At 46.3% G+C, this 1,153,433-nt stretch overlaps 1 protein-coding gene across 8 annotated transcripts; it reads right to left on the bottom strand.

Moving 5' to 3' along the window:
• Nucleotides 1-48,529: 48,529 nt before the first annotated feature.
• On the bottom strand, nt 48,530-917,043 carry TACC1 (transforming acidic coiled-coil containing protein 1). Of its 8 annotated transcripts, none has more exons than XM_069617927.1 (14): nt 917,025-917,043; nt 663,782-663,968; nt 427,128-427,243; nt 286,882-288,016; nt 214,518-214,578; nt 153,333-153,540; nt 125,602-125,654; nt 82,623-82,775; nt 77,241-77,317; nt 75,763-75,806; nt 74,807-74,967; nt 70,140-70,246; nt 68,998-69,118; nt 48,530-54,103 (listed from the first exon to the last, which is right to left on the bottom strand). In XM_069617927.1, the coding sequence occupies exons 4-14, from the start codon at nt 287,928-287,930 to the stop codon at nt 54,035-54,037; spliced, it is 2,103 nt and encodes a 700-aa protein (XP_069474028.1). In that variant the 5' UTR covers nt 287,931-288,016; nt 427,128-427,243; nt 663,782-663,968; nt 917,025-917,043; the 3' UTR covers nt 48,530-54,034. The 8 variants fall into 8 exon arrangements, with proteins under 8 accessions (XP_069474028.1, XP_069474027.1, XP_069474023.1 ...); XM_069617926.1 differs by lacking the exon at nt 917,025-917,043 and adding an exon at nt 821,035-821,296; XM_069617922.1 differs by lacking the exons at nt 663,782-663,968; nt 917,025-917,043 and adding an exon at nt 640,910-641,311.
• Between the last annotated feature and the right edge of the window lie 236,390 nt (nt 917,044-1,153,433).

Here is a 1,153,433-nt window from a genome sequence, read left to right on the forward strand (position 1 = left end):
TTTGTCCCGAGGCTGATTATTTGAGCCAGTGCTTCTTTGGGAGGAGCAGAGTCAATAGTGCTGCTAGTTTTCGTGGGTGCGTTGTGGTCTCTTTCAACAAAAAGTATTAACAAGCTACAGAGACAAGTTGTGTAGTGAGAGGCTGCGGGAAGGGGAAAGTGCTGGAGAAAGAAAAGGGGGATGTACCAGGAGTCAGGGGGTCCGAGGGCACTATGAGGGGCAAGCTATAGCAAAGGAGCAAAGTAGCATGAGTTAGTGGGAAGGGTGCAGGCAGGTCTGGGCCAAAGTAGGTAGGCTGGGGGCATAACCATGACTATACAACATAAGGAGGGTGTGTAACAACAAAAAAAAACATTATCATAAACCATAATATTTTGATATCCGGTGATAAAGTCACCTGGAAAATGGCCACCATGCGGTGACATTTCCCAATAAATGCACCCTCATTAAAATCAAAACCTTCCCCCAAACATTCTACATGCGAGTTTATATGGGACCAAGGGGAAGCCAGAGCTCTCAGCCTATCGCCTTTGCAACCTGGCATCTCTGACGTTGATGGGCCAACTGGAAAATGTATTCAAATTCATTGAGCTGGGTGCATATTATGGAGCACGAGACTAAACCTTGAGATAAAATGAGGGTTTTACCCGCCAAATGAGGCTCTCTCATGGGCTGTGGGAAGCGGCGGTTGCAGGAGTGGAGAGAGAGGTCTGCAGGAGAAATAATATGCTGCCAAAGAGGAAGAGGAGCGGCTATAGATGGCAGAGTAAATGCCAGGGCTACAGCTGGGGCGGGCGGAGTTCTACTAAGTTTCCTACAAAAAATGTGGAGGCCCATTTGCTCTAATTTTTTTTTCTTCTTTTTTATGCATTCGGATACAAAAAATGGGGGAGGGGTGAGACCCGCTGCAACCCCTCCAGATCCTGCCATCTTAATAAATATCTAAACCAAACCCCCGTCCTCCATCTATATTTCTGCCTAAATGTGTAAAATAAAAAAATAAAAAAACAAATGGGCCTTGAAGGAAATGGGCCAGTCCCGCCCCATGGGCTGTAGAAGGAGGGGAGCCAAGGCGCTCGCATCTCAATGGCCAAGAATCCACTGCGTTGCAATTTGAGCATTGTGGGCGCAGGAGGAATGGTTTACACAAGGCATGATGATCCCTGGGCATGGGATCCAATGGGGCACTAAGACGGGTCTAGAGACAGACTGCACTCCAGTGAGGGAAACTTCAGCGGTTGGCGATGAGGAAGCTGGGGAGTAAGGAGGCTGCAGAACAGAGGAAGGCACAGAGACGAGTACCCGCAGCAGGGGCGCAGACGGGGTAGGGCCTGAGTGGCAAGGCCCACCTAATGTCTGTAAATGCCCACTCACTTGCGCTGTGTGGGCATTTAGAGGTGTTAATGTCACTGCTGTGGGTCCAACTACATTAGCTTCAGGCCCCGCTTGTGACACCATCCCGGCTACGCCGCTGACCCGCAGGAATGAAGAAGCATAGATGCTGGGAGCAGCATGCCTGATGGCGCCATTCATTTAGCGATACTCCCTGGCCGTCCACCTTCCATCTGTTCTTCCGTGCTTACAGCCTCCCTCCCTCCCTCCCTCCCTCCATCCATCCATCCATCTCCTCCCCGTCTCCCATTCCACCCGTCATCTTCATCCTTCCACCCCTTCCCTTTCCTTCCATTCTCTGCTTAACACTTCCATCTACCCTGACCCCTTTCCTCCTCCCTCCTGAACCATTATTTCTTCCCTTCCTCCACCGACCCACTCTCTTCTATTCTACCAGTCACTCCTCCACCCGTCCGCCACTCCCCTCATCCTTCCACCCCTCTATTCTCTCCATCTTTCCATCCCCCACCCTCTCCACTCCTCCATAGCCTTCTTCTTGGGCCCTCATTCTGCTTACCTTCCTCGAGGCTGTGTGGGGTATTTTAGAGAGCAGCCTCTGCCATCATGCACTCATTCTCTCTTGATAACAAAGGGTGCAGCGTCGCACAGCGGGGACGGTCCTGCCTACAATTCATTTGGTTCGAAATGTGATGTGCGTAAAACCCCCAAATATGTTTCCTGTCCTTATAAAACAACTCGGTGTTCTAAAAAGCTGCCAAAAAAAAGCGGCTCCACCCTAAAATTATCAACGTAAAATCTGTAGCACGCCACAAAACTGCATTTGTCGCTACACTAATAACTGATGTTTGCATGCACTGACCTTCCATCTCACTCAGTCGCCGCTCTCACGACAGGGCGACACACCTCAAAAGAGTCTCAAAGAAACGAATCTGCGCACTTCGCATCAGCTGCGCATTTCTAATCCGGTTTAGGGGAATAGTAATAGCCACATACAACTTTCCAGAACGCGAGAGATGGGTCAGAGGGAACAGCGTGGAGGCCCATGTCGCGACCCCAATGTTTATTCATTGTGCTGCTGGGATCTACGGAACGGAAAGTACTTCTTTCGTGCTAGGCCTTGGTACACTTGGAACACCTCGCCCCCCACCCACACAGACACAGAGTTCACCCGCCTCCCTGTTTCACAATCACACACCAGAACTTGGCGCACACTCATTCCGTGAACACGCCACTTACTGCCCATTGCCAGGGAGGCGAGCACGGCCAGCGCGAGCAGGGTCCTCATGGTGGCCGGAAGGTGCGGGTGATGCGCCACGCTGCGCAGCCGAATTAGAAGTGTGTCAGTGGCCGGGCAGCCGCGTCTTAGCGCCTCTTACCTCAGCGCGCGGATCATGTGTCCGGGGATAACCGACTTAGGGCAGCCTTCAGCTAATACCATCGAAGTTACGCGCCCAAGGGCACCGGGTTACACCGAGGAAGGCTGGTGCGCGCCCAAAGCAAATGTCCAATTGCGGGCAGCTGGCCCTGGTGACCAGTGGCGCCCAGTGGCGCCCAGTGCTTGATGGCCTCATCTCTGGGGAAACTGTGAACCTTGTTTTTAGTGATTTCACAACTGGCACTTTACGGGTGTTGCCAAAAAACACGGCCCAAATAGATCGGGTTTGTTCCCTATTCTCAATGGCTGTTTTCAGAACAAAATACATGTATGGCTACATGCTTAGCTCATGTTCTCTTTTTGTTAATCCTGTAGCGACAAGAAAAATAAGCATTGGAAATGCCAATTGTTTGGGCTTTTGTGTAGGCATGGGAAAGGCATTTTCTAGGTACTGCCATAGTGGCATTAACTGGCTATTGACGGTAGCAGCTGCAAAATAGCACACGTACCTGGGCATCTAATGACAGAACCTGGCAAATGCCTAATACTTAAACACAAACCAAAACTGTTGGCTTTAACGGGGCTTCAGTGAAGGGTACACAGTGCTTATACATCGAGTGGGTAAAGGCAGGCTTGCTTAAGACATTTTTATTACACTAGTAATGTGTTTACTGCTCCAATTAAGTCAGGCACCGAGCACAGACTTTGATGGGGAGGGTTGAGTAAAGCGAGTTGCAGAGTTCCCATGAGGGGGTGCTTTGGGCATTATGGGCAGGAAGTGAGAGGGAATGGCCATAGGGATTAGCATGGCCATGGGCAGTCAATGGGTGGGCAAATAACCAAACCACTCCTACATCTGTACACTAATGCCATAATGTCAGCTCATAGGTGCACCTGATGCCCAAACTAAACAGTGGTCTACAATATTACGCTTCACTTCAATATTCCAACCCTGCATTAACTACACACTTTATCCCATGCCGCGGAGCGCTGTCCTCGCATTCCCCTCATCTTGCTCTCTAGGTTGGTTCTCTCACCACTTCTTTATATGTCTTTGTTTCACTGCTCCTCCTCGCTCTGTCAACCACTCTCTACCTAATCCCTCGCTCGCGCTCCTCCCCGTGGATCAGTATCATTCTCTGTCCCTCTCTCTTCTTTTTCATTGCTCTGACCTTTTATTTTGCTTTCCACCCTCTTTGGCTCTACCTCTTTGACCTTTTCCCTAAATCAGTTCCCCCGCTCTCTCCCTTTTACCACTCCTCTGTCACTCCTCTTGCTCCTCTCGGTTTGTTTATCTTTCTTTTTAATGTGCTACCTCCTCTCCTTTCATAATCCCCTTCCCTCCCCTCCACACTGTCTCTGCCTTTATCCTTTGCTCTACTGCTATTTCTTCATCTTCTCCTTTGCCCCTCGCGTTATCTCTTTCTGCTCCTCATACTCGTTCGTTGTTTTATTTCACTTTTCTCCACTTTCTTCCCCCGTTTCTCTTACTGGTGGTCTCCTTTGATCTGTCTCTCACGCTGCCTCTAAAAGTAACCAACAGTAAAAGAGAAGGGACTGGTTCTCCGTTGACGTGAAGTATGGCAGCGACACAATGGCGCCATTTCACAAGCCCTCAAGAGCGCACTGGTGCAAAGGCACCTTCCCCTTGCAATCCCAATTGCAAGACCAAGGTTGGGCTGCAGATTACAATTGGCTTTTTGTAACACGGTTAATACCGAAGAAGTTTCTAAGAGCAGACCCAAGATTCGAACCTATGTTGCTGTCGTCTTGCTTCCAAGACTAGCGCATTGCCACTGAGCTATACTACCAGTGTCATTGTAAAGGCCCACACCCCACCCCCCATGCATGCATAGGTCATGTATGCATTTGGCTGTCATAGTGGTCGACGTGGGCGGGAGCGGTGTTTCTATTCCTTTTTTTTAATTACCACAGGTCCAATAGTTTTATTTTAAAAAGAAAAGTTTCCAGAATGGTTTTGTTTTAAAATAAAAGTGTAGGAAGAAGTTGAAAGATGCACTTCACTGCTGCACTGAACATCCCCTTAAACAGCAGACGCATGGGTTTGGGTGTTTGTATTGCGCGTGGGACATTTCGGCCACTGGTCACAGGCCAATGTGCTCTATTGAGGCAAAGGCGCTGTGGCTGAAAATACATGTTCCACATTCCAACCTCTGTTTGGGAGGTGGAACTATGAACACATAATAGAAATGCACATGTAGTGCACACGTGTTTTATATTGAGCGGATTAAGTCTGCCTGGTGTATGAAAAGACATGGGGAGCACCCGCACAAGAGATAGCAAGCACAGGGGAAGGTTGAGCTGCTATATTTACAAGCATATCCCTCTCAGGTTGAAGCACACGCTTGCAAATGCTGCAGGTGCCCCAATGGCCACACACTTCAGTTCCAAAAAGTGTGTCTGTGTGCAGCGAGGCATGTGGGTGCGCAGGTTCACTGTGTGAATCTATGCAGCTCTGCATTGTGCATGTATTCCTCATATAGCTTAGCAACGTGTTGTGTACTGCGTACACGGAGTATGCATGCGCGAGCAGCCACGGAGCTCGCACATGCGCGTTAGTTGAATAAAGGCGGTGCCCAGCAGTTCGCGCCGGAGACCGGAGCCATCACACGTCTCTGGCGTGTCGTCCTTGCATGCATGGGTGCGTGTGGCTGTATGCGTGCGTGAAGGCTGGTGGGCCGACTCCAGCACATACAAAATTGGCGACGAGGCGGGATCGGAGCTGTTCTTCCTGTTTCCGACGACACCGGCGAAACGAAGCACAACTCCGCAGTCGCGGACCCGCTCTAACAGCCGGCGGCCATTTTGAGTGCTCACTCACGACGACACACGCAGTGGTTGCGGCCCGTTCCGGGTGCTCGTGCGCCATCTGCCCGCTGCAAGCAGTTACAGCAATTTTTGGACACTTCACAGCCCAGCTGAACCAGGGCTGTGACACAGAAAGTGGCAGAAGAGCCAACAGGTAAACTCTGCCACAGTTGGGAGTCGGATCATCCGTCAACCTGCCAAGACAAGACTGTGAGTACCTATCGTGATGGGTGAAGAAACAGATGATGAGGGCGCCGTTGCCCCAATACCACGCAGAGTGCGCACCACTTTGGCTCCCATGCCCGAATTTGATACTACGGGGCCCCCATCAAAACTTGGCCCAAAATGGCTCACATGGGTCAAAAGACTGGAAATGATGTTCAGAGCCTCGGGGGAGACTGAAGACGAGGCAAAGATCGCCATCATGATGTACTGTGCAGGCACTGAAGTCCAGAAAATATATGACTCCCTTGACATTCCAGTGGCAACGTATGACGCTGTCAAGCAAGCACTTCGGGATCACTTCCTACCATTAGCCAATGTTGATTTCGACAGGTTTGTCATGGGGGCAGAAAAACAACGAAGCGAAGAGTCACTGAACCAGTTTTGTGCCCGGTTGAGACACCTAGCGAGCTCCTGCAGGTGGGTCAACGAAGAGGAAATGGTCCGCAACCAACTGCTGCAAGGTTGCTGCTCAGGAAAACTGAGGAGGCACGTCCTGAGGGAACCAGGGCTGACCCTCCGGCAAATCCTGGACATGGGAAGAGCGTATGAGCTGGCGGAGGCCAGAGGATCGAAAATGGACGCGGCCACACATCCCAAGAATGAGGAGGAGGCTCTAGCAGTCGGACGGTTCACACCTGGGAAGGCCAGATGGACACCGAAGAAGGGAGAAGGACTTACGACTTCAGGTACCCCTCAGTCGTGCTCCTACTGTGGATATGACCTCCCACACAGGGGCGAATGCTCAGCCAAATCACAAACATGCGGCAGGTGTGGGATACCGCGGCATTACGCAAGGATGTGTAGGGCCACCATGCCCGTAGCAGCAAACAGAGGACCAGTGAGGGCCGGTAGAGGTGGCGCTCGCACGGCAAGGGGCATATCCTCCCTTGAACAGGACGTGCACAACCTAAACACTGCAGAAGAAGAGGAAGAAGTTTTCTTCATTTCCAGCATCGCAAATGGCCCTGGCACCAGACGAAGGCCCATATGTACTGTGGACATTGGAGAGATTCCCACCCCAGTCCTCATTGACACGGGAGCTTCAGTCTGTGTACTGGCGGACGGACATTACAACACACTGGCAGGCCCACCAACCGTGTCGCCCTCCAAAGCCCAGATATACGCTTTTGGTGAATATACCCCGCTACCCATCCAAGGGGTATTTGTAGCCCCAGTGTCCCATGGCCAAAACAGCATCAAAGCAAGGTTTTTTGTAACCAACGTCAGTCCGCACTCTCTTTTAAGCTGCGCAGCATCCGAAGCACTCAACCTGGTTACATCACTTTTGCTGTGTATCACACAGATCTGGACAGCCTGCTGACACGCTTTGAGAAGCTCTTCAGGGGCATAGGGAAACTGAAGGCTGAGCCAATAAGGCTCCACATTGACGAGTCAGTCAGACCAACGATGCTGAAACATCGTCGCATACCGTTTCATCTGAGGGCTCAGGTGGAAAAGGAGCTGTAAGACCTAGTGGAACGAGATATCATTGAAAAGGTGGAAGGGCCACCCCGTGGGTCTCTCCTATTGTAGTGGCCCCAAAGCCCAAACAGCCTGGGGCTGTACGCATTTGCGTAGACATGAGACTTCCTAATCTGGCCATAAAAAGAGAACGTCATCTCACTCCCACTCTGGACGACATCGTTGGTGAACTTCAGGGTGCAAAATTCTTTTCGAAACTAGACCTGAGAGCGGGTTATCATAAGTTGGAGCTCCACCCAGAGTCTAGATATATTACAACCTTTACTACACACGAAGGACTGTACCAATATAAAAGGCTCCGTTTTGAAATTTCCTCGGCGGCAGAAGTCTTCCAAAATGCCATCAGGGGGGCTCTGTCCGGACTAAAAGGAGTAATAAACATGTCAGACGATATCCTAGTCTTTGCCAAATCTGAAGCAGAGCACATCAAGCGTCTGGAAAACACTTTTCAAAGGCTCCACAACCTCGGCCTGACGCTGCACCAAGAAAAGTGTGAATTCCTGAAGGACAGCCTGGAATTTTTTGGATTTGTCTTCCATGCGGGAGGCATATCCCCTGATTCTGAGAAGGTGAGAGACATTCGAGAAGCGTCACCTCCCACATCCCCGGCAGAAGTCTGCAGTTTCTTAGGGATGGTGAACTACTGTGGGCGGTTTATTCGAGACTTAGCATCTCTCTCTGAACCCCTGAGAGCACTCACGAGGAACGAAGTGGCATGGACGTGGACTGGCAAGGAACAGAGAGCATTCACGGCCATCAAGGATGCCCTGTCTGAACAAGACACCATGGTGTATTTCAACCCAGCCCGGGAGTCCGAAATCATAGTGGACGCCAGTCCAGTGGGACTTGGGGCGGTTCTCGTGCAGGCGGATCAACAGGGATCCATGCGACCCGTTGCATACGCCAGCAAGGCTCTTACAGACACAGAGAGAAGATATTCCCAGATTGAATGCGAAGCCCTCGCAATACTATGGGGCTGTAAACATTTTAGATAATATATTCTGGGGAAACCAGTTGTTGTGGTGATGGACCACAAGCCCCTACTGCCCATTCTGGCGGGCGCTTCGTCCAAACCACCACCTCGGATAGAGAGGTGGATGCTATCCCTCATGGAGTACGGGGTAAAGCTGGTATACCGCCCAGGTACGCACAACCCTGCAGACTATTTGTCTCGCCACCCCGGCGCAGGAAGACCCAGAGACACTACGGAGGTTGCAAACTGTATGGACACCATTCACATGGTTGTCGAGTCGGCGCTTCCCATTGCCCTGACAAGACAGGAAATTGCCAACGAATCGAACTCGGATGAGGCGTTTCTGAGAGTGAAAGGTGCGGTAGCCACAGGAGCATGGCGGGAACTCCTTCTGAATAATGCCCGAAGAAACGCAGAAACGCAAAGGGACTTGTAGTTGCTCTGGGGTGCACGACAGGAACTGTCAGTGACTGCCGATGGTCTCCTGCTGAGAGGACACCGGATTGTGATCCCCAGGTCACTCTTGCCTAAGGTCCTTCAGTTGGCACACAACGGACTCCAAGGGATGACCAGAATGAAGGCACGTCTCAGACTCAAAGTGTGGTTCCCCGAATTGGAAAAGAGAGTGGAAGAGTATGTAAGGGCCTGCATCCCGTGCCAAGCAACGAGCCCGGCGGAGAAGGGACCCCCGATTCAGTCCATGGCAAGGAGCGATACACCCTGGGGGACAGTACATGCCGATTTTGGCTCGACCGGAAGAGGACTACACTTCCTAGCAGTGACTGACCAATGGTCCCGATATCCAGAGGTGGAACTGGTCGAGTCCCAGGCCACTGACCACACCACCCTGACCTTGGACAAGATATTTGCTACCCATGGGTTTCCCCTCGAGTTATGTTCCGACAATGGGTCACCTTTCCAAGGACAATCGTTTGCTCGATACTGCGAAGAGAGAGGCATAAAACACCGAAAGGTCACCCCACTATGGCCAAGAGCCAATGGAGAAGTGGAGCGTTTCATGCGGACACTAAACAAGGTGTTTCGCATATTCGAAAATGGTGGTGAAGACCTCCGACGGAATTTGTTCGACTTTCTCCGGGAGTATCGCACAACACCGCATCGATCAACTGGAATAGCCCCTGCTGAGGCACTTTTCAAGAGGATCCCAAGGGGACTCATACCGGAGTCAGAGGGGAGACAACCAGGAGTGATAGACAATGACCAAGTACAACTAGAAAGGTCATGGAGAAACGAGAATGAAACAGCGCGGAGGAGACTGCCAGAAAAACAGATCGTGTTTGGGGACACCGTGTTGGTACGAAATAGAAGAGCAGAAGGAAAGCTGTCGACAACGTATGAGACCCAACCACTGGGGGTAACACATGTGAAAGGTACAATGGTCACCGCAGCCAATGCCAGAGGAGCCGTCACCAGAAACGTGTCGTTTTTCAAGCGCATCAAGGCCGCGAGTGATGAGGCAACAGCAGAACAAGTCCCGGAACAAGGGGAAGAGACAAGGGTGGAAGAAGCCACCCCAACTGCAGATCACGAGACATCGGAGGCCCCTAGTGACGGGGCACCCCGGTACCCGAGCAGGGCCGGACGACAACTTCCCCAGAGGTTCAGAGACTTCATCATGGTCCCTGCACCATAGGCGGGAAAGGTGTCGTTGCAAATCCGAAGAAGGAACCAGGTTGTACTTCTGCAGTCCGTTGTTAATTGTTATTGTTTCTGTAAGGAAGTGTTAATTGTTTATTTCCGGGGAAAAGGAGGGATGTTGTGTACTGCGTACATGAAGTACGCATGCGCGAGCAGCCACGGAGCTCGCGCATGCGCGTTAGTTGAATAAAGGCGGTGCCCGGCAGTTCGCACCGGAGACCGGAGCCATCACACGTCTTCCGGCGTGTCGTCCCTGCATGCATGGGTGCGTGTGGCTGTATGCGTGTGTGAAGGCTGGAGGGCGACTCCAGCACATACAAAACAACGTAAGCATTTGCGTCAGAAGTGGGGTCAGCCAGTTCAACATTTTGAATCCCGACATGACTGACTCAGCTCTTCAGACTTCCAAAGTCAATAACCTGACTGACATTAAAGCAGCTAATAACAACTACCATCACAGTGCTTAGAAATAGAAGCAATCGGACAGGAAGAAAATAAACTGATATTGTTATCCATCCACAGATCTTGAACAGGCCATTGTGAATTTGGCCCAATGTAGCAATGCACCAAACAGAAATATATGCCACATGTGTACAGTGCAAAAGAGACCAGCAAAGCGACCATTACATGGTCAAAACATATAGTAGCAGAGGAGTTCCTCAATGGTATTCCGAACACCACATCCGTGTCATACAAAACATGTTAAACACCTGCCAGAAATAGAAACGTGCACACTGCACGACAGAGGACAAACCCCACACAGCAGAACCCATATGCCCGAAGCATGCAGTTATAGCCATGTCTCGACTCTGTGCAACAACTCCCACACATAGTTGTAGAAGCTTCCCATGAATAACATGCCAAATCACGTGACTCTAAAATGGACAGATGCACATGTAAACCAAACATATATGAAGAGACAGTCATCCCTCTTGTCATCTGAAGTACAAGAGCACAGGTGCAGTGTAGCACCGTCTCTGAAGGTGACAGAAATAGACAAGAAATCCCCATACAACTTCCACCTTCGTTTGTGGCAGCCACGTCATTGTCCTCGTGCTGCCACTCAAAACGACCAAACCATGTTTGAATCCAAGTCAAGAACACTGTGGATGGCTGCAAAGCAGCTTCACATGACGTGCATGTGAGCAGCAGCTGCTTCAAGGATCGGTCCAGGGAGCACAGACCTGCCTGTAGACTTGCTAGACTACACTCACCACACAACGCCTTTGCTTTGCTTTCCTCCCATTTTCTGGTGTTGTCTGGGACCGAGACTGGACTAAAGAGGACATTGTGATGTATTGATTGGCCAGGTGTAGCCTACCCTTTGGATTACCACCACCTCACCGCCACGCCCTAGACTGCATTCCCCTTTTATGAAAACCTCAGAGTCTGTTCTGGTGCACTGCCAACGAGCTGCGCATTTGCCTCAGGTATGGCACCACACTACACTTCGCAAATTCGAATCCTGGCAGGGACGACTGAGACCTTCTCATAGCTGTTTTTACAGCACTTAGAAGCCGGAGAAGTCCCCCAAGAATTTCTAGGTCCAAATGAGATTTTATTTTGAGGCGTTCTACTTATACGTAGGCACTCTAGGCACGCTGGCCGAGCTGGTAACAGAGCTAAGGAAACAGGATTACTAGACCCAGGGGAGGACTGTCAACATTTTGCATAGGGGGCAAATGTACTTTTCTGGCCCATAGTGCAATGGCCCAAGCCCCAGTGCAACAGCCCCAGCTTCCAGAACAAATAATCTCAATACCATATTCTCTCCCTCCCACATGTTCTCAAGTATATATAATAGACATTGTTGGCATTCATTTCTTTTATGCAACATATTTTTTCAGTTATGTATGTTGTTTCTTAGAGACACATACCCCTGGACTTCTCCCACTTACCAAACAGTAAAATTATTCTACCGCGATAATATGATTGGTGAAATGGGAATGCTGGGATTTGAGTTCAGTTTTCATCGTGTTGCAGTATGTATTTTGACAGCAGGCTCCATCTCTTCCCCTCCCAACCCCAACCCATCTTTAGTTTTGAAATGATGTAAAATGGAGGCTAAGCTAGAGAATTAATTGGCAGAGCAGAGCCATTGCTGAACCAGCGGGTCTGGGTTTGCTCTCAGAGCCAAACATGAGCTGGCACTCACTCTGGTCCATCTCCATTAGCGATTAACCTCATCAAGAATGTAAATTGTTCCTTGTACTGTTTTCTGGTTTAGATTCAATTGTCATGTTAAGCTTGTTGTATTTGCCTGTTCCTCTTGGAAAGCGCTTTGGATTAAAGCGCTATATAAATTAAAATAAAATACACATACAAAAGACCAATACCTGGCTTCCTGCTTTCCTAGACCACGACACAAAACCCATACCTGCACCCTGTGTACCCATCCCCCACAAAATAAGACCCGCACTTGTCATCCTACCTCCTCACCAGTATTCTTAACATACATTGATAAAATTATAATTATTTATAGAGGCGTAACACTATGCAGTATAAATCCAAATGAGTGAGACTTTCTCTACAGATAGTTAAATAAGGCACAGTGATGAAAAGTGATTTCTCAGGAACACAAGTGTGGAAGGTGGGGATTTAAGCCCTGCCTTACTGGTTCCAAATCTTCCAATTCAAAAACCAGCGTAGACTTAATCTTCTCAAATTACATCTTCAATATTAGAAACAAAAAAAAAAATCTTTCTGCATAGTTGTTATTCAAGGGCTAAACTAGTATACTGAGGGGACATTAACCGAGGCAGTGGGCCGACCCTGTCAGTAACGGCCCGCTGCCCAAGTTAAGGGGCGAACAAAGCGAGGGTCCCTTAACGAGGGCAGCAGTGCAGTTACAAACGGGGTTGACGCGCCGCCTCGGTTAATATCGCCATTGGCACCCGTGTAGTTTCCCCTACAGGGGTGCTAATGGTGTTTCTTTTAAATAAAAAAAAAGAGGAAACTTACTTTTGTTGTGTAATGCTGTCAAGCAAGTCCATTTTCATGTAAAGGACTGTGATGTCATCCATATGGACAAGGGACTTCCCGAAGAGCAGCACTGCCGGAGCTGAGCTGCACCACATAGGTACGTTTCATTTTTTGTTTTCATTTCTGAAAAAAGGACACCATTATCACTCATATATCAAAAACTACATGAGGAAGGGGGGAGCGGGATGAAGTGCCTGTCACCAATGAGAATGCTTGATACGCAGCCTTTCCTTAGTGAATATAGCCTGCGTTCCGAGCATTCTTATTGGTGGATGGCACCTCCAAGGGTGCTAATGTTCAATACATCTGGTTTGGTTTTCAAAGCACCAATGTCGGTATCATGAGGCAAATACATCTGAAATATAGACTCAGATTATAATGAAAATGTACTATTCTAATCTTAGTCTGTACAATTGTGTGTACTTTCAAAGCACCAGGTCACACAAAAAAAAAGCAACCTGAAAAAGATAAGAGTAGTAGTAATTGAAACATATGTTCATAAAGCAAGCATTTATAACTTAGTAAGAAAAAGGGGGGCAGTACCACAGCGGGGTGCAGTGGCATGCAGGTCAGACATAAATCTCAGCAACAGTCAACCTGCTGCCCTACTGTTCCAGATGTATACCTCACTCTCATTTACCCTATTTTCCTTATCCATCATCCTCTGTTGTCCTTCCCTTGCAACACATTCTCAATGCCCTCCTGTTTATTACAATTAACTTTCAGACCTCCGTTCCTCTTTTGTTCCATTCGACCAGGAGGATAGCTCTTCTGGCAACGCGTTTGTCTTGGAAGAAAGACACACAGAGCAACACATGTTCGAATCTCGGTCCCATGCTTAGAGACTGGTCTCTGATAATATAGCGTGTTATACAAGATTAATTCATCTTTTAACTATTAAATCAATCCTCTTCCCTTACCTTGCCCACATTACTCAGTCACCAATTCCTTTCAACTCATGTCCTTTAATTGCCCATCACACCAAGCTAATTTCTTACCCCGCACCACCTTCTGCTGCCCTGGCTTACAGTTAGATAGTAGACATCCTTGATTTTTCCAGGCAGCCCTTGCCAGAAACGACAAGAAGCTGTGGCCTGGGTCTTGCTGGCAAGTGCGGCTTTGGGGCCTGCACTCGGACAATGCAGAGCGAAAGACAGCGAGGGAACGTGGCTTTTTTTGTGCAGCCAAGTTTAAATTTTTGGGAAATTTTCCTGCATATTTCAACTCATGGAAGCAGAGAGAACTGCAAGGGGAATACGCCTTGGACATGGTGATGGAGAAGGAGCAGGAGCGGCCAATTATATGTATGTGTGTTTTCAAATATGGTGGAGTGTGTGTGTTTGAGTTTATTTGTGACAGTGTAAATTATAGGTCGAAGGATGTTTATGTGTCATGCGATTTTGTATCTATATATCTGAATCTGGTGTTGATTTGCATGTGTCTCTTTTGTTGGTTAAATAAAAGAAGAGTGTTCTGGACAGGACAATGGAAAACAATCACAGAGCTGGGGGATCATTCAGAGTTGGATGGTAATAGTAAAATAGCCTGTATTTGACAAACTGTTGAATTTACCATCCACCCAATACCAGCGGTATTCAATGGGAATACCGGCAGTGGTATTTTCTGTGTACTTTTTGCAGAAAAACCACCTATTTTTACCTCCATCTCAAAGGAGGATGTACACAATCCAAACAGGCCTCAAATGTTTTAAATCATCCTTTATACTGTACAGAACGGAAACACAAGTGCTTCCCTTCAAAAGAGTGAACAATGTTTTTACAAAGGGACATGTTGAGGGGGTAAAAAGGTGGTCACCTCTGATTGCCTCCTTTCACCACCTTATCCATATCATTCATAAAAGAGGCAGAATTGACCCTTCCGTGCATAAAGAAAGTCAACAGTAGTGATATGAGCCACTACAGTACACAATCAATTTCTCCATTCACATGGATGCTGAAAGAGGCTGAACATTATTTTGCTTTTTGAAAGACTACATTACCACCATCGGAGGTGGTATTTCTGAAATAGCACTTAAGGTATTCCAGAAATACCACCTCTGTTATTGGTAAACATTAAGTAGGGTAGATATAGAGAAATGCCACCGGCAGAGATGGTAAATTTCTTCAGTGGTATTCAAAAATCTGCTCAACTCTGAATGACCCCATTTTGTAGTGTTCAAATAATGAATACTGAATATTACATCTTTCTATGTGTGTTTTTCAACCGTGCGCAAAAGTAAGCACCACAAACAGTCCAACGGCCATTTCTATAACCACTATACAAGTAACATCCATAGGTGCTATTCAGGGTGCTATTAAACTATTTTTGTATGAACACACTCGTGATCCAGACATTCACCAGACCATAGGGGAAGTCTTCATACAGAATCCAACTGAGGACAAATACTAATAAGATATGGACCCTTACTTCCTTGTCAAGTAGGCATTGTGACAGGCTGCTGTGATTGTAACAGACCAATGCTGTATTGGATTGCTGCAAATATTACCACCCAGGATCACAGAATCTGTTATTTAAATGCTGGTTGTTTCAAACTTTTATTCAGTATCAAACCTTCAAGTCATTACATAATTTTACATTCATAGTGTAATGTGATTTAAAATCCATCTGCACACTGTATACATTTCTTAAATTGAGGAGAGCCCCGCTCGCAGCCTCAAACAAATATTACTACACCATTATACTGAATTGGGAGTTAGAGACAGTAACTTCTTCCATAGCAACCAAGACCTATGTATGAATCGTGCAGTTGCAAATGCCACCTGGGGTTGGCGGTTCTGTCTCAGGTACATCATAGCTGAACCTGTATCCCTGATCTCTGCCTCTTTTAGTATTGGTTTCAGATACATGCTTCGGAGGTGCTTCGTCTTTGCACAGGTCAACATAAAATGCAACATAGACTCCCTTGCCAACTCACACATCAAACACTGATCCAAATTCAGTTAATTCCATGATTGAGTGAAGGCGGCCACTGGGAGAATTCTGAGCCTCCATTGCATATATAAAGATTTTTCATACGCTGGAGAAATTGTGTCCAAATATTTTTTTATCAAGCAGGTTTAATGCAAGGTATCCCAGGCCCAACTTCAGCTTCGTAGCGTCAACCACCAACCAGTCCCTGGCTCTTTGACACACTTCAGGCTTTATTTCTCTCTTTAATCCGACGGGCTGACTCAGAGGGTTACCCACAAATTGTCTCTCCCCACGTGACTAAACGTTTATTTTAAATGACGGAGCCAATCAATTGATTTCCCGCCATCCAGAGACATTTAATGGCATAGGGCTTCTCTATATTTTTGCAGCCTTTCCTGGTTCCACAATCTTAACCAAAACAGAATAGGTCTCAGCGTTGCTATGGCGCTCACTGGGGTAACATCGAGTTCCAAGAGTACCAGAGCTGAGGGTACGCTACTGCGTAGCAATGCCAGTTTTTTCAAGAATGTATATTCACTTGTTGTAAGTTTAGCCGTGTTTGTACACCACACAACTCGGCCCAATACAGGGCTGCAGGAATGGCCTGCTTTGCATACAGGCCCAAAGCAGGAGATTTCGCACCTTGTCCATGGCCTGCAAGGAAATCATTAATTGACCATTGATTTTTCCCAAAATGGTAACTGAATGGCCCACCTGTTCAACCCAGCCTTCAGACTCCTGGAATCGTACCCCAAGGTAATCAAAATGTTTGACCTGGTCAAGCCGCACTCCATTCACCCTAATAACAAGGGGACAAAAATTTGCAAAACGTTGTTTAAAAACGAACACTTTTGATTTGTCGGTATTCAATTGCAATTGCAGTTTCCTGCACTTGGACATCAAAATCACCATTGCCTTTTCCAAGTCCTGAGATGTCGTGGCCAATAGAACTGCATTGTCTTTATAAAATAAGGCGGGTTACTTATCTGTGGCCATCTTTGGGCAATCTTGACACCTCCCTATCAATGCATCAATTATCACCTGTATGTACAAGGTGAACAGAAGGGGTGCCAAGGCACAGCCCTGCCTCACCCCTTTAGCAACATCAAATGGATCAGTAATTTCACCCAACTAGGACATATCGGACCGATGCACTATTTCCAGAGTACAATCACCTTATGATCCAATATTAAATTCATACATTGCCCCTGAGCGGTATGAACATGTTCTTTCAGCCTAGACTCCTCTGCCTATCACTCACTGGGAGGCCAAAGTGTGGGGGCTACCAAGGCACATCCTCAACGTTGCTGAAATCAAGATGAATGCCTTGCTTTATTTGCACAGAATCTGAGCAGTCTTTGCAACACTCCTTTGTGGCAGGCTAGTTTCTGATGGATTCCGTCTTGTTCAATTATTTTCTTTACATTTTGGTGTTCTGGCTCATGGGGCAACTGTCCCGCCAGCCCGGGGGGCAATGTCCCCGTTGCCCCCATTGCATGTCTGCCCCTGACTAGACTCTCACTGGAGAGAAGCCAGGCACCTCTTTGAGAGGACCAACAGGCTTCAGCAAGGGGAACATAAGAAACCCCATTATATTTCATTGATATCATGAATTGTAATTGTTGACATGGGTGGGCATGAAGCTGTCCAGGTAGGCAACATACTACGATATGAAAATGGGGAAAGAAAATGGGGAGCCTGGAGCCCAAAGATGGAGGTATACACTCAAAAGGTATTTTTCAGACTATCATCCCCATAACACACATTTCCAAAACATACACACCCACCTACTGACAGTGCATAAAAGAATTAAAATACTCTTAGCAAATAAGAGATGTATTACACGGGATACTCTTAGCAAATAAGAGATGTATTACATGGGATATCTTTCACGGCAGTAGGACATGGGCCAATGCTCCTTTGCGCTCCCACCACACTTCAACAGAGCACAAAATGACCCCAAATATCAATGCACACACTTGCAATCTAGGTTACTCCATCAATTCTCTGTCTCTAAGTTTGCAACCAAGCCCTCATGCGTTATGCATTTCAACTTTCTGGGAAGAAATTGGTCCACATTATAAATGTATCATTCTTTTGGATAATATAGGGAGCATAGCTCTGAGGGCTTTGCAGAGATCTCAGCGAGGACCTATTCTATCTAAAGCACTTTTAGAGATTTCATCGTAACGAGTGAACCTGCAAAAAGAAGCAAGGCTTGTCTTTATGCATTATTTAGAGTCTGGCAAGGAAGCACCCAAATACACAGCTGCCTTGTCATGCCGCTGGACGATTTTCATGCATCTTGAAATTGGTCTCTAACTGAAATGTGTTCCTATTATGCATCTGGGAAAGTGGCTTGTGGTTCGGCCTACAGACATACACTACTTCCCGATTATACATTGGGGCGGGGTAGATGGGGGTGAGGTGGCGGAACAGTGCGGATAATACTTTTATAAACCGCTCCAGAAAAGTCGCACTCCCATCAGTCTGTGCGACCAAGTGAGCCGGGCTACTTCTAGATTGTTCTGCCTTGATGCTCTGTCAAGATCTTGAATGTTTAGCCGCACTTATTTAAAGTAATCCCCAGGTAGCCTCACCTTACACTGCAATGAAGGTACCAACAAGTTTATGTTGTTCCACTTGTATAATTCAATCGCACCCTTTTCACATTTTAGCATATGAAGACTCTACTTCATGAATTAGACCACCATGTCCTAGCCAATTCTTTCAATGGTGACTCTGAGCTCTGCAATGATGGTGATTAACTCTCCACACTTAAATGGTCTTTGCCAGGGCCTCCCGCCGCAACACATCCCATATTTGAATTTGCTGTTGCAGGCATATTTTTTGCAGGTATCCCAATCTTTTTTTACCACAGAAATTTGACATTATTTTTTATCATGATTTTCTTTGACCAAATGTGTGCTGGAAAAAGCAGGGGGAGGCTTAGGTGAGGCCGTATTGGATGAGTGGGGGGGTCTACTATTTCCGCATTATGCAAAACCATCTATTTTGATTTGCAGCTTGCTATCATGGTTGCTCATCATTCTGTCCAAAGTACTGTATTATATTTCACTTGTATCTGCTGACAGTTAACTCTGCTTGAATTATGCCATTACAACCCCCAGCGCCGTGCACGCGAAGTACGGTATGGTGAGGGTGCTTCAATATTTCTTAATATGTCCTTTTAATTGTGTACCACCATTATTGGTTCTTCAATAACAGAGTAAAATTGCGTACTTGTGACCCCTTTTGTCTTACATCTCTGGCTTTGTGTGGCACATATCATGCCTTTCTCTCCAATGTAATATATTGTATTTCATGTATGTTCAGACTACTATCTGCTGAACTCCCAGACAATGTAACGTGCTTGAAGGGTGTGACAATGGCAGATTGGCACCATACAAATATTGCATAACAATACATAACTTGATTTTGTCACTAAGGTCCAGCTTCAGAAATGGTGGCTCTCAAATTCATTGTGAATTCAAGATGTCTGCCAAAGTCAATGACCACTGATGACTTGAGATGTCATTTGGAATGTTGGCCATTTTCCGGTACTTTGTCATGGGTTGCAGTCTCACTCAGCACCTTTCTCTAAACACAGTTCCAATGGCACATCTCTGTGTTAAATTCTCCAACACCTTGAAGATGCTTCTCTTTGGAAGTGTCTGATCATGAGACAGGCTTGCATGTTCAACCTCAACTGGAATTTCTCTCAACTGTTCACTTTATGAAACTGCAGCTGTCCCTGTGTGTACAGTTGCTTGCAGGCTGCATTACCTGCGTTGGCCCCCTCATTAGCTGCTTTATTGCTTCTGAATCAGATATGACCATCAAACTTTAACAGTCAAGAGTGTGACATCAGCCCTTGCTATTCTGCCATAGGTGTGCGTGACTCTGACTCCCACATAACTAGAGGCATTTGCGTCTTTCTGTGACCCCCACAACCCCTCTGCCCAACAGCTATCTCTGAGGCTCTGTCACCTTTGCAATATCAATGGCTGGGCGCTTTATTGCTTGCTCTACCATTTTGGGACAATTGGGCAACCCACAGCAGCACAGAAAAACACGCTCTATGATCATCTGGCTCCTGTCAGACCACAGACTCTTTAGTAGACTGTCTCTCGTGAATCAAGTAGATATGTCACACATCCCTGGAAAAGGTAGGTCCACCCCCTGTACTTAAGAACTCGGGTCAGAGAATACCACTAATCCCCAGGCAGAAGAGATTTATGGAATGCACCCCCGAAGGTACAAAAGGTAACATGGCACTGGAGCTGTATGGTGGAAGAGATGACAAGATAGAGTCAGGAAAAACAAGAGGCAGTAGTTTCCCACCCCACTCTTTTTAAAAGGAAGTATTAATAAGTAAGCCACTGCCCTAAGTTCCAGAACGCCTCTCCCTATTCACAACTGTCTCCTGTCTTACTCCACACAGGATGCAGTAGATGGAAAGTGTGGATTTCGTGAATAGAACAATGAGGTGGTCTTCATCTCACAATATACCCAGTAGGATCAAAACTAACTAAAGGATTGGGTATTTAACTCTATAATATGGAGTAACAGGCATGGGTAAATGAAAATCAATAGAGAAAATAAGGATAATTGCAGTAATACCAACTCAGCATGAGATCCGGTTTCCAGGCATCAGTTGCGAGATGCGAACTGCGGCTCACCATTTTGCTTTTGAAATGCCAATGATGGGGAAAGCAGGAAACTAGTGGCACGCTTTAAGTCGGAACGCGATCCAGCACAGTGGACATCTTGGATGAGTCGTGCTGTCCAGAGGAGGTGGCCATCTTGGAATGAGAATGCACGGCGACCCAAAGCTAACATAGCTCTGTTTCCAGCTGGGCTTTCACCTACAGTCCAGTAGGAGTGGAGCCTGCTGTTGGTAAACCCAGACACTCCACTCAGTGCTGTCCGAGTGACTTCTTTTAACTTTGGAATCACTGAAGTTGTTGATGGGTAAGATGTCCAAATGCCTAGCTTCAATTCAGTAGTAATGATTTTGATATTTTGGTTGCTCATTGAATGCACTCCCCTTATATAACTACCCCTGGCATTTAATTCCACCCACAATTCCGGAGACAATGAACAGACTGAATTTTGTGATTGAAAGTCTCATTATTTAAATATAATGAAATCAAAGGTGGTTCCCTTAATTTATTCAAGGGATGCCACCATGAGACATCAGGTCAACTTTACAAGGGATGTTTTACCAAGTTAAACTCGGCCTACCTTTGACAATCTTGCTTCCTCTGAATTATATTTCGAACAATTTAAATCCTAAATAATACCAGACCATCTCTAAACAGCACCTAAGTCTATAACCACAATTCCACTTATTGGTAAGTATGTAAAAGCTGTTTCAGTCAAATTTGCTAAATGATTGATCAATAAATGAGCATTTCACATTTTCTCCATTATCAAAACAAGCAATGGCATGAGAGAAAGACTGCATAGAAAATAATTGACATATCTATACATATATTTACATCAATTTGCTCCCTGCGATAAATGTGGGGTTATGAGTTGTAACATATGCTAATGCAATTTTAATACAGACTAAAACCCATGGCATCAGAATTCTTCAGTCTTGGATTTTTAAAACAAGGCTAACAGTTTAGAAAACACAGGATGTCAGTTCTTTATATGGATGGCTTTCGCTGACCTCACATTATCAAGAAATTCTTCATTAGGCTATAGTGCGGTGCCACAAGCTATTGTCTAATGTCGACTACATCTCTGAAAATGCTTAGGGTACTTTTTAAATATGTAAATATCACTTTTAAAATGCTGAGCGGTCAGCTTTGGGAAAGGTTCCCTATTGTATACAGTGTTCACTGCACAGAAAAGCATTTTTGACATTCATTTACATACACGTTTTCTCCCTCAGCTTCAAATATAATGAATAAAGATTATAACTCACACTAGCAACTAGAATATTCTAATAACTTTTTTATGAATAATACTTTGCCAACCCATGCGCTCTCTGTGCAGAAAAATAATTATATAACCATGCAAATCCCATCACAGTTGCAATTCACACAAAATATTAGGAATTTTCTATTTGGAATAAATGCCTTCTAGTAGAAAGGACCTCCCAATGTCCTTACACCCCAGGGACTGCACAGGGCAATAATTCCAGGACGCTTATCTGATTACGTTTGGGGAGTTTTTCATACTCATTTGGAAATATTTTCTTTTAAGGTGCTAAATCTGCATGGACCCTCATGAGTTTTCAAAAGAACTCCCAGTTAGGCTCTACCTCACTCTTGGAAAGCACATCTGATGCAGGTTAAGTTGATTCAGAATCCTTCATGAACAAGGCCCACTTTTCCAGATGGTATTCAGATTCAGCACTCATCTAATGAGGACAGGTTTTCTTCCCTGCAGCTTTAGTTCCAGAGTCAGAATTCCCTCTGTGTCTGCTCATTTTAAAATGTGCAATATTACCATGATTACGTCAATTTTTGATTGGCCATTTTCTTCCACTGGCTTGCCAAACAGTTAGACACCCCCAGAGAATACCTCCCTCCCCCTGATCCACATTGGCTAATCATGATTTCTACATTTTTGACAAGAGCAGAGGCTGTATTTCACGCCTACACTGCCAAATGTCATTTTTGTTTTTCTTCCATAATTCATGGTAGGAATATTCTACCTTAATGAGACCAGGATTGCTGCACTCATCACAGACAAACGTATGTATATGCAACATACTAGTTAACATACTCATTCATATAGTTCTGAATTTATATCATTCAAAAATGTTTTATTAACGTATATGAAATGTGTACTGACAGTCTCATGTGTGTTACTGGTATGTTTTCAGAGTTATGAGCTGAATTCAATGTCAATTTTAAATGGTGTATGGTTTCCTATGGATTCCCAGCCAAAGTTTAGTTTCTGGGGTAATTAAACTCATGATGCTAGCAGGCCTCTCAGCCAATGATTGGTTCAGGTCCTACGACAGGTCCCTTTGTTTTTATTGCATTAAAACAACAATTCTATCTAATGGTAGGCAGGGTCGAAAGGTGAGCACTGTACGCTTGACAATGTATTCTTCGAGGGGCAACCATAGCCCTGACTCCCTGGTCACATCAGATCATTTCTATGAACAATATGAATTTAATTTCTGTTGGTATTTTAGTGCGTATTTACAAGAAGCCTTTGTCCTTAAATGGAGTGCAAAGGTGGGGAATGTTCATTACTCAGAAGGCGTGTTCACAAGCCCAAGAACTTAATGGATTCTTCATGAGAGTAGAGCAGACTTTAAATCTTTCTCTTTCTCGGAGGCCTATGTGCGTCCAATAGGAATGAAGCAGTATCTGTTGAAATGTAATTCTGCTTTTAGACTCTACATCTCTTTGTTAGTATAATTATATACATCTTGGGGCAAATTTGAATTTGTTCAAAGCACAACCTTTCGGAGAAATGTACTCAAGGGCCTATTTGTTTCTTGGGATGGTTTAGTTTCTGGTAAAATCTGCACCATCTATCGGGTGCTTTCTCTCAAGGAAGCAATTGACTGGTGAAAATGTTAATAAATAAAACATTGCATTCTTTTGGCACCTCTAGCCTTACATTGAGGCATTCTTCATCAATTGTATTTGGCGCTATCTATTACAAAAGTCAGGCTTTGACAGCACAATATTTCTCCAAACAGTTGCATCATGTGTCACACAAAAACACAACACAACATTTCAGTGCCTCTTTTTGTTTTATTGTTTATTGGTTAAATGAACAAATTCAACCTTAACAATACATATAATCAAAAGTCACACATTTAAAATTCCATAAAAAGTACAAGACAAAAATGTACAGCTACCTGTTAACAATCTCAAATCTAAATGGAGTCAAGATAAAAAAGATAAAAACAAATGTAATTCATAGTTTTAAACTAAGAAGCAGTCCTACTTTCCGCCCAAAACTGTTTCTATTTCCATAGAAACAATTGTTCAAATCGCCAAGCTTAAGATCCATTCTAACATTGCTTATTATTTCATACTGTCTGGGATTAAAACCTACCCATCCATATGCAAACCCATAGCAAGAGTAAAACACATTCAAACAATTAAAGATCTAAAAGGAAGACATTATAAACATATCAAGTTCATCCAGGCAAGATGTCCCAATCCCCCAAGTGCAAACTATTAAAACTGTAATAGCTATGGAAGTAGGCTGTTCTCTGAGACATTTAGTCCAAAAGGTTTCACAGGTTATAGAATCACCTTCTAACAGTTTCTTAAAGTGTAATAATCTCAGATGCTTCAATGAAGGTCAGATCACAAGAAGGTTATCCAGAGTCTCTAAAACTTCGTTTTTCCAAAATGTACATTTCGCCTCCTCCTCTTTAACCATTTTGCGTTTTAGCATAATCTCCCCTGTTGGGTACAGATTCCATCTAAATCTGACAAAGTCGTACCTAACCTTAGGACATGGGAAGGGCTTAAGAAAAGATGACGCTTCTCCCAGGGGATTGTGTTCTAGTACCAAGTGTCCCAAGCTTACATAGCCATGAAATGTGTTTATTGTGTTGCACCAATTGCTATTTAAAAAACGTTTTTGTCCTTAGCAGGATCACTTATCAAGCCTTTTTAGTCAAATTGCAAAGGCCCAAAATGATGTTGCATCTTTCGGCAAAGCTTTGTATACCTAATATTGTGCCATCCCTATAAAGGTCACCCAGATCATCATATAGGGTATTCCGTGCTGTACTTAAAAACATACAATAAAATGCTAAAGTTGCCCACTGGCCTTTAGAGAATTTAACCCGAACTGAAACCTGATGGCATCAGTCGGTATTGCTTTAGGAATACACAATACGCTTCTCCATACCAATCCTTCCAAGGATCCTAGGAATTCCAGAAGGCAATTTTGAGGGAGCTCTACCCTGTACATAAGCGTCGGTATCACCTTCCCTGAGAGAAACCGAACAAGCGGTAGACACGTAAATTTGCAATAGCGGCTCTTAATAAATGACATCTGGGTAATGAGAGAGGCTGTTATTTGTCTCAAGTAACTCTTCATAAAAACTTTGTCCATTTTATTTACAATCGAAAACCCCAAACAGACCATATTGTTCACTTTTTTGAAAAGTAACATTATTCAGTGTCCAACTCCTTTTTGGGACTTTCTTTTTGTTAGAGATTGATAGAATTTTCGTTTTTTGTACATTGATCTTTAAAAAATTGGCAAGCGCATAGTTCTCAAATGCAGTTAAATGTTTCAGTAATTCTATGCCTGTTCGATCTACCAAATTAAAATTGTCAGCATAGGCTAACCAACAGGCACTCAGTGACCTATTCTATGAGGGCCAATGGCAACCAGGTCCAAACTTCACCTACACTTGAGACATACAGATTAAAAAGGCAGGGGGACAAAATGCATCCCTGCCTTAAGCTGCTGCCGGTAAAAATTATTTCAGAAATATCCCCCTCTTGGTTTAACCGCACCTGTACGTCGGATCCCTCATGCAGAATAATCAGCAATTTTAGAAGGCCCGCTGGGATTCCCCAGTCTTCACAATTCTTCCACAGACGGTTGCAGCTCACTAAGTCAAATGCAGATAACGGGTCGAGAGCCGCCAAGTGAACCACTTCATATTGTTTATCCCACACTAAATCCTGGCAGCATTTAATAACAAAACCATTCAAGCTGGTTCCATGTAGTTTCCTAAAACCGGTTTGGTTTTTATTTAATCAACCAGTCCCTGCCACCCAATCTTCCAAATGTTTTAACATTTAGATCACAAAGATTTTACTGTCTGCATCCAATATTGTGATTGGGCGGTAGTTCTTGGGATCCGATCTTAGGCCACACTTGAAAATGGGTATCATGAACGATGTCTGCCAGGATGTGGGGAATCACCCTGTTCTCATAATATCGTCAAAGAGAAATGTTACCAAATATGGCCCATGTGCTGGGTTCTCCCTAAAGAAAGATTGTTTGACATCTGGTTGGGATCTGGTGCTCTGGAATTACTGGCCCCTAAAATATTACGATGTATGTCTTCCAATTCAAACTTAAAAGAATGATCTCCTAGGTTAATACCCATACGCTTAATTTCATGTCTAAAGGGGAGGCCTGCCTCAGAATAAAGGGACTGGATGTGTGCCCCCCAATCTACTTCAGCTGCGGCATTAATCATCCTTTCAGTCTTACCTGGCTTCACCACGTTGACTGTACTCCATAAATTAACAGTGTCTTTTGTTATCAAGCAGGAGAGCATTGCCTCCGCGTCTGCTACATTTTTTCTTACTTCAAATTAGATTTTATTGTGTTTTAGCATCAAACAGTTGTTTAATAGCGAGAACAGGGAAACATGAATAAAAAAACGTTTAAGTACAGTCATGGCAGGTATCACTTAATGTTACTGTGCTTAGTGAGGTAAAATGAAATGTCCATAATAGCAACAGTACAAATGACGGATCCTTTGCTGGACCTATTATGTGTGGCTGTACTGCTCATTGCTGCCAAAGCTGAAATTGCTCAATCTCCTTCCCTTTTCCCTCCCCCGTCCCCATCACCCGCTTCTCACATCAGTGTTCGCTAGGGATCAGTAGGAGCTCTTGTTCATGTGTTGCTTCTTTCACAGGCTCACTTCACTTTGCAGGCCTAGCCGCACAGTTCAGGGGTACATCTTGCTATCAGGTTTCTCATCCTGCCATGGTTTCAAGCTTTTGTTGAGCTAAATAATTTTCTGTTAGGTGTTGGGTCACCTTATCTTTACTTTATTGCTTTGTGTGCTTATGTGTTTTTGTGTGCTGCATAGTATTCGAGGAAGGGGAGCCAGGTCATATCGATATGGGAGTGTGATTCTAGCAACGCGGGTGTAAGGCTTTCCATCTGGTAAATGTTGTGTGCTTTGGTTAACCATTCTTTTTTTGTGGGGAGATTGTTGCATTTCCTTCGGATAGTCCGGCATATTCTTGCTGCTAGGAGCAGGTTTCTGGGCATGTGTGACAGTACTGTGTGTAGCTCATCCGCCTCTGTTTCCACCCCAAACAAAAGGAGCAGTGGGGATAGGTTTCTGTGTATCCCATCTATGGCCTGTATCCATCCCAGGACTTCCTTCCAATATGTCTGGACTTTTTGACAGCTCCACCACTGGTGCCAGTAATCGCAAACCTTGGAGCAACCTCTCCAACAATGTGGCGTGGACCCTGGGTACATTTCTGCTGGTCTTTGTACGGTAAGGTGCCATCGAAATAGTAGCCTCCCGTTATGCATCTTGTACTGCATTGGGATTTAGGGTGACCAGACTGCTCTGTATATCGTTGCCCAGGCTTCCTCACTATCTCGCAGACCAAGCTCTGTCTCCCCTTTGCATTGCGTGTTTGGTTTTGGTAAATGACCTCTGTTGATTAGAGAGGAATACAAGTGCGCTATCAGCCCTCTGCAGGTTTGACTCTCGTTTAAGACGCTTTCTAAGGGGATGAGCAGCCTGCTGAAGGTGTCGGCCCAGTGTGAGTCTAACAGCACACTTCTAAACTGCAGATAGCACAGTCGTGAAATAGTGATGCTCTCTAGGGCCGTTTCTAGTTCCTGCTTTGTTATAAAGTTGCCCTTCTTTCACATTTGCCTAGCCCTTACCAGCCCTCCCTCGTACTGGGGCTGAAGGTTGCTCAGGTCTTCTAGCAAGTCTCTTATAGGGGCGCACATATACAACTAAGTGATGATGGCGAGGTCTTCACCCCCCGCATCTTTGGTGAAGGATGCTAGAGGGACCACAGCACGTCAAGCACAGGGTGTTCGCAGATCTTATGTGGCATGAAACCAATGGGGACCCAGAGCCATTCGCTCAGGGTCACTGGGGTAATATCTCATTTTTGAAGCCTGCCCACTGCTTTTCTATGTTAACCCTCAGGTGGTCTACCAGCACTCATAGTTGGGATGCTCTGTAGTATTCGAAAAGGTCTGGGAAGCTCATGCCCCCTTTATCTTTGGGTGTTACCAGGGTCGTGCATGAAACCGTTGGCTTCTGGTCTGCCCACAGGAACTTGAGTATGGAACGCTTAATTTCTGTATGGAACGATTCTGGGATTACTACTGGGAGTGATTGGTAGAGGAACAATAGTCTTGGAAGTATGTTCATTTTTATGGATGTGAAGCGTGCTGTCCAGGACAGCGTCATTTGGACCACTTCTGCATATCTGCTTTTATTATGTCCTCTAGGGGTGTGACATTTGCACTGAGCAGCTTTGCAAGGTCTTTAGTGATCACTATCCCTAAATATTTTATGTTTTCTGTTCGCAGCTGAAATCCTCCTTCTGTAATTGAGTGATTAGGGAGAGCGAAAGGCTGCTTAAAGGGGAGGGCTACAGTCTTGTTTAGGGATAATGCAAAATCCAGAAAGAGTCCCATATTCTGCCAAGGATGTTAAGAAGGCCGGGACGGTCTCTGTCGGGTGAGTCAGGTATGCTAAGATATCATTGCAAATAATGCTAGCTTATATTCATAACCTGATCGGATCAGCCCGTGTATCTGGATGTTTGCTTGGATGGTTTGCGCAAGTGGTTCTAAGACCAGAGCAAATAGGAGGGGTGACAAGGCACAGCCTGGACATGTGCCCCGTGTTAAGTGGAAGGGTTCTGAAAGGGTTTACTAATATTCTAGCTGTTGCTTCTCGATATACTGCTTGTGCGCCCTTTATCTATTGTTGTCCTAATCCAGCCCAGACCATCACTGCACGCAAGAAGGGCAACTCCACCCTATCAAATGCCTTTTCTGCATCGATCGACAGCAGGCTGGGACAGTCGTCCTGGTCGTCTATTGAGGCGATCAGGTTTAGGGTCTTCCAAAAGTGGTCGGCACCTTGTCTGCCTCTCACATAGCCCACCTCGTCTGTGTGTACTAGTTGGGGGAGAACTTGGGCGAGACAACCCGATAAGCCGCTGGCGTATATTTTGGCGTCTACATTTATTAGCGATGTTGGGTGATACAATACACAGTCCCTGCTGTCTCTGCGTTCTTTTGGGATAACTATGATTCTGGATTGAACGAGGCTGGAGGCCATGTCGGACTCCAGGATCTTATTGAAGAGTTTCACTAAGAACAGGGCTAGATAATTTCTGTAGCCTTTGTAAAAAGCTAGGGTAAACCCGTCCTGCCCTGGTGCTGAGCCTGTGTTTAGTTTGGATATGGCGCCCTGTAATTCTTCAATCATTATGGGCGTATTTAATGTTACTAGGGTGTCATTTGGCATTTGAGTTCGGGAGGAGGTCTTCAGGTATTGGGCTATTCCCTCTTTGGGGCTGCCACCTTCCGTGGTGTATAGGGTGTGGTAGAATTGGGCAAAGCATTTTGTATCTCCCCTGGGTCAGTTACCTCCTTCCCCTTTACGTCTTTTACTTTGCGGACCGCTCTGTGCGCTCTCTGAGCTCGAGGCGTGTAGCTAACATAGTGTGAGACTTGTCACCCTTTTTGTAGAATCTTTGTTTTAGATACCCGAGTTGGTTCAGTGCTTTAGTATGCCATATTTTGCTCAGCTCCTTCCGGATTGCTCCGATTTTTGCTAGGGTTTCCTCCTTGAAAGAGCGTTTGGGTTTGGAGGAGCTTCTCCTTTTCTCTAATTTTCTTTTTTTATTACATTCTCTTTCAGCAGCCTGGTTCTGTTTTTGAATGCTGCCGCTGAGATTAGGACGCCCCAGAATGTAGTTTTTGCAGCTTCCCATATTGTGTTCAGTACAAGTTCCCCTGTATCATTGCTTGTGTAGTAGCCTTTTATTTCCTTGACCACGGATCTTTATAGAGTGTGTTGTTGCAGATCCACCTGTGATAAGTCTCCGGGGGAGGCCCTACATCCAGAACTAATAAGCACATTTCGTGGTCTGACCACCCTATTATCTCAATGGCTGCTGTTTGTATGGTGTATGCCTTTGCCGCTTCTAGGAGTATATAATCTATACGATTGTATGTGAGATGTTGGGGGTGGGGGGGAGTAGAAGGTGAATGCTTTTTTTCTGTGGGTTTAACTCCCTCCATGTGTCAATCATGTAGTTGGCTTTCAGGCGGTTGGGACTGACTGACTGCTGACTGGACAGGGAGGTGGGGGGAGCCGCCTCCTGTCTCAAGGAATCCCAGTCCATGGCAGGGTCTGATAATACATTAAAGTCTCCCCCGCATATCAATGAACCCATTTCTGGTAGTCTAGGAAGGCAAAGAGGTCTCTGCTGAAAGCCAGCTGTTTTTGATTCGGTGCATAGGCTGAGCAAAGTGTCACCTTACATGTTCTTACCTTCCCGTTAACCACTATGCATCGCCCCTCCTTTTCTCTGTGAACCTGTGAGATTTGGAGGGCTAAGGATTTCTTGTAAACAATACCTACCCCTCCTTTCTTGTGCTCTCCTGACACCCATAGCACTCCTTCCAAGTCCCCACCACCCCCACACCTTGAATTCCCATCTCTTTGCAAATTGTGTTTCCTGGATGAACAGTACATCTAGTTTAGAAAGTCTAAATTCTCTAGCCAGCATGGAGCGCTTTGCAGGGAATTTAGGCCTTTAACGTAAAGGGACCCAAACCGTATCCCAGTAGCCTGCACCATGATCCCATGTCAGATGCTCCCCTTTTGCCTTGGACTGTGGGCCTGTTTGCTCAATATTTACCCAGGGTGATGAACAGTTTCTGTGTTGAGAACGCTTATTTTGCCTATACTGTCCTAGCTTTGTTGCTTTGGGTTGAATGTTTTCTCGTGTCTGATGCGAGTTCCTCCCTCCCTTTGAAAAGTGCCTCCATTGGCACTTCTTCACTTATTGTGACGCCCTTAAGTAGTAAGGGCCACACTACAGACACCCCTCACCAAGCTGTTTGAAGCTTTCCTTTGGATTTAACTGTGGTGGTGTGAACAGACCACAATAGTAAACTTGCAACGACTAAGAACCAAGTACTTCCCATAAATCTTGACATAGGTGAGGATGATATCTTGAGTTTCCCTTGCTTCACTTGAGCTCCCTCCTGTCCCCTTTCCAATGTGACCACTGCTCATGGGATGTAAAGCTTGCCTTCTGGGCGGGACTAGCCAACGATAAGAGCTAGCAAGCCTTTTAGTTCTGTGTGGGGGCAGTGTCACAGCCGCTTTCACTGAGTGTTATAGCATTTATATTTCCTTGAGCCCTGCGAACAACCACTGCGCAGGGCGGTGGGTATTGATTTGTTCATGGGGCCCCTTATCTTTCATGCACCATTCTGTCCTGTTTCTTGTATGCCCGTCTGCAGCCCTTCCAGGACTCCTCTCCCTTCTTCTTCGGATGTAACACGGTAGTCTTCGCTACCACACTCAAAGTTCAACGAAAAGGGCAACACCCACCTGTAGCACACGTCTTGTTCCTGTAACCAGGTTGTGAGCAGGTGGCATCCTTTTCTTTTAAGGAGCTTTAGTGCTGAAAGGTCCTGAAAGATTCTAATGGTCGATCCTTCAAATAATATGGGTTCTTTCTCCCTCGCCTTTTACAAGATGTCTGTTTATTGCTTGTAGTAGTGACATTTGGCGAGGACTGACCTCTGGCCTTTTGGTGGACCTCCAGCTCTGTGTATTCTGTTGAGCTCAAATTCCGTGGCTGTTGGGGGATCAAAGAGTGAGGCTATCAAGGCTTTCACCCGATTCTCTAGGGAGGATGGCGACTCGGCCGGTTTCTCGCTGAGGCCCATGATGCGAATATTTGTCAGCAGATCCATGTTTTCCATGTCGTCCAGCTTCAGTGCCAGATCCCTTTCTCTGTTCCAGATCCTGGAAGCGGGCTTCGTTGCTCATGACTATGAGGTCGCTTGAGAGTTGGTTGTTATCCAGTGCTTCTACGTGATCCTCTACTTTAACCATCCTCGACTGCAGGTCTGTGACTTTTTCTGCTAGGGTAGACTTAATGGACCCGATTTCCCCTAACAGGAATCGTATGTCCGCCTTGGTGGAACTATCTTGGTCTGCCCTGGGTATCTCTGGCTGATCATCCAACCTTGTTCGTTTCCATGTCCGCTGGCACGTAACAGAAGCTGTGAAGCCTGAACCGGTGCTCTGGTCCAGGGTGTTTGGCATGCGTTTGTGCATTGGGGCAGTGTTTCTGGTTGCGATAGCAGAGTTTGTCAGAGTTTGTCATGTGCTCCACTTCACTAGGTATGAGAGGCAGTCACAAGCTGCTGTGTGGAGGGGCTGCTTTTGAATTGTGCTTTTGTGCTTAGGAGTGTCGCTCAGCCCTCACTCATGGCGGCCTCCTTCTTGCATGCTGTGGAGGTTCTTTTGTCCCTTTGCGGTTTGTTGGGGCTCAGAGTGTGAGGCTGGCTTTCTATATTTTATTTTTTAAGTCCATGTGAGTGCGGGCACTGCTGTATGTTGTAAAGCTGTGGCCATGGCTCATTAGCTGTGAGCCACAGTTTTGCTGGCTCTGTCCTTATTTCCCTGGGTGGCGGCTTAGCTATTATCCCCTCCCCCTCTGCTTGTTGTCCGGCGGGGCTTTACCTTTTGGCGGCTTACTTTTTGTGTCCGTGCGGCAATGGGCGCAGGTCTGGGGCTCTGGACCTGAAGCTCTTTGTGTTAGGCCGAGGGATTCTGATCTGCGCGCTGCAGCGGTCTCTTACCGCTTGCTCTGCCTGCTGGGGGGGCGGTGAGGCCGTTGCGGCTGCCTGACCCTCTGCGCTGATTTCACTGTCTCGGCCGCTGGCTGGAAAATCAGGCCATCCTCCTCAGGTCCTAGCTCCGCCCGCCATGTTGTTTTCCACGGGTTCCCGTCTCACTTCAGTTCGGGCAGCGTTCGGCCTGTTGGCATGCTCAGATGCTCTTGTACTTTAGTCCTCATGTTCTGGTGGGGGTCTGGTCTCGTTTTTCGTTGCTGGTTAGTGCTTCTGCATCAGGTTGGGGGTTGATTTTATTTTGGCTTCTATATATTGTGACAGAGTGGAGAATGAGAATGTGTTTGGGCTTCTTCTGTTGAGCTACGTGGACTATATTTATTACTATATTTATTCATACAACCAGAGTGGCGAAAGGAGAAACAGTCTCCATGTCACCTCAAAGCTCTCAAGTAAGATCAAGTGTAGAGTCAAGGAACACCACGGCAGGTTCCCAAACTCTTATCCTGGCAAGGGGTATTGGTTGTCAGATTCTTAAGTATTATTTTCAGTGGAAATCGGGGCTGCACTAATGAGAATCTATATTGCGTGCAGCCTTCTGGCGGTCATCATTCAAATGTAGGCCTAACTTGATATTTGTCTAGAGGAAGCAAGTAATATTGATCTGCTTTTTAAGAGACTTCTCATGGCTCCACATATGAAGATAGCTCTGCTTCACTGCTTATCGCCTTTCTGCCATTTACTAAGTTTGGGTCTCAATTATTATTCACTGGTAAAAACATTGTATGTCAGTGGGGGGAAATTGTGGAAACTACATTTGCATTTTGATAAACGTCACACTCAATATATACAATCTTCGTTTGGACCAATAGTAAGACACATTATTCAGAAGTAATCTCTCACGAAAATGGTCAACATTGACTCACATTTTGATACAAATGTTTTTTTTTTAAAAACTTTAAAAATATCTCTTTTGTAAACCCGTCATTTTTAATTTGATCGTTCACCCATCACCATTCACAACTCAATGACCGGAAAACACTGCTGGCGTTGAAGATTTATGGTAAACCAATAGCAAAGAAGGAACTTAAGGAAATCTTAAAGGTCACCTCTCCAACTAACCGTCTATGACTCATTCAAAGTTAAGTGAAGATGACAGAGGAAATGAGCGATGGCGATCACAAATGCCTGCATGACTGGAGGTGGGTGCCTGCAGCAATTTGTGGCAAGTGGAAGACATATTCTGGTGTGTAATTTGAAGTCTGTGTCAGGATGTGCCTTTTGGCTAACACGAGAGGCAGTAGGGTATTTTGCACATAACTCTCCCTAAGCTGGGGAACAAACAGAGGATTCATTGATGGGGCGCACATGGTTAGCTTTTCAATCCTCAATAAGAGTTCGAGCTAGTATGGAGGTGGGCCGGGATAGCTAATAGTGGTGTAATCCAATTTCGAGAGCACTGGGTTGCTGATTACCATGGAAGAGATTGGCAGGGAGGAAAGTGTGACTGTGCTCGATTTATCAGAGCAGTCTGTGCCACTTCTTATGATCCGACAGTCCATGTTGCAAACTCTGTTAAGGAGGATTCCTGGACCATCAAGGACTCAGAGAAAGCTGAGGATTTACCATATGTGGTGCTGATAAAAAAAGGTCGAGGTAGGGGTTTTGAGTTGATGTTTGAAATACAGTAGCATAACTTCTCTTTTAAAGCCATTTAATTGAATTCCAGTACTCATCATTAACCCTTTCAATGAACAGAGCCACAGTTAAAGCTGAGAGGAATGCTTTGGGCCATTAAGATGGGTATCTAGTTGTACGTCAATAGCACAGAAAAAAAAGGAGGGGCTGGAAAGGCAGCATGCAGTCTACGAAAAACAATGGTTTCCCCTGGGGAGCCTTGGTGACGTCACAATCATAGTAACGTCCGAGGGATAAATCAAGGCATGTGCTATATTGTAGGTTTTGTCTGGTCACTGGCCAGGTGTGCTTGCTATCAGAATGTTGATGCATGAATGCAGCTCAGGAGAACGTTGAGCGGATCTGTGTGTGAATTTTCTGAGAGGGTCAGTTGGGAGCCTGAGCTGGGATGATAGGATGGCCGGTGGGTAAACTCCTCCGTTAGTACTGTTAATACCCATCCATGTTCCTGTCCTGTCCATACGTGACTGTAAGTACTACAAGAGTAACTGGATTATGTACATACTGTACATACTATATAATAAAGCCTTACCTGGACCAATCTTAGACTCCACAGCAGGTCTGTGTATGAGTGCTGGGTGCTGACGACTACAGAGAGGCTTTACAAAAGCATGTTGTCACATTATGTTACTTGGACATTTGCAAACTTCTAAATCCTGAAGAAGTGACCTTGCAGCATTATGAATATTGTGAATATTCCTCTATTATGACAAATATGTTGTGTTTGTCCATAGAAATCAATGGCACCATGCGGTTTTAAGGAGATCAATGAGATCAGTGATCTTCAGCGGAACAGGCGGATTTGCTCTTGCTGCATTCTGACATGCTTGACAGGATTCAATTATTTCTTGCAAGGTTTTCTCTATGTTTGGCAACCACACTTGATTTCTTAATAGTCTGTGTTCACTATCTTTATAATCATAATTTTTTTTTATAACACGCTTAATTCCAGGGACCAGTTTCTAAGTTCAAGTCCGGGATTCAAATCTGTGTTGCGTTGCCCCTGAGCTATCCTCCAGGCCTACTACTCCCCTCGGACCTTTATGGGTAATGTTTATTATCGATTTTCTCAGTGACTTGGGTACAATGAGTTTTGTTCGCCTTAGCAGTCACAAGCCGCTGGACACTGCTAGCTCTGTGTGAAGTGTTGCTAGCCGTTGTATGTCTACACATGGTTGTTCAGAAGCAACTTGTTGCAATCAATCTACCTGTTCTCATGGATGAGGGTGATTGCCATTTTTAATGGTTGGATAGTTTCTAGAGGCTGCGGATAGCATTTGTCAGAGATCGTTGGTGGCAATACATCGGCAGTTAGAAAGTTGATATATTTGCCAAAATATTTAGAAAGGAAAAGATGCTGAGAAAAATATACAGCCGGGGTGAAGAGGGAGAGAATAACATGTGATGACAAAAGTGAATAGAAATTGACATGCGTCATTGTCAAAAAACAGCCATCCAGAATAAGCAGTTGTTGAACAGGCGCCATCAAGTGATTAATCTGTAATCATGCAGGTTGGTGACCAGTACAGCGACACCATGAGGGGAGGAGTGGGATGGAAAGAGATGATCAGGTGAGAAAGTCCTGGCAGACAAGGGCCAACCTTAGGATTCTCTACCGGTAGGTGTGGGCATGAATGCAGAAGGAAAATGGGGCAGCGGAAAGCTTAACTCTCATGGGGTACAGCTTTAGATACTATGAGACAATCTGAAAAATGAATTGTATGCATGTGTACCAAAGCTTGCAGTATGTATTCTTGATACACAACAAGAACATATAACATTCCTTACTTGAGCAACATATGATATGATATGATATGATAGTTTATTTATATAGCGCCTATACACAATGTGTTTCAAAGCACTTCAAGGCAAGGGAGGGAACACGGGAAAATACAACGACATTCTTACAGGCCATGAACAGTAAGGATGTGAAATTAACTATTGTACTCGGCCTGACGACATTTCAGGTAGAGCAAGTGCTAAGACATAAATAAGGAAGGGAGGGGGGAATGGGAAGGAATGGGAAACAGACAGGCGACTACCGTACTAGGCCTGACGACATTTCTGGTAGAGCCAGAGGAAAACAAAAGGTGAGGGAGAGGGGTGCAGAAGGGAGGGGAGGAACAAAACAAGCGACTATCGTACTAGGCCTGACAATGTTTCAGATAGTGCTGGGGGGGACAGTAAGGGGATGGGGGAGCGACAGACGAGGTTGCTATCAAACTAGGTCCAGGGACAAATCTGATAGAGTAAGTGCATAGAAGAAAGTAAGGGGAGGAGATAGGAAAAGGGAGAAGGGAAAGGAGGAGAGAACAGAGAGTTAGCAGTCAAAAAGAGTGGAGAAGCAAGAGTGGAGAGCGAATACAATTGCAGAAGTCAGTAGTAACACATAATGTTGCAAGCCAGGATACAAGATGAAGATGGGAACAGCATGATTCAGGGCCACAATGAGATTGACTGTAATGTATAATCATACCCTTAAGAGGATTGCAAGTGACAGCATGTCAATCTCCCCCGTGAGCCCCCAAGGCATTTAAGAAGTGGGGGAGGTGCAGCACATCCACATCATAATTGACTGCGGCCTCCACTGCAGGCTAATCCTCTGGGGATGCAGGGCACAGTTCTGCCAGTAGCCGGGAAAAAAATACAAGTCATCATCTGCTACATGTCCACGGCCACCACATCTTGTCTGGTATCTGGTCATTTCATCTAAAGCATTACCATCGAATGCCATTCCATCGACAAAATTGCTTCGATAAAATATGCATCGAATGCATGTTTTTTCAAGGTAAAGTGTTTAGTGTTATTTATAATGGGTTTTAAAGGGTAGAAAACAGGGGGTTGGGAGGACCCGCCATTTTAAAAAAAGGAAAAAAACTTGCATTCAATGGTAATTATTTAGATGCATTTTTTTTTAGATGGAATCGTCATTCGATGGTAAAAATTCGATGGAATGACCATAAACCCATCTGTCTCCGTGGAGCCTGTGGGCACACTGACCATTGGTACCAACCCCACCTCATTCATCACGGATATGGATGCTCCAAACCCACAATCCCCACCACCACTGCTGTCATTCACGTGGAAGCAGCTCCAACCACTAGCATTAGGAGCACCATTGCTGCCAGTCACATCAATGCAGTTTAGCCACTACCGAGGTCAAGCTTCCTCATCCTTCTCTCGCCCTTTATCTGCCTCCATCTCCAATGAACAAATGCAAGTAGATGCATTCTGGACATTCACCCATTGTACTCTTCTCCCTTTCCCACACTTTCCCAAACACTCCCTGACCCTTATCCACTGGCCATGCACTGCTGTGGCACCATCCGCAGGACACCGATGACACGACTGATAATGATAACACAGCAGTGCATGGAATATAGGAATCTGGGAGGGATCCGCCTTTGATCATCACCAACTCACAATGCCATTTTGAAAAGGCTCAGTGTGATTGAGAAGTACTTGGAGCACATGGAAGGACTTGCCCAGGAATAACCGGGCCAATCTCAGGCAATATGGTATGCAGTGCAGGCAGCATCAAGCCAGGTATTTAATGCCAGGGAATAGGCAGAGCCGGCGCATTGGCAATGGGACTGTCACTCTTGCTGCACAGAGAGTGTGTGAGTTGGAAGAGGACATGTCTTAATCAAATGAAACTGCATTGAGAGCATCAAGATTCCACTCAAGCACACAAAGAGGGTGGACTCGGCTTGCTCCATATCGGCCACTCATGGAAGGATTTATCGCCAGCTCGCCTGTGAGGTACTCTTGGCCAGTATTATTGTGATCCCCAACAGCTGTGCTTAGGTATGGCAAGAACCCATGGAAGTAGGACGGACGGAAATGTTAGAGGGAGAAAAGACCGAAGATAATTTTTCCGAAAATAACCTTCAGTCTTTTCTCCCCTGAACATTTCCGACTTGGCCCCAGCCCCCCCCACCTAGCCCCCACCCACACCTGCACCCCCTACTTACCTTGCGGCGGCACACTTCTCTGTGTGCTGCCGACTCGCAGTGTCCCTGCAACGTCTGTTCCCTTTCACTTCCGTGATCGGGAACTGGCGGCACAGGGCCCTTTCCTTCTTTTGTCTTTTTTTTGTTGTGACTTTTTGGGATCGACTGCAGGGGGCACCCCCGCTCACAGTATAGTGAACAAGGGTGCAGGGGACCCCCCCCGCCGCAGCACCCGCAGACCTTAACACCGAATGGGGGATTTGGTCGATCTTTTCGGCCGTTCGGAATTTTCGAACGGCCAAAATTCGGCCAAATCTCCCATTTAGGCTTTTCTTTGCTTGCTTTTTGGACGTTTCCATAGTGGATGAGGGTGGTGGGCGGGGGATGAGGGTGTTGCGGGTGATGGGAAGGCATGGGAATGTTTGAATAAAGAAAAGATGTTTGCCTCAAGACAAGAGAATTCAGCACTCATTTTAGTGATCTCACAAATGTTATTTTAGTGATTTTCAGTAGTTTGATGAAAAAGGACCCCTCAGTCTGGTCAAGGCACCTAAAACTTTCCTCCAGCAGCCCATATGTCCGCTCTATGCACACACTGGTCCAGATGTGTGCATCGCTGTGGGCCACCTCCTGTGGCATCCCAGAGTTCTGGATGGGTGTCTTTATCCAAAGCAATTGTGGATTGCCAGAGCCAACTGCATTTGAAAGTATGGATACTGAAGGGAGTGCTTTGTTGACTACATGTTCATGCAATGAGGTTTGTGGTGCAGTGCTAGTAGCCTCCATCTTGCATCATGTACACATGGATGCTACCATACTTGTGCTACAGATGCGTTGCGGCAGGGAATGGCTCCTCAGCCTTTGTGTTCAATACTGTGTTTCATGTTTCATCCCTAATACTCTTAGACCAATCACTGCCCTTACCGAGTAATTCTGTACCAATTGGAGCCTGCTTTTGTATGATACATTGCTTTTTACATGGAAATCATAATACTTCCATGATGTGAACAAGTCCATGGCTAAGGCAAGCGATAGGACTGCCACCTCCCTGTGTGCATGGGTGGGCATCTGTGCCATTGCATCATTTCACACTTATTTTGTACTTTTATTGTTTATAGCGTCAACCTAGCTCGAGAACTGCAGAGTGCTTTAAACAGGAGGGTGCCAGAATTCGGTTTGACATTTCTGTGTCCAGGGGTGAGTGGATGTAGACTATTTTACACTTCACACACATTGCATACTGGCACGACGCATGTATGATCTAACAAGTGACGGATTTGACAATGCATGCCAGGGTGGGAAGGGGATGGGCCATATTATGTGGTTTCATTGTGGCCATGTTCAACAGGAGCAGGGTAGGGAGTGAGGTTTTTACCGGAAATGTGTTTTGCTTCTTCCCTGCCCCATCCCGTTGCCTCCCTCTTTTATTGAGCCCTGTCCTAACGTTTGGCTACATACCCAAAATCCGGGTATGCTGTCCTCTGTGGGTGTCCTTTTACCCTGTCAGAATGATTGAAGCAGCCGTGGTAGAAACATTTCGGGTCTGGCAGCATTAATTAAACTTTGGATAGCATGCTGTATCCCAGGCATTGCAACCAAGTTCTTTGAATTTTTAATAGACGCGGCATACTCTCGGACCATGTGAGATCATGCTGCAGCTCATTGGTGTGATGTTTCTTTCATTGGAATCCTAGTTGTGTGAGAGGTTCACACCAAACTCCTGGAGCAGTAGATGCATAGAGGAAATGGAATGATTCGCTTATATTGATTTGTTCTAAAAAATAATTGGGTCACTCAGTCCTGAGGAAAATATCACCCACATTGGCCATTTCTACATGTTGAAACTAGTGACGAGGAGACTGTTTTAGCACTCCCTCAAGGGTTCATTTGAGAAGACAACTGTTTATTCATCATGTTGTCTCGAATAGTAAACTGTGACTGTTTCGTCTCGTATCAATGGACTTTTTGATTGTTTTTCTCTATTGTATTGATTGACTTTTGTAATTTTTTGTGTTTTTGCACAGACTCATTGTTATTGAGGTATGAGGTCACCCGAGTTGGCCGCTCTATGAAAGTCTCCTCCAAACAGGTTACCCGTTGCTCCTCCAGACCATCAAGGACAACATTGGCTCTCTTGCCCCCGCTCTTTTGCTACTGGATCCTTCCCCTCCTCCCTCAAGCATTCCCTTGAAAAAACATTCAGCAGATCCTACCAGTCCAGCTAACTACTGCTCTATTTCTATCACCCTCTTCCTTGGGAAACTCCTGGAGAAGCTGGCATTCCCCCAACTTACCTCACAAACTAAACTTGTTTGTAGTCTCCACGACCATCAATCTGGATTCCAAGCATCCAGAGGCATGTAAAAACTGCTTGTCTGAACACTTGTGAAGTACTGATTGCATCCCTTGACTCCAATTCCCCAGCTGTCCTCATCTTACTTGATCTCTCATCTGCCTTTGACACTGTCAACCACACTACCTTCATAAAATGACTCCATGATACCCTCAGTATTTCGGAGTGGGCACTGGGCCAGTTGACCTCTTTCCTAACTGATCGTCTGTCCCAGGTTATTCTGGGCACCTTCTCACCTGTGTCCTTCTCCACCCGTGGTGTCCCCCAGGGCTCAAATTTTTCACTGTGGCTCTTCAACACTTACCTTGCTCCGCTGGCAAACATTTCCTCCTTCTCCCCCAATTTCCATTGCTATGCGGCGACACTCAACTCTTCTTCAAACTTCCTGCTGGCTCTCTTGCTTCTTCCATCATCTTGGATTGCCTATCTGCCATCCAGTCCTGGTGCACCTCCAAAGACCTCTGCCTAAAAGCTAGCAAGACTAAGATCCTTCCGATCGGGACCCGTGCTCCCTCTTTCTTCCCCGCACTCTGGCCATTCTCTATGGGCTCTCCCCTTCTCCTGAATCCATAAACCTTGGAGTCATCTTTGACTGCTCTCTACCCTTCCTCCCTCACATCCTGGACATTGCCAAGACGTCCAAGTTTCAACTCTTCTTTATCAAAGGAATTCTCCCTTTTCTCACTTTCCCCCAGAAGCACAATGTTACCAGTGCTCTGGTTCTCTCTAGGTTGGACTACTGCAACAGCCTTATCTTGAATCTACCCTCTTCCTCTCTACAACCCCTCCAGCTAATCCAGACTAGTGCAGCAAGACTTATCCTTGGCCTCAAGCCTAGGGACCGCATCTCTCCTGCCCTAAAATCTCTTCACTGGTTCCCGGTTGCTGCACGGGTTAAATTCAAATCCCTCTGCATCATCCACAAAGCTGTCTCGGGGTGGGGACTACACTATCTGGAACTTGCTATTATTAAATATTCTCCCTCTAGACCTCTACGTTCCTCTGGAACCAACTCTCTGTGTGTGAAGTGGTTTGCTAAACAGAGGGCTGGAAGCTGATCTCTTGCTTCGGCTGGCTCCCTCTTGTGGAACAACCCCCCCTTCCGCTTGAACTGGACCTCCTCCTCAAATTCCGGAAGCTCCTCAAGACTTTCCTCTTCATTTCGTCCTTCCCTTCCTCCCACCTCTGTTAACCTCATAGTCGCTGTGATTGGTGATCAGGGCCCTTACTTGTGCTCGGTGCTCTGGTCTCCCACACCTGATCACCCCAGCCTCTGCTTATACACAGCACTTGCATCTACACCCACTGGCCTACCCCACTGTAGGCCTGCACTTACCCGCATATTGCAGCTCAATTGCTCCCTAGCACTTACTTCAATTGGCATTTACATCCGCTGCCCACCCACGAGCACGGACACTCTAGCACTTACCTCCTTTCTCTCCCCCTCACCTCTCTGCACTTGCACGTTCTGAACACACAATGCATAGCAAGTTTGTCTATATCCTCCAATTTATATATTGTTTTTACTGTTATTCTCAATCCCATGTTCCTTCGCTATTGCCATGTGGGCGCTTTGAAACACATTTACTTGTTGTATAAGGGCTTAATCAATGCAAAATTAATAAATAAATTCCCTTTTCATTGCATTGTGCTTTTGTATTGTGTGCATTTTATCAGCACAGTGCACTTTATACATGTCAACTCAAGATTCGACCTGCACTTATTACATTGAGGTTTTTATCTATTGAGCTCAATAAATCATACAGAGCAGATGGTGTCTCCCTTCACATGATCTTTGAATATTAATTGATAGCTGCATTGTGTAGCATTATATGGGAATAATTTGAAGGTATTGTCTGATCACTCGTCTTCACACACCCTGTTCTTTTTTCAGTTGTCCCTGCTATGAAGGCTTTAGGCCACCTCTTACCTTTGGTTTGTGTTTGAAGCACCGTGGCATCATGAGTTGACTGTGGGAATCTGGCACAGCAGTGGCTCACTGTGAGGTCTAGACTGCAGGTCATTTATAATCAGTTAATAGTATTGCTTCCTTTCATGGTACACCTGCTCCGCTGCTTGGGGGTAGGGGAGACACCTATGGCACATGTCTACAGGGCAATGCAGCGATCATGTTAGGGATCATGTTAGGGAAGTGGGCAGGCAGGTGTGACCGAGTGCCTGCTTCATGAGGCATTAAACACCTGTTCTGTTATCTTAGAGAATGTTGGCTGTGACATGCCGTGCAGCATGCAAACAGTATGCTGAAAAGTGACTGCCATGCAGAAAATGGACAGCAGTTTCATTAGCGGAAGGACTGATGTCCTGATGCTTACATGCCTCTGAATGTGCCTAGAGGGATGGGCAGCCTCCTCGCCACACCTCTCCTCCGCCTTGGCTATGCCAGGTTCCTTCCCTCCAGCGGCATTATGTATAAGAGTAGGTTGTACAGGGCACACGCCTACTAGGAACTGTATTTTTCTGAAGATTGTATTTTTGGAAGGTGTAGGGCTTAGGAGGTCTTCAGGAAGCAATTGGCGCATGTGTGCCATAATGTTCTACACTAGGATACATTTGCCTACATTTCCTTGATAGAGGTGACCACACTGGGTTTTTGCAGTGAATTGCACCTTCTTTTGCCAGTATTTTAGCTTGGTTGGAACTACGTTTGCTTTTTGTGGATAATTCTATTGGGGGAATTACTGACATTTTTGGCCGTAATTTCTCTAGCTCTAATTTCTCTGGTGGAATTAGTGCCAGAGAAATTACAGCTAAAATGTAGGTCGTTGGAATTTTGCAGAATGGTAAAAGTTGTGGAAGTAATTTCGTTACTGCCACTTTTAGCTTTGCACAATACATGCAGCCAATCTCCTGAAAAAAATCAACATTTGCACCCTACGATGCAAAAGTCTATCGCCCCCTTGTCGGGTGGGGTGGGGGCAGGGCGGACATGACCAGTAATGACCCACAGCCCTCGCTGATGCCCTCGCTAAGCTCGAGCCTAACAAGGCTGGCGTGTCAATATCAGCCTCGTCTGCCCCTGACGTAAGGGTGATGCCATAAAGACACAGGAATAAAGGGTAAAAACAGCAGTTTTATACAAATATTATTTAGAATAGAGTTAACCCATTACTTGCTGAAATAATCAGTCCAAAAACAACTATTCAGATCCAGTTGCTAATGTATGAGTGATTTCATGAAGGGTCCTAAAATAAAATTTGGTGAGAACAGCAGACAGATAATAGCTGTATGTGGACACAGTGGCTGTTGTATATACATACAAGCAGTAAAACTTAGATCAATACATAAAGAAATATGAAAACCAGTCGTCGTGCAATGAAAGGCTCCCTCTGGAGCTGTGGGGAGAGACTTTCGATACATACCCAGTCTTCTTTCCTCACTCATTAAGAGACCTCTCTTGGGTCTCTCTGGTTCCAGGGGATGGGCCAGGAGATGATGAGGCAGCTGACAGGAAAGGGTACACGTTGGTCGAGATTGTGCCTTCAGGAAATTCTGCTTGCAGTAACTCCCACATCAGACCAGTGTTGAACGGGGCAAATCTGTAAGAGCGTCAACGTAACCAACACAGCTCTGCGCATTCTCTGTAGCAGAACGTTGAGCTCAAAACTAGAAGAATCCTCAGCCTTGAGGTGGTCCACAACCTGCCATGCTCCAGCTGCCACTATAGATGGCCAATGCAGCATAGGGGGCAGAGGGGATCAGGATGCAAGCCAACTAACAGACCCCACGATTGCAGGCTAAGCGAACATTGAACCAAGCAAGAGGAAGGGCCTCCACAGAGGTGGCACGGCCAACAACGGGACTGGGCAGAGGGCAAAAGGGTGAGGTGAGCAAGAAGGCCGAAGGCAAGAACAGAATCAAAAGACAGACAGACAGAGGACCTGCAGAGTAATCCAGAAATAAACCTTATTCAAAGGGGATAATAAGGAAGCAACTGTGTAAAATTCAGATGAGCAGAGGAATGATAGGGGAGAACACCGGGACAGTCAATGAAAAGGCAGCCAAACTTGAAATTCTATAATTGAGTTTTCAGCCAATAATTTCACATTCTCTGAAAGTGGTGTTACATTAGTCGCAGCATGAGAGGCTGGAAGGGACAGAAGGATTGGGCAGATGCTGCAGAGGAGTAATTTAACAACATTGTTTTGTGTGTAATAACTACTATTCGAGAGGATTCGTGGGATGGACTAATGTCTGGACTCAGAAGGTAGGATTTCTAGTCTCTTGTTTGGAAGGTAAAAGGTATACAATACAAGTTAAAACATCAACTGAAAAGTCATCAAGTAAGACACCACTCCATCTGGGATACCATGTCCCTTCATTCCCCAAGCTGGGACCAGTCTGTGTAAGTTACCTAGAGGCAAACATTCTTGGGTCCCATATCAATGACTGACGAACACCTAGTCTCATCCAGGCATCCAGCCCCTAGTCTGTTATTTGACAATGCTCTGTCCCGCTGGGCCACCTCCAGCAACCCTAGGTACAATTAGAGCTGGAATTGAGCCAGCAGTTCCCAATACTGGCTCTCTACTGTCCGGGCCCCTTCTCGACCATAAGGAGTGTACCTCTGGGCTGCCTTTTCCATCACCTTGCTAAACTGATGCAAACCTTTCTGTCCCCATCTCATTCCTCCTGACAACGATGGTGAACCTTCTTATCCGTGCTACATTTGTCATCACCTTCTCCAGCTCTAGCTACACCTTGGGTTTGTTACCCGCTCCCTACGTTACCACCTCCTCCAAGTCATCATCATTCCTCTTTCACCTGATTTTATGACTTTCTTCAAACTCTTAGCACTTCAACAACCACCTCCAGGCATGTTCTCACCTCCTGTAGTCATCTACCGCCCTTCAGTGGAGTCTGAACACAGTTGTGGGGGGTCTCATGAGGGCACCCTTCAAACTTTTGGTCATGGCAAATATCAAATGTGTCTCAGAAAGTAGCATTTTTGGTGGCTATCACCTCATCAAGAAGAGTGTCTGAGATATAAGCACTATCAGTGAATTAACCATATTTGCGTTTCAGAAGGGATAAAGACGTGCTAAGAACCAACCCCTGCTTCATCCCCAAGGTCCCAACAGATTTCCACATGAACTCTACCATCATAATACTGACTTTATTCTAAAATGCCAAGTCACCAGCGGAAATTGAACTGCACTCCCTGGACGTGAAGAAAGCAATAAAACATTACCTGGACAGAACAAAATCTTTCAGGGACTCTACACAACGATTTGTAGCCTTTGGCCCTTACAATAAAGGAAAGGCAATCTCAAAACAAGGACTATCCAGATGGATTTTGTCGGCTATCTCCCTCGGTCATACGAATGCAAATAAACCATTGACGAGCAAGGTTCACGCCCATTCCACATGGAATCCCGCTGTTAGACCTATGTCAAGCTGCCACCTGGGCGGTGCCCCCACATTCACCAAACATTACTGCCTGAAAGGGCAGCATGCGGCAGACACAAGACCGGGGAGAGCCGTCCTGCGCTGTCTGTTCCATTAAGGTAGACCTTTAGCCATGTTGCCTCCACCATAAAGAGAGTACTGCTACATATTCTATTCAAAGCATGCGAATCTATCAAAGATGCAATGCTGGAGAAGCACATGACAGGTTGATGCAAACGTGACAAAAAGAAAATCACACTACAAATATAAATTACTTTTAATACGTGACCATCTTTCATATCTTGATTGCATGAACGATCATACAAGCACACCTGAATTACAACTTCTGGATTTTATATGTTCAGGTGGACTGGGCGGATGACAGGGAACAGGTGGCAGTTCCGGATTGTGGGTGACTTGTGTCTGCCTCTAAAAGCTTCTGTGGAAAGGCCAGTCGGTATTGAGAATTTGGCCTCCACTACCCAACTTGCCCAGTAGCCCAGGTCAGAACTGGGAGCAGTGTCCTGGCAGAAACCCTTGTAAGATCCAGCAAGCTAATACTGATGGGCACCCTCCCCAACTTGGAGAACCTGAAGTCCTCCCTGAGTAGATATAAAAAGTAGAACATGGAAAAACTCGATGAAGGTAGCGTTTGGATACTGTTGCTGTGTCACCAGTACATCAAAGATCTCGTCTTGGAGAGTTTGCAGGACCTGCAGTGATCTCTGCAGTAATGTGGATACAAAATTGCCAGTTTATGACTTTCCAAATGCTGAGAGTTCACAGGTATTGTTCCCCGGCAAGAGATTCTCACAATGGGGATACAATGTTAATATTTGCTCACACGCTCAGTAAAATGAAGTGTTCCAAAAGCTTGCCCATTGTGCTACCAGCCTTCCAAACAGCTGCTGGGAACATCGAAGAGCTCAGCACACCACAGGCAGGACCTGGGAGAGTCAAAGAAAAAGAATAAAACCCAAGGTGGTGGACTTGCCAATTATAGACTTGGCTGAGCCTCTTGAGCCCAAGACCTCTGTATGTGCTCCCACTGAGAAAAGCCAATCACAACCCTTACCAAATCACAGACCATAGGTGCAAACCCCTCAGTGTTACATCCACGTAGGGGAGGAAAGGGCACATTTCTAATACAAAGGTCTGGGAGCCCCTCTCCCGAGAACAAAAATGGACAAATAACCTGTCTTTCTCCCACCCGCAAGGGCACCGAAATGTTAGGCAATTCTCCTCTGAACAAGAGTACCAACAGCCAACTCAGACTTGTTTCAGTGGGTTGTAGGAGAAAGAGGTTTGTGACTGAAGGAGGCTGGAAATTGTAGGACAGTGGAAGAAGCAAAGGCTGGAGAGATGGAGGAGTAGAGAGGTGGCAGTATTGGTGAGCAGAAGTAGATGGTGAGAACTAAGAGAGCTAAGGAGGCGATAGTAACATCAGAGGGTGAGAATGGACAGGATGAGGGGGTAACAATGGAGGATGAGGGAGCAGAAGCAGGTGGTGAGAGTTAAGGGAGTAACGGGAGAAGAGGTGATTACATCAGAGGAGGGTTAGAAGAGGAGGGAATAATATTGGGACAAGAGAGTGAAAGGTAAGAGCAAGTGGTCAGAGACAGGGTACAGGAGGAGGTGGTGGGACCCAAAGAGAAGGAGGGGTCGCAATATCAAAGTGAAAGTAATACAGGGAGGAAACTTCAAGGGGCAAGACTGACTCTGCAGAGGTGGAAGGAAGAAAACCATGAGGAGCAGGTGGCAGGACAAGTGGCAGTCGAGTTGATATAGAGGAGACTGAAGGGGTAACACTAGGAAGAGGGAGGAAAGGTAATATAGGAGCATCAGGTGGTAAGGGAAGGGCAGAGAAGAGAGAGGACCAAAACCAAGTTAGTAAGAGAAGGTGGGTAACAGTGGGCCAGGTGGGTCCCAAACTGGACCGGACTGTGGGAGAAGAAACACATAGGGATCAGGGAGATTATTGTGGGATTGGAGAGGTGTGGAAAGAGAAACCAAGAGTTGGAGGCCCAGGACCAACAAAGCAACAGGGCCCCCTCTCAAGCTCTCCCTCTTGGCTATGTTCACTGCCCAGTATGCTCACAAGACTTTACAGTGACAGGACAGGATCCCAGAAAGTCGGCATCTAGCTCAGAACAAGACGTGCTTGGGTCACACTAAAGCCTGCAATGCCAGAAAGGGGTGAGGCAACACAGTTTGGACTGTAAGAACTGGAGTATTTGTTTCTAAAGCCTGTAAGGCCTAGACACATGCATTGGGCAGAAGTAGCATTGGGCAAGGGGAGGTTTTTGAGGAGGAAGAGACCAAACCCTACTGAGGAGAGGACTATGCCGACCTTTGGACTCTGACATTGGGTCCATTCGAAATAGGGGGTGATGCAGGCAGCTGGGCATTTTTGGGACTGGTTGTCAGTATCATTAAGAATGGAGTTGGCGCAGCAATGTGATGGGTGTATAGAACCATGGGCAGCCAGGAACTAGAAAAGGTTTTCTGGTTTAAGTATTCAATTCTCTTCCACTTATAAACCCCCTCTATCCATGTTTGGATGAACACAGATAACCGTTGAAGATCGAAAACCATAAGAATTACCTTTTTCAATGATTGTTTCATCTAGATAAGAATATTGTATTATGTGTCCTTCAATCAGAAAACTTATTTCAAAGCAATAGCATATGACAAAATATGAACGTATATCATAACCAATAAAGAGGCACCACACATTTTCTAACAGGTAACCACATTTTTTAATCAGGCAATGTAATGGAAAAAATATATTAGTAATATTCATCATAATATAATCCTCTGTGTGAGTACAACTTTACAAATAGTTACCCGACATATAAAAGCAGAAAATGATTGTGCATATAAAATGTATGCAGATGATAGGGACACGCTCTATACAGAGTAAAGCAAATGGGTGCGCGCGGTGGAAGCTCGGCATCCTGCGGAGCATACGTTGAAATGTGCGCACTCCAGCTCTGAGCTGGCCATGATGCCTGCACAAGGCAATGGGTCACATCTCAAAAGAATGTGCACACACATTGATAACCCATGGAGTTTCACACCACCAAATGCAGGATACTTCTGCACCACACACACATGTAATGCACAAACGCCAATTGTGTCTCTTTTAAAATCAAATCTCATAGATAGGTGTGTGTAGGAGACCTGGCGGAAGCAGCTGTGCAGCCAGGAAGCTCACAATTTGGTGTTTTACATAGTTACATTAATAATTGGAAAACGTACATTTACATAGAGTAGCAAGAATTAGGTGCATAATATATATATATACTGTGCTGGCACTCTACCTCCTTCACCTATGAATCCTATGCAAAGGTGCGACTTCCTGCAAATCATGTCCGACCAAGGACCCCGTGGAGCTCCTGAACCATTTCCCTTTCTTATAGTGAACCAAACGCGTCTTCAATGCGAGTAGCTTTTAAAGGGGTGCGGGGGTAATTCAATAGAACTTCCAATAGCACCCACAAAGACATTTGCACAACTGGAGTGACTTAGACAAACAGAATACCAGGCATCATGAAATTGAGTAGCATAAGCGACTGCTGTTCTTGTTAAAAATAATAGTGTGGGCTGGCAACGTTCCAAATTAAAAACAAAACAAGATTATGATTTATTTTAGGAACATCCTGATTTGGGTGCTCTGGGGACACTAATGTGTCAGACGGCGCTTGACAAACATAGAATAAAACAAGCTATAACGGTAACCTTGACGTCAGGCCTGTAGGTGGAGTGTGCTATTCAGGGCATCGTAAAAAGACTAATAACTTGAGGGAGCCCTGATCACAGCCTCCGGGATCCAAGCAAAGTGCTAAGCATCCCTCTTCTGTAGGACTTCCCTTGGAGTCCCATCCCAAAACTCTTTCAAAACAGTCAATTCAACAGGGCACTCCCTCCTGTTGGTATGTGACTGCCCTCATAGAGCAGCGGTGAACATGCCATTGGCCGTGTATGACTCGCCTCCTATGACACGGAAAGCCTTAAAGAGCATTCACTAAGGAGAATTGCAGAAGATTGGTTAAACATTCACAGGTGTGTGTTTCCCCCCATGTAAACAGCCTATGATTCCCAGCACAGTTCCGAAGATCACGTCACGCTAACCCAAACAACTCATTGTTCCGCTGCATATATACAGCACATGATATTCTCTAACATAGTTTCCATATATCACAGGTATTGCAACAACCCTCAGTGTGCTTGCACGACAGAGAGAAACAGAAATAGAAGCAGCTTCTGGTTCTGCTATGGAGACCCAGCAGCACTGTGATAAGGACGCGCTCCGAGGGACCAATGTGGTAGGTAGCAGGTGATAGATTCAGTCTGTTAAGTTCCTAATTGCAACTACAAAACATTTCAGATCCATCATTCTTACAAACATCATCCATTCTCAACACGTTGACAAGGTATTGTGGGCAAAAAAGGTATGAATGTTTCAGCATCATATTGTGTCAGGTCGCCCACCTCTTGTGTATACAGAGCAATGCCTTAAAAAGGGAACATCATTCCAGGGCAACGATGTGGCTGAATAGGTGTGTTCCAAACCCTTTCAGAAAAGCAGTAAAAAAAATCACTGAGCTCCTTTTTTGACCAGTGCAAATTGGGGACGGAACGCAGTGATTTTCAAGCATTTCGGAGGAGCAGATTAGGAAACTTTAGCATTCTCGATACCCAACCCAAACTGGATGGAGCCAGTGGCTGGGAGATTGGGCTGGATGGCTACTGCATGTTCCATATCCTTGTTTCAGCTGCTGGCTCCATTCCCGCTTCAAAAGCATGCCTGCTTCTCTATCAAAACCATGCCCGTATATTGGAGCTCATACTTGCATTCAAGCCAATGGGAGGGCGTGGCAGCAGATAGACACTCTCCGGGATGCGCCACCTGAGATTTCACCTCTTCTGCGGTCACTCAAACTCAAAGGATATTCCAAAAGGTAATAAAAAATACAGGCATAGTAGAAGTTTTCATCCTTATGCTTATGGCATATGTACTAGTGTGTTGTATACACACAGTCCCCGCTGGAAAACATGCATGTAAACAGGTTTCTGCATACGAAAAAAAAACCTCTGACAACAGTGCCTGCATCAGGGGATTTTCCCACCAACAGTAATTAACTTTGGTAGGTTTCTCAAATCGTCACAGTGACATTTGCACAACATAGTTGGCTATGCAATATCTGTACGGTTAGCCGGGACATTGAAACAGTAATGCGCTATGCAGAAGCACAAGCACACATATGGTTATGCTCTGCAAAGTGAATCCTATCATAGTTGCACTATTTAGATTCATGGCAATCTGCAGGTTTTTGCAACAGAAAAAAAGGAATGGCTGATATAGTACATCGCACCCTCTGCTGCCTTCCTACAAACAAAGCGGCCATCTTGTAATAGGGGCATTAACATTCACTAAAGGTGCCCTTTAAACAGTAAACTGCAATATTCATCCATTTCAGAAAAGAAAAGTGTCAACTTTCTTTATTTTTGTAGCAGGAATGACCAACAATAAAACATCTATAACAGTCTCTAAAATGCGTTACATACCCACGTTTTGTTAAGTAGTAGACTGGTTAATCTATTGAACATTGTCCTATTACTATACGGACTAAAGTGACAAAAAACCTCCTATGAGACTAGGAGTAGAGCTGTTCCATTATGGTCATGATATTTATGGCTAAGAAAAGAGCTACTGAGACGTCCACCATTTGAAGTTCAATCTGAATGGCTTCCTAGCGCTTGCTTTGAATGCAAGCAGAATACTGCTTGACATTAGGGCAAAGGATGGCGAGACATTTGGACGTTCGAGTCCACAGATGCCCCTCACATGAGATTAGCTGATGATGGGTCTTAGGTAAAGCAGCAATCGGACCCTTTCTGATACTGTCACCCGTTGTCGGCTTGCCAATAGCTGCAGTGTCATGAACATCACATGGGCCGGACCCCACCAGATGCGTAGGTGCTGGTCAATGTTTCTGTAACGAAATTTTATGTGTAAAAGAGCAAGTCAACATGCCAAAGGATGGTTGATTATTAGGACAATTTGTGTTTGCGACACATCGATTGGTTTCCACGCACACTTGCAGGACACACAAAGCAGACCTATCACTAACATTCATGACACTCACAAAGCATGTGCTGTTTTATCCTTTCAACTTATAGTTTCTTTTAGAAATATACATCTTCTGTCCTGCTCTTTACCAGGAATGGCCATTATGCTTATCTGATCCAATCCTTCTCGACTCAGCGTCACGGACAGGGACTCCCGCTCTGTGGGGTTTAACCATAGTACACTGGCCCCATACTCATGAGACCTGCAATCAACTGTAGGGCCAGATTTATTTTTTAAAGGGGCAGGCTATGCTCCCATACAAACATCCCATTTGAAAAATATACACATCACAAGTAACCTAACAGCACTTCTTAGCATTTCAATTCTTCAAACATAAGTGGCTCCAATGAGCTGTAAAGGTTGTTTGCTAACTGTTGAAACAAGGTCATTACTCGTCAAAAAGAAAGTAGTCTTTTTGGGAATTACCCCAGTTTGTAAATCACAAGCGTATAAGAATATAGAGCTTTATAATTTTCCCAATTTGACAAAATAGACTGAATAAAGGAAATGAGATCTGTAATGTGCAAACTTGTAAGCTTCCGATGGTGCAAAGGGACAGTGCAATCACGATAGCGTTGCAAGCACAATATGAAGGCATAGCAGACCAGTGCAATTGACAGTATACCATGATGCAGGCTTTCCTGGCTTTTGGCACCGCGAGGACGAAAGCTTTTCCACAATATTACACACCATCAGCATGGCACAGTTCAAGAGCAATAGCAAACAAACAAAGAACTTCTGTACAAGGGCACTTCTCCGAGAGGGGTAGTATAAAGTCACTAAGTATTTGTGGATTGATAACCCACATAACTATTGTGGGGTGTTAGAGCTTTGCAAACAATACATACACTTCAAGGTGAGTGGCATGAAAAAAGTACTTTTCCCTGGTGGCTCAGGATTGAACACAGTTTTTCGCTGACGTTGCAGAACACTGGTTTCAGAAAAGAGGCCATTGCTTTCTGCACTATGCCACAATATGTGCCGGTTGTGCATGGGCACAACACCACAAAGGCCTATCACAAAAACACCAGTAGCTGCCCTCATGGTCAGACCTGTTCCATGTGTCACATTGCTTACAGAGTTGTGCAGAACGTAGCGTTTCCTTGGCGTAGCGCGTGGCACTTGTGTTCAGACACAACCTTCCAAAGAGATGGTCATGCTTTTTAAAAAATGTTATTCTCGCCATGTTCAGAAAGAGCTGGAGAATGTTCCTCTCTATGGGCCCTCTTCCACTAGCAGCATAATCCCACGAGTGCGTTTCCCACATCAGTATGCGATCCAACACCAGGATCTTGTCTTGCACTCTTGAATATGAGTAGATGTGAGCGAAAGGCTCCACCACCAAACATCTGCATAGAGACTTAGTGATACGACAGAGTTTCAGGAACGATTATTCATAACCAGCAAGAGGCATCACTTCTAACCAGGCAAGGTTTGCCTTCCTGTCCACGCTCTTCCGCCATTTTCAGCTGTGTGTGCGACTTCCTGCAGGTTGCGGCAATGTTCTATTTGGTCTTATTCCTGTAAATGTATAGGCAGCACAGAGCCCTACCACGGCCCAGTCATGCACTACGCCTTTTAGCAAAACATTTTGGTTACAGGCCATTTTCACATGTTCACATAAGTGTTTCTTATCCGGTGCATTTCTCCCATGACCCATTAACAACCTGTTCCCCATTACCACCACCAACACCTGATAAATGGCCCTCAATACATGGAAAATTTACACAAAATCAAGCTACAGGGCCGATGTGAATTATCAAAATAACTTCCACAAAAGTTCTTACAGCCCTATCACATCTTCGTTTAGTTGAGAGTGCGTGATTGGGGCAACGCGTGGATGACTTCAAAACCACTGAAGCACCAAACACTGTATGATCACTGGAGCAATACAAAAGCAAGCCAGAGACTCGGGCCGGAGGGGCGCTGTTCCTATTATCGGAGGGACTCGAGGTGCTTTGGACAAGATAGTGCCGGCAGAACGGGGATGAAGACACCTGCCCACATCCTGCCAAAAGTAAGAATGTTCCTTCGTAAAGCAGGACGTTTCAAGTGACGAGCAAAAGCAGACAGGTCGACGGTGTTCGGCCGCAGTCTCTGGACTTCAGTCACTCTTTCCCATTTTGGCTATCAGTTCATCACAGATCTTCGTCAATTCTTCAATCTCTTGATTCTGTAAGATACAAACGATCAATAAGGCCAAGAACTTTCTCAAACATTATATAGTAGGAGCATGTGTTTAATGAAAACAGCTTCAGCTCATGTCCCAGGCAAGGAAAATGGTTACTGCGAGTGAAAACATGTGTACAGGGGATAATGGAGGACCTCCAGCTCCCCAATGTCTAATGTCTACAAATGCTGGCAGCACAGTAAAGCTCGCCTGGTTATAGGAGCAATAGTGAGCTGACAGCCAGATACAACCTATACCAAATAACCAGAACTACTGAGAAAAAAACCTTTTGTCCTAGTACTAAAGATGCCTGTAAAATCAACACCATGAAAGACAATATTCCCTCCTCCATTCAGATGCAAAAGTTAACTATAAAATGCACAGTCACCACGGTACATCATCTCTCCTCTGCTCCACAACCAAACTGTGATCAGGTTTTTTTTTCTTTTTAAAAATAAAACGTTTTATAAACAGGTTCATGTCAAAACAGGATCAATAATACAAAAAAGAAACAATCCAGACACAAGGGAGGGCCATGTACACAGGGACGTCATTTCACCAAAATGCCAGGGGTAGTGGAAGTGACATCACATGACCCTTGACCCCCTGATGACATCACAGGAAGTGATGTCATTTGAACCCAACCCCAAAGTGATATCGCGGGAAGCGATGGAACACGCCCTTTCACCCGTTGGCAAAACAGGAAGTGGCATCACATAGCATTGTACACTACGAAAAATATGGTTACAATATCACTATAGTGTGATGTACATTTCATACAAGAATGGGTCGCCATATGCATCGTTAAGATCAGTGTGTATAGGCCCAGAAGACCAAATTACTGTGAATGCAAGCAGACTTCCATGACCAAATGATAATGATGTGTTATTATATAGCACTTCCGCTTAAGTGCTTTATATAAAAAAATATACACCCAATATCACCCAACCTGTGTTGGTACTCATTTATCGACCTCAGAAGGATGAATGACTGAGTTGAGGTGTTTAAGAACACTTAAATCAGTGACTCACCCCATGAAGTGTGCCTGAAATAAACCTTTAATGAGTCTAGCAATTTTTGTATAGAATTCCAGAAAGACACATTATTTGGTATCCCTATTCTTTCTTATTTAGGGTCACTGCTGAAAGTGTTAGACTTATGGCACTCCTGTTCCTCTGGCGACCCCTAAATGACAACAAATAAAAACTAAGAAATAAGGAGAAAGAAACACACGGTCCAGACGCTAAATAATCTGATTGCAGACAGTAACCGTTGGCAGATCCTCTTGCCCCACTCCGGCCATACACAGAAGTCACAAGCCCCTTACAGTTAGCGATGGCAATTGCTTCCGGCATACTCATCACCCAAACATTGTCAAATCTTTGAAGAAAAAATATCGCCCACCTGTATCCTTCTTCCTCGCTCCAATGTTAGCTGCTGATATAATCTAGGAGTTGAATCCGTCAGCCCTTATTTACTTCTCCCCTCGCCAGACAAAAAGGCATGAACCGTGTCCCATATATCACCCGGCCTGGATCAAGCTGCTTGCATCCCACAATACTCCTGTTCTATATCACAGCACCACGCAAGATCTTTTAGTCACTGTGTTGAAGTTGGGACCACAGGGCTGGACCAAAGCATCACGATACAGCGCTTAGCCAGAAGCATACATATAGACAGTAATTTCCTCCTCCCCGTAGAAATACTCGGCAGCCACCCAAACATGCAGCAGAGGATATCCTGAGGAACATCATGGCTAAGGAAGGGCACTCCCCTGGAACATGAATGAATCCAGCACAGTCTATTTTACACTCGGGGCACTGTCCGTTACAGGAGCTATCGAATTTCATCTGGAGCAAAGGGGATAGATAGGCCAGATGAAGAATCGAATGAGTTTAAACCGGGAGTTAATCACCACTTTTTTAGTGTATATAGACATATACTGCTACCTCTCACCCCCTAATTATGAGCCAATATCTGCTGCCCATGAGGAGCTACAAGCCGGAACCCACCCCCTTACCCCTGGGGCTGTGCGTAGGACCATTTGATACATTGTGGACATCATCCTCTTTGCATTTACAGCATTAATTAGGTATTTTAAAAGGGGGAATGTTTGTGGTTCAGAGAGAAAGGACGACGACCAGGGTTTGAAAGCCTCACGGATTCTGAAGAACTGAAACGCCAGCCCAAATGCATCTCCCAATTTGGCCCTAGCTAATTCCCAGGCGACAAAATTCCCATCAGTGTAGAAGTTGAACATATTATGAACTTTGAATTGGGACCACTCTCTCTCGTTTAATCCTACCATAAGCTTACAGTCACGTTGTTTCCGGACCAGCAAACTACGAGTCTGTGGGCAGGTGCCGTACCGGCCACCAGGGTCAGACCTGGCGGGCAGAACGGCACCCGCCCGCAGACTTTCACAGAAGCGGTGCTTCCGTGGTCCTACTGGACTCTATGGGGATCAACATTTTACTGGCGCCTGATTTACCGGACCGCCAGGGTTGTAATGCCCCGGTATTTCTGGCAAGTCAGGCAGCAGTAAATCATTACGGGTCCAGCAGCTACCTGTCGGTTTTACCGGCAGTTACTGCTGGACCCATATGAGGGCCATTGTCTGCAAGTAATTGGGGTCTACTCCTATTGACTCGTATACCCAGATACTTTGCCAAAGTCTGTTCCCAGCCGGGGGCTTCTGAGTAGCCTCATTCAATGAGAAAAAGATCGACTTAGACCAATATACTCGCAGCCCTGACACTCTGCCAAATGACTCAATCTCCTGTGAAAGAGGCAGCAAGTTCCAACCCGGGTCCTTAACATAGAGAATTACATCATCAGCAGAGAGTGAAATCAGCTCCCGGAACCCAAACTAACCCTGATGCCCATGCAGCACTCTCAGGCTAAACGCAAGTGGCTCCATGGCGATAGCAACTAATAGAGGGGACAACAGGCATCCGTGACAAGTCCCCCGTCCCAGCTCAAAAGCTGCTGAATATCTACCAAAAAGACCAATCCTCGCGGACACCCCTGGATACAGGACATTAACACATTGTAGCTGGCAGGCTGGCACGCCCTCCCTTTCGAGCACTGCAAACAGCTAGTCCCAAGCAACAGAATCAAACGCCTTCTCCATGTCTAGAAGGGTTCCAATCGCCTGCACAGAGGGGTCAATCTGGGCAAGGACAGCAAACAGCATCCATAAATTGAGAGCCGTGGAACGGCCCGGGAATAAGCCAGCTTGATTTGAATGCATTATGGAAGGGAGAAAGGGAATAAGCCTATCTGCCAGGATTTTAGAGAATATTTTCATATCCATGTTAATGAGGGAAGTTGGCCTATAGGAGGCACAGTCTAGTGGGTCTTTATCAAGCTTTAGAATCAAGGTTTGTTTGTTTGTTTTATTCATTTATAATGCACACCAGACCCGAGGGTATAAGGGTGCAGCCGTATTCAATATGCAAATCTTGGGTTACATGGTTACAGAAGATAATATACAGGCAATACTACAGATAATAATACACATATACAGGTAGAATACATATACAGTGTCAATAATATATAATATATAGATAATAGCGATGATAAGGATAATAAAATACAGATAATCATGTACAGGCAGTGGGGAAACACAGATAAGCAGGGATAGAGGTAAGGGAGGAATATATACAGGTGACATGGGGAGTAAGTACAGGTGGTGTGAAGAGCTAGTCAGAAATGTCTAGTTATTGGAAGACTTCAGCTGATTGATATAGCTGGCTCTAAATTTCTGGTAGGATTGCTTGATGCGTAAAGGATAGGGTAGAGAGTTCCAAACCTGGCCCGCTCAGACAGGGAAGCTAGCACTCCCGGCCGTAGTCAATTTGAATCTAGGAATGATAAGGCAGGTGATATGAGAGATTCTTGATGGTCGAGAAGATTTTTTTACTACAAATCTATCCGTCAAATAACGTGGTGCAGCATTATTCAAAGCTTTATGTGTAAGGGAAGAAACTTTTAAGAGTATTTTGTCTTGGGTTGACAGACAGTCTTATTACGCCTTATCTTTGATATATGAGATCTTTTAGATATACCTAGAGCTGCTCTCAAGGCATTATTTTGTAGAATTTGGATTCTACGTGGGATAGGTGATAATACCCTTGTGCATCGTGGAAGACAACAACCCTGATTGCAAGTCTTACTGCCACACCTGAAGTAAGTAATCAGTCAGATTCCTTAAAGAACGTCGATGTGATCCCATCTGAACCCAGAGCCTTAGCAGTTAGGAGATCTGTGATCGCTTTCAGGATATATTTTATAGTATTCGGGGCGCTCAACATTTCTTTAGCATTTGCGTCTAACCCTGCCAACGCGGCCTCCTCGACGAAGACCTTCATGATATCCTGCTCCGCCCTACACCTACTAGCATATAGATCACCATACAATTATTGGAATTCTGCCAGGATTAAATCAGGGTCTGAGACCAATGTGCCATCAGCACGCCTAATCACTGGGATATCCGTTTGGCCTCTTGCAGCCCTCACAAGTCTGGCTAGGTTTCTACCAGGCCTCCCCTCTTTGCCATACCTCTGTATCACTCTAGGGGTCACGAGAAACCACACTTACCTATCCGCCTTATCCCTAAAGTGGTCGAGGGCCGTTCGGATCGCTGCCTAATTCTCACTAGTAGGCTGGGTTACCTCCCCAGACTGTAAAGATTTTAGCTTGGCTTTCAACTCGCCCAACCTACCCTGGATTACTTTGAGTACCCAACTTTTAGTAGAGATGCAATGCCCCCTCAAATATACCTTAAACGCCTCCCAAAGGGTCCCGGCTGAAGCAACGGACCCCGCGTTATGAGCCAAAAATCTCCAACACTTCACTACGGTATACCACATCGAATAGGGCTTGGCTTTTAAAATGCCAATGGGCCCCAGCAACCATTAGTTCCCAGAATTGGGAAGTGATCAGATAGTGTTCTCAGAAGCATGGTGCAGCTATCCGTACTCTGGACCAAGCCCGCCCCTACCATTATATAATCAATGCGAGACTGCATGCCGTGTGCAGAGGAATAAAAGGAATAATCTCTCTTGTCTGGGTGCAGCGCTCTGCAGAGATCCAGCAGCCCGAGGTCAGCCAGGCCCCCCTGTATTGCTCTAGCTGCCGAGGAGAGTGACTTTGCACCGCTAGTGGATCTGTGCTACTACACATGCAATATTGCATAAAAATCTCCAGCGACAAGTAGCTGAGTATGCGAGTATGCTAAGCACTTAATTCAGAGGGAGTTGTAAAACCGTTGATCGTACCATACACGTTTACTAAGGTAAACAGATTTCGAGCCAGGGTGTCGGACACTATGACATATCTCCCATCTGGGTCACTCTCTTGATGCAGTGGTCGAAACCCCAGTGACTTATGGACAGTAATCGAGACATTCTTTGAATATGAATAAGAAGTGTAAAATCTTGCATCAACCCAGGACGTTGCAAACCCCAAAATCAGTCTAACCTTCAGGTGCGTTTCTTAAACAAAAAGGATCTTAGCCCCATGGCGCTCCCTGTATGCTAAGATCCTATGCAATTTTGCATAGTTATTCAGCCCTCGTACATTCCAACTGAGGAGGGTGCATTGCTCTTGCAGCATTAGTCTAGCAATCGTCAATCAACATGCAGCCCATGCATGGATGCCCCCCCCAAATATAAGATCACTTGACCATAAACTCTTGTACTCCACACAGCATTCAAATCAACCTGAACCATTTTTAATTGAAAATCCCAAACCTCAATACCCCATAACCAACCTGCTCCCTCCCAAACACAACTCCCCCTGCCCTGACCTTGCCCCCCCTCTTCAACTCGCTACTGCCCCTCCCCACACCCACTGCCTAACCCCAACCAGCAGTGACGTCCCCCCCATACCGCAACCCCAACCCCAGACACTTCCCTCCTGGGCATCTTGCAGCTTTGAGGGATATAGCATGACATATTGTAGTCCGTCTCTCTCCGCAATTGTTTTGCTGCCAAAAATGAGAGCCTTGCCCGCTGCACAGATGGAGTAAAATCCTGATAGAATGACACTTTGGATTCCTTACACTGTAGGTCCGCCAGCTCACGTGCCCTGCGGAATATACTATCTCGCCACGGTAGTTCAGCAATATCGTGATGATCTGCTGAGGATTTGGCTGCGGTCTAGGCTTCTGCACTGATACTCAATAGGCATGCTCAACCAGGATCTGGGAGGACAGAGGAGGATCCTGCAGTACTTCCCTGATGACAGACACAATGAACAATTCCATGTTTTGCGCAGGCACCGATTCCGGGATCCCTACCACTCTTACGTTAATTTGTCTGGACCTTGCTTCTTATATCTTAATTTTATCCCAGATTTCCTTCACTTCCCGCTGCAGACCACGAATAGTCTGGGTCAACTCACTGCTTGTTTCTTGAAACACCCCCACTCTACGCTCAGCCTTGCAAAGGCAACTACTTTCCTTCTCAATCCTTTCTTGCATGCATCCATTTTATACTCCATACTGTCCAACTTGGTGTTGACTAACGAAAAACCACTTTTCATTTCAGATAGTATTAGGCTCAGGTCCGAGGCTGGTCCGTAGAGCCCCAGGGTGTTACTGGGGCCGAACGAGCCAGCGTTGCCTCCTCCTGCCCCACTGCACGAGGTGCAGCCATGGTGCCTTTGTACAGGGCTAAACCCTCCTTCTGAGTGCATTTTTGCGATCAATTGTAATCCAGAAATACCGAACATGAAGAGCGGGGGTGTCCCCCGCTCTCATGTATGGTATCTTCAGACTCGGAGTTTCAGGGGTGTCTCCCAGATCCTTAACATTGGCGGCGGGGGGCAAAAATTGCTCGGACCCGTGTTTTTAATGAACGGTCAAAACGGGGGGTTGAGCAGTTACACAGCGGGCAGTCCGCCCGTAAACAAAACGTTTGCAGGCAGACAACCCAGATCCCAAAAATGATCAGGTAAATTGTATTTCAACTTTGTCTTAATTCTATAAAGGCGTTTTAATATTTCTTGTTTTAATATTTGAGGCAAGGGTTTTTAGGGAGGTCTCTCTTTGATAATAGATTCGGATGTATGTTTTTATGCATTTTTTATTTCTTTTTTTAACACTGTCATTATGTAGTACATATGATATATGATTTGAAATTATAATGCATGCTGTTTTTAGCCTATTCAAGGGATACTATTCATATTTTGTCACTGATCTGTACTGTATGGAAAATGTGTTGGTATTTTGCAATTTCACTTTGTTTGAACTGTTGATCCCGTTTTAATCATTATCTTATGCTACCTTATGTATTGTTTAACATGCATTCATGGCTCTATTTAGGTATTGATTGATTGGCAAATCAGGATGATTTTGCATGAGGTAGTTCAAGCTTCCTGTATTCCGGTAGGTGTGCAAAATGTGTTCCAATTAGGGAACTAGGCTGGTGGGAAATATTTCTTGCTTAGCAGCCACGGTTGGATACAGGGTTCCGAAGGCCCAGTAGTAAGATCAGACAAATGACAGGCAACCTAGCTAGCATAAGTTTTAATGTCTGGTCTCACTCTGCTCAGAGGAACTGCTAGATAAAAAGGTCAAGTTGTCACCACTCAATAGGTTCAAATTTGAATGGACATAGAACATTTGATTTATATGTATGAAATACAAAATAATTTCTCAGATAAGGGAATGCAAGATGGCAAGGATCAGTGATCCTAGAACCAAATGTGTCTGGCTCTCATAGAAGCAAAATATAAATACAATCGAGCATACACAACCATTCATTATTTCTTTTCTTTAACATCATCAAAAAGGTATTACGAGCTACCTTGAAAGTGCCATTGTTTGTAAATTGACCATGAGCTGTCTCTTGATAAAAGGGATCACATGCCCGTAATTTGGTGTACGCATCTTTGATGCAAAACCCAAATATAGAAAGATCCCATGTTACCAATAATGATAACAATTGGAACATCCAGCCACTAATGCCAAGTTTTACTACCAGTGATACTGATGTGTCAATCTATTCCACGAGGAGGCACACAACTACATTGGTAGTACCAAAAGCAGTTTGTGAAGAAGTAATTTTGGCATAGATACATACAATTTTCTAATTTGGCTTATTAGTTAACACTTCTTTTAAGCAAGGCATTTTCCCATATATATTAAAAGCAGGCCAGGTACTGCAGTTAATTCAAATAAAAACAAAACTCCCCTTGAACCTCTGGATCAACTGTCCCTTCACATTTCCAAATGTAACCTTCTTAAGACTTAGTTCCATACTTGGTGTAACACTGATATGATGTAAGGTGCATTTTGCATGATGGGGTGGGGAGACGGGGGTCTGCCTGTTGGTGCACTTTGAGCTCAGAGCAGCTTTTGATTTGGTTAGCCATGAGAATTTGATTAACATCCCATCCCCCTGCATGGGATGGGCTGGGTGTGTCCTTGCTTCATTTTTAAAAGATTGCAGAAAATAAAGGCAGTCCATCCAGGTCCACGCCCCTACCAATAATGTGTGATGTCCCTCAGGACTCAATCCTGTCTCATTTGCGTTCTAATATCAACATTGAGGCAATGGGAGATGTAGTTGCTTGTTTGGGCATTTCTAATCTCAAAGTGTCGTCCACAGCTGATGTCCAATGGGACTGTGCCAGTGCCATTGCGACTGGATGGCTCAACTTTCTTTAAAGTAAGAGTTTCTTTTGGTATCATCATGTTCACAGGGTACCACTATTCACAATGATTTAGCATCTCTTTCTTCCCTCTTTACAACCCTATCTTGGGTTCCTCCGTTAGATCTGTGGGCCCTGCGTCCAATCACTCCTAGCCTGACGTCTCTTCTGCTGATCAATTTACATATGAGGATATGAAGGACACCTAAAAATGAAGAGAGAACACCTTGTATTTTTCTGAGGGTGTTGCAGGATTGTGAATGTTTTTACAAAGGCAATAACACTCACTGTTTGTTTATTTATTGCATTTGGTTTTACGCCCAGACCCTGAGGTATCACGGCGTAGGTTACAAGAATACTTTCGCTTACTTAGGATTGTTTGTTACAGGTGATTACTTACTAACTTCTTGATTACAGGGATTATTTTCAGGGGGCTTAAGGATGAATGAGAGGACATGCATGATATTTGGTTACAGTCAAGTTACAGTAAGTACGTTAATCATATGGCAAAACATGTATGGGTGGAAATCAACCCTGTGGTCGAGGCAGTTAGAATTTGTTAAATAGTCATGTTTTCAACATTTTCTTGAAGTGTGGGAGGGAGGGTTTGTTGCAGATGTTGGGAGGGAGTGAGTTCCATTTTCTAGGGGCAGCTACGGTGAAGCTAGTGTTGTCTGTTTTTGTGGTCTTGAATCAAGGAATGAGCAGGTGGGTGTTGGCATTGGATCTGAGAATTCTCTGTGTGGTTTTGCGTGTGAGGCAGTGGTTGAGGTAGATGGGTGCCTTGTCGGTAATACATTTGTGTGTGATATTGAGTGTTTTATGTAGTATTCTAGCAGGAATGGACAACCAATGTGCATCTTTCCTATGTTGAGTAATGTGTTCCCTTCTGTTTATGCCCAGTGCTGCTCTCAGGGCCTTGTTCTATAGTAACTGCATTTTGTTCATATTTTTTTTAGGTCCCTAGGAGGAGTACATTGAAGTAATCTAATTTAGCCAAAATGAGAACTCTAGAAAACGTGATGCGGTTTTGGGGTGTGAGGAACGATCTGCTTAGAGTAATATGTTTGGAAATGTGTGCAGTGGATGAAGCAAGGGCGCTTACATGTTTACACATGGTGAGGTTGGAGTCAAGGTATACACCTAGGGTTTTAACTTGGTTGGAGATGGGGTGCCATCTATGACTATGGAGGTGTATTCCGGGTGAAGTTTGTTCAGGCGGGAGGGAGTGTCAACTATAAGAATCTCTGTTTTTTCTACATTGAGGCAGAGGCTATTAGTTGCCATCCAGTTCTGGATCTGTTAGTAGATGATGTTTATACAGATAAAGTCTTGTTCAAGGTTGCCTGTAATGGGGTTAAGTATATGTGTATCGTAGGCAAAGTTGGTGTATATTTCTCCCATGGCATCAAGGGCCGCAAAGAGAAGTTTTGTATAGGTGTTGTAAAGAGTGGGAGATAAGCAGGATCCTTGTTGGACACCCGATGGGACTGCTTTGGGATCAGCGGCTTAGTCACCTATTGCTATTATAGAAGTGCGGTCTGACAGAAATGATTTAATCCAAGTGGTAGCTTCTTTAGAAAAGTGGAAATGGTTTGCTAAGGAGAAGTCAAACGCAGCGGATAGGTCCAGTAGTAATAGGATGATATGATATCATATGATAGTTTATTTATATAGCGCCTATACACAATGTGTTTCAAAGCGCTTCAAGGCAAGGGAGGGAACAAGGAAAAAAAAAATTACATTCTTACAGGCCATGAACAGTAAGGATGTGAAATTAACTATCGTACTCGGCCTGACGACATTTCAGATAGTGCAAGAGCTAAAACATAGATAAGGAAGGGAGGGGGAGAGTGGGAAGGAAATGGAAACAGACAGGCGACTACCGTACTAGGCCTGACAACATTTCTGGTAGAGCCGGAAAAAAACAAGAGGTGTGGGAGAGGGGTGCAGAAAGGTAGGGGAGGAACAAAACAAGCGACTATCATATTAGGCCTGATGACATTTCAGATAGTGCTGGAGGGGGGGTGGGCAGGAAAGAACCAGTAAGGGGAGGGAGGATGAGACAGACGAGGTTGCTATCATACTAGGTCCAGGGACAATTCTGATAGAGTAAGTGCATAGAAGAAAGTAAGGGGAGGAGATAGAAAAAGGGAGAAGGGAAAGGAGGAGAGAACAGAGAGTTAGCAGTCAAAAGAGTGGAGAAGCAAGAGGGGAGAGTGAATACAATTTCAGAAGTCAGTAGTAACACATAATGTTGAAAGCCAGGATACAAGATGAAGATGGGAACAGCATGATTCAGGGCCGCCATGAGTACAAGATGCAAAAGAAGTTCAGCATGAGAGTTGAGAAAGGGTGACACACCGTGAATGAATGAAGTCCATAAAAGTAAAATCCAGCATTGGCCACAAGACGGTGATGGTGAGACCAGAATGTATCAGGACAGACTCCTGCAGAAGTAGACTTGAGTTGGGTGAGGGGGGAGCAGGGTAGAAGAATCAAGCAAAACAGGCAACACCTGTGTGCGAGAATGGTGGGGGCACAAGGGAACATCAGGGGGGGACCAGAGGGGGTGGGATGGCCTGTGGGGACAGAGGGAGTAACACAGGTTGGTGCATGCTTAGCTGCTGTCGGAGCAGGGGGTCGGGCACTGGGTCCTCCTGGTCCGAACAGGTCCAAACAGGAATTCCCCTTTTCTTCGTCTGCCCTTCGCTTAGGACGCCCGGGCGAGAGAGGCCCTTGATCTAATAGTTAGGAGCAGGAAGGAAGAGGCAGGGCTAAGAGGGTGGGTGGTGCTTGCTAAGTGGTGAAAAGGAGCAGCAAACAGGAAGGCATCAGGTGGATGGGGCTTGCTAAGTGGTGAAAAAGAGCGGCAAACAGGAAGGCACCAGGTGGGCGGGGCTTAGGCCAGGTGACCTAGATCCACTTGCACCTGCTCCCCATCTGCAAAGGAAAAGAGGCTCGAGGGCTCCTTAAGTAGGGAAAAAGAGCGGCAAACAGGAAGGCACCAGGTGGGCGGGGCTTAGGCCAGCTGACCTAGATCCACTTGCACCTGCTCCCCATCTGCAAAGGAAAAGAGGCTGGAGGGCTCCTTAAGTAGGGAAAAAGAGCGGCAAACAGGAAGGCACCAGGTGGGCGCGGCTTAGGCCAGGTGACCTAGATCCACTTGCACCTGCTCCCCGTCTGCAAGGGAAAAGAGGCTGGAGGGCTCCTTAAGAAGGGAAAAGGAGCGGCAAACAGGAAGGCACCAGGTGGGCGGGGCTTGCTAAGTGGTGAAAAAGAGCGGCAAACAGGAAGGCACCAGGTGGGCGGTGCTTGCTAAGTGGTGAAAAAGAGCAGCAAACAGGAAGGAACCAGGTGGGCGGGGCTTGCAGAGGTTACCTGATTCTCTGATGGTGTCCATCTGTTTTTTTTAATCCAATAGGGCCGTCTCAGTGCTATGCCTGGGGTGGAAACCGGATTGCCTATCCCCTAGCAGTTGGGTGTCTTCAAGATGGGTTTGAACTTGGATATAGCCAATTTTGTCTATGATTTTGAGTAGGAAAGGCACCGTAGTGATAGGTCTATAGTTGATGGGAGAGTGGGGTCTTGGGAGGGCTTTTTGAGGAGGGGTGTAGCCCATGCTTCTTTGATGTTGGCAGGAATGGAATTAGTACTGAAAGAGGCATTGAGAAATTTGGTGATAATGGGGGCTTTAACTATTTTAGCAGGGCAGTTGTCGCCTTTACAATTGGATGGTTTCAAGGAGGCTATAGTCTTTAGAACTTGCGGGGTGGGTACCTCAGTGAAATAAATTAACGGTATGTTGGCGGAGGTGTCCAATTGTACCGTGGGAGGAGGCTCCGCAGGATGTGCTAGGAGTTTTCTTTGCTGGGCTATTTTATTTTGGAGGGTTCTTACTTTGGAGGCTAGAGCATCCTGAATGGTGGTACACCATGCTTTGCTCGCGGTGACCGTGCTGGGCGGCGGAATAGGGCTTTCTAATTCTCTGATAATGGAGAACATTTCTTTGCTATTAAAGGCCGCATTGATGATGCGTTGATTAAGTGAGTTTGCTTTATGCGTATACACTGCTAGTTTGTAAGTTTTAGATATGGTGAGGAGTTCTTTTTTAGATTCACTATTCAGGTTTTTTCTGAATAAATGTTCTAATGCTCTTTTTCTTCTTCTCATCTCAATGAGTTCATCATTGAACCATGGGTTGCTGCGTTTGTGTTTGGGAAGTTTCAGTTTGAGAGGGGCTACTTCATCAATGGCTTTTTTGAGGCAGGTGTGGTAGTGAAGTGATATGTTGTCAGGTGTATTGTCAACTAGGGGTTTTGTGTTGAGTAGTTTATTAAGAATGGGGGTAAGGGTTTCTGTGGCGAGTTTGCATGTGCCTCTCAGTAGAGTGGTGGTGGGAAGAGTGGTAAGATGCACTGGGTCATTGGTCAGTGTGAGATTAAAGCTGATTAAGAAGTGGTCCGTCCAGGATAGGTTAAGGATGACTTCTAAGGTAACTGGCGTGTTCATGTTAGAATCCAATCGAGGATTCTGCCTTTTGAATATGTAGGGGCATTTACTGTTTGAGTAAATTGCATTTCTTGGAAAGCGCTATAGAAGGCGATGGCTTTATGATCTGCTAGATCATTGTAGCCTAAATTAAAATCTCCTAGAAGGATGAATGTATTATTGGGGTCGAGGATGGGCACGATGAGGAGTGGTAGCTCAATGTCTGGGTTGCTAGTTGAGTTGGGGTCCCTGTATACTATTAGGAAGTTGATGGTAGTGTTGGGATCAGTAGTTAGTTTGAGAGATGAAGGAGTTTGCAGCCTGACAGGGTATCCAGATTACAGATTCTGAACTGCAGGGTGGATTTGGCTATGACGGCTACACCTCCTCCTGTAGCAACAAGGTGGTCCGCTCTGAAGATAGTATATTCAGGTGGGATGGCTAGTGCTATTAGTGGACCTGAAGCTGAATGAAGCCATGTTTCAGTCATTACTAAGAAGTCTAGTTGGGAGTTGTGATTGTCACTTTTTAGCCTGAAGTCACAAAGAAGCTGCAAGTACCCGCAGAGGATTGAAAGGGCAATAAACAGCAAATAATCGGAGAGGTGGGTTACTCCACGGAAGACAAAAGACAGCACTAGAATGAAAGAGCTGTTGCCATCTAAACCTTGGTTAAATCAAATGTGTACAAAGAAGAACTGTGTACCAACCATCTTACTGTAAAATGACTCCACCTTACCTCTTGCCAACAATACCATCCTTGCTTTTGAAATCAGGATTCACGCAGTGGAGGCTTACTTTAAAAAATAATATTTAACATAGTGAAGTAGAGCACAAGAAAAAGAAGGACCCTGAAGCCCATACCCTCATCGTTGTTCTCTATTTCTGCTATGGAACAGGGATACATGGAAGTCTGCCCGCCCAGGCATGCACTTTCCCCTGCGTTTGCCCCACTGAGTTGGCTTCCTGGTTGAAAATGTGGGTGGAAATGCAATGAAGACACAACACCCAACATATGCATATTCACCACACGCACCGCTACTTAGCCTCTGGGCTTTCAACTCCAGATTGCACATTTTAGGTCGGGAAATATCACAAACAGAGAGGCATTTAACAGGCCAGAAAGACTTTGATATGATATGATAATTATAGTGTGCCTATACACAGCTGTTTCAAGGCGCGAGATCCCTTTAAACTCAGATGCCTGCTGTCAGCCAATGCTCAGGATTGTAGTAACTGTGTTTCATCTAGTTAGCAGCAGAACAAGTGATTTCATAAATCTTGATAAATAAGCAACTTGGTGAAATAAATCATATTCTCCAAATGAAAGCCATAGGTGTGTCTATAAGGCAAAGGGCTTCGTTGCGGGTTTGGTCACGTTGGAATCACTGCAAAACTAATTTACTGTTACCCCCCCCACTCGATCCAATGGATTTACAAGCTGCATTAAAGTGGTGCTAATTCCCACTTTTGAAGTAGGTAGGACTATTTGGGGATTTCTGCAGATTTACCGCAAGCAGTAATTCCGCCACAGAAAAGTCGACTATTTTTATAGGTGAAATGGACGACAAATCCTTCACTTCACCTCCAAACACAATGTTCGTCAGTGCCGCAAAACTGGCAGCAATTCTGTTACTGGCTAAAAAAATGGCAATAGCAAAATAACTGGCAAAAACCCATAGCACTGTCGAGCTCGCAATGAGACCCAATGTATGTAGCAGGGACTAGGAAATGAAAGAAAATCACCTTTTGCTGCAGCGCTCTTTCCAGAGAATCGACTTTCATCTGTTCTTTCCGCAGGCCAGCATGAAGAGCAGCACTCTCAGACTTGGCTTTTGTTCGCACCTGAGCTATTTCTTCATTGGCTCTACATTGATTAAAACAACATTTATTGAGGAGAAATCTGGCACAAAGCAGGTGCACCCAAACACCTGAAGCACACATGAAAACATATTTAACATATTGCCTATAAAGCCAAAGAGAGCCTAGATGTCGAGCAAAAGCCTAATTACCAAGTGTGAATTCGTATTATTAGAAATAACGGTGTATAAAGTTTTTTCATTATGAAATACTTTAACAAATAATTTTTCATTCACATTTAGTCAGTGAGGACATTCACAGCAAATCCATCTCTGCAACCCTTTGTAGTTCCAATGGTTGTATATTAATTGACCTTTTCACAATTGACCTCGGAAGAATTGACCTTGGGAGAATTGACCTAATTTATAAGGTCAATTGGGACATATATACGGGGGAAACCCCCCGCAACCCCCCACCCAATCCAAAACCCCCTGCAACACCCCAGCCAATCCCCTTATATTATTTATAATCCAAGACCAACCCAATACATATATAAAATAACTAAAATAATATAAAGGTCAATTGTGCAGAAGGTCAATTGTAAAAGGTCAATTTACCATTCCAATCCCCTCCCGTTTGGCTGTGCTGCTTCTTCAAAGGAAATTATAAGGGGCTCTTATCTAGGCTAAGGAGTAGGAATATGGAGTGAACCAGGCACACACACACTCCTGATCAGATGACGCATGTCGGGCCATGAAGTCCTTCCGCACTCTACAACTAGGAAGTGCCCTTGGCTAGGCGGAGGGAGTGGACTGTATGGATTTTAAGGGATGGAGATAATGTACAACACATACAATGAATGTAAGGTTTTCAAACAGTATTTATTCACACATAAAACGCATGGAATAGAATCCTCTTTTGGAGAAGTTGTCAGTTTTCAAATCTATCAGAGAGACAACAGAGAGACAACCTTTCAACGCGCCACCCTATCCATCCCTCTTCAACCAAAATGAGTAGCTATTGCTGTTTCACTGTGTGCCTCTTGATCCAACACACATGCAGGGAAATAGTTGATGGCAAATTCTTACTTGTTTAGCTTTTCTTCAGCGTGTACCTTCAGAGCCTGGTACCGCTGCTCCTCCTGCTTGACCCGCGTTAAGTAATCCTGCGCACACTTCTTCAAGGCTTCTTCATTCTAATCAAAGACAAACAATGACAATGAGATTCCAGGAAAACATAGCGGTGAAGCTGCATTGAGAGGTGGATTTTCAATGTTTGTAAATGTACAGGCAGAGGTGGGCTAAATGTGCTGGACTAAGCTAGGTGATTAGATTGCAAGAAAACATGCAAGCAATGAAGAAAAGGGCAACAGGACTGCACTGACGCACTGTCCGGGGCGATGAGGTGATTTTGCTTGAAAAAATTGTGTTGCAGAGTGACCTCAGCTATGAAGAGGGGCGTCTGCTCACGACTCAATTTGTAAAAAAACAAAATTAATCCTAGCTGACACTCTGACTTTGCGCTTAATATTCATGATTGTGCTTGTTCCTTTGCAAAAGTATCTTTTCTTCCAATTCGTCAAAACAGATTTGAAAAGGTTAATTTGTGCTCTAGTTGCGGTTTCTTCATACCAAATTCAGCTGACACACGTTACACAAGAGAGACTTTTTGTTATTAGGGTTGAACATTTGTTAGGGAGAATTTTCGGATCTGTGCTAATTCCCTTTAACCTTAGAGACCCTTAACTCTTTTTCTGGACTATTTTTCAACGCCTGAGTGAGTGCGACTTTTGTACCACTCACTCATGTATTTTCTCTGACTAGGATTTCTGATTCTACTGTTTCATGGAGTCTGGTTAACTCCATAAGCATCTGCTTTTTGCATAGTGACACACAGCACTTGTACAGTCCCACTGTGACTTCTCTTAAGTTTTAAAACACCTTTCTTCTGAAAACTACAGTTCCCAGGATTAGTAGGAGGACTTTTATCTTACTTACCTTTTCTTTTGTGGGTCCAGCACACACTACTCCTGATCCCACATCTCATGTAACATTTTGTTACACTGACTGACTTAAATGGCTGGTGGCAGTAGTTACTCTTTACTACCTTTTGTGCAGGGTACAAGCTGATTTCTCACCATTTTTTGCCATTTTTCATTTGTCAGTTGCTTCTGGGCTTTTACTTTATCATTTTTACTAGGTTTTAGTCCTTTGTGTGTTTTGCCTTTGGCGGGTTTCAACCCTGATGCCCACCCAGGTTCTAGTGTCTGGGAAGGCAGGAAGTGAGGGAGGAGCCCAAAATGAATTAATGAAATTCTGCATAAAAGGCAAGGATTTTGGGACTACAGGCAGAGTCGACCACTGGAACAAGATATCTGATGAAGATGAGCAGAGACGCCAGCAGCACCTTCCAGGACTGTGAAAGCATCAGTGAAGCCTTGCAGCTGTGTTGACCCCATTTTCACATCGACAGGGAAGATCTGCCAAGGACGAGTGGGACCAACTAGCCTCAAAACCTACTTCGTTTTGACTCAACCCCTGACTTCCTGCACCCTTTCTGGGCTGCAATATCCCAATACCTGGTGAACCTGGACCATCATCGAGTGCATTGTCTCCTGAAGAACAAATCCGGCTGAAACTTCACAGGCATCCATGAGGTGCTACAGAAGTAGGAATTCTTCATCAAAAGTCTCCTTACCAGAGTTCAGGACCGAGTGACTCAGGAAAATCCAACTGGGGATATTCGTTCCTCCTTGGCGCAGAGAAAAAGCCACCAAAACCACAAACTTATTATGAATAAGCAGCAGTAATTAGGCTGAACTTTGTTGTCCAAAAGGTGGTGGCATCATATTTGAGACTGCGCGCTCTTCAAAAGTGTGTAGAATTGTCTATCATCAAGAAACACTTCAATATAAGAGTCCATTAGTCAATAGAGCTATTGACTTCTGCTTGCAATATAGAAAGAAATACTGTTAATGGTAGATTGGCTAGGTGTTGTATATATTGTTCCCCTGAAGAAGTTCCAGAAGTAATTGTTGTTTGAAAAGGAACAAAACATGTTGGGTAAAAAGATGTTGTTTAACATCAAAGTGATCATCACAAACAATTTATGATGACAGTAATAGTGTGTGATTTTCATAATATATGTGCTGTTTGCTCCTCTATGTAGTGAATGAATTCAATATTCCACCTGTTGACTGTTTGTTAATGGCATTGCTGATCGTACTCAATCAGGTAATGAGGAAATCTGAGTACGTCAGACGCATTGTTGTGTATATGTTCGTTTAGATTAAAATATGCGCCATCACATTCGCACAAGCATTTAAAGTGCAAAATATGTTATTGGATGTTTGCAAAAGCCACTTTTGTATATTTTTGTATATATCGTAAACCACTGTTTTTAATGATGATGTATTTTTGTATTGTTTTTTAATACTTGAATGACTAAAACATCATTTTGTTTTGTGTACAACCATCTGTAACAACTAGATGTAAGGGTTCTGTTTGTTTATTGAGATTTAATAAGTCTAGGGGTAGCCCTTGCACATATTCATATACTGATGAAGTGCGTAAAACACATGGAACGGATCGAACGAATAAACAATGATGGAACAGATGAATCACAGTGAACAGATGGGAAGGATGATATGGATCAACAGACTGATAGAGTAGTTCATATAGATGAAGGATCGAATGATGCAATGAATGGAAAGATTAGTAAACTAAATGACGAACCAGATAAAATGTACGAACAGACGAAGATGAATGAACGGACAGAGTGAATAAAACTGATAGAATTGTTGGTACAGAGGAGCGCTCGATCTCAAGTGCCCTACCGGAAACCACCATATCACACCACCACGCTTACTCTCTCCTATACACCACCACTCAACTGGAATACAGCGATACTATGACACAATTGGTACAGCTGTTCTCATACTAACACCCGCCACATACTTCCCATCATCCTAATTAAAGTCACCCAGCTGAGCACACACCTCTAGCTTAAGCGTCTCCTCAGGCCTAACGCAGCCAGAAATCAGTCTGGGTATCAACCCACCAAAATGAACACATATTCCTGACCTCCCAACCACCACACCTACCGCCAATAAGCAGCTATCACGCAAATACCACTCCAGCTGCACACATATCCGGTGCACCCACGCACCTTATGACTCTCTCTCTCTCTCTCTCTCTCCTGACTCAAACTACGGTTCCTGAGGGCGTTGAACCTACCAGCGCTTTGAGATCATACCAATGATACATAAGGCGCTATATAAATGCAAAGCAACATAACATAACATATTACACTAGGGTCTCTCTTTCGTGTTGAGATTTGAGTCAAGGTATGCATTAGGATGGCTGTATGCAAAGCAGGCAAAAGTGGCGCCTAGCAAGGCGTGCTTTACTATATTGACCTCAGTATTTCCCTGCATGTACACCATTCTATGAGCATAGGCTTTCATGTGTTCAAATTATGACAGATTTGTAGAAATCGTGTACTTGAACACAAGCCGTGCCTAGCATTCAGCTATAACCTTTAACCATGGAGGATGGCCCGCTAAACATCAAACTCCCTCACGTTCCTAGGTGCCTCATTTTGCAATTTCTTGTTTTCTGCCAACCCCAAATTATGAGGGCGTTTGGAAAATGACGTTAGTATCAAACAAACAGTGTTGACTTCCATGCAATGAGTGGAATCATTGTTACTTCATTATGGGTCTCTGTAACTCATCAGACACACAGTTGCTCATGCATCTGTGTGCCCTCATTTGAGGAATCATACCTCACAGCATGCTCTTTGGCAATTGCTACATGAAAGGAACACAATATATTAAAAACAATCAATTTCAAAAGGGAGATCATGATCATTGGGGAGATTATTGGGGATGAGAAAGGAATTTGGCCTGGTACATTCTGGCACGGCGGAATTGGGCACTTGCCCATCAACAGGCAAAGTCCAAAATCTTGGTGCATTGTCTGAGGTAGGCGGCAGCGGTGCCCAAAGCAGTTCTTTTAATTCTATGTCTTCTGAGAAGGATGTGCTCCTTGTTGGCATTGCCAAAGAAGGTTAAGGTCATTTTGGCCTTAGCGAGGTCAAAAACTGATTATGTGAGCAGCATTTATCAGGCAACGCCTTTCCTTTTGTGCTGACATTTTTAGTGGCTACAGAATGCTGCAGCATAACTACTGTTGCAACTTGTGCGTGTGAGAGTAACGTCATTGTGCATAGCCCATCGAGCCTTGCATCACGTTGGTCTGATTTCCCTGAACCAATAACCTAACCACTAGGCTCCTAGGTGCTCACTCTCTTTCGTCAGCTAAGCTCGTTCTCATGATCTCCAAATTGAAAGGTAGAGGACCATGGGTTTACAGTGGTAGCAGGGACAATATGGAATAGTCCTTCCCGTAATCTGAGGCTGGTATAATGAACCCATATTTTTCAGCCTTGGTCCATCTCCCATTAGGCTGACCTCCGTTCTTAAAGATGTGACATCGTTAAGATCTGTAATATAACACGTACGAGCAATGCATAAACGTCACTGTTAACAATGGCATGATGATCGAGTTGTCCACGTAGAAATCAATGTTCAGTTTTGCAGGTTTGAATTTCTGAAGTACATCTTTTCAAATTCCTTTTTTTTGCTGTAAACAAGAGGTCAACTCCATTCCAACGGACTTTCAGACCAACCACCATGAGAGACAGAGGCAGGTTCCAGAACCTGTTTCAAAAAGGGTATGGGCTGGCACCTCACCTTCTTGAAGCCTTCCAGGACTCCCTTCAAGTTTTCGTATCTCCTGAATAGGTCGGACAGAGACCTTTCCACCGAGTTGAGGTCAGACACAGCCTGGTCCTTCTCCATTGTGAGCTGATGGATGCTCTTCTGAGATGCCATGCTGGTTCTCTGTTCATCCTCTGTGTGGCACAAAGAAAGGGACACCGTGAAGTATTGCACTTCCACAAGGCTGTAAACACAGTCGCCATATGAAAAGAATATGATGCATGTCTATCTTGATGGACAAAACAGTATCCCGAACACTGGGCAATCTCATATGCCCGAATGTGCTGAAAGTGCTTCTTGACAGACTTGGGCGAAACCAGTGGGTGCCGTTTGCCAATTGTGTATGGAGTCCATTATCTGCGCAAGTGGGAAGACAGGGCGGAAGGGGGCGGGGCAGTGAAGCAGTGGTCCGTGGTGGGAGAAGGTGCAGTGCTTGTCCTAAAATGGTAGGTGAAAGGATGCATAAGATTGAGGGTATGGTCGAACTACCTGAATCCAAGGACAAAGGTGGAAGGTGGCATTTTGAAGGCGCAAATGGGTGGAAGGGGGAAGGTGGCTGCCGTAGGGTCAATCGAGGGGTGGGAGGAATGGGCTGGGTTTTCCCCCATAAGGGAACTCGGAGACTCAAGGAACAGGCAATAGGGTGACAGAGCAGAGGAAAAAGTCTGGAGGGCACGCCACTCCCAAATGCGTTGTAATTTGGCAACAAGTGACAGGGAAGCAGAGTTGGGCAAACAAAACACTGGGACTACTGAATAGCTCCATGAAAACCAACTGTCAGTCGGATTTGAAAATAATAAGCGAGGACTGTCTATTTACATAAAAGTCCAACTTTACAGATTTCAGCAATGGTTGCACCAGAAATCAAAGTCCTTGGCCCACATGCAACCACTTTATGACAATAATACAACAAGAATCGTTTTTTTTACCTATCATCTGTGCTATCGTTTTTTCATATTCAGAAACAATTTTCCTAAAATAAAAATAAAAAAGGAGGCATCATTGATTTTTCATAATCTCTCAAAATGTACAAGAAATGAGAAAGCGCAATTGACATATTAAACAGATCATTGACAAACTCAGTTGTGAACATAAAACGGATTACCAAATAGTCCATCAAAAATTGGTTTCCTCCACGTGAAAAGAAGGATTTGCACTTGTTTACACCTTAATCTGCACCATTTGCTCCTTCTGGTAAACCTCACATAACATGATATGCCAAGGGAGAGAAGCACTGGTGCAGATCATGAAATGACCCGCCTGCAACATGCGGAAGCAGCGGGGCACTTACATAGGGCCGAATAGCTTCATTCTTTTCACACAGTAAATGCATTAGATAAGGAGATAAAGTTGCATATATTTACAAGCTACATACATTTTAATGACTGATTCAGACATAGCCTTTTGAAAACATGTGAACAACCAAGTTATGAATGAAAATTGACACGCTTACAAACTAAAATAAATCTAGCATGAAATTACATGGAACAACCTCTTAATAATAAGCTTTTTGACATCAAGGTCTTGGCCCTTTTATAATTATAATTGTTCATTTATAAGGCGCATAATAGCAATGAGTCGTTTCTAAGCTCAGGATCGGTATTCGAACCTGTGTTGCGCTGCGTTGTCTTGCTTCCAAGACAAACGCGTTGCCTCGGAGCTATCCTTCCTCACCTCCTTTTAATTTTACTGTACCAGTTTGACCGTTGCATTCCCTTACCCTTGGTTAACAACAACATTCCCTTTAACACACAGCCTGTTTTCGACTACGTCACTCTTGGCTCAGGCTTGGCAGTCACAGAAGTAACATTCTGGGGTTTGACCAACAGTACAGAGATGCCAAGGCAAATCAGCTACTAAAACACCATCCAGGTGTTCCTCCCTCACTGGTCCACACGCAGGAACTGGATCCAATAGCGATGGCCTTGTCCTGGCCACCTGGATGACAGATCCTGGGGGACTAGCCAGGGAGACACCGTCACGTTTCTCAGTGTCCAAGTGTCTTTATCTCCCTCACTGGAATGGAAGGGACAATTCCATTGATTCAGGTCTTTACAAGAGGGCGGCAACAAATAGGGGTCAGACACCAAGCCATCCACTTTAAAAGTGCCCTGCATATGATTGCCCTGTTCAACTCCCATATAACCAACAAACATTTGGGACTTTGGAGTAAAGGGAGGTGGTCTAAGACCCTGGCTTGGGCATTCCTTGTTCCCAAAGGAGGTGGCCACCCCCAGTGGGATCCCGCTTTCCTGTCCCCTAGGGAGTGTATTGCCCAGTCCCATAGGGGGCAGATCCCCCTTGGGGAGAATGGACAAATTCCCTGGAATTGTAACATAGTGCACAACTATATTAATGGCAATATATATGCAATTTCATTGGGGTGAGAACACACATTACACTGTACCTCATTTCCAGAACCTCTTGCCTGCTATCTTCGTATCGATGCTTCCATCCCTGGGCTTCGATTTCTTTCACTATTATCTAGACGGGGTCCAAAACATTGAGAGATTTCATGAACAATGAATAAGGACCTATGAAAGGGCTTGCAACCACATTTTCATTCTTCAAATGCAATCCCACCTCTTGCCCACTTCTCACCATGTCTATTAGTGGACAATAGAAGTGATTAACATCAATCACACTCGTAGGGAAACAGTTTGCCTCAATTAGAAAAAATCTGTTGTTCCTGATTGGCCATTGACTTTGGATTCCCCAGTCAATATTTTCTAATTGCTGATTTTATTTTGATCCCCAAACAAAGATAACTGAATCATGGTCTGCTTTTTTATTAAAGAGGATAGTGAGTAAATCCATTCATAGTGCAATTCATTTACAATCAGCTTGTGCAGACTTTTATAAAGTTAAAATCAGGAGGTTAAAAACATGACATGTTAGAAGAAGTAGAAAAGGGGGAAGATGGAAGGAGTACAGTAGGAATGAGAAGGAAGATGAGCATCAGAAAAACATACATTGGGAGCGGGGAGAGCAACCAAAGAAAGGTCAGAGGCCGCAGACGCAGCAGACAGGTTTCCATGAAGAGGAAATCCTCAGGTCAGGACTTTTCTACTGTACATCCATGATAGCGCTGGAAAGTCTCACTCGCTACATTTAGATTTCTTTCAGTATTTTTTTCTTCAGAGTTTTTTGTTCGTTTTTATTTGGAAATGTTTCAATCAATTTATCTTACATCCTTTGATCTGTTCCCTGGCTTTCCATCATTGGACGATGCATGTTCCAGGAAGCGGGGCAGAAGAATAAAATATGGTAGGGGCAGTCTATGTTCCACTCCCAAGTGTATGTAGAAGAATCCTAGGTTTCATCTCACTCCCTTTTGCATTGTTTGTTTCGAGAATATGCCAGATAAATGCATTTCCCACATTTTCTATGATAACAAAATATAATTGTGCATGACCATTTTCCCCCAAGATGCCTTCTCAGGAGGGCTTATTTCAGTGTGGTCATTCACACACCCCACTTTGCTGAATACACCTTTTTTATTTTTTAGAGAGATTGCTTTTGGAGCTGCAAGACAAACACTCTCATCCGGCCAAGTCTCATCACTTGGGTTTCAGTTTTTGATCATCGGAGGTCAAAGCCAGGCTTGTTCGTGGAACTCCACCTAGCACTCTTGAAGCAGAATTATTTTATTGTTTAATAGGCTGATTTTCGTTTGATATAGATTCTTTTGGTTCAAAACCATGGTTAACTTCAGCCAGTGCCACTGTGGGTGTTTGAAGGAGATTTGGGACCTTTCACCAGAAGTGTCTTTGAGAAAGATATGGAAGTTCACAGACAGGCCCCTAGGCTCTAAAATTCTGGCCCATCAGACATGAAATGTTCCCTCATCTTTTTCCCCAAAAGATTGACCTCCATTATGCCAATTGCCATGCCCAGACTAGACTATGCGAATTCCATATACCTAGGCGCTCTGTCATACCAACTTAAACTCCAAAGAGTCCAAAACTCCTGCTTGCTCTTGGACAAAGAGACCACATCTCACCTGCTCTCCGCACCCTCCACTGACTTCCCATTAGTTGAAGAGCCACTTTCAAAATCCTATGCATCACACACCGAGCAGTGCACAAGTCTGGCCCATCATACCTCCAAGAGAAGACTATATGCTACCGCCCATCACGCACCCTAAGGTCAAGCATGCCCCTCCTACTAGTGATCCCAGCCTCCAACTCAGCTAGACTGGGAGGGTCAGCTTTCTCAACCTTGGCACCAACCGTATGGGAGTCGCTACCTCCCCGTATTCGTCACACTCAGGATTACATGGCCTTCCGTAAAGCAGTAAAAACATGGCACTTCCCGAATCCATGAACGATCCGCTCAAGGCCATAAATCAATCAATCCACAATGACCAAAGTTCAGTGAGAACAAGAACAAGCACTAACCTGAAACATAACATGTGAGCCATGGAATACCGCTAACCAATAAATAAACTCTCTCACCCTGGAAAAGCAGGGCAGTCATGACACGGAAATCGGCCCAGAGATCGATACATTTCCTGCCTTCTGCAGCTAAAAGTTACACACACCGAACTCAGCCTCCAAAGTATTGCTGGTGCTATTGTATCTATAGAGGCGACCCCTAGCCAGGAATAATAACGAACAACCCTGCACCGGCATGACAGAAAAAAGTATGCTTGGCCAAACGCTCTCAAGAGATCATATAGAACCTCAAAACACTCACCAAGCCAGCCTAAAATTCTATAAAGGAACACGAAATAGGCCCCCTGAGGCCAACTCCAGAGTGAAATCCATTACCATGAACCCCCAGTGCATGCTCCCCCGGCGCACCGAGCTCCGTAACCATCCCATATAATGATGCCTCCCACCGGTACCCGCATACACTCATTCCTACCATTATGCTCACACACCACTTTACACCAAGAAACAATAGAACGTAGTTACACCCCTCAATGAATTGGGCCTAACTGCACACATACCCACATCGCTCATATAACACCTCAACAATCTGGTAGAACGCAGCTATACCCCACAAACAAATCAGCCTAGCAGCACACAATCTCTTGCACATGCACCACGGCAGCCAGAATGCAGATTTGGAGATCACCCTCCATACTGCGTACTTAACACTGATCTCTCACATCCACCATATTACACTTAGCATTAGAACGCAGCCAACATGTGCAACCTGCACCAGCTGCACCCATACCAAGTGCACCCAAGCACTATATGATGCATTACTCTCTCAACCGATACGGACCACGGTTCCAGAGGGCGTTCAACCCACAGCGCTTTGAGATAATACCAATGGTACATTCTGCGCTATACAAATGCACTATAACATAACATAACTTCACCCATGATGACTCGCTCCACACTGCATGTTGAACTTCTTTTGTATATTCTAGGGCATCTTAGGACTCAACTTACAGCTAGATCTACTTCTCAAAACACAAACTAAATGCGATGGTTCCAACCAGAGACTAAGGATGTACGGTTGCCAATCAAACTCTGCAGCGTTACCATAGAAAGACCTACATGCAATGTCTCAGGACAAGAGGCTAACACCCCTCCCTGCGTGCCTTGTCAAACCCAGGCAGAGGGGACATGCAATCTGAATGAGGGTACAGGTAACAAAATCACCCCTGCATCAGATGGGTGACAGATGTCCTGTATTAAGAAGTTAACTGGCCAGGGACACATTTTCGGAAGTTCTATATAGTCGGTTTATCACTTCTAAAGCGTTAATGCCATCATGCATGTGCATGTCAGGCTCACGGCACATGACAAGACAATACGTTTTTGTACAATTAACATAAAATCAATTGGAAGTTATTAACAAGATATGATTATTAGTTGATGGGTGGTCATTATTTTGGAAAACAAATTAAAAAAAAGCCAAACTAAAAAGCACAAAGAGCCATCACCGCTCCTTCTCAGACATATACCTCTCCCAATGTTACTCAGAGTTCAAGATTAACTTCAACCTCGCCTGCTTGCAAGTAAAGAGTATTATTCCTCGCCAAGTGACTACTTACTCCATGAAAGGCCTATCATCCTAAGACTTGCCCATCCCCAGCCTTACCTCGGGTAACCAGTGAACAAATGAGCAATTGGAAAGCAATGGTAAGAAGTGGCCACAAGGTGACATGCATAATAATTTATATCCTGAAAAAAGTGATATACGTTAAAAAACAGGATTGGGCATCACTGACGGAGCAAAGTTCATGGAAGGCGCGTATTGGATATTGTTGGAAATTGCTATACTTGAAAGAACCGGTCTGGTAAACTGTGTCCCAGCACTGGACACTGAAGGTCAGAAATGTGTAGATTTCTAAAGCACTATATTATTTAGAATGGTCATCGGATAAAGAGACACTACCCCGGGGCGTACTAACGCTTGACTGTAGACCATTAGGTTGAGAGATGGAAGAGTGAGGATGGCTCGCATTGCGCTTAGTTGAGTGGAGACCAGTGGGGTTAGCCAGGATGCTAAATTTCATTGGCTGATTACAAACATGCAATGACATTCAGGGAGTGGTCACTCCTCTAGGAGGCGCTCTAGAGTGATCCTTCCGCGCAAAGAATCCACTCATGTTGAGTCTTGAAAATAAGAGGAGGACTAAAAATGAAGTTTAAGGGCTTGCAAAAGATCGAATTCTGTGACAATGATTGGTACATGAACTCAAGGGCAGGCCTATGAAAATGGTTAAAAGGGGCGGGGGTGAACAAAGAGTGAGTTTGCAACCCACACCCACTACTATCAAGTACAACGCTCATCATCAAAGGATGCCGGCTTCTGTAATTCAACCTGCACAAGGCGTTTGCTGTGATCGCGATCTCACCTGTGAGAACAGATCTGGGATCCACGTGTTCATTTGTGTTAGATGCCATTCAATACGTAAACGCAGCCTTTACTCATCAGGTTAGCAGAAACAATCATGGTCACAGGCAACTGGTTAGGCTTCACTTTACACTGGTGACACAGTACAACAGAAGACTAAATCCCCCTGGATAAAAAGGATTGGTGTCCAGAACAGCGCGTTGTAGTGGTGTGGAGCCAGAGACCATTACGAGATCCAGACTGAGGAAGGCATCTGAAATCCGTCCATCCGTTCTCAAGGCTGCAATCCGTAACCAGTTAGGCGGCAAAAAGAGTCCAACCACAACTATACACAGAAAAAGCCTTCCGCTGAACAGGATGCCAGTGTTGTCTTGACACCAATGCATGCACATTACAACACTGTACAGCAACCAGGTCGCTCGCGCCACAGGTTTGTCCACTATCTTGTTAGCCGTGTACACAAATCATACTCATGGTACCCACAGCTACTCATAATCCAGACATTGGAAAATGGCATCTTGCAAATGACAATGCACTGAGAGATGTACAGGATGGAGTCTGCTGATGCAGCATTCTCTACCTCTTGAGATGGGTGAGCTGTCTACTCAACAGATGTGCATGAAGAATGCACGCAGCAACTCCCTCTATTGGCACCATGCGCTGCATCATCAAGACGAATTGTATTACTTTAGACATTTGTTGGTGATTTTTAAGGTGCACAATAGCCCACACAGCTTCTGGGAACCTCCCATTGCAACAACACGGTCCACCGCCACAAAGCCACCATCAAAACACCATACACCATCGCCAGGCCTCAGGCATCATCCAACGGCGCACCACAGATTATGAAATGGGCATGTGATGAGCATGGAAGGGAGGGAGAAGAGGTGGCATCATGGCGCATGGGTCCTTGCCACACAGACGCATGAGGCGGCATCCCCAAACGTACAGGAGTGAGTAAGGCATTTACCTCTTCTCTTATTAAAGAGAGGACCGCTGTCTTGTCTGACTCGCTGAGGCGGATCCCATATGGTGGGCCCTCTGTCCCGCATCCTCCGTTTATGGCAGCGGGCCCTATAGGCTTGGTAGCACAGACGTCCCCTGAAGGCCGCCCATCAACACTCTGCAGAGAGAATAATCACTCTTTACTTTTCCGATTTCAAACTACTTCTTTTCAATAAAATCAAAATCTTCTGGTATTTAGTGCCCTTTCCTTTTTATAGCAGTCGTTGGGGGACATTTCAGTGTAAAAGAGTGTGCTAAATTAGCGTTAAAAGAAATGGGTACACAGTCAGAGTGTGTGTAAGATCCTCTGAGCATGATTCATTTACTGTCTCAATGCGGCAGGGATCCAGCGGGTGTGGAGCAGAGGGTATTTGGAGTGCTCCGAACTACACGTTTAAAAGAAAAAGCGTGGGATAGAGGAGCAGAGGCGTAGACACCGTAGGACCTGAGCGGGCATGGCCCACCCAAAATCTGTGAATGCCTACTCATCAGCTTTGTGTGGGCATTTGCAGATGTTAAAGTCACTGCAGTGGTCCAACTACCTTAGCTTCAGGTCCCACTTGTTAGACAATCCTGGCTACGCCTCTGTAGAGGAGTTGGAAACAGTAAAATACTGGCACACTACTCTGCTTGGGGGCAACAGTGGGCACACTGGCGAGCTGGTCTTATCTACAGCCAGAGACTTGCTGAAACACTGCAACTGGAAGGACACTTGGAAGGAACTGATGGAAGTCCAGCATGTCTGTTGAGATGCAGACCGGTTTTGCACGGACAGCCAGAACATGGCTGCATTTTGATAGCGGTTCCCAGTAAAATAGCTCATGGAATTGAGTGCACGTGTCAGACTTCTGTGCTCAGCCGGCAGAACATCTCTTCTAATCTCTATGGTGACAACTTGGCCTTCAGCCAGGTTGATAAATGGAGTACCTTTAAAATGGGCCATAGTTGCGCTTATTATATCCAGCATGAAGTGCTCCCTAAAAATGAGATATTCTGACTTGGCCCAACTCATAGTGATACATATATATTTTATTTTTTTCACAAAAAGCTGCACACATTGCAATCGGTGACTCTGTAAACTGGTGTGCAGAGAGGTCTATCTACTTTATTGTGACCACACAAAATTGACCTCTATACTAAAAACGACAACTAAAGGATAGAAGGCAGACTGGGCGTAAGTGAAATACTTGCACCAGCTCGTCCCCACCTCTAAAAGAGTGACTCCATGGCAGGGTTCGAAACTCAGGGGAGCTGGGAGCTATTCAGCTCTCAGCGGCAACGTGTTCACCCTGGAAGCAAGACGACACGAAGCAACACAGGTTCAATCTCCGGGTCCGCGCTTAGAAACCTCTGGGTATTTAGGCGCATTATAAATACGCAACTAAGACAAAAAAAAAAACAATTATTAAACTGAAAATCAAACAATTCCTGTAACAGCGCATCGATGCCCGCAGGCTGTGTGAGTGCTTTAAAAATGCAAATAAATAATTAAATAGAAGAGCCGGGCCAGATTGACACCAACAGCCACCAGATGCTAGGTTTACCTCCCCAGACCAACTGATGCCGAACAAACACACCTGTGCATTTGAGAGAATGTATACATAACCATTAGACCACGTCTAGATGGCATTTAAAGCATAAGGGATAATAATAAACAAACTAAGTTTGCATCTTTTGGGCAAGTTAGATTTGCTGAACGCTATGCACTAGCTCCTCGCTGCCCAGTGGTAGATCTTTGCCAATTGTATATGCCAGCCGCCCAGGAGCTTGTTTGAGATCTTTGCTTCTCTATTCAAAATGTCGATCCCTGCACTGGGAGCTGGGAAATGTTCCGACACATGGGTAGGTGACCATTCCCACCCCCCCCCTCTGGAATGTAACAATGAGAGCGCCAGCGTGTACAGCGGAACTGGAATTGGGGTCTGAATTAACCATTGTGATATTGGGTCACGTTTTATTCTGCTTTATTCACAGTAGAGGAATCACACAGGGCACGATATGAAATGTTAAATGGGTTCAAAGTGTTTTTTGAAGGGCAGTGATTAAGACAACTCATCCACAAGTGGTTTGTGTTTTGTGCAATAGCAGAACAATAATATGCAAAGTGCACGTGGAGGCGCATTTCGGCGCTTACTCGGCACCCCAGTGGTTGTGCCTATACTGTTGTCTCAGAAAAATAGATATTTCGTGAACACCTTCACATAAGTTCCCAATCTGAGAATCCGAAGACAGGGACCTATTTACTATTACCTGGTAGTGGTGCCCTTAGAGAGCTCCCCCTTGTTCTAACACAATTCGCACAGACATGACGTGCACCTAAATCTGCAGTGATGATGTGTGGCCAAAGTAGGATGAGGCCAGAACATGTCTGGGATGCTTGTGGTCTCGTGCAGAAGGGATGTGACCCAGCAGTTCAGACTGGACTTCCCATTTTGGGGTGGGACCAAGCCTGATTTGCATACAGTCTTTCCCCCTTCTGTAATGGCTTTGCAGGAGAAGAACGTTGGTTTGGAGGATGGCCTAGAGCGACGCCAGAGGCTAGGATTAACCACAAAACTCCCAGCCATCAGCTCTTTTGTTTTGCAAAGTAGGATAAACCACTATGCGTAGTAGAGGGTTTTGTGTCTCATTCCGAGGGAGAAGTCCCAATGCTGCTGTTTGCCACCGACTGTAGAAAGCCAGCCTATATATGAGGCTACGGAGTCGTCCCTACAATGGATGCCACTGTCTTTCACCAGAACAGCCTGAGTGAGTGGAAAGAACGGTATTACCCAAATTGGTCGTTTACAATTGTTCGAATGAACAATTGACCGAATTTAAAGGGTCACAATTGACCTTTTCACAATTGACCATATATATATATATATATATATATATATATATATATATATATATATATATATAGGTTTTGGGGGGTTTGGCGTTGGGTGGGGGGTTGTGGGGAGTTTCCCCCCACATATATGGTACAATTGACCATCACAATTCGGTCAATTGTGAAAAGGTCAATTGTCATTCGAGCAGTTGTAACACGATCAATTCGTATACAACCGAAAGAACCTACAGGGATTTAAAACTCTTTTTATATACGGCAGAGAAACAACTTAATTTGAAACAATTCACAACAGGCTACTCCACTCTTGGTGGCGTTATCCTTATAAGAGGGTCTTTACTTAAGGGGTGGGACAAGGTTCTTGACTTGTGGGGACAGCAGATCCCTGGGGAGATGATCGGGATCTCGTTCTCCTGCTGCAGATTCTGCTGGTTCCGTGTACGCACCTACAGGGGGCGGTGAGTTGGTGTCAGCCTTTCATTCCCTGCTATGGCTCGCTGAGTGGACATGAATCCACCTGGCTTTGCCTTTGTAGAGTTTGAAGTCCTCAAGACGCAGATGATGTAGACTTGAGGGAAATCCAGTAACCCGTGGAGCCTGGGTTTGCGGGCAGTTGCCCACTGGCAGCCCCTAGATCTCTGGGTGTGGCTGGCATCCAGCAACAGGTGGCTTTGATCCTGCTGACCAGTGATGCGATTGTGGCAAGATGGGGTATTATGCTTTTGACTACCACAGCTTCTGTGATGGCCTCAAGTATAGTGCCAGGTCCAGGGGTCACGCATTTGAAACTAGCCGGGTGTGGCTTGGCATGTGGGGCTTCATGGGCAGCACTGAATATGCGCTTACCCCCCATTACTTATCTGGGTTTGCTTGCTTTTTTCATGTAAAATGCTTATTCCAAAATTATGCTTTTTTTGCTTCAATTTCCATTGTTTGTAAATAGAAACATATCAGTATTAGTTAATTATTGTAAAGGCATGTTTCTCGGTCTACCCACCCTCAGGGCACCCAGACTGCTGCACGTACCATCAACAATGACCTTATTACTCAACCCAGCAGGTGCGAGAGCAGACCACAATGGCTTATATCTCTTTATTGGCTACCTGTCCTCCAAAGGATCAACTCCAAGGTGCTGGGCGTTACTCGGATCGTTTTTTTTGTATCCAGTGGTCTGCAATGTGGAGGTCTCAGGTTTGTAGAACTACAACTCCTATAATCCCGCTCACTTGACTATGCTGGTCATGGCTGATGGGAGCTGGTCCAAAACCTTTTGAGGGACAAAGGTTGCAGACACCCTGCTGTACAGGAATCTTAACATGACATACATCTAATTGAGGTATCAGAAAATGTACACCCTATGGTTTTTTCTGTTGCTAAAATGTCCTTAAAAGTCCTAAAACAACCATATAGTGATTAAGTCAGAAGAAGCAGTGGAGACACACTGAGCTTCTTGCACACCACACCACTGGCAAAGACAAGAAGCGTCATCTCCTAGTGACCAGTAGACAGTCGCACCCTCCACAAGGAAACACCTTCAATAAGTATGGACATCTTTCACCAGGCCTCTCCATCCACGGGATGTGCTGCCTCCTCTCTGAGCTCTGACCACCTACTTCTGGGTTTCTGCTGCTGTATATTCCAGACCTGTCCTTTTCTCCATTGTATTAAGTATTGTACGTGAGGCTCGCACCTCTCCCTCACTGTAACACACGAGCTATACGAATGCCACGGCTATTAGCAATCGATCACTTTAAGCACATCATCCTGCTCGCCCCGACAAAATGTAGTTATCCGTCTGGTGAAGCCCCCGGGAGAGGGTGTGCATTGCCCTACTTCTGCTTTACTAATGCCCTTGTGCGGATTACAGGGGTTCAGGCTGTGCCAGTAAGCTTCTGCTGCTGACTGCGCTAATCGCATTGTCATCTGCTGCGCTAACCCGGTAGCGCGAAGGCCGGATAATAAGAAGCCCATCATGTGAATGAAGAAAAGCAAGACATCGCACCAGTACATAATCTTACATAATCAAGCTGTGCTGCAGTGCAGGCCTTCTCAGGGCATTAGTGGCCCTCGCAGGGCATGAACTACAGATTTAGATTTACAGTTACAGTGTATTTTTTTTTGGTAAACAACTTTTTATTGGGATTGTTCAAACACTGGTGCATTCGCCAGAAATCAAGAGACATCAACAAACTGTATCTTTCCAATAATGGTAAATAGGTGTCGGCGCCCCCCCCCCCACCCTGTCTTCCAGTATCCCCACCCTTTCCCAGTTCTTCCCAGAAAGTCCACCTTTGCCCTTGTTCAGATTCCATATAGTCTCCCGCCCCCTAGCTTAACTATTTCCCCCTCCTCGGCAACCTGCCACCACACCCCTCAATTCCAGCATCCCCAGATTTTTGCATGCTTCGGCAAGCACAGCTTCTGTGCTTGATCACTACCTGGTCCCACCTCTTAACCACGTCCATTCCTGATCTCCATGCTGCAATTGTTGGGGGGGAGAGGGGTGTCCGCCTCAACTATTTTTGAGCTATGTCCCTTTTGGCCACAATACATGCAATCTTAAGGAAGTTTCTTTCATATCTGTCAAAGTCTTCCTCACCCCATATTCTCAGAATTGCTCCCCCTGAATCTAGGCGTATAGATCTCTCCCGGGCCTCCCTGACCTCCTGCTGCACCTTCCCCCAGTATCTTTGCAGGTTTGGGCAGTGCCATATCATGTGGATGAAGGTACCCCTGTGGGTTTCACATTTAGGGCAGCTGTCATCCTCCACCCTGCCCATCTTCCTTAGCCTCTAAATGGCGTAGTATATTCTGTGCAAATACTTAAATTGTATCAGCCTAAATTGGGCTGCTATCGCCACTTCTCTTCGACATTCTAGTGCCTCCCTCCATTCTTCCTCCTCTGTATCCCCTAGGTCCATGTCCCATCCCCCCCTCAGATCGTGCAATGGCACAATTGCATGGTTACTTAAAGCTCGATAGAGGGCAGAGACCCAGTTCCCCTGTGTATTGTATTTTATTTTATTGAAGGTTTAAGTCACATTTAACATCAACTTTGGACGGGGTCCGGAACATGACACCCCAGTCCATCAGGATAATTAAATGACTTCAAGTCGTTTTTTTCCCTCCCTCGTTTCTTCCCCCTCCCTCCCTAGCCCCATTTGGTACAACTTTTTCCCCCCTTCACCGAACACCACTTAAGACCTTTAGCCACATTGGGCCTCATTACAAGTTTGCCGGTCCGGAAACAACGGTACCAGTAAGCTTGCTGGTATGCTTGTTTCCGGACCAGCAAACTACGAGTTCTGCGAGCGGGTGTCTTTCAGCCCTGCAGTGGCTCCATTCATGAATGGTGCCGCTGCATCCGTCCTCCCCATTCCCATTGAGTTCAATGGGACTCGAATGGGAATGGGTAGTAACATTTTCCGGTGCCCGGCAATGAAGAATTACCGGGACCGCCAGGGCTGTAATGCCCCAGTAAGTCCCCATTGCCGGGCGCTGGGAAAAAAATGACTCTGGCGGCAGCCGTGCCGTTTTTACCGGCACGGCTACCACCGGACTGATAATGAGGCCCATTGACTCATTAACTGTTAAATCCCATGGCTACTAGCCTCCTATTTGGTAGCACATTTTCGGAGTCAATTGATATGAGTCCCCGAGTCCCTTGTGCACTTGGTTGACTCGCCACCACCCCTCCGGATCCCCCCACTCGTGCCACCCGTTCAGGTGCATACAGTTTATGGGTCCGGACCCATATATTTTGCCATGAATTCAGCTCATTCAATCTCCAGAAGGCCTGCCAGTCCTTGGAGCTCGCTGTGATTCCTTCCATGGTATATACATTTTTTGGTACATTGGTCCATTCCCTTTTACTCAGAGGTTGCACAGTTTTCCATTTCATAGCTATACATGCCCATGCGGCCAACAACGCTGCCGCCGTTTTCGGGAGTCTTGTGTATTCCCCATCCTTTTCCTCCATACAAAACAAGACCAACATGGGTGATTTGAATCGGGCTATACCATCTAGATCTTTAATCCAACCCAGGACCTCGTCCCAGAGGATGTGTACCCTCGGGCACCCCCACCACATATGCCTGTAGTCGGCTCTCTCCTCACATACTCTCCAACCTACAAGGCTTGAATTTTGGAACATTTGAGAGTCTGACTGGGTCATAATACCACCTGTGGAGTACCTTAATGGAGTGGAGTCTGTATTGGCAGGAGATTGATGTCTGAGTCGCACCCCTGCAGAGTCTCTCCCAGAGGTCCGGGTCAATATTGGTTCCTAAAGGTCCCATTCCCATTGACCCCACAATTTCTCTGTGGAGTCACTGCTCGACCCAACCAAGGCCCTGTACATTTCCGAAATCAACCCCCTCATTTCTGTCCTTTTATCTAGGAGTGCTTCGAAGGGTGTGAGGTCCCTCTGTATCTTTTCCTTGAGATCCGTATCTTTGAAGATCCCTTTTAGCTGTAGATAAGAGAATACCAATAGCTTGGCTGTTCCGAGCGCTTCCTCTAGCTCGATTATGGTGATAAAGTTACCCTCTATCCGTGATCAACCTGCATTTGTACCAATCAATTTCAAAAGTGATGGAGAACAGGAATCCCAACCTGTATCTGACCCCTTTCTCATTTAACCACTTGGTGAGGGGTGAGAAAAGCCTTTTTTTGGTGAGGGTGAGTGAGGATAAATCCTGAAAGACTGATCTTCGCTGAACCATATAGCACTGGGCCCTTTTTCTGTGTTCTTTTAAGGATCTTGAGTTTGTCCCCATAGTGATTAAAACGATGAGGACTGACAGGCAACCTCCAGCTGTGCCTCACGCCCTGTGGATCCGCTCAATATTTGCCTCATCTATTGTGTCGTTGTCAAAGATGAGTTGTGATTTTGTACAGGGCTCTCCAAGTCTTTCTCAGTCTTTACCTCTTCGTCCGGGGTCCCAAAAATTCAGAGGTTGTTGCGCCTTTCACGATTTTCAAGGTCATCCATTTTTAGCATAATGGCCTCTTCTCTCCTCTCCACCTATGAAAGACGCACATCCATTTGAGTCTCCAAAGTGTCAAGGGAGGACTGGTTGTGCTCCACCTCCTCTAATCTTTCCTCCATCTTGTCAATCCTTTGGGTAATTTTGTTGACCGTGCCCCCAATGTCTGCTCTCATATTCCTAATCTCTTCCATTAGTGCCACTACATCCTTTTTGGTTGCGGCTCATTCCTCATCGACCACAGACATGGTGTTCCATCTGCCTGCTCCCCCTTCGGTTGTTCTTGGGTTGTATTCAAAGTTGTCGATTTGGATCTTTCGTCCATGTGACGCCTCACTCTTCAGCCTGTGCACTTGTGCGTGGGTAGTGTCCCTGCCAGTGCTAACTGGTGACTTTATCCACCTCTGGTGAGGGGACTGTCAGGGCGTCAATGGGCTCTGGGTCCTCGTTGTGAGTTTGGTCTCTGGTATCCTCTTAGGCTTGTCAACCTGGGCAGACTCCTTAATATCACTTTGCCCAGGGCAGGCTGTCACTTCAGTTTGTGGGTCGTAGGGTCCCTCACATGCCTGGGCCACCACCTTGCGGACTGGGGTCTTCTGTACGGGTCTGGCCTACCCAAACTTCCCTAACACTCTTCCAGGTGGGGAGGCAGGCACATGCACCTGAATAGGGGGCCCACACATCCCTGTTCTTCTTCTGGTATCGTGACCCTGCTGGTCTCCCCAGTGCTCCACCGAGCTTCCCCGGGCCTCTGACCCGGCTACAGGGACCCCAGTTCCCTCAACCTGGTGTGGCGGGCCAGGGCACAACTCTGTCACCTCTATGTTTCCCAGACTACACCTCCTGTGTAGCGGGCCCCAGGGAGCTACCTCTCCCACTTCTGCCGGGGCCCGGGGGTCCCGTGTGCGTCCTCGGGGTCGGTCTCCTTAATCCCTCGCTCTCAGGGGCAGACAGCCTGAGTTAGCCTTCCGGTAATCCTGTCGGCGCGTCTGGGGTTCTGGGGTCCTGGGTGTTTGGCACTATTTCCAGGTGTGGGTCCAGGCTAAGCGAGGGCCTGGGCAGGGCATACAGGGGGTGGGGGCTCTCTCCCAACTCTTTGTGGCCTTGTCTCCTAATAGGTGCTACAGTGGGGCTCTGGAGAGTCTGGGGCCCCAGTTGCATCCCCCAGCCTTTGGGCACCAGCCCTGTGAGATATGGGAGCCCGGAATGGGCAGCAGGGGGGAGGGCTAACCCACCTCTTTGTGGCTCTGCTGGTCGCTCCTCCTGCTACGCAGGTCTCTCCCCAGGCTGGGTGGCTTCACTCCCTCACTGTGCACTTCGTTTGTGTGGGTGCTGGCCCTGAGGGGTGCAGGGCCCCGAAATGGGCAGCAGAGGGAGGTCTCTCCGTCTCCTTACAGCGTTGCTGGTCCCTTCCCCGGCTCCTCAGGCCTCTACATGGGCTTGGTGGCCTCTATCCCTCACTGTGCTCCACGTCCTGGGTGGGACGGTGCACTTTCAATTTCGCCCGTTGTTTCGTCGCAGCCGTGCTCTGCGGTTACTTTGCAGTTCTATCCTGCTGTTTCACCCTCCAAGGGGGGGGTTCTCCTCTCTACCTGGGCGCAGGGTTAATCCGGAGGGGGGTAAAAAGTGGGGGCTAGCTTCAATTTTCAGAGCCGCTGTGGGAGAGATGCGCTTTCAGGGACCTTCCATCAGTGCGCCCCCTGGTGGTCTCGTATTGTATTTTTTTAATAGCTCTATCTGCTATCCTTGTGTGGTTTGCTGTGCAATGCTAAATTGTTCAAGAAGGCAGGCCACGTGCTGCAATAGCAACCCCTTCTGCAACACATATCTGAGAGGGCGAATTACTCACCTGGAAAGAAAGCGTGTATCCAGACTGACTACCTATCACGTGACCCAGAATAAGATGGCACAGAAACATGGCAGAGCCTTTTCAGGGTCCACCACCATGTTTGTGTATCATGTTATTCTGGGTCAGGTGGTATGTCAATTATTTGTTTGAGAGACCGTCCCGAGGCAGGGTCCCACTTCTTTAGTTGAGTGCCCACAATCCTGTGCGGCGGTTTCTGCTCTGGGTTACAATCAATGGGTGTGTTTCGCTGGGAAGGAAGCCTCACTCTTTCCAGCACAGCTCATTCTTCTTTCTTAGATGCTCCAAACGCTTTCAGTGGGCCGTGTTAGTCTCCAACGAGTGCTCCCAAGCCAGGGCTCCTTCAGCCCTCCACTAATAGGCACTCGAGTACAATTTCTCCTGCACACAGCTTGCAGTTCACAATCTGAATGCATGTAGGGAAATTGAACAGAGCACTCTGTTGAAGGATAAGGCCTGAATGTTCAAGCTGTCTATGGGTATTTATGGCTTGTGGGTTGCAGGCATGTCACTTTTAGGGTGAGGTAAATGACAAATGAAATGAACACCAAGCTCAGTGTACCTTGCGTGATCAGAAAGGCGGCATGCTTGAATTACTATCACAGTCCTATTTGTCGAATTAGTGGTCATTCTTATGTTCCCAAAATGTACTTCGGTTTCATGCAAAGCAGCCAGCCTCCTTACATTCTAAGCTGGCCGCGGCACAGAAGCATAGTCACTCATGGCCCTGTGCTCAGAGAGGCCATGTGCATACAAGCTGATGTGTTTTGTAGAGGGGCTGTGCTGCTTCCAGACATGAGGCTCTTATTACACTGCCTGTACCTGGCGACTGCTGGTACTGTCTCCTCCCAACCCCCCTTTAAGGCCGAGATAAATCCTCCCGCCATTAGACCGGTCACAGCAGTGACAGCGAATACTTAAATATATCTTGGTTAAGGATCACATTTAAAGGGGACTCCTCATAAGAGACAGCTCATTCAAGTAACCATTGTCTTCTAGGAGACATTAAGGTTCCATGATAAAACTGCATCCAGGGCATGTTTATGCTGAAAGCAGACAGAAAGCACAATTTAGCTATGCAAATCTAGGTCTTCAGTCAAGTCAATGAAAATATGTCACACAAACATGTTTTAAACCCCCTTAATTTTCAAGTGAGCTCATTTGACACATTAAAGCATTATTTTTCTAGCATTTCTCATTTTCTGCACACCATATATGAAGCATGCCACTAACGTGATATCCAACACAACCGAGTTACCTTTTCACAAATTATATTCTCTTGTGAGTAAGTCTCCAAATTAGATTTAGAAAAACCCCAGACAATGGGCCTCATTACGACCCTGGCGGAAATCGCGGTGCAAAATGCACCATGGAGCACGGCGGAAAGCTGCCGATAGCGCCATGGGGGTTGGCGGATTTTCCGCCCCATTCCGACCTTGGCGGGGCGGTAAATCCCCATCCCCCATTTTACCCTTCCCCATTCCCATTTTTGTCCCATAGGGTATAATGGGAGTGGGGAAGGCGTTAATTACGCCACCGTTAAATACGGTGGCGTAATTAACAACAAGGTCCCGTAGCGCCATGGATTTCTCCGCCCGGAAAAACCAGGCGGAAAACGCTCCATGGCGCTACGGGAACTCGTAGTAGGGCGGACGGGTCCGCCGCGAATAACGCTGGCGTAAACCCACTCCGCCAGGGTCGTAATGAGGCCCAATGTGTTTTGTCTCTTGCTGAATGGCATTCTGAATTTTGCAGTCTTCCACTCAAAATGTGGAAAAAAACGACACAGTCACACTCCATTTCCCCAACATATTTCTGTAAGGAATTTATATATTTGAGTAATTTATTATGATGTGTACTTTTCAAGATCACTCCATAAAAACAGAATACTGTTCAAAGGCAATATGTGGGTGACAGGGGGTAAGTGAGGAGCGGGCACATGAGTCATGGTGATTCACCAATCATGTGGGAAGAGTTTGCTGACCTGGAGAGTTTGTTTTCCCTGATCCCTGACCTGTGTGCAGATTTTGCTAACATCCGAATCCCATGAAATTGCTTACTTTCACTGCTTCAATACCTCCTAAGTAAATAAGCATACTTCTATCACGCTAAGGCAATCCGGCATTAGCACCATTTTGCCCTGTGTTCCCCTGCCCCGATTCATGTCCTGATGTACTTGGAACCTCGTCACGACAAGAGACATCTGTTAGGTATGCAGTATTGCTTTGAGATTGATTTTGCAGTCAAATGAATCCTCATCAGCAGCTTCACGTGGTACGGTATCACAGGTTTTGTTATCTTAGACCGCTGTAACAGTGATCACCACCCACTTTCGATGACTTGGTTTTTGGCTGCAAATGCGGCCTCTACTACTTCCCTGCTCTTCCTGGTTCAACTGGAAAAATGTACAAAGGGGCGAGTCCTTCGTTGGTGACTGGATCTAGCAATAGACTGTATGAGGGAGATCATGAACCGAAATAAGGGCACTGCTATGACCTGTCTAAGTTCTAATGCTCCCCAAAAGATCCTGGTGGCCTTCTCTTCTTTTATTACATCTTGTGGGAATTATTTAGAACTAATAACCGGAAAGAGCCTCACCAGTGGGATAATGGCAACAGCTGGTTCTCAGCTGAATGTAAGAGCAAAAAGAACGCTCTATTCTTTTGAAGGCAAACTGCCTGGATACGGCAACATTAAGGCACAGACCTGCTGAATACAAACACGCTTTAGCTGTATGAAAATGAGAGATCACTAATTGTCACTGGGATGCTTTATGTAAGGACGCAATTCGTAATGACAACAACAGTTTTTGGAGGATCATTGCTAAAAATTCATCCTGTCTAGATTCGGGCTCTTGCGACGTACCGGAAGTGCACATTGCTGCACAAGTCTGGGTCAATAATGACTCCACACTTTACATCATTGGGAGTAGCAGTAGTAAGGTCATGCATGCTGATTTTGATAGCATGACTCTGGAGTTCTTTTCCATTGAAGAAGTCAACACAGTCATCGGTCGACAGAAATATTTTAAGCACCAGGGGCGGATGGAGTTCCAAACGATATCTTTCATTCTTGCCTACAGCTCTAGACACCTTTTCTTACCCAGGTCTTTAATGCAATGTTGCCTACAGGCTCCTTCCTTGTGAGCTGGAAAATAGGTACCATTGTCACATTTTTAAAAAGGGGGACAAATTGCTCCCTACCTCCTACTGCCCAATCACACTCTTGGCGGAACAACTCAATTATTCTCAGATGTCATTATGAGGAGATTAGAGGAATGGGCCCTTAATAATATTTTATCTGACTCAAGTGCCATGTAGACCGGAAATGGGGACGGCCAATCAGTCTACTAATCTTTACCCCATTGTATCCAAGTATGTCACAATCTTGAGGTCTCCTGTCTACGTGAAATTTATGGATCTCAGTTTTGGACCACGTGGATAGAAACCTCCTTTAGAGTTCCTTGGATGGAATTGGGGGACCCTCTACCACTGTTACAAGTCCTGGAACTTCTCCACGAGGATTGCTGTGTGTGTGGATTGCGGTGTGTGTGTTCGGTACAGCAGCAGCAACGGTGAGGTTAGTGACAGCACAGAGGTGAGCAAGGGTGTCAGTTACGGCTGTGTGCTGGCCCCATTGCTTTATAACTTGTATGTCAACCATCTTCTGTTCTTGGAGCAATTGGATGCTACTATTGCACTGTGTGAGGGGAGAAAGCTGCCAGTTCAGAGATACGCAGACAATGCCGATCTGTTTACGAGAACACAAAAGTCCCTACAAATATTAGTGGAAAGTTACGTGAACTATGACCCATTTGGGACTTAAGGTTAACAAAGAAAAATGCTTTGTTTTGTGTTTTTCAATTGCCAGGCAGCATGACCCAAGGGTCTATTTATGAGATTGTAAAGTGGCCCTCTGTAAGAGGTTTGAACATTTGGGGGGCATTTTTAACAGCCGGCTTACTTGGAAGGAACCTATTAAGGCTAGATGATCAGAAATGAATCAGGCCCGCAGGCTGCCCTTTCAGATTTACTAAAAACCAGCATAATCTGTCAGTGCCATATATGCTAACAGCCTACAAAGCAAAAGGGGTGTGTGTAGGTACCTGTGGCAGTGAACCTTGGGGTGTGGGCAAATTTGTCTGGATTTAATCTTAGGAAAATGGTTTCCTTTGTAGGTGCCTACATCAACTGCAGCCTATAGGACACATCTTGAGAATGGTCGGACTTTCATTACTGGCACTCTAAGGCTAAAACCTGTCCTTTTTTGGTATTCCTTATGGTGCTCTGAGGCAAACTGTCTAACCAAATCCTTGCTGAAACACATCTTATCCTTGGGCAACCATGATGGGATCGAGTGGCTAGCATGCATCAGGCGGACCTTAGGATCTGTGGGTTTGGGTTCCTATTTCAATAATCCTGCTAGCATTAGTACCGGTGCCATCTCAACACTAAAAACACTGCCCTTGGGGAATTAGGCCAGTAACAGGGAGGACTTTTGTTCTCACAGGTCCCCTGAACACCTGTACTTCCCACTTTCTCCCCCCTTAGGTGGCACAGCCCCCTATCTGAATTTCATTATGAATCCACATCATAGGTCTCTACTGACCAGAGCAAGGTTTCATGCAACACATGTCAACGCAGTTACCAGCGACTGGGATGCACTTCTCCACACCCGCGCAACCTGTCTCTGTGGAGCTGCTGAAACCCTCGAGACTCTCTACGATTTCTTGAGGGGGTCTGGCTACAGGCAGTAGCGCCCCGCTTTTTTATTACTTCCATCATTGAGAGATGCAAACGGTGCATTGAAATGTGCCTGCTTTCTAGACTCAGCCTGGAGCAGAATAGCAAAACTTGAAGGGCCTATTTCATGATTTGGTGTGCTACTGATGCATTTATTGATATTTATCTTGCAAATGTGCGTTTTAATATTTGGTGTCTCATGTTTTTATTATGTTTTTACCATGCTTTCATTAATGTGTTTTTATGGATTGCAATATATCAAAAATAAACAATTTATAGTAGTTCATAGTCACCTCACACTGTCCACTACCCCAAAAAGACAGCGAGGGATTGAAGAGGGGGGGTCTTCCGTTCACTGCAGAAGACAGCAAGCGGTTGTGGAGGGCTTTCAGTTCTCTGCAGAAAGCTGCGAGGGATTGAAGAGGAGGGTTTACAGTTCTTTGCAGAAGATAGCGAGGGATTGACAAGGAGGGTGTTCAGTTCTCTGCAGAAGGCTGCGAGGGATTGAAGAGGAGGGTCTACAGTTCTTTGCAGAAGATAGCGAGGGATTGAAGAGGAGGGTTTTCAGTTATCTGCAGAAGGCTGCGAGGGATTGAAGAGGAGGGTTTACAGTTCTTTGCAGAAGATAGCGAGGGATTGACGAGGGGGCGGGGGGGTTAGTTCATCAGGCCACCCTGCCAGCTAAAGTATGCATCCAACTACATTTGGTTACCCCTTGGTCAGTAAAATACTGTGCACCCAACAGCAACTTTGCAATCACTGTGCGATCTTCTAAAAACCTTTGTGGTTCTTATACAAGCCGTAGGAATTTCCATTATACAGGGCTAGTGTACATCCCCCGAAGCATTGCGACTCAGGGCTGTTTTAAGTATTTTAGAATTTGTATTTCTTAGAGAGAGGGGGAAGAGTTATTTCACCAGAAACTTTATAAAAGTATCCTATCAGAATGGAAGAATCTCATGGAAGGGTGCCTTACCCTGCTAGGTGGTACAGTGCTGTGAAGTGAAGGATAACAGTGGAGGGAGGAGGAACAATGGTGCACACATTGGAAAGGGGTAGATAACTAGTTCAGAGCACCTATTTACAGTGATGGAACATTATATACAGAGATTAGTTGGGAGGGGTGGGGAAATAGAGATGCTGATGTCTACAGGGGAGCACCTTCCTGGCTGGGGAGACCTTTTAAGGATGACCAGCACTAGGAAGAGACATCAGAAACTGTGAGGCCCCACCAAGACCATCTCGTTTAACGATGCTTGCTGCTTTGCTGCCCCTATGCTTGCATATGCATCCGGGACATTTTGGGATCCATCTACTTTTAATATGTGCATTATCGATGTGTGCTACAAAGTAGATAGAAGAAGGTCTGTTCCATTGACTAACAAAAAAGATCCTGCATCTAAAATGCCCAGCTCTGACTCAGTGAGCCTATCGGGTTGTTGCTCTTTCATCTCCCCATCTTTGTGTGGCACTGTGGAAAGGAACTGCTTGACCTCTGTATTACATAAATGCAGCACCTGTGCTCTGCAACTATGCCAAGGTGCAAACGGAGAGCATAACAGAAATCAGCAGGAGAGGAGACCCCAGAATGGCCCAAGGACTGTGTATGTCTTGAGGTTGGGAATATCGGAGACCGCTAAGCACATCCAGAGGACCTAATGCATTTTGTGCCATGCCACTGGTGCAAAAACCAGTGAAAATCTTCACTGCACCAATTTAAAATGTATGTAACTAATACTGGGCCAGTCGAAAGTGTGTTGCAACAAGCGCACTGCATTTTTTATTACCCACATGAAGTTGCCCTGGTCAACATACAGAGGTATGAAGAAATAACCCGAATTTCTGCCTCGAGGCTCGAGCAAGCAGCATGTGAAGGACCCAACCAAATACCCCGCTGCTGTCCCGCTGCATACCTTGCACTCAACACCGACCCTCTGCACCACCCAATGAGTTACTGCCCGGTAATCTGGACACAAATGCCGAACCTGCAAAGGCCACCCTTCTGCAGGAGTGCCAGTACCAGCTTCCCTTAAGAGCCAAGGGCTCTCAGGAGAACACACATTCAGCAAAACAATTCCACTACAGTTGCATCAAATTCATTATAGTATGTTTTACTCAGAAAATGTAAATCAAAAGATGCCAAAAAAAGTCTGTAGTTATATTCCAGAAAGGAAGAGATCAATATACAGGGTCATATTTTGATAGCCTAACCTAGTCAAACGTTTTAGTGGGACTCATAAAAACGGTAGCAAGTGCTGGTGAACATTCGCTTATTTAATCCAGGCTCTCCTTAGTCCACTGAGTATCATAACATGCGTTTCAATCCTAGAATTCCAGTCTTAGATGATTTTCTGTAGAACTACATAGTTCGTGAACATGATGAAAAACAAATTCGTTTTTCTGAAAAAGTGCACAGAGGACCTCCAAATACAGTGGTCCATGTGGAAGGCTACTGCTGGTAGGGTAACTGCATGCACCAGTTGGCAAACGGGTGGGATTATTGAGCCCGCCACTCATACTGCGGAGTGAGGAATGTATCCAATGTGTAACACGATTGGTCAGAGTCAGACGTTTAACACCGCTAATTACAAAATGTTTGCTCTCTATCTTCGCATTGGATATTTCTCCCTCCACTGCTGAAGAGATGCTGCGACCAAGGCCAATCAAGTAAGAATACACAAGTGGGATCTGGAGAACCTCAACACAAGCCGCAGTCTAGACGCCCAAGTGCCAATGCTGCCCCTGTTGGAAAGAGTTCAGATGGCCGACCTGTAGATCACTCATGCCTGTACCCCTGCTACTTCTGGACGAGACCAGGGAAGATGTTCTCTGAGTGGAGATGGAACCGGCCGTGCTCGTCAAGGCTTGTGCTGATCCGGGTATCCTCGCATCGCAGATATATACCTTAACAATACTCAAGATGGTGGGCCTGGGAGCGAGTTGCCCTTGTGCACAGCCCACCTGGTCTTGTTCCCACAAACTTTAGGACAGCCCTACACATGGATTGCTATATATATTTAACAAATTTAACGTTATACAAGCAGATGTAAAGATTACATAGGGGCCCAAAACCTTAGGAAATATGGAATACTTTGAGTAAAACAACCACTTACATTCTCACACACCCTATAAGAACCACCCATAGGTGCACAGATGTGCTACATGTTATACTGGCCGAGTCCTTATAATGCCCTGCATGCCACAGAAGAAGTGGTGGGAGCCTGCCTATAATTTTATTTGGGGGGGGGGGGAACGGGGTCAGAGGACAGCTTAAAAACGGATTCTGAACATGTGCCCTTTGCCCCCTCGGAATGTCCATTGATATCAGTGTCATATTTATTTAGTGGTGGTACACATCAGGGGTGTTGCTAGGTCTAGAAAAGACCCGAGGCTACGTTAATGTCGGAACCGTCGGGACCCGGGGCCAGCTAGCCTTTTGGTTGTAGCTCCTGAGATTCTATCCGGGGCTACAGCCAAAAGACCAGGGGATATAGCCGCCTTAGCCACCCCCCTAGCAACGCCTCTGGTACACATGCCTGTGTGCCATCAAATTTGCCCAGAGCTCCTTCATGTTCCCAGGTTCACCCTAACATGCTCATGTAATGCCTCTGTATATCAGAGCACCTTCATATGCCCAGGTGTAGCCTTACCTGCCATTTAGTTTAATGTTATATAGTAGAGCTTGGCCTTAACTCCCTTTACATGGTTGTGGTCTGGAAATCCCTGGCTTTCTTTAGTAAGTGCCTTAGGGCAGAAGGAGAAGGCGGCTTTGCATTGTTGAAAAAAGCCCTAGTTGAAAACAATGAGCCCCTTTTATTTCAATGGAGTATGGTTTGCATATCACACTTGTCAAGTGTAAATGCTAGCCAAGACGATTTGCATATAAATCCTACACTGGTGAAGCGCAAATTGATGGACTTGGATTGGATTACTTCTCTGGAGGGGAAGAACAAATGTAAAACTTATTTAAGCCTATCCCAGAAGTAAGGGCGAGGAGTAGTCTCCCAGCCTACCTGGTCAAATTTCCTAGTGCAAAGCTTCGTTGCCAGTTCATGCGCTTCCGAATGAAGTTACTTCCAATAAAGGAAATCACAGAGGTCACGAAGCCGTGAGCAGAGCGAAACCTCTCATGTAGGCTGTGTGGCCGTAATAAAGAAGCTCTTCTTCACCTAGTCCTTCACTGCCCAGCTTTAAGGGACCACCGTACCCGTACATTGGGACCATTCTTCTTGGAGCTCCGAACATGACTGTTGCTTGTTGGAATTTGTTGACTTCGGGGGAAAAATGGACACTGGCACTATTAGCTTTCCTAAAAACTAATTGAAACCTTGGAGGGCCGAAAGGATTTGATTTGGATTTCAAAGGACAGTCTGTGAATCGCGGGCAGAGCAATGGTGCTTTGGAGTTGGGGGGAGTCGACAAGTAGCCAAGTCAAGGCTGGCCCCCATACTAAAGTCAAACATAATGGGAAATCCTCCTGCCTGGCAAGAGATATATTGTTTTGTGTTCTTTCTTTCCTCCCGTTTCCTTTTTGATATACATTGGTTTGTTTCTGTTTTTTGGATTGATTGTTTCATAATTTAATGGTAAAATGTTTTGATTGTTAAAACATGTACCTAAGTAAAAACATTAAAATTAATACTTTTAATGTTATATATTGATAGAACGGAATTTACGCTCGAGGGGCACCTTGGCGCTAGACCATTTAAATTACAACGATTGATGTTATGAGGTGGTTGAGACCTGACAATCAACTATAGAAGAGGATGTTTATATTTATTTCTGAATCTTAAAGGTTAACTTCGCTCCTGATAAGAGGATAAAAGGAGAGAGAGCAACAGAATACTTGTAAGCAGGGTCGGACTGGGACAAGCCCGCGAACGCAAGGCCATCGCCTGTCCCAGCCTGATCAGAAGAAGGAGGAGCAGGAGCGCCATACGCAGCCGGAGCTGCGAGCATCCTTGCACCTACATGGGTGTTCCATGTAGGTAGGCTGCCTACCTACAACTTCCAGGAATGTTTTGTAACAAGATTACTCATTGCGCATCCCACGCGGTAATCTCTCTTTTGACCCCAGACATCAGCCTGCCTCATCATCCGCCTCAACAAATGCACAGAATTTCACGTGCAAATTGAATCAAAGTGCTTTTAAGCTGCCCGCCATTGCTCTACACGAGGAAGGCTTCTGCTTAAAGATGGCCGCCCTGCCTCCCCATCCACAACGAAATGGCCCAGCCAGCCTACCGTGCTTCTGATTGGCTGCAGCTGCTCTGAAAGCAGCCAACCACACACCGGAGGCGAGAGCCGGCCCACCTTCCCGGAAGGCCCGCGAACGCAAGGCCATCGCCTGTCCCAGCCTGTCCTGAGCCGTCCGGACCGTCGGCACGACACGCTGCCCGGCCAGCCACCCAGCTCGTAAGTAAGTGAGCGCTTACCATCAATACCACTAATATAAACAATGTGAACTGCACACCCGTAACCCACGACCACCCATTACGAACACTAAGAGCCCTGTGGCACTACGCCCACCACAACCCACAGACTCTCTCGTGACTTGATCCATAGCATACTACACCTTCAGGCAGTGTTATTCCGCCATTGCTATCACTCATATGTCATTTTCGACTTGGGTTGCTCCAGTGACCCACCGCTCCTGCTGAAAAATGTTTTCCTGTACCCATTATGATTCTCGTAACTAGCTATCCTAATGCCTCACCGCATGCTACATTGCCTCGGCCTGCTAATGTGCGGCGTGCAATACTTAGTCTGCTATTGTCAGTTGTGTGTCACATGGTCGCCATCAAACTTCATTTGATAGTGTTGCGCATCATGGTCGCTATTAGACCATTACAATTGTGTTGTGCCTTAGGGTCGCTATTAGACCATTCTAACTGTGTTGTGCCTTAGGGTCGCTATCAGACCATTACAATTGTGTTGTGCCTTAGGGTTGCTATCAGACCACTACAATTGTGTTGTGCCTCAGGGTCGCTATCAGACTACTACAATTGTGCTGTGCCTTAGGGTCGCTATCAGACCATTCTAACTGTGTTGTGCTTCAGGGTCGCTATCAGACCACTCTAACTGTGTTGTGCCTTAGGGTCGCTATCAGACTACTCTAAACTGTGTTGTGCCTTAGGGTCGCTATTAGACCACTACAATTGTGTTGTGCCCTATGGTCGCTAACAGACCACTTTAACCTGTAACCGGTTGCACTCATCTACTTGACCTAGCCAAACTATTGCCCAGCATTATTGTTTGTACTTTTGGTCCCGCACCCTCCTAGTCAGCATAGCTGAACCTTTGTTGATGAAACCTGTTTGCATTTGATTGTGTACTGACCTAGCCGATATAGCTGAATATTTGCTACTGAGTCATTGTCTACATATACCATATTAGCACTTAGTATCTAGGTGACTCTTATTACCAGATTGCTCCTATATGCTAATACCTCTAGCATACATTGTGCTTTGTAGACCTCCTTATATAACTATGTATCTACCAGCTATTTACACAGTCCTACTGAGGACTATCCTACATCTATTCATCATGTTAGATGCTCACCTACCCACCACCCTACCTCCTCTGACATCGGTAATACATCTGGCCTGTAACTCTCCAGGCCAATACCTATATCCTAGCCATGGATCCCTTGAGACAGCCACCTCTGTATCACATCCATGTGATACACTTAGTAGAAACCTTAGACTCCGCGCCAGGTTAACCAAACTGTATGAACCTCCCCGTAGGTCTCTTCCCCCTACTAACATCAAATCTAACTTCCAGCAGATCCCCAATCCTCGCTATTTTAGACTACCTCCTTCACTCAACTCCAATACTTGCCCTACTCAGAACAACAAGCCCACTACATCTAACATTCTTACTACTCCATCCCCACAAGCCACAGAGGTCTCCAAGACCCCAACTATCGTTGGAGCACTCTTGAACGTGAGATCGCTTGTCGCCCATGCCCTAGACATTGCCGACCTAATATCAGAAGGCAACCTTGACTTTCTCGCTATTACAGAGACGTGGCTACACAATGCAGCAGGACCCTCGCTCATGCTAGCCATCCCGGATGGCTACACGATAATCAGAAATGACCGAGAAGGTGCAAGAGGCGGCGGCATCGCCATAATCTCCAAAATAAGCCTCTCACTCAGACTAGTACCCACCCAATCGATCCAATCCTGTGAGACTATTTGCTAAACTCCAGATAAATAATAATCAACTCTCACCATCCACCTCTTGTACAGACCACCAGGCCCCCTAGGCACCTTTGACGAGGATCTCCACAACCTTATCACTAATAACCTCAAACCGTGCTCGCAAATAATCCTCCTTGGGGACTTTAACTTAGGTTTCCATGACACCACGGATACTAATGCTACATTGGTAGCTAACACTATTCACGCACTAGGCCTATCTCAAAGAGTTGACAAGCCTACGCACCTGAAAGAAAGAACGCTAGATTGGATAGCCGACTGCAACTGCTCAGCCACTATCCTATCCATAAGATCCCTACCTTGGACAGACCATTCTCTAGTGTCCTTTAACCTAGCTATGTCCAGACCTAACCCCACAGTCCTTCCAATAGCACCGCCTTGCTTAACCAGAAATAAAAAATGTATTACGGTAGAGAAAGTGATCCCAGCTATACTACCGACCCTCAATGCATTACCAGCTAATCGAAGCCCCCGCACCCTAGTACAAGAATTCAATAATATCATGCTCGTCACCCTAGATAAACTGGCACCTCTCAAACTCAGATCAAGCAAACCAAAAGCCCACCTAAACAAATGGTTTACTCCACAATTAAGAGACTTGCGCATCCTGAAAAGAAAAAGTGAAACTACCTGGAGGCTTTGTCCTTCAGTCGACAATAAAGCCAAACTAACCTCCTCTCTCTCCTCACTTTACAAAAAAGAAGTTTGCCAGGCAAAACGTAACTCGTATGATGACCACATAGCCAACTCTAATTCCAGCATGAAAGAGCTCTTTTCTATTCTAAAGGAACTTGAGTCTCCGATCGCCACACCGGACGTCTGTACCAAGGACAAACCTTGGTGCACAGACATCCAGCAAGCCCTAACAAATAAAATTATTACTCTCCAAAATAAAATCCAGCAAAAAAAAGAAGTACTTAAAATTCAGGATTTGCCTAAAATGCCCAACACCAATAATCTATCGGTGCACAGTGATTCCTTCCACTTCTCTAAATTGACCACATTGGAAGTAGAAAAAATTATCCTGTCGCTTAAACCATCTAACTGTAAAGGTGACCTCTGCCCAGCACAGTTAATAAAAGACACTGGGCCTCATTACGACCCTTGCGGAAATGGAAAAATGATGGCGGAAATGCAATACCGCCATCGAACACCGCTCGTTGCGATCATGACCCGTCACCGTAAAGTACGATGCCATTAGCGACACCGCAGTGAACGGCAACGCTAACTGCACCAAGTACGCGCACGCGCGCCTTGCAAAACCGGAATCACCGCCATGGCGCAACGGTACGCGAATTCTGACCCTAGCGGACATGTACTGAACGCCATCAAGCACGTCGTAAAGTACCATTCCGCCATGGCGAGAAATACGGCAACGCGAACCAACCGTAAATGGCCCACTGAGTGCCTGTACTCCACTCCCTGGCCTCATTGCACAACTCCTGGCAGGCGCAATGTACTCACACTATGCAACCAGTGAAATCCACAATTCACCCATGCATGCCAACGTAGAAAAGCATGCAGGGGCTCAAAGCGCCCCGTGAGTGGGCATCCATGTACGGCATGTCACCATAGCCGTACTGACGCAGCACAGGCATGTGAAGGTACAATACATCAAAATGAAAATCAAGAACACATGACACAAAACAACAGTAGTCCCCCATCGCTTGCCACCAGCGCAAGGCAACATCCAAAACAGCATCCTGAGGGGGATCGCACCAGCCCTGTACTCATGCCAGTAAACAAACCAACCATCAGCAGAAGCATGTACCACACAAGTCGGCAGAGTGACTGAGCAGCCAGGCTCATCCCAAGAGGGGCCGATGGGAGCTGCAGGGCACAGATGGCATCAATACAGAAGCTATTCCAATGGACATGACCCCAGTCCCCCTCCAACAAACGCACGCAAACACAGTCACCTGTGACCAGCCACATTCTGAACAACCCATCATTCCACCAATCGACCTGGCTGACAGGCACCAGTCGGCCAAAAGCCAATCCCCCGCCCCTGAACAGCACATCATGTAAACAGTCACAATGGCAGCCCCTATCCGTGACCATACTGTGCTACGTAGGCAAACGCGGCCAGTACTGTACCACACAACTCAACTCAGAAGGCGGAACACAATGCAGATCATCACGCAATACATACCGCCACAAAGCGAAAATCGCCACATCACCTGCAAAGAACAACGCAACACGACAAATATCGGAATACAATTTAAATGCACATCCAAATGACAAAGGCCCCACAGCAATTTGCAAAATACCACCAAAACAACCATCATCACCGAGGGCTGCATCTGCAATAATTGACCGGCTTCCACTTGTGTGACGCCCTGTACCATCATGGCACACAGGGCCTACATCAACGTTCCAAAAGGCAACATGGAAGCGGCAAGAACCGCAGGTCCGTCCCATGAGGCAGGCACTAGTCGAGCTGAAAGGCCGAAATGTTGCACCTAGCCACCAGTACAGCGTAAGGGCATGTGGCCCATTGGCGATCGTCCCATAAGATCGAAATGGTGCTCCACTGATTCACCCGAAGCTGCAGGAGTCGAGAGTAAAAACCATCTGGAGGAGTGGCGTAGAGATGGCATCTGCAATAGGGCAGGAGATACCTGTCACCCAAAAGAAACACAAATTAACCGATTGCATTACGGGACTCATGATGCATTACAATCTTCATTCAACACACCAAATCCACACCCATATGCATGCTAGCCCACTCCAAAGGAATATACACACCCCTAAATCAGTATCGAATCATAACGAAACCAATCGAGCTAAATACACCATTGTCAACGTCGGTTACTGTGCATGCGTCCGTCAAGATAGAACCCATGACATGGGATTAGTAACGTGCCTAGACACAAGTGTATGAAGGCGCGTCGAGACAGGGAGGATCCGACAAGGGCAGATAGACGTATGTCCCACTATGGCAGCCTTGCATCACATAACGCAGGGGAAGGGGAGTGAATCAAAAAACCCATGTACATGGCAGACCCTAAACGGAATCATCAGTCCATGCATCCACACATCATTCCCTCATCCCGCAATGAAAACGCATGAATATTCACTCACATAATATGTGAAACTTCCATCGCGTCTGTGCGTAATGCAGTCCGCAAAAACCACTGTGCCCCTGGCCGGATCTGTAGTGTTGTGAAGCAAGATGGATTTGGGAACGTCCTGCCTTATCGTCCACTACGCTGTTGCGCATCCCATTCAATTCATATCATTCATTGCCTGCTCGTTATGGGCCATGTCCCAAGGACATTCTACAATAGAACGTTACATTTCCAGCCAGACCTGTGGGCGTATCCTCGCCGCTACTTCAAAACCCAAAATGCTGGCCTTCGAATTCCTCACTTGCAACATTACGTCGAAAAGGCTTCTGTGAACGCTTGCATTCACAATTACATCAATGTAGTGCGGCTGTGTGTCATGATGCTAACTGGCTGCAATCACAAATGGCACGCCACGCCCGTCGGTGAAGTACGTTACTGTGCTGCATGAGGGTCGGCCATCGATCGAGCCCTACATACCACTGACTCTTCACAGGTATGTAAGCGGCTGCAATCATAGCATGTGTAACAATGGGAGCATAGCATGAAAATCAGTCAAAGTACATCACACTGCCATCGGGATTTGATACATGATTCAAATCCCAAGATGCCATGCGGCCAAATGCAGCCTTACGTGCGGGACGTGCTCGGCCAGAAGGGATTGCATCTGCCACAGATTCATTCAATCAGCACAGGTGGAGGCCATACAGGCCGACAGCACATATATTGCAGACCCAAACCCCTCCCACAACCACTCCCACTCCAAAATGCTACCGGCAGGACTAGCGATGTTGGGCCTGGGGTACCAGATAGCACTGCAAGTGCTACAACTACAAGAAGACGACGAACAACAACAGGTACAACAACCGGGCGCACAGGGGAGACGGAGGAGAAGGAGGAGGAGGAGGGCAAGGCAGGGTCAGCAAGGCCCACAAGCACTGCCACTACCACCACGCAGGCGGCCCGCAATCCCACGCCTCCGAGCCGATCCGTTCAACCTCACTGCTGAGCAGATCCACACCCTCTACCGTTTGGACCGGGACACCATAATCGCCATTGTGGACATGACACATGCTGACCTCGTGAGCATGATAGATAGCCCAACCGCCATCCCACCCCTACTGAAGGTGGTGTCTGCACTCCACTTCCTGGCCACAGGCACCTACCAGCACACAGTGGGACAGTTGCATGGCATTTCACAGCCACTGTTCTCACGGACACTCTTCCAAGTGCACGATGCCCTCCTGAAGCACGCCGACGACCACATCACACTACCACGCACGTACCAGGAGATTACCAACGCTAAAGTGGGATTCCATGCACTTGGCGGCATCCCGGGTTGCATTGGTGCCATCGACTGCACCCATGTTGAATTGGTTGTCCCACATGCCATGGAGGTCCAGTACCGCAACCGGAAACAATTTCATTCAATCAATGTGCAAATGGTGTGTGACTCCAACAAGATATTTACGCATTGTTGTGCCAGATTTCCAGGATCTACCCATGATTCTATGGTCCTGAGGAACACAAGAATACCACGCTACATGGAGCGACACGCAGGGCACAGATCCTGGCTACTCGGTGAGTCTCATTCCATGCATGACATCGTGGCCCATTTGATGCGTCAATGACCTTGCAGGGGGGGGGGGGGGGGGGGCTACTTAGCACTATCATTCCACTGACACCCTTTATTCGTCTCATACAGGTGATGCCGGGTATCCACTGAAGAGATGGCTCCTTACACCAATCCGGAACCCACAGAACGAGCATGAGGAGGACTACAACCATGCCCACTCACGTACCCGTGTGGTCATTGAACAGGCATTCGGCCTACTGAAGGCTCGTTTCCGCAGCCTCAGCAGGTCTGGCGGGGCACTCATGTACAGCCATGAGAAGGTTTCTAAGATGGTCATGGCATGTGTCATGCTGCACAACATGTGCATACGTAGGAATGTGCCCATGCCCCCTGACGCTGTACTGCATGCACCTGAAGATGATGATGATGATGAGGGTGGGGATGTGGAGGCACCTCAAGGAGTCCATGAGGCACAGGATGTACGTGCAATCCGACAGAGCATCATAGATGCATGCTTCTAGCAACCACGCATGGTGCCTATTACACGGAAAGGGGACCTGTGGCACTGTGTGTGTGTAGTACAGGCACATTGTGGACTGTACGCCTATGAAGGCCTCGTACGCAAATATCAATGTCCACACATGTCATTGGATGATAATGAGGTGCTGTATTGTTAATGTGATTTGATTTATACACCCTATGGACCCGCCACCCAGTGAAGCCCAACACACCCCCTCCACCCTACTACCTCCCCCCCCAACACCAGTGTCCAAATATGCATGCTGTCCGTGGGTAGACGCTATTGCAAGCCCCCTCTACGGGTATCAGGGGCACCCCTGCCCGTGGACCGCAGGTTCCTGCCAGATCTGCGTTGGGGGCTGCCCTGGACGGAACTTGCCACGGATGATGTCTCTGCCTGCTCGCGTCCATGCATGTCTCTGAGGGTTTGTGAGAGCTCCGAGAGCACACGGCGCACAGCAGCAAGTTCAGCACAAACGTCTTTGGACGTCGCATGCAGTTCCCCCCTCAGGCTCTCGGTGCTTTTCTCCATTTGTGCTCTCAGGCTCTCGGTGCTTCTCTCCATTTCTCCCCTGAGGCTCTCACTACTTTTCTCTATTTGTGCCCTGAGTGTCTCGGTGGATGTTTCCATGGCTGCCCTGGAACCCCCGCATTCATTTGCATGGTCCTTGAGTAGCGTGGACGCTTCCTGCTGTTGCTCGATCAGCAGGTCGAGGGACTGTTGCCTCTGCTGGGCCATGGACATTTGCGGTGGTGTGACAGGGGGGCTGCTCAACACATGTTGCCTTGGCACAGGACTTGTGGGGGTTGGCCAGTCGTCGTCTTCAGGGTGCCCCTGCGTGGTTTCGTCATGGTGTAGGGGATGGAACATGCAGGGGGATTGGGAAAGGTCATGGATGGTACCTACGTCGCCAGCACTGTTTTCCGTGTCGGAGCATGCTGGCATGACAGCTGTGTCACCTATGGTGCTGCTACCACCAGAGGCAGTGCCATCAGATACGTTCTTTGGGGGGACCTGTGGTGCTGGGGTTGTGGACTTGCTGGCTGCTGGGGTGCCTGTTGCAGTCCCCTCCAGTGTGCTGCCACTTGATTCCTGCTGCTGCCGTGTCTTGATCCTTGCACCTGAGGTGGAGGCTCTTGGGACGTTGGTCCTGGCCCTCTTTGCAGGCGTGCTGGTAGGGGTGTCCTGCAGCTCGTCGTTGGTATCGGACCCTGTGGTGGAGTAAAGAGGGGCGAGCGTTAGTTATGGGTCTGTCGGATTTGGAATGGCAACGTATCAAATGCATTGGGGTGGTACATGAGGCTGATTTGGGACTGGGCCTTGGAGGTGGTCTCATTTTCGTGTGGATTGAGGATGCATTCATTTGGCTGCCTGCAGTTAGGGGGTGCATGCTGCACATGTAGGGGTTGTTTATGGCTTCTTGATTGATTTGTTTGTTCATTCTGACTTTTAGAGGGCGCTGTCAGGGCAAAGTATGTATTGCACTATGGGGTCACATGGTACTGCACATGTTCGTGGTTTGTGGATTTCGCATTGTTTCTCTTGGCCAACCTACCTGATTCTCCGGATGTCGGCACTCCTTTCTCCATCCCTCCGACTCCCTCTATGCTCTCCATTCCTATGGTGGAGGCGCAGATTTCCTCCCAGGGGGTCAACTTGATGGGCGACTCTGAACCCCCCCCGGTAGCTGTGGCGATGTTCCTGTTCGCAGAAAGTATGCTGCGTACGCGGATCCGCAGGTCGTCCCACCGCTTGCGACATTGCTGTGGCGTGCGGGGTGTTGTCCCCACCGCACTTACGCGCTGTGCCACCAGGGCCCATATGGCCTTCTTGTTGGCAAGGGCCGTCCTGGTCATTTGACTGGAGAAGACGACGGCGGAATTTTCCTGTAGGGTCTCGGTGAGCACGGTCAGTTCCTCTCGGGAGAAGTGTACCTGCCGCTTGCGGTCACACGCTTTCTTGGCTACCTTTCCCATATTTATTTTTTTAACTGGGGTTGCTAACGGGTTGGGATGTGTGTCAGGGTTGGATTTTTTATGGTTGTGTTGGGATTCGGATTTTATAGTTGTGCGGCGTGCTGTTTCCCGTTCCGGCCACATGCTTTTACTTCCGTTTCCGTATATTTACGGTGGCCGTAATTTGCGGTGCACGCTCGTTACGGTGACCGCTCATTACGGTGACCGCTAAGATGGGTGGCGGTATTGCACCTGGTGCAGCGTACGGCGGCGGTAAGGGCCGTTTCGGGGTCATTTCCGCCATCGCAGCCTTTCGGATTCCGCCATGGCGTAATGCTCGTGCCCGATGGGTCGTGATTGGCCGCACTTTGCTCCTTCGTGCAATGGCGGAAACGCTATTTACGCTGTTGCGGTCCGGTCAGTCACTTTCCGCCAGGGTCGTAATGAGGCCCACTGCCAGAGAATTATCGCCATTTATTACCAAATTGATTAACGCCTCCTTTGCCTCAGCCACCATCCCGGCTAACCTTAAACAATCCTGGGTACTCCCCCTACTTAAAAAGCAGACATTAGACCCTCTCATCCCTACTAATTACCGCCTCGTTACTACGGTACTGTTTCTTCTCAAGATTCTGGACAAAGCCGCCTATAACCAAATTCAAAAGCATCTAGAACTACACAACCTCCTAGAAGAGAGACAATCAGGCTTCCGTTTCTTACATGGGACTGAAACTGCCCTTATTGACTTAAAATCCCAAATTGATGAGCTACGAGACAAAGGGAGAACAGTACTTCTGCTACTCCTTGACCTCTCTGCCGCCTTTGATTTGGTGGATCATAAAGTCCTCTGCAGTCACTTGGATTCCGCTGCCCATTTCTTCCCGGAAGCCATCAGATGGATTGAGTCATTTCTGAGTGAAAGAACGATGAGTCTTCTCCCCCTCGGCAGCGGCAGATCCCACTCCTATCTCATGCGGCGTCCCCCAGGGCTCCTGCGTCTCCCCAACTCTTTATAATATCTTCACCAAGCCCTTGTTTGATGATCTGGACCATCTTGGTATCACCTACACTAATTATGCAGATGATACACAGATCCTCCTCCCGCTTTCTGGGGATCATGGGAAAGACACAGAATTGGTGAACAAGGTATATCTTATCATCCAGGCCTGGATGGCCACTCATGGCCTCTGTCTGACCGATGATAATACAGAGTTGATTATCTTGGGCACTCAAACCAACATAAAAAAACTAGGTCAGGAATTCTCCTCATTTAACATAGATGGGAATATCATCCAAGTATCCAAGGACGTAAAAACCCTGGGATTCTATCTTGATTCCACCCTATCTTTTGACAAACAGCTAAAATCCCTTGCCTCCTCCACGGCTTACACGTGTAAATTGATAAGAGCTGGTAAACCTTTCCTCTCTAATAAGAGCTGCTTAATCTTGGCTAGGGCCTTAATACTCTCTAGGATTGACTACTGCAACACTCTTTACTCCGGAGCAAATAAAACCATAACGCAAATACTACAAATATTACAAAATAATGCCCTGAGAGCAGCACTAGGCATAAACAAAAGATCCCACATCTCTGTCGCCAGACGCCATCACAACTGGCTGACCACTGAAAACAAAATAACACTTAAGATGTTATCCCTGACCCATAAAGCCCTTAACAACTCCGCCCCTAAATACCCGATTGACAAATTCCATAGGAGAACATCCTTCAGACCGACTAGAGCTGTCAATTCCAATTGCCTGACAATACCGAACTTTAGACTTAAGACGATCAGAGGTAATAGCTTTCAGGTAAAGGCTGCAAAGACCTGGAACTCACTACCACAAGACTTGAGAGTGGAACTACCCTACCCTCGCTTTAGAAAACATATCATCCAACTCCTCACTTCTACCGACCTCAGCTGATCTCACTTGACCTATGTCACCCTCAACCTTGACTGCCCGCATTTGAACCTTGTATATTTGTAATTATATGTGTCCTATGTATATTTTGTAATTATCTGTGTCCCATGACCCCACGGTTTTTCTACTGCACATTCTGCCAGGATGTAACCTGTAACTGGATTGACCTGCGCAAATGTGTATATTCTGTAATCACTGTATTTTATATTGTATGCTATGCTTTGATGTAACCTGCAAGCTTTGCATTTTCTTGCCATTGCGCCCTGCTACCCCTGGGTCTGGCGCGCACAAAAAGTGAATAAACAAACAAACAAGAAATAGGCCCGGACACCCAAAAAAAAGTGGCCCACCCCTCGCCTAAAAAAAGTGGCACTCAAACCATCATCCGTGAATCGCGTCAATTCACGACTTTACAGACAATGCTATCCCAAAAACTCACACCTGTATAAATTGCTCTTTGCAATAGGGTGGTCAACTTTTCAAAATGGCTTCGCAGGACACTTCACGCAGGGAGGCTCAAAAATGGTTTGTAGCACAAGATTTTATACAGCGCCATTTGTTTGCACCAACATATGGATACTATTGTTTACATATGACTGTGATGTTTAAATGTCCCGTCCTCTCTGGGTGCAGAGCACTCTACCATTGACTGATGACTGCACACCTAGTGCACATCATTTTATAGGTTTAACCATTCTTGTATGTCACATGTATTTTAGCCATGGCCGTTTCAGCTCTCTTTTTGGTCTCATTTTGCCATAATGTGTGCATGGGGTGTGTAATACATGGAAGGGGCATTAATGTCTGTGCCCTCCGGACTCCAGGCACCCTGATCCACCAGAGAGAAAGAACGGTTGTGTGTACGTGGCAAAGAGGGGGTGGGCCTTATGATTTGAGTGCTTAGCATAGCATACACTGTCCATATCTCGTGTGCTGTGAGCACCTGGGCATTTGATGACAATATCTCGGAAGACAGAAAACTATTTCTCTATGATTAAGATGTTTTATGAAAATTGTTTACTGAAAGTTTAGCAGAAGTTAATAAACCGAACTACTCAATAGTGCTCCTTTTATTGCATCCAGTCGGACTGCTTGGCTAACATTATTTGTATTGCCAGAACTTAAAACATCCAGCAATCAGTGGTTGAAGTGCACGAAAAGAAGTAGTGGAACTATGTTCCCTACTGGCCTGCACCACTCCCCACAAACCCCATCAACCCCCCCCAAAACCCCCCCCCGACCTTCTCACACGCAATACAAACCTCAAAAATCATGTGCCTGCTGTTTCGGGAAACGTTTAGTGCAGTGCACTGAAAGTGCAGGTTTCAACTTCTTCCTACACTTCTATTTTAAAAAGAAAGCATTCTAGAGCAGTTTCATTTTAAAATAAAAGCATAGGACCAGAACAGTAAAACTGAATTAAAATAAAAAGGCTTACCACTAACCAATAGTGAAAGAAGAAAGTGTAGACCCCTTTGAGCAGAACTGTAGGTAAAAAAAATCTACAAGGGAGACTCAGCTCTTCTGACAAAGAACCACGAGGAAGTTAAGAGCAGCGAGAAGAGGCGATTGTTCGCAACATGGAAACTCACACAAACAAGTAACCTGAGGTGGGGGGGGGCGGGACGCAGCAAAAGGCAGTAAAACAAATCCTGTCCCCACCCTATCCAGGCTTTCTCTCAGCTGGCATCCCTTCCTCCACCCTCCCCAATGCAACGCACTGCCATGCAGTATTTTGCGACTGAGTGCCGACTTCTACACTTTCTGCAGTCGGGGGTGGCGCGTTGCACCTCTTTTGGGTGTAACTCAACCCGCCAACTGTTGAACCTTACTTCCAAAACACCACTACAGTGTTCGCCTTTACAATGTTTACTGCAAATAAACACACCATTGTCAACAGGACAATACATGTTAAGTTGCACAGAAAACACAGATGCCCTTATAACTAAGGGTGGCCCACACTCAGGGGGTGCACGGTAAAGGTTACCTGTAGCCCTCGGACCAGCTCCAGCTCGATCAAAGTTGGTCCACGATGGGCATCCTACTGACAGGGAGGAGTTCCCATCCAATCCAGACTGCGAGGAAGAAGACAGCGCGGGATCTACCTGGACATCCCGGCACGAGGAGACACAGCTCCAGAGAAGGCTTTACCCGTGCAGTGGGGGCGGGGGGGTACTCAGCAGCAGTCTCGACACTGCAGGCACTGAGTCCAGAGCAGCACTTCAGCCTCCGAGCATGGCTTTCTGCAGCTCTACACGTTTCCTTCATAAAGTTCAGGCATGAAGTGCTGCGTCATAATCCTTGAGGTTTGTGGGGATACCCCACTGACATGCTTTACCAGCACAAGGGGGTTCTTTGTCCTTCGGCCTCATGTGTAGCTGCCTAGTGTACACAGAAGCACACAAAGAGGCCTCCTCCGCCTTCCTGCTGCTCCGCAGACAGACAGCAGGGTGGGGTATCAATGGCAGGAGGCAAGCCCTCCGCCGGTCGGGGTTGGGGGGGATATTCAAGGCAGCCTTTTCTTCCCCCCAGGGCGAGGCCACAAGCTCTACAGACTCGCACAGTGCCACACCAGAGGACTGCTGAGCAGCTCGAGATAGGAAGTGCCTGATAGCAGCCATTGGACATTGGCAAAGCGTAATAGGCCAGGGCGGCCTTACGCACACAGTCACGCCCCCACCCCCGACAACCCTGCAGCGTGTTGATGTAGCAGGGGGGGGAGCGAAGAGCGCTTATGGTGCCAATGAGCTGCTCTGCCCCCCTACTCAATGCCGTGCCCCGTTGCATTTGCTTTTTTGTGCTCACCCCCGCCCCCCTCGCTCGCTCTCGCTTTTTTCTTCTTGCTCGCTCAAACCGGCCCAGGCGACGCTGGCAGAAACCGGCCTCCAGGGACCTACCCTGATTTCGGCCCGGCCATGGGCTAAGTGGCCGGTGGGACAATCCAACTCTGCTTGTGGGTAGTATATGTTTGGGACAAGGAATAAGTTGCAGTCTGCTTGGAGAAAAGAGTGAGTTTAAACATGTTTCTTGACTTGTTCTCTAAAAAAGAACGATTTGACCTTTTTGGTAGTATGACCTGTGGGCATAATCCAGGGCTTTAAAGGAAATTGGATCCTTCAGCAGCAGCCACTTTGTCTAAAGTTGGTAGAAGCAGGTGCTTGTCCCAAAAGCCTAAGGAGTGTCTTGGAACTGTAGTCTACTTAGATGCCTGGGTAATCCTAGATAATCTTTATTATAGAAGTCTGATCTAGGTGAGAGGAAGTCATTCACCATGTGTATCTGGTGCGTTGGAAGAGAACAGCTACAATGTGTGTCTTAGTTGTCTTAACTGCCAAAAGAAAACACCTGCTAATTGTGGGGTGAAAGTGAGCTGGGTGTCAATTATAATAGCTAGGTTGCACCATTTTTTATATTGTACAACGTATAATCCCAGTGAGGTGGCCCAGAAAAAGAACAGGTCCTAAGAACACATTCATATGCCCAGGTTCAGATGTGCATGCTCATCTATCATTAGCATATGCCAGGAATGCCTTCATTGTCCCAGGCTCAGTCTCACACCCATGCTCGGTGCTGTAAACCAATGTTTAGCAAATATATAGTTCTAGTATTTCCCCATATTCCCATATAGTGCCCTCATATCAGCCACACATGCCTGCATATTGTCTCATAGTAGGAACAGTTGCCTATATCCAGGTTCAAATTCACATCCAAAGGTACAGACTCAAATGCCAGAAATCACTTCTTATGCGAAGGCCAACCTCAGGTAAGCACACATTGATATGCCAGTTCCACATTGCTCCCAGAAAATGTCCATGCTAGTTTCTACTTTGCCAAGCTAGGTACAGCCTAGGCAGCAGCAAACATACCTCACTCGCAGAACCAGACCTGGTCAGATAGCAGCAGTACCACCTTCCCCTCATACAAGAGGTCAGGTTTCCTTCTGCATAACAGTTACAACAAAGGTAGCATCATCTTTCCTCCCACATTAAATCCAGCACAGGAAGCAGCACTGCAGGTTCCTCCGCCACAAAAAGGGTACATCACAGGCCTTTGCAATGGAAGATGTCTTCCAATATAACAGCTCAGATAGCAGCAGTGCAAGCTTCCCACACACATCATAGGTAGCAGCAGTATCCATTTTCTTTTCACAATAGGTCCTGCACAGACAGAAGCAATGCAAGCTCTGCTCTCATAGAATAGGTCCAACAAAGGCAGCAGCAATGCAGGCTTTCCACTCCTAGAATAGGTCCAGCACAGGCAGCAGAAATGCAAGCTTTCCTCTCATAGAATAGGTCCGGCACAGACAGCAGCAACGCAAACTTTCCTCTCTCATAGAATCGGTCCAGCACAGGGAGCAGCAATGCAGGCTTTCCCCTCATAGAATAGGTCTAGCACAGGCAGCATCAATGCAGGCTTTCCCCTCATAGAATAGGCCTAGCACAGGCAGCATCAATGCAGGCTTTCCCCTCATAGAATAGGTCTAGCACAGGCAGCAGCTATGCAAGCTTTCTTCTCATTGAATAGGTCCAGCACAGGCAGCAGCAATGCAAGCTGTCCTCTCATAGATTAGGTCCAGCACAGGCAGCAGCAATGCAGGCTTTCCACTCCTAGAATAGGTCCAGCACAGGCAGCATCAATGCAGGCTTTCCTCTCATAGAATAGGTCCAGCACAGGCAGCAGCAATGCAAGCTGTCCTCTCATAGATTAGGTCCAGCACAGGCAGAAGCAACACAAGCTTTCCTCTCATAGAATAGGTACAACACAGGCAGCAGCAATGCAGGCTTTCCACTCATAGAATAGGTCCAGCACAGGCAGCAACTATGCAAGCTTTCTTCTCATAGAATAGGTCCAGCACAGGCAGCAGCAATGCAAGCTGTCCTCTCATAGATTAGGTCCAGCACAGGCAGAAGCAACACAAGCTTTCCTCTCATAGAATAGGTACAACACAGGCAGCAGCAATGCAGGCTTTCCACTCATAGAATAGGTCCAGCACAGGCAGCAGCAATGCAAGCTGTCCTCTCATAGAATAGGTCCAGCACAGGCAGCATCAATGTAAGCTTTCCTCTCATAGAATAAGTCCTACACAGGCAGCAGCAATGCAGGCTTTCCACTCATAGAATACGTCCAGCCAGGGACGTCATTTCACCAAAATGCCAGGGGTAGCGGAAGTGACATCACATGACCCTTGACCCCCTGATGACATCACAGGAAGTGATGTCATTTGACCCACCCCGAAATGATATCGCAGGAAGCTATGGAACACGACCTTTCACCCATTGACAAAACAGGGAGTGGCATCACATAGCATTGTACACTACCAAATTACTGTGAAATCAAGCAGAAGTCCATGACCAATTGATAATGATGTGTCATTGATGTGACTGTCTAGTTATATAGCACTTACGCTTAAGTGCTTTATATAGAATAAAACATGCACCCAATTTCACCCAACCTGTGTTGGTACTCATTTATCAACCTCAGAAGGAAGAAAGGCTGAGTTGAGGCGTTTAAGAACAGACTAAATCAGTGATTTTTAATGAGTATAGCAATTGTTGTATAGAATTCCAGAAAGACACATTATTTTGTATTCCTATTCTTTCTTATTTAGGGCCAGTGCTGAAAGTGTTAGACTTGTGGCACTCCTGTTCTTATTTTTCATTTTTTTTAAGGGGCCTGAAAAAGAAAGCCACCCACTCCAGAAGTAAAGAGCTACATGGTGCTGGCCATAGCCCAGGAGGCTGCATTACAAAAATTACACAAAAAAAAAATATATATATTTTTTTTTAACCAGAGGTCGCAAGGGAGACCTCATAGGTCGCAGTTGCGACCTCTGGCGATCCCCAAATGACGTCCCTGCATCCAGCAAAGGCAGCAGCAATGCAGGATTTCCTCGAATAGAATAGGTCCAGCTCAGGCGCTGGCAGTGAAGACTTCCTACACACAGAATAGGGAGAGAACAGGTAGCAGGAGTGCAAGTCTTGTACAATAGATGCAGGAGAGGTAGCAGTTTTGCCTGCTTCCCTCCCACAGAAAAGGGACATCCCACTCTTCATATCAGGGTAGGTTCATCTCAAACACAACGGATGCATCTAGTAACCAGCATAACAAACATTCCTTAGCACCCTGTGGGTGGGAGCCGGCCAATCAAGAGGCTAGAAACATGAGCTGATACTCCGGATCTACCCACATTCCAAGCCGCCTGATCGCAGGCTCCCCCAGCCTGCTATCTTCCCCCACCCCTGCAGTCATTTTGCCCCCCACTTATCTGGTTGCTGTGGCAGCAGTTACCGCCGGAGTTCCTGCTGCTTCTCTCCTCGATACGTTGGGCCGCCTATAGAGCCCTGCCTTCCTCAACAATGGCAGCTATCTTTGCACAGTATTTTCATTCACTGAAGTGGATGCCGCGCGTGCCGTTCTCTGAATGAACATACTTTTTTTTAACACCCTGGTGACCACTTTGGTAACCCAGGTTGCTAATGGCATTATTAACCCGTTTCACAGTATACCAAGTGTAACATCCCAGTGCCCTTGTTAAACACCCTTGCTTTGCTCTGGCCTTTAACTTGGGCTGCCGGGCCATTACCACCTGTATAGCCTGTGGAACGGGTTAATAACGCCATATTATACAACAGGTCCAACACAGCCAACAGCATTTCATGGTTCCCACCTAGAGATCAGGTATATCACCAGCAGGCCACGCTTCCATCGCCCAACAGGTCCAGCACAGACAGAACCAGAACAGCGTTCCCTTTCACAACAAGTCCAGCACACATAGCACTAGTTCTAGGATCCCTTCCACAGAGCAAGTGCAGCACATGTAGCACCAGAGCTGTCACCACTTACCACTGGCCATATTTGTTGGCTTCTCCCTGCCAGGCCCTGGCACAGCATCATGCTGCACACCCAGGTGTGTGAAGAGCCTTTTACTAGATCTTTAAAAATGGAACGGGGACTGCCCATACATACTAGGCAAATCCATTCGCAGAATTTGCCATGGACCATGGAGACACTCGGTTGGCCTTAACTGAGAGGCCCCCTGCCACCCGAGAATCACACTGCCAAATTCCAGATCCTACCAGAACTGGCAAGCCTGGCAGATTAATGACCCTTCTTGCCACCCCACCAATCTAGCATCCTAAGGAGAGTCAGATCACCGATACATAACCTTATCCACAGCATCTTCTAAAGTACATACAAGCACTTAAGTACGGGCATGTGCCTCTTAGACTTCTGTAGATCCCATTTCCCCCTAAAGCCCCCAAGATGTCCTCTTCAAAGTACAACCCCTTCGACTCCTCACCTCCTCATACCAATAAACTCCTAGCCTTGGCATAGATATGTAGAAACATCTATCCACATTCCCCTCTTCTCATCCCCAAAAGGTACCCAAAGCTTAGCTGGCACCAGGACCACAAAGGTTTCTGCCAAGAACCACCTACTCACCCACTCTCACCCCAAAATCCTTGTGACTAGCTGAGGCCATTAGGGTACTCTACACATTTGCCATCAAGCACCCAAATTGCTTCCTAAACCTGCACACCCTTCAAACGTTTAGGTCATGGGAGTCTGTTTGAGAGCACTCATATGCAAGTGGTTGGAGTTGTACTGCCACCTCTCTGCCACATTTCATGGACTGCATGAGAAAAACAAGAGCTGAACAGACAGGTGGGAATACAGCACAAAAGCAGAGACATTGTTTTTACAGGTTTTAATTGGCCAAGGTAAAACACATGTGGTGGTGTCCAACCCAATCATGCATTTGTAGAGCACATTTCTGTCAATCCCACTCATCACCTCTTTGACATTTTCATTCATCCAATCCTACCATCACCATCTTCTTATTCCACATCTTCCCTTTCAGCCTCACCTCTCTTGAATAACAATAAATATTTGTTTGTGTGTAACATTTGCTACCCCCGTTTTGCGGCTTCATGACATTGTAAAGGAAAGACGTTAGTTGCCCAACTCAATTACACTCATTTCATAGACCTTAGAAGGGGGGACGAGGCAAAACGGACGGAATATGGACATATAACGCCATATTATATCTATTATATTATATTATATTATAATTATATTATATTGATCTCTGTGAGCAACGAGGTTGCTCACAGAGATCCACATAACTCCATGTTAGGAAAGATACGTATTTGTGAACCTTCCGGTCTGATACGCTGACTGGTTGCTTGGTTCCCTCAGTCTCACTGGATATCAGGCTTCTCTGCGACCAGTCCTCCTTACACTGCCGCCTGGACTACTGCGCACTTAGGGGCTGTAATCTGTAACCTCTACAGCCCCCCTGCTGCCTGCACTTACCCAGAGCCGCGCTGCCCTGGTCGCACTTACCCAGAGCCATATTGGCCCTGACTGCACATCCCCCTACCCTCTCCCTTGTACTCCCCCCCCCCAATCCCTTCTCCTTGCACCTCTCGTTCGCACTTGCACCATTTGAATGTCACAAGGCCTAGTAAGATCGTTTGTCTTGTGGCACCTAGAAACACTTGTGTACAGGCGCGTTGTAAATGCAATATATCATAAACTCGTCCTGTGGGTTGACTCCACTTAAATGGCGAACAACAGTAATCTGCAAAGTAACTGTTGAGTATGACTATTCTAAAGACCATTGAAGCTAGTAATACAGAAAAAGGTCTTCCCAATTTTCTCACTCAACATCACTACTTCATTTATACTTTTGTTTCACAAACTTTGACTTGGAGCATATCTTTCGAGTCAAGTTCAGCAAGTCCTGGCTTTTTAGCACATGCCATTTTGCATTCTGTTTTTTCGCGCATTATAAACGCACAACTACAGGTATCAGGAAAACCACATGAAGGTGGGCTAAAAACCTATGCCCTCGCCATTCATCCTGGAAAAAGCATGTCACAGGTAATCCCGAGTAAAACACCCTCTAAGCAATTAACCGAGAGCAAAGGGGGACAGTATCGGCCAGCCCAACAGAGGAGAAGGTCAGGTTAGTGGGAGGGACATGGGTCTGGGAGGGTGGTGTGCGAAGGGATCACTCGAAAATTGTGAGAAAGAAAATGCTGAATGCACTTTTACTGCGCTTTCGGCATGTATGAACAATGCAGACTCTCATAATACTGAGCATGGGGAGCAGGGGGTGTCCCCCGATCCCCTTAAATGGTATGAGGGGATTTGGGGGTTACAGGGGTGTCCCCTGCTTTCATTACATTGGAGATTAACAAAAAACATTAAAAAAAATAAAAAGACGCTGTGGTGGAGGTTCCGTCCCACTGTAGGGAAAGGGAACTCGCGACGCATGGAGACGGAAGGTAAGTGAGCCTCCAAGAGGAATATATGGGTACACATGTTGCAGGTAAGGGGAATGTGGTAGAATGTGATCTACGCATTCACTGCATGCCTCCATTTTCGTATGCAACATTACATGGCGGCCAGTGATCACACAGATCCGTGTGCGAGGTAGGGAGTAGAAGGGTATGAAAGGGGGGCTGTCAGAAGTTCCCGAGGTATCCTCAAGATTAAGCAAGTGGAAGAATGGCGGGGAGGGGGTCAGAGGGGATTGTGAGGGAGGGAGAATGGTAAAGGGTTGTGGGAGAGTCCCCTGGAGAATCAGGATGTGAATAACATTTGCAGTTCCATGAAAAGGCGACCATGTTTTTGCGTATCAAAGAAGGGGAACCACGGGACAATTCGTCTATGTACAGTTTTTAAAAAGTACTATACCTCATGCTCAATCGACTTTGTAGTAGGCACAGCTAGAGTTCACTCCAACACAACATTCCACACTCATTACAGGGTCTGCCAAGACCCTTAAGTGGATGCCTTCAACAAACGCACCGCTTTAAAAAACAAAAGGGTGAAAAAGGCTCTGTGAGTGACTGTGTACCTGTTAAAAGGCACATGCTTTGGAAGATTAGGATCCGTCTTGCAAAGCTGTCCATAGAAGCTGGCTGTTCGGACTAGTGTAGGGTGGGGAATTACTGTAGAACAAAGATAGATTAGAATAACAGAAGGTTTAGAGTAGAATAAGTTTACAATTCGAATAGGATTTTAAATAATCAGGATTTCCTGGGGAAGGGCGACATGTTTTTGTGAGGGAGCAGACAAAGGTGATAGGATTTACAGTGACGCACAGTCATTTTCCTTAAGGAGCAGAACATCATGTGACTATGTTCAGAGAGCCACATGCCTGTTTCCCAGGGAGAAGACATCCTTGAATGGATTCAGAGACATAGACAGGTCTTCATTGTTTTAGCAAGGGGCACGTTTTGACCCCCTCCAATGTGCACAAAATCAATGATCTAGTTTTGAGAAACTCAAATTTCTGTTCCCGAGGGAGCAGAACATCAGTGACTGGATCACAGTAGAATACAAGTTTTGGTTGAGGGAACTGGAAATCACTTTGACTGGCAGCTTGACACCCTTTTATCAGGGAAAAGAAAATCGCAGTGACTAGTTTGAGAGAAAGATGAGCTAGAAAAGGCTACACGCATTTGAGGGCTCTACTTGGCTGTGCCAAGCCCCACAAACTGAACATAAGTCTAGGACTCAAGATTCAAGCAAGTGTTTCAGTGGTTGACTGTATACAGTCTAGAAGAGGTACACCATCAACAGATTTATTTATTTTTAAGTCATTGATTTATCACAGTTCTTCCGGTTATTTGCACCATGTCACCAATGCCCCAAACCAAGTCTGATCACCTGACCCCTTTTTCTTCACTTTAAGAAACTATTTGTATTTTGTGTAAGGTTACCAATATGGGAGTACACTTGAGGTTGTATTGAAAGAACATTGGCCAGAGCTAGGCAGGACCCTGCTTCCAATGCGCCTCCTCTGATAACAGCAATTGTCTGAAGTCTGCCAAGGTCCAGACCCGAGTTCATATCCAGTTCTAGCATTGCTTCTTACATAAATGTCCCCTAAATTACAATGCAGAGGAATATAAGGACAGGAAAGCAGGGGATTAGAGCTCAGAGAGACAGAATAGAAAGAAAGGTGTAACAATTTACAGCAGTGACGCAATCGGCTCATGATGCTCAAATTACAGATTGAACAGTTTAAAACATTCACTAGATTATTATTTTTACGGTATAGCTCTCCAGCCCTCGCTACTTTATAAAGAGTAACTATAAATAATATTTTTAAAGACATTGAAGCCAGAGTATTGCTGAGTTGTAGCACTTATTGTTATCCAGCTCATGTGTGATCACTTCGATTAACCTTAGGATGATGAAAGGCAAAGTCAAACTGCCACGGTTTTAGCCCATAACCTAAAGTTCTAACTTGATTACCATAAAAGGGCATTCAGTAGCCTAGGGTGCTCTCTCTAAAACGCACTGATCATCTGCAAGGATAACAGCACCCCACTTCCTCTGAAACCCACGGTGGCCCATTTTATTATTTAATTTATTTTGACATGTGTATAGCGCACCGAACCCGGAGCCTTCATGTCTATTCCAGCAAGTTACCTTTGTCAGTGACTGCACTGCCCTCTAGTCTCATGCAAGCTACATGACAGCATGAATAGCAGTACTCCCCTGCCTAACAACCCCTCCACTAACTTAACCAATCCTGGTATTTTAGGTAATCAGTAGCATATCCCATAATCTGACTGAACCAGCACAATCCACTGGATTCAGCCGGGTTTGCAAGTGCCTGGTGTGTGCCTTGCCTATTACACAAAAAGTCACCCTCACTTAGACCTTAAGTTAACATTCTGGAACAAAAGTCAATTCCACGGCAAAAGAAATCAGAAGAAATGTTTGAACTCATAACAGATCAAAGTTAAATGTTTTGGCAGTAGATTACTTCCATGATATAGAAATGGAAGCTGATAGTTGTACAAGGACCCAGGGAATAAATAGCCTGCTGACTTCTGTTTTCAGGTCTGACACAAAGAGAAAATGTAGCCGTCAACTAGATTTGAAATGGTCCCAAGGAATGAAAGGATGGACTCAAGGAGACGTCCAAGGGTCACATTTGCCTCTGGAGCTTTAAGGCTATTTCTGAGGCTTTGCAACTTGAAGTCATACTTTGCAAACTGTGCAAACTTTGGAGTTCTCCGACTTCCTGGGTTTTATTTCTAGAATTCGTTTTTACTTTTCCTAGACTTAAAATGTCCCAAGAAAGGGAGTAACTGACATATTACTGACTTCATGTTCTAACGAGTTAGACATTTAACTTGAACTACTCCTCTCCACAAGTAATGCTCACAATGTTTTAAACACCACCTAGAATTGGATATATCAGTGGTAAAATAAAAGTGAACTTACAGATTCCGTAGTATCTTCCTTCTCTATTTGTTCCGAGGACAATTTTTTACATTCTGAAAAAAATAAAAAAAATATTATGAAACAATGTTCATGTTTACACAAGCCTATATTGGGAGCTCCACTGTGGGATATTTGCTAGGTAAGGCAGCAAAGAACAAATTACTTACCTCTGTAATGTTATTTCCGATGGATGTTCTGCCCACGGATTCCTCATCTTTTAGATGCATCTCCCAGAGCAGCTGCTCTTTGAAACTTTTCCACTGCCGAGGTGTACTAGCTATCTGCCAAGAAGGGCAGGTACAGGGCTCGAAATTACGATTGGATAAGCAGGAGCTAAAAGCAGTCCTGGGTATCCAGCATTAACCAGTACCCAGGGGCTACCACTGCAAACGAGGAGCTAGTACAGGGTGTCCCACAAATCTAACTTTCGTGTAAGAGGAAAATGTATCATTTTGTCCATTATTTATGAGCCCCATTATGCGCTAAATGTTGTATAGGTGTGTACTAATTTGTATTGATAGATTGTTCCAAAAGCACAGAGTTAAATTGTTTGTTCGGCATCAGTTGGCCTGGGAAGCCAAAAGTAGCTAAATAGTTCCCAGCTCCCCTCAATTTCAAACCCTGCAGGTAGGGAAGGTGGTGACGAATCTGTGGGATGAACATCAATCAGAAAGAACATTACTGAGAGATCTGTAGTATGTTCTTCTAATGGATTCCTTCCTCCCACGGATTCTTCATCTTTGATGGACTCCCAAAGCAGTAGGTAGACCTGGAAAAGAGAGCATAGCAAGAACACCACTTAAACCACCTAAACCAGAACAGCCCTGCCAAAATGAGCATCGTGACTGGACAGAGAATCCTCACACTAATGTTTAGCAACGTGTGCAAAATAAACCACGTAGCAGCGTGGCAAATGTCAGTAACAGGGACTCCATGTTGCGTAGGCGAAGTGGCAGCCAGCCCTCTGGTGGAATGTGCCCTGAGATCTTCAGGTGCATCTACCTGCCAGATCATACTATACCAAGATACAAAGGATGATCCACCATGACAGGGTATGTGTGGTCCCAGCCCTGCCATTAGAGCACCAGCATAACCAACAAAAACCTAGCCATCTTTCCTGGTCTCTATCATTCAAGAGGCAAAGAAGCTGAGGGCCTGCAATGGGTCCAGCCGATGCAATTGTTCCTCTGCCTGGTAATGGTGAGGCAGAATAAAAAAGTCAGGAAGATGGATCTTTTGAGAGAGATAGAAATCAGAGACCACTTTCACTCGTAATGACACCTTCTCCTTGGAGAAAGCCAAGTAGGGAGGTTTAACTGACAACGCCTGGAGCTCTCTCACCTGTCTAGCGGAAGTGATGGTGACCAGGAAAATCAAGCTAAGAGTGAGCAATCTTATTGTACTAGAATGAAGGGGCTCAAACAGTGATCCCATAAGAAACGTTAACACTAAATGTATATTCCACACCAGACGGTGGGTCTTCGAGAGGAGAGGAGCACATCTAAGACATCTTCTGACCAATTCCACTCCTTATACCTCAACTATTCAGCAGACAACCATGAAGGTTCATGCTGTTGAGGTTCCGGAGTTGGATATGTCCCTCCAATTGGGACAGGAGGTCCACTCTCTGCGATAGGCAATAGAGATGGCAAATGGACATCTCCAGCATCTCTAGTTCTATCTGCCACCCTCCACGGTGAAGTCACAAGATGCAAACCCTACAAGCCACACTAGCCCTTCTCACGCTAACTATATTCCTTGTCCACATACCTACACTTATTCCCACCACTGAACACACCACCCCCCAAATGCTCAGCTCACTCCCCGGCCATGACACAGACTCCACCTCAACCATCATTGAGTCGGAACTGCCTAACCGAAGAACCTCAACCACATAGAACCCTCGAATCTAAACCATGCAACACCATATCTAGAAATGCCAGACTCCGAGCCAGACTTGCAAAACTATACGAACCACGTGCCAGAACACTGACCACATCTAACCGTAGCAAACCCTTACCTAATAAGGGCATAGAAAAACCACACAGCCCACACCCAAAGACACAGAATGTACGTATGCACACTTCTGCCACAACCCATGAAAAGACATGCACTCCCCTATCCACCAGCCCAGCTCTAAAAGGTGCACTAGTTAATGCTAGGTCCTTGATTGCTCATGCCATTGAGATTGCTGATCTTATCCAGACCGAAAATTTTGACTTTCTGGCCATCACGGAATCCTGGCTACATGCCGCCGCAGGACCAGCCATTATGCTAGCAACCCCCAACGGCTACACCATCCTAAGGGCAGACAGAGGTGAAGCCCGCGGAGGGGGCATAGCCCTTATCATTAAATCCAACCTATCCATCAGGCTACTGCCCCCGAACGACACTAATTCATGTGAAAGCCTAACAGCTAAACTAGCCATTAACAACTCCCAAACCCTTACTATTCACCTTATTTATAGACCTCCAGGCCCTATTGGAACCTTTGAGGAGGACATCTCTACCATCCTATCGTAAAACCTAAAACAATCATCACAAGTCATCCTGCTAGGGGATCTTAACCTAGGCTTCAACGACCAAAATGACCCACAGGCAACTAGAGTAGCCAACCTACTCTCTGAACTAGGCTTCTCACAAAAAGTACTTCACCCTACCCACAACAAGGGTAGAATACTCGATTGGGTGGCAGACCACAACTGCAATGCCTCCATCCTATCGATCTCCCCACTAATTTGGACAGACCACTGCCTTATAACATTTGCTCTAGATACAATCAGACCTACGACCTCCCCAGTCCAGCCAGCACCATCCATCCCAACCAGAAACAAGAAAAACATCACCCCGGACAACCTACTCCTGCTCATCCTCCCCACACTTAACTCACTACCAGACAATCTGGACCCTGAAACACTAATGAACATGTACAACAAAGTCATGTCCTCTGCCTTGGACACGATTGCACCACTCAAAGTGAGACGCTGCAAACCTAAAGCCCATCTCAACTCCTGGTACACCCCCCACCTAAAAACTCTTCGCTCCAAGAAAAGACAAAGCGAGGTCGCATGGAAATCACAACCATCTGAAGAAAATAAAAGCACCCTGAGAGATATATCCACCCTCTACAAACAGGAAATACTGGCGGCCAAACGGGAAACATACAACACTAGAATAGCCCAAGCTAACTCTAGCATGAAAGAACTCTTCATCATCCTAAAGGAAATAGAATCCCCCATCCCAGTGCCTGACAACTGTGTCAAAGATAAAACTTGGTGCACCAACATTCAACAAGCCCTAGCCAACAAAGTAACAACTCTCCAATCAAAAATTGCCACGAAAAAATCCTCGCTCAGTCTCGACACTAAGCCCAAAACAGCTATCACCCCTCCCAAAAATAACACCAACTACCCTCGCTTTAAGTTCTCTAAAGTATCGACTATTGAGACAGAAAAAATCATACTGTCACTCAAACCTTCCAATTGCCAGGGGGATCAATGTCCACCTCAACTGATAAAGGACGCAGCCAGAGATCTGGCTCCCTTTATCTCAAAACCTATTAACGCCTCTTTCTCTACAGGGACCATACCGAGCAACCTAAAAGAATCTTGGGTACTCCCATTGCTTAAAAAACAGACACTAGGCCCTGCCATACCCACGAACTACCGCCCAATCACCACCGTACCATTCCTCTTAAAAATCATAGATAAAGTGGCGTACTCACAAATACAGAAACACCTTGAAAACAACAATTTACTAGGAGTACGACAGTCTGGCTTCCGTCCCCAACATGGAACCGAAACTGCCCTCTTAGACCTAAAAGCGCAAATTGATGAGCTAAGGGATCAAGGCAAACTAGTCTTACTCCTCCTCCTGGACTTATCAGCCGCATTTGACCTTGTTGACCACAAGGTCCTTTGCAGACACCTAGATATAGCTGCGCACTTTTCAGAAGAAGCCACAAATTGGATCCAATCCTTCCTCAATAACAGGACAATGAGAGTCTTCTCCACCACTGCGGCAGCAGACTCCATCCCCATCACATGTGGAGTGCCCCAGGGATCCTGTGTTTCGCCTACACTCTACAACATCTTCACTAAGCCCCTTTTCGATAATCTGGACCTTCTTGGCATCACCTACACTAACTATGCAGATGATACCCAGATTCTCCTACCACTTACCGGTGATTACGACAAGGATTTGGCCTTGGTGAACAGAGTGTATCTCATCATCCAGGCATGGATGGCCACACACGGTCTATGCCTGAATGATGACAAAACTGAAATCATCATCCTGGGCACACCCTCCACCCTCAAAAAACTGGGCCCCAACTACTCCTCCTTTAATATCGACAACAACAAAATCACAACCGCCCACGCGGTTAAAACCCTGGGTTTCTACCTGGATTCCACCCTTTCTTTTAACAAGCAGGTCAATGCGATGGCTTCAGCAACCGCCTACACCTGCAAATTGTTAAGAGCAGGCAAACCCTTCCTATCAAACGATAGCTGCATCACACTTGCGAGAGCACTCGTGCTATCAAAACTGGACTACTGCAACTCACTCTACATTGGGGCTAACAAGGAAGTCATCAAAAGAATCCAAATCCTGCAGAACAACGCGCTCAGAGCAGCACTTCGCATTCCTAGGAGAGCCCACATCACCGCACTCAGCTAACAACTCTACGCAGGAGAAAATCCAACTAAAAGTTGCCTCTTTGGTCCACAAATGCCTTAACAACGCCCCACCGCAGTACCTATCTGCCAGATTCACCAAACTAAAACCAACAAGACTTACTAGATATGCTAACTCCAATAACCTATCCATACCTAGAGTCAAACTGACTAAAGTCGGTGGCTGCAGCTTTCAGGTTAAGGCAGCTCAACTCTGGAACGCCCTACCATCCACCTTAAAGTCTGACCAACCCTACCCCACCTTCAGACACAACCTTATAACGTGGATCAAAAACGCAGACACACCTTAGATCTTCTACTGCCTGGACCTACCCAAGCCTAGGAACTCCTGTTTAGGACTGTAAATACATGCTTTTACATTCTTTACATGCTGTATATTTTTGTATATTTTTGCGTATATTTCTGTATATTTTGTATATATTCCTGCATTTTTTGTTGTACATTATTCTTGCTGCTCTATTTGACCATGTAATCCTGTAACAAAGCTTTGAGCTGTCTTATAAAATGCGCCCGGTTACCCATGGGTCTGGTGCGCAATATAAATAATAAAAACAAACAAAACAAACAAACTCTGGGTACCCCATTCTCTGGGTACAGTCTGGAGTGATCAAGATCATCGTAGACCCGAACCGGCATAGCCTCCTTAGAACGCAGTATGACAGAAATTGGCGGGCACACACAGAGCACTTTTAAGTCCGACTTGATTGCCAAATAGTCCCCTAGAGTTCCCTGCCAAGGAAATTCTCTGGAGTACAACCGCTTTCACATCCTCTTGACACTGTAAGTGAAGAGGTCCCTGAGGGGTCGAAAATATAAGAATATTACCTCAGAGTTGCGCCTACAGATTCCTGGAGATCTGTATGTCAAACAAGTAGACATAGTATAGTTGATTGTCATTTATTATTTGCATCAAATTTTTTTAGAACATTCATATATTTTCAAATATTGTTCACAGGGTTAGATTCAGTTTGATATATTCAGTTGTTAGTCCTTGGTATTTCTTCATATCAAGGTAAGTGCATTGATAATTGACCAAAGGTTGGAGTCCTTAATGTTGCATCACATTAGGTTTGTTATCAATGTTGGTTGGTGCAGAGTGAATCCTTGTAAGTTCTCGAGGTTATTTGACATTAATAGTATCTCATATCGACTTAAGTTTGTTGTCAGTTTTGGTTGGTACAGAGTGAGTCCTTGTGGATACTTGATGTTGCTTCACATAAGTGGTGTCACTTGTCTACTTTATTGTTTGTTGACAACTGTGTGAAACCAAACGTTCACTAGTCTTTGTTGGTTATTGGGTGAGTAAGAGTTAGATGTCCCTCTATTGGGTGAATAAGAGTTAAGTTTTCCCTCGACATGTGTTTCCACAATAGCTTTGTATTGGTTCTTCACGAGGGTGGTTAGGATTTTGGTATGTTTGTTATTTACATGCTTAGAATCCTGCATGTGATGGATCTCATTGCGGAGACTGTTTTAGTGAGTTGTATGTTCGGTTTAATTACTTTCCTGTCCATGTTGCCGTCAGGAATATATGAATCCTTGTGGATCGAGGACCGGAGTGTACTTGCCGGTATAACAGCCGCGATCATGGAGTTTTTTCGAATGCGAGTCCCAAAGGAAGAACACCTCCTCCATAACTTTCTGACAGAACTCAGACCCACATCATATTGCGTCTCTGCACATAGGTAAGGAGCCTACACCAGCCTGCTTGTTGAAGTAGTGCATGTCTACCAGGAGCAACACAGTTTTGTCTCAAACAGATGGGAGGAAGTCGACCAGGGACAGCCTGATTGCTCTCGACTCCAGCAAATTGATGTGCTCTCTGCACTCCAGTGGAGACCAAAGATTGCCCACTGTCAGATCTTGGAGGTGAGCGGTCAAGCCCTTCAAGGATGCATCCATGACTAAAGTCAGATGTGGCCAGGGTTGTCAAAACAACACACCCTTCAGCAGGTTGTTCCTTTGGAACCATCATTACAAGTCCCTGGATACCTTCACCAAGACCTGTGATAGGTTAGAGGCACGTCCCTGAAATTGAGATCACTGGCAAATGAGAAACCACTGAAACAACCTCATGAGCAGCTGAGCTTCTGGCACCACAAGAATGCAGGAGGCCATCAGACCCAGCCATCGCAGAAAAGCTGAGGCGGGAACCTTATTTAAGTTGATGCAAGACCAGCACCATCTTGTAGATGTTTGCTGCACGGTCCTTGGTTGGGAAGGCCCAGCCGAGGGGAGTGTCCAAGACCGCTCCAGTGAATTGGAAAGACTGGGATGGCAAAACTTGAGACTTCCTGAAGTTCAGGGAGAAGCCCAAGCTATGAAATAGGCTTTATGTCTGGTGCAAGTGCACTCACGTCTGGTGCAAGTGCACCGACATCTGGTCTGAGGAGCGATCTCCGGCCAGCCATTTGTCCAGATAATGAAAAAGATGGATGCATTCCCTTCTTAGGTGATCTGCCACCACTGCCAGAAGCTTGGTGAAGACACAGAGTACCTAAAGAGAGGCCAAATAGCAGGACCTTGAATAGCAATTTACCACATTGAATCTGTGGTACTTCCTGTGCATGGGCACATGGAAGTAGGCATCCTGGAAACCCAGGGAGACCAGCCAATCCTTGGCAAAGGTGTGAATCCTTCTTTGGCACCAGAACACAGGTTGAATACCAGCTCTTGCCTCGTTCCAGGTAAGGATACTGGTCTATGGCACCCTTTTCCAGAAGCTGATGACGACCTCATTCAGTAGGGGAGGGTCCAGAGACAAGAACTGGCTGTACGACCCACAATGAGCAAAAGGGAGACAGTTTCTCTGGTGAATGACCTGTAAGGCCCAGGAGTCGGAAGTGGTAATCCTCCACTCTGTGCAAAATTGGGAATCCTGCCTCCCACAGATGAGAGCGAGTGGAAGCCTGATTTACAGAGGATTTGCACATGGGGAAGCGCAGGGCGCCATGGAAGTAGCAATGCCTTCTCGCTGCACCTTTACGCTGACCCCTCAGGGGGCTTGACCCTTTACCCCTTGACCCGTTACCCCGTGTGCATAGGAGGTGAAGATGACTGCCCAAAGCTCAAAAGACAATTTGGCTGGGTCACAGCCCTAGGCTTGCAGAGCCCAAAACCTTCCTGCACCATGCATCCAGTCATTTGCTCTCCCTGTCAAGTGGCAAAGAGGAAAAAGATGTACTTTTCAGTTTTGCCATGGCAGACTGTACAACCAAAGTCTCTGGTGACGCATGGGTGAACAGGAACAGTGGATCTGAGAGTGCATGTGCCTGTTTGCTAGATCCCGGTCCACAGTCTTGCCCGAGACCGGTTTGGTTTCACAGCTCAAGGACTGGTGATTCTACTGCTTGGTTAAATGGCAGTAGGGATTCCTTCTTTTGGCCCTCGTCCAGAATATTTATGAGTTAATTCTGCAACTTGGGTCCAGAGAGAGTCAACTTTCCCACCAGTGTATCCACCACCTTGGCAATTGGGTGCTGAAAAACTGCCTGTGGTTTATCTGGGTTGGGAGTATATCTTACTCTGCTGAGGTGTTCAGACCTCTTGCCTCCTGCAAACCAGCTGCGAGATCCATCAACTCCCCTTTCCCTCTGGGAAGTCCCTAACTTTTCTAGGTTGAAAGGGTTCCAAACCAAAAGAAAGGGGGTTCCCTTCCTCATCATAAATGATTTTCAAGTAAAACATGAATGCACCGATGGGGAGCAGGGCATACTCTTGAGAAGTTCCGGCATCACTGAAAGTGGCCAGCGCTTGATGCACCACTAAAGGATGTGCAGAGGTCAGAGCACTGACGTCTGTAGATAGAGCAGTGCGCCCTTGCGACGTGATCTTGTCAGTCATTTGTGTGGTCTGCTCCGAGGGTGTATGGCCTTGCGACTTATTAGTGTGTCTGCCAGCTTGTCCAATTGTGTTGGACTTGGCTGGCCCTAGCAGGCCCGAGGCCAAAGCCATTGGCACAGAGGCCGAAGTCGCCTGGGCCTCAGCAAAGGTGTCAAGCATCTTAAATGTCGCCAATTCCTCTTGAGTAGAGGATTGGGTGGGGAAATCTGGGGAGCCTGATCTTAAGACATTTCCCCTAGAGTGGTGGATTCTCTTCTTCGGCAAGGAAGAAGAATGGTGTCTTAAACACCTTTTGGAGTGCTTCTTTTTGTTCTTGCAGACCAGTGTCCGTTCGTCAGTGTGGCGATTCATGCCGAGCGATATCAAATCCGTTTGTCGCTCTTCTGCTTGTGGGGGAAAGTGAACAGTTCCCGAAGTGTCTTGAGGTGCATTGACGGACCCGACGTGCAATCCTACATGTCATGCCCTTCATCGAGGCACCAAAGACAAATTCAGTGAGGATCTTAGATGGACAATTGATGCCTGAAATCGACACAACTTTTAAACCCTGAAGACTGTTGAATTCAGCATATCGTCAAAAATAATGAGATGTGAGAAAAACTTCAAAGACGCAGTGTTCCTCAAGCGAGCAGAGTGCACAAAAAAAGTCACAGCATCTCTATATATACTGTGCCAGATGTCATGTCCTGCAAAGGGCACGTAGAAGCATTGGGGTACGTTGCATCTGCACCCCTTGGCGGTGGAAAGAGTGCGAAGAGCAGCTGTAGTGGGAGAAAGATACCAACGATAAAGAATCCATGGGAGAAAGGAATCCATTAGAAATGCCCAACCAAATGTGCGATGTCACCAATACAATCCAGTTTTTAATATAGATTTGTTTATACCATGAACTTGGGAAGAACCTGTCCTTAAACACCAACAACTTTGTTTTTCAATGTTTCATATAACAGCAACCTTCTCTCATCATACTCACACTCATGAAGAGATACTGCTGGCTGGTGCATCACCCTTGGCAAGTAGCCAACTTAGTGGTTTTTTCTCACCAATAGAAGGTTAGCAGATGAGACTACTGTTCAACTAATGGACCACAAATACACATCATACTGCTCAATGTCCTTGCATAAACCACCTAGCTATGTAGTATATCGTCCTAAGTTAGAAGCTAAAATGTCACACCTGCAGAGCAGAAAGGTGACACAAATGTGCAGTATAAATCCCAGTAGCATAAAATATACAACCTGGATAGAAAACAGAGGAAATGGTGAAAGCATGGGTGCCTACAAGAGGGAGTCTGAAAGAACAGATACAGAGGCATGTGCTCTAATTTAGAATCCACTAAAGAGCTGTGATGTGGGACCAGAGAGGAGACTGCGGTCACAAACCACCTTTTATTCTACAACTGTGATTTTTGACAATTTGAAAGCTTGCCACTTTTAAAATCTACCACTGAGATACTTTGCCACTGGGCTATTTTGCCAATGTGATACTTGTCCACTTTGATAGCCTGCCACTGTAATATTGTTGCCACTAATATTTTGATACAGTGATAGTCTCTCACGTTGATAGCCATCCACTCGCACAGTCTGCTACTGGGATACCTTGTCACTGTGGCACTTTTGCATTGTGATAGTTTTCCACTCTGATAGTCCGCCACTTGAATACTTGCCACTGTTGATATTGTGCCACAGTGACATTTCCCCACTGTTATAGTTTGCCTCTGGGATAGTTTGCCACTGTGATCGTTTGACAACTTGATAGCCTACCACCCTAATATCTTGTATGATGAATCCTGTGATGCCGTCCCTTCTCCCCGAGGGGGACATCTTCCCATGAGGCTAGGTAGGTGAGGCTGCTACCCAATAGTTCCCCTGGAGGAGGTACGCAGTGGGTGGTTCTCATGGGAAGGGATTTGCCCTCTGAGATTCAGGGAAGACATCATGGGTTAACGCGTTATAGTGCACCCTCGCCCACCTTTTTTCCTTCACCACCTTTTCCTTCCTCTGGTCACACAAGTTCCCCCATGTATTTTTGCTATAGCAATAGTACCACTAGTACTAGGACGAGGAAGATCAGGACTTACTCCACTGGACTATTCCCTCAGTTTACTGAGACGAGGAAGATCAAGACCGACTCCACTAATATGTCACCTCAATATACTAAGACGAGGAAGAAGCTCTGCACCAGAAAGAACTCACAAGACCATTGCATTGAGCAGTCTAGCTTTTGTGTTCCATTTAACTTAAAAAGGGAAGAAGGACTAACAACATTGCCAGCCCCTCTCCAGAAGCACTGCAAGCAAGGCAAGCACGGTGCAGACGGCAGAGCTGAACCTGCAGCTACTGATCGGGATGTGGCAGTAGGAGAGACTGCATCCCTACCTGGTTGGAAGAGTACCAAGGATCGAAGGCTCCCAACCTGGAAGAGCGCTGATGAAGATGGTCCAGCAGGTACGCATAGCCGCGCTTCCAGAAAGTGCTGGGGAGCCATGTACAGCTACATGCGAACAGGAAACAGAAGAGAAAGACCGTCGGAAGACATGAGGAAACCCGAGACTGAGCTGAGGGACCGGGAGCCCATACAGAAGGTATAAGGTGACCCGGGGACCTCAAGGGCACTACAGAAGCCAATGTAAAGGTGTCTGGGACACGACAGAGAGAAACACAGAAACAGGGGCCTGGGACCCAAGAAGCCAATGCAAACGGGCCTGGGACCCGAGATAGAGAAAAACACAGAAACAGGGGCCTGGGACCAAAGAAGCCAATACAAAGGGGTGTGGGATCTGAGAGGGAGAAAGACAGAAACAGGGCTCTGGAAGCCAACAAACCAATACAAAGGCGGTTAGAACCTGAGAGAGAGAAACACAAACACGGTCTGGGACCCGTGAAGCCAATTTGAAGGGGCGGAGGACCCGAGAAAGAGAAACCAATGTGAAGGAGTCTGGGACCCAAGGATAAGTAAGTGTAACGACAAGATCAAGGACCCTCTGGGGGAAAGACAGTACTCCTGGCAGGGGAGTGTACCAGGGATACTGGGAAGAATCAGTCAAGCATACCCAGGGGGTCAAGGACCCAACCGCGCATGAGGATGAGGTTCTCCAACAAGCACTCTACTTTGTTGCAGTACCTGGTCAATTCGAATACCAGGTCTGTCCAAGTGAGTCAATGGAGGGGCTCACCAGAGGCGTGAGAAAGGCTAGTGGAAGGGAGACATTCCCCCGACTTTGTGGAACTGTAAATACAAGCCTAAGAAAGGCCATGGGACGGAAGCCAGTGCCCCTACTTTGTGGAACTCTAAATATAAACATGAGAAAGGCCAGGGGAAAGGAGACCGAAGAGACTGATCCAGTTTAGTTAATTTTCAAGTGTAAGGGATAGAAGTAGGATTTGGACACAGGACGAATGACATTTTAGCTACAGACGTTCTGACAGCTCCTTAGATTTTGTTGAGGCAGGGAAACCCCTTTTAGAGTCAGGGATAGTTAGGCTTCCTTCTTTCTTCAGGTTTAAATAACAGCCTTTGCCCAAAAGCATGCCACCTGTGTGTCGGTCTCCTCCTTCCGCACGCTTAAACTTGCCACCTTGATAATTTACTGTTGTGGTGCTTTACACTTTTACTTTTTGCCACTGTAATATTTCCCATTGTGCTGTTTTGCCACTGTGATATTTATCAACTGGAAAATGCTACCATTGTGATATTTTGCCACTGCGGTAGTCTACCATTATTATAAGACTACCACCTTGATCATTTACCTGCTCAATAATTTGCAACTTTGGTACCTTTGATAGCGGTGCTGCTTGGATGCTCCTCGACTAAAACATCCCAAAAGCTCTTCTCTAGTCACCCTATTATCCTAAATTTACACATCAATAAGGGTTCCCGGACACTCCATTTACCTAGCTGACCCATGGTTGACAAGCACCCAGATATTTGACCATTTGAATATTTGGCCACTGGGACACCTTGTCAAAGGAATTTTTGCCCACTGTGATAATTGGCTGTTGGGAAAATTGGCCATTGGGATGATTGGCTGCAGGGATAAATGGCAACTGGAACATTTGGCCACTTGGATATTTGGCTAATGGGATGTTTGGCTATTGGGATATTTAGTTAAGGGTATTCTACCACCCTATTTTATAATCCAGCAACAGTAACATGTACCCACCCAGATAAACTGCTATTCTAATAGTACTGGCCACCAGGATACTCATTTGGATAAACCTGCCACTGTAAGATTTTAACACATACACATTTGGGCACTTTGTTTTTCCCATTTAGAAAATCTTCTGGAAAAAGATTTTTATTTATTCAAAAAAGAATACCCTAAATCCCAACAAGATGTAGACAGCCTGCCAGCACCAGATCCCCCAAAACCAATCACACAAACTTCAATATCAGAAAGACCTCCAGACAAGAACAACCCATACAAGCGCAAGCTACTACTTCGTGGAACCTAAACACACTGGGAAATCCTGCACAAAAGCTCTTCATGGAACCAAGTCCTTTCGTAACATCTCGACTAAAATCGCTCTATGTCTCGTATTATCCATTGAACAACAAATCCTCTCAAGCATGCACTTTATGAGTATTATATAGCTGTATTATATAGCTGTATGTTACATTCATGTGTGAACTTTAAACCATTTAATAATCTATTTTAATGAATTTGACTAAATAAAAAAACCTAGTATTTTACTATCTTGTGTTTTGTACGAGGTGATCAGCGGTGTTGACTGGGGGACTTATTCCTTACATTGCTGATGGGACTGTGGGCCTCATTCCGACCCAGGCGGTAAGTTACCGGCTGGGTCGTACCTTTACCACCATGGCTTAAACTATGTTTACGCCATGGTGGTTGGCGGACTTACCGCCCCATTCCGAGGTGAGTGGGGCGGTAAGTCCCCATTAACCCATTTACCCTTCCCCATTCCCATTTTTGCCCCATAGGGCATAATGGGAGTGGGGAAAGCGTTAATTACGCCACCGTAAATTACGGTGGCGTAATTAACAACAAGGTCCCTTAGCGCCATGAAAACCTCCATGGCGCTAAGGGACCTCGGAATCAGGCGGTAAGGGTCGGCGCTGTTTACGCCGCCGTAAACCCCTTACCGCCTGGGTCCTAATGAGGCCCTGTGTCTTTTTGAGGGAACTTACTTCCAAAACCGCTGGCTTGACCTTTGTTTATTACACTCTGGCTTCCTCGGCACGAGGAACACAGTTCAGTGGTTCAGCTGGTCTCACCCCGCTCTGGCAAAGTCTTTAAGAAAATAAAGGATTCTCAAAAGAAAAGTCTCTTGTCAAAACACAGGCTTCCTCCGCCTTGAAACAAAGTTCACTTTACCTGTCAAAGCACAGTGTTACCTTCTTTCCCAGTGGATGCTGGTATTTGTCGTTCCTTTTGTTACTCATACAGTTCAATATCTCAGTATCAGGACCTTCTCTGCCAAAGTCTCTTTGCCATTCAAAGTCTCTTACTGCAGAGAGCTTGATGTAGCAAACAAAACACCTGGTTATTGTCCCAAACTAACTGATAACCAAAACCTGAATTCTATGTAGGTCACACAGAAGCTTCATTCATCTATCAAAAGGCATTGGAGAGAGGAGGAAGGGGGTATAAGCAACGTGCAGGTCAATCAGTCATAAGCAGAAGGCAGCTACTTCTTCTACAGAAGAACACTACCTAGTAAACGGTGTGGACCAACTGGGCATGAGTATTTGGCTGATTGCATTGCATGTATGGAGAACGTTGGTTGAAGAGGAAGCATTTTACCCAATGCAACCCTACCAAAATACCAAACACTCACCAAGACAAACGATGACAACAAGTAGCCATTGAGGAAAAAGTCACGTTTTCATTTTAAACAATAGATGCAGCTAATGACTAGCACCTTATCAACCACTGAAAGATGAAGCATTATGTTGGACAAGCAAATTCAAACCAACAATATTATATATGCCAACATTGTCCATTCCATTCAGAAGACACTAGTCCAGCCCTGGGCTTAACTTTGCATTCTGGGACTTGTAGTCCTGAATTTATAATGCAGAACTCAGGGACTACAAGTCCCTGAATGCAAACTTAAAGCCAGGACTGGACTAGCCTCTTGCAAATGGAATGGATAATGTTGGCACGCATGCAATATTAATTTTATACACGTATAAGAGCACAGAGTTGGCCTGGTTTTCCTGCCTTAAATTAACTAAAGATTAAAATTATTAATCGTTTTAATCCAGTACAGTGAAGAGAGACAGAAAATGCAGAGTTAACTCGTCAACACTCCCCGAAGCAAGAAGGGCAAGTCCAACACAGTTCGATAATGGGAAGAACGATGTTGCTCCAGGGATGTCGCCCTGCTCTAAAATGGAACCTGGCACCTTCGTATCCTTGCACGGAAGATCGCCCTATGGAAGGGAGTCTCCTCTCTCAGTGTCCAGGGAAACAAAACGAAGTAAGGAGGTTGAACTAAATTTGACAGCTTCAGTGGCTAGGCAGATGAGAAATCACGCCACCACAATTCAGGTGCAATGGACATTTGAAGAAACCAGGTTAGCATTAAATAGGTGCAACAAGCACTTGCATCTAACAGTTCCAGTACAAAAATGAAATTGGGTTTAGTTTTTAATTGCCCTATTTCTAATCTCTTAAGCAAGACAAGATTATTGCCAGCTGAGCACTGTTCATTTCCACTGTGCAGTTTAATCAGCCTTAGTTACATAGAACAACGATATGTATTACACCACCTGCCTTTCTAATGCAGCCATCCTTTTTCCATTGATTGGATTTCAACCACAAATTGAAATGAGGACAACAATTCATTGTCATGGTGTGGATGGATCTCTCCGCAACCCTTGGCAACACGAGGCATGACTCATGAGGTGATGAGCGGCCTCTGAAAGATGCACCTTCCACGGATGGTCTAGGCACAATGGCGGCACTGTTTGCATGGCCTGTTTATCCTGAACCGCAGGGCTTTGAAATGTGATACAGGGTGTGGTGGTGGCAGGTGGTCCCTTCATATTGGAATTACACCTACCTACATAACTGTGGCATTGCAACCCAGCCCATATCATATTGTTGGGATGCACGTCTTGCTCCCGCCCCTTCACAAATGATTCAGGTTGCGAAAAACATACTAGAGCATGCCACAGTGAACGTGCACGGTCAAAGGGGAGTGAAACTTATGAAGCGGGTATCGTAGATACATGAATGTAGGTAGGCCCATATATAGGGCATGAGGGATATTGCATAATGGTAGTGTAATATAGTGTATAATAATGCTGATGCAGAGACAGAGCCTGGGTGCGAGAAGCACTGAAGCACTGCCATATTAGAAGTGAGGCCTAGCATTTTGCATTCCCTGTCGGAAGCGTAGCAGCAAAACACAGTGAAGAGTTCTAATCATTTTCCCCTTTCCCATGTCTTAGTCTGAGAATAATGCGTATTGGACATATAAGTGGTTCAATTGTATCGAGTGATAGGGCTGCGAAACCAGAAAGGAATGTGAATGGCCGAGCATGGGCAGGGCTGTGCCCGTCCAGAAGGACAATCTCATGGGAGTCAGGGCAGAGGTCGGAAGCTGCCAATACACCCAGCATAGATTTAGGACACTAGCACCTCCCAGGAGAATGGCCATCCCGTTTGAACTGCCAGATGACTATAAAATAGAAGACATAACACCCTCAGAAATCACTTGATTCATGTGGTCCTCGAGAGGTCTGGGAGAAGTTCTGAGGAGAGGCAGCTGATAAGACGGGAGCAAGGAGTGAAACATCCTGTTATTTGTGATATGAGGGCAGGAGGTGATGCCAACAAAAGTAGTTCTGCAGTGGGGAGGGATGGTGGGGGTGCCTGCATGTCTGGCATCAAGAGAAGCACTCCCTTATTCTGAAGGGCCAATTTGACCTGGGTTAATGACCAATGTGACTAAGCCTGATGGGAGAGTAACATATGAAGCAACCCACTAATCCAGTAGCGGTGAATCAATGCGACGGCGTACAAAAACCATGTGTTAGGCGACAAGGGTAGGTTAGCGTGTGGCCAATCAGTGGTGTCGCTAGGGTAGGGCCAGGGGGGTACTGGCCTCTCCTGCAAAATGTGGCGCCCCTCTTTATGCCCTGCCTTGGGAGTGTTGCCAAGTCCGCTTAAAGTGGGCTTGTTGACTTTGCAGCAAAGCCCATTGCATCTGAACAGAACTCCCTGACTGGCCTGCACGCAGCCCTGACCTTTATTGTGGCCTTAAAGGCCTGAAATTACTCCTTTGTCTTAGGTCTGATCTGATGGGTTCTGTATTCCATCTTTGAGATTCCTAACAGCTGGCTTACCTAGTACAAGGGTGTACACTTACAAGATATTTAAAGTTACACAAGTTTCAAAGTTAGTAATTAAGGCTACATGTACAAATCGGATTGCTTCACAGGGATAGTTAAAGGTTCTTAAAAGGTTGCACAAGGTGGAGATTTGTAACAAATGTAATCATTATACTACTGTATTTACTACAAATCTTTTTTTAGTGATTCTTAAAGTGAGAAAAGTACAGTTGTGTGAAAGGAAGGCTTTTATCAGGCTCTCATTATTTTGCATTCTGTGACCTCTATTTTTCCTTTCTGGATGTGGAAAATAAAACTACAATATTCTTTTGGCATACATTTTTTCACTAAGGATTTAAATAGTGTAAGGTTATTTTGATTTGAGATATATGGGTATTTTGCAAGTAAACTATCAAAACACTCAAGGATTCAGTAGCCAGGCATGAGAGGGCCATCCAGTCCTGTTTTCCCCCTCTGGATTCTGGGACTTGTATTTTTTTCTATCCTATTCGAAATTTGGGAAAACTGCATGTCTCACAATTACAAGCATAAACAGGACTGGGTCGCCTTCTCATGCATGGCCATGGGAAACGTGAGCACTCTTCTCTATCAGGCAGTATTATTATAGGCTTTGAAATCCAAAATGTACATATTTGTAGCAAGTTGGGCTTTAAAGTTGTGTGTTCAAATGCCTAAACTGTAGATTGGGTTCAAATCCCAGTTTAACAGTTTGACCAAAGTGTGTGATCCTGGGCCAACAAGGTATTCTCTTCATGTATAGTGGACTGATCTCAGCAGCGCCATCTATTTATTTCCTCCTCTATTGCTGCCAGTCACCAAAAGGGCATGGGCCGTCCATAGTATGGCCCCACAGGAGAATGAGTGAAACATTGTGCTATGTCCCGTTATGCTATTTTATTGAGTTTTGTAAAGTACACACTCCACCAAGAGTTGAAATGCCCTGGGTGTGATATCCTGATTGAGAATTGGAGCTTGAAGGTGATGGTTGATAGTTGTTCCCCTTACATGATCATAACAAACAAAACATGGGCATGTCTCAAGTACAAGGGGCTTAAGGCCAATGTACACCAACTGTACACTAACCGGACATAAGAAACCCCAGAGGATTTGAAGGTTGCAGAATTTACATTGTTGGCTGGATAAAGATCATAGTCAAGTTCATGGATCTACGGCTTTGAAAATTAGATTAGATTCATGCGAGGCTGAACTGTTTTTTTTTGCGGAGGGTGAAAAGGGAGACAAGAAGAAGGAAAGTGCTGATGGGCATGAAGGGACAGCGGATGAGGAAATAACAGATGTCTTTCACATTAAGTTAAGTCGACTCAAGGATTATGCTAAAAAAATATTTTAAGGCCAGATGCAGTTTCAATAGTACACAAAAAGGCAAGACGAATTCCGTTCATTTTGGTAGACAAAGTTGAACAAGAACTGGACAGGTTGGAAGAGGAAGGGATAAGTGAGAAGGTTGAATCCTCACAGTGGGTGAGACCCATAGGGGTGGTGCTAAAGAAGAATGGGAAGCTTAGGATATGTGTAGACCTGAGAGACCTGAATAAGAACATTCAAGTGACACATTTCCCCTAACAATTATATCCCAAAATTTTAATTGCATAGAGGAGCAGATGTTTTCACCACTCTGTATTTGCCAAATGTCTATCTTCAGATCAATCTCAAAGAGAATTGTAGGGATTGGACCTACTTTCATCATGCAGTTTGGAATGTACTAATCTCGGGAGGATAGCTCAGGGGCAACGTGCTCACCTTGGGAACAAGACGACATGAAGCAACACCAGTTTGATTCCTGGGTCCGCGCTTAGAAACAACCTATCATGTCATATCATAAGAGAATGCTGTTTGGGCTGGCGTTGGCAGCTGCAGTGTTTCAGAGGGTGATGAGTCATGACAAAAACACTCAAAGCATTGAAAGGAACTTTAGTGTATCAAGACAATATTATTGTGTATGGAAAGGGCGACAGAGAGCATGATGAGGTTGAAATGAGTGTTGCGCATGTTGAGTGAAAAAAGTCTGAAAATGGAGAAGAGCAAGTGCAAATTCAAGGAATGTGAAGTGGAGTATTTGGGTCATGTGGTAAGTGGAAATGGGTATAAACCCAAAGAAGATGCCATGGAGGCCATTTAAAGCGCACCTGATCCCAATAACGAAAGACAAACTAAGGTCCTTCTTGGGATTATGCAAGTGGAACAGCAATTTTGTGAGAGATTTTGCCAGCCTGACAGAACCAATGAGAAAGCTGCTTAAGAAGGAAAACAAATTTGAGTAGAGTGAGGCATGTGGAAGTGCAGATAAACTCATAAAGGATAGCATTTGTGAGACATTGGAATTGGGAGGACGTAGTAGGGAGGAAGGCTAAACTCACTGTACATGCCAGTGGAATTGTATTGGGTTCGTCTTATCGCAGGTGGTCGATGGCTATGAATGAGTGATTTGCCATGCTTCTAGAGCAGTAACTGAAGGTACTCCATAATAGAAAGATTTGGTGGCGTGTGTTTGGGGAGTGAACTACTTTTGCAAAACTGTGTGGGGAACAGGTTTACCATTTGTGCGGACCATAAGCCGTTGGTGGAAATGTTGACAGAGAAGGGCATGTGCAAAGCGACCCTTAGGCTAGCGAGATTGAGTACAAGATTACAAGACTATGATTATGATATCAAATATGTGCCTCGAGTAAAGAACAAGGTGGCTGATTCCTCTCGAGACGGCCTTTGAAAACGGGAAGAGGAGTTCAAGATGATGAGGCCGAAGCAGTGGTGGGGGTTTTAGATGTCATTTCAAAAGAGAGGTGGATTGAAGAGCTTCAGGCTAAGTGTTGAGCAAAGTTATGGCCTACATAATTAGAGGATGGCCTAATAAGAGCATGTTAGATGAACATAGCTCAACGTTTTGGGAGGTCAGGGAGATCTACTCACAAGAGAGGACAAGTTGACACAGCCTGACATTTTGAGAGAGGAACTTATTGAAATAGCACACCAGGGTCCTCCTGGGTCAAGAGGCACCAAGCAGAATGTTAAGTCAAAGTACTGGTGGCCTGGTATGGACGTCAAGGTTGAGAGGTTTGTGTGGGGTTGTTGGCCCTTCCAGAACTCAGACAAAAGTTGCAAGGTGCAAAAATCTGGTTTGGTGGTCATGCACAGGCCAGAAGAAGCATGGTAAGAGTTAGGTATAGACATTTTTGGCCCGTTCGGTAATCTTGGGAGAGGAAAAAGATGTCTAATTGCACTGGTGAACTACTGCTCCATATGGGAAGGGGCTAAGATGGTGAGCAGTGTCAGTCTGAATGATGTAATTAAGTTTTTGGTGCAAGAATTTAGAACGGAAGGATATCCCAAAAGAATTATTAGAGACAGTGGAGTACAATTCAGATGTGATGAAATGAAGAGTTAAACCAGGTCTATGGGTATTAAGTGGACGTTCTCAGCCAATTATCTCTAGAATAAGGGGATAGTAGAGAGGTGCAACAGGGTCTTGGCTGAAACTGTGGAACAAGCGATTAGGAATAATCTAGCGATTGAGCCAGCCATTGATGACAAGTAGTGGAGTATCCATCCGGAGAGATACTGCGAAATCTCCCTTTATGGTGACGAGGAAGGGAGTCCAACACAGCGTTGAATCATGTATGGGTCAATAGATGGAAGATGTGTAAAGAAGGTAAGATGGATATAACTGAGTGTGATGGATGCAGATTGGAGAGAGGATTAAGAAGGGTCGGCGGACAGTAAAAGGAGAGTCTACGCTTTCGAAGCTTGTTGTGATCAAGGAAGTATTTACCAATGCGGTTAGAATTCAGGATGGGTCCATTTGTAACGTGGACCGAGTGAGCAAGTGGAATTGGGATGGTCCAAGAGAGGGCAGAATTGTGCATGAAAACAAGTATGATGGCAGAGGTTTTCTTCATTACGTAGGTGAAGTCTTTGATGGCAACAGTGCCACAAGTGAGAATCCAGTGAGCATGGGTGGTGTGGATGATGGGGGGGGGGGGAACATTCGGTTGGGTTCAAATGACCGTGCTGTGTTAAGAGGGAGGACAAGAAGACCTCCCATTTGGTCTAAAGATTATGTGTTGAGCTGATCCCCTGGTGGTCTTGCATTATTTAACTATGTCAAGTTCTAAAGTTTGAATACCGTTTTATCTTGGATATGAGGTTTACTGTTTGGTTCGCATTTTCGTGTTTGGTGGGAGGGGTGTGTGTAGTATCCCTGTGCTTGCCTTGTGCCCTGCTCCAGAATGGATTGTATGAATGTTGGGTGCGTGCAGGAGGGTAGAATGTGGGTGAGGGTGGAGCAGGGAGAGGCAGTTGGTAAGGGACAACAGTGGTAGCAGGGAGCACAGGGTAGTTGCTGCAATTATAAATAAAGAAGTGTGCCTACCTTCAGTTGACTTGTGCTGCTCATTGAGGTAAACTCCTTAAGAGAAAATGCAACAAGGCGATGAGGACTAGCGTTCTGCTGGGAACTGCAAGGCCGCGGGGACTGCACTACCTGAGGTTGCCTTGAAGGCAGTCTGTAATGTGTGCACTGCAAAGTGCACATTTAATAGGATAGGTTTTTTATAACGCGCTTAATACCCAGAGGTTTTTAAGTGCGGGCCCGGGGATCGAACCTGTGTTGCTCCGTGTTGTCTTGCTTCCAAGGCGAGCACTTTGCTGCTGAGCTATCCTCACAGCAATATACTCAACTAAAGAAGTATTTGCTTTATGCTAATACTTCTCAACATATGGGAGTTCGGGTCCCAGGAGGGGCTCGAGGCACATTTCAAATGCACAGGTTGAACGGCCCTGGCACCAATAGATTGCTCGATAGATAGGGTGACCAAATGTCCCAGTCTTGCCGGCATTGTCCCGGAATTTGGCCGCCCCCCTTTTTTTTTATTTATAAACCCCCTTCCCGGTTTTTGATAAAAGGCATGGTGAGCTATTTGAACAATCCCGGGTATGACTGTATAAGTAATAATTTCTGGAACAATCATAAACTAAATTACTGTTATTATAGTTCAGTCATTTTACATTAAGCTCTCCTGAAGCTGTCTCGAAATCTCAACCTTTTTGTTAGTAGCAACAGAGGTCGAAGTGGGCGGGAGCAGTCGGGAGCGGTGCTCCTATACTTTTTCATTTTTCAGTTTCACTGTTCCTATACTTTTATTTTGAAAAGAAACCATACATACAAGTGTAGGAAGAAGTTGAAGGTTGCACTTCAGTGCACTGCACTGGACATTCCCTTAAATAATTGGTGGGTTTGTTTGGGGGTATGGACTGTGTGTGGGAGAGGGTGGCGATGGCGTTTGTGGAGAGCGGGGCAGACCAGCAGAGAACATAGCTCCACTACTTCTTTTCCTACACTTCGACCACTGAGTAGCAATGTGAATTGATTGCTCGTGCCGCAGAGACCGCCCGTTTAAGGGTTTCATAGCAAGACCTTAAGTAGCACTCCGAGCAAAAGTTGTTTTTGTTTTGAATAAGCTTACAAGCCACAACCAAATCTACATAATTGATATCCAGGGGAATGACACACTGGTTGAATGGGAAGCCACCTGACCCGGCTCTGGCAGCAGTGAACACTGAACAGCTCATCCGCTTAGCAAGGGGTTTGAAGTGCTCTTCTAAAAGCAGCGCTCTGCTGGCAGCAGGGCTCCCCCTAGTGGCACTCTGCACTGTAGACTTTTCCGAGGCAAACTTCCCGAGTCATCACAGCAGGAGTGACGTGCTGTTTATTTTAACATGAGAACACACCCTATTTTCACTCTGAAAAAAACGAGCATGACTGGCGTTTAGCTTGAGCGCTCGCCTGAGAAATGCGAGTCTAATCTACAGTTACACGAACAATTCAAAACCGGCAGTGTCGCTTCAGTCCGTCCTCTCTATACAAAAAATACATGTATCTTTATGTAAGAAAGACTGGAGACTCTGGTCCTTGAATCTGCACTCTGCCGGCAGAGAAACAGCGAGAGATACCATTTTGTTTTGCCCAGGACAAACTTACAAATCGTCTGTTAAGCGATGCCCATACGCAGTCTCCACGCGAGCTTAGTCGCGGATCCTGCCTACATCCCCAGGAAAGCCATAAAAGGCCTCAAACCTCCAGGGCACTGCTCCCAGTGGATTCAATCCAATGGAATGTAATCTCGTTGTCCTGTGCATTGTTTCAATACACCCACAATGACACCAAGGGGCACAGCCAGACCATCCTCGCGCACACCTCAGCCCCCTTCCCATTGCAAACATTTTCTGCAGTGAGCTCTCAGCGCCTTGAAGCCATGGAAATTGTAAATGATCAGCTTTTCAAGGTAAATTGGCAATCTTTGCCCTACGAATGTAGGCTAACAGTTGCCGGACACCTATCTTTTTTTGCCTCTGCAGCAAACCACCTACAGCAAATGTTTCGCCTTGTCTCGCTCCTTCAGGCTCACCCCTTCCCACGCACGCATAACTATGGCGAACAACGCTTCATTTCTCCCACAAGCATGCTTGACAGTAAGTCACATCTCCATGTCCCGCCTCCTGAGATAACAGTACCCGCTGCAGCCCATCATATCTACATCCATCAGAGAAAGTCACTGAAATGAAAGACTCTCGGCAACTGTACAAGAATGGGAAGACAATTTGTTATGGCAGATTAATCTAGAGACAGGGCAGGCCCTAGGATTTGCAGGGCCCCAGGCGGCAAAAGATGTGCTGGCCCCTTTATTTGCATTGCAGCAAATGATGTCACAAAATGAGCCATTCATACTCGAGGGGATCAAATAAATTCACGTTCAATATCTGAATTTTAACGTTTAATATTACGGTTGCAGCAACATCAGGAGTGAGGCTTATTTTGGAGTAGCCGAACGAGTGAGCTGAATCATTTGTAGAGATGGGTACCTCAAAAGAAAGCACTGTGAGAAGGAAGAGCAGGACAAAGTAATGAAGATCACCGGTAAGTAACCCAAACATACCTAATGTGACTGCACGTTCCAAGGATGCAACAGCAGGGACTGGCCCTGGGCCAGACAGGGCAAAGTGCTTTTGCTGCAGGATAGTGCAATCGTAACAAAGCCTATGTACAGGAAAGGTACTGAGGCAGTCAGAGTAAGCAATTTTACAATTCTTCAAATGTCATCAATACGGCTCAAGTCCAGAAAAAAGTGTGGCCAATAATTAACATACGCACAGGGACTCAACCTATCCTAAAGTGAAGTAGGCATATCTAATTCAAATGGCCTTTTCTAATAGTGGAAAATTAAAAATAGAAATGAACATCGTCTTTCACAAAATGAATCATCAATACCCGAAAAAACAAAAAACAAACAGCTAGAGGAGCGTTTCCTCAAACTTTGCTCGCTAAGAATAAAAGCTGTCCACCTTTTAACCCAAAATTCTATATTGAAATATTCTATGGAAAGCAACATACCAATACAAAATGTTTGCTTTGAAGACACTTTGTGGTTTTGTGGGTTTAAATCCTGGTGGGTGAAAACTTGAGCAAACAAGCTTTTTGACATGCTGACCTCAAAAACACCCAAGGGGGGTGGAGTCTGCACTGTGAAAAAAGTGGGCAGACTCTGTCAACCCACTTGTAATCTCAACTTGTACCCTTAAAATCGGCACAAGGCCAGGTAGAATATCTTCAGTCTAGCTACCTCTCTTGCATAATCCATGGGCCTGGTAAATCATCAGAACAAATGTACCCTCTGATCCTTTCCCCTCCTCACCACGACATTTGGCTTTCAACAAATCAGACTTGAAAAGCACACACATCATAATTAAAGTACTCCAGCAATATACAAATCCTTTTACAAATATGTTAAACAAAAGAGTACAAATGTTGTATTATTTTCACCCAATCTGAAAGACTACAAATACCAGAATGCAATTCCACAAAATCATACAAAAAGGCTTGTAGGCTGTCTTTCAAGATTTTATCATAACAAAAGATAATATTAATGTTAATATTATATAACATTTGTACCGTGCACTATCACCACCGGAGTGGTCCCCTGGCGCTCTGGCGGCTCCGAAAGAGGGAGGGAAGGTGGGTTAGTGGGAGGAGGCTGGAGAAGTGCAAGAATGCAATGATGTGCTGTTGGCAGCCTCAGCCCGGTGGGTCCGTCGGCTGGGCCTGGGGTGTTTGCGGCCGGTAGTCGTCATGTACTAATGTGCGAGTCTATGTGTGTTTATTGTTTTGTTGTTGCAGTTTAGAGAAGTTTGTGTGGTTTGTTGTGCTGGAGGTTTGTGGTTGTGTTTGGTTTGGAGTTTGAAAGGTGTATGCAGAGGAGGAAATTGTAAGTGGTATTGGTTAGTTGGTATCTCTATACTGAATTGAGGAGTTGGGCTTGCGTAATCTCACTCGATGGGGTGCTTGGGCACCCTGTGCCTCTGGAAGGTCCGTGCCCGTTTTGCATTCGAGGCCCCTTGAACATCTCGCTGCCTCCTCCACCCGCTCCGTCAATAATCTTGCATGTTCCTCACCCCCATTCACATGGCTAGTGCACCTGCCAGTGTCCATACCTCATGTGAATGAGAAATGGTAACCTTTTGCATCATTTGACAAAGTCATGCTTTATGATGCGAGTGAAATGTGACCTTCTATCCCCTCAAAAATGTACAAATGAAGAATATTTTTGTCAATATATTTGAATTGTCTTCAAAGAAGACAGATTTGTACAGCAACTAGTTTTTCTGTATGTGCTTTCAGAATAAAATGCCCTTTTCCAAAAGAAAAGGTTCTTAAATGGACCATTACTTAAAACAAAGAGTGTGATAAGCCCCAACTGTGACGCCCTACGGGTCTGATGAGCTGCTGGGGAGGTGGGCAGGGCGTATTTGTCTCTAGAAGCGCTTCACAGGGTGGTGGAAGCTAACACCACCGCCTTGCTTAAACAGGCACAAAGAAAAGCCCTGTGGCTGGAAGCAGCCCAGCCTTTGTTACTTCTTATACTCAGGGCAGCAGGTAGCTGTGGGTCTCCAAGAGCGCAGGGTCTGGGGCGACGGCACAACCTGCCCATACCTCAGGCCGGCTCTGTCTGGTGGACAACCCCTTCGGCATGGCACAGGATTAAAAGGGTGGGGCTGCAATACTAATGCACATGCCCCTGAGTCAAGATGAACGAGTGACATGCCATAGCCCCCATAGCATGTTTCACTTGAAGAGACTTTGGGCTTCATTACAAGTAGGTCGGTGCACTTTATATGCGGCGGTATTACCGTATAGCGCTGCATTATTGCACTGCCCAACTATATGGAGGCAAATCTGTAATCTTTCCACCAAATTTCAGTGGAATTCCGCCCAAAAAAGCCCCAATGAGTCCTATGGACAAATAAATGTGGATTCACCATGCCACTGCCACTTGAAATCCAGCAATAATACCGCCAGACGAAGTGGTGGTAACAGTGATACAGTTTAGTGGTATCTGGGTGGATTTACCGGCTGACACCACCAAACTTGTAAAGAGGTCCAAAATGAAAGCCCATTTACATATCAATTATCACCAAAATATATTTTAAAATCCATTCATGGTAGGTCTAATGTCTTTGTCTACGGTTGTTTGTTTTATCTACCCTATAATATAAAATCATAAGAGGTGGTTTCGTGTACCGTTTTTCAGTAACCTTTATTGTAACATTTTTTGTAACGCTTGAAATTGGGGTCAACTGATGCCTTACAGACATGGGACTGGTGTCATCCCGTTCCACATTTCGCCTACTTTGATGGTATACTGTCCAAACTACAATTCCGGAGGAGTTTGAAGTCCATGCACTGGAGTTCATTCACTGATGAAGTTGTGCATCAAGTTGGGTATAAGTGACGATTTTGTGTAACGTTTCATGTGAGTCTGGTGTCATTCCGTCCCATATGCAACCAACTTTGGTGGTATCTGGACCAAATCTACAATTCCTAAAGCGTTTCAAGTGTCATAACTGATATTGACGGATTAAGTTGTGTGATGAACTTGTGTAACTGATGGTACTGTGACGCTTTGACTTGGGGTCATTGTATGCCCTGAAGATATGGGTCTGCTGTCGTTCCGTCCCACATTCCTCCAACTTTGCTGGTATACTGTCCAATTTTTGGATTCCCCAAAGTGAAGGTTTGCGAACGAAGCAAGCCCTTGGTGGGGTATCCATATAAGCGCGTAGGCCACTGAGTCCGACGCTCAGCAGTTACCAGCGGGGGTGGGTGAGAGGCGAGCGGCATGAGCCCCTATGGGCTACAGATGTGACATCACAGATAATGACATTGCAGACTTTAGTTGAGCCACCCTGTGATTTTGTGTTGAACAATGAAACAAGAGTATTGCTTTTTCAGCTTTAATTGTTCCACTTGAGCGTTTGGAACAGCTGATCCTGTGCCCTGTAGCCAATGGAGTATAGGACAGAATGCTTTGGAAGGGTTCGAAAAAAACAGGTAATTTTAGGTTAAAATAATTAACCAATGGTACAGCGTAAAAATGATTTACATTACACTTTACAGATGTTATTGGATCCGTTGGCTTCCATGTTTCGATTCTCATGGATAATGTGAGAACAGGCTTCCCCGTGGGTGAGTCTATAAACCAAGCAGTTCAATATTCATGTCGGCTCTGTTTATCTCACACAGAAATAACACTCTGCCTATACATCCACAAAGAACGTCAAAAAGGGAAATGCACTGGAGACATTATGGAACCGTCCACAGTAACAAAAAACGGCAAATGCAAAATAGCACGGAGCAACTATGCAGCCCGCCACCAACAGAAGCGAATTTAAGCTTGCACTGCCTATTGTTAGTACCTTACTGATTGAGCAGTCATTCGCAATGTAGGGTTAGTTGTATCGGAATATTAATGTTTGCGAGCAAGCACTTGGACTACTTTACTTAATGATGAACTTCCATACCTTCATCTGGGAGTGGCAACTCATGATTTTTGTCAGACACAGGAACATTGGAACATTCAAAGAACTCCGGGTCGTCCTCTGGCTCACCTTTCACCTCCGACACTTCGGACTTCTGAGTAACTGTTGTTGATGCCAATTTCTCTTCATCAGTGGCATGGCCATCCCTGTTACCACCGTCTGGGAGGTTGGTGACATCTTCCTGGACATCCTACAGGTGAAATCATTGAACAGTGTAAGAGTTGGGCACATTTTACTTAATGTAGGTTTTTGTTGCATGTGGGGGACGTCTAGTATGAATACTGTACAGATGCTCTAGCTCCAACAATACAGTTGTTAGTGACAACCTACCCATGAATGGGAAATGTGCCTGATGCTGCAACAAGTCCCCAACCTTTAGTAATAATAGTTGCAAGTATAAAACCATAATAATTTTATGTCATTTTAGTGCTTTAGTAACATATTCGGATGCACACAGTGGTCTGCAGCTCTTCATTAGTTTTGGACTACTAATCCAATGATCCCTCGCCATTGATTATGCTTGCTAGTGCTGATGGGAGTTGTAGTCCAAAACACCTGGAGATCCAAAGGTTGCAGACCGGTCTAGTTGCAATGGGGTCAACAGGAAAGCACATCTTGCACAGTTAAACAATTTTGAAGGCAACAACAATTATACAATTCTTCAATTATATCAATAGAGGAAGAGGTAAATATGCAATGTTACTCTACTTTTATACTCTGCCAAATCACCACTGTAGTAGTTTCAGAGAGGCTGATTCTTGTCCGTGGCATATTGTGCACCTCCCTGGGGTGCTTCAGACCTTATTCTGCTTGGGGAATAGTGAGCAAAACTAAGGAATGCCAGAGAGCAGAAAGGGAAGAGAAGGATATATGCCTGGGCACGCTCCCGGTCCCCTCACATACCCACTACTAATCAATATTTAATTCATAGCTCTCTAAAACTGCCTTGGAACTAAATCACTTATGCAATCTCTACATCTCCCCTAACTTTATCCCCATCTGTTCAAGATTGCCACCCACCTTCTCGGACATCCGGCCCATGAAGTGTGTGTTAATCGAGGCTTTCGCTGCCACCTTCTCCCCACCTCAGGCTGACTCACACCCTGACACAGCCCTGTCCCTGCTTTACTCCTCTATTTATGCTACTCTTGATGTTCTTGCCCCTGTCATGAGGATCAGTTTGAAGTCCAAAGCCAAGTGTAATTCCTGGCATGAATCTGACCTAGCTACACGTAAACGCAAGTCTAGGGCGGCTGAGAGAAAATGGAGGGCTTCCCGCTCATCCTCTGACAAACTGGCCTGTCGCCTACCCCAAAGGCAATACCGGCTCGCTGTCCAAGAAGAGAGGTCACAATCAAGCCTGCATCTCTGTGGCATCTAACAACTCGGCCAAACTCTTTAAATCTGCAAGGAGCTGGTCAACCCTGCTGCAGTCTCCACCCCTCCTCTCACCTCCCAGGCTCTTTGCAATGCCCTTGCCTCTCACATTAATTCTAAAACCCAGGACATCTTGTCTACCCTCTCCTCTGCCCCCCTACTCTCCCGTATCCATCCCGGCTTGCAGACCTTCCCTCATCCCCCCTCCCACTTTCTCATCCTTTCCTCTTTTCTCCCCAGATGAGGTTGCTAGACAAGTCCGATCTATGAAAACCTCATCAAAACAGGTCCATCCCTGTTCCTCAAACAATTAAGGACCACAACGATACACTCGCACCTGCCCATGGCAATTTCTGTAACCATTCTTTTGCCTCTGGTTCTACCCCTCCCCTATGAATCACTCCCTTGTTCATCTTCTCCTCAGGAAACCCACAGCTGATCCCTCTTGTCCAGCTAACTATTGCCCAATGTCATTAACTCCCTTTTTGTGAAAGCTCCTGGAAAAGCTAGCCATCTCCCAGCTTAACCTTCTTTCTGACTCTGTTGGCTCTCTCCATGACCACCAATCTGGATTCAAAGTTGCCAGAGGTAAGGAAACTGCTCTCCTGAATATCCGTGAAGACCTGCTCTCCAACCTTGACTCTAACATTCCCTCCGTCCTCATCCTACTTGACCTCTCTTCTGCTTTCGACACGGTCAACCATACCATCCTGCTCAATCGTCTCAGTGACAACTTGGGTATCACCGTTCAGGCTCTGGCCTGACTGACCTCTTTCCTTTGTGATCGACCCTCCCAGGTACAACTTGGGTCCTTCCTATCCTCTATCTCCCTCTCCACCTGTGGTGTTCCCCAGGGGTCTAACCTCTCACCCTGGCTTTTTAACCAATACCTGGCAGCTCTCGCCTACCCCATTTCCATCTTCTGGTCAAAATTCCAGTGCTATGCTGATGACACCCAACTAATTTTCAGGCTTCCCTTAGCCACCTCCTCTCTTTCCCTCATCTCTTTTTGCCTAATCGCCATTCAACATTGGTGTGCTGCCAACGATCTGTGTCTAAATGCCAAGAAGACCGAGATCCTGCTCATTGGTACACCTTCACCATCTTTTCCCCTCACTCTCTGGCTAGCCTCCCTTGGCCTCTTCCTACCCCTACCTGCGGGGCTAAGAATCTTGGGGTCATCATTGACTCCACACTTGCCTTCACTGCACACATCTCTGACGTTTCTAAAAAGTCAAACTTCTTACTGCACCTCCTTAGAGGTACTCTTCCTTTCCTCTCTTTCCCTCAGAAACTCACTGTCTCCCAAGCTCTGGTTCTCACCAGGTTGGACTACTGTAACGGCCTCTTTCTAAATCTACCTGCCTCCACTCTCCGCCCTCTACAACTAATCCAGAACAGGACTGCGAGACTTGTCCTTGGCCTCAAGCCCTGGGATCGTATCTCTCCAGCTATGAAATCCCTTCATTGGCTCCCAGTGGATGCAAGGATTACATTTAAAACCCTCTGCATTGTTCACAAGGCTTTCTGTGGCCTGGGTCAAAAATACCTTCAACTATCCCTCCACAAATACCTCCCCTCTCGAAGCCCTTTGCTCCTCTACTTCTAACTCCCTCGGGTTCAGTCTTTTTTCAAAGAAACAAGCTCGGGGTAGATCTCGGTCTTCGGCTGGGGCCTCCCTTTGAAACAGCCTCCCGGCCACCATGAAACTTGAGGAAAACCATCTCTGGTTCCGGAAGCACCTCAAGACCTTCCTCTTCGCGTCTGCCTTTTTTCCTCTTCTCCCCTGCTGACCTGCTTTCCTCTCCAGCACTGATTTAGGGCCTCCCCTTGCACTGGGTTTCTGTCTCTGTACCCATACAGTACCCCACTCTTCTTCTGAACTTATCAGATATACACGATCTGACTAATCCTGCAATTAACACTTGCTGGCTGCACTACCACTTTTCACTGCCTTATTTATTTACTGCACTTATTTATTCTGTTCTCTCCTCTGTTCCGCACTTTCCTCTTCTCTCCCTCCCACACACTTGCACGTTCTTAATGTCACTGGGCCTAGTAAGATCGTTGTTTATTTTGCTCTCCCTTGTTCCCCTCCCTTTGCTTGGTCACGCTCTGAAACACTTGTGTATGAGCGCGATATAAATAAAATATCATATCCAAAAGAAAATCCATATAAAATGGAGTGACACACATTCATCCCTACACAAAGCACTTCCCTTTGCCCAATTTTCCATATAGAGTAATTTAAGAGAATATAAATTATCCTGGCAGCACTAGGACATAGGTTTGTTAACTCAGATATTCAATTTGCATTTTGTCAGGATCCTATCCCTAAAGGCTGGCTGCCAACACAAACATGATCTGGTTTGCAATTAAGGCTTCCGGTTTTATGGTATTTATTTTTCTGCCAGTTCCATCTGTATATATCCATATTTATTTTTGGTTTTTTAAATGTATTTATCCACATTTATTTTGTGTCATATAAAAAGACAATTTGCAACCAGTATTTTTCTGCATTTATTCTAATAAAATAATTTATTATTAAAGCACACATGCAGCCATATAGGAAAGAAATGCTAGCTCAATTTTTTCCATAACAATAGATCGGTTGCTCCTGTGACTGCTGCTGTTTTATGATATATGCTGAAAACAATTTGAAAAACATTAATGCTGTTTTTATACAACTTTCAATCTCTACATGCTGCCAATCTGCAATGTGATTGCATTGCGATGTATGAGTGACATCATAGAGAACCAGACAGAGAGACCTGTTTTTTCCATTTTTGTAAATTAATACAGACAGAAAGCAGATTGATTTCTGTCTGTATTTATGTGTAAAAATCAGTAAAAACAGAACACTGGAATACGTCAGGAAAGCTTGTTAGATCTATATACACACCTATAAATATCATTATCATAACACATGGCAGCCTGCAATTTTTGTATAATCACCTGTAAATAATGTTCTTATATGGGTCAAGTTGGGTAATCCCTACTCACCTCTACTAAGATAATGACATCACTACACAAATTCAAATAACTTATGGTATTTAATTGGTGCCGTAGAAATGCCTGCTACTAGAGTCTGCACAAACAGCTGCCACAAACATCAAAATGGGTCCCAGAGGCAGACAGCCCGATACATAGCAACCTGATGGACACTAGCTGTATATCTAAGCATAGAACAGAGATCCACAAGGTCCTCAGAGAAGAAGGCATCAACATTCTATTCATCAGGGAAAGATGGACACCAGATGACCACAAGGTGGGAGCACATAAAACATCCAGAATAATTTTAAATTCCTCCAAGCCAAACAAGTAAGCAAAAGAGGAGCGACTGCCATATCACACAAGTAACATCTCAGAATTTCAAAAGAATCACCTATGGACTTCCTAGACTGTCAAACACTGCTCACCCACCTCATGTGCTCAGCCATCAGACCAAAATGACCTTCCTGCTCCTTAATAGACCACCTTCCATTAATCCCAAATTCAGACAAATGCTCTCAGACACTACAGAAACCTAATTGTGGAACAGTAGTACCTAATTCTTTTTATTTTTATTTATTGTTATAGTTGATTAATCAACTTTTCAATAATTTGTTACACAATTAAATACCATTCCATGAACACATTAGTTTGAAATACAAATGTTCACACAAATAGTAAAAGAGAAAATGACAATCATATTTAGAAAAAATAGACAATTCATATTCGATAAAAAAATATTTGTTTTAAAAAAAACAATTGTCTAGTTCCCGTGGTCAATCTTAATCCTTAAAATCACAAAATCATTCGATCAATTCATGGTGTCAACATCTAAGTTCAATGACAGTAAAAAATGTATAAGCGCCACTCTTACTTTGTTCACGTTCGCATTGTAAATATAATCCCAAAATATTTCAGGGGTCAGGCAGTTATAACCTTCACAAAGGTGCTTGAAATACCTAATTCTAGCTTCTGCAAGAGCTCAGCACATGGCTACCAGATGTATAAGGTCTTCAGACACATTGGAATTCTTGCAGAAATGACAAGTCATAAGAGACGCAGGACACAGATTCCATCTAACACGAATTTCCCTCGTGAGCCATATGTTTAGTCTATATCGCAAAAAGAGATCACGATATCTGGCACCCAGAAACTTAAGTAGGTATGACTCAGGGGTTCTCAACTTTTTAGGCCAGACTTTACATTTTTGACCATGCTTACGCTGCATACATTGGTCATGTGTATTGATCCAATCTTGTAACATGATCTTTTCATTGGCTTTATTTGGATTAGTGGTAAGCAGTATATCTGAGACAGCTGCCTCCTGCAAAAATTCCTGCACCTTCATCTGCCATGGGCTCATACTCTTATTGTTAGTTGACTGTTTATACCTGGCTAAGATGTTTAAAATAGAATTCGATTTACTACACATTATATATTTCCTATACAAATTGCATAGTTTCCACATATACATAGCGTATAGAGATGACAAACCCAGCTCGTATCTTAAACTACACATTGATGTACCTGTTGGTAAATTCAAAACTTGCTTCCAAAACATTCCTTCAATACGTGTCCAAAATAACTCTCCACACCAAGCTCGTGCTTCGGCACCATAAATAACAGTAGGTATAGCTTTTTGACAATAAAATGTAATTACTGGCTTTAGCGAAAATTTCCCAAACCACCTATTTAGAAGTTTCGCCTGTGCCAGAGCTGTTCTCATTTTGGATTTTACTTCATTATAATACGGTGCATCCGATATCTGTTGATTAACGTTAAGGCCCAGATATTTATACTCATCCACCACAATCAGTGGAGTTTGTTGAAGAATCCATGATTTACGGATCTTCTTACTTACACTGGGCAAAGCAGTGATCATCACTTTTGATATACTTGTGTTAATGGTCAGCTTATTCTGGACAACATAAGCATCCAATGGATCCAGTAAAACTTGTAGACCTCTGGGCTTTTTTGCCAAAAGAACAAAATCATCAGCATAAAAAAGCTATGGAATAGTAAACAGACCCAACCGCGGAGAATCAGACTTAACCTTGTTAAATTCATTTGCTACAGAAGAAATACAAAAATTAAATAGATAAGAAGCCAAAAGACAACCCTGTTTGAGACCTCTATATGTATTAATATTTTGTGTAAGTCTGCCGTCAAGCGAAAGTCTTATCTGTATAGAGGTGTCGGTGTGGAACTCTTTTATCCAATGTGTCAAATAGGCAGGACATTTAGCCTTTATCAGTTTATCAAATAGAATTTTCCTGCAGACCGAGTCAAACGCGGTTTCAAAATCAATGAAGGCCATGAAGAATGGCTGCTTCTTTTCCCATTCTTGTTGCTTTATCGCATGAAGTACATGCTGCTTTATAGCAGTCCCCAAGCCAAGCATAAACCCTGATTGAAAGGGGTCATTACTAGACCATTGATTAAAATCATTTAAGACTAATCTTGCGAATAGTTTTCCCAGCACATCAAGAATAGCCACCGGTCTGTAGTTTTTTGGGGAATGTCTATCCCCTTTTTTATAAATAGGGACTATTATTGATTTTTGCCATGTATGAGGTAGTTTCTGGGTCTTAACTATTTGCGTAAAGATTACTTCCAAAATGCACGACCAGGCTTCTGGGTGGGCCTTCATCATTACATTAGATAGCCCATCCGGTCCTGGCGCTCTAGACGAGCTTAATTTCATGATGTTCACAAAAATGTCTTCCTGATGTATATCTAGCTGAGACTAACTGGTGGCCGGCACTGAGGGAGTAGGGTTAGGCCCAGGAGTATCTGTGTACAATAAGCTATAATACTCAACCCACACCTCCTCGGGAACTGCATTTATTTGAATCGTAGACTGCCTGTCCACGTAGGCTGATTTGATCATTCCCCATATAAGTGCTGAGCTTTTAGATGCCAAAGTTTTTAACATTAGTTGGGCGTCATTCATTTTGGATTTGGATTGTTTTAGCCAATTTGCATATTTATTCTTAAGGTTTTTAATTGTTCAAAACTTATCTAGCTCAGGCAACTTGCTCAGGTAGCGAATGTCCGCTTTCAACTTGGTTGTCGCTTGTCTGATGCAATCATCAAAGACATGAGAATGTATTTTTGTATGGTTCCTCGACCCATGGCAAGGAGTCTTAAAAATTTGCAACACCGCTACATAGACCCCGTCTACGTACTCAACATTTGGGTATAAAGAGTCAAGAGTATAAGAGACAGCTACAAATAAGTCATGCAATGAGAGAGGTGACCATTTAAAACGGTTGCCCTTGGCAGTTAGCATAAGCTGATATCTATATGCTTTGTTAGAATCTCTATGATTAAGGTCAGGCCAGGACCAGGTAAATTCCAGAATATCATGGTCACTCATTTTTTGTTCTAAGACTTTGAAGGACTTAATTTGAGCAAAGAGATTCCTGTCGACATAGATGTAATCTATTAAAGATGACTGCTTGCCTCTCCACCATGTATGTTTAGGAGGAATATCATCAATAGTACAACCATTTACCATTAACAACCCTCTCGATTTCATAATATGGGTCCAGCGCTTGCTGGCTTCATGATACTTTGTGCCTTCCCCTGAGATACAATTCATATCGCCAGCAACAATAGCAAAATCTATTAACACATCATTAGTCACTATGTCAAGACAATTTTCCAAATCTTTGAAAAACAACCTTTCATTTACAGCTAAATGATTCCAATACAAGTTCAAACATGCAATGTTCCCAGATTTAGATCTTATTTTTACAAGCTGCATGTAATCATTCAGAGTTGCCCACGGGATTAACGTCAGGCCTGCAGAGGATTAAGTAGCTACTAGCAAACCCGCCATCGGATGACCTTTAGTCAAGATTTAGCTGGCAGTAGGGTGATCTCATGATTGTCCCAGATGGGGGTTCGGGGGATGTGAGCCAGACCTCCTGCAGTAAACTGATGTCGAAATCAGCCAGCAGGGTGCATGATGAAGTAGTAAGATGGCTGTGTCCACAAGTATTCCAGGATGCCAATTTAAACATATGTTTTGGAGGGGTGTCAGTTAGTTATAAATTGCCAGTGTGTGCACTAGTAGATGAGAAAGTTATGGCACGAGTGGCTGCTTGGTATGTGCTAGTATATAACACCGTCATTGGCCTTGTAGCCCAGGCTCTGTCGTTTTGAGGATCTTGAGCCTTGTGCGTGTTTGATATATGATTAGAAGTTATCTCATTCATATTTAGTAGCATAAAACCTAGTTGATATATTAAGAGTTGGCCTGCCATATGATGTTTCTAACTATCCCCAACTTCATCCAGAGCTTTACCTCTGATGTATCATAATGGTGTATGAATTCAATTTGCTCGAAGTCTCCTGTGGTAATATCTTGTAAGCTCTCTATTGAAGTCATTATATTCAACACTGAGGCTCTATTTAGCTCATATATCCCAAAGTCTCCCCCGCGACATTGCAGAATTAAAGAAAAATGCGCAGGGTGACTATTTTTAGATGGATTAATTCCATGGTCTTTACGTGAAGGAAGGTTGCTAGTCATTAATTGGCCCACCTGGACACCTGAATCATTCGATTTCATCTGCTTTAAAACTGGTAGTGGTTTACGCTACATCTGGGGTACATTTGCGTGTTTCCACCCAGTTTGATCAGTATCTTCCTCAGCAGTTTGGTGGTGTTCTCTAAAGTTTATAGAGGAGGATGGGGTGGAGGGGCAAGACAAATTGTTTAATCGATTTTTGGATTTCTTCACGTCTTTCCTGCAGGGTTTTGAAAGTCATCACTTGCCCATCAATGGTTATATGTTGACCTTTGGGCTGATTAGCTAACAATGAAAGAGGCTCATTATGAATGGAGGGAATCACCTGTGCCTGATCTTTTTGTATTGCCTCAACAAGGTTGTTCAACGGAGCATATGGCATCGGTAAAGTGGGCAATATGACGGCTGGTTGGATTTTTATTTCCGTTTGGCCCACTGTGCTTTTGCCCTTGGACACTGCTGCGTATTTTTTAACTACAGCTAAACCGGTTTGCTGGGTTCTTCTATTTGGCAAAGTTAAGGAACAAATAAATTGATGTGTACTTCTGTTCTTGTGAGCCTTAGTGAGTTTAGTGTTTTTTGTTTTCTTTTCTCTTTCAGGGTTCTTTGTCACATCATTTTTTGTTCTGAGAACATTTTATAAGATGGTTTAACTGCTGGCTGCTGTGGGATAGTATATACTAGAGAGGCCTGAATCTTTTATCATCATGTGGTGATTGCGATTCATTTTCATTCAAATGCACTTCTTTCTCACCAACACCACCACTCACACTAGGGCCATCTTTGTTATTCCCATCATGGCTTTCCTTTATAGAGCAGTTCGTGGTTTCTCCCACTTCCTGCGGAGTGATCAAGATAATATCATCTTGGTCACTCCGAGAGTTTTTCTGTGGTTTCTGCGTGGTGTGTAAATTCCAGGAATCCGTCATAGTGTATATATGGCCCGGTACGGGCAATGTTTTTTTGTTTCTAGCAGTTCTCTTAATAGAAAGTTCTGGTCGATAAGACTCGAATCTAGGGTCTCAGAGTTTCGCTAGTGAAAATAGTGCAATGTTCATTGTTTGCAAGGATATCTCAGCTAGCACTATCGATGTAGAAACAGCCGCCTCCTGTGAAAGTGTAGGCTGATTAAATGGTTTTCTAGGGGTAGGATGTGGGTATGACGCTGAAAGCTGCCAGCAACGAATCCGATGGTGCACATAGATCAACATGCATTACTTCTACCAGCGATGGTTGAGACAGATGTGTATTTTGTATAGAAGTTTTGTCTAATGACATGTCAGGAAGGGCCTTTGGCAGGTCAATAATCAGTAGTTTGTCAGGATATAATTTCCTAATATCAGTTGTAAGAGACACAGGACGTGCCTTTGTTTGCAATTTGACATGCCGTGAGGAGTTGGTTTTGTTTATGGGTCTGTTAGGTGTTTCATATGTTTTTGCAATGGCTTCAGCCATCTTGGATGGTGAAGGCATTCCTGTCCTCAACGTAAACAACTTCACCATTCAAATTTCAAAACCAGACTACGTTTCACTAAAATTATGAGTGAACCACTCCCACAAACTATAACAAGTTCAACAATCTTTAGACAAACACTAGTAATAACGTGAAAGTAAACACTTAAATAAAGCGTTAGAAATTATCACTCCAGTCAGCTAACTCTCACCTCACCCTCCAGCCCTATCAGCCCTTTGCAATGCCCTTCGTGAATGCGCGTGCATAGTGCTGATAAAGGATTCTCGGAGGGGGCGGAGTAGCCGAGTCACTAGAAAATAAACAAAACACACTGTTAGTCCGTTTGACTACAGTATAAAACGTTATGTCAGAGAACGCTGTGTTGGATATTCAAAGTTCCAAAGTATGTCGTGGGTATAGTACCGTGGTGCTTGAAGTCAGTAGGTAATCCACATAGAATTCACATCCGAAAGCAATTCAGGAATTCAACAAAACGGCAGTCTCCAGCCGTATCAGCCCTTTGCAATGTTCTTCGTCAATTCGCGTACCTAATTATGCTCGGAGATTTCAACATCTGGTTCGAAGAACATGAAACCTTGGTTAAATCCGTGCTCCTACAGGACCAGATTTGAATGGTAACAAATGGTCAAAAGGCGAACTTATTCTGGTGAGCATACATTGGATGCAATTTCTTTCAAAGAAGACTGATGACTATACCTCTCCCATCCACGTTTTGTGCTGTGACCACTGTCTGGTACCTTTAGCTATTAATCCACTAATATACAGAATTGTGACTCACAACTGCATGTCGCCATTGCCCGGAAAAGCTGGCAAACACTCAACCTAGAAGAACTTGAAACCTTAATAGAGGACACGAAACAAAACCCACGAGAATCACACTGCAAGAAAAAAAAGACAGCTACAGGATTGTTCACTCCTCCCACCCCCAGTTATAAAACATGAAAGAAAAAAAAAACCTTAAACTAGAAGAGGCTCGGTGGACACATTACAACCATAAATTCTAAATACCATATCAGCAACAGATCTGCCACTGCAAACCAGCAGTGGCCAAGAAATGACAAACAGAAAAGAGCCACTGACACTGAGAAAGAAATGTAAAAAATGTTCAAGGAAATGTGGAACACTACCTCTTGCACAAGACACCCACACAGTTTGTGGGAACAAAATGTGCAACAAAATCACCAATCTTATACAAAATAGGGTGCACAAATACAGCAAGCCCTACATTTAGCTCAGGTCAATGGAAACAATGAAACCCTTAAGGATGACAACCCAATCCCAACTCCATTGCTCAACTGATTCAAGCGGATTACAGAAGCAGACTTCACAACTGGTGGAAAGCAACTAACCATGATCCCCAGCCGAGCTCTACCCCATGAACATCTTAAAAGTAATCCTCACCAAAGAAACCTCAGTGCTCTACATTTCCTAAATGATATACTCTTGACTTGAAACACAAATTGTACCAAGATCTTTCAAGATGACCTACGTCAAGCCACTCCTCAATAACACCACCATAAATCTGGCCAAGCCAAATAATTATCGACCAATCTTTAATATATCATACACTGCTACAATCTTGGAAAGCTATTTATACAGCCAAATCCAGGAACAAGTGGAGTACAACAGCATCCCAGATAAAACACAAGTAGGTTTCAGACCTATAAGGGGAACAGAGTCTGCTCTAGTGTCCATTGGGATGGCCCTAAAATCACTCACAGCAGGTGGTAACATTACCTCAGCCTTAGAAAGCTCAGCAGCATTTGACAGTGCACCACAGATCCTTAATAAGGACACTGGAAAATGTTGCTCTACACAACACTTCAATTTATGAGGTCTTTCCTCAGGAACAGCACAGAAATCTTCTGGCTTCCCCTTTTAGCCCCTCCACTTAAGATCCACTTCAAAGCACTCGGCATCACTGACAGAACCCTTCTGGACCATGGAGGCAAATTCATCCAAGAAATGTTCATCGAATACCAACCTCAACTGAGCACAAAGATCTAGATGATTTTTTAGAGTGAATGTATGTGTATAATTTGACTACAGTCAAATCTACAGAATCGTGTAGTTTCTCTGATATTTATTTTTTCAATGGTGGTTCCCCTACCAGTCTTTGCCCCCACCCGCACCCATCCCGACCCCATAGGCGCACACACACACACCATCACATATATATGAATATATTTCCAATGTTCACCGATGCTGCCCATCAATATATATAAATCGCACTCACAGAAAATGGTAAAGGAATAAAGCAGTCACAGAATCCGTTCGAAAAGGCATCCAAATCCACAAAGTCTTAATGAGTTTTAAAAAATTATGTATCTTTATTATTGAAACTTCACAGTTTAAAAAATAAGTGCTCTCATTGACACCCGGCAAGAAATTACGGGAGGCAAAGCAAAAATGACACGTTTCGCTAACTCTCGTAGCCTGGTCACATGATTTTGCTGAGGCTGGTCTGCACCATTTATTTATGCACAATGTATCAGGTAAGACATAGAAAGCGGCTCACAGTCAGTTCATAATTAAGGCCTTCCTTTGTATTCACACATGTATAAGGGTTCCTTTTTATGCAGATAGAATTCCACCATATTAACACATGTTTAGATACTGCGGGAATAGAGCCTTTATTGGTATTATAGTGTCAGAGTTAATTTTCCCCGATTATTTTACAGCGACGTCAACTTGTGTAGTTTTAATCGGCTTTATTTAGTCTCAAACCTAAAATACTGCAATAGTCGTAATACCTGATATAGACTGTTGATTGCCCAATTTGCTATAGTATCTATTGCTTACTAGTTGTCCAAAATGTAATACCTTAAGGAATGTGAGGCTACTTTGTTGCCCTCTATAGGTGACCACTTGGGGCAGTATGTGAATTCTTTTTATGCGGATGACGAAATGAGTCCTTTTCCCTTGATTGTGCACCTGTTTTTGTAGATGTATTCACACCCTTATTTCACGTAAAACGTGTAAATTGCTAAAGTGCATAGTGCATTTAAATATTTGTAAAATACAAAATGCTTATCTCATCCATTCTATTGTCTCATGAACGTTCGATATACTAGTTAATAATCTTTATGCCCAATTCATCAAAAGGGGTGGGGGCAGTACTCAACCCACACATTCTTTAGTAGTTCATATTCTAAAGTGCAAAGTACTTCTGTGCAAAATATTGTTTTAACAAATTTAAAACCTTAATATTTTTTATATGAACTGAGCCCTCAAATATTTCAATGTTAGCTTCTTAACCAGCAGTTTTTGTGTCCAAATGGTGGGCAGAACAAGATTGTACAATGTCACACTAACTATAGCTAGTATCTAAGGGCTAGTAATAGCAAACCTCTGACCTTAGTTTTGGGTCTATGTAAATTCATCTGAGACCCAAATTGTCCTAAAATAGCCAAACCAGCATCAATTACAGACTATTCAATGGTGACTGAAATCATCAGTGGCCTTTCAGTGTGCCATCAACCTTAAGAGAAGATAATCATTTAGGACCACAAAGCTCAAGCAGAAGAAAACAAGTAGGCAGGAAAAACCGAAAAAACAGAAAAACCAGGCAAAATAAATGTGTATACAACATATTTGTCAATATGTGCCTTGAATCCATCATTCTCCTAGAAAAGTGTAAAGTTCCTTGTCAATATTGTGCCTGGGGATTTGCTCTCAAAGTCAATGATGTATCTTGTTTCTTGTTGTCTGAGCATTTTTTCTCCGTTACCCCACCAGGGGTTAATCTCAATTTGATGTAATCCAAAAAATTTAAAGTCGCTCAATTTCTCTTCATGGCTTTCACGGAAATGTTTTGCAATGGGATAGGAAAAATCTTTATTTTTAATAGCTCTCACATGCTGCAAAATTTGTATTATTAATTTGCACTTGGTGCTCCCCACATACCATTTGTGGCATGTGCATCTCAGTACATAAACAGCATAATGCAACTCATATGCTATTCTGTTTGTGATATCTATGACAGACTCAAGAATCGGATGTTGATATGTGGTGCACTCATGCGCAAAATGGCAGATCTTGCATCGTGTGCATCTGTGAAATCCTTTGTTTCTTTGTTCCAACCATGTCATTTTCGTTCTCAATTGCCATATCGCTGCTCACCAAATTATCCTTAATGGATTTGCATTTCCGAAAGGTGATTTTGGGGTGTGTACCCAGCTCCAGGTTAAGATCATTGTCAACCATTAAAACGTTCCAAAGTTTAATAAGAATGTTTTTGATAGCTTTAGCTGACTGACCATATGTTAGGACCAAACGTGTTGCTTCTTCTCTTTTTGGATGGGAGCCATGTTTGTTTGGTCCAACAAAAGTGTTGATCTATTACAAAATCATGCTTTGATATATGCCCACTCAATAACCTTCTTTGGGTAACTTTGTTGATGAAATCCCCATGCTGTCAATCTACTTTCTTCGTCATATGTATCCAGGCTTGTACAATTCCTACGTAGCCGGATAAATTCCCCATATGGGATACTCCAGATGAGCTTGTTTGACTGTGCGCTTCTGGCATGTAAAGGAGTGTTTGCTCCCATTGGTTTCCTAAAGAGTTGACTCTTCAAAACCCCATTTTGGATAAAAACTGTTACATCGAGGAAAATCACTTTTTCAGAGCTGTGGGACTGTGAACTTAAGGTTGAAAACATTCTCATTTAGATGTTGTACAAATTCCATCCAAGTTTTTGGACTACTTTACCATACAATGAAAAGGTCATCAATGTAGCGGTACCACATCACAACCTTGCTTGTGTATTTTGTTCTTTCCAAACCTCAAACCTATATATAGTTGATCCAAAAAAAACAACAAGGCAATACCTTAATTAGGCTAACAAAATGAATGATTTTGTTAGCCTAATTAAGGTATCGACTTGTTGTTTCCTTTTGGAACAACATTATATTCAACCCTTGGCTAACACTGTAAAAGCGAACTGAACTATATATAGTTTGGGATTAGGGTGTACCCAATTTTGGGTTACCATGTCAGTGATGTTGACGTTTCTTATGGAATGATGGTGAAGAAATTGTATGTTGGTGGAAGTGATGAGAAATGAGTGTAGTGTGAGTGAAGGGTGAGCTAGTACACAGATGAGATGTGAGGGACTATGTTGTGTGATGTGAGGATGTAGCTGTTAACATGGATGTGATGTTACGTGTACATAATGGTAGCGTGACGAAGGTGCATCTTTGCTTTGGATATGACATGAATGTAGTGCAGCTTGTCAAGAATAGGGAGAGCTGGGGGTTCCAGATCTTAGAAAGGGTCAGAGGTGGAAGGGGTCAGGGTGGTTAAGGCAGGCAGCTGAAGTCAGGATGATGGGGTGCTGCTCTTGTTCTTGGGCGGGGAGGGACGAAGGCACCAGGACTCGAGTGGTAGTGGGGGTAAGTGAGGAGTAGGGGTGTGGGCGGGCCGACTGAATCCGGAGTAGTAGGCAGCTATGACTGGTCTAGAGTTGGGGAAGACCCCAGGCAGAGGTGCCAGGAGCAGTGTGGAGGTTCCAACAAAGGAACAGGGGCAATCAAGGAGGATGGGCAGGTACAGAAACCCTATAGCGCTGCACCCAGTCCTGAGAGGGGAGGGCCGCAAGGGGCGGAGGCAGGAGCGGTGTGTAGGCACCAGTATAAAACCAGTTGTTGAGGTGGGTGAGTAGGTAGTGCAAACTAATTCAATTGCGCTCAGACGTGGGCAGGTAGGGCAACAGGTGGATGGAAGGGGTAGTAAGGAGGTCTTGGTGGGAGAATTCAGGCAGCCATGGTGGTCAGACTGATGCAGTGATTCTCCAGACTACTCTCGCTCATGTGTGGTGGGGGGTAGGAGGGGTCGCAGGTGGCACCAGGCGCGGTGGAAAGGCACCAGTGGAGGATGTCAAGTAGTGGATGGCGCAAAGCAGGGATCCACCGTAGCTGCATCAACACTTGAATTGGGAGGGCCGCAGGCGATGGGACCAAGAGTGGTGTGGGCGCCAGAGAAGAAAAAAAGTCAGTCAAGGAGGGAGGGCTGAAGCAGCGATGTTCCGTGGGTGAACCCGCACCAGAGCGGGGGGGGGTTGCTGGCGGCAAAGTAGGGTTGGGATCCTAAGCATCCACGCTGGGAGGACTTCAAACATCAGAGGCAGTAGGGCTGGAGCCAGGATCCTGAGTAGCCAGCCAGGAGGAGCCAGGTTAGTGAAGGCAATTAAGTGCACAAGGGTTTGAGAGAGTTTAGAAAGGTTGCCTACTAATCGCATCTTGGGGCCTTTTTTGGTGTGGAGGATGTTCCTGCAATGACGGGGGTCCGGTTTTGAGGGAGTGGTGACCTGGATTTAACATGGTGCCTCTCAAGGTCTTTATCAATGTCATGGCAATAGTGTTTAAGGATGGTGAGGTCGGGATAGAACCATAATGTCTTGTGCATCCAGGTGATGCTGGATCAGACATGGCCTCTGATGTACGCAACCTTACGGAGGACTGTGTTGCATTGCGAGCTGGCGATCCCCCATGAGGGGAATGGATGAAATCCTAGCGAAGGCCCTTGAGGGAGGATCTTTAAGTCACAGATGAAGACCTTGGTCTCCAGTCTGAAGGCTATTTTTTGAGTGTTTCCCAGTTTAGTGTTAGACTGAGGTGGGGGAGAAAAAAGGCAAACACTAAAACAGGAATCAAAGGAACCATTTTGCAGTTTACAACAGATTATCATGCACTACACAAAATTCTTTTTTAATTCACAATTTAAAGAACAACTGCAATGTTCACATATAATGTAACCATGTGTGCGTTGTGCACCAGAGACCTTTGAATCCCTAATGGCCTCATCAATTTGGGCCATCGACCTTTCCTAAAAGTAACAGTACAGTGTGGCAGATGATGGACTGCAGTGTTTGGTGATTGGAGGCAGGTAATCTGCCTGTAGAATGGCCCTTGGCTGGTGGGGAGTGTATCTGCAGGCCCCCAGGCCTTCTCACTTGTGGCCGTGAATGCTCCACCTATGGCCATGTTTGTGCCAGAGAGTGAAAACTGGTATTGGTTAAGATGTTTGGAAGAGGCAAGGGTGGAGTTTGCGGCAAGGGATTAAGCCGCACACATGTGTAGTGGCAAGCATGCTTTTTGGTTGTTTTCCCTGATTGTAATATTGACTAGAAACAACCATGATCTCTGCATTCTAACAATAGGCTGGTTCATGGCCTGGATCAGGACAAGAGCGCAACGCGAGCCAATGCCTATTGTTACGCAGTCCCTCACATCTCCTGTGATGGCTCCATCCCTTTTGTCGTAAGTCTGGCAGACGCAACTGCGATAGGTCTAACATCGGCAACCAGCTAGCCGAGGAAGCATCACCAGGTTTGACCTGGTAGTAGACTCTGTGGTAGCCAGGACACGTGTGTGATTCACTGGCCAGATCTGTGAAGGATTCCTTGTGTATATGTGTGTACTCTGCATCTCTTCCCTCCTTGAGAGCAATATCAGCAAACGAGGGCCAGTAATAGACCCACGCCACACAAGACGTAAGAGTCAGTCTCCTGAGCCAGCCATCAGTCCGATTCAGAGGTTCAGAAAAGAATGGAATTAAGTGCCTTTCTCCCGACTCATTCCCATGATTCCCTAATGCAAATCAATACCTGCTGGTATGGACTAGATGTGTCGCGTCAAAGCATCAAATTATAATTGGTGGAAAAAACATACGTAGAAAGAAAGATCTCATTAAAGACCGAGGACAGATTGGGATACCATCAGATGTCCGGGCAGGAAGTGTTTGATGCTTAATGTCAAAAACTCGGATACATTCCCCACAACACAGGCCACTGTAAACACTGCAGATGATTGACGATCAGACACAGAAAAGGGCATCAGATGTTCTACAATTTCCCTTCTACCCTGCCTGCACCTCTGCAAAACTCACTCTTTCTCTCTGCGTAATGACGCAAAGGCACTTTAACCGATTCCCACACCCATCTCTCCTTTTTCTCTACAAACTATGGTTCGAGCACCCTATGTAGCGGCGCAACGGAGCCGGACATTCCAGGGCAGTGCTTTCAGCATTGGCCGTTTTGGCAGGACGACTTTTAGGCGCTCTGTTGGGACCTACACGCCGGATATTGATGTTTTCCTTAAATAAATTGTCAATGAAAACACCAACAAATGCAGCATATTTAAGCAAACATTAACTGCTCAGTATATTAAGCAAACATCTATAACTAGACTTGCAAGTCCCTGTGGCCAACATGGCGTGCCTAAAAGGGAGTAGTGCCCAAGGTGCCGCACCTAAACGGCCTGCGCCAAAAGGGCAGCACCCAAACACTTTGCCTTCTGTGAAACCGCTATGGTGGTGATTTTGCGCACTACAAATGACTCATAACATAACTTCTAGAGTCATTGATCAAATGGCCTCTGTTACCAGAAAATGTTAGGCCTAGATAGGCAAAATTGATTCACTAGTTGGGACCTTCACCCAATTTAAGCTTGGCAGTGCAGTTACTGGCTGGGGAGGCACATCAGGTGAGTCATTATTACCATTTGGGTGCTAGGGTTAGACTGAAAAGAAAAAATAGGGTGCCCTAGACAGAAGCTGAATCTTCATTGCCACAGCCGGGATATGTTGGTCCTCTTCAGTCTACATTACAGGCACGAAAGGGAGTCTAAAAAGGCTGGCAGCCAACATGGAATGCGGCCATTGACTGGTGAATGAAGTCTGCATTGCTTATAAGGCGAGAAGCTGGCACCTCCAACCCCGGTGCTAATTCCGCTAGTCATTCTTATTGCAGATTAATGGCTGTCATTTCGATCCTTTGAAAGTTTGGGTTTGAAGAAGGATTTGGCTTTTTTTTAATTTACTTTGTGGGACATGTGGCCTGGTTTTCTTGAGGTTACAATTGTACAACACCTGGCCTTTTGGCAGCACCCTATTTTGGGAATGGACACTAGTAGACATTTATTTTTGTATCCAGCGCAGCGAGTTTGCTGGCAGCCCCGTTTCTTGTTCCGGGCGGAGCGGGCGAAGGCATAGAGCTAAATAGCTCACGAGGTGGGGGCGCAGGAAGGGGCCCACCCAGAGAGCTGCTTCTAAGCTTGATGGGCAACAGATTAGGCAGCGTGCTGTGCTGGTGAGAGCTGCTCTGCTATGTGCGGCTGGCCGCGATGCATTTGGAATATGCAAATAAAGAAATGCATATTCCAAACGCAGCATGTGAGATGCTCTGGAGTCACACACCCTGAGCCCCTCATTCTTTGTGCTGACAGCCTTTCAAGTGGGGCAATTTATACGTGATGGCTCACTTAACAAGCCATGGGGCCTCATTACGAGTAGCCCGGTAAAAGCGGGTTCATTACCGGCATGCCGGAATGAGCGGGTCCGTGCTCGTATATACCCGCTAATAGCAGGTGATTATGAGTGCGCGAGCACGCGCGTTCCCCCATGCCGGTAATGGGAATACCGCCATGCCGCTAAAGGCCCTCCAACCCCCCTATACCGGCATAGCGGTACCGCCTCATACCAACCCCTAAATACCGGCACGGTAATACCACCATGGTAATACCGCGTTCGCAAAAAATGGACCAGAAAATTACGTCATCGCGCAGGAACGGGAAATGTGCCGGCGGCCATCTTTAAAAACACAATCCATTGCCATCCTTCCCAACCACCAGTCCATTTGTGTTGTGCTGTGCCAGAAAATACTCAGGATGTCCAAGGCAACCAGGAAGATGACCCCCCGGAAAAGGAAACAGCGTTTCTCTGATGCTGAGCTTAATATGCTGGCAGACACCCTGGTCCAGCGAAGCTGATGCCATGGGAGGAGACAGCCAGTTCATTCATAGATCCTGAGTCTATAGAGGGATTCGGAGGGATGGAGATGGGCGCCGCATCATCCCCAGAAGAAGGTGAGTGACCCAGCACATCCCTGTAGGGTAAACCATGATGTGGCACAAGTGACATGGAAGTGAGACTAGGCAAGGCAATGCATGTCCCAGGCCCACATCACCATATCCAGTCAAGAATGCGTGCCACACCCTGCCACACACAAATGCATGCTGAGTGCCAATCCCAACACATGGGCAACATGACTCGACCGTGCCCATGTAACTCACCACAGACACCATATCAATGCCATGCCACCAGCCATGCATTGATTGCCCTCAGGATATCAAATGCCACACCCCTGTAATAATTGGATGCATGAATGTGTGAACATATCACAGCACTATAGAATATTGCTGCCATGTGACACCATCACTGATGACCTGCATCTCTTCTATCCCCCAGGCACAGATGAGGAAGATGGCAGGCAGGACAGGGGAGCAAGGGCATCTACATCACGGCAAGGGACAAGGGCCACCGCCACCCCAACTCCCCAGCCCGAGAAACTGCCCAGACCAACAGGCAGTGTGCCACACCGGGCAGAAACCCAGCAGGAAACACCTGCAGCCAGTGTGGGCCACACACAACAGTAGGAGGTGTTTCCGTTCCCGCACCGCCAACCACCGCGGACGTTGCGGATGCTGATGTGGACACCGAGGGTGACACAGTCGTGTCCACCACACCCACCCCAAGGCCCATTGCCACCCCCCCATACAGAGGCCGACAGCAGCGATGATCCCTGCCACCACGACTCCGACCTCGGAGAGTCTGACATATGACCCTTCGAGGAGGACAGTTCCCTGGACGTGGGCCCCACGCAAGCGCCATCCACCACCCTGGCTACCACCACCCTGGCTACCACCACCCCGAGTACCACCACTCCGAACACCAGCACTCCTGCTACCAACGACTCCTTTGAGGCTCGCCTGTCGAGGGTGGAGGCACGACAGGAGTCGAGGCTAGACCTACTGCGGCAACATATTGCCGATGGGAAGTACTCCATGAGGGCCATCGCTACAGCCATTGCTGCTAACACTGCTGCTGTTGAGGCGTCCACAACTGCCATGAGGGAGTGTCTGGGGGCACTTACGCAAGCCCTGATGTCCAACCTGCCTCAAATGCAGCACCTACACCTTGGAGCAGTCATGGGACCGGCCACTGACACGTCCACTGCTACGACCCCTTCGACCTCAGCCCCCTTAAGCCCTGTGCGGATGACCCGGAGGAGTGCATGGCGCTTGGACATGCCACCCCCGGATCCCAAAAAGGCGAAGTAGTAGAGTGGCCAGACAATGCCGTTAGACAAATGAACGTTGGTCAAGGGAACAATCTTTGGTGGACATTTGGGGTTTGTAGGGTGAGTGAGGTAGTTCACTGGGGTATTTTTGGGGTTTGTAGGCTGGGTGAGGGAGTTCACTGGGGTATTTTTGGGGTTTGTAGGGTGGGTGAGGGAGTTCACTGGGGGTTGGGAGGGGAATGTTTACATTATTACGTGTCTGAAAAATACACCCGTTGTGTGCAAGAAAATCAATGGCTGGACATACTTCATTTTGTGCTTTTACATTTAATGTGTGATGGTGTACAGTGGCGAACTTCAAACAAAACAAGTGTGCATGTCCACATGCAGCCAGTGTGTCACTGGCACATGACTTTCATGGTCCCTGCGTTTCAGAAGTATTCGTGGATTAGTGCTTGGCGTACAGCATTTCCATCACGTACTGGCAGGGGGGCTCCTTCGCCTCCGTCTCCATCCCCTTCATCCTCACCTGGCCCATGCATGTCAATGTCAGGTGGCAGTGGTACATTCCTCCGGACGCACATGTTGTGCAGCATGACACAGGCCATGGTGATCTTTGCCACCTTCTCAGGCCTGTATAGGAGTGCCCCACCGGACCTGCTGAGACAGCGGAACCGCGCCTTCAACAGGCCAAAGGTCTGCTCAATCACAACACGGGTACAGGTGGGCACACGATTGTACTCCTCCTCATGGCTGTTCTGCGGGTTCCGCACAGGGGTGAGTTACCACGGCCTCAGGGGATATCCTCCATCACCTGCAAGCAGACACAAATAGGCGTGTGCCACTCTGAACTGCCACCTTCAGGGAGCACAGTCATGGCGGCAGCTATTTGCTGTGGGCATGCACATGTCCCTGTACGCATGCAAAGATGTTACCAAGATGCAATCTATACTGTCATGAGGTATGGTAGTCTGGATGGCGTTCAATAGATGATGCAGGGTGTAATCATGCATGCTGAGGCAGATGTGCAGTGCTATTGCAACAATGTTTAGCCCCCAATGCATGCTGTTCATTCTCCACTATGCATGGTCACACTGACCACATTGCCACAGTTGCCATCCTGTTAATTCATGCATTGCTTGCCATCACCATGGTGGCCTGGTTGTGCATCTTACTTGTTGACATCGATATGCATTATTTGTGATATGTGGCCCAGTGATGTGTCATGTTCCGTTTGAATGGTTCAGGTCAGGAGTGTTTAGCTCTGCATGCATTCTCCAATCACCGGCTATTGCCACCCAGGTGCAGTATCCCCCCCCCTTTCCCACCCAGGTGCAGTATCCCCCCCTTTCCCACCCAGGTGCAGTATTCCCCCCCTTATGCATCCCCACACATCAGTGCCCCAAAGCACTGCCATGGGACGGTTGTGCAACTCACCAAGCAGCCAGGCACGTGGTCCAGCATGTCGCTCCATGTGATGGGGTAGCGTGGAGTTACGCAGTACCATGGCATCATGTGTTGATCCAGGAAATCGGTCACAGCAATGTGTGATGATCTTGCTGGAGTCACATACCATTTGCACATTGATGGAGTGGTATTGCTTGCGATTGCGGTACACTGCCTCTATGGCATGGGGGACTACCAATTCCACATGGGTGCAGTCGAGTGCACCGACACAATTGGGCATGCCTGCCAGTGCATGGAAGCCTACTTTGGCGCCTGCTATCGCCTGGGCAGTCCGTGGTAGGGATATGTGGCTGCTTGCGTGCTTCAGGAGGGCATCCAGCACTTGGTTCAACATGCGTGAAAATAGTGGCTATGAAATGCCATGCAGCTGGCCCACTGTGTGTTGGTAGGTGCCTGTGGCCAGGAAGTGTAGCACAGACACCACCTTTAGTAGCGGGGGAATGGCAGTGCGTATTTCAATGAGGCTGGCAATGTCGTTTTATATCATGTCCACTATGGTGATGATGGTGTCACGGTCCAACCGGTACAGGGTGTGGATCTGCTCAGGGGTTAGGTTGAAAGGGCTGGGTCTGGTGCGAAGAATTGGTGGTTGCCTACGAGGCACTGCTGCCTGCGCTGGTGGTAATTGCTGGGCCTGTTTCACCCTCCTTCTCCTCCTGCGTCTCCTCTGTGCTGCCTGTTGTTGCTGCTGTAGTTGTTGTTGCTGTTGTTGCTGTAGTTGTAGCAGTATGGGCATGTCCTCCAGCGCCATGATTGCAACAGCTAATGGTAGCATTTTGGTGTTGGAAGGGGTGTGGTGTGTGGGTGTGCTCATTTTATACTGGCCCAGCCTCCATTGACTCCACCTGTGGGGATTGTGTGCACCTGTGGCAGTTGCCGTGTATCCTGATTGCTGTTTGCGGGTGGTCCGCGATGCCTGTATGGCCGGCATCGTGCAGCCCGTGATTACCGGCTTTGCGATGCCGGTATTTGCATGTCTGCGTGGGTTGGGATTTCCCCCCATTACCGGCATGCCGGTATTTGCTCCCTGAAGGGGCGCGTGTACGCGCCTATGCCGCTGTTAGCGGCACCGTTATTTAGGGTGCCGCTAATACCGGGTTTGCGGGTCGGAATACAATGGAGCGGTAAACGATGCCGGTATTTTTGCCTTACCGCCAACCTCGTAATGAGGCCCATTGTATTTGCACAGTATGTGCTTAACAGTTCAGTGTTAAGAACTGAACAAGGGGCATTTATTTCACCAGGCCAGCACATCTATCAATTAGCTTACCAACCCTATGTATTCTTCAAAGAGAATTAACGTGCCACACAGAACAAGTTTTAAACTTTTTTCTTTATTTTCATGTCTCTTTATCTGACACACCAAACGATTATTTTTTAATATTAATTTTTAGTTACATATGGCACATCCCTGGGAAGGTGAACTGTAATTTTCTTGCTTAAGTATTCTAGTGGCTGCTTTGGGACATGGACTAAATGCATCAGCTCAGCATCAAAGATCTTTGCATTTTCTAAACAAGTCACCCACTGCCTAGCGCACACCAGATGTCTCCTCAATGTGACTTGGTACCTCGATTAGGAAGCAGAGTTCATTGTGTGTCACCATGCAGACAGTAGTCCGTGGCAAATCAATGCAGTGATAAGTGTGCAGCAATTATTTGTGTGCTGCACAGGTCACCACCCTGATGGTTAATGGTGTCTATGTGACAGCACATATACCTGTTTTTGTCTGATGTGTCCAATGTCCATACAATAGCACACTGGAATGTTTTGTGTATGTGGTACTGATGAGCATGCCGTACTGTGCCCACACTTAAAACACATAAAGCAATTAAAGAAGTTGCCTCAAATTGAACAGCCACTAGGCCAAACACACTTTCTACACTGCCACACTATGATTTTCAGTAGCTGCAGGCCAGCTCTGTTAGATAGAGAATGGGCCTGCTCTTGCAGAAATAACCCCTGAAGCATGGGCAATAGTGAGGAGGTAGTGGCTGAGGAACGGTGGATCCTTTACCATGCATTAGAAGCCGTTTTTTTTTTTTAAAACGCTTCATCAGCTTATTACTGATCAGGCTAAAGTTTGTAAGAGGTACAATTCTTTCTGTGTATCCTTTCTGTGCATTGTTTATTGGGTCTCTCTTGTATAGTATTCTGTCCTGTAGATATAACTACCTAAAGATGTTTCGGTATTGGAGTTGGGCATGCTCACACTGAGACCCAGCCCTTCCTCTCTAAAATTCTTCAGAAACAAGAAGCAAAAGAGCCTTTGTACCCCATTTGAGTGGCTGATGTTGCACCCATTTTATACTCCCATTCAAACACTTAAGCTGTCCACGAGAGCCGGACGCATTGATGGTAACAGAGTTTGAATGGGTTACGAGCCGTATTAAGAATCGACGATTGAATTTCTGATGTGAACTCTCGAATTGAAACTTACATTAGTACTTGAGGGCATGACTCTCATAAGCACGATACGTGCACAGTGAGATACGCTTTTTAAGCTCAACTGAAGTGTAACAGCCGTCTATTGATTAGATGCTCCCCCGTTACCTAGTTCAAGACTAACTTTGAAGTCTGGTGAACTTATGTGACAGGTTTGGAAGTAGAATTTGGACTCTACTCCAGACTGCCTAAAGTTTAAGAAGTTCCAACACCATTGAAATTTAATATGTGTTGACAGGGCACTAATGGTCTCTTGAAGAAGTTCATGATTACAAGTTTAATGAGTTTTATGAACGAAACATGTTGCATTTAGTGTGGTACCACAAATAATATTGGTATCAAATAATAGCATATTGAGTTGATGTGTTCACCCCGGTAGCTGGAAGAAGGGTAGATCCAACTTAGATTGAATCACCAACAGTAACTTGGGAACAATTCCTGAAGTAAGGATTCCCAGGTGCTACAAACCATTGCATTGTTTTGCACATAGTTTTTGACCTGTCTTTTTGTAAACATTACGCATAGATTTGTATAGGCAGGTTGTTCTTTACAGTGTTTCAGGGTAGATCTTTGTGGGTATTGTTTTAACATTTCTTTGCACTGTTGGTTTTAGAGATGTGCACTAGGTTTTACAAATTGTGTATTCTAATGTATGTGTTTTGATATGTATGAAATGACTGATATTATTGTGATTTATTAATAAATTGATTATTATCATGCGTTATCATGAGTTATTTAGTAAGTAGGCAGAAGTTTAAGGAGAGTGATGGTTGGATTCCTTGGTCTTTTTATTGTCTATAGTGTATTGGTTGGAGTAGAATCCAGACGTCGTTAAATCACTCCATTTGTCTCTGGTTGTATGATTTTGGTTCATGGTTACAACCATTTTAATGTTAGGGTGAGTATTGTGAACCATGATGTGAGCACCAAGCCATGCATCGGTTATGAATTTAGAGATTTACACATACAATCCTTTTATCAAAGACTTGTTTATCAAATGTACAGATCTCTGATCACTGTTATAGACCTGAAATATTCTGGAATGTAATACAACGCATACAGGAATCCTCATTGGTGATATATGTCCCTTTTCCCCCTCATAGAGGTATTTTGAAAGAGTACAATAAGAATGTACCAGACTGTCCATCTTGGAATGATAACGTTCTATCAGAAAATAATTAATATGGTTAGATTAGTATTGCCCCTTGCGAAATACAAATGAAGTGGTACAAACAGAACACCTGCAACACAGGGCCAGTGGTCAGTGGGCCCTCAGACCCCGGTAGGCTGGTCACACCACAGTGTGCCAGTACAGACAGTTTGAAACTGCATTCATGCAAGGCCTTCCCTAAGAGCAGGTGACAGAAAAACCATTTACTTGGGAAGGAACAGCTGTGTTTTCACATTAGAATTCTTCTCTAAAGTACTTGAATTACAATGTAATGAAACCAGCTTTATTTATATAGTAATTATTTATTCATATTGAGAAGGGGCTTTGTCGCACGACAGAGAGGTGTAGTTTGAGAGTGACGTGTGCTAGTGGGGGTCGCATTCTGATGTTTCGCTCTGGGCACCAAGTTGGCTAGAAATTACCCTGTATGCAGGCGTCTAGTAAGTGAAACTGGGCCATGGCCTTCCAGTGCCTACTTTGAGATTGATCGGGGCGCTTTATTTGTTATGTTGCCATAATTCCTGCTTATCCACTATGCATAGCATTTAATGTTTCTGTCGCTTGTGCCTCTCACCTGATTATCCAGCTGCTGCCATCTGATTTATTTTTTATTTTATTGGCCATTGGTTAGGCTCTTTATACAACCGTGTAGTGTTTCAAAGCGCCACAACGCTAAATGGGCACGGGACACGGGGAAAGATAACAATGACAAAAACAGTAAAATACAGTCATGGTCCTATTAGGCCTTGTGGCATTCGGACGTGCAAGTGCAATAAGGAGAAGTGCAGAAGATAGGAGGGGAGGATAGGGGGACCAGAGGAGTTGGCAAGTGCTGGTGGAGGGCCTGGGATGAAGTGTTAAGGGGAGCCAGGGAGGAGAACCTCAGTCTAAGGGTGGGATGCAGAGCCGCCAAGCAGGGCCCGTTCGTGCTGGTATCGACTGGGAAGAAGAGTCTGAAATCCTGTGAGATTCATTAGGATCAGGCTTCCAGTCACAGTGGCGGTGGAGTGATTAGCAGGGAAGGGAAAGAGGTAGAGAAGAGCAGAGTTTTCAGCAGTTTCCAGAACTTGAGGAGGCCCGGCTCAAGTCTGAGAGGGGCAGGAAGGCCGTTCCAGAGGGAAGCGCCAGCCGAGCAGAGAGCCCTGCCCCCCACATTCTCTGCTTAGAGAAGTGATTAACAGTCAAAGAGTTGGAGTGAGAGGAGCGTATGGCTCTAGCAGGGGACTGTTTAGGGAGGGAAAGTTGGAGATGGCATGGTCCCAGGCCCCAAAAGGCCTTCTGGATGATGCAGAGGGTCTTGAATTTGATCCTTGCAGCCACCCAGAGCCAGTGGACAGATTTTAGGGCTGGAGAGATGGGCTGGGTTAAGGCCAAGGATATGTCTTGCTGCCCAATTCTGGATTAGCTGTAGGGAGGAAAGAGGGATATTGAGAAAGAGGCAGTTGCACTAATCCAGCTTGGACATGACCAATGCTCTGGAGACATTGAGCTTCTGTGGGAAGGTGAGGAAAGGAAGAATGCCTCCGAGGAGGTGGAGCAGGAAGTGAGACTTCATAATAAGGTCCATGATGGAAGGGATGAAAGAGAGGGAGGAATCATAGATGACCCTGAGGTTTTTTGGCCTCACAGGATGGTGGGGGAAAGGGCCCAAAGAGGGTGGCCAGAGGGTAAGGGGAAAAGAGGGGTGTCCAAATTAGAAGGATTTCAGTCTTACAGGCATTAAGGCAGAGATTGTTAGCTGCACACCATACCTGAATGGCAGACAGGCAGTCAGGGATTAGGGTGGAGGAGGTAGTAGAGGGAAATTTGAAAGAAAACTAGGTTTGAGCGGCATAGCACTGGAAATGGGGAGAGAAGGAGGAAATCAGGTGAGTGAAAGGGACAAGATAGATGTTGAAGAGCCAGGACAATCAGATAGAGCCCTGGGGGACGCCACAGATAGAGAGTGAAGTGGTGGAGGAGAAAGGGCCCAATTGCAATTGGGAAGGGTGATTAGTGAGAAAAGAGGTCAGCCAATCCAGTGCCTGGTCAGTGATGCCGAGGGTCTCACAGAGTCGTTTTATGAAGATAGAATGGTTGACCATATCAAAAGCAGAGGAGAGATCAAGGAGAATGAGAACAGCAGGAGAGTTGGAATCGAGATTTGTAAGCATGATTTCACGGGTGTTCAGGAGAGCAGTTTCCGGGCCTATGGATGCCCAGAATCTAGATTGATGGTCATGAAGGCAACCAACAAGATCAGTGGGGAGGGTAAGTTGGGGGAGGACCAACTTCTTCAGGAGCTTACCCGGAAAGGGGTAGTGGAAATAGGGCGATAGTTAACTGGGCAGGAGGCGTCATCAGATACCCTTTTCAAGAGAGGGTGCACAAAGGTGTGCTTGAGGGATAGAGGGAAAGAGCCAGTGGCAAATGAGTGGTTACAGAAGTCAGCAGGAGCCGGGGTGAGAGCAGAGATGTCCTTAATGGTTCTGGAGGATCAGGGGAGCACCTGTTTGGAGGAGGCCTTCATAGAGAGGACCACTTTAGATACCTCATCCGGTGCTATTGGCAGGAGGGAGGAGAGTGAAGGGGTGGGAGGAAAGGCGACAAGGGAGGCAGGGGGGTAGGTGTGCAAGTGGAGATGGGGTAGAGGAGAGGGAGGACATGATTTCCTGAGTTTCTGAAGAGAAGTGGGAGACCAAAGGGTTGCAGAGAGCCTGGGAGGAGAGGAGAGAGGTGGAGACTGCAGCTGGATTGGCAAGTTCCTTGCAGATTTTGAATAGTTCGGCCGTGTTATTAGTGGCTCTGGATATGCCAGCTTGGATGTGGGCCAGCTTCTTGGAATGGATAGAGAAGCGGTATTGCCTTTGGAGGAGGCGAGTTTGTCAGATGGTAGGCCCAAGGTCTGCCACTTGTATTCAGCAACTCTGCACTTGCTTTTCAGAGAAGCTAGATCAGAGTCGTATTAACTGCTGTTCTTGGAAGCAGGTTTAAGGCGGATCCTCATGGCATAGGCATAGAGATGGAGTGGTGCGGGTTAGCAAGGACAGAGCCTAAGGGAGAATCAGAGGTCGGAGGCGGGGGGATAACGGTGGAGGCGAAAGCAGCGACTGACACTTGCTTCATAGCATAGGTTGGATGACGGCAAAGGAGGCTGGCAGTGCAGGAGGTGGCTCGGATAGAGGGGCAAGGGGTCCCAGGTGGGAAGAGAGGAGAGAGTGGTCAGACCAAGAGAGGGGGTTGGTGACCGGATTAGAGATAGGGATGTCACCGGAAATGAGGGCGTGCAGGGTGTGATTGACAGAGTGGGTCGGGCCAGGAGGGGAGAGAGAGGGAGGGAGTCGCAGAGGATACAGAACTGAGAAGTGGATGATTCAAGGGAGTCGTGGTGGATATTAAAATCCCAAAGGAGGAGGCGTTTGCAAGAAGAGGTTGAAGGGTAGGAGGCGAGATCAGCTCATTCAGAGAGGAAGGGAGGGATATGGGCAGGGGCCCACTCAGGGAAGATCAGGGCCACACCGCCTCCAGGACTATTAGGTCTGGGTTTGGAGAGGATTTTGTAGCCCTCAGGAAGGAGGGTGTCAAGAGCAGTGACAGAGCTGGCATTGAACCCCGTTCTCGGTAAGAGCAAGGACATACAGGTTAAAATCTTTGAGAAGGACACAGATGTCAGAGGAGTATTTGACAGCACAGTGAGCATCAGGAGTAGCTAAGTGAAGCTAGTTACCACCTTTGAAGGTTTTCCGAGGGGGGCACATGGGATTGGTACACCCGTCGGTGGTGGTGGTGGAGAGGTGAGCGGCAGAAGGAGTGGCAGGAGATGAGAGAAGGCAGGCGTTGGTCGAGAAGGAGAAGAGTAGGTTGAGAACCAAGGGCCATGATAGTGACATTGTGATAGACATTAATGATACACCTAGAAGATTAAAAGTATGCCAGGAGTACTTCCTACCTAGTGCCACCATTGATGGGTGAGGAGCAGAAAGGGGAAAGAGTGGAGAACAGATGGGGTGTCCATAGGTCAGGAGAGGGGACAGTTGAATAGGATGTCTGTAAAAGTCTGCCTGGAAGTGGCATTGAAGCAGGTGTCAGCAATAGGTAGGCCTGGATTAGAGACCATGAGAGCTTTTTTCAGCTTTTTTCTTCCAGACTCCGTGAGAGGGGTAGGATAGGTGATAGAATAGCAGTTAGAATAGATAGGAGGGGTAGAGAGTGCCATGTGGGTAGTGGGGACAGAGAGAGGGAGCTGCACAGCGCACAGATATGAACGCACTCCTAAATTCGAATTTGCCAAAGATTTAAAAGGCACACTTGAAGGAATTATGAGTTATTCATTAAAGGCAGTGGAAAGTGAGTAAGATGTGAATTTAAGGCAGATACACATATCAGGGGGCAGGAAGTTCAGGTTGCAGTTAGGCTAGAGGGGAAGGGAAGTGAGATTCAGCAGGACACCAGGCAGGTGGTTGAATCCAGGACAGGGCGATCCAGGGTGCTTACCGTTTCAATGTAGCAGCACATTGCTCATGGTCCGGAAATGCAGGGGTGTAACAGTGAGTGTGATTGTAGCGCTGCATAGACAGGGGAAAATGTTGCAGAGGTGGCACCATGGAGGGGGGGGCTCCCTCCAGCTCCAGACAAGGGGCCTTGATTGGTGGGCCGGCTCTCGCCTGCCAGCTCACAGATGGGCTGTATGAGGAGGAAAGCAGTCAATCAATGTATGGTCCAGGTGCCTGGATGTGATAGGATGGCAGCGGCCATCTTAGAGAAGGATTGTGGCCTTCACCAAGATATGGAACCCAACTTGGGAATCGAATCGAGATAATTGCGCTGCTTCCGTGAATGAAAAACACACTTTAGTTAAAAAAAAAAAACAAGTGGGCAGATTAGATCTTACCCTTTCTTTAACATCTCTTTTCGCTGTTTACTCTCAAGCAACAGTATTTGCTCAATATGTCTCTCCTATTGACTTTCTAATCCATCTCTTTCTCGCCGATGTCATCTCGCTCCCTTCCTTGGTTGCTCTCTCCACAACTTGCTCCCATACTCTTACCTCTTTACCCCCTAACCCCCTTTTTCCACTCCGTTTCCTTACTCCCTTTTTCCTTTCCTGTCCCGTTTCTTCCATCCTGTTTTGGAAACTCACTTTCTGTCACTTTTCCCCTTTTTTCAACTCACACCATTTTTTCACTCCCTTCCTTAAGTTCTCTTTTCTTCCCTCTAATTAATGCCTTCACAATCCCTATAGCTATGAACACGCTATACCAGCAGCCAACTTGATATATCCCTTGGATTCACCCCTTCAAAGGGAAGCTTGATTGCAGCGTCATAAAGAGAACCGGAGCACTGTAAAGGCGTGTGACAAATGAGCTGTTTTGTTTAGTTTGGGGGTTCTGCAGCCTTTGCTTGCCCAGTTTTGAACTACAACTCCCATGATACCTCACTATTGACTATGCTGGCTAGGGCTGAGGGGAGTTATGGTCCAAACCATCTGGACATCCAACGGTTGCAGTCCTCTGCTTTAGACGCTAGCTGCAAAAGGGAGGTGATGCAGCACTATAACTTTGGTCATGCTAATAAAGCATCACTGTTGATCTGCTCAGGCCAGGCAGCTCCAACATGATGGTAGAAAGCGAGGAAGGATGATGTGTGCATGTGGTGATGCAGCCATAAACCATCATAGGACCACCCCTGGAGCAATAGAGGGTGCCGTTCAGGTGGGAAAAGTAAATTACTAACATTTGTCCTGTTAACAATTGTATATGTTTACAAGAGATGTGGCATCCTATTCTTTTCAGTGATCCAGTTTGAGGAATGACCAACTGTATTGCCAGACGTGATCTAGTGGTTAGGTGGTCTGCTGTCGGAACAGGAGATCGGAGTTCTAAAACCCAGGCTTTCACAGTGCAAAAGTAGTTTTATCAAGGGCAAGAAAATCTGTCCCATTCAGGGCGCCATTCCAAGTCCAGGAGAGGAAAATCCAAAACCCCTGGAATGATATTTGGTCTCAACCAGCATCACGCAAAAATAATCTGCACTTGTGAGCTTTCTCGGTGGAGACAATTAACGGGAACTGCCACGCTTGCCCTATATGGACCTAGAAGCAGGAACAAGCTTAAACTAACCACTGCCCACACAGTAGCTTTTGCCGATGTGTGCATGAGGGAAGCTTGGCCTGGGGCTTCCGGTGCTGTACCAGTATGATGATGATGATAGGTTATTTATAACGCGCGTGGACCCGAGGATCAAACCTGTGGTGCTCCATGTCGTCTTGCTTCCAAGGCCAGCACGTTGCCCCCGAGCTATCCTCCCGAGACATGCTGGTGCTGTTAGGGCTATGGCTGAACCTGGCCGGGAGTGGAAGAGGGTGAGGGAGAAAGACCCAGAGAGAGTTGCTTTCTCACCTTATTTCTTGTTTGTCTTACTTCCCTTCAAACAGTACCCAAGCAAAGGCCAAGCTGCCTTTTCTGTCTGGTTCTACTGAAGCAACCTCTACCGTGCTTAATTTGTGCGGGTGTTTGCCAGGTTTCAACCCTGGCACTTATTGTTGAGCTCCGGCACTTATTGTCTCAGACTCACTTTAATTATGAAGTGGTGATAGTCAGTGCTTCCATCAACCACAATGAGCAGGTGTGAGCTGTAGTGTAACCCCAAATATGTAGACACTGAGGGGAGCAGCTATGGGTGGTGGCAGCAGTGGTGGGCAACTGGCAACCCGCAGTGTCACAGGAGTGCTAGAAAAGATTTGTGTCCTGGCACCTTTTTTTGTACAAATGAAGCACTGAACCTCTAAGCACTGAAGCCGAGTATTTTGTGCCTACAGCAATGCTTATGAGGGTGGGTGGGGGCTGCAGGGAGGTATAAAATGCTGTGGGGCCTGCACTGAAGAGATCTGTTAGCAATCCCACATATCTTGTAGATCTACCATATCTAATGATGGTGCGTTCTGTATTTTCAAATAAAAGTGGAGAGATAACCTGTTTGTATTCACAGTGCGTGGTCCCTCCTTCCAGCTCGCTCACTGATAGTGTTGTTCAAAGTCTCCTTGCAATCAGCATTCAAGGCTGATAAGAAGAGTCCCGATGCCATTGGGGCTCGGGAACCGATAGCCACACAATGCGCCTTTGTCTCTGTTCACTGTGGCGCGGCCTTCCAAGAGGCCCTCCCTGCCTGCAGACAGCCTTCATACGCCCTAAAATTCGTTCCCCAATGGAACAGCTAATCTCGTGTATGCCTGCATGAGAGGGGTAAGTGAGGGCTGGGGATTAACTCTCAAACTCCGAAAGGAATGGTAGATTGGGGCTGGGGGAGGGGAGGGGCGGAGTGCAAATACCACAGAGGTGAACGAGCAGAACACACCGAGTATTGCAAGAGGCCAGGCAGACTGGGAGACCTGTGTGACCCCTAACCAAGTTCACTCACGACACTAAAATAGTTGGGGTTCATTTCCGCAAGAGGTTGTGTGCTCTTGAAAACAGTGCAAAACAATGCTACTGGCAATGTACACTGGACACACTTCCTTCCCCACCCTAAAGTCTTATGAGGAGTGTGGAGGAGGGGTGAGATAGCCCAGTGGGCTCTGCCTCCGCGCCTATACTGTATCCAAAAGCAAAAAGCCAGGCTTAATAGTCATACAATGTTACAAAGCCGAGGGATGGAGATCTATCTCTTGGGCTTCAGTATCCGGCGCACCAATAGCCATTACAGTGCAACACCTTTTTTAGAGATCCAATATCCCCATGCTAGTAAGAAAACAATGGATCCCTATGGGATCCACCTGCCAACGGAAACCAGATTTCATAGAAATCCGTTGTAAGTGCCAAGCGCAATTGTTAATGATGGGAGGCATTTACACTTTTCCCACAATTTAGTACATAAAAAAGTTAACCTGCAACCACCAGGTTCAACACATTTTATTTGCGCTGCCTCTCGAAAATGATGAAAATTGCACTGAGGGGTCTGTACTGCATGAAAGTGAAAATAGAGTCGCTTTCCTGTGCAATGTACACTTTTTGGAAAGTTAGAGCTATGCAGTTCCAGAGTTGTGCTCTTAAACCGTTTATTTTATTTTTTTATTTATTTAAGTGCACGTGGTTGAGAAAATTAACCTTTTGCACTGAAGAGTGATACACATTCATGACATAAAAACCATACACATTCCTTAGGCTAGTAAGATTACACAAATATCAGCTACAAATTAATATCAGTATTTAAATAAAACGGTAGGGTAATAAAATAAGAGGTAAGAGAATAAAACAGGTCTATAAATTCGATTGTTAATTAGGGAATATATCCGAAAGTTCGTTTGCCCAAAGCCATTTGTGGTGAGCAGCAGATGTCACCACAAGAGACTCGGCACAATATAACGTGCGCCCAGCCCAGCACTGATCAGATTGGCAAGACTTAAATTTAGAATAGCCGTCCTCGTAGTTCGTTCAGAGAGCATGACATTGAGTGAGTATATGGCGGGATGTCTCTACTTGCGGCTTGAAAAGTCTGCAAAGCCGCTCCTCCCAAGGAATGTACTTCCATGCTCCTGTATTCTCCAAAACAGGTACAATGTCAAAGTGCAAATATAGGATGAAACGTATTTGACTAAATAACTACGGGGACTGTCAGTGAACATTCCCTGATAGGTGTTTGCAACATATTTGCGTAATTTCACCAAATCCGTAAGAGACTGGGCACGAACATGTTCCCTAGATTTCCAGCGGCTTTACTCAAGAAGAGACCCACCTCTGCCTCGAGCGGAGGGGGCAACAGGCCTATGTCCATGCAATAACTGGGAACCAGACTCTCCAAATCCCTGTACTAGGTACTGCGTGAGCAGCGTTTCACATGAGCAAGGGTAAGGCTCAAGAGCGGACCATTAGTAACCCCGCCAAAATTAATTTTGGCCCATAGATTGCAAGCAGACACTTTCCAGAGTGATTGCATATGTAATGGCCTCCAGAGGAACCGCGCCAGGGAGGACAAGTACAGAGCGAATAATGTTGGCCTCTAATTTGTGTAGCCACCTAACAGCCTTCTCCGGCAATACTTCTGGGACATATAAAATGCTAGGGATTATAGAGATCGTGTATGGGTTTACTTCAGCCTATACAGAGTCACCTCCACAATTATCAATAATTTTTGTTTATAGAAAGCCATTTCTGCCAAGCTTTCAGTGGGATGGCATCGTCAAGATAGGAAAAAGAGAGAGAGGCCTTGGCAGGAATACCCAGGTACTTATATTCATATACCTGCTCCAGACTAGAGCCACCTAGCCGCCAAGTGAAGGAAGCACCAGCATAGGTCCTTTTGCCAATAGTCATAGTTTTGGTCTTGGCTACATTTACACAGTAGCCATTTAAGTCACCATAGTTTTTCAGCAAATCTAGTGAGCGCTGAAGACCCATCAGCGTCCTGTCTAAGATGACAGTATCGTCTGCAAATGTAAAACAAACAATACCCTCATTCCCATAAAGAGGGGGGTGACTATGGGTGGACTTCAAGGCAAAAGGAAAATCAGCAATATATAAATTAAAAAGCAGCGGAGCGAGAATGCACCCCTGCTTAAGCCCTCTTTTGGTGGGGAAGGCCTTAGATGGCGAACCCTCCTGGGACATCCTCACCTTGGCATTAGTATCGCTGTGCAACAATTTACTAAAATGTAGTAGAGAGTGGCCAGAAAGCAGATCCAACCATAGTATCAGTAGCAACCACAGGATTAATTTCCTTTGCATTCCAGTACAATTCCCCAATAAAAGGCCCCAAGCTCCATCCGTAATACCACACACTTCACCAGCAGTCGATCCCGCTTTAAATGATCGTAACAGGTGCCAACCTTTTTTTGAGTCATGGGTGCGAATCAAGAGATTGATGACCTTCTAGCAGGAGGCAGATTCATTGACTTTTTAATCTCGTAGCCAGTGGTTATATTGTGCTCCATTGTTGGCTATGGGTTTGCTTTTGTCCACTGCGAAGAGATCACCACTTCACTTAATTCTGCGGAGCGTGGCATTAGGGTATTTCTTTTTTTGGGCTATGCCCAAGTCAAATGGGACCCCAAGCTTGCCTGAATATTTACTGCTGAAGAAATGCCTGTGGTGAAACGACCAGTACGCGTCTAAAATAGTCTGAATATCCCAGTTACTATCTCTCAGGATTTTGCCACATGTCATCCCACTATGAAGAAGGGTTTTGTTAAGGTTACTGATATTAAAGGTAGTCCACAAAAGCCTGTTTCCCTGTCAATTCACTGTGGGATTCTAACGCAGGGTTTCGTGGCCTTTCACTGGTTGGGAAGTACATTTCATACAAAGCATGGCATGATCACTCAGATCTACTGGACAGATGGAAAGATTGGGTAGGAGGTCTAAAACAACCGAGTTAACAAAAATAAAATCAATGCAACTACTATACAAGGCATTTTACTAAGTTACATGTGTTTCGGAAGCCCTGGTTTTTAAAGGATATTAGTCGAATTCAGCCAGGACCTCCAGCCACTCTTTGCCTTTTTTTTAAAACATTTTTTACAGCCAAGGATTGTTTGTCCCCAACAAACCGTACAGCCCCTAAAGTGCTCAGTTTGCAATCAACAATGAAGTCCCCAGAGAGAATTAGGCCACCTTTGGGTGACTGAGAACGCCACAATCTAAGGGTATCAAATACTGTCAACATGAGAACAGCAGTAGACCCCCCCCCCACCCCCGGGTGAATGGTATGAAGTGGCCACCAATGCTCCACGTGTGCCTGGTGGGAATTTGGGGAGGACAGCACAGGGGAAATTATTGTGTGGTTTCCTAACAGAGAAAGGGGCCATGGAAAGAACAGATTTAGCCCCGATACATAAGCCCCCCTTAGGCCAGCCCATTAGCGGGGGAGATGACAAACTAAATAATCAAAGAATAGCCATCCAAGTCAAAGGGCTCAGTCAGCCAGTTGTCCTGTAATAGAAAGACATGCACCTTCATTAATTCATCTCAGGCCCTAGCATTTGCGAGAAAAGGGCAATGGCCCTGAGTGTTCCGTTTATGGTAGTAGGTGTACACAAGACAAGTTACTTTAGCATTCAACTGTGACCGTTAACTTCTGTTCTTCCTTACGAAATGTTTTGCGATCAGTGGCCTGTGGACTAGTGACAGCACCTAAAATAGACTCAAACTACGATGCTAGCACTGCAAGGGAATTAGTATTTGAAAAAAACACTGCTTCACAAGGCTGCACCCTTTGGGCTTGCAGGGGGTTGATGCCACCCTTAAGGAAAATCATGATCAATGCTAACCCCCCTTTAGAGGTGGGTGTATGTGTCCGGTCTCCCGGTCAGAGATGCATGAGAATGTTCCTAGGAACCAGAGAATTGTCAGCTACTGCCAAGATTACTCGTCTCCCTCCTGAATAGTTGACAGGATGGTAAACGACTAAACACGGGAGGGGCAAATTATTGGTTGCGTCGCTTTTCTTATCCCCAATCCGGATTACCAACACAAGAGCATTGTGGAGTGACAAAAAGGAAGAATTTAGTAATCTGATTAAGTCGTGTGTTCATACAATGAAGTACTCAGAACTCTTCTCATAGATTACAGCACACATGATTACCTGCCTTCTTGTTGTGTCTTTCCTGTAACATCTGTTGGGCTAATCCAGTTTGTAGCACACAGAACTGCAGCAAGGCAAGGTAAGGAGTTAAAAAGGTATTATCAGGGAAGCACTCCTTAATTGCTATTCTGCCTGGAAAACAAAGTAAACGGGAAAAAGTATGTATATGGCTGTGAGCATATACATGTAGCTTGGAATGAGCGAAGGAAATATAAGCACTCTCTCTGATACTACTGGAAGCAGTATGAGCGTGGAGCAAAATCGAACCAGAATGAGAAGTCAATAATAATAGAAACGTGGTAAGGAAACCACCCCTTCTTACCTGGCTAAATACTTAATCTGGAAATTTTAAGAGAGGAGCAGTCGGGATCTCTAGGTATTTGCAGTTTGCGAGACATCGATTGCTGGTTTCCCAGCTTGTTTTATGCCGCGCAGTCATGAGTCATTGAGACTTCCCCTGATGACTATGTGGTAATCGTAGTCCTGCACTCTTCGAAAGGTATTGTCTCCTACCTGGCAGTCATGTGTGATAACGGTGAACTTGCGTTACTGTTATCGAATGAAAAGGATCTTTAACATTATACCCCAAAAGGTATTTCAATGGCACCCTGGTAACAGCGAGTCCATATGGGCCGGCTTGCGTATTCTCACAGACAGCAAGCGGTATGTCCTCACACGAGCCCTAACAGAGTGCGAGGGACGTCACCAACGGAGTGTGACTTATGTCAGTGCTGCTGGAAATCAAGGTGTCAGAGTGTCCGGTGGGGTGGGGGACTGAAGCAGATTTTTATTAGAATGCTCTAAATCGCCCACATGACCAAGAAACTTTTATGTCCTGTCTAGTGCCTGCTGTAATCCTCAGAGGTCATCTGCCAGGATTGCTCTTTAGAGCGAAGAAGTAACTAGGACACCCCTTCACACCGTAGCAGTTATGCTACTATAATTTCTGTCCCACTTCATGACTATTAGTGCACCATTTTACTCTACAGTGGGGGCGAGAGGATCTGATGAAGGCCCAAAAGTGTAGGGGTCAGTCCCTGTTTTGGTTTTAGTGCATCTGGATGGTCTGTCCTAGACCTACTGAAATTTGGGTGAGTGGCTTAGGTGTTTGTCTTTTTTTGGGTCTTATGGGTTATGGATGCGTGGGACATTTATTTATATGCATAAACTGGCACAATCGTTTTTTGTATCCAAGTCTGACATATTGGTTTAATATAATATATATTACATTCAAGGCCTCCACCACAGGAAAAATGCACCAGCATAAAATCCCCTGAGACAAGGGAATAAGATGGCCCCTAGGATAGTTTCGATCTAAGATAGTCTCGCACCTGTGATAGTTCTGCCCAGGGATAGGGTTTTGGCCCTGGAATAAGGTTTAGCCCAGGGATAAGGTTTTGCCCAGAGATAGGTGTATCCCTGGGCCAGTTTAATGCCTGAAATAGTCTAGGCCCTAGGATAGTTCGACTACTTGGATAGCTTGCCCTATAATATCATCCTACACTATACGCCCCCACAACACTTCCGCTCTATTGTGGAATAGCAGAAAAGAACACAGTCCAAGCTAAGAGAAGAAAAACGTGAGGACAAACGAACAGCTCACTAGGAAAAACCTTAACAACCAACCTGATTGGGGAAAAAAGAATCAAACAAGAAACCTAGCCCCCAAGCTCACACCGCAAAAATGCATTGTACCAGGAAAGACTGACACAAGAAATAACCAAAACAGAACAAACCAAACGGAAGGCAGCCAACCATCTCAAACCATCACACTTGTGAGTCACCAACACCAAACAACAGCACATCTAACCGCCCACTGGAAGAGAGCCCCTCTGCTGGAACTAGACTAAAATCACTCTACTTATGCTACCTATTAACCTACCACCCATTCGCAGAAACAACCAACCACAAGCATCGTAAGCACATAAGGAGAAATGCCGAAATACAACAGACGTGAAATCCACAGAAGCACACCTGAATGAAACATCCTCAACACACTATTTTTCACAATGAAAAGATTGTCGAGACACAGAATCATCAATGCGAGTGGACAGACAACCCCGTAGAAAACATCAACCCAAAACGCAACCTTCTTGACCTACTCAGCAAAGAAACAGAAACAACAAAACTAAAGGCACAATCTCATGAAAAACGAATCAATATCACCTCCACCATCAAAGGACAAACAAAAGCCAGAAAACAAAAAGCTACACCGCAACCTGATCCATGCCAGATCAATGTCAAAACACAAAAAAGAGATATACGAACGGCTAAGAGATGGAGCAACTGACATCCTATTCCTCACAGAAACTTGGGTAACTCAAAACATCTAGGTAATCGCACACAATTCCCTACCCAACAACTTCAAATTGAAACACGCCAACTGAAAAGGAAAAAGAGGAGGTCTCACCATTGCATTCAAAGACCAGCTAAAGATGCCAACATCACCACCACTAAACATCCCAAACTGCAAATCACTCCTTCTGCGCTTAGCCCTAGATCACCAAACCAACCTATCGTTCCTACTCATCTACAGACCACCGACATACAACCCTACTTTCATGGACACACTTTTGGATGCCATGACTAACATCGTCATAAAACATGATCATCTAATCATACTAGGAGATTTCAATATTTGGTTTGAAGAAGAAAACATCGACTCACCTAAAGGTCTAACAAATCAGCTAGCAATGATGCATCTACAACAATTGGCGAAGGGAGCGACACACACAGAAGGCCACACCATAGATACAATCTTTTGCCAAAAAAACCCTGTCACAACAGCACCCCGAATGCAAATCCTCTGGAGTGACCACCTCATAATACCATTTGTGATTCACACCGCCAATGCAAATACAAGCTAACCTCCCAAAATAACCTCCAATCTAGAAAAGAAACTGTAAATCCATAAACATTGTTGACCTAAACACCATACAGGAATACACAAAACATCAAACACCTCATCCAACATCGAAAAAAGAACTGAAACACAAAAACACTAGATGACATTGCACCAGAAAAAACATTTACCACCTCACTAAAGAAAACAATGGCAAGATGGTTCACACCCCACCTCGGGAGCACTGATGAAAACTAACAGGAAACTGAAAGAAGAATGGAGGAAAAACTACGATCAACAGACAACAATCACATACCAAAGAAAGATATGACTATACAATGCAGAAATATTCAAAGCAAAACATACTACAACGAACGGATCACAAACTCAAGCAAAACCCCGAAAGAGATACTCAGCATCATCAACGAGATAAGAAACCCAACAGCATGGAACTACACACCCACATCATAATTTTTGTGAGGGATGACCTTGCAGATCACTTCAAAAACAAAATTGCAAACATCCAGCAAGTCATTAAGAGTGTACCCAAAAATAACAACATCCCCTCAAACTAGCCAATTCCGGAACGATCTACAAGACTAAACAACTACGCATCAATTTCGACCGCAAGATTCAACAGCCTAGTGAACAAAAGCAACAGAGCCGGCTCTCCAGCAGACCCTGCCCACCAGACATATACAAGAGGTATCCCTACATATTATCCTCACCAAAAATATCACTGTATATTTGGTCGTTTGGAACGCCATAGGCGATATTTTTTGGAGGGATCATTTGTGGGAGCAGGGGTTGCGGGGGTGTTCCCCGCACATTTAAAAAATGCAGGGGTTGCGGGGGTGTCCCCCGCAGGGTCCATGCCTTAATATCCATGCCTCAATATCGCTACAAAAATATGCCCATATTTTTGTATCGCAATATTTTTGCGGGGATATTAACACATGGAACCATACAAGACTAACCTCAGCCAAAAAACACCTGCAGATACTTCCTCAACCTCTTCAACCATTCAAAACTTTATTTTGGCCGTCGGGCCATAAAAGTACGTAAAAATCAACACATTTATAAACAATTAATTTACAGAAAATGGGAGTTTTGTGAAAAACAGCAAAGTCCTGAGTTATGAGGTTTGTGGATCTGCTTAGAATCACATGCTTTGCATAGATTAGTGAGCAGTCCTTGTAAAAAGAGGTGCGTTGTTTGAAGGTAACACTGCAAATAGATGTTTTAACACCATGTGTCCCACCTGTGTATCACCCTTGGAATGTGTGTGTAGACAGTAATGTTGGGTGAAGGTGTGTACTGAACTCCAAGTGGCAGCTTTGCAAATGGCATCTAAGGGCACATTTGCTACGAAGGCTAGAGTTGCCCCTGTTCCTGGAGTTGAGTGTGTGTGGTCTAGGCTTGAATGGCAACATTATCTTAGCAAGAGAATAGCGAAGTTGGATGCAGTTGACAATCCATCTTCAATTTGCTGCCTTAGAGATAGGATCACCTTCTCTACCTGTGGCTATCAACACAAAAAAGATCTGTTTTTCTGATAGATTTAGCATTTTTAAGGTAGAACATGGCAGCTCTATGTACATCGAGTGAATGAAGGCTCTTTTCTGCTGTGTTTGTTTGGTTTTGGAAAAATGCAGGAAGTTCTATAGCCTGGTTTACATTAAATTTAGATATACGTTTTGGTGAAAAACAAGGATGAGTCCGTAGCACTAGCTTGTCTTTCTGGACAATAACAAACGGGTTTTGTACTGAAAGAGCTAGCAGTTCACTGACCCTTCTGATGGAAGTAATAGCTATAGGGAAAGCTGTTTTATGTGTGGGATGTTTACAGCTGGCTTTGTGCATAGGCTCGAAGGGGACACCCATGAGCCTCGTGAGCACGATATTGAGGTCTCAGCCGGGAGTAGGATTTGAAACGACAGGGTATAATTTCTTAACATCTTTCATGAAGGCCTTAACTAATTAGTAGTGTGTTTCCCTTTGGAACCTTTCTGGGGAAACCTGGACGTGTATATCTAGGCACTGTGCACTCTCTTGTGTAGCAAAGAGGTCTATTTCTGGGAACCCCCAGTTTGAGAACACGTTGTTTAGCATGTCTGTGTTTAGTTGCCAATTGTGTCCTGAGGGCAACATTGCACTTCTGCTTAGCACATCTGCCAGTGAATTGTGATCCCCTGGAACATGTCATGCGAGGAGTAACATGCTGTGTTTTAGAGCCCACAGCCAAATGTTCTGGGGTAGTTTGGATAGCCGTGGAGAATGTCCCCCCCCCTATATCTTTATATGAAACATGGCTGTGGTGCTGTCTGTTAACATTAGGACTGGTTTGTGAGCTGAGTCCTGAAAGCCTGAAGTGCTTTGAGGAATGCTGGCAGTTTCAGAAGGTTGCTATGCTTCTTGGCCAATGCTTGTGTCCATACCACGTGAGCAGTGTGATGGAGGAAACGAGCTCCCCACCCTGTCACTGATGCGTCTGTTGTAAGAGTGGCTTTGATTGCTGGGGTGTTGAAAGGTTGAAATGGTGAGCAGCTTTTTTAAACAGGTCATTATACAGTAGCTGGTAAGCAATCGAAGAGGTATGACCACTTTCAACTGTTGTGGCATCTGTGAGGTTGATAATAGTGACATCAGGGCTATCTTGGTCTTGTAACCAAGTTTCATCAGGATCCTGATCGGGGTCATGCTGGTCGACATACCAGATGTCGTGATCTGCCTGGTCAGATTGGATGTCTCCATGCTGCGAGCCCTGAGAGGCATCCAAGGATGTGATGGTGGGGTTAGGGGTGGGCGACAGAAGGCAATGAGGCTGACTAGCACGACGGGTTGAGAAATGTCCAGGTCCAATGTCTTTTGTTGGATAAGGAACTTATTCATGAAATTGACAAAAGATGAAATCTTATCCATAGTTTCTTCAAATCTTTCTTTTGTCCATGTTCCAGTTCTTGGTGCATCAGCCAAAGGGAACACGACTGCATCTGGGTCTGTTCTAGGAGTATCCACTGGGCTCTCCTTTGGATGTTTTTTTCTGTCTGCAGAGATGAAACAAAAAGGCTCAAGGGCCTCGTCATAGTCTTCAGAGGCACCAGGTGTCTGTCTCTTAAAGGTGTGAGGCTTCTTATGAGTATGCTTCTTACTGTGTTTTTCCGTCGAAAAGTGTGTCTTCTGCTTTTTCGATCGATGTTTCGGCGTCTCCGCCTGATCCGTCGAATTAGGTTTGTCCAAACCTGTAGTAAACGCGGTTGCGAACCCACAGCAGGCTTTTTTGGCAGTGGATCGGTAGGCCGAGATGTGCCTACCACCAGTGCGCGATCTTCGACACTTCCGTTGAGGAGCAGCCTTGCGGCATGTTCTTAGGTGTAGGCGTGCGTGTGCACTGTCGTCACCAGAGGCTCTCCCCATTGCAGAGTGCTGCGACTGACTTACGGGGCTGGGGACATGCGCGTGGGACCCGGATGGATCGCTCGTGGTGTCTTCAGGCTCTGAACCGTAGCCTCTGCTGCCATGGCCTTCCAGATCTGACTCGAAGAGTCCTGCAACGGTTTCCGACTGTGCCATCATGACGTGTGCTGCCCACCGCTTTGTTCGGCACTCTAAGAGTTTTTGGTCTAAAGAGCTTGCAAGATGCTCAACAGGACTCTAGGTGATCACGGCGAAGGTAGTGGTTACACACTCTATGGGTGTCTTTCCACGGAAACCTTCGATACTTTTATCGGCCTATGCAATGCATGTGATTCTAAGAAGATCCACAAGCCTCAGAAACAATATTATCCAGGCACAATATAAGCAGCGCACAATATTAAAACAAGTCAACTCACTGGCATACCTCCTATAAAGTGGATAGGGTTGTTGACTTTAAGAACACTATATAAAAAAACTAGATTTAAAATCATGATTCAAACGATTTGATACAAAGGCTAAAACCATGTGTACATACTTATACTTATACTCCAACATGCCCCCCTTCTCCTTTACCCCAGTGTCAACAAAAGAAGTGGAAAGCAACATCAAAGGCCACAAGCCCTCCAGATGCCAAGGGGACTCCTGCACAGCTCCCATCAGCCAGGAAGGTGCCAACAACCTGGTCTCTTTCATAACAGCCCTAATCAACGCCTCCTTCAAAACAAGCTCAGTCCCTAGCAGCCTCAAGGAGGCCTGGGTCATGCCACTTCTAAAATAAACCTAACCTAGACCCCAATAACCCAACCAACTACAGGCCAATCACCACCGTCCCCTACATCCTAAAGATCTTAGACAGAGTGGCCTACCTGCAAATCCAGAAGCATCTGGAAGAGAACAACCTCCTGGGCCTTAGAGAATCTGGCTTCAGACCAAGGCACGGAACATACACAGCCCTCCTGGACTTACAAATCCAGATGGACGAGGCAAAGAATAAGGGCAATTTAGCCATTCTCCTGCTGCTTGACATCTCGGCAGCCTTGGACCTTGTCGATCATCAGATCCTTACGGAACATCTAACGGCCTCAGCTGCTTTCTCTAACCAGGCGACAATCCTTCCTAGCCGACCGAACCACCCAGGTCTTCTCTCCGGGGGCTTCAGCCCACCCTATCCCCATCCTCTGTGGCGTTCCACAAGGCTTGAGCGTCTCGCTGACCTTATACAATATCTTCACAAAGCTATTGTTCGACCGCCTTGATAACCTGGGTGTCACATGCACAAATTATGCTGACGATACCCAGGTTCTCATTGCCCTATAAGGCTGCTATGAAGAGGACTCCACACGGATTAACAACCTCTACCTGGAGATCCAAGCCTGGATGGCAGAACACGACTTATGCCTCAACAACGAGAAAACTGAGCTCCTTCTTGTCGGCTCCCAACCACGGCTAAACAAACTGGACCCTCGTTATGCTTCTATCAAACTAGACCTAATCACTGTGGCCAAAGAAATTAAAACTCTAGGGGCCTATCTAGATTCCACACTATCGCTCATAAAACAGGTGAACGCCACAGTCTCTGCCACAGCTTATACAAATAAGCTCATCAATGCCTGCAAACCCTTCCTCTCGCCCTCCAGCTGCATTACACTAGCCAGAGCGCTAGTGCTTTAAAAAATGGACTACAGCAATACTCTCTTTCTCGGCTCCTCTGAACGCAATTTAAACAAACTGCAGGTGCTTCAGAATAATGCCCTCAGAGCCGCTCTGAGTATCTCGCGACACTTGCACATCTCCAGCTTCAGACAAGATGCCCATTGGCTCCCTGTACGAGACAGAATCACCCTCAGATCCCTTGTCATAGTCCACAAATGCCTATCCAATGACGCCCCCAAATACATGGCAGACAAGTTCTCCAAACACACTTCAACCAGACCAACCAGAACGCTGTACTCACAGTGCCTATCCATCCCCAAATTCTCCCTAAAAAAAACAGGCCGATCCAGCTTCCCGGTCCTAGCAGCCAAACAATGGAACACTATACCGCTGAACCTTAGAGCAGAACCTTCCTTTTGGATCTTCAGAGCAAAAACAAGTCCTGTCTCGCCAACAAGAATTCCACTGCTGTCTGACACACTTATTAATGTACTCTTTTCCTTCGTCGACCACCATGTAACCCAGCCAACTGCTCTTACTGTTATTATCCTGTATGTCTACACACTTGTATGTATATACTCTGTTGTAACCTCCTCTAAGTCTCCGGCGCCCAGTTACCTCAGGGTTCGGCGCGCGGTACAAATAAAGAAACTAAACTAAACTAAGGGCCACATGATTAGTTTAAATTAACTGCACCCAGATGACTGACAAAAACAGTCTCGGGGGCATTTCAATCCCAGCATCAACCTTCTTAATTCTTTGCCACTTCAGGGGAAGGGAATCTGCAGATCTAGAATAGGACATATGCTTTAAAACTCTAAAGGTCTTTTAAAACCCTATGGTTGAAGCCTTGTCAGACTTGTCTATCACGTATTGGGTGCCTACACCCAGTAAACTGACACAGCCTAATGATAGTTAAATTTGCAGCCTATCCACCTACACTGGGCAATGGTTGCAAGAGCCTTTGCACTTTTAATCTATGCCCTGTGGAAGTACGTTGACACAGCAAAGACTACCGTCACACTGAAGGTGGATCAACTTAGTCCCAGGGCTTCCTTAAGATGTTGAAAAGCATGCATCCGCAGTCTACTAGCTTAAGATGAGGGGCCCTAACTTCTTAATAGAGGAGACAGAAGAAAGGCCTCTCTATATTGCTGGCAAATGGGACATAAGTCAGTGCTGGTATAGAGAACGCAAGTAACTCAGTCTCATAAAGTCAAGATAGTTTTCATAGCCAAAGTCTAACTTAGCAATCCAATGTTGGCTTGCTAGTTTAGACTCATTACATGCAATGTTTTCCCTGTCCCTGAAGACTGAATCAAACCTATGGGATAGAATATGTTTAGAACCTGGTCCAATATGGTGAGGGCTGTACCAAATATCTTGAAGATCTAACAGGTGCAATGTTGATCAAATATGAGTGCACCATTTTAGCACCGACACACCACTGTGGGAAAAAAGGTCTGTTATCACCTCCCTATAATTACCCAAATGGGATGAAGTCCACAACCGAAGCCAGTAGCTGACAGGCGTGATGGCAATCGTATCAGAGAGAAACCTCAGGTTAAGTTCCACCCGTAATGTAACGTTAGGGGTTGAAAGAGGAAGACAGCACTTTTTTGAGAAACATTCTCGATTGTGTCCATCCTAGACGTGGAAACAAAGGCCCATATCTCTGCCCCAAAGATGGTACAGGCGTTGGCCTGTAAAATGTTGAGCTGGATTGTTGGTGAAAAACACGATTTGGCTAATCTTCAGTATTACGTTGCTCTGTCTCTCAAGCACAAGCAATGCCCTATCCACCTGGCTTGTCCAGCCTCCTGTACTAGAAAACCTAATACCCAAGTACACAAAAATATCCACTTGCTCAATGTGGTGCCATTCAATCTCAACCCTGAGCTTAGGGGAACCCTTTCATCGCGGAGAATGGAAGACCATACGCTTGGTCTTCTCGTCGTTGATGAGCAACCCACTACTCTACATGCATCGTGGAATGCTTCTGTGTTCTTCTATAACCCACTAGGTGTCATAGAAAGTAAAACAGCATTGTCCGCAAACAGTAATAGTGGTACAGTTTCCTCACCCAGTTTGGGGGCATCCATTTTTAGATTTGTGAGTTTGGTGATGATCTTATTAATAAACAGACAAAACAGGGCTGGTGCTAAAACGCACCCTTATCTCACCCCTTGGGCGATATTTATTGGGCCTGTTGTGTCACCTGCCAGGTTCCATCTCACACTAGCTGTGTTGCCATCATATAGGACTGAATCCCACAAAGGAGTTGCTGAGGAATATTAAGGTCACTCAGAGCCTTCCATAACGTTGTCCTAAGGTCTGCATCAAAGGCACATTTTAAATCAATGAACATGACATACTATCACATCTTCCTAAAATGGACGTACTTCTGGATCAACAAGTAAAGTCTAAAAGCTTGGTTGGCAGTGCCACAAACAAATCCTGGAACAAGTAGAAAACAATCAGATACTAGACGAGGCACAAGTCGGCTTCAGACCCATGAGAAGAACGGAAACAGCATTATTATCGATATGGAATGATCTAAAACCAACGTAGACTCCAACGTTAAATCGGCACTAACACTACTTAATCTGTCAGCAGCCTTCAACACAATCCACCACGAAACACTCATCAAAGGAATCGAAGGAATAGGAATTGGCAAGACAGTGCTACTTTGTCTAAAATCCTTCATGCCAGAAACAATAGAAACATGGCTAACCGCCTTTAACTCACCACCTTGAAACAACAAATTGCCGAGTTCCACAATTCTCATCCTTCTCACCATTGCTATTCAACATCTACATGACCCTCTCATCAACCTCATGAAAAGACACAGTCTCACGTCATACAATTACGTAGACGACACATAGATCATCTATAAAAATCAACAATAGCGGAGAACAAGACCCAACACTTATCAATTGCCTCAAAGAAATAAACCATTGGATGAGTACCAACAGCCTTAAACTCAACCCGAACAAAACAGAAATCATGATCACGCCCAATGACCAGTCTACCCAACACCACTTTCCATGGCCTATTGAAATGGGAAATCGACCGGGAACATTCAAAGTGGTTAATATTCTCTCAATATTAATGGGCAACGACTTAATACTCGAACCGCAAGTCAACACAGTAGTAAAGAAGTGCTTCTTCCACCGACACACAAAGCGGGTAGTACCCTTTTTCAGCTTCCCACATAGACCACTCACTGTCAATTCTCTCGTCATGTCAAGAATAGTCTACGCCAACAGCATCTATCTCGGAATGCCAGACTACTTAGCAAAAAAGTACAACGAACACAGAAAGCAGCAGCAAGACTGCTCCTCAGACTCACTAAGAGAGAACACAACACATCACACCGACCCTCAGAACCCTACATTTGCTAATAGTCAAAAAACAAATTGTCTTCAAAACACTCACTGTAACACTCACTGTAACACACAGAGCAATCCACGGCCAAAGAGCAGAATTCATACAGGGATACATTTCCATCTGCAAACCAAACACTAAGGTCCAGCAATGACATTCACCTCGTACCTAAACAATACTCAAAGCGAAAAGTTGGTAGACCATCATTCGCATGCATCGCAGCAACATTTTGGAACTCGCTCCCAAAGGAAATAAGAATAACAGAAGATCACCTAAAGTTCAGAAAATAGCTAACAACATGACTAACTCACAGAGCTAAACACGAATCATCATCGAAGGGAAACTGTCAACACATCACAATAGGAACACTAAAAACAACCGAAACCTGGATGCCCAACAAAATAAAACATTCACCACAAATCACCATAGAAGAATATGAACTCGACAGACCAACATAACCATGGCACAAAAGGACACAGACAACTCTCCGCTAACCCTACTAAAACTCTCCAATATCTGCATTCTCACCCTCAAACAAAACGCACTCATACCTCTACTGCAGCAAAAACCTAAGACCACCACAAACTACACACACTCTGCAACACCAAACAGGAAACTAAACCAATTACATACAAATCACACCAAACACTACATAATGTCACCAACTACAAATAAAGCAGCACACAGTGACCGGTTTTTCCGAACTGAAGCTACCAACAACACATCAAAGCTCTCTTGCACTTTTCCCTCTCAATGACACTAACTAAGCCCTCCCAGCACTCCTTCCTTTTCAGGTCTGCCAGAGCGCCTGGAAACCATGAAAATGGCAGTGGTGTGCGGTATAATCACAATAACATACCATAATAAATCTGATCACAGAAAATGTTTTTCCAATGAAGCAATCTAGGTCTATGGTCATAATCTGTGTATCAAGATTTACTAGCAAGTTTTTTGCTAATCTAAGAAATCTCAGGTTTCTGAATTGGAGAGCTCCAGCTTTGGGGTGTGACTCATGTGATCATGTGATACTGGAGGCCCTGTCCTCCAGTATCATAATCTGATGTCTGAAATAAGATGGCTGTATATATTAAAAGTAACATTAACAGGATCAGAGTTAATTGGAACAGCTTCTCTTTAGGAAGACATTGCTGTATTCAGTGAAGATGTATTAACAAGTGTACATTGGTGGTAACCTTCAAGGTGTGCCTGCGGTCTCATGGATAAGAGCTCAAGCCGATAGATATTCTTTCAGTGCATTCCAAATCTCCCCAAAGATTCTTTGAACATTATCTTTCTCGCTTTTCATTAACCGAGAGGATATTTCTTGAGATCTGCATGCATGACTATGTTTTATACATTACATGAACTCACTACTTTTTGCAGTAGTTTACCATGTTTTGTGTGTAAAGGAACTATTGTCCCAAACTACGCCCACCAACCTAGATTACTGTGGTTACTCCCCTGTGAAGCTCAGGCCAAGGGCCGCCCCAACAATTATGCAAAAGTTTTAATGCAGAAGTGAGAACTGTGCCTGTGAGCGCAAGGTCTATGTCCCCATTGACACAGAGGGTGATGCCGAACATGCCACAAAGCTTCTTCAGTTAGTCATTGGGGGTGATCAGGAAATGAATATGCCCACAGGAGATACATGGTTTATTACAATGCCCTCCCATAGAAGGAAGGTAAACCACCAACAGGTGCATAGCACAAAGGCTTCAGTGCCAATAAATTCGAGAAGATCAGAACAAATTAACCATTTAGCCCCTTTATCAGTAACAGTAATCTTAGGAAAGTGCACATGCTTATCAGAGATTCCCCCTAAATCAATGCATTAACTGTGAATCGAGAAATGTAAGGACCCCTTGACTACGTCTCAACATCAAGAAGCCTTGCCATCTAAAGCTTTTGCTACCTGGTATATTAAGTGGAAAGAGCCCGGTTACTGTACAAATCCTGCTACAGCGCAACACACTCAATGAAAATGGTCAGCTCTAGGTAATAGTATTCTTGCAATGAAGAACTCCGGGCTGGCCTGGCATCACCTATTCATCACCTCTTCTCATGTGAGGGAATCCCTGGCACAGTGTGGGTAGAGGTCGAGATGGGGCTATCGCTGAGCACGTGGCAGTCCTATTACATTTGCAAGCACATTCTTGAAAGATCGTGGTCTTGCGATTCAGCAACAAAGAGGAGTTGTGTTGTGCCACTATTACTGTGCAGTTTTGATTTGCATGTATTCTAGAATGGAGAAAAGATCTCGACAGAATAAGTCAAGTGCGCTCCTCTGGAAGGGAGTTATGATAAATAATAACAGAGCTCCTTGAGGGAATACAGAGAACGACAAGTAAAGGAAAACGCAGACACAGGTACTGACAGTCTTTCTTGCTCTGTTAAGCACATGCATTGCAGAGTATTGGAAATCTTAAAGTATTCATTGATTTGATGGTGACTTTTTTTGTGATGTCAATACACAAAGAACAACTAATGTGAGGACACTACTGGCTTTAAGAATATCTTATCTGGCAGAACGTGGCACAAAATACGGCAGGCAGATTGGATGCTGAAGCTAAAATACAAGTAAATAATGTACTATTCAGGCAAACTATGCCGGCTAGTAGACAGGATTCCTGTATCAGAAAGATTGAAATGCAGCATTGCATGCATCACCCATAAAATCCTGTAAGCATTGGCCTCAATGCATCTATCAGATTAAAGCCTCGGCCAATTTTCTCAGGATAGAGGCTGTGTAACAATTCGTAGTCCATAAATGTAACCGTACTGCTCCACAAACATTGACAGAGCGGACTCCCTCATCTGCTCCTAGCTCTCGTCAACATTTCACTTTTGTCTGGTATCTTCTGTAACAAATGCTTGGATGTTGTCACTTCTCGTGGAGGGGTAGGCCCTTCCCATGAGGCCAGGGAGGTGAGGCCGAAACCCGAAAGTCGCTCTTAGGGTGGTACTCAGTGGGAGGATATCATGGGGAGAGACTCCCCCTCTAGGGACAAGGACGACCATCCAAGGAAAACTTGGTATGCCAACACTTCATCACTTCCACCCACCTCCTATCCCTTCAATCAACCCTCTGTAGCCCATACTCCCATTTGTCTCTATAGCAATAAAAACCCAAGATTAACCGGGATGCGGAAGAGTAGGGACAACCTTAGAAAGACTTCCCTGGAATATACTGGGATGAGGATGAGTAGAGATGACTTTGGAAAGACTTTCCTGGAAGGTATTGGAAAGAGGAGAAAATGCGGAGCAATGAGGAGTCCTCAAGAGAACGTACATACACGTTCTAGTAGTTTTCCGAGATTTAAAGTAAACACAGATGAAGGATTTACCACAATGAGAAGCCATCCCTAAGGGGACCGCAAGTGAGGGCGGTTCGGCATTCTTACCCTTTCTAACTCCAATGACCATCATCTCCATACCTGTGACTGTCCCACCTCTCTCCTCCAGCTGCATTGTGTTCACCTCAGCATGCCAAAACGATATTAGTTGTAACCAGCTGCTGATTCAATTTTTACCTTTCGCTAAAATTTGAACCTAGCTGCGCTCGGTGGCTGCACTGTGTTTTCACCTTTTTTGTTAGAATTTGAACCTAGCTGCGCCCTGTGGCTGTACTGTGTTTCACCTTTTTTGTTTTGTTGCTAAAATTTGAACCTAGCTGCACCCTGTGGCTGTACTGTGTTTTACTTTTTTTGTTATGTTGCTAAAATTAGAACCTAGCGGCGCCCTGCGCCTGTACTGTGTTTCACCTTTTTTGGCAACATTTTGAACCTGGCTGTACTGTATTTCACTATTTTTGCAATAATTTTAACCTAGCTGTGCCCTGTTGCTAAAATTCTAATCTAGCTGTGCCCTGTGGCTGTACTGTGTTTCACATTTTTTTGTTAAAATTCAAATCAAGCTGTGCCCTGTGGCTGTACTGTGTTTCACCTTTTTTGCTGAAATTCGAACCTAGCTGTGCCCTGTGGCTGTACTGTGTTTCACCTTTTTTTGTTAAAATTCAAATCAAGCTGTGCCCTGTGGCTGTACTGTGTTTCACCTTTTTTGCTGAAATTCGAACCTAGCTGTGCCCTGTGGCTGTACTGTTTTTCACCTTTTCTGCTGAAATTCGAACCTAGCTGTACTGAGTTTTTGATTTTGGCTGTGCCCAGTGATTGCATTGTGCTACTCTGTCCTGCTTTTCCTGTCCTGCTCCGCCTCTCCTGCCCCCTCCCCTATGCTTGCTCTCACCCCTCCCCCCCTTTTCTCCTCTTCACCCTCCTCCACATCACCTATGGCACTCTCGGTTTCTCCTATCTTCTCTGTTTCTCCATTCACTATCCTAACCTTCTCACTAAGTCTGGTAGGAAGAAGTTCAATAAGGATATCTTGGTCTCTAACCCTGGTCACCCTATCGCTGACACCCACACCAGCACTTCCTCTAGACAGACCCTCACCGACATCCTCTGTCGTTCCTTCGCCAGACCTTTGGACTCCTCACATGGTCTCTGTGCTCTCTCCTTTCTCTTCTTCGCCCATTAATGGTGGCACCCTGTGGGAGGCCCTCCTGGGCCCCTTCCACTCCTTTAAGGTAATCATTAATATCTACCTGAATGGCACCGTCCTGGTCCAAGACCCTCATGCCAACCTTCTCCTCTTTGATAGACGGTTCCAGCGACTCATCAACTTCCTTCCTTCTGCTGCCGTGTCCTCCCTCTCCTCTCTGGCTTTCTTGTCTTCTACCTCTGCCTCCTCCTTGGCTACCTCGCCCTCTCCTCGTTCCTCCTATGGCCCCTCATGGGCTCCTTCTACACCTCCGCAGGGCGTACCTCTGATTTGTACCCCTCCCCAGAAGTCTTTCAAGGCTGGCAACTTTCTCCATATTGCCACTCTCAACTCTCGCTTGGCTGTCAAACATTCCTCTGACATCTGCCACCTCCTTGAAGAACTCGACCTCTATGTTCTCGGTCTCACTGAGACATGGTTCATGGCCTGCTCTGTCACAAGCTTTGACACTCTTCTCCTTGATGGCTACAAGATCCTCTCCGTGCCCAGATCCAACTGTTCAGGTGGGGGTGTAGCCTTGATCTTCCCTGAGTGGACTCCTGCCTCTGCGATTCCTACGCAGGCCTACTCCTCCTTAGAATGCCTCATCTGCAGACTCTCTCTCCCCGCCACTCTCTCACCATTGCTTCTATCGGCCACCTGGTCAGACTACCTCTCTTTCCTCTCCGAGTGGGCTGACCAATCCTCCTCCCTCCTGGACTTGACCACTCAACTCCTCCTCCTTGGAGACCTCAATATCCACCTGGATGCTTCCGGTCCCTCTTCTGTACTCTTTTGCCACCTCTGCAACTCTCTCTCTCTCTTTCTATTCTTCCCTCTGGCCCGACTCACACTGCAGAGCACACTCCGGATGTTCTCATCTCCTCTGACCTCCCCCTCTCTAACCCTCTCATCACTCCTCTCTCCTGGAGCGATCACTTTCTCCTTTCCTCCCATCTCTCCCTCTCTACCTCGAGGACAAGCCTGCTCCAGCACTTCCACCTACCTTCTCGGTCATCCGGCCCATGAAGCGTGCGTCAGTCGAGGCTTTTTCGCTGCCACTTTCTCTCCCCCTCCTCCACCTCTGGCTGGCTCTCATCCTGACACTGCCCTTTCCAAGCTCCACTCTGCTATCTCTGATGCTCTCGATGTTCTGGCCCCTGTCATGAGGATCCGCTTGAAGACCAAAGCCAAGTGCAACTCTTGGTACGACTCTGACCTAGTCACCCTTAAAAGCAAGTGTAGGATGGCTGAGAGGAAATGGCGGGTATCTTGTGCATCCTCTGACAAACTGGCCACTGCCTGCTCCAACGACAATACCGGCTCTCTGTCCGCACTAAGAAGAGAGCCCACATTCAAGCCTGCGACTCTGCGGCATCTAACAACTCGGCTGAACTCTTTAAAATCTGCAAGGTGCTAGCCAATCCTGCTGCAGTCTCTACTTCTCCTGTACCCTCCCAGGCTCTCTGCAAGGCCCTAGCCTCTCATTTCATCTAAAAAACCCAGGACCTCCTCGTATTCTCCTCCCTCTTACTCTTCCTTTCCTCTGTTCTCCCCTGACGAGATTTCCAGACAAGTCTGATATAGGGTTCTTCCCTGTTTGTCCAAAACCACCAATTACCGTATTGACACCCTAGCTCCTGCCCTGGTCAACTTCTGCAACCACTACTTCACCTCTGGAGCCTTCCCTGCCCTCTAAATCACTCTCTTGTGCACCCTCTTCTCAAGAAACCCACAGCCGACCCCTCTGGCCCAGCTAACTATCGCCCAATCTCTATCACTCCTTTCCTGGGCACACTCCTGGAAAAGCTGGCCATCTCCCAGCTTAATCTTCACACTTATTCTGTTGGTTGTCTCCATGAGCATCAGTCTGGCTTCAGAGCAGCCAGAAGCATGGAAACTGCTCTCCTGAACATCTGTAAAGACCTGCTCTCCAACCTTGACTCTAATCTCCCCTCTGTCCTCATCCTACTCGATCTCTCTTCTGCCTTTGACACAGTCAACTATGCCAGCATACCGGACAGGAAAGTGAACCAGGTGTACGAATGACAAACACTAAATGAACGTTTGCAAGCCATTTTCTTCATGGCAGTACATGAATAAGAAAGAGGCCGAGGAAGGGAGTCATTCCCCCTGGTATTGTGAACTGTGCTAAAAATATAAAGAGGCCTGGGCAAGGGAGACATTCCCCCTAGTGTTGTGAACTGCAAAGTAAGCTTGAGAAAAGGCCTGGGGAAGGGAATCGTTCCCCCAGGTAAAGGTCCCACCTACCAATTGCAACTGTGATCTGTTGTCCAGAAGAAGGGAGCCATTTGTCTGGACTAAGAAGAAGAAGATCCATCACTTCATTAGTTTAGTTACAAGTGTAAGGGACAGGAGTAGGTTTTTGACACAGGATGGTGGACCGACTGAATCCTTAGTAATTTAGGTGTGGTAGGGAACCCAGCTTTAGGCAAAGTCAGGATTTCTCTTTAATGTTGGTTGATCTTAAATAAAAGTGTATGCCAATAGCCATGTCACCAGTGTGTCAATCTCCTCCTTCTACAAGTTTCCACTTCCGAGACTGTTTCAAGGTGGCTATCATCAGACCCATTTTGAAGAAACCTACGGCTAACCTCACGGACCAGGAAAGATTTCAACCAGTTATTTCCCTCCTCACTGTTACAATGTTCTCAAACTTGTAATCTTCAAGTGCATTTCTGACCACATGCAGGCCAATGGACCCAGTGACTCCTTCCATACTGCCTCCCATAGCAGGCACTACACTGAGACTGTGCTGACCCATGTTTCTAACTCCTTATCTACGAATCACCACTGCAATTTGTTATGTATGTGCATTCTCTTGGGTCTCTCTGCTGCATTTGACAGTTGCCCATCCCTCCCATCTTCCTTCAGACCATCACATTTCATCTTTCAGGACACTGTCTTCAACTTGGTGGCAGCCTACCTGTCTCACTGTTCCATTTCCTTTCAGCCAGCATCAGTCCTTGGTCCCCTTCTCTTCACACTCTACACCCTTCGCCTCTCTCAGAAAACTCCTCTACTCTGCTGCAGTTGCCTCGGATGCTCCATTTATCTTCACTTTGCCTCCTTCACAGCTGAGCTGTCCTCGCTAATAATCTGCTATCCGTCACCTGATGGTACTGGTGCTTGATATATGATATGATATTTTATTTCTATCACGCTCGTACACAAGTGTTTCAGAGCACTTGATGCTTAACTCCTCTAAAACTGCAGTGATCTTTTTTCTGGCCTACAGTGTCACCACCATATTGCACACATCCTTTTCCTCTGGGTGGCCTTACCCCACCACTCCATTCTCAATGGGGGCGCTCTTTGACATTGAGCTGGAACCTCATCACTTCATCTTCCTTCCCCTGCTTCCGCTGTCTGACTTACCCTCCTGATAACACATAAAATCTATGTCCATCCCATCTTTCACATGCTGGTCCTCGACAGGCGGGGGTGCGGCTTCAACCTCCTATCCTTTTGCACCTCTCCACAAAATATAGAACTTTGCTAACTATACCAACCAAAATCTCCTGTGATCCTCGAACACTTCTATCACATGTGGCGACTATTGATGCAGAATTGCTCCAGATTCAAATTCATTTTCGTTATTTTTTTATTGATTTATGGCAAAATGCATCTCCTGATACTCAACCGCTAGGCTATCAAGCTCTGCTCAACCCGTTTACCTCTTACTGCCTCCCACTTTTCCTCCTTCATCCTCCTAGCTCCCCATTACATCCCCCAGATACGGACACTACAAAAGAGACTTGCTTCATGATCAATAGACAAATTGTGGGGTGGGAGGCACAACAAAAAGTCAAGAATTTTTATAGTAAGCGTAATGTGGGGGGCTTCTAGGTAATGTATGCCAATTAGTAAGGAATACTTCAGGTGCAGCTGGGAAGATCTCGAGGCCACTCGGGAACCAAAATATAGAACACAAGACAAACACCGGACGTTGTCAGCCGGTAACCCTGTGCTGCATTCCAAATGGGATACAATCCCAAAAGTAATTTCACAACCAGGTGGGATTCACAATCTCCTTGAAGGAGCCAGTTGCCCCAAGAGGTTGGTGCTGTTGGTTATTTCATGACAATAAGATTCAAACATTATTTCACCAAATTTTTGTTAATAGAGCATATCCATGCTTACATTGGCCTGTCCACCCACTTAAAAACAGTCAAGTAACACCAGACTGAACCGAGGCATAGTGTTTATGTATCACACAATCAATTAACAACACACTGTTAAAGCACAGTGTGCAATACACATTTTAAAAAAACATACATTGGGGCATTTCAAAGGTAATAACACAACTGAGCTGATAGTGTGCTCAAATTAACCACAAAGAATATATAATAAAGAAAAAAAATCAATTGTTTCTCATAAGGTATCGACCACACACCAATGTGGGGCCAAACGAAAACATGTATACTTTACAGTTCTGAGCAATACAGTACATTCTGCTAAAAAAGTCATCATCATAACAACACTTCTATGTGGTTGGGGGTGCCAACGCGTTTCGGATTATACTAAATCCATCTTCAGGGCAGGACGTGTTTGGTGAAATAATGTTTGAATCTTATTGTCTTGAAATAACCAGCAGCACCAACCTCTTGGGTCAACTGGCTCCTTCATGATCACCCCTAAGACCACCTACTCTACCCAGAGCCAGAGTGCTATCGCCAGCAACCCCAATAATCCACAACCACTGTCACCTCTAGATTGCATGTCCTTCTATATATCAGCAAATACTGAAGATTAATTTAAAGTTTGTTTTGTGCTGTTCCTGTTCTTTCACAGCTTTCCTCATCATCAGTCAGATGAATGTAGGAAGTACTAAATGAAGACTATGTAAAGGTTTGTAAAGCGCCCATTAATGGGACAGCTCTGGCCATGAACATGCTCTTTGTACAGTGCTTCTTGTAAAAGCACCTTTCATTTTCAAGAAATAGAAAAAATAGATTTTTTTATCTAAAACAAATGTCTTGTTCAGCTGAGGATGGTGGAAACCATCTCTCCATCAAAAAGCACCTAATAAAATAATTTCTTTCTAGATGCCTGGTGCCTTGTCGTCCATCAGTGAGTTGATTAAGACTGATGCTAATGGAGAGACATGTCAAAAAATAGGCAAAATATGATTGTGCTGACTCACTTACCGCTGTGAGACTCACGATGCCTCCAGGTCCGCTTGTAAACAGTGATGTGTCCAAAGTAGGGTCTTGTGCTTGTGCTCTTTCTTGTGTTCTTGTGCTTTTTCTGGGGTTCTTGTACTTTTAATGGGGCAGTCTCTAACAGGAGCCTGGATTGTCGAAGAAGGATGCTGACACAAATGTGGCATGATTTTGTTTACAGGCTTTTATCGTATTGCAAACTTAACTGTCCCAATCTCTAAGAGAGGTTTACCTTCCTCGAAACTAATACTAAAGGGTCAGTCAGAATGTCTGTCAAATTAAAGTTCCACCGTCCTGTGTCAAAATCCTACTCAAACACTCACACTACAACTAGAGGATAACTAACAGAAAGTTCCTTCTTCAGGAGAATGGCTCCCTTCTCCTGCTTCTTGAACAGTGTCCAAAAGAATGTTCTCACAACAGAAAGGCAAGGGGGAATGACACCTTTCCCCTAACTTACGGGGTTCACCCAGTCTTTATCCAATTTCACACCCAGGAGAATGGCTACCTGACCTGGTGTAGATCTATACAGTTTCCAAAAAAAACAGGGGGAATGTCTCCCTTCCCCTGTTGTCTCTAGCAAAACTCTCAGCTGGGATCCAAGATGATGCCTCCCTTTTCCTGGTATTACTTGGTACAGTTCATGACAAAGCCAGGGGGAATGACTCCCTTCCCCCGGCATCTTGAACTCAACTCCTGAGTTTGAACCAGGAGAATGACTCCGTTCTTCTGGTGTTGCTTGGTTCAGTTCAAAACAAGGCCAGGGGAATGACTCACTTGGTGTTTTTATCACAACTCCTAGTTCAGTACCAGGAGAATGACTCACTTCCCCCGGTATTGTTTGGCACAGTTCTTTCTCACTGCTTTCAGCCTGCCATACCCTCTTCCAGTCTCCTCTGTTAGCAAAGTTGCAGATATTATTGGGGTCGTAGACCCTTCTCCAGTGGCCAGTGGTTTTCTCATTCCCACTGCGCCGAGGAAGATTCCCTCTGATGCTCTTTCTCACTGTTGGGGTCTCAGACCCTTCTGGCACTCTTTAGGGTCCCCGACCCTTCTTGTGTTTGTGGTAGGGTCCTCGACCCTTCCCTGGTGGTCAGTGGGTTTCTGTCTGCCACGGACACAATGAAGATACTGGAGGCACAACTGACACTGGGTAGGCCCAAAAGCTAGTTCACTACCACTGGGCCGAGGGAAAGCTGTTGGAGCGTCTCTCCCGCCCGCTCTCGAGTCTCCTGTGCCTCTCCTTACCTTCTCAGGGGCTTCGGGACGTCACAGGGGCTTTCTAGGGCCCAGATCGTCTTCGTCAGCTCTTCGGGCTGCTCTCCTGGTCAGGATCTGCAGTGTGGAGTCTCTGTGCACAGCCCAGCTTGCTTGCCTCTCTCGGTCGTGTGCTTGAGTCTGCACCGACAGACCCAATGGAGAACACCCACAGTTGCTCGCCAGCGTTCTTCGTGTCTTCCTCCAACTGGTCCGCCAGCAGGATTTGAATCTTCTGCAACACATGCTTCCTTGGACGGCTGCGTTCAACTCCACGGCTGGGTTTTACACATCTGATAGTCCTTTGTTCCTTTTTATACATTGTATCTAGTTCCTCCCATGCAGATTGTTCTTTCAAGAGGTCCATGACATCACAAAGGACCTGCAGCTGTTAGATTGGAGAATGCCATGGGGAATAACTCATCCTGACAATGAGCAGGTAGCTTTATCGCTTTATCTTTGGGCGTGGTATCCAAGAGGTTTGTCACATTCTGCCTTATCAAATTCCAAATATTTAGGTGTCGGTGATAACATGATGTACTGTTCTCTGAGGTGGTCACCTGCCTGACATTAAAGTGTCATATTCTGTAGGCATATTCACTTTTTTGTTTTTACAACTTTGAATTACACCACATCTTGGTCAAAGTAGCCACTTTTTAAACACTAAGGGCCTGATTCACAGAATCATTTTATGATGGCAAAATCCCATAGGAAAACGCGTTGTGAATCAGGCCCTAGGTATCAGTAATCAATCAATTAACACATACATTTTTTGCCATTGGTCTGACAGTACCTGTGTGCAAACATCCATTACAAGGGCCTGGGCTTCATGTTTCTGAACCTTGCAACCACTCCTGCAGAGACAAAAAAAAGAGATATCGGTTTGTGACTTGCGACTGTGTACAGGGTAGCCCAAGCCCGATTGCATGACAGGTATCTCAGCAGGCAAGCATTATATATCGAAAGCAGCATTCAGAGTTAATGATATGCTCAGAGACAGTAAACTTATATGGAAAGGTGCCAGGGGCTACCTGAAGTTTGGTGCAATGAATAGCGTATGCTTTACGGCATTAGAGTGAAGATAGGAGGGGGATGACATTTGAGGCGGGACACACAGTTTGTGGATTTTTTTGTACCCACTCATTAGCTGCCCATGGTCATGCTTATCCCTATAGCCATTCTCAACCAATACCTGCCTCTGCCTGCCCAAAACACATTCTCTTGGGATCTCCGAGTTTGCTCTCTCAGGCAGTAACATCGAACGTTGGCCTGTCAGTGTTATTTCTAAGCAGTCTTCTGAGAGTTAATAGCTTAACTGCAGCTGTAAATACGCTGCTGATGTGAACAAAAAAAATGCCTACACCAGGTGTGCCTTCAGCCACTTCATGTATATTTGTTCTTTGCATTGAAGTCCTGTTTAAAACAAGCATTGACAAAGCAAACATTTGTAACTTGTGCATAGGTATTAGACAGACATTTACCGGCACTGCTATCATATACCCAGGTAATCACACCATGTCCCTGCTGTTGCCATATTATACCATTATGGCAGTGCCTTACAATTGCCCATCTCATCATCTTTACACAAAAGCCAAACATGTTGGTGTTGCCAATGCTTGTTTTTCAGTTCATCCACCATAATATCAGTTCTTATCTTTGCATTAACGGCAGAGAAAACTGAGCATGAGGAAACTGGGAAAGAAAATCACAGGCAGGCATGTACCAAGATCTGAAGCTGAAAAAGACGCAAAACATCCGCCATCCACCACCCCTCAGCTAGACACACTCTAGACATAACCTGCAATGTCAGTATCAAAGGGACACACTTTCCTCAGTGAATTTTTGCATGTGTAAGGATGTTAAGATAGCTCAATGGGTTAAGCACGGGTCTCAAATATCTGCAACCTATAGTCACAGGTTCAAATCCCAGAAGGGCTATTCTGCCCTTAGTCTTTCTGAAGTTGATAAAATGAATACCATGAAGTTGTAATGCTTTAGCGCTTTGTGCTTAGAAATGGGATCCTAAGGTCACACAGGGGAAGGGTGCACAACAACAAACATGGCGGTGTCCTAACGCCAGTAAACTGTTAGGGGAGGGGCTTAAGGGCGCTGAACCAGGAAGAAAGCCTGGCCTGTTGACTAGTGGAGGAAGAGGGGATACCAAGGGGCGAGAAGATGGGGCATGAATGGGCCTATCCAAAAGCATCGAGGCAGTAGAAAAAGGATGGAAAAACCTAACAGTGTGCATTATGCTTGCATTTCAGCAGGAGAAAGGGGAAGAAGCAGAGACGGTGGAATATGCCTGGGTCTACTGAAGGGAAGACTGGGAGCAGAAAAACTAAGAAGAGAAAAGGAGTGGAAAGAGGTCCAGGACAGTTGGAGGGGGGAGAAACTGTGATGCTGTAAACATGGCCAAACTAACTCTTGCAATGCATCTGCGTCCTGGGAGGATAGCTCAGTGGCTGCGTCCACGCCTTTGAAGCAAGACGACACGAAGCAACACAGGTTCGATCCCCGGGTCCCCGCTTAGAAACCTCTGGGTGTTTAAGCGCGTTACGCAACCAAAAAATAAAACTATTTCTGTAACAGCGCCTCGATGCCTGCGGGCTGTGTGAGCGCTTCAAAAAAATGTTTAAAAAAAATATATCTGTACCTGCAAATCTGTGAAGCAACCAAAATCCCAGAGACTCAGAACAACCCCGAGTCTGGTACATAGATGAGTTCTATCATTGTAAGTAGCTTGTAGAAAACGATAAATAGAACCCATTTTAAACCATATTATGGTGATTAAAAACAAAAACTATTTTATTAGGTCACTTTGTGATCTACAAAATATTTGGCTGCCTAATTTACACACATTTTTTCAAATGGCTAGTCCCGTGCGTTGGCTCTTGGGGCCAAAGCAGAATTCAGACTCAAATTGACCTATACATTTTTTGGTTACACCTCTGCCATATGTATGTATGTATGTATTTATTTATTTATTTATCTGCAGAAGTAACAATGCTCATTTGATCACAAAATAATGTAAAATAGACAAGAAATGAGATTTGATGGGAAGCGGTAAGATTCTTACAAAGGCGTGAGCTTGAGGGATATTCTGAGCAGATTGTGAAGGGGAGTAAATGGAACAGTCACCCGGGACAATGCATAAGTGGAAATGCATAAATTAAGGACAATGAACATTGGACATTTTTAAGTTGCAGGTAGGCGGTACGGCCAGCTGGGCTCGGGCGGTGACCATGATGGGTGAAGTGCTAGAGTGGAGGCAGAGGAATTGAGGGACAGAGCCAGCGTAGAGGTGAGGGAAACATGTTAGCAGGAGGCAAGGCAGATGAGAAGTATGTTAAGAGGGTCACTCGGAGGCGAGGAGGCAGACTTTTAGTTTTGTTTTGAACAAATCCGTGTGTTCAATGTGTGTAGCTGAAATGGACAGGGTTGGACAGGGCCATAACATTGACTCGGGCATCAATGAAAAAGTGGCCCACCTTTGAAAATGGCTATTCCTTCCTTTTGTGACACTGTTTGAATAGTACCCAAGGGGGATTTTTTTAAATAAAATGTGATGTAAATTGTGCATTTTAAAAAATATTTGTTCAGCAACACTGGTCAAAACTACTTACCGCCTAGTGAAGTAGCTCATCAAACTGGACCACACTGGCCAAAAAGTGGGCACTTTGACCCCATAAATTGGCCCACACCAGCATTTTGTGTTTTTGGTTAGGCCACGGGCCTATTGCCCAATAGGCCAGTCCGAGCCTGAAAATAAGGAAGCTGGGAGAGATGGAGGTGAGATAAGAGCTACAGATAGGATGGACACTAATAGGACACTAATAGGAATCGAGATGATTGAAAGGCAGTAAGAGGGAGAGGACAGAGGGGGGCTCGTAGAGATGAAGGCAGAAACAAAGGGGGAAACTGGGAGACATGGACAAAAGGAAAATTGAGTGAGAATGAGCGGGAGAGGCAGGGCTGAGAGTTAAATCAGGAAAGATTGTTGCGAGACAAAACAAGTGGAGGTGAGCAGGGCCCTATATAGAGCCACAGCAGAGGGGAGGCCAGAAAAGAAGGAAAGGTATGACCAATGACACATTGCTGTGTTTGGAGGACAGACTTAGCAGGGACGTCATTTCACCAAAATGCGGGAGTAGCGCAACTGACATCACATGACCCTTGACCTCTGATGGCATCAAAGAAGTGATGTCATTTGACCCAACCCCGAAGTGACAACACGGGAGGCGAAGGAACACACATTTTGACCCTTGACAATACAGGAAGGGGTATCATATAGCATTGTTCCCCAGTACACAACGAAAAATATGGTTACAATGTCACTATAATGTGATATCCATTTCATGCAAGAATGGATCACCATATGTATCGTTGATATCAGTGTGTACAGGCCCATATTACCAAATTAATGTGAATGCAGGCAGACATCCGAGGTCAAATGATAATCAAGTGTTTATAAAGCACTTACACTTGCAACCACGTTTTTTAAAGAGGTCTGAACAAGAAAGCCAGTCAATTCAGAAACAAAGAGGCACATGGCACTGGCCACAGCCAGCCCAGGAGCTTACATTAAAAAAAAAATAAAAAAATAAAAAATTTTATGTAAGGAAAAGTAGAATGGACAGAGTTTAGAGTGAGGCTGAGGTAAAACAGATTAGAAGTACACGAAAGACGGAAGTGCTACTTTTGTAAGCATGTATGACAACCCCCTTCCTCTGCCTGCATAGCGAGGCTGCCCTGCCCCTGAACATATTTTTAATACTGATTGGACAACTTCCATCTCTCCTAATTAGACCTAACGATAATGTTATGCGCGGCAATGCGCTTTAGCAAGTTTGGCGCACAAGAGATGTCACACTTTCCTCCTTGTTGCGTACTACAAAATGGTGGACTGAAGGAGCCCAGCGCAGGGCCCGGCTTCCTCTGCGATGACTCAGGGCGCGCGATATGCGTGGGCGCCCAGTACAGCGCGGAACTCGACGGCGTGTGGGAAGCATTGAGTCACTCGGTTTTGTTGGATTGTTTTTCACGTGTAGAGATGTGCTGCATGGGGGCGACTCGGCGAGAGAGGGAGTCATGAAACGTCGTCGCCATCTGTTTCTCGTTCAGGACTACCGTGTGCAGAGTCAGCATCAACAGTAGCAGCTTTGCGGACCGTGGACGCGTGGTGTTTCCAGAGCGCGGCCTCTGGGGAGTAGCCCCACCTGCACTGAAGGCGAACCGCCTGTCACTCTAGGCCAGAGCCTGGCGCGGGCGGGCGCCTCTGCTTCTAGTTTCACGCTCGTTTCATGCTTACATATCAAACAATCTTATATTTCACCCTCCCCATGAGGAAATCATTGCAACTTCAGATATTATTTCAAGACTGCATTACGGATTCCATCTATCGTGGTCAACCAAAAATGGCGGCACGATTTCAGCAAGTCTAGAATGCAGCCGCCCGTCGCATTCCAACTAAACTAAAAAAAAAATAGAACCGCCGGCTGATGGTGAAGGCAGACATGGAATTAAAAAAATGGCCTCATAATACTTGGATGCCTATGGGATTCTGCCCCCGCATTTAACGTCTGCCTTGTGTGATATCATGTATTAACTATTAAATCATGATTTTTTAAAGGTTTGAAAATCGCCAAGTATTGGGACTGCTCGAGCCATCAATAATTTATGCATTGTGTGCATTTGCCAACAAATCTAAGAGCCCCACTACACAGAAGACACAATGCTAAACAACCTGCTCTATGGGACACTGCCCACTCAGGAGGGCCACGTTCTAGCTCTCTGTGCCGTATGCAAGGTGAAACTGCACATTAGCCCCTCCCCCACCTAAAAGTCAGCCCAGTAAATAAATACCTGGCAAAAAGTTTCCTCTGCATAAGAGTACCAACAGCAAGCCCAGCATCTGGTTGGGCATCAGTGAGGTGTGACTGTGGTGATGTGTCTCTCTAGGGGCAGATGGCCACGTCTTGATTACCCTTACTAACACCGGGTTAAGCCACCAAAAATGTCAACATTTACCAAACATTTTAGAATCCCTACACTTAGATCTTCCCTTCGCACAGTGCTTGTTGGCGAAGAGCTTTTTATTTTCAATAATTACCTCAGTGCTAAAATTCAAGATATCCTTCCTCATTACATAAAGGCCAATCTCCCGTAAAAGGCCACTGTAAAGAGGGCGTTACTTATCTGTGGAATGCCCGGCGGAGGGGACTCCGCACGAGTAGACCACATACTCCAGCTAGCCGTACCCTAGGTACTTCCCGGAGGCTTGAACCCAGCGCCGGGCTAGCGCTGTTTAAATGTGGCTGTGTATTCCTCCCCACCTGCTAACCTTTCCCATTCGGATCCAGGCTGCTTTCTCTTTCTTATCTTTTCCTTAACTCGGATATGAACCTCAAATACTTCACTTGAGTTAAGAGTAAACATTAGAAGCGATGGGAGGGTGAATGGGGGAGATAGCATTATGGGGAATACCGCAGAAGCTCAAAAATAATATTGTGACAGAATACATTCAATACTATTAGACTCCACTGATATATGTCTGGGAGATAGAATAAACTGTTATGGGCAAATCCATTATGTTAAAGTATTATTATTTGCATATTCGTGTGAAAGGACTACCCGAGTGGCCAAAACCACACTAACCATTTGCTAGGTGGCCTTTGCTCGGCACATATCTAGTTATTCTCAAACTCTCCCCAGGTTGTGGCATACCCGCTTTCCTAATTCATGAACAGAAATGCCAAACTGGGACTAATGGCTCCAGAGAGAACCCTAGTTAAACTGCTGCCTCCACACTCTACCAATTGCTCTGCTGCTGGGAGGCATACACAAACCAGCAATGAGCCAGATGACGGACTACTTGACATGCCATTGCTGACACTTAATGCATTGGCCCCATGCAAACGTTTTCATTGTTATTTCATTCGTTATGATCACATGGAACCTACCCATAGTGAAGGCGCTATACAAATGGCGAAATGAAATGAAAAACAAAAACATCTACCTGAACACATGTTGCTTTAACAGGGCCTGGAACAAACAAAAAAGCTTGCGCTTTCATGAACATAATTTGATCATTTACTGTAGAATATGGTTATACAAAAGTAGTGGAACTGTCATCAGTAAAAAATGAAAGTAGTGGAATGCTGCTTCCGACTGTTGCCACTCACTTTGAACTCTGCATTTAAGAAGCCGGACCCTACTAGAACAGCCCCAATCCTTTGAAGGTTAGCAACCAGCAAGTGGACGTTCTCATTCAACCTACTTCTGCTGACATGTGATATATGGCAAGGTTTGACACCCCCAAATGCTCTTTACAGTTCCCTCAGCTAACCGGTTCAGCTGATCAGTGGCTTTCATTTAATTGCCAAACATACCAAGGAATTCAACTCTACCTGCAATGCAATGCACAAGAGACTGGTCACACCCATCCAAGTCATTGGGCCTCATTACGACCCAGGCGGACTTCGCGGTGCTAAATGCACCGCGAAGCATGGCGGAAAGCCGCCGATAGCGCCATGGGGGTTGGCGGATTTACCGCCCCATTCCGACCTCGGCGGAGCGGTAAATCCCCAATCCCCATTCTGCCCTTCCCCATTCCCATTTTTGCCCCATAGGGTATAATGGGAGTGGGGAAGGAGTTAATTACGCCACCGTAAAATACGGTGGCGTAATTAACAACGAGGTCCCGTAGCGCCATGGTTTTCTCCGGCTGGTAAAACCAGGCGGAGAAAACCTCCATGGCGCTACGGGAACTCGTAGTATGGCGGAGAGGTACGCCATGCACTACGCTGGCGTAATACCCTCTCCGCCAGGGTCCTAATGAGGCCCATTGAGATTTCAATAGAGAGAAATGGACTTTTCCTTAGCGGCCCAAAAAACTGAAAACTCACTAGTCCATTATATGTCCACCACAACCACCAATCCCATAGTCCTATCGTCTGGGACAACCCGTTCACCAGTCAATCAAGTGAGAAACCTAGGAGTACAATTCAACAAACCGATTTCCCCACATAAATATTATGGAAGGAGGGGTAAAAAAATAAAATACACATTGCAAACCGCTAGCCAAGCACAAAAAGTCACTCGGCACCCAATTCTCCACATGAAAACAGTAAACCATTTCCTCCATGCCAACAGTCAACTACCACTTGCCATTGGCTGGTACACATGTGGCCTGATGGCAGGTAGCATCTACTGCCGTAGACAAAGTGCAGCCAATGTACCGCTGCCCAACTTACCAGGAGATACTCAGTTGTGCTAACTGCAGTAACGCCTGACTCACACTACTCAAACGGCCTGAAATTTTGACTCCCACCCATCAAGCAATAAACACAATTAAACATGCCAGCAGGGATGTCATTCGGGAAACGCCAGGGGTCGCAACAGCAACCCCTCAGGCCACAGTTACAACCCCTGGGGACTCACTTGCAACCCCACATTTTTTCACAGAAAACCAGGTACTCCTGGTGTAGCCGGCCCTCCTGTGGCACGGGGGGGGCCCGCCACACCAGGTCTGGTGGGTCCCCGGTCCCAGTCCGCACCCATCAGGGTGAAGGCTAGGCAGGAAAGGCACTCAGTAGGGGTTGGAGCTGACCGTGACGTGTGGCGCACATGTCACATGCCACATTCGGCTCCAACCCCTTCTCCATGGGGTTCCTTGAAACTCACATACATGAACCAGGAAGCACTCGCAGCTTCCTGGTTTCTGTTTGTGAGCAGCACAGAGGAGCAGAGGGGGCCTGGAAGGACGGACCAAAGCTGCAAAAAAAAAGATAAGAAGGCTTTTTTTTGGTAATATGATGTGTGTTTTGCATGTGTGATGTGCGTGTCAGATGTAGGTATGTGAATGGTGGGTGAATGAGAAGTGATGTGTGTTTTTGCGTGTTCTGGATGGGTGGGCGTGTGCCTGTGTAGAGAATGCAATGAGTGGATGTAAGAGAATGTGTGAGTGACTGTTGGGTGAATGAGAAGTGATGTGTGTTTTTGAATGTTCTAGGTGGGTGGGTGCGTGCCTGTGTAGGGAATGCAATGAGTGGATGTAAGTGGATGTGTGTGTGAGTGATTGGTGGGTGAATGAGTATGAATGTGATGGTGTGTTTATGAATGTTCTGGGTGTGTGTGTGTGTGTGCGCCTGTGTAGAGAATGCAATGGGTGGATGTAAAAGAAGGTATGAGTGACTGGTGGGTGAATGAGAAGTGATGTGATGTGTGTTTTTGAATGTTCTGGGTGAGTGGGTTTGTGCCTATGTAGAGAATACAATGAGAGCATGTAAGAGAAGGTGTGAGTGAGTGAGTGACTGGTGGGTGAATGAGTATACATGTGGTAGTGTGTGTTTGAATGTTCTAGGTGGGGTTTGTTGTGTGCCTGTGTGGTGAATCCAGTGTGAGTGAGTGCGAGAGGAGATGTATGGGTGAGTGGCTGTTGGGTGAATGGGGATGCATATGTGTAAGGTCCTGGGAAACTGGGGATCACTGGATAATCTTTGCCACATCCTTTATTGACTTTACATGTTTTACTGGTATTTTTGGGCAAAGGCAAGTTCATGTGTTCCATTCCCTGGCTAGATTGGCATTTTGGTGCAGTCAGTCTAGCCATTGCTTACTGTGGCATGACATTTATTACACAACATCTTTAAAAAAGCAAGCATGATAATTAATGTTACCTCGCTAGACTGATCTTTTGGTGTAGCGGCCTGTATATTCTTCACTGTAGCATGACTTTTTATTAACTGAGCATCTATGATGAATCAAGCAAGATAAGTCTTCCTATGGGTCGAGACTGGCTTACATTGGAACCAGTTTGGACAGGTTTGCCTACTTTGACATGTCACTTTTAATCGCCAAACCAACGGGAGTATGTACTTACATAGGAGTACTGGCATATATTGACAGAGCCAGATTTGTGCCCAGTGCCAGTAATGATAGTATACAAAACTGTCTTAAAGCGAACATAAGTATGGTCATATATGGGAATACTAGCATATGTTGGTGGATCCAGCATGAAAATGTATGGGCACAGCCAGCATACAAATGTTTTTTTGTACTATCGTACATTGCAGGGACCGGCATGATAATGCATTGGGAAATGCCCTGCATACTTTTGGTGGCTTGCATCTATAGTACTTTTTTCATGATTTACCCTACACCCTACCAAACCGATTGTTGGTCTTTTACCCAAATTTTCCCTGAGTGTGTGCTGTGTAATGCACCATTTTAACCCATTATTCAAAACATTTACTCTGGTGAGGGAGAAGAATCCTCACGGGTCTCCCCTAACCCATTTTCGTTAGTTTGGGCTTCCTCGCTATGCTCAGTCACAATTACATACTTGTGGCAAATATTTAGACCCTCCAAAAAAACAACTCACCAGCCACCACTGGTGGCTGTGATATTTGTGGACCAGGCACAGCCCCCTTCTCTCTGTTACATTAAAGATTTAAGCTTTGATTGAAAAACACATTTACGTCTTTCACTTACAGTAGTGCATGCCCCTGCAGCGGCATAACCATCATGGACATTGAGCAGATGTGGTGGTCTGGACCGGCCCGGGGTGTGGCATGCTCTGTGCTTTGTTAATGAGCTTGGAGGGGGGGCGAACAGCATGGCTCGCAGGGGAGCTGCCAAAGGTTGTGCTACGCCATTGGGCACCACTGGGTCTGACAAAGGTGTAGTGTGCAGTGCGCGCCATGAAGTCTGCCAGTGAGTCCCCGGGTGAGAAGCAACTGTGGGTGTTTTCAATTTTAAATAACTGTGTGGTGCTATGAATTTATGCGTGCCCCTACCTCTCTGCCATGACTCTCTAGCCTGCCCAAGCCGAGCCTGCCCCCACTGACTCTCTGACCAACTCTCTCCTGACTCCCCTGCAGATTCTCTTCTGCCCTCCCTGCCTACCAATTCTTATCTGCCTCCCTTTACCAGCCGCTTTGGTGAATTGTCTGCATCTGTTCTTCCATCCAAACCTCTGGAACTTCACCAACAAAATTATTATAATCCACAAGACCCTATATGAGATGCAAACAAAGTTGGAAACATGAACCAGCAGTACAGAACAGTCAAAACAGCTTCAGCCGTCTCTCCAAACCTGTATTCTTTAAGCTACTTTAAGCTAGTGGCATAAAGCTACAGAGAAGACTCCCCAACAAACACATGCTCCCCTAACATCTTCAAAAATATCCTCAGGAAAGATGTACCCGCTATCTTGTACTGCACTCAAATGAATAAATCTCTTGCACAAGGTTTGGTACATCGGTATTCAAAGTTCACATCCATCAAACCCCTACTCAAGAACTCTACAGGAAACACAGAAAACCTAACCAATTACAGCCCCACTCCTACATAGCTCTCTGTGGTGTGCTTCTTCAGAGTTGCATATATGCTGTAGAATCCCATGTAAATACATCCTCTCCATTGCAGGCAAATTAACCCTTGATATGCATCCTAGAACACTCAGAAGCCGGTTTTGGACCACAGAGAGAAAATAAAATATCCCTACTACCCATGGTGGTTTGTGAGTTGCAAATCAGCACAGATTCCGATTAGCCTGGTTAACCAGGGTCCTGGTTCTCCTTGACATCCGAACAGCTTTTGTCACAGTCAGCGGTACCATCCTGGCAGAAAGACTACAAGAAAAGCCCCTAACAGACACAGCATTGTTGCACGTCCTCCCAAAGAGAAGTGGACACACCAGTCTACTACCTTACTAATAAAAAAAACACACAATATTACCTGCCTAGTTGGACATGGATTAGTGGATAACTCAAAACACAAAGTAGATTACAAAAACATCTATTTTACAAGGCAAATTAACCAAGGGATTGGGGTGGACTAGATGAAGAAATAAGGCGGTTCTCAATTATATCAAAGAAGGTTATTTCCAAATTGCTTAAGGACCATAGTGCATCTCGCGCTTCCCTTGGGCTCCTGATGGTTTAATGAAAGTCACTACAATTTCTCCTTCAAATCAACTACAAGTTTCAGGTTTGAAGAACCTTCTCAGGAAATTTTGGCAAACACTCTAAAAGAATGGAAGGTTACTAGCCCAACATCCTACAATTACACAAACCCTATTGTTGAGTGAGCACCAACTTTTCAAATCAATCCTCCGAAGGATCTTCAATTCAGAGGCTTTTATGACCCCAGGCTCTGTTCTCTGGTGAAGCCAGGCCAATACTTTGCTTCCTTCCCTACCAGCTTCTCTACGTCGGTGATAATAATGTTTCTATTATCCATGACGAAGACTCCAACCGCCTTATCCTCCATCACCGGCATGTGAGATTTACCAGTGCACAGATTCTGAGTGATACCGAGTTTGATTTTACGATTGGTCGGTCGGGAAGAACATGAGGATGCGGGTGCTAGATCACCGGCCACAGCAGAAGATGTTGGTATCAATGATTGTACTCGCTCTCCACTTGCCGTAGGCAAGGTTGGCATCACAAAGATGGGGTTAGGTGTAGCTTCCAACCCCAGACAACTCATTTCTTTCAGAGATGTTTGATTTGAATGGTCTACCCTATCAGATTTATGATCTGTTTGGCAGAAAATGTCTATATTTTCCTGATGATACGGTGATACACACTTGTCTAAAGAGTCTATCCATAGGCAGAATCAGCAACATTATTTCACTGATTAAGCTCACAGGTTATGTTTTCCTTAACTCAGAGCCAATTTGCGGGAGTAATTTGCTCAATGTGAATTATATGCTCATCAGTCCCTACAAACCCCAAAGGAGGCTGTAAATGGGGATGTAATGGTGACTCCGGGGTCTCCTTCTCCACCCTTTCATAGAGGATTGTTTCACAATAGGTAGGGGACAAAATTGAACCATTGGTTCTTCTCGGTTGACTTTCAATAACGGCAACCCCTGGTAAGCACCTATCATCTACCTGGCAAGCAGGACCCACTACTTCCAGTTTCGCGCCATATGGGTGCATGAAGTCAGGCCATTGTCATTATCGTCATCATCATCATTTGAGCAGGGACCTTTCCTTATAACCTGAAGTCTTTGTCTCCTTCGCACACTCATTGCCAGGACCTCAACCAATCGTTTTCTATTGGATGTTGGGGATGCAAATTTCATACCATGATCTTTAGGTGCTGAATCCAGCGTCCCAGGTAAGGGGCCTTCCTGGGCATGCACTCTTATTCCCCCCCAACCCCCAATCCAATGCAAATAGGACGGGTAGGTAAGGTAGATAGTTCAACTGGATGCATGGATGTCATTTTAGAGGCATAAGCTCTAGCGACAGGCATAATGCCCAATGTAAGTCATGCTATCTGGAGAGCTAGTGTATCCTCCCAAGCTTTCCAGACAGGTAGTAACCCTCCCCACCCCTCCAAAGCTACCATACATACCCACAGACAGTTACAGCTTAAGGTGAAGACTTCCACCAAATGTAGTGAAGGGGAAAACAATACAGTAGGCAAGCCGCCTACCCCTCCAGCTTCTGGCCCCAAAACTGGGCCTACTGGCTCATCGTGGGGTCACCAAGGCCGTTATTACTGGCAAGGCCAGCAAGAAATGCAAAATAATTAACTCTACACCCAGTAGGGTAGAGAGTAAGGCAAAAAAAAGACATGCACCAATAGCCAGATGCCCCAGCGATTGTAGTGCCTCACAACCCCACCTCCATCACGGGGTAGGCCACTCCCCGCCACTCCCCCCGCTCCACTGTGTAGATGGAAATGCACCCACGCCACAGGCTGCCGACTACGGTCTCCCTCTCATAAAGGCTGTCAATGGCTTTACAAGGTCCCACATTTGCCTAGTATGGTGATACAGGACCACAACATGCCCACACATGCATCCATTATTGCATTACATGTCGCGTCCACCCTTTGCCTCGCCTCCTCCCTGGGTTTATCCAATTTTCCCCACCCCCCAGCCCCGGGTTTCCCCGTGCTCCTCCCTTCTGTGCTGTCCCCCCCTTCATACCAAAAGTCCCTTATCTGTGCTCATTCTACCTGTGGCCCCTTGCTCGGCAGTCATGACATCTGTGCACCTAAACAGCTTCTGGCAAAGTATTACTAGGAACACTTCTCTGCCTGGAGCATAACTTAAGGTGCATGAGCTTATCCAGCACAATATTCATCGGACCGTGCACCTCTTAGCACTGTATAGCACTGTACTCTAGAGAGCATTACACCAATGGCGGCAGCTTTCTGTCTTAAGGATATTTACGTGCGAGTGTGTGTTGGGTAAAGTGAGGACCCTGGGGTGGAGTATTCTTTATAAATTACTGCTTCTCAGGCACATCAATGCTCAAGAATATTTTCCCATACATTTTTAATAGGCTGTTTATTTCACTCAATAGTTTTCATAAGGCAGGATTTTGTGGGTACACTATTCCGGAAGGAATAATACTGCCAAAGCAAGTATGTACCATTATTTCTACCGCCATGCTCTTTGCGACACAAACATGTTAGCAAAACGTTGTGGGCACATTTTCCTATAATCACGGCCTTTTGGTGTAATTCATTCTCACAAAAAGCACTTCTGAGCTAGAAGTACAATTGCTACATCACCTCGCTGTGAGCCATGACTATCTGGAGAATAAAATCCTCCAGAAAATCCACAATAAATATTAGGAAGAGCAAAAGCTAAAATATAGCCCAGTCCTGCAGAAATCAGTGAAATGATGAAACCGGAAATGAAGCAACCCAGTCTGAAATACATTGTTCAGAGGCTCCGCCTTTTGGGCCTTCTCATTAGCAGGACAGAGGCAGATAATACAGACACAACCATGTACAGGACCGTTGATGAAAATATGTCTAAAATGACATGGTCAAATTATCTAGAATGTTGCTACAACTTCCCTATTTTTTAAACCACTATTTCATGGACCTCTGAGGAGACCTAGTGCCATTCAAACACATTTTCTGCTGGGCTTGATTCTTCCCCTGCAATTGTTCTTTCTCTAGCTTTTCATCTAGTATTTTCTGTCAATATTCATCTTTATTCAAATGCTGTTGCTTATTTTTACTGCATGTCTTTGTATATGCTCTAAGAGCCCGTGGTCCTTCCGGTGAAGAGTGAGCTCTTTACAAAAGTTTACATTCATATTTCACACCAGACTGTTTCCACACATGTACACATTATACTAACAATTTGAGCGTCAATGCACTGTACTAGTTTTGTTGCTTTCCTGTTTTTTTTAACACTGATATTTGAATGCTGCTTTCATGCCTACTGTGTTTTCAGTGTCAGACAATTCTTGGAATGCAGTCGGTACTGTATTGAAGAATTCTTATTTGATTGACTGACAGATCTACAAGAGTTACTGATTTTGCACAGGATATTTGCTGCACTTGGAGCATTGATCACTTAGTATAGCGTTAATCAGTGTGCATCCATTATGGGCCTACCAGCCCAAGTCCTGGTAAACTGCACAAAGCCGATGGTAGTGTTACTCAATTTTTTAATTAAGAACCAATTTTATGCTTCATGTGCAAGGCAATTCCCCATAAACAAAATACAAACAAAAATGGAGCCCGCAATAAGAGAAAAGGGATATTGTCCCTTTTCTACTTTCATGACGTCTGGCATAGACATCTGGTAAACTTAGCAAGGGAGGCATCAGCAGACAGGTAAGTGGTATGTTTGAGAGGGGGTGTTTTTAGAGGGCGTCGAGCTGAGGGGCAGGTGGGGAGTGAGATGAGGAGGAAAGGTGATACCGCTGCTAGCCTGGGAAAAAGATGGCGGACGGGGAGAGATGCTGGCAAGTGTGACGGATCACGGGATTCAGTCACTTCTTCCCAAGGGGGAGCCTTTCCCTGTGAGGCTAGGGAGGTGACCCTGCTATGCAATAACCTCCCCATAGGGTTAGAGGCACCAGGGGAGACTCCCCTATTGGGGACCAGGACTCCCGTTCCGAAGAAGAAACTCTTTAACCCACCCAATTGTAAACCAACACACACTCACATTTGCTATTGCCATGTTGAATCCTCGAATCAAGCCAAAACAATATACTTGTGTATTACTGAGACGAAGAAGAGGCTGAGATCAGAACATGATACAATCATTGCAAAGAAGAAGGACTTAGGCGCTCTGCCGGGGAAGTCCCACGGCAGCATCATAAAAGCAAAGGGTGGAGACAAGGAAGAGAGTGAAGCCCGGGAGATTCGAACCAGCTGGAGAGGCCCACCTGAATGAGAGAAGGACATGCAGCTTCTGATGCAAGGATGAAGCTGGTGTGTGATACCGAGCAACTCACAGGTGAGAGACTGAAGGGAAGCCGAACACCTGGTAAAAACTTCACCGTAGTGAGCAAGAGAAAAGTGGTAGCATGACCGTAGACAGGTGGACTAGGAAGTCCATTAAAAACGCAGAGACCACTTACTGCCGTGGAGAGGACCTATTGAAGAGCTCACAAGAGTTGGATTTGACCATCTTACTAATTTCTTAGACATCCACAACCTTCCAGACCCCCTACAAACAAGTTTGCGCTCCTGTCACTCCACAAACCTGCTCTCATGAATGTGTCCAACATCATCGTCTCTGTTAAGCACTCTGACCTATCCTTTAACATAATTCTCCTTGACTGGTTTGCTGCCTTCGATACTGTCAATCGCTTTGATCTCCTTAATACTCTCTTTCTTCTTGAGATTCATGATCAAGCCCTTGCCTGGATTGAATCCTAGCTTGCACCTCGCCAATTCTCTAAATACTGGAGCAACAACAGCTCTCTACTCACTTCTCTAACTGTTGGTGTTCCAAAAGGCTCTGTCTTGGGTCCTCTCCTCTTTACACTCTACACCTCTGCTCTTGGTGCACTATTCTACTCCTTTGGGTACTCGTACCAATTCTTTACGGACGGCACCCAAATCATCTTCTGTTTTCCGGAACTCTCCTTTGATATCTGTATCACAATTTCCAACTGTCTCTCTGCCAATAAATACTGGAACCAAAGAGCATTGTTCCTCTTGTATATAAATAAATAAAATAAATAAACAAATTAAAATAAACAAATTAAAGAGAAGCAGGGATGCGAAGTAGCCAGCCTGACAAGTCCCGAAGAGCACACCGCGCAAGCAGCAAACCTGGTTACATGATCCCCAACCGAAGAAGGTAACAGGGACGGAGGGAGACCCAGGTGGGGAGCTGAAAGTAACAAAGTCACTGTTCATACTCGGTACATTGATACTCAAAAGCAGAATCATAAAAGGGACAATGTTTCTCATATTAGTAATGTTCAAGTAAAGCAGGAGAGTGAATATCATTACTGGCATAATCATAATCATCGCACTTGGAAAGACGAATTTAATGATTGGCCTACTCATAGACGTTACAGTGAGCAAAGCATATATAAGATTGACCTATGTGAAGGCATCATGAGTCAGACACAGACAACGGGTTCAAGTTCTCTCAACAAACTTTATTTTGACTTAAATGCCAGGATGGAGTAAGGCCTAACTTGCCCTATGCTCAGGTGGGATTTCCCTACCTAAAGAAAACTAAGGATAGTCTGCGTTAGGAAGCACAAATCAAAAGTCAGTCTGTGTCCAAAACCTATACCTGCCGTCACAATTAAATGAATACAATGTGTAAGGATGTCAGCATCAAAATTAATAGTGTTCAAAATGAAGTTCTGAGCTTCTTGCAGCTCCTGGCTCGTAATCAACTTCCCCTTCCCCAAGTTCAACACAATTCACAAAGTATCAGGGTTTCCTTCCCCAAGAGTTCAAATCTTCCAGCTCTTCAAAAACAACACAATTCCTTGGGACACTTTCCAACTCTCTTGTCATTAGTACTTTTCACAGGTTCACCAAAATAGTTCTGTTTCTTGATTTCAAAATCACTTGAGCAACTGCGACACAGCACAAGCTTTCTTATAGTTTCTTTCATTGGCTTTTTCCAAAAGGGGCACTCGGTCCAGGCTCAGTTGTCGAACCACACGGTCCACCCATTACAGGTCAAGCAACCGATACCCTTGCTCATCTGCTTTTCATCAGCAACTGTCCACTGCTTTCACTTGACAGTGAAAATATACTCTTCCAACACTTTGCCCCCATTCACTTTTGTTACACTTTCTGTACTCTTCTGGCTCTCGCCAATACAGGTTTCTTCTCAACCTGCAGTTCCTTGAACACTTTGCTTGTGTTGATAGTTGTTTCTCTTCTCATCCCCTTCTTGGGATTTCTATTTGCTTTGCCAACACTTGTATTTCAACCAGTTCATTCTGTGCTATTTGCCACATTTACCACCTTGCTTTAATTCCATTCAATCTTGCTCATTACTTGCTTCAGCTCTATGCAGCATACAGAAATACTTATTCCCATTCAGAAAGATTCATAACTTAATTTAGTTTTGTATGGTATTAATAAATTCTCATAATTTCTTTCAGTTCGTTGGGTATTACAAATTCATCTGTTTCATCCTTGAAACGACTTTCAGTTCATTTGAGATTTAAAGGCACTTGTTTCAGCATTCAAAAGTGCTTACGGCAATTTCCAATTTGCTCGATATTCAAAAAATGCTTGCTTTGGGTTAACTCAGCGCCGTGGTATGAGTGTTCCCTGTTTACACTCACCGGCTTCCTGGGAGCTCCCGCCAGCTTCGTTCCCTTATTCACTCTGCATTCAGCTTCCACTGTCGGAGAGTCAGAGAGAGCACTGCTCACTCTCCTGGATGTCCACGGTGACCGAAGTGCTTCCACACCCCACAGCTCCTTCTGCTTGCGCCCGACATGGAGGCCGCACAGGCCTTCCAGACCTTCTCTGGGCCGGCCTCGGCGTCTCTCGTCTCTTCTTGACACGGCTTCCAGCACTTGCGTCTCCCGCTTCTCTCCGGTCCGCCTCTCTCCAGCTCCAGCCGGCTCCACACTACAGCCTGCTGTTTCTCCCCTTCTCTCATGGACAGCCCGCATTTGTATATCCGTTAGGCTTGCTAAGTGACCACAGGTGGAGGTCCTTTAATCCAATTCCTGACCATAGTTAATGGGACATGCCTGGCTGTTCCATCTGAACTCCTCCATATCCCTCTACTTCGTCTAGGTACCAGAGTGGTGTTTGGGGAGGTTTACATTAAACAAATGAGGACGTGTCTTCCTAGTTGGTCTCTTCCTCGTCCCAGTAGTAAAGTGGTATTTCAGGGGGACATTTTGTAATGGGGTGAAAAGGAGAAAGGCTGACATTAAACTACAAAGGCTGTTGGGATCAAAGGTTCATTTTGAAAAGGCAATGGAGATACCATGGGCCTCATTACGGGTCCGGCGGTAACCCTGCCGTTGTGTAAGACAAATTACCGTCACCTGACTTCCCGGTGTTGCGGGCTATTCCATGGGAATATTCTATGGGAATGGGGACACAGGGGTGCCGGTGCTCCCGTGAAAACTCTGCGGGCAGGTGTCATCCCGCCCACAGAGTTGTAGTGTGCCGGTCCGGAAACAATGGTGGCGGTAAGCTTACCGGCACTGTTGTTTCTGGACGGGCACACTTAGAATGAGGCCCCATGCCTCACTTAAGGATGCCTTCTCCCGACTACCCAGGTTCCCTCCACCCAGGTAATCCTCCATAGCACATCCACCCCCAGGGTCAGGATCCAAGAACGATGGCCTTTCACTGGACACCTGAGAAGGGGATCCAGAGGGGAAAGAAGTAAGGATGCCCTAAGGTTCCTCACACCTACTTCTACTCGTTTCAGTGAACGAAACGACCATACCGAATTACCTACTTCTACTTGTCAAAGTGAGACACACAGAAGTAACAAGAATACTGGTCTGTTTGGGGAGTCCTTCCATGTCCCATTAGTCAAAAGGAGTGGAAGAACAGTGAAGAATATAAACAAGAGGTAACCAATACTAATGCGGTGAAAGCAATTGCCACTGACCAAGAGAAAGGTTGGACATTGAAAGACAGAATTGATGAGGAAGTGCCAAGCACCATACACACACCAGCCACGTCCTTTGTAGTACCAGGTACTTTCATGCCAAAATATGTGACTTATGATGAACAAATAAACCAGCAAAGAGCCGCAGTTGGGCTTTGCCCAGTGCCTAGAAGAGTAACAGCACCTATTGAAGTACCGACACCTAAGAAAACCTAGACAGTAAGGTACCCATTGAGAAAACCATATCTACAGGCAAGACAAAATAACGTTTGTCAGAATGGGATACCCGAAGAAGCCAAGAAGATAATAAAGGAAGACGAATGGTGACATCATAAGAAATCAGACTGACATCCATATAGAAGATATAATGACCTAAGAATACTGACAAGGAGACGAAATACCAGGGATAAGTGACATCTTGAGCCTAAAATGAAGAAATTGATGTCAAGATTCAGAAACATATGCCATATGCACGATGAAGATATTCAGTTAGTTTAAACGTGTACAGATGCAAGAAACCGCAAGAAGCAAATAAATCGTGAAGCTCGCTTATGCTTAGTAGAAAATAGATTGCGGCAAGCGCCAACTATAGATATCTATACCTCAAAAGCACTTTATAGAGGAGTGTAAATCCACTACGCACATGAGCAGAATTGAACAAAGGTTACTAAAGGCCTCAAGAGGAGAGTATTGCAGCAAACAAATTGAGAATTAAGACGGAGAGAAACCCAGCTGAAGGTAACCATGCCAAGAAGCCAAGGTCGTATCAGGTTGGAATAGGCCAACAGAGGATACAATTAAAGAGAAAAAGAACAGACTATCCTGTTCAAAAAGGTCAAGATAAGCCCCAGATGGTAGAAGACTGGCAGAATTAAATCAAATACACAAAAATGCAGGAAGAAGAGGCCGATTTCACAGTGTCTGAATCACGTGACAAGGCAGGCAGGAAAGGCTGAGACTTTCACACCTACGCATGGATCTCTGTCATACCCATACTCCTCAAACTGTCTCAGACCAAGAAACAGACTGGAGTCCAAACTACAAAGAAGTAATGAACACATGACCAATGAGATGATGATTAATTGTAACATAATTGGAGGGAAGCTGGGGTGCAAAACTCTCTGCACCTGGCTGGTTATTCTGCATGCTGCTAGGTGCAAGTGGAAAAGTATGAGTGGGGTTGATGCCAACCCAATCATAGCAGACCGTGTAATCTTGGGTCCTATAGTGAGTAGAACCAATGAGACGTCGTAATTTTAGTGATGTTTATAGTGGCCATTTTGAAGGAAGGGCTTAGTTGCTCCACCTGACATTGATTATCCAATCCCCTCTCCCTGTTACCATATACAGTTATAGTACCTATGTTAAATTTACCTTCCTATAACCAATCACATTGTATGTTAGGTTTTTAAGATTGCGCATCAGTGATGACGAGTTTTTGATATAAATACTGTGTTTTTTCTGAAATTAACTGGAGTTGAAACGAGAAGGAAGATGGAGCGGTTGCTGATGTTCATTAAACTCCCCGTTTTTTTTTTCTTGTCGTTAAACAGACTCCCTTTGCCAAACTATTCAGTTGTCATAATTATTTGGTGCAAGAGTATGAATCTGCATCCCCATCTATCTCGAGGGTGCTGCTACACATCTTAAAGGGGTGTTTGGAGACCCCCAGTCTTATGGGCCGGCTGGGGTCCATCCAGTTCAGAATTCTTCTTAAAGTGTGTGAGAAGCCAATAGCAGAAACATACCAAATTCCTAACTTCTGAAGGAGTCGAGAACCACAAGAGAAACAAGAAAAGGAGAGAGTCCAATGGAAGGAAATGTAGAAAATGACAAGAGACGTTACCAAGAACTATTTAAAAATATCTTATTGAAGAAGGTTGCTGAGAAAGCAATCCACAGGAGAAGGGAGTCATTCTCCTGTATTTTAGTTGATAGCATAAGTGGTAGGGTCAGATTAGCTTAGCTTTTGGATAGTAGAGAGACTTTATTTCGGACTCACAGACGACTGACGAGCACACTAGTTAGATTGGTTAGGTAGGGAAGCCCATAGCTTAGGGAAAGATAGGCATTTTCATCTTTTTTTTTTTTTTAATAAACACAGTTCAAATGGAAGTATCAAGGGCGTCTCCTTCTTCTGACCCACAACACAAGCCACTGTTGAACCTGGACCCTTGGCACCTCTCTCCGAGTGCTACTATTGCTTACCTGAAACAGAGTGAAAGGGTAAATGGACGTGGACTGCCCAGTTTATTAAAAGTGTTCTTTATACTGTTGAAATGGAGCAGCTTTTCAAAATCATGTACGGAATTAGAATTTCTCAAATCCCATCGACAGATTTGTAGCTGAAAAATGCAACTATGAAACACTTGTGTACAGGCGCGCTTTGAAACACTTGTGTATAGGCGCGATATAAATGCCATATTATACCATAACCCTAATAGGAATAGGGGGAAGCATTTGAAAAATATTTTGACCATCTAGTCACTAAATTTAAAAGGAGACATTTAGTAACCGAATGGTTCGTTAAATAATGTTCTGTGGTTTAGAAGTAGGTCAGTCATTTACTTTATTGTTGGAAAAAAGAAAAAAAGAGGGTGTTGCAGTCTGGCTACAAATTATAAGACTGACCTAAACAGCGTAACATGTATTGAATTAAAAACTAAATGATAAGAATGAACTAACCCGGTTTTATTTTTGGAGGATTTATGAATTCCTTTTCATGAAAGCAGGCTACAAAAATAGCTGCCAGAATAAATTGAGCTAGGAAACGCTCACACTCATTTTCCTTTGTGACAAGAAAGCTATATACAGAGTACATGATAAGATGCACCTTTTTCATGCTGATTGATTGCTAGTATAGAATTGAAATATTGAGCATAGAGAACCTTCCCCGCAAGGCAACGTGCTATTTTCCACATTCGACAGCGGAGGTACTGTCTTAAGTTCCTGTTGACAATTTCCTTTTTCTAACAAGATACATTACTACTATGAGTTGCCAGAGTTCTTCTGAATTTGTGGGAGACTGCACACACATGGCTGTTAATCGCACCAGCCCCGAGACTGAATGCACATCTCCCTCGGATGGACACAACTATCCCCAAATCTGTCTACAACACAGCTGCATAACAAGGTTTGGCTGGAACCCAGTGCAAGGGATACTAATTGACCACCTCTGCTCATTCTGCAGGCATCAACCAAACATGTCCTACTGACCTCCACGCCCTTCACTACTCATTCCATTTGTGGGAGACATCAGGACAAGATAGGACTTGAACTCCATCTTTTCAAAGAGAAACCAGAACCTAAATGGGAAGAAGTAGGAGCGCCTGCCATGAACACTAAACCATCTGCTTCTAAAATTTGAACAAATCATAATTTGGAGAGGAGCGTGGCTGGATTATAGTTGCAGTGAATAATTGCCAACATGTCCCATGTCATGAGTGTGAGGTTCATTCATATCTTTCTCTTTTCCTTGCATCCTGGGGCTTGTATGGCCTGGATACATAATGGGAAAGCAGCATAATGCAAAGAAAATACAACAGTGGAGGAGAATCTCACTCACATGGAGAATGTTGTCTTCTGTATGAAATTTCCTCCCAAAATGCAATGCACTGCCAAGGAAAATGCAGAGTATTGCTTAGACGTGGGTGTGATTACAAAGGCACAATGGGCCTTTCTTGGCATGTTAAGTAGGCATTGGACATTACTGTTCAATACCACAAATCTCACTCTCGATTTCATTTAAAAAAAACATATATATATATATATATTTTTTTTATAGCAAGTACATGGTTTTCTTTTCAATACATGTTATGCCCACTTTCCAGGGGGAAATATAGCTGACTAGCGTACTTGAAGGGATTGTATCATATTTGGGTTTACGTAAAGACTCCATGTCACCGGGACACCACTTTTCCAGTACTGCAGTTTCCTTTTAGAAACCATTGCTTTCAGGTGTGTTAATCTAATAGTTTTAATTGAGGCAAGCTAAAACTACACTTCCTAGAATGGAGTACCCTGGTGGCATAGAAAAGTCAAACCTGAACAATGATGACAGAAACTTGACTTTCCAAGCAAATGTAGTTTTGAGCATGGTGCAATTGCCCAGATCTGTCGACTGTAAAATATGACAGTGCAAGATGGCAGATGCCACCTGACAATAAATGCAGCATTCATCCACTACACTATCTGAAGCATCAAAGATAGGTTTCTCTCAACAAATACCATATGCATGTACATGAGGAAATGATCAAGAGCCAGCCCTGTTCAGGCACAGGAGACCAGCATCATTTAAATAGTGTCACTACCTCGATGAGACTTCTCAGGTGTGTGGAAGATTTTTGGAAATCTAATTGTCCAAAGGACAGGATGTTAGGCAAAACTAACTGTCCAATAAAAACATCTACTGGTCACTCTGTGTCAGGTGGGACTTTAAAAGCTACTGGATCACAATGAGTAATTGCGGGTCAGCGGAAAATGGAAAATTCTGACACCCATTAGCTACTTCTAACTCCTGCTCCATGAGTTCCAATCTCGAACCCCATAAAGGTATATATGACTTGGACAGATCAATTACTTAAGCTATGTAGTGGAAAATAGAATACATGTACTCTGTTTTTTTTACCAAAACTATACAAATAACAAAATGAAGTTTTCAGATTACACTATCTAGCACATCCATGCAATAGTCTGCAGTTGGAGGATATTGTGAGGTTTCATTCTTGCTTTACTTTGGTGGATGTTGCACAAGTGAGTAGCGTTGAGCTTCAAGTTCAAGTTGATAGGTTTGATCCTTAATACTAAAAATGAGAACTTGGTGCTTGGTGTTACAGAATGAAAGAGTAGAAGGATGAGGGCTTAACAATAATTAAAGACGCTTTAAATGATTAAAATGAATCTGTCACAATGTTCAGCATGGCCACTTCTTCATGTGATGTGCAATTAATTGAAAAACTAAGGAAGTGCATTCATTCTCAAAGTAACAATGCATTCAAATATAATTGATCAAGTGTTGCCACCTGAATAATCTATTCACTGCCAATAAGCTGTGACAAGTCTAGACCCCTTCCCTGGTGTTTTGTCGCTCTGTACCAAACCCACATTCATCTCCCCCATTGGAATGCTGAGCTCAAGCCATTTCCTGAAGTGTTGCAGTATTACCAACACCCCCACTGAAATTCCAAACATTGACCAGAACTTTACACTTGTTCTTAGTTCAAAAACAGGCATTTTTAAGCTGAGTTCACTCAAGAACGGATTTCTGTCCAATGCATTTTAACGGGCAACTAGAGTTGGACCAGCATTTCAATGTTAAAGGAGGCTGATTGAATTTTTGAAAGGTGGACATGTTTGACAACCCCATCAATAGAATTCTCTCACCACCAGAGGCGTTGCTAGGGGGGACTGAGGGGGTTATTGGCCCGGGTCTTTTGGTTGTAGCCCCAGATAGAAGCCTAGGAGCTACAACCAAAAGGCTTGCTAGCCCCGAGTCCCGGCAGCCTCAATATTAGCATAGCCCTGGATGTATTCTAGACCTACCAACACCCCTGCTCACCACAATGCAACAAACACAGTTGCTGGAGCCATGCAGCAGGGTCAGCAGTACACACTTGGCAGTGATGATGCTTCCAAGTACACAACGTTTGAAGCAAGTATTTTGAAAGTTAATAAAAAGAACCTGTACAGACTTTACATACGGTCAACTTGCTCAGAGGACAATGTTTATGAAATCTTCTCGTCCCTGACAACAAATAACTTATCCTGGGAGCAAGGATATAGCAATTCCACACCGCTATGTGTTTAATTAATCAATACATATCCAAGTAAATGAATTGATTAGTTAATTGGTTAGGTGAAACGATTTTCATTGCTAAGACTTTACTTAGAAATTGCAAACTTTAACGTCCACAATAATTGTAAATATATTTAGACACACATTAAAAATATTTCTCCCCTGTAGAACATTTTAAGTGCACGTTTAAAATGGAACAGAGTGAATAGTTTGAATGTTCCTGAAAAAGACAATCAGGAAAACCTGTTCCAGGCATTAGAGTAAAGCAAACACATTTTGAATCAAACAAATTACTTTGAATACTCACTAAGATCTGGCTGCCCACGCCATACATTACATCAGGGGCAAAGTATTCCAAGTTGCAAGCTACTAGTCAGTAATAAAAAGTAACTCGCCGCCTCAATTCCACACACACAGACAGCACATCACTTCTTACTCGTCAAGAGCCAATTATCACTAGCCACTGGCTAGTGCCAATTTTGCACCCCGATTACACGATGAATTCTTTTAATTAATTATAAACAAATTAAATAAAAACTATAATATTCTTAAGTGGAATATTTATCCACTGAAAGCTTTGCGTTACAATACACAATGGGGTTTGCTTTTAAACCTTAAAGGGCATTACTGAAAATGTGTACTGAAAAGTATCAACTGAGAACGTGCAGAATTAATGTAATAACTGTGAACCAGCGTGAAATGCTGCTTGAGCTTTTTATCAATACGACATGTGCCTGCTGGCAAGGAACAGTTCAGAGGTCAAGCAGGCTGCAGCAAAGAGTCAAAGGGGCACTTGTTATTGTGTTATCAACTACAGCAGAAAAGATAATGCTACTTGCACCTAATTATTCCAGTTCTTAGTCCACAAGTCAGAGGTTGTCGTCTGAGCTCTGCAACTGAGCAACCAGTAGCTGCTGCTATGTCGGTCTGAGACTTTGGGAAAGTGAAATGGAACTCTGATTGACCTGGCCAGAAAACTCTAGTAGCATGTCTGGGGTGCCATATAGCAACAATAATAAAGTTATCAAGTTAGTAGCAACAGTTGGGAGACTTCTAGATTGCTTTGGGCTGAGGGAGTACAGGATACTGCATGGAAATACTGACAGCCTTGCAGTGCCAGCAGCATTTGCTAGGCCGACAGTGCAGCCATCAATTGTTGAGTGACTGGAACAAGGCCTCCCCCCTCCAGGGCCCCAGTGTAACCAGTGTGGCTGCATTAGTTGCACTAGTGGTCGTTCTGCATCTGTTAATACAGATGAAACTATTAAAAGCAAAAATCATTCATGGTTATTCAGCAACTGCAGCTGGGGCTCCTGTGGACATTCTTCAGTACCGATAATTGTACTTGTTTCAATTTGGCTAAAGTGGAAACTTTGGACCTTTAGGACAAAGCTCTACAACCAATCCGTTATCCGTAAACTGGTCTTTTCTGTAGAATTATTTAAATTTAAGCAACATTTTAAATTGGACAGAAATAATTTGCTGGCAATGTTTCTTGTGTAAACCTGGTTATTTCCTTCGTAAATTAAACACATTAAGTATACAGGTTATTCATCCTACAAAGAACAAATTCTAACTATCAGAAATAAGATCTAATCATCGCTTACACACAAGGTTTTTTGAAATCCCCAAAACAGTGATCCATTCACTGGGTGAGCCATCGCTTAAAATTCGACAGGGCCAAAAGAACATTCCCCAAAAGGCAGTTTGCCTCAGTTCCTGTTGAGAGGTGTGAGACACCTGTAGGTGTCTCACCCATTAATCCCCGGAGATCGGTCGTCCAGGTGGCCAGGACACGGCCATGGCTATTGGATCCAGTTCCTGGGGTGGACCAGTGGAGGAGGATCACCTGGGTGAGGGGATCTTCGGGGGGTGGAACTGGGACACTGAGGGTTGAGACATGGTATCCCCTTCCTTGTAACACCTTTTCCCCATCCTATCCTGTAGGATATTTAGAAGCTCTAACCCTCCCCCTTTTCCCATACAAACACTTTACTCTAACAGACAACGAACTAACACCAGAGCCGTTTAGCTGACATGTCCCTACACACGCGTCAGGCAATTGGCAATAATCACACACACCTGGCGGCCATTTACCTTCCCCACAGGGATAAAATGTGAAGCACGAAAGCACACTTAGAGCAAGGCTGCATGCATGAGGAGACAGCTACACCAATCCGTCAGTTCAAACTAAGGAGAAAGACGTCGAGACCTGGAAGGACGACAAAGGGGGAATTATCCTTAGCCTTTTCAACTCAGACCCGCAAAGCCTCGGAACAGGAAAGTATAAGACTGGGAGTTTCAGCTGAAGTACGGAGCAGCAGATGTTGATCGTACACAGGGCCTTGCGCATTGATAACGCAGGCGGAGAGGCAAGCTGGCTACCGTGGTACTATGCTTGACTCCAGAGATCAGAGAAGCCAATGGGTTCAGCACAGCCGGTGAGTTGGAGGAAGCTGATAGCAAACCGAACTGTGTTGAGCCCAAGGTTGCAAGTAGCAACATTATGAGCACAAGGAATTTGTAAGAGAAAGAACTTGTGTGTGTGTGTTTGAACTTTAAAGAAAGCCCAGTCGAGGTCCAGGTGCAGAGGGGTCCGGCACCACGTGGGCGCTCATTCGAAAGATTCTGACCAAGACCTGCTTTTGAAACTGCAAGGACCAGAAGGCCCTAGGAAAGAGTGGTGTAAGGCAGAGTGGTCCTACAAGTGTCAAGTCAAATTCCTTGTACAATCGAAAGTCTCTGACCCGTTGCCAAACGAAAGCTAAGGGAAGGGAACCCTGCTTTCCAATAAGATTGTGAACTGTGGAATAAGGCAAGTGTGAACCCGACAGAGGGATGCCAAAATAAAGCTAGGAGAAGGGAAACCAATGCTTTCAGATGAAATTGAGTAAACCATGAACAGTATTAAAAATACTTAACTGTGTTAAAGATGGCCCTACTGAACCCGACGGAGGGAGACCCATTTTTGCAGGAGGATCCGAGCCCGGCAGAGTGGGATCCTGGGGCAAAGAGCAATTGCCCAAGGTGCAAGATCACTGAGAGAAGTTTTGTTTGTTTGTCATTTGGAATCTGCAGGCCTTCCAAGGCAAGAGACTTTTGCAGGAAAGAGACTTAGCCTCTGAAAGCTTTGATATCGTTGAACTGGAACTGTGAACCTTGTGCTGACGAGACCAAGGAGTGTGCTGTGCTCAGAAGTCCCGCCTGGTTTTGTGCTTAAAACATGGGCAAAGGACACCTAGACATACCATCCCGACTTATTATTTTGTGAACACTCCTTTCTTTTCTGGTGAACATTATCCCACACTCTCTTTGGTAATTTAGTAGTAAGGATTGGCAACAGTTTTTTGTATAGTAAAGGCATTTTTTATTTGACAACACTCCATTAGGACTGCCTTATTATTATTTGATGGTCGTAGCTTGTTCCCATCTTAGATTTAGGTTTAGTTTAGGCGTTTAGCTTACTCATTCTAAAGTTCAATAAACACCCTTGAACTGTGATAACTTGTGTCTGTCTTTACTGTTGCCACAATGACTTCCTTACATAGGACCACGAGGGGTGGACAGACTTAGTAGTGATGGGCAACTATAATGCCGAAGACATGATGAGCTAAGGGATTTCTGCACGCCCCTTACCTCTGCTACACAACGGTTGCTCGCAGAGAATGTTCAAACTCAAATACATAGCTCAAATGTTTTTCGGAGCCTGTGTCTATTAAGGAGCAAGCTGCAGCTGGGGGTTATTATTTCTTTCCCCATCTACTCTTGAGCTTGTTATGCATTGTTTACATAATGTTGTTTTACAGTCACAGCAAAGTTACACAACTAATAAACAGGAAGGAAGTAGTTATCATATGAACAGGAAGCTATCAGAAACCCTCTACAGGATTCTAAAGAGAGAGAGGGGGACACAGAGAATTCGGCTGGAACCGAACAGTGGAGATGGGCTAGCAACACAGCGGTGACTCCAAATATAACCAAAATAAGTGGACTATGGAAGAACAATCTTCTACAACCTACACATAACAATATGTTTGGTTAGATAGTGTTGGAAACTGGGGGAAAGAATAATTTATGTGACCACAGTAATGACTTATAAGCTAGCTATTGTCTTTCTGCTTTGTATTCAATTCCATAAACAGTATAATATCAAAACAATACATTTGAAAGACGTCCTTTGGAGAGGCGTCAGAGCTAAGAGAGTAAAGCTTTACGGGCGGATGGAGGTGAAAGGTGCAAAGTTTAGCAAGGACAGACAATGCTGCAAGGCATGAAACACGCAGGATTTTTTTTAAAAAAAAGGTTGGTTCGGGGCATGCAATAGCGGAATAGACAAACCATAAAAAGTTAAGCAAACACTAAAGCTGAAAGAAAGGAGGAATACTTACAACAGAAAACAGAGAAATCGCACTTGCTCAGAAGTCCTGATGCACAAACAATGAGAGGCACAGATGGAGAGAAGAAAATACTTATGAAAAGAAGTGAAGGTTAGGGCTTGCGCGCCGAGCAGCAGCTTTCTATACTTGCCAGAGAGCATGCAAGATAAGGCAGACAAGCCAGAATTCATGAGCAGCGAGATAACACTGCAGAAGGCAGAGAGAATTGGAGAGGGAGATGCTAGACCTTCTGTTGAGTGACAGACTACTATCATAGAATCCTTCATAAAGGGAAAGGACACATGGCAAGGCAGCCCAGCACGCCCAGAAGCTTGCGAGCAACGAAAGCCTCTGAAGAACCACAAGCAGGACCAGTAAAATCCACACTGCCACTCGCACACAATGATATTGATGAGACCACAAAAGAGCATTGGCAAAAGTAAACACTTTGCCATTTGTATATTAAACTTCTTTGGCTGTCTATGCACCTTCCAGGACCGTGGCAAAAGGACTGGGGGGTAGTGGGGCAACATGACTGACACAGTACTGCCCGTTTGCCAAAGATTGCTATCAAATGGCCAGCGACGTATCCCCATTATCAGGGATTGCTATCGACCGCGGCTTGCCCCATTACCAAGGATTGGCATCAAATGTCTAAGCATCTCCATTAATACCAAGGATGTCCATCAGCTGCCCAAGTACTTGCCCCATCATCAAAGTTTGCCACTAAGTGTCTTGGTTTTTTACGCTCTGCCAATGAGTGCCAACAAGTCCCTGTCTGAACTAGGATTGCTGCAGAAATGTTTTTTAATAAAAGGATTACATATCCAACCACTGGCCAGAAGATGTTCCCAACACTATATGTCACATGCTTGAGGGATTCTGACACATATTACTGAAGTGCCCTTTATGTGTCAAACACTGAGGAACTTAAAGAACCACATCACAGAACCTCACAATGACAGCAGCAAATCCAATATTGCTAACCATTCTTTAAGCATGAATCTTAATTTCAGCCAGTTACGTTTTTTGGGCTCAGATCAAATTCTGCTGCACCCTATAAAATGTGACCAGGTCTCACAACTTAAAAACGTAATGCTTTTTGGATTGTCACTTTGAGAAGCTGTGTACCTGATGGAGAGAATGAGAACGCTGATTAATCTTTGATTTCTTTAATATGCTCTTGTACTTTAGTCATAGGTTTTTTATTAACTTGTTGTATTGACATATTTTGAGGATTCAATTGTGATTACGACTTCAGGATTTTAATTTCTTGTCATAACTAGCTATGTTTTTATCCAGTCATCATGTTTGTTTCATGTTTAGTTATTAATTCGTATTTTATATGATTTTTTTTAGCACAGGTGTTCCTTTAAATGTATTCCTTTATTCCTTCTAAATATGTGTACTCATTCCGATGATGGTTTCTTGATGGTAGTTTACTTCTATGTGACAGCGTCACTGCATATGTCACGCATTTGTGTGATGGCATTCCCAGACTTTTGACATTATTTCTGAACTTTGCATTTTGACCCTCATGCATCAGATTTGAGTTTGATTTCATTTCGGTAGGAAGTGTGTTGGACCGCTAGTTTGCGAAACTATTGCACCAATTTCTTATTGGTACAAATATACATAGGCCCTTTCTGGGATAGCTAATATGTGTCCATTACACATTTTGCAATAATCTGGTTTAATTTGCAAGACATTTGTATGAACACTAGTCCCTAACTATTTTACATCCTACATGTGTAGAGAAATTGGTAAAGATTTTGTTGTAGGGCCATGACAGATTTCCTTATAGAGCTGATCTTTACTAATTGCTTTGTCCTTCGTGAGTTATGAGATTAGATATCCTAGTCTGATGCATTCATTTGGGTACATGTCTGTTTATATACTTTCAGAGTTTTTAAAAGGGCTGTTCCTGGAAACATGTCATGCTTTATTTGGCCCGGCAATGCCTCAAAAGAAGAAGCGAATAAGCTGAAGTGAATTTACAGAACTCTTCAACTCTAATCTGAGAACGTATTGAACTACTTATAAGAGGGTATGGGAGCAGGTCCAGAAAGGCTAGTAACCCATTTCTGCATACTCTTTTTACCACTAGCTCAGAGATATGCCTACATACCACAGATAATTTTGGTTACAACCTCTCTCTATATTTTTCAAGGAGATCTTCTTTCTCCCACTACCCAACTCCTGTCAATGTGAACAGTGGGAGAACAAACTCCGAGGCCACTTCCTTGCAATCCGAGATGCTAGCTATAGGCTTTGCTTTCCATGGCAATGCTCGCAATGTTATGGTGGTATTCTGCGTTCATAAAGGCCTGGAAAAAACCTTTAACCCGCACAAGTGAAAGCAGAAAAGGTCCTTTCAACTAAGCCACACATGCCCCAAAGCGACCCAGTAGCCATCACAAAAGTTCATCCCTATTTTTCACACAAGCAAAGCTTTGTGGGTATGCAAATTAGCTCTAGCGGAAGCCCTGTCTTCCCTGAAAACTGTTTTTGTCTCTTAGAGCAGCATTACATTATAGATAGCTTTTTCAAGCGAAGAGGGACAGCTTTCAAGGATGCAGATATGTTTCACCCTTGTTAGGGATCATCAGTGCAACATAGTAGGATATACTTTCAGTTGGAACTCTGGGATGTGTTTAGCAAACACCAGCAAAGTTATGGTGGGTTTATAAAGGCTTGAACACATTTTTCCATTGCGTCATTGAAAGAGAAGCTAAATAAATGGCTTGTTTTGTTGTAATACAAGTCTATGATTTATTAGTGGCCAAGTCTTTGTGCTGCTGAGAGACATGGAGGAGGGATGCTGTGCTTGTGCATGCAAAATAATGCATACACTGTGTAATGCACGCTGAAGCACTGATCTCTATCACAACTGCTTTGTCTTCTTGTGAGTGCAAAGGAGTCGAAAACAAAAATTCCTCCCTTATTTTGTTTTCTTGTTACTGAAAAGTTCTCAAGTTCTCACAATGAAAGGAAAGCTTCCACACTTAAAGGCCCTGAAGCGCCAATTCTGAACTCTGGATGGAGAATATGCTCTGTGCACGGGTGTTGTCAATCTCTAAATGCCCATTCAGCAGCGTGGTGTGGGCATTTACAGGTGTTCATGTCACTGCTGTGGGCCCAACTACATTAGCTTCAAGCCGCAGTTATAAGTTAACCATGGCTATGTCTCTGGGGTTCTGGAGTGTAAGGAGAATGGGGAATAATTGAGTTCTAAAGAGTCAGAGAGAATTGAATAGTGAGGGAGGGCAGGAGAAAGGGAGATGAGGGAGGCAAGTGAGTGAGTAATGGGGAGTGGAGGTGCAGCAATGTAAAGGCAAATGGTGTGTGATGTGAGTAAAGGATGGAGGGAAAAATGGAGTGAAGGAAGGCAGGTGAGTATGGAAATAGCAGCAAAATGAGGAAGAGGGCAGGATCTTTATAAAAAATGAACCTTTGGCAGAAATGGAGAAAGAAAAAGGCAGGAGAATTAAGGGAACGAGGCAACAACAGGGGATGACATGGTGTTCCAAAAAGAGCAGGAACGAGTAGGATAGTAGAGATGAAATTGCTGGTAAGGAAAAAAGATGGGGCAAAAAGAATGCTGTATATTGGAAAAAGGAAGCAGGAGGTAAATAGTAAGATGAGAGCAAATTTGAGATGTGAGGTGAGGAGGTGCTTGTCCTAGCTGCCCATTTATACACACACAGTCACAGGTGCAATAAATAAAGGAACAGGGAAACCATTAAAATGCAGTCACTTAGATAAGGTTGTATTGAAATGGGCCATAAAGATCCACATGATTGACGAAAATCCTCTTATCCGGTTTCAACATATACCATGTTGGCAGCTTAACAAGCCCAGATCAAACTCAAACTAGAATATGGAGCATATTTGTGGAAAACAGTCATTAAAGGGATTTTGAAAAACATAGTCTGAGGAGGAGATGGAGAAATTCCATTTGTGGCTAGTGAGTAGAGGGGAAGCTTCTTAAAGCCTCATACATTTGGTGGTGTTGCTGAGCAAAACTACCTCTCGACTGGGTTCTTTTGCAGAGCTAATTTCTTCTGTAGCAGCAATAACTCGACCCATCTAATTTTTCAAATTCTTCTTCAGTCCACAGTGCCTGTGTCTCACCCAGGAAATCTGCCATCCGTTTAAATTCTCACAAGGGCCACCGCTACCTGCTCTTAACTTTTGTTGGTTGTATCTGCCTTTAATGCTGCTGCTGTCCCCTCTCAGCACTCCATTTCTGTGCTCTCCTTTTTGGGATAGTCATTCTTGAGTACCAGGCTGAATAGTAGGCCTCTACACTTACCCCTTCCCTGTGTATCTTAGAGTGGTATTCAATGTCCCTGCCCTCCATCATGTTTGCTTTCTTTTAATTCATGTCGCTTGTTTTCATTCATTGGTGGTTTACTTTCAAGTCAACCAATTACATTCTCACTCCTAGTCAATCATTTCTGAATTGAGGCTCTCTCATATCACTGCTAAATTATCAATGTACCCCTTATTTCACCCTAAGAATTTCTCAATGATTTCAATTATTTCATCTAATGTTCTGTTGGATGGAAAAGTTCAGTTCTCAATCGCCAAGTTGAGACCTTAGATGCAGTTGCCTCATCATTTTCATGATCTAACTACTCCAAGATCTAACAACAGGAGGTCCCATCCGGCCTTTGCTGTTACTTCTCAATATTCACTAGGATAAACTTCTCCATTTGACCATATCACTATAGATGACATGGCCTCCGAATAACTATCCATCCCCATCCCCATCCCCAAGACCCACAAAAACACAGTGCTTTCCCTAGAACAGAGATCTGCAACCCGCGGCTCTCCAGTTGTTTTGGACTATGACATCTGTAATCCCTCACCATTGAGTACTGCCGCAGGGTTTCACAAATAACCACTCTAGATGCTCCAATAAGATCCAATAGTCCTTATTTGGATTTAAAGTTGGTTCAACGGAGGGATTCTTGGCTAGTCCAACGGCCTGTTGGGTTCTTTGGGAAGTTGGTCTCTAGTGCCGTCCCCATCTCTCTACTCCCCCTTGTGCTCCCGCAGCCTAACCCAAGCATACATATCGTGGTTTTCCATACATCGATGGTTGGCTAACTTCCTAGGGGCCTTCTAAGTCTCCCTATCCTAGCCTGTTTAGTATTCTAAGGAGTTAGGGAATGCTGCCTTCTTTCCCCCGGTTCCACCAGCTCCCCTCTTATGCCCGATCTCACCTGTCCCTCTTCTAATCTAGATCCCAGGATGTTCTCACCCCACCACTGTGTTATCCCTCACATCTCACTCTTCGCCATCTGGCCTACCACCTCATCCTTCCTCCCAATTCCTCCACTCACTACTGCCTACTACCTCCAACAGTTCCTTCTCCTTCCTCCAACATTACATCTACTATTCACCACTACTGCCACCCTTCTGTTCCTACTCCAATACTAACCTCCCACCACTACAACCTCTCTGCCACTCACGACACCTTTCTCTACTACTACTCACCCTCTACCTTTTCTACCACTTCTCTGCTACCACCACTCCCTGTTTCTACTCTCACTACCAGTACTACCACCAGCACTGCCTGCTACTTCCACCTTTCACTCCAACCACTGTTCTACTACACTACTGCTACTACACTTACCCCTTACTCTCAGGCACAATCACACCACAGACCCCTCTCTCCAACAACTTCCACACTCCTGTCACACACTCCTTCTCTTGTCTCTCAGTCGTCCTCCACCACTTCTTGTCCTCACCCAAATAGCCCACACAAAGCCTCTCACACACACATAATTAAATAACCCACCCCTTCCCAGGATTGGTTATTTACCCTGTTCAATGACTTACCTGCCTTCCAGGGGTGTGAAGAGCTTGTAAGCTCTGCACCCTTCTCCATGTGAACTGACTGCATTCTAACCTACAGCCTGCTGCAGCTCCCTGAGACGGGTTGTTCGTTCAGGTCTCCCTGGAGGCCTTTGCTTAATGTATAGTATCCCTGGTGGTGTAGTGGGTTTTGGTTAGAGAGGCTTCATAGGTGCCCTTTATTTCCAAGATATTTTCCCTGATGGGCTAGTGGTTGATTCCCCTTTGTGTACTCCAGCAGACTGTCTGCTGGAGCCGCGTTCAGGTTTGGGATGCCTTGCCAGTGTTGTGGCGTAGGTCACATTCCGCTTTCCAGCTGTTTTCCGCACCGCCCTTTGCAGTGGTCCTTCTGATGTGTTCATCCCGCGGGGCCAGCTCTGTGTCTTTCTGTGGCGCTGAGACTGCCATCATACCAGGTAAGGAAGGGTTATTGGGCGGCCTGCCCACATATACCCCTTGCACCTACGTGGGTGTTCTGGGTCAGGTCCCCTCCATCAGCTGACAGGGCCATGATAGCGGTATTGACCTTATTCTAGGGATTAAAATGGGGAGGCGAGCATGGCAAGCTTCATGTACAATGGATACCTATGGGGCCCACCTGCTTTATGCTGGTGCATAAAGTTGGCGGACCCCATAGGGATCTCCATTTGCTGGAGCATTTGTATGGCAGAGAGGAAGTTAGGCGGCGGATAAGGAAGTTGCGCTCCGCCACACAAATTAATGGAAATGGGGTGTGACGTAAGAAACATGTGTAAAAGTGATACTCATATTTTTTACGCATGTTTAAGTTACTCCCCTAATGAAAATGAGCCCGAAAGTATTTACATCCTCTGTAAGGGTGCAGAAGGAGGAGACTGACACACATTTGCCATGTTTGTTGGAATAAACTTTTATTTAATCAAAATAAAGATGAAACCTCTCTCTACCTAATTCTCAGAGGGGTTTCCCTGCCTCAACCAAGAATTTAAGGATTCTGTCAGAATGTCCAAGAAAATGAAACAGAGTGCCCTGTTGTGTGTCAAAAAGCCTACTTCTGTCCCTTACACTTGTAACTAAAGTAAATAGGTAATGGATCTCCTTGGTCCAGGAAAATGGCTCTCTTCTTCTGGACAACGGATGCCAGTTCCAACTGTAGGTGGGACCTTTACCTGAGTGAATGACTCCTTTCCCCAGGTCTCAATCTCTTTCCAAGGTATCAAAACAAGGTTCCAGGTTGAGATGTCAACAAATGGCAAAGTTCTCAGTTCAAACTCAAAAGGTATAGTTCCAATTCTTTGGTGGGATTTTTTTTTTTTAAATTTGTTTTTTATTGACAGTATACATACAAGGTAAGGTGCGTCGGCAATCCCCGCCTGCCATACAGCAAACAAGCAAAAGTGTCAACTTTATTTTATCTTTTAATCCCATCGCCCTCCCCCCACCCCCCAACTTTGCTCCATACCAAGTCTTGAGGTTTTGCAGGTTATAGAATTTGCCAAGAGCACATTCGAACATCGCTATGTACATTGTTATAAACTTTGACATCGTTGGATCTGCTTGACTCCAGGCAGACTGAGGGCCAAACTCTACCTCTGGGGCTGGTGCTGGGATGGTTACATGAAATACGTAGTAAAGCATTTTTTTTAAATTTTTTTTTTACAGACGCATTGAAACACAGTCATCATGAAGGAGCACCGCAGTCCATTCCTGCGTAAATTCCGATACTGAGTCATTTTTCACTGCTGTAAGCTTTTCATAGGTGAAAATCGACCTTAATTTACAAAGCCATTCCTCCTTGGATGGTGCTAGAGCACTTTTCCACTTTTGGGCCAGCGCTAACCTCCCCGCCCTCAGCATGGCCCCAATGACCCTCGGGAATGCGTTCTGTTCCGTCTCCGGCATGGGAGTACCCAGGAGAATTCCAGGGGGAGTGGGGTTGGGCAGAACCCCTCTATGTCCTTTATCCAGCTGAACAGTTCCGACCAGTATACCTGAATAACCGGACATCCCCACCACATATGGAACCACGTGCCCCTTTGGAGACATAACCACGGACAGAGGGGGGATACCTCTACAAACATTCTGGACAGGGTAGCCGGGGGGCGATGCCAGGAATGGAGAATCTTGAAGCTGTGCTCCATGGCAGCGGTATACAGAGAACCCGTGAATATAGACTTGAATATTGCCCTCCATGTGTGGTCATCCACCGTCATGCCCAGCCTGTCCTCCCAAATTTGCTTGAAGGGTTGTCTGCCCTCCAGGTTAGCCGTTATCAGTGCACTGTAAAACTTAGATAGAGAGCCCTTCCGAGAGACACTTTTAGCTATTACATTTTCAAATGGGGTGAGGGGGCGTTTAAGGTTGTCAGCCCACCGAGGGTGAGTCAGAATTCCCTTTAAGCGTAGATACTCAAAGATCGAGGGTGGTTTGTCGCCCAATGCTTCACACAGTTGGTCATAGTCTATGAAGCCCTCTTCGCGTGATAGTTGGGAAATCCTCTCCAAACCCGTGTCTGACCATGCCTGGGTATCTCGGAAGCCTCTGGTGTCTAGATTGACTGGGGGGCCCCACAGTGACGTTAAGGGGGACGGCCAGGATGACAGTACTTTGTTATCTTTATTCGGTTTCCAGGCAGCCCATAGGGCCGCTAATGTAGGGTGTGTTCTGAGGTGGGAGGGGAGGGCTTTAGGGGAGGCCCATAGCAGGTCTCTGACTTTTTTCGGGTGGGTGTGGATATCTTCTATATATGTCCAGTATGTCCTCATATCTTCCCGCATGTGTTCCATCATCACCCGGAGCTGTGCTGCTTTATAGTATAGCCTAAAGTCAGGGAGGCCGAATCCACCATGAGATTTCGGAAGGGTCAAGGTGGAGAACTTGACTCTTGCTCTCCTCCCGTCCCATATAAACTGAAGGACTCGGGATTGTAAAACCTTGCAAAAAGGCGTCAGGGATCACCACGGGGAGGGCCGCGAAGAGATACAGTAGGCGAGGCAAGACGTTCATTTTAACCGTGACCATACGCCCAAACCAGGAGAGTGTAAGTGGTGCCCATCGTTTGAGATTGTTGCTAATCTTGGCCAAAATTTCAGGGAAGTTACTCTGGTATAGTAGTGAAAGGTCCATAGGAATGCAGGTACCCAGATACCTAGTGGATACTCGTTCTATTCTTACCCCCAATATTTCGGAACTATTCCCAATATCATGCTCCCCCAGACCAATAGGCATAATGCTAGACTTGGACGCGTTTATCTTAAGTCCCGAAAATGCACCATAATAGTTTATAAGCTCGAACAGTCTGGGTAGTGAAACCTGGAGGTTGGTCAGGTAACCCAAGATATCGTCAGCAAATAGGGAGAGTTTAAAGTCGCAGTCCTCGCAGTGTATCCCTGAGATTTCCTGGTCCGCTCTAATCGCTATGGCCAGGGGCACCATTGCCAAAGCATATAGAATGGGTGAAAGGGGACAGCCCTGCCGGGTTCCTCTGGACAGTGCCAGGGGTTCCGATGTGCCACCATTGACCAAAACTCTTGCTATAGGACCATTATATAGTGCTGAGACCCACCCACAAAACTTTTCCCCAGGCCCATTTTCTGAAGAACTCTACCCATATAAGGCCATTCGACACGGTCGAAGGCCTTTTCAGAGTCCAATGCCAGCAAGTAGCCCTCCACCCCCTGCCTAGAAGTCTCGTGCATGAGGTCTAGGGTCTTCCGTATATTATCCGAACCCTGGCGTCCCGGAATGAAGCCTACCAGATCTCCATGTATTAAGGAGGGGAGGAGCTTCGCCAATCTGTTCGCCAGAAGTTTAGCCAGGATTTTAACATCCACGTTAAGACGGAATATAGGTCGATATGATTGACACTGGGAGGGATCCTTCCCTTCTTTGGGGAGCACTACTATCAGAGCAGACATCATCGAGGGTGGAAGGGTGCCCTGAACTAGCGCCGAATTAAACATTTTAGCCATGAACGGGGCCAACGTTGACCGGTAGGTCTTGTAAAACTTGACCGTAAACCCATCATCCCCTGGAGCTGTACCACTTTCTAATGAGGATATGGTGTCTATTATCTCCTCTGGGGTTACGGGGAGTTCTAATGTACTTGCTTTTTCGGGAGAGAGACCGGGAATCGGGAGCGAATCCAGGAAGTCGTCAATCTCGGTTCCATCTCCTGCGTACTCCGAGCAGTACAGGTGCTCATAGAACAGCCAAAACTGTTCAGCTATTTTACTATCTCTAACTGTCGATTCCCCTCCCGGAGAGCGGATGGAATTCACCCTTCTACTGTTTCTAAGTTCGCGAAGCCTCCAAGCTAGTATCTTATCTGCTTTTTCTCCCTTTTCCATATGCTTCTGTTTCAGAAAGGACAGTTTTCTTTCTGTTTGACCCACCTGGAGATCTGCCAATTTTGAGCGCAACTTTTGAAGCTCCTCCCACTTTCCGGGGAACATTTGCGTTTTTAATTTCCCTCCCGGTTGGATGGCCTCTATCTTTTCCTTGAATAGTTTCTCCTCATGGCCCCTCTCCCTCTTTTTCCTCGAGCCTGTTTCAATGAGAATGCCCCTAATGGTTGCCTTGAATGCCTCCCAGACTCCCTTGACCCCGACCTCCCCATTATTATTTATAGAGAAGTATTCTGTAATATCTGTTAGGAGGGATTGGCGTACTTCTTTGTCATGCAGTAGGAGATCGTTACACCTCCATAGGGAGCCAGGTGGCGGGGCCGGGGGGATACCCATTTTTATTCTAACCAAGTCATGGTCCGACCAAGGGACAACCTCCACCCCCGAGTCTGTGACCTCTCCTCGAAGCGTGGAGTCCACTAGAATATAATCAATACGGGAAAATGTAGCGTGAGTTTTTGAGAAAAATGTAAAGTCGGGGTCATGGCCTTGCTTACTGTGGTGTGTATCGCTCAAGCCCAGCTCTTCGTTAACTGTTTGGAAAGCCTCAGCCAGTTTTTTGTGGAGTCGCTGATTAGGACACGGGATGGGCGACCTCCTGTCCCGTTCAGGGCTGAGAACCATGTTAAAATCCCCACCAACCAATAAAGTACCCTCCGAAAAAGCTATAATCTTCTCTCTCATCCCCACCCAGAAGCTATCTTGCCCCTCGTTTGGAGCATATACACAAACCAAGGTAAACAGTCGACCCCTCACCTCCCCTTTGACCATGATATATCGCCCTTCCGGGTCTGCCCTCCGGGTTTTGTGTAAAAAATGGGCCCCAGGAGAGACCAGCAGTGCAACTCCACGTTTCTTGGCCAAGAAGGACGCTGCATACGTCTGTTCAATGGTTTTAGCCCTCAGCTTCGGTTCTTTGCCCCTAACCCAGTGTGTTTCTTGCACAAATAGGAAGTGGAGCCGGAGCCTTGAAAATTCCCTCACCAGCAGCGACCTTTTAGTGGGAGATTTAAGCCCCCGTACATTTAACGAGCCCACTGTCAAAAATTGTAATGAATCATCCATTATAGCGATGGTGAAGGCTCATGTCTCCCTCCACAAAGTAACTAATTTCAGTGCTCCCGCAATGTTCCCGCCCCCTGCTATATTCAAAAGACAGAACTGTAGTTACGTAACAAAACAGAAGACTTGGTTTGCCCCAGCTTAAACCCCATTGAACAAACCCCAACTTTTTCCTCCCCCCTCCCCCTTCCCCCTGAACGCCTGGTAATCCAGCGGCTTCATCCTGTCGCTGAGCCAGGCCACCAATGTCTCCCCCCTCCGGGCTCTTGAACTCTTCAAAAACCAACAACTTGAGCCCCTCCACCCCCCTCTTGCATTTAGATTGTAAACATTTACAGCGCTCCCCCGTTCGGAATAAGGTACGAACTTGACCGTGAAGCGTCCTGTGGTTCCTCAAGTGTCAGGTTGACCAGGGGATGCCGGAGCCACTCTTCTGAACTTCCTGTGGCCTCGGACTTTACGTCTCTCCCGTGGAGCCTTTGTCCCCCCCGGGCCAACCGGTTCTCTTACACTCTCTTGCTCTCCGACCTCCATGTTTGGTTCATCCAGGAGTTCTCCCGACACCCTACGAATATCATCCTCCGTGACCAGGGCATATTTGTATCCCTCCAGTTCGAAAGAAAGTGAAAAGGTGTACCCCCATCTGTATCGGACCCCCTTGGCCTGGAGCATTTTCGTTAGAGGGGAGCACAGTCGACGTCTCGCCAGAGTGAAGGCGGACAGGTCCTAATACACTGACATCCGGGCCCTCTCCCAGTCCACCGGGCCCTTCTTGCGTGCCAGTTCCAGGATTTTGCTTTTCTCCGTGAAATAATGGAATCGTACGAGAATGGATCTGGGGCCTCTGTTAGCCGCACCCGCTCTGTGGGCTCTATCAATAGTAGGTTCATTAGCCCTGAGGAGAAAAGGGCTGAGGATTTTTCTCTCTGCTGTTTAGCTGTGGCGAGTGCGAGTAGTGATACCGAGCGACTTACTTTCTCTTCCGTGCATCTCAACCTACTGCCAACAAAGAGGACAAAGAGGACAAAGAGGTGCGTGTGCCGGTACCTGTACCTTTAAATTCAACAACCAATAAGGTCACAGGGTACAAAAGGCCGCCTCTTGCGCCCTTGTGGCGCTAAGCCCTGAGGAGAAAAGGGCTGAGGATTTTTCTCTCGGCTGTTTAGCTGTTTGGCGAGTTGAGGAGTTGAGGGGCAAAACCTCATTAAAGTACTATTGACAAAGATGTCCTCGCCCAAAACTCGTGCTCAGAAGAAATATGGGGATCCAGCAGCAATTCATCGAAGACTGCTAAGCAACCGGCAAAACCAAGTAAGTAACTATCATTCATGTGTATCAACAAGCGAAGATCCGGAAGACATGGAAACACACACGCACACAAACACGCTTGCAAAATCTGCCGCATTATCAAACTTTGGCATTTTAAATGATGATGTATTTTGCGAAGGAAGCACCTGTAACACACAGACTCAGCAGGGGGGGACAAAAACTCTCCATTCGATTGACTTACCAGAGGATCAAGTGCAAGCTCCGCCCCTATATCCTGCACCCGAGCCACGCAGCGCTGTGGTAGATCAAGTAGCTCAACTCCCATATGACGTATTGGAGACACGGATAGTAAATAAAGCCAAGAGAGACACAGGAACTCACACAAATTTACCTGTGGTGTGTTGTTCCTTGGCGGAGGCCGAGTGGGGGGCCGTGTTGTCGGTGGCGCCGGGGGCGATGGTGGGTGCCTCGGCTGATTTGTCCGCGAGCGCGGCGCGGGGCGAGGGGCTGTTGTGCGGGGAGTGGGAGGCTGGAGTGGAGGACCGGCGAACAGTCGATCCGGGCGCCCGTGTCTCGCTGCCTCCCGAGGACGGCCCGGCAATTGGCGGGATGGGTTGTTCTGGCGGCTCTGGCACGGACGCACTCGCACTTGCGGAAGAGGAGAGGATCGGCCTGCCCACTGACTGCAGCGTGGGCTCGCGAGCTTGCGCAACGACGACGGACATGCAAACTACTCAGAAAGCACGGCGAAAACCGTCAGATACCGTAACAAACGTACTACAAAATTCAATTACATTAAATAATGTACAAATAAAAGATAGTGTAGCTGACACAATAACAACCATAGTCACCCCTAATAACGAAGGGGTCAAACATTTATTAAAACGCGACATTTCGAGATTAACTTGTGGGGGCGGCTCAAAAGATGAAGGAGCCGTAAACATTCCACACAAGCGAGCGAAAATGTCGACAACAAGAGAGCGGGTGGACTTCAGCCCGGATTCGCACAGTTTACCACCTTTGTCACAAAAGAGATCAAATAACACAACAAAATGTCAATTGACCATGACTTCTGCACACAAAAAAAAGACACTGTCGCTGAGTAGCAAAAACTCTGACCTTGACTCAGACAGTGATGAGACCACTGAGTCTTCCTTCATTGAACGACCATTCCCGAAAATTAGAAGAAACAGAACTAATAATGCCAGAAGCCTAAACCAGTCGAAAGCACCCACTCACAGCTCCTTAGATAGCACCGCTATGACGACCACATGTCTGCAAGAACTAGTCTTATCCACATTAACCATCTCTCTTGCCCCGTTCATAAAACTATACGAACATTTACATGAGGCCACCCGAGATTTGACCACGGTAGTGGCTCTACTCAACTCAAAAGTAGTGAATGTAGAACAAATATGTGGATTAACTAATAAAACACAGCTGGTGGGTGTAGGAAAACTAGACGACCTACATAAGCTTGTGACTAAACAAAGGAATAATGAGGCAACTGACAAAAGACTACTCGCCGAAGTAGCCAAGGAAGCATTAGCCTTATTCAAATGGGAAGGAAATCGACCACACTCACTACCAGGACAAAAGGGATCTCATGACCTATCACAACTGGCAACTGAAGATTCTACGCAAGGAACAGATCACTGCGGTGTCCCCGCAAATTCGCTAGGCCTTTGTCCAACTATTAAATCTAGCCTAACACAGGTGAACTCTGGAGTCTTGTCTGAGAAGACACTTGATCAGACCCCACCTGTGGATTTCTCTACGGCCCCTATTATCACATCAAAAAAACCCAGACTACAGCCAATAAGTCTCTGTGCCTCAGCAAGTATAGCAACTCCAAGTTCTGATGCCATTCCAATCATTGAAATTACTGACGTATCCTTCCACACTGCATTCGAACAAGCTAAAAACTCTGCAAATTTAGCTTTGAGAGATTCACAAGTTGAATCAACTTCTACCACACAGCCGCAGTGTGTGGAACCAAACTGGACCGAGCAGTGCCCTATTGAAGATGCAAATCGTCCATTATTCTCCATTTTCAACAAAGAAGACGAGACATCATCACAAAAAAGTGTGGGTAAACATCTGACTGGACAACAATTAAAAAAAAAATCCAAAAACCTACCTGTCAAGAGAGGCAACAAACAAAATGGAGCACGCAAATTTTTACGTAACATCAAAGTGGTCCATACGTTAGCCCCAGGAATAATAAAGCAGTCTGCTAAGCAAACTCAAAAATAGGCTCCTGCCAGTCTATCTGACACTGAGAGTGTCCCTAAGGAATCCAATAAAGTAAGCACAGCGAAAGAACCCTCAATTGACTTATTAAATATGTCAACTTATGATGACAGTGTGTATGAAGACTTGGAATCCAGTGCTGTACTTTGTGAAAAACCATGTACTGGTAAACGAGCCGAAAACGGAGTGCTTGAAGATAGAAGCATCCGCGGTGGGCAGAGCGATTTCCACTGGGAACGACGCCAAAGCGAGTGCTCCTACCACGTCACTCAAGGCTGACGTTGAGTGTCCACCTGGCCGAAACTTCCAAATAAACGACAAGGGAGTCGCCCTACCGAATAAGAGTTACAATTTTCTGACCATGCAAGACAAACGGCAAGAGCAAAATAGAATTTACCAATTAAAAAAGTGTATTGATCAAGTCCATCCACCCTCGGATCAGAGAAAGAGTCAAGTAGGAGCCTGTAATGAAAGAGTCGAATTCCAACGCTCATTACTACCAGAGAGGAACAATAATGATTACAAAACAAGATCCACAAACGCAACTAAAACAATGAAAGAGATTCTAACATCCAGGGGATCCCATCATCATCCCTTAGTCAGAATACTTGTCGAGCGACTGCAGCCTCATGACAACTTGATTCTAAATCGCAGGAACATAGTAATATTATTACATCACGTCCCGAGATTACGTGCCATCAACTCAGACGACCTGCTTTTAGTCGAATTCCCAGAAGAGTCTCGGAACGACAAAGTGGTGCTGCACATAACCTCTCCCTTGATCGCTTCCTCCATTTTGGAGGAAAACGTGTCCCTGCTTTCTATGGGCTTTCACGTCTATAAGTTGCAAGATGAATCATCCATCGTAGTAACACACAACCATAGTCCCCAACTCAAGTCTATAGGACGTGTCTGGGACACTCAAAAAGCAACAGGGAGCCTGTTCGAGGCAGCGGTAAACGACTTTGCGGGACGGTTAAAGCCCCCGCACCAGAACTCAAATGACGAGAGTTTAAAAGCAAAAATAACAAATAATAAGTTTCTGTCTATTGGTAAGAAACACGTCTCATTTGATAACGGTTGCTGTCAAGAAGAAAATGTACCCATAAAGCAGTTTTCCATAACAATTCAAGGGTATGGAAAAACAAACGATGAAGCAACAAATACTCATACTACCTCTCTTCCTCTTGGGGTGGAACAAAACTGGAACTGGGTAGCAGCAACACTGAACATTAACCAACCACAATAATGCCAGGCTGAGCCCCCACCACAGATATGTTCACTTGGATCGTGGAACACACGGGGTTTCAACCATTTGTTCTATAGTGAGTGGTTGGGTGATTTGACAATTGCTTGTTTACAAGAAACATGGTTAACTGAAGCTCCTGTAGCGACGGGCTTTCAGATCGTCGTAAACCCTGCTATACAATCTGGCAAGGGGCGCCCAATGGCTGGCCTGCTAACGATGGTAAGGAGTATATCTGGGTTCAGGATTACAAACTCTGTCAATCACTCTCCTTTCATTCAAGAATCAACCTTGACCAGACCAGACTGCGACAAATTAGCACCTGAACAAATGACGATTATTAACGTCTATTGGAACCATGCCAGTGCGGGGAATGACGACTTCATCGACGCAATCTCGACCATTATAGATCGTCTACTTGTGAACCAAAGGAGCTCCAACATAATACTGTGTGGCGACTTGAACATTGATTTCTTTCATGCAAGAAAATCCTTAACAAAAAACCTGGGGTCAAAAATAAAGAAAGAACTAGGCGCTCGAAATTTGCAAATGCTAAATGGTCACACTCAAGGCGACATACCACCAGCGCACACATGGAAAAGTGGTTGCCACGGCTCAATAATTGACTATATATTTGTCTCAGCAGATCTTCACAAACGAGTAACCACACTAAAAGTGATCTCAAAGGAAATGAGTGACCATGACATGTTAATAATGAACTTTACTATTCAGACGCAAAACGTCAAGTCGAAATGGCCACAAAGGATCAAAGTTGGACCAAACAGAGTGAGACTAAGGCTTGATGCCGAAGAAGTCGTTCATATATTAGACCAATACTGTACAGGAGAACCAACACCTGACTACGCAGGTCTTTTAGTAAAATTTCAAACAAACAAAGGTGGCCTAAAACGACCTAGCATAAAACGCCTTCATTGCTTTGATCTCAATGTATTGCAACAAAAACGTTTAATGAGGCGCACCATCCGACTAGCCCGGAACCACGATAACGCTACACGCGTAATTTTGACCAAAGATGCCAGACAGCAGTACAAAAACTGGCTTAAATCTCACAAAAAGTCAATGTTACAAGGTGACTCAGAACGAATGTTAATAAGTCTTGGAAATAAAAATACCAGAGACTTCTGGAACATCATTAACGATTCAGAAGCATCCCAGTGTGGCATGCAAGCCGTGATGGTGCCTGAGTCAGTTTGGATTGCCCACTTCAGCGATTTATACAAAAAGAACTTTGAAATACCTAATCCGTGTGCCACAATCGCAAACAAATGGGATTTGGTATTCAATAAAGATGACATCATAAACATAATTAAGAAAGCCAACAACTCGCGAGCTCCCGGCCCGGATGGCCTTACAAATTTTACAATCAAGCAACAACCAGAGTTGTGGGCCGACTTTTGCATGATACTATTTCAGAGAATAAACGATCAAAGGCAAACCCCAAGATCATGGAAATCAGCAGTAATTGTACCCATTTACAAAAAAGGTGACAGAACCTGCCCAAAAAACTACCGACCAATTGCGTTACTCGACGTATTAGGAAAAATTTATGCAACTGTGTTACAAACAAAGCTAGTGACGTGGGCAAACCAATCCAATCATGTTGATACGCGTCAAACTGGCTTTGTCAAACGTGTGGGATGTTCTTTGAATTTGCTGCTACTGAATTTATTGAAGATGGAGGCCATTAGATCTAACACAGCCGTATATCTCGCATTTATTGATTTTTCCAATGCTTTCGACATGGTAGATCGAGAATTGCTATGGGAAAAACTGAACAAATGGGGGTGCCCAATCGACCTTTTAGACGCAATAAAAGACTTACATACTGGCACCACTGTGAGAGTAAGACTGGACCAAACTGGAACATTGTCTGCACCGATCGAAACATTTAAGGGGGTTAAACAGGGTTGCCCCCTGGCGGCAGCCATATTTTCCCTGTTTATTTCTGACATTGGAATTTCAATAGAGGCAGTAAGATCTTTCCCGCCGAAGATTCATGGGTCTCCCTTGAATTGGCTTCTGTATGCGGATGACCTTATACTACTGGATCGGACACCGATTGGTCTGCAAAGGAAAATCAACGCAGTACAGCAGTACGTACTTGAAAATCATCTTCTTATTAACACAAAAAAATGTGAAATTCTTGTGTTAAACAATTTGCAGAGCGGTCAGAAAAGAACGCGAAAAAACCAATCTTGGTTCATAGGAACGGAAAAACTTCTGATATCGCCGAGTGTAAAATACCTTGGAATGATCGTCAGTTCCTGTCTTAATGACAATCCTTGGGTAACAGAGGCAAAACGTAAATGTAAACAATTAGCAAACCAAGCTCTAGTTCTAAAGAAAAGATTTGGCAGGTTTTCACTCAAAGTGGTACTAAAATTCTATCAACAAAAAGTAATCCCATCCCTAACATATGGAGCTGAAAACGCCTTGGGGTGCTCTTGGAAAATTTGGTCCACGCTCGAAAACATTTTCTGGGTAAAAGTCCTGGGATTACCCAAAGGGACTTCAACAGCATCAATTAGGTACGAACTATCACTGATCTCCATGCACGCACGTGTTTGTTGGAGTTTGTTGTCTCTATATCGGAAAACAAAGGTCGGAGAGGGAATTCCGCAATTTGCCATTTTCAACAATGAAACTACATCAACTTCAGGAGTACTAGAAATGTGGCTAAAGCGCTGTGAAAGCTTAATGTCGGAATACGACATCAAACCAGCCCTGTTAGAAGGAAATCCGGATGCTGCAAAATTAAAACTATGGCGTCTAGACTGGGAGCTGACTTGCTCTGAAAGAGGAGCCCTGAAACTATTGAGCCAAGTACCACCCGAGGCTTGTGCTTTTAATAAATTGCAAAAATACATTGAGTTATTTCCTGATCCGAACGCAAGAAGACTATACATGCGGTTTCGGCTTAACATGTTCAAAACAAAAGAACGTCTGAGAACATGGACAGTTAACAGGAATACGAATCCAATGTGCCGACTCTGCGATCAAGAACCAGAAACTTTAAAACACTTAGTGCTATTTTGTACAAATCTACGCACAGAAAGAACCCGACTGCTGGGTAATTGGAGCGAGAGTCACCCTTCCCTCAATGCTGAGGAGTGGTGGTCTCACATGTTTAGAGGAACGGATCAAAAATTGATACTACCACTGACAACTTTGCTAGCATTAATTGAGAATTGTTTAATGGATTAATGTGGTGGCTCAAAAATTAATGTAGATAATGTGAATGTAACGAAGAGCGACTTATGGTCTCACCCTTTTTGCTTTTCTTTTTTTAAAGGTTTGTAAATAAACCAATAAAAATAAAAAAATAAAAAAATAAAAAAAAATAGTAGGTTCATTCGTATTTGCACCTTCAAAAAGAGTTCCCACCACCGCATTTACAGCTTTGATAATGTCCATTTGCGTTTCACCCTCCCGCTCAGGAAAGCCCAAAAAGCGCAGGTTACAGCGGCGTTCCCTATTCTCCAAGTCATCAAGCTTTAGGGAGCATTTCTCTTCTCTCCTCTCGAGCTCTGATAAGCGCATGTCAAATTGAGTCTCAAAAATGTTGTTCGAGGCTGTGTTGTTTTCGAGCATTTGGACCCTGTCCTCTATATTGTCCACTTTTTTATCCAGGGTGGCCAGCCGTACCGCTATGTCCGCTCTGAAGCCTCTTATTTCCTCCAAAAGGGCTGCCATACCTTTAGTGACTGTACTAGTATCTGACAATTCCTGGTGAGTCAGGGCCGCCATCTCCGGGTTGGTTGGCGGGCTTGGGATTCGATGTCGAAATCTCTGCAGGGACTCCTTCCAGTTCATAGGCTCACCCCGACCATCTCCACTAGGTCTCTTCCTGAACGTCTCAGACCGAGTGGGCTGTGTCACTGCTCCAGAGGGGGGGGGCAACCAGGGGTCTCCACTGTATAGGGCCTAAACTTCGTGCTCACTGTTGAGGCGGGGGGTTGCTCGAATCAAAACTCCAGGCCGCGGCTTGCAAGGGTCTATCGCTCTCTATCCCTGCTTTCTGTCGGGATACCTCTACTTGAAATATTCTCCTGAGGGTGGACACTGTAGTGGAACCCAGCAGCAGGCGCGGTAGGTAGCCCGGGACGATCCCCTCTGCCCTGGATGCTGATGTATGATTTGGGGCAAACTCGTACCGTATGGTGTCCCCCGGAGTCCGATTCCCCTCTCCTGGTCAGCATTGGAATCAGGGGAAGCCCGATGGGGGGGGGGGGGGGCAGAGAGACCGCCGCTGGCCCCACTTCCCGGAGGGGAGCTCCCGTTCTCCCGCTCCGCCTGTGGGGGCCTGTGCTCTCAGGGTCCTCTGAAGACAAATGGCCCTGCAGGCCGAGAGGAGGTCAATAGTTAAAATGGCGCAATCCGCGCCCACTGCGTATGCTCTTACGCCAGCTCCCCGGGCCTCCCGTGTTCCATGGGAGAGTCCAAGTCGTAGGGCCCAGCTCGTGTCCCCAGGCTACGGTCCCAGAAGAGAAAAGAAAGCCCAAAACCCTATGTGACCTCACCCGGAAGCCCCTCACCGACGTGGGCCTCACACAGGCCGCAGCAGCTCCCCTCTGACTGGTATGCAGCCGCCGTCAGGTGAGGCCGGGCTCGCTCTCCTTCCCGCTGCAGAGCCGCAGACCGCCCGTGGCATTGAGTGTCCCGATGCGGATTCCCAGGAAATGCAGGATCAGCCGCGGTGGCCAATGCGGCGGGATGTCGCTCCCCTGGGCCCCAGCTCAGCCGCGCCTCTCCGTTACTTCTCGTGGAGCCGCGGCGCGAGAGAAGGCGGGGCTCCCTCTTCCTCCACTTCCCAAGCGCCAGAACTCGGCGAAATCTCTGTGTCGGATGACCGGAGTTGGGGCGCTCGGGGGCCCTGAGGTGTCCGCAGGCCGCGGGGGGGGTCGGCGCCTCACTCCTGGGAGTTAAGGGGGGGCTCAGGTCCCTCTAACGGCGCCCTGTGGAGGAGACCAGTGCAGATGCGTCAGTGCATCTCTGCGCCCCCTGGTGGATCTCCAGGTGGGATTTTTACCTGAGGGAATGGCTCTCTTCCGCGGGTCTTAAAGGCTCAAGAGAATGTTCAAGATCAAAGTTCCAGCTCAAACACAAACATTCCCAGTGGTTTCTCAATTCTATGGGTGCAGGTACCAGACCTGCATTTCTTTCTATTTCTGCTGTAGGCAGACCTGGGTCACTACCCTGCCAGATACTGCGAGGAAGAAGATAGTTTAAGAGATTATTCTTCTTTGGGTGCGGGTCCCAGACCGGTCTTTCCTCTTCTCTGGATTTTAGAGCACTTGGCTCCCTACCCTGCCAGGTTCAGCCACAAGGAAGATGGTTTAGGAGGCTGCTCGTTAATGTCTGTGGATCCCAGGCTGTCTTTCTTTACTCTTCTACCCTTTGGGGGTTCCACCAAGCATCCTGGGTCACCAGTGGAGTAACTTTGCTGAAAATGTTGGGGGGGACATGACATCTGAATAAAAGGTGCCCCAGTCAAAGGAATGGGGACAAAATGGTGTGCCATGAAAGTTGGGGGGGGACAAACACCCCTGCCCCCCCCCCCTAAAATAACACCCATGCTGGTCACCCAGAGCTCTGCAGGATGCTTGCCGGCATCCGCCGGTCGTTTGTGGGTTTCTCCGTCTTCCCATTCAGGCCTCTCTTGGTTTTTCCAGGGGTGGTAGAAGCTCTACAGTGTTCTCCTGTTCGCAGGCTGTACGTCTCCAGCTGGATAATTGTACCAGCTTGCTCAGTTGGCTGGTTGCCAGTTACTTTGCCTCCTTCGCTGGGCCATCCACACAAGACCTTTCAGGAACACTTCTGCCTGTGGCGAAGCGTCCCAGTGTCCGCTCTCCTGGTTTCTCTGTTCCGTCCGGCTTTGAATCTCCCTGTTCCTCCTGGGCGGGTCTGCCAACATTGGTTTTTCCTCTTTCCTTTTGATAGGTTGTTTCATACCTCCTCTGGTGGAGCTAGAACAGTCACTTTAGTTCTGTGGGGCCATCTGCATGGCTCTGCGCTTCTTCGTCTTAATACTTATTTGGAGATCTTCCAGTGGGTCAATTGGTTTCTCCTTTGTCTCAGTACTTATAGGATACTCTTCCTTTGTGGAGCCTACACTCTTCCTCATCCCAGTACTTCCTATACTGATAGATCTACAAAAACATATAGGAATATTAGGGATAGTGTTGGTGTGATGGGAGTAGGAATGTGTGTACGGGTAAGGTGGGTTATGGGGATACCATGTTCTCCCCAGGTCATCACTAGTACCATAGGGGGTTTCCCTCCCCATGAGATCCACCCTCTGAGTACCATCCCCAGAGGGACTATCAGTAGCGGCCTCACCTCCCTGGCCTCATGGGAAGGGCCTCCCCCTAAGGGAGAAGTGACAATATCTGATGATTCGTCACACCTCTTACAGGGAAAGTCTCCTCTAACACATGTCTTCAATCTTCCAACAACCTGCTTGACTTATCAACCTTCAATCATTTAAAACAGCCACAGTGTCTGTGACATCCACCTCAAAGGCTTGCAGATTAGGTTAATGTGTTGAGTATGCATCCTGTTTTACTAATTCATAGTACGCTTATCACTTCCGTACAGATTATCCCACCCACATTAGCATTGGTTGGGTACAAGGTCTATAAAAGACTGTGTTTCGTATATTGTTGCAACGTCTGTAGTAGTGAGTGGTGGAGTGATGAAGTAGTCCAGCTATGTTTGTCTGTTGATGTTAACAGCTGTATGCTTTCAATTCAGTGGCAAATTTAGATACATGTGTTGCCATTGCTTTTCTCTACAAATGTTTCCTATGACTTCTAGAATCCAATGGGTACAGTCACCTGGGTACAGCCCAGAGTAAATACCATTTATGATTTCCTCGTGATATGATGTGCCACTAGAAGAGCATATTTAGATACGGTTCCCTAACTTTATTTTTTTAACTATTGTTCTCACAGAGGTTTTGAGATGTGATGATGGAAAGTTGTTACGTCAGAAAGGCCTCATGGAATATCAGAGGACTAGGACACAAGTGTAAGCTCGCCTCTGTAAGAAGGGTGTTTACCTTCTACTGCTTCAGGAAGCCAATTTCTCATACTCCCAATCCATGGAAACTTTAAAAAGAGGAACTTGTCAGACATACTGATCCCTAATGGCAAAGAAGTGACATGTGTCCATGAACATCTTACAACTACACTATGTAGTGAACCAGAAGAAGGAGTGAGACACGTTAATAAGTGTTTTATTTAAAATAACAGAAAAAGCTCCTAACTTGCCCTATCATTGTGAGGGAAGTGCCCTACCTAACCAAAAGTAAAGCTGCATGTCAAGCCCAAATAAAAAGTTTTCCGTCTGAAACCTAAGCAACAAACTGGCCCAAACACTTTGGAAAAAAGATTGAACTAAAAATAAAAGAGGCGTGTATGATAGCCTCGGTATGGACTTCTGCCTGTCCCACTTGTAGATGATTGGTTCGCTGTCTTAAGTTCCTTGTCGCTTCAGTATCAAATTCGTTTGGAAAATAACAATTATCATCAGTATAGGTTTTGTGATGAATCCGATGGACTCATTACTGTTTTCCTGGTGGTGACCTCCTTCCATGTGGCCAGGGGACAGGAGTATCTACTTCATCCTGACCCTGGGGATGGCTATACGGCTGTATGAGGGAGGATCACAGTAGGGAGACAAACTGCGGGGAGATATCCGGACTCCATCAGGTGAGACGCAGTATCCTCCTTTCCCCTTACAGGAAGAATCCCCCATTTGCAATAATCTAATGGCCCATTTTGGTGTCTTCCCTCTTCCATCCATGGAGAGTAGTGGAAAGCTTTGGTCACATCCCAAAAGCCAACTCTCAACTAACCGGCCTTGTAAAATTATGAAAGACACTTTTCCCAGCTCCACATACTCGTCTTCCAAACATACGTTGCCTTTAAAACCTATTTCAAACATTTATACAGTTTTCTCAAAAAGGGACCACTGTTCCCACAACACTGACGGGGAGGAGGAGAGATGATGAAAACTTCTCACTGTCAGGGGTATAGTTCTTCCCCAAATCCTACTGGCCAAAGCCAATATAAAAAGGAGAAAAGACTCAGGAAGTGTGAGAGAGGCCATCCCTGGAGGACCTGGATGTAGGTGTCCCGTGATGCAGAGAGAAAGGCTTTGAGCTGCTATACCACAAGAAGGAAGGTGGAGCCCAGGCACCCTGACTGCCTGTGGGAAGCTGGAGAGGACTAGGAAAGCCAAAGGGATCAGTATGTCCTCTTCAGTAAGAAGGGGAACCCCTGGGTATTAGCAAAACTGCAAACTCACTCACAGAGGGGGAAACCAGGGAGAGGGTGTTTCCTTGCCGCACTGGGTTGAGGCCCATTGAAGTTCATAGTGACAGCAGTGGGAGCTTGAGAGGCTGGAGATTGGAACCGGCGTCTGGGAGAGAGAACCCTAACTGGTTGTGCAGAGGCTGCAAGCAGAAACCAGCATGGCAGAGCAAGGAAGCTCACCAGCAGGAAAGAAGGGAAACCTGGTGCGAGCAAGGGGGGACGGGGAGATGCCAGGAACCGCAAGAGGGTCCATGAGTGTCAGGTAGTCAGAAACAGCGTTGTCCTTACCGGAGAAGCCAGCATATAGGAGCGGCGCTGAGAGGAAGGTTGAAGTCACGTAAGAGCCTCCCGAAATAGGAAACAGATGGTGAATGCATGCTGCGTATGTGCCAACAAGACCGAAAAGGCTACTGTCAATCAGTCATCATGTTTATTCGAATGCAAAGTCCATCAAACACATACAATAATGGCTACTGTAAACCGGTGAGTCTAGCAAAGCAGACTGAGTAACCTGACAGTGTCTACCTAGCTAGTCCCCAGGGATCTGTCATCTAGGTGGCCAGGACACGGCCATCTCTATTGGATTCAGTTCCTGGGTAGACCAGTGAGGGAGGATCACCTGGATGGGAGTCCTTTGGGAGTGGGATACCAACGGGTGAGACACAGTGTCCCCCTTCTTTCAACACCTTTTCTGCATCCTACCACTTAGGGCATTCAAAACTACTGCCCCCCACCCCTTTCCTCTATGAACACTTTCGCATGACACAAGAGAGAATGGACTACCACCAGAGCCGTTTACCTGACATGTCCCAATACATGGGTCAGGCACAGTCAGGCAATTGATCAGAATCACACACACCTGACAACCCTTGCCCTTCCCCACTGGGAGAAAAGGTGGAGCAAGAGAGCACAGTACAAGCAAGGCAGACCGCAAGACGAAACAGCTACCCAGACCCGGCAGTACAAGAGGAGAAAGGTGGCAAATATCGAGAGGCTGATGAGGAGAGACACGAACAACCTGGCCTTTTTTGACAAAACCCTGTGAACCCTTCCCCGAAAGAAACAGAAGACGGAGGACAATAGCCAAGTGTGCTGCAACAGATGTCAACAGTACACAGATATGATATTTTATTTATATCGCGCTCATATACAAGTGTTTCAGCGTGGAGCGCATCGACTCCGATAAGCCGTAGTGAGGTAGACTCCTGCTTCCGTGGTACAGGCCTTGCTCCAGTAGAGAGGAAAGTCAAGCAGTTCATCGCAGTGGGGAGTCGAGGTGAGAGCCGAGAAGAACCGGGCTGTGGTGAATGAAAGTCGCAAAGTGGCAAAATGTGAGAAGATAAAACAACTGTAACATTGTGAGGGCGAGACCAGCTACAGAAGGGGTCGGGCACCACATGGGTGCTGCTGTGAGAGACTCTGTCGATCCCCAATATAGTAAAACTACAGAAACCGGAAGGCCGTAAGAGAGCCGGCAAGATAGGTCAAAGTGGTCATACAGGAGGTCAAGCAAAATCCCTGTACAGTTGAAAGTCTTTGATCTACAAACTTTAAAGAAAGCAAGGGAAGTGAATCCTGCGGTTGCCAGACATTTGGTCGAAAAAAATTGGTCGACCAGACAAATGGTCGAACCAATTTGGTCGAAAACCAAATGGTCGAAAAAATTTTTTTTTTTATTTTAACCCTTTTTTTTTTTTTTGGGGGGGGGTCCCCCCTCCAACCCCCTTTTTTTCTCTAAAAACCCCTTTTTTAACTAAACGAAAACCCGAAAAATAAATATATAAATAAAAAAAAAATTCGACCATTTGATTTTCGACCAAATTGCGTCGACCAAATTGCAGTCGACCAGTTTTTTTTCGACGAGTTGACTGGACACCAATCCTGCCACATGAGAAAACAAGGGAAGTCAATCCCCTAAACACTGAAATTGAATGTGAAGTTGGCAAGTGTGAACCTGGAAGAGGGAAGCTGACGACAAGGGGGCAAAGTCTAAAGTCACAAGAAACAGTGTGTTGACAAGAGTGAACCCAGCCGAGGGATGTCCACTAGAACTGTTTGAAAAGTCGTTGAGATTTGTAAGTGAGGCTGAAAGTTAAGAGCGGTCATCGCCCGGAAGAGGGGGACCCCCGGGTGAAGAATCCTCACCCCAAGTAAAACCGGGAAGTGAACTTTCATTTTGTTGAAGGAACTTTTGTTTTGTTGTTGAATACATCAGGCCTTTCAAGGCAAGAGACTTTCAGGAGAAACAAGACTTGGCCATTCGCGGTCCTGATAGCTGCAAGTGGAACTGTCGACTCGAGCTGGGAAAGCTTGAGTGTATGCTGTGCTCCAAGGTCCACCTTACCCTGTGCTCAAAATGTGGAGAAGGGAGATCCATGCTACCGCATCCTGATATATTATTTGTGAACACTTCTTTCTTTTTCTTGAAAACCACCCCACACCCTTTCTGTATTAGTTGTGAGGTTTGGCAATAGGTTTCCTAGTATAGGTCCTTTTTATTTGACACAACGCCACAAGGACTGCCTTATTTTCATTTGATGGTAGACGCTAGCTCTCATCTTAGATTTAGGTTTAGATTAGGCATTTTTCCACCCCACATACGGTTTAATCAACACCCTTGAACTGTGATCACTTGTGTCTGTCTTTACTGTTGCTACCATGAGTTCCTCACAGGACCCCAGGGCATTACGGCAACCATGACGAAGATGATTAGAACATTATAAACCTACAGAAAGTGAAATGCAAAGAACATTGTTTTGAATCATGATGAAAGATTTGGAACCTTGTAAGTTAATGTTTTGTCAAGTAGATACACCAAGTCAGCCATAAAAGTATATGCTACTTGAAGAGAACATTTTTTGAACTTAAGAAAAGCAAAGTGAATATTTGTGAAGTAAATATACCTAGCCAACCAGAAAGGTATATGCTACTTGAGGACAAAAGAGAAACCATAAGGGGTACCAGCCAGTATATACCAGGCAGTTGTGAAACACAAAAGAAGAAATATGTATGAGAGAAAGAAGTGCTGGCAGGGGATTACACCAGGAAAGGTAGAATCACACAAGGAGTGTAAGTCAAGCAGACACAGTGTTTGTTAAAGAAGTAAGGAACTTGTGTTTAAGCAGGAACTTTTTGTTAAAGAGAAACTTCTATAAAAAGGAACTGTTACACACAGACATTTTGTGATAGCAGTGAAAAATCCAGGGGAAGGGAATCCCCCTCTGGAGTTAAAGCCTTTTCCATTTCTGGAGAAAATGTATGTTGGAGTATTCTACTTTGGTTTAAGAATCTTTTTTGCAGATACTAGGTCATAAACATTTCCCTTTATCCCTTCATTATTTTTTTTAGTGTGAGGGTCAGGATGTTAGTTTCTTTTGACTTGAAAAATACGTGGTTACTTTCCAAAGCCCAGTAATTCTGGAAAATGTCTTATTTCTTATGACCAAATGTTTCTTTATAATTTCCAGTGATCTCATGCACTTTGCTGTCCGTGTTTACAGACTATTCAACTTTACTCCACTCTGTCTCGACATAAGAACAATGTTTGATCAATGTTTGTACTTTCTTGATACTCTTAGTTGTTATCTCAGCTTTGATAGACAAGAGTTTCCAACTTTCCACTCTCGTATGGTGGGGCCGTGTACCAGTCCCGTCCTCTTACATATTTTTGTCGACTATTTCAGCCTTACATCATAGTGTTCTTATCCCTTTCTCTCTACGATAGTGGGGCTGTGTGCCCGTTAGGTGCTCTTGACTTTACATATTTTTGCAGCTATCTCATCCTTGCATAACCATTGTTTTATCCCTTTCTTCCTAAATATGTGGGGCAGTGAACCCGTTTCGTTCTCTTGACTTTACAGACTATTCCAGCCAGGCATAACATTGTTCGTACCTCTTTCTCCCTTGATAAGTGGGGCCATGTGCTTGTTACATTCTCTTGACTTTACAGACTGTTGGCAGCTGTATAACCTTGTTCATATCCCTTTCTCTCTGGATAAGTGGGACCATGTCTGTTAGGTTCTTTAGAGTTTCATACCTACATCTGCTTCGGTGATCTTGGAAACCCGCAGTCATGCATTTTGCTCGCATCCACACGGTCGTAGTGTCCCTGTTACCATCCATTCCTCTCATGGCGGCAAAGGTGTTTGTTGGCAGGAGCTTGTTATCTCTGGATCCTCTCTTTACTCAGATCTTGAAGTTCGTTGTTGGTGCTGGGCACACCACTGCTATTCAGTGGTCACGCCACCCAATAAGATGGTTGCCTTTCCATCCTCTACTTCTCCTTGATGGAGCCTCTTGCTCGGTCAAGGTACCCACCTTCCAGCATCCAGCTAGCGGGTTTATCGCTCATCAGGCCGCTGCTGGCTCCGCAGCTCAAACTGGCTCCGCCCCTCCAGGACATCAATGCCTCAGGGGCTCGCCTCTGCATAGCATATGCTTTGTTATCCTCAATTGAAACAAGGAATGCATCTGTATTTCCGACGTCCATATATGCAGAAAGAGTGGTTTGGATAGGGAGTTCCATGCTGGACTTGGAGTCCTTGTCCCCAAGACGGGAGTCACTCCAGTGAGGTCCCACTTGCCCAGACCCCTAGGGAGGGTCTAGCATAGCAGGCTCTCCTCCCTAGCCTCAAAGGAGGTGGCTCGACTGAGTGAAGACTATGGTGGCAGGCTATTCATAGGGCTGGTGTAGTGAGTGGTTGTGTAGAGTGTTTAGGAGGATGCAGTATGTTGGTGATTAGGGTGGCGGTATGGTGGAGGATGAGAGCCAGGGAAGTCAAAGGTTATTTGAGAGAGCGAGATATCACTGTCTATTTTGGTCAACGTTTTTGTCCTATTCTCAGCAGAGGAAGGGAGTAATACTATGAAAAGGAGTGTTAAAGGAAGACTACACCAAATTCTCTTTACAGACGATAACAGAGGAAATATTACAAACATATTTTGGACAGTGAGAGGCATACATTCTGAACAACATTAAAACAAAAGGGAAAAACATCTGTGAAATGTTTAGACTGGCATCTGATAAATGTTCTTCTGCAGCACATAATTCCAAACCAAGCAACATGTCACAGCGATTTACCTGAAGATAATTTAATCTGGAGAGCATTTAGCGCTATTCCTCAATCTTTAGTCACTGTGGTACATCTCATGGTTGACTTCAGAAACATCCACATGCAGCTTGCTGCAGTAGGACAGGGGGGCATGTAGAGATTAAAGCCAGTGGCTTGTAATCAAGAAGCAATACATATAGGTGCCAGATATCCTCATATCAAGGCATGTAACTATATGAGAACAAATGTGTCTTCTTGTTTCCCCATGGTGATCTTTATTCTTAAGGCGCTGCACACCCTTTCAGCCACATTAGTGTGGGAAGGTGGGAAATGTAATGGGTCTGTGCAGGAGGAATGCACATGCTACATGCCTACATTGAGATACCATGGCCTCTTGAGCTGCCTAGAAGAGATCACTGTATTGGGCTGTCAAGAGAACATGTCACAGACTGCTCATCTCCTAAATTGACCTAGTGTCCTTAAAGATTCCTATGCTAAGTCCAATGGGTGACAGAATTAACGAAGTGAAAACATTTGAGAACAAGCGTAGTCGTCTAAGATGAAAAGCTAGCTGTAAGAATGCAACCCCCCCCCCCCTACCAAAAAAGAAAACATAGTTTGGCCTCTTGATCAGGCAAAGTACAGCTGTTTGTGTTTGCTTTGCTACTGACATCCTATGGCAGGTATTTGTCAAAACACGGGCTTTTCTGACGAAATCAAATGTAATCAGCCCATTTCCTGGTATTGATATACCTTTGTGGTGAGGCAGGCAGTGACATCATATGCAAGAAACTCATGCAGCATGACAATTGGCGATCTATGGCTAACAACTCACAGCATTTGCCATGTTTTTTCTTTATATTCCAGGCACTTCCATCATTTGTCAGGTGCTGCCATTATTTTCTTGGGTACTCCTGTAATTGAAAATGATTGACAATAACAGCACTGGTGCATGTACCATTGCTAGGGGTGGTCATCAGAAGCTCAAAGAGCCCACCATCGGCATTCGCCAGGTACTGACATCAGATGGCAGGTACTTGCTATGTCACAAGAGTACTCACACTGCATGCCGAGCTTTGCCAGAATACAGTCACGCTAGCTGTTTGCCAGTTGTTGTTACTCTTTCATTAGCCCAGGTACTTACCCCACTGTCCGGTACTGATATCAAATAAACGCACAGGTACTAATCATACGGACTCTTTACCTTCCAACATTCGGCAATAAAAAAGCCTACAATTTGCAGCCTACTTCAATGGGCGTCTTAATGGAAGGTGACATTTAAGAACATATTGCTAAATTGTTCATGTTAAAATAAACCTAACCAAAATAACAGCCAAGATATCCAAATAAAACTAAAGTGAGAGCTGCATGTCACTGCTAAAGATATGGCATTTGGGAACATTTTGAAACACTTGTTCCCAAAACATTGGTCACAATATCATAATAGAAACTTTGCAGGGGTGTAGGGGTCCCGCCACAGTGACTCTTTACAAAACGTTTTGCCAGGTGGTTCATTTTAAAGCACACTGAGCCATCAGAATAGGTAGAGCATCACAGAATTCAAAAGACCTTTACAAGGCCTTCTCACTCAAGGAATGTTTGAAAATAGGGAAAGTGATGCAATCTAAAGCTTGATTGACAGCACATCATGATCAGTTTCCTTTAAACCCAAGCAACCTTCATTGACCTTTTTTGAAATTGGTGTTCTACTACGCCCAGTGTGCCAAGATCCATGATGTCCAGCAGCCAATCAATTTCTGTTAATTCAAGTTAGAACAGCATGGTGTGACCAAACTACACTATTGGCTAGCTAGCAACACTTAGTAGGCATTTATTGTTGCATTTAGTCATACAAAATTAAATGTTGAAAGCCCAGTTAGCAAAACATATCAAGTTTACATTATCCCCAGGAAGCACAGCACTGCCGGTGGACAATGGGTTAAATCGGCACAGCACATACACATATCACAGCCAAAAAACAGAATGGCCAGATCTCCTTCTGCCCAATTTGCACGTAACAGTCAGATTGAACAGAGGGTCCCTGGAATGCCCCTCTGGATCCCTATAGCATGACAGCCCGAAAAGCCAAAAATGCAAGATGCCAGTCACTGTTTAGCCAGCCTCCAGGAGGGCCAGTGACATGATATGATATTTTATTTATATCGCGCTCAATACCCAAGTGTTTCAGACATCTACATATGCAACAGCTACATATAGACATCTACATATGCGAAAAGATATTCTCTCAGACAACCATTCAAACCTTGTCCAGCTGACGTCTTCATGGATACAGGTGCCTCAACACTGGAACTGGTTGACTAATGATAAATATCCAGCTGTGCTGACGTCATTAGAGACACCACGACATAGTAACGTTAGCCAGGAAGGAAACTTGCATCCCTGCACGAAGTTACACAGACACACACGTGCACACACGAAGAACATGCTTACACAGTTCTGTAGATCGAGGACAGATACATGCACATACTGTCAGAAGCCTTTCATTTTCATTTGCAAAACCCAGAAACACAAGAAAGCAAGAGATGCAGAGCTGTCATGATACCCGCTCCCGGGGAGCCGGCTCAAGCCCTGTGTACCCGAAAGCGGACATCCAGTCCCCAAGGAAGGACCCAGCAACCCCATATAGGGGCCCTTTGGACAGTGTCCTGGCGCCTATGGCGCCAGGCTCATAAAAGACATCAGTCCTGGCGCCATAGGCGCCAGGCTCATTATGGGAGTGCTTGGGTGCACTTACCTGATGCAGACCATGCTGCAGGATCCCGGCCTCCTTGAGGCCTGAAAGGAACTACTTTACCTGTGGGACTAATTTACCATCCGGGCGTGGTCGGGGAAGGATACATACCTGATTGGAGGAAGGATACATACCTGGAACTTCTTCCAAGGCTATTTAAACCCCACCCGAACAGCCACACGTGCTTCGCGTTGTTCTGCATCTAGCAGCTGGACGCTCACTTTGTCTGCTCCTGCATCCTGACTTCTGCCACGCCTGCCAGCATCCTGGATCACCTGCAAAGGAAGAGAAGAAGAGAACAGAAGAAGGAAAAGTCCTTACCAGCTAAATACCGCATCCCGGAGACATCTCGCCGACAACCCTGAAAAGGAAAACTTTTATTTAAAAGCTCATCGCGTCGATCGCTGCAGCGCCGCATTCCACTCACCTTTACAGGGCGCCTCCATGTTCAGCAGCGATCATCCGGATTCGCAGTCACGCCCCAGCGTCTAGGGAGAAAAAGACCAGAACAAAAGGTGAGAGAGAGAAGGGAATAAGGAAAGCTAAATCTCCATGTTAAGACTTACCTGTTGATTCATTCCCTCTTCATTTCGGGTCCGCGCAGAATCCTGGCATTTCAGGACCCCGGCCCCTAAGGGGAAAAAGAGACATCAGCGTTAATGAGCGAATGAAAAGACATTGCCAAAAAACGCTCATTAAAGACTTACCTGATTTCTACAAGGATTTCACCTCTCATCTCGGGTCGGTGCCTGTTCCCCGGCATTCCGTACCCCGGCCCCTATGGGGAAAAAGACACTAGCATTAGTACATTAATGCATGGGCACAAGGGGAACCTCTTATCAAAAAACTTACCTGGAAGCCAAGCAAGTTTGGTTCTCACCAATCCGAAAATCCAGTGAAGTAACTGGATACCAACGCGCCCCTGCATCAGAAGCAGGATGGAGAGCTCGTATTTCCAGACCCTAAGGTGAAATGCTATGAGGAAGCACAGAAGGGTTTCGAGGAGGGTGAGAGGGGAAAGTGGGAGGCCGATTGCATTACCCCGCAGACAGTTAATCCCCTATTTTCACCTACAGAAGGATACTTCTGCGAGCCAGACAAGCCAGATTTGGGGGCCCGGTCCAGTCCGTCTTCCGAACCCTGCGCATCACCTTAGAAGAGGTCAGCAGCGCGAACCAGACCAGCGCCTCCGTGGGAGTCAGGCGAGCGTAACAGAACGCGAAGCCTTCCTACAAATTCCCACCCAGGCGCTATGGAAAGTTCTGAGACTGATCAGTTGGCCCAATTACTGGGGGAATTACGGGCCGAAGTACATGCCGCTCGTCAAGAGACTAATGCCCTCAGGAGGGAATTAATAATATCAAAGGAAAGAACTGATGACCTGGCCAGACAGCTTTTGCAAGGTCAAGCTGGGCAAACTCCTCTACCCGGTTCCGGAGGGAATCCCGCTCCTGTGGTTTCCAGTAACCCTGTGCAGATTAATCTACCTGGAAACATGCCGCTGGCCCCACCCGAGCGCTTTGCTGGGGACCCCAAACGATTCGACGTATTCATGAATCAGTGTCGTTTGCACTTCCTATGCAGACCTGGGGCCTTCCCTAATGATCAGACCAAGGTAGCCTTTGTATTGTCATATCTCAGCGGCTGCGCTGCCGATTGGTCAGTTCCACTGGTTACTCAAGATGACCCGATTCTCCGTGATTTTCAAAGGTTTCAAGCAAGCATGGAAAGGTTATTTGCTCGACACTCTCAGGGGCAGGCTCTGGATGACGAACTTCTATCCCTGCGACAGGGCAATCAGGACCTCCTATCCTATATTGCAACCTTTAATAGACTAATTGTGGAAACGGGATGGCTAGAGGATAAAAGAGTCACGTTGTTTTATTGAGGCCTACGCGGAGAACTTAAAGATGTCTTGGCCCAAGTTGTAAATCCGCCCCAAGAATGCACAGTGTATATAGACTTAGTGGTCCAATCGGATCACAGACTTCAAAACAGAAAAGCAGATCGGTCCAGGTTTGAGACCTGGGTGTTGGTCAAGACCCATGCTAATCCCAAGGGAGTTGATGTCTCTGAGCCTATGCAAATTGGAGGGGTTAAAGGACCCTTAACTCAAAAGGAACGTGAAAGGAGGCGGCAGTTAAAATTATGGGCCTCATTAGGACCCAGGCTGTAAGGGGTTTACGGCGGCGTAAACAGCGCCGACCCTTACCGCCCGATTCCGAGGTCCCTTAGCGCCATGGAGGTTTTAACACCTGCTTTTAGCAGGTGTTAAAATCCATGGCGCTAAGGGACCTTGTTGTTAATTACGCCACCGTAATTTACGGTGGCGTAATTAACGCCTTCCCCACTCCCATTATACCCTATGGGGCAAAAATGGGAATGGGGAAGGATAAATGGGTTAATGGGGACTTACCGCCCCACTCACCTCGGAATGGGGCGGTAAATCCGCCAACCACCATGGCGTAAACGTAGTTTACGCCATGGTGGTAAAGGTACTACCCAGGCGGTAACTTACCGCCTGGGTCGTAATGAGGCCCTATGTCTTTATTGTGGGAATTCTGGACACTTTCTATGAGATTGCCTGGCAAAACCGCCCCGAAAGGCAGTAGGAGACGCTGATAAAAACCATGAAGACTCTGTTTCGGGAAACGACTCCGCCCGACAAGTGTAGGGGTCCGCTTGCCGAGCTTGAAAACTAACTCTCAGACCTCGCATTTCATTGTGCCAATGGTTCTCGTAGATTCAGAACAGCCTAAGCGGTTGCATGCAATAAAGGCATACATCGATAGTGGGGCTATTGGAAACTATGTGGATCGTGAATTGGTCTCTAGGATTAACCTCCCTCTCCGTCCTAAAACCAGCAAAGATGTCATCACCACAGTCGATGGAAATGAAATTGCCTCTGGACCGGTAACACATTCCACTACTGAGGTGACTCTTATTGGTCCCGACGGCCATCGGGAGGGTGTTGTGTTTGATGTAATCAAGGCTCCACAGTTTCAGGTTATTCTTGGAATCCCTTGGTTAGAGACACATAATCCTCGAATTGATTGGCGAGCTAAGAGAATAACCTTCCCGGATTGTACACAAACCTGCTTCCCAGAAAACCTGAAGATTAATCTAGCATCTGTAACCTCTGCCTCCATGCAACTACCTCCGGAATACCAAGACTTTCAGGACGTCTTCCAAAAGGAACAGGCCAACACGTTACCTCCTCACAGATCGTACGATTGCCAAATCGATCTGGTGCCCGGTGCACAACCCCCTTGTAGCAGGATTTATGCCCTTACCGAACTTGAGAATCTGCATTTTAGACAATATTTGGATCAATACCTAGCTAATGGTTTTATTCGCCCGTAAAAGTCCCCGGCATCCTCGGCTTTGTTCTTCGTGCCCAAAAAAGAAGGCAACCTTAGAACTTGTATCTATTACCGCGCATTGAACCAGATAACGGTTAAAAACCGTTATCCTCTGCCTCTGATCCCTGAACTCCTTGACCAGGTGAAGGACGCTTGCATATACACCAAGTTAGATCTCCGGGGGGCTTATCATCTGGTACGAGTTAAAGAAGGCGACGAATGGAAAACTGCCTTCCGTACTAAATATGGATTATTCGAGTACCAGGTGATGCCTTTCGGATTGTGCAACGTTCCAATACTTAAATGATGTCCTTCGGGAACTCATCGATGTTTGTGTTGTCGTATATATCGATGACATTCTGGTGTACTCCTCTTCGGAATCTGATCACAGAAAACACGTCAGGGCAGTACTTGAAAAACTGCGCCAACACAAACTATTTGCTAAATTGGAGAAATGTGTTTTCCATACCACAGAAGTCGAGTTTCTAGGTTTCATCCTGACACCCAAAGGAGTCCGAATGGACTCAAGAAAAGTGGATGCCATCCTCAAATGGCCATCACCTAGCTCTGTAAAAGGGGTTCAAAGCATGCTCGGCTTTGCCAATTTCTATCGCAGGTTTATCCCGGAATTTTCACGTGTGGTACAACCCATTACTGCACTCTTGAGGAAAAATAAACGTTTTGAATGGTCTGAAGAAGCCGAGCAGGCCTTTCAGGATTTAAAAGCTAAGTTTACCTCCGCACCTATATTGAAACACCCGCGTCCAGATCTCCCTTGTGTCGTCGAGGCTGACGCATCCAGCCTAGCCATGGGAGCTGTCCTGTCCCAAAGAGATCCCGAAACCCACCAACTGCATCCCGTAGCATTTTGGTCCAGAAAATTCTCGGCACCCGAGGTTAATTATGCAATCACGGACAAAGAACTGTTAGCCATTAAGTCCGCTTTTAAAGCCTGGCGGCATTATCTGCTTGGCGCTCGACATACCATCACAGTGATCACTGATCACCGGAATTTACAGTATTTGAAAACCGCCAAGGCTCAGTCATCATGGCAGCTCCGATGGGCTTTGTTTTTCGCTGAATTTGATTTCGTGATTACCTATCGACCTGGCTGCAAGAATGGCAAAGCAGATGCCTTATCCCGAATTGGAATGGGAGAATCTGATACAAACTCAGAACCAGTACCAATAATTCCCGAACAGAGGATTCTAGGCATGACTTCGTTACAGACGCTTGAAGACATTCAAGCCAGAGTGAAACAACTCCTGGACCCTACAACCTTACAGGAATGGATACAAAAGGGATCAGACTTTACCATAGATAATGGTTTACCTTATTTCCAAGGACGCTTATTCCTGCCACATAAGGAATTACACAAACTAGTTATTTCCGGTTATCATGATACATTAATAGAGTGACACCCCGGTATTGCCAAGACAGAGGAAAAGGTGAAACGACAATTTTGGTGGCCCTCTTGGCGAAAAGATGTTAAATCTTTTGTGATGTCCTGTGGTGTTTGCGCCCAAAATAAAAGTCAAAAGAAAAGACCAGCCGGTCTCCTTCAACCTCTAGACATACCGCCAGCACCCTGGCACACCCTATCAATGGATTTTATTACGGACATGCCTCCTTGTTCGGGGTACAATACTATTCTGGTAATTGTGGATTTGTTTTCCAAAATGGCCCACTTTATTCCTTTGAAAGGTTTACCTTCAGCTTCTGTCCTAGCCAAAGAATTCCTCGAAAATATTGTTCGGCTACATGGATTCCCATCTATATTAATCTCTGACCGGGGAAGCCAATTCATTTCCCACTTCTGGCGCAAATGTTGTCAAATGGCGCAGATCGACGTAAGATTATCGACCAGTCACCACCCTCAGACCGATGGTCAGACCGAGAGGACAAATCAGACCCTTGAGCAGTACTTACGGTGTATGTTACAGCAATCTGAAAGGAACTGGAAAGACATTCTTTGGATAGCCGAATGCGCATATAATAATTTGGTACACTCTGGAACTGGCCACAGTCCTTTTTATACTTTGTTTGGGCATCACCCTCGAACCTCAAACCTTGGCTCACCTCAGAACCTCGGAATGCCTGCAGTAGAACATCTGCATTCTACAATTACCCAAGCCTTCAAAGAGGCAACTACGCATTTATGACAAGCCAAGAGAAAATACAAGGAGAATGCTGATCTACATCGGAGTGAAGCACCTCCGTATCAGATTGGGGATCAAGTGTGGTTAGCTACCAGACATTTACCACTCGAAGGGCCTCGAACTTTTAACCCAAAATATCTGGGACCTTATTCTATTACGGCAATAATTAACCCAGTGGCTGTTAAACTTGATTTACCATCTAGTATGCAAATACACCCTGTTTTTCATGTGTCACTTCTGAAACCAGTGGTACCCGGAACCGACTACTCAAACCTCCAGAACCTATTCTAATAGATGGGGAGCCCGAATTCTAAGTGAAGAACATTTTAGACTCAAAAATGTTTAGGTCAAAACTGTTCTATCTAATTGATTGGAAGGGGTACGGACCTCAGGAGAGGTCGTGGGAACCCAGCGACCATGTGCATGCACCTCGATTAGTCAGGAAATTCCACCGACTCTTCCCAGACAAACCAAAACCCCCGGAGGGAACAACCTTGGGAGGGGCCTTGGGGGGGAGTGCTGTCATGATGCCCGCTCCCGGGGAGCCGGTTCAAGCCCTGCGTCCCCGAAAGCGGACATCCAGTCCCCAAGGAAGGACCCAGCATCCCCATATAGGGGCCCTTTGGACAGTGTCCTTGAGGCCTGAAAGGAACTACTTTACCTGTGGGACTAATTTACCATCCGGGCGTGGTCGGATACATACATGGAACTTCTTCCAAGGCTATTTAAACCGCACCCGAACAGCCACATGTGCTTCGCGTTGTTCTGCATCTAGCAGCTGGACGCTCACCGTGTCTGCTCCTGCATCCTGACTTCTGCCACGCCTGCCAGCATCCTGGATCACCTGCAAAGGAAGAGAAGAAAAGAACAGAAGAAGGAAAAGTCCTTACCTGCTAAATCCGCATCCCGGAGACATCTCGCCGACAACCCTGAAAAGGAAAACTTTTATTTAAAAGCTCATCGCGTCGATCGCTGCAGCGCCGCATTCCACTCACCTTTACAGGGCGCCTCCATGTTCAGCAGCGATCAACCGGATTCGCAGTCACGCCCCAGCGCCTAGGGAGAAAAAGACCAGAACAAAAGGTGAGAGAGAGAAGGGAATAAGGAAAGCTAAATCTCCATGTTAAGACTTACCTGTTGATTCATTCCCTCTTCATTTCGGGTCCGCGCAGCATCCTGGCATTTCCGGACCCCGGCCCCTAAGGGGAAAAAGAGACATCAGCGTTAATGAGCGAATGAAAAGACATTACAAAAAAATGCTCATTAAAGACTTACCTGATTTCTACAAGGATTTCACCTCTCATCCCGGGTCGGTGCCTGTTCCCCGGCATTCCGTACCCCGGCCCCTATGGGGAAAAAGACACTAGCATTAGTACATTAATGCATGGACACAAGGCGAACCTCTTATCAAAAAACTTACCTGAAAGCCAAGCAAGTTTGGTTCTCACCAATCCGAAAATCCAGTGAAGTAACTGGATACCAACGCGCCCCTGCATCAGAAGCAGGATGGAGAGCTCGTCCTTCCAGACCCTAAGGTGAGACGCTACGAGGAAGCACAGAAGGGTTTCGAGGAGGGTGAGAGGGGAAAGTGGGAGGCCGATTGCATTACCCCGAAGACAGTTAATCCCCTATTTTCACCTACAGAAGGATACTTCTGCGAGCCAGACAAGCCAGATTTGGGGGCCCGGTCCAGTCCGTCTTCCGATCCCTGCGCATCACCTTAGAAGGGGTCAGCAGCGCGAACCAGGCCAGCGCCTCCGTGGGAGTCAGGTGAGCGTAACAAGAGCAAGCTTGCAGCTGCTTATTGCAACTAACCATACGGAACTACAGGGTCGTATAAAGAACCTGGAAGAACCAAGTACCACTAACCCATAAGGAAAATAATACAATATAGTTATATAGAAATAATAGCATAACTATATTAGAATTACATGAAGCCACAAGCCTCAGAATATGGGACGATGGAAAACAGATTTTGCAGCACACTGCCCAGGGCTGGTGCTCGCAGCCAAGGTCAGAGATGAGCAGAACATTCCTGGCTCTAGGGACAGGGAACCACCTGCGAAATAGCGGAATAAATCCTCACTAATTGCAGACAGAAAAGCTCGATTTTGTGGTCTTCACCCACATAATCCGACCAAGCAGAACAATAGCCATTTATCCACGGTGGGAAGAGGAGCGTTCCCAGCCAAGCAGACAAGAACTGGTACATGTGTTGTTTTACAACATTGCAACCTGCAGGCACTCTCTAAAGACGAAGTGGTTAGACACATAGTCTTTCTCATCACCTTGACAAGGTACATGGAGAGCTGAGAACAGAGCTGGGTCCCAGGCCTGAGGAGACCCGCTCCAGCCAATCAGGGAACACAAATCCAGGGGTGGATGGCAAAGGTCAATGGCAATCCTGCGACCCTGCAACAATATAATAGATCGTTTTTGGGGAAGGCCTAGGCAAAGCCACCTGACATGCAAAGGCCAGTCAGCTAACCTCTATAGGTGTCATCTATAGGCACTACCACCCCAGCCACCCAATAGAGTAAGCTCTTAGGTTTTTGGGGGAAGAGCTCCAACTTGTGACGACATGTACCAATAAAAACTCTTGACATGGGCTTGGGAGCTGTGATTGCTGAGATTTCTTGTTTCCTGTATGATCCCTGTCTATTTTGGAAAATAAAGGACAGTTCTAACTTGCCCTTGGCTGAGTCCTCTGTCTTTTACTGGGGGAGGGTTTGCTGGGCCCTGGGTACTCTGCTGAACGGTGGTTGTGTAGCACGAACCCCGGTCCTCTGGTATACCTATACAAGATTCACGTATGCCGAAGTAGCACATTTCCCGATTTCATTATGCTCAATTAGCACTGCCAGAACAAACTCCATTAAAGCCAGTTAGAATCAGTTAGAGCCATTAGACCTGATTTTATCATGCCCAGTGAGAACAAGGCGTGAACTCAGTATGGCAAATTAGCAAAGCAAACCCAGATTTCATTTTGCCAAGTTAGCACCACAAGACTATTACACTCAACAGAACAGCAAGGCTTGGTTCCATTATGCTCAGTTTGCACAAAGTATCCAGATTCCATTATCGCCCACTTTAATGACAAGAACAGATTGGTTTAGGCCCTCATTATCACAGCAATGAACAATACCACCATGCAAAGTTAGGACTGCAAGGTGCAGCATCGTTGGTCATCCTCCCTGGTAGGCTGTATCCCCAGACCCGAACAGAGGGGCCTGGAGGCTACAGGTACAAGTGACATGCCCTTGTCCTGTGGATGAGGTGTGGGGGATCAGGTGAGAATAGGGATGCTGGAGCAATCGGTGCCTGCGCTCCCCACACATGCCTGCGTCACTAGTAATGAGCACGTGGGTAGGGAAATCAGAAACACAGGGGGGACGAAAGTAAGTGGGGGAGCAGGGAGGCTGTGCCTTTCCCATGCTACTTTAGGTGCACAGTGTCTATGCTCTCGCCATGCGTCACTGTGTGCTGACACATACATGGAGTAACTCTGTATTCTTGAAATATTTTTGACGAGCCTTCTAATCACATGAAGCACAAACTCTTCGGAGGATATCACTCCTGTACTGGTTAAATGCGTTTCTCTGGATTCATTTTTTAAAGCTGCAGCATGGCCGTCATGCTCTTTCCCAGAAACTGCCAGTGTACCTGGCTGACTATCTGGTGGTCTCCGGATATTTGAAGGTGCCAACCAATGCAAGCTTTTTGTCAACAATAACTCCATGATTTCATCAGTCGTCCTTGTATGTTATGTGACAAAGCTGTTATATTACACCAATCACCAAAGTAGTTGGCTTAAACCCACAGTACCTTTTTGAGAAAATTGCATATCGTGCCCTTGACGGGGGTAACCAGACCACAGTCTGTAGAGGAAAAAGAAATGGGGACACATTTGGGGGCGGAATGAAGCAGGGATAAGATAGGGACACACAAAGCTACGAAATGATCAAGTATTCTCAGGCGTAGCCGCAATTAATGGAAATATGGTTCTGTGGTCATTAAAGTTGGCCCAGATTTAGGATCTTTCCATCAGAATTTAAAGCCCCACTTTTGCAAACTTTCCTTAACTTTTTCTATTGCCTTTACAATAGATTTCCTTTTACTCTACTTTTCTCTTTATTCAAAATTACATTTTTCATTTCCTGTTTCTTTTTAAAATGATGTTCATGGTAACTTAATTTATTAGTAAGTGCCCAGGTACCCTTTAGGATGATCAAATTACACAAAACAGAGGGCCTTCCCTCGATCCGAGCTTTCCTACATACGTTTGATTGTTCAGATAGTTAGTGGCTGCAGGGGGAGTGGCACACAGGAACTCAGGCCACGATTCCAAAGTAATATGAGAACATAAAGAATGTTAATCACTCTCAACCTGCGCCAACCAAAATGAGGACGCAATGTCACATCTGTTAGTGTGGATTGTGATTTAATAAGCAAAGGATGACTTTTGAAGTTAAGGCTTCAACCCTCTCTCTATACCTCACTCAGGTGAGAGCAATGAAGGGAAGTTCTGGTGGGGGCTGCATTGCGATTTGTGAACTTGCAGCGATCACCATTGATCGTGAGTGAGGAGCAGGCAGTAGGGAGGGTTCCTAACCCCCACTGCTATGGAGGGCCATTGTACATATTTCATAGGGCAATAACCTGCAGAGTTCCAGGAATGAAAAGCATTACTGCTAATGTTACAAAGACTGAAGTAGAGGCTTTTACAGCGCAATCTCCAAAGACCAGGTTTTCTCCGTTTAGATTTAAGGAACTAAAGCGATACCTTACGACACAGTAACTAGCTTTGTGCTTTTTGCCTTATATCATCCATGCCTGATTCCACTAGACAAGAGTGTTTGTTTTCCCATATGCAGTTCTTGGCAGTTCATGAACTTGTTTTTGCCTCATATTCATACAACTTTAGTTCACCATAATTACATTTTCCAAGTGCATTGACATGATGTTCCTTTAGCCTGGACCTAGGATTTTGATTTTCCAAGAGAATTCTATGCTCGATTCAACCACTTCATCACTCTATGTGCAAATTCTTAGGTGCTGCATGCAACATGCAGGTAACTTCGGGCTCCAAGACATAGACGCGTGTGGTTGAGAATACAGAAAGGAGAGTGACTAGAATAGAATTTGGACACACTTTTGTTAACATACCCATGGAACACATATGTTCATGATCATACAACACCACTTCTCATTTGGGAAGTTACATGCCAGACAATTTACTTCATAAAGTTATAACTACATGTGATGAATGGAAATTGGACTCCAGGCATAGTGCCTGTCTAAATGAGACTCTAAAGATCTTAGTTGGCAAGGAAAAAAGGCAATGTACAATAAAAACTGAATGCTTCAAGTCCATACTCATACCCACTACCCATCATGAACTCACGTTATCAGCCGAGATTTCCCTTTCTTAGGCGAAGGTTTGATCTGTATTTCACCGGCAGGAGCCTTCATGTTTTCAGGTTCGACAAATCCACACTTTTGCTCTGTTGGTTGGCAAGAGTCATTGGTCGTATTTGGTAAAGATTTGGTAGGTTTAAATGGATCTATCGAGTCATCATACTGATCAGGGTCAAACTGATAGGATCCTTTTGGGAGACTTGGGGATTTTGGAACATTGGCATTTCCACCAAAAGGGTTGAAGTTTGGATCATCCCACTGACTGGGGTCAAAGTTGTAGGAAGCTTTGGGGACGGGCACGTCGTCCAAGTCTGTAGACAAAGATGGAGCCTTTGCATCAGTTTCCACACTGGCAGCTTTACTGGCAGAATCCTTTGTTCGTCTAGGAGCCAATTTGCTGACTGGCCTTTTACCTAGTTTCTTTAGCATAGGTTTCTTGACCTCTACATTTTCTGTATTGTCTGTAAAGTCAAACTCCAGTTTTACAGCTGACCCTTTAGAAGCTTCCGAAAGCTCTGATGCAGAAACATTTCTCTCAATGTCTGCAATAGAGGGTGCGCTAATGGAGGCAGGAGGGGAATTTTGTAACTTGTGGCCACCAGAACCAAACGGGTTAATATCATCTTTAAATTCCTCTGGATTAAAGTTATAAGAGCCATTTGGAATAGGCTCATCTAGCGGTTTACCCAACTCAGTGCTGTCCACCACAACTTTGTTACGAGGAGTTGGCTTAGCTTTCTTGAGCTCAGACTCCAAAGTGAACGCCTCACCCTTTGCGTCAGCATTTGAGGTCTCGCCATTCAGTGCTTCTATGGAATCGGTCATATCCCTCTCAACAGCAGCTGTTGGTATGTTTAACATTAAATCTTTGCCTTTTCCAAGCACTTGCATACAATCTGGATCAATCTTATTTTCAAGAGTTGCGGTTATTGCCTTGTTTTCTGGTGACAGATGGTTCATTGGACTTGGGCTGATTTCCTCAATGCCATTCTCTTTACCATTATCGCTCGGATGAGGAATTTCAGGAGGCTTCATTTCATCACCTGTTGATTCAGGATGACCCCAGATTAAATCTCTCTGTACCACTTCATCTACTGGCTGCTCAACATTTTCGTTTAATTCTAAAACAAGATGCAAAGAAATGCCATTAGTACCACCATAATCTGCATGTGTCGAAAAAACAATCCATCCACATTTAGAGTTCTGGCATTAAGTAACAGAATGCCCTATTGTGTAGGCCAGCCCAACAAAAACATACATTTAATGTCAAATACAATTTCAATGTAAGATTTGGGAGTGAGGTGCCTCTTGAATACAATTCCTCAGAGACTAATTTACTCCTAATTAAGTGACAAAGGGCCTCATCAGAAGCTGGGCAGTATCTCTGCAGTAAATGCGCCGGGATACCGTCCAACGCAAATAGCGTTAATGCAACTCGGTCTGGCGCTATTAGCGCTGGATCCCGAGTTGCAGCAATGCAGTTACTGCCTATTTTCTTAGAGTCCATAGGACTCTATGGAACAGTATTGGCGTAAATACCACAATGTAAATGGCCGTAAAGTGACCAGATTTACCGCCCAGCTCAAACCGGGAGGTAAATTGCAAACTTTCTGCCCAAAATCGGGATTGGGCAGAGCTGTAATGCGGCAGTAACGCTATTACAGCTGCGTTTTTACTGCTATGCCCAACCCGTGCTGAGGCGAGATACTAAAACGTATCCATGTGAATTGCTCCATAAAAAACATGGTGTTAAAGAACGCAAACCCATTTTTAAAACATGATGCCATGAATATACTGTGAATGTAAATAAAGTATGAGAAATAAAATATTTAAAAGATATTAAAATAAATAAAAAACTAAATTAAATAGTCCAAAAACAGAATGAACAAGCCACCACCACCCTTACTCATTGCTGAACTTCCACCCCAAACTTCCCTCCATCTATAGACAAGTCAAATGTATTTGTTCAGCAAAGCTGCTATTACAATATTAAAACAGAAATACAATATTTATAAAACATTTTTAAAATAGAGGAAACAATTACAAAATAAAATACAAATCATATAATCAACATTTAAAAATCTTAGGTTTGACATCACATTTCCTCTTCTCTAAACCCAATCGTGTTCTACATAGCCACGCTCTCCAAATATATTGCACCACTGAAAATACTACCATTTCACTAGCCGTACTACAAGCCCACACCTAGGCATCTTGCAGATGCCTTATATTGGCATCCTTTATTATTGGCTTCAATCATGTGATTGTTAGATTCAGATAGAATGGACACAAAAATAAAATGTGAATAATTATTTCGGACAAAGGACCACAAAGGCACATGGTATCACTCCTATCATTTTGAGACCACCTCCCCAGCACCATTGCAAGAGGTAGGTAGCCTATTTGGAATTTTTCATAAAGAGCCCTCATATCTGGTCAGTCATTAGCAGCAAACCAGAAGGAGGACTCGGACGATTAAAAGTAATGTTTCAAGAGTTGTATTCAAATAATGGAAGCAAGCCCCTAATTTGCCATATTTCTGGGAAGGACGTTCCCTACCTAAGAAAACCAAAACTAACTTGGACATTCAAGTCCAAAAGAAAGTCTGAATCCTATCTAACTAACAGGCCCTACCACTTTAGAAATAAACCTCTAAATGAAAAGGGTAACTGGAGGCTTTGTTCAATGGCCTCAACAGGGCCCGATTTATATTTAGTGGGCTTGAGTTTCAAAGATTCCCCTTTAAAAACACAGGATATCCCTCAGTCTTTGTATCAAGTTAGGGTTTCACTTTCTCGTGTTAACAAATAAAACTGTCTCGATAAACATGTCCATTCATTCAGGGTGGCTTATAAACAAACCAAACAAACACTTACTCCTTCGAGGTATTGAGATCTCCCTAAAGTTCTCTGATCCTTGTATAAGTTATTTTCTTACATCCAAGTTGTTTGAAATGGGGCAACTGTTCACTGTACCTTATCAAAGTTCTGTACCTTCAGATCTCTTTTCTCCCCCTCCATGTAACCTGCATAGCTTTTCAGCGTTATTCACAGTGTTGACATCACTCCTAGTCCACCTCTCATATGGCTTTTTCATTCTCTGATTTTTTAGGATCCCGTTCCCTTGGTAACTCTCATAGTCGTTACTCACATTGTTTGCATCAGTCTTAGTCCTCTTTCTATAAAGGTGCATTTAATCTCAGGTTTCTCAGGCTCCTGTAACCTAGATAGCTTTCATTGATGTTGCACACAATGTTCGTACCTTGTATCAGTCTATTCTCAGTTGAGCTCTTCAGGCTCCCGTAGTCTCGTCGGCTTTCCCCATGGATACGTATCTCTGCAGCCACGGTCCGATGTGCGCAGGACTCGAGGATCCGGGCTCCTTTGGACAATCTGGTCTCAGCAGCAATTGGCGGCCTTCCAGGCCACCACCGCTCCTTCGTGGTCGTGCCACCAGACTGGACGGGTGTCTCTCCGCCCCTGCTCCTATTCTGACATGGGCTTCTCGGTCGGGTCGAATACCAACCTGCAGGCGTTTGGTTCGCCACTTGCTCACCCTCCTTTCTGCCACTGGCTCTGTGACCGAGCGTGGCTCTGCCCCTTCATGACATCAATGATGCAGAGGCTCGACTCTGTGTAGTAGATCTTCTCGCTCCATAGGAGTCTCTGTCTCGCTTTACTAGCCGTTCTCTTCTTAGACAAGTCACACGAATAGATGGAACACTGTCCTTCGTTAGCAATTGTGCTCTAGCACCTGGAAGCATCTCATGTGCTAGATGGAATTACTAATAATGATCTCAGACCCAAATAACTAGACAGACTCAAAGAATATGGCAAAGTACTACTTTATTTTGAGCTCAAATATAATAGGGCAATCTGGCAAAGAACAAACTGTAGTCCACACACTCACACTTTTGATTACACAAAGTTTTTATACCTCAATGTACGTCATCCATGACATCGTCCTACATGGAAAACTGTAAAACATATTGAAGGGAGGGATTGGTTAAGGGAACATATAACCTATATATAAAATAAGTATTAGTAATATCACTGGATGCCCCTTATCTAATAGGCATGCCTTGAACCTCCTCTAAATACATATAATACAGATTATTGCAGAAAACAGCAGCGGGTTGGCCTGTGCAAAATTGTATAGCATGTTGATACACAGACCCTCTGATTGGTTGGCATTTTATACCAACCTTGGACTCGGCTCGTTAGCAGCACGTAAGCAAAATGAAACTCAGGTGTAGAGAGCAACGTCAGACTACTACGCACTTGCGCAATTAGTCCTTTATCGCTCATCAGTCATCGCCCAAGCCAAGTTTTCTTCTTTATAGTTGACCTTGCAGTCTGTTCTCTGTTCTGAGACTTTCAAGGGAGTGTAGGTACACCATTATCTTCGTCTGGAGCTTAATGAATAGCCCTTGTTTTTGACTTCTGAGTCACGTGTGAGAAGCCCATGCTTTTTTTCAATTTCGTCCTTTTAATTACTGCTATTTCATTTAATTAAGCTGGGTGTTATTACTCCTCTTGGCCTCTGGAGACTTGCACACTCAACCTTGCATATACTTTTTCTGCATCTTTGATTGTCCAATACTTGGAACTTCCAGATGTTTTCTTCTTTGCTTAATCGAAGAGAAATATGTCTTACTACATGGCTTATCCTCTGGACTCCCTTTGTGCTTTGCGATTATTCCTTGAAGTGGCATCCTTGATCCCACGCCAATAGACTCCTCTGTGTTCCTCACGCAAAGATCCTTCTCATTGGACCTCTGCTCCCGCTTTCCCTCTCTGAGTCTGACTGTCCTCCTCAAGCCCTCTTCGTTTGCCTTCTTGTGAGGCAAAAAACCTTAGTGTCACCTACGGCTCCACTCTCTCCTTCTCTCCTCACATCACAGACTTACCAAAAAGGCCCACTACCAGCTGCACATCCTCAGAGGTGTTCTTACTTTTCTCACTTTCCCCCCAGAAGCTCACTGTCTCCAGAGTCCTGGTTCTCTCTAGGATGGACCACTGCTTCCTCTACTCTCCGCCCTCTGCAACTAATCCAGCACAGGACTGCAAGACTTATCCTTGGCCTCAAGCCCAGGGACCATATCTCTACAGCCCTGAAATCTCTCCGCTGGCTACCGGTGGCTGCAAGCAAAAAAGTTCAAGACCCTCTGCATCGTCCACAAGGCATTTTGGGGCCGGGGCATGCACTACATCCAACTCTCTCTTCCAAAATACCTTCCTTTTCGAGCCCTTCACTCAGCTACCTCCAACTCGCTGAGGGTCAGACGCTTCTCTGGGCAGAGGGTAGGGGTAGATATCTCTCCTCTCCAGGTGCCTCCCTCTGGAATGGCCTCTCAGACTTGACCGGACCGCCTGAGGTTCTGGAAGCTGCTCAAGACCTTCCTTTTCTCTTCTGATTTCTATCTCTCCCTCCCTCCCCTGCTGACTTACCTGTGTGCTGCGTTGACTGGTTGCGTGGTATCCTCAGAGTCTCACTGGGTACCATGCTCCTCCATGATCAGTCTCCCCTGCACTACCACCGGGCCTACCACACACTTAGGGGTTGTATCTGTAAACCCCTACAGCCCCATGCCTCCTTGCACTTACCCAGGCCCGTGCTGCCCTGGCTACACTTACTCAGAGCAAGGATGCCCTGATTACACTTCCCCCTCCTCTCCCCACTGCACTTTGCGGTGTCGCACTTGCAGTATCTGGATGACACAAGGCCTAGTAAAATAGTTTGTCTTGTCCTCCCTCGGTCTACCTCTGTTGTCTTGTCATGCCTAGAAACACTTGTGTACCGGCACTTTATAAATGACTTGTATCATAAAGCTGTTTTTCCAGCATCTTCTCGCCCTGCAGCCCTAGTCTATCTTTAAGGTAGCTCGATTGGTTTCAAGATGAATCTGGCGTCCATATTTTTCTCATGGCCGCCTTAGCCACCCTATGTTTTCTTCTGCAGCAAGCTTCTATATGTCTCAGCTACCTCAAGTTTCTGCCGATATACATTCACTTCATCTCTCCTCACTTATTTCTTTGATGCATATGTTTCCTGTTATTCGATTACATGTTTCTCTTATCACTTCCAGTTACATCTTCATCCTTTAAGTATTTGCATATCATTTCAGTGCGTCTTTTGTGTCTTTCTTTCATGACGTCACTCTGCCCTTGTCCAATTTCACTAAAAGCTGTTTGATGTACAATGTTGTGTGCAGACATCCTTCCACGCTTTCAGTGTGATGGGGCACATTTGATGCAGTTGTCTGAGTGCATATTGTCTCTCATACACTCAATGCAGCATTGGGACAATACCTGGTGTCCCACATAGGGCTCTTCTCCTGCTATTACAATATAATGGAGGTGAGGGAGCTATGGGTGATGTGTCCACCTGCTCCTCTACACCATGGCATTCAAGTTGTATTCAGCATGACCCGAAGCCAATAGGATTAAAGAAGGATCTTTATGGTATATGGTTCTTACAGGAGAGATTGAAGTCTTTTCCACATCTATATATGCAGACAAGGTGGTTCGTGCTGGGAGTTCAATTGCGGAATGGGAGTCTTTTTCCCCAAGAGGGAAGTCACTCCCAGTGAGGTCCCACTTTCCTTGACCCGTAGGAAGGGTCTTGCGTAGTGGGCTTACCTCCCTAGCCTAACAACAGACGGGTCCGCTCTGGAGAGAAAGGACGAATTGTCCAGATTCTTCACACTTTCTATCCAGATAAACCTCTCAGCATGGAAGGTGTTTTGTCTCTAAATATAGGCAGTGTCTCTATCTATAGCAATTAAGTGGCAATAACATCTATCCCCCGTCCTAGGTTCCACCTGGGATCAAGAAGGATGCCAAGACCGAATGTCAACGTTTACTAATTTTATTATGGAACTATTAAAAGATTGTGGCACTCAAAATAAATAACTGATCTTCATGAACAAAAGAAAGGTCAGTATGGTCCTCGCCTCAATGGGGTTAGGCCCCTTTCTCCTGAGGACCCTGCCCTTGCCAATGCCTCATCCGTAAAATGCAAGTAACTAGGCCTTCCTGGCCTCAGAGGTAAAATGCCCCAATTCATACAGTCCGCCAAGGGGTTACCTGGCCTCTCCTCCCCTTTATCGCATTATGGGCTTTAGCCATCATCGCTCATTCAACATAAAGAGAGAGGAAGGACTTGCCTTTTTGTTAGACCCTCCCATGAGGACCTGCAAGTGAGAGGATCATCTGGTGTGGAAAGGAGGGGGAACACTGTGATAGGGATGCAAGCAAGGGGGATCAGGTGTCTCTACCTGGTCCAACGTGGGTAGAATTGCCAGAAACCAGAGACAGAAGGGGTTCGGGCCAGCAGAGCACCTGGATCATGCTGCCAAGAAGAGGCAGACAACCTGTGAAGAAGCAACTGCTGCCGAGTTGCCACAGCAGACACAGGAACCAGAAAGGTAACAAGAGACCAGAAATAGAGGTTGGAAGACCCCACGGACGTCCAAACAATACCAACAGAGGCCAGAAAGGTACATGGGTGGTCAGGACAGCTGGTAGGGTCTACGGAGAGAGTGCAAGAAGGGAAGAAACAAGGGTATGGGATTCCTGTGCACAGAGAAAGCTCTCAACGACTAATTTCAACAGTAAACAATGTTACTGTCTCTACGAGGGTTAGAGCGAACAAGCGATGAAGAGGGGATATTTACAGAAAAAAGACGATTGAGGATTTCAACTGGAAAAAAATCCCTAAAGATGATTATTTGATGTGTAAATTCTGCTTTGGTCATCGCATGACGTTCTGTTAGATTACACGCTTTCAAACATTTTTACAATTTGTACTGATTTCTGTATCCCTGCCAGGGATGTCACTGTCTGAAAATTGATGGCTGGATGACTGGAGTATTTCCGAGGCCCACAAATGCTGGATGGAAAAATCGATGGCCTTTGAAAGAGAACAAATGGTTCCTTCTCAGTATATCATTTTCATGTAGTCCAAAAAAAAGGTATTGTTTTACTGCAGAATCTGTAATAAAGTACATTTTCATTCAAATTAGGTTCAGTGGGCCTGCAAGTGCATTTAAGCCTATGCCTGTTTATCTCTTTATGAAAATGTCCATGGTTAATAGACTGACCTCCAATAGGATCGAGGATGCTCAGCTGTGCCTAGGAAAGTCAATATTGTACATCTGTATCCAAGAGATGTCGCAAGAGTATCCGATTGCACGGCACAGGAGGCAACCGATACCGGGCATCAGGGCAAACATTCTTATCAGCCCCACTCCCCATGCCTTCTCTCAAGGCATGTCGGTGGTCAAAGAGTTCACATGCTTCTCGGATTTCCTGCGGCTTACTTACTGTCCAGGACCCTCCCCTTTTCACTGGATAATCAAAGCTTCTTCCTCCCAGGGGCTACTTTCAAACGGGCGAAAGCAAAGCCAATAGTTTCAGCTTTTGTACAGTTAAACGATTCTGTGTGTAGGGGTGCCAAATGGAAGAAATAAAAGTCAGAGGGGGCACAGTCTACTGGGTCTCTGGGAGCGCGCAGCACATTGACGTCACTGCTGCCGACTGCACAGCTGTGAAGGCGATGGACTTCACCCACCCCCCATCCAGGGCAGAGGGAGTTGGGGGTGGGTTAAAGGGAGGTCAGTGGTGGATAGGCTGACCACATTTTTCAAAACAAAAACATTTACAATTTTGTAATGTCAATAAACACAATGCACAGGGTCGCCAACACTGACTGAGTGGCTAGCGGGTTCTATGTCGCTCCATCAAACTAGATTAGTGCCTGGTAATTTACTTTGTTTTAATTACTTTCTGGCATTTTTTCTTGTCACAGGCTGTCCCCCATACATGCCCCAACGCCCCCAACCTACCTCCTCCTCCTCCTCTACTCTTGTCCACCCCCTAAACTCCCGAAAACTCAACAGGTACACACTCATTTTATAGTAAAGTAATTTCGGCTAAGTTAAATAGCCCTTAGTGATGTTTGTCCATGGATCAACAGTACACTGGCTAGCGAGTATATACGCGACCTACTCCATGTGTAGCGAGGTTTCATGACAGAGGTGTGTGGAAAAGAAGTTTGAGGATATCTGGTCAAGGTATGACAATTTGTTAGGCTTGCCAAGCCACCAGAGTGCATGATTTAGCGCTCATGCCTGTGTGCCTTTGAGGGACCTGCACTCATGTTGTTCCCTCTTTTCGATAATTTGACTTTTATTAAATCAGATGTGTCTAGACTGATCGGAATATCTGAGCTGTTTTTTTATTACAGCTAGAGTTGGAGTAGTTCAGTAAAATGTGTAAATGTACATCTCTTTTTCAGGGAGGTTTGGAGGAATTGTTCTGGTGGGTACACGGATGCACAAACAAAGATACATTTTGATGGTGGCACAATTGGAACAATGCGTGGACCCCAGGTTACTTAACTCTTCTATGCCATCCCCACCTTTGCTCCCACAGATTCTTTTGTTTATCTTATTTTACCTCTTTGCTCCGTTTCCCTTCAGTGCCTTGAGGCAGGCTTCAGTGTACCATGATGGCTCCTCGGGCAACCTCTATAATGCAGGGGTGTGTTTATATCTAGAGCGCATGCAAAAGAGCGCGTGCAATTCAAGGAGTTTCCTTAACACACACACACACACACACACCAAACCAAGGTTGAGAAAGATGTCCTCCAGATGCCATAACACGCTCAAGGATGCACTCGCATAAGAAAGCAATCATTATGCTGGCACGCGGCGCCGTTTCACTTCAGGGAACCCCAGCAGGCACGTCCTGAGCATTCCTCACTGGAACCACAAACATCGCCATAAAAGACGATGCACCCTCCCTTCAAAGTGAATGCACTCGGGCGCTGCACCAGCTCTGCCTCCGTGCAACCTGCAATTTCTAGTAAAAGACAACAATTACATGGTGCCGACAGGACTAAGGCTACCCCGTGAGGGCCCAAGACACCGCTGCCGTGGCAGGAGAGAGGAGCGCCATTTTCCCCATGTGATCATCTCCCAGATAACCCAGGTCACTGCAGCCAACCTCTCCCTTCCATAAGAGGGGGCTAGTCTGTCCTCTGGCAAGAGCTGCCGTAGGCCACTAAACTGCCGCTTAGAGACACATCCAGGCCACTGGGAGAGACACCACAAAAGTGCAGTCTGTGCAAAATGATGCGTGGAAACGTGGCCATAAAAACAAAACAAACAATTTCAGGACGTTGCATAGTTCAAGCAGCTTTGTTTAGCTCTGTGTCCTTTCAATAGTGCTGTTTTTTTTGTGTAAGCCATCACTGTGTCATTTAAAAACAAATGTATTTTATTCTTTGCACTTTTGACCGTGGGCAAGGAGTGTGAAGCCCATCCAGTTGCTCCCCCCATTCCCTCCCATTTAATACCTATCCTGTTCCTAGCTCTGCCAGTTTGCTTTTTTGATTGCGCTTCCATATTAAATGACGGCAGGTGAAAACCTGCTGACGAAAAGGTAGATCAGTGACTGCAGTAATGAAAAGACACGTCATAGTCGTTCTCTAACGCACAATTACCAGCAAACCTTATTTATTTAATTTAATTATTTATTCTTTAAAGCGCGGACCTAGCTCGAGAGCAGCAGAGCGCTGCACAGAGTGTGGGGAGCCAGCATTTGGGCTGGCATCTCTTAACAGTAGCGTGGTATTGTGCGGTCTGTGTGTCCTTCGTCAGGTGTTGTTGAAAGAGCCAAGTCTTAAGAGATTTGCGAAATTGGAGAATTGTGAGGACATTCCGAGCCGAAATCAGGATCGCGTTGCATGGGGTGGGTGCATGACAAGAGATTTGCGGGACCTCTCTTTGCAGAAATGTTGTGATTCACACTGGTTGGTAGATTTTCTGCGCGAGGAGCCGGGTACGTTGCTGTGCTACTCGTAATGGCTTTGTAGATGATACATGCAGTCTTGAACAGTATCTTGGCTTGGAGTGGAAGCCAATGTAGTTTGCGTAGGATGGAGGCAATTTCGGTCAAATTTCCATGCTCCGTAATAAAATGTGCTGCAGTGTGGTGGACTGCTTTTAGGGGAGCTAGGTGAGCAGCTGGGAGCTCTGTTAGGAAGGCATTTCACCCATCGATGTGCGAGACTACAAGGGCCTGCACTATGGACATACAAATAACTTGGTGCAAGCGTTATTATCTGTCAATGATGGGAGCTTAGTTTAGTAGCTGCCTATCCATGGACTGTGCTCTGGGTCACTAGTCACTCCATCATTGGTTGAAGGCTGAGAACAACTTGTATTGGCACACCCACTGGGTGTACATCTGGTTTCCATTTAAGGAGGGGGCAGCAAGATGGGCATTTTCTACCACTGCTAGTTTTGGAGAAGGAATGCCAATCAACACAAAACAACCCTCCAGCCTCACCTTTCATAAGAGAAAATGTTCCACCTGTGGCAGATGATGGAATGAGGTCTTAACCCAAAGTGATCTGGCAGCGTGCACTAGACATAGCGTCCCTTGGTCAAGAACCTCAAATGGGAACCGCTCGATGGGAGAGATTTCCAAAAGTGTCATCCGTCCTTAACTCTGCATCGCAGCCCAAACTGCCTCTAGGTGGTGGAGGCATGGACTGTACACGCCATGCTTTGAAAAGCTAATGTATGGAAAATAGGCGATTGCTGAATGCAGCTGTAAAGACTTGATTCTCCTGCCATGAGCTATTGGGTGGCTCTGATCAACATCACAGGGGATTAACATGTCAGACACTACCATGGTCAACACACATAGCTTTGCTACTTTGAAAGGAAAACATACAATTCTTGTCTCAACCCTTGGATGCCAGGATGAAGCATGGCATGTGAATCTAGAACAGATGCGCATCCCAGTTACCAGAAAGAATGCAGCTTGGTGGCATTACACAGGGCGAGTACACCTCCATTAAGCCAAGATAAACATACATTTGCCATTTGGTTTGGAACCTGGTCAAACGGCATCAAAATGAAGGTTGAACTGTTCGGAGAGATGTGTTAGTGCTGATCAAGACTGGAGTAGGGAGATAAAAAAAATATTTAATCCAGTAAAATAATAAAACATGAAAACCACTATATAAGTACCAAAGCTGCCCCCACTACTGCAACCCCCAATGGCAACCCCCATACTAGCCATTACAAGTTCTCAGCTCAGTTTTCATACATTAGTAGTGGAGGACTTTTTCAGTACATTTTTATGAAACCGAATACTTGATGGTAGAGGCCGGGGGCTTTTTGGATTTGGTAAAGTTTGCCCGGCCTATCAGTTCAAGTGGTAAGGCGTTCCAGGGGCAAGGAAATTGAGCAAACAGCCTCCTATTACCTGTTAACATTTGGAAGTTCATAGCAGTAGTGGATTTGAGGGCTGCTGTTGGCTGGTAGCTGGTTAGATACTTAGATCCTGGCGACCAGAAAGCGCAGAAGATAGCCAACAGAGGCCTGGATATTACTCTTCCTGGAGAGGTGTCCAGTGGAGTGCTTAGATGCAATAAGGTGACAGCCAGGAGGTGGTTCTCAGAAATGGAGTTCAGGAAGAAAAGGCTGAAGGGATGAACAGAAAATCTTTGAAATGCAACCAAACAGCCTGTGAATGCAGAGTCAGCATGATGGTATTTGGATACCCAACTAGTCACATAACCCGGAAGCATTAGGAACAGCCCTGTATGTCAATGATGATACGGACGAGATTAATGCACTGCACTGGAAGCTACTGCATTCACAGGTAGCAGCAACATGTGGTCAGGCCTATGAAGCCAATAGTAGTCACCAATTTGCATTCCCAGGGTTTGGGGATCAATTTGTTTGCCACACTTTAGATAAGAGCCTCGTTGACTTAATAATATAGTATAATCTCTAGTACAAAGTGCCAACTGTTTTATAGTGATAAAGTCGAATTACAAAATGCCGAAAGTCAAAATGTGGAAAAAAAAAGTCAGAATTTTTTTTTCCGAATGTTCTTTTTTTCATTTTCTGTTCGAAATGGGGGGTCACCCCCCCCCCCCCCCCCCAACCCCCCAACCCCCATTTTTTTTAAACCCTTTTTTAAACACACAAAAGCAAAAAAAACCATGTAAAATAAAAAATGACATTTGGAAAAAAAATGTTCGAATGTTTTTTATTTTCGACATAATGTTTTCGACTTTTTCACTGCCTACCGTGCCAACCCATTCCAAGTATGAAGTGCTAAAATGCTTTGCTTGCCCATGCACTTACTTGTAGTGTCAGGGCAGCTTTCGGTTTCAGACAGTGCTCAATGCTTGAAGATAGGCAACACCACATTTCAGGGCATAACTACATTTGGTGAAACTAATGCATCTGCACTGGGGCCACACTGTGGCCCAACAGGGGATGCTCTGTAGCAGTCAACCAACCAAATGACTGTGGCACTGCTCATTCAGCAAATGCACCTGCGGCTGCAAGGTTATTTGTCAAGATTTCTCTGCCGCATCCTGTCCTTGCAGAAGCATCTTCAGCCAGAAGCAAACTGGAGATGCATCCCACCCGATGCTTCTAAAATGGTAACTTTACTACTCTTCCTACATCAAGTCGTAAGCGAGGGCCTTACACAGAGTGTCACCACACCTATGCGCCTAGATAAGTCATCATCAGGTCAGAGGCCAATCAAGAGATAGATTTCACTATCACATTGCACGCCAACCTATCAGTACTAGTTGCTCGGATTGCTGAGCTCTGTAAACAGCTCGCCAGGACTTGGTGGCATGGCAACTGGATTAGGTAGTTGTAAACAGTATTTGGCAAAGTATAACTTTTACTCTGTGCTGCTGCCTGCCCGACCTATGAACCCTACCTTGTCAGGAGGTAAGTCTTGCAAGGATAAAAAGATCAAACAGCATTTCACACTGATGTACTGTTATTACATCAATTCTGCTGCCAGTTCTCAGCTGCTACTTTTAACTATACATGCTCAGTAAAGGATTCAGTTCCAGTTTAAGGCAAATGCCTTTTTTTTTTTTAACAGTAATGCAAATTGGTTAGAGGACTTATCCCTTTGAAGAGAATACTGTTTTAGGGCTGATTCATGTCTTCATAACTAAAGTCTCCCAAATATTTGGCGACCATCCACCTGCCTCTCTGCACTGGACACTTTCAAATTAAGTAATTTGTTGGATTCAAATCTGCTTTCTTGCCATTTACTAAACTCGAATGCCTGGAATGGGTTTTTGTTATTTGCCCCTGCAGCAAGAGCCCAAAAAAGATGTTTTAACACTGCCTGACCCACCTGGGAATCGTTCTTAAAATGCATTTCTAAGCAGTAATGTTGTGAAAAGTGTAAATAGAACTCCAGGTAGCCATTTTGCAAATAGCATCTACAGGAATATCTGCAACAAAAGCTATAGTAGCTCCTGTGCCTCGGGTGGAATGTGCTCTAGGCGTAAAAGGTAAAACTCTCTTTGAAAGAGTAACATAGCCGGATACATTTAACAAATCCATTTAGAGAGATTGCCTTCTTAGAGACAAGATACCCTTCTCTACCAGTGGCAATGGCGACAAAGAATTGATCTGTCTTCCAAAGTGGTTTTGTTTTCATTGAGGTAGTACATCACCACTCTCCTAACATCTAGCATATGGATGCTTATTTCAGCTCAATTAGTAGGATTTTGAAAGAAAGATGGACGTTTTATGGATTGGTTTACATGGATCTTTGAGTTGAATTTAGAGGCAAAGCGTGGATTTGTGCACAAAACCACGGTGTCATTATGAATACAAATGGGTCTTGAACTGAGAGAGCTTACAGTTCACTTACCCTCCCAATGGGCGTAATGGCCACCAGAAAACCAGTCTTATATGTGAGAACCCTAAGACTAGCTTTGTGCATTGGTTCAAAAGGCAGGCATACATTTAGTAAGGACAACATTTAAGTCCCATCAGGTAGTTGGATTAGAAAAAGGCGGTAAAGTCTTTTTACCCCTTCCATAAAAGCCTTGATTACAGGGACTTTCCACCAGGAAGCCTTAGTGTGAGAGGTGGTGTAAGCCGAGAGGGCAGCAAGGTGGACCTTTTAGTGAGTTAAAAACAAGCCCCAAGTCCAAGAGGTGAGTTATGTACAGGACTATGTGTGTGGGCGAACAGTCAATTGGGTTGATGTTACGAGTACCACACCAAATGACAAAGCATTTCCATTTATTGAAATGACAATGTCCGGTGTTTGGTTTATGTGCATCTTTAAGAATATCCATACATCTTTGAGGCAGCTGAAGGTGGCTGAGTTCAGTAGCCAAGCTGCTAAATGGAGAGTTTGAGGGCATGGGTGCAGTGTTGTCCCTTGATCTTGGGATAGCAAGTTGTAGGGGATATGCAGTTTCACTGGAGGGAAAAGTGACATCTTCATGAGATGCGAGAGCCATGAGTGAGAAGCCCAAATTGCTGGTGCATCTTGTGAATTATCCGGTTCAGGAGAGGAGTTGAGGGATGGGGGAAGCACAAGCAAATCTCCCTGACCATTTGATCCAGAGACCGTGTCCCCTGGACATTTTATCGGGATACCTGGAGGCGTAGTCTGGGCATTGTGCATTCTAGAGTGTTGCAAAAAGGTTGATGTCTGGATGCCCCCATTCTGCAAAGACTTAGTGCAAAATGTGTGCGTGTAAATACCACTCGTGTTCTACGGGTAGTTGAAAGTTTCTGCTGAACACATCTGCAACAAGATTGTGTTCCCCTAGAACGTGTTATGACAGGAGGAACATGTTGTGTTTGAGGGCATACTTCCAAATACTTTTTCAACCTGCGGGTTCACTGCTTGTGGCAGGGAAGGCGTGAGAAGAGAAGGGACAATTCGCCTTTTTAAAGAGTTAAGTAAAGGATAGACTGACTCACTGGCGTTTTCTGTTTAAGGATATCTTCAACAAAGTCAGGGTCAGGCACTGCCTCCTGAGTGTGTATCTTAAAATGTTCTGCTGCTTTTTTTAGAATACTATTGAACAGCAGCTGATCATCAAACGGGGATGTGTCTCAAGGCTGCACAATAGGTTAAAGGCGAAGGCCCCTGGTTATCAGTGTCATCAAGCCACCTGTCTGGGTCCTGGATAGAAGGATCATGGGCATTGTCTGCCTGGTATGGGACATAATATAAACCGCCATCCAGATCATATTGATCATCGAGAAAAATATCCCCTGTAGTATCAGTGTGTTTAGGTCTAGGAGGGGTAGTTTAAAAACAGGGAGCTGGTGTCTAGGTGACTAAAATGGCCTAGGGTCCTCATCTTTTAGGGGATCTGTCTGAATAAGAAATAAACTCTGACACTTTATCCATGGTCTCTTCAAATCTCTCCCCTTTCTAAGTACCTGTATTCAAAGTTTCAGGGAGTGGAAAAAACAACCTCCTTTTCAACAGTGCTTTGGTGACCCTGTAAAGACTGAGTCAAAGTGTAAGAGGCTTGTACATACCCTTGAGATAATGCAGGACGGGAAGCTTGGGTCCCAGTTCTATGGAGGTCAGTTTGCCTGGGTGTTTTAGACAATTTCTCCCTTAATTTTGGGTGAGTTTTAATTGTCGACATGCGTTTTGACATGTTTGCAACAGCCATCAAAGATGTAGGAGGAGAACCATGAGAAGTCGAAGACTTCGAACCATGCGCTACACGCAAAGGCGAAAGTGCCGTGGGTTGAAAACCGGTATATTCTTTAGGTTTTGACGTACCTGTAGGTTCAGTCGGCTTCTTTGATGGTACCGTCGAGGGTGGCCTGTGGGTTGTGTGTTTAGCTTTGGTGTGAGTGTATGTGCCCCTGTTGCCAGTGGGTGAGAGCCCCGTAGCAGTGCATTCGGCATGCCTAGTGGGGCGGGGGACAGGCGCGCTGGAGTCCGAAGACTCCACTACATTTTCTTCAGCATCTAAACTTAAACTATGGCTGCTGGATTGTTCCTCGTCCAATGCGACAGTGCAGTGGAGGATTGGGATTCGGCATCCATGGTGTACGTCGCCTACCACTTAGTGCACCATTCGTTAAGCATTTTAGGCTTAAAGAGTCGAAAGGCTATGCAACGCTGTTCATCATAGGCATGAGGCAAACCGTTGTTATACTTTTTATGAGTGTCCCTCCACAGGAACTTCCTGTTAAAGGAAGGGCAACATTTAAAGAGTTCTCTCCATTGTCAAATATAAAGAAAAGAACTGCCAGAAAAGGGAAAGTATAAGAAGGACAAGAAAAAGCATTATCTAATGAAGAGGAATGTCGAGAAGAAACCCCCAGCCTAATATCAAAGGCCAAAGCCGGATGGTGAAAACTGCAGCCAGTTGTCGAGAGTCCAGAGGAAGCCTTCAGACGGTAGAGGTAAACAGTCAAGGGGATATTGAAGGGACGTCAAAAGCTGGACCGTAGTCCAAATAATATTTTAGCAATATATCCGTAGCACGCTACGAGCTCTGCATTAGGCGATCAACCTGTATGGTGGAAAAAAACAATCTGGGGGACGTTGACATGTTAGGGATCACGGGTTCACTACACGTCAGTAAGGATAGTGTTACAGATATGCCCAGGTCGACGTCCCCTTTTGAATTTCGAAAACAAGATGCAATACGGTGCGATTTACCACTAGATGTTGGACTATATGCACAGCATGTGACTCTAAGCAGATTCACAAGCATCAGAAATGTATTGACAACTATTGTGGAAATAAATGTTTACACATTTTGCTGCAGATTGTTGATGTCCTCGCAATAAATACCTTTTGTCCCAACCTATTAAACAATGCATGTACGCTGCTATTTCTTCATTACATGGGACCCACCCGGGCCCTGACACATTTTCAATGATGGTTTTCCACAAGCCGCTGGGCTACTGCGCCGTGACAGAGCCGACTCACGATGACTACATTGTGTACATGCATATACTATTTGCTCAGAAAACATATGTTGTTGGTGCCTCCGATATAGTACAGAAAGAATGCTGGATTTGATGGCAGGTAGCTTTGGTCATCTTGTGCTGTCCTTGCTTACATTCAGTAGATCTTGGCAGTTGCAACATTCTAAGCTGCTCGGAAAGCACAGTCTCTTTCATCACCGTTCAGGTTTACCGTTTGCCTAGAGGATGCAATGCCTGGGGACTCCGTGCCATCAGGGCACTTCTCCAGTCCTTGGAATTAAATCAAAACAAACCAATTCATTATGGGAGCTGCACTCTTGGTTCACTTCAATTACAGTAGGACTAATACGCCTGACGACAATGATTTGTAAAAGCAAGGCTGACGGGTCAATGGAGTCAATTGGTAAACCTAAGTGTAATAAAATACAGAAAACCCACTCAAGTAAGTGGGTTGCATTTCCGTAGAGAAAGCGGGTATGCACATATTGAAAAGGTACTTTTATATAGAATCATTCAAATAAAACATATCAATGCCTACTTTACATTCCAGAGATGAAGGCGCAATAGCTCCTTGTGTAATGAGACAGCCTTTACAGCACTTTGCATCATGTTCTTTTCGAGGGCATCCCATTTCCGGCGAGGAACTTCACATAGATGCCAACATGCCCCTTATGAGGGAGAAGCCGAACCAGTGCTGTTTTTTCTTTCCATTGTGGGACTTGTAGTTTTGTTTTCTCCACCATAAATCCAGGGTAAGTAGTCACAGGATGCAAGGAAAAGGAGCAAGGCCGGATGGGATTCTCCATCATGACAATAGGCACGTGGGCAGTTATGAATAAATTGCAATTAAGAACCAGCCACACTCCTCTCCATTTTGGATATTAGTAACAAATAGGGCCTCATTACGACTCCAGCGGTAGCCGTGCCAGTAAAAACAGAGTTTTTTTTCCAGCACCTGGCTTTGGAGAATTACTGGGGCATTACAGCCCCGGCGGTCCCAGAATCCAGGCCCCGGAAATTGTAACTCCACATTCCAATGGGGAGGACGGAAGCACCGGCACTGTGCGCAACAGTGCCGGTGCATCCGTCAAAGTCTGCGAGAGGGTGCCGTTACGCCCGCAAGGTCAGACCTGGCAGGCGGAAAGGCATCCGGCTCGCAGACTTGTACTCTGCCCATCCGGTAACAACGGTGCCGGTGAGCCTACCGGCACAATTGTTAGTGGCCCAGCAGGGTCGTAATGAGGCCCATAGTTTTATGTTCGTGGCAGGAGATCCTGCAACATCCCATTCAGGTTCAGGTTTATCTTTGAAGAGATGGGGTCCTCCCCACGCCTTGCCTCAGGGCCGTGCACAAATACAATGACTAGCTGCAGAGGTGGGTGAGCGAAGTCTGGTTGGCACAGAACTGCCTGGGAAGCAGGGGGAATTAATGCTTGTACTGGGGGTCCAGGCAAACCTTGCTACGCTTGTGCCAAGTTTAATTTACAGACGACTACATATTGCTTGGTGATGGGGGTCAATGCTGTTTAAGGCGCTTAGTATTGGTAAAAGGTCCCAGAATGGTACCGGAAGTCGAATCCCTCCATGTTACAGAAGAGCAGGGACAGCTAGGTCACCAAAAAGCAGGTCTGCCCACACTGCCCGACCTGTGTATACCAACACTCCTCTTGATGGTCCAACTCTGCAGGGTAAAGCAGCTGCAGCATTTGTTTTAATTAACATGCCTCTGGGAGGTGGAGGGTGCAGGCTACAGGAGAGTGCGGCTGTCTACTGTGAACTGTTCTGAGACCATCAACTTGTATGACGATCAGGGCAATGTTCATAAACCAGATGCTATGAGATGTAAACACCAATCCCTGCGACCAGAGTTCAGCCAATCATGTGCAAGCTCCTCCCAGTGTGCTTTGCGCACACTAGAACTGTTTGTGTTTCTCATTCTCAATATAGATCAGCGGCCTCATAAAAGCAGACACACGGCCCCACCGGGCCCAGCTGAATAGTGCACAGTTAACCTAAATATGGAACCTGGAGTTACACATATTTTTGTGAAAAATAGAATAATTACAAACGATAATTAATTAAGGCAGCCTCAGGGCTCATAATGGGACCTAGGTTTTCACGCCCAAAAGGTTGCCTCTGAAATCAGCCGCTTGCTGTGCGTAACCTGTGAGAGTACTAGCGAAGCAAGGAAAATACTCTGCATTGCCATCACATATTAAGCAATCCCAATACCGAAAATAGAAGTTCCCCGTAGTAGTGCAGAGTGGGAACCTCTCCTCTCTGCACGTTTTGAATGGCAGTGCCAAAAATTAGAGTAAACAAGTGACACCTGTCCTCTGCCACTCACCCGGGCAAGCTAATGGGGGGCACGTGCCCTCCGCGACGTAAATACCAGAGGACAGAGGATATGGTCTGTCCTGGACACCCTTCCCGTGAATCCCGTTACTGCATGAAAGAGGAGATGAGACAAGTCACAGAGTTAATTTTTCTAGAAGTATTTAACAAATGATTGAGCAAAGGCGAAAAGGACTCTAGTTTCCCTTTCTCTTCTTCAGGAGACCAAGGAAACGATCGAAAGCAACACAGTGAAGGGACATTGGTGCTTTCCCCCCTTCTCATGTCCAGTGATACCTCCAATTGTCAAAAAGGAGTACAAAAAAGTGCCCCTCGCCCATTATTAAAAAGGAAGCGGGAAATAATCTTAATCTTTAATAATGACCGGAAAACGTCTGTGCTGTGGGCTACATGAAACCAAACACAATAAAACTAGTAAAATAAGTAAATGAACAAATACATTCTGAGCCAAAGGTAGACGGTTCTAGCCACAAGCGGGCACACGTCTAAACACAGTAATGCTAAACTAAACACAAACATCAAAATTAATGTAAAAAAATCTTCATATATTATGACTAAACATGAACATCTAAATAAACCTACAATCTCTAAATACAACGCATGTACAAAATACATGAAAAACAATAAAAAAACATGCGACACATCACAGAAAGGAATACATACCAAATATAGTGAAGAGTCTCCATGAAGCAGAAGAGGGGTAGATCCAAATTACAACCACTAACTCCATGCATTGTTTCTAGAGTATGGATTCTATTTCAATAACTGCTCATCAGTGGTGGGGACAGAGATCCCATCCACTAAAGGAAGTAGTAGTTCCGGACCGACGGGTGCTCGAACAGAAAAACATCCCTTAATAAGGGTCCAAAGCCCAAGTTGGACCACGGTAGGATACATAGAAACTATCTGAAATCAGCCAACTGATTTATTTTCTGCGAGTTGTAGAAGAGCATTTTTAAAGATGCGCTTGTGAAAAGTGTACCTCTAACCAAAGCTTATGCAGGTAGGGGGATAGGAGTGGGGCTTTTGAAAATTATGAGGTGCGTAATTGCCACCGCAACGAAGGACTGCAGTGGCGGCGACACTGACGAAAATGGCAAATATGTTAAGGCAAGCTATGTAATAGAACTCATGTGATGGAGTCCTGCAGTCAATGTTGCAGAAGAAAGAATCCTGAGAAAACCAGTCAGGTTGAATATGTGGTCAGCACTCCTGCTGCAGGGCTTGGCAACACATGTCCTATTTTCAGAGGATAAGCAAGGCACTGGTTGCGAAGACTTTCACAGGACTGTTGATTCCTCATGGGAGCAATCCGCAGGATTGATTGTGTGCTGAAGATGTCAGATCTAGGTGCGGCTGTGGGCTACAGACCTTGCAAGATAGTCTCTCATTCCTCAATGGCCACAAATAAAATTGCAAGATCACAGATTGTCCTCTTCCCACATTGTGCCTGGCTGCACTTTTATTTACCATAGCTATGCACCTCAAAACACATGCCCAGCCCCCAAAGCCTAGCTGCTAGGAGAGACCTCACATGATGGGCCAACTAAGAGTGGCGAACAGTCGGGGGGCCGACAATTGCTTGACAAATGGAAGGGTCTGCTACATTTGAGCTGGCCAGTGCTGCAGAGACTACTTGCAGATTTTCCAAAAGCAGGGGTTTGGCATGAACATGAACCTGTAGACTGGATCAAGAACACTTGGCCTGTGTCATTGATCAGTTTGCCCCACTTTCTACCCCCAGGAAGTCCTCCTCACCTCTGGCTTCCATAGTTATGGTAGGCAAGGTTCAGGAGCACAGCTCCTGAACCTTGAGTAAATTTGGAAGTAAATCTGTAACTTGGAATCTTCTACAACTATGTGACGATTTAAGATGCTGGGTTTTTCTCAGATACCTTTGGAGTTAGCTTGGAGAGGGTCGGTACTTGGCACTATGGAGGTAGGGGGCTGCAGCAGCATGAAGATGCCAACGCCCAAGACTATCACCCACTGCTCGAAAATCCCTGGATGAATAGCACGCATCAAATGCATTCCCTGCTTAGCAGAACTCAGTCTTTCCACATGATTCTGCACCATTACCTTCCAGGATATCTGATTTGCAGCTGTGTTCAAGGAGAGCTATGGCATTCATGCTCACGTTGGGGGCAGCAGCAAAGAAGATGATCACGGGTAGACTCTTAAGAAAGAGTGCCAGCCACTGGAGCAAATCTTGATGGCTCTATTTTCTCACAAGCGCATTTTAGGTAGTTGTGCTCTGGTCAGTTCTGACCCCGGTTCTGAAAGCTGAGCATGCTGTTTATCCCTTAATGAAGGGGTGGTACATGGACTTCGATCGACAAGGAGGTCAAGACCAGTACACACTCTTATAGGGGCTATGCGATCTTCCCCAAATTCTTCTCAACATGACAGACAACTGGAGGGAGAGTACTCAAACACCTAGATGTGGGATAAGACAAACCCTCTTCTGAGATGGTGATGAAGAACTCCATTTAATTCTAGCCTTCAGATGACTCTCCGTGAACACCGCTGACTCCATGTATCATGGTTTGAAATGTACATGGGAGATGGTTGATCCCCCTTGATGTTTGACACCAATATTTCAACTGCTGACACAGCTGCTCCGCTAACTGTACAGTTGTGCCTACTCACCTAACCCCTATTGGGAGTGATACAGGTGAGGAGGCAGGAGAAACAGATCATTGTGCCACGGACACTGCCATTGCACCTGGTGTGGTGCTATTCTGTGATACAAATATGGTGGTGGGTAAGAGGGACACAACCATGTACTTCGGGTCTGTAGTAGGAATTAAAGCAAAATTCAAAAGCTTTCAAATGTAAAAAGTTATTTCAGGTGCAATAGGGAGAAGTCTCAAGGCCACCCGAGACTTGGAACAGGTTCACAAAACACAACTAGTTGTTGCCAATCGGTAACCCTATTCTGCACTCCTAAGAGGACATAAAGTGCCAGGTATTGTTAAGGTCAAGAATGATAGAAGCCCCAAACTGGGATTCACATAATAGACCAGTTCAGTAAGTAGTCACAGGATTTGCCAGTTACTCAATATATAATTTGCAAATGAGCTGTAGGTAAGAACCACATTCTGTAAACATAAATGACTAAATGATGTTCAAGAAATATCAGTATGGGTAAAGAAAAGCCTCTAATGTATTCCAAAATTGTATTCAAATTAACACAATAATGATGCATATCAGTGTTCATATTCATTCATATGAAGCATAAAAAGCATCTAGAGAGCAATTCTAAGACACTCGGAGTGAGCTTTGTGTTACAATATTCACACAATGGTCTTGCTACATATAACCATTCAGTAATTAAGATTGTCCAGTGGGCTCCTCTTAGAGACAAAATTGCCAACGCCTTTCGGATTGTATCTTCAGGGCTTGGGAGCTCATAGCTCCATATGTTTCCAAATGTCGCTTCTCTATTCCGTATTCTCATATACACCTAAAGGGCAATAGGTAGACTTGCTTTGTCTAATCAAATCTTGAAATTAAATAAGACCTTTCCGAGGATGGATGAATGAATGAGAACGAGTGGTGGGGCAGACAGGAACAGTATTGTTGGGTAGGGTCTGGGTGAGCGTAAAAAGGTGTAGGGAGGACTGATAAGGGCAGATAGGCGGTGTAAACCTGTTTGAGAAGTTGGCCTAAATTAAGTTGAGATAAGGCTCGTTGAATTATTATTTGCTTTAAATAATTAATGACAGTTTATTTTTATTTCTAATAACCATTCACTTATAATTAATGACAGTTTATTTTTATTTGTTGTAACCATTCACTTATAAATGCACATATGTATTGCACTTATAATGAAATGGACATATTTGCTATCCTTTGCCCTCCTACTGTTTCTATTCAAGACTTATTCACTCTATATTTTGAGGATTTTCTCGCAGCGCCGGCTCAGGCTACTAATCCCAACAAGCAGGAGGATCTAGCTTGCGGGGTAGCTTGTTAACCCATAAATACCTCCTCCCCGGAGTTCCATTTAGACCGCTCTTGAAATAGTTTTTAATGGAAAGACCAGTCGCACTGCCTGGTGATTTTCTGGTAAAAGGATTTGGATATTCAGAAGAACCTTTAGAAACTCACAAAGTGAAGCGCAAGAAATTGAACATTACTCAATGCCCGTTAGTATTACCGGCTTGACTCACTAAAGCACGACCGTTCAGAATCCCATTTTCCTCTCTAAAAAGGCTTTAAAGAGATGCTAAAAAGCAGGACTGTTTAGCTAAAAAGGAGCCAAATGCCGGGTATGTATGAATAGAAAGAGATACATGTTGTAACCATTAATCTCAAATGCATTCAAATCTCTGGTTCAACAACCAGTAAAGAAAGACTCAATAGTACCATCCAAGCCATGGGTGCACAACATACGGCCTGCGGGCCAGTTGCGGCCCACCATGCTGTTATTTCTGGCCCGCGATGCACAAAGACTTTCCTAATGTAGGGCGGCCCGCAAGCAGCATCGGCCGCCCTCCATTAGGAAAGTCTTTGTTGTCTTCCGGGCCGGACAAAACACTGGCCGTCATTGGCTCAGCACACACGCACCACGTCACTCCTACGAGCCACGTAGTGCGTGTGTGCTGCACCAATGGAGTGCCAGCACTACCGCTGGCGTGGCCAGTAAGGCTTGATGCCGGAAGGCATTTCAGCCTTGCTTGCCACGCCAGCTGTAGTATGATTCCACTTACCTCGCCAGCGTTCCAGCTTACCTGCCTTCCAGCACGTCTCCGGTAAGTGGTCTGTCTGTTTGTGTTTGTGTGTCGGGTCTGTTCTGCTGTATGTTTGTGTTGTGTATGTTGAGGTGGGGGGTTGGGGGATGTGTCGGATGTGTATGAATGTTTGTTTTTGAGTGTTTACTGTGATACGCTTAGATTCTAAGCGTATCACAGTAAAAGTGAAGAGTGACTGCACACATTTATCAGCTGTCACTCAAAGACACATACAGTGTTGGCGCCAACTAACCTTGTAGACTTTGCTTGGATTTCCATACTCGGAGGTTGGGGAAGGTGAGAAGATATTAAGTGTCTAGATAACTTAAGAAAAGGAAATCCACAAGAAAAAAAACATGGGTTACTCCGATGACCAAGATCTGTATCCTGGGATGACCAGACCTTCAAAAATAACACACGCTTGATGATGATGTGCAAGAGGAATGCCAGCCATTCCACAGCGAATGCATGAAACTATTAAAAGGGAGAAACGTGCACACGGAAAAAGAGGAAGGTATAAAAAAAGGTGGTGAGCAAAAAGGAAACAACAAGACAAGGAGAAGTAACAAGGGGGAAGAAGTAAAAGGAGTGTGCATAAATAGAGGTTGACGCGGAGGAAGCATGTGTAACTGAAAGGAACAAGGAGGTGGATCACAATAGATGGACAGTACTTCAAGGAAGGAAATAGAGAACACGAGTATACATTAAATAAAGTGAGGGGCACACTAAGGAGATGCAAACACAATTACAACGAGAGTGTAAAAGAAGGAGAGGTGAAGAAGCTGGTGGTAAACAAGTTACAGTGGGAAAAGACCGAAAACGTAGAAAAAGCTGAATAAAAGAAGGTAAATAATTATATGGTAATCACACGCACAATGGAACATGTTGGAGGTGACAATAGTGTATTGAAAGAAGGTCAAGGCAGGTAGAAGGGTTTAATGAGTATAAAGAGAAAGAAGTACAACATTGAAGAGAAAGAAAGAGTAGTAGAAGGGGTGGTCACCAGTAAGAGAGTAACAAGAATTACATGTGAAGGCAGCATAAAGGAGGATGGATTACCATAAAGATGGATTAGAACGAGGGGGATCACAATTGCTGACTTGATGGGGAATGAGGGAGAAGGTAGTGTTTGAAATAAAGAGTGAATAAGAGCATCCGAGAATTGTCTAGAGGTGGATTCCGTTTGTAGTGGTGCGGTACACAGGGTTCCTTATTTATTCACAGATGATTGAACATAAACACAAACACTGGAGCATATAACCGTCCCCTCACATTTATCAGTCATATCGGGGCAGGAAGTTATGTGGCATAAGTCCTTCCATCGCTCTCCAACAGGCTATATCATTCCTAATAGAGGGGATAATCGTGACAGCAGGGACTTGATCACTCACCCCACACGTGATATTTTCAGCAGGTAGGCAATATGGGGCTCAATACAATAGCACCCGGGCCACCCCATATCCTTTCATGAGAGATGAGCCTGTATGGCATTATCGGACACACGATCTGCCACCACCCTGTCAACATTCTGCCTCAACGTGTGGGAAGCTCAAGTTAGCATCATTGGGAACTTGCAGCTTTCTGGGATGCCACGCGGTAGCAATGGAGCAATTGGACAGACACACTATAGAAAGACTAGGGGCCCTGCCTTCTCAAAAATGGTGACCAAACTCTTGGGCAAACTACCTAGGGAAGTGTGCAAGTACAGGAGCACCTTATATTCGGGAACATTCTTAAGACATGGCTGTTCATTGCATAATTGACGCAGAAGTTAACCAGCCAACAGTAAAAAAAAAAAAGAAAAAAAGGACTAGACTCATGACACGGGGGAAATGTGACATCGACTCGCAATGCTCTCTGAAAACCACTACATGGCGCAAAGAGAACTGCTACTGTCCAGGATTCTAAGAACGACTACCATGCCTTCTTACCTGCAACTCTGACAAAACCTGTAGGACTGAAAATAAACCCTCAGGAAACACCACAACAGCTCCCACCAGTGGCCATCCTGACCAGAACAGCCAAGCCTGGCACCCACCAAGCAAAGACTGATCAACAAGAAATAAACCACATTGTAGCAAATAGCAGCAATATGACCTCTCAATGAAGAAACACACTTTAGCAAAGGCCCTCCGAAAGCACCATGAGCCCTGCTTACCAATTCTCAAGCTCTGCTCCAAAATTATCACATACAAACCGAAACTTGCCACTCTCACACACACAGACTCAACATCGGACATCAAACAATAGAACTCTACAATGCAATTAACACACAAAAGGCCCTAGCCAACCACCACGAGCAAATGAGTACTCCTCCCCAGACACAAAACCGTCAACACTTCCAATCACAAAACACATAGAAAGGACACACAGATCATGGTACTTGTAGTCTTCATGCAACAACACAAAGCATGGTCACTCTCCACCTGATTAACCCAATCCATCAACACACTCTTTCCGCTCTGCCAGAGCATCTGGAGACTAAGGCAATGTCAGCAGCGCCTCTCATTAACGTAATAAAACATACCGTGGATGTTCTCCAGCTCCAATAATAACTCAATTTCTAATGACTCAGGCAACCTGGTCTTTAACAGATGCTGTCCTGGGTGTTCTCATGGATGGACAATTCATACATGATCCTGGTGATCCTTGGCTTCATCTTTCCATACTCATGACATAATGCATAGAGGGAAAACCCCACCCTTGGCATGGTATGGCCATGTGCTTACATGTTTACTGCAATGGGATTCCAACGCTGGGGAGGAGTACTTTTTTTTTAATAAACAGATTCAGTAAGTGGTTCTTACTAACCTATTGGAAGTCAGTAGATGCGTTCCTGGTGGCGAGGCCAAAGATCTGGAATAACTCAAAGGGAGTCAGCCTCACTTGTATTGACCCTAAAGCTTAGAATACTCAACCACCACACTCAATGTAACTGTTAAAGGCACCGTCTCTATTTTTGCATCCATCTGTTTTTCATGGTTACCATAACTCAAACCTAACCCACTTGCCACTAAAAATGAGTGAAAAGTGTTACCAGTAGGGACAAGCCAGCTGACCGAGTACAGTTGGCACGAGAGCGTTCTATGAAAAAAGTGCCTGTGGTAGGTGTTAGGAAAGATTTCGTAATTGTAGGTAATTTTCCTTCCATGTGGCAACCCCTAAACTTTTTGCTGTTGTTTTTCACCTTGTTCTCGACTTTGCCAGAGAAGTGCAGCCTTCTGCCGCACTCCTCTGGGCTTTCGCTCCTTTCTTACGGGGAAACTGACATGCCCTTAAAACAGTCAGTACCGGGAAACGCTGTTTTCCGTAGTTTCTTTTATCATGTTGCGGCTTTCGTGCAACATGACACAAGAGGGCACTGTAAGCTAAGTTACAGCTCTCTTGGGTCTCTAGCCTTCTACAGGCCCTAGATACTCGTTTAGGATTGTAACTGATCGGTGCAAGTGATTCACGGACGGGAATGGTGGCAGCGATCGTTTCTTGTGTTTTGAGCTCCTTTTGGCGTTCTAAGCGCGTTTCTCGCGCTTAACCCAAAATGGTGGCCTGGCTCCCAAAATGGCCAGACCACGAGGCTCCTTTGTCCTGTCCGCTGACCATCTTGCTCCCTTCACCGTCCCCAGGTCGAGCCGACCCGAGGCCTTCCTTATTTGGGCATGTACTTTCCCGCAAAACACGGATGCTTTCGCGGGCTTCTACATGCCTGGTGTGTGCCTCCAGGATGTGGGCTGGGATGTCTGGTCCCAATACACATCCTGGGTGCCAGAGAGTCTAGGGTGGTGTGAATGCCTGGGACCACCGTGGTCCGTGATTGGTCCACGAATGGTGTGAGTGTTGATGAGCAGATCTCCCATTGGGTCCCCTTCTGTTTTGGCGCGAAGGGAACCGTGGATAAGAGGGGGCTGGAAACACCACTACTAGGTCGATCTCCTGAGTTCTCACGAACGAAGGAATACAGGAGCCAAGTATCCTGCAACCAAGAGGCTGGACCGAGGAATCGCTGGTGACCCGCTGAAGGACTGCTCCTCTGCACTGCTGTCGCCTTGTGAAACCCTTTTCACCTTTGATCGAACCAGAAGGCCTGTACTGGTACTTCGACCCTTGGAATAGAGGGAACAGCTATTCTCGGCATCTTCACCATCTCTTGCTAGTAAGCCTTCGGAAGCGTCTCTGGGCCATCCAGCAGACTGACCAGCCTACACAGGAGTCTTGCTCTGTAACCGCCGCCAGGTTGTGTAGTATTTCGAGTCCTTGTCACTCTCACACGCTTCGTACACTTGGCGTTCCCAGGTCTGAAGTGAGTAGTGTACATTTGGCCAGATACACACGGCCGCTCCGTTGCCCTGCTGTGGTAACAAACTGTGCGGGTTTCTTCATTTGGGACGTCTTTTACTCAACTCTGCTGCTGCAGACTCAACACGACGACGAGACGTTCCCTGCTCTTCTGAACCTGCCAGCGACTGAAACTGACGCGGAGAAGCCTGGGTCTGCTTTCATCGGGGACCAGTGAGTAGCATAGCTAGGAACTGGTCGCCCTCCTGCAGGAGCCCATAGCTTTTCCCCGCTGTGCCAAAACAGCACCCTTTTCCGTACTCGCGCTCTGCTTCTGCCCACAGTGGAGGCTGCGCTTGAGTCGCAGAACTTGTTCTTCTTCATTTGTGCACTAAATTGAACTGCCTGATTTCCCTCGAAGAGACTCCCCTTTTGCCCGTTGGCACCAGCGTGTGCAGGTACTTTTGAGCACAAGGCTCCACTCTTCGCAGGGCTCGGACTTCCTTTTAGTTAGGTGCCTCTGAAGGCGGACTGGGTCTAAGCATTATTTCGCACTGCCTGTTTTCCTTCCCTTTTAGGTGGACTACACATTTCGTGCATCTAACGCTTGAGACTTGTTGTATTTGTATATATATTGTATTGGTATGGTATGTGTTGGTTTACTAGAGTTGTATTGTGATTTCTCGCTACGGTCATTGTTTTAAAGGACTTGGAATAAATGTGTATATATTTTTAATATAGCACCTGTTTGGAGTAGTTTGTAAGTGTCCTTGCTTTGTGTGCTCATTGCGGGCTTTCAGTCACCCTCACCCCTCTTGAGACCTTGTCTTGACCGCCGCGATCGCTACCTTGATTGGTCTGGCTCGTCCAGAGGTTACCCTGTTCCAAGTAATTAGGTTGGCCTTCTGAACTTCTGCGCCACCAGGACAGAGTTCAGAAATCCGTCTTAACAAATTGGTGTACAGCGGTGGGATACGACTGAAGGTATCCAGTGTTGCGCACAAACTAAGGCATTTCAAGTTATTCCTAACAGGACACGTAGTGAATTGTTATAGTATAACTTTAAAAAGGCCATAGTCCTATCTAACAGTATGGAAACAAATACCTTGTTAACTTTAAATGCTTCCAAATCAGAAACATTGAAAAAGATGTGTGCGGAGAGAGGCGTTTCCTCTCAAGGCACGAAATTGGATATGATCCAAAGAATCGTGGCGTGGCAAGAAGCGCAGCTAGACGCTATAACTTCTGAGGACAGTGCGGAAGGAGGTGGGGCTGCTCTCACTGGTAGAACCGACAGTTCTGCCGCTGCACTGATCCACCGCGACCAAGAGGACAGGGAGGATGAGATGTCTAATGTTTCCTCTGCCAGTGCTGATGGTGAGGCTATGCTTGAATTCAAGAGGCAAAGAGCTGCGGTTTAGGCAGAAGGAGCTTGAATTCAGCATAGCCAAACTAAAAATCGAACAGGCAGAAAAACAGAAAGACAGGGATCACCAGTTGGAACTGGCCAAGCTTCAGGTTGCAAATGGGTCCAAGGGTCCTGGACATGGGTCTGGGGCTTCCTCTCATCCATGGTTTCCGAAAGATCTGCTCAGTGTGTATGAGGAAAGGAATGACATTATGGACTGGCTGAATGCGTTTGAGTATGCATGCGAAGTTCAACAAGTTGACAATGCTGATAAGATTGCCTGGTTACTCAGCAGACTGCCCCATTCTGGCTGTAGTGCCATTATGGAAATGTCGAAGGCTGAGCGAGCTGATTTCGCAATGTTAAAGCAAACTCTCATTTTAAAGTTTGGGAAGACTCCGACCCAATATTTGAAACGATTCAGAGAGTATAAGAAAAAGGAAGGTGGTACTTTGGTATCTTATGTCACTGAATCCTTGAAAAACTTAACTGGCTGGTTCGAAGGTTATAAGGTTTCTACCTTCGAAGGCATGATAAATCTTGTCATGCTGGAACACATTTTTGCATCTTCTTCCCCGGAGCTTAAGCAGCATTTGGCCGATTCGAAGGAGATAGATCCTAAGAAGCTGGCCATTGCAGCAGACTTATGGGTGTCACATCGAGTGTCCCATAAGGACAAAACTCATCCTGGTAAGCAGGAGGAAGGGAAAAAGTCCAAAGATAAGGAGGGTGGAGAATCTGATAAATCTTCTTCTCAAAAGGGCCACAAAAAGAAAAATAAGGGTAAGGCACAAGAGAACTCACAGGGTAGTGGAGGTCAGCCTCCGAAACAGAACTCTGGTTACAATAAGCCTCCCTAAGTAAACAGACCCAATGGATCTTGTTTTGCTTGTGGAGCAACTTACCACGTGAAGGGGGATCCCCGGTGTAAGGTTAGACCTTTGGGGGTCCACTCCGCTAATCTGGCCTTCTCCTCCTACGAGGAAGAAGAGATTACAGGAGCATCCTTCTCCTCAGACTCATTTCCCAGCGGGATAGAGGCTGAGGTAGTTTTAGTTTCCCTGGGTTCCTGGGAGCCTAAAGTCGCAGAGGTTTATGCTAGGCTTCCAGATAATACCAAGCACTACTTTAAAGACAGTGGGCCTCATTACGACCCTGGCGGAGTGGGTTTACGCCAGCGTTATTCGCGGCGGACCCGTCCGCCCTACTACGAGTTCCCGTAGCGCCATGCAGCGTTTTCCGCCTGGTTTTTCCGGGCGGAAATATCCATGGCGCTACGGGACCTTGTTGTTAATTACGCCACCGTATTTTACGGTGGCGCAATTAACGCCTTCCCCACTCCCATTATACCCTATGGGGCACAAATGGGAATGGGGAAGGGTAAAATGGGGAATGGGGATTTACCGCCCCGCCAAGGTCGGAATGGGGCGGTAAATCCGCCAACCCCCATGGCGCTATCGGCAGCTTTCCGCCGTGCTCCATGGTGCATATTGCGCCACGATTTCCGCCAGGGTCGTAATGAGGGCCAGTGTGCTGATCAATGGAGTAGATACTCCAGCTCTTAGGGATAGTGGGTGCAGTCGAACTGTAGTGGATTCTACCTTGGTAGACTCAGAGGAAGTTGCCAGAGCTACTCTGATGCCCACTAAGTTGGCTGACGGCCCACTCCGTATGTTCCCATTAATACCTGTAAATCTTACTTTAAATGGTACAGCAGTCAGGATTCCAGTGAGCATTCAGAGAAACGTCCCGGGAAAGGTCTTGTTAGGTAATGATCTCAGAGCTTTAGGGCTCGTAGGAGACACCGCCGAAAGACCCTACACACGGTGTCAAGCACGGGCAGCATTGGCCCAGACCAATACGCCGCCCCAGCCGAAGGGGAAACCCAAGGTGAAAGGAGTCAACAAGTCAAGACGAGGGAACGAGAATATTCCCCCGAGCTCGCCTACCACTGCGGTGGAGGAAGTTGGTCAATCGCCCGGGCCTGACGAGGAGGTAGCGATGCCTGAAGTATTTGACCCCAACGACCATCCTGAACTAAAAGACTTGTTAGTCGAAGGAGGTCCTGATAGGGACGAATTCAGTAAAGGCCAACGTGAGTGCCCATCTCTGGAAGGCCTAAGGAGACAGGCCAGCTCCCTGCTTGAGGGTGAACCTCCTGGGACGCATAGGATTTATTGGGAAGGTGGACTCCTGTATAGTGAGCCCACAGAGTCTACAGAAGGAGACCATAAGAGGTTGGTGGTTCCCCTTGCTGTTAGGCCCTTCCTCCTGCAGTTAGCGCATGAAGTGCCCCTTGCTGGTCACCTTGGTATTGAGAGGACCAAGCAAAGGTTATCCATGCACTTCTACTGGCCCAAGATGGGGGTGCAAGTAAAAAGTCACTGCAGGAGTTGTGCCTCCTGCCAGTTATCTGGTAAGGTTGGCTCGACAATCCAAGCTCCGTTGGTACCGCTCCCAGTTGTGGGGGTACCATTTGAAAGGGTAGGGATCGACATCGTTGGTCCCCTTGACCCGCAAACATCCTCAGGCAATAGGTTTATCCTGGTGCTGGTCGACCATGCAACCAGATATCCTGAGGCCATCCCATTGAAAACTGTAACTGCCAAGTCAGTTGCAAAAGCTTTTCTTGGCATATTTACTAGGGTTGGCTTCCCTAAAGAAGTTGTGTCGGATCGTGGCAGTAACTTTATGTCAAAGTATATGCAGGCTATGTGGAAAGAATGTGGGGTCACCTACAAGTTCTCTTCTGCATACCACCCCCAGACCAATGGTCTGGTGGAACGATTCAACAGAACGTAAAAGAGCATGATTGGGGCTCTGGAAGAGCCTCAGAGAAGAAAATGGGATCTTCTTTTACCATGCTTACCGTTTGCCTACCGAGAGGTACCACAGGAGGGTGTTGGCTTCAGCCCCTTCGAAATTCTGTTCGGTCATCCTGTACGGGGACCCTTAGCCATAGTCAAAGAGGGATGGGAGATGCCCACTCCCCCTGTTACTACCAACGTAGTTGATTATGTGCTAGGGCTCAGAAAACGGATGGTACTTCTGATGGGCTTGGCTAGTGATAAATTGAAGGCAGGACAAGCGCTGGTGAAACATTGGTACGACCAGAAAGCTTCCCTCATCAACTTTACACCTGGTCAGCAAGTCCTGATCATGAATCCCATAAGGCCTCGAGCTTTACAGGACAAATGGTCAGGCCCTTACACAGTGGTGGAGCCCCTGGGTGAGGTTAACTATTTAGTGGACCTTGGAAGGCCTGGACAGGCTCCAAAAGTGTTTCGCGTGAATAGGCTGAAGGCTTTCGTCCCAAGAGTCGAAATCGCAGCACTGCTACTGGCTTCAGATGTTGAGGAAGAGGAGTCGGAACCTCTCCCCGACCTGTTCCAAAGCGGTCCTTCAGATAGCTCCTTTGAGGGTGTCCGAGTGGCCCCTCACCTGACTTCTGATCAGCAGGCTGAGGTGAAAAGTTTGCTTGGGCAGTTTTCCCCCCTGTTTTCACAGTCGCCTGGTTTGACACCTTGGTGCAAACATAACATAGACACAGGAGACAGTGTACCTACCAAAGGTAGGGGGTTACAGGATGTCAGACAAAGTACGGTCTTATATTAAGTCCGAGGTCAACAAGATGTTAGACCTTGGGGTGATTGAACCCTCTAGTAGTCCTTGGTCCAGCCCTGTGGTTTTGGTTCCAAAGGCAGGCACTTCTGAATTGAGGTTCTGCGTGGATTACAGGGCTCTGAATGCTGTCACCAAGACAGATGCACACCCCTTGCCTCGAACAGATGAGCTGGTGGATACTTTGGGTGCCTCCAAGTACCTCAGCACGTTTGACCTCACTGCTGGCTATTGGCAAATAGCTTTAGCAGAACATGCCAAGGAGAAGACAGCGTTTTCTACTCCAGACGGCCTTTACCAATTCCGAGTAATGCCGTTCGGGTTGAAGAATGCACCTGCCACTTTCCAGAGGCTTGTGAATCATGTTTTCAATGGGTTGGACGAATTCTGTCTTGCATATCTGGAGGATATAGCAGTTTGCAGTGCCACCTGGGAAGACCATGTGAAACACCTCGGGATTGTGCTCCAGGCTCTTCAGAAAGCATACTTGACCATAAAGGCTAGTAAATGCCAGATTGGACAAGGTTCAGTGGTTTACCTTGGACATGAAGTAGGTGGAGGGAGGATACAGCCTCTACCCAGTAAAGTACAAGCAGTACAAGACTGGCCTACCCCCACTACACAAACCCAAGTGAGAGCCTTCTTAGGACTCACAGGGTATTACCGCAATTTTGTGGCAGACTATGGCACCATAGCTGCCCCTCTGACTGCCCTCACAACTCCGAAGAAACCCAAGAAGGTAACTTGGACCGACGAGTGTGAGAAGGCCTTCAATGGCTTAAAAGACTCCTTGTGCCAGGCCCCTGTCCTCAGGGCCCCTGATTATCAAAGACCTTTTATCGTGCAGACGGACGCCTCTGACACTGGGAAAGGAGCTGTACTATCACAAGTAGATGAGAAGGGTAAGGAACACCCTATTGGTTTTATTAGCCGCCAGCTTAAGGACAGAGAGCTCAGATGGTCCACGGTAGAGAAAAAATGTTTCTCTGTTGTGTGGGCCCTAAGGAAGCTGAGGTCCTACCTCTATGGGACCCACTTCACTGTGCAAACTGACCATAAGCCCTTAAAGTGGCTAATGAACATGAAGGGGGAGAATCCAAAGTTGCTTAGGTGGTCCATAAGTCTACAAGGCTTCGACTTCACTATTGAGCATAGGCCAGGTGTCCAACATAGCAATGCTGATGGGTTGCCCAGAATGTTTAACCGACCTGAACAAGAGACTCATCCAGGGGTGGATTAGTTCCCCCTGTCCATAGTCTGGGAGGGGCAAGTGTTATGAAAGGTTTCGTAATTGTAGGTAATTTTCCTTGTATGTGGCAACCCCTAAACGTTTTGCTGTTGTTTTTCACCTTGTTCTCGACTTTGCCAGAGAAGTGCAGCCTTCTGCCGCACTCCTCTGGGCTTTCGCTCCTTTCTTACGGGGAAACTGACATGCCCTTAAGACAGTCAGTACCGGGAAACGCTGTTTTCCGTAGTTTCTTTTATCATGTTGCGGCTTTCGTGCAACATGACACAAGAGGGCACTGTAAGCTAAGTTACAGCTCTCTTGGGTCTCTAGCCTTCTACAGGCCCTAGATACTCGTTTAGGATTGTAACTGATCGGTGCAAGTGATTCACGGACGGGAATGGTGGCAGCGATCGTTTCTTGTGTTTTGAGCTCCTTTTGGCGTTCTAAGCGCGTTTCTCGCGCTTAACCCAAAATGGTGGCCTGGCTCCCAAAATGGCCAGACCACGAGGCTCCTTTGTCCTGTCCGCTGAACGTCTTGCTCCCTTCACCTTCCCCAGGTCGAGCCGACCCGGGGCCTTCCTTATTTGGGCATGTACTTTCCTGCGAAACACGGATGCTTTCGCGGGCTTCTACATGCCTGGTGTGTGCCTCCAGGATGTGGGCTGGGATGTCTGGTCCCAATACACATCCTGGGTGCCAGGGAGTCTAGGGTGGTGTGAATGCCTGGGACCACTGTGGTTCGTGATTGGTCCATGAATGGTGTGAGTGTTGATGAGCGGATCTCCCATTGGGTCCCCTCCGTTTTGGTGCAAAGGGAACCGTGGATAAGAGGGGGCTGGAAACACCACTACCAGGTCGATCTCCTGAGTTCTCACGAACGAAGGAATACAGGAGCCAAGTATCCTGCAACCAAGAGGCTGGACCGAGGAATCGCTGGTGACCCGCTGAAGGACTGCTCCTCTGCACTGCTGTCGCCTTGTGAAACCCTTTTCACCTTTGATCAAACCAGAAGGCCTGTACTGGTACTTCGACCCTTGGAATAGCGGGAACAGCTATTCTCGGCATCTTCACCATCTCTTGCTAGTAAGCCTTCGGAAGCGTCTCTGGGCCATCCAGCAGACTGACCAGCCTACACAGGAGTCTTGCTCTGTAACCGCCGCCAGGTTGTGTAGTATTTCGAGTCCTTGTCACTCTCACACGCTTCGTACACTTGGCGTTCCCAGGTCTGAAGTGAGTAGTGTACATTTGGCTCAGATACACACGGCCGCTCCGTTGCCCTGCTGTGGTAACAAACTGTGCGGGTTTCTTCGTTTGGGACGTCTTTTACTCAACTCTGCTGCTGCAGACTCAACACGACGACGAGACGTTCCCTGCTCTTCTGAACCTGCCAGCCACTGAAACTGACGCGGAGAAGCCTGGGTCTGCTTGCATCGGGGACCGGTGAGTAGCATAGTTAGGAACTGGACGCCCTCCTGCAGGAGCCCATAACTTTTCCCCGCTGTGTCAAAACAGCACCCTTTTCCGTACTCGCGCTCTGCTTCTGCCCACAGTGGAGGCTGCGCTTGAGTCGCAGAACTTTTTCTTCTTCATTTGTGCACTAAACTGAACTGCCCGATTTCCCTCGAAGAGACTCCCCTTTTGCCCGTTGGCACCAGCGTGTGCAGGTACTTTTCAACACAAGGCTCCACTCTTCGCAGGGCTCGGACTTCCTTTTAGTTAGGTGCCTCTGAAGGCAGACTGGGTCTAAGCATTATTTCGCACTGCCTGTTTTCCTTCCCTTTTAGGTGGACTACACATTTCGTGCATCTAACGCTTGAGACTTGTTGTATTTATATATATTGTATTGGTATGGTATGTGTTGGTTTACTAGAGTTGTATTGTGATTTCTCGCTACGGTCATTGTTTTAAAGGCCTTGGAATAAATGTGTATATATTTTTAATATAGCACCTGTTTGGAGTAGTTTGTAAGTGTCCTTGCTTTGTGTGCTCATTGCAGGCTTTCAGTCACCCTCACCCCTCTTGAGACCTAGTCTTGACTGCTGCGATCTCTACCTTGATTGGTCTGGCTCGTCCAGAGGTTAGCCTGTTCCAAGTAATTAGGTTGGCCTTCTGAACTTCTGCGCCACCAGGACAGAGTTCAGAAATCCGTCTTAACAGTAGGATGTTTGGATTGTCTGGAAAACGATTGGACCAACCAGTAAGCAGGGAGCACAAAGCTGAAAGTCACCATACGTCAGATAGTATGTAAACCTGGCTTTCAAAGCGGAAAAGGTGGCAGCTCAAGAGCCCAAAAGCTAACAAAGCAGAAACTTGAAAGAAAGGGTCCCCCTTGGACTGGGGCAGAAGGTGTCTTCTCCTGGGCTGAAATATCTTTGAGCGAGAGGAGTTGACTAAACAGAGAACATAAGAGTTGGAATATGGAACCCTCACCTCTTCTGGGTGCACATTAGAAAGCTCTCAGACTCAGCAAACTCATACTTCTGAACACCAAGGGGAGCGACATACAGTAGAGATGTGTCAGGATCTCACCCACCTTCCCTTCAGATATCCTACAAAGTGACTGTAACAGAGCTCAAACAGAATAACAAAATCAAGAACTCATGCAGAATCAAGTGGTCTTAAAATTGGTGGGCAAAATGAAAGAGGCAGAGCTAAAAATAACAGTACAACAGATAGCAGCGCCTTAACTGGCAGAAGAGACTAAGAACCTTATCAGATCATTGGTGACACAGAAAGGCACGATAGAAGACTAAATACCAGAGCCTAGAAACCCACAGGCGAGCAACATACTATAGACTTTGCAAGGTGCCAAGTCCATGATTCCAGGGATTCTTTGGTCTCTGGCTGAAGATGCAGCTCTGTGTGGGAGGAACGCTAGGAGAAGAACAAGAGTTGCTACTACATCCAATCCAGGAGAGAGCTTGAGGAAAGAGGAAGCTGGGGCCATCAATCATGGTACAGGTGGGAAACAGGAGGCCTTCTACACTAAACATCATTTTCTACCCAAATGTCAGAGTCAGGTGGTGGACCACTGTTTCAGAATGCCATCAGCAAGGGTGTAAATTCCAAAGCTTTTTTGATTTTTATTAATAAAATGGTCTAGATAATTTTGTATCTAAATGGAAGGCCTGCTAATCAGAACCCCCTTTCATAATGCTCCATGCCAAAAACCATAGTGCAATCAGGTGCATTTTCTGTGACTATCTTCCGATATCTTCAGCAATTGCTCTTCACTGGCAGCAGGGCAGGTTGAAAGGTAATATGGGCACTCCTGACAGCTGTTGGAAGAAAAAGTACCAGCAGGCTGGGGTGGCTCTTCAATCATTTGCACCTCTGATGCAAAACATAATAATTGTGTGCAAAGCCGCTCTTATGCCAGGGCGCTGACCACCAAAGCACCTTTAAAGTAGGCAGGTACAGGAAGGGGGTGAGTTAGAGTAGCCTGAAGGGAAGTGTGAGCCAAGAGAAGGCTTGAGCCATCGTGGATTCTGGTATGGCACCCTAAACTTCCTGCCCCCACCCACTTCCTGTACACAAAGCACTCTAGGTATGACATCGGAAGGCAAAGAACACTTGTTTCAGCAGCCTGGATTGGATCCCTTACAACAGGCTTGCATTGGCCCAATCTGTTCTGTCATTTTGCCTTTATGGGGACAAGAAACCCTGTCCTTGGTTGATTCATCTTTGACTTCAGGACAAAAACGATTCACTTGGAACTCTGGTGGGGAAACAGTCTATCCCAAAATCTTCTGCCATAAAGGCAAAGACAGAACTTTCCAAGGAAGAGAAAAGCTCTCATCTCCTCCTACCTCGGGGGCACATTTCGAGAACCACTGCTGTGTATCAAGGCCTCTCTGTGCACTGCAATCAGGATCCTGTTCACTGGAGATAAGATCCTCTGCTCTTGCCAGACAAGCCTCCTGGAGTGGAGGTGCGGAACTAAGGATTAGCCTTGTCCCGGGAGATCCTGGATTGTGCCCCCAGCACCCCAGAAGCAGCCTGGAACCCCGTTTATCACCTTGAACCCTTGTTGAGCCGGCTCAACAGTGTGTGACTCACTTTGAGCCGCGACACGACTCCCGGGTGTTGCTTTTGGCACTATAAGGATTTTAAACCGCTTACCTGCTTCGAGTTGTCTCGATGCAGACTCTATTCAGTGATGCGTGTCACTGCCACAACTCATCAGCGGGCTTGTCGCTGTGGAAGTACCAGATATGCTGCATCCCGAGTGCCGACATCACCCAACAGAAGCATTGTTCATACCAGACTCTAAAGTTAACACTATTCATGGTCCCAAATGCTGACTGGACCCAGCAGGCGCATCATTTCAACCTAACCACCGACTTTAGCTATTGAGACACATCGATTCAAACCGTTCCGAGCGCCCACTCTATCCAAAGACAGCCCATTCTCAAAGCCAACTCGCCACTGATCAATGCGACTCTGACGTTTTGACTGCAGAAAAGTGCCCAGAAGTCCAAACGTAGTTGAGCAACAAAGACAAGAAATAAAGGTACTTTGAAGAGGACCGCCTTAAAGGAACTTAGTGACTTTTAAGACCCTTTCTTTTTAAAGACATATAAAGACAATTATGAGCGGAACAATCTTACTGGACCTTCAGAAAGGCACTAACAACCTGGCTGTTCAATACCTGACCCTAATAAACCTGACTCTTGGCTATTCACCTAAGCCACCTGACTCTAGGCTATTCACCTAAGCCACCTGACTTGGCTATTCACCTAAGCCACTTGACTAGGCTATTCACCTAAGCCACCTGACTAGGCTATTCATCTAAGCCAACTGACTAGGCTATTCACCTAAGCCACCTGACTTGGCTATTCACTTAAGCCACCTGACTTGGCTATTCACTTAAGCCACCCGACTTGGCTGTTCACTTAAGCCACTTGACTCTTGGCTGTTCACCTAAGCCACCTGACTCTTGGCTGTTCACCTAAGCCACCTGACTCTTGGCTGTTCACCTAAGCCACCTGACTCTTGGCTGTTCACCTAAGCCACCTGACTCTTGGCTGTTCACCTAAGCCACCTGACTCTTGGCTGTTCACCTAAGCCACCGGACTCTTGGCTGTTCACCTAAGCCACCGGACTCTTGGCTGTTCACCTAAGCCACCGGACTCTTGGCTAGTCACCTAAGCCACCTGACTCTTGGCTAGTCACCTAAGCCACCTGACTCTTGGCTATGTATACTCCGACCTTTCATTATTTAAGTGTAACTGGTTGTAACAGCGCCTTGATGCCTAAGGGTTTTGTGCGCTTAAGAAATGTAATAATAAAATACATATTATCGATCACTGAAATTGTTGCTTAAGTCCTGTGCCTGACAACCCTGGCATACCTACACAGGGTGCCCTTTATGCTCAAAATCAGCATTCTCCGATTCCTATAGAGGGGTGGGTCTTTAGTGTGCTTAATAAGTGTTTTTAATTAATTGTGTGCTTGGTTTGCTTTTAAAGTTCCCCTCTTTTTAGGACCTAGGTTGGACATGCTTTTATTTTGGTACCACCATACTGTTATTGTGTGTGTTGCCACTGTATCAGCTCACACCTCTCCTGAGATGTATAGCCTGCCTAAGCCACAGCTAACAAAAGAGGCGACGGTTGTGTACCTGTCGGCAGGTGCCTGTTTCAGCTTCAAGATTGTGATCGCTGCTGATTTAGTAGTAGTGTGGGGCTCAATGGGCGGTTTAGCCACTACTCATCCATGCACTCCTGCAGAGCAATAGTTATTTCGTCACCACCATAGGTGAAGGCATATGGCGTCCATGAAGAGAGCACTTCCAGCTAAATTAAGAGGTATGCTGAAGGACAAAGGCATGGGCCTGCGCGCCCCCTGTGGCCTAAAGGCAAGAAATGGCATGATGGGCACATTGAAAAAGTAAAGCACCACAAAAGCGTGCACGAGACCCAGCTTATAAATGATTCCCTACACATGGAGCTTGCAGTAAGACAGAAATAGGTGTCAACAAAGGGCACTTTTCTTTTTTTTTTAAATAAGTTTTGTAAATCGTGCTCTTTATTTAAGAGATTACTAGTTGGCAAGCTTTGCGGCGCAAAAGGGAGAGACAGTAGCATTGGCCTGTGCATTAAGGGAGAGCACAACGAGTGTGGCCCACCATATCCACCACAAATGAGGTCAAGAGCCAAGCAGGTTCATTGGAATGCTGTGAAAATGCAGATATGTTACCCTCGGGCTTGTGCTTACTGCTAGTGAAATGCAGTAACAATGTTGTTCATTTCGTGTGTGCATTTGTACCACATTCTTAGGCTTGTTCATGCTTTAAAAGGTTTATGCGACACAGACTTATGACTTACTCCGTAGGCGCAGATTATGTCTAAACATATAACCAATAAAACTCATTGAAAAAAAAAGTCTCTCAAAGTGAGTACGTTGGTGGAAAGGAAAGAAGGCAGTAAGTAGATCCATAGCCTGCGCTTCTCTCGTCTCCAGGAATAAGGATAGTACGCACGGCGATTACTTTTCATGAGTGCATAATTATGGTTGCCGGTTGTTAAGTTTAACTGAATGTAGTTACACTGCCACGCCCACTGCTTTGAACTCATTTGAGTATATACTCCTTATATATAGACCGCATCCGACCCAGGAACGCATGCATGGCTGCGGATGGTGGCGTGTAATGTTAATGAGGGTCGAAAGAAGGAGAAGAGACCTGAATGTCGAACAAAGCAGCTCTCATTGAGGCCTTGACTTGTAGTTCTCGTTATCGGCCTCCTTGCTTTATTACTCGCCGTCTGTAACGGACAGTAAATAACCCCTTTCATCCACTTTTGCCCAGGAAGCAGACTGCGCCCTGCATTCAGTAAATACAGGATACACTCTTGATTGCATTGGGGGAGCCTTTGCGCCCCTTTTTATTTCCTGTTCTCCTTCATTTGTATGGGCGCACTGTACTTCTAGTGTCTGCAGAGCCGCCCCCCCTGCTTGCGATATTCCCATCATCCTTAACACGGAGAGCCCACCCCCCCTACATGCCTCTCCCGATCGTTTCCATGGCAACCGAGTGTGACAAGACAAATACAAGAGAAATCCATTAGTAGATGCAAGTGTGCTGAGAGGGAAAGTTCTTAATCCAGACGAGGAAGGGCCGGGTAGGGGCGGGGATGTCTTTGCTGCATCGGCGCTTTAATCTAGCGTTTAAACATCACAGCGTGTGTTAAATTCCTCAGAAACCATTCCCATCCCTTTTCACAGAAGACACTTGGCGGCAGAATGTACTTTGATGTGCTAAACGAGCACGTGACGAGTACTTTTTCAAATAAGCAGTTTATGGAGGAAACTTGCTGGTTACAAAACCGGCAATCGGGCACCTCAAAGAGAACGCAGCCGACAAATGGTGTGTTCGAGATCCAGCAAACAAAGCAGTGTCACTAACAACTTCAAACGTGAAACTGTGCAACAAACATGTGACTGAATGAATAGTCCAGGGAATGCGACACCCTCGTGTACAGCCAGCACACCTTCATTAGACCCGAGAATGATTCGTGGGTCACTCTGCGGTGCCCTGATCATGCCACAGAGCTGCCAAGGAGCACACACGTGGGAGCTGCAACATACACTACCAGGCACCAGGGGCCTAGAGGGGACTAGAGAAGCAACATTCACTACCAGGCACAAGGGGCCTAGAGGGGACTAGAGAAGCAGCATTCACAACCAGGCACACGGTGACTAGAGAAGCAGCATTTACTACCAGGCACAAGGGGCCTAGAGAAGCCACATTCACTACCAGGCACAAGGGGCCTAGGGGGGATTAGAGAAGCAGCATTCACTACCAGGCACAAGGGGCCTAGAGGGGACTAGAGAAGCAGCATTCACTACCAGGCACAAGGGGCCTAGAGGGGACTAGAGAAGCAGCATTCACTACCAGGCACAAGGGGCCTAGAGAAGCCGCATTCACTACCAGGCACAAGGGGCCTAGGGGGGACTACAGAAGCAGAATTCACTACCAGGCACAAGGGGCCTAGAGGGGACTAGAGAAGCAGCATTCACTACCAGGCACAAGGTGCCCAGAGGGGACTAGAGAAGCAGCATTCACTACCAGGCACAAGGGGCCTAGAGAAGCCGCATTCACTACCAGGCACAAGGGGCCTAGGGGGGACTAGAGAAGCAGCATTCACTACCAGGCACAAGGGGCATAGAGGGGACTATAGAAGCAGCATTTACTACCAGGCTCAAGGGGCCTAGAGAAGCCGCATTCACTACCAGGCACAAGGGGCCTAGGGGGGACTAGAAAAGCAGCATTCACTACCAGGCACAAGGGGCCTGGAGGGGACTAGAGAAGCAGCATTCACTACCAGGCACAAGGGGCCTAGAGAAGCCGCATTCACTACCAGGCACAAGGGGCCTAGGGGGGACTAGAGAAGCAGCATTCACTACCAGGCACAAGGTGCCCAGAGGGGACTAGAGAAGCAGCATTCACTACCAGGCACAAGGTGCCCAGAGGGGACTAGAGAAGCAGCATTCACTACCAGGCACAGGGTGCCCAGAGGGGACTATAGAAGCAGTATTCACTACCAGGCACAAGGTGCCCAGAGGGGACTAGAGAAGCAGCATTCACTACCAGGCACAAGGTGCCCAGAGGGGACTAGAGAAGCAGCATTCAATACCAGGCACAAGGTGCCCAGAGGGGCCTAGAGAAGCAGCATTCACTACCAGGCACAATGTTCCCAGAGGGCACTAGAGAAGCAGCATTCACTAACAGGCACAAGGGGCCTAGAGGGGACCAGAGAAGCAGCATGCACTACCAGGCACAAGGTGCCCAGAGGGGACTGAAGTAGCAGCATTCACTACCAGGCACAAGGTGCCCAGAGGGGACTAGAGAAGCAGCATTCAATACCAGGCACAAGGTGCCCAGAGGGGCCTAGAGAAACAGCATTCACTACCAGGCACAAGGTTCCCAGAGGGCACTAGAGAAGCAGCATTCACTAACAGGCACAAGGGGCCTAGAGGGGACCAGAGAAGCAGCATGCACTACCAGGCACAAGGTGCCCAGAGGGGACTGAAGTAGCAGCATTCACTAACAGGCACAAGGGGCCTAGAGGGGACCAGAGAAGCAGCATGCACTACCAGGCACAAGGTGCCCAGAGGGGACTGAAGTAGCAGCATTCACTACCAGGCACAAGGTGCCCAGAGGGGACTAGAGAAGCAGCATTCAATACCAGGCACAAGGTGCCCAGAGGGGCCTAGAGAAGCAGCATTCACTACCAGGCACAAGGTTCCCAGAGGGCACTAGAGAAGCAGCATTCACTAACAGGCACAAGGGGCCTAGAGGGGACCAGAGAAGCAGCATGCACTACCAGGCACAAGGTGCCCAGAGGGGACTGAAGTAGCAGCATTCACTAACAGGCACAAGGGGCCTAGAGGGGACCAGAGAAGCAGCATTCACTACCAGGCACAAGGGGCCTAGATGAGGCTGAAGAAACAGCATTCACTACCAGGCACAAGGGGCCTAGATGAGGCTGAAGAAACAGCATTCACTACCAGGCACAAGGGGCCTAGATGAGGCTGAAGAAACAGCATTCACTACCAGGCACAAGGGGCCTAGATGAGGCTGAAGAAACAGCATTCACTACCAGGCACAAGGGGCCTAGAGGGGACCAGAGAAGCAGCATTCAATAACAGGCACAAGGGGCCTAGAGGGGACTGAAGTAACAGCATGCACTACCAGGCACAAGGTGCCCAGAGGGGACTGAAGTAACAGCATTCACTACCAGGCATGAGGTGTCCAGCGGGGACTGGAGAAGCAGCATTCACTACCAGGCACAAGGGGCCTAGATGAGGCTGAAAAAACAGCATTCACTACCAGGCACAAGGGGCCTTGATGAGGCTGAAGAAACAGCATTCACTACCAGGCACAAGGTGCCTAGAGGGGACTGAAGAAACAGCATTCAATACCGGGCACAAGGTACCTAGAGGGGACTGAAGAAACAGCATTCACTAACAGACACAAGGTGACTAGAAGGGACTGAAGAAACAGAATTCACTACCAGGCACAAGGTGCTTAAAGGGGACTGAAGAAACAGCATTCACTGCCAGGCACAAGGTGCCTAGAGGGGACTGCAGGGCACAAGGGGCCTAGTGGGGACGGAAGAAACAACATTCACTACCAGACACAAGGTGACTAGAAGGGACTGAAGAAACATCATTCACTACCAGGCACATGGTGCTTAAAGGGGACTGAAGACACAGCATTCACTGCCAGGCACAAGGTGCCTAGAGGGGACTGCAGGGCACAAGGGGCCTAGTGGGGACTGAAGAAACAACATTCACTACCAGGCACGAGGTGCCTAGAGGTGACTGAAGAAACAGCATTCACTACCAGGCACAAGATGCCCAGAGGGGACAGAAGAAACAGCATTCACTACCAGGCACAAAGGGGCCTAGAGCATCCACTATCAGGCACAAGGTGCCCAGAGGGGACAGAATAAACAGCATTCACTACCAGGCACAAGGTGCCCATAGGGGACTGAAGAAACAGCATTCATTACCAGGCACAAGGTGCCTAGAGGGGACTGAAGAAACAGCATTCACTACCAGGCACAAGGTGCCTAAAGAGGGCTGAAGAAACATCATTCACTGCCAGGCACAAGGTGCCTAGAGGGGACTGCAGGGCACAATGGGCCTAGTGGGGACTGAAGAAACAACATTCACTACCAGACACAAGGTGACTAGAAGGGACTGAAGAAACAGCATTCACTACCAGTCACAAGATGCCCAGAGGGGACAGAAGAAACAGAATTCACTACCAGGCACAATGTGCCTAGAGGGGACTGGAGAAACAGCGTTCACTACCAGGCACAAAGGGGCCTACAGCATTCACTACCAGGCACAAGGTGCCCAGAGCGGACAGAATAAACAGCATTCACTGCCAGGCACATGGTGCCTGGAGGGGACAGAAGAAACAGCATTACTACCAGGCACAAGGTGCCTAGAGGGGACTGGAGAAGCAGCATTCACTACCAGGCACAAGGGGCCTAGATGAGGCTGAAGAAACAGCATTTACTACCAGGCACAAGGTTCCTAGTGGAGAAACAGCATTCACTACCAGGCACCTTGTGCCTAGAAGGGACTGAAGAAACAGCATTCACTAAGTGCCTAGAAGGGACTGAAGAAACAGCATTCACTATCAGGCACAATGTGCCTAGAGGGGACTGAAGAAACAGCATTCATTACCAGGTACAAGGTGCCTAGAGGGGACTGAAGAAACAGCATTCACTACCAGACACAAGGTGACTAAAAGGGACTGAAGAAACAGCATTCACTACCAGTCAAAAGGTGCCTAGAGGGAACTTCAGGGTACTGGAAAAGCAGATTTCATTACCAGGCACAAGAGGCCTAGAGGGGACTGCAGAAGCAGCATTTACTAACCAGGCACAAGTTGCCTAAGCAGCATTTTCGAGCAGGCACAAGTGCCTCGAGGGTACTGGAAAAGCAGCATTCACTACCAGGCACAAGGCACCTAGAGGGGACTGGAGAAGCAGCATTCACTACCAGGCACAAGTTGCCTAAGCAGCATTTTCGAGCAGGCACAAGTGCCTCGAGGGTACTGGAAAAGCAGCATTCACTACCAGGCACAAGGCACCTAGAGGGGACTGGAGAAGCAGCATTCACTACCAGGCACCAGGGGCCTAGATGGGACTGCAGGGCCCTGGAGAAGCAGTATTCACTACCAGGCACAAAGTGCCTAGAGGGTACTGGAGAAGCAGCATCCACTACCAGGCACACAGTGCCTAGAGGACACTGGAGAAACACCATTCATTACCAGTCACAATGTGCCTAGAGGGGACTGCAGGGTACTGGAAAAGCAGCATTCATTACCAGGCACAAGAGGCCTAGAGGGGACTGCAGAAGCAGCATTTACTAACCAGGCACAAGTTGCCTAAGCAGCATTTTCGAGCAGGCACAAGTGCCTCGAGGGTACTGGAAAAGCAGCATTCACTACCAGGCACAAGGCACCTAGAGGGGACTGGAGAAGCAGCATTCACTACCAGGCACCAGGGGCCTAGATGGGACTGCAGGGCCCTGGAGAAGCAGCATTCACTACCAGGCACAAAGTGCCTAGAGGGTACTGGAGAAGCAGCATCCACTACCAGGCACACAGTGCCTAGAGGACACTGGAGAAACACCATTCATTACCAGTCACAATGTGCCTAGAGGGGACTTCAGGGTACTGGAAAAGCAGCATTCATTACCAGGCACAAGGCGCCTAGACGGGACTGGAGAAGCTGCATTTCACTACCAGGCACAATGGGCCTACCCATTCACTACCAGACCCCAGCGGCTAAGATGGGACTAGAGAAGCAGCATTCACTCACAGGGATAAGGCGTGTAGAGGGGACTGGAGAAGCAGCATTCACTAGCAGACCCCAGTGGCCAGCAAGGTCCTCACTGGGGCTGGAAGCAGCAGCATTCACTCCAAGACAGACACAGGGGGCTACCAAGTAACCAGAGGGATTTGAAGCACCTTGTGCCTGCCAGTGAATGCTGTTTCTTCAGTCCCTTCAAGGCACCTTGAAAAGCAAGAAATGGGATGATGGGCACGTTGAAAAAAGGGGTAGGGTATTCACTGACTAGCTCCAGGGGCTACAAGGTGCCCAGAGGGGATGCGAGCAGAAACGTTCACTACCAGATGCCAGGGGATCCATCCAGGGGTAGAGTCAGGGCACACTTAGAACAATATAATTGCAAAAACATTTTTGTACATTTTTAATTTTTGTAAACGTTTCTACGTTGTATCTAAAGAACCACTTATGACAGAATACACGGTATCGTATTGTTGACATTTATTTTTTATGAATGTGAAAAGAAAAATGTCTGTTCAAATTTCAGAATGTTCTACGTATACTAATAATTGCAAATAATCCTTTTTTTTGAAGATTCTAAATTGAATTTACTTATAACTTTTTTCATCATTAATGTTTTTGCAATTATATTGTTCTAAGTGTGCCCTGAATCTGCCCCTTGATGTTAGTCGAAGGGCCCCTCCTTTACACGATTACTTTGCTCTGGTAGCACAGATCCGACCAGAAGCGCCTGAAAGTTAGAGGTAAGCCTATTCCAATCAGAGGATATTGATTGAAAGCCAATACACCCGAGTTCACCTCCACATCCGACTAGATCCATCCAACATGGCCAGAGGGTTCGGGGGCAGTGACCTGTGCATTCGGCCACAAAAGTATCTGGACCATTAACAGTTTTGGTACTATCATTGCCTTTGACAACATCACAGAATCACGTGACTCAGCATAATTGACACCATTCTTTATTTGTGGGATAAAAAGGCTGCACGTTTTATTACAGAATTCGTATTAATTACATTTGGAACTGAACTGATATTAATTAATGAAAGCGACCAGCGGGCAATGTTCATGTCCAGGGGGTGGTTGTTTCCACACACCCCTCATGGCCTTGGTTCTGCCTCTCTTTTCTACCTCTTTGCCTTTGTCTGGCTACACCTGCTCAGCCATTTGCCTCAGTCGTCCAGCATGGCTGTGCAGCTCGAGGCTGGAGGGAGTGCGGTTACTCTTTGTTCCCACTGATGGATGGAAGCAGCCATTTTTCTTCTCTCACCACACCCCTGCCATTCGGCATACTGAGGGTGCCCTTTCGTTTCCACCCACCCCCCCTTCCAAGTGCCTCACTGTGGTCACTTGTGTGTCCGCCATTTCCTGTGACAAACCCATGTGAATAGAGGAAAGAGTGGTAGGTTTCTGATTCGGCCTCTACTGCCAGGCCTTGGAGGGTGGGAAAATCTCGACTTCATGCTGCTTCTTCCACTGGGCACCATTGGTGCATCTCTCCCTGGCTCCAAACTCACCTTCATTTCGCTGTTTTTGCCAGCCCCTGCCCATCTGGCGCCATCTTGCACCTGGGGCATCAACCAGGTTACACATATGGCCACCTTCAGGGGTGTCTGTGGCTCTCGAGCGGCCATCGTCATAACCTAGTCATTAGGCCACAAAAGTGCGTGGACTATTAACCATTTCAGAACCATCACTGTCTTTAACAACATCAGTGTCACATGATGCAATATAATGAACACCGGTCCTTATTTGTGGGATAAAAAGGCTGCACACGGGATTACAGGATTCTGATTAGTTACATTTGGAACCTCGTACGTTTCCCCTTCAGGGACACAAAGAGCATGTTAGGCCACTGGCCTTTTATGCTGCGTCTGTCGCTTCCTTAGTGGTCTTACAGTGAGGAGGCTTATTGCCAAAGTGTGCCATATTGTGCCCCCTCCAGTGTTCAAGGGCACAAGCATGGTTACAACATGCCCGGCCTGCTCATGAGGTGGTAGAGCCTATATTCGCTTTTTATTATTATTTTTTTTGATTTATTTTATTGGTTGATACAAACCTTTAAAACACTTCAAGTTAGTCCAGACCCAATACAAAACAAAACAACACATAAGCATGAGATAAAGTTCTATCCTTTTGACACGGTTTGTGTCTTTAGTGCCAAAGGGGCCTTGTCAGGGAGTGATTAGTTTGCTTCGTGTTATGACTAAGCCATATTAGACACTACCCTAATGTCCTTGTACTTCGGTGTCCGATATCGCAAGGCTCCTTTCAATCTCATGCAAAAACAGGGTTAACACCCTTGTCAGTTTTGTGTTTGAACCCATGAACATCTGCTGCCACCATTCTTCGGCGTTCCTCAGTGGATATTCATTTAACATTTGGCCAAGATGTTTAGTTCTTAGAGATCTAAAGAAGGGGCAGAATAAGACTAGATGTTTAAGCGTTTCGTCGCAGGCTTTACAAAACCTACATACGATATTGGACTTATCCTTTTCAGCCCAGTTCTTTGTTCGATCTTTAGTTCTAATCAGGTTTAGGCGGAATCTCATGTATGTGGCTCTCCTCCTGTTGTCTGAGAATAAGACCACATAATTTTGCAGTTTATTGAACGCTCTTGCTTCACTAGGAGCGTCCCTCATTGTTTTGGAAATCCTTCGGTCTTCGCTGGTTTGGATCCAATCTAATTCCCAGATCTTTTTCTTTACCAAAAGCGGATTGTCCTGCAGCGTTTTGATGTTGGTCTCATACATGGTCAGAAAATCTTCACATTTCTTAAACCATAAAGCTAACAGACAGTCTGGGTTCGCATTTCCAGGTTTATCTCAGTATTTTAAATTGTGGAGCAGCGTCTGGCAGTGTAGGTTTCCTAAATCGGGCCAGGGCATTCCACGTGATCCGTGCCTCAATAGAAATCAAGCCTAACTCATAACGTAGGCAGGCTGTTGAGATGCTATTTGGTAGGTGTAAAGTTTTTACCCAGAAGATGTGTTCTAGGGTTGGCCAGAATTCAGCTGGGCATCCAAAAGCATTTTCAGCTCCATATATGAGGGACGGGACAACCTTCTGCTGGTAAAAGGTTATCACTGGCTTAAGCGAGAACTTCCCGTATTTTTTGTTTAGGATCAGTGCTTGAGAGGCAAAGTGTCGGCATTTTGTTTTCGCAATCTCCATCCAAGGGCTATCATTTATGTTTGTGTTAATTTGCATGCCGAGATATCTAGTGCTTTCCACCGAGGTAAGTTTTTCTTTTCCCAGATGCCATCTAAATTTGTTGTTTTTCTGATGGCGGCCCGTTTGCAGGTTTTGCAGCGTCAGAATTTCACTTTTTGTGTTATTGATGTGCAGACCATTGGTTTCCACATAACATTCCACTGCATTCATTTTACGCTGGAGACCGATTGGGGTGGTATCTAACAAGATTAAGTCGCCAGCATACAGCATCCAGCTCAGAGCACAGTCATGTATTTTTGGGGAAAAGGATCGAGGCTCGTTAATTGACATGCCAATGTCCGAGAGAAACAAGTTAAATATGATCGCCGCCAGAGGGCAGCCCTGTTTAACTCCGCAGAAGGTGTTAATTTCCTCTGTAAGAGATCCGCGTTGGTCGAGGTGCACTCTGATGGTAGTAGCAGTGTGAATTTCTTTAATGGCGGCTAGTAGACTCTCAGGACAGCCCCAGTTGGTCATCTTTGTCCACAGTAGTTCTCGGTCGATGGAGTCGAAAGCATGGGAGAAGTCTATCAGGGCTAAATAGACCTTTCTTCCAGATCTAATTGCTTCCATCTTTAGCAAATTTATTAGCAAAAGGTTTAGGCCGCAGCCGACACCTTTTACGAAGCCCGTCTGTCGTACATCAGTGTGGTTACTATCGACAATCCATTGTGACAGTTTCTGTTGGAGCATGGTCGCGTACATTTTGCCTAGCACATCCAAGAGCGCCATCGGTCGATAGTTTTTGGGCTCAAGGCGATTTCCTTTTTTGAAGATGGGGACTATTATTGCAGTCTTCCAAGAGTTTGGAGTTTCACATCTTCTACAGATTCGGGTAAAGAGCTCTTCGCAAAACTCTGCCCATAGTTCTGGATTTTGCTTTATAGTGAAGTTGGTGAGGCCGTCTGGTCCCGGGGCCCTTGAGGCACTGACATTCTTAATTATCTGGAGCAGATCACCTTTAGGGAAAGTGAGGTCCCATTTTGTTATGTTCGGTGTCATCGGGGAGGACCACTTCCCTTTTTTTACTGTACAGATTTTCGAAATGGGAAGACCACCCTAACTCTGAAACCATGTTTGTCATCAGTGCAGATTGAGGAGCACCTTCGTTGTTTAGTAAACTCCAAAACTCAGACGCGTTTTTATTTCTCATCTTTAGCAGCATCAATTCTGCGTCGTTTTGGAACATTAGAGCCTTGTGGGATCTTATCCAGTTTTTATATTTCTGTTTTGCAGCATGTTTTTCTTGCAAGAAATTTGTGGGATCTCTGGATTTTATGTGTCTAATAGTGGCACGAAGTTCCCTCTTTCTCCTCATGATCTCAACATCATATATTCGCTTTAAGTGTAGGATTTGTTGATGAAATCGGCTGCGATGTGCTATGACTTAGTGGACATGCAGAGGCGTAGCCAGGATTGTCTAACAAGCGGGGCCTGAAGCTAATGTAGTTGGGCCCATCGCAGTAACATTAACATCTGTAAATGCCCACACAGTGCTGCTGAGTGGGCATTTACAGATTTAGGGTGGACCTTGCCCGCTCAAGCCCTCCCCTGTCTACGCCTCTGTGGACATGTATAATGGTGTATATAATAAGCTGGAGCCGCCCACCCTGCTAGAGCCCCTAGAACAGTGCAGCTCTATCTGGGCCTTTGTGCAATGGGACCGTGCCAGGCACAGCCTGCACTGCGTAGCTGTAGCAGGCAGCCTTCCTGCACCTTGCACTCTTATTTAAACAATAAAACTGGTTATTCTTCGAATATGGAACCCAGCCGGTTTCATGCTACTTTTTCAGTGTCTCTTATTCCGGGGAATCCTAAGAACTGGCAGCAATGGGAGAGGGGCGTGCAGGCAACCACGTCTGTGGGTACAGAATGGCACACACGTCAGCACAGGTACATTGCCCCACATGGCTGAGGGGTTCAGGAGTGAGGGGTGGTCATGTATAGCCACAAGAGGAAGGGGGAGAATGACCTACGTGATCAGCTTATTACATATATGACATTAACAATATTACACCATGCCCAATGTCCTGTAGGATAGTCAGTTTATGCTTAAGCAAGACGAGAGGTGTGAGGTGGCGGAACTACTCACTCACTAGAGGTGACTTATTTAAACCTTAATCCAAGTGCACAAATGGCACAGGACAAATTGGGTGAATTCCTAGTGATGGGAGATTCCATTATGTACTTACCCCCGATTCCTTACCTGGTGTGTTACTCTCATTTCTGAAACCGTGTGTATGTTTTTCATTTCTTTTCTTCCAGAAGATCACTTTCACATTTTGATACTGTCCTAATATTGCTTACAAGTACTTTCCGAGAGTATTATTTGTATATTAACGGGCCCAGCCTTGAGAAAGACCTCCAGTACGGTCGAAACACGTGTTCACACAAGGGCAATGTTTTGAATGTTAATAATAATAATTATAATAATTATAATAATGTAGCATTTATATAGCACTATGAACCCTCAGGTATCTGAGCGCTGCTTATTACCCACGGTGTGTGGTGCACATGTATCGACCTCGGAAGGATGAAAGGCTGAGTTTGGCCTGTCGGGATTCAAACCTGCGTCAGCAGGCTCTGCACGGATGTCAAAGCGAGCGGACCGGCTAACATCATATGGTTTGTGAATTTATTGAGACTGACAAGGAAATGTGTTACAAAGTAGACATTTTGTGGATAGAACACGTACTAATTAGACTGTGAATAAGCTTTCTGCAAGCTCATATATCTGTCTGCTCTTACTAGGCTCTTCTCTAGCTGATTAATATAACAGACTGACTGTACTACAGGACATTGCGCATGGTGTAATATTCTTGATTGTTCTAGATAGTTACTGGGGTTTAGGCTAGTCGGGGTACACGGCCCCAAGCAGCAGGGCATACTGACTGTAGCCTTACTTCTATTTTTATTACACATACATGCCATAACCTACCGAACTACTTTGTTTTACAGATTTTCACGGGAGCACAGTTACCTTTTTCGAGATAACCAAAAGTTGTTAATTTAACTGAAGCACAACGATATCGGATAAATAGAGCAAGATCAGACAGTGTCAGAAGGAGAGCCGGGAAAAACATCTAACAACAATGTCTTGCTTTTAGACGTGATATAAGGCTGCACCAAACAAAGGGCATGGCCATTAAGTTATGCCGCTCAGTACGGCCACTAAAAAACGGCTTGAACAGCGAAGTGACAGTATGTTTTTTGGGGTGTTCTAATGCAATTTTGTTAGTTGGCTGGCAACCAAAGCATGTCATTTTTTCAGTAGCCATAATTGCTTGGCCATTTATTACCCTCCAACCCTCGTTTGCCCGTTCGAAGGGGTTCCCGTGACCTGTCCCCCTGTGCCACAGAGGTCTTCAAGACCACCTCGTAAACACCAATGCTTGAGCAGTCTGTGGAGTGTTTGGCACCAGTGACTGATCAATAACCTCCCAGTTGTCTCTGATAAGGGAGATCTGGTTTACAGGGGTGGTTCATCAGACGTCGAAATTCATGGAGCAGAGGCTGGAAGTAGCTCCTGGGTCTCGTCATTTTCCTCTGACCAGGAGTGCATCATCGTGGCCCAGGGGCTAGTTAAGTCCAGTCTCACGAGTTCTCAGGCGTTTCACGGGTGACTTAAAAAATGAGCAGTGCAAGAAGATTGAAAATAATGTAGGGACCAAAATATACTTCTATTGTAACTTTGTGCCCAGTACATATGTATTTTATAATTTAAATCATGATGGTTCATTTGAACCATCATGATTTCAATTATAAACGCTTTCTAGAAGTTTCCTTATTTGACATCCCAGACACAGTGTGACTGTCAGCTAGGTATATTTGTGTAGAATGAGTTGAGTTAGGGCTTCAAAACTAGCTCCTAGTAGCAGCTGATTCCAAGCTAACCAGGCGCTACTAGGCTAGAAGCAGGAGCTAAATAGTTCCCAGCTCCCCGAAATGTCAAACCATGCTCCAAGTAAAACCAACACTCCCCGCTTAGAGCACCAGGAGCACTGAGGTGCCAGATTGCCCTGTCCAGAGACAACATGGCACCCAATATAGAAAGGGGAGGGGAAGGGTGGTTCCAAACTGTCACTTTGCCAGGGGGGGAAAACATGGTAGCATTCTCAGCAGGTACCAACTAAGCTCCTTTCAACTTGGTACCCCAGCGTCTAGAGCTGCACAAGCAAAGAGAGGCACTAAGATCCTTGCTTTATCTTGCGGCTTCTGATACATTAGGACACGCGTATTACAATAGGAAATAAATGAAGACTCTCCAGCCAGAGGCATTTACTTTTAAAAAGAGGACACATAACTGAATTAGCATAACAAAACACATACAGTGAAAGGGTGGGCACAAGGCAAAACAACCGGGATTTCTAGTAGACACAGCAGTGCGCACAATGTTCACTCGCCACCAACCACTGGCTGATGAGATTTGACTCTTGGCGAGTAGGAAATGGTATGTTGTGTATGGGTACAATTGAGGTGGCGAGTGACTTTAATATGGCTGGCTAGAAACCTGCAACTTTATGTTTTGCACCCTGGATACACGACTTCTTTGTTCAGCTCTTGAAATCTGCAGTTCTGTTTGCGATCACTGTGCCTGGAGTACAGGCACTTTTCGCCTTCCAGAACCTCAAGGGTCTGCAGGGATGTCATTTAGGGGTTGCAACTGCAACCCCTGAGGTCTATATATATAAGATCCTGGGCTGTGGCCAGCGCCATGTGGCTCTTTGCTTCTGGAGTGGTTGGCTTTCTTGCCAGGCCTCTTAAAAAAAATAAAACTATAGAACAGGGGTTCCACAAGTCTAACACTTTTAGCAGTGACCCTAAATAAGAAAGAATAGGAATACCAAAGTATTTGTCTTTCTGAAATTCTATACAATAATTGCTAGACTCATTAAAGGTTTATTTAAGGCACACTTCAGGGGGAGAGTCACTGATTTACTCTGTTCTTAAATACCTCAACTCCGCCTTTCATCCTTGTGAGGTCGATAAATGAATACCACCACAGGTTAGGTGAGATTGTATGTATATTTGTGCTATATAAAGCACTTACGCGCACGTGCTATATAATAAACACATCAGTATCATTTGCCCATGGCCGTCTGCTTGCATTCACAGTAATTTGGTAATATGGGCCTATACACACTGATCTTAACAATGCATATGGCGATCCATTCTTGTATGAAATGTATATCACATTATAGTGATATCGTAAACATATTTTTCGTAGTGTACTTCAGAAAGAGCTTAAAAGCAAATGATTTGCAAAACAGACACTGATTCCTAAAAGCACAATGCATTTGCAGGTTCTGAGGCCATTGCCGTGGATGCTGCCTTTATGCATAGCCTGCATAGCCTGGTCTTTGGCAATGGGACATGTCCATGCAAGGTAACTAGGTAGCGCATTGACATCTTCAAGGATCCTTGACATCTTACACAATGGCTGTAGGTATGTAGCATTGTAATCTAACAGGGCACTTGCCCTCATCAATAACTGGTAACATAAAACAATCTATTCGCTAGGATGGCATCCTCACACAAGTCGAACTGTTGAACCCATAGCATAGAACAAAACCACAATCAATACCACAAGTAACATAGAAAACAATTTTCTCATCACTTAAGGACATACCACACCCCATTCCAACTGGTCATTACTGGGCGTCCTCAGCTACCCCTTTGCCACTAGCTACCAGCTGTCCACAATGATGAGAATTGTGGTTGTTCTAAGGGGAGGTAGCGCCTCCCCCAGGGTTTATCATCCTTCCCCTTAGAACAACCACAATTCTGTTCCAAATCATACCCATCTAAGGACAAACTCCTTAACCAGACCAGTTCCCGGACATAACTTGGTTACAACCAAACCACATTTTGCTTAACAAGCCGAGGCGCTACCTCGCTCTAAAACCAAACCAAACCACTTTTTTCTTAACGAGCCGAGGCGCTACCTTGCTCTAAAACCAACACACAGGTACTCGACTTTTTCCAAATCAAGTAAACTTCATAACCAGACCAATACCCATACTTGGACAAACCAACCCAAAACACTTTTTGCTAAACGAGCCGAGGGGCTACCTCGCTCTAAAACAAAAGCACTATGCATTGCACGCCACAACATTTGTATCTAAATCGTCATCACACCACACCCAATCCATTACCAGGCTCTCACTGACTTTCTCCACCTATACACTAACATTGCATAGTATATACAGTGTCCATAGAGTCAAATATAACATGCATTCTAACAGTATTGAATGCTGCATCCATATACTTGCTTTAAAATTACACGAAACAGCAATGAGCCATATGCATTTTTAAGACGAAATGTGATACCCATATCTTGCTGCAAGCGGAATACATCAATAAAACCTATGGTTTTATAAGCCTCAGAATCCATAGTCTTTTAATGCTCTAAATCGTACCTAAAGTTCCATGCCCATTTTTGCTGGGTTCTACAAACCTACAAAGTATGTGTTGTTAAATAACAACTCCATACCTAAAAATCCTCAAAAAGGTTATTCTAGCCCAATCTCACACAAAAAAATACATTGACCCTTGCACAATTGACTCCTTCTTGGCTCTGCACCATCACCTATATAGGTATGTTCAACATCACTTCACATTTTTATACCTACTCCGATTCCACACCTGCTGTTCACCCATGCCACGCACCAATCGCACCTTCTGAACATAGCATTCTTAAAGTGCTGTTAAATACAATGCTTCTTAACCTATCACGTGGCATATTCATTCACATAAAGCAATTTTTGTTCCTCCTAACCCATTACAGGACGGAAAATTTCTTCATTTTATGCAGTTATCTTAAAATTAATTTCTTTTCCAAACCGAAAAGATGCTTTATCACCTTATTGACAGCAAAGCCAACATTAGGCTCATAAGCTGCATGTTAGCCCTAATTCCATCATAGAGTCGCCACGTCCTCAGAACACAATGCAGAATAGCTCTCAGCAAATAGGTGGATCTTAGAGCCTGATACGACTCCCATAACATGACACCCTACAAATGTCACCTTGTCCGTTGGCCGCTTCCATACGCTTCACTATCCGAAGTGCAGCAGCATGCCTCCAACAGTGTTGCGCTGCAGTACTGGTTGCTTCCGAAGAACTATTTAAAACAAATCGCACAGACTTTATCCATCAGCGCTGGCTCACTTCTTTTCACACCCGATTGCTTCCAGAATCTAACACGTGACGCCGTAACACTGCGTCCGCTTGCCGAGGTCCTTTATTCAAATTCACCACTAGGCTCAATATGAACCACATCAGTTACTAGACCAGAACGTTGGAGAGACAGAATTCCTTTTCTTCGCCAACTCCCACAGCATCCCTGACTGACATCATCAGTCACAGTGAGCAGCCATGGGTTGCAGAACTCCTACAGTTCAAACTCATACAGTTCATTTGTACCTTGAATGCCCCGTTTCCCTTTACGGAGGAATTTCATTTCCACCGGCATTTTGCTGCTTTACTATTTAAAATAATTGCTTGACAGAGTATGAGACAGGGCCCAGCACTCTGCTTCCCACAGTCCAACACAGCAGTCATGCCAGCACCGTAAAAAGCATTATTGTTATCTCATGGACAGCTTCAAATCCTTACTAGTCCAACACAGCACTCCCAACTACTATGGGCTACTGGTCTCACACAGAGGGCCAGGAACTGCCTTGTACTTATTACAGTACAGGCCCACTCTGCATTGTTCTACTGGCCAAACCCTCTCTCCAGCACCCTGTGATGCCGTCCATAAAAGGGGCTCTTTTTCTCCTTTCACTGCGCCCTGGGTGATGGGACTTACAGTTTCTGGGGGTGGTGTTGTCCTCCTCCAGCAGCTTGTCCTTCCTGCACCCCCCCCCCCCCGCAGCAGGGTCCTTCAGTCCTTCAGGTTGTGGCTTGTAGGTTACCAAATACCGAACATCCTCGTCGCCAATGTTATGAATGAAGCTTCCAGGCTCTTTAAGATTTCTTCATATAAGTTTATTCCATCTTCCTTGTTACAGTTTCACATGAAAGACATATAGAATATTAGCTAAGACAAACACTGGCTCCCATTACCCAGGCAGGCTAGCTGTAACTGCCACTACACAGAACTCTCACTCAGAACATTCCATCATTCACTCATCAACAATCCACGCGACATCACAAGCTACCTCACATCAGACAGGCAAAACACAACAATTCCCCTCCAACTATGGACCTGATTCAAAGAGCGTTTTCCAATGGGGTTTTGCCATTATACATCACTTCTGTGAATTAGGCCCTATGGGTCATTGCACAGGAACAGGAGTTAGCAGTTAATGGGAGAGCCAATTCTCTACACACTGTAACTTTCAGCACAAACTATGAAACATGTGATTACACCCCTCCACCCCCTCCTTCTGGGCGTAATGGTGGTAGATACCCCGAGACATTAACTGCAAAACAAGGGCACGCTCACATTTTCCACTGCATGTGGATACTATGCTGTGAGGACCCGGGTCGTCCACCATTAGCCGGTCTTCAGCTTGTGGTGGAGCACAGGAAGCCAGCTGCCCACCCACCCCCCCACCCCACAGTTCTCAGTGCGCCCCTGAGCCTTCCGCTGGCGCCCTATTATCTGAACCCCTGACACCAAAAGCTACCTCCGGCACGGGCTTCGGCATTAGTCCCGGCATTTTTTAAATCAGGGATTTTTCTTTGGTTCAGCATTGACGAGATCACCATCTTGAATGATTATTTTGATCAAACCCAAAGTTAACTATCGCGTTCCGTGCACTTTTTCCAAATAAAACTGTCCTTTAGTAATGAGATCTACACAGACATCGGTTCTATCCTCCTATATCGTACATAGCCATTGGCTAGTGATGATTGACCCTTTGCGAGTAAAAAATGGTGCGCTGTGTGTATGTATAATTGATGTGGGAGGGACTTTTTATGGCTGGCAAGTTCCTTGCAACATGACATTTTTCCCCTGGGCATAGAGTGATGGCGTCATCATCTAGTGCCAGGCTGGGAAATCTTGCAGAGTTGCTCTGCACTGCCGAAAGTGCACAGCGAAGAAATAGTTTCCCCAACCAACTCCCACAATAGAGCTTTTACTCAACAGTGAGTTCTGTTGTTGTAACCAGCGAGGAACCGTTGTGGAATAGGTTTTACATTGTTGACAGTTACCCATCTACAATTCTATAACATTCTTAATAAAAACCAGTCTTTGATGCTAGTACATCTTTATATAGCGCCTCATACGAAGCGGGGCAAAGAGAAAGCGGTCTGCGGTTAAACCGGGCGCTTTCTGTGCTTTTGGTGATTGTGGATACTTTTGTGGACATTATTCCTGGTGAAGGCAAAGTTCTGCCCCGAATCCCGCTACAAGACTCATGAGACCTGCAAAGTGGAGTGAAGTGGGGCAAAGTGAAAGCCGTCTGCGGGTGGCACGGGGCGACGTAGTGCAATTTTTTCCTGAGAAAACTAACTTTGCATCAGCTGGAGCAAATCATGTCAGAAATCCACTGCAGTTAAATTAGTACTTAGAAAGTGAACAGTGAACCCCAAATATTTTTGCTATATTTTTGACTATGTGCCCCCTCATTTAGGCTCATTCGATTTGACTGCTGTACTTCTCAGTCAGCGTCCGTCAGTGGGTATGGCGGGTCACACAGGTCTGAGAAGCCAAGGGAGAGCTTTGTTAGACAAAAAAAAAAACTGCGATAAAGGCCCACCCGTAGTAAAAATTAAATCCGGATCGGGACGCCATACTAATTGTGTTTTATACCAGGAGGATGAACTAGTTGCTGAACGTTTGAGCAATTGGGGCGAGCACCCATGGGGACAAGTCCTTGGCTCCCATATGCCACCAGCAGGGAGTTATTAGCCTTTCACCAATTGTAGGCCAAAAAATTTTATTTCTTAAAAAAAATCAGTATCCAGCATGGAAGTTAGATTTGTCGCACACCCCAGGCAACTGCATTAATAGACCATTCTCATGTGAATGACCTAAGTATGATTAACTTCGGAGAATCCTTGGTGTTCGACCCCGCTCCTGCTCTGCCTGTTAGTGTCATGCAACAATCATGTGACGCATCGGGGGTCGGTTCACCCACCGACCTTATAAACTTGCAGGACAAAAGTCCTGCGGAGCATAAATTATTGGAGACAGAAAGTGACAATCTCCCCAATGGAAGATCGGGACTGCACTATACATTGCCGATGAAAGAATCAGTCTAAATTCACCCATTTCGACTTTGAACATGGTGCTTAGTTCCTTTGTGGCACTATATGATAACATCCACAAGGAGGTAAAGGGCCATTCTTACTATCTGAACGCCATCGCAAGGAATTTAGACCTTATGGGTGACTTGATATACTCCCACCCACACCCCGGAACCACCAGCTAAGCCATTGCCAGAGTCGAAAGCCAATTTGGAGCCGCTGACCATTGTTGACTCTATGGAGGTCATCGGATCTCCCAAAAGGGTCAAGGTGGTCTAGACACAGACAGGAAATCTTTCGGCTCAGAGGGAGGGAGAAACAAATTGTGTAATCGAAATCCGTGATGTGGTAGAAACTTGGCCCACTGAGCCCCTTCGGAAGGGACAAAGACCCTGCAATTTAAAAGAGAAATCAAAGAACTAAAAGAGACTAAAAAGGAGAAATGTGTCTTACAGGAGTATCTGCAGAATCTGACCATTGCAGTCTATATTTAGCAGATCCAGTAAGAAAGAAGAAATGGCGGTCAGTCCTAAATCTGGACTTGTGCCACTTAGGGAGGCCACCAGTCACCTGTCCGGTGGATCGGCAACTGAGATTGACGAACCCGAAGAGAGGGTGGAAATTACCGCTACGTTGGGTTGCTGTCAGGTCAACGGAAAAGTTGCAGTTGGCGTTCAGACCTCCCCCATTGTAACGTCCAGTGCCCAAACAAATCATTGTCCAGGAGCAGTATCTCCCAGTCAGCAGAAGAACCCCTCAGAGGAATCTGTGCAGTTACGGGCGGACGTAATTGTGCAAACTGATAAAGAGATTGGGTCTCAGTATGCAAATGCACACCCTTCTTGCACTGACTCTGATGTGGTGAAAAACAGAGCTTTAAGATTGCTGTTTTGGGCTAGTCAGGGGAGGCTGGAAAAGTAGCAGCGATGTGTTATCAAACCCAAAGATAAACGTTGAATTGGACAAGTTACTGGGGACATTTTACTGGCCAGGGCCGTCGAGAGCAGTTGAGAAACCTGTTTCAACAACTGAAACACCTCGCCATGATCGTGGAACCAAGGGAAAATACGTTCACTAAGGACCAGTCTGGTGAATCCCAAGCCTCCACGGCACCTCAAGGCAGAGTTCCCGGGTCCCTTGGTGTGTTGTGTGGTGCGAAGGAACCCAGAAGTGACTCAGACAATTCTATCTACGTTTCATGCCGAGAGGAACCGGTTGCAGCCCGACATGCGCCTTACTTGCCTACAAAGTCAAAAAATGAATGCAATGAATTGTGTATGTACAGTATTTCGGAATGTGGGGTAGAAGTCTGCCTGAACAGATCAAACATTTTAACTATTTTCTCGCAAATTCACAATTTGAGAGCAATCTCCTTGGCTGACATAGAGAGGATACATTTCCCAAAACGATCACAATCAGATAGATGCATGATTAATTTCTACTCCAGGTTGGCTGCCAGTCTTGTCTTAGGCCGAAAGCACTAAATTACATGGTTTGTGCTTTAAAACTGAAAGACGGGAGCCAATGTATACCCACACATAATATACCTAGTGGCTTGAAGGTCTCGCTGAACATGGGGCCTGTTGACTACAGGGATAGAGTGGATCATCAGGCATACAACTGGGGAGTTGGAGCCGATCTTTCAGCATTAACAACTGCTTTGTGGGACAAGGGGTGTAAATGACCACTGTAGAAGTGGCGTGTTTAATGGGATCTCCTTAAAAACCTTTCCCTGGAATTCCCCGGGGAAAGTTCATGTGCGTACTAATACAGAAGCCCTGGCACACTTAAAAGAAAACACTGGACGGGTATCAGGTATTTTACCAGGAAGCAAAAGCTGGTCAGACAGATCGTCCAGCAGGTGGGCTAATTACGGCAATGTGGACTGAATACGGCCTAACTGTGTCTGAAATACCCAATCTTCTTTTGGGAATATTGGCCGTCCAGTTATTTAGTGTACAGATGTCCACCCCCCCCCATCTACTGCTTTCCCATTTTTTCACTCGTAGTACACCCCAACACAGTCTCTTCTTGAGTGCGGCTCCTAAGAACAAAAAAGAAGAGAGGAATCTCCCCTGGTTTAAGCACGTAAGAACCATTGAATTCAAAAGCTAAATCAAGGTTGAAATGTGTAACCTCAATGATGTCACAGGGGTTGTACGTGCTTAACCATGATGATGTAGACTCTGGAGAACTTACACCTACTTGGCATAGGGGAAATAGTTAGTCCACTCTGGACTATGTCTTTGTTGACCATACGTTATTTTAGTCTTGTTCTGAATTTTCAGTCTTTCAAAACCCTGGAGTGACCGCAGTATGGGGAGTGCAAACTTTGCAGTAAATTAAAGTCGAGTTGAACCAAGTGACCTAACCAACCTGGATTTGAATGGGGGAGGGAACAGATTAAGATGGACTCCTAAAGCCGTACTTCATTTAAACAGTAGCTTACTAAATTCCCTGAAAACGGGTTTTGACGTGCATCATTTCAAAACTACGATGAATAATGGCATACACAACACATTCCTTCACTGTCCAGTTCAGGAGAGGAAAAGTAAAGTAGCACATGCCCACAAATATGACAAGCTCGTCCTCAGGAGAAGGGCCCTCAGAAAGTCGCTCAGGTTAATAGGGAATTGTTCGGAAGAACAAGCAGTGAAAATCCATAAGAGTAAAGAACTAAACAAAAATATAAACATTTTTATAAAAGCTATAGAGCTTCCCTCTTACAGATCGAAGCAGAGGCCATGGTACACTTCTTAATCAAAAGGCACATTCATTCCTTTTGGGATGCAGCAAACGCTTTAGATCCGGTCAAGCCTCTCAGTCAACTGTATTCAGTTCCAGAGAATTCCTGAGTGGAATATTTTGAGAATCTTTATGCAAAGATGCCCCACTCCCCGAACATGGCCCTGCCTAAACAAGTACAAATTGCTTTAGGGTATTGGATCCTAAAACCAGACTCCAATGAAATGTTGGCACTAATAAAGAAAGCAAAATCGTCTGGGTCCTGTGGCCTAACAAACAATGTTTTAAAAAAAAGATCCTAGTATTGGGCAATCATCCTTTCTTTCTTGTGTGTCATAGAGACAGAGTGCCTCATTACAAGGTTGTAGGTTGCCATGCCCTATATAAGGGCATGGCTACCCCCAAACTCGTGTCTGGCACCGGGTCCTGCGAAAGAGTAATAACCAGGCCATTCTGACCTTTGCGGGCCCGGTAATTCCCCTTGCGCAGGACCTGGAGCTGGGATGTCCCCAATCCCATTGAGCCCCCATAACGGTACCGTTGCTACCATCCTGTTCTGCTTGTGAGTGCCGCTCGGCACGCCTGGCCTGACCATGCGTCCAGAGAGGCGCCCACGAGCAGAACTCATAATGTGGCGGCATGGTAACAACGGCGCTGGTAGCACTACCGGCGCTGTTGTTTCCTTACTGTCACAGACGTAATGAGGCCCAGAGTGTTTCCCATGAACGTGGAAATCTATAAGAAAGGGGACAAGTTGGATCCCAGGAACTATAGGCCTATTGCATTACTAGATGTAGAAAGCACAATCTTCTCTGGGGTTCTGCTGTGACATCTAGAGGACTAGGCTCTGGCAACAGGGAGACTCAACAGGCTTCAGACCGGATTCTTTAGGGGTTATTCCACGAACATCAATGGGGTAGTCATCAGAGACTTTCAGGAGAGGACACAGGCTGATCGAAATTCGATTATGTTTAGGGCCTTGATTGATCTCTCTGCGGCCTTTGACAGGGTCGACCGGTTTAGACTATGGTTAAGATTGCAGAAATGGGGTCTACCAAGCTGTCTTTGACATCTGATAATTGGCTTGCATGAAAACTCTGGCATTGAATGTGTGCTTGAATCAAGCTGGGGACCTTTCCTGTAGATTAGGAACTGACTCTGGTCTAAGACAGCGATGCATTTTAGCTCCTTGCCTTTTTAATCTGTACATTTCAGACATAGGAGAGACGTTGAACTCAGACGCTTTTGTTGCCCCGAAGTACGGGACATTTAAGACGTCATGGTTGGCCTATGAAGACTACTTCTTACTGCGGACTGCTCCAAGATTGGAATGTAGAGGCTACTCTCCACGTTCTCTAGCTATGCTGACGGCAACGGCTTAGTAATCAATCCACTAAAAACCATAAGGCTATTTTAATGTTAAAAGCGAAGAACCTAACCAACCAACCAGCTGGTGACGATCAAATACTCCATAAAAGTGGCTATCCAATTCTACGAGAGGAAGGGGATTCCTAAATTAATTTACGGGATGGAACTTTGGCCGATGGAATCGTACTCTTGGCTGGACACTTGAGGGGAAGATGTGGAGACAAGTCCCTAGAGTTTCCAATCCTGTTCCGGTGACAGCAATAAGATATGAACTTGGGCTTCGCTCTCTAAGGGCCCGTGTTCAGTGGCTGTCTTTGTATTTATATCGAAAGATTGCTGCACCTGTCACAGACTCACTGTACAGTGAAGCACATAATGTTCTGCAAACTATGGATCAACCCTGCTTTGCCTCAATCAGCTTTCTTGGGAAGCTGAGAACTTACTGCGTATTGCTCTTGGGTGAGATTGACGTGGATAACAACCGACATCAAGGCTGATGAAGGTCAAAGAGGCTTTATACAAATGTAATTGGACGAATACCGTTGACACCTTTCGTAGTTATCCCTCCCTGCAGTATTTATCCCACGAGCCGTGTCGAGGAACCGCTGGTGACCCACTGGAAGGTTTGGCACCCTGAGCCCGCTGTCGTCCCGTGGGACTCCTCTGCATCCGATTGTCCTAGAAGGTCTGCGAAGACGCTTCGACCCATTGGAATAGTGGGATCAACTATTCTCGGCACCTTCAACAAACCCTGCAAGTAAGCCTCTTCGGAAGTGTCCCTGGGCCAACCAGCGGGCTGACCAGCTTACACGGGACGTTTGCTCTGTTACGGCCGCTGTTTCGATGAGGCCCTCGAAACTTGGTCTACTGCTTGCTCTGTGTCCACATATATGATCAAGGATAGGCGTCCCCACCTACGTAGACCCATGGGAGTAACTAGATAAGTAACACGAGGAAAAAGAGGGGGTCACATAAACCGCTCCGCTAAACAAATCAAGCGGGGCAAATTGCTCTCAGTAAAGGAGCTCAATGAGGGGATAGGCCAGATCAAGGATAATATAAAATCAATCAATCTTTATTGTTCACATATCAAATTGCATTAAACATAGTGCTGAATCCATGGAAAAACAGCATAAAACAAACAATCAATGTCAAATATCTACAATTAAGGTGCATAGTTATCTAATGAGTCTCCTGTAATACAGGGTAGATGTAAAGTGCATAGTGCAGATGCAATTTAGAAATATAGTGCACCAAAGCACTCTACAGTGTCAATGGAAATGACTGCAAGTTCAAAATAATTCCAAATTATGTTTCAATTAATCTGACAAGTAAATTATGCAATGAAGTGAAAAAACAACAATGCATTACTTGTCACCATTCCGACCTAAACAGTCAATAATCTGACAAGTAAAGTATGCAATGAAGAGAAAAAACAATGCATTACTTGTCACCATTCCGACCTAAACAGTCGACCTGTTTAGATCGGAATGGTGACAAGTAATCCATTGTTGTTTTTTCACTTCATTGCATAATTTACTTGTCATATTATTTCAGTTAAACTACACAGTGTTGAGACCTCCTGATTGTCGCTTTCGAACCTGCCAGCGAAGCGGACTGTACTGACGAAGTTTGGGTCTGCCTGTGTCGGGGACCGATGAGTAGTCCTTACCCCAACCTATTGGCCCCTAGCGCAGGAGCCCATTTTTACGCACGAAGTAGGAGCCCATTTTTACGCCCTTCCCTTTCCACAGCTACTGCGAAATAGCAACTCCATCCCGCACTCTCAAACTGCCTCTGCCCTCAAGTGGGGGTCCTGTTTGAATAGTGGGAACTTGTTCTTCATCGCCTTATCCACCTTCCTAAGCTGCTAGTGACCCTGGAAGAGACCCGATTTTGTCCATTGGCACCAGCGCGTGCAGGTACTATGGAGCATAAGGCTCCTCTCTTCGTAGGGCTTGGACTGCCTCTTAGTTAGGTGTATTCTGAATGTGGAACAGGGCCTAAAGATTACTTGTACTGTCTGTTTTCCTCCACATCCAGGTGGTCTACATATTTCGTGCTTTTAACCCCTTAAACCCCATTGGTCTTGTATATATATTGTGTTGATAATGATGTATTGGTTTACTTTAGTGTTACTGTGATTCTTTGCTATGGTCTATATTACAAAGGCCTTGTAATAAATGTGTCTATATTTTTAACATAATGTTAAGACGGATTTCTGAACTCTGTCCTGGTGGCGCAGAAGTTCAGAAGGCCAACCTAATTACTTGGAACAGGGTAACCTCTGGACAAGCCAGACCAATCAAGGTAGCGATCGCGGCGGTCAAGACTAGGTCTCAAGAGGGGTGAGGGTGACTGAAAGCCCGCAATGAGCACACAAAGCAAGAGCGCTTACAAACTACTCCAAACAGTTGTTATATCAAAAATAGATACACATTTATTTTAAGGCCTTTAAAACAATGACCGTAGCAAGAAAATCACAATAACACAGTATTAAGCCAACACATACCAAATCAACACAATATATATACAAATACACAGTCGCAAGCGTTTAAAGCACGAAATATGTAGTCCACCTGAAAGGAAAGGAAAACAGGCAGTGCGATAACGCTTTTGACTCAGTTCGCCTTTAGAGGCACCTAACTAGATGGAAGTCCGAGCCCTGCGAAGAGTGGAGCCTTGTGCTCAAAGTACCTGCCACGCCGGTGCCAACGGGCAAAAGGGGAAGCTCTTCGGAGGAAGTCAGGCAGTTCGGGTTAGTGCACAGCAGAAGGAGAACAGGTTCCGCAACTCAAGCGCAGCCTCCACAGCGAGCAGAAGCAGAGCGCGAGTACGGCAAAAGGGTGCTGTTTTTACACAGCAGGGAAAAGCAATGGGATACTGCAGGAGGGCGACCAGATCCTAGCTAAACTACTCACCGGTCCCCGAAGCAAGCAGACCCAGGCTTCTCCACGTTTGTTTCAGCAGCTGGCAGGTTCAGAAGAGCAGGGAACGCCTTGTAGTCGTGTAGAGCAAAAAGACGTCCCAATCGACGAAACCAGCACAGTTTTGTTGCCGCAGCAGGACAACGGAGCGGCCGTGTGTATTCAAGCCAAATGTACACTCCTCCCTTCAGACTTGGGAACGCCAAGTGTACGAAGCGTGGGAGAGTGACAAGGACTCGAAATACAACACAACCTGGCGGCAGTTACAGAGCAGGACTCCCTTGTAAGCTGGTCAGTCAACTGGATGGCCCAGAGACACTTCCGAAGGCTTACTTGGCAGGAGAGGATGAAGTCGCCGGGAATAGCTGTTCCTGCTATTCCAAAGGTCGAAGCACCAGTACAGGCCTTCTGGTTCGATCCAAGGAGGAAAGGGTTTCACAGGACGACAGCAGTGCAAAGGAGGATTCCTTCAGCGGGTCACCAGCGATTCCTCGGTCCAGCCTCTTGGTTGCAGGATACTTGGCTCCTGTATTCCTTCGTTCGTGAGAACTCAGGAGATCGACATGGTAGGGGTGTTTCCAGCTCCCTTTTATCCACGGTTCCCTTCGCGCCAAAACGGAGGGGAGCCAATGGGATATCCGCTCATCAACACACATACCATACGTGGACCAATCACGGACCACAGTGGTCCCAGGCATTCACACCACCCTAGACTCTCTGGCACCCAGGATGTGTATTGGGACCAGACAGCCCAGCCCACATCCTGGGGGCACTCAAACGACATGTAGAAGCCCGCGAAAACAACCGTGTTTCGCGGGAAACTACATGCCCAAATAAGGAAGGCCCCGGGTCGCCTGACCCGGGGGAAGGTAAAGGGAGCAAGACGGACAGTGGACGAGACAAAGGAGCCTCGTGGTCCGGCCATTTTGGGTAGCCGGGCCACCCTTTTGTGTTCGCGGCAAAAAGGTGCTCAGAACGGCAAAAGGAGCTCAAAATAAACCAAATGATCGCTGCCACCAGCCCAGTCCCTGAATGACTTGCACCGATCCAAAATCCATCCTACAAGAGTGTCTAGGGTCTGTAGAAGGCTAGAGACCCAAGAGAGCTGTAACTTAGCTTACAGTGCCCTCTTGTGTCGTGTTGCACTAAAGCTGCGACACGATAAAAGAAACTACGGGAAACCACGTTCCCCGGTACTGACTGTCTTAAGGGCATGTCAGTTTCCCCGTAAGAAAGGAGCGAAAGCCCAGAGAAGTGCGGCAGAAGGCTGTACTTCTCTGGCAAAGTCAACAACAAGGTTAAAAACAATAGCAAAAAGTTTAGGGGTTGCCACATGGAAGGAAAATTCCCTACAATTACGAAATCTTTCCTAACACTCGCCCCTCCCAGACTATGGACAGGGGGAACTAATCCACCCCTGGATGAGTCTCTTGTTCAGGTCGGTTAAACATTCTGGACAACCCATCAGCATTGCTATGTTGGACACCTGGTCTATGCTCAATAGTGAAGTCGAAGCCTTGAAGACTTATGGACCACCTAAGCAACTTTGGATTCTCCCCCTTCATGTTCATTAGCCACTTTAACGGCTTATGGTCAGTCTGCACAGTGAAGTGGGTCCCATAGAGGTAGGGCCTCAGCTTCCTTAGGGCCCACACAACAGAGAAACATTCTTTCTCTACCGTGGACCATCTGAGCTCTCTGTCCTTAAGCTGGCGACTAATAAAACCGATAGGGTGTTCCTTACCCTTCTCTTCTACTTGTGATAGTACAGCTCCTATCCCAGTGTCAGAGGCATCCGTCTGCACGATAAAAGGTCTTTGATAATCAGGGGCCCTGAGCACAGGGGCCTGGAACAAGGAGTCTTTTAAGCCATTGAAGGCCTTCTCACACTCGTCAGTCCAAGTTACCTTCTTGGGTTTCTTCGGAGTTGTGAGGGCAGTCAGAGGAGCAGCTATGGTGCCATAGTCTGCCACAAAATTGTGGTAATACCCCGTGAGTCCTAAGAAGGCTCTCACTTGGGTTTGCGTAGTGGGGGTAGGCCAGTCTTGTACTGCTTGTACCTTACTGGATAGAGGCTGTCTCCTCCCTCCACCTACTTCATGTCCAAGGTAAACCACTGAGCCTTGTCCATTTTGGTGAGGGGCCACTCGGACACCCTCAAAAGAGCTAACTGAAGGACTGCTTGGGAACAGGTCGGGGAGAGGTTCAGACTCCTCTTCCTCAACATCTGAAGCCAGTAGCAGTGCTGCGATTTCGACGCTTGGGCCGAAAGCCTTCAGCCTATTCATGTGAAACACTTTGGGAGCCTGTCCAGGCCTTCCAAGGTCCACTGAATAGTTAACCTCACCCAGGGGCTCCACCACTGGGTAAGGGCCTGACCATTTGTCCTGTAAAGCTCGAGGCCTTATGAGATTCATGATCAGGACTTGCTGACCAAGTGTAAAGTTGATGAGGGAAGCTTTCTGGTCGTACCAATGTTTCACCAGCGCTTGCCCTGCCTTCAATTTATCACTAGCCAAGCCCATCAGAAGTACCATCCGTTTTCTGAGCCCTAGCACATAGTCAACTACATTGGTAGTAACAGGGGGAGTGGGCATCTCCCATCCCTCCTTGACGATGGCTAAGGGTCCCCGTACGGGATGACCGAACAGAAGTTCGAAGGGGCTGAAGCCAACACCCTCCTGTGGTACCTCTCGGTAGGCAAACAGTAAGCATGAAACAAGAAGATCCCATTTTCTTCTCTGAGGCTCCTCCAGAGCCCCAATCATGCTCATTAACGTCCTGTTGAGACGCCCCCCCAGACCATTGGTCTGGGGGCGGTATGCAGAAGAGAACCTGTAGGTGTCCCCACATTCTTTCCACATAGCCTGTCTATACTTCGACATAAAGTTGCTGCCATGATCCGACACAACTTCTTTAGGGAAGCCAACCCTAGTAAACATGCCGAGTAAAGCTTCTGCAACTGGCTTGGCAGTTACAGTTGTAAATGGGACGGCCTCAGGATACCGGGTTGCATGGTCGACCAGCACCAGGATAAACCTATTGCCTGAGGATGTTTGCGGGTCAAGGGGACCAACCATGTCGATCCCTACCCTTTCAAATGGTACCCCCACAACTGGGAGCGGTACCAACGGAGCTTGGATTGTCGCGCCAACCTTACCAGACAACTGGCAGGCGGCACAACTCCTGCAGTGACTTTCTACTTGCTCCCCCATCTTGGGCCAGTAGAAGTGCATGGATAACCTTTGCTTGGTCCTCCTCATACCAAGGTGACCAGCAAGGGGAATGACATGCGCCAACTGCAGGAGGAAGGGCCTAACAGCAAGGGAAACCACCAACCTCCTATGGTCTCCTTCTGTAGACTCTGTGGGCTCACTATCCAGGAGTCCACCTTCCTGGTAAATCCTTTGCAACCCAGGAGGTTCACCCTCAAGCTGGGATCAGGCCTGTCTCCTTAGGCCTTCCAGAGATGGGCACTCACGTTGGCCTTTACTGAATTCGTCCCTATCAGGACCTCCTTCAACTAACAAGTCTTTTAGTTCAGGATGATCGTTGGGGTCGAATACTTCAGGCATCGCCACCTCCTCGTCAGGCCCGGGCGATTGACCAACTTCCTCCACCGCAGTGGTAGGCGAGCTCGGGGGAATATTCTCTTTCCCTCGTCTTGACTTGTAGACTCCTTTCGCCTTGGGTTTCCCCTTCGGCTGGGGCGGCGTATTGGACTTGGCCAATGCTGCCCGTGCTTGAGACCGTGTGTAGGGTCGTTCGGCAGTGTCTCCTACGAGCCCTAAAGCTCTGAGATCCTTACCTAATAAGACCTTTCCCGGGACGTTTCTCTGAATGCTCACTGGAATCCTGACTGCTGTACCATTTAAAGTTAGATTAACAGGGATCACGGGAAACATACGGAGGGGGCCGTCAGCCAACTTAGTGGGCATCAGAGTAGCTCTGGCAACTTCCTCTGAGTCTACCAAGGTAGAATCCACTACAGTTCGACTGCACCCACTATCCCTAAGAGCTGGAGTATCCACTCCATTGATCAGCACACTGTCTTTAAAGTAGTGCTTGGTATTATCCGGAATCCTAGCATACGCCTCTGCGACTTTAGGCTCCCAGGAACCCAGGGACACTAAAACTACCTCAGCCTCTATTCCGCTGGGAAATGAGTCTGAGGAGAAGGATGCTCCTGTAATCTCTTCTTCCTCGTAGGAGGAGAAGGCCAGATTAGCGGAGTGGACCCCCAAAGGTCTAACCTTACAACGGGGATCCCCCTTCACATGGTCAGTTGCTCCACAAGAAAAACAAGCCCCATTGGGTCTGTTTACGTAGGGAGGCTTATTGTAACCAGAGTTCTGTTTCGGAGGCGAACCTCCACTACCCTGTGAGTTCTCTTGTGTCTTACCCTTGTTTTTCTTTTTGTGGCCCTTATGGGAAGAAGATTTAGCAGATTCCCCACCCTCCATATCTTTGGACTTTTTCCCTTCCTCCTGCTTACCAGGATGAGTTTTGTCCTTATGGGACACTCGATGTGACACCCATAAGTCTGCGGCAATGGCCAGCTTCTTAGGATCTATCTCCTTCGAATCGGCCAAATGCTGCTTAAGCTCCGGGGAAGAAGAAGCAAAAATGTGTTCCAGCATGACCAGATTGATCATGCCTTCGAAGGTAGAAACCTTATAACCTTCAACCCAGCCAGTTAAGTTTTTCAAAGATTCAGCGACATAAGATACCCAAGTACCACCTTCCTTTTTCTTATACTCTCGAAAACGCTTTAAATATTGGGCCGGAGTCTTCCCAAACTTTAAAATAAGAGTCTGCTTTTACATTGCGAAATCAGCCCGCTCAGCCTTCGACATTTCCATAATGGCACTACAGCCAGAATGGGGCAGTCTACTGAGCAACCACGCAATCTTATCAGCATTGTCAACTTCCTGGACCTCGCATGCATACTCAAACGCATTCAGCCAGTCCATAATGTCATTCCTCTCTTCATACACACTGAGCAGATCTTTTGGAAACCGTGGATGAGAGGAAGCCCCAGAACCATGTCCAGGACCCTTGGACCCATTTGCAAACTGAAGCTTGGCCAGTTCCAACTGGTGATCCCTGTCTTTTTGTTTTTCTGCCTGTTCGATTTTTAGTTTGGCTATGCTGAATTCAAGCTCCTGCTGCCTAAACCGCAGCTCTTGCTTCTTGAATTCAAGCATAGCCTCCCCATCAACACTGGCAGAGGAAACATTAGACATTACATCCTCCCTGTCCTCGTGGTCGCGATGGATCAGTGCAGCGGCAGAACCGTCGGTTCTGCCAGTGAGAGCAGCCCCACCACCTTCTGCACTGTCCTCGGAAGTTATAGCGTCAAGCTGCGCTTCTTGCCACGCCACGATTCTCTGGATCATTTCCAATTTTGTGCCTTGAGAGGAAACACCTCTCTCTGCACACATCTTTTTCAGCGTTTCTGATTTGGAAGCATTTAAAGTTAACAAGGTATTTGTTTCCATACTGTTTGATAGGACTATGGCCTTTTTAAAGTTATATTACAACAATTCACTACGTGTACTGTTTGGAATAACCTGAAATGCCTTAGTTCGAGCGCAACACTGGATACCTTCAGTCGTATCCCACCGCTGTACACCAATTTGTTAAGACGGATTTCTGAACTCTGTCCTGGTGGCGCAGAAGTTCAGAAGGCCAACCTAATTACTTGGAACAGGGTAACCTCTGGACAAGCCAGACCAATCAAGGTAGCGATCGCGGCGGTCAAGACTAGGTCTCAAGAGGGGTGAGGGTGACTGAAAGCCCGCAATGAGCACACAAAGCAAGAGCGCTTACAAACTACTCCAAACAGTTGTTATATCAAAAATAGATACACATTTATTTTAAGGCCTTTAAAACAATGACCGTAGCAAGAAAATCACAATAACACAGTATTAAGCCAACACATACCAAATCAACACAATATATATACAAATACACAGTCGCAAGCGTTTAAAGCACGAAATATGTAGTCCACCTGAAAGGAAAGGAAAACAGGCAGTGCGATAACGCTTTTGACTCAGTTCGCCTTTAGAGGCACCTAACTAGATGGAAGTCCGAGCCCTGCGAAGAGTGGAGCCTTGTGCTCAAAGTACCTGCCACGCCGGTGCCAACGGGCAAAAGGGGAAGCTCTTCGGAGGAAGTCAGGCAGTTCGGGTTAGTGCACAGCAGAAGGAGAACAGGTTCCGCAACTCAAGCGCAGCCTCCACAGCGAGCAGAAGCAGAGCGCGAGTACGGCAAAAGGGTGCTGTTTTTACACAGCAGGGAAAAGCAATGGGATACTGCAGGAGGGCGACCAGATCCTAGCTAAACTATTCACCGGTCCCCGAAGCAAGCAGACCCAGGCTTCTCCACGTTTGTTTCAGCAGCTGGCAGGTTCAGAAGAGCAGGGAACGCCTTGTAGTCGTGTAGAGCAAAAAGACGTCCCAATCGACGAAACCAGCACAGTTTTGTTGCCGCAGCAGGACAACGGAGCGGCCGTGTGTATTCAAGCCAAATGTACACTCCTCCCTTCAGACTTGGGAACGCCAAGTGTACGAAGCGTGGGAGAGTGACAAGGACTCGAAATACAACACAACCTGGCGGCAGTTACAGAGCAGGACTCCCTTGTAAGCTGGTCAGTCAACTGGATGGCCCAGAGACACTTCCGAAGGCTTACTTGGCAGGAGAGGATGAAGTCGCCGGGAATAGCTGTTCCTGCTATTCCAAAGGTCGAAGCACCAGTACAGGCCTTCTGGTTCGATCCAAGGAGGAAAGGGTTTCACAGGACGACAGCAGTGCAAAGGAGGATTCCTTCAGCGGGTCACCAGCGATTCCTCGGTCCAGCCTCTTGGTTGCAGGATACTTGGCTCCTGTATTCCTTCGTTCGTGAGAACTCAGGAGATCGACATGGTAGTGGTGTTTCCAGCTCCCTCTTATCCACGGTTCCCTTCGCGCCAAAACGGAGGGGAGCCAATGGGAGATCCGCTCATCAACACACATACCATACGTGGACCAATCACGGACCACAGTGGTCCCAGGCATTCACACCACCCTAGACTCTCTGGCACCCAGGATGTGTATTGGGACCAGACAGCCCAGCCCACATCCTGGGGGCACTCAAACGACATGTAGAAGCCCGCGAAAACAACCGTGTTTCGCGGGAAACTACATGCCCAAATAAGGAAGGCCCCGGGTCGCCTGACCCGGGGGAAGGTAAAGGGAGCAAGACGGACAGTGGACGAGACAAAGGAGCCTCGTGGTCCGGCCATTTTGGGTAGCCGGGCCACCCTTTTGTGTTCGCGGCAAAAAGGTGCTCAGAACGGCAAAAGGAGCTCAAAATAAACCAAATGATCGCTGCCACCAGCCCAGTCCCTGAATGACTTGCACCGATCCAAAAACCATCCTACAAGAGTGTCTAGGGTCTGTAGAAGGCTAGAGACCCAAGAGAGCTGTAACTTAGCTTACAGTGCCCTCTTGTGTCGTGTTGCACTAAAGCTGCGACACGATAAAAGAAACTACGGGAAACCACGTTCCCCGGTACTGACTGTCTTAAGGGCATGTCAGTTTCCCCGTAAGAAAGGAGCGAAAGCCCAGAGAAGTGCGGCAGAAGGCTGTACTTCTCTGGCAAAGTCAACAACAAGGTTAAAAACAATAGCAAAAAGTTTAGGGGTTGCCACATGGAAGGAAAATTCCCTACAATTACGAAATCTTTCCTAACACATAACACCTGTCTGGAGTAATTTGTAAGTGTCCTTGCTTTGTGCGCTCATTGAGGTCTTTCAGTCACCCTCACCCCTCCTGAGACTTAGTCTTGACCGCCTGCCATAGCTACCATGATTGGTCTGGCTTGTCCAGAGGTTACCCTGTTCCAAGAAACTAGGTTGGCCCTCTGAACCTTTGCCCAGCAGGTCAGAAATCCTTCTTAACAGTAAGTGCTCTCTACCCGGCCAACATGTCACTTTAAATTAAATGTGTTAATACTATTTTGTAAAATAAACTAAAGAGCCATGTCAGACGAATCAACACATGTATTACATGCACCTAATTTTAAGGGGCGGACAACTTTTGTGACACACCATTTTGTCCCACTCATTTGGCAGGGACCAGCATCATTCAGATGTCATGCCCTGCTCCCACCAACATTTTCAGCAAAGTTACTCCACTGATGTGTTAAGCTGAGGCTGCAGGGCCTCTCAGTACTAGGTTGAGGCTGCAGGGCTCCTCAGTACTAGGCTGAGGCTGCAGGGCTCCACAGTGGCTTGGCATTGTATACACAGGAAGAGGGCACGCGTCGCCTTCTGATGGCCTGGCTTCCCTGCAGGGTTAGTTTTCAATGCAGCTGCTTGGAAGGGATTTTCGGGTATAGTCACAGAGCTCTGCATGCCACATCTAATGAGCACATAAAAGCCGGGCTTTAAACAAGACATGTCACTGACAGGCCGCTATACACACAGCGAGCAGGGGCGAGGCATCGCGTGTCTTCAATGGACCCCAAAATAGCACAGGAATGTATCGGTCATACACAGGTGAATGTTTCCTAGATGGGAATTTATAGAAATTGATTTCGTGTAGTACAATGAATGCCACCTCGCTGACTAGCATTTATTTTAGTGCCCTGAAAATATGATGTAATGCTACTTGAGCCCTTCTCTGGTGGGTTTAGCAGGAACTGGCTGTTACTGGCAGGTCCATGCCAGGAAAGGGTGATTAAAGCTATTAGTACCCAGAGCATTCTCCATTACTCTAGGGTACTAACCGTTTTTTTTTCTTATAAAAGGAAATTGGCTCCACACATGCCTAGTTCTTATTTGACAAAAAAACTACCAGTTAAGATGGCCGTTTGAATACATTTTGATGGGAGTAAGTCTCTTTACTATGTCCACTGCTGAGCCAAAGAGGGAGGGACAAAGAGGAAGAGGCCACAGCATAGAGAGCTCTCATGTAAGTGGGAATGTTGGGCGGCTAGGACTGGGGTTAAAAGGGAGAAGAGGGGCGAGGCAATAGGGCAAATAGGGTGCCAATGCCAGAGAGAAATCAAACAAAAATGTCTGGCCCAGGGGAGAAGCTTAGCTGGTCAGTTGCTCCCCTATATCCCAACTTGGTCAAGCCCCATGAATGAAAGCTAGGTTTGTTGATAATGGAGGATCCAGATCAATGAGAAGTAAATCGTGCCTCACTTGGACATACACCGTGCCAAGGAACTGAGACCCTGAAGCCACGCTTTTCTGGCATTGTACTTAGGACCTGGGAGCTAAAGCCAGATGAGACCAGAGTACCACACAGTTCTTCTTGCCAAGCACTGAAGGGACATCTCGCACCAGCCTATCAATCAATATATCTTCTTTTGGAGGTCTCTCCTGTCTTCATGAAACCCTTTCATCATTCTCAGGGGATGCTTAGGCTTTCGGTGGTCTACCCAGTTATCGATAATTACTAGTTTATTTAAAACTGATGCCTCTCTACTCCGTATAAAAACATAAAACATTTGTAAACACATCAATAAATGAGTAAATGCATAAATAATACCTTTGTCAGTCATAGTACTAATCTATCTTAGAAAAAGGTAATCATAAAGGTTTTGTGCAATTCAAATAAAACATTAAGGCCTTCCTAAAATGACCTAAAAGGGTCCATCTACCATGCAAAGTAGGATTGTTAAAGACAGTACAAAGAAATCTTCCGTGTGTTAATGTTTATATAGGTAAAATAAAACCCTAGGAGGAAAAGAAGGAGTTATTTGGGTTTTTGTAGCACACTATGTGCAGTAACATCACTTGTGAGTGCTATGTAATCAAGGTGAAAGGTAGGTAGGTCGGTCGGTGGGTAGGATAAGGAGGAGTAAAGGGTGGGTTACTCCACATGGAATGATTGTATAACCAACTTAATGGTGTATGAGAAGGGAAGGGGAGAAGGACATAGCTAAATCAGCTTGCAATTATCATTGGACAGTTCCCAGAATTACCTTACTATTTCTGTGAAACTATGTAACGGAGGAGTCCATTTGGGATTGCTTGTTGGATGATGACAGTGTGTAATGGTTTGCAGAACATTTGATATCCTTCCATCCTTATGCTCATGGGTAAGTTGTCCCAGAGTTCAGGCCCTAATTTTCCTTCCACATTTTCTAACCCAAGAGTCTTAGAGCAGTAATCTGCATGTTTATGATGAAAGGTTTCTTGGTAGGTAGCAATATTCTAAGGATGCAGACCAGTAAATAGGGCACTCTCCCAGAATTCTCTATGAAAGATGCAGTCATTTTAAATCTATTCTTTGTTAAACCCGGAGCTAAATGAGAGACTGCAGATCATCAAATATCATTTTAATATTGTTTTTAGGTTAAAGATCACCCGGCCTGCTCCATTCTGAATCCTTTTTTGGTCGTGGAAAGATATATTTTTGGTGGCCCACATTTAGGCTATTACAATAGTCGAACGCATGATCTATATGCATTTTTGTGACATGTACATGAAGTTAAGGTGAAGTACATTTATTAGTACGTGAAGCTAATAATTGCCTATGACCTTGCCACAGAAGTCAGATTCTCATTACTTGGTAAGTACAAAAGTTCTGATTCAATTAAATATATAGAGGTAAACATGATCCCATCCAGCATGCTATTCACATGAGTATTGAGGTGCAAGGGCGATTAGCTTTAATATGGAGTGTTCCTGTTTTATGTTCTCTGCCTTAGATTAGTAGGTGTTAGAATTTTGATTCTGACCTCCCAGGCAACTGGGTGACACGTGACATTTTCCTTGCTGTCCTAAGCCCAGGGAGGAAGTTGTCTTGATCAGGAGTGCTTCTTAAGAATTAGGACTGCTAGTGGTTAATAGTGCACAGCTTCAAGTTTGGACTGTTTCTCTTAAGCTGTATTGTTACATATTTTGTTTTCTCATATCAAAAAAGTATGTGGCCTTATAAATTGGGCAGTACATGTTTTTCATCAGGTGTTCTGGGAAATGTAGTTTATTTATATTTGTTTGCTTCGCTGCTAATGCATTGAGTAACAAAACTAAAACATAAAGCGTGCCTGCATGTCTTTCATGGCATCAGAACTCCCTGCACTTAGCAAGTAATGGAAAATTGGATTTGTCACTCTTAATTGGAGCAACACCTTTAAGACAGGTACAGCAGAAGGCAGAGGAAGAAAAGCGTCCTTGAAATAGTGTGATCTTAATGTTAATGCTTGTGATGCTAAACTTGGCATTGATGCTTAGAATGTATGCCACTTTCATACACCTGCACTTTATGGAGCAGTTAGATGAGGTAACAAGATTCTGAATGAACTGGAACCGCTGATGTTAATGTACAGGAAAAGGATCTGAGGAGTTGCCAATTGACAGCTATGAAATCTCCTATAATGGAATCGGACCATCCCTCAGGCTTAACATGGAGAGCCTGAAAACATTTCCTAAACAGAAGTTGAAGCTGCATGAAGCGGCAGTAGGTCTGCTCATCAAAGGGGGTTTGAGAGGAGCAATCTAAATACTAGGAGGGCACACTAATATGGGATGGAAAAGTACTGGAATAGCAACTATTGGTCTCAAATCCATTGTATTGCTCCTTAAAAGATCACACACCCCTTTTGAGCTACACACACCTCCAACTTGATATAAAACTGACCCACTGATACAAATGATCAATTATGTACTAGTCTAAAATAAGCCTGCGTGGGCAATTTATGCGTCATCCTTCAAATACAATGTTGAGAAGGGTACCACCAAGGCCCATGGCCAGGTCTCCAAAACGACCACTTTCATAACAATATCTGAAACTATAGGCTACAAAAACGACACCCATCCTTTTTGCACTTTTCTTACGATGCCATAACATTTTCCATCACATCCAAAGACTGTGCTGCCTCGCCAGCAGCACTGGTGAAGTGTTTTTAAACAACATTAAACAGAGGTTGACCCAACCTTCTTTGACTGTGACTCTTTGTGCAGATTTATGCTGTGAGGCTTATATCAATAGGGTACTGTTGTGGAGCAGATACAACAACTTTTGGTCTCATTTGAAAACATGGAGTCTCCTATTGGTGATGCAGAAAAATAATAGGTGCATAGAGTTCCCTGGAAGGCTGCCCCGAATTCGGGAGACACTTCACAAAAGAGTATGTTCTCTTGCCTCAAATCCAAGAAATGTGTTGCAGGCCTGCCGAAAGAAGATTCTAGCAACTAAGCACACCAGACCAGGTTTTGACAGTATTCTTCTAACTTAGATATTTAATTTAGGACTTCCAAATTAACATTCTTACTATAGTCTTTGAAATATTTTTGCAGCATTCTCCAATCTTAGCACAATTGTGTTCTTTAACCAATGAAAGCTATTTTGGAGATTTAGCCATTTTTCGACATCCTATGTTTAAAGAGATATCACTAATCCCCGCTTGACCCCCATTATGCCAGGTGCCCTTTATTGCAGATATTCACAGCACCGCATTGAAGCCATACAAATGGGGAAATGGCGCTATATAAATGAGGACTACAATACAATACTATTTAATTCTCACATTTTTCTATACACGTGGCTTCACATATTTTATAATGACATTTTATTTTACTACAGCTATCATGGTTCATTCAACTCCACGAAAGAGAAGCCTACCAGAACAATAAGCAACATGGCGACTTAGTTCAGCTTAACCTTATTCAGGGTAACAGGAACCACACTTTGAGTTTAGCAAGTGCCTCAAGGAAACTTCATAGCGTTGTACACACAGAGGGTGGGGGATTAAGTCGAAAATCATATATGCTCATTTCTCACTCCCCTTTCATCTCACCGCGATTACCTAACAGCAGAATGAGTTCCACCAGTCCTGCTACACTTCTTAAGATGGTATGCACAGTGTTAGGGGGATCCGCTGGTAAGAAAAGGTTCTTTGGTGTTGCCTTCGGACTAAAGGGTGTATTCGTTTGTACAACCCTTTAAATAGATTTTTCAGAGTCAACAAATCCAAAGCAGTAACTCTAAATTGACAAACATATTCGCAGATACCATTGGATGCAAGACAACTGAATACGCCTCCAATACAGGTCTTGGGCACTAGTGGCCCACGTGAAAAGGGCTGCTCTTCACCTGGCCACGGGAGTTCCTCCTTCACAGAAAATGAAAATTCTTTGAGTCGTGTTTGCCCTGGAGCTGTGCTTTTTGTTACAGGTTGCAGCCGTCACCAAACGTCCTAACCTCAGGCCCATGGTGTGTGATGTCTGGGACAACCCCCGCCAACCCCGCCCCTCCCCCCAAAATAAATATTTGACTAAACTCATCAAGTGTGAATGTAATATAGGCAGAGGTGACCAAGAAGGACACATAGAAACTCCCCTGAATCCAAAAGGAAGCGATCATACTTTGTCTTAAATTGAAAAATAAAACCATATTACCCTGGTTCAGAAAGAACTTCCAAGCACAAACAAGGTAGGGGGAAAACTATCAGACTTATGATCCAGAAATTAGCAACGACTATTGACCACTACCTACCAATAGTCACCGGATAGGTATCTGGCGGTTGTGTTATTGCACACAATATTAACACACTAAGCACATCAGAACAGTAGGAATAGTGTGTGTTTATGCTTCCTGCACATGCTACCGATATAGAGGCAGTATACACATATTTGATACCCATGATGGTTGCATATGCAATCTTTGCCAACAGAAAACTGATCTCAACTGCGCCACCAATACGAATACTATGCAGCAACCAGCTCACCATACCTTGCGGGATCCAACTACCATCTAAAGCACCCAAACAGCCCCAAAAGTTCCCCCCAATTTGGAAAAGAAACTGAAATACCACCAAAAGTAGTAATTTAAAAGAACAACTGGAATCATTGAAACCATTGAGCACAACCCTGGATGGAGCGGACCTAGACGAAAAAGCAGACCTAATCCAGAAATGGATCGCCGAAACAATAGACAACATCTCCCCAGATAAACCCTTCATCCCATCACGAAAGAAAGTAGTGGCAAGATGGTTTACACCCCACCACAACACAAAGGAAAAAACAAACCGGAAACAAACTAAAATGGAGGAAAAACTACAAACAAGCAAAAAGAATAAAATTATAAAAAACAGATCACAGCCAAAAAGAAATACTCCCAAATCACAAAAGCCATCAACACCCAGAACAGAAAGAACTATTCAATATCGTAAATGAGATGATTAATCCCCCTGAATGCAATAATACACCGTTACCTTCACAAAAACGATGTGATGATCTTGCAGACCACTTTAAAAATAAAATCACTGACATACATCGGATCATACTTTAATTTAAAAATGTATACTGCGCCCTCAGGACCCGGAGGCGTATGGGTGCAACTGACACAAATGATGAACAAAGCCATGTAACATGAAGCTCTGCTAAAAAGAGGAGAGTTCCAGGGAAAAGTGACTACTTGTTATCGGAATATGTGTGTTTTCATTTTATTCTTGAAATTTTCAATCAAGTTAATTTTGTTAGTTCTTCCAAGAGAGAGTTCCAGACCACAGGAGCTACTGTGTAAAAAACACCATGCTTCACGTGTGTGAGTGAGCATCTAGGCACTTTTAGCTGTAGTGTGTCATTTGACCTGTGCATTCTTATATTGGATTTAACATTCAAGGTATCGGAAAGTTATACAGGCCCCATGCGCGTGATAGTTTTATGCACCATGACCAATAAGCAGAATGTAATCCTCTCTCCAATAGGCAGCCACTGCAAGTCTCTTCTTGCTAAGGTTACATGATCAAACTTCCTCAACCCCACGATCGCTCTGACTGCACTGTTCTGTATAATCTGAAGTCTGCTGTACTCTGATTTATGAATACCTATGAGAAGGCTTCTACAGTAGTCTATCTTAGACCTGATATTGGCTTTTGAAATGAATGGGTGTAGCTGTGTGAGTAGTTTTATATAGTATGCTGATGAGGATACCAGATGACTCACTTGCGCCTTCATACTGAGATGTTTGTCTAAGACAATATCTAGGGTTTTAACCTTTTTTTGGTCTCCAGATAGTGCTCCACAAGTATAAAGTTGGTATAGTGACCACGTAGCTTTTTTATTTTGATAGGTGTACCAACAACTTGCAGCTTGTATAAGTTCTGTTCTTTCCTTGTTAAGTGCAAGGCCATTGTCTATCATCCATGCTTGAATGATATCATAGACCTCATTCAGTCTGACAGTTTCTTGCCTATAATCTCGTGACAACAGGACGGCGCATTGCGTGTCATCCGCATAGTTAGTGAATTCAATGCCATTTCTGTCCAGGAGCTCGAACAGGGGAATAGTACAAATATTTTAAACAAAGAGTGATAGGCAAGCACCCTTTGGGACTCCAAATGGCAGGATACTTGGTGGGGCTTCCGCTAGGTCACTGCACATCATGTTACTCAGAAAGGTTTGTATCCAGGCCGCTGCAGTATCAGAAAGATAGTCTACCTCCTTCAACCTGGCAACCAGTGGATGGCGGTCCAGCAGGCCGAAGGTGGCCGACAGGTCCAACAACATCAGGACCGATGTCCCACCCCTATCCATGGTATGCAGTAGATTAGACTTAAGGTCCAGCAGGCTGTCTCTGTGCCGTGACCTTGTCTACATCGGGATTGCCTGTCGTGTAGAATCTTGTGGTTATTAAGAAATTCTCAAATCTGGATTTATATGCAAAACGGTCCAAATATTTACAAAGTAGACCAATCAACCAGACCGTGCACTATCCCCCTACCTACCCTGGAACCACAGAACAAGCTGCAAAGCTTTGCCCAAATGTCAAAAGAGAATTTCTCAAACTGGTAGAAACAAAGCAATAAAGTAGGCTCCACAATGGACCTCTGCCCAGCTGATATCTATAAATTGATCCATACACAGGGGACACCATCGGAATGCCACATAATCCTCTCCAACCTATCACTGTTAACAAGGAGAGTACCATGGGCTTTCAAATCTGCATACATCAAAACACTCCTCAAAGATACACCGGGTGATTTGGAAGACCCCTCTAACTACAGACCGATATTAAAAATCCCCTATCCGGCAAAACTATTAGAGACTTATGTCTACCAACAAACAAACATGTAGAAAACCACCAACTATTGAACCAAGCACAAGTCGGCTTCAGACCCATGAGAGTGACAGACGGCACACTCTGCGTTTGGGATGACCTAAAGACCAACGCAGACTCCAACACAAACTCGGCACTGATACTACTCGACCTCTCCGCAGCGTTCGACACAGGCAGCTACAGTATCCTCATCAAGAGACTGGAAGAAATAGGGATCACTGACACAGTGCTGCTATGGATCAAATGTTTCTCATCTGAAAGAACAGAAATAGCATGGATAAAACCATTTCAATCTGCACTGCGGCCCTCCACCTGTGGAGGACCACAAGGATCCTTCCTATCCCCACTCCTCTTCAACATCTACATGACTCCACTAATCAACATCATAAAAATACACGGCTTCACTTGCTACAACTACTGACTCCCAAATCATCTACAAAATTGAAGATGTCCAAAAAGTGGAGAACACAACTCTAATAGGCTGTCTCAATGAACTCTATGAATGGATGAACACTAACAGCCGCAAAGTCAACCTGGGCAAGATGGAAATTATGACTATATCCAAAAACCAAGTAAGCAACAAGTATATCCCATACCCCACATAACTAGGAACCGCACCAACACCATCCAAAATAGTAAAAGACCTTGGAATCCTAATGGAAAACGAGCTAACCGTAGAACCGCAAGTAAAGACAATAATCAAGTAATCCTTCTTCCACCTAAACAATATCAAAACGATTCTACCATTCCTCTCCTTCACACACAGAACGCAAGCCATCATCTCCCTCATCATGTCCAGAATATACTATGCCAACAGCCTATACCTCGGAATGCCGGATTATTTAATGAAGAATCTGCAACGTGTACAGAGCGCAGCTGCCACACTTCTCCTCAAACTTTCAAGAAGGAACCACATTGCTCCAGCGCTAAATATGCTACATTGGCTGCCAGTCAAAAAACAAATTACCTTCAAAACAATGTGCATAACACACAGAGCAATCCACGGCCAGGGGGCAGAATTCATACAAAAGAAAATCTTCATTTACCAGCCGACCAGAAAACTCAGATCAGAGGCGACATAAGCCTAGAACCTAAACCATACACAAGGAAACCACTTGGTGGTTCAGCTTTCTCTTGCCTAGCCGCTAAACTTTGGAACTCTGAAACATGAAGGACCAATTCAGAACATTTCTAAAAACCTGGCTCTCCAACTCTGAACGGGATGAAAACGAAGGAACACCACCCACGCCCCATTGAATGAACACACAACTGGAAAGACGGGGGACTAGGACAGACCACAGCAAAGTGCAGGGAACTAGAAAGGCCTCTGGATGGGAGGGAGACCCATGTGCAAATGTTTCGATATAGAGGCCCCACCGAAAACAAAGGAGGGAGATGGGACCGACCTAACAGAAACACAGAAAGAGGGCTTTAGAATTAAAGGGGAGAGAATGGCAACCAAACAGATGGACCACAGGCACAGGGAGCTCAAGGGCGCAGGGAAGAGTTGCCTCCTCCTCAAGGGGCCTGTGGAGGCAATGGTTGCTGTACACCGGGAGATACCAGTGGGTAAATTGATGTGGACATCCATTAGTCTGAACACAGGGGTTGAGAGGGTAAACAGCCCTGTTAACAACCCACACCCCTGCACAGAAAATAGGAGTGAGAATTGAATCACAGCACAATATACGACATTGAAAGGGATATGTGCTGCAGGCAGCCAAACCTGAGGCGGAACAATAAGATATAGCCACTAACCAACCTCGTTCCTCTGCATACACCTCTCAAGATCTGAACTAAACACAAGCATACCTCTACAGCACAACAGACCACACACCCTTCACTACACCGCAACAATGAAACAAACCACACATAGCTTCGCACAACAGCACACGAAGGCTACCGACTGAAAATGAACACATATGCACAGCGAATGGTGTAAAGCGAAGCTGTCAAAGGCACATCACAGCTCTCTTGCTCTTTTGTCCCACTCAGTCCTACTAACCTACCCACTACATCTTACCCTCTTGCTTACAGACCTGCCAGAGCACCAAGGTACCAAGCAGGTGGTGATAGTGTGTGGTATTAAAAAAAACATTAACATAAAATAACATGCCACATAATGTGTATATGTGTAGCCTGGGTATTGTGCCCATCCCTACTGGACAACCAATGCCATACTAGCATGATGCATTTTCACAACATCGGAAATACTTGTGCTCACTTGAGTTATACGTCTGCCCATGGTTGTGGTACATCCAACAGTCCAGGTAAATGTTCTCTGGCTTAAATCCAACCAGCAACAGATACTTGGCATAGCAGTCAATTCACACGCCCACTCAGGCCGCTCATCACAACCTACAGAAAGTTGTTCACAACTCCAATCAAGCTCAGCCACCTACACAAGAGCCTTCAATCACAGTCATCCATCATTACCACTTCCTCAACACTCACCTGCAGGCAATCGCATCCTTTGGCCACACCACACCGCCAACAAATGCCATTCACAATATTATACAATGCTGGTAATGCACATCCACTGATAACACTGGCCAGGAATTTAAAACCTACACTAGATTGCCCTGCTTCCACAATGACCAACATTCGGGCCAACCCCTGCGTGAGATTCCGCAAAGACAAGCAACAACCATCATGCAGAGGCAGATCCTACACGATGACCGACTTGTTCATACCACTTCCCTCAGTAAAATATGCTGCGATTCACCTTTTGAAGATCGAATTTACTCCCTCAAAACAACCATCGTTCAAACAGGTGCTCTACGAACAACCAAGAGCATCAATACACAAGGCCTCTCCAAGCTATTCAGACCAGCTCCCAGTAAATAACGCAAACATGCCCAGGCAGCAACGAGATGCTTAATTGTTACATTTTGTTAGACTGTCACTTTTTTAACAACAAACTACTGCCATGACATCCAAGAAGAACTGCAAAGTAACCTAAGAGAACTCACTAAACTCAATTTAAAGACATCTGTGAGATTGCCCCTCGGCTAGCTACAGCATGCCCACCAAACCTTTATTCATCACAAAAGATTTCCAATATTATTTATCTGCAGAGGAATGTTATTTTGTATCATGCATGGGGTAATGGTCAGGTTATCTTTCAGACACTGGGACTCAAATCCAACAGTTTACAGACCCTGACAGTGGGTACATGTATGGTAAAGACAATGCAGGCTCCAATAAAGGAAGGGTAGACTGGACAGTGGCCCAACCACTTGTAGACCCCGGAGAGCCCAATCATCCTACTTACAGGTTAATCAGTGTAAAAACTGCCTGGTCAACACACAGTTCCTAAAAGCTGTTGCCTAAAGGCTTCCTCTTAAAACTGTTTCAATAGATTTTGTGACAGGCGCATAAGGGTGAAGAATATGGACGATTAACAGAACAAGCATTGAGAGAGAGATAATGTGAAGCGCAAAGTGTATTGGTTGAGGATTAAAGGGTGGCGAGGGAAGTAAGTTATGTGAAGTAGTACAAGTGGCTTGTCTGTTTCTTGCAATCATAGTAATTGGGAAAAAAATAAGGTGACAAACAAGAACGCATCCAATGTCTTTGTAGTAGCTGTCCACAATGGTATTACCCGAATTGTTCGTTTACAATTGTTTGAATGACACAATTGTTCGAATAATAGGGGTCCTAATTGACCTTCTGCACAATTGACCGTATGGTCATTTTAATATATATTATGAGTTGGGTTGGTGTAATAATAATATAAGGGGATTGGGAGGGGGGTTAGGGTGAGGGTTGGATTGGGCGAGGGGGTGAGGGGGGTCCGCCCCCGCATATATATCCTAATTAGCCGTTTAAATTCGGTCAATTGTGCAGAAGGTCAATTGTTATTCGAACAATTGACATTCGAACAATTCGTATACAACCGCCCACAATAACCCCACTGCCTGTAGAGCTGACTCATAACAATTATACGCCAATACCAAACAAGTAGCTACCAACAAACATTGTATATAATATAAACCAGGGGCCTGCAACCTGCGGCTCTGCAGATGTTTTGGATCACAACTCCCATGAGCCCTCATCATTGACTCTGCTGGCTGGGGCTGATGGGAGATGTATTCCAAAACATCTGCAGAGCCAAAGGCTGTAGAACCCCTGCATTATAAACAATGACTCTACAAACAGCATAGAATGGATATCGGCTGAGTGGAAGGGGTTTTTAAAAAAGTACAAAGTCACACATTAGTCGCTTGTATCTTTAAAAGAAATGCAAAGCTTAAGTGTAATGTGCAAGGTTTATTCAAAAGCCCTGCATTCATAACAATGCCATTCCCTAGTCTCTGGCATCTTTTGCCGTCTAGCTTTTTACTACTGTTCCGACAGCTGTGCTAACAATAGTGCGCTGTACTTTTAGTAATTAGAGTTGGATAGTCCCCTTTACTGAACTGCACCTAGGCGGGGCAGGAGGATTCAATGCCTGGGCCTAACATGCCAAAACAGCCTCTGCATAACGGCCCTATAATTAGGGGTCAAGTCCTAAAGATTAAAGTGAGGGGACTCATCAACAAACGCAATGGGATGTGACGGTGCTGGAAATTAGCATATCACGGTGAAATATGCACATTTAATTAAATTGCTTTGCATAACCACCCAAATTGCAAAGGACGAATGGCATTTGCCTTTTATAAAATCTACACACACACACAAAACCAAGAGAGGATATTTTCTTCTAATAGTGTTTTTGAAAACGTTTAAAGGTCTGCATGTTTTAAACTCTAAGAACCAATACACATGTTTTCCCTGGACCTTGCAGTACCGAAATGGGACATTTCACCTTTAGTTGTTATTTTTCATCAGGTTATATAGTGCCGTGGTGAAGTGTCTGGCCTGCAAACCTGACGACTACGCTTTAATTCATGAATTCAAAGAGGGCATTCAATGTTTCTCATTTTAGCTGGGGGGACAGAGTCCACTCTCTGAGAAAACTCGGACTGCGTCCACCCACGTGTACCTTCGACTTTAGCCCTGCTTATAATGGGTGGTTTCCCCCTTAGAGTGTTGTCTTGTGTGAACATCTCCTTTGACCTAGCAGCTAGCCTAGCCTACCATGTATTAATTCACTACTTCACCTTTAATGCAATTCTCTCATACTGCATTCCAGTGGCTTATTGACCAATTCACTGCATACATGGGCAACACTCGTTCTTTCTTCACTCAGTACAGCTCGGGATGGGGCTGCTTTTGACCAACTCTCCATTTGTGTGTCCCAGCACTCATTCTGCACACGGGCAATTCCTAGCTCCCACACCTGAGTCAGCAGGAATGGCTTTATCAGAACCCCCTCTGGCTATCAGGAGAGAATCCACAATTATAATCCTGTTTGTATCCCCCCACAACGCCTGGGAACTACTGAACACATCTCAAGGTCACCATGTAGCCACAGCATGGCAATGCAACACCCCCAGCACTCCAGCAATGTCCTCCATGCTTGCTGGCCAATAAAGGAAGGTCTCCTTCCTTTTGATAACATTTTCTTCTGGTCAAATGACTGAAAACTACACATCACTGAGGCCCACAGGCATGGGGCGCGGTATACAAGAATGTTTAATTAATTAATCCCAAGGATCACTATCACTCACCCTTATGTTTTAATTTCCCACCCTTTTATTGGTTAAGTCTGCAGGTTTTCGTTTTCTTAAATGTTCCCACTCTTCCCCTTTGCCACTCGGCTTGGTCCCATTTCTTTTTCACCCTGCATGGGGTCCCAATTCAACTCTACACAGATTAGGCTGTGTGCGTGGAGAATGCTACGGCGGCGATGTGTGCAGTTTAGAAGTCAAATAACATGACACAGCACAACCATTATTCCACCTATCTTCTCACTAGTGGATGTAATGAAAGCACACAAGTACGTGTTTGTCAGTGAAGTGGCACATGGTTAAATGACCAAACATAGGCATCGTCTTTTCCTTCGCAGGACACATACAACCCAAAGAAAACCAATTAGTGCCATCATTCAGCGGCAAAGTGCTCGCCTTGGAAGCAAGAGGACACGAAGCAACACAGGTTCAATCCCGGGTCCGCGCTTAGAAACCTCTGGGTATAACTAAGACAAAAAAAACACAATCACGCAACTAAAAAACAAACAATTCCTGTAACAGCGCCTCGATGCCCGCGGGCTGTATAAGCGCTTTAAAAATGCAAAATAAATAAATAAATCGCCCTAATACAGCAATGCAACTGCTTGCCATCTAATTATGACAAAGACCCCACTGAAAGACTAAACAGGTCTCATAAAATGGCAATATAAGCTAACACAGGGCCACACATACTCCACAAACAGCCTCTTACTGCAACCACACCCTGGCAGAAGTATTTGCTGTGCGCTGGGAGAGAGGATGGAGGGGGTCTGGCGATGGGAAGGCTGTGCATTCTTCTTACGTTGCTAACAGGCACAGATGGAAAGCGCCTGGTGGAGAGGAAGCGTGCAGGCTGCACAACGTCTGAGTCACGCACTGACAGAAGCAGAGACACAGGCTGCAGTGTCTCGCGCTGTCGCAGCAGACAGTGATTAAACACACCGCTTTGTATAATAAGCACATTGCTGATCCGGGGCCAGAAGAGGACGGTTTCTTTTTGGCAGGAAGTGGCAGCCTTTGTTTACCGCCGAGCGAAAGAGGAAAGTACAGCATACATATTAGGAAGGGGCCTTTTGTAACAACTGCCCTGAACTATCCTCTCCGGGCAGTACTGCACAAGAGGGCTGGGCACATCAGCCTGTGCCTCGCAAGCAGGAAAACTCGCCAATGGGGACAAATTGAGCCTGCAAGTGTCCAGATGTCCCAGTTTGTCCTTGGACACGGACCAAGGAGCCACTTCCCATCGGCAACCTAAGCTCTGAAGTTTAAAATGACATACCGTTTTTTACAAGCATAAAATATGTTGTTCAGACAAGGTGCGGCGCCTTAACACCACTGTGGTGGGGACTGTGTAACGTAAAGTAACGGTTACCGTTTTATCGTCTGACCTTTTCCAGCAAAAACATTCAATCTATCTTATTGTCAGTTGTCCTCCATCTTCTGGGCTGCTTTCAACTCTTTAAAGAGGAAGTGACATCAGAGGTGGGAAGGAAGTGAAGTCTTTACATAATTTATAGCAGCAAATGGGCAAAGTAAACAGTTGCATTTTCTCTTGCTTTACACTAACACGTTTACTTACCTACTCATACTTCCACACCAATAGGAGTGTTGACAGATGTGGCTGTGCTACTTTGGTAGTATAGCTCTCAATAATAGTACCCCGTGTATCAGCAGAAGTAGAACTAACACAATCACCAGTAGAAGCAGATATTACCATGCTAGCAGCAGCATCAATCCTACTACTGGTAGCAGTAACAGTAATACTATCATGACAAGCACTAACATTATTGCCAGTATTTGCATTACTACAGTTAGTAGTACTACTAGTATTGGCAGAAATAACATCTGTAAAAGTAATAGTGCTACCAGTCCAACTACTCTTACCCTATAACTAATAGTACTACGACTGGTAGTAATGGCATATGCCGAAGATAGCTCATGGCGTTTGTCTTGGAAGCAAGACAACGCAGAGCAACACAGCTTGGAATCCCAGGCCTGCACTTAGAAATCGGTCCCCGGTATTCAGCACATTATAAAAGATTCATTAATGTAATCAGTTACTTCTAGTGCCCTTTATAGAACTAACACTTTAACTACTAACAGTAATAGTACTACTACTACTACTACTGGCAGTCATAGTAACCCTACGACTGGTAGTCATAGTACTAGTAGTACAGGTAGTACTATCACCACTACTGCAGTATTACCGACATATGTCGGTAGGACTCCTACTGTTGGTAAGAGTATGAAATCTACAACTATTGCAAATGCCAATATAACTACCAGTAGAAGCAGCTGTATTAATAATGGTAGCAGGTAGCATTACCAGTAGTAATATATTACTTTTAGCACTATGACTACTACAGGAAGCAGTATTCATTGGTGTGCTGGTAGAAGCAGTATTGTTACTTAAGGTAGTACTACTGGTAGCAGCAGTAATATCACTAATGCTGGCCACAGTGCTGCCAGTGGCACTAGTATTGGCAGTACTAATATTACCACAACGGTTTGTGGGGCATCATTAGTAGGTAAGTAAACATGTTGGTAATTGTAATTAACCTAGCATTTTGGTGCTGAACTGCCTTTGGGTGGGACAAAGACTGATATGCATATGGAAAGGTCTTCTCTGTGGAAAGCACAGTGAGCTGCAGCGTGGTTGAGACTCTCCCGGGGGCCATTCACCCAAGAACAGGTCAATGGGCTGTGTTTGTGCCAGTGGAGGGACTCCCAGGCCTTCTTTTACTTACTCTTAATGGGCTTCCAAGTGGCTCACAAAATAGAGGCCAACCACTGCAAGATGTAAGGAACATCTCATTTTTTGTAAAAACAGTATGTACCTTTTATGCATAATACCTGATCCCCAAACACCTATGATCAGAGGACCATGGGTACAAGGTTCATTAAAATCGTCTCCATGCTCCTTCCTTCGTTGAAGAGGACGTATGACGCAGGGGTGGTCAAGTTGCAAAAGAGATGCAGCTTAATCCTCTTTAAACCACAGCCACGATTTACAATCGAAAGGTGCTAAATGTGATAGAAGGTGATGGATACTGTGAATGGAGAAGTATAGTCATCGGCTTACCTAACACATTTACTCCCTCCTATCTGAGTGCTTAAATTAAGACATAATGCATGTCATTGTTAACAGTTCTATGCGATATCAGTGGGGGGAAATGTCGTGGGGTCAATGATGTTTTCTTCTTTCACTACACAGACTTCCCAACATATTCTAGGACCCATATAATTATACAAACAAATTCACATCCTGGAATATGTGGGAAAAGTGCTAGATGAGTGAAAAAAACTGTTATCCAAACAATGTTTTCTGCTGCAGATGTAGTCACTGGATTCCATCTTCAAGGAATCTAAACAAGACACTGCAAAATAAGGCATTGCTAGGATCACATGATGGGTTGCCAGGAACTGTACTTGTACCTTAACCTACAAAACAATAGGGAGTAAACATATGGTCAATGAAAAACAGGGAATGTTGGACAAATATATCCGCCCCCTGCTTCGTGTAACAGAGCCCTACAGGTATGTTCAGAATAAGGAAACCAGTGGAGCACTGCCACAAGGATTGCCTGATCCGGAGAGGAACCTTAAGGTAAACATCCATGTGATCATTTGCATGGATGCAAATGATCAGATGCATTTTTACCTCATAGATAAAAAAAGGTAAACCAATGCGAGTTCAAATATATGTTTACTTGCCTTAAAATGATATACTAACCGGAATAGGAATTACTTCTTACGCCTTAAAAAACATTTACTACAAGCTTAAAAAAGGGAATACAATAATCCCACTACAAAATCCTATCTGGAGCTTGAAACAGACCTTCATGAACAAAGTAAGGTTGATCAGGGGGCGGGACCATTTCTTCACAGAAGTAGAAGCTCTTCAGGCCAGATGACATTTTGATCAAATTATGCATTCCTATGAGCAGACGCTGCTCCTGGACAGGATATATTATCTGGGACGTTATAGGGGAGCAATCTCACTTATGAGCATCACTACATTATGAACAAGATGGGCTTAGTAAAGGTGACGTCCAGACAATACAGCTCTCTCAAGTTGGGATGGATTTGTCTGGTCAGAGGTTAGATTTACTGCCTAGAAAGGTGACCACTTCAGAGAGTGATGAGGCAGACTCATTGCACCAAAGAAAAGTGCCTTCATTAAATTAAGCGGTCTTTAGTGGCACCTGAAATTATTAATTATTAGCACCGTTAATAGAGCATTCTGTTTCGCGCAGCAAATCGGGAACAAGAATTCTGAGAAAATCATGGGCACTATTACACTCTGTATTTGTTTGAAATCCTTATTCACAACCAGGAGAATCAAGGCACACGTCCTTGAAGCCTATTTCCTGGTTTCACTATACTTCCAGACTTTGAGACTGACTGTGTCTCCCCCGTCACACCTCAGTCCTCCGCCCTTGACCCACCTCATATTCTCCTCTGAAGCCCAACCTCTTCTCCCCCGCTCTCCTTACTTCCTGCATGCAATGGCCATGGTAATGCTGCAGTCGGCCTAAAAGTATTGTGGCGGATCAGAAGAAGGACACAGACACTCTAAGGACATTTGTAACAGGTTTTCTTTAAAGAATAAAAGAGAGTGTCTACTTTCCCTATTAGTATGGGGCTTCCCATCTATTGTACTAAAGTGGTGCTCATCCGTCATGGATTTTGGTCGATAGAAAACAGTTTGCCGTCCAAAGCTAACCTAACTGACCCTACTACTTTTATGATCAACAAGGTCAGGAGAATGACTCCCTTCTCCTGTTGGTTGTGCTTCTGCACTTGTCTTCTCTTCTTTCTCTTTTCCTGATTAGTATGCAATTCTCAAACAGTCTCTCGTGATCCACTGTATTCATTGTTGTAACGCCCTGATGGCGCTGATGGTCTTTCTATCTCCATTTATTAATGGTTACTTGGCTCTGTTCGTAAAGCTTTTCTCTTACCTATAGGATTCTGAGATTTCCGATGTAGTGTATTTTCCTCGGAGACTTAGAATTTCTATACAGTTGTGCTTCAAATTTTCCTGCTCAAGACTTCTTTGTATGCAGTCTATACTAGGGACCCCTTGGGTCTTTGGTGCACAATTAGCTCTCTCCATTGTGTTCCAATGTGTGCTTCTTAGACTCTGGCTAATTTACCCTTTTTCCCAAGGTAGCAATGCTCCAGTTCTGTTGTTCTGTTTCTCTCCATCTGTGTAGATTCTAGGCATCTCTTTATCACATTAATACAGTTCCATTTCACTAATGGGATTGTCACAGTCTTGGCAGTTGTACTAGGATGAGTATCTCTGATCCTTCCCAGTATTCCCATTCTACCCTTTACCTTCAGTCTTGAGGCAATCCAGGGATGGGAGGGGGAGGAGGGGGGACATCTCTGGTACCTGTAGGTGTGTGTGACCTTCTGTGTGACCTTCTTCCTTCTCTTCGTTTCTGTGTTTTTTCTCCGTGACATCTGCTTCAGACGCCTTTCCTTATCCTTCCTAGCGTCTCGATATGGTTATGGGCACTCGGCCTGTGTGTCGGTTCATCGATACAGTGGTATCGGCGTAGTTGAGGTGACACAGCCTGTCCACCACGCTGCCTGTGCAGTCACACCACCACCAAGCTCTCCTTTCTGGGCTTCCCGGCTTTGGCTTCTCGCACACGCTGACCATTCAGCGTCTCTTGCTCCTATTTGAAGCAATTATGAAACTTGGGGCTCCGTGGCCTGCGTTAGCTCTGCCTTCCTCAGACGTTCTCTGTACAGGGCCTTCCCCTGCTTGCGTCTCTCTCTGTCTTGTCCTCCTCTTTAAGCGTACTCGGCAAAGCTATTCTGAGCTTTTGACTTAAAGAGATAGACTCTTTTTCCTCCTGTTTAAACGGCCCTTTTCTCTTCGGCCCAGTTATGGAATTTGTACTGATTTGGAGTGTTAGATAATTCCATATAGGCCATCACTTGGAGGCCATCAGGGAGTACCTTACAGGAGCGGGAGTTCTTGGCCCTCATTACAACCCCAGCACTAAACCATGGTGCTATTAGCACCATGGTTGGTGCCGGTGTAACGATTCCGCCATTGTGGAATGGGGAAATACCGCCCCATTCCGAGGTTGGCGGGGCAGTAATTCCCCATGCCGCCATGGCCCTTCCCCATTCCCATTTTTGCCCCATAGGGCTTAATGGGACTGGGGAAGGCGCTAATTACGGCACCGTAAATTACGGTGCCGTAATTAGCTCCTAGGTCCCTTTGCGGGTTGGTTTTTTAACGCCTGCAAAAGCAGGCGTTAAAGTGCCATCCGCAAAGGGACCTCGTAATCAGGCGTTAAGGGTTTAACGGCGCTGACACCTTTTACAGCGCCGTTAACCCATTAACGCCTGGGTTGTAATGAGGGCCCTTGTCTCCAAAAGGGGGAGTCTCTCTTTGTGAGCTCCCACTTGCCTTGAGCCCTGGGGGGGGGGACGAGGAGGGTGTTTGCAAAGTGGGTTCACATCCCTAGCCTCACAGTGAGGGCTTCCCCTTGGGGCGAAGGGACCAATTGCCTTGATTTGCCATAGTACTTTCGCACTTTGGAAGATTGACACGCCAACCCCCACAGGTGATAAAAGCCTGAACACTCTGGTTGGTGGAATTCCAGGACATTAGGTGCAAGAAGTCCTCCTTAAGGCACTTGATTTGCTGAGGATGTTAAATCATGCTTTCCCGGTGCCTAATGCCCGGGAATTCCACCTCCCATGGCGAGAAGGTTTAATAAATAAGATATGCTTCTATCTAAAACTCTATTCTCTGAAACCACTAACTCAATCCAGTCTCTATTTAAGTGTCACGTCTGCTTATTTTGCACCCTAAAATCAAGTCAATACTCCCAACAGTAAAAAAAAAAAGAGGGTAATGGGTATCAACGTGTCAGACCCTTTCTGTCACTTGTTCTCCTCATGGTGTGTGTTCCGACTAGTGGCGGAATAGCACTTTGCACAAAAGGGACCTCTGCTATAGGACTGCGTCATTTGCCTATATGTGTAATATGCTTATGTATTCCCATTTATGGAATTTTTGGAAATTGCAAGGTACAACACATATTTGGATTAGAAGAACAATGCATATTTTTTGACTTAACATATCTAACTAATCAGAGCTATGCTTTTTCTCCCTAAAAATTATTTTACTGCCAACTTCCCAAAACACAGAGTAAAATACACTTTCTTCAAATTGTTATCAGGAGCCTAGACTTCAATAATAATTTAGATGAAAAGAGTGACACTTTGCTGATTTTATATAATTCTTGCTAAACACGCCCTCCTCCCGGTTCAATGTATTGCTCCTTTTGCAGTTTCATTCCTTTTCGGTCTCATGTTCGCCGCTCAGATCGTCTTATCTTTCTCTCCATGGCTTCCTGTGACTGGCCACCTTCACTAGTATTTTCTGTGTATTTTTCTTGAACCTGTCTCAGTGTTCCCCCTTCAAATCTCTTCCCACTTGTATCACCTTATTATACTCTCTATCTGTGCTTGTACCCCATTCTAGGGTTTATTTAATCTCTTCGTTGGCATAAATCTGTGAAATACTATACCATCCCTACTACGCTTGGCACCACCCAGCCTACTACTCAAAAAATGACTGAAGGAACATTTAATATTACACGCTTTTCCTCCAATGTATTCGCTCATCAAGCACATCATGAGTACATGTATAAATCTGTAATAGTATCTGTCATACCACTGTTTTTAATTTACTGGAATGTGCTATATGAATTCAAATGAGGATGCTTTTCCAATCGGAAGAAGCAATTCCCCATGGCAATCTTGAGAAATAGGATGGGGGTGTGTTCACGCAAAGGGCAATCCAATTGGGTGAATGTCTCACAGGCTGGATCTGACAGGGACCCAGCCTGTTCTTCACTAGTTCAAATCCCGCAGCACGGCCTACGAGGTCTGTGGTCCTTCCGAGGTCGATAAATTGAGTGAACCTTCCTTCCATTCCAGAGTGCCAAGAGACCATGCAAGTGGCAACATTGCGCGGTACAAGACCCCATGACATAACATAACCAATTTTCTAGACAGCATCTGTTTGCTCTTGGAGCACACTAAGAAGGTGGATAATTCTGGCAAGAAGCACTATATCAGAACATAATTATTAATATTCTTCAGACCAAGGAAAGGTCAAAGGGTTTAAGGGTTTGACCCAGGAGAAAAACACTTCTTCCAAAGAAAAACCAGAGGTATGAAATGCAAGGTTTACTCAGGGGAGAAGACATAGGCCTCATTAGGAGTTTGCTGGTGTGGCAATAACATGCCGGTAATTCCATTTACTGGCACGTTTCTGCACCGACAAACTTCAAGTTTGCCGGTGGGGCTGCCGGGATTACCTCCAGCCAAGAGCTGGACATAATTCCTGCCCCCCACCAGCAAAAATAGCCAGCATTACCGGTGCCGGTAATATCAGCAAATCCTCCCTGGAGTCAGATCGGATTCCATGGAATGGGGTTTACTGCCCTTACCGGCACTTGTAATCTGCCGATAATTCTGGCAGACCAACTGCCGGTAACGGTAATCCCATTTGGTGGTATCCTACCAGATTTACCAGCAGGATACCACCAAACTTGTAATGAGGCCAGTGATGTGGCAAGGTGGAGTGACGGTTCATAAGACAAGAGGGACTGGTTCACTCACAGGAGACACTATTTTCACATATCAGGTCAGTATTACAGACAACAGAGAAGGACTGTAAACTCCTGTGGAAAGCAATTGCTTGCATCAAAATGGAGCGATAAAAGAGGGGGGTCTTAAATCTCCATACCAGAATAATATAATCCCCCAGAGTGAGGGTCGTGTTTGAGGGCCACAGGGGCATTCTCTCCATGCAGGAAGCAGATATCAGACCTCACGTTGAGAAGTTCACGTCTATGAAAAAGTAGTTCAGTCGCGTGAGGAAGAGGGATAGTACAGAGTCTCAAAAGTGACAGCCTCAGGGAGTGCACTCCAGCAACAGGGAAAGAGGAAGTGACAGAAAAAGTGGACTGGAGTATTTTCTCCCGCAGAAACTGCTCCTGAGAAACAGCAGCGTATTCCCTCTGCACTGATCAGCAGGCACGCAAACGATGTCAGGTTGTGATACTTGATATTTGTATAAAGCCTGTTCCCACTGCCATGACCTTGAAGCGCTGTGTGGTGAATGGCTCTTCAGCAGACCGCAGTCTGAACAGACCGCAGTCTGAACAAACACGAGAAAAAAGAGCATTACATTGCATGCAAATAATTCGAATCTAGGCGACTGGTCAATTATTAGCAGATAAGACTAAATTATAGAAGAGTGTTCAGGGCAGAGGGGATTGCTGAAGCACATTTTTCATGGAACTCGGCCGTTTTCGATGGTTCGCAGTGCTAAATATGGACCAGGCTTTTATAAATTAGTCTGCCAATGCCAAGGGCAAATGTCTACAGTTGAGGGCTCTACTATACTATGCATGCGTATACATGCACACCGCATAACATGCAGTCGCATACAAATTACATGTATGTGTCAGACATCTGAAAGATACCTTCAACAGATGTCCACTTGTTAGAAATAATCGGGTGAATGCAGCAGAAATGTTTTATATTTTATATCGTGTTGCACTTTTGAACAGGTTTAATGCTCAATTCATATAACAGTGCTGCAATGTTAAATGAAGAGAAACACATTCTTCGTGTTGGTAGAAATACATAGCCATCTATAGAGGGGAAATAGAGTCTGGGCTACCCCTGCAGGTGGAGTTCATTGGACTGGAGGTACAAACAGGGTCTGTCTTTCAGTATGCAGTGACTGTCTGGCACCTTTCCGTTGTGTTAACATATGTACCTGTGCTTTGACTGTAGCCTTAAGGCTGGGAGGTGTTTTGTTGCCTGTACAGCGCTTTAGGTCAGTGAAAGGCCACCTCGCAGGACTGTGGGGCAGGAAGGGAAACATCCTGGGTTGCAAGCGACCGTGAAAACCAGTGCGCCCAGATATCAGCAGTGAGGGACTCCCCAGCCATCCAACAAGCCAAAGTGGAGGGAATGGCCGTGCAAGAGAAATGCCCCTTTTACCTTTACAAATCTGCAATGCTCGTTTATCTCTGCTCTTCCAACACCCCTACTCTCCTCGGATACCCTTTTCCATTCCTTCACAGATTATAGTCTAGATACCGAAAAGTGGGAGCACAATATGCCACCTTCCACGCAAGCCTTGCTGCTGTTGGATCACTAAGGTGGTGACTGGTGCAGTATTAAATACACTTTGACATAATATAACCAGGTTATCGAACCTTGCCAGCAAAAGCAGAATTCCACCAGAACAGGAACGGGGTAGAAGATACATTTAATTCTTGAAAGTAAAAGTCGATGCTGAGATAATGGGGACTGGTGAATGCTGCTCACTCTTACACTTCAAATAAGGTGGTAGAGTAGGCTTCTGAAAGGATACAATAGCCAAATACACACAGGAGGTTCCCTTGCCTCACCAATATCAGTTCTTCTCTTCCCTGCCTTTGGCACACTTGTGCTGTTCACATTTTCCCGATTGTAGTGATGCACAACTTATTTCGCTTTGTGTTCCTTGCACCACATACAGCTCAAAATGTTGCACTGATTTGCAAGCCAAGAACGCGATACACATAAACAAGGCTCATTATAACCGAGTCATACAATTAGTGACTGTAGACAAGCTTGTAAAGAGTGTGTGGGATAGTATTATATTCTGAGCAGGTTGCGCTTCTGCGCACATGCGATCCATCCACCCACCCACCCACATCGCGAGTCAAGCATTTGCAGCACATGATAACAGCAAATGGTCGTCAATTCCATCAAGTTCGATAAGTAAGACAACTGTTCAAAATCAGCCTATGCAGCATAGGGAGACTGTGGAAAGCAGTCTGCAAATCCATCATGCTGGGCATCAATGGACAAAATCCTCCCCACTCCCGCTCCTTCCTCCTCACTGCTCCACATCACCACCCACTGAGATTTAGAACATCCCCACAGTGACAGGCTTCATAATCGCCCAAACGAGACTCCCAATCTTACTTGAGCAGTCCTTGCACCCAAAAGATAGCCCATCGTCAAGGAATACTGATCCACATCATATCTAGGTCATTACTCCTTCCCTGTGATCGATGATCCCAGCTGGAACTATGCGAGGATTCTATTTTGGGTACATTTGGATAGTCTCACACTATCACGTGTTGTCCTCTTTCAATGCGCCAGGATCAAGCAGTGTATGTATTGCGCATCGTCCTGTGCTACCACTTTTGAAAAACACTCAGTAATGGGATTATCAAAGCGGCACATGTGACCCTTTCTACAGTACTTCTGCCTGAAGAACTTCACTCTTTAGAGAAATGGAAATATCTTCTCATTGCTAGGCACGGATTAATGAACTTCTGCACGTGTTGGAAAACACCGGCTTTGCATCTGCAAAGTCAGGAGACCTTCAACATCTCATCTGCGCACACCAATACAGCAGCAAAGCGGTCTTGCGAGTTCCCTCTAGCCCCCCTACCCTATCCCACCACCCTCTCTTTCAGATCTGCCAGCACGTCGGAGACAATGCAATGGCAGTGGTGCATGGCATACATTTCAGCACCATGACCTGAAATAGGCCTCACATGTGCACTTGCCACTAGCCAATGCCGAGCGATAACGGGCTCTTGGCGAGTAAGAAATACTGTGCAGTTGGCATGTGGAGAATCGAGGGAACTGGCAACTTTTTATGCCTGGTTAGCAGCTTGCAATTTGAATTCCTCCTTCAAACACCCCCTCACCTCCCCTTGCCAGCATAAAACATCTTGCAAAGGACATTTGATGTGTTTTGGCTTCCACATTTCTTAGGGTGGGAAAGTGTGTGACAGGGAGTATCAGACAAGGTGGCTTCTTTTTGACATATGGTCACAAATATTAAACATTCTTTTTCATTTTTCTGTGCATCTTCAAATAACATTTCACAATATTAATTATCATGTGCACCATATGTGAGGGAATCAAATTTGGCATAGTGATTTGCCGAATCCTTGCATTGGATACCACCATCCATATAGTGGATACAAAAACATCACAATGTTCTGTTATTTAAAAAAAATAGCACAAAGCTCTGTTATTAAAAAACAATGAACACGTCAAGCTACCCCTTACTACAGATGGAAGGCCCTTCCCGCAACAGCCGTGTGCAGCGGCGCGCACACTGCACAGGGGTGCAAAAATAGATACCAGGAAGAGAGCGCTGGCAACATTTTCAAGCCCCCCCTCTACAGACCTACCCCCCCCCCCCGCAGCCAGAAAACGTCGGAATCTCCAACCTATTTAATAAGAAGGATCTGATACAACGAGACAGTGTTTTGCCTGAGGGTAACCCCTTTCTTTCGTGTTAAACATGAATGAAGTCGTGCAGGAATGTCTTCCAGTGCCCTGAACACTGCTTTGACTGGCCACAGGGAAACTCTCCTGCGTGTCCAAGGCATCTAATCTGCGAGCGGCTGTGAACACAAACCACGCAACCGGAAGCGAGATGCTGAACACAAACCACGCAACCGGAAGCGAGATGCTCTGAACACAATCTGGCCACGCAACCGGAAGCGAGCTGCTCTGAACACAAACCACGCCAACGGAAGGTGAAGCAAGTCAAATGAAACTAAAACACAGTAAGGTGACGTTTTCTGCTAAGACACCATGCAAGCATGCTTCAGAGAAGGTCTGGACCTAAAGGGAAGCTCTGGCCAAGGAGTTCCCTTCACGGCTAGAGTAACCTTCGGCCATTTCAATGCAAAGGGGGCATTGCAGCTGCACCAGAGTTTTGGTCAATAACCAGGTTTTATTTCTGAACCCATTCAAGATGTCTACTTTTCGTCAGCCTTGAGGAGACTAAATGTAGTTCAACAGACGTCAACCAAGCACATTCCAGCAACAGTCCTATTAACCAAGTCATTATGGACTGAAATGATTAGCTCGTCGCCAAAGATTTTGTAGTACAGAGATACACACTAAACCCCTTCCTAACACGCTTACATTTTCTCTAAAGAGCCCTAACTTTAATACCCATTCTGAGCGCTGTTGATAAATGAGAGGGCAAATGGAAGGACGAATATGCCAGAGATGGGAAAGGGACTGAATTAACTGGTCACAAACAGCAGTGCCAACTCATCAATCTTTATGGCGAAATCTTGGCGCTTAATTTTCTCACTGCCGAACATTTAAACAGTGCAACGCAACAATAGCAGCTAATCAGAGTATTCTGGTAGTCCTCGCTAGTGACAGATTCCAATTGTTCTGGAGCCACAACAGTTCTTTGGAATCAGATCTTCTACTCGGCTACTTCAGCCATAGCTCTCAACTCTCACGCTTTTGGCGGGTGTCACCCGCCTTGTAAACAGCTGTCTCACCCGCCAAGCCTCCAGCACGCCCATTCATTTCAATGGGCGTCTCACCCGCCAAAACTAAAATCGGGTGTTTTCACCCGCCTTTGCGACCCAAATGGTTGAGAGCTATGACTTCAGCAGAGGGCAATCAAAACTAAACAAAGCATAAGAGTAAACTTTTTGAATTATAAAGAAAGTTAATCTGCATTTGTTTAGCAAATCTGTGAGACAATGATACACATACGACGCCCTGAATTTATCAGTGTATTTGCTTTCCATAAAAAGATTCTTGTAGCAGCCATTTTGATTCCTACTTAAGAGGGCAACAAGGTAGGGCTAAAAAAAACTCTGGAGCAAACGCTGAGCTACTCGGGTTTCCTCGGGGTACTATTACACTCAGGGGAGTTGCTAGGTCCGGAAAACACCCGGGGCTACGGTAATGTTGGAACTGTTGGGACTGGGGGCTAGCTAGTCTTTTGGCTGTAGCTCCTGAGATTCTATCCGGGGCTACGACCAAAAGATCAGGGGCTATAGCCCCCCCCCTAGCAACGCCCCTGATTACACTGTATTTTAGTTTGCCTAGGACATTACCGACGAGTATAAACTATATTCAAATGATCGTGGTCCCTGTCACCAAGGAGGGTGGTGAAGTTCCAACAACCTGGCCGTGTTCACACTGCATGGAAACACGCAGCACCCACAGGCATGTTTCGGCCATAAGGAGCCCCTTCAGTGACATGCGTCTTCAGTCCCATGACATTAATAGGTTTGCTTATTAGAATACTATTGTGCTGGAGCATTCTAGTGCTTGCATCCGGTACCAGTTTACAAAATGAGAGGACATTACCGGCACAGGAATGAACTACACTGATCTTAAGAGGTTTTTGAGGTGCACAATTTAACTTGCATGTTTCGTTCACGGTGCTGCAAAAGATTGAACATCCTCCCTACCCATTTTACACTCACTGCCAACAGTAGGCAATCGAGGGTCTTGAGAGCAGAGGCGATATGAAGGCACCGCGGCACACATTCCACAACTAATCAGGCCACTACATCCTCATCAGTCTTCCTCGTCACACAAAATGCGCCAGTGCTTGCTTCAAGTTAGTTTGTTCAGTTCATGGACACCATTATTAATGGAGTTAACTCTGACGTTACAAATATAGGCTGTATTGCGAGATAATGTTAACCACTCTGTGATTATAAGGTTTGGGTATTTAAATGCCGTTTACATTGGATGAGAATGGCTATTTGGTACTTTTCTTGAATTTGATGTGCAGCAACTTAAATAAAGTAGTCTTCCTTTGTTGCAGCGCTGCGATGCAAGAAACGACTTCAAAGTCTGATTTATAGAGTTAATACAAATAGTTTTCTGTGACACAACTGCTTATACGTTGGATTTACATTTGTCCTTTTTCAATTTACATAACCAAAGCTGAAGTCTTTAACCTAGAAGCAAGGGGTTAAGGGATACTTTGTAATTGGAACCATCATGCGCTGAAGGTTTGGTCGCAAGTTCCAACATGAGGAGTTACACTACATCTGGTGTCTTTTTTCACATGACACTTGGTCAGGCCTGGGGCAAGCTTGGTTTAGGTCTACTCTCTTCCAATTATGAAAACAAGATTGCCTATGCTCGGTTATGAGCAAACACTCCACCTAATGTGTGCCTATAGTGCTGACCTTTGTTTTTTTCTACCCTCCTGTTTCCAGGGTTTGAGATTCCGTTATCCTAGCTTGATTTTAGGATTCAGACCTATGGGGTCGTAGTCTGTGGTAGTGAACTGCAGGACATTAATTTGCGAATGCAACTTTTATTGCTTATATAGAAGACTGCTATTTTGAGCTCCAACTCATGCCAGGTAGGACTATCTCACTGTCAAATTCCCCGAGTTCTCCACTTAAATTTCTTTATACGTATTTTGATTTCTCCTGTAGCCAGGCATCTTATACTGGCTCGCCCTATATGTGCTAGGACAAACTTTTCTATTTTTCATATGGGTGGGAATATCAGTGATCGACCATTGGGGTGGTCATATTGAATATGATGTGTTGTCTGCTTCTGAAAAGGCACTTCTCGTGTTGATTTGATGTAACTCTCTAAATATCCCTCCCTTTCCTGGTTGGAGAGGAGGTTTGCCGCAGCATTTTCCAGTTTCAGAGCTACACGTATCACTTGGTTTAAGACAATTTCAGCTTGCGCTGTTGACTCCTTCTGCTTTGTATTCCTCTCCATAACAGGTAGAACGTTCAGGGTGCTCTTCTTGCGGTTTTGCTATGAATGAAATGGGAGCATTCCCTAAAGCCAAGCAGGATCCATTGTGACCTTCCTGTGTATTGGGAGCCTTGTTCTATTGCCATCTGGCAGTTTCCTTCCAAACTTTTCCTCATGGAGCAGGTCCTTGACATGCCATTCCTGCTAATTATGGGGTTGCTCCAGCATGCCTTCAGTCATTATGGCAACTAATTGTCATTTTTAGTGCTGTGATTGGCAAGCCTAAACCTCCATCTTCATATTTCCATTTTTGGACATCTTAGAGGTCTTCCCAAAATGCACAAGCATAGAAAATGAGTAATTGTTTTCTGGTATCCCCCCACTGTATAGTCAAGCTTTCTTGGTTATTAATGTCGCTGTTTAACTTTAGGCAAGTTCCCTGGGGCGTTGTCTTCCAGGTGTGGTGATTGAAGGAAGTTGGTAGCTGGGGAGAAAGCTACATCTACTGGATGCATTCTATTGGGGCACTGTGTTGTCCATAGGTTTACCCTGTTGCGCTGTACTAATCTGGTCACGCATTAGGGCTGGGATGCTCTTCTCTTATGTGCCTGCTCAGTTACAGGCGAAGCTGTGAGTGGCCGGTGGCTTTCTTGGAGTTCCAGGCAGTGGTTTTAAGGGTCTCTACAGGCAGCTCTTGGTTGTTTCCCACTCTACCAAAGACACAATATTCAGAGGTGTTAGCTCAGTTTCCATGGGGTGCTGTGCTATCTTGTGTTAAGTGGCTATCGCAGCACGAGTGCCAAACCTAGAAATACATATTCTTGTGTTATTTTCAACTCCTGAAGGTTTTCAGTTGGGTACATCTTGAAAGAGCAAGGACTATGACGAGGAGGAAGTCTTCCTTACCCAAGCCCCGGCCATTCTCATCATAGTCCTTGACATACCTCCCCGCAGAGACCTTTTGAGATTTTAAACTTATTGGTAACCAAACAGAAAGCCACAGTGGGTCAGGTGTGCTTTTTTACCCAGCGAAGGGGAGCAGTAAAAAAATGGGTAGATCAAAGCATTTTTAGGGGACTTGTAAAGCACTGGTCTCCCTGGTGAGAACTCAATGCCGAGCAAGGATTGTGGTGAGGAAGACCTGTTCTTAGAGTAAGGAATGCTCCTGGTAAGCAGTACTTCTTGCTCGAAGTGCTGCAATCAAAGCTGTGATCATTGCAAACGGTGCTCAATGTATCAACCTCGTCATGATGGACTGAGTCGGCGTTGCCCGGATTCGAATTTGAGACAGGTTTACGTTAATGCATGCATTTGAAGGTCTTTTAAATCACAATCGGTCCAGCTTTATGTTTCTGCAAATATCTATTGATTAGAAAGGCACGGTATGGGTTTATAGAGATACAAAGAAACTGATGAATGTGCACAATTGTGAAATCCTACATTGCCGTTTACCAGGAGACTATAGAAGAGTTACAGAAACAGATGATTCCTGGCTATAAGGCCTACATACAAGCAAGAACCATCTGCACTTACTTCCTAAAAAACAGGCAAATACCCTCCACAAAAAAGCAATGGAGAGTGAAAATACTCCCAACCAAACAACAGACACATAGGACCCTGCCCAATGGTTCCACCCACACAGTTCAGTGTTTTTTTGTTCTTCAAATCAGTGATACTATCAGAACAGTGCCACGGGAATAAGCTCTAGTATTATTACTGCCAGATCCGAAGAGGAAATGTAAGGAAAAGAAGGTATCCTATAATGTGCATGAATTAAAAGGTGCAAAGAACAATAGATTACAAAAAGATATCATTTTTGAGTTAACATATCTACTGGCCTAAAACAATATCTCCATTGAGAGTGGACACTTTTTTTACTCCATAAAAATCATTTCACTTACAAATTAAATATAGGGAGTAAATTACTCTCGGAACACATCTCATGCTGTAGGGCAGCGGGGCAGGGAGAGGGCGGAGTGGCCAGAGCTATGGGGCTAGGGTGGATGTCACAGGAGGCAAGTACTATGAAGTGGGAAAATGGGAAATCACCCTTCCCCCATTCTCATCCAGACCCTGGCCTAGGGGATCACGGCCAAGCACCCCCCACAAGAGGAGTTTAACCCATTTACGTCTTTACCTGACAATCAGGTACCAGGTGTCCACGGTCCCCACAAACGAGGAGCATACCCAATAGCATGCCCTGGTCAAGCCGACGACTGCGGCATGGACCGGCTCGACTAACGCAGCAACCACGGAAACCCAACATCGTTAGAGATGCCACGACGACATAGCCAACTGACAAGAACACACGTGCCACCATACACACTGGTCACTCACACACCAACCTACACAAAGAACATACTCAGTGCTATGACGTAGCGAACTGGCGCACACACAGACGCGCATCGTTATTTTTCACATAGGCCTACTGCACCGCAGAAACACAAGACGCCTGAAGAGCTCGTGTATACGCTTGCCGATGCTTTGCCACCCCTTTCCAATAGAGACGCCATCATATATGCCTACCACTGCCTGTGACACTCTGTCATTCTGCGACACCCACATTATGGATTATGTAGCATCATCCAGAAGTTAGGCCCGAGTAGGCCGCAAGCAAGAGTCCCCAGACAGGAGCCTCCCAGATGAAATCCTCCCAAGACGAAAAACAAATCGCTGAACACTGTCATGATGCCTACCTCCAAGGTGCCAGGTCCGACCCAGCAACCCCAGAGGCAGGCATAATTTCCCCCAGGGGAGTGCCAGCGGGCCCAAGCTCGGGCCCTTTGGACGCAGTCCTGGCGCCTTAGGCGCCAGGCTCATGTTGGACCCCTGTCCTGGCGCCTTAGGCGCCAGGCTCATAAAGCTAGACATGTGTTCAAGTGTTTTAATGTGCACTTACCTGATGCAGACCATGCTGCCACATCCAGGCCCTCTTGAGGCCTGAATGGAACTACTTTACCTGTGGGATTACTTTCCACCCGGGTGTGGTCGGGGAAGGATACATACCTGATGGGAGGAAGGATACACACTTGGAACTTCTTCCAAAGCTATTTAAACCACACCCGATCAGCAACTCACGCTTCGCGTTGTTCTGCTCCTCGCAGCTGGATGCTCACCGTGTCAGCTCCTACATCTGGACCTCAGCCACGCCTGTCAGTATCCTGGGTCACCTGCAAAGGGAGACAAAAGACCTTACCTGCTAAATCAGCACCACAGAGGCATCACACCGACGATCCTGAAAAGGAAGACATTTTAAAAGCATTTCGCTACGATCGCTGCAGCGCTGCATTTCACTCACCTTTCCTGGACGCCACCATCTTCAGCAGCGATCATCCGGATCCACAGCCACTTCCCAGAACCTAGAGAGAAAGACCAGAACAAGGTGAGAGAAGGAAGGGAATAGGAAAAGCTCAGTTTCCTTCTGAGTCTTATCTGTTGGGTCATTCCCATTTAATTTCGGGTCTTGCCGCTTCCAGGCATCCGGACCCCGGCCCCTATGTGGAAAAAAGACAAAGACATTGAATGAGCGAATGCAAAGACATTACCCGAGCGCTCATCCAGAACTTACCTGTCATTTACTAGAACTGCACGTATCACTTCGGGTCGGCGCCATATATCCGGCATTCCGAACCCCGGCCCCTAAGGGGAAAAAGATAATGAACATTATTATTAAGCTTGGACTTTTGAACTTGCAACAGAACTTTTACAGAGCCTTACCTGAATAGTCAAGCTTACCTGAACTCCCATAATCCTCAATCCAGTGAAGTAACTGGGTTTCAACGCGCCCCTGCATCAGAAGCAGGATGGAGAGCTAATCCTTCCTGACCCTAAGGTGAGACTTCACGGGGAATCATGGAAGGGTATCGTGGAGGGTTGGAAGAGAGTGGGAGGCTTGAGCATAACTCAGTCAGTAGGTAATACTCCCTTTTCACGCACAGGGGAATATTCCTGCGAGCCGGAGAAGCCAGAGTAGAGGGGCCCTTCCTGTCCATCTTCAGAGGCCTGCGCTTCACCATTGAAGAAGCATCACCACTCGAAGCCAGACCTGCGCCTCTGTGGGAATCAGGTGAGCGTTACAACCACGCAGAAAGAGCAATAACGAGAGCTCAACGCCAAGGCTGCAATGTTGCAACCCACATGCCACGCTCTCAGTGCCAAGGTTAGACCTGCCACCGCCAAGCGCCCCTCAGAGCCGAAATACAAATCAAATAATCATAATTCTACTCCAGCTACGGTCTCTCCACACGTGACCAAGCCGAACTGACAAAATGCCAAGCTCAGGAGACAAAGTCGCCGGGGACCCACGTCTGGGACACAGGTTGCAACAACGAGGCGACAAATTGGACACCTACACCGATGGGAAAGGCGTGATCATCAGCCACTAGCAAGACCTGTCCATTGTCCACCATTAACACATAGTTACACATTGTTGCCAGCATCAGGTACATCGCAAGCTGGGAACGGCAATGGTCCCAGGCTTGGAGGCTCGTGAGGGAACCAGAGTACAAGGGGCACCTCACTGATGCCATTTCAGCTAGCCAATCACCAAAGGGTCCCCTTGTAACCAATTTGTTGTAGCAACTTTTAGGGACAACCCAAGTGTACCACCTGACCCGTCCTTATCCACTAATATCATTTCATATAGGCAGCTACACTAACCCTACCACTCGGGGAGCCAACCCGAAGTGGCGATAGATTTTGTGACGATTTTCCCAGGTGACGTGAGTAGCGTATCATACTACGGTAAAAAGGGCCTGCGAGCCCCACTAACGACAAGAGTGTCTCCCAGGATGCATACGGGCTGAGAACAATCCCTGCTGTTATCCCAATAAACAGCGGTAATTACTTTGCTCTTGTGTGTGCCTCATACTCCTTTTGGGACGCGGGTGGAGTTGGGGCCTCCCTAGCCCCAGAGGTCCACGGACGGCTCTGACGGCCCCCGGGAAATCACCCCGACAAGTTGGAGGCACTGCTGAGATCTGTTTGAGGTCTACCTAACCTGAGGGCATCACTACCAGGCCTCTTGCAACAAGGCAGCCCGGCAGTGCGGCCCCCTCTGCCGTTGTCCCATTTTGAGGACTGCAGGACCACCGCAGAACTGCGAGAAGACCGGACAGCGCAATCCGGACATTGGCCATCCGGAGCCGACTTGAAAAGTATCCCGCCCGTGGTTGGTGAGTGTCCAGACGTGGTCCAGATGAGGGGAGGTGGTGAGCCGCTTTGGAGGGGTACCCGCAGTCGAGCGGCCCCGGCTCACGAGGACTTTGTGAGTATGGCACACCCAACCAGCAACGTAATGTTGTGTGGGAGGGGGAGGATTTGTAAAGAGGGAGGCGGGTGGTTGTAGCAGTGTGTGGAAATTGATTTTTGACTAATAAGCGGCAACTAAGGTGTGAGGCGTAGCGGGACAGGCACGAGGGCCGTCCCCTACAGCGTCACAAAGCGAGTTGCGTGGGGCCCTGGGCACCCACGTACGACTGCTGAAGGGCGCGGATTGGTTTAAGATCTTGGACACCTGTGTAAGAGGGGGGTGTGTCTTTCCTATGAGTTGACGTGGATCAATGAATAGATGAGGATTCCTACTAATTGAGTATTGAAGCTCGTTAAGTAGATGACGTTTTCCCGCAGGTGGTAGCTAGGTTGTTTACCGAGTGTGGAAGATAATTGGCTGGTTAAGCTCCTCTGGAGAGGGGGCATATCACACGCGAGGCGACGCAGCATGCGCAGTCTGATTATAAAGGTTTATTGTTGATTACCTTGCTCCAGATGAGGCGAGAAGACAGCTGTGGGGTTAGTAGGGGATAAAATTGGGAGAAATAGTGCGCATTTGTAATGTTTTGGAAACTGTACGTACTTACAGGATCTTGTAGAGGTTGGTGACATCACCTGTAAGGCTTGTATAGGACACCGCGACCATCTCGTGTCCATTAGGGGGTGAAAAGGGGTACGGGGAAAGGCGGCCGCGCACGGAGAACGCCGGCCGCGCTTGACAAGGGATTGCATGAGAAGGGGGAGCAGTAAGAGCAGACAGCAGGGACAGGAGAAGGAGGAGCTAAGCTGGAGGTGTGTTGAGTAAAGGAGGAGCAGGGAGGTGGGGCAGCCTAGAGGCACGCCGCACAAGACACAGAGCCGCAGGGGGCTCTGTGCGCCACGGCCGAAGGGGGCCATAGTAGTGAAATTGGAAAGAAAGGAATAACAAAACTATATTTGTGTAACATTAGAATTGCTTTTCCTTACAGCGGACAGTCGGAAGTCCTCAGTTTACGGGGCCAGGTAAAAGGTTAACGATTGAGAAAATAGGAGTGTAAAATGGCAACGTATTATGGGTCGGGGGCAGGAGCAGGATTAGGGTTCAGAGCAAGCGCTTTAACCACACCACTTCAACACATTTGCGCGACATTGTCACCGCACAGAGAAAAGATCATATAGTATAGTATAGAATGGACCCAAGGAACTGACAACAAAATAAGGGTACCATGGCCAACCAACTGCAGCTTCGACACATACACACAACACTATCTGCTGACATACTTGCATAATACATACAAAGAGAAAAAATGAGCAAACCATTTAGCCGTTTTCGATCTTTGGAAGATGTTCCAGGCAGGCACACTGGGGGCCCCAGGAGTGTACGCAGTAAAGGAGGTGAAAGAAGAGAAGATGAAAGGAGGGGATATGGGTAAGACAACACAGAAACCGCTCAGCACTGTAGGAAGTGACGAGGAGGCAGAAGGATCATTTGCGGTGGCAGAGGCGAAAGTTAAAAAAGAAGGGGCAGAGGACGTGCCAATGGCTAAGGTAGCGAAGAAGGAGGAAGGGGGGTTGTACCCAATAACAGAACTCAGAGAAGCGGCGCGGCAGCAACTACCAGCTGCTGAGGGATACTCCAACCCTGCGTACAGCCCCCCACCATGCGCACCCCCAGATGAGTGTCAAAAGCGAACGGGGCGGCAGGTACGGTAGATTCCACCACCACACCGGTAGGAACGGGGGCGACAAGAACGCCCTGGGAAGCTTAACAAACAAAGGGCAAGATGAGTGGGTAGCGGCACAGGTACTTCTGAAGCTACGGGGAACACTAACAAAGGAAGAGGAGGACACAGTGAGAAAGGCAATTAAGGAAGAGGAGGATGACACACAAAAGTAGCACGAGGTAAGTAAAGAGGGAGAGGGGCGGCTTTCGCAGGAAGAGGAAGAGATACTAGATGAAAGGTTGGCGGAATTAAGTAACGTACGAAGTGCACTGATCAGACAGTTCGAGAAGGAAACACGGAAGAGACAGGAGGAAAAGAAGGCAAATAAGCAAGAGGTGGCGAGAATGAAGGAACTGGCGGAGGGAAGGAAGAAGAGCGCATACGAGCAATAGCAGAAAGAATGGCACGTGCAGAAAACAGGGAGATGAGAAGGACAGAGGAGTAGAGGGAAGAGAATGATAGGGAAATGGGAATGTGGAAAAAGAAGATAATATCTGAAAGCGCACGAAAGTATGAAGAAGGTATGGTTATAGAAAGCATATTAAAAAGGGAAGGGAGAACATGGGGAAGAAAGGAAGAGGAGGAACGAATAATAGCAAAGGTGAGTGTGGAAGTATTGGAAGAGCTCCACCGGAAACGAGCGGAAATAGGCGGCGAAGTAGTAGACAAGAAGAAAGAGGAGAGAGGAGATAGGAGGATGCAGAATGGAGAAAGGAAGCACACACGCCAGGACAAGGAGGTGGCATCAACATCAACGCAGGGGGCTGAGGTTGAAGAAGGCGAGTATGCCAATGTGGATTTAATAGATTTAAGAACAGTGACCGTAGGGGGGAAAACACAGAGTGGTGATTGGACTTTTCAGAAGGATTTTGCAGCAAGGAAGAGGACAGTTCGAGCACCAGTGGGAGAGATGGCAATAGGGAAAGTTTAGAAAAATTGTACATAACGCGCACTAACTGCGAGTCACCATGGGCATGCGATAGGCGGGGGCAACAAAGCACAGGAGAAACAAAGGTGAGGGAGGCAAACAAGAAAACCCTGCACCCACTAACACCCACACCTGCACCAACACCACATCCGCTGACACCAACCCCTGTGCATACACCATACGTTGGCAGACTTAGGGACCTCCCAGGACGCAGGCAGGAAGAACGAGCAAACACACCAACAATAGGACAAGACAGTAATAAGAAGGGAAGGAAGGATGTAGGAGGTGCAAGGGCAACCCCCGGGTAACATTGACAGTATTGAAGAATTACCAGATGTGGAGGAAGATGATGAATATACTAACATAACCACACATAGGAGGGTGAGGGGAGAAGAGAGGGAGTACAATCTAATGCCACTACTAGAGAGAGGAGGAGCTAGACCACAATATATCCCCTGGAAAAATGCAGATAAGGAAAATATAAAATGCAGGCTTCCGTCATTGAGCGCTGGAGCTGGGAAGTGGATATATGAGATGGAAAAACAAACTGCGGGGCAAACGTTAGCGGTGGGTGACGTGAAGGGCCTCCTGATTTCCATACTGGGGATGCTGCTGACATTTGGAAAAGGGCAGGATTTGCAGGGGTGACAATACACCACACCGCACATGACAGGGCCCCATTCGCCAACTGCAGGCATGCGCTCTAGCAGGCATTGAGGGTCCAATATCTGGCCACATCAGACATAGGAGCAGTAAGGTCACGCAAGATGCGTGAGAACGAAGATCCTGTTGATTACATACAGGAGACTAAGGAGAAAACAGTGGGATAAAACACCAGCAATTTTCTACCACATACTAGTACAGGGGCTCCCGGAGCAAGTACAGTGACAATTGAAGAAGTTGGTGGGAATAGAAGCAAAAGCATGGCCAGAAATACAACTGACGAATAGTGCACTACTGTAGGATGTGGCAGGAAAAGATAAAACAAAAAGGAGGAAGATAGGAAGGTAGAAGAAGCGAAATTGGTCCAAAAGAAGTTATCAAAATATGCCATGGAGGGAGCAATGATAACAGTACTAGCCCCCACACAGGCCACAGTGACGCAAAACACAACACAACAACAGGTATCGCCGATGCAGCAAGCACAGGTAATCACACAGCAAATGCCTCCACCCCACCATACACGGAAGGGGGATATATGAAAATGGGAAATGGGTACTCGAATAACTACAGAGGGAGGGGCCGGCAAATGAGAGGGAGAGGATATGGCCCAACCATCCAACAACAACAAGGGGGAGGATTCCGGGGTTACAGTCAACCAGGACAACAGGGGTACCAAGACAATATGGGGGGACTTCAATGGCAAGCACGGGAACCACCGACATGCTGGATATGTGGGTTGGTGGGACACATGTCACGCACATGCAGAAAGAGACCGGCACAGACAGCTTGGAGGGAGCAAGGACAGCAAGGATCAATGGGGGAACAGCAAGTTTACCAACACCAGGGGACACAGCAACAACTGCCACCACAACAAGCACCGATGCAACAACAACAGGCACTGCAACCACGACAGCAACAATAACTAACCATGCAAACGTACACGCAAACGCACCAGCAGCCAATTGCAAACCAACAACAGCAGGTCCAAACAGTGCAGCAACTCACACAAATACAGGACAATGCGATAACATCCACTGACACACCTGTAGCACAGACACAGCTAGGGAATTTGACAATACTTGGTCATAACCCATACACAGAAAATGGCCAGTCACTGTACCCACACTAGGACAGTCCACACATGTCTTTGATGTGCCCCATCCTATCGGTAACACCTAACCCTGCGGAGGAACCACGCATACAGGTGATGATAGGTGACAAAAAAAATGTCCTTCTTAGTTGACACCGGGGCCACTAGGTCATGCATAAGGGAGGGAAAGTTTCAACTGTCAGGCGAGGCCATGAACACTCGAGGATTCTCTGGGGCTCGAGGGTTGGTTCCCTTCACCGATAACATCACCTTATCTGTAAGTGATCATGATATGTCCCTTCCGTTGCAATACTCAAAACAGTCACCAGTAAACATACTAGGTAGGGACATCATGAGCCGATTGAATAGGACTATCTCCTTTACTGACAAGGGGATAATATGCTCCACACCAGGCATAAACATGCTCACAGCACGACAAATATTACAGGCTTACTGCAGCAAAACAGTAGCTAGTGCAGAGCCAGTAGATGGAGAATTATTCCAATACGGGACAGACATGGCAATAGCATGGTTACCAGGGATTGAAGGGAAAATTTGGAGGAGGCCAGCAACTTACCTTTTCAGGCCCGAGACACCAGTCAGTGAAAAGGAAGGGACAAGGATGTCACTGAGCATTGAGAGCATTGTAGCAAAACAAGACTACATTGCAGTACATGCCCAAGACAGGGAAGGGAGAGCATGGAGGGCGGTAATCGCACTAGCAGAGGGGTGCTGACTAACCCAGGTATCTGATGAGGAGCTCTTGTCGGATGATAAAGGTGAGGGGGTGATGGTGTTTGAGATGAGCGTTGACATCTGGACAACAGTGACATACAGAGGCGTAGCACAGAAGATGGCACTGGCGCTAGAGGCACCAGCCACTACCACTGTACCATTTCTAGAGGAATATTTGGCTGCAGCACCTGCATCTCTATGGACCACTAGTACATATGACGTGGGCTGCATAAAGAGCATTGGAGGGGTGAAAATAAAGTTGAAAAAAGGAGCTATACTGCCAAGAGTAAAGCAATACCCCCTATCAAAAGAGGCAGATGAGGGGATATATGAAACAATAACAGCACTAATAAACAGAGGCATATTAGTATCATCAGAGTCTCCATGCAACACTGCTGTGTACCCAGTGCGCAAGGCTAAGGGAGGGTCTTGGCGTTTCATCCAGGATTTAAGACCCCTCAACCACATAGTGGAAGCAGAATACCCTATAGAGGCTAACCCGGCCACTATACTATGTGGGATACCAGCAGAGGCGTCACAGTTTACCGTGATTGACCTAAAAAATGTATTCTTCTCAATACCTTTACACCCTGACTCACAAGACTTGACAAGTTTCACAAAATGGAAACACATCAGGTTACCCCAGGGGTACTTCGAGTCACCATCTATCTTCAATAGGGTGATACAAATGGACTTGGGAAACATTGAGATGGAAAGCACGGTGCTGCAATATGTAGATGACATAATAATATGCAGCACCACGGAGGAGAAGTGCAGGATAGACTCCATCAAAATGCTCACAATACTAGCAGAAAAGGGGTATAAAGTAGACCAGGAGAAGATGCAGTACTGCCAAGAACAAGTGCTGTACATAGGCCAGCTCATTTCACAAAATGGAAGAATCATTGCACCACAAAGGGCACAGGCCATAACCAACGCACCACAGCCACAGACAGTGAGAGAACTACAGCAGTTCTTGGGCCTATGCAACTACTGCAGGGCTTGGGTTTTTGACTACAGCTTGTACACAAGACCACTGCTCGAGGCACTCAAAGAAGCACAGAGGGGGGAGAAGAAGTTAAGGTGGACAACAGAAATGACAGAGGCATTTAAGGAACTAAATCATGCCATATCAACAGCACCAGTACTTGCTACTCCAAATTATGAAGCACAATTTTTCATCTTCTCACATTGTAGCTCAGCAGTAATGAGGGTAGTGCTGACACAAAAAACTAGTATGAGACAAACCAGTAGCCTGCTACAGTGGACACCTGGACCCTGTAATGTTAGGTCACTTCCCGTGCGAACTGCCTTTGCGGTAGAAAAATCATCATCGATAACAATGGGCTGTCCGACAACACTGTATGTGGGGCATGCCCTTTTTGCAATACTGAACAAACCAAAATCAACCTTGACCACTCGGAGGGCGTCGGGGTATGAAGTTATTTTATCCAGGCCAGAGCCAACAATTGTAAGGTGCAACAACGTCAACCCAGCGAGGTTCATAGCAGAGGTAGTGGAACATGACAAATACTCTCATGATTGCACACAGGCCATTGACACTTACTCCAGCACAAGAAAGGTTGAGGAAAACACCCTAGAGGGGGGGGGGGGGAAGAGATACTGTACATTAATGGGTCTTCAACAATTGACCAAGATGATGGGATACGTAGAACAGGGGCGGCAGTGGCGAGATTGACAGAGGATTTAACATATGTTCCAGTGAAATGTGTTCAGTTACCACAACACTACTCTGCCCAAGCAGCAGAATTAGTGGCCCTAATTTTAGCACTAACCATATATTCCGATAGCACGTACGTCACATCAACTGTACATTCTGGGTTAATAAAGTGGCAGCAAAGAGGATTCAGAAGAGCAGACAGCACACCAGTGCAACATGCCCTGCTACTTGCTGAATTAATTGAAGTAATTGAAGATCCCAAAGAGGTAGCCTCGGTAAAGTGTCAGGCCCATACAAACAGGGATGACCCTATTTCCAAAGGTAACCAAACAGCAGATGCACATGCTAAACATGCTGCGTATTTCGATGAACTTTGGACCCCCAGAAAAAGAAAAAGATAAGGGGAGGGTGGGGGCAAGACAGATGTATTTGAAGGATGGGTACAATCACATCCCTGAAAATAAAATTATGGAATTACGGGCAGCAGCACCCATGGCAGAGAAGGAGCTATGGGTAAAAAGGGGATGCACAATGTCCCCCACAGACGCATTATGGCGACAAAATAATACAGGCAAAATTGTGATGCCCCTGGCCCTATTGAAGACAGCTCTGGCCCAACTACATCATCCCGCACACACAGGAAAAGAAGTGATTGCAGCAAGGATAAAGGAAGGGTAGTTCTGTCCCGAGCTAAATTCGCATGTTGCAAACTTCATTAGCAACTGTCTTACTTGTCAACAATTTACGGCCGGTCACACGCTGCAAGTGATCAAAGGTGTTATACCCCGGCTGGAAGGTCCCTTTCTACACCTCCACATTGACTACGTTGACATGATCAATGTATGTCAAGGATACATGTACATGATTGAGGTAGTATGCCCATTCTCAAGGTGGATTGAGGCCGGCCCATGCTCCCATGCTGACGCTTTCAGAGCTGCAAAGTTCTTAGTGAGGGAATCACCAAAGGGTCCCCTTGTAACCAATTTGTTGTAGCAGCTTTTAGGGACAACCCAAGTGTACCACCTGACCCGTCCTTATCCACTAATATCCTTTCATATAGGTAGCTATACTAACCCTACCACTCGGGGAGCCAACCCGAAGTGGCGATAGCTTTTGTGATGATTTTCCCAGGTGAGTAGCACGTCATACTACGGTAAAAAGGGCCTGCGAGCCCCACTAACGACGAGAGCGTCTCCCCGGATGCATACGGGCTGAGAACAATCCCCGCCGTTATCCTAATAAACAGTGGTAATTACTTTTCTCGTGTGTGTGCCTCATACTCCTTTTGGGACACAGGAGCAGTTGGGGCCTCCCCAGCCCCGGAGGTCCGCAGACGGCTCTGCCGGCCCCCAGGAAATCACCCCGACAACTAGGCTTGTAAAACGTGCTGTGCTAAAACAATAATCTTTTATCGAGATGAATACAAACATGCACAAATCACATAAATCAAATCTGACAACAACACAACAACCATTAGAGCAACATAATGAGTATAAGGAGCATGATTGCATCTTTATGTTCCCCATTCTAAATGGAAGCCTACAATTATAAGAATGCAAACTAATGTGAACTAATGTGAACTTAAAACAATTTCCTCGCAGTTTCAAATCTTCACTCAAGTCAAGAGGCCACTTGTCGGGAATTGGTGCACTTAGAAAATTATGAAGACTAAAAGGAACAGAGAAAAGGAAAATATGAACACAAGCTTTTAGTCATTGTTTAATGCGCCGAGAGGTTTTAAGTAACCCTCCTACTTCTAAGCACTCAGCAAGTGCGCATTTATGGAAAATGCGAAAGATCAAAGGTTAACGGCTGTGTCTGCCTGCATCTAATGTTACTCGCACTTTACTGTGCCTAAATGTGAAACAAAAAAAAGAAAAAGGAGCAGTGGACTTCAGGGCTCAGAATTCATCTCCAGCTCTGGGACCATCTAATCACTGTGGGTGAGGTGCTGCATGATAGATCGCCAATGAGCTTTTGGTACCCCAGATATGGAATCCGGTCATACAAACTTTGCCAGATTGCCAGATTCCATATTTAGGAAAATCCGACCCACTCCTGCACTATCAAACGGACATAAAACAGTCTATGGAAACCCAAAAGTTCTGGGAGAAAGGACGCAAACCAATTTAAGGATTTGGCCGAATCCCCTGTATCATAGAGGAATTCAACAACGGGTCCCATCAAACATTGCAGACAAGTCGAGCATCAAAAGACTGGTAATTATTTTCATTATTTCATTTAAATCTTGATTTTAATTTATTTTGTTTATTGGTTATTTATATGGTATTTATACAACAAGACGGTGTTTCAAAGCATCACAAGCTAAAACGGAAGGGAAAAAATAAACAGTGGAAAGGCAATGAATAAATAATAAAGCAAACAGCGGTCCTACTAGGCTTGTGACATTTGGAGCGTGCAAATTCAGAGAAAGAGAAGGGGTGGGGGGCGGGGTGTAACTACTAAAAGGGTCCCCCGGGTAGAGAAGTGCCAGAGGTGCCTGTTGGGAGGGCAACAGGCAAGTGCATAGGCAAAGACATCACAAGCCAAAGAGGAAGGCCTAACGCCAATCAGGTAAAGTGCAGGGCAGAAACAAACCACCCAACTGGCAGGTGTGTGCCCAGAGGGCAGTGCGGAGGGGGGGGGCAGATGCTGGTGGCGATTGGACGTGGCCAGGACTCTAATGGACCCTCGGGGCACCAGGCTGCCAATCTCAGCGGGTGTGAGGATGGTTAGCACAGGAGGGAGAAAAGGGGGAGGAGGAGAAGAGAAAGGTCTAAAGTTGTTTACGGAACTTGAGGTGACCCGGTTCAAGACAGAAAGAGAGAAGGAGACTGTTCCAGAGGAGGGAGCCAGCCGAGGAGAGAGGTCTGCCCCCATCTCTGTGCTTGGCGAAGCGATTTATCAGCAGAGAGTTGGAGCAAGAACATCGGAGGGATCTGAAGGGAGAGTATTTAGTCAGATGGAGTTGTAGGTAGCCTGGGCCCCGGCCCCAGATAGCCCTATGGATGATGCAAAGGCTCTTGAATTTGATGCTTGCAGCCAGCCGGCGCCAGTGGAGAGATTTTAGGGCTGGAGGGATATGGTCTCTGGGCTTGAGGCCATGGATAAGTCTCACAGCCCTATTGTGGATTAGTTGAAGAGGGTGGAGGGAAGAAAGAGGTAGGTTGAGAAAGAGGCTGTTGCAGTACTCCAGCCTGGAGAGGACCAGAGCTCTAGAGACATTGAGCTGCTTCTGGGGAAAGGGGAGGAAAGGGAGAGTGCTTCTGAGGAGGTGAAGTTGAAAGTGGGCCTTCTTGGCAAGGTCTAAGATGTGAGGAATGAAGGAAAGATGACCCCAAGGGTTCTGGCTTCAGAGGAAGGAGAAGGGGAGAGCCCATAGAGGGCGGCCAGAGTGCAGGAGGGAAACGGGGAAGACGTGTCCCAATAGGAAGAATCTCAGTCTTCATGTTGGCAGGAACTAGAAAACAAAGTGTTATATAAATGTGCAAATCAACAAACCTAATAAAAATGCACAGCAGAAGACACCAACAGAAGAATTCAATATTTACAGTCACTCCATGTGTAGGACACAGCAGTGCTCCACCATAACAGCAACCTCAGAAGGCATATCTCGGAGCACATGCACGGCCTCCAATTTCCTGGACCCACAGCCTCCTGCCATGGCATGGGATAGGATAATGATCGTCTCGTGCATTTTATAGCCCATATTACGTTTTGCATTGCCTATATTTCTGTTAAATCCAAATAAATCAAACGCGCGCATTGCCCAGTTTATGACCCCATTGCCATGTCAAGGGCCCGTCAGCATGGTACAAGCCCCCACTGTGTACATCTGCCTGACGCAGGCGGCATCAGAAGCGCGGAGATTGAAAGCAATTGCCAGCAGCATCGCTGCACGCGCCGTCGACATCAGCGGATCCCTGGCTCTGTACCCGTTTTAAAACAATGGCGTCATGCAATGAGACGCAAGCTCGGGCGAAGGAGGGATGTTCTTTGTCTGTATGGCAGAAGTTAAACGATTGCCCGCGTGGCTACCACCCTTTGAAGCGCTGTTGACAGGGAAGATGCCAACAGCCTCCTGTCATACACGTTCACTGTGCAAACTGCTCTCGCCACAAAAAGACCACAACCAACTGGTCTTCCTAGGGCCTCAAGAACAGCAGTTCATGTCTAATAGTTTGCAGCGATTTCCCAACTAAAATGCAGCAACGATGCCCCGCAAAACAAGGGCTGATTGACAAGAAACTGCACGTGCTGTAGATTTAGACACGATATTTTAACGATTGACTTGGCACAGGCTTCCGAGATACATACATACACATGCGTTATCTGCAGCATAAATAGGGGGTTCCGAACAGAGACTGCCAATAATCCAGCCATGTTCCCTATTGGTTGTCTTGGGTCAATGAAGGGTATATACAAACACACCAGAGCGTTTTACGGCCTTTTCAGGGTCCCATGCTGGTTATCTGCACTCAGTTAAGAGCACCGCCCACCTGCTTAAACCCAACTTCATACATACTTCACCTGTAGATCAGCTTAAAAGTTGTGAATAGTGACATCACCCCACACAATGCTAGTATAGGCAACCCTGCACACACTTCCAAGCTTGGGGTTTCCATGAAAATTAGCACTTTGTAAGAAATGTGCCTGAGTTATTTAACCAGAAGCAGACAGTCGGGTCTCCCCCGACTAGTGCTACACAGTGTGTGTTTCTTGAACACCTGGGGCCAGATTACAGAAACGTTGCATATGTGCAAGTGCAGAGGTGCACAGTATTCGCACCAGGGCAAAGTTTGCCCCATTTCTAAAACACTGGGACATATTAGAAAGCCATTGCACCATGACAATTGCAGTTTGGCATGGTATAAGCACCTGAGTAAAAATGTGCCGTAGAGCAAAACAAGATTAATGTCCAATGCATTTTTGAACAAGGGCTAATACAGAATGGTATTAGCCCTATGGAAAACTTTGCCCTGGTGCTTATATTATGCCTACCCACACTTGTCATGGTGCAATGGTTTTGTAATATGTCCCAGTGTTTTTATAAATAGGGCAAACTTTGCACTAGTGCTAATACCATGGAAGTTTGGACTTGCACCAGTGCTAAGATTCTGTAATCTGGCCCGTGGACCAGAACTGAGGAACCCAATGACATGTTGTAAAATAGATTGGCAGGGTTCGTAAAGAGCAGGAGCAAAAACCAGCTCCTGGGTGCCAGGCATCACCCAGTAAGCATGAGCTATCACTGGGGAACCAGGAGCAAGCACGCAGGGCACTGCAAATCTAACTTCGACAGGAGAGGCACACCTCAACCTTTTGCACATTATGTATTAATGTGTACTAGAAGTGTCCCAATTCTTCTTTGCTAATGTCACATATGTATGTTTGTAAGTAAGGCACCAGTTGGCCTGGGAAGCCGAATACAGCTCCTGGTAGCTATTGGTTTAATCAAACCAACCAGGCTCTCCTGGGCTCGAAGCAGGAGCTAAATAGCTCCCAGCAATTTGGAACCCTGATTGGGCAGGTGTGCGAGATGCATGTCAACCATGGACGTTGGGGGAAGCGGTAAATGCATACAGTATGAAGGGATATCTGGTGATATTTTATACAAAATGGGTTTATGGATAGGCAGAGGTATTTATTTAATTTATTTATTCACATTTGTAGAGCGCGCAACAGCCCGAAGGCATCGTGGCGCTTGTTACAGTGGGTGATCATAGCTTAGTTACAAAAAACAACAGTCATGCATACTTATGTACAGTTTGTATAGAGCAGTTTGTGAAGCATGATGCTAGGGAGGCTGAGACGGGGTTGGAGAGTATAAAGCGGTTAGTTAAAGAGAGCAGTTTTAAGGTTTTTCCGAAAGGCATGGAGAGAAGTTTCAGCTCTGAGTGCATTGGGGAGCGCAGAACACACACCGGTTAAAACGTCAAAGTCATTCTACGTGGCTCCGAATAGGCTGTGTTGCAAGATGGCATCATGCTTAAATGAGCGTTAATTGATGCAACAATTGGCCAAATGTTTTCTCAGCTAATGTTTTCTGTTAGGTTAACTGGTAGCAAGATCTCTTGGGCATAGAAAGCAGGTAGCAGCCCTTACCACCACTCACTACCGCGTCCAAGACCAAACTTCAGAAGCACAGACGGATGGGTGACTGCAATAGACAGGTGACCAAACAGGTTGAGGATTGAGGACAGAAAATTAAGTTTGGCGCTTACTCACTAGCCAGAGTACAGGATACACAGAAGCATCATGCCAAAATTAAATGCTGTTGCAGATTTAAAGTGTGGCACTTAAAACCACAGCAAATCTGTAATGCTGATGGCTGGAAGGTTTTCATTGCTCTGGGCAACCCTCCAGACCATCAACCTTCAGCTAGGTTTATGCCACTCCAGTAAGACAAGTATTCCCAGACATGGACCTGAAGCCTGCTTTGCATAAAGACCCATGCTACACCCCAATGACGCTGCCAAATGAGGCTGAAACATGTCTGCGTTTGCTTGTGGTCTTGTGCACAAGGGATGTAACCTAGCAGTTTACGCTGGACTGCCCCTTTTGAGCAGGACAGGCCTTATTTGCACATGGTCTGTCCTGGCTTCTGTAATGGCAGGGCAGCATGAAAAATGATAGTATCAAAGGTTGCTCTGAGTAATACCAGTGGCTATGAATATTTCAAAGTGCCAACCAATGGAGCACAGAGAATCTTGTTAGTCCTTGCTGGGGGGGACCCAGATAAAATGTTTTTTTTACAATAAAACATGCTACCCTGGGTTGAGTGGATCATGATGAACAAAAGCTAAGTATTTTACTTCATGGTTACATTGTAATCAGGGTTTATGCCTTTGTACCCAGTAAGGATATTTATTAAGTTTTAAACAACTTATTCATTGACATCACCAGAACTTACCAGTTCCATGTGTTAATGTCCCCGCAAAAATGTCGCCATGCAAGAAAGGTGCCTTTTTTTTGCGGCAACTTTAACATATGGAACCTGCGAGGGATACCCCCTGCAACCCCAACATTTTTTTTAAAGGGATCGGGGTACACCCCTGCAACCCCTGCTCCCATTTACCCCATATATTGTCCCCACCAATAATCTCGCCTATGCTGTTTCCCGGCCACTATATGTGTGGCGACATTATTGGTGGGGACAATATTATATTACCTGATACCAACTGGTTTCGTACCATAGCGCAATACTTCAGCGATCATGCGAGATGCCCACCAGCACCACAAGCTCATGCAAACAGCAAAGGAACGCTCTCCAAATCTCACATTACATGACATTTTAAATTTGAAGGCAACATTTTGTTACAGATATTTTATTTTTTATTTATTTAACATTTATACGGCACACTCTACAACAAAAAGTTGTTTCTAGGCGCCAGAAGACAAAAAACGGGGGCAGGGAACAGGGGAGATAAACAACAGTAACAGTCCCATTAGGCCTTGTGACATTCAGATCATGCAAGTGCAATAACAAGGGCAGTGGGGGGGGGGTGGTGGAGCGGGGCGGGCAGGGGTATAAGCGAACAGTCAGGGGAGGGGGAATAAAGGCAGGGAGAGGGGAAGAAAGAAGAAGGGAACAGGGGCTAGGAAATTACTGGAGGGCACAGAGGGACACGTGCTAGGGGATGCCAGGGGTAGGCCAACAGTTAGGTGTGTGGAGAGGGGGTTGAACCATTGAACCAGAAACGGGAGGGAAGACAAACCCACCAGGCTAGTCAGGTAGGGGGGACCAGAAGGGCAGAGCTGGTTTTGGGCGGTGCTGGTGTAGACTGGTCAAGAGGTCCTGGTGCTCTGTAAGGATCATGAGGGACCAGGCCGCCAGTCAGAACGGCAGGTGGGGGCATTAGCAAGGGAGGACGAGAGGAAAGGAAGTAGAAAAGAGCATGGTCTTCAGAAGCTTCCGGGACTTAAGGTGGTCTGGCTCAAGTCTTAGAGGGGCTGGAGGCCATTCTAGAGGGAGACACCTGCCGAAGAGAGAGATCTAGCCCCCACTCACTGCTTGGAAAAACATCTGATCAGCAAAGAGTTGGAGCTAGAGGATCGAAAGGATCTAGCAGGAAGGTATTTAGAGAGAGGGAGTTGAATGCAGCGAGGTCCCAGGCCCCAGAAAGCCTTGTGGATGATGCAGAGGGTTGTGAATTTGATCCTTGCAACCACCAGAAGCTAATGGTGACATTTTAGGGCTGGAGAGATGCAGTGCATGGGTTTGAGGCCAAGAATAAGTCTTGCAGTCGTCCTATTCTGGATTGGTTGAATGGGGGCAAAGAGAGGAAAGAGGCAGATTAAGGAAGAGGTTGTTTCAGTAGTCCAGCCTGGAGAGAACCAGAGCTCTGGAGACATTGAGTTTCTAGGGTAAGATAAGGAAGAGGAGCATGTCTCTGAGGAGGTGTAGCTGAAAGTGGGCCTTCTTGGCAAGGTCCATGATTGTAAGGGGAGAAAGAGTGGGGAGTCAAAGATGAAACCAAGGTTTTTAGCCTCACAGGATGGTGAGGGGAGGGGATCTAAGGAAGGCGACCAGAGAGTGGATTGGAAGCAGGGGTCCCAATGAGAATGATGTTGGTCTTACTGGCATTAAGACAGAGATAATTAGCTGTGCACCATGCCTGAATAGCAGTAAGACAGTCACAAATGAGAGAGGTATAAGAGGAGGCAGTGGAGGGAAGCTTGAAGGAGAGCGGTGTCTCATCAGCATAACACTGGAAATGAGGCGAGGAGGAGGAAATCAAGTGGGCCAGTGGGGCAGCTACTTTAAACAATACTGATTTAATAACAAAAATGTTTGGACCACAGGAAATGCATGGTGAAACAACTGGATAACTTTGAAAAATGAAAGGGTGAGTTAGTCAAGAGCCTACTCTACCCGGCCCTCTCACAGCATGAGGAGACACGACAGTCATTTACGTAGGAACGCAGCACTTCCAGAAATAGACTGCACGTTCCATTATTTCACAAGAAAAGTGAATATAGTGGACAGCTTGGAATGCTCCTTTGGGGTATATAGGCCCCCAAACCAACAGATCTGAAGGGCCATGTGAAAAGGGCATACCTGTCATTACCAAAGGAAAGGCAGCATTTTAATTCAAAAAGGCAGAAGAAATTCAAAGGTCCCTTTCACGTGAAAACAGGATTTTTAAACACTGACACAAAACAGCTATGCATGTGTGTTTGCAGCTAAAATGTGAAAAGATATACACCTGCTAATATGAAAAATGTCATGGAAAATACACAGTGGGTGTTGACAAAAAGTAATGTATCTTATGTTTTGCATGCAAAATACTAGCAAACTTTTGAAAAGAAAATCCCACTTTATTTCCATGAAAAGGTTTCTGTAGGCCCGAGGCAAACACTTTGCTTGATATGGGACAAATGTCACAAAGGACTCCCCCACGGAAAACCTGGCTTGCATCCCAATGGTTTACAACAATAAAATGTGGCTTGCCTGAAAGGTGTGGAAGCCAAGTGTCCTTTATACTTGCTATCTCTAAAGGCAGGTATATGCAGGCCAACTGTTTCGCTGATGTATGGCCAGAAGGTAAGAAAACGGGGGCTAAAATTAAGGAAGGCTGAAACTCCAACTTCAAACAGCAAACTCCAGACACAAAGAAACTAATAAAAACTCTAGTTACAGACTGGCCCATAGAGACAAATAGCACGGGGGTAGGGAAGCTTGTATTTGCACATATGAAGATTCCCTTAGTTTAAAGGGATTATTATCATTTAGGTATTTTCTCAGTAACCATAGGTCGGATTTTCTTTATTTATGTGTCATTTTTTAGAAACTTTCCAGGCAATTTTGGTGATATAAAATTCCTCCACCTGACACTTAGGGAATTGTAATGGCCAGTTAAACTAGGTTCCTGGTGAATGGAGAAATTATGAATGTGGAGACTAAATTACATGTTCATAACTGTTATACTTTCTGTGACAATGGCAGAAAATTGCCAAACGGTCGTGCTAAACTGTGCGGACCTGGCTGTCGTTTTAATTCTCCATGATTAGCTGAATTGGAATATATATATATTATGGCAGTTAGTAGTAAATCACAAAGTTTAGACACGACTAGATTTTTGACAAAATGTGACATGAAAATAAAGCATATTGCAAATGGAAGTTGCCCTATGTCTGTTCCAGACTCTTAAGCCAATCCGTAGTGAGAGGCTGGAGTTGGGAAGAGAGAGAAGGGTGACTGTCCAATCCTATTTGCGAGAACTCTTACAGGGTACTTCCCCAGGATTGCAAACCTGATGGTGTAATTGATGCTATATTAAGGGGATGCACTATGAGGAAGGGACAGAGCTGCTGAAAAATTTCCTTCAATGGGGAGCCGTTCAAATTCCCATCAAGAGAGATGCTGAAACCTACCAGCAACAAGGAAACACCAGAAGAGATTGCACAAATTGCATTTGGGTGGAGCTGTCTATTGGAGCGGTCTGTTGCTGGGAAGGCCTAAAATGCTGACTGGACCCTATGGTGGAGAGCTGGGGACCATCCTCTGGAAGGATAGGGCAGGAATCTGCTCACTCCTCATCTGAGGGCCCTGACATGAAGCTGGCTGTCCTGAATTTTAAACGGAGGTATTCTATGTAAGTAGAATTGAACCCTTTGCAACCAAAAGGTGGGGGAAATCTGCTGGCTGCAAATCCTTTCCCTTTATCGCAGGTGGGGGGGTTGAGGGGGAACTCTGTAGATGCTTCACCTATTTAATTAAAATATAAGTTTAATTAATTCCCTTTAGCAGAACACTACGGGGTGAGTTTTGTTAAAATTGGAAATGAACAAAGCTCACTTCCCAGTGTGCACTGAAAAAATGATGCCCTATAATTTCATTGGGTAATCCTTTTGTTCTGTTGACCCTGACTTCTTTAAGGAAGAGGGGTGTCTTTGTTCTTAAATCAGTCCAATATTTTTGTCCAACTTTCCCCTAACACATGCCTTCAATGGAGTGGGGTCTGAAATCCAAAATAATTCAATCATCCTAATTTTCCGGTCAGACTTCCCCAACTCAGACCAAAGTAAGGGTTTGGGGGACTGAAAAACAAACTGCTAAATCACCCTCTGTTGATTTTAAACCAAAAGTGTGGGTGAAACAATAATTGCCATATGCATTTGCCCAAATTTGTAAAACTAAACTGCTAGCGTTTTAAGAAAGCAAGCAGGAAAATCATAATTGCACAGCACTACATAAGTAATTGTGTTTTTTGACAAGCGCTAACCATTTCTTGAATTGAAATTGAGATAAAGTATTGTGATTTGAGTGTTTCCCCAATTCATTTGTGATTTATTTGTGTAACAAGAAGTTGATTGTGAGTCAAAATGAAGGTGGTGGGTGTAGCTTGTGCAATTTTTCTTAACATCTAATTCAAATAAACAAATATATTTCCTGTACACCGGCCTGGTTCTTTGGTAGCTCAGGGGGAGGGATCCAAGGGGTATCAGATGAATTGGAGATAGGGCGACTAAAAGAATCCATTAAACCGTTTGTTGCGCGACACCTTGAGTGGGGCAGGAAGGAACTCCTCGTGCTGAGGGTGGCCTCTCAATAAACGGTTACAGTCCACAGGGCAATGCCCGAAGGGCAGGCCCAAGATGCTACCACAGAACCGATTTTCTGGTCAAAGTGGGCTTGTTATTTTGGGCAAAGTGGGACAGTTTGAGGAGTTATTTCACTGTACCGCTGGTAGTTTTGACCTGTGGTACTTACCAAATGTATTTTTTTTTTTTTTTTTTTATTTTCATTTAAACACCAAACAAACACAAAAACAAAATAAACAACAGCTCACAACATTTGCTATGGCACATTCGGGTTTGAGTCCATATTGTTCATTGTCGGGCCGGGTCACGGCTAGGCCTCGTCCTTCTCGATCGTGATGTCCTCACGCTGGCCTGTGTATTGCACCCGGTTGCGGGCTGGTCAGCTCTCCTCTCCCTCCGGGTCGCCTGAATCGCTCGTGCTGTTTCCGTCATTGTTTCCGAACAGGTCTTGTACAAGAGTGTTCCACGCCAGTATTCTGGCTCCGCTATTACTTTCTCCCCTTTGCGTGGCCCTGGTCCAGACTGCGGTTTCTGCTACTGCCCACTTTTGTAGGGCACCCCTGCTTCGTACCCCGCCCTATGTTCCACTCCCCTGAAATGTGCCTGCCTTTCTTTACCATTGCCCTCGGGTCCTTGTATAGCAACATTATCCAACGTAGGAACCCCTTTCCTATCCCGAAGTGGGCGAGTGCACCCAAAAGCCAATCCCAGTTCACTGAATCGAATGCCTTAATCGCGTCTAGTGAAGCCACCGCACATTCCCCCTCTTCCTGGTTCATTTTGTCAATGACGTTATGGAGTCTCCAGAGATTCCATGCAGTGTTTCGTTCCGGTACGTACCCCGTTTGGTCTGGGTGTACCAATGTGGGTATCACCCTTTTGAGCCGGTTAGCTAGTGCTGCTGTTAGGATCTTGCAGTCTTGGTTTATCAGAGAGATTGGTCTGTAGGACCAACACTCGAGGGGCGGTTTCCCTGCTTTAAGTATTGGAACTATTACAGATTCTGACATGCTACTCGGGAGCCACCCTCTCTCATATGCCTCCTCCAGCGTCTCTAGTAGTCTCGGGGCCAGGCTATCTCTGTATCTCTTATAGAATTCCCCTGGCAACCCGTTGGGCCCGGGGACCTTCCCGTCGGTAGCTGGGTAATAACTTCCGCCAGTTCCTCCACAGGGGGGCATCCAGAATTTGGGCCTGCTCCTCCGTTAGTAGTGGGAGTCTGATTTCCGCAAAAGCATCCTCTAGGTCTCCCTCTTCTGCCTCCTGAACTTTGGTGTATAATTTCTTGTAGAATTGCGAGAACACTGCATTTATACCCTCCTGGGTCCTTACCACCTCCCCCTGGCCGTTTTGAATTGCGTTTATCGGTTCCCGCTTGGTCTCCTGTTTGGTTAGCCAGGCTAGGAGTCTGCTGGGCTTGTCCCCTTCTGCATGCAACTTCTGTATATACTTCCCGTAATCTAGCCGCCCAACCCTCTCCCAGGCTGCCATACACTGTTGTCTTAGAGTGGTAAGGTCACCCAGTTCTCCTCCCTCCTCTCCTGCCCGCGCTTCAGCTCTCTCGATCTTCCTTTCTATCTCATCCAATTCTACCAGGGTTTCCCGTCCAAGGCCTCCCGTCTTCCCCATCGCCGCCCCCCTGACCACTACCTTAAAAGCCTCCCAAGTCGTTCCTGTGCTGTCCACGCTACCTGTGTTGTGCTCAGAATAGTCATCTATCGGGATTTGGATATGCTCCTGGGATTCCCCGCCGAGCAGTGCTTCCGCCCTTAGTCTCCTTGTGGGTATGGGGGCTCTCCTGTATGTGTGTGCCCATGTTGCTCCCAGCGGGACGTGGTCGGACAGAGTTTGTACGTGAATATGTGCCCCAGTGAATTCACCCAGTGTCTCTTTACCCGTAAATAGATAGTCTATCTGAGTGAATGTCCCGTGTGGGGCACTGTAATGTGTGTATCCCCTTTCGCCCTCATGTACCTTTCTCCAGATGTCTTCTAGCTCGAGCTGGTCCAGTATCTTCTGTAGTACCCGTGCTGGTGGCACCGATCTTTTGTGTTTATCGTCCGACCTGTCCAGTCGGTGGTCTAGTGTGCAGTTAAGATCACATGCCCAGATGATCGTGGCGTTCCTGTACGGGGCCAGCCGAGGTGTGAGTGACTTTAAAAAGTCTGTTGCATTGTGGTTGTGGGCGTAGGTGTTCACCAGGCACACCTCCCGGTTCTCCAGCATTCCGTGGACTATCAGGACCTTGCCCCCGTGGTACTTAACAAATATTATCAAATGCCCAATATGCAACACATTTCCCCCCCAAAATCTCCCTATTGGGCAGAACTCAGGCACTTTGCCAGATAAGGAACTAATTGCTATTTGCGACTGTGGGGTTTTGTGACGTGAAACGAGACTGAACCACCTTAAGGGGAGAACCACCGTAAGGAACATGAGTGGAAGTTAAGCACACAGGGAAAGGGGGGTGGAAGAGGAGGGTCTACTAGAGCCTGTGACAGAAAGATGGAGAGGGGAATAAGAGTGGCTCTGGGGTACCCTGGCTCTGTGTCTCCATGTATGGAGTGCGAAGTTTAAAGGAAGCCTGGCTGAGAAGTAGCTGTCTGCGGTGTGACACTGGACATCACATGGGGCACTTTTCATTAGTTGCTGAGTCAATTTCATGTCCGAGCCCACCCCTGTATAATAGCAGTGTGGGCGTATGAAAGGTGGAGAGCAATGTAATATTATAGCATAGAAAGCAGTGCTCTACAGCTCCTCACCACCAGTGGTCAAAGTGGACGGGAGCGGTGCTCCTCTACTTCTTTTAATTAAGTTTTACCGTTCCTATACTTTTATTTTAAAAAGAAACCGCTCCGGAACGGTTTCATTTTAAAATAAAAGTATAGGAAGAATTTGAAACTTGCACTTTCAGTGCACTGCACAGGACGTTTCCTTAAACAGCAGGCACGTGTGTTTTTTTAAATTTTTTTATTGTGCATGGGAGGGGGCACGGCGATGGTGTCTGTGTGGAGCGGTGCAGGCCAGTAGGGGACATAGTTCCACTACTTCTTTTCGAACACTTCGACCACTGCTCGCCACACACCGTCAACATGTCCAGCGCTGCCCCTCTGCCCTCCTCCACCCAGCACTGATAACCGTTAAAGAAATCCCACCAACACGCCCCGTGCAGGGACTTAACAGCCGTGTCACAAGACAAGTCAAACAATCAGTGACAGGGTCAAGCCCTGGGATGACCCCCAGAAACAATGGAATGGTTTCTGTAAAGAACAGCAAGTGGGGCTTCCCTTTCTTCTGGCAGCACAGCAGCATAGCTTCGAGTTTTCTTACACCACGAGTTCCACTTCATCACCAACGGGATTAAATCGACGTGCCAGCTGTGCCAACCCTCCCCTCACTGTTGGCCGAGGAAGGCCTGCTCCGCCCAGAGGGAGCAGGGTTTGAGGCCAGTCTGGGAAACGGCGCATTCCTTTGATATGGCTGCACTTCCCTTATCATTCTGCACAGGACACTCTGCCAGCGACGGCAGCCCGGAGAGCACAAAAGGGGTTCACTGTTTCAGAAACGGCGGTGCCTCCCATCATCTCACGCTGGGTGCATGACACTGGCGCAGGGTAGACTCCCGCCAAAGGGCCCCAGAGCTTGTTACTGAACAAGGACATAAGAAAGCCCCAGAAGTGAGAAAGAGTGCGCCTCTCCTCAGAAATCACACGGCTACCGGTGAAGTCCAAAACGTCATGCCTTGAGTTCGCGGTATATACACAGCTAGTTCTCTGCTTTAACGCTCCATACAAGCGCGAAGAATCAGGTTTTACAGAGCCTGCCTGTCCTTTCTTCCACCCAACACGTGAACAACGTTTCAATGGAAATAGTCGGTGTGTAGCCGCGTTTGCCAAAAATGTGTCGGTTCAGCGTGATTCCAGTCAGACTGTGCTACGTTGCAGAGGGGAGGGTGCGACGGCACAGAATGCAGGAAGATGCAAGACTGGGCGCCACAGGAGATAATACAAGTGAGATGGGGAGTTAGTGATATGGAGCGGGGTTTGTAGGGGGGAGAGGTGTTTAATCCATGGAATGCTCAGCAAAATGGAAACAAGGCCGGTAAGTGGCGAGACTCTTCTTCCGCATGCATGCATGCTATTTTGTATTGGGCTACAATGGACAAAAGAACCGATGCACACAAAAAGCACCTATATACGAGGCAGCTAACATGGCAGAAGGGCAGTTCAAGGCAGTGCTTGGCTTACTTACGAAGCAGGCAATTTTGTTCCGCTTTGACTTCTACCCTGAGCCGACATACCTAACAGGTGGGTAGGGCGCTCATTGGAAACACCTACCCCAAGGGCATGTGTTCGTGTCTGGGGAGGCCCCGCCAGTCCAAGAAGGCCAGGCCCTAGGCCCTTATCTTTCATGCCAGTTGCGATGATGGCTGCGGTAGGGATTGTGTTCCCAAATGGTCAGCACCATGTTAGGTAGACTATCGCCAGGAGGGTGCTGATGTGAGACATGTTCCACAGTAACTGGCCGGGGCTAAGGCAGACCGCTTTGTGCATACCCGTTCCTTCTCTCTGCCATCTTGGGCATAAGGTCATGTGCACAACATGCACCTCCCCGCCCCCCACCGTTGTTTCTATCCAAGAAGAGTGGGATTACTATGTGGGACAGAAAATGGCCTCTTACTACTGCCACATTAGGTCTTGTAATGGCAGCCACAACTCTATGGTCTATTGTCCACGGTTTGGGTAGCAAAGCCCCTTAAATCAATGATATTCCATCAAAACTAACTAAATGGGGACCTACCAAAGAGTCATGGTTTTGATATAACAAGGAACAAAGGGTGAGAGTTGAAGCTAAACGGAGGGCTTATTGGCTGCAGCTCAGCCTCATTAAATTACAGTCCATTGTCCATATTTTGGAAAAATGTGTCAAGTTTTGATAGGACTTTTTTTTTTGCTTGAGCATTTTTAAGGACTTGTAAGGGAAATGGTCATCAAACCCAGGACATGTGGCAGCTCATGGCCCCGCAGCTGGGTCAGGTGGCACCCCCCTAGATAGTAAGAGAACTAGGATAACCCACTAGACAGGTTGACAATGGCCCATTGAGGTGTGAGACTCGGGAGAATACAGCATCAGTCGAGGGGAGTGGGCCTTTTCACTGTATAGCTACAATGCTTTGTGGACAAAGCCAAAATAGGACAACCATCACCCTGTATGCATAGGCCAATTTCCTCTGACAGAGTATCACTTCACAAAGAGACTATCGGCTCGGAATTGTAGGGGAGAATAAAAGAGAAACAAAGACTGCCTGAATCTTAAGTGGGAGGCGCCAGAACAAAGCGTGACTTCATTCGCATGCCATGTTTTTCTCCATTTACCATGGAAAGAGTGTATCTATGAGAAGCAGGTGGTCACCGCCTCGACATACAGATTTGATTTGACCCACAAATTGAACCGTAACACGGTGGCACTGCATAGCCGAAAAAAGTACGTCAGGCCTAAGGATTGGCCTGTGACCAACTTTAAACTCACAGCTGGAAACTCTTTCTATGTTTATCTGAAAATGGTATCTTGCTCTGTTGAGGTACAGTACAGTACTCATCCAATGAAGAGAAGGCGAGGCTGAGAAATGCAAAGCAGCCTTGCACCCAGTTAGTACTCCTGACAAATAATGGGGAGCAGAATGCAAGAAAGTCAAGGGTTTTTGCTGTGGTTTCTACATTGCCATGAAAACATTATTAGACTGGTAAGCAGCAATGAATGCATTAATCTGCCATTTTTTGAACAAAAATGTTCCATGTTTCTTTTTCTAACAGTGAGCAAAATCGGGTGGATTATACCATTATGAATGTATGCCAGAAAATTACTGTGATACACTTGTAAATGCAAATAGAAGCATATTGTGAATACAATAGGTAGTATAGCATATGTGTGCCTTTACAATTGGGAATACATTACTTTTTAAATCTAGATGGCCAAATATGGTATTCTGATGCAGCTTTGACAATTTTGATTTTCCAGGGAACCTGACAACAAGCACATTTTTTCTGGTTAGTCCTGCATACATGGTTGAAAAACCAGAGAAACACAATAAACTCTCTAAAACAAAGACCATCTATCTGTTCAGGGCACCCCCTGGTTAATGAGATGCATCCCACTCAATGAACCCATCTCAAGAAGGGAATTATTTTGAAAGAAAAATACATTTCAAATGACAAATAAACCTCAAATTCAGTACTCTGTGCTGATACAATCTAAATTGTTAATATGGCAACCTGGTCTGTGAAAGCCAGATCCAGCTTCAAAGAAAGATTAGTGCACAATACACAATCAAGACGCTGAGTTCCTGAGAGACAAACTGCATCTACATCAACCAACAAGAACACTTAGATCAAGCAATGACATCCGCCTGGAACCGAAACCCTACAACAAAAGAAAACTTGGAGGATCTTCTTTCTCTCACCAAGCGCTGAAAACCTGGAACGACCTTCCAAAGTACATACGTAACATAAGAAACCACCTTCTATTCAGGAAACTACTCAAAACGTGGCTCTTCACGTCATAACTAGAAGACCGCCTACAGGGACATACACACACAACTAAAACATCAATGAATGAAGAGACGGACCCTGATCCACACCAAGCAATTGACGGGGAAAAGATTCTAAGGAAAATACTCCATGACATACCAAACGACTAACCGAGAGACAGCCGTAATAGGACCCAAAAGACCGCATACATAGCAAGATGAAGACGGAAACACCAGGACGACTCATCATTAGCACCCTGGTCCTGTCCCTAGCCATTCCCAACAGACCTAGTCATGGCAGATAGCAAGGGAACAGGGAACTCCCCTCCATTAGCTCCAAACCAGAGAGTGAGAAACAGAATAAGCATTCACACTACACAATGCTCATCAAGATATAGCGGGAAGAACAACGTGCCATCACACACAAACAACAACCAAACAATAGCTCTTAAGGAAGTCACACCACGGAAAACTGAAGGGTTAACTGAAAGACAGTCATGATAGGAGAAAACTAATAACGGAATACACAGGCTGACCAAGACGGAAGCACTAGGACACCTCATCAACAACACACTGACCCTGAACCATTCCAAACTCCAACAGACCACTTTCACGATAACAATAGAATATTTAGTACCAACCTCAGTTCCACACCCGAAGGAAAGGTTCAGACTTACCTATCACTCCACACAATGCTCACTAGGATGCAGCTGGATCCGCGCTGCACCATCACCCACCACAGCGAGACAGCCTATAAGGAATCAGCAACAACCCCACCCACAGGGATACAGCTCAAACGTAAAAAGAAGCATCGGGATACAGACCCCCACTAACCCAACTTTCAAATCTCTGCATACTCAACCCACATAAAACTCACACAACCATTTCTCTCCCAGCAATCCGCACGCACTTTACCACACCGCATCAACAACACAAACAGCATCTACAGCACACAAGGTCTCGCCCGATCCGATACTTGCACCAAAGCCCAGCACTCTGTGTATACCGAGCTGGAGCAGCCAACAGCACAACACCTCTCCCACTCTCGTACTCCCGTTCCACCCGACTAACCCTACCCGCCCTCCTTCTTGATTACAGATCCGCCAGAGCGCCTGGGGACCAATTCCATTGGTGACGGTGCACTATATAAGTACTTTTAACATAACATAGCAGTCTGTATTTTAAAATGCCATTTCAGATCCAAAACATAATTTTCCACATAACTTCATAACAATATGGTGTACCATCAAAAGAAAAGGTGTTCCAAATGTGAGATTCTTCTGTAGGAATTGAGACCAAATTTGACGTATTACTGATTATTATTTGATAAAATTACAAATATTAATAATTCCATATAAAATAATTGCATACATTCATGCCACATATCCATGGGTTTGTGAAGGTCTTAGAACTCAGAAATCACTGATGTTTCATGTTGCTATGATACAAAGTGAAGAAAATATTATATTTAATTCAAAGGTGTCCAGAACATATTGCCCTTCCCCTAGCCCCCAACATAAAATGATTAACCTATGACAATGAAGCAGTGTATGCTCTGGGGGTGCCTGCCTGTTAAGCAAGCCAATGAAAAGCCCTGGCCAATAAATAAGAGCGATTTCACAATGACATAATATGGGAGTATTTCCAATTATAAAAGTAGAAACGCAAAGGAAATGCATAGAGAGCTCTGGCATTGAATGGCTGCAGAGAAGAAGACCACCTGTTTCAAATGGATGAGAGCAGAGCTTGGGTATCTGGAGATGATGGGGCCTTATCCAAAATGAAACTTCTTGTACATGAGGCAGGCCTGCTTTCCTAGAAGGGGGTGAAAGAGCCCAGAAGAGGGCTAGCTACTGGGATTTCCTTAAAAACTCTTAAAGGTCCCTCCTGCCTTAAAGAATGAGTCTAAACAGAGTATGAAAATCCTCCAATGTAATTAAACATAGATCCTCTGGAATTATTTCTGTGCTAAGTCACAGGAGTAGCAGGACTTCCACTAGGGGGCGTTAATTCCAAATAGAATGCTTGAGCATGTAAAGTTTGCACAGTATTTTGCCTTCTTTCTGTATTCAAAACCAAGCCAAATTTGTTTTACATGGGAAACTGTAGCATTTCTGTGCAGATAAAGTGCAGCTCTTTGCAAATCCAAAGCAATAAAATGTAACCCTGCGTTGCACATTTTCACATCTCAAGGACTGATAATTTGTGACTTGTGAAAACCGTGGATATTTAAAAGGCAGATGGAGTATGAAAATGGGCATAGCTGTGGCACTTATTACATGAACTTCTCACTCATAACATTGCACAATAGGGCGAGGGGGCTACACCAGTTACCCAATCTACGAAATCTGCGAAGTAAATTTGGAGGTGTACGATTCATTTAAAAAAATCATAAAACGATAATCCAATGTTGGAGTGGATGAACACCTACACTTTGCATTCTAAATTTATAGCAGTGTCCCCAATCACACACATAAAGAATCTGATGCCTCTCCCCTTATCTTGCATTCAACTTGTATGCATAAGCTAGAAATCCACAGCACCACATGTCAGGTCGCGGAGCTGGACAGAACAGATTCCAATGTATCAAAGGGGATAATGACTTGACTGTAGATACAGAACCCACGTACTTAAAGAAAAACAAAGAGACCACATTAGGTGGAATACAGGGGATTTGGAGATGACCCAGTTCAAACAGATTTCTTGAATCATTTGAATGGAGCATTTTCAATGTGAGCTGTAACACATTCAGAAAGAATTACTTGCTTCTGTAGGGATGGGGCACAGGATTATAAAGACGATTTCAAAACTCCCACTGCACGTTCTTTTTTGTGCAAAGGGAATTGTGAAATGGATTTCTCCTGCAACCCATTTCCCCTGCCAACCTCCCCTCAACCCTCCTTAATATCTGGGGTACACCACGAGAACCTCCATCCTCCCCCAACTCCACTGCAATGCCCTTTCCTTACTCACAGATCCCAGCTTACATTTTAAAAGGGCTAACACCTGAACGCCCCACCTCTTCAATTCCCCTAACACCACCCACCTCCTCCCACCGCACCCCTACAATTACAAAGCCATTTTACCCTCCTCCACAACTCAGCCCATCCTCTTTTGCCAGTTATGGCTCCGCCCAGCTTTTGGTTTCTTCTTTGCGTAATGGATTTTCCATACATGTTATGCGTGTAACGTCCATGCGCAAAGAAAGAAAGCATACCCACAAAGACAGAATGATCATAATAATCATGATTTATATAGCATGCATATGAGACATTCCTCCCACGTCCAAGTGGCGTCCAAGTAGATGTGACTACCAAACTCAATGGTACCCAATTGTTCAACCTCGTACGGTTTAACGGTCGAGTCAGTCCTGCCAGGATTCAGATGTGTGGCTGCACATGGTACAAATATATTTTAAGCAATCACTTAATTGGCCAGCTGTACAAATAGCACTATATTCATGTACCTTCTCTGCTGGACAGCTGGATCCATCTTAGTAGCAGTAGTAGTGGAGAGCAGAGCAGGAGTGGTGCTCAGTGGCTCATGGCACCGCAGCCACCATGGCTGTTTGAGGGTCTTGGCGGGGAGGGGAGATATCTATAGATCATTAGCTTTTGAATAGTGAGCATTGGAGGAAGCAGGCTGTAACAAGAGTAGTACGGCTATTTATTATTTTATTTATTTATTTATTAATTGTTTGCTAGTTAGGTGTTTATACAATAAGAAAATACTGTTTCAAAGCACCCGCAGGGAGGGAGCAAGGGTGGGAAATACCTTAAAAAAACAATATATACGAGCAGAGGGGGGAAAGGTAGAAGGTGCTAACCTACTATGCGTTGTGAGTATTCAGAACGTGCAAGTGCAGCAAGGAAGAGGGAAGAGGGGGTAAGTGCTGGGGAGTCTGAGCTCATGGGTGAGCCACAGATGAAGTGCTAGGAATGTTAAGTGCTACACGGACTGAGACTGCGGGAGGTGTTAAGTGTGATCCTTCAGGGCAGAGGGTGTGCAGCTGCAAGTGCTGTTGATAGAGAGGAGCTGGGCAGAATTGGTGTGGGAGGTCAGGGCCCCGAGGATTCATAAGAGCCCAGGACACTGATCGCAGCAACTATGGGATTTGCAGAGGAGAGAAGAAGGGAAGGAGAAGGAAAAGAGGAAAGTCTTAAAGAGCTTCCGGAATTTGAGAAGATCTTGCTCAAAGTGCAGAGTGTGGGGGAGGCTATTCCATATAAAGGGTTACAGCCCTCTAAGGGTTAGTAATCCTGCACTCAGCTTGCTGGGGGGGGGTCACACAAGTGGGTAGATGATCAAAGGATGTATTACTTCATACCGGATTCCTCCCACTTCAAAGCACTGTCAGTAATAGTTGATATAGTGGCCGGTAAAATAGCTCGGCGGGTTGAGCGCTCGCTGCTGCTGAGATCTGAGCATGATCTGCAGGTCGCAGGTTCGAATCCCGGCAAGGCCAACTCAGCTTTTCATCCTTCCGAGGTCCATAAATGAGTACCAATTTCGGTTGGGTGATATTGTATGTAAATATGTGCTCTGTAAAGCGCTTTGGATTAAGGCGCTATATATGCGACTTAATGTGACCAGATGATCAGTGCGTGCAGCGCAGAGAAACTGGAGAGGCGCGTGCAGAGCGAGCTTACCTTGCTCTTGGATCCCTGACTCGGTGAGCCCAGGTGGGGGGTCGCAAGGCTCTCGCACTGGGGACGAAATTGGAGTTTCTGCTTCAGGTGTCTCAAAATTACCTTCAGAGTCCGAGCTGCCGCAGGGAGAGAGAAAAAAAAACAGGATGAGTAACTCCTTTCAACACTAAGCCTAATACATTCCTGACATACCACAACGAGCGTTCCCCTAACACTCCAGCCCCAGGCTGCCAGCCTGGGTGGGGAGGGTCAAGAAGGGAGGCGATCCAGCTGTTACTGTATGTGAAACGGATTAGCACAGATCAACACGAGCCCCGAGTGCATGGAACACATGCAGGATTCTTTCCAAGCGCTCCACTGAGCTTTCAAGGCTGCCTGTTCCTGAAGCGATTGCCACCCCCTTCAGCACCTATCCCGAGACGGGATTCAGGAGTGTTACTTTTTACTGAATCCACTGTTCAAATAAACAGGGGTGTGGTCTGTTAGGATGTTGCCATTTGCACCAAAAGCTGCTGCTATGTGCATGGTCTTCGGGCGCTGTGGTGGGTGTGAAAGGGGTGGATGGGTTAGGCTAGTGGCGAACTGGGAAAATGCAGTATAGCTTTGCTGATTTGTTGATGCGTGCGTGCGTGCTGACCTGATTCTAGGCAGGGACGTCATTTAGGGGTCGCCAGGGGTGGTCTCCCTTGCTACCCCTAAAAAAAATGTTTTTAAAAACGTTTTTATTTTTAACAAATTGTCGCCCCTGGGTTGTGGCCAATGCCATGTGGCTTTTTGTTTCTGGAGTGGGTGGCTTTCTTATTCAGGCTTCTTAAAAAAAAACAGGGGGTTCCAAAAGTGTAACACTTTGAGGAGTGACCCGAAATAATAATGAATAGGAATAAAAATTTGTCTTTCTGGAATTCTATACAATAATGGTAGACTCATTAAAGGTTTATTTCAGGCACACTTTTAGTTTAAGAACAAACACCTCAAATTCACAATGCAGGCAAAATCCTCCAAAAAGCATTTAGAGTAGAAGAAACATCCATTTTGGAATATGTATTTTGCTTTTCTGCAAGTTGCAGTTATAGCATGTTTTTTTCTGCGGATACACATGGTGATCCATTCTTGTATGAAATGTATATCACGTTACACTGATATTGCAACCATATTTTTTATAGTGTACTTGGAAACAATGCTATGTAATGCCACCTGCTGTTTTGGCAAGGGGTAAACGGTCGTGTTCCATTACTTCCTGTGATGTCACTTCGGGGTGGGGTCAAATTACAACTTCCTGTGATGTCATCAGAGGTCAAGGGTCACGTGATGTCACGTCCGGTACACCTGGCATTTTGGTGAAATGACGTCCCTCATTCTAGGTGGTCTGCGTCAGGAGGCATACTGGTCACACACATTAACAAAACTGCAATCATCAAGAACCACCCGCTCCACTTACACCAACAGGCTGAACATCACAAGCAAGAACCTAACGAGAGCAGGTGGATCTGGCTTCCCAGTCATTGCCTGCAAATATTGGAATACGCTCTCCCCTACGCTAAGAGCTGGACAATCCTACTGGACATTTAGGAAACACCTCGAGACTGTGCTCTTTTCTCAGGACCTGCCACTATTCCAAAGACTGGCTTCCTGCCATCCAACCTCTGACATTGTAACCTGGTAACAATATTGTGTACCCGTTCCACCAGCGCCTCGATGCCTGTGGGCTTAGAGCGCTTTTCAAATCTGAAAATAAATAAACGCCTTTGTGCCCAGAAGGGAATGTGCCTATGGTGCCAGCATGCATGTGGAGGTACAGCACTCAGGTATGTGGTGCCAGCAATGAGGAGGACTTCTGAGGATAACAGGCGAGTGCAGTGAGTACTGTGGAAGGATAGAGTATCTGCATGGGGTGCAATGTTTGGCAATACAGGGCCAGCCAGGCCCGCTGAAGATGAGCGAGGGCCCAAATTCAAAATGATGTCTAGGGGGCTTCACTTGCCATGAACTGGGAAAACCCACTGCACATGGCAGCAACAAAACTGCATGGCTGTGGTGTCGTTTAAGCTTTTCAAGGGCAAAAAAATAATAATTTTTAAAAAACAGACAAAAAAAGGGGTATACCTTTTTTTCCTGCAACACAAATATTTGCAATTGGTGCAGTTTTCTATACACACCAACAATAAAAGAAATTGGAAGAACTATTGATAATGTGTCCATTTCCCATACATCACAACTTTTAACATTTTCCTTAATGGTTTACAGGGCTCCTAGAGCAACATAATGCAAGGAAAGAGACTTTCTTGGTGTGTTTGTACATTGCCCTGAGCCTGGATTACATGGCAAAATCCTAGATAAGGCAATGCGGAGGGTGTGCAGACTATCAAGGGAAATGTGTACTGGCCTCTGCACAGCAGAACAAAAAAGCAATACAGTAGGGGAGCAGAACCCCTAAATATAAAGATATAAGAAAAGCTACTGAGCTTTCCTTGTAAAAGTCACAACACCTTGTCCCAAGGTGTGGGGGGTCCCATTCAAAGGCAAAACCCCGCCATTAATGGGCGCCAGGTTGGGATGGCAGGCAGGGAACGGCCAGAGGGGACGGAGCAGGCGGATGCCCCATAAGGGGGCCGGGAGGCTGGTTTCCGCACTCTAAGGTGGTGGGTGAAGGGCGCGGTGGTGCCAGACCTGGGGGCTTAAATAGAGCCCTGGACGACGGGGAGAGCATGTTGTCTCTGCCTCGTCCTGCCTGACTGTCGCTGCCGTCCCTGCACCCCGCCTTGGAGCCCTCAGACTTTTTCCCATCCCACCCGCCCTACTTTGGCAGGGAGGGATTGGGGGGGGGGGGGACCACGGGGACACTGAGATCCTTTTCCAGGGGACTCTGGAGCCGGAATGGGGAACGGCAACTGGAGGCTCCCAGCAGGGTTTGGGGGTGGCGGGACCGGAGGGGGGGGTGGGGCAGCTGGCCCGGTAAGAAATGGGAGCTGCCTCCTGTGTAGTGCATGGTCGCGTGGGGGATAGGGGCTCGCCACCATGCGACGATCCAGTGAGGCGGAGAGACACGGGTTCACCAGAACCAGTTGCCAGTAGGAAATGCTGTTTATGGATCTAATGTATTTAATGGAACGACACATTTTTGGAGTGCATATATTATTTGCTGTGTGATTAAGAATGTGGCCGGTTTGGCATCCAAGTGAGATACGTGTCTTGTGTGTTCTCCTTTCACCGGGCATGCCCCCTTGCTCACCCCATCAGCTCAGATGGCGGCAAGGGCCTCACATCGGCACTGGGGCAAGCAGAGGCGGTACTTGGCTGTGGTACAGTGCCATCAGGGGGGTATAGCAGCAGTTTTGGGGTATAAAGCCAAATTATTACTGCCATTTATGACACATGCTCCGCGTCGATTGCCTCTTCACGCAGGAGACACGCAACTACTAAGTGGGCTTAATACATCATAGGATGTATGAATTTACAGTGGCTAAAATGCAGATGTCAAGAGTGATTCGGAAAAGATGGTAGTTGGGAATAAATCACACGTCTAATGGAAGAATATTGCAGGGACACAGATCCTGCGCTGCGGGGGAGGGCCCCCCAGGGGGTACCTGCTGAAAGTTGGACATTCCACAAGACACCACAGGGGCGAGGGATCCAGGGGCAGGATTCCGAGCACTGATCAGGCATACGAAAGGGAGCGAGAGGGAACGCGCGGTGTGTGCATTTGTGAGTACATACTGTCCCGGGGCATGATGGGTGCACTCATCCACGATACAGCCCACCAGCTGCTGGCGGTGCGTGATTAGCATCAGCTGCGTTGCTACTGGTACAGGTCCAGACTGGATGTACCGTTCAGGGATGCAGGTCAAGCAGAGATGTACCATTTCTGAGGCGACAGGGCCAGCATTGTATGTGCTGTTCAGGGGTGTGTGTGTGTTGACTTCGACCACAGTTACTTCGACCACGGTTTCGTCGAATCTTCTAAGATGTATGAATATTTTTTTCAAATGATATACGAGAGTAAACCAAACCCTAACGTGGTCGAGGTAACCATGCCATACGGTCGGTGGGATGGGCACATGGCCAGCAGCGGGTGCCTTCTGTTGACAGTGGTCATGGATGCAGTGTCGGCGATCAGCATCGCCAGTGTGTCTACCAGTGGCAACAATGTTGCACAGTGAGAGCTGCTGTGCAACAGGTCCCCTTCTGGGGGCAAATGCGATTCTCTGTACAAATAGAGAGGCTACAATGTGTCATAATGTGTCACCCGTTTCCCCCTTCAGAGGATCAAGGGCACTGCTCTCCTTTAGACATATCCTTAGAATTGTCAAGTCTAAGATTGCAGTTTTCATGTGGTGCTGCTCATACCAGCCAAGTGCCCCTGGCAAGAGTACTTGCTTCTCACCTTCTGAGCAGGCGAGCAGGCCGTAGTAATGGCCTATACACTCCAGATTCAAAGATTTGAATTGTGAGGGCGGACCTTGCCTTCCATTAAAGTCTCCCACATTGGCCATGCTCCAATCAGAACTTTCCTCTGCTCAACTGGAGAACCCTGGACTCTCCCTCGCCCGCGCACAGCACCAACAGAGGCCGCCGTGACGCACTGTGCCACCTAACAACAAGAAATTCCAACTCCACTCCAAGGAACCCTCACAGCCTCGCCATGCCACGTGCATAGTCACGCAGGGTTCATGGACCCAACCGCCCCAGGGCTTTGGCTGTACAGCCTCTAGGTACCCCCCTCCATGAGCTTGGCATGCTGCCCAGCTGATCTGAAGGTGCTGCCTTCATGGTTAATTAAACTGAAAACAATCCGTGGGAAGCGAGGGCTCGTTATTACCACAGAACGTGAGCAGAGACAACCGAGGCATAGAGGTGAGTGTGCAGTAGTGAGTTAAAGGGGGTAAAAGAAAGGAGAACCAGTAGGGGCGAGTAGGGACGCGTGTGTGAGAGAATGAAACTATTTACTTATTGGTGGCTGTAGGGTAAACCACGGTATCACCCAAATTGTTTGAACGCAATTGTTCAAGTGCCCGAAATTTCAAGGGTCCGAATTGACCTTTGCACAATTGACCAAAAAAATATATATATTAATGGTTTTATGGTTTTGGGTGGGGGTTTTGCATTGGGTGGGGGGTTGCAGGGGTGTCCCCCCATTAATATGTAACAATTGACCTTCAAAATTCAGTCAATTGTGCAAAGGTCAATTGTAATTCAAACAATTGTAGTTCTAACAATTCGTATACAACCTAAACCACTACTTGGCATTGGATCGCCTTTTCAGCACCAGAGCATATCCATCCAACCCAGAGCATATCCACCCGACTCAGAGCATATCCATCCTGCAGCGTCTTCCACATCATTTAAAAAACCACATCAAAACCGCTTATTCCTGCTAATCAATCCACTTAGCCAGCCTCCTCTAGCCTGGGCTATTTTTATCTGTGCTCTTGGTAGCCAGCCATGCCACCTCCTCCCCTGCTGTGCATTCTTCAACACCACGATGTGCAGTGTACCCATCATGACATACCAGCTTACCAGCATCATCCGCCTATTCTAACTGGCACCCATGGGCATATCTGCACTGCCATTGAGCCCTGCCATGAAGATCTCATGTTCTCGTGCCAGCAGGGCATTGCTGTTTGCCTGTAATGTGCCCAAATCACATGTGCCCTGACCATCAAGAGCAGGAATACATATCACGTGACGGGTTGGCCTGCTCCTTCCTTGGCATCTCATGTGCCTTGCCTAGGAAAACAATGCAAAGGGCATCTCGTGCATTCTTACTAAGAATGCCATGGCACGCGAATCTCATGTGACATTCACCCCCTAATCCCTCCATGGGCATCTCATGTTGCACACCCCGAGCACACGATGCACTATTATTCCATGTGCAGCGCGTGTGCTCTGCAGATTAAAGTGCTGCAGTTTGCCCCACATGTGCCCTTTCACACCTTCCTCTCAGCAGCCTTGCCCATCGGTCCCTTAGAGGGGCTTTGCCCACCAGAGCTCAATAGCGATGGCCGTGCGTCCTGCCCATCGTAACCATAACATCTCACGTGCCCTCCCTTCCCATCAGAGCCCTGCCAGTGGCATCTCGGGTGCTCTGCCCATGGATGCCTTGGCAAAAGATACCTGTGCATATAAACATCGCCTGTCCTGCCTGCATGGCTCTGACACTGCACCAGATGAGCAAAGAGGCATAAGTGCCATAAACAGCACGGAGAGTTGCTGCCAGGGAACGTGCCTGGCACGGGCGTTATATGCAGAAAAGGAGCGCTTGATAACATAAGTTGTTGTACCAGGAGCACCCGGTATACTGACCTTAAAGACTTTTCCTCCGCCTGGGGGTCGTCTTCTTCCAGCTGTTGCTGCTGCTCTGCGCCCCCTCCACGGACGGCAGACCACGTCCACTTTGCCCATTGCACCGGCGACAGCATCTGCCATGGGCTGTACGCCATGTTCCCGACGGTAAAAAGGTTTTTTTTTAAAACCGGAATCCGTTCTTTTTTAACGTCCCCTTTCAAAATGGAGGGAGTGGGTGCCTGTCGGCGGAGCCGCGGATGTGGTTAGGCGAGAAGCATCAGGTCCGCCGAGCCGCTGGCGGCAGCTTCCTCACGGGCGGGAGAGGAAGGCATCTGCGTGGGGGCAGCGCTCTCAGCAGGCGATGCGGTGGGGGGCGGAGCACGAGAGTTCGTGGTCACTGCTGCTCGTCCTCAGCAGCACTGCCACACAGTCATATGGGCACCCCCTCGCCCTGCAACGTTCCACCGCAGGCAACTCTCTCACACACGTCACCGCCCGCGCTTACCAATGCGCCTCCACAGGGCAGACACGCACAACAGGTGACTGTCACAAAATCAGCAGCCTCCCACAGCCAAACCACTGCAGATCAACTGGCAGTCACATCCGCGCACGATGCCCCACAGAAGTACACAATCACAGGGGAATGCCACAATCAGCGCCCACAAGGGGGTGGCCACATTCAGAGTATTGTAACTCCACTTGGAACAGCCACGCTGGACAAACCATTACAAGTGAACACCCACAGACTGACTGCCACAATCAGCGCGCAGTATCACACACGCGTGTACTGGAGACTACCACAATCAGCATCTCTGCGCTGACCCACAACCAGCGCACCCGCCTCGTCCCTAGGATGCCACAAGTGTGGGTGTCCCGGCTTCCTCGCTAGCAGAGCACCACCAGTGTCCAAATCAGGGATCTTTGCTTGGGGACATCCAGGCTTCAGCCAGACCGCAATATTAGCCCCCCTTCACGTTTCAATTCCCGGACAGTTCCATTCCAAGCAGGGGTATCAGCTTCACTTCCGGAGTACCCCCAGCCCGAGCCTCCAGATTTCGTACCCTACCCCTCACCCACCGCTGGCTACTTGCAGCGGCCCCGGACTGCCGGAGTCAGCTGGCTGGGAGATACCAGGAGGCAGCTGTGAGAGGAGCCTCCTCCGGACTGTACTACTCTCGCGGGCGGGGGTGGGGGGGCGAAGTGCGCGAGCGGCTGCAGGGTGCATCCAGCTGAATGTCCGCCTCTGTCTCTGCAGAAGCCCTGGGAAGCGGGAGATGGGCTAGACTTCAAGCACAGAAAGTTTTTTTTAAAAAAAGCCGATGACTGGAACGCAGAATGCTGCGTGTGACGACGTCACGCGGGGAGCAGCTATGTCACCTCATGCACGCCTCAGGTTCACACGCTCTGCACAGGCGGGCTTCCGCCACCACAGTTGTTTACACTGCCCCCCCCCTGCCTCCTCCACACCCTCTTGTTTGCCCATATTCTGTAGATACCGACTGCCCATCTCTCAGAGGGTGTGGAGAACACACTACTGTGTCTCACACGGAATAGAGGAGCGCTCTGTGTGCAAAGCACGATGGCACTGCGCACCACTGGGGGCGGGGTCGACCCCGTTGAGCGGTCGCTGGGGCTAGCAGTTGCTACCCCTGCCGTTCCCCACGCAACCAGGGACAGCCAGTGGCAGAGGAATCGCATTATGAACATACACCAGCAAAGGTTTTCTTTGGAAAGGCTCCTTGTTGCATGAATTGAACGCACAGAGCTGCCAACACCAATAGGTCGTCACTACAATTTTTCTTTAAAAATAAGAAGTGATTTTTTTCATCGCATCAAAGTCAGTTTACTTTTTTGGGAATGCACTGCATGACTGTGCAGGCGCTGCAGGGATTTATTTCAACAATACTGCATGGGTGCACATACATGATATACAAACGATTCTTGTGAATGTGTTTGGACTTAGTGAGCAATAAACAGCCCTGGGTACAGATTTGTACACTTAAGTGATTTTATAGAGTGATGCGAGTTTCATGACTGAGTTTGTGAATGAAGGCCAGCTGAACATTTGTCACACAGATCGCACAGGCCCAAGTGCAAATTACAAAGGCATTTTCAAAATTACTTCCATTTGCAATTTTTTTTATTGAAAGTTCTTAAAATGATTACTGTTGTATTTCTCTAAAAATCAAGGGCGTTCCACTTTGTCTAGCTGCAAACATTTACACTAGGGAATATCTCCTTACTGTTTTGTCCGGATGAGAGGGAAGTCCCTGGCCTTTCTCCAGAAGATCCTTTTACCTCCTGAACGACCAGTACTTAGTACATTGAATATCCTGTTGGCAACTGGGAGAATGTCTTGCTTGGATGACTGGTTTGAAAGATGTAAGGTAATGCTGGTCCAATGTGATCAATCTATTGACTCCCTGATGATTTTAAAGCATATGATAAAGGCGCTGTGAGAGTCTGATTGGTCCAGCACAAGAGAAGCAGTCGCCAAGTATAGCCTCTTTAATAGGATTATTAATCTTAATAACCAATTTCTATATGGTGTATTTTTATATGTACATTTGATGAGTTGTATTTTATGTGATGTTAGATAATGTGGTATTGTAAGGATGAATTTATGATTATTTTGTTCTATTGAGGTGCTGTTGAAGAGGATATTTGACATTTTATATCGTGTATTTTATGAAATTTGAGATTGTAATGATTTATCTGTATTGTTTTTTCATTTATGATATTATGTGTTTGTAAATGATGATATGTTAAGGTTTAATTGTAAGCGATATGCAAATAATAAAAACAAAAAAATGACTGAGTTTGTGAACCAAGGCCGGCTGAACATTTGCCACACAGATAGCACAGACCGAAACACAACCCTACAAAGGCATATTCAAAATTACTTCCATTTGCATTTTTTTTTAATTGAAAGTTCTTAAAACGATTAATGTTGGATTTCTCTAAAAATCAAGGGCTTTCCCCTTTGTCTAGCCGCAAACATTTACACTAGAGAATATCTCCTATAGTGATGCAATAACATTCATTATAGATGCCATATGTTTGTTATGCCATATAGTGAAGTTTTTTCTATATTAGACAACTATCTTATGTTATCTGTTAAATATTGCAATATATCGAGGATATGTATGAAATATAGAAAGCATACATTTCATAATGTTATACAGTCATGTCCCACTAAAAGCGCTATATAAAATTCAATAAATACAAATTATATAACATGAACAAAAAATGTACAAAAAAGAGTTAACGTTACTACCTACAAAAATGTAAAACCTACACACATTTGGAAATACCAGTGTTAAGGTTCCAGGATACTTCTCACAAAAAACAAGTACAACAGAGAACTAACAAAAATACTACTTTAAAATCCACAATGTACCCTTAGTTCGCCCACATTTATTTTTTATTGTTGGTAATGATTGAAGTATTACTTTTTTGCTTATCATTTTAGATTTAGATTTTATGTGCGCATGAAGGTTTTATGATAATGTAACAATGGTCATTGGATTTTTTTACCTTCCCCCACAGACTGGATATTTTAGGAAAGATTTGTTAAAAAAATAAAAAGTTATTTAGTAAGCAAAAAAATGCAGTTTTCAGCCTACTCTGATTCATTTACCCATAGAGAAAAAGTCAAAATGTCTGCATAGTGCACAGCAAAAACAGCTGGATGGAATTGGATCAGGTACAAAACCACTTGGGCAGGAAGTGTGGACTTGGTTTCCAGGAGGGGTCTCAAGTTACTCCGTCCAGAAGTTGTTAAAATATTTGACTGAGAAGGGGTACCCCATCTCCCAAAATATAGTATATCTCCCATGTGGCTTTGCAGCAGAGAGGCTTTTCAGAAATTAAAAAAGCCACCTTTTTTTTGTTCGATGCAAGAGATAGCCAAGGTTAAAATGGGAATAACCAGGGTTAGCTGAAAACGAAAAGTGGAAACAATGCCATTTGGAGGAGGAAAAAGGATGAAATAGCATCAGACTAGAGGTGGGGAGGGGGAAGATGGCACCATGTGAAATTGGCGGAGTTGGGGTTGAGGCGGTATGGGGACCAAGTTCAGAGCTCAAATGTTTTCAGATAACCAGGGTTATTTTTCACAATGCATACTCACCCTCAAACTCTGAACTAAACACAACCATACCTCTACTGCACCACAAACCACACTCACATCACAACACCCAACATGAAACCAAACCATATACAATCTCACCTCAACATTACATGACGGCTAATGACTGAAAACGCACCAACTCTCACTGACCGGTTTCTCTGAACTGAAGCTGCCAACAGCACATCAAAGATCGCATGCTCTTCTCCCGCTCAAGCCGACTAACAAACCCACCGCCCCCCTTGCATTGCAGATCCGCCAGAGTGCCAAGCAACCATGCAGGTGGCCACAGTGCAAGGTACAATAATCTTTAACATAACAGAACTGGGTCATAGTAGAAAATGGTATTGGGAATGAAAGTGTGTCCCACAAATAACCAGGGCTATTTTACCAGTAATCACAAAAAGAGGGGCACTCGGATGTAGAATCAACTGCACTTGTCAGTATGATACACAGTACAATATTATACAATAAATACGGAATAATCTGCTGCGGGTGATGGTGCCAATTGGATCCCTGTGCCCAATTAGGACCCTGTAGACAATTGGATTTAATTAATGCACTAACACACTGCACTGATTAACAAGAAATTTTAATCAAAGCACACAGCCGGCACGTGTTTCGACTTCACAGTCTTTGTCCAGGCTGGATAACAAAACCACCAATATAAAACAGAATTGAATACATAAATGTCAGTATTTATAACATCAAAAAACAAAAGGTTTTTGCTGTTTCGAAAATTACCAGTTGCATATGGATCCAAAAGGATGCCCATTCAGAAATTGTTTAGAGTATGGCATCATATTCATACAGCACCATTATTTAGAACATTAATATGAGTCAACCAGGGCATACAATTCAGTTGGATTTCAAGATGAAAAAAACAAAATAAAAAAATAATAATAAATGTAGACCCACAGTTGAGGTAAAAAAGAAACACGTTCAACACAAAACACATAAGGAACACAGGAACACAAACAGCACAATTACTACGACTACATGAAAATCAATCATTACAGTGTTCAATTCCTGAAAAGGTTTTCCACCTGGCCCATTGCCATATACTTTGTGTCCATGCAATTGCCTGCTGAGTGTTCCAGTGCACATCCCACCACCTCTTAGTGCCTGAAACCACCCCACTGCACTGGCCTCACTATTCTAAATGGGCCATACACTGACTGTACAGTGAGCCGTACCCCATTAGCATGCCTCCTTAGGATCATTCTCTCAAGCTCCATAGAGCTAAGGTATATAAGATTGTTGCATCACTAATCCCCCCTCAATGCGCAATGACATTTGGGCCATTGCCAACCCTTAAAATTCAGCGGATGTGGGAAGTCACAACCAGCATAACTCGGTGCGTTCCCGTTACAAAGCCCATGAGCACATACATAGAATAAGAGAAGGGATTCACAATGACATACAAATGGCATTATAGGGGACATTACATTATGGGGCACATCAACGAGAATGCGCCAAGTTAAGCTGGTCATGACTTCCCACATCCGCTGAATTTCAAAGGTTTTGTTACTGTAAATCTGCACAACTTAACTACACCTTCTAAGTTTTTTCAGTGAAATATATATATATATATATATATAATATACATATACATACATATACATACATACATATACATATATATACACACACACACCTGTGCATCCTCCATTTTGTGCTGCTTTTTGGTGCTTTCTGGGAAATCCGAATTTAGGTGTACCTTACATCTGTGCATCCTCCTGCTTCGCTCGGCTGCTAGGCCGCCTGGTGAAAAGGCCCATGCATTGTGCAGCCTCTCCAACTATCCCTCTTTCTTTTACTCCACCTCAATGGCACTCTCTATCTCTTCCATCTAGAAGTTACTCTATCACCTATCCCTCCCCTCTCACGAAGTCTGGAAGAAAAAAGCTTACAAAAGATCTCTTGGCCTCTGATCCTGGCCTACCTATTGCTGACACCTATGTCAGTACTACTTCCAGACAGACTCTCTCTGATATCCTCTACTCTGTCCCCTTTCCAGACCTATGGGCTGCCCATCTGACCTCTACCCACTCACCTTTTCCCTCCTCACCCATTAAAGGTGGCACTAGATGAGAAGTACTCTTGGTACACTGCTCATCCTCTAGGTGCATCATTAACGTTTATCACAATGGCACTGTAATGGCCCAGGGTCCTCAACCTAATCTTCTCTTTGACTGGTGCCTGCTGGGCCTCATCAACTTCCTACGTTCTCCTGCTACTCCTCTTTCCTCTCTCCCTACACCCCTTTCACCACCTCCGATGGGTGTACCAGCCCTCTGTACCCCGCCTCGTAAAACCTTCAAAGGTGGTGACCGGCTACACTTCGCCACTTTAAACGCTTGATCTGCTGTCAAACACTCTTCTGATATCTGCCTCCTTCTTGAAGACTTTGATCTCAACGTCCGAGATGTGGTTCAATGCCAGCTCTGTCACTGCTTTTGACTCCCTCCTACCTGATGGCTACAAGATCCTTTACAAACCTCGGCCCAACCATGCTGGTGGTAGAGTAGCCTTGATCTTCTCAGAGTGGGTCCCCACCTCTCTCATACCCACCCAGTCCTACTCCTCCTTTGAAAGCCTTGTCTGCAAGCTTGGTGTCTCTCCTACTCTCTCTCACACCCTATGCCACTATCTACAGACCTCCTGGCCCTGTCTCTCCCTTCCTCTCAGAATGGGCTGACTTTTCCCCCTCTCTTCTGACTAGTTCCTCTAAACTACTCTTCCTCAGAGACTTCAACATCCATCTTGACTCCATTGTCCCTGCCTCCACACTCTTCCGTGTTCTCTGTGCTTCTCTCTCCCTCACTATTCTGTCTAAGGCCCCACACACTCTGCCGGACATACTCTGGATGCTTTCATCCCCGCTGATCTCCCATTCTCTAACCCTCTCACTACCCCTCTCACCTGGTCTGACCACTCCCTCCTCTCTTCCCACTTGGGACCTCTCGGCCCCCTGACCGAGCCTCCGCCAGCACTGCCAGCCCCCTTCGCGGTCATCTGACCAATGAAATATATGTCAGTTGTTGTGTTTGCTTCCACCTTTAATCCCCCTTTTTCCCGCTATTGACTCTCCCACTGACTCGGTCCTTGCTAATCTTCATCCTGCTATAACTAACACTCTTGACATTCTTGCCTAGTCATGAGAATCACCTAAAACCTGCCTCCAAGAGTAACAGTTGGAACAACTTTGATCTAGCTGCTCTGAAATGCAAGTGTAGAGCAGCTGTACAGAAGTGGCAGTCCTCAGGCTCACCCTCTGACAAACTGGCCTGTCGCCTGCTCCAAAGGCAATACCATCTCTCCATCCGTTCCAAGAAGAGGGCCCACATCTCTGGAGCCACTAACAACACGGCTGAACTCTTCAAAATCTGCAAGGAACTAGCCAGCCCATCTGCAGTCTCTACCTCGCCTCCTCCTTCTCAGACCTTTTGTAATGCACTGGCTGCCCATTCCCCTCAAACTATATTCTGACAGCTCTCTCTACTTCCACCTCTTCTACTACTCTCCCTGTCCCCTTGCGACCCTTGGTTCCCCCCCACCTACTCTCTCCTCCTTCTCACCTATCATAACTGATGAGGTCTCTAGAGTAGAACGCTCGATGAAGGTCTCTTCCAAACAGGTGTCTCCCTGTTCTTCCAGAACCATTAAGGACAACATCTCCCTTGCACCAGCCTTTGCTGACTTCTGCAACCAGTCCTTAGCTTCTGGCTCTTTCCCTTTCTCTCTCAAGCACTCCCTGGAGCACCCCTTTTAAAAACACCTGGAGTATAGAGTATAGAGCTACCCCACCCTCATGTGTCCATACTCGTTTTGTTTTATTTTATTACAGATTTAACAAAAGGGTTAGATGAACGATTTATGTCCCGCCGTTAAGTTAGTGTATGTCCTGATGAGGGCCCAGTAGAACATCTACAACGATGATCGCCAGGATGTGCGAATCATCATAACAAGTGCCGAAACGCCCTGTGTCGACAAAATACTCAGTAGAAACATCCTGCTGTGAAAAACAAAGCAGAAAATACAACTAATTGACTTTAGCAGCCAGGCAATGCTTTGAACACAAACAACCACTGTAAAGAAAAAAGACTCCATCCAGATATGTGAACATACCTGAATAGATCAATAATGGCTGGATGTATTGAAAGCAGTTCTACTTGCATACCTATATAGAACTATGATGCATTTTTCCAAATATGTCTCTTGTATACAAAGCACACCTTGTTACTACCCCCAAATTGCACACGTGCACTTTAAAGAGCTGGGAATACTGTACGCCGCTCCATGAACAAAATGCTATGTTGAATGTTATATGTATGTGAAATTGTTTTCCGTTGTTATAGATTATGTTTACTCTGTATTATGAAATATTGAAAAAGAAATGTGACATTTTTTTTCTTAATCTAACAGGACAAGTGAGGCTCAGTGCCGCATTTATTCACATCTGCACTTATGTTATAGGTGACGCAAGGTCTGGACACAAGAGAGAGGGGTAACTCTATACTCAATCCTTGCTTTATATTTACAAATAGCAAACCTACACCCACTACCCACTGTACAGCTCATTACATTTTGCTCTGGTGCCCCTACAGGATGTAACTTTAAAATGTAAGCTGGGTAGTTTAAACCGATTTGAATTTTAATGCGGAGGAATGCAATCACTTTTCTGTCAAGTTTCAGACAGCAACAACTCTTTCCTGAAAAGTGTACACTAAAGCACTTTCTTTCATTCTTGGCACTTCTGTAATGAACCACATTACTCACCATTGTCATTTACCACATACCTCTCTTTTTGTTTTAAACTTGGAAAATGTACCAAACATTAGTTTATTTCGGAAAGTAGTCCATAAGGTTCTCCCTGTATACAGGATAAATTACTTCAAACGTATACTTCTTTATTTGCTCCTCACCACATCTTCTCTTTCTGTCCCAAAACTCAAAAAAACTCCATTGTTTTTTATGTACAGACTAGTTGTTCCCGGCATAACATATGCCATTCTAGCATATATTAAACGTCAATATCGGTTGTAATTCAAAGGGTCACTTTTGTCCCCCTTCTGAAATATCGGTGTTACCAGAAATCACTTACAGAAAGGGGGCCTCAGGTCCCTGTTAATTATTAATGGCCATTAAAAAGGCTAAACGTATAGGTAACTATCTTCTTTTGAACTTGAAAGGCATATTTGTATCAGAAGGAATGAGAGGAATACGCGGTATAAGAACAGTATCTAAGTTTAATCCATTGATTACACGGGCCTCTATGATGTGTCTTTGCAGATGCGTAATTGTCAACCTTGTTCGTAATTGTCAACCTTGTTCCAATGCAGAGTCCCCATGATAGCATAAGATTGCGTAGTAGCATAATTACAGTATCTACTTCAGTTTTAGCTCGCTCTTTAGAGACTGAAATGTTGGGCCGGTAATTAACTGCTCATTGACACTGGAACCACTATGCCCTGTGTGAAGAGAAGTGGGGGTGGAAAGAAGTAACTTGAAATTATTCCGAATGTTTGCGATAGTGGAAGGTGAAGGTGACCACGTAGAACTGTGCTCATTCTGGTTGTTAAAATGATAGCTGTTGTTGAAGTGGAAGGGCACACAGCAGTGCACCTTGCCATTTGGACAGCAGAGGGCAGCCTAATACTGATACATTGCATCAGCTGAGCACAGAAACATATATAAGCATTATACATATATAGATATATAGTATATGAATACAACACAAATTCTTTACCGAAACATCTCAATGCTTGCCCAAATAGTCAAAATTATCTCTTCACAGACATTACCAATATCCACCAAACCTTTACAATTAAGATCCTTGGTCCCTTCTCACTTTTTCCCTTCTGCCCAATTAAGTCTAGACTAGCCCCCTTCTATGTGTTTTTTCATACATGAAATATATGTAAAAATGTCAATGCCACATCAAGAGGTTTACACCGCAGACGACATTGAAATGTTTTCTCAACCCGAGAACCCATTTCACATGACCTCTAACAAATACACATGGGTCATGTGCTTGCGCCACTGTGGTATATGCCCAAATTCAAACAATTCGAATTTTCCTTTTTTTGGCCACATTTCCCAGCCGCAGTTCTTCTCAATTCTTTGCACACAACAAGGTAATACTTTTCAAATGTAATTAAAATATTCATCACCCTGTCACTATGCTCTCCCTTGATTACCATTTCTCAATTTTCATTCCTTATCTTGGTTTAATGCTTTTTCTACCATGTTAAAATACGATTTAGGTAGAAGAATATCACTCTATAAAAAAAGGATTTCTCTGGTATCCAAAAACTCTAGAACTTCACTAATACATCTCACTAGCACGCCCGCTACCCTCAAACATAGCTCAGGAACCCCACTTAAACCATTAAAAAAACATTAAGTTGTTTTCGTCTCTCGCATCAAGATCAAACATGATGTGGGTGGGCTATGAATAATAGAAGTGCATTTAGAAAGTATACATATTTGGGTCTATCAATGTATAGGCCCACCAAGCTTTGGGGCTCCCCTATCTTTGTGGCAGACCTGTCGTTTGGCTAGAATGATGATGCCCAAGTTAATGAGGGGCCAGGGTGAGGATGGATGTGTTAATGAGGGACTGTGGCAAGGATGTCTGAGCAATTGAGGTAAAGCGTCAAGGAAGTGCATAGTAATTAAGGACTGGGATGAGGATTTACTCGTAATGATAACGAAGAACTAGGACGAGGATGTGCAATGAAATGGGAATGAAGGACTGTGACGAGTAGGATGAATGTAGTGAGGGGCTGTGACAAGGATGAGGGTTGCTTGGGTAATGAGAGACTGACAACGGAGAGGGTTGTGGGGGGTAATAAGGGACTGTGACGAGGATGAGGGCTATTGAGGGACTGTGACAAGGATGAGGATTGTAGCAGTAATGAGCGACAGGAGGAACCTGAGGCTTGCATGGGTAAAAAGAGACTGCGATCAGAGTTACAGTATTAATGAGTAACTGATAAGGATGAGGGTTGGGAGATAAAGAGCAACTGTAACAAGGAAGAGGGTAGCAGAAGTAATAAGCAACGGAGGTTGCGGGGCACATGAGGAACCGATGAGGCTTGAATCAGTAATGAGTGACTGCGATGAGGCTGAGGCTTGCAGGAGCAATGAGGGACTGTAATGGTGGACCGACAAGGATGAAGGATGCACTGGTAATATGGGGCTATAATGGGGATGAGGAATGCAGGGGGTACGCGTAACGAGTGACTGAGGAGGATGATGGATGCTGGGTTAACGATTATTATTAGGAACAGGGATGTGAGACATCAAGTCTAAGGGTAATGCGGGACAGTGATGAGGATCAGGGAGGACGTCGGAATGTGGGTAATGAGAGCCTGTAATGAGGATGAGGGATGACAGGGATAATGAGGGACTGTGTTGAGGATGAGGTATTCTAGGGTAATGGTAATGGGCGACTGATGGGATGCGGTGGTAGCGAAGAGGTGCAACAAGGATGAGGGAAGTCATGATACTAAGAAACTGCGATGGGGAGGCGGGGGTAGTGAGGGTCTGTGATGAGGATGGGGTGGCAAGTATAATAAAGGACTGTGATGAGGATGGGTAAACCAGGGGAAGGATAATGAGGAGGAGTGATGCTGGTGTAAAGGAAATGGGGCATGCAGTGCTAAAGGGTCTGTGACAAGGATAAGGGATGCAGTGTTAACAAGGACCTGTGAGGAGGTTGAGCGGTGCTGTGGTAATGAAGGACTGTGACGAGGAGAGATGCAGGAGTACGAGGGATTGTGGCAAGGATGAGGGACATGGTGGTAATGAGATTTTGTGAAGAGGAGGGATGCTGTGGTAAGGGTAATGATAGATGAGATACATTCCGGTATTTTTAACCATTTTTGAAGCATAAGCAACTTAATAGCAAGTGTATGTGTGTCCCCAAAATCTTCAAAATTGAAATAGCCAATTTTGAAAAATCGGATTGTAAACTTTCCATTTGCCTATGGAGATGTCCATTATAATAAATGAAAAAGATGACCCTTTTTTATCAACTTGTTACAACTTTTGATCGAGTGCATGGATGTTTTTACATTTGGCATGCTCGTCTGGACCGGCCATGTTCAGTAGCTTGCTGAAATCCATGTCCATAGACATCAAACAACAGAACTGTATACCACTACAACCAGCATGAATACAAAGGCCCCAGCCAATGCACGCCAACTGCACGGGCACACAAGGCCCCATTTTGACATAAATGCGTCTATGCCCTCGATACAGACCAACTAGAAAGAGGCCTACACAGAGTACCCAAGCACTAAAAAGCTGCCACAACACACCAGTAAATCTAGCATTTTTCTCGCTCCCATTAACATAAACCACCCCACCTCTGTCAGATCAGACAGAGCACAAGGAGACCATGGAAATGGCAGCAGTGCACGATATAAATATCAGTAATGTAACATGTATAAGCAAAACAAAACAACAAAAACTGAACATCCACAAATCTACCTTGTGTTAGTGCCCTACTTCTGGGGTGGAAATTACATACCAGGAAGTGCAGATGCATGGAGTGTGTCAAGAATGATGGGAGGTATCCTTTGTACTCACTGCACCATTGTAATTGTTGGATCAACTCTGGGTGTATTGGTATATATTTACTGTGTCCTTTGAACTAAAATGCTTTCTAGGTTGGAAGATACATTAAGTGGCACACAGGAACTAAAAAGTGGGCAGGAAGGGAATGCCATGTTGGGAAAGAGGGAGTTGAACGAAAAATAAAGTGTGCAGGATAATTCATAAAACGTGCACGGTTCAGTAAACCAGTTCAAGAGGATTACAGCGCTGGCTCATCACTAGGTTACATGTGAACCTGGGGTGTATTCATCATGCACGTGATTCTAAATGAGGGGTCCTATGGACACAGAGGCCATTTGAGTCAAATATTTGAAGAGTTTCCTTGGAACATAGGCGATGTGGCCAAGCAGGCTACTTATATAGGGAGGCCAAGGTTCCTGGGGCATCCCTTCCACACCCAATACTGGGCGCGTGTTCTCTCTGTCACTCCCCCCGACCCTCTAATTTGTTTTCTATTGGTTTTATCTTTTGGAAAGACACAAATGGTACTTGTATGTTATGGTGCGCTATAAGTTGCTGCATTCTTCCCCATAATTGATCTCTCCCCTCCCCTAGCATATCGTACACAATTGCGTACCGTGCATTTTCCCATTCATCCCATACTTTCGCAAATTTATAGGCACAACCCCGTGAGGCACAGGTACTTTTTTCAATTAACATCCAAAGATCAACATCTGAGCACCATTTTGTGGTGTCTGGTCTTTCTCTGCTACCCTAAAACATGGAAATATTACGTTTAGCAATCATTATTGCAGTGGATAAGAAGATGTGTTCATAGCGAGCAAAAGAAGCGTCAGGCCATATTCCAAGTAATAGTAACTTTGAGTTGTGTAGTAGGTCTATACTCCTGATTATCTGCAGTTTATTCCGTGTTAAGTGGCAGAATGTTTGTACAACAGGGCACAGCCATACATTAAGAAGAAAGGTGCCTTCAGCCATCTCACATCGTACACATCGTGCATGCTGTGCGTGGTTACATCTTAAGAGCAGCGTACGTGTATAATAGGTTGTATGCAGTATTCTTAGCTGTATCAATCTGAAACGTGAGGATATCTCTGCCTTGGGAAGGAACATCAACGCCTCTATCCATTCCTCAAGGTCCAATAATCATATATCAGTTTCCCATCTGGTTCATAAATGTGTCAGTTCACGTGATGTAAATGCCATAATGGTGTGATATAAAGCCGAGGTAACCATATTCTCAATTGTATCCAGTATTAGATTAATTTATGACATTGAGCATGGGGAATGTCCTGAAAGTCCCTAATGTGACTCTCTAAGGCATGAGTAAGTAGAATATATTGATAGAATTCAGTAGACGGCAAGTCATATTTGGTCCTGAGGTCTGGCAATGAGAAAAGGGCGTCTCTCCTCACCAAGTCCTCTATTGCAGTGATATTTTTACAGCTCCAGAGCTTAAAAGAGCAGAATTTATTAACTTCAGGTGGATCCCTATTGTGCCATATGAAATAGGAAAGTGCGATTTTCCCTACCCAGCCCATGCTTCTTGTGACTTCTTTCTTGATATTTACAAACTGTTGCGTGGCCACGGGAAGCGTGAGGTTTCCCTCTACTGCCATATAACACTGTATCGGCGTGAGACCATACATTCATGCGCATTACGTCTTTATATGAGGTAAACATGGATCGCCATGGCACCAGTCATTGGCCAATGCCAGCTGTGCAGCCCAATAATACTTCCCAATAGCGGTAGCCCAACACCACCATTCCAGACTGGGTTTGTCTGTAGAGCAATCCGGGGTAGCAAACCGTGCCAAAGAAGGTCTCTCAGAACACTGGAAATCCTATCGAACTCCATTCCAGGGACGGCGAATGGCATGTTTTGCAAAATATATGTGTCTCGAAGGAGCATTAGCATTTCATATAGTCTGGCTCTTCCCAGTTGCCTCACCGGTAGTGACTTCTAGCGTTTGATTTCACAGGAAAAGCGAGTTGCTACAGGATCTAAGTTATATCTAAGAAAAGTCAAACGCTCTGTATAAATGTCTCTTCCCCAGAACATAAATGGGTCTATAGCAATCTGGGCAGTGCAATTATGTAGAATCAAAGGCTAGTTTCCCTGTAGTGGGACCAACACTGACTTATGCCAGTTCACCTTTAGACCGTAGATCTCCTCATAATCATCAAGTATTTGGGACACCCTCAGTACAGATTTGACAGGGTTCCCCAGAAAGATTAAGAGGTCATCCGCTTAAAGCACAACCCTACCTTCATGACTCGTGGGACAGCTGAAACCCGTGCACTCCGGGTCAGCTCTCAGCCTGATTGACAATGGTTCAATGGCCAAAGTGAAGAGGGGAGGGGACAAGGGGTATCCTTGCCGTGTGCCCTTCTCCCACGGAAACGTTTGTGCGATGCAAGTTGCAACCGACCATTCATAAAGTAGCTTGATCCGAGTTAGGAATCCTTCTGCAAAGCCCATATGTTGCATTATATCCCACAGAAAATGCCAAAGTACAGAGTTAAAAGCTTTTTCAATGTCGACTCAGAGAACTAACAACGGGGCTGGTATGAGGTGGGCACAGACAATTGCAATGTGAAGTCGTCTTATATTCATCCTGGTTGGCCTAGTAGGAAGAAATCCACATTCATCCGGGTGGATCATGATGGGTATAACCTGCACGAGACGATTGGCCAGGACTTTGGTCAGGACCTTGGCTTCGCAAAGGATGAGACATGGATCTGTATGAGGAGCACGTGGTGGTGAGTTTACCTTTATTGGGTATAACCACTATAGTTGCCCTTTGCAGGTCTCCGGGCCACTCACACATGCATTTACATTTTTTAAAAAGATGGAGCATGGGCGCTGTGACCTGTGATCTATGGGGAAACTGCCGGTCCTGCTGTTTTCCCGGTATCTCGCCCTCTCTTGTTTAGATACTTTATCCCTTATTGCAGGGAAGCAAATATGCACTACAAAACCATTATATTAAAATAAGACAGTCACAAGGTACGGTGAAACACAGCCACATGTCTCTGCACGTTAGCCTCTAACCATCAGGGTTATTGTAGAAAAGGCTCACTATCAGTTTTAGGCTCTGCTCAGATCTGCATTCTCTAAAAATATATACAAATGCAAAGCTCCCTTATTATGAAAGAAAAATGATAATGGGATTTTTGCTGATGCCTCCCAAACCGTACATGAGTGTTGTGTGCAGGGGTACAATGGGCTAGAGAGATGCTTAAAGAGGCACAAGGGAAGCCCCCCCCCCCCGCCACAAAAGAAAAGAGGTTAAAGCAAAAAGAAAATGAACATTTGTAAAATCAGCGTCAGAAAAAGAGGAATTGCTAAGTTTTTCATAGAACCTTTCGGTTCATCTCTACTCTGCACACTCACTTTTCATAAACGGGGACAGCAAAACCAAGACCAACTCGACTGCATACAGAACACAGACAGGCTGAGTCAGATGGCCCTGCCGTTGTATAGTGAGTATGTGCGGGGAGTCAGTGGAGCTTGAAACCGGAACCACTCGGCTAACACCGGAAGAAGGGTCTACCATCACTCGGAAAGGTCCTCCGGTCTCTGTGCAACGACCCTGAAATGCACGGGGAGCTTGCAGTCAGCAATATAGGTCTGCTTCCGATGCACGCTGTTACGGGATTGGCTCCAGAGGCCAGAGGTGAAAGGAGTGGTATTCCGAGAGCCCTGACATTTCAGTGGCGTAAAGGGGCAACTGGGAGCCACTTAACGCACCGTGCTTGAGCTAGAGTACAGTTCAGAGCACGCCGAACCGGTAGGGTGCAGTTCCAATGGCGGAAAGTCAGACGACGAATCAAGCCATGACATTTATTTATTTATTTATTTAGTGTATTGTTTTTTTTTTTATAACGCGCCTAAACTTCAGATAAGAAAAGCACTCCACTCCTCTGTGTGTACTTTGGATTGTTATTTCAAGTCAATTTAGTTTTACGTAGTTTTAAATCTCAGGGATTTCTTAGAATCCAGTGCTGGGAACACTCCTCAGACTCAGAGGGCAGAAAAGACACAGGCCAGTGGATCTCTGTCACCTAGAAGAAATCCTACTTAGTGACTGAGAGAATTCCATTTGCAAGCAGGCCTGAAATAGCCTGAGATTTTTTTTTAAAAAAAATGTAGCAATAAAATGATGCAAGCAATTCAGTTTCTGAAAGAGATCTGCTAATCTGATCCCCTTTTCATAATGCTCCATGGCAAAAGGCATAATGCACACATGAACTTTGTTGTGACCGCCTCCTTTTATCCCCAGCAACTGCCCTGCAGTGGCAGAATATGAAGTAGAATATACTATGGCCTCTTCCCAGCTTTTTCTTGATATCAGGGGACCTGTATCCTACGTGGAAGAGACAAACTACTAAAAAAAATACAAGAAAGGATACAGGCTAACTCTGCCTTTACCACGTGTTTAAAAACTTTTAGGCTATGTTAAATCATCCACTGCAAACGACCAGAAATCTGTTTTTTTTAAAGTTTGATATTTTATCAAGACCTTTCTAAAAAACATTTCATTTTACATACAAAAGACATATCATGTTGCACAAAAAACATACCAAAGAGGACGTCCCTTTGTCGAATCCCATGGACGCCCCAATGTATTATTGTAAAAAAGGCTATGTCCCACTTTGAGGTTAGTACACATGGGTGACAAAGTCTTATACCACAACACAGCTCAAAAGAGAGAAACCGGACCAGTTCTGATGCATGTTTCCACTACAACTGTCACTCACACGTGCCACCCTTCAGTAATCCGAATCCTTGTATCTTTATATTCTGGCTCAACTAAAATGTTATTCAGTAATTAATTCAGTACAGAACAATGGCTTGTTGGAGGATGACCAAATCACACAAAGATGGACATCTGACTCATGTATATATTTTTTGGCAGGTTTATAGGTCGACACATTGTGTTTCGGCACCTAAAGAGAAATGTCTGTCCTAGGCATTCTCATCTGATGGTCCACAGGGCCTTCATCAGGACAAAGAAAGATTGTGGTAGATCTCTATTCTGTTGTTGATTTCCCAAAACTTTTTTGCATGTAGAAAACTCTGTTGTTTCCAAGTGTTTAGGGCAAGGTTCTTTATATAGTTTCTTTAGATAGATTGAATCAAGGCTTCTCCTTCTTTTCTCTGCACCACCAGAATCTGAGTAGATATGGCATGTTTGAATAGGCTTTATCCTTTGAGGGCTTTTTATCTCCTTCCTTGTTGGGAAACTGTGCCCTTCACATTTGACGAAGAGGGAGAAATGCCACAGCGAAACGAAAAGAGGGTGGTGTTTCTCCCCGTTACCACTGATCCTCTATTTTTGTAACCTATGCTCCCACTTTCCCACTCTCCCTCTGGCCGGCCTCCCTTGGTCCTGGGCCTCCACCGACCAGTGAGGCAAAAACCTGGGGGTCATCCTCCAACTCTCTGCGGGTGAGCTGTTTCTACAAACAGAGATTTGGGGGTAAATCCCTATCCTCTGCAGGTGCCTCCCTCTGGAACAGCCTGCCTACCTCTCCCTGTCTCGGACTGGACCTCCTTAAGTCCCAGAAACTCCTCAAGACCTTCCTCTTCTCTTCCTCTATCCCTCTCCCCTGCTAACCTCCTTCTCTTCGCCTCTTGCCCTTCCTCCTTCTCTTCCCCAACCTGCTCAGTTAGCTGACTGGTCGCCTGGGCACCTCCAGAGCCTGACAGGTGCCAGGCTCCCCCGACAGTCTTACATTTCCCTCCGGGCCTCTGAACTCTGCCTGGCACTACTGCCATATGCTCCACGATAGGGGCAACCAATATGCACTAACACAGGCCTCAGCTTGACAGGGTGCACTTGTCCCCTCCCCCTCCCTTGCACTTCCTGTTCTGCGCACTTACACAACCTTGAATGTTCTATACCTAGCAAGTCTGTCAATCTAGTCCTCCCTCTGTCTCCCCTCCCTAGTTTGCCCATGCTTGAAACACTCATGCACAGGCGCATTGGATGACCAACCCCCAAGCAATCTGAAATGCTTGTCAGGCCAGTACTGTAGTTTATTGATCTGTATGTTCCTTTCCCCCCTCTCCCCTAACCCCCTTCTCCTCTCATTCTTTGTCAAGCACCTCACCAGTAGATATGCCTCTGGCCTAGTATGCTAGTTATTGTTAGATCATTCGGAATATTCAAGGCCTAAGAATGATTTAGGCCTTCCCACCTTGACGTGCTTCAAAGCACTTCACTTATGCATAAGCGCTTTACAAATACATTTCAATTGCAATTACAAGGTACAGGAGGTGAGACCTGCTTGCAGAGTCAGAATCCTGCATGCAAATAGCTTATGTTGGTACACATCTTTCCTTTTGGACTCACTATCAGGAGGCAGTGATGGGAAGGCAGCCACCTTTGTGCCCACCAGACAGCTGTGTAGTATTAGGCTTCTCAAAGTGGGTACATGGAAAGGACGCTCGTAGAGGTGTTTAATGTCCAGTTGCCGTGAATGTGAACAATCAATTCAATGTTTGACTCTGCTTCTGTGATATGGGATGTGGTCAGGTATGGGTCTGTGAGCAGAATTTTAGCCTTTCAGAATATTTGAATTTAACTACCTTGCACTTTGATGACGGTTGTATTTTGCACTGTAAATATGAAATCATATGCGTTCCATATTGTGAGAGTAAAATAGTTTGCAATGGATTTTATTGATTTTTGGTCTATTAATTGGTATGAAATAAGAACATCATGTTCTCATTATTTATTTAAATTTATATACAGGAGGAACAATGCTCTTTTGATCACAAAAGAACATACAATAGATAAGAAATCAGTTTTGATGGGAAGCATTGAGCTTCTTACACTGGGCTGAGATTGACATACATTCTGATGAGGTTGTGGAGGGGAGTAAATGAAACAGTCACCGGGGACAATACATAAGATGACATACATAGATTAAGGACATCCAACATTGCAGGTAGGCAGTTTGTCCAGCTGTGCTTGGGATGTGACCATGATGGGTGACGTGCTAGAGTGGAGGCACAGGAAGTGAGGGAACAATGTTAAATAAATCTGTGTGTAATGTTTCTTGGATGTCCAGGGGAAGAGAACTCCATGCAAGTGGAACAAGAAGAAAAGAATGAGCGGAAGCAAGAGGAAGCACAGGGAGGGTGAGGAGCAACAACGGTATTCGAGGAGGCAGAGCAGAGATTACGAAAAGGCTTGTATAGTTGGCTAGAGGATAGATACAGTGGTGCCTTACCATGGAGAGATTTGTGAATCAGGAGATGACATTTAAATCTGGCCCTGTTTTGCATCGTCAGTCCTCCAGCCTGGTGGCGGTACAAGGAAGTAGGCGTGAAGTGAGGGAGTTCAAAGAGAGTTAATGATCTTGTCTAGAGGACAGAAAGCATAGTTGGGGAGACCCACAAGGATACTGCCACAGTAGTCCAGTTTAGAGAAAACACGAGTGGTTAGGTGATTCTTGGCAGTGTTGAAATGAAGGAGGTGCCCGATTTTCCCAATATTTAAGAGGTCAAGGGGAGCTGCTGTTCCAGTTTCAGAGATGAAATTAGAGAAGGTGTGAGAAGGGTCATAGATGACACCAAGGTTTCTATCTGAAGAAGAATAGGGGAGAGCGTCAGGTGGGAACTGGATAGGCAGAGAAAGAGATAAGAGAGCTTTTGGCTGGGAAGAACAGCACAAGTGTTTTGGTAGTGCAAAGCCATCTAATATTTAATGGCAGAGAGACAGTTGGAAATTGTAATAGAGAGATCAGAGGATAGTTCAGGAAAAGAGAAGATTTGGGTGTCATCCACAAAGAGTTTAACGAGAACCCAAAGTAAGAGATTAGTGCCCCAAGAGCAGGGGTGCAGAGTGTAAAGAAGAGCAGACCCAAGTCAGAGCCTTGTGGAACACCAACATTTAGAGGAGTGAGTTGAGAGGTATTGTGTCTCCAGGAGACAGAATTGGTGAGGTGCAAGGCAGGATTCAATCCATGCAAGGGCTCGTTCGCGAATCCCAAGAAGAAAAGAGTATTATGGAGATTAGAGTGATCAATGGTGTCAAAGGCAGCAAACAGGTCAAGGAGAAGTAGGATAGAGGATAGGTTGGAGTGCTTAGCAGAGTTGATGCAGTTGGACACATTCATGAGAGCAGTTTCCGTGGAGTGACAGGAGCGGAAACCTGCCTGTAGGGGTCTCGAAGGTTCTGAATGTCTAAGAAATTGGTAAAACGGTTGAACACAACTCTTTAGATCATTTTAGAGTAGTGTGGAAGGAGAGACACAGGGCGAATGTTAGCCGTAGGTTCAGGTCAACCCCTTGCTTTTTAGGAGACGGATGAGCAGGGCTCAAGTTGAGGGTACACCCGGGTCGACAGAGTGTCTCACTTTTTTCAGAAGTCTCCCAACTTTTTTCAGAGGGCACCTTGATACGCTAATTCCTGGTGACACCACATTCAACTGGTATGTGAATGAGTCCCCCCATTATTATTTTATGACTTGACCCCTGGGGATGACCATGGCTGTTTTGAAAACAGAGGGCACGCAAGCAGAGTTGAATGGCAAGTTGAACAGTTCAGTTAGGTGAAAGGCCACTAAAGGGGCAATAGGTTTGACTAGCTGAGGAGCAAGAGGGTCTGGTGGGGGCACAAGAGGGGGAAGCCTTCATCAGTAGAGATGCCACCTAATCAGTATTAGTGTGACTAAAGTGGGAGATAGAGGCAGAGGCTGATGGTAGAGTAGGCAGGGCGAAAAATGTAGGAGTCTCTAATTTCGGCAATTTTTGAAGCAAAGTATTCAGCTAGGTCATTAGCTGTGAGAGTGGAGTTGATAGTCATAGACTTAGGAGGAGTGAGTTTAGGGTGACTTGTAGCCGGCGAGGATGGTTGGAATGAGAGTCGATTAGAGCGAGGTACAATTCCCTTTTTGCTTTATCAAGAGTGGATCTGAGAGAGTTCAGGGCAGAGAGATAGAGTTGCAGGTCCTCATGTGAGTGGGTACGCTACAATTTTTCGTAGCAGCCGCAGCATGTCTGTGCAAAGAGACTATGAATGGAGTGACAATACACAACACATTTTTTGGCGTTACTCACTTTTCTGTTTGTGGGTGTAAGGAAAGGCACCATGCACCACTGGCAGCTGCCCTGTCCTTTTTGATTCCGTTTTTGAGACTGCTATTATGGATGCAGCTTATTTCCACACTTACAACACTGGCCAGACTGCAGGGCAAGGCGGTCTCTTTTGGGACCTCCTGTTCCAGAGTTTCTATTAAGGGGTTATGTTTGCGCTTCATATCAGGGTCTGAAATTAACAGACTTTCAACTGCCTTAAACATCCTGCAGTGAAAAGGCACGTTAAGATCCCCAAGATGGGCAGCAGCCATGAAGTCAATCTCTGCCAATGTGTTTGGCCCAATGGCTTCACTCGAGTGTGAAACCAGTTCTGTAAAATCACTGTCTTGTCCTGGATCAAAGATTTCCATGGTGCAGTCATTCAAAGTCTCCAACTTAGATGGTCGACGGTCTCCCCTTCTTATTGAAGATCTTCCCAAATGTCATAAGTGACTATTTTCTGGAGACCAGGATCATTTGAAGGCTCTACCCCAGCTCTGGCATGGGAGTGAAATCGAAGGTCATTACAAGGACAATAGCAAATGATGCCAAATTACACAGTGCCAGATAAGCAGCATTGGAAAGCAGCACAGAAGAAGGCAGTCCTGGGCCACCACGACCCACTCCTGACCAAGGTGGCAAGCATGTAGTGGCAGGCAGAAGGGCCTCCAATAGCCCCAATACAAAGCAGCAGAGCTGGGCTGCATCAAGATTGGAGCAAATATTTCCAGCATCTTTCTAACAGATGTTTTGCAGTTCCTACGGGGTAGAAAAGACCATGGGGCATGTTATCACACTGGCTGGTACTAATGCAGGTGACGTCTCGACCAACTCCATCTTGGGGGTAGGAGACCGATGGTAACCTCCCCTCGAGGAGGCAGTGGAGTAGGAGGACCTGTGTTTCTGCAATGAAGATCTCCTTGATCAGGACTTCTTCCGATTTCTCTTTTTTGTTTAGCTTTTTCTCCACCGCCCTCTTCACATCAGCCCCCCACCAACTGTCTCAAGCAATGTGGAAGGGGTGGCAGGGAGGGGAAGACTTCCTATAGGCTTCCTGCCCTTGTGCCAGACCATGAGATCTTGGTCACCATCTCTCTGACTGCTTTTGGATGCTTAACCTCACACGATCTGCATATGTCTTTGAGGGATGGTCCAATATTCAACTTCAGCTATGTGCCATGTTAATTAGTAAGAATACACTAAATGTACAATTGGGGTAACTATTCCTGGCCATGGAAGATGTGGAGTTAAATAGTATTTTATGGACATGTATGTTACTATTAAAAAAAAGAGCAGTTTGAAAAACATTTAGCACCAAGAGAATATGGCCAACAATCATTACCATGAAAGCAGTAAGAGTAGCGGTCAAGTCACATCCGTAACGTTAGAGTAATGCACTCTTTGCCAAGAATATATGAAAAAATGGCAAATAAATTAAATTAGTTGGGAGCTCTAAAATGATTCCTTGTACCTGGAGGATGGTGTGATGTTTGTTTGTCTTTCTTTATATAGCACACAAAAACCCTGGGGTATCTGGGCGCATCCGAAAATACAGGTTACTTAAACATGATATAAAAAGCACAGAGTATATACAACAATATGTCACAGAACTGTGGATGTCTTCCAGAGAATTACTGTACAAGTGATGATGTAGTTATGTAGTTTGTGTGGCTTTTGTAGTTCACATTAGATGTGCCACAGAAGGATGTGCAGCTCAGAAGGGAATCCTATCGTGAGGATAATCACACGAAGTAATACGTGTGTACATATGAGGATATACTGTAAATACGGCTTGATTTAATGAAGCAGAATAATAGCATGGATGGGTTTTAATGATGCAGGAGTATTGAGATGCCTGGTTCTTTCATGTCTTGTTGGTTGGTTGGAAATTAGCTTGAAACGATGAACTCATGCCCATACACGATAAAGAGCATGTTCATTAAATGACATTTTGGGAAGGAATCAGCACCCATGTGAAGAACCTCATGTCCAAACGTGTATAAAGGGTCAAAAGTTCAAGTAGAGGCCATCTTGAGGTAGCATTACATGAGTAGTTTTTAAATGGACTTTTTCTTTTTTGCTTTCTCATCACTTAGCATATGTATGTATTGGGTATGGCCATTTACCGGGGGACCCCAGAGCACCTGCGTACTCAGCGCCCTTTGGTACGGCACTTCACCCTTTGGCACATCTTTGTCTTGTTCCTAGGGTTGCCACCTTTTTTTGAAGCAAAAAACTGACTTTTAACCACGCCCAAATTCTTTATAAGTCCCACCCCTTGACACTCCTTTATAGATTCAAAAACGGTCGTTCAATAGCAAGGGACTAGCAGATATGTTTTTAGCTGGCCTATATATTTATTGTAAAGCAATCTGCATTATTAAAATAAAAAAGAATGATGTATGGCTAAAATGACATTTCGCAAAATTATATACCATACATTTTGTTTTACCTTGGAACGACGAAGAAGCTGAACTGGGTCTGACAAAAATTGATCCACTGAGATCTGCCTACAGTTGAAAACAGAAACTCTGACATTTCTGGTATTACCAGCGTGTGCCGAACCCTGCTCCTAGTTTTTAAACATTCTGCCATTGTCATATATCAGGCTCAAAAAGGATGGGTAGTATAACACGCACACACACACTTATGCCAAAATGTTTTACTATATAAAAAAAAACATGTAACAATCGTAATTTATAGTCATCACTCAGTTCCTTTCATCTGGAACATCTAAATATATGTATATCCATATATATATAAATATATATATCTTATATTACATATTCTATTTGATGGAAAAAACAGGGCTTATGTAGTTCACATTAGATGTGCCACAGAAGGATAAACTGATTTGTCCAGGAACACACGCTTTCGTTAAAGGATTGATTTAGAATTTGAGACTAGTCCCACCACTTAGGGACTTGACCTCATATTGTATGTGCGAAATAGGAACATTCCTCACACTGAGCTGATGACACTGTGCATTGCAAAAGTTTGATTGCACCTAGGGGATTCAAGCTTTATAGCTTGATTCCCCACCCCCACTGAGACGGCCCTGTACACTAGAAACCTGTAGGTCTCCCCCTCTCTCTCTCTCTCTCTCCCTCCAGAGAAAGTCTAGAAAAACCAGAAGTAGCCGGGCCAATCTTGGAGGTTAGGCACGTCTGTATCTAGCTGTTCAGATATTATCAAGTTGTGCATTAACCCATTTGTGTATCTTGCCAGAGCAGCAGATGGCACGGATCATTTACTTTCTAAAATAATGTTCTTCGTTTTAAACCCAGCTGTAAAATTATTCCTAGAAGCTTTATTTTAAGCTTAAAAGTCGGTAAATCCTTAGGATAGCTCAGTGGGTTAAGAACCTGCAGCAGAGATCTCACTGCAGCTTTCACATACATCATTGCAGCTGGCACGTTAACCCACTAAGACAACATTCCAAAACAATTTCAATGTGAGAAAAGGTGAGAGTGAATCTTCAACCATTTTATAAAGCACACACCAATACAAGACTGGTCTGTTTAATTTTGTAGGATTTATTGCCAATATTGCCCACATTTTTTTATTGTATAGGAGCAAAAAAGCTTAAAAGCTGATTAATGTACATCTAACATTAAGCTGACATTTCCAAACCCTACCAAGCTTTTAGAGGCATAGGCCAGTCATAGAATCCTGCCAGATAATATTTTCTACCAGAATCGTATTCATTTTGTAGAGCTGAGATAAGAGGCTGAGCAGGATACACGGACTTGCGCCTGACTTTCCCCGTTCCTCCTAGTTTCTTTTTACAGAAACTTGCCTGTTATTACATTTCCCAATTCCTTCTTTGTTGTTGTCCCTGGTAAGCATATCATAGAGCAATACTATAGATATCTTGCTCCCTTACTAGTGAAGTTCAATGATCCCATTGGGAATGCAGATCTACAAGTAGCAGGCTTGAAGGTTGATGTGGGCCGGGAATCCATGAATGAAACTGGTTAGTTTGATAGGTCTACAGAGAAGCAACTTCATTCCAATAAAGGTTTAAGCATTGAGAAGTAGTCCCAGAACACGTCTGACACCTCATCAAGCCCTAGCTGTTAATTCAACAGTGGTATGCATTCTGGGACTTGTAGTTCAGCTTTTCCCAGATGTGTGTATCGCAAAGCAAATGCAGATTAACAATGGCTAAAAAGGAAGTAGTGACCACTAGTCAGCTTCTTTCCCACCACTGCCTCCTTACTCGATTATTGAGGTTGTGAAGCAGAGATGCATATTCCGTCACACCATGTATGTCAGGAGTAAGTACTATATCCTGTGTCGAGTGTTTCCCTGCATTCTGGTATTTGTAGTTTTTCTTCTCATTTATCATTGCAGAGCTGTAAGTGACAGAATGAAAAAAGGAGGTATGCCTGGGTGCCCCATTCACATGTGACACTGCAACAAGAAGGTGTCTGAAGTCTGCTTTGGGTTGGTTGCATCATTAATCAAGGTTGCTTACTAATTTCGTTTTTTTGAAAACGGGCATCCAGCATATAGCTTTGTCAAAGTGTAAATAAAATGAACGTTTTTGAAAAAAAGTATAATTTTTTGCACTTTCAAACAACCAGGCAGGCTTGTACATATATATATGTAAAACAAAGTTGTGTTTGTGGGGTCTGGCGTCATGAATTTTGTATTTCATTGCTGAATGAATGCAACTATTTCTAGCTTGATAGGTCATCCCGTTCCCGAGATAATTAACATTTAAAAACATTTTCGGCATTACGTTTTGTGGTGTCCCGTGTGCCATCTACATGTCATTTGTAGAAAGTGCTCATCGTTACGCTGTCTGTGCTGAACTGATCTTGCATATTTTTGGTTTTCTAATTTCTTTTAGAAGAGACTGTGTCCTTTCATTGATTTCTTTTGCAATAAACTCACTCAATACATGTTAATTTCACTAATTAATTGAACACCACATTTTATTTACCTCCAAATTCAATTCTCACATGAGTATCATATTTGCATGCTTACTCTGATTATTTGCAGTGTGTGTTCAGCAGCGACAATGGCCACCACTGCTAACAACACTGCAAATAATCAGAGTAAGCATACAAATATGATATTCATGTGAGAATTTAAATCAGAGCTAAATGGAAATTTGGTGTTCAATTAATTAGTGAAATTAACATGTATCGTGTTTTACCTTTGCGGCAAACAACAATATTTGTTCACCTTTTTCGGTGGAATATGAAAATAAATCTGAGAATGGACATCCCGGGCGAAACTGGGTACTTAGGCTAGTGCATTTTTTAAAGCATCACCAATATTGTGCAGTACAACATAATATCAGCAACAGATCTGTAGCTAACTACCTTGGTGTAGAGAAAGAAAAAAAGGTGAGTCTTTGGCACACACTACAAACATTTTCCAGCAACTGCTACCCAGTCACCATGCACTTGCTCTAATCTTCAAGTCCTTGTGATCTGCACAGCCCCTTAGGCTGCCATACCGGTCTACCTTTAACCAAGCCCCAAAGGCAGCAAGGTCAGGGTGGAATGGGAAAATAGCTGTACAATATTGTCAGACTGAAGGTAATGCGCTATACTACATAGTGCAAACTCAGAAATATCAATTATACTGAAATATCAATTAGTTAATCTTTGACAAAAACAGAATATTCAGAAAAGCATGCTATGTTGTAGGCTTAAGTGAAAGAAAACCAGAATTTGAAAGAGTTTTTGTGCGTTTGTTGCCAGGTGCAATGGGAAAAAGCAGAACTATGCAACTTGGATTTAGCATTCTACAAGGCAATGATACACAAACACTTAATTGCAAATCACATGAGACATAAAGTATATTTATAAGGAGAACAATGTATTGTTTGATAGCTATTACAAGTATAAATTGTTTAAATAACACATTTCCCTTGTGCACGGGGCAGAATATATTTCATGTAGCTTTGATATTCTGTGAACCCAAGCTCTGAACTCTAGTTCACCTGACACCATGTGTTTGTGCAGATGGCCGCTTTTTTGAAAATAGGAATTTCCAGACCCGTTATTAATTCATTTTGATAACTGCTTAACATAGTTAGTGGGCCCATCTGTGTTTGAGACAATGGGCCTAGTTTAAAAATACAAAACATGAAGTCAAAATTGAATTCCAGGATACAGGGTTTCCATGGCCTTATATTTTGAAGCCAATTTGGAAGGCAACCCTGGGGATCGATTGGTATGTGGCTGGTTGTCCATTAGGCACAACTTCAAAAGAAGCAAATACTGACACAGACCCTAACCTCTGACCTTCGCAGAAGATAAGACCTCATGAAGAATGTGTTAGGGAGAATGCTCATTTTATGGCTAATTTCCCTCACCTCGTGAGTCCCCCAGCAGCTTTGCTGGATTTCTGGAGTTATTTCTTTCACTTGGTAAGAGTGTGCCTCTTTTTCCCCCTCTTACCTATGTTTTTGCCATGTGTATTTTATCTGCTTTTGTGATTGTGGACTCTGGAGTACACCACTTCAGTAGCCCCCTTCTTTTGCGTGTTACACAGCACCTTCAGTGCAGTGACACAGGGTTGTCTTTTAGACTTCCCACTGACCATTTCGGAGGCGGACTACTGTCCCCCAGAAAAAGGTAAAGTTGCCATTAACTTTACCTAGTCATTTAACCACAGATCCAGTACACCCCATCTTACATGGAGTACTGGAAAGGGTTAATCCTTAGCCCTTTTTACCTGTACCTCCTAGAGCATTGTTTCGCTCTTAACATTTAGACTTGGCTGGTGGCAGTGGTATCTACCCTAACTTTTCTGCCGTGATTATACTATATAAATGTGGTATTGTTTTAGGCTATTATTTTAGCCTCGAACATAAACCCGCTTGACCAAATACTCTTTCTTTTGGCTCCGGTCGGGTTTATTCGCCATTTCTTTTTGTTAAAGTCCTTCTTGTGTTTTACTTTGCGCGGCAAACCAGGTTTGCCTTCTTTGTTCACTGTCTTTTGGTGGCCTTCTGCCAAGAAGGCCTCCTCCAGGCACCTGTGTGTCTAGGTGGGCTGAACGTGAGGGAGGGGTGTAGCACCCCCTGCACGGGGTATCCCTAGGAAACCCAAGTTGCACTTTGCCATGATTGACTGAGGTGGTTGTCCGGGCTGGACAACCCCCCTGCTGCGTGATTGACAGCCAGGCTGTGTGAATAGGGGATTTTCGCATAAAAGGCAGGTCTCTTGGGCTAGAAGTCAGGGTCGCCACTGGAACTACAAGGAACCGAAGAGAAGCGGAGAAGAAGACGGCTGCTGCAACTACCCGGTCCCAGTGAAGCCCTGCTGCAGTCCTGAGCTATCTACCCTTCGACGACCAGAGAAGATCCAGTCCGGAGTCTTCTTCCCTTGAGCCTGGTGGGGATAACCAGCTCATCTTCCACAGCCAGAGGATCCTCTTCTTGGTTGAAATCGCTGCACACTGCTGTAGTGGTCCGGATAGCCATCTGAAGAGCCGCTCCTGTTTTTAAGGAGCAACCCTTTTATTCACCGTCACTGCTGCTGGCTTCATCCCTGTGTGGTGCAGACCCCTCCAGACGTCCTCCTTCGCACCAAAGCTCCAGGAACCGTGGGTCTGCAGGAAACTACCAGGAACAACTGCCGTTGCACCAGCTTCTTCATTGAATAAGGTACTGTGTTCTGCTTGAGGAATTAGGGTGAATCCCCTTTCTTCGCCTCCAAAGCTTGCCCTTGTCTTCCCTCCTTCTTATAACTTTTGCTTCCTCTGTTGACAATATCTAAGTACTCCTGGCAATGTTGAATCTTGAACTGTCCGACTGTGTGATCCTCGACAACAGGAACCCGGTTCCACTTGACCCTGGCTCCGGCCTATTGACTCTTGAATTTCTGTCAATGAGTGTTCTCTGATTCTGTCTGCCTTGACAAAAGTATTGCCTATGATTTTTGCCCCCAACTCTCTCTGGTTAACTCAGGTGCTAAGTGTGTTTTTGCCCCGGTAACATTTCTTGTCACGGATACGCGTATCTTAAGTAAGACCGAACTGTCATTACTGTCAAAAAGTGATTGCATATGTATTCCCGGTAACATCTTTTGTTTCACAACACCGGTCCGTTAAAACATAGGGTACTTACCTTGAGTTAGAGTGTACCAAAGTGAATTGGTTGGTTGTAGTGTATTTTACGTGTGATTTTGAATTAATAGAAGTGTTGTGTTTATAACAAATGGTTTAAAAATAAATGTACTTATATATTTTTTTTACCTGAAACCTTGAGTCAGTGTTTGCTTGAGTCACAGTAATTGTGGTCCCTTTGTGTAATCTCTGCCACTGCTCATATACTCTTGAGATAAGCCTGGCTGCTCCGCTATTGCTACCACTTTAACATAGTAGTACAGGCTTGTACCAAAGGTAAACTTGTATTACCACTTGTAGTCTTAATTGTGTGTAGTGGTCCCTAAGGGCACTGCACAGGATTCTGCCTAAGAGAATGTATCTGATACATGAAGCAGACCATTTGTTTTATTGAAATGTTATAGTTTATAGATAAACTTTTTCATTTATAAATTTTCTGAGATACTTTACATTATTCTACTTTTCACATGAATCAATTTCTCAACATCATAACAAAACATAAAGGAAGAACAAAATAACAAGACTATTAAAGGGATCCCTTTATTCGAAATATTGTCATTCTCGGCAGATGGTCGCTATTGATAGGCACAGGCTACATACACCTTAAATGCAAGTTAGTTAATATATAACAAAAGCTTATTTAAAGAAATGTGCATTCATAGAGGACAAATGCAAAAAGCATTTTAGCTATAACCTCAGAACCATTTGCCTAATGTGAAGTCCAAATATAGATCAGAATTCAACAGACTAATGGGAATCATATGGATGTAAATTAATATTTTGAAATGTATGTTTAAATAACTCTACTGTGTATGCAAAAACAAATGATATCTCCAGATTCAGAATATTCTTCTGTCTGAATCAGAAAATATAACTCATCAGTATTACAGGTCAGTACCGAGAATAAGACATATTTATATTCTAGTCCAATTTTAATTCCCCATTCCTGAGGGAAGGGCTAGATCACAGCTGAAACATCCCCTTATAACAGAAAACTCACTGGGCCAATGGAAGCAAGGAGAATGCCCCTGGGGTCATGGAAGTGGGGATTGAGTAAGCAAAGAGAACCTATTATAGTCTCTGTCCAATTCAAAATTGCTGCATCAAAGGATTCTGCATGGGTAGAGTTTGCTAAGTATTCAAATTCTAACAGATAGTAAGAAGAGGGAGTTTTGGGAAGCAAAAAAGCAAGAGAGCCCAGACGACAAGAACAAAGCTGAATGGGATTCTGACTGGAAGTAGCTGATGATAAATCTCCTTAAGAAGGCCCTTTCCAAGTGGATCTGCATGCAGAGGCCTTTCCAAGACAAAACAATATTATCCAAGTGGGATTTTGGGAGCAGGTGGACAGAATAAAAGGAAGAGCTTATCTGACAGGGCTGCCTGAAGAGAGCGGATGTCCCTACCTGTCCTGGCCTTTGAAAGACAAACCAAAACTGAGTACGCTCATCCCAGAGTATTTAGACAAATGTCCCATAGTTATTTAAATCCCAGATATTAAATGAGTACAAGGTGCGAGTGCCTTGTGATTGATAATTAAAATTGAAACCCAAGGTAGCTTGACGATAATAATTAGGCTTTTATGCAGTCATTTGGGATCTCTGGAGACATTAAAAACCCAAATTGAAATGTGGCATGACCAGCTTGTGATTGGTGTCTGCCATAGATGATATAAAGTAATTGAAATATATTCCTCAATGAACACATGCACCTTGAGTGTTGTGAGGGTGCATCTGATTCCTGTAGAATACTGAGGGCGCCAGGCATTGCTGTTCTTACATTTAAAAAAAGAAGCAGAACTCCTGAACCCAAAAGTTGAAAATAATTGCAATCAATGAAATCCCACAAAATACTCAATTGTTTCTAGGCCTAAGCAAGGAACCAATAGTTTGTCACAGATAGGTCCAACATTTTAGATCCAAATTAGCCTAAGAATCTGAGAACAATATGTTGGAATGTTTTCTCTGAGGCCAGCGCTAGTCAATCGTTTTAGAGAAAACTAAGTGGTATGTTTAGCTTCAAATTATATTTTGAGAGCTGTTTTACCCATTTGAATCAAATAATCAATGTCAATTTGTTCCTATATAGGTATGCAATTATTGTCTATTCATTTTTACGTTTCTATGTATGGATGTTTGTGTGATTTGAGATTAATACATTAAATAGACAACACCAGGCTTCGTTGCATTTTCCTTTCTGTAGACGAGTGGCCTGCATTCATGTGATATATTGTGGGTGACTTCCCAAGCATTTACAATTGGGGTACTGGCTTTAATTTCTGGATTTATTATTTTAAATAAAACAAAAATATTCTTATTAAAAAGGCATTTTTTTGTCCCTGGTTGTGGGGTAGGATTGTTGTATTTAGGGATCAAGGTGTGTGGGGGAGGGGAGAAATAAATTAGTGTCATTCTTCCACAAAAAGAATCCTTGAAAAGATAAATACCTTTCATAGATGCATGTTATGACATGGGCCTGCAGTGTGGGAGGGGTGTAGAGTGAATGGGGAGGATTGGCATTCATGACATCTGTTACAGCAGAACTGAAATAAATAGCAGTCAAACTGCTTGCACAAGGGGCACCGTCCAAGTCTTCTGCATATTTGTCTTCAGTGAAAAAAGTATCTATATTGCTTCCATTTGTTATGTTACATTATGTGATTTGATATCTGCATGGTGCTACCTCCCAATGTCATGGCCTCGAAGCACTTCAGACTGTCTAGATGTTTGGCAGACCATGGCGGCAATTGTGCAATCATGGACAAACCTGTGGAAGACAACCTCTGCAACCTCGAGATGATGCCCTATGAGGGCCCGGACCTCGACCTGGACATAGAGGGGACTCTGAACCCCAGATAAGGCAGCCTAGCAGGGCTTCCCACAAGAGCACTGTGGGGAAGGAGTCACAGAAACACTCCTACCCATCCATAAACCCCCTGCATATCAGCTCAGATGGATTTGAAAAAAGGTAGTCATTTTGGTAGTTCTCAATCCTTCGCCCCATTTCCAATACCCAGCTTTAAATTATGTTGCGGCATAAACACCATGGCAACAGGCAAGGAAGCAGAAAACCAGCACTAAGTCACCAACACCGTAGGAAGTGACGAACGTAAGAGGAGTGGGTGAAAGGGGCCTCAAGGGGAGTGAAACTGAGTAAAGGTGAGAAGAGACATGGGATGAAGGGCGAGAAGAGTGAAAAGGGGGTTGAAAGGGGAAGCAAGGCGGTTAAATGGGGGAGCCACAGGATTGAAAGGGGAGGAAAAGGTGTGTAAGAGAGCCAAAGGGGGGAGCAAGAGGGCTTAAAGAAGGACAGCCTGGAGAGCGAAAGGGGTGGGAGCTCGAGGAGAGGTCAAAGGAAGGACCAACAAGGGTAAAAGGGGGAACCAGCGGGGATGCTTAGCAGGGAGCCTGGAGTGGGAAAGGTAGAGATGGGCTGGGAAAGGAGGAACGGTGGGTCAAAGAGGGTCAAAAGAGGAGAGAGGGCAGATGGGTGAAAGTGAATTGTTGTGTGAGAGGGGTGTGACAATTGTGTGATGGTGAAGTGAAAGTGGTGAAAGGGTTTGAGAGGGGTGCAGAAGGTGAGAAGAGAGGTGTGAGAGAGGTGAAAGGGGAGTGAAAAGGGTGCAAGGGTTGACGTAAGAATTATCTAAAAGGAGTTTAAGGAAATGAAGTGAATGGCAGAAATCTGCTGATTTCGCTGCATGGTGGCCCACACATGGTTGTTCCTCTGATCCCAGGCTAAGCTTCTAAAAGTGTACCAGCACCTCACAACAATGACAGATACTTGTCCCGTGTGCAGTGGCAACACGTGCAGAGTGCATCAGTCAATGGAAAATAAATACCACAGTATCTTTAGTTTTGAGTGTTTAAGTCACAAAAATGTATTCACAAAACCAGGCTGGAATTTTTAGGCTTGCACTGCATTGCGGCATTTGTGGACATGTGATCTGCACAAACAGGCAGGAAACTGAGTTGCAGTACCACCATGTCTAGTATATTTGCCCTCTCCACAACTACTGAGAAAAATCCAAAACAATGTGGATACAGTGTTGGTCATTAACCCTTGGCTTCAATCCAGTACTTCTTTTTGTGAGGTTGGGGCAGGAACCTTGTGGCAGCTGGCGATGAAGCAGCAAACGAGCACTCGGGGACAGCACGACCTAGAGTTATCTAATGTAATAGCCAACAAGACCTCGTCAGCTGAAAAGATGATACGTATACTATCACTAGACAGGTTCTGGAATAAAGTGCTAGATGGTACGCCATCTTCAAACAATATAGACTAAAAGGGAGACATCCACTCAGGTTCCGATATTGGACAAACAGCATCCTGTGCACCCTAGTGGAATCCACTTGCAACCAAATTCCAAAAACCTTTTACATCCCTGCCTCATATGTTCTCTTCCGACCTTTCCCACTGCGATTCCATAAACAATCTTTTCTTCTACGTCAGAATTTTGATATAGTCACACTTACGATTGTGCCTAAACCCAGCTGCATTACCTTTACTCCTAGCAGCAGAGCATAGAACTAGACACATCATTTACCTTACCAAATACTCTACCTTTAGTCCCACTGATACTAACACTGATCTCTGCAGGAGTATACACATCTTTAAAAAGGTGCAGCTCGGCTCTGATTAGCCATAGCTAAAGTGACCCAACAGGCGAGTGAGCTCTGCTGCGCAAGCTGTACACTTTCTCCTTAGCTTTCTGGGATAAATTAAACCTTACAGAGGATGACTGGGCCAATCTTTGTTCAAACTCTTCCCTTGTCAGATTGATAATTAGACCATTCGAGCAGTTGGAGTATACTGGTACACATGACCCTAAGGAGGTGTGGCAGCCAACAGATTTTCCCAAGTTGCTAGAGATGTACAAATAAGAGGGTCGGCTTTGAAAACCGAGCCTGTCCAGATCAACAAACATTGTCCTCATACATCGATACACACTGGTCCCCAGGAGGGTGGGAAAAGGCTGCTAAGAGGACTGAGGCAAGGCCCAAGGAGAGGGCCAGATCTGCATAAAGGCCTACTTCTGCTGGAAACATGGCAACCCAACCAAGAACGACCCACATGTCGTTGGGACATAAAAGACGCCCCAGAGATCCTGTCCAAACATAATGACCTACCTCTGCCTGCCAACCCATAGGTCCGCAAGATCAAACAGAGCCCCTCCTGCTTGCAGAACTACCATCTGCTGCCACCAGAGCCGGACAGCCCTCCCGGGTGTCAAACCAAAAGCAAATCGCTAGCTCATAGCACAGGAAAGTAGACCACAGCTCCCCATAGATGTAAATAACCTCCTCCCCGGGAGAGCATGCTTCTACCCACGAGGCCCAAGGGCCCGCCACAAACAGCAGCAACCTTGCCCCACCCAAACAAATGCACAGCTCCCTCATACAACCACAGGTTCCCCAAATTAACATCAATCCCACAACAGGAACAAGGGGTAGGGGGCAGGTAGCAGAAAAGGGGCAGCCCAACATTCTGGGCCTGCTCCTCACTATGTTGTAAGCCAAACCTAGACACTGTGACCAAACACATTGATGTAGGTGAAGTTTTACTCCTACCTTTCTGCTGCTAACCTTTGACTGCCTGAGAAAATCTGGAACATACATGTTGAAATGGATGAAGAAACAGAGCCAGCGTGGTCGCAGGTTTTGGTAGGGTCCATGTCAAACTTGATGGGGCCCAGACACCCATCATCCATTAATTCATCCTACCATCTGATACTTCTTCCCCAGGTAAATCCAACCATGTTCTTCTGCCCTAGTCACTTTCACTTGCTGAATGCCCTTCAATAACTAGATTAACGTGTAATAGATAAGTTGCACACACATTTGCCTATTGCAAAATATATCAAGATATCTACATATATCACATAGGCTCTCGTGCCTCAGGGTGCCTGTCTCTAGCGCTATAGCAATCAAAAAAATAAAAAATATATGTGTACCTGTCTGCACGGAAGGAACCTTAATTAGCAAAAGTAAAACAAAAGTGACCTTGATATGAAGGCATTCCAAAATATGAACTTTCTGAAGGCCACTATAGCACACGAATAACGTGGACAGCCGACTTCCCGCCTTGCCCTGCCACTTCATCCACACAAAATATGAATAAATAGCTTCCATGCCACGAGCTGCTAGTCATAGCTCTGTTTCTGCATGGCATACATTGTATGGCAGTCATGTACAGGGGTGGAAATTGACTTTTCTTTACTGGGGGATCCATCCTAGCGCAGGGGTAAGGAGTGTTATTTTAGTCACCCCGTGAACATTTGCCTCTCAGAAGAATCATGAACACCTGACTTATAATGTTGTCAGCAAAGTACGAAATGTGCACACCTCTTCACCCCCCCCCCCCCAAAATGCACATCCATATTTCCTGTACCGTGCAACATTGACCTGGGATTTCAGAGGCCTCCTTGCTCAGACTCTCAAGTGATCTTGTGGGCAAGTGTCTCGCCTCTCAACTGAGCGAACATGGACGAACAAATGCAACACACTGCAGCCTTCGGAAATAAATGTAAAAAGCCCATGGATTCCCCAGGAATGGGGAGCTGGATCTGAGATCTGGGGAGACATTTTTTGCCGGCCCAATGACAGCACTGCTAGTGCTGTTTTTTCACATTGTAAACACTGGGCTGCGCATATCCGCGAGTGCAATATGGTGGGTGACTGGCTAATTTACTTCACACCTGGGCTGGCCTTACTTAGCATCTCGATAAACCATCAATTGTTTTGTACTACTACTATCAATACTTAACCAAACATCCCAATAGAGCCTGTGTGATACAGTCGCCTGCTTGGAAACAGTGTTCGATGTATGCACGCAGCTTCTTAAACAGGATGGCACTAGAATTGGCCGTTCCACCAAAAATGGCAAGTTATTTTGGGCACTATACGTTACAATGTTTAAAAATTGGTTTATTTTGTAATGAAGATCCGTGTTATTATGCAGAGGCTTAGAAGCCAAATAAAGTAGGGCATGTGAGATCAAGTTCTTCCCCAACCCCCGACTCAATGACCCCAAACTGACCACTGAAAAGGCGCTCCAACTTCTTAGAGAAAGGAGCCTCTCCCACACCCCATTCCAGACTTGTTTATGCATCTACCGCAGAGCCCTAGTTTGCCTGTTGCAAATGCACCACAGGTGGAAAAACTATGAACAAATTAAAACTATCATTGTCATATTGTTCAAAATTCCCGGACAAGCGATTACAAAAATTCTTTATGATAACCCGGCTGAACCCGGCTAAACTTGCTACCAACACAAGAAATCTGTGCGATTCGATCATTGGCAACTTCGAACACTTGCAGACTATGTGCCGATGGCTCAATGATGGAATCAGTAAGGCACCTGTTGCTGAATTGCCAAAAAACTGCGTATCTTCGAGAAGCCTTCTTACTACCGCTCTTTGGAGAATCATCACTCGGAGAAGAGGAGATCTGGTGGTACCGCTTAATAGCAGGGGAAAAAAAACAGATGGTCTATAGTAACAACGAAGATTCTAGAAGCTGCAATGAAAATGACAACAGCTACACTAATGGCTGACGAAAGGGCTGAGTTTCAATCTACCGAACATAGTCTCGCCCAAATATGAACTGTTATCAGACAAATCACGAAAAATTATCCCTAAATTCAAAACGAAATTGAAATGGAAAAGTTGACAAAATGCTACACCTCTGGTTGCATTTATGGTGCTTCATAGATACGAAAAACCTTGTAAAAATCTTTGTAAGATAACACCCAAGAAATTAAAAAAAAATCTATAAAAAAAATGGAATTGTAGGTTGCGAGGTCCTGTGGGGAATGTTTGGTGAGCGGCCATGGGACGCTTGGTTGCACATGATGGTGTTGGTGTTGCTTGAGGTCTACCATAACACACTCCTCCCCACCCCCAACCTTCCGCACTGCCAATGAAAAGGGTCCTGGGGAAAAGGAGGCAGTGGCAGACATTCTTGGCCAGTGATTGGCTGCCAGGAGGGGAAGGTGGGTCACATGATTAGCTCGCTCTGGAGCAGGCACAGAGCATTTGGAGAGTGTCTATTGGAGAACTATGCACTGGCGCACGAGGCCCACTCACCCAGTTTAGCTGGTGGGGCAGGTTTTTTACTCTGGCGAGGAAGGTAGAATTCTGGAGGAAGTTCCGGAAGGGGAGGAAGATGCATGTAGGTGTTAAAGCGAGCTAGGCTTGAGCCTGGTGGCCTCCTTTCTGGAGGCCAATCCCAGCAATATCAGTAGACTGGGAGAAGGCTTTCAAGATTGTACATTTTTACAGTCAACTTGTAATGGTTGCAAGCCTATGGGGGGGTCGACAACCAGTCATTTGTGGACTGTACAGGACATCAGGGCGTCCGGTAGGTTACAAGGGAGTACCCCTCAAATGAAGAGTGAAATGGGTGGCAATGAAAGCAGGTTAAAGGTCAAAAGGCCCACGGAAAGAAAGTATTGGGATTGTATGCAGCCATGAGGCCAGGGAAGGGGGAGCTTTGATTTGCAATGTGGGCGGGCTTTTAATGTTAATGAGCATGGTATATAATTGTAATGTTTTAGTATTTAGCCACTCAGGCCTTTTTTAGCTATGGCAGCAATGAGGCCGAGGATGTCGAATCTGTAACCAGCCCCAGTAAAGGGCAGCCTTTCACCGAAACACGAGAATGTGGGTGTCTGGCTGGCAGTGCCCATGCGCGCTGCAGCGCAGCAGAACACTTCAAAATCATTACCCACCACTGAGGAGCTCGGAGATGAGTCACTCGCGCAGTTGCCCTGACAACATAATATATAGATTTCTATTAGTGGGGATTCGATACAAAGCGCGACTCAACATACACATAACGAGCCACGCTGGGTTCATTGTTAGCCTAGAACGCGCCCGGCATAAACAGCGCACTGCCATTCAGGCCTGGTCAGTATTGCACAAAGCAAATCCTATTTTTAGTCAAGAAGTTTACAAGTAGCATATTCCCAAGCAATAATATTTCCCCGAATAGATGCGTTCCCAAAGTACACATGCATCTCTATTGTTATTTAGCAGTCATGGTATTTTAATTAAAGCATATTTTACTTAAAATAATATCAGTGCTAAATCCCACAACAGAGGCGACTCCTATTTCGAGCACGGAGGAAGGACCGGTCTATTCTGCACGTGCCCCTCCCTCACTTGTATTTTCGAACACATGTCACTGCACTTTCCTGTTTTATTCTACAGCAGTGAGACGTGCACAGGCATGGAACGTCTCTTGTCACGAAGAGCAGCGGTTCATGTTCCACCCCAAAAGCTTCTGTACATTCGGGGTGTCGGGATTTAGCGCCGACACCCTGACTTTAGACGAGTAAGACCCTTCTGTTAATTCCCCAAGACAGGAGATTACACTGCCTACTTTTCGGCGTAAAAGGCTTTTCAGGGAGTAAAACAGTAGTTCTCAGACTGTTAAAGTTTTAGAAAAGTACAAATACATTTCAATTTTAGAAATATAGGCAGTTTCTTTTCGTCCAGTAATGCAACGTTATTCCAACCTTTATGAACCCTCGTCAGAAAGCGCATAGCGCTACAGTAGAGCTCCCTGGGCAGCACGAGACGCGGAAGAGAACACTGCAGTGCACGTGGCAACAGGTGGCAGACACCTGCCTAGATTATCTGTTACTCCTTGTTTTTTTTTCTCCATTTGTTGGGAGATTTTGCTAGGGTGTAAAATACTTGCAAGTACACCTCGTATCGGGAGGGCCACGGGCTGTACAGTTTGTTTCAGCAATGTGCCCCTCCCATGGCCCGTTACATGTTTCCAGAGGTGTTGCTGGGGGGCGGGAGGGGGGTAGGGGAGTATAAGGGGGCTATAGCCCCTGGTCTTTTGGTTGTAGCCCCGGATAGAATCTCAGGAGTTACATCCAAAAGGCTAGCTAGCCCCGAGTCCCGACAGTTCCGACATTAGCGTAGCCCCGGGTTTTTTCCTGACCTAGCTAGCAACACCCCGAATGTTTCCATCAGGCAGGGATCCCGTTCCTGATTTGGCCTCTCCTATGTGGACTTCATCTGCTTTCCAAGTTTTAGGACCATTCACTATCTGCCCTCAACTCTCACAAAGCTGTCAGAGTCTTCTGTTACCAAGTGTACTCTAGACGGAGGGAGGCTCAGGGCTCATGCTCCAGCGCCAGGCCGCTCCAACAGACCAATAAGGGTTGTGTTAAGGGCTCCAGGTAGGCCAGGCCCTATTTGTGCACCCACACGTTAATGAGCCACAGAGTCAGCCTAAGAGTGAAAGCAACTGCCAAGCGGGAAGCCGCTCACCTCTTTTAACATAAGACACGTCATCACAGCCGTCCAGGTTAGCAACATGCTTGAGTCACAACAACCCATGCCAATGGTAAGAACATTATGGGCATGATTCATAGAATCCAGCGCAGAAGCAGCGCAAGCGCCGCCCACAAAGAAGTAGCGTGCGCCAGCTGGGCATAAAGCAGCATCTGCGCGCAACGCGTATTCATGGATTTCCCGAGCGATTACCAGCCGTGGCGCAGTGAACATCAATCTGCGCCAGTAACGCCCCCAACACTGCCCTTTGCGCAGTAAAAAGCAAGTGAAATGTCCAATACGGCGCAAGGCCCCGCTCCATCCGTGGTCCAGCACACAGCCCCCCTCCATCGCAATCGCCAATCGCGCAAAAAATCAGAGCGTACTCCGCTCCCGCCAGTCAAATTGTGTGAAAAGTGCCTCGCGTACCCCAGCGAAATCATGTACCCCGCTCGCGCCAGTCAAATCGCATGAAAAGGGCCTTGTGTACCTCAGCGAAATCACAAACCCCTCTCGCGCCAGTCAAATCGCGTGAAAAGTGTCTCGTGTATCCCCGCGAAATCGCATACCCTGCTCCCACCAGTTAAATCACGTGAAAAGGGCCGCGTGTGCTGCCATCAGCCGCAAACACGGGCTGCCTGCGGGTTTGGTCATGGGTGTTGGGGGGGGTCCCTTGTGGTGTGGGCTGCCTGCGGGTATGCTCACAGGTGATGGGGGGTCCCTTGTGGTGTGGGCTGCCTGCAGGGTATGGTCACGGGTGTTGGGGGTCCCTTGTGGTGTGGGTTGCCTGCAGGGTATGGTCATGTGTGTTGGGGAGGTCCTTTGTGGGGTGGGCTGCGTGTGGGGTATGGTCACAGGTGTTGGGGGGGTTCCCTTGTGGTGTGGGCTGCCTGGGGGTATGGTCACGGTTGATGGGGGGGTCCCTAGTGGTTTGGGCTGCGTGCGGGGTATGGTCACAGGTGTTGGGGGGATCCCTTGTGGTGTGGGTTGCCTGCAGGGTATGGTCATGTGTGTTGGGGAGGTCCTTTGTGGGGTGGGCTGCGTGTGGGGTATGGTCACGGGTGTTGGGGGGTTCCCTTGTGGTGTGGGCTGCCTGGGGGTATGGTCACGGTTGATGGGGGGGTCCCTAGTGGTGTTGGCTGCGTGCGGGGTATGGTCACAGGTGTTGGGGGGATCCCTTGTGGTGTGGGCTGCCTGCGGGGTATGGTCCCATGTGGGCTGCCTGCAGGGTATGGTCATGGGTGATGGGGGGATCCCCTTGTGGTGTGGGCTGCCTGCGGGGTATGGTCACAGGTGATCCCTTGTGTTGTGGGCTGCCTGCGGGGTATGGTCACGGGTGATGGGGTGCTCCCTTGTAGTGTGGGCTGCCTGTGGGTATGGTCATGAGTGATCCCTTGTGGTGTGGGCTGCCTGAGGGGTATGTTCACGGGTGTTGGGGGGGTCCCTTGTGGTGTGGGCTGCCTGCGGATATGGTCACGGGTGATGGGGGTCCCTTGAGGTGTGGGCTGCCTGCGGGTATGGTCACGGGTGATGGGGGGTCCCCTTGTGGTGTGGGCTGCCTGCGGGGTATGGTCACGGGTGTTGGGGGGTGCCTTGTGGTGTGGGCTGCCTGCAGGGGGTGTTCGTGGCTGATGACAGCACGCGCAGCCCTTTCCACATGACAATTGGGCCACATGAGTCAATCACGCATTGAGATCCTCATGTGTCATGTATCCATGGGGTTGGCCAGTCACACATTCACTACTCCGACACACGCACATGTACACCATGCATGTCCATGATGGTGACATAAGCACCCATGTGTCACACCTCTCGCATGCCCCAGTCCAGACAAAGGTATGCAAACATGTGCACCTTGTTACATGTCGGTGCACATCACGCATTGCAAACCAGACACCATTGATGTTGGTGACGCTTGAATGGACTCACATGCAGCAATGTCAGGGACATGCACACATACATCTGTACAAGAGGCATGCCAGACATGAGGCCAAGGTGCACACTCCATCCACACGTTAACATACACATGCACTACGCTGGACAAGAACACATGGACATTTATCATTCGACTACGGATGGAGCTCCAACTCCATGACCTGGCCGTGCAGCGCTGGGTCGATGCTCTCCAGGACCCTCATCTCATCGGGCGTTGGCCTTGTTGAGGGTCCTGGACCTGAAGTCTTCCCAGCGCTAGCTGACAGGTTGGTAGTCGCGGGATGCCACCCCCTCCGCGTTGATGGCACCCATGATGTCTGCACAGATCTTGGTCCGTCCATCCGTGTCGACGCGGGATGGTCCGATGAAGAGGGCATCATAATGCCCCAGGACTTGCTCCACAGGATGCCAACTTCTCTGAAAGAGAAGCCGACGGCCCTCTGCCTCTCTGCTGGGGGGTTGCAACTTGCCTCGGATGGTGCTTGGCCCGACATGGCAACCCCCAAGGCAGGTGTGGGTGGGCAACTTGGTCCTGTGGCTGGGCTGTGGAGTGATGGAATGGCAGTCGGGATTCTTCTGGGTCAGCAGAGGTGGTCTCAGCAGCAGGATCACTGGCAATGGTTGATGAGCAGGCACCAAATTGCAGGGCATGTATGCAGCAGGCACACAGAGTGGGCTGGCAGCAGCTGATGACTCATAGGAGGCAGCTTGGGGCGTTTCGGGCAGGTAAATGGCCTTGTGGGCAGGAGCATGGGTCTTCAGTGTGCTTTCGCGTGTCCAGTCGGACGCAGAGTGACTCCGCACGTGCGGAAACAGCACGTTAGCGTGTCATCAGAGGAAAGGCCCTAAGCGCGTAAGTTACGTGACATGCACGGGATGTTGGGCGTTGACATTCAGTACGGGTTAAAGGTCTGCGTAGGACACGAGTGCACTGTACATGCTTTTCGTGGAGACTGACGCGTGTGAGTCTTCTTTTTGTGTGTTCACATGCAAATTGATCACTACTGTGCCAGTGCGTACTTCTGGTTTTGGCGGGGGTGTGGCCTACGCGCACATGCGCGTGTGTGTTTTTCTTCATTTTTCCAGACAGATGGTGAGTCGTGCATGTATTTTTACCACTGTGGTTGCCCCTGCATGTCGTGTACCCCATTTTTGAGGTCATAGTAGCCTATGTGTTTCCCGCGTACGCATTATTTGTGTTCCTGGGTGACAGAGCATACTGCAGGATGTTTTTTCATCACACGTGGACTACCGAGGGGTCGCGTGCATGTTCGTTTTTGTTTCTGGGGTGCCTAAACGTTGCGCGACCTGTTATTTTTCCCCAGGGGTCACATACAGCCTTGCAGGAGCACAGGGGTACGTTTTCCATCACGTACCCTGCCCCCCTTCACCCCAATTGCCCAGCACAATTGTAGTCTGCACCTCCCCATTGCGCTAGTACATCAGTGCCATGACTTGGAGGGCAAAGAGTGGTAAGGGAGGCAAAACTGGGCGACCTCCCAGAGGTGGCCGCGGTGGGGGACGTGGCCAGGGTGGCTGCGGTGGGCGACGTGGCCAGGGTGGTTCATGAGGGAAGGGTGTCCATGCACATGCAGGGACAGCTATACCCCCCCACAAACAGGTCATGGAGATGCAGCTGCTGCTGCCATCCCCAGCACCCGTCACACCCGACAAGCAGTGCCATCTGCTGTCACGAGCAGGCAGGGTGTGGAAGCTGCAAGGGCTGACACCACCCCGGCTCAGGGTCAACCAGCCCACACTGGATTGGTCCTGGAACAAGCACAGGACGACTCACAGGATGATTTCTGTGTGGGGAAGGCCAAGGCACGTGTGGTGAAGGTTGCTGTCACCAGGTCACGTGGATCTGGGGCAGCAGTGTCATCTGCTGCCCCAAGCAGCCAGGGTGTGGAAGCTGCAGGGGCAGCTGCATCTGACACCACCCCAGCTCTGAGTGATCCAGCGAGGACTGTGTTGGTCCCAGACCTTGAAACCGAGGCAAGTACGGCGCAGGGTCCTGGTAACAGAACCCAGCTGCCGATACCTGCAGGCCGACCTTCGGTCGTCGTGTCATTGCCTGCTTTCATTGGCCAGTCCACCTGTGCTTCAGCCGCTACTGACCAGAGCAGCACAAGCCACTCGGGGTCCGCACCACCACCTCCCAAGAGGAAGAAGCGTGCTCCAGCAGAACAGGCTGGGACCCCAGACACGGCACAGCCCTAGAACACATCAAGAACACCCTAGCCCTAGAACACATCAAGAAAGCGGAGTTTCAGTCAAGAGGAACTGTACACACTTGTGGGCTACGTGTTGGAAAAATGGCTGCGACATGCTGGTGACGTCAGGGAGCAAACATACGCATGCTCAGCCTAGGGCCCACTGTCAGTGCATTGCGGACCATATTAGCACCTTGGGATATGAGGGGCACACAGCAGATGATTGCCAGAATGTTGGAATGACCTCCAATGCCGAGCAAAAGGCAAGCTGGCTGCTAAGTACGCCTCTACTCTGGTGACTGGCAGTGGGACACCATCAGAGGTTGAAGAGCTCACTCCACATGAGGAGATCACTGCTGATTTCATTGCAGTGGAGCTGGTCCAAGGCGTGGGATAGCTGCCAGATTATGGGTCAATGTCAGGTGAGTGTTGATGCGTGTGTGTCTAGGCCATGTGTATGTTGCTTGGGTGAGGTGTTGTGATTGACGTCCAGTTCAGGCTATGTAGTCATGACTGGCATGTGTGACCCATGTGATGTTGGACTGATGTGTGCTCGTAGTCATGCAGATTGCATACAAACCATGTGCTGCACACAGAGGCAATCCTCATGACCACACCTGCTCCCTCCTTCCATGGCAATCTCTGTGCTGCCTCTTTTGGCCCTATTCTTGCTCCAACCTATGGTAGCGGATTGTCTGTGATGATCTTCCACTTAACACGCGCCTTCTATCGTCACATGATTGACGCCTCTGTATGGTCACCCTGCTACCTGATCCTCCACAGAGGCATTCTTCCTTACCTCTTCATTCCCCAGCAGCTCACGGTCTCCACAGGACTGGCGATTCCGATGGCAGACTACTGCAAGGGGCAGTACCCGAATGTCTGTGAATATGCACTCTTCCCTCTGCAACTCTGCCAGACCTGGACTGTGTGGAACGTCCTTTGGCCTTGGTGCAGGGTATCTCACTCGGACTGTGCGGATGGCACAGGCTCACAGTGGCTATGAGTGTTCTTTCCTGGACCCTGTGCATTCCCAGCAAGTCCATATGGGTCCTGGGCAAGCATCTCCAGTATTTGCTTCCTTCTCATGGTATTTCATCATTCCTTTCCTGTTCACTCAGGGTCAGTTGCTCCTCATGGCCATTAGTATGAGGTTCTCGTCTGTGTCATGCGTAAGCCTCCCTCTGGTACAGCCTCCCTGCCTCTATGCAACTGCTGCTTTTGCTTCTCCAGGTCTGGGGGCACTTCTGATGCTTCCTCATGTGTTGTGCTTACTGTCCTCCTCTCCTGCTGAAGTCCCATATGACTAAAAGAATGCAATTGACACCTGCTGACACTGTCTGCTACGACACGGTAGTCTGAGCAACCCTTTTGAGCCACGCACTGCCTCCAAGCCATCCCCCGCCCTTGGGGGTGGTGTTTACTGTATCCCTACAACCCACTTCCAACACTTTACACAGAATACTTGCCATTGCACTGCCATCAGTCCACGACATTCACATTACTGCCTCTGTTCTCAATGAAAGTTGACGCCGTAAATGTGTACTGCACCCACACACTTCTGAGCCCTGTTCTCCCCTTCCACATGCATATTCACTTGCATGATGTCAAAGTGACCTGCCATTGATGAATCCGTGTGCTGTATTTCAACACCCTAGCGTCGTTGCAGCCTGTGACACGTGTGTTTTATCATAGTGATTTAAATGAAATGTCAAATGACATGCATTGTACATGGCTCATGGACAGTAGTATTGAGCTTCCATCTGGGTCTGGTTGACAGTTCGGGCATGGCTATGCTACGTGCCATCTGTGTGTTGGCATCTGTCATGTTTGTGGAAGGACTATGCCAGTCACAAGCTCGTGTGTGATGCAGGTACTATGCGCCATGCAGTACATGTCTTATTTTGCCATTTGACACGCATCCATGTCTGCTTTCAGGGTCCCGTTCCATTACATTGGCACTGCGTGCATGCCCGAGTTTGTGTCATGTGTCACGTGGCTGCTTCATGTGTTGGCTGTCAACATTGTAATACCTACGTGTGTGGCCTATGCTGTTAACATGTGTGGTCATGTCTTCTTTTTATTTTGTGCAGGTGATGAGGCACTGGAAGCAGTGGAGGAGGAGGAGGAGATGGCGGAGAGGGTGGGGTATTCAGAGCCCCAACCAGGCACCAGTGGAGGCCGTGGGGTGGTAGCCCATGACCATCCTGGCCAGGGGTGTCTCCGAGTACACCTCTGAGGAAGCATATGCCTCCGGTGTGGAGTCGGAAATTGAACCCTCATTGCTGTTGCAGGTGAGTGATTCTGCTGTGGATGCTGTTCTGTCCAACACACCTGCAGTGGGGGTAGACCCCGCAAGGGGCCAGTCAGTGTTGGTATATCCGTCTGTGGTGGTTACCGATGCAGGGTCACGCTCCACACTACTTGCTCCTGTTCCTGGGGCAGCTCAGCGAGGGAGGAATGCAATCCTGAAGCCACAGGCAGCGCCAGCGCAGCAAGCCCAGGTATCCTTGGGCCCGACAGGTGTGGTGTCTGGCAACGCGGTGGCCGTGTGCCACCCGGGAATACTCGGGGAGAATTCCATGTATGCTATTGCACAGCAACAGGGGGCATCATGTGAGATTATGGCTCAGGGCGTGGAAAGGGTGGCCAATTCCATTTTCCCTCCTGAAAGGCAGATGGAGCTCCAGCAGCAGGCAGTGCGGTCCACATGCCGCTCGCACAGGCTGGACATGTTGGCCGCCAACAATGACCGACGGGCTGAACTGGGGGCTCTGCGCGCAGCCATGGCTGCAGAAGCATAGGTCCACAGGGATGCCCCGAGGAAGAGAACACCTCCCTCAGAGCTACTCTGGCTGCACTTTAGATATCCAGCAGTATCCAGCAGTAGACGGGCGGAACAGCAGATGGGGCGGCTGAACTCCATGCAACCCGGGAGGAGATCCGTGCGTCACGTGAGGCCTTGCAGGCGGAACTCCGTGCAACACGTGAGGTGCTGCATGGGGACCTCTGTACTGTAATCATGCAGAATCAGACCTTTCAGGCCTGCATGCTTGCTGCCATTGAGGAGGGTGTCCGGTCAAATGTTCGAATCAAAAGGATTGAATGACCTTTTGATCAACAGTAAAAGGACCGAAAAAAAGGATCAATTTTTGTTATTTATTTATATATTTTTTTTAGTTTAGCATGTATAAAAAACTTTTTTATAAAAGGAAAACGGGGGGATGGGGGGGGCCCATAAAAAAAATAAATGCAATCTTTTTTTTCGGTCCTTTTACTGTCGAAAAAAGGCATTTGAGCCTTTTGTTTTCGAACATTTGACCTATAACCATTGAGGAGCATACCAGGGCTATGTGGGGTCAGCCTCCCTTGCCACGCTCACCTTCTAATGTAACACCAGAGGGTGCCCACAGCAGCGAGAGCTCTCCCACTATAGGCTAGCCATGTAGGCCATGAAGGGTTTTCTTTTTTTCAACATCCACACATGTACCCCTCAAGTATGTACGCATGTATTCTCAGGGTGGTAAGGTAGTGACAGTTGATTGTCCCTTTGTCATCATCGATTGTCACCTGGAATGTGCCAGGCCTGCACATCGCAGGGGTGGGATTTTAGGTGAAAGATTGTGCCACAAGCTGGGTACGGGCAGCCTCGCCACATGCTCTTTCCCCTCCCATGCGCAGTGGGCGTGCATTTGGTTGGGGATGTGGGGGCACCACCATGTCCACCAGTACACCCCGCCGTGTTGCAACATTATGCAGGACACATGCTGCCACAATGTTCCTGCACACTACTGGTGGTGCATATAGTAGTTGTCCACCGGAGTGGTGAAGGGAGCGGAAGCGTGACTTTAGCACTCCGAATGTGCGCTCCACTATGGCCCTGGTTGCAATATGGGCTGTGTTGTATTTTACTTGTGGTGGTGTGGTGGGGTTCCGTATTGGCGTCATCATGTCAGTGCTCAGAGGGTAGGCACTGTCCCCTGGGGAGGTGATAATGGTTGTCATTAGTTGGGTTTGTCTATTTGTCTGTGTGTGACATGCATGCATGTGCACAGGCATTTGTACTCATTCCTCAGCTTCCAGGTCCCGGTTTAGGGGTGACATTCTGAATATGAAACCATCATGGGTGGACCCTGGATAGTTGGCACAGACAGAGGTAATGATTCCCTTGGCATTGCATACAACCTGCAGGTTGATGGAATGCCAGTGCTTGCGATTGCGATAGATGTGCTCAGTGGCCCTAGGTGGACATAGGGCCACATTGGTGCAATCAATGGCACCAAGCACTTTGGGGAAGTGTCCCACCCAGTAAAAGTCCTGGACCACGGCCTGCCTTTCTGCAGGTGTTCTGGGCATGTATATGTGCCTGCGGACAGAGGGGTGTGCAGTCATGATTGCCAACACCTGGTGTAGGCAGCTTGACTGCGTGGGCTGTGAGACGCCCCCAACTATGGCAGTTGTTCGTTGAAATGACCCATTGGCCAAACCAAAAAATGCAGTAGATTGAGCACCTTTTCCAAGTGGCTCAGTGCTTGGGAGCACAGGGTGGGTGATGTGAGGTCATCCTCCCACTCAGTGACCAGGTCTAGGATGATATGAGGTGGAAACATACCTGCCATAGACCTGGTCATCAAGCATCCCAAAAAGGCTGGACCTGGGTAAAAAAAATGCGGGGCCTGGCTATCCTCCTCCTCCTCCTGCTGCGGTGTCCCACAATCACTGCTGCGAGGAATGGTACATTCATTGTAGCTGTATACACGTGTTTGTTGTTTGCGTGCACTTTTATGCATTGGCTTTGGTACGCGGGGCCTCTTCTGCCTTCTTTCGTGTTTCTGGGTTTTTGCGCGTCTTTTGCCGCATGCCAGTGAGTCCTGTTAGATTCCATGAATACGTGTTGTTAGTGCGCGTGTGGGCGTTGCGAGGATTTTACTGCAGTGCTTCCCCCGTAATGCCCACATTTTCGCGTGTTCTTCCCCATTTCACGTGTTCCGCCCCTTTCTTATGTGTGTGCGCTGGACGGTGTGCGCCTTTGCTGGCCGTATCGTGCAAGGCGTTCGTGGTGTCGCAGTGACGTGTTGGACCCGCGCGCATTCATCGCAGGTCTCAGGTAAGCCAGGCGCAATGTGTTACATGAATACTTATGCACACGAAAACGGGCGCTTGCGCTCGTTTTCACGCGCAAGCGCCCGTTTTCGGCGCACATTTATTCCATGAATTACCTTGTGAATATCAACAGAACTTTTCTAACTTTTCATTCGCACAATTAGCCTTGGCCCCTCGCATTCTTGCACCAGCGGGCATGGGCTTTCTTCCTTTGTCTTTTCCACTCTGCCACCCCTGGGTCACTTGCTGGGGGTCCTTGCAGTTGCTCTGTCATGAAGAATACCTCTTCATCCTCGTACTTTTTGTCGACTCGGGCTCCCACTTCCTTATTGTTCCTGCATTCCCCTCCATCCTCTTTAGTCCAGCTGGCGTCCTCTGCGACCAGTGTCAAATTGCCTGCTATTTCGGCCCGCTTGCTTCTCCATGGTTCAGGCTTGCTGGCTGTAGTGATTGATGCCCAGGGGGCCTTGCAGAAGTTGGAATAATGTCTTGTCTTCTGGCACCGGCCATACTGCCGCTCTACCACCGTACACAGCCCTACATGTGGCAAACCGCCTCGGCAGAACTTGCAGAGTCTCTGGGGTGCCTCATCCTTGTCCTTCTTTGGCGTGGCTCCACTTCCGGCCCCTGTCACCAAAGCAGCCTTTGTGCTCTGGGTCCTGACGGCGTGTGCCTGCTCCATTTGCAGCCCTTTCATAGACACCTCCATCTGGGTCGACTGCACCTCAGCAAGCTCTTCGGCTATTGCTAGCTCTAGGATTCACGCCAGAGGAATATCTGCTTTCTTCAGGATCTGGGTGCACAGCTTGTTGGACCAGCATTTTTAAAATTACCTGGCCTGGTAACTCACTATCTTCATCAACAAATGCGCATGTCACTGCCAATTGACACAGCCACGTGTAGAACCTGTCAATAGACTCAGCGGGCCCTTGAGCAGTTTGGAAGAGCTGGAGTCTTTCGTAGTGAATATTGACCATTGGAGCAAAGTATTTGGACACCGCTCTCCCGCAGCTTGATACGACCAACCGCCGGGACGCAGCACTCTGTACGGCTTATGAACCTTGCTCCCTGTGTAAAACAGCATGAGTGTCTTCATTGTTGCATCATCTGTTACTTCTGCCACTTCAAAAAACATGTCTAGACTCTCCAGCCAGTGCACTCAGCTTAGACCTAGGGTTGCTGGACAGGGTCGGACTGGCCCTTTCGGTCTTTCGGCCCGTGGCCGATCAACTTTGGGGTCCCCTGGGGCCGTTTTTCCGGCACCCACCTCTGGGGCAGTTTTTTTTTTTTTTGGCATGCCGGGCCAGCGGCCCCGGCCTAGTGTGTGTGCGCTGCTGAGCTGCGCCGTGTGGAGCTCGCGTTGCGAGTATTCGCGGCCGGCGGGAAGTCAGATGGGGATGGGGGAGGGGGAATTGGAGGGGGAGGGGTGGTTGAGCCACCTGGGATCAGGGCTGGGCTGCGCAGCAGGGCATGGCAGGGAGCCAGGAGGGGTAGGCGCCGCGCGCCGGCAGCACTGTCTGACTCTGCAGCACAATCATCATAGCAGCAAGGTAACACTAGATGTTACCTTGCTTTGATGATTGCATCTGCATCATGCATGCATCATAATTTATGATGCATGCAGATGCAGATGCAAGCATGTGCATAATTCATTCACGCCACGGCGTCGGTGGGCCTGGGCCACCAGGCCGGCAGGCGGCGGCCATGCCGCCACTGCAGGGGGCGGCGGCGGCCGTGACTAAGGCATGGCAGGCAGCCTCAGGCTGCAGCCACTTAACTCCGGGGCTGCCGTACTCGCCTCGGGCTGGCTGGCTGCCCCGCTTCAAGTGTTACATATTTAACATCTACTGGCTTGGCCTGGCTGCTTCCTGTGCCTGCTGCTGGGCTGGGAGCTGCCCTGGGGGTGGGCTGTCCCCTTCCCCCACCAAGAAGTTCATGCCATATAATAACAAGTTGCTTTCAACTTTGCACTTTACAAAGTCGAAAGCAACTTGTGCCTGGGGGCTAGGGATGCGGCTGACGGCTGAGTAGACTCTGTGCCGCCAACGCAACGCCAAGTGGACTACCACGTGACTCTCTCTCTCAGACAGAGCCAGAAGATAAAGTTGGGCCTCTTCCTGGCCCTGACATGATTTTGGCCAGCGGCAGCCACCCACAAGACACGAGTCATGACTGTGACACCCGCCGTCCAGCACAGCAGCAGCAGGCCTTGGCCCTTGGGCAGTGTGCAGCAGTAGGACTAGGCAGCACCACTGGTAGTGGGCACACAGGGCACCGCACCGACTGCAGTGTGGCTGGCCTGGCAGCCAGAGCCAGGCACAGTCTTTACCGGCCCGCCTGACAGCCGCCCGGCTCAGCACTTGCTCCTCCACCTCTGAGTCCGAGGTGCAGTGCAGCCTCCGCTCAGGTTGGCCCGGCCCCCAGGCACACAGGCAGCCAGCAACAGCAGTAGAGAGAAGGAGAGAGACCCCCTGAGGCAGTCTGGATTGGCACTACTAGGTAAGATAATCGTGCCCCCATGATCTCTGACCCCATGTGCGTCTGCCCCCTGAAGCAATACATTGCCAGCCAGGAACCAGCCCTTTGTTTGTAATTGTAACCCACATCTGTCCCCTGCATGCGATCTGCTCTGCACCTGACCCTCATAGTTTCTTTCCATGGGTTGGGGACATTTAAGCTCCTTTATTGCACAGTTGAGTGAACGTCCAAGGAAAATGATTCAATTAGTCAGGCTGCCATGCCACACAATCCTGCCGTTCCTGTTAACATGTTTTTCCTTATTAGATCCCGCGTGAATAGGCAGGCGGCCTGATCTAACAACATTTCTTCGAGTTTATCATAAAATAAATGTGCAATGCTGCACTGCAGACATTATCATCACCACGCCCACTTAAACACATTGCGCTAGTCTCCCGCCTCCTTCCAACCCTCCCCAGAGAGTGCCCCGATTATTCTTGCCCAGCCCATGGTCCAGGGATCTCTGCTGCTCATCACATCAGAATGTACAGATCTGCGTGACTGCGTCCTCGACTCCCACCCTCTGAGTCTGGCCCCACACCTCCTGGTAGGAAAGTATGGATGGATGGGCTGGGAGTTAAGAAAAAGCAAGTGGCCACCTTAATGTTGCAGAACGTGAGCCATCCAGACATCTACTCTGACCCGAGAGTCCCCCTCGTCAGCGTCCAGTGGCAATTATTAACGTAGAGCATTTTATTGTTAGAACCTGCATTTGTATATATTTTCAGGCCATGAAGGAAGTGTGCTATGCATATGGTGAGCAAAAGTAATTGGACGGGACCCATGCTTTGAACTGTAGGGTTGGTGTGTGGTGCAGAGCAGCACCGCCCTTTGCGCGGGCAGTGCCAGTGAGGCGCCCAACGTGCGCTATCGAGTCAGCAGATACCCCCATAAGCCCTCTGTGCCGTGCGTGCCCCGATCTCGCAAGCTCATGCCCCTTGCCAAGTTGCCAGTAGCAGTCACACTGCCTTTAAGCCACCCTATAGGCTATGTGATTGTGCAGTGCAAGGCATATCAGGGTGATCCATCCGATAGTGTCAACTTGATACTCTCGGATGTTTCATATGCTGCTTGTCAACTCAATGCATCATACCATAAAAAAGTTGCCTCTGTTATGCTGACGAGAACCCCCCGCCCCCCACCTCCACCCAGAATATAAGCAAGCTGCTGGTGCCTACCCAACCCATCCCCTGGACTGTGACAACGCATTTTTCTTTTTAATATACCCCCTTGTTCTAATATCAAAAGTCATAGAATTAACCAATTTCCCAACATATAACCTCTCAGCAACAGTCGCTCAACCTGCTGGGCGACCATGGTAGCCCGAAACTGCAATGTTCTATTGATCCCTTATTGCTATCCTGCCTACCAATGGTGTGTCTTGCCTTGGGCACTATATGTGAGGATGCAACATGCCACCCGGTTTCGAGCGCATCTACCCTCGGCCAGCTGCAGGAAGAACACCTTTTTTTTTGCTGTAGTATTTAGAAAGTGGGCCACTCCTCCAAAGTTTGCCCTGCCCAAGTGCCTGCTTATTGGAATGTCTCTCGCCGCCCCACACAGAGTAGAAAATGTAACGTTGCCACTGCGCTTCTCTGTGAGTGATGGTGGTTAGGAGAAGGCACAGTAAACTAGGCCCAATTGATGTGTATGGAAATAGCCTGTCCTCGATAGACACTGTCATGTGCGCCATGTAACAGAAACCATGTTCACATCATTTAAGAGATTCGCTAATTCTAGCCATGTGATCCGTGTGTTATAGAAGCATCATTTGACATGCATTTGCATGCCCAATAGTTATCATGCTTCACATTGCAGGACTGTGTATTTAGTGATCTTTATTCTGCACTTCGATGCACATATTACAAGAACGTTACACAGTTGCTTGCAATGCAAATGTTTGCAGCAGTGCAAAAAAATGTACGCTTGCTGGTTTAATAATGCACAGCAAATGCTAACTACCTTTATTAATAGGGACCTGGTGAGTTGTTGCTCTACCTCTGTGTACCGTTGATATGTTAGTTGGCATTTGCATAGCACACATCTCCAACTGGTTTTGCTTCATAGCACTGTGATAAACAAATACACCATTATGAATGTGTCTTGACGCCAAGCACTTGTTTCATTACTGCAGGGCTGTCGCTAATGTTAGACATTTAAGCCACCGAATTTCCAGCGCATTACTTTAGATCCCTGCCAGCAGAGAAGATTCAAAACCAAAGGTGAATTGTTAATTCTCTTTTTTGTACTGCCCACCCCGACTGCTGCTGTCTGAGTTTCTCTCTCAGTGGCAAGGGTGTTGCATTCCAGGAGAGTAATAGTGCCCCATTAGTGCCTGGGGTGGGTGTGGGAAAGCTGCATACGTAATGCGTTGTATGATCTGCATTTTCTGGTACAGCGCATAATGGCCTGTACTCACCCATTGATTGCACAAAACCATGCTAATGTATATTCCCACCAAACTCAATCCTGGGATCTGGCTAGCTCTATCAAGCAGTAACATCAAACGTTGGCCGGCTAGTGTTATCTAAGCAGTCTGCTGAGAGTTAATGACTCAATTTCTGCTGTAAAAGAGCCCCTGTTGTAAAAAAAATGTCTTAACCAGGTGTGCCTTTAGCTATTTATAAGTAAAATGTTTGTCCTTGCAATTGTTCCTTGATCTGAAGTCCTGCTAAAAACAAGCAGTGCCAAAGCCAACAGTGCTGGCTTGTGTATTGGTGAGGCATTTGCCAGGCACTGACATGAAATGCCCAGGTAGTACCATTACGGCAATGCCTGCCAAATGCCTATTCCATGCCAAAACTCTTGGCTTTGCCAGTGCATGCTTATTTTAGGTCGATCCCAACCACCCTGCACACATCAATGTTAACTACTGCTAGGTGAATCCAAGTCATTGTATGCCAACATGTTATTACTCTCAAATTTAATAATTCATCTCATTCTCCCTGCAATAGAATTTCATATGGGCAATACAATGGCAGCCATGAGGTGGAATTCGAGCAGGGATAGCAGTTTTCAGCAAGAGTGACATGGGTGGGGCAGAACTGGGACAAGAGGCAGGCAGCATGAAAATGTGTTACAGTGGTAATGTGTTGTAATGTAACAGACACATGAACCCTCCATGAGTACCATTTTCTGTAAAGTCGTGAATTGACGCGATTCACGGATGATGGTTTGAGGGCCACTTTTTTTGAGGCGAAGGGTGGGCCACTTTTTTGAGAGGGGTGGGCCATTTTTTTGGGGGTGTCCGGGCCTATTTCTTGTCCCAGTCCGACCCTGTTGCTGGATTCGCCTTCATATCGAATTCTGGCACCAAGTGGCTGTGAAACGACATGCCGGTGGGCTGCACTGTACCCCATGGGCTTGGGCTTGAAGTCTGGAAGTTGAGAAGGCCTGGTGTTGAAAGCCTAGCTCCTTGGGCCTCAGCCCCTCTGCCACTGCTGGCAAACCTGGAGCCCCGCTGCATGCTGGGCCTCTGCTGCACCCAGTCCCTTTGAACTTTTCCTCCAGTGGGACCCGCTGCACTAGCACCCCCTTTCTGAGAGCTGCAGCAGGTGAATCACCGTACCTCGGGAGGTTCACTTTTTCTGGGCCTGTTTCCTGGGCCGTGGCGGTGCCCCTTTTGACCCAGGGGCCTTCTTGTGGTCTTAACCTTGCTCCAGCCGCTCAGGCACCCTCTTCCTTGAGTGCCGCTGCAAAAGGGCTAAGGTGTTTGGTGCCATTCCCTTCTCAGTTGCATGGCAATGTCCACCAATGCCCTTTAATGACTATCCTTTTTCTTTTCTCTAGGGAGCCTTTGTGTCCCCTGGTAGCCTAGCCGCAAGAGCACCCCCTTTCTGAGGGCCGTGGCCACGCCATACTGTTTAGGTACCCCAGCGTGAGCCGCACCTTTGTCTCCTTCCTGGCTGGGAGTTTCACGGACACTAGCAGCTCCCAGCTGCTCCATGGGACACTCCCCCAGGTAGGAGTCAGTTCTGTATAGGCACGTCCCCTCACCGTGCCATGCATGTCGCTGGGAATCAGAGATGTTGGATTCCTTCTGCAACCGCGCTGTACTGTGCTGCGGTCGGTGGAAGCCGCCTGATCAAGTGCGGCTCGCTGACCTCTATTTATAGATTTATTTTTTGTGATCCTTCCTTCAGCTCCCGCTCCCCTTGTGCTTCGACACGGCCGCCAGTGTCATGTACCCGTTCTGGGCCCTCTTCGGGGAGGCCGATGGTCTGCCGCAGCCAGGAAGCAGAGCCACTACTAGAGCCACGCAGCTCTCTTGGCATCTCTGCACTGAGGATGCCACGTACGCGCAGGGGGGACCGGCAATGCAGCACGATACACCTGCTATCGGGAGCCCCACACACAAGGAGCCAGACCGTCTGTGTGCGCTGGGGAGGTCAGCGCACACGCAAGTACTTTTAGACCCACGTCACCAGTTGTTAAGGGCTCTGGGAAGGCCGAGCCCTACTCGTGCACCCACACATAAATGTGACACAGAGTCAGCAACTGATGAACGGGAAGTCGTTTGCCTCTTTTGTTAACATAAGACATGTAATCACAGCCGTCTAGACTAGAGACGTGCTGTGATCACTAGTAGCAACACGTGACAGCACGGCAACATATTTATTTATTGAGCATTTGTTAGTCACCTATACAGCAGAAAGTGTTTCCAGGCGCCACAAGACAGGGGAGGGGGATAAAGGAGGGGAAACCACAATAAAGGTCCTACTAGGCCATGTGACATTTGGATCGTGCAAGTGCAGCAGCAGGAGGAGAAGGGAAAGGGAAAGGGGAAGGCCAGGGGCGTGGGAAGGGAAGGTAAGGGGGATGCAGGAAGGAGGGGAATGGGTGATGGGGGGGGGGTACATGCTGAGAGAAAGCAGGAGGGCAAGTGCGTTGGGGGAAGGAGCAAGGGTGGACAAGTGCGAGGAGGGAGGGTGAGCCAGACAAGTAGTCTAGTCTGGGGAGCAGGCCCGGAGGCAAATGCTGGAAGGGGGAGCAGCAGCTGGGTGGGTGCTGGGGGTAAGTGCCAGGGGGGAGCCAAAGGGCAAGTGCACAGGGGGACGGGATAGGAGTGGGTAAGTGCGAGGAGGGGGGTGAACCAGACTCAGTAGTGTAGTCAGGGAGGAGTGCCCGAAGGCAAGTGCTGGTAGGGGGTGCTGAGGCAGGTTGGTCAGTGGAGGGTGTGGCCCCTGTATGACTCAGAAGGGACCAGGCAACCAGTTGCAGCAGTAGGGGGCCATTAACAAGGAAGGGGAGGGGAAGGAGGAGGAGAAAATGAAGGTCTTGAGAAGCTTCAGGAACTTAAGGAGGTCCGGCTCAAGTCTGAGAGGGGCAGGAAGGCCATTCCAGGGGGAGGCTTCTGCCAAAAAAAAGAGATCTACTCCCCACTCTCTGCTTGGACAATTGAGTGACCTGAAGAGAGTTAGAGCTAGAGGACAGAAGGACTCTAGCCGGGAGGTATTTAGGGAGGAAAAGTTGGATGTAGCCTTGTGGATGATGCAGAGGGTCTTGAATTTGATTCTTGCAGCCCCTAGGAGCCAGTGAAGAGATCTTAGGGCTGGAGAGATGCAGCCCCTGGGCTTGAGGCCAAGGATAAGTCCACTGCCACTTTTGTGGCCTGTCTTTGATCCTAGTGCTGTTACTTTGGCAAATCAGAAATGATGGTAGATCAGGGTGAAGCGATAGGTGCACAAAGAGCACGAGACCATGCCAGTCTCCTAGTCACAGACTCAAAAGGACCAAGTTAGGTCTATTCCGAAGTACAGCGGGGCGTGTGTGATGTTGATTACATAAGATATATTTTGATTTAAATGTAGATAAGGGTATTGGCTCTTCCTAAAAGGTCATTGTCTCATTGTGACATAGCACAGCTTGGCAAGAAGTCACATGCCACGGAAGGTTGCATAGACCACAGCCAGTGTACACCAGAATAAAACAAGAATGCCAGGTATGTCAAAGAGCACACATGGATTTTGCCTATAATGAAAACCGATAACAAAACATCTCTGTCAAATCACCCTTCCAACAGTGAAAACAAACAACAAGTCCCCCAGTGCAGAGCATAAAATGACAAGAGGCAGGAACCAGCCGGGCCGGTTCAGAGGCACCCATGACCAGTGAAAAAAAGCATGTTGAAAGCCTGAAGGGCCACTGGCGGAGGGTTAAATGCATTATGTGTTGGCTCTTGATTGCACTTTTGGATTTCCAGATCCACAGGGGAAACGCAAGGAGTGCAAGTGTAGGAACTCTTCCCTATGGCTTGTGGCATTCTACATGCTTCTCAATGACCACCCCGCTCATTCATTTCCAGAGGTTTCCCAAAATCAGACCCAAGCTCTTACAGTAACTCTAATTTGAGCATTGTTCACTCCCTTTCAGTCAATCAAAATATACCTCCAGTCTACTGCATGTTAATGAAAAGCACAACTTGGGCCACCAGTTTAATGTCCAGGTACCGCCAAAGGAAATTGGAAAGAACCAATATTAACTTGTCGTTTATTTTCTACCTGTGCTTTGGAACAGCTTCTGTTAATATATGCCAATATCAGACTTAATGACAGTGGCATTTACCCATTTTTTCTTTTGTTTAAAAAACTTTTTTTATTAAACAGCTTGGCAGCAGAACACAGGCGAACAATACAGAGGGTAAGCACAAGGTGGGAACAGTAGAACCAATAGAGGCATACCGGCAGTGCATCTAGCATTAACATTTTCCATCAAGGATGTGTACAGTGCAAATACAATATAGGAGAGCCTTTGGCTCAGGATGAATCCCCCGCGTGGGTGGGTGAAATAGTTGGGGGAGTTGTATCAGGTGTCGCATTTAGATCTGACATATAGGAACGAAACTGGATCCAGACATTTCTAGGCCTCGAGTGGACTGGTTGTAGACAGGTCCATGCCTCCTCAGTGTCTGAGGCCCATGTGCGAGCGCTGAGCCATTGCGCATGCGTGGGGGGTGCGGGGCGAAGCCAGCAAAGCAGAATGGCTCGTACCGCAAGGAGCATGCAAAGGCCGGCCAGTTTCCTGGAGTTTCGGGGTAGCTCTGGAAAGTCATGAAATAGGCCCTTCATTGGGGAGGGGTCGATGGATCGGTTAAGCATAGCAGATACAGTTGAAAACACCATCTCCCAAAATTGGGAGAGGCGGGGGCAATCCCAGATCATGTGCATGTAGTCAGCGCCATCTTGCCCACACCTGGGGCATCTCGGGGAGTGATCCCTAAACATACGGTGCAATCTGCTCGGAGTATAATGAAACCTATGCAACACCTTTAATTGAATCAATTTAAACCGGGAATTGAAAGATTCCTGGTGTATTTGGGCGCACATGTGGGTCCAGCGCTCATCCGTCACCTCCACCCCGAGGTCCACCTCCCACGCCCGCCTTAGCCCAGTGAATTTCGGAGTGGTTCTGGATTGCATCATTGTGTATAGCCTAGATATTTTCCCTCTAGTGGGTGTGGGGGAGGTTAGTTCCTCGATAGCAGGGTCATCTGGTGGCATTGCTGGGAACATGGTGTAGTTTCTTTTAAGGGTTTTACGTAAGGCTGAATACTGAAGCCACGCACTCGGGCCACTCCTCAAGGACAGCGGCAGTTCGGGCCACTCCACAAAGCTACCCTGCACGAATACGTTGCGGAGCAGCTCGTATCCCGCCTCAGCCCATCTACGCACAGTCGGCGGCGGAACTCGTGGGATCCCGGGGAGAAAGTTCCACAGTGGGAGATTGCCATGAAATGGATGAGGAGTGTCTAACAGTTTCCACGTTTTCATCAGCGCCAGGGAGGTGCAGGCCACTGGGTCCAATGCATCCCGTGCAAAAGGAATGGGCTGTATCACCAGGGAGCGGATATCTCGGTCGCTGACCGCAAGCCTTTCAAGTCTGACATGTGGAGGAGGGTCAGCTGTGTTAAACCAGTAAGACGTGTATTGGATTTGGGAGACCAACCAGTATTTAAGGAAATCGGGGGCCCCAAAACCGCCATCAGGCATCGGGGTGGACAGAGTCCCGAGCTTGAGCCTGACCGCGCCCGAATGCCACAGAAAAGAGTTGGTACTGTGTGTCAATGCTTGGAAGAAACCCTCGCCCGGCCACAGGGGGACGTTGGTGAACCTGTATAGTAGTTGGGGTAATACTATCATTTTTAGTAACCCTATTCTACCCGCCAGAGAGATCGGCAATTTGCTCCATGCCGGGAACTTAGTTGCCAGCTGCGCTAGGTAGTTTTGATAGTTCTCCTCGAGGGTTGTCTCGAATTGACGCGTTATTTCGATCCCCAGGTACGTGAACTTCAATGGCGCCCACAGGAACCCCATCATATCAGGAGGGGGAAGGGTGCATTCCGTGAGCAGAAAGAGCGTAGATTTTGAGCAGTTCACCTTGAGGCCCGAGATGTACCCGAAGTAGATCACATCTTTCAATATCGGGGGTAAGTTAGTGGAGGGGGACCGCACAAAAAGAAGTGCATCATCCGTGTAGAGGGATACAATATCGGCTTGACCCGCTGAGCGAAGTCCTCTGTGTGAGTGAAGTTGTCGGAGCATGTCGGCGAAAGGTTCTATCGCTAAAGCGAAGATCAGGGGGGAGAACGGACAGCCCTGTCTCGTTTCCCTGGCAATGTTGAAGAATGGGGAGCATCTGTCCTCCGTGCGGACACTGGCCACCGGCCCCGAGTAAAGTACCTTGACCCAGGAACGAAAAACCGGCCCGAATTTGCATTGTTCGAGCACCCGCCAGAGGTACCTCCAAGAGACAGAGTCGAATGCCTTCTGCATGTCGAGGGTCGCGGCGACCGCCTGCACATTGGGGCTAATTCTGCTGATTATATTAAAGAGCCGTCTAATGTTCAAAGCGGTGGAGCGACCTGGAATGAACCCCGCCTGGTCTGGGTGTATAATGGATGGCATACAGGGAGCAAGCCTGGTCGCTAACATTTTGGCAAACATTTTTGTGTCACAGTTTATGAGGGAGAGTGGACGATATGAGCTGCACTGAGTGGCAGGTTTACCAGGTTTAAGCAGTACCGTAATTGTGGCTTCCCGGAGTGATTGGGGGAGTGTGCCTGCCTCCACCGATTCCTCCCAGAGAGCCAGTAAGTGAGGGAGTAAGAGAGTCTTATAACATTTATAGAATTCGACCGGGATGCCATCAGATCCGGGGGCCTTCCCCGAGGAGAGAGAGTCTATGGCCTCCGCAAACTCTTCATAGGTGAGTGGACAATCAAGGGAACCAGCGGTCTCGGGAGAGAGGACCGTTAGGGGGAGAGCCGTAAGATAGGAGTCCACCTCTGCCTCCGTGGCCTCGTCCGAATTGGAGTATAGGGCTTCGTAAAAAGCAAAGAACTCGGAGTTGATGTCTTGTGACGTGGTAGCCAGGGAGCCATCTGATCTGACAATCCCAGGTATATGTGGAGCACCCAGCTCATGACGGACGAGTCTAACAAGGAAGCGGCCCGGGCGTTCGCCCTCTACGTATCTCCTCGCCAGACCGGGGCTATCTAGGAATTTTTGTTCCCGTTCCGCCAGGGATCGAAAAATGTCCAGCTCTACTCCTATAGCTGCAAGGGTCGCAGGGGTTGAGGACCGCGAGCACTGGGCCTCCAGGGTTGACAGTTTAGTTTCGCTGATCGCAATATCCCTTCGAATTGTTCTAAGTATGCCACTCTCTTTGGACAGTGCTATGCCCCTAATGTATGCCTTAAAGGCCTCCCATAGGGTGGCCTGGGAAGACACCGAGTCCCTGTTCATTTTGAAGTACTCCTCAATGGCTACCTCGAGCTCCCATCTAAACAGAGGGTCAAGGAGAGAATGAGGTTTCATCCTCCAGCGTCTAGTACTGTCTCCGTCCAGTCCCCAGCCCATGGTGATGGTCACCGGGGAGTGGTCAGATAGGGTGCTAGGGAGGATCGTTAATTGTACCACATTTTTGATCAATACATCAGAGACCACCCACCTGTCGATTCGGAATAGGAATCGTGGACTGAAGAGTAAAAGGAATAGACACGGGAATCAGGGTAGATCAGTCTCCAAGCATCTACAGCCGCAAGGCGGGGGAGGGACGACAGTGCAGCATAGACTGCCCTGGTGAGTTGGCGGGGTCTGGACCCAGATCTGTCGAGGTCTATATCAAAGATGGTGTTGAAGTCCCCCCCCCAGAGGATAGGGACCAGAGGGAAACCGTCCAGGAGAGATGTGAGGTGTGTGAAGAACTCCGGGTCCTCTGTGTTAGGGCCATAGATGTTCAGCAAGATGACCTCCCTATTCCGGAGTATTGCATGGAGAAGCACATATCTGCCCTGGGGGTCTATTTGTGAAGAAATGAGTGTAAATTTAAGACTCTTATGAATAATAGTCATGACCCCTCGACTTTGAGTGGAGAAGTTGGTGTAGTATCTCTGGGGGCCCCAGGTTCTAGCAAATCTCAAACAATGTTCGGACGGCGCATGTGTCTCTTGTAAAAACAGGATCTTGGACCCATGTCGCTCCACGTGCAGCTGTATCTGTCTCATTTTTTTAAAGTTGCCCAATCCCCTCACATTCCAGCTCATAAAGGTTAGATTGTCCTCCGCCAAGGGAGGGGTGACACTCATATCGCTGGGGTAATGTCCAGTGGGCCGATGCTGCAGCCCTGTAGCCCCATCAACATTGCATTACCCTGCTGTCCGCCCTCGCTGCCAACGCCACACTTTTTTATAACAAAACACCCACCCCCCCCCACCCCCACCCACATCCCTCCCCCAACACGAGGAATGGCAACCCCAAAACCCCTTAACCAAATCCAAAACAGTGGCATCAACGCCTGGGGGCCTGTGGGCCGGACTGATGATGCTGCTCCGGGCCTGTGGCAGATCCAGCTAAAACATGGTGCCTACAGTGATGCTACGGACGTGACTTGAACAACTATAATTGGCACAATTTACCTTGGCACAGATATGTAGATTAATCCAACTGACAATTGTTGAGAAGTACAAGTGTAGTATATTCTTGGCGTCGGGGGAGAGCCGGTGTCGGCGCCCCCCCAACGGGCGTTCCGAGTGGTTGTAGCAGAATGGCTGGGGGGGAAGGTCAGCCTGGGAAATGATCGTCAATAAACCTGGAGGCCTCCTCCGGAATAGTGAAGAACAACACCTGATTGTTGTGTTCCACTCGTAGCTTAGCGGGGTATAACATGGAGTATTTGACTCTGTGATCCCTGAGCCTCCTTTTCACCACCAAGAAAGACTTGCGCTCCCGCTGGACAGCCACCGAGAAGTCCGGGTATAGATGTATCCTTGCTCCGTCCAGTAGCAGTTCACCTTTGAGTCTTGCGGCTCTAAGAAGGGCATCACGGTCCCGGAAGTTAAGGACCCGAGCTATGATGGGTCGCGGGGGTGCACCCGGCTTGGGTTTAGGCGTCAGAGCCCGGTGTGCCCGCTCTATGGCAAACTGCGGGGACAGCTTCGGTGAATCCAGAAGCGACAGTAATGTGCGTTCAACAAAGTCTTCCATCGGCTCTCCGATGCCACTCTCAGGGACCTCAATGATACGGAGGTTGTTACGCCTCGAGCGAGATTCCAGGTCCTCATTTTTCTTCTCCACCTCAAGGACGCGGTTAGATAAAGCCGTGACCTCCGAACGCAGCGCCCCCAGACCATCCTCGGCGGAGCCCATCCTGGTTTCAACCTCCCGCACTCGACTGTCGGTCCTCTCCATGTGGGCCCTGATAGAGGAGATAGTGCCATTCATATCGTCAAGCTTCGAGTGAAGCATGGTGAACCCCTCACGGATAAAGTCCATCATGTTCTGAGATTCTGAGGTAGCAATGGATGAGGTAGTAGCGGGGGCCTGCTCGATGGCCTCCTCAGCAGGGACAACCGGTGTCTTCGTAAACATGCTTATGGAGCTCTGTTTTTTGCCAGTCCCTTTAGTCATTGTGGCGGTGGTGTGGCTCCAGAGAGAGGAAGGAGAGCCGATGTTGTCCCTCGCCTCCACGGACAGGGTCTACGAGGTACGGCCCCCAGGGGATCCAGGCCTCGAAGGCAGAGGCCGGCCGGGCGCAACAGGTCACGGCCAGACCGCCAGGGGTCCGGGCCCCTCCGGGTGCCGGTAAGGATCTAGTGCGGCAGGAGCAGGTTGTCCTCTATGGAGTGCGGGTGGTTGCTGACCCCCGCGGGGCAACGCCTCAATTTGTAGATAGCAGGTTGAGGGCCGATACGGGAGTCGATGAGGGCCCGCGGAAGGTTTCAGTTCCAGTGACTGCGGTGCTCCACACCAGCGTTGCGTGGCCCTAGCAATCCCGTGGCCCGTTCCCGGTCGCCAACACAGAGATGTTCCACCACCACTCGGGTCTCCACGGGGGTGGCAGGTCGCTACGGGACCGAGGGCCGGGACCGTCCGGCGCCCCTCGAGTGCCGGATTTTCGGCGCGCAGATTCGCGGGCAATGGGGGATGGTCGCGCCAGTTCCCGATTACAGGGTTACCGGCACCGATTTTCTTCGGGATTTGGACCAGTTGGTCCCTGGACCAGCAGCTCGCGAATCGTAGTAGTCTGGTACAAGTTGTAGATCGTAAATGCCCAAGATCAGGATCGAGCGATCTGCCTGCCACGGAGCTCACGTTTCAGGCGGCCATCTTGTTCGGCGCTCAACAGCGCCCCCTTACCCATTTTTTCAAGGTGTGTTCTATGCTCCTAGAGTGAACACAGCAGTCCAGTAAAATGTAGTACACTACTGTAACCCCTCATAAACCACATGACACAATGTGCATCATCTGCCAAATGTCACTACCGGATGCTGCCTGTACTCAACATTCAACCCAACCAAAAAAGTGACGGGTGGAAGGTTTTGAATTAATCTGAACCACTGGCATTGCTCTGGGCAACATGCCACACCACCGTTTTTGTAGCCCATCTGCACCATTGCAAAAGGGGTCCAGCCATGTGCAAATCAGTGTTATACTGCCACCAATGGGAGCAGCCGTCATGCCTCGTCCTCCCCGGACTTGACTTCAGGGTACTCTTAGAAAAACCTGGAAGCTGCCCTGGTGCCTTTCCCAGCGCCAGATGAATCACGGGTGTCGTCAGACTACATTACCCCGTAGTCTCAGGCTATTCCGGTCATGTGACGTGCTCGCAACGTGCCCTCTGTGTCTTTCTCACCGTGTAACTATTTGAATGACCAGCAGCCGCGAGTCGGATGCTCCTTAACCGTAGTGTTGTCAAACTCCGGTAAAGCTACTCTCTTGTGTTTCCTGTTGTTACTCCTGGTTACCAGACTTCTGATTCTTCCCACCGAACCTCGCTAGTGGATTGCCCTTTTGCTTCCCGACGCTCGGCTCCCTTTGATTGCTTCCCCCAGGCTACCAGACCCTTGGCTTCGTCCCACGACGCTTCTCCTGCCTTGCACTATACTGTTATTTTACCCTGGTACTTATCATGTTCAGGTGTCAACGCCGTGCTCTGCGTTGGACACCTTATGAGAGACACGTTAACCCTGTGCTGGCCATTATTCATCTCATTACCTACTTTTTTCTTCAGAACACCAATTTTCTACAAGGATGCTCTGCTGTTGGATTCATACCTTCTTGCTCTGTATCACCCTTCTTGTGACCTACTGGACGCGTTGCTGTATTTCAACACTGGTCACCCGTGGGATTGTTTCCTTTGGCTTTTTTCTTCTGGGACGCTTTGCTGTGTGCCGCAGGATTTGCTTTGGACTTTATTAGCTTGCGCCCTCATGCCTTTCGGGTTAGGCTGCTTGTGAACAAACACTCATTTTGGGAACTGGGACCGTCTGAAATAACCATCCACTTCGGTAACCATTTCACGACACCAAGTAGGTTTCCTACCTTTCCAAATCTCACAACAGGTAAGAGTGGGGTTGCTGAGGGTGGTTCCGGCTGGGTTGCAATGTCTTGTGGATTGTGCAGTGGGAAGCCATCCAGAGGAGTTTGCCATGCAGGAGGTGGTGAAGGAAGCAGAAGGCATTGTGGCAGCGGAGTGAGCCGATGTGTATGCAGCAACCAGTGAGTGTACCAAGATTAGGTAGCCCCGGTATACTGCGTAAATGCCTGCTGCCCCCTAGTGTTGATTCTGAACGCCGAACTGATGTAAAGAAGTTGAAGTGGCGCGATAAGAACTTTTTGAACAGACAAGAGGGGAAAGGTTATAATTGTTACCCTGAAAGCAAACATTATTGCCAAAACCAAGTAAGAGCAATATTAATGCCAATTAACAAAAACATCCCTACCAAAGTCACAAAAGGGCAATACTAAGGGGAATTAACTATAACCACCATTGCAAAAGCCAAGAAAGTGCAAAGTTGAAAAAAGCCAATTATAACCTTTGTTGCCAAAGTGAGGAAGAGGCAATAGTTGAAAAAGACCCCAAAAAGCAAAGAAGAGCAAGTGTGCTAGAGACCCATTGTCAACAACTGTTTGATGGGAAAGTGGGAAAACAAGAGTGGCAGGAGAGAAGCCCATCTGATACGAAGTATCTAGGAGGAGAGAAAAATAACCTGCATTGCATTTGGCAATCACAAGGGTGGAACAAATAGCACCAATGTGTACCATGTCTTCCCGAAAAAAGTAGTAACCTTTTGATGTTGTTAAAAGTCAAAGGACCTCATTGGGGGTTGGGCGGAGTGGTAAAAATGCAGCAGTAACACTTAACTTTCATTTGCAGTGCTATGAACGCGGTGGTAATAGCGCAGATACTGCCCCATAGAGTCCTATGGACTCTTAATAAAATGGGGAGTAACAGCCTTACCACATCTCGGGATCCAGTGCTAATAGCACCGGACAGAGTTGCAGTAATGCTAGTTGTCAAACTTTGAGGCCCAAAGATTTTACCAAAGGGTCTGAAATTAACATTGCCACAAAAGTACTTGTGGTAGTGTAGGAGTTTTCTTTCCCTCTGGCAGGTGAGTATACCACAGTAGGGATTTTGTAGTGGTAGTCCTGGCAGCTATGTGGACCAGGAAGAAATCATTAAAGTACTGTGGTGTGGTTACACGTTATAAAGAGGAAGTGGAAAGACCACTAAAAGTGCTTTGTGAACTATTGTGAAATAATTCTGATTAAATACTGCAGTTGACATTGTGTGGAATCATCCTGGCAAAACACTGCTGTGGCTACAGAGAAATTGTGGAAGTATTTTAATTCCTAAAGGAAAATAAGTTATATTGGTGTCTTTGCTATAGGCGAAGAGATACAGACCTGTCACCTGTTGAACTGTTAACTGAAAGCCAAGTGGAAGTCTGTTGGAGTACGAAGAACTTTATAAACTGGAAATTGGTTACAAACAGAACTTTTCTATTTTGGTTGGAAGTCCTGCTTCGAATCTGGGCAAGGGAGATCCGACCCAGGTTGCAACTACATACAGTTGTTTGGTCAGTGTTGAACCTAACTGTTATTTCTGTTATATTTGAATTGCTGTATATTTCCTTTATATGTTGAACGTATGTACAAGTGTGAGGGAAAGGTTCCTTTTATTATAGTGTTTCCTTTAGTTTATTTTGATAGGCCGAGAATCCTCTTTAGGTTAGGGATAGCGAGGCGTTTCTCTAACCCGTTTGAATTAATAATATTGCATCTTGTGAAAAACCTTTACCAAGTTATCTGCCTCACATTTCTGACCCCACACAGTATGCAGAGGCAGTTGAGGCACCAACGTCTTCAGAATTGGGTAGGAATAGCCTGCCTGATTGTGGATGGATCCGGCAGTCACAGCTGAATCAAAGTACTGAGGGAATACACTCTAGCCAAGCTAGAGGCTCAAGTACAACACTTAATTCAGAAGGCCACACCTTGTGGCAAATCACAGGAGGCTTTTCATTAAGAGTTTGGCCCTCTATTCTAAACACAGAATTGAATCACATAGTAGAGAAGACATCCTTATTCCAGGCCCCCAAAAAAAGAAACCACAAGGTTGATTTACACTCTAAAATTCTCATCACAGAGATACCAATTGAGCAAGATAATCAAACATAATTGGGACCTGATCCAATCACATCCAGCACTACACCAGCTCTTCCCAGAACCACTGATGATGGCATTCAAGAGGGGCAAGAATTTGAGGGATACCTTAGTAAGAGCAGAGAGGCTCAATAAATGCCCACAAAGAACATTACATAAACCTAAATCTAGCATGTTCGCCTGTCTGAATTGTCAGCACTGCTCCAGCATAATTAAAGGAAATCATATAAGGCACCCAAATACTGGGAAGAATATCAAATTTCATGACTATGCAACATGCAATAGCAGGAATATCATCTACACATTGAGATGACCATGCAGCAAATATTACGTGGGCCACACCACATGTAAAGCTAAAGAGAGATGGACAGAACACAAGTCCAACCTCAGAACTGCTAATATCAAATCACCGGTCTACAGACACTTCCAGGACAATCGACACACTACAGCATAAATTAGATGTGTCATCCTAGAGGTAGTGCATCCCCACCAGAGAGGAGGAGACCTTGCCAAAAGGTTGGCACAGAGAGAACGATTTTGGATTTACCTACTGGATGCAATAACCGCATTGGGGATGGACTAAGAGTATTACCTAGGACCTGATCTCTAAGTTCATAGGTATGGCTGCAAAAATCTACTGGATGGGGCATTCCACTCAATTTGCATAACAGTATAACTGGTCTCCACCTCTTGAGGGCAATTGCTGTGTAAAATTGTGAACTTAAATGGGTTAGCATATAAGTATAATCTGTGCATGGAAGATTCCATGCTGCGACTGTTTTGTTACATTATGTGTGAGTTTTACCTGCCACTCGGTTGAGACAGGTGTCAAAACCCACACAGTTACTCCTGGGAGGTCAGGTGCTGCACATTGCAGGGTCTCATACCTGAACTGGTGGAAACACGTACAGACTAAGGCCTAGACTTTCTTTTTTTATCTCTTTATTTGAGATCGATTATCTGATGATTTCAATGCATACTTTGAATAATTGACTGTAAAAGGGAATATTGGTTGATTGTATACCATCAAAGTCTAGTGATTGGGCACTCTACAAAGACAGAGGTTTATATATTGAAACCACACTATCACATCACCCATATGGAACATCAAATATTAAACATCCTTAAAATCTATCGAGTGGATTAGACATATAACACTAGCAACTTAGTACTCTAGAGCTTTTATCTAAACATAGATGATGGAGTTATTATTTTCCCCTTTTTCTTAGTATATTACATTCCAGGCGAGCACTTGCCCATCATTACCTCTCGCGGATATTGTTTACATTATGACATCATACGTGTTACTACGTGATGATGTCATTATGTCATTATGTCAGAAATGTATCCACATATAAATAGCAGCCATTTTGTGGTCATTTCTCGCTGCTCTCCGGGCGCACGGGAATCCAGACGGTCTTTCATAGCCCTGAATACTAGGATTTATATGGTCATTTGATTATGGGCACACTACTGCCTACATCCTTATTCTGTCAGAATTACCCGTGGTGGTAATTAATACATGTGTACACTTGGTGTTAACGGGAGATGCAGTACTTATGCATCTGGAGTCCTGATTTACCCAGGTGGGTATATGTGTATTAATTACCACCACGGGTGACATGTGATATGACATGTAAACATGTCCAATGCTAATTAACCTTTTATTTTATGGACCCATACAATGAATGGATGCGTATGCACTCAACAGCATGTATAGTGGACCTCTCTACCTGTATTATGCCAGCACTCACAATAGGCAGTTTGGACAGATCATGCACCGGTATATACAATGCACTTCCCGCTGGTAATAATTAATAAACAATAGGTGTCTCTATGGAGCCATTATGAAATGCTACCAGACTCAGAGCCAACCGGTTTGCCCGTTTCCACACACCCTTTTCCACACTTTGCATTCAGTGCATCCCATTCAGCATTGCTTTAGCCTGCAAGCACCGTTTCTGGGACCACACCTCCCATGATGCTCCACCATTCGAGTAGTTCAATTATGCTCCACCTTCTTGACAACACGCGATTGGTTCAAACTCCTTCCTGTACCCATTGGGTACTTCCAATGCGCGTTGTTGATTGGCTGCCGCCTAGCTTGTAAAATGTATATTTACAACGCACTTCCCGCTGGTAATAATTAATTAACAATAGGTGTCTCTATGGAGCCATTATGAAATGCTACCAGACTCAGAGCCAACCGGTTTGCCTTTTCTACACACCCTTTTCCACATTTTGCATTCAGTGCATCCCATTCAGCATTGCTTTAGCCTGCAAGCACCGTTTCTGGGACCACACCTCCCATGATGCTCCACCATTCGAGTAGTTCAATTATGCTCCACCTTCTTGACAACACGCGATTGGTTCAAACTCCTACCTGTACCCATTGGGTACTTCCAATGCGCGTTTTTGATTGGCTGCCGCCTAGCTTGTAAAATGTATATTTACACAGCAGCCAGCATTCTCCTCACAGTTTCATTTCAAGCTGAGGACCCCGTATACAGAGGTACGCCGGACATACTGCGGTAAGCTAGCCAGGGAACAGCACTTTAGCTTTTTAATTGTTGACCAGAGCGCGCCCCTTTTTGACTTGGCTTGCCAGTCTGCACTTACTATACCTTGCTGCCGGGCTCCACTCATAACTAAAAGTAGGCATTTCAGGTGTCCACACCGCCACATACAGGCACCTAATTACCCGAATTTTCGCACCTCCCACGTGCCTTTTCTCACTCCCCAGATCCCAACACGATCTCACTGCATTGAATATAGTGCTCCCTACTACACCTCAGCGCCACTTCATGCGCGCACCTTCAGGCACTCTAAGTCCTCCACACCCCTCGTGCCGTTTTTCCCAACTCGGTTTCACTGCATCAATTTCAGTATTTTCACCGGTCATTTTTCTGCCTAGACCTCAGCGCTACTCGATGCGCGCTCTCGCACTCCCGACAGCCACACAGGATTTCGACATGCAGCTAGTTCCACCCCCATGGACCACCGCTGCACCGGAACGACTCTACCCCCGTGGGAGCAACCCTGCTCACCGAGATGTACTCATCACAGACCACCTGAACCACTGGTCAGACGTCTACACCTCATAGGCACGTACTCGCCCACCACCATGCTCTTCGAGGGCAGTCTACCCTGAGTAGGATTCTCTCACCATCATCGAATCCACTCCTCTGAATCCTTATCCAGGATCATGCATTCTGATCCTGTATTCTCTTTCTCTCAGATCTGGGACCCACTGTGGCCCTTCACAGTCAGCGGGAACCCGAGAGATGTCGGCCTGAAGCACTCTCAGGCATATTCCTAAGTGCAATCAAGCACACACTATACTTCAACCACGTGAGGATATTTCCCAGCTTGCCACTGCCACTGAAGCAGCAGGTAAGCCGTTTCTCAGTTGCACCATGAGATGTAACACCATGGCCAAATGTGGCCAGTATTTAATACTATCCTAAATTAATTAAATCACCCCTTTTTGAAGATCCTCACTGCCTCTCTTAAACCCACAGAATCAACGGACAGCACCACTAATGGTGCCTTTCCCGACGAAGGCCAGCATATAGACCGGCTTCAATCAAGCCATGTTTTGGCTGAAACACACCTGTGTCGATCCCCGTGACACAACTGTATCTTCCCCCTTGTGTATGTTGTGTAAATATCTGTTGTGTACACCTTGTGTGAACTAACCCTGGGGCCATTTTCAAGCCTCAGGTATACTTTCCCTGCTTGATAGTTCTTTCTCTATCACATCTATACAGGGAATGTACTTCAGTGTGGAGTTTTAACCTCAATACATCAGAGGTTGACACTTAACCCGTGTTACCACCGTTCACAATCACTTTTGTCCGTTTGATGCCAAAAAACTTTCGTGCTTATCGAAAGACCTGTAAAATAAATTGTTGAATGAACTAAAAAAGGACTGTGTCAATGTAAAATAAACATACATGCACGGCACAACTGGCTTACGTGTAGGATCTTCTTCATCCTGATTATTCCTTTTTTTGTATTTAGGCCTGTCTATACCAAAGTGAGAATTGGAGAAGGCTCGTCATTATAGAAATGACAGTGCATTATGTAAAGAAAAACATGCATTAAGGTGAGTTGGTCATCTAGAATGGATGACTGATTTATACATTTTTGTTCAACTTAAAAGCATCCAAACCGTCCTCAGTGTTTGAGGTTTAGGATCAGATTTTTATCTTATTATTTACCTTTTCTCGTCTTAGAAGCATAAAGGGCCCCCACTTCTACAATCTACCTAGAGGGTCAGTTCATCAACCTCCACAACCCAGGGCCCACCAGTAACAGGGTGAGTCATTCTAAGGTTATAATTTTAAACCTGTGTGTATAAGACATTATGCCTGTTAGCATTTCAGTTGGTGATCTGTTTTCCAGGCCAGGACCAGGACCAGGTTTGATTGAACAGCTTATAATGTTTGAATTTCCAGAGAAGGACGCCTTATCGATTCACCCATGACCTTCTTAGGACTCTGAGGGTACTTGTCTTGTTGTTGCAAACTTGTTAGAATGGATACATACTTTTCTCTTACTTGTCTTATAATGAAGGATCATGATGAACTCACACTTATGAACGTCTATATTTTTATTACTTTCTAGACATTAAAAAAAAACCCTGATGAAGAGAGATGGAACAAGTTACTTACCTGTAACCGTTGTTCTCCAGCATGGGTCTGGCATGGATTCACATGCTCATGAATATTCCCCGTCGTCAGGCCGGGAATACTCGGTAAAGAGAAAATCAGTATCAGTTTCGTTTCTAATCTGTCTTTTTCAGTAGTAACCAATCACTGGTCTCTGGGTCATACTGCCCCCAGCCAATGACTGACCTCTCCCTAAGCCCCGCCTCTGGCAGCCATCCTCAGATTTGGTAGCACGTAAAGTGGCAGTATGACCAAGTGAAGAGCCGCAGAGGGGTAGGAGGTAGGGTTCGCATGTGAATCCATGCCAGACCCATGCTGGAGAACAACAGTTACAGGTAAGTAACTTGCTCCTTCTCCAGCATGGGGTCTGGCATGGATTCACATGCTCATGAATATAAGAATACATAGCAGTACACGCATGCACAACCACGGGAGGTGGCAAAGGCTCAACATTAAGCATTACATCAAAACTCAACATTAAGCATTTCTTACCTCCTCACCAGGCTCACCTTAAGCGAACAGGTTGCGCAGCACTGCTTGGCCGACCCTGGACTCCTCCCTGGAATCCCAGTCGATGCAGTAGAATCTCGTGAAGGTGTGCATAGACCTCCACGTAGCAGCCCTGCAGATGTTCAGCAGGCGCACACCAGACAAGAACGCTGTGGTAGCAGCGATAGCTCTGGTCGAATGGGCTCTCGGACGGCCGGGCAACGGTCGGTTTGCCAACCGATGACAGTGCATGATACAGCCAGAGAGCCATCTGGAAATGGAAGCCTTCGAGAGAGCCTTCCCTTGGTTCACAGACCCAAAGTTCACAAACAGCTGTGATGTCCTCCGAAAACTCTTTGTTCGGTCCACGTAGAACTTCAGCGCTCTAGCTACATCCAGCAAGTGCAAAGTCCTCTCGGCCGGCGACGAAGGCGACGGGAAAAAGACTGGTAACACCAAGGGCTCGTTGAGATGTAAGTCCGACGGCACCTTGGGCATGAAGAAGGGGTGCCCGGCACCAGATAGAGAACCTCTTCCACTTATGTCCGTAGCACTTGAGTTGAGGACGCCCTGGCCTTTGCAAGAACCTCTCTGCAATCGGCCGAGATATCGTACCCTCCAAACTCTAGTGCTGCAGGAGCCAGGCCTGCAAGTTCAACGATTCTGGGTCGTGATGAAGAATGGCACCTCCTTCTCTGGAGAGAAGATCTGCGTCCATCGATATCTTGACTGGTGGGGACGCTGACAAGTCCAGAAGGTCCGGGAACCAGATCTTTCTCGGCCACGCCGGTGCGACGAGGATCATTCTGCACCGGGACTTCTTGAGCTGGTTGACGAGTCTGAACAGCAACGGCAACGGAGGGAAACGCATATAGGAACAGGCCGTCCCGGGGGAAAGAGAAAGCATCGCCCATGCTCCTCGGTTGGAGAAACCTGCTGGCGAACCTCTGGCACTTGGAGTTCGTCGCTGTCGCGAACAGGTCGATCTGGGGTTTGCCCCATCGCTGAAAGAGTCGGTCCACTTGGTCCTGGCGTAGTTCCCACTCGTGGCACGAGCGCAGCTCTCTGCTGAGTGAGTCGGCGATGGTGTTTTTTTATCCCTGCCAGATGAAACGGCACCAGAAACATCCCTTGAGCAACGGCCCAATGCCACAGATCCTGGGCTTCCTTGGATAGGGCTGGGGACCTGGTTCTGCCGTGCTTCCAGATGTAAAACATTGTGGTGGTGTTGTCGGTGAAGATCCTCACTACCTTGCCCTTGAGGGACGGGAGAAAGGACCCGAGGGCCCAGAACACTGCCCGGAGCTCCAGGATGTTGATGTGGAGCGGCTTCTCCTCCGGGAGCCAAAGGCCTCTCGCGTGGAGATCTCTGGTGTGCGCTCCCCACCCCTCCAGGGAGGCATCCGTCGTCACCGTCACCTGGTGGTCGGGGGTCTGAAAATCTGTTCCTGCCGCCAGAGGAGCGCGGGTGCCCCACCACCGGATCGCTCGATGGAAGGTCTCATTGAGAGGGATCCTGCCCGTTGCTTGTATCCAGCGGGCGTCGAGGAACTCCTGTAGAGGGCGCATCCGAAGCCTGCACAGGCACACAAGATATATGCAAGAGGACATCATCCCGAGGAGGGACCTGATGGACCTCACCTTGGCCACGTCCGTGGCCAGCAGACGCTGCACCTTGCCTAGGATGGCCATTGTCCTTTCCTCCGACTGTGAGGCCAGACGCGCCACTGTGTCGAGCTTGGCTCCCAGAAACAGTGGGACTTGCGAGGGGACCAGGTGGGACTTGGGGAAGTTGATGGAGAACCCCAGGTCCGTGAGTAGCTGGACGGTCTTCGCTGTGTGTTCTACGGCAAGCTCCCTTGTCCTTGCACGGATGAGCCAATCGTCCAGGTAGGGGTAGACGTGGATCCCCTGTAGGCGCAGCCGCGCCGCCACTGGAGCGAGGCACTTGGTGAAAACCCTGGGTGCCGATTTCAGTCCGAACGGGAGGGCCTTGAACTAGTAGTGCCGACCTTGGACCATGAACCTGAGGAACTTTCGGTGTCCTTTTAAAATGGGAATGTGAAAGTATGCATCCTCCAAATCCAACGTCAACAGGAAATCGCCCTCCTCCAGCTGTCCCAGCACGTGCTGGAGGGTGACCATCCGGAACTTCTGTGCCTTGATTTACTTGTTCAGTCGTCGCAGGTCCAGGATGGGTCGCCATCCTCCTGTCTTCTTTCTCACGAGGAAGTACCTCGAGTATACTCCGGAGCCCCGGAGCCTCTTCGGGACGAGCTCGATGTTACCTTTCTTGAGCATCGCCCTTACCTCCAATAGCAGTTGGGGGATGTGATTTTCCTTCCTGACCATGGGTGGAATGCGGGGGCACTTTTTTTAGGAATTCGAGGGCGTGCCCCTGGGCCAGGGCGTCCAGCACCCAACGGTCGGTGGAGATGGACTCCCACACGCTGACGAACTTCACCAGCCAGCCTCCCACCGGGGTGCTTTGGTGGGGGCCCAACACCACGGTCGGTTCAATCTTGCTTGGAGGACGCCTTGCCGCCTTGGCCTCCCCTGGCGACGACGGCGAGGTCCACCCAACTTGCCTCGTCCTCTATAGGCTTCCTGCGACGAGGAGCGAGCCGCTTGGCGGTACGTAGAGGAGCCACCGCTGAATCCCTTGGAGGCACCCTGCTGGCCTCCGGTGCTCCGAAAAGGACGGCCTTCGTTGCCGGAGAATGCCTAGGGCCTTAGCTGTCTCCGTGTCCGCCTTGATGGCTTGGAGGGACTCATCCACTGTTTTCCCAAACAGATTGTTCCCTTCGAACGGCATGTCCAAAACCTTGGCTTGTACGCCCTGGCGGAAATCCGTCGCCTTGAGCCACCCTCATCGTCTAAGGCAAACGCTGTTGCCTAGCTGGCAGAAACCGGTGTCGGCAATGTCCGTTGCCACCGTTATGGCATGGTTCGATGCCACTTCGCCTTCTTGCAAGATCTTCAGGGCCTCAGCCCTCTTGTCGTCCGGTAGGAAGTCCAACAGGGGGGCGATCTTGTACCATAACTCCCTCTCGTAGCGGGCCACGATCGCGAGGGCATTGGCCGCCTTAATCGTTGTTGCCGCCGACGAAATAACTCGTCGTCCCATTGCGTCCAGCTTCTTTCCTTCACCGTCCGGCGGGGAAGTTGACGTTGAGGCCGATGCCCCCCCGCTTTCTTCTTGGCCGCCGCTGAGACGACAGAGTCAGGGGTCGGCTGTGCCCTAAGGCACAAAGGGGCCGCGTCGGGGACCCGATACTTCTTCTCGTACCGATCCCTCTTGGCAGGTGTCGTAGACGGGTTCTTGAGAAGGGTGAGACCCACGTCCCAGATGTCACCCAGCAGAGGCACGGCGAGGACTGTTTTCCTCTTGGCCTCGCGCCGTTGGTAAAGGAAACCTTCCTTCTTCTCTTCAGGGCAGAGCTGGAAAAGCTTGGATGCCCTGGTGATCATTGCATGGAAAGATACGATCTCGTCGCGCGGGAAAGCCCGGGCTGGGTGGCGATGGGAGCTCCGTCCCGTTGTCACCGCCATCGTTGTCGGTACCCGTCGTGTCCGTTCCCGTGTCATCCCCCGCGACGGGGGACGTGGGCAAAGGTTGAGTAGGCCGTGAGGGCTGAAAAGGCGGGGCTGGATGGATCCGTCTTCTCTTGTTTGGGGGGCTTCCCGCCGGGCCTGGGTCTGGCTCCTCCGTCGAGCCTGGTCCCGGTTCCTCCGTCGGTGGTAAGGGCAATCTCGTCCTTATCTCCGAACATAAGGATTGTATTGCCAACAAAATGGCCACCGAGTTGGCCTGCGGCTCCGGAAGCGACGGGTGACTAGGACCCTCGCCGGTGCTGCCGTCGCTCTCGTCGCCCCCTTCGTCTGGATCCCTCCTGGGGGGAACGGGTCTCTTCGACGCCCTCGTCGAGGCCCTCTAAGACTTCTACCAGCTCCTCTGCGGATGCTGTGTCCGTGTCCACAATGGCCACCGGCCCCCCCTCTCTTTCCGCCGGGGTCTTCACAGGGGTCTTTTCGATGGGTCTGAAAGATGCTTCCCTCCGTGGAGGCAGGGAGACTCTGGGCCCCGAGGTCGCCTCCACTGGTGTAGCCTCCACAGGCGGCACCATGGCCGCCGCGACTTCCTCGATAGAGGCCTTGGCCGGGTTAATCAAGGCCTTTAGCACCTTGTGTGGGCCTGTGGCCTTCACCTTGGGGGGAGGGTCACCACCTCGCTCCCCCTCGGCTGGATCCTTCTAGCTCAACCGGCCTCTCCAGAAGCTTCACCAGGTTCTCGGCCTTCCTCTTCCCTGAGCCAGAGCGTTGGCTCGTGGTTGATGGCGCTGGAGAGAATGCGCCCTGCCTGGCAGCCGAGGAGCCCGACCGTTCGGCGCTCCCGGTGCCCACGGACTCGCTGTGCTTTGCCTTCTGTTGGGCCTCCGTCGCCGGCGCGCCCTCACAGGACTTAGAAGACTGCTCGGACTTCTTCTTCTCACCCGACGGGCTCTTTCCTTCCAGCCAGTTGGAGAGTCGAAGGTGTCGGTCCTTGATGGTCCGTTCCGACATGTTCCTGCAAAACGCACAGTCCTTCTCCACGTGCGTTTTGTCCTCATGAATGCAGTAGAGACATTTTGAGTGCGCGTCGAGCTTCCCTTCTCGTGGGCCATGTTCGGGTAGGCCGCAGAAACTCCTGGACTCCTCCAAGAAGCGTAACTCGACAAAATCTTCACCCTTTAGGGGCGTAGAAAAATCCGACACGGATCCCCGTTAATCAGATGTAGAGACGATGGAGCTTGAGCCTCTATTTGACCGAAAAATTAGAAATTCTCTTTGAAAAAAGCGCGAAAACGCAGCAAAAGCTCGAGAGCTAATTACGAGGACTCCCAACACTTGAGCGTGCAGTAAAAATCTGAGGATGGCTGCCAGAGGCGGGGCTTAGGGAGAGGGCAGTCATTGGCTGGGGGCAGTATGACCCAGAGACCAGTGATTGGTTACTACTGAGAAAGACAGATCAGAAACTAAACTGATACTGATTTTGTCTTTACCGAGGATTCCTGGCCTGACGACGGGGAATGAGCATGTGAATCCATGCCAGACCCCATGCCGGAGAATTTCTCGAAATGCTTTGGGCTATACAAATACGTATGATCATATGCTCACTGTAACCATGAGCAATGTAACCTTACTGCAACTAAGACAATCTCTTGGAACAGCGCCTCGATGCTCATGGGCTGTTAGTACGCTTTACAAATGTAAAAAATAAATTATGTAACAGCTTTTTGTAATGTTTTGTGCAATAACTTTGTTTCAAAGATTGGTTGGGTAATGCAATCTAAAGAATATAGATACAATAATATTTGAGAGCTATGTCTGCTGTAAGACTATTTTCTGAATGTTTGGTTGTAACTTATGCCCTGTGATAGGGTGCAGGGTGTGCTAGTTGCCTATTTTTGGGAACCTATTTCCCTACCTATGTGTCAGGGTGCGTATTCTCCCACCCTGCACCTTACAAATTGAAATCTCCTTTAAATAACAACATTGAAACCTATTCTAATCAGATCCATTGAATTAAATATGTGTGCATCGTAGGGTTTTTCTTGTTTTCATGTGACTGGGACAAGGTACTATGTCCTGGCCGGCAGCTGAACTGTCATTTGCTCATTTCTCACGCCTTCCCATGAGGCAATTTGGCCGAGTGTGTGCAGAATATGGTGGTGTACGGAAGGCATGGTATCAAAGCAGGACAGACACAAGTGATCACAGTTCAAGGGTGTTTATTAAACTGTAAAATAGGTGAGATAAATGCCTAATCTAAACCTAAATCTAAAATGGGGACAAGCTACGACCATCAAACAATAATAATACAGTCCTAGTGGAGTCTAGTCAAATGAAAGGGCCTATACTAAAAAAAAACGATTAGCAATCCTTACTGCTATGCTACATAATAGAGTGGGATAATGTTTACAAGAAAAGAAAGAAGTGTTCACAAAATGATGAGCCAGGATGTTATGGCCAGGGTCTCCCTTCCCACATTTTTAGCACGGGACAAGGTGGGACTTTTGACCACAGCACACTCCTGGGCTTCTCTGGCACAAGCTTACTGTTCCTTTCCTCAATATCAGGGCCTTCTGTGCCCAAGTCTCTTTCATGCAAACACTCGTTCCTCAGAGGGCCTGATATGCCAAATACAATAAAAACCAAAGTTCCTTCTGTTAATCTTCATATCGGGTGATTACTCTTCACACTTGGATCCCCCTCAGCCGGACTCCGATGCTTCTCTCAACATTAGTCTCCCTTAGTTGGGTCAGACCAACAACTCACTGTGGACATCCGTCAGTCGTGTTCACGCTTGTTGTCACAATGTTCACGGGTGTGCTACTATTCACCCCGAATTCGCAGGTCGGGTTCACATTTGCCAATATAACACAGTTCATTTAGTTTCCACAATTTGTGTCAATGACTTTCGATTGTACAAGGGTTTTAGCTTGACCCTCGTATGACCACTGACACCTAACGCCGGCCTTCCCTAAGGCCTCTTGCTGCTTGTAGTTTCCACAATCTTAGCTCAATACATTCTCCTTTTCCAGGATAGGGCTACCAGGCAAAATCCTTCGAATGAGCACCCACGTGGTACTGGGCCACTCTCTTTCTGGTACCAACTTCACTTACAAAAGACCTCTTGTCTATTATTTTCTTTGTTCACATACAATGTTGTCACTGCAACCTTGAGCCCAATACAATCCAGTCCGCTATCAGTTTCTTCGGACTCACCGGATGTGCTGAACTCGTTGGCGTTTCTTTTGCCGCTGGACTCAATGACGGTACCACGATGGCAACGGCTTCTCCCCAACCTGGCTATCGGTGCGGGAGCGTCCCATGTACCGCTGACATCCATCACACCATTCTAGGTCTTAAGTTCCCTTTCTCTGAGTGCACGGGTCTGGGATGAAAAGGGCAAGGGCAATTCCCTCCTGATCGTCCTTTCTGGTCTCCCCGCCTTTCTCCTCTGTTTGTACTGCCGTCCCAGAATAGCTGCTTCCTCGTGCCTTCGGCCTTGCTCAAAGTGTGCTCTCGTGCTCTGCCTTTTATCCCTGTGGGGAAGGGAGAGGCCAGTCAGGTGTGTGTAATCAGCAATTGCCTGACTCTACCTGAAATGTCCCTACGCTAGGGTCAGGCAAAGAGCTCTGGTGTTAGTCCGTTGTCGTTCACAGTGTGAGAAAGTGTTTGTGTCGGAAAAGAAAAGAGGGGTGGTAGAGTTACTCAATATTCTACTGGGCAGGATGGGGAAAAGGTGTCATAAGAAAGGGGATATTGCGTCTCACCCTTCAGTGTCGCACTTCCACCCCTCATCCAGGTGATCCTCCCGCACTGGTTGACCCACAAGAACTGGATCTATAGGGATGGCCGTGTCCTGGCCACTTGGATGACAGATCTCCGGTGACTAGCAGGTGAGACACCTTAAGGTTTCTCATAGTGGGGAGTTGGAGAGTGCAGGAGGGCAGTACAGGAATGCACTGGAAGAAGAAAAGGAGGTAGGACACCAGAGAGGGAGGCTGGCGAGAGGTCGCTAGAGAAGTGACCAGAGAAGAGCTAGGCCAGCTTGAGAGGGGAGAAGGTGAGTGGCTAAAGGGGGGTAGAGAGGAGGAGGTGAACCTTTGGATAGGAGAAGGATACTGGGGGAGAACAGGAGAGAAGTAGTAAAGGAGAGGTGGCAGACAAAATGGGGGTGGTAAGACAGGAAGCAACTCTCAGCGTACAGTGGAGAGTCAGGAGGAGGAAGACGAGAGAGCAAGGTGTCAGAATGAGGCTGAAAAGAGTGGAGGAATCGAGGAGAGATCCCACAGTCAGAACTGAAGACAACCGTGCCCAGGAGGATGAGAACAAGGAAAGATGAGAAGGAGGTCCAATGCCAGCCTGAGCGAAAAGAAGGGAGGCGATGAGGAATGAATATGTGGTGGAACACTGAGAAAGTGGTAGAAAAGACCATAAGGTAATATGGAGGGGAGACAGCAGAGACTCCCTCTGGAACAAGGTCATCATGACTTGTGAAGCTTCAAGAGGAAGGTGGGAGTTGGCAAACAGACAGGACCCCAGATAAGGAGAGGACCAAGACAACAAGCCCAGCTTGCAGACCAGTCTAAGTCACCCAGCCTCTGGGGGATCCTTTGGGGTTTGGCTTTAATGTCTAATGTGTTGGCGCACCTGAACCCAGGATAAGGCTCCCCTGAGAACAAGAGAAATGAGGACAAAAAGAAGCAGACTGGGACCAAAGAAACCAAGAAAGAAGTGCAGGCCACTTAAACCCTCAGACTGTGAGTAACTGACACTCTTCTGGGATGGAACTCCAGACAGAGAAACTTGTGCTCCATCAAAAAACATTTACTTGCATCCAACGACTCTTACCTTGCTTGATTGAAAGACATGGAGAAGCCATTATGTGTTTATGCTGCCCCTTTCTTCAGTGGGACCAGGCTTTGCCCTGACCAACAATAAATGTGTATTTGTTAAATGGATAACCATCTGTGTCTGTATCTCATAGGTTCCGCTCGGATTTCTGAAGCCTCATCTCAGCATGTCCAGGCAACTTCCCCTTTTAGTGAGAGAATCTTTTAATGTCAATACGTTTACAAGAAGTATCCCCAAGTTTCATTCCTAAAGTATTCACCTTGTCGTGATAAGGGCCCGGGCTGAAAGGCTGTAAAGCATCAAAGCATCCTTGCATGGCTCCACCCTATACACACTATTGAACATATTTGTAAAGGCACAGAGTCTATCCTCCATTATTCCTAATAACACCACCAAGCTGATCAACCCAGCTGCTGATCCCAAAATGTTGATCGACAGTGCAGACCCACATCCAGCAACGTTAACTACACAAATCTAAACTTTGCAAAACACACACAAAAAGTCAAACTACCCAGCCAAATGTCCCCCAAATTATTATCAGAATAGGGTCCAAATGTGTCATTTCCACAAAAACATGATAATATAAATAAGGTAATAACTAAGCATGAACTGGGTCTCACTGGCATTGCACAATCTTGTTTTGACTCCCAACTACACTATTATGAAATCACTACTCAGAGAGGGCTACGAAGTCCCAGGAATATATAGAGAAATGAAGGGTGGGGAATCATCCCTCAAATTTTCACTAGCCCTAGAGTGTACATTGCTCCTTCACAAGCACCACTCAGCATCTAGCTCCCCTTTCACTGTTGACACCTCTTTGCCATTTCTGTTGGCCTGCTGACCTCCTGGGAACGGGACAGGCTTCCTAGATCAATTGCTAGAGATGATTAACAACCTCCAGAACACCAATAAAATGTGAATAACGGGAGACGTTAATTTATAGCTGGATTGTGAAGACAAAAAGACCACTGAAGATCCCCTAAATATGGAAGGTCTTACCCCCCCAAAAAACAACCATACGCTTAACAGACTGTTAAGCTGGAACGTTGCTTGGACGTAGCCACATAGCACTGGAAAAGTACAGTTAGATCACACATTAATACTCAGTGAATCACTCTGGCTCAGGCTTCATCTCAGTATTATTATTATTTATTCTTCTAACGCGCAGCTCGCCCATAGTCCTCAGTGCGCTTCATCTCGGTACTGTATAATAACCCCATCTGAGGGTTCCTTGGCGACCATTTGAAAACATCACTAGGGAACACTTTAGAGATGTTTTTTCTGTGCTGTCTCCCAACCACAGTATTTCTCAAATCTCCCAATAACAAATTGGAACACACTAAACAACCTTGCTCCGCATGCTGTTCAAATTCTCTAATGACACTTGAAACTCACGAGAACTGGCTCAATCAAGACCTAGCCAGTTTAAAGTAAGCCTGAAGTAAATTTAAAGAAAATGGCAGAAACCGTTGACTGTGAGGACAACATGGCTTGCCTCATTCACAAAAGAGCATATGACAAAGCCATTAAGTGTTGACAAAACAATGGCGTATGCCTCTTACTAGAATCCCAATAAAACAAACAAAACTTTTGGCATCTCCAACAAACTTTCCAGCCGAGGTCAAATAAAAATCCGGTCTTGTACCCTCCTCCAAATGTACTAACAAACTGAACTGTAGTGGGGCAGTTGTTGGCTAGAGAGCAGGTGCGCCCCGCCTTCCCCAGAAAACACATTACAAAATCAGAAAGACCACATTTGAAACTGCACTTTAAAATCTCCTGGAAATGCAGCTGGCGCAAAGAATAGTTAGTTTTGCTACACAAGTAGGGACAGATGAGGCATTAGCTTGCACGCTTAGTGTGTTTCTATATAGAATAGACTATGTGCCAGGTAGGCGTGTACCAAGAGAGGGTCTCACTAAACATGTAGGACAGCATGGCTATAATAGGTAGGGTCATGTTGCAGCGTACCCATAGGTAGAAAAATCGGTATCAGGTAATATTATCCCCATATATATGGTCGACGTAAATAATATCGCCGGGAAAAGGTTGCGGCGATATTATATGGGTGACCATATTTATGGGGACAGGGGCAACAAAAAAACAAAAAAATTAAAAAAAATTAAAAAGAAAAAAAATAAGTTTGGGGTTTGCGGGGGTGTCTCCCGCATGTTCCATGCAATAATGTCACCACAAATACATTTTTCAGCGATATTTTTGCATGGCGAGATTCTTGTGGCGACATTACTACAATGGAACCGAAAAATCATGTGTCAGGCCTGCACCAGGCCTCAGTAGGCAGCAAATAAATGCAGGCAATAGGCCTTGCAGCAGAAACATAACATGACAAGATGCCATCTTAAAAATTGCACAAGCAGAGAATTCAGCTTGCTGCTTCAAGAAAAACGCAGTTAAGCAAGCTCCAACAAATACAGTTAATGCAGGGGAAATGCTGTAGCCAGCTAAATGGTGGCTACCCAAAGGAATGTCAAGGCTGAGGCTTTTCAGGGAGTGCACTTGGCGGTACAAGATTTTATTGTGTGTGGTCAGTTGTCAGATAAATCGAGTAACAAGGACATGGCAAACCGTTTCAAGTTTATAACATTCCAGGAAATCAGAAGCAGTTGGCAGATGAATGTATTCTGCAAGCGGCTAGGCGTGACGGGAGGACGCAAGAAGCGGCTAACGAAAAAACAACTAAATGCTGCAATGAAAACTTAGCAGGGTATGAGCAGAATGACTCACAGAAATAATTATTCATAAATATGTCAAGAACAGGATGGCGATCACAGATTGCGAACAAGGCCTTGAGCATGGCTTGGGAGGTAACATGAGCTATTTAATTTAATTATAATAAAGTGATGCGCTTGTTTCTCTCGCTCTTTCAGCTGCATAAATGTGTCAACATGCAGCCAGTTCATGGATAGTATGACCACATTGTACCCGATTAGCACATGTCTTTTTTCAGAGCAGAAGTAATTTAGGACCTACCAATTAATTTCAAGATATGATGAGGTAACATTTTTTTTTAGGGGAAGGTACATGGGTGGGGTCTTAGATAACGATTGTCCAATCACTAGTGGTACACATATAGGTTCCATATGTAGCTTAGTATAGGGCGCGAAAGTGCAGGAGCGATAGGTTTTCATAACTCAGTGATCATAGTTACATCAGAATGACTCATTCATATTATATAAACTCCTGTTTTCTGTGCAAATGTTGGAGAATTCTGGAGTGAGAGCTTGGCTTTTAACCTTGATTTTTCCCCAGTCTATTGCAATAAACTACTTTGCATTTGGAATACCACAATCACTACGTGTGGTCTCTTTTTTTTGACAAATATCAGTTAAAGGGCTTTTTGAGCTCTACTTCAGAAATCTTTCATCGTGAAGAAAATAAATTCCATTTGATCCACTATCAATTGAAAGGCCCTACCCTCCTCCCTCTACACATGATAACAATCTCCACTTGCCTATTAAGTTCATGGCCTGGTTTGCCATTCTTCTCTCTGGCTGCACCCAGAGGTCTTCCTCCTTTTCTTCACCTTCTTGTCCCACAAAGTTTGAACAGCCTAAGGGTTCCACTGTATGTCTAGCCACTGGCTACACTCATCCACTCAAGTAGCTTCCTCCTTTTTAGTTTTGGCTATTGCAGGGTACTGCAAGCAATGCCTATAATCTGGAACTAATGGTATAGGAAGTGAAGCTAGGCGACAGATGGGATGTGAGGAAGGACACAACCTGTGGGTGTCTGGTTTTTAACCCACTCATTGACTGCACATGGTCATGCTGGTCCCTATGGCCATTCCCCCATGTTACCTGCACCTCACTGCCCAACGCACACTCCTGTGGGATCTCTTTACTAGCTTTAGGCTTTAAGGGAGTGCCATTTCTAAGTAGTCTTCTGAAAGGTAATGACTTCTTTGCAGTTGTAAGCCATCTCCTTGTTTGACAATGTCCTAAACTAGCGTGCCATCGGCCACTGTGTGTCTTGGCATCTGTTACATGCACCAAATTCCAGTTAAAAACAAGCTTGGGAAAAGCCAACAGTTTTTCTCTTGTATAAGTATTACATCGACATTTTGAAGGATTGCAGAAAATATGGCCATTTACTAACTAAATTTGCCAGCGTTTGCCATCTGATGTGCAGGGTAGTACCATTATGGCAGTGCCTGGATAATGCATGTCCCTTGCCTAAAACAAAGCCAAAACTGTTGCTTTTGCCAACTTGTTCTTCAATGTAGACAACCTGCAGCTATTGCATTGGCTGGATTTGAACCAAAGCTGTACAATCTCCCAGTTTCAGAACTTTACGGTGGCCACAGAGCTGGAAGCAAACCAATTGACTTAAACTTAAGACAAATAAGGTTGAGGCACTTGTGGAAGGAGACAATCTAGTGCTTTGCGTCTCTACCTGTTGGCCCTCAGGTCTGGGTGTTTCTCCCACTTCTATCCCCTCTGATCACATTCTGGGTTTCCCATCAACTTGCTGCTTCCTATTGCAGCCCTTATTAGCCCTCTTTGTGCTTCTTCCTTCCATCATCTTAGGCTTCTTAGGCCTATAATGCCTGGCAGTCTGGCTTCACAGCTGCCAGAAGCACGGAAACTGCTCTCCTGAACACCTGTGAAGACTTGCTCTCCAATCTTGATTCTAATCTCCCTTCTGTCCTCATTCTCCTTGATCTATCCTCTGCTTTTGACACGGTCAACTATGCCATCTTGCTCAATCGTCTCTGCCGCAACCTTGGTATTACTGATCAGGCCCTGGCCTGGTTGACCGCCTTTCTCACCGACCGAACCTCTCAGGTCCAACTGGGGTTTTTCCTCTCTTCTCACTCTCGCTCTACTTGTGGTGTTTCCCAGGGGTGTAACCTCTCTCCCTGGCTCTTCAACCACTGCCTGGCACTTGTTGCGAACTGCATTGCTACTTTCTCCTCCAATTTTCAATGTTATGCGGATGGCACTCAGCTCTCTTTCAGGCTCCCCTCAGCCACCTCTGCTTCTTCTTTCATGCTCGACTGCCTGGCCGCAATTCAGGAATGGTGTACCGTCAATTATCTCTGCCTTAATGCCAGTAAGACTGAGATCCTCCTCATTGGGACACCCACTCCCTCCTTTCCTCTCTCACTCCTGCCGCCCACTCTGGGCCTCTTCCCACTCCTACCTGTAAGACCAAGAACCTTGGTGTCATCTTCGACTCCACCCTCTTCTTCTCTCCTCACATCTCTGACATCTCTAAGAAGTCAAACTATCAGCTGCACCTCCTCAGAGGTATTCTTCCTTTTCTCACTTTCCCCCAGAAGTGAACTGTCTTCAGAGCTCTGGTCCTCTCTAGGCTGGACTGTTGCAACAGCCTCTTTCTAAATCATCCTGCCTCTACTCTTCGACCTTTACAAATTATCCAGAACAGGACTGTGAGCCTCAAGCCCAGGGATCATATCTCTCCAGCTCTGAAATATCTTCATTGGCTCCCTGAGGCTGCAAGGATAAACTCCAAGGCCTTCTGCATTGTCCACAAGTGTTTCTGGGGCCTGGGGTTGCGCTAACTCCAACGTTCTCTTCCAAAACATCTTCCTTCTCGAGCTCTCTGCTCATCCACCTCCAACTCTCTGAGGGTCGGACGCTTCTCCAAGCAGAGAGTTGGGGGCAGATCTATTTCCTCGGCTGGGGCCTCCCTCTGGAACAGCCTCCCTGCCCCTCTCAAACTTTAGCAGAACCACCTCCGGTTCCGGAAGCAACTGAAGACCTTCCTTTTCGCGTCCACTTTCTCTCTTCCACTCCCCTACTGATGCGCCCAACTTCTCCACGCACTGGTCACACTCTGAACTTGGGCCCAGGCTCCTGCATGTCCAGTTGCCCTCGCACTGTCTCTGAGCTCCCCAGCACTTAAGGGCCTGTATCTGCAGTCCCTTCTGTCTGCACGTATGAGCCACCCGCTGGCTGCACTTGTGAATTAACTACACTTCCCCCTTCGCTTCCCCCTGACGCTTCACCCCTTCCCTCTTCCCCGCACTTGCGCGATCTGAATTACACAAGGCCTAGTAAGATCGTTATTTTGTCCTCCCTTGTTTCCCCCTCCTTGTCTTGTCACGCCTAGAAACACTTGTGTACAAGTGCGTTATAAATGCCACATCAGTCTCGGGAGGACAGCTTAGGGACAACATGCTCGCCTTGGAAGCAAGACGCCACAGAGCAATACAGGTTCGATCCCCGGGTCCGCGATTAGAAACTTCTGGGTATTAAGCACGTTATAAATAACCTATCATATCATATCATATTCATCCCTACCTTCCTTTTGATCTTCACACCTCCATGGTTGCTGCGATTACCTCCCCTCCTTTGGGCTAAAATATTTTTCTTGACCTTGGGCTCCCACCTCACCTTACTAGGCGTCTCCAACTTATAATAATTGCTGCAGAACCCCTAATCCCTGTGGCCTGAAGGTGAGATAGATCGCATCTCCTAACTTCACTATTCTCTACACTGGTTAGCAATTGTCGACAGAACCTCTTAAAGTCATGTACGTATGTTTGGATGCCTTGATTTTCCCAGTACCAGGGTCTTTCAACCGTTACAGTTGAAATGGACCCTGAGACTCTAAGCCCCCACAAGCAGCAGCCCCCAAGTTGACAGCCTTATTGCGCAGTGACATAATTCTTTAATTCAGGACATTAAATGTATGCTTTGCCATGTGCACATTACAATTGCCTTCGCTGGCTGCTGTCTCATTAATTCAAGACTTTAAATGCACGCTTTACAGTGTGTACAGAACAGGCTGCCTTTGCAGGTGCCCAGCATCCTGCAGAGTTGTTTTCACCTCATTGCCTTTTACTCAGGTTTCGTCTGCAGCAGTACCTTGCTGACAAAGAGCAAATACTAGCTTTTCAGTGAACATTTAGTGTTTCAGCTCCCCGCTGGCAAACAGCCCTGAGATAATCTGCCGCTATTAACATTCTCCCGAATTCCTTAGTATCCATTATTATTTATGCACTGTAGGGAAATCTAATTCAAAGAAAAGATGCAGAGCAATGTGCCATGTTTAGAAGAAACATGTAAGCTGTGGTCTGTGCACAGCATTTGAAAAATGAGCAAGAAAAGTGTGCAATATTTTAACTCCACTAAAGTCCAAATATAGTGACATGGGCCAAGATAAACATTTTAAAGTACACAAAGTTCTTCTGCAACTTTTGTTAAAATGTGGAGTTGATTAGTGTGAGGAGAAAATCACAGCCTTTTACAGCGACAGAGAAAATAGAATTTTCGTTTTCTGTTGCTGTTGTCTCAATTTTCCTTTTTCTATTGTTTATAGTTAAATGAACTTTTCAAAAATATCCACATCGTTAAACAAACAAAACTAAATTTACCAATGAACAATGTTAAAAAGAGAATATAAAAATTTATACAATTTTCAAATAAATCGCTTAATCAAATAAACTTGTGAGTTTAAAACCGTACATGGTGAATTGATCACAAACTCATAATTCAAATAATAAAACTTAATATTGTTAAAAAAAACAAGAAGTGTTGTTTCAAATTTTAAAGCTATGGTCTCCGATACAGTATTACTGATAAAATGACAAACTTTCAGGATAAAAAAGTTAAAAAAGAAGGCTACAGAAAGAGTTTCTGAAGTGTTACACCCGCTCAAGCACCTATACCAAATTTGATGCTCATTAGCCCATTGATGGTTAGGATACATTTTTGCAAAATAACATTCTCGTTTCGTGTTCAATTCCTTGCAAAAGGAGAATAGATGCCTTAATGACTCAACAGAAGTATCTAGATGACAAACCAAATCCTTATGGTCAATCAGGCCGCGTGTTGCAAGAATTTCTTTTGTATTTAGTAAATTCCAACGCACCTGCATAAAAGTTCGCCTATGGCATTTATCAGGGAACTTCAAGGTATGGAGCAATGAGCCCTCGTTTCTTATGTTCTTGTGCCATAGGGGGTATCCATTTTCCTTTATATGAAGAGTTAGAATTAGGAAACCTACAGATGTTGAATATGCGGGCCTTTGATAGGAGTTTGATAAGCAAATACAATTGAAAAACTGCCGTGTTGGGTGAAAAGGTAAAATCTAGTGGACCCGCAAAATGTATATCTAAAAGTTGAAATAGTGAATGGGACCAAATTAAATGAAGCCATGACTGAACTCTAACCCATGGTAGTCTGTTAAACTCCCCAGTCCCAGAAAACAAGGTGGGAAAACAGATACTTTCCCCTCTCAAGGAATTGGAATTTGTGTGAAGATGATCCCTAAAGATAAGGACTGTTCTGTGACTAGGTCACAGGGAGGCAGACCCTGCAATTAATTCTATATGTTGAATTTATGTCTGGCATCTGTGTGTACGTTGGGTTTAAGATCACGAGAATACAAAGAAATGTCGCTCGACCAGTGATTCTGTCTTAGCCAATCTGATATTTCAATCTCCCAAGCATCTCCAGAAGGAAGAAGACACCTGGGAAACAAAATGTTTTATCTAAGATCCACTAGGCCCTGGAAACTACTCCAAGGGGGGCAGGGATGAAGACTTAATGCGCCAGGAACTTCAAACTACAAAAGACTGTACCATTGCTAGGCTGAAGTTATAAATACCTTTAGTTCTAAACTAACAGCAAAGACACCATATGCTCTATTATTGACAGACCCAGGTGCAGATGCCGTGTAATAATTTGTATAGAAAAAAATGCCTTTTGAATGTTGTATTGGGATTCCCTATTTCGCTCATTAAATAATATTCAACTTCAAACACCCTATAAGGTGGTATAAAAACAAAATTTGTTTGAGGTCATTTTCATTATGCAAATTAGGTATATTTATATTTTGTTGCACCGAAACAGCGCACATAATTGATATATATGTCCTACCGTCCTCATTGGTGAGCTTGTATCTTTGAGATGGGTAACTAATTTGTATATGAAGGTAGAAAGGAGTTAAACAGAAAAATATGTAGGTCAGTAACCATATGTCCTACCAAGAAAAAAATGGCATCATTTAATTTGCTTCAATGAATTGGGGTAGAGAACCCTCTTTTTTGTTATCGAGGAACCTGTATCTAGAGGGATTATGTGAATATATATATGCAGAGGATACAGGCTACCCCTCCCTTCTACACCTATAAGTATGAGTAATGCACAACCCACTATTACAGATACCTTAGTTAGTCTGTATTTTCCATAAAGCAGACCATCACTTTTTGTTAACAATATAAAGGATTTTATTTGTCATCATACACTCTAAATAACCTACATTCAGGCCTGACACTATAACCTAAACCACTTTTGTTAATGCATATAACAAATGGTGTGGAAGGGAGGGATAGCCTGTATCCTCTGCATATATATAATCATTTCATTCACACAAGAGAGTTAAATCTGGTGAATCTATCAGTAACATGAGTATATGTGTGGAATTTATAATTCAGAATGTTACAATGTTTAATTCAAGAAATCTCTGAGATTACATCAAATGAAATCGGAGGGAAACTGGGTTGAGAAGTTACTCCCATCAGATTGCCCTCTTCATTAATATGCCCAATGGCTACGAAGTGGTAGATTTAAAGTGATGTCACATTTGGAACCCTTTCCAATCGCATATATTGACCAATTATATTGGAGAAAGTATACACACCTCAAAAAGGGAGTTGTTTCTATGCAATACATGGTCAAACATGCACTCGACCACTCACTGACTGTTGGGGAAGAAAGAGAGAAATTAATCTTGAGAACAACCGGGAGAAGAAATAGATTGCTCTCCTTTTTGAATCCAGTGATAGAGGATTAGCAAAGACTGTAAGCGGGCCTACCAGGAGTTAAAATTCCAGGCCTTTTTCAGTCGAAGAGACAGCAGACAGGCTGTGGAGCACAGCTGATCCTATCTTGATGACTGATGCCCACCTGGTCCTAGAGGTGGAGAATTGCACCAGTCCGTAAGAGGGTGCCCACCTATCTGTGAGACAACCAAAGAAATTAATATGAGAGTATGATCTAAAAGGGAAGTAATCCTGAGGGGAGCGATATTATGAAGGAAATTATATTAAATCATGGCCCCTTTTGTAAGTACAGAGAGGTAGAGATATATCAATTGAATGCACATCCTGAGAAATAAGTAAATATTTCAGAAGCGTATGTGGTTCTGGGATTATAGATTTGATTAAATAGATCCTATGGTGTGTATACAGGGATCTCTTGACTCCTATTCTGTGCAATGTACACGCACAGAAGAGCACAGGAAATATCACTGTATAATAAAGTAATTGAAGCCACTACCTGGATACGCAACCAAGCAGAACACTGTTATTAATGCTGAGTTGCTCATGATAAAAGGAAGAGGGTGATTATTCACTACCCATTTTATAGTTTTTAAGTTACCCATTGAAAGTGAGAAAGGTACGCATTTACACTGTAATTAAAGAGAAACATCACTGAAGGGACTCTGGGCTACATACACATTGAACATACATTTTCCTTTCTACAAGCCATTGACATACAGGAAGGTCCAGTTGCTTGTAGAAATGTAGCTTTTAGAATGCTGCTGAAATTCCGACACATTTATTGAGTAAGGGGGGGGTGGTATTTAATTTGAATAAAGGTGAAGTAGAGAGAATTGGATAGGAAGGGGTGCTTGGAACTAATTTCCTTTTTAACAAAGGAACTATTCCTTTTTAATCCAGGGTGCATGCACAGTTAGTGTTACCAAAGTCTCCATTTCTATAACTGTAGCATTTAAAATTGAGGTGAATAGTGTGTGGATTATTTGGATCATTTGTGATTCAATGATTTCTCTCTCTGTTTGTTTTAATAAAAAAAGACCTTCTGTGCAACCCTGTGCGTTACTTGCCCTGAAAGAGGAAGGAGGCTGTAGAGAATCAATGCTGTTAAATTGGGGGTCCCAGATTCATAAAAAGTATTTAAATAAAGGAACATTGTGCGCACCTTGTTTGGGGGTGTGTGGAAAGTTCCCCTGAATTAAATGTTACTCAATTAAAACATCCTACAGCACCCATGGGTGCCTCATACTGTTGTTCTGACATGTAGGCAAAGGGGACCCCGAAACATATTGAAATGGGCCCCGACAAATCATCAGGCAGCCTCTTCCATTAAATGACAAGTTCGTCCCTTAGCCCCCTACTTAACTTCTTTGCTCATCCTCTCTAAATTGGGCTGTCTGTCCAATTCAGTCAACAACGTGTTCGCTGCTGATTTCTTGCTCCCCAAACTTTGGAACACCCTGCGCCCCCGGCTTCTCTCGATTGTTCGCCATTTTCCCTTCTGAAACACTGTAAAAAGCTGGCTAAGCAGTAGATCGATTTCCGCCCTTTACGCATCTCTCTTCCTCAACTGTCGTGACAAAATACCTTTGGGTAAAGTCACACTCTATTAATCGAATGCCATACTATGCTCTTGTGATACCGAGTTATGCAGCATCATAGGTTTTACATACTTTGCTAATACCAGCTGGAAATGTGTTGTCACGTCCATGAAAGAACTAGGTGTGTCATATGTCGCCTGATGCTCCCTCACCAGCAGCCCTCTCACGTGTCACCCCTAGAGGCTTGAAGAAACATGCCTTGCACATGGCATATACACAAATCTAAACTAAATAAAAATATGAACAGCCTATAATGCACAGATCTCTCATGATAAAAGGGGGGGCGGAGAGGGAAGGGGTGAATTCCGTAGATGGGCTAACACCGCAACTGCTCTAATGCGCGATGACTGCCGCAAACAGTGTCCACTCCTTAACTTCCGTCACACCTGCTCTATGTGTGTCAAAGGCATATTCAGAAGTTCAAAAAGCAATACTCTGAGGGTGGGGGACCGTTTCATGATTTTGCTTACATCTGTGTATATACATCTTTGTGCATTGCAGCCCTTGTAATGGGTGCAACCCCGCCCCCAGGCCTCACCCTCGCCATGCCCTCCTCCCTTATTCAGTTATCTATGTCCCTGTGGCCTTTTGTTTCCTGCGAAATTAGCAAAACCATGGTAAATGCACAAATACAAGTGCATTCAAGTAAACGCATGCCACCGTTTTAATTTCAGTAATATCACAAAGCCAACTCTTCTGCTCAGTTTTTAGCGTGGACTATTTGGAATAATTCCATTAGGGAGGGATCACTTTAAGGCTAGGTTACCATCACATAAATCCCATCCCAAGAGCTTGTCCCGGTTTCTACGAGAAATGCGATTGCATTAGTGCTATTTCACCTAAAGAGTCTTCTTGTCGAGTGCGAGGCGGCAGGATTATGTTTAGCACTGGAGGCGAGAACGTGTGCACTTGTAGCCGAGGTACAGAATTACAGATCAATGGCGCCATCTAGTGTCTATTAGCTCAAATATTCAGTGCAGGAATACTAGAGCAGAGTTGGCAACCTATATTGGTTGTCAACAATTCATTTTTCAAATTCATAAGTAAAAATGTCGTTTTGTAGGTCAGCCGGTGTTTCCAGCTCTTCACAATAGCAAACCTGCACCTGTGAAATTCAACCTTTGTCACTTTTGTCAACCATATCATTACATAATGAAAACCTTTGGACCAAGGAGCAGGAAAAGAGCAGCCACACGATCGCACGAGCGTGCCAGTAACACGAAAAAGCTCGGCATGAGGCTCACTACAGACCAGGTGCAATCTGATTTATCTAATCTATATTCATAAAAGTGAAAATGTGTGGGTTTGTTTGTGGCATGGCGAAGCGTTGCTCCTTATACAATTCCACACCGTTTCACCAATCTGCACCGAATTTTGCATAGTTACCCGTTAGGAACCTCTGGGGAATACTGGCTACATGACATTTGGACACCCCACCATTTGAGCACCTTCACACAAGATGGTTTCATGAAATCGGCAAAACATCAATTGGTCATAGAAGGACCTGTCCTCAACCCTGCAATGCACGGTTTCTGGGACATTTGCACAGCAATGCACCGTAACAAACTGCACCACGCCTGGGTGATGGGTAACAGGTGGGGAGGGAGCACAGTAGGTCCCAGTATGCTGCAACACAACAACTCTCGCCTCCCCTCAACGTCTGCTCCAGGGTATGTTAGCTAGCTACACACGCCCATTCTAAGTGCAGTTTACTTCAGAGTGTAAAGCACATCAAGCAATAAGCGAATCGGAACAGCGACCTACAGGAGCATTGATTTTCAACAATTCATGAGAGTGTTGTCATGTCTGTCCACAGAACCCATTCCAAGAACGGGTACTTTTTGCTAGCAAGACTACATTACATTTGTGACAGCAATAAAACATTCTCTTGGGAACCATATCACGGAGTGAGGGACTGGGAGTTGAGGGGCATTGTGTCCTTTGTGGCCTGCCTGGGATCACACAGCGCTTACCACTTCCCAGCACTGTGTGATCTTGGGTGAACGCACCTCAACAAAGAGCAGACGAAGATTAGTTCACCCCTTACCACTACGTAAACATACCTGGGTACAGGGCAGGGATGTGGGCTTTACATCAGGTTAGGACGGGAAGTGGAGGGGGCAGTTAGGATCATTTCTATTGCATGACCTCATCATGAGTACTCCAATCTTGTGCCTGCGATTTGTAGAGGTGTGCTTACCTTCTAGGTCAAACAGAGAAACCCATACATGGCCATTGACCACTCATACATTGGTGCTAATCTGCATTGATTGCCAGTAAAACATATACATAGGGTAACAACCCTCCTGGGAATTGAAGATTTGAGTATCCCTGCTACCCATCAATGATGTAGTCCTGGTTCACTTATCTAGCTCCATCCCTCAGGGTTAACACAACCATGGGCCACGCTCCAGCCCTTGCATACACACGAGGTGGGATTCATACGTTCTATGTTGATTGGAGTCCCTTATCTATAAACCCCCTAAACATACATCCCACAATGTCCACACTTACACAGGATGGGACTCTAACAGAGCAAGCGCCGCCAGACTAGGGGGGCGTGCCCGGCATATTTTCTAGAGAACTAGGCACTTTAGCGCAAAAAGGTCCATTAACTATCTGCTTATCACCTAGGGCCTGGGTAGGACCCAGTTCCACATTTTGTCTTGCACCATGGGATCTCTAGACTCTCATCCCAGCCACCATAAGGGGTTAACCCCCTCAGAGGTCACTGTTAAATCAAACCCGTCCCTTGAAATAATATCCCAGGCCTGTATGGCACACATGGGCCATTTTTAATTTTACCCATAAGATGGTGCTGTAAGCGCTGCTTGTATACCAAAACTAGGGGCAAGGGAGTGAAGCTTGGAGGCAGACTGGTTGCAAAGAGGGACACAAAACCTTTTGATGTTTGGCCTTTTATCCACCCATTGGCTGTCCATCTCCATGCTAGTCCCAAGATATATTTGAATGAGCTCTGTGCTTTTAAGGGCATGCCAATGTTATTTCTTATTCAGTTTTCTGAAAACTTATGGCTAAACTGCAGCTGTAAGTCATCTTCTGATGTTTCTGAAACAACTGTGCCTTCATCCACTTTATTTATATGTAAAATGGGTATCCTACATCTGTTTCTTGGACTGAATTCGTGTTAAAACAGGTAATGTCAAAGCCAATAGATTTTGGCACTTGTATAGGCATTTGCTAGGCACTGCCAAAATATGCCGAGGTAATCATATAATTTGCCAGCTGTTGCCATTTTATGGACAGGTAGTACCATTATGGCAGGGTATGACAAACGCATGTCTTGTCTGTGCAAAAGCCCAAACTCTTGGCTTTGCTAATGCTTGCACCACATGCAGGACTCTGCTTCAGTGCTGTGACAAAGGAACCACCCTTTGCAGGGTCTTTGCTCTTCCTCTACTCAAAGGAAATGCAAGGCTTCCACCTGTCCCCCTCTCGGGCAACCCTGTCTAAGCACAGCTTCCACTTACCCCAGTTAGGGGGGAGCTAAACAAAGGTTTTCCCCAGGGAACACATCCAAGGGGTTCCTCTCTGCTCCCTCGTAGCCACCAGCACAGTAAGCTAAAGGTTCAGACAAAGCTTCCTTGTATCACCGTGCAGACCTTTCTCATACAACCCCCACTCTACTCTGAGGTCAGAACTCAGACTTACGAAAAGCACCAGTCATTAAGCCCTTTTGCTGGGAAACACACCACTCGAATATCCACCCATCCTACTCATTCACGCAGCGATGTATAATGGCGTTGCCCACAGGGAAACAGTTCACCAGTGCAGGCATTCCGAGACGGTAGAAAGCAGTCATTCTCCTGGGCATCCGGCTAACATATCATCAATCATTCTGGCATTGCACAAATCCGCGCTCACAAGAGCTTAAATCGGGAATCAACCTCAGAGACGTCATTTCACCAAAATGCCAAGAGTAGTGGAATTGACATCACATGACTTGACAACACAGGAAATGGCGTCATTTGACCCCGTCCGCAGTGACACCACGGAAAGTGATGGCACACGACCTTTCACCCTTTGACAAAACAGGAAGTGGCATCACATAGCATTGTTGCAGTACTCTAAGAAAAATATGGTTAGGATATCACTATGATATACATTTCATACAACAACGGATCACCATATGTAGTATTAATATCAGTGTGTAGCGCCAACAACTGTAAGGAAATAAAGCACTGTCAACCGGCCGGTGAAAAACTGTTGATGCTGGAACGGAAAACAGTGTTTGAACAACAAATATGGTGAGAAACACTGAGATCAATATATGCCCAGAACAAAAAAGTTTTAAAAAGCTTTTTACAGCCTGTAAACTCAGCTTCTGCCCAAAGAGAAAGGGGGGCCAGCATTTCCCTGCTATTATAGATGGAAATGATTGCCCACAGCCAACGAGTGAATATTTTCCATTTATCAAATCAACAGTCAACAGCCGTGTTATCCTGCAAAAAATAGGGTTTCTTGGTGCTGCTCTTTCCCTTCAAGGACTACCCGTTACACTTGCGTTGTGGGATGGAATCGTGGCTTTTCAATGGCCATTACACCTTTTTAGTACATGCCTGCCCCTAATGGACATGTTGTTTTACCACGGATAATGTCTCAGAAGCTTTGTCTCTATGAAAGCTCATCAAGCCTCAGCCCAATACATAGAATATTAACACTCGGTTGTACAGTGATCATTGCCCAAAGTGAGAGTGTGTCTTTTTTGTGTGCTTTTTGGTCATGTTATTTGCAGTGGTTTGAAGAAAGGATATGTACAAAGCATCACAAGGCTGGACTTGCAAGAAGCTAATTCTTCAACTATGAGGTGCAATAACAGCAAATGCAATATTGCCACTTCGTGATAGGATCTCTGAGTCCGCAATCTATGTTTTGAAAACTGAGCAAAGAGTTGGAAAGATTGACTGACTGTACAATGATTTCACACACAACCCAAATGGTGGGCTCATTCCTTTGGCAAATCGAGATGTCTGTGCACGTCTGTTGCTGTTCTCCAAGCTGACACTGGTGATTGACCTCAATATGAAGATATCCATGGGAGTGGCCCACTAGGAAAGAAGAAAGCTGTCAAAATACAGGCAGCAAGGTTAGATTTGCATGGAAAACCTAAACCACCAAACTGTTTAAACATAAAACAGAGTCTTCCAAACTACCCTTTTAATGCGGTCCCTTGTACAAATTGTCCTTTGTGTTTTTTCTCGGAAGCATATGTATACCTCCATTAGCATCTGTGGGTTGTGCACACAAACTGGACACGCGTGGCAGATGTTGGTGGTATGGTGTGTAGCCTATGCTGCTCCATTTGTATTGGTTTCAGTTATTATTTCTATGACAGTATCTAGAGCATGATGTTCAAGGCCACCACACATCCTCCATTTGTTTTGATTGCTGAGGATGCTGCACCTCTTGCAGGTGATCTATGGTAGGATGGATATGATGATTTATGTAGCCGTCGGATGTGTAGCTTTGTAGGAACACTTGAGACTTGGCCTTCCCTTGGAGAGATGGTTTGTGGTGCGCGGTCATTCAGCCCTCCCAGCTGGTCAATGCGAGACCTTCATTTACTGCTGCTGAGAATCATACTCATGTTCCTGTTTGGCATAAAGTAAACTTTGTTCCCAGCCACCGGTTTATCTTCCAAGGTATAGTTTTGGTTTAAAATGGACTGAGCCAAAGTCCGAATATGTTTGGGTCTGAAATTACTTTGGCTTTCCTGTACAGCCTAACTTTCAAGGTTCAACCACCCAAGAGCATGGATGGAGGTTCCTGACCGGTAGCATGTTCTGCATTTCTGCAGGACATTAGAAACCTTAATTGGATTAGCTCACAGGCACTCATTTGTCTTGGAAGCAAGACAACGTAGAGCAACCCAGGTGCAAATCCTAGACCTGCCCTTAGACTGGTGCCCGGGATTAAGCATGTTATTTAATTGGATTAATGTGACAGCATGCTCTTTGCATCTCACTACAAGACAAATAACCTGAACTAATAATGTCCTCTGGGGCAGGGTAGTCTGTATGAATTGTCAGAGGCCAAAACAGTTTTTGAATTTTCTGCCTATTAAAATGGGGCTATTTCCAGGTGCCACCTGATGGGCCAAGTCTACTGATGAACATGATTTCTCACCGATGGACCATGCATATATAGCCTGACCAGCAGGGACACCAATCCAAAAGATCCCGCATTGTCATCCTTGACCAGTTTAGTGCATTGAACATTCAGATTACTTGATTCTATAATTGATCAGCTTTTTTCCAATAACAACTGAAATTGGAGAAAAAATACTATGCCTATCTTTCATGATAGCTCGGTGCCACTTACCCGTTTTTGCCCATTTCCCCAGTCCCACCACATAAACCGTCCCCAAGTCACAACCGCTAATTGGTCACATGTCATGTGATCTCCCCACTACAGTGCCCTGCATGATGGGGACCTGTAGGTCCATATTGAGAATGGGGGAAAAGAAGTCCTTCCTGAAGTGTGGTCTCCAAAAAAACCATGACCGGCTGATGGGGAAACCTCAGCAGTGCCATAGCCATACTGTGACGGCCTGGCACAATATTCCAGACTGCTATTGTGGTGCATCACGCAATGGTGATTAAGTAGGGAACTGATTATTTGACATTCTTACACAAGAAGAGAGATGTCACTTCCAGCACAAATAGACTGTTTATTAATTGAGCAGCACGAACAGCTTCATAGTGCTGTTGAAGGAGGAAGTGAGCAGAGGGCATAGGTTGCAGGAGGGGTTCAAAGATTCAACATGCAACATTCCTTCAAGGGCATCTGCTGGGGGAGCAGTAGGGCAAAAGAACAAAGAAGGCTGCAATCCTGGGATCAGGTAGGCAAGGAGAACAAGTACAATTTGGGTGCTGGGCGCAAGGGTCCTTGGCTACATTATGGGTGGTATTGGACCCAGGTGTGCTGATTCCAGCAGGAGTGCTGGAAGTGGTATAGAGGGTGGAAAAAGGGACACAGGGCTGCCCGAAGTCCGTTTTTAAAAAAAAGAAAAACATTTTTGGCCTCAGCTGAGACAGCAGGGGTTGCAGCTGCAACCCTTAGCGACCCCCAAAAGATGTCCCTGATCAACCTTTATCGGTTGAAAAAACACACTTTCAACTTTGATCAGACTGAAACAGGCACAGCAGCATTCACAGCCACAAAAGCACACAACTGACAGGCAGGAGTAATCATCCTCCCAACCACTAATGGGCAGGGCTACCCTAGAATCAGTCACATGTTCCCAAGGGCGGGTGGGGGGCAGCTCACCACTGACCTATGTTCAGAACACCTTCCAAATCATTCATGGGCCTCACTCCAAATTAGTCCATTTTGAGTGGATTTGGGACTTACACTATTGTTTGGCTGCTTGAAATAAGAAGTGTTGTTTAAAGGCAAAAGTATTTTATTTATTTATTTATCTTAATTTTGTACTGCACCACATGCCCGCAGGCCTCAGGGAGCACATAAATCAAGACAAGACGCACAAACACAGAGTCTCTGATACAGAGTCCGGCCGGAAAAGAACGGAGGGAAAACAGGTAAACCATTAATCAGGACTAAGATTGAAGAGGCGAGCCTTGATGGCCTTTTTGAAAAGTAAGTAGTCCTTAATTTGGCGTATGCAAATGGGAGGAGAGTTATAGCAAAGCACGGAAATACACCCGAAGGAAAAAGCATATTATTCAGATCACGCAGTTCCCAAAATGAGCAAAAGACATGCAATACATGTACAATCCATGGGTCAGAGAACAAGACTTCTCAAATAGGGGTGACAAGCATGCACATGCAAATTCAGTGCTGAAGGAAAATGCGTACCTCTTACATTTGCATTGCAAATGGCTTCTCTGTGCTCTGTGTTAATGCAAATGGACTTAGCCCAAGGGACTGAGCAACCCAGATCAAGCTCCTGCCGCTGAGCACATGCTTTGGCTAGTCCGTGGGAAGTCAAAGTGAAATGGTCTTGAGGGGGTTGGCGCGTGCTGGACTATCATAATGCAAGATTCCAGAATGGAGTGCACGAGGCACCGACAGATCTGAATGACGTCCAATTATCTCTGACAGCGCCAGGAACCACAGCTCAACAAAGAGCCAAACCATCCACTGCGGCGACCTCGAGCTATGACATCCCCAACTAAGCGCTGGATGCACGCCGACAGACGATGCGCTCCTACCCTGTACCCAGCATCGGCTGCAAGAAGTCAACAGAGGGCAAACTAGGTCAAGATTCACTCAGTGGAACAGGAAGCACCATTCCTAGCAAATGCACGTTTGCAAAAGTCATTTTAACATTTCGGCTTCCATAATCTCCCACCAGCCCTCAATAGGCTCCTTGTATTGTTACTTCCTCATCACATGAGTTACTGAATAACCAATCACAATCACCACTGTCGTCATGGTCAGGGTTTTTTTGTTACTCCTTCATTACATGACTTACTGAATAACCAATAACCAATCACAATCACCACTGTCATTATGGTCAGTGTTTTTTGAGCCAAAGAGATTACCTTTTACATGCGCCAATCCAGTGACTGCTATGAGACTATATATTCCATCAACCAATAGGGCGGTCGGCACAATCACTTTGTCGAGACTGCTCAACTGTTTGCAGAAGTCCCCCGGGCCTTGAAAGTAAGCCTCTTGGAGCTAGGACATAATACTAATGCGGCCTGTTTAAACTCCCGAGTCCACCGGCGGCCATTAGTTTCAGCCTCACACTAGTTCTTTTAAATATCGTTTTCAAATAAGTTGTCTTTTTGCTCCTACTCCTTTTTGGTAACTACTCTGCCTATCACGCACTACATGACCGACTATATGCAAACAGGCCAGCAGCATCAGCACTACCGCTCTGGCTCCTTCACCCACCCTCCAAATGAAAGGGTTCTGCTACAGAAGGATTTGCCTTCAATAATAAAAAACGTGCACCCTCTTACAGACGCTAAGGCACTAAATATACATACGCATGACTGCACTGTCACTGAGTAACACATGGGTCCCACTGAGTCATGCCCAATCCACACTCACTGAATGATTATCTTCCTGTAATTAGAACATGCAAACTTACACAGCTGCTAAGGCCCAATAAGCATTTTATGCATGACCGCATGATCTCACTGAGTCACAAACAATCCACTTTCTTTGAATCTAACACTGTTCTGGCTCTTGTCTGAATCCTATTGCAGAATTTAACAAGTGCCAACAGCATTTATCAACCCCTGGGAACATGATACAATTCATGTCCAATTTAGGTTTACCTCAAAGGCTTTCCCATTTGAAGGCTTGAATTAAGAGCATTATTCTTTAAACGCCTACCTTACCTGCACCACACCTACGATAAGGACGTACGATAGCCTATTCGTATATTTTTATCAACGTCCTCCTTGCCAGCTTCTAACCAGTTTTTCCTTTCCTTCCCTGTCTTTTTTCTTTCCTTGGTGTTTTCTGTTCCTTGATCATAAATATAATGGCACCCTTGATTCTTTGGTCCTTTTCACCTGCAATCATTTGAATGCATGATGATTCATTTGATTACTCTTGTGCTAAACGAACCACCACGTAATGAAATATAATCTCCATTGTACAAGCTGCTGGTTGATATTATTCACCACTGACTACTATTGCATTTAAACCCACAATTTATAAAACATGGCTTTGAACTAACGATACCCCAATTACACGATATATCCCAAATGCTCATTGTCAATCTTCCTACAAACGTGGATATGTGATCTATTCAATGCCACTACACTGCTCACCTTGTCCATGAACCATATAATGACCACGATGCCCGGACTGTAAACAATCTTACATGTTTTTTGAAGCCTTGTAACTATTTATGGACAATTGACACCATGTTACATCACAATGCTTTATGTCACTTCTATTACGTGGCACTACACTATACACAATTGGCCTCATTACAAGTCCAGGGGTAACCGTGCCAGTAAAAACGGCAGGTTGCCACTGGACTTGCACTATTTGCCAGCGCCTGGCTTGCCGGAAACAGTGGGGGATTACAACCCTGGCGTTCCGGGAAGTCTCTGCTAAACGTGAAGCGGATTAGCTGACCCGGACATTCACTGGCCTACTTTCAGTTAAGAAAAGCACATCATGTACCTTTAGGGCTGAGCCGAGCATGGGCAGAAGGGAAATCCAAAAAAGATGCCCCAGGCCAAAGAGACCGGCTTTTAGTGATCGAAATGGACATTTCTCCCGTAATGTTGCTTAGTGTTTTTTATTTTACATTTGATCATTTTAATTTATTTTGTTCGCTTGTGCACTCATTTTCATTGTGTAAGAGTTGCTTCCATGGATATACATTTCGAAAAAATCTCCGTTTGCCAGTGGAGCATAATTACAGGGCCAGAGCAGCCTTCAAAGCCAAAACAATTCAGAGCCACGCCCATCGGGACTGAGTCCCGAGGAGTCGGACTTGTTTTCTCATTTCCTGCTCTTGGCAAGAAAGGGAAGGCCATGCACTTCCGGATACTCATCTACACCGCCGTTAGAGCCCGGATCCTGGCTTCATTCATAAGCCAATGATCACAACTCCGCGGGAGAGCCTCCTGAAAACCCCAGATGTGTGCCGATGTACAAAAATACGTAGCATAGCATTGAGCCCTACAGGAACGCCGAAGGGCCCCTGGACACTCATCACCAAGAGCGAGGCAAGAGGAGATGAAGGCCCAAGGCAGAGGTGAGTGATTCTGAGAGTACCAATCAAGTACAAAGTTTTATTATTGAATAGCAAAACATATATTGTGTGAGTTACTGGTGTATGTAATTCCATGTTAATGAAAGAATCTTTTTTTCTGTTGCTGAAACTTTCTCTTTTTTCACATAGAATCAAAAATCGGGGACAAAATGCAAACATCCGAAATGCAATGGGTCCTAAGAACCAAAACATCACGAATGAATGAATATTTGAAAAGTAGATACCACAGTGTTTGGAGTTCCTTCAAACGTTTATCAAAAATATTACATTTACAAAAATGCCTCCCTTAAAATCCTTGCATTGATGGCAAAGATACTGTTTCTCATTCGTTGTGGATCGTGGCCGTTCTCCCAGACACGTGTATAGTGCCAGAAGGAAAGCGGCCCTTATGCTTCTTTGAAGAACAGACTCCTACTAATTGCAGGTCAACCAAGACTCCAGAAAGCTATCCACGAAGGTGTTTAGACTCGAACTGTGACAAAATGTGATAGCTACAGGCTGAGCAAAAAGGACCAGAGACAAACCAAAGCCATCACAAGAGAAGTAGAAAGCAGGTCACCACCCCGAGACCTCATTCCCAGAGGTCTACAGTAAATGTCTAGTTCTGCTTCCCAGTTTGCCAAGATCCTGGTTCCTGCAATTGCATAAAGCCACAGGCTGGTTGATCTGGGAGAGAGGGAGGGGGGGAGAGAGAGGGAGGGGGGGGGGAAGAGAGAGAGAGAGAGAGAGAGAGAGAGAGAAAGAGAGCGAGAGAGCGAGAGAGGGGAAGAGAGCGAGAGAGAGAGAGGAAGAGAGCGAGAGAGAGCGAGAGAGACTTAATACAACTTTCCAGCAGACAACTACCCGGACATTGCACAATCCCTCAGTAAGAAACGATGAATGAAGAACTAAACCTACCTCTGAGGCAGCTCTAAGGTGATACTTTTGTTTATGGACCCACTGGGCTGAGACTTGACCATCACCTTCTACCTGCTGGTAGCTGGCTCCATGGGGCGGGGATTCGGTGAATGGTGGTGGTTTAGGAATGCGGCGCTGTTAGATTCATATCTGCCTAAGGGAGCAATGGTAGTCCCAGCGGAGTCTGGTAGGCCTTTGACTCTGCCCCATCAGGTTGCCGGAAGAGCTCCAGGCTTCCTTACAGGGCTGGCCAACCTCTGCGACGGACACAGACAGACAGACACACACAGAGAATGTCCTGGGGGCCTGTAGTAGGACACACGCATGACTGTCTCGACACCAGAATGCTGCATAATTGATATAGCAAAAGATTATTGTGCAAGATGCACTGGACAGTGTACCCCCTAGGCAGCCACAAACAGAGCTGTCAAAAGCAACCAGACTCGAAAAAGAATTCAGAGAAAACCAGCTCTGTGACTCGATAGGAGTCTACAGAACAATGAACAATTGAGGGGAAGAGGGAGTGTGGCAGGAGTATCTGCTTCCTGTTGCGGGTGATGCCACATCAGATTTCCCTTCTAGCTATTTTCATAATGGAGGGCATTTAGAAACTGGGCGACCATCCTCTTTATCCATTGAAAGAACCCTTTCAGCTGAGTAACTGCTTCCATTGGCACACACTGTGATGATTCTGTGTGCCTGGAAATCCCCCAAAAGCTTCACCATTGAGGATTGGGTGGAGAAACTGCTGACTGTGTCCAGGTATGAGAAGGCAATTTTTAAATACAGAGCAGAATCTGATAAATTCAATGAACTCTGTGGCCTTTTCCTGGAGACCTATGGCTGAGTGATAGGGTATTTTATTGCTTCATGAAATATGTATATTTCGAAGGTTTCCTGAAATGTATTGTCACATGATCTGGTTGCATTGCTGTTTCTACAATAGTATCCTGTTGGACGGATAGTGCGTGTGACATTGATACAACTTGTTATGTATTTTTTATTTTATTAATTTCTTTTCTTTTCACTTTGTGACCACTAAAGTCTCCCGACATGTATAGAATGTTCAACAAGTTTGCATAGTCCTATTGTTGATATGTTATGCTTGTATTGCTTTTGTATACATATGCGGTGGTACCTATTGGTGTTGAAATAAAATAAAATGTTTATTCTCACACACTCTATTCTGAGGCCTTTTGCGATCCAAGCATGGGTGCAGCTTCCTAAACTAACATTGTCTGCAGTTCATGGTTATCCTTTTCCAGTCATGGGAAGCCCGTGTGTCTCTACCTAGCGAGTCGCCAAGATGATTTCTGTGCCATGTACATGCCCCAACCCATGAAGTGGGAGGAGCACAAAACAAGTGGGGTTCAGGCCCCCCCCCACCAGTTCACAAAGACTGAGGTCAGCCCCACAAATGGGGCGGGGGGTGATGTAGAGTTCTATGGTTCGGCAGAATGACGTCGTCACATGACTTTAAGTAGTCCAGAGCTAGCTGGGGAAGAGCCCCAGCAGTCTCAAACAAGCATTGCCAACAGTTTTGGCTTTTGTATAGACATGGATAAGGCTTTTGCCAGGCACTGCCATAGTGGCATTAACTGGACCTCAATGGTAGCCGCTGCAAAATGGTGTGAGTAGCTGGGCGTATAATAGCAGTGCCTGGCAAATGCCTAATACTTATACACAGCCAAAATTGTTGGCTTTGCCAATGCTTGTTTTTACAGGACTTCAGTGAAGAACGTGCTTAGTGCTTATAGATTGAGTGGCTGAAGACAGACAGACCTTGTTAAGGCATTTTTATTACACCATTAACGCGTTTTTCAGCTCCAATTTAGTTATTAAAAAAAAAAAACACTAGCAGGCACTTCGAGCACATTTGATGGTAAGGCTTGAATAAACCAAGCTCAAAGATGCCAGGAGGATGCGTTTTGGCCTTGGAGGGGCAGGAAGTTCGTGGGGATGACCATAGGCATTAGCATGGCCATGGGCAGTCAATGGGTGGGTAAATAATCAAGCACCAACAAGCTGTGTGTCCGTTCTCATATGCCATTTCTTCATTGCTGTACTCTAATGCAATAGTTTTGGCTTAAACGTGGTGTATTAGCGCCACCTAATAGCAAAACTAAAAACTGCTTGCAAGACCATGCTCCCTCAGTCCCCAACTAACAGGCACCTGACTGCAATGCCATGCTGCGATGTTCAAAGTTTTAATGTTCGCGCAAAGAAACCTGCGATTTGCAATCGATTGGCAAGCTGCCTCGAGACGTCATCCTCCGCTGACACAGGACAGCCCAAGCCTCAATGATGGTGCGGTTCAAAGTAGTATATATGGTTCAGACATTTTACTGTTCCGGTGAGTGTTGTGATCAATTAAATGAGCATCAAGCCCAGTACGGATTACATGCACAGAAAGTTTGCATGCTTGAATTGCTAACACAGACATAGTTGCAAATCGCTGGCCATTCCTATGTTCCCAAAATGCACTTGAATTTAATTAAAATTAGCCAGCATTCCACAATCAGGGGAGGCACGAACAGCCTCATGCATGTCTATCTAATTTAGAGTGACATGTAGAGAGGCTGCGTTGCTTCCAGACACAAAGCTCCTATTTCCCACTTGTTACAGGGGGGGGGGGAAGCTTTGAGAACCCCCACCCCCTTTTTCTCCCCCCCAAAAACCGCTTCTCCAGCATCCCGGTAGACAGGACACAGCAGATTACAATGAGGCTTGCTCTAGGTTGGAGAAGGTCATTTAAGTAACCATTGTTTTCGACCAGACCTTACATGTTGGTGTTAAGAACTGCTATCAGGGCATTGATATTCTGAAAGCAGACACAATCTAATTAGCTACTCAAGTGTGTGGGTGCCTTCAAGAAAATTAAAACATGCCACTCAAAAAAGGTTTAAACTATCCCCCTTATAGTCACGTGAGCTTATTTGACATACCAATAAGTGTTTGAGTAGAGTGTCCTGCACCACTGAAGAGCATGGCACATTCTCAGAGGCCAGCCAGGAATCGCCTTGGCACCCAGGCAGGAGGTCAGACCATGGGCGGCAAGACTATGCATGCCCCTGGCGCGCCCTTTATTCCCAGCCTCATGCCACAGACTCCTTCCGCAGGTCACATCTTCGTAAGTCAGGAGGGACTCGCATGATCATTCCTTCTTCACCGGAACCAGGAACCGGGGCTCCAGGCGGAATCCAAAAGCCTGGTCTCAGCACTGAGCAGGCCTAAGCGGGGTGTTTCTTCATTTTACATATTGCATAACCATGTCTGCTCAACTCATATATGCTTAATACACAGACTACATGCATTGCACAAGCCCTAGTACATGTAGTGCATATAACAAAGCCCTATAGTTCTAGTTGAACATAACTAAGCACTATGGGCCTGATTCATGGAGCATTTTCCTATGGCATTGCGCCATTATAAAATGCTTCCATGAATCAGGCCTTATAGGCTATACACTTAGAAGTGCGATCTGACACGTAATGTTTGACAAAAGTGCACGTAATGTACTTTAATGTAATGTAACAGATTGTATGTATTGCATATACCCCCAGTACATATATTGGGCTGTCTGACATCTAAAGTCTTACAAATTTGCACACGATGTGAAGTATTGCAGAAGATTAAACTAATGTAGCACCCTGGTCTTGCAATTCATTGTGCCGCTTCCTATATATGTTCGAATTAATGCATACCTCTCAACTCACCCGCTTTGTGCGGGTGTCACCCGCCACGTAATCAGCTCACCCGCCAAGCCCCTTGGGTTCTGACCAGCCAAAAACAAAATCGGGGTTTTCACCTGCCGTGGGGGCACGAGGTGGAGAGCCATGATGCGCTCTCACCTTGCAATGACTGGGCGTCGTTTGCGGACAGTCCTTGCAATGCAGCAACATGTCCTCGGAGTTCAGCAGATGGTGTTCACTTAATGTTGCAATGTGTGTGACATGTCTCCTGGGTTCAATGGATGGTTTTCGTGCAACTGGAATAACCAGGCTTCGGTCTGACAACCATTCCAGTAGTGTACAATCTGGGATGCAATTATTAGCAATTGTGCAGGGACAGTATGCAGGGCCCTCGATTGTAAACAGTTGCTCTGGGTGTCGTTAGATGTGTGTATATATATATATATATATATATATATATATATATATATATATATATATATATATATATACACCCCACCTTTAGTGCCAGTGTCTCATATTAGGCAGCCGAGACGCAATGCTAAATTCGCTCCAGCTATCACTTATTAACTGATAGAGCAAACCAAACAACACCCGCACCTCAGCACATCAATCCGCTAACAAAACATTATGGTACAAGCCATCACTGCCAAACATTGTCATGTGCCTGTAATCAAGAATGTATATTGGCATGCAACGCAATGCACTGGTAGGTGCGTTATTTGTTTCTTCTTTCTTTTAATGGGGGAACCCCATAAAGCCCACTCCCAGCTTCTCTTGCCCCTATATACGCCCTCCTCACGTATCGTGTGGTGATCACACTGCCCCGACCAATCAGGTCTCTGTAAAAATGATGGAGATGGGTATCTGGTCTTTCCATCTAAAGCCATACCATGGAATAGCCCACCATCGAAAAGCATATTCATTGAATAATTTTTCTGGTTAATTTCGATGGATAGGGTTAGTGTTAGGGTTGGAGCTAGGGTTAGATTTAGGTAGATTAAGGTTTAGGGTTACAGATGGGGATAGGGTTAGGGTTGGGCCTAGTGTTTGATTAAGGGTTAGGGTTGGGGCTAGGGTTAGATTTAGGGTTAGATTAAGGTTTAGGGTTATGGGTGGGGCTAGGGTTAAGGGGGGTGGGTGTTGGAGGGGATGTGGGGAACCTCCCCCCAATATATAAAAAATAAATGTTACAAGGAACTGGCCAGTGCTGAAATTTCAGCACTGGACAGCTCAATGTAACGTTTTAATGTAGAAAATAAAAGCATCGAAATGCTATCTTTTACATTTAAAAGTACATAGCCATTCAATGGAAACGTTTCGATGGATATGTACTTTTAATGAAAAAGAAGGAATGTCGATGCTTTTATTTTCGATGCATCTTTTTCGATGCAATGACTATAAACCGTGGAGATGAAACCACTGTAGACAACTGGAATCATGAGTGTTAAAAGACTTAGCACCTGAGGGGTTAAGAGTGTGCAGGCTTTGCAAACCCTGTTGAGGAAAAGCACAGACACGGGGTAACCGGATCCCCAATAGGAGGGTTGCGGATTACTGGCGAGTGCAGAGATCGGATGCGGATTTGGCAGGATACACAATGCAGAGAACACGAGGCCATGCTTTCAGGTCCAAAGCCTGTAGCTTAATCGCTGACATGTGAAAGGGTTTATTGCAGGGAGGGAGGGAGGGATAGATTCCATGTGCAAACATGGTCTACCTGCTGGCACAGCGCCAGGCCCGGTTAGCCTTTCTGAAGGAGGTCTTGGGGGAGTTCTCAGGACTCAATGGTCTGGGCGGGCCAGTGGCATTTTCTAGAAAGATTAGTAGGGCCTTACCTGCAATACGTGTTCAGATCATAAAACGGAAGTTCCAGAGCTATTCTTTAACTTCCCATTAATCATGACCCTATAGCATTGGGATTGTCGCGAGAGAAACCAGACGGTTTGCAGGGCACAGCTTGGCACACACAATTGAAGCGATCTCTGAGCGACAAGGACATGAAACAAAGCAAGCCCGGAGGCATCAGGGCGCTCACAAACATAAATAACACAAAACTGAATGATATGATATGGCATTTATAACGCGCCTATACATAAGTGTTTCAAGGCGTGACGAGGCAAGGGAGGGGGAACGGAGTGAAGACAGAGACAACGATCTTACTAGGCCAGGATAAGGCAAAGAAATAAAACCTAGGAGTACTAGGACCACCTATGCACTCTAGAACGAAATCCTCATTAGGCCAGAACCAAATCACCCAACTAATTAGGTGAAAAGATGAGTCTTCAGAGTTCTCTTGAAAGCTTCCAGGAAACAGCAACCCCGCAACTCATGTGCAGTAGCATTCCACAGCTTAGGGGCGGCCTAAACAAAGGTACGCAGCCGCCCCTCCTCCCCCCACGATACTAAATTTCTCCTTGGCATTGTCATCAAGTTGGTAAAATGAGATCTCAGGGTTCTCAGTACGGGTTACCAAGAGATTCTTTCGGACAGATAGCTAGCACTGGCACCAAATAGGCACTTATGCGTCAAGGCGAGAAGCCGGAAACTAATCAGGCCTCCACAGGCAACCAATGACATGTGCGCCTGGCCTGAGAAACATGATCTCGTCTTCCCAGTCTTTCCACCACTCGTACAGAACTATTCTGTAACACTTGCAGTTTAACGATACTGCCCTTATTTGTCCCATAGCAACAGACTGCCACAATAGTCAATCTTGGCTCTGATGTTTGCTCTTTCTATGATAGGATACAAAGAATGGTGTCTCACGAGATAGCAGCATTAACATTTACATATATAATTTCCTTTTCTACCTCAATATATATATATATAGTAAGGTATATAGGCATCGGAACCAATTTGATCTCTTATGAATTTAGGATCAACCATTCAATCCATTTTATTAGTGTAGAGAATAGAAACAACATATATCAAACATTAAAATTCAACAGACAATGAATGACAAATATAAAACCACCACCATGAATCAGTTGTGTGCAAAACACTACAAAAAGTGCATCAAGCAATCAGGCCTACAAACATGCCATGTATGTGGCAATGTGGTATATCATCAATGTAATCCTAATATAATGTGCAAAATGCAACTGCAGCATTTGGTGAACTCACTTGTGCTTTGCATAACAAACGTTTTTGCTTTCTGATAACCAGCATTGCGAGCCGTGAGGAGGCTCTTGCTGGTGCCTATGCTTCCTGGAGGAGGCGGGGCTTCTGCGACTCACGTGACACATCACGTGACCTTGTCACCACCAAAACGCCGAGCCATCCGCCCGAGGGGCGAATACTGCAGCATTTGGTGAACTCACTTGTGCTTTGCAGAACTAACGTTTTTGCTTTCTGATAACCAGCATTGCGAGCCGTGAGGAGGCTTTTGCTGGTGCCTGTGCTTCCTGGAGGAGGCGGGGCTTCTGCGACTCACGTGACGCATCACATGACCTTGTCACCACCAAAACGCCAAGCCATCCACCCTTGCGGGGTTAAGCCCGTAGGAGACAAGCCCTCTGGCTGTTGTGCGGTTGTTTGGTGCTGGGGCGCCCAAATTGATGTGCAGAGTGTACACTGTTCACCTTGTTGGTCCGGAGGTGTGGAGAACTAACGCTGGACCACATCAGCGGGACCCCTCTTATACACCGGTTCCCATAAAATGGGAACATACTCATAGGAACCCGTGTGGAGATAAGGGCGCACCGACGACTGCTGAGTGGTTGGATGCTCTATTTAATTTCAGACTAACCAACACTTCCTCGAAAGACTCACCTGCTCCAATTCGCGTAAGACTGTCAGCTGAACGTCCATCAGCAGACAGCAGTTGAAGTGAGCGGGCCAGTGTGCATTGGTTGCCGTTTCACCACGTGAGCAGGTTCACGTGACAACCCGGAGACATGCCTCCTGAACAACGGCACAAAACCACAGCAGTGCAGTCCCTGCGGAAGCCGGATGAAAAGCTAGGTAAGATACCAATTTAATCTAATTCTGGTGCAAGTACAGTGTCTGCCTAAGCATAATTTCAACTTGATCAAGATGGATAATGTAAAACCTCGTACTAGACTCCAAGAGAAATTGGAAGAAACATTAGCGATGAATGAAAAAGACAGAGCTCAAAATAGTACTAAACCTCAAATAAATAACACACATATAGAGGAAAAACCAAGACCAACTAAAACTAATGCAAATATTGCACTGAAACACGAGCAAAAACACACCATTAGCGAGGTAACACAAAAAAACTCGCTTACTAGAGATGAGATTGTGAATTCCGAAACACATTGTCCAATCAGAACCTACACAGATCGGGTTTACCCTTTATCAGATGAAATTATAAATCAACAGAACCCATCAGATGCATTTATGGCTCATGTCAAAGAGACACCAAAACAAGGAGAAGCGGAGTCCAATCACTTACAGAAAATAAGAGCAGATGATTCATGCGTTACACCATCCTTAAAAGAGAGAGCATGGATTGCTAAATAACAGTGGCAGACAACATATCGTCCCACTCGTCCCTATGTGATAATAATATACAGGCTCTCCCCCTTAGGATTGCTCGATTGTCACTGGATATAACAGAGATAGATGCTCTAATGGACTGTCAAGAAAAAAGACAAGAGGTATTCAACGGGAAAGGTTTAACTAGCCACACCAACCAAATAAATACCTCTACGCCAAATAACTACAAAGACAGTAAAACACCAGCACCAACACCAGTAAAAACATGTAGGAATGAAGCAAACGGCTATGTGAAAAACCTTAAATCTGAGATCGAGGAATCTACATCGATAAGCATGCACTCAGACCGCACAAATGATTTGGTTGAGTCTCCAATGAGAATACCGACCACAATGTTAGACTTGCAAAATACTCCAATTGCAGTTTTATCAAATGCAATGATCCCATTCTTGAAAATACAGGAGGCAATGGTCGATGCTACAAAAGACCAAGCAACGCTACTAGCGATGATCATGACTAAACAATCCCTCTTTGAATCCCTAACAAATAGCTTACAAGAAAGAATGAAATATGAGGCAGAAACGTCTAGGACTTGGCAATCACGTTTAGCGGACATGGCAAGAGTGGAACGCATCGAAAAGCAGAACCTAATGGAAACAGTGTCAAATATAACAAAAAAACTAATAGATGAAAAGGCGAAAAAACAGTCACAAACAGATCCTTCTAAAGTATTAACACAAGAAACACAAACTGAAGAAAAAGGCTGCCCAAACAAAATTAACATCGATCAGACAACACAGTATGACATCCAACCATTAATGATGGAAAAAAAAATTCCCAGTTAAACACAATTATAATTGATAATAAAGAACCTCCAACGTGCACACCTTTTGACATATTTGACCTTACAAAACGCGGACCAACAGGACAAGACAACCTGACCAGACAAAATCACAAAAAAGTGACAAAAAAAAAATCACAAACGTGATCCCGTGCATTTTTGAGAAACATGCAAAGGGCACAAAAATCAACAAATGACAAATTACCACAATCCAAGCAAACTAGGGCAATGAAACATATAGAGCTTGCAGCTCCAAACTTGGCACTGGCTAAAACAACCTGCTTAAAACCAGTTATCTAATTAGCCAAACAAAAATCAAAGGAACCATTGGATGATCTGCTAATTAAAATAAACCTTCATAACAATAAGCAGACAACAAGCCAGGGCACAGACACATACGGAGACGACAAAAATTTGAAACCAAATACAGTATCGGCAAAAGAGCCTTCAATAATCGGGGATTCAACAGAAGATATTTCATCCGTCACCATTGATCAAAATGAGGAGTTGATTGTTAACGACGAATATAATGACTCAATATTGTCTTCGACGACATACTCCCAGGAATTGACAGATTAAGGGGGAAACAAATCCCTTAATTATTCAGCGGTTTCAAGTGATGAAACATGGTCATCTATGAAAACGCAACAGAAGGCAAAAAATGACGATAAGCAGAGCCCTACCAGAGATTCTACTATTATGAGACCTAAGTTTCAGAACCCTTTGAGTACCACGTACGCTTATAGAGTGGCTCTGTTTCAACTATCGCCACATCCAGAAGACTTGGTGACACTAAACAGATCTAACATTCTTCGACTGTTGAAAGCAATTCCGCAACTCGGAGATATAAAAACGAATGACATCGAAGTAATTATCTTTCCGAATAAGAAACATATGGAGGAAGCCCACATTGACTTCTATTCAGAAGAAACCATGCACCGTGTCTTAGCAACAAACAATCTACTCAAAAATCTTGGCTTCAAGGCAGAAGAAATATATGTATCCAGATTGATGGCTAGCAAAAAATCTACAAATATTACACTTCTTGATCAAAGGCTGAAAAATAACAAAAAGAATGAGCCAATCCATGGGAACACCAAAAGGAACAATTCAAGTACTCCAACTCGTGTAAATGGAGTGGATGAAGTCAATAATTCCAGACAACCAAGAAAAACATACCTATAACAATCAAAGGACAAACTAAGTGACACACATAAAATATCCCTAATGTCATGGAACGCAAGGGGCTACAAACATCTCTTGAAAAATCAATCCTCAATGTTAGCAAAGTCGGAAATAATCTGCCTACAAGAGACCTGGCTAACTGAGGAGATCCTGTGTGAGGGATATATAACCTGGTTGAATCCTGCAATACCGTCGAAAACAGGCAGAGCGGCTTCAGGAATGTTAATCCTGATGCAAATCAATGTGACATGGTCTATAACTGCAAAAAGGAACATTAATCCCTGGTGTCAATATATTTCCATTGGTATGCCAGCATATAATCTAGAACACAATAGAAAGTAAATGACATGCAGAATGGAACATAGAAGTATTTCAATCTTTAACATCTATTGGAATCCTATTGCAATCAACGACAACATTTTTATTGATGCCGTATTCGAAGAAATCGATTCCATCATGCAAGCTAATAATCAAAAGGAATTTATTATAGCTGGCGACTTCAACATGCATCTCATCTCTTTGACAAAGAGGGTAATAAATACTTGTCACACGAAATGTCATCACGGACAAGGAAATGGATGAAAGAGTTAAGAATTCGCAATATTTCCTTAACCAAACAATCAACGAATGCAAAGGGGACACTATGTCCGACCTGGACAGGAAAAACCTCCACTTCAGTAATTGACTATATATTTGCTTCCGACACCTTACAGCATCCTGTAACTGGAACTAATAACTTCCCTAATGAAGAAAGCGACGATCTTCAAATTTCAATTTCATGGCTTGCACACAAAACTACAAACGAGCACATAAATTTACCTGAATTAGAAGTATCCAACGGGCTGAATAAACTAAGAATAAGAAACCATCAAGCCAGTGAAATACTTTCAACTTTTCAACTGGCCCCCCCAGAAAGAACACGAAAAACTGGACTATCGATGGATTTTAGAAAAATATACATGTCCACAAACAAAAACAAAGAGTGCTCCTAAAACCTCATATTGCCATCAATATAATCAAAGAATCAAACAAGAAAAGCAAGAACATCAAAAGAGAATAAGGCATTTGAAATTAAAGAACGATCTAGTCCTTAAAAAACAGATACACAAAGAAAAACAAAGATACTCTAATTTTCTAAAAAGTAACAAGGCGATGATGAAACAACACGATGCAGAAACAATTTTGAGGGCCCTACAAAATAAAAACACAAGAAATCTGTTGTCAATGATGACTGATAAATCCAATCAACAAACTTTAATACAAGAAGTTGAGCCCCGTGTTTGGGTAAACCATTATCAAGATGTTTATCATCGAGGATATAACAAATAAAATTAAAGCCTTGAATTCGTCACGGTTACCAGACATTTGATCGAAAAAAATTGGTCGACTGGACAAATGGTCGAACCAATTTGGTCGAAAACCAAATGGTTGATTTTTTTTTTATTTTTACCCCTTTTTTGGGGGGGGTCCCCCCCAACCCTCTTTTATTTCTAAAAAAACATTTTTTCCCTAAACTACAAATATATATATATATATATATATATATATATATATATATAAATAAATAAAATAAAAATTCGACCATTTGGTTTTCAACAAAATTACATCGACCAAATGTCCTGTCGATGATTTTTTTTCAATGAAATGTCCGGCCACCATTCGTCACGAGCCCCAGGCCCGGATGGGCTTTCAAACGCAGTCCTCAAAGCAACACCAGAAGTATGGGCCAAATTGTTCTTTCAGTTACTCAAACTTATAGCAAAAAGAAAAGAAATTCCCCACACTTGGACAGTTGCAATTCTGATCCCAATTTAGAAATCAGGAAAACGAAAGATGCCAGGCCACTATAGACCCATAGCCCTGCTAGACCCATTGGGAAAACTATTTGCAAGCTACCTACAAAAACAACTGAACATCTGGGCAGCAAAGAACGGAAAACAGGCAAAAAGGCAAACTGGCTTTGTGACAAAAATTGGAACAAATGTAAACCTACTGTTACTGAATATGATAAAAGTAGAAGCAAGTATCAAAAACCAACAAGTATATGCTTTGTTCATAGACTTGAAAATGGCATTCGATTCAGTAAACAGACAGAAACTCTGGAGTAAATTAACAGCATGGGGTTGTCCCACTTACATTTTAAACCCAATCATACAACTATATTCAAATACCTCCATTCGAGTTCGACTCACAAATGCTGGAATGGTCACAGAATCAATTCCCACCTGGAATGGGTTGAAGCAAGGCTGTCCGCTAGCTGCGTCTTTATACAATCTGTATACCAACGACTTTGAGAAGCAGATTGAAAACACGAAAGCAAATCCCCCAAGAATTAACAACGAAAAGATTCATGCACTAATCTATGCTGATGATATTATTATATTGGATAAAACGACATCCGGACTACAAGAATCTTTGAACAAAACTCAAGATTACATGTATGTAAATGATCTCCAAATCAATACGTGTAAAACAAAGATCATGAAACTCATCAGTCAGAAGGGGAAAAATCAATATCCCATAAAAATCTTGCATGATAATAAAGAAATTATGATCACAAAGACAATCAAATATCTAGGTGCTCTCATAAATCCTTCTAATAATGAAAAAGAATGGTACGAAAACATCGAAGAAAAGGCCAGATCCTTGGCCAGGCAAGGTAGATTCTTTCATCTGAAGTATGGTACATACTCAGCGAAGGCCACAATGCTACTATACAGGCAAAAGGTAGTTCCAATCATAACCTATGCCAGTGAATCCTTAATCAATGAGAAGGTTATTAACTGGTCCGTCCTAGAAGGCCTATATTGGCGGCAAAAGTTAGCACTCCCCAAATCATTTCCTATTGTTAGGATCCGTTTTGAATTGGGCCTACAATCGATAGAATCTACAGTCACATGGAAACAGATGGACGTTTATAGAAATGTCATTTCGGACGATCGGATTCCATCACTGGAAATATTAAAAAGAAAAGAACAAGCATTTCAAACGACAGCTCTTTTGAAATGGATTACAACAATAAAGAGAAACATGCAAGCTGAAGAAATTACAGAAGAACTGTTGGTAAAGAGACCCCAGCAAGCGAAAAGAAAATTAAAAACGAATGACTGGATAAAAACAATAGACAAACAAAAAAACTACAAACGGTTCCTTAAATGGGACACAGAAGTAAGAGCCTTAAACGAACTACCAGAATATTTAACTCAATTCCCTGATAAGATGATTTGTGACTTATTTTTAAGATTTCGCCTGAATATACTTCCAACCAGGGACTACTTAGCTAGATTTGATAAAACTGGTTCTATCTCCGCGGACTGTAGATTTTGTAAAGAACTGCAAACACCAGAAACATTATTCCATTTAATCATGGTGTGTCCGATGCTGAAAAAAAAAAGAACTATTCAGAACCTTCTTTAGAATCTCCAATAAAGAGATGACGACAAAAGAAAGATGGGCGAATCTGCTAAGAGGAAAGGATCAGTGGTTAATAATTACAATAATTAAATTCTGGACTGAGATCATGAAATGAGTTGAAATGAACAGAGCAAATGAAATTTTCTTTCTTAAGTATAGAAATGAAAAAGAATGTAATGTAAAGTTTGTAAAATCAAACCAAACATTTAAAATAAAAAAAAAACCATTAAAGTGCAATAAACATATAGAAGATCATGCTGGTCCAGTAATATATAGACCACAGAGTGTGCCTGGTCAGACATGGATTTGCTAAGTAAATGCAGTTGTTTGTGGTCTTTCAGTTGTAAATGTTGCATTGCAGTGCCAAGTGCCTAAACATTCATGCACAGGAAAGGCCCTGCTGATAACCAAGGAAAGGAGGTACCCAGTAATTGCAAGACCTCCGTTAAGGTGCTGGCCATGCAGCCCCTGCGCCTGATCATCAGCTTTTTGTCAAGCTCATGACAACTTTAAGGTAAGCAACGGCCCCGAATTTCAGGGCGGCTGCAGTGTATATGGTGTGGTGAAAGCCTAGTTAGCCCAATGCTGTCACGGGCTGGAGCTCTGTGGCAAGCTGGAGAAAGGGACCAGAGATCCAGAGACCTGGGATTCAGGAGCACCTTGGACAGGAGAGAAAGTAGGACACACTAATGAGAGATGAACAGCAGGCTAAAAGAGTTATAACAGGAAATTGATTCACACAAAGAAACCAGTGGATATATTAAAGAACGTGAAAAGGAAGGGATCATATGCCATAATTTATGAGAAATGGTCTAATAATTCCCAGAAGGGTGTTGAGTGAATGTGCTATAACGCAGCCTCTTTGAGAATATGCATGTTCCCTCAGGTCACCAGCTAGGTAGAACATTCTTAACGCCACCAGTTCCAGTGCTAAGAAAAAAAGGCAGCCCCCACCTATGTTATGCTAGGCAGCATTTGTAAAGTGCAACAATCACCAGTTTCATGGTCTCTTGGCGCCCACAGCGAAGAAACTCGACCTGAAGAGAGATGGGTTGAAAGACGATCTTGGAGGGCCACGGGGTGCAGCTTTGCTCCAGTGTGGGTGGTCAACATCTAAACCCCTTGTAATTTAGGGGCCATGCATTAGTATGGGATCTTTTCATGTTTTACCCTTGGGAGCAGTGGACTCGGTTACAGTGGTTAACGTTTGACTTCCAAGACTTGACTACATTGGACAGCCTGCCTGAATACATGAAGGGAGGACCCTACTCCTTAAACGGCATTATTTCCTAGGAAACGGTGCAAAACAGGTGACAGGGCCAATGACTAAAGGAGAGTAAGAGAAGCGTTGGCAGTGGCGACCGATAGGTTCCAGCAGAGATGGCGACTGGCGTCTGGCATGGGCAGTTTCCTCTTTATGGGCGTTCCTGGGGCTGCGCCCCCCTCCTCCCAAGATGGGGGATGTTCACATAGGGTGAAGGTGCAACAGCCCTGCACATGCCTTATTCAATTGATGTTCCAAGGTAGGATCCACAGCCCTCATAGCAAGATGCAGCTCCATAAACCCCCTGTTCACTTGATATGATATTTTATTTATATCACACCCATACACAAGTATTTCAGAGCATGACGAGGCAAGGGAGGGGAACAAGGGAGGACAAAAACAACATTCTTACTAGGCCCAGTGACATTGAGAACGTGCAAGTGCAGGGGATAGGGGAGGAATGGAAAGTGCTGCACACGTGATCAAAACAATAACAGGTAGTGCTGCCAGCAGGTGGTAAGTGCAAGAATAAGGTGCAGACAGCGGGTGCCAAATACGTACAGGGAGGAGACTGTAGTATTGCAGATACAGACCCAAGTGCAAGGGCTGCCAGGAGGCAGTGCAGGTATGCTGCTGGATGGGCAGGGATCTAAGCCCGAAATCATAGGGTAGCCAGGTGCCCATTGCCAAAGCAGAGAGAGATCAGCAGGGCAGAGGAAGAGCGAAGGCAGAGCAAAGAAGAAGGTATTGAGGTGCTTTCAGAACCGAAGATGGTTCTCCTCAGAGGCAGGGAGGCTGTTTCAGATGATGTTCTAAGAAAGTGAGGGTCCAGAAGCCACTAACACACCCAATCACATATGTTTATGCTCTCACAGCATAAGGGTCACAGAGCCTTAATTTACCATATTTGATGTGAAGTCCCATTGAGAGTTTGAGGAGCCATCAGTCATCCTAATCCCCACATTTTGTTAGACTGTTACTCACAGGTGCCCCTCAACAGTGGTGCTCTTCGGACCAAAGTGCTACTGTGAGGAACCTGAGAGCAACCTCACTTCTTTTCCCCGGTATCCTCTTTTCTGTTGGCCAGGGAAAGGCCATTGCTTTTGGATCCCGACCCTGGGGGTGGTTATGCAAGGGAGGATCACCTGGGTGGGGGAGATTTGGGAAGTGGGGAGAAGACAACCTTAGGTGAGACATGGTATCCCCCTATTGCCCTTTCACACGGAACCCCCCCATCCCTCAAGCCTTTATCGGCTTTAGTCAGCCCTTTCCCTGTGATTGCCCTAAAATATTCACCAAATTATACCAGTATGGTACTGTGACAAAGAAGAGGACACCTAGAACAACACACCCTCACCTTGTGAAAGTGAACACTTATCAAACCTAGTCAAGTGCTGGGACGAGGAGGACGACGACAAGAGTAAAGCAATACTACCACTTTCATAGTAGGCAGTGTAGTCCTTTTTGGAACGAGAATGGAGGTGGGAGCTTTAAAAGCTTGAATCCTGAAAGAAATTGAGTCAGCTGTGGGAGAATGCCCACAAACTGCTGGGTGCAGGCAGACCTACCCAGTGTGGCAGGAGTACTCGAGACCCGTGAAAAAGTGCAGAGCATATGCAGCAGGAAGCAAAGGTACAGGACGCTGGAGGCTGGCCGTAGGAAGGAGGCCGGCGACACCGAAGGGAAATGGCTGTGTGAGTCCAGAGGAAGCACTGCTGGGTGTGTGCGAGCCTCAGGAGACCACTGGGAGAAGACACGAGGGACCACACAGTGGAGAAAGAAACCTATCGTGGCGCAGGACCTCACAAAAAGCCACAGGTCCGACTAGTGAGTGCAATCAGAAGGGGGGGCAACACCAGGCTGGCAGGCAGTGATGGAAATAACGTTATGGACATTAATATAAATGGAAAACACGCATTGCTATGCAAGTGAAAGGCATTTTGAATACAAAATGAAACGAAAGGAAGCTAAAGCAGATTTAAAGGCATTTTGAATACCGAGCTAATTGAAGCCAAGTGGGAACACTCTTGCATCTTGAGAGGAGTGAAGGAGAGATTGTGAATCTTACTGTAAGAAAGTTTTTGAATTGCATTGAAACGGTGAACTGCATTAACTGAAAACAAGTGCTAGCAAAGCCAAGAGAGCACAAAGAGTTGTATGCATGATATGTGAAATCCAGTATTCATCAAAGCCAAGAAAGTGCAAAGAACTGCATGTTAGAAGGAAACAAGCATTGGCAAGAGCCAAGGGAACATAATAATGTGTAGCCAGTGTATGGTGGCCAGCCAAACCACAATACAGTGTCAGGAGGGTGTGACATGTGACTGAAGAAAGCCTCACTGAAGCAGTAGACTGCTGTTTATGGAAAAGCAATCAAGGAGGGGTACCGGTTGCGTGACTTTTAATGGGTGGACTCCGTTTTTTGACAACCGTGCCTAGACCAGGTGGCCCCTGAATGGAAAAGCCACTGAAAACACCTATAAAGAAGTTTGCGTTGTGCACAAACCTTTTTGTGATTTTGAAGTATTGTTTTGAAAGCTGGAAGATTTGAACTCTTGGGGAAGGGCCAATCTGTGCTTGAGGAACTACTTTGAACTTGGAGAAAGGGAGCTGATAACAAGCCAAAGAGCTAGAAGAAGCTCTGAACTTTACTTTGAACACTGTTAATTTTGATGCTGACCTCCCTACACACTGAATGCAGTTAGTTGTGAGGGCAAGCGTAGGTTTTGGACACAGACCAATGTTTTACTTTGGACTTCCTGAAGCAGACTATCTTTAGTTTTCTTTAGGAATGGAAATCTCACTTTAGCATAGGGCAAGTTAGGCATTACTCCACCCGGTCTTTTTGAGTTAATAGTACTTTGTTGAAATAACCTGAACCGGTTGTCTGTGTTTGATGCCTTCAAACGACACAGATACCTTGTTATACGAAAGAGTTACAGAAGTGCCCCATGGGTGCCACTATTTACCTGCTATAGCAAGAAACTTTGTTCACGCATCATCCCTGTGAGCGCAGCACTTAAGAGGCGCTACAACGGGTGGAGCACTATTTGTTGTTGAGGCATGGTGGTCGCGGTTCCACTATACACATCTCACCGGGCGGTGAAGGCACCACTCATTTTCATGTTACTTGCAGAGCTCTTAACACCTTTCCTGGAAAGGCTGCAAAAGAGGGTTACAGCTAGGGAACAGTGTGCCTGGTAACCATGGTCCACGCTCTAATGAAGTCATATACCTGATATTTTGATGCAGCTTGTATATGGTTTGTGCTTATACTTATCAATAAAAGTCAAAGCCCAATTAATAAATTACTTGCAGATAGTTGTGAGCATCAGGTTTTGTGTTTGTGTGTGCTAATCACTTATTTATGGTTGAGAACATTTACACACATTTGTGAATTGTGTGAGTGGGCATTAAACTCACACCTAGAAGTGTCAAGACAACTATATTGTGGTTACTTTTCATGGAAAGGTACTTTACAGCCGAAATGAACACAGATTGGAAATGGGCACTATGGGCGCTCACCTCCCATAAGTACAAATGATCACGGAAGCTGCACATTTTCGCTCAGGTGATCTAATCAACGAATGTATTTTCATTCACACGTCCAGTTGGTTTCAGATATTTTCACACGCTCCCATACAACAAAGGGGTCAGTGCAGACTAACCCTTCAAGACTTTACTTCCACGATTCATGTGTAGAGGCAAAAGGCGGAGTGACTTTTCTTTAAGGGGGGAGGGCGTTTTGTAGCATATCCCCGCCCCCATGGGTGTAATTTTATTGGGCAACGGGGGTGTTTGTCCTCCCAACTTTCATGGCACACCATTTTCTCCCCATTCATTTGGCTGGGGCACCTTTTCTTCAGATGTCATGTCCCCCCCAACATTTTCACCAAAGTTACTCCACTGCGCCCACCCACCCCACTTACTTATGGATTTAACACAGGGAATTGAATCGCCTATGCATGTGTTGTCAAATTCAAAGATACATTTTCCGATGGCGGTGCAATTCTTCATTATTTACCAAAGGAAATGAAGCCAGGACGTCCACATTGCAATAGTAAAGGATATTGGGCCCCTACAATGTATAAACATAAGGAAGGTGAACACATCTGTACTATTCATCCACCATAAGCAGCGCTTTAAATGTCATCATTTCTCTTATACTCAGCCTATGTGTTGTGTTATGTTGCTTTGTGTAAGCGCCCTGATGCCCATGGGCATTGGCGCTCAATAAATAGATATAACATAACATTTTAAATAAGTCTATTTTTTTCTTTTTATACATGAGTTAAAGGTAGACCACGGCCTCGGGTAGGGCAAGAAATGTCTTTACTTCGGTTTCTTGTTACAGGTTCAGGAATAAGGAAAGTACATAAGGTGAGAGGTAACAGAGACATCCACCGGCACCCTCTCAGTCCAGCAGCTCCCTCTCAGCCGACACTCAGGGAGCACTCAAACACAAACCCTTGCCCAACATTCCAGAGGCAGGCATTCCACAGGCATTCCAGAGGCAGGCATTCCACAGGCATTCCAAGCACAGGGGCTCACAGCACAGGGACTGGGGAGAAGCCAAGGCACAACAACAACATGGTTATATTACAGACCACTTTCTCAAATCTTAAGTCCTGACTCAGCAAAGGGGCTTCCTGTTCCTGTGGTTTCAGGGAAAAGAGAATGAAATGTGTCCCTGCATTGAAAGGTTCCTATGAAGACAGGCAAAGGCGCACACCCATTAAGGCTGATGGGGTGGTGCCGTCTCATTAGCAATGGACCGCCATTGCTCCGGTCATGTAGAGCATTGCCCCCTAACTTCCGCCCCCATCAGTTTAGCGCCACTCTGTGCTTGTAGGGTCAGAGCCCCTTCAGGCTCACGGGTGGAGCACCGTCCCCCCAGGGGGCCTACACTGGGTCTGTGTGATTTATCCACGGCTACATTTCCTGCGACGGAAATTACCGCATTTAAAAAGGTCTGTTTTTTTTCTTTTTTGGGTCATCTGCGGTGGTGTCCCCCGCAACTCCCACACACTATACTACAAAGTATGGTGAGGGGGGGGGTGTTGCGGGAGACACCCCCGCAGCCTTTCTTTAATTTTTTTTATTACCGACCACACCAAACATACATACCACTAAAGGTTCGAACTTTTAGTAGTTAGAACATTTGGTGGTATGCTTTTTAGGTCTTTTGGTGGGGTCGGTAATTTGAAATCTGTAATTTCGTCATATACTGCCTACACTAGGTGGCGTAGAGAGGCCAAGCACTTCGGGCGACATGAGGGTGTCTATTATGATGCCGTAATGGGCTCCTGTTGGCAATACAGAGGCGGGACTCTGCAAAGTGTCAATCACTGCAGTCCCCGGTTCTTGCTTCTGCCCGTGGTGTGAGAAGCAGACTGGAGTAGAGTGGAGAGCAGGCCATATGAAGGCACGTTTTGCAAAAAAATAAGTGCTTGTACATACAAACATGTGCATACTGGAAAATGTGTATGTGTGTGTGCATGTGTTTGAAGTTGGGAGAAGGATTTTAGGTGCAGAGGAAGTCGTGGAGGGCAATGGGGCACATTTTGAAACAAGGAGGGCCAAACGAGAGAACTGATGCACTCAGAGGTACATTTGAACAGCAACTGGACACAGAGTCCGACTGGGGCATAACCTGTTCATAGAGAGCCAGACTGGGGCATAACATAAGCATTTAAAGTGAAATTGGAGCAGACCTGTGAAAGCAAGGGCCACACTGGGAAGATCTTGGACTAAGCGCAACGTAGGGCACACTAGATGCACAGGGAGTAACAGTGGAGCAGAAATTGGTCACAGAGAGGGTCACTAAATGGAACTTAGGCACAAAGAGCCACTAAGGCAAAACCTGGGTGCAGAGCAACGCTAGGTCAGAAATGTGGCGGTGAGACCTCAACGGATAGGCATTGGGCACAGAACGCAACAATGTGATATACTTATGACAGGGACATTCAGATGGGGCAGAACTTTCGCACTGAGCAACACTGTAGCGGAGCAGAACTTTGCAGTGAGGATCTCAAGGGACCAGAAGTGGGTCCAGAGAACGACTTGGGACAGAAGTGGGAACGGAGAGCGGCATGGGGCAGAGGTTGGGCAGACAGATTGACGTGAGGCAGAATTGAGGCAACAAATAAAATGGAAATGCTTTTTCCAGTTTCAATGCTGGCATATATGAATGAGACAGGCCCCATGCTTTTTGCTGTGCATAAGCAGCATGAACATTTGTTTTACAGTGGCAATGTCCTGATTTCCTTTGGGAGCACCTAGCATGAATGGTGAGGGGGTGGGAGACTACACTGGCATATATTATTGAGACATACTGCATGATTTTATTTGGGCAAAAACAGCATGAAATGGGGGCAGCCATGGTATATATTGTTGAGAATGTCTACATAATTCTCTTTCAACATAAGCAGAAAGAAAATGCCTTACAGTGGCAGTGCTGAAATATTCTTGAGACAATACTTATGACTTTCTTTGGGCATAATGGCATGAAATACATTATGGCAAGGGCAAAGATTGGCTAAATGATATGTGACACATTGTGGCAAAGCCAAGTGGCCAATCGGGAGAGGCCAGGTGAGTGTGAATCTTCACATAAAGCCAAGAGGCCAAGAAGGAGAAGTTAAGTGAGTGTGAACCTTGACGCAGCGACTGACACAGAAGAACCTACGTGGGCTGAAGAGCTTAGGGTTCCTAGTTGCGCGACCTGTAATGGCTGGACCGTGTGGTCCGACAACTGCACCTAGAACAGGGAAACCCCAATTATGAAAGTCACAGACATTGATAAAGTACACCAGGAATAAGTAATTTAAAGTGAACTGTTAATCTAATCCAGAAGGAGTGTCAAATTGATGGCCTTGACGTCTACCAGCAAACGAAGGATGTCCTGACGGCCCACTTCATGCCCCAGCTTAATCCAGATTATGAGACATTTATATTCTGCACAACCATCCACATGGAAGAGGAAACGCTGGATGCCTACCATACCAGACTCTGGAAGCTCGCAATCTCATGTGAATTCACGGACATTGAGAAGGAAATCCGACGACAACTCATAAACGGGATTGACTCCGAAAAACTGAGGAGGATGGTGCTGAGTGAGAAGGGAATATCACTAACCCGAATCCTTGAACTTGGCCGCCAGAGGGAGTTAGCACATGCCAGGGCGGCCCACATGGGCACGATCCTACAGAAACTACAGCCGGCCCTCACTACGGCAACTGTGGCCCGTATCACAAATCGCCAATTCACGAGGGACGAGGCCAGTGGAAACAACGCATACCCCAAAGGGCAACACCGGATCCCGGGACCCATGGAATGTGGGTGGTGCGGAGGACCTCGTCACGGATCACGCAACTGTCCGGCTCGAGGAACCACATGCGGTGAATGCGGCAGAAAAGACCACTACGCTAAGGTATGCCGATCGTCCGGAGTGCCACAGCAACTGCCGCAAGCACCCCAGGACGAGAGTGCAGGAAAGAAAAAGAAACAGGCCAGCGCCCGACGTGTCGAAACCACCAATTCCTCGACAAAGGAGGAAGGGGACGACGCAGCACACATCCAACAGGAAGCTGCAAATGAACATTAGAAAAAAGGAAAGAAAGTATACCTAGTTTCAGCCCTCAACTACGGAAGCACTACACCAAAAAGAAAATGGAGAAGACGAAAATGCCAGGTAGCGATCCAGGGCCAAGACATACTAATGACCATAGACACTGGGGCATTCGTGAACGTGATGCTACTGACATTCAGAAAATTACAGCCCCAACCCGCCCTGAAATCGACAGACATGCTACTATTCGCATACGGGTGTAAGACCCCACTGCCAATAGTAGATAGATTCTGGACCAAAATCAGCCAAGGGGAAAAATCACTGCAGTCAAAAATCTACGTGGTAAATGCAGGCATCGAATGCCTCCTGAGTGGAGACGCAGCAGAGGACCTGGGGTTTATAAGCTTCTTTTGCGAGGTGACCGACTCACAAGAAGTCGACAACATCCTTGAGAGATACCCGATACTCCTCAAGGGAATCGGGTGCCTAAAAGGAAAGACAATCAGGCTACACATCGATGAGCTAGTCCAACAGAGAGCAGTGCGACAGAGGAGGACGCTGTTCCACATACGCAGCCAAGTGGAGAAAGAACTAAGCACTGGAGAAAGTGGGCATCATCGAGGAAGTGACTGGGCCCACGCCATGGGTCTCCCCCACGGTTGTCTCCAAAAAGCCCAAACAACCGGGAAAGGTCAGAATATGCATAAACATGTGGCTCCCCAATGCAGCAATAAAACGGGAGCAACACATCACCCTGACTCTCGATGAGATAGTGGCAGACCTCACAGGATCCAAAATATTCTCAAAGGTCGACCTGAACGCCGGATATCACCAGCTGAAGCTACACCGGGACTCCTGGTACATCACGACATTCTCAACTGACATCGGCCTACGCAGGTACAAGTGCCTGAGTTTCAGAATCTCCTCGGCAGCTGAGGTCTTCCAGGAAACAATAAAGGAGGTAATACGCGACATTCCGGGAGTTTTGAACGTCAGTGATGACATTCTAATTCACGCAGGTGACAAAGAAGAATATCTACGAAGGCTCCACATGCTACTCAGCAGGCTAGAAAGTGCTGGTCTGACAATCCACAAAGAAAACTGCGAGTTCCTGAAGGAAGAGATCTCGTTCTTTGGGTACAAGTTCAATAGAGCAGGCATCTCGGCGGACCCCCAAAAAGTAGCAGATATTCAAGCTGCCACACCCCCCACCACATCAATGGAGGTACGCAGTTTTCTAGGAATGGCTACCTATTGCGGTAGGTTCATCCCAAACTTGGCCACACTATCTGAACCTCTTAGAGAACTCACAAAAGCCAGCACGAAATGGGAGTGGGGGCCCACCTGCCAAGAAGCATTCGAGCACATCAAGGCATCACTCTCGGCAGACACCACCATGGCCTACTACAACCCTGCACTGTCAACCGAACTGAACGTGGACGCCAGCCCCGCGAGTCTGGGGGACATTCTCATAGAGGTGGCCAAAAGGAACAAGTTACTTACCTGTAACTGTTGTTCTCCAGCATGTGTCTGGCATGGATTCACATGCTCTTGAATATTCCCCGTCGTCAGGCCGGGAATCCTCGGTATAGAAAAAAATCAGTATCAGTTTCGTTTCTGATCTGTCTTTCTCAGTAGTAACCAATCACTGGTCTCTGGGTAATACTGCCCCCAGCCAATGACTGCCCTCTCCCTAAGCCCCGCCCCTGGCAGCCATCCTCAGATTTGGTAGCACGTGAAGTGGCAGTATGACCAAGTAAAGAGCCGCAGAGGGGTAGGCGGGAGGGTTCGCATGTGAATCCATGCCAGACCCATGCTGGAGAACAACAGTTAAAGGTAAGTAACTTGTTCCTTCTCCAGCATGGGGTCTGGCATGGATTCACATGCTCATGAATATAAGAATACATAGCAGTATACACATGCACAACCACGGGAGGTGGCAAAAGGCTCAATATCAAGCAATACAACTCAACATTAAGCAACTCTTACCTCCTCACCAGGCTCACCCTAGGTGAACAGGTTGCGCAGCACTGCCTGGCCGACTCTGGACTCCTCCCTGGAATCCCGGTCGATGCAGTAGAATCGCGTGAAGGTGTGCGTCGACCTCCACGTAGCAGCCCTGCAGATGTCGAGCAGGGGCACACCAGACAGGAACGCCGTAGTAGCAGCGATCGCTCTGGTCGAATGGGCCCTCGGACGGCCTGGCAACGGTCGGTTTGCCAACCGGTGACAGTGCATGATGCAGCCGGAGAGCCATCTGGAAATGGAAGTCTTCGAGAGAGCCTTCCCTTGATTCACAGGTCCAAAGTTCACAAACAGCTGTGATGTCTTCCGAAAACGCTTTGTGCGGTCCACGTAGAACTTCAGCGCTCTAGCTACATCCAGCGAGTGCAGAGTCCTCTCAGCCGGCGACGAAGGCGACGGGAAGAAAACTGGCAACACCAAGGGCTCGTTGAGGTGGAAGTCCGGCGGCACCTTGGGCATGAAGGAGGGGTGCGTCCTCAGCACCACCCTCGTGTTGTGAAAAGTCAAGTATGGAGGCTTGCAAGACAGGGCCTGGATCTCTCCCACTCGTCGTGCAGAGGTGATGGCCACGAGGAATGCTGTCTTCCACGACAGAAACTTCAACGGCACTGAATGCATAGGCTCGAATGGGACCCCCATGAGCCTAGTTAGCACCACGTTGAGCTCCCACGCCGGGGCAGGGGCCTTCATTGGCGGGAATGATCGGAACAGTCCTTTCATAAATTCCTTCACCACACGATGAGACCACAAGGACGCCCGTCCTGTAGTTCTGGTGTAACGTGAGACGGCAGCCAGATGTACCTTGATGGAAGCGTGAGATAGGCCAGCCTTGGCCAAAGACAGTAGGTACGGCAATACTTGAGGGGCCGTAATCCGCAGAGGGTTAATCTTCTGTGCACGGCACCAGACAGAGAACCTCTTCCATTTATGTCCGTAGCACTTGAGAGTTGAGGATGCCCTGGCCTTTGCAAGAACCTCTCTGCAGTCAGCCGGGATGTCGTATCCTCCAAACTCTAGTGCTGCAGGAGCCAGGCCTGCAAGTTCAGCGACTCTGGTTCGTGATGAAGAATGGCGCCTCCTTCTCTGGAGAGAAGATCCGCGTCCGTCGGCAGCTTGACTGGTGTGGACGCTGACAAGTCCAGAAGGCCCGGGAACCAGATCTGCCTTGGCCACGCCGGTGCGACGAGGATCATCCTGCACCGGGACCTCTTGAGCTGGTTGACAAGCCGGAGTAGCAACGGCAACGGCGGGAATGCATAAAGGAACAGGCCGTCCCAGGGGAACGAGGAAGCATCGCCCATGCTCCTCGGTTGGGGAAACCTGCTGGCGAACCTCCGGCACTTAAGTTCGCCACCGTCGCGAAGAGATCGAGCTGGGGTTTGCCCCATCGTCGGAAGAGTCGGTCCACTTGATCCTGGGACAGTTCCCACTCGTGGCACGAGAGCAGCTCTCTGCTGAGTGAGTCGGCGATGGTGTTTTTTATCCCTGCGAGATGAAAGGGTACCAGAAACATCCCTTGGGCGACGGCCCAATGCCACAGATCCTGGGCTTCCTTGGACAGGGCAGGGGATCTGGTTCCGCCCTGCTTCCGAATGTAAAACATCGTGGTGGTGTTGTCGGTGAAGATCCTCACCACCTTGCCCTTGAGGGACGGAAGGAAGGACCTGAGGGCCCAGAACACCGCGGAGCTCCAAGATGTTGATGTGGAGAGTCTTCTCCTCCGAGCACCAAAGGCAGTGGTCGAAGTGAGCGGGAGCGGTCGGGAGCGGTGCTCCTATACTTTTTTAAATGACCTTGTACAGCTCCTATACTTTTATTTTAAAAAGAAACCGTTCCGGAATGGTTTTCTTTTAAAATAAAAGTGTAGGAAGAAGTTGAAACCTTCACTTTCAGTGCACTGCACTGAAAGTTCCCTTAAACATCAGGTGCAAGTGTTTTGAGGGGTGTATTGTGTGTGGGAGGGGTTGTGGCAATGGGGCTTGTGGGGAGCAGGGCCAGGCCAGCAGGGAACATAGCTCCACTACTTCTATTCATACACTTCGACCACTGACCAAAGGCCTCTTGCGTGGAGACCCCGGTGTGCGCTCCCCAACCTTCCAGGGAGGCATCCGTCGTCACCGTCACCTGGTGGGCCGGGGCTAGGAAACCTGTTCCCGCTGTCAGATGAGCGCGGACACCCCACCATCGTATCGCCTGACGGAACGCTTCGTCGAGCGGGATCCTCTCCTTGAAGCTGCCCGTCGTCTGGATCCAGTGGGCGTCGAGGAATTCTTGCAAGGGCCGCATCCGAAGTCTGCAGTGGGGCACCAGATAAATGCAGGAGGACATCATTCCGAGGAGGGACTTGATAGACCTCACTCTGGCCACGTCCGTGGCCAGTAGACGTTGCACCTTTCCTAGGATGGTCCTTATCCTTTCCTCCAACAGTGAGGCCCGCCACGCCACTGTGTCGAGCTGTGCTCCCAGAAACAGGGCGACTTGCGACGGGACCAGGTGGGATTTTGGAAAGTTGATGGAGAACCCCAGGTCCGTGAGCAGCTGGACGGTCTTTGCAGTGTGTTCCACGGCGAGCTCTCTTGTCCTTGCCCGTATGAGCCAGTCGTCCAGGTAGGGGTAGACGTGGATCCCCTGCAGGCGCAGCCGTGCCGCCACCGGTGCTAGGCACTTGGTGAACACCCTGTGCACCGATTTTAATCCTAACGGGAGGGCCTTGAACTGGTAGTGCTGCCCTTTGACCACAAACCTGAGGAACATTCGGTGCCTCTTTAGAATAGGGATGTGGAAGTAAGCATCCTCCAAGTCCAACGACGACAGGAAATCACCCTCCTCCAGCTGTCCCAGCACGTGCTGGTGGGTGACCATCCGGAACTTCTGTGCCTTGATGTATTTGTTTAGTCGTCGCAGGTCCAGGATGGGACGCCATCCTCCTGTCGTCTTCTTCACGAGGAAGTATCTTGAGTAAACTCCGGAGCCCCGAAGCCTCTTCGGGACGAGCTCGATGGCACCTTTCCTGAGCATTGCCCGTACTTCCAACAGCAGTTGAGGGACGCGATTTTCCTTCCTGGCCACGGGAGGAATGCGGGGGCACCTCTTCTGGAACTCGAGGGCGTGCCCAAGGGCCAGGGCGTCCAGCACCCAACGGTCGGTGGAGATGGACTCCCACACGCCGACAAACTTCGTCAGCCGGCCTCCCACCGGGGTGCTTCGGCGGGGGCCCGACCCAACGGTCGGTTCAATCTTGCTTGGAGGCCGCTTTGCCTCCTTGACCACCTTGGCGATGATGGCGGGATCCACCTGACTTGCCGCATCCCCTGTAGGCCTCCTGTGACGAAGACCTTGCCGCTTGACGGTACGTAGAGGAGCTACCGCCAGCTCCCTTGGAGGCACCCTGTCTGCCTCCGGAGCTCCGAAAGGACGGCCGTCGCTGTTGGAGCACACCCAGTGCATGGGCCGTCTCCGTGTCCGTCTTGATCGCCTGAAGGGATTCATCAACCGCCTTGCCAAAAAGGTTGTTCCCATCGAAAGGCATGTCCAAAACATTGGTCTGAACGTCCTGACGGAAATCCGTCGCCTTGAGCCATCCTCGTCGTCTCAGGCAAACGCCGTTGCCCAACTGACGGAAACCGGTGTCGGCGATGTCCGTAGCCACCGTAATGGCGTGGTCCGAGGCAATCTCACCTTCCTGCAAGATTTCCAGGGCCTCAGCCTTCTTGGCATCCGGAAGGAAGTCCAACAGAGGGGCAATCTTGAACCACAACTCCCTGTCGTAGCGGGCTACGATGGCCAGGGCGTTGGCCGCCTTGATTGTTGTCGCTACAGATGAGATGACCCATCGTCCCATCGCATCCAGCTTCCTACCCTCGCCGTCCGGAGGGGAGGTTGAAGTCGAGGCCGATGCCCCCTCCGCTTTCTTCTTGGCCGCCACCGAAACGACCGAGTCCGGGTAAGGTTGCGCCCTAAGGCACAAGGGGGCAGCGTCGGGGACCCGTTACTTCTTCTCGTACCGGTCCCTCTTTGCAGGAGCCGTGGCAGGGTTCTTGAGGAGGGAGAGCCCCTCATCCCAGATGTCATCAAGAAGCGGTACGGCGAGGACCGTCTTCCTTTTAGCCTCGCGCCGCTGGTAAAGGAACCCCTCCTTCTTTTCCTCGGGGCAGAGCTGGAAGAGCTTGGATGCCCTGGGGATCATTGCATGGAAGGATCCAATCTCGTCGGGCGGGGACGCCCGGGCAGGGGGCGACGGGGGACACATCCCGTCGTCGCCTCCGTCGTCATCCGTACCCGTCGTAGTCGTGTCCATGCCTGTATCATCCCGGTGGGTAGTGGACCGGGGGGAAAGCAGAGAAGGCCGCAGAGGCGGGAGAGGAGGCCTAGGATGCGTCCTCCTCCTCTTAAGTGGTGGGCTCCCCGAAGGTCCTGGCTCCGGTTCCTCCGTTGGGTCTGGCTCAGGTACCTCTGTCGGGGGAAGGGGCAACCTAGTCCTTATCTCCGAGCATAAGGACTGGATGGCTGACAAAATGGCCGCCGAGGTGTCCTGCGACACCGGAAACGACGGGAGCGAGGGCTCTTGAGGAGCCTCGTCTGCGTCACCGTCGCCCTCGTCGTCGCCATCGTCGGGATCCCTCCCGATGGGCTGGGCCTCCTCCACGACTTGGATGAGCTCCTCTTCAGAGGTCGTGTCCGTATCCACGACGGCCACCAACCCCTCCCCCCCCTTTCCAACGAGGACTTTGTGGCGGTCTTCTCGATGGGCCTGAAAGACGACTCCCTCTGCGGTGGCAGGGAGACTCTGGTACCTGAGGGCGCCTCCACTGGCGTAGCCTCCACAGGCTGAGCCAGGACCGCGGCGACATCCTCAATCGAGGTCTTAGCAGGGTGAATTAAGGCCAACGTCACCTTCTGTACGCCTGGGGCCTTCACCTTGGGGGGAGGGTCCGAGCCTCGCTCCCCCTCTGCCGGAATCTTCGAGATCGACCGGGGCCTCTCCAGAAGCTTCGCCGGATTCTCGGACTTCCTCTTACCCGAGCCAGAGCGTTGGCTCGTGGTCGATGGCGCCGGGGAGGGTGCGCCCTGCCTGGCAGCCAAGGAGCCCGACCGTTCGGCGCTCCCGGTGCCCGCAGACTTGCGGTGCTTAGCCTTTTGTTGGGCCCCTGTCGCCGGAGCACCCTCACAGGACTTAGAAGACTGCTCGGACTTCTTTTTCTTCTTCTCGCCTGGCGGGCTCTTACCTTCCAGCCAGTTGGCGAGACGGAGGTGGCGATCCTTCATGGTCCGCTCCGACATGTTCCCACAAAACGCGCAGTCCTTTTCCTTGTGCGTCTTGTCCTCATGGAGACAGTAGAGGCATAACGAATGGTCATCCTCCTTGAAAACGTTCTGAAGCTGGCATCCAGGGCAGGTCCTGAATAGCTTCCCGGGCGTCGAGCTCCCTTTCTCCTGGGCCATGTCCGGGGTAGGCCTCGGAACTTCTGGAATCCTCCAAAAGCGTAACTCGACGAAATCTTCACCCTTAAGGGGCGTAGAAACTCCGAAACGGATCCCCGTTGATCGGAAGTAGAAACGGTGGTGCTTGAGGCTCTATTTAACCGAAAAAATTAGAAAATCTCATGAAAAAGCGCGAAAACGCAGCAAAAGCTCGAGAGCTAAGCACGAGGACTCCCAACACTTGAACGTGCAGTAAAAATCTGAGGATGGCTGCCAGGGGCGGGGCTTAGGGAGAGGGCAGTCATTGGCTGGGGGCAGTATGACCCAGAGACCAGTGATTGGTTACTACTGAGAAAGACAGATCAGAAACGAAACTGATACTGATTTTTTCTATACCGAGGATTCCCGGCCTGACGACGGGGAATATTCATGAGCATCTGAATCCATGCCAGACCCCATGCTGGAGAACAGGAGAATCGATGCCGATCGCCTATGCTTCCAGAGCACTGACACCGACAGAGCAAAGATACTCCCACATCGAAAAAGAGGCGATAGGTGTACTGTGGAGCTGCCGCCACTTCCACCTATATCTGTATGGCCGGAAGTTCAAAACCTACACAGATCACAAACCACTGCTCCCAATTTTCATGGGCACCTCATCTCACCCCCCTGCCAGTATTGCTAAGTGGCTGCTACACTAGCCCATGGCAGGTGCAATTATACCGATTTTTACGGAATTACAGAGTTACACCCCACAGCACAACAGGAATACCGCCGGCAGACCTAATGTATGGCACAATCATTAACTCCTCCATACCACACCATCCGAGCAGGAGCACAGACACGTTCGACCACGAGCGCACCGAACTATGAAGAGCAGGGGCTAAAGGCAGACATGAGCAACAAAAGGAATACCATGCGGTCCGACCACCGAGTCTGATCAAGTGGTCATGGTGAGGAACCCATCCAGATCTAAACTAGACACCCGATATGACGCTGCCCCATGGATGATAAGCCGGCGGCATGGCACGATGATAACCGCAAAAAGGGGGCAAAGACAAGTAACGAGAAATGCGTTGTGGTTCAAGGCAGTGCCAAAGAATCTATGGACAGATGGCGAGTGTCCCCTGGAGGAAGAAGAGAATCCGCCTGGGGACGAAGGACAGGAAAATCCGGAGGATGGAGAAATCGTGGACGACCGAACAGAGGACCCACCGAGTGAACCAAAACTGGGTGAGCCGAAAGTGAAGGTGAGCAACCCGAGGGGAGACAGGGGGTTGCCACGCTCAGAGACTATGAGTGGTAGAATATCCCACTGAGAGACATTATGATGAAAAGGGGAAAGCCTGGTTGGCTAAGAAGTGTTTTATTATTATTGTTCAGTTAAAATAAAGGAGGAATGTTATGTCTGCCTTGCGTCCCGCTACGCGGTGACGCAAGGCATCTTAATAAAAGCCCCGGCCCCGCTCCGCGGAGGCAGTTCCGGGGCAGGACAGCAACACTAGAGTGTCCGTGTAATTACTGCTCCCGCGGGAGCCGGGAGCGGCTCAGAGAGGCATAAGCTACCTGGGCCTACCATCCCCATTTCCCGCCAACGCCTCGGCCGGAATCAGGGACATAACAGCCGCCTATGGCGGGAGCTCGGGGGATCCTTTGAAGGGCTACCCCGAGCTGGCCTGGCGTGGTTGGAGAAGTCTCATTTTGAAATTAAATGCAGTTGTGAGAGCAGAGCATTTAACAACAATAGGGTGCTGGCACCCTATTGAGATCATTACCACCCTTCTCAGGTGTGCGAGTGGGGCCATAATCATCTTAATAGGGTGCCGCAGCCCCCTATTGTTGTTAAAAATGACACTTCTCCTTCCACAAAAAGAAACATTTGGTGCGTCCCCCCTCCCCGCCCAATTGACCAAGTGCGCAGCAGGATGGGGCGCCAAATGGTTCTTGTTCTGCCCGGGGCGCTGTTGCCACTGAGGCCGGCACTATTGTGCAGGAATTGTTTTAAAATCACACAGAAAGGCGGGAAACACGCACATAATATGCCTTCCGCCATCATTATTAATGTATAGGTTTCTCACGAATGCTGCTTGAAGGGAGGCCAGAAAGATGAACGGAGAACGCTCGTGCTTTGCCACTGGGAAGATTACAGGTAACTCTCCCGCCTACCGTTAAGAAGCGAGGTCTTCATTCTCGCAATAATAATGAGATCACTTTATCAAACCAGAGCACGCGCCCATAACTACCCCACACAGAACCTCTGCTCACACCGGCTGATGTCATTATCTGGCGCAGAAGCAGCAGGGAAATGAAACTCGGAGAGATGTGGCGTTCATAAAGTAAACATGAGAAGTGCAATGAAACCACTTCTAGGCGCTGACCTATGAAGAGATGCCGAGCCAATAAAAGGAGGCAATGGGAACACGGGTGGGAACTTTTGATTATTAAGAGCAAGAGACGGAGCGAAGCCCATTCCTTGCCCGCGGGGTGACCTGCGACGTTTATATACATGTGTCGAAAAAAAGCAGCATTTACAGCGCGTTCTTCAGAAAGAAGGCGGGGGCGGGGGGGCATTGCATTACAGGCATGTGGACACGGGAGATACTCCAATCAAAAGTGTGGCGGCGAAGCTGCGGAGTAAGTAACGAAAATGTAAGCCATCCTGCTGCGCCCTCACCTACCAGGGCTGCGGCGAGAACCACTGCTGGGGGCACCAAGCCCAAAGAGGAGAGCGTGATAATGATGCACCCATCCATGTAGGGTACATGGGAACATATCCATCATGCCTTTCACGTGTTGTGACGAAAGCATGCAGCCCACATGTGAAAGTGGGAGATGTCACAGCCATGTGTATTCGCGCACACGCCTCTTCTGCTGTTCAAATGCGTGTAGACTGTGTAGAGGGTGCGTTGTGACAAACACTGATGTTGGGGTGAACGCCGTGAAAAGGGAGGTGAGCCCCCAGCCCGCTGGGCATTATGTACTCAGTAATTCAAGCATCGAGCCCTTTCATCACAGTGTAAAGGCCTGTGGTTGTTCTTAAATTCCCAAAACGCTATTGTGTTTAATGCAGTTGTGCACCCTGCAGTCTGATCATCTGGGCCCTTGCAACTTCAAGGGCTGTTGGGTCCCCACTTTGTGGACTGCCCATGTTGCTCTCACTCAACTTTTAATCATAAACAACATAGCAGCCCCCCCCCCCTTCAAGATGGCTGTGATTTTTTTCTTTGCTCGCTGCTGTCAACATTTGGAGTGGCTTTAGCAAACGTGCACCTGAGCGCATAACTGTCGCCCACAGAGTGTGACTGAGTGAGAGAGAACGGGACAGAATACGCGATGGAGTACTGGACCCGCGTATGATGGCCTGGTATACCCGGTGGGTAGTGTTCTATGTAGAGCAACACTATAGAGAAAGCTCTCCAGAGCTAGTAAAACTACCATCAGCCCTTGCCAGCGCAGCCAATGAGGAGGGACCATGGTGGTCACGTGTTGAACATCTGTCAGGTTGCAGAATGTTAACCTTTCCATGAGTGTGACTATCTCCCTACACCCGGGTAACCGAATACCTGCTGGGTCATCGCAATTACGGAAAATAAGGCACGCCAAGGTAAAGTGGTTCAACCAGAACCACACCTTGGAGCTCATATTTGGGTTGCGCATAATTCGGCGTCAGGGACACGTTACGTTTGCACTTTTGCGCGCACAGTTCCCTGCCACCGAAATGACTTCATTTGCACAGCAGAGTTCAAAAATGGGAGTGGAAATTGGCAGTGTACACACTTGCACGCCCCCTTCTGCACTCCGCTATGCAAATGAAGTAAAGGCTGCCTGCCGTGTACACATGGCTGGCAGCGTGTATATTGTATATACTGCAGAGTCCGCCTGCTTTTTACCGGTGGAAAAAGCCGGTACACTCCATGGGAATCCCCGGCATTTGCACCAGGATGAAAGTCCATGCCGGCGCAAATGCTGTCGTATTTGCATTGCAGAGAGGAAATGGGGCGGCTGAATAGTAAATTATGATCCACACCTGCTCTCCACCGTGCAAAGACTTGAAAATGAGATGTGCCGTAAAATAAATGCGTAAAAGGCTTTTACACAGGTGTATGTTATTCCTCATCCAAAATGAGCCCCATTGTGTCAAGTGAAGAAGCTGGGATTTGAGCCCTGGCTTCCTGGTTCCACAGTTTACAATTCAGGGAACAGGTCAAACTATATCTTTCCTGTTACATCTTAAGTTTTAGAACCAACTAACAATGCTTCTTGCCCATCATTACTTTAAGGACTAAGTACTGAACTATAACTCTGCTAAAAAAACAGACTTGAAAAGCACCAACTCCCGTGATAAATAAACCTGACAGCATATACATTTGAAAAATCAAGTACGATTCACTTTTTCAGAAAAAAATAATGAGCCCGAGTTGGACGAAGATGGATTCAAACAGGTGCCATGCCACACAAAGATCTCAGCAACAGTTACTCTGCCTTTCCAGCTTTTTGCCAGGGAACTACGGGTGATAGTTTCAGAGCTCTCAAGTTTCCTGTGGTCATGCGTGAGAAGGCCACCCAGTCCATCCATCTCGTGCATGGCCATTGGAGACTTGACAGCTAGTCTGTAGTTGGCACTGCTGTAGCGCTCAGCAACGTTTCCTCTTCCCTTTCCATTTGGTAAGGGCAGCATCACATAGCACAATCCTTCACAGTTCCACCTGTTATTTAAACATGGTGTCCATGGGCATCCCCAGGCAGGGCTCGGAAGCCGTAGCCGGTCGACCACACTCCCCTCCAATGCACCGCAAAAGGCAGAGAGGACCCGCGGATGTGGCTCTTTCCCTCACTGGTCTGCCAGTCAGATTTCACTTGGCATTGTACTTAGAGAATGGCTGGCACTGGCGGCATTCTCGGGGCAAAGGCAGGCAAAACTGACACAATAAAAAAGATACTAAGTGGGAAAAAGTATGGCTGCGGCACCCGTTGCCAAGCAACAGAGGGCGCTTATGGCCCATTCGCGCACACACAGAACGAGGCAAATACTGGGTGGATTTTAGTATCATATGGCTAGGCTGAATGGGTTAAAACAGAACACTCCTGGTTCTGTGAATGCCCACAGTTTGTAAGACCCTCCGCAGAGTTCCACAGAACCCCAGGATAGAAGCAGCTCACCCCAGGCCTCTGCAGTGTAATCCCAAAGCAAGATGTACCTTTTCAGCCTTGTGGCGCCGCAGACCAGCACCTGCAGGCATGCGCAGTGCTGAGACCAATGAAGAATCCACAAGTGGCCCTTGCGCACCCTCTCACATGCCTGGCCACTCGGGCCTCGTGCAGCTCGCGCAGATCAGAGACTCCTTCAATCACCCACCCAGCAGGGAAGCTTCTAGCCAACTTGGTGCCCAGGGCGAAACACTAGAATGCGCCACCCCCCTCCCCCCCCAACCCCTGGACTGGCACACGTCACTCCCAGTTGCACGACAAAACCCCTCCTCAAAATCAATAAATCATTGCTATATAAATGAAGCTGGCTTCATTACATTGTAATTCAAGTACTTTACACAAGAAATCTAATGTAAAAACACAACTGTTGCTGCCCACGTAAATGGTTCTTCTGTCACCTGCTTATAGGAAAGACCTTGCCTGAATGCAGTTTCAAGCAATCAATACTGGCACACTGCTGTGTGACCAGCATGCCAGAGCCTGAGGGCGCACTGACCACTGGCCCCGTGTTGCAATGAGTGTTCCTGTCTGCTTTGTATTAAATTACAGAGGATTTCAGGAATATAACAGTGATCAGATATCTATATGTTTGAAAAACACGTCCGTGATAAAAGGGTTGTGTGTGAATCTCTAAAGGCATAACAGACACATGGCTTGGTGCTCACATCACTGCTCACAGCACTCGACCTAATATTAAATTGTTTGTAACCATGAACCACTTAGAATTCTGAACTTTAGCTTGCGTCGCATCTAGATAGAAATGCGACTGTTATCATGTGCCACACTAGTACGGAATTCTGAACTTTAGCTTGCGTCGCATCTAGATAGAAATGCGACTGTTATCATGTGCCACACTAGTACGGAATTCTGAACTTTAGCTTGCGTCGCATCTAGATAGAAATGTGATTCTTAGCATGCACCACACTTAGAATTCTGAACTTTAGCTTGCGTCGCATCTAGATAGAAATGCGACTATCATGTGCCACACTAGTACGGAATTCTGAACTTTAGCTTGCGTCGCATCTAGATAGAAATGTGATTCTTAGCATGCACCACACTTAGAATTATGAACCTAGCTTGTGTCGAATCTAGATAGAAATGTGACTGTTAGCATGTACCGCACCTAGATGGAATCCCACAATTACAAGGGCAGCAATGCCAACTAACCAACCAACTAACAATTCCATCCCTCTGCATACACCTCTCAAACTATAACCAAACACAACCACAAGCCTAAAACACAGCAATCCGCACAAACTTCACAACAATGCAACAACAAAACAAACCACACAGACTTGCACAACAGCACATGACGACTACGGACCATAAAACACCCCAAGCCCAGCCAACGGACCCACCGGGTTGAGGCTGCCAACAGCACATCACTGCTCTCTCGCACTTTTCCAGCTTATTCCCACTAACCCACCCCCTCTCCTCCCCTTTTTCAGAGCCGCCAGAGCGCCAGGGGACCACTTTGGTGGTGATAGTGCGCGGTACAAGTGTCCTTTAACATTAACATTAACATGTACTCTCATTCGGACAGCTTTGGTTTTTGGATGGGAGTATGACATTGCTGCAACATCAGCCTCTGAAATGGTGCACAAGGGCTCTTTTGCTTCTTGTTTCTGGATAATTTTAGATGAGGCAGGGCTGGGTCTCAGTGTGAGCATGCCCAGTCCCCAATACAGAACATCTTTAGGGAATGATATCTATAGACAGGAAAGGATACCCTACAAGAGACACCCAATAAATAATGCACAGAAAGGATTGTACCGCTTACAAACTTTAGCCTGACCAGAAATAAGCTGATGAAGCGTTTTAAACTAAACCATCTTCTAATGCATGGTAAAGAGTAAGCAGTTCCTCAGCCACTACCTCATCACTATTACACAGGCCTCTGGGGTTATTTCTGCAAAAAGGAGCAGCAGGCCCATGGTTTATCTAACAGCTGACATTAGTATCTACAGCTCTCAACTCACACGCTTCTGGCAGGTGTCAACCGCCTTGCAATCAGCTGGCCCACCCGCCAATCCCCCTGGAGGCCCATTCACTTCAATTGGCTCTCATCAGTAAAATAAAAATGAAAAAAAGGGTGTTTTCACCCACCTTGATGGCACAAAAGGTTAAGAGCTATGAGCATCTCTTATTAGTCCTGGCCTGCAGCTAGTGAAAATCTTGGTGTGGCAGTGTAGAAAGGGCGTTTGGCTCAGTGGATGTACAATTTGAGGCAACTTCTTTGATTGCTTTATGTGTTTAAGTGTGTGCACATTCTGGCATACTCATCAGAGCCACATACACAAAACGTTTCAGTGTGCTTTTGCAAGGACATGGGACACATCAGACAAATACAGGCATATGTTCTGTTACATAGACGCCATTAACCAACAGGGTGGTGACTTGTGCAGGGCATAAATCATTGCTGCTTACATATCGCTGCATTGATTTGCCATGGACTACTGTCTGCATGGTGACACACAATGAACCCTGCTTTCCTAATCAAGGTGCCAAGTCACATTGAGGAGCCATCTGGTGTGCGCTAGGCAGTGGCTGGCTTGTTAAGAATATGTAATGATCTTTGATGCTGAGCGGATGCATTTAGTCCATGTCCCAAAGCCTTCGGGCAACTAAAACATAAGGCAAACTGGCCAAAAAGAATGAAAGCTTAAGCAAAATACACACAGTAACACTGCTTTCAATCCGGTGTCATTAATGACCCCGGATTGAAAGCAGTATTTAGCTTTTGCATGGAAAGGCAAACAGGCCAAAAAAGAATGAAAGCATAAGCAAAATAAAAGTGGTACTGCTGCCTTCAATCTGGTGTCAGGACACCTGATTGAAAGCAGTATTCTACGTTTATTTTGCTCCAGTCTGCATTCTTTTTGGTCCCGCCCACACCTCCACCTGATTGGCTACCGGCAGCGGTCTTTTGCAGCCAATTCGTTGGAGGATCGGACAGGACCCAGAAACTGCAGCGAAAACCTGGAAGGTTAGGCAGGTATGAACCTGCTGGTTTTGGCCAAAAAGACAGTTGAAAAGACCTACCCAACCAAAAGTCCTAAAGAAGGTACTACCAAATGTTCTACCTTCTAAACGGTTGACTTTTGGTTGGGTAGATCTTTTCAATTAAGTCTAGGGCTAGGGGGTGTCCGCCGCGATCCCTGCTCACTATACTGTGAGCAGGGGTTGCAGGGGTGGCCCCCGCAGCTGTGCGCCGTCCCTCCCAAAAAAAAAGAAAAAAAAAAAAAAAAAGGTCTGCAGGAGTTACAGGGGACAACCCTGCAGCTGACACGACCAAAAAAAGGAAAGGACCCTGCAGTGCCGGTTTCCGATCACTGAAGTGAAAGGGAACAGGTGTCGCAGGGACAGAGTGAGACAGAATGCAAGGTAAGTAGGAGTGTGGGGGTGTGGGTAGGGGTGTGGGTGCAGGTTTGGGTTGGGGTTTGGGTACGTCGGTAATGTTCTGGGGAGAAAAGATCGAAGAGTATTTCGAAAGAATAATCTTCAGTCTTTTCTCCCTCGAACATTTCCGCTTCGGTCATTCAACCCCAAATCAATCTGCTAGGTTCTATACTGGTGTATGAATGAGGGCAGGGGGAGTGTGGGAGCCAGAAGAGGGGCGTGAGGAGAAGAGTACTGTACAGCGTAGCACCTGTAAGGAAAGTGATAGGAGGAAGTGGGGGTGGAGGAGAAGAGGAACAATTTGAAGCTAAGAAGGAGACCATCAAGAAAGAGCAGGAGATGATAGAAGAGGAGTAGCGGAGCAGACCACACCAGTGAGAAGAGGAGGAAAGGTTACACAAGGAAAGAGGTTCTGCTGGAAGGTGGTGAGGGATCATCAGCAAGTAGAGAAGGAAAAGTGGAGCAGACAGAAGAGGAGGAGCCAAACGCCAGAACATGAGTGACAGGGTTAGAAGAGGAAAACTACAGAGCATTGCGGGTTATTTGAGGAGGAAAGGGAGAGAGAGAAAAAGAAGGTAGAGATGAAGGCCAAAGAAAAGAAAAAAAGGCAATATACATGTGGTGAAGGTGTATGTGCGAACGACAAGGAAAAGAGCTTTGGTCCAGAGTTAATTCGCTATGGAGATTTCTGACTTGTTGGGGATTCATACCGAAGGGAGACTCTAGCAGCCTGTCAGGGGGATCACCGCAATGCCTGCCCCGCATCTAGATGACCCAAAGGGGTGGCACTGGTGTCTCCCAAAGACGAATTGCAACATCCCAACATCTGCTAACGTGCAGACACCCACAGCTGTCAAGGAAGAAGTATGGGGCACTTAAAATCGAATCCCTTAGTTGTTGAAATAAAGACCCTTCTTCTTTACAGTCTGGTATACAATCATCTGTCGATCCCGCAGCTTCGACATACCTCAAGAATAATGTACCTCAACAAACCTATTTATGGGAGACATACAATTGTAGCCTTCTGCAGAAGCCTGTCCTGCCAATATATTCCAATTTGTTTTGCAATAAACTATGTGTGAAGTATTGTGGATTGGTGTCAACATGTTCATGTACTTATTCTAAACTACTGTTAATCATAGCAGTTTTGTAGAACTTACTTTTTGGGTTACCCGATCTGTGGTTCTGAGGTAACGCAACACTGCTTTTTACCTAAGGACCCCATTTATAAAATTCCCAATAAATGAAGTACAAATATAAATACTTGGTCAAATTGAAAACAAATGCCAATGTAGGAGAATGTGCCATGTGTACATATTTCCAATAACAGAAGAAACACAACTACTTTATACGTATGGTCAGGTAAAGCAAGTGGTCGTACAAAATGATTCTATGTGAAATATGTTGGCCTTGCTGCGCGGAGCTCTGTAAACAAATTTCAAAAATGGGTGGTTGGCATGTAGGTGGGATAGAGGGCAAGGCAAAGGAAAAAAATGGTGGTGATGCCGAGTGCTAGTCAGAAGCACAGGAATACCGGTCTGCAAGTATGGATTCTCTGTTTTTGGGTGGGGAGAGAGATACACGTGGGGAGAGAGATACACTTTGGTGGGGAGGGAAGTTAAGCAGAAGGTTGGCCCCCGGATCGAGAAAGCAGTGAGGGTGTTGATAGCAAACCGATAGGCTAGGGGAGTGTGATTAGAACCCTAGACCTTGTGAGTGTGGTGTCACTTCAAGAGATGTTGTAGTTACGGGTTAGAGAGGGAGGAGCATAGTGGGTAGGATGAGAGGAGGTCAGGACTCAAGGACTAACTGGTGTAGTGGTAGAGACCTTCCTTGGTTTTAGAGATTAAGGTCCAGTTTGGAAAATCTTAAGAGAGAAGATGGGCAGCCAAAGGAGATACCACCGTTTGCTCACCTGCAGCAGTTCACACGGTAGGATGCATAGCAGACCAATTTCTTGTTAAGATCCCAATTTGTCAGTAATGGCCCCTGTTCACCTTAGAAGTGAGGAGGGAATGTGACGATATTCCGGTCGCATGGGCACACCAAATTGTGTTCTCATAAGCAGGAAGTTCAGCTGACTAGACTCCATTGCATAGTTTGTTCGGCAGTCTAGACAACTGGTCACTGCCCGGGCAAGGCCCAAAGATTGGGTAATTTCTTGTTCTGTTAATCTTTGTTAGTTGCTGTTATCAAATCAGTTAGTTGGAGAGCCATATCTTGAGTGCTTTCCTGAACATCAAGTGGAGCCCTTCCAAGTGGATTTGCTTAAGTAGAGTTCCAGAGTTTGGTAGCCACGAGGTCAATGAGTGTCCTCTTTGCCTTTTCCTGCTGAAGCTAATAACTAGGACTAGAGCAGCAATCCTGATCCTTAGGATGCAAGGGGGGTATGATGTTGCAATGACCTTGTGAAGGACGAGGGGCCTTTTCCCTGGTAAGTGCAGTGCGTGATGCAGAGTGGTAGATCGAGTCAGAATCAACAGTTTCTGACAATTGCTCGTACCTGTGGTTCATGCATAAGGCTACTGTCCATTGTGGTTCAGAGGTTCCTAAACATGCGGACTGAGGCCCATCTCATCGGGCCATGGGATTGAGGTAGCATTTGAAGGAGCCACACTGAAAAGCTGGCCTTTTGTTGTGGTACGGTTCAGCTTTAGTCCATTTGCTGTCATCCATGTGTACCTATGTGCAAGGCATGTTTTTAGTTCTGGAAAGTTCATTGAGAGATTGTTCTTGAGCTTGCAAATGATTTGTCGGTTATCTGCATAGTTGTAGCAGGTGAGGCCAGAAAGGCTGATGAGGTCAGGTAGCAGTGTTGTGTAAAGGCTGAAAACAGCTTGGCTCTATGAAGTACTCCACAGTTCAGGGGCCGTGGATGGCATCTGAAGGGCACCACAATGGTTTTGGTTCCATCTGTGAGGAAGGAGGCGATGCAGCGAAAAGCGGCTCCGGCTCGGTTTATTCCAATACCTCTCAGGATGCTTAATCTTGTGGCTGATGGTGTCAAAAGCTGTCAAGATGTCAAGCAGGATGAGCGTACTCTCAGAATTGTCATCCACTTTGTTTTTTAGTGCGTCCCACATTGAGCACAAAATTGATTTGGTTCCCATCATCAGTCTAAAACCGTCCTGTCCCTTTTGAAGAAGGTTATGTGTCTGAATTAAATGCATGAGTTGATCGTGTATGAATGTTTCTAGTGCCTTTCAGATGGATGGAGTGTTGGAGGTGGGGTGGTAGCTTGCAGGGTCGTTTGGGTCAGCAGTGTGCGGAATCAAGTAGGCCAGAGTTTTATTTGTCACATATAAGCAGTTATATTGTGTGTTACGCAATACATTATTACCGCAGGCATTGTCCATCAACCCTGATTTTCAATCATTTCATAAAAGGTAGAGTCATTCCTGATCAGAAGCCACTTGCATAGGAATTACTTCCAGGTCAGCCAGACAAACCTACTACCAGGCAAGCACCAAGGTTGTTTAGTGAACCTGAACTCTGCTCAAAGGCACTGCAGGGCTGCCACTTTCCTCTCGAGGCTCCATAGATAGTGTGCTGTGGACCCAAGGTATTGAATAACAGCTGCCATCTTGCTGTATATCAAGTAGCAGCACCTTTCCCTGCTGCCCTCCCCCAGAATTAGATGCCTCAAACCTCTGTCAAGCCTCACAATTGGTTTACCTCTGGCAGCAGGATCCCAGCTGTGCCTTTTTTTACTGTGGCACCTTAATCCATGAGAATAAGGAGTGAAGGTTATTAGAGTGACAAATGGCAGTGAGAAAATGATTGACATGTATAAGAGTAGTTTCAGTGGAATGAGTAGGGCTGAGGACAGATTGAAGCGAGGGAAGGAAAGAGTTAGAGTCAAGGTAGAGGTATAGTTCAGAAAACACAACACCGCGAGGAGTTTAGATGAAGAGGCATGAAGAAGCATTCGATGACAATTCAAGGGAAGAGAAAAATCAAGAAGGCTAGAATTGGCAGAATAGTAACACGTATAAAACAAAGAGGAAAGATACCAGATGAAAATGAAAAGTTTAACAAAGATAAGATGAGGAGACACATTCTAATTGGGCTAACTTCTGCATTGATTGTACCCTAAACATTCTGCAATTTCTATATGACAGGCCCAGTGATTCATCTGGCAATGCTGCAACATTCAGCACTCCCACCTGCAAGGCAGGAGCCAGATGGGCTGGCCTGGCCAACTGCTCTCAACTCATAATTGTACAACGGTCAACACTGAAATAAAACATGATCAGTCTTAGGATGAATCGTCAATTTTGTCTTCATTTGAGAGCTGCCCACTTTGTTGACTACGCGGTCCATTGGCTCACATTTCTCGTAGGACAGTTATTACCTCTCCGGCCAATGGCTAACAGAAAACACTCTTGCACCCTAGTACGATCCATTGATCCCTGCTAAATAAACCCCCAATTATGTTCAAGTTGCTCCCTACTAAAGTTCAAGGTACCGGCGTGCTCTTTGACAGGGATGCACTATAGGCCTCAAGTCACTGCCTTTGTTGAAAAGAGGCTCCAACCTTTAAGCCAAGCAAAACGCCATACAAGTTCAATAGGTTATGCTCCTAAGATTGATGCAGACCTCTGCTGTCAGTTATTTAGTTTCCAGGCACTTTGGAAGATCTGAAAGAGAGGGAGTTATATTGGTGGAGAGAGAGGGACAAATGCAAGACAGCGTTGCCTTGCTCTCGCTTTCTAGATCTCTTTCTATCTCTAGCTCTCTTTCCCTCATAGATATACTGCTGCGTTGATGCATGCAGACCGGAGGTACCTTGAGCTCTTTATGTGGATCTATTGGAAGGTGTACAGTGAGAGCATAGAGGTACTTGCATCGAGAGGGGAGGCTTGGTGCCCCAAGCGCTAGGATGCAATGGTTGTGGCTGTGGTATGCAAGTTTGTTGTGGTATTCTGATTTTTCAGTTTTGTTCGAGGGGTGTTCAATTGCAATGTGTGGGTGGCTTAGTAGGTATGTGTATTATGCAGGCTGCAAAACTGCCCGTCGCCACTCACAAGTGGCGTGTGATGATTTAAATGGGCAGTGCAAGGAATTGTGAGCATGTTGAAAGCTGGCAATCTGCCAAGTGCACGGTCCCCCACATGCAGTGTGTCGATGCATGTCTAAATCAAAGGTTATGAGGGGCAGGCTGGGAGATATGGCTGGGATCTTCCGGCTACTTATTATGCAGTAGCTTTCAGCATCCCTTTTCTTGAAGGATGTTGTGACAAATCGAGAGGGTATGTCCCATCTCCCCAAAGGGGAGCAAACCCGTTTGAGGCTAGGGAGGTGAGCCCACTCCGCAAGTCCCTTCCTAGTGATCTGGGCAAGTGGGATCTCACTGGGAGTGACTCCCCCTTTAGGGTACAAGGACTTATTCCCATGAGGAACTCCGTAGACCAAACACCTTGTCCTCATATATGGGACTGCCTTCTATGAGGAATTCGATCATCCGCACAGTGGGTGTGCACTCGCCTGGGCATTTTTGAAATTTTAAATGAAATAGAACAATGGTAGATCAACCTCCGGAAAATGTGTGGGCTAATCTGTATACATTTTCCTATGCACACTGCACGACATACACATAGACCTGTGTACCTTTGCTGGACACAGCCTACAGGTGCCATCCCCCTGTCATATTTAGTTGGAATATGACAGCCAAGAGTACATCAAGGCATCTCAGAAGGGGGAAGGCAAAACCTTCCTCTTACCATGATCAGCCTAATTAAGTAAGAAAGGCTCCATGTATCCGCTGTGCCCTTTGTTAGCTTCTGGTGGCAGCTTTGCATACTAATCAGAGTTCATTCAAACAGGCCCACGGGGGGCTTGGTCACAGGACTAACAAAGGACAGGAAAACCCCAACAACCTTTGATATGCACTGTGTCAACCTGAATCCAGCTCCCACCTCTCAGCATCAAGGGCAGTGACCTGTCATGTCTGGGACAGCTGTTTACAGTAGTCATCCCCGCAGTGGGACCCCATTCAGAAGGTGTAAGTATGTGGGTCGGCGGAAACCAAAAGTCTTGCCTCGTCCCAGCTTCAAGGGAGACCAGCCACTTTAATTAGGAACCACAGAGACCTCAATTCACCAGAAAGACCCTTTGTGATCCACAACAGATAGGAAGATGGATGGGACTTAGTAGCACGTTTTCACCCCTTTACCTTTTTTGTTGCAAAGGACTCTGGTTATGACCTCATACATACAGGAGATTATTGGTGGGAACTCATGATTGGTTCATTAAGGTAGGCTTAGCCTACACCAACCACTGTGGCCCAATCGGATTTAAAAGAGGGTTGAGCCCCTCTTTTGGGCAGATCACCTGAAGGCTTTGCAAGGAGTAACAAGCAGAACTCAGCATTGGACCCTGGCTGAAGGTACAGCCTGTCTTACATCTTCAGCCACTGAAGAAAGGCCAGGACCTCAAAGAGGGAAGCAAGATTCCCCCCCCCCCCAGACATCTCCAATGAACAGAGGGAGATACTGAATACAGAGGACCCTCCAGCAGCTCCAGAACCATTACCCAGCAAGCACACAGAATGCCCTGCTAGGCTCTGCAACAAGCTTACTAGGTGGGAAGTGCCAGAGAGTATCTGAACCAAACCAAGGTCAAGGCCATTGCCTGCAACACTCTCCTCAGCTTTGGGCTGTCTGCCTTAAAGGACGACATAAGCCCAGTGAAGAAGCTATGAGGAGTGCATCGACAAGCATCAACCAGCGTCCAACTTAAAGGCCATTTTGGAGCCAGTCGAGCCCCTCGAGCTGCAACCGACTGCACTGCTGATTGTTAAGCCGCAGACACTCATGCCGTCTCGACCAGTGCTTCAGACCCACCGACTGGCACTGAGACGATTCCTGACCCTGAGCCACTGTGTAGGCCAGCCTGCAGCCGTCCGTCCAGCCTCGCTCGCCGAACTGCCTGCCCCCTGATACTCGCAGCTGTCTCCGGTCTTGAACTCTGTCGCAGAAACTGCAAAGCGCCCTGAAACCGACTTGCCCCCATCGAGCACCAAGAACTCCTACAAGCACAAGGTACATTGTGGTTCTGTCCACCTGGTCGTTCTCCGAAGGCCCCTAGTGACATTTTACGATCCATTGCTCTCTTTGTGTTGAAACCAAGTATCCATGAAACTATTGCGATTAATTACTTTACCGAATACCCTCCTGTCAGTATCCAGAGTGCATCTATTTTCCTTATTGAAACTGGCTGTCCTCTGCATTCCTTTACAGGGTGGGTTGTATTTTGTAGTGTGCTAGAACTGTCTGCTGTGATAACAATAAAGTAGATATTTCTGTGATTGGATTTTCGCTGTGCTGCAACTAACCAATGATCCACACCCTTGGGAGATGAGCCTGCCGTTCCGTCCATGTTACCAAAATTGGACAAGGAGGGTTTATTTGTTTATTTATTTATTTTTAACATTTATATAGTGCACTAAGCTCATGGGCATCAAGGCGCTGTTGCAATCATGTTACTTACAAACTTAGGTTACGGTTACAATCGTTTACGTGCTTGCTTACATGGTTAAGTTACGGTAACAATTGTTGTTAATTCTAGCAAAATTAAACATAGAATAGCTTACAGTTGCCACCTGACAGAGCACGCCTCATGGTACAGGGGCTGCTGCAGGTGTACAAGAGGATAGGGACACAGTCAGGTAGATACTCAATCTGGAAAGCCAAACTTGTGATTCTGTGGCTATATCAGATATATACGAAATGTGGTAAATCAAGTAGGTGTAAGGTTTGGCAAGCCATGCCTCCTGGTGCGAGAGGGGCTACCTCGATATGTATAGTTACAGTAACAGTAGGCCAATCAGGTGGCGTGTAGTATAGTAAACTGCACCCCATCGTACAGGGAGGTTACATGAGGGATCTTACACAGTGCAACGCTATCAGAGTGAAGACAGGTATGTTGAATTCACAAAGCATACACAGCGCGAGGTTGGAAAAGTCAGATAAGGTAGGTTGTTATCATATATGATACACAGCACAGAGTAGGAAGTGTAAGCTACATCAGAGAGCAGGCGAGATCGCGGACATAGCAGCAGGCACTTGGTTTGATAGTTAAGGTCTTTGGGCAGTTGGATTGGGCATGGGACATCTGTGTACCTCGGTGAATCCCATGGAATCAGGATTTCGCTTTGACCAGTGCTACTCTGGTGTACAGTGCACTGGACAAGGCGTTAAAGTGTAGGTAACATAGCTCCCACTGCAGAACAAGGCACTCTAATGTAGTTAATATAGTTCCCACTGCCGAGCAGTCACTGAGGTTTATAATTTGCTTCTGTTTCCAATCTGTTCAGATCCCTTCTGGTGTACTAGAGGTGTGGGGCTGATTGATGGTTTAGAAACCAATATTCATCCCTGGGCCACTGGTGCCCGGGAAGGTGATTTGTCACACCTTCTATGAAGAATGATGGATCCTTCTTCTATTTGCATTCAGACATTGTTGAATCAAACCAACCATACAAAGGAAAAGATAATATCTCTTTAAGAAGAGATCTGTATATAACTACGAGGAGTATAGCAACGAGGGAGAGAGAGTAGAGTGCACAGGAGAAGCCCCCTGACGTAATCACACCATGGAAAGGTGGTGCAGAACTAAGCTGCGGAGCCCGCAACATTTGGAGAGGCGAGGAATGGTAAGTCGAGATACCGAAGGGCCAGCGATACCAGCAGCAGGGAATCCGTTGGAAGAATGGGGAGAGAAGACCCGTTCAAAGAGGTGGCGTGACCACAGTCCTGTGGTGGACAAGTGGTCTGTCTAACAGCGCCACAAGCACAGCAGCAAGGAGCGCTGACAACTCCCAACCGCTCGCACCCATACAAGGTAACATCCTGCAGCAAGGCTGAGAAGGGGAAGCCGGCAAGGTCCAGAACGAGACACAAGAAGGCAAGGTGGATTACCCTAGCGAGTGCCAAGACCCAAGACCTTACCCTGCAGATAAAAAGGTACCAGCGAGAATGGAAGAAACGGGAGGCTGCCGGGGCAATATGCTATGAAGAGAGAAGCTTGTAAAAACCCTAAGAGAGAAATACAAGCAAGAAGTCATTACAACTGGGGAGAGAAGAAGCCAATAACACAAAGAGCGAATAAGGTTGTTTCGAAAGCCGAAAGAAAGTGGAAACAAAAACGCTGGGTCATAACACCCTTAAGAGAGAAATACGAGAAAGAACTCAGTATAATTAGGGAAAGGAGAAACCAACAACGAAAGTGGGGACTACAGTTGTTTGGAGAGCAGAAAGAAAGTGGAAACAAGTAACCTGGTTCATAATACGCGTAAAGATAAAATATGAACAATAAACCTGCATAATGGGGGATGTGAGAAACCATTAGAGAAAGTGGCAAATAAGGCTGTTTAGAAAGCTGAAACAAATACCCTGGGAAGAAGGGAAAGTGCCCCCAGGAGCTCGGTGTTGAAGAAGGGAGAGGAAGATCCATAGAAAAGCGTATCAAGTGTTGTAAACTAACACCGTCAAGTGAGTTCAATATTGACGGGAATAATCCACTGGAGAGAATCCAGTGGTATTCCTAATCTGGATAAAGGCATAGAAAACCCAGAAAGGACTGGAACTTCAGAAAGTGAGAGACTTAAAAATCAAAAAGGCAAGTGCGTGAGAGAGTGTCTCACGGAAAACCGCAGTAAGAATTATTTTAAAGTCAGGATATTTGGGAGGAGCTACAGAGCTCATGAAAAATTACTCAAGAACGGGTCAAAGAAGACCATCAGATAAGAACCGTAGTTCTAAACACAGGCATTTTTATGGTGATACTACAAGGAGTCAAGAGAGACATCACAAAAAAAAAAAAAGCCAGAATAAAGAAGGCACAAAAGGAAATGACCAGGAGCTAGGAGACATTCTTTTGGCCGATTTTGAGTTGTTCATATTAGTGGTAGGGTCAGGTAGAGATAGGTTTGGACTGAGGACATTTGCTTTGGACTTCCTGACGACAGACACACACCTTTAATTATTTTAGTTAGGCTGGGAAACTCCCTTAAGCAATAGGGAAAGAAAGGCTTTTTTTTCGATAATTCGATTAAACAATCATTAACATGCCCGAAGTGTTTCCGACTCCTGCTTCCGACCCGCCAGGATGTGTATGGGCTGGAGCCACCTCATGGCACTGGCAGAATCTGCCGGGGAGGGGTCCAGCAAACCTTGTGCAGGAGCCAGCTTCCCAGAGAAACCTCATAAGACGAGAAGGCCTTGTCAGCGTGGCTGGGCACGAGACTCGCACAGGCCCCTTCTGCAGGAAGCAGAGCCGTCCGGGGTTTGAAGTGCTGCGATTGCCTAGGGCAGCTTGATGCTGCCATTTCTGCACTCATGATCTTTGTTCACAAGGTATTGCAAGACATAACCCCTCCCCCCACCCAAAACTCGTCGAAGACCATTGCAGCACAGCCAGCCTCTGCGACGCCACTGCTTAGCAGGAGGCCTGGGCATAAGGGATGGGTTTGTAAACAAGTGGCTCTAGGCCGCTGTTATGGTTTCGGTCTTGGACTACACAAAAGAGATCAGCAATCACTCAACAACGTGGGGCGGGGAGGAGAAGAGGCGTGCAAGGGAAAGTCTGGTGGTGTGATTGTTAACACATATCAGCCTCCAAACCCCCAAACAAAATGTTGCAGCTCCAAATGCCTCAGGTTACCATAAACATGTGAAATAACTGAGGTGTCAAAGTACTGTAAACTTACACTGGCAGCTCGCACCCGTCTCATGCTGAATAGCCCTCTCAGGCGTGGAGTGTTATGTGCTTGAGTGCAGCCTCAAAGTCCTGTTTGGACCATCTCCATGGAATTGTGCATATGCTGGCATTTATGTGGATCCTAATTACCCAATCAGGAAAGTGGCGAGGATAAGCAAAACTGTATCACCCCTGAACTCACCTCTGCTCCTAACCCTGCAAAGCACAAGGTAGATGCATTGGCCATCCACTCATCCCAAAGTGCCCCGAAGGCCATAGCAGCGCAGCCCTACCCAGCAGTGCGGAACACAAGGCTTTGTACAGGGACGGGCTGAGCTGTGTCTTAACATTATGACATATGCTGCCGATCGACTCCTGGCGCTGGAATTAGATGCCTTTGAAAAGTAGAGAAAAAAGGTCTAACAAGGCAAAACATGGTATTCACCTTGCATAGCTACAATTTCACCTTCTCACTTTGCCCCTCTCTCACACTCCCTCTCTCGCTCTATGCATCTCTCTCTATTGCTCTCTCTCATATACATTGAACACCATGTGCAATAAGGATCTGGGAATTGCCTGGTGGTGTAGGGGGTTGCAGTCTGGAGACTGCACTTATTACAATAAGCAAAGGGGCATGGGTGGCCTTAAGTTACTTTGCATGCTGCACACCCAGACTAAAACCGACCTCCATTGGCAGACTACATTTCTGATCCTTGACTATGTTCAAAGAAATGCTTGTTCGCCAACACCTACAAACAAATCACTGCACCAATTGGCAATTGTGACGGCATCATGAAGTAGACAGACAACTGAAAAAGGTTTGGGTCATAAACTTTTATTAAATTAAAAGGAGGGTTGGAAAAAGGCCTAACTTGCCCAATGCTTAGGTGGATTTCCCTACCTAAAGGAAACTAAGGATAGTCTGTGTCAGGAAGTCCAAAGCAAATGTCTGCGTCCAAAACCTATACTTTCCCTCACATCTAATTTGTATACAATGTGTAGGGATGTTGGCATCAAAATAAGTAGTGTTCAAATAAATGTTCAGAGCTTCTTTCAGCTCTTGGTTTAAGGGTTTCCCTCCCCAAGTTCAAAATAGTTCACAATGCAAAGGGGTTCTCTTCCCCAAGCTTTCAAGTCTTTCAACTTTCCAAAACAACGCAATTCCTTGGGATACATCCCGGCTCTTCTGATTTGGTTACCTTCATACAGTTCAGTTCCTTAATTTCAGATCACACAAGATCTCCTTGCTTTTCAACACAAGCTTCTCTGTGGGTGCTTTCTGTGGCTTTTACATAGAGGGGTGCACTCGGTCTAGGCACTGTTGTCAGACCACGGGGTGCACTCGGTCTAGACACTGTTGTCGGACCATTAAAGGTCACACAATCAACACACCTTACTTGCTTCTTCTTCATAGGCATGTTGCCACTGCTTCAGCTTTACAATGGTGCTTGATTCATTCTCATTTTACATCCTCAGATACTTTACCATTGCTTGTTTTGCCACCATTGGCTTGTTGCACTTTCACATATTCTCCTGGCTCTTGCCAATGCATATTCACTCAGGTTACACAGTTCTTTATACTCGTATGGCTCTTGCCAATGCTTGTTTGTCAATACTTGTTCTCTCAAATTACACAGTTCCTTATATTCCGATGGCTCTTGCCAATGCGTGTTTGACAATGTTTGCTTTCTCAAATTACACAGTTCCTCATATTCCCATGGCTCTAGCCAATGCTTGTTTGCCAATGTTTGCTTTCTCTGAAATTACACAGTTCCTTATATCAGGAAGTTCCACAAACTTGCTTTCAATCAGATCAGTATTCAAAAAGTGCTTACTTTCATTTTCATTCGGATCGGTATTCAAAAAGTACTTGCTTTCTTCAAGTTGGCATTCATTAAATGTTTTGCGTGCTCAGCTGCCGCTCTGTTATCCCCCTTCCTCGGTTGACTCACCGGTCAGAGCTTATGGCATTCCAGTGAGGCCGCCAATATTCTAATAAGGTATGTCCCACTATAGGGTGAATGATTTTCTTTCTAAGTGGGGATATGATATGTGTCGTTAAACAATAAGAAAATCATGGATTGCACATGTGTACCCAAATATGGTTCTAAAAGACAGAAGATGACACATCTACCTCAAAACAAATAACACAGAGATGGAGATTCAATCACTGGGTAAAATTGTTTATAAAAAAAGTTTAAAAAATCAATTTTATTAATTCAAATTAAACCACCTATCAAATCATCAATAATCAACATAAAATGTTCACCAAATCCTTAGTACAGTGCTAAATAGCTCAATTACATACATGAAAATGACAAACCACAAATAGACATATACTGATTGATACATATCAAAACATTTTAACATTCCGATAAAAAAAACAGTCATATTTGCTGGCTCTGACACAGTTCCAGCAAGGCCTCCAGCCGCCACAAGCTCCTTCTCTCTCGTGCAACACCTTGCTCCGTCTCCCGAGTGGCCTTCAGTGGCTTCACTCACACCGCTGATGCTTCCTTCGCAGCTCAGGCTTTACACGACAGCCTCGGCTGGTCACGCCGGGTCCCTTTCCACGGTCCATCACCGGCCTCCAGCTTCCTTCAGCCTCACTTCCCGCTGCATACACTCTGCATCTTCCAGGGTCCCTCGAGCACTACATCTGCTATGCCGCCTTCCAGGAAAGGTCTGCTCTCGTCCAGCAGTCCGTTTACCTGCTTCCACAGTTGACTCCATTTTCACCGTACTTCCTGCTTTTAAACCTCCCGCCAGGTTGATTAATCCAAAAAAGGAGTACACAGCTTAGTGCTGAATCGGGAGCCCTGCATTACTCTTGCTGGACTCCTCCTTGTCCCAGTACATAACTGTTTTTTGTATGTGGGTGTGTCAATAAAGAAATAATGTGTTTCTCTAGTTGGTCTCTTCCTCGTCCCAGTACCAAACTGGTGTCTATTGGGGAATGTTTTTGGGGAATCACAGGGAAAGGACTGACAATAGCCTATAAAGGCTTGGTGGACAGTGGACTTCTTGTGAAAGGGGAATGGGGGATACCATGTCTTTCCTAAGGGTGCCTCATCCCCACTCTCCAAGTCTCTTACACCCAAGAGATCCTACCTCGCATTTCCTAAGGGGCAGGATCCGATATTAACGGTCTTTCCCTGGCCACCTGGGAGGAGAATATATTGGGGAAAGAAGTGAGGATGCCCTCAGATTCCTCACACAATCCAAATATTTTCTTAGTTGTGCCGGTAGTACATTGCCTACAGTGCTGTGCATTTTATGTTTGAAGTAGGCAGGTCCAATTGTTCTGGTATATGGGTCTGAATGATACTAAATTTGATCATGTGGTGGGTTACGCTGGTAAAAAAAACAGATCTAAAGGACATATAGAACTTCTGCCTGATATAGTAGCTCCGATGTTGGTTGGGGAGGATGATGGAAGTCAAATCTAGCTACTGTTTGATTGTTTAAAGCAACATTGTTTGGGGGCCAGTTCTCAGAGTTATACATTGAATTCACTAGTACACCGATATCCATGTGTGCGTGTGCATTTTTATTCTTTTAAAAGGAAGTATAAAGTATTCTCTGCTGCATGATAGTTACAACTGCTTTTACTTTTGATACATTACTGTTTGAAGTGTGCAAACTTCATTTCCGCACCACACAGTTATTGAAGTGCTGATTGATTGGGACTGTGGGACGCGTCACAGTGTTGAGATTTCATCTGGCAGCCGTGCTTGTTCTGGCGCGCCTGCCAAAGCGTCAGTCTTATACACCGCAGGCCTTAACTGGGCACTGACGCAAAGCTGTTTAGGTCTGTTTGCGGCCTGTGGCGGCTCTTGGCTAAAAACTCTGCTTGTGTGCGGCTCCGCATGCCCTGGAAACCAGTTATTATTCAGACTACCTTTTCACTCGTCTGTGAGCTGGTTGCAACTATGGTTGCTCATCATTAATTTGATGGTGCCACCGTACGTTAATTGAACAATAATAAGGGTGAGTTTACACTTATGGCCCTTAATAAAGCCCATGCCTTAGGAATATTGAAAAATGTGCCGGTTGAAAGTCAGAATGTTATTTCCTCTGCCAATGGGCTAAAGAAGGCAGCCTTGGTTACCGCCATGTCAGCAATTGCCCATGTAACCGAAATATATGAATTCATTGAGGAACATGAAATTGATATTCCATTTGTAACAGAGACGTGGGTTTCCAATACCGCTAAGGCTTCTTTTCACAATATGATTCCAGGGGAGGGGTGGGTATAGCAGTGATTTATAGATCTCCACTGCAAATGTATTTCACATTTAGACTCACTAGACTGGGATGGGGTGTCACAAGTGGGTCAGATGGTTATCTGGACCACTCCCATCTCCTCAATAAAAGTGGTACTTGGTCGAAGACCCGCAGGCCTGGCTTGGGGCATTTTAGAACAGTTGGATTTGTTTCTTTCATCAAACAGGAGTAAATATGGAGATATTCTTTTTTGTGTGCAATTTTAATGTATGGCTAGATGAACCCCTTCCGTCCCCCCCAGAAGCTAAGGAACTTTGGGAGAATATAGAAAGCCATGGTCTATCCTCCCTGACTAATTCTCCATCGGACATTAAAGGTCACTGTTTAGATATATTAGTGTTAAGGGGGAACAGTGTAACTTTGACAGACACGTTGCCTGGTTGATGGTCAGACTACTGTGCTTGGATGTTCTCATTGAGGCAAAATATTGAAAAACATACCCTGTCCAATGGTAGATCTATGGTGTGAGCCCATAGAACAAAGGATTTAGCGAATATATCCGGAATGGAAGTCCAGCAAGCCCTAGCTACTATCGTGCCCTCGCTACAATGTGACAACTTCTTTTCCTGTGGAGCCACTATTTTTGACAATATCTGTTCTAAATAAACACATCTTAAACCTATAAAGACGAAAAGATCCAAACCCTAGTTTACTCAGAACTTAATTCCTTTGTGTAAACATTTTAGAGCCATGGATCGGAAGTGGGGAGAGGCCAGAACTGTAGCCTGAGATATCGGGACTAAAGATGCTCTGAAGAAATAGAAGCTGGCAATTCCAGAGCTACATCTGCCCATATTCGTGAGAAAATTGATGATGCAAAAAAAAAAAAAAAAAAAAACACCCCAGAGCACTTTTCTCTGTCATTTCAAATCTTTGCCATCCAAGGTGCATCTCTTCTAACATTGAGCCTTCGCTAAGGCAAGCTAACATGTTCAACACCTTTAAGGAAAAAATAGAAACCATTCAAGGCAATATCATGTCTTTGACGACAGTTTCAAAACAGACAGGGCATCCATCTGCGGTGCAAACAGGGGTTTTCCAACGTACTGCTCCTTTTGATTTCACTCCTGTGTCATAGGATGATGTTCATTCACTGATAACTTTGCTCACACAAACTAATGATGTTCTATTTCCAATGCCAGCATGTACCATGTTGCATTTAGCACTGGAGATTGACCCATTTTTGACAAACTTCATAAACAAATCTCTTGAGTAGGGCATAGTGCCTATGAACCTGACGAAAGCCATTGTCACACTGTTGTTAAAGAAAAACTGGATTCATCTGTGTTGTAGAATTATCGACCGACTGAGGGTCTACAGTGGCCAGGTAAAGTGCTTGAGAAAGTGGTTACCAGCCAATTGCAGGAGTATGTGGAGGAGTCACTACTTGACCCTTTTCAATCCAGTTTCATGCCTAAATTTGGGACCGAGATAGATCTGTTGGTGGTGCAGGATGATTAAGGGTCGCGGATGGAGGCGATCCGTCAATATTGCTAAAGTTGGATCTCTCGGCAGACTTTGACACGGATCTCATCCTGCTTAGACACCTGAGAGAAATGTGTAATGTCTCCGAACATGCAATCAAATGGTTTGGTTCCTTTCTTTCTTCAGATCCCTTTCCCTTGGGTTCTGGAGTACAACAGGGATCTTTTCTGTCATCCCTGCTTTTTAATCTTTACCTTTGGTCAATAATGGACATCCTGAGGATCAATTTGCACTCCTATATCGATGACACACATGTGTTAATTGAAATAGGGAATGTTGATGAAACATTCCATAGGGTCAAACAGTGCCTCGATGAAGTTAGTCTTTGGATGTCGGAAAACCAGCTGCAACTTAATCTGGCCAAGACCATTATTGGTCTGTTTGGACTGAAGCATCATCTTGCATTAGGGAAGCATCCCCAAAACCCATGTTTTTTGTGGGCTGAGGTAAAGTTGGCAGGAAAATCTTGGTTATGAAGGCCAGGTCAGTGCCGAGGTCCAGGGATTTCTCTGTGCATGTTATGACAATCATGCCGTTCCTCCCAGACAATGATCATGCTCTTGCAGCGGGTTCATTAGTGAACTGCAAAAGCTTTCTTGCTGGAATTCCAGGCAAGCAGCGTCAGAGAGTGCAGAGAGCACAGAACACTGCTGTATGACTTGTTTGCCGATAGGGCAGGTCTTCCCCATGTCTCGCCCGCTCGCTGGACTCTCCATCGGCTGGCAGTGAAAGACAGAATTAACTTTAAGGTGGCTTGTTTGATCTTCAAGAGTTTGCAGGGTTCCGCCCCTCCCTACCTGGGGGATAAACTTAGCTGGTATCAATCGACTAGGACACTATGCTCCGGGGATCAATTGTTGTTGAAATTCCCTTGCTCTTGTTGTGTCACAAGGGGAGATAAAAGATTTGCCGTCTATGGCCCAAAACTGTAGGACAACATTCCTTGAGAAATTAGATCCCTGGATTCTATCTACCAGTTTCGAAGAACCCTTAAAACATTCCTCTTTAAATACAGAGTCGACAGGGGGGTTTAATTTGGCCTCATCTGAAAAATGGCCCCTTACACTGTGTGTTGGTCCTGTTTTGCCTCCTGATATGTTAACACAATGAAAAAATCAGGTTGATCAATTCTGTGGGGATATTTTAATAAAAATGTTTAATTTTTGTTTTTTAGGTTCGCCCTCGAGTGAGGTAGTTAGGGTTTCTTAAAAAGCTGCTTCATAGATGAAAAAAGATGATTTTATTGGGTTTCTCTATCCACAGGATGTTAAAAAAGACAGTACAAGTAGACGTATTTCTATTGTGTACTTGTGTTCATTTATCTTAAAGGTAGCGTCTAGTTTTTTTCGGTTTTGCTTCAGGGTTGAAATTTCCCATTTTCCTCTTCTGTTCTGGTCTTTATCATTGTTTTCTCAGAATTCAGTTTGGAAATGTTTTAGGAGTTCCCGTCTGTTTTATGGGAGATCGTAGATCAGGGAGTCTGGCGAGTTGTGAACTAATTGATTCCTCGTCTGAGACTATTCCTGATATTTGGAGCCATAAAAAGCCTACCGGTTTCAGTGGCAAAGGGGCCACATTCATCAGGGCTGGGCAGACGTTTTTAGAGGTTGGTGTATCTACGTCTAGGAGGCTGGTTGGATGATACCAGAGGGTCCCACCTAGTTAGAGGGGTCCCTGTGGATGTCTGTGTGGTTGGGGAGAATAGGTGTTGTACTTCCCAAAAGGGCATGAGACATTGGTCATGCTCTAGAATCTGCTCCGTTTACTTCGTTTAGATCGGAGTTCCAAACACAGGGGTGGTGCGGCTTGCTGTAAATGATGCTGAGCCATGTGCAACAACTGCCCTCCCATGTCCATTGTCCTCCCACTTAAAGGAGCAGCTGTCAATTCAGTCCACAACATCTCCCCCCTACTTATCATGATTCTTCTCGGGTTCACATTAGTTCGATGAGCTGCAAGGGTTTCCGAAAGACCTGATGGGACCGCACAGGTTTTTTGTTAGTCTCTCCCGATCCCCCTTCATCAGGCTCTGACAGGACCTCTGCTGATGGTTCTGCCGATCTCTCTCTGTCATTCCCTCCATTGTCTTTGTCTGTTCTTCATCTCCTCTTGGTGGTTCAGTGGTTTCATCATTTGATACAGCAGTCTGCGGAAGAAGGAGGCATTCCGGGTTACGTCACAGCCGTCCCTTGCTGTAGTGACAATGGACCCTTTGACTTCAGTCACTTGAAAGGGTTTTGGGTTGTACCTAGTATTGGTATTCCACTGTTGTCTCTGGCGGACCAGAACCTGTTCTCCCATGGGTAGCAGTGGCTCCCTTGCTCCTCTTTATTGGTCAGCCCATCTCTTCGCTTTCCTCTTCCTCTCGGCATCTCGTTCCCAGATCTCTGCATCTTGTTCCTCTGTGTAGTCTTCAAACTGCAGCAGGCGAGCTCAGGGTTTGTATCTGATCATTATCCCTGTTGGGGTCTTCCCTGCAGCCTCGTGGGGTGTGCTCCAATAACTTCTTAGCATTTGGCACAAGGCTTGTGGAAATAGCACTTGATCGACGAGTGCTTTCTGCCCGGTCCTCTTGATGGTGGACATAAATCGCTCCACCATCCCGTTCACTTGTGGCCAAAGCAGTGTAATTGTCTGGTGCTGAAACCCTAAGTGTGCTGCAAACTTCCTGAAGTCTTAGCTTTGGAATGGGGGTTCATTGTCTGTTTTCACGATGTTCAGTATGCCCCACTCACTGAAAAGTTAATCTAAGACTTCAACCACGCTATGGAACGCCGGGGACTTTAGCAGCTTCACCACTGAAAACCGTGAAAATTCGTCCATGGACAATAGTAGGTGACCCCCTTCTTACAGGGGCCCATAGAGGGTAACGCTACTCGTTGCCATGGACCCTTCAGAAGTGTCACAATCCATAGGGGGGCATGGGGCTAGGTTTTCTGCTGCCCTCTGACATGCTTGGCAGTGCGTTAGTATGTCATCCACCACTGCATCCATGCAGGGGAACCTCGCAATATCTTGTTTGTGTTTGCCAGTCCCCTATGGTCCTCGTGGGCCAGGTTGTCCATCTCATTGCTTTTGGTACTACCAGGCGATTTTCTCTAAAACAAATCCCTTGCTGGACAGCTCACCTTGTACTTTGGTCATCCTCCCAATCTCTTTCATTTCCACCTCTTCATGCTTTTGCAGTTCTCGTCTGTAGATCTTCCACTTGTTTGCACTGGTGAGCTGAACTTGATGGTGGCGTCTAGTCTGCTCTTGTCAATTAATGTTGCCAGGAGGAGTGTCGGGGGCAACGCATTCTCCGATAGGTACTGAATGTACTGTTCGGCCTCTCTCTCTCTCTGATGTTTTTCGTTTGACCTTCCGGGTGTCTGGACAAATAGTTTGCTGGATTTACCCACCCCCCCCGGTTTGTGAACAATATGTTGTACTCCTGTAGCCGGATGCCCCATTTCTCTATACGTGGTCTTCAGGTTCCTGAATAGGGAAAGAAGTGCTTGATGGTCAGTGACAAGGGTGAATCGGTGGTAAATGACAAAATGGTGAAACTTCTCGCAAGCCCATAAGGCTGCCAAGATTTTCCTTTCGGCTTCCCTTTTGGCTTGCGACTATGCCCTTTCGGTGGCCAATAGGGCTATGTAGGCAACGATGAGCTGTCCGGGTTATTCCATGGATTTTCTCTGGGCCAAGATCGCTCCCAGCCCCACTGGGCTGGCATCCACTGTAATTTCCATTTCCCACATAGTACCAAAGTAGGCTAGTCTGCGGTTGGTAACTAGTTCCGTTTTTATGGTCTGGAAAGCTTCTCTGCACTCAGGACCCCACTCAAATGGCACATCCTTTTTGAGTAAGTTCCTGACGGGGTCTATAAGCGTGGCATAGTTGGGGAGGTACCAGGCACAGTACCCCCGCCATGCCAAGGAATTACCTGAGCTCAGAGATGTCCGTTGGTGGGGCTAAATTCACTATCACACTTATCTTGTCCTGGTCAGCTGTCATCCCCATATCTGAGATGTGCCCAAAGAATTTATGCTGGGCTTGGTGATGTTGCAATTGACCCCGTTATGGGTGAGGCCCGCTGCTTGTAGGATCTCACATACCTGAAACAGTGCTGTGTCATGTTGGTCTTGGGACATGCCGAACACTAGAATTTCATTGCTGTAGTTGAAAGCGGTCCTCACTGGTGAGATTAGTTGGCGAATCGTTTCTTGGAATATTTCTGGTGCGCACGATATTCCGAAGTTTAGTTGCTGGTAGCGGAAAAGCCTCTTCTGCGTCGCAAAGGTTGTGATGGTCCTGGAGTCAGGGTGGATAAACAGCTGATGATAACCCTGGTTGAGGTTGAGCTTCGAAAATCGCACCGCTTGGTTCAGCATAATAATCATGTCCTCTATACACGGACCAGGATGCCTTTCTCTCTGGATTGCCGTATTCGGCATGTGCATGCCCACGAAGTGTCGAAGTGTTCCACTATCCTTTGGCACCACCAGTAGTGGTATCCATGGCGTCAGGCCGCTCACTCTCTCAATTGTGTCGCTGTGGACACTTGCGCTTGCAGGTGAAATCCTACTCTGCGTGGGTGTTGGGGCACCAGGGTCACTGTTGGGTCCACGTGGAGTGTTATAACCGAGTCCCTGACAGTGCTGGAAATGTTTTATACGCTGGATTGCATTCTCTTGGTCTGTCACAATGGTCACCTCGCTCTCTCCGGCCGGGAGTCCCTTCACCACCTCTGATTGGTCATAGTGGATGTCAAAGGCCATCGTCATAATTCAAGCAAGAAAAGTAATTGCAGTGGGGATTGAACCCCTGCGCGAAGAACGTAAGACCTATGCCCAGGTATTTAAATCTAAGAAATATCTGGGCCTCTCTGCTTAGTGCTATAAAGAATGGATATACCAAGGCGTTCTGGGAACTGGTGAGCAAGGGACGCCCAGCAGAGCAGAATTTAATTCAGGGGGCCATCCCAGAGGGGGTCTGGGTTGCTCATTTTGAAAGCCTGTATAAGGAGAATAGAGACTGGGAGGCGATTGGTCACGTTGGCTTAACCGCAAATGAAGGTTTAATTCTTAGTGAGGCAGAAGTAAACTTGGTGCTGAGTTGCCAAAAGAAGGGAAAAGCCCCAGCACCCTATATGATAGCGGTCGATTTCTTTGTTACTGAACCACTAGTTTGGGTACCCTACCAGACTATACTCTTTAATGCAGTCTTATGCCTTGGACGAGTTACAACATCCTGGATCGAGGCAATTATCATACCAGTTTTCAAGAAGGGAGACAGACACCATCGGGCCAATTATAGGACGATCTCCCTTCTTGATGCTGGTGGAAAGATTTTTGGAAAGGTGGTATTGGTCCATTTGGAAACATGGTTCGCTGAGGCTGATGCTTTGAATCACCTCCAGGCAGAGTTTCAAAGGGGTATCAGTACCGTGGACCAGTCCCTAAGGCATCACTTACTTTGTGACAAGTATGTTGCTTTGAGGAAAATGCCCATTCATTCGTTTTTTATAGACCTTAGGACGGCTTGCGATACCGTTCCCAGGGCTAGATTCTAGACAATCTTGTCACACCTGGATATTCTTACAGTCTTACTCAGAGCTATTATGTTGTTATACCAGGACAATGGGGCCAGGGTGCGCTCTGATATGGGTGGGGCACTATCTAGGAAAGTAAATATTGAGATAGGAGTTTGCCAGGGTTCTGTTCTGGCCCCCATTTTATTTTGTTTATTTATAAACTGAGTAATCTACAAACTTTTGTCGTCACCCACTGACGCCCCTGTATTGGCACATGACAGGATTTCAGTTCTGATGTTTGAAGACAACGCCATCCTCCTGCCCTTGACTCCGGAGGATTGCGTCGTCAGCTGGACATCTTTTCAGGTTTCTGTAGTAAAAATGGCCTGATAATAAATACTGAGAAGACCAAGGCTATAGTTTTTAGAGGACCCAGAGGGAAAAGGTGCTGTAGATTGGATCTGGTACTTGAAGGTTCACAAATCGAGCAGGTCCAGATGTATGACTATCTGGGTATAAGAGTGCATGAAGACTATTATGGGTTGAGCAATCCAAAAAGGCAGGGTTGATATTATCAAGATACAGTGGTTCAATAGCTAGCTTTGACAAAACACATGAGGGTGGTGCTGTGCGGGTGGCTTTAGAGGCCTACAAGACCCAAGCCAGGCAAGCCACCGTTTATGATGCTGAGCTCTGTGGGTGGTGTAATGGCACAGATCTGTCTGTGGGCGAGAATGCCCTTCTCAAAAATGTATTAGGTCTCCCTACTAGTACTCAAACCTTTCAAATTATTTTGGAGTTGGACCTACAGCCCATTAAGCAACTATGTAGTGCCGAACTGCTCCTATATTGGATTAGGCTGTGGAGTAGTGAGAATCTCGCTAGATACCGTAGAGTTCTCGAAGATGTAATGGCCCAGGAGGGCGGCTTAACCCTTCCCTGGCTGGTGCACATAAAGAGTGAACTTTTGGCCCTGGACCTTGTGGATGTCTGGGCTCACCTTAGGACTATATTCAAAATCTATAGTAGAACATGCTTTTAGGTCAGAAAGGGCGGCAGAAATAGATAGGAGATTTGGTATGTCAACTCAGTTTAGTACCTATTGGGCCCTCAAATAGGTACAAGGCTATGAAGATTATCTTGATTGTATGAGCCGGGGGGCAATTCGCTCTTTGTTTCTTAAGCTACGCTTTGGTATTTTATCGCTGGCATCTGTAAAGTCAAAATGGAATTACAGCACAAGTCCATACTGCCCATTTTTCCCAGGGGTTAGGGAAGATAGAGTTAATTTTCTCATGTACATGGACCTTAGAAAAATGTCTCTAAAGCTTCTTTTTCTGCGGAACCAGGTTTCAACGGTTGCTGAGGCCATTAGGCTCTGCTTGGGAGCTAGGGTACCCCTTGTCACATTTACCGCAGGCTGGTTTTTGATACCTGCCTGGCATAGGAGAACGAAACTGACCAATCTTGTTCCTTAACTATAATTACATCTTGTTTTTGTTCGATTGCCTGTGTTAATCTATGTGTTGAAGAATGACCGCTCGACTGCGGGGCTCCAATAGAGGAATGGACATTTACAATTGATGCGTGTCACAACTGAAACCATTATGCACTGTATGCACTTGAGCACTTTTGTTCTTTTGTCTGGTGTTGAACAACTGGTTTTAATTACCATTGGGAATATGTATTTTATTGTGCTTAGACCAAATACTTAGTTTTTGATGTTAGTTAATTCTGATTGTTTCTTTTATGTTCATGTTGGCTTTTATGGAAAATTCTTTTTATCGAAATAAAGCAGAAATGAAATGTATGCGGATACTATGTGCCCTTTGTGGTATAGGTCACATCGGAATTGTCCTGTCGACCGGAGCGGGTGTGCTGCACCCCATTGGAATACCCTTGCTTGGGAGAGAGTCAGTGGGTAGAGGTAGCTAATCGTCTCATAGAGGTTTGCCTTCATCACGTTGATAGTGGCCCCAGTGTCCACGATGAATTGATGATTCAGTCACCCTATCGGGATGGTCACTCTTGGGGCTGTGCAATCATCAGCCTCTGCACTTATTAGTCACACGTATTCCCTGCTGTATCGATCTGTGTGGATGTAGTCCCCCTGAGCATACGGGTCATCGTCTTGCTCCACCAGAGGGTTCTCATACAGGTCTCTCATATATTCAGGGTCATAAGTTTCGTGGTGAAGTGTATATGGCTTGATGGAGTTTTGTGGATAATCTCGCTCCCCTTGGTACTGTGGCGACATCTGCAGGGTAAGGTTTTGCATCGCTCTGATGAACCTAGTCCGGGACAGAGGTAGTGGTATGGTAGTGCCTTGTGCTGTCTCTTTCAACATTTTCAATGATATCACCTTGGTTGCTCAGGATTTCTATCCTTTGTGTCACTTTCCTATGTGGGTCTTTCTACACCTTTAACACTATTTGTCCTTTCCTATTAGTAAGTTTTTTTTCTTTCAGCCCACTCCCCGGGCCACTTTTTTATCTTCTGTGTGTCCTTGTGTTTGTTTCACACCACTTGTCTCCACTTCTTAGCCCCTCTTTTCTCTTCATGCTTTATTGCTTGCCTGCATGAACTGCTTTCCCTTTCCCTGGCCCTCCCCTTCCTCCCGGCTACCACGTGTCCTCCCACATAAAGGAGCTGCTGTCAGTTCAGTCCACAACAGGCTGGGTGGGAGAGGGCGACACCAAACTCAATAGCAACTAGGAGGAACACACATATCTGGACAGGGTCTGGTTCTCGCAAGGTACCGTCACCTTGGGTTCCCATGACCGAACCAACTTTGGTGGTGTTGTACCCATGTAGGCCTCATATGGTGACAGCTGGAATATCGAAGCTTGTGCAGCTGCCCGCAATTGATTTTTCAGAGCATAATGTTCACAAGCTTAGATCAACATTTGAGATGGAAGTTTGCTTCCACCACCGAACAATGCAGAGGAGGAACTACCAGGGAGTTTGTGGATCCCGACTTCTGTGCAAAAAAACAAGGTTAAGTGTCACTAATCAAATAAAGCAGTTATGTTACAAATCGTCACACATAGGCAATATATAGCAAAATAACTCTAGGTGCTTGGGGGTGCGGGGACAGGCAGTGCCTCACAGATGAGGTTAGCTCACGGAAGTGATTGGGTGCTTGTCCCGCCCTTTTCTGAATTCACGTCTGCTGGGTATGAAGGAAGAACTGATACATGGAAACTGCTGATCGGATAGCATAGCGAGTTGAACGCTCGCCCCGGATACCTGCGTGCAGCCTGCTGTGGCAGGTTCGAATGCTGGTAAGTTCAACTCTGCCTTTCATCCCTCCGAGGGCGATACATTTAGTACCACTCTGTGGGATAATAATGTAATCTGTTATTTCAGTGCTCTGAGACCCATGGGTGTGTAGCTCTATAGAAGAAATATATATATATATATATCTCCATAAACGGAGGAGCGGCTGCACTATAATGACGGGGGTAGATGTGGGCATCACTCATTTTAAGTGTGCCTTTACCAAAGATGACCCACTCATTGTTTAATGTTGTGGTCAGGCACACGCATTGACCACAATGTTGTGGCCCCATTATTTTTAGCGTATACTGCTGACCCCTACATGGCAAGCACACTTGGACCCTGTGTGCTCAGCGTAGTCTCACAGAAGTATATACCAACGGTTCTACGTTATTTCGCCAACCTATTGGTTGGGTGGTGTTGGTATGGTATACACGCATTTCACCGACCTATTTTTCAACATGGGACTTTTCATCGTCAGAATTTTCATCGCCAAAAACCCTGTTTTTTTTTTATTATGCGGGGGGGTCCACCCCGCAGACACCCCCTTACTATTATAATCATACCCCAACCCCTACAAAACACCCCCCAAAAAAAAAATTTGAAAAAACTGGGTTTTTGGCGATGAAAATTCTGACGATGAAAAGTCCCACGTTGAAAAATAGGTCGGTGAAATGCGTGTATACCATACCAACACCACCCAACCAATAGGTGCACACTGCCTGCCACACTTGACAGCATGCCACAGACAGGCTCTGTTCTATAATGCATGCCCTATTTCACTTTGGGTGGTGCTCCAAGTGTTACCCACACGCCCTTGTTGAATAGAGGCAGCCATGCCTACATTGTGAAGGGGCACAGCTAACAAAAAGATGGAAGCCATAGGGTTACCCTAACCTCAAAGAGTAATATCATTTTAATGTTTTTTATGGAAAAGGACATTTTCCTGCAGCAAACATTTGACAAGGAAGCTAAATTGCATACCCAAAATACATTGCCCAGCCGACTATGCACTGGAGGTGAACTTCCGGTGTGTGATTTGGCCCAAACGGCTAATTCTGTACATTATACATATACAAATAGTGAATTTGTGAGTGATGCAAGCTCATGCCCCTACAGCCACGTACCTGGACAGTGATGGGATTACTTAAATGCATGGTACAATTATCCAGATGCACGACTGCGAATAGCTGGCATGCGAGGAAAGTACCAAGGCATACACTTGTAATTGTAATTGGTTATTTATAACGCGCTTAATACCCAGAGGCTTTTAAGCACGGACCAGGGGATTGAACCTGTATTGCTCCACATCGTCTTGCTTCCAAGGCGAGCACATTACCCCTGAGCTATCCTCCCGAGACGAGACTGAGTAACAGCATATGATGTGATTATGTAGCGGTCTGATGGCAATAACTGATATATGGTGACAGAGTATCTGGACACATGTTATGTTTAAAAGCATGTATATTATGGCAGTGCCTTCTCTTGGGATGCTTGGACCTGGGCATATGATGGCAATACCCATCACATGATGTGTGAATCTTATCATATGATGCTGGTACCTTGGAAAAAGTTTTTACCTCAGATTATGAAGACAAAATGAGCTTGTGAGGGGAGTAGCAAGGCATATGGTGGCATAAAATAATTTGGTGAGAGTACCTTGATAATAAATGGACCTGGCACTTGTTGTGGGCCATACCCTGGAGTTATTTAGCACACAGTGCTTGGAACGGAGTATATTATGGCTATATTTAGCATGTGGTGCGAGTAGCTCAGCATATGCCATAACCTGACATACTACAGGAGTACCAGGCCATAATATGGAAACCCTAGTAACTAGGCATATGAAGGCAATAAATAAAGTTTTATGGTGGTTGTACCTGGCTACCAAATGGCAATACTTGGCCCATGGCATAAGTAGCCATGGTCAATTCAGGCACACGTGGCATGGCAGTAGATTCACTGCCCCCAACCCCAAAGGACATGTGACATGGCATACAATTCCGACCCCATCACCTTACGTAGGTATATGCTGACAATACCGGGCATATCAGTAGATATGATATAATCACCATGGCATGTGATGAACATGCCTGATTTATAAGGACAGCACTAGAGTATATGACAGCACACAAACAGTCCCTTGGCATAACAACACTGTACAAGTCATATGTTGATTGGGCCTGCAAATAGGATAGCAATACCTAGATATGCTATGAATATCTGTACATACAGCGCCAGTGCCATGCAAACTACAGGATTACTTGAGCTAATAGCTCACCGTCTGGTTATATAAATCCTATACATATATGCTTGAAGGTGGCAATGGAAGATTCCATATGGTGCCAATGCCTGGTTTATGGTGGAAATAACGGGGAGGTAATGGGATTGCACAATTGGGCGAACCAGTCATGGTGGCAGGATTGTGACCCCCATACAATGGTCATGCAACATATCTGTTGATTCATGAGCCCCAGTCGCCCCTGCTTTCCACTCCATGCTTTGAACCATGCTATAGTGTCCACTGTTTCCTCCCTCACATCGGGGATTGGTCAATGACAAGACAACACATATTTTATCACTGGCTCGAGCCATGGGAGTAGCTGGCATAAGGGGAATCTATAGCCAGCCCGTCTAGCCATACAATGGCACTACTTGGGTGTATTGTACGCCAACACCACACTACAATGCTGGTAAACTGCCTAATTCAAGGGCACAGCCTTATATATACCCACTCTTAGAACTAGACCTACACCCATTATACAATCCCCAGACACAGAAAAAAACATTCAAAAGCCTGACCCATTCTCTCTCGATCAATACAGTAGCCAACACATACATGTATTAAACGCTGGACTTTACTTTAGCCAATATTTGTCTCAAATGCCAAAGCGGCCTGCTCCGGAGCAACCCTCAAAAGCGTGGATCTGTCAAAAGCCCAGCTGGAACAGAACCCTAGTGAATCAAGGATGAAAGGAAAGCAAGACGCTCGAGTAATCAGGAAATGTAAATGCCCCTCTACCCGTCCAGCACTCCTGAGACTCGCCCTGCAAGCTTATTAGCCACAGATCAACCACGTCAGCGAAGAGGAGGAAACATTGACCCGCACTCGACAGGCGGAAGTCGATCAAACGCCGCTGCGTCATGTGCAAAGGCGCGCCCTGCGTATTTCTGAGCTTAACTGGGCGCACGTTCTCCTCTGAGGTGGGTCAGAATGCGAGGAAGACACGTCAGAGGAAGTTAGAAGGGTTTCTACAACAGCCCGCATGAGCACCAACTGCAAGGAGCCTGAGAGAGCTTAAGAAGCAGTGGAGGAGCCAGGGGGAGACATGTGGGGGCAGGCACCCTACATGGATCTACCCTGGTGCCCAATGCGCCCCCAGCCTTCCGCTGGCGCCCTATCATCCGCCCCCCGCACCAAAAGCTGCCTCCCCTACAGTTAGGAAGGTGGATTTTGTGATTTCGAAAATGGCCTTCTTGAGAAATGTTGCCACTCAGTGCCTTTTACTTTACAAAATCCTTAGGAAAGCAGTGATCCACACCACGATAAGATAAAGACAACGACATCAATTTTCCCAAAATAAATGTATGCTTTTGCTTGGTCTTAGGCTCCTCCCTCTCGGTGGGAAGTACACGCATGCCACTCACCTCAGCCTTTCTGTTGCGGTCTGTGGATGGGTAGGTACCCTGTTAGGTGGTCCACATAAGTATAACTTACCTTATCCTGGTTTTTCGTCTCATTTTGAACAAGGGAAGCCCATGGAGTACGAACAAGGTTGGCGTCAAGGCCTCAGCTGAAAGAGGCCTCGAGCATCATGGGGGCCCCCTCAGCAATTGCCCGATTTTGCCAGTTTTACTTTTGTTCTGGGGCTTAAAATCTGTGCTGTGCAGCACTCAGTTTACAAGCTGCGTTTGCTGGAGCCCTTCTGGCCGTCACTTCCTTCGGGGTATACAGAAGTGTTATCCCTTTGCTGCGTTTTAACACCACTTCCTCCACACCAGCCTCTTGCTGACAAATAAGGATGTAAGGCTTTTCAGTTAGCATTTAGTGTTTCATCTCCCTGCTGGGTGGCCGTCTCGTGATACTCGGCAGCTATATTTCTTTGTCTCCATTACAATGTATTCACCCTATGGGTGCCTCAGACTGTTCTAAGCAAGGGGGCGGGAATCAACATGTTGAAATGGACCCCCGCCCATCTTCAGCCAGGCCTGGCAGGATCGGCCACATGGTCAATACCTTTAAGGTCGGTCAATGCGGATGACGGTATAGGGGAACACATTGTGGGTGCAGTGATGGCTCCATGTCCTCTCGCCCTCTAGCCACAAGACCTCATTACCACCTGGAAAAAAAGACTATAATACACTGCTGTAATTCAAACGCTGCATGATTCCAGGGGCTGTTTAGAAGTGCAGCGCTGCAAGCATCCTGACCACAGTGGGAGCAGAAGATCTCACTCACAGGACAGGCACCAACACCAAAAACAGAAGCTCCGCCGCAGGTCCCATGTTAGGGACAGAGAGCCGCAGGGGTCTGGCCCCTTCCACACAGGCTGCAACAATTCCTTCGAATGAATTAAAAAGGAGTGAAGAAACTGTAGCCCCTGCACTGAACAGAGGTTTCACTCCACCTCGGCCTATACGGCAGCTCTCTCCACAACCCATTCAAATTGTTACTCAGATTCTGGTCTATGCTCCAGACCCAGACCTAATCACACCACAGACCAGCGATCAGTCAGAGGATCCGCATAGAGAATGGGTCTTCACTGGGAGACATCGCAGAAGAGAGGTCATTGACGAAGTAACAGGCGACCTACTCTCCAATCTAGAGTAAGCAAACTCTGCTTCATTCTGCCCTCCTGCTCCACCAGAGACAAACAGCTGATCCGTACTTACCACTGACCTAGGTTAACAATACTACACAGAATCTGCAATATAGCGAAGAAACAAAAGACCCGGAAAAGGGGACTATACTCAGTCACTGGCTACAAATGGAACCTCTGCAAGGATATGAAGCAGAATTTCCAGAAAGTCTTGAAATTGACACTTTGCTCCCCTGTTTAACTCTCAAGACATCGGCAGCGTCTGAAGAATACTCGGACAGATCACACTGAAACAGGTGGAGGTTTCTCCCCCCAAAAAAAGACACACAGTGCTTAAACCTTCGGGATAAGAGGCAGCATATATGCATCACACTTTGAAAGAGTTGTGAGGTTCAGCCATGCGTCACACTTAGAGTGAATTATGAAGATTATGCATGCATCACACTTAGAATTATGAAGATTAGCCATGCACCAGACTAAGATAGAATTGTGAACATTAGCCACACGTCCCATTCAGACAGAGCCGAGAAGATTAACCATGTATCACACTTACAGAATTGTGGAAATTAGTCATTTGCCACAACAGAAAGGATTGTGGAGATTAGCCACATGGAAGAATTTAGCGAGTAGCCAAAGCACTAACCACCCAACTTTTACTTTCCCAAATACACCACCCGAACACTATACACATCCACTGGGCTAGCCAACCTATACCCTAACCCACACCCAACATAAGCAACACAGACTTACAACAAACAAACCAGGACATTGGACCTTATTCGTGCAGACAGAACAAGCCAGTTTGTACAACCTTACACACCTGCCAATATACACATAAAACACACATACAACCCCAACATAACAGTCACATAGAAACATCCCAGTCATTGGACCTTACCCATAAAGATACAAGCTAGTGCGCACAACCCAAATACCAGCAATCTACACATAAAACACACAGACGCACCCCAATGCAACAAACAACCACACAGAAACCATCCCAGGCATTGGACCTTACCCGTACAGATTGAACAAGCCAGTGCACGCAACCTACCATCTGCAAGCCAACACACACATTTTCTCCTGGTTCTTGACTTATCTTATCATTCTTCCCTCACTAACCAACCCCATCTTCTTTCTTGCGGAGCCACGGGAGCGCCTGGAAACTACCCTTGGGTGGTATCGGTGCACGGTAGAAAATCAACATAACATTCACATCGTAATCTCCACTGAAGGACTATTAAGACCCGATTGCAGCCCTGGAGGAGGATTCATACTATGGCCTTCTCGTAGAATTAAAGGAGAAACAAGGCAGGTTTTCATTGGCCACGACTCATGTTGTCCTTTGGGCGTTTGCCATTGAATAGATCGCTGTAGTTGCAGCCCATTCAATTCCTGGCTCGAAAGCAAAGGGGAAGAGAATGCAGTACCCTCTGCACTCTCTTCTCCTTTCCAGCTTCTGAGCCAGAAATGGAACCTGCCGCAACTACAACAGTCTAACGTACTATAATTGCCATTTTTGGGACAGAAACCCCTTGGCTCTAAGACAGTGAGTTAGATAAGCAAGCAGATGGAGAAAGCATCCGGTCACTCCCTTTCAAACCACTCAGAGAGGAGGACCCTATTGATACCAGCCTTCCCCTTCCAGACCAGTGTTTTCACCCCAAAGGAGAGGGGACAACTCCAGATTCAGGGGCAGAGGAACCAGCAAGACCACATGCCCTACCCCTTCTAATACCTCAAATAACCCACAACAATACCCGTTATGGGAGTTGTCACCAGACGCTTTGTCGTCAACCAAAGTTTCCAACAGGGGGCATGCAGACTCAGTTCCTACCCCTAGGGAAAGAAGAATCTTCAAATGTTTCGATAAGGGGAGTGGTGCATGATGGGCATTCGATCAAATCCACATTCGATACACTTTGGCCCAAGGACCAGATGAACAATGAAGTCTTGGAGACCGGGTACCAGATCCGCTTCTGAAACAAGTGATTACCAAAGTATACAAAGCCGAAAAGAGCACAGGAGTGTATTGAATCATCTGCTTGGTACTGAAGAAAAGATGACAATACCAACCTACCATCAATCTTAAGTAAGTCGCTTCCATTGAAAACACTGCCTTGCAGACAGATAATCTTCAAACTATTATCCCAATTACTTCTCATGGAGAATCCCTTTGCTCTGCAGACCCTGAGGATGCTTTCCTTGCAGTCACCACCCTGAAAGCCACAGGACGTTTCTCTGCTTCACTCCAGAGGGAATGCATTACAAGTTCAGAGTGCTGCCTTTTGAGCTGACCTCGGCACCCAAAGCAAACTCAAACATCCTGGCACCAGTGCTTGCCCTGCTCAATGGTCAATATAGTCACTTTAACCCGTACCTAGAGAATAGACGTGTCCGTGCTCAATTTCGGGAGAAAAAAAAAGTCTACACACAGTAAGTAGGTTCCATACTCTTGCGATTTGGTATGGAAGATCAACATAATCAAGAGTTACCAACTGCCCACTCAACATCTGGACTTCATCAGGGCACAATTCGATACTTTGCTGGGCCAGGTATTAGTAGCCCCATAAATATCCATGAAACTATAAACACGACTGATCTATTTTACAGAAGACAGACACTCCAGCAGGATTAGGGCTTCAGAGCCAGGGAGACATGCAGTGCCTGGGGTGAGAGCCCTCCTGAAGCCCGTTGTTAACCATCTCCTGCCCCACTGGAAGCCCAGTTCACGGTCCTACACCAAGTTGGTTCCTATATAAAATAAACGTCCATTCAAGTCCAATGGTGACCTTCCAACCAGGACCGGCTGGCAGGGTGTCCTCAGAATCCTCCGCCCCATGTGATACAATGGATACCAATACGATGCAGTGAGGTAGAAATTAGGGAGAGAGCAGTACTGGTGAGGATGGTGTGTATGCTAGCCTAGGCCTATATCAACCACCGGGGAAGTACCAGATCTCCCTCCCTGGGAAAGTTGCCCAAAATATTAGAATTTGGCCAAACAGACATTTCCCTGGAAGCAACATACTTAACTAGATAGCGGATAGCCCGAGAAGACATTTCACTTCACCAGGATACCTGTGCCAACCATCCCAGGCCTTTGCATATTTACATTACCGTAAGAAACCCCATAATCGATCTTTTTGTATCCACATAGAATTCTATACTCCCCCTGTTTTATCTCCAGAAGCAGGGTACATTAAGCTCAGGGTTTAGCCTCTTTGCCATCTTTCTTTCCTTTCTCCATAAATCCTGAAAATAAGGTTTAGGATAAAGTATTTTCCTGCTTCTGCCGTGGCTGTAGCACTGTGCATGTATATCAACCACACTGATAACCTGCGTTACAACCTTTACAACCATGGGGCTTTCCAACAGTGCAGTCTTATGTTTGGCAACCTTTGTTAGACTGATGTTGCCTATTATCAAGGTCTCTTGGCTTTGGTATTGGTGGCATGCCTGGGTTTTTAATAAGGCCTCCCCCCTGGGTTGTTGGCGTTTCCCCAACTCACATTTTGCATTTCTAGGCTTTGTTTGATTTAATATCAGCCACTTTTGTAAGTTTGCAACAGTTCGGTATTCGTATGATTTATTAGCTTGCCTTTGTAAGTTTGCAATAGTTCGGTATTCGTGATGCTTATTAGCTTGTTCTTGTACGTTAACAACAGTTCGGTATTCGTAATGTTGCTTAATCTGCCTTTCACTCGCTTGTGAGTGATCCCGCATGCGGAACACAAGCCCTGCACCAGAGCGGCCCGGAGTCACTCGCTTGGCTCAGACTCACCAGGTAAATCGCTTTCAGGTGATCCTCTCCTTTTCTCCGTACCGTGCATGGGCAGGTGTTTATTTTTTTAAATTGTGTTTAGAAGGGCTTATACATCTCAGAAGTGTTTCGAAGCGCTGGGTGTTTTTTTTCTCCCTATTTTGATTGCAGCAACAGCTGATCTTTGTGTGTCTTCTTGGCTGTGCTTGGACTAACACAGAAACACTGTGGACTTACTGTAACTTTTACTCTGGAGATTTATTTGCATCTTTCATGGAATCGGCTACCAAGCCACTCACCCCTCTGACAACACTACATAAAGCATTAAGGCAGGCGGAGTTCGGCAGAGTTCAGTCTGCAGGAGACCTTTGACAAGTGAGGAGCTGCAGTGACGGGCTTCTCTTCTTGTGTTTTTTTATTCTGTCGATCCTGATGTTGGTGTGGCTTTAAGGAAAAAAAGCCCAACCAACCTTAAAAACCACGGGAACGCGCAGAGCGCGCGCGGAGTTCGGCAGAGTTCAGTCTGCAGTCTGCAGGAGAGGAGAGGTGAGGTGAGGTGAGTCGGATCATGCAAGACGTTGGCCCAGAAACGCGCCTAAAAGCTAAAAACAACAGGGGTAAATTAGCTCCCCTTGCCATGACACTGGAGCTTTCCAACTCCAGTGTAAACTACACCGACTCGCACGAGCTGCTCACAAATATGCAAACACCTAGCTCACCTGCCTTAACAAATAGAAACCCTTATGGTAACTCTCCAGGTTCGCCCACTCCAGACTCACATACAACATGCACTCCTATGCAAGCTCTTAGTCAGATGCTAGATGACAATTCGATGTCCATCGATAGAGCACAATCAAACGAGACACTAAGGGCGAAAGAGGGGAGGGGAGAAGAAAATGCTGAGAAGATTCAGCGGCTCTCGACATTAGTGATTGCGAGTTTGAACACCTGGACCCTTGACAAGCTTGCAAGTAAATTCACTGTTTCTAATGAGTCTAATGACCAAACTCCTCCCAGTCCCTCGAGACTCACAGACCAACCTGTAAAAGACATTTGCTCGAGCGCACAACAAGCGCCTCGAGTAGAAACGCAAATAGACTTGGACCAAACTCAAGAGTCAAATAATGACATGAGGTGCGCCGAACTGGTAACATCCAATGGAAAGAATCAACTAGACAAAACTGGTTCACCACGGCCCTCTAGGTTAGATAAATCAGACAGAGAACTGTTAGAAGTCTCAATTGCCCTGTCACCGTTGACACGGCCAAATGGAAGCACCCAGGAGGCGCGAAAATTAGCAAACAGCGCTGTACTAGAAGATGAAAATTCCCAGGGACAAGATTGCCTTGATAAATATAAAGACAACATGGAAAATGGCGATTCCTCAAACCCAGCAAGGAGAGATCCCATTGTAGCAAGAAATACGTCACCCATCCCGAATATATTGCCGACAAACACAAGTACGATCGAACGGCTAGCCAAGATGACAGCGGCAAAATCCAAATGGAAACTGGATTATGAAAGAGACATCGCCTCTCCTGCAAATAAAACACAGAATATTGTCAGTGATGAAAGGATCTCTAATGATAGACTGATGCAAGAACACACAGTACATGTCGCAAAAATTCTGCGACACATGCAAGCGGAGGACATGGGCACATGCCCACCAAAAATAGATCTGCCCCTTACAACGGTATGTGTTCATAAATTGACTCACGAAGAAGCTGCAAGGGAATCGCAGCTAATGAAGAAAATGAAAGAAGACTTCGAACAAATGAAGCAAAAACTAACAGAAACCCATTTGAAATTGAAAAAAAAGGACAGACGCACCAGTAGTAATGACTGGGAGCTACACAACTCTAACATTCTGGAAAATAGCAGCTTCACACATCCAGCACGTCAATGCACACAATCATCTTCTTCACAAAAAAAGGACGAGCTAGTGTATGTAACAAATACAATGCCAAAAACAAACTTAAACACAAGCATGGCGGAAAAGACTTTTGATACCACAACTGCAAGCAAAAATCATAACGATTCAAGTGGCTTAGCTAATAACGAAGAAAAAACAAAGGCCACCTCCAAACCAAACATATCAACGGCCGCTGCTATTCAAATACACAACAATGTGCTAGCTGCCACCTCCTTGGCTCTCATTCCTTTCACCAAGCTATATGAATCGCTTGGTGACGGGATCACGACACAGGGCTCCATGCTAACCAACATAAACTAAAAACTAAACAAAATGGAAATTCAAAATGGTGAGCTACTAGCACGCATGGAAAAGGAAATAGAACAAACAGCGGCTTGGCAATCAAGGCTAACCGATCTAGCAATGCGTGACAATCATGAGAAGGAAATCCTGATGAAGGCTGTGCTAGAATGTATGTCATGGCTGTGGTACAGAGAAGATAAAAAGGAAAAAAAGGAAATTCACGGTACCAAAGAAGCAAAGACAGCGGTCGTCAGGACCAATGACGCGACCGGGCATGCAGTTTTAGCCCCCTACAAAAAATGCGCTGCATCAGTCAGCACACAAACCTCCATAGAACCCGGGCAGCCATTACAGTTGGAACAAAAGGCAGCAGGAACGAACGACAAATTAGCAACACGGGTCGTGGTAGTGGAAAGTGATCACGACCCACAACAAGTGCAAGAACCAAACATCCCACCTCAAGCAAGTCAGCTCCCGTCGACTTCGAACCATCAAAATCCAGTAAAAACTGCCCTACCAGCCTCACAAACTGATGCGCATGACCCGACTGGAAAAAAAAATACACCCTTGACGTTCGACATGTTTAAAGGTCCAGCGAAGTCGACTTTATTCATTCTAAGCAAAGAAACTAAAGAAAAGGACGTAAAGACAGGAAAAAAGAGCACAAATACTAAAAAGGCAGGAGCAAAGAAGCATACGAATAGTTCCAGAAAATTCTTAAGAAATATGACGACTCCCACCAGGCCTGGTTTGTTTGACCGTGAAGTTTTAAAACCGACAGCCCATGCAAAGAAAAAGCAAAAAGTTTCGAATGATATCAATGAGCAAACGGTACCCGATAAAGGAAACTTGAAAAAACGAGCTTGTCGTGAGTCGGAAGGTAGTGAACTCCACTCCACACCTTCATCAATCGATCTCGCAGATCTATCCACCTACTCAGTGAGTTCGGAGGACGAAGCTAGTCAAATGACGTTGTCGAGTCCTGACAAAAACAGAAGTCAACACCTGCAAACTACGTCTGAGCAGACAAACCAACAAAAAAGACCAAATCGGAAAAGAAAACAAGACGAAAACTCAGACCTAAACCTGGGCCCAACCACAAAAGTAGTAGACAAACAGGCACTCAACAATCCGGCAAAGTCCCCAAGACTCAGCAGCAATGATGGCTTTCAGCAGGGAAAAACCCACAAGCAAACTGCTGCTGGGACGATACCAAACGCACACACCAACTTAAACCCAAATCCCAAATTCACAGCAGCTCAACGACCCAAAATAAATAGAAGTGTGCACATCGAAACAAATAAGGAGACAAATGAATCCGTGAGTAAACTGAGACTCGAGAATGTACTGGCAGACAATGATTCAATGAATCTAAATCGCCGGAACATCCTAAATTTACTGCAGAGTGTTCCTGCTCTACGGACCATAACTACAGATGACATCAAAATTGTAGAATATGTGTCCGAACGCAGCATCGACATAGTACTGCTGCATATAAAATCTCACGCAGTGCGCCAAGCAATTCTGGCAGCTTCAGAAGAACTGTTTTTTGGATTTGAAGTAAAACAAGAAGCGGCTTCGCCATAAAATTCTCCAAGAGACAATCAAAGATCCTCCCCAAACGAAAAAGCTAAGGATCTGGTAAGAGCGAAGCTCAGGGAAACGATGAAACTTTCTACAAACCCCTCTAAATTCAGAAATAATGGAGACACGAAGAGAAACGGAAACACCTCTGCCACAAGATCGGAAAGAAATCCAGTTTAGCAATGAATGGACGTAAAGAGAGATCACTCAACACTTGTATCCTGGAATACAAGAGGTTTTGACCATCTTTTCAACGAGTTCTCAATAGACCTAGAACTGAATCTGATCATATGTTTGCAAGAAACTTGGTTGCGTGAGACACCCACGAGAGATGGCTACCTAGTTCTCGCAAACCCTGCAATCAAAAACAGGCTGGGGCGCCCATTTTCTGGGCTGATAACGATGGTCAAACAAGGAAAAGGGTGGGATGTGATCGAATCAAAAAATCCAAACCCATTTGTACAAAGCACACTGTTACAACTAAAATGCCACGCAGCTGAAGCAAGGAAACATATGTTAGTAGTTAATATATACTGGAACCCAGTTAAGATTTCAACTAAACATTTCATTAATTCAATAACAGCAATAATAGATCAAGGATAGCTCAAACATAATGACCTGAAGATTCTAATATGCGGCGATTTAAATCTTGCTGATCTAATCGATACACAACTTCGATCAAATGCAAGCTTCACTACAGGAGAAATTGGTTCAATCAGATGTAAAAAATGGACTCAGGCCATGCAAATGAGGAATTGCATGATGACAAATGGAAACCTAACAGGTGACTTCCCGCCTCATCATACGTGGCATAACATGGGCCTACACAAAACCTTGGATTACATCTGGGTCTCTGCAAATCTCTGGGACCAAGTTCTCGATCTTCCCATGCATACAACGACAAGAAGCGATCACGATGCGCTAGTGCTTCTTTGGCAAACGGACCAGTACACCGCTGACAGGATTTATACTGGTTCCCTCGAAACAAATCAAGCTGGCAATCGCCTGAGATTAAACAGAAAACAAATCTCAAATATGACTGCGAAACTACGATTGGAGAATGACGAGGTAGTACCTCTGGTAAACTATACGCCTCTGCTGATGCAATTTCATTTACCCAAAGGAAGGAAAACAAGTAACAACGTACAACATAAATATAAGTGGAGTACACTGATCAACGAAAAAAAAAAAGAGGTACGGAAAGACATAAGAAAACTAAAGAAAAACTTCGGCCCACAAACTCTACTGCCGATTAAAAAAAGAAAACAACAATACCATAATTGGAAAAAATCCTTTGCCTCAATGAGAGATCAGGAAAGAGGAGCTCTGATGTTAAAATTAATAGTAACAAAAAATTCAAGTGAAACCTGGGCGATCTTGAATAACGAAGCTCCGTTTCAGAACTTAAAGCTGGCTAATGGGGTAGCCGAGGCGACTTGGGTAGATCATTTCTCAAAACTATTCTTCACCAACAGTGAATGCACAGACAATGACAACTATATCACTCAAGTAAAGTGGGACACGTCTGAGCAACTTGAAGACATAAACAAAAAAATCTCAAAACTCAAAAACTCTAGAGCGGCTGGACCAGGCGAAATTAGTAACGTAATGCTAAAAAAGAATAAAATAGAATGGTCCTGCTTCATTGAGATTGTATTTAATCACATCACAACGGAAAAAAAAGTCCCTCAGTCATGGACCATGGCAATAATAGTGCCAATCTATAAAAAAGGCCTACGCGAGGACCCCTCCAACTACCGACCAATCGCGTTGTTAGACACGATTGGTAAAATAATGGCATCTGCAGCAGAAGTTAGCAAACTGGGCCGCGAAATCAAACCGCCTGGACCTTCGACAAACTGGGTTCACCAAAGGAGTGGGGACCGAAGTGAACCTAGTAATATTGAACTTGTTAAAACTAGAAGCGCTAAAACAAAAAAGAAACATACACCTAGCTTTTGTCGATATGCGTCAAGCGTTCGACTCGATAAACCGTAAGCTACTGTGGAAGAAATTGAGGAGCTGGGGCTGCCCCGAAGAGATCTTACAGCCTATAATTGCTCTGCATACAAACACCTCAATCAGGGTACGACTGAACCAACAAGGAGACCTGACAACTCCCATTGTGACAAACACGGGTGTGAAACAAGGGTGCCCTCTAGCTGCGCTGCTCTTAAAGCTCTTTATCGCTGATATCCCAACTGCTTTAAACCAAGTAAATTGCTTTCCTCCGAAAGTAAATGGCCATCAAATAAGAGGTATCACATACGCTGACGATATAGTCCTAGCCGACCAAACGCAGATTGGCCTGCAAAGGCTGCTAACAGCGCTTGACAATTACATGTGCAAAAATAAACTGCGCATTAACACAGCAAAGACCAAGATTATGTCAATTGGTTCGACGACAGGAAAAAGGAATAACAACTACAAATGGTCAACTGCAGCGGAACCAATAGAAAAAACAAAAGAAATACGATATTTGGGCATTTTATTTAACACATCAATAAGAGAATGGGCATGGTCAAAAGATCTAATACAGCGGACCCTGACATTTGCACTACAAGCTACAAAACTGCATACACTATACGGGAAATTTACGATGCTACCCGTACAGGAATTTTACCAACTAAAGGTAACACCGGCACTAACGTATGGCGCAGAATCCGCTTGGAATCTACATCACAGAATATGGCCATACCTAGAAGGTAAATTTTGGAGAAAGGTTTTGAGGCTACCAAATTACATCTCGGTGATCAAAATTCGAAATGAGCTGGTATTAGACTCCCTGCAAGGAACAGTTCTATGGAAATCAATATCACTCCTAAGGAAAATGAACTTAAGCCCTCCAGAACCAGCTTACGAAATCTTCAAAAACTGCCACAGCGAGCACACAAGTTCTCTGACAAATGATTGGAAAAGAAAGCGTTAAAAAAAATACTAGTCAGCCCAGATATCACCTTGGAGATGTTGATAAATCGCTCTGAAACTGCAAAAAAAAAAAAACAACAATGGCAATGGATTCTAAACACAGAACGATACAATAACTTAGCATCTGCATTATACCTGGGACCAGCTGCAAATGGGTTAGACTCAATACCGGCTTACATAAAACAATTTCCATCAAGACACCATCATGACAGTTTTATGAAACTGCGTCTAAATGCCTGCAGAACAAAAGATCAACTATTCAGAACACACGCCAAGGATACAGGTGACAACATATGCAGAGTATGTAAGGGCGAAGTAGAAACTACCAAACATTTAATAATTGAATGTGTGGACCTTAAGAGCCAACGAACACTACACCTAGGGAAATACGCCTTGAGGAACTCAAATATGGAAGATTGGTGGTTTTATGTCCTTGGAGGGAAAAACGTACCGCTGACCTGTCGAATAATTGACTATTTGGATGAAATCTTGAAAGGCGATGTCAAAGGGGATGCTGAAAACAAAAGACAATGCTAAAGTCTGTGACAAGTGATTGCGTTTTGTATCTTGTGGTAAAATCTGTGAGAAGAGTTTTTTTTTTTGTTTTAAAAAGTTTGTAAACCAAACTATAAAATTACAAAATAAAAAAAAAAAATAAAAAAATAAAAGATCCTCTCCTTTTCCGCAGGACTGCTGAAACCATGGCTTCTCCTGACCAGGCACTCCCTCTCTCTCTTTGGTCGCTGCTGCCTCCGCCACAATCTTTTGGAGTCGCTCTGACTTCCGAGAGTCTCGGGTGCAACCCTGTCACCGGAGACCTCTCAACTGCTTGCACTACGTCTGCTTCCAGCTGCGAAAGCTCTGCACAATGTAGTCTTCCTAGGTATGCGTTTCTTCCCCGTGCTTCCCGCTGCACAAGCTCTGTATCTTGGGGTGATCGAGGCACAGACCCTCTCAGGACTCGCAATGATCCTGGCGTCTTCAGGCTCCTCTACTTCTTCCTCCCTCAGACGCAGCCCACACTGCCTTCTCCAGTCCTGCTTCTTCTGCTTCTGCTTCTCCTGCTTCTGCTTCACCATTACCTGCACTCGAGGGGGCCTTTTAAGCCTCCTAGTCTCCCTCAGGTGTAGGTTATTCTTGTGAATTAGCTGAACACATCTACATATTGGTTCCTCTGCATCCCTCTTCCCTGTCCCAGTACTGAGGGAATTATGGGACTTTAAGTCACTAATAAAAAAGTTTGTTTTCTTAACTTGTTCCACTTTGCAAACTTCATTTCACTTTCTATAACATTTAACAAATGAAGAATCAGTCATAAGGCAGGTTTGAGAAGATAAATATGGATCTTTGGTCTTAAGACTTGCATTACTATACAACTTCTTCTCATTAGGCTTTTGGGGGCTAGGGGATTTTATAACCACATGCATTTCTTGGGTCATAACAGGTTGTTTGTTAGTTTTAACACCTCCATGGCTGAATTTTTTACTGTTCAGAAGGTCTATTTATGTAACAATGGAATTATGATGGCAACAAGCCATTACATACGGTGGTATTGGTAGGATGTCCTCTTGAAAAAGAGGTTAAATATAGTGTCTTATCCCATCGGTATCCTCACTCCCCTGACCTTTTCTCCTCCTGGGTGATCCTCCCGCAGTGCACCACCCCAAGGCCAGGATCAGGAAGCGTCTGCCTTTCCCTGGCCAGCCGGGAGGATACTTTAGGCAGGGTTTCAGTGTCGGATCCATCTGATTCATCACACCCTCCCCCTTCATCTTCCTTAAAGTCGTTTCTGAATTTAATTTAAAGGAGGACTTCATTCTCCCAACGAGATGCATACCCGGGCTATATCAGAGGAGGCCGGGGGCCGGGGGGCTGCTGGATGTCGGAGGGACTGTACAGACATATCTGCATAAGACTGCAAAGGCATGAGAGAGGGAGGCACTCTTTGTATCCTTCGAACAGGGCCTTGTGAGAACCAAACCCACGTTGGTAACTCTTTCAAGACAGGTTAGATGAGCTCTTACAATGACATACACACTCCCTTAGGCTTATCCCTAAAGGAAAACAGGGTCATTCGATAAGGGGAGCAGCGTCGTTCTGTGCGGTCGCAGAAGGCATCTGCAGAGCCATGGCACGTGCATGTCCCGACGCCTGTCGTGAACACTGGCAACTAAACCCAATGGGGTTCATTTTCCACTCCAGCACATTTTCAAATGCTTACAAAGTGGAGAAGGGGTCTGAAGCTGCGACGTTTAGATCTCTGCCGTGCTTCCCTCGTCCGTCTTGTAAGTGCACTTCATTTTACACCTGCATTTCATCTTCATTCTGGTGCAAAACTAGTAGATTCCTATGGAATCCGCCTTCCTTTAGCACCAGCTAAATCAGGCGAATTCATAGATATCCACCAGTAAATGCCGTCTGCAAAGCATACCGCTGCAGGCGGCATTTACTCTTTTACAAGGTGGCCCGTAAAAGGAAAGAGTAAGGGTCATTTTGCCCGGTTTTACGCATTCCTTTTACACTCCACCTCGCAAATGTTTAAAAGTGCATGCAGGGAACGCAACAGCACGTAACTACTGACGCTGGCAGTACCCTGCATGCAATTTGCACTTGGTACAAAACGACCCCCAATGTGTTCCACACTGAACTGGATACCCCGCGTGCAGTAACCGCCCCTTAATGAGCATTCCTATGCCTAGCACCCAACCCAGCTTGGCATTTCCTCTTTACAAAGGACTGTGGAGAGGAAGAGAGAAAAGGGGTAATCCCCGGATTACTTATTGGTAATCCTTATTACTATGGAGTAAATCAGCTGCTTAAAGTCTGTTCCTGTGCCAGGCGGTGCTACGGCTATGGCTGTGTCTCGCCGTTGACTGAACAATGCTCAGGTGCCCCATTGACTTCTGCCCCCTCCGTCTCTTGCAGCTGTGTTTGTTTTTACGCAGAGGGTTGGGCCTGCAAAGGCAATGCGGCAGATAATGCAAAACTTGAATGGCGTCCCTCCTGCTTGATTTGGGTGTGGCGCAAAGGCAAACTCCTGCATGCTTGAAAAGTCAACATTACAATGTATATAGGGCCAGAGTACTCTACAGCAGGGCCATCGGCGTGTCATTCTCCCCACACATACACGCACATGCATGTGCCACACGTACACACGTTCCTTGGTTGACCTGCAGTGATGGAAGTATCTCGCGCATCGAAGTGCAATGGGCTTGGACACTGCAGACCCGTGTCTATACAGGGAAGATTGTCAGGCCATGTATGTCATTAGGTGTGTCTACGAGCAGAGCGTTTGCCTTGCCATTTTAGTTTTGGCTGTTAGGCGGCACTTTAGCGCAACTATAGGCAGAAATATTGCATGAGGTACAGATAGGAGGGGGTGGTAGAGGAGGAGGCACACACCAACTATGGGCATTCTGTATTTACTCACCCATTGACCACCTATGGTCATCCCAGTGGCCATTCCCACCCACTACCTGCCCCCACCCCGCCCAAAACACTCCCTCCTGGGATCTCTATGAGTCAGCCCTATTGAGCAAGAACATCAAACTTTAGTCCCTATAGAGCCTGCCAGTGTCAATCTAAGCAGTCTTCTGAGAGTAAATGGATTAATTGCTGCTGTAAATGAGCCCCTGGTTTAAGAAAAGTTTCAGTCACGTGTGCCTTCAGCCACCTGATCCATGAGCAACATGTGTCGCCTCGTTTCTCTTCCTTGCACTGAAGTCCTGTCAAAAATGACCATTGGCAAAGCCAACACTTATGATTTATTCAGAGACATTAAATAGATATTGACTTATGTCCAGGTAGAACGGTTACAGCAGTGCCTCCCAAATGCCAATCCTATGCCCACACAAAAGCCCAAACGGTTGGCTTTGCCAATGCTTGTTGATTTTTCTCAACAATTTAAAGGTCTGTACACCTGTGCCACACTCCACTATAGTCAGAATGCTTAAACGAAGTTTGCAGAGGAGAAGATATTTACAAAAGACATATGTACACTGCCCCCATGGAGCAGAGGTCCCTTCCAGCTTTGTGGCCATAAGATCACTGAGTTACCTTCACCAGGGAGTGCTAAAAACAAAAGAGATCCGATCCAAGTCTCTGGTGTTTAAGGGATGCGAGTGTGCTGCTGTCCTACTCACTGACCCAACCCTCTCTAGCTGGCTTCGTACTTAACAAAATAAAATACATGTACACAATGCAGCGCATGTAAAAATCCCTGTACCAAAGTGGCTAGAGCGCCAAGACCACATCACACCCCACATGGACAAAAAAAACGAAGAGACTGCATGACTCAAATAGCATAAGTAAGAAACAATACCAGAAAAAGCAGAGGAGTGCCACCGTGGCTATAAAGCAAAGAAGAAGCAGGGCACGGGTCTGGGTCAGGCCGAAGCCTAGAGCTGAAGTTCTGGGGCACATCAGCCTTTCCCCACTGTAGAGAGTGGTGGAATCTAAGACTGTATTCTAGGTCAGCTCCAGGAGGGAACATGGAGGATCAGTGCACTTTCTTTGACACAATGCTCAGAAGGATACCTCTGAAGAAGCGGATGCTATGATGCCAGCACACTGCTTTACATGGACAGAATCAGGATCAAGGGCTACCACTATCAGCCTGGATGTCCAGAAAGAACAGTGGCCGTGCCTACTGTAAATTTGTGTCACGGTCCATGGCCTTCGGCCAGGCCGTGCCCACTATAGATATTTTGGCACCACTGGACGTGGCCTTTGGCCACAGCAAGGCCCATTGTATAGTTTAAAACACTAACTGGCCACTAATCATGGACTTCGGCCACGGCCTTCGGATGTGCCCACTGTATCTTTTAAATCACTCTCTGCTCACTAGTTGTGGCCTTCGGCTGTGTCCGCTTTATATTTAACAACACTAACAGGCGTTCAGCCGTTTAAAACGCTACCAAGCCACTGGCCATGGCCAGTGATTTTTCATCCCTGACATCACTGTAGCTGAACAAAAATATCATTTATTTTTGTATCTTTTTTTTCGATAACTGCGGGTACATTACAATGAACTACAGATACCCTTGGTTATACCCTCGTTATTTGTAGTCCTTATACCTGCGGTTATTGGGGAAACTGTGAAAAAATACTTCCCTGCCCTCCCAGACCTTCAAGTGCCCCCCTGATGTGTGCCTGCTCCCCCCACTTCCATGATGGCCTCCTCAACTTCCCTGCCCTCTCCCATTCCCCCAAAACACGCGTCCTTTCTGTGACAGAGTTTCAGTTGAAATGTGGGATCGCTGCAGTTATACCCCAGATTATACCCTTGGGTATGTGAAAAATGTTGAGCCTCGTGTTGCAAACTTGGTCCCTGGCCCACCCTCCAACTCCCAAATTTCTATTGGCATCCTCTTGCCTCCCCACACCACCTCTAGCCTGATGGCATTTGCATCTGCAAATGGCTTTTTTCTGCATTTTATTTTCTGATACCCCGGTGTGCAACTTGGGGTGAAACTGCAGTTATAAGAAGCGAGGCTAGTGAGCACGGCCTTAAGCCCTGGCTAGTGAGCAAGGCCTTCAGCCTTGCCAACTCTATTTTAAAACACTCGCAGACCACTAGACACGGCATTCGGTTGTGGTCACTGCACATGTTCCCCTTATCTTTTGGGCCCACTAACTAGGGCCTTCAGCCCTTGCCAGCGAGCATGGCCTTTGGCTGTGCCAACTGTATATTTTTTTTAATACTTCCAGCCCACTCGTCTGGCCTTTGGCCGTGTCTACTTTCCACCCCCACCTCACTTTAGCGTCCAAATACTTTTTTTCTTTATTCTCATTTTTAAAAACTATTTCCCCATTGCTCAGCTATAATAGCAATGCACTACAGATAGTCGCGGTTATAAGGAAAGACTAGAGGGAAAACATATTGCCAGTCACTCCCCAGGTGGCACTCTCCTCCTGGCATGCTCCCTGCATTTCCCTAAATTCATGTTTGCCTCCCTGGCCTCTGCCATGTCACACCCAATCTCATTTTCTTTTGTATTTGGGGTTATCTCGCCAAATAACTGTGGCTAGGAGATAACATTTGTGTTCTTAACTTGGTCCGTAGCTCCCCACCAACTCCCAATTTCACATGGTGTCCTCCCCACCTATAGCCTGCATCGTTTTTACTCCTCTAAATGGCATTTTCCTGTGTTTTCAGTTAGCCGCAGGTATAGCTGCGGTTATATCTTCCAACAAACAAAAAAAGGCGGCTTTTTTATTTCTGAATTAGCCTCTCTGCTGGAAAGCACCATGGGAGATATCGCTATCATTTTGGGATAAGGGGGCACTTCCTTCTGCATCAAATATTTGTTAAACTACTGGACGCAATAACCCTGAAACCGTCCCCGAGAATTCAAGTCAATGGTTTGTGCCCAAGTTGTTTAGTACTTCGTTCAATTTCATCCAACGGTTTCGCTGTGCACTTGAGCAAAAATTTTACTTTTTCCTCTATGGGCAAATAAATGGGGACCAGGCCAAAACTGTTTTTTTTTTGTTTTCTTAATAACGTCTTTATTGTTTAACTGATCTTTCCCACAATTTCCAGTCCGAGGGGGCCCATAAGACCCATTTTGTTTGTAAAATTTCAGCCAAATCTGTTGTGTGAATCAAAAGTTATTAGCAATTCATTTTTCATGTTTCCTGTGGTACTTGCTGCTCAACTTAACTAAAGCGTGGCGACCGCTGCACTAATAAATATACATATTTATTACATCAATAAATCCTAGCGGTCATCAACGGGGGACGCCGACTTAAGATGATCATCGCTTCCCACATGCATAGAATTTCAAGGCTTTTGTTGTGTTAAATCTGATCATTTTAACTGTCCCCTAACTAAGATTTTTCAAGGGTTTTGATATACCATAGTTTATTTAAGGGCCACTAGCCATTTCCTTCGGCCGTTGTACATGTTGCACCAATAGATTTCTTTCTGGCCCCCTGCCTAGTAGATGTGATCATAACAGATGTCCCCACATTTACTTATTTTTCCTCGTTTTCCATTCCCCTGATAATTACTGTGGTCATTCTGCAGTGATCTTGTGCGAATTACCGCGATAATGCTAGAAAATTAGAACAGCTTCCCAGGTGCACCCTATGTCCCTCCTTCCTTTTCCCTAGGTCACCCCACCCACCTCCCTGGCTCCCTTTCCTTCATGTGACACTTGCTCGTTCCGAGCACGTCTTGCGTTATTACTGCGGTAATCTTCCGAAATTCTGCTGATAATGCGAAAATATGTTCGAACTGTAACTGGCTCCCCAGACCACCTCCAACTTCACATGATGCCCTCTTTCCCCCTCCCCACCTCTAGCCTGGTGCGATTTCAACTGTTTTCCTTCTCCAAATACCTTTTTTTGCACTTTTGTTTTCACATTCCCCCGATATTACCAAAGTAATCCCTCGTATTGAGCACAAAAAAAGGCGACTTTTCATTTCTGAAAAGAATCTCTGCTGCAAAGCACCATGGGAGATGTAGATATATTTTTGGGAGAAAGGGCAACCCTCCCTGGTGACATATTTTTTAAAACTCCTGAACAGAATAACCCCAAACCTGTCCCGGAAATTAAGTCAACTCTTCGTGCCCAAGTTGTTTCTTATTTGGTCCAGATCCCTTTATCGGTTTTTACACTTCGGCTTGATAACATTTGGGCTTTTTCTCTGTGGGAAAATTGATGGGAGTAGGCCGAAAACAGGTTTTTTTGCTTTCTTAATAACTTTTTCATTTTTTAACTAATCTTTCCCATAATTTCTATTGGTGGTGGGGAGACTGTGACAAACTTTGTTTGGAAAATATCAGCCAAATATGCAATGCAAGCCAAAAGTTAGTAGCAATAGAAGGAACAAGTTACTTACCTGTAATTGTTGTTCTCCAGCATGGGTCTGGCATGGTTTCACATGCTCATGAATATTCCCCGTCATCGGGCTGGGAATCCTCGGTAAAGAAAAAAATCAGTATCAGTTTCGTTTCTGATCTGTCTTTCTTAGTAGTAACCAATCACTGATCTCTGGGTCATACTGCCCCCAGCCAATGACTGCCCTCTCCCTAAGCCCCTCCCCTGGCAGCCATCCTCAGATTTGGTGGCATGTAAAGTGGCAGTATGACCAAGAGAAGAGCCGCAGAGGGGAAGGAGGGAGGGTTCGCATGTGAATCCATGCCAGACCCATGCTGGAGAACAACAGTTAGAGGTAAGTAACTTGTTCCTTCTCCAGCATGGGGTCTGGCATGGATTCACATGCTCATGAATATAAGAATACATAGCAGTATACACGTGCACAACCACGGGAGGTGGCAACAGGCTCAACATTAAGCAATACAACAACTCAACATTAAGCATCTCTTACCCCCTCACCAGGCTCACCTTAAGCGAACAGGTTGCGCAGCACTGCTTGGCTGACCCTGAACTCCTCCCTGGAGTCCCGATCGACGCAGTAGAATCTTGTGAAGGTGTGCGTCGACCTCCACGTAGCAGCCCTGCAGATGTCCAGATGTCCAGATGGGGCACACCAGACAGGAGCCTTCCCTTGATTCACAGGTCCAAAGTTCACAAACAGCTGTGATGTCTTCCAAAAACTCTTTGTGCGGTCCACGTAGAACTTCAGCGCTCTAGCTACGTCCAGCGAGTGCAGAGTCCTCTCGGCCTGCGACGAAGGCGACGGGAAGAAAACTGGCAACACCAAGGGCTCGTTGAGGTGGAAGTCCGACGGCACCTTGGGCATAAAGGAGGGATGCGTCCTCAGCACCACCCTCGTGTCGTGAAAAGTCAAGTATGGAGGCTTGCAAGATAGGGCCTGGATCTCTCCCACTCGTCGTGCGGAGGTGATGGCCACGAGAAATGCTGTCTTCCACGACAGGAACTTCAACGGCGCCAAATGCATAGGCTCGAATGGGGCCCCCCCCATGAGCCTGGTCAACACCACGTTGAGCTCCCACGTCGGGGCAGGGACCTTCACCGGCAGGAATGATCGGAATAGTCCCTTCATAAATTCCTTCACCAGGTGATGAGACCACAAGGACGCCCGTCCTGTAGTTCTGGTGTATCGGGAGATGGCAGCCAGATGTATCTTGATGGAGGCGTGAGCCAGTCCAGCTTTGGCCAGTGACAGTAGGTACGGCAATACTTGAGGGGCCGTAATCCGCAGAGGGTTAATCTTCTGTGCACGGCACCAGACAGAGAACCTCTTCCACTCATGTCCATAGCACTTGAGAGTTGAGTATGCCCTGGCTTTTGCAAGAACCTCTCTGCATTCAGCCGGGATATCGTATCCTCCAAACTCTAGTGCTGCAGGAGCCAAGCCTGCAAGTTCAGCGACTCCGGGTCGTGATGAAGAATGGCGCCTCCTCCTCTGGAGAGAAGATCCATGTCCGTCGCCAGCTTGATAGGTGGGGACGTTGACAAGTCCAGAAGGTCCAGGAACCAGATCTGTCTCGGCCACGCCAGTGCGACGAGGATCATCCTGCACCTGGACCTCTTGAGCTGGTTGATGAGACAGAGCAGCAAAGGCAACGGAGGGAACGCGTACAGGAACAGGCCGTCCCAAGAGAACGGGAAAGCATCGCCCATGCTCCTCGGCTGTGTGAACATGCTGGCGAACCTCTGGCACTTGGAGTTCGTCACTGTCGCGAACAGGTCTATCTGGGGTTTACCCCATCATTGAAAGAGCCGATCCACCTGGTCCTGGCATAGTTCCCACTCGTGGCACGAGCGCAGCTCCCTGCTGAGTGAGTCGGTGATGGTGTTTTTTATTCCTGCCAGGAGGAAGGGAACCAGAAACATCCCCTGGGCGACAGCCCAGTGCCACAGATCCTGGGCCTCCTTGGATAGGGCTGGGGATCTGGTGCCTCCCTGCTTCCGGATGTAGAACATCGTGGTGGTGTTGTCGGTGAAGATCCTCACCACTTTGTCCTTGAGGGACGGAAGGAACGATTTGAGCGCCCAGAACACAGCTCGTAGCTCCAGGATGTTGATGTGGAGAGACCTCTCCTCCGGGAGCCAGAGGCCTCTTGCGTGGAGGTCTCCGGTGTGGGCCCCCCCATCCCTCCAGGGAGGCGTCCGTCGTCACCGTCTCCTGATATGGCGGGGTCTGAAAGTCTGTGCCTGCCGTGAGGTGCGCACGCGTACCCCACCATAGAATCGCCCGACGGAACTCCTCGTCGAGTGAGATCCTGTCTTCGAAGCTGCCCGCCGCTTGAATCCAGCGGGCGTCGAGGAACTCTTGTAGCGGACTCATCCGAAGTCTGCAAAAGGGCACAAGGTAGACGCATGAGGACATCATCCCAAGGAGGGACTTGATGGACCTCACCCTGGCCACGTCCGTGGCTAACAGGCGCTGCACCTTGCCCAAAATGGCTTTCGTCCTTTCTTCCGACGGAGATGCCAATCGCTCCACTGTATCGAGCTTCGCTCCCAAAAACAGTGCCACCTGCGAAGGAACCAGGTGGGATTTGAGGTAGTTGATGGCAAATCCCAGTTCCGTGAGCAGGCGGACGATCCTCGCCGTGTGTTCGACGGCGAGTTCTCTTGACCTTGCACGGATTAGCCAGTCGTCCATGTAGGGGTACCTGTGGATCCCCTGCAGCCGCGCAGCCACTGGTGCGAGGCACTTGGTGAACACCCTGGGTGCCGACTACTTGTTTAACCGACGCAGGTCCAGGATGAGGCGCCAACTGCCTGTCTTCTTTCTGACGAGGAAGTACCTTGAGTATACTCCGGAGCCCCGGAGCCTCTTGGGGACGAGCTCGATGGCACCTTTCTTGAGCATCGCCCTTACCTCGATTAAACCGAAAAAATGTGAAAATCTCCTGAAAAAGCACGAAAACGCAGTAAAAGCTCGAGAGCTAAAGCACGAGGACTCCCAACACTTGAACGTGCGGTAGAAATCTGAGGATGGCTGCCAGGGGAGGGGCTTAGGGAGAGGGTAGTTATAGGCTTTGGGCAGTATGACCCAGAGATCAGTGATTGGTTACTACTAAGAAAGACAGATCAGAAACAAAACTGATACTGATTTTTTCTTTACCGAGGATTCCCAGCCTGACGACAGGGAATATTCATGAGCATGTGAATCCATGCCAGACCCCATGCTGGAGAATTTTCAGATTTACTTTGGCTTAGCCATAGTGCGTCGATGTGCCTTTATGTCCCAACATGGAGCGTGCTTTTAGCAGAAGTGCTGACTGACTCAAGGTAGTCTTCTTTATGTGTGCCAGTTGGTAGCTACGGTGCCATCTCACGATATCCCCTTTAATACCAGTCCCTAATTCTAGCTTGCCTTCTTTAACAGCGGTAAGCACTTCCTGCATTACCCTTGCACAATCATTGCACTCTTTTGCGTATCTCCTGGAACATCATCCCGCTCACTGCTCATCTCTTCTAACACCAGACACCACATCTTGCGTGTCTCCTGCAACACCAGTGCCTACCCCTCACTTGTTTCTTCCCACCCGGCTCGTGCCCCTGACTCGATTAGTTCCCCTGCTGGTGAGTTTCCTGTAACACCACTTGTCACTTACTAGTTGTTTCCTGTAAGACCCCAACCAATTTCCTGTTGGTCTCCCACTGTCTACTTACCATTTATGTTCTGTATCTTAAATGTTATGTTATGTTAAATGTTCTTATACTGTGCACTGTCACCACCTGCGTGGTCCCTTGGCGCTCTGGCAGATCTGTAAAGCAAGAGGGTAAAGGGTGTGTAAGACAGTAGGATTTGGACTTTAACATATTTATAATGTGCACCAAATGACACAGAGGCCTACGGGTGCGGACAACGAAAGAAAGACAATACACAAAGGGCACGACTGAGCGGGAGAAAAGAGCAAGGGAGCTGTGATGTGCTGTTGGCAGCTTTAGTTTGGTTTTCACCATTCGCAGAGTGTAGGTGTGATTTCCGGCTGGTAGCCATCATATGCTGTTGTGCGAGTCTATGTGTGGTTTGTTCGTTGTTGTGCCAATTCTGGGATTGTTTCCTGGAACATCAGCGAACACCTACATTCTTCCAATTTTTGTAAAATCAGTTGCCCTCCCCTAATAATAGTGATCTCTGATGCGTGCCTTCTGTAATACCAGTTCCCACTTCCTGCTGGTGTCCTGGATCACCAGGGTCCTGCCACCACTAAATGTTCTCCTATAAACCCAGGGCCTGTTGCCTGGTCATCTCTAACACCAACAGTTCCGACCCTCTGATTGTCTCCATTAACACCAGCGTACACTTCCGCCCTTGACTCAAGTACCACCAATGGACACGATCTGCTTGTAAACAGTGACAACAGTGCTACTCTTCACGCGCCCCATGTATTACAAGTGCCGCCCCTTGACTCTTGTGAGAGTATTGTCTCTTGGAATAATAATAATCTTTATTGTGTTATGAAATTTCTTTTGGTGTGACAACTAACACCAAGTTTAATTAAATATATTTTTTGGTTTCTGAAACAAGTTTGTGTTATCATAATCTTTTTGCAACAATAAGATGGCTTTAACACAGCACATTTGACTCACCAACCAAGCTTTGTATTATTTTTTAAAGTTGGCGCATTTGAGTAACTTGTTTTCCTAATTCAAAAGAAACTTTTACAATTTGTTATCTGTAGAGCAGTCACACAGTGTATTGGGACATACTCATGCAGCCACCCGAGTCGCAATAAGAAGCAGGCGCCAAGGGTAAGCTTTACTGGCTGCAACATTTCCTATTGTAGAGTCCCTGAATGTGCCTGCGTTGATAATTCATCAGGCAGACAAAGCAACTCCAATTGTTGCATAGAGACGTTCTAACGCTAAACTCACTCATATTCCATTCACTCCCTTTCCCATCAGAAAATAGCAGGAAAAAGGAAAGCTTTCAAGGATATAAGTTCCTCAATCCCTCATTGTTAACGCACTTGCAATAGTGGCTGATCACTTTGAATCCACAACTCTTTACAATATTGGGTGGGAATCACCCCCCCCCCCAAGACACCAGGCCCCCCCCCCCAACAAGGCACACCCCTCGCCACCACCCGACAAGCAAACGCATTGCAATTGTCCCAAACACAAGGAGGAGCAAGTAATTTTCCCTGTGTCTAGGACAATTTGGGTGTTCTAAGAACAGAATGGATGATAACTAATCCTAATTAAATATTTTGGCCACAATGCACCCACCCGTCGGACAGCAGCGAGGAGCGTGCCCCACCGAAAGGGGAACCCCAGTGTCCCGAGGGAAGAAACAGCGACCCCCACCCCATTTATTTTAAAATTTGTTTATTGGCATTTGTGGTTATAAACATTTCACATTATTACTGGTCAGGTCCTTTGCACAGGATGTCTTGACTGTGTCACTGCAATTTTGCCTTGCTTTCAAAAAAGAAAAAAAAACAAATAAATAACACTCATATAACAAATTAACATTAACTGTCTCCTTGTGAATGGGCGGCGGTGATTGATGGATTTCCGGGGGGGGGGCGGGTGTTCTGTCTTCAGGGTAGTGGGGGGAGCCATTTCCGGTTGAGTTCGGGGTCATGGGGGTCTAATGCCCAGTATTCATGTCCATTTGTGTGGATCGATGGGTCTGTCGGGTGTGTTGTTCAGAGGGGTTTATCATCGGAGGATCGAAACAGTTTGGACATGGTGTCTTTCCATGCCTCTAGCGCCATGCTTGAGTCTTCAGTGGATCTAGTGACACTGTCCTCCCAGGCTCTGGTTTCGGCGTTTGCCCATCTTTCTAGTTCTTTACTCCAAACTTTATGGTTCGGTCCGGCGGGCTTCTTCCGGGCCATGGCGATAGTCCTCTTGGCCGTTATGCACAGTAGGTCCATTAGTTTTACAGCGTATTTGAGTTTGGCCTGCCTGGGGTAACTGCCTAGGAGGCATTCAGCTGGAGTCCATTTGTATCTGGGAACCTCAGCTTCTTCGCAGGTTTGTTTTGCTTTCCAGACCAGAGGTTCTGTGCCTTAGTGCAGTTCCATAGCATGTGGATCAAGTCTGCCCCATCTGCCCCACACCATGTGCATTGTGCCTGAGCGGTTCTGTTGAACTGTGCTATTTTACTTGGGGTCAAGTAGGTGCGGTATAGTATATTAATCTGTATTAATTGAAATTTCTGGTTCCTAGAGACCTCTTTTGTGAATGACAGTGCTCTGAGCCATTCGTTCTCAGACATGTCTTGTCCAATGTCCGTTTCCCAGCGGGTCTTTAATGCGGCGCTACGAGGATTAGGGATGTCCCTTAGGAGGCTGTATATTTGAGATACCGCCTTCCCCTCTTCGTTCAGGCCATACATCAGTGTCAGGAAGGGGTCAGTCACAGGTTCTTCTGGCCAGGTAGGCCATCTCGTGCGGGCCATGGTGCGGATCTTTTGGTACCACAGGAATTGACCGGCGTGGATGTCCTCCACCTCCTGTAGCTCAGCGAATTCTCTGAATATACCATCAGTGTATAGGTCACCCCAAGTGTAAATACCTTTCTTTTCCCATAGCCTGATGTTGTGTAGGTTGGTGTCAGTTTTACCAAACCCCGAAAGTATTGGCACTTCCTGGAAGTATGGCTGTTTCAGGCGCAGGACTGTTGTGGCTCTGTGCCATATCTTCCTGCCCAGGGTTGCCAGAAATGGTGGTCTGTGCATCAGTCGCTGAGGAACCCAGATTAATTCTTTCAGTCGAATTGGGGTAATGATAGCTTGTAACAGGGGGGTCTCAGAGGTGGCCTCATCCGCTAGCCACTTGGACACATGGCTCAGTTGGGCTGCCAGATAGTACTTTTCTAGGCTTGGTAGTTGGATCCCACCTTGATTGTATGGTAAGACTAGGGTGGACAGGGCCACACGGTGTCTGCCATTTCCAGATAAGAATTCTTTGAGTATTGCATCGAGCAGTTGAAAAAAGGGTTTAGTGATGTAGAAGTGCACATTTTGGAATCCATACAGAAATCTAGGGAGAATAATCATCTTGGCTATCGAAGCTCGTCCTAGCATGGATAACGGAAGCTTCGCCCAGAACCTTATGGATTTGCGTAGTGTGGGTACTGCAGCTTTCGTGTTATGTTCATGCATCAACTCCGGGGTATGCATTATTTGGATCCCCAGGTAGCAGAAGGAAGCCGTCTGCCACTGGACGCCCACCTGGGGGAGTTCTTCGGCGCCTTTGTTTCTCAATCTTGCCAGAGGGAACAAACAGGATTTGGATTTGCTGAATTTAATGCCGGAGACTTTGGCGTAGTTGTCGAGGACTTCCAGTATTGTTGGCACATTAAGATGGGGATTGTTAACATATATTAGAACGTCGTCTGCATATAATGAGATGATATGATCGCTTCCTGCTAGTTTGATCCCTGCATCAAAGAACTGCTGTCTAAAATAGATTGCTATGGGTTCCAGCCCCAGAACGTAGAGCATAGGAGAGAGTGGGCAGCCCTGCCTAGTACCCCTCTGGATGTCCCATGCCTCTGACACATACTTCCCAGATTTCAGCCTAGCCCTTGGTTTATTGTAAAGAATCTTGACCCATCTGATGAATCCCTGGCCGATCCCAAAGCCCTCCAAAACCGCTATCAGCCATTCCCAGTATATAGAGTCGAAAGCCTTAATGGCGTCTAAGGACAGTAGCGCAAGCTGTTCGTCACATGTGCTGGTTTGGGCTATGATATGTTGAAGCCTGCGCAAGTTTAGGGACGTGTTCCGACCGGGTATAAAGCCATTCTGGTCCGTATGTTTTATATCTCCTATCACTTTGGATAGTCGCTTAGCTAGAATTGTCGTCAGTATTTTAACGTCATAGTTAAGCATGGGAAGCGGGCGATAGGAGTCACATCTGTCAGGAGGCTTATTGGGCTTGAGCATCGGTATCACTAGGGTTTCTCTCATGCTGTCTGGTAGGATACCTCTTTTGTATGTTTCTGAGAAGACTTGGTGCAGTAGGGGCGTCAGGGAGGGTTCAAATGCTTTGTAGAACTCGGGTGGGAGCCAAGTCACTACCCAGGGTCTTACATGTGGCCAGGGATCGAATAGCTTTTGTTATGTCTTCCGGTGTGATGTCAGAGTCCAGAGTGTCAGATTGTGCTAGCGATAGCTTGGGTAGACCTATTTCTTCTAGTGTGTCTGTGATTTGTTCTTGGGGGATTTTGTCTGTGTGGGAGTATAGTTGTGCATAGTAGTGTTTAAAGGTGTCGTTGATGCTCTGCTGGGTTCTGTGCTCTGTGCCGTGTTCGTCCCGTAGTATTGTGGTTATGTGTTTGGGGTGTTCTCGTTTACAAAGCCAGGCCAGTAACCGGCCAGGTTTATCAGCTTCTGCATGTGTTCTGTCCGTTCTGGCGCTAAAATCAAATTTGGCTAGTCTGTTCCATGCGACAGAGCAGTCCTCTCTGAGAGTCCTAAGGTCGTCCTCCCTCTTTGGGGCATTTACCGAGGTGGCTTCTAGCTTTTGGATCGCATTTCCTTTCTGGTCAAGTTCGACTCTCAGCTTTTTCCTGATACCCCCTGCTTTAGCAATAACTTCGCCCCGCGTGACTACTTTCAAGGCATCCCATACCGTGCTAATGTGTTTGACACTACCAGAATTTTCTGTTATGTAGTTCTCTAAGGATTCTAGCAGTTCCTCCCTGAAGGCCAGGTCTTTCAAGGCCTCAGCAGGCATCCTCCACATGGGGATGGGTGGTCTGGGGCTGTTATGGTGCCAGTCCAACAGAAGTGGGGAATGGTCGGAGATAGTCCGGAGATAGTCCTCCCTAAGTACTGCGCTTCCCCTATTTGAGGCAAATGCTCCTTACTTATGAAAAAATAATCTAGCCTCGTATGGAGTTTATGGGGGGAAGAGTAGTACGAGTAGGCTCTCTCGTCTGGGTGTAGTTCCCGCCATACATCTGTCAGGTCTAGTTCCTTGATCAGGCTGGCTAGGGAAATGGTGGCAGTGGAGGGGCCATTCGTTGAAGGCCGGGATCTGTCCAACTCTGAGTCGTGGACGCAGTTGAAATCGACACCCCACAGAAAAAAAGCCGTCTCTGAACTGCACCATCTTGGCACCCAGTGCTTTCAGGTGGGCAGGGATATTGTTGTTGGGGAAATATGAATTCACTATGCAAATCTCTCTTTGTTCGAAAGTGCCCCATATAATTATTAGGTATCTGCCCTCTGGGTCCTTTTCCATTTTGTTTAGGTGGAATGGCACTTGGGGGTTGATCCAGGTGTAAACCCCTCTGGCATATTTAGAGTAGGGTGCTCCGAAGCCATGTCCCCCCCAGTGTTCCTGCAGTTTAGCGTTTGCCTCTGTGGTGCAGTGTGTCTCCTGCAATAGGGCAATGTCCACCTTTTTCCTGCGTAAGTAGGATTTAATCCTATTCCTATGGAGGTAAGTGCCCAGGCCCCTCACATTCCAAGATAATACCTTAATGTGCACGGCCATTCCGGTTACTGGAGAGATCTAGGAGGCGCTTGCTTCTCCCAGAAGTGTTTGTGGTCGCGACTAGGGTCCCAAGATTATCCCTGGCTCGTGAATTCCAGCCCATCCCGACCACCGCTCCAGCCCACCTGCTCCCTGGTTTCATTTTACAGTATGGAGACTTACTAACTTTTCTAACTACCATTCCGTGGGATGGATTAACGAGAAAAAACAACAACAACAAGAAACTGCCCCCAGCAGTCGTTTCAAACTCACGACGCTCGGGGGCTCCCGAGCCTTCCAGTCCTCTCCGGGTCTTTCGGTTCGGGCGGTGTGTAGGTGTTTTGCCTACACCGTTTCGGTAGGGGGGGGGTCATCGGCAGTCCTGTGATTGGGCTTCCGGTTTCCTGCCCAATTGTGACGTTTCCTTGATGTGGCATTGAATGTGTTAGCAATATTTAGCTGCTCTTGTGGTTTCTGCTCGTAGAATCATCCTTTGCTGCTTTTCGCGATTTCCTCAGTGTCCTCCGCGAGGTTGTTGTGTTCGAGCCATAGGTTTGCTGCGGCCGGGGTCTCTAGGAATATGGCCTTTCCCTTGTAGAGTATTTTGAGTCTTGCTGGGTACAGCAGCATATATTTAAGATTAAGTTTCCGCAGTCTGGCTTTCACAGGTATGTAGGAATTTCTTGCTCGCTGCACCACGGTAGTGTAGTCGGGGTACATGACTATGGACGCGTTGTTTCTTTTGATCTCACCCCCCTCTCTCTCGAGAACCTCAGTATCGTCTCTCGGTCCCTGAAGTTTAGTATTTTCGCAATCATCGGTCTTGGTTAAGATCCGGGGGGTGGTCGCTTTTGGAGGGATCTATGGGCTCGCTCCACAGAGAACCATTGGGTGAGATTGCCTGCGCCAATTTCCTGTAACAGCAGTGTTTCTATGAACTCCGTGGGGTCCGAGCCCTCCATGCCTTCCGGGATTCCCAAAATTCGGACGTTATTTCGTCGGGCCCGGCCTTCCGCTTCTTCGGAGCGTGCTTCTAATCGAGCCAGTGTTGTTTCCAGCTCTTTAACTTTTGCCTTTAGCTCTTGTGTGTTCTCTGTAGTTTCCTGTAGGGTAGCTTCCGTATTAGTGACTCTTTTGGCCAGGTTCTGGGCATCTTGCCTTATTAGTTGCATTTCTGATTTTATTTCCCCTCTCATATCTTCAACAGATGTTCTCAGTTCTGCTATCGCCTGGAGGATCTGAGAGTTCATCGCTGGGGTTGGTGACTCGGCCTTGTTGTTCTCCTCCTGTGGGGTCTGTTGCCTTGGGTGGGCTGTAGTGAACGAATCCACCGTGACAGCTCTCAACCTGTTTTTGGGAGGAGACATTGTACCACGCGAGGGTACCAGCTTTCGTGGAGCGTGATGTTGGCTGCAACTATTTGCGGTCAGCGGCCTTAGTTTATTGTGGGGAGCCCGCTACTGGGGACCTTTGCGGCTATGAGATTGGGTCCCACTTCTGTCCGCCTTATCCTTGGCTGATTGTGTGTGGTGGTTAGGCAGAGCTTTGTTGTAATCTTTAGCTGCACCCAAGGCACTGGCTATTGCGTAGTGGGCTATGCGAAGTGGGTAGCTGTCCCTGTCCAATGGGTGTTGAAGTGGGACAGTAAGCTTTTATGTGAGGGGTAGCCACTTACTTCGTTTTGGGTCGGGTAGTCCCGCTGGTGTTGCCTGGTTCGAGTTCTTAGGTGTGTGTGCTCCGTGGTCGCTGTCTCGACCTGCGCGTGTGTTCTTGGCCGCTCAAAGCAGCCTCTGCAGTCCTCGGGCTGATCCCGGGGGTATCATGCGCTGGGGGACACCTTCCGTGTGCGGATACCAGCGGGGCTCACGGGTTTCAGACGCGGTCCCTCAGTCGCACCCAGGTCGCACCCAGGTGAGTTCCTTCGGGGAGCCGGTGTCCCCACTGGAAGGGTTGGCGGGGACGGTGGTCAGTGGCTCGATGTGCGTTGCGTTGCTGCTTCGTCCAGGGCCCCTGGGTCCTAGCGCCCTCCGCCGCGTCAGGCCGCAGCACGAGCCCTCCCTTTTCCTCGCCGCGGGACGGCCCAAAGGGGGTGCCTTCCTCGTTAGTGGCGGAGGCAAGCTGCTGTGAATGTCCGCGGGGGTCTGTAGCTCTTGCTTCGGTCCCGCAACGCCGAGTGGGTCTCTCTTCTACGGGCTGCTTGGTGTGGCCGCCATGTTGGATGCCGCAGGGGGGATTTTTCAAATGCTTCGTTTTTGGTGTTGCCAGCCACGATTTTCATCGCCAATTTGGTCGAGTGTGTCGAAAAGGTTCATCTGTGGCTCAGTCAAATTTCAGCTCCAGAGCCTTAATATTTTGCCGCAATTGCTTATATTCCAGGATCATGGGCAGGAGCTCCTCGGAAAGCCGACCTCACTACATGCGCGCTGGCCACGCCCCCCCCCAATCTTTATTGTGTTATAACTCACAGAGTTGTTCACAAGTAAAACATCCTAAAATAAAATGTTCACTAGACATTCAATCACCAAATTCCTGTTCAATTTAGACTATACATTTCATGTTCACACTAAAAATCCAATAACTTTCCCGCCAAAACACTAAAAATGTCTCTTGTAACATAAGTGCCCTCGCCCCTAGTGCCTTCTCGAACAGCAGTGTCCATCCGCCTTCCCTCTTGTAACACCAATACCCAAAACTCATTGCAATAGAATTTGTGAAATGACCGGACGCCATTTTATTACCACATGATGTGGGCAGGTCACTCAACAGCAACCTGCTTGCCTTGGAATCAATCAAGACATGCCATCGAACAGGCCTTTGATACCCCAGTCGGGCGGACTGAGCCCTTCACTACCCATACCAGGCTGATACATTGTGTTCCAAGAGTGAGCAACAATACTGGAAGTGGCTATTTGATTACAGCGCTTAGACGCTAGACGTATCTAGCATGAAGCGCTATATAAACCACACAAATATTATTGCTATTTAAAAGTAGAATCAACCTTAAAAATGACGAACATTCATTACATAATAATAACTGATTTGATCACAGTGCTTGGAAGCAGGACGAATGTGACGTAAACCTTACACAAAACCCTGATACTATTAAAGATAGGGGTATAACTATACGAGGCAATGTGATAGAGCTCCCCGGAAGGGAAGCCATTTTCTAAATCACCACGGGGAGTTGGGAATAAGCAGTGCAATTACGTATAGTGGGCGTTTGGCAGCCGAGAGCTGCAGTCGTTAAACACTCGGCGACACGGCCATCTCCATGCACCCTGCTCACAGGGGCACCCGCGGTGGAGCGAGCTGGGTCAGAAGCCACGCACATGCGACAATCCCAGGCCTGTCCCAGTCAGGGAGCCTCGCGCCACATTCCCAAAGGGGCGATTGTTTGGCGAGAAGAGGGAAAGGCTTGCCGGGTCAGAGGCCGGATGGGAACTTGCTCCCTTCTCAGTGGTTTGAGAAATATGAATGCAAATGAGACTTATAAATAGTTCATGACTCAGGCTGAACGGCCGCGCTGGAGAAGGGGCGTTTCTAGGAGTGCACGTTAAAAGGAAGGCAAGCGGGGCAGCAACATGTCTCCCTGCCCTGATTCATGTGGGAAGCGGGCTGAGCGTGATGGCCAGAGGGCTGCCTGCCAGGGAGCTCACTGCTTTGCCTAGCATCCCAGACCAAGGCATAAGAATAGTCAGGATGGACATCAGCTAGAGGGCGGTACATGTCTTTAATTGCAGCCAGATGTGTGCAGATACAGAGAGCCTCAATGGCAGGCCCAGACTGCCCTACAGGGCAATGCCCGAACCAAAAACGCAAAATACCACTGCGGGCCCGTTTTCTGGTCAAAGTGGGCCACTTTTCCGGCCAATATGGACCAGTTTGACGAGTTACTTCGCTATGCGGCTAGTAGTTTGTACCAGTGTTGCTGAATAAATGCACAATTTGCATCACATTTTCAACAAAAAAAAATCTCTTTGGGCACTATTCAAACAGTGTCACAAAAGGAATGAATTGCCATTTACAGCTGTGGGCCACTTTTCATTGGTGCCCGAGGCAATTGTATGCCCGAATGTGACCTTGCTCAATGGGGAGAAAGTCCACTGCAGGTTCCAAGGGACATCTGATAGGGAGCGGGAGTGCAGCTCGAGGTGGCCATGATACAACTCGGAAATCTGAGGTCAGGTGATACACTCCCGCAGCTGAAAGCAACCACACACAGGCGTATGTTGTGTGCGACTCCAGAGGCCCTGATCCATACACCCTTCCATTGTCCCCTATAGAACAGCATTGCAAGGGCAGTAAAGTGGGGCGGCTTGAAGAAACCATATCCAACGTAAGGTAAACCAACTCACGCTCCCTGTAGCCATTCAAAAATAAAAAATAAATGGCATTGCACATGCAGTGCTTAAAGTGGGCCGGGGCCGGCCCCGGCAGTCTCCAAAAAGTGGGACTGAGCCGGGGCCCTGCCGGGGGCCCCCGTCCAACCGCAACATTGGCGGAATGCGGCCGCGACGGGAGATGCACCTGCCATGAAGTCAGGTGAGCCGACAGAAGTGGCAGCCAAGCACAGCGACGCTGTGACTGGCTGCCACTTCCGTCAGTCATAGTAACTGCCTTTGGTGACCCCTCGCGCGAGAGGTCACCAGAGGCAGTTACTGTCCCTTTGTTTCCCCAGGTCGCTGAGACGTCTTTAACCCTCGGCGAACCTGGGGATTCCTCGACGTTTATAAAAGATGGCTTTGAAAGTACACATTTCATGCCATCTTTTATAAAGCTTTGTCGACGGACAATTTTGAACGGCCTGAAAACTAGGCAAACCGTAGGTTATGCACACAAATATATATAAATGTTATATATTTGTGTGCGTACCTTACTATGGTGTGTGTACTATGCAAGCCATCTTTTATAAACGTAGAAATATGTTACATATCTCTATGTTTAGAAAAGATGGCTTGCATAGTACACAAACCATAGTAAGGTACGCACACAAATATATAACATTTATATATATTTGTGTGTATACCCTACGATTTGCGTACTTTTTAGGCCACGCCCCTCCCACAAACCACGCCCCCAAATGAGCCCCCCCCCTAGATTTCTTACCCCACTTAAAGCCCTGTGCACATGTAACCCCGTGCAGTGAGGTCATAGCCATGGTTATTAATTCCATAAACCTGTGTTATGGAACTGCGGGATATATATATATATATAGCATGGTGAAAGGGACATGGCCACCGATGGGCTTTGAGATATAGACAGGTAGAAAGCTCCTCCCACGCCCCACTTTACCCGCCCGTGCAGAAAGAGGACGTTTCTAAACGATACATTTCACAAGTAAAGTCGTTCTTGTAAGACGAATGCTATCATTTTGCACAAGTTAGATATGAGCTGGGGGCAGCACGCACCGTACAGTGCGACTTGTTGATTGCGGATGCTGGCGGCCACGCCCAGTTACGTGTGCACAGTGGGACTGGCACCAGGAAGTTAAACAAGAGAACAGCTGCTCGGCCGTTCCTGCAGTAATGTCAGACAGCCTCACCTGCCTCTGCTGCCGCTCCGTTGTATTGCTTTGGACTCTCACCTGTATTTTGAACCGGCTTATTCCAGACCAGCACGAGAAGAGTGGCGTTGTCCCGTCCCAGGCCCCCATGCGCGGCGCAGGTGAGGCTTCCGACACCGGGCGTGAGCCGAGCAACCGAGGTGACACGTTACAGCCCAACTGCACGCGTTGCTCGGGCGATGAGATGAGCCTGCGGGCACACAGCGAGGCCGGCGGGCAGACACGACACCTGCTGCTCATTGGCTCTGCCGAGGAGCGCTGGACATGGGAATCCGGCCACGCACACGCAGGTGTATGTATATATATCTATATATATAAACATACGGACGTATAAAAGCAGCGCGGTATGCAAGCTGGCAATTATTCAAGGCAACGGTCCTTTGCTATAAGTATTAGTTTAACTGGACAGGACAATTATATATGCACAGCACCAAATATGTGTTCGACTCCATCGACCTATAGCAGTCATTGTGTGAATTACGCCCAAGAAAACACGAGTCCGTGCAGATTTGAAAAGCAGCCCGGCTGTGACAAAGAATACATCTGGCACTGTACAAAGAACCTCCGGCACTGTACTAAAAAAAAGGCTGTGGAGTTGATCATAAATGCTCACACGCCCCAGTGGGATTCTCCCTCGAAAACGCCATCAGTCACAGCACCGCACACATACTGTTCAATTATGCCTTCGTAGCAATCCTAGTGTGTCAATAATCGACAGCACGTGTAGTCTGACTGGCACTGCTGCATTCAAAACCTCCATGCAGTGACAGGACGTTCCTTCGCCGTAGGGTGAGCTGGGTGGAGAGCAGCGGTTTCCTACAGTAAAATGACTTCCCAACCTACTGCAGATGAGCAGAGATCGGCACTTTGTGTGTGCACTACCCGGTGCAGTTCGCGGGCACACTGCTCCCTTTGGGGTGCACTTCTTCCTGAGGTGCACCGTCCTCTTCAGTAAATGGCTTCTAGTCTAGTCCATGTACCGCACTGGCATTGCACTGCTTTAGCCCCTGTAACAATAAGAAGCACTGCATGGCGGACCCGTGGCGCAGCACTCACCCCTTTCTGGTGCTCGGGTGCTTTAGGGCACTGCCCCCTGCTCCGGGTTGGGGCTCCTTCTGCTTCTGGCTCTGGAAGCCCCCCATGGTCCCGGGCGGCTGGCTCTATCTTGGCAGGGCTCGGCCGCACGGCTGCTTGCTCCTCCGGTGCCCGCCGCCCTCACTGCGCGCCGCCCGAGTCCGCACTGCTGCAGAGCAGCTGCATCATCTGCTCACGGGACGCACGGAGCTCCACAGCGCTGCCAACTTCTCGACCTATCCGAGGCCCTCCCTGGGGGCGCGTCTACGCCGGGCACAACTTCCAGAGGCACCAGCTCAATCCCCGGGGAGGCTTATCCGGAGCGTTCCACGGAAGTGGGTGGAGGAAAGGGTATTCTAGGAGAATATGAGCCTGGCCTGCGGTATGGCAAACCACACTGGGCCAACTTCCGGCATTGCTCTAACTAGGAGATGTCTACGTTACCGTGAGAGCTGGTGTCTGCGGACGTCACCAATCTCTGCGTGAGAAGAGTGCCCTCAGCAGCTGGCCCCGAGTGGTTTTCACTTCAAGCTGCCACAGTGGGATATCTCGGGACAAGAGCACCTGCCCTCCAGATTCTGTTTTGGGGTTCGCAATCTCAGGCTTACAGACTGCTACACTTCCCAGTCAGTCTTCCTGCTTCGAATTTGTCCACCATCTTATAGGAAAACAGTTATAACAATGTGAAAGAATCGACATTTTCCGAAAGTTCTCGGGCATTAATCTACTTTCCAAAAAGCGTGTGCTGCAAACTCTCATCTCAGAACAGGTTATCATGCCTTGTTCTTTCTGGAGAGAAGCGCCTGCTACCTTTTTTGAAATATTTGCAAGGAACTCGGGGTTGGTTACCCTAAGTCACCCGGGGCCAACCCGACGTTGACTCCCTGCTCACTGTGCTCAGAGAGGCGCAGCTTCACCTCACTGATGAGGTCCAACAAGGCTGAAACACGTGTATGGGGTTACTGTTGGTTCTCTTGTTCAGAGAGGAATTGCCATAGCATTTCGGTGCTGGACTGCCCATGTGGGCGGGACAAAGACTGATATGCAAATGGTCATTTCCCATCTGTGAAAGGTACAGTGAGCAAAAAGCAGATGGCTGCAAACTCTCATCTCAGAGCAGGTTATCATGCCATGTTCTTTCTGGAGTGAACCTCAGGCTGCGATGGTCATGCAGCGTCCTCGTAGAGTCTTGGCTCCCAGACCAATGGAAACATCCACTCAATGCTATTAGGACAGCAGTGCTGGTTCTCCATTTATGGCCTTAAAATCCTAAGTATGATGCGATTTCCTGGCTGCTTCCTTTGAAGGTAGGAACGGTGTCAAGTTCTAAGAACTTTTTCAGTTGAAAGGGGCCATGAGCCTCCAAGGGGGGCAGCAACTGCCTCCATGTTGGCCGTCAGCAGTTGTGTGACACAGAAATATATTCCTTTCTATATTACTTCCGTTCTGGGGCGTTAAATGTGTGCTGAGCAGCTCTGCGTTTGCTGAAGCCATTCAGGCTGTCCCTTCCCATGTGGTATACAGAAGTGTTCTTATCACCTTGTTGCCTTTTAACATAGGTTTGCCCATATCAGTCTCTTGCTGACAAAAAAAGATATAGCTTTTCAGTGGGCATTTAGCATTTCAGCTCTGGCCGTCGCGTAACAATCGGCTAGTCACCGCTGGTTGTATTTGTCTCCATTATAATATATGCACCCCACGGATGCCTCCGACTATTGTTTTCCATTCAAAGCAAGGGGGTCACAACCATAATGAATTGGGCCCCCATGAGCCATGTAACATCCTAAGCTGGGCCGGTTTGAAGGTGGTGCTAAAAGCGCAGCCAAGCTTGTGAGAGTCAGAAGGTCTGAGCACTGGAGTCCAGTTTTATGCCAAAATCCACTGGCTGCCTTCAAAGCACTGCAGTGAATTCAAGCCGGCATCCGTAACTATGAGGCAGTCCACCATGCCCTGGCTATTTATTTGGTCAGTAAAATCAGGAACTCTGCTGGCAGCAGAAAGTTCTAGAACACGAGTTCTAGCAGTGCAATCTATTATAATTAATAGGGCCTTCCCTTCATCTGCGGTCTCTTTATGAAATTATTCCTGCTGAATCTGGACAAATGACTGATTTCTGTGGTCTTCCATAAGAAGCTGAATTTAAGGAATTGCCAACTGGCAGGGCTGTAGAAGCCATGGCTTTTTGATTTGTATTAATTAATACAATAATGCAGGTAATTGCATCTCAGAAGGGAAAGGGTGATCTGCTAATCAGATCCCCCTTTCATAAGCTCAATGCCAGGAGCATAGGGTACACCTGTGCCCTGCTGAATCAGTACCCTCATCTGCAGTGCCTGCTTTACAGTGGCACAGAGCAGGTCCAGAGGTCACAGGTGGCCACTTGACAGCTACTTTGGCACCCAAGTCACTTCAGCACAGAGGCTATGTTTAAAGGCTGCACCTCTGTTCCAAAACCACAGTCACAATGAATTGCTATTCTGGTGGCAGTTTAATCTTTAAAACATACAGCCTTACCCGAGTTTATGGTGTTGTGGATAGTAATTCACACAACTATAGGAAGCCATATCAGATTGATATTATGCACGTGTCAGCACTGGGAGCCTGGGCCAGCTGTGGAAGGATTGTGAGTATTCTGCTCAGCCTGCCCCTGCCATCCTGTAGAGCCGGAGAATGAATGACTGTGGCTCTTCTTTGAGCTGTTGCAAGATCTGATAACACCTCACCACAGCAGGATAGCCCCCCAGCAGGAGCTGTACTGGGAAACAGGAATCAAAGGGCATGCCCATCATAAAAGGACTATTATCACACAAGGGTGGAGGGAGACGCTCACAAGCGTAACGTCACGCTCACAATGCTGGTCGGAAGGGGCGGCGCCAGCAAGCGTAACATTGCTTGCGTGCGTAACTTCTCGCGCCACCCTTCTTCTTTGGTTTAAGGTGTTGCTCATTCACCGCCCTCCAGGCCTCTCTATATACGTGTTTACGCCCCTCTCACCTTGCTACTGAGGGGGCTCCTATTTCTTCCTAAGGTGCCTGCTGCCACATGGAGGGGCCTCTGTGCTCCTCCTTCCGCCCCCTTGTTCGGACCGCCTGCGTCACCTCGTCGCCACTGATGCGAGGAATACAGTACACAACACACAGCGAGTTGGTCAGGAACACGTTTATTAGATAAGGAGCACAGAGAGCAGCAAGCACCTCTGCCCAAGCTCCCCTTCAACTGCGGACTGTGTTCCAGAACCACTAACAAAATACTCGACCATTTGGATAATCCTATAATATATAAATTAGAGGGTCACAGCAATAGGAGTCTGTGATCTTTGATTCCAATAATTTTACTTAAATAATCAGACACAAGCCACCACCACAATGGCAAAAAGACGGCCATCCACCAGGTGTGGGGTCTACATGCTCCTTCTACACAGATCAGCAGGATGGAAAGCCACCTCTGCCCATTTACTGGTGCCAGGGAATAGCACAGGTTATGTGTGAACAGTTGCTCAAGATGTTTGCCACTTACTGAAACTTCAGAGACGATACTTTGCAGTGAAGACGAGTGCCCTGCTAGGGAATGCGCTGGGAGATGAGGGGCAGAGAACTATAAAAAGGCTTGTCCGTCGTAGTGCCACCAAGGTGGACAGTGCCATGTGCACCTTCTTAGTAACAAAGCAACTTTCTGGCCTGCAATTTGATATCATTCTGAGCATCATTCTTCAGAGACCGATTATTTATACAAGAACGCAAGGCACACATAGTTAAGTTAATTCAACTAATCATAGTCATAAAAATTAGCCAAATGAAAAACCAAGAAACGAGCAATCATAAAGACTACACTGTACAAAGAAAGGATCACAGACATAAAGGAAGAGACATACAATTAAAAGCCAACATCTAAACATGAACATTCTATTTTGTATAAATGTCACAATGATTTAACGAAAAAGTATTCTAAGCAAGTTCATCATGTCAATATTAGACATTAGTCCCCGCCGAGGGTCAATCAGAATGTAACAAGCATTCTGATTGCCCTTGCCAGGACATTACCCGGCCGGGAATCCCTCACATGCACGTACGTGCCTGTGTTTGTTCCCAGCGGGGGGCGTGGCAACCCTTTAGCCAATGAGGAGGTTCAAAACGGGGAAATCCCTGCTCTGAGCCTTCCCAAGGCTGGAGGCTGCCTTCGTCCCCCGCCGGGGACTCGGGTATGTTTTTTTCCCTCCGCCCTCCTCCCCTCCCGTTCCCAGTGCGTCCGCTCCTGAGGGCTGCCATGGAAATGGAAAACAGACTATGTTTTCTCTTTCCTGGCAGCCATTTTAGTTCACTTTTTTTTTCCTGTTCTGAAACGGGGACAGAAAAAAAATGCTATTAGTACCACATTCTAACGGGCCGGGATACTAATGGCAATAAGCCCCTCGACGGCGGGTCAATACCACCCACGGTAATGCCCCGGGTGCCTGGGGCGGTATTGGCCCGCCGTCTCGGGGCTTATTGCCACATTAAAGGTCGAGAATCATGGCCACTGTTCTACATAAAGGGTCAAAAGTAGATGCCCAAAGTCTTTCAGCATATAACCATGATAAGGAATGCGTCTAGGGACATTCTTTATCTGGTTAAAATATTTTTTCTTTAAATCATTGTGTAATTTAGAATGTCAATTAATGGTTAGATGTAGGCTTTTAATTTGATATGTCCTCTTCATCTTTAAGGAGCAGGCATTCATGAACATCAAAGAAGAGGATTTCCAAGCTCTATGCTTGCAATGTTTCCCACAGAAGAGGCCCGCACTCATGCATTGGAGCCACCCTTATGCAAAGTCAAGTTCAAGAAGATCACGTAATCGCATGTTCCTCAAAGACACGTCTCCAATCACACTAGTCAGCAACTGAGAAAGAAATATTTGTGTGTGCACGGGCAACCACCAATATCTGAACATCCATATGGGGCCACATACTTCTGTTGGCTTACCTACCACACGCCCTCAGTCCATATTCTCAGTCCAGAAGGAACAGAGTCTCTGACCTCATGGCTTGCTAGGCTGGCAGCCACTCTAAGAATTGGCCATCAAAGTCAACCACATACCAGGATGGATGAACAGTCAAATTGACTGTCTCTCCAGGTTGCCAATGAGAATACGAGAATCAAGTCCACTTCTTGAAAATGAGTGAATAGTGCCACATATCAGAGATGTCATTAGCGACAGTGGAGGCAATTTGAGTGAAGGTAATTAGAAGAGATCTACCAACAACGACCACATCCTAGAACGGGTCAGGGGATATGCCATGCAAGAATTCCCAGATGATCGAGCATTAACCCATCCACTACAGCCCTACTGGAAGATAGCAGCAGAAATCTCAGGAGAAACAGGCTGATCACAAAACAGGACAAGATAATTCCACCTGGAAGCATATGGTAGATAGTAAATTATATGACACAGGAAGGGTATCACACCCACCAACATATCAGTCAGACACCTCTGATGCAGGAAGTTGCTTTTCAAAGCTCTAGAAAAACCTTGGTTTGGATTTCATAGGACTATTGGAAGACATGAGCCCCGAATCTAGATATGGAGTAGTGTTAGTGAAACTCACCATACGAAATACGCAAGTTCCTAAAAGACCAATACAAAGCAGATCCTCTATACACCCCCCACACCCCAAGGGAAAGTCCAACCGATTAATTAGTAGGCTCTAACTCAATGCAATAGTGGTTCAAGGAGTGGATAAGAGTGCGTTATCCTCTGTAGGGGGCTCACAGCATATCCCCAACTCCTTCATGGTGGGCACCCTTTCCAAATGAGGAGCGGTAAGCATTGTTCCAACTTGGTGCCTCCCTGGATGGTCACTTTCAGGTGTGAAACTGAAACTGGTGTCAGAGAAATATTGTACATGGTGAATATGAAACATGAAACAAAGAAAACACAGTACGATTCACAGCACCCACTCAGACCGTTCCATGTAAATCCAGAAGACATTAAACAGGTGACATTGCCCATGAACAACAAAGAGACCGTCGTTTTGGTAGACCATACTTTGAGAGTCCAAAAAGTTCTAAGAAACTATGGTCCTCATTAGGAGTGTTGCGGTAAGGCAACAACGGCGCCGGTAATGCTACCAGCGCCGCTGTTACCTCGCCGCAACATTCGGAGTTCTGCTTGTGGGGCCGCTCTGTACGCGTGGTCAGACTAGATGTGCAGAGCGGCACCCACTAGCAGAACAGGATGGTAGCAATAGTCCTGTTATTAACAGGACCGTTGTTACCATCCTCCCCATTCCCATTGAGCCCCATGGGGGCTCAATGAGAATGGGGACATGACGGATCCGGGTCCCGCAAATGGGAATTACCGGGCCTGCAAAGGTCAGAATGGCCCGGTAATTCCCATTTTTCGGGACCCAGACCCGAGTTTGGCGGTAGCCATGCCGGTAAAAACGGCATGGCTACCTCCAAACTCGTAATGAGGCCCAATGTTATTAATGAAGATGGGAAAACGTGAGATTTCAGATCGAGTAGCCAGGTAGGTCCATACTGACAAACAGCCCCAGAATGTAACCTCATCCGATGAACAAGACAAACCCCTCTGATGAAGCAGAGATCACAGGAATGCCACGGAAGAGAGTGAAGCAGCAAAGCATGCAAAGAGAACGCAGATAAAGAGAATGCCCGAGTGGAGAAAGTGGAGCAAGTCTGGATCGATGTGATATGCGATATAACTATTGAACAGAATGACTCAGTCCACCACAAATCCTCTTGTGGAACAAAACATCTAGGGAACTATGGTACGGGAGAGTGATATGAATTACAAAATTACCGGTGCCTAACTTCCCGGCCGCCGGATTTGGAATAGCCCGGTGGCACCGGGAATTCATTACGGGTCTGGCTTACCGGCAGACCCGTAATGAGGCTCATTGTGACCTGGCCAAGATTAAACATGTTGATAAGTACTCTGCACAGACTATGCAATGTAGTAATGCTTGTTTATCACAAAAGGAGGAACTGCATGGTCCAGTGATTCTCCTTCTGCAGAATATGGCTGCCCGTGCGGTCCTTCATCCTCCATATAGTGCGCATATGAATCCCATCCTACGTCAGCTACAGTCGAACATTAAAACTCCCCCTGTATTTCTCCTTGGCCACAGCTCCCCGGACCTTAGCCATTTGATGGCAATATATATACCAATGGTTTGAGACTAAATCACCACAGCGTTTCAACCACCACTACCGGTAGAAGAAGTACACTGGATACCACGACGAACAATGGTTCAGATCACAACTGGCACCCCCAGGCCCTCTAGAGGGCCTCTAACAAGGTTAGTGCTGCCCTCACTTGAAAAAGAGACTGCTTTCAGCTTCTAGTTAACCTATACCCATCTGTCCTGTGATATCATTTAGGACCTTGCTTTTTATCAGTTTTTATCAAACTTCCTAACTCCAAACTTCCTAACTCTCTCCCTTGGCTGTCCCTCTCTGGCTGGCCTCCTGTGGCCCTCTTCCTGCTCCTACCTGTGAGGCTAAAAACCTCAGCATCATCTTCGACTCCACACTCTCCTTCTCTCCTCACATCTCTGATATCTTTAAGAAGTCACACTACCAACTATACCTCCTCAGAGGTATTCTTCCTTTCCTCTCCTTCCCCCAGAAACTCACTGTCTCCAGAGCTCTGGTTCTCTATAGGCTGGACTACAGCAACAGCCTCTTTCTAAATCTGCCTGCTTCTACTCTCCGCCCTCTGCAACTCATGCAAAACAGGACTGCAAGACTTGTCCTTGGCCTCAAGCCCAGGGAGCATATCTCTCCAGCACTGAAATCTCTCCACTGGCTCCCAGTGGCCGCGAGGATTAAGTTCAAAACCCTTTGCATTGTCCACAAGGCCTTCTGGGGCCCGGGGTCTCAATACCTGCAACTCGCTCTTTGTAAATATCTTCCTTCTCAAGCTCTTTGCTCCTCTGCCTCCAACTCCCTCAGGGTCAGTCGCTTCTCAAAGCAATGAGTTGGTGGTAGATCTTTCTTCGGCTGGGACCTCCCTCTGGGACAGCCTCTCTGCCTTTCTGAAACTTGAGGAGAACCATCTCCAGTTCCGAAAGCACCTCAAGACATTCCTCTTTGCTTCAGCTTTCTCTCTTCGTCTCCCTTGCTGAATCCCTGGCTGAAACTGCACTGGTCAACTGGCTACCCTCTGATCTCGGGCCCAGGTCCCCTCCCTGCCAGTTGCACACCTGTACTGCCCCCCCTGGCAACACTTGCACTTGGGGTCTGATTTTGTATCCCTACAGCCCCCTACCAGCACTTGCATACTTGATGTCTGCACTTACCCTTTGCACTTGCCACCAGTTGGCTGCACTTTTAAAAAGGGAATAGGGTTTGATCCATTGTACTGCACTGCCCCTTCCCCTTGCACTTTTCCTCTCCCCCTTCTCTGCACTTGCGCAATCTCAATGTCACCCGGCCTAGTAAGATCGCTGTCTCTCTTCACTTCGTTCCCCCTCCCTTGCCTTGTCACGCCTTGAAACACTTGTGTATAGGTGTGTTATAAATGCCATATCATATCACATATACGTGTTCCTCCTTTAGAGAGACACAATCCGAGGCCTGGGTTAAAAAGGCGCGCTCATCCATAGCCGAAACGTCTGTAGACTAAGCACCAACGTTACTGAGGGAAGCTGCAGTGCCCAGCACCCGCATTGCAATCAATGACCGAGAGGTGGCGCAACTCACTGCTCTTTTCGAGTATGCAGATGGTGCACCTGTCCTAGTGCTGGCAGTGTAGCTCCTGTTCTCTCAATGTGAACGCAGGCAAAAAAACTGCGTTGGGACGGGGGCCGGGCCTCTATGTGGGGTTGCAGTCTGGGACAGCACCCTTTGTGATCCTCTATGACGGCTCCGGAGGGTCTCTAGAACCACGATATAACGTCCTCTGTTTATGTACAGCCAGGGACGATCGCCAGTCCGCTTTCTCTGTTTAGAGGTTAAGGGGCAGGGGCACAGGAAGGTGGGGTTACCACCAAAAGAAAAGGAAAGTTCAGCTACAATAAAGATGTTCAACAAGCCGCATTGCATCTGTCATTATTACATGTTTTATTAACATGGTCTTAAACTCCGACAATGGTGACAAGGAAGCTGTAATACCCGAGCTTTTCCTTTCTGTTTTCATTGCCGGATTCGCGTGTCTGTCCCTCAGGACCAGCCACATACCACACGCGTGACAGGACTGGCAGCAGACACCGCAAGCACACGTGGCACTCGCCCTGCAACTCAAAGTGGCCTGCAGTGTCCGGGAGGGCTGCCGGCATCAGAGACACCATTTCCTGGCCAGCACGTTTTCTTCTTTTTCTCATAGCTCTCAACTCACCCGCTTTTGGCGGGTCCCGCCAAAGCATCTACACACCCGCCCACCCGCCAGCTCATCTGTTTCACCCGCCTTGGCAAAGGTGGGAGCTACGATTCATATTTTTGCTGGGACCCGATTTCGAGATCCCGAAATCGGGTCCCGGCACGACTCTTCCTGTGCGAATGGAGGCGTGAAAAGCAAGTGTCATGCTTTTCACGCCCCCATTTCCTCCCCCTTCCCCTCCCTGGCGCTCTCCTCCAATGAGAGGATTGTGCCTGGGAGCATACCCCCCCACCCCCCTCCCGTAAAAGGTCAGCGACATAGAAGTAGGACTGCCGTTTCATGTTTTTACGGCAGTCCTACTTTTATGTTTATGGCCTTTCTGGGTTTTCACCCGCCTTGGTATCAAAAAAGGTTGAGAGGTATGTTTTTCTTCATTATGCACACTGCACTCCCAGCCCACCTCCTGCAGTGTGGGCCTGGCAGCTCACGCTCTGCTGCTGGGAGTGGTGTATTTTCACTACAACGATGTCAATTTGCCAGCATGCAGCCTAACACCCATCATCTGCAGCACATGCCACTCGTCTGAGGGTCCAGCAACACAACATCACAGAAGAAGGTGAGCACATGACGAATAATCACCCATTGTCCTGCACACCACCACCATGTCTGATAATGAGGCAGACAGCAGCTCCTCAAGCCAAGCCTCTGCCACCCTTGTACCCAGTCACTCTCTGCCAAAGAAGAAAGTAGTCATGAATCCTTACAATTGCAGGCCGTCCCGCCTTTTGACATGTCAGATACTAGCAGCCTGACACAGCGATGGACCCGATGGTTAAAAGAGCGAAACATCTACATTGATGCAACAGGGGTGAGGGAGGAACGCTGGCTCAGGGGCATCTTGTGACATTGTGTTTGAGATGCCAGAAAGCACAAGCAACACATTTCAAGGCATCATCACCTTGCTAAACAACTATTTTGCCCCACTAAGGAACATAGATTAGGAACGCCACATTTTTCATATGTCCATGCAAGAAAAAGGAGAAACGCTTGACAATTTTGTAATAAGACTGTGCAAGAGAGTAAAATACTGCGATTTGGAATATTATTCCACAGAAGAAGCACTGAAATCTCAGACAATTGCTGGTTGTAAATCGGCTGATTTCCGCACAAAAATGATAGCATAAGTCCAGGTCATTGGAGAAAATCTTGCAACTCACAAGGGCAGATATGGCGCTGTCACTGTAAACAGAATCATTGAGCAACATCAAAATTACGCAGACAGCAAAGCGCACATCTCTGCCAAATGCGATCCTCTGGAAAAGAGCATATGCAAGAACAAAAGAAACTATTCATTATTTTTTTTCATTTATTGTGCAATAGTAATTATAAAGGTTTAGCACAGTAAAAGAAACCATTCATAATACATCATTTTATATAATAACAAAAGAAATGTTAACGTTGTGGGTACAATTTCTCTCATGTAGTCGCACGTCCCGCGATAGGACACAATTGTGACAAATGTGGAGGTGAGAATCACTTTCAGTCAGTGTGTAAAAACGTGAACTACATCCATAAATCTCCTACTCAAGGGGAGCACAACAGGAGACAAGAAGATTCCCACTCCAGGCAGTGGAGGTCACCCACTAGCTGAAGACTTTGATCTACCAGCAGGAAGCGAAGAGTCTCCCCATAAATACAGGCAGCAAAGAGGTTGGAGGGACGACACCCATAGGAGACTGTCGCCGGATGACTCAAGAAAAAGATCAGCTCGCCACAAAGTAAGATACATAGAGGCCTCACCCAGGCGGCACAATGGCTCAGACTCATCATCATCCAGTGGGGATCGGAAAAGGGACTATGTACATGCCATAGGTAACAAGACTGCAACTGAATACAGCCCAACGTTACTGCTGCAAATAAAAGGAAACCCTAGTGAATTCCTAATTGACACAGTAGCCACAGTCAATGTGGTAAGCAAAGAAACCTACCAAAGGACTCACAAACAAGAAGACACTATAACCACCTGACATTGACATCTACCCTTATGACACAAATATGGCACGCACCTGCAAGGGCATGTTTAAGGCCACGTGCACATACAAGGACAAAACTGCAAAGGTGACAATATATGTACTCGGAGGTTAAGTGCCCGGAGGCAGCATTCTTAGTTTCAAGGTCGCTATACAATTGGGACTTTTGCACATCATGTACCAAATCATGACTGTACACACCGCAAACCCAAAAGACATGATGGTGAAGATATTCCTGTCATTAATCGAAGGGCTAGGCAAGCTGAAAGGAAAACAGATTAAATTACATATTAACCCAGAAATCAAACCACTGGCTCAACATTATATTGAACATCCAAAGGCAAGTAGAAGATGAAATACAGTCACTCCTTAACCAAGATATTATAGAACATGCAACTGGACCCACACCATGGGTATCGTCCATCGTTCCAGTTCCCAAGAAAGAAAACAACACCATTTGCATCTGTGTGGATATGAGGGCACCAAACATAGCCATTGAAAGAGAAGACAGGTAGCACAGAGAATGACCGATATGATGCACCTGCTGCATGGAGCAAATATTTTCTCGAAGTTAGACCTCAACAAGGGATATCATCAACTTGGAATTACATCCAGAGTCCCGCTATATAACTACTTTCTCAACTGATCTAAGATTGTATCGCTACAAGTGCCTTAGTTTTGACGTGTCTAATGCAGCATTTTTCAAAATGAAAAACACCAAGTCATCAAACATATCCTGCAATGTCTGGACTATAGCGATGACATCCTTGTATTCTGAGTAACACAAGCTGCTCATGATGATGCCTTACACCGAGTTTGCATGGCGCTGGAAGAGGCCCATCTGACCCTCAATGCTTCAAAATGTGAACTAAGCAAAACCTACACTCAAATTCTTTGGGCATATCTTTTCTCAAGACAGAATGAAACCCACCGTAGACAAAGTTCGAGCACTGGTTGAGGTGCCCATGCCCACATCAGCAGTTAGATAATTTCTAGGCATGCTGAGCTATTGTACCAGATACATCCAAGATTTTGCCTCCATAATAATGCCGTTGCGTCTCCTCACGGGCAAGGATCAGGATTTCACGTGGTCCACAGAGTGTGAAGATGCATTCCAGGAAATCATCTGCATACTGCATGGCATATTATGACCTGGACGTGGAAACGGAACTGACCGCCGATGCAGCCCCGTAGGTCTAGGGGACATCCTTGCGCAAATCAAACGAAATTTAACATCATCCGCTGCCACATCGGCTCGCCACATTGCAGCCTATGCCAGCCGCAGTTTATCCCCTGCTGAGTGTGCCTATTCGCAGCCTGAAAAAAGAAGTCTTGCAGTGGTCTGGGCATGTGAGCATTACCATCTATTTATATATGGGCAGAAAGTTACTGTCGTCACCGACCACCAGGCACTCACCACCATTTATGGCAAACCTACAGCCAAGGTGCCACCTCGCATTGCACGTTGGGGGCTATGACTCCAAGTATATTCATTCACAATTGTACATCGCCCAGGGAAGGACAGTAATCCGGCTGATTTCCTATCAAGGCAAGAAGAGGCACAATCGGCAAAAGCTGATCAATATATCAAATACATTGTCAGCAATGCGCTGCCCAAATTGCTCACCATTCCTGAGCTACTCGACGGCATGAAACAAGATCCAGTACTCATGGCAGTGAAAGACAGTGTGTCCTCGGGGAGATGGCATGATTGGAAGAAAAGAGGAATGCCCCTTTCCGAGATGGAACAAACAGTGTTTCAAACATTTCACCTACTGAAACAATCTCTATCCATATCCTCGGAAGGTCTGCTGCTGAAGGAAGATCGTATCGTCATCCCAGCAGGATTGCCGGAAAAATGTCATTGCCATGGCACACTTGGGACACAGGGGAATTGTGTCCACCAAAGGCAAATTAGAACCAGAGTGTGGTTTCCACAAATGGACATGAAAATCGAAAAGATACTTGGACACTGCATCCCTTGTAAAGCGGTCGCACCACGCACCTTCCCACAACCACTGAAAATGGCCTCAATGCCGTTACAAGTATGGGACAAAGTGGCTGTTGACATGTTTGAATCCAAGCCAAATGGCAAGTATGCCTTGGTCATCATCAATGAGATGTTGAGATTCCCAAAAGTGCACCTGATATGCTCGGCAGCAGCACACGCAGTCATCCCGGTGTTGGACAAGACATTTGATGACTATGGCATCCCTAGCGTTGTAAAGTCGGACAATGGTCCACCGTTCAGTGGGCATGATTTTAAAATGTTTGCTAAACATCTGGGTTTTCTATACAGGAAAAACACATGCTTATGGCCGCAGGCAAATGCCGTGATTGGGAGATTTACGACCAACTTAAAGCGCACACGACAAATATGCTCTATCACGAAGGGGTTGTTCATGCAAGCCATCTGCACCCTTCTCAGAGACTATCGTAACAGACCATAGTTCCACAGGGGTGTGCCCATCGGAACCGATGTTTGGCAGAGTACTCTACCGCAAACCACTGACAAGGAAGTGACAGTAGGTGCAAACACAAGAGCCAGAGGCAAAGACAAAGAAAGCAAGGAGAAAATGAAGAAATACGCTGATGCCAGGAGGAAGGCAAAAGACACTGAGATCAACATAGGAGACCAGGTGCTGGTCCTCCAATCACAAAGATCTAAGGAGGTGCCGGAATTCAGCCCTGACCATGGCACACGTCAAAGGATCCATGGTGACAGCAGCAAGCCCAACTGGTACAGTCACCAGAAACTCATTGTTCTTCAAACCGATTGACAGTACTGCAACTCAAAGATGCGAGACCCCAGCTGTCACCGAAAACTCCTCTGACAGTTGTTCAGATTTCACATATGGAGATGTAGACACTGATGAGAACGACAGTGACAGCGAAAATTACACCCCAGTGGAACGAAGTCCATCCAGAAGAGCCATTCGCAAACCTTCCGGATGGATTGAAAGAATGGATTGAAAAGAGGATCTTCTAGTTTAAGGTGGGGGGAGATGTAATATCCTCGGTCTATGTACAGACAGGAACATACGACCGCCTGTCTGTTTTCTCTGTTTAGAGGTTAAGGGGCGTGGACACAGGAAGGCGGGGTTATCACCAAAAGAAAAGGAAAGTTCAGTTGCAATAAAGACGTTGAACAAGCCGCATCGCGTCTGTCATTATTACATGTTTTATTAATATTGCCTTAAACTCCGACACACTTGCTCTAGGAGTGCATCGCCCGGCAGATGTACAGTCCTCACCCACAAGGCCTGATTGCCCAGGCGCAGGTCTTGTTCAAATTGCAATGCAGATCCCTCATTTGCATGGGGCGCTCCTGCACTGCTTTGAGTGCATATTCGCAGGTTTGCAGGCAACTCTCTAACTTGTTAAGATCCTTTTATGCCACAGTAATCAACAGCAAAGCGGTCTTATGGAGCCGAGGCCATGTCTGATACAGGGTCATTGTGACCCCGCCAGAGATACCGAGACCGTAGTCGAGAGCAAGAAAGAGGAGCAACGATAAATGTAATAATGGAGACAGGAATAATGAAGTGACGCGATACATTGGGATGCAGGGATGAGCAGGGGATGAAGGAAGAGGTGGTGTCATTAATTGTATGTATGTATGTGTGTTGTGCGATGGTTTGGAAAATGGTCATGGTGAAAGAATAAGAAAAATAAGGTTCCTCAAGGAGCTAACTATTTTCCAGTAAATGTAGTTTACCGAAAGGCTTCAGTTAGAAGGGTTTCTGAGTATTGCAATAACAGCTGTTATTAGCCAATTTAATGGTATTATATGTATCGACTTTGGAAGGATGAAGGGCCGAGTCAGCCCTGCAGGTATTCGAACCTACAAAGTGCAGGCTTGCCACATGTCGGGCGTGAGCACTTAACCCATGAGCATTCGACCTGAAAGACTAACATGCATATTTTCTGTATTCAAAATGTGTCTGTTAATTGTTGAGGAGCTGTGACTACTATCCAATCACAAGCACGTGTTCTGGCCATTTAGTTAGTGGACTAGTAAGTGAAATGGAGCTGTGTCTAATAGAGGCCTAGACATGCACGAAGTTTATGTTTTTCAAAGCCCTAGGTCTGGCCTAATGAGAACTGGTTTCGCTCCAGTAACCTATCAATGTTATGGGAATAATGGCTTAACTGGTGTTATATCGTAAAGATGTTTATCTACCTTTGAAAATCTAGGCCGAATTCGCACCATCATATTTTGTTCGCTAAAGCAAGATTAGCATACGCTGGAAACGATAATGTGAACGGGTAATTGTAACTCTGTAGTGGCTTCAATGTAGGATGATAACCATGCAAAAAGTTGGCTTAGTTTCGATAATCTACTACCTCCCTTCACTGAACAGAATCCCGAATTCGGGGGAGGAGGGGGTTCAGTCTTGTAATACAAGCGAATTTATAAAGCCCTGCGGCCAAAGTGCCAACCAACAGTGAGTTATAAGTACAACAAGAGAACATGATAAAATAGCAATACACTGCAGCTTGGTGGCTGGAAAGTAATCAAAAGGAGGGGGTTGGAGAGATGGTATAGCGCATTAGCTTTCAAAGTCCTAAAGACTTCGTCGTCAGATGGCGATCACAAACTGGAAGGGGTAACCAAAAAAAACGCAAGCTCAACATTTCTTTCACATGGGAAAAGAATCTTCTGTTTAATCTCCAGTGGGTATAGGAAGGGCACGCATGGAATAAAGTCACGGGACGCCCACCTTCTCCACAGAAAAGCAGAACTGGGATCAGGCACGACACAGAACAGCACACATTGAAAACAATTCTTTGAAATTCTAGCAGCGCTGGGAGTTACATTTTACTTTCACAACACAGATGCGCTTTATGTGATCACAAAATTAGGAGCAAGTCATCTTAAAGTATGACCCGGGAAGTTTGAAACACATATCCAAGATTTTGTAGGGCAGTCTTAATGGATTTTAAAGTGTATGTTTCATTTGAAGGCCCCGGATGTGCGAGAAAGAGAGAGAGAAGATCAAACAGAAAGTGGGATTTTACTCTACATAGGTGGGCATTAAGTATGAAAGAGCAGAAGTGAGAGGAAGCGGTGGTGGGAGGGGGGGAGGCACCCAGTAGCAGGATTGTCCGGATAGGGCGTCTAGAACAATCAGTGCGGCTAGATAGCGGAGAAGCCAGCCCGTGGAAGCATTTGTAGACAATGCAGAGGAAACTAAAGTGGAGATGGACAGGAAACTTGAGTCAGTGAAGGAAAGAGAAGTAAGGACATAGAAGCAGTGGGAGGAGAAAAGAAGAGGACACAAGCAGAAGCATTGAAGATGGAGTCAATAGGTTATAACCAAGATGTAGGTTGAGAGGCCAAAGAGGAAGGAAGAGCAATTGTCAAGTCAGGAGAAAGGTAAGGTTAAGACAGTGGTCGAAGTGTACGAAAAGAAGTAGTGGAACTATGTTCCCTGCTGGTCTGCCCTGCTCCCCACAAACACCATTCCTGTGCCCCCTCCCACACACAATCCAAACACCCAAACAAACACACCTGCTATTTATAGGAATGTGCAGTGCAGTGCACTTAAGTAAAAGCTTCAACTTCTTCCTACACTTTTATTTTAAAACTAAACCATTCCAGAATGGTTTCTTTTTTTTAAAAACGTATAGGAACTGTGCCGCCCACTTCGACCTCTGGGTTAAGATGAGAGTTTTACTTTTGGGGACAGCTGTAAAGGGTCAACCTTTGTAAAGCCGGTAACAACTTGTAGGGGGCAATTTTGAAAATTGGAGACAAACAGGGGGATTTAAGAAAATGCCAAGATTTACAAGCAGAAAGACGGAAAGGGGGGAAAACGACAGAGCAGGGAGGGGAGCATGCATGTGGTAATGGCGATAGAATTTCTGTTTATAATTTAGCGTTCACACCTGTGTTCATGGCTGGTTGTGGTCATTAACAGCCTGCCAGCCAGAGCCAAAGAAGGCCTGAGAGAAGAGAGGGCCTTGCACGGGTTATGGGCTGTTGGTGGCTATCACCGCCCGTGAACATGGTTGTGAACGCTTTCAGACTCTAGCCTTGTGGGAAAGGGGAAAGACATTCCCTTTCATGAAAGGGGAGCTTCCCCAATTCAAAATGGCTGCTATAGACGGGAAAAGACTTGGGAGAGATTCTTTTGTTGCAGTCTAAGGGGGCTATGTGAGCAAAGTGAGAGGTGGGCAGCCGGAGGATCAGGTAAGTGGATGAGTCAAACTGGCATGGACAGGGAGTTTAGGGCTTGGGGGGGTGGTGCAGCGGGAGGAGGGCAGTGCTGGGCAGGGGAGCAGTGTGAGGAAAATGGTGCCTGTAGCATGGGAGAGCCAGCGGCTCCCTCCGAAACCAGGTTTTCTTTGTGTATTCAAGCCCAGTGTTAGAGGGTGCTGATTGACTGCCTTTTCTGTGCTGGGTGCCAATTGGAATTAAGATAAAGAGAGTGAGATCACTCAGTGCTGAAAATCAAAAATAGTGGAAAATAGCAGGGTGGAGTTAGTCACAGAAGGAGGACAATTAAATGAAATGACAAAATGAGTTTCATACCGAATCCTTTTTGTCAGGGCCTGTAAACCATCAGAAAGTCCTGCTTATCTAGCTCGTATGGCTTTTGGCTTTCCATCTGTATAAAGTGACTGTCATTAGGATTGAACTTGTCAATCCACAAACAGTACATTTCATTTCAGGTTTTGAAAGGACCAATAAATGCGTCAGTAATCTTTATTGACATTTTTTATATGTACAGAGTCTGTGGAAAGGAAGGGGTGGTTTGGGGAGGAGGTGATGGAAAAAGAAACTAGGCAACAGAATCACCAAAACAAAGAGGAAAAGCAATTGGGATGTGTGAGAGGGGATATGGTTTTCGAAGTAGGGATGTGTGTTTCTCAAATGTCATACGTTACTGGCAAGTATGAGTGTAGGGCTCAGGAGGGTACAGATCGGTTTAGAGCAGAGTTTTATTGTGATGGCAATATCTAGACCAACAAAGCATGGTACTAGATGCAGTTAGATGGTGAGTGGTTGTGTGATAAACCTAAGGGGTACCCAAATGGGCCCTAGTAGTGTGTCGGCTTTCACCAGATTAGCTTGTAAGAAATAATCCCTAAAACAAGGGAGAACACTGGGTTTGCCAAGCCAGCCGACAGGAGTGTCGGTGAAAAGAGTTGGACGTGTATAGAAGTTTCCTTGGGGTGAACATGGAGTAAGTGGAAGAGAAGACAAGATGGACTGGTGTCTAGTAAGACTAGGTTCTGTAAACTGTGAGCTAGGTATACTTCACTGTAACTTAATAAAATGACATTCATAACAAAATAGCTCAAACAACCAGATGTTCCAGTTAGGAAGACAAGTCGAGTCCTAAGTAGAACCTTTTTAGCCCCTGGAAGGATAAGCTCAAACACACACACTAGATACCCAACAGCACCAGCCTCCAGATCAGACCGAAAGTAACAGCAGAGTGAGTTGCCTCCTCATTAATGCTCATTCTGTGTCCAAATGCAACATCTACTACCTACTTCTTTGAGGCCGAACACATTTACTGTTTGTTCTTCCCGATTACTCTAGTCAACCTCATCAGCAAGAGGAGGGGATGAATCACCTTCATAGACAAGATTACCTCAGAAATGACATTAGCCTCCACTAGCAACCTGATTATGAATCCTGTCTGTATCTTAAGTCATGGATACCATGAGGATTTTATACTTGACCAGGCGGCTTGTGCTTCTGTTCAAAGTGCTTAAGCACACAAAGCTTGTCTTTAGCTCAGCCGAAGTCAAACTTGTGAGCCTTCCACAGTGTCATGGTGAGCCTGGACAAGTTGAAGCCATGCCAAAATAACAAATACCAAATACAGATGGCAAAGCCCTTCTACTTAATCCCCTAGGCCCCCCAACAATACTTGGAAATATTATATGTCACAAATCCGAATTTGCGAAGATTGCAACAGCTCCCTGAAAAGCAAGGAAAACAACTTCAGCTTGTTTGGCTCAGCAATAGTCAGGCATATGAGCCTTCCAGTGTCATGGTGAGCTGAGGCATGTTGAAGCCATGCCCACGAAACACAGCAGGCAAAGCCCTTCTACTTGCTCCCCTGAGCCATGAATGCTCAGGTTCTATAGATGGGGAAAGCTGGAAGGAAATATGGGCACATTTAACTGAGGGTAGGATTTCTGCCACAGCTTCCCTGGGAGCAGAATACCTGGTCCAGGCTTTCTGGACATCACCGAGATGAAGGCCCGTGGTCTTGAAACTTTTTTGGCTTGGGCCCTCCCTGAGCAAAACATGGGCAGGCCGCCCCCCAAGAATATGCCAAATGGCCAGTAAGTACAAATGGCTATGAACTATTATGCGCTGTCGCCCCACCCCACTCCCACTATAGACCCGGGGCACCCCTGCGTGCTCCCATCACAGTCGCTGGGCACCCTCATCCCACTCCTAGCCCAGTCCCTGGTTTCTACCCACCCCACCACAGTCCCTGGGCTCGCCCCACCCTGCTCCCACCAAAGACCCTGGGCTCTCCCCACCCTGCTGCCATCTCTATCCCATGGCTCCCCAGACCCTGCTCCCAGCACAGTCTCTGGGCTCCTCCACACCACTCCAAGCACCGTCCCAGGGCTCCCCCCATGCCCCGCGTCTCCTGCCCCACTCCAGGAATAGTCCCTGGGCTCCACCTACCCCACTCCCTGCATAGTCCCAAGGCCCCCCCATCCTCGCCAAAAACAACCCCAGGGCTCGCCCACCCGCTCCAAAAACAATCCTAGAGCCCCCCACCCACTCCAAAAATAATCCTACGGCCCCACAACCGCTCCAAAAACAACCCCAGTGCTCCCCCACCCACTCCAAAACCTACCCAAAAGGCCCCCACTCTTTCCACAAACAACCTCAGGGCTCCCCGACCCGTTCCAAAAACAGCCCCAGGGCCCCCCTCCTTACCTCATATAATCCCAGTCCAGTTTCATTCCTGCGACTGGATTCAAACAATCTGGAAGCGCACTGTCTGGAAAGGGACAGAGAGCGCGTTTCCAGGTTGTCTCTTTCCTGGGTCAGCCACTGCCCCTAAGCGTGGCCCGTCACATTGAGCATGTGCGGCGGGGGGCCATGTTAGGACGGGACATGTCCCATACCACTGTGGCTTTTGCTTTCCTCCCTTTTCTTTGGTCATATCAGGGTGGGGTCTCACGCCTCCCTGGGCATCATGCTACGCCCCACCACCCCCCCGGGGTGGATGGTGCGCCCCACAGTTTGAAGACCTCTGTCTTATTTATTTATTTACATTTGTATATCACACAAACAGCCCTTGGGCATCGTGGCGCTGTTACTTGAGGGGAACTTAGTCTTAGGCGGAGGCTGGGTGTTTATGGGAGTAATTTACATAATCCAGTCATTGACTAGCCACCTCAATCTGGGGTGCAGTTACTGTGCTCTGTTAATAGGGGGCATCATGTGAATGTTAGTTCAAAACAGGTGTGTAGGGTCTAGTTAACAAGTTACATTTCAGGCCTACATTCTGTTCCCGTTTTTGATTTTTTGGGGTTCTTTTCTCATTTGTACGTTTACGGGGGAACTACCTGCTGCCTTATGTTTGCTTCAAGACTCATGAACATTAAACATTTAATGCAAAAAATCATAATTAAACGTCAACATAATAGAACATGACCTAACCAGCTAGTATAAAAGGAAACCGACATGTTCTCTCCCCGCCCCTGAAACAGGGTTAATAAATACATGAAAATGCAAGTTAAAAAAACCTATATAGAGACCCTGCAGGATCTCCATTGCGGGTGATCAGGAGGCGGGATAATGAGTGCTCTGGACTTGGCACCAGCAAGGACTGGTAAGTGTGCATTCAGGTGTGGGTGTAGGGCGCAGTGTACTGAGCTTCTCTTGGGCCTCGAATTGCAGGCAAGTACCGGTGGGTATTTATTTATTTAATTTATAAAGTGTACAAACAAACCGACGGCATTGAGGCGCAAGGTAAGGCCTGCATTACACGCTCTTTGATGGCTGAGCACGGCTGCCCAGCTATTAATACAATTTGTGACAAAGTAGGTAGGTCACTTTATACCCTTATTAAGGATTTACCAAGTAAATACTGCCTCCGTTATTCTCTTTAGGGCTAACAGGGCTCGGATAATTAATCAGAACTCTCATTAATAGAAGGCTCCTTCTCGTTCAAGTCACGTAGGATTTTATTAAACCACAAACAAATTCACTTGTAGAAAAATGGATTCATGAAGATCTCTTAATGAATCATTCACGACTATTGGCTTTACATGATCAAGGCTGCCATTTCTGGGGCAGGCCCTTGAAGCCGGCATAAATACTTCATGTACATGCCCACAAACTACTGCCTTCTATTGCTGAAGCAACTTATACCAAAATAGATTTATTTTATAAACATTTGATTGCACCAAATCAAGATGAAGGGTATAGTTGGCCCTTAGTACAAGATTCCTTCAAAAGGAGCAAGTGCTCCATTAGACAAAGCAAAACTAGTTTTCCTTGTTTACACTTTAACAAGATAAGTGTTCAATCCCTTTTAGAAAAAGACATCACATTTTTTACTTTTTGCATTACATTTGAAAGCAGGTTTTCTTGGCCTTGGGCCCCAAATCTCAATTCTCTCTTTTGCAGTTGGCAGAGGATAGCATGGGATGGAAGATTGCACTGCCCCTCCTATCTTCTCTGGTACCTCTCCTATTCCAATCATCACAATTATAAAAGGAGAAAGTCAACATCCATTAAATGTTTTCAAACATTTTCATTTTCTACAATGCATAGTTTTGCAGATCCTGCTGGAAGGAGCAGGTACATGTAATGGAGAGAGTTCCTTTAACATTAAGACATCAATAAACATTATGAACCGATGAAGACAATGAGGAAACTGCAATTTATGCTTGTGTGCCAAACGAGGGACGAGCCAAGTACCGATCCAAGTTTGGGACCTAGTTGAATGCCGGCGCATCAGTGTTTTAGAGTTACTAGCATGGTATGTATTCCCCTTCATGGCTGGTGTAATGGTAATGGTCCATTATCTCATGGTATATTGTATCATGTTACATTGTGTTGAATTTGTTGGGCACTTTATGCAAGAGTCCTACTCCAAGCGATAGCACAGAGATTGTAAAATACCATGGAAACTACTTAGGCTCCTCACAACAAACAGAAGGAACAAAGACAGAGGAGTCATTCCTCTTTAGGAGAAGTGAACATAAAGTAATGCAGGATATAGGACAAAGGCCCATCCAATCCAAAACGGCTGTCGCATGTGATGGTGTTCACCTTGATCTTCTTTCCCTGTAAATATGGTTAAACATACTTATGAAGGAGTTTAATGTCGATCTGCGCCTCCACGGATTTGAAGGCTACATGAATAAGCCAATGATGATAGATTCTCATCAAAGCACAAACGGGGTAATTTGTTCAGCATTTTACTTCAAAATTACAGAAAGCACCCTGTGAATATTTTTATTAATCCCCTAGATCGTTTAATAATAAAGGATTTAAACTTACCTTGTCCCTCCTCGACGCTAAGCTTCAAGAAGTTAGGATGGCTTCTCGTGACCATATACCAGTTTGCAGAATGTTGACTTCAAAGAGAAATGTGCTGCTAGCACTGGGTTGCGTGATCAGTACTCTGCCAGTTGTAGTCCCAGACTGTGTTGTTTGATGGCCTCAATCAGCTTGTGAGAAGGTTTGCCTGAATAGGACAGAAAGCAAGTATAAGTGACTAAACTTGAACTCCCTAAGCTTCGCTGGTTGGTTTGGTGGGGGTTTTGGGAGGTTGATTGGAGAGACTATTTTTACAAAGTTTACACATCATTGTTTTAATTGGCAATACATACTGAAAATAAATATATATATATATATATTGATGACAAACATTAAGCCTTAACATCAGAATCTTTCAATACGTTTTCATCATTAAACACAATCATTCATTACAGGTATTGAACAGGCAACATGCTTACAGTACTATTTAATGTTGTAATTTTTTGTTATTGGTGCAGTAGTGCATTTCATGTACATTGACCTATAGCATAAAGTAATTCTAAACATCCCTCCAAAACATTAGGTTTTGTCATTACATGTTTAGAGCGATAGATGACCTATGGAGATAAAGCAGGTAACTAAGATCGAAGCCCAGTCTTCTTGTCTAGATACGTTCTGCAGTGTATTAAGCAAACACCTTAACATTGTATTGCTTACATTACTGCTTACATTACTTTACAACCGACAATGCCAATGCCTAAACTAAACATTCAAACATTTAAATGCACGCTGTGGAATCCCGCAGCAGAACACCAAACAATCCAATAGGAAACCAGTCCGAAAAGGTAGAGACAAGGTCTATTTCCAGACAGAAGGGAAAGAGAAACTGACATAGTATCCATTCCCAAAAATGTGCCCATCCCCCCAGGGACAGATACATCAGGGCTTTTATAAGGTTTTAACACAAGGAGCCTTTTACAGAAAAGTCAGAATGATACATTGAGTTAGTTGCATTAACAATTAACTTCCTAATGGTACATCCTTCGGGTTTGGAGGGCATGGCTTTACAGCACCATTCGAGATAAATACTCTTCCGCTTGGCCTACCCATGTGATCCAATCAGAGCCTCTAACGGGCCTTTTTCATTACATGAAATAAAGCCTGGTCCAGCACCCATTGCCCACGAAACTTCCATTCCGGTTCTCATGTGGCATGGACCACCTTCAAGTAATGACACTGAGTTGGTAAGTGGGTATGCCTGTACCCTGGACAGCGCCTGACATAACATTTGCACAGCTTTGTGGGTTCGCGTACATGCCATCCAAACGGCTCTCTACCTGTGCCACCGCCCTAAACACGACTGCAGGTGCCTGATCATCTTGCATCATGGCTGTGGGTTTGCGCTGTGCATGTCTGTTGGAAGTCAATGGCTCATGCAGAAAATAAATGCTGTGGGTTCGGACAAAGTTCTACTTTGGGTATTTTAAATCAGACACGTGGAATGTTTCTTTCCTCAGTTAGAACAAGTCTAATTAAAATAAATAGATCTCTTTTGTATTAAATCCAAGCAGATAGACTAAGTCCCACTATAACCATCACGATGGATCACAATTTGTAAACATTTCATATGTCACGCCCATATGTCCCAAACGCAGGACATCCTGTCCACCCTCTCGTCTCTCTTCCTCCTTCCTCTACTCTCTACTCTCTACTCTACCTCCGACCCACGTGTGGCCATCTCTCCTCCCTCTTTCTCTTCCTTTCCTCTGTTGTCGTCACCTGACAAAGTTTCTAGACATGTCTGATCTATGAAAGTCTTGTCAAAACAGGTTCTTCCCTGTTATTTCAAAACCATTAGGGACCACATTGACACCCTCGCTCCTGCCCTGGCTGACCTCTGCAAAACTTCCTTTGCCACTGGAGCCTTTCCTTCCCCCTGAAGCACTCTCCTGTGGACCCTCTTCTCAAGAAACCCTCAGCCGACCCCTACTGCCCGGCTAACTATCGCCGATCTCCATCACTCCTTTCCTGGGCAAACTCCTGGAAAAGCTGGCCATCTCCCAGCTTAATCTTCACATTGAATCTGTTGGTTGTCTCCATGACCATCAGTCTGGCTTCAGAGCAGCCACAAGCATGGAACCTGCTCTCCTGAAAATCTGTGAAGATCTGGTCTCTAACCTCGATTCTAATCTCCCCTCTGTCCTCATCTTACTCGATCTCTCTTCTGCCTTTGACACGGTCAACCATGCCATCCTGTTCCATCGTCTCCGTGATAACCTGGGTATCACTGATCAGGCCCTGGCCTGGCTGACCTCGTTCTTCTCTGATCGACCCTCCCGGGTCCAACTTGGGTCCTTACTTTCCTCTATCTCACTCTCTACCTGTGGTGTTCCCCAGGGGTCTAACCTCACTCCCTAGCTGTTCAACCAATACCTGGAACCTCTTGCCCACCACATTGCTGCTCCCTGCTCCAACTTTCAGTGCTATGTGGATGACACTCAGCTCATTTTCAGGCTCCCCTCTGCCACCTCTTCTCCTCATCTCTGACTGTCTGTCTGCTATCCAGAAGTGGTGTGCCACTAAAAATCTCTGCCTTAATGCCAGTAAGACAGAGATTCTCCTCATCGTCTCATCTGCAACCTACATTCCTGTCACTATCTGGCTGGCCTCCCTTGGCCCGCTACCTGCTCCCACCTGTGAGGCTAAGAACCTCGGGATCAGCTTCGACTCCACACTCTCCTTTTCTCCTCAAATCTCTGCTGTCTAAGAAGTCAGACTACCAACTGCACCTCCTCAGAGGTATTCTTCCTTTCCTCTCCTTCCCCCAGAAGCTCACTGTCTCTAGAGCTCTGGTTCTCTCTAGGCTGGACTACTGCCAGAGCCTATTTCTAAATCTGCCTGCTTCTGCTCTCCGCCCTCTGCAACTCATCCAGAACAGGACTGCGAGACTTGTCTGTGGCCTCAAGCCCAGGGACTGTATCTCTCCAGCACTGAAATCTCTGCATTGACTCCCAGTGGATGCAAGGATTAATTTCAAGACCCTCTGCATGTCCACAAGGCCTTCTCGAGCCTGGGACCCAATACCTCCAACTCTCTCTTCATAAATACCTTCCTACTCAAGCTCTTCGCTCCTCCACCTCCAACTCCCTCAGGGTCAGTCACTTCTCCAAGTAACGAGTTGGTGGTAGATCTCTTTCTTCAGCTGGGGCCTTGCTCTGGAACAGCCTCCCTGAAACTTGAGGAGAACCATCTCTGGTTCAAGAAGCACCTCAAGACATTCCTCTTTGCTTATGCCTGCTCTATTCCTCTCCCCTGCTGATTTCCTGTCTGATACTGCAATGGTCACCTGGCTACCCTCTGATTTCGGGCCCAGGTCCCTGCCCACCCAGTTGCACACCCGCACTGCCTCCCGGCAACTGTTGGTCTGTATCTGTAACCCTACACTCCCCATACCTGTACTTTTGGACACCTGCTGCCTGCACTTACCCTTGCACCTGCCACCCGCTGGCCGCACTTCTTGTTATTGTTTTAATCCCATTTACAGCACTGCCCCCTCCCCTTTCCCATGGCACTTTTCCCCTGCCCCCTCCCCTGCACTTGAGCAATCTCAATGTCACTTGGCCTAGTAAGATCGCTGTCTGTCTCCTCCATCTGCTCCCCCTTTGTGGCCTTGTCGCGCCTTGAAACACTTGTGTATAGGTGCGCTACAAATGCCATATCATATCATATGTATAGCTTATCTGAAATGTCTTCCTCCCTAGTATCGTTTTTCACAGTAAAATGTTCTGATCATTTGCCGAAGAGATGAACAGTGGTGCAGCGTCACAGATAGGGATCGTTTCAAAGAAACTAAGCTCTGACTTGATTCTAACCAAGAAGCTCAAAGTCCTTGCACAAGGGTACCTAATGAACCGTATGTAGGGACTGACTATCACAAACTATCCTATGGCGTCTTTGCCCATGCAGCCCATCTTCCATATGAAGAGCCAATATGGACATAATCAGTAGAGTTAATCTTCTAAATACCAATTCCTTACAGTTGGATTAAACAGGAGTATGCATTGTCCCAGAGTTGTAGCCCTATGCCAAAAGATTCCTTCCGATCCACCAGTAGAACACGCACTTCGGTCTCCTTCTCGAGCTCCATATAATATCAACATAGATATTTTGGCCTGATGATCATTAAAATGTGGGACAGGGCTAGGGACCTGACGTGGTCAAGGGGAATGGGAACCTCTCTCAACCTGGGGCAAGAGGCCTAGCAGTTGTTTTCTAGAGCCAAACATGGCTCAGAGGCGGGGTGGGTGGAGTTGGAAGGGCCCCAGGCTCTATCCTCCACATGTGCCTGGTTATAAATGCTAAGTACCACTTGCCATCCCTTCTTTCCTACTGTAGAACATGTTGGCTGGTGCTTTCACTCTCCCCTTTCAGGACTACCGCATCCAGGTAATCTTGCGGCTGAAGACAGTATAGGAAACCGACCGGCGAGAGATGAGGCAGCGAACACCAAGACAGCAGAACATTGCTTGTGGCCGACTGGCAATCAGGACACTCATCTGTCATGAAACGCTAACTCTAAACCTTACCTTTGCTGTAGCAGACTGCCATTGCGAATCAACTGCTTTCCTGTGTTTGAAAAGCAGTTTGGGCTTAAGGGGGCACTTTATGGTTCCCTATATCTGTAACCGGGCCCCTGGGGGACAGCAAGTCAGAGATTGGGGTGGGGAAACAGCACAGGCTGACAGCCAATGGAAGCGGGAGGAGAAGAATACAAGGGGACAGGAAGAACAGGCGAGTGTGGGTTATTCGTTGAGGTCAAGGGAGGAGGTGGCAGACCTAGGGAACGAGGCAGAGGAAGGACAGTTGAGCAGACCATAGAAGATAGGGAAAGGAAGGAAGGTAAGAACGTCAGGGTGAGGAATACAAGGGTGGCAGAGGAAGACGATTGAGTGAGACCTGGGCAGTTGGAAAGCAGCAATTCTGTGATCCATGCAGTATTTGTGAGATGGAAAAACAACATTGGAGGGACTGACAGAGAAAAAGAAAAAAGAGGGAGAGACAGAAGAGTGGGAGGAAGAGGAGGGATGAAAGTAGAAGATAGGGAAAGGAAGGAAGGTAAGAACGTCAGGGTGAGGAATACAAGGGTGGCAGAGGAAGACGATTGGGTGAGACCTGGGCAGTTGGAAAGCAGCAATTCTGTGATCATTCCTCTCGTCGGACCTCAGGTTAGGATCCACCCATCAGATCCTGGAAGGAGGAAGGAAGATGGGCGGTTGCCTTTAAGCCCTCACCATTAGCCAAGAAGATTCTAGACAGTAGGGGTTGCCGACCTTCAGTGACCACCTAGGGGTTCAGGTAAGTCTGAGCTAGGGTGGGAGACACGGAGAAGACGAGAGAGTGAGAGGAACGGCCCTTAGTTGGACCATGTTTAAATTCCCAATGAACACCTTTGAACCGTATTTCAAGGTTGGTGTGTTCTTGGGCTATCTGTAACAAATAAATTGCAATATTTACTTTCAAAGTGTGTAATCCACTCCACATAGGTGCTTTCTACCATACATGTGGAAATCCCACTACCCTTCCATTTGAAAATCACGCCCAAGCATTTAAAGCGCTCCTAACATTCCAACATTTCTTTCTATTTTTTCATGAAAACAGAGATATGTGACACGTCTCCCATGGCCCAATGAACCAGGGCTTGGCTTGATAGTGCCTCTTGCCGCACTGTCAAATGGAAAGTCTTACGCTCCATTACCAGATGAAACCACAGAATCTAGTTAGGAGTCAGATGGAGAACTTTAATTCAACCTACAAGGTATTTGGGATATGGACAATATATGCTGTTCATCCCAGGGTAACAGAGAACCCAGTAACATTCCTGGGGCTCGTTGCTCCTGAGAGGGTCCTGTTCTTATCAAAGACCACGCTGATTAACCATCTCGCTCTCCACCCCCATCAGATGACTCCATGATCTTACAATACTTGCATGCTTTACACAGCTCAATCTCCAGACTTTAGCAAGACCTGACAAATCTACAATATCCGCTGCCCAAACTGAGCAATGTTTTAAGGAGTCGCCGGCAGTTATGACCTAACAAGTGACTCAGCTGGTCGATTTACAGACTCTTAATCGGCCCTAAATAAAAACTGAGCCATTGAATAGCAGCCTCATGTAGTCCGAGCTGCAGACGGAATGCCTTGAGATCTTCCCCTTTCCCAATATGAACATCTCTTGGGTACCCGAGGCCACAGAAGGGTTGGCCATTGACCTTCAACTATTTCTTACAAACCTTTTTACAGAGCTTTTTGTTTATGCTGCTTCTGGGCCTAAGTTTGCCACAGACTAGAGAGTAACCCATCAAATTCCCGCGGATAATGATGAATGGGCAAAATAGCCCAATCCCATCATTGTTACTCTTTTTAAATTTTCATTATTTAGGAAAAATTCCTATAATTTCTTGGGAAAGGGTCAATAACAGTGCTCCTTTTTACTTGTTTCTGGTTAAAGGTTCTTACACTACAAAGTGTTGGCGGACACTATATTGAGGATACTGAAAGGGGTGGGGCCAAACCTTTCCTGGAAAGTTCTATTCCGCTTAAGATCCAGTGGAAACATCCAACACACTTTGCACAAATGATAGAGGTAGCTGGTATCATGTTGCACATGTTTTTTTAGGTTGGCCGGGGGATGGACTTGTGCCTTGGAAGCATGAACCTGCCCCATATGAGCCTTACATTTGTAAGGGTCTGGGGCATAATAGTAGGGATGAGAGGTTTGGGGCAGGAATTCCATGAAAAGGGGGGGGGGGAGTGGTTTTTTGGGGTTTGCTTTGGGCAGGATACCCAAAACCTGAGCAGGCTAGAATCTAGAGGGGGCAAAAGACACCATGAAGATATGGGCGATAATTGATGGGATCTCTGATCATTTGATTGTAGTTTATCTCCACATTGCAGTGTATCGGTTTACAGGCAGATACAGTTTCGATAAAGCGCAATCACTCTGCAACCCCACATTCATCAGTCTTTATGCCACACTTAACAGACTACCCAGAGTGCAGGTCCCCGTTCTCCAACACAGCACCAATTGCAAAATCAGAAGACTCTCCTGTACCTCTGTGGCATTCGTCACATCCCAAACTGCACTACCTTTTGGTTCTGAAGTGGCCATCAATATGAACTCCATGCTACAGTATCAAGGCATTTCCTTATGGTCCCAACAGACTTCCGCTCAGTAACCTTCTCTCTAGGTTCACCCTCAGGAATCCATGGTTTATCCATTAGTGATTATTGCACTTCTCTCTGGCACGAAATCCAATGGCACCTTAATAATTGTAGTCAATGGCAAAATGCCTTGAGAACCACCAAAATGGTGGGTGAATATAACTTCATGCCCAGCACGAGCCTGTGCTCAATCTGGGCCGGTGCTATTGCTAAAGGGTATTTACTTCACCGAGATCCTTCTCTGCATCACAGAGACTCCATCCCAACCTCGACACCTTTAAAAAAAAGTCAGTTCACGGTTTTGCACTGAATCAGTATAGAGTTTACAAATGACCAACAAACTGTATTCTGTAACTAAACTAATTTCTAGCATCTAATACTCTGTCCACCTGTTATCTGGTGTATTCACACTCCTCAACCCGCCGTTAGTCTTTCATCCAGACATGCCCGCCTGTGCACGGCCTGCTCTGAGCTTGCTTACAGATCCTGCTAATTGCCTCCACCTTGGCAACTCTAAGCATGCCTTGAAATGAAATGCCCCTTCCTTTACCCAACAATGTATCATTAAAGTATACAGGAGAACAATTGGTGGCCTTGACTTGGATCTTCGCCTGGCTCCTCATCTTTTGGTGTTGCTCTCCTGAACTGAACGGAGCCCTGCTCGCTCATGCATTTATCATCAGATTAGATGGCAATGTGCTCGCCTTGGAAGCAAGACCACACAAGCAAAACAGGTTCGATCCCCGGGTCCGCACTTAGAAACCTCTGGGAATCAAGCGCGTTATAAATAACCTATCATATCATATCATACAGCTGGTACCGGTTGTAAATTACAAATACACCTGGCATCCTCGGGTTGCTTCCAGAAGCCCTGGGGGCCTAAGATTCTCAGTGGAGTTTCCTGCCATAATATCATATGCAACACACCTTGCGGTACACATTCAAATAAAATGTGTAAACCAGTGTCGCAAACTAAATGACGCTACACTAGGAGCAACCAGTTAAAGATTTGACAGAGGCTCAACCAGACTGCAGTGAAGCCGCTTTCCCAGATGCTATAATTATTTTTTGAATATTTGTTTTATGGTTTGTATACCTAACCTCATAACAACAACTGCACAGTGTTACATTTCGTCAGGCAATAGTACCACGTAACAGTTAGAATATCACAGGATTTCAGACCCTCCCCCCGCATCAGGCCCATTCCACCCATCCCTCCGCAGTCCACAGTACCGTTGGAATCTTCCTCATCACGGCGTGTGGGGTCCCTAACCCGACCTGCCTAGCATCCCATTAAACTTTCGGGGCTAATGCACTGCACAATTGCTGGGGGCACCCCCTACGTTTACCACCACCGACCTTCCGCATTCTCCTCCCCGTCTGATAAATGGTCCAGACCATGGATCAATCTTCAGTGACCTCTGACTCAGAGTGGCCTGCTGTGTCAAGGGATGCTTCCTTATTCAGATAACTTCTCACTGGGGTCCAAATATCTTTTGGTCTACTCCGGGTCGGCGGCGTCGTGGCAAACAGGGTCTCATTCATTCCACCATTAGTCATGATGCTCTGTCCGTTTTTGAGTGTGAGAGAGGAACCCAGAGGCTACAATTTAAAGAACAAAATCCAAAATGTCGGGCTGTCCCGGTGAACAGATAGATTTCTCACGACATTCAAGTATTGTAATGGAACACTTACAGAAAAACTCTGGGTGGAGTTTGTGGATAGGGGAAATAGAGCCCCAAAATGTTAGGGGCTATATCTGGTCCAGTGGCAGAGCCAGGGAGGGGGAAGGGTAGGCCCCCTGCCCCACCTGGCTCCCCCCCTGGTGCATGGTGCACCCACAGTCTCCTCTGGCGGCCTATTAGCCGGCCCCCTGGCACCAAAAGCTACCTCCGCTACTGATCTTGTCGGCCTAAGCAGCCAACCTTCTTTAACACACACAACTGCCAATTCTAAAGAGTCTCTGTGGAACTGCAGCTCCACTCGAGACTCGGGGGCATCCTTCCCACTGCCCCCTGCTTCCACTCCAGAGATCCAGTGCTTTGTTGGACGCCTCTGGACATTGACAGTGTGTGTGAAACACTTGAACTGCCTTGAGTACATTAGGATTCAAGACACTTATTTCCACCTTCATGCATTCAAATTATTGGTGAGAACTTGCTACTTAAAAAAAGGGGAGGGCTGAACATTAAGCTCATAAAATGTTTACTTTTATAAACTGATAATGACTAGATCTTAAACCTGTATCCATCACTATTCTCGATTCGCCAGCGGACAAATGCAAATCCACCACAGACTTGACGTAGTCGCTGTGCTAAGAATTACAAGGGGTTCACGTTCTTCCACAGCAGGGAAACATGTGAAGTGTAGATTTACATTTCTACACACATGGCACTTTACAGCCGTACAACTGGCTAGCACATGGCCCAACTCATCTGACAGATGTTGAAGATGGTGGAGTAGGACAGATGTTGAGGGCTACTGTAAGGAGGGAGTCATATGGAACGGGGATCTAGCTTTCCTCGCTGCTAAGTAGCCACGCAGAGGCTGGCACACTTTCCCAGACCTTCTCTCACTTTGTACTAAAGCTTCAGGTAGCAGCCAGACTAGGTGGGGACGCAGGCGGGAAGATCTTCATCTTGAGGAGTGCATAATGCCTGCCACCCATGAACAGCAGAGAAAGGAACCTACCTACCTTTAACTGGAATCAAGCCACTGAAATGGAAAAGGTGGTCAGTCCTACAATAAAAATGATCCTAAATACTGGCTCCGTTTATTTTCATTTCTCTTTTGTGTGAAGACACCAGACAGCAAATCTAAACTTAACCCAACAGTACAGCACAAGAGACTAAAGTTAGTTGGTATATGCACCAACCACCAGGCCTAACTTGCAACGGCTATACTGGGGCAAGTAACATATACTGCATTAGAATTTAGGAGCGAGACTCTGGTTGTACTTGATTATTCGCCACGTACTTCTTTCATACATTTTAAAGACCACCTACGCTGTTGGACTTTGATAATAAAAGTCAATCTTGGTAACTGCTCGATCTCAACGTTTCACTCCAAAGTGTCAATAGGATTATCTGCGATATAGGTTTGTGTAGAGTGGGATCCATCTGCCTCTCTAGCAAGCATATGGTACTAAAGACATACACAAAATAGAGTAACGTGTTAAAAAAAATAATTATTTTTAAAAGATTGCACAAAGCACACTGCTGTAGGGACTTCGCGAGATCACGCAAGGCAGCGTAGTCTCGCAAAACTTTCTGCGGGACACGCAGAGAGCCGGGAAAGTGCGCCAGGAACAGTTGTTAAGGCGCCTATGCAACGGAGCAGTCTGTGCTCCCGGCGCTCCACCTAATGAAGGACTTAACACTGCTTCAGGACAGCAAAGTAGCCCAGGCTATCCCTCTCTTATATACTTACCTCCTTACACATGGACATATGAGTAACCCTTGCCAGTGTTACCAGTTGTTTGTTACCAGAGCAAATAAAGTTGTTTAAATCCTGCTGGCTCATCCCCCTCATTATACAACATATTTGGCGACGAGGATCAAGACTAGAACCTGCACATCATCAAGCAAGGAGCAACACGCCCCCGCCATTTCTGCAAACACCAGCTAGGCCTGAAATTCCATGGCCGCAATGGCATCCCTTATTCACAACCTATCTGGAAGCACTGGGAGGTATGGGGTTACACAGCAGCAAGGCGCAGAGAGCCATGTTATTAAACTCGCTGGGGGCGGAAGGCCAGAGATTGTTCGCAAGCCTTACTCCTGAGGCAGAGGTGGATGAAAACAGCAACATATACAAAGAGGCCGTCAGAAGAATTATTAAGCGCTTTGCCAGCAAAGAAAATACTGCGCTGCACAGGATACGGTTCTACAATCACAAACAAGAAGCGTCTGCACCCGTTCACGACTATGTTACCAAGCTGCACAAACTAGCCTCACTGTGCAATTTTGGCAATAATGCAGAAGGATTGATTTGTGAGATGTTAACAGTCCACACAAATAGCAGAAAAGTGCAGCACAAATTTATTTTGGAGAAGGAACTCCAACTGGAAAAGGCCATAGAGATTGCAAGAGCAGTGGAAGAAATTGCAGGGCGACAGAAAGAGTATGCAGGAAGCTCCAGCCCAGCAGAGGTCCAAGCGATCACCTTTAGGCTATGATATGGCATTTATAACGCACATATACACAAGTGTTTCAAGGTGCGACAAGGCGGGGGGGGAACAAGGGGAGACAGACAATGATCCTACTAGGCCAGGTGTCATTCAGATCGCGCAAGTACAAGGGTAGAGGGGAAGGGAAAAGTGCAAGGGGGAAAGGGAGAGGGGAAAGTGCAGTACAGGGTTAATAGCAAACAGGATAAATAACAAGGGCCAGCTGGTGGCAAGTGCAAGGTAAGTGCAGACAAGTGCTGGGAAGGGGGGCTGTAGGGACACAGACACAGTCCCGTAGTGCAGGGGTTGCCAGGGAGGCAGTGCAGGAGAGAGTGGCTGGGCCAAGGACCGAGAACGGTGAGTGGCCAAGTTGCAGATTCAGTGCAGTTTCAGTAATTTTAGCAGGGGAGAGTGGGAGGAGGCAAAGAGGAAGGTTTTGAGGTGCTTCCGGAACCGGAGGTGGTTCTCCTCAAGTTTCAGGGAGGCAGGAAGGCTGTTCCAAGGGAGGCCCCTGCAGCGGAGAGAGATCTGCCCCCAACTCGTTGTTTGGAGAAGCGGCTGACCCTGAGGGAGTTGGAGGCGGATGAGCGAAGAGCTCGAGAAGGAAGAGAGAGTTGAAGGTATTTTGGCCCAAGGCCCCAAAAGACCTTGTGGACAATGCATAGGGTTCTGAACTTGATCCTCGCAGTCACTGGGAGCCAGTGTAGTGATTTCAGTCCTGGAGAGATACGGTCCCTGGGCTTGAGGCCAAGGACAAGTCTCGCAGTCCTGTTCTGGATGACTTGCAAGGGGCGGAGGGTAGAGGCAGGCAGATTTAGATAGAGGCTGTTACAGTAGTCCAGCTTCGAGAGAACCAGGGCTCTAGAGACAGTGAGCTTTTGGGGGAAGGAGAGGAAAGGAAGGATACCTCTGAGGAGGTGTAGCTGGTAGTGTGACTTCTTAGAGATGTCGGAAATGTGAGGAGAGAAGGAGAGTGTGGAGTCGAAGATGACCCCGAGGTTTTTTGCCTTGCAGGTAGGAGCAGGAAGAGGGCCAAGAGAGGCCAGCCAGAGAGCTGCAGGGAAGGAGGGAGTGGGTGTGCCGATGAGTAGGATCTCAGTCTTACTGGCATTAAGGCACACCATTCCTGGATTGCAGAAAGACAGTCAAGAGATGAGAGAAGGAGAAGAGGAGGCCGAGGGTAGCCTGAAAATGAGCTGGGTATCATCCGCATAGCACTGAAAGTTGGGGCAGAGAGCGGCGATGCGGTGGGCGAGAAGTGCCAGATACTGGTTGAAAAGCCAGGGAGAGAGGTTAGATCTCTGGGGGACACCACAGGTAGAGAAAAAGATGTCAGAGAGAAAAGACCCCAGTTGGGGAACAAGAAGGAGAAACAAGTGGCTGACGCGAAAGAAGGGAAGTGGGGAAGGAAGGAACCGCTGAAGTATCAGTGATGTGCCAGCACCAAACACTTAGCCAATGATAGAGAATGTCCAGCAAGAGACAAGGAATGCTCTGTGTGCAAGAAAATTGGCCACTTTTCACTGGTATGCAGATGGAGCAATAGAAATGGCATGAACATTAATGTGGAACACTGTGCCGAGGGAAAATCCTCATCTGAAGAAGAAGGGAGACCCACAGTGTTAATGGTAACCAGCTCATGAGCCAGGAGGAAAAAGCCTCACTGCACAATTAGAGTGAATGGCATGGAGACGAGAGTCATGGCTGATTCAGGCTCCGATCTGACAATTCTACCCCTACACACATACAAAGAAATGATGGGCACCGAAAAAGTCCTCAGTATACGCCACAAACCAACAGTTTTTGGAGGTGCATCAGTAGACCTACTAGGGTATATCAATGGAATGGTGGAGTTCAAAGGGAGAGAGACCACCACAAGAGTATACTTCCCATAAGAGGCCCCATCTGTCCTAGGATGGGACGATCAAACCAACCTCAAGATTAAATTAGATCCCAGCACGGAATATCAAGTGTTGACCGTCAATTCGGGAGGAGTGCCGGTGGTAAATAAAGATTTTCCCAAACTGTTTTCGAAAGGGCCAGGGAAAATCAAGAACTTTGTACACAAGATAATGCTCAAGGCAAATGCAGTCCCCGTAATGCATAACGTATGGCCGGTGCCAGCAACAGCCAGAGACATACTCAGAACCAAGCTCAACAAAATGGTGAAGGAGGGGACCATCAGAGCGTCTGAGCCCCATCTTCCTGATCAAAAAGCAAAACTCACAAGACTTGAGGGTGTGCATAGACCTCTGCAGCCTTAACTTAGAAGTAATTTCTGATAGCTACCCCCTCCCTAGCATAAATGAACTCATCCTTGTGATGAAGGAAGCCAGAGTGTCCTCCAAACTGGACATGAGGGATGCATACCATCAAAATCATCTTCACAAAGAATCCAAGCCACACAGAGCGTTTATTACCCCATTTGGCACGTATCAGTTCACTAAGATGCCTTTTGGTTTATCGTCCGCAGCTTCAGTGTTTCAGCGCATGATGGACTTACTACTGCACGACATAGGAAATGTATCCTAACTTTAGGACGGTCTATGCAGTGGATGAACACACGCATGATGTCACTCTCAGAAGGGTCCTTACCAAATTACAGGATAACGGAGTAAAGGTGAGACATGAAAAGTGCATCCTAAGGGCACCAGAGGTTGAATATCTGGGGTACAAGATTTCCTCCCATGGTATAAGCCCGAAACAAAACCTGGCGCTAGCCATTGTCAAAGCTCCAGAGCCAGCCAATAAGGAAGAAGTGAGGTCGTTTTTGGGACTTGCCGACTATTACGCCAAGTTCATCCACAACTTTTCAGAGATCACGACACCGATGAGGAATATGTTATAAAAAGGTACAGAGTTCACATGAGATTATAAAAAGATGCATTGTGGAAGCACCGTGCCTACAGCCATTCAATCCAGCATGGGATATAGTCATCACCACAGATGTCAGTGCGTGCGGTTTAGGTGCAGTACTCATCCAGAAGAAAAGGGACGATGAACATGTAGTTGCATTCGCCTCTAAGGCTCTGTCCACGGCTGAGAAGAATTGCTCCACAGTGGAGAAAGTGATGCTGGCCTGCGCATGGGCTTTTGAGAACTTCAGGACTTACGTATGGGGTATCAAGTTCAAACTGGTCACCGACCATAAGCCTCTCATCCATATGCTCAGTCCAGGTGGGACAAAGTCGGCAACACCCCGGTTGGTCATATCCCGGCCAAACTGCAGGAATATACATTTTAAATAACCCACATAGCCGGTTGGAGAAATGCCCAGGCAGACTGCATGTCAACGTTACGTGGCAACAAAGAAAAAGCAACCACATTTCTAAAAGAGGAATGCATTGTAGCATCTATCCAAAACCTCAGGGGTCCAGAATTCCTACAGCTAAGTCAAGGACACTGGAATGAGGAGGACAGTAAAGAATCCACCATGGTGACACTTAGAGAGTGGGTTAGGAACGGTTGGCCAGGAGAAAGGGCCATACTTGAAGGCATGAGGCCGTATTGGAAAGAGGCGGAAGAGATCTCAGAGGTGGAAGGATTGCTCAATAAGGGAGATCAAGTTATACCGCCAGTGGGAATGAGAAGGATCATTCTACGCAGGGCCCACTCAGGGCATTTAGAAAACACCATGACACGACGAAGAGTGAAAGAGGCGTACTGGTGGCCTGCCATGGACCAGGAAATATGCTCCATGATTAAGAGATGCCATGAGTGTCTCAACAGTGACAAATGCTTGAAGACCAGACAAGCTCCGATGATTCCCACAGAGATCCCAGAAGCGGTGTGGCACAAAGTGGGGTTGTATTTTATAGGTCCATTGGAAGCAATGGCAGCAGGACATTGGTATGGCATAGTGATGGTAGATTACCTGTCAAAATGGGTGGAAGCAGAATTCGTCCCCAACATTACTACGGCTACCATCATAGAAGTCCTCACATCCATTTTTCAGAGAGAAGGTCTCCCCAAAGATTTAGTCAAGGACAATGGAGTACAGCTCACGTCATGAGAAATTGAGTCATTCCTGCACAAACACAACATAAAACAGAGGAAGGCTGCACTGTACCATCCCCAGGCAAATGGACTAGTGGAGAGGGCAAATAGGTTAATCAAAAGGAGCCATCCAGTTAGCAACCGCTTCTGGCATGGATCCACTCAAAACAGTTAAGGAGGCTGTTGCAGCCCACAGATGAACCCCCAAAGGCATCATCCAAGTGTTGCCGTTCCGAATGCTGAGGGGGAGGCAAGCAGCATCCACACTGGTGCCACTGTGGTTGACCAGAGTAAAATAATATGATGAAGTAGACATGGCAGAAGTGGTGTGGAGGCTGGAAAACAGCAAAGTGCGCATGAAGAGATGGAGTGATCTGAGGAACGACCCAAGGCTGAGGAGTCAAGGAAGGCGACTAGATCGAAATACGACTACCGAGTAAAGACAAAACGACAGGTTCAAAGTTCAGTCAAACAGTAAAAGTCATCCACAGAGGGACAAATCACATTCGCAAAGAAGATGGCCGCACATGGAATATGGAGCGTGTGGCAATGTTTGAGAAGCGTTGCATGACGGAAACAACCCAGGAGGAACTCACGCCTGGTAAACAGAGAGACAGAAAGAGAGGCGTCAGAAACATCCCAAGAAGCAAGTCAAGCACACGACCCAGGTGGTAGGATGGAAGATCATCCTAGAAGAGAGCATAGAAGACCGTTGAAGTATGATGACTTTGTAATGGAATAAACTTTGCTTGCTCGGCAAAGGGAGGTGTGTAGGAACTTCGCAAGATAACGCTTGGCAGTGTAGTCTCACGAGACCTCGTTCAGGACCCGCGCAGAGCCGGGAAAGCGCACCAAGAACAGTTGTTAAGGCACCTATGCAACATAGCAGTCTGTGCTGCTGGTGCTCCTCCTAATGAGGGGCTAAAGACGGCTTCAGGACAGCAAAGCAGCCCAGAACACCCCTGTTTTATATACTTACCTCCTTACAACTGAACATAAGGAACCCTTGCCAGTGTTACCAGTTACCAGAGCAAATAAAGTTGTTCAAATCCTGCTGGCTCATCCCCCTCATTATGCAAAAATTGCTGATGCCAGGATGTATGCCACCTAGCATGAAGTGCAGTTTTGCTCCCTCTTGAAATTGGTCTAGATAGGTTTGCCCACAGGTTTGCTCACAGGTTATAGCCTGCTGCTGTTGCCACTATGCAGCCACCTAGGTTTGTTTATTAGAACGACCTGCCCTGCCAGTGACATGGGGAGAGTTCTTCATACACAGGAGGGCTGCCTTTGCAACGAATAGACTGCTCAGATGACCCTCTGCCAATGTGCCAGTGAACTATCCAGATCTGCCACAGCCATATTTGTGCTCTACTGATGTGCGTGTTGGTAAAATAATATGTTAGATGCTTTTGTGCATTCTCGATCTGCAATATACTATCCAGGTAGAATTCCTGGCAGAACACCTCAGGGAGTCCAAAGTGCAGAAGCTATGCAAGTGTGGAAAGTTATCTGCATACTTGAGAGCATAAGTGGCACACGGAACGGAAAGAAGTATTTGCAATAGGAAACAAATTGCGGGTTAAAACGGGTTGGGTATTAGATGAAAGGTCTGTAAACTTGAAAGTCTCAGCCAAGTGGTTTGGATTAGGAAGGTTCAATAGCAGGTCTTTCAAGTGGTATTGGAGGAGAGGTGCCACCGATTTCCGAGTGTAATTTTCTTAATTGGGAAGTTAGTACTGGGTGTGCATTCTGACCAGTGTCGGACTGGGGCATAACATTGTCTCAGGCACCAATGAAAAAGTGGCCCACAGTTGCAAATGGCATGTAGCACGCCTGCACTGCCCATTGTACATAACTCAACATTACTGACTCATTACAATACTCAGACTGAAATGATGATCTTTGGCTCACCCCAGGAAAGAACCAAATTTGATTCGCAATATTCAGTTTTCTGTGTGGAAGGCCACGCCATATTGACTGTGGATAGAGTCAAGACACTTGGAGTCGTCTTTGAATCTTCCTTGAACACTAATGCCAATACCGAGAGCATTGTGAACAAGGCACAGTACACACTGCGGTTGCTAAGTCTAGTTAAGCCTTATGTTTCCGAGTCCAATTGTGCCATTTTGGTACAGGCTCTTGTGATGCCTCAGTTGGACTACTGTAACGTTTTGATGTTGGGGTCTAGTAAAAACAGTCTTAGACGACTCCAAGTCCTCCAAAATGATGCAGTCTGTATCATCAAGAATATACCACGACATGACCCCATCTCCGACCACAGGAGAGCCCTTCATTGGCTCCCTGTGGAGGCTCGTATACAGTTTAAGGCGCCGACACTGGTGCATAAATGCATTAACAGGCAACCCCCTAGCTACCTTAAAGAAATTGTTAAAATCTGCACACCAACCTGGGATACAAGTTCTAGTGCTGGAATCTACATCTCAGCCCCACGGAGCAAGAGTTAGAGGACTAGGTAGGGCCTTCAATGCCCAGGTCACCCACTCATGGTATTCCATGTCTCTCTGTGCTGAAACTAATATCATGAAATTTCGGAAGGGAGTCAAAACCATGGTTTTTGGTTGATCCTCATTGGGTGCCCTCACTCGCCTCATTCTGCTATCTGTTTTCTACTCTCCCATTTTGCACCCTGATGCCTGCGGGCTGCCGGCACTCCATAAGTGCAAATATTAATAATAATAATAATAACAAGCTCAGTGGCCTTACAAACCTAAAAGGCAGTACAGTATGGCACATCACTTAGTCCTTACAGTGGTTACTATTTTGCAAACACCAAATTGTGCCAGTTATGTGGACGGATGTACAGAAAGGCATACATTGATATGGGCAGTGTTGGATTCTCCCTGCCGGTGCTGCCGGTGGAGGGAGAGAGCAATGGTGGGGGCACATTGCAGGCCCACTGGTGCGCAGCGCAGGAGCCACAGAAGACGTATCGCACCAGTTTGCACTTGTGACCCGAATTGCCTGCCTTGCGGCAGGGCGGGCCCTTTATTACACGCGCATCCGGGGCGTGAGGCAGATGTAAAATTCCTCCTTTTTCCCAACAAACAAACAATAAACACAACCCCATAACAGTATTCAACAACATCAGAAACACTCCTGTGCAAATCTAGTCCTGTACAAGTGCATGCCCTCTGCCTTTTCTTTCACCATGCATAGTCTCTTAGTCTCTCTCGGGCTGCCCTAAGGTTATACCTACTGGGCCTCTGCCGGAGTGCTGTCTCTGGGTTGTTTCCCCCCCTCTAGGTCACCTCCATCTCCTGGATACTCCTCCTCATATTCTTCATGCTTCTCCCCTGGTTCTCCTCTCTGTGTTGCTTCTTCGTTGCATCGTTGACTCGGGGCGTGCTGTGACTGCTCCCCATCTTCATGCGATTGTCTCTCTCCATCTGTCCACATCTGCTGGGGCATCCTCTTGAACCAGGATGCATTGCTGGTGATTGTCTGCTGTCCTTGTGTCACTGTCACCATCGTTCCTTCCGTTAAGGTCACTGTCCAGGTTGCATAGTCATAGCGTGTTTTCAGCTTGGACTTGGTTGCCAAGTTCGGAATTAATGTGCTGCAATATGTTGTCATCCCCAAAAAGCTGCGTACCTCGGTGGGTGTTGTCGACGGGAGGGGGGTAGGGGAGGCCTCCTTTATGTCTGCCACCTCTTGTGGGTCAGCAGGTACCCCCTCGCTGTTGAAGACATACCCGAAGATTGTTATCTCTTCTTACAGGAATTCACATTTGTCCTGGTGGATGGTTAGGCCTGCAGTCTCCAGCCTGCTGATCACCATTTCTAGGCGACACATGTGCTCCTGCCTGTCGCTGGCTGGATGAGGATGTTTTCACTGACATTCAGCACTCCTGGAATCCCTTGGATTATCTCCTGGATGGCTTGTTGGAACACCTCTGCTGCTGAGGAAATGCCAAAGCTTACTCTCATTTCCTGCAGCAGACCGAGGTGGATGGGGGTTGTAATGTACCTTGGGTCTCGGTGTAGTTTCAATTGGTGGCAGCCAGTGGTGAGGTCAATTTTTTAAAGGATCTTCGACCCTATGAGGTCCGTGATGATCTCATCTAACATGAGGGTGAAGTCTTGCTCCCTTTTGCTTGCTGTGTACAAGAACAGTACACAAGGGTCAAGGACCCATATCAGTCTGGAGAAGTACGCAACTAAGGGGCTGGTGCCCACAGAAAGTCGGAGAGATCTGAGAAACATATAGGGGTTTGGGACCCATATGAGAGAGAGAGAGAGAGAGAGAGAGACAAAGAGACAGAGAGACATACAGAGAAAGAAGAGCATTAGATGACAATAAGGGCTTGAGGACCCATTTGCTAAAAGAAAGGGCATTTCCTTGAACACAGATCTACAGACAAGTCTGGCAGGATAGTGAACCAGACTGGGTCTTACGTTTGTGAACTGGAGAAAGAACAGGGGAAGGGAGAGGCTCCCCCTGATACCTGGGAAATGTGTTTCTGTGAAATAAGAAAGACTGAAAGAAAATGGGAATTAAGACAATTCCCCATTCATCCTGTTTGTGTTTGAATACGTTTGGAGGAGTATCTAATTTCAAGAGCATTTACATTAAATATAAGATCTTGTCATAAAATGACCATTGAATTGGCATCCAGAAAACAAATAGCGTCCTTCTGGATCAAGAAGACATCCAGTTTTTTCTTAGTAAATCTAGAGTGTAAGGGACGGAAATAGGTTTGGACACAGGGCGGAGGACATTTTACTTTATTGGACACCCCGACTGATTCCTTAGTCTTTTTGTTGAGGTTGGGCAACCCTTCTTAGAAATTGTGCAAGATAGGTTTTCTTTTTCTTTACTTTTATATTTAAATAAATGTCTCTGCCAGCAAACATGCCACAACTGTGTCAGACTCATACCTCTGCACCCTGACAAGCTGCACACGCAATCGTAGCTCATAGGGTCAATGTGAATCACATAGATGAAGCTGCAGCCACAATCTATTCCAAGATTCTTAATATAGCAAATTGGATGATGTTGCACAAAAACTATAAGACAGCACTGTCATTATTAATAAATTCCACGATGCAGCCCCCTGCACCAAATACATGGATTCATTGTGCACACCCACAAATCACCAACGTATACACACAAACATCACTCACACAATGAATAAGTAGCAAGGACCTATACATGCTTGAACTCTGCCGGTGTAGGAAGGAAAGACACAGAAAACAGACCTGCTTTTTCTAGTGCGCATGACTCTGGAACTTTCTCCCCGTCAAGACCAGACACACCCCTTCACTTAAATTTCAGGACGGATTCAAGACCCTGCTCTTCAAGGAATGGCTTCTTCCCTGTGCCTAGGTCCTCACACCCTCCACCTAACCTGAGACTGGGCTATCTGCTCCCCCAATTTTCTCGTCCGATTACTTGTAGATCACATGTTGCTAAATTGCATGCCCCTCCCGTTGATAGGATTATCTGCGATATAGGTTTGTGTAGAGTGGGATCCATCTGCCTCTCTAGCAAGCATATGGTACTAAAGACATACACAAAATAGAGTAACGTGTTAAAAAAAATAATTATTTTTAAAAGATTGCACAAAGCACACTGCTGTAGGGACTTCGCGAGATCACGCAAGGCAGCGTAGTCTCGCAAAACTTTCTGCGGGACACGCAGAGAGCCGGGAAAGTGCGCCAGGAACAGTTGTTAAGGCGCCTATGCAACGGAGCAGTCTGTGCTCCCGGCGCTCCACCTAATGAAGGACTTAACACTGCTTCAGGACAGCAAAGTAGCCCAGGCTATCCCTCTCTTATATACTTACCTCCTTACACATGGACATATGAGTAACCCTTGCCAGTGTTACCAGTTGTTTGTTACCAGAGCAAATAAAGTTGTTTAAATCCTGCTGGCTCATCCCCCTCATTATACAACATATTTGGCGACGAGGATCAAGACTAGAACCTGCACATCATCAAGCAAGGAGCAACACGCCCCCGCCATTTCTGCAAACACCAGCTAGGCCTGAAATTCCATGGCCGCAATGGCATCCCTTATTCACAACCTATCTGGAAGCACTGGGAGGTATGGGGTTACACAGCAGCAAGGCGCAGAGAGCCATGTTATTAAACTCGCTGGGGGCGGAAGGCCAGAGATTGTTCGCAAGCCTTACTCCTGAGGCAGAGGTGGATGAAAACAGCAACGTATACAAAGAGGCCGTCAGAAGAATTATTAAGCGCTTTGCCAGCAAAGAAAATACTGCGCTGCACAGGATACGGTTCTACAATCACAAACAAGAAGCGTCTGCACCCGTTCACGACTATGTTACCAAGCTGCACAAACTAGCCTCACTGTGCAATTTTGGCAATAATGCAGAAGGATTGATTTGTGAGATGTTAACAGTCCACACAAATAGCAGAAAAGTGCAGCACAAATTTATTTTGGAGAAGGAACTCCAACTGGAAAAGGCCATAGAGATTGCAAGAGCAGTGGAAGAAATTGCAGGGCGACAGAAAGAGTATGCAGGAAGCTCCAGCCCAGCAGAGGTCCAAGCGATCACCTTTAGGCTATGATATGGCATTTATAACGCACATATACACAAGTGTTTCAAGGTGCGACAAGGCGGGGGGGGAACAAGGGGAGACAGACAATGATCCTACTAGGCCAGGTGTCATTCAGATCGCGCAAGTACAAGGGTAGAGGGGAAGGGAAAAGTGCAAGGGGGAAAGGGAGAGGGGAGAGTGCAGTACAGGGTTAATAGCAAACAGGATAAATAACAAGGGCCAGCTGGTGGCAAGTGCAAGGTAAGTGCAGACAAGTGCTGGGAAGGGGGGCTGTAGGGACACAGACACAGTCCCGTAGTGCAGGGGTTGCCAGGGAGGCAGTGCAGGAGAGAGTGGCTGGACCAAGGACCGAGAACGGTGAGTGGCCAAGTTGCAGATTCAGTGCAGTTTCAGTAATTGTAGCAGGGGAGAGTGGGAGGAGGCAAAGAGGAAGGTTTTGAGGTGCTTCCGGAACCGGAGGTGGTTCTCCTCAAGTTTCAGGGAGGCAGGAAGGCTGTTCCAAGGGAGGCCCCTGCAGCGGAGAGAGATCTGCCCCCAACTCGTTGTTTGGAGAAGCGGCTGACCCTGAGGGAGTTGGAGGCGGATGAGCGAAGAGCTCGAGAAGGAAGAGAGAGTTGAAGGTATTTTGGCCCAAGGCCCCAAAAGACCTTGTGGGCAATGCATAGGGTTCTGAACTTGATCCTCGCAGTCACTGGGAGCCAGTGTAGTGATTTCAGTCCTGGAGAGATACGGTCCCTGGGCTTGAGGCCAAGGACAAGTCTCGCAGTCCTGTTCTGGATGACTTGCAAGGGGCGGAGGGTAGAGGCAGGCAGATTTAGATAGAGGCTGTTACAGTAGTCCAGCTTCGAGAGAACCAGGGCTCTAGAGACAGTGAGCTTTTGGGGGAAGGAGAGGAAAGGAAGGATACCTCTGAGGAGGTGTAGCTGGTAGTGTGACTTCTTAGAGATGTCGGAAATGTGAGGAGAGAAGGAGAGTGTGGAGTCGAAGATGACCCCGAGGTTTTTTGCCTTGCAGGTAGGAGCAGGAAGAGGGCCAAGAGAGGCCAGCCAGAGAGCTGCAGGGAAGGAGGGAGTGGGTGTGCCGATGAGTAGGATCTCAGTCTTACTGGCATTAAGGCACACCATTCCTGGATTGCAGAAAGACAGTCAAGAGATGAGAGAAGGAGAAGAGGAGGCCGAGGGTATCCTGAAAATGAGCTGGGTATCATCCGCATAGCACTGAAAGTTGGGGCAGAGAGCGGCGATGCGGTGGGCGAGAAGTGCCAGATACTGGTTGAAAAGCCAGGGAGAGAGGTTAGATCTCTGGGGGACACCACAGGTAGAGAAAAAGATGTCAGAGAGAAAAGACCCCAGTTGGGGAACAAGAAGGAGAAACAAGTGGCTGACGCGAAAGAAGGGAAGTGGGGAAGGAAGGAACCGCTGAAGTATCAGTGATGTGCCAGCACCAAACACTTAGCCAATGATAGAGAATGTCCAGCAAGAGACAAGGAATGCTCTGTGTGCAAGAAAATTGGCCACTTTTCACTGGTATGCAGATGGAGCAATAGAAATGGCATGAACATTAATGTGGAACACTGTGCCGAGGGAAAATCCTCATCTGAAGAAGAAGGGAGACCCACAGTGTTAATGGTAACCAGCTCATGAGCCAGGAGGAAAAAGCCTCACTGCACAATTAGAGTGAATGGCATGGAGACGAGAGTCATGGCTGATTCAGGCTCCGATCTGACAATTCTACCCCTACACACATATAAAGAAATGATGGGCACCGAAAAAGTCCTCAGTATACGCCACAAACCAACAGTTTTTGGAGGTGCATCAGTAGACCTACTAGGGTATATCAATGGAATGGTGGAGTTCAAAGGGAGAGAGACCACCACAAGAGTATACTTCCCATAAGAGGCCCCATCTGTCCTAGGATGGGACGATCAAACCAACCTCAAGATTAAATTAGATCCCAGCACGGAATATCAAGTGTTGACCGTCAATTCGGGAGGAGTGCCGGTGGTAAATAAAGATTTTCCCAAACTGTTTTCGAAAGGGCCAGGGAAAATCAAGAACTTTGTACACAAGATAATGCTCAAGGCAAATGCAGTCCCCGTAATGCATAACGTATGGCCGGTGCCAGCAACAGCCAGAGACATACTCAGAACCAAGCTCAACAAAATGGTGAAGGAGGGGACCATCAGAGCGTCTGAGCCCCATCTTCCTGATCAAAAAGCAAAACTCACAAGACTTGAGGGTGTGCATAGACCTCTGCAGCCTTAACTTAGAAGTAATTTCTGATAGCTACCCCCTCCCTAGCATAAATGAACTCATCCTTGTGATGAAGGAAGCCAGAGTGTCCTCCAAACTGGACATGAGGGATGCATACCATCAAATTCATCTTCACAAAGAATCCAAGCCACACAGAGCGTTTATTACCCCATTTGGCACGTATCAGTTCACTAAGATGCCTTTTGGTTTATCGTCCGCAGCTTCAGTGTTTCAGCGCATGATGGACTTACTACTGCACGACATAGGAAATGTATCCTAACTTTAGGACGGTCTATGCAGTGGATGAACACACGCATGATGTCACTCTCAGAAGGGTCCTTACCAAATTACAGGATAACGGAGTAAAGGTAAGACATGAAAAGTGCATCCTAAGGGCACCAGAGGTTGAATATCTGGGGTACAAGATTTCCTCCCATGGTATAAGCCCGAAACAAAACCTGGCGCTAGCCATTGTCAAAGCTCCAGAGCCAGCCAATAAGGAAGAAGTGAGGTCGTTTTTGGGACTTGCCGACTATTACGCCAAGTTCATCCACAACTTTTCAGAGATCACGACACCGATGAGGAATATGTTATAAAAAGGTACAGAGTTCACATGAGATTATAAAAAGATGCATTGTGGAAGCACCGTGCCTACAGCCATTCAATCCAGCATGGGATATAGTCATCACCACAGATGTCAGTGCGTGCGGTTTAGGTGCAGTACTCATCCAGAAGAAAAGGGACGATGAACATGTAGTTGCATTCGCCTCTAAGGCTCTGTCCACGGCTGAGAAGAATTGCTCCACAGTGGAGAAAGTGATGCTGGCCTGCGCATGGGCTTTTGAGAACTTCAGGACTTACGTATGGGGTATCAAGTTCAAACTGGTCACCGACCATAAGCCTCTCATCCATATGCTCAGTCCAGGTGGGACAAAGTCGGCAACACCCCGGTTGGTCATATCACGGCCAAACTGCAGGAATATACATTTTAAATAACCCACATAGCCGGTTGGAGAAATGCCCAGGCAGACTGCATGTCAACGTTACGTGGCAACAAAGAAAAAGCAACCACGTTTCTAAAAGAGGAATGCATTGTAGCATCTATCCAAAACCTCAGGGGTCCAGAATTCCTACAGCTAAGTCAAGGACACTGGAATGAGGAGGACAGTAAAGAATCCACCATGGTGACACTTAGAGAGTGGGTTAGGAACGGTTGGCCAGGAGAAAGGGCCATACTTGAAGGCATGAGGCCGTATTGGAAAGAGGCGGAAGAGATCTCAGAGGTGGAAGGATTGCTCAATAAGGGAGATCAAGTTATACCGCCAGTGGGAATGAGAAGGATCATTCTACGCAGGGCCCACTCAGGGCATTTAGAAAACACCATGACACGACGAAGAGTGAAAGAGGCGTACTGGTGGCCTGCCATGGACCAGGAAATATGCTCCATGATTAAGAGATGCCATGAGTGTCTCAACAGTGACAAATGCTTGAAGACCAGACAAGCTCCGATGATTCCCACAGAGATCCCAGAAGCGGTGTGGCACAAAGTGGGGTTGTATTTTATAGGTCCATTGGAAGCAATGGCAGCAGGACATTGGTATGGCATAGTGATGGTAGATTACCTGTCAAAATGGGTGGAAGCAGAATTCGTCCCCAACATTACTACGGCTACCATCATAGAAGTCCTCACATCCATTTTTCAGAGAGAAGGTCTCCCCAAAGATTTAGTCAAGGACAATGGAGTACAGCTCACGTCATGAGAAATTGAGTCATTCCTGCACAAACACAACATAAAACAGAGGAAGGCTGCACTGTACCATCCCCAGGCAAATGGACTAGTGGAGAGGGCAAATAGGTTAATCAAAAGGAGCCATCCAGTTAGCAACCGCTTCTGGCATGGATCCACTCAAAACAGTTAAGGAGGCTGTTGCAGCCCACAGATGAACCCCCAAAGGCATCATCCAAGTGTTGCCGTTCCGAATGCTGAGGGGGAGGCAAGCAGCATCCACACTGGTGCCACTGTGGTTGACCAGAGTAAAATAATATGATGAAGTAGACATGGCAGAAGTGGTGTGGAGGCTGGAAAACAGCAAAGTGCGCATGAAGAGATGGAGTGATCTGAGGAACGACCCAAGGCTGAGGAGTCAAGGAAGGCGACTAGATCGAAATACGACTACCGAGTAAAGACAAAACGACAGGTTCAAAGTTCAGTCAAACAGTAAAAGTCATCCACAGAGGGACAAATCACATTCACAAAGAAGATGGCCGCACATGGAATATGGAGCGTGTGGCAATGTTTGAGAAGCGTTGCATGACGGAAACAACCCAGGAGGAACTCACGCCTGGTAAACAGAGAGACAGAAAGAGAGGCGTCAGAAACATCCCAAGAAGCAAGTCAAGCACACGACCCAGGTGGTAGGATGGAAGATCATCCTAGAAGAGAGCATAGAAGACCGTTGAAGTATGATGACTTTGTAATGGAATAAACTTTGCTTGCTCGGCAAAGGGAGGTGTGTAGGAACTTCGCAAGATAACGCTTGGCAGTGTAGTCTCACGAGACCTCGTTCAGGACCCGCGCAGAGCCGGGAAAGCGCACCAAGAACAGTTGTTAAGGCACCTATGCAACATAGCAGTCTGTGCTGCTGGTGCTCCTCCTAATGAGGGACTAAAGACGGCTTCAGGACAGCAAAGCAGCCCAGAACACCCCTGTTTTATATACTTACCTCCTTACAACTGAACATAAGGAACCCTTGCCAGTGTTACCAGTTACCAGAGCAAATAAAGTTGTTCAAATCCTGCTGGCTTCATCCCCCTCATTATGCAAAAATTGCTGATGCCAGGATGTATGCCACCTAGCATGAAGTGCAGTTTTGCTCCCTCTTGAAATTGGTCTAGATAGGTTTGCCCACAGGTTTGCTCACAGGTTATAGCCTGCTGCTGTTGCCACTATGCAGCCACCTAGGTTTGTTTATTAGAACGACCTGCCCTGCCAGTGACATGGGGAGAGTTCTTCATACACAGGAGGGCTGCCTTTGCAACGAATAGACTGCTCAGATGACCCTCTGCCAATGTGCCAGTGAACTATCCAGATCTGCCACAGCCATATTTGTGCTCTACTGATGTGCGTGTTGGTAAAATAATATGTTAGATGCTTTTGTGCATTCTCGATCTGCAATATACTATCCAGGTAGAATTCCTGGCAGAACACCTCAGGGAGTCCAAAGTGCAGAAGCTATGCAAGTGTGGAAAGTTATCTGCATACTTGAGAGCATAAGTGGCACACGGAACGGAAAGAAGTATTTGCAATAGGAAACAAATTGCGGGTTAAAACGGGTTGGGTATTAGATGAAAGGTCTGTAAACTTGAAAGTCTCAGCCAAGTGGTTTGGATTAGGAAGGTTCAATAGCAGGTCTTTCAAGTGGTATTGGAGGAGAGGTGCCACCGATTTCCGAGTGTAATTTTCTTAATTGGGAAGTTAGTACTGGGTGTGCATTCTGACCAGTGTCGGACTGGGGCATAACATTGTCTCAGGCACCAATGAAAAAGTGGCCCACAGTTGCAAATGACATGTAGCACGCCTGCACTGCCCATTGTACATAACTCAACATTACTGACTCATTACAATACTCAGACTGAAATGATGATCTTTGGCTCACCCCAGGAAAGAACCAAATTTGATTCGCAATATTCAGTTTTCTGTGTGGAAGGCCACGCCATATTGACTGTGGATAGAGTCAAGACACTTGGAGTCGTCTTTGAATCTTCCTTGAACACTAATGCCAATACCGAGAGCATTGTGAACAAGGCACAGTACACACTGCGGTTGCTAAGTCTAGTTAAGCCTTATGTTTCCGAGTCCAATTGTGCCATTTTGGTACAGGCTCTTGTGATGCCTCAGTTGGACTACTGTAACGTTTTGATGTTGGGGTCTAGTAAAAACAGTCTTAGACGACTCCAAGTCCTCCAAAATGATGCAGTCTGTATCATCAAGAATATACCACGACATGAACCCTTCTCCGACCACAGGAGAGCCCTTCATTGGCTCCCTGTGGAGGCTCGTATACAGTTTAAGGCGCCGACACTGGTGCATAAATGCATTAACAGGCAACCCCCTAGCTACCTTAAAGAAATTGTTAAAATCTGCACACCAACCTGGGATACAAGTTCTAGTGCTGGAATCTACATCTCAGCCCCACGGAGCAAGAGTTAGAGGACTAGGTAGGGCCTTCAATGCCCAGGTCACCCACTCATGGTATTCCATGTCTCTCTGTGCTGAAACTAATATCATGAAATTTCGGAAGGGAGTCAAAACCATGGTTTTTGGTTGATCCTCATTGGGTGCCCTCACTCGCCTCATTCTGCTATCTGTTTTCTACTCTCCCATTTTGCACCCTGATGCCTGCGGGCTGCCGGCACTCCATAAGTGCAAATATTAATAATAATAATAATAACAAGCTCAGTGGCCTTACAAACCTAAAAGGCAGTACAGTATGGCACATCACTTAGTCCTTACAGTGGTTACTATTTTGCAAACACCAAATTGTGCCAGTTATGTGGACGGATGTACAGAAAGGCATACATTGATATGGGCAGTGTTGGATTCTCCCTGCCGGTGCTGCCGGTGGAGGGAGAGAGCAATGGTGGGGGCACATTGCAGGCCCACTGGTGCGCAGCACAGGAGCCACAGAAGACGTATCGCACCAGTTTGCACTTGTGACCCGAATTGCCTGCCTTGCGGCAGGGCGGGCCCTTTATTACACGAGCATCCGGGGCGTGAGGCAGATGTAAAATTCCTCCTTTTTCCCAACAAACAAACAATAAACACAACCCCATAACAGTATTCAACAACATCAGAAACACTCCTGTGCAAATCTAGTCCTGTACAAGTGCATGCCCTCTGCCTTTTCTTTCACCATGCATAGTCTCTTAGTCTCTCTCGGGCTGCCCTAAGGTTATACCTACTGGGCCTCTGCCGGAGTGCTGTCTCTGGGTTGTTTCCCCCCCTCTAGGTCACCTCCATCTCCTGGATACTCCTCCTCATATTCTTCATGCTTCTCCCCTGGTTCTCCTCTCTGTGTTGCTTCTTCGTTGCATCGTTGACTCGGGGCGTGCTGTGACTGCTCCCCATCTTCATGCGATTGTCTCTCTCCATCTGTCCACATCTGCTGGGGCATCCTCTTGAACCAGGATGCATTGCTGGTGATTGTCTGCTGTCCTTGTGTCACTGTCACCATCGTTCCTTCCGTTAAGGTCACTGTCCAGGTTGCATAGTCATAGAGTGTTTTCAGCTTGGACTTGGTTGCCAAGTTCGGAATTAATGTGCTGCAATATGTTGTCATCCCCAAAAAGCTGCGTACCTCGGTGGGTGTTGTCGACGGGAGGGGGGTAGGGGAGGCCTCCTTTATGTCTGCCACCTCTTGTGGGTCAGCAGGTACCCCCTCGCTGTTGAAGACATACCCGAAGATTGTTATCTCTTCTTACAGGAATTCACATTTGTCCTGGTGGATGGTTAGGCCTGCAGTCTCCAGCCTGCTGATCACCATTTCTAGGCGACACATGTGCTCCTGCCTGTCGCTGGCTGGATGAGGATGTTTTCACTGACATTCAGCACTCCTGGAATCCCTTGGATTATCTCCTGGATGGCTTGTTGGAACACCTCTGCTGCTGAGGAAATGCCAAAGCTTACTCTCATTTCCTGCAGCAGACCGAGGTGGATGGGGGTTGTAATGTACCTTGGGTCTCGGTGTAGTTTCAATTGGTGGCAGCCAGTGGTGAGGTCAATTTTTTAAAGGATCTTCGACCCTATGAGGTCCGTGATGATCTCATCTAACATGAAGGTGAAGTCTTGCTCCCTTTTGCTTGCTGTGTACAAGAACAGTACACAAGGGTCAAGGACCCATATCAGTTTGGAGAAGTACGCAACTAAGGGGCTGGTGCCCACAGAAAGTCGGAGAGATCTGAGAAACATATAGGGGTTTGGGACCCATATGAGAGAGAGAGAGAGAGAGAGACAAAGAGACAGAGAGACATACAGAGAAAGAAGAGCATTAGATGACAATAAGGGGTTGAGGACCCATTTGCTAAAAGAAAGGGCATTTCCTTGAACACAGATCTACAGACAAGTCTGGCAGGATAGTGAACCAGACTGGGTCTTACGTTTGTGAACTGGAGAAAGAACAGGGGAAGGGAGAGGCTCCCCCTGATACCTGGGAAATGTGTTTCTGTGAAATAAGAAAGAATGAAAGAAAATGGGAATTAAGACAATTCCCCATTCATCCTGTTTGTGTTTGAATACGTTTGGAGGAGTATCTAATTTCAAGAGCATTTACATTAAATAGAAGATCTTGTCATAAAATGACCATTGAATTGGCATCCAGAAAACAAATAGCGTCCTTCTGGATCAAGAAGACATCCAGTTTTTTCTTAGTAAATCTAGAGTGTAAGGGACGGAAATAGGTTTGGACACAGGGCGGAGGACATTTTACTTTATTGGACACCCCGACTGATTCCTTAGTCTTTTTGTTGAGGTTGGGCAACCCTTCTTAGAAATTGTGCAAGATAGGTTTTCTTTTTCTTTACTTTTATATTTAAATAAATGTCTCTGCCAGCAAACATGCCACAACTGTGTCAGACTCATACCTCTGCACCCTTACAAGCTGCACACGCAATCGTAGCTCATAGGGTCAATGTGAATCACATAGATGAAGCTGCAGCCACAATCTATTCCAAGATTCTTAATATAGCAAATTGGATGATGTTGCACAAAAACTATAAGACAGCACTGTCATTATTAATAAATTCCACGATGCAGCCCCCTGCACCAAATACATGGATTCATTGTGCACACCCACAAATCACCAACGTATACACACAAACATCACTCACACAATGAATAAGTAGCAAGGACCTATACATGCTTGAACTCTGCCGGTGTAGGAAGGAAAGACACAGAAAACAGACCTGCTTTTTCTAGTGCGCATGACTCTGGAACTTTCTCCCCGTCAAGACCAGACACACCCCTTCACTTAAATTTCAGGACGGATTCAAGACCCTGCTCTTCAAGGAATGGCTTCTTCCCTGTGCCTAGGTCCTCACACCCTCCACCTAACCTGAGACTGGGCTATCTGCTCCCCCAAGTTTCTCGTCCGATTACTTGTAGATCACATGTTGCTAAATTGCATGCCCCTCCCGTTGATAGCTCCCTGCTCCTTTATATTTATTCTTTGTGCTCTACGTTCCTCACCATGTACTTCCCCTATGTGTTATCAAGCACTCCATTGCTTCCCGAAGATAGGTCCATGCTTAATAAATACCATAATAATCATCATGCGACACTGCAAACATGTATTTTGAGTCAGTCATGATCTCGGGTGGTCTTGTTTGCACCGAGTTTGCATATTGTAAATACATTTCTTTGACTCAGTTTGTAAATAAATTGCTGTTTATAAAAGGTTCTCTCACTCAGTATATAAACAATTCAATAATTAATTAAATCTCCCACATTCAGAAAATAAATTTGCTATGGAAAAGGGTTTGGCGATAAATGGCACAATAATTCCTGGATCCTTTGCATAAAAAGTTAGAGCATTATGGGAACATAAAAATGGACAAAGATGTTTATATTTAACACATATGTTTATGATAATGATTTAAGTATGCAACTATTTTGAGCAAGCAGCGCACAGTGGCCTTGGTTTCCATGTGTCACAACTCTCACCCTAACAATAAAATGTCTGCAAAATGTTACTCAAGTATACCAATTTGGAAATGCTATTCTGGTGGATAAGTGTAAACGTAGGTTGAATTTGTTGCGGGCAGTGTCTGGGAAAGAGTGGGGTGCGCAGCAGAAGTATTTACGAATGTTGTATAAGGGGTTGATTTTGAGTGTGATGGATTTTGGATGGCAGGTGGCAGTGAGTTTCACAGCGAGTCAGAAGCTTCGGTTGGATAGGGTGCAGGCGAGGGCATTGAGGGTGTGTTCGGGTGTGATGAGGTCCTCTCCAGTGAATGCAGTGCAGGTGCTTGTGGGGGAGATGCCGTTGGGGTTGAGGAGGGATGCATTGAATATGAGGTGGTGGGTGAAGTGGGTGGTGGGTGAAGTGCAGTGCGAAGAGTGTGGCACATCCGGTGCGTGAATGTTTGAAGTATAATTGGAGGTTTCACTACTATGGGGACCGGTGGAGGAGGAAGGGGGGCACTTTGGGGTTTCACATGTGGGAGAAAGCGGTGCAGTGGGGTGTGGGTGAGTTGTTGGCTGTGACGGGTACGGATTTGGTGAGATGGGCGATGTGGATGATGGGGTCTCCAAAGGTGTGTTTAGAGTTGGCGAGTGTGGTGTCGAAGAAGCAGGGTTTGCGGGGTGAGATTAAGACTTTGGGCCAGGCGTATGTGGCAGGGAAGGAAGGATGTAAGGTGTTCACGGATGGTTCGAAAGATCCTTTGTCTGGGAGAGTGGGTATGGCGTATTATCTGCAAAGCACTGGGGAGTATAAAGTGGGGCGACTGACGAATGATGTGTCTATTTGTACGGCTGAGTTGGTGGCGATTGCATTGGCGATTGATAGGGTGTGCGAGTTGGGGTATGAGAAGGTGGTGGTGTTCTCGGATTCATTGAGTGGGTCGCAGGCGATTGTGGCAGGGGATGGTGATAGGAAGGATGTGATTTTGGATATCAGGAGGAAGATTGATCGGTGTGTGCGTGGGAGAATGGATTTGGAGTTGGCGTGGGTCCCCAGTCACAGTGGCATTTTGGGTAATGAGTTGGTGGATCTGGCGGCGGGTGAGGGTATGAGAAGGGGAGCGGTTGATGTGAGGTTGCCTTTGAGTGTGGATGAGGTGAAGGCTGTGGTGGTGAGACAGGTCATGGATGAGTGGCAGGAGAGGTGGGTGAGCGGGGTGAAGGGCAGGTGGACGTTTGGTGTTCGTGGGAAAGTGTCGGTGAAGGTTGATGCGGGGAGTCTGGAATGGAGGAGGGGGGAGGAGGTGATGCTGAATCGGTTGAGGATAGGGCATGTGGGGCTGAATGACTATGTTTCGAGTGGGGAAGCGTGAGTCGAGGGACTGTGTGGTGTGTGGGGTGCCTGAGACTGGGACATTTTCTGCTTAGGTGTGAGAGACATGTTGAGGAGAGAGAATTGATGAGGGTTCGGTTGTCTGCGCTGGGTGTGGCTGAGCTGAGTGCAGGGTCGGACTGGGACAAGAAATAGGCCCGGACACCCAAAAAAAAGTGGCCCACCCCTTGCCTCCAAAAAGTGGCCCACCCGTCGCCTCACGACCTCTGATGACATCACCGGAAGTGATGTCATTTGACCCCACCCCAAAGTGACACCCCGGGAAGCGATGAAGCACGACCGTTCACCCCTTGACAAAACAGGAAGTGGCATCAAATAGCATTGTTCCTAAGTACAGTACGAAAACTATGGTTATGATTTCACTAATGTGGTAGACATTTCATACAAGAATGGATCACCATATGTATCATTAATATCTGTGTGTATGGATCCATATTGGCAAATTACTGTGAATGTAAGCAGACGTCCAAGGCCAAATGATAATGTTATTGTATAGCACTTACGCTTAAGCTCTTTTTTATAGAACAAATATGCATACAATATCACCCAACCTGTGTTGGTACTCATTTAACGACCTTGGAAGGATGAAAGGCTGAGATGGCCTTGCTGGGATTCGAACCTGCACCCTGCAGATCACACACACATCGCAGCAGCAAGTGCTCATCCCACTGAGCTATAATATCGGCTATAGTAAAATTACCAATTAGTCTGTAGTGGATACCATTAAACTGGTAACTGAGATTTAATAGCAAACCAGTTAAGTTCATCTGCAGGTCTGGTGCAAATTTGGCCGCATGTCAAGCCTGCGTCACTGCGTGCATCTACTTTTCAGGCTTGAGAGGTTGGCAAAATAGGGAAAGCAGGCAGCGCACTCACAGGACATCCATACTCTGAGGACTCGTTACCTCATACATGCAATGAAAGCCTCTTGAAGTCCAGGTTTGAAAGTCTTTCTGGCCCTTCCCAGGTAGGGCCCAGACTGTAAACACATACCTGGGAAGAGGAAGCCATGGGGCACTTGAGCCTGATTAAATTGAACCTAATTAAAGTGTGGCAGGTGTGTGACCTGTCTGAAATGTCTGCCTTCTTCTGTGTCCTGTTCGTGAAAAGGCGCCAGCGGATGTCTGGCCCATTTAAGTTACATATTCATATTCATTTTAGAAGATTAGTAGCGCCGCAAAGAAGCCCATAGGAGCTGCTGCTTTGCAGAGGAGTAATAGGGGGAGTTGGAGATACAGGACTGCGCATGATGAGCCAAACACCCTGCTAAGCCCTTAGCGGAGCCCTGTCACAAGTCCTTAGTTCCACAGTAGGCTGATGCTCCTCTAAGTCTGGTAGGGCTGGGGCATAGTCAGTCTCTGATACCTCAAAGCGGGCAGAAACTTTAAGAAGTCAGCGGGGCTAAGTCGTCAAATGGCCACCGTAGTTGCATTTTTAACCAACAGCCTGGTGCATGCTGGGACTTGTTGTTTAATAGTGCCCATGGTAAGTACGGACCTGCAAGTTCCATACAAATGTACATGCAAGTCGTATCTAAAATGTGAGTCAGGTGACACACAGGGCATGTTGCCACCCTGACATAAGGAAGAGCTAGCCACTTTGATAACATGGAGGGCTGGTGGCTCTGAAAGGCCGGCAGGGGTGGGATGGAGTCAGCCATGTCGGGTGCAGCCTGTGCAGATTTCCCCCTCAGTTTGAGCAGCATTTACAAAGTGTCCCGCCAAGCGCTCAGCGTCACTTTTCAAAGAACTTATCTATAGGAAGCTGTTAATACCCAGCCTCTGAAGTACTGCTAAGATAGTTCCGTGGGTTAAAGCTCTCACGGGAGTGCGGTAGTGTTTAAGATAAGTTTCGTTGCTCTGGAAAATTGCAACATCTGCTCTGCCATTGTGTCATTTGGATATCCTGGGGGTTGACAGTGATGTTAACAACACGTTTATATGTTTTAAATTATCTTGAATGTTCCGGAACATCCTGGTACAACACCAAAGGAATTTGGCATGTCCCCCCTCCCCCTCTCATTCAGATCCGCCATTGGAACATGAAGGGTATACATTTGAAAAAAATACCTAACATCACATGCAGGTTATGTTAGGTTGCTTTGAAAAATGTTTGAAATTACAAAGCAGCTGAAAAATGTACGATGAAGCATAATTCCAATTAAGGAAGCACCCGGTGAAGAATAAAAACAAATGGGGGAGGGGAGCAAGGGGCACCTTTACATGTGTCATTTGGTTTATATTTTTCAGGTCCCATTTACTTCCAAATAAGCAGGACAGTCTTTATACTTCAGAAACTCTCTTTTTCACAAACCTTTCACGCGGTACACAAAATTCTTCCTTGTCTCAATACCTGAATCTTCTAACCCATGCCATGCACGCACTCTGAATAGATTGTAAATCAACACCCCTGAAAAGTAATTGTGATCAAGCATCGCCCTGCAGCAGATACACAATGCAAATTACTTCTTTAGATGTTTGTAATTATGCAATTATCTTATCGAATGTAAATGGTAACTTTGAATATAGTGCAGAGTCCTGTGCTAAAAACTCTATTTTGAAATATATTTGTAATAATTTCACTAGAGCGTATCATGCATTTCACCTAAACTCCTGGTGCAAGCTTGCGTACTGCACTCTCTTGACACATCCACACACTTACATCCTGTAAAACAATTAAAAAAAACTGTAAATACTTAAAGCTAAAATGCATCTCATGTAACTCTAAACCCTTTAACTACTTCAAAAGTCATTTCCCCTTAAAGCACATTATCACTTGAATAACGTTTAAACATTTCTAAACTTAAAACATTTCTAATCTTCCAAGTGTAAGCACACTAAAATACTTTACTTCTCAGGATTACATGAGCGCGCTAAACCCTGAAAATGACACAGTTCCTTCAAATTCCTTAAGCAACTGCAGCCAAGCCGGCTACTCTCAGGGAAAATGTAACTGGCATGCGGAACTCCCTGCGACCTGATTAACAACACATTAGATACTAACGCCACCAGCCCATGTGTCCTTTCTTTTTTTCTTTCGCTTTGCCACTACTCATGTCGCACACCGAAATCTACACAGCAATCCGTTGGCCTCTATCCAGCACTGGCGGCACTGCCACACTTAAAACTAATAAACTGTACCTTGTACAGGATCCACAGGTTAAAACAACTAGAAATGTGCCCGTGATGTTGACGTGTCCATCATCCGCTGAATCGGCAAACCCTGCCCTGTACACATAACCTGCACGACAGCGGTCAGAAATCCGCCATCTCCACTTCCTCTATCAGCAACAGTCCAGGTCGACCTCCTTACTGCTGAAAACAGCACAGACTGTCCACATTACCACACTCCATGCGGTGCGTTCTTATTCAACAAATGGCCTTGCTTCGCCACTCGTCCCCAACGGTCACTCACGTATGGTGCCTGCGCTGAGTTTTTTTTGTTTGTTTTCTTTTCAAAGTCCCTGCTCTTCCTTCCCTAATAGCAGTCCCAATTTTGGACTGTTTCCGGACCATTGCACGCCTCAATCCACAGTACTACATGTCCCCAAAGGCTCCTAGACTTGGAGCGCAATGGCGCCCCCAAGTTGTACCGAGCGCTGCACACTTCATTGTGCCTCTGTTGCCTATAAGCATCTTGCTGGCTTTCTGCCAAAATGAAGTTTCTGCAGCCTGGGTATAGCAACAATCACGCAGGAAGGAGTCTGGAACCAGGTGGCGGCACAGAGTCTCAGCCTGCAGCCGCATTTTCATTGGCCCAATGGCCCGCCTGTTGTTCCGGCGGCCCCCAGGCAAGCACAATAAGTTGCTTTCAACTTTGCAAAAGTTGAAAACAACTTAATGTGCGCGCCGCAGGGCCCCGCCAGGCCCCACCCAGCCCAGCCCTGCAGGCATCGTACCCCTGCCAGAGTGTGGCAGACAGTTGATCCGCCGACGCCGTCTTGCTGGCGTGGCCCCAGCAAGGGGAATGGGATCAATTTAAGGCCGTGACGCATGCTGCAGCCAGGCACACTGTAGTGACACTGTCTCTCTGACAGTGACTGCGCACTGTGGCCTGAGGCTGCGGGCAGGCGGCACTGCAGGCAGTTGTAATAAAACATTTTTTTAAAAAATTAACAAAAAAAAAATTAACAAAAAAAACGGCCCAGTAGCGTGGCCAGAAACCGGCCCCAGGCCGCCACATGATTTCGGCCCGGCCACGGGCCGATTGGCCGATGGGGCCAGACCGACACTGGCTGAGTGGGAAGGCTTTGCTGGGAGGTGACGGGGTGAGAGGCAGGAGGAGGAGCAGTGTGCTGTTGGAATTTGTGAGGCAGACTGGGCGGTGGGAGGAGTTGTGAGTTTATGTGAGCTAAGTATTGATTGGTGGGTTTGGTGCACATCATCCTTTAGGATGGGGAAGCGCCTGCGTGGGTCCGCCCGCGCATCCGATAAGAAGAAGGAAATGCTTTTCGTTTGCGTCCGAGTCTTGCACTGAGAAGAAAACAGCTTCTTGTTTCACTTGCTGTATTCTTTGGACACAGAACAACGTCTTTGTTATTGAGGTCTCTTTTAGGGGCCCCGGAATGCTCAAACCGTCCCTCCCTGCCTCATCCCATGGAAATTCAACGGGCCCTCTAAACGTGGGCCTCACACATACTTAGCACTCATTCATTACAGAATTTCAACGGAAGGCTCTTAATATTCTTCAGTGCTTGCATGATAGTAGGTGAAGCGTGCATTTGCTTGTGCAGCCCAAATAAAGCCTCAGTTATCCACCCAAACCTGTGTCTTCTTTGAGACAATTAAACTAAGTGACAAACAAAATATGTCTCCTATTTTCACGATGGCTGCTTACTTCACACACACGCACACAAAAATGGTCTTTCTTATTCGTGGAACTTCACATATTCTATACATCATGTATAAAAAACATAAACTTACTTGTAAACAATGATTACAAGGAGCAGAGCTTCTTTTGCATTATATTTTGTTGTGATTCTAAGTCTTGAAAGTTCACGTGCAAAACCGAGAGGGCATTGTTTACACTTACATTACTTTGCATTCTGGTAGCTGTAGTCTTGCATTCAAGACTGCAAAAACAAAGCTACAATACTACCTTTTTTGCTCCACATAATTCTATAAAGATTTATATAGCTGTGTTTTGGTATACATTGTGCACTTTTCAAGTAACTTTTATAAAACAAAGTATTCTTGAAAACCAAACATTAATACATAAGTATACCAACTATACCTGAACGAGTATTTGGTAAAGAGCTTAAGATGCAGACGGGTTTCAAATTCCAGCTTCAGCACTTAAAGTGTCTGAACCTTGGAAAATAGTGTTATCTCGCTGTGCCTTGTCTGTGAGAGTTCTAGTGCAAACTACTTGAGTCCGGTATTTGCAATGAATAGATGATGATCTAATATTTAAACTATTGTGTCTATAGGTTTTATAAATTCTAACAAAAAACTAATATTGATGTTCACCCAGATGAAGATAAATTAAAGACGAGGAATAGGGCAGGTGGTGTAGCTAGAAGAAAAGAAGATATGAGCAAACATTTTTAAGGAAGTAACAGGAGTTGGCTGATGAAGCAAAGGAAGAACCCCAAGAGCGGGTTTGTGGAACAGGGACATTGTGTGGGGTAGAGGCGGAGCTGGGGAAAGGGGGGATTAGAGAGGAGGTGGTGGGAGAGTGAGTTGGAAGACGAAGCTGTGTTCCCACACATAGTGCTGCCATGGGGCTCTTTGTAGAAAAGTCCAGTTCATCAGGGTTCCAATGATTCTTGAAGTATGTACATAAGGAAAACCACCCACTGGCAATCTCATTCACTCCATCTCAGGCACCCAAGTGACAAATTGAGAGCACCAATGGACACAACATTCTGCAACATTCTCCAGAGCGGTCAGTCATACTCGTGCATTAATATTCCACTAGCATACATGGATAGTGAGCAAGACAGGACATTTACCCGGTTACAAAATGTCCTGTCCTTACCCTCAGCTTAGTCACACGGATTACACGCTCAAAAACAGGCACACAAGTGGACATAAATCACCACAAACTGGATCCGTCACCTCAGAAGTATACTCAGAGAATTCAGGGTACTGCTGTCAGGGAACCATAGGTCACCACCACATCAGGGATAGGATGCAACCGTCCGTGAGGTGCAGAGCCTTGCCATGCCTACCTAGGCCGACCCAACACCAAAACAATACTACCATGCCCCCAGTGGTGTCACCCTTAGCCTCCAGTGCAACACAAGGCGTGTTTCATGAATAGCCTTCCACTATCACACAAGAAAACCCAAACTGATGCAACGCCTTCAGCAGGGGGAGTGAACCTCCCATTCAAGGACACGTAAAGTTACCCAACAAACAATAACGCAGTGCAGACTGTCCCCACTCACTTCTAAACACATGCAAAGCACAAGTACACGACCCATCTCTACAACACTCTGACCATGCACACTCATAAAAGCTTGTGTTACTAGACACTCACAGCACCATAAGATGCACCCAATTGTGTCATTAGACTTATATATCACTAGACGCTCCCGTTTGTGTCTCTAGACACTGAACATGCTACCTTATGCAACCCTTTGTGTCACTGCACTCTTACCATACCACGAGATGCATCCATTTGAGTCTGAAGATACACCTGGGTCGCCAGATGCACCCATTTGTGTCTCCAGACATTCCTGTACCACCAAACGCACCACCTTACATTCAATGACACTGTGCCAACATTTTCACCAACAGCACACACAAGTTAATATACTCCCACCTATGCACGAACACAAGTGTAGTCTTGGTGGATCATTCTCTCTTGACCGTGAGGCTTTGTCAAGCTGCTGTCTTCTCAGCCTCTGTGGCGGGATGAGTTAAATTCTTCCTTGCGAATCGCTCGGCTAGGGCATTCAGTGGCGAAGCAGCAGTGGGCCCAGTGAAGAACCAGTTCGGAGTCCTGCAGGGGTCGCATCTATCCCCCTCTTTGTATCACATCTTTACCCTGTCCCTGTTTCAGACACCACGGTTAGATGGTTATACATCATATGGGATCCCAGCAGGAAAGAAGGCAAGGGGTAGATGCTATGGTGGGCTGGCTATTCTGATTAAGGTCTTGTTGGCCTGCAGGTTTCGAGTAGTGGAATCCAAGATGAATTAGCTACAGGTTCTTTGCCTCACACCCCCCAAGGGGATGCGATACTTATCCTGAACTTTTATAATACTCCCCACAAGGCTGAGGCTGACAAGCTAGCCAAGGTTAAGGCGTTTCTGGATGATTTACTCCTTAATGGGAGGAATGGTAAAGTGCAGTGTATTTGGGGAGGAAATTTTAACCTAAAATGGGTCCAGGTGACCGTCACGATATTCTAGACCCGTTGGAGGATTGGACACTGAATATCCCCTTGTCGAAGATGAAAGATGAATGGGTATGTGCTAAACGTCTCCGAATGTGTTATTTGGTTTTGAGAATGGGGAATACTCACAGTGAATGGACGTATAGCCCCGGATATACCAGGTAATCGCACATTTCACACTCATCAGGGTTTCTCGACGATTGATTACTTCTGTATTTCCCTAGAATTGTGGGACAGCATTGTGGGCTTTGAGGTGCTGATGGAGGTCAGCAGTGACCATCAGCCTATATGCTTAAAATTGAAGGGTGTGATATGGGGGTTGGGCCACGAAGATAGCCCAGCATGCCTGGTAAAACCACATTCAGCTATGTTTACGAGAATAAAATGGGCAAGAATACAGGCAACAAATTTACATTTACGCATTTTGCCGGAGAACCTATCCCCTAATTATGATATTCTGGACACTACTGCATCAGCTGGTCATGTAGTAGAACAGTTTATGAAGCTAGAGGGGGCCTTAGCGAAGGGATCCACGATCTCCCACAAGAGGAAGGATGAGCCCAGTAATAGAGGGTGATTTGATGAGGCTTGCACTGCTGCCAAGAGAGCTCTTTAAAGGGCCTTGAAAGCTCCGATTTGTGCAAGAAAGGAGATCACCCAGGTCAGGGCGCATTATCGTGGTGAGCTAAAGAGAAGGAAGAAGGAGATAGAAGGGGAGCTATGGGAGGGCTTCCTGGATGCCTCGAGGAGGAATGACCAGAAGGCGTTTTGGGAGTTTGTGTAAGGGGTGCATTTGATTCCAACGGGGAGATGCCTAGTGGCATGTCTGTGGAAGATGTGGCATGAGTGGGGTACTTTGGTGACTTGTATGATGGTGGGTTAGAAGTGACCCTCCTTTACAGCTCGGGTTTACGATCATGTGAAACTTTGGGCTCCTTTGCTGACTAGGATATTTAATGCTTGTATGGACACAGGCTTATAATCACCCTCATGGAAGGCAGATATCATTTTCCCAATTTTTAAGAAGTGGGATCCATCAAGCCTTATGTCCTAGAGGCCAATCTCACTACTGGACACCTTGTTTAAAATCTTTGGAAGGGTTCTGCTGGGGCATATTGAGTCCTGGCTGATGGAGAGGTTGGTTCTTGTGGACATTCAGTTTAGATTTCGCGGTGGGGTGGGTACCATGGAACAGAGCCTCAATCTTTACTTACTTGTCTCTAACTCAGTGTTCTGTAGGGGAGATGTAGTGTACCTTGCCTTCATGGATCTGAGCATGTCCTTCGAAAAGGTGGACAGATCAAGATTGTGGACCGTGCTCGGCTCCATGGGCTGCCCGGAGGTATTGCAGGCACTGCATAGTGAGAATGAGGCGTGTGTGCGCAGTGGTGCGGGGGGACACTGCACTGCATGTTTCTTGGTTAGATGTGGTGTCCGCCAAGGGGGTGCCCTAGCTACGATCCTTTTTACCCTCTATGTAAATTGGCCTTTTAAAGGCTTTGGTCGACACAAGGGTGGATTTTCCATATCTGGGGGGCTGGGAATTTCCGGTTCTGGCATATGCAGATGCCACTGTGCTTATTGCCAGAACCCCTAGAGCCCTCCATGTGCTGATCTCCACTTTGCGGCCTTCATGGAAGATCTAGGGCTTAAAATGAACACCAAGAAATCCTCATTAATGGGCAGGGCGAAGGGTGTCGGCAAAGATGCATCCAATGCTCTGTAATGAAGAAATTATTCCCAGAGTGTAGGAATTCAATTATCTGGTGGTCAGAATTTCAGAGACAATTACGGGCATGGCGCATAATAAACAACAATCTGCCAAGTTTAGCCAACAAGTGGAAGGTATTTCTCGATTTCTGTCCCACTATAAGGAACAACCCTTGGATGCTGTCCTAAACATCTATTCTTCCCAGTCGAAAGCGGTCACTTTGTATGGAGCACCACTTTGGGATTCCAAAAGGCTCTGAGATTCAGGTGAAAGAGAATACATTTTTGAGAAGGCTATCGGGACTTCCAGGTTCGGCTCCTTGTATCTAAATGCATAGGGAACTGGGTGTGGAATTTTGGGAGGACCAGTGGGATCTGGCTCCTATAATGTTTTGGATTAGGCTCTGGGAAAATGAGTATGCATCTGTATGCCACTTTATTATTAAGTCCCAAATGGCTAGGGACAATTGGGAGAACAATCCTGTGGCTGGCGAGTAGAGGAGCGTGCTTTGCTGAAGGGCTGCAGCACCAAAATTGTGGAACACATTACCTCCTGACTTGAGGGGCATGGTCTCCCTGGAAACTTTTAAACAGAAGCTGAATACGTCATGTGTTTTACTTAACACTGGATTAGTTTGCTCTTTGCTTGTGTTGTTACGTGTGCTGTTTGATTTTTGTGTGTTGTCTTATTTATTTAGTGTTAGCGTCCATATGCCTACAGGGCTAGGTGTGTCGGCGCTATATGAATAAATATAATAAAAGAAATTAAAAAAATCCCGGGCAGACACACTTGACAATACGTTTTCCAAAAGTTTACTTTTATGACCGTGGCTCCATCTAAAACTGCTGGCCTATGACTGAATGCTAAGCCTACACCTGCACTTACCCATACTCCCACACCTGCACTTACCCATACTCCCACACCTGCACGTTCACCCAGAGTTCAACTCAGTACATACAACAAAATGTCCATTGTGTGAGCAGTATACATACGAGACCTCATTTAAAATGCCACTTTCTCTCCCACTGAACTACACCGCAAACATACTAACGACGTGGGACGTTTGCCCAATGCCCCCGTTCCCACTAACCTTAATGCTGCCAAAGAACAACCCCTGGTGTGCCCTTCACCTAAACGCGGACTGCACACAGCATGTCATACAAGCCAAGCACGCCTATATGTAACCTAATCTTGCATTTACATGTTGCGCTACAGGAAATTGCAGGATTGTCAAGGTAAACAGTGGTGTTGATTTGATGTATGTGGTGGCATGAGCTCCTGTCAGTGCTTTATCAAATAAAATACTGTGCCACAAGCGGTTCCAGGTGAGGTGTGTGGCACACAAGGCGGATATGTGCCCTTGACAACACTTAAACAGCATCCAGAATGCAACTGGATGCCAACCACGCTGCGTTGGGCGTGCAGCGCCGTTCCTATGAGTCCAGTGCATAGGCATTTGTAGAACTTATCTTATCTTCCCTCCTGGTCGAACTGTTATGGTGAGGAATAGATCCTACCTTTATTTCCCCTGCTATGGGGAGTGATAAAAGGTGCTGCGTCGCGCTATGTGCACCGTTGATGCCGTTTGCGAAATTCCAGAAATATTATCACTTCCTGTACGGTGTCAGGAGTGTGGCACTCCGAATTGCTCGGTTCCTCACCACAGCACACATCGTGGCACAGACCAACACTGTATTGGTGAGAGGAAGCCGTTGTCCAGGCTTCGCCGAGTCAGAGGTGCTCCACCAGCGACATGTGGGGTTAGCAGAGAGACTTTCAGTTTGTTTTGAGTGACATAGTACCAAACTTGTCAGCATGCTGGGAAATCCCCAAGTACCTGGAGGCTGGCACTATGCAACCACTTATTCATCATCTTGGGCCGGACACCTCCTTGGGGCCTGGAGCTTGTCACTAGCTGTGGTTGCCTACTGGGCATTGCCATGGCAAGACTCGTGCAGAAGGGTTGCTTTTATGGGATATCGGTGCTCTCTGATGCTTGTAGGCTTTTAGCTTGTTAATAAACTAAACTAACTAAGCTAAACTATATCTATGTTTCTGTTGAGCTTGGAGCTCCTTTCCTAGCGCTACTAGTTTCAGCAGCAGATTCAGACTCGAGCTGCCCTAGGTACGGTTGGACTAAACTGCACAAAATTACCCAGAGTCGCCATTAGTGGAAAAGGTCACTTTAATGTGGCAGGTCACAGCTTACCAACTTCGCTAACCTGGCCCATTCGCCTTACAGACTAACCAAACCGTTAAAACATGTAGGTAAACTCACACCCCCCCCTCAACCATTCCCTCCCTTCAAATATTCCTCCCCCCCTTCAACTCCTCTACATCTTTCCCAACTTTATCCATGTCCTCTCCCCGAGCCATCGCCCGTCCTCGTTCCCTACCTCTTCCCCCATCTTGTAACTCTGGGCTAGCCTGTCCGTCCAAACAGTACTAACCATCCTCCTTACCGCAATAATAAACCTTCAGCTTCAACCAATCATCATTTAACTGACAGTGTACCCGGCAGACTGCTCCAATATCCCAGTCCCCCCACCCCCAATATCCTTGATCCCCCGTCTCACTACCTCTCACCTCCTGAACCTGGAAGCCATACTGACCTGCCACAACAGCAACAATGAAACACCGAAATACAATGTTTGTCCTACCCTTTGCCGCCCTGACCTGTCACAAAAACACAGTCTCTGCCTGTTACTCTCCTTCGATGCACAGTACACGAGCCCGTAAGCCCCCCCCATGCAAAAATTACTGGGGCGGGCGGGCGGGCAACATGATTGTTCCCGAACATTTGCCTGCCCCTATATAAATAGACTGGGGGGCATCCTGCCCCCCAGCGTGGCTCGCTGACCTTAGTTCAGTGCCCAAACCGCCCCGGGGAGGAACACAAAACGTGTTCAACCCAGGGCCCCCATTGGACTAACTGCACAAATTACCCAGACTCTCCATTAGTGGAAAAGGTCGCTTTAATGTGACAGGCCACAACTTACAAACTTCACTAACCTGGCTCCTCGGCCCTACAGACTAACCAAAAAGTTAAAACATGTAAGTAAGCCCACTTCCTCTCCCCGCCCATTCTCTCCCTTCAAATATTCCTCCCTCCTTCAACTCCCCTACATCTTCCCAACTTTATCCATGTCCTCTCTCCGAGCCATCGCCCATCCTTCTTCCCTACTTCTTCCCCCATCTTGTAACCCTGGGTTAGCCTGTCGTTCCAACTAGTACTAGCCACCCTCCTTACTGCGATATTAATCCTTTGGCTTCAACCAACCATCGTTTAACCGACCGTGTGCCCGGCACTCAGAAAAACCCTCCACAGAGGTGTTCTTTCCACCCTACCCCCCACCTTTCATTTTAATACTCCCCACCCAAAAATCCTGACACCCTGGCCTAGTAGTAGTCCCCACCTTGCTATTGAGACACAACTAGTCACTTTCCTCATCAAAATCTTGTAACTCCTGACCCCTGGATAACGCCCTTGTTCCCTTCCATTAACTCTCTGAACTGAACCAATTCCTCCCCTCTCTCCCACTCTGCCCTGCACCTTCCCCTTTTGACATTATCCCTCCCCCGTAAAAGCTCTCGGCCCATTTATAAGCACTCTAGCTCGGCTCTTCCTTCACCCTGTCCATAGCAACCTTTCCAACCTAGCATTAGGGCCATCCCCCCATTCATGAAACCCTTTCCCCCACATACCTTCCCATTTACCTCTGCATACCATGGTCCCCCTACTTATAACAAACAGTAGTAACAAACGCTCCCTTAAAGCCTGTAAAATCCGACCCCCATACATCTCCAAAGATGCACCCCCACCGTATATGCACACCTACCTACCCTGACCTTCCTTGATGCCTTTTACCAGCAACTGGCCCCCCCTTGTACAGCACACAGCCCATCCACACTGCATCTGTGCATCTGCGAAAACAGACGACAAATTGAGACCATGCACCCCCGCCCCACAGCACTCCACCCCCAGCGGCTGCCTTCATGCTCCTTGCCATAAACCCCTATATCCCCCATACCTCTGACACTTCCATCCACCGCTCCTTTTCCCTACTCACATGCCCCGCCAACAGAACTCCCCATCTCGTGGAGCATGATACCATCCACTACCCAGTCTTCCCACCCAGTGCCGCACAACACTTTTGGTAACCCACTAAAAATATCCCAGCCATCATCCTAAATCATCCCCCATCTTCCTAAATTGATAACAGCCACCTCGCCATTATCTAATTTCCCTTCTATCTACCATAACTGGGCAGCTTGCATGCCCCCTCACTTTCCCCCCCAGCGAACCCCTCCACACTCCTTTACTCAGCTAAAATACCCCACACCTACCCACCGTGCCAAACTCCATTTTAATAAAACTACCCCTGCCCCTCTTCTCCTTTTCCTGTCCTATCAATTTCCTTAGTTCCTACACCCCCCCCGCCAGTCTGAGAAGCATACACCTGAACCTTTCCCGCATAATTCCATGAATCGACCAGAGCCATGTGGCCCAAAACCGTATGTCCCCACCTTCTTAAATAACCCTCACAGGCTGTCTCTCTCCCAACCTTTGTCCTTCCATCCTGTCCACCCCCATTCGCCCACTAGACCCAGAAGGACCCCTGACCAGATCATTGCCCGACACCCCAATATTGCCCTCTCACCATGTACCATAGATATGCCCTGCTAGACCCCTGAGCATACCATCCGTAATCCCCTCCTATTACCTGCCTGACTACACACATATCATCTTCTTCCACACACTCCCCAGGTTCTCCTTCGCCCGGACCAACCTCTCCCCCGGAACTCTAATGACACCATATTAATTCCGCCCTGACCTCAATGTCCAGCATAAATACTCTGTTAAATATCGCCATCCACATGAAATCAGAGCAATGAAGTTAGATGGTGACCACTGAATAAAACTGTTTGACTGGGCCGCCATCACAAAGAGTAGGCTCTACCTGCCATGACCGGCCCATGTTATCCTAACTGCCCTCTAAACCTTCCCAATATTAATCTTCTCAACGATACCTTCCCCCCATCTGATTCCTTACCACCGCATTTATCAGTTCCAACCCATTCCTTTATATATTTTTTTCTACATTTTCTTTTTGGGGCCCAGCACGTTTAACCCAGCCCCTTGGAAAATGTACCACTGAACGTGGTCCTGCACTGGTACTTCCCTGGCCATCCGCCTTTGACCCCGATCATGCTATTATTGCCCCACACGCCCTTTTCGATGCCCAGTGCACCAGGGGCTGTCCGTGCACCCCCTGTCCATGCACTTCATTTGCACCACTCGCATAGTACCACATTGCACCTCCTTTTCCCATGCCATTCCATGCTCACCATTGTAATGATTTTCCTGTCCATGCACTTAACCTGCACTTCCCCATTGCGTAATACCTCCACATCCCTACTCCTTAGTCATGTCACTCCATGCTCACCCTTAACTTAAATTCCCCCACCCTGCTACACATAGCACCTCTGCATCCCTCAATACTTGCCCAACATTAATCACACTTGATCCGAAACTATCCAAACACTTCACCCTAGCCACACTGTTTTGTGTTAGGGTCAGCATGTCCAAACCAATGTAATTCAAATAGACCACTCAACAGTTTGTCCAAGCCCCCTGAACCCTGATCAATCAATCCAGAACATATGCTATCCCTGCCAGATACCAAAGTTATTGTCACTGCCCCCATAATTGTCCTCCATTAATAAAACCCTACCATACGCTATCCAAGCACTTCTTCTCCACGCACTATTATCATTTTCCCATCCGTTCATCCTGTTCTTTCTTTTTTAAATGTATTTTTCATAGTTTGTGTTAGCAAATTCAACCCAGTGTAACCTTCATTGCACTACCCACTACTTCCTTGCAGCAACGCTTCTTCCACTTCCCGTGTGGCAACCCAGGCATCCCTTCCAACACTGTTCCTTGCGGCATGAGCTCTTGGCCTCACGCCAGCCCCCAACTCCATCCCATCCCTCCATTGGATACCCCGAACTTGCTTTCTCTCCTTTCGTCAATTTTATTTAGTAATTCAATTGATTTATTTTATTTATTTTTCCATTTCCTCACCTGCCGGATCCTCCCTAGGCACTAGTACCGTCTCACGTGCCCACAAGTATTAGGCCGAGTAGTGTGAGTTCACTTTGCGTCTCTTACCAGATCCCTACCTAAGTAATAAATCACAGACAATTTATGGGTATGGAAAAGTTGTAGGCCGTAGGCATTTTATTTTCTTACAGAAAATACAACACAACAAAATAATTACACTGCCATATGCTTTTGGGCACCTTGTGTCCAGTCCCGAAGTTGCCCAAGGCTCCTCCTGAGTCCTTGTTATCCCTGGGCCTTCGTTCCTGGGCACATGCCATCTACGACATATCTTGGACTGTGTACCGAAAGAGTACTCAGCGTTCCTTCTTCTGCCTGCTCCTTCGTTTCTTGGACCATGTACCGAAAGAGTACTCAGCGTTCTTACTTTCTTACTTCTTTTTGGACCGTGTACCAAAAGAGTACACGGCGTACCTGCTCCTGCCTGCACCCTTCTTCTTCCGTAATTCTTGTAGGGTGGGTTGGGTGGCAAACGTTTTTCCTTCCCCTTATCCAGGCACTAAGAGCCAACCCGAGAGAGGTGAGCTCTTACCTGGTTTGTGCCGCCTCTCCTTTTCCAGGCTTAATTATACCCCCCCGGCCTTTTGTTCCTTCTTGGGCGCGGCCGGGTTACCCCCCTGACTCCTTGCTGTTACATTTCGCACCTTCCCAGGGGCTGTTTCCTGCCCTTCCTGGGCTTTTGTTTCTTGTGGCCCCGTTCGGACGCCCCTCCCTACGCTTTTGTGCCGTTTTCCCCCACCCTGCGCCTAAACTCCCGCCTTTCATGCGGCCCGGGGCCTGGGTCATACTCCCATGGCAGCCCTTTGACAGGGTTCGAAATTGAGGGGAGCTGGAAGCCATTTAGATCATTCCCTGTTCCTATAAAATTCTCTTTAGCTGGATACCAACAGCTTCCAATAGCTACTTTGGTGCCCCAGGCCAATCGGTGCGCCTTACAACATGCATATGCGACCTTAACTTTGCGTATCTGGACATGCCACTAAACAATAATTGGGACATTTGTAGTACAAAATGAAGCATACATAATGAACAGCGGAAATGTGCATATCATGTGGAAGATATATTTTCACTGATCGATGGGTACTCGGTCCTTGCTCCCCCCGCAGTGGTACGCGCCTTGAAACACTTGTGTATAGGCGTGTTATAAATGCCATATCATATCATACCTGCCTGCTTCATTATTTTTGACACATAGGAGCCTGTTTTAGGTCTTGCTCATCCAATCTTAATTCTGAACCCTGCATTCCGCTGTCCCTGCCATCCACATCCCTTGGGTGCTCCTTTAGAACGCTTATCCCCATCCCTTCACCTTAACTTCTCATAACCAAACGTTACCCAATAAACTGACAATTATAGCTCTCCTTTAAGTAATGTTCTTTCCATTCTTTGAAAAGGTTCCTTGAAATGTACTGTTCAGTCTTCAGTGTTTCCAAACTAAAAATTCTCCCCCACCCATACAAGACCATCACTACCTCACTGGATCAGTAAAGAACCTGCTACTTTGGTGCCACCTGCCAAATCCCCACCGAACTGGTGACCACCAAATGGACCTACCTTTACTAACTCTGCGTCCCTGGGCACATCCCCGTTAAAGTCACCACTCAACCTACCACTATCCCACCTATTGCAAAAACCCAGCACGCTGCTGGTGGCTGCCCTCTGTCCCCTGCCAATCGCCTCGTCCAGAGGGGGGAGACCATTAACGGGCCACCAAGGCACGGTCAGGCCAAATGCCATATGCATTATTCTGTCGAGCTCTTAGGCACTTTCAATTTGCCCATTCATTAATTAGACAAGTACTCATTTGACATCCCCTTAAACTAACGCTGACAACTCAAAACTCCCCTTCCCCGCCTGCCAATGCACTGACCCTCCTGTTAGACAGAATTGCAGGCAGTACCCTCTGGGACCACTACCCACAATTAGGACTACAGGTGTTAACTAAACCAACCATTGGTATAAGTCTGTACCACACAGGTTTTGGTAGCGAACTGAGCAGCCAAGCTTATCTCAAGAGTGAATCTGAGCAGTACAGGTAGTTACACAGAGGACTTTCAATCACATTGGTTCAAGTAGACACTTACACTCAAGGTTTCTTGGTAAAAACACTTAGTAATTTATTACAAAATCATTTAGAAAACATTTCACTAGAGGAAGGCAACTTAATATTAAACACAATCATTTAGAAAACATTTCACTAGAGGAAGGCAGCTTAATATTATATACCCATACACTTCAATACAAAACTGTAAGCTTTTGAGACAGTTTGACCTCCCCTGAAATAGGAGCTAAATGGCAGTTTAGTTACTTATCAGTGAGAAAAAAGGACAAAAGTAAGTAGAATAGATCACATATACTTCCTAGGCAGTGAAAATAGTTTCAGTTCACCAGAGGAGTTCAATTCAAGTCAATAGGCCAGGCCAAAGTCAATGGCCTGTGTTCTGGATAGGAAAGAGCAGTTCTGGTATCAAACGGTAAAGTCTTTGCAAAAGTTCTCAGAAGTAGCTTAGACGTAAAATGATCATTTGTCGGGTCACAAGCTGATTAGGCCTGCAAGTTGGGAAAGTTTCACGAACTTTCACCTCGAGAGTGCTGTTCTCTCAATCGGGTTGGCACAGTACCTTGGTATGAAGAAAACAAATGTTGCTGAAGTCGTGGTTCCTGGTAGGTCCTACAGATCTCACTGATCCTGAGCCTCAGTCGTGGGGACAAGAGGGAGGACGTCGGCAGACTCCTGCACAGCACGGGATCATTGAAGAAAGCAAACAAGATGGAGTCACTTCAGTTCCAGTAGCTGTAGATTCAAGAACACAAACTGGTGTCGCTCTCCCTGGTTAATCCTAACCAGCCTTGAGAATGGTATCCAGGTGTCTTATGAGTTGATTGGTCTCACCAACTCAAAGGAAGAAGCCATCCTTGAAGGAGTTTCTCTGTCGAATGGAGTTTGGCAATTGGGATCTGCAGCAGGGCTTCACCGGGCAAACCAACGGTCCAGGAGTTGCAGCAGCTATCCTCTTCCAGCTCGTCTTTGGTTCTTTCATTCCAGTGGTCGACTGTGCTTTCCAGTCCAAGAGACTCGCCTTTTAAACAGTTTTCTCCCTTTCCTTCCAGACTAGCTGTCACTCACCCAGCAAGGTGGCTATCCTTGCTGGCCAGTCAGCCAGGCAATCACGCCAGAGTGGATTTGTGTCTCCTAGAAGACTAAGCACAGGGAGTTTTGGGCACCTCCCTCACTTCCTGCCCAACCCAGACACTCAGACTCCAGAGGCGGTCTTCAGTCCTGAAGCCCACCAAAGGCACACGTACAAGGGGACCAAACCTGGTTTGTCACGCAGACACAAACACTAGAAGGACCTTTCCAAAAAGAAGGCCAGGACCTGTTTAAAGAAAGGGGCTTAAAGGCGCTATCTTGAAAAACATGGCTCCCGTGATTTTTAGCTACCGGTGTTCGCTGTCGGGAAACATCATGGTAGTTCGCTGTAAAACCACTGCCACCAGCCTTTTCAATAGGAAAGGGTAGTATTTGACTGCTACGTGAGTAATTAGACACAGGGAATACTATGTAACCCCTCCAGCACTCCATTGTAAGATGGTGTGTCCTGGGTCTATGAATTTGGAAAGACTAGTAAAGTCATTTTCACTTTAAAGGAATGGTTCGGTAGACATTTTTTATTGCCCCTACGGGTCGGCCATGTGTTTTTAAGCCTAAGTCGCTCGATTTTAGAAAGATTTCCTATGGACCTTACCCGAGTTTTCGTCCGTTAAACGCATGCGAAAACAGGCATCAGGGAGCTGCCATTTTGTGATAATCCTATCATTTCCCCCATCGCCCTGGCTGACCTGCTTTTGCGGCACTAAATCATATCCCCCGCCCCAGAGCCTGTCATCAGCAGACGCGTACCACCCATTTCACAACGCCAAAGCACGTCTCGTGTCAACATTCGCTGCGCTTCAGCTAATGACGTGTCGCCATAGAAATGGCAGGACACCTCTTTCCTCAATAAGTATAAACAGACCGTTTCACAACACACACCAGCAGATTTTCGATTCCATTCCTCTCTCTGTGTTACTTTGAGTATTCTGTGACTCGTTTCTGTGCTCTGATCAGCTGCCTTTGTTGCTTGTAGCACGTGTGAACAGATACCAGTAGCACCGCTATAAATTATTTTAGTTTGTTTAACACACAATGGCTACAATAATGCCCTACATGTACGAGCCCAAGTACACCGAGGAGGAACTACTGGAAAGGGAAACACGCGAAAACGATGGGTCTTCGGACGGCAGTTGGGAGGACGATTCAACAGCTGAAGAGCCTGGACCTAGTCGCATGGACGGTGTTTCCACCTGGTGCACATGCAATCGGTGCAAGCTAATGCCAACCGAGGATGAGAACTGCTGCTGCTGTGAAAACTCGGGATGCGTGGCCTACATTTCAGAAGGCGAGCCACAACCGCAATGCATCACCGAGCTGCCAGACTTCAGGGCAGCCTGTCTCACACGGTCCGTGTTGAGGATAATTATGGTGCTTATGCACGAACTTCGTGCAACTGTTTGTCCTCGTAATTCGAGTAATGAGTAAGTATACTCTGCTTGTCATGCCACTCCTATTTCATGGTCTTCTACTATATCCAAAATTACATATACATATCATTGTAACGCATGAAAGTCGTTCAATAGTGTGCAGTGTCTAGATAGCATTTGTCCGAGCAGAATGTCATTAGTTACAAGAATTGTCATCGACAACAAACGTTTATTAAACTTATCTTGGTCATTTAAAAACAGTTTGTTTCATTCCTTTTCACAGGTGGTACAGGCTGGTGGCCTATCGTTCCTTTACATGGTGGCTTCACAGGAGTCTTGGACACCGCGTTCGAAGAGTAATACCCTCCTGTGCCGTTCGTGCCATAAAAGAAACGTTCCCGAGTGACAGCCGTCAGTACAGGGGAATTTCTCTCACTGTGCTGCAACCTGACCTGTACAATGTGTAAAGTCTTGTATTTTTGTGTCATCAAAATAAGATACAAAATAAAACACCACATATATTTTAACAACGGTTGTTTCGATTTTTTAAATGAATCAAGTGTGTCTTCATTCAAGGATGGACGTCAGACATCTATGCTCCGAATGGGTGAAGGTCATGCTGTGAAGCAGGGTGGTCACTATCTAAGCTAACATAATATATTCACAATAATGCATACACTAAATAACACTTGTTCAAAGTCTTTCAGTCGGTTATGTCTCTATAAAAGTCACACATATATCTATACTATCAATCAAAATTGGATTATACAGGCCTTAGGTTAAGGGTCTTGACCACTATAATACACTGTTTGAAGTGTGGGTCTGTGCTCACAAGAATCTCCGGTATGTGGCATTTGTTATTGATAGGCAACGTTTGTGGAGATGAACGAGCTATGTGCTTAGTTCAGGCTGGTTCACATGCAGGACAGTGATCTCAGAAGAAGAATGATCTGTTACATTTATTAGTTGTTGCAAATACCTCTGGAGTTTTCCAGTCAGAGTGGGAACGAGGGTGGGGGCCATGTGCTCTGCGCAGTGAGGCCTGGTCACCAAGATGGATTGGAAAGGGGGTACAAAAATGGATGCCCCGTGTCCTGCTCAGTGGTCCCATCTACGCGAATGTCAGCCAAAGTTAACATCACATAAGGGCAAGGGGCGAACCCACTACTGGAGGCACTTGGTCCGAGTTTCTACTGAGAAGTAAAGGATGAGAGGGGCCCGATGGCCCCTCGCTCCCACACACTTGCCTGCATGCCCACCGGCCCATCCATCCCACCCCCCTCTATCAAAGGCGGTTCGCACCCGGGGATGAGCGCTGGCATGGGGGGCTGTCACGGGCGCAAACGGCCAAGGTGCCAAACAGCATGTACACTTCAAAAGGTATCCCACGCCCAGGGGACATCACTCAAATGGCCTCCTCAAACCCTGTGTTTCCAGGCAGGCCTCCCCTGAGGCAGGCCGCCCCCCCTGCAAACCACATAATACCACGACATAAACACATCATTCATTCACAAACACACCCCTGTTTCTAATACTTTATAAACCACTTGATATGTCTCATGAGAACATCTTTGTGCTTTGCAAGTCAACTCCTGAACCTTCTACCTGAGAAGCACTGAGATCTATGCTAATCTGCTCGTCGCCGTGCTATCTGCGACCGCTTCGAGCAAACTCGTCAGTGTGCTACCTGTGGCCATCTACCTGTTCTCCTGCAACATACTGCTCGGCCTGCTGAATCCAACTGTTTGTTGGTCAAGGTAAGGCCATGTATCCTAGTCATATTTCGGTCATTTTTACATTTCTATCTATTTGCGATTACAGTACCCAATAGAGCTATGGTCATTGGTCTCATTGCTATTGATTTGAGTTTCAATTGTTATGCTATCAATAGATCTATTTATTTTCATCTGTGTCAATTGTCATCGAGTTGCATCCTTCGGGGGTCCAGTCTATAATGTAAGCATGTTTCCTTTTCGTGCAAGACAGAACATCCAAGGGACGAGTCACATGTTCAGAGTTTAGTCACATCATTTAAAAAATGTCTGTAATTTATGCAAATACTAAGCCACACATGATGAACTGGTATAGTTCCGGCGACCAAAACAAACGTTGCATTGAACATGCTATGGGTTCATTTACTTTTTTATGACATTTTTATTCATCAAGGCTTTATAATAATCTTGATATTTACTTTTCAGAATTTTTAACAATGCCTGCCTGTTCGATTAGCGGTTGCCCTTTCGAAGACCCATGCTAAATCTGAAGGCACCACAATGCATGTATTCTCAAAAACTATTGATCGAATAAGAGTATGGGTCAGACATTGTGGATATCCACTGGATGAGCTGGAAAGTAGAGTCCAACAAGTCTTAGAGGACAAGAGGGGTGATCGATACCGCATCTGCAGCCGGCACTTTTCCTCGAACATGTACGCCACATCTTGGGTAACAAAGAAGAATAAACGGCGAACGACACGAAAATTGCTCGCAAACGCTATTCCAACTCTATTCGTCCACATTCCGCCACTGGTGAGTCAAGTGTCCGGATTTGGCTTTAGGCCTTGGGGTAGTGTGTAGGTAGCCGAATGGATTAATTGATATTTTAGGTGTTGTGTCCCTTGTAATACTCCCTTGAAATACTTTCCATATTGATACGAGTGTATAGCTTTTTGAATAATGACATTTATCAATAAATTATTTTTCGATTTTATAACCCCCAAAGGAAATCTATTTATGGGCACAGGGAACTGTACTATATTGCGCATTTTCAATAGCATTATTCTCAAGTATTCTGTCGGTTTACATGGCAAATATTTAATATTTGCATTTCAATATCAAACAATAATTTACCTTTACAACTGCTTGACTATCCACTGAATCTGAAGCAAGAACATTCTACATCCGTGACGTGCCCGCAGTTATCAACCACTTCTAGCGCGTATCAGGTAATCATACTTGGCTATTCCGCTACAGACTTGTTTTATGCATGTCAAGTAATAGTTTTTATGTATCGTGTGATTATTTTGCCAATTGTTTAGTTAGTGCTTTCCAATTGATATACACCTTAGTTGTCGTCCCCTGGTGTTTGTTTTCAGTTATAATTAGTGTTATCCATACTAATGCAAGTACTGTCTTTCAGGGAGATGCTGAAGCATCCACCACATTGACAACAGCCCTAGATGTTCTTGAGCAGCACGAGGTATGGATACTGACAGCTCCATTGACCGTGATCATCAGGACTGGAACACTTGTCGTTTGATTGTTCTACACCATGTTTCATTTGTGGTTAGCCATAGATATGTACCTGTGCGGTCGACCCCAAGTGTGTGTTGTGTTTTGAATATTGTAATCCTTACTAATGCAAATACTATGTTTCAGGCAGTTGTTGAAGCGTCAACCCACGCATTTGATGCGGAGCCTGACATTCAAGTAATTCCAGGCGAAGTGGAAGCGGGACCATGCGGATACGAATCGGCGCAACAGCTTTCGGAAGTGCGCACCACATTTACAACATCCATAGATATTCTTCAGCAGCACGAGGTATGGATACTGACAGCTCCATTGAGCGTGATCATATAACGTGATTTCATTTGCTATACTTACTTCCCTATTAACGCAAGTACTGTGTTTCAGGGAGACGACGGAGAAATAAGTTGATGAAATCTGATCATATTTAGATATTCCTTGATTCTTTTAGACAATGCATCATTTGTGGTCATCTCTTTAGATGTACCTGTGCCGTCGACCGCAAGTGTGTGTATGTTTACAATATTGAAAACCATACTAACACAAGTACTGTGTTTCAGGGAGTTGCTGATGCATCCTCTTCAATACAATCATTTGTGGCAGTCGAAGAGCCAGAGATATGGATACTGACAGCTCCATCGAACTAGGTCATCAGAGCTCGAATACTTGTCGTTTGATTGTTCCACACAATGTTTAAATCGTGTTAGGCTGTTGAGATGCACCTGTGTGTTCGTCCTCACAGGTGTTTTACGCTAACAATATTTTGATACATAGTAATGAAAATACTGTTTCAGGGAGTCGATGGAGCCTCATTCCGTGCCGTCTATGCGGATACAGAAAATATAGTCGTTGCAGCGCAAGAGGAAGGGGAGACATGCGGATATGAATCGGAGCAACAGCGTGCAGATGTTGAAGGTCGAGTCAAAAAAGTTGCAAAGAAAAGAAACAAAAATAAGGTTAGTTACAAACAGTTCATAAATGTAGAAATATTTTTGTGCTGGGGACTATTTTATGTTTTTTTCCAGTCAATTGTACTATACTTTATCTTGTGTTTAAACTGAACATCCCTTTTCCAATCTATCCTCTAGTTACCCGTGGGTGTCCGAACTATACATACACAGACAGTGAAGCGAATGAGAGATATTGCTTGCCAGACCATTTTCACTATGGAGTAACTATTAATTCAGACGCGGTGTGTTGAGACTCGAGATGCCCATGTCCAATGGCCAGAACATGAAATTAATGTGTCCGGAGAATCCAGCAAAGTTGTATTGGACCATTGCTACAGTGCGACCGCACCACCACAACAACATGATACTGGATGTATTGAAGATAGCTCTGAAGTAGTCGCAGATCAATTCACACAATCTACACCCGCCAAAAAATTGCCACCAAAAAAGCTGTCGACATTGTTGTGTTCTCCCATCAATGTTGAAGTAGCAGATGTTGAAATGACAGAGAATTAACCAGCAGCAGTATTCACTAACGCATCAGAACTTGATAGCAGCGATATTTCTTTCAAATGTGGTGATATGTCCTCAACGTCACAGGCCGAAACAACTTTACGCCGGATGACAGTCTAATGAAAGAGGGCAAATACATAGTATTCGACAGTTGTTTGATGAATATTATAAGTATGCTGAAATGTGGGCATTCCATTAGAGGGAAAGTATGTGGGAAGCCTTTGATTCATGTCACTCGTCAAAAAAAAAGGCAGTAACGTCAAAATAAATGCCGCCTGTAGATTAAATCATACGTTCTCATGGTCTGCACAACCAATGCTGGGGAAACTGCCAGCAGGCAATGTAGTGTGTGCAGCTGCATCACTATTTAGTGGGTCCAGTTTTAGAAAGTTAAAGTCTTTCTTTCAGTTTGTGGGACTCCATTTCATTTCAAAAACGCAGTACTACAAATACCAACATGATTATCTGTTTCCGGCCATTAGTGATTCCTGGAAAATTGAACAATTGTCTGTAGCAAGTACATTCGAAGGCAAACGATACAGGCTAGCCGGTGATGGACAGTGCGACAGCCCTGGATTTTCTGCCAAGTACTGCACCTACCACTTTCAGGACATGGATAGTAAGAACATTGTGAGTTCGGTGGTCGTGCAGGTAACACAATGTACATCCTCAGTGGCCATGGAGAAACTAGGATTTATAAAATCAGTGGAATATCTACAATCGAGGGGAATGCACATCGACCTCATAGCCACGGACAGACACGTTTCAATTGCCAAGACAATGAGAGAGCAGTTCCCACATATTAAACATCAATTTGACGTATGGCATCTTGCTAAATCAATCAATAAGAAAATCTCAGCTGCAGGGAAAAAAAAAGGTTTGGAAAGTATTTCAGAGTGGTCCCAGTCTATCAACAACCATCTTTGGTGGAGCTCCAAAACTTGTGAAGGGTCAGTGGAAATACCACTTGAAAAATGGCAGTCACTGATGCACCACTGTACCAACGTGCACCGCTGGTCAGAAAACCTACATTTCCACCAATGTGAACATGGCCCTTTGTCCCCAGTGGAGGCACGGAAGAAGAAGTGGTTGATTCCATCTTCACCAACACACAAAGCCATTGAGAAGATTGTTTTTACGATAAAACTCTATCAAGAGATTTGAGGGGACTGACAGAATTCTGTCACACAGGAGGTTTGGAGGTGTTCCACAATATGTGCCTAAAGTACAGGCCAAAGCGGTTGCATTTCAGCACACAGGGCATGAGACATAGGACTCTACTTGCCGTCTTGGCCCATAACGAGAATCTCGGCCGTGAACAATCTAGGACTACGGGTAATGTAAGGATGCCTCGCTACACTAAGGCCTTTTAAAAAAGAAGTAAGCAATGGGTGATCAAACCAGTCTATGAGGAAATGGAGCTCGACTTTGTCAAAAGCCTTATTGTTGCTGTATTAGAGAAGCACAGATATGGAATGTTGAACGTTTCTGTGCAGAGCAGTGATCCATTGCCACCAAACATTGCCACTGTGCCATGTCCACCCAAAGGAGAGCTGGTTGTGAAGTACAAATCCCGGTTTAAATAATTGTAATATGATTGTCTTTATGTAAATAAATGTTATTGTACAGTGTACATACAAAGTATGGTAACCCTAACCCCTACCTTCACCATCCTGGGTGGCGAACAACCTGGGTGTCATCTTTGAATTCTCTCTCTATTCACCTCATATTGCTGAGCTTGTCTATATGTGTATGTATATATTTTTGTTGATGTAACTCATTTTCACAATCTCATGTAAATGCTGCGCACTGTTAACCGATGGGAGGCTTGCGTATTCCAAATAATAAAACAAACAAACAATGAATCTCACTTTCAACTCAACTCCTCGGGTACTTTATACTTTCCCTGACCTTCCCCAAAAAATTAAAAGTCTCAATAGTTATGGTTCTTTGGGGCTGCAAAGCTTGCAGACAACGAAGACAAAATTGGGGGCCTTAGAACGCGCCAAGCGAGCCGTTGCAGATGGGAGAGAAGCCAGTTTGCATTTGCACATTGAGGCGCAGTACATAGATGGATTCGAAACTTCAAGTTCTCACAGATGGCTTTACTACGGGATGTTGCAAAGAAAGAATGTATGCTCATTTCTAGTGAAGGTCAGCGGCTTTGATTTTCAGCTTGCGGCCTGAAGAGGCCCACAACTCACACTGGCAGTATAAGGTTCTATTGTTTTTTGACCTTGAGAGACAGGGACCATGCCGAAAGAACTTATTTTGAAGGGGGGGGGTGCAATAACGTAAGAGACGATAAGGCAGAAAATTCTGAAACTAGACCGAGTTTCATGTTAGTTCAGTATACGAAAAATCGTTGTCAAGAGCACAGTGGGATTTACGGACTGCATTACGCAGAGACACAATGGAAGTTGCAAATATAATGTAAGTAACTCTTTAGATGCTTTTATAACGGAATGAAGAATTAATGAATGGATGCATGAATAAATGAATGAATGAATGAAGAGCTAGGAAAACGTTTGTGGGATCATCCTTGTAGCGGGTACATGGACATGCAGCTCCACATTCCGCACGCATGTAGACAAACAGTCGTTTCTCATTGTGTGCTAACCTCGATTTATTTCGTAACTTTTCGCATTGATTTTAGAGCCGAACATATTCCATTGCACTATCCTTGAAAGCAAATAGTTTCAGCTCGGCCGTAATAAATAAAATGAATAATATTAATAAAGATCGGCTGGCGAGACTAATTATATTTTTTATGTTTTCAAAACAGGTATATCCTTCCCTACTGCGACTGCCACCAGTTTCAGACCCCGGCAGATGGCTTCTTCAACCGCCAGCTGCAACTTCTTGTCAACAACTGCACCACTTTGATGATCTTATGGGACGATCGCCAAGGGCCCATATGCCCTTACGCGGTACTAGCGGCTAGAAGCAACATATCAACCTTTACGCTGGCCTAGTGCCTAATTGATGGAACAGCTTTGCGGTTCACTGTGCGACCAAAGCGCTTCTTTTAATGAAAACCAACACCCTGTGTACCATAAAGGAACAGCGCGTGACTCAAGATAAAACGGAACAGTTTTTGCGGATAGAGATAAAAGAAAATAAATGGCATTCCGAGTTAATATGGCAATTGCTGAATATTCTATAAACATTTAATGTCAAATAAATGTACTTTACCAAATGTACCCTGTTGCTGTTTGATTTTAAAGTACAGTTTCATATTCCGAATTGTGGCGCGCTGTGTTGTGAGTTCATCTGTGTTGGTTTCCGGGTTCTGTGTGAAGTCGCGTAGAAGACGACTGGGCGCGTTTGCCTACGCAGCACAGAAACGTCACAGAGAGAGGCGGGGAATATGAATGTTTTGATAATGTCAGGCTCAGGGGCGGGGTATATGATTTAGTGCCGCAAAAGCAGGTCAGCCAGGGCGATGCGGCAAGTGATAGGATTATCACAAAATGGCAGCTCCCTGATGCCTGTTTTCGCGTGCGTTTAATGGACGAAAACTCGGTTAAGGTCCATAGGAAATTTTTCTAAAACCGAGAGACTTAGGCTTAAAAACACATGGCCGACCCGTAGGGGCAATAAAACATTTTTACCGAACCATTCCTTTAAATTCTCTGGGAAACAGTAGTTTATCCCAGAGAATGTATTTAAACCTTTGGGAAGTCTAAAAAGACAGCCCTGTGTCACTGCACTCAAGGTGCTGTGTAACCCACATGAAAAGATGATGCCTAAAACTCCATAATCAAAGAACACAAATGTAAAACACACATCAAAATACATGAATGAGTGGGAAAAAAGGCTCACACTCTTTCCAGGTAAAATAAAATCAAGTCATAAAAATCCAGCAAAGTTGCTGGGGGTCTCCAAGGTGAAGGGAATTAGCACTTTTATGAGAATTCTCCCTAACACCTCCTATTTCGTGCTCACCTCTTTATACTCTGGAGCACTGTCTCCTTCTTTCCCATCCATTACACCAATCTTCACCTACTGTCTCCAACTACCACTTTACTCCTGCAAAAGAAAGAAAAATGTGCTCCTTTCACTGTGACCCAGCGTGGGGCGTCCACCCCATCGCTCTTGAAACTGCTGCTGGGGTATCAGTCTAAACTACTCCCTAGGCACTCTGCGGGTGAAGGTGTCCCGACCAACCCCTCTCAACTGTGTTCCACTGTGCTAGGGGCCGTCCTGCACCCTCTAAGCTGCCCACCACCCCTTGCCGGAAGGGACCACCCTGGAGTCCTCCCCCCCCTCCTCCTCCTCCTCCTCTCCTACTGAATCGGGGGCCATGTTGCACCCTTCCCGCTCGTCACCACTAATCGGGGAGGCTGTCCCATTCCTGCCCCTTATTCCGGCATCTACGGGGAGAGTTTCTGCCTTCTCCCTCCTGCAGTACTGACCTGCTCTTCCGGGCACCCTTTCCCCTATCCCTCACCCCAACTTCCCCTCTCCCCGCAGACGAGCTACACGCCACCGCTGTTGCGAGGGTCCTGGACGTAGCCGATCTGCGTTGGGGCCTGCCCCCTCCCACCCTCCTCTCCCCTGTGACTTCTTGAACTACATCCTCCAGCTGAGCTCCTGGCACCCTGCTATGATATTCTGAGCCTGCAGGGACCGGGCCTCCACTAGCTGCCCAGACCTGCCCTCACCCCCAATCTCCCTCCCCTCCCCTTTTTAAGGGGCATAAAGGTTTCCCCTTTTTCTATGTACCCCAGGTGCAGAAGACCTGAAGCCTCTGCCCCTCTACTTAAGCTGCCTGGGTGCTTCTTTCAAGATTTTTTTCTGTTTGTTTACTGAACCATTCAGTAAATATACTCTGTGTATTAAAAAAAAATGATCCCCCTGAACTGCCCCCCACTTAACCCCCCACCCTAAAGCAAACCCACTGCCACGGATATCCCTCACACCTGGCTGCACAGCATCCTCTGCTCCCTGAGCGTTGCACCACACTGCCCCCTGGTGGCTCCTCTAAATGCACTCTCCTTCTCAATGGCACAGTACGGAGCTTCCTGCACCGGTAGCCAGAAAGGCTCACAAAGTTTCCTCAATGTCCCCACAGCCCCCAGTCTAAACTAAAGAATGCTGCTCAAACCAGGGTCAGCCGCTATGCCCTGACCCATGCCGCCAAGAACATGACAGGGACCAAGGAAAAACCCACTTTGAAAAAAAGCGTCAGGGGTGCGCACCACACATTCACCTAAACTGCCACTAGGGGCAAGGAAGGGACTCCTCCCCCCAAGCGTAACAACTATATTGCATATATACCTATATACACACAAACTTTTTTTTTTTATATTTACCTGCCTGTTCTCGCCTGCCAAATCCCAAAAACTTCACCACCCACGTCCCGACCCTACCTGGTGTTAAAAACCTCCTAGAGGGTAGAGAAGGAACAGCAATATGATCACCATCTACTGCCATCGGTTCCCGAACCTTTGCCTGCACCTATATAAATAGACCGGGGGCACCCTGTCCCCCAGCGTGGCTCGCTGACCTTAGTACAGCACCCAAACCTTCTGCATGATATGCCCCCCTTCTGCATGATATCTTCAAATCCTTTTCAATCTGAGACGCCAGACTGGGGCATGGTCGCTCCATTTCAGCGCACCCGCAAAGTGTTTGGCATTGTGTCTGCTATTGTCAAGAAAACTGCATCACAAGTATGTTGAGCCCGCACGTGACGCACAAATTCAATTGACTGACCAGATTACTAAGGACCAAATCGCTAATTTACGGATTCTATGAGCCTTGAAAAGGACCTACATGGTTGAAACATGTGCCAGCACCGTCATTTTCTCAATCAGGATTATGATAAAGAATCTCATTTATATTAGTACTGTATCTCAGGCGTGAGTTTTTCATCATTTGATGTCAGCGCATGTATATGAAACCATATTTATTTATTTATTCATATTTTTAAAGCGCACAACAGCCCCTGGGCATCGTGGCGCTTTTACAGATAAAGATATCAGGCTTGTTACAGTGGAAGGAAAAAATGGTTACAAAAAACGTTTACAAGGAAATTTGCAATACCGGAGCATATTTGGTTACAATTACTGGCATTACAAACTTAAATCGTTATGGTACAGATGAAGGTCAGGGATGAAGAGGGCAGGGTAAGGGTTATGTGAATAGTGTGGTTTTAAGAGATTTGCGAAAGGAGTACAGAGATGGTTCTGCTCTGAGAGAGTTGGGGAGAGCGTTCCAGAGCTTAGGTGCTATGTGTGGGAAGCCAATGCCAATGCCGCCGGCTTTGGCTCTTCTTATAGTGGGAACTTGGAGTTGGTTAGCATGGTGGCTTCTTTTAGGACGGAGGGAAGAATTCCTGGTTATGGTTTTGGATAAGTAGGGAGGTGCGGTGTGATTGATGCATTTGTGTGTGAGGGTGAGTATTTTAAAATTGATTCTTTCCTTGACTGGGAGCCAGTGTGCGTTTCTTCGGGCCTGTGATACATGGTCAAATGTAGGGATGTGCAATGCAGCGCAGAGAGCATTGTTTTGCACTAATTGGAGCCTGTTTAAGTTTTTGGTTTGTGTGCCAGCTAAAAGGGCGTTGCAGTAGTCTAGTATGGCTCCTATAGTGGCTCTGGCGATGGAGAGGCAGTTGGGTGCTGTAAGGTAGGGTTTATGGCATAGATGAGTTTGGTGGTCAGTGCGGATGCGGAGGAGATGGCGCTGACTTGTCCTGTCATGGAGAGTGTGGCATCTAGGTAGACTCCTAAGGTCTTCACGGCAGTGGAGACAGGTATGTTAGTGTTGTCAATGGTCATGTGTGAGTATTCGTGGCTGAGCTTTGTTAGTGTTTCTCTGGGGGCTAGAATGATGATCTCGGTTTTGTCGCCGTTTAAACAAAGACCATTAATAGCCATCCATGTTTGGATAGTGGTGTAAATGCTAAGGAGAGCTTCTGCGTCTTGGTCATAGTCTACGGTGAGGGGAGGAGTACTTGTGTGTCGTCGGCATAGTTTGTGTTAGCTATGCCGAGGGTGTCCAGTAAGTCAAAAAGGGGTTTAGTGAAGAGGTCATAGAGGGTCGGTGCAGTGCATGACCCTTGTGGGACTCCACAGCTGATGGTGGTGGGGGAGCGTTGGCCTGGTCAGAGTACACTTTCATGGCCCTACCTTCTAGAAATGAGGTGACCCATGTGGTTGCTTTGTGAGAGAAGTGTGCTGCATTGAATGGGTGAGAGGTGAGGATGCCATGGTCCACTAGGTCAAATGCTGCGGAGAGCTCGAGCAGTAGAAGGAGAGCAGGTTTGCCTGTGTCCATTATTTTGGCGATTTGATTCTTTAAATATAGGAGGGCAGTGTCAGTCCCATGGCCTTTGCGGAATCCCGATTGTCTTCTGCCTAAGATGGCATAGGTTTCCAAGTACTGTTGGATTTGGTTATGGGCGGCTTTAACTAGGATTCTGAGGAGGAAGGGGACTTTGGTGATGGGGCGATAGTTATTGGGGGAGGTGGGATCAAGGGAAGGTTTTTTTTTTTTTTTTTTTTAGGAGCGGGTGAACTCAGGCTTCTTTTAGGCATTGTGATATGGTTCCTGAGGAGAATGAAGCATTGATGAATTCTGTGATGATAAGGGTGAGTGATTCTGAGCACTCTTTGATGATGGTAGGTGGGCATATTGATATTCTTCTTCCATTGTACTGGGTAAGGGTAGCCTAGGGTTCCATCAACTTCAGCTGACAACATTTGATAACTGTATTGTATTCTCAAACACGATGCCCAGATACCTGGTTATCCCAATCACTTTTTCAAATACTGGCGTAGGTTGGGGCTTGCAGCGCTTAGAAAGGGCACATGCTGGCCCATTATAACCCAAACTGATCTGCAGGGGAGGTACGTGCCTGCTGCTAGCGTAATATGCTCCCGTATGTTTTGGGTGACATCGTTGTGGGGCGGTGGGTGCTCTACCAATGCTGCTCCCCCTGCCAGGGCACTCCTTACTTTTTTGCTTGCAGTATCTTGCCAGATCTTTTCAGCCTAGGAAAACTACAAGTGCCAGAATTCCAAGCAAAACCAGGACTTAATGGCCTTCTCATGCATGGACACTGGAAATGTGAGAGCTCTGGCTGTCAGTCATGCTCATGTATCTACATTCCACTAGCATGCATGGATGTCCAGCAGCACAATACATTTACCCAGTCGCAACAGGCCATAGCAGGGAAGAGGACTCAAGAAAGGAGGGTATGGACTCGAAGAAGATGAGTGCAGCCAGTGGAGGGGAGTAGAGAGGAGTTGGGCGTTTGATGCAGAAGTTGTTTAGAGGTGGGTTGTTGCATATAAATGCACTATGCCGTTTAGTGGGTTGGTTCAAATGGCTCTGCATTTTTGCCTTGGCCAAAAAGTGTAGCTTAGGCTGTGCACATTCAAACTTTTTCTATCTCTAAGGGGCATTCAGTCTTCAAAGTCTGAATTCTGCGGTTTGAGTACAGCGCTGGCTCAAGGTGCGGTCAAGTGGTGCCGTCACACAGGGGCGCTGCGCCACTAAAGGGCACCATCAGCTCTCACAATGTAAAGTGTTATGACACTTTACATTGTGTGAGCCAGCGGCGCCCTTGACATGACGCTGTAACTCACTAAGAGAAAGTCATTGACTGGCACTTTACAGGTCATTTAAGTGCCAGCAACTCTGATGTCACTTCCCCTCCCTAGGTTAATTAGTCCCCCTTCTGTTTTTTAGGACTTGCACCCAGCGTTCTTTGCATATAAAAATCATACAGTACCATTTTTTTTCTTGGAATTCTGGGACTTTAGGTTTTGCCTTTTTCGTGTTGAATTTAGGACTACAAATCCCAGACTTCCATGTAAAACAAATCAGGACTTGATGGCTGTCTCACGCATGAATTGGGAAACTTGAGCGCTCTGCTATTTGTACATATATTTTTTAGGGGAAGTCATATTACTGTGCAGTGAATTCAAACTGCACATTATAACTAATCGGATTCTTCGATTTTAAACTTCAAACTGATCAAGTAGAGTGAGTCAGCATGTGTCAGGGCAACACATAGTTTAATAAGGCTTGATAATTGTAAAGCCAAGAAAGGGGACGTCCTGATACCATTAACTCTGTTTATCAACATCATGAGTTAGTTTCGGCTGTACCTACTTTGGATAGTTTTATCCTCCCTGTATGTTCTTCGTCCCAGGCTCTTGTCAGTCACCAAATTATTCACGCCTTGCTGCCGTTCCTGCAGCACAAGGTGAGGTGGTGAAAAAGGTCACAGCCCCTTTTGCTCCTTCGATACAGCGGCCATCTCAGTGGACGTTGGGAGTGGGAGAAAAACAAAAGGCAGCGGCGAGTACACACTGCGGACGGGGCACGGAACTGAACTTTAAAGGGAAAGAGTGCAGCCTTCTGCGCAAGAGAAGCAGAGGAGGCGATTCGCCACAATGGTCCTTTAAGAAGAAGTCAGAAGGTGGCCTGCCCTCTCCAGCCATGTGATGTGTGCAGCTCCGCAGACTAGCACACAGGCATCTGTTGTCTACAGCGTAACCAAGTCAATTCTGCCATGCGGCCTGCATTCCGTTCTAGGGAGTGGGACAGCTGTTGTCATGGCTACTTACAACTCCACAGTTCCGCTACAAACATCTGGATCCAATGTGATCAAGTACGTGCGAAAGGTCGAAAGATGATCCTGAAAGTTATGTATCATTACTTTATAACCTCCACGTCCCTCATACTCGTCCCAGTACTGATCCATGAGGCTGTAGACTATGTGTTAGGACCTCTTCACAGCTTAATTAGTCCTGCCCTTTGGGGGTATAGTACTTATCCTCTATTCCACTATCCACCAATTAGAAATGTGTTGTCCTCCGGACAAGGTGAACTGCTGGAAAAAGAAAGGCAAAGCTTACATGCCTCCAACTTTCTACTGCAGGGCTCTGATTCTGTCTGGCGGCCATTATGCTCACAGGGCAGGATGTTTAGCAGTGGCAGACGCCTCGAGGGGAGTTGGTTGAGGCAGACAAGATGGCCATGGCGGCACCAGTGAAGGGTGGGGAATGGCAAGCATTAGCACCTGAAGTCAAGAAATTGCCTGGAGTTTTGGCAGATGTAAAGGGTTGGAGGCATCATTAGAGGGCCCTCTGCAGGTATGAGCTCCAGCTGAACAATCACCAGCGTGGCCTGGGTATATTTGACAATGCCAACAGTTTGGGCTTGTAAACATGGGATAGGCGCTTGCCAGGCACTGCCATAGTGGTGTTAGCTGCCCATTGATGATAGCAGGTGCAAAATTCTGCGAGTACCTCAACGACTAATAACAATGCCTGGCGAATGCCTAATACTTAATACCCGAGACAAAACGGTTGGCTTTGCCAATGCTCGTTTTTAACAGGACTTCAGTGAAGGGCACGCATAGTGCTTATAAATCGAGTGGTTGAAGGCAGACCTGGTTAAGACATTTTTATTACACCAGTGGCACATTTACATCTCCAATTAAGTCATCAACTCTCAGAAGACTGATTTGAAAAACCACTGGCAGTCACTTTGAGTGCAAAGTTTGATGGTAAGGCTTGTTTAAAGTGAGCTCAAAGAGTTCCCATGAGGAGGTGCTTTGGTCATGGAGGGGCAATAACTGGGTGGGAATGGCCATCGGGATTAGCGTAGCCATGGGCAGTCAATGGGTGGGCAAATAACCAAACAACACTTCACGCTTTGTCCCTCCTCATATGCCATGACTCCCTATCTGTCTGTATTCTAAGGCAATAGTTTTGGCTTAGTGCCACCTAATGGCCCAAACTAAAAAGAGGATTAGGGAATGGCTATGGGGTTGTCATAGCGACAGTGGCCAAGCAAAACCTCAGGTAGTGGGAGCATGGTTGCTGGGGCTCGGCTTGGGATACCAACCAAAGCGCATTGGCAATAATGCAGGTATTCTGGCTATGAAAAGCAGCCGGCAAATCCCTGGGGGGAAACAGTGTTTCCAAGCAGCCCACAGGACTGGACGCTTTGTGCTCCCAGAGAGCAGAACACGTCCCCTCAAAAGGAAAGAGAAGAGAAAGCACAGAGATGACCCCGAAACTATTGTTTTGTACAGGAGTTCCATCTGCAGAAAAGGAGCAGAGGACATGATGAAACGAGAGCTGCTCAAGGATAAAGACACAAACACGAAGATAACCCGGCAGGTACAGGAGGTTGGCAAAAGAGGAGAAGAAAGTACCTTTATGTGACATTTTCATCCTCCTCTGATTCTTCTACACCTCCCTCCTCCTCAGGAGAAGATCCTGACCTCAAGGGGAAATATTTGGGCAGCGAGGAGGTAGAGAAAGTATTGAAGCAGGATTAAAATTCAATGGCTTTGTAAATGCATCATTGCTTGGCTACTGAAGGGACAGTAAAATAAGGAAGGCAGCATTGGCCTACCTTGTTCTGATATCGGGGACACAATTCTGACAAAATGGAATGACCCAGAGCACATCACATCCTCCATGGTGGTCCACGATCTAGTTGATAGGAAAGTAAATTCGTCTTTCACAAAATCCTCCATTGTATATTTCTTTCTCAGAGGGCCAATAACTATGGCTCTTACACAGCGGAAACAGTGTGGCAAAGTTTCAGGAAGCTCAGCAAGGCCGCAGAGGAAGGAACAGGCGTGGCACATCTTTTAGAAGAGATAAAACAAGTAGAGGAGCTCTCAGATCTCTCCTGTGATGGTGTGAGGGGTGCAGCAATGTCAGTGGAAGCCTCCACATCAGGAAGGAGGCACGTTCACATCTGTAAGTGGTAGGCTGAAGATTTACAGAATGCCCTCAAACTCCTGCTCAAAGGGAGAAGCCATTTTGAGATGGAGAGGATAAGGTACACAAGGTGTCCAAAGCAGAGAAACATGCAGATAGACCCTGAAAGAAGGACAACACATTATATAGTACAAAGCCATTAGGGGAGAGCCTAACATCCATGTCCAGCCAGGTGCTCCTGTCAGACAGGGTTAAAGAGCTAAGGAGAGGGGTCATTTTAACAAGGGGAAAGGAAAGTCTCCACGCTAGACTCAGAAATCCTGACAACCAAAGTGGTTTGGATGAAGGCAGGTTTTCCCACTTCTAGAAAATGTGGGAGGAGTGCTTTTCAGACAATTGGGCCAACAGGCAGGTCAGATATGCTTATCTGATCGAACTTGATAGCTTTCGGCCTAGTCAGGCATAGTGAAGACCCATACACACCAGGAAGAAAACAATGCCACTGGGAATACAGGAATTATTGGGTAAGGAGGAATATCGACAGTGCCTTGGAAAGAGATGAACCGGGGCTACTGCTTGATTATTTTCATGGTTCCCAGTGGACTAGTTCAGGCATGGTTTTAGATGGGTAGTGTTTGAATCGATTCATCCGGAAGACCAAGTTCAAGTTGGAGACATTACAAAGTATTTTGCCATTCATATCCGGGAAGGATTGGTTAGCCTTAGCATACCTTTAAGATGCCTATTCACTTCTGCCAATCAAATCCTCAAACTAGAAGTTCCTGAGGTTTGCAGTGAAGGAGAGGCATTTCCAGTTCGTGGTGCTAGCCTTGTGTTTACAAACAGCTCTCAGAGTTCGTAGCTCTGGCACCAGCCTTGAACCGGAGGGGATAAAGGTATTCCCATACGCAGATGACTGGTTTCTCCATCACAGAAGTTCAGGTGCAGGGAACATGCCCATGTCGGCCTCACTGGGGGTTTGTGAAATCCCATTTAGATCCCTCAAAGATGCTGATGTTTTACCAGAGCCAAATTCTGTGCAGAGATGGGGCCTTACTTCCAAATGGCAGGGTGGTCCATCTGCAGAAGATGCTGGGAACACTGCTGAAGTTTGCAGTCACAGGGGAACCGGCCCGTGTAGGTTTTTCTCGTCCCCTAGACGAAGCTCAAAACGCGGCCCTTGGTCTCCCACATTGGCAAATTCTAGGTGCACGCATCCCAGGCCTTCGAGAACCAAATACAAGTGTCAAGTGAGTTGAGAGAGAGCCTGTAGGGGTAGTTTAAGGACCCCAATCTACTAAAGTAAGTGGACATGGTACATCGTTGCAGGACCATCATTACCAGCGATGCAAGCAGCATAGGGTGGAGGGTCACTCTGAGGGACCAGGTACACCAGGAGAAATGAGCCCACATGATTGGAATCACTCCTCAAACTTGAGGGAGCTGGCCGAGATTGACAGAACCTTTTGCTCTTCTTCAGGTATTTTGTATTTGTAAGAACTGACAATTCATCAGCAGTGACCTGTATCAGGAGCAGAGACGCAAGGTACGGGGTGATATTCTTGTAGACCATCTCATCAGGGTCTTTCCATGCTCTTAAAAAATGGTGTCTCAAGACCACCTTTTGTAACATTGCAATTCTTTTCATTCTAAAAAACCTGAGAATAATCAAGAACTGTCAGGCAGAAGTGTGTGAGGTGGTCCTTTATAAGGCCAGAAGGTGGGGGGTAGGTTACCGAAATCATTGGGATTAATTATAGCTCCTGTCTGGATCTTGCCAAGGTGGCCTCCTCCTCTATGGTCATATCAAGGGATACACTGTGTCAAGGCTATTCCTTGGTCGGTATGGACACTGAGAGGGTGGGGGTTTGAGGAACCCTGTTACATCCTAGAAAGTGGCCGATTCCTTACAGAGGCGAAGGCGCCCGGTGACTCATAAGAATGAGTCTTGGAACAGCCTCCCTGCCACTCTGCCTCCCTTTGGAACGGCCTCCCTGCCACTCTGAAACTTGAGGAGAACCATTTCCGGTTCCGGAAGCACCCCAAGACTGTCCCCTTTGCTTCTGCCTTCTCTCCTCCTCTCCCCTGCTGATCTGTTCTGCTCCGGTATCATGCACCTGGTAACCCTCTGATTTCAGGCCCGGGTACTTGCCCACCCTGCCACACATCTGCACTGCCTCCTGGCAACCCTTACACTGGGGTCTGTATCTGTAACCCTACAGTTCCCCCCCTTTTTTCTGCACTTATCAGACACCCCCTGTCTGCGCCCTAAACCTAGCACTTGCCACTTTCTGGCTGCACTACCACTGTAGTTTTATTCGTTTTTTCAGCACTTTCCACTTCTCCTCTCCCCACCGCACTTTCCCCCTTCCCTCTCCCCTGCAATTGCGCGTTCTCAATGCCACTGGGCCTACTAAGATCGTTGTTTTTGTTTTCCCTTGTACCCCTCCCTTGCCTTGTCGCGCTCTGAAACACTTGTGTATGAGCGCGATACAAATACAATATCAACAATCAATCAATAACGATGGCAGGGACTGGGCTAATTGTCTGGGATGGTTTGCCAGAAGTAGCTACATACTTTACTTTAGAGTGTGGGATGCTGTCAGCTCTTCAATTTCTCCAACACAGGTTTTAGAAGTGGTGGGGGTTTCTTATCTTAGAGCCCAGTGGGGGCAGAAAGGGCCTTTTGTCAGTAATGGGTTGTTAAAGGAGACTGGGATAAACTGGTGGGCAAGCTTCTCAAGAGCATTCCATTAGATAAAACACAAGCCCATTCTGATATCCCTCCATGGGACATATCTCGGGAATCTTGAAAGGCAGCCCTATTTCGGTCGATTGAGTCCATTGACATTAAGTGTCTTACTCTAAAGGCAGCTATTCTGATTGCTATTACACCAGCCGGTTCTCTGGGGAAGATCTGGACTCTTCTTTGTACAACTGCCCATTTGAAGATCCAGCAAGATGCCCATATTCTGTACAAGCACTATATGCTGCACTTCTCTCTCCACTGATACGGACCACGTTCCCAGAGGGCGTTCAACCCACAGCGCTTTGAGATCATACCAATGGTACAAAAGGCACTATACAAATGCTCCATAACATAACAGTGTGAGCCCAAATTCTTGCCCATGGTGATATCTAAATTCCACAGATCCCAGGACAATGTGCTACCAGTGGTCTATCAGAATTATTCTTCTCTGCAGGAAGGGGAGTTGGCATTGTCTGAATGTAAAGAAGACTGTGCTGGAATACAGTTATAGAACTGAGAATTTCCACAGTGGGAAATTTGTTTGTCACGTTTGGGGTTTGTGAGGCTCCCAGAACAGCTTCAGTTGTGACAATTAGTCACGGGATCAGGTCCATGATCAAGATGGATTATACAGAAGCCAATCTACCAGAGTCATGGCAGCATCTTGGGCAACTATGCAGTGGTTCTTCCTGCATGTGATCTGCATGGCAGCAACATGGGTGGACCCAAACATGTTTATCAGACATAATGGGTTGAACGTGGACAGTGACATTTTGGATCCTTTTGGTACAAGCTTTCTGCACTCTGGCAGGCACCTCAGCGTGGAGGTGCAAGCTCTCTTAATAAAGAATGGCGATGGGTGTGCAGGAGCACATAACATGGTACGAGGGATTGGTCATAGGCCCCTCCATGTGCTAAGAGTTGGCGTACCTAAAGGGTAAATACTGTAATCAGGAGGAATAGGATTATAATGAAATGAAAATAACCATTCGTAAATAGCTATCAAAGTATGTTTCTTCAGCAACTCTACTGGATAATGTTGTTGCATACGCTATGCCACTTATTTGATGTGTTATTACACAAAAATGCCTAAACATGTTAAGTGAACAGTATGAAGATTCATCAGCATTTTATTCGTTTTGGTCTCATGGAAGTGGCGCTGATCATCTGTATGAGAAAAAAACATTGGTGTACAAAGTATATGTGGTTTCAAAACTTTTTTCTGCGTTTGCGGGGAGATAGATTCTGTCAGATAAAAATGCAAATGCATGCATTAAGAATGTTGATGAGAAATGTATCTGTAAGTAGACATGATGCAGTTTTGAAAACATGAATTGATTTGGAAGCAACTAGGACTCAAAGTTAGAATCAGGCCTCAGCTTAGCTGAGAAATAGAATCCATATATTGAATAATATGAATGCAGGATGAATGTAAACAAATACCTTTGCAATTAAGAATGTATTTACTCCCATATTTGAAACAGCTGCACTAGGACCATTATTTAGAGAAATGTTTCCACTGCAAAAAAAATATATGAAAGAACACTTATAGTTTTGCTCCCAGACAGACAACTGCTAAGGAAGTCTTAATGTTTCAATGTATTTGTTGTATGCAGCTCAAAGGTTGTCTCTTGTAGGCTCAGAATTTACCTTGAGGGTCTAGAAAAGGTAGGATTCACATATATCTTAATGTTAATTGGAGAAGACCGAAGCCCTCCTTGACAAAGGTCATAGAATATTCTTACTACTGTGAACCAATAGAACAAAAGTGTATAAAGTGATGCTGATTTAGGGGCGTACGGTACCATCCTAGGGCCAATTTGCCACCCATGTTGGCTGTGCTGTAGGTGATTACTTAGTATTGTCTTGTCAAATATTGGAACTGGTGACACCACTGGCCTAAACCATATCAACATTGTTAGAAGCACAGGAAGGTCATTAAACAAAATTGTGTGGTATAGCGGAAGCGACATCACACACCTGATGACATAACAGGAAAGGGCATCTCATGACCTTTTTGGTCATTAAGTCACCATAAGTAGTGTTACAAGTCCTTTGATTTTGATGGCATCACAATAAGGGACATCAATGCAAAAAACAAAAACTACAATCTGTATACGGTTTAAAAAATAAAATGTAAATTAAGCAGAAAAAGGTTATTTTAGTTATTGAATATATACCATCTAGAGAGCTGATATGATATGCAGGGGGCGCTGCCATTGGTAGTAACACACACAGCAGAGATCAGAAGCACTGACTTAATCTGCCAGTGCAGCCTCATATATGCAGTTACAGCCATTGTATACCAGCTATAGTCTCGCATGCAGGTGCAGTCATCATAGGCAATGCACAGCTTCACTTAATCAGGGGGTACCATCGTATGAGAAGGCTGACTTCATATGCCCATTTTAGCCTCACATGTCAAGTACAGCCACATGTGTCGGGCACTGCCATCACATGCCACATGCAGCCTTAAAAGCTCTAATACTGCTATTCTTTGCCAGAAAGAGCATCACAATCCACATATAGTCATCCAACGCAAGATACAGCATTACATGTCCTGTTGTTGACATTATATGGCAAGTGCAGCCTCAAATGCCTAAGTAATGGCATCTTATGCAAGGCTGAAACATGTCTGGGGATGCTTGTGGTCTCGTGCAGAAGGGATGTGACCAAGCAGTTCGGACTGGACTGCCCCTTTTGGGGTGGGACGAAGCCTGATTTGCATATGGTCTTTCCCCTTTTGTAATGGCTTGGCATGCGAAGAACGGTGGTCTGGAGGGTTGACGAGAGCAATGCCAGAGGTTAAGATTCATTCTAAACCTTCAAGCCATCACCTCTTTTGTTTTGCTGTAGTCACCCTGAGTGGGGCGAGTATGCCCAGACGTGGGTCCCTGGCCTGCTGGGTCTAGAGACCCGAGCTACTCTTCACTGGTGAGGCCCAATGAGGCAGAGACATGTCTGTGGATGCTTGTGGTCTCGTACAGAAGGGATATGACCGAGCAGTTCGGCCTGACCTGCCTCTTTTGGGGTGGGACCATTCCTGATTTGCATATGGTCTTTCCCCCTTTGTAATGGCTTGGCAGGTGAAGCACACTGCTATGGAAGGTTGCCCAGAGCAATGCCAGAGGTTAAGATTAATTCTACCTTCCAGCCATCAGCTCTTTTGTTTTGAGTCAGTTCTTCATTAGCCAGGAACAGACATCCTATGCACAAAACACATTTACAGGATCAGGTGCCATGGTCATATGCCGTGTGCAGCCTCATGCCTATACATATCCTCTTCTGTGGTGAATAAGACACCATGTGAAACATCACTCCCCCCCTACCACATGAGCATTTGTGCCTCAAATGTTTGAAGCATTAGATACATTGAAAATACAACTACTAATATGAAAAACCACGGGTGCAGATTAGTCACTTTTTTAATATACCGAGCAGTACTGCCAGTTAAAGACTCAATTTTTCAATACCTGTTCGCCATAATAAGACATACTATGTTAATCTGATTCTTGGCTGTTTATTGATCCGCACAAGAAACATTTGCATATTATACTTCTATGTGCATATATGCAGCAACATATGTATAACTAAGCCTACTATGCCTAGGTTTCGGAGGAAGATTTTATGGGGCAGAAATATTTAGGGTACTATAACAGATGCATATTTGTTCAAAGGCAAACAGATCTTATATGCTTTCTAAAAATTAGCCACTTTCTGCTACTGAGATATGTGATGAATACAAGAAATTCATCCCCTTTACTCAAGGGGGGCGGACCCACTTTGGGAGCAGGGAGAGGAGCCCGCTACGCTTGACATCCCCTAGGGACAGGGCAAGCAGGATCCCACTGGAATAGACTTAGTGAACCAGGATACCCCCAAAAGGGATTTTATTCACCCTCCCTCATGTATACAGCCACATGTGCTTGTCGGCTATACGGGGATTGAGCAGTATAATTGTACCTATGATTCTTTAGAAAGGACTGGTGTAGTGTCTGGCCCCTCTACCCGACAATCGTGTCCAGAAACACTGAGTCAATGGGACATCAATCTCGTTTCAACATGAACAATAAAGCCGATGCAAGAGCAAGATCAGAGGGGAAGGAACGGGAAGAGGAAGCTGTGCAGAGCGAGCGGCAAGAGAGGACATTCTCCTGGAGGGCAAAGTCAAGCAGTGTACCGACACAGAAGGCAGAGGAACTGAAGGTACCGTGCAGTGCTGCTAGCTCCTAGCCAGTCTGGAGTCAGTCAGGCATGACTGACTAGCCAGAGACACAGTGCCCAGACCAGAGGGGGAGATCTGGCACCTGTAGTACATGGTGCCACTGAACCAGTGAGGAGAGGGCTGACAAGGAGCCCGATGTGAGGGACTGACGCGGGGGGAGCAGGAAGACGCAGGCCCATGGTACCACAAAAGCCAAAGAGGTTGCCTCCTCCAAGGTACGCCACCATGACACTGCATGTATGCAGAAGTTCCTGGGAGCAGGAAGGAGGGCAGAAAGATACCACAGCAGGGTGAGCAACCCAAGAACCCTTGGTAGAGTAAAGGCCCAATGAGCCCAAGAAGGAGTGAAAGATACCATTCCTCATGGCGGGATGAACAACCTGAGAACTTGTGGCTAAATGAAGGCCAGACGACCCCAAGATACCATAACCTATGGGAGGGCGAGCAACCCGAGAACCCTTGGCCAAGTGAAGCCCAGATGAACCCGAGGAGGGGTGAAAGATACCATACACCACGGCGGGGTGAGCAACCCTCGAACCCTTGGCCGAGTGAAGACCAGACGACACCAAGAAGGGGTGAAAGATACCACACCCCACGGTGGGGGGGGGGGGAACAACCAGGAAGCCTTGTGCTGAGCTAAAGGTAAACCATCCCAAGAAGGAGCAAAGGACACACAACCCAAGAACGAGTGTAGGGAAGTGTACTGCAGGGTGGAGGGCTCATCATTTTCTTAGTAAAAGCCTAGACTGTTCTAGAAAACGAGAGACACTCAAAAGACAGTCTGACCAGAACTTTGAACTATACAGGGAGGCACAAGACCTGGCAGTGTACAGATGGACAATTGGGTGGGGGGGTCAGAATCCAGCCACTAGTCCAGCCTTGAGGAAGAAAGGTATTGGAGACTATTCTGGTCAACTTTGTGTTAGTTTGTGTTATTGGTTTCAGGGCCAGAGCTCATGTTAGGTGAGACTTTTGGAACAGAGGACTGTCCTAGTTTTTTAAGACTGACGGGATGGAATAGTCCTTCTATTTGATTGAAATAAAAGTAACATTCTAAACATGACCTCTAGTCTGCCTCCTGATTCTGATTTACCACCAATAGTAAGAACATGTTTTGCCAAAGCACAGAGGCCTGGAAAACGCACTGTTTTCTTGCTGGCTCAAGTTGACTGTTACTTTAGGGGAACTCGCATCTTTCCAAATACCTTCCTGAAACAGGGCAGCCTTCTAGGGGCTGTTATATGAGCTCACCACAGAGCAGCTGCCTGGGGATTTCAGGGGCGTTCAATGCTAGTGTCATTTTTGCAAAGAAGAACCATTGTCTGTAACCAGGAAGTAAGGTGTCCATTTCATTTCCATCTTGTCTTTTGGATATGCACAGACATTATTTTGTTGAAATGCATATCTGATCGGGTCACACGTGACAACAAACTGCAGGCCTGTGTCACACAATACATTCAGGGACATTAACATAATACGGGCTCTTTGTGAAGTCTGTGAAATAGTCGGAGAGTTTACAGAGTTTTTAAAATGCCCCTTGCCAGATGTGATCTGTTAAGCTAGCCCTGGCTAATTTCATATCACTTTTCATTCTGGCGCTTGCAGTGCTAAATGGGGAATTAACTACATAAGTGCATTAAATGGATGCAAAAGGACATGTGCTGAAATCCAGGACCAATATACCATCTCCTTGTGAGCTCTGCGTCTTAACAGTACTTAAAAATAGGGGGAAATGGTTAATGCGTACATAAGAGAAATGAGCAATAGTTTGTCAACATTCCATGGTTTATTGTGCTTCAGCATTTGCTCCTGATTAGTTACACTGAATGTAGGGGGCTGTTTGACTTGCATTTCAAGTTAATTGATCACACAGGGCCACGTATATCCCCATTTACTAAAAGGTGCTGGTATTGCCTTGCTGTTCATTTGCATCCTCTGACATTACTTCCTGCACTTCTCTTGCACCATTCTATATACTTATTAGACCCCACTTATATTATTTCCCCTGCAACGAAGGGCAACCAGTCAGACTGCAGTCCTCTCAGCCCTGCTACTAAGCTCACACCCAGCCCATAGTCAATGGGAATCTGAGCAAGGAGGCCCAGGGCCTAGGGACAAGGCCAGAAGTTCTGCCCAGCGGATCCCATTACCAGGGGATCATAGTTCTCCCCTCTGACCCCGCCGTGCGCACTCTGATTGCGTTAGTCTGTTCGTGTGAATGGGGATAGGCTAGGAAGCTTTTTTTACTGCACCAATCACCCCTGTAGTTGTCTTGCGGGTCTTACAGCGCTGGTACCTTGTCTGAGAAAGTGGCATACCATGCCGCAGCCCAGGGTACCAGACCGTAATCTATGGAGAAAGAAAAAATGAAAAAGACCAAAGGTGAGGGCTAGTGGGATGCGGGAGTTGGAAAGGGATGCACAGAACTAACACACTGGGAAGATACGATGGGGTTGCGGTAACTGGAATCTGGTTGTGTACGTAGCGGTGCATGTGTAATGGTAGACAGTGGATGAAACGCAATGCTGATTTTGTATGAGGAAAAATGAGAAATCTTGTGATCATTTTACCAGTGATGGCATTTTATCATACATTGGAAGGAAGTACTAGAATTAGTGGAAGCATGGTTTGTGGTGGCCCCGAGATGTGCTCGGTAAGCCTTTGAAGTGTGGAGGCTAGAAAAGTCAGGTATTTTTACACACCCATTGTATTTCCCCTGTATAATATTTACGCCAGTCCAACTGTCGAGTGACGGAGCCAAGGATTGGCTGTATAAAGAAGCTGAATGCAGAAAAAACAGTGTTTGGGAGAAATATGTAACAGCGAAGCCTTAATATTGCATATCTGCTCATATGGGGCCACGCATGTACTAACTTAATCATTAATCATTTTTTGTACCTTCCATTCTAATGTGGTTGAGTGAAATTTGGCTTGGGAAGTTTGTCTGTGCACAAATACTGATTTTCATGAGAAGGTAATTTACTCCCAAAATCTGTATGACACACAATTTAATCAAAACATTCTCGCCACAGAGGGAAGAAAAGCCTAAAAAGAAAAGGGGTTTAAATCGGTTTTACCGCATCCAGTGTAATATGTGTGCTTCTATTCCTTTAAGATAAAAGGGGAGGGGCCTAGAGAAGATGCAGACTATTAATAGCAAAAGTGATAGTTTATTTTGGACATCGTTGCTTGTCCTATTCACTCATATATAATAATAGAACCCTAAATCCAGTTGCCCCACAAAATCTGCTGCTCTGCGCCAAGTCCGAGTAGGCCCAAGTATAATTATATTGCTAGTCACCTTAAGTGGGAATTGCTTCTTTGTCACCGACTCAAATTGAGTTACATTGCTTTTCCTTATTGCTACCCCATAGCCCTTGTTTGTATTCTGTTCTTCTTTAGATTTACTGCTTTTGACCTCGTGAACATGGTTTTGTAATGGATCATGTAAGGGTGTCGAAGAAGGATGCTGACACAAGAGTGCCATTTTGGTTGATATAAACTTTTATTTATCAAAAAATGAAGAAACCCTCACTATCCCTATCTTCTAAGAGGGGTGTCCCTGCCTCAAACTAATACTAAATGGTCTGTCAGAATGGCTGTCTAAATCAAACTCCACCATCCTGTGTCATAAGCTATTTCTATCCCTTACACTATAACTAAAGAATAAGCTAACAGAAAGTTCCCTCTCCAGGAGAATGACTCCTTTATCCTTTGGATGGCATTCCCAGAAGTGTTCTTTGGCAAAGCTTGATATTTCTTTCACCCCCCTTCACGTGGAATTAGTAAAGTCCAAAATCCTTTTTGGGGCCCTTGTGGACTTTCCTGTGCCACTGCAACGAGGATGCTTTCCTCAGATGCTTAGTAACCTTATGTCGTGCTCCTAAACCCTTCTCTGGTAGTCAGTGGTCTTTTTGTTGCCACTGTAATGAGGAAGTTCTACTCTGATGCATGGCTCTCCTTGCTTTAGCGTCCCAGACCTTTATCTGGCTCGTCGGTGGGCTTGCTGCCTCCACTGTGTCGAGGAAGTTCTCTGCCGATGCTTGATTCACTTGCGTTAGGGTTCCAGACCCTTCTCTGGTGGTCACTGGGCTTGTTGCCTCTACAGCGATGAGTAATTTCTCCTCGGATGCTCGATGCCCCGGTTTTGGGGTCCCAGACCCTTCTCTGGTGGTCAGTGGGCTTATTATTACCACTGGGACGAGGACATTCTCCCGAATGCTCAGGCCACCCTTCCCAATAGTATGAGTGCTACTGTTGGGCAGGCGGAGAACCACTTGAGCCTCTCTATCTTCTACCCGTGTCCTCTCTGGGTCTCTCATACCTCCCGTTACCTTTGTTGGGACTTCGGGAAGCCACAAGGGCTCTTTGGGACTGCAGTCAACTCTCCGGCTCTTCAGGCTTCTCTCCTCTGCTTCTGCAGCTCTGCGGTGGTTCCATGCCTCCCTGGACTGCTCGGCTCTCTCTTCCTGCTCTGTGTTTGAGAACGCCCCAGCTGGACCCACAGTGATCTCCCTAAGCGATTTGCTGGTGTCCTCTGCTCTTCTGCATCACTGGTCAGCTTGGCAGGATTTGTAACCCCAGCTCTGGATGGTTTTCACACATGCTGCGCCTCTCTGCTGGGCTTGACCAAAACTTCAGTCCTTATTCTCTTATACATTGTTCACAGTCCCGCTCTGGCAGATTGTCAACGTTTTTCATTGTTCTCAATAGCTTTATCTTCAGGCATCCTCAGCACCACCTCGTACTAGCACAATCAGTAATCTTCGTGTCTTCTGCGCACTTCTTTTTTCCTGGTACTTTCTGTTTTGGTTCTTTCTCCTACACTACAGAAATACATGGTCTACACTCTAGATAGTTGTTTTTAAATGGAGGGGGTGTTAGGGAAGGTTGGGGTGTGACGTTGGCCAACGTGCTATTCCCTAAGTGATCGTCCTTATTCCCAGAGGGAGGGGGGTCCCTCCTCATGAGGTCCTTGTGAATTAAACCACCCGTAGGGAGACTATTGTGTAGCGGCTGCACCTCTCTGTCCTCATGAGAAAGGGTTCCCCGTTGGGAAAAAGTGACGATACCTGGCAAATCGTCACAATCAGTCGAATTTCATTAGAGAAAACGTTTTCAAGACGTTTGCATAGCTCTGGGATTGTGATTGTACTTTAGCCTTATTGCCTGTGGTTGTTGGAAATAATTGCCTGCAACTCAAGTTAACAAGGCAAATTAAGTAGCCGGACTCCTAAAAACCATAGGTAATAAAGCTTTTTCACCCAGCTGCAAGGCCAGGTATAATGTTGGACGGTATTACTTCAAATCCTGGAGAAAATAAACATATGGTAGATTTTATCGAATTCTGGCTGTACAAAAATGTTGTACAGCCGAAAATTCGGATCAAATCCACCATATGGTATCATTGTAGTGAACAAGGGCAGCAGGGGTTGCGGGGGTGTCCCCCGCTTCGTGTACATAAAGTTGTTTAAAAAAACGACCTGCACCACCGGTTCCCAACTATGTAAGTGAAGGAACCGCCGTCGCAGGGAGATGGAGGGAGTGGCGACACACAACGAGGTGTGCCACCAACAGGTAAGTACGGGGGCAGGTGGGTGTGGGGTAGGGGAATGCGCTTCACCGCAGCTCGCATTTCGAATTTGGCTTTTTCGAATTCAAAATTTTGCGATGCAGTGAAATCACGCAGACCCATGTTGGACACCAACAGGGTAATTCATGGAAATTCGCACAAAAGTGGCGCAGGCAGCTGGCGCACAGTGTACCCGTGCGATAGACTGCGCCAGCCGCGTGCGATAAAATCCATTTCAGCGCACAGCGTATTCATGGATTTTAGCCTCCAAAACCAGCCGTGGCGCAGCAACCCTGCAGCAGCGCCAGTTACGCCCCCAAGAACGCCCTTGCGCAAGGAAAAGGCATTAAAATCCCCAAAGGTCTCCGACAACCCAAAACCAGTTTACCGGACTGCCAAACAGCAAACGCCAAGCGGGGAACGTGTATTACATGTTTTGCAGTAACTTCCACACGCGAAAGGGCCTGTGCGAGTGGGTACGTGTATAACTGGGGTTCGCAGGAAGTTTCACACGCGATTGGCCTGGGTACGTGTATTTCAGGGGTGCGCGGGAAGTTTCACACGCGAATGGCCTGGGTACGTGTATTTCAGGGGTGCGCGGGAAGTATTGCACACGATTGGGCCTGGGGGAGCGGTGTACGTGTATTCCAGGGGTGCGCGGGAAGTTTTACACGCGATCGGGCCTGGGGGAGCGGTGTATATGTATTCCAGGGTGCGCGGGAAGTTTTACACGCGATTGGGCTGGGTACGTGTATTTCAGGGATGCGCGGGAGGTTTTACACGCGATCGGGCCTGGGGGAGCGGTGTACGTGTATTACAGGGGTGCGCGTGAAGTTCTACACACGATTGTCCTGGGTACGTGTATTTCAAGGGTGCAAGGGTGTTTTCAAACGCGACTGGCCTGGGTACGTGTATTTCAGGGGTGCGCGGGTGTTCTCATACGCGATTGGCCTGGGTATGTGTATTTCAGGGGTGCGCAGGAAGTTTCACACGCGAATGGGCTGGGTACGTGTATTTCATGGGTGCGCGGGAAGTATTACACACGATCGGGCCTGGGGGAGCGGTGTACGTGTATTCTAGGGGTGCGCGGGAAGTTTTACACACGCGATCAGGCCTGGGGGAGTGGTGTACGTGTATTCCAGGGGTGCACGGGAAGTTTTACACGCAATTGGGCTGGGTACGTGCATTTCAGGGGTGCGCGGGTGTTTTCACACGCGACTGGCCTGGGTACGTGTATTTCAGGGGTGCGCGGGAAGTTTTACATGCGACTGGCCTGGGTACGTGTATTTCAGGGGTGCGCGGGTGATTTCACACGCGATTGGCCTGGGTACGTGTATTTCAGGGGTGCGCGGGTGTTTTCACACGCTATTGGGCTGGGTACGTGTATTCCAGGGGTGCGTGGGAAGGAAGTTCTACACGCGATTGGGCTGGGTACGTGTAATTCAAGGGTGCGCGGGTGTTTTCACACGCAATTGGGCTGGGTACGTGTATTCCAGGGGTGCGCGGGAAGTTTTACACGCGACTGGCCTGGGTACGTGTAATTCAGGGGTGCGCGGGTGATTTCACACGCGATTGGCCTGGGTACGTGTATTTCAGGGGTGCGCGGGGACTCCTACACATGAATTGGCAGTGTGGGTCCTCCCAGGTGTCCCCTCTACCCCCTCCACAGCCCCTGGCAGCCCATCCACCATGAGCATGCCCCCCAGCCAAGCCACGTCACCTTGCAATATGAACACCAACTCATGTCTCCCAGCACCCCCACCCCCCAGCAGTGCGGGGCACCTGCCAGCAGGCCCCCACTCATGTCCCACACATGTCCCCCAGCACCCCCACCCCCCAGCAGTGCGGGGCACCTGCCAGCAGGCCCCCACTCATGTCCCACACATGTCCCCAGCACCCCCACCCCCCAGCAGTGCGGTGCACCTGCCAGCAAGCCTCCACTCATGTCCCACACATGTCCCCCAGCACCCCCACCCCCCAGCAGTGCGGGGCACCTGCCAGCAGGCCCCCACTCATGTACCCCCCAACACGACAACATGACCCACAATCATGGCCCTCATGTCCACCCAAATCCAACCGCATGCCACCCCTGGCCAAATAACCAACCAAGTCTAACATACACCCCACATTGAAATGGCCATTACATGAAACAACCCAAATGGCATGTATGTACATCAACACATGTCTGTCACACACACACAATGGGGGCCAGTGAATGTGAAAAGCCACATCGTGACATGCATGAAACCAATGAGAGAATACCACACATTGAACTAAGGAAAAATATGTATTGAACAAAAATATGCAGTGAAACAAATAAAAACACCAAACAATGCACATAAGGAATGAAATGCTGAATGACAGAAAATCATTAAAAAATGAAATCTGAATCCAAAAAAGAACACAAAGCAAAATGACTCCAAACTCTCACTGCAACAAAGCAAATCCAAACTGCAAGAAAAAAGTAAAATCCATTGCTCCATGGTCAAATAAAATTCCAAATGCCGAAAAATACACAGTCCAACTATTCACAAGGATGAAATCCTGGGTTCATGAGCTCAACAGTTGAAATGAAACCTACCAAAATACACTAACTAATGAAGAACTATATACAAAAATGTGGGGCATTGTCCAAGCACCCCAAAACCAATGAAAAACAAAATGAAACCTAACACTAACTAACTAACTATATACAATGGCGGCGGGCATGTCCAACGGCTCACTGGTTGATGTCATGGGCCAGGGCATCATCGAACTCCTGTTCAATGGCTTGGAGGCGGGCATGTTCACTGGCCCCGAGGTCTCGCAGGGATAATTCAGTGCCCAGCTCCAACTCGCTGCGAATACCCTCGAGGCACTCAGCCCGCCTCAGCGCCCTCTGCATGGAGTTCTCCGCCTGACCATTGTGAGCCGTTCCTCCTCCGCCCGCCGCCGCTCCGCACCTATCTGCTGGCCCAACCGCTCCCACACGGAAGACACTCCCATTCCAGGGTTCTCCTGCCCTCCGGCCGATGCCTGCCCCTCTGATGTTGATGGCCCCGAGCCATGATGCCTCCCACGTCGAGCCTGCCGCTGCCTCCGACGCCACAGCCTCTGCCAGCACGACGGCATCCAGGCTGATGGAATCCACCGATGCTGTCGTGCACGTGCCCTGCCAGATGATGCCGTCACATCGTCCATCTACTGGGGTCCAGTTGCTGGTGTGTCCAGCCCTGCTGGACCTCTGACTCCCGACTGTGGCAGGGATGGGATCCCCACCGAGCTGGCTGCATAGGTCGGGGCAGGTCCACAGGGGGCCCTGGTGGCATCTTGGCCGGAAGACGGCATGGAGAACGACTGGCACACAGCCTGCACAGAGGAGGAGAGGGTAGCCAGAGTGGCCGACACATGTAGGAAACCCCCGACCATGGTCGCTTCCAACTGGGCCACGTTGGCACGGTGCTCTTCGTGATGACGTGCGTGCTCCCCCCAGGAAGCACGCACCTCATCACGAATGACACCCGTGCGCAACGAGACACCAATCAGGACGTTCTCCATATGGCTGGGGGTCCCCTCGTCCGCAGGTAGAGGAGTGTCAGATGACATGGACATCCCCCTACCTGCGGACGGGCCTGGGATGGGGCATCCCTGCTGGTGGATGGTGGTGCAGTCACAGTGTCAGGGACAGTGACATGCACAGGCCCCTCCGCGGTGACCTGTGCTGCCTCCTGCCCCTGGACTGCACCACTTGCACCAGCAGGGATGCCCCCACCAGGCTCCATGCGCGGCTCAGTAGCGGCCTCCTCCTCCTCTGTGGAAAACACCAACCTGGATGGCTCCACACCGTCTTCCGCCGTTGCAAGCCCCTGTGGGGGCTCACCCACCCCTTCCGCTGCAGCCGTGGGGGCATCCCCGCCACTTGGTTCCACAGCGCCGTCTCTGCCCTCTTCTTCACTTGCCGCTGTGTAGAGGGAGACATAGAACACAAGCATCAGGGTACTGTACAATGGTCCCCTAGACAGGAAGCAATAGCAGATGAGTGGCACTGTCAAACATCACTTCCATCATGTCCCTCCACAACACATGGGTCAGTGCAGGCAAAACACATGCAGTAACAGGCATGGCACATGCTATGGACATTAGCATACATGTCCAAGGGACTCTTGAAACATACAATGTTGGTTTGAAACTCAAATGCATCATGGGCCATGCCTATCACATGCACACACTTCACCGTAGTTTCATCCATCTGGACTCGTACACCCCAGACACAGTGGATACAAGGATGACTGGGCTGCATCAGTGAATCTGAACATTGTCACAGACATGTGTCATGCATCCATGCCATTTACAAGTCACAGACACGCAGGTCAGGCACACAGACGTGGACACCATACATGTACCTGGCATCAGCACCCATGCCTCAACCCCACCCATGTCCAAGAACAGAGACTGGCATGCTTTCATGTGTCCATTCCGCATAGATCTCCCCATGTTGCATTTGAACACATGCACCAACCATGTGGTTCACACATTACTGGCCTCACATGCATGACCATGATGTCCCTGCACACACACATACGTACATGGCATATGTCACACATACAGGCAAGTATCAGACAACCAGCACACTGCAACATGCCCTGTCTCACACAGCAATGCTTGGCCAATTACCGCTCAACTCCGGACGGGTCTGCCCCTCAAGGATCTGGGCGTGGAGCGCTGGGCGTACGCGTTCCAGGACCCTCAGCTGGATGATACTCATGGTGCCCCGGCCCCCCTCCACGAGGCGCCGGGCCTTCATGAGGGTCCTGGACCTCAAGTCCTCCCAGCGCTTCTTCACTTGCTTGATGGTGCAGGTTGCCACTCCCTCCGCGTTGATGGCAACCACAAAGTCGTCCCAGATCCTGTCCCATCCATCCTTGTTGGCGCGTGATGATCCGAATAGGGCATCATAATGCCCCAGGACTTGCTCCACCAGGACACCAACTTCGGTGGCAGTGAAGCTGGTGGCCCTCTGGCCCTCTGGCTGGGGGTCGCCAGTGGTCTCGGATGGTGTTTTCCCCGATATGGCGACCCCCGAGGCAGGTGTGGGTGGGCAACTGGGTCCTGGGGCTGGGCTGTGGAGCGATGGTATCCCAGTCAGGAGTCTTCTGTTCCAGCAGGGGTGGACACAGCAACTGGACCCCTGCAGATGGCTGATGTGCAGGCACCAAATGGCAGGGCATGGTGGCATCAGGCAGGCAGGCAGCAGCAGATGGCTCGTGGGAGGCTGCTCAGGGCTCTGGGGGCAGTAATGCAGCCTTTTGGGCAGGAGCATGGTCTTCCGTGTGCTTACGCGTGGCCAGCTTGATACAGAGTGATTTGGCACGTGAAAATTCTGCACGTCAGTGTGTAATTCGAGGAAAGGCCCTTAGCGCATAAGCGCGCCAGCACGCATACGCGACTTCATTGAACCAAAGGCCCTTAGCGCGTAAGCGCCTCTGTGATGTATCACGCACGGCGTTGCCCTGGCAGGGCTTGAAGATCCCACGTGGATTTCCATTGCTCTGTACGTGCCTTTCGTGGGGTGCGGTGCAGGTGTTGTGGTTCACACGCTATTACTTCACAGCGGGTGGGTGTTGGCTACGCGTTCTTCTACACGCAAGGCAGACGGTGAGTGGTACCCTGCTCCCCCAGGCCCGATCGCATGTAAAACCACCTGCGCACCCCTGAAATACACGTATCCCGCTCCCCCAGGCCCGATCGTGTGTAAAACCACCCGCGAGCCCCTGAAATACACGTACCCGCTCCCCCAGGCCCGATCGCGTGTAAAACCACCCGCGAGCCCCTGAAATACACGTACCCAGGCCAATCGCATGTGAAACCACCCGCGAGCCCCTGAAATACACGTACCCAGGCCAATCGCGTGTGAAACCACCCGTGAACCCCTGAAATACACATAGCCAGGCCAATCGCGTGTGAAACCACCCGCCAGCCCCTGAAATACACGTACCCAGGGCAATCGCGTGTGAAACCACCCGCGAGCCCCTGAAATACACGTAGCCAGGCCAATCACGTGTGAAACCACCTGCGAGCCCCTGAAATACACGTACCCCGCTCCCCCAGGCCCGATTGCGTGTGAAAACACCTGCGCACCCCTGAAATACACGTACCCTGCTCCCCCAGGCCCAATCGTGTGTGAAACTTCATGCGAACCCCAGGAATACACGCACCCGCCCCCCCAGGCCCGATCGTGTGTAAAACCACCTGCGAGCCCCTGAAATACACGTAGCCAGGCCAATCGCGTGTGAAACTTCTCGCGCACCCCTGAAATACACGTATCCAGGACAATCGCGTGTGAAACTTCTCGCGCACCCCTGAAATACACATAGCCAGGCCAATCGCCTGTAAAACTTCTCGCGCACCCCTGAAATACACGTACCCAGGACAATCGCGTGTAAAACGTCTCGCGCACCCCTGAAATACACGTACCCAGGACAATCGTGTGTAAAACTTCTCGCACACCCCTGAAATACACGTACCCAGGCCAATCGCATGTAAAACTTCTCGCGCACCCCTGTAATACACGTACCCAGGACAATCGCGTGTACAACTTCTCGTGCACCCCTGAAATACACGTAGCCAGGCCAATCGCGTGTAAAACTTCTCGCGCACCCCTGAAATACACTTACCCAGGACAATCGCGTGTAAAACTTCTCGCGCACCCCTGAAATACACGTAGCCAGGCCAATCGCGTGTGAAACTTCTTGCGCACCCCTGAAATACACGTACCCAGGACAATCGCGTGTGAAACTTCTCACGCACCCCTGAAATACACGTAGCCAGGCCAATCGCGTGTAAAACTTCTCGCGCACCCCTGAAATACACGTACCCAGGACAATCGCGTGTAAAACTTCTTGCGCACCCCTGAAATACACATACCCAGGCCAATCGCGTGTAAAACTTCTCGCGCACCCCTGTAATACACGTACCCAGGACAATCATTTGTACAACTTCTCGCGCACCCCTGAAATACACGTATCCAGGCCAATCGCATGTGAAACTTCTTGCGCACCCCTGAGATACACGTACCCCGCTCCCCCAGGCCCGATCGCGTGTTAAACTTCCAGCGACCCCCTGAAATACACGTACCCCGCTCCCCCAGACCCGATCGCGTGTAAAACTTCCCGCGCACCCACAAACTACACGCACACGCTATTATTCACACAGCGGGTGTCCGTGTTTGTCGCGTACCCCTTTGCACGTCATTTGTCCTAGAGGGCCACATTATGGGACATTCATCAGAGCTGTGTATACGTGCTTTTTGTTAGCGCACATTTTGGCGCACATTTTTTTCATGCTTAGGGACGCTACCGCCTGCTTTCGTGTGGCGGACGTGTATGGGCCTGTGCGCGCCTTTGCCCGTGCGCTGGTTTGCCCTATTCGATTCCATGAATACGTGTTGTAGGCGAGCGTGTGGGCGTTCCGCGCACTTGCCTCCTGTACTTCCCCGGTGACGCCCACATTTTCACGAGTTGTTCCCCATTCCCCGTGTCACGCCCCGTGTTCCGCCTACGTTTGTTATGTGCGCCGCGCTATGTGCGCTTTCGCTGTGGCCTTAGCGCACGCCGTTAGATGACCTGTGCGCCGGCGTGCGCCGCGCACTTTTTCAGCACACATCCCTGATTTTACTCACGCACGGACTTCCATGAATAGATGTGCGATGGTTTCCCTGCGATATTCACACTTGCACTGCGATTTTCGCTCTTTCACTGCGAATCGCACGTTTTCGCCAGATTTTTCGGCGCACATTAATTCCATGAATCGGCCTGTAAGTGTTAAGTTTGCTCATGGGAAACAAACTATAATGGGTGCCCTGAAAAGTGAAATTAATCCTTCCAAAATGGCCACCATATAAAAAGAAACAAAGGAGTCGAGAATTTACTTTTTTCTACTAGGTTTGGGCTCTTATACAGTGCTTCATTGCCATACTCTGCTGCTTCTAAGCTGTGTAATAACATGTTTTGATTTTACACAATTACACAACTCAATTCTTTTCAACTCAGACGGTTGAAGGGCTGAGTCAGCTCTGCCACGGGATTCAGCCATTTGAAGCCCAGACTGGACTATGTCTGAGGTGAACACTTAACTTGTGAGCTATCTATTCAGACATTTATAGAGCTAGACATCAACACTCCAGGTTCCTGAGCAATGGCAGACCTAAGTATGTGGATGGGGGGGGATAATATTTTTGTATAATGCTGAAGAAGTACATTTGCAGATATCTGCAGTCTCGAGAGACTTGAGCCGGGCATGGTGGAGAAGAATACATCATTTTAAATGATGCTGTTAATGAAGTTTTATAATTTGCTGTTATGTGATTTTAGTTTGTTGTATTGTATCTTTATTTTTAATAATTTGCACCTATATGGTTTTTGGGGTGTATTCTTTGTATTTAATGTTTAATATTGGACTTTTATGGTTGTAACCGAAATAAAGCGTAGAGAGGAAGATGTGCATGCCATCTATAAAGCCCACCCGTCACCTCGGTCATATTGGAAGAACAGCAAGAGAACACTGTGCATGACACCTGGTATCACCACAACACCACAGCAAAGGTATCAGAGACGTTATGTACTCAGACAACCGTATCAAATGTATTCCCGAACTGATGCGGTAGACATGAGCCTGCAGGCACCACTGGACATAGAAGAACTATAAGTAAAGTCTGACAGGTGTGAAGTGACGTCATGAAGAAGAGAAGATACGTTGGCGCACTAAACCTGATTTATTGATATCTAGAGAATGAAGATGTGACTAAAGGAATGAAGTAAACATAGATGCGTATATGAAGAAAACCATATACACTTAGAAGATAAGCAAAAAGAGATGCAGAAGATGTATATACGCAGAAATGCAAGGTAGATAAGACAATGTAGAAGCTTGCTATAGTAGGACATATAACGCAAGTAAAGCAGCCATGTTGCGAAAATGGATGTCAGCATTGTATAATAAGCGAGAAGCCTCGAGAAGGCAAACCAAGGCTGCAGAGCTGGCAGGCGCTGGAATACAGATTTGTGCAGAACAAAGGATATTTGCTTGGCTCAAAATGAATGATGCCACAGCAAGAAGCAACTGCAAGCCACAAAAGGAGTCGAAGAGGATAAGCCATGTACGTAAGACATATTTCTCTTAGATTAAGTAAAGGAGTGAATAATTGTGAGTGCCAGGTAATGAACAATCAAAGATGCAGAAAGCACATGCAAGACGGAGCAACCAAGCCTTCAGAGGACGAGGAGAGTAATGGCACCCAATATAATTGAATTAAATGGCACTAAATAGAAGAACAGAATCGACAAAATCATGGCCTCATCACACGTGGTACGATACCAGAAGACAAGGCCTATTCATAAACCTCCAGATGTAGATGGCAATATACCTTCACTCCCTTTAAAGTTCAGAGGAAGAGAACGCTCAGCAAGGTCTACTACAGAGAAGAAGCCTTGGATTAGGGCCTAACTGATGAGAGATGGTAGGCTAATTAGCTAAGGGTGACAGTTGTCTGACGTAGTTCCTTGCACCAGGGTTTCGTTGTTTACATGCTGCTAACAAGCCATATGTCAAAGGTTGGAAGAGAGTGCCAACCAGTCATAAGGGCCTATGTAATGGTGGACCATACATTGTTGCAGAAGCCTATCCACTGCTGGTATTATGATATTATCAGTATTTTACGTAGTTAGAGGTTGTTCAAGGTGTGCCTTGCAGATAAGTGTCGGTCAATGATGATACTAACACTTATATAGGTATATATGTTCCCTTAACCAATCCCTCCACCCGATATGTTTTTACTGTTTGCCACGTAGGATGATGTCATAGCTGATGCATGTTGATGTATAAAACCTTTTGCATAATTGAAATGCATTGAGAGTGTACGAGCTGCAATCTGTTTGTTCGCTAGGTTTCCTACTCTCTTGAACTGTTATAAAGTAGTATTTTGCCATATTCTTTGAGTCTGTCCGTTTATTTGGCCCGGGCATGATTTATTTTGGTATTCCCATTCAGCACTTGGAACGCTCCAGGTGCTACTGCACATTTTGGAAGTAGTACGGATGGTTCAGATCCAGACTCTCGGATTCTTTTTCTTTTTTTTTTTTTAGCTTTCACATAATTTTACTCCAAAATGTACATTGCATTCACTATTTAGGACTCCTCAACAAACTCAGACTCTTGGATTCTTGACGTCTTCCACCGTTAGCCAGAAGATCACAGAGTTTCCTGTGGAGAGCGGAGAAATCACGCACATGAGCTTAGGGCCCTTTAGGAAAGTGCGTGCAATGGATGCGATCAAACAGAATAACTCCAAGTCCAAATAAACGAACCAACTCAGGAAGATGGCAAAGTACTGTTTTATTAACAATTATCTAAACTAGGGAGTTTACAACGAACTTCAATAGACGTGTGCTCGAGTTCTCTCAGTGATCTTTTCACAAAACAAAAGTTATATATCAAAAATACATCAAAGGTGACATCATACTACATGGCAAATAATGAAGGCTCGTGGTAGGCTTAAGAGGAACATCTAAGTATATTATCTATAGTAAATAGGATTGTGATTGGCTGTCCACCATCAGGTTGTCAACATATGCCTACGTCTAAAACATGTTATCTTCAGAAACATTAGATACAGTTTCTCATTGGTTTTCAAACTATAAAGTTGTTCGTTATATGGACCACTACAAATGGTTGGCATGCTTGTGCCTGGTCTGGAACATTCGGTTCACTTAGCAGCATGTAAGTCCAGACCCAGGTTTAAGGAGTTGGGGCATGACACTACCTCCCCACCCAGTTAGCCCAGCATCTCTCATCACCCATGCCTTCTGTCATGAAGATGGTCTTTGAACTTGGCCTTGCAAAAGTATCCTTCTCTTCAGAATATATGGGAGTGTGACCACTCACTATCGTGTTCTGGGGCTCTGAGTCTGAACTCTATTTTCATCCTTGGCTCACGTGACAGGAGACCACAATTTAGTCAATTTTCCAGTTTTTAAATACTATAAATGAATAAAACTTGGCACTCTTGGTGTTCTTTCTTTGCACCTTAACAATGGATGATTCATCCTTCGCACTTTCGCTACTTTCTAGAATATATAGCTGACCATGGCTGCTTCAGTCTTGACTCTAGGCCAGACAGCCTCGCCATGCAGCTCCACAATACAGCTTATTAGAACACCCTAACGGGTGTTTCACAATCTTGATTGGTCAATCTGCAGGCTATACGAACTGGTATAGCCCGCAGATTGATTACAGGCTGCAAATCGGGTTGTAATTACTTACTTGTGCTGCCGGCACCAAAGCAAGCAGCTTCAACGTTGCAGTCTGCAACATTGAAGCTGCTTACTTTGGTGTGTATGAACACTTTCATACACACCAAAGTAAGCAGCTTCAACGTTGCAGAATAGAAGGTTGAAGCTGCTCGTTTTGGTGTATATGAAAGTGTTCATATACACCCGTGGTACATATGAACACTTTCATACACACCAAAGCAAGTAGCTTCAACGTTGCAGAATAGAAGGTTGAAGCTGCTTGCTTTGGTGTTTATGAAAGTGTCCATATACACCACATGTGTGTATATGGAAACTTTCACATACACCAAAGCAAGAAGATTCAATGTTGTATTCTGCAACGTTGAAGCTGCTTGCTTTGGTGTATATGAAAGTGTTCATATACACCCATGGTGCATATGAACACTTTCATACACATCAAAGCAAGTAGCTTCAACATTGTATTGTGCAACATGGCAGCTGCTGACTTTGGTGTGTATGAAAGTGTTTATATACACCTGTGTTCTCAGCAGCATTTTTGTAAAGTAACGAATATGTCGTTATTTTACAAAAATCCTGCTGAGATTTCACGATTGTGCCCGTTTTGACAAAAACAGGTGCAATCCTGAAGGTGCACTGTCATGCACTACAAGGAGCCCAGGCCTACTTGAGAATACTGGTGGATCCTGGGCGTCCTGATTTGGCACAATGAATCCTGCTCTTAAGCACATTCACTGCGCCAAGTTCAGAATCGGGCCCTGAGGGTGTTCTAATAGCTTTATAGACCTGCAGCTCGGGCCGTGCCGGGTGTTATGGTCCCTCAGACCTCGTTAAAGACCCTCGGGCCATTAACTCGGTCTTCAGGGCCCATAATGCCCGGTACGGCCCGAGCTGTCTATGAAGCTATATTCTTGCTGCAACACATTTATCCCTTTCTTTTTCATGAGTGCTAGTTTACCTAATTCATGATACCGATGTCCAGCTTCTATACAATGGCGACTTTGCCTGCATCCTATTCACTACGCACAGCCAGCTTGAATTTTTAATTTTTAATTTTTAATTTTGAAGCATTTATAAACGCGCTCACAACTAACCAAATCGTATCCTGGCGCAGATGGAACAGAGAGATGAAACTCAGAAGGCCAGGAGGAACAACTGGGTAAACAATACTGTACAGCAAACAAAAATAATCCAAATCACAGGTTTATTTAAAAAGATGAGCTTTAAGACCTGCTCTAAAGGTCATCAGGGAGTTGGCTTGTCTCAGATATAGCGGAAGACTGTTCCACAATCTGGGCCCAGTCACTGAAAAACACTGATCTCCCCTAGACCTATACTTCATCCTAGGAATTACCAGGAGGAAGTGATCCTCCGACCTAAGAGTGCGAGTAGGTTGATATTGTCTCAGTTTGTCTATTAGATATGCTGGTGCCATGTCGTGCAGGCATCGATAAACCAGACAACCGGTCTTAAATTTAATCCGATCTTCGACTGTCAACCAATGTAGTGATCGACGAAGACCAGATGTATGAGTATTTTTAGATACACCAAAGACCAGTCTGACTCCAGCATTTTGTGCTTTCTGGAGACAATGAATTTGATTACTTGGTGCTCTGGCCAGAAGACCGTTGCAGTAATCAAGATTTGAATTTACCAGTGCTCTGTAGGATTGTTTAGCGTGTTTTGGGAGCACAGAGTACAGCACCACTGCACAGGATCAATGTATAGCATGTTTTTTTTTTTAAGTGCAGGGCCACTGCATGGGTTTGGTGCATTGCTATGATGCAGTTGTTTCAAGCTATGTCTTGCCAGTGTAACATGGACATATAAGTAAGGGCAGGTTATTCAGTCAAAAACGATTTTTACATATAAAATGCAAATACATTTTTCACAGTTAAAAGCACACATCTGTACCTTCAAAATGCACACCATTTCTCACCTGAAATGCCTATGTTGCAAGAGACACATTTGGTAATTAACAAACTAATCTCACTAACAAGACTAATAATTATAACTCATTAATAAAAGAATGTGTCTTCACTGCAAAATGAGACCTACTCTGAAAATCAGTTTTAAACACACATTCAAGTTTTTTTTTTTCTTTTGCCTTTCTGTGCTCTGTCCACAGTAACTGCAGGAAGCAAAGACTTCGAATAAGCAGGAAATCAGTTTGTTACAGTTGCAACTGTAAAAAAAATAAGCCATTGTGTAGTGAGGGAGGAGATGACATGATAGAATCTTATTGGACAAGCATTCGGTAACCAAGTTTTTTGGTAGAATCTTGAAAAGGGGGAGAAGGCAGACGATTCTGGACACAGCTCGAAGAAGGACAGGATTGACAGGTGGGGATGCCTGATTCCTAAAGCAGATTCAACTTGGTTGCAGAGACTGGCTTTTCCCTTCCAGTCAACAAGTCCCAGTTTGAGTGACAGCAGATGCTTGTCCTAGCTGGGTGAATCCCTCCAGAAGGCGACCAGCCAAAGAAGTTACATGCTGAATAAGCCTGGTAATTATCTCGCTGAGGTGTGGGGGCTGAGTGTGTACGAAAATATTCAGTCAGTGTAGGAAAGGAGATTCCTGTGCTTTACCCACGTGTTTAATGTTACAAATTGAATTCTTGTCTCCGCCACTCTCTTTTCAGTGTATCACAAATAATGCTGTTACTGTGCTATTTCATTTATTTCTGTAAAGAGTGAGATCGTGTTTAAATGCAACTTTTATAATACACAAAAATATCTGAAAGCAGACAGGTGGTGTGTTTTACATTTACCAATACAGTGTTGATGATGTGGGGAGATGTTTAGACAGTGCAATTGTCATTTTCAAGGTAGCTAAAAATAAGATTTGGCTGCAGCCATTCAGTATGAGCAAATGTCATTCAGTATGAGCAATTATAAATAACTGTGTGTGTTATAGCCTTTTTGCTGAAGTTACATGAGTCAGCAAAAAGAGAGACCCGGGACATAGTTCACTACCGTATATAAGTTAGTGAAAAATACCACATGATAGCTCGCTGCCATAGATAAGACAGCGAGAAATTGCCCATGGTGGCACACTAAAAGTGAAAATGTGGTGTTCCTGAAATGCAAGCCTGAGGTCTCTATGGTGATTACACGAAAAATCTAAACAAATATAAGGGGTTCTGGATATTGGGGCCACAAATAAAACAAGGGAATTATGCTCACCAAAATACCACCAACCACGCATACCAACCACGCATGTCTGTGTACTGAAATAATGCATAACCACTGTATTATTATTATACATAACCCAATCTGAATACAAGGAGTGATTGTTGCTAAATTACTTTTGGTGGTAAGAAAATACCGCCAGGCCCCAAATCTACACAAAATACCCAACAGCTCCCATCACTACAGCACGATCTACTTTAGGCAAGTAGGGTAGAGCTTGGCGCAAGAGGCGGATGTTATAGAATACGGACTGTACCTTGGCTGAGACCTGGGCATTGCATCCCAGGTCACTGTGCTAAATACAGCCCAAATTCTTGACCTTGGTGGAATATTTAAGGCTATCCCCCAAAAACTGCAGAGGAGGGGGACATTTTCCTCCTACAAGGAGATGTTTAGGCCCAAACAAAATCACCTCCTTTTTTGGGTTCAATTGCAGCCAATTTTCCTCCATCCAGGTGCTTATCTCGTCTAGACAACTAGCAACCACAGTAAGAGCATCCTCTACATCATCAAGTCTGATGCACAACTGAGTATCATCAGCATAAGAGTGAAACCTGAGATTATATTTTTCCAGAATGTTCATCAAAGCATGAAGATAAATATTAAAAAAAAGTGGGGAGAGAGCCGACCCCTGTGGCACACCACAACACTGAAAAAGTATTTTCTGAGAGAAATCCCCCTACTCGAACACTTTGCTGGCAGTCGGTAAGAAAAGATGTAAACCATTAGAGTGCTCCGGGACCCACATTGATTACGTTTTTTAGGTGATCTAGCAAAATACTATGATCCACCGTATCAAATGCGGCTGAGAGATCGAGCCTTACAAGCATGGAAAGTTTCCCAGCATCTCCTGCCTGTAACATGTCATCCCAGACCGCCGTGAGTGCAGTCTCTGTCCTGTGCAATGGACGGAGGCCCGACTGTAAAGGATGGAGTAGGCAGTGATCTTCAACAAAGTCCTGCAACTGTTTAGTCACTACTTTCTCTAAGATTTTGCCTGGCCAGGGAAGACCCGCAATAGGGCGATAATTGCCATAGTCTTCTGGATCGAATCCAGTTTCATTTAACAAGGGAGTAACAATCGACATTTTCAAAGCATCTGGGACAAGTCCCTGAGCAAGTGCGAGATTGACGAACCTAGTCATAAAAGGTGTAAATTCCAGACAAAGTCGTTTGGCAACCAAAGCTGGCAATGGAAAAAAGGAATCATTTGTGGGTTTAAGCTCGGATAGAAATGGTGTAATATCCTTGGCTGAAACTTGCTTAAAATCAAACTGGATTTTTTGTCCCACATAATCTATAGTAGAGCTAGATGCCACAGATTCCGAGATTGTACCTCGCTTTCTATGGGACCTAATATTTTCTTGAATATTCAAAATGTTATCTCTGAAAAAATTATTTAGACCATTAGCATGATTTACAGATGAGGTCTTCACTGGTGCATGTCTGCTTGGATTAACAAAATCTGCAATGGTTTAAACAATTTTTGAGGATGGTTTATTGCAGATGAAATTTTAGTCGATAAAAAGAGAGACTTAGCTGTAAACAGTGCCTTTTTATAGCTAATTAAAGCAATATTTGCCTGATTAAGATGTTCAATTCATTTGGAGGGATACCATCTGTTTTCATGATATTTGTGTTCCTTCTTTAGCTCCAAAAACTCTCTAGTAAACCAAGGTTTAGAAGCTTTCTTGGAGGCCATATTTTTCATAGGTGCGTATCTGGTGCAGATGAGATTCATGGCTTGAGTACCTTCTCGGAAAAGTGTATTACAGTCATTGGACTGAATACAGTTGGTCAGTGCTGTACTAAGTTCCATGCCAGGGATAGCATCCATCCATCCATCCATCCATCCAGCTTCTATGATGACTTAGTCTACTTGCGTTTCAGCGTCTGTAAAGTTATTGAACGGTTGATTCTCTGCAGCACTTTGTGCACATTAATCTTCTTTTTCGTATTTAAAAGGTTCTCTTGATTCTTTACTTCATCATTAGTTTCTGTAGGATCCATACATCCTCTTCAGCTAGTACCTCGGGACGTTGTATATGTCTCTTGTGACATCACTAGCTTCTTCCTTTGCTCTTTTTAATATTCCTTCAGGGAGTTCCTCCCTTAGGTTGCCATCGCTTCAGGGATACATTTGGTACAGTTGTCTTAATGGGTATCTTCTTTCAAACACACGTTGCAGTATTGGCACAACTGCTGGTGTCAAACACGGCACAATCGCAGGTCTCCAACAATGGGGAGTAAGGGGACAGGGTTTCCTGCAGAGGCATGCAGCTGTTCCTCTACAGTCCCCCCTTCTGGTTGAGTCCTCATACACCTTCTCAATTGGTTCCACATCCTGGTATTTTCTCTTAAAGAAGTGTTTCTTTGGTGTCCATATCTTCATCACCCCCCTCAGGGGGCCTGCTGATTTGACATGTTCATCCACACTACAGGTCATGTTATTACATTGTCCATTCGGGGTACAATAGAACCATCTTCCCACGTACTATTTATGATTCTTTGGATACATGAACTTTGTTCCTTCAGATGCTACGATGCTGGCCTCTATGTATTTCCACACAGTTTCATTGGTCAACTCCTTAGTGTTTGGTTCAGGTTTGACATTGATCATGATTTTCATCCCTACTACCTTCTTTGCCATTTTCTTGCATTGGGCAATCACCATCCTGACTACACAGAATCCAAACATTACTAACACCAGTATTACTCCAAGAACTTTACATATATTTGCCAACCACTGTGGAATCCATTAAAACTAAGAGGCAAACCAGCTGCCATCTTTAATGTCATCTGTCTCATCTTCCATCTTGGCATGCAGGTCTTTCAGCAACGATATCCCCTCTGTCAAGGTTCCATTCTGGTCATCGTGAGAAGGTATGAATGTGCAACACAATGGCCTGATTTTGGTGCAAACTCCTCCTTCCATTGCTGTGATCATATCAAGGACATATTGGTTCTGGAGGGTCATCGGTCGTATGGCCCCTAGCTCTTCTTTAATGGTGTTGAATCCCTTTATGGTATCATTGATTGTGTGCAAAAGCTCCCACCTCGTGATTTGTAACCATTTGGCATTCGCCACTGTTTGGATTCCAGGCATAAATATGGTTATCATTATCACGGCAGTCTTGCTGAGCAACTTGTGTTCTTTTTATCTGTAGGAGTTCAAGTGATGTTCTCCTTCGCAAATGGGCATACACTTTTGGAAATTCACCAATGTTCAGATTGCTTTGAGGAATCACTAATGCTGGAACATGGATCAGTACCAGGGAACATACTCTGCCCCAATTCTTGGGCAACTTCAAATAGGCTCTAAATCCACAAGCCTGATATCGATCCATAAGGGCAGGTGTCCCTTCTCCCATCCTGGGGACGTCAGTGGTAGTCTTGCATTCTTTGTTATATCCCACATGGTTCTTTCCATGCCTTAGGAAGTATAGTGTCGCATTAACCAACAGGATCACAACTACTGGGCCTGATTCATCTTCTACCCGTGTCAATAGTTTGGCATGCTTGGCCCATAACTTTAAGGATCCATCATTCACTCTGTGCACTTGTTGCACGTAGTGCGTCTTCAGAAGATGAGCTGCACAGGACACCATTCCTTCTTCCCATCCCTTCTTGGTATGCACCCGTCCATAGATCAACATTTGAGTTTGTAGCCAACATCCAGGTGATCCTGCTATTTCTATCACATCAGGACAATTAATTCTCTTCATTTCTTCAATGATCTCCTCATCCTAGGACAATTCATTCTCTTCATTTCTTCAATGATCTCCTAGTCCTGTCCTGCAGCAGGATATACAAGTATCTTGCTCTTCCATTCAGGCTCCTTCTCCATTTGTGTGGTCTTGATATAGCCATCCTGGTATGCAAATTTGGTCTCCATCGCAAGGTCACCCAACTTCCTTGAAACTGTCCTCGAGTAGTACATGCTGCTAGATGGCTGTGGCATTTTACATCATGTGCTGAAACCTCCTTTGAAATGAAAGTCCTTCCTGTATTCATGGCAGAGGGGATGAGAGAGCAAACATAGCAACTCTCATCAGAAGCTCTTTCCCCAACCTTTTTCATTTATTGATACCACATGTTATATGTTATTCCCCAGGTGAACTGCATTATCTTGATATGTATTTATCCCTTCATTATCTTCATCTGCATCTCTTTTATGTCTTCCAATATACTTATAGAGATCAAAGATGTTGTCATTATTCACTTTCATAGTGGGAAGAACCATAAGAGCTCTTTCTTTGATAGAAACATTAATATGATAGAGACTGTGAAAGATGAGTAACAGAAAGACAATGAGAACAATCAGGCAAATATATATCATGCATAAAAGTCTGGGCAACCATTTCTCGCCACATCCCACTGCTTGCTGAATTTGTTCACTCTCTATGATCATGCCATCTTCTTCATTAAAATTTTTTAATACAATCAGATTTCTTTTATGTCTGCAACAGTATAATTTGTTCAATTATAGGAATAAGGAGTCTTATCACTGGACCGTTTTAGGATCCCGTAAACAAATGTGAATATTAACGCCTCTTCTAACAAGAGCAGGGTAAGATTGAAGTATGAACACAAAGACAGCAACCACAAGCCGATGGACGTCCCTGTTGGCAGGTACCATGTGTTTTTATCACTTAAAATAAATATTTTCCACAAAATGAATCTGGATACTGATCTCGTTTCCAATTTCTGATCAAGAACTGACATTTAGGCATAACTCTGATACATTATTCTCTGATTACATATATTTCTAAAAGTTAATTTAAAAATTCCTGGAATTCTCTGCAAGTCTTTGCACTTCCTGCTATAATATATATAAGGAGTGTCTATTGAATTCCAGTCTGAATAAAGTACGTGTTAGTCACTCGTTGCTTTACTGTCCTTCTTCTTAGTCATGAAATAGACCACTTGGTCAAGGTATTACTCCTCTGATTGTTCTCAGTGTATACCCAGCAATAAACTTTTGACACATGATGCAATTCACCATACATGTCATGAGTCATTGGGCTCGCCCCCTCTGGAGATCGTGGTCACAACAACACCGCCTTGCAGCGTCAATTTTTCCTTCCAGCTGCATTAGCGGTCTAGTTTCCTGGATCCTGTTTTTGTCACAGTAGATAGGCGCTGGACTCGAATTCAGCTGCACGTCTCAATGCTCGAACTCGGAGCTCAGTGAACCGTTGTTAGTGTTCCCTACCTCCTAGACTACCTCTCTCCTTCCCGCCCCTTACCTGCCTACTGCTGCTTGTCCTTTCTCTCCCTGGCATCTTGTGCTTTGCCTCTGCTTCTTCCTGGTTATTCGTTCCTGGTCCCTCCAGGATTCCTTCCCGGATTGATACTCTCAAAACTCCTAAACGAACGGTACCTCCGGTCCTGGCGTCAGGAGACGCGTGCCCTTATCTCGGAGACACGACGCACCAAGAAAAAGAACCAGCCTCCTGCGACAAAGAAAAAGAACTCCAAGTGTAAGAACTCGTGACAGTTTGAGACACCTGCTGACTGATAGTGATCACAGTATGGAGGCTACTATACAGGATATCCTGCGTGGAATGCAGGAATTATCCACTGAGGTTCAGAACCTCAACGCAGAGAACGCTGCCCTGAAACAACTGGTCTTGTCCAGAGATTCAGCCCTACAGGAAAGCGCACCTACAGGCGGCGTGGTTGACAAATATGATGGGAACCCCAAGAGTCTGCGCTCTTTCTTTGATTCCTGTTTGGTCCACTTTACTTTCAAACCCTATTATATTTCCACCTTTCGAGCTACAGTTGGCTTTGTAATAGCTCACCTCTCAGGAAATGCCCTAGCTTGGGTCACACCCTTGGTATCTGCCGAAGATCCACTCCTGAATGACTATAATGGATTCATTTCTGCCTTTAAAACAATGTTTGACTGCCCAGATCAGGTTTTTTCAGCTCAGGAAAGACTCCTGAATTTCACCAAGGAAACCAGGACGAGTTAACCTATGTTACTTGATTTAAGCAATTGGCCAAGGAAGCTGATTGGAGCACAGAAGCTTGTTTCACCCTGTTACGCCGAGGCTTAAACAAAGAAGTCAAAGATGAGCTGGCTAGGGTAGCCCGCCCAAGTTCCTGCCAGGCTCTATTGGATCTCACTCTGCAGATAGACTTCTGAATCCAGGAGAGAAAGGCAGAGAAGAAGAAAACACGCAGCCCTTGCCCGAAACTTACTCCGGTGTATCCAAGCTCCCGAGAACCCATTCCATCATCTTCATCAGAAACGGAACCAATGCAATTACGAGCATTACGTGGGCCTATCACCTCAGAATAACGGATGCACAGGATTAACAGCAGTCTCTGTATGTACTGGGCATCAGACAACCATCTGGTAAGAAACTGTCCTATAGCCCCTCCAAGACGGTCGGGAAACGCCAGCTCCTGATCCTAAATGGAGCACAGTTTCGGGAGAAAGAGAACCGCTCCGCCTTCTCAGCCTCAATGGAACCACCGTTCAGATCCTCCCTGGTGGTCCTTCAAATCACACTCACTACTCAGACAGACAAAGTTCTTCCAGCCTTGGCCTTGGTTGATTGTGGGGCCATGGGCATCTTCCTCAATGACGAATGGGCCAGACAACACAGTTTAACTAGGTAATCCAAGGAAGTGGTACAAGCAGTCAAAGGGATTGATGGACGCCCTTTATCCTCTGGACCAATAACTGAACGATCCACAGCACTCCTGCTATCTATAAACAACCACAAAGAGATCCAGCAATTCGATATTATAAGGGCCGCTCATTATCCCGTGGTTTTAGGTATGCCCTGGCTACAACAACACAATCCCTACATCAACTGGAAGGCGGGGTCCTTGTTCCTGGGATCGGAATACTGTTTAGCACATTGTTTGTCTCCTAAGTCTTGACCAAAAATAATCCCTGTTAATGAGCCACACAAACATCAGAACATCACTGTATCCAATATAACCCAAGTCCCTGAGGCCTACCATCAGTTCTCAGATGTTTTTTCTACAGCCATAGTACAAAGTTTACCACCTCATAGACCAGAGGACTGTGCCATCGACACTTTTCCGGATGCTGTTATTCCTTTTGGACGGATGTTTATCCTTTTGGAGCCAGAAAAGAAAGCCCTATGAGAATATCTTGATACTAACCTGACAAACAGAACAATCCGTCCTTCCAAATCCCCGGCGGGTGCTTCCTTGTTTTTTGTTCCAAAAGATAGACTCTAAAGAACTCCGTCCTTGCCTGGATTACAGAGGGTTGAACCAATATACCATAAAGGAGCAGTATCCATTACCACTTATCTCAGATATCCTTGAAGTCCTTTGTGGATCAGCTATATATACCAAACTAGATTTGAGGGGAGCCACCATTTGATCCGAATCAAAGAGGGCAACGAGTGTAAGACCGCATTTAGAACTCCCTTTGGTCATTTTGAATACCTTGTTATTCCCTTTGGTCTCTCCAATGCTCCCGCTGTTTTTCAGCACTTTATGGATAGGGTCTTTTCTGACATGTTATTGTCAGACTTCGGCTCCACCTCCCCCTTCTCCTCACCTGAATCTTCTGATACTGAGTCCTTTACCGCAGCCCGGGTTCGGAGACGTTCCTTCTTCTTGGTTGAGATAAGATCCTTAGGTGTTCTAACCTTCGTATCGTGCAAGTAAGGTCTGGCCCCTCCGGAGGCCACCTTGGCAGTGATGGAAACCTGCCGTGGGGGGCTCCCAGTGGGCCAGCCTCGGTTGCCAAGGGAAAAAGCCGGAACTGCAGAAAAAACCCTTGAATGAAGATCTGCAGGCGAGGTGAGGAGCGGTTCCTAAGGTAATGTATAATGCAGGTTCTCCCAGGCTGACATGATGAAGATGCAGGAATAATGGACTGAGAAACGAGGGCTTTCTCTAAAGTCAGGACACTGTAGAAAGCCTGGAATGCCAAATGCCTCGGACACAGAAACAGAGAGGAGCTGCGAGCGGTATAAGGTACAGGAAGGTAAAAGCGAGGAGCAGAGTACGAAAGGTTTCGCGAGCGGAGAAAAGGTTACCTGGAAGGCAAAGAGAGGAGCGGAGCGCGAAGGGGATCGCGAGCGGAGAAAAGGTAACAGGAAGGCAGAGCGAGGAGCAGAGTACGAGAGGTTTCGCAAGCGGAGAAAAAGTAAACAGGAAGGTAAGCAAGGAGCGGAGCGCGAAAGGGATCGTGAGCGGAGATATCGTAACCGGAAGGCAGAGCGAGCAGCGGAGCGCGAAAGGGATCGCGAGTAGGAAAGGCAGAACACAGATATAGAAGTCGGGTACTGCAACCACGTAGGCTAGTAAAAAAAAAAGGAGTATGAAGAGAAAACTAGAGCAAAAAATGCTAACAGAGCTAAACACAGAGCGGACAGAAGGGGAGAGGGACACAGGAGAAAAATACAAGCTCACGCCGAAAACGTGAGCGAGAAGGGAAAAACTCGAGAAGAAAGTTACGAGCAACTCAGAGCGCTGAGAGTAGTGTAGGCAATACACAGATACAACGCGCTGAGCTGGGGGCGGAGCCTAGACTTATATTGGAGGCAGCCATGATGGGTGAGGACTAGAGCGTCCATCGATCCCACAGCTTCCACCCTCGATTCCTGACAGTTATTCCTATTTGTTATAGTCTACCTAGATGACATCCTGGTATTTTCCAAAGATCAAGTCGCACACCAGGAACACGTTAAGCAGGTTCTGCAACGCCTGCAGGAACATCACCTGTTCGCAAAACCAGAGAAATGTATCTTTCACGTGTCCTCCCTGCGGTATCTGGGATTTGTTATAAAACCCCTAAGGAATAGCAATGGACCCATCCAGAGTCGCTGCTATCACCTCCTGGCATGTTCCTTCCTCGGTTAAACAGATCCAATCCTTCCTGGGCCTAGCCAATTTCTATAGGAAATTCATACCGACCTTCTCCTCTATTGTTCAACCCATTGTGTCACTACTAAAAAAGAACACTCCTTTTCAGTGGGGCGACAAACAGGCTAGGGTCTTTCAGATTCTAAAAGACAATGTCACCCAGGAACCCATCCTGATTCAACCAGATGTTACCAAACCCTTCCCGGTAGAAACCGATGCTTCAGAATATGCTATAGGGGCTGTGTTGAAACAGGAGCTCGAGGTAGGGCAGGAGCATCCCATAGCTTACCTTTCCAGGACATTGAACTCCAGCGAAACACACTACTCCGTCCTAGAAAAAGAACTCATTGCCATCCGTTAGGCCTTTAAAGAGTGGCGTCATCTACTTCTAGGAGCACAACATCCAGTACAAGTAAGGACTGATCATAGGAACCTCCAGGTGTTTCAATCCATGGAATGCAGAAATAGCAGACAAGCACGATGGGCCTATTTCTTTGCTCAATATCAGTTCCAAATACAACACATACCGGGTAAGGGGAACATCCTAGCAGATGCACTCTCCAGGAGACCAGACTATGTACCATATGAAGCACCACTTTTTCCCAGACTACTGCCGGACTCTGTAATCGTGGATCAAGCCAAGACATTGCTGGATGATATAAGAAGCGCTACTTCCCATTCTACCCTATGGAAAAATTACATGGACGATAACCGATGGACTCTAATGTCCGAAGATGGACTCCTCTTTAAAGGCTCTGATCTAGCCATTCCTACTCATTCCGTGAGAAAAAAGATTATACACCTCTGCCACGATACCTTATTCTCTGGACATCGTGGAATTAAGGCAACTCTTTTTACAATCAAAAGGAATTTTTGGTGGCCGAACATGTAAGAAGATGTCAAGACCTACATCCAGACATGTTCCATGTCTAATCAAAACAAGACTGATACCAGGAAGCCGGCCGGACTCCTACTTCAACCTGATCTACCATCAAGACCCTGGGAAGTCATAGCCACAGATTTTATTGTAGATCTCCCTCCTTCTAAGGGGTGTACTACCATAATGGTAACTATTGATCTATTCTCCCACATGGCTCATTTCACTACCTTGCCAAAATTACCCTCAGCCCATGAAATGGCACGGATCTTCGTGAGCCATATATTTAGACTCCACGGACTACCCACTAAAATCAAATCAGACCGGGGACCGCAATATACCTCCAGGTTCTGGAAATATCTTTGTCAGTTGTTGGGAATCCAAAATGCCTTGTCATCTGGATATCACCCACAGACTAATGTAATCACTGAAAGGGTAAATCAAACCCTTGAAAAATACCTCAGATGTTTTCCACCCAGGTCCAAGATGACTGGTCAGTACTAATTCCAGTGGCAGAATTTGCCTACAATAACTCTGAACATTCTACAATTGGGACCAGTCCATTCTTTTGCAACCAAGGATTCCATCCCTCTATCATACCCTTGGTTGCTCCACAATCTTGTCCGGCCCCTTCTGTGGACTCCTGGATACACCATCTGACCACAGTACACAAGGATGTCAAGGGTCATCTGGAAAAAGCCAGAGCAGATATATGCTGATGCCAAACAATGACCTTCCCCTTCCTATAAGGTCGGGGATAAAGTATGGCTCTCTTCCCGTTATTTGCCCAGACACCTACGACCCAATAAACTAGAACCTCAATTCTACGGCCCATTTACAATCATTAAAATGATCAACCCAGTCGCTCTACAGCTCTGCCTTCCTGCAACATGGAAGAGAATCCACCCGGTTTTCCACTCTTCCCTTGTGAAACCATACCATCAGTCCAACAGGTCAGTTTCTTGTCCCCCTCCTGTTTACGTCAATGATCAGATTGAGTATTAAGTATCTAGGATATGTGACTCCAGGTATAGGAGGGGTCAGTTGCAATATTTGGTGGAATGGAAAGGCTACCTGCCAAGACCGCACGTGGGAACCTGTTGGCAACATTAATGCCCCCTGTTTACTGCTTAGATTATATCGGATCCACCCGGGCAAACCTGGTGGGACGGGTTTTCGGAGGTGGTATACTGTCATGACTCGATGGGCTCGCCCCCTCTGGAGATCGTGGTCACAACAAAACTGCCGTGCGGCATCCATTTTTCCTTCCAACATGGCGCCGGCATCTTTCCAGCCGCATTAGCGGTCTAGTTTCCTGGATCCTGTTTTCGTCACAGCAGATAGGCGCCGGACTCGAATGTAGCTGCGCGTCTCAAATTCGAACTCAGAGCTCAGAGTTCAGCGCATCGTTGTTCGTTTTCCCTACCTCCTGGACTACCTCTCTCCTTCCTGCCAATTACCTGCTTACTGCTGCTTGTCCTCTCTCTCCCTGGCATCTAGCGCGCTGCTTCCACTTCTTCCAGGTTATTTGTTCCGGTCCCTCCAGGATTCCTTCACGGATTGATACTGTCAAAACTCCTAAACGAACGGTACCTCTGGTACCTGTCAGCCCAGTCCAGGCTGACAGGGCGGCGTCAGGAGATGCGCGCCCTCATCTTGGAGACACCCACACCAAGAAAAAGGACCAGCCTCCTGCGACAAAGAAAAAGGACTCCAAGTGTAAACAGATGAGCCCGGGTAGAACTCGTGACAATAAATAGTGCAACAAGTTCCAACAAATTAGGAATGAACCGGTCTTCTGCAGTACTCGCAGCAAGACTCTATCTAGTTACATGTGCAGGGTAAAGCAGCTGTTCAAGCATGACCTTTAATAAAGTTATTGTCATCATTGGCTTTCCAGTGCTATCCTGTCGCCATACTGCTTCCGTGGGGGATGAAGAACACCGCCTTTGTTTCCACAGTTCTTTCTCTTCCTGTGGTGCACTTCCGTGAATCTCTATTAATTGGGTTGTTGACAGCTTATTAAACCCCTCTTGCACTAACATACTTGTGACTGGGTTCTATTTAATTTGCTCAGTATCAAAACTTGAAATTTCTGGAGAATATGCAAACCTTTTGGCTTCTACATCTGCAGATTCGTTACAGCAAGAAATAAAATATGTTTGCTTAGTATGCACTGTGCATTTCATGACCGCTATGGCTACTGGGAGTTGTTGTGCCTTAATGAGTCTCTCTAATAAGGATACATGTTGCACTGGAGAGCCATCTGCGCAGAGGTAACCGCTCCTCTTCCAACGTGCCAACTCTGCATGTACGGTTGACATCAAATAGGCAGAGTCACTGTACACTGTCACTTTCTGCCCTTCATGTTTCTCAAGTGTGACAATAAGCGCTTCTAATTCTGCTGCTTGCACTGAAAATGACATGATGACTCTGAAGGCACCAGAATCCCAATTCATCAGCACTGAAATAGTCTGAAATATACCTTCATCAGCTTCTCGAGATTTGGGTACTCCTTTGCTCGAGGTAAAATTTCTCCTAGCTTAAGCTTTATTTTAACTTCCTCTATCCCCTACGTCATAAGGGCCTGTGGTCCTTAGAGCACTCTGCACTTTTTCAAGATCCCCCTGAAACAATGCTGGTCGCTGGCGCATTATAGGCATTATTTGCGGAACTTCCCTTTGCACTTGCTTCTACTCCGAATTCTCCATTTAATCTGTGTCTTACTACTGTGGCACCTGAATGCCTTTCCCCACTAGTATGATCAATTTTCAAAGAACCATCAATAAAAGAATTCTCTCTCCCGCAAAAGCATTCTCCTTCACACGGGATAGGTCATCATGAAGTTAAACATAATTGGCACAGTCAGGCGCAGGATCACCTTCCTCTACTGGTTCAGGTAGAAATGTGGCTGGGTTCAATATTTTGCATCTTACAATTTTAATCGCTGAGTTAGAAATCATTACCTCATAAACTGAAGCTCTTTGGGATGTCAATGTGCCCTTGGGTTTCTCTAAAATGGCAAATAGAGCATGCTCCACGAAAAGAGTCATAGAGCAGCCCATGACAATACTTGTCGACTTCTCAATTGCAAATGTGGCAGCTGCCAAAGATTGTTTGCAAGGGAAGTCTCCTCATAACTGGGTCTAAAATCCCACTATTATATGCCAAAGGTCTATACCCCAATGTGGTTCTTTGTGTAAGCACTGCTGTCATTATGAACCCATCTGTCTGTGAAAACAAATACAATTTCTCGCCATAATTGTGAATCCCTAAAACTGGGGCTGTACACATTGCTTTTTTAAATTCTTCAAATCCTTCCTCCATTTCTTCTGTCCATTCTAGTTTCGTTTCACCAACTTGTGCTTACTTTAATGCTTGCAGAAGTGGCCTTGTGTACGTGCTATAATCAAACACACAGGCTCTAACATAATTGCACAAACCCACTGTTGCATCAGTCTCACTGTGTTTGGTTTTGATGTTTTCGTGATTGCCTCAGCTCTTTCAGGTGTCACTTTCTTTCCTTAATGCAAAATCTACTGACCTATGTATAACACATATTCTTGGCAGTACTGTAACTTCTCTTTGTCCACAGTACATCCATTGTCTGCTAGAATAGTCATTAATCTGATCCAGTCTGCACTCATCTTCTGTTTTACTGCAAATCAACAGGTCATCTAAGTATTGTATCACTGCAATTTTGAGATCGATATTGCCTGGATCCATCTGTAGGACTCTGTTAAAGATCGATGGAGACGCACAGTACCCTTGAGGCAGCCTAGTATGTTGGCCTCATTACACGGATGGCGGTAAGGATTTACCGGTACCGGTAAAATACCGGTACCGGTAAATCCTTACCGCCTTACTACGAGGTCCCTTTGCGGGTTGGGGGATTTAACTCCTGCTTTTTGCAGGCGTTAAAAACCAACCCGCAAAGGGACCCAGGGAGCTAATTACGGTACCACAATTTGTGGTACCGTAATTAGCGCCTTCCCCATTCCCATTGAGCCCTATGGGCCAAAAATGGGAATGGGGAAGGGCAATGGTGGAAGGGGGAATTACCGCCCCGCCAACCTTGGAATGGGGCGGTAATTCCCCTTTCCGCCAAGGCGGTGCCGGTATTTTACCGGCATGAACCATGGCGCTAATAGCGTTATGGTTCTCCGCCATCCGTGTAATGAGGCCCTTAGTCTCTTTTGGCAAAACGTAAATGAAGTCAAGTCTTGGGGTCTTTATGCAACGGGATCGAGAAAACGCATTTTTCAAATCGAACACTGTGAAGTATCGGAGCTTCTACTGGGATACTACATAATATTGTCACCGGGTTAGGAACTAAAGGAAACTCGGCATCTACAATCTGGTTAAGAGGTCTCAAATCCTGGATAAATCTCACATACACCACAGTATTACATGATGACTCTGATGGCACCAGAATCCTGATTCATCAGTGCTGAAATAGTCTGAAATATACCTTCATCAGCTTCTCGAGAAAAGGGGTACTGTTTTACTCATGGTAAAATTGCTCCTGGCTTAAGCTTTATTTTAACTTCCCCTACCCCCCTCAATAAACCTACGTCATAAGGGCCTGTGGTCCATAGAGCAATCTGCACTTTTTCAAGATCCCTCTGAAACAACGCCGGTCGCTGGCACATTATAGGCATTATTTGTGGAACTTCCCTTTTCTCTATCCAATCCAGTATGTAATGCTCATGAAGAACACTACTTCATCATCACTTCGGTCTTCTCCGAACATATCATCAGTTATGTCAGTCAATCTGTGCCCCTTCTCAAGAGCTATCACTGTTCTCCATGGTCTACCCTCATCGTCTACTCTGTCGAGCATTGCCATTTCTTTTCATACTATAGCTGCTTCCAACTCTATACGAATAGTCTGTCCACCCTCCTCATCCATAGGTATTTGTGGTCTAAATAAAAACTCATCAGGTATCCTTACAATCTTTCCTACCAGACCAGGTAGCCATGTCAGTAACATGCTTATTCCATATAAGAGAAATCTCTGCATCTACTGGAACGCCTCACAGAGCCACTTGCCCTGTGAGCACCAGTATGAACTCTCCTATGTTTAAATAGTTTATTCCTGGTGTGGTCAGTAAATCAAATTATTATGTTAAGTTTCGTCATTAAATCTCTTCTTAAAATGTTAACCAGTGTCTGTCATGAATATAACAAAGGGACGGTCAGGTCACATTCTCCTATGGAGACTGGCAATTTATCAGTAAAAGGAACTCGACTCGTAGCTCCAGAGAACCCTTGAGCATTCATGGCAATACCTGGCATTGGATATTGTCACTCTTGTATACACGAATGAGTTGCTCCAGTGTCTACAAGAAAAGAAAAGGATATTTTTCCTATCGTCACATCGACCCTTGGTTCCTCTTGGGGTCTGGTGTCACAGATAGTACTGAACACATCAAGCCACCCTGTAAGCTGTCCTATTGTGGATACAAGCTCATCCCGATCCCTGTGAAAGGATTTCCTCCCACCACAGTGACACCTCCCATTCTAGGTGTCAATTCTTCTCCTGTATTTGCATACTGCTGTGTCTGTATAGGGGCTTGTTGTGACTGCCCTTGTGGCGGATTCATTTGTACTTGTTCTTGCTGTTGCTCCTGCTGCACTTGCAGTGCGTGTGCCTGATAAGATGTGTGATCTTGGGCAAAGCCCTCTCGGGTCTGTGTGCTGTATGGCAGAGGATAAGCTGTCCACCTCTGGAAAATTGGCCATTTTGTACATTCCCTTGACTTCCAAATACGTGCGCAAAATGTCCTGTCATTCCACAATTTCAACATACTCGAGGAACTCTCCTGTTAATCCCTCCTTGGTTATATCCTCCCAAGCACTCTGATTCTCATTCTGTGTATTTTGGAACCCACCTTGATTATTCTGAAATCCGCCTCGTATTCCCTTATAATCCATACCTCTGCCTCATGGCATAAACCCATATCCACCTTGGTCCATCGGGCGCAAATTATTCACCTGAGATGTACCTATTGCCTTCTGCATTCCCATTCCTTCTCCTCTTGTCAGTACCACCCCTTCTATGGTAAATTCTGACAACTTTATTGACTAACTTGGCTTCCTGGATCTTCCTATTCTCATCTTTCTTCTTGTTTTTCTATTGTAATAACCAACAATGGTGTATTATCGTCAAATGTATCTCAGCCTGTGGCTTCACTTCCATCCGTACTTGTTTTTTCATCTGCCTCTGTACTGGCTCAGGCAACCCTTGACATAATTGTGGTAAAATAATGCCACTGTCTTTTCCCACGGCTCGCGAGTTTCAAGCCCCCATTTCTTCTTAATGTCCTGAATGTAAACAATAGGATTTTCATCTTCCTTCATTTTGTGTGTCATAATTGCACCCATATCCGATGTGTCGGGATACTGTACCCTGAGAGCCCTCCTAACGTCTGCTCTACACTTATTAAATAGCACTCCATCATGGACTGTGTTCTGTGCAGTCACACTTGAATATCCCGCTCTCTCCCATATGTCATCAGCCCTCTCTCTAAGAATGACTGCCAAGAGACCTTTTATGTCCTCTATGGCCAGTGTATTTCCTCCTGTCATTTTCTCTAATTCGTATATCCATTTCCAAGCGCCCGAAGTCAAACTAGGGAGCTTTCATTTTAAGTTATCCTTGTCCATCTGTGGCCATGGAATGTATTGCGGTCTTGTTCCCCCTTCTCCAACAAAGGGAACGGTGTGAAACCCATCCCATAGTTGGATCCCACTATTAGTCTATCCATGGCAGGGATAATCGTCCCTGTCTATCTCCTTGTCAGTAATGACCTTAACCTGCTTACATATGGTGGCGACTCTCCTTTCTCACTATGTGATCGTCCTCGGGGACGCTCAGGATATGCTATGGGATCTGGCGTTCTAACTTTAGGTTGTTCCAGATCTGACCATCTCACTTTCCTATCCATTTGTAGGCTTCCTTGAGGGGCGCACATGCTCCCTCCTTCTGCCCCAAGACTGGACTCTCTTTCTTCGTCTGACATGTCTAGTCCCCAACTAGTGTGACTATCATCCCCCTCACCTTTGTCTGTTTACTCTGCTCAAAGACAATGCATAATGTTCATCATTGAACAGGCTTCGTGATTGAGGTACTGGGGATCGATCACCATTCCCTCGAGTTCCATACTCACTACCTCATCTTAACTGTTGATAGACCTTATCGATCCTTTCTCCAATGCTTTCGGCATCAAATCTTTCTTCTTCTAACGCTACTCTAGATACTGGTGGTGTTACTTCATTTATCGGAAGAATCTCTTCCACGCTCTCCCATCGTATTTCTGGACTCAGCCTTATTTGTTCTTTATGAATGAGAATGGCATCAAAACCTTGCTGTCTCCTCTTTCGTTCTATTTCCTCATCTTCTTCCCTTCACTTTCTTGTATCCCTTCTAATTCGTTCTTCCCCTTGCCTTCGCTCTTCTCCTCTCGTTACTCCTTCCCTACTCTCCTTCTCAGTAATCTTTTGTCTCTTAGTCTTTGTGCTTCTTTCTCCTCTCCCTTTCTCTCTTTTCTGTCCCTTTCTACTATCGCTCTTTGTCTATTGTACTTTCTTTGTTCTTCTGCCTGTTGTTCAATTTTCTCTTGCTCCTCTTGATATATCTGATCTAGTTGCTCTCTGCCTTTTCTTCTCTCCTCAACCTCTTTCTCTCGTTCCTTATCTTTCCTTTCTTGTTCATCCTTATCTTCTCCTTGCCTAACTTCCTCGATACTTTTCCCATCCATCTTGAATAATATCTGTCCTCCCATCCATTCTTTTTGTACGAACGCTACCGCGTCAGCCTTATCTTTTTCTCCTTTCCATCTCTTAATTTCCCTGTCTATTTTGGTCGACAAATTCTACCGTTCACCTTTTTCTTCCCGATCTTGTATAAACGTATACATCTCTTCCTTTCTTTAATTCTCTTCCGGACTATCGTAAGCAGGGGGTTCATATATCAGATTACTATACCCTGTCGCTGCTCTTAATTTCTTTAAAGGATACACGCCTATCTCTTCCATAGCAACACTCTTTGTTCCCCCTATGCTGATTAAGCATCCACTCCTCAGGTGGCAGGTCTTCTCTTTCCTTTTGATATTCCTCCAAAGCTCTAAAATCGCAAAGCTCTAAAATCGCTAACCTTTTCTCCAATTTCTTCCCTGTGTATGCAGCATGCAAGTATGTGGTCATATCTTGCAAGACCACCTTGACAATGATCCCCTTATGGCCATGGCATGAACATTTTATCTGCTGTGCCCTTTACCCATTCTGCACTATACTGATTGCGCTTGAGCATATGTTTTGGCAGTGTCTTGCATAGGTGCATGAGAGGAGTATCCCCATAATGAAAAGTCTCAATTGACTGTCGATACTTACCAGACGGTTAAATAAACCTTTTACCTTTGGCTTACATCACCACTGTTCAATGTTTTTATAAAACAACAAATATAAACAAAAGCATCACTCGCTGCTCAATCCTTTTGTTTCAAGGGCCTATCTATTCTTTTGATTGGCGCCAATCGTTTTACTACACTTTATCTTTACTTCACTGTTACTTTTTCAATTCTTCACAATCTCTGTTGCTCTTCGATTTTTTTACCCAACAGACAACATTTAGACTAGTCTGACATTTACACTTTATAAAACACTGTGATCACCTCTTCAATCACCTTTACTTTCTTACCCTGTACAGGGTTTGAGACATTAACTTACACAGTCCTGACTGTGGCCCTCATTACGACCCTGGCGGAAAGTAACTGACCTGACTGCCATAGCGTAAATAGCGTTTCCGCCATTGCACGATGGAGTAAAGTGCGGCTAATTCTGACCCATCGGGCACGAGCATTACGCCATGGCGGAAGTGCAAAGTCCGCGATGGCGGAAATGTCCCCAAAACGCCCCTCACCGCCGTCGTACGGCGCCCTAGGTGCAATTCCACCACCCATCATAGCGGTCACCGTAATGAGCGGTAATCGCAAAATACGGTGACCGTAAATATACGGAAACGGAAGTAAAAACATGGGGCCGGAACGAGAAACAGCACGCCGTACACCTATAAAATCAGAATCCCAACACAACCATTAAAAATCCTACCCTGAGACACATCCCAACCCGTTAGCCACCCTAGTGAAAACAATCAAAATGGGAAAAGTTGCGAAAAAAGCGTGCGACCGCAAGCGGCAGGTCCACTTCTCCCATGAGGAACTCACCGTGCTCACAGAGACCCTCCAGGAGAATGCTGCCGTCGTCTTCTCGACGCAAATGACCAGGACGGCACTTGCGAACAAGAAGGCCATATGGGCCCTGGTGGCACAGCGGGCAAGTGCGGTGGGGACCGCACCCCGCAACCCACAGCAATGCAGAAAGCGATGGGACGACTTGCGGATACGCGTACGGAGCATACTATCAGCCAACCGTAACATTGCCACAGCTACGGGGGAGGATCGGAATCACCCATCAAGTTGACCCCCTGGGAAGAAATCTGTGCCCCCACCATTGGAATGGAGAGTATAGAGGGAGTCGGAGGGATGGAGAAAGGAGTGCAGACATCCGAAGAATCAGGTAGGTGGGCCAAATAAAACAATGCTAAATCCACAATGTCCAATCATGTGAAGTACCATGTGTCCACATAGTGCAACAGAAACACATGTCCAGGAGAACGTCCACATACATTGGCCTGATAGCGCACTTTAAAAGTCACATTAAATACATAAATAAGTACAAATCCTAAAAACACCCTCTACACGTGCAGCATGCACACCCTAACTGCAGGCTGCTAAACAACTGCATCCTCAATCCACACAAAAATGAAACCACCTCCAAGGCCCTGACCCAAATCACCCTCAGGTACCACCCCAATGGATGTGATACATTGCCATTCCAATTTCCACAGACCCATAAATAACGCTCGCCCTCCTTTACTCCACCACAGGGTCCAATTCAAACGACGAGCTTCAGGACACCCCTACCAGCACACCTGCAAAGAGGGCCAAGACCAACGGCCAAAGACCCTCAACCTCAGCTGCACGGATCAAGACACGGCAGCAGCACAAATCAAGTGGCAGCACACAGGAGGGGACTCCAACAGGCACCCCAGCAGCCAGCATGCCCACAACAGCAGCACCACAGGTCCCCCCAATGGATGCCACAGAAGGCACTGCTTCTGGTGGCAGCAGCACCATAGGTGACACTGCATTAATGCCAGCATGCTCCGACACAGAAAACGGTGCTGTCGATGTAGGACCCATCCATGACCTGTCTCAATCCCCCTGTTTGTTTCATCCCGTACACCATGAGGATACCACGCAGGGGCACCCACAAGACGACGACTGGCCATCCCCCACGAGCCCTGTGGCAAGGCAACATGAGGTGATCAGCCCCTCTGTGACACCACCGCAAATGGGCATGGCCCAGCAGAGGCAACAGTCCCTCGACCAGGTGATCGTGCAACAGCAGCAACTGGCCACGCTCCTCAAGGAGCATGCTGATGAATGTGGGGGTTCTAAGGCAGCCATAGAAACATCTACTGAGACACTTAGGGCACAAATGGAGCGAAGTACAGAGACACTAAGGGTACAAATGGAGAGAAGTACAGAGACACTAAGGGTACAAATGGAGGGAAGCACCGAGAGCCTGAGGGGGGAACTGCATGCGACGTCCAAAGACGTATGTGGTGAACTTGCCGCTGTGCGCCGTGTGCTCACTGAGCTCTCACAAACCCTTAGGGACATGCATGGACGTGAGCAGGCAGAGACATCATCCGTTGCAAGTTCCGTCCAGGGCAGCCCCCAACGTAGATCTGGGAGGAACCTGCGCTCCACAGGCAGGGGTGCCCCTGATACCCGGAGAGGGGGCTTGCAATAGCGTCTGCCCACTGACAATGAGCATCTTTGGACACTGGTGTTCGGGGGGGAGGTAGGAGGGTGGAGGGGGGGTGTTGGGCTTACTTGGGTGGCAGATCGATGGGGTGTGTAACCTAAGTTCACATATGCTATAAACATTTCACAATCATCCAATGAGATGTGTGGACATTGATCTTTGTGTACGAGGCCTTTATAGGCGTACAGTCCATATTGTGCATGTTCCAGACACACACAGTGCCACAAGTCCCGTGTCCATGTATCAGCCACCAGGCGTGAGTGCTAGAAGCATGAATCTATGATATTCTGACGAATTTCACGGGCCTCCTGTGCCTCGCGGACTCCTTCAGGTGCTGCCACATCCCCACCCTCATCATGACCATCTTCAGGTGCTTGCAGTTCTGCGTCAGGGTGCATGGGCACATTTCTACGTACGCACATGTTGTGTAGCATGACACATGCCATGACCATCTTTGCAACCTTCTCATGGCGGTACAGGAGTGCCCCGCCAGACCTGCTGAGGCAGCGGAAACGAGCCTTCAGTAGGCCGAATGCCTGTTCTATGACTACACGGGTACGTGAGTGGGCATGGTTGTAGTCCTCCTCATGCTGGTTCTGTGGGTTCCGGAGTGGTGTAAGGAGCCATCTCTTCAGTGGATACCCGGCATCACCTGTATGTGGACAATAAAGGATGTTTGTGGAATGACATTGCTACGTACGCATCCCCCCCCTTCCTGCCAGGTCATTGCCGCATCACATACCCCACATTATCATGCATGAAATGAGACTCACCGAGTAGCCAGGATCTGTTCCCTGCGTGTCGCTCCATGTAGCGTGGTATTGTAGAGTTCCTCAAGACCATAGAATCATGGGTTGATCCAGGAAATCGGGCACAACAATGTGTAAAGATCCTGTTGGAGTCACACACCATTTGTACATTAAGAGAATGATATTGTTTCCGGTTGCGGTACTGGACCTCCATGGCATGTGGGACAACCAATTCCACATGGGTGCAGTCGATGGCACCAATGCAACCCGGTATGCCGGCAAGTGCATGGGAATCACTTTTGTGTTTGTAATCTCCTGCTCCGAGCGTGGTAAAGAGATGTAGTCGTCTGCGTGCTTCAGGAGGGCATCGAGCACTTGCAATAGTGTCCGTGACAACAGTGGCTGTGAAATGCCATGCAACTGTCCGACTGTGTGCTGGTAGGTGCCTGTGGCCAGGAAGTGGAGTACAGACACCACCTTCAGTAGGGGTGGGATGGCGGTTGGGCTATCTATCATGCTGACAAGGTCAGCGTGTGTCATGTCCACAATGGCGGTTATGGTGTCCCGGTCCAAACGGTAGAGGGTGTGGATCTGCTCATCAGTGAGGTTGAACGGATGAGCTCGGAGGCGTGGGATTGCGGGCTGCCTGCGTGGTGGTAGTGGCTGTGCTGGTGGGCCTTGCTGGCCCTGCCTTGCCCTCCTCCTCCTCCTGCGTCTCCTCTGTGCGGCCGGTTGTTGTAGTAGTTGGTGTTCGTCTTCTTCTTGAAGTTGGAGTACTTGCAGTGCTATCAGGTCCCCCAGGGCCAACATCGCTAGTCCTGCCGGTAGCATTTTGGAGTGGGTGTGGTTGTGGGAGGGGGTTGGGTGTGCAATTCATGTGTTTTCAGGCTGTATAGCCTCCACCTGTGGTGATTCATTCCACCTGTGCCAGCTGCAATCCCCTTTGGGCGAGCACGTCCCGCACACAACGCTGCAATTTGACGCATGGCATCTTGCTATTACAATCATGTATTTAATCCCGATGGCAGTGAAATATTGGTTTATATGTTCATTCTGCTATGCTCCCATTGTTTCACATACTAACTTTGCAGTCGCGAACAAACTTGTGAAGGGTCAGTGGAATGTAGTACTCGATTAACGGTGGACCCTCATGCAGCACTGTACCGAGGTTCACCGACGGGCGGGGCGTCCCATTTGTGAGTGAAGCCAGTTGCCATTTTCACACACTGCCGCACTACATGGATGAATTTGTGATTTCAAGCGGTCACAGATGCCTTTTCGACGTGATGTTGCAAATGAGGAATTCGAAGGACAGCGCTTTCGGTTTTCAGCTAGCGGCGAGGAGACGCCCAGAGGTCTGACTGCAAATATAACGTTCTATTGTTTAATGTCCTTCGGACAGGGGCCATGGCGAGAATGCAATGATTGATATGAATAGTATGGGATGCGCAATAGCGTAGTGGACGATAAGGCAGGACGTTCCCAAATACATGTTACTTCACAACACTAGAATTCCGGGCTGGGGCACAGTGGATTTTGCAGACTGCATTACGCACAGACTCAATGGAAATTTCAAATGTTATGTGAGTAAATAATCAGGCGTTTTCATACCGGGATGAGGGAATGATGTATGGATGCATGGACAGATGATTTAATTGAGAGTTTGCCATGTACAAGGCTTTTTGGAATCTATCCCCTTCCCCTGCGCTATGTGATGCAGAGCTGCCATAGTGGGACCATCGTCTATCTGCCCTTGTTGAACCCTCCCTGTCTCGACGCGCCTTCAAACACTTGTGTCTATGCACGTTACTAATCCCATCTAATGGATTCTGTTTTAACAGACGCATGCACACAAACACTCGTTTGTAATAGTGTTTTCACCTCGATTTATATAGTTATGATTCGCAAGTGATTTTTGGGTGGAAATAATCCTTTTGAGTGGGCTAGCATGCATATGGCTGTAGATTTAGTGTGATCATTGAAGTGAGTAATTCAAATGAAGTTCTGATGCCCATTCTATTCTTTTTCATTTCATTTGGGTGACAGGTATCTCCTCCCCTTTTGCCGCTGCCATCTGTATGCCACTCCTGCAGATGGCTTTTACTCCCGACACCTGCTGCTTCGAGTTAATCAGTGGAGCACCATTACGATCTTATGGGACGATCGCCAATGGGCCACATGCCCTTACGCAGTACTAGTGGCTAGGAGCAACATATCGACCTTTCAGCTGGACTAGTGCCTACCTAATGGGACGGCCCTGCGGTTCTAGGCGCTTCCATGTTGCCTTTTTGAACGTGAATGTAGCCCCTGTGTACCATGAAGGAACAGGGCGTCACACAAGAAGAAGCTGGTCATTTATTGCGGATGCAGCCCACATTAATGAATAATGTTTTGGAGTTTATGACCTAATAGCTGTATGGGCTTGGTGAATTTGATGTGCATTAAAATTTTATTCTGATATTAACCGTGTACCGTTATTCTTTGCAAGTAATGTAGCATATTCCTATTTGTGGAGCGATGTATTGTGAGAAGATCTGCATTGGGTTCCGGCTTCTGAGTATAGTTGCGTGGTACTGTACTGGCCGCGTTTGCCTACGAAGCCCAGTAAGGTCAGGGATAGGGGCTGCCATTATGACTGTTTTAATGATGTCATGCTCAGGGGCGGGGGATTAGCTTTTGTGTAACAGATGCCGGTCAGCCAGGTGGATTGGTGGAATGATGTGATTATCAGAAAATGGCTGGTCACAGGTGCCTGTGTTTGCGTGCGTTTCTTGGAGGGAGACTGAGGTCATGTCCATTGGAATAGCTTCTGTATTCGTGCCATCTGTGCCCTGCAGTTCCCATTGGCCCCTCTTGAGATGAGCCTGGCTGCTCAGTCACTCTGCCAACTTGTGTGGTACATGCTTATGCTGATGGTTGGTTTGTTTACTGGCAAGAGTACAGGGCTGGTGCAGTCTCCCTCAGGATACTGCTTTGAATGTTGCCTTACACTGGTGTCAAGCGATGGGGGCCTGTTGTTGTTTTGTCTCATATTTCAGTTCATATTGCTGTACTTGAACCTTCACATGCCTGTGCTGCATCAGTACGGCAATGGTGACATGCCAAATATGGATGGCCACTCACAAGGCACTTGGAGCCCCTACATTCATTTGTTCGTTGGCATGCATGGGTGACTTGTACATTTCACTGGTTGCATTGTGTAACTTCATTGCACCTACGAGGAGTTGTGCAATGTGGGCAGGGAGTGGTGTACAGGCACTCAGTAGGGCCATTTACGGTTGGTTCACGATGCCGTAATTCTCACCATGGCGGAATGGTACTTTCCGCCATGCTTGATGGCGTTAAGTATATGTCCGCTAGGGTCAGAATTCGCGTACCGTTGCGCCATGGTGGTAATTACGGTTTTGCATGGCGCGCGTGCGCGTACTTGGTGCAGTTAGCGTTGGCGTTCACTACGGTGTCGCTAATGGCATCGTACTTTACGGTGACGGGTCATAATCGCACCGAGCGGTATTCGATGGCGGTATTGCATTTCCGCCATCGTTTTTCGATTTCCGCCAGGGTCGTAATGAGGGCCTGTGTGTTTTATATTTCATCCTACTCCTAATGGAGTTTAAAATGTCTTCTTCTAATTCCCTTGAATTAGAAAACTTTAGGCAGTCTCTCTTATCCCTACAATTATTTCCTGTTACTCAAAATTATCACAATCCAGTTTCTTTATTTGCCATTCCCCTTAGTCTACACTCCGTAAATTAATTGACTAGAGGCCCTTGGTATAAACTTCTCCTTCAATCTGACCACTTTGGCTTCTGTCTGCAGAGTGCCCGTGGAAACCCAGCAGGGAATTCATCAAAGGGGGTCCTGCCCACCTTCTCAGTTGTTCTTGCAAGTTTATATCTACTCGGCCGCTCTCCACAGGAAAACTACACGATCTTCTAGCAAAAGGCACCACTACTACGTGAATTTAGGGCCATTTAGGACCGTGCATGCAATGGATGGGATGAAACCGAATAATTCCAAGTCCAAATAACCGAACCAACTCAGGAAGATAGCAAAGTACAGTTTTATTAACAATTATCTAAAACAGGGAGTTTACAATGAACATCAACGGGCATACGCTCAGGTTCTCTCAGCAATCTTTACACAAAACAAAGATTAAAAATAAAAATACGTCAAAGGTTACGTCATACTACATGGCAAATAATGAAAAACCTACTAAGGGTCGGGATAGGCTTAAGGGGAACATCTAAGTATATTATCTATAGGAACTAGGATTGTGATTGGCTGTCCACCATCACATGGACACCATATGCCCCCCTCTAAAACATGTCTTCAGAAACATTTGATACATGGTTTCTCGTTGGTTTTCAAACTAGAAGGGCCTTCGTTATATCCACTACAATTGGTTGGCACACTTGTGCCAGATCTGGAATATTCGGTTCACTTAGCAGCAAGTAAGCCCAGACCCAGATGCAAGGAGTTGGGGCATGACACTACCTCCCCACCCAATTAGCCCAGCATCTCTCATCGCCCATGCCTTCTGTCATGAAGATTGTCTTTAAACTTGGACTTAAAAGTATCTTTGTCTTCAGAATACATGGGAGTGCGAGCACTCACTATTGTGTTCTGGGACTCCAAGTCTGAACTCTACTTTCATCCTTGGCCCACACGACAGGAGACCAATATTTGGTCAGTTTTGCAGGTTTTAAATGTTCTAAATGAATACAAATGTGCACTCTTGGGGTTCTTTCTTTGCACCTTAACAAGGGATGATTCATCCTTCGCATGTTCGCTCATTTCCAGAATAGATAGCTGACCTTGGCTGATTCAGTCTTGACTCTAGGCCAGACAACCTCGCCATACAGCTCCACAATTCAGTTTATTCTTGCTGTGACACAGTTTTCCCTTTCCTCTTCATGAGTCCTAGCTTACTAAATTCATGATACCGATGTCCAGCTTCTATACAATGGTGGCTTACCCTGCATTCTATTCACTACGTATAGCCAGCTTCTATGATGACTTAGTCTACTTGTGTTTCAGCGTCTGTACAATTTTTGAATGGTTGATTCTCTGCAGCACCTCGTGCATGTGTAATCTTCTTTTGCATAATTAAAAGGTTCTCTTGAATCTTTAATTCATCATTAGTTTCTGTAGGATCTATCCATTCTCTTCAGCTAGTATCTTGAGACGTTGTAAATATCTCTTGTGATGTCACTAGATATTTCCTTTGCTCTTTTTCATATTCCTTCAGGGAGTTCCTCCCTTAGGTTGTCATTGCTTCAGGGATATATTTGGTACGGTTGTCTCAATGGGTATCTTCTTTCGAACACACGTTGCAGTTTTGGCACAACTGCTGGTGTCAAACACAGCACATTCTCAGGTCTCCAACATATGGGGGTTAGTGGGGCAGAGTTAATTGGGGAAGAGTCGATACTGAAGGGCTTGAACTGAGCAACGGATGTAAGTAGAACATCGAAAGTGGCAAATAAGAGGGGAGGGATTGTATTGCATGTGTGTGTGTGTATATATATATATATATATATATATATATATATATACACATGGGAAATGCTAACAGGATTTGTTTAAGAGAGAGAGAAATACCTGGATACCTATTCTCAAGGAGACAGAAGGGAAGTTGGGGTCTTTTTAGAGGGGATTGCTGAGGGAAGGCCGATATGAAGGATGCGTTTCACACTCCAAGATGGGGTAAAATGGAGATGAGATGCTTTTACTAGAGAGCGTAAGGAAGACAATCGCAGAAGGTGTTGTGCACATTTGATTGGGGTTATGAATATGTTAGTGTAGTTGTGATATAATAGGTTGTAGGCTGAAAATATAGAACAATAGTAACAACTTGACTGCTTATCAGACCCTAAAAACAAGCGATTAGCACCAGTCATAGGAGGTTACCATTTGAGGGAAAATATAGCAAAATAAGATTTTTAGAGTGTTAATAAAATAAGCAGGATAGCGAAAACTGATAGCACTATAACGAAGAAGCAAAACGAATATTATTGTGTAGGGTTGGCAATTTGTTTTAAGAATTGTTTTTGGGAAATGGGGGGCGATTGATAGTGCTTGCCCAAATTGATTGTTGTGATATAATTAAAGTAATAGCAGAATAAAAGGCTGGTAGGTATTGACAGTTAAAAATGACTTGTCATCACGGAGGACACTCCTCTTCTACACCTGTGCAAAACATGACCGAGGTGCACACCTAAGGTTAGGAAATATCATGCTGAATGAGTAAGCGGCACGGCTGACAAAATGTTTGTGCATTGGCCTCAAAAGGGTTCACTATCAAGAACAGCATTGCAACAAATGACACACCAAACTTACATGCTGTGTACACAGGGAAGAAGTTACAAAAAAGGTTAGCTATTTTAGAGCTATGGAAAATGTATCAGAGCGAGAGAGAAGACCCACCCGAGGAGTGGATGCTTAATCAGCATGTAGGGAACGGCGCAGCACTCTCAGCTCCTCTTTCTCCTTCTGAAGACAATAGTGCAAGCACTGAGAAACATGGATTATATCCTCTAAAGGAGTTAAAAGCAGCAGTGGGGTATAGTAATCCAATATATGCACCCCATGCTTATAGCAGTGAAGATAGTACAGAAGAAAGTAAGACTAAATAACGCAAATATATGTCCGAACATAGTAAACATTATGAACGTAATGAAACACGGGACAAACTGATAGAAGAACCAAGAGACAAAAAGGAGAGAAAGATAAAGCCAGTGAAGTGACAATTATACAGAATGAGTGGATGGGAGGAACAAATATTACTTGAAACGGAAAGGGTATCGACAAAGTTAAAGAAAGAGAAGAAAGAGAGGAAAATGAAAGGAATGAGAAAGGTCATATAAAGATGAGAAGGAAAAAAAAGAGAAAGCGAAAGGAAGAACAAAGGAGGGATGAAGAGCAGGTAAAAGAGAGAAAAGATAGGGAGAAGAAGAAATGTGAGGAAATAGATTGAAAGCATGAAAGTTGCATAGAAGGCGAGAGGAAGAAGAGAAGAGGGTGATGGGAAGAAGGGAAGAGCAAGAGCAAAAGGAAATGAGAAGGAGCAGAGAACAAAGGGAGGGCAAAATAGATCACATCGTTACCAGACATGTAATACCAGTTGAAGAACGAGAATGATGGGAAGAAGAGAGAAGGTCGCAACAGCCCTGCAGGGAGCTACATGAGATATCTAGAGTACCGACATGGGCTGATGAGCATGAGGCAGAAGGCACTGGAAAAGGATTGGGGAATCATAGAGGCAGATGATGGAAAAAGATGGCTATGGGACCAGAGGTAGTATCGAAGGATCTCCACTGAGAGAAACAAGAGATAGATTGGATGACGTAATGATGGACAAGCATAGAACGCTATCCCTAAGCAGACTGGACCTTGATGATGAGGAAAGGGATAACAGCCATACCAGATGGGGTAAAATGATGTCAGACGAAGAAAGGGAAGAAAACAAGAGAGTGCGAGAAGAGGGCGCATGTGGCTCTTAGAAAGATCCAGACGTAGGAAAAGGGGTGAAGTAGTTTGATTTAGGAGAACCAGAAGCAAAACACCAGAACTTATATCATCGGCCTGATTCATGGAATTATTTGCGTGAAAAACGCAGATTTGTGCACCTTTCTGCCCGAAAATCTCCATACTTCAAACAGGGATTTTCGGGCAGAAAAGCGCGCAAATCTGCGTTTTTCACGCGAATAATTCCATGAATCAGGCTGCATATCCTGAATGACCACAAGGACAGTCACATAATGTAGGGGAAATGTCCCCACCTTATGTAAGTAGACTGAGGTCATTGTCAGGGCGAAGATGAGCAGGCGAAAACAAGCCCCACCTGGTAGACAAGAAGCATAGGTGGATACGATTGTAGAACAGGATTCACACAATTCCTGTTATTAGAAAAAGGGGGAGGACGACCACAATACATACCGTGGCTGCAGATGAATAAAGATAATTTAATATGCAAGTTGCCTAGTTTGACTGCAGAAGTGGGTAAGTGGATTTATGAGTTAGAAAGAATGACAGCGAGAATGACATTAGCAGTGGGTGATGTAAAAGGCCTACTAGCAGCTATCTTAGGGGAGCAAACTGACAACATTTGGAGAAGAGCGGGATATGCGAGTGTGACAGCACAAAACATGACACATGATGGAGTGCCATTTACCAATTGCAGAGCAGTTGTATGGAGCGCACTTAGATACACTTTCCTGATACGTCAGACATGGGCACGTTTATGACACGGAAAATGGGTGAGGACCAAGATCCTGTTGCTTATATTCAGGAGATTCAAGAACGTTGGCGTCTTGAGATGACAGAACTATTAGATAAAACAGTGGCATTATTTTATGATATTTTATGTCAGAGACTGCCTGAGCCAGTGCAAAGGCAGATAAAAAACAGGTAGCGATGTAAGCGAAGCCATAGCTAGAAATACAGTTGACTATTGTACATCATTGTCGATTGTTACAAGAGAAGGATACGAAAAAAGTAGAGAATAAGAAGATTAGGGAAGCAAAGTTAGTTCAGAATCATTTTTTAAAATTCGCCATAGAAGGAGCAGTACTGATGAGCGGTGTAGGAGTGGTTACACAGGAGTTACGGCATACACAGCCAATCAGTGTAGGGTACCCAGTAGACTAGGGTGGGTACAATATTTGACCACATGGTAGAGTGAGTGGACCTAGGGAACGAGGAGGCAGATTTCAAAGCCCTTAAGGGGGTGCAGGATTTAATGGAGGACAGTTGCAGCAGTGCTGGAATTGAGAACAGGACATATTGCCCGAAAGTGAAGACATAGAGGGGGCATGCAGCAAAACCGGTAAGCTCCAAGAGGGCGGAGGGGGTATTTTCCACAATATAGTACAGAACCGCCAGAATATTATGCCCAAGATCACACACAGTATCAGAGACGTGTGGCGCAAATACAGCAAACGCAGCAGATTTCCGCTGCAATCACAGTCACCACAAGGGCAACCACAGAACGTGCAAGTGCAGCAAGGAAGACGGCAGAGTGTGTAAGTGCTGGGGAGTCCGGGCTCATGGGTGAGACACAGATGAAGTGCTTGGATTGTTGAGTGCTACGCGGCCTAGAGCCACGTTAGGTGTAAGTGTGAACCTCCAGGGCGGCGGGTGTGTCAAGGCAAGTGCTGAGGGTAGACAGGAGCTGGGGCAGTTGCATGTGGGAGGTCAGGGGCCCCGAGGATGCATAAGGGACCTCGACATCAATCACAGCAACTATGGGATTAGCAGAGGAGGGAGGAAGGGAAGGAGGAGGTAAAGAGGAAAGTCTTGAGGAGCTTCTGAAATTTGAGAAAGTCCTGCTCAAGGCACAGAGAGAGGGGGAGGCAGTTCCATAAGAGGGAGCCAGCTGAGGAAAGCAATCGACCCCCACTTTATGGGATGTAGGGATATGTGTTGTAGCCTTTCCATTTAAGAGAGTTATTTCAAAGGGCGTTATGCAGACAGTTTGCCAACCCTAGTGTATTTTGAATTAATTTGTAATAATAGGTAAATCTATCCTATAGACTTGCTGCTACTGTCACAAGACTGTTGAACACCTGACAGCCCTACAAAATATGAGAAATATGCAAACATGTGAGTTACAGTGCACTGAATCTCAATTCAATTGCCTGACAGTATTATTATTGTTGAGTATTTAATCATCAACTGCACACATGTTATGTCTCAAATGAGTAATTAATGATCATCTACATGCCAACATAAACCAATTGCTGCGCGTGCATATGTTTCACCCTAGCAGGTTTGACCAGGGCCAGTTTAAGAATCCGCATATAATAAGCTGTTCCATAAATAATACATATCCATAGCTCCATGCTGTGTAATTCATGTATAATTAAATCCCACACGTTTCAAAGGAAAAAAGGAAGGCAAGGCAGGCGTCAAATAAAGGAAACAAGTGATAGAATTTCTATATCCTACGCAAAACCAACAATATCAATAGTCATCAAGTCTATCATTTACCGTACCAGTTTAAACAATCAATAAGTTGGCGTGAAGTTGATGATTAAATACTCAATTAAAACATAAATTGTGTGCAATTGATGAACAAATACTCAACAATAATAATACTGTTAGACTATTGAATTATTAAGACTCAGCGCACTGTAACACAAACGTTTGTATATTTCCTTTCAGTTTAAGCTTGACAGAAAGGTGTGGAAACCTGACCAATAAAATGGCCAGGCAGTAGCTACAGAGTCAGGTGTTATTCCTGTACAGCTGCAGAGAAATTGACAAAAAAAGAGACAGAGTATCCCCGTCCCAAAAATGTAGACCAGGCACAGGTCTCAAGGTTTTTTTTATAGGGTTGCAAACAATGAGCCTTCTAGATAAGGCAGTAAGTTACATTTAGACAGTTACATTTGGACACCAGTCTTTCTAATGGAACATTCTAGGACCTTGAGGAGTAGGGCTAAACCGCCCCATTCCAGTACAATTCCCCTTGCCCTAACCACATGACACAGTCTCTGCCCCTTGCGGACTGTTCCATCATACATAACAGCCCATTCTATGGTCTCCAGCAGACACGTGACCCTCAGAGGCGTTGCTAGGGGGGGGTAAGGGGGTTATAGCCCCTGGTCTTTTGGTTCTAGCCCCGGATAGAATCTCAGGAGCTACAACCAAAAGACTAGCTAGCCCCCAGTCCAGAGCGTAGCCCCGGGTCTTTTCCAGACCTAGCAACACCTCTCGTGACCCTTCTTCTGGTTCCCAGGCAAGAGTGTTGTGCCCTCTTTTGTGATTGGTCACTGGGCATGCCAATGACCCAAGCAGAGACGTCACAGTCGCAAAGACTTCAGGGCTCCTAGATTTCTGCCAACCGATCGTGGCTTCTCGTGGTTCTGCTATGCTACATCACTAAGCCTGGCTGTGGCACTGCTCTACTCAACACAAGGTTTCCCAACAAAGGTATTCTGGACCCTGGGTTGCGCTTAAAAAGACATATCCAATCTGATGCCAAGTTAGCAAAAGTCCACCTATTTGTGCTTCATGAAAATGCGCTGCACAGTTGTCTTGACCCTAGTGATTTCTTGCCTAGACATGGGAAAGCTGTGCTTATAGGTCCTACCAAGATCGTGTTGCTTCCTTTCAAGGTGGTACTCCATTCTGCAGCTCAGCTTGTGAGTAGAGCCAGAAAATATGGCTGACTCACTGTCATTCCACGTGCTCTGCACTGGGGGCTCCCAGATCAACAGCTGTCTATTATGATTGGGTGCATCGCCCACAAAGCCATTCAAACCGGCATGGCAGATTATCTTGCCAAGAAATAAGGTATATCTGAGGATTCTCGAGAGAATATCAGCAAGATTGTTCCTAGATTGGAAGTCGCTACCTTAAAAAAAAAAGTAAGATGCTGCAACAGTCTTCAACTGGGTTAGCTATATATGACTGAAATGCTCTTCCAGAACGTTCTTAAGAAGTGGCTGCTTAGTTCTCCCTTGGGGTACTGTGGCCTTTGAGTTCATTCTTCGCATGTCTGGCCATATCCGAGTTCTGCTACTTTTTCTGCCTTTTTGGGTTATATTTGTCTTTCTAATTGTCCTTTTAGTCGAGCTGAAGTTTTGATTATACATTTGGATTTTTGGATTGTATGTTTACATGTGTGTGGCGCTGCAATGCTTTTGAGTGATGTGATGCTTTTATACAACTTTTAAATAAATAAATAATACATTTGGCACCCCATGATATTTGTCATTATACTGGAATTGTGACCACTGGGAGATTACTGAGAATCTCAAAGTAGGAGTTTACTTGAAATGTCGAAGTGGAAGATTACTGGGAACGAGAAACTGGTAGCTTAGTGGGAATAACATGTTTACTGGGAATGTGAAACTCGGAGCTTACTGAGAATGGCCAGCTGTGAGCCTATTGGGAATGTCAAACTGGAAACGCATTGGAAATGTCTTTACTGAGACTGTCAAATGGGGAGCTAGCTTACTGGGAATGTACAACTTGCTAGGAATGCAAAGCTGGGAGCTCACTAGGAATGTGAAAGTAGGAGCTTACTCGGAATGTCAAACAGGGAGCATGCTCAGAATGTAAAACTCGCAGCATACTGGAAATGTGAAACTTACTGGAACTATCAATCAGGGAGCCTACGCTTACTGTGAATGCCAAAGTGGACGCTTTCCGGGAATATCAAGCTTACAGGAAAAGTCAAAATGGTAGCTTAGTGGATCAGGGAGCACATTGGGAATGTCAACCTTACTGAGAATGTCAAATGGGAGCATATTTGGAAGGGCACCCTTGAATTGAAAGTCACTGAGAATGTCATGCTTGCTGGCAAACCTTAAATTGGACCTTACTTGGAATTTCAAAGAGTGAGCATGCTGGGAATGTTAAACTGGGCGATTGCTGGGAATGTTGAACTTACTGAGATGACAAACTATGAGTTTACAAGGAATGTAAACATTGAAGTTTATTTGAAATGTCAAACTTGAAATGCACGGAAAATGCCATGCTTACTATTAATGTCAAACTGGGAGCTTATTTGGAATGTCAAAACTGCAGCATGCTGGAAATGTCAAATTGGGAGATTACTGGGATTTTCAAATTTACTGGGAATGCGAAGCTGGGAGCTTACTTGGCATATGAAACACGTAGTTTATTGGGAATGACAGGCTTACTGGCAATGTAAAACAAGGAGCATATTGGGAATGCCAATTTTAATGGGAATCGTATGCTTATAGGCAATGTCAAAATGGGAGCATACTAGGAATGTAAAGGTTACTGGTACTATTATGCTTCCAGAGAATGTGAACTGGCAGGCCTTTGGGCATGCCAAGATACTGGAAATGCCAAACAAGAAGCCTATTTCTAATACCAAACTGGAAACTTACTGGGAATGTTAAGGTGTAACACCAATTGGGAAAATCAATTTGGGAGTTTTCTAGGAATGTCAAACTGGGATCTTACTGTAAATGGCAGGCTTACCTCAATGTCAAATGGGGAGCTTAATGGGAATGTTAATATTACTGGAGACATTATGCGTACTGGGGATGCCAAACTAGGAGCTGTGATGAATCAGCAATGATTCCCCCAGAAAACCTGGCCTGGGACCCATCTCATGTTGTCAGGGAAAGGCAAACTCTTTCTGATCCTGATCCTGGGGGTGGTGTTCTGCGGGAGTATCACATGAGGAGGGAAGCAGGCCAGGAGGAATGGGAACCTTCCTTGTTCAACTTTCCCCCAAAGCCTCACTCTCTTAATGGCTTATTGTAAAACAACAGAAATAGGAGAGCCTCATTTTTCAATTAAAGACTTCAAGACCCATAATTCCCTAAGTACTGGGACAAAGAAGAGGGCTGAAAAGGTACAATGTTGCAGGCGTGGTCAGATCATTAATGCAGATGACCCTACACCTTCCCACCTGCATGCTTCCCACTGTGCGACCTCTGCACTACAGGTTTCTGGAGACACAAACAATCTCAGGACTGGCAGCTGATGTCTGCCCAACGGTGTAAGTAGACTAGGTCGAAGTTGAAGAAGTGCTACCAGGTGGTCCCGACAGAGACAATTCATATTGTTTGTGGTGTTAAAGGAAAAGTGGTGTAGAGCTGTTACAAAGAAGCTATCTTTCTTTAGAAGTTATCAGTGTGGCAAAATCATCCCGACCAAGACAATTATTGTTGCTATTGAACTGAGAATCTGTTCAAAGAAGAGGAAGAGCATTAAATATTCTCTGCTGTAACTTTCTGTTGACAAACTGAAGTTGCATTGAACTATAATGGAACTTTGTTGCAAACCAAGATTTCCTTGTGTTCTTTTCTTGAACTGTGAAGCAGAATCACGTTTAAGCCTGGGGGAGGGGAGTTCACCCAGGTTATAAAGAGAGACTGTGGCTGCAATGTGAATTCAATCATTTTGGTTGAATTGCCATGTATTTCCCTATTCATTTGTTGTATGTATAAGTGTGAGGGACAGATATCCTTTCTAAGAGTGTTTCCTTTAGTTTGTTTTAGACAGGGAAATCCTCCTCAGGGTAGGGATAGTGAGGCGTTAATCCAGCCTTTTATTACAAAAGAAATGGCATTTGTTGAGAAAACTTCAGAACGTGGTCCCCCTCACATTTCTGACCCCTCAAAGAGCATACTAGGAATGTCAAGCCTGCTGGGAATATTACACTTACAGGGAATGTCAACTTGTCTGCTTATTGGGCATGTCAAGCTTCCTGGGACTATCAAACTAGGAGCCTTGTGGTAATACCAAACTGGAAACCTACGGAGAATGTCTATGTTAACTGGAAGCATGCTAGGAATGTCAAACGTTGAGCTTACAGGTAATGACACATTTATTGGCACTATCTGTCTGGGAGTTTACAAACAATGTCACACTGTGTACTTACTGGGACTGTGAAGCTTATTGGGAATGCCAAAATGGGATCTTCCTGTTAATTACAAACTGGGGGCATACTGAGAATATAAAATGTTCTGGAAATGTCAAACTGGGAGTTGTGTCCATGTTGAAGTGGAAGGGCTAGGGGATGGGGACTAAGGAACTCTGGGGAATGGGGTCTACTGCCTGCTCCACTATCCTGGCCACAAACAGGTTATAAGTGGGATCCACTAGTGTCTCCATCATTTTCCAAGTTGTGTATGTCACTACTCTAATGCTGCCCCAAGAACCTACAGTGGCACAGCATATATAACTCAAGTTCCTGAGAAGTGGGAGGAGGTCTGGAATTTTCTTTTGTGGGGCAGCAATCATGGGTGTCAACTGATTGTCAATAGCAGAGATCACTAAGAAGAAAGGGACAGGTTTGCAAGCCCATTTCATGTTGTGCCCCACTACCATGCACCCGGCCATGGGAATCAAGAGAGCCTACCACCTGTAGACTCATTCAATGGTCTATCCAAATGCCATCACCAAGTTGGGCAGCTGTAAGAGAAGCACTGCCTGAGTTCAAGAGGGGGGATACGCATTATGTACCCTAAGTGCACAGAGCCGTTGGGCGGTTGCTGAACAAGCATTCCCAGTTGTTAAAACAGTACTTTTCCCAGGTTTAAACCAAATGTGTAGCACACTCCCAAACTGCAAACAGCTGACACACATCGCATCCTTACAATACCAATTACAGAGCCCAATAGGATATGTAGGCCGAGTCAGGTGCAGGGTAGGTGTTAGAAGTTGGCGGAAGATAAGAGACGAGGCGGAAAAGACACAAAAAAGGTATTGGAGCGGGCTTAAGGAGAGGAAGCAGAGCATAGTTGGAGAAAGAGTACGTAGAGAGAGAGAGAGAGAGAGAGAGAGAGAGAGAGAGAGAGAGCGCGAGAGATTGAGGTGGAGGAAGGGGAGAACACAGACAGGAAGAAGGTAAACTTGGGATTGTCATTCATCACTACGAATAACCATAGCAACTTCAAAGAAGAGGTCAATCTTTTCAAACTAGTGAGGAAAATGGAGCTTAAAGTGTTTTTTGAATACATACCAGACACTCCTGACACGGAAGATAATTCCACTAGCCATGACGTTTTGGAAATTAAACCCAAAAGTTTGTTTTACCCTCAGGTCAACCATCCAGTCATTGACATGTTTAAACTAAAAACCACGAGGGATCTTAAGAAAGTTAACTTTAACCCCTCAAGACAAGGTATTATCTGGATAGATCAGTTGCAAACACTCAATATTAGCTGAGGATATGTCCATCACCCTGAAATCAGCAGATAAGGGAGGGGCACTGGTTATCATGCATACCACACAGTTCCATCAAGGTTGCCTGAACTTATTACAAGACCTTAAAAGATACTTGGTCTTGGACCAAGATCCGACAAACATGATCAGGACATTGATTGAAGTGACTATCAACAAAGTGGGGAAAATGAATGGATTATCAATAAAACGGCAGACTTTCTTGTTAAAAAACACCCAGTGATTCCAGTATTGTATGCATTACCTAAAGTACACAAGAATCCCATTAATCCTCCGCTTCGCCCCATAGTAGCAGGGACGGAAAGTATTTTTGACCCACTGGCAATATATCTTGACACATTACTTCAACCACTGGTTCAGTCACAGCCCATAGAACTCAAAGATACATCTCACTTCCTTAAGATCTTAGGGGACTTACAATTGACAGAGACTGACCTAATCCTTTTCTTTTTGGATGTTAGTGGCTTGTACACCTCTATCCCACATGGGGAGGGTATAGAAGCCATGGAATGTTTTTTATTGAAACGTGAACACATTCAGATACACAAAGTGTTTTCCATTGAACTAATCAATCTCATACTATATAATAACTATTTTAGATTTGATGGAAAATTCTACCTACAGATAGCGGGCACATCCATGGCGTCCTCAGTGGCACCCACATATGCAAATATATATGTATATTCTACTTTGAAAAGAATCATATTTTGGAGAATGAAAATTGGACATCGAAAATATTGCTGTGGAAAAGATATATTGATGATGTCTTTGCCATTTGAAAAGGCACAAGGACTGAATTGGAGGCATTTTTTGAATACTTTAATGAGTGCCATGAACACATCAAGTTCACTCTGGACATTGGGAATCCTAGTCTATATTTTCTGGATGTTTCAATAAACTATTCTGGAGGGGAACTGGTCACGAGCATATATAAAAAAAACGACTGATGTAAACAATACATTACACTTTAGGAATTTTCATCCCAACGCCTAAAGGAAAGCTTACCATATAGTCAGTTCTTGAAACTGAAAAGGATTTTTTCTAACACGCACTTTACAGAGTGAATATGACATGATGACTGAAAGATTTAAGGACAGAGGTTATCCACCTGCCATACTGGAGAAGGCCATAACAAGAACCGAACTACATAGGAGGGAAGACTTACAAAGCCATCAAATAGAGAAGATCATCAAAAAGAATTGGGATTTAATTAAACTTGAGCCTAAACTTAATTGGCTATTCCCTGAACCACCTATGATGGCCTACAAGAAAGGTAGGAATTAGAAGGATTCTCTAGTTAAAGCTGAACGACCAAAACTGTCCGCCCAAAGAGTCCTGCAAAAGCAAAAACCCAGAACATATCCATGTTTGAATTGCCAGCATTGTTCAAGTATCTTCAAGGGGGGCTGCATTTGACACCCTAACACAGGCAAAAAGATTAAGCTTAAAAATGTTGCCACTTGCAATAGTAAAAATACCATGTGTCCCTGTGGGAAATATTACGTGGGGCAAACGAAAAGGAAAGCTAAAGATCGTTGGACGGAACCCAAATCCAACATTAGAACCGGCAATGAAAAATCACCTATTTTCAGACACTATCGAGATAACCAGCATAATATTGCACGATTGAGATGGGTTATCTTAGAAATAGTAAACTCATTGCCCAGAAGGGGCGACATGGGTTAAGAGATTAGCACAACGAGAACTTCACTGGATTTACCATTTAGACTCAGGGACTACTTTAGGGATGAATGAAGATTTTTACATAGGTCCATGCCTTTGAAAGGTCCAACATTTGAAATTAGGGAATTGGCACATCTTTCTGACCCAAGTGTTTCCGTCTTAAAATCCCTCAGCCTACTGCTGAGCAGGGGCTAGATTGTGCACTCTCTTCAGGCAGTGATCTTTGAGCTTAAGATTGTTTCATCTCCTTGACAGTATACATTACTGTTGTTCGAACAATACATTGACCTTTCTTGTTGCGTCTTTGAGACTTATATGACTTTGGTATCTTGCTTAGCCCTCTATGTCCATTGTTGATTTAACTCGAACCACTGTCGGCTTGTTAAAAGTTCAGCATAGATAAGGCTGTGCACTCTCTGGAGGCAGTGTCATGTGAGCTTATGTTTACTTTGACATCTATAACAGACTACTGGAGAATGACACACTTACATAACCCTTCTCAGCAAGATTGTAATCTACATGTTTTGGGGAGGCCATTCCCCTTGTTTACTATGTCGTGCTTACTTTGTCTATTATTGACCTGTTGTTGATTTTACTGTACACAAATTTGAAGGTCGGTACAGGGGACGACTTCTTTACCATCCGACTTGGTTTTGAGAGTCTTCAAATTTGGCATATCTAGGTTACAAGGATAACATGTTAACCTTTGAACAGAAACATCACTTACATCTATTCATTGCACAATCTCTTATACATGTTGGTATAACTATTCCAGACTCCACATTAGAGAGATGGTACTTGGAGCAAAAATTCCCCCTAGTTTTCAGGGTTGCACAAAGTACCCCTGCTTTTGGACCTTTGGAAATTAATCTGATCCACATTGGCTTTATTGGGTTAGCAGATAGGTCCTTACTATCAGTTCGGATACACTGGGTTGGGATCCCTGTTTATTTCTACCTGGTGTTCTACCCCACCTTACCATTTTATAAATCAGGGAGCTGTACCATTTGTTGGATGGCTTCTAACAGATACCCAGTGTTCACTGATGGAGTGATTACTCCTTTATATGAGGATCACAGAATAGCGTGTGGGCACATGCATCACAGGATGCACCTGCCGACCTATACAGCATATACGTTGTTACATACATACAAAAAAAGTTTTGAACCGCAGTTGTTTCATCCGCAGTGTTTGTTTATACTCGTGGCATCATGGCCGTCATAACGGCATGACGTCATCACGCTCTCGCAAGACACTGTATTTTATGGCGGTCATTGCAGCAGCCTCCCCTTTCCGCGGACAGTCTGCAGAACTTAGAGGTCGTCCTTAGAACACATTCCTGTGAGGTGAGTGAAGAGGGGTAGAGGGTCTGCACCCCTTAAAATCAGCTATCTAGACTTAAATTGACACACATTCTCTGTCTTTTCAGATAAACGTTGTTGGTGTCAGAAGGGAGCAGATGAATACCTTCACTTTTGGTATACATCATCGCTGACTCTGGTGGTAAGCACATTTAGGCTTAGATTGATCAATATCTGCTGAGACTTTGCATCCCAGTTATAACTTTCATAGATAGCCTCATAGCATTTTCACTCCATTACTCAATCATAGAGAGAAGACGTACCACCGATCCCTATGCACTATATGGTGGCAGAGCTGGGAAAATTATTTTACAGTCCGCCTCTGTGAGGTGAGTTGCAATTGGTTTTATATTTAATATAGAATCTTATAGGATACCCCTTAGACTGGGTTTAGAATTTACTAACGTGTGTGGGATTCCTATGCTCAAACTAATATGTTTCTATCCTACTGAAGATGGATACCTGTTGAGGTACTATATTTGATTATTCAACTTGAAATAAGTGTGCACTATAAACTGATGGTTCGGATAATATACTGACAACTGTGACATTAGTGGTTACTGCATTCATTAATGATGGTGTATGTGATTTCTAACATTGACCTAGGATGTACATTTTTGCTCAGATATCTCATGTAGTATTGATATATGCCATGTTAGTCAAATTGGATTCCTTACATTTTGAAATACATGTTTGGAAAGAATTACTCATACAGTAGAATATGATTTACAATGCTGAGAAATATGTCTTATTGGAAGAAATTAATGTATTCAATTGATCATTTTCTAGATCTATCATTACTCGAAGACCCCTGATGAAGAGTATTTGTTTCGCAACGCGTTGGGTCGAGTTATTGCTGATGGAATAAAATCTTTTATGTAAAAAGAACTGTGTAATGCCCCGTTAATTGGCATATACACACAAAATTGGTTTCCATATTTAACAATTGCATAAACTGCATACAGGAGATATAAAAGACATTGGTAACTGTTTGGCTTTCTGATAAGCTTGTGAAGGGAGTTCCCTTACCTTTGGGAACTTTATTTGTCACTTAGACCCTCATTACATGTCACTTTCTTTGATTTTTGATCAGCATTCGACCATCTTGATCGAAATATACTATGGGAGACATTGGCAGCCTTGGGGTGTCCTCCGTGGCTGCTATATGTATTCAAACTCCTTCACTTTAACACCAAAGCAAGAGTTTGCTTAGACAATGAGTGCCGTATGTCTAGCAGATAAATGCGAAGAGGGGAGTTAAGCAAGGTTGTGTGCTGGCTCCCCTGTTTAATCTTTATCTGATTAATCTCCCTAACCACATTTGGAATAAGTTTGTCAGTAGTCTGGATTTGTTTTTTCAAATTGTCTTTCTAAATCGCTTATTGAAAAACGTTTTTTATATATTTGAAAGGTGGCAATGTCTTGTGGAAAGCATATACCGCCCCATGTATTGAATGTAATTGCTGATTAAAATGTGTTTTAATACTTGTACTTATCTGGCACGACAAAACTTTTTTTTGCCGATACATATGTTTTGTGGGTAAATGAAGTAGATAACTTACCCCTTTAGTTTAGTTTCAATCTGACCAGCTTATAAGGCGGACTAAAAGAGAGGTAATTGAGCATCGTTCTCGCTGTTTATACTGTATACATAGTCCCTTTTTTGCTCAATCCCCCTTAAATAAAAAACCGTGGGACTTACCCATTTTTCTTTTCCTGGTGCCTAAATCAACCATATAAGACACTACTCCCACTGGTCTTTGCAGAAAGCTCCCATTTTACTTTCTCACTTTGCTACACATCTCTCTCTCTCTTTCTCTCTCTCTCTCTCTCTCTCTCTCTCTCTCTCTTTCTCTCTCTTGCAACAAGACTCTGGCATATGGCCTGGCATCATGAATTAACTTGACATATCATGCCATAAAACATGGCACCATGGCATAACATATCATGACAATACACGCTGTATCATGACATGTCAAGATATATCACATTACATATTATGACGTGACATATTATTGGACATATGACAAGATATCTTGACATGGCATAGCGTGACACATTACACCATGGCATGATATCATGTGGTATAATGACATGGCTTTTTGTAATAGTTTTGCGTTTACTCTTTACAGAAGTCGTACTACAAAGTATGACGGTAGCAACGTCATTGCGGGTAGTTTACACTTTAGAAGAAACATTGCACCCAGTTGTGGGGCTTGCCAGACTGCTATACTTAACCCATTGTGGCAAAGAGCATCAGGCATCGAAATAACACATCCATGAGGTTGGTTTGTGGAGAAAGGGGAGCCCAGAATTACCTCAGGAGTGAGATGGGATAGTGGGGTGGGGTGAGGTGGGGGAGCACAATTGGGCCCAGGAGTGGGAATGGAGAAACGAGGGCGAGGGTGAGTGGGAGTGCAGAGGTCTGAGGAGTGTAGAACCAGCCAAAGTGTGCGAAGATTAAGGGGTGGGTGGATGGGAGAAACTGCTCAGAGTGGTTGGATGCCTGTTGAAGTGAGAAACGATACAGCATGGTCACACACCCATGCTATAATGTTCACTGGCCGGCATTGTATAATGGGACACTGGTGATAATAGTGCATAATGCAAAACTGGTAGTGATGTGATAAGCAGGTTTCTCTAAAACAGCAATGGTGTGCGGACAAGTCATAATGTGGAATAGTGATGTGCTAGCCTGGTTCAAATAAACACACATGAAAACAAATATTTGGCACCTTACATTGGCATGGTCACTTTGATTTTTTTAAATTAATGTGAGTCTTTTTTTGAGCTTTTGGGGCTTGTCTATGTAGAATATGTCTCAGTTATCTAGGTGTAGCCTAACTGGTGTTGTTGCTAGCTCTACATGGAGTTTGCCATTTAAAAGGGAAGGACGTTTCAGTGTGTAGGTACCAAGAAGTTGGCTTTAAAGAAGATTGTTCGTTTTTTTATTTATATATTAATGGTTGCAAGATCACAGTGCTAGGAGTATAACAATAAGAAAAATAATACAAATGTGAGACCATCCCATAGAGGAATGAATGAAGAAAGATGTTTGGGGGGATTAGAAAGGGGACTATAATCCCAAGAAAAGACCCATTGAAAAGCAGAATGCTTTAAAATGAAGTCGAGAGTGAAAATCAAAACGATGGCACCTGATGGTGCGGAAGGTAGTTAAAATGATGATCTGCCCTTTCTTTCCATAGAAAGCAAAAAGGTTGGTTTGTGATTCAGCCTTTGTTAATGCTGTTTCGTTGGGATTTGCTCTGAAGTTAAGTACTGAGTGTAAGAATTTGTCAATTTCTCTTATAGTTCTATCCTCATTGAGCGTGCACAGGGGAAGGGATGGCTCTGAGTTGAAGGGCATCCAGGTGTGAAGGAGGAGGCCACTGGAGATGTACTGCACTTTTAACATTATTGGGGCACTATTAACCACTTCTGACCAAATTGAAAGACAGTCGCAGGTAGTGCTGTTGCTAGGCATGGAACATCTCAGGGGCTATGCTAATGTCGGACAGTCAGGACTCGGGGCTAGCTAGCATTTTGGTTGTAGCACCTGAGCTTCTATCCGGGGCTACAACCAAAGGACCCGGGGCTATATCCCCCTTTCCCCCGGCCCCCTAGCAACGCCTCTGGTCGCAGGGCTAACAGCCTTTGAGTCGTTAAGGGGAAGAGATATGTCTCCAAAACAGCAACATGACTGGCTGCCCCACTTCATAAACACCGCTGACATGCCAGAGCGGTGTGTGAAGGAAGAGGTTGCTGGAGAGTTGCTGCTGATGCCCAGAACTGTTTCACTCCTGCACTTTCAATACTGTTTGGGACATTATTCAGTTTTCTCCTCTCACTAACTCATATGGCACCAACTCTACGAGCCCTGGACCAAAAAAAGGAGGGTGTGCGTCCACGCCTATAATTGTCTGCCCCAATTGCTAAAAACTAATGACATGGCTGAGCAGCACAATAATGTGCGCACTGCGTAAATGTGCCACGGTCAACTGTCTGACCATCAGGGCATATGGGTATTAGCGATGTTGGCTTACTCCTGTTATTATGATTACACAGTTTGTCTCTCCACTCTGTTTATTTGAATCCCTTGTTACCCAACTGTTGGCCCCTCAGTTGAGCATCCTCACTTGCTCAGATATTGGACTGTGCTCTTTAACTAATGAAATAAAGGAAAGCCTGCATGGAGTAGAAGTAGACAACAGGAACAGAAGTTGTAGGTCTGATCAAATAGAATACATTGAGGCTTGCTTAGGAAAGTGCTGTGTGTCTTGAACTTCAAGATCAATTTAGTAGAGACTTCTTTAAAGGAATTTGCACACATTGACTGTTCACCAGTAAATGAAATTCAACGATTCCCTGTTGTAATTTTGAGTCTAAACCCTAGAACCCTGCTTTCCATCCAAACTCAACAATTTCCAAGCTAATTGTCTTCTTTCATGCATACTTTTGGGGTGCTTATCTCTTCTGTGTGGCTAGTGACGTGGCTTTAGGCAAACACTGATATACGTGCCATTGTGTGCACTTGTGATTCTGTATCCTAAGGAATTATTTTGCGCCACTTGTAATTTCGCCCTACGTATATCCATCAGAGAAGCTCTGATTCCATTATTAAACACAAGAGGATTTTGACAGTCCAAACCTGTTCAGTTCTTCCTGCTATTAGTGCCAGATCCATTGATTTGTTTTACAATGGCGATAGGGAGACAGGCATGGGATCAAGAGGCGACACAGACAAGTGAAACCATTTGAAAACCTTTATTCTCAATGGTCAGGATGGTGTAACGCCTAACTTGCCCTAAATCTAAAATGGGAATGTTCCCTAATGGAAAGAAAACTAAGGGAAGTCTAAGTCTGTCAGTCCAAAACAAAATACTGTCTGTGTCAAAACCAATGCTTGTCCTCACTTCTACAGAATAATAGGATGAATGCGATTTGGTCAACTCAATAGTGTTCAAAATAAAGTTATTGTGACAATGGAGCCTTTCTGCGGATCCCTTCCACAAGTTTAAGGTACTCAGGATTATAAAGTTCATCAAGTCTCTCAGGTTTCACTTGGCAAAGAAAGGTTCACTTGGCAAAAAATTCACTTGGCAAAAGAGGTTCTCTGTACCTTTTCCTGGTAAGTTCTTAAGCCTTCTCTTGGTCTTCTTTCCGTGAACCCGAAACCCCTTTAGATCATGCAGCTCTTTGCTTTCAATTGGGCTCCCCTGGTCATGGCACAGTTGTCAGACAGCACAGTCCACCCATTACAGGTCGTGCAACCAGGTGCCTTATCATTAATAGAGTTCTCTTTTCCTTATACTGGGGTCTCTGGGATGTGGGATATTTTGACCCATCCCAAATGTGCTCCACTGCATCACTTTACGAATGGGGAAAGAAACAGCCAAAAATGGATGTGCCAACCCCTGTGCGCGCAAAAATCTGCAAAACTGTGTTTGGGTCACAACCACAAAAGGCTGCACACCCTGCCACACATAGTCAAGGGGGGGGGGTGAAAACAGAATTCTCACTGCAGGAGCATGCCAGTGGTTTCTGTTACATTCAATATGGAGCAAGGCAGCAGAATTGTCCTGAAAATCGAAAATGCCTTTTAAAATGTAGCTTTGCAACTTTCAAAGTGCTGTTTTGGCACTAGCTCCATTCATTTCCAGTGAATCCTTGAGAGTAAAAGGGTTACAGATCATCCAGTGTGGCTCAGTTGAGCAAGGACTCATTGACTGACAGCAGCTAAGAAATGTATCTCATGAAAAACCACCCCAACAACATTTGTGTTCACTTCCATGGGAAAAATGCAGCTAAAATTGCAACATGTAACAAAATCAGATGTGCAGACGGAAACTTTAAACCAAGGAAGGATACATGTATCCAGACTGCAAGCAAATCCCAGCACTCAAGGGAAGAACTAGTGCTGAATAAAATGTGTGTGCTGCATAGGAAAATCAGATTTAAAAGAACTCAGTTTAAGGTGTTTTTCCATGAAGAAAGTGCAAAATCGCCTGTTTAAAAGCATGTTTTGTTGAAAGGCCTAATTCTGTAAGAAATGTCAAAGGATTGCTAAATGTCGAATCACCTATAAACTGTGTTCAATTTATATGTTTTAATGAAAGATGTAGGTAACTTATAGTTAAAACCCAGTCTTGAGTTAATCAACTATTTAATTCTGATCTGCCAGCCTCAGCCTGGGAATGGGTGACACCTGACTGGCAGGAAAGGACTAATTGCTGCTGGGCGGTTTTCGCATACTCATGACAAAGAACTCATCAGACTTTTGTCTGGGCCCCAGCCAAAGACAATGGCAGGCTTGAACACCCATCCCCACAGGGGAGGGGCAGGAAACTTCCCTCCCAAGGAAGAGGACCCCAACCCTGATCAAAGGAATTTGACAGCTGTTGCCAGTTGAAAGAATAGTAAAAAAAACTGCTAAGGACTTTTGGTGGTAAAATGCCTATTTGTAATTAAGCTTTAAAGACTTTTAACTTTGCCACCCGAAGGAGAATAAATCTAAAAGTTGGCAGTTGTAAATCTAATTGTATGCTCTTTCTTTGAAGACTTAATTGAACTCTATACTGCAAAGGGAATCAAAGTTATACAAAAACACTAATTGTGAAGAGACTATTAATGCTGCAAATCTAATATTGTATACCCATGTTCTGGGGGTGATTGCACAGATAGGTACCGAATTAGGAATTGTTAGGCCAAATCTTTATGAGTAAAATTGACAAAATTCCACAGAAAGACAAAGCCAGCTCTTACTGACGTGAGAATTGGATCGAAATGTAACCCACAACATATGTAATGTATGTGTCTGATTTTATTAGAGGGCATAATTATAGAAATGTGTATTTGTGGGAAAGTTACATTTTGGTCCAAATAACTGTGGGAATTCCCAGCTCACATCATAAAATATGACAGCCCTTTCTGTCTTCCAACCAGGAAAAGGCAAGTGCCATTGACCTATCACAGCATTGTGGTTGTGTGTTGTAAGTCTGCCCCTACCATAAATTGAGTGATGTCACTTGGCAGGATAAATAAGGGAACCTCACAACACACAGAGACTGATTCCTGACTACATCCCGATTTTCGCATGGCGCCCTGTTCCTGACTTCTTCATCCTGTTCCAGAATTCTTCATCTTGTCCTGATTCCAGACCTCTTTGAAAAACCAAGTCATCAGCATTGCTGAACTCTTTTCAGCTAGGCCCAAATCCTGAACCATCCCAAACTTCAGGGAAGCAAATTTGATCCAGTCTGGCTTGCTACCATTCATGTTTGCCTGCTGAAACACGCCATCCCGCTGAACTACATGATCGACAGTGTCCAGTGACCAGATGGGCCAATCCAATCCAGTCTGAGGGGCCAGTCCAATTAACCAGAACCGCCCAGCTGACCATCCTGGCAGAAGTGCCCTGCTGCCTGTAGACCCGATCTGTTATGACCAGAACCTGACGGTCCAATCTTAAATTACAGTGGACTGTAAGTATAAATAGGAATCATAGTAAACCATAGCATATCTTGTCTTACCTTGTCCTATGCCCATCTCTCAATCTATACCATCTTTAACTTAAGAACCTCTAATAGTGTCAGAACCATTTTTGCAACACAGTTTGTAATCGCTAGTGTTAGCGCTGATTTCTCTCATTTGTTTTGCTAGACCATAACCCATTAGTGATTTGGATTAAATAAAGTAATACCCATAAAAGAAAAACAGATATCCGCCACATGAAGGGTTACAATCAGCCATGCGTAACTGTGGAGATTCCCGGGTGGCATTCTTCTTTTTCTTAGTCATCAATATAGTTTAACTAAAACCAACCTGTCATCTTTAAAACCGATTTTCTGTCAAAAACGCCTCTCCTTCAAACTTGAATAACTTCCTCAAATGTATAGCTAAAGACTTAATTTCAACTCTGAGTTAAACCTAGGATCTGTAGCTACATCCACAACCAGAAACCGCATCCCGAAAAAGTGTATTTGTTAAAAATCGCATAGTGAAAATTAGGCGAGAATTCCCAATTTTGCAAAAGTTTTACACGTGTGTTTTCCCATTCAAAGTATTTCCAAAACTTCCATTATGATTTAAAGTTGCTCATATGATAGCTTATGCTTGTTATGATCTTTTCAGTGTTGCTCCAATAGGGATTTATATCAATTTAAGGATTTTTGCACACTTTTCCTTGTTTCACACAGTCATTTTCAACTGTCATTTTAAACGTGTAAAAGTTCCAAAAACGTTTTCTCTCTCGTTTGGGGAGGGAAGATTGTATTCAAACCCCATACAATGTTCTTTACTCCTGAATACCTGCTGTTTACTTACATCTGTGTAGAATTGCTTATTTGTGAATTAAGAACTTTGCAGGGGGAAATCTTAACCTAAGCGCTATCTTTGCACAAGCCAAAACTGTTCTTTTCTCTGTGTTTTACATTCTGTGCTGCTCAAAAGGGAATTCTACTGCCTTATGTACTTTCTGATTTGTATTGTCACCACATTGGTGATTGCTGCCCCATATATATCAAAACTTGTGTTTGATTTGAATTTTAAATAAATAAATAAATCTTACCTTTACCAACCAGCCTGATTCCTGGTCCATTGTGACCTGGGGGTTATTTTGAGAAGGGTGTGATATGAGTGGTATATCACTCAGAATATTGAACCTATAGACACAATAAATAAGTATTTTATTTGTGAATTACATGCTAGGCGAGACCCAGGTGTATTGCCTGATTGAAATCCTTAGCAGGGGCCAACCTGGATCAATCTCTCGCCTTGTGACCACCCTGATGCTTTTCCAACACTCTTTGCCTATTCTGGGGGTCTCTGCGGCCAGCCTGGAACAATCTCCTTGCTGGTAGCCACCCCAATGCTTTTCCAACACAATTTGTTTGTTTTTAACACTTTCCTATCAGTTTGGGAATGTTGCTCTCACTTCATTTCTCGCACAGCTCCCCCTTTTTAGGATCTCTATTTTGCTCACTTTTTGTGTCTGCACACAGCTCCCCTCTTTGCAGACACTTCCTTTCTTTACACAGAGTCATTTGAGAATGTGTAATCCTACGTGCAATCTCAATCTCCAGTCTTAAGATACATTGTATCTTGCTCGCTTACTTCAATACACACAGGCTCTTACTACGCTTCACTCACCAGTGGTGTTTTCCTTGTTCTTGGGTTAACGTGTTTGTTAACTGAGGTCAGGGTCTCCCCACCTGCCCCATAGACTCCTTTGCTCCTGTCCTAGCCCAGGGGAACAAGCATTTCGTTTTACCAATGTAACACAGCATCAGCACGCCTCACAGTTCCCTTCTTTGGACTTCTCTTCTTTGCTGAAACAGGGGTCGTTAGCCACGCTTGTCCCGGATGCTTCCTCACACAGACCCTTAGCGACTCGGCGTCCCTGTTTCTTCCAGCTGATCCTGGGCAACCACGGCCCACAGCTCTCCTCCTAACTCACTCTTTGCTAGTATTCCTTTTATACTCTCCTGAAGACTAAATAGGTTGCAGATGGACTTGGTTGATTTCAATTGCCTGGCCCTGCCTGGCCTTGTTAGTGGGACATGGCCTATGAAGATGCTGATGTGCCTCTATCTGCATCTTCCTCATCCCATTAGCATAGTGGTGTTTCTCATAGGAAATATGTATCCTTGATTTCCTCTTCTTTGTCACAGTACTTAAGTGATACTTGGGGAAAAAGAACATTGTGTGTCTTAATACATTATATGAAGGCTGGGGGGGTTGGGTAGGTCACTGTCAAGGAAGGGGGATAACATGTCTCTGGACTAGGGGTGTTCTTAGGATAGGAAATTGGTATTGGTTCTTTCACTCTGGTACCTTCAGTAAATGAAGTTAATAAGGAAGGAAAAGATTGGTTCTCACAGTAGTTTATGATATTAGAGGGACGGGAGGATATGTCTGGGTTAAAGTTAGAAAAAGGGGTTTTACATTCTCTTGCATTCCTCGGAGTGTGAGTGTTTGACAGAAGATCTTGGAGTAGGGTATGAGATGCGGGATTATATCCTATGACAGTAGAGAGGAGGTAGGATAGATCAGGATTAGGAAAAGGGGATGCCAGATCACCTCTTCGGGCATCCCGCTTCCATTCTTTAAAGACCCGCCATCCCAGTAGTACCCCTTTGCAGCCTCACTCCTGGGGTCAGAATTTGACAGTTTTACCCTTCTTTTGATTACCTGAGAGAGGATCTTAAACAGGTTCAATGTGAGATCGCCCTCAGATTTTTCACAGGATACATATAGCTAGTGCTGTGATTTAGCTGTGTGGCTTCACCATATAAGTCATACCTGCTTCATTTTAATTTAATATGCTGTCCCTTCTTGCTCACCTCACTGTTCATCCCATCATTATAATGTGCTACTCATAGTTGCTTATTTAAAATGGTATGATCTTGTGGTTTTTAAATATTGTAAAAATAAATACTTTTTTAAAATTATTGATTGATTATTTTATATGAATTGTACCGTCATGTAAATGCTTTTATGGATTTGTATGCCGAAATAAAGAGAACATTGAAGGATTAAGTAAATCCAGTCTCCTAACTTTGAATTTAGATACCTGTTGCCCAATGGTCTATGCTATTTTATGTTCTAGAGTTTGTATACTGTGCCAAATCCCTACTATGGTGGAGAGCATTTGAAAAAGCGTGTTAGACCGGTTTCGTACAGATATTATGCAAATGTTGTAGCATTGCCATTGTGATATCTTTTAAGTGTCACCTATAAGTATGGATGCAGAGTACCCGATCTTTTCACAGAGAGGTAACACGCCTTGTCCTACAGGCCAATTGGTTTGTTTCTGTAGCCAGTTCACGCTCATGGCCTTTCTACACTAAACGTTTAGAGGAACCATACATATACATAAAACACACCATAAGTACAAATAAGAGAAGATAGGAGAGATCAGTGCAAGAGGTCAGAGAACAACTATCTGTAATTTGTGGAAGAAGTAGTAGAAGGAATCCTAGCAGCTCCTTCCTTGCTAGGTGCAACTACAATCCTACAAACCATCATAGAAGGCGATGAGTGGAATGAACTTGAGGCCTCAAGGAAATGACTGATAAGGACATAGCTCCAAGGAGCGCTATTGACTGAATACTTACATTCACTTACAGCCCCCAATGGTCTTCTCATACACATAGGGCCTCATTAGGAGTTTGGAGGTAGCCATGCTGTTTTTAGCGGCATGGCTACCCCAAACCGGGTACCGGGTCCCAAAAATTACTAGGCCATGCCGACTTTTGCAGGCCCGGTAATTCCCATTCTCGGAACCCAGACCCAGTCCATCCCCATTCCCATTTGAGCACCGATAGGGCTCAATGGGAATGGGCAGGATGCTAACAACGGGGCCGTTAATGACGGGCCCATTGTTAGCATCCTGGACTGCTAGCGTGTCTCGCTCTCTGCACGTCTGGTCTGGCCAGGCATCCAGACCGGGACCCACTGCAGACCTTGTAATGTGGTGGCCCGGAATGAACGGTGCCAGTCCCTTACCGGCACTGTTCATTCCGCTACCACCTACGTTGTAATGAGGCCCATAGAGCCAAGAATATTCCGTGAGAATATCCAGTTCAGAAAAGATTGGTCATTTATAGCTAACAAGTGCACACTGATTTTAATAATCAATACAGCCCAAAAGGTGCCACAGGATCTCATGTGCCAAATTGTACACAAACAAGATGAAGTGAAGACGAAGACAGTAATGGAATGCTTTAAGAAAAAACTAAAAGAGCTAGACACTGTCCTGAAGGAGGTCAAGGAGTTCAATCTGACGAAGAAAATTTAAAAATTAAAAAAAGATATAGCAGCCTTCTCACGGGAACATTTAGCCATAGAACACAGAAACCTAGTACACAAAGGTAAACCAAGACCAAACAAGGGGTACTTTCAGAGGAGGTAACTGAACATTGGCCAACAAGAGATACAAAAGATACCCAACCCCAGGGAACTGGAGTTTTTCAAGCATTGGCTCTGAAGAGGACAACCGAGATGGAACATCGAACCAGGCACAGGCTGGCAGTAGAAATAATGTTGGAGCAGAACAGAATGTACATTTCCAAGTAGAATAACAGAATCAAAACAATGCACAGAACCCCAACGGTCCCCCTTTTTTACAGCAGAGGGGCCGCAGATGGGACAGGTGGCAGAACTATTCTCCACGAATCACACGGAGTAGAATGAGAGGCAGTTCCCACCACAGAACTATTAATGATAAACATGTCAACCTATGTGTTGAATGAATCTGAGGTTAATATGCTTGAAAAAGGCCTCTCTTTCATGTCTAGAGCACGTTATGATCCATTTACAACTAGGCTAGAAATAGCAAGATTACTGAGAAAGGTTCAATTCAAACAATTCTTTGGGGCTAATGAGACTAGAACTCATAATGATGCCACAGGTCTTCATAACCCCTCCACTTTCTACCCCCAGGTGGTAATATGACAGCAGAATCAGTCACATTCGAGAAAGCTCTCATAAAATCATTTGAAAATCTACAGAAAAATTGGCCACCGAGATTTGGTAACTGCAGCAAACAAGATAGAACAGCTCTTCTAGCGCTATCCAACAACATCGAGAAAACAATAAAACCAGCTGACAAGGGAGGAGCTGTGATGATATTCGGACTACCATAATATGGTTACAGTGTTAATAAAGGCTAGAGGAAGCTATACACCTTTGGCTGTAGATCCGACATCAACACTACTTAACCTGATTAATCCCTCGGTTGAAGAGGCACTCACATAGGGTTGGATTAACGGGAAGGAAGCAGAATTTTTGACACCAAGCCACCCAAGTCTTTCAAAGTCTGCAAGGAATTGGCCAATCCTACTGCAGGGTCATCTTCTACTGCACCCACCCAGACCCTTTGCTCAGCCCTGGCTGCACACTTCACAGCCAAAACACACGGCATACTGTCCTCTCTTGCCCCTGCACCTACTCATGCACCAACATCTCATGGGCCCTCCTCGGCTGCCCACCCCTCCCCCTCTTCTCTTCTATCCTCCCTCTCCCCATCAAACCTGAGGAGGTCTCTAGACAAGTCTAGTGTATGGAAGCCTCTTCCAAACAGGTGGTCCCCTGCCCTTCCAAAACCATCAAGGACAACATTGACACTCTGGCTCCAGCCTTGGCTGACCTCTGTAACCTCTCCTTCGCCACTGGTGTTTTTCCGCTTCTCTCATGCACTCTCCTGTGCACCTTCTGCTAAGAAAAACCTTCCGCCGACCCTTCTATTCTGGCAAACTACCGCCCGATCTCTATCACTCCTTTCCTGGGAAAACTCCTGGAGAAATTGGCTATCTCTCAGCTTACCCTCCACACTGAATCGGTTGGTTGTCTCCATGGCCATCAGTCTGGCTTTAGAGCATCCAGAGGCATGGAAACTGCTCTTCTGAACACCTGTGAAGACCTGCTCTGAAATCTTCACTAACTCTCCCTCTGTCCTCATTCTTCTTGACCTCTCTTCTGCTTTCGATACAGTAAACCACAACATCCTGATCTCCTATCTCTGTGATACCCTGGGCATCACAGATCAGGCCCTGGCGTGGCTTGCCTCCTTTCTCTCTGACCGTCCTTCCCAGGTGGAACTTGGGGCTTTTCTCTCTGTTATCACTCTCTCTACTTGTGCTGTCCCCAGGGATCTAACTTATCCCCCTGGGTCTTCGATGTCTACATGGCCCCTAAGGCATGCAGCCTCTCTGCCTTCACCCCCACCTTTCAGTATTATGCAGATGGCACACAGCTCTCTTTCAGAGTACCCTTGGCATCCTCCTCCTCGCTCATTCCTGACCGCCTGTCCGCAATTCAGTCTTGGTGTGCTGCAAACGATCTCTGCCTTAATGCCAGCAAGACAGAGATCATCATCATTGGGACCCCTGGGACCCCTGCTCCCGCTTTCCTACTTTCACTCTGGCTGGTCTCCCTTGGCCCTGTGCCCTCACCCACTTGTGAGGCAAAAAATCTGGGTGTCATCTTCGACTCCACTCTCTCCTTCTCCTCTCACATCTCAGATATCTCTAAAAAGTCCCACTACCAGCTGCACGTCCTCGTAGGTATTTTACCTTTTCTCACTTTCGACCAGACACTTACCGTCTCCAGAGCCCTGGTTCTCTCTAGACTGGACTACTGCAGCAGTCTATTTCTCAATCTTCCTACTTCTACTCTCCGACCTGTACAACTCATCCAGAACAGAACCGCAAGACTTATCTTTGGCCTCAAGCACAGGGACCGCATCTCTCCATCACTGAAATCCCTCCACTGGCTCCCCATGGCTGCAAGATCAAGTTCAAGACCCTCTGCATAGTCCACAAGGCCTTCTGGGGTCGGGGCCCGCACTATCTACAACTATCTCTCCCTAAATACTCTGCTCATCCTTTTCCAACTCTCTGTGGGTAACCCGTTTTTCCAAACAGAGATTTGGGGGTGGATCTTTATCCTCTGCAGGTGCTTCCCTCTGGATCAACCGCCCTGCCTCTCTCCGTCTTGAGCCTGATCTCCTTAAGTTCCGGAAATGCCTCAAGACCTTCCTCTTTTCTTCCTCTTTCTCGCTCCCTCTCCCTTGCTAATCTCCTCCCTATTCTCGCCTTCTTTCCTCCTCCTTCTCTTCCCTAACTCTGCTCCGTTCTGCTGACCAGGCCTAGTACAGTCGTTTTTTGTTTCTGTACGTTCTCCTCCTTCTCCTCCCCCCTTATCACCTCACTTTTTGTCATGCATTTGCACTATCTAAAATGTCATTGGCCTAGTATGGTAGTTTATGGATTGTATGTTCTTCTCCCTCTCCTCCCCCCTTTTCCACCTTCCTTCTTGTCATGCACTTGCACTAGTAGTAATGCCGGCAGGCCTAGTATGCTAGTCATTTTTTGTTAGATAATTCAGAAACTTCAAGGCCTAAGAATGACTCTATATTCCCTTGTTCCTTTCCCGCCTTGAAACGCTTTGAAGCACTTCACTTGTGTATAAACACTTTACAAATAAACAATTATAATTACCCATGTACCCCTGCATTGTATGCACTACCTGAGATTCATAAGGGAACAAATCCCCCTTCCAGCAGACCCATTTTGTCGGGATAGGCTCACTGTTGGAACCACTCTCCCAATTTTCAGACCACTTTCTCAAAGGAGAAGTTCCTAAAAGTAGGTCATACATCAAGGATACCACGGCCATGCTCACACTTCTGAATCTAACATCCTTTGATCCAAACACACAATGTTTGGTCACCTTAGACATTAAGTCTTTGTACACCAAAATTCCACAACAGGAAACACTGACAGTGATTCAGAAAGTCCTGGAAAAATGTACCCTGCCACCAAAGGTTCCGATTCAACTGATTTTGCAATTTACCGAAATTGCACCTACCAAAAATGTCTTTGTGTACAATGAGCAGTTTTACCAATAAGCCCTGGGCATGGCCATGTGGCTACCTTTGCCCCTAGCCTTGCCAAAATGTATGTAAGTGCCTTCGAAGAAGACAGTATATATGAAAATAATCCCTTTGGATAACATCTCGAAGTATGGCAAAGGTACATTGATGATATTTTCATCATCTTCACAGGTAATGAAGATCAACTAGTATCTTTTTCTGAATGACTGAACACAAGGAATACACATTTCCACTTCACGATGACCAAAAGCAAAGCAGCTATCCAATTCTTGGACCTATGGATAACAGCACGATATGGCACTTTATATACAACAGCTTATCATAAGCCCACACACCGAATCTCCTTACTACAGTTTGATAGCTACCATCCCCTCAGTCTCAGACAGAATCTGCGCTTCAGACAAGTTCTTACGTTACAGAAGGAATGATGCGAGCAGACCAGAATACGAGCGACAGGCAAAACAACTGAGCGATAAACTCATGGCCCGGGGGTACCTGAAAATAACAGTTTGACATGCCCGTAAAAAGGGCCGGTAACATACCACGAGAGGTTACATTACAGCAACACCAACAACCCAACATGCCAGAGAAGGCAATTACAGCTGTCTCAAGTAACTCCCCTTAGTGAACCAACTCAAGAATGAGATCAACTGACTATGGTTGATGCTTAATGTGGGAGACACTAATCTTGAGTGTGCCAGGTTTGCGATTAAAAGACAAAAAAACCTACTTGATTTTTTTGTACACAGTGAGGGAACAGACACCAAAATAGACTCCATCACAGACAACCTTATGGTCTACCCCACAAGCAATAGGACATGCACCATGTGGGACTTGCTTGGTATGTTCACAAACAATCGAGAAGCAAATCAATAGACATTGCGTGGATGACACGGTGGGTACAAAGAAACTTCACCAACTGTAACACTCAGAATGTGGTATATTTGATTAAATGCCCATGTGGCTTATGCTACGTGGGCATGACAGCACAAAAAATTAGACAGAGAATTGTGGAACACAAACCATGTATCTGCACAAAGAAAAGGACAGCACCAAAGGCCATGCATTTCGTGGAAAAGAGGCACTCCGAAAAAGAGTTGAAATGTACGATCATTGAACAAGTGGCAACACCACGGAGGGGCGGTGACATTAACCACGTTATGATGCTAAGAGAACAAAACTGGATCTTCAAATTGAAGACAGACAAAAATGGTTTGAATGAAGTCATCTCCTGGCAACACCTAGCTACTGTATAGGCATTTGCGGCCATAAAAACCTTGTTATAGAAATAGGTCTGATATAGAACATAATTGTACTACCACCAGATGTATGCCGATTACAGCATTGAAGTTTGCCTCTGAATGACAGGCCACCCTTGTTTACCAACCTATCAGAATAGGATAATTTATAGACCCATTAAGCACAGTAGTGGAGGATAATGTCTCTATACACCCCCACATAGATTACAAGGTACAGAGGATGGCTAATTGCTACAACCTAAGTTAGCAACGTGTGTAGCTGTTCTTAAAAAACCATACCACTCTTGAAATAGAAGGATTGATCTTCTAGATTTGGTTTAATTATGACTACTCAGGAAACATAGAAAACTAGCAGACACTGAAGGAACACCTGAGTGCTTCATACCAATCATTATAATAGGTTAGGTAGACATCTTGTGTCTGTATTTAAAGATGACATCCTCTTGAGTGACCACCAGGCCGAGAAATGAATGCCAATATGATGAGAGTAGCGCACTCCCGAGAACAAATGAGATAAGTGATGAGGTCCAGTGAGACTTCATTATGTATTAAGAGAAGTATAAAATATGAAATCATGCCATGCAGTTACATGTTTCAAAGCCAGCATAGCATGAGGGATAGTTATGTTCTCACATAAACAAAGGCAATACAAAAAGATGCAATATCATAAAATGTTTCCCAACAGGCACCACAATGACTTCTGTGTGCCATGCCATTAGAAAACCGAGCCGCACTTTCCACTCCAAGATGGCGGCCGCCTATTAGGGAGCATACCGTAGAACTGCAAACCATGACTTTGCTGGTTACCGTGGTTACATAATAGGCTCCTGCTGACAGGCCTGCTTTGTTGCAGACGAGCCGATCAGATGCAGAAGATTCACTCACACAGACTCAATGTAAGAGCTCCATGAAACTCTAAGGGGGCAACACGTGCAGCATTTAGAGATAACAATAATGGTGTGGTAAATACAGCCACGACCAATTCACTAACAGCTTTATAGCTCACATCACGCTGATGAGATGCACATTTAGTGTTTCATAGCGAAACAGATAACGAGCAATAGGGGGCACTCCTGGATCCTCCCTTAAACTTGTCTTTTTTGTCTCTTTCTTTTATTTGACAAACAGAAAATTAGCATGAGGGGCATCCAGCAGTCAGCAGTGGGCCCCAGAAAAATTAGGACTCCTATTAGTTCCCATCAACATGATGGAGCGCCCGTGAAAAAACAGCACTGGTAAATCAGGACACAATTTGGCATCTGTTCTGACTCATTACATCAATGTTTTTGGATACATGACATTGCAATTCTAGTCACCATGTCTCTCTCCACCCTTGCACTGATTCATCTATTAAGCTGACAGAATGTGGTAGCATGATGCAACTAAGCCACATCATATGTATGCATGGGCGTAATTTTAGAGGGGGACGGGGGTGTTTGTCCCCCCCCAACTTTCATGGCACACCATTTTGTCCCCATTCATTTGGCTGGGGCACCTTTTCTTCAGATGTCATGTCCCCCCCAACATTTTCAGCAAAGTTACTCCACTGTATGTATGCAGTCCTCAAAGTGGTTCATGCCGGATATTTGAACTGATCGTCCTGATGAAGTTTATAACACTTACTTTTCTTCCACCGAAACCGGTTGACGACAAAAACAGATGTGTAGAGGCATAAATACACACCTGGCTAAACTATCAGGATTATATATTTACAAGTGAAGGTTCTTCCCCACTTGCTGTTTACTTTCTTTGCTACTGAACAATTCTTTTAAGTTTGCTTTTTAAAATATTGTTACAATGGTCGATAATAAAAATGGAAAAGACCAGTTGGGAACAAATGTATTTTTAGAACTAGTTTAGATAGGGACAGTTAGTTCTTCTCTCTGTCTTTCACCTAGATAAGTGGCCCAACACTGCATACTAGGGATAGCACACCGACGCACAGGGAAAGTTAGAGTCTTTGCAGAGACCTCTACCTAGTTGACAGGTCTACTAAATTAAAGTTAAAGTTCCATTCTCTCCAGTGTTTTCACAATAATTTTACAGCATCAGAGAGGTAACACACCTTGCCCCACAGGCCTGTTGGTTTGTTTTTTGTTTAAATCCTTGTAGGAACACTTTCTTACATATATATACCTTGAGTATGCATAGATCAACATTGGTGGTTCACAAAGCATCCGTATGAAAGATCTGGGAGCACCACAATGTGAAGGCTGTCGATAGGTTGATGCCATAACAAAATGGTGAAAAAGGGAAAAACCTCTGGCTCTAGAAGGCCCAAATATCCTGGCACCTAAAGGGAAACCTCCTGGAGGCCACCAAGAAACAATTTAAGTCCATCACACTGGCAGTATTACCAGATTATAAAATGTACCTGGGGTGTTCATCTTCGATGAGCTTGGAATGGAAATATATCCCCTGTGTGGCTTAGATGTGGTAGGGGGGGCAATGATTGGTTTATGGCTAGTCGCCAAAGGCTACAATAAGAGGGCAACGCCCTTGGTGGACCTGCACCGGCCCTCTTCAATCATATGAGGGAGACATGAGGCTGTTAGCACCGTGCTTTCCCCCTTTTGGTTATTTTACGATGCCTGTAGGTGATGCCACCCCAGTGACCGCCCCAATAGATGCACTGAGAGGATAGGGTACTTAAGAACTCTTTCACCCCGCCCCTTCCTCTTTGTTCCAGGTTTACAGCATGCAACCCCACTCACACCCAAAGTGTAGTTTGGATGATAGGGACTAATTGTTGCTTTGTAGCAGGCAGAGCTACAGGGCCATCCAGCAGGCCAGGAGCAGCAAATTGGAAGGACTGTGGAAGAAGGCTACCAGCAATCCTGGGGGCTGCAGGGAAGCAAGATATGACTTTCCAGACCTTACGTGCAGTTGGGAAATAGTGAACTGTGGAGGAGCTGGTCAACGCTCAGTAGCAATACTGTAGCGCATGCCTGGCCAGAGGCGATACCTGCAAAACAAAAGAGGTGATGACTGGAAAGTTTGAAATTAATCGTAACCTCTGGCAACCCTCCAGACCATCTTTCTTCAGCCTGCCAAGACATTACAGAAGGGGAAAGATCATATGCAAATCAGGCTTAGCCCCACCCCAAAAGGGGCAGTCCAGCCAGAACTGCTTGGTCACATCCCTTCTGCACGAGACCACAAGCATCCCGACACATCTTTTGGCCTCAGGGTGTCATCAGTGAGGAGTAGCTTGGGTCTCTAGGCACGGCACGCCTGGGACACACGGATGGGCATAGCCGTCCCACATGGGGTGACATATGCAAAACACAAGAGGTCATGGCTGGAAAGTTTTGAATTAATCCTAACCTCTGGCATTACTCTGGGCAATCCTCCAAACCATTGTTCTTCAGCCTGCCAAGCCATTACAGAAGGGGAAAGATCATATGCAAACAAGGCTTGGCCCCACACGAAAATGGGCAGTCCAGCCTAAACTGCTAAGTCACTTCTGCACGAGACCACAAGTATCCCCAGACATGTTTCGGCCTCATTGGGTGTCATCAGCGAGGAGTAGCTTACGTCTCAGAAGCGGTGCGTAACCTGAGTGAATTCTCAGTAGTGGAGTTTACCCGGAACATTTAGCATGATCGACTCAGGGAATGATCCCCGCTACATGGATTGCATGTAAGGTAACCTTGTGTATGTGACGAACATGCTGCCTAACTGTTCCAAATACTACTTTGTATGGTCTCCTCGTATTGTATGAATGTGAGGCGAGAGAGAGACGCCTGGTTCTAGACCCACATGTAAATGTCATCACATATGTTTGCAATTAATAACAGGGGGGTCTCAACCCCTACCTCTTATAGCAGCACCCCCTATTAAGAATAATTTGAAAACTAATTACACAGTCATATGACTCCACGGGATGACCGCGCGCTGCTTATACATCACATGCTCCAGATGTGTGCAGCGCAGAAGGACTCACATCTGTCAAATCCATTTTTAAATGGGAGGATAGCGGTAGCTAATAAGATCCAGAAAGTACTCGAGCTCCCTGGCAGGACATAGCAGCAACATTCTCACAGGAAAAAGACACCCCTTGCAAAACGAGCCCAGCGTTACAAGGCAATTCCTGAAGTATCGAGTAAAAACATCTGCTTACCAGAAGCGGCCGGAAGTGCGCCGCGGACCGGACATCACTGCTCCTTCTCGCAGAAACTTCAGCCTACGCTGTACTAGCGGAGCTTTCAGCCCCGGACCTGCCCTCTCGTTCCTTCTCTGCAAATAACGTGCGTTTACAGACGGAGCATGTGATTGCTGGTTGGGAGGCAGCCACAGCAGGGAGATGCCCAAAACAGAATCATGTGCACAGAATGTGCCCGGGTGAGTGGCTGGGAACAATGAACGCCCCGGCCCGGCAGCCACTCCGCGCAGTCACCTCCTGAGGGAATGACTAATGTCTGCCGCCGGCCTGGTCTGATCTTGCTCACAGCCGGCCCGGAGCCTCCTATTTCGTGGTGTTTGGAGTCTGCGCTGCATTTACAAAACACACAAGCTACGCATTAATGTTCCACATCTCAAGAGGACGTTCAAAAATGTCTCCCCATACCATGCATGACGCACATATGATATGGCGCTTGTAAACTGTGATTTCTTTGTGACGTGCTCCTACCTTCACTCCAAAAACACTCTTGTGTTATCGGAAATATGATGTCCTGCCCTGAAAATACACACGAGCTCACACACACACATACTATTTTGTGACACACCTTGGCTGAAACTTCGAGTTTCACACTAAGAAAGGGGCTTTGGAATATGTGGGTCTAGCGCGCAAGGGCCCAATACGAGCTGTGACAAAATAAACTTTCTCGCAAAGGCAGGACAATTTATTTGTGGGAAAATATGTAGACCAGAGGCATTTTTGTTTTAATTGAGGATGATTTGTAATCAGCACTGGGACGTGAATAAAGCTGATTACATAGCACTGATTTTCTCAGTGTATTCGTAGTGAACCTTTTCACTTCTGGGAGAAGTTAATCAGCGTTCAGTTCCTGCATATACACTTCTGGGTCAGAGTTCACTTTAGTGACCAGTAGTTACCTTTGTTCACGTACTATCTTCCAGAAGACTAAGATATGGTTTGAGCTTTGACTGGTACTTTCTAATACCCAGGAAAGATGACGATTTCTTCTTGTCTCGTGGCAGACCTTCGCTTGTCAGCTTCAGATGGTCGTCTTTGGTCTGGACCCCTTCTCAGAAATTGCATGGCCGGTAGATAACATCTCTGACGTTAATCTGACAGTTTGACTTTCTGATTGTTCAAATGAATTTTGGAAGAAAGGCATGCCTTTAACATAACATTCGCAAATAACTATAAATCAGTAGATGTGGATGCAAAAACAAAACGCATATACTTGTGTGTGACCCTCTTCCGGATGTAACACATTTCAAATGCATAGGGCCTCATCACGCGTTGGGCGCAGCGGCAAAACTGCTGTGATAATTCTATTACTGCCGCATTATCTCTCTGCCCAATCCCGAGTTAGGACCGAACGCTGGAGATTTACCTCTAGCCGATTTCCTTCCATTTTCGGTGCTGTTAACACCAGTGCTATTACCGCTCGCGGTAATAGCTCCGAAAAGCCCCATAAAGTCCTATGAACTCTTAAGAAAATGGGGAATTACAACCTTACCACAACTCCGAATCCGGCGCTCGCCGGACCGAGCTGCAATAGCACTAGTTGCGTTGACAGTATCCTGGCGCATTTACCGCCGGATACCGCCTGTGATGAGGCACATAAATACCATTTGCAAAAATTAATTTAATGATAGCCTGCCAAGCATCTCTTGCCAACTTTGCAAGCAATCCAGCAATGTTTGGCATGGGGGGCTTGTTTACCAATACACGCTCCTTAAAATTGCTATGTTATGTTAAAGAAAAAGTATATTGCGTCCATCGCTAATGTGGTAGTCTTAAAGTACATAGGACTCCATGGGGATTTCGGCAGTATTACCACCGGCGGCAATTCAGCCACTGGTAATTCTGCCAATTTGGCTGTTTTTTGGTGGGAAGGCGGCGGAATTACCTTCAGCATTTTGCTGGAGATTTTTCCTCCATCTCACCACCAAAGTTGTACTATGGCAGTGTGATAATGCAGCAGTAACTGCGTTACCGCTACATTACTACTGTTTTTTTTTACCAACACCACCATACTTGTAATGAGGCCCGAAGTCCAGTAAATTGAAGTGGCTATCAAACCATAATACTATGTTGCCATCTATAGTAGGGAAATCATTCCTGCACGCCATGTACAGGCTGTATTATGTAGCATAGGACAACTCCCTCCTCTCCCCCCTTTCATCACACAGTAGGATGTCATTAATGTGGCAACAGCAACCTTAGGTGTTAGGTTGTTAGACCGAAACGTAACCCTACAGTCGAATGATATGTATAATATGTTGGCCTGAAACCAATCGCATCATGTAACACACATGTAACAAACATCGCGATCAGAGAATCGTCAATGTAGCCAAAGGGCGTCCATTTTGTGAAATGTTGGCCATTTGCTTTTTTCCTTTCTGTCAAAAAGCTTTGCAAAATGTATTCTATGCTTTAGACTCGCACATCGTGCGAGGCATTGGCTTGAATGCTGAAACACTAACACAGACAGGAATGTCAAACTGTGCAGAAATACATTGTTTTTCTCTCTCACTAAGTCCTTGAAGTCGAGCAGAATCTGCATCTAATCAGCAGACCAGGTGCCGGGTTGTCTTGCAAACGCTGTAGTAAAAGGCAGTTAAAACATGAATTATATTCTTTCTAGCGGTGCTCCTTCGCAGAGAAATGGTATTTTCTGCCTCAGAAAACTATCTGACCCTTATCTCATGACCCAAGTCATACAGATAACGTAGTAAGGAATGTTTTCCTGCCAGGAACACAATATCCTGCTCAGCCAGAGCTCCATGTTCCCCATAACAGAAAAGTTGTCTCTGCTGCCTTTGCTAGAATAACTATGTTTAGGCTGAATGAAGACTAGTCATAACGTGTCATAACTGTCAATCACTGAATCCTAGCCTGTACGACATGTATGTGGGCGGATCGAATTGCCTTCACAAAGATTATGTATAATGTATATATATTGCTGCTTAAGCGCTGTTCGTTCTCTCTCGCATCTCAGTGTTTGGGAACACATGTCGTGAGGCCTTGAGACCCAGTCGGCCGACTGAGAATACTTTGGAATAAACCAGACTTGTTTGGAAAACGAACCTCGTGTCTGACGTGTCACTTGGGTAAATGGTTATTGTGCCTTAGTTTCCATATGCGGTCTTTATGGCCTAGCAAAGTGACATAGATAAACATGTCTCATTTAATTAACCCACCATAACTAAGCAGTCGATGTTCTTACAGGGTCACGCCACTCAGCATGAAATATTGACATAACTGCTGCATACATTACACAGATCATGCACTGGAGACATATTGGCAACAAATGCACACCTATATGTTGCTATACTTATTGTTGTCAAAGGATACGGATGTCCAATGGAGCTTGAAGTATATATGGGTAATGCCACATAAAGGAGTTACCCGTGGTAGTAGATGAACCATACGTTAGGCTATGTATGTGGCATCCACACAGTGAAAAAATATGGTAGTGGTGCACTCCTAAATTCAAATTTTTGAAGGTATCGAGTTTAGTGTTAATTGTAGGTAACTATTTCAGGTGCGGGGGAGGAACTGGGGTCTTGGCACAAGTCCCCTACATAAACACGAAACAAGGAGAAGATTCAGGGAGAAGATTCAACTTTTGAACCCTCCCCTCCCCTGCACACTATCTTGTGTTAGATAGACCAACTACTATAATCTCTAGAATTAGTCCATTTAGGTTAAAACATATTGCGAGGTCAATAATAAATTCCACACAAGATTCTTTATAGAGCAAAAGTGTATAGATATATTTTTTCAACAAAGTACATTATCACGGAAAAGAAACACTTTTGAAATGAAGAAGCAACAATCTTGTAGAAAAAGGATTTTGTAGAGTAAATGTCTATATTTTTCTCAAACGGCAAAAAACCATGCATAAATGGATCACAAAACACACTCCTTACCACATGGATAAGACTGGTAGTATATAAAAGAAGGTGTAAAACATAACGCACAATATATCCACAGGAATTGCACCTACACGTAAATCCGTATATTCCTTTAAAACATGTCTTTATTTAATTCATTATAACACTCTTAAAATGATCATATTACATAAAATTCATCATCCAACACACAAAATATAAAACATATAAAAAGACTCAACTTTACAACACATAACAATCCCAAAAAAATCGGGTTAGATCTGCTGATTTTTACATTGACTCCGTGTGGGACTCCACACTGAAGAAATTTCTTTTCAATATCAGTTTTATTAGTATTTCCTCAATAACCCAACTTGTACAAGTTTCTGTCCTAAGAGCACGTATTACTGTGGGACATTCATCAGGGGTACAGATGGTATGTGTTTGTATCTGAAGGTGGATTCACATGGAAGTGCTAAGTTGAGAGGCAGTTTGTGAGCGACCTCCTGTAATCATTTGGAAGTCGTGTGTCACCAAAATCTACGATTTGGTGAGGCTTGTGGAAGTTATCACCACAATCCAGAAGGTGTCAATTTTTTAGCTATATCCAGAGTGACAAGAAAGTGCCAGGAAAGAGATACAATCCACCTTCAGATACAAACACATACCATCTGTACCCCTGATGAATGTCCCACAGTAATACGTGCTCTTAGGACAGAAACTTGTACAAGTTGGGTTATTGAGGAAATACTAATAAAACTGATATTGAAAAGAAATTTCTTCAGTGTGGAGTCCCACACGGAGTCAATGTAAAAATCAGCAGATCTAACCCGATTTTTTTGGGATTGTTATGTGTTGTAAAGTTGAGTCTTTTTATATGTTTTATATTTTGTGTGTTGGATGATGAATTTTATGTAATATGATCATTTTAAGAGTGTTATAATGAATTAAATAAAGACATGTTTTAAAGGAATATACGGATTTACGTGTAGGTGCAATTCCTGTGGATATATTGTGCGTTATGTTTTACACCTTCTTTTATATACTACCAGTAGAGTAAATGTCAACAGGTGTCCGTTATTAATGGCAACGCGTTTCGAGGAATAAAGTCCTCTTCTTCAAAGGCCTAAACGGACTGAGAAATAAAATTGGAGTTGAACATAGGTAGACAGTCTGCTGATATGTATTTAAAGTCTACTTAATTATTTAGGTGCAACATTTCTGAACAATATACATAAAAAACATTGCAGTTCTTGTAATACATTGCTTGGTTACCAGTCAAATGGTCGAAAACATTTGGTCGACAGACAATTTGGTCGACACCATTTGGTCGAATGCCAAATGGTCGAATTTTTTTTTTTGTTTTTTTTTACCCATTTTTTGTTTTTTTTTGGGGGGGTCCCCCCCAACCCCCTTTTTTTTCTTTTTTCTTTTTTTTCCCCACACGAAAACCCACAAAACACATATATATATATATATATTTATATAAAAAAAAAAAAATTCGACCATTTGGCATTCGACCAAATGGTGTCGACCAAATTGCAGTCGACCAGTTTGTCGTCGACCAGTTGACTGGACACCACATTGCTTGTGTATAATTTACAAGTCGAAAAATACTGAGATGGTAAGTTCGCTCAGTGAATATTAGCCTAGCAACCTAAAATGTCTCCTATAGTTCCTCTGAGCATACATAGAAGAAACACTTGAATCCATTAAACATAGGTACAATAAGTATCAAATAATTGTGGGCAACACCCTAACCTTAGTGGAAATGTCTAGTAGGTGTCCAGGACAACCATGTATTTCTGTAGCTTAAAACGCTAGTCAAAAACGCAGTATGTTACCTGTTAGTTGAAAACTGACGGGGTGAGGGAAAAGATCCATGAGAACGAAATAGTGCAGGTCCACTAAAGCTGTCTAGAAACCCAGCAGACTGCAGCCAAACACATGACAAACATCAAACTGCATTACTATAGAAGAACTTCAAATAATATTCTGCATTACAATTGCAGACAAATGACTGGGCCTCGTTCTGAGTGCGGCGGTGTAGCCATAAACAGTGGTGCAGCCACAGTACGGCACCACCGAACTATGGGTTTGAAGGTAAGGTGGAGGAAAAACCTCCAGCAAAATGCTGGAGGTAATTCTGCCACCTTACTGCCAAAAGTTACAGCCGGTGGGAATTCCGCTGAAATCCCCATGGAGTTCTATGGACTCCATAAATGGGGACTAACACCACAATACCACCACCTGTAATCCGGCAGTAATTCTGCCGCACCAAGTGACAGTAACAGTAAATTCGTTTGGCGGTATCTCAGCAGATTGGAGATACCACCAAACTCATAATGAGGCCCAGTGTCTTGCGTGACAACACGCACTGCAGCATCACATTCAGCAGTTCCACGTGTCAGGTTTTTGTATTTTGTATTTCAATGTATTTGAAGAACCAGAATGGCAATCAGAAATTACTTATAATAATAAATTTACAGTTGACAGAGGCATTCCCCGGAAGGGTGCCTATACAATCACGCAAAGATGAAATCAAGTAATAATCCAGTTTATTAGGATGTGAACAAAGTCGGAGATAGACCAGGGACAAAACAAATAAAAACATATGTAAGAAACAGATGACTTACAAAGATAACAACCTAGGGGATGTGCTTCAAACTAAAGGGGAGTACTGTGAAATATACACAATTACACATTTATGTGGCGCAGGAGGGAGTGGTGGAGTTAGGTAGGATGGATGCATGGGGAGTAATGGGAGCTCCCACTTTGGCAAATAAGTGAAGTTTAAGCTAAGCTTTGAAGATGTCCACAGGGGCAGCAGGTTCCAAAGGTGCAGTATGGGTAGTGAGAAAGAGCAGAAGCGAGATGTGGCACAGGGGGTGAGACAGTGAGATGGAGTGCACAGGAAGAGCAGATGGAATTAACTGGTGAGTAGAAAGATAGACATACATCCCGCGACTGAGGTGCAACAACATTGATAGCTAGAGTAGGAGAAGGAACTTGAAAAGAGAGTGGTTGTGCATGGAGAGCCTACAAGCATGGTGTCAGTAGGCAGAAATGAGGGAGGATCTGAGTCGGTTGTAGGGATTTTGGTTCCATGTCATTATTTTGATTTTTGTAGGTCGCCTAACCAAAAGACTGTTTTTTTTTGCCTGAATTTGGGCGGCCTACAAAAATCAAAATAACTACATTTCTTCGCCCCAACTTCTCTTCCTGAATTTTCTCCAAATCGGGGGGTTTCACCAAAAGCCCCTCTCCCTCAGCCCCTGCTGCCTCCCTCCCAAGACTCCTCCCCCACTAAAACACACAACACACACACACACAAACACACAACGCACACACACACACACACGCACATATCAAATTACCCATTCTCCGTCAAGGTCACTTCCTGATGCGCAGATTTAGAAAGACCGCTCTGTGACTGCACTGAACGATCTTACAAAATCGTTTTTTGTTTTTTTTGTTTTTTTTTTTTAAAGGGTCTCTTGACCCATTACTGAGATTTCTTGTAGAAACCCTCTGCTGTACGAGTAGGACGGCTGCAGATGGAAGGAGGTAGGGAGAAGATCAGCAGAGAGCGAGGTTAAACAGCTCAGATAAATGAGGGTAGGTGAATTGGACTAAGCATTTGACCATTTGCGGAGCAAAGGGGTTGATAGGAGTGCAAGATGTGTTGGCTCTGCGAAAGACGGGTGCTAATTCTGTATTTGAGGAAGGCGAGGAGTAGTCGAAAGCAGAAGGGGTAAAGGGAGAGGTGGTGGATAGAATGAGGTTGGGGGAGGGCGAGAGAAGGGCTATGATAGTGTCACAACATTTAGTAATGAGCAAAGTAATTAGTAGAGAGGGCTGAGGCAATACATTTTAGGTTGGAAGATGTGAGCAATGCTTGGAGGGTAGAGGATCTAGTGCGGTGGTGATTGCAAAGGAAGGAGATTATATGTGTTGTAGGAGGATCTAGCAGAGTCCAGTGAAGCAGAGAGGGCATCAAAGGATTTATTTTAGGCTAGCAGTGGTGTGCAGTCCAGGATTTGTTCCCTCCAGCATCCTAGTTCATGGCATATGTTTGTTTTGATGGTTTGGATCTTAGAGGTGATCCAGGGCTGAGGACAAGGTGGGAACGTGTAAATGTGCATATGTGTAAGATAGAAGAAGCAGACAGGATATGCCCACATTTGTAACGCACCTGGGGCCCTGGAAACCCCTTGCATGTCTTTAAGCAGTGTAAAAAGCTAGGCACAGCTTATATGACCACTCTGGGGAGACTTGTATACGTGTACGAAGCAATAAAACTCGATGACTTCTGGAATGATTGTATAAACCTGGAGTGTAAAAGAGTTAATACTGCCTTGTTCCGCCTGTGGTGTCTCATGGTCAAAAGCTTTGCTGATGTAAATAGAGAAAAGTCAGTTCATGAAACTTATCTCTGGCGATTTAATGTGATACACTGAGTCTCTACGCTTAGGTGCTGGGTGGCGCTGATTTTCTGCATACTTCCTCTACAGAGCCTATTAACCTTTTGGCGGTCCCTCGCTTGGATGCCCTGTATTTGTTTAACGTTTATTTATTGAGAGCCCACTTAAATGGACACTTGCTGATTTTACTGTAATATCTCAATGATCTAGTTGAGATTTGATTTTACTACATTTTTGTCATGACCCTCACCCCAGACCCCCACTGGCAAGCCCACCTGCCAGGTGGAATCAGGGTTCGGGTCTCCATCAGGGCCTTGAAGGCCTGACATCCACTCACAAGGCTCTCTTGGGGCCAGTCCTGGCGCCTATGGTACCAGGCTCATGCACCTTGAAGAACATGTGTGCATGGAACTACTTATTTCATTTGGGGCCTTCAGCCAACATGGAGGCATCCACATAGCTTGGCTCCTAGGAACCAAGCTATGCGGTATAGTGTTTTGGGTGTGGTGGCCTAGGGACTACTTTACCTGGACTACTTTGTTGAAGCTATTTAAACCACACCCGAACAGGAAAGCACTCTTTGCAATACTTTGCAGTTTGCAATGTGACACTCACCGTGTCCTTTGATACACACGAGCCTCGGAGAAGCAAACCTGCAAGGAGACCAAAGGAACATCGTTAGCAGCATCTTACCTGCAATCTCCATCTTATTATCCGCTCGCAGCTCCAGTGAATAGCTTCCTCTGGATCCACGTGTCACCCGGACCGAAAGACCTGAAAGAGGAAGGGAAATAACAATATTAAAGAAGGCATATTACACATTGCAAAATCACGAACTGCGCAAGAAGCTTACCTGGCTGGTCACCTCCCGGCCGGCATCGTTCCGGAATTCCACACACGCTGGGAAAACACTGCGACCTGCAAGAAAGGAAGAAAACAGGTTAGCAAAGGCAAGATAATGAAGCGCTGCGCATAGCGCTTACTTACCGCATCGTAGCGCAGATCACGCACCATCATTTACCGGCGAGGCCCAACTCAGCTAGTTGGCCATGCTGAAGCTCCGCACACCTAAGGGAGAAAAAAAGACATTATTCAAACAAAGAAGGGCATGCAAGAATAACAACGCTATAAAAAAGCTGCAGTAAGACCTACCTGAGAGACACCAAACGGGCCCGCGCCAGTGAAGTAACTTGGCCGCACATTCCCACACAGACAACGCGCCCCTGCCAAAAAGGCAGGACGGAGAGCCCGCCTAATTCCACAACAAGGTGAGGAGAGGGCCCTGAGGGGTTGAAGTCACACGGGGTGGTGGGAGGATATTTACCTCAGTCGGCCAGTCTTGAACGCAGTCCTCCTGTATTTTCATGCGGAATCTTCCCCGCAGGCCATACTTGGGAAAAAACTGGGAAGAGGATACCAGCAACCAACCCGACTGAGTGGCGTCCCCGTGGATACCAGGTGAGCGTTACAATTTTTGTAATTTTAACTAGGGGGTACCCAAGTTTCGTACCCACACTAGTTAATGCATCTATCGGTATGTGCTGTAACTAGGGCACTGTGAGGTGATTGCAGACTTAATTTTAGATTCCATAGAAGCCAGAATATAAAGAAACAAGTTTCTTGATCTTTGATAACGTGTCTGGGCTGATTTAATTTAATGAAAGTATGACCTCCTAACTGCGACACTGTTAGGCAGAATCCTGTGCAGTCCCCTTAGGGACCGCTACACACAATTAAGACCACAGGTGGCAATACAAGTTTTACCCTTGGTACAAGCCTGTACTACTATGTCAGAGTGGTAGCAGTGGTGGAGCAGCCAGGCTTATCTCAAGAGTATATGAGCAGTAGCAGAGATTACACAAAGGGACCACAATTACTGTGACTCAAGCAAACACTGACTCAAGGTTTCAGGTAAAAAAATATAAGTACATTAATTTTTTTAAACCATTTGTTATAAACATAACACTTCTATTAAACTCAAATAAAAACCACACGTTAAATATACTACAACTAACCAATTCACTTTGTACAGTAAGTCTCAAGGTAAGTACCCTGTGTTTGAATGAACCGGTGTTACAAACAAAACATGTTACCGCGAATACGATTGCGATCACTTTTTGACAGTTCGGTCTACTAAATAAACACGTATCCTTGACATGAAATGCTACCAGGGCAAAAACACACTTAGCACCTGAGATACCCAGAGGGATTTGGAGGAAAAAATCACAGGCAATATTTTGGTTAGGCAGGCAGAATCAAGAAACACTCAGAGACAGGAGTTCAAAAGTCAAAGGGCCGGAGCCAGGGTCGAAAGACACTGGGGCCTGTTGCCGAAGATCACACAGTCAGACAGTTCACGATTCAACGTAGCCAAAAGTACTTCGATATTGTCAATGTTCAGAAGCAAAAGTTATAAGAAGGAGGGAAGACAAGGGCAAGCCTTGGAAATGAAGAAAAGGGATTCACCCAGTTTCCTCAAGTAGAGCACAGTACCTTGTTCCAATGGTGCAGCTGGTGCCCTGGCAGTTATTCCTGTTGGTTTCCCGTAGACCCATGATTCCTGGAGCTTCGTTGTGAAGGAGGACGTCTGAAGGCGGTCTGCACCACACAGGGATGAGGCCGGCAGCAGCGACGAGGAATAAAAGGTGCGCTCCTTAAAAACAGGAGAGGCTCCTCTTCAGGTGGCTATCTGGACCACTACAGCAGCGTGCAGCGATTTTGACCAAGGAAGAAGATCCTCTGGCTGTGGAAGATGAGCTGGTTATCCCCACCAAGCTCAAAGGAAGAAGACTCCGGACTGGATCTTCTCTGAGTCGTTGAAGGGAAGATAGCTCAGGACTGCAGCAGGGCTTCACCGGGACGGGGTAGTTGCAGCAGCCGTCATTCTCTCTGCTTCTCTTCGGTTCCTTGTAGTTACAGTGGCGACTCTCTGACTTCTAGCCCAAGTGACCTGCCTTTTATGTGAAAAACCCCCATTCACACAGCCTGGCTGTCAATCACCCAGCAGGGGGGTTGTCCAGCCTGGACAACTTCCCTGGCCAATCATGACAAAGTGTGACTTGGATTTCCTAGGATACCCTGTGCAGGGGATGACTACACCCCTCCCTCACATTCAGCCCACCTAGACACCCAGGTGCCTTGAGGAGGGCTTCTGAGCAGAAGCCCGCCAAAAGACAGTGAACAAAGAAGGCGAACCTAGTTTGCCACGCAAAGTAAGGCACAAGAAGGACTTTATCAAAAAGACATGGCGAATAAACCCAACCAGAGCCAAAAGAAAGACGATTTGGTCAAGCGGGTTTATGTTCGAGGTTAATATAATAGCCAAGAACAGTACCACGTTTATCTAATATAATCGCGATAAAAAAATTAGGGTAGGTACCACTGCCACCAGCCAAGTCTAAATGTTAAAAGAGCAAAACAATGCTCTAGGAGGTACAGATAAAAAGGGATATGAATTAACCCTTTCCAGTACTCCATGGAAGATGGGGTGTACTGGATCTGTGGTAGATTGACTAAGTAAAGTTAATGGTAACTTTACCCTTTTCTGGGGGACGGTAGTCGCCTCAGAAATGGAGTCGAGGGAAGTCTTAAAGACAACCCTGTGCCACGGCACTGAAAGTGCTGTGTGACACACAAAACGCAGGGGGCTACTGAAGTGGTGTACTTCAGAGTCCACAATCACAAAAACAGGTAGAAACACATAGCAAAACACAGGTAAGAGTGGGGAAAAGCTCTCACTCTTACCAAGTGGAAAGAAATAAACTCCAGAAGTCCAGCAAAGCTGCTGGGGGACTCACTAGGTGAGGGAAATTAGCCATGGATGAGAATTCTCCCTAACAGACACTGATATTGGGACGCTATGATTTTATACACTCTTGCTCGGATGTAATTAAGCACATGGGTGTCATTATGAACCTACAGGGGGCTGACTCTGATTTGCAATTTGTAACTGTTAGTAACTTATAGCTTGTAATTTGTAAATGTACTTGAAGTCTGTACTTTGCGATTTGTCTTTTGCACTTGTACATGTAGTTGGTATTTCTTATATTGTACTATTCTATTTATATGTGAAAGTATTTTAACTTGATATGTGCTGTGTTTGTAAAAGTTCTTTGAACTGTACACAAATAAATAAATAAAATGTGCATAAACGATAGTGTTGGTCCAAGGGAGTCATAAGTGCATAGTGAAAGCCAGGAAACGCATGGTCAAGGGAAGGGGCATGAACAGGTGGAGAGAGACAGCAGAGAGGTCCTTACATCATCAAGGTAAAGGGCAAGAAAGTCCTGCTCGAGTTTCCTCTTGATCCTTGAAGAGGCAACGAGTAGAGGGTGGAGAGACAGAGAAATTAATGTGAACAATGGTGTGACCAGAGGCAGTGGGGGATATTGGAGAATAGGCCTGCGAGTAAATAAATACCTGCCAGCATGAGGATTGAACGATATACTATACTACATTAGCACCCTTAGTGAGTGCTTCAGCCAATCAGGTTGCTCCAAACCAGGGATGAATCTAACGATGCAAGCAACCAGGGCTGAATCTAACGATGCAAGCCTGGGATCGGAGCAACCAGATTGCTCTGCACACTCACCCTCCACCAGGTGCTGCCTGATCTCCCTCCTCCCCTTCCTCCGGCCCCCATAACCAGCTACTCAACATCCCCCAAACCCCTCTTCTTACATAAACAGGGCTCCTCTGCCCAGGCCACACCGCTTGGATTCCTGTTTGGAGGCCCGCCTTCCATTTCAATGGCAACCCTGCCTCTCCCTGGCCACTGCTGCGAACGAAGCAGCGCAAATGTTTTTTAAAATTTCCTATTAGCACCTCAAGGGTTTGCCTGAGGGTGTTAATAGCAATAGTACCGCGTTTGGTGGGCTTCACCGGCCTTGTAACAGCACTGGGGCCTAGTGTTAAGGCCCTTGCTTCACTCGGGCCTATCACTTGGCCCCCTGGCCGTTTCTGGCCGGTGAAGCCCACCACATGTGGTATTATTGCCATATAGTACTATGTACTATACAGTATATCTATGTAAATGCACAAAACGTCATTCTGCTTGCATGGTATAATTATAGACGCACATTTTTCTAATGCCTCTTTAAGCTTAATTCCCCAATCTGCCCACAACCTTTCTGCAACATGCAACAAGATCTCCCCAACTTTAATGAGACCATGCACCACTTTGTGCACTACTGGGTCAAACCCTGTATCAAAACATTCTTAAGAACGATTCCTTTTGACCTGCCCAGTGTGTTTGAAAATACCTCCGGAAACAGTTTACATACGTAGGGCCTCCTTAAAGGTTTGGCAGTAACTTGCATACCACCTGTTGTACCTCAGTCTCCACTAAACGCAAGTAGGCATATACTCCTGGCTGCTGCCTATCGTAATGAGATTGTTTGCCCTGAACATGCACCAACATTTTTTTTTAATCCAGAGGTGGAGGTACAAATTATAGACAGTATCCTGAACTTCTTGAATGTTTCTTTTCTGTACAGGAGGAACACGTAAGTGTTTCCATTCAACAAAGGCGAAACACTTTTTGATGGGGCACTGAAAGGAGGTGAAAAGCTGAGTATCTCTGTTGCCCATCCTCTCACCACCTTTCCTTTGTTATGTATGGCAGATGGGGAGCAGGTGCAAGTGGATCTAGGTCACCGGGCCAAAGCCCCGTCCAGCTGGTGCCTTCCTGGTTGCCGCTCTTTTCCCCTATTTAAGCACCACCCACCTTCTTAACCTGCCTCTTCCTTCTTTCTCTTAACTCTTAGATGAAGGGCGTCTCTCGCCCGGGCATTCTAAGTGCAGGGCAGTCAAAGAAAAGGGCAATTCCTGTTTGGAGCTGTTCGGACTAGGAGGACCCAGGGCCCAAACACCTGCTCAGACAGCAGCTAAGCATGCACCAACATTTATTTACTTCCTCTGTCCCCACAGGCTATTCCCACCATCATCAGGCAACGCCAACCTCAACTTCTCTGATGCTGGGGTGAGGCCAGGTGCTCTGTGGCACTGTAATTTGTGTAAGTTGTTTAACACTGACTGACTCTTGTATTTCGCTGCCCCCAATTGGATGCATGTGATGTCTGAATGCTTAAATCCCTCATCTTGCTGCAACCCACCCCAAGGCAGCCCTCTCCTGCTATCCCCCCTGCATCAACAATTCCTCCATGCCCATTGTGGGAGTTTGTATTGACACATTATGTTGACACCATCACCACCTTGTTGCTGAGTCTTTGATTTGACCTGTGGTCTCATGTGACTCATGTTGGTTCATCCATCTCGAATCTCGTCATTCTCATGCTGGACTTCCTTAAGCATCACATAATCATGGTAACCACGAGTCATGTCATGCCCATCTACGACTTTAATCCTGGCTTGCACTTGATGATCTCTTCGAACAGTATGTGTTCAGTAGTGACCTCTGCAACTTGATATGCTCTCTCCACTTGCTTGTGTGCTATATAAGACTGTATTTCTCCGGCTTTGCTTCTTCCTCTCTTTCACCACACACACTGCTTCTCAGTCTTCTGCTCCTCTACCTGTCTTTTCCCTCTCTCCTGTCCCCGTCCCCTCACTATATTCTATGCACTTAACCTATCAGAATTGTCGTCAGACGTAGTATGATAATCACTTGTTTGTTCCGCTCGCTTCCCCCCTCCCTCACCTTTTGTCAATCTCCAGCACTACCATAAATGTCGTCAGGCCTAGTACGATAGTCGCTTGTCCCCTTCTGCGCAGCCCATTAGACTTCAATGCTCCTGCATTCATTTTTGGGCTCCTTCCATTGCCTCCCCCTAATCCTCCCTCCATAACTATAATTGATTATTTAGAACGCGCTTAATAACTAGACGTTTCTAAGTGTGAACCCGGGGATAGAACCTGTTGCTTCACGTCGTCTTGCTTCCAAGATGAGCGCGTTGCCCCTGAGCTATCCTCCCGAGACTTGTCCACTCCCCAGCCCCATGATTGGGTTATGGATTGGGTCAGCTGACCCAGGACAACACTTACTCGTTACGCACAGAGGGATTCCCCTTCTTGTGCCCTGCATCTGCTCCGCTCAGGAGCCATCGTCATTTGAAGAATCTTGCGGCGAGTTCTCAGGGAAGTGTCCCCTTTTGCACAGCCCATTACACTCTAATGATCGTGCATTGATTTTCAGTTCTTTCACTCGCCTATCCCTAGCCCTCCTTCCATCCCACCCCTTGCAAACCCCCCAACCCTGCAATTGTGTTATGGATCAGGTCAACTGATCCAGGACAACTCTGAATTAAGCAGTTCTCCCAGGGCAGCCTGTGAAGGGCTCAGGCTAAAGGTGCTTTCCTCTGGGCGCCTCCCATACTTGTTTGCCTGTTCTCCAAGGTGCCCCAGCCCTGCCAGGTCTCGCCTTCACAGCCTGCAGCTACAACCAGGTAGGAGACTGTCATTTCTGTACTGCTGCTTTTTGAATCTTGCTGTTATCTTGTTCCACCAAATTGCATTTTCTTCCCACAGAGCTTCTGGGTTGGGTTTGAATTTTCCAAACTCGCTGTTGTGTTATTCCACCACATTGCATTGTCTTCCCACAGTGCTTCTGGGTTGGGTTTGCATTTTTCAATCTCACCGTTGCGTTGTTCCACCACATTGCATTGTCTTCCCACACTGCTTCTGGGTTGGGTTTACATTTTTCAATCTCGATGTTGCGTTGTTCGACCACAATTCATTGTCTTCCCACAGTGCTTCTGGGTTGGGTTTGCCTTTTTCAATCTCGCTTTTGTGTTGTTCCACCACATTGCATTGTCTTCCCACAGTGCTTCTGGGTTGGGGTTGCATTTTTTATCTCATTGTTGCCTTGTTCCACCACATTGCATTGTCTTCCCACAGTGCTTCTGGGTTGAGTTTACATTTTTCAATCTCGCTATTGTGTTATTCCACCACTATGCATTGTCTTCCCACAGTGCTTCTGGGTTGAGTTTACATTTTTCATCTCGCTGTTGCGTTGTTCGACCACAATTCATTGTCTTCCCACAGTGCTTCTGGGTTGGGTTTGCATTTTTCATTCTCGCAGTGCTGTTCCACCACATTGCAATTTCTTCCCACAGTGCTTCCCAACTGTATTTGCTGCTGTTTTTTCACAGTTAAACTTGCTTTTCTTCCCTTAGGGTCCAGGCTGTGGGTTTCCCAACTGTACATTGCTGCGGGTTTTCCACAGCCATACTTGCTTTTCTTCCCTTAGGGTCCAGGGTGTGGGTTTCCCAACTGTATTTTGCTACTGTTTTTTCCACAATCATACTTGCTTTCCTGCCCGTAAGGTCCAGGGTGTAGGGTTCCCGACTAAATGTTGCTACTGCTTTCCAGGATCCAGAATGGAGGATTTTCCCATTGTGAATAGCGCTACTGCTACACTGTGCCTGCTCCCGCTATGTCTATCAGCTCCAAATTCAGAGGCCCCCAATTTTCACAACAGAAACGCCCCCATTGCCACGGTCAGACCTCACCCTTCCATGCAACCACCACCCACCCAACCTAGCACCAATGTGAGGACTTGTCCTTCACTCACACCTTCTAGCCAAGACCCCACCTCACGCAACACCCATCGGAATATCCTCCGTCTCGCCCCCATGTTGCCTTCATTTTCAGCCCTATTGAATGCATTCCAGTCAAGCCTTTATGATAAGCTCTGCAAGATCTTTTGCAACTAGCTGTCATTCTCCCTTCAATGGAACTTCAAGCACAGCACCACAATGAAACATAAGATATCCTGCACTGGCACGACCCACTCACCTGCATACTTCCCAATAAACACTACTCAATTACACACACCCAAAACACGCATCACGTTCTCCAATAGAATACAGCTGAGACCCATGCAAGATTCAGACCAGCCGTTCACATAATCTGACCCTTCTGACTCTCCTGCTCCCCTGACAATCTGTCACAGCACCCATTCTCTCCCCTGATAACTATTGGCTGCTGCTAGGAACCCAGCTACTCCCTACCCACCTTCCTGCTGACTAGAAATGCACACAAACATTTTAGAAATCCATTCAACACCTCTACATCTCTGACTACGGTCTTCCAAAGGTTGTTGAACCCCACAGCGCTTCAAGACCTTATTCCATGACCCGGACAATCTGGCCACCGCCCATGGCCACAGGCTACACCTCAGTCACCAAAGGTATATCACAATTATTTTGTACCTACATTATGACACTTGTCAAAAAATAAAACACAGGCACATTTGCAAAACAAAGCTTTCAGGCCCTTGTCAATGCTCCTTACAAAAGTTTGCTGGATATCCACCCATGTTTTATTTTTTCAAAAGTGTCAAATGTATGCACATAAAATAGTCATACAACCTAGCCCCCACTTGACAAAATCCATTCAGACTTTACGAAAACATTTATATCTAGATCTATAATCTTTTTGCAAACCTTTGTGTAGATTTGTCAAATGGCACCACATTTATAAGTCTTTACATTATTTTGGGACCCCTCCTCTAATTTTGCCCCCTCTTGACAAAATCCCACCAAACTTTGCAAATATATTTAGATCTATTATCAGTTTACCAAATTAAGTGTAGATTCGTGAAATGGCATCTCATTTATAAGCTTTACATTATTTTGGGACCCCCTCTAATTTTGCCCCCTCTTAACAGAATCCCACCAACAAACTTTGCAAACTCATTCGGAATCAGGTCAGGAATATAATTGCAAAATATCATGCAGTTTCATTAAGTGGTGCCAAGGTTATAAGACATCCAAGAACTGCTTTTCACCAACCCTGTAATGCTGAGGTGCCTGCAAACTGGACTGTTCGTGAACATCTGAACTGTCTGCGGACTTTTGCGGTGAAAAACACCATTTTTTTGCTTCTTGCAGCCATATCCCATTCCATCCTCATCACCCCTCACCTCCCCAGAGATTATTTGATAAGTTTGACAAGTGCAATCTTGTGTTCTTTAATATGTTTTACTGCGATGTCCGCGGACAGCAGCCGAAATCCGCAAATCCAAGATGGCGGGCGTTTCCAAAAATCTGACGCACTTCATGCTTTTCACAATCCAATCAGTGGGTGGTTCCGATGTCCGCGGACATCACTTTGCCTTCTAAGCCAATCGGAGTCCTGTCCGTCCGTGGACCGAACAGGGAAGTGTGTCCATGGAGCGGACCGAGATATCACTAATTTTTTGGGACCTACTTTTCTGTCGTTTTAAAAAAAACTACTGGACGGATTTCCACCAAATTTACAAAAGCACTCTTTCGGGACCAAGCCACAACTCCTGCCGCAAATTTGGTGAAAATCCGTCCAGCGGTTTCGGCTGTAGGCATGTGCAAAGTTTTTTCTCTTTTCAGTCTAAGGGAAAAAAATACATTTTGGAACTCCCTTATAACTTTGCCCCCCCCTAGACCAAACCTCACCAAACTTTGCAGACAAATTCAGAGTAGGCCATATCTTCTTTTTTGCAAAGTTTGGTGAGGATTCGGCCAGGGGGAGGGAAGTTATAAGCCACCCAAAAAAGTGCTCTTCCTATGGGTTTAGCAACTTAACCATAACTACATGGCCGTTACCACAGGCCATGTAATATATAAAACACAGGGGGTCTGGGAATCTCTCCACCAACACGAACACAGCCCAATTACCTGTTCTTAGGTGAATAACCCCTGGGAGAGACTCTACCAAGTCTTTAGCTCACTGTCCCTTTCACAGAGAAGACATTTCCCCACATATCAGTCTTTGTCCTGCCCAGGGGCAGTCCAGCACCGAAATGCTAGGCAATTCTCCTCTGAACAAGTGTACCAACAGCAACCCCATACACGTGTTTCAGCCTGGAATTTGAGCAGTTTATATGAAAAACTGAAACAGACTAAATTCTTTCTTTCTAATCCTAAAAAAAAGGTATCAAGATCCATCCGTCCAGGCAGAACTGATCGGCTGATTACTGATCTTTCTGTTTTGGTAAATATGCCAGAGTTGGCAGATATTCCAGTTGATGTATCCAATCTAGACTTCTCAGAATTTGATATAAATACAGACTGATCCAAGACCAGCAAGATCCGACTTAAATCTAGATTTAATCCAACCATGTCAATTGGGTATTTTGGGAGCATTTCAAGACTTGGTTGTATCGGATCTAAAATAATTGAGACGTATTAGATCCGATTGGCCTCACAATTAGACCATTAAACAGGAGAATATTTTGCATCATCTACAAAATCATCCTGATATTGTCATTAAGCCCTCTGACAAGGGGTCCAACATTGTCCTCATGGACCATGCTGATTATATTTGTGCGTCCAATAGACAACTTTGTGATCAAAGTTGTTATAAGAAATTGGAATGTAATCCTTTTTCTATTATCATCAGGGATCTTTCTAGTTTATTACAAAAGTGGTTGGATCTTGGTATTTTGGACACTGAGATGGCTAATTTTTTTTTGCCCTCTGCTCCTGTCATCCCCACAATTTATTTTCTCCCCAAGATACACAAATCCCTCTGCATACCACCAGGGAGACCTATTTTTACATTGTCCAGGTCTGTATTAGAAAATATGACTGGTTTAATTGATGAGACTTTGAATCCAGTGGTCTCCCCATTTTACCTTCTTTCATACGAGATACAAAGGATTTTCTATCCCACATTAATGGTACACCTTGGGAAGATGACATGCTATCGGCAAACCTTGATGTTGCATCATTGTATACTTGTATTGACCATCATATTGGACTAGCATCATGCAAATTCTTTCTTGATACAAAGTCCCTATACGACCTCTGTCACACCGAGATGATTGTTAAAATGATGGAATTCTGTCTCAACCACAATGATTTTCTTTTTAATGATTCCTACTAGTCAGGGGGACTTTGATGGGGGCTATCATTGCCCCCTGGTATACCAACCTGACCTTTGGGGGGTGGGACCACAATTTCGAATGGATTGTGTCCTCCAACGTATTCCACACATTTGACATTACATGTCAAAGATGTGGAATACGTTGGAGGAACATCCAGTCGAAAGAACGTTACCAGTTGGTAAGTAACTTGTTCTTTGTTTGGAGTTTCTTTAATAAGTTCTATTCTGACACTGTGTCCTGCTGGTATTGATAAATCAATTACCTGTTCATTTTGTGGAAGGGCAGTGTGGTGGAGTGGTTAAACTTTGTAAAGATTCAAAATGGTAATGATTTGAACTTACGTTTCACTGAAACACTCAGTGACACTGATTTAGTATTTCTGGATGCGAGGGTAACTAAAGGGGCAAATGGTTTGAGCACTACTGTGTTCTGTAAACCCACAAGTTCTAATCAGCCATTGCCAGCTGCCAGTTATCATCCTAGAAGCAGCATTAATAGTATCTCCTGTGGGGAGTTTGTGCGGTTCTGTCACAATTGTTCAGACTTGTCTGACTTTGATATTAAGAGTGTTTCTGCAGCTTCTTGTTATGCCCCAAGGGGTTACCCCAAAAAAATGATAGAACATGCTTTTATAAATGCACATAGTCTCGATTGAGATTCTGTGTTGACTGCATCTAGGTCTAAAACCAGTCAGAGTGATCAAGAAATTTGTCTCATTCTTACGTATTGGTCTGCCTCTAATCAGATCTGGGATATTATTTCTAAGTACTGGCATGTGAGCCAGGTCAATAATGATCTAAACAGAGATCTTCCATCCCTTCCGTGCCTTACTTTCCGCAGAGTAGTGTCTTTGAAAGATAAACTTGTTTCCAATTTCCTAGCTCCTGTTAAACCACATACCTGGCTGGCACAGAATATATTTGGTTTTTGCCAAATGCACTAGATGTAAGGCGTGTGAGTATGCAACATGCATATCTTCTTTCAAACATCCTGTAATTGGGACTACATTTTCTATTAGTAGCAACAATAATTGTAACACTGATTTTGTTGTTTATGTTCTTAGTTTCTCCTGCTCTAAGTGGTATATTAGGAGTATGACATGTAAACTGAAATTTAGGATTTTACAACACATTGAGGCGATTAAGTACAGGGATTTCTCATACTCCATCTCCAAGCATTTTCAGGAATAGCAAAATGGACAGCTAAATGGGTTTTTATTTTTTAGAATTGCTCACATTAAGAAACATCCTCGAGGAGGTGATAGAACATTGAGACTCAGACAGCTGGAGTCCAAAATGATAGTTGACTTACAAACTAAATCTCCATCAGGACACAATCTGGACAAGGAGCTTTACACTTTCATTGGTGTTTAGGTGTAAATTTGGTTTTCAGTATTCTAATGGTTTGATACATGTTTGCTCATTTGTTTATTGATGGTGATATATGAAATGTTATAGTGAATGGTTATTAGAATGATCAGTCTGTTCTTTTTTATTCTTTGGCTTTTTTCTCTTTCTTTTTCTTTCTTTTCTTTCCTTTTTTGATCCTTACCTCTGTCTGTTTCCGAACTATTATAGTTTGTGGTGTCTGTTCTGCCTCTTTTCCTTTTTTTTCCTTTCAACTTTTCTTTTTTTCCATGGTTTCGGTGTGCCTTGAAACACTGAGTCACTATCTTCGAAGGATAGGTCAGGGGCAACGCGTTTGCCTTGGAAGCAAGACGACACAAAGCAACACCGGTTCGATCCCTGGCACTGTGCTTAGAAACCTGGGGCGATATAACTTCAGCCATCTGGTATGTTCATTTGGAATATGGAGTGAGCATGAATATTACATTTATTACCATTCAACCCATGGTCTTGATGCATTATGTTCTTGATCATGAATTTTGGAAATATAGTTTTTGACTCAGGGAGATTCTCTTCAGAAATTGCATGATGCACTTTATATCTGTGCCTACTTGGTATCTGCACTATGCACTTTGTAGTTGCTGTATGGCATTTTCCATCAAGCATTGCACTATGCACTTACATCTGTGCTGTTTACTCTTGCACCATGCACTTTTTTAGTCATGTTTAGCTTATATCTGCACTTTGCACTTTATTTCCTTGCCCGGCATGTTTTTATATGTAGAATATTGGATTGTTGATTGTATTTTAGTATTTAAAATATGCTGAGGCTATTTGTGAAATAGAGATTTTAAGGACTATAACTTTGCTTTGCAACACAGAGTATTGGGAATTGTTTTAGAGTCTTTTCCTTTTTTTTCTAATTACCTGGTAGTGAGAGGTTGTTGTGATATTTCAGCAACTCTCGCTCTGCACTCGTATATAATTTCAATGTGTACACACTGCTGTTTTGCTGCAATGTGTAATAGAGGAGGCATCATTTCGGTGCTTGCACATTTTATCTAGATCCAGCAGGGATCCCTCAATGCATTGAGTCTTTTAAACAGTGACAGAACCATGGGAATTCCAATTTAATTGAATTACTGCTTGATTTTATGGTGTCACAGGCATCATGATCATCTAACACTTAAGGTTACAAATCTTAATAGAATAATGTATTTACTTCATAAAACATTTACGTTTTCATATTTGCATATTCATGTTACAATTATATTTTAACATGCACTGTGCACTTTGAAAAGTATTCCTTACTCTGTATGGTAAAGGGGAATCTATTATTTAAAGATGTCTGCCATGTTTTACTGACAGTTGACACAGAGGAAAATACCACAGAGTTTTGCAGGGTAATTCATAGAATTTCGCACAAAGGTGGCGCACGCATCTGGCGCACAGTGTGCACGTGCGAATGTCTGCGCCAGCCGCGTGCGCTAAAATTGATTTCAGTGCACAGCGTATTCATGGATTTTAGCCTCCAAAATCAGCCGTGGCGCAGCGACCCTGCAGCAGCGCCAGTTACGCCCCCAAGAACGCCCTTGCGCAAGGAAAAGCCATCAAAATTCCCAATTCAGCGCAAAGGGCTGCGCTAACCCTGGACCAGTATACAGGGCTGCCAAACAGCAAACGCCGAGCGGGGAACGTGTATTACTGGGGTGCGCGGGAAGTTCCACACGCGATTTCAGCAGGGTACGTGTATTTCTGGGCTGCGGGGAAGTTTAACATGTGATTACAGCACGGTACGTGTATTACAGGGGTGCGCGGGAAGTTCCACACGCGATTTCAGCAGGGTACGTGTTTTTCTGGGGTGCGGGGAAGTTTTACACGCGATTTCAGCAGGGTACGTGCATTACAGGGGTGCGCGGGAAGTTCCACACGCAATTTCAGCAGGGTACGTGTATTTCTGGGGTGCGGAGAAGTTCTACACGCGATTCCTGCAGGGTACATGTATTACTGGGGTGCGCGTAAAGTTCCACACACGATTTCAGCAGGGTACGTGTATTTCTGGGGTGCGGGGAAGTTTTACACGCGATTCCATCAGGGTAAGTGTATTACAGGGGTGCACGGGAAGTTCCACACGCGATTTCAGCATGGTACGTGTATTTCTGGGGTGTGGGGAAGTTTAACACGCGATTACAGCAAGGTACGTGTATTACAGGGGTGCGCGGGAAGTTCCACACGCAATTTCAGCAGGGTACGTGTATTTCTGGGGTGCGGGGAAGTTCTAAACGCGATTTCAGCAGGGTAGGTGTATTACAGGGGTGTGCGGGAAGTTCCACATGCGATTTCAGCAGGGTAAGTCTATTTCTGGGGTGCGGGGAAGTTTTACACGCGATTTCAGCAGGGTACGTGTATTACAGGGGTGCGCGGGAAGTTCCACACGCGATTTTAGCAGGATACGTGTATTTCTGTGGTGCGGGGAAGTTTTACACGCGATCTCAACAGGGTACGTGTATTTCGGGGGTGCGGGGAAGTTTTACACGCGATTTCAGCAGGGTACGTGTATTACAGGGGTGCACGGGACGTTCCACAAGCGATTTCAGCAGGGTATGTGTATTACTGGGGTGCGCAGGAAGTTCCACACGCGATTTCAGCAGGGTACGTGTATTACTGGGGTACGGGCAAGTTTCACACGCGATAGGCCCTGTGCGAGTGGGGTACGTGTATTTCGGGGGTGCAGGGGATTCATACACGTGAATTGGCAGTGTGGGTCCTCCCAGGTGTTCCCTCTACACCCTCCACGGCCCCTGCAGGCAGACCACACCACAGAGGACTACCCTGCACCCCTGGTCATGTCCCACAGGCAGCCCATCCACCATGAGCATGCCCCCCAGCCGAGCCACATGTCACCTTGCACTAGTGATCACCAACGCATTACCCCCTTGCACCCCCACCCCCTAGCAGTGCAGGGCACCTGCCAGCAGGCCCCCACTCATGTCCCCCAGCACCCCCAACCCCCAAACAGTGCAGGGCACCTGCCAGCAGGCCCCCACTCATGTCCCCTTGCACCCCCACCCCCCAAGCAGTGCAGGGCACCTGCCAGCAGGCCCCCACTCATGTCCCACTCATGTCCCCTTGCACCCCCACCCCCCAGCAATGCAGGGCACCTGCCAGCAGGCCCCCACTCATGTCCCCATGCACCTCCACCCCCCAGCAGTGCAGGGCACCTGCCAGCAGGCCCTGACACATGTCCCCCAGCCAACACGTCATCACAATCTAGATCCCTGGCCCTTATGGCCAGCCTCCACATGCCAAAGATCCACCCAAGTATTGCATCCACCCACATAGAAATGCAAATGACATGATACAACCCCAATGGCAAGTATGTAAATGAACACATGTCCGTCATACACACACAATGGGTGCAAGTGAATGTCAAAGCCCATATCATGACATGCATGAAACCAATGAGATAATACCACACATCGAAGTATGAAGAAATAAATGTATTAAAAGCAACATGAATGGAATTAAAATCAAACAAACAACAATGGGAATAAAAAAACAAAAGCTACATGTCTGTAAAATAATGAAAAACAAGAAATCATAATCCAAAGGAAAGGTGTCCAAAGTCACAGTCCAACAAAGCAAATCCAAGGGAAAAACAAAAGTGAAAACCATTGCTCCATGGGGAAATCCAAAAAAAAAAGTTGAATCCAATAGTGAACTATATACAGATGAACAATCCAGGGTCCATGATCCCAACTGAAGAAATGAAACCTATCCAAAAAACTACATAATGAATAACTATATACAGAAACGTGGTGCATTGTCCAAGCGCAACCAAAATAAATAAAAAACCAAAGGAAACCTAACACTATCTAACTATTTACAAGGGCAGCAGGCAAGTCCAACGGCTCACATGTTGATGTCCCGGGTCAGGCCATCATCGAACTCCTGCTCGATGCCCCGGAGGCGGTCCTCTTCCATGGCCCGGAGGGTTCGCAGGGACGATGACATCTGGGACTCCAGGTCCCTGCGAATGGCCTCGAGGCACTTGGCCCGCCTCAGGGCCCTACGCATGGAGTTCCCCGCCCTGACCATCGTGAGCGTGCCTCTTCTGCCCGCTGCCGCTCTGCATCTATTGCATGGCCCAACCGCTGCCACACGGAAGACACTTCCCGTCCAGGGTCCTCCTGCCCTCCGGCCAATGCCTGCCCCTCCGATGATGAAGGCCCCGAGCCATCATGGCTCCCACCTTGTTGCTGCTGCTGCTGTGCCGCTGCCTGTGCCCTGGCTCCTGCTGCCTGCACATCCTCCTCCAGCTGGGGTGCAGTTGTTGAGGTGGCCACCCCTGCTGGACGTCCGACTCCCGACTGTGGCAGGGATGTGTCCTCCACCAGCCTGGCCGCAGGGTCAGTGGCAGCTCCACAGGGCACCCAGGTGACACATGAATGGGAAGATGGCACGGAGGACGACTGGCGCATAGGGGGTTCAGTTGAGGAGGGGGTCGGAACAAGGTCCAGAAAATGGAGGAATCCGGCCCTGGTGAGCTGTCCCAGTGAGTCAACACGGTCACCGAGCCATGCGAGAAGACGTGCAGTCTCCTCATGAAAAGACTGCAGGTCAGCTCACATGGCACGTTGACGCAACGACACCCTACACAGGACAGGCTCAACCCGGTGCCGGATAGCCACATCCGCAGGGAGAGGAAGGCCAGTTGGTGAAAGCCAATCCCCTGCCTGAGAACGGGTCTGGACGTAGGTATCCCTGCTGGTGCAAGAAGATGCAGTCACAGGATCGGGGACAGGATTACACACGGGCACCTCCGCAGCGGCCTGTGCTGCCTCCTATCCCTGCCCCTGCACTGCACCACTAGCACCAGTGGAATCCCCACCTCCAGACCCCATCTCTGTCCCTTGCACGGCCGCCTCCTCCACCAAACCCCCCACCAACCTGGATGACTCCGTGCCATCTTCCTCCGTCGGGCCCTGTGGGGTCTCAGCGGCCCCTTCGGCTGCCGAGGAGTCCAACTCCAACCTCCGCCTCTTGGACCTCCCCTCGGCAGCTGCGACCTGGGACGCGGCACCGGACTCCTCACTCCCCGACGAGATGACAACCTGGAAAGGGAGCCGGGCCTTGCGTCGCCGGCTGGCGGTGCGATCCCTGCTGCTGTGTTCCACAGCACCTTCTCCGCCCTCTTCATCAGTTGACGCTGCAGACAGGGAGAGATAGGAGACAGGCATCAGGGCACTGTACAATGGACTCATACACACAACAGTTGTACATGAGTAGCATTGTCAAACTTCAGACATGGCATCACAAGCCCCAACACACATGTCATTGCAACTCACACACATGAACTATTCCACAGCCATATTGCAACAGCCAGCACCATCCATACACATACAACAGCATTAGCAGCCAAAGGTGAGCCAGACATCACATGAAACACAGGGAGTGCACTAGACATGCACACATGCCACCACAATTACATGCATGTGTACACCTCCGCCAACTGTCGCAGTATGAGATTGGCATCCATGTCACATCTGGCAATCAGTCTTCTACATTTCAGTCTCACATGCATCCATGCTGCATCACTGTTGCACCCATGTCAAATACACACACATGCACATGTACACGGTGCAGATACATGCAGCTGGAACCAACATCCATGTGTGACACCACAACCATGCCAACTTACATACACAGTAATCCAAACATGTGTGCTCACACATCTGCATTTGGCCTGCATGCTTACCCACACATACACCATCCATGTGTCTCACACATGAAAGGACTTGCATGTGTCAGCCTCACAGCCCTGTACATACACATCCATACATGGCCCTACAAAACCACATGTACAACCTGCACACTACTGGCACACCACCACACGCACAGCTTCCAATCAGTATGCATGTACACTTGCCGCTCGACTCCAGAGGGGTCTGCCTCTCAAGGACCTGGACGTGGAGTGCTGGGCGTATGCGTTCCAGGACCCTCATCTGATGTTCCGACAGGTGGCCCCGGCGCCCCTTAGCATCCGCTGCCTTCAAGAGACGCCAGGCCTTGTTGAGGGTCCTGGACCTGAAGTCCTCCCAGCGCTTCTTGACATGTTGGAAGTCGCGGACTGCCACCCCCTCCGCGTTGATGGCAGTCACGATGTCCGTCCAGATCCGAGTCCGTCCTTCCTTGTCGGCGGCCGAACTTCCGAAGAGGGCATCATACTGCCCCAGGACTTGCTCCACCAGGACACCAACTTCGGTGGCAGTGAAGCTGGTGGCCCTCTGCCTCTCTGGCTGGGGGTTGCCAGTGGTGCCAGATGGTGTAGTGCCCGACATGGCAACCCCAGAGGCAGGTGTGGGTGGGCAACTGGGTCCTGGGGCTGGGCTGTGGAGCGATGGAATAGCAGTCGGGAGTCTTCGGTTCCAGCAGGGGTGGTCACAGCAACAGCACCCCGGGCTGAAGTGCAGGCAGCAAATGGCAGGGCACGTGGGCAGCAGGCAATCAGGCAGCCGCAGATGGCAGGTGGGAGCGTGCTCGGGGCTCTGGGGGGCAGTAATTAGGCCTTCTGGGCAGGAGCGTGGTCTTTCGTGTGTGAACGCGTGGCTAGCTTGATATTGAGTGATTTGGCACGTGAAAATCTTGCACGTCAGCGTGTAATTCGAGGAAAGGCCCTTAGCGCGTAAGCGTGTCTGTGACGTGACACACGCGGGTGTTTCCCTCATAGCACGTGATGACAGAGCACACGTGGAAAAGCTGCATGTCCGAGTGTCAGCGCGTGTAATTGGAAGAAAGGACACGTACACGCGTAAGTGACGTGTACGTGTGGGCCCGTTTAAAAGGTACGTGTAGAACGCCATTTTCTTGTACGTGCTTTTCGTGGAGAGCGAGTGGGTGAATTCTGTACTTCTTGTCGGTTCACACGCGATTACTTCACAGCTTTTCAAGTTCGTACTCCCTGTTACCTCTGACAGCTTTCATTTTTCTACCTTTTTTGGGCCTGTTTCCTCAAACAGGGTTCACGTCTCCTTTTGTCCTGTCTCCTCAGACAGCGTACAATTCTTCTTTTGGCGGGGGTGTTGCCAATGCGCACACGCGCATATTTTTCACGTTCTTATTCCAGGCAGACGGTGAGTTCCGCTAGTACTTAGCAACTTTGCTTGCCCCGTGTGTCGCGTTCCCCTTCAGAGGTCATTGTAGGCTGCGTGTATTACGCGTACGCTTATTATTGTGTTCCTGGGTGCCACAGCGTAGTGCGGGTTAATTTTTCCACGCACGTGGTGTACGAGGGGTTGCGTGTACGTTTATTTTTGTTTTTGGGCTGCCTGTGCGTTGCGTGACCCGTCATCTTCCCCCAGGGGTCACAGACATCCTTGTTAGAGCACTAGGGTACGAATTCCATCTAGTACCCTACCCCATTGACCCCCAATTGCCCAGGACAATAGTTTACTGCTCCTCCCATACGCACAACATCATCAGTGCCATGGTTGGGAGGCGACTAAGCGGTAAGGGAGGCAAAGGTGGCCGACCTTCAAAAGGTGGACGTGGTGGGCGCGGTAGGGGACATGGCCAGGAATTGCAGGGTGCCCCTAGACCCCCATGTGTGGAGGACCAATCAGGGACGCCATGCTCCCCCCCATGGTTGAGGGAAACGCGGCTGAGACCATCCCAGCTCAGCCCCTGTTGGACCAGCCCATTGTGGCACCTGAACAGGATGACTCCCTGGCTAACTTCCAGGTCAGCAAGTCTAGGCCACGTGTGGCGGTGCAAGTTGTCACCAAGGCACGTGGATCTGGGGCAGCTATGTCATCTGCTGCCCCAAGTATGCAGGGTGGTGAGGCTGCAGGGGCAGCTGCAGCTCCATCCGCCCCAGCTCTGACTCTCCCAGCCAGGACAGTGTTGGTCCTGGCCCATCATACTGATGTTCCTCCTGCCAACATCACACTTCAGACAATGCCTGCACCAAGTCCTATGGTCAATGTGCATTTGCACACTCCAACAACCCAGTCCACCGGTGATTCTGCCCCTACTGACCAGAGTAGCGTTAGCCACTCTGGCTCCACTCCACCTTCTAAAAAGAGGAAGAAGGGTGCTCTGGCACGACAGGCTGAGACCCCAGGCACGGCTACACACTCTGGCACGTCAAGGAAGCCTTGCTTTAATGACGCAGAGCTTAATGCACTTGTGAGCTATGTGTCGCAACATAGCCATGAAATGGTGGTGACTGCAGGGTCCAAGACCACATCTGGTCAACGTAAAGCACACTGGCAGACCATCGCCGACCACATAAGTGCCCTTGGATTTGTGAGGCGCTCAGCTGATGATTGCTACAAGCGGTGGAACGACCTGAAACGCAGAGCAAAGGACAAGCTGGCCTCAAATCATGCCGCTACTCTGGTGACTGGCGGTGGGTCTCCCCAAGAGGACAACAAACTCACTGAACATGAGTCTGTTGCTGGGACCTTCGTCACAGAGGAACAGAGCCGAGGTGTGGGAGAACTACCTGATTACGAAGCATTGTCCGGTGAGTGCCCATGCGTGTGTGTGTGTAGTGCATGTGTATGTATTTTGGGTGACGGGTTCTGATTGAGTGCCAGGTGAGGGTGTGTACTCCAGAGTGTTATGGGTCACCCATTTCCTTCCTCACATGGGATCACGTGCCTTGTATTTGGCTATGACTGCATCCCTTCTGCCCACAGTATCCTATTAGGTCCACAATTGTGCAGTTGACCTTGTACTGCCATCTTGCAACTACATTGGTCAGAATTTGTAAGTGTGCCTTCAGGATAATATTTTCCACTCTCCCCTTTTTTGCTAGACATTTATCAACCATATTGTGACATATGTGATATGCTTCGGTCATTGTTTACTGGCCACACTGGGGCAATGCTTTACCTGGTTATGTACACAATGAGACCATTCAGGCTGATGGAGTATTGGCCAGCACAAATGTTTAGATGAGTGCCTGTTTGCATGTTGAAAATGACAGATGTTTCCTGCGATGTCAATGTGAGGAAAAATAGATCAGCCAACTATTACTGTATTCTTGTACCTTGCATGTGTTGCAGTGAGTGGCACATGTGTACTTAGTCCCAGTATGCAGCATTTTTCATGTCATCATGTCCATCTCACATGGATGGGTGACAGTACTCAATCACTGACCTATGGCTGTACTTGTCAAATGTACCATGGCTATGCTAAATGCCATCTGTGTGCTGCCATGTGTCATGTATGTGTATTGGACATGCCACTCACAGGCCAATGTGTGATGGCAGTGCTACCCAGCATGCAGCAAATGTTTGCTCTCCCATATTGGTGTCATCAGTGTCTGCCTTTTGCCTTCCCTTACTACTCAGTGACAGTGCAGGCATGGGAGGGTTATAGTCATGTGGGACATGTGTGAATCATGTACTGGTTCTGTAGCTTGACAGGCCTATTTGTGTGCTATCGTGCTAATGCCTGTTTCCATTTTTTCTCTCATGTTTTTGCAGGGGATGACGCACTTGATGCAGTTGAGGTTGAGGAGATGGTGCAGACCCAGGAGGAATCCCAGGCACGACCGGACACCAGCGGGGGACGTGGTGTGGTGGTGGGTGAGAACCCAATCCTCCTGCAGACCATACTTTCCAGGGGTGTCTCTGGGTGCACCTCCCCAGACATCTATTCAGGTGCTGATTCGGATGATGAGACCTATGTGCCGTCACGGGTAAGTGTTTCTGGCAGGGATTCTGTTCTGGCCAACCCACCTGCACCAGGGGTAGATCCCTCTATGGGGATGTCAGCGTTGGTAGAGGCGCCTTTGGCGATTACGGATGCAGGGTCACACTCCACAACATCTGATCCTGTTCCTGGGCCAGCAGATCAGAGGGGAATGCAGTCCTGCAGCCTCAGGCGGCGCCAGCACATCAAGGTGCACATCGCCTTGCCCCAAACAGGTGTGGTGCCAGTCGACGCGGTGGCCGTACCCCACCAGGCAATAGCGTATGGGAGAACTCCATGTACGCTATGGCAACCCAACAGTCAGCATCACTTGAAATGATGGCTCAGGCAATGGAGAGGATGGCCACTTCCATTATCCCCCCTGAAAGGCAGATGGAGCAACTACAGCAGGCAACAGACTCCATTTGCCAATCACACAGGGAAGACATGTTGGCGTCCAACAGGGACCGACAGGCGGCACTGGAGACTCTGCGCCAATCCATCTCAATAGAGTCCCAGGCCCACAGGGAAGCCCTGAGTGAAGAACTCCATAACCTCAGGCATACTCTTCTTGAGCTTGAGACTTCCGCTAATTTTAGGGCAGAACAGCGGCTGGAGCACCTCACAAGTACGCTCTCAGCTGAGATGCGGGCAACTCAAGAGGAGATCCGGGCATCACGTGAGGTGTTGCATGGGGATCTCCGCACTATAATCCTCCAGAACGAGACCTTCCACACCCGCATGCTTGCTGCCATGGAGGACCATACCAGGGCTTTGCGTGGGCTGCTTCCCATAGCACCACCACCTCCTGATGCAGCAGCAGAGGGTCATGAGGGCGACGGCAGCAATTCTCCCACATTGGCATAGCTGTGCAGGCCATGAGCCCATGGAGGTGTTTTTTTTGTCCCAACATCCACACAGGTGGCTGGTGGTGCGCACCTTGTCCTCGGACTTCGTGGGTGGCCGACCCCCCCACCCCCCCGGCTCCCACATGGCCATTTTTGATTTTTTTTTTTTTTAAATTGACAGTGTGTTGCCTTGTGTGGCTCCCGTGGGCATCCAGTGTATTCCGGCTGGGCACATGCAGGCTTGTCCTGAGTTTGGGTTAAATGCTTGGGTTCATGAGACACACACCCCTCCTGCTTCCCGTTTCCATGGGCTTGCAAAGGGTGTGACCAAGTGAAAGTGATGTACACAGTGACGTTGGGCTCCCATGAGCTGTGTGGGCAGTCTGTAGTTAATACTGTATCGACATTCCTTGTGTATATTGTTGTTGTATTGTACACTGCATGGTGTATTAATGTATGATTTTGCTTCCATGTCTCCCTCTGAATTTGCAGGTTCATTCCTCATGTCTTCACAAGGCCGTCTACTTTGGAGATGGAGTTCATGTTGTATGCAGTACACAGACCAGTTTTGAAGGCTGCAAGACTACAGTTGGAAGGGGGCGATGTGGTGGCATATTCAGGTTATATGACTACGACTACTTTAACTTAGTACCGTCATGTTTTAGAAATGTTTGAACTTGTCTAGATGCATTTTTTAGTTGGTAAGTATTTGGTCATGTGTGTTGTTAGTTCAGCATTACTAGGAGCATATTGTGTGTGGCCAGTTTCCATTAGGGACACTGTACTTTGAGACACTTGTGTCAGGTTTTTGGGATTGCTTTGTTTGCTCTCACATAGTATGACATGCCATGGTGTGTTGGGTGGCGGTGCTGGGGAGGGGTTGGGTGACATGGCACTGTTCTCATGTTGTATTTTGCAAGGGGGTCATGCATTTAGCAGCATATGTGTCTTTTGATGACACAGCATTGGTGGTGTTTCTGTAGGTAGGGATGCACACATTGTGACACTTCCAGGTGACCAATCTCAGGATGGGATGGTTGTGACAGTTGACTGTCCCTCATGTCATCATCGATTGTCAGCTGGTATGTGGCAGGGCTGTGTGCACTCCACAGCGGTGTGATTCTAAGTGAAGTAATTAGCCACCAGCTGTGTTCGGGCTGCCTCACCCCGTGCCCTTTCCCCTCCCATGCGCAGCGGGCGTGCATGTGGTTGGGGATGTGGGGGCACCACCATGTCCACCGGCAGGCCCCGGCGTGTTGCAACGTTGTGCAGGACACATGCTGCCACTATGATCCTGCACACTACTGGGGGAGCGTATAACAGCTGCCCACCCGAACGGTCAAGGGAGCGAAAGCGTGACTTGAGCACTCCGAATGTGCGCTCCACTATGCCCCGGGTTGCAATATGGGCTGTGTTGTATCTTACTTCGGGTGGCGTGGTGGGGTTTCGAAATGGCGTCATCATGTGGGTGCTCAGAGGGTAGGCACTGTCCCCTGGGGAGATGGTGATGGGTATCATTAGTGGGGTTGTGACATTATTCAGTATCTGGCATGCATGCATGTGCTGTGGCATTTATACTCACCAAGCAGCCATGTATCGCCATGCCGCCCAGCTTCTAGGTCCCGGTTTAGGGTTGACATTCTGTAAATGAAACTGTCGTGGGTGGACCCTGGATAGTTGGCATATACTGAGGTGATGATTCCCTTGGCATCACATACTACCTGCACGTTGATGGAATGCCAGTGCTTGTGGTTTCTATAGATGTGCTCTGATGCCCTGGGGGGACATAGGGCCACATGGGTGCAATCAATGGCACCGAGGACTTTGGGGAATTGTGCCACCCCATAGAAATCCTGGACAACAGCCTGCCTTTCTGCAGGTGTTCTGGGCAGGTATATGTGCGGACTGATGGGCGTGCAGTCATGATGGCCAAGACCTGGTGTAGGCAGCGTGACTGTGTGGCCTGTGACACCCCCCCCCACTATGGCACTTGTCCGCTGAAATGATCCGGTGGCCAAAAAGCGCAGTACATTGAGGACCTTCTCCAGGGGGCTGAGTGCTTGGGAGCAGAGGGTGGGTGATGTGAGGTCATCCTCCCACTCACTGACCAGGTCGAGTATTATGTGAGGTGGAAACCTGTACCTCCCATACACCTGGTCATCAGGCATGACAAAAAGGCTGGTTCTGGGTGTGAAAATTCTGGGCCTGACTATCCTCCTCCTCCTCCTGTGGTATCCCACGACCACTACTGCTAGGAACGGTATTTTCATCCTGGCGTCTGAGCTTGCTTGTTGTTTGCGCGCACTTTTATGCTGCGCGGGTCCACGTACGCCTGCTTCCTGCTGGCGTATGTGTTTCCGGATTAGCACGTCTTTTTTGGTGGGTGTGTGTGTGTGTGGGCGTTCTGCGCATTTGCCTCCTGTACTTCCCCGCCCACCCCAGATTTACACGTACCCCGCTCGCACAGGCCCAATCACGTGTAAAACTTCACAGGAGCCCAACTTCCCGCGAGCCCAACTTCCCGCGAGCCCCTGAAGTACACATACCCTGCTCGTCCAGGCACAATCGCGTGTGAAACTTCCCGCGCACCCACGAAAGACACAGCGGGTGTCCGTGTTTGTCGCATACCCCTTTGCACGTCATTTGTCCTGGAAGGCCACAGTATGGGAAATTCATCAGAGCTGTATATACATGCTTTTTGATAGCGCTCATTTTTTTAATGCGCAGGGACGCTACCGCCTGCCTTCGTGTGGCGGACATGTGTTGATGTACATAGTTGACTTTTGGTTTGTGTCATGGAATTGCCATTTCACTGCTGGGGGTGGGGGTGCTGGGGGACATGAGTGGGGGCCTGATGGCAGGTGCCCCTGACTGCTGGGGGGTGGGGGTGCAGGGGGACATGAGTGGGGGCCTGCTGGCAGGTGCCCCTGACTGCTGGGGGGTGGGGTGCAAGGGGACATGAGTGGGGGCCTGCTGGCAGGTGCCCCTGACTGCTGGGGGGTGGGGGTGCAGGAGGACATGAGTGGGACATGAGTGGGGGCCTGCTGGCAGGTGCCCCTGACTGCTGGGGGGTGGGGGTTCTGGGGGACATGAGTGGGGGCCTGCTGGCAGGTGCCCCTGACTGCTGGGGGTGGGGGTGCAGGGGGACATGAGTGGGACATGAGTGGGGGCCTGCTGGCATGTGCCCCTGACTGCTGGGGGGTGAGGGTGCAGGGGGACATGAGTGGGGGCCTGCTGGCAGGTGCCCCTGACTGCTGGGGGGTAGGGGTGCTGGGGGACATGAGTGGGGGCCTGCTGGCAGGTGCCCCTGACTGCTGGGGGGTGGGGGTGCAGGGGGACATGAGTGGGGGCCTGCTGGCAGGTGCCCCTGACTGCTGGGGGGTGGGGGTGCTGGGGGACATGAGTGGGGGCCTGCTGGCAGGTGCCCCTGACTGCTGGGGGGTGGGGGTGACGGGGGACATGAGTGGGGGCCTGATGGCAGGTGCCCCTGGCTGCTGGGAGGGTGGGGGTGCAAGGGGACATTAGTGGGGGCCTGCTGGCAGATGCCCCTGACTCCTCGGGGTGGAGGTGCAGGGGGACATGAGTGGGACATGAGTGGGGGCCTGATGGCAGGTGCCCCTGACTGCTGGGGGGTGGGGGTGCAGGGGGACATGAGTGGGGGCCTGCTGGCAGGTGCCCCTGACTGCTGGGGGGTGGGGTGCAAGGGGACATGAGTGGGGGCCTGCTGGCAGGTGCCCCTGACTGCTGGGGGGTGGGGGTGCAAGGGGACATGAGTGGGGGCTGTTAGGGAGAATTCTCTGTTTAGGCTGAATTTCCTAATCTAGTGAGTCCCCCAGCAGCTTTGCTGGGTTTCTGGAGTTTGTTTTTTTCCATCCTGCCAAGAGTGAGACTCTTTTTCTCCCACTCTTGGACATGAATGTGTGTAATTCCTTTGAACGTCAATGTGTTCTATGGGCTATGGTGTCTTTTACTCCATAGGGTCTCATATGTTTTGCTATGTGTGTTACACTGCACCCTCCGTGCCGTAGCACTGGGGCGTCCTAGCGGACCTCCCTCATAGACTCCATACCCGGGGACTGACTACCGTATCCCCGGGCATGTAAAGTCACCATTGGCTTTACTAGACCTAAATTTACTAACAGAACTAGTACAAACCATCCGATTACTCCTGGGTCTGTTATTCGAGGGGGCACTGTCCCGTCCCCCCTCGTCGAGTTTTGGCTGGTGGCAGTGGAAACTACTTGTTATATTCGACCCCGAATGTAACCCTATGGGATTCTTCCCATTGTTGGAGATTGATACCTTTTCTCGTTAATCTCTAAGATACCACCGGTTTACTTATCTTAAATAAGTCTATCGAATGGTATTTTCTGCCAGAACTCGGTTTTTAAAATGGCGTCTGTGTTCGTCTCTGTGACTCCTAAACCAAAGGTTGAGCCCTTTGTTCCACTTTTGGCGGGCTTCTGTACAGAGACCCTCCAAAGTGGTGCCATTCTGTCTTAGTTACCACAGGGTGTGGGAGGGGGGTTAGGCACCCTGGACCGAGTTGCCTTGCCAACTCCGGTCGCACTCTAGAGTGATTGGCCCAAGTGGTGAGCCACCCCGCTCACCACTTAGCATGTGTTGATTGACAGCTAGGGTGAATGAATGGGGGTTTTCTGCATAAAAGCAGGGCTTTTGGGACTGGATCTTCAGAAGTCGCCACAGGACCTAAAAATCCGATGAGGGTAAAGCTGAGCCGACCTGCAACGACGACGCCTCCGGTGGAGCCCTGCGGAACTGACTCACCACTTCCCGACGACAGAGGAGATCTCCCTGCCGGAGAGTCTCTTCCCCTGACTGGTGGGAACAACCAGTCCCCTTTGCTTTTTCTTCGCTCCAGGACGCAGTGGTCGAATTGCCCGTGCAGAGCACCTCGGCAACCGGATAGCCACTACCCCTGTACCGCGACCAAAAAGGTGGTGCCTTGTGACGGAGCACTCCGCGGCTGGCCTCTTCCCTGGTGGTGCACCGGACTTCACTTTTCTTAGACGACGAGATCATCTCTACTCTTGGCAAAGACCCGACGTGCATCCACCACCAGGAACAACTGCCCCCGCCGGAGCTGTCTCTCCACAAACAAGGTACCGTGTCCGCCTGGCTTCCCTTTCTGCCGGATAGAGTGAGGTGTCTTAATCCTCGCCTTTCCATTGGGTCGCCTCCAAGCTTTCTTTAACTTGTTGTTCTGAACTGGTCCAATCTTTCCATAACAATTTGCGATAAAGACTCGAAGCGCATTTCCACTAAGATACTTTTTGGGACATATGGCCTCTGAACTTTGGAATCTACAGTGGTTCCTGTCTTCTTGCCTTGCATTTGTTCTTAAAAATATTGGTATCGAGTTGATTTCTTAACCCGCCTTTTCTCTCCCGTCCTAAGGAATACTAGAGTGCCATCTAGGTTAAAGCATACACCTCTGTCTGCAAATAAGTGATGCCGTTGAACCTAGACTTGTCGAACTATTGTTAGGGGGATTGATATTTCCTTCGTATAGTAATTGTGACTGAAACCGCTTGCCGTATTAGTGCCAGAGTGTTTTCTATAGATGTGTTCTTATAAATAAATAACTATATATCTTTACACCGAAGCCTTGTTGCGTGTTTGCTTGTCTGACTGTATAGATTGCCCTATATTGTATACTCCACATACTGCCTAACTCTTCTTGAGGGAAGTCTGACTGCCCAGCCACAGCTACCAAGTGAATCTGTGTGTAACAGACTGCTACCAAGTGGGTTTACTGCCAAACACCTGTAGTCCTAAATCTTTTGCATTGGTCCCAGAGGGAACTGCACAGGTTTCCGCCTAACACTGGTGTACAGCGGTGGGATTTGTATCAAGTATACAGTTTAGAGTGCTTTTCGACACTTTAGGATAACTAACCACAAAGCTTAGCACTAAAAAGCAACTTTCAAAAACATGTCTACTATGGAATTTTACAGTCAAGAATCCTTGTCAGGTGAAAATACTGAGAATTTACGAGCTCTCTGTAGGCAAGAGAATCTTTCTGTAAGAGGCAAGAAGTTAGAACTGATAGCGAGATTGCTGGAAAATCAAAGTCTGGGTACTGGTTCAGAGGAACCAACTTCTCCAGCAGATGTAGATAACGGTAATGGTGTTGATCTAAATCGTAATTCTGACAATAGTGATGAAGAGGCTGAAAAGGAAGGAGAGCCTAACGAAACTGTCTCCCCTGCTCCTCTACCTGCCTTACCAGCTGTACCTACGGGGGCCATACCAGGTCCCACATGTAACCCTGCTTATTTTGAACTTGAAAAAATGAAGCTCGAATTAGAATACAAGCGGTTCTTGGCTCAATCTGAACGAAACCAAGAGCTCGAGTTCAGACGGATAAATGCCCAGGCTGAGCAGAAGCAAGCTGAGTTAAGGCTCAGGGAAATAGAACTTAATCACTATTTAGAGATGAAAAAGTTGTCTTTGGAAAATGCTTCTCTCTCCTCTGGTTCCTCTAGGAGCTCCAGTCCCAAAAGACCCCGGATGCCGAAGGAATTAGTGGGTATGTACGAACCGAGATTGGATGTGTTGGATTGGTTAAAACTGTTTGAGTACAATCATGGGCTCCAGGACATCACCAGGAATGATTTACTTCCCTGGTTGTTCTCTAGGCTCCCCCCTGTTGCAACTGATGTGGTAATGGAGTTGGGGGAGGCGGATAAGATGGATTACGAAAGTGTGAAACTAGCTTTGATAGCTAGATTCGGGAAGAACCCTTCCCAGTATCTTAAGAGGTTTAGAACCCTCAAAAAGCATGATGGTACCCCTTGGGCTACCTGGGTGAGTGAAGGGTTGAAAAACCTAGAGGGATGGATTAAGGGTTACAAAGTGAACACTTATGAGGGTATGAAGAATCTTTTTATGTTGGAGTCGATTTATGATGCCTGTTCTCCCGAGCTCAGACAGCACTTAGCTGATTCGAAGGAATTGGATTCCCAGAAGCTGGCTAAGGCTGCTGATTTATGGGTTGCCAACAGGGCTACTCATAAGGATTCTGGGGCAACTCAGAAAAAGGATGAGGGAAAACAGCCTAAAAAAGACTCAAAAGAGAATTCGAATAACTCAAATTCCAAAGAGGGCCCCAAACAAAACCAGAAGGGTAAGCCACAAGGAAAACCGCAGCAGCATATAGTGTCTCTTCTGGTGCCAAACCGGAAGGAGGCCAGAACAAGCCACCATTCCAAAAAGCATTCGGTAAATGCTTTGTTTGTGGCTCGACTGACCACGTGAAAGGAGATCCCAGATGTAAGGGTAAACCTTCAGGGGTCCAGCTTGTCTCCTTAGCCTTCGCTCCAGAGGAGGAAGTCCAAATGGCAAGTGGAAACTTTCTACTGCTAGCTGACGAACCCATTGGAGTCTCAGCCAGCGTTTCTTTAGTATCTCTGGGGTTGTGGGAACAACAGAATTTAGATGTCTGTAATTCCATCCCCGATAATACTAAAGAGTATTATAAGGACAGTGTCCAGGTGAATGGTCAGGAGACTCCTGCCATTAGGGACACTGGGGCCAGCATAACTGTGGTGGATAAATCATTTTTTCAGGCTGAGGATGTTGCTAAGGCACCCAAACGCCTCACCAAGTTAGCTGGAGGGCCCGTGCAGATGCTTCCCCAATCACCAGTTCTCATCCAGTGTAACGACATGACTGTGAAGATACCTGTCAGCATACAGAGTGAGGTACCAGGACGCGTACTGTTGGGTAACGATTTGAAAACTCTCGGAGTTGTATCGCATACTCCCAGACCTCCTAGTAAACGGTTACAGGAGCTAACCAGACCTGCAAGAGAGAGGACCATGCGCGGTACTCTCCAGGAGATGATGAAGAAAGAAATCACTCCTGCTCCACTGGAATTGTCGGCAGCTGTCTCGAAGAAATCAGAAGCGAAAGGGAAACCTAAGACTTCTAACCCGAAACCAGCAGCCAGCATTTCCGTGCAGCCAACCAGGACTTCCCCGCGGTTGTCCAAAAATACACCCGTAACTCCACCTCCAGCTGAGGCTGAGAGGGAGGTACAACCCTGTGTGGTAGAATTAGACTCTGACGAAGAGCTAATGGAAGGCCAGGAACTCATTGTAGATCTGGATCCTGTTGACCATCCTGAGCTGCAGTCTTTACTGGCAGAAGGTGGACCCAGCAGGGCAGACTTCAGTAAGGGACAGAGAGAATGTCCAACTCTGGAAGGTCTTCGCCACCAGGCCGAAGCTCAGGCTGAAGGGCAAGAGCCTGGGAAATACAGGTTGCACTGGGAAGATGGCCTCTTCTACAGTGAACCGACCGAGTCTGCACCTGGAGACTACAAGCGGCTTGTAGTACCCCAAGAGAACAGACCACAGTTTTTGCAGCTAGCCCACGAGATTCCTTTGGCTGGTCACTTGAGTTTCAAGAAGACTAAGGAAAGGCTATCTCTCTACTTCTATTGGCCAAAGATGGGGGCCGAAGTAGAAAAACACTGCAGTAGCTGCCACACCTCCCAGACCTCTGGTAAGTTTGGCTCCAAGAATGTGGCACCTTTAGTGCCTCTCCCAGTTGTGGGAGTCCCGTTTGAGAGAGTAGGGATTGACATTGTTGGTCCCATTGATCCTCCAACCTCCTCAGGCAACAGGTTTATACTTGTTGTAGTAGACCATGCTACTAGGTATCCTGAGGCAATTCCTATGAGGACTGTTACAGCTCCGGCTGTGGCTAAGGACCTCCTTGGTATTTTTACCAGGGTCGGGTTTCCTAAGGAAGTAATCTCTGACAGGGGGTCAAACTTTATGTCCCACTACATGAAGACCAAGTGGAAAACCTGTGGAGTTACTTACAAGTTCTCAACAGCTTACCACCCACAAACCAATGGGTTGGTAGAACGGTTCAACCGAACCATGAAGAGCATGATAGGTGCTTTAGAGGAACCCCTTAAGCGTAAGTGGGACCTTCTACTGCCATGCCTTCTATTTGCTTATAGAGAAGTCCCTCAGGAGGGAGTAGGTTATTCTCCCTTCGAACTTCTCTATGGTCATCCCGTCAGAGGTCCATTGGCCCTGATTAAGGAGGGGTTGGAGAGTGCTCCTTCCCCCAAGCCAGTCAGAGTGACTGACTACGTGATAGGTCTCCGGAGGAGAATGTCGCACATGATGACAGAAGCAAGCGATAACTTGAAAGCTGGACAAGCATTGGTCAAGCACTGGCACAATCAAAAGGCTAACATGGGTGAGTTCACTCAAGACCAGCTCATTCTCGTTATGATCCCAACAAGGCAGAGGGCCTTGCAAGACAAATGGATGGGACCCTTCAGAGTTGTGGGTAAACTCGGAGAGGTCAAGTATCTGGTGGACTTGGACAATCCCAAGGAGGCTCTGACAGTCTTCCACACCAACCGACTCAAAGCGTATGTCTCCCGACCTGATGTAGGAGCGTTGCTTCTAGCATCATCCGAGGAAGAAGAAGAGAGTGAAGCTCTTCCGGATCTCCTCAGAGGCTTACCTTTGGACGAAAAAATTGAAGGAGTAAATCTCTCTTCCAATCTGACACCCGAGCAGCAAGAAGAGTGCAAATCTATGTTAAATCAGTTTGCCTCTCTGTTCTCGCTTTCACCAGGCTTGACCCCTTGGGGCCAGCACGACATACTCACTGGTGACTGTCTGCCAGTCAAAAGCAGAGGATACCGAATGTCAGAAAACGTACAAACCCACATCAAAGGTGAGGTCAGCAAGATGCTCGATCTCGGGGTAATAGAGCCCTCCACTAGTCCATGGTCTAGCCCAGTTGTGTTAGTACCAAAGGCCGGATCTAAAGAGCTTAGATTCTGCGTGGATTATAGAGCTCTTAATGCAGTCACCAAGACTGATGCCCACCCTTTGCCAAGAACAGATGAGTTGGTGGATAAACTTGGCGCCGCCAAGTTCCTTAGCACATTTGACTTGACGTCAGGCTATTGGCAAATAGCCCTGACAGACCATGCAAAGGAGAAAACTGCATTTTCTACCCCCGTTGGCTTATACCAGTTTAAGGTAATGCCTTTCGGATTGAAGAATGCACCTGCTACGTTTCAACGGATGGTAAATTGGGTTCTGAACGGGATGGAGGACTTCTGCATGGCACACTTGGATGACATAGCAGTGTTCCGCAATTCGTGGGAAGAACATGTAACCCACCTGAGAGATGTTTTGCAGGCTCTTGGACAAGCCAATCTGACCATAAAGGCGAGTAAGTGCCAAATTGGACAGAGTAAGGTAGTCTATCTTGGACATGAGGTAGGAGGTGGAGAAATAAGGCCTTTGCTCAGTAAGATTGAAGCTGTGCAAAATTGGACAACACCTACTACTCAAACCCAAGTGAGAGCCTTCCTAGGCCTCACTGGGCATTACAGGAATTTCATCGAGAACTATGGGACCATAGCTTCTCCACTGAATGTCATCTCCTCGCCCAAATTTCCTAAAAAGGTTAGATGGAACGAGGAGTGCAATAAGGCTTTTGAAAACCTGAAAAAGGCTCTTTGCCAAGGCCCAGTACTCAGAGCTCCTGATTACCGCCAACACTTCATTGTGCAGACAGATGCTTCAAATGTAGGAATAGGTGCCATACTCGGTCAACTGGATGGGAAAGGTAGGGAGCACCCCGTTTGCTTCATCAGCCGCAAGCTGAAGGATCCTGAAACAAGGTGGGCAACAATCGAAAGAGAGTGCTTTGCTATCGTGTGGGCTCTGAAGAATTTTAGGCCGTACTTGTATGGTTCTACTTTTGTCATTCAGACTGACCACCAACCCTTGAGATGGTTAATGCAAATGAAAGGGGAAAACCCGAAACTCTTGAGATGGTCGATCTGCCTGCAAGGGTTTGATTTCACCATTGAGCACAGGTCAGGGTGTCGCCACCAAAATGCTGATGGTCTCTCTAGGATGTATGTCATCGACTAGAGGTATGAGATTCATCCAGGAGTGGATTAAATCCTCCTGTCCCTTAGTCTGGGGGGGGGGCGAGTGTTAGGGAGAATTCTCTGTTTAGGCTGAATTTCCTAACCTAGTGAGTCCCCCAGCAGCTTTGCTGGATTTCTGGAGTTTGTTTTTTTCCATCCTGCCAAGAGTGAGACTATTTTTCTCCCACTCTTGGACATGAATGTGTGTAATTCCTTTGAATGTCAATGTGTTCTATGAGCTATGGGGTCTTTTACTCCATAGGGTCTCATATGTTTTGCTATGTGTGTTACACTGCACCCTCCGTGCCGTAGCAATGGGGCGTCCTAGCGGACCTCCCTCATAGACTCCATACCCGGGGACTGACTACCGTCTCCCCGGGCATGTAAAGTCACCATTGGCTTTACTAGACCTACATTTACTAACAGAACTAGTACAAACCATCCTATTGTGGACGTACTAGTAGGGGTAATTCGATTACTCCTGGGTCTGTTATTCGAGGGGGCACTGTCCCGACCCCCTCGTCGAGTTTTGGCTGGTGGCAGTGGAAACTACTTGTTATATTCGACCCCGAATGTAACCCTATGGGATTCTTCCCATTGTTGGAGATTGATACCTTTTCTCGTTAATCTCTAACATACCACCGGTTTACTTATCTTAAATAAGTCTATCGAATGGTATTTTCTGCCAGAGCTCGGTTTTTAAAATGGCGTCTGTGTTCGTCTCTGTGACTCCTAAACCAAAGGTTTAGCCCTTTGTTCCACTTTTGGCGGGCTTCTGTACAGAGACCCTCCAAAGTGGTGCCATTCTGTCTGGGTTACCACGGGGTGTGGGAGGGGGTTTAGGCATCCTGGACCGAGTTGCCTTGCCAACTCCGGTCGCACTCTAGAGTGATTGGCCCAAGTGGTGAGCCACCCCGCTCACCACTTAGCATGTGTTGATTGACAGCTAGGCTGAATGAATGGGGGGTTTCTGCATAAAAGCAGGGCTTTTGGGACTGGATCTTCAGAAGTCGCCACAGGACCTAAGAATCCGACGAGGGTAAAGCTGAGCCGACCTGCAACGACGACACCTCCGGTGGAGCCCTGCGGAACCGACTCACCACTTCCCGATGACAGAGGAGATCTCCCTGCCGGAGAGTCTCTTCCCCTGACTGGTGGGAACAACCAGTCCCCTTTGCTTTTTCTTCGCTCCAGGACGCAGTGGTCGAATTGCCCGTGCAGAGCACCTCGGCAACCGGATAGCCACTACCCCTGTACCGTGACCAAAAAGGTGGTGCCTTGTGACGGAGCACTCCGCGGCTGGCCTCTTCCCTGGTGGTGCACCGGACTTCACTTTTCTTCGACGATGAGATCATCTCTACTCTTGGCAAAGACCCGACGTGCATCCACCACCAGGAACAACTGCCCCCGCCGGAGCTGTCTCTCCACAAACAAGGTACCGTGTCCGCCTGGCTTCCCTTTCTGCCGGATAGAGTGAGGTGTCTTAATCCTCGCCTTTCCATTGGGTCGCCTCCAAGCTTTCTTTAACTTGTTGTTCTGAACTGGTCCAATCTTTCCATAACAATTTGCGATAAAGACTCGAAGCACATTTCCACTAAGATACTTTTTGGGACATATCGCCTTGCCTCTCTCCGAGTGGGCCTGGCCTCTGAACTTTGGAATCTACAGTGGTTCCTGTCTTCTTGCCTTTCATTTGTTCTTAAAAATATTGGTATCGAGTTGATTTCTTAACCCGCCTTTTCTCTCCCGTCCTAATGAATACTAGAGTGCCATCTAGGTTAAAGCATACACCTCTGTCTGCAAATTAGTGATGCTGTTGAACCTAGACTTGTCGAACTATTGTTAGGGGGATTGATATTTCCTTCGTATAGTAATTGTGATTGAAACCGTTTGCCGTATTAGTGCCAGAGTGTTTTCTATAGATGTGTTCTTCTAAATAAATAACTATATATCTTTACACCGAAGCCTTGTTGAGTGTTTGCTTGTCTTACTGTGTAGATTGCCCTATATTGTATACTCCACATACTGCCTAACTCTTCTTGAGGGAAGTCTGACTGCTCAGCCACAGCTACCAAGTGAATCTGTGTGGTACAGACTGCTACCAACTGGGTTTACTGCCAAACACCTGTAGTTCTAAATCTTTTGCAGTGGTCCCAGAGGGAACTGCACAGGTTTCCGCCTAACAGGGGCCTGCTGGCAGATGCCTGTTAGGGAGAATTCTCTGGTTAGGCTGAATTTCCTAACCTAGTGAGTCCCCCAGCAGCTTTGCTGGATTTCTGGAGTTTTTTTTTTCCATCCTGCCAAGAGTGAGACTCTTTTTCTCCCACTCTTGGACATGAATGTGGTTAATTCCTTTGAATGTCAATGTGTTCTATGGGCTATGGGGTCTTTTACTCCATAGGGTCTCATATGTTTTTCTATGTGTGTTACACCGCACCCTCCGTGCCGTAACACTGGGGCGTCCTAGAGGATCCCCACCATAGACTCCATACCCCGGGACTGACTCCTGTCTCCCAGGGCATGTAAAGTCACCATTGCTTTACTAGACCTAAATTTACTAACAGAACTAGTACAAACCATCCTATTGTGGACGTACTAGTAGGGGTAATTTGATTTCCCCTGGGTCTGTTATTCGAGGGGGCACTGTCCCGTCCTCCCTCGTCGAGTTTTGGCTGGTGGCAGTGGAAACTACTTGTTATATTCGACCCCGAATATAACCCTATGGGATTCTTCTCATTGTTGGAGGTTAATACTTTTTCTCGTTAATCTCTAACATACCACCGGTTTATTTATCTTAAATAAATCTATCGGTTGGTATTTTCTGCCAGAACTCGGTTTTTAAAATGGCGTCTGTGTTCGTCTCTGTGACTCCTAAACCAAAGGTTGAGCCCTTTGTTCCACTTTTGGGGGGCTTGTGCACAGAGGCCCTCCAAAGTGGTGCCATTCTGTCTGGGTACCACAGGGGATGTGGGAGGGGGTTTAGGCACCCTGGACTGAGTTGCCTTGCCAACTCAAGTCGCACTCTGGTGTGATTGGCCCAAGTGGTGAGCCACCCCGCTCCCCACTTAGCGTGTTTTGATTGACAGCTAGGCTGAATGAATGGGGGTTTTCTGCATAAAAGCAGGGCTTTTGGGACTGGATCCTGAGAAGTCGCCACAGGACCTAAGAATCCGACGAGGGTAAAGCTGAGCCGACCTGCAACGACGACACCTCCGGTGGAGCCCTGCTGAACCGACTCACCACTTCCCAACGACAGAGGAGATCTCCCGGCTGGAGAGTCTTCTTCCCCTGACTGGTGGGAACAACCAGTCCCCTTTGCTTTTTCTTCACTTCCAGGGCGTAGTGGTCGAATTGCCCGTGCTGAGCACCCCGGCAACCGGATAGCCACTAACCCGTACCGCGACCAAAAGGTGGTGCCTTGTGACGGAGCACTCTGCGGCTGGTCTCTTACCTGGTGGTGCAACGATCTTCAACTTTCCTTCGACGACGAGATCATCTCTTCTCTTGGCAAAGCCCCGACTTGCATCCACCACCAGGAACAACTGCCCCCGCCGGAGCTGTTTCTCCACATACAAGGTACCCTGTCCGCCTGGCTTCCCTTGTGACGGTTAGCGTGAGGTGTCTTAATCCTCGCCTCTCCACTGGGTCGCCTCCAAGCCTTCTTAACTTTCTGTTCTGAACTGGTCCAATCTTTCTGTGACAATTTGCGCCAAAGACTCGAAGTGCATTTCCACTGTGATACTTTTTGGGACATATAGCCTTGCCTCTCTCCGAGTGGGCCTGGCCTCTGAACTTTGCGATCTACAGTAGACCCTGCCTTACTTGCCTTGCATTTGTTCGTAAAAGTGTTGGTACCGAGTTCATTTCATACCCTGCCTTTTCTCTCCCGTCCTAACGAATACTAGAGTGCCATCTAGGTTAAAGCATTCACCTCTGTCTGCAAATAAGTGGTGCTGTTGAACCTAGACTTGTCGAACTATTGTTAGGGGGATTGATTTACTTATAGTAATTGTAATTGAAGTTGTTTGCCGTATTAGTGCCAGTGTGTTTTTCATAGATGTGTTTTTATAACTAAATAACTATATATCTTTACACCGAAGCTCTGTTCCGTGTTTGCTTGTTCTACTGTGTAAATTGCCCTATTTTGTATACTCCACATACTGCCTAACTCTTCTTGAGGGAAGTCTGACTGCTCAGCCACAGCTACCAAGTGAATCTGTGTGGTACAGACTGCTACCAAGTGGGTTTACTGCCAAACACCTGTAGTCCTAAATCTTTTGCAGTGGTCCCAGAGATAACTGCACATAGGTTTCCGCCTAACACTGGTGGCAGCGGTGGGATTTGTATCGAGTATACAGTTTAGAGTGCTTTTCAACACTTTAGGATAACTAACCCCAAAGCTTAGCACTAAAAAGCAACTTTCAAAAACATGTCTACTATAGAAGTTAACAGTCGAGAGTCCTTGTCAGGTGAAAATACTGAGAGTTTACGAGCTCTCTGTAGACAAGAGAATCTTTCTGTAAGAGGCAAGAAAGTAGAACTAATTGCGAGATTGCTGGAAAACCAAAGTCTGGGTACTGGTTCAGAGGAACCAACTTCTCCAGCAAATATAGATAACAGTAATGGTGTTGATCTAAATCAAAGTTCTGATGATAGTGATGAAGAGGCTGAAGAGGAAGGAGAGGCTAACAAAACTGTCTCCCCTGCTCCTCTGTCTGCCTTACCAGCTGTACCTACAGGGCCTATTACAGGTCCCACACTAAGTCCTCAAATCCTTGAACTAGAAAAAATGAAAATAGACTTGGAATTCAGAAGGATTACTGCTCAAACTGAACAGAAACACCAAGAAATGCAACACATTCTTAGGCTCCGAGAAATGGAGCTCAAGCATGAGTTAGAAATGAAAAAGTTGTCTGTCGAAACTTCTTCTGTCTCTGGCTCCTCTAGAAGCTCCAGTCCCAAAAGACCCTGGATGCCGAAGGAATTAATTGGTATGTATGAACCAAAGTTGGATGTGTTGGATTGGCTGAGTTTGTGTGAGTACAATCATGGGCTCCAGAACATCACAGGTAATGAGTTGCTTACCTGGTTGTTCTCTAGGCTCCCCCCTGTTGCAACTGATGTGGTAATGGAGTTGGGGGAGGAGGATAGGAAAGAGTACGAAAGTGTGAAACTAGCTTTGATAGCTAGGTTCGGGAAGACCCCTTCCCAGTATCTTAAGAGGTTTAGAACCCTCAAAAAGCATGATGGTACCCCTTGGGCTACCTGGGTGAGTGAAGGGTTAAAGAACTTAGAGGGATGGATTAAGGGTTACAAAGTGAACACTTATGAGGGTATGAAGAATCTTTTTATGTTGGAGTCTATTTATGATGCCTGTTCTCCTGACCTCAGACAGCACTTGGCTGATTCGAAGGAATTGGATTCCAGGAAGCTAGCTAAGGCTGCTGACTTGTGGGTTGCCAACAGGGCTACTCATAAGGATTCTGGGGCAACTCAGAAAAAGGATGAGAGAAAACAGCCTAAATAAGACTCAAAAGAGAATTTGAATAACTCAAATTCCAAAGAGGGCCCCAAACAAAATCAGAAGGGTAAGCCACAAGGAAAACTGCAGCAGAATAGTGTGTCTTCTGGTGCCAAACCGGAAGGAGGCCAGAACAAGCCACCATTCCAGAAAGCATTTGGTGAATGCTTTGTTTGTGGCTCGACTGACCACGTGAAAGGAGATCCCAGATGTAAGGGTAAACCTTCAGGGGTCCAGCTTGTCTCCTTAGCCTTCGCTCCAGAGGAGGAAGTCCAAATGGCAAGTGGACACTTTCTACTGCTGGCTGATGAACCCATTGGAGTCTCAGCCAGTGTTTCTGTAGTGTCTCTGGGTTTGTGGGAACAACAGAATTTAGATGTCTATAATTCCATCCCCGATAATACTAAAGAGTATTATAAGGACAGTATCCAGGTGAATAGTCAGGAGACTCCTGCCATTAGGGACACTGGGGCCAGCATAACTGTGTTGGATAAATCGTTTTTTCAGGCTGAGGATGTTGCTAAGGCACCCAAACGCCTCACCAAGTTAGCTGGAGGGCCTGTGCAGATGCTTCCCCAATTACCAGTTCTCATCCAGTGTAACGACATGACTGTGAAGATACCTGTCAGCATACATAGTGAGGTACCAGGACGCGTTCTGTTGGGTAACGATTTGAAAACTCTCGGAGTTGTGTCGCATACCCCCAGACCTCCTAGCAAACGGTTACAGGAGCTAACCAGACCTGCAAGGGAGAGAACCATGCGAGGCACTCTCCAGGAGATGATGAAGAAAGATATCACTCCTGCTCCACTGGAATTGTCAGCTGCTGTCTCCAAGAAATCAGAAGCAAAAGGGACACCTAACACTTCTTTACCGAAACCAGCAGCCAGCACTTCAGTGCAGCCGAAACTGACTTCCCCGCGGTCGTCCAAAGTTACACCCGTAACTCCCCCTCCAGCTGAGGCTGAGCGGGAGGTACAACCCTGTGTGGTAGAATTAGACTCTGTAGAAGAGCTAATGGAAGGCCAGGAACTCATTGGAGTTCTGGATCCTGTTGACCATCCTGAGCTGCAGTCTTTACTGGCAGAAGGTGGACCCAGCAGGGCAGACTTCAGTAAGGGACAGAGAGAATGTCCAACTCTGGAAGGTCTTCGCCACCAGGCAGAAGCTCGGGCTGAAGGGCAAGAACCTGGGAAATACAGGTTGCACTGGGAAGATGGCCTCTTCTACAGTGAACCGACCAAGTCTGCACCTGGAGACTACAAACGACTTGTAGTACCCCAAGAGAACAGACCACAGTTCTTGCAGTTAGCCCACGAGATTCCTTTGGCTGGTCACTTGAGTTTCAAGAAGACTAAGGAAAGGCTCTCTCTCTACTTTTATTGGCCGAAGATGGGGGTCTAAGTAGAAAAACACTGCAGGAGCTGCCACACCTGCCAGACCTCTGGTAAGGTTGGCTCCAAGAATGTGGCACCTTTAGTGCCTCTCCCAGTTGTGGGAGTCCCATTTGAGAGGGTAGAGGTTGACATTGTTGGTCCCCTTGATCCTCCAACCTCCTCAGGCAACAGGTTTATACTTGTTGTAGTAGACCATGCTACTAGGTATCCTGAGGCAATTCCTATGAGGACTGTTCCAGCTCCGGCTGTGGCTAAGGCCATCCTTGAGTATTTTTACCAGGGTCGGGTTTCCTAAGGAAGTAATCTCTGACAGGGGGTCAAACTTTATGTCCCACTACATGAAAGCCATGTGGAAAACCTGTGGAGTTTCTTACAAGTTCTCAACGGTTTACCACCCACAAACCAATGGGTTGGTAGAACGGTTCAACCTAACCATGAAGAGCATGATAGGTGCTTTAGAGGAACCCCTTAAGCGTAAGTGGGACCTTCTACTGCCATGCCTTCTCTTTGCTTATAGAGAAGTCCCTCAGGAGGGAGTAGGTTATTCTCCCTTTGAGCTTCTCTATGGTCATCCCGTCAGAGGTCCATTGGCCCATATTAAGGAGGGGTTGGAGAGTGCTCCTTCCCCCAAGCCAGTCAGAGTGACTGACTACGTGATAGGTCTCCGGAGGAGAATGTCGCACATGATGACAGAAGCAAGCGATAACTTGAAAGCTGGACAAGCATTGGTCAAGCACTGGCATGATCAAAAGGCTAACATGGTTGAGTTCGCTCAAGACCAGCTTGTTCTCGTTATGATCCCAACAAGGCAGAGGGCCTTGCAAGACAAATGGATGGGACCCTTCAGAGTTGTGGGTAAACTCTGAGAGGTCAAATATCTGGTGGACTTGGGCAATCCCAAGGAGGCTCCGACAGTCTTCCACACCAACCGACTCAAAGCGTATGTATCAAGACCTGATGTAGGAGCGTTGCTTCTAGGATCATCAGAGGAAGAAGAAGAGAGTGAAGCTCTTCCGGATCTCCTCAGAGGCTTACCTTTAGACGAAAAAATTGAAGGAGTAAATCTCTCTTCAAATCTGACACCTGAGCAACAAGAAGAGTGCAAATCTATGTTGAATCAGTTTGCCTCTCTGTTCTCACTTTCACCAGGCTTGACCCCTTGGGGCCAGCATGACGCACTCACTGGTGACTGTCTGCCAGTCAAAAGCAGAGGATACCGAATGTCAGAAAACGTACAAACCCACATCAAAGGTGAGGTCAGCAAGATGCTTGATCTCGGGGTAATAGAGCCCTCTACTAGTCCATGGTCTAGCCCAGTTGTGTTAGTACCAAAGGCCGGATCTAAAGAACTTAGATTTTGCGTGGATTATAGAGCTCTTAATGCAGTCACCAAGACTGATGCCCACCCTTTGCCAAGAACAGATGAGTTGGTGGATAAACTTGGCGCCGCCAAGTTCCTCAGCACATTTGACTTGACGTCAGGCTATTGGCAAATAGCTCTGACAGACCATGCCAAGGAAAAAACTGCATTTTCTACCCCCGTTGGCTTATACCAGTTTAAGGTAATGCCTTTCGGAATGAAAAATGCACCTGCTACATTTCAACGGCTGGTAAACCAGGTTCTGAATGGGATGGAGGACTTCTGCATGGCATCCTTGGATGACATAGCAGTGTTCAGCAATTCCTGGGAAGAACATGTAACCCACCTGAGAGATGTTTTGCAGGCTCTTGGACGAGCCAATCTGACCATAAAGGCGAGTAAATGCCAAATTGGACAGAGTAAGGTAGTCTATCTTGGACATGAGGTAGGAGGTGGAGAAATAAGGCCTTTGCTCAGTAAGATTGAAGCTGTGCAAAATTGGACAACACCTACTACTCAGATCCAAGTGAGAGCCTTCCTTGGCCTCACTGGGTATTACAGGAATTTCATTTACAACTATGGGACCATAGCTTCTCCTCTGAATGTCATCGCCTCTCCCAAATTTCCTAAAAAGGTTAGATGGAACGAGGAGTGCAATCAGGCTTTTGAAAACCTGAAAAAGGCTCTTTACCAAGCCCCAGTACTCAGAGCTCCTGATTTCCACCAAACTTTCATTGTGCAGACAGATGCTTCAAATGTAGGAATAGGTGCCATACTCAGTCAACTGGATGGGAAAGGTAGGGAGCACCCCGTTTGCTTCATCAGCCGCAAGCTGAAGGATCCTGAAACAAGGTGGGCAACAATCGAAAGAGAATGCTTTGCTATCGTGTGGGCTCTGAAGAAGTTTAGGCCATACTTGTATGGTTCTACTTTTGTCATTCAGACTGACCACCAACCCTTGAGATGGTTAATGCAAATGAAAGGGGAAAACCCAAAACTACTGAGATGGTCGATCTGGCTGCAAGGGTTTGATTTCACCATTGAGCACAGGTCAGGGTGTCACCACCAAAATGCTGATGGTCTCTCTAGGATGTATGTCATCGACTAGAGGTATGAGATTCATCCAGGAGTGGATTAAATCCTCCTGTCCCTTAGTCTGGGGTGGGGGGGCGAGTGTTAAGGAGAATTCTCTGTTTAGGCTGAATTTCCTAACCTAGTGAGTCCCCCAGCAGCTTTGCTGGATTTCTGGAGTTTGTTTTTTTTCCATCCTGCCAAGAGTGAGACCCTTTTTCTCCCACTCTTGGACATGAATGTGGTTAATTCCTTTGAATGTCATTGTGTTCTATGGGCTATGTGGTCTTTTACTCCATAGAGTCTCTCATATGTTTTTCTATGTGTGTTACACCGCACCCTCCGTGCCGTAACACTGGGGCGTCCAAGAGGATCCCCACCATAGACTCCATACCCTGGGACTGACTACTGTCTCCCAGGGCATGTAAAGTCACCATTGGCTTTACTAGACCTAAATTTACTAACAGAACTGGTACAAACCATCCTATTGTGGACGTACTAGTAGGGGTAATTCGATTACCCCTGGGTCTGTTATTCGAGGGGGCACTGTCCCGTCCTCCCTCATCAAGTTTTGGCTGGTGGCAGTGGAAACTACTTGTTATATTCGACCCCGAATATAACCCTATGGGATTCTTCCCATTGTTGGAGGTTAATACTTTTTCTCGTTAATCTCTAACATACCACCGGTTTATTTATCTTAAATAAATCTATCGGTTGGTATTTTCTGCCAGAACTCGGTTTTTAAAATGGCGTCTGTGTTCGTCTCTGTGACTCCTAAACCAAAGGTTGAGCCCTTTGTTCCACTTTTGGCGGGCTTGTGCACAGAGGCCCTCCAAAGTGGTGCCATTCTGTCTGGGTACCACAGGGGCTGTGGGAGGGGGTTTAGGCACCCTGGACTGAGTTGCCTTGCCAACTCAAGTCGCACTCTGGTGTGATTGGCCCAAGTGGTGAGCCACCCCGCTCCCCACTTAGCGTGTTTTGATTGACAGCTAGGCTGAATGAATGGGGGTTTTCTGCATAAAAGCAGGGCTTTTGGGACTGGATCCTGAGAAGTCGCCACAGGACCTAAGAATCCGACGAGGGTAAAGCTGAGCCGACCTGCAACGACGACACCTCCGGTGGAGCCCTGCTGAACCGACTCACCACTTCCCAACGACAGAGGAGATCTCCCGGCTGGAGAGTCTTCTTCCCCTGACTGGTGGGAACAACCAGTCCCCTTTGCTTTTTCTTCGCTTCCAGGGCGTAGTGGTCGAATTACCCGTGCAGAGCACCCCGGCAACCAGATAGCCACTAACCCGTACCGCGACCAAAAGGTGGTGCCTTGTGACAGAGCACTCCGCGGCTGGTCTCTTCCTGGTGGTGCAACGATCTTCAACTTTCCTTCGACGACAAGATCATCTCTTCTCTTGGCAAAGCCCCGACTTGCATCCACCACCAGGAACAACTGCCCCCTCCGGAGCTGTCTCTCCACATACAAGGTACCGTGTCCGCCTGGCTTCCCTTGTGACGGTTAGCGTGAGGTGTCTTAATCCTCGCCTCTCCACTGGGTCGCCTCCAAGCCTTCTTAACTTTCTGTTCTGAACTGGTCCAATCTTTCTGTGACAATTTGCGCCAAAGACTCGAAGTGCATTTCCACTGTGATACTTTTTGGGACATATCGCCTTGCCTCTCTCCGAGTGGGCCTGGCCTCTGCACTTTGCGATCTACAGTAGACCCTGCCTTACTTGCCTTGCATTTGTTCGTAAAAGTGTTGGTACCGAGTTAATTTCATACCCTGCCTTTTCTCTCCCGTCTTAACGAATACTAGAGTGCCATCTAGGTTAAAGCATTCACCTCTGTCTGCAAATAAGTGGTGCCGTTGAACCTAAACTTGTCGAACTATTGTTAGGGGGATTGATTTACTTATAGTAATTGTAATTGAAGTTGTTTGCCGTATTAGTGCCAGTGTGTTTTTCATAGATGTGTTTTTATAAATAAATAACTATATATCTTTACACCGAAGCTCTGTTCCGTGTTTGCTTGTTCTACTGTGTAAATTGCCCTATTTTGTATACTCCACATACTGCCTAACTCTTCTTGAGGGAAGTCTGACTGCTCAGCCACAGCTACCAAGTGAATCTGTGTGGTACAGACTGCTACCAAGTGGGTTTACTGCCAAACACCTGTAGTCCTAAATCTTTTGCAGTGGTCCCAGAGGGAATTGCACAGGTTTCCGCCTAACAATGCCCCTGACTGCTGGGGGGTGGGGGTGCTGGGGGACATGAGTGGGGGCCTGCTGGCAGGTGCACCTGACTGCTGGGGGGTGGGGGTGCTGGGGGACATGAGTGGGGGCCTGCTGGCAGGTGCCCCTGACTGCTGGGGGGTGGGGGTGCAGGGGGACATGAGTGGGGGCCTGCTGGCAGGTGCCCCTGACTGCTGGGGGTGGGGGTGCAAGGGGACATGAGTGGGGGCCTGCTGGCAGGTGCCCCTGACTGCTGGGGTGTGGGGGTGCTGGGGGACATGAGTGGGGGCCTGCTGGCAGGTGCCCCTGACTGCTGGGGGGTGGGTCCCGGGGGACATGAGTGGGGGCCTGCTGGCAGGTGCCCCTGACTGCTGGGGGGTGGGGTGCTGGGGGACATGAGTGGGGGCCTGCTGGCAGGTGCCCCTGACTGCTGGGGGGTGGGTCCCGGGGGACATGAGTGGGGGCCTGCTGGCAGGTGCCCCTGACTGCTGGGGGTGGGGGTGCAGGGGGACATGAGTGGTACATGAGTGGGGGCCTGCTGGCAGGTGCCCCTGACTGCTGGGGGGTGGGGGTGCAGGGGTACATGAGTGGGGGCCTGCTGGCAGGTGCCCCTCACTGCTGGGGGGTGGGGGTGCAGGGGGACATGAGTGGGGGCCTGCTGGCAGGTGCCCCTGACTGCTGGGGGGTGGGGGTGCTGGGGGACATGAGTGGGGGCCTGCCGGCAGGTGCCCCTGACTGATGGGGGTGCATGGGGACATGAGTGGGGGCCTGCTGGCAGGTGCCCCTGACTGCTGGGGGGTGGGGGTGCAGGGGGACATGAGTGGGACATGAGTGGGGGCCTGCTGGCAGGTGCCCTTGACTGCTGGGGGGTGGGGGTGCTGGGGGACATGAGTGGGGGCCTGCCGGCAGGTGCCCCTGACTGCTGGGGGTGCAGGGGGACATGATTGGGACATGAGTGGGGGCCTGCTGGCAGGTGCCCCTGACTGCTGGGGGGTGGGGTTGCAGGGGGACATGAGTGGGGGCCTGCTGGCAGGTGCCCCTGACTGCTGGGGGGTGGGGTGCTGGGGGACATGAGTAGGGGCCTGCTGGCAGGTGCCCTGACTGCTGGGGGGTGGGGGTGCAGGGGGACATGAGTGGGACATGGTTGGGGGTCTGCTGGCAGGTGCCCCTGACTGCTGGGGGGTGGGGCCCGGGGGACATGAGTGGGGGCCTGCTGGCAGGTGCCCCTGACTGCTGGGGGTGCAGGGGGACATGAATGGGGGCCAGCTGGCAGGTGCCCCTGACTGCTGGGGGGTGGGGGTGCAAGGGGACATGAGTGGGGGCCTGCTGGCAGGTGCCCCTGACTGCTGGGGGGTGGGGGTCCTGGGGGACATGAGTGGGACATGAGTGGGGGCCTGCTGGCAGGTGCCCCTGACTGCTGGGGGGTGGGGGTGCAGGGGGACATGAGTGGGACATGAGTGTGGGCCTGCTGGCAGGTGCCCCTGACTGCTGGGGGGTGGGGGTGCAAGGGGACATGAGTGGTGGCCTACTGGCAGATGCCCCTGACTGCTGGGGGGTGGGGGTGCAAGGGGCCATGAGTGGGGGCCTGCTGGCAGATGCCCCTGACTGCTGGGGGGTGGGGGTGCTGGGGGACATGAGTGGGGGCCTGCCGGCAGGTGCCCCTGACTGCTGGGGGTGCAGGGGGACATGAGTGGGACATGAGTGAGGGCCTGCTGGCAGGTGCCCCTGACTGCTGGGGGGTGGGGTTGCAGGGGGACATGAGTGGGGGCCTGCTGGCAGGTGCCCCTGACTGCTGGGGGGTGGGGTGCTGGGGGACATGAGTAGGGGCCTGCTGGCAGGTGCCCCTGACTGCTGGGGGGTGGGGTGCTGGGGGACATGAGTGGGGGCCTGCTGGCAGGTGCCCCTGACTGCTGGGGGGTGGGGTTGCAGGGGGACATGAGTGGGGGCCTGCTGGCAGGTGCCCCTGACTGCTGGGGGGTGGGGTGCTGGGGGACATGAGTAGGGGCCTGCTGGCAGGTGCCCTGACTGCTGGGGGGTGGGGGTGCAGGGGGACATGAGTGGGACATGGTTGGGGGTCTGCTGGCAGGTGCCCCTGACTGCTGGGGGGTGGGGCCCGGGGGACATGAGTGGGGGCCTGCTGGCAGGTGCCCCTGACTGCTGGGGGTGCAGGGGGACATGAGTGGGGGCCTGCTGGCAGGTGCCCCTGACTGCTGGGGGGTGGGGGTGCAAGGGGACATGAGTGGGGGCCTGCTGGCAGGTGCCCCTGACTGCTGGGGGTGGGGGTCCTGGGGGACATGAGTGGGACATGAGTGGGGGCCTGCTGGCAGGTGCCCCTGACTGCTGAGGGGTGGGGGTGCAGGGGGACATGAGTGGGGGCCTGCTGGCAGGTGCCCCTGACTGCTGGGGGGTGGGGGTGCAGGGGGACATGAGTGGGACATGAGTGTGGGCCTGCTGGCAGGTGCCCCTGACTGCTGGGGGGTGGGGGTGCAAGGGGACATGAGTGGTGGCCTACTGGCAGATGCCCCTGACTGCTGGGGGTGCAAGGGGACATGAGTGGGGGCCTGCTGGCAGATGCCCCTGACTGCTGGGGGGTGGGGGTGCAAGGGGACATGAGTGGGACATGAGTGGGGGCCTGCTGGCAGGTGCCCCTGACTGCTGGGGGGTGGGGGTGCAGGGGGACATGAGTGGGACATGAGTGGGGGCCTGCTGGCAGGTGCTCCTGACTGCTGGGGGGTGGGGGTGCAAGGGGACATGAGTGGGGGCCTACTATCAGATGCCCCTGACTGCTGGGGGGTGGGGGTGCAAGGGGACATGAGTGGGGGCCTACTGGCAGATGCCCCTGACTGCTGGGGGGTGGGGGTGCAAGGGGACATGAGTGGGGGCCTGCTGGCAGATGCCCCTGACTGCTGGGGGGTGGGGGTGCAGGGGGACATGAGTGGGACATGAGTGGGGGCCTGCTGGCAGGTGCCCCTGACTGCTGGGGGGTGGGGGTGCAGGGGGACATGGGTGGGGGCCTGCTGACAGGTGCAAGGGGACATGAGTGGGGGCCTGCTGGCAGATGCCCCTGACTGCTGGGGGGTGGGGGTGCTGGGGGACATGAGTGGGGGCCTGCTGGCAGGTGCCCCTGACTGCTGGCGGGTGGGGGAGCTGGGGGACATGGTGGGGGCCTGCTGGCAGGTGCCCCTGACTGCTGGGGGGTAGGGGTGCAGGGGGACATGAGTGGGGATCTGCTGGCAGGTGCCCCTGACTGCTGAGGGGTGGGGGGTGCAGGGGGACATGAGTGGGGGCCTGCTGGCAGGTTCCCCTGACTGCTGGGGTGTGGGGGTGCTGGGGGACATGAGTGGGGGCCTGCTGGCAGGTGCCCCTGACTGCTGGGGGGGTGGGGTGCAGGGGGACATGAGTGGGGGCCTGCTGGCAGGTAGCCCTGACTGCTGGGGGTGGGGGTGCAAGGGGACATGAGTGGGGGCCTGCTGGCAGGTGCCCCTGACTGCTGGGGGGTGGGGGTGCAGGGGGACATGAGTGGGACATGAGTGGGGGCCTGCTGTCAGATGCCCCTGACTGCTGGGGGGTGGGGGTGCTGGGGGACATGAATGGGGGCCTGCTGGCAGGTGCCCCTGACTGCTGGGGGTTGGGGGTGCTGGGGGACATGAGTGGGACATGAGTGGGGGCCTGCTGGCAGGTGCCCCTGACTGCTGGGGGTTGGGGGTGCTGGGGGACATGAGTGGGGGCCTGCTGGCAGGTGCCCCTGACTGCTGGGGGATGGGGGTGCAAGGAGACATGAGTGGGGGCCTTCTGGCAGGTGCCCCTGACTGCTGGGGGGTTGGGGTGCTGGGGGACATGAGTGGGGGCCTGTTGGCAGGTGCCCCTGACTGCTGGGGGGTGGGGGTGCAAGGGGACATGAGTGGGGGCCTGCTGGCAGGTGCCCCTGACTGCTGGGTGGTGGGGGTGCTGGGGGACATGAGTGGGACATGAGTGGGGGCCTGCTGGCAGGTGCCCCTGACTGCTGGGGGGTGGGGGTGCAAGGAGACATGAGTGGCCGCCTGCTGGCAGATGCCTCTGACTGCTGGGGGGTAGGGGTGCAGGGGGACATGGATGGGACATGAGTGGGGGCCTGCTGGCAGGTGCCCCTGACTGCTGGGGGGTGCAGGGGGACATGAGTGGGGGCCTGCTGGCAGGTTCTCCTGACTGCTGGGGTGTGGGGGCCTGCTGGCAGGTGCCCCAGACTGCTGGGGGGTGGGGGTGCAGGGGGACATGAGTGGGACATGAGTGTGGGCCTGCTGGCAGGTGCCCCTGACTGCTGGGGGGTGGGGGTGCAAGGGGACATGAGTGGTGGCCTACTGGCAGATGCCCCTGACTGCTGGGGGTGCAAGGGGACATGAGTGGGGGCCTGCTGGCAGATGCCCCTGACTGCTGGGGGGTGGGGGTGCAAGGGGACATGAGTGGGACATGAGTGGGGGCCTGCTGGCAGGTGCCCCTGACTGCTGGGGGGTGGGGGTGCAGGGGGACATGAGTGGGACATGAGTGGGGGCCTGCTGGCAGGTGCTCCTGACTGCTGGGGGGTGGGGGTGCAAGGGGACATGAGTGGGGGCCTACTGTCAGATGCCCCTGACTGCTGGGGGGTGGGGGTGCAAGGGGACATGAGTGGGGCCTACTGGCAGATGCCCCTAACTGCTGGGGGGTGGGGGTGCAAGGGGACATGAGTGGGGGCCTGCTGGCAGATGCCCCTGACTGCTGGGGGGTGGGGGTGCAGGGGGACATGAGTGGGACATGAGTGGGGGCCTGCTGGCAGGTGCCCCTGACTGCTGGGGGGTGGGGGTGCTGGGGGACATGAGTGGGGGTCTGCTGGCAGGTGCCCCTGACTGCTGGGGGGTGGGGGTGCAGGGGGACATGGGTGGGGGCCTGCTGGCAGGTGCAAGGGGACATGAGTGGGGGCCTGCTGGCAGATGCCCCTGACTGCTGGGGGGTGGGGGTGCTGGGGGACATGAGTGGGGGCCTGCTGGCAGGTGCCCCTGACTGCTGGCGGGTGGGGGAGCTGGGGGACATGGTGGGGGCCTGCTGGCAGGTGCCCCTGACTGCTGGGGGGTAGGGGTGCAGGGGGACATGAGTGGGGATCTGCTGGCAGGTGCCCCTGACTGCTGAGGGGTGGGGGGTGCAGGGGGACATGAGTGGGGGCCTGCTGGCAGGTTCCCCTGACTGCTGGGGTGTGGGGGTGCTGGGGGACATGAGTGGGGGCCTGCTGGCAGGCGCCCCTGACTGCTGGAGGGGTGGGGGTGCAGGGGGACATGAGTGGGGGCCTGCTGGCAGGTAGCCCTGACTGCTGGGGGTGGGGGTGCAAGGGGACATGAGTGGGGGCCTGCTGGCAGGTGCCCCTGACTGCTGGGGGGTGGGGGTGCAGGGGGACATGAGTGGGACATGAGTGGGGGCCTGCTGTCAGATGCCCCTGACTGCTGGGGGGTGGGGGTGCTGGGGGACATGAATGGGGGCCTGCTGGCAGGTGCCCCTGACTGCTGGGGGTTGGGGGTGCTGGGGGACATGAGTGGGACATGAGTGGGGGCCTGCTGGCAGGTGCCCCTGACTGCTGGGGGTTGGGGGTGCTGGGGGACATGAGTGGGGGCCTGCTGGTAGGTGCCCCTGACTGCTGGGGGATGGGGGTGCAAGGAGACATGAGTGGGGGCCTTCTGGCAGGTGCCCCTGACTGCTGGGGGGTTGGGGTGCTGGGGGACATGAGTGGGGGCCTGTTGGCAGGTGCCCCTGACTGCTGGGGGGTGGGGGTGCAAGGGGACATGAGTGGGGGCCTGCTGGCAGGTGCCCCTGACTGCTGGGTGGTGGGGGTGCTGGGGGACATGAGTGGGACATGAGTGGGGGCCTGCTGGCAGGTGCCCCTGACTGCTGGGGGGTGGGGGTGCAAGGAGACATGAGTGGCCGCCTGCTGGCAGATGCCTCTGACTGCTGGGGGGTAGGGGTGCAGGGGGACATGGATGGGACATGAGTGGGGGCCTGCTGGCAGGTGCCCCTGACTGCTGGGGGGTGCAGGGGGACATGAGTGGGGGCCTGCTGGCAGGTTCTCCTGACTGCTGGGGTGTGGGGGTGCTGGGGGACATGAGTGGGGGCCTGCTGGCAGGTGCCCCTGACTGCTGGGGGGGTGGGGGTGCAGGGGGACATGAGTGGGGGCCTGCTGGCAGGTGCCCCTGACTGCTGGGGGGTGGGGGTGCAGGGGGACATGAGTGGGACATGAGTGGGGGCCTGCTGGCAGGTAGCCCTGACTGCTGGGGGTGGGGGTGCAAGGGGACATGAGTGGGGGCCTGCTGGCAGGTGCCCCTGACTGCTGGGGGGTGGGGGTGCAGGGGGACATGAGTGGGACATGAGTGGGGGCCTGCTGGCAGGTGCCCCTGGCTGCTGGGGGGTGGGGGTGCAAGGGGACATGAGTGGGGGCCTGCTGTCAGATGCCCCTGACTGCTGGGGGGTGGGGGTGCTGGGGGACATGAATGGGGGCCTGCTGGCAGGTGCCCCTGACTGCTGGGGGTTGGGGGTGCTGGGGGACATGAGTGGGACATGAGTGGGGGCCTGCTGGCAGGTGCCCCTGACTGCTGGGGGGTGGGGGTGCAGGGGGACATGAGTGGGACATGAGTGGGGGCCCGCTGGCAGGTGCCCCTGACTGCTGGGGGGTGGGGGTGCAGGGGGACATGAGTGGGACATGAGTGGGGGCCTGCTGGCAGGTAGCCCTGACTGCTGGGGGTGGGGGTGCAAGGGGACATGAGTGGGGGCCTGCTGGCAGGTGCCCCTGACTGCTGGGGGGTGGGGGTGCAGGGGGACATGAGTGGGACATGAGTGGGGGCCTGCTGGCAGGTGCCCCTGGCTGCTGGGGGGTGGGGGTGCAAGGGGACATGAGTGGGGGCCTGCTGTCAGATGCCCCTGACTGCTGGGGGGTGGGGGTGCTGGGGGACATGAATGGGGGCCTGCTGGCAGGTGCCCCTGACTGCTGGGGGTTGGGGGTGCTGGGGGACATGAGTGGGACATGAGTGGGGGCCTGCTGGCAGGTGCCCCTGACTGCTGGGGGATGGGGGTGCAAGGAGACCTGAGTGGGGGCCTTCTGGCAGGTGCCCCTGACTGCTGGGGGGTTGGGGTGCTGGGGGACATGAGTGGGGGCCTGTTGGCAGGTGCCCCTGACTGCTGGGGGGTGGGGGTGCAAGGGGACATGAGTGGGGGCCTGCTGGCAGGTGCCCCTGACTGCTGGGGGGTGGGGGTGCAAGGAGACATGAGTGGCCGCCTGCTGGCAGATGCCTCTGACTGCTGGGGGGTAGGGGTGCAGGGGGACATGGATGGGACATGAGTGGGGGCCTGCTGGCAGGTGCCCCTGACTGCTGGGGGGTGGGGGTGCAGGGGGACATGAGTGGGACATGAGTGGGGGCCTGCTGGCAGGTGCCCCTGACTGCTGGGGGGTGGGGGTGCTGGGGGACATGAGTGAGACATGAGTGGGGGCCTACTGGCAGGTGCCCCTGACTGCTGGGGGGTGGGGGTGCTGGGGGACATGAGTGGGGGCCTGCTGGCAGGTGCCCCTGACTGCCGGGGGGTGGGGGTGCTGGGGGACATGAGTGGGGGCCTGCTGGCAGGTGCCCCTGACTGCTGGGGGGTGGGGGTGCAGGGGGACATGAGTGGCACATGAGTGGGGGCCTGCTGGCAGGTGCCCCTGACTGCTGGGTGGTGGGGGTGCAGGGGGACATGAGTTGTTGATCATATTGCAAGGTGACATGTGCCTTGGCTGGGAGGCATGCCCATGGTGGATGGGCTGCCTGCAGGACATGACCAGTGGTGCAGGGTAGTCCCCTGTGGTGTGGCCTGCCTGCAGGGGTCATGGAGGGGGAGAGGGGACACCTGGGGGGACCCACAATGCCAATTCACGTTTAGGACTCCCCGCCCCCCCCGAAATACACGTTCCCCGCTCTGACAGCAAAATTGCGACTGAAACTTCCTGCGCATCCCTGAAATACATGTACCCAGGACAATCGCGTGTGAAACTTCCCGCGCACCCCAGATTTACACATACCCCGCTCGCCCAAGGCCAATCGTGTGTGAAACTTCACGCAAACCCCTGAAATACACGTACCCCGCTCGCCCAAGGCCTATCGCGTGTGAAACTTCACGCGAACCCCTGAAATACACGTACCCCGCTCGCCCAAGGGCTATCGCGTGTGAAACTTCCCGCACACCCCCGAAATACACGCACACGCTATTTTTCACACAGCGGGTGTCAGTGTTTGTCGCGTACCCCTTTGCACGTCATTTGTCCTAGAGGGCCACAGTATGGGACATTCATCATGGCTGTATATACGTCCTTTTTGTTAGCGCACATTTTGGCGCACATTTCTTTCATGCGCAGGAACGCTACCGCCTGCCTTTGTGTGGCGGACGTGTTTAGGCCTGTGCGCGTCTTTGCCCGTGCGCTGGTTTGCCCTATTCGATTCCATGAATACGTGTTGTAGGCGAGCGTGGGGGCGTTCCGCGCACTTGCCTCCTGTACTTCCCCCGTGACGCCCTCATTTTCACGCGTTGTTCCCCATTCCGCGTGTCACGCCCCGTGTTACGCCTACTTTTGTTGTGTGCGCCGCGCTATGTGCGCTTTCGCTGTGCATGCGGTTTGAAGACATGTGCGCCAACGTGCGCCACGCAGTATTTTGGCGCACATCCTGGGATTTCCTCACGCACGGACTTCCATGAATCGCTGTGCGCGGGTTTCGCTGCAATTTTCGCACTGGCACTGCGATCCGCACGCTTGCGCCGAAAATGTCAGCGCACATAATTTCCATGAATCGGCCTGTTGGTTTCTTCTTTTAAACACTAGTATTGCAGTATGTTGTTTAATGTGTACAAGTACAAGTGCCCAGTGGGGGCACGAAACGCATAGCTGTGCTTTTTCTGTGTGTGGACATTTGTCGTAAATAAACATTTTTTAACAGACATATTGCGTCTGTCATGGTGCTGCTGTGTGTGTGGTGCGGCCCAGGCATCTGAAATGCTTTGTTCTGCATATATATATATATATATATATATATATATATGTATTCACTGACAAAAAACGTTGTTAAAGGGACGTTATGGGTAAGTTGCACTACTAAAAAGCTATGGAGTTCACTGACAAAAATGTTGTTAAAGGAACAATATGTTTCAGTTGCCCTAAGAACAACCTATCAAATTCAGTGCAACAAGTACTTGAAAGGAACACTACACTTACTTTGCACTAATAACAACCTATCCATATTATGGTTACAAGTAAAACCAAAAAAAAACAGAAAAATCACCAGTTATGGTAACCTAAGCAACCATAACTCGCCCCACCAATGTGCACTGCTAGGACTAACACCCATGACATCAAACATGACATCACAAAGCAGCACCCCTTTCACAACAGCATATGGGCGTAGGAAAGGAAAGAAACTCTGTAAATAGCAAAATGGACAGCCTGGAAGACAAAATGAAAGAATTGGTGAACAATTGTGCCGCCTTAAAAGATTGCGTACAAGGGTATATTATGGACAAAATGAAACAGCACTGGCAGACCTGCACGTGAACCCGTTCCCCATGTGACAGCCCGCCATCCCCTCAAAATCTGTGTGTTGGGAGACGTTACAATGATACCTCCCCCACAATAAGTATCCACTTCTGCTACCCCTTCCCTTTCCTAATGGTGTGTATTAATGTGTGCAAGTAAACAATGATATTGAAATTGTTGCTGAGTGTATATGTGGTATTGTTATTTTATTTAATGCCGTTATGACTCAGCGGCGAAGAGTCCTCGTAGGAATGACCGCAATTAAGAAAAAGATAGGTGTCCTACAGACACCGCACCTGCCCAGCCTATCCGCAATTACAATGGAGGCATGCATATGATGCCAGCACGACCCGCATATCTGCATGTTGTGCACCACCTATAATTACGTGGGAGAGCGGACGTTTGTTTGTTGTGCAAGTACACGCATGTGTATCTGTTCCTCTGTATCCTGGTAACACCGCCACTGTTCACATATGCGAGCGCACATTAATCAGTAGAGAAGTGACAACGGTGTGCATAGAACACCTATGCACATGCGCACAACGTATGCCGCCCAAAAACGCGTCCTGCGGACAGCTGTCCCAAGGGAGAATAGTGGCAATGTCACCATGCGACCGCACCCAAGCTGCGTGTGGGCCCTTATGTCGGGGACACAGGGGAAAAGTACAGTGCTGTGCAATGTACGTAGTGTTTTTCACATGTATATACGTTTTTGAACAATGTAAACCTGTTTTCCGGGTGCACGTTCTCCACAACAGCCTTACAAAATGCCACACCTCAGAGCTGCTCTGCAATCTGTTTGTAGCTTTTCAGAACAGAATAGCAGGCCACATAGGTTTGCCCTGTAAGTGATGGTGGACCAAATCTGCTGTGTTAAATTGCCTTTGCAAGTAATGGCAACCATGTCAGCCCGGCTCAGTACGCACAGTAATGGAGAAAAGTATTAACGGCCCTTCCTGTGACCCATACCCTCAGTTGCGATAGTCCTCACTGCCCCATTCCCATGGGTAGCATGTTGAAAACGGTACGATGTGGCACCTGCGTTTCCCCAAGTACGGCGAGGGCCGTGCCCCAATAAAGCAGAAACATTCCTTCTTCCCTTTCCACTTTCTTCTTTCCAGCACGCCGTCATTGGACTGTTAGAATGTTCTACATGCATCCTCCAATCACATTGAAGAGCTCTACATGTAACGGTATCAGTTCTGTACAACAGTCCTCTGTGTACACGCCACACACAGAAACGGTATTGTGCAATACCTCAGGCTCCACAGTCCCATTTCCATGGCCATCCTCAAAATCCCCATATGTGGATTTCGTGTTGCGTGCGGGGATGGGGGATTAAATTGCAACCATGGTAGGGGAGTTCGTTTCTTCAACGCATCCTGTAAATGGGCAAACAAAACAGCATTACCAATGGGCGACAACGAAATGCCATTTGCTTGGAAAAACTTTGCATTTCCGCAACTAATGAGCTCATTGTTGCAGAAGAACATCCCACCGGAGGACAAAAGAATGTACATGCTTCTGTTGATGAGACACCTTCCAAACTCTGGCTCGGAACAACATCCATCAACATTGTCACATACTGTTCTTGGTGTTATGGATGAGAAAAGCACCTTGGCAGTGGGTAAAAGCCTCAACTACATTCAGCAACCTCTTCAGTCGACGGAACAAACCTAAACAAGCCACGTAACCCAAATGAATGCCGCCGTAGTTCATGACGACAACATCGACTGTAGCAAAAGTGGGCAGGTCTCTGCAAAGTGCATGCATATCGGCGAAACTGCAGTCAAAGACAGCACACCACAATGTGTCCACTCCTTCCAAACCGAAATTGTCATCAAAGTGTCTTTCCCGGGCATACTTGTGCAGATCTATCACAAAGGCATCACCCAAAGTCAACACAATGGGCCTCATTATAGGTTTGCCGGTCAATTAACTACAGTACTGGTAAGCTTGCCGGTACCGTAGTTACTGGACCGGCAAACTACGAGTTCTGCTCACAGGTGCCTTCCCGCCCCCCAGGTCTGACCTGGCGGGCGCACTGGCACCCACGAGTAGAGCATGTCGGATGCACCGGCACCATTCTGAATGGTGCCGGTGCATCTAACCTCCCCATTCCCATTTAGCTCTATGGGGCTCAATGGGAATGGGGAGCATTTCATTCCGGCGCCCGCGATTGGGCAATTACAAGGTCCGGCAGGGCCGTAATGACCTGGTAATTGCCAATTCGTGGGCGGAGGAAAATTTCGCAAGTTGGTGGCAGCCTGCCGGTTTTACCAGTAAGGCTACCGCCAAACTTATGAGGCCCAATGCGTTTCTCCATGTCAGCCAGCCTCACTACGCACAGTAATGTTAAACAGTATGACCGCCCCTTCTTGTGAACCACACCCCCAGAACCTGATTGGATAATCCCCACAGTCCCATTTCCATTGGCCAGCATGGTGAGAAGTGCAGAATGTGGCACGCGCGCTTCCCAAAGTACCACGAGGGCCGCACCCCAGTAAAGCAGGAGCAGTCCTTCTTCCCTTTCCACTATTTTTTGTCCACCACTACCTCATTGGGTACGGGTAAATAGTCACACACACATCTACCAATGACATCCAAGATGTTAGGATCTAACACTGTCAGCTCTGCACAACACTTCATATGTACCATTACAAATTTAGCCTGCAAGTGTCTTGTAATTCGAAAGCACATCCAGTAGAAAATTCAGTAAAAGATTGAAAGATTTGTGCATCCACATTCATCCACGTGAGCACCCATCACCACAAAATAGAGGTATGAATACTTTTTTTGCAGTATGTTTACAACTCTGTTATAAGTGCCTCTGCACACAGTGTCTGCCACTGAGCGTCCATTACGTTCTTAAAAAGCACACTGTTTTTTCTCCCATCTCCTACCATCAAGTGACACTTCAATGGTATGTGCTTGCAACGTTTCCATTTACCCATATCATACATTGTGTTATCGAAACAGAAACTCTCTTCTTTCCTTCTGACAATGCTACGAATTGTTTTCCCCACTAACCCATCTCCTACATGAATCGTAAAAATAAGGCACCAAAACCAGCACGAATGTATCTTACCAACCCAATGCAAGTTCCCAAAAGGTCACTGTCTGCACAGCTGTGGTTCTCTCTAGGCTGGACTATTGCAACAGCCTCTTTTTAAATCTGCCTGCTTCTATTCTCCGCCCTCTGCAACTTGTCCTTGGCCTCAAGCCCTGGGATTGTATCTCTCCTAGACTGAAATGTCTGCAATAGCTCCCAGTGGCTGCGAGGAATAAGGTGAAAACCCTCTGCGTTATGCACAAGGCCTTCTGGGCCCTGGGACCTCAATACTTTCAACTTTCACTTCCTAAATATCTCCCTGCTCGGGCTCTTCCCTCATCTGTCTCCAACTCCCTCAGGGTCAGTCGCTTCTGCAAGCATCCAGTTGGTGGTAGATCTCTTTCTTCGGCTGGGGCTTCCCTATGCAACAGCCTCCCTGCCTCCCTGAAACTTGAGGAGAACCATCGCCGGTTCCGGAAGCTTCTCAAAGACTTTCTCTTTGCGTCTGCTTTTTCTCCTCCGCTCCCCGGCTGATTCTCCACTGGTTACCTGGCCACTCTCTGATGTCGGGCCCAGGCCACCTCCCCCCACCAGTAGCACCCCTGCACTGCCCTTTCTGGCAAACCCCTCACTTGGGGACTGTTTTCTGTATCGCTAACAGTTCCACCACCACCTGATGTCTGCACTTATACTTGCACTGGGCACAATTGAGCCATATTTTTACTTATTGTCATTTGTTCTCCTTCCCATGTACTGCACTTTCCCCACCCCCTACCCATGCACTTGGGTGATCAGAGTGATACCTGGCCTAGTAGGTTCTTTGTCTCTGTCTCCCCTCTGTTCCCCCTCCCTTGCCGCGTTGCACCGTGCAAAACTTGTGTATAGGCACGTTATAAATGGCATATCATACAGTTTCACATCATATGTTAAATACACACATTGCATTCATAAAACAGGATGCCTGCCACTTACCTTGTACAATTCACAGGGTTTTCATTCTGCAGTACCCCACTTACTACAAACGTTTCAAAAATGATCGCCGAAAAGCAGCATTGAATGCATGTCATCAACTTCAAACAAGTACATACAGTGCATGCATACAAACAGGATGCCTGGCCCTTTCCTTGGACACTTCCACCATAGCCTTCTGCACTTCTTTGTACAAAGAGACCGTCTGCCACAGTTTTTGCGTACACACCACAACCACAAACCTTATTGCGCAATGCCGTAGCCTCCACAGTCCCATTTCCATGGCTCCCATCCTGAAAATGGCCGGATGTGGCATGGGTAATCCTGAAACTACTACAGAATCCGCTTAGTTTTCGTGCTAGGAAGGGGGCTGGATGGGAGTGTGAAAGAGGGTAGGAGATTGGGTTTTTAGTGGTCCCTCTGAAATGTTTTGGTCTTTTTATTTTTTCTATTTTGTTGTTACTTTTTTTAAGTGCTTGCAAACAACCTTTTTTGTTTTTTCTCTTTGTATGAGTTTCTGTTTGTTTCGCCTCTTTCAATTTTTACCGAATTAGGATCAATGCTTCTTGCACAGTGTAAAAGAAAATGGTATTGCCAATGGTGTTCAAAGAAAGGCCATTTGCATGGAAGCAGTGTATATTTTGCAACTTCGTGCCCTCATAGTGGGTGGAGAACATTCCATCAGTGCACATAAATGCAGACATGCTTCTGTTTATAAGACACCTTCTGCGCTCTGGCTGGGGACAAATTACACCGGCATGGTCCCATACTCCTCTTGGTGGAATGGTTAAGAAAACGACCGTGGCAGTGTGAGCAATCTGTATCACTGCATTCATCAGCTTCTTCAGGTGATGGAGCAAACGTCCACACGACATATAACCCAAATATAGACCTCCATAATGCACCACAACAACTTGACCAGTAAGGATAGAGGTGACATATCTGCAAAGGCGAACCATACCGCCGAAACTGTATGCATAGATATTGGCCCACAAAGCATCCATTCCTTCCAACCCAAAATTAGCAGCAATGCCTCTTTGCATGGCATACCTTGCAGATCTTGTACAAATGTATCACCCACAAGTAGCACTGTGCGTCTCTCCATCTCTACCAACCTCATTACACAGAGAGTATTGAGAAAAGGTAGTACCACCCCTTCCTGTGAACCACACCCTTGACACCTGATTCCATAATCCCCACAGGTCCATTTGCATGCCCACCATGCTGAGAATGGCATGATGTGGCACGTGCGTTTTCCAAGCTACAGCGAGGGCTACACCCCAGTAAAACAGCAGGGACTGTCCTTCTCCCCTCTCCACTGTTTTTCTTCCAGCACTCCCTCATTGAGTACTGTGAAATATTCACGCATGCATGCAGCAATCACAGCCAAGAACTCTGCAGCCTACACTATCATTTCTGTACAGCACTCCATATTTACTGTTGAACACTCAGAGTACACGTCGCGTGTGCTTCCAATGCACCTTCAGTACAAAGTTCTGGAAAGAAAATCCATGATGTCAGCATCCAAAATCATCCAGAGTGGCACCCAGCATGCATTTGACCATGCGCAGCACACACCCAGCTTGCCCACACCCAGCACAACATAATCAAGCCATGCATGCAAACATATGGCCAGAAACCACAATCCACAAACTTAACATAGCCAGCAGCACTTCTATCCAACCCCAGCACCATAAGACAGCGATGCATGGAAACATGTAACGGTAAGCAGAGTCCACAAACATACCACTGCCTCTGCCACCCCTACCCACTTCCATTCACAAAGTACTGTGTCACTGCCAACCAAACCACACAATCTTCACAACATTGGGCCTACTCCCAGGAAGCTACACAAACCAGAATATCCAATCACATAGAACATTCACTTCAAGCCGACCCTCTTCTATACTGACAGTGTTCCAACCTTGCACCCAGTGGGCACACTGCAAGAGTTTTCAATGCACAATCTCCAACCATACACCGAAAACCGTAGGATGTTCTAACAATGACCGCACCCAGGGAAACAACAATATATGCATGTCAGCGCACTTCTATTGCCTTATGAAGAGTAAAATGTGCTCCAATAGTCTAGGCCTTGCCCACACCCACCGCAACATAATGCAGCCATGCATGGCAACATGTGCCCAAGTGCCACACTCCACACACATACCACAGCCACTGCCACTGCTACCCAACCCCTGCATCCTAATACAGCTATGCATGGAAACATGCAACAGTTAGCAGATTCTACAAACATACCAGAGCCTCCGGCACCCATACCCGCTTTCATTCACATAGTATGGTGTTACTGCCAACCAAACCAAAAAAAATGTCTGCGACAGTGGCCCTGCTCCCAGCACTCTACTCAGTACAGTATAGTAGTCGGCACTCCGCGCTATGGACACTACACAATCCTATGAAATATGCAGTTCACCCCTATCCACTTCTCTGCACACATTATTTGAGAATTGCACCCACTTCACACACTGCAGTGTCCATGCATATAGAAAATGCACTTCAACCCTACCGCTTCTATGCTAACAGTATTCCAACACTGCACTCAGTGCACTGTTAGGGAGATTACTCACAATCCCTCTACTTTAGAGCCCTCCAGCTCTTTTGCTATATTTTGGGGCTTTGAACTTTTCATTTTCAATGTGTTTTACTTTTGTGTTCTTTGGTTCTGGAGTTTTAAAACAACTCCATGGGCATAATCGTTTTCTGTGTGTCACACAGCACCTTCAGTGCAGTGGCACAGAGATGTCTTTCAGACTTCCCAAGGTTTAAATACCTTTTCTGGTACTGACTACTGTCTCCTAGAGCATGTAAAGTTAAATTGACTTTACTAGTTTCTTTAAATTTACTGACCCAACACACACTATCTTCCTATAGAGTGCTGGAGGGGTAGCCTAGATTCCCCTGAGTCAAAACACTCATGTAACAATCACATGTTAACCTTTCCTACTTTAAATGGCTGGTGGCAGTGGTTTAGATCAAACTACCATGATTTTTCCTGACCGCGAACAACGGTAGCTAAAAATCGGGTCAGCCATGTATTTCAATATGGCGGCCAAGACCTATCTGTAAAAACAGACTCCGGTCGACTTTTTTCACAATTTCTTTTAGGAAAGGTCCTTCTTGTGTTTGTGTTTTGCTGAGGAGTGGCTTACTGACGGGATCTAACCCGGTTATTACTACGACAACAGACCGCACAACATATTCTTATGTAACACAGAAATCAGCACTGGTTTGAAAAAGGCATTCATTATTTGGCGAAACACGTGTCACCGTTCACAGGGCAATATAAGAGTTATTTGTAGAACTGAATTTACCTGCAGTTCTTGAATCATTTAACAATTAAGTGTGGCGCATTTGTATGCCAGAGGGTGTTGTTTCATGTCCTTCTTGTGTTTGTCTCTGCGTGCCAAACCAGGTTTGGTCCCTTTGTTCGTTGGCCTTTGGCGGGCTTCAGTGCTGAAGCCCTCCTCTGGCGCCTGAGTGTCTGGGGTGGACAGGATGTGAGGGAGGTGCCCAAAACTCCCTGTGCTTAGTCTCCTCTGAAAGCACTCTGGTGTGATTGGCCGGCTGGCTGTCTGGCAAGAACAGCCACCCTGCTGTGTGAGTGACAGCCAGGCTGGAATGAATGAATGGGGGAAAACTGTTTAAAGGCAGGTCTCTGGGACTTGGAAAGTAGAGTCGCCTACTGGAACGGAAGAACCGAAGACGAGCTGAAGGAAGAGGACTGCTGCAACTCCTGGACGACCGGTGAAGCCCTGCTGCAGGTCAGAATTGCCTGAAACTCCATCGACAGAGAAGCCCTTCAAGGTTAACTTCTTCCCTTGAGTTTGGTGGGAACAACCAACTCGAAAGCCACCTGGACACCGTCCCCATCTGGTCGAATTTTCATCAGAGTGGTGTTGAAAACCAGATAGCCAGAGGGAAGGAAACCAGCGCATGGACTTTAAGGCACTCACACCTTAAAGCGACGTCTTGCTAAGCTTTTGGCCTCATCCTTGGGCAGTGCAGGAACCTCCAGACATCCTCCTCCTTGTCCCCACGACTGAAGTTCAGGAACAGCGAGATCTGCTCGATCTGACAGGAATAACTGCCTCCGCTACAGCTCTTCTTCAATACAAAGGTCTCTGGGACTTGGAAAGCAGAGTCGCCCACTGGAACGGAAGAACCGAAGACGAGCTGAAGGAAGAGGACTGCTGCAACTCCTGGACGACCGGTGAAGCCCTGCTGCAGGTCAGAATTGCCTGAAACTCCATCGACAGAGAAGCCCTTCAAGGTTAACTTCTTCCCTTGAGTTTGGTGGGAACAACCAACTCGAAAGCCACCTGGACACCGTCCCATCTGGTCGAATTTTCATCCGAGTGCTGTTGAAAACCGGATAGCCAGAGGGAAGGAAACCAGCGCATGGACTTTAAGGCACTCGCACCTTAAAGCAACGTCTTGCTAAGCTTTTGGCCTCATCCTTGGGCAGTGCAGGAACCTCCAGACATCCTCCTTCTTGTCCCCACGACTGAAGCTCAGGAACAGCGAGATCTGCTCGATCTGACAGGAATAACTGCCTCCGCTACAGCTCTTCTTCAATACAAAGGTACTGTGCAAACGCGATCCGGAAATCTTTTCGGGCATTGCGAAAGTTCATGGAAACTTTCTCAACTTCGAAGGCTTGTCCTTCCCTAAACATTCGTCAAACTTTTCGCCTAGCCAAATTCTTCTAAACTCTGTTGCAAAGACTTAACCGTTTACTACCAGAGCTGTGCTATCCTATACAAAGACTCTGAACCATTGACTTTGGCCCAGGTCTATGAACTGAATTGCTGGTTGTAGTTTACTGAAACCCTTTGCCCTGCCTATGCAAGTATTTGTGCTGTCTTTTCTTATAACCTTGTCTTTTTACCCCTTTTGAAAGTATCTGAAGTGCCATTTTGCTCCCACTTCAGGGGAGCTGAACTTGTTCATTTACTTACTGGTTGTGTATTTGTGGTTTATTAGTGTGATATAGAGCTGCTCTTGCTAGTATAATGTTTTCAAACTGACTGTGTAAATAAATGTATATTCTTTTACCAAGAAACCTTGACTAAGTGTGTGTTTGAATCATTGTAATTGTTGGTCCTTTGTGTAACTTGTTCTACTGCTCACTTTACTCTTGAGATAAGTCTGGCTGCTCAGCCATCACTACCACTTTACTGTGTAGTACGGGCTTGTACCAAAGGTGAAATTGTACTTACACTTGTAGTCTTAATTGTGTGGAGTGTTCCCAAAGGGTACTGCGCATGATTCTGCCTAACACTGGTGTACAGTGGTGATGGTAAAGTATACTTGTTACATTTAGAGTGCTACTTTTACCTTTGTTCAAATAATCCTCACAAGGCTAAGCAACACTAGAGAAGCAATTGTTTTATCATGACTGATATGGAAAGCTACAGACAAGAGACCCTCAACAGGTGATCAATTGAGAGGTCTGTGTAAAGCTAGGAATCTCACTGTAAAAGGCAAAAAGGTTGAATTGATAGAAAAGTTGTTAGAATAAAAAAAAGAATCTGAGGAGTGGGTCTGAAACCCCCACCCCTGCAGCAAATGTGGAAAATTATGATGAGAATGATAATATGTCAGGGCCCAGCTCTAATGCTATGGATGAGTTAGATGAGGCGGATGAGTCTCAGAATGAAGGCCCTGCCTTACCTCTTCCTGCTCGTAGGCCTCCACCTTTGACCACAGGGACCCCATCAGGTCTAACACTAAGTCCTGCATTTATCTCTTTAGAAAAAATGAGACTTGAGTAGTGGTCAAAGTGAGCGGGAGCGATCGGGAGCGGTGCTCCTCTACTTTTTTAAACTATGTTTTACTGTTCCTATACTTTTATTTTAAAAAGAAACCGTTCTGGAATGGTTTAGTTTTAAAATAAAAGTGTAGGAAGAAGTTGAAACGTGCACTTTCAGTGCACTGCACTGAATGTTCCCCCAAACAGCAGGTGCATGTCTTTGGGGGTTGTACTGTGTGTGGGAGGGGGCGTAGTGATGGGGTTTGTGGGGAGTGGGTACAGGCCAGCAAGGAACATAGTTTCACTACTTCTTTTTGTACATTTTGACCACTGGACTTGAGTTAGAGTTTAAAAGCATCCAAGCTCAAACTGAAAGCAAACATCAAGAACTTAGACTCAGAGAAATAGAGCTGAATCATGCACTTGAAATGAAAAAGTTGTCTGTTGAAACTGATTCTCTCCCAGAGTCCTCTAGGTCTTCCAGTACTAAGAGGCCTTGCATGCCCAAAGATGCAGTAAGTATGTATGAGGTTAAGCTTGATATTTTGGATTGGTTGGCTGCTTTTGAATATAACCATGGGATTCAAGACATTACATGGAATCAGCTGATTCCTTGGATTTTTTTCTAGTTCTAGGCTACCCACTGTTGCAACTGATGTGGTAATGGAGTTGGGGGATATAGACAGAAAGCAGTATGAAACTGTGAACCTAGTTTTGATAGCTAAATTTGGGAAGACCCCTTCTCAGTATCTTAAGAGGTTTAGAACCCTCAAAAAGCATGATGGTACCCCTTGGGCTACCTGAGTGACTGAACGTTTGAAAAACTTGGATGGGTTAAGGGTTACAGAGTTAACACTTATGAAGGTGTGAGAAATCTGTTTATGTTGGAATCTATTTATGATGCCTGCTCTCCTGAGCTGAGACAGCACCTGTCTGACTCTAAGGAATCAGATCCAAAAAAGTTAGCTAGAGCAGCTGACTCATGGGTAGCCAACAGGGCTACTCATAAGGATTCGGAGGAAACTCCCAAAAAAGACGTGGGAAGGAGCACAAAGTTGAGAACACAGATAAATCTAACTCTATCCAACCAGAAGAGGCCCCCAGACATAACCAGGGTAAGCCACATGGGAAACCAAATAGGGCTAGTGAATCCTCTGGTGCCCAACCTGAGGGATGTCAGCAGAAACCCCCCTTCCAGAGAGCATTTGGTAAAGGCTATGTCTGTAGGTCAACTGACCATGTGAAAGGAGACCCCAGATGCAAGGGTAAACCTGCAGGGATCAGAACTGCCACCTTAGCCTTCTTCCCAGAGGAGGAAGTACAAATGGCTAGTGCCCACTTTCAACTATTTGCTGAAGCACACTTGGGTCTTCAGGTCACTGTATCCTTAGAGTCCATTGGTCTGGGTAAGAAACAGAATATGGATGTGTACAACTCCATTCCAGAGAACTCTAGAGGGTATTATGTGGACAGTGTTCTTGTCAATGGCCAGGATACTCCTGCCAGGAGAGACACTAGGGCCAGCAGAACAGTAGTGGATGAAAGCCTTTTCAAGCAGGAGGATATTGCTAAGGCACCCAAAGATCCCACTAAATTTTCTGGAGGCCCTGTCCAGTTGGTTCCAATTCTACCAGCTCTCATTCAGTTTAATAATATGACAATGAGGATTCCTGTCAGTGTACAGAATGTGGTGCCTGGTAGAGTCCTGTTGGGGAATGACTTGAACACTCTAGGAGTAGTATCCAGTACCCCGAGGCCTCCCAGTGAGAGAAAACAAATCCAAACTGAATTGGCTAGAGAGGCAACCTTAAGAGACCACTCTGAGCCCGTGGGAACCTCTACAGAGGACCCACCTGCAAGCCCTGGTGTTAGTAAGTTGATCTCTAACCCAGGCAAGTCTGAGGCCAGTATAGTCGGGAAATGGGAGCCCCAACCAAGCTCCAACAGTGCCCATCCAATTGTAAAGTCTTTGAACCCCCCTGCTTCTGAGGAAGGGATGGATAGACAAATTGGACCCCTCTCTAGGCCTGTGAAAAATGGTAATTCTCAAAGCTGATGGAAAACCAGGAAAAATAGGTCTAAGGCTAAACACCTTAAGCCTGTTGGAACTTCTACTGAAGACTCCAATATAAATCCTAGTATTGGGAGGGAACCTTCTAGAATAGGTAAGGTCAGGTCTCAGAGGAAGTGGCAGCATGTACTTTGCTTGACCACAGCCCCTCCAACCAAGATACCTGAGACCCAACCTGCTCTTGTGAGAGAGGTGGTGAGGAACCATGGAGGCCCCTCTAGATCTAAGGGATTCCTTTCTAAGGACCCCTTGAAAAAGCCTATTGTATGTTCAGAGGTTGTCATAACTTCTGAGGGACTGTTAGATCAGCTCCCCTATACCCTAAAAAAGAGGGATGTACCAAAACAGGTTTTTAGGTTATATAGCTTACAAATGAAAGCCACTGATAGAATGTTTCATAGCAAGGGTTACAAAAGGTTGCTGGTGTACTCAGCAGGCCATTTAACCGACTTGCAACAGGAGATCCATCCTGGTGGGGATTAGATCCTCCTGTCCCTTAGTCTTGGGGGGACAAGTGTTAGGGAGATTTCTCACACAAGTGCTAAAATCCCTCTATGTTAGACCCCTCCAGCTCTTTTGCTTTAATTAGGGGTTTTGAACTTTTCATTTTCAAATTGTTTTACTTTTGTGTTATTTGGATATGGGCATCATCTTTTTCTGTGTGTCACACAGCACCTTCCGTGCAGTGGCACAGGGATGTCTTTCAGACGTCCCAATGTTTAAATACCTTCTCTGGGACTGACTACTGTCTCCCAGAGCATGTAAAGTCAAATTGACTTCACTAGTCTCTTTAAATTTACTGACCCAGCACACACTATCTTCCTATAGAGTGCTGGAGGGGTAGCCTAGCTTCCCCTGAGTCAAAACACTCATGTAACAGTCAAATGTTATCCTTTCCTACTTTAAATGGCTGGTGGCAGGGGTTTAGATCAAAGTACCATGATTTTTCTCGACCGCAAACAACGGTAGCTAAAAATCGGGTCAGCCATGTTTTTTGATATGGTGCCCAAGATGACTTTTTTCACCATTTCTTTTTGGATAGGTCCTTGTATTTGTCTCTGCACGCAAAACCAGGTTTTGTCCCTTTGTTCGTTGGCCTTTGGTGGGCTTCAGTGCTGAAGCCCTCCTCTGGCGCCTGAGTGTCTGGGGTGGACAGGATGTCCAGCTATGGTGCACGAAACTCCCTGTGCTTAGTCTCGTAGGAGACCTGAATGCACTCTGGCGTGATTGGCCGGCTGACTGTCCGGCAAGGACAGCCACCCTGCTGTGTGAGAGACAGCCAGGCTGGAATGAATGGGGGAAAACTGTTTAAAAGCAGGTCTCTGGAACTTGGAAAGCAGAGTTGACTACTGGAATGAAAGAACCGAAGACGAGCTGAAGGAAGAGGACTGCTGCAACTCCTGGATGCAGGTCAGAATTGCCTGAAACTCCATCAACAGAGAAGCCCTTCAAGGTTAACTTCTTCCCTTGAGTTTGGTAGGAACAACCAACTCGAAAGCCACCTGGACACCGTCCCCATCTGGTCGAATTTTCATCAGGGTGCTGTTGAAAACCGGATAGCCAGAGGGAAGGAAACCAGCGCATGGACTTTAAGGCACTCACACCTTAAACCGACGTCTTGCTAAGCTTTTGGCCTCATCCTTGGGCAGTGCAGGAACCTCCGGACATCCTCCTTCTTGTCCCCACGACTGAAGCTCAGGAACAGCGAAATCTGCTCGAACTGACAGGAACAACTGCCTCCGCTACAGCTCTTTTTCAATACAAAGGTACTGTGCAAACGCGGTCTGGAAATCTTTTCGGCCATTGCGAAAGTTCGTGGAAACTTTCTCAACTTCGAAGGCTTGTCCTTCCCTAAACATTCGTCAAACTTTTCACCTAGCCAAATTCTTCTAAACTCTGTGGCAAAGACTTAACCGCTTACTACCAGAACTGTGCTATCCTATACAAAGACTCTGAACCATTGAATTTGGCCCAGGCCCATGAACTGAATTGCTGGTTGTAGTTTACTGAAACCCTTTGCCCTGCCTATGCAAGTATTTGTGCTGTCTTTTCTTATAATCTTGTTTTTGTACCCCTTTTGAAAGTATCTGAAGTGCCATTTTGCTCCCACTTCAGGGGAGCTGAAGGTGTTCATTTACTTACCGGTTATGTATTTGTGGTTTATTAGTGTGTGATATTGAGCTGCTCTTGCTAGTGTAATGTTTTCAAACTGACTGTGTAAATAAATATATATTCTTTTACCAAGAAACCTTGAGTAAGTGTTTGTTTGAATCACCGTAATTGATGGTCCTTTGTGTAACTTGTTCTACTGCTCACTTTACTCTTGAGATAAGTCTGGCTGCTCAGCCATCGCTACCACTTCACTGTGTAGTACGGGCTTGTACCAAAGGTGAAATTGTACTTACACTTGTAGTCTTAATTGTGTGTAGTGTTCCCAAAGGGTACTGCACATGATTCTGCCTAACATGCAAACACCGGAGAACTGTTCACTCTGTTAGCTGCAACCATGGAGTAAACACTCTAGGATGTTCTAAAAGCACCGCACCCATGGTTGCAACAATGTATGCAATGCTGGCGAACCACACACAGAAGGCAACAATATCAAACGTAATTGCAACCACAGCACATAGTTGTCGGTGTTGGTGCAAGGCCTCCATCCGTGCATCGAATGGGCTACAGGCTTACCACATGCAACACACCGGAGTACACGCTATATTACAATGTGCAAATCATGTGCAATGCACTCCCCTTTTGCAATTGAGCTCCCACCAGTCACCACGGAAAGAGGTCTCCACACCAGCTATCCTGCCGTACCGAAGCCTGCCTGCATTCAGCACACATGGTAGTGGCCTGTGCAGAGACCCGCGGATTGGCGCTGTACGCACAGATACTGCAAACACAACAACGTCTTCGTCCACCTATTGACATATCTCAGATTAATCACTTCTCACTCCCCCACCCTTTCTATCCCTTCTTCCCACCACCATATGGCGTAATATATGTTATGCAATGCACTCCCCTTCTGCAAATCAGCTGCCACAAGTCACCATGGTAAGATGCCGTGGCACAAGCTATTGTGCCGTAAGGAAGGCTGCCTGCATTCACCATACATGGTAGTCGCCTGTGCAGTGACCGGCGAATTGGCGGAGTATGCACGGATACTGCAGGCACACCACTGTCTTCGTCCACCTAATAATCACACATCTCAGATGAACCACTTATCTCTCCCCCGCCCTTTCCATCCCTTCTTCCACCACCACATGCCTTATATTGTATTTCTCAGTCCCTTTCGGCGCCACACTGTCCTCACTTCCCTGTTCGCTCCATGGACAGACGGCTCATTGGCTTGCAGTACGCCATGCTGTCGACAAACTTTGGACACGGCCGGTGGTTGGCTGGAGAGAAGCGTGCTGTGCGTCACAGCATTTTGGGAAACGCTGCCATGGTGTATTGGAGTATGGAGTGGTGTGTGTGCCAAGACCCTAAGGCATTGTGTTAATGGCTGGGCCTCTTGTATGTAACTGTGTGGCAACTAAAAGTAGTCATATCTGCCTCCGCTCCGCTCTGCTGTCCCATTTCCCTGTTCGCCGCACAGCCAAGATTTTGATTGCATTGCAGTGTGCGGTGACGTGTTGTGCGTCAATACTTGTCAATAACGCTGGCATGTTGTATCCAAGGACAATGCAGCGGTGAAAGGGCCATTAAAATATAGTTTACAGCATCTGGTGGTGGGAGGAAGGGATGGAAAGTGTAGGGGAGTGAGAAGTTCTTCATGTGAAATATCTCATTAGAAGAAGACGGTGGTGTGCCAGGGGTCTCTGTGCATAGTACGCCAATTTGCGGGTCCCTTCGCAGGCAACAATCTTGTGTGGTGATTGCAGGCAGACTTGTTGTGGCATGACAGCTCCAGCAGCAATCTCTTTGTGTGATGAGTGGTGGCAGGCTGAATTGCAGAAGGGGAGTTCATTCCACATGACATGAACCTTTAAACAAAGCATGTACTATGGTGTGTTGTGTGTGGTAAGTCCATAGCCCCTTCGATGCATGGCTGGAGCCCTTGCACATACAAATATTTCCACTGGTTGAAAAGCTATGCCCACTGTGTGTAAGTAGGTGCCACAATCGTTCCTTTGTGTGTGTGTGATTTGGCTGCGTTACAGACATTGTTGTTTGCAGGGGTGTGGTTATTGTTAGCACATCGTACAGTTGTCAGTGTAGAGGTGCAGATGCTGCAGTAAGCAGTCGTGCAGTGTGTCCACTGGGTGCACTATTGGAATAGTGTACATATAGATGAAGTTACGGTTCAACTGGTTCTCATATGTGCCTGGGTAGTCTGCATAGCACAGATTAGTAAGTGTTGCAGTGCACTATGCAGTATTGCTTGTATGCACGTAGTAGAGTGTGGAGAGCAGGGCCAATGTTGTGAAGCTTGTGTTGTTTGGTTGGCATTATTACATTGGTTTCTGAATGTAAGTGGTAGCGGTGCCAAACACTGTGGTATGTTTGTGCATTACGGTAAGTGGAACATGTGTGCTTGCATCCCTGCTTTAGGGGCGGAGGTAGGGTAGAAGTGCTGTGCCTATGTTGCCTTTCTAAATTGTGGCATATGCCTACATGTTCGCCTAAATGTCTTTGTTATGTTGTGGTGGGTGTGGACAAGGCGTAGACTGTTGGGTGCATGGCCGATGGTCGTAGGCCGTCGGCCATGCACCCAACAGCCTAGGCCTTTATCACAGCCACCACAATATAATGCAGTCATGCACTTTTCACTCTGCATGCATGTCAGGTTGGCGACTTTTACGCAATGGTTGTGTAGGACATTGTAGACTTGGTATCGCAGCAGAAGTGAGCTGCAATGTGTATATTAGCATACGGTGCACATCATTGGCCCTGTTGCACAATAGGGAGCCACATGTCACCATTTGCATTTGCTATGGTTAGGCCCTTATAAGACCCTAGCTTTAGGAAGTGCTGTAAGATATTGCAGCATGAAAGGACGTGCTCCGCAGCACACATGTAAAATATGGCCAATGTGCACAGCCTCCTACATACCGTTCACCACACCTGCACCCAACAGCCTAGGCCTTCATCGCAGCCACCACAACATAATGCAGCCATGCAGTTGTCACTCTGCATGCATTTGAAGTTGGTGACTTTTACACAATGGTTGTGGAGGACATTGTAGACTTGGTAGACCAGCAGAAGTGAGCTTGTATGTGTACATTAGCATATGGTGTACATCATTGCCCCTGTTGCACAATAGGGAGCCACATGCCACCATGTGCATTTTCTATGGTTTGGCCCTTAGAAGGCACTTGCTTTAGGGAGTGCTTTAAAATATTGCAGCATGAAAAGACATGCTCCGCAGCACACATGTAAACTATGGCTAATGTACACGGCCTCCTACATACCGTTCAGCACACACAACGCAATTTTATGCAGCAGTGCATGCAAATATGTTCCCAGGGTGAAAGCTGGCAGGCTCAATTGCAGATGGGGAGAGCAGTGCACATGACATGAGCATTTAAACATAGCGTGTACTATGGTGTGTTTTCTGTGGTGAGGGCCCAGCGCCTTGCATGCATGGCTGGAGTGGAAAGGGAAAAAGGACTGTCCCTGCTTTACTGGGGCATGGCACTCACTGTAGCTGGAAACGCGCACGTGCCACATGCTGCCCTTTTAAAGATGGTGGCCATGGAAATAGATGCACACTGAAAGGCGCAGGAAAACCCCACACCCTGGACCGGGGTATTAATGTACCAAGGTCTACTGAAATATTGTCCAGAGGACGTTTTTTAATTGTTCAAGGTATCAAAATGTATTTACTGAGATACATAATTTTCCACAATTAATTAATCAATGAATGCACACATTACATTACATAAATATTGCAGGAGAGCATAGTACACCATGTTATAAAAAACCTTACACAACCATCATTTCTCAACAATCAAACAATCATTTACAACTCACATCAGTCAACCTCATTCAATCACAAATTGATAAAAATTGAACCATACTGTTGGTACAATATATATGTAGTGGCATTTCACTAATTAACCCTACATAAGCTTTGTCATTTCATCCACATTAAATATGTATAAACACAATGATTGTCAGAAATGTGATCTGTTCCACGGGGTGGGTATATTCAACAGAAAATGGCTGATCCCATCCACAGATGTTCTTCTCAACCGGTTTCGATGTTTGACATTTCGGTCCCGGAGAGATACCATCCCTGGGCAAAAGGCCTAGGACAAGGTGCACAGTCCTCTCCCGGATGAGTTGCAGAGGGTGTACAGTGGAATGAGGCAAATGTCTACCAAGGCTGTTGCAATAGTGCAGCCTACAGAGAACCACAGCTGTGGAGACAGTGAGGTTTCCGGACATTGCTTTACGTTGCTAATATACATTCAGTGCTGGTTTTGAAGCCACATTTGTACAGTTTCTGTAAATCATGGGTTAGTATAGCAATGGGTGATATGTGTAAATGGAAACGTTGCAAGCATATGCAATTGTGAGGAACATTTTTATGAATGTAATGGACGCTCAGTGGCACATACCATGCACACAAGTACTTATAATGGAGTTGTACACATTTTGCAGAAATAATATTCATACCTCCAGATTGTGGTGATGGGTGCTCACGTGGATGAATGTTGATGCACAAATTTTGCATTATTTTACTGAACTTTCTACTGGACCTGCTTTACAATTAATTGCCACTTGGAGGCTTAATGTGCAACAGTACATATGAAGTGTTGTACAGAAGTGAAAGTGTACAATGCTAACTTCTTGAAGCCATTGGTGGATGCGTGTGTGACTATTTACTAGTCCCCAATGAGGTAGTGATGGACAAGAAATAGTGCACATGGAAGAAGGAGTCCTCCTGCTTTACTGGGGTGCAGCCTTCGCGGTACTTGGGGAAGCGTAAGTGCCACATTCTGCGCTTCTCACCGTGCTGGCCAATGGAAATGGGACTGTGGGTATTGTCCAATCAGGTACTCGGGTGTGCGTCACAGGCAAGGGCACCAATAGGGAGAAGGTCTCCTCCTGCTTTAATGAGGCGTGGCCCTTGCGGTACTTGGGGAAGAGCATGTGCCACATTCTGCGCTCCTCACCTTGCCGGCCAATGGAAATGGGACTGTGGGGATTACCCAATCAGGTGCTCAGGGTGTGCGTCACAGGAAAGGACGGCAATAATTTTGTTAATTACTTTGTGTAGTGCGGCTGGGAACCATGGCAAGACGCACAGTTTTCCTCGTGGGTGATGCCTTTGTGAAAGATCTGTTCTGTATGCCCTCCAAAAAGGCTTTTGTGGCAATTTCGATTTTCAGGGAGTGGTGGCTTTGTGGTGCAGTGTTGAAGTGTGCTGCTTCGGCGGAGTGCTTCTAGAATGTCAATACATGGCCACTTCTGCAACTGTGTACATGTTGTGGTCATGCACTTTGGAGCCTTCTTTTTGGGTACCATGCCTTGTTCCCTTGTGTACCGTCAACTGAAGAAGATGATGAAAGTAGTGCAGCGCATTTTTCCCACTGCCAAATTGCTTTTCTCATGTATACCACCAAGAGTAGCATGGGACTATTTCAATGATTCCTGTTGCCAGCCAGAGGTCAGAAGGGGTCACATCAACAAAAGCATGTGTGACTTCTTGAGTGCTGCTGGGATGTTCTTCTGTGAGAATGAGAACATTGGTACTCAATATTTAAACCTTTTCAAAGCAAATGGCATGTCTTTGTCGACCAGTGGCAATTACATTTTGTTCCAGAATCTACAGGCTGCACTGAAGACCCTATTGTAAGAATGTGAGCTGATGTACAAAACACAAAAATACTTTTAAAAAATGCTAAAAAAGGGTTTTCTATGGAAGGACCTTTAAAAAAAACAAAAAAGGCTCTTTTCAGAGCAGCCACAACTAACGATGTCCCCTACCCTGGTTGAAAGTTATTCCCCCACTCCTGCACGCGCACAGCACGAAAAATCTGCAGACATTGCGATAGTTGCAGGGTGGCACATGTTAGATATGCCCCTTTTGCAGATGACGGCCATAGAAATGGCCCTGTGGAGGCTACTGGACTGGTTAATAAGGTTTCTGGGTGTTGTGTGTACGCACCGACTGTCGTACACAGTGTATTTGTCAACAGAAATTCAGAGCGTGCGGTTATGGCTGTGTGTTTCACAAGCCACAGTGTGCAGCTTTTGAGGGAGTTTGAGATACATTGATTGAAAGTGAATGGAAAACACTGTGCAGTGGCTGCTCATTTTGGATTCTATCGTGTGGATGTGTAGTGCTATGCAGTACCTACAATGAAGTGACTAATTTTGGTTTGTCTGTGTGACACTTTGGTGATGCGCAATCATGCCGACATTATTGTTGTTCATTGTGGAGGGAAAATTGCACAGCATGTTTCACAAGTTGCAGTGCCGTTTGCGATGAAGGATGCACTTGCCCAGGTTGTGCGTATGTTTCCGATTTCCTGCATAACTTTCTATCGCATTACACAGACACCGATGTGGCTGTGTTATTTTTCATTTGGTCCGCAAATGGAGAAAGCGCAGTAGATTGCAAAGAAGTCTATTTTGTGCCTTTCTACGACATGTGCCAATGGCGCACTTCGCAAATAGGAATATAACGTTTCACAGCACAAACAGTTTTCCCCCGCAATAACGTTCATCTTGCTATTCCTGCCATCCCGATTTCTGCACAACCCATCCAAATTGCCTTCGTGCCCTTCTTGAAAGTAGTGGAAGAATTTTCGTAGTAAGTGTTGCGCACTGAAACTCTTCAAAATGCTCTGCAACACGTAAAGAAACCTCTTTCTACAGCGAACCCCTTTCCACCCAATTCAACTGTAGTGTTTTGCACAGTGCCACGCATCCCGCCCTGCATCCGTTTATTGGCAGTTACAATTTTCATCCCTGAAAGGAGCTTTCTTTATTTCCCTTTTTTCCTTTCCCAGTTAATTTCCATTTATTTTGGTCTTCTTACATATGTCACAGAAGGAACGTCAGGAAAGGCCCGGTATGGAAGGGGCAGCACCTGCATGGATACCATAGGGGATGTGCTGAGAGACGGAATTATTGGGTGGCCCTCACCTACATAGGCGCCAGACATTGTCATGCTCCTGGACGGACACTTCCCGCGCACTTCCAAGTACCTACCCTCTGTAGAGTAGCGCATTGCAGTACATGCACAATACAATGCCCTTTGCCGGGTAAGGGTCTGTAGCGTGGCATTTGGTCTGCAAGGATGGTTTAGAACTCCGCTGCCCTACAGGAGTGCCCCTGTTGTTGGCCGCAGCAGATGTGGAAAATGCTGTACATGAAATTACCGTACTACATTATTGGAAGGGTGGTAGACTGCCTACTGGTCCCTTGTGCTTCCATTTCAGTTGTCATCACATGCAGTACAAACACTTCATGCTACGCCATTCGCCCTAAGAGTAGCATTCACGGAGATGCATACATTCTGGAACACAAGAATGTTTACAACAACGCGAAACACAGCTTCATTATGTGGAGCAGGAAGACAATTATTCAGCGCGACCCATGCGGCTACAGTACTTTTCTAACCACCACTGACATTGTTTGCGCTATGAACATTCTGCTGTTTGCTTACTTGCCTTTACATGGACTAGTATTTGTGTGACCAGGCAGCACCATCTTTGACATTTTGCAGACTCACTACAAACTGTCCCACCTGCATTTACATGTTTTCTTCAACTGTACGACCCGCAGGCAACCTCTTGACACTTTCCGTCACAGTGCTCTGTGCAGAAACGGTGTGTCTGTTTCATGGGTCATGGAAAGGCAAGCAGCACATCAATCAAATTAATGTGACATTTAACACACCCACGTTACACTGCAGGTGGCTGTTCCTTCTCCACCAGTGGGCCTCATACAGCCAGGCGTGCTGCAGCCATACATTGGTGGATTTGCACAGCCACCCACTAAGTTGGCAGGTGTACTTGAAATGTGGTAGCTTACCGTATGAATCCGCAGGGCTGGTGACAGGGGCAGTGTTACCAGCACACAGAGGATGCCCTACGCATGGGTATAGCTGTGCAATGGATACACGTGCTCTCCCACAACTATTTATAAGTGCATTAGAAGATGCGGTCATGCCGCCACTAATGGAGTCCTACGGATAATTGCAGTGTGCTTGCACATATGCCGACCAGGTGCAGTCTCCTTAGGAAACGTCCATATCGCTCGCCTGCAGTCATCTCGGCCAGTACTGTGCGGCACAGATTCACCATGCAATGTTAAAGCAAAAAGAGAAACCACTCAAACACTCACCAATACTTACCATGTACATCTGTACTTGCTAAAATACACCAACACTATTAGGAAAAGGAAGGGGTAGCACAAATGGATACCTACACCAGAGAATTTGGCCTTTCCATACGTTCATTATGAGGGCAGCCAAGGAATCAGTGACAAACCGTTGTTAACTGGATGTTATGGTTCCGTTGCAGTACCAAACAGCTATCATGTTTACAGAAAACACTATGCTAAAGCAACATTCCGGTTACAGTGCCCTACTGAAAACCTATGAAATTCACTAACAAAAAACATTGTTAAAGGGAAGTTATGGTTTAGTTGCACTACTACAAACCTATCCCTTATACTGAAAAAACTATGCTAAAGGAAGTGCCTGGGTACAGTGGCCTCCTAAAATCCTATCAACTTCAGTGCTTACATGTTGGTGAAGGGACGTTATGCTTCAGTTGCCCTAAGAACAACCTAGCAACTTCACCGCAAAAACGTTTGTTACAGGAACGTTACAGTTACTTTGCACCGAAAACCCCCAGAAATTCACCAGTTATGGTAAGCTAAGCAACCATAACTCGCACCGCCACTGTGCACTGCTAAGACTAACACCCATGACATCAAAGATGACATCACAAATGTCATTGATGACATCACTGATGACAACACATGTGCATTTAACTTTCATGAAAAGCCTCCACAAGGGATTGTCAATATAATGTTGGGAGGAAATGAGCAGAGCAAATTAACAAGGGGGGGGGGTTCTGGTAGTCTCTCTGCCAGACATTAGTCCTGGTTACGAAAGACTTACCTAGATTATTTAGCTCACTATCTTTCACAGAGGAGAAATATCCAAAACATATCAGTCTTTGTCCTGCCCTGGGGCAGTCCAGCACCGAAATGCTAGACAATTCTCCTCTGAACAAGAGTACCAACAGCAACCCCAGACACGTGTTTTGGTCGGGTTGGAACTCATCAGTAGGCTGGAGCTGTGCCTCTCTAAGAATAGTGAGCAAGGGGTCCACATCTGGATTCCCCTAGTAACATAAGGTGAGACCCAAAGCTACTAAAACTATGCAAATTAACAAGGGGGGGTCCTGGTAGTCTCTCTTCCAGTTTGCATCATATGAATAGGTAGTGTGTATCCTGAACACCAGTTTAAAGTGGCACTCATGTTTGTGTCAGCTGCCAGTATAGTGTGCCAGTCCGTTTTCTGTTTGATATAATCTAAAATACACTTTTGACATCACGAGGTTAGAAATTGAATGCTTGCTAACCACAATGTAATTGCAGACTGGCGAAGCCCCAGCAGGAGTGGAACGTGCAGCAGTTTTTTCTCTTAAGTTTTGTTTCTTTGCCATGATTTTGTGATTCAGTTATGGAGAGAATCCAATAAACCTAGCAATTGTTTTAAGATCAGCTGAGTGTCATGGTTAATTTCCCTTGTGGACTGGTGAGGACATCTTGAGCTGCCCGCAAGGAACTGGTAATTATACAATTTATAAGGGACACCTCTACTTATCTCACAGCACCAGTTTATAAAGAAAGCTGAGAGGCTTTTATCGGTAGGTTCAATATATATATAAATATTCAGGGAAAGAACCTTAGTTAGGAGAGAGTTAAGGTGATCAGATTAAAGCTACAAAACACCTGAAATGCAGCACTTGCATTTCAGGCAAGTACACCTTAACTTTGCGCCCCCTGTTGCGCAGCGTATTCACAATGAGTGAGTTAAGAAAACAAAAAACGCTTTTTGTTTTCCGCTTACTCCCATTCATTTTTCCATAGAGAAAAGGTGCCGTTTTTGAACAGCAGTAGCGTAATAATTGCTGGGCAGATTTGGACCAAATAAGAAACAACCTGTTGACTTAATTTCCTGGACTGGTTTGTGGTTAATGCATCTTGTCGTTTTTTAAATATTGAACAGACAAGGGGTGTCCCTGCTCCTTTAAACCTTTATTTCAGCATTGTTGCTGTGCAGCAGAGAAGCTGCTGAGAGGCCAGTAACTTTTGATTTGTTGGATGGATTTGGCTGAAATGTTCTAAACAAAATGTTTTTCATGGTCTCCTCACCCGCCCTCCCCCCACCCCCAAACTGGAACGTTTGTGAACAATAAGTAAAAAATAGAAATGTATTCTTTTTCCCATAGAGAATAGTGTAGTATTTGAACAGCCGTAGCGTGTAAACCGCTTGGCAGATTTGGACCAAATAAGAAACAATTTGGGCACAAAGTGTTGACTTAATTTACTTGACTGGTTTGGGGTAAATCCATTCAGTAGTTTTTAAAATAGACATGGGGGTGCGCCTGCTCCTTAAAAACTTTACATATATCGCCATTGGTGCTTTGCAGCAAAGAGGTTTTGAAAAATGAAAGAACTCAAAATGCTACTTGGCCGAGGAAAAATTTTGCTATTGGTGCAACATGGACAGTGGCCAAGGCTGAAGGTTGTGGCCACTGGTCATAGCTGAAGGCCATGGCTAGTGGGTCCCAAAGAATATTATTGGTACAACATCGACAGTGGCCAAGGCCAAAGGCCATTGCTAGTTGTCCCCAAAGAATAATGTACAGTTGCCAAGGCTGAAGGCTGTCGGCACTTGCCATGGCTAGTGGACACCAAAGAAACCTATTGGAGCCACGTGTACAGTGGCCACGGCCGAAGGCAATGGCTTTTGGGCCCCAAAGAAACCTATTGGTGCAACATGTGCAGTCGCCATGGCCAAAGGCCATGGTCGTGAGTGAAGACCATAGCTAGTGGGCCCCAAAGAAAACTATTGGTGTAGCATGTACAGTGGCCAATGCGAATGACCATGGCCACTGGTCATCGGCGAAGGCAATGACAAGTGGATGCCAAAGGAAGCTGTTGGTGCAACATGTGCAGCGGCCACAGCCGAAAGCCATGGCTAGTGGGCCCCAAATAAACCTATTGGTGCACATGTACAGAGCTCACAGCCAAAGGCCATGGCTAGTGGGCACCAAAGAAACTATAGTATAACAAAATCCTTGAAATTCAGTGAAAGAACTTTAGTTAAGAGAGAGTTAAGGTGATCAGATATAATGTGAAATATACATAGCAATAAAACATGTAGTATTTTAGAAATACCTCTGTCATTTAATTGTCAAGCAATTAAAATAGTCAATTTCATATAATGTACCTGATTGTGGCAAATGTACTTTAGATATTTGTAAGATAATATAATATGCATATACAGTAGTAAAAAATGATAATAGGAACAAATAGAAATAGAAACCTGATGTATCCTGATTGTTAGGAAAATGTTAAATGTACAGATTTAAATTTTGTATTGTGCTTATTATAAAAATATTGTATATAAAAACATACTGTTTTCTAAATGAGAAGTGTTAAAAAACACATATAAAACAAAGTACATGCAATTATGTATCGTGATATATTGTACGAATTCTATGTATGGGTGTTCTAAGAAAATTATTAATTACAAAAGAAATTAAGCTTAGATATTGAAGATTTACTTTCAGACATGTAATTGGATTTATATCACTTTCACTTGTTTCTTTTCTAAATTATGACTTTCTATTCCACTCTGACAGATAGCCTGCCAAAGGAAATTAATCTACATATTATATACTATGTTCTGCTGTACACACACACTAAATTTAAAGAAAATACAGCAGAATAAAATGTACTTTGAAAATATGTATATATATTTGGTTGTGATCAAGCGGCGAGGCAAGCCGCGAAACGCGTTAACGTTCCTAACGCGCATTTACATTATGCACTTTGGGAGTGCCATAATTTGATGGCCTATTAACTTTTGTGCCATTCTGCAAAGCACCAATAAAAACGGTTATTTTTACCAAAACTTTGCTGTCCGGACTTCGCTACTTTGATGTGAAGAGTGCTACTCACCCTGCCTGATGTTCATCAGTGCCCAGATGATATATATATATATATATATATATATATATATATATATATATATATATATATATAATGCAAATGAAAATAGCCCTAAAAGTTGAAAAATGAATTAATGTAATCATTGCTTTTATCAGTCAAGTCATATATGATGTTATGTCTGATGTCATCAGTGATGCAATCAGTGATGTCATGTATGATGTAATTAGTGATGTCACTAGTGAAGCCACCAGTGATGTCATCTGTGATTTAGTCTCTGATGTCATCATTGTGGTCATATACTGCACAACGGGGCGTGAGTAGTTAAGGTGGCTCTACCTGAATTGTCTGCCGAATTTCAAGGGTTTTGTTGCATTCAATGTTCATATTAACATCTCTTTAACTAGGTTTTTTCAATGAACATATATATATACATAAGCACTTTGATATGCTCAAGTTGAATCTTATGTAATGTCTTGCCTCATGAGCCATGTATGGTCAGTATTTGCATGGCAAAGCCTCACATGCCCAAAAACTGCAATTGCGTGCCATCTGTAGCTTCACATGCTAGCTATGGTCCTTGTATTGCATTGTATTACATTGATCATGCGCTAATCCTGAAGAACCAGACAGGTGCTCCTGTATCTCGGAGGAGATTTTAGATGCATGTACCTGACTACATAAGTAACCTTAGAATGATCAACAGAAAAGAAAGGTTTTAGGATTTTTTTCTAAATGATGTTAAGGTGTCCACCTTACGTAGCTCGTCCGGGAGATTGTTCCACAATGTGGGGCAAATTATAGAAAAATGACTGTCACCACTTGATCAATAACGTGGGCAGGGAATTACCAAAATGTTGCTGTGCTTTGATCTTAAAAACCTGTCAGGCTGGTACCATTCCAGTAGCGCTGGCAAGTGATGGGGGGCGTATCAAGCCTGCACTTAAAGACCCAAGAGAGGATTTTAAATTATATCCTGTTCTGGACTGGGAGCCAATGAAGTTCTCGCCGAAAGGGAGTGATGGATGTAATTTTAGGTAACTGGAAGATGAGGCGTACGTCCACATTCTGAATTTTTCAGCAGCTTTAATATTCGATATTATGTTGTTAAGCCCGCATATAAGGCAATTCCATAATCGATATAGGAATTAATGAGGAGTCCAGTAACCGTGCGCCAATTGTTTTTTGGGAATGAAGGCCAGGACTCTTTTCCGCAATTGAAAATGAAAGTATTCAGCTCTGGAGACTTTATTGATCTGAGAAGAGAAGGACAAATCTCGATCCCATATAACCCCAGATTTCTCACCTTTTCTGTCTAAGAGGTAGGAAACCTGAAAAGCTGAGGCAGTTTGAATGTACAATGAGGCTTATTTAACAGTGCATTAGGGCCAAGGAGTAAAACCTCTGTTTTACTCGGGTTAAGTTGTAGTTCATTACCGATCAACCACTGATGAACCTTGGCTAGAGCTTCCACCAGGGTGGGAAAGATTTACCAACGGTCCCAGAAACCTTAACAAAAATGTGTTCTATCATCTGCATCTGAATGCTATTGCAGCTGAAACCTCTAAGATCTTCATCAGAGGTTGCACATACAGATCAAACAGTAGTGGTGACAATGTTTAAGGGCCAATATTGAGGTACCAGAGATGAGGTTGATTTTGGACACCGACGTGACCATCCCAACCCATGACCACCTGGGCAATTTGTTGTGGTCTCTTATATATTGATTATATATTTCTTTTCTTTTTAATGAAGACAATAAGTAATCGATTGTTATGACTTTTTTAGGATAAAGTTTTAGCTTATATTTGTCATTGTTGTGTATGTATGAATGGCTAATGGACGCATGTGTATGAATGATATGAATTGTATGTAAAATTATGTGTTCTTAAATTCTTTCCTGCGATGTAAAATTGTTATGAGTGCTATGATTAAAGCATGATTAAAATTCTGATATTTAAATAATGGATCAGGTCTAATAAAATTCCTTGATTCCTTTTTTTCAAAATTGTATACTCTGGATCCTTTTTCTGAGATTAGTAGTATACTAATACCCTGACCCAGAGTGTGGAGTCCCCTGTGACTTTCAGATAAATATAAGGGCCAATATTGACCATTTGTTCTTGGTCGGAACAAAAGCTCTTGAATCAATCAAGAGTGACATCTGCCACTCTTGTTAGGTCTTGGAGCCAAGAGAGTAAGATGTCATGATTTACAGTGTGGAATGCTGCACTGAGATCCAATATGAGCAACAGTGGCATCTGGACATCATCTGTCATGGCCAAAACATCATCCCATACGGCAAGCAGAGTGGTCTCAGTGCCGTGGGTGGGGGCGAAAGCCTGATTGAAATAGGTCCAGAATTTCATTCTTTCCTATTTAGTGTTGAAGTTGTAGGGTGATCCTTTTCTCCATGATCTTTGCCTTCCAAAGCAATAGGGCAGACGTTATTCAAGATAGAGGGATCCAAGGAAGGATTTTTCAATAGTGGCGTGATCAAGACCTTCTTGAGTGAATTTGGGACTATACCTTGAGAAAAGGATCGGTTGATAGCATTGTATACCAGGCACAGGCTGACATCCCCAGGTGCTAAATGGGGACTAGTCTGCCATTTTATACCAGATTAATCCTAATATTTTAGGTATAATCATCATATGCAATGTACAATCTCACATGCCCAGATACTGCCATCCGTATAAAGTACTGTCTTGTATGGCCAGGTTCTAACATTTGTTGAGGTAAAACATAGTATAGTCATCCTATGCAAGGCGCAGACTAACATGCCAAATGCTGTAATTGCATACCAAATGCAGCCTCATGTGTCAATTCCTCCCACATTCTAGCCTCAGTTCCGACTTATTTTAGATCACTTCTGCCCTTGTAAGGCAATGGAGAATGGGTGGTGGGAGACGGGGAAAGTGAGGTTGCATGGGCCTGTGGCGAGTGCTGCTGTGCTAGTTGGGGGACAAGAGCAGTATTGCCCCCATCCCATATTATGCCAGATATCTTTCTCCATCTCTGGTGCAGGTGGCTTTGGGGGGCCCAGAGCATCACTGATGCTTCCAGCACAGAGCAGAATACAGGAGATGGTGGTTGCACTTGCAACTGGACCAAGGAAAAGGGGCTCTATTCTTGCACACCCACTCCTGTGTATGGCTGTGCCCTACTCTACACACGTGCACACAGGGGAACCAGTTCTGTGGAGATTTGCCCCACCACAGGGTTTCCTCATACAGGTGGGTATGGTGGATTTACTTTGAGGTCTTTTGCCCACTATGCTCTGTCCAGAGGGGGGGGGGGAGTCCCACCTTTTATCCAATCCTTCTTACCCAACACCAAATAAGAGGCGCCTCAGAAGCTAGGGCTGGGTCAAGGCATCGGCAGCACAGAAAATAAACCTGTCCCCCTGAGAGATATTTCCTTTACGTCCCTGGTCCTTCCCCCGGGGTCCTCTGCTCCAAGGGCCACAAAGGGAGTGTCAGGGGTAGCACAGAGAAAGTCTGCAGTAGCATATGCCACTCCGGGTGACCCCAATTGACATCCCTGGAACAAACCACTTTTCACTCAAGTGAACTTATGTGTCAGCGGTTGTGCACCAGGAAGTAACTAGCCTCAAAATGGCTGCAGAGTGGGTGACTTGTTCTACATGCACTAGTCTGCAAGCACTTGAACATGTACCCTTGGCCTCTGTAAAGTTTGGAAAGCTGGCACCTCCTTTAGCCCTTGAAAAGGAGGGCAGCATCTGCCTTTCTCATAATTCCCATTGGGCACGCAATTTCGTGTACTCCACGTTCCGTACTGGCAAAATATATCTGCCATTTTATGCCATGGGGATATTGCTTCACATGTAAACACGATGATGGAATCCCCCACGACACGCTGTAGGGATTTGTTTTCTGCCTTCTATACAGTAAGGGATTCGATGCTTTATAAATCATGTGGTGTCCTTGCTTCTTACAGGATTCGGAACAGTATGGGATCTTAATGCATAGCACCTTATTCATAGTACATCAGGCTATGTTGGTAGACATTTTTGCAGTGCATAAACCAGTTGGCTCAGGCCAGCTTGTGTAAACATGGTGGCATTTCCAATGTGGGCCGACGGAGTACAGAAGGTGCAACAAGCAGATGGGGTTTCTGCTTTTCGGTTTTAGTGGTAAAGTCCTGATTTGTTGAAATTATAAAAATTAACTTTACACTTGGATACATTGGTTTTATACTGCAAGGCCAAGTTAGTGAACTTAAACATCATCTAATTCCACCGAATAGTGAATTTTTTGAATGTATGGCTCCCAGATATCGCTTTACTAAATCTGCCAGAACCTTCGTTCAAATATTTCTAAAGTGACTGACAATTGAAATTGTTAAAACAGAATAACAAGGAGCCAAGGGGGCAGTGGCAGTGCTGAGGAGCTTGGAATTCACTGTGTATCACAAGTGAGAACGAAATCCACACCCTCCTCTTAAGAAGCCCTTGTAAGATACACCCCCCACCATCCACCGAAACCCAGGATGCATCCCTACAACCACCCTTTACACCCCATGCCCCTGTTCGCCCCTACACCCCGATTCAACACAGTCACAAGTTCCCCATTAACTGTACATCTGTTTCCTGTTACCATAATACATGGTATGTTGTAAGGACTGTCCCCCTTTTAATCGTCTACTGTATCTATGCTACCCCTGAGTCACTGCTCCCCCAAGCTAGATTTTCTCTCAAGAAAAACCCAGAAGAATCTTTAATAGAAGGCGACCTTAAGATATTGGAGCTCTCCCTGTAATTGTTTAAAGATGGTATGGCTCATGCTGGCCATGGCAGCCTGTCATATTCTTGATTTCATATTTGTCCTATCATTTATAAGCACTTCTAGTGAGGGCAATGCTGCATCCCTGGGATTCTGGTAGCATCATCTAGGTAGATGCTGATTGGTTGATGCCCTCAGGAAGTAGTGCTTCCGGGAATTGACCACAGGCAGACTCTGCTATCAGCTCACAGGCCCCTCTGCACGAGCACGGCCCCAGGACACACTTTCCGGGATCCGGTGCCGCTGGCTCCAGGATCGGCAGAACCATTAGCTAAACGTGGACGGCTCTGCTCCATAGCCTGCGTCCATCCTCTGTGAGCAAGACAACTCAACACATGCAGTAGAAAAAGCATTTTGTGACACCAAGATGAGAACAAAGGCAACAAAATCCACACCTTACTTAAAACGAAGGCAAGTGTCCTCTGGCAAACGAAGGCAAGTTCGAGAACATTTGTAGTTGTCAGAAAGTAACAAGCTGGCCTGCGCTTGTGAGAGGGACTCCTTTTCAGTGCTTAATGTGTATGTGCGTGTGTGGGGAGGGGGGGGGTCGTTGCCAGGGCTGTACAGCCTTGGCACTTATTTCTGAGCCCCAACACTTATTGTCTCAGACACAGGTTCATTTTGAGGTGGTGCTTAATTTGCAACGTTATTATTTTAATTGCCAGTCACATAATAAACACCAATAGAATCCGAGCAAAGTGTTACTGATGATTGTGTTTAAAGACACACTTAAACATGTGTTCATGACAAGGCACAGCGAGTATGTTGTTCTATGTGTGTGTTGATTGGCATTTGTAAATCTCGCTTCTGGGCAGCGACCGAGTACATCGGTCAACCATAATAAGCCAGTGGGAGTTGCATATATGATGACGCATGAGGAGCAGCCGTGGGTGGTGGCAACAGTGGGCGGGGAGCGGCCCTCCTGACGCGTCATGGGCGTGTTAGAATATATTTGATCACCGGTACTTATTATTTTTTATTAAGCTACTCCAGAACACCTTCCTCGCACCCTCCCTCTCCCTGTCACGGTTCTCGCATGGCTGTCTTACCGTCTCACCCGTGGCTGTGTCGAAGTGGCGACGTTTTGTGTTCCCTGAGCTTTCTGTACGCGTCTGCCTTCGGAAGAAGGCTGTAGTGAATTGTGGCAGGGCAGGGACGATTCCTGGGGTCCGTTTCTTGGCGAGAGGAAAGGGAAATTATGTAATATGTGGCTAGCATTGCCAAATGGAATTGGAAAGGAAACGCCGTTCCCAAGCGTGCAAGCCCGTGTGTTTTTCTGAGGTGAACCTGTCGACTTTCCTTTGGCTGCCCACCTCCTTTCCTTCGTTGAGAGTGATAAACTCTCCTCCACCCCCTGCCAGCCATGGTTTTAGGCTGGCTACTATCATGTTGAAGTGCAGCTTTAAGCAAACACTGTCTGAACGCACGGCATGGCACCTGACTGAAGTCAGTGTCCGCCGTTTGAACTCGAGTGGATGGAACTGCTGGACATTAGGCCGCGCTTCTGTGAATCTGGGGAGCTGCTGCAAAGTAGATTGACAAGTCACAAATCAGGGTGCGCCCAGCTGCTAGAAAGACAGGTCAAATCAAGGTCTGGGAGATGGCACGTCAAGATGACGCATGGCGTATTATGTCATAGCGCAACTGCGGGTTGGCCAAAGTTGAAAATTCCCACTTGAGAAAGACCTGCATCAAAATAGTGGCCATTAAGTTCGTGCCCATGCACTGCAATCATGGCTAATGGAAATCATGGTCAGTTGCGGGAAATAAGGGCGAACTGCTGGAAATCACGCCGGGCTTCTGTACATCCTGGAGATCTGTTGGAAAACAGGCCGGGCTGCTGGAAAATAGAGCCAATTGTTCTAAATCAAGTTTAGCCGTTGGAAATCAGTTTGGACTGTTAGAAATAAAGGCAAGGTGTTCATAACCAGCACATGATGTTGGAAATCTGGACATGATATGATTAATCATGGCAGGACATGGGTTACAGCATAAACAAAGTGAGGTAACAGAGAATGATATGATATGGCATTTATAACGCGCCTATACACAAGTGGATGAAACATATAACACTTTCCATATTATAAAGTCAGAGCAGTTTTGAAATGAATGGAAAGAGCAGAGCACTGCTAAGTAGTTGTGCAAGGTGACACCTGTGGTGTTATATAAAACCTCTAAATAAGTCAACATGAATAAAAGAACTGTTTCACTATGTACATGCAGCCGCATGCATCAGACCCACACAAAGACACTTTGAGCATCTATATGTACCGCAAGCGTACGAAGACCATCCCTCGAGGATAGACCCATCGAGGAAGGATCACAAAGTGTTGTGTACTCCTCCATATATGTCAGCACTATGAACCGTTCTAGGAAGGCAACTGGAATTTAAATACCACACAAATACTAAATTAAAAACCTTGCAAGAATGATGCATGTTGCAGACTAATAGGGCAGGACACCTTTTGTTATATTACAATTGAACAACCCATAGTCCATGCCAGTAGATGGTTACCCTTTAGTTTCATACCTAAACCAATACAGCTCCTGCTGTAATGGGGTCCAAACGTAATTGTAAAGAAGCAGGAGCATACCAAGGATTGGTCAAGACATGCTCTTGACAAAAAACAAACAAGGAACTGTTTGAAATGTTTAATTGCAGTAGCATCTGTTATGATTTCAAGATTTATTTTTCACGAATGTTGTCTACCATATGTTATTGAAATGTTGCCTTAACAATCGTAATTTGTATGAGAAAAGTACCAGAAGCATCATCTACAGAGATGCACAATCATTAAAGTGAAAAACAAAAATAAAACTGAAATAAAATTGCTTGAAAATACCATTTGAAGGATCACACAGTGTTGTGTACTCCAAATATATCAGCACTATGAACTGTTCTAGGAAGGCAACTGGAATTTAAATACCACACAAATACTAGATTAACAACCATGCACGAATGATGCATGGTGCAAACTAATAGGACAGGACACCTTTTGTTGTATTACAATTGAACAACCCATAGTCCGTATGGTTGCCCTTCAGTTTCATACCTATGACATAGGTTACAACATAAGCAATGTGAGGTAACAGAGAATGAAAAATGTCACACTTTATATACTATAAAATTAGAGCTGTTTTGATATGAATGGAAAGAGCAGAGCACTGCTAAGAAGTTGCCTTTAAAACCTCCAAATCAGTAAACATGGATAAAATAACTGTTTCACTATGTACATACAGCCACATGCATCAGACCCACACAAAGACACTTTGAGCATCTATATGTACCGCAAGCGTACGAAGACCATCCCTCGAGGATAGACCAATCGAGGAAGGATCACAAAGTGTTGTGTACTCCTCCATATATGTCAGCACTATGAACCGTTCTAGGAAGGCAACTGGAATTTAAATACCACACAAATACTAAATTAAAAACCTTGCAAGAATGATGCATGTTGCAGACTAATAGGACAGGAAACCTTTTGTTATATTACAATTGAACAACCCATAGTCCATGCCAGTAGATGGTTACCCTTTAGTTTCATACCTAAACCAATACAGCTCCTGCTGTAATGGGGTCCAAACGTAATTGTAAAGAAGCAAGAGCATACCAAGGATTGGTCAAGACATGCTCTTGACAAAAAACAAACAAGGAACTGTTTGAAATGTTTAATTGCAGTAGCATCTGTTATGATTTCAAGATTTATTTTTCACGAATGTTGTCTACCATATGTTATTGAAATGTTGCCTTAACAATCGTAATTTGTATGAGAAAAGTACCAGAAGCATCATCTACAGAGATGCACAATCATTAAAGTGAAAAACAAAAATAAAACTGAAATAAAATTGCTTGAAAATACCATTTGAAGGATCACACAGTGTTGTGTACTCCTCCAAATATATCATCACTATGAACTGTTCTAGGAAGGCAACTGGAATTTAAATACCACACAAATACTAGATTAACAACCATGCACGAATGATGCATGGTGCAAACTAATAGGACAGGACACCTTTTGTTGTATTACAATTGAACAACCCATAGTCCGTATGGTTGCCCTTCAGTTTCATACCTATGACATAGGTTACAACATAAGCAATGTGAGGTAACGGAGAATGAAAAATGTCACACTTTATATACTATAAAATTAGAGCTGTTTTGATATGAATGGAAAGAGCAGAGCACTGCTAAGAAGTTGCCTTTAAAACCTCCAAATCAGTAAACATGGATAAAATAACTGTTTCACTATGTACATACAGCCACATGCATCAGACCCACACAAAGACACTTTGAGCATCTATATGCACCGCCTGTGTATGAAGACAATCCCTCGAGGATGGACTAATCGAGGAATTATCGCTACCGGAATTACTGCTCGATTGGACTCCTTGACGGAGTAGAACAAAAACTCAGAATTTAGAGGATTTACCTCCACTGCCGAGGGTGGAAACGGTAATCACCACAGCTAATTCCACCACACCCGTCATGAGGCTCATCATTTTTTGACAAAATAATAAAAAATATTTCTCATGTGTTGAACTAGATCGCAAACAATTTCAACTACGGGTGTTGTTCTTGGATAAAACACCAGAAAAAAAAACAATCCCTAAGAAAGGGACAGGGCAGGAGTTTGATGTACCCATGTTTCATTAACTTTAAAACATATTGAGAAACAATATATGAGAGTTCTCCCAGACAAAGGTCTAGCATGAACCTTGGCCCTAGTTTACTTTGTCTCTATATAAGTTCATTAACTATATGTTATAAGTAATTTATAACGTGCGTAGACACAAGTGTTCCTAGGCGCGACTGACACTTATTTTCATGTGGTTTATGGACCTAAAGAGAGAAACATGTATCCCAGATTGAGGTTCAAAGCTCTATCTGCAAGCAGGGCTCAAGTCGAGAGTACACGCGGAGGGCCGGAGTCACCCCACTTTTTTGAGAGGGTGGTCTCAGTCCCCCCCAGCTAAAATGAGAAACATTGTATGTCCTCTTTGAATTTATGCATTAAAGCCAATCACGGGTATCGAACCACAGTAGTCAGGGTTGTAGGCCGGACACTTCACCACTGCACTATTTAACCTGATGAAAAACAACAAAAGGTAAAATGTTCCATTTCAGTACTGCAAGTCCCAGGAAAAACATTTGTATCGTTCTTGGAGCTTAAAACATGCACACCTTTTTAACGTTTTCAAAAACACTATTAAAAGAAAATATCCTCCCTTGGTATTTTTGTGTGTGTTGATTTTATGAAAGACAAATGCCATTCGTCCTGTGCAATTTGGGTGATTATGCAAAGCCAATTTAATGAAATGTGCATATTTCACCATGGTAGGTTAGTTTCTGGTGACGTCACATCCCATTGTATTTGCTGATGAGTCCCCCCACTTTAATTTGTAGGACTTGACCCCTGCCTACAAGAGATAGACAAAGACAATGGAATACATTCTTGCATAGTCCCAATAGTGCGTTGAGTGACGATGACAATCTTGGACATTTCCTATTATTTGTTACCGTATCCGAGAGATACGTGGGCTTCATGAATAGACACCCTGCCATTGACATTCTGTAACATTCATAAGACTCACAGGAAATCTAGAGCATGTTTTAATATATGCGTCATGCGTGTAACTGTTGGAAGCTGTAGAAAGACGCCTCAGATACTTACATGTATCCCAAATACTAAATTATAAGCCTTTGTCAATTCTTCAATTCTAGCCATTACCTATTTCTATGATTACAGGACTTCAGTGGCGTTCATCTTGGAGTTTGGTCAAATTGTGTATTAAGTTGAATCTTAATTTTGAACAGTGGTGAACTGAGATGAATTTGAACTTTCCAGTTTTAACGGTGAAACCTGAGTGATTTTATATATATTATTTATTAATGTGTTATAGCTTAACATAAGCTTTTCACATAACATAAATCAAATTACAAAAGTAAAATACTATTATAGTTTCATACAGCTTATTCATAAGAACAAAAACGGAAAAGGACATTAAGTATCATAGTTGACCAAAGAAAGAATGATAAAATTACAGTAATCATAAATGTCATAATCACCTTATAGAAAAATGTCCAAAATGGAGAATAAATTTAAAATGTCATCATACTGATGTTTTGACATGGCATAACATTGTACTTAATTCACCTGTATATAGTACATTTACATCAGATTTGTATTAAAGCTATAAAATTCTTGCAGAGTAACTGCAGATGTAGACGCTTAGTCATACAGTACCAAATGTAGTCCCATCATTAGTTAGGGGAAGGAAACTTCTATATAGACATGTCCAATAGCTTCTGTACTATCCCAGGCACTATATAGATATGTCCAGTAGTTTCTCCACTATCAACCACACGTTGTATAGTGCCATATGGAGTTTCATACCAGTTGCATTCAGCACCCTCAGCCAAAAGTCTTCGCTGCTGATATGATCTATATGGTGGACAAAGTCTCCATAGAATATTATGTAAGTTTTTTGCATCGAAGGGCATCTAGTTAGAACGTGTGTACCGGGTTCAGTGGCAGATTTACTCATGCAGAGCCGGCAGTAGCGATCTGGTTTGATCAGGTTGCTCATAATTCCGCTAATAGCCAGTACCGGTAATTGATCAATCCTCACTAGAAGGATAAAACGTCTCAGTCGTGGTGAGGGGCACAGAGATAAATAAGAAGATGGCTTCTTAAAGGTGTATCTCATATGTAGAACAAATTTATAACGTTTCAGACCTTCTAAGTGTGCAAAATTGTCAATCCAGTCGTCTAATTCAGACTTTTTGGTCTAAGCGCAGAGTGCATTGGCTTGATCTTTATAAGGCCTATTGATCCAGCCGATCCTTTCCAGATAGTTGACCATCTGTTTTTTCATAAATGATAATGTGGCAGATTTATTGATTTCATTGTACATGGCATTCAATAGAGAGTTTTCTGCTTGCGGTGACATTTTTAAATATAGTACAGCCCTTTTCCTGAGTACTTGAGCTTTCAACGAGATGAGACCCAGTTCCAGTCTGAGGATAGCCATAGGTATACAGTTCGGGAGACCAAGTATTTTTTTCCAGAATTTCTCCTCAAGTATGTGGAGCCATCCCAAGTCCATCTGCTGTAAGGCTTCTAGGCCATAGGTGGTCATGGGGGTTAGGACCTGTTGGTACAGTTGTCGTGTAGCCCAGACTGTATACCCACAGTGAGACATGGAAAAACGATATATCAGGGCACTAATTTGAGCAGCACGCGTAATTCGAGCTCTCTTACACATGGTGTAATGGCCTTTGGGCTCTATTTCAATGCGAAGATATCTATAATAGGGTGTGTATAGTGTTGTAGACCCATATATTTTGATTCTCGTTCGGGCTATCTTCTTGCTGCTAAGGACCATCATCTGCGTTTTATCCAGATTAATTGTCAGGCCATTTCGTAGGGCATAGGTCCATAGTGCCTCTGCAGAGTTTCGAAGCCCGCTGATTGTATGGTCCATGATGACTAAGTTGTCCGCATAGGCCAGAACCGAACAATGGGTCTGGCCTATCTTAGGTGGACAGTTGTGGACTGCTGCTATGGCTTTAGGTATGTCGTGAACAAAAAGATTGTATAATATCGGGGCCGTCACGCATCCTTGCTTTACGCCACGTGTTTGATCAATCTTGTGGGTCATATTACCCATGGCGTCCAGTTTCAGAGAGATTGTAGTATTACAGTGTAGCAATCTAAGATAGTATAGTATACCTTTGGGGCAGCCCAAGTTCTCAAGTTTGGTCCACAGTAGATCTCTAGGTACTAAATCGAAAGCCACCTTAAGATCAATGAATAGTATATATAATGGTGGGTTCCCTGGAGATCTGGCCTTATTGCGGAGCATGTCCATTACAATCAAATTATGCACTGTTGAATATCCGCCCCTAAAGCCACATTGGAATTGGTCTAAGATCTGTTCTCGATCCATCCATTCTTGAAGTTCGTGTAATAGGCATGTTGCAAACAACTTTCCCGTACAATCTAGCATGAACAGTAGTCGATAGTTGGAAGGGTCTGTCTGGTCTCCCCACTTATAAATAGGGACCAGGGTTGCTGTCTGCCATGACTCCGGGATACACACGTCATTCAGAGTCTTATCAAATAGTGCTGAAAGGACCTCTGGCCAATATTCAGGATTGTTTTTTAGTATAACATTGGCAAGGCCATTTGGCCCAGGTGCTCTCGAAGATTTCAACTTTTTTATCATGGTAGTCAGTGATTTCGCGGATACCTTGAAAGGGGGAGATGGACGATCCAGAGATGTCTTCTCTTGAGTCAGACCAGCAGGGTAATGATTGCGACTTCTCAAAAATTCCTCCCATTGGCCCACATCGATGGGATTATTTAGAGAGCTACTCGTATCACCTCTGGCCTGTCTCAGCAGTCCCCATTTAGAGCGAGAGTTTCCAGTGCAGAGTATCTGGACCGTTTTTTGCCATTTAACTAATTTGGCTGCATAACGTTTCTGCCTAAACCAAAGTCTAAAGGCATTTTTGCATTTCTTACTTGCAATCTGGTGTGATGGAGTTTTTACATAGCTTCTTGAGTTCTGCTCTTAATGTTCTTTTGGCATTTCTGATTTCAGCATCACAAATGTTAGTTGATTTGGCATCAGGGGCTAGCATGTTTATGTTAACGGTTGCATAGTTTTGTGAAAATGATGTTATCCACTCTTCGATCTCGTTTCCAGACATAGTGTGAAGGGCTTCACAGTCTGGGGCCTGGGTCCTAAATACCTTCAACTCTCTCTTCCCAAATATCTTCCTTCCCGAGCCCTTCGCTCATCCGCCTCCAACTCCCTCAGGGTCAGCCGCTTCTCGAAGCAACGAGCTGGGGGTAGATCTCTCTCCTCGGCAGGGGCCTCCCTCTGGAACAGCCTTCCTGCCTCCTTGAAACTTGAGGAGAACCATCTCCGGTTCCGGAAGCATCTCAAAACCTTCCTCTTTGCTTCTGCTTTCTCTCTCCCTCTCCCCTGCTGAACAGCTAATATTCTTCACTGAAACTGCACTGACTCTGCAACTGGACCACTCTTAACGGCCTCGGTCCTGGGCCCAGCCACTCTCCACTTGCACTGATGCCCTGGAACCCCTCTGCACTGCGGGACTGTCTCTGTATCCCTACAGCCCCCCCCCCTTTCCCAGCACTTGTTCTGCACTTACCTTGCGTTTGCCACCAGCTGGCCCTATTTATTTATTACTTTACGCCACTTACCTTGTACTGCACTTCCCCCCCTCCCCTTCCCCTTGCACTTTTCCCCCTCCCCCACCCCTGAACTTGCACGATCTGAATGACACCTGGCCTAGTAGGATCGTTGTCTGTCTCCCCTTGTTCCTCCCCTCCCTGCCTCGTCGCGCCTTGAAACACCTGTGTATAGGCGCGTTACAAATGCCATATCATATCATATAATATCATAAGTGCCATGTCACTCGTGGCTTCTGCTGCTTTCCTGATGTTTTTGTCGGACCAACTGATGTTAGAAGAGGTATGGTTCGTTCTTAGTTCACCAATAGGTCTGGGCTGGGCATGCTGTACCGCAAAATTAAATAATAACGTGAGAGAGGCATGATCACTCCAGTCATTGTTGTTGATCCTCATATCAATGGCCAATTTTGCCGTAGAAGGACTTACAAAGATATAATCTAGTGTGCTTCTAGATCTGGTGTTACTCCATGTAGGTTGACCTGGATAGTCACTGATGGTTCTGCCATTTAATATTTCAAAGTCCCATGCCTTCAAGAAGTTTAGCCAAAGTAATCCCTCAGGGTTCTCCTCCGCGTGCCACATCCTTCCAATGTTCTTCAATAAGGGATTTTTACTTCTCCCCGCTGGACCCACCATATGACAGTTAAAGTCGCCTGTCATTATTACTAGATTATGTTCAGCATTGATCATCCAGTTAATCAGCACATCGTGGCAAGCTTCCTGGATAAGATCTCGGCAGGAGGAATCAGGAGGGTTGTAAAGATTGATGAAAAGCATCTTGTCCACTTTATCTTTACCAGGAAGTTCAACTACGAGTACAAACTCGTCCATGGTCCACATGGAATAAAGTAAAAACCCATGAGAGCAGGACCACCTTGGCCCGACACCTGTATCAGTACAAAGCCGAAATCCGGAAAGCAAAAAAAGTCCACTACAACTCCCAAATCCTAAACTGCAAAAACCCAAGCAAAGAACTTCACAAAATTATCTCCGAATTAACCAATCCGGCTTGTAACACAACCATCCCGACTGCGTCGCAACCACTGTGTGACTCACTCTGCCTCCACTTTTACTCCACGGCTATTAAAAGGACAAAAACTCTAACCACCAATCTGGCTCTCCTACAGCCACCAGGCAATCCTCAGCCCGTACCGGCCAGCCCATCAGCTGCGACCTCTACACAACCAACATTCAAATCCTTCAGTCCAATATCACCAGAACAATTTCTCAAACACCTATCTGCCCACAAACCATCGGGATCACCATTGGACCCTTGCCCAGCCACAACCCTTAAAGAAATCTTTGCCTCCACCTGCGCAGGAGAACACGCAAGATCTATCATAAATTCCTCCCTTTCTTCCGGTATCTTTCCAGACGCATTCAAATTAGTGCACGTCAAACCTCTAATTAAAAAACCTTCGCTTGACCCTCTCGAGCCCAAAAACTACCGCCCCATCTCAAACACCAGGTTCCTTGCCAAACTCATTGACCGAACCGCCTACTCCCAACTAAATGCCTTTGTTGAAGCCAACAATCTCCTAGACCCCGCCCAATCAGGATTCAGAACTCGTCATGGAACTGAAACCACCCTAACCTCGATCTGGGATGACCTTAAAATGACTGCTGACTCCGCGGGATGCGCCGCACTAATCCTTCTCGACCTGTCGGCCGCCTTTGACACGATCAATCACTCAATACTCCTTGACCGCCTCCACTCCCTAGGAATACGTGGAACCGCCCTTAAATGGATAGCTTCATTCCTCAAAGACAGGCACCAAATAACAACACTCTCCAACTTTTCCTCCCAAGCCCGACCAGTTGACACAGGAGTCCCACAAGGTGCATGTCTATCCGCCCTCCTGTTCAATCTCTACCTGATCACCCTCCCACCAATAATTCGTGCACACAACATCCTGTGTTACAATTACACCGACGACACTCAATTAATTCTAAAATTCTTGATCGCGAAACCCAACTCCCGACCTGACCTGGCATCCTGCCTCCTTAACATAGAACGCTGGATGACTCAAAGCCACCTCTTGTTAAACCCCTCCAAAACAGAAATCATGGTTTGCGGCAACTCAGATCTTCTTCCACACCCACTACCCTGGCCACCCGCCATGGGCAACTGTTCGACACCCTCCAACACAGTGAAACATCTTGGATGCACCCTAGACTCTGACCTAACACTCTCGCGCCAAGTCAATAACGTCTCAAAGTCCTGCCACTACCACCTCAAAAACCTTAGGCGCATCTTTCCATAGCTCTCCTTTCCCAACAGAGTCTCCGCGGTCCAATTAATCGTCATATCACGACTGGACTACGGTAACCCCCTATACCTCGGAATTCATGCCTACCAACTGAATAAACTACAAAGAGCACAAAACGCGGCGGCCAAAGTGCTACTTGCGCTCGGTCCAAGAGACCACGTATCCCCAGCCCTCAAGACACTGCACTGGCTTCCAGTAGCCCGTAGGGTGGCTTTCAAAACCTTATGCCTCACCCATCTGGCACTACATAAAACAGGACCGCAATATCGTCAAGAAAAGCGAATACCTTATCACCCGACTCGCACCCTTAGATCAAGCTCAGCCAGCCTCCTAGTAATTCCTAAGGCAAACTCAGTCAGGTTAGGCGGAGCATCATTCTCAGCCCTTGCCCCAACCCTGTGGAACTCGCTCCCACCCCACATCCGCCTAACTGCGGACTTAACGGCCTTCCGCAAACTACTGAAAACCTGTCTCTTTCCCTAAAACCAACCGGTTCCAATCTAGCATCATCACAATAACACGGACCCAGCAAACCACCTAAAGAAAAAAAAAAAATATAATAAAAAAAAGTGATAAATAAATAAATTTACAACTAAACTAACCAGATTGTAACCTACAATGACAAACAGAACTAAAATGAGTAATGTAGATCTAAACAGTGAAGTGGATAATAGGAATAAATCACTAGATAATAGGAATATAGAGAGTGTGGAGAGCGGATGAGCGTGAAAAGCGGATGAGCGTGGAGAGCGGATGAATGTGGAGAGCGGATGAGTGTGGAGGCCATGACCGGATGAGTGGGAAGAGCAAATGAGTAAGGATGAGTGTGGATGAGTATTGATGAGTGTAGATGAGTGTGGAGGATGAATGCTGTTTTGGCGGATGAGTCTGGAGGACGGTTGAGTGTGGAGAGCGGTTGAATAATAAGAGCAAATGAATGTGGAGGACGGATGAGTGTGGAGAGCAGCTGAATGTAGAGAGCGGTTGAGTATGGAGAGCGGCTGTGTGTAAAGAGCGGAGGAACGTGGAGAGTGGAAGAGCGTCCGGAGCAGAGGAGCATACAGAGCGGAAGAGCGCTGAGAGCGGAGAAGCGTGGCGAGCAGAGGCGCGTGGAGAGCAGAGAAATGTGAGAGCGATGAATGTGGAGAGAGGACGAATGTGGAGAGTGGATGAGTATGAAGAGCGGATGAATGTCGAGAGCGGATGAGTGTCGAGAGCGGATGAGTGTCGAGAGCGGATGAGTGTCGAGAGCGGATGAGTGTCGAGAGCGGATGAGTGTCAAGAGCGGGTGAGTGCCAAGAGCGGATGAGTGTCGAGAGCGGATGAATGAGGAGGGCGGAAGATTGTGGAGGGCGAGAGGGCGGAGGGGGGAGACCGATTGAGTATAGATGACTGGGGGTGAGCGTGGAGGATGAATGCTGCTGGCGGTTGAGTGTGGAGGGCGGATGGGTGTGGAGGTCGTTGAGTGTAAAGAGCGTACGAATATGAAGAGCAATTAAACGTAGAAGACGGATGAATGTGGAGAGCACATGAGTGTAGAGAACGGTTGAGTGTAGAGAGGGGAGGAGCGTGGAGAGCGGAAGAGCGTGCAGATCAGAGGATCATGGAGAGCGGAGGAGCGTGGCGCGCAGAGGAGTTTGGAGAGCGGAGGAGAGTGGGGAGCGACTGAGTTTGGAGAGCGGCTGAGGGTGGGGAGCGGCTGAGTGTGGAGAGCGGCTGAGTATGGTGAACAGCTGAGTGTGGAGAGCGGCTGAGTATGGAGAGCGGCTGAGTATGGAGAGCGGCTGAATGTAGAGAGTGGATGAATGTGGAGAGCGGCTGAGTGTGGAGAGCGGCTGAGTGTGGAGAGCGGCTGAGTGTGGAGAGCGGCTGAGTATGGAAAGCGGCTGAGTGTGGAAAGCAGCTGAGTGTGGAGAGCGGCTGACTGTGGAGAGCGAACGAGTGTGTGGAGAGCGAACGAGTGTGTGGAGAGCGAACGAGTGTTGTGGAGAGCGAACGGGTGTGTGGAGAGCGAACGGGTGTGTGGAGACCGAACAGGTGTGTGGAGAGCGAACGGTTGTGTGGATAGCGAATGGTGTGTGGAGAGCGAACGGGTGTGTGGAGAGCGAACAAATGTGTGGAGAGCGAACGGGTGTGTGGAGAGCGAATGGATGTGTGGAGAGCGAACGGTTGTGTGGAGAGCGAACGGGTGTCTGGAGAGCGAACGGGTGTGTGGAGTGCGAATGGGTGAGTGGAGAGCGAACGGGTGAGTGGAGAGCGAACAAGTGTGTGGAGAGCGAACAAGTGTGTGGAGAGTGAACGAGTGGGAGAAGAGCGAACGAATGTGTGAGCGAACGAGTGCACACGAAACGGACGAGTACATAGAGCGGACGAGTGTACGCGGACGAGTGTGGGGAGCGGATGATTGCGGAGCTGACGAGTGGCAGATGAGCCTGTCGAGCCTGTGGAGCGGTTGAGTGCGTAGCTGATGAGTGGCAGATGAGCCTGTGGAGCGGATGAGCGCCTGGAACAAATGAGTGCATGGGCTGGATGGATATATAGAGCGGATGAGTATGCTGTACGGATGAGTACGCTGAGTGGATAAATAGTGCATAGAGCAGATGAGAGACATCTCAGAATTGCGTGACATGCTTTTTTTGCTATGGAATGCAAGGAATCTTTGAAAGAACATACTTCATATCACACCCCACGCTTACTCTCTCCTTACACCACCATTCAACTAGAACACAGAGATACTATGACACCATTCGGTATAACTGTTCTCATATCAACATCTACCGCTCTCCTCCCATCATTCTAAGTAAACATCGCTGGTTTCACACCCCCAGCCAGGCGTTCTCCTCAGGCCTAACGCTGCCACACTCGGTCTGGATAATTCTGGCCAGACCGAACACATACTCCTGATCCCTCAACCACCACACCTACCGCTAAGAAGCAGCTACCACAGGAATTCCGCACCAGCTGCACACATACCTGATGCGCCCACGCACTTTTGGACTCTCTCTAATCTCTCCACTGACCCGAACTTCGGTTCCCAAGGGCGTTCAACCTACCAGCGCCTTCAGACCATACCAATGGTATATAAGGCGCTATACAAATGCAAAATAACAATAACAATAACAATAACATATTAAAGTGGATCCTAGTTGATTTTAGTGGGTGTAATATTCCAATAAGGAGACCTCCGTAGGGTCTTCCCCTGGGTCCTTTTTTGGCTAGTTCCTGGTGCATAGAATAGCAGTTTAAAAGGTCCCGGGAGGTAAGCCACGTCTCCTGTAGACAAATGCAGGTGTGACCAACTAACATGGGGGTTGAGCCATCTGTGGATAATAAATGGCTAAATCCACTACAGTTACATGTAACTAGGCTTTGATCTCATTGAGTAATTGACAGAGCAGGGAGAGTCTCAGCAAGCCATTTAAGAACATTCTGTACATCTGCTAACTGTATTGAGTTACCTTTAGGTATCTGTGGAACCGTAGTTTCACTGGATTTAGTGCATGGCGTTTGCATTGGCCATTGTGGATCGATTATGTTAGGGTCAGCATCTACTTCAATTGCAACTTCCCGGAGATTGTCTTTGTAGTTGCGTATCAGATTAGCTGTTGCTAAAAATTTACAGTGTATTGCTGATATGTTGGAATTCCTAGCTTTCAATGGTTCAATGAATTCAAAGTCTTCCGATCTCAGCACTCTCAACTGTGGGATGGAATGTAATCTAGTCATCAGCGCAGATCTCGGGATCCATTCATGGTCATTATTCTGGTAAAGGTTCTTGATAATGCAAGTTCTTCCGCCTAGTGGTGATATAGTGTTACCTTTGTCATCTTGTGGCGGCACAATTAAAGGAGCAGGTGTAATATCCATTTGAGGTGGATTGGTTGGTTCAATAATTACGGCGTTCAAAGCGGAGTTCTCCTCCGGCTCATTTGGGCAATATGAGGGCTCTAAATCAACTTCAATCACTAATTGTGATGTGTAGCTGTTGTTTAGGTCTTCCTCCTCAGCCGGGATTACCGCTGTGCTCTTATCGAGAATGAGCCAACTTGTCAGTTTACCCTCCTTGCTTGCAATACATTTGTTCGTTCGGGCCGCTTTCCGCTTGGATTTTTTCTTGTTCAATTTTGGAGTGCTACCTTTTGCAGGTCTGGATATTTCCTCTTCCGGCTCTTCTGTGTCTGGTAGTATTATGGCTGCCACTTGGTGTTTTTTTCTTGCAATCGCTCTTTTGGTCATTCGCCGCTGTTTGCGTGAGAAATAAACATCCGCATTCTTAGTTGTATTTAGATCATGGTCTGCAGTTTCTTGGCATACTGGTACTGTGGGGTTCCCTTCATTTTGCACAGGCTCCAGGTTACTGCTGTTTTCTGTGTTTCCTGCCGGTAGGGTAAGAGTAACTTCCAGCATCCTCCTGCACATCTTTAATAGAATATTCAAGGCAAATTGTAGAGATGCGATCGAGGATTGCAGGTCCCCCAAAGTAGTTTGGCTTTCCTCTTATTCTCTGCTACTATCTGGTGCCGATGATTCCAAGTGTACATCCAGATTAGTCAACGCAGATAGTCTATCAAATGTTTCTCGTTGGGAGTGAATAGACAAATGTTGGTAGCTATTGATTTGATTGCCCTGGTTGCTACCTAGATGAGGAGTCATTGATCTCTGCATAGATAAGCACAGGTCCAGAAGTGAGTTGTTAGCTATTGCACTTTCTCCTAGTGCCTCTATGGTGTTATTCATACTTTGGTTTCCTGTCGTCTTTTCCGCGGGGAGCGGTGAAATTGTTATATTTGCAGTATTTGCAGTATCAGGAATCGTGAAAAAGTCAGTGATAGCCCCTTTCTCCACAGGTGCTGTTTTAAGTCCTTTGCATCCATTCATTTTTGATATCAGTGTTCTGCTTCTTTGATTGCGAAGGTTATATCTCATCGCTGAGCACTTTTTGACTGTCAGCATTATGAGTCTAGTGCCTCCACTCAGATCGGTGATCTCTAGTAGGTCTGTGCAGCGAGGTTATGACTAGAGGTGCAATATTGCAGGGAGGGCTAGTAAAACCGTAGTTTAAATGCACCTTTCCCAAAGTCCAGGCAGATCCAGGTCGTGCTAATAGTGAGGGCCTGTTAACTTTTGTTTTGTGTTTTATTTTTAAACAATAGGGCACCTAATCCTTATTCAAGTGCGCCTAGTGTCTCGCTACCGGATCTGGAATGATGTCAGTAGCCTGCCTGTGGCAAAAATCTTGAGGTAAAAGTTAAGCTTTGCCTTCAACTATTGGTGCCTTGTATATATTGCCAGGATCAAAGGCGTTGCCCGCAGTTCCTGGAAAGGCTATCGAGTCACTAATAACCCGTATGCTGAAGTGCAATAATTAATTGCTCCTTTGTCCCTCTAATTTATAATATCCCTGAGCCTTCCTCCTTTTCCATACTGTTCCAGCTGGAGCAAAAGGGAAGTAACTGGGAGATGACAAAGTGTCTATCTATAGGGCACCCAAGTCTACTTCTGCTACTCCACAGAGTTGCTGGGATCCCTAATAGCTAGGGTTAAAGATCATCGAGTGGTCACCGTGTATTATAAGTAAAATGCAAGCGTTCACGTAAAACGTCTAGAACTGTTGCCACGTAAGGTAAACCACCAAGACTAAGGGTGCCTTTTCCAAAGGGGGTCCAGAGGGGTTACAGGGGTTACTGAGGTTACAGGGATTGCAGGTAAAGGGAGGGAATGCAGGACCCAGTAGGAGTGTATGGTGAGTGAGTAGTGAGCGTGCTCGTATAGCTCGTATAGCTCGCTTGAGTGTCACATTCACACGCGTCGCACCTCACCTCACCTTCCTGATGTCCCCAGCAGAAAGCGCGTCGCCTAGCCTCGTCTCCTTATTTCTCTTGCTTGAAGATGGTGATGGCACTGGGGGGTAGACGCTGCGTCCCGTGCCGGCAGGCTTCAGCCCCGCTTCACTTCCACCTCACTTCCACCTCGGCCTCGGCCTCTGCTAGAGGAAAGCACCTAACAGAGCGTAATGCGTGACGAGAGAAGATCGTCAAGCCGCACCAACGAGGTTTCACACTGTAGCCATGGAAACAGTGGCCGCTTCCGACAATCGTCCAACTCCTGAGCGATTTTGATAAGCTGAATTACCTCCACTGCCTCTCACATCATTTTCTCATTCTGTTCTTTGAATGTGGGATGTTACAACTCTACAAATATCAGGGCCACATCAGACAGCTTACATTGCATGACTTTAATTTGGTGGCATCCCTTCAAAACACTGTCTGGCTCTATCAATATTTTTCTTTACTGCATGGTGCAACAGCAATGTGTGGCAGCTCCATGATCCCCAAGTATTGAGTGGTCTGGTGACCCCAAAAAGACATTCTACATAATCCAAGCTGCTACGTGCCAGCACTTGCATTAGCTACATACAACAGCTACGTGTGGCAGCTACATGTGGCAGTTGGAACAGTTTCTACGTTATTGGACACACTCAGCGCTTAGCAACCAGAACACTTGAGTATAAAGTGAGAGTTCTTTGCCATTGTGGTCTGAGATCTGTAGTTCCACAGTCCTTGCATTTGCTCATTCCCCACCTCATTCTACACTTTTCAGAAGGTGGTACTGGTGGAAGTGCTTGCTTTTATGAGTCGACGATCTTAGCTATATTTGGCACCCCTGACCCATCCTGGCTGTGTAAAGTTGTACTGTGAAGCGGAACAGACAGGCCGGGAAATCCCGCACCCAGTAACGGAAATAGTCAAAGTAAATGGCAAAGCCAGCTTTATTGACAATAGACTTAAAGCACGGACAGCATATAAGCACACTGTCTCAAGAGCTATCAAAGGTTTCAATACAGAACAACAAATTATAAATGAAAACACATCATTGCTGACGTAATGCTACAATCTTAGTAGCAAAAACCTACGGGTTGGGGGATTGGTTAGGGGCATTGTTTATATACATAAAGTATAGGGGTTAGTCTTTTCATTGGGTGTATCTATCTGATGGCCCAACCTTAGACCACCCCTAAATTTATCAAGGTAAAAAAGTCATAATCTCAGCAATAGGCAATTGGCTTATGCAACATGTACTGGGCAGCATCACATCAAGAGTATTGATTGGTTGCCATCTGTTTTACCAACCTTGAGCACTTGGCAGGTCATCAGCACATAAGCAAAAAGTAGAGTAGGGGAAGAGAAACACAGGAACTGCTTCCTTCAACTTGAATAAGCAACCATCCCTTATTTCCTAGGCCACGAGCCAGGGCATCTTGCTTTTTACTTGGCCTTGTCGGATACAACTGTTATGGGAATTTGTGGGGATTTGAGTCAGGTGCCTGTCTGTGTCTCGAACTATTGAATAAAAAGCATCTTCTAATTATCTGTAACCTGTGAGAAGACCATGTTTTTAATTAGTTTACCCTGCTTTTACTATGATTTTAGCTAATATTAATGCAAGTGTCATTACCCTCTCTGGCCACTGGAGACTTAGTCGATCTGTTCCTTAAATAATATTAAGCTTCTTGTTAATCGACACCTGGCATACGAATGCTGTTTGTTCTTGACTTAATCGAAAATAAATATGTCTTATGCTTTGGGAATTATTATCTTCTGTTCTCTTCAGAGCCATCCAAACCTCCCTTATTTCACAGCAACCTTGGAAAGGGGCAGCGCAGACACTGTCTGTCCTGCACATACCTGTATTTCAGTGAATTCATCAAGTCAAACCTCCCTGCAGCCTCAAGGCTTCCCATTCAATCTAATGCGTCTCTGCTGTCCATTTTATAAAATATGCCCATTCAATCCTGTTGTGTTTCTATGTTAGCAAGCTATATGTGTATATCGTTCGTGTTGCATTTCAGCATATACATTGGTTATGTTGTAGTCTTCATGTTTATATGGTGCAAGCAAAGTCTTCGTGTCTAAATGCACGCATTGACGTAGTGTTCGTGTTTCTGCATAGTGAAAACACATCTGCTTCATGTCTATTGTACGCACGTGTGTCAGTTAGCAGGGAGTTCACTCGCTCCCGCCATCACTAGTTACATCAGGTTAATTTCTTCCTGTATTTGTCAGGGATAAGGCCGATATGGTTGCCTTAGTGCATAGCGTTTCTCACCTTTATGGTATTGGGGCAGTGGGGCAGTCACCATGAATGACATGCTAATCTGTCTCTCGGCAGCTGCACCCGTCATTGATGTTTTTGGTACTTTCAGGCACCTGACAGACTTTGATCCTATTTGTCTGGGTTTGTATTTGTGGACATGGAGCCTAAAAGGGCATCAGCATAAGCTGGATGTTAACTTGGCATCATCACTAAGACACTGCCTATGTTAATGTTTCGTCAGGCCTTTTTAATATTCCCATCTGAAATGTACTTTACTTCATATTATTTATTTTCATGATGAATTATTTTATACTTCACCATAGGTTAATACTAGTTAGGAGAGGACTGTATTGACACTAGGTTATGTGTCTTACTCCTTGAGACAATTACCGGGTCCATCATACAGCGAGATATTGCCTATTCCCAGAACTGCTTTGACTCTGCACTGGAGCTGCCACAGCAACTATCATAGTTCGCCTATGGAATTTGGCTCCTTTGTAACTCATTTGCTACTCAATGTAGATGGACTGACTGTATGATAAAGACCTGCATCTCAGCACTGGCTTGGCTGAGCCCTGTTTTAAGAATTAAAAATGTGGCCTGGACTCGTATACGGGAGGAACTAAGTAATTTAGAAGGATATTCTTACCTTTCCTTGCTGCTAGGGGGTAGAGGCGTAGACAAGAGAAAGTCCCTCCCAGCGATTTGGGCCTGCCCTTTCACAGCGGTATATTGCTGCCATGGAAAAGAATCAGGGTGAAAAGGAAAGCCAAAGACAAAGTGGGGGGTCGAAGTGGGAGTTAGGAGAAAGCAAAGCATACAGGTAGGTTCGATCAGAACTTCTTAAATAAAGCAGTTAGGGAATTAGATAAGAAAATTCTGCTTTCATAAAAACCATTGAGAGTTAGGAACTTGAATGGCGAAGAATGTTTATTCTGTCCTGATTATATTGGATCTTTCACTTCTGTGAAAAGCACAGTGAGCTAAAACAAGTTGTAGACTCCCATGAGTGGGCTCTGTGCCATACAACAGGTTATTTTGTTGTGTTCATTCTCAGTAGAGGGATTCCTGCATTTGTGTATATACTGATAATTTGTTGGATGGTTGGAGAAATGGGGCAAGGCATGAAGCCTGTGAGAGTCGGACAGATAAAGAAGTCAAGACACAGACTTGGAAAATGGATAAAATTAGAAATGTGGCAGAGGGCGGATGTGATGCCCAGGCGATTCTTGGAGGTTGGTTAGAGGGTTTGTACAGAGAATATTGGGAAAAGATTTATGAAGGATCTATAAATGCACAACTGACCTTAAAGGTAAGCCATTAAACAAAGCCAGCATGTAGTTATAGGTGAAAAACTCCAGACTAGAGGGTAATGATGAAAAGGATATTGAGCTTTCTGGCGTGAAGGCGTACGTCAGTCTCTCCAGATGGGGAAGGTTGCTTAGTGCCTGCACACTCAAAAGGGAAAGCAGGTAACCTTGCCCATCAAGGACAGGGCCATGTGTACAAGCAAGTGAGCATTAAGGAAGCAGGGAGGAGAGTGTGATTTTTATCACTGACTCCCATGGTAATTTTATTTTAGTGCCCATCCTGGACAAACTTGGTTCTCTGTAACTAAGACTAAACCCCTTATTGTGAACAATGAGTCTAATGAAACTGGTGCACCATGTGAATCTGATGCCAAGGGGAATCATACAATGAGGAAACATTTGACTAACAACATGCTGGCTTTGATGAGAAACTTTAGACTAAGGCTGCCACCTCAGATCACCCCTTTGGTGCTTGCCTTAACCGATGTACACCCCTGAGATTAACTGACAATGAAGATACTTCGTGATTAATGAACAAGGAAATGTTCTATATCAATATATGGTTGTGATATGGGGTAGGGCCTTCCTTATAGCAAAGCCATCAGGATGGGTAGAATGCATGCATAATCTATACCTGGTGAATATGTGGCCTTGACATTTAATTACACCTGCAAGGCAGAAGAATTGCTATGGAGGAGTTACCTTTAATGTCAAATAAAGTCAGGCATTATTATGGTTTTTCTATCCTCCAGTACTACCAGGGTGTTGTCAGCAGTTCGTGGATACCATAGTAGGATGCCTCATCCACTATATAATATAGGGGGTGATCAATTGGCTCTGCTTTATCAGATCCAGCTTTTCAATTAGGTCTGAAATTGGATCTTTAGGATCTCCAATTGTCTAACAGATATACTGCTTTTAGTAACTTTAGGTGGGCCGATTGACCATAAAGAAGTAATAATGCTAGTCATGAAGAGGTTTTGGGTAAAACACAAATGCCATAAAATTCAGGGTATGCATGGCAGCATGGGAAATGATGAGGAGCTGGGAGTAGTGTAAGGGTGTCCATCTATGGAATATATTTACATTTCTAGACTTTGACACATTATACAGAGACATATCCTTGTTCTAATATCCACCACCACGTCAACTATACAGCACAAGCTTGGACAAGAAACTCGTTGCTTTTGACTTAAAATAATAAATTCAAGAAATTAAAGGTGGTCCCCTAACATTCAATATGGCCATCCACCATATTCCACCTGAATACAGGCAGCTTGTTTACAGGAAAGAAAACTTGACCTGCCTGTTGTCTCTCTTATGTTTACATTCACAATACACATCCAAATGTATAAAAGCACATTTGAATGACAGTTTTATGACAGTTTTAGACAGAAAAATACAATTATCTCCAATATAAACATACACATTGACATTCGTTGTTTGATTCAAAAAGATGAAACCATTCTTAGACTAAACTTTGAAACAAAACAATTCATTGCTTTCTCTGAAACCATTGAGAAGTGTTTGCATCAGAGAAAAATGTTGGCTTAACATATGACTTTTACTCTAGGACTGATTCAACTCTGAAATGTTGGTCACTACCTCTGGCACACTATTGGTTTCTAGGTTGACATACATACTAGAGTGTTTTGTGCGGTTGACTTGGTAACAAAGATTCTAAAGGCTTGGGTTCAAGAATTCTATTTCTTAGATTTCTGTGACAACAATGCCTAACTTTCTCAGTATTCTCTAGGAATCAGGTCCCCCTCTCAATACCTACGCTCAATATGCTCATTTAGGAATAGATGCCACTTACTTAGTTGACTAGGTCAGACAGACACCAATAACAAAGGCTTGCCATTCCAGTTTTTCATTCGGGATGTCTAATGCATCCAGAGGTCTGACATTTCTGGAAAAAAGTCTAAATATGGTTAAACTACCCAGGATTTCAATGTTAATTATCAATCACAAAGCACATTTGCATCGTCTATGTTACTCCTTTTAATGACATAGCTTATAAGCAAGCTTCCTCAAAATACTTCCAATTTCTATCTGGGATATAATTATTCTGTGGGACATTTATTTAAAGGCTCTGGGACAAAGGCATGGACATCAGCAACCTACCGGCAACACTGCCATATTGGTTGTTCATTTCAGTCTGTCTACCTGCTCCTTAATACCTCTCAGGTAATCTGGTTCTGTGTTGAGAAAGGGCTCCTCATTCAGCCCTATCTGGAAAATGTTTTTGTAAAGATTCTTTCTATGAGTTACCACCAGGTGGAACCCCAATTAACCTCTCTCCTGTCAAACAGACTGTGTTCCTTTTCTATTTTCCCAATACTGTCGTCTCTTTCTATGTGTTTAAGTTTATACTTCCAGTAAACTCCACCCATGCAGCAGCATTTGATGCAGCAATTTTCGTATTGTCCAAAGCCTGTGATATGTTCCCATCACTTACACCCAGTAGGATGCTCCTCTTTGCTTTGATTGACCAACTGAATCCTCGATGTCATAAGAGTATATGTTAGCTCTGAGGTAGCCCTACCCTTAGAAATGTGAAATCAAAATTGGACAGACATTTAGTCTCCCTTATAAAGTTTAGTATTAATCTATGCCATTAATAAGAATTATATATTCAGATTTGGAAGAATATTCTGAATCCAGAAATATCCTTTAGGTTTTTGTACCTGCAGACATAACCGATTTATTAAAATGTGCAAATGTATTAATAATTCATACATTTTAAGATATCATTTTTTTCCACCCGAAATACATATTTTTTTTGGTTCTAAAACTAGAACCTATTATGCATTTCCCACTTGTTCAATTCAGATGCATTTTCGGTGCACATTTTACCGTAGCATCCAACTCAAATTACGTGTGTGTCTGTGTGTCTGGCTTGACCCATTTTTATTAGCTGAATTCATAAACTGAGACAGATAATCTGTGAAACAAAGAGGTGAATTCAATATGCTGCTTTAAGGGGGAAGATTACTCTGTGGGTCAAAGGTCAGGACCTGTTTGATACCTCTGCTGTTAAGAATACAATTTACTGATCCGCCAGCCACTGAATCTGTTGACCTTCTAACCAGCTTCAATAAATAAGACCATGAAAGCCGTGGATTTGGAATTCATTTTGGCATTGTGTTTTGTGGTTTACACATAGGTAGTTGTTATGCGTATGTCTTGCTCTTCCAGAGTGCACGGAAAATCATAAATCACCAATGCAATTACAGAGCCAATACTTTGAACGCAGTAAGACGCAATAACTTGCAACCACACACTCTTAGAAAATAATGAGCACTTATACGGCTATTTATTCAAAGCTTAGAAGCAACCAATGATAACATAGAAATAAATCACAGAAGAAACATAGAAATAAATCACAGAAAAAGCAAAGAATTCAAAAGGAAATACATCACTGTGAGCGTAACTGGATTCCTCATCTCACCAGAAGCGGCTGGAAGACCCCGATAACAGCCAGGCCGAGAGCACAACAGCCCACAGGTATGCCGGACGAAAGCGTCCTCCTCCGGCTGAAGTCTCACCTGAACTCTCAGGGGTTCCGCATATATGCACACTTCAAAAAGGGGTGGCGATTTCTCGAACCTTCTGGCAATGCACTTGCGCATTGATGAGCAGCCGTTGGTTGCCAGCTGGGTCAACCAACAGTACCCTCAAGGAGCAAAGTGCCTCCCTCCTCTAAAAACAAGCACCACGAAAAACAGTCCCATAGCTCACAACAAGACATAACAAAGTTAGCTTTCCCAGCAGAAATGTCCTTGACTGCATACCAGGTTTGGAAAGCATGTTTTCTTCAGCACTGTGAATCTAACTCTCAGCAAAATGCGTGCAGCTTTTCACTGCGGCATGAAGTAAATATCCATCATGGCTCCGAGCGCTCCCAGAATGCACTGCGCACCAGCGCCATGTTTTAGCTGAAGCATAACAATTCCACCCTTGGATATTTATCTTCCATAGCCCAGTGGCAGAGGAGCCGGTCTCTGAAACCGACGAAACATTAAAACCAAATTAGGAATGCATTGAATACAACAACAACAAGCTATTATGATAGCTAATATAATGCAAATGCAAGCAAAAGCGTAACATAGTGTACCCCCAACATAAGGAATCCATGAAAATAACCAATCCCACCAATTCCCAGTATGATCTTGGGACACATGAGAAATGAGATCCCTCAAACCTCGAATATGACTTTCAATGGATCGTGAATGGTCACTTAGATTGAAACAACACATTTTTTAAAACATTTTTTTATTATTTTATTCAAACAAAAACAATACAAACCACACACGCAGTGTATGCATCAGCAATACAAATGTTCATTAGGTTATTCTGGTCACTGCTTCCTCCCTCCTTCCCCCTGATGAGCCTATTTGTTCCAAGCCTTCTGTATCTGCCTCACGTGGTGGGGTCACGCACCCCGTGGACCCTGTCAGGTCTTGTACAGTTCCAAACAATTCCACTATTAATAATCTCCATGCCATCAAGCTTCCCGCCTCCTCTTCACCCCCTATAGTGCTTGCCTTTTGCCATACCATGGTTTCTGCCTCCGCCCATTTTTGCAAATCTTTCCACCACACCTCCACCTGTGGCTTATGACATGTCTTCCATCCCATGGCAATCCTTCTTTTTGCGAGAACATATGCTAGGTCTCTCAATTTGTTAATATGCTTAAGTTTCTGCGGTCTGGGGAACCCCCCCTCCAGCAAGCAAGCCCATGCTGTGTTCACAATCATCCCAACCCCCTTTTCCTCTAGTTTTTGTGCTCTTCCCCCAAGAAGCGCTCAATTACTGGGCATGTCCAGAACATGTGCACCATGCCAGCCTTTTCCTCATCACATTTGGAACACGCTTGTCTTCCAGCATCCTTGAATTTAGATATCCTTTCTGGTGTCACGTATGCTCTATGCGTGATATATAGCTGTATCTGTTTCAGTCTCGCATTTCTTGACACCTTCTTGTGGTATCCCAAAGCACGCTCCCACATCCCATCCTCTAGCAGGGCGCCCACCTCCGCCTCCCAGTCTAATCTCAATTGTGTTAACTCCTTCCCAACCCTGGACATCATCATCTCATACAGTCTGGAGATCTCATGCCCCCCTTCTGTCATATCATATATCATGTCTACCGTAGCATCTGGTTCTCCCTCCAATATCGTTTCAGACCATGTTCTCCTGATTCTCTGTATCATCCTGTGATATGTAATATACTGGCCCGTGTGTAATCCCATCTCTTCCCCGAGTACTTCAAACGTTGTAATGGTCCCCTCCTGCCAAATATCCCCCATTGTCACCACTCCGAACACCTCCCAGTGGTTCCTGAGTATCATCCTCAGCTGCTTGTCTTCCCCCGCCAGTGCGACTAATGGCACCTGCGGGGAGCATGGATATGGGTTCCCCATCATCTGGCACGCTCGGCGCCACATCTCCCACCCGAGCTTCATCCTCTCAGGACGCCCTCCTATCTCTATCCTGGGCAGAAAGATCATTTCTTTAAGATAAAATGGGGCACAATCTTGTCCAAGCAATCTAGATTCAGGGGTCAGTTCGTATGAAAGCCATTTAGCTAGATATTGCAGTTGGCTCACGACATAATATACCTCATAGTTGGGCAGCTTTATTCCCCCTTTTTCATAAAATTTCTGCAGTTTCCATAATGCCACTCTATTCCGGGTACCATGTCAAAGAACTTCCCTACATATGCTATCCAGTTTGGGGAAACATTACTTGAGTATCAGATACGGGATATTTCCAAAATAGTGCAGGAGTCTAGGCAGGACCACCATCTTAAGCATCGCCCCCCGTCCCATCATAGCTAGGGGCAACTTCTCCCAGAATTTCATGCACTTCTCAATTCTCACAATGGCCCTTTCGGTATTTTGTCTATGCTCCTCTTCCGCCGTGTGATACACGTCTATCCCAAGATACCCAAATGTGCTAACCGCCCATGGTATTTGCAGCACTGGTAACCTAATCGCAGGGATTCCTATGTAACTACCTAGCGGGAAGATACTAGATTTCTGGGGATTCACCGCTATGCCAGACAGCCCAGCGTATTTGTCCAACACTTCTAATATTTACTATAGATTTCCTTCCAGGTACCTCAGGTACAGCAGCAGATCATCGGCATACAGAGAGATCAGGTGTCGTTCTCCGCTCACCTCGATACCAATTTCATCATATTGTTGCCTAAGGTATATCGCCAAGGGCTCCAAGGCTAATATAGAGCATTGGGGACCATGGGCAACCTTGTCTGGTACCTCGTCTTAGTTGCCATCTGTCAGATATCACCGATCCTGTTCTGACCCTAGCTAACGGTGCACTATACAACATCGTTGCCCATTTTATGTATCCAGGCCCCATTCCATAGCTCGCCCAGGCGGAAAGCAGCCATGGCCATTTGACTGAATCAAAGGCCTTAACTGCGTCTAAGGACACAATCGCCATTTCGCCTTCGTTCCTGCTGCCCCACTCAACCACCCAATGGAGTCACCTGTGATTATGAGTTATATTACTATTCGGGACATAGCCCGTCTGGTCTGGGTGTATTAGTTTGCCAATAACTCTGCGCAATCTGTTCGCCAGGACAGCCGTCAATATCTTGCTGTCCTGGTTCAACATTGACAGAGGTCTGTAGGAGCCACAACTATGCCCAGGCTTGTTGGGTTTGGGAAGCGGTATTATAATCGCCTCTCTGAGTGACTCCGGCAGCCGTCCCACCTCAAACGCCTCATTAAGGATTTCTAGCATTGGGGGGAGCACTTCCTCCTTATATACCTTGTAAAATTCCCTCGGGAACCCATCTGACCCTGGGGCCTTACTGGTGGGCAGCTGCCGCACCACTTCTTCCAAAAATCCTCCAAGGTAATCGGTGCATCCAGCTCTTCCCTTTCTTCCGCACTTATCCTAGGCAATCCTATGTCCTCCAGTGTTTCCGTGATCTCCCCAAGACTACTGCCCCCCTCATCCCCATATAATACCTTGTAATATTCAACAAACTCCTGATTAACTCCTTCTTGAGTGTCAACTACCCTCCCATCTTCTCTCGCAATTGTCCTAATCGTGAGTCTGGGAGTTTCGCTCTTATATAGCCACGCCAGCAGCCTCCCCATTTTATCCCCTCCCGCATGCTGTCTCTCTATATATTTTTTATAGTTGAGGTTACATAGTCTTTCCCATTGCTCCGCACATTTCTGCTGCAGTCTCAGTATCAGTTCCATGTCTGCGCCACCCTCCCTCAATACCTTTTCCAGTTATTTTTTGGTTTCATGTATATCAGTTAAGATCCCACCTTGTAGGCCTTTCGATTTAGCTATAGCTACTCCCCTCATCACCACCTTGAAGGCTTCCCAAAGTGTGCTCACCGAATCAACGCTACCATTGTGTTAATCTCGAAGTAGTTTACAATCTCCTCCCTCATATCTTCCCTGAAGAGAGGATCCTTAAGCGCCTCTGCCCGAAGGCGCCATGTTGGAATTCTTGCCCTCGGGGGGCAGTATTGCCACGCAACGGCCAGGGGCGAGTGGTCCGAAAGGACCCTCGCCTTATATTCTGCTAGGGTACACTCCATCACCACGTCCGACGTGGCAAAGACATCATCTAATCTCGTATGCAATTGCTGCGGGGCAGAGTAATGAGAGTATTGCCTATCTTGGGGGTGTCTTGTTCTCCACACATCCGCCAGGCTGAAATTGTCCAGCAGAGTCTGCAGCGCTTTAGCCGCTGGGGCTGGTTTATCCATTTCCCCATCCGATCTATCTATCCTAGGGTCCAGTACACAGTTAAAATCTCCTCCCCAGATCACCGCCCCACCCATGCATAAGCCTAGGTTATGGCACAGAGTTCTGAAATATGCTGCCGTATTTTGGTTGGGGGCATATGTATTCACAATATTTATCTCTCTGTTCTCCACTAATCCCCTTAATATGACCATCCTCCCATCGATTTCCACCACTTCCTGTAGCTGTTTAAATGGGACGTGCAGTGCCACCCAAATAAGTACTCCTCTAGCATAGGCAGAATATGCCGAGCCCACCAAAACCCCTTTCCATTTCTTCACCACCGTCTCCATCTTTTCCTGTGTAAGGTGTGTCTCCTGCAACAGTGTCTCCTGCAACAGTGCTATATCTATTTTTTGTCTGCGCAAGTACATCATAACCTTGTTCCTTTTTATATAGCTATTAAGTCCCCTGACGTTCCATGTAATTATTTTAAGGTCCCCCGTGACCCATTGGAATCTCTTTCCTCCTCCCACCAATGTAGTCCAGGTCCCACTTCCCTTTCAATTTATATAGGCGTGCTTCCCAACTCAAACTCCCCTTAACTACAAACTCCCCAAACTCCCTCACCCCCCTCCCACTCTGCCCCCTTCCCTTCCCCAACTTCACCCTCCCCAACTGTTGCCCAGCTCCATACCTGGATCTAGCCCTTTCTGGTACAGCCCGTACTCGCGGCTCAGCAGGGTTAGGCCGCCCTATTGGCCGCCTTTCTACTAAATCTTGGGGGTAGGTAAGTGCGGTCCTGCCGCTCCTATTTGTTAAAGGTTGCTACGCCCAATACTTCAATTTTCATTAGCGTTTGACACACTATATTCCAGTCCCATAAAGTCACAAAGTTCAAGGGCTGCGCCGTATCTATCCAGCAATTCAAGGCGCTATATCCGGGTTCCCCACTCTCCCCCCCCACACAGGGTACTTGACATCGTGTCTTCACTTATCGGTGGAGCTACAGGCCGTGGTTTCCTCATGAGGGCTTGATGTGCCTGCTCTAGCGTGAACCCCTGCAAGAGTTTGTCTGCTCCCACTTCTTGCAGGAACATGTTCACCACGTAATCCGTGGGGTCCTGAGCTCCTTCTTCTGGCAGGCCAACCACTGGAATGTTGTTCCATCTCTCCCGTCCTTCTGCCTCCTCCACCCTGTTTTCGAGGTTGGCAACCTGCTGTTTGAGTACATGGACCTCCTTCGCGTTTTTCGTGCTTACATCAGTGTTGGTCTTTACTGCACTTTCCAATCCGCTAGTTCTTTCTGCTAGCGCTCTAACGTCCTGCCGCAGCAAAGTAACTTGGATCCCCACGGCATCTATTTTATTTTCCAGGGCTGTCCCCAGTTCCGCCATCGCCGTGCCCCACTTCACACTCAAATCTGTTATGGCCGCTAGGACTTGTTGATTTTCTCCTTCAGGAGGGTCATCCCCGATGCCTCTCCTGTCTTTTGTACGGAGATTGGAGGGGCCCGTTTTGCCTTCGCATAGGTGTCCATAGTAGATTGTTTGCTCCTGGACTACAGCCCTTTCACAGACATACTGCCGTCCCACTGTGTCTAATATCAGCTCACCTATGTCACTGTGATTTCACCACTTCAAGTCCGTGTTTCGGTGGCCTCGGTGGGCCACCCGGCTAGGAGGCACGCCTGCTCGATCTGGGAGTGGGTTTGTCCTCCCACGTGTCCCCCCTTTGCCTCGTTCTTAGTGGCGCACTTCCAGGGCCTGTGTTCCCAGTGTTCTGCACTTGCTGGGTTCCTTTCGTGGATCTTTTTTATTATATTGTGAGCATTTCTATTGGTGCGCACGGTTTTACCCAGTAGTCACGGTGTCCCCACACAGCTCAACCTCAGTTGTTCACTTAACGTCTTAGCCTCGGGTGGGGTCAGTACCTGGAGGCGTGATGTATCCGGACCAGCTACCTCTGTGAAGGCTGCTAGTGTTGTGGCAGTCCATACATGACAGGCTGCCTACTGCCCTCAGGCGCTTACTCCGCACTTCATTGCGTGTGGCCTTGTGCCACAGTCTCAGTGTCACAATCCAGGTAAGATCTTATTTTAATGAAATACCTCAGTCGTGTATGGGATTACTCCAAAGGCACGTGATGTAGCAGGGCTAGCTCGCAGTGTGGCTCAATATTCTACTGCTTCTGGACTGGGCAGCCCCAGCTGCAGTAGTATTTCAATATAATCAGTGCGCACCTCCGCCCACTCAATGTCTCATCACAATACCGGGGAACTCAATTTGTTTTCCTGCTGCGTTTGTAACAGCTTCAGAACACCGTTTCGTGTGCTCAATTCATAGCGTTGCTGGCATCAGCACTCAGGGCCACACCGTCCACCAGCCCATGCAGCTCATTTATTACATCTTATCTCGTCTGCCCCCTCTGCTCGCTTCTCATGCCGTAGCTCCCTGCGGCCGTAATGATCAGCTCTGTCTTCCTGATCCGCTGGGGGCCGCGCAGGCATACAGCGCTTATTGTAACTTTGTTGCCAGCCGCAAGCGCAACATTAAATCAGACTCGGGAGCGCCGCTTCATTTCAACGGTGCACGCAATGTTTAATATTTATTCCTGTCAGCCAATTGCCTGGTGCTTCGCGGGGGTTCGGCAGGATCCCACAGCCTCCGTGAGCAGCTGGGAGCCGCTTCAGTACCTGGTGTTCTTTCGTTGTCCCGCTCCGATCGGTGCATGTACCTGAGCCGGGGGGTGCCGTCTCCTCATACCAGCATACCGCCCGGTTTACAGTTCGTTGTTGCTGGCCGCCTCCTTACTCGCATGCAACCCATTTCAACAGGGATCGACTCTCAACAAGGCTGTGATTGCATTCCCTTTGTCATCCACCATCTTGGCATCCGTTGATTCACGCGGCCGTCACTTATAAAGTTGTTTGTCTGCCGATCCACAGTCACGGGAATTCTGTTCTTCCAGATACTTGTTATGCCAACATTCGGACACCTGTTTCTTCAATTTCAAAGCGCGAACATCATATTTGCAGCATAGATTGTCGGATGAGAGTCGGATCGTTTGGAGCCCAGCAAGAAAACATGTCCTATTCCATGGCTAGTTAGCCACGCCCCCTGAAACAACACATACCTTCAACTGCGTTACACCCTAAATTATGCTTTAGCAATAGATAATCAACAGCAGCTCTGTTTTGCAAAGTTGCTTTTCTAATAACTTGACTATCAAGGAGTAATTCTTCTAATGCCTGAGAAGTATGATTAAGGCCTTTGACTACTAAACATGCTAATTTAATCAAAGATTTGTAACACCCAGCAGCTAAACCCCAAACTCCCACTAATGAAAGGGTTAATGCTAGAACCTCAGCTTCTGATAACAAATGTACATGTGAATCACAATCGGGAGATAGACCCACAGACTCGAAAGTTGACCTTTTGCCTCGAGTTAACGCTGGGTGTAAAGGGAACATCATTAGTCCTAATCGAGTTAAGGCACATGGACCTCCGGAAATGTTAGCTGGAATATAAGTGTATGTGATGTTGCCACATGAAAAGAACCATCCTGTTGGAAGTTTCACATGATTCAAATGACTGGAAGCTATCACTGTATGATTACAAGACATAGTATTATTTACACTGGTACAGGTGCGTGGCACTCGCGAACATAATCGTTGCTCAAACATCGTATGATTTTGCGGTTTGGTTAAATCGAGCTGTTGGCATTTGCCAATTTCTTGTGCATTGCATGTCATAAGGTAGCACACATCACCTTGGGTTATATTATAGGTTATAACACATGTCAAATTTCTCCGTTTGCGATCGGTTTCCTGGCAAAATATGCAGTACTCATAGACGGAAAAAGATTGCCTAATATCAGAATCTTGAACCAAAGAATCATTGTGTGTGACGCTGAAAATATGCTTTAGAACCGGAACTGGCGTTGGCACTGCTACTAAGCACGTAGTTAGTAAGGCTTCAGCATTCGGCACATCAGTAAGACAAAACTGCGTTATGTTGAGCACCTGCTGTGCCAGAAATATCCACATATTCTCCGTTTGTGAAATCATGGGAGAATGTTTTCGCCGTCCTGAAGATGCCTCTCGCATGACTGGCATCAAGGTTGTTTTCACTTGCTCCTGACGTGTTTGCCGCATTTCACGAATCCATCTCTTCGGTCTGGCTGGCTTTTCGGCATCGGCATAAGGCTGCTTTTGGACAACATTACTCATCACTATCAGTATCCCCTTGATCACTGGCACAGATGTGACATTTTTTGTTTGTAGCAGCATGCTGTTTAACTCTCCCAAATGGAGTCCATTTAGTACCACAATTACACCAGCCAGACACAGGATCTACAAGGCAAACCCAGAAAAGAGATATCAGTGTTGTACATCACTCTCTCAGGGAACATTTGTCTGCAGGCACATATTGCCATTTCATGTCCTTGACTGCATACCAGGTTTGGAAAGCATGTTTTCTTCAGCACCGTGAATCTAACTCTCAGCAAAATGCATGCAGCTTTTCACTGCGGCATTAAGTAAATATCCATCATGCCTCCGAGCGCTCCCAGAATGCACTGCGCACCAGCGCCATGTTTTAGCTCAAGCATAACAGCGTATGCACAGCTGTGCCATTAAATCTGGTCAATGTGGATGCAATGGTCTGTGCATTCCTGCAGCTGAGTCACACGCAAAATTCAGTCCAGATGTTCAAATAGCTTGACTCTCTTGTCTCTCTTGACAATTTTAGACAGCACCTGTCCCACACCTGATAATATGGGCTGCTGTTAGGGACCTGGCCATTCTCTACCTACCTTCAATCAAGCTATAAATCCACGCACACATTTTACTACTCCTCTCACTACTCTCCAACTCAGACTACAGTCTTCCAAAGGACGCTCATCCTCACACCGCTTTGAGGCTATACCAATGCAAGGCATAAATTAGTCATACATAATTGATTAGTTGAGAATGCCTAGTAAAACTATTTTGATTATCAATCTAATTTATTTGATTTAGCAAATTTGTAAAGCCTTACTTTCAATCACGGCCAGTTTAAGACATGTGCCCCCTGTACGGCAGCAGAGGCTCTAGTGGCTTAGCAGGCTTGCTTCGCCACTGGTGCTATGATGAGAGGATGCTTTCTGTTGGACATGTGATCAGACACAATTACCCTTGCAAATTCAAGATGGCTTCCACTAGGGCCTCACAAATAGTTATCACACTAAGTTATCAGCAGAGAATTTAAATGGGACGCTCTTTATTAGTGATGGTTCACTGATGAACCATTGTTTCTAACAAGTGTTCACTTCACTTTTCCTTCACATGATATATAATCACAAACATGAGTCTGTAAAACACTTACTACAAGAAGGTAATCTTAACTAGCAATACCTTTTGATGTGCGTCTAAGTGTTGAATGTACATTTCCAAAACCGCCAGGCTGTTTTTTAGCTCTACATTACTTTGCAGTTTAGTTCTTGTCTAGTTCCAGAATGGTAAAATAAAGCAGTGATCATAGTATTTGTTCTTAGCATATGTCTATATGGAATTATATATTTTTCAGTTTGGGTGATGATTTTTTGCAAGTTTCAAGTCAACTCTACAAAACAGAATATTCTTTTAACCAAACAACTATTTCTACCAATTAAAGCTGGGAAGATATCTGGTTAAATGCCTTATGTTGCAGACTAGTCTTAAATCCCAGCTTCACAATTAACTAAAGTGTGTGATCCTCGGCAAATAATTTTGTTTCACTGTGTGTTATCTGCCAAAATGAGAAGCACCCACAAGCTATTCAGTTCAAATGTGTACTCTACCCAAAAAAGTTCACTCACGGTACTGCTTCATATATATAAATGCCACTTGTTAGTCTGCACATCAAAAGTTATTTGTTTCTTGGCTAATTTATATAAACATTTTGTAATGCAACTTATCATTATCCCATTGAGTATCAAAGACCACATTCTGTGGTATCACTTCAAGTGATGTAAATTCATATGAAAATTAGGGTAGGCTTCATTTATTGATTTTGCATAGCCACACAAATGATAAACCTGGCAACTTTAAATGGAAAGCAAAGTTCACGTTTGGCATGAAAGTCAGATGTCAGCATTCACTTTTTCTATCACATTCCAACCATATGGCATGTACATTAATTGAACAAAAAGACGAGGCTATTCCTTGCACGCTTGGTCTGGACTATAGCAACTTGCAATAGTAGGATTAACCATAATCTTAGCATTTGTTGCAGTCATTGAATTGAGATGGTGGCCAAATGGTAATATGCACAATAACTGCAGCAACACATACCAGGGCACTGCAGCTTTGCAAAAGCAATGCAGACTTTCACTTGCACACAGACCCCAGCCTTACATGTGCACATCCAGCCTTTCCCATGTAGTATGGACTTTGACTCACACTATTGGCTTTCAAATGCATGCACACCCAAGAGTGACATGTGTACACTCAGCCTTTCACATGCATTCCACATGCTTGATATGCATGCACACAATAGCCTTTTGCATGCACACATGAACGCTTATCATATCCAAGGACGTTGCAGTCTGAGCACAATGTAGAGCAAAATGTAGAGCTCAGCAAAGTTGTGCAGAGAACAGAGGTGAAATGGATGGCAACTGATTTAGGAAGCAAGAGGTGTAGGAAAGGAATGGATGAAAGAACTGCAACTGAGAAGAGATGAGGGGAAATGGGCATGGGTTTTAGTGTCTGGTGGATGAGAGAGAAAAGTGAACAAAAAGAGATAGAAAATCAAAGGGTGCAAAAGTGAGCAAAAAAACAACACAAAAAATGTATGAAATAGGAAAATGCTTGGGAACATAGGAAGGAATGAAAGAGAAGGGAAGGAATACCAACCTGACAGCAGCTCCTGCCCAATATTTACAGCGGAAGACCAAGACAAGCTCCCACACAGCAATCATTCTTATCTGCAGTTTCCATCTGCCAAAGTGCTCATTAAAAGTTAACAAAGGTGTCATCCTGCAGCCTAGTTCTCTGCTTTCCTCTGTGTAGGCCCTTTGCTGTTCTGGAGCTTGGTGCACAGAATAATAAAAATGTGCATCTTCTCCGAAATCACATCACAGTTAGTGTGACACGATTTAAAAAATAAAAAGCAATTCGTCATTATTGTATAGTGAATTGCGATGCAACACCGCTTATTTTCTGCCTTACCAATGGCCGTAGGTACTATATAAATGCCAAATAACATAACATATTCCCTTTTTAGATATCAGTATATGTACAGCAGCTTCTCTGCATGATCTAATTTAGTTAAACAATAAAACAAGCAGGCTTGGTATGTTTAACATTAGCTTCATGATATTTCAGTATAAAAGCATTCTATCCCTTGCATTCTTTAATAGCTAGCATTAAAGACAATCAGAACATTCTTTAAAGCAGGAAAGCCAAAATGTCTTGAAGTTAAGGGTAAGGATTCCCTTTCCTCTAACTTTAATTGGTATGGAATGATGGTGGTTTGAAAAGAAAATATGTATTAAGGGAGTGTTTAGATATTATGAATCGTTTTGGGATCCTGATACTTCTTTCAAGGTGGGCTTTGGAGCATGTTCCCAATCCATGATTTATATGTTTTTTGCACCAATAGTCAAACATGGAGTAACAGCACAGCGATTTATATATTGGTGAAGTTGGGTATTGAAACAGCACACAGTAGTAAACTACAATATCCAACTCCTTTTTAATGCGAACAAGGGAAAGATAGTCCATCATCCAAGTCAATTTTTATAATAATTGATTTTGGAAGGGGACATGTAATGAAATGGATAACCGAAAGTGAATCTAATTGTTAAGACCCAATGAGAGAGACCAACGAAAAGAAAGCTAATGATTGTTTCAGACTAGAGGGTGGAGATTGCAATGTGAGGTTTCTGTGGATGAAGACCATGCTCTTAATAACCCCTTACCGGTCACAGAGGATCTTTTTTTTGTGTGTGCTCATGGGATTGGCTCTTAGCTCAGATGTCTTGTGATGCTCGATCATGAATTTTATGAACTCTGGGAAGCAGTTGTCTAATGGATTGATAACACGTGCAGGACTAAAAAAAGGGTCCTTTTGAGGACGTTGACAGTAGCGTCCCATGATTGGCTGAAATTAGAAAGAGGAGGCAGGGTTATACAATGGAGTTGCCTTGGAGAAGAGGGGAGATTGCGAGGGAGAAATGAGACAATGTGACAGAGGTTGCAAGTAAGAAGGATTCAGAGGCATTTAAATAACTTTGATGTGGAATAGGTGCATTATATTTATACAAGTAAGGTCCTTCCATTAAGATTATATATACTAGAGAGATATGGGGACGATGCAAGGATTTGGGTTTGTTGCAATCGGTCATCAGCTTTTAGCAACGGCTCCTTCTTCCCCGTTGTTTTCAGTTCATTGCGAGTTGGGCTGCAATATCTTTTGTGTCAATTAATGATTAAACATAAAGGGTCGTGGCACTCCCTCTGGTCTAGTGCAGAAGAGTAACATGCAAGGATTGTTATCATGAATATTATGGGCTACCTAATTTTTAAAAACAATTCTTCCCTTCTTCGCGTGAAAGATACTTTAAATTTGGTAGAATGGGGTATTTTCCCTATACTGAAAACCTTTCAAGTTTATATAAAAACAAAATCAAGAATGTATTGAATTGGTACTTGAGTAACCATTGGAAAGAGGGAATGGGACCGAAGCCCCAGGATCTGTGCTTATGTTATTAAAATTGGTCCTTCCTGAATAGTCATATTGGGCCTCATTACAAATAAGGGGGTCTGGAAATAAGGGTGCTGGCCTGACCTGCTGGGAAATCTGCCCCCTACCGGCATGTCTCTCACGGTAGCACCAGCACCGTTAGCAACGGTGCCAGTGCCTCAGTGTCCCCATTCCCATGGAGTCCTATGGGACTCCATGGGAATGGGGATTTACTGTTCTGCCACCACTTGCGATCTCAGGCAGCGGAATCAGAGTTACAGGGTTGGCGGCAACCTGTCAGTACCACTGGCGGGTTACCGACAACCTCTTAATGAGGCCCATTGCCTTCGCATTGGGATCGTTTTTGAAAAAGCCTTGCCAGGGAAAACAGGGATAGTGGGAACCTAAGGGAAATAGAAGCTTTGAATTAATTAATTTCCTTTATGGGATGAATTGGAGTTTATTGCAAATGTTTAGTTATTATGCTGATTTGCACAGAATGTTGAATACACTTTATCACTAGTATGCTGCTCAGGATTTTTTGCTTTTAAGCTGCTTGTATATTCACTTTCTCCTAGACTGTTTTTATGGTTGTTAGCATGTTCTATGTATTTGAAAGCCATTATGCTTCTAATTATTGTTCTTTTTTTAGAATGTTGTGCAGATGACAATTTAACACTTAATAGGGGCTGCAGGCGAAGCAGTTTGTGTATTGAGTCATTGGGAGGGTGTTGTGACAAGCAAATAGTTGTACTGTATTTTTCTATCAATTATAATGCTTTGTATTTCAGGGCGAATTCCCAATGAGTGATATCCATTTTATGCCTAATGTATTTTCAGGGCTGATTCATGGAATTATTTGCGCCGAAAAAAAACGGGGATTTGTGCGCCATTCTGTCTGCAAATCCCCATTTGTTAAACAGGGATTTGCTGGCAGAATGCCGCACAAATCGCCGTTTTTCGGTGCAAATTATTCCATGAATCAGCCCCCGTGTATTTTCTGTTCAATTAATTATTATATGATGATGATGATGCGTACATGGCTCTTGGGTACTAATTTGATGTACACTATTTTGATACAGGTCTTTCTCAAGTATAGTATCTGTCATTGAAATATGTTATTTTGGCTGACACACATGTGCCCTTTGTCGTAACATAGTCTCCGTCATCTTGACGATTCACTCCTACACATGTATTTCTTTTTTTCTCCCATTGACTATATGCCTAAAAGAAAACTAACAGCATATCTCAAACCTCTCATAGATGTGGTGCTAGATGCAAATCACATTTCTCATGCATGAGGGGTTGTCATACCCAACATTTTGTATTATCTCATGTCTTGCACTCTAGGCAATGAATGCCACCCCCAAGATGATGCTTAAGTATGCTTGTGTGGCCTTCTTAAACAGGGCTGTTTTGATTTGAGTTTTTTACTTTTATTTCATAAGGTACGATGGCTTGCTTAAATATATCATTGGCACCACAGAACAAGAGCCTTGAATACTGTATAGTACAGTATTCTGGTTAGCACACTGGGGCGCCTGCAAGGTTTCAACTATTTCCTCTTGCAAAGTGTGGATTTGCATCTTTCAAATGGGTGATGCCTGTCTACCAAAGATGCACAAGCCAATCAGCCCTGGTTATTCAGGTTCCCTGCCTTGATTACCCCCGTGCTCAATGAAACAACTAAACCCTAGATTTTAGGGTACCGTTTTCTACCGCCCTTCCCCCAACAATCCCAGCCCAACTCCGCCTACCCCAACATCACACCTTTTTAAGGACCACATACTTGCTTTACTCTTGCTGTACTCTCCAGTTTACTGATCCTGTACAGTGACTAAAATGATCAGACCAGAGATGAGTGCCAAGCTGAGGAAGAGTTTACCACTTGGTATACGATTTAAGAAATGCAGCAGTGGCTCAAAGCATTTGGAATAGCCCTCACTCAGTCTGATAGCAATTGCCACAAAAAGGTGAAGTACACCCACAGAGGATGATTTTTAAGGATCAAGATAAGCAGAAGTGTAGGGTTTCATGTAATATTGTGTACAAGTGAAATCAAATATCTAACATTATCTTTCAGTTTGCCTTTATTTACCTTTGGATGCCTGTGTGAGATAATTGATTCGTTTCTTCAATAATATGGCGATAGGACTGTATGGGAGCAGTACTTTCCGCTGTCCTAATCTCATGGGTACGAAGTCACAAAGAGAATAATACACCAAACCTGGTGAGGTCTGGTTTAGAAATGGCAAATCGGAACAAAGGTCAGAATGTACTGTGCCAAATAATGCAAAGCACAGTAATGGTGTGTTTTGGGATATCCTACTCTATCACCTGTGATCTGTGAAATTAAATACAAAACAGAATTGAACTGGATCAATACATGTGACATGGCCCAAGAAAACCCTCCTCAAAAATAGGATTTAGGGGACAAATCCAAGAGGAAAGTGAAACTAATTGAGCCAGATGCCGAAAGAGGAAGTGGATTAGGAATAGAGAAGCCCCAATAAAGTGATGACTTAACCCCAGCTAGAGACCACGCTAGGACAGAAGGTCAATGAGGGTAGGGCAACAATGGGGTGGATCTCTGGGAAAGGGTTGCACACCCAAGTGGGTATGCTAGGAAGCAGCAACCAGCAAAGGCTCCTCTGATGGTGGAAGTCATTGCGTCTTGGAGGTTTTTCACCTGGACACCAAAGGCACCAGGTAGAAGATCCCAGAAGGTGAGAGGTGGGTGGATATTTGCACCACGCATCAGAAAGCACACCTTACATTGCCCTCCTCACATTGGATGGACAATCCCCAATCTGCCCATGAGCTGTCCTCGTTAGGATAAGTAATGCCTTTACTCTGCCACTATGAACAGGCAGTGCTCAGATGGTAGGGGTACAGCCTTCCTCTGTGTAATGGTAGAGGGCAACAGGGAGGTGCAAACGAAGTGGAGGATCTGAAAATAGTGCAAGTCTCGGAGCAGAGGATACCACGGCCATGGAGTGTTTTACTGCATGTACCGGGGCAGGTCTCTGGCAAGGTCTGCCTTACACTGCTAGGCATTTTGATGCCAGGACCTAATGTCAATGGTCAGGCCCATTTTTTATTTTTCCACAGGTCTGTCACTGTATCTCTTGATTACAGAGGACACAGAGCATACTTCTGTACTTTAGCATTTGACTTTTTGTAATGTGCTGACTTCACATTAATTCTGCATGAAATAAATTACCTTACATTGGCACTAATGTACGATAGTTTCCATCATTGAGGTATTGGTTTGTGGGAATGCTCTTTGTGCTGTAGCAGAAACATTGGTTGGAGTTCTGTGTGTTGGATGGTGGTGGGCGAGGCAATATAAGAAGGCACAGGAATCAATGGGGAGTGCTGGCTCATTAGAGCCCATCCATTGCATCTTTCTAGTCACAATAAATAACTGATCTTAGTCGTGCAGTGCTGAGTGTGATCACCTATGAGCCATGAGTGGACATAGCACATAATTGCGGTCCTCAGATAAAGAGCCAGGGATGCCTTGTTGCCTAACACATCTAAGTCAGCTCTTTTAAAACAATGCTGATAGGGAAAGTGTTTGAAGATGGTAACAATGACTTTCTCATCCTCTGTAGGAATGGATAGTTGGTCAAGGCTGCACCAGGGGGCAGGCTGAGGAATGAGTGCTACCACCGGCAGCAACAGAGACGGAGGGGATGTACGTATATTGCTCTAAAAAAACTGCTCACCTTTTTTTGCTAGACTTTTTTTCAACACAGTTTACAGGGAGAGACCCCCTCACAAATTTACTGAAGCACAATTTGTTGTTCTCTGTGCCATTTCTCAATATCAGCCAATGAGGGTTTCTTTTATGGCATATGAGCCAACCAGAGGTTACATTGCATGATGTGTCTGTTTCATCGGTGACACACACACACACTTCTTAGTATCCTATGAGGGGGGACTTGTAAGAGCGCCTGCACCACACCTTACCTGTGTTTGCTGAGGTCCTCGATATACCCTGACAAGTCCTGCATTGCCTGCCAATGCAATTAATTCTCTGGAGCGTCTCACAGGAGGCAGAGGAACAGGGCGTGCAGACGCTGGCAAACGCACTATAAATACAGCTGGGTTGGATCTCCGCTTGCACTGCTTACACTGATTACAACTCGATTTTGTATGATTGAAAGGTGTACATACGAAATGAACACCAACAGATTTTGTTACAATGAAAGCAGCATTTTGAAAAGAAGTGGGAGCTTGCTGCTTGCACTGGTCGGCTCTGGAAAAGCAGGAGGGCAATTAACTGCATCTGATGCTCCAGAATAAGCGTTGAGTGCACACTTCACCTAGCCGCGCCATTCTGGGAACAGATTTTGTTTCAGAGAGGGGTCTTGCAGCTCCTGATCCAGTGACCAGAAACCTGGCAGACCATTCAACAAGAACTAGCGCTCAGCCCTGCACACCCAAACCTGCTTGTAAGAAGCAAGGGGCAACCTATGCAATGTTAGGGTGGGAGTGAGTGAGAGTCATATCAAGAGTAATGTGGAAGATGTTAAAACGTGTTTACTCTCCCCAATAGGAAGAAAAAGGTGCAACAGAAGATTGAGTAGGGGGGAGCTGGTTTCTGGCATGCACAAAAGTGGGTCCAACGATCCTTAAGAGATTATCCTTTCGAGGGTTAAAATGCAAAAAGAAGGCTGCTGTGGTCTGCATGGTATGAACACCTTGAGTTGTACTTGTGAATCAACTCATGCACCCATAGAAAATCAAAGCGTGCAGGACAAATGACTATCATCCTTATTTGTAGAAAACTAAGCAACAAATGCTTAAATGTTGTCATCAAGTTACATACAAAAAGACCATGAAAATATATCTTTTTCAATTCACAACATGTCTTCAGAAGCAATTGCCTGCTCGAGTTTCGGCTGATATAAATCCGACAACAATATCAGTGGGCCAGCCTTCTTCAGGGCAACAGAACCAACTTGACAACGTAGAAGCAGAACAAATGGTACTCCTACAAGATAAATGTGATTCCATATCAAACATGTACATCAACCAATTACGATACAAAATAACATGTAAAAAAGCGTATGTGAACACACACACAAATGACAAACATACCAGTTTCCGCAATGTTGTAATACTTTGTAGTATTTCTCATGGTTGCTGACATGATGAATGCATCACTTGTTAGTAGTGAGAGAAACAGCCCAGAAGGTCATATCCGGTGTCCCCTCTGTCTGCAGAAATCTGTAGTGGACAAAACAGTCTTAAAAGTCTGTTTTACATCACTATTAAACCACTGTGCTGGTCTGAAGGCCAGACAACTAACCTCTTGAGTCCGTCCCTGCAGCCCAGTGTCAATGGAACACATCTCGGCCTGCTTCCATCTGGAAGGGAGCCAAAAGTGCATCAATACTCCACTCTGTCAAAACTCCAATTTCTTTAATTAACTCGAAAGCAGCAATAGATTGTACTTGACATGCCTAGAAGTCTTTTCAGTTAGCGTGTTGTGTTATACAATAACACCTTGTTCTTTTTAAAGTCCTTGGTACCACTGACTTTGCCATTGTGTAAGGAGCGTTGATGCCTTCCTTGGGATCCTGTCCTCTCTACCATGGATCCAAAGATTTCTCTGCTGCTGAACACCCCTTTCCTCATCACCTCTCTATAATAAGCTCCCACCTTGCTGCTTCACCCCTGACTCATTCCTACTCTTTATCCTAATGCCTGTAATTCTTGTCTAGGATCAGTAGGACTCTCTAGTACCTCCTGACACTGTTTGGGGGCCTGACATTATCTAAAACCTGCTTCTACTGTACCACTGCCATTCCCCTCCCCCAGTCTCCGCACTCTCTGTCACCTTCCGATATATTTTAATTGGCTTTATTTCCATCTTCTTCAACCTTCTAAAGACCTTGTCTACTTCCTCAAGTTACTTCAACAAGCAAATCTTCTCCTCCTCCACCTTCCAATATCCAACAACTTTTGCTAATTTCACATCCGGCTTTTCATCAACCTCTTCCTCTAAAAATGCCACACTCTCCTTCTCCTCAAATTTCCTAACAATCTCCTCTTTTTCTTTTAAATTTGGTAGGTCATCTCCCCCTCTTTACACTCCCCTCATGAACCCCTAACACAATGTAGCCCTTTCCCCACCCACTCCAATGTAACTTCAACCTCTAACTTGTTACTCTCACCAATCTCTCCAAACTCCTTCAAGATCCTTCCGCATTCATGCTTCCAACTTTCTCCAAACTCCTTCTTCCAGCTCCTACTCCAACCACCTTCCTACTCCCTCCTAACTGCCACACTGACTGAATGAGGCCTTTGATTCTTATAAGGTCTTGACATGGCCTTGCAGCCTTCGTTTGGGGAAACGGATCCCACATTTTCTTCTGAGTTGTAGTTCTTTGAAGCTGGGCAGGTCTCCAGTGTCTACTTTATTGCAGCCTCAGGAACTAGTGCCGCCCCCTTGGAATATCTAATTCCCTCTTCCTAAATTGAATAGGTTACTGCTATAGGCATTGGCTAGTGAGTCTATCACCTGATGGTGATTTCCAGTTTGGAGGTGGGGGATGTTGGCTGGTTTACTGCCTCCTAGATCCTTCCTCTTATCTCGTGTCCCTCTCTTTGCAGATTTACAATGGGTTTCTGCACCTGTGTGGGGGTAGCTAAGCATGCTGGGTCTGCTGGACCACAGCTCCTTGGTTTCCTTAATGGGGCCTGCTATTTGTCCCATTGGTTCTACTGGGGTAGAGTGGAGGTTTGGAATTAATTAGAAGAGAACCCATTTCCAGCGTAGCCCTTAAAAAGCCAGTAGCAGGCCGGGTGCCCTCTGGGTGGTCCTCTAAGTTAGTCACCTGGGTGGGGAGCATAGTCGCGGAGGGCAATTATGGGACTTAAAGTGACAATGTGACTGTCCCTTCTATTTGAGTGGGCTGCAGTGTGGTACCCTAGTGGATCTCCCTGTCAGAGCATAGAGTGTCCACAGCCCCTAGGGCCACGCACTCACAGACTGCATGGCCAAGCAGGAGGCTTCATCACACACTCTGCGTTAGCTGCACACTACAAGAGTCATATCGATATATGGTAGGTGTATTTACAAGGGAATGCAAAGATGTAGGTAATAGGTAATGAAGGAGGGTGGGACTGGAGCCAAAGGGAAGGCATAAGGTTGGGGAGCCAAGCCTACTGCCATAGTATAGTGCTGTGTGCATCTGCACCTTTTTTCTTGGTAACATAGCATCTTGTATTTCGGTTGCAGGTTTCTAACGGAGGTCTGCAAGCATAGTTCTGCATTGGGTGTGTATTAGGCATGCGAGAGAGGACCAGGGTTCATAATACGCATTCACCGTTCAGAGCACCCAGGGCCCAACAAACCCCCCCCCGGCATAAAAACGGAGGACTCAGCCAAGGGAAAGTTAGAACTGTCCTTTATTTTCCATAACAGACAGGAATCAAACAGGAAAACAGAATTCTCCAGCAATCACAGCTCCTGAGCCCGTGTCTTCATGTGTGCAAGTATGTGCCCATGCAACCTCGTGCAGGGATGTGAGTTTGCTTCATGGCTAACGTTTCTATGTTGTGGTGTCTCTAATGATGTCAGCACAGTTAGATATTTGTCATTAGTCAATGATGCCCAGTGAGGTACTTGGATCCATGGTCAGTGTTGGGGCACCTGTATCCATGATGACATTAGCTGGATAAGGTTTGAATGGTTGTCTGAGAGAATATCTTTTTGCAAATGTATTTGTCACTGGCTCTCCTGGGGGCTGTCCACACAGTGACTGGCATCTTGCATCTCTTTGGGCTGTCATGTTTATAGGGGTAAAGAGGGGCATTCCAGGGACCCTCTCTTCAGTCCCCCCGACATGTTGACCTAACCACCAAACCTAGTCACTGTTAACTTAGGTAACCATATCTTGATTATTCCTCCAAGATGTCCATATTAATTTGCATGGTCATCGAAACTCCATGTCATATAACTGCAATCTCCTTCTGGGTTACACCATACCCATTTCAACGAGTACCTCTTGTTGCCCATGGGCTAATCGAATGTTAGTATCTCGGTTGGGAACAATGGGCACTCCTTTATCTGTGTCCTTAGATTATTTTTTTCTCTATCTTATCTTCTTTACCATTTTTATTTATATCTACTATTGCTTTCATCCCTATTGTTGTCTCTGTCGTCTTGAGGCATTGCGTGATGCAGATCTTTATCACACATAGTCCTACTAGTAATAATATTAGTGCTCCTAGTAATACTTTCAGTGGGTCTTCCATCCATGTTGGCATCCATGAGACTATATACGACAGCCAGCTTTGATCTTTTCGTGTTTCTTTGGCTTCCTACTCCATCTTGTCGTCAGATTTTCAGCAATCTTGTCACTGCTTCCGTTAGTGCACAATTTGCTTAATCATTTGCGAGCACAAATGTAGAGCAAGAACTACCGATCCTGGCACAAACTCCTGCCTTCCATTGCTGTGAGAAGGTCTATAACAAATCTGTTCTGTAGATCCATCAACCTCATTGCTCAGAGCTCTTCTTTTATTGCGTTGAAGCCATTTACAGTTGAGTTTGTTGTCTACATCAGCTCCCATCTAGTAATCTGGAGCCATTTTGCATTTGTGTATTTGGAACTACTGACACAAAGAATATCTTCGTCCTACTGAACAATCGATGTTCAGGTGGTACATCGTCCAGTGATGCTTCTGACGCTGATGAGAAATAGTTCTCTCTTTACACTCTACTCACTTCTACTGACCTCTTCTTTCATTTCGCATTGTCCATTTTAGGGAAGTCTTCTGTCTTGATGTCCTTCTGTGGTATTACTAGTGCTGGTGTATTGATGTGTACCAATGAACACAATCCTCCCCAGTTGGGTGGCAGCTTCTCATACGCCTTGGATCCGCATGCCCAATAATGATCCATTAATTGTTTTTATTTTTTATTCATGTTTTATTGGTTTAAAAGTAAAAAAACCAACATGTTTACATACATTAAACCTTTAACATATGACATACATCAGATGCGGCTCCTCCATCATCTATTCAACAACAACAAAAAAAATAATAATAATAATCCAATAAATCAAATCAAAAAGAACGCAGCCTTCTCCAAGTCGGGATTCGTTACTTATTAAAACACATTTAAATTGAACCTGGATGACAGAAAGATAAGGGAAAGCACCAGAGGAAGCTAATTTTCTTAAATTTCATTTTCCTCCATCACCATTTACCCTGCTTTTTTAAACGCAAATTCCACCAACTTCATTACTGCAATGACAAGGCTGGTTTGTTCTCCCAAAAGGGTCCACTCCCATCATTGGGCCGGCCCCAATAACTCAAAAAATGTTGCTGCCCTTCTAGGAATTGACACCTCACTTCCTTTAGGGCCTTACAAGCAGGCACCAGTTGGAAAAGGGTTTCTACACTTTTCTGTTAATTGCAAAACCTGCATTCGGCATTCATAACCCCTGGCAATTTTCGAGCCCACTGTACTTCCCTAGTGTTAGGATATTCAATCTACACCTGAGAAGAAGATCTCGGTATACCGGAGACGAAAAGTTTTTCAGGTATACTGGAAGACAGTTTAATCCTTTTTGCTCAAGGTCAAGGGGCTGTCTCAGTTTCCCCAAACTCAATTTCTCCACCGTTGTTACCCAATCAAGAGCCTAGAGCTTCTTTTTAACTTTTACCGGATTTGATTCCAATTCGCACATTTCGATCCCCTTACTATCCAGAATCGTTTCCACCTTTGTTTGCCATTGGGTTACATATCTATCCTGTCTTTCCTTGTTCAAATCAAAAATAGCAAAGGGAATAACTGCGTGTTCATATGTGCACTTTCTATATAGTGCTATTGTCTTCCAAAGGACCAGAGATTCAAGCAACTGTAATCTCATTTCATGTCTGATTGAAGACATAGACAGTGCATTTGTGAGTTTTATTACTTGTCTCCAAAAATAGGCTTCAAGCTTCTCCCAGATTTGTCAAGGCAGTTGTAACACAGCCTCTGCCCCATAGGTAAGGATCTGGGCGACCTTTTGCTTGTAGAACGAGACATTCGGCACCACTGAGAACTTCTCATATCAACGGTGCAAAGCCCTCCCTGATTGGTCAATGAGATTAATTTAGACCTTAAATGGTCATACTGTCCTTTTTCATCCAGGTTTCGATTTACTAAAACCCCTAGATATATTATGGAATTCACTATTTCAAGTGGTTTTCCACTCACTCTCCATGTGAAACCACAATCTTTCTTTTTGCAGGTGGACTTCATGGTCACTATCTTGGATTCTGCCACATTGACCTTCAAGCCATTTGCTTCTAGATATTTTTCAAATGTCCCAATTCGCCACTGAAGGCCAATTGGCTTCAAATTCAGAAAGACCAAGTCGTCCGCAAATAGAATCCACGGCACTTCCACCTGGTTTATTCTTGTGGGGAAAGCTGACACATTTTTCTGAGAATCACTCAGGTCAGCCATGTAAAGACAGGATAGTAAGGGTGGTAGGGCACACCCATGTTTTAGCCTGTGGAAGGTCAGGATCCTCCTGGTAAGAAGTCCTTTCTCTGAGAGACGAATCTTTACCAAGGTGTTGGAATACAAAGCCTCCATTGCCTCGACCAGGTTGACGGGACATTGCCAAGCGTGAAGCTTGGACCATAGCTTTTCTCTAATTACACTGTCGAAAGCCTGTTCTAGGTCCATGAACGCTAAATATAAGCCGGCTTTTGTGTCCAAGGCTCTCTCTTTAAGGATGTTAATAGTAAAGAGGTTGAGTGGAGTCCCTACTCCCTTGACAAATCCTGTTTGTCTCTGGTTCAGGATTCCCCTTCTCATGGCCCATGCCTTTACAGTTTCCCCACTGAATCTAAGAGTGCGATAGGGCGGTAGTTCTAGGGATCTGCCCTATCTCCTTTCTTAAAGATGGGGACGATGTTAGCTTCTCTCCAAGTGGATGAATCACCTTATTTTGCGTAATTTGGAGGAACAAAGTAACCAGGAGTTTGCCCCATAGCCCCTTATTTTGTTTCAATGCTTGATTGGATAGTGCATCGGGCTCAGCCGCCCTAGATGAGCTCAAATTACCACTCATCCTCAGGGCTTTTTCCTCATCGAACTGGAATTTCCAACTTGGTGTAATGGCATCCCTTTTCTCCTTTTCCACCCTAAAATTGCCCCCATTATTTATCAGCTCCCAGAGGTTTTGGGTATTCTTTGCACAGACTGTTTTTAACATGTGCTCGGCTCTCCCTATTCTAGAAGAAGTTAGCCAATTCTATATTTTTGCCTGGCTTTTTGCATTCTTTCCTTCTTAAATGTGCCTCAATCTCTCTGGATCTTTCGAATGGAGGTTTTGCATCTCTCGTCTCATCATCACCAGATCAAAATCATATAGATGTTTCCGGACCCAGTTACCTTTTTCCATACCATTATCTTTCCAAATGTATTGCTTCAGGATTCCCAGGTATTCTACGCCATTTGGTTCGGTTTTGGTAAGAGCTTTATACTGACTAGTAATTTGAGCAATGTCTGTAGCTTTCACCCTCAGACGATTCTTACCCCATTCCAGCTCTACTTCCCCCATTTTCTCCAATCGCTTTGTTGGTTCTAATACCGAGATTGAGATTGCTAACAGATCATGGTCACTAGATCTTTGCTGTAGAATCTCAAAGCGATTCACCCACTGCCCTACATTCTTAGTTACAAAGCAATAATCAATGCAGGATTTTTGAGCCCCACAGCACCACATACATCCTTCCAGGATATCACCCTCAGTTTGTGCATTCAGCATACACATAGCTCTCCCATGCATGCCCAGCATCCATTTTCAAGCTCTCTCATGCCATTCACACTCTAACAGAATGGAACCTTCCTTGTGAAGGAGTTTGATGTTTAAGTCCCCGCATAGAATTATTTTAGCGTCATCCCAATCCCTCATCACCTCATCCATCGCACTAAAAATCGACTGTACAAATTTGATTTCTTTGATTTCTTTGGCCCTATTGACTCTCCAGTAGATGTTGACAAGGAGGTAAGTGGCACAGTTCCTGTCCGTTGCTCTTGTTAGAGCCATAATTTGGACATATGGATTTGGGTACTCAATGCTTGTAACAATTAAACCAGATCCCATTTTTATCAGAGTCAAGTGTCCTGAAAAAGGTCGTCCAATGATTCCTTTCAGAGCTGGATTTAATTGGGCAACAAACCCTTCACACCGGGGGACAGATCTTAACCACGTTCCTTGGAAACATAAGATGTCAAACTGTTCCAGAAGGAGGGATTTTTCACTAAATAGCGTTTGAAATCCTTGCGTGTTCCATGAGGCAATTCTGAGATATTTCAGATGGTTTGGCTTATAATCTATTCTCTTCCTGACTTGGCCAGGGCCCCCCGATAGCCAGTCCCAGGCACTAGCATATTTGGTTGCTGCATCCGATTCGTCTCCGTTCAGATTTTTCAGTATTTTCTGGTTTTCATCTGTAAACTTCAATGGGATAAGGCCCTTTTTGGAGAAAGAAAGAGGCTCTGACTTCATCAGAATCATGGTCTTACTTGAGATTTTGCCTCCTGTTTTCAGTGAAGTAGGACTTGTGTCCGTCCTTGTTTTTTTCTTTAATTCTGTTGCTTCTGGTAATCACTTATATCATACCCCAGGCAAATGAACCTTTCATTTAAAGATAGTAGGAGGTCTCTCTTGGACTGTGAGGCCGGATGCAGAATAACTCAATCTATCCACTTATCTAGAACAAATTCCACAATTTTGACGTCAGCTGATGATATCTGTCTTTGTGGGAGGATGCATTGGAGCAGTCTCAAAACATTTCTTCTGTTTAATATCGTAGTCTTTGTGCCCTCAATGAATCTTTCCAAGTAGATCTTGGGACTGGCAGTAGATATTCCAGTGGCTTGGGCTCGTTTGTTGCTTTTGTTCCTTCTGTCAAAGTGGTCCCACTGCCCTCTCCTTCCTTTAGGGCTAGAGCCCGCCCCTCTTACACTGGTCTTTTGCCCGGTTTCTTTGTGGTTATTTATTCTCTTTTCCTCCAATGTTCTAAACCTCACCTCACTGGGTCTTTCGAAGCTGGTTGGGGCAGTTGCTTAGGGGTGGATTTAGGCTTTACTGCACTCAGAGGTTGAGTAGCTAGGGCCATTTGGTTCTCAAATTCTGCCCATTCAAAGGAACTCATATTATTCTAATTGTCATCTTCCTGACACTGCCCTATTTCTTCAATGAAATCACTTAGGCAGGTATCGCACAATTCAACTATTTCCTCGGATCTAGGCGGCTCCTGAAATGCCACATCACCAGCCCCTTCCACCAAAGGCAACGTGAGCTCTTTCCTTGCACGTTTAGATATTGGTCTATCGTCCGTTGGCGGAGGTGAGCACAGATTCTTTAAGAACGCTCTAGAGTCATTTGACTTCCTTTTGGGCATAGATGACATATTTTTCGATTTTTTGCCTGTTGCATATTTTTCCTTTTGTCAGTCATAGGATTTTTAATGACCTCCTTTGTCTTATTTGATTTAAACAGAGAGAAAATGTTTTCCTCATTTGCAGTATTGAGTGGCTCAGACTCGTTGGACGGAATTGTAATTAACACTTCCCCAATGTGTGGAGGGAGGAGGCTGATGAGGGCGTTGAGCAATCACTTACATTTTCCTCAGTCTCATCTTGCATCCTGGATTTCTCCCTCAGCTCCCCACATACACTCCTTTTGCTTTGCAGAATGGCCTCCTCATTGATACCAGGGGTTTCCATGTTTTTCCTTGGGACATCTTCATCATGTCTTATCTGCGGCTGGACGGACTCTTGGTCAATTTGATCAGTATGTTGCTGGACTGACTTCAGCACCACTGGTCTCTCCTTAGTTCCAAGGGGGGGGGGAGGGTTGTCAATCCCTTTCTGAGCTTCTGTAACTCTGCACTCTTATCCGCCTGTTTCAGCGATTCGTCCAACGCCAAGAGCCTCTCTTTAACACAAGACAGGCTAGTTCTTTTCTGTTGTGCGATTTGTCTGGTAAATTATGTTAATTCCTTTGCTAAGTGGGCTGCTAGGTCTGCATTACAGCCACTTACTGATACCATTAATACTGCCGTCCCAACCTTCATAGGTGGATGCCTTTCTGTGTACTTGCATTCTTTGTTTTCTGGAAACCTTACTGCACCATCATTCTGGAAACACAATGCTGGTTTCTTCAGTGGCTTCATTGTCCACCCATGTCAGTAATTTTGTGCTTGCATCCCATTCTTTCAGGCATTTATCATGTTCTCCTTGTACTGTGTTCACTGGAGCTTGTAAGAGCCTGTATGCTTTGCTGCCTACTACTCCCTCCATCCATTCTTCAGCTGTGTACACTTGGACAAACCCAACATCCTGGTTCTCCTCCTGTTTCCTTGGGTCCCTTCTTAGGACATGGCAATTCTTTCAGTGTCATCGTTTTTGTCTCTCCTTTCTGTGGGCCATCAGTTATGTATTGTTTAGCTTGGTCTAGTGGCCAATAATTGTTCATCATGTCAAGTGTCTTTATATAACTATCTTCATAGGGGAATTTTGCCTTGGACATCAATCTCAATGTTGCCGTTCTCCCTTGGAATCTTCCTCGGGTTGTAAACATGAACAGGTACATAAAGCACTGTGCTCTTGCTGCTGGTATTTCAGTTGCTACAAACGTTTTGAAGGCACTCATGACATAGGGGATTAGTGAGCAGACATAGCAGCTCTCTCCAGTGGTTTGTTTACCTACCTTAGACATGTGCTTGTACCACATGTTATTAGATAGTCGAGTACTATCAGTGAGATGGAGATCCACCCCCCATGTCTGCATCAGCACTGTGTTTACCTCTCTTTATTGTACTTACAGTGCTTACCTGTCCACCTGACATGGCCGTTCCACCTGCTGGAGTTGGGGTTGAGGTTGAGTTAGTAGAAGATATAGCTGTATTACTAGCAACATATTACGCTCGCCAAAAGATGGGGTTGAAAGTACTAAATGAGAATGAGGCCCAAGACATAATAATCCGTCTTTTAATAATGCCCTCCATCACTTCCACCTCTTGGATCCTTCTGTAGTTCGAAGATATCAGTTGCCCATCTGAAATATGCAAAACAAGTGTTACTGTGTCAATATTATATTAATTCAAGATCTGTGATTGAAATAGTTGGCCATAGCAAGAAGGAATAGCTTTTCCCACACAGCTTTTATTCTGGGGTCAAAGAGTACTGAGAGTACAGATGGATTTCCTCTTTCCAGGTGTGGATATACTTGGGCTTTGAAGACACAAAAATATACATTTGGATGGCGTCTCCCTGTGCTATTGGACCTCCTGACAAATTGGACAAATTGGCCTTGCAAGGTTTCGGGATGAGGATCACGGGCAAGCATGAACTAATGCAATACTAATAATGCAATAATAACAGTTACACTTTCACGATGAATGCTGTCAGTGTGCGAAAAGAAAAATAATCAACAGTGTTCCCTGACTCTGGATGTGTAGGAAGTCCTTTCCCTATCTCTTCTGCTCTGGAATGAGTAATCGTATGGTGTCCTCTGCTGGGTTTTGATTGTTCGAGGCAATTGTTTTCTTCCTCTATTTGTGAATCCTTGGCCCTTTTGTTGTTGGTGCTAGGAGAGGCCACCACTTTGTAGGGCTTGATGTCTCCCAAGTGATTCCATGTATTCTTCTTTTGCAGTTTCACCGCCCACCGTGTAAGGTCCAGTAAAACATGGCTGGTCTCACTTTCTTGTGAAATTCCTTAGCAGAACCTTGTCCCCTGGATACAACAATGGCTGTTTTAAAGGGTCCTCTTTGCTGTTATTCGCTTTTCTTGCTTCAGGCCTCTCCCGTTGTCCCTGCAGTTGATGAGAAATAGAAGAGGCACTAGCCATCAAAGAAGCAATGCATTCGTACATTTCCTGACCCAATATATCAGACATTGTCACTGCATCTTTCAATGCCCTAGTGGGAGGAGCCAGAGGAAGTTGCATTCGCTGTCTTGTCACCACCTCATGTGGGGTTAGATGGTAGTCGGACCCTGGTTTATTGTGCAACCCGAATAATGCTAATGTAAGACAGTGAAGACAAATCTAATTGTGTGTCTTTTTAATTTTGGCTATGCCTTCTTTGAGCAGGCCTTTGAGGCGCTCACACATCCCGTTTGCTTGCAGGTGATAGGCACGAGAGAATTTGTGTTTTATTCCTAACAAGGATGTGATGTGTTGGAACATCTAATTGGCGAAGTGAGGGGCATTTACAGACCGCAGGACCTCACACACACCCCATCGTGTGAAGATTTCCCGAATCAGGAATTTCACCACTTTAAGGGCATCAGGATGGGAACAAGGACCGGCTTCGATCCATCAGGAAAACGGAATAAAACCACCATCATGTAGCAGTACCCTTGGCATACTTGGATCATGTCGACATAGTCAACGCTCAGGTGTTGGAATGGACCCATTGAGTGAGGTATGGCTCCTCTCACTACCATTAATGTATGACCTGCAGTAAACTGTTTACACACTAGACATTTAGTCATGAAATCAGCCATGTGTTCTGCCAAATTGGGACAGAACCAGTCCTCTCAAATATGAGCGGCAAGCACCTCTTTCCCTATATGGGTACGATGGTGTAATTGTGTCAGTGCAGTGTGAAATAATGAAAATGGCATTACCACATACCCTGGATTATTTTTCCACCATAAGGCATCTGTTTGTGATACTGTACATCCCCTTTTAATCCATAACTCTTTTTCTACTCTGCTTGCAGCTCCCTGCAATTCTATAATCTGTGTCACTGGCAATGTGTTATATCCTTCCTTTAGTATCATTGTCCGTGCCTAATTGCACACTGGGGACAAAGTATCAATTTCTAAAATGTCCCCAAAAGAGGCAGTGCGTTTTGCTTCTGTGTCTGCTGCCACGTTACCCCTGGAGATGGGGTCCTCTCCCCTGATGTGTGCTTGGTGCTTCGCCACTGCTATGCGCTGCGGGTACTGGAGTGCCTCTATCAGTCTGCCGAATAGGATTGCGTGCTGCACTGGTGACTCATCAACATGTCTGAAGCCCCTCCTCAGCCAACGTGACAGCCCAGAATGCACTGTGGATGTCACGTAGTCTGAATCTGAATATACTGTCACTTCCTGTCCTTTGCTGTGCTCCAATGACAATATTAAAGCTACTAATTCTGCTGCTTTTGCTGATAAATGTGATGGTGGAAGTGCGCTTGTCACCACCTCGCTCGTCCCGTTCTCTCTCAATCTCACTACTGCTGTTCCAGTATGTCTTTCCCCAGTCGTCTGGTCAATTGTTGACGACCCATCAATATAAAGCAGGTCTCCCCCTTAAGTGCGTTCTCCTGTACTTTTCAAGTGTCACTGAAATCATCAATGTTGGTAGTCGCCCTCCTTTATGGGGTCGGTGATGAAAGTCTTCGGGTTGACAAGTCTGGATCTCACTATCTTGAGAGCTGGGTTTGACAGTAACACCTCGTACCCTGAAGCTGTCTGTGTTGTCAATGTACTTTTGGGTATTTCCAGTATTACGAAGAGGGCATGCTCCACATAAAGCGTGGAGCCGCATCCCATGGTAATACTCACCAATCTGACCACTGCGAATGCGGCGGCAGCCAATGCCTGTTTGCATGCATAGTCTACTCTCATTACTGGGTCTAATTTCACACTGTAATATGCTAGAGGTTTGTGCCACAGGCTTGTCTTCTGGGTCAGTACTGCAGTCATAACCACTCCATTTGAGTGCGTGAATAAGTTACATTAACTTTTATAGCCTGGGAACCGTAAAACTGGACCTGTGCATATTGCTTCTTTCAGCTTGTTAAATGCCTCAGTCATCTCTGTTGTCCATTGTTATGTACTCTCCCCTCTTTGTGCTTCCTTCAGTGCACTCAATAAGGGCCTAGTGCAAGTGCTGTAGTCAAATGCCCATGCCCTGCAGTAATTGCATAGTCCTAGAAACTACTGCATTTGTTTTATGGTTGTGTGTTTGGCTGTCTTGTGTATTGCTTCTGCTCTTTCTGTTGTCACGTTGTGCCTGTCTAGGGATATCATTTGTCCAATGTACAACACTTCATTCTGGCAATATTGTAATTTGTGTAGGGATTGGGGAAGATCCTGTTTTGGGGAATGCCACCTCCGGGGATCAAAAGTGGAGTCGAGACAAGGATGATGAAGGTGGTGACCCTTTCTCTTGGTGCTACAATCTATCGGAGGAAGTACCCATTGTCGGGAGAAGTCAAACAACTTACAAGACCAGGGGAAAAAAACCTGTGTATATAGGGGTGTCAAAACACTACATAAAGTTATAATATTTGTCAACAGAAAAACAGATTTTCCAGCCAACCTAAAGTAATCGAAAAAGGTCAATTTTCTTTCATTCTCAATCTAAAATGTATAAAACTTCTTCGTTAAAAAACAAAAGAAACAAAAAGAAGAAATCTTCACATGACAAAAAAATCCACATAACACAAACAATTCAGTAAAGGCAGACCTTACGTCTGATGCAACACATTAAAAATGTGATGGGGTTAGTACGTGAAAGTTGTGTCTTGTTTACAATTACTGTTCAAAACAGACACAAGGGTAGAGCACTTCTTGGTAATAAACAGCTCTATCAAGGAAGAAACCTATTAGAAACCTTAGGTTTTTCATGTGATGGTCGACCTATGTTTCGGCTAATGGCAACAGAAAAAATCAGGTAAATACACAATATGTCTGTTGTTGCAAATGTAGCCGTGTTCAGGACAGAGAGAAGTTGTTTTTTTCAAAGAAACTTTGTTGTGTTGAGTACTTCTTGTTGGCCGTACTTTTTTAAAGTATAACCCACTAAACGTCTGATTGATGGAGGTGCTCCCCTGCTCCTCCAGAACCATCAAGGACCACATCGAAACCCTTGCTCCAGCCTTGGCCGATTTATGCAATCACTCTTTTACAACTGGACCCATCCCCTCCCCGCTTAAGCACTCCCTTGTGCACCCTCTCTTTAAGAAGCCCACTGACGATCCTTCCTCTCTGGCAAACTACCACCTGATTTCCATCACTCCTTTCTTGGGCAAACTCCTGGAAAAGCTGGTCATCTCCCAGCTTAATCTACATACTGAATCTGTTGGTTGTCTCCATGGCCACCAGTCTGGCTTCAGAGCAGCGCGACACAGAGAAACTGCTCTCCTGAATACTGGTGAAAACTTGCTCTCTAATCTAGACTCTAACCTTCCTTCTCTCCTCATTCTCCTTGATCTATCTTTTGCTTTTGACACGGTCAACCACACCGTCCTGCTCAATCGTCTCCGTGACAACCTGGGGATCTCTGCTCAGGCCCTAGCCTGGTTGACTTTCTTTCTCTCAGATCAACCCTTCGAGGTCCAACTTGGGTCCTTCCTCTCTTCTATCTCTCTCTCTACATGTGGTGTCCCGCAGGAGTCCAACCTCTCTCCCAGGCTCTTTAACCACTACCTGGTACCTCTGGCCCACCACATCTCTAACCTTCTGTTCTAACTTTCAGTGTTATGCAGATGACATTCAGCTCTCCTTCAAGCTCCCCTCAGCCTCCTCTGCTCCTTCTCTCATACCTGACTGTCTGCAATTTAGGAATGGCGTGCTTGCAACGATCCCCGCCTTAATGCCAGTAAGACTGAGATACTCCTCATTGGGACACCTGCTCCCTCCTTCCCTCTCTCACTCTGGCTGCCCAACCCGGACCCTCTACCTGCACCTTCCTGTGAGGCTAAGAACCGTGGTGTCATCTTCAACTCCACCCTCTCCTTCTCTCCTCACATCTCTGATGTCTCTAAGAAGTCAAACTATCAGCTGTACCTCCTCAGAGGTATTCCTCCTTTTCTCACTTTTCCCCAGAATCTCTCTACCGTCAGAGCCCTGGTCCTCTCTAGGCTGGACTACTGCAACAGCCTCTTTCTAAATCTGCCTGCCTCTACTCTTCGCCCTCTACAACTAATCCAGAATAGGACTGTGAGATTTGTCCTTGGCCTCAAACCCCGGGATTGTATATCTCCAGCCTTGACATTTCTCCACTGGCTCCCTGTGGCTGCCAGGAGCAAGTTGAAGACCCTTTGCATTGTCCACAAGGCTTTCTGTGGCCAGGGACCAGTCTATATCCAACTTTCTCTTCCTAAACATCTTCCTTCTCGAGCCCTGCACTCATCCCCCTTCAACTCTCTGAGGGTCAGATGCTTCTCCAGGCAGAGAGTGGCGGGTAGATCATTGTCCTTGGCTGGGGCCTCCCTCTGGAACAGCCCCCCTGCCTCTCTCAAACTTGAGCAGGATCACCTAAGGTTCAGGAAGCAACTTAAGACCTTCCTTTTCGCTTACGCTTTCGGTACGGTGTCCTATCATCGACACCCGTTTTTTTTCGACAGGTGTTTTTCCGAACAATTTGTGCAGAAAAAACACATCATATTTTTGGGGGTTGGGGGTCGGAAAGGGCATATAAAGGGTTGGGGGTTCGGGAACAGTAAGAAATAGGGGGAGGAGGAGGGGCTTAGGGGGAACCCCCCCAAAAAATTCAAATAAATGTTGAAGAGTTTTTTCAGAAAGAATTGTTTGGAAAAACAACTGTCGAAAAAACAGGTGTCGATGATATGACATAGAACCTCACTTTCTCTATCCATCTCCCTTGCTGATGTCCCTTGTCTGCTGCACATTCTGGTTACCTAGCCTACCACTGAACCTACAGGACTAGGCTCTTGCACAACCAGTTACCATTTAGGGACTGTATCTGCAACCCTACAGTCCCCTAACTATTTGCACTTATGAGCCACCTCCCTGGCAGCACTTATGAATTCCCCTCCCCCTGGCAGTTTTACCCCTCCCTCCCCCCACACTTGCGTGATCTGAATGATACAGGGCCTAGTAAGATCGTTGTTTTGTCCTCTTTTGCCTTCCCTTTCTTGCCTTGCCACGCCTGCAAACACTTGTGTACAGGCATGTTATAAATGACTTATTATATCATATCATATCATTGTGTTGAATTCCACTGTGCTCTGAAGTTGCCATTCTGTTGAACCTTGCTGCACTCTTTAGTTAGCCATTGTGTTGCACCTTGCTGCACCCCTTAGTTTGCCAATAGGGCTCCACTTCCACTGTGCACAGAGGTTTGCCACCTTGATGTACCGCGCTGTGCTTCTTGGATCACCATTGTGTTGAGATCTACTGTGCTGTGAAGCTGACATTTTGCTGAACCAACTGCGCTCCCTGGTTTGCCATTTTGTTGAACTATACTATGTTCTGAGTTTAACATTTTGTTGAACCAGCCACGCTCTTTTGTTGGCATCTTGTTGAACCTTGCTGCACTCTTTAGTTAGCCATTGTGTTGAATTACACTGTGCTCTGAAGCGCCCTTCTTGTTGAACCTTGCTGACCACCTTAGTTAGCCATTGTGTTGAATTCCACTGTGCTCTGAAGTTGCCATTTTGTTGAACCCTGCTGTGCTCTTTAGTTGGTCATCTTGTTGAACTTTGCTGCGCTCTTTAGTTAGCCATCTTGTTGAACCTTGCTGTGCCCTTTAGTTTTAGCCATTGTGTTGAATTCCACTATGTTCTGAAGTCTGCCATTGTGTTGAACATTGCTAAACACCTTAGCTAGCCATTGTGTTGAATTCCACTGTGCTCAGAAGGCTGCAATTTTGTTGAACCTTGTTGTGCTCCTTAGTTTGCCAATAGGATTCAATTTCGATTGTGCACAGAAGTCTGCCAATCTTGCTGAACTTTGCTGCTCTACCTACTTTGCCATTTTATTGAACCTTGCTGCACTCTTTAGTTAGCCGTTGTGTTGAATTCGATTGTGTCCTGAAACACCCATCTTGTTTAACCTTGCTGCGCTCCTTAGTTAGCCATTGTGTTCAATTCCACTGTGCTCTGAAATTGCCATTTTGTTGAATCTTACTGCACCCCTTAGTTAGCCATTGTGCTGAATTCTACTGTGCCATGAAGTTGCCATTTTGTTCAACCTTGCCGCACTGCTTAGTTAGCCATTGCGCTGAATTCTACTGTACCATGAAGTTGCCATTTTGTTGAAAATTGCTGCGCTCTCTAATTAGAAATCTTATTGAACCTTGCTGTGCTCCTTAGTTAGTCATTTTGTTGAACAATGCTCTGGTCACTAGTGAGCCATCTTGTTGAACCTTGCTGTGCCCTTTGGATTTAGCCATTGAGTTGAATTCTACTATGCTCTGAAGTCTGCCATTTTGTTGAACATTGCTGCACACCTTAGCTAGCCATTGTGTTGAATTCCACTGTATTCAGAAGTCTGCAAGTTTGTTGAACCTTGTTGCGCACCTTAGTTAGCCATTGCGTTGAATTCTACTGTGCTCTGAAGTTTGCCATTTTGTTCAACCAGCTGCGCTCCTTAGCTGCCACTTGATGAACCTTGTTGCGCTTCTTAGTTTGCTAATAGGGTTCAATTCCATTTTGCACCTTACGCTACCTAGTTTGCTATTTTGTTGAACCTTAATGCACTCCCTAGCTTGCCATTGTGTTGAATTCCTCTTTCCACTCAAGCTTACCATGGTGTCTACTGCAACCATTAGGTAAGGCGGTAAGAATTGCAAACACAGCCTTCTCTATGCAACTGAAATCCTGCCACTGCTCCATGACTACGATGTGATACTTTGCATTGTGTTGAACCCTACTGCATAAGCACTTTGCCACTGATCCGAATTGAGCTGTGCTCTGAGGTTTTTCGCACTGCGTTGAATCCTGCTACCTTAGTAATCTTGCTAGAGCATTAAATCTTGCTGCGCTCTGAAATTTGCCATTGTGCTGAACCCTACTGCATAGAAAATATGCCACAGATACATTTTTGCAGCGCTCTGCAGTAGCACTGAACTAACTACCGTGCTATGCCTGCAACAGTGTTGCACCCAACTACTCTGTGAAGGTTTACCACTGTTCTGAAGCCTGACATCTTCCAAATTTTGCCAGAACCTAAAACTCACCGAACCTCCTAACCTACCACTGTGTTAAATCTTGCTCCCCCTTGATGTTTGCCACTGCTACACTCAGTGGCTTGCCTCTGTGCTGAGACTAGCCGCTGAGTGAATTTTACCACTGCTCTAGTTTCTGCTATCCTTTGAGTTTGCTTCTTTGTTAAACCTAGCTGCACTCCACAATCTAGCACTATCTTAAGCCCCTCTGCCCTTTGGCATTTTACCGAATGTGCCACTCTAGAATGTACCAAACCAGGTAACGCTGCTGCTAAATCTAGCCAGAATAGAATGGCAATGATAAAGATCATGCTACCTTGAATTCAACCAGGCCAGAACAGGACTGAATCAGCGAGAAAAGCGCCTCTGCAGATCGCGACACAACGGCCAGCTCACCCAACACCAGGGAAGCAACAAACCGGGGTGGAAAAGCTAGACATCACAACCCTAAAAACCACAGCAAGACAGACGTCCCATGGGCCACAGAACACAGACCGATCTCAAGAAAGCAAGCAACACCAGGAGGATACCCGCCCCAGGAACACATCACAAACCCGAACCCAAGACTGCCTCAAGACCAAGACGCAGTGGCATCTCCAGGAATCTAATTTAGGGGGGCACAGAAGGGACGTCAGGCAGAATTAGGGGTGGTACCTATAAAAGGCTATTGGTATGCTTTCCCATTCTGATGTGGGCCCCACACCTGGCATACTTCCCCGCCATCACCCAGAATCCATGCCCTATACCTTGCATCCTTCCTCCTCTCCACCAGAGCCCAGGTCCCATTGCTGGCATCCTGCCTCCCTAATGCCAGAACGCACGCCCCATACCTTGCATCCTACCTCCCTACTGCCAGAGCCCAGACCCCTTACCTGGCATCCTTCTACCCCGACCATGCAGAACCCAAGTCCCATACCTGGCATCCTTCCCCCAACACCTAGAGCCCATGCACCATACCAGGCATTCTACCTCCCCACCACCAGAGCCCAAGCCCCATACCAGGCATCCTGACCCCTCAACAGCCAGAGGCCAGAACGCAAGCTGCATACCTGGCATCCTGACTCCCCACCACCATAGTCCAGGCCTGTACATGGCATCCTACCCCTCATAAGCATAGCCCATGCCCGATATCTGTCATTCTGCTGCCCCACCACCAGAACCCAAGCCCCATAGCTCAGATACTGCCTCCTCAACTGCCAGAGGCCAGAACACAAGCCCCAAACCTGTCACCCTTTCCCCCACAACACCAGAGCCAAACCCCCATAATAATGTTTTCCATTGATATAAGTAAAAACATGACTAACTGGAATTTTTTCAAAGTGAAAAAGGTTGCTCCCAGTTCTTATTAGGTGGTTTGTTGAGCAATATTTGGGACCAGTAACTATTTGAAAATCATTCTGCACCCCTTAACAAACAACCTATCTACACATACAACTCCTCACTGAATCAATACACAATAGAACGCATACCACCTGAAGAAATTCCATAAATAGCACACGAACCTACCACAGATACACCAATACAGCGCCCCACACTGCTTAAACCCCACAACCACAGACACCGACAGACACCATAATCACAAAAAACAATTTACTTTACCAACCTGGAGTGCATATTAACCATTGCTGCAGACATCTCACAAAATATTTAAAATGTACACACCACAGAGAACGCTACCCTTTCAAATCATGCACACATCAACAATGCAAGAAAGCAGCCTTGCCCTGCTTCTGCGTTAGTCTCCTACCCCACCTTTTGAATATCCTGAAAACCCAAGAAATCGTGAACATGTTAGACTCTGTGCCATACAAGACTCAATCAAATAGCATAACATGGCATAGAAAAAACATTTCACCCATTCTCCTCTAGGGCCATACTATGGACAGCCTAAGTAATTTTGGTGACTGGCAGCAATAGAGGTGAAAATAATTGTTGGTTGTATCTGCTGAAGGATTCCCGTGACAGAAACAATAGCACTTACCTGCTATCATCTCGCCGGCACTGCGAGCATTCCTGGGCTCTTGCCGGTCCTAAGCCGCTTCCTGGAGGAGGCGGAGCGTTTTAGGTCACGTGCCTTATCACGTGACTTCTTCATCGACGTGAAAAGGCAGAGGCCGCTACCCTAGCGAAGTGTTGTATCTGCTGAAGGATTCCCGTGACAGAAACAATAGCACTTACCTGCTATCATCTCGCCGGCACTGCGAGCATTCCTGGGCTCTTGCCGGTCCTAAGCCGCTTCCTGGAGGAGGCGGAGCGTTTTAGGTCACGTGCCTTATCACGTGACTTCTTCATCGACGTGAAAAGGCAGAGGCCGCTACCCTAGCGAAGTGTTGTATCTGCTGAAGGATTCCCGTGACAGAAACAATAGCACTTACCTGCTATCATCTCGCCGGCACTGCGAGCATTCCTGGGCTCTTGCCGGTCCTAAGCCGCTTCCTGGAGGAGGCGGAGCGTTTTAGGTCACGTGCCTTATCACGTGACTTCTTCATCGACGTGAAAAGGCAGAGGCCACCACCCTTGCGGCGTTAAGCCCGGTGGAGTAAAGCCTAGCTGCTGTTGTGCAGCTGTTGCGCGAATGGTGGCGATTCATTGATGTTTTCGGTTAGTAGATAGCGATAATATATACCCGTCGCAAGCCCTGTCCTACATAACACGTAACGGCATAAGCATTAAAAGGACCCTTTTACACACAGCATTAAATACGAAGGTCTATAGTGCAACTTGTCTAGTGTTCTGTGCCTAGTGTTTATACCTTTCTGACAGTGTTGGGGCGGTGTGCACCATTCAAGCCCTGTAGGCATCTAGTTCATCTAAGTGCACTCATTTTTATCTATTTTTCTCAACATGACTTCCTACACAGCATACAAACTCACATCAAACATGCCAACTATTACTCCTTTGGTGATGATGCCCCAGCCCCAATCTTCTTCGCCCAAATCAGCAAACTCTGTAGCAGCATTACATTCTTTTTTTACAGCTAAGAATGTTACCCCTGCAAACCTGTTCAAAGAAACTTGCTTTCCATTTGACAACTTAAATGGTAAAACAAAATCCACTCTATTAGAGTGCCCTGCTAACAACTCTCCAAGCATGACTTCTACACCTTCCCCTATAACAGTTGGACAAATTAGTACCCCACAGCAGGCTTTTCTGAGACGCTCTGCCTCCCGCCCAATTTCTGATCGCACAATGCTCGAATCTACTAAGTCTTGCCACATAATGCACAATGCGAACATGACTAGATCTCCACCTGTCTTCTCATTATCATTATCTGACGCCCAAATAATTTCCATTCATGGTAGTACATCTAATTTAAATCTTGGTAAGAGTGAATCTGCAAGCATCAGTAGTGTCCTTGATGACATTAGTGCTCTGTCTCCGGACACTGCACTGCCCTATCTCAAATCATTTGCTCTCCCAACCCCGCGTATTCACAACCCTCATCTGCTTGACAATGCTGCTCAAACCCTTTCTATGATTCAACCCACATTAACTGCCATCAACACAGCGGTCTATAGTCTGTGTAAACTTTATGAAGCACTAGATAATAAAGTATCTCGACAAGCCGTTCATTTTGAAGACTTGATGCAATGGCTTTCGATGCAACAACTTACAAAATCGGAGATCAACAAAGACAAGTGTGAGCAGCCACTTATCACATCGTCTAATAACCTAGAGAAAGAATTATCTCTTCACTCATTGACACCCTGTCCATTGCCGTTAATTCAAGGCATTATTGGTGGGGACTCAGTGCCTGAAATGCATGATGCTAACAAGGAGCTGACTCCACAAATCAATGGTGGGCTACCAACAGACCCAATTGTTCCATTGTGTGATATTGCAATAGACACACAGAGGTTGAATGATGTACAACCTTTACCAGTGGAGAAGTAAAAAAAAACAAAGAAAAATAACAAAAAACAAAACACTCATCCAATAAAAAAAACGAAAAATATGATTGGATTCAAACATCAAAAAAATACATTGTCTACCTTTTTTAAAGCTCTAAGTAAAGACAAAACATCTCCAGTAACTTGTGAGTTGGGTGAAGTAAGAACTGCTGTCTCTATGGATTCTAGAGGGATAAAGGTAGCAGGGACTCCTCTAGTTCCTTCCCCAAGCGAATCAAGTATGGATATGCCGTCTGTGTCCCTGTCTCCTTTATCACAACTGGTACAAGTTTTGGGTGTGCTACAGAAAATTCCTATACCCTCATTGATTCCAGATAAAAGCATTCCTGTTCAAATCCCTACTACTCCTCACACAGTGCAGTTACAGGCACCACTTAAATCATCAATCAAAAGTGGAGCTGGCCTTATCCCTGAAATACTCTGTCCTCAGCAACTTCCTAGCCTCGTACAAGTTTCCTCTGATCCTGTAAACCAGTCCAAAATGGTCACTTTTGCACCCTTGCCAAGTGATCAACTCAAATATAATGAAAACAACATTCCGTTTTTGACAGATGAACTAAAAAAGAAAGTTGATGAATACCTTGCTGCAAAGGTGGTCCCCGTTTCTACACAAGCCCAAGGCGATCTCACAAGACCAGTAGAACATGCAAATACCGCTAATCAAGCACCTGTAAATGCAGCATTTGATGTGGCAAGTCTTCCTGGACAAAGCAAGCCCCCTAACAAAAAAGGGCCTTTGCGCAACAACAAGCGCTGGTCCTCTGGGCAACCGAATCCAGGTCAAACTTATTGCCACACCTTAATTCTTAAATGTCGAGAAGATAACAATCAAAAATATGATCTAAATCGGCAAAGCGTCCTGAATATTTTTGGTGACACAGAGGAATTATGTAACATTTCCTCACATGATATTGATAGGGTTGAATTTATTTCTGAAGTATCCTTATCAATAGTTAGACTCTGGATCCCATCTGGCGTAGTGCATCAATTAATATGGCAAAACAAAATGATTTTATTTAATATGGGTTTTTTGCTGGCAGAGGAACCAGAGTTTGCTCACGTGCCCCCATATAGTCCAGTCATCGCCCCCAAGATATATCAGGGTTCCCGTAGCAACTCAAGAGCATCATGGATCACTAAAAATTCTCAGAATTAACCACTAAAGGAAGAAATTCAAAATGCTTTCTTCGTGGCCAGTTGGAATACAAGAGGGCATAAACATCTCCATTCCTCTTTTGGAGAAATGTCAACACTATATCACTTTATCACTCTACAAGAGGTATGGCTCACCACATTGCCGTTATGGGACAGCTATGAAATGGCCTTAATTCCCGCAGTATTGACTGCAGGCAGACCATCCTCTGGTCTACTAGTGGCTGTCAATACTAAATTTGGTTTCACGATTACGGCATGGGCATCTGTTGGTGCACATATCCAGCTTGTGAAAATTTGTAATAAAGACACAAACTTTGCCCTATTAAATATATATCGCAATCCTCACAGTATGCCTGATGAAATATTTTTTGAAGGTTTAAATGATATGCTCAATCTAATCTTTCTTGACAAAACAATCACATACACCATCATACTTGGTGATTTGAACCTCAATTGTTTGAAGGTGGGTGAACAAACACAAAGTGCTCGTAAATGGGAGCAGATCATGGCTGAACGGAATTATCACATGGTGAATGGTTCAGTCCACAATGATATTCCCCCTCACTACACTTGGCACAGAGGGCTCTCAAATAGTATCATAGACTATATCTATGTTGACATCAAGCTTTTCCAACAAGTAGTTTGTCTTGATATTATAGAGCATCCAAAAAGTGATCATTGCCTCCTGTCTTTTCAGTGCATGCTGCAATCCACATTGCCAATTAGACACACACAATATCATAGCACTGTGGGAGTGAATAATTCCCGCACACGCCTCAAGTGGACTGCAAACTCTTTGAACCAGTTCGAACATCTCGTAATGAACAGGGCTCACCACTGCAGCAGCAATGAATATATCGACCTATTACGTTCGTTTGTCAAGACCATAAATATACCTCAGGCAAATAGGATTAAACACTCCCACACATTTGATCCAGTAGTCTGTACAAGAAGGAGAGAATATAGGAGGCTTAGAAGGAAAATTCTACTATCAACTGAAGCTGATAAATGGCAGGCACTGAAATCTGCAAAAAGCCAATATAAAAATTGGATTAGTGGTCGCAAGTCCCTGTTATTTCAACGGGACAGCGAAGCCATGGCTAGTGCCATGAGTAATAAAAATTCAGCTGACATGTGGTCGCTCTTGAATAATCAGTCTTTTCACCAACAAGCAGATGCTCAATTGAATGGGGTTGCTGAACATATGTGGATTAAGCATTTTTTAACATTATATGACGACCCCCGTTATAACCACGTCAACTACCTGCCGGCGCCAACATCTAGCTGGAATTTAAACGTCTCGGTTGAGGCTATTCGTGAAATAATTAAAAAATTGAGCTCATCACGAGCTGAAGGTCCAGATGGGCTGTCAAATCATATGTTCAAAAGTCACCCAGACACATGGTCTAAGATCTTGTCCAGGATTTTCTGCGATATCATACGCAATCGCATGATCCCAATATCATGGAAATCCTCTATCATAATACCGATCTTTAAAAAAGGCGACCGGTCATTACCGTCTAACTATCGACCGATTGCACTATTAGATGCCCCAGGAAAAATCTTTACCAAACTGGTCTTAGCCGAATTTAATACCTGGACAGGCAATAATAATCTTAGGGACTCCAATCAAACTGGTTTTTTGGCAGGAATGGGGACTAACATCAATCTTATGACCTTGAACGCAATTAAAGCCCAATGCCAAGAAACAAAACAACAGGTGTTTCTGGCCTTCATCGATCTGAATGCAGCTTTTGATTCTGTGAGTCGTCCTCTACTATTAAATAAGCTCGCTAGAGATGATTGTCCAGCGACCTTATATGACATCATACACTCACTGCATCATGATAAGTCGATACGAGTACGTATTACACTTGATGGTCTATTAACAAACAGCATACCGACTTTTCGTGGTTTAAAACAGGGTTGCTCCCTAGCTTCAGCAGTATTTAATTATTTCATCTATGATGTCAAATTTGCGTTTTCTACTGTCATATCAGACTCCCCTAGATTGTGTAATCGAGAAGTTCAATCACTTATGTACGCAGATGATCTAGTACTTATATCCAGAACCCAGGTGGGGTTACAACGACTTCTTGACACGTTCCATCAATATGTCCTAGCTAATGAATTATCTGTCAATACGTCCAAAACCCATATCATCCAATATTCTCCCAAGCGTACAGGCCCAGCTTCATATGTGTGGTCCATAGGTAATACTCCACTTAGTCTAGTCCCCAGCTATTGTTATCTAGGCATGATTTTTGAAGGGCTGCCAAAAGCAAATGGGCAGATTGAGAGGATTGAGTCCAAGCTACTTGCATCCATTTCCCAAGCTCGTGTAATTATGTACAGATATGGTAAATTCTCTATTCTTCCAGCATGGCATTATTGGACTAAGAAAGTTGTCCCCACATTACTATATGGCCTGGAAACTCTTCCTGTAGATTCTGCTTTTAAATTTGATCAATGGGAAGCAAAATACTGGCGTGCAATTCTTCATCTACCGCAATGCGTCCCCATATCATGGATGAGATATGAGCTTGGTCTAACCTCTCTTGAAGCCCATTATAACTGGCGAATATGTTCACTTTTTGGGAAATGCTTGGTGTCCTCTAATGAGAACGTATTATTAAACACGCTTTCTCGCCTTGTATTTGCGATAAAATAATCTAGATATATTTCAGAGTGGTAAATACGAGTATATCAAATAATGGTAAAAGCAGATGTCTCACTAGATTTGTTGTTGTTGAACCCTGTTAAAGCCAAATTCAAAATCCATCAAACAGACTGGATTAAGACATGTGAATTAAGTATCATGTATCGTCACAGTGATCCTGCTCGCTTTCCTCCAAAAAAACTTAAAACTCTCCCAGCGTACCTAGTTCGCTCTCCTGCCCTAAAATATAGAGCAGGAATAATGCGTCTTCGCTTTAACCTATGGGCCACTATGGAAGTCAGGGTTAAACGTAGACTAGTGAGTCCAGAACAAAATATCTGTAGATTTTGTCAAGCCTCATCGAAAGGTGAAACATTGGCTCATTTATTTACAGAATGTGTACCTCTTAGTGTGAACAGACAAATTGCCTTTGCTAGGCACTGTCAATACTTGGGTAATGTCTCACAGGATGAATGCTGGTCGGTTCTGTTGAGTTCAAACAACATTGCAATCCAAATAGCAGCTGTTAACTTTCTCATCAGTCTTAAACTAGACAATTAATCTAAGCGAGAATTTAATTAAATGTTGCATACTATAGCCTTTTTCAAACTCTTATAAGTGGTGAATAATGTATACAAAAATGTTGTCTTTTAAGATTTATATAATGTTTGCTGAAATCTATGTTAAATGTTGTACTCTTTACTTTTTCCTTTTTTGTGTTTGAAAGGTTGATTAAATTCAACCAAATCAATAAAAAAAAAAAAAAAAAAAAATAAATAAATAAATAATTGTTGGCTCTGCTGAGGTCCGTCCACTATACTTGAAGAGATTACATTATTTGCCCAGGATCACACACTTTAGTTAAACACTACAACTGGGATTTTAACCCAATCTACTGTTTAGGCATTTGAACACAAAACTTTCAAGCTCAACTTGCTACAAATATGCCAATTTTGGATTTCAAAGCCACTAATAATACTGCCTGAGAGCAGTGTTCAAGTTTCCCCTGGCCATGCGTGGGAAGGTGACCCAGTCCTGTTTATGCTTTTAATTGTGAGACGTGTAGTTTTCTTAAATTTTGAATGGGATCGAAAAAAATAAGTCCCAGAATCCAGAGGGGAAAATACAGGACTGGATGGCCTTCTCATGCGTGGCCACTGGAAACCTGAGAGTTGTAAACTTTCTCAAATTAAAGTAACCTTACAATATATAAATCCTTTGTGAATCATGTTAAACCAAAAGAATATTGTTGTAGTTTTATTTTTCACATCCTTAAAGGAAAAATAGAAGTCGCAGAATGCTAAATAATGCAAGCATGAAACAAGCTTTTAAGCCTTTATTTTACTCGTGAAACAAAAAAAACATGTAAATTAAAAAATAATACATTTGGAAAAATAAATTTCGGTAAAATGTTTTCGACATTTTGGTCATTCGAATTTTTTTTCTCAAAATATTAACTGGATACCGAAAAAGATTACATTTGGTACAAACTTCCAACTTGTTGTGCAACTTTTTAAGAACATTTAACTATCCCTATAAAGCAAAGGGGGGCACAACATTTTGCAGGGGAGGCCAGTGCCCACCGTGACCCTACCCTAGCAACGCCAATGTCAAGATCGCAAAGCAAGCCACCACAGTTCGACAAGAGGCAGGGACCAACTGGGAGCTCTAATGCTCCAGGGAACCCCATAACGCTGTACAACTCAGGACCCACACGATTTAAACCAAAATACAAAATTACAACCGTGAGACAATCCTTCGGCGAGAATGATGTCACTGGGCCACAACATGCAAACCCAACCCGAGAACAGACGAAAATTTAAAAGGTGCTATATATCCAGACGTTAACCTTGCCGTATGGTCTTAAAGTACTTTCCTTAAGGTTTGGTCTGAGCTCATGGTGCACAAACATGGGGTAATAAGCGAGCCTCAAACACACAATTCATTTGTGTACATGAAAATGAACTTTAATGTTATTGACATTTTCTGGTGATGTTGTTTCTTTCTTCCTTGCTTTAGTGTACCTGTACGTGACTCTGATTTGGATGCATTGTGGGTCTTAATATGTATTGTTTGTACTAACACAAGTGTGTACTAAGTCTTGAATTATTGGCTATTTATTTCATGTTTCACATTACTTAAAACTCTGATAAGGTAGCATTCTTTATTTTACTATCCAAAATTACTAGATTAAAAATACTGTATTTCTATGGTGCATGCTGCAGCCATTGCCTATGTGTATGCATGATTAGGTTCCTGTATTAACAACACTCCAATATAATGCTTTGTTTAGATGTTTACATTATTTAATACATTAAGTAGTTCACGATAGGTCTCCCGATCACCCCTGATATCTTGTTACCAATTTTATAAACACAACCCATCCTAGGGAATTTTAGTCACAATTAATTTCATATGTGATGTCATCAGTGATGTGATCATTGACATTTGTGATGTCATTTATGATGTCCTGGGTGTTAGTCATAGCAGTGCATGGAGGTTGCTGGATTTATGGTTGCTTAGCTTACTATAAATGGGGAATTTGTAGGGGTTTTCTGGTTTTACTTGTAACCATAATGTTCCTTTAACAACGTTTTTTCACTGAATTTCATAGGTTTTGATTAGTGCAACTTAACCATAACGTCCCTTTAACAAACCTTTTCCCTGAATTTCATACATTTTTATTAGTGCAACTTAACCATAATGTCCCTTTAATGTTTTTTCTGTGAATTTCATAGGTTTTTATGGGTTGTACCTCAGTCCCCAAAGGTATATCACTATTTTTTGTACCTACATTATGACAATTTTCAAAAAAGAAAACATGGACACATTTGCCAAACCATGCTTTCAGGTCCTTGCCAATGCTCATTGCACGAGTTTGCTGCAAATCTGTCCATGTTTTATTTTTTGAAAAGTGTCAAAATGTACGTACAATAAATCATTACATTACTTGGCCCCCATTTGACAAAATTCATTCAGACTTTGCACAACCATTCAAGGTTGGGTCTATAATTGTTCCGAAAACATTTGTGCAGATTCGTCAAACAGCAACAAACTTATAAGTCATCTAAAAATGTTGAGACCCCACCTTATGAGTGAAAAGGTTTCATGATGTTACATCACTGTACATAAGTTATTAATAATTCCTCTTTAAACATACATGAAAGAACTGTAAACCTTTAAGAAACATATTATTTGCAGCGCATAGTGATGTGTGTCGTTTTCAGCAGCGCATGCTGGCGATGCAAGTCATGGTCGAATTGCCTAGGGCATGAGGCTCGACCATGACCACAGCCCCACCAAACCACCACCGTTTTTCACTGCACCTACCCTGTATCCTAGTTCATTTTCCATTATACTCTCATAATGTGACCAATGGCCAGTGCTCATGTCTTGCAGCCATGGCCAGTCTCCACAATCCATGGCGCATTCCCCAATAGGCAAATCAGAGTAGACATTTGTCCTTGCCGAGTGCCAGGCCCACTGCTCAGGCAACAAAGTGTTATCATTATTTTTTGTACTTGCTCTTTGCCACTTTCAAAAAAGTAAAACACATGCTTTCAGGTCCTTGCTGATGCTCTTTGTGCAAGTTTACTGCAATCCCGTCCAGCACATTGAGCTGCAGCCGCAAGCAGAATATTTGTTCCCATTCCAACCTAGGGCTGCGGCCATGCTGCATGCCCCAATAAGCAAATCAGAATAGGTATTCGTCCTTGCCAAGGGCCAGGCCCACTGTCCATGCACTAAAGTTATATCACCATTTTTCGTACTTACAGTTTGATATTTTGGAAAAATAAAACACAAGATAGATTTGCAAAAGCATGCTTTCAGGTACTTGCTGATGTTACGCATGCAGGTTTATGGTAATCCAGACCAGCACTTCAGGCAGTATCCACAAGTAGAATATGTTTTCCCATTCAAACCTAGGGCCTCGGCCTTACCGCAAGCCCCAATAAGCAAATCAGAGTATACATTTGTCCTTCCTTAGTGCCAAGCCCATTGCCCAGGCACCAAAGTAATATCATATTTTTTGTGCTTGCATTTTGACACTTTAAAAAAATAAAACACAGGACAGATTTGCAACACCATTCTCTGTGGTCCTTGCTAATGCCCCTCGTGAATGTTTCCTGCAATCCTGTCCAGCACTTCGGGCTGTAGCCACAAGCAGAATTCTTTTCCAATGCAAACCTATCCCAATTTCAAAAGACTTTACAACATAGCCGGTCCCTGGTGGCCATGCCCATTTTAACCCCATTGCTGGTCCCTCGTGGTCATGGCCAGTAACCAGATTGTGCCACGTCATGGCGTTTGGCCATGAGCGAATAATCTGGTAACCGCCAATGGCCACAGGCTAAACCTGAGACCCCAAAGGTATATCACTGTTTTTTGTACCTACATTATGACACTTTTCACAAAATAAAACATGGACACATTTGCCAAACCATGCTTTCAGGTCCTTGCCAATGCTCCCTGAAAAGGTTTGCTGCAATTCTGTCCATTTTTTATTTTTTGAAAATTGTCAAAATGTACGTACAATAAATAGTTACAAAACTTAGCCCCCACTTGACAAAATACATTCAGACTTTGCACAACCATTCAAGGTTGGGTCTATAATCTTTCTGAAAACATTTGTGCAGATTCGTCAAACAGCAACAAAGTTATAAGTCATCTAAAATGTTGAGACCCCCAGCTCTAATTTTGCCCCCTCTTGACAGAATCCCACCAAATTTAGCAAAAACATTGAACTGGGTCTAAAACGTTTTGCAAACCTTTGTGTAAATTCGTCAAACGGCACCACATTTATAAGTCTTTCAAATATTTTGTGACCACCCCTAATTGTGCCTCCTCTTGACAAAACAGCACCAATCCTGGCAGAACCATTTAGGGTCAGGTCAAAAATGATATTGCAAAATGCCATGCAGTTTAATCGAGTTGTGCCAAAGTTATAAGCCATCCAAAAACTGCTTCTCACTGACCCTGTAATGCAGAAATATACATGGATTCCCCCGAACATCTGATGTTCGCGGAGTTCGTAGAAGAAAACATTACTGATTTTTGGCTTTTTATGGCCATATCCCATCCCATGCTCATCATCCCTCACCTCCCCAGAGATTGTTTCATTTGTTTAACAAGTGCAATGTTGTGTTTTTTTAACATGTTTTTACTGTGAAGTCCACAGATTACAGGCACTGTTCGCGAATCCGACATGGTGTTCGTTTCCAAAATGTTTACGCACCTCATGTTATTAATTGACCAATCAGTGGGCGCTTACGATGTCCTCAGACATCCCGCTCGACCCTGATTGGTACAGAGGGATCCGCGGACCCTGAATCAGGAAATGAGCCGTTGACCAGACCCAGGTACTATTTGTATTACCTCCTTTTTTGCCATTTTCAAAAAAACTACTGGATGGATTTAGACTAAATTTAAAAAAGCTTTCGGGACCAAGCCACTGCTCCTAGCGCACATTTGGTAACAATCCGTCCTGCGGTTTGGGCTGTAAGCAGGGGCAAACAATTTTTGCCCCAAATGGTGGGACCCCCTCCCCTATAACTTTGCCCCCCTAGACAAAACGGCACCAATCTTCACAAAATCATTCTAAGGGGGCCATATACTTTTTTTTTGCAAAGTTTGGTGAGATTCGTCGGGTGAGGGGGGGGCAAAGTTATAAGCCACCCAAAAAGTGCACTTTCTATGAGTTTAGCAACTTAACCATAACTACAGGGCCCCTACTGCAGGCCCTGTAATAGATTGCAAACCCAACACAAAGGCACGATAAAACAATCACAGCGAGGCAGACACCACTGCATATTGGAGCACCCCAATCTAATCAGAGACCAGGAAAGTGTCAGAACACATCAAGCCAACCAGAGACCAGAAAAAGAACTCACTCAGGCTACAGCATACAGCCACAGCAAGGCAATCGTCACTGTATATGACAGCATGCTGTCCTACAACCTACCCCAGGAAAGAAAGCTACCCAAGAGGGCACCTTCCCTTGGAATACACCACTAATCCAAATCCCAGACCAAGACACATAGACGACAAACATGCAACAATATAAGAAGGGCAAAGAAACAAGAATGGAAAACAGAAATTGGAAGGAACTCGCACCCCAGTGGAAAGGTAACAACCTACCAGAATTTGCAACACCTCAAAACACCTACCGAACAGCACTAAACGGACTAAGGATACAGACCAAGACAAGAACAAAAACAAGAACTTTTCTTGCTACCTCTCCACCTCCAACCCTACCTCAATGGAAATCAAACAACCCACAAGCAAGGATGCAAACACACCTGGTCCCCAACAGTCCACCAAACCGCACAAACACAGAAACCAGCAACACAAAAGACATCTTCGGAAAGACCCCAACAAAAATCAGAGCCAAACAAGAATCCCTAACCATCCACACCCCCTTCATAACCAAAGACTGGAAAAAAGACCATACGTACATACAGCCCACTAATATGAACCAGAACAAAGCAACCCATCCCTCAATTTAATTGAGCTCCTCAACGAGGAAACAGAAGAACCAACCACACTAGCAGCAAACAACAACTGCATTCAGGAGAGAAAACCCAACAAACACCACCCGACTAAGACGCAGGAAAGGATAGGCAACAATAAACAAGGAAAAGCACACACTCTACACTGCAGCCTACTCAATGTAAGATCCATGGTCAAACAGAACAGCAATGTATGACCTCCTAAGCGAGGGCATCACCAACACACTCTTTCTCACCTAAACATGGCTATCGGACAATTACAAAACAATCGCCCACAAAGCCATACCAGACAACTTCAAAGTAATACACGGCAACAGAGATAACCGAAGAGGACGTGGAATTGCCATGGTGCACAAAGACCACATTTGGCCACACCACTTCCTCCTACTAACATAGAAGACTGCAAATGTCTCCTAATCAACAACAAGCTCAACGACCAAGCCAATTTATTGTTCCTACTGATCTGCAGAAATCCATCCTGTAACCAAATTTTTCAACGAAGCCCACCAACTCCATCGCCAACCTTTCCACTTATCATGATAACTTAATTATCCTGGGGATTTCAACATCTGGTTTGAAAGAGATAATTAAACCACTGCAAACTCCTGCAGTGCCCTATTGGAAACACTCCACTTCAAGCAAATACCAAACAAACCCACCCACAGTACTGGATACACCTTGGATGCAATCATCTGCAGAGACAGACTCTCGACCACTGCCCCACTGGTACCGATCATATGGAGTTACCACCACTTGTTCCCATTCACTGTCAAACTCCCAAACCGCATATTGCTTGGAAACACAATACTGCACGCTACAAACTTAAGGAACTGAAAGAGTCTTGATCTGGACTCTCTAACGGAACTGATGGAATTAACTGTCAGGGTAATTTCTGGGGCTGCCAGAGCCGTGCCAAGGGTCCACGGACTCCCAGCTCATGGAGGGCCCTAACTCCCTCCCTGGTCCCAAGAAGTTGAGGTCCACACAAGGAGCAAGGATTTACTGTGGTTTATTAGGCAAAATGCACAGGGGTCACATGCCAAACAAAATCCAGGCACATCTCGCCACAGTCTGGCTCTCAGGCCAGTTTTGTGTCCTTGTGATGTAACACCCTTCTTCACTTGTCAGACTCCCTCCTAAACCTATCGAGGCCTGGGATTGGCCCGCTGACTGGTAGGTCCAATATAGGACCCTATTGAAAGGGTTACAGTTGGACAGGTCTGTGTCTGGTAGTATACTTGGATCATCCCCGAAAGTTGTTAGACCAAAAGAGTTACAGTGAGGAAGCCTGGTGATTGGCTGGCAACCCTCTCCATCTGCCCCCAAAACCCAGGGTCCTGATTGGTCAGGCTGTAGCCCCCCCCCAAGCCTGGGATAACTGTTGTTCCCAGCCCGCGAGACACCTGTTCTTAGTGAATGTCTACTATGTTTCAGTAATTGCATTTATGTGTCTGCGCATAACAATAGTGTGAAGACGGCTAATGCCATGAGAGCGCTCCATTCCCATCATAGATGGTGTCTGGAAGGTAACTTATATGTTGCAAGTCGCTGACCAGCTGTGGGGCAGCTGCTCGTTCTCAGCCTCTGAGTCTTGGTGTGTTCACAACTTGGCTGAGTCACATGGTCCGAGACCAATCTTTCAGGCTTGATTGCCCTAAATTGGTGTGTATTTTACTGGGAATATTTGCTGTTGCCGCCGATGTTACCTTGGCTCAGGATGTGGAATGTTGCTTTGTAACATGATGTCCTTGGCAGTCTGTGATTTCGCCGTAGGCGATTCTGCTAATGCAGCACCTGACAGTTTGGGATTCCTCTGCGATCGCTGCAGCCTATTTGTTTCCCCCTGAGGCCTGTTCTGTCTTCCAGGATGGAGTCGACGTAACGTCCATGTTAGTAAGAGCTTTACAGTTGGTCAGGTCCCTTGGGTGTGCCTGTCCTTCCATAGGGTTAGCTGCCTAAAAGCATCAGCAAGCGAATATGAGCTCTTCTTGCTTCTTGCGCTCCTGCGGTGCTATAGCGAGCCTAATGGTAAAATAACAAACGTGCTGCTAGTGTAGGTGTCACAGTCCTCTATCTCACAAACTGTACATGTTCTTCATGTAGATTGGTGTGTGTGAGTGTGTGTGAGGTGCGCGGATTGCGCGTGTGCTTCATGTCTAATGGGGCTAAGTCGTCGGGAGGTCTCTAACGACCTGCATCATGCCAGCTTTTAATACAGTGCCTTTAGTTGAGTCGGTCCATGCAGTTTTCCCCAACTCTGTCTTGTGTCTCTTCATCCATTCTTGGCAGAGTTCGTATTACATTGGGAACATATGGCCGACTGGCTGGGTACTGCTGTTGGTAGTTGTCCCTGGTTGGAGCTGTGGCAATGTGCATAAGGTCGTATAATCGGCAGCCATGTTGCTGTTGGTGCTTCTTCCGGTTGGGGGGTCGTCCAGGACTGAGAGTGTGCTCGGAATTCTCCTCTTCAGTCCCCCCTCTGGTCGACTTGTCGACCACAACATCATGGTGCCTTTTATCATCCATCAAATGCCACACTTTCGTTATCCCACCCAAGTGTCCATAGTGGTTAACGTGATCTTCAAAGGACCAGTACATGTTGGCACAGACACCCCCAGGCTTGCAATGTACCCACTTCCCTACATACTTCTTTGGGTTTTGCTGATTTTCTAATTTCATTGTAGGAGGGTACACGTCTACCTGTGTTATCTGTTGTCTCAGCCGCTCTCTTTCCTTCAGTACTTCATCCATATGTTGGTCATTAACCATGGCCATCAGTAGTTTTATTCCCACAGCTTCCTCTGTTTCCTTTTTACACCTTGCCATGAAGAACTTCACACCAAATAGGGATGCCACTCCCATCACTTGTCCTCCGGTTAGCACCTTCAGGCCATCAGATAACCAGGAAGGCATCCAGGACCAGAGGTACGAAAACCAGCTCTTGTCCATCTTGGTACCTTTCAATTCTTCTTCCATCTTGGTGTGCATTCGCACCAGCTGTGCTACGGCTTCAGACAGGGTCCTGTTGTCTTCATTGTTTGCTGGGATAAAACGTACAGCAGGAACTCTCTATTTTGGTGCAAACCCCTCCCTATATAGCTGCAAGGAGGTCCAGGACTTATCTGTTCTTCATGCCACCAGTTGTATTGCTCTGAGCTCCTCCTTTATTGCGTTGAAGCCGTTCACTGTTGAGTTGATTGTCATCATCAGCTCCCATCTTGTTATCTGGAGCCACTTCGCATTGACGTACGTCTGAAATCGGGTGTATTAGTGCTGAAAAGAACATTGCAGTTGGTGTAACGCTCACCTGATTCCCACGGAGGCGCAGGTCTGGCTTCGAGTGCTGATGCTTCTTCAATGGTGAAGCGCAGGACTCTGAAGATGGACAGGAAGGGCCCCCTACTCTGGCTTCTCCGGCTCGCAGGAATATTCCCCTGTGCGTGAAAAGGGAGTATTACCTACTGACTGAGTTATGCTCAAGCCTCCCACTTTCTTCCAACCCTCCACGATACCCTTCCACGATTCCCCGTGAAGTCTCACCTTAGGGTCTGAAAGGACGAGCTCTCCATCCTGCTTCTGACGCAGGGGCGCGTTGAACCCAGTTACTTCACTGGATTGAGGTTGGATGGGAGTTCAGGTAAGCTTGATTATACTGGTAAGGCGCTGTAAAAGTTCTGTTGCAAGTTCAAAAGTTCAAGCTTTAAATAATAATGTTCATTGTCTTTTTTCAGGTGATGAATGAAGATTCCTTTGGAGACTTCTTGCAACAAAGCGCTGATGTTGATGTCTTTTCCCCATAGGGGCCGGGGTTCGGAATGACAGAAATATGGCGCCGACCCGAAGTGAAACGTGCAGTTCCAGTAAAGATCTGGTAAGTCCTAGATGAGCGCTCAGGTGATGTTTTTGCATTCGCTCATCTAATGTCTTTGTCTTTTTTCCCCATAGGGGCCGGGGTCCTGCTTGGAAGCAGCAAGACCCGAAATGTAATGGGAATGACCCAACAGGTAAGTCTTAGAAGGAAACTGGGCTTTTCCTATTCCTTTCCTTCTCTCACCTCTTATTCCTGTCTTTCTCTCTAGGCTCTGGGAAGTGGCTGTGTATCCGGATGATCGCTGCTGAAGATGGAGGAACCCAGGAAAGGTGAGTGAAATGCTGCAGCGATCGTAACGAAAATGCTTTTAAAAATGATGTCTTCCCTTTCAGGATCGTCGGTGATGTCTCCGTGGTGCAGATTAGCTGGTAGGTCTCTTGTCTCCCTTTGCAGGTGACCCAGGATGCTGACAGGCGTGGCTGAAGTCCAGATGCAGGAGCTGACACGGTGAGCGTCCAGCTGCGAGGAGCAGAACAACGCGAAGCGTGAGTTGCTGATCGGGTGTGGTTTAAATAGCTTTGGAAGAAGTTCCAAGTGTGTATCCTTCCTCCGATCAGGTATGTATCCTTCCCCGACCACAACCGGGTGGAAAGTAGTCCCACAGGTAAAGTAGTTCCTATTCAGGCCTCAAGAGGGCCTGGATGTGGCAGCATGGTCTGCATCAGGTAAGTGCACATTAAAACACTTGAACACATGTCTAGCTTTATGAGCCTGGCGCCTAAGGCGCCAGGACAGAGGTCAAACATGAGCCTGGCGCCTAAGGCGCCAGGACTGCATCCAAAGGGCCCCAGCTTGGGCCCGCTGGCACTCCCCTGGGGGAAATGATGCCTGCCTCTGGGGTTGCTGGGTCGGACCTGGCTCCTTGGAGGTAGGCATCATGACAGTTGGCGGTATCTTGCCGAGTGCCACCTCGGACCATCCCCAGAAATAGTTCCCTCTCTTTACTCTCTTCAGCTGTTCCTTTATGGTTGTTGCGCCAGCCTTAGCGTCTCACGTGGATGACAGCGACCTCTTCTTCCTTCTGTTGCCTTCGTCCATTTTGGGGAACTTGCTTAGGTTAACATGAGGTTTAGGTTCTACTATGGTATGTTAACATGCGCCAAGGAACAAATCCCTCCCCAGTTCGGAGGGAGTTTCTCATATGCTTTATAACTACAGGCCCAAAAGTGGTCCATCAGCACCACCGTTCCTGTTCCCATTTGTGGTATCTTTTCTATTCTTATGCACCCTTCGTTCTGTCCTACCTCATCGGTGCCATCGTGCTGATAGCATAAGGCAGGTGTGGTTAGCGGGATTATTGTGAGTGGCCCATCTTCCTTGTCCACCCAGGTCAGCAAGCTTGCACTCCTGGCCCATTCCTTGAGGCATTTATCATTTTCTTCTTGGACCTTGGTTACAGCGGCTCTTGTTACCGTCAATGCCTTGCTCCCTACTACGCCGTCCTCCCTGCCATCCTTCGTGAATACCTTTCCATACACCAACACCTGCAGTCGTTCCCAGCAACCGGGTTCTCCGCCAATCTCCTTTGCTCCCCATTTGCATGGTAGGTACTGCAGTGTCACTTCTTTGGTTTCACGCTTCTCATGTCCGTCAGTAATATAACGTAGAGCCTCTGCTTGCTGCCAATAATTGTCCATCATCGGTAGTGTCTTCATGAAGTTGTCCTCATAGGGAAATGTTTCCTTTGATCTCCATCTTAATGTTGCCGTCTTCCCTTGGAACCTCCCCCGTGTCAGGAACATATCGAGGTACAGGAGACATTTCGCCGTTGCCGCTGGCACTTCTGTTGCTACATAGGTCCCAGAGGCACCCATGGCATACAGGATCAGGGAGCAGACATAGCAGCTCTCCCTTGTTGCATCCTTACCGATTTTGAACATGTGTCTATATTACATGTTGTTAGCTACGTGTGCAGTGTCAGTAAGATACGTGTCTATCCCATTTACATCTGTTCCCACGCTACGCTTACTTCTTCTTACCTTGGTTACTTCTTCATTGGGACCACCTGACACAGCTGTCCTTGCCGCTTGGGTTGGGGAAATGTTAGTATTTGATGCAGCGGAAACATGCAAAGCCATGTAGGTGCTCCACAGCACTGCAGCTAACATGCCCACGAACAGCAATAACCACACCGTTTTAAAACTCTTTTTTATTAAAGTGACCATTTTACCTGTTTCCTTGGTGATATTGTAGCTGATGAGATGATAAAGTTGCCCACCTAAAAATCACGATAAAAAGCATTATTATGTTAGTACTTGTAAGTATTTTAAGCTCTGCGTACTAGATAATCATTTAATGCCCAGGCGAACAGTTCTTCCCATATCTCCCATATTGTTTGGTGTCTGAGGGTTGGAATAATATAAGTTGTGGGTAAGTTTGGGCTAGGTACTCAATGAATGCATAATAGTATACTCGGGGTGGCCGCGGTCTAATGTAGGCGCTCCTCCATATAGCATGAATGTGCTGATGAGACAATGCTTCAGGGTGGTCAATAGGAAGCAAAATCTACGATCCTGTAACATTATCTTACACTATTTATACATCAACAATCACAGTCACGACAACCTGCATATGCGAAGGAAGAGAAAGAGAGAGAGAGAGAGAGAGAGAGAGAGAGAGAGAGAGCACTTCCAACAATGTGTTAACACAGTGTATTCCTGATGAGATTGTGCGTGCTGTATGGTCATTTCTACTTAGCGTAGGATAGCTCCCATTTCGGGTCCTTGGCACAAATAGAAGGATATTGTACAGTTGCACGTTCGTAAGTTCTTGGCATTGGGGTATTGGGGATAATGTTTGTTTTATTCCTCTACTTGGACTAAAATGGCAGTGGGAATATCAGGGGCTTGTGAGTATCTCTGACATGCTAGGTCATCTGTAGCGAGGGCGTCAGCAGCATCTATGGGGCTTTAAGGTTGGGGCATCACATCTACCTGGGCCATTGTCTGTTTCCATGGCATTGGCACTATCAGTTGCTCTGGAAGCGGTTTGGGGCGGAATTGTTGCCCTGTAGGTTTTTATATCCTGCAGATGCTACCAAGCAGACCGGCCCTCAAGCTTGATCGCTCTCTGTGCTACTGCTTCTACGGTGTAAGGCCCTGTGATGTGCAGCGCATTCCAGCGGCTAACAACATTTTTCAGGAGGACACAGTCCCCCACCTTGATAGGTTGTTCTTTTGTTGAGTCTTCATTGCTGTCGTCTTCATTTTGACCGTCTTTCTTTCAATAATCCATTGAGGCATTCACACACAGCATTGGCTTGAGGATGGTATGCACACGCACGCTTATGTTTGATTCCTAACAGAGTAGTTACGTGCTGAAACAGTTTGTTAGCAAAGTGGGGACCATTATCAGACCGTAGGACCTCACAAACCCCTCATCTTGGGAACACGTCTCGGACTTTGCACTTAGCCGCTCTGAAAGCACCGGCATGGGAGCATGGGCCTGCCTCGATCCATCTTGAGAATGGGCAGACCACCACTATCATGTATCGATAACCTTGGCATTCATTGATTATATCCACGTAATCAACATGGAGGTGCAAAAAGGGACCCTGAGGATGGGGGATTACTCTGTTATTACCCTTAAGGTATGTCCAGTCGTGAACTGTTGACATATCAAACAATTACTAATAAAATTGGAAACATGTCCATTTAAATCTGGGCAGAACCATGATTCCCCACTATGTGCTGCAATGACCTCTTTCGCTGTGTGCACGGGATGGTGCATTTGTATGAGAGCTATTACCAGTAGCGCATGTGGCATTACCACCTTTCCAGTGTTATTTTGGCGCCATAAAGCATCAGTTGGGGACATTGAACACCCTCTTTGTACCCAGAGTTCCTTTTCATCCATTGGTGCTGCTGCCTGTAATTCCATAATTTGGCTTTCAGGTAAATGATTGTACCCTTCCTTCATTAACATTTGCCTCATCTTTCCCTTCTCTTTTTGTTTTCCTGGTATGTCCCACATCTCTCCAAAATATGATGCATGTTTTGCATGATAATCTGCTGCCTCGCTCCCCTTTGACATTGGGTCCTCCCGTTAGTGTGGGCCTGACACTTCACCAGTGCCAGTTCTGCTGGGTATACTATGGCCTCTATCAGTTCTTCCAAGAGGAGCGCATGCTGCACAGGGGTCCCGTCTGCCCTCCTAAACCCCCGTCTTAACCATCTTGCCAGCCCAGAGTGTACTGTTGATGTGACATAAGCACTATCCGAGTAGATAGTGACTCTTTTCCCGTTGCATTCCCTGAGTGCCAGTATGAGAACCACTAATTCTGCTGCCTGCGCCGAGTAATGCGAGGGAGGCCCAACGCTTCTTATCACCTCACTTGTCCAGTCTTCCCTCAATCTTACCACTGCTGCACCTGTTCTTCGGATACCATCACCATGGTCCATCGTTGATGATCCATTAATGTACAGTACCTCTCCCCACTCAAGTGCGTCTTCCTCACCTTCTGTGTTTCTGTGTATATTTCAATAGCCTGTGTGCAATCATGAACATATTCCCCCTCTTCATACTCTTCTGCCAAAAACTGCGCTGGGTTCACATTTTTTGCATTGCACTATTTTTAATTGGGGTCATGACAATATAATCTCATACCATGTTGCTCTCTGTGTTGTCAGCATATTTTTTGGCTTATGCAGTATTGCGAATAGGGCGTGCTCCACATAAAGAGTTGTTGAGCACCCCATAGTTATTGGTGATGCCTTTTCTACTGCAAATGCTGCAGCAGCCAAATGTTGTTCGTACAGGAAATGCCCTAGCATTACTACATCTAATTGGCCGCTGTAGTATGCTATTGGTTTGTGACCTATGCTTGTTTTTTGTGTCAGTACTGCCTCATGACCCGACTATCTGAGTGGTAGAATAGGAAGAACTCCTTTTTATAATCTGGTGTCCCTTATACGGGGGCTGTGGAAATCACTCGTTTGAGCTCGCTGAATGCTTCCGTCATTTCCCTTGTCCAAAACAACTTTTTGTTGTTCCTCTGTGCCTCCTTAAGTGCTGGGAGGAAGGGACAAATGTAAGTGCTTTGATCGAAGATCCATGCCCGGCAATAGTTGTATAGTCCTAGAAATGGCTGCAGTTCCCTTACTGTCTTCGGCTGGTGTGTGGCAAGTATTGTTTGTGTCCTGTTAGGTGCTATGTGTTTGCCGTTTTGCGAAATCACCTGGCCAAGGTACAGCACCTCCCTCTGGCAGTATTGTAGTTTGGCTTTGTCCACCTTGTATCCTTTTTCTGCCAGTAAAGTGAGCATGTGTATTGAGTCTTCCCTACACTCTTCCTCAGTGACACTGCAGATGAGGATGTCGTCTACATACTACAGTACTGTGCCTTTCGTTTGGACGTTAGCCAAGTCCATCTGTATTATTCTGTTGAAAATAGAAGGTGATTCACAGTACCTTTGCGGTAACCGTGTGTGTTTCCATTTCTGGTTATGGTACATGAAGCTCGTTAAGTCTTGTGAGTCTGGGTGTAAGGGTATTGAGAAAATCACATTTCTAATGTCAATAACCATGAAGAATGTGGCTTCAACTGGGATGCCAGATAAGATTGTGGCAGGATTGGCAGCTGCTGGGTACTCTGCCTCTACAATACTGTTAAGAAGTCGTAAATCTTGTATGAAACGCCATGACCCCCCATTTGCCTTGCCAACAGGGTACACCACAGTGTTGCATGGAGACTCTGACGGCACCGAAATACCTCTGTCTATGAGGGCACTGATTGTCTCATAAGTGCCTTCATCTGCTTCCTTAGTCAGTGGGTATTGCTGGGCCTTGGGCAGTATTGCTCCTCATTTCAGTTTTATCTGCACTCCTCCTATGCTTTTTATGCACACGACATCATGCGCACTGGTGGTCCATAGTGTCTCTGGCACCTTTGCTAGATCCTCCTTGCAGAAGGAAGGTGGAGCCCCTACGGCCATTGCCATTCTTTGTGCCACTTCCTTATGTGTTATGTGTACCCAGATGTACACGCACATTCCTAGCATCATCTCACTGTTTCCCTTTGCCTGTGAAAACAACTCCTCGTCTGACACTTGTGTTAGCCGACACCCTTCTCCCAGTGCTATTATTGCCCTCCATGCCTTCCCTTCGTCATCCAGTGCGTGTACCGCGACCCAATCATCTCGTGCCACAATCCCCTCTATGTTGAGTGATACAAATGCCCCTTTCTCTTCATCAGCTGGTGTTTCTGGCCTGAAGAGATACTCACTAGGTCTCCTCCACACCTTTCCTGTGATCCCGGGCAGCCATGCAAGGGCCATATCTGTTCCATACTGGAAGACCTCTGGGTCAACAGGCTGTACCCGTTGCCCAAAGTATGCCTGGAGCATTTGCCTGGTTGTGAGCATGTGAATGCTTGGTGTGGAGCAAATTATGCCTTTGTCTGTGAAGGAAATTGTCACGTTCAGTCGGCTCATTATGTCATGTCCCAGTATGTTTACAGGTGCTTGCTTGGAGTAGAGCAGGGGAAGTGATAAGTCGTGATCTCCTATTGATAAGGAGATGTTATCAGTAAAAGGAACCACCTCTTGAGCCCCAGAGAATCCTTGAGTGTTCATGGCATCGCCTGACAATTTATACTTTCCCTCCCGTATGCATGACCTAGTCGCCCCAGTGTCAACCAGAAAGGAAAAGATCTTGACACTGATAGCCACCCGTATTTGAGGTTCCACCGCAGGTTTAGGTGTAAATGATAGGATGGGACACAACACGTTTGTCTGTGGGCTATCCTATTGGGGGTATAATAACTGTCCATTCCCTGTGTATGGGTTATGGCCCACCAGTGTCACCCCATCAATCCTGGTCACGGGTACCATTGCATTTGTGTCCATGGGTCATGTGGAATCGTCCTTTATTTGTGTCAACTGCTGTACCGGCATCGTGTTTTGGGGCTGTGATGCTGCCATGCTCTGCTGTTGTAGCTACTGTGTTTGTGATGCATGTGTGTGGTATCAGGTAATAATATCGCCATATATATGGTCGCCGTAAATAATATCGCCGGGAAAATGTTGTGGCGATATTATTTGGGTGACCATATATATGGGGACATGTGCAAAAAATAAAAAAAATTTAAAAAAAAAAGTTTGGAGGTTGCGGGGGTGTCCCCCGCATGTTCCGTGCAATAATGTTGCCACAAAAAACGGCCATTTTTCAGCGATATTTTTGCATGGCGAGATTTTTGTGGCAACATTATTACATGGAACCATGTGCGTGTGTGTTTGCTTGCATTATTTTTTGTTGTACCTGGGGTGATGAGTTGTGTTGTGGTAGGTTTTGGAGTGGCCCCGTCTGTCGTGCATCTGGCACATAATACCCATTTTGTCCATTCTGGTAGCTCAGTTGCCCTTGCTCACCACATTCAGGCTGCATCCCCGAGCTAAGGCATGTGCGGGAGATATGCCCTAGTTGGCCACAGGTCCAGCATTGCTGGCGTTCTCATCCTTGCCCCTGTCCCTGTGGGTAACCCCTTCACCCACCCCCTGGGCGGCCCGCTGGAATCCTCCTCATCCCGTATAGTTACCTTGGTAGCCACCCATTCCCATGTATCCTCCTCCCGGTTGGGGCATGAATTGCTGCACTGTATGGTACTGTTGCTGCTGTTGAGGCTGTGATACGGCTACCTGTTGTTGTGGGGCTGGGCTGGTTATGAGCGCACCTTCTAGGGCGTATTTGGATAGTTTCTTTTGAACTAGCTTGACTTCATCTGCTTTCCTATCCTCAGCCTTTTGTTTCATCTTGTCTTGCCATAGCCTGCAGTGGTGTACTATTGTGAGCTGTATTTCTGACCATGCTTTTGCCTCCATCGCTACCAATTTCTTTAGTTGTCTCTGTACTGGCTCTGGTAACCCTTGTATCAGGATGTGACAAAAGATGGCAATCGTTTTGTCCCACGGCTCTTGGGTTTCGAGGTGCCAGCACTCCTGCATCTCCTGAATGTAGCTAACGGGATCCTCATCGTCACGCATTTTGCGTGACGTGTTTGCACCTATGTCTGATGTGTCGGGATATTGCATCCATAATGCTTGCCATACTGCATGTCTGCAATTTGTGAATGGTGCTCCGTCATGTGCGGTGTTGTGGGTGGTCACCCCCTGGAATCCTGCCCTCCTCCAGACGTCATCTGCAGCGTCACCCAATATGGATACCAATAATCCCTTGACATCGCCCACCTCCAGCCTGTGCTCCGCCGTCAGCTTCTCCCTTTCGTATATCCATTTCCCTGCCCCTCCACTTACGGAGGGTAAACTCAGCTTGATGTTTTCCTTGTCTGTATGTTTCCAGGGTACGTGCTGTCGCCTGCTCCCAGGGCATTTGTGAGTATGCGGTCCTCTCTTCTGGTGTGCGCCTGTACTGTTGTATCTGAATGGGCCCCCTCTCATCCTCTGGTTCTGAATCTATGTCCATTACCTGTACTGCGTGTGGTAGGTGTGGGGTGTCTCACGTCCCAGTGAACCCGCCTCATGAGCTTGTGTGTCCCCTTGATTGTGTTACTGTTGCCCCATCTCTTCTACGCCCTGGGAGATCCCGGAGCCTGCTTGTGTAAGGGCGTCTGTGGGCCTACCTCCCTTTCAGTGGTGTCTTGAGTGGTGCTGTCTGCGCTTCTTCCCCTGTCCCTCTCACCTTGTGTTTTACACTCCCACTGCATGCCTGTATCTGTCCGCGTTATATAGAGTTTACTAGGCCCTCCCCTTCCCTAGACAGTTGGGTTGTCATCTCCGCTCTCGTCTTCCTCATCGCTACAAAATCCATCGGAAAATGTCAGTTTGCGCGCATGTGGGTAATGCACAGTTGCCATTTTGAGAGCAATGTTGTGCATCTTCCTCCTCTCGGATCCCTGGGGGTGCTATCTCGCCACTTACCGAGAGTGCCTTGGACGGACTCATGCTGCTCACTGTGCCCGTGTGAGGAAACAGCCCTTCCGGTTACTCTCCTCACTGTTCTTCGTAGCGCCTCTTCCTATCCAACTCTTCCTGGATCGCCTCCATAACCCTTTTGAGTGCCTGTTCCTCTTTGTCACCCTCATGGCACTCCCTGGTTATTGTAACCAACCTCAGCTCTTGCAACTTCCCTTCTTCGTACTTACATGTCTGTTGCAATAGTATCCTTTTCCTCCACAATGCCATCTCCCTCTCTGCATCCTCTTTTACCTTCTTCTCTATTTCCTTCTCCACCTCCTCCATTTCTGCAATCTGCTTTATTCTCTACATCTCCTTTTCAACTTCTTCTTCCTGTTCCTTTTTCCGTTTGAGCTGATCGCTCCTTCCATTCCTGCTTCTTGAACTCTAGCCCTTTCACTATCATTTCTTTTGCTCCCTCCTTTCCTCTCCCAACATCTTCTCCGCATCTTCCCTCTGCTGGTCTTTACTTACCTCGTGTGTCATCTTCCCTCTGCACCCCTGTCCCAGCTCCAACCCCTCTATTGCCCTTGCAGCACCCTCTTCCTCCCCGTCGTGACCCCTTGTAATTTCAGCAGCACGCCACCCATTCATCCAGGCCTATCCCTGCAAATTCTGTTTTTGCGCGCCGCAGACCCTCCTCATCAAGATCTGGGCTAGCGGCCTCCTCTCCTTTACCACACTGCGGGATGTCTGGGCCATGCATCTTCGGAGCATATGGGGGTGATTTGTACGTGGGGTTGGAATACCCTTCTGCCGCTTTCAATTCTCGGGGCTCCCTTACTTCATCTAGGTCCCACAGCGGGTATAAGCCCTGCTCCTCATCTTCCTCCTCTATGTGTCAGAGGTGACGCTGGGTAGTGCTGGGGGTGGCGGGCATAAGTCTGCGCCCTCCTCCTTCCCCCCCTGCATGCTCATCACCCATGGCCTGTCCGCCTGGAACATACGCCATAACTTGTATATTTCCATACGGTTGGCTAACTTCTTCCCCTTGTATGTGTTTTGTATGTGCATCAGTAACAATTGCAGCGTGTCTGGGGAAAAACTGCCGTTAGGCGGCCATGGTCGAATTACTTTCCCTTTGGTACTCTTGGACCATTGTACGCTATATTTTATTATTTTGTCCTTGTAAAGGGGCAGAGTGAGACACATGTGCTAAATAGGGGTTAACACCATTCCCGAACCACCATGCATCTTCCCTCCCCTTCCCCACTATCTTCCCGTGAGGGACGATACCAGTCTGTATTTTATCTGACCTCTAGTTGAGGATTTCGTAAACTCTGCTGTCAAGTCAGGAAGAAAAATTCACAGGTTATACAATGCAATATAAACAGTGTTCTTCTTCTTTCCCTTTACGAGCCTCCGCAGCTCTGCACCTTACGCAGCCTTCTCTTGTACTGCCCCGCCTTCCCCCGAACTGCCGTAATCCGGTGCACAACCTCAATCGTGCACAGGCGCCATCTGCGCACTGCCGCTGATTCACCTGTCTGACAATCTGAGAAATGCCAGCTTGCTAATCCTCTGCCAATCCACAATACAGGGTCCTATGCAATGGGCTATGGGTGACATCACCAACTAAGGTTCATTTGGGAGGAAAAACACCTTGCGCGCTGATAAGACAACAATGCACTATTTCAATCCCAACCGCAAAAATCCCCACAGCTGTCTTCCCACCTCCCAGGAGTGGACTATCCGTTTTCAACCTCTTATCTTCAGGTGATTGAACTGCACCCGCTGCGTCGCCTAACGGATGATATGTCTCTCGCCGGGGAGACTTAACCAGACAATGCACCTTCCATACTAGATAGCCTCAGTTAACCTTAATGGGAATACTTCTTCTACTCGCTGAACTAAAACGTCCAACTCATAGGGATCTGCTACTTCTACTTTTCATTCACTATTTGAACACGTCATGTTACCAACCAATCCTCCGAAACACCAGAACCAAACTCGCCGTTACACAATTCGAGCAGACGCTACCTCTAGACACCTTGACATCAATTAATAAAGGCAATCCACATTCCCCATCTTCCCTGATTTACAAATCCCTCTCCCACCCACACAAATGTTGTTGCTCGTTGTGTTGACCACACTTACGTTGTTACACGCCTGACGGCGCAGCTCGGCTGATGTCTCCTCTCCTTTGGCTCGTCTCGCCCCCTCTGGACTGCATACACAACTCGCCAATTGTGGGTGGGACAATTTTGAAGTCGGCTCCCGACGACCAATTTCAATGGTTGCGCAGGCCGGTTATCTCGCAATTCTCGCGAGGGTCCTACAGTCCTCTGAGGTCCGATGGCAGAGGAGGCAGCACTTGGCCGAGTCAACGTCTCAAACAATCTCGCTGGGGCCTCCAACGTGTCTGGGTAATTTCTGGGGCCGGCAGAGCCGTGCCAAGGGTCTGCAGACTCCCAGCTCACGGAGGACCCTAACTCCCTCCCTGGTCCCAAGAAGTCGAGGTCCACTCAAGGAGCAAGGATTTACTGTGGTTTATTAGGCAAAGCACACAGGGGCCACATGCCGAACAAAATCCAGGCACATCTTGCCACAGTCTGGCTCGCAGGCCAGTTTTGTGTCCTTGTGACGTAACACCCTTCGTCACTTGGCGGACTCCCTCCTAAACCTATCGAGGCCTGGTATTGGCCCGCTGACTGGTAGGTCAAGTAAAGGACCCTGTAGAAAGGGTTACAGTTGGACAGGTTTGTGTCAGATGGTATACTGGATCATCCCGAAAGTTGTTACACTAAAAAAGTTACAGCGAGGAAGCCTGGTGATTGCTTGGCAACCCTCGCCGACTGCCCCCAAAAACCCAGGGTCCTGAATGGACAGGTTGCGGGCCCCCCAAGCCTGAGACAACCGTTGTTCCCAGCCCACGAGACACCTGTTCTCAGTGCATGTCTACTATGTTTCAGTAATTGCAACTATGTGTTTGCGCATAACAATAGTGTGAAGACAGCTAATGCCATGAGATCACTCCATTCCCATCGTAGATGGTGTCTGGAAGGTAACGAATATGTTGCAAGTCGCTGTCCAGACGTGGGTCTGCTGCTCATTCTCAGCCTCTGAGTCTTGGTGGGTTCACAACTTGGCTGAGTCACATGGTCAGAGACCACTCTTGCAGGCTGAATTGCCCTGAATTGGTGTGTATTTTACAGGGAATATTTGCTGTTGCCGCTGATGTTACCTTGGCTCAGGATGTGGAATGTTGCTTTGCAACATGATGTCCTTGGCAGACTGTGCTTTCACCTGCAAATGCAGCACCTCACAGTTTGGGATTCCTCTGCAATCGTTGGGGTCTGCTTGTTTCTTCCTGAGGCAAGCTCTGGCTTCCAGGATGGAGTCGTTGTAATGTCCATGTTAGTAAGAGCTTTACAGTTGGTCAGGCCCCTTGGGTGCTCCTGTCCTTCCATAGGGTTAGCTGCGTACAAGCATCAGCATCAGCGAGTGAATATGAGCTCTTCTTGCTTCTTGCGTTCCTGCGGTGCTATAGCGAGCCTAATGGTAAAATAACAAACATGCTGCTACTGTAGGTGTCACGGTCCTTTATTTCACGAACTGTACATGGTCTTCATGTAGATTGGTGTGTGTGAGTATGTGTTAGGTGCGCGGATTGCGCGCATGCTTCATGTCTAACAGAGCTAAGTCATCGGGAGGTCTCTAACGACCTGCATCATGCCAGCTTTTAATACAGTGCCTTTAGTGGAGTCGGTCCATACGGTTTTCCCCAACTCTGTCTTGTGTCTCTTTGTCCATTCTTGGCAGATTTCGTATTACAGTGGGAACATATGGCTGTCTGGCTGGGTACCGCTTGCGGTAGTTGTCCCTGGGTGGAGCAGTGGGAATGGGCATAAGGTTGTATGATCGGCGGTCATGTTGTTGTTGGTGCTTCTTCCGGTTGGGGGGTCGTCCAGGACTGAGAGTGTACTCGAATTTTTCCTCTTCATAACCAAAATAAAACTCCTCTAGGTAAACAGAATGACTCCTGATTCGCCAGAAGAAAAACTCAACGCCTGGACCACAGAAGCCCTAGACCAGTTAGCACCAGCAAAACCCTTCAAAACCACTGTGAAAGAAATGACAGCAAGATGGTTCGCAGAAGAACTGAGGGAACGCAGAAAAACAAATTTCAAACTGGAAAAACTATGGAGAAACCATTACAATCATTCAAACAAAATAAAATACCACCGCCAACCTAGAAAGTACAAATCAGCAGTGCTTAAAGCAAAAAGCATACTCTGCCACAAGAATCCAATCAGCAACAAACCCACAAAAGAACTATTCACAATCATCAAAGAAATTAAAAACCCAACATCTTGCTACAGAGGTGTCATACCATCACAATCCCTATGTTACAACATCACTAACCACGTAAGATCAAAAATAGATGCAATTCAACAGGCCATCGATGCAAGCCATGCAACAATATACACAAATTCAGAACCACCAATAACCAGCACACCACTAACTGCAGCAACACTCAACCGATTTCAACCCATAGATGAAGAAGCATTCAATACGCTAATAAAAGGCACAAACCTCTCCGGATCCCCCAGTGACCCATGCCCACCAGGCATCTTCAGAGAAATACTCAACTACAGAACCTGAGCATCATATTTCCGGCTACTGAGTAACCTATCCCTAAACACAAGAATAGTACCTCAAACATTCAACTCAGCACACATCAAGCCCCGCCTAAAAAAATTAAACAGGAATTGCGGAAGATCCAACCTACTACAGACCCATATGGAATCTATCCTACCCAGCAACACTATTGGAGAACCACATATACAAAATCTTATTCAACCACGTAGTAACCACAAGAATACTTGACCTCTCCCAAGATGGCTTCATACCCATGAGAGGAATGGAATCAGCACTTCTCTCCATATGGGATAACCTAAAAATAAATGCAGACAACAGCACCTGATTGGCCCTCTTACGAGTGGACATATCAGCCGCCTTCAACACAATCAGACACACAACACTAATCCAGAGACTGGAGGAATGCAGCGTAAAAGACTCTGCTTTACAGTGGCTAAAATCTTTCCTCAGTAACTGAACCCTATCTGCTTTTATATCTAACACCAAAACATCTCCTGCGTCGTACCACAAGGTTCTAGCCTCTCCCCACTCCTCTCCAGCATGTACATGTGTCCCTGAATGAAACTCTTTCGAACCCATGGACTGAGCGGCTACAACTATGCAGATGATACCCAAATTATCTTCAAGATAACCTTAACTCAAGACTCAACCAACATCCTCAACAAAAGCCTCACGGACATGTACACCTAGAGGACAATGAACAATCTCGAACCAAAACTGACCAAAACAGAAATAATGACCCCCCCAGTGGACAACGCAACAGACACAAAACTGAACAGGATACCAGGCATGGGAACCCAACCAGAAGAATCTGAGGTGATAAAAAACCTGGGAATTCTCATGGATAGCAGGCTCTAACTAGAACTGCAAGTCAATGCGATAGCTAAGAAATGCCTCCACCTCCAATGACTAATTAGAGGAATCCTCCTCTGCCTCTCCTTCCCACACAGTACCCTTGCAATCATCTCCTTACTATTGTCAAGAATTGACTACACAAACAGCCTCTACCTTGGAATGCTAGAATGTCTCATTAAAAAACTCCAATGCATCCAAAATAATGCATCAAGGATACTGCTCAGACTAAACAGAAGAGACCACTTCACACCAGCCCTGAGAAGCCTACACTGGCTACCAATAATAAAACACATTGGGCCTCATTACGAGTTTGGCGGTAGGCGTGCCCTTAATAAGGCACGGCTACCGCCAAACTCACTACTGGCACCCACGAATGGGCCATTACGAGCTGAATGGGCCGGTAATTGCCCATTCGCGAGTGCCGGTTTGGCCGGGCTCCTGATCCCCATTCTGGCCTATAGGGCAGAATGGGGGTGGGGAGCATGGTTATAACAGTGCCGGTGCAATCACGAGTTCTGCTAGCGGGTACCGCTCTGCACACCTGGTCTGATCAGGCGTGCAGAGCGGCACCCGCAAGCAGAACTCGTAATGTGGTGGTATGGTAATAACGGCGCTGCTAGTATTACCGGCACCGTTGTTGCCTTACCGCCACATTCGTAATGAGGCCCATTAACTTTAAAATACCTTTGCATTGCCCACAAATCTCTACACGGACAAGGAGCCAAATTCCTTCAACCCAAAATAAACCACTACCAACCAGGAAGAAACCTAAGATTAAGCAACCACCTCCAAATCGAAATGAAACACTACGAAAAAAGAACATTCGGAGGAACTGTCTCCCGTCTAATAGTCAATCTATGGAACTCAATCCCGAAGGCAATAATAACAGCAGAAGTTCACTTTACCTTTAGAAAATGACTGAAAACCTGGCTTTTCAACCAAAACCAAGGGATAATACGGATCCAGGAACTAACAAAACAACCACACTGTATAACCACTAACCACCCTGCTCCTCGCTCCTCTCCAGCATACCCCACACATACCTCACACGACCCAACGGCCATCCCTACTACACACATAACCCACAACTCACACATCCACCAAAAGAACAAACTGTCACAAACATTCAACCCCAGACACTGGACGTTGCCACTCCAGACACGACAACCCATTTTTGCGCACAAGCCAAACATACTCAGAAAGCCGACAGGCACAGATGCCAATTTCTCCTTGTTCTGCAAGCAACAACAGAAGAGCACAACTTCTACACTAACCTACCCAATCCACTTCCTTACAGAGCCACGTGAGTGACTGGAGACCATGCAAATGGTAGCGGTATGCAGTATAAATACACTTAACATAGCATAACATTACAACAAACACTGTGAATGTTATGGTGGGTTTAAATAATGCAAGGTAAGGTATCATGTCTATGGGCCTCATTACGACTATTGCGCAATGGGTTAACGGGCGCCGCTAGTGGTGGCGGCGCCGCTAAAATCATTCCGCAATATTACGAGGTTCCCTCGTGGGACCCTATGTGGATGTCTGGTTTTACCAGATGTCCAGAGCGGGTCCCGCGACGGGACCAGGGAGCTAACAATGGGCCGGTCGTAATCGGCCCGTTGTTAGCTCCCGCACCCTTTCCCATTTGAGCCCTATAGGGGCTCAAATGGTAATGGGGAAGGACCAGGCCCGGGTTCCCTGTAGGAGGAATTACCGGGCCCTCCAAACTCAGAATGGCCCGGTAATTCCCCATTCAGGGAACCCAGACCCGATTTTGGAGGCAGCCACGGCGCCAATAGCGCCATGGCTACCTCCAAAGTCGTAATGAGGCCCAGTATCTATTTATGAAACCCCTTTCAGGTTTGGTATATTTTGAGTGTGATTCATTTATAATGCATGAATACGCCTTCAAGATAAGAACTCAAATTAAACGTTTTTGTTTCAAGGTTCTCACCGAGAGCAGTACATAAAACATAATTCACTGTTCCCACCTTTTTCAGGGCGCTCAACTTTGCCTTGGCCTGCGTGAGAAGGCAATTCAGTCCTGGTTTTGCTTGGAATTCTGGGATGCGTAGTTTCCTACATTTGGAATAGGAAACAAAAAACGACAAGTCCCAGAATCCAAAGAGGGGGAAAAAACAGAACTGGGTGACCTTCACACACATGGCCACGTAAAACTTGACAGCTCTCCCTTTCCCATTTTCTCATTAAAACTTTTGAAAAAAACATATTTATAGCATATCAAAAGTAGGAGGACCTGGTTCAGATAGTCTTACTTCGTCCGCATATTAAACATTCCTAATGTGGGGTTGAGATATAAGGTGCTTTCGTGTGACAATGCTGGACAAAGCATTTAAACGTCTTATGCTGTCTGTTGGCAGAGGGGGGCATGCGTGTGTGCTTTTAGCAGGATGTGTGCAGCGCAGCGAAATCACAGTGATGACAGCTCCACGTTGTACACAAAACCTTTCGAATTATGCAGGAATATTGAGTTTACCGTATTTAAACGACCCTTCTACTGGAGAAAAGTTATTTTTCACGAACAATCTGTACAGGACAATTCTGCCATCTGCTGGATACTTTTGATGTGGTCATTTGGAAACGCTGCTGAAATTTAATTTTAGGGTGGCAGAAAAAAATACCTTGTTTATACTGGTATTTGGAAATCAGCTTGAAGACACATGTACAATTTACATTTGTTCTACTGCCGGCAGCATAAACAATGTACGTAATTTATTAAAATCCCCTCTCCCCTCACTTACATGAGCACAGCAAAAACAAACAAAACAAATGGGAGAACAGTATCCCCATTAATGTACAGTGTTTGCAACCAGCAGCTCACTGGTAAACTCAGAACCAAAGCTGTCCTGGTGCAATGCCCACACCATGCCCATTTTCTGGTGTCATTCAATAAACTACATTTCTCTATACACTTTTCACATCATGTACAGGTAACATTCTGGGGCCATCATTAGCCCTTTAAAAGTATAATGTGAGTGTAGAGGCTTCCAAAAATGCTCCTTTGAAAGTGCATTTGCAGTGGGTAATACTTCATCTTTAGCAACAATCATGCTTCTTTTAGATGAATTCAATGCCGAAAATATTGGTCAAAACCCACAGCATTTATAAACACGTTAGAGCAGGGGTCTGTAGCCCTCGACTCTCCAGATGTTTTGTCAGCATTGTGAATGAGGAGGGGTCATGGAGGTCGTCGTATGAAACACCCGAATAGCCACAGGCAGACTCTTGCCTTAGAGCATCATTTTACATTTCACAACAGTCCTCAATTCCACTCCAAAGCAGATGAAAAGAACCACCTATCTTCTGACTCTACAAGTACCCTCCACTAGAGCTGGGGGAGCCAGGGATTGTATGGGTAGGGCCGAGCCAGGGCTGACCCTGGGGGTCAGGCCTGGCTCTAAGAGCCCACCACGGGCGGAGCCCATGAAATCCCTGACTACCCCAGAAAAAGGAAACAAATTAAACGTGGTCCCAGCGAGCCACCAGCAGGGCTGCGTTCATTTTTTTTTCATATATGGCCCTTTTTTCCATTTTGCCGATGCGGCGCAGGCAAAATGGAAAGATATTCTCAATGGAAAGAATTGGTCAAATATGAAAAAATAAATGGGCATTTCTTTAAATGGAAAGAAATTCCCATTTATTTGTTTTCATATTTGACCATTTCTTTTTTTTGCATTGGGCAGCCATGGTGGGGCCTGTGGCATCCGGGGGTACCGGCTCGAAAAGAGGGTCGGGCTGGAGCCCCCGATTGAAGCCCGGGGCGGCCCGACACTCGCCAGGTTCGCCCACCTCTAGCCTCCACCCACCAGTGCCCTTGCCACACACAAAGTAGTGAAATAGTATTGACTGGCAACCTAAGAAGAACCATTTTCCTATCTGTCACCAAAACCTGCCACTGCCACCCACCAAACCACAGCTAATCGAGTTTGAAAATGTGCCAAGAATTACAAAGATAATAAAAGATGGGCTATTCTTGCAAACCATAGGTTTGCAGAGGCATTTGTAGACCAATACTGTATTTGTTTGCCTGCTTAACTTAGCACAAGATGACCTGGGACCATATTTCCCTTGATGCCATGTACCAGGGCCGGGAGGATTATAAATTATTTTTTCCTTCATACTATGCTATGCCCACATTTACAAAAGCACTCCCATAACTGTTGAGACCCCACTGCAGAGAAATAGAGGCCAGTGGCAACAGTGGCATCATGGGTTTGGAGAACCCCATCCTGACTCGAACAGGGCAACTAAGTCAGCAATATGCTTATCTCCTCATCTCCTCAACCTCCAACCAGCTGCCTCCCCTTGCAGGAGATTAGCAAGCTGTTATGGGGGATGGACCCTGCCATCACAGTCTCCCACACATGCCACGTAATAATGACACCACATCTCTGACACAAGAGACTCACAAACAATATAGGTTTTACAGAAGCATTTCAGGAATGGTTAGTCAATATACAATTATAAGAATAATTACAAGTGTCAGTAAAACCATAACCTGTTCCGCTCGTATACACTAACATTTTTGTTAGCTTGGAGAAGTTAAGGGGTAATCTGGGACCTGTCATCCGCAGGGAGGTAGCAGGCCCTAGCAGCCGACTAGAGTTTCGGCAAGCACAGTCCCATCTTCAGGGTCAGTGTGTTCATGCAGAGTTACTTCACTAAGGCAACAATGCTAAACAGGTTCACATGTTATTGTTACAGATTCACTCACCCTTGTAATTAAACATCCGGTTGCATAGTGACTAAACAATGCTGCAGTGCTTTTTAAAACTCTTGGAGGTGGTGGAAGAGGGCACACCATTTTGGATTTCCTGCGTAGATATAGATTCCCAGGTGTCTGCTTGACACTTGGAACCATCATAGCTAATGAATCCTCGGTGTGGGGAGTCTTTCTTGACTGATGGGAAGAAGGGTGAGTAAGGGATGGTCCTGTCACTTCAACTTCCTTTTCCTCCAAAATAAAATTTTGGTGCCAGGATCCAGCGGGCCTGCCTGGAACAGATTGGCGATCGCTGGCCCTAATGTCTAGTCCTGTTGATCTCACTGCTGGCATTATCTTTCACAAAACTGAATGGTACCAACCTTCCTCCTGGTGCTCCCCATGATTTCTTCTGGCAAATTGAGGGACTTTCCAGGGGCATGATCCTGGGTCCTGATTAGTTGGACTAATGCCAGAGTCTGTGGACTATTTATTGCACAAAACTAAAAGTCACTTTAAGAAGAGCTCAAGGCTTTTAACATAAGCAGGATTATTGGGGAAAAGTGGAACACGGCTGGGTCTTGTAAAGAAAATGCAACAGAGCCACAGGATGTTTGCACCGTAGTTTCGAGCTTAAAAAAATCTCTGGAGTAAATGATATGTCTCCTCATGTAACACAAAGTCTCTGAATTCTGGGGTCCCCACCCAGAAGTATCTGTCAATTGTCAGTCACTCACAGGGTTTGTTTGTTTTATTATTTATAATGCGCGAGCGTACCCGGGGGTATCAGGGTGCAGCCTTTACAAGAATTTTCGAAGCTTATTTACAGTACAAAGAATATGCATGATACAAGAATAGAATACAACAATGTTATGTACAAAACAGTAGTGGGCCAACAAAGCCAGTAGTTCGTTATATACAGGTAAGCAGGAAGGCACACATGGTTACAGTTTGTGCGGGTAGCGCTGGGCACTTCATGGTGTTAGTGGTTCTCCAGTTTCAGCCAGGAGACTACCAGGGAGCGGAGGTTCTGGTAGGGCATGTCTACTCTAAGGTTTGTAGGCAGGGAATTCCATAACTTGGCAGCTTTTACCACAAAGCTGTTGCCCCCTATGGTGGCCCGTTTGTAGTGGGGAACAGATAGACAGTTTTTGTATGCAGTTCTGGTGGGTCTTAATGACGACTGTCGGTGGAATCTGTTGATCAGGTAAGTTGGGGCTGCATTGTTAAGCGACTTGTGAGTAAGTGATGCAGTTTTCAGTAGAATTTTATCTCTGGTGGAGAGCCAGTTGTTTTGTTGACTGAGTCCTGTAATGTGCTCTCTTCTGGAAATGCCCAGAACTGCTCTGAGGGCGTTGTTCTGCAGGGTTTGCAGTTTGCTTGTGGTGGCCTTAGTGGCTTCCAGGTAAAGGGCATTACAGTAGTCGAGGCGAGACAAAATAAGAGCTCTGACGAGTGTCAGGCAGCTGGAGTCAGACAGGAAGGGTTTAGCTGCCCGGATTAATTTACATGTATAAGCCGCAGAGGATGCAAGGGAGCTCACTTGTCTTTTGATGGAAAAATTGGAGTTTAAATAGGATCCCAATGTTTTGACCTCCTGTCCGACTTTGATATTGTTTCCGCCAATCATGAAGGATTTGTAGGCCGGGCCAAGTTTCTTTATGCTGAATGAAGTACCTAATATGATGAGTTCTGTTTTATCATCATTCAGGCATAGTCCATTCATGCCTGGATGATGATGTCCACCCTATTTAACAAGGCCAAATCCTTTCCATAATCTCCAGAAAGCGGAAGGAGGATCCGAGTATCATCTGCATAGTTAGTGTAGGTGATACCGAGATGATCCAGATCATCGAAAAGGGGCTTGGTAAATATGTTGTATAGTGTGGGGGAGACGCGGTAGCCCTGAGGAACGCCTCAGGTGATGGGTATAGGGTCTTCTGCAGCCGTGGGAGAGAAGACCCTAATATTCCTGCCGTTAAGGAAGGATGTAATCCAGGTGATGGCCTCCGTAGAGAAGTGAGCTGAGGTGTGAGCAGAGGACAGCGTGATCGACCAGATCGAACGCTGCAGAAAGGTCAAGGAGAAGGAGTAGGGCGGCTTGCCCATTGTCTCTGAGCGAGTCGATCTGGGCTTTCAGGTCAATGAGAGCAGTTTCAGTCCCGTGTTGGGGACGGAACCCAGATTGTCTAGATCCTAGGAGGTTGTGTTCTTCCAAGTGCTTCTGTATTTGTACATAGGCAACCTTGTCTAAGATTTTTAGTAGAAAGGGAACGGTCGTTATTGGTCGGTAGTTTGTGGGAATGGCTGGGTCGAGGGTGGGTTTTTTCAGTAATGGGAGTACCCAGGATTGTTTTAGGTTAGTGGGGATGGTTCCAGAGGCGAAGGAGGCATTGATCAGTTTTGTGATGAAAGGGGAGAGGTCGCGGGCAGCATCTTTAATAAGCTGTGCACGGCACAGATCTCCCTGGCAAATGGACGGTTTCAGATATAAGATGATTTTTTCAACTTCCAATATGTTAACTTTAGAGAACTGTAAGCGGGCTAGGTCGGTGGACATGGTTGTATCGGGAATTTTTGAGTTGAGGGTATTATTCGAGGAGGCTCTTTTACTAGAGATTTTACTTTGAAGAGTCACGATTTTATTTGCTAGGGCATTTTGTATTTCTGAGCACCAGCTTTTATCTTTGGTACAAGTGTCAGCGGGTGCTATGGGGGTTTCTATTTCTTTGAGGATTGAGAAAAGTTCTTTCATATTAGATTTGGATTGGGATATGCGGGAGTCAAATGAGGTATGTTTGGCCAGGTATATTTCTTTTTTGTAGAGTGCAGCTAGTTTGGAGAGTTTGAGTTTATTAGAATCTGAGGGGGATTTTTTCCAAATGGCCTCACAATTTCTTTTTTTGCTGCCTAAGATTTTTGAGGAATGGTGTGTACCATTTGTTGAGGTGTGTTTTTGGTTTACTGGATCTAAGTTTGAGAGGGGCGATACGATCCAGCGAAATGGCCATAATCTTGTAATATTCTTCAACCAGGGACTCGGGGTCCAGGTTGTCGGGCAGTGCGTTAAGAGTGGGAAGTAGATTAGGGGTAAGTCTTTCTGCTGTCATGTTTTTCTTGTTTCTGGTGAGGGTGGGTGGGGCCTTAATAGTGGGCGGAGGTGGAGGTCTGTCAGTGGAAAGCGTGAATGATATCAGGTGGTGGTCAGTCTAGGCTAAAGGTGAGATATTTGTGATATTCGCTAGGCAATTGTAGTCGGCTACCCAGTCAAGTGTTCTGCCTTTCGAGTGTGTTGGTAGCGTGCATCTTTGTACGAAGCCTAATTCAGTGAGAGTATTGGCTATGGTGCTAGCAGGATGGTCTTCCGGGTCATTGTAGCCCAGGGTGAAGTCTCCTAAGGTGAGTACTTGAGTGGAGCACTTAAGGTTACTAGAAAGAATAGAATTGAGGTCTTCATTGAAGGTGCCAATGGGGCCTGGCGGGCGGTAGATCAGATGGATGTTGAGCGTTTGGGTGTTAGTAAGTGGTATTTTGACTACTAGTATTTCACAAGAGGGGGCGTCTATAGAAGTAGCTAGTCTCATGATAAGACTTCATTTATGGATAATGGCGACACCACCTTCTCTCGAATTGGGGCGGTCCTGTCTCAAGATGGTGTAGTTATCCGGGACTGCCAGCATGAGCATAGGGCCTGCAGCTGGGTGGAGCCAGGTCTCGGCGATAGCGAGGAAATCAAGGTCTTCTGTAAGAATTAAGTCTGCAATTTCTGTGGCATGGGCTACCAGTGATCTAGCCCATGCCACAGAAGGGTGTAGGCTTAAGAAGTCCTGTACTTATTTCTTGACTGCTGGTTTCCTCTGTTTGGTTCATATGCTTCTTGAAATACTGAATATTCAATATCGAACATGGAACATGGGTAAAAGAAAAGCAATTAGTACCCGGCGAGGGACAATGAGCTTGAAAAAAGTAAGCTCATTGGCCCTCGTCTGGTCCTTACCATAACGACAAGGCTTGGAATCATCCCAGCGCAGCTCCGGGTTCCTTCGCCACTGGCCACCATGGAAAGGGAGAAGGGACTAGTTGTAGTCCCTTCTCCATTTGGGGGCCATTTAGTTTGATTATTTTTGTTTACATAACGTTCAATGGCCACCATGGAAAGGGAGAAGGGACTACGTGTAGTCCCTTCTCCTGATCCCTGTCGGCCATTATTTTTGCTTTTTTTTTCTCGAATCCAGAAAACGTGCAATTAGTACCAAGGTACAACATGCTCGGCTATTTATTTATTTATTTATTTATTTATTACATTCATATAGCGCACAAACAGCCCCTGGACATCGAGGCGCTGTTACTTGTGGGGCACTTAGTTACAGGGTAGGTACAGCTGGGAAATGTATTTAGATGTTGTACATTGATACATTAGGGTACATAGTCAATTTATAAATGCATTTTTATCAAGTGATGCAGGTGATTATGGGGTACATCATGTGAAGAGCGTAGTTTTCATGGCTTTACGGAATGCCATGAGAGATACCTCGCCTCGAACGGTAGGAGGTAGGGCATTCCAGTGTGAGGGTGTGAGGTAGGTAATGGCAATATGAACCTCAGAGGGGGGCATTACTGGGTGGGTAGTGCCCCTGGGGCTTTGTTAATGCCCTCACTTTGCTTGGGCTTCTAGCTATGACTATGCTAATAGTGGGAGAATTGGAGGCTCACATTACCCGACCGGTAATGCCCCCTCTCCTCGGGTCATATTGCCGAAGTACTTCCCCTTTGCCAAAATCTATAACTAATAAAGCCAAAAAGTCAGGAACTCTTGACATTTATTTGAAGCAAATAGGGGGAGAATTGGAGGCTCAAATTACAGCAGTTGAGTCGTTGAAACCTAGGTGGCACCTTTAAAGTAGGGAGGTCTGACAACTGCTCCTGCTGTTGCACCTTCCTCTTCGAAAAACAATTCAAAACAAGTACTTATTGATTTGAATGATCAATCCCTCTTAAACAATATGATAATACAAAGACCATTACCATAGCCAACTCTACGCAGCCGATGGGATTTAATGTCAACAGCACACCTGCGACCGTCAGGTCAGAACCAATCTGCAGTCCAGTCATGGTTGAACCAATGCATGGAAATTTGCCTTTGGGCGTGGTCACCGTGAAGTCTTTGGACCTACTCATATCAAAGGTGACAACAATTGATGAAAGACTGGCCAAAGTGCAGAATGTCTTGGCAAAACTGACCTGGATAATGGTGCCAGATGCCCTACATTAGAGTTAGGCCATCAGTTTTCCATCTGGGAAGTTGCCAATAACGCATCTGTAATAAGTCTGCCCATACTAACAAAGTGTTCTAGACCACTTTCACCTAGCGCCTGGGCTGCCCAACAGGCAAATACTAATGCACATTCCTTTATTAAAGCCGCTGGGGCCGCAGTAGACACAACATACTAGACCCAAAGCACAGCCTCCTATAACACCACAACATGGAACTGGTCTGCTTTGAATTTTACAGACAAGATTGGCATATTTGATCTTCTACCAGAAGCAGTTCCTTTAACAGTTGTCATGGTGCAAACTGAATTAAATAAAGGTTGGTGGAAATCACCCATCCCACTAATAAATAAAGTGACACACTGGATAAACACTTTAATCGACAGCCCACCCATCAACCCTCAAATGGTTCTGATGGCAAGGAGGGTTGGTTGGATTGGAAATCCAACACAAATATTCAAGAGTGACTGCATATTGGACATTAAGGAAGCCTGGGTGAGCCAATTACCTCCTTTAATCTAGTTTATTAAAGACTGGTTCGCATTACAAATCTTTTTATCATTCCAGTGACTTTCTTTTATCCTTTTCCTCCGTCACGTACGTGTCAACAAGGCTGCTACCTTCTGCACAGCTGCGCCATTCTTCACCTCCCATTGCTTTCTGTGATCCTAATAGGTGTGACATATTAAATGGTTTGGAGAATTTAAACAGTGATGAATTATCCAAAAGCCTAAAAGAAATGTGTAATGACTTCCTGTTGACTACAAGAAATCTCTTAACCTCATTCAGCTATTCGCGTTCACCCAATCGAAGCGTATCCATGTTGGAAAGTCAAGCTACCATGAAGATTGTTTCCTGGAATGTAGCGGGCCTAAAAGATCAATACGAAGAATAAAGCTTGCTACAGGTACCCGACCCAGCAGATGTAATATTCATGCAAGAAACCTGGCTAATACATGCATTCAAAAGAGACAGGCACTTTGCGATGTCCATTGCGGCCACAGGTGTGGCAGAAACTCTTGAGGATTGTGCTGCTTGGTTTCACTAGATGTTTGCACTCATGTGGAAGTGCACTTGAAATCTGAATCTAGGGAAGTTATTGAAGTTAAAGTTACTGGCCCCACTCATTCTGGTTAACTAATTGCTACAGATACCCGAAACATTCTGAGAATCAGAATATTACAGAAATCCTAAGCACCATGGTGGAGCCCATTGCTCGCTAGCAGCAAAAAACAATCCCCTGATTATAATAGGTTTAGGATTTTAACCTAAAACTGGGTCAGGGTCCCAAATATGATATATTTGAAAGCACTCAAGGTGTGGTACTCGGTATTCCTGAGCCTATACTTTGTGACCCTAGAATGCACAAGCTGGGTTTATGTATGCAGAAGGTTTTGTGGCAAAATGTCATAGGGCACTTGACGGCAGGGTAAAGCTGAAAGTTCAGGAAAACCAACATTTAATGGCCCTCATGGATGTACCACTATACACTATATAGTCATGAGCCTTGGGCATGACAGTGACCACTCTGCTCTGAAACTACGGTTATGTTGACCGAGACATTAGCACAAACAGAGAATGTATCGTGGAGGGCGAAGTAACCGCAAATCGTCATTCTATACACTGGGCGAAGAACAAGGACAAGGATCAAATGAAAAAATGCATTGCAAATAACATCTTGTATATTGAGGCAAATTTGATAGCTTGCTTCCAGGTGGCTCAGCGATGGTTGACTCATTTTACCCTACTCCAGATCAGCCATGCCCGTTAGATAAGACTGAGGTCATAATTGCCATGAACGCACCCAAAGCTGGGAAAAGCCTGGGCATCAATTTTATATCCTCATATCCCTATATTGCTAACAAAGAAATATAAAAAAATAGGTATGGGTGCCCCTCTGCGAGAACGAACACGACGAATTGACCTGTTCTTTGGGAAGGTAAAAAGAGAGTCTGCAGCCATATTTTAGCTCACTATGCCTTTCACAGAGGAGAAATACCCATTTGCATATCAGTCTCTGTCCCGATGAAAAGGGCAGTCCAGCAACGAAATGCTATGGCAATTCTCCTCTGAACAAGAGTACCAACAGCAACCCCAGACACGTGTTTCGGCCTAGTGAGACCTCATCAGTGAGGTGGAGCTGTGCACAAATAGATATGCCACCCCTTTCAACGCATGTTTTTTTAAACTTCTTTTTATTGTTTTCATCATAATACACAGAGAAGATAACCAATTAAAACAGGATCAAACTAAACCCCCCCCCACCCTTTCCACAGTGCCAATGGTCCTTCCCCTCCGATTGTTCCCCTTCCAACCTTTTAACCCTAAATGTCCAACAGCTTGAGTCTTTGAGTGCACCATTGTTCCCTGAATTCCCCTTTCGGATAGGTCAATGTCTTTCCCCAATCCACAGAGAAGTTCTCCAACTTGTTGTTTGCAGCATAAGTTGCCCATTCCATCGAGACTATATCCCACATTTTCCTTAACCAGTCCTGCTCTGTCGGGATCGTAGGACTTTTCCACCTCTACGCAATTAGGGCCATCGCTGCTAAAGTGAACATCACTTTCGCCTTAGTGTTTCCTTTCCTCTCCTCACCCCCCCCCTGCCCCCTCTTCCCGAATAGTATCTCCCAGGGATCCTGGCTGGCCCCCTGCCCCAGGGCCTGAGTAAGGGCCCGTGTGAAGTCACCCCAAAAAGGCCGGACAGCGGGGCAGTCCCACCATATGTGAGTCGCAGTGCCTTCTTCCCCACAGCCCCTCCAGCACTTCCCCGAGGTTGCCGGGTACATCGCATGGAGGCGGGCCGCGTTTAGTGCCAGCCATATATATATTTATATCAAGCCTCCTGTAACTGGATCACTTTTGCCATCTTTGGGATCTGTTTCCATAAACTCTCCCAGTCCTCTTGTCCCATTCTGCCTCCCGTTTGTTGTCCCCAAACCCGCATGTATGCCCAGGTGGTTTTCGGGCCAGCGACCTCTAGTTGCCTGTATAGATCTGAGATTAACCCTCTGGACCCCTCGTGCGTTGTTAAAAACCGTTCAAAATGTGTTAGACCTCGGGTCGCGGCCTTTCTTACCTCCATAGACATTACCCAGTCCCTAATCTGAAAGTATCGATGCCTCTCCCACTCTCCCACCCCAAATTCCTGCTTGCACTCCTCAAACGTTTTAACCTCTGCCCCACTGAAAATGTCCCGTGACCACAAAAGTGATGGGTGGAAGGTTTCGAATGAATCTGAACCACTGGCAATTGCTCTGGGCAACCTTCCACACCACCGTTTTTAAGCCCGTCTGCGCCATTGCAAAAGGGGTCCAGCCATGTGCAAATCAGTCAGCTGCCGCCACCAATGGTAGCAGCCCAGCCCGAACTGCTAGGCCAGGTCCCCTCTGCACAGAAAACCAAGCAACCCCAGACATGTTTCGGCCTTGTTGGACCTCCTCAGTGAGGTGCAGCCTGGTTCCCTATGGCGCAGCGAGGAAGGGACCCACGTCTGGGAAAACCCTCTCTCACATGGAGAGACAAACTGTGACCACAAAAGTGATGGGTGGAAGGTTTCGAATGAATCTGAACCACTGGCAATTGCTCTGGGCAACCTTCCACACCACTGTTTTTTAGCCCGTCTGCGCCATTGCAAAAGAGGTCCAGCCATGTGCAAATCAGTCAGCTGCCGCCACCTATGGTAGCAGCCCAGCCCGAACTGCTAGGCCAGGTCCCCTCTGCACAGAAAACCAAGCAACCCCAGACATGTTTCGGCCTTGTTGGACCTCCTGAGTGAGGTGCAGCCTGGTTCCCTATGGCGCAGCGAGAAAGGGACCCACGTCTGGGCATACCCTCTCTCACATGGAGAGACAAACTGTGACCACAAAAATGATGGGTGGAAGGTTTCAAATGAATCTGAACCACTGGCAATTGCTCTGGGCAACCTTCCACACCACCATTTTTTAGCCCGTCTGCGCCATTGCAAAAGGGGTCCAGCCATGTGCAAATCACTCAGCCTCCGCCACCAATGGTAGCATCCCAGCCCGAACTGCTAGGCCAGGTCCCCTATGCACAGAAAACCAAGCAACCCCAGACATGTTTTGGCCTTGTTGGACCTCCTCAGTGAGGTGCAGCCTGGTTCTCTATGGCGCAGCGAGCAAGGGACCCACGTCTGGGCATACCCTCTCTCACATGGAGAGACAAACTGTGACCACAAAAGTGATGGGTGGAAGGTTTCGAATGAATCTGAACCACTGGCAATTGCTCTGGGCAACCTTCCACACCACCGTTTTTTAGCCTGTCTGCGCCAATGCAAAAGGGGTCCAGCCATGTGCAAATCAGTCAGCTGCCGCCACCAATGGTAGCAGCCCAGCCCGAACTGCTAGGCCAGGTCCCCTCTGCACAGAAAACCAAGCAACCCCAGACATGTTTCGGCCCCACTGAACATGTCCCTCAGGGTTCTACAGCTCCCACTCTCCCAATTCAGAAACGCCCCCTTCTCCAACCCCAGTGTAAATTTCCCGTTATTGAAGATTGGAGTGAACGGCGACGGGAAGGTCGTAATCCCTGGCTTCTCCACCGCCCTATCCCAATTGTCCACCACACCCTTCGTAATCGCACTCAAATAAAGGTGAGGGGTCTTAGCCTTCGTGTAAGCCACAATACTTCCCCCAGATGGTGCCAAGCTAGAGCTCTATCTATTTTCACCCAATGCTTAAGGTAGTCCACCGAAAACCATTCCCTGATTACCCTAAGCTGTGCTGCTTCATGATAGCGGCGGAAATCGGGGAAAGCCAGGCCCCCCTTCCCCCTAGACGCCATTAGCAGTCTCTTGGACAAGTGCGGCCTCTTGCCCTCCCAGACAAAGTCCTTGACCGCCCAATCTAATTTCTTTAAAAAACTTTCCGGGACCGGCAGGGGAATAGCCTGAAATAAATAGAGTACACGGGGGAGAACCACCAATTTGAGAACCGCCCCCTTTCCCAACCAGGATATCTTTAGGGCACTCCATTTCCTTAGGTCTTTTTTGATTGCCAATAACATGGGCTTATAGTTTGCCCCAATCCAGCCCGACAGCGAGGGGGTTATCCTGACCCCCAAGTATCGCAGCCCAATATGACTCCATTTAAACAGGGAGATTGCTCTCATCTCTCTCACTTCCTGCTCCCCTAAGGACCGATTCATTAACTCTGACTTCTGGAAGTTAATACGCAGACCTGAGAGCGCCCCAAATTTGGTTAGCAGTGCTATGCTGGCCTTGATGAATTCCTTTGGGTTCGTTAGCGTGAGCAACATGTTATTGGCAAAAGCTGCTACCTTATGCTGAGCCCTCCCGAATGGAATACCCTGAATGTCTTCCGCCTCTCGTATTGCCAAGAGAAGTGGTTCTAAGTATATTGCATAAAGCAACGGGTAGAGGGGGCACCCCTGCTTCGTCCCCCGTTTCAGTCTGAATGGCTGAGACTTTTACCCATTCACTAAAAATACGCGACATGGGGTTCTTATAATTAGCAGTGACCATTTCTATAAACCCCGTCCCCAGGCCCATTCTTTCCATCACCTGAAATAAGAATGACCACTCCACCCGATCAAACGTTTTCTCAGCGTCAAGCGCCAAGAGGATCGCCGGAGTGGTCGTTTTACGGGACTTCTCCACCAAGTGGGCCACCCTCCTAATATTATCGGCGGTTTGCCTTCCCAGCACAAAACCTGCCTGGTCTTGGTGGATTAGTGAGGGTACGTGCTTTTCCAGGCGCTTCGCCAATATTTTGGTAAAAACGTTTGCCTCTGTGTTTATAAGAGCAATAGGGCGGTAGGAAGTGCATTCTTCCGGGTCCTTCCCCCCCTTTATGAATAAGGGTAATTTTGGCCTCCTCCATCGTAGGGGTAATTCTGCCCCCAGCGCCTAATGTGTTGAATAATTGTGTCAGATGCGGGACCAAAAGGTTGGAGTAGATTTTATAAAAGGAGGCCGGGTAGCCAGCGGGTCCATAAGCTTTGTTATGGGGGAGTGACACAATAGTGGCCCACACTTCATCTTCCGTGATAAGTCGGCCCAGCTCTTCGCCTTCCTCCCTAGATAACCGCGGAAGAGGCAAGTTCCCCAAGTACTCTTTCTGCGACTACGGTTGTGGGCACTGCGAGGAGTACAGCGCTTCATAAAACTCAACTAGTCTCTCCTTTATCTCTTCGTCCCGGGTGAGTCTCTTACCCCCACCATCCTTGATGGCCGTTATAACCTTCTGTTCCCTTTGTCCCCTTAGAAGCCGAGCTAGGAGTGAGTCTGCCTTTTTGGCCTTTGCGTAGAATGTTTGCCGCACCCTAAGCATAGCTTCTTCTGCCTTTTTGGTCCTCAGGATCCTCAGATGGCCTTCCACTAGCCTATACTCCCTGTATGCCTTCCTTGTAGGGGTCTCCCGTACCCGCGCCCTGGCAGCCTCAACCTCCCTTTCCAGATGAGTTTCTGGAGCTCTCAGCTGCCTATTTCTCTCCGCCTTCATAGCGATGAGTTCCCCCCTCAAAGTTGCCTTGAAGGCGTCCCACCTTGTGCTCTGACTTGTGTCCAAGCCATTGCTTCTCGCAAAGAAGCCCCGGATCTTGCCTCCTATCTCCTCCCTCAATACTTGGTCCCTCATGAGTTCTCCCGGGAACTTGCAGCTCCACACCCCCGGTCTTCGCCTCCCAAGCCGCATTTCTATTTGCACTACCTTATGATCTGCTATCCCCAGAGGGCCCACCTCAACCCCCTCCACTACCCCCAACAAACTGGCAGACACCCAAATGTAATCAATTCGGGACTGGGTTCTGTGGACATCAGAGAGATAGGTGAACCCCTCCTCTTTTCTGCATGCCAAACATCTCAGAGCCTGGCCTCCTCCAATCTCTCCCTCAACCGGGGAGAGGCCACAACCCCACCCCCTCCACTATCATGCCGGGACCGGTCCCTCATCCTGTCCGAAGCAAGATTGAAATCCCCCATCAGTATCACTTGTCCCCTCGCAAAGTCCTCTAAGGTGCCCAGGGTGTCCCGCAGGAACCGATCTTGACCCACATTAGGGCCATATACCGATGCAATGGTATAGTACAAGCCCATTATCTCCCCCCTCACCATAATGTATCTCCCGTTGCCATCTCTAAGGATATCCTGGGGTCTAAAGTTAATCCCCCTCCTAAGGCCAGGGCTAACCCCCCTTTCTTCGTTGGCCCTGATGCAAACAGTATCTGCGGGAAGTCCTTCAAGCACAAGCGGCCCTGGTCCTGTCGTAGTAAATGAGTCTCTTGTAGCGCCAGCACATCCGGCTTCTGAAACCTGGTAATTTGCTCCAGTTTTGTTCGTTTGAGGGGGAAATTTAGCCCCTCACATTATGTGTTATCCACCTAAAGGCTGCGTTAAAACCCAAAGCACCTTCCCCAGCCAACCCGCCATCCCCACCTCGGGTTCGCCCTTAAGATACCCCCCTCCCCTCCTGGGGGTGACGCAGGTGTCCTCCCCCACCTTCTGCCCCTCTCATCTCCGTCCTACCGTCTCCCCAAGTCCGACCTACTCCATTGACAGCTGTGGTTCCCCCTAATCCCCCCAAGCCTCCCCTTCCCCTTCCCCACCCTGAAACCCCAACTTAGGGTGAGTCCGCCCCTCCCCCCGCCCCCTTGCTCGCCCCGCCACGCCCTCGGACACTCCTGCCCCTACTCGTTCCAGGATTATTGCAACTCCGGCCTCCCAGACTGTTTATTAAGCCCCTGTTCCCACCACCCCCATCACAAGGCCTCTGGCCGAGAAACAGCACCCACCGGTCTATCCCGCGCCGCCTCCCCCATTGCCCTCTTTCGCTCCGCCAAGGTCCCCCGTAGCTGGCCCCCGTATCGCCCCCTTCCTCCTCCCTCGAGGCCCCTCCCCCACCGTAGACCATTCCCAGGGTCTGCGTCTCTCTCTTTGCTTGCCTCGGGCCGTAGGGCCCCCCCCCCGGCCTCCCTCCCTGTCTTCCATATCTAGTCGGATTATACCAGCTGCCTCTTGAAGGGGAGTGGCTCGCCTCTGGCTCCCCTCCCACTCAAACACCAACCCGAAAGGGAAGGACCATTTGCACTTTATCCCCTTCTTAGCCAACTCCCTTACAACTGGGCCCATTTGCCTTCTCTTCACGAGTGTAAAGGTGGCCAGGTCCTGCAACAAAGATATTTCTTGTCCCTTGTAAAGCAACGGTTTGCTCTGCCTCGCCGCTCTCAATATTGCCTCCTTTTGGCTATATAGGGCAAAAGCCGCCAGCACATCCCGTGTCCTGGTGTTAATTCCTCCTGCAGTCCGGCCCACCCTGTGGACCCTGTCCAATTCGATCGCCCCCGGGGATTCCTCCCCCAAAAGCTTCGCAAAGATCCTCTGGACCTCTCCCTTCCGTTGTTGGTCGGTGACGGCCTCCGGCAACAATTTGATCCTAATGTTGGCCCTTCGGGATCTGTTTTCCAGGTCTTCGATGGTTACCTCTAAGTTCCTTGTTGCAATGTCCAACCGGTCTATGGCCTCACTGTTTGCTGATGTGTCCCTTTCGCACTCTTGGAGGCCCCTTTACAATAAGTCTGTCCTCTCCCCCAGCTGAGCCGTCTCCTGTCGGAGTTCACCCAAGGCCGCATTTAGGTCGCTCCTCATCAGTTGGAATTGCTCTTTAAAAGTTTTGGCCAGGGAGGCCTTCAGATTCTGCATTTCTCCTCTGAGATCTTGTCTCATCATCTGCGTCGAGGCCTCAGGTCCTTCCTTATCCCTTGTCTCCCTAGATAGTTCCCCCCCTTCCTCGCTCCGAATTCTGCTCTCCATTACTGGCCAGAGCGCAGTTAAAGTTCCTTTGGGTTCCCTTATAGGATGAACAGCTTTCCCTGCTCTCCCCTTGGGCTTGGACGGCATTTATGGTACGTCGCCTCAGTGACTTAGGGTGTTGCACCCCAGCGATCAAGCTCTCCGGTGTTACCTCTATTGTTTGAGAGGCTTTCCTTCCGTCTTCCACCAGGGGGACCTAAGTGTTTGGGGGGGCATCGCCGTCCTCCAGGCCCTTGGTCAGTCCGATTGTGTGGAGGATCTTCTGCCCAGCGAGGACTTGCCCTTACTCACTCCTCTCACTTCATCTCGAGAGCGACCGGCGCCCACCCCCTTCCAGCCGCCACTCTGGGCAATCCCAGTACCCCACGCTCCTCTTCCGCACCGGGGCCTGCTCACTTCGCTTGGTAGGTTTGCACAGTCCACCTCTCTTCCCCACTCCTCACCTCAGGCCCAGCGTGAGCTTAACGCAAGTGGGGGGGGGACCAGTCAGCCAACAATCTGTTCTTTTTCCACCTTGTCCCTGCCACGGGCCCCGCCTGCTGGTGTACTGGGTCTGCTCCTCCTCTGGGGCCCTTCTGCCCGTCTATTAATGGGCCCAGCGGCCACCCGTATAGTTGCTCCTCAAGAAAAAAAATTAATAAAATAAAGGTGCCTCCCGAGACCACCTGCCTCTCAATGGAGCCCTGGCTGCTTCTTATATGGTTGCCTCACTGGGGGGGAGCCCCAACCCCCCAGTCCATGTACTTTCCGAGACCAAGGGCCCACCGGTGCACCGGCGTGCCTCCGCTGACTATGTTCGGCGTTCCACCGGGCCGGATCTACCCCAGCACCACAGGCCTCTTCTGCACACTCCACAGAATGGGGGGCAGGGATCACCCACCCCCTCTTCCACAATGCGGCGCCAGGGTCCCGGGTCCTCCTCTCTGGTCAGCCTGCGGCGCCTGTTCTGCTTCCTGGGGGGAGGGCCGCCCACCCCGCCCATCCCCAAAGCCTCGGCTTCTCGGCGGCGCCTCAGGGAGTATCAAGCGCCGCGGGGCCCGCACCGCTATGGCCCAGCTCAAACTCTGGTCCTGCGTCGCCCACGGCCCCCTGTCCACACGGCTCTGTTAGGGAGGATTCTCATTCAATGGCTAATTTCCCTTACCTTTATAGTCCCCCAGCAGCTTTTCTGGATTTGAAGGGTTTGTTTCTTTTTACCTGCTAAGAGTGATACTCTTTTTCCCACTCTTAGACATTTTTGCTATGTGTGTTCTAGGCTATTTTTGTGTTTAATGTCTATGGGGTTTTTCTCACCTCCATAGGAACCATCTTTATTCACATGGGTTACACAGCACCCTCTGTGCAGTGACCCAGGGGTGTCGTAGCGACCCCATACATAGACTCCATACCCTGGGACTGACTACTGTCTCCCAGGGCATGTAAAGTCCCAATTGACTTTACTAGTCAATTTTAATGAACTAAACCAGTACAACCCATCTTACTATGGAGGTACTGGAAGGGGTTAATAGTTTTTCCCCTATGTTCATTTTCGAGAGGGTACCGTACAGTCCCTCTCTCAAAAGTTTCTGGCTGGTGGCAGTGGTTACTACCATAAATACTCAACCGCGAATATTTCCCTATGGGATTTTCCCATTGTTCGAGGCTACTACATTTTCTGACAGCCTCTAACATACCGCCGGTGTATTTTAATATTAACTTTACTCCGGTAGGTTTTATTTGCCAGAACTTTAATATAACTTCTTTCTCGTATCTTTCTCTATACTCCTAACTCTGGTCGGGGATCCTTTGTTCGTCCTTTTGGCAGGCTTTTCCCGAGAAGCCCTCCTTTCAGCGCCACTGAGTCTGGGGTGGGTCCATTGTGTGGAAGGGGGAGTAGGACCCCTGGACAGGGTTGCCTCAGCAACCCATGTCGCACTCTATCCTGATAGGCTGGAGGGTCTCCTGCCAAGATGACCACTCCACTGTGTGAGTGACAGCTAGGCTGTATGAATGGGGATCCTTTTGCATAAAAGCAGGGTCGTGAGGACTGGAAGAGCAAGACGTCCCCACTGGAACTAAGAAGCCGAAGAGGAGAGAAGCCAAAGACATCTGCAACGACTGAACCACCAGTGAAGCCCTGCTGCAGTGTCTCACCACTTTTCTCCACACGACGAGAGAAGATCTTCATCTGCAAGAGCCTTCTTCCCTTGAGCTGGTGGGGCCAACCAGCTTGCCAGTCGCCTTCCCGGACCTGCCTTAGTCGAGTCTCCCGTACCCTGTACTCGGAGGCCGGATAGCCAAGCACCAGTCCACCCGGACCGCGATTTAAAGGAGCGTACCTTTTATTCGTCAGGCAGCACCGCAGCTGATTTCATCCCTGGGTAGTGCAGTAACTCGAACCTTCCTCCACAACGAGAGCCTCTCTTCCTCTGCTGGATCATTCGAACTGCAGGAACTACCAGGAACAACCGCCACCGCAGGAGCCACTTTGCAATTTAAAGGTACATTGTTCCGCCAGGCTGCCCTTTCTTCGCGGTAGCACTAAAGGTGTTTTAAATCCTTTACCTACCTGTTGGGTTGGCCGCCCCTCTCTCTTAACATTGTCTTTTGCTTTCTGCATCCACCTTTTCAAAATCGTTAACCAAAGACTTGACTGCAGCTATAAGAACATTTTGCTCCTGGGCCCTTGCCCTGTACAACTGACTCTGGCACAGGCCTACTGACTCTGGCTACATTTGTTAGATCTGCCTTCTTTAGATTGATTCTCACTGAGAACTGTGTTGGTGCACCTATTTCTTTTAACTACTCTTTTCTTCCCATTCTGATACATTGTGAAATGTCATTTTGCTCAGTTTTCATTTTCAGTATTGCCTAAACGGATGCACTGTCTTGCTGAACTGGTTCACAAACTGATGGGAAGTGTTGCTAGGGTGTATAAGAAACTATTCCTAGATAACTTGTGTTTTCATTCCCTTGTGAGCAATTGTTAGAGGATCCCTTGTGTGTAGTTGTCACTGTGCCTTTTTGCTCAGTTTTCACTCTGGTTCACTTGGTCTACAATTCAACTTGGGAGTGTGTATACTTTTCCTTTGACTTAATTTAACTTGCTTGATGACTGTGATACATGCATTTTATTAGAAGTGTATAAAATAAAATATATAACTACTTTTTAATACAAAGCTTTGGTCAGTGTTTGTTTCCTTGTGCCATAGTATTGTAGGCCTATTGTGTAAACCCTGAATACTGCTCATTTCCCTCTTGAGATAAGTCTGACTGCTCAGCCACAGCTACCAACTAAATCTTTGTGGTACAGACTGATACCAAAGGGGATTTATTGCTCTCACCAGTAGTCTTAATCTTGTGTAGTGCTCCCTAAGGGAACTGCACAGGAGTCTGCCTAACACTGGTGTGCAGCGGTGAGGATAAAAGGATTGGATTTACATTTTAGAGCTCTGCTAGTGCTTTGGTCCAAATAACCACAAGGCTTACTATCACAACAAGTTTATTTTAAACAAAAGTCAAAATTATGGAAAGTTACAGCCAGGAGACCCTCCTTACTAATACTGCTGATTATTTAAGGGATCTGTGTAGACAGAAAGCTCCAGAGGAGGAAGTACATATGGTCAGTGGAAACTTTCAATTACTAGCTGAAGATCCCATTGGAGTCTCAGCTAGTGTATCTTTAGTATCTCTAGGGTTGTGGGAACAACAGAATTTAGATGTGTATAATTCTATCCCTCCTGATACTAAAGGGTATTATAAAGACAGTGTCTTAGTCAATGGTCAGGAAACCCCTGCCATTAGAGACACTGGGGCCAGCATAACTGTGGTGGACAAATCTTTTTTCAAGGTGGAGGATGTTGCTAAGGCACCCAAATGCCTCACCAAGTTAGCTGGAGGGCCTGTGCAGATGTTTCCCCAATTACCAGCTCTCATCCAGTGCAATGAAATGACTGTCAGGATACCTGTGCATGTACAATCTGAAGTACCAGGAAGGGTGCTGTTGGGCAATGATCTGAAAGACCTGGGAGTAGTGTCAAGTACCCCCAGACCTCCTAGTAAGAGATTACAGGAGCTTACCAGACCTGCAAGGGAGAGGACCTTGAGGGGCTCTCCTGAGGAGATGATAGAAAAATAAATTATTCCTACTCCACTGAAGTTACTAACTGCTATTTCAAAGCAACCAGAAGCAAAGGGGAAACCTAAGGTTTCAAAGAAGAAACCAGCAGAAGGCACTCCAGTGCTGCCAACCAGGAAATCTCCTAGGCTGTCAAAAATCACACCTGTGATTCCTCCTCCAGCTGAGGCTGAGAGTGAGGTACAACCCTGTGTGGTTGAACTAGAGCCTGAAGATTCAGATCTAGTAGGAGGCCAGGAACTCATTGGAGATCTTGACCCTGTGGACCATCCTGAGCTGCAGTCTTTACTGGCAGAAGGTGGACCCCAAAGGGCAGACTTCAGTAAGGGACAAAGAGAATGTCCAACTCTGGAAGGTCTTCGCCACCAGGCAGCTTCTCAGCTTGAAGGGCAAGAGCCTGGGAAGTATAGGTTACACTGGGAAGATGGCCTCTTCTGTAGTGAACTAACAGAGTCACTCCCTGGGGACTACAAAGGACTTGTAGGGCCTCAAGCAAACCAACTCCAATTCTTGCAACTAGCCCATGAGATACCTTTGGCTGGTCACTTGAGTTTCAAGAAGACCAAGGAAAGGCTCTTCCTCTACTTTTATTGGCCTAATATGGGGGCTGAGGTAGATATGTATTGCAACAGTTGCCACACTTGCCAAACCTCTGGTAAAAGTGGCTCCAAGAACGTGGCACCTCTAGTGCCTCTTCCTGTGGTGGGAGTACCATTTGAGAGGGTAGGAATCGACATTGTTTGTCCCCTTGATCCTCCAACTTCTTCAGGCAACAGGTTTATACTTGTTGTAGTAGACCATGCTACTAGGTTCCCTGAAGCAATTCCTATGAGGACTTTTACAACTCCGGCTGTGGCTAAGGCCCTCCTTGGTATTTTTTTCAGGGTTGGGTTTCTTAAGGAGGTAATATCCGACAGGGGGTCCAATTTTATGTCCCACTACATGAAGGCCATGTGGAAAAACTGTGGAGTTACCTACAAGTTCTCAACAGCATACCACCCTCAGACAAATGGATTGGTAGAAAGGTTTAACAGAACCATGAAGAGCATGATAGGAGCTTTAGAAGACCCTCTTAAGAAAAAGTGGGACCTTCTACTGCCATGCCTTCTCTTTGCATATAGAGACGTCCCTCAGGAGGGAGTGGGTTACAGTCCCTTTGAACTTCTCTATGTCCATCCGGTCAGAGGTCCATTGGCCCTGATCAAGGAGGGGTTGGAGGGTGCTCCTTCCCCCACACCAGTCAGAGTCACTGACTATGTGGTAGGACTCCAGAGGAGAATGTCACCCATGATGGCTGAGGCAAGTGATAACTTGAAAGCAGGTCAGGCTCTGGTCAAGCATTGGCATGACCAGAGGCCAACATGGTTGAGTTCACTCAAGACCAGCTAGTTCTTGTTATGGTCCCAACAAGGCAGAGGGCCTTGCAGAACAAATGGTTGAGACACTTCAAGGCTGTGGGAAAACATGGAGAGGTGAACTATCTGGTGGACTTAGGCAATCTTAAGCAGGCTCCTAGAGTCTTTCACATCAACCGTCTAAAAGCTTATGTCTCAAGACCAGAACTTGGAGCTTTGTTCTAACTTCAGCTCAAGAGGAGGAGGAGAGTGAACCCCTACCTGACCTCCTCAGAGGCAAACCTTAAGATGAGAAAATAGAAGGAGTTAATCTCTCTTCTAATCTGACACCTGAGCAACAGGAGGAGTGCAAAGTTTTGTTGAATCAATTTGCCTCCCTATTTTTCTCTAGCACCAAGCTTTACCCCTTGGGGCCAGCATGATATTCAAACTGGTGACTGTTTACCTGTCAAAAGCAGGATGTCAGAAAATGTAAGAACCCACATCAAAGGAGAGGTCAACAAAATGCGTGATCTCGGGGTAATAGAGCCCTCTATTAGTCCATGGTCTAGCCCAGTTGTGTTAGTACCAAAGGCAGGATCCAAGGAGTTGAGATTCTGTGTGGACTATAGAGCTCTAAATGCAGTCACTAAGACTGATGCCCACCCTTTGCCAAGGTCAGATGAGCTGGTGGATAGACTTGGTTCAGCCAAGTTCCTCAGCACATTTGATCTCACGTCAGGCTACTGGCAAATAGCCCTGACTGACCATGCGAAGGAGAAAACTGCATTCTCCACCCCAGTTGGCTTATGCCAGTTTAAGGTTATGCCTTTTGGACTAAAGAATGCACCTGCTACATTCCAAAGGATGGTTAATCAGGTTCTGAATGGGATGGAGGACTTCTGCATGGCATACTTGGATGACATTGCAGTGTTCAGCCCTACTTGGAAAGAACATGTGGACCACCTAGGATATGTTTTGCAGGCTTTTGAACAGGCCCATCTGACCATAAAGGCAAGTAAATGCCAAATTGGTCAGAGTAAAGTGGTCTACCTTGGGCATGAGGTAGGAGGTGGTGAAATAAGGCCTTTGCTCAGCAAGATTGAAGCTGTGCAAAATTGGACAACCCCTTCTACTCAAACCCAGGTGAGAGCCTTCCTAGGCCTCACTGGGTACTACAGGAATTTCATTCAGAACTATGGATCTATAGCTTCTCCACTGAATGTAATCACTTCTCCTAAGTTCCCTAAAAAGATCAAATGGAATGAGGAGTGCAATCAGGCCTTTGAAAGCCTGAAGAAAGCCCTCTGTCAAGCTCCAGTTCTCAGAGCTCCTGACTACCACCAACCCTTCATTGTACAAACAGATGCTTCCAATATAGGTATAGGTGCAGTACTCAGTCAACTGGATGAGAAAGGTAGGGAGCACCCCATTTGCTTCATCAGTAGGAAACTGAAGGAACCTGAAACAAGGTGGGCAACTATTGAGAGAGAATGTTTTGCCATTGTGTGGGCTTTGAAGAAGTTTAGACCATACTTGTATGGATCTACTTTCATCATTCAAACAGACCACCAACCCTTGAGATGGTTGATGCTAATGAAAGGGGAAAACCCAAAACTGCTAAAATGGTGAATCTGTCTCCAAGGGTTTGATTTTACCATTGAGCACAGGTCAAGATGTCACCACCAAAATGCTGATGGTCTCTCTAGGATGTTTATAACCGACTAGAGGTAAGAGACTCATCCAGGAGTGGATTAGATCCTCCTGTCCCTTAGTCTGGGGGGGGGAGAGTGTTAGGGAGAATTCTCATTCGATGGCTAATTTCCCTTACCTATACAGTCCCCCAGCAGCTTTGCTGGATTTGAAGGGTTTGTTTATTTTTACCTGCTAAGAGTGAGACTCTTTTTCCCACTCTTAGACATTTTTGCTATGGGTGTTCTAGGCTATTTTTGTGTTTAATGTCTATGGGGTTTTTCTCACCTCCATAGGAACCATCTTTATTCACATGGGTTACACAGCACCCTCTGTGCAGTGACCCAGGGAGGTCGTAGCGACCCCCAAACATAGACTCCATACCCTGGGACTGACTACTGTCTCCCAGGGCATGTAAAGTCCCAATTGACTTTACTAGTCAATGTTAATGAACTAAACCAGTACAACCCATCTTACTATGGAGGTACTAGAAGGGGTTAATAGTTTTTCCCCTATGTTCATTTTCGAGAGGGTACCGTACAGTCCCTCTCTCAAAAGTTTCTGGCTGGTGGCAGTGGTTACTACCATAAATATTCGACCGCGAATATTTCCCTATGGGATTTTTCCATTTTTTGAGGCTACCACATTTTCTGACAGCCTCTAATATACCGCCAGTGTATTTTAATATTAACTTTACTCCGGTAGGTTTTATTTGCCAGAACTTTAATATAACTTCTTTCTCGTGTCTTTCTCTATACTCCTAACCCAGGTCGGGGATCCTTTGTTTGTCCTTTTGGCGGGCTTCTGCCGAGAAGCCCTCCTTTCGGCGCCACTAAGTCTGGGGTGGGTCCATTGTGTGGGAGGGTGAAGTAGGACCCCTGGACAGGGTTGCCTCAGCAACCATTGTCGCACTCTATCCTGATAGGCTGGAGGGTCTTCCGCCAAGATGACCACTCCACTGTGTGAGTGACAGCTAGGCTGTATGAATGGGGATTTTTTGCATAAAAGCAGGGTCCTGAGGACTGGAAGAGCAAGACGTCATCATTGGAACTAAGAAGCCGAAGAGGAGAGAAGCCGAAGACATCTGCAACGACTGAAGCACCGGTGAAGCCATGCTGCAGCGTCTCACCACTTTTCTCCACACGACGAGAGAAGATCTTCATCTGCAAGAGCCTTCTTCCCTAGAGCTGGTGGGGCCAACCAGCTTGCCAATCACCTTCCCGGACCTGCCTTGGTCGAGTCTCCCATACTCTGTACTCGGAGGCTGGATAGCCAAGCACCAGTCCAACCGAACCGTGATTTAAAGGAGCGTACATTTTATTCGTCGGGCAGTACCGCGGCTGGTTTCATCCCTGGGTAGTGCAGTAACTCGAACCTTCCTCCACGACGACAGCCTCTCTTCCTCTGCTGGATCATCCGAACTGCAGGAACTACCAGGAACAACCGCCACCGCAGGAGCCACTTCGCCATTTAAAGGTACATTGTTCCGCCAGGCCGCCCTTTCTTCGCGGGAGCACTAAAGGTGTTTTAAATCCTTCAATTACCTGTTGGGTTGGCCACCCCTCTCTCTTAACATTGTCTTTTGCTTTCTGCATCCACCTTTTCAAAATCGTTAACCAAAGACTTGACTGCAGCTACAAGAACATTTTGCTCCTGGGCCCTTGCCCTGTACCACTGACTCTGGCACAGGCCTACTGACTCTGGCTACATTTGTTAGATCTGCCTTCTTTAGATTGATTCTCACTGAGAACTGTGTTGGTGCACCTATTTCTTTTAACTACCCTTTTCTTGCCATTCTGATACATTGTGAAATGCCATTTTGCTCAGTTTTCATTTTCAGTATTGCCTATACTGATGCACTGTCTTGCTGAACTGGTTCACAAACTGATGGGAAGTGTTGCTAGGGTGTATAAGAAACTATTCCTAGATAACTTGTGTTTTCATTCCCTTGTGAGCAATTGTTAGAGGATCCCTTGTGTGTAGTTGTCACTGTGCCGTTTTGCTCAGTTTTCACTCTGGTTCACTTGGTCTACAATTCAACTTAGGAGTGTGTATATTTTTCCTTTGACTTAATGTAAATTGCTTGATGACTGTGATACATGTGTTTTATTAGAAGTGTATAAAATAAAATATATAACTACTTTTTAATACAAAGCTTTGGTCAGTGTTTCCTTGTGCCATAGTACTGTAGGCCTATTGTGTAAACCCTGAATACTGCTCATCTCCCTCTTGAGATAAGTCTGACTGCTCAGCCACAGCTACCAACTAAATCTTTGTGGTACAGACTGATACCAAAGGAGATTTAATGCTCTCACCTGTAGTCCTAATCTTGTGTAGTGCTCCCTAAGGGAACTGCACAGGATTCTGCCTGACAGGCTCCGACACAATATTGAGGCTCTGGGTCTACCCCGCTGGTGGGCGTGTCGGCCCCCGGCGCCTGCGCTGCCTCCCGCCGGGCGGAGAGGAACCCGCCTCCCAGAGCCGCGACTCTCCCACGGCACTCCGGTGCTCCGGATCGATGCCGGGGGGGGGCACCACTGCAATCTCGGTGCTCTTCGGCCTCCAGCCGCTGTGCCTCGGCGTGGGGGGTGGTGGGGCTGCCCAAACCAAGCCTCAGGACCTGGGGCTGCCGTCGGCACGTCTACGCAGTGCCGGCAGCCATCCTCAACGCATGTTTTTAATTCAGTTTTGCAGTTAAAGCACAATCTCCCCACCCCCACTCGAGTTGGAAAAAGCTATTATATGTCCAATACATAAAAAGGTAGATATATGTCTGTATCTGGCAACTAAAGACCAACGTCACTTCTGGACAACTCTTCAAAGATATTTAGGGGTGTATCCTAAGTAGACTATTTAAATGGGTAGAGGAAAACAAGGTTTTATCTACATCTCAAGGTGGTTTTAGGTCAGGGCTGAGAACAGAACACCAATCCCTTGATTTCTATTTGCTGAGAGCCATATCAATGAAAATCTTTATATGGCATTTAAGGATCTGCCGACAACATTTGACTCAGTTGATAGAGCTAAATTATGTCCCATATTGGACATCCTGGGTGTCCCAACTCATCTCTGACAAGCTATTTGTTATCTGCACATGGATAACTGTGCTTTTGTTAGATACTTTAGGGGTGGGTGAGTCACATCCCCTATTGAAGTAGTGAAGGGGGTTCGGCACCCGCACACTAGCTCCCACCTTCTGCATCCCCTCCACCATTCCTTCCCTGAGCACACCCGTAGGAATCCCCCCGTCCACCTCACTTCAACATAACGCCACTCGCCCTATCTGCTTCCACCACCCCGCATCCAACTCTAAAATCAGAGCCGCACTCTGATACGCCAACCACCTCCCTCTTCGGAAACCCACTCCCCCCTTCCCACCCAAACTCATCGCTCCCCACTCAACCTCTGACCGCTTTAGAGAACTCCCCAATACACCACGACACGACACCCCGCCCCCTATCAAACTCGAAAATCAGAGCCACACTCTGGCGTGCCAACCAGCTCCCTCCCCTGAACTCCATTCCCTCCTCCCTTCCCACCCAAACTCTTCACTCCCCACCCTCCCTCTGACCGCTATTGAGAACTTCCTAATACCCCTCGCCATGACACCCCTCCCCCAATCGAACTCCCAAGCCAGAGGAGCCCGCTTGTGCTCCAAACACGTCAAGCCCTCACCTTCTTCAACCCCTACCTCCCACCCAACAGCAACCATCCCACCCCTCCTTTCCCCATACCTCAGTGTCCCTATCCCCTTTCCTATCACAGAAATGCACAGCCCCCCTGCCCACAACTCCCTCCACATTCTTCCGGCCCCCCTCATTAACCTCTCCTCGACACCAGCCAACAACCCCCCACCATATCCCTTCCCCTCTCTAAAAGCAGCATGTCTCACCCTCGCAAGAACAGTAGCTGCATCTCCTTCACCCGACGACCCCCCCCACCCTCTCTCACACCCCAACTGCACAGAAACCCTTGAAAAGTAGAAAATGACCCTGGTCCGCCTCCATGACTGTCCACTCCTCACCACTTCTACCCAGCCTCCCAATCTCTCCCTTCCCATCCCCGCTACACTCCCCCCTGTCCTCGCCCTGCTTCCACCCCCTCTCTCTTGACTACTCTCCCTGCACACCGACCCCCAATCCTTCAAGACTCACCTGAGACTCTACCCCCCAAATTCCCCCTCACCCAATGATCATCCATCCACTCGCCCACACGCCCTAATCTCTAGCCACACCCCTCACATATCCTCCTCCACATGCCTACTCTTCCCAGCCACCACGGACTTGCCTCCACCCTTCATCACCCGGAGTCCACTGACACCCTTCCTTCCCACCACCCCTCATCTCCCTGCCTCACTGACCTTGATCACAACCTCCCACCACCCCCCACGCACCTCTTACTCACAATCCAACAACCTCCATGACCACACCCCTCTCCGAAGTCAAGTGCATCCGTTTTAATGCCCGCTCTGTAGTGAAAAACCGACACAGCATCTTTGACCTCCTGTCCTCTGACAAACCTGATCTAGTCTTTATCACTGAAACCTGGCTCTCGGACGACTTTGCCCCTGTTTCACATGAGGCATTCCCCCCAGCTACTTCCTCATCACGCTCAACAGACCCTCAAGAGGGGGTGGTGTGTCAGTCCTTTTTAAATGTCACTTCCGTCTCACTCGTTGATTCTCAGACATGCATTCCATCATGCAAATCCCTCCTTGTTAAACTCTCACTACCTCCGACTTTCTCCCACAGCTTCCTAATCATTTACAGACCTTCTGGTTATGACAGACATTTCCCAACCAACCTCTGTGACTTTGTAGCCACCATTCAAGTAAATCACCCCTCCCTGACTCTCCTAGGAGACTTCAATATCTGGTTGGACATCCCAACCAACCCCATGACCCATTCACTGGTCGCCCGTCTTGATGCACTCAACCTCTCCCTCCACACGAACGGTCCAACCCATTCTAAAGGGTACACCCTAGATGCTATCTTCAGCTCCCATGACCTGATACATCTAGCCCCCCCTTAACACTTATCTGGTCCGACCACTTTGTCGTCCCTTTCTCCATCCTCTCCCCTGCCCAAACCTCCAACTCGCCTCCCGCTTCACTGCAAATGCTGGAACAACTAAACATCATCCCTGACCTAGCCAAAGCCCTGCTTCTCAGAACCCCCACAACACACCCCCCTGACAGATCTTTAACCATAGACTCCTTCGACTCATGGCTCAATGATTCACTAAATCCGCTCACCTCCTCGCGCCCCTCTTCCTCATGCCTTGGACCATTTACCAAATGGTTTACTCCTGAACTGAGGAATGCCAAAAAACTAAATAATTCCTTGGAATGCAAATGGCGAGCAGAAAACAACAGTCACAGCAGATCCACTTTCGCCTTGCACCATCGCAACTACAAAGCAGAAATCCGGAAAGCCCAAAAAGCCCACTAAAACAACTGGATTCTCACCTGTGGAAACCACAGCAAAGAACTCCAGGGAATCATATCTGAACTCGTCAAACCCACTTGCACCTCTTTCCAATCCACCACATCACAATCGCTCCGCGACTCTCTCTCCCTCCACTTCTACACCACTGCTCTCGACAGAACAACTTCCCTTAACAACAAACTGTCCCTCCTCTCGCCGCCTCAAATACGGACCAATCCATCAACCCCCCACCTGCCCCTGCAACCCCAACCTTACCCACCTTTGACTCCTTCAAACCGATCTCCAGAGAAGAATTTCTGGATCTTCTATCTGATCGCAAACCTTCTGGTTCCTCCCTAGACCCCTGCCCCGCCTCAGTCCTCAAAGATATATTCTCGTCCACCTGTGCATGAGAGCATGCTAGAACCATCCTAAATGACTCCCTCAACTCTGGAATCTTTCCCGATGCCTTCAAAATTGCACATGTCAAGCCTCTTCTTAAAAAACCATCCCTTGACCCCAAAAGTTATTGTTCCATCTCGAACACCAGATTCCTTGCAAAACTCACTGATGGAACAGCATACACCCAACTAAACGCCTTTGTCGAATCCAAGAACCTCCTTGACCCCACCCAATCAGACTACAGACCGCGACATGGAATCGAAACCACTCTGGCCTCAATCTGGGACGATCTTAATATCACTGCAGACTCTGCAGAATGTGCTGCACTAATTCTCCTCAACCTGTCTGCAGCCTTTGACGTGATTAACCACTCAATCCTCTTTGACCGCCTCCAATCCCTAGGAATCAGTGGAACCGCTCTGAAATGGATTGCCTCCTTCCTCAACAACAGGAAACAAATAACCCTCCTCTCCCCTTTTGTCTCGGCTGCTCACCCAGTTAATACTGGAGTACCGCAAGGCGCATGTCTATCAGCTGTCCTATTCACCCTCTAAATGTCCACCCTCCCTGGAAACATCCGCCTGCACAATATCTTGTGCTACAACTACGCCGACGATACCCAAATCATCCTTAAACTCCACAACTCAGACTCCAACTCTCAGGCCGACCTCACAGCCTGCCTCCTAGACATCGACCGTTGGATGACTATAAACCACCTCCTCTTAAACCCCACTAAAACCGAAATCATGGTGTGCGGCAACACTGAGCTTCTACCTTGTCCACTTCCTTTGCCCCCTTCCATGGGCCAACCACCCACCCCCTGCGTCACAGTAAAAAACCTTGGATGCACTATGGACTCTGGCCTAACCCTCTCCCGACAGATCAACAACGTATCTAAATCTTGTCACTACCATCTTAAAATTCTCAGGCGCATTTTTCCCTGCCTCTCTTTCTCGAACAGACTTGCCACTGTTATGTCTATTGTAATGTCAAGACTGGATTATGCCAACTCCCTATACCTAGGAGTCCCGGCATACCACCTTAGTAAACTCCAAAGAGAGCAAAATGTTGCTGCTGAAATGCTTCTCACCCTGGGTCCAAGAGACCACACCTCTCCAGCTCTTAGAACCCTCCACTGGCTCCCAGTCAGAAGAAGGGCCACTTTCAAGACCCTCTGCATCACTCATCGTGCAGTGCACAAGACCGTCCCTCTATACCTGCAAGATAAGTGAAAACCTTACCTCCCACCCTCACCCTAAGATCAAGCTCTGCCCTCCTTTTAGTGATCCCAACCACTAACTCAGTCAGGATCAGAGGATCCTCGTTCTCAGCATTGGCCCCGACTCTGTGGAACTCGCTTCCACCACACATCTGACACACCCAAGACTATTTGACATTCTGCAAATTACTAAAAACATGGCTTTAATGAATAAACCCTCTGATTCGGCTAAAGACAACCGTTTATGAACACTGAACAATGACCTCTGATTCTACCCACAGGATAGGATGGATGGATGGAGAGGATAGAAGGAATGGATGGATGGTATGATGGAGGGAGTGGATTGACGAAATGGATGGAATAGATGGTGTGGATGGATGGAAGGGATGGATGTATGGAATGACTGATGGAATGAACAGATGGAATAGATGGAAAGGATGGAATGAATGGAACGGATGGACACATGTGAAATGATATGATATGATACTGCATTTATAACGCGCCTATACACAAGTGTTTCAAGGTGCTACGAGTCATTAACACTGAAACTGGTATTCACTGCCAATAAATGCCTACATTTTGTAGTGCTTTACAGACCACCTTCATTGGTCTGGGAGTTTGCAAACAAGCTTTGTTCCCAACTAATAAATTTGAAATCACCCAATGCATATGCGTTAGTAGTTGGTGATTTTAACTATTGGAGAGGGAATGGGAAGGACAAAGAAGCCATTGCCTTGGAAAACACATTAATTAACAATTTAGATTTCAGGGTAATTAATAGTGAGCCCACAACACCGCAAGGAAATCAATTGGACTGGGTCCTAACACAAAACCTTCAGACACAAATGATTTCCACAGAACCTTGCATTTGGAGTGACCACTTTCTGGTCTCTTTTGAATAAGTGTTGGAAACCCCCATAAAACAACCGAACCCTCACATCAAGGTAGTGAGCAGAAATTTCAAAAACTTGAAAGATGAACAACTTCAACCTTACTTAGATAACATTTTAAAATCATTGCAGGATCATGATAGCTGTGAGATAATGTTAAGAAAATATCTAACACAAATCAAAGACTTGGTAGATCAAGTGGCACCTTTGAAAACCAAAATAACCAGGAAAGACAGTAAAAACCAGAAATGGTTCAACACCGAGCTGGACATACTTAAAAGGGAAAAAAGAGCACTTGAAAGAAAGTGGCATCGCGATCAATCAAAGGAAAACAAAGATAATTGGAAGGCAGCGACTAAAAAGTATAGAGATAACATAAGGGTAGTTAAAGCAAATTATTTAAATAAAGAAATCGAAGCAGCATCCAATTTTACGAGTAAGATATTCGAAATTTTAAAAAGTGTTGAGAAACCTAAAACTCTCACACCGCCATTTTTACTGACCAAGGACGACTGTGATATAGTGCAAAATGCTTTCGCAGCTAAAATAAAAAAGCTAGACAAAATATAATTAATGCCAGAAAACTATCAAGCCTGGCAATGACGATGAAGGACAGTGATAAACAGGGTGGGATAGACACCTTCAATTTCAATACTATCACTGAAGCAGAACTGCTTGATGTTTTAAGTCATATGAAACCTACTGCATGTGCAGAAAGCGTGCTACCATCAAACATCATACTACAAAATAAAGAATTGTTTGCACCTGTTCTGTTGAGAATAGTTAATGCTTCTTTTAAAGAGGGAATAGTACCAAAAGAGATTAAAAAAAAGGTTACTATCAGGCCCCTAGTGAAAAAGGCAGGATTGGATCCTAAGGACCCTGGCAATCTTCGCCCTATCACAAATTCAAATTTCATACTTAAAATTCTGGATAAAATTGCTACCATGCAATTACAAAAAACACAAAGAAAAACAGACATCTCTACACCAACAACAATCTGGTTTTAGGACTTTTCATAGCACTGAAACTGCAATGATAGACCTTCAAAATCATATGTTTGAATTGGTCGATAGAGGAAAAGCAGGGATACTAATGTTACCGGATCTTAGTGTGGCGTTTGACCGGGTAGACCATCAACTACTAGTAAATGCACTGAAAGGCACAGTGGGTTGTTCCGGGGTAGCATTAGATTGGCTAGTATCTTTCTTAACGGAGGGCCAAGCAAGAGTTCACTGGGGGGATAAGTTCTCAGAGGCCATTTAAATTCTATTTGGAGTCCCTCAGGGAGTTAGTCTCTCGCCAATGCTATTTAACATATATGTGAGAAGCCTGTGTGATATACTGGATGAGGTTGGCGTGTTTTTCACCAACTATGCGGATGACATGCAGCTTATCATTGAAATAGAGGGAACACATTCCAAGGACAGCGACAAGATAGCGAAAGTGTATAGTAAAATCGAAGAATGGATGCAGCAAAATTGGATGGGCCTCATTACGAGGTAGGTGGTAAGGGATTAACGGCACTGGTAAGGTCACCGGTGCCGGTAATCCCTTACCACCCTATTCCGAGGTCCCTTAGCGGGTCCCTTCCTTAATGCCTGGTTTTACCAGGTGTTATGGAAGGGACCCGTTAAGGGACTTCAGAGCTAATAACGGTACCGCAAATTGCGGTACCGTTATTAGCTCCATCCCCATTCCCATTGAGCCCTATGGGGGCTCGAATGGGAATGGGGAATGGTTCCAGGAATGGGGACTTACCGGGTCCTCCGAGGTTGGAATGACCCGGTAAATCCCTATTTCGGGAACCCGGACCCGGAATGCGGTAAGGGGGTAGCCATGGTGCTAGTAGCACCATGGCTACCACCAGGGCTACCTCGTAATGAGGCCCGATGTGTCTTAATGATACAAAAACTGAACTTATGTTATTTGGGTCCAGTCGAACAATAGCCAAGCTAGGAAAAGAGTATGAGACTTTCCTTATAAATGAAGCAAAAATACTAGTCTCCAACCAGGTTAAAACTTTGGGGATGATGGCCAACACTTCAGTTAACTCTGCACAAAAATACAGCATATCACCTACGTCTCGTGAGGGCTATCAGACCTTACTTAAATGAAACCAACACAGCAACAATTGCAAGGGCAATTGTACTGTCGCGGTTAGATTATGGCAATGCCCTGTTAATAGGTGCAACAACAAAAGAGCTGGCTAGATGCTAAGTCATAGAAAATGACGCAGTGAGGATTGTGAAGAAACTAAGGAGTAGAGATCATGTAACAATAGCAAGAAGATCTCTGCATTGGCTCAGAGTTGAAGAGAGGACGCAGTTTAAGGCCATGACACTTGTACACAAGTGCTTTTTTGGAGATGCCCCCATTTATCTTAAGAACCGATTTGAAGCTCACATCCCACAGAGACAGTTACGCTCGACAGGTAAAGGCTTGCTCACAGTGCCAAAATATAAGCTAAAGACAGGTTTGGGCAGACCATTTGCAGTAATGGCAGCACAGCAGTCGAACAGTCTCCCGCTTGAGCTTGGATCGGAAGACAACCATTTGATCTGAAAAAATCTGAAGACTCACCTGTTTAGGTGATTGGTGTTTCGCTTTCCAGTGGCAATCTGGGGATCAAGAACAGATACTATTTAGCGCATTTACCAGTATTGCTTATCCTCTTGTCCTGTATCCTCTTGTGCAGCCAACTGCTACCTATTATGCCCTGCCACCATTTAGCCTCTGCCTGCCCCACTTAGAAAATCGAATTTAGGCATTGTATTTTGTTGAACTGCTACCTATTATGCCCTGCCACCATTTAGCCTCTGCCTGCCCCACTTAGAAAATCGAATTCAGGCATTGTAATTTTGTTGAATTGTGACCCAATTGTGACCTGCCTCTGAACTACTTAGCACTAGTCGCACGATCCCCCTAACATTTCTGTCATATACCAGCTGCACACACCAGCTGCACACACACACACACACCGCCACTCTCCACTATCATGATGCCTAAGAGTGCATCTCCCAATCATAGCATAGTTTCACTCTCCCGCACTCTCCCTGCCACACTCCGCTAAGCCATCCTAACAGCCATCCTTATAGCCCTCACTATAATGGCCTCTACGCCTCCCCACATATTCCCAGCACACCTCACCCAGCGCCCAGCACTAAATTCACATGCCGCAGCACCAGACTACAACATCACACAGTCTCGGCCACCTAGCCTAGCCACCAGACTCTGCAATCTCAGAAATCAATCACTTCCTAGGTATTTACTCTGCTCACCCACACCCATCACGACTAGAAACACCAGATTAGGCACCCGCACTGCACCACTACCCCATACTAAGATGAGCATAGGCACTGCCCCTCTCCCCCCACCACCCCAACATGCCTCTACACTACTTCGCACTAAGCCGCTCACTACCACACACCACAACAAGCACACTTCACCCCATACTAGTACAAACAAAAACATCAAAGGCACACAACACCCACCTCTTAAATGTGCACTACTGAACGTACACTCCCTACCTGCACATGCCCTCGAGATAAATGATCTACTATCCACACTTAATCTGGACTTACTATGCACCACCGAATCCTGGCTCAGTGATGTCTCTTGGCCAGCCATCGCACTCGCCCTACCTACAGGCTACACCATCCTTAGGCAAGATAGATGTGATAGGATTGGAGGGGGAGTCACCCTTATCCACAAAGACTCACTATCCATTAGATTAGCAGACCATAGTACATGGGGTGGTAATGCTGATATCCTATCAGCCAAGCTTACGCTCTCCCCCAATAATCTAATCAACATCCACATCCTATACAGACCTCCCGGACTCCCAGCTGACTTCCAAGAGCACCTCTCCCATCGACTCAGCAACAACATTAAAAAGTCCTCCAAAATCCTTCTATTAGGAGACTTAAATTTAGGATACAATGATCCTAAGGATAAATCCGCCGCAACCCTAGCTAAAGAACTCGCAGGCTTAGGTTTCGCCCAAGGAGTCCTCAACCCCACTCCAAAGGCCGCACCCTTGACTGGGTCATGGATCACAACTGTGCATCCAACATTACCCCAAACACCGCCCTTCCATGGACGGACCACCCATGCATCGAATTCCTCATCCCCACCCACACTAAACCTAAGACTCTCACCTACGCACCACCTGCCACAATAAGAAGTTCTAAAAAACTCAACGCAGACAACTTGCGTCCCCACCTTAAAAGCCCCTGCCTAGCACCACCTTTCTCTCAGGTCCCAAATATACTATCAGCTATCTTCAATGATACTCTCACCAATGCCAGAATCTCTATAAGCCCACTTTAAAGCAAGAAGGAAAAAAAATAATTTCACTGCAACTCTTGGTTCTCGGAAGAACTCCAAACCCTCCGAGCTCAAAAGCGTCAGCCGCTTAAAAACTGGCAAACGGATCCGAGTGATCTAAATAAGAGCCTCTTCAAACAGATAGCCCTCCTATATAAAAAAGCCATCTTAGAGGCAAAATCCAACTCCTTCAATGAAAGGATCTCAAAGGCCAACTCCCAAGCTAAAGAACTATTCGCAATCTTTAATGAATTAGTCACTGCTCCAGCTACCACTGACTAGATAACTAAAGACAAAGCCTGGTGTGCCAGCATTCAGTCCGCCATGCTCAACGAAATAAAACTCCTCCAGAACAAAATTCCAAACCACTGCAAAGCCCTCCCAAACCAAAAAACCAACCGCCTTACACAAGACAAGCATAGTAATCTCAATCACGCTCAATTCTGCTTCAGCGATGTCACTAAACCTGAGGTCCTTAATCTCATCAAAAACCTCAAACCATCCCTCTGCAAAGCAGACATTTGCCTTCCCAAAATCATCAAGGAATGCGCCAATGACCTAGCACCCCTGATTACTGCCTTCATTAACGCATCTTTCCAAACAGGAACTGTCCCAAACAATCTCAAGGAAGCCTGGGTGTGGCCACTTCTAAAAAAGGCCACACTTGACCCAGCGCAACCCAACAACTACAGACCGATAATGACAGTCCCGTTCCTCCTAAAAATCCTGGACAAAGCGGCTCACATCCAGATCCAATCATGCATAGAAGCTAACTCCATACTAGGCAAAAGACAATCTGGCTTCCGTGTCGGGCATGGAACAGAATCCACCTTATTAGACCTAAAAAATCAAATCTCACAGATCATGGCCAAAGGCAAACCTGCCTTGCTCTTCCTTCTAGATCTATCAGCTGCTTTTGACCTGGTAAATCACCAAACACTCACCACCCACCTCACCCATGAAGCCCATTTCTCTTATCAAGCAGCATCTTGGATCACTTCCTTCCTTGAAGGAAGAGCCATGAAGGTCTATTCCGACACAGCTAACGCAGATCCTACCACTATAAACTGCGGTGTCCCCCAAGGATCTTGTACAGCCCCCACCCTCTAAAACCTCTTCACAAAACCCCTCTTCGACCTACTTGACTCCATGGGTGTTGCATATACAAACTGTGCAGACAACACTCAAGTACTTTTACCCCTATCTGGACTCTATCACCAAGACGCCACGGCCCTTCACAACATCTATGCCACTATCCAAGCTTGGATGGCAATCAATGGCCTCTGTCTTAACAGGGGGAAGACTGAAATTCTCATCCTGGGCCAGACTGTTACGCTCACCTGGCTCCCACAGAGGCGTCGATCGGAACTGGACAGCTGCGGTCTCCACCAATGTGACGCGCAGGGCCGAGATGACGGACTGGACTGACCCACCTAGCTTCGTTTGCTTGGCCCGTAGGAATATTCTTCTGCAAATGGAGAAAGGGAATTAACCACCCGTGGAGTTGAGCGTAAATCCCCCCACCCCCGCTGTTCTCCCCACAGATCACCTTTGATGTCCCCTCTTATAGTCTCACCTGATGGTTTGAAAAGATGAGCTCTCCATCCTGCATTGAGCGCAGGGGCGCGTTGATAACCAGTTGCTTCACTGGCTCGAAGGAATTGGTGAGTTCCAGAACAATATTGACTCCCAGATTCCCGGCAAGACGCCGAAAGTATAAAGTTCGTAAGAGTTCAAATGCCTGACTTTCACTCTTGTCCGATTCCTTGCAGGTTGCAGCTTGACCCTAATGAAGAGTTCCTCGTGGCAACCGGTAGTATTCTGGTAAGGATTTGTATTTTCCAACACAGTTCGATAAAACAATTTCAATATGTAACCTGCTGCTTTCTCCCTTATTCAGGCGCTGAGAGAAAGTATGAAGTCTTGGGGAATAATACCTCCGGCGGTAAAATCAGGTAAGTCTATTGTGGTGAGGAGGGTTCCCCTTGTTAGTCCCTTTGTTTCACCTTGCTGTCCTTTTGTTTCCCCTTAGGGGCCGGGGTTCGGCGAAGATGCAGTGGAAGCTGCCCCGACTCGTGAAGAGGAATAGTACCCCCAGCGGTAAAATCAGCTAAGTCCATGAGGGGGGTAACTAATATTCCTCTGTGTATTCCCTTGGCTCACCTTGCTGTTCTTGTCTTCTCCTTAGGTGCCGGAATGCGGCGGGAACATGCAGGAGGATGCGGTGGAATGTGAAGATGCTGCGAAGGCCGGTGAGTTCAGCGCGGCGATGCAGCAGGTGAGGCGACGGGCATAAAATAACTTCTTTCTTCCAGCTCAAAGGCGCGATGGATCGGGAATTCAGGTAAGGATTAAAGGTATTGCTCTTGGTCTAGCCTTTTCTCCTTCTTTCGCCCTTTTTCTAGGAGCTCCAAACTCTAGGCAGGCGTGGCAGAAGGCTGGATGCAGACTTGCAGGCACGGTGAGCGTTACGCTGCTGGATGCAGAATAACGCGAAGCATGTGCTGCTCTTCGGGCGTGGTTTGAATAGCCTCCAAAGTAGTCCCAGGTAAGTATTCCTCCCCAGCCCCGCCCGAGTAAAAAATAGTCCCTAAGTAAAGTAGTCCCTTCCAAGCCTCTTTTGGCTTGGAGCTCTTGCAGCATGGTCTGCATCAGGTAAGTTTGCATCAGGTAAGTTTTAATCTATGAGCCTGGCACCTATGGCGCCAGGACTGACTCTCCATATGAGCCTGGCACCATAGGCGCCAGGACTGGACCCAAATAGCCCCTAGCAGGGGTTGTTGGGCTTGCTTAGGATAACTTGATGCCTGCTTCCGGGGTTGCTGGACGTGGTCTGGGTCCCCGGGGGTAGGCATCATGACACAGACAAACACATTATCGAAACTAAGCCCCAATACAGCAACTTCAACATAGACAACTCAACCATCTCCGTATCATCCTCTATCGTTGAACAAACAAGTCAGCGCCATAGCCTCTGCATCAGCCTTCAGCACCAAACTCATCAATGCCATTAAACCCTACCTATCTGCTCCCAACTGCCTGGCTATAGCCAGAGCAACTATAGGCGCTAAACTCGATTATTGCAATGCTCTCCTAGCTGGCACCTCCTCCAAGAACATTCACAGACTGCAAACCACACAAAAAAATGCACTCAGAGCCGCCATGAGCATCCCTAGAAGAGACCATATATCCCACGCCAGACGTGAAGCCCGGTGGCTCCAGGTCAAAGACCGTATTACTCTGAAAATCCTCACCATCACTCACAGATGCATCAACAAAACCGCTCCAGCATACCTATCTGAAGCAATATCAAGGACCACATCCACTCGCCCCACCAAAGCTCAGTACACCAACCAGCTACACATACCACGCATAAAGAGAGCCACAGCGGGAGGTCTAGGCTTCTCCTATATTGCACGAAACTCTGGAACTCACTCCCTGCCACCCTTAGAGCTGAAACTTCCATCTCTGTCTTCCGCAACAACCTCAAGGTCACTCTCCTTAACTAGCAAGTGGAGGACTGCCTCCTCCACTTCTGCCATGTATATTGTAATATAATACAAATGTAATATAACTATATTGTAACCTGTATATATACTGCTAATGACTATGTAACTATATTGCAACCTGTATATATATTGCTAATGACCATGTAACTAAGTAACTAAGCTTTGTACTGTAACAAGTGCCACAATGTCCTCGGGCTCTTGTGCCTTATATAAATACGAATAAAAATAAAACAAACAGATAATGAACAAGGATGTATCACTTTAGCATAGTCTGTGTTGTTTGTCAAAAGCACCCTGATGCCTGCGGGCTACCAGCGATATACAAGCTGACATACATACATACAAGGGAGGGGGGACAGAGGGAAGGCAGACAACGATCCTACTAGGCCAGGTGTCATTCAGATCGCGCAAGTGCATGGGAGGGGGAAGAGGGAGGGGACAGTGCAGTACATGGGATAATAGTATAAATAACAATAGCAAAGTATGGCCAGCAAGTGGCAAGTGCAAGGGTAAAGGGTAAGTGCAGGCATCAGGTGTCAAGTGCTAGGTGGTGGGACTGTAGGGATACAGAAATAAACAGTCCCCAAGTACAGGGGTTGCCAGGAGGGCAGTGCAGGTGTGCAACTGGCGGAGGAGGGTACCTGGGCCCGAGATCAGAGGGTGGCCAGGTAAACCAGTGCAGTTTCAGTATCAGCTCCCCATTACCCTCCACCTGCGCTGGACTGCCAATACTGATGTGCTTAAATGGGGGTAAGGAATCTGCAATTTGGAAATGTTATTTCGTGATGCAACGAGCAACGCTGCAAATTGTCTCATAATGCATATTTCCATCGTGCGTGCATACTTTGCTTTGTTTGTTGTGCATTTCCGCACTCCTTGCATTACCCACTTGGGATTACATTATTTGAGCAATTGACTTGCCTGTTACCATCATGCCTTCCAAGATGGCCATTTCTGCTGTTGCATCGTGAATGTTGCTTCCATCTTCTGGGCCAGCTCCTGCCTCCCTCTCCCATTGGTTGCTTTGGCACCCTTTAGCCAATGGCTGCAACCGGGAGGCAGGAGCCGGCCACACTGTCGAAGGCTCACAATGAAGGCCCTGTCTACCCCTGTCCACCACGGTATGCCGCTGTGCGGCCCCCTTAGTGTCTGTGTGCCCCCACTGCCCCCCGAGTGTGTCTGTGTGCCCCCACTGCCCCCTGAATGTGTCTGTGTGCCCCCACTGCCCCCCGAGTGTGTCCGTGTGCCCCCACGCCCCCTGAGTGTGTCTGTGTGCCCCCACTGCCCCCCAAGTGTTTGTGTGCCCCCACTGGCTCCCAAGTGTGTCTGTTTGCGCCCACTGCCCCCCGAGTGTGTCTGTTTGCTCTCACTGCCCCTGAGTGTGTCTGTGTGCCCCCACTGCCCCCTTAGTGTCTGTGTACCCCCACTGCCATCCCCGAGTGTGTCTGTGTGCCCCCACTGCCCCCTTAGTGTCTGTGTGCTCCAACTGCCCCCGAGTGTGTCTGTGTGCCCCCACTGCCCCCCTAGTGTCTGTGTGCCCCCACTGCCCTCCCCGAGTGTGTCTGTTTGCCCCCCACTGCCCCCCAAGTATGTCTGTGTCCCCCCACTGCCTTTGTGTGTCTGCGTACCCCCTCTTGACCTTAATTCCCTCAGGGCACCCTCATCTCCACCCTTCCCTTCTTTAGATTCCCCTCTTCTCCCCTTCACCCCCTTTCTATCAAAGTCCTCCTCACACCCCCCCTTACCCTCCATGAGGCTTCCCCCTCCCCCTCATCCCTTTCCTGCCTGCATCCTTACCCCTTTACCCCTCCTCTCCTCCTCCTTGCCCTTCCTTCTGTTATTTCTCCGGCACTACCCCAAAGTGCCGTCAGGCATAGTAATTGTAGTTGCCTGTTCTTTTGCTGCCTCCCCCTCCCCTCCTCTCTCTCCCCTGTCCTGCGTTAGCTACACACTACCCCAATTTCCGTCTGTCTTATTGATTGTAGCTGCCTGCCTCCGTCATCCTTTTCGCCCTTCCCCTTGTTCACCTCTTTCTTCTTTCTGTCATATTAGCACTTACTCTTATCACAGTCCCTTGACTTCTGATAATAGCTTGTCTGTCCCCCCTCCTTGTTTTCTCCTGCCACTCCCTCCCCAGCACTATCTTGGGAAGTCGCTGAACCTTTTAAGATAGTCATATGTTTAGTTCCTCTCCTCTTCACTTCTCTTTTCCCTCCCCACATCCCCTCCTCCCCCTCCTCCTGTCACTCTTGCACTGCGACAATTGCCGCCAGGCATAGTAATGTTACTGCTTGTATTGTTTCTCCTTTTTTCCCTTCCCTTTCCTCTCCCTTATTGTTACATGCACTTGTACTATCTGTCATGATTTGATAGTTATTTTTCACATTGTGATTTGTTTCAAGGACCTGTAAGAATGTTACTGTATTTTCCCATGCTCCCTCCCTCCTTGAAGCGCTTTGAAGCACATTGTGCAAAGGCGCTATACAAATAAACAATCAATCAATCAATCAATCAATCAATCAATCAATCAAGCCAGGACATCAGCAGGGCAGAGGATGAGAAAAAGCAGGAGCAAAGAGAAGGGTCTTGAGGTGCTTCCGGAACCAGAGATGGTTCTCCTCAAGTTTCAGGGGGGCAGGGAGGCTGTTCCAGAGGGAGGCCCCAGCTGAAGAAAGTGATCTACCACCAACTCGTTTCTCGGAGAAGCGACTGACCCTGAGAGAGTTGGAGGCAGATGAATGAAGAGCTCGAGAATGAAGATATTTAGGAAGGTATTGAGGCCCCAGAAGGCATTGTGGACAATGCAGAGGGTTTTGAACTGAATCCTTGCAGCTATTGGGAGCCAGTACAGAGATTTAAGTCCTGAGAGATACTATCCCTGGGCTTGAGGCCAAGGACAAGTCTCGCAGTCTGGTTCGGGATGAGTTTCAGAGGGCGGAGAGTAGAAGCAGGCAGATTTAGAAAGAGGCTGTTGCAATAGTCCAGCCTAGAGAGAACCAGAGCTCTGGAGACACTGAGCTTCTGGGGGAAGGAGAGGAAGGGAAGAAAACCTCCGAGGAGGTGCAGCTGGTAGTGTGACTTCTTAGAGACATAAGAGATGTGCGGAGAGAAGGAGAGTGTGGAGTCGAAGATGACCTTGAGGTTTTTAGCCTTGCAGGTGGGAGCAGGGAGCGGGCCAAGGGAGGCCGGCCAGAGGGTAACAGGAAAGGAGGGTGTGGATGTGCCGATGAGGAGAATCTCGGTCTTGCTGGCATTAAGGCAGAGATCATTGGCGGCACACCACTCCTGGATGGCGGACAGACAGTCAGAGATGAGAGAGGGAGACGAGGTGGCTAAAGGTAGCTTGAGAATGAGCTGAGTGTCATCAGCATAGCACTGGAAGTTGGGGCAGAGCGCGGCAATGCGGTGGGCAAGAAGTGGCAGGTATTGGTTGAACAGCCAGGGAGAGAGGATAGACCCCTGGGGAACACTACAGGTAGAGATAGAGATGGAGGAGAGGAAGGACCTGAGTTGAACATGGGAGGGTCGATCGGAGAGAAAAGAAGTCAGCCACGCCAGGGCCTGACCAGTGATCCGCAGGTTATCACAGAGACGCAGAGAGCAGGATGGCATGGTTGACCGTGTCAAAGGCAAAAGAGAGATCAAGTAAGACGAGGACACAGATGGTGTTGGAATCAAGGTTAGAGAGCAGGTCTTCACGGATGTTCAGGAGAGCAGTTTCCGTGCTTCTGGCAGCTCAGAAGCCAGACTGATGGTCATGGAGACAACAACCAACAGATTCAGTGTAAAGATTAAGCTGGGAGATAGCCAGCTTTTCCAGGAGTTTGTCCAGGAAAGGAGTGATGGAGATTGGCCGATAGTTAGCCCTGCAGAGGGGGTCGGCAGAGGGTTTCTTAAGCAAAGGGTGCACAAAGGAGTGAGCACAGCCCACAGAAGGCGGTGAACCAGGGAGGCACAGGGTGGAGGGAAGGGCCCTGTCAACTCTTTTCCCCTAACGCAGTCTTGTACCTCCCTTTCAGAATCACACCTGGGGTTCCAGTTCCTCCCGTAGGGTGCCGACACAAAATCCAGAAGGGAAGAGGTTTCCAGGTGTTCCCGCAGAGCTAAGGTGAGCGTAACACATATCAAGTAACATAACATAACATAGTAGCTTATGGCCGTGGGCTATTTCCAACTTAGATGATCCAGCTCAGTGTGTATTTTCAACAAGCAGAGATGTTTCATTCGATGCAAGCATTGGTGGAACTTCATCAAATAGCTAGTGTGTAGGGAATAGGGCTGTAGGACAGAGGATAGCAGAGAGATTATGTAGGAGGTGTACTTGGTCAACTGATCTAGAAGAAACACATTGGGTGACAATTGGAAACTACCTGTCAAGGATCACTTCTGTGCAAATAAATCTATATCCTGTATGAATCAGGGAATTGGGAGTGGATCACTGGAGACCTTGTTCATTGAATGAGAGGAACACCATCTATGAACACCAGAAAAATATATATATATATACTAGCAGAAGTACCCATTCTCCGAACAGGTTCTGTAGACAGACATGATAACACTGATCCTGTAGGCCATTGTTCTGATTCACTTACTGCTTGATGTGCTTTGCACCGTGAAGTAAACTGCACTGAGAATGGGCGTGTGTGACTGGCTGACATACTCCGGAGCAGACGTTGGGGGGAGGCAAGAGTTGGTGTGCTGCTGCATACTGGGACATTCTGTGCTCTCACTGGACCTGTCGCCTCACCCTGGCATGGTGCAGTTTGCTGCTGTGCATTGCGGTGCAAATATCTTGGAAACAGTGCATCCTACGGCCTGGACCTTGAGTTGTGTTCCTGTGGGACTGGTCCTTCTATGACCACATTGATGTTTCATTGATTTTAGGCAACCGGCTCATGGGTGAAGTTGCTGAAATACAGGGAAAAGGGTGGGGTGTCCAAATGTCATGCAGCTAGTAATGTCCGGATGGTCCTAACAGGTAACACTGCAACATTTGTTGCAGATTGGTGAAACATTGTGGAATTGTATAAGGAACAACGCTTCACCATACCACAAATCCACAAACAAATGTTGACTTGTGCTGAAATCTGGGTAACGGGGTGGGATGTCCAAATATCATGAAGCCAGTAATGTCCGCAGGGTCCTAACAGGTAACATTGCAAAATGTGGTGTAGATTGGTGAAACAGTGTGAAATTGTATAAGGAACAACGCTTTGCCAAGCCACAAACCCACAAACCCACCTACAAATGTTGACGTTCACTTAAATCCAGGGAAAGGGGTGGGGTGTCCAAATGTCATGTAGCCAGTAATGGCGGGAGGGTCTTAACAGGTAACTATGTAAAATGTGGTGCAGATTGGTGAAATTATGTGGAATTGTATAAGGCACAACACTTTGCCAAAAATCCTGCCACAAACAAATGTTCACTTTTATACATATAGATAGATAAGAAAATGGAAGTGTACTGACCTCTAGTGGATGTCAGGAGGATTCTCTATGTTAGTTGCATCCTAAGAAATATTTACGTCACTACAAGAAGAATCAAACTATGAAAAAGGGAAGGGTAGAAATATATGATTTATCAAAGAGCCTAGCAAGGGCTGCTGCAAATGCTAAGGGGGTAGACATTTCTAAAAGGGGCAGAAATTACCAGGTTGAGGCATGTAGAGATCCTTACACTTCCGGATGCAGAGAATTTCTGCTGCGGGTGTGGGAATATATATGACATGGACTACGCTAGTGGCCGTGTAGTTATGGTTAAGTTGCTCAACTCACAGAAAGAGCACTTTTTGGGCCGCTCATACCTCTGCCCCCTGTGGACGAATCCTCACCAAACTTTGCAAAATAAGTGTATGGCCCCCAAAGAATGATTTTGCAAAGTTTGGTGCAGTTTCATCCAGGGGTTTGGGGGGGGCAAAGTCATAGACGGGGTCCAAAAATGTGTGGCAATCCAACATAGACGCAATGGAAAAATAAATGTGCTCGCACCTATAGCCCAAACCGCTGCACAGATTTTTACCAAATCAGGGCTAGGAGCAGCGCCTTATCCCAAAAGCATGCTTTTGTAAATTTAGTGCAAATCCACCCAGTAGTTTTTTTTTTTAAATAGCAAAGAAGTAGGTCAAATAAATGTGTGATATCTGGGCCCGGTCCAATAACTCATTTCCGGATTCGGAGTCCGCAGACGGCTCTGGACCAATTAGAGAGCAGCGCATTGTTCTCATGAACATACGTGCTCGCTGAATGGTCAATTAAAAATTTGAGGTGTGTCAAAACTTTTGAAATGGACGCCATGTTCGATCTGCGAATAGTGCCCATAGTCCACGGACATCGCAGTAAAAACATATCAAAAAAACACAACATTGCACTTGTCAAACTAATGAAACTATCTGTGGGGAGCTGAGGGGTGATGAGGATGGGATATGGCCATGAAAAGCCAAAAGTCGGGTGTTTTTCTTTTACGAAGTCCACAAACATCTTGATATTCGGGGACATCCCTGTGATGTTCGCAAACATCTGAAATGTCTGGGGACATCTATGTATATTTCTGCATTACAGGGTCAGTGAAAAGCAGTTTTTGGATGGCTTATAACTTTGGCGCCACTCAATGATACTGTATGAAAGGTTGCAATATTATTCTATACCTGACCCTGAATGGTTCTGTAAAGTTTGGTGCTGGTTTGCCAAGAGGGGGCAAAATTAGAGGGGGGGTCCCAAAATATTTGAAAGGCTTATACATTTGGTGCCATTTGACGAATGTGCACAAACATTTGGAAAAAGATTTTAGATCTAGACTTCAATGTTTTTGCAAAGTTTGGTGGGATGTTGTCAAGAGGGGGCAACATTTTTAGATGGCTTATAACTTTGTTGCTGTTTGACGAATCTGCACAAATGTTTTCAGAAAGATTATAGACCCAACCTTGAATGTTTGTACAACGTCTGAATGGATTTTGTCAAGTGGGGGCTAAGTTATATGACTATATTTTGTAGGTATATTTTGACACTTTTCAAAAAATAAAACATGGACGGACTTGCAGCAAACTCGTGCAAGGAGCATTGACAAGGACTCGAAAGCATGATTTTGCAAATGTTTCTGTTTTATTTTTTGAAAAGTGTCATAATGAAGTTACAAAAAATAGTGATATAACTCTTAGACTCTCAATACAAACAAAGATAGTACTCACAGAACTGGTCCCTTTTTCCTTTGGCTTCTGAGTTCGTTTCTGTAGTATCGAAGTTGTGGTATGCCTCCCAGAAGGCGCTGAAGAGACCAGGAAAAATGGGCTCTAAGCGCCTCGTGGGCGACACCCTCGGGAAACCCTCTGGGGAATAAAACCCGATGTGCTTGGATTCCAAAATACGTGCAGGTCTGGTGATGTTCTAGTACAGAGTCCTTTGTACTGTTGGCCGAATTGTCCAGCTGAAGTAGAAAGGAAACCCGGCTCCGTGAAGCCGAGTCTCGTGAAGGAAGGTCCGGAACAGGACAATCTTCTTGTCTTCTTGATGGAATCCGAGGGCAAGGAAAAGTAAACAGGACGCTCAACGGGGCAAGACGGCACCCGGAGCAAGGTGTAAGGAGCAAGGAGGCACAGCGAAGCTGAAGCACAATTAGGAAGGAGCGGGGAGGATACGGCAAGGAAGTATAGCCGCGGGAAGGGAAAGGAAGGTGGAAATAGCGAAGAGAGTAGGGAATGGAAGACCGTAGTCAGAAAGGCGAAAAGAATCGAAAAGGCAGGAGCGTGAGTTGCTATGAAGCTGCACGGGTGTGGATCGAGTAGCGACTCACCTACCTGGGTCTCAACGAGACTGATATAGCGTTTGGCTTGAGGAGGTTGCCATTTTGGAATAAGCTAGACCTGCCCGGAGCATTAGGAAAAACGGAACCAAATAGCCACCATCTTGGTTTCTGTTGAAGGTAGCGAGGATGATGTAATTTCCATATCTTCCAGTATGAACGCTGAGATTTCCTAACAATAACTTTGATGACTGAGGTATAACTTGCAGCCATGGGCAGTGGGCAGATTATCCAGGACATGGCCAAAAGCCATGATCCAGACAATCTGGCTACTAGCCATGACCACGAGCGACCGGCAATGGGGTTAAAGTGGGCATGGCCACCAGGGGCCACTATATGGGAATGTTTTTCAAAATCTAGATATGCTTGAATGGGGAAATTAAATTCTGCTTGTGGCTACAGCCCGAAGTGCTGGACATTCGCAAGGAGCATCAGCAACAACCTCAAAGTACCCTGTCACCCTCTGGCCAGCCTACCTTGGCTGTCCTCCTACTCCCACCTGTGAGGCTAAGAACCTAGGGGTCATCTTTGACTCCACACTCTCCTTCTCTGCCCAATCTCTGATGTCTCAAAAAAGTCAAACTTCCTACTGCACCTCCTCAGAGGTATTCTACCTTTTCTCTCCTTCTCCCAGAAGCTCATTGTCTCTTGAGCCCTGGTTCTCTCTAGGCTGGATTATTGCAACAGCCTCTTTTTAACTCTACCTGCTTCTACTCTCCGTCCTTTGCTTCTTATCCAGAACAGGACTGCGAGACTTGTCGTTGGGCTCAAGCCCTGTGATCGTATCTCTCCAGCCCTGAAATTTCTCCATTGGCTCCCAGTGGCTGCAAGGATTACATTCTAAATCCTTTGCATCGTCCACAAGGCTTTCTGGGGCCTGGGTCCAATATACCTTCAGCTTTTCCTCCGTAAATACCTTCCCTCCTGAGCCCTTTGCTCCTCTACCTCCAACTCCCTCAGGGTCAGTTGTTTTTCAAAGAAATGAGCTGGGGGTAGATCTCTGTCTTCGGCTGGGGCCTCACTCTGGAACAGCCTCCCTGCCACTCTGAAACTTGAGGAGAACCATCTCCGGTTCCGGAAGCACCTCAAGACCTTACTCTTTGCTTCTGCCTTCGCTCCTCCTATCCCCTACTGATCTGCTCTGTTCTTGGCACTGTGCACCTGGCCACCCTCTGACTCTCGGGCCCAGGTACCTGCTCACCCTGCCACCCCCCTGCACTACCTCCTGGTGATCCCTTGCACTGGGGTCTGTATCTGTAACCATACAGTCCCCCCTTTTTTCTGCACTTATCAGACACAACCTGTCTGTTGCCTTATACTTAGCACTTGCCATTGCTGGCTGCACTACCTCTGTGTGTTTTTTGATACTATTTATTTTATTTATTTATTTATTATTTATCTGTATTCCTTTGCTCAGCACTTTCCCCTTTCCCTCGCCCATGCACTTGCCCTTTCTCAATGTCACTGGGCCTAGTAAGATCGTTGTTTTATACTCCCTTGTTCCCACCCCTTGCCTCGTTGCGCTCTGAAACACTTGTGTAGGAGCGCAATACAAATAAAATATCAATGCTAATCAATAAAGCGTGGTTTTGCAAATCTGTCCTGTGCATTATTTTTTCTAAAGTTTCAAAATGTAACTACAAAACATTGTGATACAACTTTGGTGCATGGACAGTGGGTCTGGCCATCTGCAAGGACGAATGTCTACTCTGATTTGCCAATTTGGGAATGTGGTATGACCGAAGCCCAGGCCCCATGGATAGTGGAGACTGGCCATGGCTGAAAGCCATGAGCAATGGCCATTGGTCACATTATGAGGGTATAATAGACACTGAAATAGGATGCAGGGTAATTGCAGTGGATAATATAGGGTGATTTGTTAGGGTTAGGGTCATGGTCGAGCCTCATGCCCTAGGCAATTCAACCATGACTTGCATCCCCAGCATATGCTGCTGATAACGACACACATCAGTATGCTTTGCAAAAAATATGTTTGTTAAAGGAGGTTTACAGTTCTTTCATATATGTTAAAAGAGGAATTATTAATTTATATACAGTGATGTAACATCATGAAACATTTTCACTCATAAAAACCTATAAAATTCACCGAAACACTTTGTTAAATGGATGTTATGGTTAAATTGAACTAATAAAAACCTATGGAATTCAGTGAAAAAACGTTATTAAAGGGACGTTATGGTTAAGTTGCACTAATGAAAACATACAAAATTAAGTGAAAAAACGTTGTCAAAAGGGATGTTATGATTACAAGTAAAACCGAAAAAAGAAAAGAAATTCGCCTGTTATGGTAAACTAAGCAACCATAACTTGCCCCACCACCGTGCACTGCTAAGACTAATACCCATGACATCAAAGATGATATCACAAATGTCATTGATGACCACACTGATGACATCACATATCTAGGCCACTTGTTTTTGTTCACTGACATATCTAGGACAGGTGTTTTTGTTCACTGAAAGTCAGAATATGGAAATTCAAAAGGTGCTTCATATCTAGACGTTACCCTGTAGTATGTTTTTAAAGTGCTTTCCTTAGGGTTTGCTCTCAGCTCATGGTGCACATACACGGGGCAATAAGCAACCATGTTTGCCACCATGGATCAGGGAGAAGGGAACTACACGTAGTCTCTTCTCCCTTTCCATGGCGGCCATTCAGGCATCAGAGACATGCCAGGAGCACTATTGTTCCCGGCCCTGGCGAGGGACAAATAAGGTTAAGGTAAGTGGGGAGGGCATGGTGGGCCTAAATGTGTGGAAAGGGGAGGTTGGGGTGTGGAGATGGGATGCGGGGGCTCGAGGAAAGCACACTTACCTTCGATCTAGTGCAGGAAGATGGCAGCCTCCTGCTCCGAGGAGGCTCAGAGCAGGGTCTTTCCCAGTGTGCTAAAGACCCCGTTCCGAGCCTCCTCATTGGCTGGGAGGCTGACACACCCCACTCACCGAGTACTGGTATTATATCTTCATAGGATCGAATGCACTCCACTGTCTCTTTCTCTTAATGTGTCATGCTGTAAAATGTCCTGTGATGACAGTTTTGTAGCTTTTCTGTCGTTCAATACCTGATTTTCAAAGACTACTGACTCAGGTGATCTGATGAGAGCTACAAAAGTAGAGGAAAGTCTTAGTCCCTTGGCATTGTCATGTCCATTAAAAGAATTGTTCTCAAAGAATTGTTGGAGTCTGAGATGTCTCATAAATTCATTAAATTAATGTCTGAGGTTGAAGTTATCGTGGTTATAAGTGGGTACAACTCCCAGTCCTTTCTCAAGTGTGCCTTTCTGTATGGTAACTAGTTTTTGGTTAGAGATGCTTGGTAGCAGTTCGTTCCACTCCTGTGGGTTTTGTTCCCCGTGTCTCCCCAGTCCTCATTGTGCCCTCTGCCTGGCCCAAAAAAACTTGTCGGCCTTGTGATTGTCGGCGAGAACGTCTGTCACCTCTTTGGCATTGTTCTCTTTGTTGTGGTGACTCTCTATATGCTGGCCCCACTTCTCCTGCACTACCAGTGTTGGAGCTGTCTATGCTCAACAAAGTACCCCTAGACCTTACTTTCCTGGTATTTGTGGATTCATATAGAGTTTTCTGTTGTTCCTGGGAGAAGTCGTCTGCTAAGTAGCAGAAGGACTTTTTGTGTTTGTAGTTTTTGATGTATTTTATGATTTGTTTCACTTTTTTCCACTCAAGTGTATTCTTTAAATTATTTTTATTCCTTCATTGATTTCTTTGTCTTTTTTTGTAAACTTCTAGTGTCGTCAATTTCTTCACATCAACTATTTTTTCCAGTTATTCACGTTATTTGGTGGCAACTACCCTTGCTGTTTCTATAATAAGGACTAGTCAGCCACGACCACATATATTGGCTATCTGACTCCAGTTCCCAAAAACTCTTTGCAATCGAGAAACAATCTTGGTTGGTTTCTCACAACTAAATCTTGTGGTGGTATTTTGTTCTTGAAATATTCTGCCATGAGGATACCATGTCATTCTGTTCTGACTAGACGTTTCCTAATCTGAGTAACCTCATCTCACTCAGTGAGTCCTGTCGCAGGTATTGAGCCTCCCTCAAGTAGATTGACTGTGAATAGTAATTCCTGGATATTTTGTTCAGAGTATTGCACTACTCTACTTGCACTCATATTGTGTAACCCTAGGATACCTTCGAGAAACTATTTAGGCATAAAATAAGTGCACTTCTGGTGAACTATAAAGATGCTTGCGTTACCTAATGCAGCAATTGCTGCCAATGTATATACATAACACCAGGGCAATCTCAATTGTTAGATGTCCAGAAAATCCTTATGAAGTTGAAGGAAAATGACTCCTGATAACAACACTGGACAAAGTATTATCAACCACACAAGGTCATCTGGTAACGGGATCCTGTAAATCCTGTCCCAGGGTGGGGGCTGCTAGGCCGGCTGATGGGTGGGGTTCTGCTGCCTGATGTGGGTGCACTAGGCAGGAAGATTGGGGATCTGCTCAACTGTCTTCTTGGCTGCCTTCTACGGTTGTGGTTCTCTCCATGGAGGTGTGTTACAGGGCATGTGGCAGTTTTTGCCCTTTTATATGGACCCTATCCCCCGATTTCTTTAGACTTGTTTTCATTGTTGTTGCGCTGCTTTGTGGCCCCATCACCCCTGACTAGGGCCTCGTTCAAGGAGGGACTCATTTTAGGGGGATTGACTAGCAATAGTATCGCATTTTGACGTGTGTTGTTTGCGTGTGGAATACCGACACGTGAAATCTGATTGTACGCAGCTGGCGGAACCTCACATATATCCAAATGTGTGTTCGGTCACATTTTCTGCATAGATATTTAATCTGGAATAATCACACATATGCAAATGCAACAGCATATGTATGTGCAGACAAAATTCCCCAAAAGAGCTTTTGGTATATTTTAACTTTTGCGCATGTATTAAAGTGATGCTCACAATCTCCACATGCCAGCTCTTCCCCTAGATAGCTCCTCCCTCTGGACTGCCCATAGGCGGTCACTCTTCTCCTACCTTTTCCATGATCCTTCTCCTTAACTGCACCTGCAGCGCAGGGTCTATGTCTCTCTTCCTCTTTCTCCCCTCAGATGCTGCTTCTTAAGCTCATCTTTGCCCCCCAATGCAACACTTGCTCATTTTTAACCCCTTAAGCGTGTCTTTGTTCATCCTGAACGCCCATAACGAATCATTGCAGGCTCCGAAATAGATCATGTTCTCCTGGTGATGCTCAGCTTTCCCTAAACTCTGGCGTCCCTAGTCTTCCTGCATTGTGCCATGTTCCCCCTGGCATGTGAGTAGCATCATGACATGTAACCGCATACGTTTTGATGGTCTAGAATCTGTCAAAGGAGCCATGCCGGGCAGTGTGTCCTGATGCTTTCTGGCTTTAGACATTAATATCAATTGGGATTTTGCCTAGCGGGAGGGGGGAGGGCCCGCTGTTTGTCTCCTGCGCCAGCTTTATATCTGGTGCTTTGTATCAAGTACACACATTGCTTGCAGGCACATCCTTGATTTGTGGCTATGTAGAGATTTTGTCTCATTGTAACTGCCTGACCCCAACAAGCTTGAAATAAAAATATGTAAGATATATGGCCTTTTGACCTTAATGTCAGGAACACTGCATAGTAACATAATCCAAGGGACCTACTTTTTCCAAATTAGTCTTAGTGGGGGAACGCCTCCTAACCCTCCTTGGAGAAGTTGGACCTTGCTTGGAATTCTGGTTTGTTTCAAATTGAGAAAGTTATGGACATTGTTATCAGGGCTGCTTTTAGCTCCCATTCATTCATTGTTTATCCCCACCATTTCCTTCCATAAACACAAAGCTCCACTTTCCCCGTTACTATCTCTAGATTTCGGCCATTTTTTTAAAGCCCTTCTGTTGAAAAAAGCCTTAGTTAACTTCTTCCAAGAAAATAATGAGATGGAATGTAAATAAGAGCTGCACTATACAGGAAGATATAATTAGTTCCAACTATGGTCTCTTTATGGGTATCATGGACGACTCTACGCCTTCCAGTCAGATTCTGAGTCTGCATGCATCTAGTATGGTGCAAGCTTCTGCTATTTTCTTCAGGGAAGCGAGGGGCTGTAATAATACAGCTAATATCAAGAGGTCCAGCTAGGACGCCAGGGAGTATAATTGTCCTGTTGATCTTCTTAACATACTGATCCTTATCCACCACAATCCTCGGGCCTGTGTTAAAAGTGGAATGAATGGGCATTGTACTCAATGGTTCCCAGTGGAAACGGGTGCAAGGCAGGGTTTTGTTATGACTCTGATCCTGGTCTCTTTGTACATTAACAGACTCATGCCGAGCCTTGAAGCCTGTAATGTAGATTCCCCACAATTTTGGGAACCTATACGTCCACATTCTCACCTAAACGGATGACACTGGGCCTCATTATGACTCTGGCGGTAGTCATGCCGGTAAATACCGGCACGGCTGCCGACGGAGTCATGAATTTTCTGGCGCCCGGGAATGGGCAAATATTACTCCCCATTTCCATTTGAGTCCCATTGGACTCAATGGAAATGGGGAGGTCGGATGCACCGTCACCATTCATGAATGGTGCCGGTGCATCCAACAAGGTCTGCGAGCAGGTGCCGTTCCGCCCGCCAGGTCAGACCTGGCGGGCTAAAAGGCTCCCGCTTGCAGAACTCGTAGTTTGCCGGTCTGGAAACAACAGCACCAGCAAGCTTACCAATACCGTTGTTTGTGGACCGGCAACCTTGTAATGAGGCCAACTGTCTTAGTAGCCAGGACTCTGCATGCTTTACAAAGGCTTATAGATGTGTATACAGAGTTTATGAGTGGGCTGGAGCTTGAAGTTAATGATGCCAAATCGGCTGTGATGATTAGTCAGCCTCGTCATTCTTCCAGGTCAGATGGATCCCTTCCCTCTTAAGTCGCTAATGGTATTACATTAAACCTTGCTGGATCACATGATTAACTTGGGATGACCTTTACTCCCACATTATCCTGTACAAATCATTGTACTAAACGAGTAAACTGTATGGTTCAGGACATTGATGGCGTTCTTCATTTGCAAAACTCTACATATGTTCACCAATTGAAATAACGCTGAAAGAATATATCATGCAAACGTTATTGCTACTGCCAAATATGACATGGCCTTTGGGTGTATGGTGATCTGTTTCAGTTGCAGGTCCACAAGAAACAAGTTTTTGAAGCACATGCTGGGATGGCCATTGTCCTCTGCTAACTTTGTTGTCCACCAAGAACTGGGGTTTATCTTTTTGGATGATTAATTTACAAAGGAGCCATTTTGTTTATGGCTACACATTTGGAGAAATCCTGAAGCGAGCTATCCCAACAGATTATCAATTGGCTTCTAAAATCCAATAAAAAACATTAATTCTATACCTTGGATTGGCCACGTTAGTAAGATGTGAAAGGTAATTAATTTTGGTGCTCTGTTCACCAATCCTGTCTCGTTAAAAAAGAGTGTGATACAAGTATATCATAATAAACTCCATGAGAGTTTGATTGCTCACCAGGAAGAATTGGAACTACTGAAAAGTGCCAGTCGACAGCATATCTTGCTGACTTCGAACGCTCCCCAAAAATAATTCTGTTCAAACTTAATGAAGGCTGTCTGATTACCAGATCCTGCTTCAATTTACTTCCCCTAAAGTCTGTTAAGGCAAGATGAGCTTCTGGTGATCATGTGGGTGTCATTTGTGATTTGTGCAATAACTGTCCGGAATATCTTTTACATATGTTATTGTTTTGTCCAATTTATGATCATGGTCGCAAACGCACTTTAATTCCTTTATTACGATATTGTAATTTTCACCAACGTAGAACAGCAATGCTTTTTATCTTACTAGCTGACACTGCCCTGATTTCTTGGACACTATTGACTTTTTTGAGGTCTGAGTTAGCAATCAGAAAAAAGTGTTTAATTAATTCTTAAACTCATGCCTTGATGGTGCATTGATGTCGCACAGCTATTAATCAGTCATACTGTTTAGCTCTTCAATATTGTATGGAATTATCTGCTATTTACTGTGTTCATGCTACTGTTTACTTATTTCTTTTTTACTGTGTTATTGTTCTTCTGATTAGATGGTATTTTTACCGAAATAAATCTTATATGATATGACACATGAACAAAGCCTTAACACCCTTGCTACCTAGCATTCCTGTTAATGATTCCAGTGCCTCTACTAGCTCTTTTGGTACCTTTTAGGGAAAATTTCTCTTATGACTAATTTATCTCTATATTTGTGGTCCCACCAAAGTTTATGCTTTTGTTAAAGCATCCCGTCCTGACTTTTGCCAATGGAGCACAGCCTTCAGCTGCACTCCACTATGCTTTCTCTCATCGTTATGGGGAAAGTGACATGTCCTTCAGGTTGTCAGTACTGAGAAACTTTGTTTCTCTTAGTCTTTCGACTTTGTGGCCTCTTTTGGTAAAATGTTATCATTGCGCAAAGTACATTACTGTACCGCAGAATGGGGTCTCCACTCCTCCTGTGACTTAGCCTTGACTGGTTTCCAAGCTACCATGAATTGGTCTGGCTATTTTCTGATAAGTGTTCCCTGTTTCACTAACAAGTGTGGCCTCCTAAACATCTGTTCACCAGAGCAGAGTTTAGAAATCCATTCTAACTAATTGATGTACAGTGGTGGGCTAAGAACTGACGTACTTTGGTGTTGCACACTGGTGTAGTACCTGGATTCTAGTTACACAGTAACACAGTGACCTTTGTTAGCTAGTAATTGTAAACCACCTGCTAAACTTATAAAATGGAATCAGTCACTGCTATTACTCTGGGTGCTTATACGTTTGAAACGTTAAGAAGGCTGTGCGCCTCTGGCACAAAGACTGAATTGATCCAAAAGATTGTGGATTGGCAGAAATGTAGAATAATGCCTCTCTCATCCTATGATAGTGCAGAAGGTTCTGGGGTTGCTCCCAGTATCAGTCATGATATGTCTGTTGCTGCCATTATAGAGAGAGGATTAGGAGGATGATGTGCAATCCAACGTGTCATCTGTTTCCTTTGAAGCTGACGTTGTGTTAGAACTCAAGAGACAAAAGCTTAGGCTTAGAGAAAAAGAACATGAGTTTAACATGGCCAAGCTGGGGATGGAAAAGGTGGAGAAACAAAAAGATAGGGACTATCATTTGGAGCTTGCCAAGCTTCAAGCTGCCAACATCTCCTCAAGAGGGTCTGGGAATGTTTCTGGTCCCTCCTCACTTCCTAGATTTCGTAAGGATATTCTCAGTGTGTACGATGAAAAGTATGACATCATGGACTGGCTGACTGCGTTTGAGTATGCATGTGAAGTACAAGAAGTAGTAGATGCTGATAAGATTGCATGGTTACTCAGTAGACTGCCCCACTATGGCTGCAGTGCCATTGTGGAAATGTCAAAGAAATGTCAAAGAATGAGAGAAAAGATTTTGCAAAATTGAAGCAAACCCTGATCTTGAAGTTTGGGAAGACTCCTGCCCAATATAAAGATTCAGGGAGTATAAGAATACAGAAGGTAGTGCTTGGGTCACATATGTTACTGAATCTTTAAAAAAAATGGGACTGGTTGGGTGGAAGGTTATAAGGTCACCACTTTTGAAGGCATGATCCAGTTGGTTATGCTGCAGCATATTTTTGCTTCATGTTCCCCTGAGTTGAAGCAGCATCTGGCTGACTCTAATGAGATAGCTCCTAAAATGTTGGCCACTGCAGCAGATGTATGTTATCCAACAGGGTGTCCCATAAGGACAAGCCTGCTTATGGGAAGCAGGAAGAGGGAAAGAAGCAAAAATAGAAAGAGGGTGGGACATCTAAAAATTCATCATCCCAACAGGCTCATGCAAAGTTTAAGAAGGTTAAGTCACATGACCATATACATGGTACTGGGATTAATCATCCCAAGGATATCTCTGGTTTTTCTAAGATTCCCTATGTCCCAGGTCCCAGTGGATCTTGTGCGGCTTGTGGACCAAATGACCATGGGAACAACATTGGGGGTCCACTCTGTGAATCTGGCCTTCTCTCATGATGAGGAAGAAATACTCACAGGGGCATCCTTCTCTTCTGACAGGATACCTGTGAGTGTTCAGAGGCAACTCCCAGAGAGAGTTCTGCTGGGAAATGACCTCAGAGACTTCGGTCTTGTTGGAGATACAGCAGAATGACCGTGCACTAGGACTCCGACCAAGGCTGCCCTTGCCAATAACAAGCCTGAGCCAAAGCCAAAGGGGAAACCCAAGGCTAAGGGAGTCAAGAAACAAAAAAGAGGGAAAGAGAACATTCCCGCCCAACTCACCTACCACTGAGGTGGAGGCAGTTGGCCAAGCCCCTGAACTTGATGAGGAAGGGGGGCCGCCCAACATTTATTTGTTGATTAGACAGAATTCTCAACCCCCATGACCATCCTGAATTGCAGAGTTTACTTGGAGAAGGTGGTCCTGACAGGGAAGAGTTTAACAAGAGCCAATGTGAGCGGCCATCTTTGGAAGGCCTAAGGAGACAGGCCTGATCCCAGCTTGGGATTGAACCTCCTGGGAAACACAAAATGTATTGGGAAGGTGTGCTCCTATATAATGAGCCCAGAGAGTCCACTGAAGGAGACCATAGGAGGTTGGTGGTCCCCCTTCAAGCAAGACCCTTTCTCCTGCAGTTGGCGCATGAGGTCCCCCTTGCAAGTCATCTTGGCATCAAGAAGACTAAGGAGAGTTTAGCCATGCACTTCTACTGGCCCAAGATGGGGGTCCAGATAGAGATGCACTGCAGGAGTTGTGCCACTTGTCAGATTTCTGGAAAAAGTGGTGCAACAATTCAGGCTCCATTGGTACCACTCCCTGTAGTGGGTGTACCATTTGAGAGGTTAGGGATTGACATCGCTGGTCCCCTTGACCCTCCAACATCCTCTGACAGCACGTTTAATCTGGTGTTAGTTGACCATGCCACCAAATATCCTGAAGTCATCCAACTGAAGACGGTAACTGCCAGGCCAGTTGCTAAGGCATTGCTTGGCATTTCTATTATGTTTGGCTTCCCTAAAGAAGTTGTGTCTGACAGAGGCAGCAACTTCATGTCTAAGTACATGCAAGCCATGTGGAAGGGGTTTGGGGTTTCCTATAAGTTTTGTTTGCATCTGCTTATCATCCACAAACAAATGGCTTAGTTAAGAGGCGTGACAGCACTTTCAAAGGCATGATTGGAGCTCTTGACGAGCCCCAGAGGAGAAAGTGGGATCTCCTTCTACCATGCTTAATCTTTGCCTACAGAGAGGTCCCTCAGCAAGGGGTTGGATACAGTCCCTTTGAACTTCTCTTTGGTTACTGTGTCAGGGGACCACTAGCTATAGTCAAGGAAGCATGGGAGCTCACCACTTCTCCTGTCTCTACATATGTGGTGGACTACGTGCTAGGTTTAAAAGAGGATGGCCTTACTGATAGTTCAGGCCAGTGACAAGTTGAGGGCTGGTCAGGCATTGGTCAAACATTGGTATGACCAGAAAGCTTCACTTGTAAATGTTGCCTCGGGTCAGGAAATCCTGATCATGAATCCCATAAGGCCTAGGGTCCTACAGGATAAATGGTCAGGCTCTTACAAAGTTGTGGAGCAACTTGGTGAGTTGAACTATTTTGTGGACCTTGGAAGGCCGGGTCAAGCCCCAAAAGTGTTCCATGTAAATAGGCTGAAAACATTCATACCTAGGGTTGAAATGGCTGCTCTGCTCTTGGCATCAGACAGAGAGGAAGAGGAAGCTGAACCCCCCTGATCTGTTCCAAGGTAGTTCTTCAGATGGCTCCATTGAGGGTATCAAATTGGCTCCTCAGCTGTCTCCTCAGCAGCAAGGTGAGGTGAGAACTTTGCTGAGGCAATTTCTTTCCCTTGTTTTCACTTACTCCAGTTTGACACCTTGGTGCAAACATGAAATCAGCACTGGAGCTGGTCTGCCTACCAAAAGTAGGAGCTATAGGATGTCAGACAAAGTAAGGTCCCATCTCAAGTCTAAGGTCAACAAGATGTTGGATATAGGGGTGGTTGAACCCTCCAGTAGTCCATGGTCCAGTCCTGTAGCTCTGGTGCCAAATGCAGGTACCTCTAAGTTGAAGTTCTGTGTGGATTAGAGGGCTCTGAATGCTGTCACTGAGACAAATGCTCACCCCCTACCAAGAACAGACAAATTGCTAGATAAGCTGGGTGTTTCCAAGTATCTCAGCACCTTTGATCTCACTGCAGGGTATTGGCAAATATCCCTGACAGGCGATGCCAGGGAGAAGACTGCATTATCAACCTCAGAAGGGCTTTACCAGTTCAGGCTAATGCCATTTGGATTAAAGAATGCCCCTGCAACTTTTCAGAGGTTGGTCAACCATGTTCTGAATGGGTTGGAGGAATTCTGAAATGCATATCTGGATGATATAGCAGTCTTCAACCTCACTTGGGAAGAGCATGTGAGACACCTAGGAATAGTAATACAGGCTCTTCAAAATGCTCACCTGACCATAAAGGCCAGTAAGTGTCAAATTGGTAAGGGCACAGTGGTCTACCTTTGGTGGAGGTAGAATTCAGCATTTCCCAGCAAGACAGAAGCAGTACAAGACTGGTCTACACCTACAACCCAAACCCAAGTGAGGGCTTTCCTGGGCCTCACTGGGTATTACATGAACTTCATGGCATACTATGCTACCATAGCTGCCCCCTGATTGCCGTCACTACTCCAAAGAAACCCAAGAAGGTTTCTTGGTCTGAGGAATGTGAGAAGGCCTTCCAAGGCTTAAGACTCCCTGTGCCAGGCCCCTGTTATCAGGGCCCTGACTATCGGAAACCTTTCATTGTCAAAACAGATGCCTCTGACTCTGGCATAGGTGCAATTCTATCACAGCTAGATGAGAAAGGCAGGGAACACTCTATTGCATTCATCAGTCGCCAGCTTAAGGACATAGAACTCTGTTGGTCCACTCTGGAAAAATTATGTTTTTCCATTGTGTGGGCCCTAAGGAAGCAGAGGCCCTACCTCTATGGCACCCACCCCACTGTGCAGACTGACCATAGACCCTTAAATTGGCTGATGAACATGAAGGGTGAGAATCCTAAATTGCTTAGGTGGTCCATTAGCCTTCAAGGCTTTGACTTCACTATTGAGCATAGGCCATGTGTCCAACATAGCAATGCCGATGGGTAGTCCAGAATGTTTCACCGACCTGAACATGAAACTCATCCAGGGGTGGATTCAGTCCCCCTGTCCTGATCTGGGAGGGGTGAGTGTTAGGGAAAATGCCTCTTATGACTAATCTACCTCTATATTTGTGGACCCCCCAAATGTTTTGCTTTTGTTGCAGCATCCTGAAAAGACCTTTGCCAATGAAGCACAGCCTTCAGCTGCACTCCACTGGGCTTTCTCTCATCGTTATGGGGAAACTGACACTTCCTTCAGGCTGTCAGTACTGAGAAACTTTGTTTCTCTTAGCCTTTCGACTTTGTTGCCTCTTTTGGTAACATTTTATCACTGCACAAAGTACATTACTAAACCGTGCAATGGCGTCCTTGTGTTTTCTGACCTGAGTCATCCACTAAGGATGTTTTGGTGAGTGAACAATGTGCCTATGAGTGGAATGGTGGCAGCAGAAGCTTTTTCATGTACTTTTATAACTTTTTACAGAGCCACCGCACACTTACTGTGTTTGGCTCATGACTGTGGCTAGTGTCCCTCATGACCATGCCACAAGGTCTTTTATCTACTCCTTTGGCCATTTTGTACATTGGCCTTCCCCCTTGTCTTTGTGATCTGGGAATTACTGCTTCTTCCGCTGGGTCATGTGTGTGGGTTCCCAGGAAGTGGGCTGGGACAGTCTGGTACCAATCCACACTACTGGTGCCAGGATGTCTAGTGTGTAAGAGAATGTAAGAGCTGCAGTGGTCTCTGATTGGACCACTGCTGGCATGCGTGGTTGAGGCAGATATCCTCATTGGCTAGCTGGGTGCGAGAACTCGCTGGTCTTGTGGTATTGTAATTGTTCATCGCAGCAGATCCTCCCCTGACTCATGGAACCTGTTTTTACCCTTCAGAATCCTGTCTCTAACTTTTCCAGCTCCTTAGATATTGCACTTTGTGACTTTGCACACAACCGAGCGCTTTTATGCGTCCCTCGAACATTGAGCACAGGGGTCCCTTCATCGTAGGGCTGGACTTAAAAACGTCGGTTATTCTTTCTCTGAAGATTGTTGATGCTATAAAATTTGCCTGCCCTTTTCCTTACAGATGTTGGTGGGATTCCACACTTCACTGCTTTGACCAAAGTGACTGTATATATTCAACAAAGTGTGTTGTTTGAGTGGTATTTTTACTGTGCATTTCATTATTCACTTGTGTTTATTCTTGGGCCTAATACATTGTATAATTACATATACTACTGTCCAAGGGTAATTCTTGGTATCTTACTGTGTGTGTTCATCAAAGACCTCAGATCACCCCCACTCCTGTGACTTAGCCTTGACTGCTCTCCAAGCTACCGTGAATTGGTCTGGCTATCTTCCGATGAGTGTTCCCTGTTTCACTAACAAGGGTGGCCTCCTCATCATCTGTTCACCAGATCAGAGTTTAGAAATCGATTTTAGCAGTATCCTCCCCAGCCTCTCCTTTCTGCGGGCTCTCTGCCGATATCCTGACATCATCCACTTTTTACTAGTAACTTCTTGGCACTCAACTTGCACTTACTGTTGTTTTCACTTATTTCATCTGCGTTGTACTTTGCCTATTATGTAGTGTTGCTCTATGCTTATCATGCACTCAGCTTATTTGAATCTCACCTGAGCTCGTTACCGATAAACTGGCCCTTCCCCCCTCTATCTATTGCTTAGAAGGTGCTATGAGGTGTCGTGTTGCAGTAACTGCTTAACAAATCACCAATAACTAAACATTTAAAACATAAAAAGTCCTTTCCTCTCTGCACTTCTGAGTTTTAGCTGTACCTTTTCCGTTCTCTGTCCCTCATTTTCTATGTAATAGTTCCCATAAGGTCTGTCTTTATTCTCCAAATAGCTGACACCCCTTCCTCTCCATGTCTCTTTCCTTAGCAACCCACCTACCCCTGACTTTGTTCTTTACGCCCTCTGCAGCTCCCTTGGATGTAGCTGGCTTTCCAATTTGTCTGCTTTCAATTGTCTCTTTCTTTCAATTTCTCCACTCTCCATAATTTTTCCAAGTCTTCTAATTTGGTGTTATCTCCTAATGTTTTTAAATGTTTTTCTAATTCTATAAAAATACACACCCAAAAACGCATTGTGAATAAGAGCAGGGCATTTCTTATAATGAGTAAAGGCGGGCAAGGCAAACTTTGACATAACATCAAAGAATTCTAGGCGTATTTGGTTTTTTTTTGCTAATCGTTGAGCCCAGGAAAAATGTCCCATATGACCCCACACGAAGCGGCAATATGCATCCCCATCAAGTTTGAGTCCTACTGTTCCATAGAATCAGATATTTGTGGACCCTGGAAAACTTGCACAGCAATGTGTGATGATGAGGTTGAAATCACTAGTCATTTTCACCTTCATTGTGTTCAGCATTTTCTGATAATGGAAAATGAGCACCAATGAGATGTGTGTGTAGTCCAAGGCACCAACTACTTTGGGAAGCCATTGATGGTATGGAAGCGTGACTTTGTTTAGTTTTTTTGTAAATTTGTTTTTATTGGCATTTGTCAAAGTCATGAAACGATAAAACAAGGTAATAACAAGGTAATACGGGGTGATTCGCCCCTTGTCAATCTTACTGACTACAAATCCCAAAATGTTATTAACTCTCCCCTCCCCTCTCATCCCTACCCCCCCCAACGTAAATAAAGTATCAGGTTGAACAGATCTGGGAGAACGAGTTACTCTTCTATGTGGGGCCCCAACCGGGCGTGCTAGAAGCAATTGGTTTACGTCTCCTTCAATGTCTGGCCCTTTTATTTAAAGCGTGTACCATGGAGGGGTGAGTCTGTGTCCCCTTTTTCCCCTGGCAACTCTTTCCTTTGGCTCAAATGTTGTTATGGAACTCTAGCCATTCTGTCTCCACTAGAGCACTGCTTCCATGGATCGCTGCCGAGATCTTTTCCATGAGATATATGTCCTTGGCTGTCCCTGCCCACTCTCGCACTGTGGGGAGGAGTCCCCTTTTCCAGTGCCTGGCTCGGCTGGCCCGTGCCACCAACAGTAGAAAATGCACCAGTGGTGGCAGAGTGTTCCACTGTTCGTTGCTTTTCTCTAGCCCAAACAAAATTTGGAAGGGGTCCATTTTGTATGATTCACTCCCTGTATCTCTAACCCAACCCAGGACCTCAGTCCAGTACACCTGTACCCTGGTACACGCCCACCACATGTGCCAGTAATTGGCTCTTTCTCCACACCCGTGCCAACAGTGAGGGTCCACTGTGGGGAACATTTTTGAAAGCAATAGTGGGTCGTATTGCCATCTGTGTAGCAGTTTTATAGCATGCATTTAGTATTGGCAGGAAATCGACGTTTTAAAGGCCCTTCCACACAGCCGTCCCCAGAGGCCGTCCCCCAACTCCTGGCCCAGGTCTCTCTCCCATCTTGCTCGGAGGCCTCTGGTTGCCCCCACTCTAGATTCTAATAAGGCTTTATAGAGGAAGGAGATGAGACCCCTCATGTCTGCGTGACTGTCCAAAACCTTTTTCGACTGGGGTTAGGTCCCTCTGGATTCATGGCTTCCATCTCTCTGACATGAATATCCCCTTTAGCGTCAGGTACAGTAGTGGGGACAGCATTCCAATACCCAGCGCCTCCTCCAGCTTCTGAATGCTTATGAATGTATTCTTTTGTATCAAGTGGCCCACCCTACAGAACCCAGCCTCAAACCAGGACTGATATTGCCCAACTTCAGGGATTACGTCTCTGACCGGTGGGGCCAAATGTGACTCATCGGAGAGGCTCACGTGGTTGCACCCTCCCTCTTGCTCCCCGTGGCTAATACTTCCCACATGGTTCCCAGAATCGGATGCTCCCTGATGTGTTTCGGGAGCCTATTTAACGGGACCCAGAGCCACTCACCCACTGTTGCTGGGAGCAGGTGTTGGTTCTCTAGTTAGACCCACTGTTTTTCTGTGTCCTCCTGTAAGTGGGGAGCCATGGGATGAGTTGGGTTGCCTTGTAGTACACCTGCAAGTCTGGGAGGCATACCCCTCCCTTCTCCTTTGGGAGGGTCTGTGTCTCGTATCCCACCCTGGGTTTCTGGCCCTGCCATATGAATCTCACGATGCACCGTTTGGTTTCTTTCAGAAGCTCCTCCGGGGCCTTAATTGGGAGCATCTGGAACAGGTATAGCACCCTTGGAAGGAAGTTCATTTTGATCGCATTACGTCTACCCATCCATGATAACTGCCCTTTGTTCCAAACCTCCAATTCTGTGAATAGCCTATCAAACAGCGGGGGATAATTGGCGTGGCCCAGGACAATGTTAATCCCAAGGTATTTCCCCCCCTCTGACTGAATTCGGAGTCCCAGGGGTTCTGACTCTTCTATGATCCTAGTTGAGTCTGGGGCAAAGGGGAAGATCACAGATTTACCTATGTTTACCTTAAAGCCTGAGAAGCTCCCAAACCCCTTGATCACCTTCACCTTGAATACTCTATCCCCCACCTCAATGCCCTTCACATCGACGAAACCCCTCAAATATTCTGCCAGTACCTCCATCGTCAAGGCAAAAAACAGAAGGAACAAGGGACATCCCTGTCATGTCCCCCGCTGCAGTCCGAACGTCCGGGACAGTCGTCCATTGACCGTGACCCTGGCTGAGGGACACACATAGAGGACCTGAATGGCCCGCTGGATTCCATCGCCGAAGCCGAATTTCTTGAGTACTCCACTGAGAAACCCCCAGTCGACTCGGTCAAACGCCGTTTCAGCATCTATAGCTACTAAGACCGCCCCCCCCAGCCACTGCTTCCCTCATAAGGTGTAGCGTTTTGCGCATGGTGTCCGCCCCTTGTCTACCCCGGATAAAGCCCACCTGGTCAAAGTGGATGAGTTTCGGCATAGGGCCCTCCAGTCTCGTGGCAATAATCCTGGCGAAAAGCTTTGCGTCTACGTTGATCAGGGAAATGGGTCTGTAGGACCGACAGTCCTCTGGATCCTTATCTGCCTTGGGAATGACCGTGATTAGTGCTCTCCCAAATGACGGGGGGTGCCTCCCTGATGCCATGATGTTTGAGAACAGGTCCGCTAAAAACCCTGAGAGCGGTCCCGCGAAGGTTTTATAAAAGCCCAACGTATATCTGTCCTCCCCTGGTGCTTTCCCAAGCCTCAAGCCTGTTATTGCTTTCAGGACCTCCTCCTGCGTGATGGGCTCATCTAGTGTGGAGGACTCCCCAGGCCGAAGCGTCAGAAGGGACACCCCCCTGAGGTATGAATCCATTGCCTCCCTGCCTGAAGCCCCCTCACTCCCATATAGGTTCTCATGGAAGTTGGCGATCTCCTCTGCCACTGCCTCGGATTCCGAACTCCTGCTATCTCTGTCCCCCCTAATCCTGGTCACCCATCTCTCAGCTATCTGGCCCTGAAGCCTTGCCGCCAGCATGGCATCCACCTTGTCACCCTTTTCATAATATTTTTCTTTCAAGTATTGGAGGCTGGACAGAACCTTTCCCATCTCGATGTCTTTCAATTCCTGACGTTTCCCTCTCGCTGTCCTCAGATCATTTTCCTTCTCTTCCTCTCCCTTTCCCTCCACTCTTTCCAGGAGGCAAATCTCTCCCCTTAGGTTCTGGGCTAGGAGGGCAATGGTTCTCTTCTTTGCCGCCCCCTCCCAGATAAAAAAGACCCCTCCAGGGTGCTTTTGCTGTGTCCCATACCATCCCCTTTTCCACTTCCCGTGTCATTTAGTTCGAAGTACTCCCTAATGGCCTATCTCATCTCATCCCTGAAGACCCCATCTCTCACGAGTAAATCATTGCAACACCAGTGGGATTCTCTGGCCTTCAGACCGGACATGGTTATGCCTGCCCCCACCAGGTCGCGGTCTGACCAGCTAATTGGGCGATGTTCGCAGTTGTCTACCCTAACAATGTGCTGTTGTTCAAGAAAAATAGTCTATTCTGGTTCTGGAGCCGTGGACTGCCGAATAGAATGTGTACCCCCGCGTTGCAGGATGCACGTCTCTTCGGACGTCAACCAGCTCTTGGTCCCACATATAATCCAAGAACCCACCATTCGCCAATCCCCACCTGCTCCCTGTGGATATGAGCACACCGCTGTGGTCCATTTCCCTGTGCACCCACATGTTAAAATCACCTCCCAAAGTGAGAAGACCCTCCACCCTGTCCAGAACCTCACCCATTGCCTCCCTCAGGTTCCCTGAGACCACTAACGCCCTTTCATCTGCTCGGCACCACACCGTCAGTTCTGAGAGCCTGAGACTTCTATGGATTAAGATCGGCACTCCTCCTTTCTTGGTGGGCCCTGGAGCCCAAAAGACTTGGCCAATATGTGCATCCGGGACCCGTCTTTCCTCCCCCGCCACCGTTCGGCTCTCCTGCACCTGGAGGACATCCAAGTCAGAATTCGTCGACTCCCTCCCCAACAGAGAGCGTTTTTTAGGCAAGTTGAGGCCTTTCACATTTAGTGAGCCCAGTTTGAGGGCCTCGACTCGGCACCCTTTCTCAGGATTTGCCACCAGGAGCCGTGTTCTCTCTCCACCAACCCTCGGTGTTATGGGGACCCGTTAATCCCCTCAGAGACCCTGATCTGTCCCGCACTGAGTTGATGTTCCCCCCTCCCTTTCCCCCCTACCTCCCCCTCCCCCTTTGCTTGAAACGCTTACCCTAGGGCAAGCCACTATGGGATATGAACCGCTGCTCCCCCTGTTTTCCTCTATATAACCTTGTCTCCCCCGGTGGGGGTTGAGTGGTACATTGCGTCCTTGCCCAACAGATTATGGTTCCTCTTTCCTTTCATCTTCTTCTTCATGGTCCAGGGGCCTTTGGGTTCCCTCAAGCGCTCTGGGGGTGCCGCCTCTTCTCCCCTCCCCTCTGCTGCAGTACCCTCGCTCTTGATGACTTGGAGCACCTGAGGTGCCTCTTTGCCGCCGGTCACCCGGTAATCAACTTCAGCATGCTCAAACGTCAGGGCAAAGGGGTATGACCATCTGTATCTAATGTCCTGCTCGGTAAGCCACTCTGTGAGCGGGCGACATTCTCTTCGACGGGCAAGCGTCAGAGCTGAGAGGTCCTGAAAGACCTTACTGGTGTCCCCTTCAAAGATGAAGCTAAACAGTCTCTGTGCTTTCTCCAGTACCACCATCTTTTCTCTATATCGGAGGAAACGCACTACTATGGACCTTGGGCCTCTGCCCCCTCCACCTCCACCTCTGTGGGCTCTTTCCAGTTGGACTTCTTTGCCCCCTTCCAGGGCGAATAGTTGGTTTATTATCCCCTGCACGAGACGGTGTTTGCATCATCTAAAAGGGTTCCAATTCGCCCCCACTTTAGTTTTGAGCAAACTTTTACATTGTCCCACTTCCCATGAGTAACAAGTTGACTCTACATGGGAAGAGGTGTTTGTATTGTCTTTGTGTGTGTTTATGGAATTGGGAACTTATCCCATTTCCCGAAGTTGTGTCATTTTTATAATGAGTACCCCAGGAGCGGTGTGACAATCGATGGGCTATTAAAAATTGTCAATCCCATTAGATGCCACACGGTTTAGTTTGAAGAGAAATATTGACTCTCTTGACTTCCCTGGGCTAACTCCCTTTTCCTTTCCCTGGTTTTATTGCTAGTCTCTTCCGATTAAGCCAATCGAGAAGAGAGTGGGCTGAGACTCCCAAGGTTGAATGTATTACTTACTGTAGAAGTGGCAATTTTACTCTTATTCTGTCTCTAATAGATAGGCGTTGTAACACCGCAACCTAGCTAAGTGAGCACGTTAGGTAGGGATAGTACTCACGTTTCGCTCTATCCTCCTGTCTTCGGTCACAACCTTGGTCTATTCCTTCTTGAATAGATTTGAGTCCACCCCACAGTTAAATAAGTTAAATAAATAAAACCCTGGTTGTAGGGTTTGGTTTTACGATCTGGACCTAATCTTGGGTTCTCAGGTTGTTGCTAGTAGCTTTCATACAGTTGTGTTTTGCCTAATTTTTTGTGTTAACAATATCTATCTAAGGGCAATACCCTGTCAACTATTAGAAACTGCCCCTTTGTTTGCTAATAATTATTATCCCCTGCACCTTCCTCCCGACCTCCACCGCGGTTTCTCTTCTCTGTTCACTCACCCCCAAAATGTGCAGGTTGTTGCATCTTTCCCTGTTTTCAAGGTTATCCAGTTTTAACAGCATGTCTCCTCTCTTGTTTCAAGGTCAGTTAGTCTCGCCTCGTATTTCATGTCGAGGAGATCTGCCTGCAGGTGGTTGTTCTCCATCCCCTCCATTTTCTCTTCCAGTGTATCCACCCTGCTTCTAAGGTCGCATATCGAGGCCTGTATATCCATCCTAATAGCTTTAATTTCTTGTAGCATGTCCTTGAGGTCATTTTTGGTGAGTGCCGGTGCAGGGGGGTCCTCTCCTGAAGGCATTCTATCTGTGTCGGTGTAAGGCGTCACTCTGGTGCTCTGTTGTGGCCTCCGGAAGTGCTGTAGTGCCAAAATTCCCTGGGTGGGTGTCCAGCAATTAGGAGGTCCTATGTTTGTCTGCTCTATGGTCGTCCTGCTGGCTCCCTCTGGTTTTAATGATCTGAGTTTGTGCGTTGGGTGGGGTTCTTCTGGCCTTGTACCTCTTTCTCTGCAGCCACCAGGTTGGAAGTGTGACTTTATTACATTGATACGTGGACAGTACAACACTTTCTACATTGTCCTATATTAGGGCTGGGATGAAGGCTCTATAAAGGCTGTATTGGATCAGGAGGCCTCATCACTGAGAAACCACAGTGAGAACCTCTCAGTGTACACTGTGAGCCCCATGCTCCTGTGTGGCACCTCCCTCTGCCCCTCCTCCATCTCATAGTGCTGGGTATGTGGCACTTTGAGATATACACCTATAAAAGCAGGATTAGTGCAATTAGCAGGTTAGTGTTTAACCTGTTTGGCTTTTGTATATCTTTTTCCTGGTTACATTCAACCATGTTCCATTTCCACCACCTTTTAGGTGGAGAACTGTCCCTGTGATGAATCCAATGTTTCCAGTTGTGCTTTTGAAATTGTGATAGTGCAGAGATTTTATTTTTAATAATTGTTTCAGTGCCCTGAGACCTACATAACTCCATGAATCAGTATAACTTTTTAAATCACTTTCTTTGGTGGGGAACTCCACTCCTTCTTCCTCACTGGCCTTGATTGCCTGCCTTAGGCAATCTTACCCTTGGTCCTCGTGCCCTGGATGTAATGGCAAACGCTTTTAAGTATCACTTGAAATCAGAGACTAGACTATGAAATAAAGAATTATAACTTGGTTTTAGAGACTGAGTGAAGGGTAATTATTGTGGGGTAATGCCCACCTGCATGTGGCAATAAATTGGGGCGGCACATTATCCCAAATGATAATGGCCTCTCTCTCTCGGTTATAATCCTTTTAGCACACTTTGTGATACAATAGTGAATACAATGTCACTGTTAGGCTGAAGCCAGAATGTTTCAATTGAGGTCAATAACGGGGATTATTGGCTGCATTCTGAGCAATTCTGTTGGTTTGGGGAAGGTAAATGATGATTAACATGTGCTAATATCAACATTTTGATACCATTTGTGGGGGAAAGAACTGGAAAGAAAACCATTTTTGACCGTTCCTTTGCTGAGATACCATTTCCTTGTGCACATTCTGCAAACTGTGCATTAAATATATGTGACTGAATCAAAAAGGAGCATTTTCCAAACAAGGAACTTGTGCATGGCCCAGTGCCATATTAAAAAGACGTTTTTTCTATCTCAATGCTTTGAACACTGCACATGGACAGTCGAGGAAGTGCTCCTCAGGTAGGAAATATGTTAGCAAAACAAACAGTGGTCTCTTTTGATTGGCCACACTTCCATTCCTGCTTATGCGAGGTTGAATGGTTTAGTTTTAAAATAAACATGTATGAAGAAGTTGGAAGGTGCACTTCAGTGCACTGAACATTTCCTTAAACAGCAGGGGTGTTTGTGTGGGGGTTTGGATTGCGCGTGTGAGGGGGCTTGGCGATGGGGTTTATGGGTAGCGGGGACAGGTCAGCAGGGAACATAGTTCCACGACTTCTTTTTGCACCACTGCTTCAAACTAGGGAAAACGAAAGCATGTATTTTGCTCCTTTCTTGTTAAATACCAGTCACTGTTCACTTTTTTTTAGCCAGTGAAGAGCTGCCAACACTGGATTGTTATTGAGCATGTATATTCCTGCTTATTATTGATCTGTTCTATTTATTTGTTTTTATTTTAATATTAGTATTTTGGTTTTATGGCACTTGCCGAAATACATTGGCATGATGCTAATGAATTGCTAGACATACCTCTCGATATGGCCACAGTTTGCTCTTGGTTTCTCCAGGGACCTCATTTGGGGGTCCACAAAGGTTGTAAGGCTACCCCTGTGGTCTCCCTTTCTACTCCTAAAAAAATAAGATTCGTATTTTCTTCATTGAATCTCCTGGGCTGTGGCCAGTGCCACGTGGCTCTTTGTTTCTGGAGTGACTGGCCTTCTTATTCAGGCCTCTTTTTTAAAACATTTTTTTTTATTTTCTGACATATATTCAGGCAAAACCTGAATTTTAGCAACGTTAATATTTTAGTTCCAAAATCTCGCTGCTTGGTTTCCCAGAAAAGGCTTTCAACTGGTGAACTTAAACGTCTCCGCTGGACAGATCTCGCCCGGTTTTCTCCGGGTTGCCGGGACCATTTAAGGCTCTACACGGATGAAACAGGAGTAGCGGATGCCTCGTTGATCTGTCGGAAAGCCAATTGAATTAGGTTTGCCATTGCAACCGTCCACCTGGTGGTTTCTCCAGATATCAGTCTATTCCATAAATCTTCTTCTTGAATCAGCCATGGGTTCGAGATCAGAGGCAGAAGGTAGATAGATCTGTTTTGTTTGGTGTTGGGGCAGTTTACGACCAGATGTTTTATTGTTTCCACCACCTCCATTTTTTTGCATAGCCGACAGCCCTGATTACCTCCGACTTCTCGAATTGATAGAATTTCTCGAGTTAAGAGTACATTTAGTCTTGCTTTCATAAACAAGATTCTTTTCCTTTTCTCTGGAAATTTGTCGATGTATTTCAGTGTTTTTTTTACTTTGTTAAACGTCGGAGGCAGGTGTAGTAAAAGTTTGTTTTCTGCTGCAAGCTGTATTGTATTGATCCAGTGCATTTCTTCGATTTTCTGTTTGATTCTATCCGGGTTTTTTTTAGATCTATTTCAGTGCATACAATTTCGGACAGCTTTTCTTTTCTGTTTTTAGCCCACTTTTTTAGAGCTTTACAGATGCCATTTTCTAGTTCGTTGTTGATGAGGGCTTAGGCGGGTAATGAGTCTTGCAGGATTATTTTTCTATAAAATCTCATGGTGCTTTGGTCAACTGTTCAGGCTAAAGAAACTAAACCAAGTTCTCTACGGATGGCCGCCATTGAAGTCAACTTAGGAAGGCCAAGAACGGCTTTCCAGACTAGGCCTTCCAACTTGTTCCATACAGTCTAGGGGATGAAGAGTGAGGCCTCCATTCCATACGCCAATGCCGGTACAACTTTAGTCTTGTAGAAGTTGATTGCAGGCCTTAATGAGAACTTACCAAACTTCCTATCCACAGTTCTCATTTGCGATGTTAGCCTTTTCATTTTAACCCACAATAAGTCTTGCATTGCAAAGTCTGTTTTTGAGTTGTCCATTTGAACACCCAGGTATCTGATATTTTTTACCTTTTCAATCTTAATGTTGTCTAGATGCCACAACTCCTCTTTCGAGAGTTTCTTTGGGTTTTTCTCAAATGTCATGATTTTTTTGTTTGTTTGTTTATTTCCAGGTGATTTTCCTCGATGTATTTTGGCAGGCTCGTTAATTTGTGCTAGAGGCCGACTTTCGTCTGGTCAATCAGGATCACATCGTCAGCGTACAGCAGACGTGGGATGATGGTTTTTCCTATTTTCGGTGGAAACGTCCTGGTGTTTGTTTCAGCGTGTTGGAAATCTCCCAAGAATACAATAATAAGAGCGGGAGCCAGGGGGCAACATTGTTTGACCCCCCTTTTCACCTGGATTTCCTCTGATAGAGGTCCCTGTTGGTTAAGCTTCACTCTTATGGTGGTTTGTGAGTGAAGCGCTTTGAGAGGGTCGAGTACGGCTTGCGGACAATTCCAAGATTCGAATTTCTTACGCAGCATGTTCCGGTCAATCTTATCCAAAGCTTTCGACAAGTCAACGAAAGCTAGGTGGACCTTTGGTGCTCCTTCTATTACTTTTGCTTTCAAGATGTTGATTATCAGGATGTTTATGGCTGTGGTGCCGTTTTTTTGGAAGCCTGTTTGCAGGATGTCATTGCAAGGGCCCGTTTTTTCCCATACTCTGAAATGGTCCAATATTAGAGTAGAGAAAATCTTTCCTATAATATCAAGCAGTGCGATTGGCCTATAATTTTCAGGATCTTCCCGGCTGCCCTTCTTGTAAATCGGGACGATAACCGCTTTTTGCCATGTCTCGGGTATTTGCTGGTATTTTTCACATTCCTCGAAGATCTTTCCAATCACGTCTGACCACTCTGTCGGGAATTGCTTGAGGATGATGTTTGTCAGGCCGTGCGGTCCAGGAGCTCTGGATGTTTTAAGATTTCTGATTTTTATTTCAATATCTTCTACCTTCGAAATGTTCACCCAAAACAGGTTGGCATTTCGTTCTGTCATGCCTGGAAATTCCTTTGGTGCGTCAAACTCCTTCGAGAAGTACTCTATCCATTTGGCTTCTGACACTGCATTACTCAACGTTCTGCTCGATGCCGGATTGATGTTTTTTATCAGCGACCAAAAATCACTGGATTTATTGGTTGCCAATCTTTTCATCATTTCTTCTGCATCCAGTTGGTATTGTGCAGCTCTTTGTTGTTTCCGCTAGATAGTGTATCTGTTTTTTCCCGTTGCCAGGCTGACCAGTCTTCTTTCATGTTTGTTTTCTTTGCCCGTCTTTTTAGTTGTCACCCTCTTTTCCTTTGCTCCACCAGATCTTTGTTGTACGCATGGTTGGGGTGGTCTTGTGTTGTCTGTCTTCCTCTGGTTGGTTTCTGGTAGGGCAATGAGAGCGGAAGGTAGTTTGGTCTTTCATTTACCATACTTAAGCGGTTATATGCAATTATTTCCTCCCAAGATGCTTTAATTTTCAAGATGTCTGCTTCTGTGAAGCATAGCCGAGTTTGTTGGCAATTTGCTTCAATTGCGATCGGGTAGGCTGCTTTTTCTGGTCTTCGTCCTTGCCAGGTACATGTGAGTAAATTGTGATCGCTATTAGCCGTTTTTTGCACTTTGAAACTCACTATACTGGGTATGAGGCCGGCTGTGATGAATATGTAATCTAAAGTCGCTTTCGAGGAACACTGTTCCCACGTTGGGATATTAATTTGGTTCGGAAAGAGTTTTGCTATATTTTGTATGTTCCTTGAGCTGATTACTTCCATCCACGCTCTCCCATGTTCCAGGGTTGAGTCCCCTTGCTCCAGAAGTTGTTTGGCCGTCAGTGGCCCCTGTAGCTCTTCGTTACAGTTTGCATTGAAATCACTGCATACCATGATTTCAATTTCCTCAAACTCTTCATAGAGTTGGTCAATGGTTTCACCCATGGTTGAGCAGAAAGCTTTTGAGGTCTTCCGTTGGGGGTTCCAATAGCAGTTTATAATTGCTAAAAGGATCAGCCGTCCTCCTTGTCTTTTCGAGCTAAATTGGGACCAGGTTGTCAGGGTTACCAGCATTTCGTATGTTTCCTTCCACTTCCGGGGTGCTGCAAGGCCCAGGCCTGTTTTGATGGCAGTTAAAAGGCCTGACGACGGTCTTCCTAGGAGGCCCTTAGTTGCTGGGGAAATTTCCAGTGAAAATCCATCCAGCGTGGGTTTGTCTAACAGCCAAGTCTCCTGGAGACATAGTATGTCATATGCGCCCAAATTCACATCTCCCAAAGTTGTTAAATGCGGATGACCTCTCGTGTTCCAGGATCCCCTAAAAAAGTTATCCTTGTTGGGCCGCTCCTCTCTGCTCAATGTAGCTGTAGAGTTCTTGAGGGTCGGCCCTGGTCGCTGCTATTTGACACTTTTCTTGGACCAGGTCGATGTAAACCAATCCCACAGGCCTTTCGGGTATCTGGAGTCTGCTCTCTTTGTGATGGTCTTCGGGTCGTCGGCTTTTACAATTAAATCGCTTCTTGGGCAGCATTCCTCGTCTTCCTTATTTCTAGTTCTCATAGATCTGTCTTCCTGGGCGTAGTCATTTTTTTCTAAGACACGCCTTTGCCAAGGTTTTTCGATTACATCTTTCCTGTTCCGATCGACTTCCCGTTTTTCATTTCTTTGGAAGTGCTGGGCCTCTCCTGGCGCTGCTTCTTCCTCCCTTGACCTTTTCCATCGATTATGGCGATAGAGGTCTTCTGTTTTGGAGTGGTAGTGTGATTCATATTTTCTAGGTCTTGTCTTTTCTGTATCTCGCTCAATTCTTTCCGGCCTGTTTATTTCGGTCAGGCTAAAGCCCATCAGGGCTAGTTCTTTAGATGCCGACTGATCAATGTGAGTAATTCCTGCTGCTTTTACATGAAGGTAAGCTTTGGCTGTTTTGTCCTTATGGTATGGTTCAACCAACTTGAGGTCCTCAGTTCTTAAACACTTAAGTGATTTGGCTCTTTTCATTAACTGCAGGACAGTCGGCCGGTTTAAGATTAGATATTCTTTTTTGGGTCCAATTGTTCAAGCTTGAATAGGCGGGTCTGATCGTTTCTATTGTAGGCCCTTTTCTCCTTTCCTCTAGGTGGAGTCTGATAACCAGGGCTACCTCTATATCTTGACCTTGATCTTGTGGTTGTTCGTTTGACCTCTTTCCGGTGGCCACTCTTGCCCTGGTCGGCGTCCCCTTTTTTAACGGATTTCACCCTGCGGGTCCTGATTTCCCTGTGGTCATTATCTTCGGTGGGGTTCATTGATTCTACTGCGAATTTTTTTTTTCGGTATTTGGAATGAAATTCTTGGGCGACTTTAGGTCATCTTCTTTTGATTCTGAGTTTTTTTTCCCCAATGTTGTGATAAATTCATTAGCGTTGAGTCTGTCATGAAGTCGTCCACTGATCTTGGTGATCTTGGAGTGACAACCTTAGGTGGGGTTAATTCGTCGAGAATTTGGATCTCTTCTTCATTCGACCCTGTTTTCTTAAGTATTAGGACTGGTTGGTCTCTTGACAACATTGGTCCCGCCGGTTGGCTTTCTGGTTAAGATCGTTGGTAACTCCTTTTTTTGTTTTGAATGAAATTCTCTTGACTTTTCTCTGCTGTTTCAATCAGCGTTTTGGTACCACTGGTCAGCTTCTGGGGTTGTGCTTCGTATGACTTGGCTAACTGCGCCGTGTGAGATGATGACATTTTTCTAGTCAGTTGCTCCATGCTTTCAATTTTTCTTTCAAGGGCTTCGATTTTGGTTTCCCAAGCTTTTTGATGGATACTTTTCTGATCCTCCACGGCCGTTATGTAACTTTCTTTGTGTGACATTTTTGATATCATGTTTGTAAGAAATGCTGTGTTGTCTTGGATCTCTTCCTTTATCGCTTCATACAGTTTGCAGAAAGGTGCTAATACAATGGACATCGCTGACATGATTGCTATCATGTCCGGCTTCTTATTTGAGGAGTCTTTCTGTATGGCTGCGGCTATGTCACTTCCTCCAGTGGTTGGCAAGGTCGTATCAGACCTCTCCTAGCCTCTGACGCGCTGTCATTTATGCTTGGTGGAATTGTTTGCAACACCTTTTTGTTAGCTGTAAGTAAGTATTTTGATACTGTGGCTTTCATGGCCGTGCCATTTTCAGTGAGACCGGGGGTCAGTTGCTCATCCTCCCTGTTCTTTTGAGGTTTTTTTTTCCACTCATGATGCTTTTATTCAAATTTCCTGGGAGTTGAATCTCTTTCTCCGCCGGTGTGACCTTTGAGGTCCAGATTGGATCCGTTTTCCTTAGTTTTAACCCCAGCGTGTTTTCTTGTGCCACTTCAAGCATCTCTGCATCGGAAACCTTGGTCTCCGCTGTTAACTTGTGTTTGTATTGTTGGGTGAAAAAGGCTTTTAGAGGACAGGATAGGAGTGGTGAAGGTAGGTTTATGGGCGTAGTTCCTCTTCTTTTAATCACCTTTACTTCATCCCTGCTCCTATCTTTTAGGTCCTTAATCAACAATTTGTTTGGTTGGTTCGAATTAGACTTTGTTTTTGTTTTAGTTCTTTTCTTTCTCTGTTGCTTCGCTGCCAACTTTAGTTGCTCCCCCTCTGTTTCCTTATTAGAGTCCTCAAGTTTGCTAGCTGTGTTGCCTTCTGATATTTTTTGGGCATCTTCAAATACGTCATCTGTCTCTCTTTCTGAGAGCGAATCGCTTGTGTAGATCTCAACAATCTCTTTATTGCCCTTAGCCTTGTTTTTCTCCACCTCTGGTGCTTTAGCCCCGTTAGTCCTGTTAGTTGAATCAGGGGCTTGGCTTTTGTTAGTAGTGTGCATAATCACCTTGATTTTAATTGAGTTCTGCACGATGTCCGTGCTGTTTGTGGATTTCAAAAGCATAGATGGTACCTTTTCTTTTATTTTGTTTTGCGACAAGTGATTTATCCTATGTTCGATCAGTTCGCCGCATTTTTTCCCCTTTTGCTGCCATTCTCCTTCTCCACCCTTATCCAGTGAGTGTGTCTTCTCTTCGAGGGGTCTCTTCAGTCGTCGCCTGTCCCTCTGCTTTGATTGAGTTGTTGTGAAATGGGAGGGCAAGAGTCATGTCCCGCTTAGGTTCATTTTCCTTCCCCACCGTAGTAGATGTCGTAGTAGATGCCGGCTGGGATGCCGGGTTGATGGTACTGACTTCGCTCCTCGACTATTTGGGAACGACTGCCTTCCCGTCGTTCCTGTCGTTCCTGCTCCCCCCACTGCCGGGGCACCGCTTTGGTCCCGGCGAGGGCCGTCATTCGACAGCCCTAACGTCGGAACCACTCGTCTCCAGGACGGTTGTCGGAATACCCACAGAGAGCGGGATCATCCACGGCACTGGAGTCATTCACCTCCTTGCGGTCTCGTAGGCGGGCACCAGTCTCCGCCTCCACCGGTGTCTGTGCTCCCAGTCCAGCTCTGATTCCGGCTCTCCGATTGAGGTTGAGGTGAGCCTCACCCTCCCCCTCCCCTGCTAGCGAGATTGGAAAACCCGGCAGGGAACCCGGGGGGAACCTTCCGCTGGACTTTCGCTGATGCTGATGCCCATAAAGCAGGTAAGACAGATATTAACGGTCTCGCATTGCTCTTGACTTGGCTCTTAGCTCTCGGGCCACGGGGCGTTTCCATATGGGAGTCCACTGCTTCCGCGGGGAACTTCTTGGACCGTGGGTTTGCCGGCATGTTTCTTTTGCGAGATGCCTTCTGTGTCTTCAAATGTAGTTTTCTGGATGTTCTGGATGTTTTTTCCTACGGTTGGCGGCGAAGGTCGCACTTCCGGCTCCATCACACTATACTTCGCGTCTGCAGCGGACTGCTGCAGACTGGCTCTAACCTCGGCTCTCAGCTACGCTCACCGCTCCGCGGTGTGTTTGGTCAGTTATAGGCACTTCCTGACACAATGATGAGAATGGGCTGCAGACTGGCTCTAACCTCGGCTCTCAGCTCCGTTCAGGCCTCTTTTAAAAAAACAGCGGGTTCCCCAAGAATAACACTTTGAGCAGTGACCTTAAATAAGAAAGAATAGGAATAACACATATTTTGTCTTTCTGGAATTCTATACAATAATTGCTAGATTCAGTAAAGGTTTATTTCAGGCACACTTCAGGGGGGGAGTCACTGATTTAGTCTGTTTTTAAACACCTCAAATTCACAATGCAGATAAAAACTTCCAAAAAGCATTTAGAGTAGAATGAGCATCCATTTCGGAATATGTATTTTGCTTTTCGCAAGTTGCAGTTATAGCATGTTTTTTTAACGTTCTGTTACGATCATCACCAGACATTCCGCCTCGGTGACCTCAGTCACTTGACAAAATCATTTTGCCTAAAATCTTGTGTACAGTGTAGACATGTTTGACCATAGCATATAAAGTGGCCCTTGATTTCATTGTGCCACCATTAATGCTTTGTTGCAATGTGTCTATCTTTCCTATCTCCCTGGCATGCTGTTCAGGATGTTTGTTTGCACGTAGGAGGCAACGAGTGCCCGGAGAATGGGATGCTGTGGGAGTGCGCTGCTTTCCCTGCGCTACTCTAAATTCTTTAATACAAAGTTATGGACTATTCAAATGGTATGTATTTTGCCAACCACTGAATCCTGAAAAGTAGCTCCACGAAGGCTTGACACGTGGCCAACATTGCACCAGACCTGCACCTGAACTGGCCTGCTGTTACATCTCAGTTACCAGTTTAATGGTATCCACTACAGAGTGTCATTTGCTATAGACAGCTATAGCCAGTAAGATAGCTCAGTGAGTTGGGCGCTCGCTGCTGTGATATATGTGTGTGTGATCTGCAGGTTGCAGGTTTGAATACCGGCAAGGCCAACTCAGCCTTTCGTCCTTCTGAGGTTGATAAATTAGTGTCAGTGCAAGTTGGGTGATGTTGTATGTATATGTGTTCTATATAAAGCGCTTATGTGTAAGTGCTAAATAATAACATTTCATTATCATTTGGCCGTTGATGTCTTTACTTTACTTTGTAGACTTGTAATGCGCTTCAATGGACCCAGAGGCATAATGGCGCGGACTAGACACAAGCAGATACTTAAATACAAATAGCCAGCACAGAAAGAGCCAGAAAGAAGACGCCAGGAAGCAGAGTTTAGGCAAACAGCCAGGTCTTTAGCTTTTTCTTAAATGGCTCGAGTTGTTGTTCAAGCCTTAAGTCCAACGGAAGGTTGTTCCAGGCAGCGGGACCCGCTGCTCCAAAGGCTCCCTTTTCTGCCTTTTTTATCTACTCCTTGAAATGGTCAACACTTGAGGTTTGTTGGATCTAAGCATTCTAGAGGGGATCTTATACACTAACAGATCCCTCAAGTAGTTTGGCATGGTCTCCTTAAGGCACTTGAAGGTGGTCATGGTAAGACGGAAGCAGATTCTGGCCTCCACAGGGAGCCAGTGTAAGGCTCTTCTTGCCGCTGAGACATGATCACGCCTCATCAGACCCACAACGGTCCTGACGGCCCCATTTTGGATCACCTGCAGGCGATTGATTTCAGCTTTGCTAATGCCAGACAAAAGACTACAACAGTAGTCCATTTTTGCCCCTATTATGGCTCTCGCTAGCATTTCGGCGTTGGCCTGAGAGATGAGGGGGCGCATGTGAAACAAGAGTCTAAGATAGGAAACTGCTCCCGACACCACACTCCCCACGTGAGCTTTCATAGAGATATGTTGATCTTGAATGACCCCGAGGGGTTTTACCTTTTTCAGTGTGTTGATCTTCACATTGCCTAGATCGAAGCTCCCATAAACAGAGTCCTGTTTAGCGAGTACACTGGGGGATCCCACAATCATTAGCTTGGTCTTAGATCTATTAAGGACTAGACCGTTCGCAGCCATCCAGTTTTCTATACAAGTATAGGCCTTGTTCAATCTGTCTTCGTCTAATGCGTGGGATCCTTCCAATGGGATGACACACTGGGTGTCAGCAGCAAAGTTGGTGAACCAAATTCCTTCCTGGTCTAGCAAAGGAAAAACGGGACAGTGAAAATATTATAGAAGCAGGTAGAAAGACTGGCTCCCTGAGGTACTCCATATTTAAGGGTATTGCACTAGCCTCTGCAATCTCTGAACTGACACAACTTAACCTATTCTGAAGAAATGATGTGACCCAATGGGAAGCTGCAGGAGAGAAGAAAGCCACTTCTTCGAGCCTGGCGACCAACATATCGTGGTCGACCAGGTCGAAAGCGGCGGAAAGATCTAAGAGCATGAGCATAGAAGCCAAGCCTTGGTCCATACGTGACAGAAGCCTAGATTTGAGTTCCAGCATAGCCGTCTCAGTACTGTGCCCGGCCCTAAAGCCTGATTGTCGGCCATTAAGGATGGGGAACGTTTTGAGAGGTGTGGCTATATGGGTATATGCAACCTTATCCAAAATCTTCAATAAAAAGCAGTGTTGGTTATGAGTCTATAATTCAACAGATCATCCATAGGCAGGTCGGGTTTCTTTAATAGTGATGTGACCCAAGATCGCTTGAGGTCGTCTGGGACGATGCCCTCTCTAAATGATGGGTTAACAAACTGGAGAATAGTGTCATGGAGGGGGGGCAAGTTTTGATGATAATAGCCGAATATGGGTCTCCTTTGCAGCTGGTGGGTTTAAGATGTGCAACCACTTCCTTAAACTCCACCAGGGAGATCGGGGAGAAGGTAAATTCGGGGACTGTAGGACAACGTTTAAACTCACTACAGCTTGAGATATTAACCATATTGGCATCAGCAGTTTTTTTTCCCGGGATATTAGGCTTAATGCCCTGTAACTTAACACCCATTGCGTCCTGAATCCTTTGACACCACATTGTGTCTTTCACTACAGCACCCTTATCGGGAGCTGAAGTGGACTTAAGCTCCTTAAGTATTTTAAATACTTCTGCATTTACAGTAATTTGGTCATATGGGCCTATATACACGGATATTAATGATACATATGGTGATCCATTCTTGTATGACATGTATATCACATTACTGGTGGGTGGGCAAACCTTGTTTGTAGTGGCGCTGGATCAAGGTAATAACCATGGGTGGGATTCCTTGTTGAAGAACGTCAGAACACCTTATTTGTGGTTCACATTTTGATTTTTGATTTGCTGATTTTTGCAACCATTGTCCTGGCACATGGTGTGCCAGGTGCATGTGAAAGCATGTCTCACATGCACTTAGCACACCATGTTCCAGCACAATGGTTACATCCACCAGTATACACTTTACTGTTGGGAACTTCTGAGTTTCTTCCCAAGCAAACCATGTGTCAGGCTACAGGAATCAACCAATCACTCGACTAAACAAAGTGGTAGCGCAGGGATCTGCCGCGCCTCTAAACTCTAGACCATCCAACCGTAAATCTATATTACATTACAGTGATATCGTAACCATAGTTGTCATAGTGTTCTTAGGAACAATGCTATGTGATGTCACTTCCTGTTTTGTCAAGGGGTGAAAGCTAGTGTTCCATCGCTTCCTGTGATGTCACTTCATGATGGGATCAAATGACACCACTTCCTGTGATGTCATCAATCAGAGGTCAAGGGTCGGGTGATGTCACTTCTGCTACCCCTGGCATTTTGGTTAAATGACGTCCCTGGGTTTCTCCTTCTCTCTCATTGTCCAGATGAAAAGAGGCTGGTTCAGTGTTATTCGCTTTGCCTTTTGCTCCAGAGCTGCACTGGACGACCACTTATCTTGTTCATGTCATCAAGCCTTTGCATGATCAGAATAGCAGTTTTTCTATGTCTTTGCGGACACTTTCCAATGAATGCCCACTGAATGCCTATTGGATTCCTGGGGGGTGGGAGTCACGACAATGAACCCAGGACCCTGGGTTGATTCTGGAAGGAATAAGGAAGGTGCTGCATCACTGCTTGGTTGTGGAAACTAGTGCGCACAGGGTCTAGTGTAGCGCCACATTTCGGTGGTACATAATTTGGAAAGCTCATGAGCACAAGAAATAACAGCAACACATAAGGTTTTTTGAATACATTGAACATTCAGTAATTAATACAGTTAGAAACACTGCAGTTGTGGAAAAATAAAATAACAAAAATCAGACCAGTTTAGCAAATCAGTTAAAAACTGCTTTGAAGGATGAGTTTGTAAAAGAAGTTGCTTTGGTAGAATCGATTCGCTATCGTCACATCCAGACAGAGCACAATGCTGCTGCTGCTTCAAGATAGGGCTCAAGAATTGGGCTGTGGAAAAACACACACCTGTTTTTTGTTTTAGCTGAAGCACCCTCCTGAAGTCGTACACTTGGGACATACCCGGTACAGTTGCTGTAAAGTGACAGGTAAGGAAAACAAGCATTGACAATGTCAACAGTTTGGTCTTGTGTGTAGGCATGAGAACGGCACTTGCCAGGCACTGCCGTAGTGGTAGTAACTGGGCATTTATGGTAAACAGCTGCAAAATGGTACGACTACCTGGGAATCCAATAGCAGCGCCCGACAAATGCCTAATACTTATACACAAGCCAAAACGGTTGGCTTTGCCAATGCTTGTTTTTAACAGGCCTTCAGTTAAGGACATGCATAGTGCTTATAAATCAGTGGCTGAAGCCACAGCCGGTTAAGACATATTTATTACACCAGTAGCCATTTAAAGCAACAATTAAGCCATTAACTCAGAAGACTGCTTTGCAAAAACAATTGCAGGCATTTGAAGTGCAAACACTGATATTAAGGCTTGTTTAAAGGGAGCTGAAAGAGTTCCCACATAGAGGTGTTTTGGGCAGGTAGGGGTAGAATCTGGGTGGGAACGGCCATAGGGATTAGCATGGCTAAGGGCAGTCAATGGGTGGCTTAATAGCCGAACACCACCTACAAGCTTTGTGTCCGCCCTCATATGCCATTTCTCCCTATCTGCACTCTAATGCAGTAGATTCGGCTAATAGCCCAAACTAAAAATATCTAGCTGTATCTACCATTTTCACTGGGCGGGGACAGCATCACTGCTCCTAAATGATGTATTTATTAAAAGTGCTTGTATCCACGCGCCACATGCTCATAGGTCTCGGGGTGCGTACCCATGCAACCACAAGACAGACAACCAGAAAAAAACAGTATTAGGAACGGTGCGAAAAGGGGAAATACCAGGGGCAGACTCAAGGTCGACAGTACCGGATCCAGAAAGGGAAGCAACTCAAGCGGACAAGGTCTAGTCTGGGGCAAATTAAAAAGGAGCGTCTTTAGCTCTTTTTTTAACTTGACCGTTAGCTCAACAGCTCTCAAATTTGGGGGTAGCAGGTTCCACAAGTGTGGGCCTTGCACACTAAAGCTACGGCCACCGGCCTTTACCAGCCTGAATCTGGGTTTGACCAGTCTCATGTGGTATTGGGACCTAAGAGGGCGGGAAGAAACCTGAAGTTGAAGACGTGCTGTGAGATACTGAGGTGCCATGTTCATCACACATTTATGTGCGAGTGTCAAAACTTTATGCCTGATTCTCAGTTTTACAGGCAGCCAATGTAGACTCCGCCGGGCCACCGTAACATGTGCTCGCCTAGAAAGACATGAGATTGCCCACACTGCACCATTCTGTGAGACCTGCAGGGCTGCTATGAGGAGTTTGTGCAGCCACTGAAAGGACTATTACAATAGTCCAAATGTGTGTTGATAAGGACTGATGCCAAAGCAGCCAGGTACTCTGAGGAAATAAAAGGGTGAATGTTACATAAAAGCTTTGTAATCAGCCCACAGGAAGAGCGAATGGATGCCACATGATGTGACATGGACAGTTCAGAGTCCAGAACCGCTCCTAGGGTCTTCACCCTCTCTGCCACAGGAATCAGCGTACCCAGGAGTAGGAACTGTTTATACTCTCCTGGTAGAGACCTCAATCTTATAGTGGGAGCTACGATTAAGAGCTCAGTTTTTCTGGCATTTAGAGCCAAGGAATTAACGGCCATCCAAAGATGAATGGGCGTATAAATGATATTCAGCTTGGATGCATCCTCAGTATATGAACCTGACAATTTGACAACCACCTGCGTGTCGTCTGCGTAATTGGCCACCCGGACACCAAGGCTAATCAACAGGAGCAGAAATGGAATCAGGTAGACATTAAACAGGGTTGGAGCGATACAAGATCCCTGAGGTACCTCACAGGTGATAGGTGATGGATCGGAACAGACTTCACCAACATTCACCCTAGAGTTCCTAGGTCCCAAGAAGGAAGAAATCCAGCAGGCTGCTTTTGGAGAGCACCCGGCAAAACACTGCAATCTGTCCTTGAGTAGATCATGATTAACAAGGTTAAATGCTGAGCATAAATCCAACAGCATTAGGACCGATAGTTGTCCTTGATCCATGTTCGAAAGTAGGTTGGTTTGCAGGCAGGCTGTGTGTTGCATACAGGGAGCTTTTACGAGCCTGATCTGGGTACACAGGGCCGGCCTCTGCAGCGGGAAAATAAGCCCCCATCTCCTCTGAACAGCCCTCCTGCCCATAACTGATGTGGTATTCAAAATATGCCATGGCCATCTGGCTATTGGCGGCACCTTGTTTCAAGGCCACCCTACTAATCATAATGAACCCTCTAATTCTAGGAAGGTTTGTTTATGATTGGGACCTGGTTGAGCCATGCCTCCTCATGGTCTAAATTAGCCAGTGACACCCTAATCAAATGTAATCACAAGGTTGAGGCAACTTCATCTAACACGTTGAGGTCTATTATAGATTCCTGACAGGGTGTAATTTTATCCTTCACCTCTAATCTTCCTCCGTCTCAGGGGTTCTAATTCCATCTCTTCTGTGACAGGGTTCACCTCCGCCTCAGTCTGCAATATTCCTGTCAGGGTGAACCTAGATAACCCAATAGCTGCCTTAAGAAGGCATTTTCTGCCTGACCTAGAATAAGATGAGGTTTGTCACCCCACGCCTTTTCAGCACAGGCTGAGCTTGCATTTGCTTTTGCCTGCAATACCCATAGCGCCTCTTCCGCACATTAGCCCCATGCTGCCAGAAGAAGCACTCCCTCGCACTGTTGCTTGAGAGTCATGGCTGTTGAGCTCTCTGGGCCCTCATCCCCCATTACTGCTGAAGCATACTCCCATACCCATTAACCCTTTACAGTGGTTTCCTTCACCAACAGGGACAGGACACTCCCACTTTCAATTTTCCACCAAGGAGCCTACATTTGATGTGAGGGCTTTCGTGGACAGTGACAGGTTTCCACAGAATGCCTCTAGGGCCGTCACTGGGATAACCAGAGCACTCGTAATCCTAGCCAAGGGGCCACGTAGTCCTCATAAAAGAGTACAAAACATCTGTATGCTAGGTTACTTGCTACTTGCACCCAGCCTTTTATTAAAGCACAACATCTACAAGTAAAGTTTATAAGTAAGTAATTTTATTGGCATTTCTAAAACCAAAATAAGTTTTAAATAGTTAGAAAAGTGCCAACATACTCCAGTCGGAGGCATGTGCAATTGTTTCACCCTTTGCCTGGCTTTCTCAAGGCTCAGTTACAATTATATATGTGATACAGTAATGCACATCTGCATCAATTAGTACAATCCTGCACATATTCTACACACAATACATAACTCAAGTCAAGGTGACTGTTGTAGTGATCATGCAACCATACTTCATACAAAAAAGTGAATTCTTTTCTGAGCAACTAATATTCTAATATACATGCTTAGTAGCTCTGTTTTGAGAGGGGGGAAAGAAAAATAAAGGTACAGTAGTGTTATTTAGGTTAGGGTTCATCATGCGCTGAGTCAAATACTATCAAAATTTTGGTGAAGTCCTAATTAGGTCTTGTCTATACAGAGTAGAAGGTAATCTGTTCTTCCTTCTGTTCTCAGTATTTTAGACTATTTATAGTTTTATGAAGCTGATTTGCAATGGTTTTACAGTGATCTCAATAATTTCAGTGCATTTAGGTGTAAAATTGAAAGAAATGTAAAACCACATTATTATCATTTGAAATCTTCATGGAAAGGCAGTATACAAATGCTCATTGTCCTGTTAGGTTTAGCTTATTTTGTTCTCGGTTTGGGATTTCTCATGGGTTGCTAATTTTACCTTTTTGGTAAAGGGTACCCAATATACCTCCATATTTTGGTCAGCTCTGTTGTCCAATATAGGCATATCCCAAAGCATGTCCTCCGGATACCACCCACAATCAAATATTTTGATGGAAAGAACAAACCAAACCATGGAGCAATATCTCCGTTGTTATGTCAGCACAACACAGGACAATTGGGTTTCATTACTTCCGTCAGCCAAATTCTCCTACAATAACTCTCACTATACTGCTATCGGAATGACACCTTTCTACTGCAATTGCGGTTTCCAGCGCACTTGGTTACCGTCTATTCCGCACACAAGTACAAACGTTCCAGCAGTGGAAGAATTGCTACAGGATCTTCAAGAAACACAGGACAAGGCCTTGAAAAACCTACAGTCTTCCCGTTTACAAGCCAAGAAGTTTGCTGATCGCCATAGAAATCCTAACCCTGATTTTGAAAAAGGTGATAAGGTTTGGTTGGCTGCAAAGTATCTGCCTTGCATCTGTGATCAGGTAAATTTGCACCCAAATACTTTGGACCCTTCACTTTTTCCAAAGTCATAAATTATGTTGCTTTCTGCTTCCTTCTACCAAAATCCTGGAACAGAATACATCCTGTTTTTTATTCTTCACTATTGAAACCGTATAAGACGTCTCCTAGACATTTCCAAACAATCAAACCTCCCCCAGTGCTGATTGACAAGCAACCCGAATATGAGGTAGCACACATATTTGACTCCAGATATCACAGAGGGGTTCTGCAGTATCTCATAGATTGGAAAGGATACAGGACTGTGGACCGCACTTGGGAACCAGCCAAGCATGTACATACACCCCTTTTGGTCTGTCACTTTTACCGTCTGAACCTTGGGAAACCGAGTGGCTCCAGCCCTAGAAGGGGGCATACTGTTAAGCTTTGATCCTTGGCTTGGTCCTTGGGGCACAAGTGGAAGACGGCTTCTTGCCAACCAACCTTGTGGCGATGCGCTATAGCCGCCAACCATCCAATGGCCACCTCCATTGCCAATCAAGGAGAAACGTACGCCAACCACAAGATCATGATGTCGAACGCACTGGGGGAGGAGTGCCCGCTACAAACAAATACAGATGGGTAACGCAGAGCTTTGCATTGCAACTTTGTCGCCACAACACTCGTCTCTTACTAGTCCTTGCTACTTATTCTTCTGCCTTTCCTTCTTGTTGCCTTTCCTTGGAGCACCCTTGCTCCTGCCTTTTCTGCCACTCAGTTCTGCCCAGCAGTCCTTGCCGCTCCTTTCTTTGCTCGGATCCGTCCCTGGGAAACCTCACCACTCATTCAGATTCTGTTCGCTTCAGCTACAGCAACACTGACTCCTCTTCACTGCTCTACTTCCGGCTTACCTGTACCAGAACCCGCACAGAGCACCACACGTTTTTTTTTTACCCCTATGGGGGGGTTTTCCTTGGATCTGGCCTTTCTGACAGCCAGTCTACCCTGTGTTCCTCCAGGGGAGTCCTGGCAGCCAGGAAGGAACAACCCTTTTTACACGAGACAAAGACCAAGTGTTCACACAAACCGCAGGTAGTAAGCAAATATAAGAAGGACTGAACGAAATAGAATGTCTTGATATTAACTATAATTGGGACTGATAGTGGTTATTATGAATTCCCTGTTTAAAGGGAATAGTGCTACTGATGGACTAAACCAATGAAAGTTAAACAGCTCACAATCACAAATGAAGCAGGGTATATAATATGGACTCCGAGCTAGCAAGCTGAAATAAATATGGGTTTTATTTGTTATGATTTTGAAATGAAACTGGCACACACTGAACTTATTTCCAACTAGAAGGCTCATAAAGGATGTTGAAATGGACTAAGGAATCACCCGTGATCACAGCAATAATGCGAGTGTCCACCGCGTTACGGCAGATGACGTCATCATGTTGGCGGCCATCTTAAAAGCTCACTTTCAGGATGGCAGCGACCAAGCAACAAGCGCAGCACTGCCATCTTAAAAGAACTCAGCACTAATAAGGACCACCGGAAGATTTCAAAGTAAGGTGTTGGGAAATAAAGTAGGGATATATGACCTTAGATATGCAAGGGACTACCCCAACTAAAACCAGACTAAAACTTAGTCTAACTTAATTTCAGATTAAACTAATGAGGCATACCTTGAAATAATAATGAAGAAGATCACAACAGGACTTGTACTTTAATTTTTAAGGTAAGGATTTGGGTAATTGAAATATGGATCTATGACCTCGGCCATTAGCAATACATGGGACAATCCAAATGTAATTAAAACTAATACTGAGTCTGATTTAATTTCAGACAACCCCAAAGAGGTGTACATTTCAAATAATACTGTGCAGATGTCCCAACAGGAACTGTACTATAAGCATAAGGTAAGATGTTGTTGAGCAGCAAAATAGGTGAATGACTAGAGAAACCTGACAACTCAATAAACCCACCAGGCTAATGTTAAGTCTGACTTATTTACAGCGAAACCTATGAAGAGATATTTGGGATAAGCACCAAAAAGATAAAATTAGCAACCCATCAGAAATCCCAAACTGATAACAAAATAAGGTAAACCCAACAGGACAATGAGCATTTGTATACTGCCTTTCCATGAAGATTTCAAATGATAATAATGTGGTTTTACATTTCTTTCAATTTTACACCTAAATGCACTGAAATTATTGACATCACTGTAAAACCATCGCAAACCACCTTCATAAAACTATGAATAGTTTAAAATACTGACCACGGAAGGACGAACAGATTACCTCCTACTCTCTATAGGTAAGACCTAATTAGGACTTGAACAAGATTTTGACAGTGTTTGACTCAGCACATGGTAGATCCTAACCTAACCTAACTAACACTATTCTACTTTACCTTCTCCCCCTCCCAACATCTGTATAACAAATGTATATTGGAATATTAGTTGCTCAGAATAGAACATACTTTATTGCATGAAATACTGATGCAGGATCACTACAACAGTCACCTTGACTTGAGTTATGCATTGTATGTAGAATATGTGCAGGATTGTACTCATTGATGCAAATGCACATTACTGTATCACGTATATAATTGTAACTGTGCCTTGGGAAAGCCTGGGAAAGGGCAAAACAATGGAGTATGTTGGCACTTTTCTAACAATTTAAAACTTATTTTGGTTTTTGAAAAAACAATAACATTACTTACTTATTAACCTTACTTGTAGCTGTTCTGCTTTATTAAAAGGCTAGGAGCAAGTAATCTAACATACCCACATTTTCTTATTTACTTACTTGTTGACAAGTGGATACCAGTCAATGCTGGGTTCTGCTGCCAGGCCAGACAATGTGATAGATTCTTGAGAGAAAAAAAAAAGATAATTCTCTATAACTAAACACAGAGGGTAGGCACACTGAATACTATCCGCCATTCTCATATCCTTTAATCCTCATAAAAAGTACTGAAATTTGTCTCTTGTCCAACCTAGGCCACTTTGAAGAGATCGATGTTAGGGCATGGGTGTCCCTGTTATTATAATGAATGAATGACAAGTCCTGTCTAATGCCCATCTATATGGGCAGTGAATATGGCACTTCTGGAAGCCACACCTGACCATGTCTGTGTTGTTGAAATAAGTGCAATAATGTGCATCCGGCAAGGTTCCACATCCAATCCAGCCATGGTTGGTTGACCACAGTGTGACTTAGTTAATGGAATCAAATGTGTGACCCCTCTATCGACTCTATCTACTTAGCAATGGGAAGGCTCAGAGGAGACAATGCTCTAAAATTCTTAAACCTTCTCTGAATGTTGCTTGCCCCTCAAAAAGAACCCCCTCACTTTCCATCCAGTCCTACAATCTTCCCATCAGAACATGACCATGCACCTCCAAATGTCTGTTTTGGAGAGAAATTGTCCAGTAGCCTTTGGGGTCCTCTATGTCCGCTTTCTTGTGTATTGACACAAAATGTTCAAAAGGTTCAGCATACTTCCCAACATGCTACAAACCTGAACATTGGCATGTGGGTAGGCTCCATAGTGTAGCCAATATAAACAGTAAAATATATACAGTTTTTGAATTTTTCGAATTTTTAAGCAGTCTGCGATGCGTACCCCGCCATATGTGGATATGTGTGTGTGTCTGTTCGAGATGGGACCAAGCCTGATTTGCATATGGTTTTTCCTCTTTTGTAATGGCTTGGCAGGAGAAGAACGATGGTGTGGAGGGTTGCCCAGAGCAATGCCAGAGGTCAGGATTTATTCTAAACCTTCCAGCCATCAACTCTTTTGTTTTGCTATTGTCACCCTGAGTGGGAAGGGTATGCCCAGACGTGGGTCCCTTGCCTGCTGGGCTAGGAGACCCAAGCTACTCCTCCCTGATGACGCCCAACAAGGCTGAAACATGTCTGGGGATGCTTGTGGTCTCGTGCAAAAAGGGATGTGACCTAGCAGTTCGGGCTGGACTACCCCTTTGGGGGTGGGACCAAGCCTGATTTGCATATGGTTTTTTCCCCTTTTGTAATGGCTTGGCAGGAGAAGAACGATGGTCTGGAGGGTTGCCCAGAGCAATGCCAGAGGTCAAGATTTATTCTAAACCTTCCAGCCATCAACTCTTTTGTTTTGCTGTTCGAGATGTTCACCATACTTCCCAACATGCTACCCACATGGAAATTGGCATGAGGGTAGGTTAGATGGTGTAGGTAATGCAACAAGTATGAAATATACATTTTTAGAATGTTATTTTTTAAGCAGTCTGCAATGCTTACCTCTGTCGTGTGTGTGTGTTTGTTCGAAATGTTCGGTATACTTCTCAACATGCTACAAACCTGAAATCTGGCATTTGAGTAGGTTCCATGGTGTAGACAATGTAAAAAGTATAAAATATAAATGTATCTATCTTTTTTTAACCGGTCTGCAATGCTTACCCCTGCCATCAGTGAATATGTGTGTGTGTCTGTTCGAGATGTTCAGCAAACTTCCCAACATGCTATAACCATGTAATTCGGCATTAGGGTAGCTTCCATGGTTTAGACAATGTAAAAAGTATAAAAAATAAGCGGTCTGTAATGCCTACCCATGCCATATGTCTCTTTGCGCCGTAGTTCTGCCATAGTTCTATGTAAACTTCAGCAGTTCATTGTTCCTAAACTTTCCACACTATCAGCATTTTAGCTGACATTAGCGACACTCCCTTCTGAAGTCATGCGGGTGGCACCAAACGGTGCTTTTGTAGTAATGCGGGTGACAGGAAACGGTACATGTCTCTTCAATAGTGTCCACAATGATGTTGTCTGTCACATTGTGGCAAATCTCATAATAATTACAGGAACTTAATTTACCACGGAGGTTGATGAATGTATGCCATCTCAACAATACGAAGCTTACATGCTTCAGCCGTACATGTCTGGGTATGGCACTTCAAGCTTACACACTTCAGCCCTAGGAATTACTGTGCAAAGCACGGGTACACTGACTCGTATTTTATAACATAAGAGGTTTACAATGTGAATCCTTCAGCTGTGCCATGACTACACTACAGAAGGCTAGCAGAGGTACACAGGGTTCCCCAATAGCTGGGGTTTCCTTATGACATGTTAACATAAATCTAGTGACGTAACTGCCGGGTCTGCTGTGCAGGGCCTCTTTTTCCCCATCTAAGGATAGGCCTGAGTTTGGCTTAAGTCCTATGTATGTAACTGGGTGGTATGAATTTTTGGGCCCCTTGACATATTTTGCAGGGGGGGTTTCTTAGTTTTACCCAATTTCTGTGCCTTCATTATCATTACAAATGTGAGGTTTGTGTCTTTTGGATTGTCATAGTCCCCCTTTCTTGTGCTCTGTACCCTACGTTTTTTCTGCTTTGGTTTGAATGCAAATGCTTCTTCGGTGTGAATCTCCCTGCTTTTGTTTTTGTGTTCTTGTAAATGTTGGAAGGTTATTTGGTGTCTGGGCGGTGGGCCCGTGAAAGGCAGCCCTCTATTGGTTTTGGATCCACTTCTGACCAAACCATATCCGGTCCTACACAAACAATCCATCAGCTGTGGAGATCACTTCCAGGACCGAAGTATGAAACATACCTTCTCCTGCGTTGTTAAGCATCACGTGCAAGAGTCTGTTTTCCAGCTTTTTGTCTGCATGTGGTAAAATGCTTCACTCGCAGACTGCTCTGCATGCACAAATCCACAGACCTAGCTGAACACGGCATCACTCCGCCTTCTTAGGAGCATGAGCCATAAGCTGTTTGTGAGTGAAGCTGGTTTCCTCGCCATTTCCACAGTGGAAACAGTTCTGTTTGCTCAATGTCTGGGCTCATAGCTCACGTAGTTTTGACAGCTCTTGCACAGAGGGCTTCCTTGCAGCCCTGGGTTCCTGGAAAATACGTAGTAGGAACATCCCACACTTGGCCGCCCGATCCCCTCTCATCTGCTTGCTGTCACTCCTACCCACCCCGCATAATTCACAGCAAAACATTTTTGGGTGGTTAATCAAAATGCTGCAGCTGCTTTTATTTTTGGCGGGAGTTAGCTTACAGGTGATCTGTATTGATGATTCCAGCAGCAGGAACTATGCTGAGCTAGAATCCATTGGTGCATCATGTCCTCCAGGTAGTACTTGCTTGTCTATACGTCCCCGTTTGCCTTTGATGGTGACAGCCAGTTGACGTTGTTCCCCAATTTCCCTGCCCTGCTGACTCTTCTGATCCCCCCTTTGTAGCGCTGCCCCTTGCCCCTTGGTGTCAGCCACTCCCCCCTTTTATGGCCGATCCCCATTCCCCTCCCTTCCCCAGGTCCCACCTCCCCCATGTAACCTTTACTATAGCCAGGCTTTGCTTACCTCGCTTGCAACGGCAAGCCTCCCCTCTTTTGTTTCGTCCCATTGGCCGCTTACACGCCAGGCCTCCCAAAGCCATTGTGCCCCTGGGGGGAGCACTGCCCCTCCCACCCCGTACTCCATAACTGTTGGACCTTTTTGGGCATTACAGCAATTTTCTCTTTGGATATACCAGGTATCTCGGCCAAGACTCTATGGCAGCAATCCCTGCGGTCGAGTTCCCCCCACCTGGTGTGCCCCTTTTTACCGTCAGCTAGCCATTAATGCATACTCCTCTTTTTTCTTTGATTGCACCCCCTTCAGATGTCTGACCCCTCAACCCCCTCTTGATTCCCGTGGCTCCCCTGTTTATGTGCTTCACAACACCTTCCTTCCTTTCCAGTTCTTACTTGCACACATACCATGCCAACGTAACCCTGGTATTCATTCTCATTAAGGCCATTCCCACCTCAAACAAATGAACCTTGTCTGGGGCTAAATACCCTGGCGTCCTTACCGTGATTAGGGTGTGCCTCACCCACTCGAAGCCCATGCCTCTCAAAACGTTTCCCATGAATGCATTTAAACGCCTCTGTGAGACCTTCACCGTTCTATGTGAAGGACCCCCTTTCCATTCCTGCCTTGGAACTAATTCAGACCATGCTATCTCTCTGTCCCCCAAACTTTGACTCAGCTATATCAATGTGCCTTGCATTAGCTGTAGCAGCAGGCCTCTACCCTTTGCTGTTAAGTCATTGCCCCCAAGATGAATTGCCATGATGTGCGGCCTCCCTCTACGTGCCAACTCCCCCATTATCAGCCCATATAGCTCGCTCCATCTCCTGCCCCGGTTCCATCCACACCACGTTCGTCACCTTAAGTACCTTTTCTTTGTTCCACTTCTCCTGGCATATGCCCCTTGCTGCTCACATGACACATGAGTGTCCTACCAGCCATGCTCCCTTTTGCCCTGAGAATGTAACGAAAGTATGAATCCAGATAAGCATTTTTATTGTCTAGTTTGCTCTGTTCTTTTCTCATTTTCATTTTCATTCATGTGCTTGCATTTTTCCATATCCCCCTGCTCCCTTTCTCTTTTCCCCTACCTCCTTCTCTGAAGTGGTGTTTCCTCCCTTAAACCGTGTTCCGTCCCACATCTGTCTGTCCAATTGTCTCACTCCCGCTCTCGCTTATACTTTGTACTGTAACCTCATTTGCTTCCCCCTGAGCGACTCCGGGCTGAATGTAGCTCGTGAATCGGTACACCCTCCACCTCCCGAGCTGCATTATTCTCTTCTCCTCAAGCCCTTCTTCATAGGCCGTGGTTGTTGCCCCTATCCTGAACAAGTGTGGTGTGTATCTCTCCTGTCCCAAACCTATCTTTGCTAAGGACATGGCCAGAACCCTCCTAAATTGAAACTGTGTCAAAGGTGTGCCATTGCGATGAAAGAATAAATATCCTTGGACTGCCGGTCTGACTAACATATACATCCCGGCTGTGTGAACTGGGCAATAATCTTCCTCACCTAGCACACTCAATGTGGCCTCCTGACCCCTCCCATCTAGGTAGTTTTTGTCCGTCTGATGCGAATAATCACGTGTCCTATTTTTATTTATTTCATTTAATTTATTTATATGTTTGTAGAGCGCCGCAGTCCGCAGGCCTCAGGGCGCTGACAAAGAGACATGAACAACTGCAAGTGTGGACAGGACATTCTAGGTAAAGGTGGTCAGGCAATAAGGGAGGGTCTTGTCGTTATTAGCTCATTTGAACAGTACAGTTTTCAGTTTTTTTCTGAATTTAAGGTAGTTGGGTTCGAGTCTGAGATGGGATGGGAGTTTGTTCCATTTAGCAGTAGCTCTATTAGGGAACGCCCGTCCCAGTCCATTGGCTTTTTTTGTGCGCCCAGCTTTGGCTAGCCCTTTGTTTTTGGACCTTAACGTCCGACCAGGTCAGGGGCGTAGGAGACACATAAAATCTGGGGGAGACAGGGGACATCTTGGGGACTTTGCTTTATTTATTTATTTATTTATTGTGTTTTAGTCAAAGAACTCGACTTTTCACAAAATTAGAATTAAAATAGCAGTACATATTAAATTACAAATATCACTGTACAAAACAAGAAAAAAGAAGAAAAGAAAACAGGCGAAAATTAAAGGATGCAGCAGCAAAGAACATGTCTTTGCATGTTGCATTTCTGGATTTATCATCTGACTATGAGCTCATGATAAGAGAGAGGAAATAACAATTACTTCCAGTGGGCCACAGCTAGGACGCCAGCCTGTTAAGAGGCAGATCACCTGTAAGTGGACTCCTGCCAAAAAAAGGAGTTGCAGCCTTTTCTACCAACTGCAAGTTGCTACTTTTTTGTGTGGGGCAATGAGACGTGTGTGTCTCTTGGAATGGAAGGATGGGGGTTTCTAAGGAAAGAGGAAATCTTGTTCGTACCTCTGAGTAAGCCCTGTTATGGGAGTAGAGGGTACAGCAAACAAGGAGGTTGAGCAATCGCAAGCCCACCCCCTTAAAAGCACTCCCGAGGTCCGCAGCGGGTATGTCGGACCCAGGGGATTCCAAGTAGATGGGGTGTATGTGGACCCAGGGGGGTGGCCAGAGAGGCAGCCCGCTATGTGGGCTGCCCCTCTGTTGCCCCTGCGAGGGCCGGCACAGCCTCTCACGATGAGTCTGGTCCCTCTGATTCCATCTCATGCTGGCTTCAGAGCCTAGCCTTTCTTTGCCTTTGTTATTCTGAATGCAGAGCTGGACTCTGTTCCTTTCTCGTTTAACATTTGCTGCAAAGCCTGATCTATTTGATTCTCTCATATGTTACTAGGATGGCAGAGCATGGGTCATCTGCTCTGCTACATTATTCAAAGAGATCCTCTGGCCTTTCTTTGCCTCTCCCTTGTCTCACTGCTTGCTTGCTTAATACATACCTCCTAGCTTGAACACTCAACATATTCTCCCTAACACAGCAATGGCAGCTGCAGTCTGTCTGAACTTCTATTTGTTCTATATCTTGAATTGGCCTCTTTTCCCTGCTTTTCTGTCTGCAGTGGAAAGGCATTTGCCAGTCACTACCATCATGGTTCTACCTGGCCTTAAGAGGGCAACAGCTAGCCAGTATTGGAAGAACATGGGCATATTATACCAGAGGCTGGCAGCTGCCTTCCTAATGCCTACACAAGAGACAACCCTTGCCTTTGTTACTAACAGTAATTCAGTGGATGAAGAAACGCGAGAACACACATATTGCTTATAAATGAAGGGGATGATGTCACACTTGGTTAAGGCATTTTGATCATGCCAGGAGCTAATTTCCAGCTGCAATTAAGCGATTACCTTTTAGACTTCTGGGTTTAAATAACGTTAGTATCACCTGGAAAGCACAGAGGTTGCTAAACAGGGTTCCTGAAGCACGGGGGGTACCCTACTCGTGGGCATGGATGATTGGAGGGCATTCTTGCCCTGGTTTGGAGCCTGGCCCCTACAGCCATGATGGAGGGAGGGGCCCATTACTTTTGGTTGTACGTACCCTTTGAGGGTGGGCAGACATTGCCTCCTGCTTTAGCCCACTAACAGCTCTGCTTTGCAACTTTATCACACATACCTGTCAGGTGGCATGTAACTCAATGCTACTAATGTTATCAGCCTCAGAAGTCTGGAATCCTTTGCCACATCAACTAGGGTACAGGCTTGCCACCTGAGACTTACCCATGTCTGAGTCGACATCTGTCACCCTGTGGGGAAGACACACGCAGAAAGAGCAGGGCACAGTGCCCTTGTGGGTTTTTCACACTTCTTCCTCGGGGTGGGCACAATTCACTCAGCAGAGAAAGTGACACATGCTGGGCAACATTCTCCCACTTTGACAATTTCACCCACAGAATGAAATTGGCCATTTGAAATACCTCTGTTGACTTATTATTGTGCAATCCACACGGATGGGTTTAAGCACCTGCTTAACGCGAGATGGCAATTAAGAACATTTGCCAACGCACTCAAGAAGCACAGGACACCCTCTTACCAGCGACATGCCATGCTCACTCATTCTGATCATGAATGGCCATTTATCTGGGGTCATGTTAAATGTATTTATTTATTTATTACATGTGTAGCATCACGCAAAACCCCAAAGCATCAAGGTGCAAAGTAAACTGCATGGAGTGGACCACTTCCATTGGCGCACATTTCTACTTTTCTGTCACAAAATGGAAGATTTTAGCGTAAAAGGCAGGAGAAATCACATTGCTTTTCCACTTTGGAAGAGTGTAAATACCTTGCGCAATTAGCAATTGCTGGCATAATTGACAATGGCTTCCTCTGGACTCCGTCTGCTTTTATCAGGTTTCATTTCTAAGCAGATCCCAGAGGAATCCCTTTCCTTATTTCCAGCATGAGAATCCATGCTGGCAGTGAGGCCGCATTTGTTTGGTGTAGCAGGAAATACAGGGGGTCCTGGTATGTCCACTCGGCTCCCGAACTCTACCCAGAAAATGCACGAAAATCTGGCCAATTAGAAAAAGCGACAGTAATAGTGATTTCCACCACTTTTTCTGAACCAATTGACCTGGAAAATGCTGTGTTGCATCAGAATCTGAATGCATTCACTCTGCCTACTATCCCACCGGAAGATTAAGCCAGGAAGTGAACACAGGTGTTACATATTCATGTGCACAATCTGCATTTGGAGCATTAACTAACTGAGCTACCTTACAAATAACTCCTCTGGGGCTTTACCGTCTTAATCCCTTAACTGCCATGGGTATTTCCCCCCAGTGCCAAGGCCTTTTTTGGTGATCTCGGTATGTCGCCATTCAATCCCTTGTAACTTCTTTGTTACATGAGATATCTCGGCCAAAGTTGGCCCCTTTTTTCCCACCTGTAGGCGGTGGTAACGCCACCCGGGAATCCTAATTTGCTGTAGAGGGGTGAGAGAAAATAACCAAAAAGGAGAAAATGTTGGTTTTTTTCAGAAAATAACAATAAAATGTTGTACAAAGAAGCCTGTGGTTTTTTTCCTTGTAAGAGCTAGGAACAAATGTTTAACTGTGCTGGATTCGCCATTTTCCAGGCTTTTAAGAACAGATTGAGTGGAAACCAAAATAACATATTTTGATATGCTAATCAGCCGTTTTGTCAGAGGTAGGCGATTTTGGCATTTTTTTGTCCAATAGGACATGTGTGGAGGGAATTGAAGAAAAGGGTAGGAAAGCTGAATGGGAAGCCAGAAAGGCATACATTTCTGAAAAGTAGACAATATTCCAAGTTTAGGAAGGGGTGATTTGCGCAGGTCAGGCAACAACTATGTAGGGAGAGATTCCATAGTTTGGGGAGAGGTTGGGAAAATGACACAAAAACCCCCACAATTTCTGCACATTTCACTCTGGTCACCCACCGAAACACGCAGCGAACAACACATGGCCTACCTTCCCGCGTTTCCACAGGTTTCCCGACAAAAACTGTACCTCACATGTGTGGGTGCACCTACCTGGGTGCAAAGGGAAAAGCCTAAAACACTGGTAACCCCAAGTCTTTTCGCACAGCAGATTTTCAGGAATTTTGCTCATGTGGATAACCTACAGATTTGGGCCTAGGGTGTCGAAGCCACGAAGAAAGACACCCGTGGGAATCCAAAGAGGTCTGACGTGCGCAAATCGCCCCATAATTTATGACCCACACTCCCTGACAAAGTCTGAAATTTGGTGGAAAAAACACAATTTTCACTTTGTCTGGGATTGTGGGTATTAAGTTCTGGGGCAATTCGTGCAAGTCAGACCTCCGTGGATTCCCACGGGTGTCTACTTTTTGGAAATGCATGGGGTACCCTGTTTTCCTTCGTGGCTTTGACACCCTAGGCCCAAATCTGTAGGTTGTCTTCCCAAACCCTTTGGGGGTTATCAGTGGTTTAGCCTTTTCCCTTTGTGCCCAGGTAGGTGCACCCACACATGTGAGGTACCGTTTATGTCAGGACACCGGTGGTAACGCGGGAAGGTAGGACATGTGGAGTTGGCGGTGTGTTTCGGTGGGTGGCAAGAGGGAAATGTCTGAAAATTGTCGTTTTTTCACTAAATTTCAGACTTTGCCAGGGATTGTGGGTAATACATTCTGTGGCAATTCGCGCAAGTCAGACCTCTGTGGATTCCCACGGGTGTCCTCTTTTTGTAAATGCATGGGGTGTTCCCTGTTTTCCTTGGTGGCTTCGACACCCTAAGCCTTTAATCTTTATCTTGTCCACATGAGCAAAATCTGCTCTGCCGGAAGGCTTGGGGTTACCAGTGGGTTAGCCTTTTCCCTTTGCGCCCAGGTAGGTGCACCCACACATGTGAGGTACCATTTTTGTCGGGACACCTGTGGGAATGCAGGATGGTAAGACATGTGTTGTTGGCGGCGTGTTTCAGTGGGTGGCCAGAGTGAAATAGCTGAAAATTGTGTTTTTTTTTCACCCAATTTCAGAGACATGTCCCTCTGGTCACCCACCGAAACATGCCGCCAACAACAGATGTCCTACCTTCCCGCATTCCCACAGGTTTCCCGACAAAAACGGTACCTCACATGTGTGGATGCACCTACCTCGGCGCAAAGGGAAAAGGCTAACCCACTGATAACCCCAAGCCTTTCGGCAAAGCAGATTTTGCTCATGTGGACAACCTATAGATTTGGGCCTAAGGTGTCGAAGCCACCAAGGAAAACAGAGAACCCCATGCATTTCCAAAATGCAGACACCCGTGGGCACCCCCCTTTCCACTAAAAACATCCATGGTGTTTTAGTGACCCCCACACCAACCCAAAACAAGTTATAATTTTTTTTATTTTTGTTTTTGTTTTGCCTCTTTCCTAAGGGCAGATGGGCACATGTGTGTGGCCATCTGCCCCCGGGGGGGGGGGCAAAATGTACTGCCCCAGGCTTTGGGGGGTGGCTCTGCCAATATTTGCAGTGGCCTCCCCCCACCCCAAATGGATGGGGGCATCTCATGTACCCCTTTCTAGGGGCAGAAATCTGCTGCCAGGGAGGGCTACATAAGGTGCCCCTGATCCACTTTGCCCCCCCCTTTCAAACACAAAAAATCCTGGTGGTCTAGTGGTCCCCCTTCCCCCACCAAAGACAAGTTATAATATATATATTTTTGTTTTGCCCTTCCCTAGGGGCAGATGGGCACATGTCCCGGGGGGAGGGGGGGGTTCAACACGTACTGACCCAAGCTTGGGAGGAGTGGCTCTGCCAATATTTGCAGTGCCCTCTCCCCCCACCCCAAATGGATGGAGGGCATCTCATGTACCCCTTCCTAGGGGCAGAAATCTGCCCCCAGGGAGGGCTACATAAGGTGCCCCCATCCAGTTAGGGTGGGGGGAGAGGGCACTGCAAATATTGGCAGAGCCACTCCTCCCAAGCTTGGGGCAGTATATTTTGCCTCCCCCCCCCCCCGGGGTCAGATGGCCACACACATGTGCCCATCTGCTCCTAGGAAAGGGGCAAAACAAAAATAAAACAAATTATAACTTGTTTTGGGTGGGTCTGGGGGACGACTGAGCCACCATAGATGTTTTAGTGGAAGGGGTGGTGGCCCTGTCCCCCCCACCCAAATGGATGGGGGCATCTCATGTAGCCCTCCCTGGGCACAATATGCCCTTAGGAAAGAGGCAAAACAAAAAAAAAATAAAAAAAAATTATAACTTGTTTTGAGTGGGTGTGGGGGTCACTAAACCACCATGGATGTTTTTAGTGGAAAGGGGGGTGCCCACGGGTGTCTTTTCGGAAATGCATAGGGTTCTCTGTTTTCCTTGGTGGCTTCGACACCCTAGGCCCAAATCTGTAGGTTGTCCACATGAGCAAAATCTGCTTTGCCGAAAGGCTTGGGGTTATCAGTGGGTTAGCCTTTTCCCTTTGCGCCGAGGTAGGGGGGAGAGGGCCACCCCCTTACAAAAATCCCTAGTAACTAGTGGTCCCACCCACCCCACCCAAAACTATGTTTTAAAAAAAAATCTTTTTTGTTTTGTTTGCCCCCCTTCCCTGGGGGCAGATGATCACCCACTTCAAAAACAGATCCCTGCATGATACACCAAACACATTCTGGGGGATAAATGACATTACATCCCCCACTTAAAATTGTGGGGGGATTTGTCCCCCCTGTTCCCCCCATGTCCTACGCCCATGGACCAGGTACATATGGGCTGATTTTCTTTTTGAGATATTCTGGGCTGTTCCGTATAAGCAGTGGTGGACCAAAGACATTGGGCCTCATTACAAGTTTGGCGGTAGCCTTGCCGGTAAAACCGGCAGGCTGCCGCCAAACTTGCGAATATTTCCGGCGCCTGGCATTGGGGAAAAACAGGGCTATTAGAGCCCTGGCGGACCCTGTATTTCCCCATTGCCAGGCGCCGGAATGTTTTACTCCCCATTCCCATTTGAGTTCCATAGGACTCAAATGGGAATGGGGTCATGGGTATCAGGCAGGTAGTTGGGGCAAGCTGGGTGGAGACTTGGCAGGCCTGGAATAGGCACACAAAGAACCCATAACAAATCCCTCCTTTCATTCCTTCTTAGTGTTTGTAGTAACTTCCTGGTGACCACTTCCTGTTGCCAAACAGGAAGTGCATGATAACTCATGAGCTCTCTAGTGTTTGGGTGTGGCTGATGAATGTAAGTGTCCCCAGAAACGCACCCCCCTTAGTGAGAGGCAATAATGGACACACCCCACAAGGGGAATGAGGCCAGGACCAAGTGCGGGTGAAGTCAAAAGAGCTTTATATAATTCAATATAGGGCATGCAAAGGACTCTGCAAACTCCGAGAGCGCTCTGTCTGACAATAGCAAAGACAGTCAGTTATATTACAAATACACGTCATGCATGAGGTACGCTATAGGGGCCACAGAGTCTCAGGGATTGGGTGGTGATGGCTAGATGGTATACAATGTATACAGTTGCTTCTCCAGGATTGGCGGACGTTGGTGCGGCGCCACGTGGGGTGGGAGGTCAGCTGGGCTCATCGGGGTGTAGCGCTGGGCCGGACCTGCCTTGTAACAACGATTAATAGCTAAACTAACATTTGCCCTTTTGGCCACACATTCCCACCCATTCATCACAATTCATGTGTCCTGTTGAGTTGCAACTCCTGGAAGCACTGACCTTAGATCAATACATGGCCAGGAACATTGATATGCAATCTGGATTGTCTTAATACATCAGTTTGGGAGGCACCTTAGGTTCAAGCAATCAGGTCCCATGGGTGTAGTCAGGGGCATGGGCGGGGGTGCTTGACTAACCATCCTTGGCAATTTCGGTGAGGGATGGTATTATGATCTGTTGGTACACGTGTGGGCGCCCCCCTTTCTAGGGTCATTAACTCGGGGTCGATGGAGGTACTACTGACCCGTGGGGGGGTCATGTGACTGGTGCCTGAAAGGCGGTGGGATTTAGGACCAGGTAGCTCGTAAGTTATGGAGTCAGGCTGTGGCGGCCTCTGACACGGGGGAGGGTGGCAGATGCTTGAAACGGGTCCAGCAGGGTCGGGAGGGAAGGCAGGGCTGTGCCGTTTGAACACAGTCTATCTCGAGAGGGCCTGGGCAGGAGGAGGGGGAAATGGCCTTGCAGCTCCGTGCGTGGCATCTTGCACAAGATGGTTTTCCTGTAGTATGGGTGAGGGGCGACTAACAACACATGGGGTTTCTAAAAGCACTCATATGTATTTGTATTTACATGGGATACTTAGCTGAGGATCATACTTTTTTACATAGCATTTCACATCTACAGTTGACATACGAACATGAGGTAGTGTCAGGCAGGTGTGTATAAAGAGTATATAAAGAGAGCAACACAAGTTATTGTTCACAGTTATCAGCTGTCCAGTCTTTGTATATCTCTTCATTACATGTAACATCGGTTGCTCAGTTTTCTCTTTACCCATTCTCCTTTACATTAGCAGCAAACGTTAGTCAACAAGGCACATATTACATAAATGGTTTCTACACATTGCAAGGGCTTTCGGGGTGAGTATGGGTGCAAGGCGCCATGCCGTCTATAACTTGGGGGCTTGGTACAGGGGTCAGGGCCTGCAGGATTTGGGCTGATCTCAGTTACATCCTAGTGTTCTCGTTCATGGCTGGGGCAATGATGTACTGCGGAAGGTTAACAGCTACAGTGTTTTATTTTGATGTTCGCTCACGTCTGGTGACTCGTGAGAACGAGTCTTCAGCGGATCTGCCATGCAGTGGGAGGTGGGGGAAGTGTGGGCCTCTATGAGCGCGGTCAAGTGGGGGTCACTCTGCAGCGTTCAGTGTTTCTGCCTTGGCTTAGATATGCATGTTTCTAGCAAGATGGGGATGGCTTAATACAAGATGCCGTCTATTCTCTGCCACGTAACGTGGTGGTGCAGCCCCACTTGTTGGCCTGCAGCCGCCCCGCCGCCTGGGCCCGGGAGGCCGGGGGGCTGCCGACGAGTCATGGGTCTTAACCAGGGTGGGACATGTAGTGGGAGGGGGGTCCTATTGACCTACTCTTCCCTACATTTCCCCCCTTTCGTTACTTTCGTTACTTAAGTAACGAATACCTTAGCTCCCCCAGTCGTTCGCTCTCTTTCTCAGCCAACACTGCCTCTTCCCAGGCTGCCGTTCCTTTTATTGGCATCCACGCTCTGCACACCCCCCGGAGCTTTCCCCCCTTCTGGCATACTCATCTGGGATGCAAGTCATATATATACATCCCATATCTCCCTCCAGGTCCACCCATACCTCCGTGTACCACTCTAGCTCCCGGGGTTCCTTTATTGTGGTATGTTATAACCTGTCCACTATATCCCCGTCATAATATTTGGGCACCATTCTATACTTGGATTCTGAAACCTCTCCAGTTTGTACGTGTGCTTCCTGTTGCGCCCGTGCCCTTCCTCTGGCCCATTATCACCATCCTCATTGCTCCATTGGGGACTGCATTTGTGCAGCATCGAAGACCCAACTGGCACACACAAAGAATCACAAGTAAAAACACGATGAGGGGCATTAGTAGTTTCACAGCGAGCCTCATCCAGGAAGGTACCCAGGTGAAAAGGTTGTCGAGCTACGTGCTTGGGTCAGTGCCACCTTCTGTCTTCATTTGTTCCCCCAGGTTGTGGACTGCGGCGATGACGTGTGATAGTGTCCCGTTATCAGCATCTTCAGGAGGTACAAAAGTGCAACAGGCACTTCCGATTTTTCGGCAAACACCTCCGTCCATCGCTGTCAACAGGTCTAGGACATACCTGTTTTGCATTGTCATTAGTCTCAGTGCCCTTAGTTCCACTTTGATCACGTTGAACCCTTCTTCAATGTCGTTGGCCAATTGATTCAGCTCCCACCTCGTGATCTGCAGCCATTTTGCATTTGCTCGGGCCTGAATGCTTGGAATGAGGGAGGCGAATAAGCTTTCTGCTGAGCTGAATAACCTGTACCTGCCTGAGATCTGTGCCAAGAGTTCTGAGGAGGCCTTTGAGATATAGTTTGATGACCTCCGTTTTCTGGACAGGATTTCGTCGGCGGTTCCTTCTGATAGGGCATAAAGTGGTGGCTCTTCAAGGGGTGAGGCATTGGTTGTAACTTGAGTCGTTTTCCGGCCCCCCTGGCCGAGGTGGCTCTCCGGTAATACCATTAAGGCTGAGTGCAGTGTCGCCAGGGAACACGTGCCCCTCCATGATGGTGGGAGGTGCATGTATGCCCGCTTGCCACAGACCTAGTAAGTGTCCATCAGGGCTGCTGTTCCTTTCTTCATGTCTGGGATCATTAGGCTCTTGCTGCAGTTCGTGTTTCTTCCCATGTCGATTTTCCCTTCTCCTAGGAAGCAAAGTTCATTTGAGATGTCTTTCTGCAGTTTCAATGCTTTTTCTATAGCGCTCACCCAGGTCAATTTTGCCACATGTTCTGACCACACCGCGGCACACGTCTTTGCAATCCATTGTAGTTTTTCGGCAGTGCTTCAGCTTTGCACGTTACCACATCATCTTTCCATTTGTTTTCTGAAAATAGTGTTCCTTTTATTACTAAAAATGGTTCTTTTAAGCATACCACTCCCTTTGGTCTTGAGTAGCACGTTTTTTCATTCTGCAGCATTTCAAAAGATACCGTGTGTGCCTGGAAGGTGTTCTTAATTCTGCACAGAGTGAGATGGAGGAGACACTGGGCGTCTGCAAGGGGCAATTCTTGCGGCATTAAAACTTTAGGTGTGCCTGAGGCATGGGGGATCAGGAAGCACACGTAGCAACTTTCATTAGTTGTTCGTTTGGCTGTGGAGCTGATGTCTGTATACCATTTATTCGACTGGTGTGGGTGCCTGGGATCCACTATCGTGTCAAGTCCCAGGCCATAGTATTCGTCATATGTCTTCCTCCCTGTTTCCCTTTTCCTCCTGTTTTTAAGGAATGTTTTAGCATGCCTGGCTGCGTGCAACAGGGACTCCCTCTCCCCAGCCCCCTCCTTCTCCCATTCCTCATACAGAGTAATGAACTTATTAGCCATTTCAATATTTTCCTTCATTCTCTCTGTGGTGTAGTCTTTTTCTCTGGGAGGACTGATTGTCGTTGTGGGCGGGGTGGCAGTGGTGCCATATAACCATGATATAACAGATGGGTGTCGATCATTTAGTTCATGTACACTAAAATTTGTGGTGTGGCTTTGGGGCTTCAAATGGATGGTCGGCTTGTTATCAGTATCGTTCTGACGTTTGGCCTGGTCTGGATGTGGGCCATACCAGCTAAAAGCCATCCCATATTAAATAGTTACCCTTCTTGAACGGTTTGCTCACATTTTCCATATTAGTTGCATTATCTCCCCCCTCATTTATCTCAACGCAGATAAATGCTATTATGTAATATGTTGCCAAGCCAAACATGAGTGTACAAAATATAATAGCACAGACAGTCAACCCACATTCGTATGAGTATGTTCGTAAATCAAAAACATTTCTACTCCTAGTGTCCCTATTGCTAATTGTTGCAGGCTGCCTGTTCGTTGCCATGGTTACTCTCATATGTTGAAACATAGAAAAGGGCGCATTAAGCATACAGTGTAATTATTTTTGCATTTTCCACTTTTCAGTAGTCTTTTAGAGTGAGAGAGAGAGAGAAAGTGAGAGTGGGAGCTAGAGAGAGAGTGAGAGAGAGAGAGAGAGGAAGTGAGAGTGGGGAGATAGAGAGGGAGAGAGTGGGAGTGAGAGAGGTAGAGAGTGAGATATCATTTTATGCTGATTCACATGCTGTCATAAGCATTATTATAATACAGTTGTCAGTTCAATACATTTCACGTGCCTTCCTTTTTAAATTTGTTTATTCATGCACATTTACCCCGTCAGTGCCCTCTGCACCTTCTACTGATCCCACGCTGTCATAGGCTTTTCGGACGTCTGTCAAATGTATCCAATATCTCAGGCCCTTCACTTTCACCGCTGTGGGTGTGCAAAACACCACCTCGTATGGGCCATGAAATCTTGGAGCATTCCACCTATGCACGAAGCTCCTGACGTACATCATCTCCCCTGGTTCCAGCTGACCTGTTGGACTTTCTTTCTCTGGAGTGTGCGTTTGTTTCTCCCCATCACTTATGAATGGTGGTGCAAGTTGTCTCGCTATCATTCGTGCTGCCTTAGTAAGTTTAGTCAGGTAGTCATTAAATTCTTCTCCCCGTACAGTTGCACTTCTGTGTGCATCTGAATGTCTACGGAGGGGTGAGTGTGCTGTGTGCATTCGTCTCCCTGTCACGATCTCATGGGGCGACAAATGGTGGTCCTTGCTTGGCTGATTCCTCAGCTCAAAAAGGGCCAAGAGGAGACAGTGCACCCAATTTTTCTTAAGCGTGAAACATAGTTTTTGGAGTCTGCCTTTTAGTAATTCGTTGATCTTTTCTACCATCCCGTTACTTTGTGGGTGATAAATCGAGCACAATTTATGCTTTATTCCTAGCAATGATGTCACTTCTTTAAAGAGATCGTTCACAAAATGTGTGCCGTTGTCAGAGCGAATTACGTCGCAAATTCCCCAGCAGGGGAATATTTCCCGCACGAGAAACTTTGCAGCGCACTTCGCATCTGGGCGGGCACAGGGACCTGCCTCTACCCAGCGTGAAAAGGGGCAAACTACCACTATCATGTACCTCGCTCCGTTACATCTCTCCCCCATATCTGCATAGTCGATATGCAGCTCTCTAAAAGGTCCTATTGGCTTGGGTATCGTTCCTCTTAGTGTTCTCAAAGTCATGCCTGTGTTGTATATTTGACACGTTGTGCATTCCATTGTTAGCTTGGAGAGTTGTTCCTGTAATCCTGGGATAAACCAGTTTTCCTGTATCTCTGCTGCGATCTGCTGCTTTGCGTTGTGTGCTGGGAAGTGTAGCTGCTGGAATTCTACTTATAATAACTTAGCTGGCATCACTACTTTACCTGTGTTGTTTTGCCGCCATAATAAATCAGTTGCCGACTGGCTGCATCCTCTTTTTGTCCACAACTCTTTTTTGTCCTCAGCTGCCTCTTCCTGTAGCTCCAGTATTTGAGACACTGGCATGGCATTGTACCCGTCCGGGACACTTTTCTCCGTTTCTCTTCGTATTAAGTACTCACCTGTGTTTTCTTTTCTCAAATATGACGCCTCCTTGGCAGCCACGTCTGCTGCCGCGTTTCCCAAAGAGACAAAGTCAGTGTTATTGATATGTGCCTGGCATTTTACTATTGCTACTATGGTGGGTTCTTTCAATGCCTCTATGAGTTCCCTTAACAGTTCCGCATGTTGTACGGGTGAACCATCTGCCCTGTTGAACCCCCTTCTTCCCCACCTGGCGAGCCCTCCATGTACTGTTGTGGCCATATATGCTGAATCCGTGTAAATCGTCACTGCGCATCCTTCTGCTGCTCGTAATGCTTCATTTAATGCTACCAGTTCTGCTGCTTGCGCTGAGAAATGAGCTGGTAGTCGCCGCTGTATTAGGACCTCGTACTCACCTTCTTCCATTCGCACAACTGCCACTACCACGTGTTTTTCTCCAGTTTCTGAATTTATGGAAGCTGACCCATCTATGAAAAATACCTCTCCTTCCGTCAGTGCGTTCTCGCTTATCACAGTTGTGCCATTGTCCTCGCCCTGATATGTTGCGCAATCATGTGCCTGGATATCCTCTACAGTGCATGGCTCTGAGATGAATCTTGCAGGGTTAACAACCTTTCATCTTACCACATGTATGTTAGCGCTTGATAGTATGACCTCATATGCGGTGGCTCTCTGTGTGGTTAATGTGCTTTTTGATCGCTCGAGTATGGCGAACAATGAATGTTCTACATACAGTGTCAGTGAGCATCACATCACCATGGTAGCGCTTTTCTCAATTGCGAACGCGGCGGCTGCGAGAGCCTGTTCGCATGCAAAATTTCCTTGCATTACAGCGTCCAGTGTCCCACTGTCGTATGCCAAAGGCTTGTGACCTAGTGACGTTTTCTGTGTTAGGACTGCGGTCATGAGTGCCCCCTTACAGTGCGAGAATAGGTAGAACTTGCGTTCATAATCTGGGGTCGCAAGTACTGGTGCACTTGAAATGAGTTCTTTGAGTGATGTGAATGCATCGCATGTCTCTGAATCCCACTGTATTTCTGTTTTTTCCTTTTGTGCCTCTTTGGGTGCCTGGAGCAATGGGCGTGTGTATGCAGCATAGTCTAATATCCAGGCCCGACAATAGTTGCACATCCCTAGGAATTTTTGAATGTCTTTCACTGTCTTTGGTCTTCCCACGGCTGAAATAGCCGCTACTCTGTCTGGGATTATTATTTTGCCATCTTTTGATATCAATTGTCCTAGGTACAGCACTTCACGTTGACAGTATTGTAACTTCTCTTTGTCCACTTTGTACCCCTTTTGGGATAGCAATGTTAAAAGGGCTATGGAATCTTTTCTACACTCTCCCTCGTTTTTGCTGCAAATCAATAAATCGTCCACATACTGTCCACATCATGTTTCCAAGATCTTCATGCAATATTCTATTGAATATGCTGGGGCTTTCGCAATATCCCTGGGCAACCTGCAGTGTTCGTACCCCCTCCACCCTAGGGTGAATGCTGTCAGGTATCTGCACTCTTCTGCGAGTGGTATTGAGAAAAATGTGTTTTTTAAATCCACTACAGTGAAGTGAGATGCGTCTTTTGGTATGCTGCATAGGATGGATGCCGGATTTGGGACCTAAGGGAGCTCTTTCTGGATGACGTCATTTAGTGGGCGTAAGTCCTGGATCATCCTCCAGGCCCCTCCTTTCGCTTTTTTGATTGGATAAATACATGCATTGCACGGGGAGTTTGAGGGTACTATTATCCCCTGTGCGAGTAGAGCATTTATTGTTTCTTTTATTCCTTCCTCTGCTTCCCAGGACAGGGGGTATTGTTTGACCCGGGGCAGAATTGCTCCAGGCTTGAGATTGATTTTTACTGGTGTGACCCCGTGTAGTAGCCCTACGTCATGGGGACCCGTCGTCCACAATTGCCAGGGTACTGACTGCATGTCATCATTAAAGAATGAAGGTGGGGCACCTACCAATGCCATTAGCTGTATTAGCACCTGGCTTTGCTGTATCATTATTTCACAAGGATTGGCTATTTTCATGATTATTTCTCCGTCACTCTCTGAATCTGTGAAAAGCTCTTCGTCTGACAGATCTTGGAGTGCAATGTCAGCGTTTATGCACAATATCGTGCGCCACTCGCAGCCGTGCATATCCATTGCAATTACAACTATTATTTTGGCTGTGATTTGTACGGCATGTATGTCCAATGACATCACTGTTCCTGGCACTATCTCAGGGCTGGCTATTGGGCGAAAGACAAATTCTGCTGGTACTCTCCATTCTAGCTTTTTCAACTCCGGGACCACCCTAGCTAATGTTTTTAGTCCATGAATGAACATATCTGGGTCCACGGGTATGCCGCGCACCTCTGGGCACGTTGCTCTTCAATATATCACTAGCATTGCACGCATAGAACACATCCCTGGGGTTGAGCACACAATCCCTCCCCTTTTTGTGAACGAGATAGTCATGTTGAACTTACTGAGGAGATCCCTTCCCAGCAGGTTCACGGGTGATTGCTCATAATACAATAGGGGTGCCCTCACTGTTTTCCCCCCCACTGTTGCGTCCAAATCTTCAGTGTAAGGAACTTCGACCACCGCCCCAGAGAACGCCTGCGTCTCCAATTTACGATTAGATAGCGGAAACCGGCCCTCGCGTATGCACGATTTTTCGGCTCCCGAATCTACCATAAAGATGAATTGTCTGTTTCCTATCTCTGCTCCTATCAATCGTTCCTCGCTTGCATTGAAGGTTGCATTGAAGGTTGTCGATAGGATTGGACACGCAAGTGCTCTCTGTGGGCTGTCCTATGCTGGATGCCTAGTTGTTCCCCCTTGGCTGAAAACGTTACCTGAAACTACTGCTACTCCCCCATATGGGGCAGGCGTGCCGTTAGATGTTGTAGTGAATGGGTTGTTTTGTGTGTATGGTATGTGTTCACTGCTTTGTGGATGTTGCTGAATGTGGTGTGCTCTTTCCCTGTATTTTTCTTGCCCTCTTTGTTCTCGTCCTCCGTTCCGGGGCAACACGTATGAGCTCCCCGGATGGGGGTGCCCGTAAAACTGATCATCTTGGTAACTCGGGTTAGGCCTGCTCCTGCATTCGCGCGAGAAATGTCCCCACCTCCCAAAATTCCAACAATTTCCTTGCCCCCTCTGGGTCCTGGTCCCCCATTTCCGCCATTACCTCCATATCCCTATCCACCCCCTCTTCGCCCCCTGTACCCACCTCTTCTATTGTTGGGGTGCCACGCTTGCCAATGCAGTCCTCCGTACTCCTCCTGTCCATTCCACTGCCCGCTGTCTGCCCAGTTTGCAGCCATCCTCCCCTGTATTGCTACTAATCCCCCCTCCTCCTCTTCCAGGACTCTGTCGTGTGGGAGTGCTGCTACAGCTGCTGCAACCTTCACCAGTTTCGATTGTACTAAATTGGCCTCCTCTGCCAACCTCTTTTGTGCAACCTCCTTTTCTTTTTCCTTAATTCTTTTGCAATGGTGCACTATTATGCTCTGTATCTCTGGCCATCCTTTCGCTTCGATCCCTGCTATTTTGTCAAGCGCTTTTTGCACTTCTTTTGGGAGCCCTCTCTTTATTATGAAGTAAAACAGCGATGTTGATTGGTCATATGGTGTACCCATTTCAGCTCTCCACATCTCCTGTACCCGGAAAATGTAATCCGTAACTTCTTCCCCATCATTCATAGTGCATTGCATTACTGACTGTAAATCTGGCGTGTCTGGGAATGTTTCCCTCAATGCGTCCCAAACGCGCGCACGCACACAGTATTGAAGGCAGCGCCATCATGTCTGTCACTATCCAACGTTATTCCCGGGAAACCTGCTTTTGTCCACATCCTGTCTGATTGGTCCCCCACTGCTGACACGAGTAACCTCTTTACATCTCCAATGGCCAGGGGCACCCCTGCAGTGTGTTTCTCAAAGGCATATATCCATTTGCTAGCTCCACCTGATAGCGGGGGCAGCAATTTCAATAAGTTTTCTTTATCCATCTGTGCCCAAGATATGTAATTCGGTCTCCCCGCCTCCAATGTATTAGTGGGAGTTGTAGTCGCCCCTTGCATCCTCTCCCAATACTCACCTTTGTTCCCTTCTTTCCTACCATAGCTACCTTTCCCGTCCTGTTTCTTAACCTCCCTGTCCATTCTTGCTCCAGTGTCCTCCCCGGTGGTGTTTCCTCTAATTCCACTAAACTTCCACCTGCCGCTATTCCCAATCTCCCAGCTTCCTGCTCATCTTCATCTATGTCACACCACAGCTCCTCTCTCCCATCACCTTCCACTCCTTCTCCCTCTACACTTTCTCCCATATTGTTCGCTCCTAGTTCTACTATCTGGGTGGGCTACTCTTGTATTCTGAGTAGTATCTCCCCTTTCTTCCACCCTTCCACATTTGTCTTATCTATGGGGTGGGCCCAGGACAATCGTTCTGACCTTGTTGTACTTGGCTCACCTTGTTCACATAGGCTTTGTATCCTTGACAACTCTTCCCTCGCTATTGAGAGTCTGGCGTCTAAATCTTCTGTCAATTTACATATGTTTACCGAGGGGGTACTCACCTGCCTATTAGATCGGGGGCACTCATATGGCGGTGGTGCAGTTGGTCTTGCTGTGGGTGTGGGGGTGCTAGTGGGCACGTATGTGGGATCACTGTAACCTTCAGCAGGTGGGGGTTTGTTTAGAAGTGGGTACAATCGAGTCACCTCTATGACTCCCTCTTTTCCCTCGTCCTCCTTGCTACCCTCTGCTTGCGCTGATGGGGTAGCCGTGAGGGCGGGTTGATCAAGTGTGGTGTCTATTTTCTTTGGTGGAGGTATTTCCTCGAATAATCGCCATAGATCTAGTATCTCCCTCCTATTATGAAATTGTTTCCCCTTGTATTTTAGGAATATACAGGTGGCTACCATGTCCAGAACGCTTTTATCAAAGGACCCTCCTTGTGGCCAGACCTGGGGGAGACCCTCCCCCTTCAGTTCCGTTACTCATTGGTCATGGTACTTAGTTATTCTATCTGCATGACTTGGTAAACTCTTACAGATGTGCACTAGGGGTGTCTCCGCTCCCATGTCTAAGTCTGTGCTACTCTGTTCTCCTGTACTAGTCTGTTCTGTCACTATGTGTGTGTTACTGTGTACATGTGGCTTCAACCCCTTTCACGTTATAATAAACAACTCACTTCGTTCAATGAAAAGATGCTGGTCTGTCAAATCTTACCAGGCCACACTTACAATGACCGTACCCCCCTAGAAAAGTGCTTATAAACAGTGCAATTATATAGTGTCACATAATTACAGAAGATCACAACCATACAATGTGCACAACACACCGCAGACATTCATCATACCTCAGCATACACATATAGCATTTACCCTCCCTGTCTTGCCCTTCGCCTTCGCCGGCGACCCCCTCTATCCCTCACATAACTTCTTTTGTCTGTATATATATATATATTTTTTTTAAACCCTTGTTTCTACCCCAAATTGAGTGGAATTTGGAGAGGAGTAAGAAGAAAAGCTAATTCTAACGTATTTTCCGTTTCTCTTCACTTATACACCATTAATTCATCTTTTCACAGTTTTACTTATTCCCAGCACTAGTCGAGATAGCACTACGCGGCGCCGCCTTCTATTCCCTTACAGAGTTAGGTTCCTGTCCTCTTTTCCCTTTTCACTTTAGTGTCCTAATGGCCATATGCAAAGAAAGAGAAAGTATTAGAAGTAAGATAGTTCCCCTTATGTTCCCCGCTCCCTTTTTCGCGTTTCCCCTTGTCCTTCAAAAAAACCTAAACATTTTCCCTTTTAATATCACTCGCACTTAATACTCACGTGCCCGTCTTGATCTGAGACTCTCCGGATTTGGTCCGTCCAAGCAGCGCAGCCTCGCACTCAATGGCCCCACCCGGCTCCGGTGAGCGGTACTAAGGTTTTTTTTCAACGGGACCCGTACCCTCTCGCCCTAACTGCGTGGGCACGTCTCTGCGTACCAGTTGCCGTAGGTGGGCAGCTCTGTTGAGCGGGCATGCCGTGCGTCTCCACTGCAGCCGGGGTCGTCTCGTGCCAAGGGGACAGTTTTAAAGTTAACAAAATAAATCACGTCTATGGGGTCACCACTGAATGTAAGTGTCCCCAGAAACGCACCCCCCTTAGTGAGAGGCAATAATGGACACACCCCAGAAGGGGAATGAGGCCAGGACCAAGTGCGGGTGAAGTCAAAAGAGCTTTATATAATTCAATATAGGGCATGCAAAGGACTCTGCAAACTCCGAGAGCGCTCTGTCTGACAATAGCAAAGACAGTCAGTTATATTACAAATACATGTCATGCATGAGGTAAGCTATAGGGGCCACAGAGTCTCAGGGATTGGGTTGTGATGGCTAGGTGGTATACAATGTATACAGTTGCTTCTCCAGGATTGGCGGACGTTGGTGCTGCGCCACGTGGGGTGGGAGGTCAGCTGGACTCATCGGGGTGTAGCGCTGGGCCGGACATGCCTTGTAACAACGATTAATAGCTAAACTAACATTTGCCCTTTTGGCCACACATTCCCACCCATTCTTCACTCTTCATGTGTCCTGTTGAGTTGCAACTCCTGGAAGCACTGACCTTAGATCAATACATGGCCAGGAACATTGATATGTGATCTGGAGTGTCTTAATACATCAGTTTGGGAGGCACCTTAGGTTCAAGCAATCAGGTCCCATGGGTGTAGTCAGGGGCATGGGTGGGGGTGCTTGACTAACCATCCTTGGCAATTTCAGTGAGGGATGGTATTATGATCTGTTGGTACACGTGTGGGCGCCCCCCTTTCTAGGGTCATTAACTCGGGGTCGATGGAGGTACTACTGACCCGTGGGGGGGCATGGAACTAGTGCCTGAAAGGCGGTGGGATTTAGGACCAGGTAGCTCGTAAGTTATGGAGTCAGGCTGTGGCGGCCTCTGACACGGGGGAGGGTGGCGGATGCTTGAAACGGGTCCAGCAGGGTCGGGAGGGAAGGCAGGGCTGTGCCGTTTGAACACTGTCTATATCGAGAGGGCCTGGGCAGGAGGATGGGGAAATGGCCTTGCAGCTCCGTGCGTGGCATCTTGCACAAGGTGGTTTTACTGTAGTATGGGTGAGGGGCGACTAACAACACATGGGGTTTCTAAAAGCACTCATATGTATTTGTATTTACATGGGATACTTAGCTGAGGATCATACTTTTTTACATAGCATTTCACATCTAAAGTTGACATACGAACATGAGGTAGTGTCAGGCAGGTGTGTATAAAGAGTGTATAAAGAGAGCAACACAAGTTATTGTTCACAGTTATCAGCTGTCCAGTCTTTGTATATCTCTTCATTACATGTAATATTGGTTGCTCAGTTTTCTCTTTACCCATTCTCCTTTACATTAGCAGGGAACGTTAGTCAACAAGGCACATATTACATAAATGGTTTCTACACGTTGCAAGGGCTTTCGGGGTGGGTATGGGTGCGAGGCGCCATGCCGTCTAGAACTGGGGGGCTTGGTACAGGGGTCAGGGCCTGCAGGGTTTGGGCTGATCTCAGTTACATCCTAGTGTTCTCGTTCATGGCTGGGGCAATGATGTACTGCGGAAGGTTAACAGCTACAGTGTTTTATTTTGTTGTTCGCTCGCGTCTGGTGACTCGTGAGAATGAGTCTTCAGCGGATCTGCCATGCAGTGGGAGGTGGGGGAAGTGTGGGCCTCTGTGAGCGCGGTCAAGTGGGGGTCACTCTGCAGCGTTCAGTGTTTCTGCCTTGGGTTAGATATGCATGTTTCTAGCAAGATGGGGATGGCTTAATACAAGATGGCGTCTATTCTCTGCCACGTAACGTGGTGGTGCAGCCCCATGTGTCGACCTGCAGCCGCCCCGCCGCTTGGGCCTGGGAGGCCGGGGGGCTGCCGACGAGTCATGGATCTTAACCAGGGTGGGACATGTAGTGGAAGGGGGTCCTATTGACCTACCCTTCCCTACACTGGCTAAATAAGCCACACCCAAGATTCTTCCAGTGCTTCAGGTTGCTTACTGTGAGCTGTATCAGCAGCACACTTGCCGTGCTCTGGATCTGCCAGCATCTGCTTCCCTGCTCTGGATCATCCTGCTTCTGCTTACCTGCTACGGATCATCCTACTTCTGCTTACCCGCTCCGGATCATTCAGCTTCTGTTTACCTGGTTCTTACTCCACGCCGCAGCTATCTCCAGTCAAGAGGGGACTTCTACACCGGCACTTGTAAGAACAAAGAAGAACAGCGTTAACACGCGCACATCAGTAACGCTGCGCATACTCACTGAATCTTCCCGCAACGCTGGAATCCAGGTTAGTTGCACGACCGCACAAACCTCTGTAAGAAAGAAGAGACATTATTAATTGTGCTTGCTCCAATAACGCAGACACTTATTTCACTGTGCTCTCTCTCTCTCTACGCGGTGCATACTTACCAAAAGCCTTCGTGCAAACTTACCTAACCACCAAGTCTCCGGTAGCGCTGAACCCGGACTCAAGACGCTAATACCACATAATTTCTCCTGCAAGGGAAAGGGAGAGACATTACCAGGCACGCTCGAATTGAAGATGCTGCACAAACCTACCAGCAGCTAACTTCAGTAGATAACCAATGGAGGTTTTTTCTCTCTTTGGTAATATGTTCTCTTTTAGTTTTCCAGTGATTGTCCTCATGGCATTGTTTTGGATGATTTGGCACTGTTTTATGCATTTATTGCTGGTCCCTAGCATAAAGGAATTCTCGTAGTTTAGCCTGGAGAGGATTATGGCTCTAGTAATAATGGAGCTGTTTTGCTGGTTTAGATGAGGTCTGATTTGTCTTAGCAATTTTTGATGGTATTGGCAGGTTTGTTTGAAATATGCAACGTGCCCGTCTGCTCCTAGGGTGGCCTGTAGGAAGACACCAAGGGCCTTTACTTTTTCTGAGACCTTCATCGTTGAGCTTTTGATTTTAAATGTCACATAAACTGGACCAAGTTGGGCTCTGGCTTGGGATGAGCCAAAGACCATGAGCTCAGTTTTCCCTCCATTGAGGCACATCCAGTTGGTCTTCATCCATGCCTCAATGGAGTTGTAGATGGAATAGAGCTTGTCGTTGTCTTTGGGTTGACATCCTGTCAGTTCCATCACCAGCTGTGTGTCATCTGCAAAGTTAGTAAAAAATATTCCCATGATGGTGAGGAGGGTGTAGAGACAACGCATATAAAAGTTAAAAAGAAGGGGCGAGAAACTGGCTCCCTCAGGCATACCACAGTCCACCAGCTGGGGGACCAATGAATGATTGCCCCATTGGATCTTGGAGCTCCTGTTTCCAAGAAAGGAGAAGATCCACTCAATGGCTTCCTGTGAACAATTGCCTGACTTATCTAGGGCCTCTCAGAATTTATGATGATCTAACAAATTGAATGCTGCCGAGAGGTCCAATAAGATCAGCAGTCCCGATTTACCTTTGTCTATTATGCCTAGCATTTTGGTCTGGAGGTCTAGGAGGGCCGATTCCGTTACACGGGCTTCTCTGAAGCCAAACTGTTGGGTGTGTAGTAGATTATTCTGGCCAATGTATTTTTGCAATTGGCCTATGGCAACTTTGTCTATGATTTTAAGTAGAAAGTTGCAGTTCATAATGGGACGAAGATTGACTGGGTCGCATTGATCTAGACCGGGTTTTTTAACTAGTGGGGTCACCGTTACAGTTTTAATGGATATTGACACCTTATGGTCTCTGAATGAGGAGTTGACCATTCTACAAAGAAAAGGGCAAATAGCTCAGCATTTTCAAGAATCAATTTAGGGGGTAGAGTGTTTTCTGAGCAGGAGGTATATTTGGTGGATGAGAGGGTTTTGATTATATCATCTACTGAGTGAAGTGGAATTTCTCCATCTCCGGGTGATCGGGCTCAGGCACCGTAGCGGAATGGGGAAGAGGTTGGTCGGCTATCGTGCATGCTTTTACGTTTTTCCGGGCCTTCAAAATTTTATTGTAGTAAGACGTTTGTATGGTTTCACAATCACCTTGTGATGGTTGAAAAGTGGGGGACAGGGTTGCAGGTTTGTCGACTGATTTTAGGATTTGTTTACCTGTGGAGTTGGATGCTGCGGTAATCTGCTCATTGTAGAAGTCTTTTTTTGCTGTTGTCAGCTTTTCTTTATATAGATGGTCTAGCTTTTTCCATTTTTCCTTATTATTGACAGAGGGGTCTTTTTGCCATTTTCTTGCTGCTTTCCTCTTTTCTTTTTTGAGTCTACAGGTTTCCGTATTGAACCAGTTCTGATGGATTTTGTTTGGTCTAACTAGTCTCTGTTTCAGCGGGACATGTTGGTCAAGGATTTTTGTGAATTGATCATTGAAGGTGGCTATACGTTTCTCACATGGATCCTCTTCATTCGTGGTGTTCATAATGCTAGATAGACCTTGCGTGAGGAGAGCTGGTGTGATCTTTTTAAAGTTTCTACTTAGTGTTATGTTAGGGATATTGTTCAGTTTCTTGACATTTTCTTTTGGTGTGAGATTTAGCTCGATTTTATGATGATCAGACCATATGCAGGGGAAGGTACCGAGAATTGTAGAGTTCACATTATTGGAAATAATCCAATCAAGTTGATTTCCTTTATTGGAAGTGGGCTCCGAGTTTATTACATGGACATCAATAGATTTGAGTTCTTTCTCGAGGGAGATAGCATCCTTGTCTTGGGGATTCCCTTTCCACCTGTTGAGGTCTTCTAGTAGCATCGTTCCTGTATTGGGTTCCTTTAGGGTATTTAAGAGGTGGATGGGTTCTTCGTTAAAGTCGGAGATCAGTGACGGTGGTCTGTAGATGGCAATAATTTTAATGCTACATCTTTTTGAGGGTGTCATTTTTAGCTTGATTATCTCACGCCCATTACATTGTTATGCATTGTTATGTCCGTCCTTGCTAATGCCTTGCCACTGGTGTCCGTCCCAGACCTGGCAATTGGCTTGCTGATTCTAAATGCCCCAAAGAAAGCTATGCTGAAGGCTGACCTAAATAACCTATCCTCATAAGGCGACTTGCAGACCTCACCCAATTGGTTGATCAGCTGCCTCAGTACTCTAAAGTCTATTGGCAATCTGTGGTGTGGGCTCAGTGTCCTCCCCCTTTTCCAACCTTGCTGCGCTGTCCTGACTGTGAAGCTCTAAGTGAAGCTCTTAGTTGGGTCTCCTCTACCCTCCAACTTCTGAAAAAATGCTATAGCTGCCAGGTGCTCCGCTAACCAAGTTTTTGATTTCATAGAGTTCTTTGTCCATGCCACCAAATGCTTGACCCTATTGTCCATACTCTGCCCCATGTGATGAATACTGTGGAGTCATCATTGATTTCCAGCCAAAGAAGTCTCCCTTGTGGCCAGGGGAACGCAGCTGCTACCTGATCCTGTCCCTGGTGGTGGTATTTTGAGGGTGGATCACATGGGAGGAGAAGGCTGTCGGGGAGTGGTGGTGACTCCATCAGGAGAGACACAGTATTCTTTCCTTCACAGAAATTAAGACCCCATAATTCCTGAATTCTTAATGGCTTGTAACTTCACAAATCCCTCTTATTATAAGATTTAAACATCTCTTCCTACAAAAGAATCTGAACACAATACCATTCCACCTTCATATACGCATTATACTCACTTAACATCTCCTGTCTATGATGTTTTTGATTTAAACAAAGATTCAACACAACATAACTTTAAAAGGTGTAAACTCCTATGGACTCCAACTCCCATAAAGCCTCAAGTACTGAGACGAGGAAGAGGAAGAAGGAGTTAATGTGGATTAAATGTGCAGACTAGTCATAATGAAAATCTGGTGCGCAGGACATTTAAAAAATGGTGAACACCTTCAGTGGAGCAGAGAAGAGAGATGCAGAAGCAGATGCAGAGAGACGGACCGTGCTGAGAGAGACAAATTCTTCCAAGCAACCTCTTGTGAGCATACTTTACCGGAGAGGTGTGGGACGCGAGAAGCGCAGCAGAGGCATACGAGGGACTGCTAGAAGACCATCAGCAGCAGCAAGGATGTTGGGGATGTGGTCTTATTAAACAACCACAGTTCTACCGGCAAATGAATGCGGAGCCGGCAGGGGGATACGAATGAGATTCTGCAAAGCCTTCCCAGAGTCAAAACCTTGCTGCAGCAACGTGCCACGGTCCGGAAATGCCATCAAATACCAGTGAGTCTTCCCATAGGCTTTGGGGACCCGGGGTAATGACGACAGGCATAGGACCAAGTGAAAACCTATTTTTAATACCAACCAAGTCAATTAGAAAGACAGAATTTACACAATTCTTCATATAAGAGTAATCAAGATGGGGGAAAGTTGGAGTAAATATTATCACCAGCAGATGAACATTAAGGAAGAAGTTAAAAGGCAAAATCTGTACAAGTTTCCATGTATGTGATATCAATGTGGGGGAAGTTGGAACAATTTGCGCTTTGAAACACTTGTGTATAGGCGCGTTATAAATGCCATATCATATATCATATCATATCATATCATATCAAGTAGTACCTGAAGTCAATGAAGTATACACAGTGAAGGAGTACATCTGTGTTATACTGAAAGAGAACATTGTAGGAAGTCCTGGTGAAAGAAGTATATCAGGCAGTGAGTTTTTGGGAGAAAGATACATGGCAGGGGAGTATACCAGGAGATATAGAAAAAACCCAGAAGGGGATTCCTGGCAGAGGAGTATATCAGGTTATCCATGTAAAGCAAGAGAACGAGAACATTGTAAGAAGTCTGAGTGAAAGAAGCACATCAGGAGGTGGTGAGCCCTTGGGAGAAAGATACCTGGCAAGAAAGTATACCAGGGGATCTGCCAAACTCAGAAGGATTCCTGGCAGGGGAGTATACCAGGAAACCATCCTTAAGAAAGTGTTGCGTGAAAGAGACTTTTCTACTACTTTTAAGGAATCATTGTTTGGAAAAGATACCTTTTGGCCATCCTCCAGACAGTGTTGTGTGAAAGAGACATTTCTACTATGTTTGAGGAATCATTGTTTGGAAAAGACACGTTTTGCCATCCTTAAGAAAGTGTTGTGTGGAAGAGACATTTTCTGCTACTCTTAAAGAGTAATTATTTTAAAGGACATTTTCGCTATCCTACCTCAAATAGTTCAGGGAAAAGGACCCATTTTCTGGTTTCAAGGATTGTTTGTTGAATTTCCATATTGTGAAGGAGTACAACTGTGTTATACTGAAAGAGAACATTGTAGGAAGTCCTGCTGAAAGATGTACATCAGGCAGTGAGCTTTTGGGAGATAGATACCTGGCAGAGGAGTATACCAGGGGATATCTACAAAACCCAGAAGGGGATTCCTGGCAGGGGAGTATATCAGGTTATCCATGTAAAACAAGAGAAAGAGAACATTGTAAGAACTCTGAGTGCATGAAGCACATCAGGTAGTGAGCCCGTGGGAGAAAGACACCTGGCAAGAGAGTATACCAGGGGATCTGCCAAACTTAGGATTCCTGGCAGGGGAGTGTACCAGGAATCCATCCTTAAGAAAGTATTGCGTGAAAGAGACATTTCTAATATTTTAAGGAATCATTGTTTGGAAAAGATACCCTTATGCCATCCTCTAGGCAGTGTTGTGTGAAAGAGAAATGTCTACTACTTTTGAGGAATCATTATTTGAAAGGACACTTTCGCTATCCCTCCTCAAATAGTTCAGGGAAAGGGACCGATCTTCTGGATTCAAGGATTGTTTTTTGAATTTTCATATTTTACTTTTATACACTTTTTGCTAAATCAAAACCATAGACATTTACCTTACATCTTTGATTGTTCATTTCTAGTGTGAGGGTCAGAAATATTTTGGACACAATGACAGTTTGCATAATTTTTACGACGAAACACGGACTGATCTTTAGTTTTTATTTCCTAGGTAGGGAAACTCTCTTTAGGATAGGGACATATAGGCCTTTATCCAACCCTCTTATTTTACTAAAGATGTCTGATGTTGAAAACTCTACAACTTTGTGTCCGCCTCTCACTTCTCTCCCCTCACACACAGCTCTGGACATACCGCCCAAAACAAATTTATGCATCTCCTGTGCTTCTTCCTTGTCCCATCCGCCAGAGCCTGTACTGCTAACTCCTTCACCCTTTTGTCCACTCCACAAACGCTCAAAGCCACTTGTCGAATGATGTCATTGCCTTGTCCACCTGGGGACATGTGTGTCTGATCCTCTCGATCTGTAAATGAGAAAGTGCGTCATCAGCTGTATTATGTAAACCCAGCACGTGTCTTGCCCTTAACTACGTATTCAAATGCAGCTACGCCCATAATAAGTGGCGAATCAATCTCATTATTAACCGACTTTGTGCTGTCTGGTTGTTAATTGCTGGACTGCCCAGTATTGTCTGACCATAACGTCAAGCGTCTGTTTCCAAGTTCTGTACTCAATATGTGCTATGCTGCTGCAAAAGTTCTAATGTGTTTATATTTTTTCTCCAATGTTTCCTGTGCCACTTGCGAGGCGTGCTGCCCTACACCATTCTTTCCCTAACAGCACCCCAAACCCCCATCTCCCTGACATGCCTGTGACTAGTTGCTCCTGCCCGTACTGCATCCAAGGGGTCCTCCACAACCTTACCCCATTAAAATCCGTCATGAAACTATGCCACATTCTCAAGTCTTCACTCAAGCCCCTATTCAACCTGATGTAGTTCCTTGGTGCAGTTACACCTGTTATCGCTCCTGCTAGTCTCCTTCCGAATGCCCTCCATGCTGCTACAATTCTTGTTGAAGTTCAGCCTCCCTATCAGTACCTGTATCTCCTTCAGCATTGCTTTCTCTTTCGCCAGTATTTACTTAATGTTGCTCACAAATTCCTTCACTTTCTTTTGAGGTAACCTGGTCAGCCCAACTTCTGTATATGTGTCCATCCCTAAGTATGTAAGCCTTGTGCACTGGCCTTGCGTCCTCTCCACTGCTAGTGGAACACCTAACTCCATCACCAATTTGCTAAACTCGGCCAATAGCCTTGTGCGTGTTCCTTTCCGTTTCTCGCCTTCAAATAGGAAATCTTCCACATAGTGTGTTTTCCCCCCCTTAGGCGGCCTCTCATTCAGCACCCACTCCAGGAAAGTACTGAATTGCTCAAAGTAAGGCCAGGAAATTGAACAACCCATTGGCATGCAACGGTCTATGTAGATTGCCCCCTGAAATTGGAATTCTAACAAGTGATACTACTTGGGTGTACCAGTAATAAGCGGAATGTCACCTCTTTGTCGACTTTGGACAACAGCTGCCCACTGCCTTCTGTGTCAGAGTTACTGCCTCATCAAAGGAGGCGTAGCTCACAGTGAACAATTGGTTGGATGCCAGGGATTGCTTAGGGTATGACAGTTTGTGTATAAATCTAAATGTCCCAACTCCTTCTTGGGTACCATCCCGATTCCCCAGCAGTGAAATGATCAGGTGTTCTATTGGTCTTGTAATGTACGGGCCGGCTACCCTCTCCAGTTGAATTCCTTTTCTATCTTTTCCCTTACCACTTCCGGGTACACCCGCACCAATGTATTATTTCATGCCCATCTTTCCACCATAGGGCCCCTATATGGGACTTCAAAGCCCATTGTGAAACTCCTAATTAAGGCACCCCATTCCTTTATGACAGAGTATACTTGCAACCATGCTAATACCTTTGCTACCCGTATGGGTGATGGGTCCTTGGTACTCAGGACCAACGGATGCCCCTCTGTTTTTGTGCCGGTTGCCTCCGACCTAACTCGTTCCCGTTCTCCTTCCCCTGACCTACCTTCCCTATACCCACCCCTGCTGCCACATGACATCCCCTGTTGTCCCCACTGTATCCCTCCTTCACTAGTGTGTATTCTTAGCGCTGGCTGCACATCTCGTTGGTCACACTAGGGGGCCCTTTGCCTTCCTATTCTCAGTATTCCCACTCTTTCTCATGCCTGTGAATCATAATGCATCAACACATAAGTTACATCACTTTATACCACTTCAACAATGAGTCACATTTCTCACGTCCCACTATCCTAAACCCCACCCCAGCCCTTCACCCCCTCCCAGTCCTCTAATTGTGGGTGGCGTTACTCCCCTCTCTCGACTTTTCCTCTATCCCCATAAGCAGCTGTGCCATATCTCACCATCCAGATCCTCTGTTTGCCCCATTCCCCCTCCTGCATGTCCTCTCTCCAGGCCTGAGGGCTCCACAGTTGGAGCAAGCGTGCCTAAAATTGCAACTGGGACCCCAACTGCATGCCACCCCATTGAACAGCCTGCATACTGGTTGATCCTTCTTCACCATGCAGTCTCCTCTCCCCTGCCCCCTTCCTCTGTACGCCTGCTGCCTCATTACATTAGATCCCCTTGCCACTGTACGCCCCTGTTAACTTGTGGATGATCCAGTTGCCCCCGCCCTCATTCCCCATTGCTTTCGTCCTGATTATAAAGGACCCCTCCCGCTGGCCAATCCTGCTCCTCAATGTTCCCAACACACCAGCCTGAGCGTGCCCCCATATGGTCCATTCAATCATCTATGGTTTTGTTGACCATAACATCTTTGCATCAGATTCCATCTTTTATCTGAACCTTTGGTCATATAATAATCAACCCAGTCCTCCCTCTTTCACCCATTTTTGCAACTCCACTATGTCCCCTGGCTTCCCATGCCCCTTCGCTTCACCCATCGTCCCTCTGTCCACAAATGTTAGTCTTTGCTTCTCTAGTGCTGTAGTCTGATCTGTCCCACCCTGTCAGCCACTCGCGTCCCTTACCCCGCCTGATTTCAGCACACTCACCCCCCCTAACTCACCACCACCCATAGCCACTGTTCCTTCATATTCAGTTGTTGCCTGCCCCATTGCATTCCCCCATTGATCCCACCATAACTCCATTAATTTTTCCCAACAATTCCTTTAGCAACTCACCCCAATTTTCTCTTCCGTGTGGTGCCATCCTTCCATATCCATTCCCTCCCCTCCACTCTGTTCCTTCCCGGCACCTTCTGGTCCTGCCACCAGTGCCATATTTGCTGCACCCCCTCCTTCATTTGCCTCTTCCTTATGAACCATGCAGGCCCTTGCAGCTGCCTATTCATCTTCCAGCACCTTTTGTGTCTTCCTGTTCTTGCCCCCCAATCGATTTAGCCTGTCTTTTTCCTGGGTGCCTGCATCTACTGGCTCGACCCTGACCCGTTGCTTTCTTCCCCTATCCCTGAATCAGTTCTTCCAGCACTCTCACCATTCCCTGCCTTTCTTCCTGCTCCCTGCTCCTTTCTCATTTTTCCCACTATGACTTCCCAATGTTTTCCCTTGGTCAATGCATTTAGGCCTTCCCAAAATCCCTCATCTGTATTTAAACCTCTGCTCGTGCTTGGCAATTCCATGAGCGTCCTCTATTATGTCCATGCACTGGCTATTTTCTTGAGACATTTAGCCTTCCTGATCAGTACCCAACTTGTGTGTGCGTAGAGCTTGACTGTCTGTGTACCGGTGCAATCCTCAGCCACCTCTTGCCACCATCTTTGAATCCCATGGTCTACCCTTGGAGAGATTCTGCATATCAGGAACCCCTAGTCTTCGTCCACTCGCTGTCAGTGTCCTGAAACAAAGAGGGCTACTCCTCCCTACTCCCTCTCTTTCAGCTGTCGCTTTGACCCAACCACACCTCCTCCCAGGACTGCGCTCCCATGACTGTTCCCACACTCCCCCCTCTACTCTTGCCCTCCCCTCCCTCCTTGCCTGTCCTGTGCAGCCCTTCCATTTGCAGGGCAGGGGTCTCACTTCCGTTGGGCATCCCCCACTAGGTGGCAGTCCTCGAAGGCCTTCCTACAGGCGGCACTGCCCCCTGGCTGGGCCTGATCAGATTAAGGGCATTAGGGCAATTTTACACTGGTGGCAGGTAATTTTGTGCCAACATTTGAACAGAGTAACAAGGTACCAGATAACATGTGCTCTCCTCGCAAGGACTCCTAGAACATGCTGTCCTACAAATTACCCCACACACCCAATTTTAGACTTCTGAAAATAAATAGCAGAGGCCACTAGAAATGTTTGTGGAGAGTTAAAGGCTGCAGGTTTATTTATATTTTTACCACAGAATAAAAATGGGAAAATACGTTGTATTTGCATGTCACTACAAGCGGCCAGACAACTTACGTTTCCCAAGCTCTTTGTTGTTCTTCTTTGTACTGCCCCCCTTTTTGTATTGTTTTGATTATGCTTCAACTCCCCTACCGTTTTGTTTGCTGCCTTCAACCCGCAGACGGTGTGAGTGATGCCTGCTCTGGGCCGTAAGAAGTGGCCCCTCTTGGTCCTGGGCAGAGGTGTAATTTCTTGTCTGTAATCTACCCCAGCCATACATCAAACAGAGGGTAAGTGAGGCAGGAAGTGTACGCCCCCATTACTTTGTTCCTTTGAACTTCTTTTTCTTTGGTCAGCTTGGCCGCTTGTGCGACAGAAGAGAAAGATGTTCAATTCACAATACATGATGTTGCTAAAATGCTGCAAGTGACGCTGGATCTATCGCCCAGGGTTCGTGGGTGGGAAAATTTCTTCCTGTGTGCTCTAAGTAAGAGGGATCCTCTTGTGGTGCTGCGTATCCAAGGGGGCCCTAGTTCCTCCCCTAGGTCACCACCCCACTCATCACACAATCACCTGGCTGCACTGATTTTAGCAAGCCATTAACATGGACAGTCGGTACCGCTCAACCCCTCCTCCCAACCGGTGAGCTACCTACCAATTGTTGCAGCTCACTGTGTCTAAATAACTGAGGCCAGACCAACTTCTCCATTTGTGCTATAACAAGGCAGCAGTTTTATTATCACACATTTCACACTGTCACTGCAAACCAGACAATGACATAACCAATACTTTATTACAATCCCAGACGATCGGCAGCACCTTTTCGTTAATGAATTCCTTGGCACCCCCTTACACCTTCATCTGTTCTTCCATTTATTTCCAACCAGCTCTTTTTTACTTGTCCATTCCCTTCCAGCATACTTAAGTCACCACTCCCCGAGCGTCGCAGAGCCTGTCGGTCTCAAGGTAGTGTGCCACTCTTGCCCCAGTGCACCTACTTCTAACTGCTGTAAGTGACTCCAATCAAGCAATCCCACTAAGTAAGTGCCTTGTCTGGGATGCCCAAGGGAAGCCCTTATTTATATATTTTTATGGCAAGTTATAATCTCGATGATGAACCCTTGTATAACACCCCTCTCTTAGAATCCCCCTCACCCCACTGAGCCAAGAAGTAGATTTGTTTTGCAAATTTAAAAGGTTTATTTGAAAAATTAAACAATATATATATATCACACTTTTATAATAAATTAATAATTGATATCACACTTATGAATATAATGTTGATCAACAATGGGTAATCTGACACTAGCACACCTCTTTACAATCAATGAGGAGTTGGTATAGGGTGGATAAGGCAGCAAAAATACTTTTATGGTTTCAAGGGAAAAGCAATGAGGAATGAAATGCAGTACAGAAATAACTTGATATGATTTTAGCAAAAGATAATATAATCACTTTTTCTCTGGCAATTCACCCCTCCCCCCCTATGCAATGTAAGAAATGGAAGGAGGAGCACACAGTTCTCAGGAATGCCATCAAATACAATACGAAATTCAGTTCCCCCACAGCAAGCTTAGAGGAAAACAGGTAGAAGTTTGAAACACAGGCGAATTACTTTAATGTGGTTTGCAAGGAAGTGAAAAGGTGCTAAAATTGCTTTTAATTCCCTCTAGAGGTTCAGGGTAGGTGATGGCTACTTTATATTAGTTCAGGCTCACTTTAGCAATGCTCTATGAGTTGCTAGCAGGTTAAACGAATTTTAACAAAGGAAAGCAAGGAGCTGCTGACTTTTTTTTACTGGAGAAGAAATCAGGCCAAATTGCGGTAAAATTTGCGAGTGCCTGAATCGTGATTACGGCAAAAGTCGGTTTTAGGTTAGTTGGAAAGCCTAGAAACTTAGCTTTTAAATGAAAGTTAAACCACGTTCCTAGGACAAACGGTTCAAGAGATACGGACGATTTAGTAAAGGTAGTTTTTCGGATTTAAAGTAAAACTCAAAGTGACAGGTGACAGCTTGCAGCTTTAGAATGACAGATGACAGCTCGCAGCTTTAAAATGACAGATGACACGATTTCTAGGAGGCAGTTCTACTTAGGTTGAAATAGTTTGAATTAGATTATTTTAACTAAGAGATTGGGTTTTGCACAGTTCTGGCGGATACTCACTCCTAATTTTTAGAAGGGCTGGGCCTTGTCACGGATCGGGTCAACTGGACTGGACTTCGGGCGGTTCTGCTCACAGCGTCTGGGTCAGCTCTGCTTTGCTGGTCTGTCAGGCACCGGTTCCCTCTGCTCGGCGGGTGGTTCTGCTAGCGGTCTCTGGTTCTGGATACTGCTCTTCTGTTAAAAGTTCTTGGCAAAGAATTAAAACAGCTCACCCGGCTGTGGAATAGTTTGCAAATGATTTTAAGGATGCTGAGGCCTGCTGAGAAGAGTTCTCAGTTTGTGGGTTTAGGCCCCTGCTTTAGGTTCTGAAATAAAGTTCTGGTCTCTGGAGATTGATGGATGTGAAGTCTGGAGTCTCCCGGCAGAGCGTCCGCAGAAAATGGAATTGAATCTCTCTACCTGGGTTTCAATGTTCCTTTTATGTGTTTTGAAAGTGGGTGTGTGCGTAGCATCACTAAGCCTGCCCCTCTCTTGATTTGATAGGTCAATAGATTCTTTGGTCCCTGATTTGGGAAGGGATAGTGTGTCAGAGTGATGTCATTTTTATGGCCTCCAGAAAGAACACTCCCCTGTCATCTTTACACACAAATCTATTTCTGATCCAAATACATATTGCCCAGATACACAATTTGTTGAAATTACATGTACACATTGCAAATGAATTAAGACAGGTCTCTGTTCAAGCCCCATGTTCCTGCGAGCTGGGATTCAGAAATGACAACATTTTTTGCTTTTTGGTTGGTTTTGCAATATGGGATTTTCATCAAAAATTATACAAAGGTACACCCCCCTTCCACATATATCCCAGTAACTTTCCATGTCTCTAGCTTAAACACAGTGTCTGGAATATTGATAAATAGCGGGGTTTTGCCCCAGAACATGGTACAAAGTTGAATCTAGTCTTAAATTGAAGGTACATTTCTTAGATTAAGGGTCTCCAAATTGCACATTTCTGTCATCTGGTTACAAAGAGTTATCAGTCTTTTTATGAAACATATATTTGCCTTCAATTCAACTCCCCAACGTGTTTGGGTCCGCCCCCAGAAGCTTGGGTGGGCCAGGGAACACATGTCTCTGCTCACAGGCAGATCTTTGTTGACAGTCAATACTTAAAATGAACATGCCCCATTCAAGGGAAAGAGTCTTTTGTGTGGGCTCCAGCAGGCTGCCTGGAAGTCTCTCCTCAATCAATCAACAGGGTCATGTGATATCCTGCCTCCTGGTGTGAATCTCTGAGGTGAGAAGTTTCCCAGCCTCTTGAAGCTGTTAATGAAATCAGCCTGCCTCCTGGGAACAGCAGGTGGCTAAGATTTTTTTAATTAACCAACAGACTTTGAAGTCCAGTTAGCTCAAGATACAGTTCTACTGTGATAGTTTAGACCGCTAGCGCCGGCTTGTGGAAATTGTCGGTACTGCACCCATTTTTGGGATTTGTCTTGAATTAATGTATTTCAAACAGGGGATTTTACTTGAAAGTAGTATCCAAGTTCATAAGATGGCACTGGTGTGGTTCTGCAGTAGAATAATTTTGTGCCCATAATTTTAGCCATATTTGACCTTAGTAAAACGGATTTTTGAACAAAGGTCTCTGGTATTAGCTATCTTGCAATGTTTGAACTTGACATTTGGAGCTTGCCCTCAAAGAAACAGAGGTGATTTAAAAGCGCTTTTGCTCTGACAGGTGCTGCTATTTTTCCTTTGGCACCACCTTTCACCCCTGGCGCTTTTGGTATGCGCACAACTGCGCGGTTCTCCTGGACTCTGGGATGGAATGATGGGCGGCGGCAGCTCATCCCCACATCTACCCAGTCTATTGATTCAGCATGGGTCAAAACCCTTCACACTGCCCACTCGAGGAAAGTACTGAACAGATTGAAAAAATGGCACGAGCAGCTCATTGGCATACACATGTCCAAGCAGAGCTTGTCCTGCAACTGGAGTCCCAGCAACCTAAAGCAGTCCGGGTGGACCGGCAGCAGCCGGAATGCTGACTCAATGTCTGCTTTTGCCAGCTCCGTCCCTCTGCCTGCCTCCTTCACCAGGTCTAGTGCCTCGTTGAACGAGGTATAATCCACCGAACACTGGTCCGGATCAAGCCCACTGTTCACGGATGCCCCCTTTGGGTAGGAGAGATGTGTATCAGCCTGAACTGCCCCTCTTCTTTCTTTGGGACCCCCCCCTAGAGGGTATACCACAAATTCCTTGAACTGGGACTCTGTGAATGGCCCCTCTAACCGCCCTAACTTTATCTCTTTGCTAAGTTTCAGCTAAACTATCTCCGGCTTGCTAGCTGATGACTTTAGGTTTTTTGGGACCACTGCACTGCGTACGTTGCTACTAGGTATCCTGAAACCCTCTGAGAAACCCCCCAAAAGCACAGCAGCGGCTACCCTGTCGTGATCGGAATTCAGCCGCGGCCGCAAGGTCTTAAGCTTGATTTCGGTAGGGGCAATAACCCTCATGCTGGGGACCACCTCCCTTCTGCTTACCCTGCTCCCTCTGCTTGGGAACCTGTTGTTCCTTAATATCGCACCGGGCAGCTATGTGGTCTCTGCCGCATTTGCTGCACGCATGCCTGAACTTGCAGTTTGCCCCCCACCTGCAGTTCCATTTCTCATAATTCCAGCAGGTGATGTCCCTTCCTGATCCGCCAACCCTGGTTGCTTCTGCTCACCTAATGCAGGACCTTTCACTTGTTGCTTGCTATCATCTTATGGATGTACCCTGACATGTCCTCATCATCCAAGTTTTTTCTTGGAAAAATCTGCATCTTCAATCTGAACCCTTCATCATACTCGATCCAGGCATCACCCCGATACTCTTCGTGAGCCTCATGTATGCGCTGCTCGTATGTGATGAGCGCAGCAGCGTCCCCTGGGAACTTCACCATGATGGTGGTGTACCTCCTAAAGGCACACAGCCAATTCATGAAGTTCCTTTCTTTCCTCACTCTCTTCCTGCCATCCCTCCTGTCATCCTCTTCCCTGGCCTCCTTTACTATGTCCAGCACCACCTACTCTAGCTCTAGCAGAGTGAAAATGTCCAGGAAGAGCTTACTCCAAACGTTTTCCTTGATTTCCAAAGGTACGTGCCACACTAAGCCTGCCATCCTGGTGGTGAATGGCACACACCCTGGGCCCCTCCTGACCCCCACTGCCGATGCACTCATGTCGGCTATTCCTACCGCCCCATGGATGCCTCTTTTTTCGTGCCCCCATGCTTCCTGTGGAAAGCCCACTGGCAGGGGACTTGGTCCTGCAATTCCTGCAAGCTCCCCCCACTTAGCTCGGGAGCTGTGCTCCTCACCTGTGTGGATAAACCAGCTCCCCCTTCCACAATAGCTCCCTCGTCTCCCCTGCTGCAGGCCTACTTCTCTCCCCCAGTGCTGCGCTTGTGCCGCCTCTCACATTTGCTCCAGCCTACACACCATAGTTATCCCAGCAAGCATTCACATTCTTGCCCGCCTGCTGTCATGCAAGCGTTTCAACGCTCTCTCTACATGCATCTCTACCATTTTTGCAATTCTCTCACCCAATGCATCCTGGTTAGTCGCTGCCGTTAAGGCCTCTAGAGGCTTCTTAGTCCTGGCATTCACCTGCTGCTTCAACTTCGGCGCATCCGTGTCCTCACCAGCCTCTGCCACCTTCCACAATGCCTTCCTGGCTCTTTGTGGTCTTTTTTCTGTTGGTGGGTCGTTCACTTCTTCCATGCCTTTCCTCTTAAGCGCTGCATCCATTCCCTCCAGCACTTCAGCATACCACTCCAGTGTCTCGCTCTCTGGCTCCTTGGGCTCTGTACGCCCACTCTCTGGGGGCGTGTCTGGTACATAATCCTCACCCTCAGTGTCTTCCAACATCACCAATGTCTCTTGCTCATTTACTCCTTTGCCGTTGCCTTCGCTATGAGCCAGTCCACACCTCTGTCATTTGTGGCTGCTCTGATTCTTCTCACAAGGTCCACCATCTCCTCTGGGGTTCCATTCCCCTTTTTTAAAAATTTTTATTCGTATGTATGTTCCTGCTTATATTTCTGCCACCCCTGTATGCTAGGGCCTTTGAGCCTGCTGCATGAAGGTTCCTTTTAGACTGTAGGCATGCCTCTAAACATTGCTTTTCCTTTTCCCCAAAGCACTGCGATGAAGAAGGTGAGTTTTGCTTATACTACCCTTTGTCTTGTTCCTCATACAAGATGGCCACCATTCACTCTACTCCTATCAATAGTCCTTCTTTTCTTTCTGTTGCCCCTGAATGGTGGGCTTATACACCAGCCCACTGCAAGATTCTGGCTGTGCTGTTAGTCCTTTTTTGTGTTTGAACCACGATTCTTAAAGCCCCAAGATGGCTGCGGCGTTGTTAGGTCCTTTCCACTAATGCCACACCGTGATAGCCTCTGCCCCCATCAGGGGTTCTCCTGCGCATTGCTTTGTTTCCCTGTCGTACTCCCCCCCCACGATGCAGGAGGATAATATCCAGGGGTTTCCTTTTGTGGGCAGGCACGCACTGCTACGCCTTCACTCACCGCCTGCGATGCATGGGCCTCCCCTGGTGCACGTTTCGCCTGGACCCAGCGGAGTTTGGATCACGTGGATCTTTGGCCTCTCTCTCCCTGCTGGCACCGCTCACTCTGTGCGCTGTGTGGGACCAGAGTTTCCTTGCGCTGCTGCCCGCTGCCCCGCTGTATGCAAGCAGCTCCTTTGGGTTGAACTATGGGGAAACTCCACTCTCCAGCTGCCGCGTTCCGACCCAGGTGGATGATTTTCTCCCACGTCCGTCGACTTGGTCCACGCAGCACTCGCAGGTGTGTGAAGCTGCCGACAAAGCAGACTTGCTGCCAGTGGAGTGGGCGAACAAATAGGCCACTCCCCCTGCATGGTCCCTACTTATAGGGACCATCTTTATGCCCCCACTTCCTGCGCCTCTCTGTTGCGGCAGCAGGCGGGCATGGGGAGCCCTGCAGGGCTGCACCATGGGCTTCCAGAGTCACCGTTTGGTGCTAAATTCAGCCACTTTCACAGGCTTTTGAAAGTGCCTCTGTTTTTTAAGCTCTTTCGAACAAGAAGCGGGTGTCACCTTTAGCCCTTGCGCCTTGCTAAGCTTTTGGCCACCTTTACAGTTGACATTTGAAGGAAACCCAAAGGATTCCACCTGGTTTTTGCAGGTGCGAAAAACCAGGATTAATTCCATTTGGATGCGGATTCCAGCCTCTGAGCCTGTAGTAACTGGAGGAATGTTGTTCTGTCCTGCTGCTGATCTATGAATGCTGATAGAATATTTATGCAAGTGTGTGACTGACAGCTCAGGAGAATGTTGATGAGTGCTTGTAGTGTGAGTGTTCTGGAAGGCTGGCAGGTCGTCACTACTTTATATAGCCTAAGAGTAACTGGACTTTATCAACTAATGTACATATGAATAATGAAGCTTACCTAGACTTTCTAACCAAACGGATGACAGCTGGTCTGTGTCTCACCATCAATCCTTTTTCGGCTGCTGCAAAGCCTGCATTAAAATCGATGTGGGCAGAGATGATATGCCTTTGCTGCATGGAGTGGGTGGGGTGATGCAGTTCCTACGTTCCACCACCCTGCTCCACGCAGAATATGCACGCAACGTGCATGCTTGCAATTTACTGACAGAGAAAATGTCTCGACCAGTGAATTATGAACCATTTCCGGTATCAGGTAATAATGTCCCCATACATAATGTCGCTGGGAAAAGCCATTGGCGACATTAAATATAGTCACATTATGAATGGGGACGGGTTGCAGAGAAGTCCCCCGCACCCCATGTAAAACAAACAAAAAAAAAAGAAATCAGGGGTTGTGGCGGTGTTCCGCAAAAAACTGCGACTTTTTTGTCAGGAGACGTTTTTGCAGGGACATTATTACATGGAACCCCATTTACCACTCTGCCTGCGTCAAAGTGACCCCACATGTCCAAACGCTCTCCTGTTAACGCGAAACACAATATGGATTCTAAAGTCTTAAGCATCAACAGATGTGGTTTCTTAAGTAAAAGACCAGGCTTCTAGTGTATGACCTGGCCTGGTATTCGGAAAACAAGTGCAGCATTGCAATTTGCATGACCCCTTCATGATTGTAACGTGCATTTGTAACCTTCTGCGAGTTCCGAAACGAAAGATATGGCTACTGAGGATCACCTTGTATTGCAAATCGGAAGATTATTAATCAATGGTATGTGACCACACATGCAGCCACAAAACAACGAATGGGTACCCTTTGGTCCCCTGCAGGCCTTCCTACTCGAATGTGCTGCTGCGCAATAAGAAACACTGGCATAAGCCGCCTCATGAAAATTCTTCAGCCGTTTCTCTATGCCCTGTTGGGTGCACCGTCTTTGCCATTAATACACAGGGCACAGGATAAAGCTCTTGTCAAGTGCAGTGCAGCACTGTGCAAACACAGTGTTGGGCTGCACCTGGGTCTGTATATGCATATAGCGTGAGACTGGATAGCATGGTGTTTCAGGGTTCCCCATCTATTGAATAGCAAGTAAGCCTTCCCACCAACCGGGATCAGCCGGCACCTACCTCTGGGCTGCCAACCACGTTTGTACTGGTGCTAATCCTTTCACAACATGGACAGTAAAGGAACACACACTCCTGACCTGCTCCTACCTCTCACCTCTACTCAACCTTTCACTTTCCTCTGGTAATTTACCAGCTTGTTTCATTGTGGCACTGTCATACCCATTTGTAATAATCCGACTACCGATCACAACAACCCAGTGAACTATTAATATGTCTCTCTCTCTTCCTCTCACTATCCCAACATTCTCAAATATATCTCTTACTACCAGCAGGACACATTTAAAGACCCTCACCAGTCTGGGTGCCACAACAGGTACTCCAGAGAGAAAGTGATCGCCTACGTCTCTGATGATATGATATGGCATTTATAACACGCCTATACACAAGTGTTTCAAGGCGCGATGAGGCAATGGAGGGGGAACAGAGGGAAGACAGACAACGATCCTACTAGGCCAAGTGACATTCAGATCGCGCAAGTGCATGGGAAGGGGAAAGGGGAAAGTGCGAGGGGAAAGTGCAGTACAAGGGATAATAGAATAAGTAACAATAAGTAAAGTATGGCCAGCAGCTGGCAAGTGCAAGGGTAAAGGGTAAGTGCAGGCATCAAGTGTCAAGTGCTGGTAAGGGACTGTAGGTATACAGAAAAACAGTCCCCAAGTGCGGGGTTGCAAGGAAGGCAGTGCAGGTGTGCAAGTGGCAGGGGAGAGGACCTGGGCCCGAGATCAGAGGGTGGCAAGGTAACCAGTACCATGTCAGTTTCAGTCAGGAAATCAGCAGGGGAGAGGAGGAGAGAAAGTGGAAGCAAAGAGAAAGGTTTTGAGGTGCTTCCGGAACAGGAGATGGTTCTCCTCAAGTTTCATGGGGGCAGGAAGGCTGTTCCAGAGGGAGGCCCCAGCCGAAGAAAGAGATCTACCAACAACTCGTTGCTTGGAGAAGCGACTGACCCTGAGGGATTGGAGGTGGAAGAGCGAAGAGCTTGAGAAGGAAGATATTTAGGAAGAGAGAGTTGAAGGTATTGAGGCCCCAGGCCCCAGAAGGCCTTGTGGACACTGCAGAGGGTTTTGAACTTAATCCTTGCAGCCACTGGGAGCCAGTGCAGAGATTTCAGTCCTGGAGAGATATGATCCCTGGGCTTGAGGCCAAGGACAAATCTTGCAGTCCTGTTCTAGATGAGTTGCAGAGGGCGGAGGGTGGAAGCAGGCAGATTTAGAAGAAGGATGTTGCAATAGTCCAGCCTGGAGAGAACCAGAGCTCTGGAGACAGTGAGCTTCTGGGGGAAGGATAGGAAAGGAAGAATACCTCTGAAGAGGTGCAGCTGGTAGAGTGCCTTCTTAGAGACGTCAGAGATGTGAGGAGAGAAGGAGAGTGTCGAGTCGAAGATGACCCCAAGGTTTTTTTGCCTCACAGGAGGAAGAGGGCCGAGAGAGGCAGCCAGAGAGTGACAGGAAAGGAGGGTGTGGGTGGGCGGATGATGATAATCTCGGTCTTACTGACATTAAGGCAGAGATCATTGGTGGCACACAACTCCTGGATGGCGGACAGACAGTCAGAAATGAGAGAGGGAGAGGAGGAGGCTGAGGGTAACCTGAAAATGAGCTGAGTGCCATCCACATAGCACTGGAAGTTGGGGCAGAGCAAGGCAATGCGGTAGGCAAGAAGTGCCAGATATTGGTTGAAAAGCCAGGGAGAGGGGTTAGACCCCTGGGGGACACCACAGGTATAGATAGAGATAGAGGAGAGGAAGGACCAAGTTGAACCTGGGAGGGTCCATCAGAGAGAAAAGAAGTCAGCCACACCAGGGCCTGACCGGTGATCCCCAGGTTATCACGGAGACGGTTGAGCAGGATGGCATGGTTGACCGTGTCGAAGGCAGAAGAGAGATCAAGTAAGATGAGGACACAAGGGGTGTTGGAATCAAGGTTGGAGAGCAGGTCTTCACAGATGTTCAGGAGAGCAGTTTCTGTGCTCCTGGTAGCTCTGAAGCCAGACTGATGATCATGGTGACAACCAACAGATTAATTGTGAAGATTGAGCTGAGAGATTGCCAGCTTTTCCAAGAGTTTGCCCAGGAAAGGAGTAATGGAGATTGGGCGATAGTTAGCCGGACAGGATGGGTCGGCAGAGGGTTTCTTAAGAAGGGGGTGCACAAAGGAGTGCTTCAGAGGGGAAGGGAAGACTCCAGTGGCGAAAGAGTCGTTGCAGAAGTCGGCCAGGGCAGGGGCCAGGGAGTCAATGTGGTCCTTGATAGTTTTGGAGGAACAGCGGTGAACCTGTTTTGACGAGACTTTCATGGATCTGAATTGTCTAGAAACATCGTCTGGGGAGAACAAGGGAAAGCCTGAGAAGGGGGAGGAGAGGAGGCCTAAGAAGGGCCAGAGGAAGAGCAGGGAGTAGAAGCAGGAAGGGGAGAGGAGGAGAGAGAGGACAGGATGTCCTGATTTTAGAGATGAAGTGAGAAGCCAGTGCCGTGCAGAGATCTTGGGAAGGGACAGGAGAGGTAGAGACTGCGGCAGGATTGGCCTGTTCCTTGCAGATTTTAAAGAGTTCAGCCGAGTTGTTGGATTCCGCAGAGACGCTGGCTTGGATGTGGGCTCTCTTCTTAGTGCAGACAGAGAGCCGCCGGTATTGCCTTTGGAGCAGGTGGCAGGCCAGTTTGTCAGAGGATGAAAATTAAGCACACCATTTCCTCTCAGCCACCCTGCACTTGCGTTTAAGGGTGACGAGGTCTGAGTCAGGAGTTGCACTTGGCTTTGGGCTTCAGATGGATCCTCATGACAGGGGCGAGAACATCGAGAGTGTCAGATATACCAGAATAGAGCATGGAAACGGCTGTGTCAGGGTGTGAGTCAGCCAAGGTCTGCCCACTCAGAGAGGAAGGACGAGTTCTGACCAGGTGGCCGATAGATAGTAGCCACAATAAGGGAGTGGCTAGGAGAGAGAGAGAGCCTGCAGAGGAGGCATTCAAAGGAGGAGTAGGCCTGCGTAGGAATGACAGAGGCAGGAATCCAATCTGGGAAGATCAGGGCTACACCCCCTCCGGAGCGGTGGTACTGGGGTGCGGAGAGGATCTTGTAGCCGTCAGGGAGGAGAGTGTCAAAGCTCGTGACAGAGCTGGCCGTGAACCATGTCTCGGTGAGACCGAGGACATCAATGTCATGTTCCTCAAGAAGGCGGCAGATGTCAGAGTAGTGTTTGACAGCTGAGCGAGAGTTAAGAGTGGCAATATGGAGAAGTTTGCCATCCTTGAAAGACTTCTGGGGAGGGATACATATCAGAGTTACGCCCTGCAGAGGTGTAGAAGAAGCCAGAGGGGGGGCAGAAAGGAAAGGAGGAGAGGGCAAGGTAGCCAAGGAGGAGGCAGCAGGGGGAGCCGAGGAAGCCGAGGAAGGGGGAGAGGGGTCAGCAGGAGAAGGGAGGAAATTGATGAGGTGCGGGAAGCATCTATCGAATAGGAAGAGGCTGGCCTGGGGGCCTTGGACCAAGACGGTGCCATTTAAACATTAATGATGACCATAGAGGAGTGGAAGGAGGCCTCACTACAGCTCGCCACGGCCACATATCCTAATACTTCTTGCTCTCATATTTAAAATAATTGGCCATCCTGCCCTTCTTCAGCCTCTTTCCTATTGTGGGTTTCAGGGCACCTTCCTCTCTTGGGTGGTTGCCTACCTGGCAACATGTAAATCTCCCATTTGTCGGAACAGTTGGTCCTCCTGTCACCACTTCCTGGTGGCAGCGCTTAAAGTATCTGCCTTGATCCCTTCTCAACACCTCCTCTATGTGCAAACCCCTTCATGATTTTGATTCTCAGATCATCTATTTACTATTGGCTCTCACATCTTCTCCTCCTTCTTCACCTTTGAGCTGTCCTCTCACATCACTGACTGTCTACTGTCCATCACTATAATGGTGTGTGTTTCTTGACGTACAACTCCTCAAAATCGCAAGCGATCTCTCTCCCGGACTCCAATTCCATGCCCCTTATTGCCTGTATTATGTCTTTTCATAGGACCTCATCATATCTTCCTCATAGGCTTGCTTTAAGGGGGATGATCCTTTTTACAGCAATGTGAACATCAATCACTTCCTCACCTCTCCTATCACAGCTGCCAGGTTTAGCCTCATGGACATCTATTTGATTATTATGCGTCTCCTTTATCAATCTCTAAAAGCACTCATCACTACCTTAGAACTTGGTGGGGTTTTTTTCTGCTCCGGCTTCCTCCTAGGAATCCCTCTGTTCTTTTCCCCTCTCAAAAAGGTATTAAACTTTACTACCAATACCCTCTATATCCTCCAATGATCCTCAAGAATGTCTGAGCAAGAAATTCACACCGGTGTCTATGGCGCAAAATCAACCCCTATCAAATCCACTCTTCTTGTCTTTAATTCCATCTCAGGCTATCTCATACCAGCACCTGGCTGAATCCATCTCCTGATACTCACCCGTTGCACTCGATTCTCTCAAGCACTTCTGAATCTAAGCATCTCATGTCCACTGCGTGCTGTCTCATTCTTTCAGTCTTTCATCCCTCCTCGCTCCCCATCACTAGAAGGACCTACCTCCTGAAAGCGAGGACATTCCAAGAATGACTTGCTTGCAGATCACCCTTAAGACCCATACTAGGGGGAAGCCACAGATACTTTGAGTGCTATCATCTCACCTCAAAAGGCCTTCAGCCAGTGTCATCAAATCATGCACATTTTCCTAAATACTGTAATTACTCAAGATGTATTTGTGTGATTAAAAGTTCTAAAATGCAACTCTGGCAAGTGCCCTGGTGATTGTTTCATTTCACTTTGCCGCTTCTCAGCCTTTACCTGTTGAGTCCAAATCTTAGGTCTGTCTTGTCCTGTGTGAGCATTCTTACCAAACTGACTGTACGTTCCTCACTGGTTGGTGGCAGGGGACCTACTTGCAGTTGGGTAAAGGCTGTACTCCTTGGGTTGTGATACGGTTGGCCCTGTTGAAATAAAGTAAGGCTTACTACTGTCTGACTTGGTTTGCCTATATTTAGATCTATGGGAAATGTATGACAACATGCAGGGTGCTTTCCTCACCTGATCTGGGGTAGGCATGGAAACCAGACCTTTATGGAGAACACAAGGGACACCAATGTAGCCTCACATGGGCATTTGTGGTCTGGCCTCTGCTGCTGGTTCAGCCCAAATGAGATTAATGTTAAATAATGTCTGAGGCTCTGACTGGAATATGCATTCTAGCCCAGTACCTGGGAGTAGACCCACAAGGTTTGAATGTGGCAGTCTTCTGTGATTGGGTGGCTGCCAAATGTTAGGCTTTAAGCCTGAGATTCGCTTTCAGCTCCTAATAACCAGTAAAGAGAGAGGGCCCGCATCCGAATGCTGTTCAATGCTGGGAGGAACTAGGGACTGAGGAAGGACTCTGTGAATGCCCTTCTGGATTTACAGCTCATCAAGACCATCCCTGATGGTGATGGTCTTCTTGAACCTGTGGATACTAGAACTCATCCAACAAGAAGCCGGCATCCAGACCTTGTTCCCTTGACTCAGTGGGACAACCTGAGTTAGCCGCTCTAACAACTCTCTGGCCTGTGAGAGCCTGCATCATGTGACCCTGAGACTAAGGCAAGGGCATTGTTATGTAATGTAATGTATGCTAACTTATAAAGCGCAGCAAAGACCCGAAGGCATCAAGACACTGAGCAGAAAACTGCAAGAGAGGGAGGCACGGCAGTGGACTCAGAACAAACAAGTTTTCAGTTGCCTTTGAAAGGCAGATAGTGCCTGAGTGCTCCTGAAATGCAGCGGAAAGGCAAGGCATTCCACAACATGGGTGCCAGCACTGAAAAGGATCTGCCACCCATCTGGGCGAGCCGGAAGCGAGGAACGGTCAACAAGAACTTATCAGCTGAACAAAGGTATCGCTTAGGCTGATAAAGAGTGAGCCTTGACTGAAGAAACAAGGCCCCAGCAGCATAAATCGCCCAATGAACGATGCACAAAATCTTGAACTCAACCCGGGACTTAACTGGGAGCCATGCGATTGGGCATGTCTTGAGGGATTCAGGGCGAGCCTAGCTGCCGCATTCTGTAAAATTTGAAGTCGTTGCACTAGTATCACTGGTTGGCCCAAATAGATGCCATTGCAATAGTCAATGGCACCCATGATGGAGGCAGTGACGATTTTGCTCCTAGCTCTACTGGGAAGAAATGTAAGCACCTTCCTCAATATCTTAAGTTTAGCAAAACTACTGCAGCAGACTGCAGAGATCTGTGCCTCTCTGGAGCAGGATGACATGATCTTAACACCCAGGCTTTTTACTATAATGGCCGGTTGAGGACAGGGCCCAAGACAGGACGACCAGTAGTCAGGATTCCAGCCAATGGTTGTCTTTCCGATGACAAGTATTTCTGATTTGTCACCATTTAGCTTTAGCCAATTATCAGACATCCATTGGCACACAGCAGAGAGACAGTCTTTAAAACGGGGCGGGGGCTGTCGGCCGGTGAATTTAGATGAAAGAAGATTTGAGTATCGTCCGCATACATGTAAAAGAGAACACCGAAGCTGGCAATGAGTTGAGCCAGAGCGGCCATGTATAAATAAAAAATCAGGGTGGAAAGCGCTGACCCCTGGGGGACTCCACAGTCAACCACCGTGCAGGAGGATGTAAAGGGAGGGAGAGACACCACCTGGGTACATCCTGATAGAAAAGAGAAAAACCATTTCATAGGTAGTCCCGCAAACCGGCATCTATGAGACACAGAGCACTGGTAGCCAGATAGATCAATAGGTCTAGGGGTACTAGGCAATGGAATGGCAATCTCGTTATGAGTTACATTAAAAAGGTTTGGTGGTACCTGGAAAGATAGTTCTACTTACCTGCTGCCAACTCAGGAATTTCATTTTGCCTTCCCGTCAGTGGAACCAGTGTTTCCTTTGGACAGGGTGGGTTCAAGTGCTGGTGAGCAGCAGCAGGCTCCTTTGATCCTTTTTAAAGCATTCCTCGGTGGTCTTCCACTTCCGTGCAGACTCCTGAGACATGTGACATCACTTGAACTGTCACCAGAATCCTGACAATACATAGCAGTTGCCTTCTGGTAACCTGGAACCTAAGGAGGGCCAGAAACGGATGGAGGGAGAACTTTCTGGGCATAAAGTTCCCACAAACTTACTTCAGACATGTTTTAAATCAGGGTAACCACAGCATCATGATCAATATCTAGCACAACCAATCAACTGCAAGATTTATTTCCAAACAGAAATAACAATGGTGGTCAAGGCAAAACCCTTCCTGTGAGTTTTGTAGCGATGCTCTCCTGAAACCTCCAGCCCAAAACGGGCTACAATTCTAGGGTCACATGCTAGCAATCCTGTCATTACCAGAAACTGCTCCATCACCTCAACAGAGACATTTCAAATGAACACATACCTGTTAAGTGTACATGTACAATTCTTTCTTAACCTGCACCAGTGGCTAATGTGCATTGAGAACTGTACAATTGTGCAGACCTTCCAATTATTTTAAACACTCGTTTGTGATAGTGTATTTCTGTTGCACCACATCCCCATGGAGAAGTGTGTCTTGGCTGCTTGACCCTAGCTACCTTAGGTGGGCATGGGATCTTTTGAAAGTACCACAAGCTTGCTTAAATCAGCACAGTGACTGCGGTGCATGAACACAGGCCTTTCCTAACCACTTTCACCATGGCCTCAACCACCACTTATCCCATCTCCTGCATCCTTTCTCTTTGACTCATGTCTATCTTTGAAAGATTACAACCTAGGTGTTCTTTTTGGCTGCGGCCATAGCGCTATAGCAACTCCACTGCTTTGGCTGCCAGGCTTAACCTCTTAAAACTCAGACTCCATCTCACCTTTCACGCTACCAAAACACTCATCACTACCCTGATCCCCATGAGACTTTATTACTCCTCAGCCTCTGCAAGTCCTCCACCTCTACTCATTTACTCATCTCAACGAGATTTGAATCTGTGTTTAGGGTACCATCAACCTCACCGAATCCTCACCCACCTTGGCACATTACCTTCGCATGGTATGAGTACCCATGCAAAATCACACCCTATTGAAATGTCTTCTTGGCTTTACATCCATTCATGGGCTTTGCTCCATTCATGCTCCAGAACATCCATTAA

This window comes from Ambystoma mexicanum, chromosome 10 (genome assembly GCF_040938575.1).
Source record: "Ambystoma mexicanum isolate Mex_15411 chromosome 10, UKY_AmexF1_1, whole genome shotgun sequence".
Classification (NCBI taxonomy): Eukaryota; Metazoa; Chordata; class Amphibia; order Caudata; family Ambystomatidae; genus Ambystoma; species Ambystoma mexicanum.

Excerpts from the sequence above, each read along its gene's own strand:
- TACC1 (XM_069617921.1), bottom strand. The coding sequence starts at position 433,564 with ATGGCGTACAGCCCATGGCAGATGCTGTCGCCGGTGCAATGGGCAAAG. Across the intron at positions 214,579-286,881 it reads GGGAAATCTCGGCTGATAAC|GAGTGGTTGCAAGGTTCAGA; the intron begins GTGAGTTCATGA and ends TTGTCTCTGCAG. Across the intron at positions 54,104-68,997 it reads AAAGAGCGCTGCAGCAAAAG|AATCAAGAGATTGAAGAATT; the intron begins GTGATTTTCTTT and ends TGTATCTTACAG.